A 1,153,433-nucleotide genomic window follows, 5' to 3' on the forward strand; every position below is an offset into this window, starting at 1 on the left:
ATCTAAGCGAAGGCCATTCGAAAATCCGGTATGGGGGAGCAGTTGATCAGGAAACAATGGGGTTTCTTCATAGCAGATCTCATTAGGCTGATTAAATAGTTGGGAAAGCGAAGCGTGAAAAATGAAACATGACTGTTGTGGCGGCTTGGGAGCACTGAGCTTTTCAGCCACGGATGTTGCCCTAACAGCAATTTCTCACATTCAGTAGTGGCATTCTCGTTAGTCCTCCGGGATTTGAACCCCATGTGCACTCGTGGGTTAGTTAGGCTTTGCGAACTGGGCAACCGAATGTGGCAACAGGGCTGGAGAAGGCGCTGTCGCTGTTGTTTTTCCAAAGAGTTGCAGGTGGTGTGAACACAACCTCGTTTCATCTCATTTCTCCCTTTGCCATTGCTAGTCAATGAAGTTAACATGGGGAGCTTGGCTTTTAACATTGTACAGTGGTACCTCGGGTTGCATACGCTTCAGGTTACAGACTCCGCTAACCCAGAAATATTACCTCAGGTTAAGAACTTTGCTTCAGGATGAGAACAGAAATTGTGCTCCGGCGGCGTGGCAGCAGCAGGAGGCCCCATTAGCTAAAGTGGTGCTTCAGGTTAAGAACAGTTTCAGGTTAAGTACAGACCTCCGGAACGAATTAAGTACTTAACCTGAGGTACCACTGTACAGTGGTACCTCGGGTTACATACGCTTCAGGTTACATGCGCTTCAGGTTACAGACTGCTAACCCAACAATATTACCTCAGGTTAAGAACTTTGCTTCAGGTTGAGAACAGAAATTGTGTGGCGGTGGCGGAGCGGCAGCAGGAGGCCCCATTAGCTTCAGGTTAAGAACAGTTTCAGGTTAAGAACAGACCTCCAGAAGGAATTAAGTTCTTAACCCGAGGTACCACTGTATATTTATTTATGAATTATGCTGTAATTCTGCCTGTGGTTTACAGCACGTTATATTACCTGAGGGTCACACCCACAGCATTCATTTAAAGCTCATTTAATACACGTTCAAAGCACATGGCTCCCCACTGCCAGAAGTTTGGAAACCATAGTTTGCTCACTCACTGAGCCGCAACTCCCAGCACCCTTAACAAACTACAGTTCCCAGGCTTCTCTGGAGGAAGCCATAGACTTCAAATGTGTGCTAAACGTGCTTTGAATGTGTGGTGTTTATGCGGCCTGGGTCAAAGAGCTCATTCGTAAAGCTCACCATTGCTCTCTATTCTGAAAACCATCTAAAACAATCAAAATCATTTTGAGAGCATTTAAGACTGCTTTAAAATGTTTAAAAAGTTTGTTTCCCCCTTTCCTGCTGACTTTGTATCATGCCAAGACGACCTTCTCTCAAAGTGCATCTGGAGTGCTCTGACTCCATTTTTTAAAAATAGAAATGGCTCGTCCTAGTGGGGTTTTGTTAAAAATAACAATTGTCTCCGTTAATTTGCATTGTTTTGGTGTCCTTAGGAAGCTACCCCATTAGTTGAGATATCTTAATAAACAAATAATAATAGGATGAAATAGTGGGAACTGCAACAAAAAGGTGCTGCACGTCTTGTTTTAGTCATTCAGACATTCCTTCTTGAGGACACTCCATTCTTCCACTCTCTCCCTTGATTTTGTCCCCCAATGGTCCAACTGCATTCTGCGGCCATTGAGCATGCTCAGTTATCACTAAGTCATTTTTATTGACTCCCCTTCACCTTTTCATTCACTAATTTTTTGGGGGGGGGGGCATACTTCTGCAAACCTTGCGGCTCCCCCAAGCCTGCTGATATATCCCTGCTATTCATTTTTATTTATTTAACGATATTTACAGTGGTACCTCGGGTTAAGTACTTAATTCATTCCGGAGGTCTGTTCTTAACCTGAAACTATTCTTAACCTGAAGCAACCAGTTTAGCTAATGGGGCCTCCTGCTGCTGCCGGAGTATGATTTCTGTTTTCATCCTGAAGCAAAGTTCTTAATGTGAGGTATTATTTCTGGGTCAGCGGAGTCTGTAACCTGAAGCGTATGTAACCTGAGGTACCACTGTATATACAGTGGTGCCTCGCAAGACGAAAAGAATCCGTTCCGCGATTCTCTTCGTCTAGCGGTTTTTTCGTCTTGTGAAGCAACCCTATTAGCGGCTTAGCGGATTAGCGCTATTAGCGATTTAGCGGCTTAGCGGCTATTAAAGGCTTAGTGGCTAAAAGGCTATTAGCGGCTTAGCAGCTTAGAAAAGGGGGGGGGGAGCAAAAAAAAATCGCAAGACTCGCAAGACGAAAACGTCTTGCGAAGCAAGCCCATAGGGAAAATCGTCTTGCAAAACAAATCCAGGCAGTGTGAAGCAGATTGCCAAGAGCCTGATCCTGCCCAAAGCTTGACTCCTGCATCAGAAAATACCTTCATGAGCAACAGCACCCGTAACCTGATCATCAGAGAAAGAGGGAAGGATACGACAAGCGTGACACAACATGAAGCATAAATCTGAACACAGCTCACCAGGCACACATGATGGCACACCAGGAGGGTCTCAAAAACCCTTCTGGGTTTGGGGTGCCAACTTTGGTCAACTTTGGGGCACTGTGATATATTTGGCAGGCCACAAAACATGGCAGGCAGGCGATGTTTGCCGTGGCGTGTCGCAAAATTGTTCAGGTCAGCTAGGACCAGCGCCACAGTTACCTGGCGCTCTTGACAAGTCCTGTGTGGAAAATGTCACATTTCAAAATACGCTCAAAAGGGCTTTATTCTGTTGCTCGAAGGACTTCCTCAGCTGCAAATGTTGCTTTGTCTTGTCAAAGAAGCGCACGAGTTTGACGTGGGCCCCCCCATCCCAAAATTGGGCACGTGCCAGTCGGAAGTGTGTATCCCATGGTGCTTTGCAGCAGAAGGTCCCTCACAGCCAGCAGCGTCTCTTGTGAAAGAGAAGCGGGAAACAATGCACAGAGGAGAGGTGAATGGTGTTCTGTGAGTTTGTCCCCCTGCCCCCGCTGAGAACCAGAAACTCCTTCTGGCGTGGGCTGATGTCACAATACTCGTATACAAGCACAGAAGGGAGGCAGAAGGCAGCTGTGGGGAGAAGCGGAAGGAAAGCGGGAGAGAAAGATGGTGACTTTCCTGCTTTGGAAATCATTTTCTTTTTTCCAGAAGGAAGTGTGTGATGTGTAGAAAAGGGGGGGGGGAGGGAAATGTGCAACCAGGAGAATGCAATCTTTTTGGAAGCACAGCTGTTCATGGAGGCGCAGGTTAATTCTGTTTCCAGGGCAGCTGTCTACCAGCTCCATCTAGTACGCCGGCTGAGACCCAACCTGCCTGCGCACTGTCATGCCAGAGTGGTATATGCCCTGGTTATCTCCCGCTTGGATTACTGCAATGCACTCCAATCCAGAACACGGCAGCTAGGCTGGTGACTGGGAGTGGCTGCCAGGACCATATAACTAACACTGGTCCCAAATTTGGCTCCCAGTACGTTTCCAAGCACAATTCAAAGTGTTGGTGCTAACCTTTAAAACCTCAGCCCAATATACCTGAAGGAGCATCTCCACCCTCATAATTCAATCCGGACACTGAGGTCCAGCTCCGAGAGCCTTCTGATGGTTCCCTCACTGTGAGAAGTGAGGTTACAGGGGACCAGGCAGAGGGCCTTTTTGGTGGTGGCGCCCACCCTGTGGAACACCCTCCCTTCAGATGTCAACTATATGACTTTTGGAAGACATCTGATGGTAGCCCTTTACAGTGGTACCTCGGGTTAAGAACTTAATTCGTTCTGGAGGTCCGTTCTTAACCTGAAACTGTTCTTAACCTGAGGTTCCACTTTAGCTAATGGGGCTTCCCGCCGCCACCATGCTGGCACCACGCGATTTCTGTTCTCATCCTGAAGCAAAGTTCTTAACCCGAGGTAATATTTCTGGGTTAGCGGACTCTGTAACCTGAAGCGCCTGTAACCAGAGGTACCACTGTACAGGGAAGTTTTTAAATGTTTGAGGTTTCACTGTGTTTTTCTATTTTGCTGGATGTCACCCAGAAAGGCAGGGGCAACCCAGTTAGATGGATGGCATATAAATAATAAAGCCATTATTAGTTGTTGTTGTTATTATTATTATTATTAATGGACTTCAGCACTGCATGGTCTCAGCAAAACAGAAGGTGATGCAAGAGGAGGCAGCCATGCAGGTTCCTTTTCCTCTGGACAGGAGATCACCTGCTTGGCCGCCATCTTCTCAGATGCTGCAGAAGTCAGCCAGAGAGTGCTTTTAGAAAAAGACACATGAAAACAAAGCAAGACATCCAAAAGATACAAATAATTTGATTTTTTTAATTATCCATTTAACAAATGCTTTTCTAGCTTTTTTCTGCACAAATCCACTAATACGCAGCTCTAAGCTGAGTGTGTGTGGCACATTTTGGGCTCTTGCAGATAAAAACATGTTGCAAAACTTGCCAAACGCCCCCCCCCTCCCCATTAATAGATGCCTAAACTTGTGGCCCCTGTAAGCTTGGGGGCCTGACCCAAATGACCCTCCTGGATCAGCCCCACTGATTGGTCCCACCCGGACATATGCTTCGCAGATTTGAAAGGTGTTCTATCAAAGTTACGGTGATGTTGAGAATCCTTCACGATTTGCAATTAGCTTTCAGGCATGGGCCACCTCCCTGGTTTCATGCATGTAAAAATTTGTTTTCTATCAATAATTTAATAAATTCTTTTGCTTTACAACGATACATTCAAGTGACATTTTTTCTTTTCTTTTGGTCCCCCTCCCCCTTTTTTGGCGGAAACAAGAGTCACAAGACATTTCAGGATCAGTATACTTTAATATGGTATCAGTGTCAAAATACATTTCCTTATCAAGTTAAAAGTTCCCATACAGTTACAAGATTATAAATAAGAAATTCAACAATAGAGAGAGCATGAAATAATTACGACAATAGTTACGGTTAATATTTTAAGCACAGATTTTCTTTTACCCCCTTCCCCTCCCTCCCTCCCTCCCCACCCGCACAGTGTGTTTTTAGTAAATGGTTAGGGTACAACATCTTAATGCGGAAACTACAGAGATTAAAAATATAATAGCAATATTTAAGCGTGATTAACCCTTCAAGCACACGAATCATTACCACTTTAAAGAACTGCTTTGCTGCAGCCACAGGCTTCAGACCACTTACTCCAGAACTGCTACTGAATGTGAATGGGATTACTTTAAAGCAAACTGCTCAAGGTTGGTAGCTTGGTGGTGACGCTCTTAATTTATGCTTCTTCCTAGGGCTTAGCTACCGTTTTTCTCCCCCTTATGACAGTTCAGGCCACCATCCAGCCAGTTAAATACAGCAAAGAGCCAATTCACACATCTCCCAGAAGCAAACTCCGATTTGCTACTGACTGTATTACACTCAACCGGAAGATGCAGCCAATGAGTGCGATTTGATGATATATGTGTCAGCTATATTCACAGGTGCTTAATACTGGCTGAATCATGTCCTTTTGAAAACCAAAACCAAAAACCTAAAGTCCTTTAAATACCGTGGGCCGTACTATTTTGCTTTAAAAAATGCACTTCAGATAGAAAACTGCTCCCGAGCTTTGTGCAACGTAGCACAGGTGGAATATTAAGTCGGCACAAGGCCTGGCTGATTCATCCAAGGTCCACCGCTAAATTGCATGTAAGTAGGGCTTTTTGGCAAGGCTTTCCCTCTGTATCAGTGGGATTTCTCTCACTGATGCCACTCTCCCAGGTGGCAGTGGGACAGAGGACAGGGGAAGAATGCAAGGAGAGTTTCATAGGAGGAGCTTTTCCACCAGATCCCCTTTTTTTTGAGGGAGGGGGGTTGTAGCCACTGAAGACTACAAAAGCTCCAAGGGCACTAACCACGATCATTCCCTGAAAGCTGTTGTGTAACCCAGCAGAGAGGATCAGGCCAGAAGGGAATCCCAAATGCAATCTTTAAAGAAGTTTGGATTTTCCTTTCCCCCTCCATCATGTAAGTGAAAGCGAGGAATATATATATGTAGGTTTTGCAGGATGGATCCCTGAGCAGTCCAGATTCCTGAGCACATTTGCTCACAAATCTTTCCCTAAATAATGGCTTTCACAGCTACTTTCCCTTGGAGCAGGCATCCCCAACCTTCAGCCCTCCAGATGTTTTGGACTAAAATGCCCATCATCCCTGACCACCGATCCTGCTAGGGATGATGGGAGTTGTAGGCCAAAACATCTGGAGGGCCGCAGGTTGGGGATGCCTGCCTTGGAGGATCCTCAACAAATCAGGCACAATTCATTTAAGAGTCAAGCACTTTCCCCTCCATTTATTTTCAACAAGAAAGGTTAACACCCTCTCAGTGAAATCACTTTGAAGGTGAAGTGCTTCATTTTGACTGGATCGTGAACATTACATTAAAACTGGGCTTTCAGTGGGGTACGGCATCTCCAAAGGAGCGAGCTAAAATTATTGGGCTTGGATGGACAAAGCCAGTGCCAAAACTTTATAACTCCTTATGGGTTCTGTGCACCTCCACGGACCTCCATGTCCACTTCAGTGCTATGGAGATATCCCCAGGGGATGTGTGTTCAGACCTTCCCTCTTCAGCAAAAATAATGGGGAAAGGCTCCATATATGCATTGCACAACATATGGCACTCCGACACAGCTCTGTAGAAGTCAAGGTTTGCAATCCAGAGCCGGAGCTGTTATAACAGCAATAACATTGCTGTTATGGTTGCAATGGACTAAGACTCTGAAGAGCGCCTTTAATGATTGAGGCCGTGTATTCGCCATACATTTAAAGCTAATGGCTTTCGCCAAAGATTCACATGAACTGTGGTTTAAGAGTTCTGGGAATGGTAGCTTTGTGAGGGGTAAATGGTGGTTCCCGGAATTCTTTGGGGGGGATCCATGTGCTTTAAATGTACAGTGGGGCACACAGCCGAACACATGTGCTTATGAAGCCCACCTTAAGAATATTAGTTGTGCTCAAGTCCTGTGGAAATTAATGGCACTTGTGGGATGGTTTAGATGCATTTTGAGTCCTATTGATTTCAGCGGGCCTTAGTTATAAGTAACTTTCTCTGAACTGGAATTATGTTCAGGAGGAGGCATACATGGTTCTTGTTTGTAAGGGAATCCACAGGCTCTTCTAAATCTATGCTGATTTGCCCCAGGTACATTTATCTGGGTAAATAAAGCATAACGCCTAATATCACCATTATTTTCTGTCGCCCTGAATTTGCCCCTTAGCCCTTCCAACCTGGCCTTTCTCACTGAAGCTCAAAGGCTTTAATAAATATTTTTAAAATCTGCACCCCACAATTCCTTGAGCTTCTGTTATTGCTGGATTGAATATATGAAGTGTGCCTGTTTGCCCAGCAAAGGCAACGGGTCTTGCAGAGACTCCTTCCATTTTAAATAAATTCCTGAGCACCAACATTGGTTTGTTTTTGTTTAATAGCATTTCTGAAAAGTTCAGATTGCCGTTTCGATGGCCTACAGAAAAATCATTTGCACTTGAAAGGCTATCAACAATTAAAAAGTAAACTAAAAAGACAACAAACACCTTCCCACTCAGCCACTCCAGAGCCTAAAAACATTGATTTCCCCCAGTGTAACAAGTAGGCAAGCAAATATATATTTAGTTTACCTTTTTCAGCAAAAATTCAGTAGTGCATAGAAAGAATGTGGCTAACTAGCTGGAGGTGGCGTGGATGAATGCCAACCCCCAACTTAGCTGGGAATTAGCAGTTTTAGTAACAGCCTTTGGGCAAATCCTGCAACATCAGCAACAGCGTAAGAAAACTCTACCAAATCTAAGTAAAACGGTTCCCAAGAAGAAAAGTCATGGCTCTGCATCAATGTCTAAACAGGTATAACAAAGTACCAATATATGATAAACATTTAACCCAGTGAAAAAGGATCAGTCAGTTACACTTTGTGTAAAAAATATATATATGGAGAATTAATACACACAAGATGGGTTGAATTCCTTCCCCGCCCCACGTATTTCAAATTGTGCAGCGGCACCCTCTCTGCCTTCTCTCAGTTGTCCCCAACTGCCACCCGCTCCTAAATTCCTCACTTTGCCAGGCTGGTTCCTGAGGAGGGAGACACTGACCTAAAGGCGAAGGCAGTTGGCTGTCTTGGGATTCTTTCGCAGCACCGTGCTCTGAATCTAAGACAGCAGCCACGCCACCCCGCTTGTTTAATTAAGGAAACGTTGAGTTTATCCTGGGAATGGGGTAAGGTCTGGTAGGAAAGGCACCTCGATGTTGCTAAAAACAAAACAAAACCCATTGGCAGTTATTTGCCTGATAGCTTTGGCTCTTCCATATGCAAAAAAAGAAAAAAGAAAAAAAAACCACCAATCCTCAAATCCAAGGTCAATGCAAGACAGGCGGCTACATTGCATGATCTGAGAGATGCACACTAAGATCACTTTGCAATGCCACAGAAGGGCGCTCAGCCACAAGGCTCAGATTTCCCTCTTGTTTCATTATCCAGTCTACTACTTGGATTAGCCCTGCCTTGGATTAGCCCTGTATGGCTAGGTTAGTCCCGCCTCGGACAAAAACACAGCCCCAAGTTTTAGATATGTGACCTAAACTTAAGGGGAAAGGCTGTAATTTGCAACTTGGCAAGGACCAACCAACACGAAAGCTGCCGTTGGGTGTGTTAGAATTATGGACGTTTCATCGCTAGCTTTTTTTTTAATTGTTAAAAGGCCATAATCTGTGATTATTGTTTTTCCCCCCATGTTAGAAAATGCAGAGGAAAAACTAGGGGTAGGGCAACAAGTGCATTTCATCAGATTTGTTTATTTCACTTATCTTTGGCAATAAAATAAAATAAACCTTTGCAATAAACGGAGCCAAAGTATTACATAGAGGCGCGAGCGAACACACCGCAGCTTCTTTTTCTTTTATTAGCATGAATAATGAGGAAGTTTCAGAACACATAAATTACACAGCGGTGGGGAATCATATAATATAAATTTTCTAAGGAACGTCTTATCGAAATAGAAAGGGATTGGAAATACAGTAGATGCAAATAAGGAAAGTGAGTAACTTCACAGAAAGGCCACTATTTGGTGACGTGGACAAGTTCAATAGTTAAGTAAAATCTTGTAAAAGTGTAATCAGTATTAGAAATTGTCTACTTGCAAAAATAGATTTAAAAACTGCAGCTGGTTTGTTTTTGTGGTTTTTTTGGACGGTATGGGCCAGGGAATGCTGCAAGGCTGCTTCAGGTCGCCTGGTCGAGAGCTCGGAGCAAATCGCTGCCTTGCAGGAGCGTCGAACTCCCGAGAACTGGGACGTTAACCTCACAGTCATATCGGGTCAGTTCCGGCAACAAATAGGGTTCCAAGGATGAGCCGAGCAGGCGACTTGTCACTCCTGAAACGAGAAGATTTAGATGTTGAGCGGCCTTCTTTTATTTATTTTGGTTCAGGCTTACAATTTCTGCCTGGTACAAGAAGAAAACACCATACATCCCCTTTGAGCCCTAAATGGCCTCGGCCCAGTATACCTGAAGGAGCGTCTCCACCTCCATTGTTCTGCCTGGACACTGAGGTCCAGCACTGAGGGCCTTCTGGTGGTTCCCTGGCTTAGTCATGCTGGCCACATGACCCGGAAGCTGTACGCCAGCTCCCTCGGCCAATAAAGCAGATGAGCGTCGCAACCCCAGAGTCGGCCACGACTGGACCTAACGGCCAGGGGTCCCTTTACCTTTACCCTTTATTGGGGGGCGGGCCAGGGTCTGACCAAGATCAGGGCCAGGCAAGTGGCATGAACCAAGTCTTAGGTGAGCTCCTGCCTGCAACCACCGGCCTCTTCCCCACCCACTCCCTGCCGCCCATTGGAAAACAGTCCCTCCAAGTTCGTGTTATGGTTTGCGACAGAACTCACCTGACATCCTATGACCTTGTGGCACACTGAAGTCCTGATAAGGGGGGCAGTAAAAGTGTGGGGAGAAGGCAGCTTTGGGGATGTTGGCAGAGTTTCTCAAAGAGGCCGGCGGATGCCGTGGCTGCAGTTGCTGCTGCCCCATATTCATAGGGGTTTGGCCTGGCCCTCTTTGCGGGTTGCAAAGGAACTCATCTGCAAATCAAAAGCAAAAAACGGGGCTTCAAAAAGGGTGTCCGCTTTTAGAAACACAATTCCGGAAACAAGATTTCCCCCCACGTTTGTCCAGGAGTCAAGAGAGCAGGCTGACACTGGCATGTGCATCTGCCTGCTTAGACTGTTTCGATATTGTGGAATATTGCACGTCAATATTAGTGTTGTGATTGTTGTAATCCAAACGGTACCTTAGGGCGTGTAATGAATTGTAAGAATAATGACGATGATTTATTTGTTAAAATGTTCTTACAGTGCTATTCCATAGAAGATTTCAGAGTGGCTTACAAAAAATACATACAACCATACAGTGAAAACATATAAAATAAGTAAAAAACAAAACAAAAACCCCACACATCAATTAACCATTGTGGACAGACGTGTTCTTAAAGCCTTTCCTCCTCCCAGGAGGGGAGGGCTTGTGAGCGGGAGAGCTTCAACTCCAGGGCTGGCGCCACGCCCCTCCCCGGTTGGGCACCCAATAGGGAAGCTCGGCGGGGGCGTGGCTTGCTGCTCAAACGCAGCCGCGCCAGCCATTCCCACCATTGCACACACATTTTCTTCGAGTCAGTGAAAACATATAAAATAAGTAAAAAACAAAACAAAAACCCCATACATCAATTAACCATTGTGGACAGACGTGTTCTTAACTGCCTGCATAAAGGTAAAGGGACCCCTGACCATTAGGTCCAGTCGTGGCCGACTCTGGGGTTGCGGCGCTCATCTTGCTTTATTGGCCAAGGGAGCCTGCATACAACTTCCAGGTCATGTGGCCAGCATGACTAAGCCGCTTCTGGCGAACCAGAGCAGCGCACTGAAACACCATTTACCTTCCCGCTGGAGCGGTACCTATTTATCTACTTGCACTTTGACGTGCTTTCGAACTGCTAGGTTGGCAGGAGCAGGGACCGACCAATGGGAGCTCACCCCGTGGCGGGGATTCAAACCGCCGACCTTCTGATCAGCAAGTCCTAGGCTCTGTGGTTTAATCCACAGCGCCACCCACATCCCCAGCTGCCTGCATAGCCTGGCGGAATATAAGAGTTTTCAGCAGCCATTTTCAAGTTAAAACAAAAGGCACCTGCTAACTCTAGTTCAGTACTGTTGACCCAGGGTTTCTGGCGGAGGGGGCGGCATTCTCAGCTCTACCTGGATATACTGGGAGGTGGAGCCCAGGACCTCCTGCATTCAAAGCAGGTGCTCTGAAGCTGGGCTGCAGCCCTTTCCCAAAGAACTGCTGTATAATCTCAGGAAGTTGTATCTATGGATGTATGATGGTGGCTCACATTCACTCATGCAAGGTGCCACTGGAGGCTGCAAGTCATGCTGTCCTTGTGAGCTCCCCAGAGATCTGGCTCAGTGTGGATATAAATCAATGACTTAAAAAAAATTTTTTTTTTTTAAAAAGATCAGATTTTTAAAATTTAAATTGGATTTTATTTAAATTGGATTTTTTGGGGGGGAATATTTCTAAAGATAAGTAAAGGTAAAGGTACCCCTGCCCGTACGGGCCAGTTGTGTCCGACTCTAGGGTTGTGCGCTCATCTCACTTAAAAGGCCGGGAGCCAGTACCAGCGCAGCACACGGAAACGCCGTTTACCTTCCTGCTATAAAGCGGTACCTATTTATCTACTTGCACTTAAGAGTGCTTTCGAACTGCTAGGTGGGCAGGCGCTGGGACCGAAAGATGGGAGCTCACCCCGCCGCGGGGATTCGAACCGCCGACCATATGATCGGCAAGTCCTAGGCACTGAGGTTTTACCCACAGCGCCACCCGCGTTCCTTTCTAAAGATAGTTTTCTATTTAAGTTACATTATAGTCCAAAGGTTATTCATCAGGAAATAAGGATTTGTTTTAAGTTTTTCATGTGTCTAAGATTTTTTTTTAAAAAAACCCCGTTTAACCACATCAGTTAACAAACATTAGTACATATGCTATAATGCTACTGTTTTAGTTGAACAGATTGTTTAAATTGTTATTAAGGAAATGATTATTTTCCTCCTTCCAATAAAGTACAGCAGAAAAGTTGTTCAAATATAAACAGTTAACTTATTAAACCTCACAATTATTTCATAATTATCTCTCTATGTATTTCTAATAGTAAAACCAAATCAGTAATTTTTGATATAACTGTAAAAACTACTCTGAAAATTTATTATTCCAAAAATGAAACCTTCCTCTGGTTGTAAATATTAGGTTTACACCAGCAAGAATGAGTCTTTCTGTAAAAAAGTGATTTAAATCAAGTCTTACTGACTAGTGATTTAAATCAGGTCTTACTGACCAGCGATTTAAATCAATTTGATTTAAATCAAATCCACGCTGGTCTGTCCACCCTGGGAAAACAGAACGCTGGCAAAGATGGACCATTTGCCCATCTGGTCCCACAATACTCTTCTTAAGGAGATTGAAGTTAGTGCAGAAAAACAGACAGTGAGCATAAGATGTGGCAAAAATGAAATGTAAAGGCAGGGACTTCATCTGCAGGGCAAGTTTTGTGTTCTGTCACCAGCTGCCCAACAGTGGCATAGTGGACCCCATGTGACTCCATTTGGTTATACTGAATTACCTTTCATTTCTTTAAAAAAAGGGTCTTACCATTAAGGACACTTGTGCTGAGTGACTTCTTCTCTGTAAGTAATGCACAATTTTCACCTCTGAGGATTTTCATCCTTTTCCACATTAAGTGTGTTGGGTTAATGCCAGATGTTTCTCCTTGTATCTATAGATGGGGGGAGGGGAAAGAGAAGGTATAAGCCTGACAAGAAAAGAATATTGTTTAAAAAAACAAACTCATTTTTGTTTTGAGGCCATAGAAGGGAACTTAGGAAATTGTCTTACTCCAAGTTGTTAGCATGCTGCCAGTGTTTTATATCACTGTTGGGGAGCTATTTTTGTTGTTGTTGATTTTTCCCAGTATGTTGTGTGGAATACTAATGTGTTATATGAAACACACACATACACACAAATGTAAGTCGCTTGGAGACCCTTTGGGTGACAAGCAACTAGCTCACACTGATTAAGTATCTCCAGGGAGCAATCCGGATTCTTGGAAATGTTGGGGACTGAACCCAGGACCTTCCACATGCTAAGCAAATGCTCTTCCACTGAGCTATGGCCCTTTCTCAAAAAAGGCAGTCTTTGCAAAGGACAGATTACCCCACTCAGGTGTTGAAAGGCTTGCTCTTCATAGTCCAGCTGCCTCTTCAGCTTCAAACTGTTGGCAAGAGCAATCCGCGCAGGGTTTATATCCATGCCCCGCTGCCCAAGGCACTCCAGCGACCTATCGAGACAAAGCCATGGTTGCATTTGAAAAACAAAACACTGGAGAAGCATCTTTCCTCAAGCCAAGCTTCAAACCAGAACAGTGAGACTTGCTGACCTGCAGAGGCCTCTTGTTCCTAACTTAGGTTGCTGTTGGATTCCTGGGAAAAGACTTGGGATGTCCTCCTTGAGCAAGGATGTGGATGGTGGTTCTCCAGCTGCTGGTGGACTGCCAACATCACTGGCCACTCTCCCTGCTGACTCTGGAGCCACCCAACAACCTCTGGAGGACCACAAATGCCTGTCCCTGGGAGACAACTCAGTGACTGTAGAGAACAGCTGTAGCATACACAACCGACGAGTCCAATACCAACCCGCATAGTTTATTCAAGCTGCAGTATTCTTTCTGCTTCAATAGCAACCTGCACTCCCCATCAGGAAGAATGCTTTAGGCATGAATGAAGGATGCGGATTGACCGTGGAGACTTATTTAATCGTTTTTGTGTATCACAGCTGTTTTCCGCAGACAGTATCTGTTGCCAAAGCACTGCTTGCCCTTTGTGCTGTGGTAGACAATTCACAATGCCTTGCTGGTAGCAAAGGCACGAGGTCAACAGAAGCAGTCTGTTTTTCCTTACGGCCTGTCACGTCAGGCTAAGGTGGCATGTGGCAGTGTGAGAATGGCATCATCCCACACCACTATGACAACATTTGGAAGGCTGGAATGTCGTAGATGAGGTCAATGGGCTGGTTATGGTTTGAAGAGACAAGGCCGCTTTGCTGAAGCTAAACACGTCCAGCCCAGTCAGCGATTGGATGAGAGGCCACCTGGGAACCATGTAAACTTCCCCCACCTCGAGTTTATTTATTTATGCCATTTATATATCACCTTTATCTTGCTCTCAAGGTGGTGTACACGGTCCTCCTCCTCCCTATTTCATCTTCACAACAACCCTGAGAGGTAGGCTAGGCTAAGAGATGGTGACTGGCCCAAGGTCACCCAGTGAGCTTCATGGCTGAGCAGGGATTCAAACCCTGCTCTCCCAGGGCCTAGTCCGACACGCTAACCATTGCACCACACTGGCTCTTCCACGATAGAAAGCTGGGAAGCAAATGTAATGAATCCGGAGTGTGGAGCCCTCCAATAGGATCATTTCCCTCCCTTCCTAGATGAACAGCTACTGGGCGGAATGGCTTTACGTAACTGGTCCCACCCACGTGATTCTGTCCTATCAAATGTTGCTGCAGCTGTACTGGATTACGTCAGCAGCTAAACTGCTGCAATTAACATGTGAAAGATCCCTAGCTGGCTGAAATCTTCTTTTTTTTAAGTGGCCAATGCAAGTGTGTACTTGCACACAGACCCTTAGGCCAAGGCGGGACCTGCGGCCCTGCAGACCTGTGAGGGGACTAAAACTCCCATTAACCACTGGCTATGCTGCCATGGCTATGCTGCCACTGGCTATGGACGCGGGTGGCGCTATGGGTTAAACCACAGAACCTAGGACTTGCCAATCAGAAGGTCGGAGGTTCAAATCCCTGCGACGGGGTGAGCTCCCATTGCTCGGTCCCTGCTCCTGCCAACCTAGCAGTTCGAAAGCACGTCAAAGTGCAAGTAGATAAATAGGTACTGCTCCGGCGGGAAGGTAAACAGCGTTTCCGTGCGCTGCTCTGGTTCGCCAGAAGCGGCTTAGTCATGCTGGCCACATGACCCAGCCAGTAAAGCGAGATGAGCGCCGTAAACCCAGAGTCGGCCACGACTGGACCTAATGGTCAGGGGTCCCTTTACCTTTTTTATGCTGCCTAAGGCTGATGGGAGCTGCAATCCTGCAGCATTTGGGGAACCACCAGTTCCCCACCCATCTTAGCCCATGCCTAAGGTTTATTATTATTATTATTATTTTTATTTATTTAAATCAGCCATACTATAATCACATGGTTTTTAAATTATGAGAACCTCTCCAAGAAGACATGCTGACCTCTTCCCGACCCTTTGAAAAGCAGATCTGCTGGCAACATTTTGTTTCTTTTTTTCTTCTTCCTGGGACAATTAACTTCCCCTTAAGGTCTCTACTTAAAAGTATATTGCTATCGGTGTTCCTCCTTTTCGTTTCCACCACTTGGCGTCTGGGCCAAAAACGGAAAGCCTAGTCACTGTTTCACCTTATTCTGAACGTGCTCGTCTATTAAAAGTCATTAACGATTTAAGGCTCTGTTTAGGGAAACCCATTAGGGACACACTTTCAAAAGTTCCAAGTCCAAATGGAACCAAGCGAAGGTTGGTCAGGGCTTTCAGAAATGGCTGGACAGATGTCCTAGTGGCTTGTTTTTGGCTACTGGCTGGTAGGGGGAGGTTTCCCAAGGCTGTTCCACCCCCCTCCAAGTTTTAAGGTTTTGATATACCGTATTTTTCGCTCTATAGGACATACTTTTTCCCCTCTAAAAATTAAGGGGAAATGTGTGTGCATCCCATGGAGCGAATGCAGGCTCCTTGGCTTCAGCGATAGCAATGCAAAGCCTCCGAAGCACAGAGGGAGCGCTCCCTCCGTGCTCTGGAGGCTTCGTGTTGCTTTCACTGAAGCCTGGAGAGCGAGAGGGGTCAGTGCACACCAACCCCTTTCACTCTCCAGGCTTCAGGTTTCTTTTGCTGAAGCTGGGAGAGCAAGACTCTCCTGCTTTCAGCAGAGAGGGAGAGCTGCGCAGCGCCCCTTCAGCGAAGCGGGAGGAGAAATAGAAGGGGCTCCGTTTCTCCTGCCGCTTTGCTGAAGGGGCGCTGAGCAGAGAGGGGGAGATTTTTTTTCTTGTTCTCCCTCTCTAAAACCAGGTGCGTCTATGGTCGGGTGCGTCCTATAGAGCAAAAATACGGTAATTCACACACTCCCGTGGGATTTTCTACGGGGAGCTGGTTTCTGGCAACAAAGGGCCCAGTTCTCCACCTTCTCAACATAATGAATGAATGAGCTCAAACCAGCTACCTAAATCCACACACTCTTTCCTCCGAGTTACCTTTTCTTATATAAGTTCATATCAGGCAGGTGCAGCGGTGGCCCCGATGGAGAGCTAGCTATGGATCCCGAACACTTATTGACCGCCGCTCTCTGTTTCGTAGGGGCGTATTGTAAGGGTGGGTCAGGGGGCCACTGTGTGTTGGGTCTCCCACCCATTGAAGACAGAGGAGTGCTGGCTTGGGCATAGTAGGGCAGCAAAGAGGATGGCTGGCTTCCGCCGTTCAAGAAGGGTGGTGGTGGCAGAGTCCCCTGGCCCGTGTTGACGTTTTTGTTAGACATCGGCTGGCAGTATTTCTCCGGGAAGAACTGGTCTTGCGAGGGAGGAACAAGGGGCTGGAAGAGGTTGCTCATGTTGCTTAAGCTCTGCTGAGTGAGCTGGGCGCTTTCCGAGAGGGGTCGCTCCTCTTGACAGATCGGGCTGAGTTGGAAATCTTCTCCGTCCATCGGAATGTAAGGAGCCAAAGTTTCAAGGTCCAGTTCGTTGAAATCAGTCTGCACAGAGAGAAGGGACCAGGGAAGACACCGTGATTGCAACAATACGAAAGAAAAATTATCCTGGAAGAAACGTTTCTCCTCCTCATTCCTAGAACAATCTTTAACACTGTTGTGCTGCCTTCCTCTATGTGGGGCTACCTTTGAAGGTGACCCGGAAACCACAACTAATCCAGAATGCGGCAGCTAGACTGGTGACTGGGAGCGGCCGCCAAGACCATATAACACCGGTCCTACACTGGCTCCCAATACGTTTCCGAGCACAATTCAAAGTGTTGGCGCTGACCTTTAAAGCCCTAAATGGCCTCGGTCCAGTATACCTAAAGGAGTGTCTCCACCTCCATTGTTCAGCCCGGACACTGAGGTCCAGCGGCGAGGGCCTTCTGGTGGTTCCCTCGCTGCGAGAAGCCAAGTTACGGGGAACCAGGCAGAGGGCCTTCTCGGTAGTGGCACCCGCCCTGTGGAAGGCCCTCCCACCAGATGTCAAAGAGAAAAATAACTACCAAACTTTTAGAAGACATCTAAAGGCAGCCCTGTTTAGGGAAGCTTTTAATGTTTAATAGGTTATTGTATTTTAGTGTTTTGTTGGAAGCCGCCCAGAGTGGCTGGGGAAACACAGCCAGATGGGCGGGGTATAAATAATAAATTGTTATTATTATTATTATTATTCCTCAACTTGACGCTTTCCAGATGTTGGCTGAATCCAACTCCCATCAGCCTCAGCCAGCATGGTCAGGCATGCTGGGAGTTGTAGTCCAAAACATCAGGAAGGAACCAGGCTGGAGAAGGCTACTCCCGCTGATGAGCAAGAAAGTAAGAAGCTGCCAGAGTCAGACCATTGGTTTTCTAGCTCAGTAATGTCTACAAACTGATAGGAAGCAGTTGTCCAGGATTTCAGGCAGGAGTCTCATCTAGTCCTGCCTGGAGATGGTGGGGATTGAGGCTGCTCTGCTTCTGAGCTACAGTCTTTCCTCAAATGCAGGCATACGCAAACTCAGGCCCTCCAGATGTTTGGGACTACAACTCCCATCATCCCTGACCACTGGTCCTTTTAGCTAGGGATGATGGGAATTGTAGTCCCAAACATCTGGAGGGCCGGAGTTTGCCTATGCCTGCCCAAATGTGATGTAACAAAAAATAAAAAGATAGCCTTAATTAAGGATTCTGAGCTTTCCCCCCCTGTTCAAAATGGTGCTGGTTTCCTTCACATCTTGCTTTCTCTATCAATACACAGCCCCTGCACTCTGTTCTCTTGCAGTGCTGGTGGCCCAAAGGAGTAAGCATTAGCTGCCAAAGAGATGTGTGCGCTACACACTGATGATGATGCTATATTTTCCTGCTGGCTTCTCTTACCTGTGAGTTGCACTGATTCTTGGCATCCGTGTCCAAGGCAAAAAGTTTCTCAATCATCTCGATCTTCAGGTCTTCGTCTAAGGAAGTGTAATAGTCTCCGGGGCTGCTTGGCTGCAGAGTAAGAAAGGCAGAGCAGACTATCAGAGGTCTGCAAATAACCACTTGCCTCATCATAAGAATTTCATCCAGGGAAGCTTTACCAAAAGCAAATCTTTGATTTCTCGTTGGCCACAAACGACTGCCATGTAGGCAGGTGGGGAAGTAGATATTTTTTACAAGGCCTGCTTGTCAAAAAAGCAGCACCTGCCTGCTTGCACTAGGGGTGCATGGGTTCCCCTATATTCATTTGGAAAGGGATTGGGGGATTTCAGTGTGTGAAATATGGGCAAAGCCCTCGCGCATACACATACAAAGCCCTTTGATCCAAGGCACCTGAAAGGAGTTTGAAGCTGTGTGCACCTCTCTCCCCTTCTGGACCTTCTCCTTGGTGGTACTCAGTGCACAGCATCACTTTCCTGATGGAGATGTTAAGAACCTACGAAGAGTCCAATGGCCTGTCTAGTCCAGCCTCCTGTTCTCAGTGGCCAACCAGATGCCCATGGGAAGCCCACGAGCAAGACCTGAGCATAAGAGCCCTCTCCACCAATGCAATGGCCACCAACCTCGATGGCTTTCAAAGTGAATTGGGGAAATATATGAAGGAGGAGGAGATCATTGACTACTAGCCAGGACGGTTATGCTCTGTCTCCATGGTTAAGAGGCAGTATATTTCTGAATACCAGTTGCTGGAAGCCACAGGAGGGGAGAGTGCTCTCGCACTCGGATCTGTGATGGCCTGGGACTCGGGCTCGGACTCGGAACCAGAATAGTCTCAGTCCGCACCGGATCCTTTGCCTCAGGTGGCATCAGAACCAAGTCTAGGGCCTGATTCTGAAGAGCCCCAGTCTGCACAGGTTCCCCTGCAACAAGCACCAGCTGAGCCGAGTCAGGCGCCTGAGCCTGCCCTGGCTCCAGATGCGGGGATGACCTCATTGCCTTCAGCTGGGCCATCACTTACAGATGCTCCACTACCAGTTGGGTCAGGAGAGGCTGAGGCGGCCTCTGGGTCTAGTAACCCACCGACGTCTCCCGAGCTGCAGAGACTGAGGTCTGAGAGAAGGAGAGACCTGAGTACTCGCAGGAGGAGTACTCGCCTTCGGGCGAGACAGGGAGGTGAGTACTGGGGGATCAGGACCGGCTGTTACCCCGACAAAGATAAAAGGCTGTCGGATCCCGCCCCAGGTTGTGGGAGCAACATTGCTGTTTGCCAGAACCTGCCTGAGATCCTGTGCCTGATCTTGCCTGTTTTTCTGCCTTGTGTCCTGCCTTGGCCCTGCCGGATTGACTCCTTGTGGAATCCTTGGATTCGGGACCGGACCTGGACCGTGTTACTTGGGTTACCCGCGGGCCCAGCACAGGATCATGCTTTTGGGTTTGCCATTGTGAAACAGGATGCTGGACCGGTCGGATCCTGCCAAGTAAATCTCTACTGTCATCATCATTTGCTGTTGGTTTTGGCTACAGGAGAATAATGCAGCTACTCTTCTGGAAATAATCTCCCCTTTTTTAAAAACAAGGAAACAACAAAACTGGTATTGTAGCCGCTGTTGGTGTTCATGAAAGAACCACACATGCCCCTGAGGCACAACATGGCCGCAGCCCTGCGCGTGAAAACAACAAGGTCATCGCTCAGTGCAAAGGGCTTCCTTACAGTGGAACAGCTGCTGTTGCTGCTGGCGCTGGGAGTGCTGCTGCCAGGTGCAACCTGGGGCAGTGTAAAGGACGGCACACTCAGCTTCTCGGCCTGTGGAGCTGGAGCCTTCGCTTCCGGAGGCCACTGCTTGTTTGGGGTCATCACAGCTTTGTTGTAGGAAGAGATTTCCTCAAACTTTTGCGTCCCTGAAATTTAAAGATACGCAAGGTCAACTCATCTGCGCAGCCTACAGTCCCCAAGACATCGTTTTAGGGGAAAGAACAAGCTGCACGAGCCTGAAATCATCCGACGTGATGGTCCTCCTCACATCACAAAGGACAGTACAGCTAAGTCTTGGTTTAGTATAAATAGGTGTTAAGCCTGATCCGATCGTCATTAGTGTTTTTCTGAGGTCAACGCTATGCAAACAAAGGACTTTCTCATACTGGTGTCTATAATTCTTCATTGATGGTGGCTGCTCACATTACTCCCCTCCCCATACCCGCTGATGTGGGTTATTTCCTATATCTGATCTTCACACAGTGTTTTATCTAAATCAGGGACATCCAACTCCCAATACACTGCAATCTACTCCCAGTATAAAAAAACTGACAGTGATCTACCCATTGTTGTTGGATAGACCAAAGAGCTTTTTTGGGAAGCTAAAATTGTTGAGCTTTTATTTAGGAAGGCAAAGTTTTGTGTGTGTGTGGTTGTTGTATTTTTTGGAGGGGGAGAAAATCACTGAGGGGCTAGAGATCGACCAGGATCTACCAGGAACACCCTGCGATCTACCGGTAGGTCACGATCTACCTGTTGGACATGCCTGATCTAAATGAATTACACACATCATTGGTTTGTGAATTTCAGCTCTTCGGAAATTCAAAGGGTCTGTTTGCTGCAGAGGTGATTCTTTGTGCATGGCAGAAAAGGAAGTGGGTGCTTAATTTGAAAGATCACATGTAGTTAACTAGGGACACCTGTGCCCACACAATAGTATATTCATGCAGTCATATCCACAAATGACTTTGGCTCATAACATAGCCTCCAATCTGGAGTCTGCTTGGTTGTTTGTAGGTTTGCCTTTGAAGAAACCGAATGGCAAAGATGCCAAGGCCAGATTCCTCATGGTTTGATTTTAATTTATTTTCATTAACTCCGGTTAGAACAAACCACAGTTCCTCACGCTCGTTTGCAACATGGAACTGCAGTTTGATAGAAAATGAAAACACAAAGTCCAAGGCTCCCAACAGCTTGTTTGTTGGATTCCAACAACATTTGCAGGGTACCAAGTTGGGGAATGCTAATATTGACCACAATCTAAATCCATTTTCTTAGGCTACAAAACTACAGCCAAGTGTGCTTCCTTGTATTAGTTAAATAAGTACCATATAGAGCTGACCTGAGCATCTAAAATATTTGCTTACTGTAACGATTTATGAGAGATGTATCAATCTACCAATAACCTACTGGTTAATTATTGTGCAAAACAGAAGAAAAGGTGGTTTACCTCCCCAGAACATTACTAACCAAAGTCAAGAGAAATAATAGCATCGCCAGGTGTTGGAGCCAGCTGTGCAAGTTCTTCAGGTTCTTCTTTCAGCTTGGTGAACAAGAAACCACTCTTTTCTGCCACGGGGACTCCGTTATCAAACATAGGATTCATTGCCATCATGTGCGGCTTAAAGAGCGATTCTGTCTGATCCATGGAGAACACGATATCATTGTTCTCTATTTCACTAACAAGAACAAAATCAGGTGGTTTAGAATAGTTTGTACTCCGATGAAGAATGTCCACAAGCAAAGAGTTCACTTAATTAAAGCGAAAATTCAATTTTACCAAGCAGGCACCTGGATTTAGATGCTTAACCTCTGACAACACACTTTGTTCTGACTGCCACGTAGTTGGCTGTGTGCCTACCTATCGGTGGAAATGGACAGTTTTAGGGGCGAAAGGAACAACCAGATTCCCACAGGGATGATACCAACAGGACCATCATGCACATTGTGAGTTGAGAGGGGCCTCCTTTTTCTTGGGCAAGCAAAGTTGGGTCTGAGGTCAGGAACTAGCAGCTGAACATCCTGTGTGAGGTCTGACCTATGTTAAACAGCTCAGGACTGCAATACCTCAAGGACCGCCTCTCTCCTTATGAACCAACCTGGACCCTGCTATCTTCTTCTGAGAACCTTCTTCGTGTGCCTCCTCCATGGGAGGTCGGGAGGGTGGCAACACAAGACAGGGCTTTATCTGCAGTGGGTCCCTATTTGTAGAATGCTCTCCCTAGGAAGGCCTGCCACCTTCATTATACACCTTTAGGCGCCAGGCAAAAGCATTCCTCTTCAATCAGCCCTTTGGTTGATTAATCGTCTATGGCCTTTTAAATGTGTTTGTGGGAGGCAGGGGGTTATTGGTTTGTTTTTCTTCCTATTTTCACTTTGCGTTTTGGGTTTTTGATATTGTAATTTTATGTTGTGAACTGCCCTGAGATCTACAAATAAAGGGTGGTATACAAATAAAATAATAATAATAATAATAATCATCTTAGAACGGGGACGCGGATGGTGCTGTGGGTTAAACCACTGAGCCTAGGGCTTGCCGATCAGAAGGTCGGCGGTTCGAATCCCCATGACAGGGTGAGCTCCCGTTGCTCGGTCCCTGCTCCTGCCAACCTAGCAGTTTGAAAGCACGTCAAAGTGCAAGTAGATAAATAGGTACCGCTCCAGCGGGAAGGTAAACGGCGTTGCCGTGCGCTGCTCTGGTTCGCCAGTAGCAGTTTAGTCATGCTGGCCACATGACACAGAAGCTGTACGCCAGCTCCCTTGGCCAGTAAAGCGAGATGAGTGCCGCAACCCCAGAGTTGGTCATGACTGGACCTAATGGTCAGGGGTCCCTTTACCTTTACTAATCTTAGAACAAGGATGGGGAACTTCCAGGTGTTGCTGGATGCCAACTCCCATGGTAAAAAGGTCAAGGACCCTTGGACAGTTAAGTCCAGTCAAAAGCGACTATGGGGTTGCGGCGCTCATCTCGCTTTCAGGCCGAGGGAGCTGGCATTTGTCCACAGACAGCTTTCCAGATCATGTTGCACTTCTGGTGCAACGGGACACCGTGACAGAAACCAGAGCACACGGAAATGCGGTTTACCTTTCCACAGCAGCAGGACCTATCCATCTACCTACACTGGCATGCTTTCGAACTGCTAGGTTGGCAGGAGCTGGGACAAAGCAACGGGAGCTCACCCCATTGCAGGGATTTGAACCGCTGGTCTTGGGCAAACCCAAGAGGCTCAGTGGTTTAGAAAACAGCGCCACCCACATCCCTAATAATAATAATATTCTTAGAACAAGGATGGGGACCTTCCAGGTGTTGCTGGATCCCAACTCCCATGAGCCCCAGCTAGACCAAGAGCTGGGGACGAGGGGAGTTGTAACCAGCACATCTGGAGGGCCTGTGGTTCCTCAGCCCTGTTTTAGGATTCCGGCGGACTTACCTGAGAACATAGTTGACACAGATGATGCACTGAGGTTGCAGGTTGCGTGTATTGTAGATGACTGTTCCTTGGGTCTCTAGCCACACGTACCCACCATGCTTGGCAAGCATGCGGTACTGCCCAGTGACCACTTGACCTTTTGCACACACTTTGGGGGGGGGGAGAGAAGGGAGGAAACAAATAGGAGTGACCAAGTCAAAATATTGCCAGGTGCAGCATGCATTAACATGACTTTATAAATAGCCCCTTTCACAGGAAAAAAACAAACAAACTCCCAGCCCTCTCACTTAGAACTACAAAAATACATGCTCCAATAGGTCTTAGAGAGTATCTCGTGTTTTGCTTTTGCTGCAACAGCCCAAGATAGGTGTCCCAATACCATTTCATACACTTTTTCAAATCTAAGTAGGGCTTTCTGCATCCTGTGATTTTGTGAGCGTGCCACAAAAATACACCCAGGAATATTGTGTGCAGGTGTGGGATTCCTGATAACCTGTGATTTCTTTGGGTGTTTTTTTGTTTTGTTTTTAAATTAAAAGCAAGTTTTTCGCCCATATGGCTGACAAGCGCTACTTAGAACATGCCTGCTGAACCAGTGAGGGGTTGATTCTCAGAATGAGGATGGTGTTTCTGTGGCCTATAGCTCTTACTGTCAGAAAGTTTCTCCTGATGTTTTAAGTCAGAATCTCTTTTCTTGTAACTTGGAAGTCGTGAACTCTTTCCGGGGGAAAATCCACACTCCTTGCTCCATCCACTTTGGCCTCTGGTTCTGGCCCCAGTCAGCATGTGACCCTTTCCCAGAACAGAATATGGCCCCTGGATTGAAAATGGATTCCCACCCCCGGTTTAGACCGTAGGAGCTGCTAACTTTGGCTGCTCCTATTCCCCTTTCCTGTGTGGCTGCTCACACCAATGCTTTCAAAGTGCTGCGAAGCCACTGGAGGTGACGTCCAAGACGCACGCTTTGCTTGCCTTAACTGCTGCATTAAGGATATTCAAAGGGGACAACGCACAGCCAGAACGTCTGGAGGGCTGGTGGGGGTTAGGAAAAAAGACACCATCTCCACCCACCCACCACGGGCTGCCATCTGCCACTGCAACTGATTTATATCATTCTAATTGCCTTAACTATACATTGCTTTAATTGCTGTTCGCTGTAAACCGCCTTGGGAGCTGTTAGGGTTGAAAAAGCCGGGTCTGTGGGAAAAAAAGCCCTTGATGCTTTGTAGGAAGATTAAATGTCTGTGCTATCTAAATTGCAATGACTCCCTCCCAGCTCCCAGTGTCTCTACGAAGCATCATTTGGGCTGCAAAGGGGTTGTTTGACTTGAAACACCCAGCCCCAGCTTGTATTTAGACTGCCTTGTAAAGCAGGGTTGCCGTATTTCAAAAAGTGAAAATGCGGACACAGTTTTTGAGCTATTTTTTTAGGAGACTCGCCAAAAGAAATCAACATTTCCAACATGGATTGCCACACCCCCAGATTTTCTTGCACATTTTAACCAATTTTCGGAAATTCCACCCAAGCGCTGTTTCCGACGGGCGAATGCCGGATATGTCTGGGAAATTTCGGACGTACGGCAGCCCTATTGTAAGAATCTTGAACATGGAATCTTGGGCTTCTGGTACCATCGTAGGAAATGGTAGGTTAGGATTCTGGTAGAGGGCTACTCCACATCAGAGCAAAATGTGGCCTGTCTCCCCATTAACACAGAGACATCCACATGACATTCTCACCATCCCAGTGTTCTCCAGACCTTCTCCCCTTCAAATGCTGGGTTTTTTGATCCTCCGAATGTGCAAAACAGAAAGCATTTTTAAAACCCTGCATTTAAAGGGGGGAAAGCTCCACATTTTTCTCCGGTGTGGACAAGCCCTGGGAGAGAGTGACAGAACCAAATGGGCTGCTTATGACGCAGAAACAACCATTTTTGGTATACAGTATGAGTCATCTAGAAAGTGCTTCTATGATGCATTTTACTTCACCTCCCTCTTCCTTGTCAGAAAAGGTTTTGGATTAAAAATCACCCTGCCCTTAATTTACTTTAGAATACTACCTTTTGATTACCAGATTACTTGTGTGGCATGCGTGTGTGAGGAATATCAAAAGGTTTTGTCTGAAGATTGTTTTAGAAAATTATGTTCTGCAGTGTCTGCGAAACATTATTATATACGGGCCTCCTAATAATCAACTTGCAACGAAGAGTCCTAATGAGAGTTGCCTGTTACATTATCAAAAAAGCTTTCATCATTAAAAAATAAAAATAAAATCACATTATGTTCTGTTACAACAAAGAGTAGTTTGTGCTCTTCATTTAACGTCACACTGTGTGTGTGTGTGTGTGTGTGTGTGTTTCCAGCAGCTATTTGAATCAGCTGTATTATTCTTAGACTTATCAGTCGCTTGTTACCTAAAAGATCTCTAAGCAACTAATAATAATAATAATAATAATAATAATAATAATAATAATATATTTATACCCCACCCATCTAGCTGGGTTTCCCCAGCCACTCTGGGCGGCTTCCAGCAAAAGATTAAAAAAATCAAATACTAAAAGCTTCTCTAAACAGGGCTGCCTTCAGATGTCTTCTAAAAGTCAGATAGTTGTTTATTTCTTTGACATCTGGTGGGAGGGCGTTCCACAGGGCGGGTGCTACTACCGAGAAGGCCCTCTGCCTGTACTTACATTTGTACTGTGGTATACATTATACCACGGGGGTGGGGGGAGAACATTTTCATATAGGATGTTAACGTTTTCATGCAACATACACACCCAGTAACAACCCTAGGAAGCTTTCACAAAACTGTAGATTTAGAAGGAACGCCCAAGCCCTCCCGCCGGCTCATCTATTCCAACCCCCCACAATGCAGGAATCTCAGCGAAAGCATCCATGACAAATGGCCACCCAACCTCTGCTTAAAAACTCCAAGCCAGGAGAGCCCACAGCCTCCCGAGGGAGACCGTTCCACTGTCAAATGGCTCTTACTGTCAAAAAGTTCTTCCTGATGTTTAGTCAGAAGCTCCTTTCTTGTAACTTGAAGCCATTGGTTTGAGTTCTACCCTCCAGAGCAGGAGAAAACAAGCTTGCTCCATCTTCCATGTGGCAGCCCTTGAGATATTTGAAGATGGCTATCGTATCTCCTCTCAATCTCCTCTTTTCCAGGCTAAACACACCCAACTCCCTCAACTGTTCCTCAAAAGGCTTGGTTTCCAGACCCTTGATATCTTTGGTCACCTTCCTCTGCACACCTTTCAGCTTGTCCATATCCTTCTTAAATTGTGGTGCCCAGAACTGGACACAGTTGTGATCTCACCAAGGCAGAATGTTGTTGTTTAGTCGTTTAGTCATGTCCGACTCTTTGTGAGCCCATGGACCAGAGCACGCCAGACACTCCTGTCTTCCACTGCCTCCTGCAGTTTGGTCAACTCATGCTGGAAGCTTCAAGAACACTGTCCAACCATCTCGTCCTCTGTCATCCCCTTCTCCTTGTGCCCTCCATCTTTCCCAACATCAGGGTCTTTTCCAGGGAGTCTTCTCTTCTCATGAGGTGGCCAAAGTATTGGAGCCTCAGCTTCAGGATCTGTCCTTCCAGTGAGAACTCAGGGCTGATTTCCTTCAGAATGGAGAGGTTTGATCTTCTTGCAGTCCATGGGACTCTCCAGAGTCTCCTCCAACACCATAATTCAAAAGCATCCATTCTTCGGCGATCAGCCTTCTTTATGGTCCAGCTCTCACTTCCATACATCACTACTGGGAAAACACACTACTGGGTCACACGCTAGTAGGGGCCCATTGCCAATCCCTGGAGCGTCTTGCCCCAACTCTTCCTCCTTGCCTCTTCACCTGTCCTCTCTGGCCAAGAAAGCTGAGTAGCAAGGAAAAGGAACAGAGACTTCCACATGCCTGAAAGTAAGTCCCCACATTTAATTATTATTTGGAGGCTTTATTTGTCAATGGATTCCCTTCCTTTCCCCTTCACTTATAGAAAAAGCAATCTTTTATTGTTGCAGGACCTGAACTTTGGAACTCCCTGCTTATTGACATCAGGCACGCAACTTCACTGTGTCCTTTTCAGTGCCTGTTTAAAGCAGTTTTGTTTAGGCAAGTCCATCCAGGCTTTTTAGCTACTGTTGATCTCCACCATGCTTTGAATATTTTAAAGTTTTTAAATGCTTTATTTAAATTGCTTCAATGTTATTATTATTTTTAGGAACAAAGCAGCATATATGTTTTGTTAAATGCACAAAATAAATAAAAGATACTGCTATTTTGAACAGTTTAAAGACCACAAAGAAGTTTTTGGTTAAACAGTTTCCTAAAGAATTTCAACTGCCTCTCCATTGAGATGAATGGCAAGATTCAGTGGGAACAGGAACAGATCCAAATCATTCTAAAATATTAATGATGGAATATAATTAATCTCTTGCTATAGTTCTACAGCGCATCGTCAAGGCACATTATGCAATAAGACAAAGACTTTGTTTCCTTTCCCTCTCTCTCTCTTCCCTGCTCCATAGGTTGCAGGGAGTGAGCTATGCCAAATCTGCCAAATTAAACCCTATTATCGCCTCTGATAACTACCAATTAAGTCTCTTGGAGTGTATAGAATTTTTTTATATTTGAAGCCAAGAATGCAAACAATGCTGTAGCTTATTTCAGAACAATGCCATTACCCAATCGCAAGACAATAATACAGAACTGCAAACTTGAAGCAAGCTCTAACTTGGCAGAGGGTTGTGTAGTTTATGGGCAATGTAGATATTTTCATTAATTTGTACACTCCCCCGCCCCTCATCCCTGTGAACAATCATTTTATTATTTCCCCATTGATGGAGAAATATAGTCTTTCTATGGGATATAGCAATAATAATATGAACGGCTTGCATTTTAGGATTGAATTTCCATTGTTTTTAGCGTTTCTATGCTGGTTACCAGCTTGTCCCTGGACATACAAGGTTGGCCTCAAACAAATCTCTCTCTCTCTCTCTGCATTGATTTCCCACCTGTAAAGTAGTTCAAGAGCAACTTTGTAAGGTTGGTGGAGAGAAAACAATTTTTAAAAGTACTACATAGAAAAGGTTCAAAGGTTGCAGACCTTCAGACGTTTACCTGGGACTGAATCCCATTGAACTTGGCGAATTGTACATAATGGCAAACATGTGCTACATAAACAACTCAACAATAGAAAAAAAGATCTGCTTGTACAAGGATGTGCCCTTGTACAAATAACTCCACTTCCCTCCATATGGTATCAAGGTGATATATACATGTGTGTGCATGCATGCTTCTGTCCCTCTTGCTGCTAGCTCCTATAGCAGCCTGGAGAACATACTCTGGAGAAGCCCACAAGGACTGGGCAAGGGAAATAGTCTTCTATTCCAATTGTCCCCTCCCAACAATTAGCATTTAGTGGCCTTTGTAGATTCCATATAGCCATAATGGTTAATAGCAACTGATGGACCTTTCATTCTTGAACTTGTCTAATCCCTCTTCAAATCCATCTAAACTACTTTGGATTATTTTATTGGATGCATAGTTTTGCACGAGGCAAGAGACCTTCCCTATTGTCCTTCCCCCGTCCCCATGACAACTATTTCCAGACTTCTGTACCTGCCACCCACAAACCTCAGTCTCTACCCTCTTCCCTCTTCCCCACTCCTTGCAAACATAGCCAAATTATTAGAAAAACCTGGACCCTAATAGCAAAATTGCAAAGGAAAAGAAAAGAGCAAGGCACATTTGGAAAACAACCTATTCATTTATTCTGGATCATAATTAGCAGTAGCTCAAAGAATTTACATGCCCTTTGAAGGCGAAAAAGTTTATTCAGAATTCGCTTATAGAAATGGCTCCTTCCTTGGAGTTGTGCTGTCTTAGCTAGATGGCACTGCTTTACCGTAATGAGGAACATGAGTGGACATTCCTTTAAATCCATTGCCCTTTGGAGTAGGAACTGTATATTGTGTTTACAGGGTGAGAAGCTTCCATTCATATGCGAGAGCACATTCAAGCCTCTTCGCCATCAGAAGATGATCCCACAGCAGTTACCAGGACCATGTGTGATAGGAACAGCGGCCAGCTCAAAAACTGCATGTCAGATTTCCCAGAAAGGAAGTTCTAGATTGAAGAGATTTATGCATGTTCCTGGGAATACTGGTAGGCAATGCCCACAAGAAATGTTCCCCAGGCTTTTCACAGGAACAATGTGCCACTCCTGAGACTTAAAGGAAAGCAACCTTGCAAACATGGGGTCTTCTCCTTTGCTCATATAAAAACAAAAGGACCAGGCTATTAGGGAAATGAAAACTTGGGAAACTTGGGAAGCAGAACTGGAGAAGATATCCTATTGTTTGAGGCTAAAGTACAAAACTCTTAAGGTGAGAGGTGTTGGACATTACTTGCACGAAGGAAAATCTGCAACAGAAATACAATCTATGGTAATTCTCAAAGAACTGCAGGCTAAGGCTCACAAATAGTTAGGCTATCTCTGCACTCCTTCCCCCAATGCTGTACAAGTTTTGATAAAGAGAATTCATGTTCCAGGAATACCCAGAATAGTCTGGCCTTCTTCATGTGAACACTTCGAGAGTTACACATTTCGTTTCTTGCTGGAGATGAGTGAAAAGACCTGACTTAGAATTCCTTTTCCAAGAGATGCCAGGTAGCCAACATACTAGATCTTTTGTAGAAAACAGCTAAATCCTGACTATTCTCTGCTAAGCTTACCAAACCCGGCTTGTTCTTTAGCGTTAAGTTGTTACAGAAGAAAATGACTGCATGGAATCAGAACATGGGCTCCCTGGCATGAGGCCATTCTGCAGGGTGACAATACATAGCTACAAAGCGATTACATCTATTTTTAGGCATTGTGCAGCATGTAACAGTGGCAAACAATAGAAAAGGAACTAAGGGGCAAACAGGAGTGAAAATAGACCGGCGCTTGCTGTAAAATTCTCTCCTACAACTTTGTCTCAGTTTGTGAGATTTGTAAGTGAATGTGTGCGTACACTCAATTTACTTGTTACTCTGAATATAGAAGTGTAACGGCAGGAAGGCAATAAGAGGATCTAGCTGATTTGGTGTGTTACACCAAGTATTCTAATGTGGCCGCATGAAATGTTGGCAATCCTGACTGAGAACTGGGGCTGCCAGTGCTTTATGGGGCCTCATGAAAATCCCTGAGTCCGCCCAAATAGCCATCCCTTGCAGGGGTCTCCATCACTTTCCTCCACACCTGTCAATAAAAGGTGGATTCAAGATCTGACAGGCTGTCTGCCACTCGCAGCTGAACTCATAGGAGCACAGGAAGCTGCCTTGTACTGAGCCCATGAGTTCATTTAATTCAGTATTGTCTACACTGAGTGGCTGCTGCTCTCCTGGCTTCAGGAAAGAGCTTCTGCTGGTGGGACACCAGGGACCAAACTCATATCCTTTTGCATCAAAACATATACTATGTCACTGAGCTACAGCCCTTTTCTAGTTCTTCACCTGCCTTCCTGACCCTTTCTTGCTTCTTTGGCTGGGAAGGAGCTCCAAATTCTAAAGGAACCCCAGGAAGGGAAAATACCTTTCAGCTGCTACTTGTAGCATTTATTATTGATTGCACCTCATTCTTTCTCTAAAGAGCTTAGGGTAGCACACACAAGGTATGTCCTGACCCAGCAAAACTGAGTTCCCAAAGTATGAAGGAAACAAACAACAAAAAAACCTTTGTGGATGATCAACTGCAGCATACTTTTGTGTGTGAACCACGACCTACTTCCTCAGATCCTCGGTTATCGGATGAGTGTGTGCATGTGAGAATACCTATACAGTGGTACCTCTGGTTGCGGACGGGATCTGTTCTGGAGCCCTGTTTGCAACATGAGCAGAATGCAACCCGCGTCTGCGCGTTGTGATTTGCTGCTTCTGCGCATGCGCGTGATGTAATTTTGAGCATCTGCGCATGCACGAGCGGCGAAACCTGGAAGTAACCCTTTCCGGTACTTCCGGGTCGCCAGGGACGCAACCTGAAAATATTTAACCCGAAGCGTCTTTAACCCAAGGTATGACGGTATGACCAAATGAATTAACATATCCTTAGTAATAAAACTGCCGTTCAAGTGTAGCATCTTGCCCTGTGGATTGGCTCCCCACACAAATTTCTCCCAGTGCAACAACATGCTGCCACCAACTAAGGAATCTTTTGCAATGGTGCAGAGACTGTCAGTTTGCATTTCTTGGTGCAGAAAGTATTGATCTGATGTGTAGAGATCTTTCCTATTCTAATTAATCCAAGCGGGTTCTGGAAGCTTGTCTGTGTGAAAGAAACAAGCAGAAGGTTCATGGTGTTTGGGTTATTACTTCAGAGAAACTGAGTACAGCTGGTTCTGTTATCTTTTTCTGTCAAGGTCTTGCTGACTATAATAGTAAGGCCAGAAGCACCTGGGTTTCACTCTCTGTCTCTCTTTCCGTCCGGTGTAGTGTTCTGTATCCTAACACCTTAGTGTTAAGGTTTTAGTCTTATTATAAGTTATTGCAAGTTTAAGTTAAGTCTGCTGCAACTGGATTTCTTATGGGCAGTGCCAATCCTGAATGTATTGGATTTGTGACTGTTATGCTCATTTGCCTTCAGTAGCAGTAAAGCTCTGCTTTACGAAATATAATTGCCTCTGGTCTTTTTTTTGGGGGGGGGGGATTCTGCAACGTTTTTAAGTTTTTACTCTGCTAACTATATGTTGGAATCTGCTCTGCATCAATATGAGTAGAGTTCATGACACAGACTAGGGTGACCATGTGTCCTACTTAACAGAGGACAATCCTCTGTTTGAAGGGCTGTCTGGTTTAAAGGTAAAGAACTGTAAGGAGGGAGAGTTGTGGAGGGAAAATGGTGGCTTGATATTTTCCATCAATTTAGCAGCAACTTCGACAGCAGACTCAGCAGGCCCACAGATCACCTCATCATCTCACTCTTCTCCACTATGGCGAGATGCACCGTACTTCCATTTAAATGACGATTTAAAATTATTTCCAATTCTGCATCTACACATATAAATTTAGCATATGCAGACTTTATGCAAACCACGGTCCTCTTTTGCATTCTTTTTCGTTGTTGCATAAGCGCCCATCCTTGAGGAGAGAAGCCCTGGGACTGTGGCTAAGTCTCTGCCCCTTAACCATGATCTGCAGCCCAGGTTTGTCCTATGTTTACAGATCATGCTTAAGGGGAAGAGATTTGAACGATGATCCCAGCTTTGAACAACATGCTGAGCCAAACCTTTGGCACACTGTGCTAAAAGGACCAGGGAGGAGCAGAACTTCTGCAAACTCCTCTCTGGGAGTGAGCATGTTTGCACGGTCCCAATAAGCCATGGCTGGATTTATCACGAGGTGCTTACCAGGCCGGTATTTGCATGAAAGTGAGCTGAAGTGGCTCATGAGCCTTAGCACCAATTATTTGTGTTGCCCACTGAATAAATAAATATACAAATCATGCTCCTGCCAAATAAATGCAACCTCACAGCTTTGCAATGTGCTAAATAACACACATTCCTAAGAGAAAATGCAGGTTTAGAATGAGACTCACAGTTCTGATGACTTTTGGTCATATTCTCAGAGTCCAGTGCATGGTAGAATTCATAGGCAGACCGGCCCAGAAGCTCCTCAGGATGGTATCCAACTAATTCAGTGATCCTTCATGAAACAAACAAACAAACAAACAAACAAACAATGTTCATTAGATATTTGGTTTCGAACATTTTTCATTTAGTAGCATGCCTTCCCAAATTAAAGAAAATCTGAGCCTTTTTTATTGGTATTGCCCTGAAGAAGTGTACTTCAGCTTCACTGGGGCAAATAAACCTTCTTTCACGCACCTTTGTGATTTCATCTTTCTCTCCCTTTTACGCCCTGATTTAGCATAGGATAGCTTCTTACATTCCTACTGAGTGGTGCATTTGGCTGCGACAAGATAGCTCTAAAAGTAGTCGTTTTGGCAATTGCTGCTCTAAAACATAACATTAAGAACATATCAGAGCAGCATCCTCTGCTGTAGAGTTTTCTCTCACTGCATCAGAGGCAAATCCACAAGTGTGGAAATATCTAGTTGGGATTTCTACCTGGGCTGAGCATCTTTTTAAATACCAGCTCCACACATCCCCTCCACTTTCTGTTTTGCTGGATTTGCAGGTGCTTCTACATTTGTCTAAGCATATTTGTCCAAGGTTTTAATGTAACTACCTCTACTAGAGTACACAGTTTCAGTTAAGTCCCCGTTAACTATTGCACTAAAATAAACAAACATGCATACTGATTGCCAGATGACTGCAGCATCAAGTGCTGACCTGTGTGTGTGTGAATGGGCCATCACCATACACCACAAGACGTAACTTTTATGCCTTCCCCATAGATCCAGATATCAGGTTTTGAATAATACAAACACATGCAGGCATAAAATGGCCAAAATTCTACTACACGCTTTGTATAAGATAGATGCTTCTCAGTAGAGTTTAATAATCATTTGTCAATATTTACAGGCTGAGCTTAGCAGCAGGAACACAAAATGCCCGAAGCGCCGGAGCAGTGCCACACAATGACGACAACAGTGTGTAGCTTTGTATTTGATCAGCAAATGATATTTCCAATTCCAAGCAGCTCTTTGCTAGCAAATCAGGCCTTAAGATCCAGAGTGAAGGAGAGGCTGGTCTCCGGTCACAGGTGAGGAATCAGGAATCCTTGTTTAGAGAGCTAACCTGCTGAGGTTAGCCCTGGTACCATTTGACACCTGCATCATTCTAAACCATGGTTAGATTTAACCAGAGTTTGCAAACTTTGGCAAGCCTGCTATGCTGGCATTTTGTGCAAACATAATGAAACAGCAGAATGAGCTTGAAAAAGATAAGGAAGAGAGGAATTTGCAAACAAGGGTGGAAGGAACACATAGTTCACAGAACGGTTGTCACTTTTTAACCATGGTAAAGGCACCAGGAAATGTTGTGTCTCTACTGTGCTATCTGCAACCCATGATTCTGATTTCTGTTGATAGAGCAGATTGGAATGGAACGGAGAGGGACCCAATTAACTTTTGACTCTTGCTCCTCTTTGGACTTCCATCGTTTCTTTAGTTTTGACTCTCTAAATTGGAATTTATAGTTAGGGGTTAGCTCATTGCTTTTGGTATTTCCGTTACTAAAGCGGATATTAAACAAACAAATGCTAGGCAATACGTTAAATGATGGCTTTCCCCCAGCTGCTGTACTTATGCAATAATGTTTCGTAGCATAAATTCGGCAAATATTTTCACACAGTGACTCCATTCCTTGCGTCACCAATGTACAAACAAGTACCAGGTTACAAATAAATGCCACTGTGAGGATTTGGCTTCGAAAACTTCAGTTGTGTACAGAGGTAATTAGAGAAAAGACCCTATTGTAGCATGTATACTGTATCAGAATGATTGATGTACATTACTATTAAAATTCAAAAAAAAAAAACCCTTTTGCTCCTCCTCCACTTTTCAGGATGTCCTTGCTATATTTTGTACAGTTTTTGTTGTTGTTTCAATTTCACATTTTGTATAGTTTTGATCCTATCTAAGTCAAGAGTCCGTACCCTAGCTATCTGTAGAACGAAACTGGAGGACGTATTTAAGAACAACGGCAGAATGAAAAGGCTACACCATGCCCCCACCTTTTGAACTACTTTGCTCCCAGTTGACGTTAACCTTACAAAGCCAGGAAATACAACCTCAGAACAAGCACACAGCCTCGTCTGCCTGCAAGCACGTAATTGCCATTATCACTAATGATGGTAACACTGTATTCTCACAAGGATCCTGACTTCTGCGAAGGCTCTTCTACCCCACACACAATTTACGCAGGGTGTTGTTGTTTTTTTAAAGGACACGGAGCACGCTGGAACTTGCGTCAGCAAAAAGAAAAAGAAATCAGGCTCCCATCTGTCAGAAGAGCCCCCAAATGCGTTGTAATGCATTACATTATCTGAGAGCACATCTCGGGGGTTAACATCTGTGATGATGGAAGACCGAAACAGAACACAGATCTCCTTCCCCAGCTTAAACTAGGAGGGCAGCACCATAGCTCAATGGTGGAGAATAAGCTTTGCATGTAGAAGTTCCCAGGTCCAATCCTTGGTCTCTCCATGCAAGGCTGAGAGAGTCTCCTGTTTGAAACCGCAGAGTGTGTGTAAGCCAACATTCCCAAGCCAGGTGTTCTCAAAATATTTAGGACCTCGACTCCCATCATCCCTGACCCTTGGCCATGTTGGCTGGGGCTGATGGGAGCTGGAGTCCAGAACTTCTGGAGGGTACCAGGTTCAGGAAAGGTGGTGTAGGCAGCATTGAGCTAGATGGATCTAGCTCAGCATAAGCCTGTTGAGTGGGAGACAGGAGGAAGTTCCAAACCCTGTCTTCATTAACTGCTCTTGTCCCACAATCTCGGGGAGGGATATTACCTCTGGTGGGGGACCCGTTGTGTTCCTTCTGGGCCTCACTCAGCTCTCACCTGTGGCTCCTAGAAACTGTCAGCATGCGACAGTGGCCACACTCCGGGGAACAGCCTCAACTGGCTGGCTAAACCAGGGGAAGGTGACTGATGGGTCCTGAGAAACTTCCCTCATCCGAAGCAACGGGAGAAAACCCCCACATTGGCAGGAACGAAAAGATTTTATTCTATTTATTTAAACGATTTAATTAAGCATCTTATAGGTGCAGACTTTTTCTTTGGATAAATACAATGGTATTTGGAATGAGTTTACACATAATATATTTGGTTACACATAATATATCTGGACAATTATATCGGAATTAGGATAATAACAAAATACTGTACATTAATGAATGGTGATGTAACAGTATTTTCTTTTTCTTTTTCCATTCTCACTTTCTTTACCCCCCCTCACTCTATCTTTTTATAAATGAAATTCTCTTAATAAAACAATAAATTAATTCTATAACACTTAGCTACAATCGTCTCTAAGTAAAAAGTGGCTAGAGCTATAAAATCAGTCTGCATCAGGGGTGTACTTATCGGTAAACCCATTCTAGAATGAGTAGAATAGTAGTTGCTGATGATGTACTAACCAAGCAGTAGGTGGCTAGGATAACTGCATCCTAAATACTAGAATAACTGCACCGATTTTGAGCAGGAAAGTGTCAAGACGGAATGCTGAACTTCCTTCATTTTTCTCTGCAACTTAAATACAACATTAAGCACTTACTACTGACTGCCCCTGCCATGCCAAACCAGTGTGTTTTTAATTCATTACTTTTCTTTCAATCTGTGCTTTACTTCCTCAGTGCAACATCAACCTCGAAAAGTTCACACCCCAGAATTACCTCTTGCGGTACATGTGTCCTGCGAAAATGTCATGTTCAGGTGGATCAGATGTAATCTTGGATTACAAAGTCTCATGCATTAGGGAAAGAGGTGTTCTGTTGCCTTTTCACTGAGGCCTACTAAGAGGTAGGCACGCAGCCTTGCAAACAGCTATTTAGATGCTAAATGTCAAGGGAACAGTGTTTATTCTCTTAAAACAGCAGGTAATGAGGAAAGCAGGGAAATTCTAAACCTGACCTATACGAGATTGAAATATTATCCAGGGATTAAGGTTTTTAAAACAGCTACTTTTGAAAACTGGATAAACCATCCATATGCCAATAAGCTTTTAGCAGAACTGCCTTAATAACACACATGACCCTGCCAATTTTTGTAAAGCGAAATATGCATTTGGTTCTTTTCCCTCCACTCCCGAAACCTGTATTCATGAAATGAGTTTTTTATTTTTGGCTTTCTGAGCTGCCGGCAACAGTCTGCAGAAGGCGCCTCATGGGTAGCTATCCTGCTTGCTTCCAAACCTGTAGTACGTTCAGAATCAGGGTTTTTCAAAAAAACAACAGCAACCTTAATGCACGCAGACTGCCGGCATGGAAATTGCATTAGCCAATTGCAGGTGGCACCAAGCACCAGATGCGATGCTAAATGGCCAGCCAGTATCATGTCACTCCCTTTGCCCAAGTCCCTTTCAAGTGGCACACGTGTCAGGCATAGATAAGACCAGAAATTATGTATTGAGGTCCATATGTTCTTAGCATTGCAGCAAGTTAGACAGTTTGTCCAGAAGTCTCTCTGTTTATATTTGGTTTTTCAATGGAACTATACATTGCAGTAAACACGGGACTGCCATCAAAAATGGCAGCTCGTCATCAGGTTTACCCCCTCTTTCCGTATACCTTTAAAATGCACATGTGTGCAGGCATCACCTAACTCTGCTAACTGTATCCTAAATATGGGCTGCCTAGTCTAGGAACAAGCAAGTCTGTCAAATCTGGAGAGCAGCATTGCAAAATTTGAAGATGTGTGAATTTCAAAGGATGACTATACTTCGGTTTGTGTATTGTTCCGGAAAGTGAGCATTAAGTAGGTTCTCCTTTAAATGTGGACAGAATCAAATTTACTTATTTGTTTTATGTTTTTCATAAAATTTATACCACCGCTTGGTTGTAAAGAAAACCTCAAAGTGTTTTATGGAAGGATAAAACAAGAAAAATCAAAGAAAAATTCACAACCCTGCTTTAAGACATGCAAAAGTTAAGATGCAAAAGTAGATTAAAATTACCTCTAAGCGCCTGGGTAGGCTTATTTCCTCAAGAATGTTTTTAGCAGGTGTCAAAAAGAATGCAGTGATGACACCTTCTCGGTTTCAATCAGCTGGGAGTTCCAAAGTGCAGACGCTGCCACACTAAGTGATCAGATTTTTACAATTGCAGAATGGGTATTATGTGGCACCTGTAGCTGTGCCAATTCCACTGATCCAAACGGTCAAGTGGGCACAAGTGGGAATTTTTCTGCCGCCCCAATGTAGTCTAATAGCCCACCTCTTGCAGAAGTTGAAAGATTTGGTGGAGCAGAGGATGGGGAAGATTTATCACTGCAACTGAGGATAGTGGATGCCACACTTTACGCAATACAGTCGTACCTTGAATGCCTTGCGAGTCGAACGTTTTGGCTCCCGAACACTGCAAACCGGTGTTCAGGTTTGTGAACATTCTTTGGAACCCGAATGTCCAAAGCTGCTTCCGATTGGCCGCAGGAGCTTCCTGCAGCCAACTGGAAGCTGTGCCTTGGTTTCTGAACATTTTGGAAGTTGAACAGCCTTCCGGAACAGATTCCATTCGACTTCCGAGGTTCCACTGTACTGGGCTATATGGCTTAGCTAAGGATAAAGCCACTGATATGTCCCTATGAAAGAAACCTTCTCCACAACCAAAACACTGGTTTAAAGCTCTCTCACACACAATACCTGACATATTCAGTTCCAGGGCCTGCATAAGACATTTTGTCGCATGAGGCCAAAGCCAGTTCTCCAACCTTCCCCATACCACATAAAGAAACAAATTGGACCTACAGTTCAAGCAGACAGCATCTTCTGCTGCATCTGATGTAGGGATGTCTGAAAATTTCAGTGGAAATGGAAAAGGAAGTGGAAATGGCTGCACTTTGTGTGTTCACCTGTGGAATGGAATTACCAGAAATTAGCAGCTGCTGGAAACCACAGGGAGGAAGAGCGCTCTTGTCCTCAGGTCCCACTTCTGGGTTTCCCACAGGTATCCAGTTGGCCACTGTGAGAACAGGATATTGGACTAGATGGGCCTGATCCACCAGGGGGTCTTTTTATGTTCTTATGGAAATCGATCATGCGAATATGATTGGTATTTGTTCACATCGCTGTTGTGTTTTTTAAAAAAGTTCACAAGTGATGTGCAATTAATGACCTTTTTTACATTGTTCTGCATAGATAGTTGTGTAAGATATGTGCAAGTTCAGCTTGCATTCAGCAGCAGACAGCGAGATGAATAATGTAGTATTTGGTGGAAACCGAACTGCAGTGGAAGGGAAACGGTGCTGATTGTGACAAACGCAGGCCAGAATGGAAATCACTGCTTTCTTACATCCCTGAGGACAGCAGGCTAGTTTATGGCATGCAGGTCAGGCCCCCAAGGCACACACACAATTCTCCCAACATCTTGCTGATGCCCCATACCATCTGTTGCTGGAGATGACTTCCTCACTCTCCTTAATGGTACCCATGTCCTGTTAACTTATAAAAAAGTAACAGAACTGAACCCACACGTAAGATTATTTCCCTCTCACAAACACACAGGAACATGAACTTAGTTCTGAAGATGGCCCCAGTTCAAACAAATAGTGGAATCAAACAGTTTTTTTACAAATAGTGGAATGAAATAACCAGTTGTTGTTTTTAATGTGGTTTTAGCCACCGTTCCTGCAGGAACTTGTTGCATTTTTCTAACAACGTCTATATTTCAAAAAGGCGCGTAGCTGCTAATTAGAGAGAGAAAGTCGTGTTAGATGTGTTAGGCAACCTGCTATCCTTCAAGCAATGGACTAATATGTAGGTAAGCAATAAACAAGCATAACATGGCCTGCAAGCTGAAATCTGATATAGTTTTCCCTTGGGAAAGCTTTCCCCCTTGAATGACTCCAACTCATGGGTGAGTTGCCACATGGTCAGGGGAGCATCACAGCAGCTAATCTGTTGCATGCTGCCTATTCAGTATATACCAGTGGTCGAGAACCTAATTAAGTCTGCCAGGGCCACCCATTTAGTTTGCAAGGCCATGTGGGCCAAGTCATGCCCTCCTGCCCTGTGTCTGATGCCATATATACAAAGCCCTCTGCACAGCGCTTTGCAAGCCCCTGCAATCGGTTGATCACCAGGGATGCGGGTGGCACTGTGGGTTAAACCACAGAGCCTAGGGCTTGCCGATAAGAAGGTCGTGGTTTGAATCCTCGCAACGGGGTGAGCTCCCATTGCTCGGTCCCTGCTCCTGCCAACCTAGCAGTTCAAAAGCACGTCAAAGTGCAAGTAGATAAATAGGTACCACTCTGGCGGGAAGGTAAATGGCGTTTCTGTGCGCTGCTCTGGTTCGCCAGAAGCAGCTTAGTCATGATGGCCACAGGACCCGGAAGCTGTACGCCGGCTCCCTCGGCCAATAAAGCGAGATGAGCACCACAACCCCAGAGTCGGTCATGACTGGACCTAATGGTCAGGGGTCCCTTTACTTTACGCACATGCTTTGCAAGCTCAGACTGCTCGCTGTCTGTCTGGCAGTGTATACTAATAGCAAGCTCATTCTCAGAATGCAAATCCGCATCTGGGCAAAACATGGGCAGCACCCATGCAGAAGAGGGAACCCTCCACAGCTTGTGGGAACCCCACGGTTTGCAGAAGTACAAGAAATCAGGGGTCTTAAAAGTTGTCAGCAGGAGCACCTGCTGGGGAAGGACCATAGCTCAGTGCTTTGTATGCAGAAGGTCCCAGGTTAAATCTTTGGCATCTCTAGGTATGGCTGGAAAAGTCTGAAGCCCTAGAGGGATGGAGCCGGTCAGTATGACAAATGCTGTGCTTAGAGGGACAAACGGTCTGATTCTGATTCCTATGACGATCTGCCTTAGTTTGGCTCTCACTAAACCAAAATCAGAAAAACAACATTGTGGACCTGGTCTAGTATTTGCTTTTAAAGTTGGATTCAACATTAACTTCAGTTTAAATGCTTGACGAAAGAGACTTACTAACTGTTGCATTCCAAATGCTTCCAGTAGTTCTCACTTCCATGGTGAGAAATGTCTGGGTTTTTGCCAACAGAACCAGGAAGTGTGTGTTTTGAGTATCACTCTTTGCCTTTTTGGGGCGAAATCCCCTTAAAAAAAGCCCAACAACTTCTTGAAATACGGCAACCCTACATCGCAGGTTAAGGGGAAGGATTATTTCTGCTTTGAGGAGGAAGTGCTGGTCAGCTGCAGAGTTCATTAATCTAGAAGGATTTATTAATTGTATTTGCAGCAGACGCAGTTTTAGTGCTGTGTTTGAAAATGGGGCATCCTAGCTTATGGGAAAGCAAGTGGAAAAACCTGAGCGTTGCACAATGACAACGAAAGCCTATTTCCCAGCACTGCCTGACAAACCACGAGGCTTTGGGGACAAATATCCATTGCTGACGTTGTTTAATAAAGGGACTTTGAGGATTTTGCCTCACTCCCTGTTCTTCGTCACCTCTTCCTGATCTGGGAGTGCCTGCCAGGGCATTTCCGCAGGAGGAAAACACTTATCTGGCTGGCCCATATCCTTTCCCCTCTTGGTGCCCATTCAGATTGGGCGGGCTGCTCTTTTCACCTCTTGCTGCCAGGCTGCAACCCTAAGCAAGCTTACCAGAACTGCCCTGCTGGATTTAGGGAGTTCTGCTTCAGTTTAGGATGAAGGCTTGTTTGCCCCCTCACATTTCCTCCAAAGAGCCTGCGGCAGTGCAAGCAGGGACCTCCCATTTTATCCTCGACGGCCTCGGCCCAGTATACCTGAAGGAGCATCTCCACCCCCATCGTTCTACCTGGACACTGAGGTCCAGCGCCGAGGGCCTTCTGGTAGTTCCCTCACTGTGAGAAGCCAAGTTACAGGTCACCAGGCAGAGGGCCTTCTCGGTAGTGGCACCCGCCCTGTGGAACATCTTCCCACTAGATGTCAAAGAGAACAACAACTACCAGACTTTTAGAAGACATCTGAAGGCAGCCCTGTTTAGGGAAGCTTTTAATGTTTGATGTATAACTGTATTTTAATATTCTGTTGGAAGCTGCCCAGAGTGGCTGGGGAAACCCAGCCAGATGGGTGGGGTATAAATAAATAATTATTATTATTATTATTATTATTATTATTATTATTATTATTATTTCCTCATCAACCACCCTCCCTGTCAGTGGCTGGAAAAGGTTCAGAAAAAGGGGGACCCCCAAAACAATCAAGTGTATGGAGCAACTCCCCTGAGGAGGAAAGGCTGCAACGTTTGGGACTTTGGGGTTTAGAGGAAAGGCAAGTCAGAGATGCCATGACAGATGTTCATAAAATTAGTAGAACGATGAAACTTGTTCCCACAGGAGGCACTGATGTCCCCCAACTTGGATGGTTTTAAAAGGAGATTAGACAGATCCCATGGACAAGAGAGCTATTGCTGGCTACTAGCCCAAATGGCTATGCTCTGCTTCCACAATCAGAGGCAGAAAAGCTTCTGAATACCAGCTGCTGGAAGCCACAGGAAGGGAGTGGGCTCCTGTGTTCGAATCCTGCCATTGGTTTCCCATAGGCATCTGGGTGGCCACTGTGGGAACAGGATGCTGGAGGAGATGGGTCCCTGGCCCAATGCAGTAGCCTCTTCTTAACATAGAATTGTATAATTCAAGAAGACCACAAAGGCCACCTAGCCCCCTGCAATGCAGGAATCTTTTGCATAACATGGGGCCCGAAACCCACAAGCCTGTGATGAACTCTCACACTCTACCGACTGAGCTTCTTATGCTAACTAAGGTTGAGATATACCCAAAGGACCGCCTCTTTCCCTATGAACCTACCCGGACCCTGAGATCATCTTCTGAGGCCCTTCTTTGTGTGTCTTCTCCTTGAGAGGTTTGGAGGGCGGCACCATGAGAACAGGTCTTCTCTGCAGTGGCTCCTCATCTGCAGGGAGGTTCGTCAGGCCTTTGGTTGATCTGATTTATATCCTATGCCCTTTTAAAATGTGTTTTTTTGGGGGGGGCTATTGGGTTGTTTTTGTTTTTATTAGGTATTTTGTGGTTTTATATCTTGATTTTATTCTTTGAACCGCCCTGAGATCTCCAGGTATAGGGCGGTATATAAATTCTAATAATCATAATCATACTCATAATAATACACTCATACCTCAGGTTAAATATGCTTCAGGTTGAGCGTTTTCAGGTTACACTCCGCAGCGACCCGGAAGTAATGGAATGTGTTAATTCTGGGTTTACCGCTTGCGCATGCGCAGACGCTCAAAATGATGTCACGCGCATGCGCAGAAGCGGTGAATCGCAACGCGCAGATGTGCGTTCTACTCAGGATGTGAACGGGGCTCTGGAACGGATCCTGTTCGCATCCAGAGGTACCACTGTAGAGAGATGACGATGTCCAACACCATCCAGGCTACATTCAGACAACCCTTACCTGATAATTTTCCAGATTAATTTAGAATCAGTGCCATTCTGTGACATGCTCATAAGATTAGGACTGCAGCTTCCTTTTACCATATTGTAAGCATCCTCAGGGCCAGCCAGGGCATTTTGCTGCTTGGCTGAGACAAAGCAGTGAATGACTCACCCCACAGACCCCTCTCACTCAAAAGTACACAGCACACAAAGCTAGTTGATTTATTTTGGGACTTGGGGCAGAAAGTCCCACAGGAGTCTGTTTCCCTCTGAGGCAGTAAAAAGACAATATGAAATTAAATAACTCTTTGCTGCCCTTTCATGATGTCCCAGATTCACTGCCTGAACTGGTCACTTCATTCTGTCTAACGGTAGGACAGGCCATGGCCATTCTATTTCTATGAAAAACACTGTGTGTGTGTGTGTGTGTGTGTGTGTGTGTGTGTGTGTGTGTTGTGCAGACTTGCATTGCTTTATTCCCACATCCAACACAGATTCAGGGCATATTTTTTAAGCAGCGGGATATTTACTATGCCAAATCCTAAAGCATATTCTGATCCCCATCACAAGTCGCCTTTGTTTGCCATAAGAGCATTAGTTTAAATCTTCCTTACAACCACTCAACTTTCTTTTTTCCTCTCATGGTGGGTTCAGGGCAGTGCTGAATGTTGCCCTCTTTATTTCCAGGCCTTATGAAATATTCTCACGGAAGCTGAACTCCTGCAAATGTTTAACTCAGACAGCACATGAACAGTCCCATTGTCTTTCCTAGGTTGATCTCAAAAAGAATGCTCAAGGGCCCATGTTGGATTTTTAGGCCCTGTGTTAAATTATATAAATAAATCCCATGATGCAATAGGAAAGCCTGACCTGGCATTGCTGGGAGTACTGGAATGGCAAGAGAAACAAAAGGATTGCAAGGAAAGGATTAGCGCCAAGACGGATGCTTTAGATCAGGCCTGCTGCAACTTGTGAGCAGGGCTTGCTGAATTTTACGCAGTAGCCTACAAAAGCTTTCGACATGTTGAATTGGTTAGTCTTTCAGATGCCACAAGAGACTTCCTTTTGTTTAAAAAAGACTAGAAGTCATTGCCAAGGCAAGTTACAAAATACATGAATTGGCCAGATGCATTTGACTTGGGTATCTCACAACTTGCACAGTCTTGCCTTTGCCAATCGGATTCCTTCCACATATTTTGGACCACAATTCCCATCAGCCGCAGGCAGCGCAACCATGTTGGGAGTAGGTAATAAGTCTGTGCTGGCTGTGGGTGATGGGAGTTGTAGTCCTAAACGTCTGGAGGGTGCTCAGTTGGCAACAGCGGTTTATTCTCACGGAAACATTGCATAAAACACAGGCTGGACAGAGGAATCGCCTCTACCTTTTAGACTTTTTACCATATCAACTGGTTCAGGTGTATGATCAGGATTCCTAGTTGAGCAGAAGTTGCCCACTTCAGATCTTTCTGCTCAATGCAGGAAGGTCAGGGCAAAGCTTGTAGGATGGGGATATTGGGGCAAAGTGTACCCCCTGTGCCCCCTACCCACATGCCCAAATGGGGCTAATGTGATATTGTTATACAGGGCAGGCACAAACTCTCCAAAACTCTCCAAAAGGGAAGAACAGTGTTGTGCTAAAGCACACCAAGACCAGACAAAAATACTTTGAATTCCCAGCAGCCAGCTTAAAATGTTTAGCAGCTATATCTATACAGAAGTGAGGATATGTTTAACTTCTTTTGCATCGGCCTCCTTTTTTTTTTTACTTGCCATGGGTTTTTCTAGTCCTGGTGGTACTGTTCTCCCTATCGAGCCACACGTCTCCTTTGGGGTTTGCCTAAGACAGTAACTGCGTTTTGCTCTGGTGTCTAAGAATATTCTTTAAAGAAGGGTGCCTGTGGTGATCACACAGGGTCCCCGGACATTTGACGGTCTATTGATCCCTGTGCCACCACTGTGATTGCTTTCTTTGTTGCCACCAACCCGTTTCTCTTGGGCACCCACGGAGTCCAGACAGTTGTTAACATTAACAAATAACCAAGTTTATTTTTATAAGCATGAACAAGTTTATGGTTTCAGTTAATTTTTCTTGTCAGTTTCTTAATCTTAGTTTCTTTACTGCCCTATACATTCCTAACAACTTCAAACTGATTATCCCAACTATCTATCTGACTCCACCTAACAGTTCCTCACACTCTCTCTCAACACAACTTGACCAACCCACAGACCTATCCTCCCTCTTCCTTCTCCAACTTCCAACTCTCACTCTAACTACTCCCCTTGGGTTCCCTCTGGCCAGTCACTTCACACTTATTTAACCCTTTCCTTATGAGCCACCTAGGAGGCAAACGCCACAGTGCCTCTCAATTTATCACGCTGGAGAGGCATTATAAGCAAACGGCTGGTCTTTTTACCTGTCATCACAGTAGGTGAATTTCATGTCCATGCTGTGACGGCTCAAGAACGTCTTGCTGTCCAGGGGGATGTCAGTATTGGAAGGGTGTTGAATGGGTTCGCACATTAATATCAGGCAAGACAAGAGAGGCTCTTTGTAGCCACAGAGAGCATGAGGAGGGCATGTATTGTAGACCTTCAGTTGTCCAGTGCAGTGCAAAACCTGAAACATAAGGAAACTATTTGTACTAATACAAGGGTTTTGGTTTTTTTAAAAAAACAAAGCAACTTGAGTAGATTAAATCTTTCAAAAGACATACGTTAAAAAAAAAGTACCTTCCATGTGGCCGATTTTAGATTCACAGTTCTGCCTCTGTTGGTAACAGTGCATTTCATTCTCATGAAGAAGTCCCGCTCCATGGTCACCTCTTTATTCTTTTTCCCAAAGCCTGGACCTGAGAAAAATGTGGACAAGATTCTTTTTTAAGGCTTGTTTTGCAGTTTCCGTTGCATGCTCTAGTAACCAGCCAGCAAAGTTATTTCAGAAGGACCAGAGTAGGAACATTCCCCAAACCGCTATGATCAACTAGCTACACACTTTGAGGATAAAGTTAATCGATTTTGGGGTGACCTTGGCAGTTCCAGATGAAGTCCCTAATGCCAAATCACTGGTGTGGTGTGAGATCAGTTTCAGCTTATGCAGTCAGCTGATGTGAACAAGGTGCTGGCAGCTCTATGTCCAACCACATGCCCTCTGACTCTCTTGGCTTAGTCAATCTAGCAGAGGGGGTTGACTGGTTGGGTACAGAGCATGGTTAATGCTTCACTGCATGGGAGGCTGGTTCCTGGTGCCTTGAAAGAGACAGTGGTGCTGTCACTCCTAAAGAAACAGTCCCTTGGACTGGAATAACTACCAACCAGTCAAGAATATCTCCCCTTGGGGGAAGGTGATGGGAGACAGCTGCAAGCAATCTTTGATGACTATGATTTAGATCTGTTCCAATCTGGGTTCAGGCTAAGTTGCCCTTGGTTGCTTTGATGGATGACTTTGACCAGGGCATGAGGAGTGTGACCTTGCTTATTGATCTCTTTGCAGCTTTTGTTACCGTTGACCATGGTACTCAGCCCCGTGGAATGAAAATTGGGAGCACTGTGTAGGTTCTGGTCATATCTACAAGACCAAGTCCAGAGAGTAGCCTGCCTAAAATATTTACATTTAGGCAAGCATATCCAAACACATGTGGGACGCAGGTGGCGCTGTGGTCTAAACCATTGAGCCTCGGACTTGCCAATAAGGAGGTTGGTGGTTCGAATCCCCATGATGGGGTGAGCTCCCGTTGCTCGGTCTCAGCTCCTGCCAACCTAGTAGTTTGAAAGCACCCCAAAAAGTGCAAGTAGATAAATAGGTACCGCTCCGGTGGGAAGGTAAACGGAGTTTCCGTGCACTGCTCTGGTTTCGGTGTTCCGTTGCGCCAGAAGCGGCTTAATCATGGTGGCCACATGACCCGGAAAAAACTGTCTGCAGAGCAGACAAATGCTGGCTCCCTCAGCCTGTAAAGCGAGATGAGCGCCGCAACCCCAGAGTCATTTGCAACTGGACTTAACTTCTCAGGGGTCCTTTACCTTTTTATCCAAACATAGATGTTGGCATCTTTTATTCCTTCTTACTGTTACCTTTAAATGTTTTTAATTCCCTTTAACTGTTTTCTTTGCCAATTTTAACAATCCTTGCAAACAACTTACAGGTATATAAATTTTGCTAAATAAATATGCTAATCCCTGTGTAAAAACTGCCCCTCTTTGTTCTGGGCATGTTGACCATCCAGTCTGGTGAAGCCATGTTCATCAGCACCACTCACTTAATCTGAGAACAGTTTGGGTGGGTTCAGAGAACAATGCGATTCCCATGAGGATTGCAGTTTATCACATGATAAGATGCTCATTTCATCACATGATGCAGTGAGGGGGAAGAAAGCTCAGAAGCGCAAGAGAGATAAACACTTTGTCCACAGGTTAGCAGATTATTTGATCCACCCTGTTATCTGTTGTTTCGATTACTCTACAAAGTTTCTGTGCAGCTGATTGAGAAACCAGCTGATTATCATCTCCCTAGAACAGTTCTCTGCTTGGCATTGCTGCAGTGAAGGTTAACTGGTGACATTCTAAAGCAGCGATGGGAAAATATATGGACTCCTATCTACCCCAGCCAACATGGCAAATAGTCATGGATTATCAGAACTGCAGCCAAGCAGTAGATGGAGTGCCACAAACTTCCCATCCCTGTTTTAAGGCAGCCTTTAGCACCTCTGGCCATGCTGGCTGGGGCGGAGGTGTTGTCCAAAACATCTGCAGGGCAGTAGGTGGGGGAAAGCTGTTCAAAGCAATTATTGCTCCATGTACTGTATCCTAAAACACTTCAGCCATTGCTTAGGCCTCAGGATGCATCTTGGGTGAGATCTGGAACAGACGGTAGATTCAAATTCTCCAACCGTCAGCTCTGCTCACTGCAGGCAGAAGCCAACACCTTAATAAGATAATTCCTTCGTTTTCCAAATTCAGAATCCCCAAGGCCCTATAAAGCAGATCCTCTTGGAAGAGTGAAATGTGTTTCCTGGCACAGCAGCTACCATCTCCTTGTGCTAGGGGGAATTAGGGAGTGACCATAGGAACTCAAATCCCCCTCCTAGTTTCTCCTAGAGATAATGCCCTAGTGCCACATAACAGTTGGCATTAGCTTACACTTTCTAAAAAGAAAATACTTCCCTGGTTGCAATAAATTCCCCAGGAGAAGCAGCCAGTGCATTTGGTCTCGAGTCTGGAGGTTCAGACAGGCGAAGTGCTTGGGGAGACACACAAATCTTTCTATTATTCATTAATACTTTTAGTTAATTGCCTTAAAGGCCTCAAAACTTCTCAAGACGACTTATAGCAGAAGGGAGATGAATTGCTCATATTAAAAATGACTTTAAAAACATAAATGAAACACTAAAAATTATAGATTAGAATTATAGATTAGAAAAATTATATACCTCCCAAAATCAAGCCCCCCCCCCTCTCCAACAACATTAAAATGATCACTGCAATCAGCTGGCTGAAATATCACAAAACAGCAAAAAAGAAAATTAACAATAAAATGCCCAGGAGAAGAGGCGTCCTTGCCTGGCACCAAAATATATTATTAAAGACAAGTCTTCTTGGGGAGACTGCTCCATAAATGATGCACAAAGCACACTGCAATACTGTTGTTGCATTATTATTATTATTTTTAAAAAAACATTATTTACCATTTTTCAAACTCAGGTTTTCTCGAATTTCCTCATGATCACATGGGTGAGTGAAGTCAAAAATGCTGTGTCCGGTCAGCTCCACCTGTTTGACCATCAAGACAAACAGATTAAATAATGGGATTGCGAAAATGAATTTATGCTGGGAACGTATTTTGGATCCCCTTGTTCCCAAAATGCACCACAGGACAAGAAACTTTGAGAAGTGTTTTAGAGAGATGTTTTAGATAGCACCTGACTATTCATTGAAAATTAACACTCTAGCCGTTTTTGTACATGTATTATGTATTAAGTATTTATATTTCCTTCCCACTTTATGGCCTGATGGTAGTGACAACAATAATCTTTTATCATTTTTTAGCGATATTTATTTAAAGCACCTGCAAGTCACATTATTATTATTATTATTGTTGTTATTATTATTATTATTATTATTATTATTATTATTATTATTATTCAAGGATAACAAAAGGTTATACATATTTGTTATACTTTTTTGCTAAGCTTCTTAAGGTTCCGACGACTTCCCACCAACTCCTTATGTCTTTATATGCTCTTTTACTTAGTGCACTATTTGTCTCAGATTTTGTTGTTAATTATCAGAAATATTGTACTTATACAAAACCAATATATCATAGAAGTTAATCGAAGGCTGCCACAGACATCATGCTATTACAACAGTCTTTAAGGTACTTTTTATATATACCCCATTTCTTAATAAACGTTTGGTCTGTATGGTCTCTCATTTCCCCCCGTTAATTTAGCCAGCTCTGCATATTCCATTAATTTATGTTGCCATTCCATCTTTGATGATATTTTCCCACCCTTCCAGTTCGAAGCTATTAAGATTCTCACAGCCACTGTGGCATAGAAGAATATTTCCCTTGCTTTCTTGGGTATTAAAAGCAACCATGGAGCTGCAACCTGCTGAGCAAGCAAATAGGCCTATCTGCATATTCCATGTTTCACTTGTGCACATTTAAATCTCCTCTTGGGTCCCTCTGACCTTAAGCCTGGCCTCTTCAGGACTAAAAAACCTTTGCAGCCACACTAATCCCAGAATAGCAAAGGCACCATCATTCTCTTCCTTAGAGTACTTGCAGGAAGCTTTTGCTAAGCCACATTTAACAAACTAGCTCTACGAAGTAGAGGAAGAAGCAAAGTTTAATAATAATAATAATAATAATAATAATAATAATAATAATAATAATAATAAATTTTTCTATCCCGCCCTCCCCAACCAAAGCTGGGCTCAGGGCGGCTAACAACAATAAAACAGTACAACAGTACAACACAACACTCTAAAATCATTCTTTATAAAATTAATTCAAATTAAACCACTGGCAACCATTGGGCCAGAGCTCCGCGAAGATTGCGGAAGGAGGGAGTCAGGCTGTGCCCTGGCCAAAGGCCTGGTGGAACAACTCTGTCTTGCAGGCCCTGCGGAACGATGTCAAGTCCCGCAGTATGGTGGTTTATACCATAAACCACCCTGTGATCCTCGGCTGAAGGGCAATATACAAGCTTAATAAATAAGCATCACAGTATCATCCAACCTGCTACGTGAGATGCGTAGAAAACAGCTCACCTGTGTCAAGCCCATATACTTGCTGATGTTCTCCGACAAAAAGATCATGTCTCCATCCTGTGTGATGACAGTGATAAATCCCTCCAAAGCTTTCAGGTACAAGTTGTCCATCTGCTGGTCAGGCTCTATTTTACTCTCATTGTCACCACAGACTGCACAAAGGAGTGGGGAGCGGAGGGGGAGGACCAAAATGAAGAGACAAAAAAATAAAAATAAATCAGAAATGATGCTTAGCAGTATGCTAGCAAATCCCAACCAAAATCCCTATCTGATATAAAGTTCATGGCTTTGCTTTTACTGGATATTTATGCAGTTCAACAGCAATAGAAAAAGGTACATTAATTATAATATTGTAGCAGTTCAAGCAACAAAGCTACAATCTTGCACACATTGATTTGACATTGGGAACCCATAAAGTAGCCTTATATTGAGTCCGACTGTTGGCCCATGTAGTGCTGCATAGTCTACAAACTGGCTGAGAAAAATTTTACAGAATTGTAGCGTTGGAAGGGACCCTGAGGGTCATCTATCCCAACCCCCTGCAATGCAGGGATCTCAGCTAAAGCATCCATGACAGATGGCCATCCAACCTCTGCTTAAAAACCTCCAAGCCAGGAGAGTCCATAACCGCCCGAGGGAGACCGTTCCACTGTCAAACAACTCTGACTGTCAAAAAGTTCTTCCTGATATTTAGTCAGAAACTCCTTTCTTGTAACTTGAAAGCACTGGTTTGAGTCCTGCCCTCCAGAGCAGGAGAAAACAAGCCTGCTCCATCTTCCATGTGACACAGCCCTTCAGATATTTGAAGATGGCTATCATATCTCCTCTCAGTCTTCTCTTTTCCAGGCTAAACATGCCCAGCTTCTTCAACCGTTCCTCATAAGGCTTGGCTTCCAGACCCTTGATCACCCTAGTTGCCTTCCTCTGCACACATTCCATCTTGTCAATATCCTTCTTAAATTGTGGTGCCCAGATCTGGATGTAGTACTCCAGGTGTGGTCTGACCAAGGCAGAATAGAGTGGTGCTATTACTTCCCTTGACCTAGACGCTATACTTCTGTTGATGCAGCCTAGAATAGCGTTCGCTCTTTTTTTTGCTACTGCATCACACTTTGGACTCATGTTAAGTTTGTGTTCCACTAAGACCTCTACAGTGGTACCTCAGTTTAAGAACAGTCCTGTTTACGAATGATTTGGTTTACAAACTCCGCAAAACCGGAAGAAGTGTTCCGGTTTGCGAACTTTACCACGGTCTACAAATGGAAACCGAATGGTGGAAGGGCATTGGCGGCGGGAGGCCTCATTAGGGAAAGTGCGCCTCGGTTTAAGAACGGATTTGGTTTAAGAATGGACTTCAGGAACGGATTAAGTACATAAACTGAGGTACCACTGTAGATCATTTTCACATGTACTACTAGGAAGCCAGGTGTTTCCCCATCTTATATTTGTGCATCCTGCCTAAGTGCAGAACCTTACAATTGTCCCTATGGAAATTTATTAGTTTGGGCCCAGTTCTCCAATCTGTTAAGGTCATAATGAATTCCGATTCTGTCTTCAGCGGCATTAGCTTCCCTTCCCAGTTTGGTGTCATCCGCAAATTTCAGGAGGGCTTTCAGAGGAAAGTCTTTACCAGTCCTTCCTAGATATCCCAGGAACTGAACATGGGACCCTTTGCCACTTACCTGCTATAGCCCTTACTCACTGAACTCACTTGGGACCTACTTCCCATAAACAAACAGAAAAAATGCTGGAGTTATAGAAATTTGCCATCGCCCCAATCTTACTAGGAAATGCATGTGTAACCAGGCATATTTACACATGCATCCTTAGCTGAATAAGGAACTCCATGCAGATGCAGTCACTGCTTGATTTAACTACTGGAGCTGCACATGCTTCGTTAGGAAATCAGCAATTAGCATTAATAGGGGAGGAAGAAAGGGGTGCGATTTCATTTCCCCTACAACAAAACCCTCCCGAAAAGCTATCTGACCAGAGTTGGACATGAGCAGTCATTCCGCCTGCTTCTATACAATAACATAAAAATAAAGAAATAAGATGCTTATGAGAGGCTCACAAGTAGGTCATGAGTGCAATTGTACTCTCCTGCCTGAGATGGAGGATGAGGCTTTAAGTGATGACTAGTCAAGTTCTGTCTTGGATGCAGTAATGCTTCTGGGTATCAGCTGCCAGAAACCGCAGGAGGGAAGAGGGTTGCTGCACTCAGGTTCTGCTGGCAAGCTTCTCATGGACATCTGCTTGGCTACTATGAGAGCAGGCTACTGGTGTAGATGGGCCGCTGGCCTGATCTTCTCATGTTCTTGTGTGATCCCAAGCAAATGGTATACAGAGGCTGGTACTGTCTCTGATACTGAAGGCGTCGTGACGATAAGCAACTGGTAGCCTTATTGTGCATGAATTTGCCTAACCCTCTTTTAAAGCCATCCAGGTTGGCAACCAAAGCCGACTGAACAGGTAGGCTGATCACTTGCTCACAGTCTTTTCCACTATGGCGAAATGGACCCTTTCTGAATTTCCGTATACAGTGGTACCTCTGGATGCGAACGGGATACGTTCCGGAGCCCCGTTCACATCCAGAAGCGAATGCAGCCCGCGTCTGTGCATGAGGTGAAACCTGGAAGTAATGTGCTCTGTTACTTCCGGGTCGCCGCAGCGCACAACCTGAAAATACTTATCCCGAAGCTACTTCAACCCAAGGTATGACTGTAAATTAAAATATGCACATTTCATGCAAGACGGTGTCCTCGGCTGTCCTCTTTTTTTGGTGTTGAGTTTCTGCTTTGGGGACGAGCATGTTAAGTAGCTAGCTTTCTTTATTGCAACAGGCAGTTCCACAGTTCAACTATCAAGAACCTCCAATTTGATGATTTCTACCAAGTGGCTCCAAGCCACTGAGATAGATTGGTTTTTGCTTTCCAATGATAATTTCAGTCTTGCAACAACAACAACGATTTTGTTTTGCAGTTGTTGTTGTTTTTTTTAATTTATTCATTGAAATGCTGGGTCCTACCTACTATTAAATGCCAATCAGTCTCCTGACTCTTAACACTCAATGAGAATTATTCGCCATGGATAGGAAGAGATTCCTTGCAGTAGGTAATGTTGGAACGAATTGAGGTTGTGATTTAGAGAGCCACATGATTATTTAGCAAGCACCCAGCAGGTCTTTCGATTTGTGTTTCGGGAGCAGCCGCCTTTGTGTGCAATGCAGCCATCTGATTTTGAAGTGGGGTGGGGAGACAAAAAGGTTATGTTGGGTGTGTCCAGGACTTTGAAGAACCAAAAGTACCTCTCTCTGGATTGTGGTCAATCTGTCTATGCCTAGCAGCCTTTTCTGATGCAACCAAAGCGCTGAAAAAGTAATTGGATTGTCAGCATACTCTGGGGGCTGGTAAAGGCAGAACAGTGTCCGCCAACCTGGTGCCTTCCATGAAGGCAGAGGCTCATGGGAGCTGTGGTCCAAAACATCTGGAGGATACTCAGTTGGCGCAGGCGGATGTAAAATATAAGAACAGCTCTTCCCATTGATAGTGCAACATAATCACTCTCACAATATGTTCTACAGAGGCAGTATGCCTCTCTGAATACCATTTGGTGGGAATCACAAATGGAGGAAAGTGTTCTTAGTGTTGGCCATTGTGAGAACAGATTGCTAGATCACATGGATATTTCAACCTCCTCTAGTTGGGCCTGTTTTGTTTTCCTAACTAGCAAACTATATTTTGTAGTTAACTGGGGCTCTGAACCAGAATTTCAATATGTGGCTGGCAGTCCTGGTTTGTACAGAAGGTACAAACCAAGGTTTGTTGGAATGATATGTAACAGTAAACTGTGTTTTGCAACTATCATCACTCGGTGGTGGGGATTGGGGAGTTCCTTTCAGTTTTAATGACAAATTTGCATTTAAAAAAAACCTCCCAAATTTGTACTTCTTGCAACAACACACAAATACTGCTATCTTTTTGGAATTCACACATCTCCGAATTTTGAAATGCAGTTCTCAAACCAAAGGATATGTGAACAAACATGCATATATTAGTGGAAAGTCTACATAGAACCGTTTGTATTGCTGAAAATAATGTACAAAAATGCATTATGTTCTGGGAAATGGTTTGCCAAAATGTGTATATTAAGGAAAATAGCATGTTGCATATAAAAATGTCTATATTCTGAAAAATACACACCAAATACTGACAAATGTTCATGGGGACTTTTTAAAATAATTGCAAACTATTGGAGAAATGAACTGAAAAAGAAGAAACTTACAAAAGCCACATTTTCCAGATTCAGCCATTACTACCTGGTCGTATAAACAGTAGCAGAAAAGGAGTTTACACTGGTGCATGGGCCAAAACTGATGACTGCTATAGAGTAAGTATCTGCTGCTAAAGTCAATAGGAAAGATACCAATACATGTATTGCTCTGCTACTTTTAAGGCAGTCAGTGTTTAGCCAAAACAAACTCTTTACAGAGCAAAGGTCACATAACACAGCAAGTTGCATGATAAGTATGACCTTTCCACTACTCTAGGTCCCAACCCTGTTTAGACTTGTAGTCTAAAAGCAACGCTGGTCAAATGCAAGAAGTCTTACCAAGTCCTTTTGTTCTGTTTACTTTTGCATATAGATTTGCTCAGAAAAGCTCTTCAGCCAGGGACTCAAGTCAAGATTGCTGGGGTGATGGGCCTCAGTTGCATCAGACATGTGCTGAAGCAACTGCCCTGTACCATGGCTTGGTACTGCTCCTAAACACTGCTAGCTGAATAATAATAATAATAATAATAATAATAATAATATGGATGTTGGTGATCTGACACTAAGTAGAGCTCATTGCAGTAGTCCAAGCGGGAGATAACTAGAGCATGCACCACTCTGGCGAGACAGTCCGCAGGCAGATAGGGTCTCAGCCTGCGTACCAGATGGCGCTAGTAAACAGCTGCCCTGGACACAGAATTGACCTGCACCTCCATGGACAGCTGTGAGTCCAAAATGACTCCCAGGCTGTGCACCTGCTCCTTCAGGGGCACAGTTACCCCATTCAGGAGCAGGGAGTCCTCCACACCAGCTCGCCCCCTGTCACCCAAGAACAGTACTTCTGTCTTGTCAGGTTTCAACCTCAATCCGTTAGCCGCCATCCATCCTCCAACCGCCTCCAGACATTCACACAGGACCTTCACTGCCCTCACTGGTTCCGATTTAAGAGAGAGGTAGAGCTGGGTATCATCCGTTTTACTGTATAATGGAGTGTTGGCCTGGAACCTTTGTGGAAAGACTATAGCTTTGTGATGGAGCATGCAGAAGGTCCCATGTTTGATCCCCAACATGTCCAGGTAGGACTAAGAAAGGCTGCTCTCTGAAACCCTAAAAAGCTGCTTGATCTCTGTCATTGTGGACCAGGGTGGAGAGACTGTGGCCCTCCAGATATTGTTGGACTGGTACTCCCATCAGTCCCAGACAGCATGGTCAATAGTTTAGGGTGATGGAAGTCCAGCAACATCTGGAAGGCCACAAGATCCTTACCCATGGTGCTCCTAAAACTGAGCTACATAGATAGACGAATGGTGTCAGACAGGTGTCAGACATGCACACCTGGGTGTGGTGTCCTTGGATAACTTAATGCTAGCTTTCCATACTTCTGAGCATATAGTCCTTGCGTCACTGAATGGAAAAAGCGAATGAACAACTTCAATTATGAAAATGCCTCGTTTGTCCTTTTGCTCTCTCAAACAGCGTATATGTGAAAATTTGCTACAAAATGTAATTAGCAAATTATCTGGGCACAGTGCAAGTCAATCATAATTGCTTTAAGAGGCTGACTGTAGCAAAGCTGGATGGGTGGTTGAGCTGTTTCATTTTCTGCTGGGGTTTACTAAAGTTCATTACAATGGCTCCAACAGCCACTCTGAAATTCACTATGTGCTGCTTGACACTCTCAAAGAACTTTACTAGGTTAAGTGAGACTGGGCCTGCTCTTGCAGAAGCTATGCTGGTTCTGCTTCAGCGAGGCTTGTTCTTCTACATGCTTGGCTATGTTATCTTTAACAATGCTTTCCATCAGTTTTCCAGAGACAGCTAACTAGTCTGCCATTTCCAGCATCCATCCCTGGATCCCTTTTTCAAAATGGATGTTACATTGGCCATTCCACAGTCTTCAGTAGCTGGAAATCACGGGAGGGGAGAGCACTCTTGTTCTTCGCTTGAGGGTTTCCCTTAGGCATCTGAAAGGCCACTGCAAGAACAGGATGCTGGATTAGATGGGTCCTTGGCCTGATCCAGCAGGCTATTCTTATGTTCACCCACCGCTTCCAGTTTATGGGGCTGAACCACCGTGAAATCTGCTTTGTCTCCTCAATTCCAACAGCAATAAGCCAAAGGCTTTAATTTGATCGAAGCTTTTCTCTCAGAGAAAATTTAAGCAACCTTGTGTACTCTTGTCTGCCTTAAAGGGCTATAGTTGGTTTTTTTCTGTTTTATATATAATCATTTATTTATATAATCATTATAATTATTTGTTAGTTAACTTGGACTTTGGGAAGGAGGCGTGAGGCTCTGGCAGGCTCCTAGAGCCCTCCCACCTCCTTTCCAAGCTGGGAAAGTGCTAGCTAGGCTTTGGGAAGGATACGGGAGCTCTCTAGGACCATGTCAGAGCCCTTACAACCCTTCCCCTAGTGCCTTGCTTAGGGAAGGCAGTGTGAGGGCTGGGTGTCAAATGTTGTAGAGGGCTGCCAAACAATGCCTGGAGGGCTGCATGCAGCCCACAGGCTGCGTGTCGGACCATCCTGTTCTAGACTTTACCTCGAACCTTGGTTTAGTTGCCTTCTAAATCTATAGTTTTGCTAACAGAAAACAATTAAGAGGAAGGGCCATAGCTGACTGCATTACAGGGGGCTGGACCAGATGACACTTGGGTTCCTTGCAACTCTACAATTCTATGATTCTATGACTGGTGGAGCACGTGGAGGTCCCAAGTGCAATCTCCAACATCGCCAGGTAAGGCTGGGAGAAATTCTTGCTTGAAACCCTGGAGAGATGCTGACAGTCAGCACCAACAATACTAAGCCAGGTGGGCCTTTGACTGGGCTCAGTATAGCAGCTTCCGATGTCTTGTACCTTATCAGTTATGTAGAGTAAGTGAAAAGTGCAAAAAAATAAAAATAACCCCAAACACGAATCAATGCCCGATTTGACATTGTCCCTTTACAGCAAATGCCTAGCATAATTTTCAAAGAAAATATGCCTTTTGTGCTAAAAATATCTTTTGTAAACAAGCTTTGATTGATTCTGTCAGGATGTGCATAGCTCCAGAGGGCCAGAACACATTTCCGCAGATGCTTGCTCACTTCCTTCCATCCAGCTTCTTGGAATGTAGCGGAGAGCTAAAAAAACCAGGCTCTCTTTTTGCAAGAATGAACGGCTCAGGTATGATCCAGACCCAAAACTCCGCAATCCAATGTGCAGAAGCACCAACATGCTTTTGTATATATGTCATTTTGTTCAAAAAGTGAGACTTAAGAAATATAAAGATTCCTGCTTACATAGCAGCAGGACTTACAACTGGTATTTATTATAATAATAGAATCATAGAATCATAGAGTTGGAAGAGACCACAAGGGCCATCGAGTCCAACCCCCTGCCAAGCAGAAAACACCATCACAGCACTCCTGACATATGGTTGTCAAGCCTCTGCTTAAAGACCTCCAAAGAAGGAGACTCCACCACACTCCTTGGCAGCAAATTCCACTGTCGAACAGCTCTTACTGTCAGGAAGTTCTTCCTAATGTTTAGGTGGAATCTTCTTTCTTGTAGTTTGGATCCATTGCTCCGTGTCCGCTTCTCTGGAGCAGCAGAAAACAACCTTTCTCCCTCCTCTATGTGACATCCTTTTATATATTTGAACATGGCTATCATATCACCCCTTAACCTCCTCTTCTCCAGGCTAAACATGCCCAGCTCCCTTAGCCGTTCCTCATAAGGCATCGTTTCCAGGCCTTTGACCATTTTGGTTGCCCTCCTCTGGACACGTTCCAGTTTGTCAGTGTCCTTCTTGAACTGTGGTGCCCAGAACTGGACACAGTACTCCAGGTGAGGTCTGACCAGAGCAGAATACAGTGGCACTATTACTTCCCTTGATCTAGATGCTATACTCCTATTGATGCAGCCCAGAATTGCATTGGCTTTTTTAGCTGCCGCGTCACACTGTTGGCTCATGTCAAGTTTGTGGTCAACCAAGACTCCTAGATCCTTTTCACATGTACTGCTCTCAAGCCAGGTGTCACCCATCTTGTATTTGTGCCTCTCATTTTTTTTGCCCAAGTGCAATACTTTACATTTCTCCCTGTTAAAATTCATCTTGTTTGTTTTTGCCCAGTTCTCTAATCTGTCAAGGTCGTTTTGAAGTGTGATCCTGTCCTCTGGGGTGTTAGCCGCCCCTCCCAGTTTGGTGTCATCTGCAACTTTGATCAGGATGCCCTTGAGTCCATCATCCAAGTCGTTGATAAAGATGTTGAATAAGACCGGGCCCAAGACAGAACCCTGTGGCACCCCACTAGTCACTCTTCTCCAGGATGAAGAGGAACCATTGATGAGCACCCTTTGGGTTCGGTCAGTCAGCCAGTTACAACTCCACTGAGTTTTATAGGCTCACAAAAACGTCGATAATATACGATTGTCTTTGCGCTACAACAGCCCTGGATAATTCCAGATTCCATTGCTCATGCCCCAAAGTAAATGGATTGTAGATTTCATCTTAACCACTGACAGTAGTAGTATAAATGCAATTGAAGCGGGGATGACTAACCAGATGATACTGGGCTGCAACTTTCATCATTGCTCCCTATTGACCATGTTGACTTGGGACTCTGACAACATCTGAAGGGCCACAGAACAGCCACACCTGAATTAAAGCAACAATCCTTGACATGTTTACCTGCAATAAATCCCAATGAGCAGGGAGACTTATTTCCACACACATAGTAAGTCACTGCACACTGACTTAACACCACTTGTTTTGACCACACTGAAGTTCTCAATTGCATAAGGACCTGAGAAGCTGCCTCAGTCCATCAAGCTCAGGAATGTCTTCTCTGATTGGCAGGAGATTTCCAGGGTTTCAGGCAGTTGTATTTCCCAGTCCGACCTGGAGGCACCAAGGACTGAGCCCGGATACTCTGCCACTGAGCTACGGTCCACCCCCAAATTGCAAGTGCAACAGAGTTTGGTCCAAGTTTTGATCAAAACTGGTAAATGTACTATAGCTAATCTGATTACCAACTCTCCCATGGGGCAGGGGTAACACATGAGGGGGCAGGACACCTAATCACTCCTCTCATTTATATTTTGATTGATGTATTGATGTGTATCTTCATTCTGTATGTTTACTAGAAATTAAGTCCTCCTGCATTTGCAAGATTGCTTCCAGGTGTATGTGCATAAGCTTGCTGTCTTAGAATGCATGCCAGTCCCCCCCCCCCAAACAGAACATTCACTGAGCCAAAAACAGCCAATAAAGTCCAAGAAGGCAACAAGTGTTATGCCTTGGGCTATCCTTGAAATATTCAGGTTGATCCTTATATCAGGCACAATCTTGTAGAGTGCATATTATAAATTACAAACAGGTCCGTTTTGCCAAAAAATCCCACCCCACCCCCAATGCTTATGATCTTTCTTAAACCACACAGAAAAACTGTTTTTCACACACATCTCCCTTGTTCCTTACCCGCTTTCTGGCTCGGGTAATAAGGATATTTTCTCGAAACAAGCTCAGGCCATCTCCCTGACTGCCTTCCCTTTTCTGAAAGAGCTTCCTGTCTGTTTCCTAGTTCTTTCCCATTACTTTTACTGTCTGTAGCCACAGAAATAACCCACCAGTTTCCTCCACCTGCTCAAGAAAATATGAAAGAAAAGAAGTAGGTGGGGGGAGGAGGGGGAAAGAGACTAAACGAGACTAAAAAAAGAATGGTCTACTAAGAATGGTCTCCAGGAAAAACTGTCTCAACATAGCCTTTGTTTGTCTAGTCCAAGCTGAAAAGGCTGGCATCCCGTGGGCCTTGCTCTATACTTTCTAAAGTTAACTGCCTGACTCAGACTAAACATTGGCCATGTTCACACGTAACAGTAACCCACAGTCACAGGTTATCCCGAAACCATGGTTTGCTGCTGGGTAGCTGATCCTGACTTGCCAAGCGAGTAACAAACCACAATACCTGGTTGAGACGCAATGTGAAGCCGAGGTTGTCAGAGGAGAAGCAAAATAGGAGCATCTGGGGAGCCTGCACCAACACACTGCCCTTTCACCTTGAACCCCGAAAAGCCAAGAAGTGTTGCTTAGCATTAGTTGTGGGCTGCCTCTCTGGTTCCCCTTACAAACCACAGTTTCCAATCAGGAGTGAGCCTTGGGGAACATATCGTTCCTCTCTGGTGAAGATTTTGCTCCTCTTGCCTTTATTAAGAACATAAGAGGATCCTCCTGGATCTTCTGTTGTCCAACCTCTCTGTCTGGCCTTCAGACAGAACTCTTTCCAGGCCACAAAGGTAAAAAGGTAACATTCACATTTGTTGCTCGGCATGTGTGGTTGCCACATCTGGAGGGCAAACCATTCTCCATTCTCACCAAACCTAAGAAGAGACAGGATGGCTCACTCATGCTTCCTTTCACCCTGCCAGTTCAGAACATCAAATGTCACTCTGACTTCAACATGTGCTGGATGTTTTATTCTATCAGTCAACTGCTAGGCTGTCATCATTCCTCATACCTATGCCAGAAGAGGCTAGCCTTTAGGCCCCAGATGTTGTTGGACTGCAACTCCCATCATTCCTAACCACTGGCCTTGGTGGCTGGAGCTGATGGGCGCTGGAGTTCAACAGCATCTATTTTTCTTCAAGTGGTTTACAAAGGGCAAGCTAAAATATTCACTAAAAGCATCGGTGAAAGCAAACATTGAAAACAAGTTACATAAAAATAATAAAATAAAACCAGTAATTTTAAAACAATTTTACTTACTAAAATCACATGTTACAATCACAGTCTAATGTTGCATACCCGGGTAGGTTTGCCGAAATGAGTAAGTTTTTAGCAGGTGCCGAAACCAATACAGGAAAAATGCCTTCTTAATATTAGAATCATCGATTTGGAAGGGACCACAAGGGTCATCTAGTCCAAGCAATGCAGGAATCTTTTGCCCAACATGGGGTTTGAACCCATGGCACTAAGATTTAGAGTCTCGTGCTCTACCAACTGAGCTATCTGTTAAGATGGGCAGGGAGTTCCAAATTTGGGTGTTGCCACACTATGGGATCGAATGCTTGCAATCTAGAGGGGCCCCGGCCTACGCCTTCATTCACATGGCAGGAAGAAATTTTGAACCATTCCCCAGAACTGCACAACAACACAATGGGTAAATTTCTCTGTGTTGAATTTCTGTTGATTTCTGAGCGTCATTCTACCATTCAAGGTGATTCAAAAAACAGAAAGACTCCCCCCCCCCAAGTACACCATGAAGAAAATAGGAACAATATTCTACAGCTATTGTTCCCGTTAGCTTCCTGAAATACTAATCTCAGCCGAGCCGGCAGACTACCAGGCCTAATGCTTCCTTCCCAGCATTCTTGCACAGAGCTGCCTACTGTGAAAAATCAAAAGGAAACATGTTACTAACTAAAGAAGGAACCAGAATAAAAGAACGCTTGGTATGTTGCACTCTTTTGAACTCCAAGGCATGGGACCAGCATTTCCTATTATGAAATGATTAAAAAAAGAACAGTTTCAGACCTTCAGGTGGCTTCAGTGGAATACACATAGGACACAAAACTCATTCTAAAAGTAGCACAGGTTCATTCTAAATACAGTGGTACCTCGGGTTAAGTACTTAATTCGTTCTGGAGGTCCGTTCTTAACCTGAAACTGTTCTTAACTTGAAGCACCACTTTAGCTAATGGGGCCTCCCGCTGCTGCCGCACCGCCGGAGCATGATTTATGTTCTCATCCTGAAGCAAAGTTCTTAACCTAAAGCACTATTTCTGGGTTAGCGGAGTCTGTAACCTGAAGCGTATGTAACCTTAAGTGTATGTAACCTGAGGTAACACTGTATTCATTTTCCCTCTTCTCTTCAGCAAGCTGAAATACAGCTGAATAAATTATTGTGGGGGCTCAAATAAGCCCCACCCCACATAATCAATCACATGATGCAGTGCACACACACCATTTGAATGGGAATGCCCATCAACTTGGTGGGGGCCCAGCCCCCTCAAATATTTTATTGTGGGGGCCAAAGCCCCCACAGCCCCCAGGAGTTGGTTCCTATGATGGGTGGGGCTTCAGAAGACTCAGCTACCAACTTTTCTCAAATGAAGACGTGATGTGACATAACTAGTTTTGAAAATGTTTGAGCTGAATTGATAAATGAACTTCTCGTATACCAAATTTGCCAAGGGTTGCTTTTTGTTGGTAAAATAATATAACCCGGGGCCCCCCAGCAAATATGTGTGTAAATCTGGCATGATCGTACTTCTAAGAGTCCAAATGTTTGCTTCGAAAAACAAAACAAAACTATAAACTTGGAAGTCTTTGTCTGTTTGTTTTAAATAAAAAATGTTAACTTAAATCAGCAAGGTGGGTGTAGGAAGTAATGAGACTAAACAGGAAGGGGAGAGCTTGAAACAAGATAAAGCTGGACATAACATTTTGACTATTTGTATATTTGCTGCTTTGGAAGGGTGGGATACTTCTTAGGCTGATGAGGAGGGATGATCAAACCTGTCAATTTCAGTTTCTCCCCTATTTTTCATTTTTCCACTCTTAACGTCACTTCTCCACATCAGTTTGCAATTTTTTAAAAAAATCCTCATGAAAACTGAGCAGCAAATTTCTCCTGATATTCACACAGGTGCGTGCAATCTTGTCTAATGTACAATTTTTTACGATTTTTGTGCTGTTATTATTATTTCTTAAATTTCCATACCACCCTTTATCTGAGGATCACAAGACACTTTGCAATATAAAAACACAAAATTCCATAACAAACAAAAAAACAATACCCCACGAGCACAGTTTAAAAGCAAAGCAAATTTTCCCCAATATAATGCCTTTTTGTATGGGGTTTTCACTAACATGCAATTTCATGTACACCTTACCATAGTTATATGCATTTTTGCACACATTACATGGCTAGAGAACTGCACTGCAACATTCAGAGAAATGTGAATCGGCTGTGTTTCAATTTTTATAGTGTTTCAGAAAGTATGAACTAGGGAGGCTTACTTTTAAATGAGAACTCTGTTGAGAATTCCTACCCATCTCTGTTGGTCAGATATCATTTGGAAGATTTTATCTGGACTGCTTAGGTCAGTGTTTCTCAAACCTTTTGAACTCAAGAGCTATGGAGACATCTCCTATCTTTGTAAAATGCGATGCTCAAGATAATGCCAGGCGCTTTGACCTCCCATTGGTTCTGTTGCAACCCTCCCACAATGTGCTCTACATCAGTAGCTTGGGTGACAAATTCTCATAAGTAGGACCTGCAAAAAATGTTGCAGTGTGGCATATCTAGGATTCCAGCCAGCCAGGACTTTTTCTAAAATACTGCATTTCTCACACACAAAGAGAGAGGGGGGGGGAGGAGGAGCAGGGAGAAAGGTTTTTGCAGTATGTACTGACAGGGACACGGGTGGTGTTGTGGGTTAAACCACAGAGCCTAGGACTTGCCAATCAGAAGGTCAGCTGTTCGAATCCCCGTGACGGGGTGAGCTCCCGTTGCTCGGTCCCTGCTCCTGCCAACTTAGCAGTTCGAAAGCACGTCAAAGTGCAAGTAGATAAATAGGTACCGCTCTGGTGGGAAAGTAAACAGCGTTTCCGTGCGCTGCTCTGGTTCGCCAGAAGCGGCTTAGTCATGCTGGCCGCATGACCCGGAAGCTGTACGCCGGCTCCCTCGGCCAATAAAGCAAGATGAGCGCCGCAAACCCAGAGTCAGCCACGACTGGACCTAATGGTCAGGGGTCCCTTTAGCTTTACTGATCTGAGAATGCATTTGTGATTAATATATAGGCCTATAGACATAAAGGCCAATGCACAATGCTGCGTCCTGATCTACACATCTGTTACCCATACATGTGGTTTTGAGGAATAAGGATCACATTTTGGCACACCATGGCCATAGGAACCTATTCAAAACATGACATCCAACTTTTGGATGTCAGGTTTGCTAGGAGAGAATGCTAGGGTGTTAGGAAAAGGTTGCTGCACTGCTGATTCCCCACGTCCCATAGATAGGGAATTAAATAGGGGGCTTGAGTCAAAAACGGATAAACACGCATCACACTTGATTGTACACCACATAAACCAATAGATATACAGTGGTGCCTCGCAAGACGGAATTAATTTGTTCTGCGAGTCTTTTCGTCTTGCAAATTTTTCGTCTTGCGAAGCACGGTTTCGGAAAAGTTTTGGAAAAGCTTCAAAAATCACCAAAGTCTTCAAAAACCTCAAAAAAGGCTACCACACCGCGTGCTATGAGTTGCTCCTCGAAGTCAAGTCGCAACTGTATTAACGGTTTTAAGAAAAAGGAAACAAACTTGCAAGACGTTTTCGTCTTGCGAAGCAAGCCCATAGGGAAAATCGTCTTGCGAAGAAGCTCAAAAAACAAAAAACCCTTTTGTCTCGTGAGTTTTTCGTCTTGCGAGGCATTCGTCTTGCGAGGTACCACTGTAGTAATGTTTTTCTGCATCTCTGGGTTTTGTTCTGTTCTGTTCTCTGGGGGCCTCGAACTTTTAACAAGACTTGCAACTACAGCTCAAGAAAACAAATAAGAACGAAGGAACCAGTAAGCAACAGGCAAATACTGGCTTTGAGAGAAATGCACATTACAGAAGTGAGTGGAATCCAGTTAGCATCCTTGGTCTCACACAGCAGGAGCATCTACTATCACAGCTCCCTGGGCACCCCCAAAATCTGTTCCGGAGGGTTGGGGGAAGTGAGTTGCAGGAAGGAAGGGGAACTGGCAAAAATTGCTTCCCTCCCCATTCTGCTGGCAGAAGCCTCTGCTGGATCCAAAGGTCTTCCATCAGCATGGGAGGTGTCATTGGACGAAACCTTTAAAGCAGGAGGGGGAAGTCCAAAAGGTTGTGCACACCTGCCTTAAGAAGTAAAGCAGCTACAGCCCTGGGATAATACCGTATTTTTCGCTCTATAACACGCACCCGACCATAACACGCACGTAGTTTTTAGAGGAGGAAAATCCGTAGGCATGCCACCCGTAGGCATTTCCTCCATAACACGCACAGACATTTCCCTTTACTTTCTAGGAGGAAAAAGGTGAGTGTTATGGTGCAAAAAATACGGTAATCTCCACTGACTTAATGCACAATGCACAGTCACCGCCAGGGAAGCTTTCCTGAATCTCTGAATGTTCTTACTGATAGAATTACGAATTACAGACTGGAGCTATCCAACTAGCTATGTAACTTTGGGAGGGGAAATCAACAGGCAGACCCAACTTAGCAAAGGACGAACTTTGAAAGAGGATGCACACTCCAGAACCGGAAATAATGGTTTGTTATTGTTTTAATCCAAACTGTCTTAATTTCCTCCCTGCTCGATGCATTAAGCCACTTAGCGTAAGGGGTGACGCAATCCTCCGATTCGAAATAACATCTGCCTACGATCCTATTTTTAACTAAATGAAAGAGGAATTAATTCCAAAGATTGGAGGCTAACCTTTTTTTATTTTTTAAAAAACCTAATTCACATCACTCATTATTTCTGGAAATATTGGGGGGGGGGGCGGTAAACGGAACATTCAGAAGTATACCATGCTTGACATGGGACTGGCAATCTGGTAGTCATAGATTTTTAACCCAGCCGGTGTTGAATGATGCAATGAATATGTATTTTCCCCTCTGGCAGCTGTCTATAGTGTTGGTGGCTCCTGCCATGCAGAGTCGGAAGGGAACACAAGGGTCAGCAAGACCAAATCCCTGCGACGCAGAAATTTTCTGCCCAAGATGGTGTTTGAACCCATAATCCCGAGATTAATCATCTCACCAAAGCCTTACTTTAGAGGTGACAGTCCCGATTTCTATGCTGGATGTGGACTGCCAGGTGGCCATGAGGGCAGAAGAACCTGCCTAATCAATCTAGGTAGTCCATCTAGCTACAGTGACCAGCAGCCACTCTCCAGACAGGATGTTCCCCCAGTCCTACCAGGAGACACAATAACTAGAACCTGGGATCTTCTGCATACAGAACATGTGTTGTGCCAATAGACTATGGATCCTTACCCAGGATCCACTGCATGGTGCATGACAAGTGGCTCTGTTGACAGCATGTTACTTGGCCACAGAAACACCATCATGGAAACCTCTAATTAAACACTCTGAATAATGAGGTTCACATGCATAAGCAAACAAACACTCTCTCTGACCAAGTTCCATTTTGCATGGCTCCCCTGTGCTGAGCAACGTGGGTGGTTTTCCGCCTGATGCATTAAAGCAGCCAGACTAGATTTTATTGGGCAGGGAATCTAGGCCATATCACAAACCTACTCTCTGTTGCAAGCAGAGAGGTGGACCATTCAGTCTGTTTCCGGTCTGTGCATATTCATAAATCTGTTCCCTCTTGTTTCCGCATTAATCTGTGCAGGATTTTTTTTTTAAAGAAACATTTAAAAAACATTTAAATATGTATTTTTATTTCAAAATATGCAGAAGGTTCAATACCCAGCATCTCGAGGGAGAACTGGGAGAGAATTCTGCCTGAAACTCTGGAGAGCTGCTGCCAGGCTAGTGCAGAAAATACTGAGCTCAATGGACCAATGGTTTGATTCTGCATATGGCAGCGCCCAGTGCTTAAATGCACATTTCTAAACTTATTATTATTATATCTCAGAATACACATTTAATGTTAAATTTCAAAATGCACATTTCAAAATGCACCTCAATACAAGTTTTGGACCAGGAAATTGCATTGCAAAATTTGGAGGAGTTAGAAATCAGAAAGTTGACTATGTTTCAATCTGCATACTAGCATTCTCTTTTGCTGGGCAGGCTTCTGCTGGTATAGAAGTATGCAAGCTTTTGAATTATACAAGGGCTCTTTGGCAGAATGGAAATATAAGATCATTTTCAGCTGTACAGATGGCAAAGATAACAAGACATGAAACACTTCTGGCACTTCAAGGAGATGGCCGACCAATCTCCAAAGGTGTTTTTCCCGTCTTCAAACAAACAGAGACTTGCACACACAGCAGAGGGTTGCAGACTACGGAAATGACCAGCAATGAGCTATAGATACTTAGAGAGACAGAATGGCCTTTATATGCTATCCTGTTTAAGCGAAGACCTTCTAAAGGCAGTTATGCAACTGTCTTTTCCACACAAGATTGAGATATGCTTGTCCCAGCATGGAAATCTTTTGTGATTTACCATCTCTGGCATTTTAATTAGATTAAAAATTCCTCAAGCTTGAAAATCTTTTAATTGGTTTTAATTAACATTGGTCTGGGTTTATTTTTAGGTGTATGCCTTGCCTTTGTGAAGCAATGCTGATTTTGTGCATGTGCGTGTGTCTTATTTGTCTTTTATTTGTTACTTGGGCAATGCATTCATTTTATGTATGTAATACCAATATAGACCTTTCCTTCCTCCACAGCCAACTTGGCAGGAGCGGGGAACAAATTGGGTATAAATTTAAACAAATTCCTAAGCTTGGAATTGCCATCTTTAAAAACAAAACACAAACAAAACAGCAACCACCACCAAAAAGTAGTTGCAGGTGGATAAAATGTGTGACGGAATGGATCCTTCCACCCAATGTTTTCCTTCTGAAAAATCTCCCAAAGTAATTTGCCCTTGAACAGGGCCAGCCCAAGACATTCTGCTGCTTGACCGCTACACCACTGAACAATACTGAAAGGTCCTGGGAACTGGGGCTCATGCTCCCCAAATGGGAAGTTTGATGGACCTGAGACAAGGCGCTGGGTTGCCAGTTGTCACTGGACAACACACCACATGTTAAGTTGTGGGTGAACATATCAGACGACATAGCGATTCTTCAAACAGCTCTTGTTTATTCACAGGCCAGAACTGAACTGAAGGGTTCAGTCAGCCTGCTTATATAGAGCTCCAGTACAAAGTAACTGTAACAATTTTCTAAAACTATCCAATCACTGAACGTCACTTTCAATCCATTATTTGCATAACTATCTACAGTATCCCCCTGCTGGCCCTGCAGGGTGAGAACTTCAGTACATAACACCACCATTCATAGACATCTCTGCTTTTACAAAGCTTACCTGAAGACAATAGTTTGTGTGTCCGCAAGAAACTGATTGCGAGGCGCATTATCGATGCTTTGTCCAGGTGTGAGCTGATGTTGTGAGGCAAAGGGAGTTCATGGGCCAGCTCATAGAAGACCTCTGTCTCCTTGCTCCTCCTGCACCTTGCAGCATCCCTTGACTTCTCCTTCCTCCTTTCAGAACTGCTCCTGTGATGACAAAGAAAAAACAAAAGGAGAAAGAGAAAATAATTGTACCGACTGTAAAAGCTATTGAGAAGTAATAATTTACACTCCGGCAGTACAAATACAAGGGCCTTCTGGAATGGGGACAATGTTCTCAATCTTACTAAGTTCACAGTGGTTTGTTCTAAATTAGCTGTTGTATTTGCCTTATCCCTCATAATCTCACATCCTCTGGGCAATGCACCATTATTCAGTTCAAAACCATTTAATCTTAAGAAAATCAATCAACCGTGGTAATTAAAACCCACAAAAGGAAGAAAACTGGACAAAGAACATATTGCCAGTCACAACTAATCCCACCAAGTGCTAAAACGATATTGCATCACATAAAAGCAGACAAATGACATCAGTATTGATGTTCATTAAAAAGGTGAGCTCTGAGTTGACAAAAGTGGTGGGAGACTAAATGATTGCTGTTTTCTAATGGCACCATGATCTGAATTAAATACAGTGGTACCTCGGGTTACGAACTTAATTCATTCCGGAGGTCCGTTCTTAACCTGAAACCGTTCTTAACCTGAGACGCATTTTCACTAATAGGGCCTCCCGCCACCGCAGCATAGCTGCGCGATTTCCGTTCTCATCCTGGGGCAAAGTTCACAACCCGAGGTACTACTTCCGGGTTAGCGGAGTTTGTAACCCAAAGCGTTTGTAACCCGAGGTACCACTGTACAAGGAATGGGACCAACAACAAAATGTGTCCTCGCCTCCAAGCAGGTCGTATCCTTGCCTGCTTACCAGTCAGCCATACCCTCCTCCAGTGTATTGTAAGCTGTACGGAGTTCAGGCAGGGAATTCTGCTCCCCACTCAAGCCCAGTTGTCCAGTTTTACTTTCTTTTCAGCATCCTATGGCTTCTGAACAAGCTCAATCAACTCTGTTGTTGTTTTTCTCCCCCTGCCCTTTTATTTATATAGATAGCATTTCTACAAACATGGGGTTTCCCCCAAGCATGCCAATATCTCATTTCTCAATGGCCCCATCTGGGCTTCATTCACGTTGCTGCTCACCACCTGTGCCCACTATTTAAGGGAGTGGTGCTTAATTCGTAATTTCAGCCTGTGGTATCCTTAGGTCATGCCTCTGTTTTCCTGTTAAGAAACAAGGAGCGGCAATCACTTTATACAGCCCAGGCCCAGCAGCACAGGTGTGCTGACCTGAGGGCACAACAATGAAGGAGGCAAACTATTCTGTTTTAGGCTGCAATCCTGTGCATGCTTACTTGGGATCAGGTCCCAGAGAATTCAGTGAAACACATCTTTTTTGGTACTGGCTCCCAGTTCATCCCTGAGCATTCAACTCAGGTTGTTGGTGCTTCCCTATAAAGCCCTATACAACTTTGCAGAGCCGACCCAAGAAACTTTAATACCTGAGGCAAGGACAAGATATACACAGAGAGAGAGAGAATGTATGGAAGCCAACTGGACTTGTAGCTGAATTTTACTACAACACTGGGTTATAATGATGGATCATCATCCTCTACCACACCTGAGGGCAGCAGACTAACTCAGAAAGTTGAGGGCACCAACCCCTCACTGCTGCTGCCCACCCTCAAGCATCTACAGGCGAACTAATATCAGTGTACTGGAAGAAGCAAAGATCACCAGTATTGAAGTAATGATTCTTCAACATCAACTTCGCTGGACTGGTCATGTTGTGCAGATGTTTGATGATCGTCTTCCAAAGCAACTACTCTATTCCGAACTTAAAAATGGAAAGCATAATGCTGGTGGTCAACAAAAGAGGTTTAAAGACTGTCTCAAGGCAAATATTTAAAAATTTAGTATAAACACTAACAACTGGGAAACACTGGCCTGCGAGCACTCCAGTTGGAGAACAGCCTTTACCAAAGGTATCATGGGCTTTGAAGACACTCGAACTCAGGACGCAAGGGAGAAACGTGCTAAGAGGAAGGCACGCTTGGCAAATCCACACCGTGATCAACTCCCAATGTCCCCACTGTGGAAGGACGTGTGGATCCAGAATTGGCCTCCACAGTCACTTACGGACTCATTGTTAAAATCGTGTTTATGGAAGACAATCTTACTGGGCTACGAGTGATCCCCAAAGAAGAAGCATTTGCCAGATGAGCTGACTGCCCCACTCTGCCTAATGCTAGGGCCAGCACTGATGGCAGTCATTTTTCTCTCCCGTCTTTCTCCCAAGTTGGGGTTAAAGGCAGCTCGTATTCAAGAAATGGAAAACTATATTTAACTGAAGACTTTGATTGCTTCCCTTGGAAAAGGAGGAAGAGCAAAGGTTGGTTCTTGCTGACATATGATTGCCCAAAATCTCCCATTAGTTTCTAGAGTCCTGTTGGTTTTTGATACAGGAACACTTGGGTTCCCCCCACCCCACCCCATGACGCTGGGGAAAATATTCCTATGCAGATGCAAGCAGTCCACATCCCATTGTATCTGTGCTGAACAGTATTTTTTTTTAATCCAAAACATTTTGCAAGATTTGTTCTTTTTCAAAGGTAAATAAGCAGGAGACATCCAAGCCCAACTTAGTCTCTACCTGAGCCTTTGGGAATACCGCAGGTTAAAGAGATAAATTTTCTGCAGAACCAACCAGCCAACTGAATCGCAAAAGCTTCATCATAAAGAAATACACTCGTGGCGTATAATCACATGCAAGGCCCCTCCCAAACTAATTTCTCCAACAAAGGTACTTGTTCGGCAACCTCAGCAATGCCTTAAATAGCCTTAGATGCTTAAGATTACAGACACAATAGCCCCACTAAGTAGCGTTTAGAAGGTTCCTCACCCCACCCCAACTTCTACAGCAAAAGGGGACACTTCTATGATACTGATTGCTGGTCGCCCACTATTATTATCTGCTATTTTGAATTAAAATGCTCCAGGGAAGGAATACAAGAGAGAAGTGTGTGTTGCTGGATGATGGAAAATAAGCTATTACTTGATTGAGGCACATGAGGAGCCAGTATGGAGAGCCATCAGGAAAAGCTCATCAAGATCCTTTACACTGACCCAGACTATTGACCCACTGCCTGGAGGTGTATCTTCAGGGTTCCCAACATAGTTTTCTCCCAGCCCCACCTGCAGATACTGAGGGTACTGCTCTCCCACTAAGCTACAAGCCTTCCCCCCACCACAAGGGCTATATTTCAGCGCTTTGGCACTTGCCACAGTGCCCCGTTGCACCAGAAGCAGTTTAGTCATGCTGGCCACATGATCTGGGAAAGCTGTCTGCAGACAAACGGCGGCTCCCTCGGCCTGAAAGCGGAGACGAGCGTCGCACCCCATAATCGAATTTGCTTGGACTTAACTATCCAAGGGTCCTGTACCTTTACCTTTATATCAGCTGCAATCAAATTCTCTGCAAAAACCAGCTGCTTCTCTCCCCACTTTTAAAATCCACAAAGCTGTCAATCAGGGTGGTGGTCTTTAGCTACTTACATGGCTAGATTAATCAAGGAAAAGCATTATGACTAAAAATGGTGCCTCTTATTTACCAGGCAACACATTTACTGCCAACCCCCCCCCCCCCATAAATTATACTGTATAAAATACAATGTAAGCGGCTGCCACAATCTCAGAAGAGGCATTTTCCCTTCTCTCACACAGCTGAAAGAGTGCTTTTTCTGAAACTGGTATGTCTTGCAGTGCATGTGCGCACCTCATCTCTAAACAAAGAAAGCATGCTTTCTTCCCCATTTTATTTCGTTTTATTCATATACAGATTTTAATTAAAGTCTAGATTGTCTGTGAAAGGTTTTGAATCTCAAAGTTTCTGGGCTCTTTTGCTTCTCTGTCCATCACATTTCCATATCCAGGAGCTCACGGTGCCCGGCATGGGTTTTACCGCCCCCCCCCCATTTGATTTTTGCAACAACCCTGCCATTTTGGTTATGCCAGGAGATTTGGGGCCGGTTCACATGGCAGTTTCTTGTGCACTTGGTGCAGGTTCTTTGCAGTGCCCACACAATATCGCGTTTGTCAAAATGTCGTCCTCCATCCCCTCTCCCCTTAAATCCAGAATTATCATTTGTTTGGGCGGTTTTTGCTGATTGGATTTGGTAATGGTAAATCTGGATCAAATTTAGCTGAGGGTAACCACAGTCATGTGGACACTACCAAAACATGCGTGCACTGAGCAGCACTGAGTCCAAAATAAGAGAAACTCTACTTGCCTTGTGAGCTTCACTGCTGAATAGGGGGGAGTGCGTTTCAGTTTGATTTGCCCTAAGTATTTTTCATGAACTATGCCACACTGGCACGTGCAAACATCATTTCTTATCTTGAATTTATGTCCTGCCTTTCCATGAGAACACACCCAAGAGTTATAGCCAAGGGTCGGCAAAATTTTTTAGATGCAAGCCGGTCCACTGTCCCTCAGACCTTGTGGTGGGCCGAAGAAGTGGCACTGGGGGGGGGGGGCTGGAAGAAGAGGTGAGGGGGGCAAGTAGTCCTCCTCCCCACGCCCCAGCCCCAGCCCCAGCTACTGCGCTTACCTTCCCTGGGGCTCCTGCCACCACCACAACTACCGCTGCTGCTTTTCGTGGATAAGCAAAGCGAGCTTGTCCACTCCGCTCTCTGGCCCACAGGAGCACCAAGATGGCGGCAGCTGAGGGAAGATGAGCAGCACAAAAGGGCTGGCTCTGGAGAGGGGCTGCTTAAAATGGTGCTCAGCCAGCTCTGCTGATCCCCATTCCTCCTCTAGGCAGGGCAGGGAAAAGCCAGGAGGAGGGAGGGAGGAGGCGCCGCCACGGTGCGTGAGAGGGAGGGGGGATGGAATGGCGCATGGGGGGAAATAGCGCAGGCTGAACGAACAGAATCCCCACGCCAATCCATGGAAGTCCCCAGGCCAGATCCTGAAGGCATTTGGGCCTGACCCAGCCCACGGGCCTCAGTTTGCCGACCCCTGGTTTTATCTCTGCCTTAAGGCTGGCCCTACCATTAGGCAGAATGAGGTAGCCACCTCACATAACTGATCGGCAGCCGAGGACCTCAATGCACACTGCCCAGGTTGCGCCCTGGGGAGGTCACTTTGGTGCTACTAATGCAACAGTTTGGCTTCACCCCCACAAGCGCACTCCATTGTCTCAAGACAGACGGATGCCAGCAGCAACAATGATAAAATGTCACGAAATTGTTTGTCATTTAATTTATGATCATTGCATTCTTACTGTCAGATGACAGGGGATGAGATCCGTTTGTGAGGTGCTTTTTTCCTGCCTTGTAGTACAAAGCTTAACAGCCAAATACAGGGTTAACTCTGGTTTTGGTTGTCAGGTGCCAAAATAACTTTCCTGGCTTTGAGCACTGCTATGAACCTAGACTTGAGGCAGACAGTACACTTGCTGCTCTGATCAGTCAGGGGAAATGCCTTGGGCTGTGTCCTGTTAGCTCTTGAGGAACCAACCAGCTCAGCTCTTAGAGAAACCTCATTGAAAGGAGAGTGTCCTGTCATACCACTGTTGTGCTGTGTGTGTGTGTGTGCAGTCATTAGTTCCCGCATCTCAAAGGTTAGGGACCCATGAGTAATTAAGCTGTCAGAAATAAATGCTGCTGTCAAAAGGCTTGCTATCACAGCTTCAAATGCCAACTTGCAGAACAAGAACAGTACTTTTAAATGTTACCAGGAGATGAAAGAACATATACCCAACTTTCTGGACAGGACGCATGGAAACTTCAAACTGCTGACCAAACTGACCGGATAACTTTAGGGTATTTAAAAGGGGCAATTAAATAATGATTCTATGTTCCTTCTCCTTGCTGAGCATGATGCAATGTTTACTACCGCTTTACATAAATGGCGTGCCCACAGCATCAAAAACAACCTTCATATAACACAGAATCCAAAGAGCTCCAAAAGTAATCCACTCATTGGCTGCATCCAGAGTTACGTCTTTTTAGCAGTAGAAACCACACCACTGACTTCCATGGATAATGTCTGGAGTGAGCTAACTGCATAGCCCTGCACCTTTGTTGTTGTTTAGTCGTTTAGTCGTGTCTGACTCTTCTTGACCCCATGGACCAGAGCACGCCAGGCACTCCTGTCTTCCACTGCCTCCCGCAGTTTGGTCAGACTCATGCTGGTAGCTTCGAGAACACTGTCCAACCATCTCGTCCTCTGTCGTCCCCTTCTCCTTGAGCCCTCAATCTCTCCCAACATCAGGGTCTTTTCCAGGGAGTCTTCTCTTCTCATGAGGTGGCCAAAGTACTGGAGTCTCAGCTTCAGGATCTGTCCTTCCAGTGAGCACTCAGGGCCAATTTCCTTAAAAATGGATAGGTTTGATCTTCTTGCAGTCCATGGGACTCTCCAGAGTCTCCTCCAGCACCATAATTCAAAAGCATCAATTCTTCGGCGATCTGCCTTCTTTATGGTCCAGCTCTCACTTCCATACATCACTACTGGGAACCGCTCAATGGTCAATCCAGTGGTGGAGCTTCATGTTCCAGCACCGGGATGGGGTGGGGGGTGGAGAGCACGCGGGGCGGGGCTGGCGCTTGTCCTGGGGGCATGGCGTACCGCCTGCAGGGGCTTGGCGCCCAGCGCGTGTGGGGATACAGCCGCGATGCCACCCCACCAGGATCGCACTGCCGGGGGCAGTGCACTCCCCCCACACTCCTCTTCCCCCACCAGTGGGTCAATCCAGTCTTTAAAAGAAGACCAGCAGGGCTGGCCCTACCATTAGGCACAGAGGGAGGTAGCAGCCTCAGGTGGCAAATACTGGAGACAACGGTGGCAGCCCTACAGCTGTACTTCCTAAGCAAACACACCCATACCCCTCCACCACGATACACAGCATGTCCTGCTCCCTAACCTAGTCCATTGCTTCAGGTGCAGCCGAGGATGCTATTTTATCACCAGTGCTGTTAAGTAAGATTCAGCCCAGCTGGCTTCTTTGCATGGAATGGGAAGAGGATGCCATCTTGCCCTTCATTTCAGATAGCAACATCTCCCGGGCATGTGCTGAAGGCCAAACCATACCAAAGGCATTGAAGGTACAGCTCCTGAGATCCCCAGTTTTATGCTTTGGTCCACTTTGTAAATGACTTTTCTATCTTAGAGGACTGTCCGGTAGCAGACAGCATAGTGGTGCTGCACTGTTCACCTGACCTCCCGCTGACTGTGTCACTGTAGCACACAGAGGGGGAAACTTTTGTGTGCACCTTTTAAATGTACTATGTGAGACCTTTAGAGGCGAGACAGTTGGATTCTTCATATGCTGGACAACTGGGTTCTTCCCCCAGGGACGCCATCGACATTTTTCAAACAAAACGATTGATGCAGTTCAACCATTTTATTCCAGTAGCCACTTTTAAGGCTGGTTTGCAATGCCTAAACAGTTTCGCTACAAGTTGTTGTCGGAAGCATGAATCTGCTCAACCACATTGAAAGCGTGCTTGCCAAAACTCACTCTCAGCTTTTTGTATTATTGCTTTATTTCACACTATTTGCATATATGATATCTCTAATAAAATGCGGGCCAAGATCACACTAGAGTGATGATAATAATACCCAACGCTGGAGCCCCAATTATTTGTTTTGTGTTTGGTGAGTCTCGAGATCCTAATCTCAGAGACAGAGAGAGGAGTCTTTCCTTGTGGCAATCAGTCATTTATTCTCGACAGCTTATCTGCAGGTTTGCAAAAGCATCATCCGCCAGAAGCTAAAGAAGCACTGCTGAGATCTGCCAGCAGATAAGTCAACTATTTACATAATCTTTTTTTAAAAAGTGCATACCAAAAGCTGAGCTTTATCTCTTTGGCAAAGGGTAAAGTAATGGTGGTCAAAGTGCAGGGCAAGGATGTTCTGAGCTGCAAAGTTTTAACGTGCAGCTCTCAGCCACTATTAGGGGGCAAGGCATTTTACAGCCTTTGTACGCTTACTCAAAAGCAGAAGTGGGTCACCGGGTGGGACAGAGCCACTCTGCTGGCTTCCCCAAGATGGGCTGCTCCCACTTAACAGGTGGAAAAGGGGCATGACAGCAGGGAGGCTGGTATGCTGCAAATGCAGAAGAAGCAGATTGGCATTGCCTCCAAGATCAAAAGCACCATGCCTCTGAGAGCACTTAATGCAAAACAGCAGGAGAGGGCTATGACCTGGCTTGCATGTTTTCCACAGGCATCTGGTTGGCCACTGTGGGAGCAGGGTGGGCCTTGGATCAGGGCCAGCAGGGGCCTTCTTGTTATGTTCATTTGACACAAGCAACACCTTCCGTTTCAAAAACCCTCCCCAAGGTGTGTTGATCAATATCATACAAAAGCGACATTGAGAAGATAGACATTCCATCCAGCACAAGGAACAAGTACAAGTGTCACCCTGGGCTCCTTGGGGAGGATATATTATTATTATTATCATAGTTGTCAACTTTCAGATTTGAAAATAAGGGATCAGCAGCCTCACCTGTCCCGGGGACAGTCTACGGGATACCTAACAATCCGGGATAGCAGTGGGAAACGGCGCTGGAATAAGGGAATTTCCCACCAAAAAAAGGGAAGGTTGACAGCTATGCTGATGATTACAGTGGTGCCCCGCAAGACGAATGCCTCGCAAGATGAAAAACTCGCTAGACGAAAGGGTTTTCCGTTTTTTGAGTCGTTCCGCAAGATGAATTTCCCTATGGGCTTGCTTCACAAGACGAAACATCTTGCGAGTTCTTGCGAGTTTGTTTCCTCTTTCTTAAAGCCGCTAAGCCGCTAATAGCCACTAAGCCGCTAATAGCCGCTAAGCCGCTAATAGCCGTGCTTCGCAAGACGAAAAAACCGCAAGACGAAGAGACTCGCGGAACGGATTAATTTCGTCTTGCGAGGCACCACTGTATTATTATTATTAGGAATAATTGCAACTACTACTACTACTTTCTGCAGTAGCAGCAATCATGAGCACCAACCACACCTTGCTCACATACCAAAAAAAGCATCCAATGAACCGAAACCGGTTCAGATTCAACCCTAGGAAAACCACGACAACATCACTGCCTATGGCAGTGGCAGATTTCAGCCAGCCCCTTCAGCTCTGCAATGGAACATTTGCTGTTCCTGCTTTATGCTTGGAAATGATGGATTGCTCTTGTTACTGGGCAAACTACCCTGGAGCAACGGCCTTTGGCTCTTTGGGTCTACCAAGGAATGCCTTCAATCCAGCGGAAACCATTCCCAAGCAGAGCCTTAGCTACGGCGGGGTGTGTGGTGGGAGTGGGACTAGCCAGGTTTTTTGCCCCAGGTGAAGCCTCTAGAGGGGTGTCCCTGAGGCTCCCAACCTGCATGTGTGTGTACACAAATGCACGTGAGTGGGAACCAAACTGGGTTTTTGACCCAGGTGAAATGAAGCCTAGTTTTGCCCCTGTCTCAAGTATTGGGAATTTATGTCTTGAGTACATGACTTGATCTTTTAAAAAGGGCAATACGAAAAGGCAACTATACCCTTCACAAAAACACAAGCATTGCCTGAAGCTATGGAAAATATCATAAACCAAGCGATGATTAATAGGTCTCATATTTTGGATCAAGTCGTACTACGCACGTGGCTAATATTGATCTCAGCTGATTAATGATTGGGAAATTTATTTGTCTTAGTCCAAAACAGGAAGTGGTTAAGCAATTTAATGCCCCTTTAACTGATGGCGATGCATTTATTTTCAAACGTTTAAAGTGCTATATTTCAATTGCAGTTTGTTTCTAGCCATTAGAGAATGTTACACCCTGTTTTACTTTTTTTATGCATTCTGGAGAGTACTCTGCACATGAAAAAGCAAAGGAGATGGATTTTTCTGTTTATTTTGAAAATACAGTGACACACACACACACACAAAATGGACATTCTGAATGAATATGTTTGCTTTACTGCAGAGTGAATGGAAAGTAGAGCATTTGTTTGGAACAACTTTCCCCCTGTTAACCCAGTTTTTCCTTCTTCGGGGGATGCCTGAGGAACCACGAGGCCCATGCAAAAGTGTATTGCAGCCCACCAAACCTGTTCCCATTCATGCAGAGCCAGTTTGACTTCCCATTGCAAATCCCATGCAAATCTCAAAACAAAATTCACAAGGGGACACAGCAACTCACATAGCAGAAAGAGCTTTCTATAAGCAGGGATGTATGAAGAATGCCAGGACACGACCACACTTGGAAAACAGTGCACAATTCTGGCTGAAGCATCACAGAAAGGATATCATATTACTGGGAAAGAGGCAGGAAAGGGCAACCAAAATGACTAAGTAGCTGAAGCAGTTCCCCCATGAGAAAATGTTACAACATTTGGGAATTCTAAGATTAGAACAGTGTTTCCCAAACTTGGGTCTCCAGCTGTTTTTGAACTACAATTCCCATCATCCCTGACCACTGGCCCTAGGGATGATGGGAGTTGTAGTCCAGAAACAGTTGGAGACCCAAGTTTGAGAAACACTGGATTAGAGGGGAAAGGGGGAGATGTGATAGACTAGGGGTCAGCAAACTTTTTCAGCAGGGGGCCGGTCCACTGTCCCTCAGACCTTGTGGGGGCCCGGACTATATTTTTTCGGGGGGGGGGGATAATGAATGAATTCCTATGCCCCACAAATAACCCAGAGATGCATATTAAATAAAAGGACACATTCTACTCATGTAAAAACACGCTGATTCCAAGACAGTCCATGGGCCGCATTTAGAAGGCGACTGGGCCAGATCCGGCCCCCGAGCCTTAGTTTGCCTACCCATGTGATAGACTTTCATAAAATGGACTGAGGAAAATCTTTCTCCCTTTCTCATTATGCTAGAAGCTGGAGTCATCCAAAGAAGTTGAATGGTGGGAGATTTAGGACAGAGAAAAGAAAGTACTTCTTCCAATGCATAGTAAAAACTGTAGAGTTTTCCATCACAAGATGTAGTGATGGCCACCCACCTGGATGGCTTTAAAAGGGGATTAGACAAATTCATTGAGGATAAGGCTATCAATGGCTACTAAGCATGATGGATCTAGGATCAGGGGCTCAACTGGTGGTTATACCGCTGGTGGACTTCCCATAGGTATCTGATTAGCCACTGCGCGAAACTGAGTAAATATTTTTATTATTATTATATTCTTAAGCATATCCTCCAAGTGATAGCTCAGTTGGTTAGAGCATGGTGCTCATAATGCCAGGGTTGCAGATTCGATCCCCATATGGGACAGCTGCATATTCCTGCAAGGAAATAAGCAGCTATCCTATTTTTAAAAGACATCTGAAGGCAGCCCTGTTTAGGGAAGTTTTTAATATTTAATGCTGTATTGTTTTTAACATTCGATTGGGAGCCGCCCAGAGTGGCTGGGGAAACTCAGCCAGTTGGGCAGGGTATAAAAAAATTATTATTATTAGTAGTAGTAGTATTAGTATTACAGTATTATTATTATTATTATTATTGTTATTGTTATTGTTATTGCAGGGGTTTGGGCTGGAGGGTCCCTTCCAAGATTACAATTCTATGCTTCTGAATGGCTGTCAGAATATCAGATGGGTTTTTCTGTGCATCTAAAAACCTCCTGGGATGCAGGTGGCGCTGTGGGTAAAAGCCTCAGCGCCTAGGGCTTGCCGATCGAAAGGTCGGTGGTTCGAATCCCCGCGGCGGGGTGCACTCCTGTTGTTCGGTCCCAGTGCCTGCCAACCTAGCAGTTCGAAAGCACCCCTGGGTGCAAGTAGATAAATAGGGACCGCTTACCAGCGGGAAGGTAAACGGCGTTCCGTGTGCGGCTCTGGCTTGCCAGATGCAGCTTGTCACGCTGGCCACGTGACCCGGAAGTGTCTCCGGACAGCGCTGGGCCCTGGCCTCTTGAGTGAGATGGGCGCACAACCCTAGAGTCTGTCAAGACTGGCCCGTACGGGCAGGGGTACCTTTAAAAACCTCCTAGCTGATATACATACCTGATCCATAACCCAGCAGCAGAACACTTGCTTTGCATCCTGTCTGCTCCAATTAAAAAGCATCGGGTAGCAGACAATGGGATAGCTCTCTTGTCTAAGACCAGGCAGAGAAGGGCAAACAACCTGACCTGGTGCAAAACAGGTGTGTAGGCACATCTGTGGCCATCCTTTTAGCTGTGCGAGGAAGCACGTGCTGATGTTGTTTATGAGATATTGACTCTGGTTCATAATTAGATTCCATCCCTCCATGCATCCACATAATATACGTTTGCAATAGTCACCCAGTTCCATGAAGCACCATCCCTACACTAACTATTCCCTCGTTGATGTTTCAATCATGAAACAGAAGACTTAACATAGATGCTATCAGAGGAGTCTCCTCCCCAGTGATCTGATTTGAACGCCATCTACTGGCACTTGCCCAACAGCAGAACTTGTGTTCTGAGTAGGTGCCCAGTTTTGTCTGGAGGCTGCCATGCACTGGGGAAAAGACAGGGCAATTTATCTCTCACTGCTTATTTACTGAATTTAAGTTACTTTATTCATATGTTCCGTAAAATACCTGCCCAAAGACAATCTATATTGAAGGGCTTCTGTATTAAAGGAAATTTGTCCCATATTCCAAACAGTTGACTTCACAAGAAAACAAGAAAAGTAACCAGCTGTTAAGCACAAGGTAGCCTCAAGACTCTAGAAACTCAAAACTCTGCAAAGTGTGCTGTGTCCATGCATGCAGCTGAACAGTTCTCAACAGGCTAAGCAGAAAAGTTACACTTTTTATACCAGCTTAATTGTTTGTGTTTTGAGATAATGCGTGAATCATGGTACAGAAAACAGTAGGTTAAATACAAAGTTTATAACTTAACAAATAGAAACATAGCCTCTAAGAAGGCTTTTCTCATGGAACTGATAACCCTAGAAAGGGACTTTTCTGCAGTGGCTCCCCGTTTATGGGATTGCTCTCCACTAGGAGGCTCGCCTGGCGCTTTCATTATACAGTGGACGCTCAGGTTGCGAATGTGATCCATGCGGGATGCACGTTCGCAACCCGCAGCGGTGCATCTGCGCATGCCCAGGTTGTGATTTGGCGCTTCTGCGCATGCGTGACTGCTGAAACCCGGAAGTAACCCGTTCCGGTACTTCCGGGTTTCGGCGGTCCGCAACCCGAAAAAACACAACCTGAAGCGTCTGTAACTGTACATGACTGTACATCTTTAGGCACCAGGCGAAAATGTTTCTCTAGAGCCAGTGGCTCATTAACATTCTATGGCCTTTAAAATGTCTTTGTGGGGGAGTGTTATTAGTTTGTTTTTGTTTCGTTATGTATTTTGTGTTATCCTTTCGTATTTTTATGTTGTGAACTGCCCTGTGATCTTTGGATGAGAGGCAGTACTGTATTCAAATGTAATTAATAATAGGAACAGGAATAGCTTGATATTTGAATGTGGAACCTTCCCCCTGACTCCCAACCCAATTTCATCCTGTGTCGCATGCCATTTTAGTACTAGGCTATTCTTCCTGCTTTAAAGAATCAATTAAGATTTTCTTCTCAGTTTATTAGTATCCATCCCACCCCTACATACAGGACTTGGAATATTCTCCCATCTGTAGTTAGACACACACACATGCTTGTCTTTACTTGCATTTTCCTAGTATTTAAATATTATAACCCCCCCCCGCCCCCTTCCAGTCTGTATTCTGGTTGTACCTGCAAAAACCTCTGTGCATGTCTTTATAGTCTCAGCTGGGGCCTGAAACCGTTATTCTCGTGTAAGAGGGCAAGTTTAAATTTGTCCTTTAATAATCAGCTTACAAATAACTTCTGCCTGTTTATTATTAGAAGCTAGAGTACAGTTGCTACGGTATGTTGACAACTGGATATCTGTCACCCTCTTCTGAGGTTGTTTTGACAGGCACTTTTTATCTCTAGGAAGACATTTGGGTTTCTTAAAATTAAAAAAAAGAGAAAGCAACACATATCAGCGCTCTGCTTTTATGTTTGTTGGAAACAGAAAAAAGGTGGGGTGGAAACCACAGACACACATACACACAAATGGGCAGAAGAAGAAGAAATAAATAAGAGACTGTGAACTTCTGTTATTACTGAATTTCTGACTAGTTGGAGTGTGAGGGAGGTTTAATACAGTGACAATGTTCACATCTTACTGCAAACCAGTCTTCGGCAAGTTCAGAATTTTAGTTGAAAACACAGCTAAAACCCATAAACCAATTAAAAACAAACATCCATAAAAACCATCACTATTTAAAAAAAACAAAGACCATGACATCGACCATGTTTTTTTGGTATTGCTTGTGGTCCTCACACTTAGGGAGCCCCTAACATGCCAAATTGTTTGGGAAGAGAAGGGCCGCTTTTGCCGCTCCTGCAACATTGGTTATTTGTTTTATTTCGATGTCCTTACGTGCCACTTTTCTATATATATTACATACAAAGCTACTAACAGCTTGGTTGAAAGGGCACCAATGAAACATAAGCAATCAAAAATGCCTCAATTAAGATACTGCACACGTAATACTAATCTGTATCATAAAATCAATGAAACAGCCCAGCAACCATAAACAAATCAAAAGCCGCGTTGATGCAAACAAGTCTTAAGTGCTAAGTGCAAGGAGAGAAGGAGTTTAATCCCCGGGACCGCCAGATAGAATCAGGGTAGGTCCAGGACATTTTGCTACCTGAAGCACAGGAAGGTGCCTGCCCACCCCACCCCACCCCTCAAATTCTGCATACAAAAGCTGACTGGACTTGATATCCTCAGTGCACTTGAGGTCACCAGACTAGCTTAGGGAATGCAAAGCAGGCCACATGCCACTCGCAAGCTCTGCCCTCTTGCCAACACATCTCCACCGCTGCCTGATCCCCCAGGCATCTGAAGTAGCCACCTCACTTGGCCGGCGCTACGTGGGGCAAGGAAAGGCTTCTGAAGATACATGGTCAATATATTGCATGGGCGATACCGAGCTGGACAGATAGGCTTATGGTTTGACTGCACATGGCAGATTTCTATGTTCCTGGATGATCTTCTCGGGGAATGTTGCTGAATAATTTGGATGCCACCATAGAAAAGCGGTGCCTACTTTATCTCTGACACAGAGGGCGGGCCTCTGAACCCAAACTTAAGGTCCAGGCAAGAAGGAGCCTGCGCTTTATTTATTTTATCCATAGGAGTGGGAGGAAGCAGCCAGGTTCATGCAGGGACGCTGCTGGGAGAGGTGCCAAGCATTCCTTGCAGATAGCATCCACTGGATTCCTCTGCAGCAATATTGCTTGTGCAATACCCTAATATCCTAAGTGATATACCTCTAAGTGCACCATGGAGTAATGCATGGGATGGGGGGGGCAGTAGCTGGGAAAGCAGTGCGAGGCAGCTATTCTCCAACTTCTTCCTCAGCTGACCACAACAAAATGCAACATTAACTGGCCTTGACATTTGGGGCCTGGCATTTGCAGGAGTGGAGCTGCCAGGCTAAGCAAGCTCAAAACAACCCCTGGGAGGACAAATGGGATTTTCATAGTTCACACACATACAGCTGCTATTAAATAGAGGCCCCCCCCCTTTTAATGCCCCCCCATTTTAATAAAGGAGTTAAGTTCTTTTTTTTTTAACTATGTTTTCCTATGTTTTTATATATGCTGTAATTCAGGCACAGGCAAACTTGGCCCTCCAGATGTTTTGGGACTACAACTCCCACCATCCCTGACCACTGGTCCTGTTAGCTAGCGATGATGGGAGCTGTAGTCCCAAAACATCTGGAGGGCCGAGTTTGCCTATGCCTGCTGTAAGAGCAGCTGGGGAAACCCAGCCAGATGAGTGGGTATAAATAATAAAATTACTATTACAGTCATACCTCGGGTTACAGACACTTCAGGTTGTGTTTTTTCGGGTTATGGACCCTCCAAAACCTGGAAGTACCGGAACAGGTATCTGGAAGTTCCGGGTTTCGGCAGTCGCGCATGCACAGAAGTGCTAAATTCGCAACCCAAGCGTCCACTGTACCATTATAACAGATGAGTATTATTGACAAAACTGGAGCAGGGTGGGAGGGGGCAGAAAACCCAACAGAGTAAGGTGACACCCACAACATATATTTAATGCACATGGTTCCCCCCCCCCAAAGCATCCTGAGAACCACAGTCTTCCCCCTCACAGAGCTATAATTCCCAGCATGCTTGATAAACTAAAACTCCCAGGATTCTTTGGGGGAAGTCACATACAGTGGTACCTCTGGTTATGTACTTAATTCGTTCTAGAGGTCCGTTCTTAACCTGAAACTGTTCTTAACCTGAAGCACCACTTTAGCTAATGGGGTCTCCCACTGCCACCACGCCACCACCGCACGATTTCTGTTCTCATCCTGAAGCAAAGTTCTTAACCCGAGGTACTATTTCTGGGTTAGTGGAGTCTGTAACCTGAAGCGTATGTAACCTGAAGCGTATGTAACCCGAGGTACCACTGTACTTTAAATGTGTGCTAAATGTGCTTTAAATATACAGTGTGGATGTGACCTAAATTCTTTATGAAGTAAAACATCCCCCCCCCCACACTGTCACAACAGAAAAACAAAACAAGCAAACCTGCTCTCTGCATGCCCCAAGTTGGACTTTATGATGCTTTAATTACGACTTCGTCATTTCAGACGCGCAGCACCGACAATGCACAATCTCGGTGGAAAATATATGATAACAAAAGGCTAAGAATAGACTAGAAACACAGGAAGTTTGCTCTGGGATTTTAAAACAAACACAAGGCAACGTTTTATGGTACCAAACTCATACTGGAAAAAATGGCTTTGAATTAGTGGGGGAAAGGTTACCCCAAGAGAGAGGGCAAGGGGAAGAAGAGTGAGCTACGAGCACTCAGAGAAGATTATCCGTTTCAACTGCTAAATGGCAACCTCTGTTGTGTATTTATACTACTCATAGTCTGCAAATCACTTTTAATTGGAGATAATTTGTCTTTTTATTTCATTATCGAGCACAGCAGACAAAAGGGACAACAAATTCACTTTACAGCTGCTCCAGCACTTGCTGTCCATTAACACGGACAAATGAAGCCCAATTAAAGCTTTCAAGTCACATTTTCAGAATATATTGTTCCAAATGTTCTCTGCTTGAACGACACATGGTCACACAACTGGATGCATGCAGGTTTCAGGAAATCTGTGTATTTTAAATAACACTGTATAGACTGCGTGCGTGCATGAACACATGTGTGTTCATCCAACAGCACAGTCCATTTATGTGATGGGGCTGTTCAAAAGCTTGTTTTCTAAAATAATCACACCTCTTTCGGAAAAACAGTGACTCCTCTGGGACGCAGATACCCTGGCCCCCACTCCCCATACCTCGCTAAACTTCTAGGTTTGACTACTGAAATATGTTGCAGCTGGGGATGCCCTTGGAGACTAGTTTGGAAACTGCAGCTAGTCCAAAACATTGTGACTAGGCTACATAATGGGAACTGGGGCTCATGCCCAAACCCTGATTCAGGCATTCAGTGGTTCACGGAATCAAGGAGAGTTTGGGTCATGCTCACAGATTCTTGTCTTGCCTGTGACATTTCCGTCACCTGACCCCACAGTTTTCCTTGTTTTGGAGGGGGAAGGAAGGAGAAGCTTGGACCTCATTCTACCTGCACAATCAGGGTTCTAAATCACACAGGGAGCCTGCTTTCGACCTTCCCAATCTATGTGTGCAAGGCTGCCAGAAGCCGACTGAACTGGGAAGTACTGGGAAGTACTGGCAACTGAGAGCAACAAGCAAGTTATGGGGATGCAGGGTGTTAAGTTGTGGGTGAACATATCAGATGACACAGCGATTCTTCAAACAGCTCTTGTTTATTCACAGACCCAGAACAGAACTGAACTGAAGGGTTCAGCCAGCCTGCTTATATAGAGCTCCACTACAACGCAACAGTAACAACTTTCTGTAACTATCCAATCACTGAACGTCACTTTCAATTCCTTATTTGCATGTGTGGACCTGAGTGAAAACTATCTACAGTATCCCCCTGCTGGCCCAGGGTGAGAACTTCAGTACATAACACAGGGGATGTGCCAGACAAAGTTTTGGGCAACATAAGCAACTGGGGAAATTACTGTCCCTGCTGTCCCCTCCTGCCTTTGCCGCCCGAGGCAGTCACCCTGAACTTTATAAAAGTTGACTGTATTATTTTCAGGTCACGACTCTACACGGCCTTGCAGTCTTTTATGCAACACAGCTAACCGACTCTCTTGGAAATGCTCACTTGGAACGAATGTTATTCCTCAATGCAAGAAAAACCTTTTATGGCTTCTGGTAGGAAAATGGAATCTAATTTATCACAGTCATGCAGATACAAATTAAAAGCTATTCGGTGGAACTAATACACTTCCACTCATTTTTCTCTCTGTGTGTGTACACTTCGCAAGTCAAGTTGTATTTTAGATGAGTAATTAAAAACACACCCCTTGAAGCAGAAGCCCAGGAAAAAATATTGCATCTTTAATTAATGGCTGAAAGGAATTTAATTCTGGGAATAGCACTACACTGCAGCTGGGCTCAAGTGGATTGCCTTCCTCAGCTAGAGGAAGTACAGGATATTGGCAATTTTTTAGAAACCATGGGCTTTCCTCTGTATGCATTTGTGTACTGCATACACAAAGTTATTCCAGTGAAAAGATTGTTATTATAATGCATAGTAAAGCTACAAATGACAAGATAACAGAACCAACATACAAGAAAAAAACATTAGCAAATATTGCCAGTCTTTCAGCAGAATTTAAATAATGCAGCAGCTTCATGAGTCTTCTTCAGGAAACTATTCTAAAATTTGGGTGGGTGCCATCACCAAAAGGACCCTGTTCCAGCGCATTTCCTGGGACTGAAGCATTGAAAAGGAACATTCCATACTTTTTGTGTGTTGCATGTCTAGCACGTATGTTTTAAAATCAAAATTCTGTGATATTTGGATAGAACTTGGTGTTACAAAGCAAAGTTATCCTCAGAGCACTCACTGAAGTCAATGGATATTTAAGATTATCCAACTATGAAAGTTAGTCTTGTCCATTAATTTCAATGGGTCTACTCCCAAGTATTTACTCAAGGTAGACTAACTGAAATTAATGGACAAGAATAGCTTTCTTAGTTGGATAACCAATGTTCTGAATTTCCTCTTTGAAGCTGTCCTTGTTAACCATACACACTGAAAGCAGTTCATTATCTGGCATGCACTGCTGCAGAGATATATAATTTCAACTCTACTCTAAAATGGTCCTGTTTATTAGAAGTCCATGAATAAATATTTCAACCTGGCACCTGAAGCATTACTCCTAACTGTTGTTCCTTTAAAAAATAATCAAAATTAAAAAATCACAATTCAGCCAAAATAAAACAAAACTAAGTCCCACTGATCTCATGGAAATCAATAGGGCTGCAAAGTGTTTAGGCACTTGAAAAGAGACTTGGCAGACCGCTAGATTGTTTTTTTTGCCTGGTGTAGCAACTGTATTGCAGTGTGTTAGATACTGCATGATTTCCCACTGTCTTTCTATTGCTTCTTTTATTTCTTATATTGTATCTTACAGTATTACAATTTGAGCACCATGGAATCCTATAGAATTCAAATTGTAAGCGTTCTTCACACACACACACACACACACACACACACACACCACAAGCCACCTGAATAAAGTTCATGGATCATTATTGTCCTAAAAGATTACCATTTTTTTAAAAAGTTTTTGTGACAACTCTCCTTAAAGAGAAACAGACCTGTTCTTTAAATAATATTATCTTAAGCTTTTGCACCAAACTAAAATGGTTTAATTTTAAATCCTCTTCTGCAAAATTCATTACAAGGCCTACTTACACTCAATTTTTGAAGCAGGGATGAGACTATCAATGGATACTAGTTATGATGGCGATACACTATTTCTAGAATTAGAGACAGCATACCAGCAGGAGCAACAGCAGGAGGAGGCTACTGCCTTATGTCCTCTCCTTGTGGGCTTCTTATAGGCAAGTGGTCAACCGCCATGAGAAACGGGTTAATTATGATCCATCAAGCCACTTCCTATGCTCTTAGTGATAAAAAGAAAACCAGGACTGCATCTGCATAGAGGGATTCTTCCATCGCATCCAGATCCCCTCCAGCAGGGGTGCCAGATTGCTCAGTAAGTCTGGATCCAACCCTGCTATCTTTCAGATTAAAAAACCCGAGCCTAAACAAAAAGGAAAGGAAATATTTTAGCCAGCCTTGCAGCAGTAGTGTCTAAATCGGTCTTCTAAGAGAGCTCTCTCCCCTTCCTGCCCATTTTGTTATCCATCAAGGAGTTCAAATGTCAAAGCTTTCCCAAAGACTCATGATGCACATGTTGTCCATTTAGAGCTCCCAGAGTTTAGCTGCATAGAACAGAATGAACCTTCTTCCAATCTGGCAGAGCCCATGGGAGTTGTCTAAGATCTCAACCTCAGAGGGGATAGAAAAGCAGGGTAGGATAACCTCAGAAGAAGCATATGAACACTAGCATGTTTACATGAGCTTCCACGGTCACAAAAGAGAGATATTTCCACCAGATCCAGTTGGACACAATCAGGGCTGGCCCAAGCCATTTTGGCAACAGGCGCGGACCAAAATATGGCATCCCTCCCGGCCAGGGAAGATGGGGTAAGCGAAGATCTACATCAGTAACAAGGGTGGAAGGAGACCACCAGCACTTCCTGCTCAACATAAGTCAAGTGCCCATATACAGCCCAGTTTGTATGGCACCACATATTTTTTCATTTATACCCCTCCCTTCTCCAGTCCTGCTTCAACATGCGGCAGACACAGCAATGATTTAAAAAAAAACACTAAAAAAAAAACTAACCTAAAACAGTTTAAAAACAGATCTCAAGGTTGCCATGAACAGTGCCTTTCAGACACCAAATGCCTGAGTAAACAAGAGAGTGGTGTTTTTTTCACCACCAACAAGGCCTCATCTTCCTATCATAGGGTCCAAGATGCCCAATACTAGTTGATTTTGAACTTCCACAGAAACACAAGAAAGGCCGTCTAATGTGGTACTGCTGTGTCATCATAATCCAGCTTCCTGAAGGACCCTGAGTGAGAAGCAGGGAAGGTAAGAACTCCCAGGGTGAGAGAGACTGGGAGAAGAAAGCAAAGCTCCGGGGTGAGAGAGCCGGCGAGGTCCACCACTTTCTGCAGGTTAAAACCTACCTTTAAGAGAGGACTCTGTCTTCTTTTGGATTTGATATCCCGCTTTATCACTCCCCTTCAGGAGTCTCAAAGCGGCTAACATTCTCCTTTCCCTTCCTCCCCCACAACAAACACTCTGTGAGGTGAGTGAGGCTGAGAGACTTCAGAGAAGTGTGACTAGCCCAAGGTCACCCAGCAGCTGCATGTGGAGGAGCAGGGAAGCGAAGCCAGTTCACCAGATTACGAGTCCACCGCTCTTAACAACTACACCACAACGGCTCTCTTTTCTCTTTCTTTCTCTGTTTTTGTTTAGATTAGTTTCTTTTATCTTGTTGTATTACAAAAAAAACTTCAATAAAATCTTACGGAGTGGGAAATAATTCAGCTTCCTGAGAAACTCAAATTTTAGTTTTAAAATGCAAGTCCTTCTCCCATGAGATAGCGACACCCAGCCATTCCCTCCCTTCCTTTATGCCAAAAAGAAACACAGGGTGCCTCTAGACTGCCACTGTTTTGTGGGAGGGATTCAGACACATACTGGATGTTTTGCTTTGTGCAATTAAAGTAGATTTAAGCACCCTGCCTGCCTCGTGCAACAAATCCACTTACGAAAAGCCACAGTCCCTTTTCAGTTAGGAAAGTGACAGGGAAAGGAATTGAAAGGTGTGGGGTGAACAAACGATTAATGGAAAGATGTACCACAAGCAAATCAGGATGAATCCTCATTGTCCTGTAACTATGCCGTAAACAAATCAGAGCTTTTCTATAACTATGTAAGTAGCAAGTCCCAGTGATCTCAGTGGAACTATCTTTTGTGTAAAGATACATTACTACCAAGCTAGTGTGCAGGATTGCTTGCCAATCAGCATAATCCAGTCAAATTTAAGCTCACAAACTCTACTGGTCTCAATAGGAGAAAGAGGTAAACACACATCTCTTTCCAGACAGGAATTCCAGACAGATCCCTAATCCTGCTCTCCGGATTGCTCCGTTTAATCACTCTTACACTTGATGCTGGCTGAGTAGTGGTGGAAGAATTAATTAAGCCGAGTTTGCTTAGCATTTTGTAGATCGAGAACAAGATCAATTAGTGCTATATTGTTAAGTATGAAAAGCATTACCTGCCCAGTTTTCCAGTTTGTCAAGGTGTGATTTGCCATTGGCAATACTTAAATCACGCCAAAAGGGCCAAAGAATGTACGGCGTTTAGACACGGGAGGAAGCAACAGTGTTGGCCTCAGTTTCTTGAGGGGGGTGGGAATGGAGCTCAGCCTTATAAATGCTTTTGAAGAGCAGTTCTGTTGGAATGCATCAGCAAGTGCAATTTTTTTGAGAAAGTGATTACTGCTTTGCTCAACTTCAGACAGGGGCCCATTTTCATAACACTAAGCCAAATTACGGCTTAGCAGGGACAAGCAACTGTGCCAGGTACCCAGAGCAAAAATTGTGGCCGCTTCACTCCTCCCCTACTCCTGCAGTGCTACCTGGTTATAAACCATGCTTTCACTTAATGTTGTGTGTAAACCCAAGCTTATGGTTTGCCTCAGTCCTAACAAACATGAGCTGGTTGTTTTGAGAACTATAACTCTAAGAACTTCCTTTTTCTCTCCATCTTTCTGCCTTGAGTGTCATGACTTTTAGGTTGCAAGACTGAGGGGTGGGACTCTGATTCTACTGATCTGTGTAAGCTGCTCTAAGAGTCTTTTCAGCTAAAGAGAAGGGTAAAAATGCTTTGAATAAATATTCCAGGCTTTACCAGTTCTGTGCCATCAACACAGCCGATAGGAATACAGTCCTCTGTCTAATGAAGATGGTAAAATACATAAACTGCCGTTTAAGTCCTGAAGCCCTCTGGGAAGCATGTTGAGAGAGCATTTTAATCCACTCTTCAGTCAAAAAGACTCCCAGACTGCCTTACATACAATCAATTACAACAAGGCTGTCCCTGTTTATGAGCATACAGTCTAAAAATACAGGGCACACCAAAAAAAGGGCTGAGAAGAGAGGAGGATGAGGAGACTAAACACAAGCACCAATTCTTAAATTTAAATAGTAATTTCTTAAAAAGGTCAGGCGGTTGTCTCTATGTATGTCCCTAGCTCCTCCCTCCTCAAATATGTTATATATATCACTCATTTAGCCACACACCAACTAATACACTCCTGCTTGGCTCAGAAAAATCTAAAACAAGCCGGCTGCAATTTACGCCTTGCAGCTGTGGATCTCAAAAGTACCCAGGACGACAAGAGATCTTCAGGTTGGTACACTTGCAACAGGCCTGTTACTCTCCCTAACTTGAGTCTCCAGCTATTTTGGGACTACATCTCCCATCATCCATGACCACTGGTCCTACAAGCAAGGGATGATGGGAGTTGGTAATCCCAACGACAGCTGGAGACCCAAGTTTGGGAAACTCTACTCTAGAACATGTGTCTCTGTCTCTCCGCTGGAAGATACTTCTGTTAAGATTTGTAAGGAACACAAAATGGAGTGGCAAGCAATAAAATGTGTTGAGGAAGGGGGATTACTGGGTTGTTTTTGTTTCTGTTTTTATTGTGTACTTTCTGGGTTTTTTTATTGTGATTTTGTGTTGTGAACTGCCCTGAGATCTACGGGCATGGGGTGGTATACAAATTTAAAAATAAATAAATAGCCACGTGGCTAAACGAAAAAACCTAAAAGATGGCAGCTTCGTAGGATGTTGGGCACAGAGCAGGCTTCAGCAGGAAATGAAACTGGCCGTGACTGGGCTTGGGCAGGAAGAGGCCTTCTGCATTTGGTCTGTAGGACAAAGGGCACATGAAAGCGGCTTGCCCTTTCACACTTGTAAGGATGCTAAGAAGAGGCCTGCTAGGTCAAGACCAAGGGCCTACCTAGTCCAGACACACCCCTTTCTCACAGTGGCCAACCAGATGCCAGCAGGAAGCTCACAAGCCGGGCCTGAACTCTCCCCAGAAATTTTTATATGGAGGCATACGACTCAGCACTCCTGATAGTGCTGCATGATTGATTGATTGATTGATTGATTGACTGGAGGGGAGGGCACTCTTGTGCCCGGGTCCTGCTTGACAGCTTCCCTGCATTTTGGTGTATTGCCAAAATAAACTTGAAATGAGCCTTTAAGCATGGCATCCTTGAGACATGCCGGAAACATCTGCTTGGCAATGAGAATTCTCCCCAGCCACAGGTGTCTTTATCAGGGGAGAGATGTGCTGGAGGGTGAGGCACTCAGTGTTGGTCAGTGTGGCTGCCAGAATGTGTGAAAGCCTGCCACTCTGGCCAGATGGCTGAAGGGAGCAGAGATCTGTACAGTGGTATCTCGGGTTACAGACGCTTCAGGTTATAGACGCTTCAGGTTACAGACTCCGCTAACCCAGAAATAGTACCTCGGGTTAAGAACTTTGCTTCAGGATGAGAACAGAAATCGCGCGGTGGCAGCGGGAGGCCCCATTAGCTAAAGTGGTACCTCAGGTTAAGAACAGTTTCAGGTTAAGAACGGCCTCTGGAACAAATTAAGTTCTTAACCCGAGGTACCACTGTAATTTGACGGCAGAGCACAATTATTTTTCCTTCTCGGAAAGAGAGCTCAAGCTTTCTTTACTCTTTGAGCTGATTAGTATATTGTGCGATAAAACCCTACACTCTCTTGCAAGAAGCTCCCAAAAAAACTTTGGCGGAAACAAAAAAAAAGGGGCAACGCCATTTCACACATTCAAAAAGAACCAGTGGCCTTGTTTCTCTGTTGCTTCTATAAATGTGGGGTCTTTAGACTCTCTCTTTGCTGAAATGTTTTGCAACAACCAGTAATGTTGTTTGGTGTTGACTCAAAAAAACAGGCACCTCTCTGTATTGCAATATAACCTTCTCTCCGTTTTGCCAACCTCACTGCCCTTCGAGGAAGATTAGAACAGGAATGTCCCAACTGACTATTGCACAGCTGAGGTAGTCAAAAGTCACACTCCTCTGAAAGTCCTTAATTCCCATTTAAGTCATTTTAATGAGTAATTCTTTGCATAGCAGTTACAGCATCTCAGAGGATTTAGAGCCTCTTGTCACATTCATTTGTAAGGCCTTGTGGAGTAGGCTGCTATTATAAGGCAAGATTTCGACAGGAATTGGAGTTCCGACTTTAATCCTAAGGGTTTGGTTCCTCTGAAATACCTCCAATCTCTCCTCTATGCTTCCCGCCCCCCTTTTCAGGGCTGTTCCAGATGTTAATTTCCCCCCAACTCTGGTGACGAAACGCAGAGTAGTTGCTGCAGCACAGATCATATTGTCACGACAATCTGATACAAAGATGGGGAGAATGCTATGACCCTGGTCACAGAGGCTTCCAGGCTTCCCCAAACTTCCAAGTTCATTCATTTATAAGCTGAGTGAGTTTATAAAGTCGTCATCAACACCAACCCATCAGCAACGCATGAAGGGGCGAATCTGTATGTTCTGTATCACAGGGGGAACCTAGGGGTGTGGAGGCTCTCAAAGCCTACGTAAGTGGACAGAGGAGTATATGCAGTGCTTTTTTTCTGGGGGTGCGCAGGGGTACGCATACCCCTAAACATTCTGTGAATCTTTGTACTTTGTCCATTTACTGTATTTATTTTTCCCAATTTGAACCATAAAATGGTGGCTTTCTTGAGTCAAAATGAGAGTACCCCTAAACATTTATTTATTTTTTTAGAAAAAAAACACTGGGTATATGTGTCACTAATGTGACACACTATGTAATGGTAAATCACATGAGCAGTACACCCCAAAAGAGCTCAGGTGATAGATTTGCCTATACCTTTCTCTCCTGCTTGCAAATCTGACTCTGTTGTGTCCAGAGTCCCTCAAAGCTGTGTCTGAGGACCAAAGGAGCTGAGAGTTAATTTTGCAAATGCCGTTAATCATGCACATTTTTTCCAACGCAAATAACAACCAAGTTGGTGCCGCTGCTGAAAAGTCACCTGGAATAAGGTTTAAAGCACAGGACGAAGCATGCAGGGTGGTACGTTTTTGGCTTATGATGATTACGACACACGCTATCCTCAGTAAGCTGTTGGGCAACAAGAACCGAACCAGCATGGTCATCACTGCTGCGCATGACAGACAACTCTCCCACAACCAAGTGCCGTTATCAGCCTGGGATGTGCATGTCACAGGCTCAGACAGGACATTCAGTTTCTTAGCCATCGTGCACAGTGATGGCGAAAGTGTGTCTTATGTACATTAACCTGAACTGGACAAGTAGCCTTGGTACCTGCAGTAGTGGAGAATGGGATGTCCCGATTTCAGAAGTCAGGTCTCAAGTCAGACCTGACCCCTTTTTGTATATAGAACAGGGGTCAGCAAACTTTTTCAGCAAGGGGGCGGTCCACTGTCCCTCAGACCTTGTTGGGGGCCGAACTATTTTTGGGGAGGGAGGGAATGAACGATTCCTATGCCACACAAATAATCCAGAGATGCATTTTAAATAAAAGCACACATTCTACTCATGTAAAAACACGCTGATTCCGGGACCATCTACAAGCCGGATTTAGAAGGTGATTGGGCCGGATCTGGCCCCTGGGCCTTAGTTTGCCTACCCATGATATAGAATATCAGCCCTTAATTCAATCTGTTTGATTCATATGCATGCTTCCGTTTTAAAGATCATATTTAAAAGAAGGGCAAACTTCAGCTTGAAAAGAAAATTAATCCCAGTCCTCAATGAAATAAAAAAAGGAAGCCCCCGGATGTTAAGTAGTGCTATTCATGCACTGGATCAAACAAACAGAAAAGACTCTTGTGGCACCACACATCTTACATTTAGAGCACACCCCGGGCTTCTCCTGGAAAAAGCCTGGGAACTGTAGTTTTGGGAACTGTAGCTCTGTGAGGGGTAAACTGCAATTCCCAGGAATCTGTGGGGGAAGTAATGAGCTTTAAATGTATGGTGTGTAAGCAGCCATACCAATTTATTCTGGCATTATCTTTCATGGATTACAGTCCACTTCGTCAGATGTACACCAAAGCTTGGGATCAAGGTGAATGCGTGTTTTCTGTGCAGCGTTAAATTAGCTTTATGGATGAATAGCAAGGCATCACCTGCTAACCTTTATTCTGCTTCCTTTCTGTGTACTTTGACCTTTCAATGCCTTTTTCTGCATACCAGGCTTGATTAGGTCACCCTATACGAAAGTAAGCAAACACAAATCTCAGCCCTACGCCAGTACAGTTATATCTCCATCCATCCAGTCCCTTCCAACTTTACAATTCTGTGATCCTCATTTCCTATCCTGAGATTATGATGCTTTTAGGTGGCATCTCTTATCTTTGTAATCCTTCCTGTATGAGAGAGATGGAATCAAAGTTGTGGTAAGCAAATGTTTTGCTGCAATTGGGGGCCGGGGGAGAACGATTATGCTTACTTGTAGGAAAGAGTGTGTTTTCCTTTGAAACAATGACATAAAGATGAAGCATCTCAATCAAATAAGGTTTCAGAGCCTCAGTTAATCACTGGCCTGAGTGCTGTTTCTGATTCAATAATAGGTGATTCCTGATGCCTCTGCTGCAAACATTGCTACAGCCCACGGGCTCTGCTCCAGAAGTTCTGTTAATGGAGAAATATGAGGGCTCCCTTGGACAAAAAACAAGGACACCAGCCAGGAATACCAGAGCAAAACAGCAGCCAGTAGGCTTCGTCTTTATTGAAGACTGTCACGACAGGACTCCCACCTGCCACCAGGTGAAACAAAATGGAGGCCCAGAACAAAAGAAGGCCCCAACTTTTATTAGTTACTAATCCCCCAAGCTACACACCTAGAACTACATCACAACTACATCATGATTACATCATTGACACATCACAAAAAGGAGGGGTTGAGGGAGGAGTTGTGGAGGTAACCTGAGTATCTTGTCACCTGACTGGTTCCTCCTTTCCCCCCTCCCCATGAGTACTTTCCAGAGGACAAAGGGGAGCTGGCAGTTTCCTGTCCCCAGAGGGAAGAGCTGATCATTGTCCTTTGTTCCAGTCCGTGTTGAATCCACTCCCATATGCAAGTCCTTTGTGACCTTGATGGTCTTCTGTCTAGGACCATCAGGGTTGGCATAGCAACTGGGCAGGGCTCCTGTGTATGTGCTGGTATGCTCAAGGGATTATGGCTGGCCTGTATCAAACCTTCCCCATTTTGTAGTGCTTCCTTCATGGAGTAAAATAAAAGTGGAACGGTGCAGATCCGATGTATGGTTGATTTTCTATGAATTTATAACAGAAGCGTAGCGTATGTCATGTGTGAGTATGTGGAGTTTGTACAAACTGAATGATTTGGGGTGGGAAGTTTCCTGCAACAGTTCCACTTCAACAGCTGGGTAGGGTTGATTTGATTTCCTCACTTTGTTCCCAATATAGATCTCCACTCCCCACACTTGTTCCCGATCTCCATTTCCCCCTTCTTCCCTGGAAGGGAGGCACCATTTGGGGTTCACCTATGGTGCCCAAATGTCTGGCCCTGACCTCTGAAGCACATTTAGAATCACAGAATAGAATCATAGAGTTGGAAGAGACCACAAGGGCCATCGAGTCCAACCCCCTGCCAAGCAGGAAACACCATCAGAGCACTCCTGACATATGGTTGTCAAGCCTCTGCTTAAAGACCTCCAAAGAAGGAGACTCCACCACACTCCTTGGCAGCAAATTCCACTGTCGAACAGCTCTTACTGTCAGGAAGTTCTTCCTAATGTTTAGGTGGAATCTTCTTTCTTGTAGTTTGGATCCATTGCTCCGTGTCCGCTTCTCTGGAGCAGCAGAAAACAACCTTTCTCCCTCCTCTATATGACATCCTTTTATATATTTGAACATGGCTATCATATCACCCCTTAACCTCCTCCTCTCCAGGCTAAACATGCCCAGCTCCCTTAGCCGTTCCTCATAAGGCATCGTTTCCAGACCTTTGACCATTTTGGTTGCCCTCCTCTGGACACGTTCCAGTTTGTCAGTGTCCTTCTTGAACTGTGGTGCCCAGAACTGGACACAGTACTCCAGGTGAGGTCTGACCAGAGCAGAATACAGTGGCACTATTACTTCCCTTGATCTAGATGCTATACTCCTATTGATGCAGCCCAGAATTGCATTGGCTTTTTTAGCTGCCACATCACACTGTTGGCTCATGTCAAGTTTGTGGTCAACCAAGACTCCTAGATCCTTTTCACGTGTACTGCTCTCAAGCCAGGTGTCACCCATCTTGTATTTGTGCCTCTCATTTTTGCATCAATGCTGTTTCACACTCTCCAGTGCTCAAGACTCCCTACAGATCATGGGCCTAAACCTTAATGAATCCAGGCTTAAAATTTAGTGCATGGGCTGGACAGGGAACCTGCTAGGATTTTCACACACTTTGCCTTTGAAGATGAAACAAGAACTTCAGCAGTGAGCACAGAAGCCAACTCCTAGGGGTCTTCAGCCTCCTCAATAAAATATTTGAGGGGGCTGAGCCTCCCCCAAGTTGATGGGCATTGCCATTCAAACAGTGTGCATGCATTGCGTCATATGATCGAATATGTGGGGCAGGGCTTATCTGGCACACACACCCAATTTTATTCAAGTTGGCACCCCTGGCAGGGAGAGGATACCAGCATACAGAGCAGAAAGCTTCCAGCATTCAGCCATCGACTCTCTTTTATCTCTGAGCACAGGCACCTTTAGAGATAGACTTATCTGCCCCAAACGTGCTTCTGGCAGGCAGAAGTATCTCTGCACCACAAGAACAGCTAAGTGACATAAACAAGGAGCTCCCACCGAGATGTTGCTCCAGCGCTTCTTTCTCTGCTGAGATCAGATGGCTTCGCTAGCTGGAACAGTGCAGCACTGCAGTTACATAAGTCAGGAGAAGGGTGTTTCCCCATGTTGGAAAGCAGATTACTTTGTGTGGCCACGTGCTAATCTAAATACAGATCACATGTGAGTCAGAAACAAAACGAAACAAAACCCAAACACTCACAAACCCTGTGTAGGATTGCAAGCCTGAATAGTCTATCCAAGCTTAAAAAACATATTTGTACAGAAAGGGGGGGAGAAGAAGAGGTCTATACATATCTATATATCTATGTATACGTACAGTGGTACCTCGGGTTAAGAACTTAATTCGTTCTGGAGGTCCATTCTTAACCTGAAACTGTTCTTAACCTGAAGCACCACTTTAGCTAATGGGGCCTCCTGCTGCCGCCGCCGTACCGGAACATGATTTCTGTTCTGATCCTGAGGTAAAGTTCTTAACCCGAGGTACTATTTCTGGGTTAGCGGAGTCTGCAACCTGAAACGTATGTAACTTGAGGTACCACTGTATCTATGTATGTTTGGATGCAAATCTAGAATTTATTAATATCATTTATTCATTTACACTCCACCCTTTTCCCTGAAGGGACTCAATACAGCATGCACAAGAGAGAACCGCTAAAAACAGGGGGGAAATCATTAAAAAAATCATTAAATATTGTTATAAGTAAAACTATGCACATATATAAAATCTACTAAAACCAATCAAATAATTACAATACAAACAATGTGGCACCACCAGCCCTTTGATTAAAACCAATCAGTTCTCAAAAGCCTGTTGGAACAACTAAATCTTCACCTGCCAGACAAGAAGGGAGCTAGTTTAACTTTTCTACGGAGGGAGTTCCAAAGTCTGGGAACAGCCATTGGGAAGGCCTTCTCCCACACACATCCCCACCAAGTGTCCCTATGTGAGCCCCTAAAGATCTCACAACGCAGGCAGGTATCTATGAAGGGGTACAGTCTTTTATAATAATTTATTATAATGATTATAATCATTAAAATAGGAACACAGTGCATTGCACCACAATGAGGAAAACTGTGACCTGCTTAATCTGCTGTCCCGGTGCCAGCAGTTGATGGGCAACTTCAAGGCCTCTTTTCTCCTTCTTATGCTCTGGTACCTTTAAAGCAGACTTGGATTGGGAAGCCCTTTGAACAAAGCAAGGGCAGAGAACATGCAGACCTCTGGGTGTAACTTGCATCATCCCCAGCCAACAACATATGGACGGCCACAGGCTTTCCATCGCTGTCTCCTGAAAGTAGGCCACACGGCCACCCTATATCTTCTCTAGGAATCCTTCCTAAACCTGGCACTGGATGACCCACCATAACCAAACATCAACACACAAGCAAATATTCTCCAGTATAAAGGTAAAGGTAAGGGGACCCCTGACCATTAAGTCCATCTCGCTTTATTGGCTGAGGGAGCCGGCATACAGCTTCCGGATCATGTGGCCAGCATGACTAAGCTGCTTCTGGTGAACCACAGCAGCGCTTGGAAACGCTGTTTACCTTCCCACCGGAGCGGTACCTATTTATCTACTTGCACTTTGACATACTTTTGAACTGCTAGGTTGGCAGGAGCAGGGACCGAGCAACGGGAGCTCACCCCGTCGCGGGGATTCGAACCGCCGACCTTCTGATTGGCAAGTCCTAGGCTCTGTGGTTTAACCCACAGCGCCACCCACGTCCCTGAGTATGAACATACTGTTGCACAATATGCCAATCTCAGAGCGGTGCAAGAGTCTAAGGGTTCCATCCAGGGCTCGGGTTTCCTTTTGGAATGAGGCACAGCAAATATATGGTTTATTCACACACATATACAACCTGAAACTATGATGGAGGGGTTCACAGCATTAACACCCCCGAGAGGGCTTTACTTCCCCCCCAGCTGCAGCCTTGGGTCAAACGTCGCTCTCTCTGGGTTCCCAGTTTGCTGCTCTCAAACTCTCTGCTCTCAACTCTGCCTTAGTCCTTCTAACTAACCAAGAGTTGGGGAATGGGCCCCACCCCTTTGCTGTCTTGCACAGATCCACTTCCTTTGTTCCTCATAATGGCTGCAGCCAATCAGAAGCCGCAGAAGCTGCGCCGGACATCCAGCTTCCAAAAATTGTTTGAAAACCGGAACACTCACTTCCAGGTTTCGATCATTTGGGAGCCGATTTGCTGAGGAGCCAAGGCGTTCAGCTTCCAAGGTACAACTGTACAGTATTTGTTTAGAGAACTTATGAGCCACTCTTCAGCATAGGTTCCCAGTTTAAAACAAACAATCAAACAACAGCAATACACTCCATTATATGTTTTGGGAAAGTGCTTGCTCATGCTGTATTTGCACACCTCTTAAGATATTGTCACCAAATTTTGCGTGATTGTTCCTGAGATCAATCTGGTCTAAACCACAAAGCCTAAGGCTTGCCAATCAGAAGGTTGGCGGTTCGAATCCCCGCAACAGGGTGAGCTCCCGTTGCTCTGTCCCTGCTCCTGCCAACCTAGCAGTTCGAAAGCACGTCAAAGTGCAAGTAGATAAATAGGTCCTGCTCCAGCGGGAAGGTAAACGGCGTTTGTGTGTGCTGCTCTGGTTTCACCACATGTCATGCTGGCCACATGACCCAGAAAAACTGTCCGCGGACAAACGCCAGCTCCTCATCCTATACAGTAAGATGAGCGCCGCAACCCCAGAGTCGTCCGCGATTGGACCTAACGGTCAGGGGTATCTTTACCTTTACCTAAGATATTGTCACCAAATTTTGAGTGATTGTTCCTGAGATCAAGGAGGAGGTTTCCGTCTATGTTTGGATATAACAGGCTGCCACTTCAGGAGCTGACCTTCACAACAGAGCCTCTAGTTCCTACCTATCCAGCTTAGGTGCCCAAAGCCAATTGTTTACATTTGAGTAGTGCTATATTAGGTGCTCTGTAGATTCCATAACCCTCCAAGCCCTTATTTGCACCACAGCCTCTTCATCCATGGGACGCAGGTGGCGTGTGGGTAAAAGCCTCAGCGCCTAGGGCTTGCCGATCAAAAGGTCGGCGGTTCGAATCCCTGCGGCGGGGTGCGCACCCGTCGTTCGGTCCCAGCGCCTGCCAACCTAGCAGTTCGAAAGCACCCCCGGGTGCAAGTAGATAAATAGGGACCGCTTACTAGCGGGAAGGTAAACGGCGTTTCCGTGTGTGGCTCTGGCTCGCCAGAGCAGCGATGTCACGCTGGCCACGTGACCCGGAAGTGTCTCCGGACAGCGCTGGCCCCCGGCCTCTTGAGTGAGATGGGCACACAACCCCAGAGTCTGGCAAGACTGGCCCATACGGGCAGGGGTACCTTTACCTTTTACTCTTCATCCATAGTTCTTCCAAGCTGGCTCTTTCTCAGGTTGGGAACCAGGAACTTTGTGATTTAATGAGCCTAAGAGGTGTGTTTGTGTGGGGAAGAGAGAAAATAATGCTTCATTGGTATTTTTTAAAACATACAGGCCATCTTTTTATTCGACGGTGGCATCAAAGCAGGTTTACAGAAACCATAAAAACCAAGCCACCATCATTAAATCAATAGAGACACAGCAAAAACAAAACTTAATTCCGTGCATATTTACTTGGCAACAAACCACACTCAACTTGCTTACTTTTGAGGAAGCAGGCAGATGATGCTATAAATCTAAGTTACCCTTTAAATATAAGAATAACTAAATCAATCCTGATTTCAGTTAACTCGAAATATAAATCAAAAATAAATCTAATGAATAAAACAAAAGTCAGAAGATTCAAGACAGATAAAAGAAAGTACCTCTTTGCGAAGCACTTAGTTAAACTATGGCATTTGTTCCCACAGGAGGTAGTGATTGTCACTAACTTGGATGGCTTTAAGAGGATTAGACAAATTCACAATGGGGAGTGCTATCAATCGCTATAAACCATGATGGCTATGCTCCTCCTCACATCTGGAGGCAGCCAGTGTTAGAAATTCAGATATATACAAGTTAGGCACCAAATGGCTCCTTAAATCAGGGTTACAGTTGCCAAATTGGACTGCCTAGTTGATATTTGGGGACCAGGCAGCTCAAAAGTCGTCTTTTTCAATATGACTTTTTGGTTCCTAAACTTTTTGGTTTATCTGATTGCACAGATAAAATATAATGGATAGAATTCTACAGGATGTGTTGCTAGTGTTTGAAAACAATCAAGATCCAGTGATGCCCAGGCATGCACCTCCAGATGGGGGAGACCTCAGGTGACATCCTGGCACCTGGGCATCTTCACTTGGTTGCAAGTGGCCGATACCCAGGGGCAAAGTGCGCCTGGTGAATTTCGAACGCTGAAGGCAACAATACTTCTGAAGACCAGTTGCTGGAAACCACAGGAGAGAAGAGTGCTCTTGTGTCCGACTCCCGATTGCAGGCTTCCCACAGGCCACTGGTTGACCACTGTGAGAACAGGATGCTGGGCTAATGGACCATTGGCTTGATTCAGCAGGCTCTTCTTATACTCTTATGGTGGAATCCTTCACTTGGGAGAGAATGACAGGCTAGTCTGTTTTGCTGCTTGTCTAAAAGCACTGTTGGATTTCTACACGTGAGAACAAAATACAGTGGTACCTCAGTTGTCGAACGTAATCCGTTCCAGAAAACCGTTCGACTTCCAAAACGTTTGACAACCGAGGCGCAATGGGCGGTCAGCAAATTCAATTGAGAAAACTGAGAAACGCACCTTGGAAGCCATTCGACTTCTGAGGCGCGTTCGAAAACAGAAGCATTCACTTCAGAAGGTCTTCGGTGTTCCAAAACCGAAACATTTGGCTTCCGAGATGCTCGAAAACTTGAGGTACCACTGTATTTGCTTAGCTATGTATATATGTATGTGCCAAGGACATAACTACAGCAAAACAGAATTAAAGCCATCTAAGTCTTGTCTAAAGGTAAAGGGACCCCTGACCATTAGGTCCAGATTTGGCTGGCTCTGGGGTTGCGGTGCTCATCTCGCTTTATTGGCCGAGGGAGCTGGCGTACAGCTTCCGGGTCATGTAGCCAGCATGACTAAGCCGCTTCTGGCAAACCAGAGCAGCACACGGAAACGGCGTTTACCTTCCCGCCAGAGCAGTACCTATTTATCTACTTGCACTTTGACGTGCTTTCGAACTGCTAGGTTGGCAGGAGCAGGGACTGAGCAACGGGTGCTCACCCCATCGCGGGGATTCGAACTGCCGACCTTCTGATTGGCAAGTCCTAGGCTCTGTGGTTTAACCCACACTGCCACCCGCATCCCAAATCTTGTCTACCAAATACCTTTTTCTGGTTGATTCAGCCTGGTTGCTTCAACTTTGCCTTGGGCTTCAATGCACACTTCTACGGCCCAAAGCACATCCTACACATTTCCCAACTACTGACTCAGAGCTTCAAACTGCAACCATCAGCACGAGCCATGCCACTGGCAAGCAGTCTCCCCAGGTGACCCTCAGGTAAGCACCTCAGGTAAGGACACGCGCTTGTGCCAAAGTTTGCAACACTACCACGCCTCTGAAATGTATGACGTTGGAGAGCGGAGCAGCTGGACCTAACGCACACAGCTATAACCAGCAGCGAGGAAACATTATGCAAGACCACAGGAAGTCAGAGGAGACAGTATTCTGCGCAGGCCTGGCAAGCAGCCTGTGTGAACTCCAGCTAACAAGCAGACCTCGGTTGCTGGCGCCAAACCAACCAGAAAACATTCCTGGTGCTACACATGTTTTTGCCAGTGGGCTGTACTCCAGAACGTTGCGTACCTGACGGAAATCAGATTAAACTCAGGTCTCCCTCCCTCTCTTTGCCAACAGCTCTCTCTTTTTTTTGCGTGGGTGGGTGGGAGGGACAGGAGAGAGGGTGGGTGCTCATTCAGTATTTGTTAGAAATGACAACAACAACCGCTCCAGCAACTGCTTTGCTAATTGTTTCTTCTCCAGCCCTCAGCTATCATAAGTGCCAGAGCAAAAACTTTATTTCTTTCTTTGCAGTGAATTCCCACTTTCCCTGTGACTTTGCCTTCCGCTGTCCCAAAACTTCACCCAAAGTGAACCCAGCTAGTGTATTAGCTTCCTTGACACCACCTTGCAAAAATAACACCATCTGGGACGGTGTTGAAGACATGTCCCCTTGCGCAAATACATAATCTTTCAGAGGTTTACCGGTCAGCAACAAGCTTTTCTGGGATGACCGCATCCAGAAGGGAGGAAGAGGGAAGGCGGTATCCCACTTCCCAAGTTGGAACACTTCCGCACCCCATTTTCAAGGAGACAGTATAATCACACCACTTCTTTTTATTCTTTCAGGTCAGCGGTTTGGAGACCAGAGATATTGCTCCTGGACCAGACTTGGCTCTGTTGATCCACACAGGATATTAGTAATGGCAGTGGTTGTAACCTTATTAGTCACGTGTTACCTAAATGGTCTCCAAGCAACTTCCATTTAAAAACATACACCTAAATACATTCTACCAGGGGTCCCCAAACATTTTCCAAAGAGGGCCAGATTTGATGAAGTGAACACGTGTGAGGGCCGACCAAAGTTTTTTAGGATTGAAGTTGTTGAGCTCCCCCCCCCCCCAATTTTACCCCAATGCTTTACCCCAATTTTACCCCAATGAGCTTTTTAAAAGGATTTTACCCCAGGACATATACTGCCACAGGGGCCGGATTAAATCGAAACGGTCCCCGAAACGGACTTTGGACATGCCAGCATTATATCATGGCATAGGGTGGGGAGGGGAATAGTGAATGATAGATTTTGATTTATTTAAAAAAGTCCCATTTCCAAATACCTCAAAATATTTACAGGTGACTGACTAGATAGGCCTTGGTCTTACACAGAAGGGATTTTCTTATGTTCTTAATTCCATTTAAGTAGGGTTATTGTTGGTGGGTGGGTGGGTGTGCAAGATACTATTTAGAAGTTTTGGTAAGAAGAAAAAGCCTCTGTTCGGCCCAGAAGCTTTGCCTCTGGGTCCATATAAAATGGGTAGGACTGCCGTTTTGCACACCAGAAAGGAAGTTTTTATTGAAATCAGTGCAGCCTACTTCTATGTAAATCTAACCAGCAGTTGGATTTGGGCTGCAAGTCTCAGACCAAATCTCTCCCAGGAGTACGCCCACTGGCATTCAGCATGATATATTTCTGAGTAGAGGTTGGTAGGATTGTACGATTAATTAGCCACATGCTCACAAAAATGATGCAATTTGTTTCAACAGGGCTTCATCCAGGGCTATTTTTCTAGAAAAAGAAGTGCTGGAGCTCACCATGAACGCCTCCCTTGTTTTCTTATAATGGCAATGGCGCCCATCTGAGAGGTGCCAGAACTGAGTTTTGGCTTTAAAAAAAGCCCTGGTTTCATCAGAGCTAACTTTAACTGTGTCAGAATACAGTGGTACCTCTAGTTGCGGACTTAATCCGTTTCGGGATGCCGTCTGCACCCCGAAAATTCCTCAACTAGAGCGCCTCTTTGGCGCATGTCTTGATTGAGTGCTTCTACACGTGCACAAAGTGCTCAGATCGCTTCTGCGCATGCGGCAAATCCAGAAGTAAACACTTCCAGGTTTGCCGCATTCGTAAGCTGAAAGTCCGTAACAAGAGCAGAACGCAACACGAGGTATGACTGTACTTTTAAAAAAAGAACAACAGAGACTTCGGGCTAGAGCTGAGACACAAGAAAGAGAGCGGTTTCCTCTGAGGCAAGCATGGGACTTCTAGTGCCAACATTTTAACTCTGCATGTGTGGATATAGCATGGTCAGTCTGCCTTGAGGTTCTTGCAAGCGGTAGTTAGATTTTGTTGGCTGTTATAAATCTCCCTCTTCTCCCACTTAATATGAACTGCTGCTTAATACGCATACAGTGTTGGTGTTAACTGTAGTGACATTATTAATTGGTCTACTTTATGCTTTTTGTGTTTTATGCTTATTTAAACTTTTGATGTGCTTTAAAATTAAATGTTAAGGGATAGTTCAACAATGCTATACAGTATTGCAATACATTGTCGTTGCTATGCTTTATGGCTCTTTTTTATCATTAACATGTGTTGTTACATTACTTTATTTTCTGAGAGCCACTCTGAGAACAATGTATTTATGGAAAATGTGGTGACGGCGATTATAACTGGGCAATCAGTTCATAGCTGAACTGAGAATTAAACTTGCTTCTCTCCAGTGACCATGCTGACTCCCATTTCTTAAGGAAGAGACAATTACTGGTGTGGTGTTTAGAATTATAATCTTCCACACACAGTGCACTTCCAATTACTTTTTTTTTAAATCCAGTATGTGTAACTGATGGAATGGAAGACGAGGTTGTTCATAGCATGCTGTTGTCATAGTAGTACTGGACTCACCAAATCTGCATTGAGCAGATTTAAAATACTAACTAATGTTGGGCCATGGAAGCATATTCTGACATGCTACTTTCTCCATGGAGTGCATGTGTACAACCATTTTTTGGGGGGAGGGGAAATTAAGCTAACAATGTAGACCCAAAGAAAAGCAAAGGTGCAACAGATATGACTCCTGTTAATGCTGATCTAATCAGCACTGCAGTCAACGTATCAAGAAAACCTCAAACATCTCCAAATTCAAAATGCCGTATCCAAAAACTCTGTTGCCATAATTTTACTCTGAAACATCCCATTACCAGTAATTTCCTTGTTATTGACAACTTGGCAAAAGATGCTGTAGGAAACCATCTTAGAATGACCAGTAGCATTATAAATCAGTTACTGACAGTAAATTGGTATTTCCATCAATAAAAGGTTATTATCACAAGCAACATGGAGGGTCACTTGAAAGGCTGGTATATAGTAGAGAGTTTTTTTGTTATTAGAACAAGATGTTTCAGTTCCTCTTAAAATATATTTTATGGCATGGTAATAAAAAGGGAGGTGTGTGTTATTAGACAAGAAGTATTATTATTATTCCAGAATTTTCTATTCTATTCTATTTGAATTAAGTTCAGAAGTCAATGACCTGCTTTGAGGCATATGAACACATAATGTTTAAAGTCTAAAGGCACATGAGGTGTCAACCTTCCTGAACTTTTGGGTTTGGTCAGTGCTGAGGTCAGAAACATTATGAAAAACCCATATACCCATGGAAATCAATTGGGATATATAACTCTTCACTACCACCCTAAATTATACTGCTGAATTAAGCATAGTTTGGGATAACCAGAAATTTATTTTTGTGTGATCGCCACTCAGTTCTGCTACACAAAACAAATTCCTGGGCTCAGAATCCTTTAAATCTAAGTTTATGCCTTCTGTACGAGCATCCAGCTGATGAATCTTAGAATTCTAGTAAAGAAAACTAAGATGGCTCTCTCAAGCCTAATGTTTATCTGTTTCTCCAATATAGAGCTAGGGTAGTTCAGAAAGGCTGGGGGGGGGGGTACGTCCATTGTCTGTGCCCAACTGCCTGAACATGTGTACATATGCTCATGCACAGACCTAGGTTTTAAAGAAGACTTTTCAAACGCCATGTAGATCTTCTCACTTTTCATTATGCTTCCCAGTGGCATGCAACATGGACTTGGGTTATCAACAAGGAACTTACAGCGTGGAATTCCATACATGGTATCCGATGAGCAGCAATTGTGTTTGCAAAAAATTCTAGTAAAGGCCCTGCCTTGCAAACAGAAGGCAGGTTTCAAATTCCTACTCAACCGAGAAGTTCACTGAGCAACTTTTGGCCAGTAGCTCACTCTTTCTCTCTTCCCCCTCTAACTTACCTCACAAGATTGCTTTAAGTATAAAAGTGGGGAGAGAAGCCATTCTAACTGCTCTGAGCAACTTGGCAAAAAAATATATTTTAAAATGCAGCAATTGATTTAAAATAAACAAACAAAACTCAAGATGAATATGAACGGGGCAGGGTGCTGCAAGCGTAAAATTATAGCCTGCCTCCTAGGTGTTACTTAAAAAAAATAAAAGTATCTTCATGAAATCCTTGTATAAATGTTAGGATTGATCTAAGCTGAAGCAAAGAAGAACAAAGACATTCCAGCAAGATGGCCCATCCTCCCACCCAAAAATCCCAGTAATTTGCATCAACATAACGAACTTTGAAGAATACAGGGTAATACTGTATTGGCTCGAATATAAGCCGCACTCCCCACCCCCCATATTCCGTCCATGCAGAATACAATTGTGGCTTATATTCGTGGCCTTACGCAGCGTGACGCCTGCCCACCGCTCCTGAGCCTCCCCCAAGCTGGCAGGGGAAGGGAGGGAGGCCGCCGGCAAAGTGGGGTGGCTTCCCCCCTGCCCCGAGAGCAGGGCAAACACGTGCAGGCCGCCCGCTGCTCCCAATAAGGTGTGGCTTATTTGCGGTGCGGCTTATATTCAGGCCAATACGGTACTTAAGGTATGCCTAAAAATCTGTTTGGTTATAATCACGACATCAGCTGTAAAATATCTATTGGGGAAAGTTTTCATGACTTTCCCACTATTTGTCTCTCTGTCATTGCCCTCCCTCCACCCAAATCTCTGGTTAAGTGAAAGTCAATCCAAGATGGAACCGCACATGTTAGAAGAGTCTTATGGTTCCATTTAAAGCCAGATAATCAACTCATATTTATGTAATCCAGTTTTGATAAGTCTTCAGTAGGTGTGTCAATCCACTCAGCAACCAATGCAACTATGTCATAGCACTATGTAGGATTCCTCCCACGGATTTCTGCCTGACTTGCATACATTTCAATAGTAAAATTTGATTTTTTTAAAAATCACTAAGCATTTATTTTTCTTTGCAGAATAGCTCTCCAGATATTGTTGGACCCCAGATCTCATAAACCCCATCCAGCATAGCCAATGGTCAGGGATGATGGGTGCTGTAATCCAAAAACATCTGGGAGGGTCACGGGTTCCCCATCCTTTATACAGATGGATAGGACACAAATATATTTCAGTGCACATGAGCAACGGGTGTTCTTTCTCTTTGGACCGGTTGCTTGGGAAAAATAATTGGATCAGTGCTTGTTTTGGAAACAATGCCATTCCACTCCCCAATAAAAGGGCTGTTGAAACTCTCCTTAGTGCACAAGTGCCAAGATCCATTCAGAATGTCAATGTGATTAAATCAGCAAGAGTTGCCACTCACAGAAGCAACTTCTGCTGTTAAGTACAACTCTTATCAACTGAATCAAGATATCGTTTTACCTACATTGTCGCCGCATTTGGCAGATCCAGCACGACAACAAGAAACTATGTCCATTATCTACCACAACTATATATCTGTCAACCGCAAGATGCATTAATTGCACATTAATCCCTCGAAGTTTACCTAGCCAATTGTTTCCAATGGTATTCAATCTCTATATAGATGCTATAGCATAAAGGTCACATTCAGATCTGACGTAAAACCCATTGAAAATTGCATGCCACTCAGTAGGTGCAGCTTACCTATGGAGACACAATGGGGTGGGGTGGCGGGAAAAATTAACACAGAGGATTGCCAGATAATGTACGCCTCACACTTTTACCACACCTTCCCACTAATTATAAGCCATTGCTATTACTAATAATTGGTAGTAATCGGCCCAAAACGGGGATTTGGGTTATATAACTTTATCCAGGACAAGAGAAGTCTATCCAAAGAAGGCCGTCAAATCTAAACCAAGGCAAAGTTGTAGGACTGGAAACTAAAACCCAAGACAGTGGTACCTCGGGTTAAGTACTTAATTCGTTCCGGAAGTCCGTTCTTAACCTGAAACTCTTCTTAACCTGAAGCACCACTTTAGCTAATAGGGCTTCCTGCTGCTGCCACGCCGCCGGAGCACGATTTCTGTTCTCATCCTGAAGCAAAGTTCTTAACCTGAAGCAATATTTCTGGGTTAGCGGAGTCTGTAACCTGAAGCGTATGTAACCTGAAGCGCATGTGACCCGAGGTACCACAGTACAGTTTTCATTTCTCCTTCATTAAAGAAGATGGAGGCTTTCAATAAAGATTCATCCATTTTAGAGGGACTATTTTATACCAGAGATGAAGCGATGGGTTTGCTATTACCTCACAGAATGGCCTGTTTGGTTTGTTGGGGGCCTGTAAACCACAGCTTCCCAGTATTGGTGTCATGGGAAACAAGTATTTAAGAAACCCAGATTACCTTCACCAAAACGATGTGTGTGAGGGAAAGAGAGACAGAGAAGGGTGAGGAAGGAGCATGTGGGGGCACGGGGCTCATTTTCAGCCTAAAACTGGTTTAAAAAATGGAAAGCCTGAACCAGGCAATGTACCACCGAGGTTTTACAAGCACAAGGAATGAGAGGGTGAAGAGTCACTTGACGAGTCAAAGCTTTTCTTGATCTCCCAGAGAAAATGGCTGGCGCAGAGTCATCTCTCACAAAAGTGACAACCAGAGCATTCACTGAAGGAGGATGTAGCCATGTGGGCTGAACACTACTCTTCTGTTACGTGAAGGCATTACTGTCAACAAATAAATAAATTTACACACACACATAGGAACAGCTTCGTCAGCACAGCAGGATTTTGTGCTGCCATTTTGGTTATTTAGAGAAGGCTCTGAGAAGGGTCTCTTTGTGGTTAGCAACTGCATGGGAAATGAAAGTTTACAACACACCAGTATTAAATTTCCACCAAGTCTTCTGCTTATTTCTCTCCCCCCCCCCCCTTCAGGTTTGTACATGCCCACATAAAGAGGAAAGCTGCTGTTGTGCTTATATCTAGCACACTTAATGCTTCCCATTATGCAACAGCTCAGGGCAACACTGAGGCACAATAGAAAGGATTATTTGAATTCAAACATCACTGTTTATTAGTGACAGCAAAAGCACTCTTGCAAACACTTTAGATAGCTAATAATAACAAATGAAGATAAAAGCTCCTGTAGCATAACAATTAAAATGCTGAAATATGAACTGGAACCTATTAATACTGCCAAACCAAGAAAGCCCATCCTAACATTCTTTCTTTCTTTCTTTCTTTCTTTCTTTCTTTCTTTCTTTTACTAATTAAAACACACAAACTTGCATAAAGTATTTAGCGCTACATTTGTAAGCAGCCACTTGCTTACTCACCCATGGTAAGTAAGAGTCACTTCCAATTTGCAAGGTAAGGCATGTTTTTTTGTCACTAAATGCAGAGTTAGTTGGCTCACTTGTTTGTTAGTTTCTTTGAGGTATTTCCCTGGTCACCTTTTGCATACAAACACGTGAAGGGGCGTTACAGTAAAATAATTAATAAATTAAATGTGATAGGCGTGTAGCAAAGCTTATTTTGGAAAATGGTTGTCCAGACAATATACTTTTTATTAGAATCAATGAACCTATGGATTCCCGCCGGAGCGGTACCTATTTATCTACTTGCCAGAGTGGTACCTATTTATCTACTTGCACTTTGACGTGCTTTCGAACGGCTAGGTGGGCAGGAGCAGGGACCGAGCAACGGGAGCTCACCCCATCACGGGGATTCAAATTGCCGACCTTCTGATCGGCAAGTCCTAGGCTCTGTGGTTTAACCCACAGCGCCACCCGCGTCCCGTCTAACAAGGTATGTATAGACATGCAAATTGGTTCTGTTCTTTTCATATATTGAATGCTTTTGTTTTGGGTCAGAAACTGGATCAGAGCCTGCATTTCCCACTCTGCATTTTCTCCAAGGCAGCGCTGCTTCCATTCCGCTGTTTACGTTCTACGTCTTGCCGCCCACTGCTGGGCAAAATCACTTGATTTACAGGATTGTGTCAATCCGGTTGCTTTTACATTATTCCGCACCATTCATTTTAACGCTAAGGAAACACAAAGCAAATTGGAGGCGGAAGCGGTGGGAGAAACCTCATCTATCGCATATCATTTGTGGACCATGGATCCCAAACACATTCACAGGGTGGTTTCCATTCCAGGCAAACGATGAATAAGTGAACAATTGCAATTTCCACTGGGATTGTGCAGCTTCCAATATCTTCACCTCGGAGCATACATACCCTCCAACAGTCCTCGGATGAAAACGAGGCTGGGGCAGGGATGCCGACGCCACAGCTGAACGCAGCAAGTCAGAACCAAGTGATCGTAATGGCCGCTCTTGAGTGCCCATGACCCCTCAGTGCCCCTCGCGACTGGCTCTGCCCCCCTTCATTTCCCTACCCACCACTTTATTTATGAGAGACTGAGGAGCGAGGAAATGGTGACAAACCTCCTAACAGGCATTCAAGTGACGCAGATCTTGTTTTCATAAAAACAGGAAGTGGCGCCATATTGCGTGGGGGGGGGGGGAGGAAGGCATAGATCTAAGAAATGTTGTAGAGGGACGCACGGATCTGAACTTCCAGTAACACTTTGTAACACTGTACTGAAGAGAAAACATCCTTGGGAATTCAGGACTCGGCATGAAAAAGTGAGAAGCCATGATGGCTTAAGGGCTTTCCTGGCATTTTGTAGGCTGTTGGAGGGTATGAGAATATAGGGTGTGCCTTGTTAGATGAAACCTGTAATGGAATTAACCATATATTCTATCCCATGCTTTCATTTTCCCATTTCCCTTTTTGTGCTTTAGGCTCTAAACACTTGAGTAGGGACCAGTCATGTGTTCTTTGTAAAGCACCATGTACCTTGATAATGGGACGCAGGTGGCGCTGTGGGTTAAACCACAGAGCCTAGGACTTGCCGATCAGAAGGTCAGCGGTTCGAATCCCCGCGATGGGGTGAGCTCCCGTTGGTTGGTCCCTGCTCCTGCCAACCTAGCAGTTCGAAAGCACGTCAAAGTGCAAGTAGATAAATAGGTACCGCTCCGGCGGGAAGGTAAACGGCGTTTCCATGCGCTGCTCTGGTTCATCAGAAGCGGCTTAGTCATGCTGGCCACATGACCCGGAAGCTGTACGCCGGCTCCCTCGGCCAATAAAGCGAGATGAGCACCGCAACCCCAGAGTCGGCCACGACTGGACCTAATGGTCAGGGGTCCCTTTACCTTTACCTTACCTTGATAATGCTATTATATATATATATATATATATATATATATATATATATATATATATATTTGCTTTCGTAGATTTTCACGGGTACAGGAATGCAGGTTTTGGTGTCCTCGGGTGTCTTCCCGTGTAAAAGTTGGGGTGTCTAGGCGACGTTTCGACGAGGTCTCACTCGTCATCTTCAGGCTGGTGCTTTCGGCTTCTTGTTACTGGAACAGAGCAGGATCTCAGTGTTTGAGTTCCTATAAATACTGTTGAGGAGGTGTGGCCTCTAATGTTCTTGGGCAGAGAGGAAGTTCCCAGGCTAGTGTGCCTTTTCTTCTTTTGTTTCTTAATTACTTGAGGGATATCTTGAGTGATTTCTTGAGTTGTATCCTGAGTACCACTTAGGTGGGTCATTAGGTGTGGATTAGTTGCTAAAGCCTTTGTGTCTTGACCTCTTGAACTTTGTGAAGAGTTTTTCTGGGAAGATGGTTGTACTGCATTTTGTTGTGCTCTGGCTTGGCTTCGTGTATAGGGGCGAGCTGTGGTTTTGTGGTCTGTGCCAGCCAGATCTGTGTAGGGATTGCAGGGGGGTGCAGCATCCGGAGGTGCCACCATGGTTTGGCTACTGGATGGTATCTGTAATTCATCTGTGGAGAGGGTCTGGGTTTGGGTCTGGTGTGGTTGATTGGTGATGGCGTTCTGTGTGCCTCTGGCTCTGGTGTCAGTTTTTGTGGGGAGGGCTAATTTCCAGATGTCTGGCAAGCGGGATGTGTCGTCACGCTTGTTCATGTTGTGAGGGTGTTTCTCTATCTCGATGGCTTCCATGATTATTCTCTTGTGGTGATGTTCCATGTTAAAGAGCAATTTGGAATCTGCAAAATTAATTTCGTGTCCTGTTTCTTTCATGTGTTGGAAAAGAGAGGAAGTTTTTTCTTCTTTTTTGACGGCATTCTTGTGTTCTGCGATACGTGCATTTATTCGTCTGTTAGTTTGTCCAATGTACGTGGCTGGGCAGACTTTGCAGGGTATTTCATAGACCCCTTGGTTTTCCAACTGGATTTTATCCTTGGGGTTTCTGAGGATATTGGCTATTTTTTGGTTGGTGCAAAAGGCTGTTTTGATATTGTGTTTATGGAGGATTTTGCTAATTTTATCTGTAGTGCCCTTGATATAAGGAAGGAGGGCCATGCCATTGTTTTCTTCTGTGTCTTGGTTTTTGGGGGGTGTTTCTTTTTGGATTAGCTTCGTAACCCTGTTTTGCTGGTATCCATTGGCAATTAACACATTTGAGAGATTCTGTAACTCAGTTGTCAAGTGGTTTTTGTCAGCCAGGCGTTTGGTTCTGGAGATGAGAGTCTTGGCTACGGAGTTTATTTGTGCAGGGTGGTGGTGTGATTGTGCATGTAAGTAGCGGTTGGTGTGTGTTTTTTTCCGGTAGATAGTGTGTCCTAGGGAGCCATCAGGTTTTTTGTAGATTAGGACGTCCCCACAAAAACTGACACCAGAGCCAGAGGCACACAGAACGCCATCACCAATCAACCACACCAGACCCAAACCCAGACCCTCTCCACAGATGAATTACAGATACCATCCAGTAGCCAAACCATGGTGGCACCTCCGGATGCTGCACCCCCCTGCAATCCCTACACAGATCTGGCTGGCACAGACCACAAAACCACAGCTCGCCCCTATACACGAAGCCAAGCCAGAGCACAACAAAATGCAGTACAACCATCTTCCCAGAAAAACTCTTCACAAAGTTCAAGAGGTCAAGACACAAAGGCTTTAGCAACTAATCCACACCTAATGACCCACCTAAGTGGTACTCAGGATACAACTCAAGAAATCACTCAAGATATCCCTCAAGTAATTAAGAAACAAAAGAAGAAAAGGCACACTAGCCTGGGAACTTCCTCTCTGCCCAAGAACATTAGAGGCCACACCTCCTCAACAGTATTTATAGGAACTCAAACACTGAGATCCTGCTCTGTTCCAGTAACAAGAAGCCGAAAGCACCAGCCTGAAGATGACGAGTGAGACCTCGTCGAAACGTCGCCTAGACACCCCAACTTTTACACGGGAAGACACCCGAGGACACCAAAACCTGCATATATATATATATATATATATTTGCTTTCGTAGATTTTCACGGGTACAGGAATGCAGGTTTTGGTGTCCTCGGGTGTCTTCCCGTGTAAAAGTTGGGGTGTCTAGGCGACGTTTCGACGAGGTCTCACTCGTCATCTTCAGGCTGGTGCTTTCGGCTTCTTGTTACTGGAACAGAGCAGGATCTCAGTGTTTGAGTTCCTATAAATACTGTTGAGGAGGTGTGGTGTATAGCCTCCAATGTTCTGGGCAGAGAGGAAGTTCCCAGGCTAGTGTGCCTTTTCTTCTTTTGTTCCTTAATTACTTGAGGGATATCTTGAGTGATTTCTTGAGTGATATCCTGAGTACCACTTAGGTGGGTCATTAGGTGTGGATTAGTTGCTAAAGCCTTTGTGTCTTGACCTCTTGAACTTTGTGAAGAGTTTTTCTGGGAAGATGGCTGTACTGCACAAATATATATATTTGTGGGTGGGTGGGTGGGTGTGTAATATAATGGAAAAAGAGACATTGCACCATCTTTTGTAATTCATGAAAATCTTTAATAAAATTTATTTTTTTAAAAAAACAAACCAAATCTAATCCACCGCCATTTTGTTTCCACCAGCAGCCAGATATTTATTTTTCAAAAAACTACATCCCCTGCAATAAACAAAATTAATAGGTAGCATAGTTCCCATAAGCATATACTTGTTCATGCAACCAGCTTTGTCCATAAGTATTTAAAACATATTGGCCCATGGGACGGGACGACAATGACTGACAAGCAAATTTCCTGCACATGCCTGTGTCACCAGGTGGCTGGCATGGCTCAGAAAACCAACTGAACTGAAGAGAGAGGGACTATATGCGCACAAGTTGAGTGAGCAAGCCATTTAACCACAATGCTGAATGAAGGCGTGTACTTACCTGGTACTTTCACGCTCCCAGCCTCCGGCATACTGTGATCTATATTAAGCACTGTGTTTCAAAACAGTGGAGGAGGTTGGACTAGAAAATATTACAGGTCTTCCTAGTCTCCCAAGCTTACAAGTGCATTTAGAAGACAGTAAAACCTTAATTGCAGCGGTAGGAGATCATATAAGGTATGGGCAGTGGAAGGCACCCAAGTGTGTTCAAATGGCTTGCATTAAAATACCGTGAACACCAGTGTTGTTAATTAATTGTTCTTCCAGCCCAACCTTCAGCAAATGGTCCCAGGGGAGTTACAAAAGGACCACAATTAAAGATCTTAAAATCACCTGGGAAGTTTACCTAAAAATGTCAGTAAGAACCTCAGGATACATTCGGAACACACACTGATTAATGTGACAAACTTTGATCTAGAATCCCCCAAAAAAGAAAAGTTTCAGGAAGAATGAAAAGGGTTATGCCTAAAAGCATAACAAAATAAGTGCCAGTACAGATGTAAGAACACAACAATTTCCATTCCCACCAGTATTGGTCTCAATCAGTACTTTTCTGTTGTGCTTTGGTTTCTGCCAAATACTATGTGATTTGACTTACTATCTGCTATTCAACATAAGTTACGTAAGTATTTGTGTACTATGTTCGTTTCGGTGTAAAGGAAATGTAAAAACAATGCTACAAAGTCATTTATTATGAATTGTTTGCTGTTTTTAAACAACAACTACATGAATGAATACCGATTGTATTATCTTGGCTGATTACCATTTCTGACCGCAGATGAACATGCAAACTTGAAACAACTTCCATTTCCTTTTCTGTTTTCTCCAGAATTCTCTGACATCCCAAAGTGCCAGGCAGGCAACTCTGGAGGAAAAGCTCCACAAACTACGGCCAAAACCATTATCTCCCTGACCATAACCTGCCTCACCTCCAGTGGCAGAGGCACCTAAAGAGATTCAGCAGAGGACCTTAGCATCTGGGCAGACAGATATGGAGATGTTTGTTCTGTTAGGTGCCTGGACCCCAAGCTGTTTAGGGTCTTAAAGATCAGCGTGTGGGAACTGGGCTTGGAATTGAACTGGTGGCTACACAAGTTCTCGTAATACTTAAAGGCAACCAGTGCAGCATACAACCCAAAGTAAGGTTACCAGACGTCACTGTTTCCTGGGGACAGTCCCCAGATTTATAAATCAGTCCCCATACAAAATCCATTGAAGTTGAAAAGTGTCCCCGGATTCATTGAAAAAAATCTGGTAACCTTAACCCAAAGCACAACAACGAACAACCTTACACAATTTGAAAATCTATCAATTAAAAATGCATGTGCTAAAACAACCTGAAATCACAATATAATTGCATCAGAAAATTGTACTCTAAAAGTTTTCTTTTTTAAAAAAAAAAAAAAAAAGCCCCACTGGAAAAATGAGTCCATAATTGAAGATGAAAGACTTTCCAATACCGTCTCCTAAAAATTAGCAAATTAGCATAGTTTCAGTATTGCTTCACATAGATAATATGTTGATGTGTTTTCATTTTATACGGATCTCCCATGAGTAAGCAATATCCAAAGCATGGACCAACCTACCATCTGGCAGGGCCAGCCCTATCATTAGGCAGAGTGAAGCAACCACCTCAGGTGACAGATTTTTTTTTTGGGGGGGGTAGGGAAGCAGCCCTCCTGGCCATTTCCTGTGAGCCTCTTAGTTATTTCCCTCTGTTGGAGATCAGAGTTGCATATGCCACACAGACTGCACCCCCTAAACCACAGGGACTCCTCAGTTCCACTAAGGTGCAATGGAGGATGCTACCCATTGCCAGAGTTGAAGGAAGGCTCAGTGGCCAGTCCATTCGGCTCCCGCACATAGAACTGTGGCAGCACCATTTTGTGCTTTGCCCCAGGCATCAAAATGGCTTGGGCCTGCCACGTGCATTTTGAGAAGTAGGCATAAAGATATTATGCTCTCCTTGCAGACTCATAATACAGTGGTACCTCGGGTTACAGACGCTTCAGGTTACAGACTCCGCTAACCCAGAAATAGTACCTCAGGTTAAGAACTTTGCTTCAGGATGAGAACAGAAATCGTGTGGTGGTGGCGCAGCAGCAGCAGCAGCAGGAGGCCCCATTAGCTAAAATGGTGCTTCAGGTTAAGAACAGTTTGAGGTTAAGAACGGACCTCCAGAATGAATTAAGTTCTTAACCCGAGGTACCACTGTACCTGGGCACTATGGGATCGTTGGACTTTGAATTTTTCAACCATGCTTTTAATTAATGTATGTTAAATGTGTTGGTGGGACGCGGGTGGCGCTGTGGGTAAAAGTCTCAGCACCTAGGGCTTGCTGATCGAAAGGTCGGCGGTTCGAATCCCCGCGGCGAGGTGTGCTCCCACTGCTCGGTCCCAGTGCCTGCCAACCTAGCAGTTCGAAAGCACCCCCAGGTGCAAGTAGATAAATAGGGACCGCTTACCAGCGGGAAGGTAAACGGCGTTTCCGTGTGCTGCGCTGGCTCACCAGATGCAGCTTTGTCACGCTGGCCACGTGACCCGGACGTGTCTCCGGACAGTGCTGGCCCCCGGCCTCTTGAGTGAGATGGGCGCACAACCCCAGAGTCTGTCAAGACTGGCCCGTACGGGCAGGGGTACCTTTACCTTTACCTTAAATGTGCTGGTAGACGTTTATATAACCAAGCTGAGTTTTGTAATATTCCATACTGACAATGATAAATCAGATTACATAGATAGATATAATGCATCATACACTGTTTATGGCATCAATTGACATATTTGTTATGCTCTCTTTAGTGTTTTTTTATCCCCTCCCTGCCCTGCCTTTTTGCTGCTGTTTGTCTACTGTTACGGTCACTATGTCCACCAACTGTATTTTAGCATCTTCCATGCCACCAAAGTGAGAGAGAAAATTATAATGCTGTGCAAATCAAAGCTTATTAATAACTAGCTGCGACATGTTAAATAGAGAGTACTTTATTCGTATTTTCCAAAGTTAAAGAAAGCTATATTTTGAGTTTGTATTGAGGGCTTTGCATCTTTTTAAGCCAACATATACAAAACAAAATAGTATTTTCAGTGCACCTCCAGGATCTTAAAAATACTGTGAAAAAGAATGGGATTGATAGCATCAAGGTTGTTGTTTTTTTTTTTTTTGTTTTTTTACATGGAGGGTAATCTAATTGCGAATACACATGGTTAGGAGATTTGTTGATAATGTTATCTGGAGGTAGGATAGTTCAAGGATCAGCCTGTGATTTTCCATACAAAACAAGAGTGAAAATAAGCAGCATGTTATTTAAAATTAAAAGCCCAGTGAACATGTGCCACTTACTGCGACCATTATGTACGTCTAACCTAATCAGCAACACAATCAAATTCAAGCCATCTTGCTTAACTGTGACAAAATTGCATTTACAGAAACTACTTCAGAACCTCTTAAAAATATGACCTTCAGACTTCCTTTTATCTCAGGCAACAAATGTTTGTCGAGACGCCAAGTGCACAAATTGTACATTCTAGAACACTTAAAAATGAAGTACTATTGGGTCCTTCTATGTGACAATCCTCATGTTCATTCGACTGGATGGCCTTTTGCTTTCGCAAAAACTGAACTGGCTGACTTGGAGCTTGCGTGTAGGCAAAGACCTTGTGCTCTTAATGAGAACAGGTGTAACCCTGGGCTGGATTAATCACAACGTTAGGTAAGCTCCTCCACAGCAACGTTTCCGTTCCAAACTGGGGCTCTGGCTGCAGCACAAACTAGCGAGACTTTCCCAAGAGGTGTCCATACTTATCTTTACATGGGTCGCTTTTGAAATACCCTGAAGCTCAGAAGACTACAGCTTCTCTCACCTCTCCAGAGGACCAGTGGGACAGTTCCCAACACCATGCATCTCCACCCGCTCTTCTTATAAACCTCAGCTGGAACCATTCCAGATTCTGTTATACTAGAATTACTAGAAAACTGTGAGGTCACAGCCACACCATACATTTAGAGCACTCTTATACCATGTGGGTGGCGCTGTGGGTTAAACCACAGAGCCTAGGACTTGCCGATCAGAAGGTCAGCAGTTCGAATCCCCGCGACGGGGTGAGCTCCCGTTGCTCGGTCCCTGCTCCTGCCAACCTAGCAGTCTGAAAGTACATCAGAGTGCAAGTAGATAAATAGGTACCACTCCGGCGGGAAGGTAAACGGCGTTTCCGTGCGTTGCTCTGGTTCGCCAGAAGCGGCTTAGTCATCCTAGCCACATGACCCAGAAGCTGTACGGCGGCTCCCTCAGCCAATAAAGCGAGATGAGTGCCGCAACCCCAGAGTCGTTCACGACTGGGCCTAACGGTCAGGGGTACCTTTACCTTTATACCACTTTAATGTTCAAAGAACCTGAAGAACTGTAGCTTGGTAAGAGCGATGACCTCACAGCGTCACAGACCTACAGTTCCCAACACCCTACCAAGCTACAGTTCCCAGGATTCTCCATGGGTGCGTAAGAGTACTTTAAATTTTTGGTGTGGAGGATGTGACCCAAGTTACAAGCTAACCGTTAAACACCTCTCAACGATTGCCAACCCCCAGAGGAGGGGTGCCAATCCTCCTGCCCCTTCTCCTTACCTGTCGCTGCACTTCCCAAACTCCCCTGGGCTCGATTCCAGGAACCTGTTCTGCTCCCTGTAACATGCAAGGAGAAGCCCATTTAGTCCTGCCCTGTGTATCCCCTCCCCAATATCTCATGTTGCTTAAGCACTCTTTCTATAAAGCACCAACGCCTTTACCAAAGGTGTCATGGGCTTTGAAGACACTCGAACTCAGGACGAAAGGGAGAAACGAGCTAAGAGGAAGGCACGTTTGGCAAACGCTCACCATGATCAACTCCCACCCGGAAACCTCTTTCCCCACTGTGGAAGGACGTGTGGATCCAGAATTGTCCTCCACAGTCACTTACGGACTCACTGTTAAAACTGTGTTTATGGAAGACAATCTTACTCAGCTACGAGTGATCGTCAAAGAAGAAGGAGGTAACGTACCAGTCTTTAAAGGCAGGGTGCATATCCTCCAACATTTCTCTGATGAAAATAGGGATGTCCCATTCCATAATGGTAATTTTACTATTTATAGCCCACACATCTTACTGGGTTGCCCCAGCCACTTTGGACAGCTTCCAACATATATAAAAACATAATGAAAAATTAAACATTAAAAAAAAAAATTAGGATTGCCTTCAGACGGCTCGGGTAACTCCATACCCTCCAACATTTCTCTGATGAAAATAGGGTCATCCTAAGGAAAAGTGGGACGTTCCGGGATCAAATCAGAAACCAGGATGACTTCTCTAAATAAAATAATAATAATAATAATAATAATAATAATAATAATAATAATAATAATAATTTATTATTTATACCCCGCCCATCTGGCTGGGCTTCCTCAGCCACTCTGGGCGGCTTACAAAAAAATATTAAAATACCGTAATACATCAAACATTAAAAGCTTCCCTAAACAGGACTGCCTTCAGATGTCTTCTAAATGTCAGGTAGGTGTTTTTCTCTTTGACATCTGGTGGGAAGGCGTTCCACAGGGAGGGCGCCACTACCGAGAAGGCCCTCTGCCTGGTTCCCTGTAACTTGGCTTCTCGCAGTGAGGGAACCGCCAGAAGGCCCTCGGTGCTGGACCTCAGTATCGAGGCAGAACAATGGAGGTAGAGACACTCCTTCAAATAAATCAGGGACATCCCTGGAAAATAGGGACACTTGGAGGGTGTGAGGGTGACGGCTGTGGGGAAGAAAGTGCCATCGCCCTGCACTGGTTTCATCCTGGCAATAAGTCTGTACATTTTAAGCAATGGCTTCTTCCAATCTACTACCAAGCACAAGCCATGCCCAGTTATGAAATCCGTCTCACCATATTGCCATGTTGCAGGACGTGGGTGGAACTTGGCAGAGGAAGTGGGTGGGATTAATATGGACACCGGGGGGGGGGTGGAAATAAAGTAACACCCAGCTCCGTCAAAGTTACCAATTATACCCAACAAGTTTCTGGAGCAGACTTGGTGGAACGCTTTGTCACAAGAGACTAGGGCCTTGTGGGACTTGACATCTTTTCACAGGGCCTGCAAGACAGAGCTATTCTGCCTGGCCTTTTGTTTGGACTCAGTCTGACCCTTATGTTTTCCCTCACCTTACGGTTTTGATCTATGGGCTACTTTTAAAATGAGGCTGCATTTTAAATTGCATTTTAACCTGTATATTAAATTGGATCCCGTCCCCCCATTATGTTTTTACTGTAATTTTACTGTTGTTAGCCGCCCTGAGCCCAGCTCTTGCCACGGAGGGCGGGGTATAAATAAAATTATTATTATTATTATTATTATTATTATTATTATTATGCCATGCTTCTTTTTCCTGCTCACAGGCAGTAGTAACAATAGATCATTTGCTCATGTGGGCTAGGTACAAGCAGCAGTAACAAAGAGATGTTCTGCTTACAAGTGACTACTTGCAAGAGATGCTTTGCAGATAATAAGCCACCAGTGAACTCAGATCATGCACCCTGTTTGTGTCTGTGATGCAAGCAGCACATTTAAAGCACGTTGCTTTGAAACCTGCAAACCGGGTGCCAGGAACTGTAGCTCTGTGAGGGGTAACCTACAGTTCCCAGAGTTCTTTGGGGGAAAGCTGTAACTGTTAAAGAGGTATAAATGTGGGGAGGAAGTATTTATTTTAATCAATGGTTTGCTCCAGCAGCTACAGTTAACATGAAAATTGAATGCAGGGATGTGGGATCTGTGCCCGTCCCCACATGCTGCTAAGCTACACCTCCCACCACTGGTTCTGCTGGCTGTGGGGGATGAAGGTTGGAATCCAACAACATCCAGAGGACCAGAGATTTCCCTCCCCAGTTTACTTGCTAGGAAGGAATTTCTAAGCGACTTTTACTAGTTGCGTCGACAGGCGCAAGAGCATGCCTGCTCTAGAATACCTTAAGCTACACCCACATGATTCATTTGTCAGCTCGGTTACTCAATTTTGGGACGAAAAGATAACCTCCTGGAATCCAAGCTTCCCACTGAAACTGCCACATTCTGGATTAGCTGTAGTTTCCAAGTCACCATCAAAGGTAGCCCCACGTAGAGCGCATTACCGTCGTCCATGCAAGATAGCCTCTACAGCCACATCCCCAGGTAGAAGCCACAGCTGTGTTGATCCATTATTGTACTGGCTGATCTCCTACTTACTGAGCCAGGTTCAAGGTATTGGTATTCATTTCCAAAGCCCTGGAGAATTTGGGTCCAGGGTTACCTTAGGGAACCCCAAACCTTCATATCCCAGTTCCGTCACGGATATCATCTGCTGGGATGTCATTGGTTGCCCCCTGCGTTGAAAGTCTCACGATAACAGCAAGAAATAGAGTTTTAGTGGTATCACTCCACCTTCTGTTTTGACTTTCAAATGCTGGTTGAAAACCTTCCTATGCCATCAGGCTTATGCCAGCAATTAAGAACACATCTTTCCATAATAGTTAGTTAGTTGATGGGCACTGAATTTAAATTTGCATGTGGTTTTATTACATATACAATGGTACCTCGGGTTAAGAACTTAATTTGTTCTGGAGGTCTGTTCTTAACCTGAAGCACCACTTTAGCTGATGGGGCCTCCCGCTGCCGATTTCTGTTCTCATCCTGAAGCAAAGTTCTTAACCCGAGACACTATTTCTGGGTTAGCAGAGTCTGTAACCTGAAGCATCTGTAACCTGAAGTGTCTGTAACTTGAGGTACCACTGTAGATATTATTGTAAACCTCTGTGATGGTTTTTTTTTTTAAGATTTAGAGGAACATAAATGTGTGTGTGTGTGTGTGTGTGTGTGTGTGTACACATACACACACAAGCACACACAACAAAAAGCGGCAGTTTCCAACCTAATACTCAATTATTAGGGTCAATATTACATACGCTTCAGGTTACAGACGCTTCAGGTTACAGACTCTGCTAACCCAGAAATAGTGCTTCAGGTTAAGAACTTTGCTTCAGGATAAGAACAGAAATTGTGCTCCTGCGGTGTGGCGGTGGCAGGAGGCCCCATTAGCTAAAGTGGTGCTTCAAGTTAAGAACAGTTTCAGGTTAAGAACGGACCTCTGTAACAAATTAAGTACTTAACCCAAGGTACCACTGTAGTCAGTGCAAATAAAAATGCAGATATTTAGATTTGGACGCCTATGGCGTGTATGCTGCAGTCTTTAATTGTTCTTATTTTTTTTCCCTGGATGTTTTTTCAATAATGAAACACAGAACAAAATGAACAGCAGAAGCCTGGTCCATCAATACGATTTGTCCACATAAAATAAAAGCATCACGGCCAGTCAGCACAATGCAAAATATCAAATGGTGAAATCAAATATCAAATGGGCCGTGGTTTTGATAGCATTTCCTTGCTCTTAAGGCATGAAAAGCTCCTCCCATTTTGAATGGCAGTCACGGGATGCTACTGTCTGGTATAAAAACAATACTGTTTGCTTTAGAGGCACAGTTATAGCAGGAAACACACTTAAAACAGAACCATGCTTAAACAGAAGCATATCATATAAGCTGTCTCTCTCTCTCTCTCTCTCTCTCCAGCACCTATCAGGTGGGCGCCATTGCCATTATAAGAGAACAAGGGAAGAGTTCATTGTGAGTTCCGGCACCTCTGTTACTAGAAAAATAGCAGGGGGTTTTTTTGTGTGTGTGTGTTTTGCTGAAACTGCAGATACCAAATACACCTGTACAAAACTATACTTAGATTTGTAAATACGAATTTAGTTACCCATGTGTGGCAAGTTTTACAAGGAGGCAAGAAATATATAAAGGCAAATTCAAAAAAAGATATAAAGCCATGCATGCAAACAAACACAGGTGGTGGTTTTGTTTAGTTTATAATTGGAAGAGGCTATTTCTACTTCCAGGTTATTGATGTGGCAAAAGTGCCTGACATTCTACATGCACAGGAAGGAAGTGGGAAAAAGTGGATTAGTGCTCCTTTTCGTATTTATTGGCTAGGCTGCTTGGCCTGTTTTTTTTTTGTTTTAAACTGAATAACTGTATTTCTGTTCAGATTAAATATTTTTCTCTCACTATGAACTGAAAAAAGCACCCCCAAACTTTCTAACTCAACTGAACTTTTACAGAGGCCAATCAAAACTAGGGTGTGCAGAATCAGTCATGTCCTCCAAATAAAATAAAATAAAAACCTGACAAATCCCACATTTTTGTGATCACAAGAAGAGTCCAAGAGCAGAGCGCCTTTCCCAAAGATCCCAAAAATTCAATAAAAGCAAACATTGTTACCATCGGCCTTTACAACGGAACACAATCGCCAATGTTTGTTGTGTCAAGTGAGGAAACACAAGAGGAGGATAAAGGCTACTTTCATGCCATCCTAATTTCTGCAAACTTAAAACAAACTAATCTCAGTGCTTTAAACCAATTTTATTGTATGCTTTTCAGGGCCCTGCCCTGCCAGGCCAAGTGGGAAAAACCCTGAAAGGCAGAGAGAGCAGGTCATCCAGGACTCAGAGCCAAGATGGTCTCTTTGGCCTGTATCTTCCTGCTGAAATTTGATAACTTTTCATACCACCAATGACCCAGAGGTGGGTGGGTGGGTGGGTTTAGTCCCACTTCTGTTGCATCATGTTCTTCTTGTTGTTTTATACACTGCTTTTGAGCCAAAATGACTTCTAAGTGGTTTACAACTATAAAATCAACATCTTATTAAAATACACAATAACAAGACCTTTGGAGCACTGAAACATCCATAATTAAAATATACCATTAAACAGTTACAATGGTACCTTGGGTTAAGAACTTAATTCGTTCTGGAGGTCCGTTCTTAACCTGAAACTGTTCTTAACCTGAGGTACCACTTTAGTTAATGGGGCCTCTGGCTGCCGCTGTACCACCACTGTGCAATTTCTGTTCTCATCCTGAAGCAAAGTTATTAACCCGAGGTACTATTTCTGGGTTAGCGGAGTCTGTAACCTGAAGCGTCTGTAACCTGAAGTGTCTGTAACCCAAGGTACCACTGTAATTAAAAAGCGTAACCATCAAAACAGTTTTTTAAAAAAACAGTTAAAACAACAAAATCAGAAGTTCAGTGTGCTTTCCCAAGAAGGTGTGTCTTCAGGAGCTGGCAGAATGCCGATACTGATGGGGGCATCTCATATTTCAGAAGGCTATAGCACGGAAGTGGCCTTCTACACAGCAGTAATGCAAAAACATTAGGGCAGCATTGCAGAACACCTAATAAAGTGTAACAATTTGTGGGCGGTACAGTACAGTATAAATCCTCTAGTAATGCACTATTATTGTTTCATTGCTAATATTGCTGACTTCACGGCAGCACCAGTCTCATTCTGCCTGGAATTAGCATCTGAGCAGGCCCACAATGGGACTTCTTTGGGCTAAGACTAACGCTAGCAATGTTATATTTGGGCCGAGTGAAAACATGGAGATCCTACAGCAGAGAGCAATCAACACCCTTATGAACTTTCTCTATCAATAAATATCCTCTGCCCTCAGCTGAACAGCTTCCAGACCCTTAGTTTAATTATTTGTTCAGCTTATATAGTGCTCTTTATACAGAAATCCCAGACTGGTTAACATAAAAAAAAACCCCATAAATCTGTTCAACAGGTACATTTAAAATTCTAGAGCAGCCTTTACCAACCTAGTGCCCTGCAAATGCTTTGGAATACATCTCCCATCAGGACCATTGGAGATGTAGTCCAGCTCTAACTCTAACATCAAGGGGGCACCAGGCTAGAGAAGATTGCTATACAGGATATCCAGTATATAGAAGGAAAACTCTACAACACAATCTAATTCAGCAGTAACAGCTTTGTAGCTGTGTAATTTTTATATTGATTAGCCACTCAACCATAAAGATTATCTGCATTTTTATTTGTACTTTTTAAATAGCATTTTATGTGGTTTTTTTATTATAAACAGCCCTGACAGTTTATGACATGGTGCTATAGTAATACCTGTATTATAGATAAACATAAGTAATCCCTGAGGCCTTGTGATGTTCACTAGGGCTGATTGTAGTTTGGAGTCTGACAACATCTGGTTATCCACCCCTGTGTTTAAAGCAGGGTTGGCGTATGTCCTGAATCTCCCTGACATAGCCAGCAATTGACCGTCAGAAATAGTGTCCGGGCAGAAATTGCTGAAACGTCCGGGAAAATCCGGACGTATGGCAATACATGTCAGCAGCGTCTTTTTTGTCAACTCCTCTTAAAAATAGCTTTTAAAAATACCACAACTTTTCTGTTGTGTTTTCACTTTTGGAAATATGGCAACCCTAGTTAAAAGCATGTAACTCAATGTGTATACATTCTGCCCCTTGCCTCCTTCTTCCTTCCCCTCCCCTTGTTGTTGTCTGCTCCTTTGCCCAAATCTGGATGGGAAGCTCCTAAGGGCATGGATAAGTTTGTGCCACAGAAATCACCCTCATCGCAAGAACATAAATGGAGCCCTGCTGGATGGTTCGTGTTGTCCAGGATCCTTTGATCTCCCCTCCTGTGATTTACAACAACTGGTGTTTTTGAAGGCATGCTTTTTCCAACAGTGGAAGCAGAACAGAGCCGTTTCGGCTAGTAGCCACTGAACAGCCTTATCCTCCGTGAATTAGTCTAATCCTCTTTTAAAATCATCCAAGTTTGTGGCCATGGTTGCCAATACCTCTTGCAGGAGCAGAATCCACAGTTTTAACCAGTGTGTGTGTGTGTGTGTGTGTGTGTGTGTGTGTGTTGAGCAGGAAATGGGGGGACTGAGTTCCCTTACCATCTAAAAATTAAATTATTATTATCATCAGCATCATTATTTTGGCCTGCAGGGGCTGGAACGGATATACACCCAATGCCTGAGCCAAAAATCCACCTATATCTATACTGTAATCAATAAAGATGTGGCCATTTCTAATCCAGATCGTTGTCTGCTTGAGTTTATTAATCAAAACTTACATTTAGCCACTGTCCGGGGTTGGGTGGGTGGCACTGCAACTGGGCCTGCAGCAAACTAAGTTTGTGATGAGTTCCCCCACTTTCTTGTTCACAAAAAAGCCCTGGTTTTAACTATGTAGGGAGCCAACGTGGTGTAGTGGTTAAGAGCGGTAGACTCGTAATCTGGTGAACCAGGTTCGTGTCTCCGCTCCTCCACATGCAGCTGCTGGGTGACCTTGGACCAGTCACACTTCTCTGAAGTCTCTCAGCCCCACTCACCTCACAGAGTGTTTGTTGTGGGGGAGGAAGGGAAAGGAGAATGTTAGCCGCTTTGAGACTCCTTCGGGTAGTGATAAAGCGGGATATCAAATCCAAACTCTTCTTCTTCTTCTGTGTACTGCATGAATACTTTCTTTTGTCTGCCCTGAATCTTCCAACAATCAGCTTTTCTGGGTGTCCATGATTTCTAGTGTTATGAGAGAGGAAGAAAAGCTTTTCTCTCATCACTTACTCCATGCCAGGCATAATTTTTTAAAACTTCTATCACGTCGCATTTTACACATCTTCTCTCTGAACTAAAAAGCCCCAAGAGCTGCAACTTTTCTCCATAGGGGAGTCGCTTCAGCACTGCCACACCTCTCCCAAGTACACGCAATACTATTTTCTGTAACAGTTTATGGCATATACAGTGCTTTTTTTCCTAAAAAAATATATTTAGGGGTACTCTCATTTTCCTACTCATTGAAATGCTGCCCCTCAATGAGGCCAAACTTAGGTTCACAAAATGTGTAGGGGTATGCGTACCCCTGCGTACACCCCCCAAAAAAGCACTGTGCATATATATCAATAAATTCAAAATAAATACAGCTGAAGCTGCAATCTTATGCATATGTACTTAGCAGCAAGTCCCACTGAACTCAGCTTGGGCTTCTGCTCAGAGATGCACAGGATTTCAGTGCAAAGTTTAGGATCGCCAAAAGAAGCAGATGACATTGCTGTGACAGCAGAATCTGACTCACTGCTGCAGAACCTTATATTCCATTTAACTAACACAAACACACATTCCCGACAGCTTGTTTTCCAAATGAACGTTTTCATGGCGTACAGAAAAGAGTGCTGTTTACATTCTTTGGGGAAGAAAAGGCAAAAACACTCCAGCCAAAATCTGCAGCGCTACGTGTTATAAATTAAATGTTTGCTCCGAGTAGACAAAACCAGAAGAGCTACTTGGCCTTGCAAACTCCGCCAGCAACAGAAACGACAAAACGGTTAATTGCTTCTGGAGCGCACGAGAACTCTAACTGAGCGAAAAACCAGGACCTTTCGAGAATTTGAGCTAAAAATGATCTCGGAACACTGTGCCTCAAAAGAAAACAGGAAGTCTGTCCCAACAAGATCTGGACATCTGGACATATTAGTCTGGGACATTGCAACCGGCAACACCGAGAATTGTACGCATGGTGCTGTGGAACTCCTTCCCAAGGGAAATCTAGCAGAGCCACCCTTCTCCCTTGCGTTCAGGAAACTTGTGAGGCATTTATTTCTTTATTTATTCAGACGTTCGGCTGATGGTTTTACAAAGGTTGGGGTTTTTTTGGTTGGTTGGTTTTTTGTTTGTTCTCCCGTGTTTAATAACTACCTGCAGCACATTCTAATGTTGCTCTGAATATTGCAATTCATGTAACCTTGTAGTTGTGAACTACTACGGGTTCCCTTGGGAGAGGAAGGGTGGCTTATAAATCTGGAACAAAAAAAATAATGTTTGCGCTCAGTGGGATTCCCAGTTTGCTGTATCAGCAGCACAGATGAAGGTGAGAAGGATGAGATTACTGGTGAGCAGAATTTTAAACATCCACTCCCGGCACTGCCGTCCCCCTCGCTCCCTGTACCTCCACTGCTCCCATGACACAACTGAGCACCAGCAAAGAGGGCGAGCACGGTTTGTGTATGGAGGTTTGTGTTTTGTATGTAGTTCAGGGATGTGTGGTGTGTGTAACCACGTATACGAAGTGGCAAAGTGGTGTGTGTCGCCATCTTGGTCATTCCCGCATTTGAGTTGGCCACATCCACCTTTGGCATGAGGCCCTCAAAGGGTTGGCTGTTAGTGAATGTGGCCTTTGATGGGGGGGGGGGGAGTCCCATACCCAATATAAAGGATTGCAGACACAGGCTATGTGCACGCTACACATGCAAAACACATTTAGAGCACATTGTTTTCCGCCAAAGAATTGTGGGAACTGTAGTTTACTCCCTCAGAGAGAGATAATTCCCAGCACCCTTAAACTACAGTTCCCAAAATACTTTGTGGGGAAAGTATTGCATTTAAAAGGTGCTTTAAATATATTATGACACAGTCATCGTGTTATGCAGTCTTAAGTTTTCATTTGCCTTTCAGTACAGTACTAGACTGCCTACATAGTAGAATACTTTATTATACAACACAAAAGCAAAGAACAGGCTTTCTAGCTTCCAAATAAGCCCCAGAACAGATACAGCAGCCCCACACCGCCTGCAAAGACATCTACTAACTTCTTCTGCTATTGCACAAGTTTGTCTTTCACTTTTCGGAATTTTGATCTGGCAGCCTAAAGCTACAGAGTGTGCCTTTCCTTCTGTGTTTATTATGACATCCTAAAATTCTAAAAGAAGAAGAACTTTGCTAGCCTGATACAGGAGTCCTATAGACCCCAGTTAAGTCATAGTTTAAAAGAACAGGATATGACACACTCAAATTTAATGCAAGCATATTAAATTGTTCTAAGAACAGTTGTTCATATTCCAGCTACAACTATTGGAGTGGGTGTGTTATCCAGAGTCTGGAGTGATCCCTGTTTTTGAGTCATATTCCACAGATTATTTCCCCACACAGAGCTGTAGCTAGGTGATCTTACACCCCTGGCAGAACTGTCCAGATTGCGCCCCCTAGCCACGGACAAATTAGCTCTTCTTTATGCCTCTCCTCCAACGCCGCCCCCTTCCACCCATTCAATTCACCCTCTATTTTAAACCATTTCTTACAAGGCAATTATCAATATTTATATGTATGGACATATTATTTGCAGATTTTGCACACCCCTCCATTGCCTGCGCCCCTGGCAGGGGCCCACCGCGCCACCCCCTAGCTACAGCCCTGTCCCCACAAACATTATTCATACACCTTTTCTTCAATAACCACTGCAAAAATCCTTCTGGGAATATTATTTATTCCTTTTCTTGCTCTTTTTGAAGAGAAAGTACTGGTTAACACACCCTTGCCTTAACTATATCAGCTTAGCTGTTAGGTTGTTAAATGAGAGCTTTTCACCATGCTGGTCATCAGTGATTCGTTTTTCCTCCCTGGCACACTTTTAATGAATGCAGAAAACAAATGTAATACGCACGCACACCACAAGAGCGGACAGCTGAACGCCGTGGACATTCAAGAACTTTAGTGTTCACGAAATGTGAGTTGGCACAGATCAGGGGAGAAAAGTTTTACATGCACCCAAAGGCAACAGGGGTTAAATATTCAATAAATAGGAAATATTCCAAAGGAGAACCGAAAGGAATATGACCTTTACATTAGGTATCCTTGCTCATTTGAAGCTATCTTCTCTGCCCTTCCAAAACAACAGATAGAGCTACACCAACAATGCCAAGATCTTATACATATACCTTATACAGGCCAAAAGGGGATTGATTGCAGGTTTGCTCTGGGAATCTTTGCACATACCTATATTTCCTTCACACACACACACACACACACACACACCCTCCATGAAAAGCTACCAAGTTTCTAAAAGGTGCCAATGGGCACACAAGGAAATGCAAAGCTTTAGTGTTTACCCAGAGCTCCACACAAACTGTGGCCCCTTCTCTCCCATGCACACATTTCTTGACTATAATAAAAGAGAATGGAATGACGACTGTTCAGTTATAATCATCGAATTGTAGACTTAGAAGGAACCACAAGGATCAAGCCCCTGCACTGCAGGAATCTTTTGCCCAATGTGGGTCTCGAACTCACAACCTTGAGATTAAGAGTCTCATGCTCTACCGACTGTGCTGGTTCCAAGTCACTATGCATCTCATATGGCAAATTGGAAGTTTCTACCAACAGAAGTCCGCCCAATTAAAAAAAAAGATACAAACTTAACCCTCTTTGAAGGTCTTAGATAACAGACCATACAAGAGAAGCACACATAAGATGTGATGTTCTAAGTTGCAAATATGGAAACATATATTTTTTAAGACAACAAACTACCCGTGCTCCAAGTTTAATCCTTTCAGCAAAACCTGGACATGATCCACCCAGTGTTAAACACTTTTAAATCCAGTTGAAGTCAGTGAAACATACTAAGTTTGAGTTGATTTTTGCTGTACCCCAAATTTATATTTTCAGGGATTGGAACCAGGGGGTAACCTAAACACATAATGTAGCACTTCATGTGCATAGATAACTTCCCCGATAAAACCATCAGGCTTCAAAGTGCTTTGCACCCTGGAATGCCTAATAATTAAAATGAAGACACATTATATCAAACTAAGATTACTTAGGAGTAAGATCCACTAAATTCAATGTGCACCAAGGCTGGATGTCGCATGGCACCTTAACACACCGCACCTTTGTAGCCTATGTTGAATAAAATAATATACTGAACATTCCCTGGTTGAAACCTCTGGTGTAACAGACATTAAGAGACTAAACCGGGAAGTTGGAAGCCTCCAGTTCAAATCTGCCTCTGCCATGAATACACTAGGTGACTTTGCATTCTCAGCCATGGGCGTAGCGAAGGGGGGACAGGGAACTGCCCCTTGAATCATTAATTATTATTTTTTTTAAAAAAAGCTAACAGAGGTTTTGCTCCCCTCCCAACAAAAATCCTGACTTTGTTCTATGTTTTCAACTGAAATATGTGTCTAACAACAGGTGTATTGTAAGGATCACTGAGGATGTATGAGAAACATTTTGCACAATCAGAAAAATGTGGTACCAATCTGAAGTATTAAAATTGCCAATTCCTGAAGCGTTGAAAGGTGAAGGGGGAGGAAACGACCCCTTTCAACTTCGCCTCCGATGGTGGCTAAAAATGTCTTGAAAGGGAAACCACATAGAGAATGCGGCTGAAGCGTGGGCAGGAAGACAGGGTCGTCCAGCAGAAAAAGGGAGAAGCACCTTCGTCGACACAGGCTGGCTGCGTTCAAGAGGATGAACTAAAAAAATTCCGCCTTTGCACAATCGGCAAAGCTAGTAATTGGGGAAGATGGCGTAAAAGCAGCCGCGGAGCTGATCTGATGAGGCATGGACGAAGCAGGGGGACGGGAGGGGCAGAGGTGGCGGTTGTGCAATCCGCATTCACCCTTTAACCTCCTGGGAAGCTGCCGGACCTTCCCAGCACCAGCCTCCAAAAGGGGATCCACTCGACTTAAACTGCCTTGCGTCTCTGGGCGGCTGCCTTCAGCCTATCCCAGACGCTGGGTCTTCAAAACTTCGGGGAGGGGAGAGAGAGAGTTGCTCTCCACCAAACCGATCGCCCCCTGAAATTTCCTTTCGCCACTGACGACGAACGCTCAGTTCACTCCGGTGTCACTCCACACATGATCTCCAGCTTTTGGAGAGACGGTGCTGGAAAGCCAGCGCTCTGCAAACTGGTGCAGTTCAAAAGTTTACGTGAACGCAATCTCTCTCTCCCCTCCCCGCCCCACATAAAAACCAAACAAAAAACAACACTTCTTTGAATCCTACTCGGCTATTGACGAAATGCAAGCGAAGCTGCCAGCGAGCTGGAATACGCGCAAAGGCGCGCGTGGTGGCGATCCGTAGTGGCACCAGGGAAGGACTTGGGGGCGCAGAAGCCCAGGGGGTCCTAGTCCACAGGAGGGGCAGGACGCAGCCCCAAACTCAACAGGGAAGCCAACGCGGTGCCCCCGACCCAGATTTTGTGGACTCCCAACTCCCTTCAGCACCGCCCCCCCCCCACAGTCAGCATGGCCAAGAGTTAATGTCCAAAACATCTGGAGGGCGCCACGTTGGCTACCCTTGGTGAAGTAATGCTGATGACCCCCTAAAGAGGGCTAACCCGCGTAAGACCATGAAGCCCACGGGCTAAAATTACCTAACTGTACTCCTGCAGTTTTCTGACGGCGCATCTCTCCCTAGCCTACCTTGGCAGAAAATCAGCTGTGCATTTATTATTTTCTGGGAAAGGAGTCGGGGGTGTGAAGTGTTGCATCTGGAGTGGCGGCTCCTTAGTGCAAGCTGTCCTTATTCCTGCCTCTAGAAAAATAAATATGCCACGGGACGAAGAATGGGAGTCACTCCGTTTACTTTTTAGAGGATTCGACTCGTTTCTTTTCTCGCGAAATAGCTCCCAGACGCGCGACAAGAGTGGACACCGACAAAGAACATGCTAAAGTCCCATTTTTGTCATTATGCAGACAGATGTACCCCAGGTTACATTTTAACTGGCTGTCTAAAGGGCATGGGGATAAGGGGGAGCGATCGTCAGATGCTCCCTTCTCTGTTCCGGAGGTTCTAGAGTTACAGTAGTTCAACAGGTAAAGAGCGGAGAAGGATGCCAAAGCCGTTGGATTTTAGTAGCGTGAGAAGAGATCGTTTTCGGACCTCTCTGTTTAAGGTTGATAATCGCTTTCCGCCTCCTAAGCGTAGTTCTGTCTCCAAAAGACACTGGCACACACAGACACGCACACTTCACAAGGTGCAGATCTGCGACTGTTCTTTAGCTTTGGCGAACAGCTTTCTTGGGTAAGTTTGGGAGCATCCTATAAGCGCGTCAATTCCAAGGAAGAAGAGGAGAGAAGGAGGGGGGAAGCTAGCCAAAGAGCTGGAAGTTGAACCTTCAAAAGTACACAGATCTGGGAACAACAAAACCGTCACAGATCCCGGAGCAAAGCCAAGAAGAAGTAACATTATTTCTTTCGCGCCGCAATTCCAGTGAATAGCTTCAGTCATTCCCAAGGCATCGGGACGGGATCCTGCCAAAATTCAGCGCGTCCATGTCCCGCGGATTTCAAGGGCAGAGTTAAGAAGCAGGGACGAAAAGCGCCCTTTGAAATCGACGGAAACCTAACCAAACCTGGTTTAAAATATATTATTACAGTATGAGTACTGTATTACAATTCAGCCTAAGCAAAGCTCTCGGAGGTCCCGTAGATTTCAGGGCAGACAAACACGTGTTTAATGAACTCATGAGAAACATGTTTTTTTAAAAAAACAAAAACCAAAGGAACGTAAAACTGCTTAGCTTTGTCTGGATTGTACCCAACATTAAAAAAATTAGACAAAAGTGTACAAACGTCAACAAGCGAATCGTACAAGTGTGTGTGTGTATCATAGGAGCCAGCTCCTAGGGGGCGAGGTCCCTTCGACCCTCCAATAAAATATTTGAGGCGGCCGCCCCCCAAAAAACTGATAGGCATTTCTATTCAAATGGTGTGCATACACCGCGTCAAGTGATCGATTATGCAGGGCGGGGCTTGCCCAATATTTTATTCAAGTTGGCACCCCTGTTGTGTATTTACACAACACACACACTATATATATACTATATATATATATACAATACACACACACACAGCTGTTTTGTTTTTGTTTTGTTTTGTGTGTGTGTGTAGAGCAGTGCCAACTTGAATAAAATATTGGGGGTCCCAGGTAAGCCCCACCCCGCATAATCGCTTAGAAGTCGCAACACCCACCCACTATTTAAATGGCAATGCCCATCAACGTGGGAGCCCACCCTGCAACCCCAAAAATAAATTCACGGGGCCACCCTTCGTGAGCTATATGCCCATTATATCAAGATCAACGCTGAGGCCTTCCCGTCCAACAAGCAGAACGACGATGATGATACAATATTGACAAGTTGTTGCTGTTGTTGTTATGACCTGATACGGCGGGAGAGACCTCAGCCGGAGAAGGGCCACTTTGGAGCTGAGAGAAGAAAAGGAATTTTTCGTAAAAAGGGAAACCCCCACCCCCGATCGGCGCCGGATCGGGGGGGTGGGGGCGCCCTGCTGCTCAGGTGCGCCCTGGGCGCTTTTCCTCTTACCTCTTCTTCTCCTTCTCCGCTGTCATCGTGGAAGCGGCGCCTCCGCTGTTCTGCGCGGCGTCTGGATAGACGGGCTCCCTCGTGGGCGCGCCCGACCCAGGCAGGCAGGCAGGGGGCCTGGCTTGGGTGGGTGGGCAGGTCCCCGGAGGCCTTTGGAGAGGTGCAAGGGGCGTGCTGGGCTGCGCCCTTGGGCTCCCTCTTTCGGCCGCGCAGGTTCCCTGGTGGTGGCGGCGGCGAAAGGCTGGGCGCGCGCTCCTCGTAGCGAGCGGGTCCGGTGGCGGCGGCGGCGCTGCTTTCGAGGCTGCGATCCCGGGGCCGAGCCGCCCCTGAGCTGACCATACAGTCTCAGGACACTGCCGAGGATTGTACAGTCCGCTCAGGGGAGAGACGAGGCGGGGCGGGCGCTGTGCTCCCCTTCTCTGCCGGGGGAATCGATGTGAAGAGGCAGCTGCGCGCGCGGGGCTCCCTTTAAGACGCGCAACCTTGGCCGGCGCTCCGAGAGGGGCAGGCGCGAGGCGCTCCTCCGCCAGCCGACGGCTCCCGGCTCCAGCTGGAGCGGCCGACGGTGCGCCGGCCAATGGGCGGGCGAGGCGCACGCCGAGGGGCCCGCCTCCTCCTCCCCCGCCTCCCTCCCCGCCCGTCGAGCAAGTTTCTCCCAAGGAGGGCGGCCGGGCGAGCCGGAGGGGCGCGCGGTCACTCAGAGAGAGCCAGAAAGGGGCATCGCCACAGGCGGCCTCCCGGGCACCCGAGGGCGAGGCGAGGCCCCGGGACCTGTTTGCCCAGGGAGCTGAGAGGGTTCGGTGACGCACGGGGAGGAGGAGGAGGAGGACAGGCGAGGAGGCAGGACACGGAACAGCTCCCCGGAGCCGTCAGGAAGCTGCCAGGGCGAGTCTCGCGCGCCAGGGCCGGTTTCAGGCCCTTGCCATTAACTCCCAAGGGCAGGGGTGCCGACTAGAATAAAATATCGAGGGCGGGGAAGGGAGCAGGCATGCCCCGCCCCGCATCGCCGATCACATGACATGGCACGCGCCCACAAAATTTGGGAATTATTCTCAACTTTGGCGACGGGGGGGGGGAGCCCCCTGAAATACAGTGGTACCTCGGGTTACATACGCTTCATGTTACAGACTCCGCAATCAAGAAATAGTACCTCAGGTTAAGAACTTTGCTTCAGGATGAGAACAGAAATCGCACGGCGGCAGCGGGAGGCCCCATTAGCTAAAGTGGTGCTTCAAGTTAAGAACAGTTTCAGGTTAAGAACGGACCTCCAGAACGAATTAAGTACTTAACCCGAGGTACCACTGTATTTCTGGGTTAGCAGAGTCTGTAACCTGAAGCGTACATAACCTGAAGTGTACCACTGTATTTGATGGAGCAAGCTCGACCCCTAGGAGTTGGCTTCTATGCCTAGGGGGCCAAGGTCCCTTCAGACCCCTCTGAAATATTTGAGGGGGCCAGCACTCACCCCAATTAATGGGCATTGCCATTCAAATTGAATGGGTATTGACATTCAAATGATGTGCGTGCACCACATCATGTGATCACTTATAAAGGGTGAGGCTTACCTGGTCTTCCCCAGCCCCCCAATATTTTATTCAAGTTGGCACCCCTGACCTTTTTTATTGTTTAATAATTTGTTTTATTTATTACTTGCCCTTCACCCCAAGGTCCCAGGCTGGATGTCAGTGAGTGGGAACCAGTGTGGTGTAGTGGCTAAGAGCGGTGGACTCGTAATCTGGGGAACCGGGTTCGCCTCTCCGCTCCTCCACATGCAGCTGCTGGGTGAACTTGGGCCAGTCACACTTCTCTGAAGTCTCTCAGCCCCACTCACCTCACAGAGTGTTTGTTGTGGGGGAGGAAGGGAAAGGAGATTGTTAGCCGCTTTGAGACTCCTTCGGGTAGTGATAAAGCATGATATCAAATCCAAACTCTCCTTCTTCTGCTTGTGCTGGGAATTACAAGTGCGACCATGCTGAGGTCCTGCTCACAGGCTTCCCATGGACAGCAGGTTGACTACTGGCAGAACAGGATGCTGGGCTAGATGGGTTATTGGCCTGGTGCAGCAAGGATCTTAATGAACAAGAGCCCAGCAGACCCAAACCTATTGAGAGTGGGAGAAGCCTCCTCTGTTGGAGGGATGGCTGCCCAACCTCAGTGGTGGCTGGTCAAGAGACAGTGGCTATAGGCCCCCTTGAGGCCCTGGAGCATCAACAGCTGTTTGGTGGTACCAATTTTGAACACACCCTGTGAATAGTGGTTCTCCATTCAGAGCCAGTGCCATTGTGGATTGACCCTAGACTAGGACAGTGGTTCTCAAAGGGTGTGGCATGCCACACTGGCCTTGCAGAAAAGGGTGGCAAGAAGATTCAAAGACAATATTATATTTTGGGAATGACTCATGTTCTTCTGTAGGTGCATTGTTTTATACTTTCTAGATGTCCCGTGATCATATTATAAAGTAGTTGTGTTGAGTGTTATAAATCAAGCACAGCTAGGAGTTGTTGTTTTTTCATCTATTGGTGTTTCTTGCCAATTAAAATGTTGGTGTGGCTCCAGCAAATTTATATCCTGCCCTTCAAACGGAGCCCAGGGCAGCAAACAATAAGTAAGTATAAAACAATCCCAGCACAGATGCAGGCCAGGAAATATATCGGCTGAAAAGGTTTGTTGAAAGAGGAAGGGCACCGAAAAGACAACGGGGGTGAAATTCCAAGGGGCAGGTGCCGCAACACTAAAGGCCCAATTCCTACATTGTACAGACTGGACCTCCTGATAAGAGGTTATCTGCTCTGGAAAACCAGAGCCTGGGAGGTCTCCACAATGTAGTGCAGCCACAGAGAAGGCCCTCGTACACTTTAATTGTGTGTGTGTTGTTTTCTATAAAGTGCCATGAGACTATGATTGAAGGGTGGTATAAGATAAATAAAGTTAGTATTTTCCTCCATTGGCTGTGCTTTTAAGTCGTCGCTAGGTGCCTCACAGGCTTTCAGATGCATGCTTTAATAAGCAGATAACATTCCACCTCCGGCACAAAACTCACCGGGTGACCTTGGTCCAGTCACTTTTTCTGGAACGAACCTACCTCGCAATCTTTAGTATTTATTTACTTAAATCCTTCCTACTCCACTCTGCAGCCAAAAAGGTTCCCCGCTTACTGATCAGTTTAAATCAACAACAACAAGGCTTGCAGTCCTCTAAGGGATGGGGAAGGAAAGCAAACTCAGGGACTGCTTCTTAAAGTTACAGAGTGATCTTGAAGATAAAAGGAGGTGGCCTTGCATGCTGCCCTGAGCTCCTTGAAGAAGGGCAGGGTAACATACTGGTAATGCCTGCCCTGCAAATGCCAGGCTGGAGTTGAGAGCCAGCCTGCGCATCGTGCAATGTGCAGCGACAGAACTCTGAAGGGTGCCTCTCCGAGCAACGCTGTGGACTGTGAAAAAAGCTTGCTGCATGCAGCAAACTGGCAGGCCATGCATGCGCATGCATGGAAACAATGCACAATGTACAAAAATAGCCGAGAGTCCCTAATGAATGGCATCCTGACTGATTGACCAGCCAAATAATTTTGGTTGGGCGGCCTTTGTGCAAATAGCGTTCAGTATTCCATGAAGCCAGGGAAGCTGTGTCGATGGCCATTTGCACTTTGTTTCCTTGTGCTGTCATTGCCAAGAGCAGGAGTGAGGACTGCTTGGCCCTTTGCCCTGCAGCAATCGAGGGTGTGGACAAACCTGGCAACATAACACAGCTCCTCCTCCTGGTCACCTGCTGGAACAGCAGACATTTAGCAGGGACATGAAACAGCTGGCAGGGCTAAAGGTCACTGCCTACTCTCCATGATTCCATCATAGTTGCTGCAGGGAGGAGCATTGGAAGCACTGAGTCAGACCACTGCTCCATCCAGCTCAGTAATGCCTACACAGATTGGCAGAAGCTCCCCAGGATTAAAGCCTGGGGTCTCTTCCAGCCCTACCGAGATATGCCTGGGATTGAACCTGCAACCTTCTGCATGCATTGCAGCTCTAACACTGAGCTGTGCCTCCAAAATCTATAATATTACATAATAATACTTAAGCTGTGAACCGCCTTGGGATCTTCGGATGAAGGGGGGTAGTCATTGGCTGTAATAGGGCTGCTATTCATTTATTGGTTGCATCTGTTGAAGTGCATTATAGCCAATGAAAGATTATGGCGTAATAATTATGTTAGGTTGCAATCCTACTAATCCTACCTCCCCAGGGGGAAGCCCCATTGAATAAAGCTGGACTTCTGAGTAGGCATGGTTAGGATCGCGCTGCAAATTAGTCCGTGCCTCCGCTGGTTCTGCTGTCACAAACCAACATGGCTCCATCTCCGGCAGTAGTTAGTTAATAACCAGTAGTACTTGTAGTAGTAAATGTGTAGTAAATAATTTACTAGTAGGAGTAGCAAATGAAAGTGGAAAATATCAGTAAGCAGGCTTTGCGATATCCCGAGGGGAACTAGTTTTCCATCTCCCCCTTGCTTATGACTCTCCGCCGTCCTTCCCAGTCTTATTTATTACTTTATTACTTATTCTTCAGTTATCTCCCTTAACCCCAGCTTCACATCTCTTCCAGCTCCCCATACTACCATCTTATTGTCCCATTGCTAGGAAAAGAAAGAGTCTCAGGCATCTTGAAAAGGTACCTGTTCCTTGCTCTTTCACTAAAAGTCAAATACGACAGAGACTGCTGTCTGATATACACATACCTGGGAGCATCTGTCAATAGAACTGCACACTTAAGTCTCTATTTTGAATGCCTGGAAAGGCAATTGCACCTGTGCAAAACATTGAGTGGTGCCTGTTGATTTTTTTGATCAATTCTATCCTACACCCTTCCACCATCATTCTTCCACTATGTGTGTGTGTGTTTTATAAATTTTAAAATTTATCTTAGTAGTAGAGCTTCCTAACCTAAATACGCCACCCAGGGCAGCTTACAGTGTATTAAAAAGATGCAAAAATCTTAGGAGCTCCCCCTTTCATCAGACTACAGTGCAGCATAGGAGAGCCTTCAGTAATAAAGGACCATGATTTATGAATGTGGGTGAGGCGGGTGTGGGAAAGAAGGGGAACATCTCTCCCCCCCCCCCCGACCAGTCTGGAAAGAATGGCTCCCTATTCACTGGCCTTTACCAGCATGACAGTTTCCTGAGCGGTGGAATTTGCTAACCACCCATGATTTTGCTAATCAAGGTGTGTCTCCTCCTTCATTCCCCCCCCCCCTTCCCATTATTGTTCTCCATCTTGGGATTTCCACATTTTTAGTTGAAATTTCAGTGCCTTTGGCAAGGCATTGCTCTTCAAGTAGCTGAAGGCTACAGCAGGCACCTGCTAGTCCTGTTTGGTTGGAAAGAAATGAGTGTTAAAGCACCAGCTTGCAGCTTGCTGCTCTATCTCCAACACATAGCTCTGTTATTTGTGTGTCTAAGTGCTTCCCCTTTCCTCCCCCTGTTGAGCGCCTGATGTCTGTGTCCATTTATTGACATGCAAAACTTCACACAAACACACACAAACACTCCCTGCCGTACCAAGTGCCATCTTACTTCTGGTTAGGGTGCCAAAGATCTCTGGGTTTCTCTGTCGTAGCTGTAGGAGGTTTCAGGAGGACCATGCATAATGCACCCCTTTTGCAAAGCATGTTCCACCCACAGAATAAAAATGGTTCCTAAAATACATAGGGCCCATTTGGCAGCGATTTAAGACAGGGCCTTTTTGGTGGTAGTGCCCCGATTATGGAATTCCTTTCCTGTAAAGTTCTTATTGCCTCCTCCATTGACATTATTCCACAAACAGACATTTGTGCTTATCTGGGCCTTTGAGGAAAGGTTATTAGCACTGGCGACCTGTTGTTTATTAATTTATTTGTTTGTTTTTGACAAAGTCTATATTCTGCTTCACTGTAAATAAAACCTCTAAGCATCTTACAAAACAACAACATAAAAGACATGTTGGCATTGTCAATTAATATAAAAGTTTGTAAAACAAGTTTTTAAAAACTGAAACATGAATAAGCTCATAAGTTAGAGAACTCCAATGAAAACAGAAATGGGAGCAGAAATTGGTTATGATCACTTACTTGTTCCCTGAACAGAATGAAAATAAATCCAGCCAATAATATCCGTAGCTGCTGTTTTCAGTCCACAAACGATACACAATTGTCGCCATTGTGTTTCTTTTGCATTGAAACGAACAGGGTGGAATAATGTAATGGTAACGCAATGGACATCAGCTTCATAATTATGTAAGTGATAAAAATAAAAGTTTCATTGATTTGCCGGTGCAGCGAAAATCTGGACTCTCCCTGTTAAATAGAGACAGTCGGAGCAGACGTTTACCGGTTGTATACTCTGTTTTTCTGTCCGTAGAGAGTCAAACATGCCTGCAAGGCAACAATCTAATTGCATAGTAATAGAATCTAAACAAAGGTAATCTGCAAATATTAACCAGGCTCTGTGTGTGTTAGGGCCTCCAAATTTAGCCAGCAGATGATAGAAGAACATGGCAAGATCAAAGAACCAGGTCACTCATTCCCTAGATTAACTGAACTTTAGGTTCTTCACTGATCTGGGCTTTTCTATATCTGATTCCAGGATAAACACTTGACTTTGCAAATCAGGCAAGTAAAAGATTTCAGACAGGCGAAATGAAAGACTCACAGTTAAAATCCAGACAAGCCAGGCCTAGCTGCCTATATGCTGAGCCTGAGAGGTCTTTCTCTGCATTTGAGGGCTTTCATGCCTCTTCCTTTCCAAACTTTAGATAGCAAGATCATCTGTACTCTGTCAAATGCAATAGCGCTGCAGCGAATTGATTTCAGACTCTGGACAATGGTTTTGGAAGAAGGGTCCCTCTTTCAAATACACGGCATCAAAAGGGATTGGATTACATGACCCCTCAGGGTCCCTTCAAACTCTGCAATTCTAGGATTCTATTCTTAGGTAAAGGTAAAGGGACCCCTGACCATTAGGTCCAGTCGTGATCAACTCTGGGGTTGCGGCGCTCATCTTGCTTTACTGGCTGAGGGAGCCGGCGTACAGCTTCCGGGTGATGTGGCCAGCATGACTAAGCCGCTTCTGGCGAACCACAGCAGCACACAGAAACGCCGTTTACCTTCCCGCCAGAGCAGTACCTATTTATCTACTTGCACTTTGTGCTTTCAAACTGCTAGGTTGGCAGGAGCAGGGACCGAGCAACAGGAGCTCACCCCGTCACAGGGATTCGAACTGCTGACCTTCTGATCGGCAAGTCCTAGGCTCTGTGGCTTAACCCACAGCGCCATTTCCCCTCAAAATGTGCACCAGCCCCGCCATGTTTGGCTCATTCCCCTGAATGTGCCTCTGGACTTTTGCCCCAAAGTCCTGGCCTGGTACCATGACCCCCCCCCCCCCAAGTTAGAGTCAAAAATCCATCTGGTATCAGCACATAAGTATGGCAGATATTGACCCAGAAAACTCCTAGATTTCTAGCCTATTCATGTAAGCTGCAGGAGCATCCCTTGAACAGGACAGGAGGGCCAAGTTTTGCCTCTGGAACATGTTTCAGCTGGTCTGGTCTGGCCTTGGAGAGTGCAAGATTTGCAGGTGGTGAGTAAACAGATAAGATGACAAAGGAAATGAAAGAGACAAGGCGTTAGGCATCACATGAGAGTGTCTCATTCCTGTGGCTTATAAAGTGTTGGGAGTCTAACTTGACAAAGGCTAGGTTTATTAAATTTGTACCTTGCTTCCCATGGGAAAAAGCCCCTTGTTGTTGTTGGCATCTCGATAGATAATGGAGCGCACCTCCAGGGGTGAAGCCAAGCTGCTGTGTGAGCAGCAACAAAGTGACCTCTCCAGGGCACAAGCCTGGGCAGTGTGTATGGAGGTCCTGGGCTGCCCAGACAACAAGTCATCCCCCCAAATCTCTGCCTTGCTGAAAGGAGAGCAATACGTTCGGCACCAGCTTGGCTGCAGGAGTTGCTGGAAGAGGCGTACAAGGCATCACCCAACTGCCTTAGGAACTCCACTCCAGATTTTAGGGTTTACTCCTTAGGCTTTTCTTCTCCTGAAGATGTCCCACAAGGCAGCGGAGGTTTAGGATCAGAGTTGTCCTTCTCCTGGATGGGCTACCTTCCCAGGTTGTTATGTGGCAAGGCTACCTTTGGAAGGTACACAGGTATACCATTCTTACACTTTACGGTGCTGAAATGTATTTTCAAAGGGCCTCAAGTCTACGAATCAAATGCTGTGTCTCTCTATGACCTGTTGCTGTGCTTGCACAAAACAGAAATATATTTTGCAACAGGTAAGCCCCATCTTTCCCTCTCTTCCCTCTACACCACGTACAGAAAACGTCTTATTGACCATTGGACTCACTATTGGTCTTGTCTGCTCAATCTGCCAGAGCCTGTCTTCGCATGCAGAGGAAGTCCCTAACTCACCGAGGGTTTGACACCCATTGGCTACTCTCACCTGGTTTAGCCAGGCAATTGAAGCCATTCCCAAGGTGTGGCCACTGTCACAAGGAGCCACAGATGTGTGTTGACCGAGAGCCCCTGCACGATACCACCAGGGGAAAACAATACAACAATAAAATCATATTAGTATTATTAAAAACAAATGTAACGTTACTACAGTTACATACGCTTCAGATTACATACGCTTCAGGTTACAGACTCCGCTAACCCAGAAATAGTACCTCGGGTTAAGAACTTTGCTTCAGGATGAGAACAGAAGCCACGTGGCAGCAGCGGGAGGCCCCATTAGCTAAAGTGGTGCTTCAGGTTAAGAACAGTTTCTGGTTAGGAACGGACCTCCGGAATGAATTAAGTACGTAACCAGAGGTACCACTGTATAACATATTGCTAGTGCTGCCGAAATACCTGGCGGGGCAGAACAAAAACGTCTTTGCCTGGCAGCAAAAATGATGACAAGGTTGGACCTCCTTGGGGAGAGCATCCCATAAATGGGGGGCTGATGCAGAAAAGACCCTGCTCTTTCATTGCAGCCCTCCAGACTTTTCTCAGGCATGGCAGACAGAAAAGGGCCTCAGATGATGATCTCAGGATCTGGGCAGGTTCATTTGCAGAAAGGTGGTTTTTTTAGGTACAGGGGTTCAAAGCACCATAAGGCTTTCAAGGGCAAAATAATGGTGGTTGGTGGTTTTATTCTGTGGAGGGAAAGCAATGAGCTGGCAGTGCTTCCTAGTGCTTCCAGACTGAGTCCTCCTACCTCAGATTGGCACCATGTCTCACAGCACAGCCAGCTCACCACTTTCCATTTCCAGTTAGGACTTTGGAGCAGAAGTCCGGGGCTCAACTCGGCAGAATGAGCAAGGCAGCCCCTAAACGCAGCTGGGCTGGCTTGCTGCAATCTGAAGTAAGTGAAGTAACACACATTGTAGGTGCCCCTTCAGGCTGTTAAGTCCAGGGTCTAAGGTTGCCTCACTGTACGACTCCTGAGGCCCACAGAGACCTGTGTTCACACAGCGCCTGAGGCAACTCGTTCCTTTCTAAGCCAGCAGAAGCTCAGGGTGGTTTTTCTTCTTTCTTAAAAAAATCAGATTTAGCAAACAGGTTTTTGTTTGTTTGTTTTGCTCTAGTATAGCAGGAATGTAGGAACAGTTGTAAAAAACAATAATGACATAGCAAAGTCAAGGAAGCAGAGAAACATTAACTGTGTGCTTCACAACAGAGGTAATACACATGGCCCTCTAAACTCAGGGTCTAAAAATACTTCGCTGTGTCACTGCACTCTGGTGCAGGGTTGGGAAACCCTTTTTCATCCTGAGGGCCGCATTACTTCTTGAGCAACCACCCAAGGGCCACAGTAGTGGGCGGGGCCTAGAGTCAAAGTGGGTGGGGCAATGGATGCAAATGTTAACTTTGTGTAGTAGGCTAGCTTTTGCAACCCGTTCTATTCTCCATACTCACAAGCCAGAAATGCTTGAGCAGAGCCACACCAGACATTTGAAGCACACCCAAATGCGTAGTCAAAGCCCATGGCTTCCCCCAAAGAACCCTGGGAACTGGTGCTTGCCTCTCTGTTAAGAGGAAATGACAGCTCCCATGATTCTTTGGGGAAAGTCACGTGCTTTCAATGGGCATCAGTTGTGTTTTCCATGTCTGCCGTGGACCTGCCCCTCTACCAGAGTTCATGCACACAGTCCAGCCAGGCAAAAGCGCCTGGAGGGTGAAGCAATGCAAGTGAGGAGTGTGGCTTGGGGAGAGGTCCAAAGGCCAGGCAGAAAGACCTGGCATTTGCCCCCCAGCTCTGAACGTCACCACTCTTCCTCTAGTGTATAGCCCCTGTCAGTCTTTGGGGGATCGGATCCCTCTCCCGGTGGCAGTAAATAAGCAGATCAAACAAAAGGAGTGTTGTTGCCAGATAAGTTTTTTAATAATCACAGCAAGAGACAAAGGAATGCACATCTCTCTTTTAAAAATGGCGTTGCTCCCAGTAAAGGTTTACCCCCTCTGTCCCCATTAATTTACATCACTCCTACGTCGGGTAATCTGAGCTTGTTACTGTCTTAGACAAAAGGGGTGTGTGTCAGAAGTGCTGTCCAAGGACACTGAATCTGCCAGCTGCCTCTCTTTTGACATTTCATCTTCTAGCTGTTCCTCACCCAGTATTTCCCAGCTTTTCCTCTCTGGACCAAGCCCTTCTGCAAACCACTGTTGTAAATCAATACTGTCGTCCTGCCCTAGGAAAGGTTCAGAAAGGGGGGGGGGGCTTCCACCATTCCTCCTCAGTCCAGTCCCTGAATTTCCCGGACATAGCCAGAATACGGCAGTCAGAAATCGCTAAAATATCTGGGCAAATCAGGTCATATGGCAGAAGTCTTTTTATTTTATTTTCCCCCAGTTTAATCCCCTTTGTGTCCACTCAGACCTACATCTGCAGGACGTTCTTTTATCAAACTGACCCCCAAAAGTAACAGCAAATTACTCTCTCCCCAGCAGCAAATATAGCTGTACCCCGTTGTTACATGAGGAGCAACAATAAATTGTCACACGCTGTAGCAAGCACTAAAATAGTGGCAGTCGATGGCAACTGGGAAGAGACCCATGTTGAAACAATGCAAATATTACTAAAATGTGGTCTGTTCTCTCTCCTTGACAACAGTGTGCGAGAAAACATGTTGTGTTCTGGGCTGCAATTCCTAACCTGTTTTTACTGGAGTAGGCAGGCTTGAATTTAGCCCTATTTGTTGACTGCTATCTGAAAAAGTACGAGCGCCCAAGATTCTTGTGGCTAGTTACAAAAGGAGGGATATCTGAGCGCAAAGGGAAGTACAGTGGTACCTCGGTTAAGTACTTAATTTGTTCCGGAGGTCTGTTCTTAACCTGAAACTGTTCTTAACCTGAAGCACCACTTTACCTAATGGGGCCTCCTGCTGCTGTCGCGCCTCTTTACCTAATGGGGCCTCCTGCTCTGCTGTCGAGCACAATTTCTGTTCTCATCCTGAAGCAAAGTTCTTAACCTGAAGCACTATTTCTGGGTTAGCGGAGTCTGTAACCTGAAGCGTATGTAACCTGAGGTGCCACTGTATATATGAGAATATCCTTGCTCATGGCGACATAGCAAATTGACTTGTGGCGAGTTTGACTGATTTGCCCATCTTACTCAGAATTGTCTGTACCAGTAGTTCTCAAACTTTTTCCTCTGGGCCACACTTTCAGAAGCAAAATTTGCTTGTGCCACACCAGATTTTTTTATGATAAGAAATAGGTTGGAAAACAAAAAGAAGTAACTCCTAGCAGTGCGTGATTTATAACATACAACACAACTGCTTTACAATATGATCCTGGAACATACAGAAAGTATAAAACGGCTACATAAGAACATGAATTATTCCCAAAATATAATTCTAAACGAGCCTCTGACATATGTACTCAATGTATACATATGTATACAAACTCAGTGAGAAGTGTGAGTTTGCTTTTGCCGAGTAATCTAATTTACATTGGGCTCTCATCTTGCCAAAACAAAGAAGCCTTTCTCTTTTCTGATCTTTCCTCTTTGTCAGAGTTGAAAGTCCCTGTTCACAACAATATGTCACGGAGAACTGTAGAATAGCCAATGGTCTTGAACAGAAGCATGGATATTGTTTCTGGTTGTATATCCAATTTTTAAAAAATATGTTGATACTATACTATATTATACAATACTACAGTGGTACCTCAAGTTAAGTACTTAATTCGTTCTGGAGGTCCGTACTTAACCTGAAACTGTTCTTAACCTGAAGCACCACTTTAGCTAATGGGGCCTCCTGCTGCCGCTGCGCCGCCACTGCGCAATTTCTGTTCTCATCCTGAAGCAAAGTTCTTAAACCCGAGGTACGATTTCTGGGTTAGTGGAGTCTGTAACCTGAAGCGTATGTAACCTGAAGCATATGTAATCCGAAGTACCACTGTACAATGAAATGTTTAAATGTTTCTTTGATTGTCCATGAGTCTTCCTGCTACACCTGCAGTCCTCTCCTGCCACACCAGGGGAAAACCACTGATCTGGACTGGCTGACAGGTGGCTCTCCAGGTTTCCAGGCAGGAGGCATTTCTAGCCCCACCTGCAGATTCCAGGGATTGAACCTGGGACCTTCTGCAGGCAGGGCAGGTGTTCTGTCGCTGAGCAGCAGCCCAAGACCTATTGAAGTATCCTGAGAAACAAGTTATTGAAAACCCCACCATTCCTCCTCTGCACGGTCCCTGACAAAAACGTGCGCCTCTTTTACACACTTGGCCTTTATGTGGCCTTAACTGCATACTCTTGAACGGGGCAGGGGGGATGCCTGCAAAAAAATTGCCAGTGTGCAGGGGGCTTGATCCAGGTGGGGATATGAAAGGATGGATTTTAACCCTTGAAACAAACCAGACCTCTTTCATGCAATGCAAACGAAAGGTGTTGCGGATGTGTGTGGCCACATTGATCAGGACCACATCGAGGGGCAAAGGGTTAAAAGCCCCCTTACCTGCCACACTAGGGCCCGGCTGGTGAACCTGTGCTGACTTCATGTGTGCCTGTGTGTGAACTGCTGCTCTTAAAGGCAAACCTGTGCAGCTGAAATCAGGAAATCAGAAGGAAAAGAAAATGAAAGGCAGGCCACAGAAAGGATGGGGTATGAAATGCACCTCCTTCTTGCACAACTATCAGTAGCAGATTACACAGCGGCCATACACTCTGCATCAGCATGCACCTTAAAAAAAAGCAACAACCCAGACCACTCATTCGGATTATTGTTTTTAAAAACAGCCAGAGATCTGCAAATAAAAAAAGTTTTCTGGTTTCACGCATTGCAATCTTTTACACATCTACTCAGAAGCAGAGGATTGCAGCCTCTCTTCACAGCCCCTGAGAGCTTTGTTTTTCAAAGTTTCCCCGCACACCCTTGAGGATGCAATCTCGGGTTCTTACATAATCACAGGACTCAAGAAGTTCTGACAAGAAATATCGGAGACCGTGTGACTTATGACCTTGTGGCTGCAGATGACAAGATGAAGAATAATGTGATTTTTATGTTTCTTGGTCTGAGTTTTGCAGAAGTAGTTTGGATGTGCGTGTCATTAAAACAAATGTATATATATGGAGGCAACTGACAAAAAAATTTGCTGCCGTGTCATTTTTACAGCTGCTTTTTTATATAGAGGGTTGACTGGTGAAATCTACTGTAGTTACACTGAACCGAGTTATCAGAATAGTAGTAGTAGTAGTAGTAGTAGTAGTAGTAGTAGTAGTACTCCAATCTGACAGGGTTGCCCCAGCCACTCTGGGCGGCTTCCAACATACGGTATATAAAAACATTTTAAAAATACACATTAAAAGGTTTCCCTATAGGGGCTGCCTTCAGATGTCTTCTAAAGGCTATATAGTTGCTCATCTCCTTGACATCTGATGGGAGGGCGTTCCGCAGGGCAGGTGCCACTACCAAGAAGGCCCTCTGCTTGGTTCCCTGTAGCTTCACTTGCAGTGAGGGAACCATTAGAATTGCTCTCAGTTAATTATCTATTTCTAGAGCACTATATAGAGCATTATATCTATTCATATAACACTATCATATGGCAATGTACAGCAAGAGGAAGGTCTCTGCCCAAAGGAACAATGCACAACCTACATATTGACCCTTCCAAAAACTTTTTTCAGCCAGTTCAGCTTTCCCTTACCCACCTTCCAAAACAAAATAAAAAATGAAATAAAATGTTTCATGTACTAAATGTTTCTTTGTCCCTTAAAGTGCTTCCTAAACACTGACAACTAGGTATAGCACATTATTCTCACCTTGGGGAAACAATTTAGCTCAGTGGCAGAGTTCCACAAAAGTGTCAGGGTTCAGCCCCCAGCCTCTCCAGGTATGGCCAGGAATGATCCTGGTCTGAACTCCTGACGAGCTGCTGCCTGCCAATCACTGTAGACAATGCTGCGCCAGATGAGTCAATGTCCTGACTCAGAATAAGTCATCTTCTGGTATTTCAGGTTCATTCCAAAGCCTTGGAGCAATTGCCAAAAAAAAAGGCCCATCCTAATCTCTCTCGATAAAAGGACTTTGACAGGGTTGGCCCAAGTCATTTTGCACCTCCAAGTCAAGGTGGGTCACACCCAAGACCAGTCAAGTTATGTTGGCATTTGAGCCAGAAAGAGCTATAAACGCTGCCCCAGGGGTGGACTTTAGTAATATGGTGCCCTGAACGAGGACAAGTTTTGGCACCACTCCATTGTTGTTGTTGTTGTTTAGTCGTTTAGTCGTGTCTGACTCTTCGTGACCCCATGGACCAGAGCACACCAGGCACTTCTGTCTTCCACTGCCTCCCGCAGTTTGGTCAGACTCGTGCTGGTAGCTTTGAGAACACTATCCAACCATCTCGTCCTCTGTCGTCCCCTTCTCCTTGTGCCCTCCATCTTTCCCAGCATCAGGATCTTTTCCATGGAGTCTTCTCTTCTCATGACGTGGCCAAAGTATTGGAGCCTCAGCTTCAGGATCTGTCCTTCCAGTGATCACTCAGGGCTGATTTCCTTCAGAATGAATAGGTTTGATCTTCTTGCAGTCCATGGGACGCTCAAGAGTCTCCTCCAGCACCATAATTCAAAAACCACTCCATTATTTCCACGATAATTATTTTTGGTACATTTGCTTTTCTTTGGATCTTCTCAGTAGGTACCCTTATAAACATAGGGATATATATAGAGAGAGAGATGATAGCTGATATAGATAAATAGATAGATAGATAGATGATAGATGATAGATAGATAGATAGATAGATAGATAGATAGATGATAGACAGACAGACAGATAGATGATAGATAGATAGATAGATAGATGATAGATAGATAGATAGATAGATAGATAGATAGATAGATAGATAGATGATAGATAGATAGATAGATAGATAGATGATAGATGATAGATAGATAGATGATAGATAGATAGATGATAGATGATAGATGATAGATAGATAGATAGATAGATAGACAGACAGATAGATGATAGATGATAGATAGATAGATAGATGATGATAGATAGATAGATAGATAGATAGATAGATAGATAGATAGATAGATAGATGATAGATGATAGATAGATAGATGATAGATAGATAGATGATAGATAGATAGATAGATAGATAGATAGATAGATAGATAGATAGATGATAGATAGATAGATAGATAGATAGATGATAGATAGATGGGATAGCTCAGTCAGTAGAGCAGCAGACCCTTCATTTCAGAGTTATGGGTTCAAAGCCCACATTGGGGGAAAAGATTCCTGCATTGCAGGGGTTTGGACTAGAATCTTGTGCTCTACCAACTGAGCTAAGTTATCATCTAGTTTGGTCTTTCCAGTGCTGGAGAACGATTCTCTGAGCAACTGTGAATACGTACAGAGTTTATGCCCCATAATTTGTCAAAGAGGGTTCTCAGAACAACTTCTAACAATCAGTTCCAAAGATGGTCCCTGCCTTCAGGCTCGCTGTCTAAAAAGGGTGCTTGAGAAACACACAGGCGCAGCCATACACAGAAGCCTTGTTCCACCTTAAAGGATAAGATGTCACAGACTAGAACCCGCTTTCTCAGATGCATCTGACAAAGTGGGCTTGCGTTCACAATAGCTTAAATCTGCCCATCCTTTAAGGTGCCACCAAACTCTCGCCTTTGCTGTAGCAGGTTAAAAGCAGCCCTGTGTTTGAGGACTACATTTTCAGAAGGTAACAAAGAATATAGGCTAGGTTTGGAATAGAGGCAAAAAAATCTTTACAGCTACTGGAGGCTAAGCCACAAGCTGCCTTATAGCTGGTTTGCACCAAACTGAAACTGGAAGCAAGTAATCAAAGTCCAAAGGTGAAGATGAACTCCAGCTTCCAAGTAGCAAATCGTTTCAGGAATGCTTTTGTAGAAGGAACACAGGAAACTGCCTTGCACCAGTTTGGGCTGTTTGTCCCTCTAACCTAGTATTGTCTGCTCTCCACTAGACATGTTTATGTCCTTCTTGGGAGAAGCTTGCATGGTCTCAAGGCCAAACTAGGCATAAGCATGGGAGTGCAAAGGTTTGGTTTTGTCTTGTTTGCTTGGTTTAAAAAGCAGGAAGGGGGAGGGGTGCCTTTGTGTTGGCAATGTTCACTTCTTCCTAGGGGTGAGAAAATAAGTCCATTTTGCTTTCTCTCATTTTTCCAAATCTTAAGATCGGTTTTCCACATTTGCACATCAGTTTGTGATTCTTTTAGAAAAGGCCTCCTGAAACTGAATCAGAATTTTAATATGCACATTTTTGCACATCCATTTCCCCTAGCTCCTGTATGTTATTTTCACTGATACAGTCGTACTTTGGTTTTCAAACAGTAATTTAGTTCTCGAATGTTTTGGCTCCTGAACGACACAAACCTGGAAGTGAGTGTTCTGATTTGTGAACTATTTTTGGAAGACAAATATCGGACCAGGCTTCTGATTGGCTGCCAGACCTTCCTGCAACCAATCAGAAGTCGCGATTTGGTTTTGGAAGTCGAACGGACTACATTTTGAGGCAGACTTTGCTCTAAACTTCCCCATAATATACACATATTGTACACAGTGGCAAAGCTGCATGCTACCGGGGGGCGGAGAGCAGGCGGGGGCGTGATGCGCATCCTGGGGGCATGATACGCCACCCGCGAGGGTGTGGCTCATCGTGCACAGGGGTGTAGCGTATGTCTGGGGCGGGGGGCGCCACAATGGCACCCTACCGGAATAGTGAAGACTGGGGCAGTCCGCTGCCTCTGCACTTCTGTTCCTCCGCCAGTGATTGTACACATTTTTAAAGAAATTGGTGAACAGCATCACAAAATTCAGAAAAGTATGAGTCTCAAAGGATGGCTGAATTTTGTCTTGCGTGTTGTTTCAGGGTACGAGAACAGGGAAGTTTGTATTAAAAACCAGCCCAAATTTCTCTCCCATCTCTAGCTGCGGGTCTTACTTGATACCTCTAATCCTTATTTAACAGTCTACTTTCAGCAAGCAATGGTTTGCACATGACAAGCCACAAGAACGCTGGTGCATAAGCAGAGCCCTGCCAATGGTTCATCTAGTCCAGCATTCTGTTCTCACAGTGGGCAACCAGATGTCATCAGGAAGCTCACAAGCCAGACCTGAGTGCATCAGCAAATCTCCCTCCTGGCGCTCAGATTATGGAGAAACTGGCCATGGTGGGCAGGTATCCCTGCAAATCCCTTTCTTTTTGCTGTGCGCCAGGGCTCCTTTAGTGGCCTTCATGGAAAACGCTGACGGAGTGCCGCAAAATCGCTGAGAGATACAGAACGATCCACTTAGGTTACCAAACCAAGGGGAAAAGGTGTTAAGAAACTGGCAAGGGTGAGAGTTTATCATCTGGACACCAATAAAAAGCTTTCAGGAGGTGTCCTATCAGCAAGTGATATCAGCAAACAATTACAGAGGGTAAACATTTCCATGAGCAGGCAGTGACTGTCCTCTGTTCTGATGTAAGGCTTGTTTTCTCTCGTCAAGTCTGGTTTTATAGGTTTGTATAAGAATGCAGAATGCAACAGAACCCAGTTAACAAGGCCTCTGGATGTTGGGACGCAGATTGTAGGTATCCGTGATGGTGAGGTTGTGGCTACTTTTAAAAATGTTTTGTTTTCCAATATTTGCTGTTTTTAGTTCTGTCACCTCTCAAATGAGTGATATTGCCATTAAGGAAAGGTAAAGGGACCCCTTGAGAAGAGAAGACTCCCTGGAAAAGACCCTGATGTTGGGAAAGATGGAGGGCACAAGGAGAAGGGGACGGCAGAGGATGAGATGGATGGATAGTGTTCTCGAAGCTACAAACATGAGCCTGACCAAACTGCGGGAGGCGGTGGAAGACAGGAGTGCCTGGCGTGCTCTGGTCCATGGGGTCACGAAGAGTCGGACACGACTAAACGACTAAACAACAACAACAAAGGGACCCCTGACCATTAGGTCTAGTTTTGGCCGACTCTGGGATTGCGGCGCTCATCTCGCTTTTTTGGCTGAGGGTCATGTGGCCAGCTTCCGGTCATGTGGCCAGCATGACTAAGCCGCTTCTGGCGAACCAGAGCAGTGCACGGAAAGGCCGTTTACCTTCCCGCTGGAGCGGTACCTATTTATTTACTTGCACTTTGTGCTTTCAAACTGCTAGGTTGGCAGGAGCAGGGACCGAGCAACAGGAGCTCACCCCGTCGCGGGGATTCGAACCGCCGACCTTCTGATCGGCAAGTCCTAAGCTCTGTGGTTTAACCCACAGTGCCACCTGCGTCCCTTGATATTGCCATTAGAAGAGATTTAAATGTGAACTGAATCCTCCACCATCGCTACATTGCAACAGAGGAACCCGAGTTCAACTACTAAGAGAAAAGGAGAGAGGAAAAACTTGCCCTGTCTCCAGTCTAATATTATCTACTCAGGCAGTGCTATTTTCTAGTTCTGATAATTGGACTGAATCTGCATCCTTCTACATGCAACTGAGATTCTCAGGGATTCTTCAGGATGATTCCCTGCCCTCGCCCCCAGCTCTGCTTCCCAGAGATACCAGAGACTGAACCGGGGATATTATACTAGTAAGACATAGGCTCTCTGATTGAGATACAGCTGTTGTTAGAGTTGCTGCATTCATGGCACTGGGGTTTGCCTAATGCCCCAGCGACTTGGCATCCCCACTATTTATATGGTGACAAGAATCCAGGTCTCCCTTCTCTAGATGTTATTTGGTTTGTGCTTGGCAAAAACAACAGCAACTATATCTGCAGCGTTCAAAGCTCTTCTACACATCAGACAGCCTAGACATTGCTTTGTTTAATTGCCCTCATTCCCATCCTTTGCAGGTCCAAAGTCTAGACCACCTACGTCACAGCTGGCAGATAGAGCCTCTGAATGTACTAACTGGCATAAAAGGATTAGGAAAAAGATACCGAAAGTTAATGCATCTCTATCTTCAGGTATCTTCTTCCGAGGGGCAATCAAAAGCCATTGAGCAAAGACCAATGTGCTGGTGCAATATATAAGCTCATTGCACTTAATGGGGGACTGAGGCAAGCCCCAGTGAAGTTATGTACTGTATGCTGCCTTATATATGAGATTAACCCTACAAAGGGGTACCAGAAGTAAACTCGAGTGGACTGGTGTAGATGATTGATGGGTGCAGATCACGAACAGGGCTTGCACCCAGCACCCTCAGGGTCTCAAGGTCACAGCAGCACCCTCTGGTGTTGACACCTACACATTGAGTAGGGCTGCCCATTCATCCCAGTTCCTTGTTCCCTTGCACTTAGCTGCCCACCAAGTTATGCTTCCCCATGTCCCAAAGCAACTCTACATCAGGGCATTGTGGGGGATTTTAAATGGCGGGTGGCTCACAGCTGCCAGTCTCACATCATTGCACTGCTGCCACTGTCGGAGGAAGCGCCCCATAGGGGTGTTGATGCTGGGGGGGGGGGGCATCAGTCACCACTGTTCCAGAACATGGAGCTGTTCTCAATCACAAAAGGGTGACATCATCACCATTTGGCAGGAACTGGAGTCTCTGGTGTCATCCAGACAACCTGCTTTTATTCAGCATTCATCCTGATTTGCTTGCAAAAAGCTTATGCAGTGGTTAGACTTTACTGAGCATTCATTCGATAGCAGCAGCAGCAGCAGCAGCAGCAGCAGCAGCAACAACAACAATTTATTATTTATACCCCACCCATCTGGCTGGGTTTCCCCAGCCACTCTGGGCGGCTTTCAACCAAATATTAAAAAACAACACAGCGTCAAACATTAAAAACTTCCCTAAACAGGGCTGCCTTCAGTTGTCTTTTAAAAGTAAAATAGTTGCTTTTTGCCTTGACATCTGCTGGGAGGGCGTTCCACAGTGCGGGTGCCACTACCAAGAAGACCCTCTGCCTGGTTCCCTGTAACCTCACTTCTCGCAGCAAGGGAACCACCAGAAGGCCTTCGGTGCTGGACCTCACTGTCCGGGCTGGACGATGGGGGTGGAGACGTTCCTTCAGGTATACTGGACCGAGGCTGTTTAGGGCTTTAAAGGTCAGCACCAACACTTTGAATTGTGCTCGGAAAGATCTTTCAGGACTGGTGTTATGTGGTCTCGGCAGCCACTCTCAGTCACCAGACTAGCTGCCGCATTCTGGATTAGTTGTAGTTTCCAAGTCACCTTCAAAGGTAGCCCCCCATAGAGCGCATAGCAGTAGTCCAAGCAGGAGATAACTGGAGCAAGCACCACTCTGGCGAGACAGTCTGCGGACAGGTAGCCCTCCCTGGCACTAAAGGTTAAATAACTGGCACCCCAAAATTGTTGCCTGAGGTGGCTGCTTCATTCTGCCTAATGATAGCACTGGGTCTGGTGCTGCTACCCGGTGAGCCCACCGGGGGCCCCATTGACATAGGAGGGGGCCACCAGCACTCAGCCTGGCCCTGGCCCTAAGGCCTGGTCAACACATGCAGCAACATGTTAGAGCGGACTGTACCACCACAGACTGCAAGTAGGGGGGTGCCACTTTTGAATGCTCCCATCCCTGCTGCATAAACACCCTCTTCAAGTGAAAAACAAACTAAAACCCTAGCATATCAGCATATAAACCTGTTCCGTACCTTAATTCATATGCAGGGAGATCCCACTCCCCCACAATAAGGAAGCATTCAAAGTGTGATTTCCCCACCTGAAATTAGAACCTACTGCCTCGGGTTTCAGGATCGCCTCCTTCCACGGCATGTCCGTAGACATAAATACATGCAGTGGTACCTCGGGTTACATATGCTTCAGGTTACAGATGCTTCAGGTTACAGACTCCACTAACCCAGAAATAGTACCTTGGGTTAAGAACTTTGCTTCAGGATGAGAACAGAAATCGGTGCAGCAGCAGTGGGAGGCCCCATTAGCTAAAGTGGTGCTTCAGGTTAAGAACAGTTTCAGGTTAAGTACAGACCTCCAGAACGAATTAAGTACGTAACCCGAGGTACCACTGTAATCTGGAGGTACACTGTGAGAGCCAGTGCTCCGTTCTCCCCAGCGCTTGACACATTCTTGGCACGGAATGAACATTAAACGCAGATCCTAGTAAAGTTAAAGCTTTTATTGGATGAACTTCTGCCGGTGACATGCTCGTGTTCCTCAAGATGGAACAATAAAAGGCCTCGTTTTCGCAAGGCGTAATCTATTCCCCTGCCTGCACATGGGGGGAGGGGGCGGCCAAGGGGTGGAGGTGTTCAACCTGCAAACAGATTTCCCCTTTCCCTTGCCAGCATTGCAGCTCATGACGAGCCAGAGAAATGCTGTGCATGAAAGCCAGGAAAGAGGTGGGACACTGAAAGCTTAGAGGTAAGGCGCAGGACCTCCATTTTAAGGCATAAAAAAGCAGGTAAAGGACCCCTGGACGGTTAAGTCCAGTCAAAGGTGACTATGGGGTTGTGGCGCTCATCTCGCTTTCAGGCCGAGGGAGCTGGTGTTTATCCACAAACAGCTTTCTGGGTCATGTGGCCAGCAGGACTAAACCGCTTCTGGCGCAACGGGACACCATGACAGAAGCCAGAGCGCACGGAAACACTGTTTACCTTCCTGCCGCAGCGGTACCTATTTATCTACTTGCGCTGGTGTGCTTTTGAACTGCTAGGTTGGCAGGAGCTGGGACAGAGCAACGGAAGCTCACCCCGTCACGGGAATTCAAACCGCCGACCTTCTGATCGGCATACCCAAGAGGTTCATGGTTTAGACCACAGCACCATCTGCATCCTTTAAGGCATACTGTGCCTCTGGGTACCAGTTGCTGGGAATCCCTAGTTGGGAGAGGGCTGTTAGCACTCAGGTCCTGTTTGCTGATGTCCCAGAGGCATCTGGTTGACTTCTGTGCAAAAAGGATGCTGGACTAGGTGGGCCTTGAGTCCGATGCAACAGTGCTTTTCTTAGGTTCTTAGGACAAGGCAACATACTGTTGCACAACAGCCCAGTCTCAGAGCTGTGCGAGATGCTGGAGCTTTCAGCCACTTACACAGGGTTCGTGTTTCCTTTTGGAATAAGCCACAGTGGAGGCTACGGTGTCTTTATGATATATGGTTTATTTACACACATATACAACCCAAGCCTATGATGGAGGGGTTCACAGCATTAGCACCCAAAAGGCGCCTGTTCCTCCATAGCCACAGCCTTGGTTTCAAACAGAAATCAAACATCGCTCTGACTCTCTCTCTCCTACTTCTCGCTTGCAACTCATGACATAGCAACGAAACAGCCTGGCTCAATTTTATGCATTATATCTTGCACTGTCCGTTATATAATGATGCAAGAAAAAGATTTTGGTACCTATAATGACAGGGTCCCCTGGCCAGAACCCCCTTGATATGATGTTATATCTCCTTGCAGACACAGATAAGTATGTGACCTGGCGGGTAGCACTTTTTGCAACTGCTGCTAGGAAAATTAGAGCAAATTATATAGCCAAGGTAGCCATTAACTGTAAAGGAGATGAATTTATTTGATCCTATCTATCTATCTACCTCAGGCTATGCTCTATCTTTGTCACCAGACTCTGAGTATAAATTGCACACTGTATTAATTGATATTGTTTTTAACATTAGTGACCATGTGATGATTTTAGCTTATGAATTTTATTGTTTAATGTTTTTATTTGTACATTGGGGTACTTTTATAGCTTTGTTTAGAGTACATAATGTTTAATAATATAAATGTTTTAAGTCTTTTTTCTTACCAATTCAGTATATTTTCTTTTAATTGTCAAATAATTCTGTGTACATTGCGGCAGAAGGGACGCGGGTGGTGCTGTGGGTTAAAGCCTCAGCGCCTAGGACTTGCCGATCGAAAGGTCGGCGGTTCGAATCCCCGTGGCGGGGTGCGCTCCCGTTGCTCGGTCCCAGCGCCTGCCAACCTAGCAGTTCGAAAGCACCCCCGGGTGCAAGTAGATAAATAGGGACCGCTTACCAGCGGGAAGGTAAACGGTGTTCCGTGTGCTGCACTGGCTCGCCAGATGCAGCTTGTCACGCTGGCCACGTGACCCGGAAGTGTCTGCGGACAGCGCTGGCCCCCGGCCTCTTGAATGAGATGGGCGCACAACCCTAGAGTCTGTCAAGACTGGCCCGTACGGGCAGGGGTACCTTTACCTTTACTTACATTGCGGTAGCCTTTGGCTATGTGCAATAAAACTGACTGAGACTGAGGCCTGGCTCAATTTCCATGCAGAGTTTTCATTCCGACGTCTTGATTTCATCCGCACCAGCTTTGTTGATGTTGACAGATCCACCTTTTCCTATACTGTAGCGGCCTTCTTTGCAAGTTGTTTGGTGTCCAACTTTGCAGAGGCCTGGGACGATGTTGCTGCCTTTGCCTCAGGCTCAGTGGAACAGTTAAGGCTGGGAGGAGAGGGGGGCAGAGGAACCTGCTGAGCCTGCCTAGCTTGCCAAAGTTGTTGTGGGCCGTGCAGGCCTAACCACTTGAGAACTATTTGAAAAATGTAACTGGAGGCTCCCCTTGGGTTCCCGGAGCCTCCTTGCCTACAGAAATATCTGCTCTCTTTTTCTTCCTCCCTTCTCGTTCCCAATTCCCTTATTCTTGACAAACGTGGCCTAGATTATGCCTACCACCAAATGAAGTGGCAGTGCTGATTTCAGCTTTTCAGACGGCAGGTTTTCAATTCCTTGCTCGTATAAAAATCTCCCTGCAAGTATGCGTGACATCACAGACTGTCAACCAATCAGAATGATGCCCGGGCTTCTATTCCAAAGTCCCACAACTATTCCACACACGCCCTATCCTGGAAAAGGAGAGGATACATTTGGGTTTGATGCTTCAAGGGCACTCCCGAAGGAGTTCCCCTGCTTTTAAAAATGTTACGTCTCTCTTTGGTGTTGGGTGACCTTAAGTCAGTGGTTCTCAAAGGGTGTGGCGCACCACTCTGGTGTGGCAGGAAAGGAGGATAGCTGAGGCTCCAATACTTTGGCCACCTCATGAGAAGAGAAGACTCCCTGGAAAAGACCCTGATGTTGGGAAAGATGGAGGGCACAAGGAGAAGGGGACGACAGAGGAAGAGATGGTTGGACAGTGTTCTCGAAGCTACCAGCATGAGTTTGACCAAACTGCGGGAGGCAGTGGAAGGCAGGAGTGCCTGGCGTGCTCTGATCCATGGGGTCACAAAGAGTCGGACACGACTAAACGACTAAACAACAACAATATATGGAGAGAGAGAGAGAGAGAGAGAGAGAGAGACCAAAAACTGTATCCATAAGGGCACAGAGAGACAAGGGCACCAGAGGTATAAATGACTATCAGACTGTGAAAAGCTGGTATCACCAAATCAATTTCATCAATTCTGTTGAATTAAATAATTTCAACTGAATTTTGAATAAAGCTGCATTTCCTTGTAACTTTTTTGAATTTTGCTGTGTTGTTGTATTCCTTGGTGGGTCATGCAGAGTGCTGTTCTGAATAACGCTTTTTATAAGGGGAGGGGGCACTGGGGATGTTCATGGACCCAAAGGGGCCAAAAAAGTTTCAGAATCAGTGTTGTAATGTGACAGATAAATAGATCTCTTCGTCGCCTTTTAACGCAACCATTATCCTTACTTCAAAATTTGGCACTAGCCTGGGCACACACACACACACACAACTGCCTATGCACTCATACAATATTACTTTCTAGATTAAGAAATAACTTGTTCATCTTTCGAAACAACAACCCCACTTTATATTTTCTGATATTTTGCAACTTTAGCTTACTAGCTTCACGCCATGTCAAGCCATAATGTCGCTCTCTGTTGATGCAGGAAGGATCACAGCAGGTTTTGGCAAAGCTGGAACTGAGGACATCCCTTTCACCCATAACTTTGAAAGAATACCGAATTACGCTTAGCATGAAAGGAGCTCTATAAAATGAAAACATATCATTATCGTTATGTCATTACTATCATTATGGAGACTATCAAATGCACTTTGGGGAATATAATTAGCGTGGTATGTTATGGAGGACTGCCGCCAGCAATGACTTTGCTGCAGTTACGCTAGCGCTTCAGATATAAACCTCTCTTTCAAGAGCTAATATTACTCAGTAAGCAAAGTTATTAGCTTGGGGCGGGGAGGAAACGGGTGGAAAGATTCTCAGCATCATTAACACGGCCTGAGAGCGGGGTGGTGGGGATGGTGCAGAGTCCCCCTGACAAATTACTTGGCTCAGCACCCCAAGCTTCAGGGCTGAATGAAGCATTCTGGGGAAAATGCAGAGCTGGAAACCCACTGCTTCTCATTTGAAAAGGCTGTGGAGGGGAAGGGGAATAAATTCACAGAGCTTGTATTGGTGCATTTAGGCATAAATGGGCTTAACTATCTCGGAATAGATTATACCCTGAAAGAGAAGCAAATTATGCCAGCCCTGAAGCTGGGTTAGTCCCCCCCCCCTTTTTTCTTAGAACTAAGTAGACGGATATTTTCAAAATATAAAAAAGGTTTAAATAAAAGATTAAAAGCTACCACTGTTGCACCTTCTGCTCCTGCCAGTTCAAGCCCAACTGGGCTTAGGAAATGGCATTTCCTCTGTCACAAACAACCCCACCCAGCACCTAACCATGGGATTTCTCTATTATTATTATTATTATTATTATTATTATTATTATTATTATTACTACTACTACTACTACTACTACTACTACTACTATTTGCATATCACCCTTTGACAGATCTCAGGGTGTTTTGCAACATAAAACTGCAATATAGAAAACAGAAAATACATAATAAAAATAAGATCAAAAACTAACCAATAATCCCCCCTCCCTCAACCCATTTAAAAGGGCATCAGATGCCAATCAACCACAGCACAAAAAGCATCGCACACTGATGTTGCTGCTGCTGCTGCTGCTGCTGTTACCACTGATTTATCAATCACCTTCTAATCACCTTCTGATTTATCAATCACCATTCTCTTAATGTGATTATACATATGATAATTGAAAACAGTTAAAAACACAAATACAACCAAGGTGTTGAAATAGGGTTGCCCTATTTCAAGAAGTGAGCTTTTTTTGGCCATGGTTGTTGTTGGTTTTTTACCTATTTTTAAAGAAAAATTGCCAAAAACCAACATTTCTAATATGCCATATGCCGGGATTTCCCCAGACGTTTTCCCAACTTTTTGAAAATTCCGCCCTGACGCCATTTTCAACGGACGGATCCCATCTATGTCCAGGAAATTCCGGGCGTACGGCAGCCCTGGCAAAACTAAAACTCTTGCAAGTGGTCATTCATGGTAATGACTCATTTATCTCGCTGGGAGAGCCTGTTAGGGCTATGAGTTTTGTTGTTGTTAAGATTATACACACAGTTGCTGACACAGACATCACCTTAGAAGGATTCCTTTCTGAGAGAGAAGGCTTCTTTTAAGGTAGTGATTTCTACCACTAGTACAGTACTTGTAAGCATTACATTATAAATATTACCATGTCATAGAATCATAGAATCATAGAGTTGGAATAGACCACAAGGGCCATCGAGTCCAACCCCCTGCCAAGCAGGAAACACCATCAGAGCACTCCTGACATATGGTTGCCAAGCCTCTGCTTAAAGACCTCCAAAGAAGGAGACTCCACCACACTCCTTGGCAGCAAATTCCACTGTCGAACAGCTCTTACTGTCAGGAAGTTCTTCCTAATGTTTAGGTGGAATCTTCTTTCTTGTAGTTTGGATCCATTGCTCCGTGTCCGCTTCTCTGGAGCAGCAGAAAACAACCTTTCTCCCTCCGCTATGTGACATCCTTTTATATATTTGAACATGGCTATCATATCACCCCTTAACCTCCTCTTCTCCAGGCTAAACATGCCCAGCTCCCTTAGCCGTTCCTCATAAGGCATCGTTTCCAGGCCTTTGACCATTTTGGTTGCCCTCCTCTGGACACGTTCCAGTTTGTCAGTGTCCTTCTTGAACTGTGGTGCCCAGAACTGGACACAGTACTCCAGGTGAGGTCTGACCAGAGCAGAATACAGTGGCACTATTACTTCCCTTGATCTAGATGCTATACTCCTATTGATGAGGCCCAGAATTGCATTGGCTTTTTTAGCTGCCGCGTCACACTGTCTCGCCCCCTCCCTTGAGAAGAAGCAACGACAACCCTGCTGCCCAATTAAATGTGCTGCCTTTATATTTATATATTTACCAAAATGATTTTTTCATCACCTGACCTTGGCAGTTGGGTCAAAGTTGTTCACATCACAATAATATCCAGCAAAATCCAATAAGGATTGGTAAAGTAACATCGCAGGAGCTAAGCCGCTACTAATGGTCAGGGGTTGTCTAATTTCAGTCAATTAACAGTTTCTGAATTGATTAAACTAGTCGTAAGGATTCCATTATCTTCAGCATTTTGCCCTTTACTTGGTGATGTAGTGGATTAATAATTTCAGGTAGAGCTGACGCCTGTGGAATGAAGGCCCATCTCTCTGGCAAATTAACATTTCGTGCAACGCTTTGAAGCTGCGAAGGGCTATATTTGTGTTATATATAGAAACGATGCCAATTACGAACATGAAAAGAAGACTCAAAACCGTAGGAAGTAGAAGCCAAACTTTCTTCTCCTTGTTTGATGTGTTACCAAAAGAACCCTCAAGGTTGTACCAGCAAGAAGGCACTAACCCCCCCCCCCCCATTTTATTAGCATGTAGCCTGAAGACACAGATAGGTGGAGTCAGAGAATAGTGAAATCAGCATATATCACTGAGGGAAAGTCATGGCTTTTCATCTCTGTACCATCCTGCCCAACAGATATTCATGCATCCAGTAACTGAGAGTCGACTAGATTGGTAAAGAAAAAGCGATTTATATGCGTTGCGTATGCAATATAACATTGTGCCACCAGATGGTGCTGTGGAGCCCCATTTTTCTCTACCCGTTTTCCTTGTTCAACTTTACAATGCGTTTAACTGAAATGATTCTTTGATATGTCTAGATCCAGCCTAGGCATCGCTGAGAGCCTCCTTAGGAAACCAGAAGCTTTGTAGCTTGCAGGTGCTCCTGCATCTGTTTCCAGAGGAAACTAGTGCCATGCACCTAGTACTGCCAGCAAAAAATTGTTTGGCGGATGGACAGACGACAGAACAGGCATCAACAGTGGGCCCTGCCAAGGTCACAACCCAAGAACACCAAGTGTTGGCCCTGGCCCTTCTCCCCCTTCCTCCTAGGCACACCTGCATGTTGTGCAGAATAGAAGGAGTGAGTGGGATCTGCAACAAAATGTCGCAGTGCACCCTCCTCTTTAGAGTAGCAGCCAGCCATGCCCTCCCCCAAGGTATTCCATTTCATTGTCCCAATGACCCCACCCAGTTCTGTGATTTCCTTTTGCGTGTTCAGACACAGAAACCTCCCCCCTAAATAAATTCACACTAGGCTCAAATTTTGGTTTTGGTTTTTGGCAGAATTTAGGCCACAACTTTATTGATTACAGAAAGTGACTCATTGCATAGGCTCTGGTTCGACTAGCTCCCTGCCATGCAGGTAGCGCTAACCCAGGGTTCCAGCATAGGTCAGCCAAGGGTGAACACTTGGATAAGCAGAAAGCTGGGAACAGGCTATCTCCGCCACCCAAATGTCCCCCTGGACTCAGGCATGGGCATAACCCCCTCTGAGGGGTTGACCAAACCATTGAATCCCTGGATTCCTTTAACGAAATACCCTTCACATAGGGATGGCGAGAGCGTTCTCCCATCCCTATCACCTGAACCAGAGCCTATCTGCAACCTTACAAGTTGTGACGATTTGCTACATGGCAGGCGAAACCCAAATGGCAACAGCCAATCAGCCAAGTGGGGGAAATTCCTGCCTTGCCCCTGTCCCAACGACAGACGACACACGATGGCATAGCAAGGTCAAGCGCAACAAGCCCTAAAAGTAGGGAGAGGTGGGCGGGTGTTCCAAATGCACACACCAAAAGAGGAAGCTCTGGGTCACGTGCATGGGCATAAATAGGTCCCTCGAACCGTTTGAACTGCGTCCCATTGGCCAGATTGCACCCAGCAATGAGGGACCTCCCAATCGGGTGTTGTGGCTGACCAATCGTACCCACCCACAACACAGGGTGTTGGTTTCCAGGTCTCACTGCAATACACACCCTCTTTAAGGGAGGACCCGATTTCCAGCTGACACTCAGCGTTCCATGGCTACTGAGCATGCTCGGTCATCGTTAGAACGTTGGTTGTCCAATTGGGTGCTTGTACTTCTTTACTCCATGGTGTTTCCTCGACCTCGAGCATGCTGCTAACTCCCTTTGGTTTCCCAGTGGCCTTTGCTTCATCTCCATTCCTGTTGGTGTCAAGTCGCCATCTGTGCTTGCTATTAAGAGATGTGCTGTGGATACTTCCCATATCGCCAGCCAACCACCCTCCATGTGCATTGTCAGTGACTTGAGATCTAGATCCTCATTAGAGCTCCCTGCAATGGTGCTTAACTTCTCCCATTGAGCACCCAGGGTAGTGTGTGTTGCTCTGAACCCGTAAATGACAGGAGAGTTCCTTATTTGTGAGTTCATTATTTGGGCACAGAATGGAGCTTCTTCTTCTTTATGCGATCACTCGTAGCCGAGTAAGATTGCCTTTCATAAACACGGTTTTAACAATGAGTCCATAAGTGGCTGTGGAGGCCAATTCTTGATCCACACGTCCTTCCGCAGTGGGGACATTGGTTTCCAGGCAGGAGTTGATCACGGTGTAAATTTGCCAAGTGTGCCTTCCTCCTAGCATGTTTCTCCCTTGTGTCTTGAGTTCAAATTGCATTAGTAGGGATACACTTCAGGGCGTGTGTCAGTGGTAGCTGTGTCTATGATGGTCCAGCACCAGAGGAGGGAAAAAACTTAAACACGTAGCAGAGTTTCCAAAATATAGACCAGAGGCAACTGTACGTCATCCAGCAGAGCTTTCCTTTCTACTGAAGGCAAATGAGCATAAATGCTCACAAATGCAATACATTCAGGATTGGCACAGTCCATAAAAAAAATCCAGTTGCAGCACTTACAATAAAACTTACAAAACTTATAATAAGACTAAAGCATACAGAACCACAAAACACTAGAACAAAGAAAGTTAGTGAGTGAGACCCAGGCTCCTCCTGGGCTTATCATTATAGTCAGTATGACCTTGACAAAAAGAACAACAAAACCAGTTTAAAACAGCTGTACTCAGCTTCCCAGAGAAATAACCCAAACATCAAAAACCTTCTTCCTGTTTCTCTCACGTAGAAATAAACCTTCTTCCACACAGAGAAGTTTCTTGAACCTTCTTGTATTAATCAGAATAGTAAAGATCTCTACCCATCAGATCAATACTTTCTCTACTAAGAAATGCAAACTGACCGTCTTAATGTGATGGAATTTGCCTGATATAAATGAGAGGCATGGCAGCTCCTGCTCTCCAGGTCTTCATAGGATCATAGAGTTGGAATGGACCACGAGGGTTATCTAGTCCAACCCCTGGCAAGACAGGAATATTTTTGCCCAACGCGGGAGTCAAACCCACGACCCCGAGATTAAAAGTTTTGTGCTCTACTGGCTGAGCTATCCCAGATGGCTCGTTACCTACCAGTGAAGAATATAGGATTACCCAAACGCTATCAATTCATTAATCTAAGGAGCCTCATTTTGCGGAGACTGCAGAAGACGTCAGCCTGTTGCGTAAGCTGTCTGCTGGTAGCTGTCAAAGAGTTGAGCCAGCTGAGAGAGGGAGTAAGAGATAGAGAGATTTGCAGCGCTGATTTGGAGTGCAAAACGTTGCCCCATTACCTGCAACGTACAGAAATTCCTATGGACCTATCGCCCCACCCTGAGCCTGCTTGTTTGGAAAAAAATCTGAGAAATTACGCTGGATCTGCCCTTGAGGCGACAGGTGAGGAGTTCCAAAAGCTGTCCGATGGTGAAAGATGGGCATAATTATAATGATTACTTTAATACATGCTGTACTTAACAGTGTCAGCATGAGCAGAGAAGGCAGGCTGATTTGTAGATAAATGGACAAGGGAGGTCTGGGAGATCACAAGATAGACATGCCTGTGGACCAGCGCTGGAACTTCCCAAGATGAGGCTCAGCGCTAACAACGTTTGCTATTCATATGTGTTGCAAATGGGGGAAATCCCAGAAAAGTAACTGTGATCACCTGTGATAATTTAACGCACAAATAACAGGGCTGTGGGTTCAAGTCCCACATGGGGAGATAGAATCTTGCATTGCTGGGGTTGGATTACGTGACCCACATGGTCCCTTCCAAGTCTATAATTTTGGGATCAGTTGCAAGTGCTCACATGAAACTTCCTTCAATGAAACGTTTTTCTTTCTTATTTCATTGCCTGCAAATGTGACTGCCCTCCTCCATACACACACTGCATCAATGTTGAGGCTGATTTGGGGTTGCGTATCTATCTTCTTCTTCTTCTTTGGCAATCACTTGTAGCTGAGTAAGATTGTCTTCCATAAACACGGTTTTAACAATGAGTCCGTCAGTGACTGTGGAGGCCAATTCTGGATCCACACGTCCTTCCACAGTGGGGACATTGGTTTCTGGGCAGGAGTTGATCATGGTGTGGATTTGCAGAGTGTGCCTTCCTCTTAGCACGTTTCTCCCTTGCGTCCTGAGTTCGAGTGTCTTCAAAGCCTATGACTCCTTTGGTAAAGGCTGTTCTCCAACTGGAGCGCTCGCAGGCCAGTGTTTCCCAGTTTTCGTTGTTTATACTACATTTTTTAAGATTTGCCTTGAGACAGTCTTTAGACCTCTTTTGTTGACCACCAACATTACGCTTTCCATTTTTAAGTTGGAATAGAGTAGTTGCAGGTTGGATGATACTGTGATGCTTATTTATTAAGCTTGTATATTGCCCTTCAGCCGAGGATCACAGGGTGGTTTATGGTATAAACCACCATACTGCGGGACTTGACATCCTTCCGCAGGGCCTGCAAGACAGAGCTGTTCCACCAGGCCTTTGGCCAGGGCACAGCCTGACTCCCTCCTTCGGCAATCTTCGCGGAGCTCTGGCCCAGTGGTTGCCAGTGGTTTAATTTGAATTAATTTTATAAAGAATGATTTTAGAGTGTTGTGTTGTGTTGTACTGTTGTACTGTTTTATTGTTGTTAGCCGCCCTGAGCCCAGCTTCGGCTGGGGAGGGTGGGATATAAATAAAATTTATTATTATTATTATTATTATTATTATTTGGAAGACAATAATCAGGCATCCGCACAACATGACCAGTCCAATGAAGTTGATGTTGGAGAATCCTTGCTTTGATACTGGTCATCTTTGCTTCTTCCATATATATATATATATGCATATCTATATTTCTATATCTTCTGCCCTTAAAAGGGTTCAGGTTTGTAATGCAGATGTAAGACCTGCACTGGACAGAAGGTTCATTAGCATTACAAATGCCCCTTTTCTTAAAGCCCTCCGATATTTAGGATGCTCAGATGTTGACAAGAACAGCTGAGAGACATCCAAAGGCAGTTTAGAAACCTCATGTACGGAAAATGCTTTAAGTTGCCAGTCCAGATCTACACACACATAACTGCATGCAAGCATCCACTCTGCCTCAGTGTTACTGGAGCAAACCTAAGCTCCTAACAACATTGATGTTATGACTGTGAGGAGAGAAAGAGACACCAGAACAGCTGTAGATATTTCTGCATGACATTTTAATATCTGATACAGGTTGAACACTTCTTAATAGTGCAACAGAAATACAAATTAATATGAGGGAGGGGACAAATCTTAAAGAGAAAAATGAAATGCAGAATTCAACTCACTCCATAAAAAATTCTCTGGGGCCAAATGTGAAAAATGATAAAAAGGCAGGACAGTCGAGCAAATCTGGAAGTGTATGATATGGTACTGTGAGAAGCCAAGTTACAGGGAAGCAGGCAGAGGGCCTTCTCGGTAGTGGCACCCGCCCTGTGGAACACACTCCCACCAGATGTCAAAGAGAAGACCAACTACCAGACTTTTAGAAGACATCTGAAGGCAGCCCTGTTTAGGGAAGCTTTTAATGTTTAATAGACTATTGTATTTTAATATTCTGTTGGAAGCCACCCAGAGTGGCTGAGTAAACCCAGCCAGATGGGTGGGGTATAAATAATAAATTATTATTATTATTATTATTATTATTATTATTATTATTATACTGTATATGCATTGCATTTCATAGGAACACAGTCAGGAATGTGAAAGGCATCTTTACAAGCAATAGAGGTTGCATTTCGATGTCATGACAAACCATGGTTTATGGTGCACCAGAAAAGTGGCTTGCACTCTTCTCAGGAGGAACTCAGAAGTTTTCCCTTCTGTTTTGGACTAGCCAGAGCTTGCTATATTGCCTGAACCTGACAAATCTTAACGGCGATTTGTCTGAAACAAGCCACCTTCAAATCATGGGCTAGGAAACTTCAGACTGACCACATTTTAGGTTTGGGCTATAATGCTAAATGGTGGCAGGGGTGAAGGAAGGGGGGTGCGGAGTGTGTGGTCCACCCCGGATGTCATCCCTGACGGGGTGACAAAATGGCACACCGCGGGGGCGGCACTTACTGTGGGGCCTGGCCTGGGAGTGACGCGGTGGCTCAGCGCCTTGCGCTGCCCAAAACGGCAGTGTGGGGCTTGCGCCAGCAGGCGGACTCTGTGGGTGCCTCGCCGTGCTGCCCCCCTGGGCGGCTTGCCACAGCGCACCTGTGCACGGATCCCTGCCCTGCCCCCGTGGACGACTCACCTTGCCCCCGCTGCTCCAGGGGCCAGAGCAGCTAGCCATGCCCCTGAACAGTGGTAAGTCAAAATTAGAAGGGGCAACTTCTGGTCCCCTCCTGCGGCTGCACAGGAGGAACATGGTGGAGGGGGAGGGAGCCTGCAAGTCTTGTGGAGGGTAGTTAGGCTTGTACGCATCACCATAAACCATCGTTTATTGCATGCCAAAGAGAAACCACAGGGCCGCAACCTCATTTTTTAAAGCTGCGATTCCTTGGCAAGTTGCCTCTGTTGAGTCAGTCTGTTTAGTCATAGTTCCCCATATTTATTCAATCTACTGCTGTTTAGAGGGTTGCTGTAATAATTTCCAGTGACATGATTTGCTGCTCTATATATTATAATTACTCAGGGAGGTTTTCCATCCAGAGTTACTGAGTTCACAACGATGGGGTAGCGTGGCTTTAGTGTTTCACAGCGATCTGGTATGGGGGAAATTCCTGGCCATTATCAGCAACCATTTCCCAGAACGTTTAAGTATGTGTATACCCATTTTCCCGCCAGGGGCCGAATAGTTCTGATAATCCAGTAGTGCTGCTAGAATCGAAGTAGTCAGGTTTCAGCCTAACCTACTTCACAGGGTTGTTGTGGGGATTAAATGAGATGGGGGGGGCATGTGGGAGACCTTGAGCTTCTTGGAGAAAAAGGGGGGATATAAATACAATAAATAACATAATTTTGTCCTTTATCCTGTATCTGGCCTCCTTATTTACTTCTTATAAACTGTTTCCTTTATGAATAATTATTAAGATTTTTCTAATTATAACTTAAATATCCACAAAGTCTCCTGCAGACATTAATCGATAAAGGAAGTCTTTTATTTGGTTGTTTGTATTGTTGTATCTTATGCTCACTGTATGTTATGTTCACGTTAATGAGGGTGGATTTGTGTATTGGGGGGGATGGGGGTTTATGTTATGCTGTAAATAAAATTCCAAAAAAATTAAATTTAATAACATAATTTTGTTTTAATTTCTTTTTTATTATTTTTGTGTGATACAAAACAAACAAATAAACAAGGAAAAGTACATATAGCATCTCCACTTTCAGTTCATGGAGTCTTTTTCACAGTTCGTTTACATTCAGTGTGAGACACTATTGACCTAGACAAAAGAGAGTTGGGGCATGAAGCTCTTTTCATTCTATCACATAGTATTTGTGCTGGGGTCTCGTGTCAGCACCTCGTGGGCACGTCCTTTATTTATATAGTTATTTGTTTTTATTGGTGTTGTGGGAGATTGGACGGTCTAGGGTTTGGTTGGTTTCAGTATGGTTTTTTTGTCTGTATGCATGAGGGCTGGGAGGGGCGGTTGTTGTGTCAGGTTAGCCATTTTGATTCACATGCTGTTTGGGGGGTGGGAATAGGTCAATGTCCTGTTGTGCTGTGTACGTGATAAGCCTCTACCAAAGGTGTCATGGACTTTGAAGAAGCACAAACTCAGGACGAAAGGGAGAAATGTGCTAAGAGGAAGGCATGTTTGGCAAACCCTCACTGTGATTAACTCCTGCCCAGAAACCTATGTCCCCACTGTGGAAGGATGTCCAGATCCAAAATTGGCCTCCACAGTCACTTACAGACTCAAGACCATATTCATGGAAGACCATATTCATGGAAGACAATCTTACTCGACTATGAGTGATCACCAAAGAAGAAGAAGAATAAGACGACGATGACTTTGGGGTGAAGGCATCCTCCTTTGCTTGTCCCCATGCTAGTTTGTTGGTTAATTTTTCTAGTCGCGCAGTTTCTCACACACATTGATACCAGTGGTCTATGCTCACTCCTGATAGGTCCTTCCAGTGTCTAGTTACGATATGTCTAGATGCTGAGAGCAAGTGACTTATGAGTTTCTTGTCATGTGCATGTCCTGTAAGATGTTTTAGAGGACAAAACACCTGCTTTGTGGCAGAGTGTTGAAGGACATTGCCGTGTGGAGCAGCTAGCGAGGTCATTTACACATCCCCCCCACCAAGTGGAAATATTTGTACGTGCTAATGGAAGCTGTATGTGGTGATTTATGGGTCCAGCTGCACGTTTAGCACATCTCACCATCATGTGGAAGACTGGGTGACCAGTGTTCCCGCTCATTCCACTCTCCAGGCACTGTTGGCAGTTGATGGGCAACTTCAAGGTCTCTCCTGTTCTCCCTTAGGGTCTGTTATCTTTAGACTGGACTTGGACCAGATAGCCCTTCAAGCAGAGGACTCCTTCAAATAGAGAGCTATGGTCTGCCAGCACTTCAGATACCAGCTGTCATCTGTAAAGCTGGACACAAAGAAGAAGAAGAAGAAGAGGAGGAGTAGGAGGAGTTTGCATTTGATATCCCGCTTTATCACTACCATAAGGAGTCTCAAACCGGCTAATAATCTCTTTTTCCTTCCTCCCCCACAACAAACACTCTGTGAGGTGAGTGGGGCTAAGAGACTTCAGAAAAGTGTGACTAGCCCAAAGTCACCCAGCAGCTGCATGTGGAGGAACGGAGACTTGAACCCGGTTCGCCAGATTATGAAACTACCACTCTTAACCACTACACCACCACTGGCTCTCATTGTCACTCTAGGGCATGTATCCGTGGTGGGCTTGCTAGGGTGAGGGTGCCCCAGCAGTTGCCTGAGGGTGCTTGATGCCAGGCCCGATAACCTGTGATCTCCTGCAACAGAAAGTTGCCTGGAATGAGGAACAGTTGCAGATCTGGGGGCTTTCAGGCAGCAACACAGGACCAGGGAGGTTCTAGTTTTTGATTTTCTGGAAAAGTTTCTCAGTCAGACTTGTCAGGGATAGATTTCCACCCTCATTACAGTGTCCAAAAGACCCCTTTTCTCAATGTGCCCCCGAAAGACCCCTTTTAACATTTTCACCTCAGTTGTCTTCCTCTTCAAACCACTGCAAACTATGAGCCGAGCCATTTCTTACAGTGAAGAGGGGAACCTCAACATGACAACGGGGAACAAATAGGACCTAGCAGCAAAGAAAGTCTCTTTGTCCAGGTTCATTATCTGCTAAGAAATAAAGGTAATCTTCCCATCAAAGAATGTTAATCTTTTTAAACGTTAACATTTCCACCACCGCCCCTTAGTCCAAATATGTCTTCTCTCTCTGTTTTAAGAGTTCAGAGATAACCGGCCCGTCTTAGAATCTGTCTTTCTTCTTGAACAAATGGCAGATTGTCTCAGGAATGGAAGGAGAGAAGACGCAGGCGTTTTCCTCTTCTGGAGACGCAGCCAGTTATTGATCTCGATCTGCCAGCCAATCTGGCTTTCCAGCCCAGTCAGGCAGCCTCAGAGACGCCTTCTCCTCAAAGCATTCCATCCTGCATTCCTTGCGGAGCGAGGAGACTCTCTCCAAGGTTCAAAAGCCTTGAGGGGAATGGAAGGCAGCAGGCTGTGCTGGGTGCTTGGCTGTCTTCTAACCACCATTTTATTGCCCTCCCCTCTCAGAAACTGGAAGGGATGTGAGGCAGTGGCTCCCTTCGGTTTCAGATATGGTTCTCTGCCAGGCATACCTGGAGCTGCTGAGGTCCGAACCTGAGAACTTCTGCAGGCAAGGCAGGTGCTCCACCAATGATCTACAGCCCTTCCTCAATTCATTCATTCCAAAAGTGGGTGCTAAGGGTGGGCTGCAACTGCAATGAGACATTAGGAAATGGTTGCAAATTACTGCATTGGTGCAAACGATATTATTATTATTATTATTATTATTATTATTATTATTATTATTATTATTATTTTATTTATTGAATTTATATACCGCCCTATACCCGGGGGTCTCAGGGTGGTTCACAGAATAAAATCAAGATATAAAACCACAAAATACATAATAAAAATAAAAAAACAACAACCCAATAGCCCCTAGCCACAAAAAACACCACACTTTAAAAGGGCATAGGATGTAAATCAGATCAACCAAATAATAATAATAATAATAATAATAATAATAATAATAATAATAAATTTTATTTATATCCCGCCCTCCCCAGCCGAACCCGGGCTCAGGGCGGCTAACAACAATAAAATAGTGCAACATTCTAAAAACATTTCATTATAAAAATTAATTAAAATCAAATTGATGGCAACCATTAAGCTAAAGTTCTGTGAAGATTGCCAAAAGAGGGAGTCAGGCTGCGCCCGGAACAAAGGCCTGGTGGAACAGCTCTGTATTGCAGGCCCTGCGGAAAGATGTCAAGTCCCGCAGGGCCCTAGTATCTTGTGACAGAGCATTCCACCAGATTGGAGCTGCAGCCGAAAAAGCCCTGGCTCTAGTTGAGGCCAGAACGTTTTTGCCTGGCACCTAAAGGTGTCTAATGAAGGCGCCAGGCGAACTTCCCTGGGGAAAACATTCCACAGACGGGGAGCCACTGCAGAGAAGGCCCTGTTCTCACGTTGACACCATCCAGAACTCTTGAGGAGGAGGCACACGAAGGAGGGCCTCAGAAGATGATCTTAGGGTCTGGGTAGGTTCATATGGAAAGAGGCGGTCCTTGAGGTATTGTGGTCCTGAGCCGTTTAAGGCTTTATAGGTCAAAACCAGCACTTTGAATTGGGCCCAGAAACTAATTAGTAGCCAGTGCAGTAGGGAAGATTGGTCTTGCAAGTCCCATCAGCGGAAGCCCTGGGCAAAGACTTCTGCTAATGCAATGGTTCTTTCCTCCTCTACTACCCCTGTGCGCCCCACAAATGCATACCATCCAACATTTCTCCAATGAAAATAGGAATATCCTATTCCATCAACATCATCATCATCATCATACCCCACCCATCTGACTGGGTTCCCGCAGCCATTCTGGGCAGCTTCCAATATACAGTGGTACCTCAGTTTACGAACTTAATCCGTTCCGGAAGTCCGTTCTTAAACCAAAACCATTCTTAAACCGAGGTGCGCTTTCCCTAATGAGGTCTCCTGCCACTGGTGCCCTTCCACCGTTCGGATTCTGTTCTTAGACCGAGGTAACGTTCTCAAACTGGGACACTATTTCCAGTTTTGTGGAGTTTGTAAACCGAATCGTTCTTATACCGGACTGTTCTTAAACCGAGGTACCACTGTATATAAAATCATAATAAAACATTGAACATTAAAAAAAAAACTTCCCTATACAGGACTGCCTTCAGATGTCTTCTAAAGGTTGGGTAGTTACTTGTCTCCTTGGCTCAGGGGTTGCATAACTCCATACACTCCAACATTTCTACAATGAAAATAGAGACGTCCTAAGGAAAAGCGGGACATTCAGCCTACAATTCCCATGATCCCTAGCTAGCAGGATCAGTGGTCAGGGATGATGGGAATTGTAGTCTCAAAACATCTGGAGGGCCGAGTTTGAGGAAGCCTGTTCTAATAAATTCTTGGAGGTTGCAGCTTTGCAGGTGTGTGCTGGGAAAATAGAAAGGGAACAATGGCGGCAGGAGAAGTCAGCGGAACTGATATATATTATCGCTATCAGCCTCATACCTGGGCCTTGCTGGGGAATTCAAAGAAACCAAAACAAAAATTGCGCAGTTTTGAAATTAGTGGTTGAGATCAGCGCAGCTTTGGAAGGTCCGGCCTGCCATTTTTATTCAAAATTGTCTGATTGTTTCCAAACAAAGAAGAAAACCTGCTCCTGGATCTCAGGAGCGATACTGTAAAAAATTGGCTAACATATCTTAAGAGGTTTCCAAATGCGTGCCTGCTGGCTTGCAGGCTCTTTACAGCTTTCGGAGCACGCGCTGGAAACGGAAACCCCGGCTCTCTGAGACCTTCTCATTAGCTATCGTCGATGTCTGGGTCTGCAGTCATGTTTGGAAGAGCCCTCCTTTCATTTCAGGATGCCAATATATTCAGCATCCAGGGAAGAGGACTGATCAACAGTCACGACAGCTATGGGCAAAGTCCCAAGTATTTGATGTCGGGGCCTCTTTCTTCCTTTCCCCCTTTTTTCCTGCTTGGAAAGATCCCCTTTGAAACAATTTCAAAGATTCAGTTGGTGTTTCGTCACTGGGCATCTGTGACAGAACATGACGGGCTGAATCAGTAGCTTCTTTCACTAACTGCAGGCCCCTCTGTAGCGGCGGCACAAAAGTCGATGGATTCCTATATTGTGCTTGGAAGCTGGCTTTCAAAGCCAACGGAGGGAGCCAAAGCGACAGCTTCGTCCACCCCTATTAGCATCCCAATCAAGGCTCCCTTTTTAATCTCCAAAGTGGTACTTTCCGAGGGTACATACTCTGAAATGAGGCTCTGTATTAACTTGCTAGGTCACATGGCTTGGGGAATCTGCTTCCCTTAATTCCAACACTCCTTTGCGGGGAGGCCGAACTGTTTCTGTGTGCCGAAAATGCTTTGCGAAATTAATCATGAATGACTTTGCTGTCCCAAGAGACCCGTGTATTCATCTTCTCTTTCTCCCCCCACTTGAGGCACTCAGTGGCTGGGATTTACACACAGGTCACGATAACTCAGGATATTGTATCTGCGCTCCTCAAATTGGGACGGTTGGCGGGTGGGCTGACTGGAGTCACAAACCCTTTTGAATCTTGTAGCGGAAGTTCACGGTTTCATCCGGATCTGCCATGAGAGATGGCAAGGTTATTTTCGTCATCTCTCTTTGAATGAAACGTCAAGACGAGGGCTGGACTTCTCTCTAGGCAACGCTGCTCCTCGTGCAGCTGAGAGGGACTCTCTCTTTACTGCACAGAGCAGGCTGGGAAAAGGAAAGAGGCTTGAGCACGCTGTGTCAAACCAACAGCCCATTTAGTCATAGTAGAGCTGGATGGGACCCCAAGGGTCATCTATCTCAACCCCCTGCAATGCAGGAATCTCAGCTAATGCATCCATGGCAGACGGCCATCCAACCCCCGCTTAAAAACCTCCAATGATGGAGAGTCCACAACTCCCGAGGGAGACTGTTCCACTGTCAAACAGCTCTTACCGTCAGAAAGTTATTCCTGATGTTTCGTTGGAATCTCCTTTCTTGTAACTTGAAGCCTTTGGTCTGGGTCCTACCCTCTAGAGCAGGAGAAAACAAGCTTGCTCCATCTTCCATGTGACAGCCCTCAAGATATTTGAAGATGGCTATCATATCTCCTCACAGTCTCCTCTTTTGCAGGCTAAACATACCCACAGTGTGACACACTTAAAGTATGATATCCTTCACTGGTCAGCCAGAGACCTCTGTGAGGTGATTTTGCCAGCTGGACAGGAAAACAAACCAAATCTCCAATACAGTGGCACCTCGGGTTACAGATGCTTCAGGTTACAGACTCCACTAACCCAGAAATAGTACCTCGGGTTAAGAACTTTGCTTCAGGATGAGAACAGAAATCGTGCTCCGGTGGCGTGGCGTGGCGTGGCGTCAGCAGGAGGCCCCATTAGCTAAAGTGGTACCTCAGGTTAAGAACAGTTTCAGGTTAAGAATGGACCTCCAGAACGAATTAAGTTCTTAACCCGAGGAACCACTGTACTTCAAGGACTGCCTCTCTCCATATGAAGCGACCTGAGGCCCTTCTTCATGTGCCTCCTCCACGAGAGGTCTAGAGGGCGGTAACACGAGAAGGGGCCTTTTCTGTGATGGATCCCTGTTTGTGGACTGCTCTCCCCATAGGGAGGCTCACCAGGCACCTTCATTATATATCTATTTTTGTGTTTTTATATTGTAAATCACGCTGTGATCCTCAAATGAAGGGTGACATAGACAAATAATAATAATAATAATAAATACTGTTGCAAATGATTAAGTGGGGCCTATGTGACAGGTGGGGACGCGGGTGGCGCTGTGGGTTAAACCACAGAGCCTAGGACTTTCTGATCAGAAGGTCGGTGGTTTGAATCCCTGCGACGGGGTGAGCTCCAGTTGCTCGGTCCCTGCTCCTGCCAACCTAGCAGTTCGAAAGTACGTCAAAGTGCAAGTAGATAAATAGGAACCACTCTGGCAGGAAGGTAAACGCGTTTCCGTGCGCTGCTCTGGTTCACCAGAAGCGGCTTAGTCATGCTGGCCACATGACCCGGAAGCTGTACGCCGGCTCCCACGGCCAATAAAACGAGATGAGCACCGCAACCCCAGAGTCATTCGTGACTGGACCTAATGTGACAGGTGTGCATGCTAAATACACAATGCCTTACAAATAAAATAGGGTAACTGCTTGATGTAAAAGTTTAATAGATGTAAGGCTGGGTTGCCTTGGGAAAGATAAAGCGACTAACAAATTTAACAGCAGCAGCAGCAGCAGCAAGTCCATAAGATGGGCTAGTTGCGTACTCATCTCAGATCTAATGCCTCCAGCAACCACCAGATCACAAGCCTGAGGATTTTTGTCAAGACAGAGATTGCTGTTTTGGAAATGATGGGCAATTTTGTGGCTGCCTGAACTCATTCACGATGGCCAAAAATTAAGTATTGGGAAATCAGCGATTGCAGAGCACAATGCGTCTCTTGAAAGAGCTGTCATTTTGATGGCCTCAGCTAGATGAAACCCTGCAGGCGCTTTCTGTTAATAAGTAGTTCCTGGGGCTGCAATAGATCATCTCTTACCATCAGTTATGTGGGGTTGGCTAAGAGGATCTAATGCCCATTTGTGTTCCACTACAGCACCACAGCTCCCGCCCCCCTGATGAAGTGCATGACTCACTGCTATCACAATAAATATGGGGTTACAGAGTGGCCTCTCTCGCATGCTGTGGCTGGCAAGTGAGTAATGCTGGGGAAATCCCTTCCAAAGTAAGTTCCAGGCATGGAGCTTTGCCTCCTTCATCCAAATGCCAGATTTGAGCAGAACTGAAATTTCCCAAAGGGCGTTTCCTGAGGAAAATTCTGCCCCCTGCCCCAGCATATAAGAAGGCCACTTCAAAGAATTCTCTCCAGATGTTCTCCATCATTTTTTGTTGGGGTGGGGTGCCATTCCCTTTCCCACCTACAATGCCCTGGAACAAAGTTAGGCCGCATCCGTACCATCAATTTAAAACCCAATGATACCACTTTAAACAGTCATGGCGACCCTGCAAAGCATCCTGGGAACTGTCATTTGCTGAGGGTACTGAGAGATGTTTGTAGGCCCCTATTACCCTCACCAGAGTTCCATGGGAAGAGGGTTTGATCGTTAAACCACTCTGGGATAAAAATGGTATAAGAATGCTTTAAATGTATACAGAGGCGTAGGAAGGGCGGGCAGGGGGCGGGTCGCCCCAGGTGCCATCATAGAGGTGGGTGACAAATTATCAAGGAACAATTACTGCCCTACTAGGGCAGTTCATAAAAAAAACTATTTATTTTTTTAAAATGCCTGCTCCAAAGGTCTTATCTTACTACACTAGGGATTATATAGCTATATATGAAATTTCATGCATATCAGTCAATATCTTGACCCTCCTCCATGAAAATAGCTGTTTACTTGGCCGTTTTCCTATGTAGATTTAAGTATCTGTCCACAGTCGCCTACTTGTTACCAGAGGCCCAGAATCCACATTCCTTTGTAAGAAAATATGAAATAACGTAAAACCATTTTTGCAGGGGAGGGGGGAATCATTGGGGGGGTGACAAGAAATTTTCCGCACCGGGTACTACCTGACCTTCCTAGGCCTCTGAATGTATAACGTAGATGGGGACTTGGTCCCAGCACTTTGTGGAGGATGCAAAATGGTTGGCTGAGCTGTGCCAACATAGTTGCTGCAATGGCATCCAACCCCTCTCACCCCCGCAAAAAAAAAAAAAAAAAAAAAAAAAAGGAGAAAAGGAAGAAGCTCTGCTGCTGATATTGCTAAAAACTTTCTTCTCCACCTGGAGAGATTTGATGAAATGGTCCCCTGCTGCCCCAAATTGACCTGCCCAATAACAGCATGCAGAATTTTGAGAGACTATTTGTCCACAAAGCTCTGGGTCCAGCCTAATGTGGATTGCTTCAGAGCTTGTTCCATCAGGGCCAGGCCTGTCCTTAGGCAGGGTGAGAGAGTACAATATCGCCTGAATATTGGTGTTGGGAAGGCAAGGAAGAGGTCAGTTGTATCTTTCTGAAGGACATGAGTGCATTGTTTTTGGATCAGATCAAGGCTTGTACAGTGCTCAGTGCTGATGAGACCCACACCCCTTAATTTGCCCAGAAGCGCCAGTGCATATAAATTAGCAAATGCAATCCCCATGACCCCCACATTTGTGCCATGGGCTTGTGCCCCAAGTCCTTTAAGTACCTAGCAATGCCTCTGATCAGGGAGAAGTTTTCTGCCTTGGCACATTCAAGCATGTAAACTAAGATGTCTCAAGGTGATTGATATTGACCCGTGGGGTTGATGGGATTCTGCAGGGCATGAATAAAGAGCTGGGCCAGGGTTGGACAAAAAACGAAGATTAATAACATTCGGGGAAATCTGACGTAAACCATGTCTATCACGCACCAGTTTGAAATGGTAATATCTGGGACAAGCGTTACCACTTAATTTAGAACATTAAGCCACTATTGCTGCCACCTGCTTGCTTGCCAGAACGACCCAATGAGCAGTGGCAGCTCCTCCTTGCCCCCCTCACTGTTGTTTGCTTGCTCATCCCCTCTGGACCAGAGTGAGAACAAGCTGTTTGCAATCCATGGCGAAAGTCAAGAGGGTTCTCACCTGTGGTTCCGCTGCTAAAGGACTGGGCCAAGTCATGCTGACCCTTGATGCTAATCTTGCTGAAAAATATGGCCAGGTTGCTCACCAGAACAAGACAGTTTGAGCATATTAACACCAAGCCTGACCCAACTGCACGGGCTGCCAATTAGTTTCTGGGTCCAATTCAAAGAGCTGGTGCTGACCGAGAAAGCCTTATATGGCTCAGGATTGCAATACCTTAGGACTGCCCCTTTCCATACAAACCAACCCAGACCTTATGCTTGTCTTCTAAGATCCATCTCTGTGTCCTCTCTCCCCAAGAGGCTCAGAGGGTGACAAGACAAGGACGGGCCTTTTCTGTGGTGGCTCCCTGACTATAGAATGCTCTCCCCAGAGAGGTTTCCTTGGTATCATCATTAGGCACCAGTGAAAAACATCCATTTTTACCCAGGCCTTTGGCCACCGCTGCCGCCGTGCCGCCAGAGCACGATTTCTGTTCTCATCCTGAAGCAAAGTTCTTAACCTGAGGTACTATTTCTGGGTTAGCAGAGTCTGTAACCTGAAGCATATGTAACCTGAGGTACCACTGTATTATTGTTGTACACCACCCTTGGATTTTATTTTATAAAGGGAGGTATATAAGCTGAATAAATAAAAATAATAAATAATGATCATGCCCATGGATGGTGTGGGATGTAGCCATATGGAATTTTCTGTCTTTAAAAGAGGGGTTGGGGGAGAGTTTGTGACGTTTGAGATGTTGCCGGACTCCCAATTCCTGTCATCCCTGGCCATGCCACCTGGGACGGATAGGAGTCCAGGAACATCTCAAGGATCGCAGTTTCTCCAGCCTGCCTTTGAAAGATCTCATCATAGCAGCGTGTTTCCTCAGATTCTGAAGAGGCAATGGCCAGGGGAATTTGTGGTGCGAGAACGTCACACTCCAAGGTCTCTCATTCTTCCACTTCCAGCTTCTAGTTGCTTAAGGAAGAACTTTTATGGCTGGGCTTAATTTTTGCCTTGAAATTGTATGGTTCCAAGGAGAATGCCTGGAATCTCTTGTTTACAGGCAAGGAGCAGAAGGTCAGGGTATTATTCACTGGATGAATAATACTATTGCTGCTCTCTGTATGCTCCAGAATTATCACTTACCCAGCTGTTAATCCTCTCTGCTTCCAAAATCAGTTTCTCGTTTGTGTGCGCAGAGTAAACATTAGCTAGCTTACAGCTTTTAGCATTAAGTAAATTACCCCCCCCCATGGATGCTGTAATTTCGCATAAAGACAACCCCCCCCCCCCATGAATCCTATTTCAAATGATAAGATGCTTTTGGCCTTAAAACTCAGCACTTAAGAATCTAATTGCTGCAATGTCTTCCAGGTCACTTCCTTCAACTGGTGGGTTGGAAACTCACTGGTGGTTCACAGCCTGAGCCAAGGTCGCTTGCCACAATCGCACCACTATCAAATATATGATAAAAGATTAAAAAATGGGTCACCGAAAGCATGTTTGGGTTAAAAGGTGCATCCTGGGTCTGGAAAGTTTGAGACTTCTTTTCTAGGCAAATGGAGCTAGTTTGGACAACACCCCTTTTCAGGGTATGCAGAATTTAGATTGATTTACTCCTTTGAACACCAACCAGAAATGCACAAAAATATGTAAGGATTTCAGTGGCTGCTGGGACTATGTGCTTTGGGGTCCATTTTAACAGATTCAGGTGAGCTCTGTGCATTTCAAAAACGGCGTATTATGAAATTCAAAAACATGCAGATCTAACCCATGACTCTCTTTCCAGTTAGGTAAAGGTAAAGGTACCCCTGCCCGTACGGGCCTGTCTTGACAGACCCTAGGGTTGTGCGCCCATCTCACTTAAGAGGCCGAGGGCCAGCGCTGTCCGCAGACACTTCCGGGTCACGTGGCCAGCGTGACAAAGCTGCATCTGGCGAGCCAGCGCAGCACACGGAAACGCCGTTTACCTTCCCGCCAGTAAGCGGTCCCTATTTATCTACTTGCACCCAGGGGTGCTTTCGAACTGCTAGGTTGGCAGGCGCTGGGACTGAGCAACGGGAGCGCACCCCGCCGCGGGGATTCGAACCGCCGACCTTTCGATCGGCAAGCCCTAGGCGCTGAGGCTTTTACCCACAGCGCCACCCGCGTCCCTCTCTTTCCAGTTATGCTGCTTTAAATATGCATTTTATTTTTGACTTCCTTTAGAAATGGTTTCTTTTGAAATATATTAGGGCTGCCATACGTCCAGAATTTCCCAGACACAGCTGGGATTTGTCCACTGAAAATGGCATCTGGGTAGAATTTTCAAAAAGTGGCAAAATGTCCAGGCAGCCCATATTGGAAATGTTGATCTGTTGGCGATTTCCCCCCAAAATAGGTAAAAACTTTGGCGTGTTTTTTGAGATTTTGCCAAAAGCAGCTCAACCATTTTTGTGTCTGGATTTTCACTTTTTGAAATATGGCACCCTAAACACACACACACTTTAAATGTGCATTCTGTGCTTGAAATCTTGAAAATAATACTTTAGTTGCTTTTTAAATAATTTTTTATTTTTTTATTTATTTTTTAATTAATTATGTTGCTCAGAATGTATACTTTATACTTTACTTTCTTCTCTAATGTTTTATTCTGGAGTGTTTTTACTATGAACCACTTGTGAGATTTTTCTCCCCCTCCTTAAAAATATAAAGCAGTATAGTTCAGGCAACTCCTACAGCCAAGTTTGTGCCAAACGTATTGCTCTGCTCTCCTTTGGACCACATCAGCGAGGCCAAGAGAGGGGAATCTTGTCGTCTGGGCAGCCCAGGACCTTCAGACACACTGCCCAGGCTTGCAGCCAAGGAAAGTCACTTTGGTACTGCTAACACAGTGGTTGGACTTCACCCCTGGAGGTGTACTCCATTGTCTCTCAAGACAGACGGATGCCAACAAAATATAAATGAGTAATAATAATAATTGATAATAATGCTGACATGTAATGTATATACTATCCTCTGTCTCTATAATAACCTCTTCGTTCATTTGAAAAGAGTTGTGAGAGATGCGAAATAAGATTTTAACATCCTTGATTTATTAGGTTCCGAAACAATACACATTCACATCCTTTAGAATACAGTACATTTGGCACAGCAACAATGACTACAATGAAATAACCCTAACGAATGGCAAGAGATTCAAATTACAACCGTAAGAAAAAAATTCTGTACAAAGAAAGCCTCACAATAAAAAAATACCTCCCTGCTCCTCTAAAACGGAATACATTTCATATCCCCCCCCCCCGAACTATTCTGCACATAATTTCAAAAGAAGTCTTTGTTTTTCCGTTTTTAATTTTTAAAAAAAGCCTTTTTGGAGAGATAGCATTATTTTAACAATATGGAATTCCCTCCCGCCCACATGCACGCTAAACGGTGTCTCTAAAAATAGAGATAGAGAAAAATATCCTGATTTATTTATTTATTTTCAAATTTTTGCTTGCCTTGGCATTTTGCACACCTTTGAACAAAAAAAAGAGGGATGGTGGAAAAGAAGCTTGACAGAAGAGGAAGAAATGTAACAGTGTGTTCATTTTAAATAAGTTCAAAGTCAACAGACAAAAACCCGCTAGTGTAAACCAAACTACTTGAATTGAATTCCTGCGTTGCGGGGGGTTGGACTAGATGACCGTTGGGGTCCCTTCCAACTCTACAATTCTATGTATTCACTTGAAACTGACTTGAAGGCAGCATTCCCTGCACACAGCCAGGTTGCTTAAACCCCACAAGCCTTCAATGCAGCTGTAGCCTTTGCAAAACTACCTGGCGGCTTAAGAGGCTGATGCACCCGCCATCAGAAGGGGCATCGAGGCAGCCCAACCTGGTTCAAGTGAGTATTGCCACGCAGATGGGGGCCTGCATCATTCCAAACGCATTGGCAAACACTCACTGAATGAAGGGCATTTAATACCTGCACGGACCTCTCTCGCTGGAACGAGGCAGGCAGAGGACTCCCAAGACTGTAGCTGCGGTTTCTGCCTGTGTGAAGCTATTTGTTTTTCCGTTCAGCATCCTGAAGAAAAAGGAATGCAGGTGTTGGGACTTCCTCCCACCCGCTTCAAAAAGGACGAATGACGGTTTGTGATTTTTCACACCAGGAGCAAGGGCACCGCACACTCCACAATTTTGCTTTGCGCAATGCCTCCCTTTAAAAAGGCTTTGCTAATCCCGTTTTGCGTAAAGGCCTCTCGTTCCATACAAACAGAACAGTGCGCTGTACGATAGTTTCCTCATTCTAGCCAGTCTTATGGGCAGCCCCTGGAGGCCACTTGCCTACCTCCAAAAGCCTCTGTTTGGTTTGCCTAAGGAAAAGACCACTTTTGCATTGTCAAGTTCACGCTTCAGATAGCCAAAGCTTCGCATGTGGCAGAAATACACAGGGCAGAAATATCACCACGCAGAAAATGAACGGGCAGTTCTACATGATCCCCACCCCGCCCCAAATGAACATAAAATTAATGAGATGATGTGACCTTTGTGATGTCTCTGTGCTTCCACTCCGTGAGCTGGAGGGGTGGGGGTCCTTTTATTCCTGCCCCCTCCCCGTCCTGCTCCAGCCCTTAAGTTTTTAGTGAAGATAAATTAAATTATTCTAAAAGCTTTGTTCCATTACTACACCGGTAAGCTAGACAACACATGACCACGTAACTTGATATAGCATATTTAATATTTTGAAATCATCAATATTTATATGTGTGTGTGTATATATAGATATATACACACACACATAACATATATATAAAACACTACACCTGAGTTTAAATACGAAAACAAACAAAAAAGAAAAACCACAATGGAACGGAATATAGTAATTGCTATGAACAGCCAGACGCAAAACCGACGCTAATCTATCCTGCCTGTTTGAGAAGATCCCCGGGACCAACTTTCTCAGGCTATGTGTGCAGCGGGGGGAATCCTTTGTGTGGCTCCAGCCCATGATGCACCAGGGATGCCTGCCACTGCAGGCCATGTGGCAGGAGCCCATGTCGAGACTCCTCTTCAGGCCCCTGGCCCAAACTTGGGGCGTGTGTGCTGCTTTCACTGGCTCTCCGGTGGGCCCCCTCCTCCGTCGATGGACTTACTTGGTGGTGGCAGGCAACAGTGCTCTGAGCAGGGGGCTGAATGTGGCCACCATTTTCATTTCCCACAATGCCTTGGAGCGAAGCTCCATTATCAGGCTTATTGTGGGAAGTGAATGTGGCAGCCAGACCAGCTGTCCAGCACAGCTCAAGGCACTGAGCCATACTTTTTTTTATAAAAAAAGGAAAATAATAATGTAGGGGCCACTGCAGGTGTCAGCAGCGGGCCCTGTCGGTTGCACAAATATGACTGGTGCGAACATTACCGCTTTCCACAGGCGTGGGGTTCTTCTCAGGTGGTCCAGAGCTCCTCGTGTTATTTGAGCAGGAGAGGGAAGGAGTCTCCAAGCTCCACGCCACAGAGACAGCACGAGAAAGCGGCCTGCGGCTAGCCTGTGCTTCTGTCAGTCATGGCCCTTCCCTTCCTCCCCACCCCCCAGCCCAATCTCTATCATTCCATATAGAGTTTAACTATACAGGAGATTTAGTACAGCTTAATATAGGTATACATCTTTCTTTCTTTTAATAATAATAGAAAACAAACAAATAAAGTGGGGAAAAATCATCTCGGACAGTAACTTGAACCAATACACATACAGAGTATTGCACATGGACATATTCATAATTATTCTTTCATAGGCTAACTTTGTTTTTTTGTGGTTTTTTTTAATAATATGCCTGAACATGCAGCAGTTGATACCTCTATATTCATTGAATTCCACAGGCCTTGCAGTAAACACCTATATACAAAATCCTCGTCTGTACAAAAGGCAAGAGAGAGAGAGAGAGAGAGAGAGAGAGAGAAGGAGAAACGATAAAGGAAAAAAGCTTCTTTGAGTGCCACTTTGCCAGTCACAAGTATATATAAATTCTGCAATTGGAAAATCCAAGTGCAACAAGTAAAATGGATTCCCTTAACTGCTCACTCAGCGTGTGTGTATATACATAATATATATATAGTATACACACCACTCAACGATACACGTACACACACGCACACGCACAACACAGGGTACTCCCAGAAATATAAGTACATAACACTGTCAGCAAATCTACAGGCGGTAACTTCACATTTGTTAATGTACTGTCCACATGAGTTACCTTATTTATTTTTTCAATGACTACACAAGAAAATCCATTTACAACTCTTAGCAATGTCAGTTTTTGAATCTTGATCTTCAGTCTCTTGATACACATTTCACATAATGAATGGCTTTGCCTGGCTTTGTATTCTTCCTGTATAGCACAGTTTTATACCAGATTATTTTCTTCTTCTTCTAAATATCAAAAACACACACAAAAGAACAGTAGTACTATTGGTCATGACCCAGCTGGACCCATAGTACAGTAGTACAGTATCATGTTATCCTTAATCCTTCCTCCTTCCTGTTTCTGCCCAGCCCTGAGCCAGGACCAGAAGCCCCACAATGCCTTGGGGCCAAACAAAATGCGCTGTCAAATGTGTCTTTGCATGCAGCACACCTTCTTATTTTTAAATGCAACCAGTCAATAATTACTGAGATCACAGAAGGGGCTTAAGCCTTTCTCTCCTTGCTGGAGTCCTGATGAAAACAGCTCCTCTGAAGCTGCTGTTTGCACTGGGAGGAAATGCAGCTGCTGGGTGCATTTATTTTTCGAGTGCGTACGAAATGCAAAGACTTTTAGCTAGTTTGACCCTCAGCCACTACCTGCTATGTATGTATCGGCGATGCTAGCTCAAAGCAGCCCTCTCTTTCCCAGTGCATTTGCACAGACAGCTCTAGCAATCTCTGCACACGGCCCTGAGAAGGACAAGGGCTTCTGCATCGACACACGGGCTTGTGGTGGGCTTTTCCTGGCTCAAGGCCAGCAGAGAAGGGACGGAGAGGGAAAAGGCTATGCACAAAGAACCATGCCCATTTTTCTCCTTTGTAAAAGCCTGCAAAAGTAACACACTGCTGTTAAAAGTAAAAGCAGAGTAGGACATCACCCAGATTCAATACAATGATTCCTTTAAAAAGCATCTTTCTTAAAAATCCCCTTCACACCTGTCATTGCATCAATGACATGAATGATTCAGGTACCAGTTTCTAAAATAGTTTCCCTACGGAAGTATTACTATGTACACATCGGAGAAGCTGTAAGATTTGCAGAAAACCTACACTGCTTTATTAAAGCAGTTACAGGTTGTTGTTTTTTTGAGAATTTGCCCAATCTTTAGCCCTTTAACATCTGTCTATAAAGCATCTAAGTCTTGTCTGTTTTGATTTTATGATTTAATAAAACATTTGTTTATTTGTTGTTTTTTAAAAAAACATTGTTTCGTATCTTGGGGTGGGGGGCAATTTTCCTGATATAATCTTTAAGACTTTCCATGGCAGCTTTACCTGACTATTTTTATCAGTCCTTCAGTCTGGCAGGCTTTTTTTCACACAGCAACTAGCTTTGCAGAGAAGTGTGTCTTTGGGTATATTTATTTCAAGATCCATGGTAAAATATCTGTGCCCCATTCACTTATGGCTTTGCGGTAAGGTTTGGGAAGCAGCTCAAGGGTACAACCAGCAGAGAGAAGGAGGTAAAGGGAGATGTCGCCCCTGCAAAACCCTGCATTACGAGGGCTAAAAATGTTGCCAGGGACAGATTTCTGGAAGCACCTAGTAGGGAGCCAAATATTTACTTCCAAGCCTGCTTTTTTCATGCAATCGTGTGCATGCTTAATTGGAGATAAACCCCACTGCCGTGCAACAGGGTTTACTCCTAGGCTGAGCACACACAGGCGTTCTGCCTTAGAAGAATCTTAGTACATCTGTGGGAATTATGTAGCAACCATCCCTTCTGCACTGATGGCCTGTTCTCAAAGAGCAGGGAAACCTCTGTCCAGGCTTCTTTGCACTGAGCTCAAGCTGGTAGTACTGTGGGCTGTAGATGCCCTTAGCATGCAATGGCCTGGTTCTATCGAACTGGGAAGCCCAACGCAGCAGAACTTTGAAGAGGAAGAATGTGCATTGCCTTCTGCTTAGAAAGCAACATCTAAGCCTAAGAAGCAGAGGGCGTCCCACCTACCTGTCTTCTTAACACACAAGCAGCCCGAAAGGTGGTACTTGTCTGCCAGCCCCTTCCTCCTTAGTCTCAGTGTTACCTTTGTAGAACTTGGCGGGGGGGGGGGGGGCAAAAGGTTGCCTCTGCCCATCACTTGCTGCTGTCTTCTCTTTCCTGACTTCCGCCTAACAGCCATGGTTGAGCCTAAGAGGATCAAAGCTTGGAGGTGAACTCTAGTGCCATGGGCCCCTCGCCCACAGCCAGTTCAGAACTGCAGCGTCCTGGAGGTCTCTTTCCATTAAAAAGAAACGGAAGGGCATTTCTGCGGAAGGCGAATGGCTGATCCTAAAGCTGTCTGTCCGTATTTGAGGAATCGGCTTCCAACAGCTATGCTGTGCTGCCGCAGCAAATGCAATGGACCGATTCACATTCGATTCAGGAAAGTCAACGCAAGGTGACTTTATCCCCACCTATTGGTTTGGGTTGGATAGCTCAGCCGGGACACCATGAGACTCTTAATCTCAGGGTCGCGGGTTCAAGCCCCACCTTGGGCAAAAGATTGCAGGGGGTTGACCTAGGTAGTCCTCATGGCCCTTGCCACAGGGGCAAGAAAGCAAATCTAAGTGTTTGTTTAGTACACTTGAGAGGTGCGTGTGCGATGGGACGGTCATTTACCATGTCTTGGAAAACTGCTAGCAGGGGTGGAGAACCTCGTGCCTAGAAGTCAAACACAGCCATCAAAGCTGCTCTATTTGGCTCTCAGAAATCTCCTCAGGTCAGGGGGAAGGGGAACCATTCTAGTGACTTTTTAAAAAATCTCCAAAATGGCAGAATGAATTAGTTCTGCCAGGATAGCTCAGTCGGTAGAGCACAAGACTCTCACGGGTGTGAGCCCCACGTTGGGTGATAGATTCCTGCACTGCAGGGGGTTGGACTAGATGACCCTCACGTTCCCCCTCCAACTCTAAAATTCCATGATTTTACGAAGGTGCTAGATGAGGATGGGGAGGACAAGTTGCAGCCTTCTGGAGAACACAGAAAAGATCCCAAATTGAGCGGGTTGGGGGAGCAGCAGCAGCAGCAAGAAACAACAGCAATGTGTTACCTTCACGAACTTCTGGCACAAAATATTTTGCGTTCCTTTGTGAGATGGAAATCATGAGTGCCTCCAGCTCAAGGACAAAAGGAAAATAACAATAAATAGATAGACATAGTAGAAAGTAAGGGTTATGGGCTCAAGGTCAGAGAAGTAGCTCTTGACTGGGTAGCGGAAAACCACCTCTTGCAGTGTCAGTGAACTGGTGGCCCCAAACGGCGCGCTGGGGACTTCTTATGGCAGCAGCTCTTCCCCAAAATATGAGAAGCCTTTAAATTCTTCTTGGTTGATCTGCTTTATAATTGTCTCGTCCACTGCTGTTAATACTGGGTCTTCTCGTGTAAAGTCTTGATCAAAGTTATTTACATCCCTTTTGGTTTTCTGAGGAAGAAAAGCAAAAAAATAATAAAAAAGGGGAGAGGAGATAAAGATGAGGAGTTCTTTCGTACTTAAAAACCCCAAACACAGAAAACCCAGTTTTTTGAGGGGAAGTGGGGTGAGGAAGGAAGCGGGGGTGAGGATGTTTTCGCTTGTTTGGCTTCTGAGGTAAGCCAACAGGTCCCTGAAATTATGTGCATATATAAAACCACCAGGAGATAATGAGGATGACCAGACGAGATCACAGAAGCGAAGGATGGGTTTGGAGTAGGCCGGCTGGCCTCTTACAGGGGAATATCGAGAGCGATGACAACAGCAGATAGCTACAATTACGATATTATGCAGCAGTGGTCGCCGCTGTATATTTAGGCGGGCAGCTATGTTGTGATAAGTAAAGCATGAATTCAAACGTATCTTGCCTGCAAATGGCGTCACGGGATGAGACCACAAATTGGGCATGAACAAGGAGGCAGGAGGAGCGGGACCCCAGAGCCTCCTTCTGAAGCCGAATGTTGGAAAACTCAGGACAGACAAACAGAAGGAAGGACTTCTTCACCCAGCTAAACCATGGAAGTTTCTAGCACACGACGTGAAGGGTGGGGGCACCAACTTGGGGGGCTTGAAAAGGGGATTAGGCAGCTTCGCTGAGGATAAAGCTAACGATGGCTTCTGCTCATGTGCTGGACCCAGACGCTGAACTTAGTGAAGAATGCTGCCGCACGATTGCTGACGGGAGAGAGAGTCTGCGCTGGTTGCCTGCTTGTGTTATTGTTAGTATACAAAGCCCTTAACAGCTTGGGACCTTGTTTACCTGTGAGAGCGCCTTGCCCCATAGAGCCCCACTTGACTGCTTCCATCTATGGAACTGGCAGGGTCTTAGGTGCTGCATAACAGTCCACATTTGTAAGAAACTGATCTTTTAGCGTGGCAGCTACCACACTTAGGACCCATCAGCTTATTGAAACCAAGCAGGTGCCTTCACTATCCATACACGTAGAAGCCGTCTTGTGTTTTAATCTGGCTTTAATTTATTGTTGATTTTAATTATTTGTTAATCATTTTAAATACCAGTTTTTAACTGCTTTTTTTTTAAAAAAAAGATAGTTTGTTTTATTCTTTTTGAAAAACACTTATGAGGTTTTATTGTGAGTACGTAAAACACTTACGGGGTTCCCTCACTGCGAGAAGCGAAGTTACATGGAACCAGGCAGAGGGCCTTCTCGGCAGTGGTGCCCTCCCTGTGGAACGCTCTCCAGTCGGATGTCAAGGAGACACAACTTTTAGAGGACATCTGAAGGCAGCCCTGCATTGGGAAGTTTTTTAATGTCTGACATTTTATTATGTTTTTATATGTGTCGGAAGCCGCCCAGAGTGGCTGGGGCAACCCGGTAAGATGTGTGGGGTATAAATAATGCTGCGAAATAGATAAATAACTCCCCAGTATTAGAGGGGACAGGACTCTTGAAGACTGGTGAATGAGGACCACAAGCTGGAGAGGGGCTACTGACTTCATGCCCTGCTTTTAGGGGATTCCCACAGGTATCATGTCTGCCACTGCAAAAAGAGGATGCTGGACCAGGCAGGCCTCTGGTCTGACCCAGCAGGGTTCTGGTTATGTTTTTGGAGTGTGGCTCCTATTCTCTACAATGAGGGCGACATTCTGACAAGCTGAATCTCACGAAACTGCCCTGAGACCTTTTGATGAAGGGTGGTGTATAAATCTAATGAATAAAAGTAAATAAATAAAACGCTTGGCCTTCAAATGTCACCAGGGTGCTCCTGGGCAGTGGCTTCACCCAACAATCACTGCACTTCTGCAAATGGCTGGCTTGATGACTTCCACTGTTGCCTCTGATACTGGTTGCTGCTAGACCTAACACTTCCGTCACACCAGCCATGGAGACGGGAGCCAGGAGGATGTTGCTTCAAAACCATACAACAGGTCAGCCATCTGTGAAATGCTTCCTGGCAAAGCCTTCCTTTGGAAGCACCTTAAGCTAAAGGGTTTTCCAAGTACAAAGCAGGAGAGACACAAGCTCCTGACAAGACTCCCCACACCTCGCTTGTCTGTCTTGACTTGGTAAGAATACACAATGGCTACACACACCATCCCATCAGAAAGCAAATTCTCTGTTACATTGCCATTGCTTGCAACGGAGCCCCATGGCCTCTTTGCCCACTGGGAGCAATTTAAAATGGAAAGGAATGGGAGGGAAGGGAGCACTGAGCACTTTTCGTACCAGTCTTACCCACCCTACCCATCTCTCCTTCCTAGTTTTACCCCTGCCAATGCTCTGGATGTGCATTTGCTGACCAAGTTTCCTGATTTGCAAGGATCCTTTTTCTAGGTATCTTAAAAAAAAACTTGTTGTGAACCTACGCACCCCCTAAACAACCCCCCCACATATTCGGCCCCCAAAATAGAAATTGCCTTGTTTTGTTCTTAGTTGTGTTTGGGGATACACATATTTTCATGTCTTACTTAGACAAGCAATGGGAGTATTTTGCAAGCTTGCAGGAGTTTGATAACACAAGCATGGCATGACAAGAGCTTGTGACAATAGGTGTAAATATTGCTGCTTTTGCATCCTTCTAACATCAGTGGCATCCAGTGGTTACTGGGAGTGAAATAGGGGGTGTAATCCAATTAAAAGACTCAGGAAAAGGAATGGGGAAGGTGTGGCCCTATAGATGTTGCTGGACTACAACTTCCAACATTCCTGGTGCTGGCTGATGGGAGTTACAGTCCCACATTATTTAAAGGACACAGGCTCCCAATTCTTGCAGGATGAAGAAGAAAATTGCAGTTCTAGGGCTGGAATGAATTTGTGTACAATGAACTTCCAAGTGGATTCCTCCAGCTGAAATTTCTTTGCAGTTTTTGGGACCAGATGTGAGAGTTTGTCTCTGCGTGAAACTTAGAAGTTCAAAGGGAAGGTGTGTGAATCACTCAAGTCATCTCCGGTGCATGCTCAGGGTTATGTAAAAACTGGGCTGCCAACTTTTAAACTAGCCTCCTGCTCTTATACCTTTTCACAGCACCTTGTTCAGCTGCCATAAAGAGGGGGCAATGCTTCTCTCCTTGCTGCGAAAAGCTACTGCTGTTGCTTCTTGCAGATCAAGCTACTGTTCATGGCACAGGAGCAGACCAGGATTGACTCTGGTCAATTCAATGCTAGCACCAAGTCAGAATGTCCTCAGCTATGGAGCACAGATTCATTAGCTAACTGTTACCTGCTACTGCTGCAGCACCTGTTAGAAGAGAAAAGAGGACTCCGCTGCCTCTTAGTGGCTGAAAAGAAACTGTAATGCGTGGGAAGAGTTTGAAGAATGCTCTTACAGCAGAAGGAATTCAGTTTGCTTCCACTCCAGCCACATCATTTGTGCACTCCTTTATTGGGGAGAACCCAGATGAAGTCGCTCTACTTTTCTCTGCTGTTCCGCAGTCTTTCTAAAGACCGGCTTGGTGGCCATTTCCACCCACTCCTCAATTGCTGAATGCAACTGCAGCATCAACCTCTTCGGTGTGGTCTAAACAAGACCTGCAGCAACTCCTGGCTGGAGCAGCCCTGCCTCTCAAGAGAACTTGCCCTGCATTTTCCTGGATGTTTCTCTTTCCCAGCCAAACCGCTAATTGTCCTATTACTTTTCAAAAGGCTTGCTTTTGTGTGTTTGACTTTGTTTGTTTGTTTGCTAAACTACAAGTGCACCAAGAAAATAAAAATAATAACTCCATAGTCACATCTCTGCTTTTAGCAATGCAGGCCTACCTGAAGCACCAGGAAGAGGCACAGCTATGACCCGCCCCCTTCCTTTCAATCTTTATTCCTCTTTGGTTGCTTTATATCAGGGCTGCGGAGCCGAACTTCCAGGGACCAAAGGTGGCCCTCCAAGCCTCTCTACCTGGCCCTATGGACTCTCATCAGGCCACACCCTCTCTCCCCAAGCCACACTCCTCACCGGCCCTGGTTTGTACCCTCCTTGCATGATTTTGCCTGGCTGGAATGTGTCCTTGAACCCTGACAATGCCTTTTGCTTGCCTGCATAGAGGGTAGAAGGGGGATTGCGAGTGTGGGTAGAAACCAGCCTACTGTGAAATTTACATTAATTGCTCCACCCACTTTTGTCTCTGGCCCCACCCACCACTAGCTTGTGGTCTCTGGAAGCTTGTCCTGGAAGGATGTGGTCCTCAGGATGAAAAGGGTCCCCCACCCTCGTTTTATATTCATCCTCCTTTGCAAACACCTCTCCCGCAAAGCCGTCCCCACCATCTCTCCGCAGTTCCCAGCAACTGCCTTTCTGCACCATCTGGCCAAGTCTGGGTTGCTTTTGGACCCTGCCTACGTAGAAGCCACCATGAGAATACCAGCAATGTTGAGACCTTTCCCTCCCTCCTCCCCACCTAGGATCAGACCTCAATACTTACTTTTTACTTTAATTGAGAAGAGCAGGTGGGTGGGTGGGAAAGCCAGAGGCAAGAGGCAAAGGAGAAAATCGAAAGGCATGGCATGAAGGTAGAGGTCAGAGATAAAATGATAGAGTGAAGGTGGAAGTCAGGATGAGAGAGGAGGAGGTTGAGAGGCAGCAAGAATGACAAAGTGATGTGGGGAACAGGATGGAGTGGGAAAGAGTTTTACTTAGGAAGAAGAAGAAGAGGAGGAGGAGGAGGAAGAAGAGGAGTTTGAATTTGATATCCCGCTTTATCACTACCCTAAGGAGTCTCAAAGTAGCTAACAATCTCCTTTTCCCTTCCTCTCCCACAACAAACACTCTGTGAGGAGAGTGATGCTGAGAGACTTCAGAGAAGTGTGACTAGCCCAAGGTCACCCAGCAGCTGCATGTGGAGGAGCGGGGAATCAAACCCGATTCACCAGATTACGAGTCCACTGCTCTTAACCACTACACCACACTGGCTCTCTTTTCTTAGGAAGTTCCTGGTTGAATTAAAGTAATTGTGTCTGATGAGCTTGAATTATTTTTAGCAAGAGCAAAAAAAAAAAAAAAAAGGGGGGGGGGAGGGAGAATACTATTGAAAGATGCTGGGATGAAAAGCCACATGGGGAAGGCAATGTAGAGTGAGGAACTGGCAGGTGGAGAAAAGGTTAAGCACTGGTGCTCCTCTCACTCTGTGCTCCAAGTAGCTTTTCTGAAGAAAACAAGGGGGTAGATATGGGCAAATCTGTCAGTTTCTCATTGCCCCAATCTTAAGTTCAGCTGCCCATATTTCCACATCCATTTGCTTTAAAATAAAATTTTAAAATAGCATGGTAAAAATTCATCTGCATCCCTTCTAATTCTAGCAAGCCATTTTGCTTAATGTAATGTGCTGGGCGTGTCATCTGCACTCATATAGATGCGCATTTGCAGGCACACCTTCCTCTCCCATATGCATTTCTGCACCCTTTTTTTTTTTAGTTGGACAACAACATCACAAAGTCTGGCTCATTTCTGGAAGAGTTAACGAGTTAGGCCTGCATTAAAATGCAATGCAAACTCGATTTCCCCTCCACCCCAGTATCAGGAGGATACAGATACATGAGTTTGCACCTGACAAACAGCAGATTAGTCATGATGGCTTGCCTGCCATGTTCACAAGCTCAAATTCTAGCCATTTATTTATTACATTTAAGCCCCACATTTCTTCAGATGGGCACCATCCTTCCCTCCACCTCAGGAAGCAAAACAATTTGGGCTGGCTCTGCAGCAAAAATTAAACTTGGGGGTGTGAACAAAAATTAATTTTTCAAAGAACCAAATGCACAATTTAGGGCCAAAATATCTGTGAATGCATTTACTTCCTCTGTTTTGGGCCTTAGCGATTGCCTTCCTAAATGCAGAACTGAGAATACTGGACCGCCCTTCCTTATCCTTCTCATGAAAGCGATCTGTTTTGAAGCCCTTTGTTGGGGCCCTTCTGCTGAGCACAGCAAACAGGTCCAGCGGCATTTCTACTCCTTCTTAGCATTACTGTCTTATGATTCCAGTCTTATAGGTGGTGCCTAGTTCATGGACAAGGGTGTATTTTTAAAGGCACGGCACCCCATGGCGAACATTTTTCTCAGAGACAGTACGATGGCAAGCTGCAGAAGATGCAAAGCACACTGGATGCTGAATGCCACAAATAACATGGGCATGGTGTGGTCTTGTTTTAGAACTTCATTTATTATTATACATTGTCTGCCACCAAAATTTCCAGTGCTGCTCTCCTGCAGCAAAAACAGCAGCAGCGGACATTCTGAAATGGCACTTCAGAAGAGAGGCTCCAGTAGGAAACAGCTGAGCAAGAAATTCAACTGTATCACTTGTGGCCTGGATCAAGATATCGTGTATTTATCCCACTTCATGTGCTAATCAGCTTCCCAATGCCAGGAGGTTTTGTTATCATCAACACTGCTCTGTTAGGAACATAGGAAAGTCCAGGGTTTCAAATGGGTTGGTTAACTGTCACAGAAACAAATATTCATGTTTGGGTTTTATTTTCCCTCTGACCTCACTCTGCACAATTCCCACTCCACTGTCTGGGTAACAGTTCATGTGTCTGATGAAGTGGGCTTCATCAGTTTGCAACATCATACATTTGCTGGGATTGTAGCTTGCTAAGTGAGAATCGAAGTAGACCTACTGAAACCAGCCCACTGATTTTTAAGGAGTCATGCAGAGGACTGACTGCACAATAAAGTTACGGAGTAAGGGGGGGGGGATGTTGCAAACTTGGTCAACAGATTTCTTTGGCCATAACAATGGTAGGATAGGAGTGGTGGCACTTGGCAGAAATCCCAGTTAAGGGAACATCCTCCTTCTTTAAAAAGGGCAGAGAGAAGCAACACACAGGGTGCTACAATTAAAACTAAATAAACACATCACTGTGCTTTGGAAATGAACATAAACAGCAATAAATATCCACCTGTGGGGTTGGATGGCAGGAGGGTCCCCCCCTAAAATCTCACAAAGGATTAAAAAAAAGTAATTGGCCATGACCCAAAATCCATATAATATAGGAACTCCTTAGTCTTGTAATATGAACATATGGACTGTCCTCTAGACCTTCTCCATCAATAAAAGAAATGCTCCCTACGCATGCATGTACTGCCTGCTGAGCATTAAACCTCTTCACAAAAGAGAATGGAGAAGTCCAACTGTGACTGGAGCTCCGTGTAAAATCGGAAGCCTTCTTCCCCTGTGTTTGCAGGTTTCTGACAACCTGCTCCTATTGCTCGGGATGCACACACTGGTGGGTTGCTTGGCCCCCAAATGATTCATTGTCCTTGAATACTGAAATCCCTTTAGGATGGTGTGGGTGTGGGTGGGTGGGTGTTCAATCAGGTCTTGACCCCCTACCATTCTGTTTGCCCCACCCCCACCCGTTCCTCTGTGCTCTTGCTTCCGTCTGCTCTCGAGCCAAACCCTCCTGGCTGCCACCAACGTAGAGAAGCACGTTGACAGCAGCTGGAGCAAAAGAGGCCCACCTGGCTTTCCCTTCTCTCCACTGTTTAGATGCTAGCAAACATAAGCCATAGGCAAGTTCTATCATCCCTTTCCAATACACTGATCAGGACTGTGAGAAGGGACTTGGAGGTGTCAAGAGTCCTTAAGGGTGCGAAGGGAGGCAGGGGAGTGTTTTCCAATGGGACGTGGGCCAAACTCCACTGCCCAAAGTTGATTTGAGCAGAATACATTCCATGCAGAAGCATGCACTACAGCCCCTTGGCGTCCCCCTCTGTTAAACGCCACTTGCCATGCACCGGGATGACTGAATGGAAATATATTATGAGACTGGAGAGGGACACCTCGCGTTTGCATGTATTAGGCCTGGAAACGAACCTACCTGGGCATTTTCCCCACACTGCAGGCCTTACCTTAAAGAGGGACATTCACACTGAAGCAAACTTGAAAAGAGAGAACATTCACACAAAAATAAATTTACTCGGCCAGTAATCTCTGGTGTTCCCATTACTATTACTGTGCAGGATACTGCATTTTAAACAGGGACTTATTTATTTGCCAAACTGCAAAGTCATAATCCTGTACCTAGGACAGGTTCAGTAAGAAAGTGCGTGTGCAACATTATGACTTTTTTAAAGCAGCGGAATAGGAAAAAGCCCTAGATAAAAATGCACAAATATTTGGGTTCCGTAGTGACACGTTTTGTTTTGTTGCCTTTTTAAAGAAAGCAAAAGAAAGCAAACACCAACCATGGGAAATTTCCATGGACTGTATCCAAATAAGCTACGCTCAGAGTAAAACTCATTGGAATTAATAGAGCTAGGTGAGTCATGTCCATAGTTTTCAGTGGGTCTACTCTGAGCAGGGCTAGGATTGGATGCAAACCCACAGGTTTATTTATGTTTGAAAGGTTGCCTTCAGAAAGAAAGTCCCTCTTTAAGGATTCCTGCCACATTTCTTTGCAACCCGCTCTCTGCTGCAACATTTATTATTATAACAAACTGCCGATTTCTCTGCAGCAATCCACTGACCCATATTTATTATTATTGAATTTATGCAAGTGGGGCTGGCAACAAAATGCTGCAGTGTGGAGATACTTCTGCTTAGGGTTCCAGCCACTCCATTCCATTCCGCTTCCTTCTGGGTTTTCTGGCTCCTCCCTGTCAATAGTCAGTCAGCATTCCATGGCCACTGAGCATGCTCAGTTCCTCACTGGCCTGTTTTGGGCTCATCTTCTTAAGACCTTTTTTCGTACTTCTGCAAAACCTGGGATTCTCCCAAGCCTGCTGATACCTTCTGCGGGTAGGTGCTGCTGTTTTGGTTACATAAGCAACGGCGCTCATGGCCTGAACACCAGAAATTATGCCGCCTCATCTACCAAATGAACTTGTACATTTGATATATTTTTTCATCTGCCAACAGAGGAACTGCTCACTCCAGTGCAGACTATTGGAAATCATTACATTTCACCCAGATTTCACGTATTTGTATACATGCAGAAAAGGACCTGGATAGGTTTCCAAGGCACCAGTAAAGATCTTGTGGAAAAATTAGTGACTTTTCCCTTACTATAGAAGAAACCTTTTTGTACATTGGCTTCTGGCCCTCTGCAGGAATGCAGACTGTCTATTTGGGGGGGGGGGTTTGGGGTATGTTTTCCTAGTGATGGGGTTATTCAAATGGAAACTTTTGCTGCAGCACTATATTGAAAAATCTAACAAATTGCTGGCATCCTTAAGACAAGACTTAACAAAGAGCAAGAAAGCTACAAGGATGGATTTGAAGGAAATATAGCAACTTAGAAGAGGCAGGACTATGACAGCTGTTATTTCATCCAGGCAAAGAGAGAAGAAGAAAAAGCAATTTCAGCATTGGAAAGGGGCAGTCTGAAAAGTAGAAGGTTAGCAACCCACCTCGAAATGCCAATCACCTCTTTTAATAATATGCTAACAGGTCCAATTGGCTGAGATCAAAATGCAGCCCATTGCCCACATCTGCCAGCATACCTTTTAAAAAGGAACGTCGTGGTTTTACTGCCTCCCTCGGACTGTATAGATAGGGGTGGGTGGGTTGTCAAGTACTTAAGAGGTATCAGTTCGCAGTTGGTGGGGATTCATCCCATGGTAGCTTAAATTTTTATTTTATTTTAACAGAAAGATTATTGCTCCAAATCCAGAAAAAAGTTAGCTGTGCTTAAGCCCCTTTGAAATCAGAAGGGCAGATTAGTTGTTACTAATTTATATGTGCCCAATTAATTTCAGTGGGAGGTTAATATAACGACTAACTTTCTTTTGGATTTGAGCCACTGTCTGCTGAGATGTACACACATACACACACACACACACACACACACACACACACACACTCCCATGCCGTATTTACTCGAATGTACTCAAACGCAATGCACTTCTTTTTTGGCCAAATTACATTGCAAAAATTAGAGTGCACATGAGATTTGATTGCAAGCTTGAAAAGCACCACAGGCATAGCAAATACTTTTTTGGTTTCAAGGGTTTTGAAAATTGAGGCACACATTAGATTCAATGGTGCATTAGATTTGCATAAATACACTATAGCGTTGCGCCTTACCATGTACAGTATGTGGCTTCAGAAACTGAGCTCCACTACATACATCTCTGTGTTGGATCTCCCTGTCTCAATGTTTAGTCCCTAAATGTGAGGAATGATTGAGGGCGCCAATGATCCTGTATACATTGCAGGTAAATGTGTCGGTAAAAACGTCTGAATTGAGATGGACCTCAGTTAGCCAAACAGGAAGACAAGACAAGACAATAAGGAGGCATCTTCACATCAATAGGCCTGACTGGGCCATGTGGTACAGATGTTCATACTCTTTGTGCTACTTGGCACATCACCACACCCGGCTCCTGCATACAGCAGCTTGGGAGCTATAACAGGGAGCTGAACAGTACACAATCCCTTTGAAGCCTTTTAGGTTAGGTTTACTTGCTGTTCCAAGCAAGTAGTCAACACGCCACCTTTGTTTGTTCCTCTCTCACCTGAGGAAGGGGCAAGGTCTGTGGGCCAGAAGGGGGGGTACCCAAAGAGCCACTCCCACTCTATGTTGAGTGTCAAAGAATCATAAAGAAATGATATCGGGTCCCATGGTATTTACTAACAGAATGAACCAACCCTTCCTTCCTTCTTTCTTTCTTTCTTTCTTTCTTTCTTTCTTTCTTTCTTTCTTTCTTTCTTTGTACAAATATTTTTATTAAATATTTCTTATTGTACAAAAACACTTGTGTTGTCTCTTTTTTCAAGTTGTGTTTCCTAGAATTCAGTTTCATTTGTTGTGAGACATTAGTGTTACATACAATGTTAGGTGAGGAAGAAAAGAGGGGGAGAGAGATTTGTTGTGTTTCCTTGATGGTGAGAGAGGTTGGTGGTGGCCTAGGTTGTGGTTGGTTGTCTTTGGGTGGCTGTAGTGAGATTTGTTTTTGTATGTGAGCGGTGTGTGTGTATTTCTGAATCAGGCTAGCCAGAATGATTTGTATACTTTTGGCAGATTCTTGTCGTTGTCCTGTTGGGCTGTGTATGTGATAAAGGGGAGCCATACTGGGGTGAAGGCATCTTCTTCTATTTGTCCCCATGTCAGTTTCAGTTTATTGGTTAGTTTTTCTAATAAGACTGTTTACCATACTATTTGGTACCATTGGTCCATGTTTACTCCTGACAGATTTCTCCAGTGTCTGGCTATGATGTTTCTGGCTGCTAAGAGTAGGTGGGTTATGAGCTCTTTATGATGGGAGTGGGAATTATTATCTTGGAAGATGTTTAGTAGGGCCAGTTCTGGGGTGACGTCTAATACTTGCTTAGTTATTTTGCATATTTCTTGTATGATTGCTGTCCAGAAGAGTTGGGTTTTGGTACATTCCCACCACATGTGGAGGTATGTTGAACCAACCCATGTTAAGCACTCCTATGTCTACTTGACCTCAATGGAAAGTTGGAACAATGGGAATCATACAACACTGATTCTGAGCAAGTAGCACTGGCTGCCATTATGTTACTGGGCCCAATTCAAGATGCTAACATATAAACCCTAAATGACTTGATGGAGCACCTGGTACTTGCGCAATTCTTCTTGCCTGCATAGTGTCCAGTGTGTTAGCCTTACTGAAAGTGAAGGATGAAGAAATGAAACCTGCTCACGCAGCATAGGATTACACTGCTGCTCCACGGATTAGCTTTAAGGACTCTTTCTCTCTCTTTTTACACAGAATGGTCCCCTAGAACTGATCTTAATCCCATCCCTGTAGAATACAATGTCACTCTCATGAACGGCTCCCAAGTCTGCAAATCATGCACAGCTGTCTTGTCTGAATAAGTAACGGCAGGGAATGGCTTTCAATGGGACTCAGAAACTGGCCAGAGGCCAGCTGACAACATACCTTTTCACACATGGAAAAGCCTTGTTAACTCTTTAAATATGATATCCAAAGCAGTGTTTGCACTGTAGGGAGACTGAAATGGAGAAGACCAAGAGCCAGAAAGACAGAGAGCAAGAGAGCTCATAGACTGCAAGGACCCCAGCGGGTGTACAATGTATTCCATGTTCCCCATGGGGTTCATTTCAGTGGAGACCAGGTCAACCAATGTCAGAGCTGGAAAAGATGCCTCCTTGCAATGTAGCCCTTTGCTTTCTTCTATAGGACTGAATAACAGCTTCTTCTTTTTTAACATATTATGGAATTATTATTAAGTAATTGGGAACAAGTCCCACCCTCCTTTGGCAAGCGTTCTCCTAGTTCCCAATTAATTTGCCCCTTCCAAGTTGCCTTGCCAATTGCAGCTCATTTAGGAATGAATGGAAGCCACTGAGAACTAGGTCTGCGCCTAATTAAATTCTAACCTGATTTTTGGTCACCCTAGATCAGGGTTTCCTAAACTTGGGGCTCCAGATGTTTTTGGACTACAACTCCCATCATCCCTAGCTAGCAGGGCCAGTGATGATGGGAACTGTAGTCCAAAAACAGCTGGAGACCCAAGTTTGGGAAACCTTGCCCTAGAACAACATTTTGCTACTGATAGCTTTGGCACTTATTATTTCTGATTCCTCCTTCCTGCCAGCCACTCCTGGTCAGAGGTGAACTGTAGCCACTCCTGCCTCTGGTCACTGCCTACAGGTCAGCTTTGATAATGGCCTATGTGCTTTGGGGTCATGGGCTAGCCCAGGCATCCCCAACCTTTGGCCCTCCAGATGCTTTGGCCTACAACTCCCATAATCCCTAGCTAACAGGACCAGTGGTCAGGAATGATGGGAATTGTAGTCCAAAACATATGGAGGGCCAAAGGTTGGGGATGCCTGTGCTAGCCTCACTCCCTCCCCAGCCATTTTGTCATTTTTCTTTGGTGTCAAAATATTCCACCCTGGACAAGAGCCCTTACTTGTAGGCTATCTCATGGAATTGCTCAGTGGAAGATTCAGTGAGATGCATAAATGACCTGGGCCTACATTTAGAATGCATACCCAGTGGAGACAGGGAACTGTCTGAAGTTATGTTCTCCAGCAGAGGAAGCCACTCCTGTGTGCATTCCAGTTCAGCAGCTCACTGGAAGAGATGCATGGCACATCCAAGTTTGTGCAGCCCTTTTCTCCTCCCCTGGCAGGGCTGGAGTCAGTGCTATGACTTAAGTATTGTTATTAATAATAATGAGGAATTGTGCAAGAGGGAAAATAAAAGAATGCATGGATAGTAGCCAGGGAATGACGTGCCTCATCTGACGCTTGCATAGGAAAAAATAGGGAACAATTGCAGGGAAATGAAAGTGAGTTCACTTGGAGCGCTGAGTTTAGCTCCTGCTCCCCCTTGAAAGTTTTTCATGAAGTTGGGGGGGGGGGAAGTGTGCGTGAGAAAAGAACAGAATGAGCAGAGGTGCTCACAGTTAAATGGCATCAGTATTCAGTACTTGAACAAATAAAATAAAATGGTTCAGAATTCAAACTGGGTTTAAAAAAATAAAAGGAAAGAACTGAGTATAATTCTGGGGGGTGGGGGGGCTTCACAGGTGCATATATCTTAGCCTGTTTTGTATCTTACGTACTGATTTTGTATAATGATTTTACTATATACTACTTAGATGCATCAGCTTCAAGCAATAAATAAAGTAGCAGGTAAATAAATAAATGATATGCATTGCTCTAGTCTCTCATCACTCAACACTACATGATTCTCATCTGAAGGCAAGAACGCTTTCCATTGTGTGAGAGCTGAAACTGGGCGATATGCAAAAAAGATGAATCTGGGTGACTTGCTCAACATTTGATGATCAGCTCCCTATTTGGAAGATTTTTTTTTAAAAGGCAATATTGGACATACACTCAGTTGTCAAGGTATTTAAAAGATCATATATTAATGCTATCCGCATAGCAACAGAATGGGTGGCAGGCTTTACTGCATTATAGAGTCTACCATGGCCTCCAGAGGAAGATAGCTCAAGCACCAGGTGGCAAAAATTAATCCTCCGAGGTTCTGTTTTCAAGGCATTAGAAGCTAGCTCACTAGTTGACTCTGTTTGAGCCACTCCATCATATATCCGAAAAATTGCAATGCAGTGTGGGAAGCCTGAAGTTTTCCAAGGCTTGTTTTTGAAAAAGGAACATGGTGCAGAAACATTCCCCTGTGGAATACTGGGACACAGAGTCAAAACACGAGACTCAACACAGGCAGAACCATCAAGGATTAAACTTCCAGGCAGTGCATACATTTTCAGCGTCCAAATAGTAAAAAAAGGGGGAAAAAGATATATATATATTTTCCCCAGGGAGGAAAGAAATAACAATAATTTCCCTATTCTGTTTTGTTTAGAGATATGTTTGCTTTAAAGCATTCTTAAATATTCTTGCAGTGGAAATCTCATACATATGCCTACTCAAATGGATGATCATGACGAAGTCTTCTTAGGCTTCTTTTACATTCATCTTTATTTATATATACTTGTTCAGATTAATGCTCAGTCAGTACACAGCGACCTTTGCTGTGCCTTCAGTGATGATATTATAAGCGGCAGTGGGCTACGATGGCTGATGACTTCAGAACCAAGAACAATGATTTTAGATTGTTAGGCTATCAAGTGAGGCAAGTTATAATCCAGGTGACTTAATCTGTGGACTCACTTTAGAAGAGTTTGGAAGAAGAGTTTGGATTTGATATCCTGCTTTATCACTACCCTAAGGAGTCTCAAAGCGGCTAACAATCTCCTTTCCCTTCCTCCCCCACAACAAACACTCTGTGAGGTGAGTTACAGATGGGTAGCCGTGTTGGTCTGCCATAGTCAAAACAAAAAAAAATCCTTCCAGTAGCACCTTAAAGACCAACTAAGTTAGTTCTTGGTATGAGCTTTCGTGTGCATGCACACTTCTTCAGATGAGTGTATCTGAAGAAGTGTGCATGCACACGAAAGCTCATACCAAGAACTAACTTAGTTGGTCTTTAAGGTGCTACTGGAAGGATTTTTTTTTTGTTTTGTCTGTGAGGTGAGTGAGGCTGAGAGACTTCAGAGAAGTGTGACTAGCCCAAGGTCACCCAGCAGCTGCACGTGGAGGATCAGGGAATCGAACCCGGTTCACCAGATTATGAGTCCACTGCTCTTAAGCACTACACCACACTGGCTTTAAAATAATTGATTCCATTAGCTCTTGTGTTTGTAAGGAATACATAATGACCATTTTCACATTCAGCATACAATAAGCAAACCTGAGACTTACCTTGGAAGAAACCAACCACCTTAAAATAGTTGCTACCTGGGCTTTCAACTCTACTGCAGCATTACAGTGCAATTCTATACATTTCTACTCCGAAGTATGGCCCACTGAGTTTAATGGGACCTACTTCCAGGTAAATCTGTATAGGATTAGAGTCTTACTATTATAAAGGACACCAATAAACTTTGATATATTTTCAACCAAGGTCTCTTGCACAGAGTCAAAGCACTACTTACAATCCGAGGCTTGAAGGGCGGCTTGATTTTCCTTTGCTCTAGAAGAACCCAGTCAATCTCCTTAAAGAAAGGGTGTTGCTTAATCGCATCTTCACCGTTCTGAGATGCCACACAGCCAAGTCGCTTATTTGGGTTTTTTGTCATGAACTAGAGGAAAAACAAAAGGTACCAAACATTTGTTGCATAGTGGGAAGTTGAACCAATGAAGCAACAAGGAGCAACAAGTTCTTGGATAACTCAGTTGGCTAGAGAAGGGGTTGGCAAGGCTTACCAGCTATGGGCCGGATCACTCCCATGGAGATCGTCCGTGGGCTGGACTGGCACAGTGCGACTCCAGAAATCACGTCTGTCCATGTCCGTGGCACCGGAAATCGCTTCTGTGCATGCCCAGATGCTGAAAATCGCACTTGCGCAGAAGTGATTTCTGGTATCTGTGCATGTGCAGACACGATTTCTAGCACAGGTTGGCGAGTCCCTGCACCATGCTGCGCCAGTTTAGCGCAGCGCACGGGGGACTCGCCAAGCAGGTGGCTCAGTTCGGGGGTGGCTCAGGGGCCGGTAAAACGGTCTTTGTAGGTTAAATCTGGCCCATGGGCCGCACGTTGCCAACCCCTGGGCAAGAGTGTGGTGCTGGTTGCAGGTTTGATCCCTGTAAGGGACAGCTGCATATTCCTGAATTGCAGGGGATTGGACTAGATGATCCTGAGGGTCCCTTCCAATGCTATGATTCTTTCTTTCTGAGTCAACAGGTCAAGAAAGCAGAGAAGGCCCACAAAAATATTCAGTCTAAGCTGCTCTTTCTGCTGCCCCAATCAGCAACCACTGCATCCTTTTACTCCCTGTTGGGTACCAACGAAGGGTAGGCTAGCAGGAGACGTCTTTCAAATAAGTCTTCATCATACATAATTAGACCACTGAAGACACTACCTGGCAATGGACCAAAGCCAATCCCAGCTATCAGATGAGTGTACCTGTTTCCAAGCACCCATTTGTTGCATGCACATGTTGAATTTTAAGGTCTGAAAGTTTAATGCCTGAAGCTGTGAAAAGAAAGATGCATGGCTGAGAGTAAGCTACTTTGTTGTAGCACTGAAAATAAGCCACCTCCCCCTTCTGTCTGGTAAAAGCTTCTGTGTAACTTGCTGTGGCATGGTGCTTTGCATGTAGAAGGTCCCAGGTTTAATACCCCGAAATTCATCCCTCTGGCTAAGGAGCTGAGCTCTCCAGGCAAACTGTAAGGTCCTCATTTTAGGAACATAGGAAACAACTTTTTACCAAATCAGGTCACTGGCTCATCTAACTCAGGGCAAGACTTTTCATCATCATCATCATCATCAACAACAACAACAACAGATACATAAATAAGCTAGGTAAAGGTAAAGGGACCCCTGACCATTAGGTCCAGTCGTGACCGACTCTGGGGTTGCGGCACTTTTCTCGCTTTATTGGCTGAGGGTGCTGGCGTAAAGCTTCCGGGTCATGCGGCCTGCATGACTAAGCTGCTTCTGATGAACCAGAGCAGCGCACGGAAACACCGTTTACCTTCCTGCTGGAGTGGTACCTATTTATCTACTTGCACTTTGATGTGCTTTTGAACTGCTAGCTTGGCAGGAGCAGGGACCGAGCAACGGGAGCTCACCCCGACACGGGGATTCGAACCACCAACCTTCTGATTGACAAGTCCTAGGCTCTGTGGTTTAACCCACAGTGCCACCCGCGTCCCTTCCATAAATAAGCTAGTCCCTGTCTATTCTGATTGGCAGCAGCTTTCTAAGGTCTCAGGTGAATATACTGATCCCAGGTCTACTGCATGGGATCCTTTATCCCAGGCATGGGGAATCTGGACTCTACAGATGTTGTTAAGACTACAAATCCCATCATTCCCAGTCATTGGCCATGCTGGCTGGGACTGAGGGGAGCTGGAGCCAAACACCCATCTCCAAAGTCAGAGGTTCCCCACTCCTGTTCAACCAGAGATGCTGGGGTTTGAGCCTGGGATATTCTGCATGCAACAGATATAAAGCTATGGCTTCACCTTCCTCATATTATTCTCATTTTGAAGGGAAGCAAGCCTAAGCCTTATGAAAAACAAAAACAAAAAAGGGTTTGAATTCCCAGAAGTCACAAGATATTTAAACATTTTTAAAAATAACTTTAGGGCTGTGTGTACTGTCAAGAAGCCTCTGCTGCAAAATGGGATCTCTGCCAACAAGGATTTTAGTTTGGGCTTGGAGAAATTAAATTCCAGGTTCTCATAGTTTTTGATTTCAAAGCATCTGGGGTTGCTGAGATTATAAAACGTTTCTGGAAAACAGAAACAAACTGCATAGAAAATCAGCTGAATAGAAAGCAAGGTCCATTCTGCAAAAGCTGCTAAAAGAAATGCTTTTCAACGACTTAATAAGACTCTGATTTACAGGGCCTGACGAACAAAACGCATGTCTAACAGTACAATGCGAGGAAACAAAGCGTTCCAAAGCTAATCCCTTGCTAATTTTCGGCAGTCAAGTACATAGACGCCCCTTCATTTCCTCTGTTCTTCCTGCTCCTCTGTTAACTGCATGCCGTTAAAGTACAAGGCGAAGAACACAAGTTTCAAACACAAAGCTAAGCCTAAAACTTCTTTTTTTCCTTGGGGTGTGGGGTGGGGAGAGCCAGAATCCTTCATATGTGTTGTGCAAGATGCAACTCTTTTGGTTCTGGGTTTCACTTAGCACATCCTGTTAGTGGAAGCCCTGTGCAAGGACTTCCACTTGTGCAAAAGGACTTTCTCTCGTTTCCTCCCACGACTACAGCGCCCCCTGAAATCGGTTCAGTGGGTGGGGAGAAGGGGAGGCGCTGCTCCATCTGACAAGCAAAAATGCTTGCGCAGAGAGAATGTTAGTAATAGCGCAACAGTGAATGCCACCCATAGGATCGGGTTTTTCCAGACCCCCATGAAATCAGTGGGAGTTAGGGATACTTCAAATGGTACAGCCCCCTACTGAGGTCATCCAAGGTTCCTCAAGGGGCGGGCAACATTCTATGCAACAAGCAGAATGTTTGCCAATAGTTTGCCATGCTCCAATTGCGTGGGAAGTTTTTATGCCAGTGATTGGATGGGCGGAAGTCTCTTTGGTGGGCTCCACGTGGGGAGCTGAAACTTCTCTTTGAAGCAGTGACGCTTCATTTTGGGTCAAAATTTGTCTGCATTTCTTGTCACAACTTTTTTTTTTTAAAGAAAATGGTTAGCATCTTTGTGGCCTAAGGTGTGGCATGCAAGACATGGACAGCAGCAGGCTGTTAGCATTCCAGGCCCAGATGCCCAAGTACTTGGAGCAGAGGTGTTGAGAAACAGGGAAGACAGTAGGGTAGAAGAGCAGTCGAACAGCTGAGACAGAAGCACAGGACTGGGGTGCTTGGGGTATGTTCCTTCCTAGAACCCAGTGTGTGCTGGCAGTATTCACTTTCCAGCTTAAAATGCCTGCACTTCTCTGATGAGAAGCCACAGTAGGGATTTGGTGCCTGATCTGCAGGGCTCCTTGTAGGAACCTGTTGGTACTCAACACTAAGAATGAATGATAGACCTGGATAAGCTGTTTGGTGGAAAAACAGTAGTTTAGCTATCTTTAATTGTATCGGGAAGCTCTCAATGTCTAGTGCATCTTGTCAACCCAGTCAGATAGGTGGGGTACAACACATTATTATTATTATTATTATTATTATTATTATTATTATTATTATTTTGGTTTGTTGCTTCTGGTTTAACTTTGAGCTTTTATCTTGAAGTTTTATCTTGTGACCCACCCTGAGATCTTTTGATGAAGGGTGGTATATAAATATATAATAATAATAATAATAATAATAATAATAATAATAATAATAATAATTATCTTGAAATTAAATGAATTTTGCAGAGAGGATACACAATCCTATGCAGGCTTTCTTGGGAGTTAGGTCCCACTGAAACCAACAGGACTTATTTCTAAGTCAATGTGGCTAGGATCCATAGTCCGTTCCAGTGTTTTGGATCAGGGCCCAAAGCAAACCTGCAGGCTGAGTTTCTTGAATTACATAACCCTTCCCCTACCGTAGCAAGACATGTGCAGTTGGCAATGTCAGCCTGATAAGGCCATTTAGTCTGCTTGTGTTTTCCTTTTCCCTGAAACATGATTCTCAAGTGCACATTGATGCAGCATACAGCCACAAAGAACACAAACATTTTGTCCCTTTCCCACAAGAAACGTAATTCATTCCAGACCCCCTTATACGGATAGTAGCACTCTGAACTGCAGTTGAACTCCCAGTGGTGGCTGCTCTTAAACTGCTGTAGTGAAAAGGGAAGGGGAGTCAAATTTAATAAGGAAGAGCAGGGGGGAGAGGGGGGGAGAGAGAAAGGGACAGTCTCTTACAGCTTTCAAAATGCTAACAGCTTCTTTGCTAAGCCACACTGGATATAGCACATCATCATGCAAGATGGATTCAAAGAGGTCGTCTTCATTGTCAGCTTCGAAGGGGGGTTGGCCAGCCATCATTTCGTACATGAGGACACCCAGCGCCCACCAATCGACCGAGGGACCGTATTCCAATTCCTGAAGAATCTGTTATGGAAATCGGGAAAGAAAGAAATGCGTTGAGAGCCTGAGAGAAGCACGCTGCCCCTTAGAACAACTGTGAAGTCCAAGGCCCATTGAGAACACGACATATATGATCTTTTCAACGAAAGCAATACTCTATTTGTGCACATGTATAACAAGGTGGAGCCTTGCGCTTGAACACTAGCAGATAAAGGGAGCTTCATCAGTGGCATCACACAGTATTTCAAAGGCGTGGGACCCAGCCTCATGACAACATTTGCATAATATTGGCACATGCTAATTAATATGTATATATGCCTCTGCCCATACGAAGATGGTGAGTGACTGGGGCTCACCAACAATTGTGCGCTGCTTACAGGGCGGCTGGGTGCGCTGCAAAGTTAAAAACAAACACTTTTTTAAGTTCCCAAAAATGGAGAGAAATGGATGCTCTCCTAGCGAGGCTTGCCTTGCACCAACTTTTATCTATTTTTAGGCACCAGGCAAAGCCTTTCCTTTTTCACCCAGGGTTTTAGCCCTTAATTTGAAGGGTTTCAAGAACTTGTGGCCTCTTTTAGTGGGGCACAATCTATAATAAGAACAATGTAGGGTAATTGGGGCCTGGCACAAATGGCCTGGGGTTTAGGCCCCCTGGGTCAGCCTCCAAAAATGCCCTTGAGATTCCACCTTCCCCACTTTGCAGAGTGTGGACATGCTTATCTCATTTTCCACATTTCCCACCCATCCCAAAGTAGCAGGGTGAAGTTATATTCCATGGCACTTGATAAGGAAAAGAGTTAAACGATGGAATTACAGTTTACAAGCATTCTGTTCCTAGTATAACAGAAAATTCAATTTGTTTCTTTTCCCTTTATTTTCTAAATAAAAAAGAGCATATATTACGTTCTTTGAAATGGTTTATCCACGTGGCGCAACTGACCAGTTATTTACACGTGCTCATTCTCTGGCTCATGTGTGCCAATGACGGCACAGAGATATTCCTGCGTCAGCTAGAAGAAAACATGTACCTGGGATTGCAGCAGTGCCCACAATCCCAGTTGCTCTGACAACGTGCCACAGAAATCATTGGAAGGGCTGCAATCCCATCATGGCTGATGGCAAGGGTGACCCCAGGTTTCTGTGAGACTGTTTTCCCAGCCACCAACATGCAGAAACCCCAAAATGGTTGCATGGAGGGGACTGGGCAAACTGATCCTTTGTGCTCAAGCCAGCATTATGGAAGACACTTCCCCATAGTTTTAGGCATGAACTGCGATACCTCTGGAGCTATGTAGTCTGGCGTTCCACAAAAGGTAGTAGTCGTTACTCCATTCAAGATCCCTTCCTTACACATCCCAAAGTCAGCCAATTTGCAGTGACCTTCTGCATCCAGAAGAATATTGTCCAGTTTCAGGTCCCTTGAATAATAAAGAAACAGGAGGGTCATTCTCTCATGAAATTCTACTCAATGTTGATCCAGAGCAGAACTCCTACGTATAGTTAGCAGAGTAAAAACTTGAACATGTTGCAGGATTCCCAAAAATAGACCAGAGGCAATTATATTTCATCCAGCAGAGCTTTACTGCTACTGAAGGCAAATGAGAATAATGGTCACAAATCCAAAACATTCAGGATTGGCACTGTCCAAAAGAAATCCAGTTGCAGCAGACTTAACTTAAACTTACAATAACTCATAATAAGTCTAAACCTTAACACTAAGCATACTATGTACAGAACACCATACCAGAAGGGAAAGCGATAGAAAGAGAAAGTGAAACCAAGGCTCCTTCTGGCCTTACTATTATAGTCAGCATGATCTTGACAGAAGAGATAACAGAACCAGTTTAAGCCAGCTGTACTCAGCTTCTCTGAAGGAATAACCCAAACATCATGAACCTTCTGCTTGTTTCTTGCACACAGAGAAGCTTCCAGAACCCCCTTGGATTAATTAGAATAGGAAAGATCTCTACACATCAGATCAATACTAAGAAATGCAAACTGACATATTCCACCTTCGCAGAAGTCAAGTTTCTTTCATTGTTTAGAAAACTCAGGATAGTTTATTCTCATTTAGATCATGAGTGGGGAATCACCTTCAGCAGCTCATGGGTCACTTCTGGGCAAACTCCCAGAGGCCACACGCTGGCACCACGCTAAACGGAGCCCAATTCTCAAGTGAGCAGCGCGATCAGGGTAAATTGGGACTCTGCTTATGGCAATGTCCTTGCAAAAATACCCTAAAGGATCCTTATCACCGCTGGAAAAACCCTACCCCGTCCCGCGATCCCATGCTAATTTGAGTGAAAAGGGAAAAAATCTGTTAACACCTTACAGGATTAGACATTAATGAGGTATGGGGTTAGGAACAGAGCTTCTTGGAACCTGCTCACAAGAACAGCCAACTTTCTCACTAATTGACTCTCTTAGTTAACAACTGCTGGGCTCAGGAACACATCCATCTTCCCTTTTACTGGTTTCACTTTACGAATGACAATCTGCTTTTAAATCAGACCTTTCTCAAAGATATAATGCTGGATAATTTAGAGGACAACTATCCATTAAATCTCTCTTTCTTTTTTTGTGGTCTTAGCTTGGAGACCAAAAGAGGGGTCAGCCCAAAACTAGGGAAGGCGAATTCTATTCACAGTGTATTAACCCATGGAAACAAACAGCTTGACCAGGAAAACCCCTGGCTTGTGAGAATGAAACAGTGATGTATTAGGCTGTATTTCTTCAAAAACCAGTTTGCTGGTATCTCACATCTGGAGGATTCAGTCAATTTAAACTACTGAGTGCTGGACATTTTCTTTTTGGGGTGGGTTGGGGCAGGGAAAGAACAGAAGGCCTCAAATACCTATCACCACATCAAGAATGTGCAAGCAGGGCTGAGGAGAGGCCTATACAGTAACCTTGATATTGGTTGGCAGTAAGAAACCGTTTCTGGCAGGAAACAGTTCTGCCAAGTGTAAGCGAGCCAAAAATATGGGTAGATTGATGCCCTCTCTCACATGCACACTTTCTCTCACACAGAAACAGGCATTCACACACATTGATACTGGCTTGGTTTGGACAACCTTTCCTGGCCTCCTAAATTGTGGCTTATGGAACTGGGCATGGGCTTCAGGATAGGGATGGAAGGCTTTGCCAATTTTAGATCTCCCAGTTTCTCTTCTTTACAATCATAAATTCGGTCCTCCATATTTTTGTGGCAATTTAAAAAATGCATCAGCCATATAGTGTGAATTTCTTCTAATAAACACATTTTTATATGCAGTTTTGACTAATGTGCATATTTTTGCAACCAATTTCCCCCGTTGTAATGCATTTCCCCCCGTCTTTTCAACAATACATTCAATTATTCAATTATATTGTTTCATATGCCCAGCTTCCTCTAATATTGCACAGATTTCTTTATATGAAGCTGCAATAGGCATGCATCTACAATTTTTGGGAACGTATTATTTTATTTTTAAGATTTGTGCCTGAACTCTCCAAGTTTTCAGAGTGGCTTACAAAAAAAATGTTTTAAAAAAACAAAACCCAAATCATACAAATTATATGAATCCAAATTTTCTACCAAATGCATGGAATTCTGTCATGTGGGATGATTTCTTGGTGCATTTCTAATCAAATTGCATTTCTAGATTTCAAGTTAGCCTGCTTTGTACCAAATTCTTCCTTTGGTAGCCCTTCTGTCCCAGCAAGCCTGCTGAGTTTAAATCCGTTTAAGATTCCTTTCTCCAAGCTTTGCCCTTAAAAGAAAAAATGCGACTTGTCCTTTTTTACTAACCAGAAAAATATTATGACGGTAAGCTGTTATGCAATTTTTATAAAACAGATAAAATAAACACTTTAGAATAGAGGCAGTGAGGTGTAAATTAAAGCTTTTTACTATGCATGGTCTTAATCCTTCCATGCAAAACCGCTAGCAAGCTTTACCTGGAAAAAAAGCCGCATGTTGAAAGATGCTGAAAGGATGGTATGACACTCTTACATTTTAGTCAGGTGAAGAATGATGGTTGAATGCTTGAAAAACAAGGTCATCGTGTCCTCAGAGGCCAAATATTGTTGTTGAGTTTTGCATTTGTATCAATTGACGAGGTGAATTTGACTTATCAAACAGCACATTGCTTATTTTGCTCAGGTGCTTTCAAGTTCAGGTATGGATAAAATGTCAGGTTAGCGTGTCTTGCAAATGAATTGAAGACTAATGAAACTGGTTTTCAGGAGCAAGATTATCTAGGGAGACTGGAGTATCCAGTTCCTTTGCCCACGTTTGCCTCTCCCCCACTCACACTGGAAAAAGAAAAAGTATTGAAATAATCCCCCATATTATTCAATTACTCTAAAAAACACACAAGATATAACATAGTCACTAATTTTAAGAACAGATGGCACTGTACATGTGTGAAACATTGGTGTTCTTATTTAATAAAGAGGATCTACACTGGCTCCCAAGCATAAGTCCAAGTGTTGGCGCTGACCTTTAAAGCCCTAAATGGCCTCAGTCCTGTATATGTGGAAGGAGCATCTTCACCCCCATCATTCAGCCTGGACACTGAGGTCCAGCTCCAAGGGTCTTCTAGCAGTTCCCTCACTGCGAGAAGTGAAGTTACAGGGAACCAGGCAGAGGGCCTTCTCAGTATTCGTGCCCACCCTCCCATCAGATGACAAACTGATAAACAACCATATGACTTTTAGAAGACACCTGAAGCTTTTAATGCTTGATGTTTTATGATGTTTTAATATTTTGTTGGCAGCTGCCCAGAGTGGGTGGGGCAACTCGGGTGGCAAACAAACAACCAACAACAACAACAACAACAATAAACAGAGGAGGGGTGCCAAAATGAAACCCATCTGAATCTAGGAATTATTTATTAATCATTTAGGAAGTTAGGCCCTACATCGCAACTGCATTGGTGCAGATTCAAGAGAATTAATGCTGTGTGATGCAACTTGAGGGGGTTTCACTGAAGCTGGCCACAAGCTCAATTTAGACACACGGCACCAACTGAAAAGTTACTGTGCTACTGAAAAACTTTCATGAGCAGATTGGTTGCTCTTCCCAGTATTTTCAAACCATGTCAGGGCACTCAGATGGACCCTTCTCAGCTCAAAGTGTTGATGCTAGGTGGATCTACCCAACCCACATTTTTCCAGATTTGATTTTACCATGAGAATCTGCTTTTCTTAAGTCCAGTTTAGCATTTGTAAGCAATGGGACTTCCAAGGAACTTTTTAGAAAAACATTTGTGGTTAGGTAATTGTGATGAGATAATCGGGACTGCTTTTTTTCTCTGAAACGCAGAAATGATCCAGGATTTTGGCAAGGTGACCCAAATTTCAGAACCGATAGAAATAAAACAAGAAGATTGCTCATCATTGGTCATCTTGCCAGACCTGAAGAGGACTTCATGAGCAGCATATATCTAAAACATCACACAAATATTATAACCTATTGCATACACATTGCTCATGTTATTTAAGAAATATCAAATGGAATTCTACCTAGGGGTAACTTAAGGGTGGGTTGATAGGAATTAACCAATGCCACCTTCTCAAACAACTCTTCCATGAAATACTGGACCCACTACAAAAGTGTGGCTTACAGCCCACCATAAGGGTCACATGGTAGAAGGTATCAGAAGTTGTTGAGAAGCCCATCAGAACTGATAGGGTTACACTCCCCCTGTGTCTAGTTCCTGCTTCAGATTATATATCGAGGTCCCCAAGAGAGCAAAATCTCTGTGTGACAGCGCCAGCCAGCAAACCAATCCTTTCCCCCATGTTTGAAAATTCCAAGCACACAAGGTTAAGGTGGGTCAAGTTCCACAAATTAAAAATTCCCAGCGTTTGGTAGGTATCTGTTGGTATTCTGTGAATATCCCAGAGGAAGACAGGATTAACTTCTCTTTTTTTAAGGATAGATTTCTCAGCTGTGTTCTCAAGGGTGTACTTGAAGGGGAGAAGTAAGTAGCTTTCAGCTGTACAACATCCCTCCATCCTCAACAAGTTTCCATTGCAGAAGGATAGACTTTAGGAGGACTCTGTAATGGGAAGTCTTTCCACGGGCAAATTAATACAGATTTTACAGTACTGTTATATAACAACGGGCGTTTGTATTATTTATGGAATTTATGTTTGTTTGAAATGATGTATCAAGTATGTTTCCCTAATTAGCTTTCTTTCTTATCATTTAAAGCAGCTATGGAGGTCTCTGGCTTTTACTGGGTGCTGGGAGACAAGGTTTGCAGAACCCTCACCATTCTCCCAATCTAAATGCCCCTTACAAGTTGCATTTTGGGGAAATGCACATAGCTGTAGTTTTTCTTCCTGTGCAACTAAAAGCAGCAGTATGAGTGGAGGGAAGGACACTGACTAGAAAAAAATATCATGGATGGAAAGCATTAAAGACCCTTCCACTACTGCTGCTTCTCTGATCAAAATTGGGGCCTTCAGCCACTAGTTTAACACTCTCCTCACAACCGGGAAGATCTGGAGATCTTCGCAGAGAATAGAGGGACAAAAGCATTTTACATCCTCGTTGAAACAAAATCACCATCCCAATGCTTGTAGACTTCAAACGTGGTAAGAGAAATGTTTAGCAATGGCTCAAAAACAGCTACTGATGCCCACCAATTGTAGTCTAGAAACAGAGTAGAGGACAACATCACATGGAAACAAATGTTCTGAAAGAAGTCTCTCTTCTTGCAGCCAGTCCCACCTATGGTCTTCCTTAGTGACTAGTTAACTAGGAGGTTACTTTGAAGGTAGGTGCCAGGAGCCCAATACTACTACTGCTGCTGCTGCTGCTGCTACTACTACTACTACTTATTACCTACCTGGGAGCCCAATACTACTACTACTTATTACCTACCCTCCAGCCTAAGTTCCAATGGTGGATGGCAACAATTTAAAAGCCAACATTAAAAACCATTTTAAAACTTGCAATTAAAAAATGGTGGTGGTGGGGTTATTGTTTTTGGTTTGTACTCTGTATTTTTTTACTGTACTTATATGCTATGAACTACCTTAGATTTTCAGATGAAGGGCAGTATACAAATGATGGTGATGATATATGCAATCACAAAATATAGGATGGGTTCTGAAAATATAGAGCTCAGGAGTCAAAGGCCATTGCTCTCTCCATACTCCATTTTTGTTCTGGAATGGCAACTCAGGCCAAATGGTACCTCTCAGGAGGTTAGATTTGAGAGTGTCAATTGATGACTTCTGAATGGTAAGATCAAGACTTTTCTGAAGATCTTGATGTTGTTCTTATCGGCACAGATTTTTAAATAATTCCTGTTTTGCACTTTGATCTTGACAGTGAGCGGTTTTTTTATTTTAAAAAAACTAGTTCTGCTACAAATGCTAGCAGTTCTTGCACATTATACTGGTATATATACGTTCCTTGATCTTGTATATGCTTATATATTTTTAATGGTTCCACTAAAAATATGAAGAATTCTCATATATGAGATGCATTATTATGCATATAATATTGCATTCATATATACTCCAGGATTCCTAAAACAAGCAGCACTTAAACAGATGTGTAAAGTAATACATTAAACTGCATAAAAATAATACTAACACTTACAAAATGCAGAAACAGAGTACCACATTGGGCTTGGTTCTTTAACATGCATAATACATATGGTTTTTGCACATTTTATTTGCACATTTTTTTGTAAGTCAGGCCTTAGAAACATGCACCTAATAATGTGCAAGTGCTCAATTCAAGAGGCAAAGCTCAGCTGGGTTGGAACTGCCAAATTCTGTCTAGAAATCAGTTCAAAACTGAAATCGCCTTCATTCCTAGCTCCCAAGCTGCCAAGGAGAGTTCAGAAGTCCATAGCCAATTGTTTAGATTCTGTTTAGAATACTCCTCAGTTATGTATTTACCTGATACCAAAGGCCTTGAAAGGGCAATTTTATGGTCTATTGACTAAACAGCAGCTAATGAAAATTATACAGTTTAACGGATGAATAATGGCTTTTAAAACAATTCCAAACACATGCTGAACCAGGGGTTTAGGCAGCAGAAGACTACTTCACACTAAAATGACTGTTTCAGTATGTAGTTACCTAAAGCAATCTGCTATAATGGCCTCTTAATCCTCATTATACTCAGATCTCTACCATGATCTTTCATTCACACAACACCATGTCCCGCAACTGAGCCTTAATCAAGATGGATCTTGCTCGAATGTAAGGAAGGGCTGGGGAACTCTAAGCAGCTGTAATGTGGAGCCAAGAAGTCTGCAAGTGGACATTTCAATTTGCTTGCTTGGTGGAATGGGCAGGATCTGTGGCTTCGTGAGGAACTTGGGATTGAGGCTGAGTACACATTGGGATTGAAGAATCTTCCGTTTTCGTTCTCACAGGTACTCATTTTTCCAATCTTAATTTCAGCAAACTATTTTCCCCAATACAAAGCATATTTGTATGTTATTTTCACTAATATAATAACACCTTCCCCTAACACAGGCATAGGCAAACTCAGCCCTCCAGATGTTTTGGGACTACAACTCCCACCATCCTAGCTAACAGGACCAGTGGTCAGGGATGATGGGAGTTGTAGTCCCAAAATATCTGGAGGGCTGAGTTTGCCTATGCCTGCCCTAATATATGTATTTTTTAAAGAGGGACACTTTGTCAACAGCTGAGAAATTAGCTACTTTTGTCTCCCGCTCTCCTTAAACATTTCTAACCCCGCTGGTCAGTAGTCAAACTCATACCTAAGAACTTATTTCTGTGTTTCCTTATTTCCTCTTCCCTCCCAATCTTCTCTCCTTTTGTGCTGTGTCTTTTAGATGGCAAGCCTCAGGGCAGGCTCTGCCCCTTGTTTGCACAGATCTGCAAACTACTCTGGGAGCTTCTCCTTTTTTTTTTTGGCTCAAGAGCAGGATATAATTTCCGTAACTCTATATGTTTCAACCCAGCAAGATAGTACAAGCTTGTGTGGTCCCCCCCCCCACCTTGCCCTTTTTAGTAAAGTAGAACTAAAGAATCTAAAATAATGGACAATTTAAACAGAAGATAAATGCTGTTTCCATACTTCCTCTCTGCGGCTTTAGTTTGCTGTTGTTATCTGACAGAAAGCCTTGGTCCCCTTCCTACAAACTCTGCAGGAAAACGGCTGCCCCCTCAGGAATGTAAACTTGGCATGCTTTTCGGCTGGTTTCTGACTGTCTCTCTCTTTCTCATGATAACAAAAGGCCTACCCTACTATCCCACTGCTAAGGTCAAGGCTCTGTTTACGTTGTATAGGTGACCATTCCTGATTAAAAATGCTTCACGTTCTTCCAGTGAAATTATTTTCACCTTTCCAATAAGCCTTTAGCTCAGTAGGAGCTAGGTTCTGTGAGCTGGGAAAACTCTAGTTCAAATGCCATCTAGGCTAGTTCAGATGTAGTGCCCAAACCATGGTTTAGTCAACATGTCTGAATTCCCCATCCTTTATGTTTTCAGCGTTGATCGTGGTTACAGTGCAGGGGTGGGGAGCCTTTTATCATGATCTGCCTCACAGGCCAAATTTCACAGACGGGGGTGCGGTTTCCACCCACCTGTCAATCGCCAGACATCACAAATGATGCCAAATGATTTGGTGCTCTGGAGTTCGTTGGAGCAGGGCTTCCACTGTGGCTGCCCTCTTCTGTGGAACAGCGTTCCTGTCAAAATACGACAGGTGCCCATTATCTGTATTTTCCAGAAAACAATTGAAGACACTTTTGTTCCAACATGCATTTTCCAGCTGAAAGAAAAGGTATTTGCCTTAAAGATGTTGCTTTTTAAAACTATATTTAGTAATTTCTTCTGTTCAGTTTTAAAAGCCATTTTAGTTGTTTTGTGATATGTATGCAAATCTTCAGTTGTAGAAGCTGTACATCTAAACAGTACAGTGGTACCTCAGGTTAAGTACTTAATTCGTTCCGGAGGTCCGTTCTTAACCTGAAACTGTACTTAACCTGAGGTACCACTTTAGCTAATGGGGCCTCCTGCTGGCGCTGCGCCGCCGGAGCACGATTTCTGTTCTCATCCTGAAGCAAAGTTCTTAACCTGAAGCACTATTTCTGGGTTAGCAGAGTCTGTAACCTGAAGCGTATGTAACCTGAAGCGTATGTAACCTGAGGTACCACTGTATCAGTATCTGAATGATTTTTTAAAAGAGGGGATATTGCCTAGCGCTCCTTCTAATGTTGGAATAGGTTTTGCAGGAGACGCATATGTAAAAGGAGATTCCTAAATGATGAAGCAAATGATGATTAGTGTTAGCACTGGTGCAAGTGTAATGCTGCACGGCGATTAACGTTGGAAAGGAATTTGCAACGAGAGGAGGAGGAGGAGGAGGGAGAGAATAGAGCGTGAGAGCCTGCAAGGCACTCCCAATTTTTCTAACGTGGTTTAGAAACTGGGAAATGTTCTGCCTGCCTTAGACCTCGATCATGCTATGCCAGATACCAATATAGAGCCTTCAGCTCATGCCTTCTGCAGCCGGGCAGAGACTTAGGGAGCTAACAAAAAAACAAAAGGAGAGCTCCACAGGCAGCGCGAGAAAGCAATGGGTGGTACACTGCGACAGGATGGGCTTTGATATAACAATGTATCTTTTTATGAAAATATTTATGTGAACTGAGAATGTGACTTTTGTTTTCATCGTGGGGATCAGATAAGGCCACTCTCGCATTTGATTTTGTGTTTTAACTAAGAAGAATGCAAGACCTGAGACGGTGCCAGCCAAAAGGTGACATGAACTCAGGGGTGGAGCCCTTTTGTCAAGGCCACAAATGAACCGACCCTTTGAACTGTGGGTAAAATGAGGATAAAACTGGACACCCAAGGTCAACAGCACCACAGTCGCACAGAAAAGACCGGTGTGGCTTGTGGCTAGGGATGGGCAGATCTGTCAGTTCCTTCGTTACTTCATCTTATGTCCAGTTCTTCACATTTGGATACGCACGAAAATTCGCCAGCATTTTAGTGTGAATTTCTTGTATACATTTGTATGCATTTCCCCTTAATATATATGCAATTCCCTCTGCAGGAATGCATTTCTGTATGCAATTTTCACAAATGCATGCATTTTCATGGAAACTTTCCTCCAGCATATGCATTACTTAGCTGGAGAACACCATTATTATTATTATTATTATTATTATTATTATTATTATTATTTGGCCAGGAGGAGGCTGGAATCCTAAATGGAGGACCGATTTGGGATAGGGATGTGTGCTTAACCCCTTATTTTCCTGATCAAAATTCCCCCTCCCCAACAGCTTTTCTCCATTCAGGAGAAAAGCTATAGGGACTCTAATAGGTGCTTTTCATTAGAAAAGAGTAAGCTGATGGAATGTTACAGATGACTGCAAGGAGCATGTCATTTGGGTTTCAAAACCCTCTCTCTTAGCCATGTGCAGATTATTGCGTGCTTATGAACATGCACCCCGCACTACTGTTTCTGCTTCATGCATTCCGGCACTCGCCACTCTGCTTCACGGGTGTATCTGCAGCAAACCCCTTTGCTATGTAAAGTGTGAACAGTGCTTTGTGGACTGAACCCTTCGAGTACTTCATGGAAGAAACATGAACCTGCGGCCAACTTCCCTCACTGCAGCCCATTCCATATACGCGTGCCAAGATTTATCTGAAGTTGTTAAAAGCTGCCAATTTTTGTATGTTGCTTTTCTTTTTTTTAAGGGAAAAGAAGGAGAGGAAGGGTGAAACGACAAGATAAAGTCCTTAATAAACACAGAGATAGTAGGTAAAACTTTCTCAAGTGGCTCCCTGTTTCTAATAATAAATATTTATCCCCGGAAAGCATTCTTTGTGGCATAGCGAAAGATTAGCAACTCGGGCTTTGCTATTGTTCGGGTGGTGATCCGAGGCGGTAAGATGTGAAATTCAAGTTGCTTGCAAAAAGAGGTGCTTCCCGTTAGCGGCCGAGCCCTCGCCCTCCTAGTGAAGAGGAAAGGGCATCATGTACAAAGCCTCGCAAAAACGATTATCCCCATATCTGTCAGGCTGGAGACAACTAGGACAAACAAACTCAGGAAGTGGCAGGGAGTTCAGAAACGAGAGGAAATCCATGGCAGAAGGGGGGAAACTGAAGAGATTGCGCTGATCCGAGAACCAAAGTCAACTCTGAGCCACAGCGTGCCAAGCTTTTAGAAGAAGCACTGCTTGTCTTATAATACAAAACTGGCACCCACAGCTGGCGATGGCTGCAGGGACGATTCAGATGTTAACATTCGGAATGATAAACAGCCTCCCCTCCCCCGCCCCCTGCATCCCTCCCCCCCCAAAAGAGAAAGAAAAAAAGTTCTGTGTAAGCAAGCAGAAACAAAACAGCCAATCCGGTTGCTAAGAGACATTGGCCCTCAGCCAAAATCAAACCAAGAGCCTTAAGAATTCTTTATTCCAGACCCGCAAAGAAAGTACCTGTAGATGACGCCATGTTGGTGGAGAAACATGAGTGCCGATGTGACTTCTGCTGCATAGAAGCGGGAGCGGGGCTCGTCAAATTTGCGCGAGCGCTGGATCTGAAACATTAGGTCTCCTCCATTGACATATTCCATGACGAAAAAGAGGCGGTCCTGAAATTCACGAAAATAGTGCTATTTAGCCGATTGCTTCCAGCCGCACAAAGACGCAGCTGTACGTACGTGGCACATTAGGAAATTAGGATCTGCATCCAGAAACGAAAGAAAGGAAAACCTGCACGTTTTAAGCAAGTTGAATGTATGGGTTTAGTTAACGAGTAACAGCAAATCACAGGACCCAAAAAAGTACTTGGAAAAACGATGGGCATTACTTTAGAATTGCTGCATTTATTGTTCATTTTTGAAAGATCCAATTTACCAGCTGTGCAATTTACCAAGAACTTTTGCTGAAGCCTCCCGTAATCACGTGGTGTTTCCTTCCACCACGAAAAGTAATTCATGTGAAGACGGTTGCCATGAGCCATAGGGGAGTGTTCACAAGCCAAAACAAGCAGATTCCCCACCCTCCCACAATGGTGGAATGGGTCAGGGTTTCACACCCATAAAACCCAAGAACAGATAGAAAAGCCACTTTAAATTCTCATTTACGGAGAGCCTTTTAAGCAGACACAGCAAGGTTCTGTGGGATGGAGGGAGGAGTCTGGAACCAGGGAGTCTGAAAGTCAAAGGCAGGTTCTTTCCTCTCTGCACCACTATGGCAGCCCTCCAGAAGAGGCACACGCTAGTCTGTGCTGCTCTCAGGCACCACCAGAGGGGTGGTACTGCATATTATAAATAAGCAATAATCAGGTGACAAAAGGGGCAAACCAATAGGATTCCAACTGGTCCTTTAAAGCCTCAGACATTTGCCTGGTTCCTTACTCAACCATGAAGCTCATTGGGTGACCTTGGACATGAAAAAGCACTGACCAAAGAATATACTCATTTTAAAAACAACTCTGTTTTCTATGCATTTGGAGTCTAAGAAGGGAACTCTTAGACTCAGGGGTCAGCGAACTTTTTCAGCAAGGGGCCGGTCCACCGTCCCTCAGACCTTGTGGGGGGCCAGACTATATTTTGAAAAAATATATGAACGAATTCCTATGCCCCACAAATAGCCCAGAGATGCATTTTAAATAAAAGCACACATTCTACTCATGTAAAAACACCAGGCAGGCCCCACAAATAGCCCAGAGGTGCATTTTAAATAAAAGGACACATTCTACTCATGTAAAAACACGCTGATTCCTGGACTGTCAGTGGGCTGGATTTAGAAGACGATTGGGCTGGATCTGGGCCCCAGGCCTTCGTTTGCCTACCCATGTCTCAGAGGTAGTTGTGGAAGAACCCTTAAAGTCCAAGGATTAAAAGCACGAATGATCGCTAGTTGCAGGGCTGAAGTCCAGGGGTGCAGACCAGAGCCCTGAGCATGCAGGGGCTTCCCACCCTCACTCAGGGGAGGAGGGAATTGCTCTGTGCATTCATGGGCATTTTCCTTGGACTACAGAATTAGAGCCACAAGGTTATGGCCTAAGAGTGCTCAGCGGAAGTAAACAGGACTTCCCTTGTGGGCGGGAGAGTTCCGGACAGCGAGCACATCAGAGCCCCCCACCGCCACCAACTGGATCAGGGCCAGTGTCAAGATATCTGGGAAGAATGGTGAGGAGGAGGTTGGGATGAATATAGCCATCCAGTAGATAAGTGGAGCCTAAGTCATGGAAGCATATAGGCCAGGGGTCAGCAAACTTTTTCAGCAGGGTCCACTGTCCCTCAGACCTTGTGAGGGGCCGGATTATATTTTGGAAACAAATTTAAAAATGAACAAATTCCTATGCCCCACAAATAACCCAGAGAAGCGTTTTAAATAAAAGCACACATTCTTCTCATGTAAAAACACCAGGCAGGCCCCACAAATCACCCAGAGATGCATTTTAAACAAAAGGACACATTCTACTCATGTAAAAACACGCTGATTCCCAGACTGTCCGTGGGCCAGATTTAGAAGGCGATTGAGCCGGCCCTGGCCCCTGGGCCTTAGTTTGCCTACCCATGCTATAGGCCATGGTTGATAATGAGACAATTTTATAATGGACTAGCAAGGCCTACTGCCAGAGATTTGGATAACTATTTAAAACCAGCATGGGAAAAAAAAAAATCAGGCTTTCTGGGCAGCAGACACACTTTTCCTCTTCTGCCTATTTTCTACACATTTGCTCTTGCCTCTGTACCTCTCAGCATCCCAACCTTCGTCTTCCCCTTGCGTCCATGAGTTGGCTGTCTTCTTACACCTATGGCTGCTCTTTTCCTAGTCCTCTTAACTCCCATCAGTAGGATATCAGCAGCCCAGCCAAAGGCAGCCCTAGAATCTACACCTCTTTGATGTCAGGGCAGTTCAGCCAATCACTATCACTACAGACCACGCCTGTAGCACTTGTGATCCAGCAAGCTGAATGCAACTCCTCAGAGGCTCAATATTAACCCTCCAGCTACTACTGTCTGCCTGGCACTGCCGAAAAACTCAGGATGGTTGTGCCTCTGGGCCAGAAAACAAGGCTGAGAGGCTCAGAGTAAAGGCCTGATTTGGCTTGGTAGCAACAACAACAGACAAGTTTTCCAGGCCATTTCCAGCCCCCACTTTTTTGTCTCCTTGACTTTAAAATAGCCGGTTGTAATGTGACAGTAAAAAAAACACAACCAAAAACAGAAGGAAAACAGTTTTAAATAAAATTAATTACTTATCAGGGTGCATTGGCTTTGCAGAGAACATTTTCTTGTTCTCATTTCAGACTTGCCAAAAGGGGGATTAATCTGCAATTATTTTGTTTGTGAACTTTCCTCTTATTGTGGGTTATGCAATTCAGGAGTTCCCAGGGCTGCTTTACGGTACGGTGTTAAAAAATGACCACAATTTTGAACTTAAATGATACTTGGACGTATGTTATGGGGAGGTCTTCATCAATACAGTACACAAATGAAATATGTCACATCATTTTCCACCAAAAAAAGTACATTTATATTTTTTTCAGGCATTTATAAAATATTTTGAGTGCTGGTGCAATTTTTCCTGAAATCCTCATCCTCTTATCGAGCTCTGTGTAAAATTTCAAAGAGATCTGATCATTGGTTATGGAGAAAAAGAATAAAATGTACATGTGCCGAGGGTCTCAAGACGGACAGGCGACGCAGATTTCATGAAATTTTGAAGTACTATAAAATTAAAACCGTTTGAGATAGAGGGGAAAAAGAGGTAACGGGCCTCCCCTTGGAAACAAAGCCTTTCTCTCTCTCTCTCTCTCTCTCTATATATATATATAAAATATCCCTCAACAGTTCTTAAAATCATAACATTTCAGAGTTGGAAGGGACCATAAGGGTCATCTAGTCCAACAGCCCTGAAATGCAGGAACCTTTTACCCAGCTTGGGGCTCAAACCCATGACCCTGAGATTAAGAGTCTCCTGCTATCCTCTGAATGAGCTATTGCAGATGGGGAGTTAAAAGGTCTCTATCAGGCTCTATGGGGAAGCTCCTTTGTGGATGCACTGCCCTTTCTTGAAAGCCTCAGTGGTTGCGGCCTCCTTATAGATCTGCTAGGGATTGAGGAGAAATTTACTCAGTCTGCGTCTTAAAGTGAAGTGGCCGAATTCTCTAGTCTTGCAATGATACATGGATTAGAATGAAGCTGTCAATTGAATTACACACTTCTCTGAATTCACCAGACAGTTTCATCTGGGAGTGTGGGAGTGTGTGTGTGTGTGTGTGTGTGTGTGTGTGTGTGTGTGTGTGTGGAGTACACAAAATGCACATTTTATGGGAAGTTATGTTAAAAATCCATATTAAGGAAAATGTATTAAAAGCATACAATGCACTGAAAACTGTACAGTGGTACCTCTGGTACAGATGCTTCAGGTTACAGACACCTCAGGTTACAGACTCCACTAACCCATAAATAGTACCTCGGGTTAAAAACTTTGCTTCAGGATGAGAACAGAAATGGTGCGGCGGCAGCGGGAGGCCCCATTAGCTAAAGTGGTGCTTCAGGTTAAGAACAGTTTCAGGTTAAGAACGGACCTCCAAAACAAATTAAGTTCTTAACCTGAGGTACCACTGTACTTTAAGGGGAGAATGCATACAAAATGCATACTTTAGGGGAAAGTGCGTGTCATTTAAAAGTGATTCCCTCCTTATTTATTTCTTTAACCCACAAGAAATGGGATTGCAAAACTGACAAGGAATGGAAATGGGCTGATTGCCCTTAGCATGACCACCTCCTCACCCATGAGAAAAGCGTGGAGCACATTATCATTGCTTCCAGGACTCCCTAAATGTAAACCACCAAGAATGGAGATGGGCACTCCTAAGGAGAATTTATGAGTGATGACCAACCGCTTCCTGCAAGGAGGAATAAATATCCGTGCCAGTTGGTTTTGCTTTCCCCCAAGACTGTCCACTAACCCTTCTCTGTTTACACACGCAGAGATACCATCAACAGGGGAATGAAACTTCACATAAGTACCAGACAAAAAGGTAATGTCTTTCATGCATTGTTTTCAGCCTGAGAAACGTTCACTGTCCGTCTGCATAAAGAATATCCTTCCCTTCCCACCTCCCCCTGAATTCTAACAGAACCTAAGCTGCCCTTCCTTTTGTTTATTTGTTTTTCCACTTTTTAATTTAATAACGCTGTATTAGATTACGGTTGTGACGAAAAGCACACTTAGTGGCGAGGAAGAGGGCATGTGCAGGGATAGCTAGAAACCCAAGCGAGACTCTCAAGTACGTTTCTGAGAGCTGGGCGGCCTGTCAGCCATGTGAAGACAGCTTGATTAGCTGAAACACCACGGAGCAGGAATCAATCACGCAATGTGTTTCCCACTTTCAAATCTGAGACGTGTGTCCGTGCTGTGCGTCAGGCAAGCAACATTGTCACCGCCGGTCCCCGACGCGAAGAACTACCCTGGCCCACAGTTCAAAACCCCCGAACCAGGAAAGGCATCATACACACACCCCTCCATAACTAGAATTCACAAGCAGATAAGACTTATCAGCATTCCCCAAGTGGCATTTTTCCCTTGTTTAATGTTTCTCATATAAATGGGTGTGATGAAATCTTTCCCGATGCCAACAAGTCCTTAAAACTTGAGTTCACTGTGTCAATAGATCTCCAACCCTCCTCCCTCCTGGAAACCATTCCGGTAAGTTGCGGTATTTCTTCAAAGGCTAAAACATAGCACAATTGTTTAGGAAAATAGAAGCATTTCTGAACTCTGGAGAATGAAAGACCCGGGCTGAATATCCTGCCCCACTTTTGTAGGACCGTTCATCCCTTGAGAAAAAGGGGGGATCATCAGCATTTAAAGTTGTGGCGGTTGGATATTTCTCTTTCAATTTCTTTTTAAAGCCTTTCTTCAAAGTGGGACTTAACTTCAAGTGGGATGGATCTCTGGAGAGTGTACTCTTAAGAACTTCAGAGAGCATAGCCTTATCTTTAAAGGTGTGGTGGTTGAGGGTTTTCTTTACTTTCTTTTCTTACAGAAAAAATTGCACTGCAACTTGTGCAGCACCTTGGCTGCTGTTAGTTGCTGGTGGCATTCCTGCGAGAGAATGCCCCTATGGGACTGATCCTACGTCACGATGCAGAGCATTTCAAAGGGGCGTTCACAGGGACTAAAGATAACTGTCATGGTTCTCCCTCTCTTTTTATCCTTGCAACAAGCCTAGGACCCTCATACCTACGGGACCACCTCTTCCGGTATGCCCCATGGAGGATCTTAAGGTCCATAAATAGCAACACCCTACAGGTCCCAGGCCCTAAGGAAGTCAGATTAGCCTCAACCAGAGCCAGGGCCTTTTCAACACTGGCTCCGGCCTGGTGGAATGCTCTGTCTCATGAGACCAGGGCCCTGCAGGATCTGATTTCTTTCCGCAGCGCCTGTAAGACACAGTTGGTCCGCCTGGCCTTTGGCTTGGAATCAACTTGATCCCCTCCCCCTCTTTCCTTTTTCCTTCTGTGATGGAACTCCTACTTGGGGACTTCCCTGCCTTTTTTCTGGCCCACGTAGGACCAGCCTGGATAGTTGGCCTTGGTGAAGATTTGATGTTTTCATCCCCAAAAAAGGTTTTGATTTGAGTTTCTACTGAAAAGAGACTGCATTTTAATGTACTTTAATCTTGTTTTTAAGTTGTATTTTAATCAATTGTTTTTATACCTGCTGTTAGCCGCCCTGAGCCCGGTCTTGGCTGGGGAGGGTGGGGTATAAATAATAATTATTATTATTGTGAAGAAGAAATTTTGGCTCTGCATGTGCAGCTGGCCCAAGGTCACCCAGTGAGTTTCACATCTGAGCGGGGATACAAAGCAGCGTCTTCCCAGCTATAGTCCAACCCTAACATAGGAACATAGGAAGGGACCTTATGATGTGTCAGACCATTGGTCCACCTCTGCATTGCCTACCCTGGCTGGCAGCAGCTCTCCAGGAATTCAGGTAGGGAGTCTCTCCCAACCCTAACCAAAGTTTCCAGGGATTGAACCTGTGACTTTCTGCTTGCAAGGCAGACAATCTACCACTGAGCTATGGCCCTTGGGTTCTAACCACTACACCAGGGATAGGCAACATGGCAGCCTCCAGGTGTTACTGGACTACAGCTCCGAACCAGCATGGCCAATGTTCAGGGAAAAGGAGTACTGTAGTCTAGCAACATCACATTGGCAACCCCTGCCTCTCACCGTGCTGGCAATACTTTGCATCTACCTACCAGGCAAGCCATCAAACAATCAATGCAGTCGGTCACCAGGAAAGTAAGTGTGGCCAAGCAGTCAAGGGCACCCCAGCCTGTACCTTAGAAACAAATTGCTCAGGCAGCAGAGCCAAGCCTTGGTCAGAAGTGGGCAGGACCCTATTGGCTCCTCCGCACACCTGACCCCTGCTGAGCTGTAACTGCAATTCCACCATCTGGCCATGTGTAGCGGTGGCGCTGAAGCACAACGATCCAGCTGTTTCTTCCTTTGGCAAGCAATCACAGGGGATAAGGCACCCAGCTCAGATGGCGAAAGTCCCCGTTGGAAAAGTTGGTGTCAGGCTCGACTAATATGCTTCTACGTTACAACCTTTCCAAAACACGGAATTTTGCTAAATGAATGCCACCGTCAAAAGGGAGATTTACTATAGCCAAACAAATACATTGTGCCCTTGGCACGTCTTGCAAGAAGCAATTTGATTCAAGATTATGGGGTTGGGGGCGGTATGAAATTCTTTCCCAGCCGGCATAAAAAACCTGTGATTACTTAACTCTATTTAAACAGGATGCTCAAGGAGTTTGTTTAAAATTACTGAAAACTGCAGCGACTATCCCACCCATTAGGGCTTGAATAAACACTTCCTGCTTCTGATTGAAATTGCACAGACACACTAGACTTAGTACACAATATTAAATGCAAACTAGAGAAAGAGCTGAACAACAACAACACTAATGTTCCAGACTGCTTCATCTCCATCTTGGGAGAAGGCCATCAATGAAGACTACGCGGAGATGCACAAATGGCAAAAAATAATAAATAAATAAAATTAAATTGGTATTCAGGTTTACATACACAGACATTCCATTGAAGTGATATACAACGCTTACTGTATTTCCGTAAGCTATGCTCTGAAAATAACGTAATCACTCAAAATTCACATTTTGCCACTATTATCCCCACATGGTAGATGAGGGTAGGCAGAACTGAATGCAAGTTAAGTTGTGTTGACAAGAAGCTGCCCAGAATGGCTGGGGAACCCTGTCAGATGGGTAGGGTATAAATATTACTGTTGTTGTTGTTGTTGTGCTTTTCTAAGGATTCAGCTACATGTGACCAGTTTTAAGGGATGTTGCTTAAAGCTCTGAACCCTTTATTCCAGCTGTACTTTCCCACATGGGTAGAAGAGGAGGAGAACAGAATGCTCTAGCCTGGCTGTATTGAGATCTTATTTAAAGCTGGGAATTACTTCTGGTCATGGAGACCCACCGAGAGAGAGAGAGAGAGAAATGGATAAAAAAAACAACTGAGGGAAACATCTAGATGGAAGAGGATCCAACACACCACTAGCCCAAAGACACACACTCAACACCCCTTAGAGGTAATCAGTAGTAGATTGGATTCTGCATATAGATCTGTCGCAGTGCTGGAGTGAAGGAAAAAGGGTGGGAAAAGGGTTAAGTACACTTCCTACTTCTCTACTACAACTCTCCCTCCCCAGTGCTGCTTTTCTCGAGTGACAGGCTTAGGCTAGGGCTTGTGGCTTCTCTTACACACGTGTAGTTCTAGGCCCTGTGAACAAAACTGCCAGTGTGCAGATACTTGCTAGCAAAAGCAGGAAATGAACCCCCTCTCCTGAGCACGTGAAGTGTTTCAGCGAAGTTCCCATGTACTTATACGAAAAGGTCAGCCAGTGACAACAGTAGGCTCCAGCTTCACAACGCAGCAGGAGACTTCTAAAAGCCCTGTGATCATCTTGAATGGAAAATGTACAAAAAAATACTGTTGGGTCGCAAACTCTGCCCCGGGTCTAAGAAAGAGCTTATTTGCACAATTACTTTGGACGCAGTGTTCCGAATAGCATGAAATCCGTTCAATTTCCATAAAGCCAGATTTCTTTGTGACTGGTCAGATAAATCCCGCTGGGATGGAAAGTTAGCAGGAAAGAAATGGTTGGAATGTACTAAGGCGGAAATCTCATGCAAGTCGCCCTACTCGTGAGTAATAAGCAAGGCAGCGGTGGGCAACCTGCAGCCTTTGGTTTAAATTTCATAGAAGATAAAGGGGGGGCATAGAGAGATAAAAGTGGGCATCCACTGACTTTCGGCTTTGGACCCGCCCACTTTGGTTTAGGCTCCACCCACCATGGATTCTGGCTTCTCCTACCACCAGTATGTAGCCCTTACAGATTACCCCAAGGGAATGCAGCCCTTTTCTAACAGTTACTAATGCCATGAAGCTTATTCAGGAAAAATTACTATTGTATAATAGATTTAAGTATCCTTATACCTCTGCCCAGATCTCGAAAAATCATTGCTTTTATTTAATTATTTTATTTATGCTATTTCATCTATTTCATTTCTCTCTCTTTTAAAAAGTTTAGCACAACCATTATGCACTCTTATTAGTCTTGGTGGTTCAGTAGTTTTTGCTGGCTTTATTATTAATTGAATTTTTATACCGTCCTTCATCCAAAGATCACAGGGCGGCTTGAAATACAAAAGCACAAAAATACATACCTAAATAACAAACAATAAAGGATCTAGAAGCTGGAGGCAGGGACCGTCCACTCAGTTAGGATGCTTCCAACACCTTCAGATATTTCAGCTCTGCAGTGGAATTCTTCCCATTTAGTCCAACTTTATAATGTAGATGTTCTAGTTACAGGTAGGTAGCCATGTCGGTAGCCATGTCGTAGTCAAAACAAAATAAAAAAATTCCTTCCAGTAGCATGCACACGAAAGCTCATACCAATAATAAACTTAGTTGGTCTCTAAGGTGCTACTGGAAGGAATTTTTTTATAATGTATATGTTGTTTAATTATCTTAATTTTACAAAAACCAGCCAGCCAGCCAACCAATTTTTTAAATGTTGTACTTCCTGCTATTATCTGCTTTGGGAATGGAAAGAAGTGAACGTGGGATATAGATTCCAACCAATGTTCCACGTGTCGTACCCACAATGCATTGTGTGCTTCCGTGCCACACAACAAGAATCTTAACAGAAAATAGTGGGATGGGGAAATGAGCACTTACAACATGGGTATATACAGTTAGTTGGACTTCCAAGAAAATATTGCAGCATGGACAGCTCCTGTTCAGGGTTTCAGCCAGTAAGCCAACCATGCCCTTTTGCAGTGCAGTGAGCATGCCAAGCCCTAATTGGGCTGTTTGGTTCTCTCTCCCCCCCAAACTTTTGTACTTGGGTTTCCCCAAGTCTGCTGATACATCCTTTCCTGTACACAGACGGGGAATACATTCACTATTAGCAGATAGAATTCCTACATATTTAGGGAAGGGAACTTGACAAACAGATACCATTTTTGGTGGCACATCTCCATGTTTCTGATGATGTGTGTTTCTTTGGACAGAGGCCAAGGGCTTTAAAATTAGCTTAAACTCAGCCCTCGCTTTACACACCAGTTTTTGAGGTTTTGTAAAGCTTAACTCTTGGGTTTGTCGTGGCACGGAAAAACGACCGTGGAAGAGCTGCCATCCTGTTAGGAATCCTCATAAAAAAGAAAGATGTTTCTGAAAGGAATCTGCAGAATGTATTTTTCTCCCTTTTTAAGATAAACTGAGAAAGGAATGTGTACACTTATGGATATTGTTAAGAAGCTACTTAACACAGGTTGCGAAAGTGACATAAACGATGCCGTTTTCCCAAATCAGGCGATGATCTGGCCCCCCTAACCCAGATTCTTGCCAAACTACACATGCATGAGGCAGGTGGGAAACAAACCAAGCTTTGGAGAAAAAGCTGTGCCTTATTTGCTCATCTGTGAAGTAGCTTGTGGTTTTTTGAACAAACCATGATTAAAACGAACCGTGGCTCTGTATTATGTGCAATTGTAGCAAACTTAGATGCAGTTGAAAGAGAAGCTGAACTTTCCTCTAGCAACTACATGAAGCTCTCTGGGAAGCCTGGCATTAGAACAATCTTCTCCTGGCAGAAAAGAAGCCCATTACATTCATTTCATGCAGCCTATAATAATTCTAAGTGCTGATTAGGATCAAGTAACTTTAAAAACCATTATGATTCAGTTCCCTAAGTAATTGGGCTGAGAGGGCCCTTCAAGATGGACTTAATAAAGCAAGATTTACACTCTGAATAACTTCACAATACTCAGACTCATTCTCCCAGCCGGAAGTCTCGTACAGGCTCAATGGAATTCATATTTTATGTCATGGGAGCCTTTGGTGACCCCCTCCCCCAATCGCCTTCTGCTCATAGGAAAAAAATAAACTAGAAATCAATTCACACAACCTCAAATGCCTCTTAGACAACAGGTTCCGTTTGCTTGTCAGGTGGGCTTGTTAAGGGCCGAGCCAAAGAAAACATGTCTCTATGTCTGTGCCGAGCAAGAATAAAACAATAAAAAATTATTTCAGCTGCTACAGCTCAGGAAGTAAAACAAAAACACTACATGGAAGCAAAAAGGCGGGGAAAATCCTGGCTTTCAGACTCCTTGTTCTCTTTTGAACCTTATTGTCCAGCTCTTAAAATAGGCACCAGGCTGAATTGAAGTTATGTCAATTCTTTAAAAACAAACAAACCCCAAGCCAGACCTGGTTCGGTTTTTCATCTAAATCCAACCTGCAGTTCACCGAGCCAGACACAGCCATGCCACAAATTGTACCTACCAAGAAACAGCTACGGTCAGCTTTATATATAAAGCAAGTGGGATCTGCAGTGTATGTTCAGTGCCTAGTAGGAGTGCTCCCATGCAACAGCAATGGGGAACCTCATGCTTGGGAGCCAAGTGCAGCATTCCAAGTCTCTCTGTCCAGACCTCAGGGCTCTTCCCCAGTCCACACCCCTGGCCCTGCAAGATGGAACTATCACTGGCCCTGCTCCACGCCACCCTTTCTGCACGACAGTACTCTTGAACTGTGATGATGTCTCTTGTTTCGAATTATGGTGCTGGAGGAGACTCTTGAGAGTCCCATGGACTGCAAGAAGATCAAACCGATCCATTCACACATATGGGAGAAAACAAATTGTTGAAACTTGGGACATTGGCAATGCTGGTGCCAAAGCCCTTTGTGTGGTGTGTGGGGGTGGGGTGTGTGTGTGGATTCAGGGCGCATTTGCAAATCCCACCCTACCATCAGTTGTAATGGCGCACCTTCTCTGCTTATTAAATTTTCTTGTAGCAAACAAGAAAATATAATGTTATGAACTTTTTCTCTTCTGAGGAAATTTGGAAGTTAAACATTATGGAATGTAGGTTGGCTTGACTGAATTAATACTTACCACCCCCGACCCCCTGAGAAAGAAATTTGTTCCTTCCAAACATTTCATCCACACAGGGAAACCAGCAGGGCTTATGCCAATTTATAGAAGTATTATTATTATTATTATTATTATTATTATTATTATTATTATTAAGGACGACGTCTCTTCTCTAAGGAAGCTGGCCATTTTTAGTCTCTGCTGTGCTACGGTGGTGTTACCTTTGAGTCACAACACTGCAGAATCTGTGTGCATTTTTTTTTCTTGTTGGTTTAAGGAGATTAATCTAGCGTACAAAATCACAGTGTGTTACAACAAAGCTTTAGGCATGTTGAGAACTTGTTAAACTGTAACTCTAGAAAAGATGCCAAATCCATGTCTGAGAAAGGCAGGGTTCAGTTCAGCTGGAGCTGTTCCTGTTTATGCCACTGCTAGCTGGCGAGCTTGCAACAGATCCAAACACTGCATAAACCCACAAACCAACAGAGGCTTCGCCATGTTTTTAATTATTAGCCCACAGCTCTGTTTTTTGTTTCATTCTTCCGTCAAATTTCTCCATAATTCCACACTGAAACACCATGCAGAAGTGAGGGCAGAAATGAACAAGCCATGCAGAATTGATAATATAAACTAGCTTTCCCCAATCTGGTGGGAATTGTAATCCAAAATTCCAGGGAAGGCTAATGGAGACCATTGTGCGCGGGCGGACAAGCTGGAACCCAGAGACCATTTCTGGCCTCGTGTTCAAATGCCAAGAACACACAAGTAATGCTACCCGAGACCGCAGAGGGAGGTGTGCAGAGAAGTCTAAGGAGGAGAGATGGTGATGATCACTAGCTTTAACCTCTTCTAAACATACAATGAGTTGGTAGAGTAGGTGCACCACTTCAGACAGGAATCGAACTTTCCCTGAAATGTTAATTCAGCCTTACAAAGAAGCTCTCAGAAAGTACAGCGGACCCTCGGGTTGCAAACGTGATCCGTGCGGGATGCACGTTCACAACCTGCAGCGTTCGCAACCCGCGTCTGCGCGGGTTGTGATTTGGCGCTTCTGCGCATGCGCAACTGCCGAAACCCGGACGTAACCTGTTCCGGTACTTCCAGGTTTCAGCAGTCCGCAACCCGAAAAAACACAACCTGAAGCAACTGTAACCTGGGGTATGACTATAGCAAACTGAAACATTAGCTTTTCGCTTTGAACCAGCAGGGATCTTCTCATGGGTCTTTAAGTGTGGCAGGAGACCTTGAGATGCAAGTAATTCTGGTTTGCTCAGTGAGACCTACTTTCTTTCTCGCAAACAAAGGGATTGGACAGTGGAGAGACTATGGCTGCATTCAGAGAGCACCTTATTCTGTTTTCCTGACGTTTCCTTACCTAGTAATTTCAGTGTCTTATAGAGTCATAACTCGGGTTAAATGTGCTTCAGGTTGAGCGTTGTCAGGTTATGCTCCGTGGCGACCCAGAAATAACGGAGCGTGTTACTTCCGGGTTTCGCTGTTCGCGCATGTGCTCAAAATGACGTCACGCGCATGCGGGGAAGCAGCGAATCACGAGCCGCGCATGCGCAGGTGTGGGTTGCGTTCCCTTCAGGATGTGAATGGGGCTCCGGAACGGATCCCATTCGCATCCAGAGGTACCACTGTATAATCTTTCACACAATGCAAAAGCCATTTCTGGAAATCTAGTGGAAGCTTAGTGCTCATTTTCATGTTAGCTGGTTCCAGAAAAAATCCAATTGCAACCCCCTTGACTCAGAAAGTTTAGTGTCGTAATTTCACATGGCGAAATTTGCTGTTGGATCCCAACATACAGTTCCTTCACAACATTTAAAATTTAGTGGGACATGACAGCATATTGATATTTTAAAAGTTCTGTATCGCAACAAGTACCACAGTGACAGGAAACATTGGAAATCGGGACAGGAACGCTAGCACTATAATCAGTAAAATCAGTAATCAGTATAATCAGTAAAACTAATGGTGCATAGTTAAAGCCATGGTTTTCCCAGTAGTGATGTATGGAAGTGAGAGCTGGACCATAAAGAAGGCTGATCGCCGAAGAATTGATGCTTTTGAATTATGGTGCTGGAGGAGACTCTTGAGAGTCCCATGGACTGCAAGAAGATCAAACGCATCCATTCTTAAGGAAATCAGCCCTGAGTGCTCACTGGAAGGACAGATCGTGAAGCTGAGGCTCCAGTACTTTGGCCACCTCATGAGAAGAGAAGACTCCCTGGAGAAGACACTGATGCTGGGAAAGATGGAGGGCACAGGGAGAAGGGGGCGACAGAGGACGAGATGGTTGGATAGTGTTTTCGAGGTTACCAGCATGAGTTTGACCAAACTGCAGGAGGTAGTGGAGGACAGGGGTGCCTGGCGTGCTCTGGTCCATGGGGTCACGAAGAGTCGGACACGACTAAACAACTACAATGGCGCAAAATTGCACGTCTGAATGTAGCCAACGACAGCTTCACAGAACTAACTCACAGGACTAGTGTGAAGATGACACTTAACTTGCAAGAGAAACAATTAATAATCCTAACTGTTTCTCTGCGGAAAAGGGGAATTAAAAGCAACAGTCACTTAGGTTTCATCGTTGTCTGCCCCTCTATACAAAAATAAAGGTGGCCTTTAAAAAATATCAATTATTTTGGCACAGACCTGAATGTGCAGCCTTAAAAGCATTGCTTGGAATACCTAGGGACATATTACAAAGGCGGCGCCAGTGTAGGAAGGCACAGTTAACCTTGACAAGAAGGAAAAGGGGTATTTCAACAATAAGCATTTTCCTTTTTATTAGCATCTGGCTTCTTGAACTTCACTTAAGCAGAGGAAGTGTTATACAGCTGGGCTACTGCTGTTACAAAGAGTGGTCTCCCCCCCCCTTCTCTTTTTAATAATGTTAGCATAAAGGATGGCGGTAGGAAGATGTACAACACTCCCACAAACATTTCTTTTGTAAGCCTGCATTCTTCACTTATCTTAAGGGCTGCGGCTGCTGGGTCTTTCTCTCTCCTAAACTGAAAGTCTAGCAGCAAACAGCAAAAAAGAAAGAAAGAGAGGACATACAAAGCAAAGAGAACTTTTGCTCCCTCTCTGATAATACTGCAACTTGAGACCACCAATGAGGCCAAGATTTGGGGGAGTGAAAAGAAAGTGCTCCTTCACATAGCACATAGTAAATGTGCGGAATTAGTACTCCACCGTACAAATGGCCGCCAGCTTACATGGCTTTAAAAGAGGACTCAACAAATGTATGGGAGATTTGGCTATCAACAGTTAATAGCCACCATGTTTATGTTCCACTTCCATTGTTGGAAGCATTGAGCCTCTGAATAGCAGTTGCTGGAGGGAGTGATGTTGCCTTCAGGTTCTCCTTGCAGTTTTCCCAGAATCATCTGGTTGGCCACTGTGATGACAAGATATTGGATTAGAGAGGCTTTCGGCCTGATCTAGCAGGGTTCATGGGACGCAGGTGGCGCTGTGGGTTAAACCACAGAGCCTAGGGCTTGCCAATCAGAAGCTCGGTGGTTCGAATCCCCGCGACGGGGTGACCTCCTGTTGCTCAGTCCCTGCTCCTGCCAACCTAGCAGTTCGAAAGCACGTCAAAGTGCAAGTAGATAAATAGGTACGGCTCCGGTGGGAAGATAAACGGCGTTTCCGTACACTGCTCTGGTTCGCCAGAAGCGGCTCAGTCATGCTAGCCACATGATCCAAAAGCTGTACGCCGGCTCCCTCAGCCAATAAAGCGAGATGAGCACCGCAACCCCAGAGTCGGCCATGACTGGACCTAATGGTCAGGGGTCCCTTTACCTTTACCATAGCAGGGTTCATATTATGTTCTTATGAAGTTTACCAATCTCAGAAGCTATTGGAAGAGGCTCAGGTTGACTCGGGCAACCCAGTCAGATGGGTGGGGTACAAACAACAAACAAACAAACAAACAAACAAACAAACAAACAAACAAACAAACAGGCCTTACTCAGGGCTGGTGCTCTCAAAGGCCAATGAGGCAGCTGTTTAGGGTGCAGACCTCAGAGGGGTGCATTTCTGACCTTTGAGGGGCACAGTTTTATACAGATTAGTTTTGTGGTAGCTCATAAATTTTTCATAATATTTCACTTTTATTTTATATTGCAAAGGATTTTGTCATTTTTTAAATGTATGTATGAAATAGACCATAGAGTTGATTGGAGGAGTGTGTGTGTGTCATTAATTGGAGAACTGTGTCATAGAAGGGGGGAAATCTAGAATACACTCTATCAATCACACCTCACTACAGTAATATCTCTCTTTGTGTAGATCTGTGTCTATGCGTGTGTATGGAATACATGATGGTGAGGAAGAGTTATTTTCCTGTCTGGGCGTTCACCCATATAATAGCATTTTAGTCTCTAAATCTAAAAGTCTGCAGGAATAAATTAATGCAACTGCTGACTAATGCCATTAGAATATTTTAACCATGCAATTTCACCTTGCCTGGGTGGAGAGATGTTAAACAAAGTTTGGGTGTGCTATTCTGATTTTCAAGCAAGTTCTAGGCCAATTCTTTAAATCAAAGGTGTAAAGGGATTAAGCTTGCAAGCCTACACACAACCTGTTAAAAAAATCATTATGCTCTTTAACCTGCCTATATCATTCTTGTCTGTGATCCAGAAACTTCAAAAAGGCAAGCAAGAAGTCAGAATGCCTCAATCAGCAAAAAGCCATTGTGGCTGTAAGGCTTGTTCATGCAACATAAACTGTACTTCAAGGAAGCTCAGTTTGGGAAAGGGAGCTAATGTAACAGTTGAAGAAGAAGAAGAAAAGTTTGGATTTGATATCCCGCCTTTCACTCCCTTTAAGGAGTCTCAAAGCGGCTAACATTCTCCTTTCCCTTCCTCCCCCACAACAAACACTCTGTGAGGTGAGTGGGGCTGAGAGACTTCAAAGAAGTGCAACTGGCCCAAGGTCACCCAGCAGCTGCATGTGGAGGAGCGGAGACACGAACCCGGTTCACCAGATTACGAGACTACTGCTCTTAACCACTACACCACACTGGCTCTCAGCTTGGCAAACAGCTCCTACAACATACATAGGTTAATAATAATAATAATAATAATAATAATAATAATAATAATAATAATTTATTATTTGTACCCTGCCCATCTGGCTGGGTTTTCCCAGCCACTCTGGGCGGTGCCCAATCAAATATTAAAAACACAATACAGCATTAAACATTAAAAACTTCCCTAAACAGTGGTGCCTTCAGATGTCTTTTAAAAGTAGGATAGTTGCTTATTTCCTTGACATCTGGTGGGAGGGCGTTCTACAGGGTGGGTGCCACTACCAAAAAGGCCCTTTGCCTGGTTTCCTGTAACCTCACTTCTTGCAGGGAGGGAACCGCCAGAAGGCCCTTGGAGCTGGACCTCAGTGTCTGGACTGGACGATGGGGGTGGAGATGCTCTTTCAGGTATACAGGACCAAGGGTGCTTAGGGCTTTAAAGGTCAGCACGAACACTTTGAATTGTGCTCGGAAATGTACTGGGAGCCAATGAAGGTCTCTCAGGACCAGTGTTATATGGTCCCAGCGGCCACTCCCAGTCACCAGTCTAGCTCCTTAGATGTATGTTTGAATACATAGATTTTGGTGACAGGGCGGGCTGTGATTTACAAATTATGAACTCATTTTCTAAACCATCCTGCTTTGATGGAAAATCTGTTTCACGTGTTCCCACTCTTCTATTTCCATAAGTCTAGAAAGCCCAGCTCTCCATTCATATCAAGGAGGACTCTTAAGCTGTTAGCAAGTGTTTTGCACAGACGCCTACGACTGAGTACACTGATTGTTCTCCATCACTAGAGATGGAGAAGAAATTCAATTTTGTTTGCATTTAAAGATGAACCTACCTAATTTTCTGAAACAATGTGTTGACGCAGCCATCCTGTGAAATTCAAACTTTTCCAAATTTTGCAATATAATTCTCCAGCCAAGTAATGGATACAAAAATGCATGTGATAGAATAAGGTATGCCTTAAAATGTGTATATTCATGAAAATATCATCTTCATCATTAATACACAAATATTATACACATGTATATTATTATACAAATATGGACTATGTTGGGGAACACTGCGTGTAAATTTAAGGCTTGCTGAGGCTCACTCCCATCGCACTAAATAGTGGTTTAGAATGATAAAAGGTCTACTGAGTCAATTGCATTACACTGCTGCAAGGACTAAAGACTCTCACACTGTTTGTGGGTTTCACTTTCCCGGCTTTCCATTGGTTGTGTATTGACACTGCCCTCTTTCTGATGATGATCAATGTTTCATTGCCTTTTCTACAAGCAAGACAATGCAAGCACCTCGAAAAAAGAATTGTAATTTTATATTGTGAACCATCCCGAGATCTGCAGATGGCAGTATATGAATATAATAATAATAATAATAATAATAATAATAATAATAATGAAACTGCGTTACTTTGAATTAAATTATTCAGTTTTATTCAATGATATGATTCCTGAAAGGAGGAATGCAGTAGACTTACTTAAAAAAAAAATTGCATCATGATAGTCAGATTCTCAACACAGGAAATGCAGCTCTAGGAGAAGAATTCAGGGACAACCATACTGAACTAACATAAGTAAGAATCTAGTGCATGTTAATTACTGGAAATCAGCAACCTCCGTTGACATCAGCGTAAGGAAATGAACTCTGAATTCGTAGAAAATGTAGCACAAACACAAAAGAGAAAGTACAACTTGTAAATAGAACATGCTATCTATGGGTTTTTCAGGGGGTAAAAGACAGGTTTGGCTGAATATTTGAATATTTATTTTGAATGATTGCCCACCAACTCTTAGCTAGGCTACCTGCTGACGAGGGTGTGTTGGTGGCTATGTAACTGCATTGATGTCCTTCGTTCAAAAGTGCAGAGACCTGAACTGCAAAGAGTTGCTGAAAGCTTCAAGGTTCAAACTGTTCAGAAAAACAGAACTTCCATGTGGTGAGGGGGGATTTTTTTCTGGGTTAGCGGAGTCTGTAACGTGAAGCGTCTGTAACCTGAGGTACCACTGTACTATTACGACCAGGGCATTGCACTTTGAAGTGCTCTGAGGACACACAAACATTACTGGAGTGATCTGAGAAGAAGTTATGATGACATAGCTCCCATAACTGGTTCTGTGAAAAGGTCCTGAGTTTCAACCCATGATGTACATTATTTAGAAGGGAAAAAGTTCCCCCTCTAATTGTAGCACTACACAATCTGCAGCAGACTCAACTGCTATGGACACATTGAAGATATCTAAAGTGTAAGCAACACACCTGCATCTCCAAACACCTGTCTAGGAATCCTGATTAATTCAGGGTTGCACAATGAATAGGAACATCGGAAGCTAACTTATATCACAGATATGGGAAATGTATAGCTCCTCAGTTGTTACTGAACTGCAACTCCCATCATCCCTGGCCATTACTATGCTTGCTAGGGCTGATGGGAGTTGTAGTTCAGCAACATCTGGAGGGCCAAATGTTCCCTGAAACTTCTATATTAGCCCAGACTACTTGGCCATCTTACCTGGTATTTTCTCCTTTGACAGGTAACAGATCTACAGTCTTTTTAACTGGAGGTGTCGGAAATTGAAATTGGGACCTTTGGCGCCCAAAATGTGCACTCTACCACTGAACTATGCCCCTGCCCAAAATTAATGAAGTTACTTTGTACCAAGTCAGACCACAAGATCTATCTAATACAATAATGTCTGCCTTGATTGCCAACGTAACGCCAGGGTTTCATGCAGGGGTCTTCCCTTCCCTTACTTCCCTTTTCAGCATTAATCATGGTTAGTATAATGTTTGCATCGAGGTTGCATTAACCATAGTTAAGAGTCTCAAATTAGATTTCAAAACCAGGGCTGGAAGCTGGTTACCAAAAGTTAAATATAACCCTTGCTAAAGCATGGCTAAACTTCATTGAGTTTTTTTCAATAATTTAATTTCCTGCTCCAAGGGGCCAATTGATTTTTAGGGAGAGAAGAAGCAAGCTGTTTGCATATCTGTTGGCAGAGATGCGGGAGGAGAATGAAGGAATCAATGTGGTGCTTCCAATCTGCTAAGCATCAACAGACTGCAGAACAATGAGTGAAAAGCTGTGAAATCCTATATAACAAAATGATAGCCATGCCTATGCCATTCAAATCTTACATGTTTGCTGCAGGAACACACCACACTGTCCTGACGTGATAATGAGGAGGTCTTCTATGTCTACCAGATCAACATTTCATGCACCTAAGATTGAATTTGGCCCTCAGATGTCTAGAACAGAAAGGTCCTGTACTCTGATGTCCTATTTTTCAGAGAAATGAGGTCATTTTAGGTCTGAATGTTCTCAGAGTGTATTTTTTTTTAACCAAATCCAGTTCTTAAATTAGATTTTTCAAACTGAAATCCTCTTTCTCCTTGTTTGATATTTCCCATGTGCCTGGACTGGACTGCAATATGTTTTTCCTGCAATGTGAATTCAGACCATGGTATGTTCCAACAAGTTTAGAAGGAGTTATATAACTCTCCTCTGTCTTCTAGGAGATTTAAAATTAGAATTAAAATATGATGGCAGAGGTCCTAGAACAGATTGAGGCTGACCTCTTGTGATGAAAAAAACACAAGGTCTTGAAAAGTATATGTCCTGAGTTAGGGTTTGGGGTGCTGCTGGTTCGTCTTTTAAGTACACACTGTTAATTGAGTTTATGCCAATTTCACTGCCTTATCTTTACCCAAAGAATCCAAGTTAACTGCTTTGGTTTGCTGTGGAGATTTCTTTTCAGTTAGAGATCTCTGCCCAACTTTCACAAAGTACCTGAGGGCAAGAGAAAAGCTGTTTAATGAGTTTAATCCTTTAGTGTTTGTAAACCTCATGATAAATAGAAGCTAAATTTTTAGTGCAGTTCTAAACTTGTTGAAAACTAAAGTTTACCCAGAGTAATGCACACACCTATGCTCTATTAATTTCAGTGAGTCTACTCTTTGAGTACCCATAAGGAGGGTACAGGTTCTCTGCTCCTGTTCTGGAGGTTCCTCCTAGTAAGCACTCTTTAGTCTTTTGAATTTCAAAATTATACTTTTGAAAGAACAATAATTTTTGGAAATGACTATAGTTTCTTCACTTGAAGGTAGTGAATGTCTGAACCAGGCCAGAAAGAGAGGGGAAGTCCTGAAGAAGATGTCTTTAGAACTATAGGCAGCCATGCTCTGGATATGATGTAAAAGCAAAAAGAATCATGCTTGCTATATGCGGGCGGAGACAAAGGAAAACGTCTTCTCTCAAGACCAAATGGAAATGTCTCTTTTGCGTGTCAAGATCCCCAGGAGCTTCCCAATAATAAAGACACAATTGACACGGAATTTAGTTTTAGGTTATTGGCATAATTTTGGCCACAACTTCATTGACTACAGATAGTGAATGGTTTGTTTAGGCATTGGTTCCCGACTAGCTGCACCTCACCTCAGCAGGACAGCACTGACGACTAGGCCCCACCATATTGTCAGTACAGGTAAACACTGTGGGGGAGCACTGGTACGGTCACGTGACTCAAGCTCACCCCAAAATGCTCCTAGGGACTCTTGCGTGGCCCTACCCCGCAAAAGGGGTTGACAAAAGCACAGCGAGTCCCTGGATTCCTTTAACGGAATACCTGTTGCGCATTGGAGGCACCAGGTTTTCTGACCTCCCCTCCAGACCACCTTGAACCAATGCCTAACCACCAAACCTTACAAAGTTGTGACGATTTGCTATGCAGCAGACGAAACCCAAGTGACACCAGCCGATCAGCCAAATGGGAAAATTCCTACCGGGCCCCTGCCCCAACAGCAGACGACCCACGACGGCATAGCAAGGTCATAGCTAGACCCTAAATATAGGGAGGGTGGGTGGGTGATCCAGTGCACAAAGTGAAAAAAGGAAGCTCTATGCAAGGTGCAGCTATATAGATAAAGGTCCCTCAGTTAATACACAAAAAATCCCACTGGCCAGATCTGCCCAGCAACCTGACCACTGATCAGGTTGTTGTGGCTATGCAATCGCTCCCACCCACAAAACAATGAGGTCAGTCCTGATAATCTCACCGCAACACATGTCCTCTGTGAGGAAGACCTGATGAAACAGCCATTCAGAACTCATTCTCATAAGGTTTTACTTCTAGCATTTAGAAGCCAGAGTAATTTTGGATTGGTTGGGAAGGGGTGACCAGGAATGGGTGGGGAGTTGGGAGAGCCAGTGTGGTGTAGTGGTTAAGAGTGGTAGTCTCGTAATCTGGGGAACCGGGTTCGCGTCTCCGCTCCTCCACATGCAGCTGCTGGGTGACCTTGGGCTAGTCACACTTATTTGAAGTCTCTCAGCCCCACTCACCTCACAGAGTGTTTGTTGTGGGGGAGGAAGGGAAAAGGAGATTGTTAGCCGCTTTGAGACTCCTTAAAGGGAGTGAAAGGCGGGATATCAAATCCAAACTCTTCTTCTTCTTCTTCGTCTTTTAACATTTTATTTGTGCCACACAGTCTCAACGGAAACGCTCCTACTTCCCAAAGCTGGCTGCTCTTGTTGGTAGGGAAGCAGTCACTGAAAACCATTGACGTGTGCAATTTTCTTCATGATTCGTGCAGGAGATCAAGGCTTCAGGATTCCCCTCACTATAGCCAAGATTCTAACTGAAGCAGACTCCTCATATGGAGGTGTTCTAAGAATGTACTTCACTATGTGCATACAGCCTATTGGCGCACGGCCTAAATGCACAATTGCAGTAAAGATGGCGGCTGAAATTGTAAGGCCTGGTGGCCTTCCTCACATGAGTGTTTGTGAACTCTCAAGGAGTGTAGGTAGCAAGTTCTAATTTGTTGCTGAAGAGTGCCCATTAAGAACAGAATAACAATAATAGATTTTCCTATGAACATGGAATCTTCTCCCTTCCTTTCCCTGCACTAGTACTGGGAATATACAAATATACAGCAGTGGCTGAGGCCTTAATATGGTTGCAGCATTTTCTCATTCTTGTTTCACAGCAACCCTTTCAATACACAGAGGTAGCAGAAGGTTGTATCACTCTATCTAAGTAGCTCGTCCACTTCTCCTCCCAAAAACAGAGTGCTACGGCTGCAATCCTTAAGTCAGCAACAAAACAGATTTATATTAAACAGAGCTGTCTATAAAGACGCGGCCTGTCCATGCTCAGATAGTTTATGGTGCAACTGGAGCAAAAACTGACAAAAGGAAGAGACCCAAGAAAGGGGTGCTTTAGAGCACACGGAGAATTGTGCGGGAGGAGAGGGTCAACCAGAAAGGAAACCAAAGATAAGCGCAATATATATTTGACATGAAATAGGCCTCTGTGTATTTTCTGAGGAATCGTTATATCTGAGAGGAGCCGTGACTGCTTTGCCTATATAAACAAAAGTTCCGCAGAGCAGCTAACCAGTTCATAAATTAGCCGTTGCAGCTACACACAAGACATGCCTAGATCAGTCTATCTGCTCTCACACATGGAGATCTTAAAGCAGGTGGTGTTAAAACTCTGCTGAGAATACTGGTTGGGATTCCCTATATCCCAAGAGCCTGGAACATTCGCTATAAACCCTTAAAGCTCTGTGGCAGAAGCAAGGAGGGAAGATGGAAAAGATAATCCACAAGCTTCATGTCTGCTCAGAATTTACCACAGCTATCAGCTACCTCCAAGATTAAGAGGCAGTGTGTCTCTGAAAAGCAATTCTCAGGGCCGTTGCACATCTCCCACTTATGTGAGCATCTCATATGGTCTGATCCACAGTGCTCTTCCTATTATGAGTGCCACACCCCATAGTCGCCTTTGACTGGATTTAACCGTCCAGGGGTCCTTTACCTTTTACCTTTACCACCCATCCCCTTGAACCCCAAAATAATGGTATTTCTATATGGTATTCTGGCTCTATATGCAGTTTCGTTTTCAGTACAGCTCTTGGGGCAAGGTATTTTATGCTTTAATCCTCACACCCCACTTCTGTTTCCCTGAAGTCTTGCCCTTGTGCACTGGGCTTGCTCCCTGCCTGACAATCTTGTGCTTAGTGAAAAGGTCTGAAGTACTATATTTAACTGAAAGTCCCCTTCAAACGTTTGTGCTTAATACATGAAAGCGGAAGGGGTGTGTGCCTCTGGCACACAGCTAATGGCCCGAACTTTTAGCAAAGGGGGTATCTTGGTTACTTGTAAGTAAATGAGTGGGGAACCGACAGAAAAGGTGTTGTTGTTTTGGACAAAAAAGAAGAAAGGGGGGAAAAAATACTAACTCTTCCACTGTATGGAGATAAGATCTAGGGAAAACTTTTTGTTTTGTTCTTTCTAGTGCTTTAGATTTCTTTATTCAAATATAACAGAGAAGTTTCCCCATCCTTTCTACTAAGACACAGTGTTCTCTCTTCTGCCTGGGAAACAGTTTGACTTTTTAACGCCACTTGCCTTTCGTGTTACTTTAAATAACAAAAACAGAACCGGCAAATCCTTGCGTATCCCTCGACTCCTCCAAGCAGATGCTTCCATACTTGCCCCCAAGAATGTAAACAAGCTGAGAAGCGCAGCAAGGCTAATGGATAAAACATGGGCTTTCTTTGGGCCAGACCAGCAACAGCTCCAATTTGCTATTGTGCTTGTAGGCGGGGGCCCAGTTAACTAGGCACATCTGCAAATCCAGTGTGCGCTGCTCCATTATGGCACAAGGGGGGACTGCCCCACCAACCTCAGCCTGCCCTCAGCCAGTCTCCCACCTCCCTATATATCTACTTGCAACTGGTCCAGAGGGTGGTACCGGCTTCACTCCTTCTCGACCTCAGTGTTGCCTTTGAGGAACTCAGCAAAGAGAAGAAAGGGCACACAAATTGAATGCATTGGATCTGCCTGAATTCAGTCCTGGTTCTGCCTAATACTGGCTCTGGCTTCCCACAATGTTTGCGCTCCCAGCCTTCCATTCTACCAATGGGCACCAGCCACCACTGTGTAATGCGCATCAATGACCCATGTATACAGCTTCTACTGGTGTGATGTCCATAGAGCACCCAGATATGCACACCGCCTGGTCTGCCCTCTTCCCCCTAAGCTAGCCTGCTGCCCTCAGGAGTGATGGCCAGGCTCCACTGACGAAACCACCACCAATGTGGCAAATTTCTACACATAAGTATGCTTTACTAAGAACTGGGTGACTAAAGCTCCCGACCAACCAAACTAGCACTCAAAAACTCATTCTAGTGTGATTGTGAACATGTGGCCATGCACACACACACCCTCGTTTTTTGTTGTGCTGTTAATCCCAAGCAGTCTTTTGTGTGTGAACTGTAAAATTGTATTGGTTTGACTGTGCTCTAGTGGCTGATCTGAAATCTTAACCATAAAGATTGATTGCTTTGAACACCTATATCTTAAAAGAGTGCTGCGTACCTCAAAAGCTCATACACAGTCTTGTGGCTCGGGTGGTAGAGCGTGAGACTCTTAATCTCAGGGTGATGGGTTTGAGACCCACGTTGGGCAAAAGAATCATGCATTTTGGGGGGCTGGACTAGATGACCCTTGCGGTCCTTTCCAACTTTACTATTCTATGATTCTGTACCTGTTCTAATATAAGTTATTGCTTTATTTTGGAAGGGATGAGGTATCTGACAGCTCTGCAAAAACAAACAAAAACAGCTCGTACTCAATATAATTGATCATGCCAGTAAGTTAACTGTGATGTGTCATGTGTGTATGAACTCAACAATGCTTAGTTTGTTCAATTCTAGTCTGTTAATGTAGTTAATAATGTTTTGTAGATTTTTTTAGATGTTTTGGTAATAAGTGTTTTATAGAATGTGGTTGTTTCACTGGTGATTTGTTAATTATTCTATATGATTTATGTTGTATCTGTGATGTGCTATTAAGTTATTGATATTTATCGTTTGTGAGCTGCTTTGTGATTCATGTGAGTGAAAAGCAGCACAGAAATATAATAATATGGTTTCTTCTGTCCCTTAAGAAGACACTATAGGTGCATTAGGTATGTGTCCCTGTGCAATAAATGGTCTTGCCAGATTGTGCACTGAGAGTTTCGCTGTAAGGATTATCACTGCAAATAAGACAGGCTGGCAAAAGAAAGGGGAATGCACTTGGATTTGAGGTTTCTTGCAAGCCTTTTTTGAAAAAACTGTATTATCATTGTAAATAGAGTTACAAGGGCAACGGAAAACAATACGCAGATATAGTGTTACTCACATGGTTGAGTTCCCCCATTAGCCTTGGGGATATATGGATTACACCACTGTGTTTTTTTTCTATATTTAACAATACGTTAACCTAAACAATAAGGATGGCAATTAATCTCCTTGGGCACATCACCAGAAACAATTCTTTTTCTGCTTTTCCCACAGATGGATCATTTCAGTTTGGGCGTTTTTGCAGAAATTGAGTGGTTTTGCTTTAATGAAATCTTCCCAAGTTCAGATCCTTAAGTAAAGCTCAAGGCCAAAGCTAGTTTAGAAATCTCATACAAACATCACTTGCCCATTCCTCCAGCCCTGTTCTGAGTAACTTATGAAACACATCCCAACCTCACAACATGTAGGAATGAAAAATTTAGCTGTAAATACCAATGAATACACTAAGTATTTAGCTGTAATACCAATGAATAAATCTCTGTCCCTTGCAAAGTGCAGGAGTGGGAATTGACACTCATGGTAAAACAAAACAAAACAAAACACTCCAGGGCAGACACAGGCTGATTGCAAAGACAAATGGGGTCGTTTCACCTGAGTCCCAAAGCTGTAAGTGTAAATGTAATGTTAGACGGCGCGACGAGACAGCGTTAATCAAATTGCCAAGACTGCCATCTCTACACCCAGATCTGCTTTGCCAACACCAACACTTGCTGCTTCTGGCACTTGGAAAAGGTGCCATGATGGTACCTTTAGTAGTTAAGATACCTTTAGTAGTTAAGAGCAGAAGCTAAGATCTGCAAGTGGCCCTGGTTCAAATCTGATGCGGGTTCCATATGTGCCTGATGGCCTACCACAAGGCTGGGATTCACAAATGGGTAAAGGTAAAGGTAAAGGTACCCCTGACCGTTAGGTCGAGTCGCGGACAACTCTGGGTTCGCGCGCTCATCTTGCTCTATAGGCCAAGGGAGCCAGTGTTTGTCCGCAGACATGTGGCCAGCAAGACTAAGCCGCTTCTGGCAAACCAGAGCAGTGCACAGAAACGCCATTTACCTTCCCACTGGAGCGGTACCTATTTATCTACTTGCACTTTGATGGGTTTTCGAACTGCTAGGTGGGCAGGAGCTGGGACCAATCATCGGGAGCTCACCCCGTCATGGGGATTCGAACTGCTGACCTTCTGATCGGCAAGCCCTAGCCTCTGTAGTTTAGACCACAGCGCCACCAGCGTCACAAATGGATACATGTGTGGAAAAGTAAACTGTGGTTTTTTAAAAAACACATCCAGTGCAGCAGTGAATGGAGGGAAGGCCTTTTTGGTTGTGACCTCCTGCCCATGGAATGCTCTCCTCTGATTGACTTATCTGGCACTCTCTTTTCAGCACCACACAAATATACTGTTTATTATTCTCTCAGGCTTTTAGATCATAAGAAAACCTCTTAAGCCAGGGCTGGTCAGAAGGTAGACCGGCATTGACAGGGAGACCTTTGGGTGATTTGTAGTACATAAGCAAAGATTCCTCACCCCCAGCTGTTCAACAGTAGCAACAACAACTCCTGTTCCTCCTCTAAATTACATCACTGAAATGAAGGAAGTTTGGCATAAATAGGAGCAGATTTACATGGGGAAGGGCTGCGAGCTCAGCTCAGTTCTGGTTCTCAAAACACCCCCCCTCCCCCGTTCAGCAGTGCTCAGAGGCACCATGGACGGTATACAACTAAGCAGTTACGCTAACTCAAGAAGTTTTAACTTCCACATCCTCTCCTCTCCCCTCATGTGCCCCATAAATTTACTCCAGAAGGTTGGGGGACAGACTTAGGGATTTCACAGAGGGGCACACAGGGAAAGGAAAGCATGGAGCAGCTAAAACTCCTTGCACTAGCAGAACATGTGAAGAGGACTTAGGGGTCTTAGACCACAAGCTTTAAATAAGTCCACAGTGCGATGCAGCAGCAAAAAAAGAGGCTCATGCTCTTCTAGGCTGCATCAACAGACACTCCCTTTGTGCACAGAACAAGGGAAGTCATAGTACCACTCTCTTATGCCTTGGTCAAACTACACCTGGAATGATGTGTCAAGTTCTGGGTGCTGCAATTTAAGGATATTGACAAGCTGGAACATGCACAGAGCCACCAAGATGTTCACCAAGCCTTATGAGGAGCAGTTGAGGGAGTTGGTTGTGTTTAGCCTGGATAAGAGGAGATTGAGAGGAGATGAGATAGCCATCTTCAAGTATCTAAAGGGCTGTCACATGGAGGATGCAGCAAGCTTGCTTTCTCCTGCTCCGGGGGTTAAGACTCAAACCAGTGGCTTCAAGTTATAAGAAAGGAGATTCCGACTAAACGTGAGGAAGAACATTCTAATGGTAAAATCTGTTTGAGAGTGGAATGGACTCCCTCAGAAGGTGGTGGACTCTCCTTCCTTGGAGGTTTTTAAAGCAGAGAATAGAGAGCCGTCTGACATAGATGCTTTAGTTGAGATTCCTGCCCTGCATCTCTTCCAATGCTACAATACTATGGAAATTGCCCCATGTTGTTTCATTTTAAATGCATGTCTTTTGCAATTGGTGGATCTCAGGTTTCAATTAAAATACAAAATTGATCCTGCAAACCTGAAGTCTCCAGGTCCACTCCTGTGTTACAACAAACATACATATCCAGTTTTCTCCCTGTTTCACGATGCCTATATTCTACCTGAAGGATTCATGTCCTCCTTCCCATCAGCGGCTGGTTGGCCACTGTGGGAAACAGGATGCTGACCTTTGGTCCAGCAATGCAGTGCTCTTAGGAACATAGCAAGTGCAGTAAACTGAATCAACCCATTCATCCATCTAGCTCAGTAATGTCTACACTGACATTCCCAGTCCTACCTGGAGATGCCAGAGATTGAACCTGGGACCTTCTCCATGGAAAGCAGATGCTCTGCCATTGAGCTACAGCCCTTCCTACATACCAGACTGTAGCTCTAGATGAACCTCTAGGTCATAGTGTGATGTGATGGCCAGGCCTAAAGGGCAAAGACCCTACCTTGTTCCATGTGCCCAAAAGGGAGCCCTCATAGCTGTGCTTATACTAAGCGATGCAAAGTGTAAGAAAGCCATATATTGCAGGCTGAAGCAGCATCTCTCTCTTATTGCTTAGGTCTAGTTTATTTGCGTTAGTAGGTCTCCAGTTCAATGGATAATTATATATATATTTATTTTTGGTGAAACATTCCCGTCTGGTCAGCTGGAGACATTGACAATTCTCCACAAAAAAACTTAGCCCCCGTTCTGTAAAGTCTCCACCTTAGGAGCTGAAGCCTAGAGAATGGCACTGGTAGAAAAGAAGAGCAGGAATCATATCCTTAATCCTACACTATAATCACAAAGAAAGGGTTTTGTTCAGGACTTAGCCTAAATGGTGATCAAATGACCGGTCTGGTGAAATCTGTGCAATTTGCAATGGATTGCATCGTCAAGGGGTTACCTTTCATAGATTGTTTTCAAACAAGGAAGGTTGGCAATAGAACAAAGTTACTACTTAGCAGTGGTGGTGGAAGTAAAAGTTCAATGTCCCAAACTATTTCAGTGGAAACTTTGGGTCTGAACCGATTGTATGAAGAAGCTGGATTGGGGGGGGGGGTGTCTTGTTTTTGTTTGTTACTATGGTAGGTATCTTTGTGTTTTTATACTGTAAACCAACCTGTGATGAAGGGTGGAATAGAAAGTTGACAAACAAATGACCAAACCAAACCAATGGTAAGTGGTTTGGATCACAGAAATAGGGAGATAACTTAACAATTCTTTGCATATTATTATTATTATTATTATTATTATTATTATTATTATTATTATTATTATTATCTATTGCAAGGGGTGCTGAAGAAAGGTAGGGAGAAGAGACATTCAACTCTGACACTCCCAGTCTCAGGAGTATCAATCACCTGTATAATTCCTTAATTTATAATGGATAACATATCCTCACACCAGGATTCACTCAGAGTCAAACACATTATAACAGCAAGTTAGATGTGGTAAAGGTAAATGTAAAGGTAAAGGGGACCCCTGACCGTTAGGTCCAGTCGTGGCCGACTCTGGGGTTGCGGTGCTCATCTCGCTTTATTGGCCGAGGGAGCCAGCATACAGCTTCCGGGTCATGTGGCCAGCATGACGAAGCTGCTTCTGGCAAACCAGAGCAGCGCACGGAAATGCCGTTTACCTTCCCGGCGGAGCGGTACCTATTTATCTACTTGCACTTTGACGTGCTTTCAAACTGCTAGGCTGGCAGTGTTGGTTTCTGCTTTCCTTCACTGTGCAGCGAAAGGGCTTGTCACGAGACAGGTGTTTACATTCCACAGTCTGTACTGTTGGAGTTTCTCACGGGAAAGGGAGGCTGGATGTGACGTACACTGGTTTCCTGTTTTTCACTGTGTGATTCTCTCCAAGCTGCCGAGGAGAGAGGATGCAGCATTCTCTGCTTTTGCAGAGGCAAGATGTCTTTCTGTAATATATCTGCTTTGAACTGTAAATAAAGCAATACTGAGTATGTAGTACATACTCCTCATCCTTCCGCTGGGCACGGAACTCTGCTTTACACCAACACGTGGTTATGGGCCCAGAAGTCGAATCGGAGTGCCGGCAAAGGATCGGAATGCAGAGGGACAGATCGGATCGGAATCTGCTCTGCGCGTAAACATGATTAATGAGGTATGTGCTACTGCTCCGGGCAGCCTGCCAGCTTCTAGTTAATGGCTTTATGGCTGGACTTTGAACTTTTAAAGCCGTTTTGCCGGGAATAGGCAAAAGGCTCCCAGGCACAAGTTACTATGCTGGGGAAATCGAAAGTAACTTTTAAGAGCGCTTTTGGAATGAAGCAGCTGCAGCAGTGACGCAGCAAGATTTAAAGCAGCATATATAACGCTGAAGGCTAATGCCAGAGTCATGATGGCCCTTCAGGATGCTTGTAGGATTCCTAAGCTCAACAAGAAAAATTATGTGGACTGGGTTTTGTATGCAGAGGCAATTCTGCGGAAAGAGGGTTTGTTTGAGGTGATTACAGAAACCCCCCCAGCTCCAGTTACAGATGCATGGAAAGCTAAGGATTCCAAAGCACGGGGAACACTTACATTGATAGTATCCCCAGAAGAGCTCTGTCTATTGCGTGATAAGACCTCAGCCAGAGAGATTTGGGAATCTTTGAGAGAGGCTCACTTAAGGACAGAAGCTGGATCTACTATGTTTTACTTTAACAAGCTGCATAATATGGCTCTTGCTGAAGGTGGAGATGTGCGTTTACATCTGATGGAGATGCAAAATCTGAGACATGAGCTGCAACAGAGAGGACTCAACTTTCCAGAGGCTGTGTATTCTTTCATGATACTACAATCTTTGGGTTCAGGTTGGGAGTCTGTTGCAACCCAGATTGCTGTGCAGCCAACAGCTCAGCTGACAGTGGACTTTGTTACTGCCGTGATTCAGAATGAAGCAGATCGCCGGGGTGCTAGCTGCATGGGCAAGGGGGAGTCTTCACAGACGTCATCCCATAGTGCAGTGGAACCACCAGATGGCGCCAAAGCTTTGAAGGCAGTGAAATGCTACTCATGTGGACGTCTAGGCCATATGAAGAGGGAATGCAGATATCCCAAGGCCAAGACAGAGCAGCGCAGCGAAAGCTTATCGCGCGGAAAAGGCCGAGGCAAAGGCAAAGGTCCGGTGTCTAGGACAACGCAGCACAAGGCTATGGTTTCACGCTTCACTCCAAAGGTTGCAGAGGTCCAGAAGACGTCTAGATCTTTCTTTGTTGTTGATTCGGCGGCGACCCACCACATGTGCAACGATAAGAGACTGTTTGTGTCTTTTACACCGCAGGAAGGTGCGATTCACCAGGCGGATGACCACACTATTCCCAGTAAAGGCTACGGAACTGTTGTTCTTCACAGTTTGGACTTATCGATACAGAATGTCCTTTACGTGCCAGATTCCAAACATAATCTTCTCAGCGTTGGACAGCTAATTGAGCGGAACATTGACGTGTCCTTTAAGAACAAGAAGTGCATCATCACAAAGAAAAATGACTATGAATTGCATGCTGAATATGTTGATCGTTTGTTTGTTTTGTATTATGATGATGTTGTGCAGGATGACACTTGTTGCATTGCAGGTTCTAACAAAAGTTTGCATGCAGAATGTATTCATGATTTTCATCGAAAATTTGGTCATTTGCATTTTGAGGCAGTATCTAAAATGCCTGCCTTGGTTGAAGGTATGACTATTAAACCCTGCAAGTACCACATGAAGTGCAAAGCATGTGCAGCAAACAAGGTGAAAATGGCTGCGAAAGGTAAGGTGTCTAGTAGGCAAGCTACGGAACCATACCAGGTTGTTCATGCTGATTTGGTTGGACCACTATCGCCCTCTTTGGGTAGAAATAGGTACTTCATGGTTCTCATTGATGCATTTTCTAGATATATTTTTGTGTACAATCTCAAGCAGAAATCAGAGGCTTTTCCTAGGTTCAAGGAATTCTGTGCTTGGTTAGAAAATGTGCATGGTAAGAAGATAAAGACTCTTTTCAGTGATCGCGGGGGAGAATTCACTTCTCAGCAGTTTGAAGCTTTTCTGACTGAGAAAGGAATTCAACACGATTTGTCTAGTCCTCGCTCGCCATGGCAGAATGGACTTGCGGAACGGGCAAATCAAACATTGCTTCAAGGGTTAAAAACCTTGCTGCATGATGCCAATCTTCCAGAGAGTTATTGGGCCGAATCTCTCTCGTGTTTTGTTTACAGTTACAATCGCAGGTTATCTTCAGCGATTGGTTGTACCCCCTATGAGAAGATGTTTGGCAAGAAGCCTTACATCAAACACATGAAAATATTTGGTTCTGACATGTGGGTTCATTCACCACAAAACTCCAAGTTAGACAAGCGTGGATTGCATGGTATCTTTCTAGGTTATCAGAAAGGGTCTTACAGAATAATGATGACTGACTCTAAGACAATTAAGCTCACGAAAAGTGTTGAGTACAATGCAAAGTGGGGGGAGAATGTGGGAATTTTCCAATGTTATCCTGATGATGGTGATGAGACTGAGGATAGTCAAAAGCAACCACAACAACCCACACCCACTGATGAAGGTTCTGAGTCTGAGTCTGAAACTGAATCAGGTGATTCAGAGGATTTCAAGAGTGCGAAAGCCTCTATGCGACCCTCTGAAAGCTCTGATCAAGAATTAGAGGAACCATTGTTCACAATAGGACGCTTTTCTCCTAAGAAGGAAGAGGAGAGTGTTGAAGACTTAAGGCTAATTCGCAGGTCACAGAGAGCCACAAAAGGCAAACCTCCAAAGAGATTTGCTGATGAGTTTGCTACGATAGCAGTGACAGCTGTTAAAAGCTCCAAGAAGGTATTTGAACCTTCAAGTTTCCAAGAAATCCAGGGTTTGGATTCAAAGGAAGCTGAGCCATGGTTAAATGCCATGAAGGCTGAGCTTGATTCCTTGGAAAGGAACAAAACATGGGAACTAGTTCCAGTAGTTCCAGGAATGAAACTGCTTGGAAGCAAATGGGTCTTCAAAGCGAAGACAGATCAAAATGGCAAGATAGTCAGACACAAAGCCAGATTGGTAGCCAGAGGTTTTGCACAGGTACCAGGTGAAGACTATCACGAGACCTACTCACCCACAGTGAGGTATGAAAGCATTAGGCTTATGCTCAAGCTAGCTGCAGAGGAAAATCTACACATTAGTCACCATGATATTAATACAGCTTTTCTGTACGGATCTCTGGATGAATCACTTTATATGCTTCCACCTGATGGCGTACAGGTAAAACAGGGATTTGTTTGTGCTCTGAAGAAATCCCTTTATGGTCTCAAACAAAGTGCACGGTGTTGGCACACAAAACTCACTGAAGTATTGTTTTCTCTAGGTTTTCAGCAAGGGAAAGCTGATCCATGTGTATTTGTCAAAGAGGAGGGGCAAAAGAAACTGTACTGTTTGTTTTATGTTGATGATTTATTATTCTTTTGGAAAGATGTCGCAATGTACAATAACGCCCTAGCTCAACTGAAAGAGCACTTTGACATGAAAGATCTTGGTGAGGTAAACAACTACCTATCTCTGGAAATAGAGAGAGATCAAGATGGTAACATTCTAGTACACCAGTCACGGAAAATTGCTGATGTGTTAAGCAAACTAAACCTGATGGATGCTAACCCTGTAGACACACCGATGACAACAGGTTTTCAGGTAGATGACACTGAAGAAGCATTTTCTGACACTACACTGTACAGAAGTGTGCTAGGCAAGCTAAACTTCATTGCCAGATGTTCAAGACCAGACATTGCTGTTAGCTGTGATTTGCTAAGCAGACAAGTCAACAATCCTAGTGTCAAGGATTGGAAAGCTCTGAAACGCATAGCGCGGTATTTGAAAGGCACTATGCATTACAGACTGAGATTTAACAATCAGAAGTCTGGTGGTCTTGAGATATTTGCAGATGCAAGTTTTGGAAGTGACATTACAGACAGGAAAAGTACGTCTGGAGTTTGCTACATGTACAATCAAGGTCTGTTTGATTGGTCATGCAGGAAGCAAACAACAGTTAGCTTAAGTACTTGTGAAGCTGAACTGAATGCACTGTCTTATTCACTTAAGGATTGTGAATGGTTGATACAATTGTGCAAAGATATGAAAATTCCTGTCAAATGTCCAATCCAGGTTTACCAGGACAACAAAGCATGTTTGGCTTTGCTGAAGTCTGAAGGTTGTAAGCAAAGCACGAAGCACTTGCAATTAAAGTTGCAGCATGCTAGGGAATGTATTCAGAAGGGACTCGTAACGGTGTCCTATATGCCAGGTAATGAAATTCCTGCTGATGTATTGTCCAAGATTGTATCAAGGGATCAACACTGTACCTATGTGCAGAAGTTGGGTTTGTACTGATATTGTACGAACACGCTGCCCAGTGATGTTCACAGAAAGGGGGAGGATGTTGGTTTCTGCTTTCCTTCACTGTGCAGCGAAAGGGCTTGTCACGAGACAGGTGTTTACATTCCACAGTCTGTACTGTTGGAGTTTCTCACGGGAAAGGGAGGCTGGATGTGACGTACACTGGTTTCCTGTTTTTCACTGTGTGATTCTCTCCAAGCTGCCGAGGAGAGAGGATGCAGCATTCTCTGCTTTTGCAGAGGCAAGATGTCTTTCTGTAATATATCTGCTTTGAACTGTAAATAAAGCAATACTGAGTATGTAGTACATACTCCTCATCCTTCCGCTGGGCACGGAACTCTGCTTTACACCAACAGGCAGGAGCAGGGACTGAGCAACGGGAGCTCACCCCGTTGTGGGGATTCGAACTGCCAATCTTCTGATCGGCAAGTCCTAGGCTCTGTGGTTTAAGCCACAGCACCACCCGCATCCCTATGTTAGATGTGGTATGTGCAATCAAATCTGTTTTCTTTAAAAACAACAACACGGTTATCATCCCCTTCACTCATTCAATGATTGATCTGATGAGCAGGGTGGAATTATTTTGCATTCTAGTTAGGAGGCTAGGCTCCACCCACTCCAGCACTGTGCCTACATTAAACCGGTTTTGTTTTTACTTCTGCTGCTGCCGAGAGTAAGGGGAGGGATAAAAATTACTTGGGGAGTCAGGCCAGACCTCCCAAATCAGCGACCATTTAGAGCAGCCCCACTTGGACATAGGACTTACTTTTATGTATTGCATCAACATCAGTCTAGCTTCAAAAGTACCAACAGAGAATGAGCTCAGATTGCTCATTGACATCTTGAGCTCTCCACCACTCTGCCTTAATGATCAGATGCCTATGATGGCTGTGTATTTTCCGGGGAGAGTATATCCAGTTAACACTGCTGAGGGGCTGCTGAGAACAATGGAGCTTCAGTGAGCTAACAGGGCTTTAATAATTTCCCAAGGACAGCTCGGAATGACAGTGCAGCATATCAGCAAGTTTCCCTCTCACTCTCTCAAAATCAGGTCAGCAATCTGGACACAACGGGGGCTTCTGTCTGCAGGACAATAGGAACGTTCAACATTTACTCAACTTTGCCATACTGCTTAGGAAAGTTCCCAAACTCCTGAGCTACCACAACTTCATCTGCAGGGCTGTTCTGTTTGCTTCTGAAATGCACAAACTCATAAAAGTTCACAGTGTGGTGGTCCAATGTCTTTCTTCCTTTAATTATTACAGGCAGGCAGGCAGGCTTTTTTTATTTTTTAGAAAGCCAATTCATCGAGCTCCCAGCCATGACACCCATACTTCCAGAAATTAGGCCAACACAGACAGCAAAAAGAAGCCCATGAACCCTAACCCAAACCTGTTTTGACAAGCTACCTAAAAATATACAGGGAGGCAGCCTGTTCCACATCCAGGGCCGGCGCAGCCATGAGGCAAGGTGAGATTACAGCCTCAAGTGGCAGGATCCACAGCGGCGGAAGATTACTTACTACAATGCGCTCTACGTGGGGCTACCTTTGAAGGTGACTCAGAAACTGCAATTAATCTAGAATGCGGCAGCTAGACTGGTGACTGGGAGTGGCTGCCGGGACCATATAACACCAGTCCTGAAAGATCTTCACTGGCTCCCAGTACATTTCCGAGCACAATTCAAAGTGTTGGTGCTGACCTTTAAAGCCCTAAATGGCCTCAGTCCTGTATACCTGAAGGAGCGTCTCCACCCCCATCATCCAGCCCGGACACTGAGGTCCAGCGCCGAGGGCCTTCTGGTGGTTCCCTTGCTGCGAGAAGTGAGGTTACAGGGAACCAGGCAGAGGGCCTTCTCGGTAGTGGCGCCTGCCCTGCAGAACGCCCTCCCAGCAGATGTCAAGGCAATAAACAACTATTTTACTTTTTAAAGACAACTGAAGGTGGCCCTGTTTAGGGAAGTTTTTAATGTCTGACACTGTATTGTTTTTAATATTCGGTTGGAAGCTGCCCAGAGTGGCTGGGGAAACCCAGCCAGATGGGCGGGGTATAAGTAATAAATTATTATTATATTCTTATTATTCCACCTCACAGAAATGCATTGCTGCTGCCATGGTGGCAGTGATGTGCTCCCTGGAGGCTGAATTTGCTACCTGCTTGGCAGGCTCCACTCCCCCCCCCCCCGCATGCCACCTCTAGAGTGGCCTTATGGTGAACAAGAGGTGCTGCTGCTTTCCTCCTCCCACCACCACACACCCAGGGAGGAAATAGTAGGGGCTGCCCTCTTAGATCTCCTGGGCTCTGCACTTGCCTTAACAAAGAGAAAAGTGCGACAGAGGAGAATATTTCTATAGCAATCTGAAATCTGAAATTTAGTACACATCAAAGCGCCCCTGATCACTAGAAAAATTTGAACGGGAGGATTACAGTGGTACCTCGGGTTAAGTACTTAATTCGTTCTGGAGGTCCATTCTTAACCTGAAACTGTTCTTAACCTGAAGCACCACTTTACCTAATGGGGCCTCCTGCTGCTGTCGCGCCTCCGGAGCACGATTTCTGTTCTCATCCTGAAGCAAAGTTCTTAACCTGAAGCACTATTTCTGGGTTAGCGGAGTCTGTAACCTGAAGCATAGGTAACCTGAAGCGTATGTAACCCGAGGTACCACTGTATTATTTTTTACACGTAAGTCAAAACTCAGAACACAATGTTTATCTCCAGCACACAACAAGCAAAACCAAACACAAGACATACTGTTGTGCTCTTGAATTTCCTCTGTGAATTAGCCTTGGGTGAATTTCCAGTAGCAACAAGAAATGCTAGTTGAAATTACTAGTTTTATAAGGATTATAGTGGCACCAGCATGTCATGCATTGTATGCACTGAGTGAAAGATGCACGGCTCCTCATTGCCATGCATCATCCAGTATTTTATCATATTTTGTAAATTAGGAAAAGTTTGGTGGGTATATTTAAATCAAAGTGTATTTGCGGGTCTAATTAGATATCTCACGAAAAAACCACACCAAAAAACGCTTTCATACCAACATCTGGCAATCACAAATGGCCTCCACTGGGGTGCAGAATATGAAATATGACCCTCGCAAACTTCTAACGTGACACGCAGCAGTAATATTGGACAATGTAAATGCACCTTAAGTAGATTACACTCATCCAGCAGAATCTGCACAACAGGTTTAGCTGCTTAGCAACCCATACAGAAGACGATCAGCTAAAATGAATTACAAACCATTGATTAGGCCCAGACAAATATAAGACTGACCAGCCACAGTCAGGTTAATTGGCACTCTAAATCACAAATGACACGTTTTGCCCCTCAAGCCACTATTATGAGAGAAATTTAGACTGCTGTCCCCAAATCAGTTACTGGAAAGTTGCCAGGGCATATTTTGTCAATGGGATCTGCAAATTACAACTCCAGAGACATTTCTTCTTCTTCTTTTGCTCAATAAAAGCAAGGGAAAATAAATAACTCTTTTATCGCGATTGTGGAAGAGACTGATACACATATTTGTCTTTCTTTTTTTTATATAGAAAAAAAGAGCTTGCCAAGTTTGTAGTATGAAATGGTACCTACATGGTGTGGCCATACTAGGGCATCAGCACACAGGCCAGATGATGGGGCCCCCAGCATCCTGGCTTAGTCCACAAGCACTGGATCTGCCTTAGGCGCCCAGCAAGTCAGCAGGGAGCTATAAGTTGCCGTTTAACATTTCCCAGAATGCCTCAGAGCATCCAATATTGCATCGTTCTAGGGATGGACGGCGCTGTGGGTTAAACCACAGAGGCTAGGACTTGCCGATCAGAAGGTTGGTGGTTTGAATCCCCATGACAAGGTGAGCTCCCATCGCTCGGTCCCTGCTCCTGCCCACCTAGCAATTCGAAAGGACGTCAAAGTGCAAATAGATGAATAGGTACCGCTCTGGCAGGAAGGTAAACGGCGTTTCCGTGCGCTGCTCTGGTTTGCCAGAAGCGGCTTAGTCATGCCGGCCACATGATCCGGAAGCTGTACGCCGGCTCCCTCGGCCAATAAAGCGAGATGAGCGCCGCAACCCCAGAGTCGGTCACGACTGGACCTAAAGTAAAGGGGTCCCTTTACTTTTTTAGGGATGGACAACCCATGGGCCTCCAGACATTGTTGGACTCCAGCTTCCTTAAGTCCCCAGAGTGCATGGCCAATGGTCAGGGATGCTGCTTCCTACCTGACAGACAATAAGATTTTAGGACTGCTGAAAGTGACTCAAGGGAGGTCAACACACACTTGTTCCTCTAGTCCCACTGTTGCCTCTATTCAAACAGGTTCAGCTGGTTTTCAGGAAAGCGCCTATAATGGATAGCAATTTTTTCTTCATATGAGCTTTAAACAAAAAGTGCGTATCTCTCCCTGGAAGCACGATGGCAAGGAGATGAGCACAAAATGTGCATCCTTAGACTCGTAGAAATGTAGAGCTGGAAGGTACCTTGAGGATTATCCAAGCCCCTGCAATGTAGGAAGACGCAGCTACCCCACATGGGGATCGAACCTGCAACCTTGGTGTTATCAGCACCACGCTCTAACCAACGAAGCTACTCAGCAATTATTTCATTGGCTGTCCAAGCCAAAGTATCTCAAAGTGAGTCTCAAGTCCCAATCTGCAGAAAGAGGGCTAATACTGCACAATAATGCCTGCAGTAAAGATGTCTGAGAGTATGCACGTAAAGTCCTATAAACCCCGATAAAGCTCTATAAAAATATGAAGTTATGGTTGTTAATTCTACGTGGGGGATCTCACCATTGCGAGGACAGATGAAACAAAGCCGTGGATTAAGTGAAGGTTTAAATGCTCTGATTAGGGTACCCCTTCACCCTCACAGCTTAGAAATGCAACTTCACTAAACTTAACCAAGCACTGGGTTATTTGCATGCTTCTGTGACATTCTTTTGCCTGCAATCCAGAAGGCGGATTTCATACCAGAAATCCTAAATGGGAAGCCTACATTGGAAAAGAAAGAAAAAGAATTGCATTGGCTGGTTTTCAATGCTAACAGGACGCAGAAAGAACTCATTTTACAGGAGCTGATTTGGTGAAGGTATCAAGGTTATCGATGGCATGTTTTCCATCTCAAGGAATATTTCCTGCAGCTGGCAGCATGAGAGCTGATGTTGGTAGTTACAAGAAACTTCTCTTTCTTAAGTCTGCAACTGTGACATTGACTTTAACTGTTGAATTTGGTTTTACTTGTTTTACAAGTGTTCTGGTTTTCTCCTGTTTGTTTTTTTTAAAGATGGTGCATGATGTTATTGTAACCTGCCCTGGTGTAGTGGTTAAGAGCAGTGGACTCGTAATCTGGTGAACCGGGTTCGCTTCCCCGCTCCTCCACATGCAGCTGCTGGGTGACCTTGGGCTAGTCACACTTCTCTGAAGTCTCTCAGCCTCATTCACCTCACAGAGTGTTTGTTGTGGGGGAGGAAGGGAAAGGAGATTATTAGCCGCTTTGAGACTCCTTAAGGGGAATGAAAGGCGGGATATCCAAACACTTCTGCCCTGGGACCTTGTAGTGAAGGGTGTGGGGTGAGAAATCTTGTAAACAAGCTAAGAGCTGCTATAACTTATGTCAAGGCATACATAATACATGCAAATATGCACTTTGCCACTGAGAGACATCTAATCTGTATTGGTATTGGAATTGGAATTGTTATCACATGTGAAATTGTTTTAGGTTATTTTTACATATGGAGTTCTTTTTTCATTGTTGATGCTTTTACTGTGAAATTGCTTTGAGGTATTTTATGGGAAGAGACTCATAAATGGGTTCAAATAAATAAGCAAATGTGTGCTATGTAAAAGCAGCAAGATCTGCCTGTGTTTGTCTTTTTGAATAGTTTAAAAGAGAATTCAAAATCGATTACAATGCAGCTCCTACTGCATGTATGAAGTTATGTAACCACCTCATTTCCTTTAGAGAGACAGAACCAAAGTAATTGGGGGGGGGGGTTTGGGGGGGAGTTGGTTTTCCCCTTTCTTTCTGTATCTTCAGTGCCACCTTCTGGCACTTTAAAGGCAACACAGGACATATATTTTAAAAGTCCTTTTAAAAAACCAACGCTGCTCATTACAATGGAGGTTGCACAAGAGAATTGGTTGGTGGACTTTAAAATCGTTGACTTTAAAAAAAAATCATCTATTTGGCAAAGCAGCATTATAGTTTTTTGTTTTGGTTTTTAAAGCATGCTCAGCATACTGTAAAATAAAGGAAACAAATCCCATTTAAATGTTCACATACAGAAAAGAGAGTGCCGCATTCTACAAAAGACAACATCTTGGCACCAATGACCAGAATGTTTGGAAGGAAGGAATCAGTTCATCCACTGAATTCAAGCTATAAGAAAGGAGATTCCAACTAAAAATACAGATGAATTTTCTGGTGGTAAGAGCTGTTCGACAGTGGAACGGATTCCATCAGAAAGTGGCGGACTCTCCTTCTTTAGAGGTTGGATGGCCATCTATCATGGATGCTTCAGTTGAGATCCCTGCCTTGCAGAGGGTTGCACAAGATGGGCCTCGGGGTCCATTTCAACTCTACAATTCTGTGATGCTACAATTTTCTAACCCCCTGTACTTCCACATTTGCTCATTCATAAATCTGTTCTATCCCATTTGCACATCAATCTGTGATTTTCTTAACCTAAGTCTGCACAAGTATTCACAATGAAAAATGCTATGAAGATACAGTGGTACCTCGGGTTAAGAACTTAATTCGTTCTGGAGGTCCGTTCTTAACCTGAAACTGTTCTTAACCTGAGGTACCACTTTAGCTAATGGGGCCTCCTGTTGCTGCTGCACAATTTCTGTTCTCATCCTGAAGCAAAGTTCTTAACCTGAGGTACTATTTCTGGGTTAGCGGAGTCTGTAACCTGAAGCACAGTGGTGCCACGCAAGACGAAATTAATCCGTTCCGCGAGTCTCTTCGTCTTGCGTTTTTTTCGTCTTGCGAAGCACGGCTATTAGCGGCTTAGCGGCTATTAACGGCTTAGCAGCTTTAAGAAAAAGGAAACAAACTCGCAAGACATTTCGTCTTGCGAAGCAAGCCCATAGGGAAATTCGTCTTGCGGAACGACTCAAAAAACGGAAAACCCTTTCGTCTAGCGAGTTTTTCGTCTTGCGAGGCATTCGTCTTGCGGGGCACCACTGCATTTGTAACACGAGGTACCACTGTACTTCTGTAAAATGTATTTTGCCTCAAAACACAGATTATCCAATCCCCCAAGCATCCTACTGTAAGGTATTTCAAGAGAATATGCATTCCACCAAGACCGCATTCTCAAATAATTAGCCTCCCCTTCAAAGGTCTATCTCCAAAGGTAGCTAGGTTACAATTTCCTTCATCCCTGACCATTGGCCATGCTTACTGGGGCTGGTGGGAGTTGGAGTCAAGCAAAGCATCTGCAAGATTTCACATCACTGCTTTAAGTGAAGGAAATACCCAACTGTCCCTTGCAAAATTTTAAACGTTGAATTTCTCTTCCCAACCCCAGCAAAATAATAATAATAATAAAAAAATCATCATAATCCAATAAAACGTAGTCATGACTAAGTCACCATTAAATCACTGGGGCTTCAAGCAAGTCACAATTACTGTATTTTTCCGTGTATAAGACTATATTTTTTCCTAAATATACATGGATAGCGCATAGTGCATTTTCTTAATTTTGAGTCCCAAAAAATAGGGTGTGGGTGTGTGTGTCATACACGGAAAAATACAGTAAATCTTATTTTGTTGTCCTTAATTGGATTTAGCAAAAGATATCTGGCTTGCCCCCAACATTTTAAATCTTCCTTCCTGTCATTTAAATGTAATATTATTTAAATATTTGAGAGCACACAGCTCTAGAGAAGGAAGGATCTGGATATTTCCACTCCACGTCACTTTCAAACGTTATTAGCCATAATTCCATCCTATGTTTCACATCCCTCTCATATGCCATATTAGAGTACATATTTAAATCTGTTCGATTCTCTCAGAAATGTATATTTAAACATGTATTTTGATATATTTAAACTGCCAAGAAATGCACTGCAACCTGAGAAATCCAATGGATAGCTGTTCCAAAGCGGCCATTACTCTGATTGGCGTAGATCAGGTCATTTTGCAGAGAAATCCACAGAGATCAAATTCCTCACGCATCCCTATAAAAGCGCTTCTTAATCATCTTTCATCTGACATAAACAGGATCCAGTTGCTTCTATTTGTTTTCATATGCTGTTCGGTTTAAACTATTTTTTTCTCTCCCCTGAACAAAGCATCCCATTTTAAATGTATTGCCCTGTGAGCTGCAAACATACTATTCCAGGGGTCAGCAAACGTTTTCAGCAGGGGGCCGGTCCACTGTCCCTCAGACCTTGTGGGGGGCCGGACTATATTTTTGGGGGGGGAAATGAATGAATTCCTATGCCCTACAAATAACCCAGAGATGCATTTTAAATAAAAGCACACATTCTGCTCATGTAAAAACTCACTGATTCCTGGTCCATCCGCAGGCTGGATTGAGAAGGGCCTTAGTTTGCCTACCCATGTACTATTCTTTCTTTTATCTAACTGTTCACAGAATCACTTTGCTAGGTACAAATTCATTCTGTTGAAGCCAAGAAGGGGTTCTGGCTTACAGTGCTATGTATTTCAGCTGCACTTTTCATGTACTGACACACAGGCCAGATTCTGCAAAGATTTGGTTCCTCAAGTCTGGTGATAGATTTATAGAACCTACCTTGGTCTGGAAGCAGCAGTAGAGCTGTGTTAAGTAAGGATGCTTCCGTGCTAACGCCAGAATCCGCTTTTCTGTCATTGTACAGTCAACGTCATCATCTTGTAGGATGACATCTTTCTTTAAGACTTTCACGGCGTATACTTCATCTTTGCCTTTTAGCTCGGCTAGCATGACCTGCAACAAAGAGGCAACTGCACTTTTACACACGGCAAAGAGCAAGTAGTTCACATACTAAAGTAGCTAAAAAGAGAAATTAAATGGAAGTTTTGCACTAGTGGAAGCCAGCACAACAATTCCCGTTAGCGCAATGGGAATCCCCACTCCCCACAAATCGGCTCTAGAGAGTTGGGGGAACTCCCAGAATATCGTGTGAGGAAAAGAGATGAGCAATCATTCCATTTGGCAAGGAAAGATGCTTCCGCTGACAAAATGATCTCTTTAGTGCCCACTAAATAAAACTCACTGAATGGAGAGGCACACACAGCAGACAATCCTGAAGCAAAATGCCTTTTCCCACAGTATCTGAAAGACCACTTCCTTCCCTACAGACCTTCTCAAACATTAAGCTCAGCAGAGGGAACCATTCTGGTAGTTTCACCACCCTCAGAAGTTCAGGGGGTGGCAACCCAGGAGAAGGCAATCTCTGCGGCTGCTGCTAAGTTTTGGAATTTCCTCCCCACAGAGGTGCGTTTGGCTTCTTCACTGTTCAGCTTTCGAAGAATGCTGAAGATACCCTTCTTTACCCCTGAAATGCGTCTGTTCAGGGTCCACCCTATTCCTGTGGCTGCAATTTGTCTTAACTGCTTTTAATCCTGAATTGTAGATGGTTGTCACCCACCCTGGGACCTGCTGGAGTAGAATAAGGCAGGGAATAAGATAAAAATGTCAAGGGGGCAAGTGGAGAACTCCAGTATTCCTAGTTTTTAGATTTTCCTATAAAAGGATTTTTCCTCTCTTTCGTGGTCAGAAATTGTAAGGTGTGTGTGTGTGTGTGTGTGTGTGTGTGTGTGTGTGTGTGACCCAGAGCCTCCAAAAAGCCAGTCTCCAGCACCACAAGAACTATGGTTCCTCAGGAGGCTAGGCAGACTAGGCCTCATGGAGAAGAGATACACACTAGGCCACAGTTCCAGCCTGAAATACTACCCAGGCCTCTCTATCTGGCCCTCAGGAAACTCCCCAGGCAACAGCCTTCTCCTCAAGCCATACCTCTCACTATCCCAGCTTTGAACCATCCTAGAGTTGTTTTTGCCTGGTTGGAATGCAGTCATTTAATTTCATCCTGATTCTAATTTTCAAGCTGTATTTTAATCAATTGTTTGATTGTGTTTTAATGTATTTGACATTTGATGTTAGCTGCCCTGAGCCCGGTCTTGGCCAGGGAGGGCAGGGTATAAATAAATAAAAATTTACTTACTTACTTACTTACTTACTTACTTACTTACTTACTTACTTACTTATTTAAGCAATGAGCCTTGCTTTCATGAACTGATGATAGCGAGGGATGTGTGTAGAAACAAAGCTAAAATCCACCTTTGCTTGCCTTGCCCAAATTAGCTTTGAGTCCTGCCCACCACTGGCGTGTAGGATATGGTGGCTTGCTAAAAGAGAATGCAGCCTTTGGGCTTGAAAAGGTTCCCCAAGCCTGATCTACATGTTTGCAGCAAGAATCAGCAATGCAAAACGTGGATCTGTTTTTTCAGGCATAAATGAAATCCAGATTCTCAATGCACTTGTTTCTTGTAGTTTTTGCCCCAGTGAATTTTTTTTAGTGTGCCTCGCTCGGGCTTTAGAATTGCACGCATCCTGGCTCTGTTGTCACTTCGAATTTCAGACTGTTTCCACCTAGCGCTGCTGAGCAAGGGGCCGCATCTAGAGCCGAATGGGATTTGATGCTGTCACTTTAAAGTCACCTCTGCAACTCCTCCTTAAGGCGGAACAGCAGGAGTCCGAGCAAACACAGCCTAACATTTACATGCCTTGTTGAGTCTGCATGGCTGGCAAGTTGAAAAAGCAAATTATCTGACTTGCAAAATCAGGGCATGCAGAGCAGGAATCACCTTCAGGGAGAATAAATGTCAGCCTCCCTATGGAGTGCTTTTTCAGTCAAGTGCCTCAACAGAAGACACCAACTGCAGCTTAGCATTTCAATTGGCAGCCACACTTTCAACTTAACAAACAATTCAGCACTGACTTTTTTTTTCATAAAAAAACTAGCCAACTTAAAAAGGAGATACTTGTTCAGCATCACAGAGAAAATACATCGCTGGCAATAATTTCTATGCCATTTTTCAGGGCATGGGTGGTACCAGTTCTTTTCTAAATTATTCCAAGAACCACCAATGGAAGTAAAGCAGCCCAAGAAACTATCACATGTGCAGCGGAACCCAGCTAAGCAGAGATTTAAACCTTGGCCTTCTGCATCTAAATCCCCTGTGTTATCTACTGATGTTCTTGGACTACAACTCCCACAATCACTGGCCATTAGCCATGCTGACCAAGATTGATAGGCATGGTAGCTGAAGAATATCCGGATAGCTACCTCTGGACTACACAGCTGTTCCCCCGCATTGTTCTGATATACTTGAGAATCCACAGCATCAAGCAGCTCAGAATTAGCAGCCTGAGACGTGGCTTGACAGGACTGCTGGTGCAATCAAGTTATGCATGGACCAAAAAGGTAAAGTGGTACCTCTGGTTATGAACTTAATTCGTTCCGGAGGTCTCTTCTTAACCTGAAAGCGTTCTTAGCCTGAAGTACCACTTTAGCTAATCGGGCCTCCTGCTGCCACAGCACGATTTCTGTTCTCATCCTGGGGCAAAGTTCTTAACCCGAGGTACTACTTCTGGGTTAGCGGAGTTCGTAACCCAAAGTGTTTATAACCCGAGGTGTTTGTAACCTGAGGTACCACTGTACTGTGCAAGAGATTCTGTGCCAGGTAACTGAGGTAGCGAGAGACAGTGAGCTGTAGTGGCCAGAGTTTAGGGAAGTTGTTAATGTTTGATGGTTTATTGTGCTTTTAATTCTGTTGGGAGCCGCCCAGAGTGGCTGGGGAAACCCAGCCAGATGGGCGGGGTACCAATAATAAATTATTTATTTATATATCTATATAATAATTATTATTATACTAAGAATTCAGATCCCTTACACAGCCATAATCTGGGTGATCTGGGAATTTACGGGTGATCCAGACTGGCCCTTTTTCAAATCAGGCCATGAAACAGGTTTACCCATAAACCTCCAAGCCCCAATGCATGATTGAATTGATGCATGGCTTTTAAATTAGCTGAAGCCCTACTGGCATAGATTTGGTAATCCCTATGACCACCGGAGGAGGGTGTGCATGAATGCAAACACAGATATGCCACAAGCTTCAACCATGCCTCAGCCTTGTTTCTTCCTACCAGTACTGCATGTTGTTGTATTTAATGTGCACAGTGGAAACAAGCAGCAATCAAGGACTGCTCACCTTCCCAAAGCTGCCTTTCCCTAACACTTTAATGAAGTTAAACTCTTCGAGGCCCATGCGCTTCGTCTGTGTTTTGACCTCTCCGTTTTCGCCGTTCTCCCCAGGAGTGTTAAGCTGGCCGTCAGTCGAGGTCGCTGCTCCTCCCCTGTGCTCTTCTCCTCGGTTGTCAAATGACAATGCTTTCCTAATGTTATTTTCAAGCTCTTTGATTTCTGTGAAAGTTTAAAATGACAGCAGTGGACAGATATTTTAATACACACGCACATGGATATGGGAGAGCTAAGCTTCAGCAATACCAAGATCCTGGTTGCATCAGGATGACGCATGCATTAAAAAAATTACACTGCCCTATACCAGTAGATCTCAGGGCAGTACACAGCATAAAACCACAATATATATAAAAAAGAAAATACATATGAATTATATAAAAAATATTTAAAAATTGTCCATTAGCACCTTAGAGACCAACTAATTTTGTTCTGGGTATAAGCTTTCGTGTGTATCTGAAGTGTGCATGCACACGAAAGCTTATACCCAGAACAAACTTAGTTGGTCTCTAAGGCACTACTGGACAGTTTTTAAACTTTTTATTTATTTATTTCATCTGCGTCAGACCAACATGGCTACTTACCTGAATCTAGAAAATACATAATAAAAACAAAACGACAACAACCCAATAATCTCCCCTTCCACACTCATTTTAAAAGGGCATCAGATGTCAATATTATTATGTATGTATGTATACATACATACATGTGTGTGTGTGTGTGGATAGATAGATAAACAAGCAAACAGATAGGAACACAGGAAGATGCTCTACATTAAAAAGACCATTGGTCCATCTAAGTAAGTATTTACACTACCAGTGGTGGCTCTGTAGGATTTCAGACAGCCCTATGCAGGGATTCCAGGGACTGAACCTGGGACCTTCTGCATGCAGATAAAATGCTCTACCACTAAACTGCAGCCCCTCCCAGATAGACAGAAAGATTGTACTTTGCATATGGAAAGCTCCAGGATCCATCCTCAACATCTCCAGTTAATGTTCCACTGCTGGGAAAGGCCCCAGAGACATTGGAAAGCTGCTGCAAGTCACAGGAACAGCCAATATGGTGTCTTCTACAGGTGTCTTTTTTTGTACTACAACTCCCATCATCTCTGCCCAGTGACTATGCTGGCTGAGGCTGATGGGAGTTGGAGTCCACCAACATCTGGAGGGCACCATTTTTGCTACCTCTGCAGAAGACAGTGTCTCACTAGATGGTCCCCAAAAAGCCTTCAGCAGCTTCTTCTGAATCTTCAAAGCTAGTATGTCCTTCTGTTCTACTGAGCAGGAAAGACAGTGCAAGGTACATGGCAATCCCATTTGAGTGACATGGCCATGTTATGACACCAGTTCTTTCATAATCTATTCTTCCTTAAATCTGAGATGTTGGGGCCACATTGTTTACAAGGCTGCAGCTCAGCGAGACCTCCAAAATAATTTAAAATATTCATAAAAAGCCAATGCAATTCTGGGTTGCATCAATAGGAGTATAGCATCTAGATCAAGGGAAGTGATAGTGCCACTGTATTCTGCTCTGGTCAGACCTCACCTGGAGTACTGTGTCCAGTTCTGGGCACCACAGTTCAAGAAGGACACTGACAAACTGGAACGTGTCCAGAGGTGGGCAACCAAAATGGTCAAAGGCCTGGAAACGATGCCTTATGAGGAACGGCTAAGGGAGCTGGGCATGTTTAGCCTGGAGAAGAGGAGGTTAAGGGGTGATATGATAGCCATGTTCAAATATATAAAAGGATGTCATATAGAGGAGGGAGAAAGGTTGTTTTTTGCTGCTCCAGAGAAGCGGACACGGAGCAATGGATCCAAACTACAAGAAAGAAGATTCCACCTAAACCTTAGGAAGAACTTCCTGACAGTAAGAGCTGTTCGACAGTGGAATTTGCTGCCAAGGAGTGTGGTGGAGTCTCCTTCTTTGGAGGTCTTTAAGCAGAGGCTTGACAACCATATGTCAGGAGTGCTCTGATGGTGTTTCCTGCTTGGCAGGGGGTTGGACTTGATGGCCCTTGTGGTCTATTCCAACTCTATGATTCTATGATTCTATAAATATAAAATAAAAGGGGGCAAACCTTGATCACATGGAGAAGTCGGTGCCGACTTTGATCTGTCATCGTCTCCTGGTGAGGATCCAGGAACCGGTGGTTGAGATTCTGCACCTGGGACAAGCTAAGAATAGACAGAGAAATGAGATGCTTAACCATCACAAGGTGTTCTTCTGACATGACATTTATGAGACGCAGCTCCAAATAGCAAAGCTTCTGCACACAAAGAGGAAGGCGACTGAAAATCCTCCTTGAATTGCCATCTGCTTTACAGATTGACAAGCACAGCAGCTCATTTTTAAAAGAGAGAAAAAAGCTTGCATTTATTGCGTTGAAATCTTAACTTGTTTGAAGAAGTTCACGGTAAATGCTGCTAGGCTTACCAGATACACAGAAAGACCACACATAGAAACTCTTTCAAAACAACAACCCATAACTTCTGAAACAAGGTACAGTATTCTTGACACAAGTTCTACAGTGTCATGTCAGAATGAAAGGCCATAATTCACTGAGCACCATTCCAACACCAGTTTAATTAAATCTGCACAGGAGCTGTGCAAACGAAGAGATTTAGTGGATTTCAGCCACATTTTGCTCGCCAAAAGATGCAAGATGCTTGACTTGCCAAATGCAGTTTTTCTAAATTCTCCATGATTTATGTCAGGAGAATGATCTCGAAGAGGGATGGGGAACCTATGACCCTTCACATGTTGTTGCACTCCACTGCTGTAAGTCCCAGCCAACGGTCAAGAATTATGGAAGTTGTAGTTCAAAATCACCTGGAGGACCAGAGGTTCCCCATTTCTGGCCTGATGGCATGTGACGCTGTGGATCCTAAGAATGTCTTGTCACACAAGTTGCCTAGACAGAAGATCACCTGGAAACTATATATGTAAGTCTCTTCAGACGAATATAAGTGCAATAAGCTGATAGAATGAGGCAAAGCAGCTGATTACGGACATGAGATTTATGCTCATGCCACCACCACACATTTAAAACACCTCCCAAGACCACACCACACCTTTAAAGCATAGCCATACCACTTTAATAGTAATGGCTTCCCCCAAAGAATCCTGGGAACTGTGACTTGTTAATGGTGGTGTGAACTATAGCTCTGTGTGGGGTCTCCTAATAACTCTCAGCGTTCTTAAGCAAATACAATTCCCAGGATTCTTTGGGGGGGGCAGAATTGTTAAAAGTGGTATAAGAGTGCTTTAAACGTATTCGGTAGAGGTGACTGATGTAGATGTCAAGAGCACATAGAACCATCATCTTCCTATATGCAAGTATATAATAATTAATAATTAATAATAATAATAATAATAATAATAATAATAATAATAATAATAATAATAATAATAATAAATTGCTATATTGCCCTTCATTCGAGGATCACAGTTTACAATATAAAAACACAAAAATACATAACATAATAACCACTTCTTTTATTCTAGAAAGAAAGATGCCAGTACTCACCATGAAGTTGTTATAGTAAGTGCTACACTTTTAACCAGTGCTTTTCTTCTAGAAAAACACGGTGTCAGTACTGCATACCCTTGAGTGCCCCCAGAAAAAAGCACAAAAACAAACAATACACTCCTACACACAATTTAAAAGGCCACCGATTAGCCAAAGGTCTGGGAGAAGAGGAACTTTTTGCCTGGTGCCTAAAAGTGTGTAACAAATGCACCAGGCAGGCCTCCCTGGGGAGAGCATTCCACAAACAGGGAGCCACCACAGAAAAGGGCTGTTCGCATGTTGTCACCCTCTGGACCTCCCATGGAGGAGGCACTCGAAGAAAGAAATGCCTCAAGTGATGATTGCAGGGTCTGGGTCAGTTCATATGGGGAAGTCTATGTGCTATGTACCTGGCAGGATGGCACAACACACCCTATGAGGTATCCAACTAGCTTTTACATTGCTATTAATCACAATGACTAACTTAGGTTTCTTAATGTCACTGGGTCTATTAAGTAGGTGACTTAGGTGACTACAACCCCCTAGAACAGCATCTTTCCTTGCCAGGGACAAGACCGGGACGCAGCAATCCCTGCTGGGAAATGGGCACCGTGCATATCCCTTCTAAATGGAGGGCTCTCCAAGGACTACTGTGGGCAGTGAAGAAGAAGAAGAAGAAGAAGAAGAAGAGGAGGAGGAGGAGGAGGAGGAGGAGGAGAAGGAGGTTTGGATTTGATATCCCGCTCTATCACTACCCGAAGGAGTCTCAAAGCGGCTAACATTCTCCTTTCCCTTCCTCCCTCACAACAAACACTCTGCGAGGTGAGTGGGGCTGAGAGACTTCTAAGAAGTGTGACTAGCCCAAGGTCACCCAGCAGCTGCATGTGGAGGAGGGGGGAAGCGAACCCGATTCACCAGATTACGAGTCCACTGCTCTTAACCACTACACCACACTGGCTCTCTAGTTAACCACACTGGTTAATGGATTGCAGGAGATAAAGACAGGAATCCTGTCCATATATACTTGGGAGGACTCTGTGGAGCTTCCTTCTGAACAGACATATTCAGGAGTGCACTGATGTTATGTGCGACTCTTGGCATAAAGAGGTCCAAGGGATGGTTTGCGGTTTATTTATTTTTTTACCCAACACAGAAGGGATCAGCTTCTGTGAAGTGGCTTTGCAGAGCATCTGCTGAATTCAATTCTCTTTTGGGAGAATGTTATTTCAGTGCGTTTCCATTTGTCATCACTGTAATATCACGGGGGGTAGAGAGGAACATCTGGCAAGACAATGATCTCACGCCAGTTTTTCAACCAGATAAGAATATTTATGTTCACATGTGTTCTCACAAGGGGACTTCAAAGTAGTAGCTTTGATGTGTACATGGCTTTCTGACAAGAACGATTCCTTCTGACAATTGAAAAATAATAAAGCCTTTTTTGACTTCATCACTACTGAGGTCAAAGCAGTCTAAGTTCTTCCAGGGCTTCTTCCAGCTCACTCGGTTTGTGTACTCCAAAGAGCACAAGTTTAGCAGTGATGATGCCATTATTTTGTCCAACTGCTTTTGATTTTCTCCATATGGGAACCTAGGAAGTTGCCTTATACTAAGCTAAACCATTGGCCCATCTAGGTCAATGCTGTCTATACCAGTGTGGTGTAGTGGTTAAGAGTGGTAGACTCGTAATCTGGTGAACCGGGTTCGCTTCCCCGCTCCTCCACATGCAGCTGCTGGGTGACCTTGGGCTAGTCACACGTCTTTGAAGTCTCTCAGCCTCACTTACCTCACAGAGTGTTTGTTGTGGGGGAGGAAGGGAAAGGAGAATGTTAGCCGCTTTGAGACTCCTTAGGGTAGTGATAAAGCGGGATATCAAATCCAAACTACTACTACAACTACAACTACTACTACTACTATTCTTCTTCTTCTTCTTCTTCTTCTTCTTCTTCTTCTTCTTCTTCTTCTTCTTCTTCTTCTTCTTCTTCTTCTTCTTCCAACTGCCAACAGCCTTCTGTGATATCAGGCAGGGTTCTCATCCAGCCCTACCTGTGTTGAACTGAACTTGAGAACTTCTGTATGCAGAGCTTTGGAATACGTTGTCAGCAATATACTGATGACACACAACTCTACTTCTCCTCTACATCTGCAGGTGCAGCAGTGGATGTGCTGGACCGTTGTCTTGCCTCAGTAAGGGACTGGATGAGAGCCAACAAACTGAAGCTCAATCCAGATAAGGCTGAGGCACTGTTAGTGGGTTGTTTCCTAGAGTGGATGAGTGGGGGTTTGCCCTCTCTTGATAGGGTAATACTCCCTCTGAGGAATGGGTACACAGCTTGGGGGTACTTCTGTTAGAATTCCTGCTCCATGGTTGCAGTCATGGGATTGTTGTCTTCTGGATCCACTGCTGTTGCTTGAGGCTCAGGTGGTCTTAGTGGAGCCTTCCATCAGCTTGGCCTGGTGGCTGCGCACCTATCTGGACCAGGGCTTCTGTTGTCTATGCTCTGGTAACCTCTAGGTTAGATTACTGCAATGTGCTGTGCATGGGGCTGCCTCTGAAGACGATTCGGAAACTTCAGCCGGTGCAGAATTTGGTGGCCCAGTTGCTCACTAGGGCAAGACGGTTTGAGCATATAACACTGACCCTGACCTGACTGCACTGCCTGCCAGGTAGTTTCCAGGCCCATTTAAATGTGCTGGTTTGGACACAGAAAGGCTTAAATGGCTCAGGAGCGCAATATATTTTAAGGACCGGCTCTCCCCATGTAAATCGACCAAGACCCAGTAATCAGAATCTCATAAAATCCCTTTGCCAACTCAAGTGTAAGCTAAATGCAAAAAAAAAAAAACCTCATTAACATTTTTACTCCCCTTGATCATTTTTATATGCAATTACTTTTCTCATTAATTGACAGAGGATGGTTACAAAAAATGCAGAAGAAAATGTTCTGCACAGCACTAGTCATGAGTTCATATGCAAGAATGATTACCTTCTTCCTCCTTTGTCCGCTATTAGTGATCTTATCCGGAGTGACACCCAGGTCAGCAAGTACTTTAGCTATGCCCCTCGCATCCACTCCGCAGTTGGGGGCCACATTTGTTTCACAGCGTCTATGTACATTCATCTTGCAAACTGCAATTTAAAACAGGTGAGGAAAGGAAGAGAAAACCCAAGTTGGATTAGATCATTTTTTGATACGTCAACATCAACATCTGTCTTTACCATGTGGAAATCAGGGCGCTGAACTGCAGCAACCTTCCTTGAAACGAGAAAATTATTTCAATGGGGAAAATGCTGAGCTGGATCCATGACTGATCGTTTCATATCCTGGGACACGAGAATTGCCTTCTGAAGATTAGGCCAAGGTTTATCTAGGCCAGCAGCATGTTCCCAACAGCAGCCAGCTAGCAATGCCTCTGGGAGCTCGCTCACTCCGGTCTCTCCTTCAAACCTGACAGAAAAGATGTGATTAATGGGCTGTGAAGGGACAGGCAGCCATCTTGTCTGTGAATGATGAAGCAGCACAGAATGAAGTGAAACATCCTTATGCTGTCTAGGAGGCAAGAGACAGTGGTGCACAACCCAAATCACTCTTGAGGGCCACTTTTTCATTTTTATTAACCCTAAAAAGCCACCTCACTATATCAAAGCACATTCTTTCCCTCAAAGAAATATGAGCACTGTACTTTGTAAAAGGCTGCTGGGAATGGTAACTCTGAGAGGGGTAAATTGCAGCGCCCAGAGGGAGAATAGGTGTTTTGTTGCCATTATATTTTCAGAAGATCCTGATAACCCACTTTGCTTCGAAGTGCCTCACAGTTCACTCTCCCGTGTCCCCGTGAAACAACACAGGCCGCTCTGAAATCTTGGCCAACCTATCCCTCCCTTTCCAGCTCTACTCCATTACGCCTTCTCTCCATCTCTCACATTTCTCAACCCAGCCCTTTCATAAATCACTTATAACTCAGCTTGCTACTGAAAAGCCCTTTGGGGGAGGGGGTTGCAATGAGCAACGACAGAGGAGGATCCAATCAGCCGTCAGGCCTTTCATTGTACAGACCCAAGCTAAGGCCATTAATCATAAACGAATATACATGTTCCCCCTGCCAAACACATCATTGATTTCTGGCTGCAAATGTATCAAAGGAAGCAGCAAATAACTGGGCAGCTTAACACTGAGACTCCTCATTTGTTGACAGACTGCTGGAGCCTTATACCTTATATGCGAGTGCCCTCTTGTGGAGGGAAAAAAAGCTCAAGAAAGTGTACAAAAATGTAAGCATAACTCAATGCTGCACAATTTTAGAGATACAAATCCAAACACCGCCCCCACCCGCTACCCCAGAACAATAATTCACTGCACTTCCATAGGGATTTGAACCTGGGTCCTTTGTTTGTTGCTCAAGGGTCTAGTCGCTTCATCACACTGAAGCCATTTAATGATCATTCTAACAGAGGGATGAAGGATCTGCGACCCTCCAAACATTGTTGGGCTACAACTCCCATAATCCCTTGTCATGAGCTATACTAGCAAGGGCTGATAGGAGTTGGGAGCCCAACAACACGAGACATGGTAGCCTCAGTCCAGTATACCTGAAGGAGCGTCTCCACCCCCATCATTCTGCCCGGACACTGAGTCCAGTGCCAAGGACCTTCTGGCGGTTCCCTCACTGAGAGAAGCCAAGTTACAGGGAACCAGGCAGAGGGCCACCCGCCCTGTGGAACGCCCTCCCACCAGATGTCAAAGAGAAAAACAACTACCAGACTTTTAGAAGACATCTGAAGGCAGCCCTGTTTAGGGAAGCTTTTAATGTTTAATAGGTTATTGAATTTTAATATTCCGTTGGAAGCCGCCCAGAGTAGCTGGAGAAACCCAGCCAAATGGTTGGAGTATAAATAATAAATTATTATTATTATTATTATTATTATTAGTTCATTTCTCCTATCGTGCTCCAGAGGATAGGATTCGAACTGATGATCCAAGTTACAGGTGAGGAGATGTTTTGACTAAACATCAGGAAGAACCTTCCGAAGGTAAGAGGTGTTCGACAGTGGAACAGTCTCCCTCAGAAGGACTCCCCTTCATTGCAGGTTATTAAGCAGAGGTTGGATCTGTCATGGATACTTTAGTTGAGATTCCTGAATTGCAGGGGGTTGGACTAGATGACCCATGGGGTCCCTTTCCAACGCCGCTGTTCTATGATTCTATTAATTTATTGGGGCAAGGGGCACAGGCTCCCCATCCCTGTCCTTCCATTCCCACTGCTACTGGAATGAGAATGAAATCACTGAAGGAAACTTTCCTAACAGTCCGAAGTCCATATGAGAGCTATAGGTTTACTAGGCCAACCAAAACTTCATAAAATGGTGTGCAAATGTTTGAGTTCTCCAGACTAGGTGTTACAACAAAACTTAAGGGGGATGGGGGGGGGATAAAAAGGCTGCTGGTGTTCATCAAGCTGTACATGGATGCATCTAGTAAGTTTTGAAGATGGGGGTGTGGGAAATGAACTTTCAGGTGCTTGCAGTTTTTATGTTGTACCCCAAACTCCTGAGAAGAAGAAACAGGTAACAGCTGAACCTCCGTCTCCACAAATCCCACAACCAGAGGCTACTCACTCCTGATAAGAGGCAGGTGGGAGACGATCCACCATAAAATTTATGATGAAGTGTTCTGGGGAACTTGAAAGCTTGCAAAAAAATTGATGATTATTTTTGTTGGCCTAACAAATTCCTAATATGGGCACTTATTTATTTTTTTCTTACAGGACAACCTTTTCAAAAAGTTGACATTCCTATCTATCTCCCACCACTGCTGTGATTTTTTTAAATAAAGCTGTTGTGTTTCAGAAACATTGCCTTAGTCGGATGCTCCTTGAATACCTTATGTTGCAAGATCAAACCAAAAACAAGGGAAAGCAATGCGCCTCTGGTTTCAGAAACAGACCCTAAAAACAGCAGCCATAGATACTTCAGAGCTTACTTTGAATTCTGTGACCACCCGCAGTAGGACAACCCTGCATGTTCCCAAAACATCATAAATTAAAAGGTTAAAAAAAGGGTCCAAGTAATCCAATTAAGTGAACATAAGGAGACAGGGAGGCATCTCTACAAATCTGCCAAGAATTGAATAAGCCAACAGGGTTGGCAGCAGCTGTTGCCAACCAACTCCATTTATCCTGTTCTCTCTTTCTGAATTATTCTGGGTTGTTTTTGTTCTGCTTGCTGCAGGCATGCAAGTGTGCATATTTTAAAAAACGGGGGGCTTTAACTCAGATGCAGACATGTTTTGATTTCCTCCACTTAAGGTTGCTATTGCAGATAAATTGCTCCCGGTGCGAAAATGAGATGGCAAAAAATGAGAAGCTAACCACTCAAGGACTAAATGTGTGAGTTCGTATGGGAAAAAATCCAGGGTTCTGGCTACCCCACTCTCTATGAAATGTAATTGGGGAATCCAGGAATTTCTATGGTAAGGTAGTGCATTTGAAAGCAATTTATTATTTGTACAAATCTTTATGCACCTAATACTAAAAGAATACCAATGGCGTGTTCATTAAGGAGCATACGTAAAGCAATTAGGATAGGTTATTGTGTTGTTCGATGAGCATTTTGGGAAAAGTTTTAACTTTCCTTGGTTTCTATTTATTTTATCTGTTCCTATTTTATCCTGTTAAAGTCGCTTTGAGATTTTTTTTAATGCGTGTGTATAAAGTGACAAACAGACATAAATAATGATACTATACAAGAAAATGCAAAATTCATGAAATACAGGCATCCAAATAAATTTCCACAACAAGTAATAAAACAGATGTTTTGCATAATAAGCAAAACAGACTTCGTTTTATTATTTGCTTTATTATTAAGCACAAGCGCGAAGGAGGAAGCACAACCTACCTTTGCATTGTAAACCTTGTCTCAGAAGACCCCAGAGCAACGAACCACAGTGGTCACAGAAGGTGGGCACTTTGTAATTGTGAATGCTGAACTTGTGAGGCATGTTGACACTGAAGCGCTGGGAGCCCACCTGGCAGAAAATCACAAGAACACACAAAAACCACCACTCTGGTAAGTCTCGTCTTTTCCAGTGAAGGCCTTGCAAAGTACTTCTACATTTTCCATATGTAACTCAATTCCCCAAGTGCTAATCCCTGCATAGGCAAAATGGTGGACTTCTGTGGGTCAGTGGGTCTAGCTGTTAGCCAGAAAGTTGGTGATTTGAGCCCACCCAAGGACAGCTGTGGGCAGGATTCCTGCATTGGACTAGATAACCCTTGTTTTCAACTCTTCAATTCTTTGACTCTGTGAATCAAGGATACTGTGATGGGAATAAGCTGTACCTTTTACGGAAGGGTTAACTGCGCAGTGATAGAGAGTACACTCTGCATGCGGAAAATCCCAGGCTATTGAGTATCTTTGGTCCCCAGTGAAGAGCATCAGGCAGCAGACAAGGGGAAAGAGCTCTGCCTGAACTTCAGGAGAGCTGCTGCTGGTCAGAGCAGACAGTATTGGGCTAGGTGGAACGGCAGTCTGAGACTGTATTAGGCAACTTCTTATGCATGTTGCAGGGGAATATCAGCAGTACAGAGTGGTTCGGGTCAGCTTGCCAATTTTACTGAGGACCCTCTGGTCATCTTTCAAGGAACATCGGGATCCTACCAAAGGCCGTTTGCAAATCAGCATCAACATTGTCCCTAAATGATTCACTTGTGGTACATAAATAATCTTCTGGTTGTTTTTCCACTTGCAGATGGAGATACATGGCATATTCCCACCCACTTCTTATCGCTGGCTTCTACCCAGAAGTTCTTTAAAACAATAAGAGCACCAATTCAGAAATGCTTTAAAGCTTCCTGTAGTCTGGAGCCAGAGAATGTAAATCTACACAGGAACTTCCATATCCCCGCTGGCATAGAAGGATGGCACAAGTTGGTAGATTAACATCTGGCACAAGAGGTCATGGCTTTTCAAAGCACAAACACTGGCTTGTAAGCTCCGGGGGGGGGGGGGGGGGTAGAAGATGGTAGTGCAATGGCTCTCTAAAATAAAACTGAGATATGGGGTGGGGCATCCCACAGAACAGACTGCAGCAGCACTCTACTTTTTGCAAGAGGGCGAGAGAGAAAAAGATTCTGCACACTGTCAGCTCTACCCTGAGTCTAGATTCACCCTGCCAATTCAAAATTGGAAATGCAAACTGCTTCGGTTGAGAAGCTGTGCACAGGAACCTTGTAGAACCACCGACGGCAGAGGACAAAGACACATCACCAACGCTGAAATGGGATTCAGCTGCCAGTCTGGTTGGCTTCTGTATGTGGAGTGGTAATGGGGCAGCCATCTTGTCTTTTGCCTCAGGCGGCAGAATTTCTTGAGCAGGCTCTGAAGACAGGGCCACCGCTTTGGGTGACCAGCATCCAGTTCCATTCTCAGAATTCAGAGTTGACCCTCTTTTAAAAACAAACAGTGACAATAGTTCCCAGGGAAATTGTGCACAACGGTTCTCAGTCATGCAAAAAAGTAAATGGTGAACTAAAGAGAGACTAGAAGGCTGCAGTCGGGATCCATCTCCTTCCCCCTCTCTTTTAACAAACAGGGGAGGTGACAGTGACTTGGCCTGACTTTATATATATGATAAAAAATTCCACAAAACAGCACAACTCCCTTTTATCTAGAGCATTTGTTCTATAAATATTTACCTCATCGTGGGCTTCCTGCTTCTTCAACCCAGCGCATTTCGTTATTATAAGCTCATGGCATCGCTTATGGACTACGCAAGTGCAAACTGTAAGCAAGAGAAACTGTATCAAGTTTGAGTTTTCACAAAGGCAGTTTTATTATTTTGTCCAGAAGGGGTTAGGTAACTGAAAATGAAAAAGGAAAAGGGAAATTCTGGAGAAAAAGGAAAAGGGAAATTCTGGAGGGTTGCTTCTCATTCCTACCCACCAGTCCCAGAGGATCTGAAAAACCTAAGCAATATACTTCTTAACTGAAGAGGGTGGTCTAGGGTTATGATTGCTGAGCTGAATTGGGACAGGGTTGGGGGAACAAGTTGTCTTGTTCGCATCTAGTGTAACTTCCCCTCCTTCTCCTCCCCACTTCTGCTCCTGAAATCTCTTCCGGGTTTCCCCCTACCAACTCTTTGGAGAAGACTGGGGACACTGGGGGGGGGAGATTTGCTGGGGGATGAAAGGGACGACAACTTCTGCTGTGCAAACAGAGGTCCTTGCCCAAACGGGACAACTCTGCTGAATGCAACCCATTGCATGCTGTTCCAATGCTGCTATCAAGAGAATCATGGGGCCCTCGTGGCACACAAAAGAGATCCTGCGAATTCAACAACACAAAGCGCTCGTTTTTGATCTTGAAGGCGCTAAGCAGCTTGGGGCCTGCACTCATGTCAACTTCCCCACACTACATCCCCAGCGCTGTGCTCCTGTGCCTGCCACTGATGTCCATTAAACTGATGGCTATGAGAGGGAGGGCCTTTTCAGTAGTGGCCCCACACTTGTGAAACTCTTTTCTCATTGAGGTTTGTATAGCCCAATGCCTATTCACCTATAAGCAAGCATTAAGGACCAATTTCTTTTAAATTCAGCTAGGTAGCTGTGTTGGTCTATAAATAAATAATAATAATAATAATAATAAATTGTCCAGTAGCACCTTAGAGACCATCTAAGTTTGTTCTGGGTATAAGCTTTCATGTGCATGCACACTAGAGTATCTGAAGAAGTGTGCATGCACATGAAAGCTTATACCCAGAACAAACTTAGTTGGTCTCTAAGGTGCTACTGGACAATTTTTCAATTTCTTTTAAGTTGCTTTTGCATAATCAGGGGCTCTTTATTCGTTTAAATGATATAACTCTGAGCTGAATGTTACTTGTTTGTTTGTTTGTTTGGCTGATTGATTGATCCTGCTGTCTTTTATATTACTGATCATTGATCTTGTTCCAAGAACCAATGAATGGCAAAGATGCTAGCTCCTTATAACTTACACCACAGATCTTATATTTGTATGTCAAATTTTCCTTACCTTGACATTGGTACCCTTGCTTTCCTATTACTCCCCTGGTGATGAAAAACAAACACACAGAGCATGGATTAGGAATCGGGAATGGACATATATTTTCACATCGCAACATTGACATCATCAAGAGAGAGAGACACAGCCAGTGACCAGGGATGAATGTACTGGCTGCAACCCAACTTATTTAAGGAGATTCTTCTCTTGGCTCTACAGATGGAATTCTTCCCTTTGTTTCCCCCTCCATCATTTTTGGAAATGTCACCAAGCATATACTTTGCCAAAAATCCCATGCCAAAAATGAAAATAGATAGTTCTTAAGGCTCCTTAGGAACCAATTCCTCCGCAACCCTGACACTCTCTCTTTCTTTCTCTCTCTCTTACATGAAAGAAAGTATTGTGTGTTATCTGCACAGCCACACATGCTCCAAAGCCCTGAAAGGTCTTGCAGATCTGGTGCCTCTGAGTCCTTAATTCAGGCTAATCTTGGGCCTTCCAGATGTTGCTGGACTCCAGCTCCCATCAGCCCTAGCTGGCATGGACAACTGTCGGGGATTATATAGGAGCTGTAATACAGCAACATCTGTGGACCACAGGTTAGCCAGCCCTGCTGAAATGGTTGAAACTGAGAAGAAGAAAGCTTGAAAGGCTTCTTCCTCTATTTTAGTCCTGCAAAGATCAGAGACACTGTGGCTGTGGAGCTTTTCCCTGCCATAAGAGACATTATTGATAGATGTAGGGCCAGCTGAACATTACCTTCTGCAGTTTTAGTGTTACAGATCTGAAAAAAGACCCCTCTATCTGCCATGTATGCAAACACACACACATTAGTATGATTCAGACAACCAGCCTTCTCATCGCTATCTGGGGCTGGGTAAAATTCAGTGCACTTGACCAATCCCTCGTCTGAACGAGTCAACAACTTAAAAATCTTACAGCCCATTCCTACGCATGCCTACTCGGAGTAATCAATAGGGATTACTCCAAAGAAGGTGTGCAGAAAGAATGCAAAGAGTTTGGTTCTATATTATCAAATAGCTGCAGCAACCACAACAATAGTTACCTTCTTTTCGACAAAATGAATGGATTTACAGTAATTGAAGCAACCCACATGCTATCATGCAACACAACAAGCTAGCCCAAAGGTGGAGAACGGGATCTGGTGGGTGGGCTGGATCCTTACCTCCCGCCACCTGCACCCATAGGCCATTTTGAGTGGTAACTGGGGTCGATTACCTGTCAATTACCTGGCATAGCACTGATGCCAATTGCCCCAAAGTTATTTTTTGCTTTACCAAAAACTATTGAATGCAAAGGAAGATTTGTGTTCATAGCAAGCCCTGCTTGAGGGCTTGATGTCAGTGCCAACCCTACCAGCGCTTCCTGTTGGCACCGATGGGTGCTTAACGCAAGCCTGCTTTAGCAGGGATCAGTTGCAATATGGAGTTCCCCAAACTGGGAACCTTGTAGCACAGCCAATCCTAGCATGAAAGCCTGTAACAAGCATGTAACCTTGGCACTTTCAGCAAGCAGGTACACAGGTGGCACTGTGGTGTAAACCACTGAGCCTCTTAAGCTTGCTGATTGTAAGGTCGGTAGTTTGGATCCCCGTGACAGGGTGAGCTCCCATTGCTCTGTCCCAGCTCCTGCCAACCTAGCAGTTCGAAAGCACACCAGTGCAAGTAGATAAATAGGTACCATTGCGGTGGGAAGGAAAACAGCGTTTCCGTGTGCTCTGGCTTCCATCACGGTGTCCCGCTCCTCCAGTAGCGGTTTAGTCAGGCTGGCCACATGACCTGGAAAGCGGTCTGTGGACAAACGCCGGCTCCCTTGGCCCGTAAGTGGAAATGAGCGCTCCACCCCATAGTCAAATTTGACTGGACTTAACCGTCCGGGTGTCCTTTACCTTTCAGAAAGCTCCACTTGGGACAGCTGATCAAGTGACTGGCTTGATGAGGGCCAACCAGAAGTGCATTTTTAAGCTTCTAATCATTTCTGTGTGCCTGCAGCTCTGCCTGTACCACACCTGATACCACATATGAAACCAGGTGTAGGGCAGCGGGGTCTGGTTGGGGGTGAAAATCCTTGTAGGCCAAACAGGGACCCATTCTGGGCCTAATTCGGTCTTCCCCTGAGCTAGCCGATGCCCAGCAATGACACCTCACAAAATACTTACCATATAAAGTCTCGGCAGTGTGAACAATATGTTGGTTGTCTAAGGTAGGTGGCCATAAACTTGTGCCCGTTAACCTGGTGGACCCTGCGTCGCACTGCCCCCTGGCGCTTCCGGGGCCGCATCCGCTCTCTAAACACTCGTTCCTCATTGTCTTTGGGTGCTAGAGAGAACAAAAGAGAGAGGAAGAAAAAGTATGAGAGGAAATAACATCTCAGATATGAAAGCTGGTGAGAGAATTAAGAGAATGCAGTTTGATTTCCACATTGCACCGTGGCTGCAAACCACCACAATTATTTTTATTTCCCTCTGGAGTCTTTTTTTTTTTTTAATTAAACTTAAAAATCTTTACATGTATATTTCAGATTCCAAATTTGTTACACATTTCTCTTTAAACTTTGACATCCTGCATTTCCCTCCATGCTGTTCTTAATCCCATCCCCTTTTAAATACTGCATTCTAATAAACAATTCACCTAAGACGTTTTCTTCTATTTCATATATTATCAATCTTCTACCGCTGCTCAGATTTCAAATCCTGCTCACAATTTCATCCAATTATTTCCCACCCCCCAGATATTCCAAAAAAGGGCATGTATACGCTGTCATGTTGGTGTATTTCTTTTCTTTTTTCCTGTTAGTTTCACCAGCTCCACTTTAAAATCCATTCTTCTTTCGTTGGGTGTTTTCTTTCCAGTTCTGTGTCAAACCACCCCAAAGTTTTGCCTGGTTCATCATACTTGCCTGGCGTTATTTATTTTATTTAATAAATTTCTACACCGCTTTTCATACAAGGATCACGGGGCGGTTTACAATATATGAGGCGAGAACTGTCCCACCTCCCCAAAGTTTATCTCTGGCCCAAGCCACGGATGCTTCTGGAATGCCTTGGTTATCTAGTTATAGCAAGTGGCAAGATCACAGCCACTGGTGGGGGCGGGTGCCTCTGGTGCGCCACCCCCTCCACAGACACTGTTGCGTGTTGAGGTCCCCAAGCCACCCCCCTAAATAAATCACAATTCACTCAGAATTTTTGTTTAAGGTTTTTGGCATAATTTTGGCCACAACTTTATTAAAATACATAATGTGAGTGGTTGCTTAGGCATTGGTTACGACTATCTGTCCCCACCCCGGGACAGAACTGACTTCCGGATTCCAGCGAAAGCCAGTAAGGGAAAACAATATTGGGGAGAGAATGGGGCTGGGCACCATACCGTCACCCCTCCCCGCATGCTCCCAGGGGGTTGCATGGCCCTAGCCCCTTGCCAGGGATACGGACAAATGTATGGCAAACCCCTGGATTCCTTTAATGGAATTCCCTTGCAGCAGCAGCACTGGAGGGGCAGGCACAGCCAACCCTTACCCCACCACCAACCAAATTTTAACCAATGCCTTAGCGGAACCTTACAAGTTGTGGCAATTTGCTACGCAGTAGGCAAAAACCAAATGGCACCAGCCAATCTGACAAATGGACAAAATTCCTACCAGGCCCCTGCTCTAAAAGCAGACGACCCTATGACAGGCATAGCAATGTCAAACAGCCCTAAATTAGGGAGGGTGGGCGAAGCAAGAGGCCAAAAAAGCTGTGTGCCAAGAATATATAACCTTTGGGCCAATCCTCTAAATGGTAACATCAAAGTCTCCCCAACAACCCAACTTGGCCCAATCACAGTCATGGCCATCCAAATGGTTCCACCCATTAACCTAGAGGGGGTGTCTTGTTAGACCCCACCGCAACACGTGCTCTCCATGAAGGAGAACATGCTTTGCTAAGCCAGAAGGGGACAAAGGTGGCTTCTTGCCCTAGTAGATCAAGCCTAGATTCCAGCTCTCTGCCCCACTGTTCACTTCCAGCAGCCCACAGAAATTGGCAGCAAGCAACTAAATCTTATTACACCTCCTTTCTTAATGAAACTGCAGGGTTTTTCTAATGCAAATTGAAGCAGTTTGGAGTGTCAGCACACTGTCTGCATCAGATACAAATTGATTCTCAAGGCGAGGAAACGAGCGGTTCCATCGGCGTATTTAATTTCAATTGCCAAACACTCAGCATATTTTCTCAAGGAGCAAGCGGGATGATATATACAAGGGCCAGCGATGATCCCATTTGTTTTCTTTCTTTCCGCACTGTTTCTCCTTCTGCCGTTTTCCCCGAAAACTGGGATGCTGTGGTCTCTTCCTTGTTCTTTAGCTATTGTGCTAGACCAAACGCTGCAGGGGGACCGCAACAGGCAGAGAGATCACACACACAACTTTTGGCTTCCAGCTGCGACGCCGCCATCAAAGGGAAGCCACGCAGTCCGTGTGCTGAGGCTTCCAGCTGTGTTACATTGCACTGAGTGAGACACACTCAGTGTCCACCCACATCCTTTTTTGCTTGGGGGGGTGGGGGGGTGGGGAGAAAGGATATGAACCAACCACTATCAATATCAGGGAGACATCCAAGGGGACAAGACCAGAGGGTTTGTATCCTGATACACTCACTGGGTTGTGAAGCAACATCTGATAACGGTGACACGGACCTTAATGAATTCAACTTGCTGGGGCACTAACAGAGATTTATTGTTATTTTTATTTTTATTATTATACCATATGCTCCTGATATCTGATTTAGAAATCAGCAAAATAAATAAATAAGCAAACTCTGATTCAATTGCCTGGAAACTCAATAAGGCTGCTCTCTTTGGCCTACAAGTGCACTGCTGTGGGGTCTAAAAAGATCTTATTTTCTGCAGCTGCGTAGCATCAAGGGCTTATGGAGAAATACAAGGAGGACTTTAAGTTACCTAGCCATTGTATTTTTTTTTAAAAAATCAAATGTGTAGTTTAGCGTTTAAGTAATGTTATTAATATTCATAATACTAATAGCCTCAACACTTATTCTATTATTATTATTATTATTATTATTATTATTATTATTATTATAATACCACACTTTCCTTTATAAATTCAAAGGGCTTGCAAAATTACTAGAACATGTGAAAAACAATAAATATAGCAATAAAGAGAATTTCATTTGGCGGCTCCTTAAGACTAATTATGAATAAGCTTTTGATTACAAAGCTTTCACAAGGAAACAACCAACCACTTCAGAAATTTCGTTGTATATATTAACTTATATACAACCCACTATGTATAAAATAATGAAAATAATTAAGTATCATATAATAAGAGCAGGCTAAGGGAAGTTAAAAAAGCAGGGAGATGAGGATGATTACAATTCATGAACATGGCACGTTACAGCCTAGAGGCCCCCAAAGCAGAAAGCTTGAATTCTTGATGGCTTGAATTCTGCAGTTCTCTAAAGACAATGCCCCAAATTTCCATCCCAGACAGACATACCAGAAATTCACCACGACCAATGTTACTGAAAGCTCCTGAGAGGTCCAACAGGACCAGGGATAGATACTCCCTGGCGAAGGTCACCTACCAAGGTGATCAAATAATTCAAATAATTCTCCACTTAAAACCAAGGCTGGAATCCAGATTGGACAGAGTCCAACCGCTAACGTCTTCTCCCATATTTCATCCTCAATATCCTGTACATGCCTAATCCTGCAAAGGGCCAAGTCCATTTCTGTAAGCCTGCTCACATATCCCAAGCATGCTGATCCTAGCCCAGCCCAGCAGGATCCTTGCCCAGAATTGTTCCAGGCATGTCTCATTGATACCAACACACACAAAAAACATGATTCTGACTCATCCAACATTTGTTTCCATTACAGAGAAAATTACGGGCAATTGCTTTATACCAGACATTTGGCAGAACCCTTTCCTGCAAACATAATCCCTAAGGGATGGTTCACATAGTTAGCTTCTCCTACACATGAGTTGTCGGGGTCTTGCTCACTTATGCCCATGCTCACTATTGTGCGAGGGAAGTGTTACGGGAGCATTTCTTTAAATGTGTGTATTCTGCAACATGTCATTGGTTTAATAACAGCGCATCATTGGCGGATTTACACTGGGCTATCCACACATCATTTTGCTTTATTCGTTGTTCTACGACGCTTCCCCAATGTTACCGCCTTATTGCTGTCTGCAGGGACACTCTTGGACTGTAGCATAATGGGGGGAAACTACACAAGACTCTTTCTTTTAAAAGTATAAAAACAAGAGATAAGATTTACTTGGTGTGCTTGCTCTTGTCGGATTGAATGCACAAGACAGGCAGGTAATACTTACATTACTGAAACATATTTACATGAATTTGTATGAGAGACTGACTAATATTTACAGACCGGCTCTGAGGCCAGCAGCAGCATAACGCAGCGCACTTGCTGCTCGAACAGTTAAAACGCATGCAACAGCTGATAACTGGACCAAATGAAAACAAAAACTGTCTCAGGCGTATAACATCACAGCACTAACCCTTTGCGTAGTATTTTGGATGCCCCCCATTCCCACAGGGAGGTGGGGGTTGTAGTAATCTTTGTTCTTGCTTTTTTATTATGTATTTTGTGGTTTTCTAAAAATCTCGCATTCTTATGTTGTGAGATCCATGAATGAAGGTCATTATGCAAAATAAATAAATAAATAAATAAATAAATAAATAAATGATAGATGGATGGTAGATAGATAGATAGATGGATGGATGGATAGATATAGATGATGATGATGATGAGAGAGAGAGAGAGAGAGAGAGAGAGAGAGAGAGATAATAGCTAGATGATAGGTGGTAGGTAGGTAGGTAGGTAGATGATAGAAAAATCTCAGCCCACTTTGAATGTATTTTGTGGTTTTCTAAAAATCTTCCATTCTTATGTTGTGAACTGCTCTGAGATCTATGGATGAAGGTCAGTATGCAAAACAAACAAACAAACGATAGATAGATATAGATAGATGATAGATAGATAGATAGATAGATGATAGATAGATAGATGATAGATAGATAGATAGATGATAGATAGATAGATAGATAGATTGATAGATTGATAGATATAGATAGATAGATGATAGATAGATGATAGATAGATAGATGATAGATAGATAGATAGATAGATATAGATGATAGATAGATAGATTGATAGATTGATAGATATAGATAGATAGATGATAGATAGATGATAGATAGATAGATGATAGATAGATAGATAGATAGATAGAGATAGATAGATGATAGATAGATAGATAGATGATTGATAGATAGATAGATAGATAGATAGATGACAGATAGATAGATGATAGATAGATAGATAGATAGATAGATAGATAGCTGGATAGATAGCTGGATAGATAGCTGGTAGATGGTAGATAGATGATGATAGATGATAGATAGATGATAGATAGATATAGATAGATAAGATAGATAGATAGATAGATAGATAGATAGATAGATAGATAGATGATAGATAGATAGATGATAGATAGATAGATAGATAGATAGATAGGTGATAGATAGATAGATAGATAGATAGATGATAGATAGATAGATAGATAGATAGATATAGATGATAGATAGATAGATTGATAGATTGATAGATATAGATAGATAGATGATAGATAGATGATAGATAGATAGATGATAGATAGATAGATAGATAGATAGATAGATAGATAGAGATAGATAGATGATAGATAGATAGATAGATGATTGATAGATAGATAGATAGATAGATAGATAGATGACAGATAGATAGATGATAGATAGATAGATAGATAGATAGATAGCTGGATAGATAGCTGGATTGATAGCTGGTAGATGGTAGATAGATGATGATAGATGATAGATAGATGATAGATAGATATAGATAGATAAGATAGATAGATAGATAGATAGATGATAGATAGATAGATGATAGATAGATAGATAGATAGATAGATAGGTGATAGATAGATAGATAGATAGATAGATGATAGATAGATAAATAAATAAAGAGAGAGAGAGAGAGAGAGAGAGAGAGAGAGAGAGAGATGACAGAAAAACTACAGCCCACTCTGAAGTGCTAACTCAGTGCTAGAGCACACGAGGACTCCAAGTTCAGTTTCCAGCAACCCCTTGTTGGAAAATTAATCCCACCTTTTCCTGTTTGGAGCTCCAGGTGGAACACATGGTTCTCCCCATTTTGTCCTCACAACAACACTGTGAGGTAGGTTAGGCTGACAGACAGTGACTGGTCCAAGGTCAGTCCGTGTGGCTGAGCAAAAGGACTGGTCTCCCCGGTCTGAGTCCAACAGCCTAAGCATTGTGCCACACAAGCTCTTCTCCCAACGCCTGGGACCCCGGAGGGTTGCAGCTGGTCTTGGACAATATTGAGATAGATGAATGAGTGGCAGCTTCAAAATGTTCGCATAGAGATAAATTATGATCTCCTCCAACTGCGTTCCCAGGGTTTTTAAAAGTCAGCCTTGGAAATAACGTGCGGTATCATTTTTATATTAAATAACCTCAGAAATGCACATTCATATATATATATATATTTTCTCCCAACTTCAGCTTCCTGGAACTCTAAAATAGTCCCTTTTAGCACAGCAAAATCAATCAAGTAATGAGAAATCATTACTTAACTTAATTTATTGTGCATGCCCAATGGAATTTAGGAAGAAATTTAGTGAGAAGGTTTGATCCAGCAGAGAAGTGCCAAAATGGATTAGCTGAAATCTAGATTAACTAGCTAAGCACAAATGAGGGGATTTAGAAGTTTAGCCAGCTAATTATCAGTTGCCAAAGCATGGGGGGGGGGGAGAGAGAGCTTTGCTTGGAGACCGCAGATTAAATGTGTTGAATGTCCCCCCCCCCCAAAAAAAATATATATTCATGCGTGCATGTTAAGCCGACGCTAGATATCTCAGGTAGTAAGAGAGGCTTTGACTGGTACATGTAAGTTTGCAAGACAAAAAGCAACCAGCAACCTTGGTCACATTTACCCTAATTACGGCCTTTCCAGTGTAAAAAACATGAGTTTTCACCTTTCTGGCTTAATTTTAATAGAGAAGTTTATAAAGGATGGGGTCCATGAAAATGCCATACAAGCAACTTTCTAGGGAACTACAACTCATTTCCACAGAGCCTAGGACTTGCCGATCAGAAGGTGGGCGGTTCAAATCCCCGCAACGAGGTGAGCTTCCGTTGCTCGGTCCCTGCTCCTGCCAACCTAGCAGTTCGAAAGCACGTCAAAGTGCAAGTAGATAAAGAGGCACCGCTCCGGCGGGAAGGTAAACAGCGTTTCTGTGGGCTGCTCCGCTTCGCCAGAAGCGGCTTAGTCATGCTGGCCACATGACCCGGAAGCTGTACGCCGGCTCCCTCGGCCAATAAAGCGAGATGAGCGCCCCAACCCCAGAGTCAGCCACAACTGGACCTAATGGTCAGGGGTCCCTTTACCTTTACCTTTTAATTGTTCAAAGACTGAGAGAAATGAAAATATATCTCACGTATGTAGGGAATTCATGTACATTCTACATTTACACATAAGGAATGGTCCTGGCAAATCAAGCACTTTGAAGTTCCATTTGTACCAAAGGGCAGGGTGGATTTGATTTAAATCATGATTTAAATCACTAGTCAGTAAGACTTGATTTAAATCATTTTTTTACAGAAAGTCTCATTCCTGCTGGAATAATCTCAATATTTACTACCAGATGTAGTTTCATTTTTGGAGTAATAAATTTTCAGAGTAGTTTTTACAGTTATATCAAAAATTACTGATTTGGTTATACTATTAGAAATACAAAGACAGGTAATTATGAAATTACTGTTTATATTTGGACAACTTTTCTGCTGTACTTTATTGGAAGGAGAAAAATGATCATTTCCTTAATAACAATTTAAATAATTTATTTAACTAAAACAATAACATTATAGCATATTTATTCATGTTTGTTAACTGATGTGGTTAAACGATTTTTTAAAAAAAATCTTACACTGAGTTTTAGCACACATGAAAAACTTAAATCCTTAAATCCTTTGGACTACAATGTAACTTAAATAGAAAACTATATTTAGAAAGACTTTTGCTACAAAAGCATTTTATTTTAAAAATCTGATTTAAATTTTTTAAAAATCTGCTTTTTTTAAAAAAAAATCATTGATTTTTATCCACCTTGTGAAAGGGAGAGGTTTGATCAAGTGGTCAAAATCTCTCCCATTCAAAGGAATGGGAGTTGCAGGTGCCAGGTTTGGGTTGGATTGCACCCTAAGTGTAAAGCTACCAACACAAAAGTAATGGATGCTCGACAACCTGTGTTTCGGCCCGTGCTCATTGTGAGTATGCTAAGAGGATCTAAGCCATTCTGTGTGGAAAAAATGTGCAACCATCCAAAAAGGGACACGGGATTTGGTGTCTTTGATCATTAGACTCTTCCCAGTATCCTATAAAAGATGGAACAATATTCCAGAACATCTACAAAATCCTACTGTCAGACTGTAGGTAGGAGATGTGGAGAATGAACTGAGACAGGGATAACCAGCATCTCTGAAGAAGAGATGAGAAAGTGGATTGTGTGTTGAAAGTAAAATGAGCTTTACCAGAAAGCAGGCTGGCCAACGGGATTATTAAATAGGTACTAATATTTAAATGCTACAGTTGGAGAATATGAAATAGCTCTAACATGGTAAAAGTCCGTTAATGTTTCCCCCAAAAAAGTTCAGATCAGGCAGTTTTTCACACTTTTTTTTTTAAAGTGTTGCTAAAAATGTGTTCCTAACTCTACTTATGCAAACGAATGAGCCCCATGGGCACACACACAAAAATTACGATTATTTATAGCGAACCATTCATACTGGAATCAAATCGTACAATTGTTACTTCAGGCCCACATAAGTGATTCATCTCCCTCCAGGTCAGCCATCAAAATTATTCTTGCACACCACTGGGGGTCACTCTAGCCTGGCAATTAAAACAGTATCAAATGTTTTTCTTTTTAATTATGAAGGTAAGGAGACCTTAAAAGCCAATTTCAGCATTCACCGAGGGTTGACTTTTGCACAAAGTATGTGAAAGCTCTGCGGAGGAATCAATCAAAGGTACGTGGGAGAAAAGTTACTTTGAACCTTTCTTCAAGTAATAATATACTTTTCAAGAGCAGCATTTGTTTATTTACTGGATTTGTACGGCTGCTCATCAATGTATGTTCTCTAGGTGGCTCACAGAATAAAGAATAAGAAAAAATAATTCAATGCTTAAAATGCACAAAAAAACCCAACAGCATTAAAAGTTCCTTTCTGGTAGAGGAAAAATAAAATATATATTGTACTGGTTTGTGCATCCATGGCTATTGCTAGAATATTTTTTAAAGAACTGTATGTGTGTATGTATATTTTTGAATATATAAACACCTTTCCACAAAGAAGCTAATATTATATTTCAACATTTTGTTACGACAGATAGATTGTCACTGACTTCTGGCAAGTTGCCATCATTAGAAAGCTGAGGTGCAATAGAAAGTGATGGTGGCTGTGCTCAGAGACAGGGATGTTTTCAAATGCCAGTTTCTGGAAACCACAGGAAGGGTTCTTGTGACGGTTTCTCACAGGCATCTTTTTGGCCCCCGTGAAAACTGGATGCTGGAACTACATAGATGGACCATTGGCCTGATCCAACAGACTTCTCTCATGTCACCTTTTTATGAAAGTTTTACTAACAGAAACAACTAGGTCCCATGGAAAGCAAAGGAATGAGATGAATTGCTAGCCCCTCTTCTCTGGTACTGCACCAGAAGTTTGACCTAAATATGCAGACCTCAACCATCACCGGATCTCAGAATACTGTGTTATTTACATATAAAAGGCGGCCTGATTCAGATGCAATGACAAAAGCCCAAGAGCTGCACACCTTCCTCTTCCTCTATCCTTCGCGCACAAAACTTCTGACTGTGGTTTGCATCAAGCCATAGGTTCCTGTTTTGTCCAAATACTGGAAACTGCTTTGTGCACACAATTAACAGTTATCAAACTAGGATCAAAATGCGGTTTGATAAGCAATTATGATTTGTACATCCACAATTTCCATATTCATCTTCAGGTTTTTTATAGGTTTTTTTTTGGGGGGGTTGGAATTATGAAGAAGCTCAAGCAGTGGACTTGAGCAAGAACACAGAAGGTACATATTTCCATCCATGAAATGCTGGAGGGGATACAACCACATTGCGCCATTGGAGTGCACATTAATGGCACAGCATTGTTGCAACGCATCCATGGCATCAGCAGTGAACCACAATATTTTGGCAGGGCCCGCTGGTGATGCCTGCCATGAGCCCCTCCAAAGAGGGGTCCCAAATGGGGAGCTGGTAGCCTCTGTTTAAATTTCCCACAACGCCCTGGTGCAACACTACATGGAGGACATTGTGGGAAACCCCACATTTTGCAGTAGGGGCTGCCAAGCATTGACACTCATTGTGTGACTTGGGCCTGAGTTCATTACCCTTTAATTCACTGAGTTCCTCCATTGGTTTCTAAAACACCGGTATGGCACACCCTATCAAACAAGGAACTTTTCTTCTTTACGTTTTCTATCCTGTGCTAGATCAGGCAGCAAGACCATCATTTTCACTCAGAAGTAGCAGGCATTTAAAAAACCTGCACCCCTGCTTCCCAACTTATAATAATGTGGGCTTTTCAATAGATAAGATTGCAATATATGAAAAGTTCAGCGGAAAACAATTAGAGCTAGCGACTAGTCAGAACAATAGAACAAAAACAATTCACTGGCACCCCATAGACCAGAGATGGGTAACCTGTGGTTCTCCAGATGTAACTGGACAACAATTTTGACAGTCCCTGACTACTGACCATACTGGCTGAGGCTGATGGGAGCTGGAAACCTACACTATATGGATTCCCCATCCCCGCCACTGGCCAAGCAACCACTTTATGCTGTGCAGGTGCATTTGAACTGAAAAGGTCTTAGTTAGTCCCTGGGAAAGCATCATCAAGGAAGTCTGACATGTCTCCTTAGACATAGAATTACACAGCCATGTTCTGCTCCTTGCAGTAAATACGTGAGAAGTCAGAAGAATTCTTAACAACCCTTCTTTGATCCAGCAGTCTTTTCCTGTTTGTTCAGGTGCTACCTAGCTGATAAAAGGTGATAAGCATAATGGGATTTAATCCTTTCTGGATTCCCTGGAGAGTCTTGAATTAGGGTGTATTATTTAGTATCCCTTCAATTTGTTCTTTAAAAAGTTAGTAACAACAACAACAACAACAACAAACTTTGCACAGAGCCTGCAAACTATAAAGGACTGTGTCTGGTTGGCCGGAGCAGAAATACACCTAAGAAATTAAACCAATTAGAGAAATTTGTGGGGTGGTCAACCACTTCTGTCCTGTCCCTGAGGGGCCTACTTGTTGAGCCTGGTCTCCTCCATATCTTTGTTGGACTACAACTTGCACCTGCCCCAGCCAGCATGGCCAATGGTCAGTGCTGGCTGGGGCTGATGGAAGTTGTAGTCCAACAACACCTGAAGGGTACAGCCAGGTTGTGAAAGGCTGCTTTGCTTTTTGTGCCTGTTAAAAGTATAATTGGCCTGTGTGTCCTTTCTCTCAATCTTGATTCCAGCTGGGAATCATCATCAGCATCTACCTGATGCTGCTGATAAGGACTTAAGCTCACACAGTTGTCAATAAGTTGTTTTCTCCCCCCCCCCCCCTTTCTTTTCTTACTGTGTGTTTAACTCTATACTTCACTTTCCACAACTCCCACCTGAAACCTTGATAAAGAGTTATTTCTCCCAGGATCAATTTTGTCCTTTTATGGTTTGTCAAACATTGATTTCTGCCTTTGTTTTGCTCCTTGCCTTGGTTTCGAAAGCACTGCAGCTGTCACCAAAATAGACATGGCTGTTTTTGCCATACAGGAACAGCATCATCCGCAGATCACATTGCAACCAGATATATACCAGTGGGGAAATGAGGTCCACTCTGCAGTGTGCAGGTCTGGATCCATATCTCAGGGGGCTCCGAGGGCTGGAGTCAGACACAGGTCGGCACAAAAGATGCAGAGTTCCGTCGTCAGTGAAGTTAACCATTTATTCAAGGAAACGGCATACAACTCAGCAACACTTCCCAGCAGGTCTTGCCCCTATGGAGCAATTGCCAGGACTGAAGGTCCCTGCCTTCAACCCTTTCTAGGTGTGCTGGTCCCGGGGGGAAGGTTACGGTTAACGTAGTCAAAGTTCAGTCCTGAGTCACTAGCCTGGTAATAGTCCACAAGGTGCGAGGCGAGGTCCGAAACAGGGAGCCGGGCGGGGAACAGGAACGCTGGAAGGTCAAGAAGCAGGAAGCCGGGCGGGGAACAGGAACACTGGAGGAACAGGACTGGATGCTGGCCGAAACAGCTCTTCAATAACGACGTTGCTCCCGCAACCTGGGACCGGGCTGACTGGCCTTTATCTTCTCTAAGGCCAGGGGCGGTCCCGGCCCCCAGAAGCCCCGCCTCTCCTGGCCTTAAGGCGAGCACTCCTCCTGGGAGAAACCAGTTCCCTTCGCCTCTCTGCCCTAAGCCTCTGCAGTTCAGGAGAGGCCGAAGGGTTACTGGGTCCTGGGGGAAGCTCACCTGTAGACACTGAGTCCTCAAGCACCTCTGGGGCCAGAATGGATTCACCTGGTGCCTGCTCCTGAGGATCTGGCACAGGTGCAGGCTCCTCAGAATCTAGGCCTTGCCCCAGTTCAGCCGGCCCTGGAGGCGGGGACTCCTGTGCCAGCTGGGATTCCTCCGGTTCGCTCTCAGAATCGGAATCCCAGGCCATCACACTAGGGCTCTCCTGTCCTGGATGTTTCCTGAGCAGTCTCAACCTGCATCTGCCCACCTTTGGCCTCTGCCCTGCCCTCCTCCTTATCCAGCACATTCTTGGAGACCAGCAGGGAGGGGAGCTTGTTGTAGCAGGAGAGGGAGACTCCCTGGATTCTTCAACAGTCTCTCAGTCCCCCTCCTCTGCTTCAGCCTTGGAGTCTGAACTGCTCCCTGTCACAGATTCCTCCTGCTCACTAAACCCTGTTGCCCCTTCAGCATCGAGTCCTTCCTCCCAATCCTCTCCCTCTGACCTCTCCTTGTTGTCCCACCACCAATCCCCCGGCTCTGATCCATCCTCCCCTGGGGTTTCCCTTGGGGGTTCCCCAGCTGGTGCCTCCCACCACTCTTCTTTGTCTTGCCAGTCCCTAGCATCTGAGCAGGCTGTCCTTTGGTACCCCTGACGCAGATCAGACGGCCCTAGCACTAGCCACTCATAGAGCCCTGTGGCAGTGGCATTGCTGTAGCCACCAACCTCCTCCTCCTGTCGGCTTACCTGTGGCAGCAGTGCTTTAATGGACTGGGAAGCCACATGGCTGCTTGGCTCATTGCAGCACAGCCGGATGTGTGAAGGCGTAGGAGCACAGCCAGCCTCCATCTTGGGCTTGTTTGAATCCCTGGCCCTGGGGAGGGAGCCACTGGATACGCCAGTCACTGGGTACGCCAGATCATAAGGGGGAGGCTGGCATTTGGAGCAGCTGCTGGTCAGAGGAGGCAAGGAATAAGTCCCAGTGGGGCCTGTCAGGTTATGAGGCTACCAACAAATGCCCCAGTATGCCAAGTGCCTGGCAATACAGTACAAATATCACTTCCTTGTTAAGTGCGCTGCCAAAATGAAGCAGATTCAAGTCCCAATGATTGCAATGAGTTCTATAGCTCTGGATCTTAACTGCATAATGCCTGCTATCTGTGACAACCATCAAGACAAGGGGGAAGGTGTTCTAGAGTGGAGAATCCAACCATGCAGCTTGCTTCTGCAGCTACTATGAGCTGGCAAACAGAAGGCAGACGTAAGTCACACCCTCCAACATTTCTCCGATGAAAATAAAAGGTAAAGGTAAAGGTACCCCTGCCCGTACGGGCCAGTCTTGACAGACTCTAGGGTTGTGCGCCCATCTCACTCTAGAGGCCGGGGGCCAGCGCTGTCCGGAGACACTTCCGGGTCACGTGGCCAGCGTGACATCGCTGCTCTGGCGAGCCAGAGCCGCACACGGAAACGCCGTTTACCTTCCCGCTAGTAAGCGGTCCCTATTTATCTACTTGCACCCGGGGGTGCTTTCGAACTGCCAGGTTGGCAGGCGCTGGGACCGAACAACGGGAGCGCACCCCGCCACGGGGATTCGAACCGCCGACCTTTCGATCAGCAAGCCCTAGGCGCTGAGGCTTTTACCCACAGCGCCACCCGCGTCCCATCGATGAAAATAGAGACGTCCTATTCATTTCTTATTATTTATACCCCCCCATATGACTGGGCTGCCCCAGCCACTCTGGGAGGCTTCCAGCATACATAAAGGCATAATAAAACATTAAACATTTAAAAATCCTTCCCTATACAGGGCTATACAACAGTGTAACAATCAGACCCTGCTCACAGGGAACTCTGGGGTTTGTAGTTCTGCAAGGGGAACAGCAAGGGGAACAGCTACTTTCAGCACCCTTAACAAATGACAGTACGTTTTCGAGCACAATTCAAAGTGTTGGTGCTGACCTTTGAAGGCTTAAACGGCCTGGGCCCAGTATACCTAAAGGAGCATCTCCACCCCCATTGCTCAACCCAGATGCTGAGGTCCTCCTCCGAGGGTCTTCTGGCAGTTCCCTCACTGCAAAAAGCGATGTTACATGGAACCAGACAGAGGGCCTTCTCGGTAGTGGCACCCTCCCTGTGGAACACCCTCCCTACACAACTTTTAGAAGACATCTGAAGGCAGCCCTGTATTGGAAAGTTTTTAATGCTTGATGTTTTGCTGTAAGCCACCCAGAATGGCTGGGGAAACCCAAGCAGATGGGCAGGGTATAAATAAAATTATTATTATTATTGCTCACAAAATTATTTGGGGGAAGCCATGACTATTTAAAGTGCAATCATAGTGCTTTAAATGCATGGTGTGGATGTGGCCTAATTCAACTATTGCTTGGCACATGAGTTTTTTCCTTCTTTTGCATGGCATCTGGTCACTCTTAGTACCATTCAGAACACTGGGAAGGCAGCAACTGGATCAGGCAGACCATAGTAATCCCCATCAACTGCAAAAACCTCTCCTTTCTTTCCAGTTTACAGCCCTTCAGTTCAGGACATTGCTACAAGTCGCCGCAGCCAAAGCATCCTCCATTAACTAAGACTCACTCCAGCATTTCAGCTGTTTAATGCAGAGGAATTTAAATGTACATGATGGTCAGTGTCAGAGGTGAACTCTGACTGTGAAGATAAACTTAATTTATTTTTAAGCAGAGCAAAAGGAATCAAGTATCAAAGGCTCAGGCTCAGCGCCACGTCGAAATCAATGAAGCTTTAAAAGCTCAGCCAAGCTCTTTGAGAAGACTAAACCACCAGCCCCAGCGGTTGAAGCCGCGCTATAGCGGAATTAAACAGGCTTTGGAGAATGTGAGTAAAAAAAACTTCTGATCTCGTGGGCACTAAATGTTTAGTAATACAACGACAGAAGCTTAGCTGCTGCTGTTGTTGAACATGTGTTATGCTCCCTACAGTGCTCAGTCCTGCTCAGCTCTATAAGGAGTCGGCAGCTGGCAGACCCTGGGCCAAATCTGCCTCCCACAAGCAGGTGCCATCTGGTATCCATCTGGCTGCCACCTCAAAGGCACAGGGGAAATGTAGGAATGGCAGCTGTGGGAAAGGGAATTGTTGACCATAGAATCTTAAAGAGTTGGAAGGGACCAAAAGTGTCATCTACAGCGGTACCTCGGGTTACATACGCTTCAGGTTACATACGCTTCAGGTTACACACTCCGCTAACCCAGAAATAGTGCTTCAGGTTAAGAACTTTGCTTCAGGATAAGAACAGAAATCGGGCTCCGGCGGCGCAACAGCAGCGGGAGGCCCCATTAGCTAAAGTGGTGCTTCAGGTTAAGAACAGTTTCAGGTTAAGTACGGACCTCCGGAACGAATTAAGTACTTAACCTGAGGTACCACTGTACTCCAACCCCCTGCAATGCAGGGCTGTCAGTTAAAGCATCCCTGACAATGGCCATCCAGCCTCTACTTAAAAACCTCCAGGTAAGGAGAGGCCACCACTTCCCGAGGGAGTCTGTTCCACTGTCTTAACAGCTTTTATTGTCAGAAAGTTCTTCCTGATGTTTAGTCGGAATCTCCTTTCTTGCAACTTGTAGCCATTGGCTCGAGTCCTACCCTCCAGAGCAGGAGAAAACAAGCTTGCTCCGTCTTCTAATAATAATTAAAGCTGTCCCTTATGCCGCATTTTAGACTTCACATACATTATCTCTTTATTTACTGGATAGCCTGAGAACATAAAAAAAGAGCTGTGCTGGATCAGACCAGAATGACTTCTAGAAATATGTCTGTTTATTTGTTTTGAATCCGTTTATGACTCACTTGCAGTAAAATATCCCAAAGCGGTTTCACAGTGAAACATCAACAATAAGAAAAATTATAAACCATTCCGTTTTGTTTTTTAATTTTTAAAAAGCACAATTCTATATATAAAAACAATAGCAATTTTAAATGAGGTATAAATACAGACTGGGAAATATCTCCTTAGCAACTTTTATTTTATCAGGAGACATTTGGATAGCTCAGCCTCGAGGGGAGAAATACACAAACTCACGGCAACCATTCCTCTTTTCTTTTCTTTTGCAGGAGGGAGATGAGAAGCAGGAGGCGGCAGAACCCAGTCTTTAAGTCCTGGGTGTTGCCTAGCAGACTGTGTAAAGTCTAGTTGTTTAAGGGAGTTCCCCAGGGGGATGCTGGACTGCATTGCATTAAACATCCCGCTCTGGAATTATGTAAGAACCTTCCAGTGCCAAAAGTTTACATAGTTGATAAGCAGCACTTGGGGACCTGAGATGTGGAATTCGATGTGGTGGGTGTATGTCTTTTTAAAAAGTAAGCTGAAACAATTCTACTTAAAGAACAGTACTGAAGGAGCTTGGCGAGGGAGGGAAAACTTTGCAAACTGAATGCATACTTTCCATTTGAATCTCTATATATCATATTTTCATGTTATGCAACCCCCAGGTTGTGTGTGTAGAGGGTTATTGGTTTTGTTTGCTACTGTGTTATGTATTTTTGTGTGTTTTTATACAGTGCAAACCTCCCTATTATCCTCAAATAAGAGCAGTATAGAAATTTAATTAATAAAAATAATTCTAGATTCAGGTAGGTAGCCTTGTTGGTCTGACGCAGCCGAAACACAGTGGTACCTCGGATTAAGAACTTAATTTGTTCTGAAGGTCCATTCTTAACCTGAAACTGTTCTTAACCTGAGGTACCACTTTAGCTAATGGAGCCTCCCGCTGCCGCCGCCGCGCAATTTCTGTTCTCATCCTGAAGCAAAGTTCTTAACCCGAGGTACTATTTCTGGGTTAAAGGAGTCTGTAAGCTGAAACGTCTATAACCTGAAGTGTCTGTAACCTGAGGTACCACTGTATATATAAAAATAAAAAAATTGTCCAGTAGCACCTTAGAGACCAACAACGTTTGTTCTGGGTATAAGCTTTCGTGTGCATGCACACTTTTTCAGATACACTGAAACAGAAGTCACCAGACCCTTATACAGTGGTACCTCAGGTTAAGAACTTGATTCGTTCTGGAGGTCTGCTCTTAACATGAAACTGTTCTTAACCTGAAGCACCACTTTAGCTAATGGGGCCTCCCGCTGCCGCCGCGCTGCCAGAGCACGATTTCTGTTCTCATCCTGAAGCAAAGTTCTTAACCTGAGGTACTATTTCTGGGTTAGCAGAGTCTGTAACCTGAAGCGAATGTAACCTGAAGCGTATGTAACCCGAGGTACCACTGTATATAGTGGGAGGGTGGGGTTTCTCTCAGGAGGGTAGTAGGAGATGGATGATTGACTCAATGGGTATGGTAAATCTGGTGACTTTTGTTTCAGTGTATCTGAAGAAGTGTGCATGCATCTAAGGTCTAAGGTGCTACTGGACAATTTTTTTAAAAAAAAATTATAATAAAAATAATACTATTTTTAAAGGCATGAAATGGCAAACCACCTTACCACTGATTTCTGCCAATCATATATGCATAAAAGTTGGTGTTTTTTGCTAACGCCACCACGGCTGTGAGGAGATAGTGCCCTTTATGGAACAAGGGAAAGAAAGGGACATTGAAGTGTGGCAGCCACGGCCCTGTGGAACTCCTTGCCAATAGAAGTCCAGCAGGAATCATCCCTGTTTTCTTTTTAGACATCTTTCAAGAACTGCACTGTTCATTTGGAATGTGTATTTGTTCCATAGATCTCAGGGTGGGTTTTGTTGTTGCTGTTGTTTTACCAACCAGCCCTCAATGATGTTTTCTCGTTGATGTCATTGTAGTATTTAAGTTTTTATGTTGTACATCGCCATGCTGTTGTTTTAAATGTAAGCCCGATTTAGAAGTAATTAAATAATAAGTAAAGAAACTGTTGCTCCCTGCTGAGGAAGGCATTCTGTCAAAGAGTAACTGAAGCTTGTGGCGTGTTCAACCAAATTGTTTCCTACAACTGCTTTTGGGTTTCTGAGGGAAATTATATGCCAAAGTCTCAGAAGTTGCTAAAAGCTCAATTCTAACCCTGTCAGGAGTAAGCCCTACTCAATTCAAATTTCTCCCCCCACTTCACTCCCCACGCATGTTGCATATCAGTTCCTGCCAACAGGGTCCAGCAGAAGTCATATAGGCCACTTACTGCCCTGCAGGAAGGGAAATGAAGAGGGAAATTTGGTATAATTTGTCCTATGTCTACCTGCCTCCCTCGCCCTGCCAACGTGACTGCGTGGGGGTCTTGGTAGACCACAAGCTTAACATGAGTCCACCGTGTGATGCCTCAGCAAAAAAACCTAATGCTATTCCTGGCTGCATCAACAGACGTATAGTGTCCAGATGAAGCAAAGTCATAGTACCATTCTATTCTGCCTTCCTCAGACCACACCTGTAATACTGTGCCCAATTCTGGGCACCCTAATTTAAGAAGGATGTTGACAAGCTGGAATGTGCGCAGAGGAGGGCAACCAGGATGATCAAGTGTCTGGAAACCAAGCCTTACGAGGAATGGTTGAGGGAACTGGGTTTGTTTAGCCTGTAAAAGAGGAGACTGAGAGGAGATACGACAGCCATCTGCTGCCATTTTCAAATGAAAAACGACAAGACACTCACTATTACGAAACTCATGTTACTTCTACATTTTGTACAATCACTTTCAGCTATGCTTCCCATGTAGCACAACGACTTAATGCTGGGAAGAACTGGAAAAGCTAAAACTATGGGTAAGAAACATTTCTTCATGGGGAGGAACTGCATTGTTGGAACTGGCCAAAGATGACAACCATAAACTCACACACACCCTTAGGCAATTCTTGCGCACCTAAATAGCATAGCCCTCCATCCTCAATCAGGACTGGATTGTGGGTACCCGAGTAGAGCAATTCCAAGTTGGAATCTACTGCTGGGGATGAAAAGTCAGCCACTGGTTCCTAACCACGCTCCAAAGCAGTGATGACCAAACTTGGCCCTCCAGCTGTTTTGGGACTACAATTCCCATCATCCCTGACCACTGGTCCTGTTAGCTAAGGATGATGGGAGTTGTGCTCCCAAAACAGCTGGAGGGCCAAGTTTGGCCATCACTGCTCTAAAGGAAGCCAATGCAAATATTTAAGCAGGCAGACTAGGAAACTCACAGATCATTGCGATAAAATAGGAATCTTACTGTCACCGCTTTCTGTGGTCTCCTTTCTTGTGCATAAAGTGTTTTTGCTGCAGCTGATGCATATTCAGTTAGTTCTTTAGGCTCCTGTCCCACTGAAACTTCAACTCAATAAAAAGAAAAGCAAATATAACTGGACCTCCTATCCAAGAGCAGAAGCTATTCTATTTTTAATCTTTCATGAGTAAAATGACTAAACAACCATAACCGGTGCTGCCTAAGCATCCATCACAAATACCTAGTTACAGATGGGGTGCCTACTCCCATCCCATAATGTTGGTAATTCCACCACACACAGAGATGTGGAAACTTGCAATGATCCATAAACCTCAGGGTGGGAAGAAAGTAGTGTTATAGCCCACCTTGAACCACCAAGAGAGGATGGCATAAGATTCTAAAAGGCAAGAGCAAAGGTCATCTTTCACAGGAAATCAGCAAAAAGAGACCTTAGTGAAAGGCGTGCCATATAAAATCTTCCTGGGTAGAAAAAAAAAGTGTATAAACTTTCCATGAACTGCAAACATGTGCTATTCACCAACATGTGGTTCCTGCAAAATTCCAGCCCTATAGACAAAAATGGATATACATACATTCTCTCTTTCTCTTCATGGGATCATCTTTTTTCAAAAAGCTTGAACCACATGAGAGGGAAAAAGGCCAAACATTATTCCTCGGCTCTAACCAGTAGTTTGAAGAGATGACAGAGCTTATATTAAATATCAGCTTCTGGAGGCAGAAGAATGTTATGCGGTTGACTTTAAGACCATGACAGTACTGTAGGTTTATAATGGGACCACAATTCTGATGTTTTACACAGCCACTGAAACACCAAAGAAACCCCATAATTGACAAACCATTGCAAAAAAATAAATAAATCCTCTGCTCTTACGATACCTTTATAAAACAAGAAAAACCAAACAGTTCAGCTCATGTCCTGTTTCCAAGTTTCCCTATTTTCCAGGGACAGTCCCAGATTTACAGAAGTCGTCCCGGTTTCTGATTTGATCCCGGAATGTCCCGCTTCTCCTTAGGATGCTGCAACTTTCGTCGGAGAAATGTTGGAGGGTATGGAACAGGGTGTACCTATTTCCATTGGAGGAACGTTGGGGGGGTATGTCCATCAGCTAAGCTTATATAACTTTATTGTTGAACCTTCCAGTGTTGAACTGTGGAATTCACGCCCACTGACGCCAACCACTTTGGATGGTTTTAAAACTTCACGGAGAAGTCTATCAACGGCTGCTAGTGACAAGGGCTGTGTTCAACCTCTACTGTGAGAGGAAGTATGCCTCTGAACACCAGTTTTACTTGGTATTCCCACATGCATCTGCTTGGCCACTCTGAGCAAAGGATGATGGCCTAGATGGGCCTTTGGCCCGATCAAGCAGGGCTTCCTTATGTTCTTAACCTGGACAACAAAGTCACCACCACCACCACCACCACTAACAACAACAATTTATTATTTATACCCTTCCCAGCCACTCTGGGCGGCCTCCAACAGAACACTAAAATACAATAACCTATTGAACATTAAAAGCTTCCCTAAACAGGGCTGCCTTCAGATGTCTTCTAAAAGTCTGGTAGTTGTTCTTCTCTTTGACATCTGCTGGGAGTGCATTCCACAGGGCAGGTGCCACTACCGAGAAGGCCCTCTGCCTGGTTCCCTGTAACTTGGCTTCTCGCAGTGGGGGAACCGCCAGAAGGCCCTCGGAGCTGGACCTCAGTCTCCGGGCAGAACAATGGGGGTGGAGACGCTCCTTCAGGTATACTGGGCCGAGGTCGTTTAGACTTTGAACTGTGCTCGGAAACGTGCTGGGAGCCAGTGTAGGTCTTTCAAGACCGGTACTATATGGTCTCGGCAGCCGCTCCCAGTCACCAGTCTAGCTGCTGCATTCTGGATTAGTTGTAGTTTCCAGGTCACCTTCAAAGGTAGCCCCACATAGAGCACATTGCAGTAGTCCAAGGGAGAGATAGCTAGAGCATGCACCACTCTGGCGAGACTGTCTGCGGGCAGGTAGGGTCTCAGCCTGCATACCAAACGGAGCTGATAAACAAGGGCCGGCCCTACCATAAAACAGAGTGAGGCAGCCACTTCAGGTGGCAGATGCTGGGGAAAGGGGACACACCAGCACCCCAACACCCCTATGGACCCATAAGCTAGCCTGCCTTGCATTCTGTAAGCTAGACACCACAGTCACATTGTCAATCTTGAAGGAAGGTTCTACCGCAAGTCCACTCGGATGCTGTGTGTGGAATGGAAGGCAGCCATCTTGCCCTTTCCCTCAGTCAGCAAAAGGCCTTGGGGCTGCCCTGTCATCAAAATCAGATAGTTTTTGTTAAAAAATAATGTGACCAGGTGGGACCAAGATGCCGAGTCAGGAATGGTCAAATGTTGGCCTACTTTAATCTGTCGGTGGCACTTGCACTCAAGTCTTTATTAATATTTTAAAGTACTTTTAACATTTCATGTGGTTTTTCTTGCTGCTGCTGTGTTTTTGGAAACAACTCTGGTTCTGGGTATTTAATCATTTTTGCCGCTCCGACACATTTGGATCTCACTGTCACGTCCAAGATTACACCAGGGGGTTGTGTAACGTCTTGGAGAGGGTGGAGTGGAGTGGAGTTATGGACCCAGTATAATATATTTATGGGGAGGGTTGTTAGCGTATCTCAATCACCAGGGGTTCTAGACTGAGGGAAGTATGGCACTGAGGGATTGTCAGGCCAGGAGAAGAGAAGACTGCAGGCTCTTCTGGAAGATTCCTCAGTTATCAAAACCAGGGTTGGGGTGGGCATTTCATTTAAACTAGTTCTCCCATCTAGCGGTGCTATTAATGAACACAATAAAGAACTATTATCCACCATTTAAACTTGGATAAATAGGGTTGACCATTCCCTCTGATTGCAACTAGACATGTCAGTTGCGAAGGAGCTCCTCAACTGATCCTGGCATTTTCCTTAAGCTAGTAAGATATTTGTCTGCAGCATTTATTATACTTTCTTTTATTTGATGTCTGAATTGCCAAGGCACCACAAAGCACGCTAGGAGTCCCTGCTTCAACTTGTGCAGCTGCAGGGAGATGCTGCGTTGCCTCTCACAGGGACCAAATCCCTCTGAGGTGCCCATTTCACCTCAGAAGTTAGGATTCTTCCGGAATCCAGTGCACACCCTTATGTATTACACCTACTTTGCAAGATCTGAACTGGCCACCTGTATGGTACCAAGCTCAAATTAAGATGCTCGTGTGGACTATTTATGAAGCCCTGAATAGTATATGAAGAAATTAATGATAATAAAAATATTTAAAAGGGGGACTAAATGGCTCAGGCTGTTAGAGCATATTTCCCTATATTAGCGGACCTGGGCCCTGAGATCTATGAGGCAGCCCTCTGTTTGTCCTGCTAGGACCGATGGCTTGCTGTGGGATGCTATGGGGTAGTAGGGCCTTCTCTGCAGTGGCACCCTGACTGTCAAATTCTTTCCATCTTCAAGTCAAGATAGTCTACTTTATTAGGCTTTTGACATCAAGTCAAAATGTATCTGTTTGCCCAGACACTGGGTGGACTTGTTTAGACTGTCCAAGTCCTAGGAGCAGAGTTTTATTTTTTCTGGGGGTACTCAAGTGTATGCAGTACTGGCACCTCTTTTTTCCCTAGAAGAAAAGCACTGCCCAGGAGTAGATTGTGCCTGCAGTCTATTCTGTATTCTTGCCTTTCACATGAAGGGCGGTTTGGAAGTTCAGTCAAATGAATGAATAGTAGAGTAACTCTGGGCCGTACGAGGTCACTAGGTGCAACCATTACTTTGTTTTCCCACAATGCCCCAGAGCGATGCTACACTGGGAACATTGAGGGGAAAGTGCTGTGCCAAAAAACAAGATTAGGGCTGGGCGGTATCTGGTTTTCAACATCATGCTATATCACCAGCTAAACATCGTGATATACCGATATATCACAATGTCTGAAATAAGGATGGAACTCTGTTGTCAGGCTTCAGGGAATCGGCTCCCCCCCACCCCCCGTGGCAGTAGATAAGCAAAACCAAGGAAAATGAGTCTTCTTACCAGTTAGAAACTTTAATAATCACAGCGAGAGCGCAAAGAACATATCTCCTAGAAATGGCGGCGCTCCTACTTAAGGATCATCCCCCCCCGTCCCTATTAATCTACTTCACTCCTATGTTTTGTAATCTGAGCTTGGAGCCTCTGTGTTTTCTGTTCTAACACTTTCTGAGCCCTTCGGGACATTGGGGAGGGGGTGGTGGATACTATCCAGAGACTGTGGATCTGTTAACTCTCTCTTGTCCAGTGTTTCTTCTGCTAGCTGTTCCCCATCCAGTATTTCCCAGCTTCTGCCTTCTAAACTGTGCCCCTCTGCAAACCACTGTTCCAAATCTGTACTGTCCTCCTGCTTCTGGGAAGATTCAGGATCAGGAGGAGGGGAAGGGGGCGGCTCCCACCATTCTTCCTCAGTGTAGCCCTCCTCAGCACAGTTCCTGACATATGTAGAGGCAAAAAGTAGGGCTGGTTTTCAACATTGTGATTTATCACCCGCTAAACATCGCAATACAGTGGTACCTCGGCTTAAGAACTTAATTCGTTCTGGAGGTCCGTTCTTAACCTGAAACTGTTCTTAACCTGAAGCACCACTTTAGCTAATGGGGCCTCCCGCTGCTGCCGCGCGATTTCTGTTCTCATCCTGAAGCAAAGTTCTTAACCCGAGGTATTATTTCTGGGTTAGCGGAGTCTGTAAGATGAAATGTATGTAACCTGAAGCGTATGTAACCCGAGGTACCACTGTATACAGATGGATCATAATGTCTGAAATAAGGATAGATCTATGTAGAGGCACTGGCTGGCTTCACCGTTTTTTCCACATTGTGGTTTGTTTGTTTTTTGGTGTGTGGTTTTTTTGCAAATCTCTCTCTCACACACACCCACCCACCCACACACACACACACCATGATTGCAATATATTGCCAGTTCAAAAATTATGAAAACAGTATCAGGATATGGATTTAAAACTGGTTTTGAAAGATAGCATTAAGGGTCCTAGCTCAGGGGTAGAGCATCTGCTTTGTAAGCAGAAGGTCACAGGTTCAATCCCTGATACCTCCGATTAGGGCTGGGGGAAACCCCTGCCCGAAACTCAGAAGATCCACGGCCAGTGAGCGAGTTAGATGGACCGATGGTCTGTCTCGGTATAAGACAGCTTCCTATGTTCCTGGCAACAGTGTGCCCTGCCAAGGCCCTGGAGGAAGGATGCCACATGCTGAGGCTGGCCTTGCCACCAGGGAACAAAAGGCAGAATGTAAATATTGTAATAAGCAAGACAATAACATTAATAAACGCCCTGAAACACAAAGAGCTGGCTGCGCCAGCTGAAAAGTGGCATTTTCGAGTGGTGAGCTAGGATGACATACAGCACACTCTTATTCAAAGCTTTCGTACATTCATTAGCACGCACAGATGAAAGATAAACGAAAGGCAGCCTGTTGATTATATTTTATTTGCAGCAAGCAACTTGCGGAGCGTATACAAAGCCATAATGGAATAGATCAAAATAAAATTCGAGCTTGCCATAGGGAACGTGTTTGCGAACGTCCCATATTTAAATTAATATTGTAAGAGGGAACAAAGAAAGAGGTCTCAATCTAAACACCATAAAGTAATACAGCCGCTAAATGTGCTGCTAAGCAACAGAGGTCCAGGCAGGATTAGTTAGCATCAGTTCTGCTATTAGAAAGCTATTTCCGTTGGAAACCAAGAGGAAAGAAAGCAATCACCATTTCTTATCCTTCGTGCCGCTCAGACAAAAGAAATCAAACTGAACTGTCAAACATGTCCAGCTCAGGCAAAGAGGCTGCCTGAAACCCTTAAATGGCTTCATAAAGCAAAATAAAGAGAAAGGAAATGACAGGGTCATGGTGCTCTAGATACTATTGCTATACAATAATATCTGGATTAGTCACTGTCACCGGATTAGTCACATTATTATTAATTATTAATTATTATTATTATTATTAAGTGTGATATTTTATTTCAGGCTGAAATACAGCAGTTGCCTTCTTGGACCATGTCATGGAAGCAACCATAGAGGAATGGTGGCCCCAATCTAGACAGAGCCACATGCAACAGAAGGTAGCCCAAGATGGCATTTGACGGACACATTTTCCTATCTGAATTGCAATGCAACTGGAAACTCATCTTGATTTTGTAGTGTGATACCGGTCGCCTTGTACCTGAATGAACAGAGCAATGCAAATATGTGTTGGGAGGACGATGCTCATTCCCCATCTAGCACGGGGTTCATGATCAAGAAAGGGAATCGGTGCAGAGAAAGCCTGCTTGATTGAAACGAGGAAATACCAGCCTGCAGATTGCAATTCAGATTTGCCACCAGAAGCCGTTTTTTAGACACAATATAAACATAATAAAGACTGGAAGACTCAGCTAGAGACCTGAGAACGATGGCTGTTTAGCACCGGAACTTTTTCTCCCTACAAACTATCCAAAATCCATGTTAATTCATCCGTGTCAATTGATTCTGCCAATAGGCCTTGGAGAACCTCCACATGCTGATATAAAGCATCAAATTCATGTTTTCTTTCTCAAACGTGCACAGCCTATAAGATATGCACCTGTCACATGCATTTTTACATACTGCACTCGTAAAACACTTCAGGTGTGCCTCTAAAAAAAAAAAAAAAAGGAGGGTATGTTAATGGGAAAAGCAGTCCTTGAGTGGGAACGTGCAAAACAATGTAATTATCCCAACCTAATGTCACCCTGCTCCCTGTTCTTTCTTTTCATGCTATGGGTTCTTTCCCCGCTTCCAGGGTCGCCATCATTATGTTCAAATGCAAAGGTTCTGCCACCACCGACTCCCCGTGTCAGCTATATGATTTTCCACTTAACGTTTTCCCCAGTGTTTTCATTAAAGCACAATTAGTGCGGCTCTTTCTGCTTAACACCAACAGCAGCACCTTTCCATTTATATAACCCCTTATCATAGGAGAGCATCTTAGCAATTGCGCCAGCATCACAGCTAACGTCAGCACCATTCTCAGAATAGCATTTATTAGCTAAATGAATGCTGGGGAGCCAGCAATTGGAATACACATTGCTGTGTTTATGTAATCCATACTAACAGAGTGGCTATTGTTTCTACGGGTGTCGTGTGAGGAAGCAGGGATGCTCCAGATTAGGCTGAATATTTGCTTTTCGTAGAATCACGGGGCTGGAAAACACACCGACCAGTCTAACCATGAACTGAATCACAGAATTGTAGAGTTGGAAGGGAGCCTGAGGATCATCTAGTCCAACCCTTTGCAATGCAGCAATCTCAACTGAAGCATTTGTGGCAGGTGGCCACCCAACCTCTGCTTAAAAACCCCCAAGGAAGGAGAGCCCACCATCTCTCGAGGGAGACTGTTCCACTGAAGGAGAAGGGTATCCTTGCAGCAATGCCCTCACATCAACAAGCACAGGAGAGACCACACGGGAGCGCAAGCAGAGCTCAGCAACAACATAGGTGCATAGAAACCCAGGACACTGAGACAGGTCATTGGTCCATCTAGCTCAGTATTGTCTGCACTAACTGGAAGCAGCTCTCCAGAGTATAAAGCAGGGGATAATAATAATAATAATAATAATAATAATAATAATAATAATAATAATTTTATTTATACCCTGCCCTTCCCGGTTCTGAAACCGGGCTCAGGGCGGCTAACAACAAATTTAAAACACTTAATTGTAATACAACATAGAAGCAGCATGAAATACAGTATAAAAACATGAATAACAATAAAATTGAAAGTTCAAAAATCAATTTGGGGAAAATCCATCCAATAAGCATTAGATAGTCACCAGGGCTAGCTGGCTGAATTGGTCCTTCTTGGACCAGCGAGGAGGCCAGGGGGGTCTCAGAGCAGGTAAAGGTAAAGGTAAAGGTACCCCTGCCCTTACGGGCCAGTCTTGACAGACTCTAGGGTTGTGCGCCCATCTCACTCAAGAGGCCGGGGGCCAGCGCTGTCCGCAGACACTTCCGGGTCACATGGCCAGCGTGACATCGCTGCTCTGGCGAGCCAGAGCCGCACACGGAAACGCCGTTTACCTTCCCGCTGGTAAGCGGTCCCTATTTATCTACTTGCACCCGGGAGTGCTTTCGAACTGCTAGGTTGGCAGGCGCTGGGACCGAACAATGGGAGCGCACCCCGCTGCGGGGATTTGAACCGCCGACCTTTCGATCGGCAAGCCCTAGGCGCTGAGGCTTTTACCCACAGCGCCACCCGCATCCCTCTCAGAGCAGGTAATCTTCATAAAAGGGGAGGGGGAGGGAAGAGAAGGGAAATAAAAGATCAGGCTGAATTCAAATTAAAGGCCAGGCAGAATAGCTCTGTCTTACAGGCCCGACGGAAGGAGGTTAAATCCTGAAGGGCCCTAGTCTCCTGGGACAGAGCATTCCACCAGGTCGGAGCCAACACTGAAAAGGCCCTGGACCTGGTGGAGGATAGTCTGACTTCCTTAGGGCCTGGGACCTCTAAACTATGGTTATTCATGGACCTTAAGGTCCTCTGCGGGGCATACCAGCAGAATGCCCAGCTCTACCTGGGACCTTCTCCACGCAAAGCAGATGTTCTACCACTGAGTTATGGCCTTTGCCACAGCAACAGAAGCGAATGATCCAAGGTACAACAGGTCCACAGCCAGTTTAAGCTAAACTTCAGTCCAGATCTGGAAAGTGTGCTCGTCAGGTCAGGGTCCCCTATATCAATGCCTGCAGCTGACCAGGAGAAGGCAGAAGAAGACCCGATTCCTGAGATTCTCAGCAGGCCTGGGTAATCCAGAGGCCTCATACAGCCCGCAACGTGCAGGGGCTGATGTTACATTTCAGTGCGGACTTCTGCACTTGAAATGCATATCTATTACTGCATCATTCTATTGTCTGACGTGGCCAAGCATATGCCACAAGCGCAATAGCCCTCTCTTGCTATGGTGCCCCGTCAACTTGTATTCTGCACGTTGCCTCTGATACTGGTGGTAGTACACAGGTGTCAAGGCTAGTGCCTTGATCCTCCATAAATTTGGAGGGTCGCCTTTTAAAGCCATCCAAGTTGGTGCCTGCCCTACATCTCATGGAATGAATTCCTTCGGCTACCTGTGTAAGAAACTGCTTCCTTTCATTTGCCTTAATTGTAACCATTTGGCTTCATTGGAGGACTCAAAGCTCTAGTGTTATGAGAGAAGATAGACAGGGATTATGGGCGTTGTAATCCATTTTCTGAAGGGCACTACGTTGACTATAGAAGTATGAGATGCTTGCCCAACCCCTTTTTGATTAAGTAGGCTTTCTCTGGTTTGCCATTTCTGGATCATTTTTCCTGACGCTCACATTATTTATTTATTTATTTATTTATTTATTTATTTATTTATTTATTTATTTATTATACCCCACCCATCTGGTTGGGTTTCCCCAGCCACTCTGGGCGGCTTCCAACAGAATATTAAAATACAATAGTCTATTAAACATTAAAAGCTTCCCTAAACAGGGCTGCCTTCAGATGTCTTCTAAAAGTCTGGTACAGTGGTACCTCTGGTCACGTACTTAATTCGTTCCAGAGGCCGTTCTTAACCTGAAACTGTTCTAAACCTGAAGCACCACTTTAACTGATGGGGCCTCCTGCTGCTGCCACATGATTTCTGTTCTCATCCTGAAGCAAAGTTCTTAACCCGAGGCACTATTTCTGGGTTAGCGGAGTCTGTAACCTGAAGTGTATGTAACCTGAGGTACCACTGTAGTTGTTTTTCTCTATGACATCTGGTGGGAGGGCGTTCCACAGGGCGGGTGCCACTACCAAGAAGGCCCTCTGCCTCCTGGGGTTCTGCTTGCTGACCCTGATTGCTCCTTGGTCTGGACACCTGGCACCTGGTTTGCTCCAAATTGCTGCCCGCGAGCTAGTCCTGACACTTTTACCCGCTTCAGATTCGTGCCAGCCAGTCTTGCACGGGAAAAGGATTGCTTCTTTTCCATTGACACCTTGAAATATAAAACAGCTGAGCTGTTGAGAGCATGCAGGTTCACCTGAAGCACAACTTGTTCCCATCTCAATGCTGATGGATAATCCACATGCATAATCCCATACCCACCAACTTCAAGATAAACTTGCTTAACCACGAGGGAGACTGTTGACTCTTGTATTTATTCAGCAAATTGTAAAATCAAATTTTATATATGAATATTACAAACCTCCCGAGTCAGAATGTGAGCAAACCAAAACAGCTTGTGCTGATTTCCAAACATAATTCTGAGTTTTATTGGTCGAAGGATAATCCTATTTCCTAAGAATGCTCAATGGAAAGTTTTATGCAGTGGTGAATGTCTCGTTGACCTAGACATGAACATTTAGAACATCAACAACAGCAACTTTTAAAAAGTCATAGCGCTTCCCAGAGTGAGCAATCTGTGACTTGCTACTGCCTCTTTCCAGCATCTGATTTTTTATAAATTGCCCATTTTAATGTGGTATATGACACATTATCCTTCCAGCTAATGTTCTGCTGAGAAAGATGATGCAATGTGCAGACTATTATACTGCCAACCCCAGTACACAAAATCCTCTTCATTGGAAGAAACTGACAACCCTGAGGTTGGCAGAAATCCCTGCTCTGGACCATCTTGGGAAGCAGATGCTGGGTGAACCTCTTCTGCAGAGATTAAAATAGATGGACAGCTCTTATGGCGAATGCTTTCTCCACCACTCATTTCTAGTAATGTCTCCCAGCTGACATCTTCAAATATCAATGTCTTTCGCCCAAAAAATTCATTCCTCTAATGGTATCTTCCGCCATACTTGTCTCAGAAGTAATCATGGGTACACCAGTGATGTACCAGTATACTAGAGTCCACTGCTAAAATCCAGGGCACTATACATTTAACCTGGGACGCAGGTGGCGCTGTGGGTTAAACCACAGAGCCTAGGACTTGCCGATCAGAAGGTCGGCGGTTCCAATCCCCACGATGGAGTGAGCTCCCGTTCCTCAGTCCCTGCTCCTGCCAACCTAGCAGTTCGAAAGCACATTAAGTGCAAGTAGATAAATAGGTACCACTCCAGCGGGAAAGTAACGGCGTTTCCGTGCGCTGCTCTGGTTCCCCAGAAGCGGCTTAGTCATGCTGGCCACATGACCCGGAAGCTGTACGCTGGCTCCCTCGGCCAATAAAACAAGATGAGCGTCACAACCCCAGAGTCGGTCACGACTAGACCTAATGGTCAGGGGTCACTTTACCTTTATACCTTTAACCAGAAATGCATCATCTCCCATGTGGTGGAGCCAAGATTGAATTCTTCCCTCTGGCACTCCTGTCTTCCACTGCCGCCCACAGTTTGGTCAAACTCATGCTGGTAGCTTCGAGAACACTGTCCAACCATCTCGTCCTCTGTCGTCCCCTTCTCCTTGTGCCCTCCATCTTTCCCAACATCAGGGTCTTCTCCAGGGAGTCTTCTCTTCTCATGAGGTGGCCAAAGTATTGGAGTCTCAGCTTCAGGATCTGTTCTTCCAGTGAGCACTCAGGGCTGATTTCCTTAACAATGGAGAGGTTTGATCTTCTTGCAGTCCATGGGACTCTCAAGAGTCTCCTCAAGCACCATAATTCAAAAGCATCAATTCTTTGGCGATCAGCCTTCTTTATGGTCCAGCTCTCACTTCCATACATCACTACTGGGAAAACCATAGCTTTAACTATACGGACCTTTGTTCGCAAGGTGATGTCTCTGCTTTTTAAGATGCTGTCTAGGTTTGTCATTGCTTTTCTCCCAAGAAGCAGGCGTCATTTAATTTCGTGGCTGCTGTCACCATCTGCAGTGATCATGGAGCCCAAGAAAGTAAAATCTCTCACTGCCTCCATTTCTTCCCCTTCTATTTGCCAGGAGGTGATGGGACCAGTGGCCATGATCTTCGTTTTTTTGATGTTGAGATGCTAGTCGGTCCTAAATTAAGATTGGGCTACTTGATTGCTGCAGACAAACGCCGGCTCCCTCGGCCTATAGAGCAAGATGAGCGCACAACCCCAGAGTCGTCTGTGACTGGACCTAACTGCCAGGAGTACCTTTACCTTTTACCTTTTACTTGATTGCTGGCCTTCACCAGGCATCCATCTCCACTGTCCAGGGTCCTGATGCCTGCTGTGTCATTTCAGATTCCCAAGGTGACCATTGTATTCCTCCCTGCGGTGTAACCTCTATTCAACCTTAAGCCCTCCCTCTGCAAGAGCTCCTTGCAGCCCTGTGCCTATCTGAGTATCCATCACAGGCCCTGGTCTTGAACAGGAGAGCCCTGGCTAAACAATAGCAAAGGCTTGCCACTATTCTGCACCACTCATGCCTAGAGGGTAATCAAAATATGTCTATAAAAGCGTCATTTCTTAGCCTCCAGATGGAAGGTGGGTGGAGGGACGGAAGAGTCCACAATCATTACTGTTAGCTTGGCTTGATTCCCGTTCACATTTCAGGAGCCCTGTCTTTACGGGGTGACCAAAACTGGTATATTGCTTTAGAATCCACTTTCTTTGTTCTTAACTCAAGTTCGCTGTCATCATTCACAATACCAGTAAAAAAAAAAAAAATTATCCTCCATTATTCTGTCCAGTTGCCAGCCTGAAATTTAACTGTCACTTTGTTGTGTGTCAGTTATGTGTACCAATATGATCTGTTGTGATGAATTCAATTGATTCAACTGTATACCTACTTTGGGGACAACCTGTATTAAATAGGGAGGTTTACTGAATCTGCCACTGCCAGATTCTGATGTTCTGCATTATGGAATATGCTGAACAGATTACGGTAGAACCCATAAGACTTCTAGGAATATGGGTTGCATTCAAAGTTAGCACAATGTGAACAGGAGTTTGGTGGGGTTGCTGGTAATGTGTATCAGGTGAAGATATTCCTACCTCATCTCTGGTAAGGATGGGGAGGGAGGTAGTGGCAGAAGAGGGAGCAGACTGAGAGGAGGAGGTGTCAGAAACCAAAGAGGCAACAGGATTTAGTGAGCAAGAAAAGGCTGGGGCAGAGAGCAGTCCAGACTGAGAGGCAGAAGCAGAGTGGGGTCAAGAGGCAGAGGGGAGGCAGGCTGATGAAGCAGCCAGGGAAACTCCCTCTCCTGCTGTGACCTGCTCTCTTCCCTGCTGGTCTCCCAGGACATGCAGAGGAATGAAGAGGCTAGAGCAACGAGAGACAAGAGGAAGGAGCCTTACACTGCCGTCAGGATGCTGTCAGGAAAGTATAAAGACAAGGAAAAGTTTCTTACAGTCCTTTTTTTATTTCAAACTTTACAGAGAGAGCCTACAGAACCCAGCCTCTTGGATAATGGTGTTGTCCCAAGTGAATCTCCACACACACCCACACCCACACCCACACACTGTCTCTCCCACTTCCTCATTCATCATCATCACCTCCTCTATGAGTGCGGCTACATGCCCTCTGCCTTCAAGCTCTTTGTTCTCCTACTTTCAATGCTCGCCAGGTTCTGGGAGATGGTGGGTCTGGATTGCTTTCTAGTGACAATGTGTCAGCCAGCTGATGCTCCGACTCTGCCTGCTCCACCTCTCCCATTATTTCCCAACTTCCCCCCTCATCTCCCTCTGAGCTGTGTCCTTCCACAAACCCCTCTTATACGGTCTTCCTCTTCCACCTGCCTGGAAGGGTCAGGATGGGGAGGCGGTCTCCACCATTACTTCTCCTCTGCCCAACCCCTGACATCTGCTGGGGAAGGACCCAGGGGAAGAGGCTTAGAGAGCTGTGGGAATACCTTCAGTCCCTGCAACTGCCTCCTTGGGGCAGGACCTACTGTGAACAGTTGCTGTGATCACTAGGCCTGCGCCGTTTTGGTTCCTCTGAATAAGGAGTTAGCTTCACTGGCACTGGGTGCTTTACTGCTGACCTGACTCTGGCTCCTGACATGCATACAGCAAGGTGCAAATGTGACTGGGAGAAACATAGCCTATGTCTTTGTATAGAAAGCCAGTGTGGTATATCGGTTAGAGTGCTGGTCTAGGACCTGGGAGACCAGGGTTAAAATACCTACTCCACCACAAAGCTCACTGGGTGACTGTTGTTGTGAGGATAATATGGATCGGGGGAGAACCCTGTTAAAAGTGGGGTATGCATGTGACAACAAATGAGACAAACAAAATAATATGAAGTACTTGGGGAAGCTCATTTTCCGAAACAACATTGCACTGCTTTTTCCAGCTCAGCTCAGGTGGGAAATACTGAGCTCCCAGTTGGATGCCATAGGCGGAAGGTGGATTCCAAGCTGTGAAGGCCTCTTGTAGAAGTCTCCCTTTATACAATTTATGCACTTATGGTTTGGGACTCTTCCACCACATACACGCGCATCGAAATTATGTATGATATTCAAGATTACTGTTTAGAGGGGAAGCCCTTCACAGCACCACTCACTTCATTGTCACTTCATGAGAGCCGAACAAAAGCAGCCAATTTCGTCGGAACCATTAATAGAAAATGCTGCTTTTGCCATTTCCACCAAGAACATTACCAGCGTGTGATATTCCCACCTCCATGCATTTGAGCTCTTAATAGGGTTTCCATAGTAACAGCAGCTGGATGAGAAATCAATTCTCAAAGCAATTCTCAAAAACAAGGGGAAAGTTGATCTTGTGGTGGCTGCAAAGGCAGAAGAAGCGAAATCTATGAAGCAGAAGGGGGAGCAACCAGGCGGCCTAGGAGCAAGCTCTCCTGGACATAAACAGCTCTGCTCCAAGTACAATTGGTTGTGACTAAAACTCCTGCCCACCAAGCAGTTTGAAAGCATGTCAAAGTGCAAGTAGATAAATAGGTACCGCTCCAGTGGGAAGGTAAACGGCGTTTCCGTGGGCTGCTCTGGTTCGCCAGAAGCAGCTTAGTTATGCTGGCCACATGACCCGGAAGCTGTACGCCGGCTCCCTCGGCAAGTAAAGCGAGATAAGCAATGCAACCCCAGAGTTGTCCGCGCCTGGACTTAACGGCCAGGGGTCTCTTTACCTTAAAGCTACTGCAATGCTAAACTCAAGGGGACTTACTTCTGAGTCAATGTGCTTAGAATGGCGCTGCAGTATCTCTCTCAAGTCCACATATTCCTTTATATGGAGGCAGGGTTTGAAATTAGCCATGTGCTAGGCGCGTTTTGCGAAAGGCAACCAGCCTTTTGCGAGGAAGTGGAGATGTCTGGTCGCCTCTTTTGGTGCTGCCCCGCCCCACGAATCAGCTGATTTGTGCAGCAGCACAGCAGCAAAAGACGGGTGTGTCTTTTGGTGCCCCGCTGCCCATCTGTTTTATAATTTGGTAAAAATATATAAATGTGCCTAGACATATTGTTGTGGCACAATTGTAACCTTGATTTAAGGTCATCTGGCTCCTAGATTTTATATCTTAGTTTCTAACACTGTATGGAGGACATGTCAAAATGCAGCTCAGAGCATCACCTAGATGGCAGAGGAGCAGCATGATGCTTAAAGCATTTAGAAATCAACCTTCTCTACCAACCGGCACAGCAGAAGGCCAGGTGAGATGGACCACACTCTTCTTGCATCCAAGATATCATGGGCTTCCTATTTGAAGATTTCACAGCATTTTCATTGCATGCAGTAAGGACTCGTGGGAAGGGCTGGAGCTCAGTGATAGAGTATCTGCTCAGCATACAGAACATCACAGGGTCAATCCCCAGAATTTCCAGGGGAAAAGCTAGATAGAGCAATGGTCTGATTCAGTATAGGGGAGTTTTTTGTGTTCCTCTGTTGATGCGCTCTAGAGAAAACCCCTGACTTGATTAGTACTACTACAAGTAAGGTGTTAAGGAGAGACAGGCCAGCCACTCATGGCTCATCTTGGATTAGATTGGATATAAGTGGATATATAGTCAAAATGGTTTTCTAAGAATCAGATTTCCAGTTAAAATCTCCTTTGTTGGTCCTCTGATATAGACCGAGTCTGACAAGGAGGTGGATACGGTGATGATATTAATACCAGGGACTCTTAAAAAAAAAAAAAAAGGAAAAAAGCTCGCCAGACAGCAATCTGCAAAAGCAGAGATGGCTGAAAAACAGCTTTTGCAGATGGAAACTCAATCCCCTGGGAAGCAGTGGATCTATGAACACATCATTAATTTATTGCTGTAATTCAAATACAAGTCGCCAATTCTTTGCTCTCCATTAGAAAGAGCAAGCTTCCATCTTTCTCATTTTCACACAGTAGTGAAAATGTATTAATGTCATATATTCTTTCCATCTGCAATTTCTTTCTCTTCTAAAGATTGGTGGCTGCTGTGAATGATGCCCCCCTCTTGGCTCCTGTGCTGGGAGATGCAAGGTCTGTACACTCCAGATAAACCTCTCATGCAGGATTTTTTCCCCAGTTGGAACTCAGGACTAAGAGAACAAGGGAGGAGTTCATGGTGAGTTCCGGCACCTCTTTTTCTAGCACTGCTCTCATGTATGAGAAAGAGGCAGAATGTGCTGCTGCAGCTCCTGTTATGGGTATTCATACCGGGCCCTGCCACCAAAGACGAACAAGAAAAATGTAACTATTGGGCCTTGGATTCTTTTGTACAGTGTGGTCGTGATACAGACTTGGAAGATGTACACAAACACCAAGGGAGTCTTGTCATCTATAGCAGGAAATCAAAGACTACATGACAGAGCAAGAGGCACAAAATGGAGGGTGCTTCCCCCTCCCAAAAAACGGCCTCTTCTTGCATGTCCTGTTCACACATTCAGCTCTGCTGAAAGCGAGCAATAGGAGCAGTAAAGGTAAAGGGACCCCTGACCATTAGGTCCAGTCGTGGCTGACTCTGGGGCTGTGGCGCTCATCTCGCTTTATTGGCCGAGGGAGCCGGCGTACAGCTTCCGGGTCATGTGGCCAGCATGACTAAGCTGCTTCTGGCGAACCAGAGCAGTGCACGGAAACGCCGTTTACCTTCCCGCCGGAGCGGTACCTATTAATCTACTTGCACTTTTTGATGTGCTTTCGAACTGCTAGGTTGGCAGGAGCAGGGACTGAGCAACGGGAGCTCACCCCGTCGCGGGGATTCGAACCGCCGACCTTCTGATTGGCAAGTCCTAGGCTCTGTGGTTTAACCCACAGCGCCACCCGCGTCCCAATAGGAGCAGTACAAGCCCCTTATTTCCAGCAAGCAATCCCATTTAAGAGCAAGTGTGGGGCAGTGGTTAGAGTGCTGGACCAGGGAGAACCAAGCTTCTAATCCCCAGTCAGGCAAGAAGTTTGCCAGGTGACCTTGGGCCAGTTGCTGTCTTTCAGCCAACCTACCTCACAGGGTTGTGGTGAGGATAGAATGTGGAGGGGAAGAACCATGTATGTTCCCTTAGAATCATAGAACTGTAGAGTCGGAAGGGACCATGAGGGTTTTCTAGTCCACCCCCTGCAAGTCCACCAGCTAGACTGGTGACTGGGGGAGGCTGCCGAGACCACATAACACTGGTCTTGAAAGATCTACATTGCCTCCCAGTACGTTTCAGAGAAGAATTCAAAGTGTTGGTGTTGACCTTCAAAGCCCTAAATGGCCTCAGCCCAGTATACCTGAAGGAGCATCTCCACCACCATCGTTCTGCCCGGATGCTGAGGTCCAGCGCTGAGGGCCTTCTGGTGAGTTCATTGCGAGAAGCAAAGCTACAGGGAACCAGGCAGAGCACTTAGAAAAGGATGCTGTGGTTACAAAGACCCAGCATAGGTTTCTCCAAAAAAAAAAAAAAAAACCAAGTCATGTCAGACCAGTCTGTTTGACAGTGGAATGAATTTACTCGGAACATGATGGACTCTTCTTCACTGGAAGTTTTTAAGCAGAGGTTGGGTGGTCATCTGTCATGGGTGCTTTGCTTGAGATACCTGCATTGCAGGAGGTTGGACTAGATGATCCTCAAGGTCCTTTCCAATTCTATCATTCTGTGGTCCTTTGGCTAACTAGCCCCAAACCATTATGACCTTAAAGGTTAACACCAGCATTCTGAACTGTGCTTGGAAACGTACCTGTAACTGACACAGCTGGTGCAAAATTGGTAAAATGTATTCCAACCGTCTAGCCCCCAATTAACATTTGAGCAGCTGCCTTTTCTACCACTTGACATTTTCAATCATTTTCCAAGGCCACTTCAATATATATATATATAGGGACGTGGGTGGCGCTGTGGGTAAAACCTCAGTGCCTAGGACTTGCCGATCGTATGGTCGGCGGTTCGAATCCCTGCGGCGGGGTGAGCTCCCGTCTCTCGGTCCCAGCTCCTGCCCACCTAGCAGTTCGAAAGCACCCGTAAGTGCAAGCAGATAAATAGGTACCGCTTTATAGCGGGAAGGTAAACGGCATTTCCGTGCGCTGCGCTGGTGCTGGCTCGCCAGAGCAGCTTTGTCACGCTGGCCACATGACCCGGAAGTGTCTCCGGACAGCGCTGGCTCCCGGCCTCTTAAGCGAGATGAGCACGCAACCCCAGAGTAGGTCACGACTGGCCCGTACGGGCAGGGGTACCATACACACACACACACACACACAATCAAGCAGTGTATATACATTTTACGAAATAAAAAAACAATTCCGAAATAAAGGCCGTGCAACACAGAATGCACTGCAGTGATCAAGTTTGGATGCAACTAGCTGCATGGGTTACTGTAGTTAGGCCTGACCTTTAACTATAATTTTTCATTATTTGTTTAATGGATTTCCAGCTCATTTCTTAGAGGGGCCACCCTCCCGTTTTCAGATCCTTCCACAATCAAAACCTTACTTTGGCTTGCTTTGCCCTCTTCCTCTTACCAAATGTTTTGTGTGGGCTGGTCTTTCAAAAGAAGGGTCAGATTCATGCAGATGGTTCAATTTATTGGCAGGTACAGTATCACAATGGGATGCACTCGGCTCTTTGTAATATTGACTGTGCCATTTCTATAGCAACTGTTGGGTTCGTCACAAACCCCTTGCTGTGAGTTTTCTGGCATTTACTGCTTTTTTAAAAAGCAATTGACAGCAACCTAACTTAATGAAACCGTGGTATGATTAAAGCCATCATCAACCTTCCAGCCAGCTCATCACCACCCAGACAAATCTGAAGCTCTGAAAAAAACTGCTCTGTTATCCTGCATTTCCAGTATATTTATATCTCAGTAGTCCGCCGTTAAATTTAGTTCAAGTTGGGGCACTGACAGGCTGAGACGCTCACAAAGGCTAGACCAAGCTATTTTTGTCATATGCGACTGGCAAAGTAGCCAGATTTTTCAGGCAGCATTGCATCTCAGCATCTAAGACACACATGCCCTATGCCCTTGTCCATACATAATACACACACGCTGCACTCTTCACAAGTAAATTTGGTTTAGCTTATACTCCCTCTCCACATCTGCAACACCCTTACATGCTAAGAGAAAGATCTGCAACCCCGAACAAAAATAAGTCATCTGGATCAGCAGCATATTGTAGATATTATACCCTAATCTCCACTTAATGCTGTAAGATGCAGCCAGGGATTCTATTCCACTGAAGGGTTCTGTGGGTTTGCATTTAGAGTGGTACCTTGGTTCTCAAACTTAATCCTTTCCGGAAGTCCGTCCCAAAACCAAAGCATTCCAAAACCAAGGTATACTTTCCCATAGAAAGTAATGCAAAATGGATTAATCCGTTCCAAACTTTTACAAACAACCCCTAAAAAAGCAATCTAAACAAGACCATTGACCCATAAAATGAAAGCAATAAACAATGTACTGCAGTCACACAATCAATCAATCAATCAATCAATCAGTAGCTGAACTGGGTTCTACACAGTCACAAAAACCAAACAAAAAAGAGCCGCAAAAACAAAATTGCAAAATAAATCGAAAAACAGACAGAGCTCAGCGTAACGCTCAAAACGGAAGCATAACACTCAAAATGGAGCACGTCGGGCTTGTTTGAGTACCAAGGCATTTGAGAACCAAGGTACCACTGTACAAGAACTAAGAACCATTAAAGAATTGGCGTGGTTTCTTCCCTTGTGGTGACATTTCCCTATAAAAAGCTATTGTTGCATACATACCCAGGCAATGTACACAGCAAGATAAAATAATGGAAACGACAAGAATGATCACTTATCACTTTTGCTCCATGTGTATGGGATGCTGTTTTTGGCACATTCCTCATAAAAAGACATACCAACGTTGCTCTCAGGAGTTCAAGGCCACTCTGCTCCCTGGTGTGCTACTTCTCTACTTGCAGGGAGCTTTCTAAGGAAGCACTCAAAATTACTATGATCCCTAGCGGCTGATGAAGTGGTTGGCTGTTCTACCACTTCATCAGCCCCATTCCCAAGTTTGGGGCAGGTCCTCAGGTAAGATGTCCTCAGCAGGCCACTTCCTAGTCTCCCTAACCCCCTCCACTCATTCCTTCCATCTCTGTCTCTGGGCCTGATCTAGGGTGAACAAACAAGTGAGTGAGCAGGCAGCAGCTGTTCCTTCTCCTTGCTAATGCCACTCATTTGGGGTCTCTCTTTCTCTCCCTAGGGGTGAACAGGAGAGCAGAAATGTCAAGATAATCAGCGGCAGGAGAGCCAGAGGGCGGTGTGTCCGTTGCCGAGGCATTAGCACTGGCAGGCAAGGTCAGCTCCCAGTTTCCTTTTTATCATTTGTATTGATTTTATTATTACGTTGGTATACAGTGACAAAATGAATACTGAACAAAAAAAAGGAAAACAAGGCCAAGAGAGATGGTGAAAGGAAGAGGGGATAGAGCTGATCGGAATAACACAGTTACAGAGGTTGAATGCCACCCGCGCTCTCTGCTGGGCCCAGGGGGTTTCCAGTCACTCACGCAGGGTCTGCCCTCCTTTGGACATGGCGGAGACTGCCGTAGCTTTAAGAGATTTGGTTTATTCACCTATTTACACCTTCAGTCTGCATGGGAGGGAGTCCAGATCTTATAGCATGGTCCTTTCAATGGTGACCAAGGCATCTCTCCCACCCAGCCTGCAGCCAGCCTGCCCAAGATGGATGCCAGCCCTTCTTCTCCCCTCCTTCACCCCAGAATGCCCTGCTAAAAGCCCTCTTTTCCTGTCACCTCTCACCCAGTTACCCTGGCAACCTTCCAAACCCCCCAGTCTCTGTTCACACCACAGGGCAAGGGGCGGACGGGGGGGGGGGGAGTTCTCTTGCATTGCCAGTGGCTCTCCATAGCCCTGTATTGTTTCTTAATGGCCCTAGCTTGGCCAGGTCGTTTTGCATAGGTTAGCTCAGGAATTCCTCTGCAGCTTTTATTTCTCCCTTCACATTCCTAATAATAATAATAATAATAATAATAATAATAATAATAATAATAATAATAATTTATTATTTATACCCCGCCCATCTGGCCGAGTTTCCCCAGCCACTCTGGGCGGCTTCCAATCAAGTGTTAAAAACAATACAGCATTAAATATTAAAAACTTCCCTAAACAGGGCTGCCTCCAGATGTCTTTTAAAGAGAAGATAGCTGCTTATTTCCTTCACATCTGATGGGAGGGCATTCCACAGGGTGAGCGCCACTACTGAGAAGGCCCTCTGCCTGGTTCCCTGTAACCTCACTTCTCGCAATGAGGGAACCGCTAGAAGGCCCTCAGCACTGGATCTCAGTGTCCGGGCTGAACAATGGGGGTGGAGACGCTCCTTCAGGTATACAGGACTGAGGCCATTGAACCAAAATCCTACCATTTATGACTTTCTATGGTTTAGGGCAGTGTTTCCCAACCTTTTTTGGGCAAAGGCACACTTGTTTCATGAAAAAAATATCGAGGCACACCACCATTACAGCCCCGTGACGTCAGCGCGCAGCGTCACGCCGGGAGGGACGCACGAAAGTGTAATAGGAACAAATAAAGAGCCTATGATTTATTGGGGGGAAAGAATACGGGCATTCATTCCGGAGCTCTCTGCTGATCTCATCAAGCAGCTACACCTTGCCCTCAGGCTGCTGGCACTGAGGTCAGGACACGGCCTGCGCTGGGGCTCCCAACAGTGTGTAACAGCCAATGCCACCCCAAAACAGCCAATGCTATTTTATTTCATTTATATCAGGGGTAGGCAACCTAAGGCCCGTGGGCCGGATGCAGCCCAATTGTCTTCTAAATCTGGCCCGTGGATGGTCCAGGAATCAGTGTGTTTTTATTTATAATGCATTTCTGGGTTATTTGCGGGTCATAGGAATTTGTTCAAACCCCCCCCCCCCAAAAAAAAAAAAATATATTCTGGCACACATCTTCTGAGGGATGGTGGCCAGGCCCATGGCTGAAAAAGGTTGATGACCCCCAATTTAAATCCTACCTTTACCCCAAGGAGCTAAATGAGACATGCATAGCTTTCACCCTCAACCCACTTCTAAAAACCCTGTGATGTAGGTTAGATGCCAAGCTCAAGGTCACTCAGAGAGCTGCCTGGCTGAGTAGGGATTTGAACCGTGGTCTCCTCAGCCCAAATCTCCACCCCACACTGGCTCTTTGCCCAGACCAACAGTATTGCCGGCTGGGGCTTCCTGGCAGAGGCCAAGGCCTCATTCAGCAGAATGGTCAGAAGGACACTCCACATCCGGTGGCATTTTTAAGTGTGTGTATTTATATGTATATGTATATGCACACACACACACACACCATCTCAAGAGCAGCCTCGCCCCAATTAAGTCTCTGCAGCCCAAAAGCTTAAGGCACCAAGTTCATAAAAGCTCTATTTTTATTTTTAAAGGTAGTTAGAAGGTACAGCGCCCACGTAGCAGCCCCCGTGTGGAGAGCCGGGTCCAGGCTGGCAAAATAAAGCCACAGCGGAAGCCGCGGCAGTGGAGCGCTGCCATCCTGGGCGGAGGGGTGGGGGCTCCCGGACGTCGGTGCGGGCGGCCGCCGTGTGCGACGGAACCTGGCTCGGGCTGAGGGTCGGTTGGGGAACGAGGCTCCTGGCGCGGGAGATTCTCCTCCCCCCCCCCCCCGCATACTCACCGTGAGGCAACGCCTCCCCGCACTCGAATTGGACCTGGAAGCGGAGCGGGTGGCCGAAGGGGCTCGGGTTCTCCAGCAACGAAACTCCCAGGACAGACACCCGCGCCATGACAGATCTCTTCTTTCCCCCCCGCCCGCCTTGCCTGCTTCCTTCTCCCTCTCAAGCCCAAACGCCGAAAGCCCACTCCCCGCGCGCCGCCGGCTTAACGACGGAACGGCGGAGCCACCAATCCCTGCGCGGCGATCGGAGACGCCGCAGCCAACCCCCGAGCTTCGCGCCTCGGCTCCCCCGCCTACTCCTCGCGCGCGGCCACGCCCACCGCTCCCTCCGCCAATCCGCCTTCCCGACTCTGTCCCTGGCGGGAGCTAAATCTAAACAATAAGCTTCCCCCGCCCCAGCCCCACGCCTGGCGGTGGGGGAATAATTTTCCCCCCTTTATTCCCCCCCGCCAATTTTTCCCGCGGCACACCAGGCAAGGTCTCACGGCACACTAGTGTGCCGCGGAACACCGGTTGGGAAACACTGGTTTAGGGGAGGGAGTCGCCCTCCCCCCCCAAATCTATAAGAATACATTTTGATAGAAAACAGAATTAAATTAACTGACATACAGAGCCGTATTGCCCCCAATAGCGGAGGTAGAATAAAGCCATCGTGGGTAGTAGCCATTGAGAGCCTTATTCCTTTAATAAAACAGAATTCTATATAATTTCAAATGGCTCCAGCCTTGCTGGTGGGAGCGTGACACTGCAGACCTCAGACCTGATTCCCCCACCTCCTTCTGTTGCATTTGAGGAGGGACCCAAGGCAGTGGTGGAGCACCTGCTCTGTGTCTCATCTCCCATCCCTGGAACCTCCAGGTAGGTCTGGAAATGATCAGGAATAATAATGATACCTTTATTGTCATTGTACAACCTGTGTACAATGAAATTAAACAAGCCTCCTCCCCAACACTCAATCTCTTATCAAACAACACACCACCTCGCAAGTCAATTTCGCTATGTTGTTTTTCGTTCAACAACCTAACAGCCAACGGATAGAAGCTATTTTTTAGCCTGTTGGTACAGCTGATTATAGTTCTATATCTCCTACCGGAGGGTAGAAGATTAAAGAGGTGATGGCCGGGGTGTGAGTCATCCCTGATAATTTTTCTCGCTCTCCTAAGGCAACAATCCCTTGTGATGTCATCTAGCGGGCTCAAGGTACAGTCCATGATATCATGCGCTGTATTCACCACCCTCTGTAGAGACTTTCTGTCTGTGACTGTAAAGCCAGCGTACCACACTGTGATACAATATGAAAGGACAGTTTCTATTGTGGACCGGTAAAAGGAGCAGTTGTTGTTTAATATTATTCTTTCGCAAGACCCTGAGGAAATGGAGTCTCTTGGGCCTCTCTGACCACCTGAGTTATGTTGATTTTCCAAGTGAGGTCCTCACTAAGGTAAACTCCCAGGAATTTAAAGGAGGAGACTCTCTCCACACAGCCCCCCAGATATACAATGGGGCAGGTTCCCCTCTCTTCCTCCATGTCCAACACCATCTCCTTTGTCTTACTAATATTTAGGTGCAAGTTATTCTCTAAGCACCATGTCAATACCTTTTGAACCTCCCCCCGTACGCTGTTTCATCTTCGCCTGCAATTAGGCCCATTATGGCAGTATCATCTGCAAACTTAATAATTGCTGTGGATGGATCAGATGATATGCAGTCATATGTGTACAATGAGTACAGGTAGGGACTTAGCACACATCCCTGTGGGGTGCCAGTGCTAAGCTTCAGGGAGGTAGATGTAACAGTCCCAATCCTCAGTTTGTGTCCGAGCCCTCAAAAAGTCTTTAATCCAGTCACAGATGGTAGAAGAAAGGTCCAGATCCGTCAGCTTTTTAATAAGAATATCCAGGAGGATGATATTAAAAGCTGAGCTATAATTAATATTCTGACATAATTCCCCGGTCTCTCCAAATGACTCGCTACAAGGTGAAAGGTTGTAGTTATGGCATCATCTGTTGACCTGTTTCTCCTATAGGCAAACCGATGTTTATCAAAGTCCGGTGGGAAGCATGACCTAAGATGTTGAAGGACCAATCTCTCAAAGCATTTCATCACTACAGATGTTAATGCAAAAGGTCTGTAGTCATTTAGGCAGTTACCGGTAGTTGCTGTTTTCTTGGGGACTGGGGCAAATGGTAGCTGCTTTCAAGCATGATGGAACACAAGCCGTTTGCAGAGAAATGTTAAAAATCCTTGTCAGAACCCCTGCTAGTTGATCGGCACAGTTTTTTACCACTATCCCCAGCACCCCATCTGGACCAGCTGTTTTACTGGGATTCACCGCCCTCAATGCAGCTTCCACTTGATGGTCACATAGAATGAATGGCTGAGAGTTTATAGGCTGGCAGGCAGGAGCTACTATACCTGATATATTCAGCTCCTCTGCCAACGAGTCATCAGCCTTAATCGTGTTCCTCATATTGCCCTTATAGTTGGTTAGGTGCTGCAGTCCCTGCCACACTTGTTTCGTGCTGTTGTCGGCTAAGCAGTTCTCCGCTTTAAGCTTGTATTGTTGTTTCGCCGCCTGAATGCCTTTCCTGAGCTTTGTTCTTGCCCCTTTGTATATATCTATGTTCCCTGCCTTAAAGGCAGAGTCGCGGGCTTTCAAGAGTGACCTTACTTCAGCAGTCATCCAGGGTTTACACTTCCCATAAACTCTAATGCACCTCTCCGTTGTTACGTTGTTGGTGCACACTCTGATATAAGAAAGAAGCCTGAAAACACATGAGGTGCTTTCGTGCAACACTCTGGAGCATCCCTGTTGCTTCCTCTTGAATCTCAAATTCACGGAGGGGGCTAAAGATCCCTGCTTTCGTGAGTCAAGTAATCCAAGCATTATTCTGCCATTACTACTACTACTACTACTTATTAAAGGTAAAGGTAAAGGTACCCCTGCCCGTACGGGCTAGTCGTGTCCGACTCTAGGGTTGTGCGCCCATCTCACTTAAGAGGCCGGGGGCCAGCGCTGTCCGGAGACACTTCCGGGTCACGTGGCCAGCGTGACATCGCTGTTCTGGCGAGCCAGAGCAGCACACGGAAACGCCGTTTACCTTCCCGCTAGTAAGCGGTCCCTATTTATCTACTTGCACCCGGGGGTGCTTTCGAACTGCTAGGTTGGCAGGCGCTGGGACCAAACAACGGGAGCGCACCCCGCTGCGGGGATTCGAACCGCCGACCTTTCGATCGGCAAGCCCTAGGCGCTGAGGCTTTAACCCACAGCGCCACCCGGGTCCCATACTACTACTTATTATTTATTATTTATTATTATTTATTATTTATTATTTATTATTATTATTTATGTTTTATCATGTTTTTAATATTCTGTTGGGAGCCACCCAGAGTGGCTGGGGAGGCCCAGCCAGATGGGTGGGGTATAAGTAATAAATAATAAGTAGTAGTGGGGTATAAGTAATAAAAACTACTACTTATTATTTATTACTTATACCCCACTACTACTTATTATTTATTACTTATACCCCACCCATCTGGCTGGGCCTCCCCAGCCACTCTGGGTGGCTCCCAACAGAATATTAAAAACATGATAAAACATCAAACATTAAAAACTTCCCTAAACAGGGCTGCCTTCAGATGTTTCCTAAAAGTTAGGTAGTTATTTATTTCCTTGACATCTAAAGGGAGGGCATTCCACAGGGCGGGCGCCACTACCAAGAAGGCCCTCTGCCTGGTTCCCTGCAACCTCACTTCTCACAGTGAGGGAACAGCCAGAAGGCCCTCGGCACTGGACCTCGGTGTCTGGGATGAACGATGGGAGTGGAAACGCTCCTTTAGGTATACTGGGCCGAGGCTGTTTAGGGCTTTAAAGGTCAGCACCAACACTTTGAATTGTGCTCAGAAATATACTGGGAGCCAATGTAGGTATTTCAAGACCAGTGTTATGTGGTCTTGGCAGCCTCTCCCAGTCACCAGTCTAGCTGCTGAATTCTGGATTAGTTGTGGTTTCCAGATCACCTTCAAAGCTAGCCCCTCAAAAAAGAAAGTGGAATGTTGTGGTGTCAAAGACTGTTAGAGACACACAGAGCCAGGCATCTTCAGAAGAAATTGTGGAAGAGAGAGAACTTTCTTCATCTCCATCTCTCTCACCGGCCCAGGAGAAATGCAACAAAACCATGATGCAGATTGCATAAGTTCCCTCCCACTCTTTCTTAGCCTTGAATGAAAATTTTCCTTCCCCAAGCTAACCATGGTGTAATATTATAGCTGCTCTAATGTTGATCATAGCCATGGTTAGCTTCACTGGTGGATGAGAACTAGGGTAATAACTTGGCCAGAGGTGATAACTCCACATGAACGATGGCTGCAGTGAATGGCATAAGGTGTTGTTGTTTTTAATGGGGATTGGTAGATTCCTAGATTAAATTTGTGTTTAGCATCATAAGTGTTAGGCTGTCGGCAATGTGTTGTGGGAGCATTAACGTATTGGCAGGAAAAAAGGTTTTTAGACTAGATGGCCCTTTTTCTCTTCCAGAAAGCCCCTATTTTGTGAATGTTTTAGTTTGATTAGATAGATAATTAGATGGAGAGATATATTCCTTTCATGGCATAATGGATTCCTTCCATTACATAATTTGATGGATAGAAGGCAGATTTCCTTCTATTGCACATTTCTGTTAAGGAAGGGGAGGCGAGACCAAAAATTCATTTGGGAATGAACAGGCCTCTAAATGTATAAATCAAATGGTTATTGAGTCCTGATAGTCAGTTATTACTGAAAATGGGTGTGGTGTTTGGATGCGGGGAACAAATGTGGATAGAACAAATGTGAACCCTTTTCTTTGTGCATTATATCCAGCTTCTTGAAAGCTAATGGATGCTATAATCCAGCATGATAATGGACCTTTTAAAACTGTAATGGAACTGTTGAAAGAATCACATCAAAGTATCACCAGGGCAAGGATGAATGGGTTTATAAAGGAATTTCAAGTCATTCTACGCTCATATGAAAAGTGGTTTCTGGAACAGGAAAGAAAATGGAAAAGACTCTTATAATCCCATTTCTCAGAGGGTAGGATTCACAGAGCAAATATAACCCCTGTCTTTTATGCATCTTATTTTACATTTTATTTCAAGTTTCAAAAGACAGCAAGTGACACATTCGTTGCATCAAGTCCAGGTAAGAAAAATAGAAAACTATTTTAAAAACATAGTGAATAAACAGATTAGATTGGTTGAAGAGAGTGCTTTATTTTGTCGGCAGTCAATAAATGATTTCTGACTTAAAGCTTCGCCTGACTTCTTTTTTAAAATCTGACTTAAACAGTTGGCTTTTGTCATCATGCCATATTCATTCAGACTGCCATTTAGATGTGAAAAAATAATTTCTCTCTGATGCTTTGCAATACACACATATATTTTAGCAAAGGTCATCAAGAACGGCAAAGGGTTCAAATTTAAATTCATCTGGATAATCATTCTGATTGTGTCTCTTCTTTCCCCCAGAACCGCTTAGCATACTTACAGCATCTTGGAAAAACTACTACCCTCCTTTTTCTTACCAAGCCAGTAAGGATCAGTCACTTAATGGAAAGTTAGTCATAATTTTGGCATTGAGGCGCTGGCACTTTTCTATAAACAGCAGAGAAATCTGGTCGAGGGCCTAAAATTATTTATAAGCAAATTATATTTAGATGAGTATTTTGGTCTTTGGAAAACAGATATTACCATCATGAAGGTTTTTGGTTTTTTTAAATGGCATCTTGCAACATGTACTTTTAATAGCCATTTCTTATGAATATGTGTATTATAGGCTAATAAACATAGATTACATGCTGCAGGCATAGATACTTTATTTTTTGTTCATCAGCTTTAAACTTTGAAAGGCTTGACTTTACCAATTGGATCCCTCTGCCCATAAATGAGACCTGTGCACTTAAGAGAGAGATGCCCAAAGTTACAGGCGTGAATGCAAAGCTTGCAAGGAGTATGAAGTCTGCAAAAGAACCCAAAAAGCACTGCCAATTTGGAAGCACAAAAAGGATTCCATCCTTTAAGGGTAGAGGGCAGAGCATCCTTTTTTCTTTTTGCATATTTCTTATGAGGTTTTGTGAAGCTTCATTGTTTTGCATTGTTGTACACCACTTTGAAACATTGTCAAAGAGCGAGTGCAGTAAATCACACCGTTCAAAGTTGGAGTTAACTCTATTAGCAAAAGCACAATCTTCACTTGGCTGTTTATCAGGCAGGGGCTCTGACTTGAATAAAATATGGGGGACGGGTAAGCCCCACCCTGCTTAATCGATCACATGACATGGTGCGCGCACACCATATGAATGGCAATGCCCACCAACTTTTCAAATATTTTATTGGGAGGACCGAAGTCCCCTTGGCCCCAGGAGTTGGCTCCTATGGTGTCAGGCCTAATGACGACAGCAGCCCACCCTTGGTAAGTCTTACCCCATGCATCAGTCGCCGAGACTGAATGTCTCTGCCTCTCCACAAACATCTAATTCCCCTCCTCTCTAAAACTTTTCCCAAGCAATCAGAGACTCTGCCTACATGAAGCAAACCTCTCCCCCATCCTTTTCATGCATCTACTAGTTTTGGGAGATAAGTGGAGAAGGGAGCTTGTTATAGCTTCTTCAGCAGCCAGACCTATCTCTGCTTCTTGGCTTCTTGCCCCATCAGCTTCTGCCTCTGATTCTGGACTTCTCTCTGCCACCGACTCTCCCAGCTCACAAAGCCCTGTAACCTCTTCAGCTTCCGACACCTCCTCCTCCCAGCCTTCTCACTCTGACCAATCACTGTCGTCCCACCACCACTCCCTGAGCTCTGACCCTTCTCCTCTTGGTGGTACCCCAGCTGGCTCCTCCCACCATTCATCTGTGTGCAACCAGTCCATGACATCCATTTTGTAAAAAGCAGGATAAAGGTAAAGGTAAAGGGACCCCTGACCATTAGGTCCAGTCGCGGATGACTCTGGGGTTGCAGCGCTCATCTTGCTTTATTGGCCAAGGGAGCCGGCGTACAGCTTCCGGGTCATGTGGCCAGCATGACTAAGCCGCTTCTGGCGAACCAGAGCAGCGCACGGAAACGCCGTTTGCCTTCCCGCCGGAGTGGTACCTATTTATCTACTTGCACTTTGATGTGCTTTCGAACTGCTGGGTTGGCAGGAGCAGGGACCAAGCAACGGAAGCTCACCCCGTCGTGGGGATTTGAACTGCTGACCTTCTGATCGGCAAGCCCTAGGCTCTGTGGTTTAGACTATAAGGGCAGAATGATTGATAAAATGGCACATTCCTGGAACCTAAAAGTGCCAGTATTTCCTGCTGCTCTAGTTTGGCACTCTAGCTGTGGAGTCAGATGCCGCACAGTATTTATTACGGCAGCTGCCTCAGTGTATTTAATACCAGTCAAGCCCTTGGTATGTGCAGCGATTTCTGCAAATGGTTCTACTGTGCTTACGGATGTGTCTCACCACATCTCCTGATACTTTAATTTGATTACAGAAGCCATCAGCAGCCATCCTGACTGTATCAAAATGAATCCCAATTCCCCAACGACCCTCTAAGCGCCATCAGCTCGTCAATATATATAAAGAGTCTGAAGCCCTGTATTGATTGCTGCTGCCTCTAATGGACTCATTACACCAGAGTTCATTGCAACCTCTGCGTTTCTACACAAAAGGTTTGCCCAGACCAACATGCAAATGCAACAGTTTTAAAGTCTGTGGCAAGGAACGGGGGGCGGGGGGGGGGAGTTTCCTTATACAGTCATACCTTGGAAGTCGAACAGGATCCGTTCCGGAAGTCTGTTTGACTTCCAAAACGTTCGGAAACCAAAGCACGGCTTCTGATTGGCTGCGGGAAGCTCCGGCAGCCAATCAGAAGCCCAGTCGGACGTTCGGCTTCCAAAAATAGTTCGCAAACCGGAACAGTCATTTCCGGGTTTGCGGCATTCGGGAGCCAAAACGTTTGAGAACTAAGCTGTTTGAGAACCAAGGTATGGCGGTACCAAGTTAGAAAGTATCTCCACCTGGTCGTGTGTCACTTACTTTGACTTACTCTCCAGTGACTTGGGGCAAGAGGCTTTTCCATGGTCCCTATGCTGACGCGGGTGGCGCTTTGGGTAAAAGCCTCAGCGCCTAGGGCTTGCCGATCGAAAGGTCGCGGTTCGAATCCCCGCGGCAGGGTGCGCTCTCCCGTTGTTCGGTCCCAGCGCCTGCCAACCTAGCAGTTCGAAAGCACTCCTGGGTGCAAGTAGATAAATAGGGACCGCTTACTAGCGGGAAGGTAAACGGCGTTTCCGTGTGCGGCTCTGGCTCGCCAGAGCAGCGATGTCACACTGGCCACGTGACCCGGAAGTGTCTCCAGACAGCGCTGGCCCCCGGCCTCTTGAGTGAGATGGGCGCACAACCCTAGAGTCTGTCAAGACTGGCCCGTACGAACTTCCGGTCGGTGCCAGCGCTTAATGGCGGTCCTACCTCCGAGCTCCGGAGAAGGACTGCTCCGCAAGTTCGGGTCTTACCCGCTACGGCGAGTGGGGGACCCCTAAAATCTCAGGCGCGGAAGCCTGAGAGCAAGGAGACTCGGTGGGCACCTTTGCGCCCCCCGGTACTGTGAAAGAGCCTTTTTAAAGGCTCCGGAGCGGCATCGGGAGTGAGCGCGGTGCTGAGAGTCGCTACCCAGCCTGCGGAGTGAAGCCGCGTCGCCATTAGCGGAGAGCGCCGATTCCTTCCTGAAAAGAAAATCTGGACTGGATTCCCGTGAGTAAGAAGGGAAAAAAAATCAGGAACCTTTAAAAATAGAAAATTTGGCTGAAAACGGGAGGGCAAAAAATAAGGAAGTCTGCCCCCCCCGGACTGCAGGAATTTAAAGCAACGAAAGACCTCGCTGCAGTTATTAGAAACTTAGTTGCGAACTGTCAAACCTGAGCTGTCAAAAGTATCTCTCCCCTCCAGATTGGCAGGAGAAGGGGGAAAAAAGACAGTCTTGTGAAGATACTTTTAATTTAAAGGGAAACAAAGTTTTTCACTGCTCTGATCCCCGGGACGACCTGCCAGGACTTAACACCGGGAAAACTGTTCTTTAAAATAACTTTGAAGTGGATATAGACTATACCTTAAATGGTGAAAAATTTTTAAGACATTTAAGATTTGAATGGGACTTTGTTACTGACATTGGACTAACCAAATTTAAATTGGAGAAAAAGTTTTACAACTTTAATGGCGGACTTGAGATTTTCTACATCCGGCTTTCTGTCTCTTTGTTGTTTCTAACTTGGAAACTTTTAACTGCTCCCTCTTGAGGGCTAAGAGGGAAAAATTGCAAAGTAACTGACTAATAGTGGGATTTTCCATTGCAAGTTTTTCCTGTGAGAACGGCCTTGGGATATGAGTGGCACGGCAGAGGAGATAAGAACCAGATCTAAAGCTAAACTAACACAAAAGAAAAGAGGTTCAATCTCTGGCAACACAGTGCCTGCACCGGACAGTGTGACAGCAGCATCAATGGAATCTATGACACAGGCACTGCTTAAAATAAATCAATCCCTTGAGGCCTTAACAAAGCAATCTACAGAAAATTCAAAGAAATTGACAGAACTTACAACAAGATTGGATCTGAATACCACATCAGTGGCAACAAATACAGAATCTATAAATAGACTGATTCAGGAATCTTCAGAAACAAGGAAAATTGCAGAGAGTGCAAAATCTGTTGCAGGTGAGACACAGGAAAGACTTGTGCCGATTGAGAAAAAGGTGAATGAGCATGAAGCGGCCCTCTCCTTACTGGAATTACAACGGAAAGAACGAAATCTGAAATTTAGACAGGTTCCAGAGAAAGAAGAGGACAATCTGGCGGAATTTCTCACAGAGGCAATTCTGGAAAATTGGCAAGGAGATCTGGAGGAAGATGAAGTGGGGATAACAACTGCTTTCAGACTTGGTAGAAAGCAAAGCAAGAAGTCAAGGGATTGTCTGATTACCTTTAGAACCAAAGAGGAAAGAGACAAGATACTGAACCTTCACTATCAAAAAGCTTTGGTGATTGGAAACATTCAAGTCCAAATCTTTAAGGACATCCCTAAATACATCTTGGAAGTGAGGACTTTTTATAGAGACCTTGCCAATTTGCTGAGGAAGAATTTCATACCCTTCAGGTGGGAATTCCCACAGGGGTTGTCCTTTAACTACAAAGGGAAGAAAGTAAGAATAAGAACAGTACAGGAGAAAGAGTACTTTTTGGAGAGAAACCTAGAGGACCTACAGAAAGGTACGGTGGACCCGGCAAGAGAAGGACAAGGATTAACATCAGAAGGAGGAGGGCTAACGGACATTGCAAATCTATCATTTGGACTACCACAACCGCCAACTGAAGAGGAAGAAAAACTTGGAGCAGTCGGAGGATCAAACATCTAACAAACAAAATGTCTCTGCAACTTCTAAGTTGGAATTGCAACGGTTTGAACCATCCCAGAAAAAAACGACAGGTTTTCCACATTTTGAAAAGGGAACAACTGGATCTGATATGTCTACAGGAAACTCATATAACTAGAGCACATAGGAAATTGTTGGTGAACAAAAGATTGGGACAAGAATTTATATCTTCCGATAAAGTAAAAAAGAGAGGAGTAGTGATTTATGCAAAGGAAAAATTGGACCCAAAATTAAAATTTAAGGATGAAGAAGGAAGATACCTGGTAATTGAAGTACAGATCCAGGGGGAAAAATATTTGATAATTGGAGTATATGCACCAAATGATGGGAAGGCAGAATTTTTCAAGAAGTTGCATGAGACCTTACTAGATTATCTCGACTGCAAAATAATAATGATGGGGGACATGAATGGAGTGGTTTCTACAAATATGGACAAGGCACAAAGACAGACAATATCTAAAGAAGGAAGATTACCAAAGACTTTCTTCGAGATGACGGAAAATATGGACTTGATTGACATCTGGAGAACAAAGAATCCTCTCGAGAGAGAGGGAACTTTTTTCTCGGAATCTAAAATGACATGGACGAGAATCGACCAAATCTGGGTATCTAGTGTGATGGCTACAAAGATTAAAAAAGTAGAAATCTGCCCAAAAACCTGCTCCGACCATAATGCCGTAAAGATGGAAATGAAAATGACAACAACTGGATCCTTTAGATGGAGAATGAATGACTCCCTATTTAGAGAGGAACAATTCTGTATAAAGGCCCTAAAGACATTGAAAGATTACTTCGAGATAAATTTGAGAACAAATGTGGAAAAAAGAACAATTTGGGACGCGAGTAAAGCCGTGATGAGAGGCTTCCTGATACAACAGAATTCAATCAAGAGGAAAAAGCAAAATGAAAGGAAAGAAAGAATTTTAGAAAAAATGAAGGAAGGAGAAAAGAAACTGAGGTCAAAACCAAAGTCTCAAGAAATTTTGAGAGAGATAAAATATTATCAGACGCAATATATGGAACTGACAAATCAAGAGATAGAATGGAAAATTAAACAAATGAGACAAAGGACTTTTGAGTCTGCAGACAAGTGTGGGAAGCTCCTTGCATGGCAATTGAAAAAGAGGCAAAAATTGAATACAGTTACTTGTTTGGAGATAGAGGGAAAGAATGTTCATAAGCCAAATGAGATAAGTAACTGTTTTCAAAGTTTTTTTAGGAAATTATACACACAAGGGCCAGTAAACGAACAAGAAATAGAAGAATTTCTTAAAAATTATGGACTACCGAAAATTCCAGAACAGGGCAAGTTGATTTTGAATGAGAAAATAACAGAACAGGAAATAGAGGAGGCCATTCAAAAGGCACAACTGGGAAAGTCTCCAGGACCAGATGGACTGACGGCTAGATATTATAAAGCTTTGAGAGAAGGTTTAGTGCAACCACTGAAAGAAGTTTGCAATGAAATATTGGAGGGGAAAAAGGCACCTGAAACGTGGAAAGAGGCCTTTATCTCACTTATACCAAAGACCGAGACTGAAAAGAACCAGGTTAAGAACTACCGCCCGATATCATTATTAAATGTGGATTACAAAATTTTTGCAGACATTTTAGCAAAAAGACTGAAGAAAGTATTGACAGGTGAGATTCATAAGGATCAATCTGGCTTTCTCCCGGGAAGACACATGTCTGACAATGTGAGGAACATAATAGACATTGTGGAACTGTTGGAAATGAACATTAACAGAAAAGCGGTTTTGATTTTTGTGGACGCGGAGAAAGCCTTTGACAATATTTGTTGGAGTTTTATGAAAAAGAATCTCCAAGGGATGGGGGTAGGCCAAGGTTTTGAAAATGGTATAGGTGCAATTTATTCTGAGCAGAAGGCAAAGCTAATTGTGAATAATGTGGTAACGGAAGAGATAGCTATAGAGAAAGGAACACGACAGGGATGCCCTATTTCCCCCCTACTTTTTATACTGGTTCTGGAGGTTTTGTTAAATATGATTAGAAAGGACCAGTTGGTTAAAGGAATTCAGGTCGGAGTGAGAGAGTATAAATTAAGGGCATTTGCAGATGACCTAGTTTTGACTTTGCAACAGCCAAGCACTAGCACAAAAAGAGTTTTAGAACTGATCGAGATATTTGGTCAAGTTGCAGGATTTAAGTTGAACAAACAAAAAACTAAAGTCTTGGAAAAAAACCTAACAAATGAAGAAAAAGAGACATTCCAGAATGAAACAGGTTTGGAGATAGCAAAAAAAGTGAAGTACCTGGGGGTGAATTTGACATCGAAAAATGTGAATCTTTTTAAAGACAATTATGATAAATGTTGGACAGAAGTTAAGAAAGATTTAGACATATGGTCAAGGCTGAAACTTTCCTTGTTAGGCAGAATTGCTGTTATCAAAATGAATGTATTGCCTAGAATGTTATTTCTGTTTCAGACATTACAAATAATAGACAAGATGGACTGTTTCAAGAGGTGGCAGAAAGACATATCGAAATTTGTTTGGCAGGGCAAAAAGCCAAGAATAAAATTTAAGACATTAACAGATGCGAAAGATAGAGGGGGTTTTGCCCTGCCGGACTTAAGACTTTACTATGAATCAGCAGCGTTTTGCTGGTTGAAAGATTGGCTGCTCCTCGAGAATACAGACATTTTGGATCTTGAAGGATTTGACAACAGATTTGGTTGGCATGCATATATATGGTATGACAAGGTAAAATTGCATAAAGGTTTTAAGAACCATATGGTGAGGAAAGCTCTGTATAATGTTTGGATTAAGTATAAAGACCTGTTTGAAAGTAGAACCCCCAGGTGGTTGTCACCAATGGAAGCAAAAGAGGTGAAAAAATTGAATATGGGTTCTAATTGGCCTAAATATTGTGAAATTATAGAACAAGATGGTGAAAATGTAAAATTGCAGAGTTTTGAGAAACTGAAGTTTAAGGTGAGAGATTGGTTACATTATCGACAGATAAATGAAGTATTCAAACAGGACAGAAAGAAAGGCTTCCAAGTGGAGAAGTCAAAATTAGAAACAGAACTGTTAGAACCCAATACTAAAAATTTGTCAAGAATGTACAACTTGCTGTTGAAATGGAATACTCAAGATGAAATGGTGAAATCTAATATGATTAAATGGGCACAGGATATTGGGCATGACATTGAACTTGCTGACTGGGAGCAGTTATGGACCACTGGTGTTAAATTTACGGCATGTAATGCCTTAAAAGAAAACATTATGAAAATGATCTACAGGTGGTACATGACTCCTGCTAAGTTAGCAAAGATCTATCATTTGCCCAACAACAAGTGTTGGAAGTGTAGTGAAACGGAGGGAACCTTCTATCACCTTTGGTGGACCTGCCCGAAGATTAAGGCTTTCTGGGAAATGATCTATAATGAAATAAAAAAAGTTCTGAAGAGAACGTTTGTTAAAAAACCAGAGGCCTTTCTCTTGGGTATGGTGGGCCAAATGGTGCCAAAGAAGGATAGGACATTTTTTATGTATGCCACTACAGCAGCAAGAATTCTTCTAGCAAAGTATTGGAAGACGCAAGATTTACCCACGTTGGAAGAATGGCAGACGAAGGTGATCGACTATATGGGACTGGCAGAGATGACTGGCAGAATTCGAGACCGGGGGAAAGAGGCGGTGGATGAAGATTGGAACAAATTTAAAGTTTATCTTAAAAACTGTTGTAATTTGGAAAATTAGGGGCTCAGAGTTATAAGAGATAAAGAACTACAGTTGTATTAATAACTAACTGAAGTTAAATACATGAAATATATTTAAGTTATGTTCAGAGGGTTGCTGAAAAATCTTGAAACAAGAATGCAGAAAAGGGGTGGTATGGGGAAGTCGTGTTTTTGTTTGTTTATGTTTATGTTTTTGTTTTGTTTCTTCTTTATTCATGGAAAACTAATAAAAATTTATTATAAAAAATAATAATAATAAAAAAAAAGACTGGCCCGTACGGGCAGGGGTACCTTTACCTTTATGCTGATTATTTTTAACTGCATATGCCAAGATTCGAACCTGGGATCATCGGCATGCAAGGCCAATGGGCAGCCTGACCACCAAGCTACCTGGTGCAAACAGGGAGCCAGTGTAGTGTAGTGGTTAAGAGTGGTGGACTCGTACTCTGGTGAACCAGGTTCGATTCCCCGCTCCTCCACATGCAGCTGCTGGGTGACCTTGGGCTAGTCACACTTCTCTGAAGTCTCTCAGCCCCACTCACCTCACAGAGTGTTTGTTGTGGGGGAGGAAGGGAAAGGAGAATGTGAGCCGCTTTGAGACTCCTTTGGGTAGTGATAAAGCAGGATATCAAATCCAAACTCCTCCTCCTCCTCCTCCATGTGGGAAGTCTGCTTGGGGCTCCCAGCTTAGTAAGCCATGCACTGAAGAGATGGAAGATTTTAAAGATTTGTATAGAAAAAAACCTGATTGTAATTACAGTGGTGCCCCGCAAGACGAATGCCTCGCAAGACGAAAATCTCGCTAGACGAAAGGGTTTTCCGTTTTTTGAGTCGTTCCGCAAGACGAATTTCCCTATGGGCTTGCTTCGCAAGATGAAACGTCTTGCGAGTTCTTGCGAGTTTGTTTCCTTTTTCTTAAAGCCGCTAAGCCGCTAATAGCCGTGCTTCGCAAGACGAAAAAACCGCAAGACGAAGAGACTCGCGGAATGGATTAATTTCGTCTTGCAAGGCACTACTGTACTACATTTTTAAAAAGTAGTAATGAAGGATTCAGCCCTTTTATCCTCAAAACAGCCTTGTGAGGTAGCCAAGATTATGCCTAACCCAGGGTCATACAGTGAGTTTTGTGAGTGGGATGAGATTTGGACTTGGGTCTCCCTGGACTAAGTCTAGCCAAGCCATACTTGTAGTCACATGCAACAAGCAGCTAAGCATCAGAAACTGGAAGCAAAGAAGTATGGGGGGGGGTTTACCACCTACCCCCACATATATATTAAATGTTCTGTTTTACTATTTAGAATATTCATTTAAACAACCTTAAAATCTCAATGTCTTCCCTTCTTCTCTTTCCATGGTTCATTTTGCATAGCATAAATCCCTGTATATTTTGTATAAACTAAACCATTCAGTATTCCATTATTACCTCAATCAAAACTTATTTACACTGTTGAATTTACCTCAATGCTGCCAACCTTTTCAAGTGTACACAATCCCCCCCATATATTCAATAAACTTTTTCCAATCTTCTTTAAACGCATGTTCCTCTTGTTCTTCTTCTTATTCTTTAAGTTAAGATACGCAAGCTCCCATTCTTCCTTGGTTAGGACCTCACTCATTTTCTATTTTGGGGCTAACAAAACACGGGCCGCCGTAGTGGCATACATAAATAACCTTTTTTTGTGCATGCCCTCCTAACCAGTTACTCATTTAACTTGGAGAAAAAAAGTTCGGAGATTGCCATTTATTGGTTTGTTATTGTTCTTAATTTTATTATGTATTTTGTTGTATTTATATTGTAATTTTATGTTGTGGACCGCCCTGAGATCTACAGATGAACGGGAATATACTAATAACAACAGCAATAATGTTTTATTTGAAGCATTGCACCCTGTTTCCAGGGTGGCTTAGGAAGATCAGCAATAAGAAATTTAAAGCACCAGCACCCCATAGCGTGCCCTGACCCTCTCCCCCTCTCCTCAGCGTGCCCTTTGAGCAAACTCATTGCTCAGCACAGCGCCAGGATCAGCACAAAGCTTTGGTTGTTACCAAGAGGCAGGTGAAGGAGTTAATATTAACTCATCCCTACTAATGTCCATCATTGCAAAGCAGCCTCGCTGCCTTAACCCGCCGTGAGAGCAGTCAACCGGGTTCACCATGGCTATGCTGTTATTTTGCACTCAACACAGCCAGCACTTAACCCAAAGTGTGGTTTTTGTTATGTAATGTCTTTAAATGTCACAGTGCTGGAGCAGACATAAAAATATACGTATACTCCCTTTGTTACAGAAATGTGATGAAACACAACACAAAGCTGGGTGGGGTGGGGTGGGGAGAATGTATGCCACATTCACTGCTTCCACCACCACCTAAGAAATGCTCCTTTTAAAAAAGGAAACAACTTTTTTTAAAAAAAACCACGATGGAGAAAAAAATCATTATTTATTTAAGGTCCCAGAGTGGATGCATTAGTAGTCAAAAGTCACTTCCTCATAACTGTAAGTTGTTTTAAGCTGTCTTTAACATTGTGTTTTAATATTGTAACTCATCCTGGGACCTTGGGGTGAAGGGCAGGCAATAAATTATTATTATTATTATTATTATTATTATTATTATTATTATTATTATTAAACCCAACTCACAGCATGATGAACAACCAACCAAGCATTTTCAAAGTATTAGGTAAAAACTGTGCCTAAGCATGCCTTCGGAATATATGCTGAGCTGGAGCCAGACAGACATCTAAAAAGCACAAAGTTCCAATGTACGGAGGCCACCGCAAAAAAGACCTTGCGTTCTATGGCCACCCTGTGGAGCTTTACAAGGCATAATAGCCCTAAAGAGGCAGGTGCGAGTGGCAACACAAGCTAAACCTTGACAAGCATGGCACTCTAATCCTCTTGGAGGAGGTTGGCCAAATTAAGAGCAGACCCACACCGCACATTTAAAGCCTGTTTTCACACACTAGCAACACATCCTGTAGAATTCTGTGGTATTTTATCTGCAAAATCGGAACAAATTTCAGGAAGCAAAAAGTTGTATTGAAGAATACAACTTTCGAGCCGCCTGGCCCCTAAATGGCAACTAGGCATTCTGTTTTGGTGGCTTTAACCCTGGTTTAAGGGGCCAACATTTGGTGCCCAGCTTATACATCAGAGTTTCTAATACTGCACAGAGCTCCCCCCCCCCCCCCGGTATAGGATCTTGGGAACTGTAGCTTCCAACTCGCAGAGCTGCTATTGACATACTACAGCTCCCAGGATTCTCCGGGTTTTAAATGTATGGTGTGGATTCGCCCCAAATGGTCTTTCGTCCTCTTCCTACAGTTTTGTAACTAAAGGATGCCATAGAGCAGTGTTTGCTCCCATTTGGTCCTATGATCTGGCATGAAAACACGTAAAAGCAAAAGAAGAAGAAGTACAAATCTCATATTGTAAAATGAATGAGGAAAGCATGGCTGGACACATGCGCTCAAAATAACACCGTTCAGCTCACTAAACAGATACTTTTCTCAGCATGCAGCGCATCAACTGCATGGAACGGTCGAGCTTAGAGTGTTTTGTGACCTGCATGAAACCATGTTTTGATTCTCTGAATGCATTTGCCAATAATAATGATAATAAACGCCCCAAATCCATTTGCAGGAGGAGAGAGAGAGAGAGAGAGAGAGAGAGAGAGAGAGAGAGAGAGAGAAATGCAAAAACTGTTGGAAATTGCTGTCCCAAGAACTGTGAAATACACCTCCTTCTGAACGTGACACTGAAATGGCCCCTACACAGATTGGCTTCAAAAAAAAAACAACACTTGGGGAAGCTGCTAAAAATGCAGCTGTGAAAACCTGTGAAAAAAGCACACACACCAAACACCACACAGGGTCCTCTAAAATGACACCAAGCCTCCTAGCTAAGTGCCAGGTGCTGTGAGCAAAATCCTTCAGAACTAGAAAAGGGAATGTTTTGGTGCTCCAGGAAGAGTGGGCTCACTGGCACAGAAGCCCGGCAAAAATATTTCTTTCCAAATTGGGCACACAATAAAACAGGGCAGGAAAACCAAAATCTGCCCCGCCGCACCCACCAGCCACTTTTGTAAACAAGCCAACTGCATAAACTATAGCTTGAAATTGACTTGTTCCAAACACACAGCAGTTAAGATCAGCCACAGTTTGTCAGGTTTGGAGACACGACAAGCCACTGTTGACTCTCCCAAAATCTTCCTCACAACTGAGCCACAGGAAGAGGGGGAAGGTGGCGAGGACCTGAGCCTTGGGGAGTGGTCACTGTGACATCCAAACACAGTACGATAAAGAAAACTGAGGGGTTTGGGAAAGGGGTATACAGACGACATTCAGCTTACGCAGGGGTTACGTTCCAGGGATAGAGCATAAAGCCAAAACCGCGTAGAGTCAGAACTCATTCGGTTCAACGGAGGGTGGGATTGCCAAAGTCTTTTTTCCCCAGACAACCACCCTCTTTCTGTCCCCTTCTTAATTTTTAAATTTTTTTTTTGCCGAGTGTGTAAAGCTGAATGTGTGCCAGTTAAATGTGTGTAAGTTGCAAGTTACTTGTATTATTATTAAAGTGGTACCTCGGGTTACAGACGCTTCAGGTTACAGACGCTTCAGGTTACAGACTCTGCTAAGCCAGAAATAGTACCTTGGGTTAAGACCTTTGCTTCAGGATGAGAACAGAAATCATGCTCTGGCGGTGCGGCAGCAGCAGGAGGCCCCATTAGCTAAAGTGGTCTTCAGGTTAAGAACAGTTTCAGGTTAAGAATGGACCTCTGGAACGAATTAAGTACTTAACCTGAGGTACCACTGTATTATTATTATTATTTCTATCCCGCCATTTTTCCTGGCTGGGACTCAGTTCAGTTTATAGGATGTAAAACAGACAGACCCAGAAAACTGTAATGACACACGTTCAAGGAGAAATCAGCTGCAATTTGCAAAATATCTTTAAAAGGAGATGGGTTTCTGAGCAAATGTGAAAGGGGGGGGGGCAGGAATCCAAAGGCATTTAGTGCTTAATTCTGAAAATCCCACCCACTAGATCCACAGGATCAAGTGTTAAATTTCCTTTGGCCCTCCCCTTGCCACCAAGCCCTTGATATTTATGCTGGCAGTGTTAACAAAGCTGTTTGGGGCTTTGCGGTGAATCCTTTGGAATCTGAATGGCTCCCATCAGCAGGTTGTGCAGTGGCTATCCAAAGTATTCTGAGTCCTCACCAGCGTGGTTACAAAGAGAGACTTTGGATGCAGAGTTCTTTTCGTGTTTTGCTAAGAAGAAGAAGAAGAAGAAGAAGACTGGCCAAGTGAGTTTGCTTCTCTGCTGTCAACTAAAACTAAAGAAATACCCTGAACTCAAAGGACTTTATAATTTGGAGAGCAGGCTGTGCTAATCTATGATGGAATCCATGCATTGCAAACTGTGCTGACATCACGGCAGAACTCAAATACCAGAGCCAGCTTTCCATGCCCGAGGCTAACGCTCAACTGCCTATCACCCAGTCTGTTAGTCGCTGCCATAACAGCAATATAGGATGAAAATTCAGACTCTCCATTACACCGTAAGCGTGGGTATCAACTGCTGCAGCGACAAAGGTCTGGAAAATTACTTGGAGCAATTTTATGCTCCCCACACACCCCTTCCTGGTTTTAGGGTTGTTTTTCAAATGATGCAAACCCATTAAGACAGTTAATCAATTACATCTCAAAATACAGCCTCTGTACGGTTAATGAGTAATTTGGGGAACAGACAGGGTAAATGGCTATGCGTTGTCAGAACTCTTCCCCCCCCCCTTTTTTTTTTTTGCCTGTGCAAAATGTCTGCAGAACATCAGATTTAAAGCCTGATTGTGGCTCAGCAAAACGTAGCAAGAATAAACAGTATTATTTAGCCTGTAGTGAGAACACTTGAGAGTGTCCAAAGCGTTTTCACATGTGGTGTCTCTGTAATCCTTACACCAGCTCTCAAAAGAATGTCAGAATTATAATCCGCACATTTCGGATGGGCCTGGTTCAGTAGGTTCTGGTGATGTCCTGCTTTCCAGGACTCAATCTGTGGCCCAGAGAGACCACTGGTGGCTCTGGTGTTGTGGTTAAGAGCAGTGGACTCGTAATCTGGTGAACCGGGTTCGCTTCCCTGCTCCTCCACATGCAGCTGCTGGGTGACCTTGGGCTAGTCACACTTCTCTGAAGTCTCTCAGCCCCACTCACCTCACAGAGTGTTTGTTGTGGGGGAGGAAGGGAAAGGAGATTGTTAGCCGGTTTAAGACTCCTTCGGGTAGTGATAAAGCGGGATATCAAATCCAAACTCCTCCTCCTCTTCTTCTTCTTCTTCTTCTTCTTCTTCTTCTTCTTCTTCTTCTTCTTCTTCTGTTCTATCCCCCTGCTCCAAAATTCCTGAGTACTTAATGGCTTCGACTTGATGGTTCGCTGTTATTTATTTATTTTAAGTCCTCATCAGCATTTTAGTGCAAATTTATCCATGTATGCATGCAATTTTGCCTAATATACACATTTCTGCAACATCCCCTTATATATTTTGTATTTTTGTAAACATTACTCAGCTAGAGAACTGCACTGCAAAATACGGAGGAGTGTGGATTTCAAAGGGTGGCTGTGTTCTTGTGGGTTTTCCTTTAAACGTACGCTGAATTGGATTCTTCCACCCCATCCCTAGCAACAAGCCGTATTACACTGATCCACTTTCCCTATATTCTATCTTGCCTTGTAAGTTTTTATAAATGTAAATCAGGATTTCTCACAAGGCAAGTTGGTGCGATAATAGATGGGAAGGTGAGCTGGCCTGGCAGTTCTCCAAACGCATTCAGGGGTAAAATTACTTAGCAGCAGTACTTGAGTTCCGATGTGACCTTCTGTTTGTCTGACAGGATATCGCACCTATAAAAACAGCCCACCTCTTTATCGCAGTTACAGAACACTTCTGTCTGGGGAGGTTTTTGAGTTGTTGGAAGGCGACTGTGATGAAAAACAGGGAGAGAAGGGAGTGGATTCAGAATCTCTAGCCCTAATTCTAAAACATGTCTTTAAAAAAATAAAAATAAAAAGGAGGCTTTGGGATGCAAGGAAATTTTGCTTTGCATTTTTTCCCCTACAGCATTTTTAATAGGCACTAGGTTTTGCAGTGCTCGAGCAAATAATCCTTGTTATCCATGTATTTAATGAGTTTGCCTTAAACTGTTGAAATACTGACTTTCTGCCTGCTAAAAGACTTCCAACATGGCTGATACAATAGCAGAAAGTTATTAGCATGTAATAAAAAGGTCAGGAGTGCTTTTTCACTGATTTGTCTGGTATGTGAACCATGGCCATATTGGGATCACTTGGCCGCTGAAGTCCATGCATTGCTAACCTTGAGACTGAATTGCTGCCATGTTTTCTATGTGGGGCTACTCTTGACCCTGGCCTGGAAACTCTGGTTAGTGCAGAATACAGCTGGTAGTTTACCGATGGGCAAGATAGTCAACCTTTTTATACCTACCACCCACTAATGCATCTTTCTTGATGGTAAAATTTCCTTACCGCCCACCAGTTCTCAATGGAAGGGGGAGTCGGCTTGTGCTGTAGAACCCCCTACCGCACACCTAGAATCCTGAGACGCCCACAGGTTGACAACCCCTGGGCAAGATGATGCAGTGGCTATCTATCTGTTATCAGGCCAGGGTCAAGGGTCAACAGGGTCAACAAAAGGAAAGATTCATGGGACTGAAAAAGCCAAGGCTCCATTCTGTGCCTGCCAAGGCATCCTAGAGAGGAGAGGAAGAAAGAGAGGCAATGGGCCCCTGTGATTCTGAAGGCTGGGGCCATCAACAGGCAAGAGTGGGAATGGATGAGCCTATCAAGGATGCTGATGACAAGACAGGCTCTGAAGCAGAGCAGCAGGCTATCATCCTTATTCAAGGGTCAATGGGAAAGGTGACCCTCAGCTCCTGCATGCTGTTATCTAGCAGGCAAATAAATTCTTTGCTCCCATTCTTCCGGGCTGCAAAGTGGGAATTAATTGTTTTTCTTACTGCATACACATTCAAAGAAATAAAATTTGCAGAAAAAGAAATTTCCCCATATACAGCAGATGTTTAGGAAAAGGTTCTCCGGTGCAAAGGGAGAGTGCCTTGTGTATAAAGAGGTTCTCGTAGTGGCATGGCATGGGTAGGGCCACAGGGGAGTGCAAAAGTTCAAAAGGGGGGGAAGGAAGTAGTATTTAATAATATTTATTAAATAGTGGAGGTGAGAGCTGGACCATAAAGAAGGCTGATCGCCGAAGAATTGATGCTTTTGAATTATGGTGCTGGAGGAGACTCTTGAGACTCCCATGGACTGCAAGAAGATCAAACCTATCCATTCTGAAGGAAATCAGCCCTGAGTGCTCACTGGAAGAACAGATCCTGAAGCTGAGGCTCCAATACTTTGGCCACCTCATGAGAAGAGAAGACTCCCTGGAAAAGACCCTGATGTTGGGAAAGATGGAGGGCACAAGGAGAAGTGGACAACAGAGGATGAGATGGTTGGATAGTGTTCTCGAAGCTACCAGCATGAGTTTGACCCAACTGCGGGAGGCAGTGGAAGAAAGAAGTGCCTGGCGTGCTCTGCTCCATGGGGTCACAAAGAGTCGGACACGACTAAACGACTAAACAACAACAACAACATTAAATAGTGTGCCCTCCCCCAACACAGAAAATCTCCCAATGTTCCCATAGGTGGAGTGAGGAGCAGATTTTGGCAATTGCAAAGGGCACCTTCTGCACAAAAGATACCCACTCCCAACCAATCCCCTGTTCCAGTCTCTGCCATGCTCGACGTTCACATGGCATTGCTGCTGCCACTTGAGTAGGTCGCCAATTATCAGTAGGCAGTGCCAAGGATACTTGCCTTGTCTCGGGCACTGCGAACCCATGCTACGCCACTGATGAGAGTTTTTTTGTGGAGTGGGGTGGTCATTCAGGGAGGGCCCAGTGGATACAGATTCCGGCATGCTGCTCTTAAAATTAAGGCCTTTGCACACACCTGTGACATATCAACATCCCCTTCCAAAGAAAGAATTGTTGCTGCTTCTAAAATTCCTTCAGTATCCACACTTTCCAGAGGAGTAACCAGGTCTGCTGTTTATCCTGTAATAGACTAAGGCCTATAGGACGTAAAAGAAATACAGCAAGGGTTTACAATTTTTTACTAGTCAAAATTGCAGTTGCTGGCTCACAGCCCCACTTATCCATCTTCATCGGGGCAAGCCCCATCTGCCTTTCCTAAAGAGAAGCCTATTGGAGAGGAGAGCATGCTGGGCTGAGCACCCTGAGAACTTTCTGCCAATGGTACTCAAGAATTGCGCTTCCCAAAGGGTGGGTGGATGGGGAGAATGGCCAGTGAGGTGTCTTCTAAAACTCACTCATGGTACTTGCTCTGGAGCAGAAAAGTTCTTCAATGTTAGCCTTAGCCGAACAATGCACAGGCATCATCCCCAACTGTGGAGGTGGGAATCTCTATATCCTTCTGGGAGGAAATCTGTCCATCTCTGTAGCTTCAAAGCTAGGAGAGGCTGGTCAGTTGTCATGCTTGCTAGACGGCAATGCCAATTATTGAAGCCTGATTTGCACATGTTTATCATGGCATAAGCTTTCCTGAGTCACAGATCCCACTTTATCAGAAGAGCTGCATTGCCACTGGATCTATCACCCCTGGGCCTGACAGGCAGCCCTCAAAAAGAAGAGATTTTCCACCACTGGGGATCTCAAAGTAGCCAGGCTGGGAAAGATCCCTGCAGTCCAACTGAGAGCCAGACCAGACCAGACTGGGTTAGATGGATTAATGTTCCAGCTTAGCATAAAAGCGAGTTTCAGTCAAGCTCATTTTAGTTTACCAAGTGGACTCATTATATGATTTGTCTCAATGATTCAAAATAAATCATACTTGCTTGGCATTGCAATCAATATGTTTCCATCTATAAAACAGGAAACAGAAGCCCACAAGCCATCCATCCGACGGATTCCTGCTGCAACTAGACCTTGGCCATTAAAAGGTAACGGTAAGAAATTGGAGCAGCCAAGGTCTTGCTCTTGTTGCAATTATTCTTGAGCTCTGCCATTGTCTCCCATAGCAAAGGGAATTGGGGACGGATAAGAAAATGGAAACCACCTGTGTTTTATTGCAATATTGCATGGGTATATTGCCCTGAACCTTATTTTTCTTCGTTAAGCTGGAGGCCTGCAAGTAATCACAGCGCACTAATTCATTCCAGATTTTGCAAACAAAGGCTGCTCTCTGCCACAGCTGAATGGAAAATAATAAGGAAGGCGGCCAAAAGCCTTTTAAAGGCTTACCTGTGCTAAGTGTTAGAGTTATCTGTCGTTACGGGTTAAAATGTTTTAATTGTTATTGGAATCTAATAAAATGGTCCAAAACCCACAATGCAACGCTAGGGCTAGGGGGAAATCCATCACATGAGCAAAAGAAGCTACATTTCTGAGACAATTCCACCACAAGAAATATATTTATTGCGTTTATTTATTACATTTGTAGCCCACCTTTTCCTACAAGCAGCTCAAGGCAATATAGGTGGCTCTCCCCTTGCCCATCTCCATTTTATCACCACTGCAACCATGAGAGGTAGGCTAGGCGGAGAGGTAATGACTGGCTCAAGGTCTTCCAGTGAGATTGCAGCTGAGTTGGGCATCTGAGCCCTGAATTCACTTGTCCTAGTCCAAAATTCTAACCACAACACCACAAAGTTATATTATTATTGATCCTGAGCCATGCCAGAAATTGATCTGCCAAAAAAATAGGAAGTTTACACACACTTACTAGACCACAGCAAAGCTTATTTCTGAAGAAATATGTATCAGATGATGCTGCAATTTTTAAAAGCATCATCATAACAGCAAGCCTACACGGACACAAAATTTTGTTACCTATACAGGTTTTTAAAGATCTACAAAAAAAAAATTGTCACTGTTTTAATTATGATGGCTTTACACGTATTTGTTTTATGGGCTTTTGGCTGCTTTTAGATTTTTTATTTTTGTTTTTCAAATTTATACATTTCGTTAGTTTTACGATCAATTTAACGTTTCCAAATTATGACTTCCTTCCCCCTCTTTCTGTGGTTCCTTAAATTAATTTTTTAGTGTCTTCTGCATATCCAAGTTCATTTAACTTGCTCATTTATTTATCTACTGTAAATATATACTCTTATAAAACTGCAGGTTATTACATTAATCCTGCTAATGTTTTTATCTGTTTACAAATTATCTGTAAATATTCAATAAACCATTTCCATTCTTTTATAAAACGTTTGTTACCTTGATTTCTTATTCTTCCGGTAAGTTTCGTCATTTCTGCATATTCCATAAGCTTTTGTATCCATTCTTCTTTTTCTGGGACTTCTGCTTCTTTCCACTTTGGGGCAAGTAACATTCTTGCTTTTAGATTTTTTTAAACTGTTTATATATGTGCGCAATTGTTTTTAATTAGTTACATTTAGTTAATTTAGTTAATTACACCTTTCTTATTTTACTGCTGTTTTATTTGTTTTATAATTGTATATCATATTGCTTCACCCTGCCCTGGGACCTTACGGTGAGCAAGAAACTGAATAAGATAAACAATAAGCTGAGTTTTTTAAAAAACTGCTTTTTATGGAAAATGTCCATAGCATCTGCAGGTAGGGCTGGGAGAGACCCCGCCTGAAGCCCAGGAGAGCCACTGCCAGTCAGAGTAGACAATATTGATCTAGATCAGCCTTTCTCAACCTGTAGGTCCCCAGATGTTGTTGAACTACAATTCCCATCACCCCTAGCGAGCAAGGCCAGAGCTCAGGGATGATGGGAGTTGTAGTCCAACAACATCTGGGGACCCATAGGTTGAGAACCACTGAGCTAGATGGACCAATGGTCTGACTCTGGCATAGGCAAACTCGGCCCTCCAGATGTTTTGGGACTACAACTCCCATCATCCCTGACCACTGGTCCTGTTAGCTAGGGATGGTGGGAGTTGTAGTCCCAAAACATCTGGAGGGCCAAGTCTGCCTATGCTTGGTCTGACTCACTGCGTAGTATACTGATGGGCAACTTGGCCTAATTCCTCCCCCCGCCCTCAATAACTAGAATCAGAGAATCGTAGGTGGCCTCAAGCATCATCTAGCATAATCCCCTGTAATGCAACTTGTATGTGCAACTTGTCCTGCTCACTGCAAAACTAATTTCGGTTGGGTTTTGAGCGTTCCAGTCAAATACTTGAAAAACCTTCAATCAGCTCTCCTACTTAAGATGGGAATCCTCCACCATTGAAGAGCAGGTATTTTTTTATTTTGATGAGATGGCAGTTTGGACAGCCCAATAGTAGCCCAATTTTTAGAGTTTCACAATGTGGACAACTCGATTAAATAACCAAAATATTTTTTTATTTTAAGGAATTGAATCAAGTCCAGCTCAAAATGGGCACAGCAGAAAAAGAGACATTCTTCATCAGAGCACAAAAGAGCTCTCTCTCACTGTCTGTCTGTCTGTCTGTCTGTCTGTCTGTCTCTCTCTCTCTCTCTCTCTCTCTCTCTCTCTCTCTCTGTGTGTGTGTGTGTGTGTGTGTGAATTATTCACTTGCCTCTAAAGGACTCTGGCCCTGACTCAGAAAGAAGCAGCTTCTTTGAGTTGGGGGGAGTTTGCTTTTGAAGCCTACCCCTTTAAAAAGAAAGCCATCACCACATCCTTACTAAAACCAATGCATTCTGCCGCTAGGGGATGCTGCGATTTTTGCAGCAGCTGCTATTTCCAAAATCCCCCTTCCAACACTGCATCCAGGGCATTTGGCAGGAAGGAAAATATAGGTAGGAGAAGGGCTGTCCATCTGTGACAGAAGCAAACCCTCCATGCAAAAAGCACAACAACATTTATTTTTTTAAAAAAGGGACAAGGAAGTCAATGCTGCTGCAACTGCTAAAATAATCCCTTCCCAACTGCCCAGAAACCATTTAATGGGAGCTAGCTTCACACTCCCTTTGCAACTGGAGAAATAGCACTGCAAATTTCAATTTACAAAACAGGCTTGAAAGCACTGAAAAGTTACGACAGAAGAGAAATGCATGCATCTGTTTCTCTCCCATCGCTACTCTGTATTGTGCTTTCAAGCTCACTTATTTTAACAGTAGAGCTGATAAGCGCTTGCTTAAATCTCTCCCATCAGAAAATGAGCAGACTTTTAAAAATGCTTAACTTGCGACTGGCTGATCCCCTTGTCAAATCCGCTTGTTTATGAAAATGAGTTTTAAATAAAATGAGTTTTGTTTCCTTTGTTTGCAAGAAGCAGTACCCAGCTAAAGATACAGATGAGGCCAAGGTCCAGGCTGTTTCTTTGCAGGGAAAACCACCAATACTTTATTCAGGGCCCACCTGGCCAGAGAACACAGCCCTGCCACCATCCTCTGGCTGAAAGAAAAAGTTCCCAGCAATACCTCTGCCTCCCCGAGTCTTGTAGAAATCAGAGGTTACAAAACCAGGGCCCTTCAACTAGCCTGCTAGCACTTCCAGGGAGGTGACCCACACCTGGGTCAACCTACACAAAGATTCAATTGGCTCTAGCTCCCTGCAGAGACAACTCCTCTTAGCAGGACCTCTCTGAGCTGTCCAAGGTGCTGAATGCTCCCTGCTTGACCTGCACTCTGCCTGCTTCCCCCTGGGAGCCTCAAGCACCAATAGGGCAGTAAGTCCACAACTGGTTTTTGAAATATTTGCCTTGTGGGCACTCATTTCTTCCATAGCACCTAACATTCATACCAATTCACACTCCCCTGCCACTCAGAAACTTTAGTAAGTGGACTTAAAGAACAAACAACTTATAAATGAAGATGATCGAATCCTTCGATATGGAAGAATTAATGGATGTTTGGATCTGACAGGAAACGAAAGAGATGGTATGGATTAGGTGAAAATATACCGTAATCTAAGGCCAGACCTTCCAGGCTGCAACTCAGATAAGCAGAAAACAAGGCCAGAGGGAGATTTTTTTATTTTTCTGTGGAGAGCTGGTATAAACAGGATTAGATGGTCTACTTGGGAACAACCAATCAATCCACAATAATAAAGGGTTGTCAGGTCAACCATGATAAAATGAAAGCAGTTGGGAAAGAACAACCTGTGTCTGTATAAAATACACACAAACCCATAAAGAACTTCCGGAACACACACTTACAAATGTGATACTGAACAATTGATGACAGTGAACTGTGTCCTCATTTGGCTGTCTTGGTCCTACTTGGTCCCCATTTGGCTTCTAATAGTACCATTCTTTTATGCCTTTGGTCAGACCCCACCTGGAGTACTGTGTCAAGTTCTGGGCACCACAATTTAGGAACAATATTGACAAGCTGGAAAATGTGAAGGCGAGGGCGACCAAGATGATCAAGAGCTTGTTTTCTCCTGCTCTGGAGGGTAGGACTCGAACCGATGGCTTCAACTTACAAGAAAGGTGATTCTGTCTAAACATCAGGAAGAACTTTCTGACAGCAAGAGCTGTTCAACAGCGGACAGACTCCCATGAGAGGTGGTGGACTCTCCTTCCTTGGAGATTTTTAAGCAGAGGCTGGATGGCCATCTGTCTTGTATGATCTCATTAAGATTATTGCATTGCTGTCCCTTTGACTAGATGACCCTCAGGGTCCCTTCCAACCCTACAATTCTAATGCTGAAATAAGCTTTTCTGGAATGCACCGTAACTACATGATAGAAAGTGCATGTGTTGAAATGCTCTTCCATGTAATGAAATCTATCTCTAGCTATAGAAAAGCAAGCATATCAGGGAGAAGGCTAGTCACCGTGGCACTTTCCAAATGTTGTTAGACTACAGCTCTCATCAGCCCCAACCACCACGATCAATTTTCAGGGATGATGGGAGTTGTAGTCCATAGGACTTGGAGGGCACCAAGAGACTGGCTTGTTGCACTGTGTGCTGGCTAGGCAGGCAAATCTGCAATAGATATTTGCATCTTAGATCCAAATTTTGAAATCTGGATATTCTACTCTGCTACATTTTCAGACTCAAAGAATCCTAGCACTGAGCTCAGATGGGGAAATCTGATTAATTTTCTGTGGGTCATGAGTGGAAATGGCAATGGCTACTGGAGAGGGGCCAGAGAAATAGCCTGATGAGAATACAGACAGATGGAGCCATTCATACAACTATACCTCCAGGCTGCCTAAGTCAAAGGCAGCTGGCCAGTTTATAACAGTATTCAGATCACGGAAAGTCTCATTTGGTGCCAGCAAAATTATTGTGGAGCCTACCAAGAAGGTTACAGTCACTGAACAAAATGCACATTAAAATTTATACACACACACACACACTGACAACTGCATAAAGATATTGTGTTATGAGGGACCATTTCTCATATCAGGGAGGAAAGAAGGTCCCAAATGCAACCCCTGGAAACTGGAAAGAAGAAGAAAAGGGGGAGAGATCAGGTAGCAGGTGGTGAGAAAGAGCTGCATTTGGAGAGTCAGTGCCAGTCAGAATAGACCATACTGGGCTAAATGAACACAGAGTCTGGCATGGCTTAAGGCAGCCTCCTTGTTTCTATTCCAGAAAAGAACAGGAAGAGTGTAATGTGCAAGCTGTATCCATATTATGCTTTGGTTACATTACATTTCTCATGGGGATAGGTGGGTGCACATGATCACAAAAGCTGGACCCACTACACAACCACACTTGGGGGCTATTTCTAGGATTGCCCACGTTTGTACCAGCCTAGTGCAAATTATCATTTTGTTCTGATCGCACAAACGTGTGGGTAACATCACTCTTAACACTACAGGACCCCCCCTTCCATTGTCTTGATGAGAAATTTTATACCACAAGTTGGCTTCTCCCACAGTCTCCCAGAACCAGAAGAGGTATGAAGAGGGAAGAGGAAAGACAAGTGTGCCGGTGGATTCTCAGATTGCTTGGGAAGGGCCCAGGAGAAGGGGAGGCTTAGGCAGCTGGGGAGAGGCCCCACAACTGCCTCATAGGGGCAAGATCTGCTGGGAAGTGTTGCTGTGCTCGGTAGTCCTGGCACTACTGAGCAGCCTCATTTCTTCCAACAAAGGGTTACCATATTTACTCGAATGTAATGCGCACCTTTTCTGGCCAAATCACGACGTGAAAATCAGGGTGTGCATTAGATACGATGGCGCATTAGATTAGAGTAAATACAGTAACGTCACTTGGAAACCAAAAGATTTCAATGTGCTGCTCCTGGTGACACATACGTATCCCACCTACATGCATGAGCTGTGATATTTTGCTGAAGCTTAATCTTCCCACTCCTGTGCCGAAATCCAAACCTGTATTTTCAGTTAAGTGCAGGCAACCAGACAAACATAATTAATCACCTTGCCTTGATGCAAAAACGACTTCGTGGATCCAGGAGACATGGCAAAAGGAAATATGGAGGAAGATGCAATTGTGAATCATTCTCTAGCCTTTCGACCAGAGGACAGGATCACACTTCAAAACGACCTTGACAGATTAGAGAACTGGGCCAAAACAAACAAGATGAACTTTAACAGGGAGAAATGTAAAGTATTGCACTTGGTCAAAAAAAATGAGAGGCACAAATACAAGATGGGTGACACCTGGCTTGAGAGCAGTACATGTGAAAAGGATCTAGGAGTCTTGGTTGACCACAAACTTGACATGAGCCAACAGTGTGACGCGGCAGCTAAAAAAGCCAATGCAATTCTGGGCTGCATCAATAGGAGTATAGCATCTAGATCAAGGGAAGTAATAGTGCCACTGTATTCTGCTCTGGTCAGACCTCACCTGGAGTACTGTGTCCAGTTCTGGGCACCACAGTTCAAGAAGGACACTGACAAACTGGAACGTGTCCAGAGGAGGGCAACCAAAATGGTCAAAGGCCTGGAAACGATGCCTTATGAGGAACGGCTAAGGGAGCTGGGCATGTTTAGCCTGGAGAAGAGGAGGTTAAGGGGTGATATGATAGCCATGCTCAAATATATAAAAGGATGTCATATAGAGGAGGGAGAAAGGTTGTTTTCTGCTGCTCCAGAGAAGCGGACACGGAGCAATGGATCCAAACTACAAGAAAGAAGATTCCACCTAAACATTAGGAAGAACTTCCTGACAGTAAGAGCTGTTCGACAGTGGAATTTGCTGCCAAGGAGTGTGGTGGAGTCTCCTTCTTTGGAGGTCTTTAAGCAGAGGCTTGACAACCATATGTCAGGAGTGCTCTCATGGTGTTTCCTGCTTTGCATGGGGTTGGACTCGATGGCCCTTGTGGTCTATTCCAACTGTATGATTCTAAGATTCTACGACCAAACATGGAAGAACATTATGGTGCCTCCCCCCCCCCCCCAAACAAAAGGAATGAGTCACCTGCTGGTGTAAAGTTTGCATCAAGTGCACTTTTCCAGGGAAACAGACAAACAGGTTGTGGCTGCAAAAGCTACTTATGAATTATTAGAGAGTGTTGCCATACACAGCATGAACTTGCAGTCAGAGGCAAACTCCTTCCTAAAGGAGGTGTAGAGGAGGTAAGAACTTTGAGAAAAGCCACTTTTTATTGGGTTGTCTAAACAAGGATAATAGGAATAATCAACAATACAGATAAATAGACCCAAGTCTTCTCACATTATTTGCATATCACAAAAAAATAGCATAATAAGTTTGCAGTGCTATCTACAGCATACGGTTTATTATTAGAGGTCAATGTATAAGTTCTTGGTTTGTGAACTGGTTTAAACAAATACAGAAACAGAGGGGAAGCAGGATAGAACAGAGTTAACAGATAACATTCAACAGTGCACAGCTAAACGCCTAATCAGGAGCCCTTGTGCTTAGATTAAGTATGAGTAATAGTTTTTCCCCCTCTTATGTTACCAATGAAACAATATAAGGTGTTCATATATTGATGAATGTGGGAGGTGGGGTTCAAAGCGAAGATAATAATTTACGTTTAAATTTACGTTTATATCAACCAGATTGAGCCAAATGCTGATGGGGGGATTGCTCATTTTCTGGAATACTGGCATATGCTATGAAATTAAACCACAGTCATCTTTCTTGATCTGCCCATGTGTCAACTGCAGTTTATTTGTTAATCTCTCAAGGAGGGCTGTTTCCCAAGCCGTTTTGAACCAATTGCCCATCTTTCTGCCAGAAATGTCTTCCCAGTGTCTGGTTATGTTGCGTCTCACCTCTTGTCTTAATTATTTATTATGTAAATCCAGATTGTTGTCTTGGGAATGTATTTAATAAAGATAATTCTGGTTTGATTTCCAGTTGTTGTTATTTTATTAATTTATTGCAACATCAAATCCCAGAAAGGCTGGATTTTTGTACAGTCCTGTCAGGAGCTGGTTAGACACTCATCAGGGCTGGATGCTGATGAGAAAAACAAGCTTGCGCCATCTTCCATGTGACATTAGCCTTGCTAAGCAATATCAGAGAGCATCTTCAGTCCAGATGCATGTCGTTATATGGAGTTGCCTTATTTTATTTTCCTATATATTAATTAAATTTATATCCCACCCTAGATCCCAACCCACCACTACCAAGGAGCGAAAGGTGGCAAACAACAACTGAGGAACCACTAGAAAACATAATTAAAACAATTCAAATACGAATGCAGACTGGGAAAGATCTCAGGATCGCCTCTCCTGGTATGTCCCACAGAGGACCTTACAGTCTTCAAACAAAAACATCTTGGAGGTCCCGGGCCACAGAGAGGTTAGGCTGGCCTCAACCAGAGCCAGGGCTTTTTCAGCTGTGGCTCCGATCTGGTGGAAAGCTCTGACACAAGAGACTAGGGCCCTGCAGGACTTGACATCTTTCCGCAGGGCCTGAAAGACAGAGCTGTTCCACCAGGCCTTTGGCCAAGGCACAGCCTGACCCCCTCCTTTGGTCATTCTTCACAGAACTCTAGCCCAATGGTTGCCATCAATTTGATTTGAACTGATTTTATAATAATAATAATAATAATAATAATAATAATAATAATAATAATAATAATAATTTATTATTTATACCCCACCCATCTGGCTGGGCCTCCCCAGCCACTCTGGGCGGCTTCCATAATGAATTGATTTTAGAATGCTGTATTATTTTACTGTTGTTAGCCGCCCTGAGCCCGGCTTCAGCTGGGAAGGGCGGGATATAAATTATTATTATTATCATTATTATTATTATTATTATTATTATTATTATTATTAAACAGCTTGCTTTAAGAGGAAGGCTTTAAGTAGGTGCCTGCCTTGTATCCAAGGGGAGGGAATTCCAAAGGACTCAGAGTAGACCTGTTGCAAATAATAGACAAACTTATGACCTTTAATTTCAACGTGTCTACTCCAATTTAGTTATAACCATTAATTTCAACGCGTCTACTGCAAGGAGGACCAAGCAGAGTATGTTTCATACACAAAGGGCACTGCTCTGAGAGCAGAAAGGGGGGGGGGAGCGAGCCTGTGGATGCTCTTTTCTAGAAATAATGCTTACCAAAGAGAAAAAGGCTGCTTACTATGGAAAAATCAATGTGGTCTTGGGCAGCCGCCAACGTCCAAAGGAGCCAAAAGAAGAAGGAATGCCGTGCTGCTGAAAGACTATCGTCTTCCATCAAAGAGAGGAGAAAAGAGAAATGCTTTCTCGTCCAAACTGCTGACTCAGTGATAACCAGAGTCGAAGATTATGAGGCAGGCTGCTCTGGGCCCAGCCAATGTCAGCAGGGCGCGCATACAGACACGGAGGAAAAAACAGCTTCCACGAGGAGACGGGTGAGATGAAATAGGAGCAGGAGGCTAACACCAGGGCTCAGAGGCAGCAAAAGGAGGGACAGCCTTGCCAAAAGAGATAATGGAACCCTTGGAATGGTTTCCTATACTCCTGTTTTCTCCTTCCTGCTTTCTTGATAGATTTGCCGCTTCAGCATGCCAAGGTAGTAAACAGCGAGGACATCTATGCATCAGCTAGCTACCTTTGGAACTGCTTTAGTTTTCGCCATTTGCCATCTTGACCAATGAAGGAAGCACCCAGAGATGTCAGGAGAGGGCTTTATAAGGTATTCCAAAGGCAAGTGCACACTATTAATCATCCATATAGTAGCTGCATACAAAATACCTCTCTCTCTCTCTTTTAAAAAACCCCTCCACTTCACAACCAGGCTCTGTCATTATTCTTTTTCGCCTTTTTTACAGATTGGAAGCAGATGTCGACGGGGGCTTTTTTCCTAAGGCCACACAGATAATTGCTAGCTAAACAAACCTCGGAATCCAGGTTTACCAGCTCAGCTCAGCTTCCCACTCAAGGACTAGGAGTGTTACTAGATCTAATAAGCCCTGCTCTGTTTTGTTTTCAAATTCTTGTAATTAATAAATGAATACTGCCTGACCGGCTCTACCGTTAGGCAGGGTGAGACAGCCGCCGCAGATGGCAGGTGCTGAGAGACAAGGAGAGGGCGTAGCTGTTTAGGACACACCATGCTGCCTTGCATCCACAAAGTTAGCTGCTTTGTGTTCGACACACCACTTTGTGCTCAAAATGATAAAAAGCGGTATATAGAAGCTTCTAGTAAAAGAATTCAGTCTTTCACCTCAACACACATCATTGCGTATTGGCATTTAATAACAGAATATAAAATGCACCAAGCAGGACAAAAGTTGTGGGGGGGGGGGGGGGAACGAGGAGAAACTAGAAATCTTTTTGCTGCCCACATGCAGAAGAATATGGATATTGTCGTTTGTTAAATTTTTAGGCCACCCTACATTTCAAATGGATGCCAAGGTAGCATATACAAAACAAATTCAATACCTTGCTATGCAAATACAGTTATCACAATACATAAAGCGCAACAGGCTGAATAATAGTAACTGTAAACCGTGAAGGTGTTTTTGTACAGGTACTGTAACGAACTGGGTTTACAGGTAAGACCTCTCCCTTACAGCAGGTGCTTCTAATCTCAGCTCGTTACATACAGTGAAGATACCAGGTAGCCTGACATCTGGCTGGTTGATAGGGGATCAAATACTCATTTCACTCATTATAATGCACATCAATCTCTGACTTTTGTCTTCTGGGTTTCTGGGGGTTTTTCCTGTTGTTAATCTGTCTCTCACAGCTACAATAAACCATTACAATCATGGACTGGTCATTTCTTCGTCAGAAGGTAAACGGGCAAATTTAGTAGGGGATCAAATACTTTCCCCCCTCACTGTATACGGTACATAGCCTATGAAAATACATTTCTTCTTTTCTTATCTTTTCTTATTGTTTCTTCTTGTGAGTCCTTAGGCTTTCTTTTTCTAGCATATACAGCAACCAATGAAATATCACACATGTATTTAAATACGCAGTCACGACATATTTAACAAATATGCAGTCACGACAAACTGGAAGGATATCCACACGCCCCTGCTGTTGCAAATACCTAACCTCCGCACAAATTAAGTTCTTTCCAATTGCAACAGAAAGAAAACCACGGCTTGTTTATCCTCGATGTGTCACAGACCTACGTGTTCACATATTGTGGAATACGCTGTCTCCTTGGGAGCATCAGTGGCCCCAACCTTAATGCGTTTTAGCCATATGGCAAAGGTCCACTTGTTTTCCAGAGACTCTGAGTGACACTCTGATTTATTTTATGCCTGGATGTCCCTTTAATTAATGAATTAATGAATTAATTAATGCCCCACCATTCTGCCAGTGCAGGAGCCAAAAGGGCTCAGGGCATCCAGTAAAACAGGTATAACTAAAACACATGCATTACATATAAATGTTTTTTTAAAAAAACAAGTTAAGAAAGTAACCCTATTGAAAACAGCACTGGCAACACGTAAAACCACTGAAAAGCACAACAAGGAGGACAAAATACAACACACACCCACAGAAGACCCTGCCACGTGAGCCAGCTGGTGGCCTGCTGGAACGACAAAGTCTTTGCTTGCTGGCAAAAGGAAATCTGCTTTGCTTCATCTGTCAGTAGATCAAGATGAAGCAGGTGGAAACAGGTGGAGGCAGAGGCACACCAACCGTCACCAACAAAAATTCGGGTTCATCAGAAGATTCAGCACAATAAAACCATTCCACACATAATGTGCATTGGAATCAGAGTATTTGAATTACCTTCAGGAAAGTAAAGACTCACAGATACTGGGCATGCACGCAAGCTGCAAAGTGTAGCTGAGTCATGCCAACCATGCGGGCACAGAAAGTATAAATTAACTTGTAATCAATTGGTTTGGATTAATGACAAAAATCCTAAACTTCACCATCTCAAAGCCAGAACTCATAATACATTTGAGAATTACACACCTTCTAATAGCAACCTTAGATTTTGAATTTCCACAGCATCACCACTTAAAAGAGCATGTGGTTGTCGCAAATATTTGTTTGACACAGGTACGCATCACAGGGAGCCCCTGGTTTTCTCAAGCTCCCTGTGGCACATATACCTAGAGACTTATCTTTGGAGGAAGGAGTCCTGAATCATGTGTCCAATAATGTACTATAAATCTGCTATGAATGGCAGAATATGATAAAACCCAACAGTCTTACCTTCACCTGATGAGCCTGAAAGATCTATGATGACATACACTCTTCCTTCTGGTTCCAAATCAATCTGCAGTTGGAAAAAGCAAATATTTATTATTAGAATTCCACTGTGTTCTTTTCCTTGGGTGTGTTTGTTTGTTTGTTTATTACTAAACGTCATCTTGCAAATCCTTGTACCGCATACTCAATGGAAGCCAGTGATTTTAAGGACTTGAAAAAGTCCATCAGATTCTGATGTGCCATCTCAATCCAGCCTCAGATCTAAGTAGGAAGGGTCCTCATAAACATTTGTTTACACTGCTGGATTTCAACCTCACAGGGTCCCCTTTCTTAATTACCTGAAGACAAGTAAGGGCAACACTTTATCTGATTCTTGAATCCACAACTCTGCATATTCCAAATGTTTGGGATAGGTAAACACATGTGGGGGGGGAATATAAATTATCAAGTGAACAATATCTTCAAACAGCCTTCCCCGATCTCATACTTTCCAGATGATTTGGACTCCAACTCCCATAATCTCCAGCCAACATAGCCAATGATCAAGGATGCTGGAAGTTGTTGTCTAAAACATCTGGAGGGCACTAAGCGGGGGAAGACTGTAGTAAAGCAATTAAAATGTAACAGATGTTTACAGCCTTCAGAGCATCGTCTGCTTCAACACTGGCTCCCAAAAGAATTTATGAAAACTGTCGAGAGTGTCTTCATGTGTTGGAAACAGCAAGATGTGGATGTACAAGCAATTCATGCATCTACTGTCAAGGTTTTGGGATAATATGCATAATGAACAATGCTCTTCCTGCATTTGAAACATCTGCAGCTTTTCACTCAGGAGGCAAGCAACTTTCCCCTCAGAAGTGTGATCCCAGCAGTAACAACAGCAGCTAGGATTCTTTATTGCTCAGAAGCGGAAGAAGTTCCCACCAAAGAAGAATGGATGAGCAAGATAATGGACTGTGCAGAACTGGCAAAATTAAGAGCAAAATTGAGAGAATCTAAAGATGAGTGTTTTATGGAAGAATGGATGCCTTTTCCGGACCACTTAAAGAAATATTATATAATATGATGAACTCACAAGCAGGATTTGAGCTATGAGCAACAGAAGTAATTACAGTAGTACCTTGGTTCTCAAACACCTTGCTACTCAAACAACTTGGAACCCAAACACTGCAAACCTGGAAGTAAGTGTTCTGGTTTGCGAACTGTTTTCGGAAGCCAAATGTGCTCCAATTTGAGTGTAACGCTGATGATCTGAGTGCCACACTTCCGTTTTGAGTGTTACGCTGACAATTTGAGTGTTACACTAAGGTCTGTCTGTTTTTGCTATTTATTTTGCGTTTCTGTTTTTGCGGCTCTTTTTTGTGTGTGACTGCGGAACCCAGTTCAGCTACTGATTGACTGATTGTGTGACTGCAGTACACTGTTTATTGCTTTCATTTTATGGATCAATGATGTCGTTAGATAGTAAAATTCATGTTAAATTGCTGTTTTAGGGGTTGTTTTTGAAAGTCTGGAATGGATTCATCAATTTTGCATTACTTTCTACGGGAAAGCGTGCCTTGGTTTTGGAACGCTTTGGTTTTGGAATGGACTTCCGGAATGGATTAAATTTGAGAACCAAGGTACCATTGTAGATTTAACAAACAGAAGACAGCGTGCAGCAGAAGGGGGAAAACAACAACTCCATGGAAAAAGGGGTTGGAAGTCAACAAAATAAGGGGGGATTAAATGTGTACTGGATTGTGCATGTTAAAATTGTTGCAGCTTATTAAGAATATCATTGGGGGGAAAGAAGTGTGATCTCAGGAGAGTGAAAGGCAGGATCGTCTTTCTGCCTCTCCTTGCCCTGTGTGAAGATGAGAGGTGCTCAGGCTACAGAGTCTCCGGACGTTCCACAAGGTGCAGCAGCCAAGAACAGGCCGTCTCCTGAGTGTCCTTGTCCGCCTCGAGTTGGCACAAAGGCGGCAATTACCAAATGCTATTCTCGATTGACCTTCGAAATTGCGAGGGAACATGGGGGAGGAGCTGATCTCTTGCACATGCGGCGACTATATTTCAGGATGTTAACACAATACATATTTAGTACAATGCATATTTGGCACCAATGCACAGTGCCTGCGGTGCAGAGCCAAGGTCTGAAAAGAACTTTTTGGTTCCTGTAATTGCTGTCTTTTATAGCAGGGCAGTCCCAGGCTTGTGTGAGTGACTTTGGTTTTTTGTCTGTCTGTTTGTTTGTTTGGAACTAGAAACCAAAGTTCCACCCACTGGAACCAGGTGCAAAATAGGGGGACAAAACCTATTGCTTACTGCAGGGTTATGGAAGCCCTTGGACCTCCCTATGTTGCTGGACTCCAACTCCCATCAGCCCCTGCATGGCCAAATGGCTCGCAATGAAAGCAGATGTAGTTCAGCAAAATCTGGAAGGACACTGTTTCCTTCATCCCTGACCTATTGCATTCCATGAGGCACCTACTCCCGAGTTACAACAAATAATGCGTATTTATAATTGCTGATATTAAACAACTGTGCAACCACACTGGCACCTTTCATCATCATCATCATCATCATCATTATCTATTACTTATACCCCATCCATCTAGCTTACCCTAAGGAGTCTCAAAGAGGCTAACAATCTCCTTTTCCCTTCCACACTCTGTGAGGTGAGTGGGGCTGAAAGACTTCAGAGAAGTGTGACTAGCCCAAGGTCACCCAGCAGCTGCATGTGGAGGAGTGGGGAATCGAACCCGATTCACCAGATTACGAGTCCACCGCTCTTAACCACTACACCACACTGGCTCTTGAGAGCCATCTCCTCCATCAATCTGTCTAATCCTCTTTTTCTACGATCCTGCACATGTTCAGTTGGAAGCAAGCCCCACTGACCTTCATAGGGCTTACTCTGAAGTAATATAGGCAGCATTGCAGCCAGCACCAAAGAAAGCACACTGACCTTGCAGATGCTAAACCGCGTTGACTGCGACCAATGCTAAGTCTTAACTCTGCAAACTGTGTCCACGGCAGGACAGAGAGACGGGAACGCAGCATTCAAACCACGTCCCTCTAAATCCTCGCGGGATCTGCTACAAGGAAAAGAGAATACAGAACCGCACTAAAATGCTTAAATAAGCATTGCGTTCATCCACAATCATAATGACTACTGTGCGCCAATAATTAAAGGAAGTGAAAACTCTCTCTCACTCACTCACTCACACACACACACACACACACACACAAACAAACAAACACAGTTGAGCATCAATGCCCCGCAAACTGCACTTTGGTCATTAGTTCTGACAAGTGGCGTTTACTTTTTAATTATTTACGATAACGTTTCGGTAATGCGAGAACTCTGCGGATCCTGCCAGGATTACATCATTGCTGGGAAGAGGAAGAAGAACTGCCCTTTTAGGGAATGTGCCAGAGTATTAATGCTATATTAACATCTTGGTAGATGTTCCTATTTATTTATTCCCCCCTTTTAAGAGTGGCCGGAGTGGCTTTCGATCAAAGCGGCTTACATCTGGACCTCGCCATCTCAGAAAGTGGAAAATGCAGATAATTATCGGATTGTGTTTCATAAAGAAAGTGTGTGGTGGTGGGAGTAGGGGTGAGTAGGGAGAGAGAGATAATGCTAAGGACTGGAGGGAATTTTCTGCCCAGGCACGACACGCATTGTCTAATGTGGTGCTATGTCTATGCTGAATTTTAACCTGCAAACAAAGCTGACTTGATCCATCTATATGAAAACACACGAAATTAAAACCTCCCAGATTATCTCCCTAACTACAAAGAGGGGCCAGAATGCACAGGGTGTGAGCGGCGAGACAATTAAAAACGATCTGTGCATATGAGCAGGAAAGAGTTGCAAACTTTTTTAAAAATAGGAAATGGTGACAGTTGTACTGGTGAGGATTCCCACCCCCGATGAAATTCAGCAAAATATCAGCATTTCCTGTGGGATCAAGACAGGCACTGATAATGTCAAAATGCTCTCTCCCTCCTTTGTAAACGTTTTAAGTGCAGTCTATTAGAAGATCAGAAGAGCAGCATGCGAGGTAGATGTTTTGAAGTTAAGAGATGATGGCTGCCTTTGAACCATGTCAGTAATATTCTGCAGATGGCCCCCTAAAATAAAAGGAATCCATATTCCTCGTTGTCCCAGCTTATACCATTCGCACACCACGTTCACTTTCAATCCTTTCTGTGATTTCAAATCCCTTAGATAGCGCCAACCTAACCTTTACATTGCAGGAACGTTAAATATAAAGTTGGGGCAGAACCACATCATAAATGCAAAGTCAGAGGCGGAGCTAGCTGCTCCAGCACCCGGAGTGGGGCACATGCTGTGCACCCGGGGACAGGGCTAGCATGTGGGGGTGGTGAGGTCACCCCTTCCCCAGGGATGACACCTGGGCAAGCCGTAGCTACTACACACCCCTTCCTCCGCCAGTGTGTAAAGCACATTCAATATACAGTGGTACCTCGGGTTACATACACTTCAGGTTACATACGCTTCAGGTTACAGACTCCGCTAACCCAGAAATAGTACCTCGGGTTAAGAACTTTGCTTCAGGATGAGAACAGAAATCGCGTGGTAGTGGCACAGCGGCAGCAGGAGGCCCCATTAGCTAAAGTGGTGCTTCAGGTTAAGAGCAGTTTCAGGTTAAGAACAGACCTCCAGAACGAATTAAGTTCTTAACCCGAGGTACCACTGTACTGCAATTTCCAGTACCCTTAAGAGGATTCTTTGAGTGAAGTCACATGCTTTAAACGTGTGTCAGGTGTGGATCTTTGGGGAAGTTTTCAGTGTTTGACGTTGTACTGTGTTTTTGCTAACTTCGTTAGATTTACCATCTTCTTCTTCATCATCATTATTATCATCATCATCTCCATTGGGAGGCAGGGGTGAACCCACTGCTCCACCACATCTCAAAACTCACCCTCAGCTGCTTTTTACACACACACCCCATGTATTAGATTGGTATTTACCTCACAGACACAGCCCTAGCCAGATGAGCTTGGAGCTTTTGATCACATTTTGCTCAAAATGAAGGGGGGATGGGAACCCAGCTGCACCCAATATTTTTAAATTTGCATACAACTTCTGGTCTGGATTGTTTTATACCTGTAAAATGCACCCTTTTAAGGGGAAAGATATGAGGTTAAAACCAAGGTGTTTAAAAGCAAACGGGACATAAATATTCTTTCAGAAGCTACCACAGAGAATTCTGACAGAGCCGTTCAAGAGACATTGAAGTTTTGAAATCGGGGACATAAAATTTTCATATTATGCTTTGTCAGAGGCAGGAGGACAAGACTAATTGTCACATTGATGCGAGGGTTTCCGTTCTGTCACGACACAACGTGGTGACATTTTGATACGGCTTGCCGAAATGTAATCCTCTTCGTTCCCCTGCAGCTATGCAGCATCTCACCCGTTGCCAAAACACTCAGCTAACATTTGTCACCTCCAAAGTGTTTGCATGAGTAATACACAAGGCCCTAATTCAAAAAGGAAGCTGAAAACTTAGGAAGCACCAAAGGCAATTGACCTGTAAAATTTGCCCTCCCGCCCACATCAAGGCATCTCCACATGACTCTGACATCTTGCTTCGTTTGCTTTGCAGAGCAGATATCAAACGCCCAATGGCCAGAATGCTCATTTGTACGACAAATGCCTTCTCATGATTTTATTAATAACGCAGACAGCAAACAAAATGGCAAGAGGCTTTAAAAATAAATTAAAAAAAGCTTTACTGAAACCACATGGAATCCCCATGGTCTTTTTCTTTTATGAAATCCAATCACTGGAAAATAGGAACCTGCCTTGCCCTGGGTGAAATAATTGGTCCATCTAGCTCAACACTACCTGGGACACGGGTGGCCCTGTGGGTTAAACCACTGAGTCTAGGGCTTGCTGATCAGAAGGTCGGCGGTTCGAATCCCCGCAATGGGGTGAGCTCCTGTTGCTCGGTCCCTGCTCCTGCCAACCTAGCAGTTCGAAAGCATGTCAAAGTGCAAGTAGATAAATAGGTACCGCTCTGGGGAAAAGGTAAACGGCATTTCCGTGCGCTGCTCTGGTTCTCCAGAAGCGGCTTAGTCATGCTGACTACATGACTCGGAAGCTGTATGCCAGCTCCCTCGGCCAATAAAGCGAGATGAGCGCCGCAACCCCAGAGTCAGCCACGACTGGACCTAATGGTCAGGGGTCACTTTACCTTTACCTTTAGCTCAATACTGTCTACACTGACTGGCAGCGGATTTCCAGGGTTTCAAGCAGGAGTCTCTCCCAGCCCTACCTGGAGATGCTGGGGATTGAACCTGCAACCTTCTTGCAAGGCTATCCATGGCTACTAGCCATTGTGGCTCCGCTGTGTCGCCACAGTTGGAGGCAGCAATGCTGGAAACCACAGGAGAGGATGGCTCTTGTGCTTGAGTCCTACTTGTGGGGCTTCCCACTGGCAACTATGAGAACAGGATGCTGGACTAGATGGGCCAACAGCTGGATTCAGCGGGCTGTCCTTATGTTGCTGTTGTTGTTTTAATCTAGCCAGTGGAAAACAACTTGCAGACAGAATAATCACAACATTCTGAAATCAATTGATTTGTGAAAGCCTGCAACGTTAAAAGCCAATGTTCCCAAATTATGGGCCATGTGAATTCAGGACACCATTAATACGGCAAAATGACCAGCGAACAGCTATTGGAAATCATTTGCAAAGCAACAGACAGAGAATAACCTTATTTATCCGCATAACGTCCATGGGAAGACAGAGGATGCCCAGCCAAAAACTTTGGGGGGAGGGATGTACAGGAATTATTTTTTTGCTCAGGTTATATAATACAAACTCAGTGTGAAATAACTGGATATGGAATTTTTCGGTAAGTTTAGATCTAACTGTGTCCTCTGGTGATGCAATTCCTCTTTTTGGCCAAGTCAGATGTGGTCAATCTATGCCACATTGATCGTGGTGGTGCCCACTTGGTACCTGTAAAGCACTGTTACACCGTTTTAACAGCCCTGGCTCCCCACACATATAATCCTAGGAACTGGAGTTTGTTAAGGCTGCTGTTTGTTAAGTGTACTGGAAGAAGCAAAGATCACGAGCGTCAAAGCAACGATTCTTCAACATCAACTTCGTTGGGCTGGTCATGTTGTGCGGATGCCTGAATGATCGTCTTCCAAAGCAACTACTCCATTCCGAACTTAAAAATGGTAAGCTTAATGCTGGTGGTCAACAAAAGAGGTTTAAAGATTCTCTCAAGGCAAATCTTTAAAAAAATGTAGTATAAACACCGACAACTGGGAAACACTGGCCTGCGAGTGCTCCAGTTGGATAACAGCTTTTAACAAAGGTGTCGTGGGCTTTGAAGACACTTGAACTCAGGACGAAAGGGAGAAACAAGCTAAGAACTAAGAGCTCAGCAAACCCTCACCGTGATCAACTCCCGCCCAGAAACCAATGTCCCCACTGTGGAGGGACGTGTGGATCCAGAATTGGCCTCCACAGTCACTTATGGACTCACTGTTAAGACTGTGCTTATGGAAGATAATCTTACTCGGCTACGAGTGATCGCCGAAGAAGAAAGTAGAAGGCTGCTGGGAACTATAGCTCTGTGAGGCGTCTCCTAACAACTCACAGCACCCTACAGTTCCCAGGATTATTTGGGGGGGGGGGGGAGCCATGACTGTGGAAGTGGTATATGAGTACAGATGTGATGTACAGCAGAATCCCTTAGCCATACAGAAGGAACTCAGGCTGTGACTCTTCCCTCATCTGTGCACCATCCTCCTTAAAAGAGTGGTACAATGACAAAATGGGAAGGAGACACAGTTTTGAGCTGCTCCAATGAGATTTCGGCTCCAACTTCAATGCTGTGGTATCATAAGGAGTCACTGCAGCAGCTCCAACACCATGGCATCGACAGCAGAAAGCAGAGCCAGTGTGGTATAGTGGTTAAGAGCGGTAGTCTCGTAATCTGGTGAACCGGGTTTGAGTCTCCGCTCCTCCACATGCAGCTGCTGGGTGACCTTGGGCCAGTCACACTTCTTTGAAGTCTCTCAGCCCCACTCACCTCACAGAGTGTTTGTTGTGGGGGAGGAAGGGAAAGGAGAATGTTAGCCGCTTTGAGACTCCTGAAGGGGAGTGAAAGGCGGGATATCAAACCCAAACTCTTCTTCTTCTTCCTAGTCAGAGGCTTCATAACACTGAAGTTACATCAGGCTCAAGGAAAAATGAGCCACAGAAAAAGAAACCCACATTGGATGTCAGAAGGCTTGGCGATATGAGCTCCAGCATCTCTATAAGTTCACATAACAAAACCTCTGTCCACAACTGACATTCACTGGCACACCTCTTGGCAGTTTCAGCAGAGAGACAGCAAGTTCGCTGGACATGGAAACAATTACTCAGAGGAGGCTGAACTACTTTTAACCCCAAACGCATGGATCATTTCCCCTGGCCAGAGGAAACTGGAGCACTCTGGGAGAAAACGCCAGGATGGTGGCCTCGATCCATATTGAATCTATGAATAAGTTTCGGGTAATATTTTAATTTCCAAGGCTTTTGTTAAGGGCCTTCTCAACAGAAATGCAGCATGTGAATCAACTTTGATTTGATCCCTCTCTTTTTCACATGTTATGTTTCCATTATTTTGAATCGAGGTATTGTGCCTGCTTGCTTGCAAACATTGTCTGCTTTAGCCCTCTTTCACGATGAAAAAACTTGACATTACATTTCTGCTCTCCTCCCACCCTAACAATAAAGGTAAAGGTAAAGGTACCCCTGCCCGTATGGGCCAGTCTTGCCAGACTCTAGGGTTGTGCGCCCATCTCACTCAAGAGGCCGGGGGCCAGCGCTGTCCGAAGACACTTCCGGGTCACGTGGCCAGCATGACAAGCTGCATCTGGCGAGCCAGCGCAGCACACGGAACGCCGTTTACCTTCCCGCTGGTAAGCGGTCCCTATTTATCTACTTACACCCGGGAGTGCTTTCGAACTGCTAGGTTGGCAGGCGCTGGGACCGAGCAACAGGAGCGCACCCCGCCACGGGGATTCAAACCGCTGACCTTTCGATCGGCAAGCCCTAGGCGCTGAGGTTTTACCCACAGCGCCACCCGCGTCCCCTCACCCTAACAATAGGGCCCTGCAAAAGTTATTTCTTTATTTAGAGCATTCGTACCCGGCTGTTCAGGCAAAACGGCTCCTAGAGTGTTTTACATCCAATCAATTAAAACAAGGCATTCCCTGCACATTGGCTTAAAACCTAAAAACAAACAACCATGATGTGCAAAGGAAAAAAGGGGCAGTGGGGAGACCAAACTCATGTCTTCCTTTTGAAGAATCCTGGTGACTATACATACAGTCTTTTGGGGAGATGAATTGAGAGCATTAAATGAGTTTAGGCCTGTAGAGCAGAGAGATCCTATGTGATAACAGGCTGGTTTAATCAGGAAAGAGCTCCTCTCCTCTCCTCTCCTCTCCTCTCATACACAGTTTCTTTTTTGTTTCTGCATGATAGCAAAACCCATAGTTTGTTGCAATGTCCGAAACTGGCAGACTACAGTACGCAGGCTCAGACCCTACCTGTCCGCGGACTGTCTTGCCAGAGTGGTGCATGCTCTGGTTATCTCCCGCTTGGACTACTGCAATGCGCTCTACGCGGAACTACCTTTGAAGGTGACCCGGAAACTGCAACTAATCCAGAATGCGGCAGCTAGACTGGTGACTGGGAGTGGCCGCCGGGACCACATAACACCGGTCCTGGGAGATCTGCATTGGCTCCCAGTACGTTTCCAAGCACAATTCAAAGTGTTGGTGCTGACCTTTAAAGCCCTAAACGGCCTTGGTCCTGTATACCTGAAGGAGCGTCTCCACCCCCATCGTTCAACCCGAACGCTAAGATCCAGCGCCGAGGGCCTTCTGGCGGTTCCCCCATTGCGAGAAGTGAGGTTACAGGGAACCAGACAGAGGGCCTTCTCGGTAGTGGCGCCGACCCTGTGGAATGCCCTCCCTTCAGATGTGAAGGAAATAAGGAGCTGTCTTATCTTTAAAAGACATCTGAAGGCAGCCCTGTTTAGGGAAGTTTTTAATATTTAATGCTGTATTGTTTTTAACATTTGATTGGGAGCCGCCCAGAGTGGCTGGGGAAACTCAGCCAGATGGGCGGGGTATAAATAAAAAATTATTGTTATATTATTATTATTATTATTATTATTATTATTATTATTATTATTGAGCCTGCTTTCCAAACCAGAACTGGAAATCCATGATGGCTTTGGATTATGCCTACCCACAACTTACATGTATCCGCTGCCCGTCCCCCTTACCCGCCCCCACCATGGAGCAAATAGCAATGGGTAAAGGATTCAGATCAGGATTAACAGTACTGGGGCTTTAACCTTGCTTCCTGCAGTGCCCCACTGCCCTGATGGAACCCACTACCACCGCCAGTGGGAGATGCAGGTCTCCTAAGCATCACATCTAGTTTGAACCAGAGTAGTTTCCGCAAGCTTGATTATCATTAAGAACATGTTCATCAGGAACAGAGGCATGCAAGAACTTCTCTGCCAACTCTGCGGCTCACAAAATCCACAGCTCAGCCTTCCAACCTTTCCCCCTTGCCTTTGTCAACATGCAAGGAGGCTCCTAATCTGCTTCTTATCTGGTACTTGAGAGCCAGCCAAGGAAGGAAAGTAGACTGTGGTCAATCTTCTGTACGAATACAATCATTTGGAAGTTCCTTCATAATGCACTCCCTTCCATTTCCATCCATTAATATAACGAGAAATGATGGAATGTGCAGAAAGAGATTGTGTATTATTGATATTCATAAACAGAGCCAACTTGCCTTCAGGATTTAACTGCTCTGTTGGGTTAACACCAACTCTCAGAAAAAAGGAAAGAAACATCAGCTGGGATGGCAGAGTTGGAGGTCAAACCATTTCCTGCATTTGAACTGCAGAAAGAAAGAACGAAAAAGAAAGCCAAAGCGATTCAAGGAGGTCATTCTCCATAGTCTCCAAAAGTTGCTTTAAAATGCATACCTAGTCGTGTGCAACTGCAGCTACATGGATGCAAGCAGTATTCCATGTGCAGTTACGGGTATCTTTGGCATCAGGGTAAAGGAAAAACACTGGGAAGGCAGTGTGGTGCAATGGTTAGAGAGTCAGCCTAGGGCCTGGGAGACCAGAGGTCAAGTCTCCACTCAGTCAGGAAGCTCATTAACTTTGGGACAGTCAACTGTTGTAACCCACTTCACAGGATTGTTATGGGATTAAACAAAGAAGGGAAGAAGCTCTTTGGGGGGGGGGGGGGAAAGGTGTAGTATAAATACAATGAAAATAATAAATAATACTAATTTCGCTTAAATAAGAAGTGGCTAAAATACAGAATCAAACCCAGTTTAAATACAAGGAGGGGTGCAGACGCTTCAAAAAGGTAGTGTATACAGAATTTCTCTTTATGTTTATGGAAGCGGAAGCAAGATATTTACTCCTCACCATCTCTCCCACTCTCTAGGCCCTTTGATATACAACGGGGGTTAAAGAGAAATGCAGGCTTTTAAGTGCACTCAAAGCAGGCTTTTAAGTCCGCTCTAAAATAAATATTAATAATATTAAAATAAATACGGAGATGACACACAAAGCAGTGACAGAACGCAGCTTTGCAGGGAGTGTTTAAACAATGTGCCCTCCCTTTCAAATACTTCTTTGGGCTCTTGCCGTCCCCCCCCCCCTCAAGTATTTAACAATCGATTTGCATGCTTATGAAATAAACAGTAACTTTCGGTCAGTGCAAATATCAACACTCGGAGAATGAAAAGCAAACCGTAAAGCTAGCTTTGTTCCTGGGATTTCCCTTCTTCTCCCCAGCACAGAGTGGTTGATTCTGGTTCCTGGTAAGGCAGAATCACAGAATTGTGGAGCTGGAAGGAAACTCCAAAGGTCATCTAGTCCAGCCCGCTGCAATGCATGAATCACAGCTAAAGAATCCCAGACAGATGGCTAATGGCTAGCCAACCTCTGCTTAAAAATGTCCCACCTTAAAGGTGCTGGAGCAGATGTTGCTGTCTGCAGTATCTGGAGAAATTAGTTGTTTTTTTTTAAAGATATTTATTAAAGTTTCAAAATGTTACAAAAATAAGAAAAAAAGAAAAAAAAGAAGAAAAAAGAAAATACAAAGTACAGAAAAATAAAAACAGTTAAAAACAAATCAATCTTTCCATATCTTGTCTTTCGTTTGCTTGTTTCCCTGACCTCCTCACACCTCCCTTTTTTGTATTCCAGTTCAAATAGTTAATTCAGCAAATCCTTTCCCTCTTTGTTTTTATCTTAATCCTTTACCTTAATATATTATAACTTTAGATTATCGCCTGTTAACAATCCCTTTTTACATATTCCTTTATAACATTGCTACTAAAAACCACTTAACTTCATTCCGACGTCATTCTAACATTCATTAATTTTGCAGTATTTCTGTAAATAGTCTTTAAATTTAGTATCTGGAGAAATTAGTGGGTTTTTAAAAAAGAAGCACAGCAACCCTGCAATATCGCCAGAGTGGCGCATGCTCTGGTTATCTCCCTCTTGGACTACTGCAATGCGCTCTATGTGGGGCTACCTTTGAAGGTGACTTGGAAACTCCAACTAATTCTGAATGCGGCAGCCAGACTGCCTAACTGTTGCTACTAGATGCAGTCAACGAGCAAGAAATGGCGGCTACTCCTCCCACCACTGGGGAGCTGATATTTGCATGCACATCCCATCTGGGCCAGAGGAAGAGGCAGGTGAAGAAGCAGGTAGCAGTGCTAAAGAGGAAGAGCAGGTCCAGGGGTCTCTCATCACTGGATTCACTGCTGGGATGTGGGTCTTCAGCAGCTGCCCTAATTTGCCACGCGTTGGCATCCAACCTGCTCCAGCCATTTAGGGCTGGCTCTGCAACACACCAATCGCGCAACGCCGTGCATATTTCTTTGGAACGAAGCCCCGCTGTGTTCACTCAGGCTTACTATAAGGCAATTGCGCGGCTCAAAACAGGTTTGCGAACAGGTTCTCCTCTTGTTCAGTAAGAGCCATTGCCAAGAAACCAGACGCGGAAGGTTTTAGAAAACAAGTTATTATTCTCTTTTAAGGCTTCAAGATGCCATCAAGATGCCATCGGATGCAAGCAGATTAGGAATTTTGGAGGGTTCGTCTGCCAGACTGCAGGAAAAGCAGAACACCCAGGGAGGCTGTGGAGTTCAGTTGTTCAGACATTTGCTGCTGGGGAAATGGAAATATCAGTCAAATGCTTCCAAACTCCTGCAGCACAAATGTCTGGACACATGAGGGTCCCTCCCTGATTAAAATGACTGTTTCTAAAAGTGAGTAGATTGTTCCCGCCTGAAATAAATGTACTTTTGTTCCTGGAGTACACACACCCAAACACCACCGAAGAATAGTACAGAGAGTGACTTGATAAATGCTTGGAGATGTGACTGAGGATCACTTCATTGTTTGCTTTATTTATACAGCTTTCCTCTCCCTCTGAAGATGGTGTGCCTCTGTTTACTTTAGAAGATTAGAAAGGGATTAATGAAGCCAATTCTCTTAACAAAATGGCCATCTCCGCTGAAGGCTGCAAATTACTTATGATTCATGCTGGCTTCCTCTCCACTTCCTTGTCCACAACGAAACCAAGGCAATCCCAATTTCAGGCACAAAAAGAGACCCGTCCTTACCTGTATTTAAGGACAGGGCGGAAAAAGACTCTGCCCTGGCAGACACCACATAACCCCATGTAAACAAAACAACTGGTTGGGGAAATAGAGTGAAGGCCAGGCCGTATCACAGGAAACAGGTCAACAGCAGGCCAACGATCTCTATTGAAAAAATGAGCTTGAGAGGGATGCAATACAGAACAGTCTCTGGCTAAGAACCTATTTTATTTTAATTGTACATCTTCTGCCCCAGCTGCAACAAAACATATCTCTCCCACATCGGTGTCTACAGCCTCAGCAGGCACTGCAACCTTCCAACAGCTAATAATAATAATAATAATAATAATAATAATAATAATAATAATAATAATAATTTATTATTTAAACCCCGCCCATCTGGCTGGGTTTTCCCAGCCACTCTGGGTGGCTTCCAACAGAATATTAAAATACAATAGTCTCTTAAACATTAAAAGCTTCTCTAAACAGGGCTGCCTTCAGCTGTCTTCTAAAAGTCTAGTAGTTGTTTTTCTCTTTGACATCTGGTGGGAGGGCGTTCCACAGGGCGGGTGCCACTACCGAGAAGGCCCTCTGCCTGGTTCCCTGTAACTTGGCTTCTCGCAGCGAGGGAACCTGGGGGAAGCCTGCTTGTTCCCTCATGCCCACCCCCGGGGAGCCCGCCCCTCCATGCCAGCATGCCATTGGGCGATTCAGCAGAGCAGGAATACAAGCCAGGAGTGTGAGCTGAAGCTCACACTCTGGATGGGATCAGCTCCCCACAACCAGCCCTGCATCATCATTGGGGGGGGGGGAGGCTCTGGCCGTCCCACAAAGCCACCGCACCCCTGAAAGGGGGTAAGCGGACTTGGACAAAAAAACTCTCCACTCCTCCAGCTTACAGATGTACAGTGGTACCTCGGGTTACAGACGCTTCAGGTTACAGACGCTTCAGGTTACAGACGCTTCAGGTTACAGACTCCACTAACCCAGAAACAGTACCTCAGGTTAAGAACTTTGCTTCAGGATGAGAACAGAAATCGTGTGGTGGCAGCGGGAGTCCTCATTAGCTAAACTGGTACCTCAGGTTAAGAACAGTTTCAGGTTAAGAATGGACCTACGGAACGAATTAAGTTCTTCACCCGAGGTACCACTGTACTCAGAATTCTTATTGCCTCCAACCATGGAAGCAGAACGTAGCCATCACAGACCCTCCAAGTGTCCCTGTTTCCCAGGGACAGTCCCTGATTTACAGAAGCCGTCCCAGTTTCTGATTTGATCATGGAATGTCCCGCTTTTCCTTAGGACGTCCCTATTTTCATTGGAGAAACGTTTGAGGGTACGGAAACAAGATTTCAAACAATGTTCTCAGGACTGAATATCAAAAACAAGAGATTTAAAACAACAGAGAGAGAAAGAGAAGAGAGGGAGAGATGGTGTTATCCAGATGGGCTTGTGTTTAACTGAGCTCAAGTGAAAGGCTTTTAAAACCAAGGACTATGAAGGTTTAAAAACAGGGGCAATGTAATTAGTTTAATCCACAGAATTAGAGGCTGAGAGGCCATCTGTCATGTATGAGCTACTTGAGATTCTTGCTTTGGGGGCGGGGTTAGACTAGATGACCCCCAAGTTCCCTTCTAACTGCGGTTCTATGAGCATGGTAGTAAAAGCAGAAAGTAAAAATTCTGTGAAATTTAAAGAGGGGGACTTCTACCAGGAGATGCAGAGAAAGTCTGCTGCAATTCTAGACATCTTCCAGCAATGGATGGAGGAGGAGGGACCCATGACACTTTTTATTATCATTTTGTCCAGCTCTAAGACAATTTCCTCTCAACTAATGCAACCCCAGAAACTGCTTTCAAACACCAATTCTCTTGCAGCTATCAATCCTCCTTACGAAAAAGGATCTTCTAGTTTCCACTAACACCTTCCCCAGACATAATTAATCCCCGTGCTACAGGGATATATATACATTTCCATGTGGCTGTGTGTGGCCTCGTTCACCCCAATAATAGACGAGGTAGTAAACCTGTCCGTGGGCTCTGTCCCATCAGACTGTGGGCAATGAACTATTTCATTGCTCCTCTGTACAAAAGAAAATTAACACACACTCCTGCATACATAAAACCCAGCTGTCAGAGGAGGCTGTTATAGGCCTTAAAAGGGAAGCCTTAAAAGAGGACTGGGGCAAATTCATGGAGGAGAACCCTGACAGTGGCTACTTGTCATGATGGCTGTGCTCTGCCTACACAGTTGGAGACACCAGTGCTTCTGAATGCCAGATGCTGGAAACCACAGGAGAGGAGATAATAATAATAATATTGATAATTATAATTATTATTATTATTTATACCCCACCCATCTGGCTGGGTTTCCTCAGCCACTCTGGGGTGCTCCCAACAGAAGATTAAAAACACTGCCTTCAGATGTCTTCTAATTGCCAAATAGTTGTTTATCTTTTTGACATCTGATGGGGGGGGGGAGGCATTCCACAGGGAGGGCGCCACTACCGAGAAGGCCCTCTGCCTGGTTCCCTGTAACCTCACTTCTCTCAGTGAGGGATCCACCAGAAGGCCCTCGGTGCTGGACCTCGGTGTCCGGGCAGAACAATGGGGGTGGAGTCACTCCTTCAGGTATACAGGGCCGAAGCCGTTTAGGGCTTTTAAGGTCAGCACCAACACTTTGAATTGTTCTCTGAAACATACTGGGAGCCAACATAGGTCTTTCAGGACCGGTGTTATGTGGTCTCGGTGGTCACTCCCAGTCACCAGTCTAGCTGTCGCATTCTGGAGAGGGCTCTTGAGGATCTGGGTGGCCGCTGTGGGAACAGGATGCTAGACTAGATTGGCCTGATCCAGCAGGCTCTTCTTATCTTCTTATATCTTTCCCAGACAGTCCAATGCACAGGATTCCTAAGAACAGATCGGCTAAAATAATTACAGTAGCCTCCACAAACATCAGCAGTCACCTTGCAGTTTCCCCGGCATCCATGTCTGCTTGATTAACACACAGTCCTTCATTAATGTTCTTCCCAGCATGACTTTCACATTCCCCCCCCTTTTTGCTAGGGCATTCATTCCCTAATAAAGTACCCTTGGCAGATTGTTAGGTGAGACTCCAAAATGTACTTAATTACAGCTGCTCTGTGAAGCGTTGCACTTTCGATGGGCTTCTAAAGGCTGATTATAAAAAGGAGAGGCAGCGGAGGAGGACAGAGTCTTTTAGAAAACCAGGAGAAAACAAGAGCCCATTAACTGGATGAACTGCAGGACTCTCGGCCCCTCAGCTCTCCAGCTTTCAGCTGCTTTTGAAGAAAATATCACTACCCACAACGATGCATTTGTTTCCCGCATCTCATGCCTGGGTTTGCAGCCAGGTTAAAATGTATCTAGGAAAGGAGGGCCACACGTATACAGTGGTACCTCGGGTTACAGACGCTTCAGGTTACAGACTCTGTTAACTCAGAAATAGTACCTCGGGTTAAGAACTTTGCTTCAGGATGAGAACAGAAATTGCGCGGCAGCGGCGCAGCGGTAGCAGGAGGCCCCATTAGCTAAAGTAGTACCTCAGGTTAAGAACAGTTTCAGGTTAAGAACGGACCTCCAGAACGAATTAAGTTCTTAACCCGAGGTACCACTGTATTTATACCCACAGCCAAGGTGGATAATCAATGATTTTTTTTAATCGGTTTGGGGTTTTTTATTTAAATCAGATTTTTTTTATTTAAATCAATTTTTTTGTTAATTTAAATCAGATTTTTAAAATAAAATGCTTTTGGAGGAAAAATCTTTCTAAAGATAGTTTTCTATTTAAGCTACATCATAGTCCAAAGGCTATTCATCAGGAAAGAAGGATTTGTTTTCAGTTTTTCATGTGTGCTAAAACTCAGTCTAAGGTGTTTTTTAAAAAAAATGTTTAACCACATCAGTTAACAAACATGGATACATATTATATAATGCTATTGTTTTAGTTAAATAAATTGTTTAAATTGTTATTAAGGAAATTATTATTTTTCCTCCTTCCAGTAAAGTACAACAGAAAAGTTGTCCAAATATAAACAGTTAACTTATTAAATCTCACAATAATTTCGTAATTATCTGTCTATGTATTTCTAATAGTATAACCAAATTGCTTTCACTCTCTCAGCCTAGCCTACCTCACAGGGTTCTTGTGGGGATAAAAATGGGGAGGAAGAGAACCTCGAGCTTCTTGGGAGAAAGGCGGGATATAAATGTAATAATAAATACTAATACATTACTTTGCAGATTTTTCTTTTAAAGGCATTAACCAAGAGAGCTGGGGAAGATGTGTAAAGGAAGCCCTTGTTCCCCAAGAGTGAGTTAGAAGGGTGTTAAGCAACCATTTTCTTCATACCACCAAGTGTCACAAAGGGCACTTCCAGACAGTCTCTATTTTCGGGCGGAATTCAATATTGTACCAGCAAATTCAGGCGGTGTAATTAAAGCTGATACGAAGCTCTTACCTAACAAACCAGCTCTTCCCCCACGGATCAGATCGTTTCTGCAGAAAGTAAGGTAAACACACTAGGAGAAGATTGTCAGTGGTTTTGCCACCATTTAAGTTTTGATTATTCGAAACAGCGGCTTTCTGGTGCGCTTTCTGGTGCGCTGCAAAGATCAACATGATTCAGACTTGCACATGACCTTACTTACTGTCAGAGCAACCGCCCCCTGCTTGAAAAAAAAGTTCGCAGGGGAACCTTATAGATTTCCATGATGCCTCCTGTATAACTCTTGAGTGTGAGTTTTGGACCAGTTCCATTTATGATTCAGGATGCTCCTTGTGGCCATCTTCAATACACATCATTCTAAGCTTTTCCCCCAGGAGCTTATAGAGTTTCCCTTTCAGTCTTGGCTCCAACTGCGCCCACAGCTTCTCTCTGAATGTGTTCAACTCACTGACAACGTTCTCTCCCCCCAATTCCATCCTCTCTTAGTTATGAAAGGATTCTCCACTCCAGGTCCCGCCCTCCCCAAGAGCCTCTCTAAAACATACAAATTTTATTCTTCCCCAAATGCGAAACCTAAGAAGCCATTAGTAGATGTTTAGAGGCCCGCTGACATTATTCGTTATCCTAGGATAACAATCCCTGAACTCATTTCAACCTCTCTCTCTTTTTATTTAATATATTCGAAGGGGAGGGGGTCAATCAAAGGTTGAAGAAGAAGAAATAAACTTTGGAACAACCAGCCTCTTTTTGCCTCACCTCTAAGGCTGGATTCTTCTTTTTCTTCTTCTTTTTTACACATTGAGTGGAATCGTCACATGATCAGGGTTCTAAGGAGAAGATTCTGCACTGCAGTGGTTATAATTGCGAAGGCAACAGCAAGAGGAGCAGTGGCAGCTGGGTGTCTGTTTGCATGGAGAGTGCTGAACGTACAGCCTCACATCGCTTTCATCAAACTTAACTTCTCCACAATGAATACCATGTGAACGCCTGTGGAACGCCCTCCTACCAGATGTCAAAGAGAACAACAACTACCAGACTTTTAGAAGACATCTGAAGGCAGCCCTGTTTAGGGAAGCTTTTAATGTCTGATGTATTATAGTATTTTAATATTTTTTGGAAGCTGCCCAGAGTGGCTGGGGAAGCCCAGCCAGATGGGCGGGGTATAAATAAATAATAATAATAATAATAATAATAATTAGAGCCTAAGAGACCTGATCTTGCTGGGAATAGCTTTGGCTTTGCTTTCTGGAGTCAGGTCCAACCTGTGCAACATTAGCGACCGACTGATTTTTGGAGGGTGAAACCTTAAGAACATCAGAGGAACATGGTTGGATCAGGTCAAAGGCCCGTCTAGTCCAACATTCAAGAAGAACAAGAAGAAGCAGCAGTAGTAGTTGAAGAAGATGAAGAAGAAGGAGAAGAAAAAGTTGAAGAAGATGAAGAAGGAGAAGAAGAAAGAGAAGGAGGAGGAGGAGAAGAGGAAGAAGTATTCATGATTGACAAGAAAAGGAAGGCCTTTCAGATCTGGCAAAGAGACAGAAACTGTGCTGCTAAGAAAAAAACCCTATGTCAACGCTAAGGCTGAGGTTCAAGGAAGAACCAGAGAACTAAAAAACACTGGGTGGATAAAAAAAGCTCAAGAGATCCAGCACTTAGCCAACACTCATGATGCACAGTGCTTCTTTAAAGCCACAAAGACCATCTATGGGCCAATAAATCATGGTGTGTATCCCCTACGCTCAGCAAACGGTACCACACTTCTAAAAAGATAAAGAAGCTATTGCACTGCGCTGGAAAGAACATTACCAATGTCTCCTACACCTGCAGGTCTCAGGGCGGTTACAACACAAAATCACAATATAAGAAAACAAAATACACAATAAAACAAAAATAACAAAAATAACCCAATAGCCCTTCCCCAACACATTTTAAAACAGCATTGGATGGCCGTGACTATATGTAAAAAGAAAAAGAAAAAGAAAAAAGAATGAGTTAATTACAGCAATGGCAGGGAGACTAGCAAAGTGGAAAGTTATATAGACTGTTCCTTCAAGTTCCATCTTGCTACCTCCTTCTGCGCTGTGGGAGCAAGACAGGAAGAGGAGAGTCACACTCCTCCCACCCAGAGAAAAATGTTAAATCTTACAGTAGCTAATTGGGAGATGTTTAAGTGCAATTACATCTTAACTCTGTTTCACAAAATATAAATTAAATGGGGAAATATATGCAGATAGATTCATTGTGAATGCTTGAGTGAACACTTTGCTCAGAACCTTTTTCTGACATGCCCTACGTTTTATGTATATAAATGTGGGTTATTAATGTTGCCAAAAAAAATTAAACGGACATCACACATTTGGGACATGTGTACAGTTCTGATGACCTCCTTTTCTAACACGTCGTGAGATGGAAAAGTTTATTCCCAAGGGTCTGGGCCATGGTCCGGATGTAACTGAGGGCAAAGGCTTTCACCTGCACCATCTGCTTTATTTGGGATAAAACGCACAGACCCAGCAGGTGCATCTGAGAAAGGGCAAAACTTGACCTTCATCCCAGGCACTGGTACCTTCAGCATCTGGACCACAAAGCAACAGTGTCCTCAAGTTGCCCTTTTTGTCATATGAATAATCCAATGGGATAAACCAGGAGAAACAGATTGCTGCATTTAGAGACAAAGACTCCCCGCCATGGGTGCTCCAACTGGAATTCCACAAGAAGGTGCAAAGTGGAGCGGGGTCCAGTTTCCCACATGCATCACCCATCTAAATGATGCACATTTCCCAATGATACACCAAAAGTGGTGCATAAATCCTAAGTTATTGTTAATTATCATTCTACATAGAAACACACCAGCCTTGTCATTAACGTGATGTAACACAACCCAAATAGGCAGATCCCAGAGATGAAACTGTTTCTTCTCTGCCTCCTTACAGTGGTACCTTGGGTTACAGATGCTTCAGGTTACAGACGCTTCAGGTTACAGACTCTGCTAACCCAGAAATAGTACCTTGGGTTGAGAACTTTACCTCAGGATGAGAACAGAAATCGTGCGGCAGCAGTGGGAGGCCCCATTAGCTAAAGTGGTACCTCAGGTTAGGAACAGTTTCAGGTTAAGAACGGACCTCCAGAACGAATTAAGTTCTTAACACTGTATTTTCATTTTGGACGAATACAGTCGAAGAGTCAAATGTTCATCCATTCCTACTCAACCCACAGGGCAGAAGTATGCCTATGGAAGATGTTCTCTCCTTCTCCAGGAGTTCACCTTACTCCCATGCTTGAAAGCACTATATAAATGTTAAGCACTGCTATTATTATGGGGTGGTTGTTGCTGTTTGCATTGACTTGAACAGAATAAGAAGAGCTGGCTCATTCATTCATTCATCTTGTTCACATCTGTTCCCCTCACTCTCTGACAATGGTTTATTTTTGCACCGCTGCTGTTATGTTACAAAGAGTTTTTGTGTCAGCGTGTATATTGTGAGGAAGAAGCAGGTTCCTAATAAACAACTCTATCCAAGTGGCGGCAAAGCGACAACAGTAGAAGCATTGATCACCATGGAAAGATCCCACAACCATATGCATGCCTACTCAAAAATAACTCCCACTACATTCAATGTGACTTATCCTTTAAAGCATTTAAAGGATTGCAGTCTCAACTGTGTTCCTTTGATCTTGTCATTTGACTACCATGATGCCTTTCTTACCAGGGGTAATTGGAAGACTGGTACCGCAATTATAAACCCAGCTTCGTAAAAAGAAAAGGGGGAAAAGAAAATTAATACCCAAATAGTAGCACCTGGGATCACAGAACGTTTCCTGCAAGTTGGTATGTTTATTTGGTCTTCCAAAAGAAGTCTTTAGTGCAACATGGCTCACAGACAGTATTTCCATTGGCTTCATGTTCAAATCAGCAAAAAACAAAGACACCATCACAAAACAGGGGGAAACCTTTAAGAAACTAAGATTCAAATTATATATAGCTTTCCTAAAGTTGGAAGACTGCTTTTCCCAGTGCATTTCTGAGCTCAATTCAAAGTGATGATGCTGACCTTGAAAGCCCCGGCCCAGTATAGCCAAAGCTAAATGGCCCCGGCCCAGTATAGCCAAAGGAGCCTCCATCATTCAGCCCGGATGCTGAGGTCCTCCTCTGAGGGTCTTCTGCTGGTTCCCTCACTGCACAAAGTGAAGTTACAGGGAACCAGGCAGAGGGCCTTCTCGGTAGTGGTGCCTGCCCTGTGGAATGCCCTCCCTTCAGATTTCAAGGAAATAAACAACTATCTGACTTTTAGAAAAGATCTAAAGGCAGTCCTGTTTAGGGAAGTTTTTAATGTTTGATCTTTTATCGTGTTTTTACTATTCTGCTGGGAGGTGCCCAGAGTGGCTGGGGAAACCCAGCCAGATGGGCAGGCTCTAAATAATAAATATTATTATTATCATTATTATTAATAATAATATTATTTCCTCAAAGCAGACATATTCAGCTACCTTCTGATATTTCAGCCAGTCTCCAAATTTCCACTAGCAAGGGGCAGCATGGACATGTCACAGTAAACCATGGTGATGGCTTACCATGAACATGCAGATGCCTCCTGCTTTGATGCTCTCCTAGCAAGAACAACAAACCACGGTCCCTCGCTTAGCATCAATCCGGAGATCATGGCTTGTTTTTCTCTGCACAAATGAGCAACGTGAAGCCCATGTTTGGCTTACCAGTCATGGTTGGTTTGAAGGAAACAAACCATAATTCCAAGTTCAAATGTAATAGGAATATAGCAAGCAGCCTTGTTCATGAGTCGGACCCCTGCATTGTCTACATCAGGTGTGTGCTACTGAGCTAGAACTCCCATCATCCTCGGCCACTGGCCGTGCTTTCTGGGGCTGATGGGAGTTGTAGTACAGCAATACCTGCTGGGCCAAAGGTTCCCCACACCTGGTCTACATTGACTGGCTTTCCAGGGTTTCAGACAGTATCTTCTCTCTTCTAGCCCTACCTAGAGATGGAACCAGCCTTCTGCATGCAAAGCAGATGCTATATCACTGAGCTATGGGTCTTTTCCCAGGGGCTTGTGGTTTGTTGTTCCCCCTCCCTCTGGGGCACGAGGAAAAAAGCAAAGCAGGAGGCTTCCCCACATTCAGGGTAAACTGCTAATTATGGGCTTTCCTGTGACATGTGAACTGGTCCATTGTTGCAATGAAGGAACAAGAGAATCACACAATTGCCTTTGCGCTTTCTTGCTGCAGTTCGTAAATTCCAGATTAGAAAGAACACGGCAAATTAAACCATACGATCCAAATCACCAAGCAAATCCAAATGTGGGCGGAAGTGGAGACGATGATCTACACACACACACACAACAATTTTCTCCTTTGAACAGTTTCACCAGATATGCAAAAGGTCAGCTTTGGTTCATACTGATTTTCAATTTCCACTTCTATAAATCTTGCTCAGAAAAGATAAGGTATCTGATACCGTATCTGGAAGGGAATTTTTATAAAATATTCAAATATAGGGATAAAATCTCTCTCTCTTTCTCTCTCTCTTTCTCTCTGACACACACACACACACACACAGTATTTTCAAATGCACTAATTTCCTGGAACAACCAACAGTATTAAAACTACTTTTCAAGCAGGAACAAGTGTACACAGCCTAATCATTAAATTGCCAGTGTAGAGGAACAATTGTAGCTCAGTTAAACTCTAAACAATTGGAGACTGAACTGTTTTATTCTGAAAGAGGTGATCTTATCCCAGTGTCTTTTTCACACATACACACACACACACAAATTGGGGTAAACATTTTACTAAATATATTAGATTGAAAACACAATTATTCTATGAAGAATTGCTGTGCCAAATATAGAGGCTTAATTAAACAATTCAAGTGGGAAACAAGAGGGTGATTCATCCTGTTTTAAGTGGAAATCTCTACATAGTGGTAATCTATTGAGCGGCTGTTCCTTGCTCCATCCTGAAAAAGCAGTGTGTGTGTGTGTGTGTGTGTGTGTGTGTGTGTGTGTGTGTCGTTCTACCTCTTACACTGAACTGTTCCCACTCATACCATTATGTTGTTATCTTCTTTAAACGCAAGAATGTACTGCACATTCACCCACTCATTATTAGAGCAGGAGGAAAATCACCTTTCTATTCTGCATTTTCTCCCCTGCTCCATCCGGAACTGAGTTCAAATGGTAGATTTCATTCCCCCCACCCAGTTTTGCTTTCTTTCCATTTTTTACTTCAACATTCTTCCTCCTCCTCAGCTCTCGATGCACGCCGGAAAACCCCCAACTCATTTTCTTCATTGCATTTCTGTATATCACCTTTCCTCAAAGGAGCTCAAGGTGGCCTACAAAATTCTCCCCGTTCCTGTTCTATCACCACAACGACCCTGTGAGTTAAGGGTAGGTACGTTGGGAGTGAGTTGTTGGCCCAAGGTCACCCAGTGAGCTTCAAGACTGAGTGGGGGATTTGAACCTGAGTCTCCTAAGAGACAGTCCGACACTCTAACCACCAGACCACATTGGCTCTCTGCGTTCATAGGAACAAAGGAAGGTACCTAACGCCAAGTCAGACTATACTAAACTCTGTATTTTCTACACCATTTGTGTAGATCAGGGTTTCCCAAACTTGAGTCTCCAGCTGTTTTTGGACTACAACACCCAACATCCCTAGCTAGCAGGACCAATGGTCAGGGATGATGGGAACTGTAGTTCCAAAACAGCTGGAGATCCAAGTTTGGGAAACCCCGGCGCAGCCCTCCAGATGTTACTGAACCCTGGCCCTTGGCTATACCAGATGGGGCTTCTGGGAGCTGCAGCTGTACAACATCTGGAGAGCTAAATGTTTCCCACCCTGAGGAAAAGAGCAAGGGAGAAAAGGGTTAAATTCCCCTTTATGCCTGCTGTAATCCAACTCACACAAACACAATTTGATGCTTCACCTTTTTATTATTATTCCACCTTAGATGCAAAGATGTCTGTACTTTTGGTGCTCAGTCAAATGCAAAACCGAAGCATTTATAACTGGCATCTTTTTATTTCTGGTACGGCTTCTCAGCCTTTACAAGCTGCCCCCAAGGGAAAAATTCAAGAAACTCTTAATCTCAGGGTCGTGGGTTTGAGTCCCACACTGGGCAAAAGATTCTCGCATTGCAGGGGGTTGGACTAGATGACCCTCGTAGTCCCTTCCAACTCTACAATTCTATGATCCTAGGCACCGAGATGGAAAAGGTACCAAGCACTAGTCAAAAGAACAGGAGAGCGGGGTGGGCATTAACTTCCATCACGTAAATAATTCGCCAGGAGAAACATTCTCATAGAGGGCAGAGGAGCAACAGCCAAAACAAAACAAAAAGGTGGCAACCCTACAGTTAACTGCCATATCTATTTCCAGCATAGGAGTTCTTTTGTTTACGGGGAAAGGCTCCCTCCCTTCAGCAGCAGTAGGAGGAATTCAACAGGTAAAGCTCTCCCCAGCATGGACATGAAGGGGAGAACGTCACCTGTTGAATTTCTGCTCATTAAGGTAAAGGTAAAGGGACCCCTGACCATTAGGTTCAGTCGTGACCGACTCTGGGGTTGTGCGCTCATCTCGCTTTATTGGCCGAGGGAGCCAGCGTACAGCTTCCAGGTCATGTGGCCAGCATGACTAAGCTGCTTCTGGCGAACCACAGCAGCACACGGAAATGCCGTTTACCTTCCCGCCGGAGCGGTACCTATTTATCTACTTGCACTTTCACGTGCTTTCGAACTGCTAGGTTGGCAGGAGCAGGGACCGAGCAACGGGAGCTCACCCCGTCATGGGGATTCGAACCGCTGACCTTCTGATCAGCAAGTCCTAGGCTCTGTGGTTCAACCCACAGCACCACCCGCATCTGCTCATCAACCCAGCTGTTAAAAAACAAAGAAGCAGTAACAGAAAAATGTTGGCATCCCCTCAGATGCACAGGCGTTTGGTCATTCCTGTGCAGGGAGATTAGGAATGCATCCTCCTTAAGAGTCAGGCCACTGGTCCATTGAGTTCAGTCTTCTCTACACTGACTGGCAACGGCTCTCCATGGTTTCAGGTAGAGAAATCTCTCCCAGCCCTAGCTGGAGGTGCTGAGTCCTAAACCTGGGACTTTCTACATGCAAGACAGATATCCTACCACTCAGCTACGGCCCCTGAACCTTTTATGCACATGCTAGAGAGAGCACTCCAGCAGATGTTGCTTGCATGACAAGGTGAGAAAGCCAGTACTCTTCTTCACAACTACAGCAGCTGCAGGATCGTTGTCCTTGTTTGCCCTCTGGCAGCGATGACATCACAGCTTTGGAGCTCTTTTTCCACAGTCTGCGCTAGATGCAGAGCAAGGGTGCTGCAATTGCTAGGTGCGCCCAAGACAGCCATGTTTTTATTGGCCCTGTTCCCATGCCTTTAACAGCACCCTGATGCACCCGCGCGTGAAGTTTTTCTTGGCTTGGAGATCTGCAGCGATGGGTTGGGAGCTCGCATATTAATCGCATGTGTGCCTCGGGTTGCTGATTCTAAAAGGGCAGGAGTTGTCGGAGAATTCTGCAGTAGGGAAGGGAAACAACCTTCTTCTTCTTTGACGATCACTAGTAGCCGAGTAAGATAGTCTTCCATAACAATGAGTCCGTAAGTGACTGTGGAGGCCAATTCTGGATCCACACGTCCTTCCGCAGTGGGGACATTGGTTTCTGGGTGGGAGTTGATCATGGTGAGGGTTTGCCAAGCGTGCCTTCCTCTTAGCACGTTTCTCCCTTGCGTCCTGTGTTCGAGTGTCTTCAAAGCCCATGACACCTTTGGTAAAGGCTGTTCTCCAACTGGAGCGCTCGCAGGCCAGTGTTTTCCACTTGTCAGTGTTTATACTACAAGGGTCTGGAAACAAGGCCTTATGAGGAAAGGTTGAAGGAGCTGGGTATGTTTAGCCTGGAAAAGAGGAGACTGAGAAGATATGATAGCCACTTTCAAATATCTCAAGGGCTGTCACATGGAAGAGAAGGGAAAGCTTGCTTTCTTCTGCTCCGGAGGTTAGGCCAATGGCTTCAACTCACAAGAAAGGAGATTCCAACTAAACGTTCGGAAAACTTCCTGACAGTAAGAGCTGCTTGTGACAGTGGAACAGACTTCCTCAGGAGCTAGTGGACGCCCCTTCCTTGGAGGTTTTTAAGAAGAGGTTGGATAGTCATTTGTCAGGGATGCATTAGCTGAGATTCCTGCCTTGGGGTCTCTTCCCACTCTATAATGCTATGATTCCAAAATGTCACAGGTTTTCAGCAGGAAGTTATGGGACAGGCGCCTTTTGAAAAATAAAGAGGTGTGACCACCCCAAACTTTTTGCAATATTGAAAGTGGGGTTGCATATGAGTGCACCGATAGAATCACAGACACAAATCACCATGAATTAGTGTCAGGGAGGGTGTTTGGAGGGGGGACGACACGTCAGTCAGAATTTTTCATTAGTGCCAGGCAGTCTATTTCAGTAGATCATGCAAAGTTGTCTAATCTTAGGGGAAATAATAATAGGGAATCTAGCCCAGAGCATACAAAAAGCTGGCTCTTGAAACCATTATGCCAAAAGAGAGAACATCTTTAGGCCTTCAGCTCCCACAACATATTGTATAGCTCGGCTCCATCCTAACAATAATTCCTCTAATTCCCAGAATCCACAAATCTGCACCATAAGCCCTTCCTTTTCTCTCTTGCTATTACTACATGGCAAGCTTCATGCAGGCCAAGTAATATTAGATCCAAGTTAAGTATATTTTTGCTCACTGTTTATCTGTCCTCTTGCTGACTTGCCCAAGGCGCCCCTTGGGGAATGACTGGGAGCTTCGTAATGCATCTGCAGTCCTTGTCAGACTCTGTTCTGGGGAAACGAGGATCACGCTGCAGGCCAGGCAAGTGCGTGTCAAGGAATCTGAGTAAACAGTCCCAGAGAGTGCCTCTTCCAGGTCAGAAGAATTTGGGATAGTTTATACAGCCCAATCAATCAAATGGTACTTTTCTTTTACCTCAGAGCGCACGACTTCAGGCTGCAGGTAAAAGAGGTTGTGTATTTTAACCCTGCATCACAAACGAACTCCCTGTGCATGGCATGGGGTGGGGGGAAATAGCACGACAAAAAAATGAGGATATGGGCTCTGTTTACAGTTCAACGTTATATTATGGGAAATGAAGTGAGAACAAGTTTTCTGCAACCTATGCCTGTGGCCAGTCCGAGGCTATTTTACTTAACTCCTTGTATATGAGGGTCAGACAAGCTCCTCACTTAAAACGCAAGCCAAACTAGCTGGAATATGAGTAACTTCCAAATAATTAGTCCCAGCATCTCCAGGTATGGTTGGGAGAGACACCTGTCTGAATTCCTGAGTGCCATTACTAGTTGTTGTATACCAGTGTTTCACAAACTTGGGTCTCCAGCTGTTTTTGGACTACAACTCCCATCATCCCTAGCTAGCTAGACCAGCGGTCAAGGGTGAAGGGAATTGTAGTCCAAAAGCAGCTGGAGACTCAAGTTTGGGAAGGCCCGGTATAGACATTGCTGAGCTAGGTGGAGCAACGGTCCAGCTCAAAATACAGTGGTACCTCAGGTTAAATACTTAATTTGTTCCGGAGGTCCGTACTTAACCTGAAACTGTTCTTAACCTGAAGCACCACTTTAGCTAATGGGGCCTCCTGCTGCTGCCGCGCTGCTGCCACACAATTTCTGTTCTCATCCTGAAGCAAAGTATTTAACCCGAGGTAATATTTCTGGGTTAGCGGGGTCTGTAACCTGAAGCGTATGTAACCTGAAGCGTATGTAACCTGAGGTACCACTGTAAGGCAATTTCCCACATTCCAATGTGCCTGTGTCCTAAGACTTTATCACATTAGTTGATAAACGCTTTCCAGATGTAGAAAATAGTACCTAAAATTGGTTTGGATAATAGAGAGTAATGAATTCAGAGCCTTGAATTTACAGAGTCACAGGTGAGTTGGCTGAATCACACCCTGCTTCAGTTCAGCTTCAGTTGAACAGACTCCAGGGGTTTTTATCTTCCCATGGACACAAGGACTTCTGCTTGTGTAATGAACTTCCTTCCTTCCTCCACCTCTCCTTGTGTGCTGCTGAAATCTCCTCTGGAGGGTTGGGGAGAACCCCCAGAAAAAGATTTGGGGGCAAATGGGAGAGAGGAGACGGAGGGTATAGCTCAATTCGTAGTGCATAAATTTTGTTGTGCCTACAGAAGTTCTCGTACAAATGAGAAGACTTCGCTGGATAACACCCCACAAGAACTTGGGTCCCACCACTCTCGCACAGACAGCCATCCAGCTGCAAATTAGTGATGAAGCTGCAAATAACCCTTGGATATGATGCTATACCATATCCATATTACCAAATTAATGTATTTGCTAATGACTTGGTCCTTAACAGCTGCAGTTTCCTAGTGTTTTGAAGCGTTATGTATTGAGTTGAATAGGATCCAAATTGCAGCAGTCGGATTGGTCCTAGAAAAATAGGATGCAGAATGCAGCAGTATGATTGGTCCGCAGGAGCCACCCAATCCAACTCCAGGTGGAAGTGAATCCGCAATCTGATTGGCCTACAGGAGAATCCCGGAATTAGCCAATCACGTGAGGCCCATTGTGTAAATAATGTATATAAAGCAGACATTTCGAGGGAACTTCCATTCCTCACTACTATGAGCTGAATAAAGAGCATGAAATCCACACTCGACTCTATTTCAGTGGACAAACATGCAAAACACCCTTAGCACGTGTTTTTGGCTAATTGAATGGATTTTCCTTCTTATGACGGGACTGCACACAAAAGTGGATTTTTACACTGTAAGCGGAAGCCTGGTTCATTGATTCATACCTAAGCAGGTTAAAAGGGGGATTTTGCTAAGTTATAGCTATATTGCAGTTAAGATGGCGAGGAGGAGATCAATTTCCTCTGAGCTGCTTTTCCTCCAAGCTGAAGGGCGAAGAAAGAATTTGTAACCATTATGAGCCTGGGATGCTTATCCACAAAGAGCTATTATCGGTAGAACACAAGGTTTTCACCAGATAACTCCTGTTCAGTTTCCTCGCTCTCCAGGACGATGTGTACTGCAGCATGCCCATACTCTGACATTATTATGCAGCACATTTTCTTGCCAAGCCAGTAACATGCAGCATGACAACATCAGGACAGAAGGAACTCAACGCAGTCCTGACATTTTTCAGTAGCAGCTCTGTTTACCATCACATGCTGCCTTATGATTCCTGGACATTTACTTCGGATGAAGACAGGTCTAACACCATGAGAGCAGTGAAGCAAGTTTGGACATTCTCTCTGCATTTTAATTCACAGGTGTCTCTCCTCCTCCAGAAAACCAGTTATGAACCAATTGTGGACAGCCTTGGCTGGCCTCTTTATTCCCAGAGCAGATTTGCGCAAGGGGTCCAGACTCAATGACATGACTTTTGGTTCATGCAGGGATATATCGTGAAGATCAAACATGTCCATGTTCAACTCTGAGCCAGAAGTTGACACTATGGCTTCGTTTAGTCTTGGCCGTTTGGTATAACCATTGCGAAAATGGCATTTATTGTCTTGTGTCTTAATGCTACACCCGATTTAATCTGTTTTAACATCCTAAACACCAGAAAGAAAGCAGAAAGAAACAATCTCTGTACAGAAACCTCAAGGCCACCAGATTTACAACAAACCGATGTTTGAGGGTTAAGCCATGGGGCTACTGCTTAGAAATTCACAAACAGATTTGACAAGATCTGTCCAGAAGACTGGAATGCGGGCGGCGCTGTGGGTTAAACCACAGAGCCTAGGACTTGCCGATCAGAAGGTTGACGGTTCGAATCCCCATGACGGGGTAAGCTCCCGTTGCTCAGTCCCTGCTCCTGCTAACCTAACAGTTCGAAAGCACGCCAGTGCAAGTAGATAAATAGGTACCACTCCGGCAGGAAGGAAAACGGTGTTTCTGTGCGCTGCTCTGGTTTGCCAGAAGCAGCTTAGTCATGCTGGCCACATGACCCGGAAGCTGTACGCCGGCTCCCTCAGCCAATAAAGCGAGATGAGCACCGCAACCCCAGAGTCGGCCACGACTGGACCTAATGGTCAGGGGTCCCTTTACCTTTACCTTATCCAGAAGACTGAGAGCAGCTCAGTTGCTGCCAACAATAATCTCACATGAGGTGAGCACCATGCAAAGGATGGGTTTGAACCTATATACATCAGGCCTGTACAATATGTCTTCCAGCCTATCAGTCACAAAATGTCATACGACCAGGAATCTCTGAACTTCCTGGTTTTGCTGTAGGCTCAGGGCTGCAAAAATCAACAGGCTGTCAGCCACAAGGCAGGCCACTATAAATGGTTGTGGTAGATCACTCATTGTACAAGCCTCATCTACATCCAAGGACTCTGTGGATCAAATCTTACAGAACACAACTAATTAATTAAAGTGGAGTCAAAGGATATATTCCAGTGGGCAAGTTAAACTGAGACATGCTCTATGAAGCTGAAAACAAGCATCAGACTCACATTCTCTCTTTTTTCATTGCACATCAAATACAGCACTTCAATCCCAGCCTTTTAGTCATATTATTGCTGCTAATGTTTAGATTACTGTTGCTTTTATACTTGTTAAGTCGCTTTGTGCATCTCCTTTGTAGACAGTGAGAGCAGATGCTATAGCTATACCTATGAATAGCTCCCCAAAATTAATCCTAGTTAGTAAATTAGTATTCAAACCACAGGTCCCCATTTTGGATACAACCCTTCACACACCGTGTAAAATAGTCAAAACAAAAAAAATTCCTTCCAGTAGCACCTTAAAGACCAACTAAGTTAGTTCTTGGTATGAGCTTTCGTACCAAGAATTAACTTAGTTGGTCTTTAAGGTGCTACTGGAAGGATTTTTTTTTGTTTTGACTATGGCAGACCAACACGGCTACCTATCTGTACGTGTAAAATAGGTTATCTTCATGCAACAATAAAATTTAAGGTGCCAGAGAATTCTCTTCCCTTTTTCTTACTCCTGCCCTTCTCTTGTTTTGATCTCCCCTTTGTACACTCACTCAGAAGTGTAGGAACTGCACACACACCCCATCATTAATTCCCATGCCACTGGAAAGTGTGTGTGAATACTTCAGCTACATTGGGGCCCAGCAATCACATGGGTCTTTCTCATCTGATCAGCACACCACCAGGAAACAAAAGACAACCATGTGCTTAGCCCTTCTCTGCTCAGTGGATGTAATTTTAAATGCAAAAGTTAGCTTTACAGCTTTGCATGGAAAACAACAGAATCACAAAAAGAAGGCTTGTGGAAAGGAATTCTGTTCTCTGTGTAAGAAACTCCTAAGTATGAAGCGCTTTCTAGTTTGGATTCCAAGCACACACTCCACACACCCCAGCATAAGAGAATGTACCACAAGCTTTGCTTGGCTTTATCAGAAACTCCATCAGCCAATACGAGAAACCTGGACTGAGCCTTCCAAGAGCTTACAGGAAGTCGCAAGGAAGTGCTAAACAGGGTGTGGTGTCCATCAGCAATTCCCATAATATGAAATGCTCTTGCATTAACAGATCATGTTCTGTTGCATTCATGCAAATCCCCACAAAATTCTGACATAGGCTTGAAGAGATCTAAAAAACACACACACCTGTATAGCAAAACGTATTTTAAAAACCAAAATCATTGGGTCTTCGCATGGAATATTACAGAAGAATGAACTGCTATAGCTGAACCCAGCAAGAGTGAATCTCTCGATACAAAAGGCATCCTGATACCCAGCTTCCTTCCATTGTATTTCAGGGAAATAAAATGTCTATACTGAGCAGCCATTTGGCAACATAGGATATTTTAAACAATTACTCTGAGCTTTGAAAAGTTATGCTGCCCTACCGTTAGGCATGGAAAAATAAATGATTTACACATGTACAAAGGCAAATGGAAATGGTGGTGAGGAAGAGCCTTAAAAAGAGAATCCTCTGATGGAATCAGAATCAGTATGGGGTTCCCCCCCCCCATGCAGTTTTAGATGTGAAACTCTCCAGATGGCACACTTATTTCCACGTGAAAGAGAAATGCAAGAGAACAAACAATACTATTATCATTTTATAACTTGAAAATGTTATGCTCTCATCTTCCTCAAAGTCTCTGCTTCTGAAAACTATACTCTGCAATCTGTGCTCATGCGAACAATTATCGTGCCGGTGGAAACAAATATGCTATTCCCATGGTTTCAGATTAGCGAGAAACAAGATGGGCCAGGCTTTATGGCACATATACAATCTGGCAGCAAGACCCTAATCAGCTGGTTTTCAACGTAAAGCCCTTAAATGATGGAGAACTTGTGGCCCTTAAGATGTTGGTGGGAGTTGCCCAGTGCTTTTTTCTTTAAAAAAAAGTTTAGGGGTACTCTAAGAAAACGGGGGACTCAAGAAAAGGGGGACTCAAGAAAAACCATCATTTTATAGTTCAAATCGGGGGAAATAAATACAGTAAATGGACAAACGTACAAAGGTTCACAAAATGTTTAGGGGTATGCGAATCCCTGTGTACCCCCAGAAAAAATGGCCAGGGACCAAGGAATGGGTTCTCCAGCTGTCCCTTAATGGCTTGGGACCAATGTCTCCACACTTGCATGCCTGTACATTAAGATCTGCACCAGAAGCCTTCCTTTAAGTTCAACCACCATCTGGGATATGGCCGGCAGCAGCAGAGGTAAAGGTTTCCTCCATGGCAGTGGTTGTAGACAGCTCTCATAACCACATAAGAACATAAGAAGACCCTGCTGGACCAGGACAATGACCTACCAGACAATGACCTACCAGTGGCCAACCAGATGCCTATGGGAAACCCACAAGCGGGATTTGAGCACAAGAGCACTCTCTCCTCCTGTGGCTTCTAGCATCTGGTACTGTTTTCAGAAGTTTTGCTGCCTCCAACATTGGCAGCAGAGCATAGCCTTCGATGGCCCTCTCCTCCTTGAATCTGTCCAATCCTCTTTTGAAACCACCTAGCTTGGTGGCTATCTCACTGCCTCCTGTGGGAACGAGTTCCACTCCCTAGAGCGGACTGCCAAGCACCTACTTGGAAGCTCTGGCAGTCCCCGGTGAAGACATTTCTCTCTCGCTCTCAGACCTTTTGATTCAATTTTACCTGATTATTTTAGTTCAGTTTGATCATGGCTCGGTCACGGCTCGGACGAAAGCCCCCAGGTGAGGGAGACAGGAATTTGGATTGGGACATTCTTAATCAGAGAAAAGCCATTGTTAACCTTTGTTAAAGATTGGAAATCTCTCACGGACTTTTTGTGTGAAAAACGACATCCAGATTTGAGGGCTGAAGATAATGTTTGTTTCTAGAAAGTGGCTTTGTTATAGTGGATTGGACCAAGTGAATATTGTTTTTATATAGCGGACAGATGAAGAATCGGAAGTTCTTTACTTTCTAAATCTTACTTTTCTATCGTTCTCTTTTAACCTCTATTGTATTCTTTTTTTATTTCTTTCGTTTTCCTTCCCTATTTCTAAATCTTACTATTCTTCTCTTTTAACCTCTATTCTCTTTTATTGATTTCTTTCATTTTCCTTCCCTATTTCTCCCCCTTTTCTCTTTTTTATTGTATCTATAAACCTTAATACTTTTTTTAAAGAAACTTGGATGAGGAGCAGAGGAGCGGAGGTGCTCACTATTCGATGATATGATGGGGTTCCATGTTGAATTCCACACATTACTGGGAACCACATACTATGCAGCAACTTTCCCAGCACCATTCTTAAGAGATCTTTAAAAAATAAAATTAAAACCCTAAAGCAGCTGCTGAGTGCAGAGGCTCACCTTTCTGTAACATTTAAAAGGGGGTGAGCTGAAAGAAAAGCCACCTTCCCAGCTTGGTCCAATGAAGAAGTGGGGTGCAGCTGTGAACAGCCCCAGTTTTCATTCTGCTCCAACCAATTTTGTTTGGGCGGGGGGTGTAGACAGGGTAGCGTTTTCAATAGGCTCTGTATTCATCTGAACGTGTTTTGAAATTTTGTAAGGCACCGTGAACGTGCTATTGAAAGGCAGGGCATAAACCTTTATAATAGGTCAAAATAAATACAATGAAAAACATCCTATGCGCACTTCAGTGAGAAGTCTCGTTGAAATCAGTGGAACTTCATAAATATATGTCGTTGCACCTTGCTTTTCAGCCAACACCGGTTCCCAGAGCAACTTTCAATTAAAATCCACACAAAGGCGCCATATATAGTGACGGATAATTTCGGTATATGTTGCGGGGGAGAGCAGCCTCTTCTTGCCTCTGGTAATTGGTGATGCAAGTCCAGGATCCCCTCGCAGAGTTTGGCAGAAGGAACAGTAGGTGGATTTATCAAGTGACTAATGGTGAAGTCGACAACCCACAGCAACAGCTCATCCATTGATTTGCAGAATTTTCTGGTTGCTTCGAAGCCACCGTGCAAAGAACAGTGAATCCGTTACATAAAAAAAGGGGGGGAGGGGAATACTCTGCAACTTCATGACATAGTTTGCCTTTTCCTTTAAGCGGTTTGCTCTTCCAACTGGTACAGATTGTGGACAATGGCCACTTCTTCACATCGCAATAAACCATGGTTTATCGTGGCATGCACTTCTCCCAGTGAGGGAACCGCCAGAAGGCCTTAGGCGCTGTACCTCAGTGTCCGGGCAGAACAATGGGGGTGGATGCCTGATTATCGTCTTCCAAACCAACTACTCTATTCCGGACTTAAGAATGGAAAGTGGCGTGCTGTTAGTCAACAAAAGAGGTTTAAAGGCTCTCTCAAGGCAAATCTCAAAAAATGTAGTATAGACACCGACAATTGGGAAACTTTGGCCTACGAGTACTCCAATTGGAGCACAGCCTTTACCAAAGGTGTCATGGGGTTTGAAGATGCTCAAACTCTGGATGAAAGGGAGAAGCGTGCTAAGAGGAAGGCACGTTTGGCAAACCCTCACCATGATCAGCTCCTGTCTGGAAACCTATGTCCCCACTGAGGAATCAGAATTGGCCTCCACAGTCACTTACGGACTCACTGTTAAGACCGTGTTCATAGAAGACAATCTTACTCGGCTACAAGTGTAGAAGAAGACTCCCAAGTCACATTCAGGTTTATTGTTCAAGCCAGTGGCTGAGCCCACACACAAATGCACGCCAATTCACAAGAGAAAACATCAATTCAAGCGAAAGCAAATCTGATTACCATGGCAACATTAACCACCTTAAACCAGGGAATGTCTTAAAATGCGGGGGGTGGAATTGAACTAAAAAGCACCAGTATGGTGACGGTGAGCTTGCCAGAGACAGCTTGTTGTGTCGCGTATTCCACGCGGCGTTTTCAGCGAAGCACTAAGAGTTCCAGGTTTTTCAGTGCAGTCCTTTTAATGTGAGCTATATACAGGCATTTACAAAAGAAACAGTCCATACAGAGTACTTACAAACGAATACTCTCCACCACAGCACCACCACACTACAGCACAACCACCACACCCACTGTTAAACAGGCTTTCCTTTTAAAACAGGTGATAGCCAATCACACTAATCACACTCCTGCTGAGTCACTCTGACCCAGCAGAGTATTGCATCATCCTGTTGAAGCCTGCAGACTTATCCAGTATCCTGCAAATCCCAACACTCCTCCTTAAGTCAAAGGCTTGAGACCTAATAATTCTCTTAAGTCTCGAAATTTAGGAGCATCCAAACATTTTGTATACAAATCTGCCACATTACATTTTGTGTTACAGTGCTGTACCTTTAACACATTTCTTTCCAAAGCATTTTTCACATTTCCGTATCTTATAGCAATATGTTTACTCTTGCTTTTAAAGTTCTGTTGGTTGGCAAGCTGTTGTGCAGCCATGTTGTCACTTAGCACAGTGATTGGCATTTCAGAAGGTATTCCAAGCTCTTTTGTTAGGCAAGCAAACCATTCTATTTGTGATACACATTCACTTATGGCTGAGTACTCTGCTTCACAAGTACTTGTGGCAACAAATGTTTGTTTCTGGGATTTCCACTGAACCAGGGCATTTCCAATATATATGGCATAGCCAGTGGTAGACTTTCCATTTTCTCTGTCCCCCCAGCTGGCATCAGCGTATGCATATACTTGCTGATCATATCCTGTATCCAGCACCAGTTTGTAATCTTTTGTGCCTTTCAGATACCTTAGGATTCTTTTAAGTGCTACCCAATCTCTCTGAGCCGGGTCTGCACTTCTTTGGCTTAACATGTGCACTGCCAATGTTATGTCGGGTCTTGTCCAACAACTTAAATATAACAGAGAACCCAACAGAGAATGAAACGCTGTTGCATTCTCACATTTTTGCCCTTCTGGTTCATTTTTGTACTGGGTAGTTATGGGAGTGTCAACCTCATTTGCCCTCTCCATTCCATATGTCTTTAGTAACTTTTCGATTTTTTCCTTCTGACTCAGAGAGTAGACGCCCTCTGCATTTCTCTGAACCTCTACTCCTAAGTAATTTTGAATCTCTCCCAAATACTTCAGTTTGTATTTGTTACCTAGGCTGTTTATAAACCAAGACACTTGCTTTTGTGCAGTTGTTATTAGACAGATATCATCAACATACAAAAGTAAATAACAAACACTTCCTTGCACCATTGCTGAATATAAACAGGAATCAGCCAGGCTTTGTTTGAATCCCATCTTTTTCAAAGTTGTGTCTATGCATCCATGCCATAGACGTGCACTTTGGTGTAAACCATATAGTGCCCTTTGCAGTTTTAACACCATGCTGTCTTTTTCCAGCTCATAACCTGGTATTTGCTGTAAATACACCTCGGCGTCAATAGGAGCATTTAAATATGCTGAGGCAACATCAAAATGATTAACTTTTAGCCCTCTCAGACTTGCCATTGCTAAAACTGATTTTACTGTTTCAGCCTTTGCTGTTGGGGCAAACACTTCATCATAATGTATCATTTTCCTTTGTGTAAAGCCCCTTGCAACCAACCTGGCTTTCCTCTGACAACTACCATCAGCCAGTTTTTTCACTTTAAAAGCCCACTTACAACTTATGGGCTTTTTACCTTCAGGCAATTCTGTAGGTACAAAGACATTGTTGTTTAGCAGAGAGTTATACTCTGCCTGCATTGCCTTTAACCACGCCTCTTTCTCTAGAGTAGGTAACTCTTGCACTTCTTCAAAGTTTTCTGGCTCAGTTACACAAACCTGGTTTATGGTGGCTGGGAACCCATAACGGTCTGGAGGTTGACCTTTATTACTTCTTGCAGACCTCCTTGGTTCATTAATCTCACCCCCTGGGCTACCTTCAGGACTACTTTTGGGGTGGATTGACTCTGGAGATCTACCTCCTCCTGTCCCTGTTGCACTTTCTTCTCTCCCCTGCTTTATGCTAGCAGCTGGAGAAAAATGCTCAGCCTTTACCTCCTCCCTTTCAGTTTCTCTGGGAGAGGTGCCAATTCTCAGCTTTGTTTCAACTGCCTTATCAGGTATGCTCGGCAGTAAAACTTTTTCTGGCAGCAGGTTTGCATGTATCTTGGGCCAATTTCTTTGCTCATTAAAGCTGGCTGATCGACTATAACTCAAAAGATTTTTATCATCTTCAAACCTGTAGGCTTTCGTACCACTTTCATACCCAAGAAACAGCAACTGCTGTGCCCTTTTCCCACCTTTTCTTCGGTTCTTTACAGGTATGTCAACCCATGCCTTTGTCCCAAAGATTCTCAAATGTTGCAAACTGGGACTTTTGTTATAGAGAATTTTATAGGGTATGTCATCTAGTACCCTTGACCACAAGCGATTCCCAATATAGTTCACAGTCTTAATACTTTCAGCCCAGTACTTAATTGGAAGATTTGCATCTGCTAACAATGCTTTCATTTGTGTCTGCAAGACACCTCCCCTACGCTCTGCTACTCCGTTCTCCTGAGGCGTCGCCACATTGGTAAGCCTATGTTTAATCCCTTGGGAACGCAACCAGTTTCTTAGGGAGCTTGCCATAAACTCTCCTCCCCTGTCTGTCTGAATAGAGCACACCTTTTCGCCAAGTTGCCTTTCTACCCTTCTTACCCAGAACTTCAAAGTTTGGGCAACGTCAGACTTTTGCTTTAATGGATAGACCCAGCCAAATCTAGAATAGTCATCCACTAGGATCAAACAGTACTTGTTATGGGAGACACTTGGTGGAAAAGGACCAGTTACATCAGCATGAATCAACTCCAGTGGTTTTTTGGTTTCTCTCTGGCTTGCTCTTGCTACTGGGCAAGCCCTGCTTTTAACCTCCTTGCAGATATTACAGTCTAAGTAATTATCACAACTTTTAATGTTTTTCATCCCCCCACACAACTCCAATGTTTTGTTTAGCACCTTATAGCTTGCATGAGCCAGACGCCTGTGCAGGAGATGAATACACATATCATGGGTTGGGACATTTTGCACATTCGCAACCTTAGACTCACACTGCAGTACATACATATTAGTCCTAAGGTTAGCATTTGCCAACACTGCCCCATTTTGCTTTATCTGGCACTGATCTCCCACAAAGTTTACTTCAAAGCCTGCTTTTGCCAAGTCAGGAATGCTCAGGAGATTGTTTTGCAAACTAGGCACACACAACACATTCCTGAATGTGTGTCCCAGCTGTGGGAACACAACCTCCCCTTCACAAACCACATTAGCTTTCTGGCCCGTAGCAAGACTTACATGTTTTTTGTTTGAAGCCCTAGCACCAGTTAGCAGTCCTTTTCTTTTACAAAAGGTTTGAGAAGCTCCACTGTCCAGAACCCACAGCTCTTCATTTTCTTGACCATCTGCAGACACCCAAGCAGTAGACTCCCTCTGCTGCCTCTTGTGCTTCTGCTGTTTTTGTTGTTTTCTTGGGCAGTCCCGCAGCAGATGTCCACTGGACTTGCAGCAAAAACACCTTTTTACTTTGTTGACCACCGGCTGGTCCGCAGCAGCTCCTCCTGGCTGTTTCTCCGGCTCCCGACACCTCTGCTCCTCCCGGCTGTTGTTCCCTCTGGGATGGTCCAACAGCTGGGCTGAGGTCATCTTTCGCTCTGCACGCCTGTCCTCCTCTGCATACAACCGTCCGGTAACGTAATCCAGAGTCAGCTTATCAGTCTCTACCGACTCGAGGGAGTTGACCAGCATATCATAGCTGTCATCAAGGGAACTCAGGACTATAAAGACTTTGTCCTCTTCCCCCACAGGCCTCCCTCTTAAGGCTAGCTCCTGGAAACAGCCTGTTAGGAATTTTAGGTGGTTTACCAGGGAGTCCCCCGGTTCCTTCCGACACCGGTACAGTCTCCTGGTCAGTGTTATCAGTGAGCCAGCTGTCTCTCGCACATGGACAGCCTTGAGCGCATTCCACGCCTCACTTGCCGTCACCTTATCAGCTACGTAGACTAGCTGGCTGTCGTCCACTCCAAGGATGATCGTAGCCAAAGCTTTCTCATCCTTTTCAAGCTGGGCCTCTGCTAGTGCCAGCTCTTCATCGTCGTCCTCCCACTCCTCCTCCTCCTCAGGGGGCTGCGGTGGATCTTCCACCACCTTCCACAGGCCCTCACGCTTGAGGAAGTGTTGCATGCGGACTGACCAGGTGCTGTAGTTCGTGGCCGTCAGCTTCTCCAGCAACACGCCAGTTCTGGACTGCTCCATCCCTGCAGCTCACCTCCAGCACCCACGGCTAGATAACTGCCACCTGTACTCTTGCACAGCGGAAGCGTGCTGGGCCCATAACCCTGTCGCGTATTCCACGCGGCGTTTTCAGCGAAGCACTAAGAGTTCCAGGTTTTTCAGTGCAGTCCTTTTAATGTGAGCTATATACAGGCATTTACAAAAGAAACAGTCCATACAGAGTACTTACAAACGAATACTCTCCACCACAGCACCACCACACTACAGCACAACCACCACACCCACTGTTAAACAGGCTTTCCTTTTAAAACAGGTGATAGCCAATCACACTAATCACACTCCTGCTGAGTCACTCTGACCCAGCAGAGTATTGCATCATCCTGTTGAAGCCTGCAGACTTATCCAGTATCCTGCAAATCCCAACATGTTGATCCCTGTTGAAAGCGGGTTATTGGATTAGATATGGGATTAGATTTCAGTCTGAGGACCACATTCCCTTGGACAATCTTCTGTAGGGGCACAGCTTAAGAAAGCTGGAGGGCCTAGCCAAGTGGACATGTCATCTGCCATGCTGGCATCCAGAAATCTCCACGTGGTCACAACTGGACTCACACCGGTAGCAAAACATGCCTGGCGCCTGGGGAATTTCTAACACTGACTTTGCCCCTTTGCGCCGGCAATGCTCAAAAGGCCTTGCTAATGCTCTCCATCCCCTCAACAACTTCTGTGTGCTGCTTTCTGCAGACCCAGCTGCCATTCAAAGCACAGAGGCGGAACATTTGATTGAAAGCCCGGCGATTTGCTGTTCTGAGCCACCTTTTCAAAGAAGCAGCATGTTCTGTGTTAGCTAAAACTCTCGTTTCTTTATGTATGGAACTTCCCATTACATTGAAACACGCTGAGCCCGTTCCACTGCATGAATAGCAACTCTCTCCAATGGCACCTGCTTTGAGTTCTTTGCTTTATCCCCCTAGACGGAAACCGTACAGAGAGGCACGCAGTTTTGGAACTCATCCCTAGACAACCGTTATTTGTGATGCTCCCAGCCCTCCCCCCAAGTCCTCTGGCGATAACTTAAGGAGAGGAACAATGGGGATCGGCCTTTTTTCTTTGTGTCAGGGTTGGGAGACGCTCAGAAAATACAAAAGATGCTCTGGAAGTATTGGGCGGGCAGCCAGCCATTATTTGTCGTTGGCTGCAAAGAGGTTTTGGTGGGACCAGGCTCCTTGCCTTCTCCAGCGCTTCTTACACCGATACAACTTGCAATTGTGAGCAAACACACACACACCTCCTTCACTGGATTAGGGTCACTGTAGCCCACTGTCAGGGAACTGCCATCGGAAGGACAGGAGGTGGAAGGGCTCCCTGAGGTTGAGACAGACTTAGCAGCTGAAGAGGGAACCAGCAGGGGGAGAGGAGGGGCTCCAGGGGAAAGTGAGTCGGAGGGATGGCTCAGAGACACTTCCAGCGAAAACAGTGGGGAGGTTTCAAAACCTCCTATAGGGACACCCACTCCTCGCCGGAAACTGTCACGCCGAGAGTCTAGAAGACGTGTTTCCGTTAAGGAGCTTTTATGCTGGAAGAGATTCCGTAAGAGACCACTTTCGGATTCTGCTAGCGACTGACGGAGCCATGCTGGAGGGGCTCCGCCGTAGGCAGAGGTTTGAGGACTTGACCAAACTCTGAGGGACTTGCATTTTACGCACAAGCAGCTCATCATCCCATTACACCCACAACCAAAATAATCAACCCCAGTGTAGCTGCAGGAATTCTTCCTGCCTACACGATTTAATTCCAAACCATATGCTACACCCTGAATAGCAGAACCGCTCCTCTAGACATCGACAAGCTTCTTCCGTGGAGACATTATAGCTTTTGAAAAGATTACTGTCTGCCTGTCGCAATAACGAGAAACTGAATGCCAACAGATTCAGCTAAACTAGTGTGCAATGTTGGCTTTGCAAAAACTTGCGTAAATAAGCACATAAAAGTATGTGAGATGTCAGCTTGGAGAACTAACAATGCAACTGGCAGCATTGCTTAAAACATATGTGGACTGGGAGAGGTTATTGGGTATATTTGCACGGAAAGAGAGAGCATTCTCCCCTCCACACATATGAGGCATCATATCAACCCTTGGCCTTGATCTTGAGATACCTTATCACATACATTTAATTATGAGATTAAGACTTCACATCCACAACTCACTTAGACTAGGGCAATTCCTTTGACCTTAATAGATTACTTAATAGAATAAAGGGACAGGGGATTGTAGGCTAAGTCATAGCTTGTTAGAGTACATGGCACAACTGCAAGGGATTTCTTTTCTGAACAGGAAGATCCTGTTCTCCGTAATGCAGTCTAGATCAACAACAGTGGCACTATCATTATAGGAACGGCATGGAGTAACCTGCATACAAACACACACATACACAGACAGAAAAACCTATGTTCCCACTGTGGAAGGACGTGTGGATCCAGAATGGGCCTCCACAGTCACTTACGGACACGCTGTTAAGACCACATTCATGGAAGACAATCTTACTCGGCTACGAGTATTCGCCAAAGAAGAAAACTGGGGTTGCACCAGTCCATTGAGTAACCTGATTACTCCATACTAAGAGCCAGTGGGATGCAGTGGTTACAGAGTCAGACTAGGACCTGGGAGACCAGGGTTCATATCTCCATTCAGCCATGAAGTTCACAAGACGAACTTGGGCCGGTCAATGCCTCTCAGCCTAACCTCCCCAACAGGGTTGCTGTAGGAATTAGCGGTCGCATTTTGAACCAACCTGAAATTCCCTGGTAGCCTTCAAAGGCAGCCCCATGTGTAACGCATTGAAGTAGTCTATCCTGGATGTCACTGGGGCATCAATAGCAGCTATCAGGCTATCTCTGCCGAGGAGGCATTGCCACCTAAGCTGGTGAAAGGCACTTCATGCCACCAATGCCAACGGAGACACAAAATTAAGGGCTGAACCTAACAACAAACCTGGTTCTTAGCGGAAAGCCCAATCCCATACAAATCATTGCAAGTATGTGTGGGCCTCCTTGTTTTCTGCACTATTTCTTTTGCTATTGGTGGGTTGGTGGCAGGGCTCCAGTACCATGGCGCAACAACAGGGCACACTAAGATCCCGGGTTCTATCTCTGACATTGCCAGTGTTTCTGTTTAACAACAACAACAGTTTATCAACAACAGCAACAATGTATTTATACCCTGCCCATCTGGCTGGGTTTCCCCAGCCACTCTGGGCGGCTCCTAACAGAATATTAAAAACATGGTAAAACATCAAACATTAAAAACTTCCCTAAACAGGGCTGCCTTCAAATGTCTTCTAAAAGTCAGATAGTTGTTTATTTCCTTGACATCTGATAGGAGGGCATTCCACAGGGTGGGCACCACAACCAAGAAGGCCCTCTGCCTGGTTCCCTGCAACCGCCAGAAGGCTCTCGGAGCTGGACTTTGTGTTAAGGCTGAACAATGGGTGGAGACGCTCCTTCAGGTATATAGTGGTACCTCGGGTTACATACGCTTCAGGTTACAGACTCCACTAACCCAGAAATAGTACCTTGGGTTAAGAACTTTGCTGCAGGATGAGAACAGAAATCGTGCTCCGGCGGTGCGGCGGCAGCAGGAGGCCCCATTAGCTAAAGTGGTGCTTCAGGTTAAGAAGAGTTTCAGGTTAAGAACAGACCTCCGGAACGAATTAAGTACTTAACCCGAGGTCCCACTGTATTGTATAAAGCAGGGGTCAGCAACCTAAGGCCCCTGGGCCAGAAGCGGCCCGCGGAGGTTGTTTGACCAGCCCACAAGTCGCCCCCGAACCAAGCCACCCGCTCACACGCTGCACTAAACCGGCACAGTGTGGTGCAGGGACTTGCTTTCGCAGCGCAGAAAATCGCATATGTGCAGACGCTGAAAATCATAGGCGGGCGCGCTCATGCGCACGATCCAACCCATTGAGGGATCTCTGCAGAACCGATCTGGCCCAGGCAAGATAAACCATGCTGCCCCCTGGTATGAAGGATCAGTTAGCGCATGATTGGGGGAAGAAATCTCAGAAGCTGCTGTGGGTGAAGCATGAAAATATTGGGCTAGATAGACAAACTGATCTGGTACAAGGCAGATTCCTCTGCATCTGTTGACAATCCCCCAAAGGGAAGAGGAGATGAAGCTCAGCCATTTTTTAATTAACACACAGGAGAACACGAGAATCTTTGGTTATTTCAGTTTCCGTATAAAAGTTGCCTGTATTTCGTTTTTTGTTTCTACCCGCCTCCCTTTTCCGCCTCCCTGCGCTGTGACGTCATGCTAGATTCTCTCCGTGAATTCTCAGATTGGCTCCCCTGATTTAATTCTGCCTATTCCTCGAACCTCTTGCCGTTCCATATGGACGCAACATAATTGTCTTGGAACATGCCTTCTCATTATCTAGTTTGCTTGAACAGTGTGGGCCGAATCCCCTGTGTGGGAGTCAGGAACGAAGAGAATAATCTGTCTCTTGCCTCGTTCAAGGAGGAGGAGACGGGGGGAGAAAGGAAGAGATCTGGTGCGAGGAGTGAGAAAGGGCTGAAATTATGATCCTGGACATTCTCAACGGATACCATATGGGCACCATGGCTATAAATGCCTCCTATACGCAGCATCAAAAGGAGCGAGAATAAAGGAGACAAGCAATCAAGCAGCAAAAAAATGCCCAGGGCCTCCAGATCTGTGTGCTGAAATGAAGAAAGAGGCAGGAACAGCAAGCAGGGAGAGAAGGGGGCTGGAGGGCAGGAGAATTTGGGAACCCAACCGGGGCATGTCAAATTTGCAGCGTTTACACAGAATCGTTTTATACTTTTTTTGAAAAAAAATAAAATTCTGCCGAAGGTCAAAGGAAGAAAAAGCAATCGTCTGGCTGCCAAGAGGCATCTGTAAAGGGGCTATGGCTGGAATGCGAGCGAGTGATGAAGCACCCGGTGGGGTGAGGGAGGAATGAAATGTTTGAAATATTTCCATCCTGTCCTCCTTTCGGGAATCAGGGCGGTTTCCAACACATATGAGCAATAGCCGTGAAAGCGGCAATAAACATGGTTATAAAAATGCACGCGAACCGAGCTGTAACAATATGCCTTCGAGAAATAGAACAAGCCAAGTTAAAAAGCCCAGACCTGTGGTATTCTAAAAGCCTGAATGAACAAGGATGTTTTGCACATGTTTAAATGTCCATAGTTTGTTTATTTTTATTTTAATAATTTAAACCCCCCGCCCCTCACCTTGTTTTATGGTTTGCAACTGAAAACAGCAAAGCAGAATAAAAACAATGCAACAACAAAACAAAACGGAGAGTAATATTCAATGGAGTCATATTCAAAGTGGAATAGTTGCTTTCAGTGGGTCTACTCTGAGTATGGTTTAGTTGGATATCCCACCTAATGTGAAAACCACACACAATACCAGCAGCCATAAAACAGTGTACTTTCTAACGAACTCATATACTCTTAAGTAGACCCACTGAAATCAATGGGCTTGGTTTCAAGTCATGCCTGTTGATTTCACTGGCTCTACTCTGAGTATTGGATACAAGCCAGAGTGCCTTCCTCGGGACAAAAACAGGGGGGGGGGAGACAAGAATAATTACCGTATTTTTCGTTCCATAAGATGCACTTTTCCCCTCCTAAAAAGTAAGGGGAAATGTGTGTGCTTCTTATGGAGCGAATGCAGGCGGGAGGCAGGCAGGCAGGGAAAGCCCCCAAGCTCCATGTGGATCGTGAAAGGGAGTGCTGAGCTAAGCCTAGGATGCATACAGGCTCTGCTCAGCGCTCCCTTTAAAAAATTTTTTTTTTCTTGCATTCCCCCTCTAAAAACTAGGTGTGTCTTATGGTCAGGTACGTCTTATGGAGCGAAAAATACGGTACTTTAGCTAGCAGTATTAGATAATCACACCCCAGAAACAGCATCAAACTAGCTAAGGGTCGTGTTCCAGGTTTTATTCAAGATCAACCCGTTGAAATTAATGAATGTGGCTAAGTTACAGCCATTGATTTCAATGCGTAGAAACGTTAGTTGAATCAAACATTGTTTTGAAAGGGAAAAGTTTTGTACTTGCACCTGAAAGCGGGTGGTGGTGGTGGTGGTGGAACTTTCCACATGCGCATCTCCTGAATTCTCTGCACTTGATGAATGTGTATTTTATGAATAGTTGAACAGATGAACTCTAGCAGTTGAAATGCACTGCAGCCATCTGCCATGGATTCTTTAAGTGTCATTCCTGCATTGGGCTAGATGACCCTTAGGGTCCCTTCTGACTCTACAATTCTAGAGTTTCATCTGTGGTCTTCTAACCTGCAATTCACATAGGCAGCCATCACTGGGTGTCGATGAACAGGACACCCCTTGGGAGGCTGCAAATGAAGTTGCGAGCGAGTGCATGAGTCATAAGTGGTCACCACAGATGGGCTACCATGGATATATAAAGTCACAGGCAAAATTCTGCACCACTTCAGACTCAGTGCATGTCAGTTGCCTTGCAGAAAAAGCCTCCTTTCATTTCCCCGAGCTGGGGTCAAACGGGGAGAAAAATCAATTTATTGAAAAGACCCTACTGCAAAAGCTCAGCTCCCATCTGGTACACTTAAACTAGTTCTGTGCTTCAGCCAACCTCTGCCTTGCCCTCTGTGGAGAATTAAATGATTCCCACATCATTTATAAAATCCTTTTAAAAAAGAGAGGCGGGTGGGGATGGGGAGAATGAGATTTGATTTCATATAAGCCCAACAGCTGTTCAGCTCTGCGTAGGTTTGGCTACAAGTAGGAGGAGCCTGCAAGGCTTAACCTTGTGGAAGGAAAGCCAGACACTTTGGGTAACAGGTAGGAAAAAGCTGGACGAAGAAGGGGAAAATGAGACATGGCGGCATACAAGAAGTATATCCCAATTTCTTTATGCGTATTATTGAAACACCCAAATCTTGCAAGAATTTTTAATCAGGATGGGCAATGTCATAATGGTTTAGCCATAAATAAAACCAAGGGGAATGAAAGGAAACATATATCAATAGTAATACAATGAAATCACGTTCTTAAATAAATGCTGTCACTGAAAATAGAGGCATCTTGGAATAATCTGCGAAGACTCTGGGAGTGGAGGGTGGGGGTGGGAATTGGACTGATAAAACGGCATAGGGGGGAAGACTTCCTCAAACACCATGGTCCTGACTTGAATTAGGGGTTGGAGTACATTTCTCTTCATATTTACTCAGAAGCCAGTACCATTGTATTAACTGGGGCTTACTTCACAGTAAGAATTCATGGAGTCACCTTAAATAAAGGTGTGGGGCACACACCGCTTTTTAATTATGAGAAGGCTTTCCACTCTTCAAAGCTGAAGCACCTTATTTAGCCATTACAAAGTGTGACCTGCAACAAAACATTGCAGTGGAGGGTGTTCCTGTCTAGGGTCCTAACCAGCCAGCCAGCCAAACCCTATTCCATTACCCAGACAGCCAGCCATACCCTTTTCCATTCCCATCCCACAGAAGCTCAATGTTCTATAACCGCTGAGCATGTAAAGTTACCATTGCACACTTTTGAGGTGCACTGTGTGGTTTTGCGGATTCTACCCTTTTTTGCACTTCTGCAAACCTTTGGGTTTACCTATGCCTGCTGCTGCTCTGTCTTGTCTACAGATGATGTCGTTTTGGACCGGCCCTTGGATAATTAGTTCACTATAGAGAGCATCTTAAAAAGCAGAGACATCACCTTGCCAACAAAGGCCCGTATAGTTAAACCTATGGTTTTCCCAGTACAGTGGTACCTCGGGTTACATATGCTTCAGGTTACAGACTCCACCAACCCAGAAATAGTACCTCGGGTTAAGAACTTTGCTTCAGGATGAGAACAGAAATTGTGCTCCAGTGGTGCAGCGGCAGCAGGAGGCCACTTTAACTAAAGTGGTGCTTCAGGTTAAGAACAGTTTCAGGTTAAGAACGGACCTCCGGAATGAATTAAGTACTTAACCCGAGGTACCACTGTAGTGACGTATGAAAGTGAGAGCTGGACCATAAAGAAGGGTGATCGCCAAAGAATTGATGCTTTTGAATTCTGGTGCTGGAGGAGACTCTGGAGAGTCCCATGGACTGCAAGAAGATCAAACCTATCCATTCTTAGGGAAATCAGCCCTGAGTGTTCACTGGAAGGACAGATCCTGAAGCTGAGGCTCCAATACTTTGGCCACCTCATGAGAAGAGAAGACTCCCTGGAAAAGACCCTGATGTTGGGAAAGATGGAGGGCACAAGGAGAAGGGGACGACAGAGGACGAGATGGTTGGACAGTGTTCTCGAAGCTACCAGCATGAGTCTGACCAAACTGCGGGAGGCAGTGGAAGACAGGAGTGCCTGGTGTGCTCTGGTCCATGGGGTCACGAAGAGTCGGACACGACTAAACGACTAAACAACAATTAACATATGGGAGTAATCATTCCAATCATCCTCCAGCAAGCACAGCAAAAGGCACATATCCCCCATCCTGGTCCCTAACAACAACCCTGCAAGGTTTGCATGGCTGACAGTGTGACTGGCCCAAGACCCTCCAGTCAGCTCCATTGCCTTGTGGGGTTTTTTGGGACGTCTGTCTCTCCTCCAACACTATAGCTACCAAAAGAGGACAAGCTGCTGTTTCAATGGGAAACAGCTTTTTTCTCAGCAGCAAGCTATTAACCCCTCTGCCTTTCACGACACAGGAATGGCCTGCCGCTATGATTAATCCCAACTGGTGGGGTGGGGGGTGGGGCGAAGGAACCCTCTCCCATTTGCCTCGAATGGCCGTAAGTGCAAAGACAACAAACTCAGGGAGTGGGGAGGAGAGAAAATTCGCAGGCGTATGTCAGGGCAATTAGCATCGCTCACTAGACACTCATGTTTATGCTACAGCCTCTAATTAGTCTCTGTTATCAATCCACTGAAACCACTCAAAGCCACTGGGGAATGGCAGCACACAGATGAGGCCGGGAGATGTTGCAGAAGTGCCACAAATCAGAGCAGACAGGACAACGGACTCACGAGATGAGCCCAGGCAAGGCATCCTCCCCTGTTCATAAGACCATTGGGCCAACCAATGGCCTGACTCAAGATGAGGGAACATCCTATGTTCCTATCCAAGACAGGAGTTGGGACAAGGAAGTGCCCTAACTTCAAAGACAAGTAGCTTTGGCTAATTAGAGATCAGCTCTTAGAGATCAGCTGACTGTTCACCCAGACTGGTGTTGCAGCCAAGATGGTGCCCTTGAGCCCACCAGCTTTGCAGAGGGAACAGAGGGAAGGGGTAAGATAGTAATTTTCTTCTTTGGCGATCACTTGTAGCAGAGTAAAATTGTCTTCCATGAACTTCTGACTGTGAGAAGCCCAGGTTTGGGAATTCTAGCACCCTACATTGGGATGGAGACACGGGTGGCGCTGTGGGTTAAACCACAGAGCCTAGGGCTTGCCAATCAGAAGGTCACGGTTCGAATCCCCGGACAGGGTGAGCTCCCATTGCTCAGTCCCTGCTCCTGCCAACCTAGCAGTTCGAAAGCACATCAAAAGTGCAAGTAGATAAATAGGTACCGCTCCGGCAGGAAGGTAAACAGCGTTTCCGTGTGCTGTACTGGTTCGCCAGAAGCGGCTTAGTCATGCTGCCCACATGACCCAGAAGCTGTAGGCTGGCTCCCTTGGCCAATAAAGTGAGATGAGCGCCGCAACCCCAGAGTTGGTCATGACTGGACCTAATGGTCAGGGGTCCCTTTACCTTTACATTGGGATGAGCTAACCTTTGATCCCTGACAACTGCCCAGGCTGACTGAGGTTGATGGGAGTTATAGTTCAGCAACATTTGGCGAGCTGCAGGTTAGCCACTTCTCCAGGAGCATAGCAGGTCCAGGAAGGAACTCTGCCTAAGACAGCAGAGAAATGGGTTCTCAGACTAGCTTGCTAACAGAGCCGAATTAAGAGAGCTAGGATTAATCATTACACGGGAGTTCATGGTGCCGCCTCAAACAAAACTCTTCATTACAGCACCACTAAAGATTCAGAGACCTTGTGATTAACAAATTTTGCACTGAAATGACTGTTAATAGACTCACCAAGTTAGAAGCTAGTTGGGGAACGTAAGGTGTAGCTGCCCAAACCACGCATTAAAGCCCGAAGTTCTGGCACTGTAACTGTCCTTTTTGAAGAAACTGAAGAGGGAGCATGAAAATAGCACGGAAATAGCTAAACCACTAGTGGGGAGCCTCTGTTTTGGGATTAGGCATGCTTGGGATCCCTGATTTCCACAAGCCCCATCCACACACGCCCCTCTCCTAATGTCAAAAAAGTTCCTTTGCAACATGGTTTGAGTTTCAGTTGTGCTGCAAAGGGGAAATGGGTCAGCTGACAACATGGTGATGTCAGGTGATGGGCAGCCCTCCAAGACTCTGGCTACAACTCTGAGGTTCACTGGAAAAACAAACAAACATATACATAAACGCAGATATATTTTTCCCATAGGCGGGAAGGAGGAAAAAGATACGCCAGGGCCAAATGTCCATTCCCACTAGATGGCAGTATTGTTTTCTACACAGGCTCAACACCCCTCCCCTCCCCAAATCAAAAGCAGCAAACCAATAAATCAGTAAATCAAAGGGAATAGGAAATTGGTCTTTACCATTTTTTGAAGGTGAAAAAACATGTAGCCTATCTGAAGGAGGGAGGACAACAAGAACCTCTCATCAGCTGTTAGTCCTTGCAATACCAAAAGCTTGAGCATAATTAGATGAAAATTATGCAAATTGGAGAGTGTTAAACAGGACTGTGCTACAGACTAGCAGGCTGGGAACTGGGAGCAACTCCACTCCCCTCTTCCCAGCCCTCCAGATTTTGGGGACTACAATGTTCATCATTCCAATTGTGCTGCCTGAGACTGATGGGAGTTGTAGTCCAAAATGTCTGGATGGGCACCAAGCTTGTGGTGGCTGCACTATACAGTGGTACCTCGGGTTAAGTACTTAATTCGTTCCAGAGGTCAGTTCTTAACCTGAAACTGTTCTTAACCTGAAGCACCACTTTAGCTAATGGGGCCTCCTGCTGCCGCCACGCCGCCGGAGCATGATTTCTGTTCTCAACCTGCAGCAAAGTTCTTAACCCAAGGTACTATTTCTGGGTTAGCGGAGTCTGTAACCTGAAGCGTATGTAACCTGAGGTACCACTGTAGTATTACTAGGTGGCCATTGAGGTGTTTTGTATAACAGACACTGGTATTCCTGTATAACCAGCAGGTTAGATTCTAGAAAGAGTTACCCTGAAATTACTCATCAGCATCTCACTGTGATTTGAAGTTGTATCTTGCAGGAGGATAAGTAAAGATGGTTTGGGGTTTAGAACGGGTAATTTTAGGAAACTGTCTGTATGTCTGTCTCTCTGTCTATCTGTCTGTCTGTCATCATCATCATCATCTATCTATTGCACCTCTAGGTTTTAATGCTCATATCTGTAGGCTTTTGCATATTCCTATTCTTAAAAGGTAAAGGTAAATGGACCCCTGACCATTAGGTCCAGTCGTGGCCGACTCTGGGGTTGCGGTGCTCATCTTGCTTTATTGGCCGAGGGAGCCGGTGTACAGCTTCCAGGTCACGTAGTCAGCATGACTAAGCCGCTTCTGGCGAACCGGAGCAGCGCACGGAAACGCCGTTTACCTTCCCGCCAGAGCGGTACCTATTTATCTACTTGCACTTTGACGTGCTTTCGAACTGCTAGGTTGGCAGGAGATTCCTATTCTTACTACTTAGCTAAATTCTTTGTTCATGTATTCAAGACATTTTTACCCCATCTTTCAACTGCAATATAAAATCTAAGGGGGCTTACATGATCATAATAAGCAACTGAATTAATATGGTAATATAAGCAACACCATCACAGTCGTTCGGGGAGGTTAGACCAGGCCCACTGGATTGCCTCTCACTGAGCCCTCTTCTTCCGACCATAAAGGCAGAGCATAGTTAGCATGGCTTGTAGTCATTCATAGCCCTGCCCTCAAATTTGCCCAACCCTCTTCTAAGGCCACCCAAGTTGGTGGCTGTCAATGTTTCCTGTGGGAGTGAGTTCCAGAGCCTGCCTACGCGCTGAGTGGGAAAAGTCCTTTCTTTCGTATGTCCTGAACCTTCCAACATTCAACTTCATTGGATATCCATGATGTGTGTTTCAGCCTGGATGGAATAAATATTTCGACCATGATCCTGCCTCTTGCTTGGCTGGTTGATGGATACAGAGATTTGTGAGTGTGTGTCCCTCTGCCTTTTTCATTGCTGTTTACTGTTTACCCACCAACCACTAGCATGTAGCTCCCTTGAAGTTTCACAGAATCATAGAATTGTGGAAGGGACACCAAGGATCGTCTAGTCCATGGGTAGGCAAACTAAGGCCTGGGGGCCGGATCCGGCCCAATCGCCTTCTAAATCCGCCCCACGGATGGTCCGGGAATCAGCGTATTTTTACATGAGTATAATGTGTCCTTTAATTTGAAATAAATCTCTGGGTTATTTGTGGGGCCTACCTGGTATTTTCACATGAGTAGAATGTGTCCTTTTATTTAAAATGCATCTCTGGGTTATTTATGGGGCATAGGAATTCTTTCATTATTCTTTTCAAATTATAGTCCGGCCCCCCACAAGGTCTGAGGGACGGTGGACTGGCTCCCTGCTGAAAAAGTTTGCTGACCCCTGGGTCACTCTAGTCCAATCCCCTGCAATGCAGGAATCTCATCTAAAGCATCCATGACAGACGGCCACCCAACCTCTGCTTGGAAACCTCCAAGGACGAACAGTCCACCACCTTCTAAGGAAGACCATTCCATTGTCGATCAGTCAGAAAGTTCTTCCTGATGCTTAGTCAGAATTCCCATTCTTTTAATTTGAATCCCTTGGTTTGGGGCCTACCCTCCAGAGCAGGAGAGAACAAGCTTGCTCCATCTTCCATGTGAAAGCCGTTTAGATATTTCAAAATGGCCATCATATCAGGCTAAACATACAGTGGTACCTCAGGTTAAGTACTTAATTCGTTCCGGAGGTCAGTTCTTAACCTGAAACTGTTCTTAACCTGAAGCACCACTTTAGCTAATGGGGCCTCCTGCTGCTGCCGTGCCACCAGAGCACGATTTCTGTTCTCATCCTGAAGCAAAGTTCTTAAGCCGAGGTACTATTTCTGGGTTAGCGGAGTCTGTGACCTGAAACATATGTAACTTGAAGTGTATGTAACCCGAGGTACCACTGTACTCAACCATCTAAACTGCATTTTTACACAACAGAAAGAAATCAATATTTATACAAAGAAGGTGGAGGTTGTGGACCTCGGACTGAAAAAACGGTTTCCTACCCCTGTTTTAAGCTTCCAAGAAATAAACCCCTCTAACTTCTCTTCTGATGCTAGAATGCAGCTTGCCAAATGGAAAAATGAGGGAATTTAAAACATATGTAACACTCCCCCCCCCCCACAACTTTAGGAAAAATTGATCTAATACCCATTGCTACATTCACTGAAACATAGGTCGTTTCTCACACCTAAAAAGGTATTGAGCTCTTAAAAACAGATAGACATAATCACACTCATTTTCTCCCCTTCATATGAAGATAAGAGCCTGTAAGCTGATGAAAAACAAACATCATTGCAATCTGAATGGAAAGACAAACATAACTGCAGCTATAGATCCCACCGTTATCACCTGTGGCAATAAATTCATATTCTAAACTTGTATTTACTTTTAGCCTGTTTTATAAACTGCTGACACACGATTAAAGCCACATGGGGAACGTGTATTTTACAACAAGCAAAATCCAATTCTGTTCAGACATCGCACCAAACCACTGCTAGAGATTCTAAATGTAGAGGCAAACTATGGCTCAGAGTCTCTTGTCCTCATTCATTTTCCATCAGCAGCTAATTTATATCAGCCTTTCCCAACCTGGTGGCTTCCAGCGTGGCCTAATGGTCAGGAGTGATGGGAGTTGTAGTCCAAAATATCAGGAGGGCACCAGGTTGGGGAAGACTGATTCATATGTTACGGGGTCCTCTGGCGGCAGAGCCAGTCAATTCAAACATCACACCCAAACACACCAGAAACCATGGCTTCCAATCCCCACTTTAAACCATGGTTTCCGAAACCATGGTTCAATGTGGAACTGGAACCCATGGTGTATGAAATGACAGACAGTGGTTTGCCATCTAATTAGACTTGGTGGTATTCAAACACTGAGCCTCTTGGGCTTGCTGATCAGAAGGTCTGCGGTTCGAATCCCCGCGATGGGGTGAGCTCCCGTTGCTCAGTCCCTGCTCCAGCCAACCTAGCGGTTTGAAAGCACGTCAAAGTGCAAGTAGATAAATAGGTACCGCTCTAGTAGGAAGGTAAACGGCGTTTCCCTGCGCTGCTCTGATTCGCCAGAAGCGGCTTTGTCATGCTGGCCACATGACCCGGAAGCTATACGCCGGCTCCCTCGGCCAATAAAGCGAGATGAGCGCCGCAACCCCAGAGTCGGCCACGACTGGACCTAATGGTCAGGGGTCCCTTTACCTTTACCTAGTTCTATTAGTACAAGGACTTTTGCTGTGCAACAGGACTTCTCCCTCTCCTTCCAAGCTCCCTATGTTTCCATGCAGACCCTTTAGTTTCACCGACCATACAATAAACTTCCATGGCTGTAACTTCCACAAAGCTCTAAAAATGGAGAAATAACACTTGATGGCTTCTACCTAAACAAACTGAACTGGCCCTATAATGTTTCGCTGTTGACTAAACATGTGACATAGGAACATACTGAGTCAGGCCACCATATTGCTTGGTACTGTCTACAATTACTGGAAGAAGCTCTTGGAGGCTTCAGGGAGTTGTTCCCAGCCCTTACCTGGAGATGCTGAGGGCTGACCCTCAGCAGACGCTCGGCCCATCCCCAAGTTAAAGCTTTAAAAACTGCCTTTCAAGCTACACTGCCACTTGCCTTGTGCGAAACAGCTGCCACCCATCAGCTACCTGACTTTCTCAGCCCCCAAATCCAATATTCTTCAATAGAGGCTAGTTTGCTCAACAAATACTTGGATGGATTGTCCGCCAGCAGCATCCCGCAAAGGTGAGCATGCACATTTGGGCAGCTGGTGCGAGTCAGCACATGGTGAGGTGCCACAAAACTCTGGATCTCAACAGCTTCAAACTCAGCTCCCTCCATTTAAGGACATCTGCATGAGGTAGTAAAAAAAAAGGAGCAAACAATGGCCATATTTTTATGCGATCAAGTCACCATTATCTCTCTGTGTGTGGCCTCATTCTTGGGCCTACTATGATGTGTTAGCATTTCTGAGGTGAAAAAGTCAACCACAAGACGGGTGACTCTCAAGAGAGGAAACTTTCTGGTCTGGCCAACGTATGAGCCAAGCCATGGATGAGAAGAATCTCCACGTGTTGACCAAGACACAATTATTTACACTCCCTCAGGATGAAAAAAGGAACTTCCCTCAACAAAACCATGGTAAATAATGGCAAAAGCTTCTATAAGCCAAACCTATACAGTATTAGAAACTGAGATATGAAAACTAGGAGCTAAATGGCACCTTAAACCTAGGTTATGGGCTCAACATGGAATGTCTAGGCACGCTTTTTTATAACAAGAATACAAAGCTGAAAATGAATGAACTGCAGCTAAAATTCATTTTTCACATGGTCTAGTCCTTCCCCTGCCCACCCCCCTAATATTCTTAAGAGGGTCTCTTCTCCAGTCTTCAGAAAGTAGCTGGAAGCAGGAAGGCAGAAAAAGGTTCTTCTTTCCTGAAATCTTAGGTGCAGCACTGCGCCCAGAGCTCAGAAACTGCTCGCACTAACGAAATTCCGTGTCCCAAAATGCCCCTAGAACAATGGGAGTTCTGAACACTGAACCTATACTACCAGTTTCTGTGAAATCCCTATTATAAAATCCCTACTAGTTAAGACAAATACAAGGTGCAGGTGGAGAATATATCCTTTCTCCACAGATAGCTTAGCTCTGCTGCCATGGAAATCCTGGCAGTTGTCTTTGCTCATCCCTCGCAAAACACTTAACCACTTCAACAGGATGTCAGAGGGTCACTTTTGGATAAAGTCACGGTTGATTATAATTGTCTCCTCTTGGTTGCATTTATTCCAATGACATTTAAAAACCCTGTTCTTGTTTTAAAGCGTTGGCCAATTGCGCCAAACAGGAGTCCTCCAAACAGAAAGCTGGCAGGAAAGACCTCGCTGAAACAAGCCACAATCCTTCCACTACAACATGTGAAGATTTAAGCTTCCAGCCCGCTAATCAGCTCTACAGTGGTACCTCGGGTTACATATGCTTCAGGTTACATACGCTTCATTTTACAGACTCCGCTAACCCAGAAATAGTGCTTCAGGTTAAGAACTTTGCTTCAGGATGAGAATAGAAATCGTGCTCCGGCGGCACAGCGGCAGTGGGAGGCCCCATTAGCTAAAGTGGTACCTCAGGTTAAGAACAGTTTCAGGTTAAGTACAGACCTCCGGAACGAATTAAGTACTTAACCCGAGGTACCACTGTACTCATTTTGCATATATTCCACCTTTCCTCTAAGGAGCAACAGCCCTGTGAGGTAAGCTGGCCTGAGAGGGAGTGACTGGCCCAGCGCATTTCAGGGCTGACTGGGGATTCAGGACTTGTCTTCCAAGTCCTAGTACAACACTCTAACCACAAGGCTACCCTTCCAAGGGCCAATTTGAATGCTGGCCAACTCTACCACTGTGCTGAAATCTGTCCTCCCATATTTTCCAAGGTTTCAGTCCCCTGAAAAATATTTGGGTCCTTAGCTTACCTTTTCATTGTGAGGTGACCGAGGGTGACGTGTGTAGTTTTATTTTCACTAAACATTCTTCCGTCCCTCTGCAGCCCCGCTGGCTGCCCATGCTTCCTAATCTGAAAAAGTCTCATGGGAGGAGCCACCTCATGGTGTCTTCTTTGAACTGCAGGCACCCAAGAAGGCTGCAGAGTGCAGGGCATGGGTGAAATGATGTGCTGAATGAATGAAAGGACACTCAAGGAAATCCTTCAGCCACCTCAAAGGTAAGGAAAAACCCTGAACCCAACCCATGAAAATTTCGCTTAAGTTTCCTCTCCCCTTTGACCCTTTTCAAACGCAATTTCTGTTCTCATTAAATACTGGGAAACTGAAAAGAAAAGGGGGAGAACCATGGGAGAAACCTTCAGCACAGTGCTGTAGCCAGTTTCAGGCTGACCTGTGATAAGCAATGACTCTTCTTTACATTTACTGCACTGTCCCAAGGAATTTTAGGAGCTTCACAAATAAAAGGTGGAGAATGTGACGATGATGAAAACGGTGGCATGGTAAATCAGACACGGGAATTGTGTTATTCAGAGATGTTCAAGCACAGCTCTGCAGACAAGGGTGTTTCCCATTTGGTGACCTAGTCAGAGATGAACTGGCAAAGACAAGAAAAATATGTCGGGATTGATTTTAACTATATCTGTGGAAAGCCATATTTTCTGTTTTAGTTGGCCAAGCCAACCTCAGATGCTATTGTAAATCAGATGAGGAGGGGGAGCTTTGGCCTTCCAGATGCTGCTGAACTACATCTCCCATCATTCCTAGCAAGCACAGTCCAAGACCAAGGATGGTGGGAGTTGTAGTTCAGCCACACCCGGGGTGTCACCCCACAGCCCTGTTGCCAAGAGAAAGAATAGATCCATTCAAGCTTAATGAGTTTGAATAAACTGAATTTATGCTCAATATTTGCATAAATATGGCGCCATTGGGTGTGCCTTTTTAGCCCGTTGAGATTGCTCTCGTGCTTTTAGATTACTGGTTATGTTTAGAGGTGTATTGTGATGCCTCAGTTAGTGTTTTTTGGCACTTCTTTGTTTGCATTCTACAATTCTCTTAAGGTGCTTTTATTTGGTCATCACTCAGATAATACTGCTATAGATCAACTCCTAAATATAACAAATTCATTTCGTGAATACAAACAAAGAATAATGGCATACATCAAAATCAAATTTATCATTCCAAAATCTAATGAAGGATGACCGTTTCCTAAACAATTCGTTTTCATACATTTGATTTCCACAGGTCCAGCCATAATATGTAACTTCATGCAATACAGCTTTTACCCCAGATCCTATAAAACCGATCTGAAAGAGACTTAGATATTTTCTTTTTTCAGTACATGGCTATTGGCATTTTAGATGCTGTAACCTCCTGGACTCAGGTTGGTCACAGTAGAAAGGGAGAAGTCGCATGTATTTTGAAACGAGACAAGACAATTTGTAACTGCGTCAATGACTGTATATGTGTTCTTGTATTTTTGCAGAATATTGTTTGTTTAAAAAAACAACGCACACATGGCTTAGAAATAAACGGGCGCTTTAAGCAAGAGCCATCAATGCACGCATAGCTTAGAATCATAGAATCATAGAGTTGGAATAGACCACAAGGGCCATCGAGTCCAACCCCCTGCCAAGCAGGAAACACCATCAGAGCACTCCTGACATATGGCTGTCAAGCCTCTGTTTAAAGACCTCCAAAGAAGGAGACTCCACCACACTCCTTGGCAGCAAATTCCACTGTCGAACAGCTCTTACTGTCAGGAAGTTCTTCCTAATGTTTAGGTGGAATCTTCTTTCTTGTAGTTTGGATCCATTGCTCCGTGTCCACTTCTCTGGGGCAGCAGAAAACAACCTTTCTCCCTCCTCTATATGACATCCTTTTATATATTTGAACATGGCTATCATATCACCCCTTAACCTCCTCTTCTCCAGGCTAAACATGCCCAGCTCCCTTAGCCGTTCCTCATAAGGCATCGTTTCCAGGCCTTTGACCATTTTGGTTGCCCTCCTCTGGACACGCTCCAGTTTGTCAGTGTCCCTCTTGAACTGTGGTGCCCAGAACTGGGCACAGTACTCCAGGTGATGTCTGACCAGAGCAGAATACAGTGGCACTATTACTTCCCTTGATCTAGATGCTATACTCCTATTGATGCAGCCCAGAATTGCATTGGCTTTTTTAGCTGCCACGTCACACTGTTGGCTCATGTCAAGTTTGTGGTCAACCAAGACTCCTAGATCCTTTTCACATGTACTGCTCTCAAGCCAGGTGTCCCCCATCTTGTATTTGTGCCTCTCATTTTTTTTGCCCAAGTGCAACACTTTACATTTCTCCCTGTTAAAGTTCATCTTGTTTGTTTTGGCCCAGTTCTCTAATCTGTCCAGGTCCTTTTGAAGTGTGATCCTGTCCTCTGGGGTGTTAGCCACACACACACACACACCAGTTTGGTGTCATCTGCAAATTTGATCAGGATGCCCTTGAGTCCATCATCCAAGTCGTTGATAATTGATTGATTGGATCGAAACTGCCACATCCCATGTATAAATCTGTTTAAAATGAATTCCTCCTCCAATCCTAGTAAGGAACCGAGTTAGTTTGGCCCTTGCCAAGCCCCTACAACGTGTCTGGGAGAGGATTAAATTCTGCACAGCAGATTAAAAACAAACCAGGACCACTCTCTGCTTTGCTCTTTCCTCTACATTTCTGAGTTCTCTGTTTTCCCCCCACCTCCTTGACTTTTCCTCCTTATTGCAGTGAAAGGTGGCATCTTGCCCAGCTTCTGCCCACATCAGAAGAGACTGAGAAAACCTGGCACATTCTGCTAACTCAGAGCAGCCAATATAACATGGCATATGCAAAGCCTTACAAGGAAATCTCGCTCCTCTATACTGGCGGTGGGATTCTCTGCGTCCTCAGATCCAGCCCACTCTTTCTTCCATTTTTCCACACACACAAAACACCCCACAGTGCACCTAACCTTTCACATCTGCTTCCTATTACCTAAAATCTTAAATTCTTCTTAAACTTGATTCTCCCCCCCCCCCCCTAAAAAATATGCATTTGAATTTATTGTCCCAAATGGCATGACCTATGAGATTCAGCAGATTTTTCTACTGGTGTAAAACCTCCCACACTGCATAAAATCTCAAGGTTTTGCGATAGTGCCTTCCATTGTATGCTTTTAAGGTTCAGTGTTGCTCGCAAGCCAAGCTTGGAGACCCAGACTCTAGTCATTCTTGGCTTTCAAAAAGCATCTGCAAGCCAATTTTAGTACCACGTTAATATTTTTTCACCGTTAACTTTGATTTGGAAAGCTTCCCACCTGTCATCATTAATTACAAGTCCAATTATTCACATTTCAGAATACAGCGCCCTAAAGTTCTCAAAACTGGCTCCATGTCAGAATCCATAGGTAGAGGGATACAGAGATCCCTCACCGGAGGGCAAAATTCAACATTTCCCTTTCAGCAATTTAACTGTGCATTCCATTGATCTGGTGACTGTTATCACTCTAATCCTCAGGGAGGGTTTCCATGGACCCCATTGCACCACACGGCTGATCAGCAGAAGGCACTTCAGATCTCCAAACAAGAGTCGGCCAGCAAACTAATTTGCATATAGTTCCTCTTGAGGGAAGGGGTCAATAGCATTAAACATTTGAGCTGAGTGACAGATGAAGAAAGAGAAGCAGGGGCCTGGCAATCCTCCAAATGGATAAACACTGAACTACACTTCCCTGGCTTTTTTCTGGCCCATGTAGGACCAGTCTGGATAGTTAGCCTCGGTGAAGACTTGATGTTTTTATCCCCCAAAATGTTTTTGATTTGAGTTTCCACTGAAATGAGGCTGTTTTTATGTTGTATTTTAATCTTGGTTTTTTAAGTTGTATTTCAATCAATTGTTTTTATATTTGGTGTTAGCCGCCCTGAGCCCAGTCTTATATTATTATTATTATTATTATTATTATTATTATTATTATTATTATTATTATTACTACTACTACTACTACTACTACTACTACTACATACTCTCACACACCCTCCACTCATGTGTTCCCTTTATGGTTTATGCAAACCACAGTTTACTGCACCACGAGAAGTGGAAACCAAAGGAGAAAGAATTACGGTTTGGAGAGGAAAAAAACAGGGTTTGTTGAAACCATGGTTTGCCCAGTTGTGGCTTCTTAAATCAGGAACTGACCTCATTAGATCTCACAAGGGAAGTAGGGAGCATATAAGCCTGACACCTTATTGATTTCAAGCCATGTGGTACAAATCAAGTGGAATTAGGTTCTCCGTTGGAGCTCAATAAGCAATATATTCCACAATACACTGGACATGCTTGGGGGGAAATGACTTGCCCGAGAGATATTAGCTACAGGATCAATAGTGAGTTGATTTTGATGCCTCTTGGCTACCACACAATGGCCACAAACAGGGGTGCTAACTTGAATAAAATATTGGGGGGGGGGGTGTCCAGGTGGCCCTTGGTACTGGACCTCAGTGCCCGAACTGTACAATGGGGGTGGAGACACTCCTTCGGGTATACAAGGCTGAGACTGTTTAGGTCTTTAAAGTTTGACACCAATACTTTGAATTGTGCTTGAAAACGAACACCGCCCACAGTGACTTCCTGCTGGGGCTGTTATATGACTGATGGCAATCCTCCTGGCCTTCAAGGCCTCTGCTGCCTTCCCACAGTCTGAGCAACTGAGCTTTTTTTTAGTTATGCTCCCTGCCCCCCAAATAATGGAATGCTCTCCCCAGTGAGGCCCATCTGGTGCTAACCTTCCTCTAAGACCAGGTATCTGACAGGTCCAGTTGTGGATGTTCTGCTCTCCTGGGTGTTTGTTTGTTAACTGGTCGTTGCGCCACTTACGATATTGACATTTTTGTGGTGTGGTTTCAGAAGTGTACTGCCAAATTGTTGCTGTTTGCTATTTTCGTTTTCACTCTCGGGTTATTTCATACTGCTTGCTTATTTGTATCGTAAGTGGTCTTGAGAATGTTTTTAGTAGAAGCTGTCTAACAAATCAAATTAATAGTAACCGCAACAACAACACATCACAGAGAAGGCCACTATGCCTGCTCTCCTCTCTTGTGTCCCCAGACTAGCATCCTTCAGCATTTTATCCTAGATAATCCAGACTGCAAGATTTCAGCTTTCAGCATCCAGCTTTTCTGCTATTTGGGTTCTTCTTGCTGTCAAGGGAGAACCTGACAGCAAGACTGCAGCCTTCCTTCCTTCCTTTCTTTCTTTCTTTCTTTCTTTCTTTCTTTCTTTCTTTCTTTCAATTGTCATCCATGAACATGGTCTTAACGGTGTGTCCGTAGGTGACTGTGGAGGCCAATTCTGGATCCACACATCCTTCCACAGTGGGGACATAGGTTTCCGGGCAGGAGTTGATCACGGTGAAGGTTTGCCAAACGAGTCAGGTTGGTTCTTCTGTTCATCGGTGGTTGAAAAACTGAATTTGAGATGCATGAATGTTCATTGAGATCTCTCCCATTATGCATCTGTAGTGTAATTTACTCCTTCATGGATCACTGCCTTGTCGTGGCGAAGGGGCTTGAATAACTCAGAGAAGCTATGAGCTATGCCGTGCAGGGCTACCCAAGATGGACAGGTCATAGTGGAGAGTTTTGACCAAAGATGATCCACCTGGAGTAGGAACCAGCAAGCCACTCCAGTATCCCTGCCAAGAAAACTCCATGGACAAAGAAGGGGAAAACAGAGGACGAGATGGTTGGACAGTGTTCTCGAAGCTACAAACATGAGTTTGACCAAGCTGCGGGAGGCAGTGGAAGACAGGAGTGCCTGGCGTGCTCTGGACCATGGGGTCACGAAGAGTCGGACACGACTAAACAACTAAACAACAACAACAGTGTAATTTAAGATGTAGTGTTTTTAAGAAGTATTGTTATTTGGTTTATCACTTGCTATTTGCTGCCCCTCACTGGAAGGACAGATCGTGAAGCTGAGGCTCCAGTACTTTGGCCACCTCATGAGAAGAGAAGACTCCCTGGAGAAGACACTGATGCTGGGAAAGATGGAGGCCACAAGGAGAAGGGGGAGACAGAGGACGAGATGGCTGGATAGTGTTTTCGAGGTTACCAGCATGAGTTTGACCAAACTGCGGGAGGTAGTGGAGGACAGAGGTGCCTGGCGTGCTCTGGTCTGTGGGGTCACGAAGAGTCGGACACGACTAAACGACTAAACAACAACAACAAATTTGCTGTCCCGGGCTTCTTTTGGAGGAAGCTGCAGGGCATAAATTTAAGAAAATGAATAAATTAAATAATTAATAAATAAATAAATACATGCAATGGCCTGCTTTGAGAAAAGCCCAATGGCTTGTTTTTCCGCAGGTTCAAAGCCCCTTCCATTGTGGTTCACAATGAAGCCATTGTCTTATGACAACATGATTTTCTTGTGGCTATTCCTTCTCCTGTCGCGTGTGCATGTGGATATTTTTCTGTCATTGTGGCGACTGCGCAGAGCATAACTGTGCGGAGCAGGAATTCAATGAACAGATCAGGCCCAAGAAACAATAGGATGCAGATGGCTCCTTCTCTTCATCCTGCCAGGATGCTGTGAGCAGAAAGTCAGCTTCATGGGACCAATTAGCTTCCAAAAATCCAAACTGACAGTAGCACCGCCCAGCTACATTATATGCATCCAAGTTACCTTTACATTTTTAATAATTGAGCTCAACACATAAGCACTGGGTAGCTTGTTTGGACTAACTATGTGGATGTCTCGTCACCAACCCATCTTATTTACTCAAATGATAAATCAACGAAACGTCTCGTGTAGCTTTGGAAAATTTCTCTGTTAAAACCTTAAAGAGACACAGATGAAACCTCTGGTTTTTTTCTGAGTATGGTGCATGCTTTTGCAATGTCACAGTGCATTTGTGCTAGATTCCTATCACCATCCTGATCTGTCCAACACAAGGGCTGGTATTTCAGATTTTCACCCATTAACTATTACCTGAAATTCACCATGCAAATCAGATTATTTTTCCCATGCCAGAGAAGAAATTGTCAGCAACAACGTGGAAAAAACTGCCTAGCCTGCAGGTTTGTGCTGCCACACTTAAATAATATCTAATCATTCATATAGCTCTATACTGCCCTTCACCAAAATGGTCACAGGCTACTTTACATCAGAACAAGGCAATAAAAATATTTTAAAACACTTTAAAAAATCATCACGAATACATAAATGACATAATTAGCTGCATCAAACCTTGGTTCTCCAACGTAATCCGTTCCGGAAGTCCATTTGACTTCCGAAACGTTCAAAAACCAAGGCGCGGCTTCCGATTGCTGCAGGCTCCCCGGCAACAATAGCCAACAGCCACATTGGACATTTGGCTTCCAAAAAAGCTCTAAAACTGGAACACTTTGAAATCTACTCGGAGTCGAGAGTGGATTTCATGCTCTTTATTCAGCTCATAGTGGTGAGGAGGAATGGAAGTTCCCCCAGAATGTCACGTGATTGGCTAATTCCAGGATTCACCTGTAGGCCAATCGGGTTGAGGATTCACTTCCACCTGGAGCTGGATTGGGTGGCTCCTGTGGACCAATCCGACTGCTGCATTCTGAATCCTATTGTTCTAGGACCAATCAGACTACTGCATTCTGAATCCTATTGTTCTAAGACCAATCAGACTGCTGCCTTTTGGATCCTATTCAACTCAGTACATAACTTACTTTCGGGTTTTCAGTGTTCAGAAACTGAAATGTTTGAGTACAAAGGCGTTCGAGAACCAAGGTTCCACTGTATCAGAATAAGGTGGTAGAATTCTGGACTGTACCATCTTAAATGCTCCCTGATTGGTGGGGGGGGGGGGCAGAATGCACATAAACTATCAGATAAGAAGACTATAACTGAACTTTTCTCCCAGACATGATAGCTAGCATAGCGCATGCAGGGAGGATTTTTTTTTAAAAAATGTGATGGCGCATTGCAAAATCTGGTGGTCACCCATCCGCAATCCAAAATCAGGGTTCCTGGGTCTAAGCATGAGTAAGGCACTCCCCTTCAGACCAACACTGGCCATGTATTGACCAAGGAGTATGCCTGGTGCTCACAGAATCAAGTGGGACGGGACATCCCTAAATACATCTTGGAAGTGAGGACCTTTTATAGAGATCTTGCCAATTTGCTGAGGAAGAACTTCATACCTTTCAGGTGGGAATTCCCACAGGGGTTGTCCTTTAACTACAAAGGGAAGAAAGTAAGAATAAGAACAGTACAGGAGAAAGAGCACTTTTTGGAGAGAAACCTAGAGGACCTACAGAAAGGTACGGTGGATCCGGCAAGAGAAGGGCAAGGATTAACACCAGAAGGAGGAGGGCTAACAGACATTGCAAATCTATCATTTGGACTACCACAACTGCCAACTGAAGAGGAAGAAAAACTTGGAGCAGTCGGAGGATCAAACATCTAACAAACAAAATGTCTCTGCAACTTCTAAGCTGGAATTGCAACGGTCTGAACCATCCCAGAAAAAAACGACAGGTTTTCCACATTTTGAAAAGGGAACAACTGGATCTGATATGTCTACAGGAAACTCACATAACTAGAGCACACAGGAAATTGTTGGTGAACAAAAGATTGGGACAAGAATTTATATCTTCCGATAAAGTAAAAAAGAGAGGAGTAGTGATTTATGCAAAGGAAAAATTGGACCCAAAGTTAAAATTTAAGGATGAAGAAGGAAGATACCTGGCAATTGAAGTACAGATCCAGGGGGAAAAATATTTGATAATTGGAGTATATGCACCAAATGATGGGAAGGCAGAATTTTTTAAGAAGTTGCATGAGACCTTACTAGATTATCTCGACTGCAAAATAATAATGATGGGGGACATGAATGGAGTGGTTTCTACAAACATGGACAAGGCACAAAGACAGACAATATCTAAAGAAGGAAGATTACCAAAGACTTTCTTCGAGATGACGGAAAATATGGACTTGATTGATATTTGGAGAACAAAGAATCCTCTCGAGAGAGAGGGAACTTTTTTCTCGGAATCTAAAATGACATGGACGAGAATCGACCAAATCTGGGTATCTAGTGTGATGGCTACAAAGATTAAAAAAGTAGAAATCTGCCCAAAAACCTGCTCCGACCATAATGCCGTAAAGATGGAAATGAAAATGACAACAACTGGATCCTTTAGATGGAGAATGAATGACTCCCTATTTAGAGATGAACAATTCTGTATAAAGGCCCTAAAGACATTGAAAGATTACTTCGAGATAAATTTGAGAACAGATGTGGAAAAAAGAACAATTTGGGACGCAAGTAAAGCCGTGATGAGAGGCTTCCTGATACAACAGAATTCAATCAAGAGGAAAAAGCAAAATGAAAGGAAAGAAAGAATTTTAGAAAAAATGAAGGAAGGAGAAAAGAAACTGAGGTCAAATCCAAAGTCTCAAGAAATTTTGAGAGAAATAAAATATTATCAGACGCAATATATGGAACTGACAAATCAAGAGATAGAATGGAAAATTAAACAAATGAGACAAAGGACTTTTGAGTCTGCAGATAAGTGTGGGAAGCTCCTTGCATGGCAATTGAAAAAGAGACAAAAATTGAACACAGTTACTTGTTTGGAGATAGAGGGAAAGAATGTTCATAAGCCAAATGAGATAAGTAACTGTTTCCAAAGTTTTTTCAGGAAATTATACACACAAGGGCCAGTAAATGAACAAGAAATAGAAGAATTTCTTAAAAATTATGGACTACCGAAAATTCCAGAACAGGGCAAGTTGATTTTGAATGAGAAAATAACAGAACAGGAAATAGAGGAGGCCATACAAAAGGCACAACAGGGAAAGTCTCCAGGACCAGACGGACTGACGGCTACATATTATAAAGCTTTGAGAGAAGGTCTAGTGCAACCACTAAAAGAAGTTTGCAATGAAATATTGGAGGGGAAAAAGGCACCTGAAACGTGGAAAGAGGCTTTTATCTCACTTATACCAAAGACCGAGACTGAAAAGAACCAGGTTAAGAACTACCGCCCGATATCATTATTAAATGTGGATTACAAAATTTTTGCAGACATTTTAGCAAAAAGACTGAAGAAAGTATTGACAGGTGAGATTCATAAGGATCAATCTGGCTTTCTCCCGGGTAGACACATGTCTGACAATGTGAGGAACATAATAGACATTGTGGAACTGTTGGAAATGAACATTAACAGAAAAGCGGTTTTGATTTTTGTGGACGCGGAGAAAGCCTTTGACAATATTTGTTGGAGTTTTATGAAAAAGAATCTCCAAGGGATGGGGGTAGGCCAAGGTTTTGAAAATGGTATAGGTGCAATTTATTCTGAGCAGAAGGCAAAGCTAATTGTGAACAATGTGGTAACGGAAGAGATAGCCATAGAGAAAGGAACACGACAGGGATGTCCTATTTCCCCCCTACTTTTTATACTAGTTCTGGAGGTTTTGTTAAATATGATTAGAAAGGACCAGTTGGTTAAAGGAATTCAGGTCGGAGTGAAAGAGTATAAATTAAGGGCATTTGCAGATGACCTAGTTTTGACTTTGCAACAGCCAATCACTAGTACAAAAAGAGTTTTAGAACTGATCGAGATATTTGGTCAAGTTGCAGGATTTAAGCTGAACAAACAAAAAACTAAAGTATTGGAAAAAAACCTAACAAATGAAGAAAAAGAGACATTCCAGAATGAAACAGGTTTGGAGATAGCAAAAAAAGTGAAGTACCTGGGGGTGAATTTGACATCGAAAAATGTGAATCTTTTTAAAGACAATTATGATAAATGTTGGACAGAAGTTAAGAAAGATTTAGACATATGGTCAAGGCTGAAACTTTCCTTGTTAGGCAGAATTGCTGTTATCAAAATGAATGTATTGCCTAGAATGTTATTTCTGTTTCAGACATTACAAATAATAGACAAGATGGACTGTTTCAAGAGGTGGCAGAAAGACATATCGAAATTTGTTTGGCAGGGCAAAAAGCCAAGAATAAAATTTAAGACATTAACAGATGCGAAAGATAGAGGGGGTTTTGCCCTGCCGGACTTAAGACTCTACTATGAATCAGCAGCGTTTTGCTGGTTGAAAGATTGGCTGCTCCTCGAGAATACAGACATTTTGGACCTTGAAGGATTTGACAACAGATTTGGTTGGCATGCATATATATGGTATGACAAGGTAAAATTGCATAAAGGTTTTAAGAACCATATGGTGAGGAAAGCTCTGTATAATGTTTGGATTAAGTATAAAGACCTGTTTGAAAGTAAAACCCCCAGGTGGTTGTCACCAATGGAAGCAAAAGAGGTGAAAAAATTGAATATGGGTTCTAATTGGCCTAAATATTGTGAAATTATAGAACAAGATGGTGAAAATGTAAAATTGCAGAGTTTTGAGAAACTGAAATTTAAGGTGAGAGATTGGTTACATTATCGACAGATAAATGAAGTATTTAAACAGGACAGAAAGAAAGGCTTCCAGGTGGAGAAGTCAAAATTAGAAACAGAACTGTTAGAACCCAATACTAAAAATTTGTCAAGAATGTACAACTTGCTGTTGAAATGGAATACTCAAGATGAAATGGTGAAATCTAATATGATTAAATGGGCACAGGACATTGGGCATGACATTGAATTTGCAGACTGGGAGCAGTTATGGACCACTGGTGTTAAATTTACGGCATGCAATGCCTTAAAAGAAAACATTATGAAAATGATCTACAGGTGGTACATGACTCCTGCTAAGTTAGCAAAGATCTATCATTTGCCCAATAACAAGTGTTGGAAGTGCAGTGAAACGGAGGGAACCTTCTATCACCTTTGGTGGACCTGCCCGAAGATTAAGGCTTTCTGGGAAATGATCTATAATGAAATAAAAAAAGTTCTGAAGAGAACGTTTGTCAAAAAACCAGAGGCCTTTCTCTTGGGTATGGTGGGCCAAATGGTGCCAAAGAAGGATAGGACTTTTTTTATGTACGCCACCACAGCAGCAAGAATTCTTTTAGCAAAGTATTGGAAGACGCAAGATTTACCCACGTTGGAAGAATGGCAGACGAAGGTGATCGACTATATGGGACTGGCAGAGATGACTGGCAGAATTCGAGACCGGGGGAAAGAGGCGGTGGATGAAGATTGGAACAAATTTAAAGTTTATCTTAAAAACTGTTGTAATTTGGAAAATTAGGGGCTCAGAGTTATAAGAGATAAAGAACTACAGTTGTATTAATAACTAACTGAAGTTAAATACATGAAATATATTTAAGTTATGATCAGAGGGTTGCTGAAAAATCTTGAAACAAGAATGCAGAAAAGGGGTGGTATGGGGAAGTCATGTTTTTGTTTGTTTATGTCTATGTTTTTGTTTTGTTTATTCTTTATTTATGGAAAACTAATAAAAATTTATTATAAAAAAAAACAGAATCAAGTGGGACGGGTCTGTACCAATAGCCTCTCACATTCTGTTTGCTTGAACACTGTTTCCAGTCTCGAATCAATCACTGGAAGTGGTAATATTTGGTCCATGGCCCCCTGGCTAAATAAGAACCATTATAGCACTCAAGAATTTGAAGCAGCGATTTCTGCAAACACCCTGCAGCGATCTTTCATTTTCCCTTGCTTTAGGGAAGACCCAATGGATCCAACTGGACACCCTGCTTAAGTTCTTTGAAGAGCTTCCCCTCAAGACGAAGGCGGGCTGTTGACCAGACTCTATTTTCAAGATTTATTCCTGGAAATTAAATATTTATTACAGATGAAATATAAATTATTCCTTTTAACAACCTTTCCCCGAGGTACGGCATGCCCACAGCCTGGTATCTGATTGGTCAATGACCTTGAGAAGCTGTGCGGTTCCCAACGAAAGAACAGTGGCAAGAAAAATTGATGAGTTACGCAGAGCTGGCTAAATTGACATACAAATTGCGGGACAAGGACAACTGTGGCTTCAAGGAAGAATGGGAGCTTTGTATACAAATTATCTAAAAAGACAACAAAATGAATTGGACTCCTTGGCAGGTTTTGAATAAACATACACAAATTTATTGGTTGGTAACGTGGTAGATAGAGAATGTAAGGATATGTATAATTTCATAACATGCAGAGAATAATATGTGCTGAGAAATCAGGGAGAGGAGCTGAGGGAAGTCTCTGAGGGAGGAGGGTTCGAAGGGGGGATGGGAAAAGGGGGAAGAATAATGAATATGATATGTTTTGATAATTTATGTTGAAATTGTTAATAAAAACATTTAAAAAAGAGAGAGAGAGAAGCTGTGCGGCAAACTCCTACATTGATTTCATTCTGTAAACATTGCTGGTAAAAATTCAACAGTGGGGCAGGGATTCACTGCTTTGGAAAGAGCACTTATCGCAGCTATTCCATCTGAGGAGGCAGTGCTCATCATACAAGGGTTACCAAAAGACGCACGAAGATAAAACACTGGCCCATAGTTTCCTCCGACCAACAGTGGCTTCAGCATCTATGTCCCCATAGTCTTTGAGGGAGATGCCCATTAGCTCAGCAGTAGTGAATCTGCTTTGCATGCAGAATGTCACAGGTACAATCTCAGGCATCTCCATGGAAGGGCAGTGAGTTTCGCCTGTCTGAAACCCCAGAGAGCTACTCCCAGTCAGGGGACTGGGATGGGCAAATGGTCTAATTCAGTGTAAGGTTGAGAGGGAAAGAGTCTTGGCTAAAGCAAGAGTGTCTTGTGGCATCTTAAGCACTAACACTTTTATTGTGGCATAAGTAATAATGGACCACAATTCAATTCAGCATGATCCTCAGTTGTCAAGGTAACAGTTGGCAAGTACACCCGCACACACATGGGTATACAGATCAAAATGTATATTGTGGAGGCAAATGCCCATGAAACACAAGCGGGGCAGTCAGTGGCAACTTTAAATGTGGGCAACATACAGTCAACATTCTCAACAAGTGGCTAAGCATGTGATTTGTGTACCAAAGGTAGCTCGAATCCCCACGACAGGGTGGGATTGCTCGGTCCCTGCTCCTGCCAACCTAGCAGTTTGAAAGTACGAAGTGTAAGTAGATAAATAGGTACCGCTCCGGCGGGAAGGTAAACAGCATTTCCGTGCACTGCTCTGGTTCGCCAGAAGCGGCTTAGTCATGCTGGCCACATGACCCGGAAGCTGTATGCCGGCTCCCTCGGCCAGTAAAGTGAGATGAGAGCCGCAACCCCAGAGTCATCCGTGGGGTCCCTTTACCTTTACAAAAGACAATCTTTCTAGCTTTGCTGGGTTATGCAGGAGAAGTAACTGGAAGTGGGGAGGCAGAAAAAGTTCCTCCTTTCCTTCCACTCTGAGGGTTGATCTGAAATCTTAGGCGCAGCACTGCGCCCAGAGCTCAGAAACAGCTCGCACTAGTGAAATTCCCTGTCGCAAAATGCGACTAGAACAATGGGAGTTTTGAACACTGATTCATAGAGACGACATCTCAGTGATCACCACTATGCAGGGAGAGAGTGGTAGAGGGTTGGTCACGTTTGAAGGGGAAATGCTGGACCAGATGAGCCCTTGGCATGATCCAGCATAATTAATACATATGTTGTTGATCACTAGGAACAGCTTGCTCAATTTGCATTCATCGTTTGGGAACCTGACATTTTGCAGAGCACGCAGGCAGTGGCGAGGAGCGGTTTGGTGGCGGAAAGAGAGCTATGGGCAACTTAAGGTTGGGGGGGTGTTTGTTTGTGTGTGTGTAGGATGTGTGACTGGGTAGTAGATATTCAACATGGGTTTAAGTTATGCTCCTGGTACCATTCTTTGTAAAACTGAATGATTAAGGACAGGAACAATGTGCCTCAAGTACTGGCAAGTGAGGGAAGAGATTTATATGACCAAGCTGATAAGAACTGGATATTCAATATAACACTAAGCTGATAGTTCCAACAGCATGAGGGTTTATCCTTCTGCGATGGAACAAGCTCCCCCTCTCCTCGCCCCATTTGCTTCCTTTATCTGTTCTGGGGCACACCCCAACCTTCCAGAGCAGATCTGGGAATAGCCACTGCTCTGGAATCTTTTGATGAATAGTGGTTACATAATAAAACATAACCAGGACGCAGGTGGGTAAAAGCCTCAGCGCCTAGGGCTTGCCAATCGAAAGGTCGCGGTTCGAATCCCCGTGGCGGGGTGCGCTCCCGTCGCTCGGTCCCAGCGCCTGCCAACCTAGCAGTTCGAAAGCACCCCCGGGTGCAAGTAGATAAATAGGGACCGCTTACTGGCGGGAAGGTAAACGGCGTTTCCGTGTGCTGCGCTGGCTCGCCAGATGCAGCTTTGTCACGCTGGCCACGTGACCCGGAAGGGTCTCCGGACAGCGCTGGCCCTCGGCCTCTTGAGTGAGATGGGCGCACAACCCTAGAGTCTGTCAAGACTGGCCCGTACGGGCAGGGGTACCTTTACCTTTACTAATAAAACATAGGGAAAAGAGTGAAGCATGACCTGAGTGAATAGTGCATCTTGGGGGGAAAGAAGCTGGTTTAGGGCTCTGCCACACCTACATTTGCTCCGCATTTCTAGGTATAGGTCCACACTTTCTTGGTCCAGGTCCGTATCCGAGTGTCTCCCCCCATTTCTTTTCCCCTGCTCTTTACTGCTGAATCGGAACAAATGGCAATCCACAGAAAACCTGGATTGCCGTATGCTCCAATACAGCAGTAAAGATTGGGTTTTCCCGGGGAAAGTGGTAGGGCCGAGAGAGGACGGGGGGGAAAGGTATGTGTGGACAAGCCCTTAATCTACCCATAGTGCTTCAATTCAATAAATCATTGGTCCTTCCCCTTCAGCCAGCCAACATCTGGCCCATCAGATGTTGCTAGACTCCAGCTCCCATCATCCCAGCCCACAGGCCATGCAGGCTGGGGTGACAGGAGCTGCAGTTCTGCAACATCCGCAGGGTTGTAGGTTCCTCATCCCTGCAGCTAGCGATGCACGGCGTGGCAGGCATAATCTTAGAATTATTTTATTGCATTGCATTGCAGTCATTACAGAGCCATACGCTTGGACTCCTGACCTGCTTTAACTGCTGCGTTGTTTCAACACGATTGATTTATTGTGTCTTTTTTTTAAAAAAAGAATGGGTGCTTACATTTTTAATAGTTTGGTGCTGTTTTATTGTGTGTTTTAGTTGCAGATGTTTGCATTTCATGTTTGTGCAACTACTTTTTATACTTTGTAAACCACGTGGATGCTTATTTTGGCATTACGTGGCATATAAATAAATGCATTAGTAATAAATAAATAAATAAGGACGAAGGGATTTGGAAGAGGGCCTCTGCAGAAGATCTTAAGGCATTCTATTTGCCAGCAGCTTGAATAGCCAAGCAGTGACACATTCGCCAGCTTCAGCTGGTCTGACACCAGTACTGTACCCATCTGTATTGACATTTATAAGCCAGCCTAACAGGATGAACTAATCAAGAGCTGTATGCATGGGATACATATTTGCCTCATTTTGTCAAGAGGTTTGGTCTTTCCCCTACAAGCAGAGGCATTTTAGGACTGACAAAGCCCCTGGGTTTGTTCGGGAAACCCTGTTTAAAATATCCGAGCAGTTTCAAATGAGGACTGACCTGCATCTGCCTCCGCTTAACTCAGAAGCAATAAACACTGAGTACGTGGTTGCTCCTCTGTCAAAGCACAAACACAGGGCAACCACCACCAGCCCCAGAAGATGCTCCATCCAAGCATCTGAAGCACAAACATTACATCTGAATGGTCCCCACTGCCTCACCTCCAGATTGTAAATAATAACTATGTGCCTGGCCTCTGCACATAGACTTGCTCCAGAAGACCAGTTTAATAAACTGGGGAAATGACTAAAGGGGTTATGTGTGTGCACAGGCGAGCTACGGCTGTGAACATATTTGCAAGGCTGTGCCCATCCCACAGTGACACACATTCCCCAGCTCCCACAACAGCCTGGAGAAACGTAATCACATGGCTAGCATGTGTGATACCTGTCTGTTATCACCTGAGGTGGGGCATTAGCGGGGCATTGCTCCAAGGGCAAAATGTGTTACTGGCTACAGAAATTACTATCCAAGAAGTTTGGAATTCTTTTCTGCCCGCCCCCACCCCAAAAAAGTAAGGTTCTAGTCCTTAAGACTGTGATAAAAGAATTGAAAGTATGTGCGTGTCTGATGAAATCTGACAAGCTAAGAGAAAGGGCTGAGAAAGATCCTCTGTGGTCAGAAAGTGAGGCTTTCATGTCATCATGAGCAGAAATGTGTTGTTGTTGTTTAGTCGTTTAGTCATGTTCGACTCTTCGTGACCCCATGGACCAGAGCATGCCAGACACTCCTGTCTTCCACTGCCTCCCGCAGTTTGGTCAAACTCATGCTGGTAGCTTCGAGAACACTGTCCAACCATCTCGTCCTCTGTCGTCCCCTTCTCCTTGTGCCCTCCATCTTTCCCAACATCAGGGTCTTTTCCAGGGAGTCTTCTCTTCTCATGAGGTGGCCAAAGTATTGGAGCCTCAGCTTCAGGATCTGTCCTTCCAGTGATCACACAGGGCTGATTTCCTTCAGAATGGATAGGTTTGAGCAGAAATGTAGAGATTAACAAATTCAGCTCATCATGCTTTTCCTCATTAAATCTTTGGCAGAACTCCTTAATCCTCGCTCCCTACTGAAACTAAGTGCACATGACTCCCAAACTGGTCTTCTTTTCTTTCCCTATTTAGCCTCATTTCCATCTTCTTTCCACCTACTGTCTTTCGCTGAGCAGGACTCCTGAGCAGATTCTGTTTCTTCTTTGATTACACTTATTCGGTGTGGTTTATTGCTGGCTTGCTCCTGACACTACTGTGGCTCGAAAAACCAAACAGCTTGGATGAGGAGCCACCAGACCCAGGAAACCCAGCACAGAACAGGGGCAGCATTTCATCATGTTGCTTTGGCCAGGCTTTATCATGCTCTCTGGTCCAGGTTCAGCAACTACAGAAGACCCACTCCAGACCTATCTGATTATCTAGGATGGATCTGGGTACCATTCAGCGTTGGCAGGGTGGTATTTGAAGAGATGTTCAGCAGGTGGGACAACTCTTACCTCTTGCATTTGCTTTCTCGCCAGCAAGGAGGCGGGTTGGGGGTTTCTTCTGCATCATGATCTATTTGCATCCAATACCACGCTCTAAATGCTAACTAGCAGGCCTCATTGCCTCACACAATAGTGCCATATGGAGCTAACATCTGATACTGCTTGAGTATGACTCCTTCCCCGTCAAAAACACGTCAAGCAGCACTGTACATTACACTGTGGCATTTAAATAGTAATAATTTGGATGTGAAGGCTAAATTAGAAAAATGTGCTGCACGTTAGAAGCATGAATTCCTCTAGAGGGGATGGAAAAAATAACAATTAGTCACTGTCTTTCAGCAGCAGCAGAAGCCAAGGTACGCAAGTGAGATCCTCTGTGATCCGTTTTAAAAATCCACTCTTATTTTTACCCAGGGAAGAGCAGTTAAGTTCCACCATAGAACAGTAACAAGGATGCCTAAACTCATTTATTTCAAGAGGCTTAACTACATCCAACTCCATGTTGGACTTTAGGCCAATATTCACCTATCAGTTCAGCTTAGCTCCATTTATACTAAAATGTAAGTTGCCTGTACATGTGGCACAGGCCTGGTGCAACTCTTAGGCTCAAGTAGTGGCCTGGGACTGTCAGCTCAATCAAGGTACCGCTCAGCTCCAAACTATCAGCGAAAAGGAGCCACCATCTTAAATCCCTCAGGATGCAATGTCAGGTTGGTGTTACGTCAACTGCTGCATTGTGAGGGCCTGAGGTGGCAAGTCATTGGCAAGGCCACAAACAGTATGGAGCCGAGAGTTGGGCTTCCATGCTGCCAAGACCAGGAATGTTTCTTGGGCATGGGCAACTGCAGCGGCAGGCAATCAGTATGCAGCTTGGGTTGTATTCGTGAACCAACTGGAACAGCATTATTGGGAGCGAAGGGGAGGCAACTTTTGCTTGTCTACCCCAGGCTGCATGTCTTCACAGGACCCAGAAGTGATACTTCAATGGGATGGTGTGTATTAATTTTCTGTACCTATTTCTGCATGCAAATTGAACACAAAGAAACGCGGGGGGAAATGTCCCGTTATGGCAAGGCTATACTGCGTCAGGTTATGCCATCTTTGCTGGAATGCTCAGCAAGCCATGTCAGCAGATGTCTTCACACAGGGGCCTTGGTACTACTGACTCTCGACCTATGTCATAATTAGCCCCACAGGATTGTTGTGGGGCTAAAAACCAAGTGCAAAATGCCCTGAAGCAGTGTTCGAAACTCCCGTTGTTCTAGGCGCATTTTGCGACAAGGAATTTCATTAGCGCAAGCAGTTGCTGAGCTCTAAGATTTCAGATTAAAACTGCAGAGTGGAAGGAAAGGAGACCCTTTTTTCTGTTTCCCCACTTCCAACTACTCTCTGAAGACTGGAGAAGAGACCCTCTTAATAATATTAGGGGGGTGGGCAGGGGAAGGACTAGACCATGTGAAAAATGAACATAATATTTTAGCTACATTTCATTCATTTTCAGCTTTGTATTCTTGTTGTTAAAAAAGCTCACCTAAGACATTCCATTGTTGCGCCCATAACGTAGGTTTAAGGTGGCATTTAGCTCCTAGCTTTCATATCTCAGTTCCTAAGAAGTGCTTGGGTAGGATGCAAAAATGAACGAGGGAGAAATGAGCATACGAAAGTGCCTGAGTCAGCTCCTCTGTTCCTCTGGCTCAGTTCTGTCTCTTCTAACTGGCAATTGCTCTCCAAGGTCTCGCTCCCTTGCAGAGGTCTTTCCCCATCGTGCAACCCGATATCCTTTTAAGTGGCGATGCCTAAGATTGAACCTTCTGCGTGCAAAGCTTGTATGTAACCACAGAGCTATGGCCCCTCCTGGAATAAATGTGACAGCAAACAAACACTTCAGCCAAAGCGGTATGCAAATGAAAGGAGACGTTTTCATAGGTTTCAATGGACCGGGATCAGCAACTCATTTCAGGCATGCTGAGTTCAGCGGGATAGCAAAACTGTCAACAACAGCAGCTCCAAATCCCTGAATAATCTTTGAAACATAGGGAGCTACCTTTTAGTGAGTCCTTCTAGCGCAGCATTGCCTATACTGGCTGGCAACAGCTCTCTGGGATTGAACCTGGGACCTCCTGCATTCAAAGCAGACGCTCCACCCAGAACCACAGGGGGGATTGGAAGGGATCATGGGGGGTCATCTAGTCCAACCCCCTGAAACGCAGAAGGTATCTTCCTGAGCTACCTTCCCCAAGGTACTCTTGCTTTACACATGGGTTTCAGTGGCTGGGAACACTGACACCACGAAACGTCTTACTGCAGAGCTTTCCAAACTTTTCAAGTTGGTGACACACTTTTTGGACATGCACCATTTCGTGACACAGTAATTCAGTTTTACTGGCAAACCAAAGCCACAAACTAACCCCTTTCCAGCCCCGGGAGGAGCACGTTCGCGCAACACACCTACACACTGCAGCTTGGACACACTAACGTGTTGCAACACACGGTTTGGAAAGCTCTGTCCTATTGGATCGCGAACATTTCATCACAACTAAGGCCCAAGAAACACAGGAAGCTGTCACAGATCAGACTATTTGACCGCCTGGCCCAGCAGCGGTTTGCCAACAAGGCAAACCCCATGGGTTCACGTAAAAGGGATGTAGGTTTCTTTCTTTACAATGAGGAAAGAACGCACAAACCCAGGGAGTAAACCCTGCGCTCTCCCACCTCACTTTGCTGCGTCCCACCCAGGGAGTAAACCCTGCGCTCTCCCACCTCACTTTGCTGCGTCCCACCTGCTTTAAGCAATTTTTTCTCAGTCCAGCTCTGTTACTGCGAGTGAACGAGGCAGAGAAAAAATTGCTTAACGTCACAGAAGGCAGTGAGGTAAGATGGAAGGAAGACCGGAGCAGTGCTGGCTGGTAGGGCCAGTTTGGTGCCCCGCTGGGGAAACAAAGCACTTTGCTACTCCACTGCCTCACCAAACCACTGTCCCAGTATGTGGTGGCAGAAAAGACTCGCGAATAAAACAAACTTAGGCCGCATCCATGCAATACGTTTAAAGCAGTATTATACTGCCTTAACCGTCATGGCTTCCCCCCCAAAGTATCCTGGGAACTGTACTTTGTTAAGGGTGCTATGTGGTGTTAGGAGTCCCCTCCCCCCCCTCACAGAGCTACAATTCCCAGTGTGATATAAAAATTAGTCCCTTTGGGAACTCTGGGAACTGTAGGTCCGTAAGGGGAATGTGGGTTAGCACCCTTAGCGAGCTACAGTTCCCAGAATTCTTTGCAGGGAGCCATAGCTATTGAAGTGTTGTGATAGTCCTTTAAATGGACTGTGTGCCTCAGTAAGCCGTTCACATCTTGTTTGACACAGACTTTAAAAAAAAGGGGGTGGGTGGGTTGCAGAGTGTCTAACAATAACGTACACGATGTAACGTAAGCGTAGATAACAGCACAAAGAAGAAATTACTCGGAAAGTCACTCTGTTTTATGATCTTGCTTCAGCTGAGGTTTCCCTCAAACAGACGCGCAGGCACAAAAAAGAAAGAAGGGAAAAAAAGAGGCTGCCAAGTTCTTTGAATGCTTTTAATGAAATCCAGAGAAACGGCGCTCTCGCTGCTCACACACACGCACACATGCAAAATCGACAAAAGGCAGGTCTTGCCGTGTCACAGTTCTGTCAGACCAAAGCAGAAATTCTCCTCAGCTGCTAACCAGAAAAGAGCGGTCAGGGTTACTAGGTCCCCTGTCAGCTCCAATTTAGCTACCCGGAGACAGCACTGGAGACTTCAAATTCCTCACATTTGTACCTAAATGCAAGGGATTAACCTAGAGATGCCTAGTGACCGATATGGCAAAATGAATAAATGCGCTGAAACACCCAGCTTCGGTCTGATAATAAACTTGTCTCTGACTTCCACTGCTGCAACCATTTGCATTTTATTTTATTTTATTTTATTATTTCATTTTATTATTTTATTTTATTTTATTGAAACCTGTTCTTTTATTTTTCCCAGAGTCTGCACTCCAGAAAAAGACAGCATGGTGTTGTGGCGAGAGCATCAAACTAGGACCCCCAGGAGACCAAATCCCCACTTGACTATGTTGCTGTCACCTTGGGCCAGTTTCTCAGCCTAACCAACTCTGCAGGGCTGTTGTGAGGATAAAATGAGGAAAGGAGGACCATGTATAACCACCCTGAGCTCCTTGGAGGAGAGATGGGATATAAATGTAATGATTAACCAATGAATGATATAAAGTTCCACAGTGGAGGGACCTTTGATCCAGTGAATTCAAGACCAACTTCATCCTATCATTGCTCCACTAGTACAGCCCAGTTCAGGGCCTAATTTCCCCTATTTTTCCAACAGGAACTTGCCAGATGTAGATTTATGCCCACAGAGTTGTTCACGGGCACAGGGTAGGCTTCTACATGGTGGGCATTGCCTCTTTTCCATCAGAGAAACACCTATGGCCAATCCTGAAGCCCTTCTGTCAGTGGTTTGGGGAGGGGGGGTGTATTTTGCTTGTATGTTGCCGCCAAAACAAGAACGAGTCTTGTTTGCACCTTTAAAGACTTGTATGTTTAGTATGGCATCATCATCATCATCATCAATTATTATTTATACCCCGCCCATCCCACAGCTTCCAGAAAAATATTAAAATACAGTGCTACCTCTGGTTGCAGATGGGATCTATTCGGAGGTCCGGCTGGATCCCGAGGTTTTCGCAACCGGAGAGACCGCTTCTGTGCACACATGCGCGGCAAAAAACCTGGAAATATACTTCCAAGTTTGCCGCTGTATCCCGAAGTTTACGTAACCGGAGGGATATGTAAGCGGAGGTACGACTGTACAATAATTCATCAAATTTTAAAAGCTTCCCTAAACAGGGGAAGTGTCCGTGGTCTAGAGTCTGCCACTCTACAAACCAGGAAACTGTGGTTTAATCCCTGCTTACAGGATACCAAACCAGGAACTGATCCATGACTGCAATGTCTGAAGCAGACCAACACAATGACGCAATACAGGATGCTTAACCACAAAGCATTTACCCATACCAAACCTGTATTTCATGTTGATTTGACAGCAAAGATGCGCCATGCGCATTATGAGAGCTTCTGTTATTTCATCGGGAAATCCACGTTTGCATTTTGGATGTCCTGTTCTGTTCTTGCTTCCAAATTGTGTGCTTGGGAAAAAAGGGATTCTTCTGAAAATCTCAGGGGCTGAATTTTAATATAATCTCCAATGCTTTCTTTGATTCATAAATTGATGTGCGTTCATAAATATACAGTGTGGTATCATGGCTAATCATTGATGTCAAGTAATAGAGTAGCGCTCGGCTGTCATTTCTCATTTTAGGTTACACCCGTCATTTTGGTATCTGGGAGCTTGCTGTTAAAGTTAATAGGAGAAAAATGTTTCCAGCATCTAAGCCACCCTGACCTCTATCTTTTCCTATGAGCTGGAGAGATAAATGACGCTCAGCTGAGATAAAAACAAACCTGGCCATGAAAGCATATCTCATCAACTCTTCAAGCATTTACATTAAGGATTGTATCCATCTAAGCCATCATTAAGAGCAGCCCCACTGAAATGAATGGGATTAAGTTAGCCATGTCCATCACCTCTGACTTTGTTGGATACAATGTGGCCCTCCAATTGTCTCCAGCTGGCCCTCAGGATTCTCCTCTGTCACACCCCTCATTTCACCCCCCACTTGAGGGCTTCTGCCAGGCCTGGAACGTGTCCTCAAACTCTGATAATGCCTCTTGCAAGCCTGGATGGAAGGAAGAGAGGGGTATGCGAATGTACTTAGCAACTGGCCTATTGTACAAAAGTAAGGGGATGTGGGTGGCGCTGTGCTCTAAACCACTGAGCCTCTTGGGCTTGCCGTTCAGAAGGTCGGTGGTTCGAATCTCCATGAGGGGCGAGCTCCTGTTGCTCTTTCCCAGCTCCTGCCAACCTAGCAGTTCGAAAGCATGCCAGTGCAAGTAGATAAATAGGTACCGCTGCGACAGGAAGGTAAACAGCGTTTCTGTGAGCTCTGGTTTCCATCACGGTGTCCTGTTGTGCCAGAAGCGGTTTAGTCCTGCTGGCCACATGACCCGGAAAGCTGCCTGTGGACAAATGCCGGCTCCCTAGGCCTGAAAGCGAGATGAGCACCACAACCACATAGTCGCTGTTGCCTCTGGACTTAACCGTCCAGGGGTCCTTTACCTTTTTCTCTTTTTTTTACCTTTACAAAAGTAAAACTTCATTACTCTGGCCACTTTTGGCTCGGGCATGTGTCCTTCAGCAGGTTGACCCAGAGTGAATTTGGCCCTTGGGCTGAAAAGGGATCACTAGACATATATTGTATTATGGTATATTGTATTATGGCTTTATGAGAACTGCTCTGATAGTTCATCACTGAAGTGAAAAGTAGATTCCCTCCCCCTAATAAACAATAACAATTAGTGGTGACACTGAACAGTTGCAGTGTCCAGATTAGGAATTCCTTCCTCCTAGAGCAGGCATGGCCAAATTTGGCCCTCCAACTGTTTTTGGGACTACAATTCCCATCATCCCTGACCACTGGTCCTGTTAGCTAGGGATGATGGGAGTTGTAGTCCCAAAACAACTGGAGGGCCAAGTTTGGCCATCACTGCCCTAGAGGTCTGTATGGCTTTCACACTACAGGGGTGTCTCGGCAGCCTGTGAAGCAGGGTGAGAGGATGTCTGGCCCTCCACATGTTGCAAAACTACAACTCCCAGCAAATATGGTCAATGGCAAAGGATGATGGGAGTTGTAGTTAGCAATATTCAAGTGTGCTTTGTTTGGTTTTGGTTATTAGTTTGTGAATGTTGTTAATATTGTTCTGCTGATGAGTGCTATAAAGCTTTGGGAATGGTAAAATACAACTTTTCTTATGGTTGTGCTGTTTAGCCTATTCTTGAGATGTTTTGTTAACAGTGTTTTGTAGAAGGTGATCGCTTTACTGATGATCTGTAATTGCTTTACTGGTGATTTGTTAATGATTCTATATGATTTAGGTTGTAATTGTCATGTTCAAATTCCAGAATGTTCCAGTTTGTTATTGTCATTTATTTTTTGTAAGCCACTTCGTGACTTGTGGGAGTGAAAAGCAGCATAGAAATAGAATAAATGAAGCGAATAAAATATTTGGAGAACCACAGGTTCTGCTATGAACTAGTTTTATTCCAACAAGCTTTCAATCTGGTGGGGGTTTTTTGCTCTGAGAGAAAAGACCCACATTCTGGGCATGCTTTGACACTTCTTTAACTCCCCTCACCTCGCCAGACTTTTGTATTGGGGGTTTTTGTGACAAAAGTAGCTAGCTACCAGTGCATGGGGTTTACATAGCTATAAACCAAATGGGAAAACATTAAAATTGGTGCCAGACCATGAGCGCAGTCTTACTGTGCCATTATAAAAGTCCACCACAATTTTCTAAATAAGTGAGATGATAAAAAGCCAGTTGCCGCTGACGTTCCTCTAATAAACAGCTGAGGAGTAAAACCATCATCCTTGGAGGCAAAGACCTAACACACAGGTGAGCCCAAACTGCGCGGACTCACCCCTGTCTATTTTTGTAACGTGCCGTTTATGTGTTATATATTCCTGTACTGGTCCGAAGGGCAGATCTAGGTATGAAAGGATACCCTCAGCAAAATGTTATCTGGTTGGGTTCACATCTCACTGTGGCCACCTTCACCCCCTGGTCTTTCCAAGAGCAGTGGTGACGCTGCTGAAATCTGAAGCAGGCACCTGCAAACCACCCTCCAAGGCCCCACAGAAGAGACACTACAGCAGGGCTTGTGGGGCTGTCAAAATGGCAGCTTCCTACCTGATGGCTGCTGCCATTTGGTGAATTTGAGCCAAGGACTGGGAGAGGACCCAGCTCAAGCCGCAGTGTCCCTCTGGGCTGCTGGGCCCTCAGTCCTTGCCCAACCAGGCTGGGTCCTGCCACCAGCCTTGACCAATCCTAACTCTGTGAGTTCATACAACCCATGGCCAGCATGCAACACCCCATAGGAATGCACAGGACCTCTGGTGAGCTCATGGCCAAGGGTGAGATCCAATGGGCATCCACTTGTGCAACAGAGCTTCTCCCCCATGTATGCCTGACCCCAAAGCTGCTCCAATTGCAACCTGTGCAATCCAGCTTTTTCTGAGCTATCCTATGTATCCACTCCTTTCAGTTCATACCAACAACGACTTCAGCCAGGTCTGAAGTCTTCCAGCAGTGCCATCGCTAACTCCTGCCCCCCACCCACCCCGGCCCATCAATAGTTGCATGTGCTGGCCTGGTGATTTAAAAAAACGCATCTCTTTGGGATAAAACAAATGTTACACCAACTGTGCAATTGCATTTAATGTGTCTGGTTTTCCTTTTAGAAACAACAGCAGGGAGGGAGTAGGCCTAGCCCTTTCTTCTGTGCCATAAACCCGACAAAACCTGCCTCTGAATTTGCCCAAAGAGGAAACAATAGGCCCAACTGCAGCTTTCTTCCCATGGCGCATGACAGCTCCAGAGGGCATTTCAGATGGCAACATGTTATCAGGGGTGGGAGGAAGGGCACACATCCTCCCCACATTGCTTGTGCCATGTTAAATGCCAGCCCAGGATAATGCCAGCCCAGGCAATTAAAAGCTGCGATAGTGCGCCACTGGTGTGCACACAAACCAAATCCCATGAATTTCAGCTGGCATTCCATGCTCGGAACTGTGCGCCACCCACTTTGGTTGTTTCTTGAATCCTGGTTTGCGGAGCTCCGCTTATGCAACATTGGCAGCAGCCCCTTTCTAATGTTCAAAATGTTAATCCCACTCAGAGATGGATTAGCAATAACACATCTCTTTTTTACCTTAGCGGTGGGAGCTCAAGGATCAGGACATTTTGAAAATGCTTTCACTTGGGAATTGTGCCCAGCACATCCATAGCTGATGCTTACACAAATGCCCATCTGTTCATGGCTGGGTGCCGAGCCCACCCACAGATAAGAGGGAATAGCTACACACACACACACACACACACACACACACACACACAACACACACACGAAAGACAGAGAGGGGAGATCTGGCTGGATTTGGACTGCAATTGTGCTTAATATTGACAGCTCTTTGGCATGGCAGATGCCCAAGTATCTGGACACAGAAGTGATGCTACCATGAAGAGATCACACAAACTCGCTCACACAAATTCTGCAAACATTTATCCTTGGGGTGCAAAGGGATGTGGGAAGTTTACATTTCTCAGAAGTTCAGGCTAAAAATTGATACCAGCCCCTTTGTTAGCATTACTGGGGATCTGGGATGGGTCGAATGAAGGTGGTTTGGAGAAAAGATTTATTCTATGTGTATTGCTAGCTGCCAGGATGGCTATTGTAAGAACATGGAAATATATAGAGGGATTAAATATGGATTTAAATTGTAGTCATATCTGGTCGATGGCTATCACTGAAAAATTAACTCAAGGACTGAGGTAAATTAGAGGACAAAAATAAATAAATGCTGAAAATAATGTGTCACAAAGAAGTATTTTATATAGAAATGATTATAACAAACGTTCAAATGCCTCCTGAAAAATGGGCTACTATTTGGAATTCTTAGTAACTTTTCAGCTCCACGAGAGACTATCTTAAGACTTTGAAGGCAACACTGTGATACCTATATACATATATTATATTCTATTGTTTAGACTTCTTTTTTTAGATTGTATGTCCCTTTGGGGTGCATTTTTTACATTTTAACTGTGCTACATCATCATCATCATTATTAAACAACCATATTTTGAATAGTGGCTTTATTAAATGTTCAATGAATGCTGGTAGTAATACGTAAAGAGACAGATTTTGGGCTATCCTGGTATTTACTTTTTGAAATATGGCAACCCTAATTTAACTGAGTATTACATTAAGACAGGTGGCATTCTGAAGCAATGGGTTAACAGCAACAGAATGCAGATTGATTATTTAACGGTTTGGAGCAATGGCAGAACACAGAAGAAATCAAATATAGAAATATTCAACTCTGTGCTACTTCCAAGACCCAATACCTTTCGTTTCTTTTTGAAGTTCAACAGGAAATACAGGAAACTACCAAAAACCCCATCAATTCATATTGTCAGATGGGCCCAGCAGAACCATCTGTGTGATCATCCTGTTAGATCATTAAGATAAAACGGCATTTTCCCCATGACATTACAAAAATAAAATAAAAACCAAGCTTGATGTCGTCTTTTGACTTTCAGTGCAATTCTGTATCTAAGAATTGGGAGAAATCCAATTCAGTGTGCATTTAATGGTGAATCTATCTCACTGCCACTTTCTGAAACAACACACAAAGAGAACACAACTATCTCTTGAAATCTGCGCTTCTCCAAATTTTGCAGTAATTTGTCCAGCCAAGCAATTCCAAATTATCTGTACAAAGATGCATAATAAAGAATGCCTTAAAATGAACGTATGAGTGAAAACAACGTGCAAAACGTAATGTGTTTTGCACGTTGTTTTCACTCATACGTTCATTTTATTATGCATATCATCTTTATTATGCATCAGAGGAAATTGTTTTTTGCAAAAATAAGCGTATTAGGCAAAATACAAAAAAATGTGTAGATGTGGAGAACTTTGCACTAAAATGATGATCAATTTTCATGTGGACCTTTTAAAATCAATCAATCAATCAATCAATCATTCAATCAGAGTGGTGTAGGAACAGGGTGACTCAAAAACTGAAATTTTAAAAAATGGCCGTCCCTACAACAGACAAGTTCCTACACTGTTTGTTTTGCACAGTATAAAACTGCACTGCCAGGCACAGTGTAAGCCTTGGAGGACTGGGTCCACACCCTATTAGAGTCACAGAGTCATTGGGGACTCACTCAGACGAACGAGCACTTCAACTCGGTATTCCTGTATTCTCAGTGGCACTGCCGGTTAATGCAGCCTTGATGCAAACCTCCAAGCCAATAAAAGACTTAATGAATCACATTCATCCAGAATGAACTTTGCAAGGTTAGGACAATAACGCAGCCCAACAGAAGATGTAACTCCAGCACCGCTGAAGAGCAGCGGCATTATCGTTTGCTGCAGAGAGCCCCTTCCATATATTAGTATGCAACAGTTCAATCTTGACATTTATTTATGGTGCAATGTTCTCCTGAAGGCGAGCACCCTGCCCAGTGTAGTGGGAGCAAGTACAAAGAAATAATTTAAGGTTTGGCCAGATGCCATAAAAGGGGATATTATTTATCACACATTATAGGCATTGCTTGTATCATGTAATGAAGTCCTACTTAAAAGATAAAACACTCCAGCATTCACATTGGGTGTCCCAGAGTTGCATTCGTCTTCCTCCTCTTACTTACGATTGCTAGATTAGATTGGGGTAAGCAAAATATTACCATAGAGTGGTTTCCCCTTATTACAGCTGCCATGTAAGAAGGGTGGGGTGTTTTGGGTGGTGGGTTTTTATAATGTGGGTCTCCATGCATCTGTTGAATGTGGTACCTCGGGTTAAGAACTTAATTCGTTCTGGAGGTCTGTTCTTAACCTGAAGCTGTTCTTAACCAGAAGCACCACTTTAGCTAAGGGGGCCTCCTGCTGCCGCCACCTCGCCACTGGAGCACGATTTCTGTTCTCATCCTGAAGCAAAGTTCTTAACCTGAAGCACTATTTCTGGGTTAGCAGAGTCTGTAACCTGAAGTGTATGTAACCTGAAGTGTATGTAACCCAAGGTACTACTGTATTTTACAAATATTGCCAGCCACTTTGAGGACTCTAGTGGAAAAGCAGTACAGTGGTACCTCGGGTTATATAAATCTACCGAATGAATAAATAGTGAAGGCTTTCCCCCATTGTCCAGGATTAAAATATTTGTGTTTTTGATAAAAATAAATTAACATTATTTAATGGTACAAGAAACATAAAGAACTTTGATACTTGAGGTAATGAATTCTGGAGATGTGGAACTTGTTAGGGGTATGTTTGTACTCTGCTGTTGGAAGGCATGCTCTAAAATAGCTTTTGGAAAGGGATTTTAAAAATATATGCTAGATATAAAGCTGTGCCTGTAGCCAGAAGGCATATTGGCATCTTATTAATTAGAAAGAATCAAAAAGGAAACTGTGTTCCATTTACTGGCAGTGAGAAAACGGCTAATAGCCAAAAACTGGAAACAGATGATCCTTCTGTAAATCTGATATGTTGTGATTTGAGACAATGCTAACATAATGAAATTATCCTTCATTATCATATGCAGAAGGTTCAATTAACAATTTATATGACGGAAATTATTGGAATATGGGCTTACTCTTCCTATTGTGTTACATAATGGCTGTGTTTAGACGTAACAACAGACCATAGTTTAATCGTAATGGGAACAAGCGGAAGTGAGCTTCAGGTCTACACCTTTTGCTTTTCTTTTTCATTAACCACAGTTTAACATGACATCCAAATCTACATATAAACTACACTCAACCACGGTTTCTTGAAACATATTCACCCAGTTCCACTGTGCAAAACTCTGTCGCTACCACCATCCATTTCTATGCACAGTCTTCTGCTGAACTTGGCTATGTATAAATACCCCCAGGTCACCTTCCAGCTCTTGCTCAGGCAAGCGGTTAATGGCAGGCTCGTAGCTTTCCATCTCCATTTCTCTGATCTCTCCCATTCTGTTCTTTTGCCACCTGTTGCCTGCTGTGTCCTGGCTGCTCTCTGCCCTCCAGCACTCCAGAATTTCAACTTACCCAGAAGGAAGCATACTTGGGTTTCCATTGTTATTTATTAAAAGTCTATCCCACCCCTTCTCCCAAAGGAGCCCAGAGCAGAAAACTAGCAAACTAGCAGAACGAATTAGCCAAACAATACCATAAAATTAAATGAAAACATATTTAAATCATTGACCTTGCTAAGCTAGGCATCGCCCCTCTCTCCAGTAAAGTATGTCATGGATGCGGGTGGTGCTGTGGGTTAAACCACAGAGCCTAGGACTTGTTGATCAGAAGGTCGGTGGTTTGAACCCCCATGACGGGGTGAGCTCCTGTTGCTCGGTCCCTGCTCCTGCCAACCTAGCAGTTCGAAAGCACGTCAAAGTGCAAGTAGATAAATAGGTACCGCTCTGGCAGGAAGGTAAACAGCGTTTCCGTGCGCTGCTCTGGTTCACCAGAAGCGGCATAGTCAAGATGGCCACATGACCCGGAAGCTGTACGCCGGCTCCCTTGGCCAATAAAGCGAGATGAGCGCCGCAACCCCAGAGTTGGTCACGACTGGACCTAATGGTCAGGGGTCCCTTTACCTTTAAAGTACCGTATGTCATTGTGGCATGGCTTGAATTGTGCCACTAAACCAGCCTCCCGCAATCTCGGGTGCCCAAATATTGTTGGACTACAACTCCCATCGTTCTTGACTACTGGCCACGCTAGATGGGGCTGCGGGGGAGCAGGAGTCCAACAACATCTGGAGACACAAAGGTGGGGGCAGGATGCAAGAAACCATTGCTGCATGGAAGGAGTCAATGCAAAGATAGATACTGCTGTGCTCCCTCCACGGGAGGGAGAAGTAGAAAATAAACAAGCCCTGAGCAGAAAGCCGAAGATGAAAGGAAAGGAAGGCGTGTAACAGCGAGATGGTGGTGTTGGAGGGCAGAGAGAGGGAGAGAAATACACAGCATGGAGTTAGTTGAAAGATACATCTCACTGCACACGCGGAGAGAAAGCATTCCCTTGTTGGCAACATCAATTGGCAAGCTTATGGCCAAATTACTCCAACTAATACTGGCAATAATTTTTACCCACTAACTTGTCCCCTGGTATGTATTTCTGAAACCACAGCATAAGAACAGTTTTAGCTTTGGCTAAAAATTTGCTCAGGCTGCCTCGGCTGTTGTCAGGCCATCTACTGCTTAGCAAGAGAGAGTTTGCAATCCAGAGGTTTTATACTTTATAAAGAAAAAAAAAGCAAAGGAACAAAAAAGAGAGGCACTCGTTACCCTACCTGTAAAGGTAAATGTAAAGGGACCCCTGACCATGAGGTCCAGTCGTGGCCGACTCTGGGGTTGCGGCGCTCATCTCACTTTATTGGCCAAGGGAGCCGGCATACAGCTTCCAGGTCATGTGGCCAGCATGACTAAGCTGCTTCTGGTGAACCAGAGCAGCGCACGGAAACGCCGTTCACCTTCCCGCCGGAGCGGTACCTATTTATCTACTTGCACTTTGACGCGCTTTCGAACTGCTAGGTTGGCAGGAGCAGGGACCGAGCAACGGGAGCTCACCCCGTCGCGGGGATTCAAACTGCCAACCTTCTGATCGGCAAGTCCTAGGCTCTGTGGTTTAAACCACAGCACCACCCGCATCCCTACTCTACCTGTAGGGATCGGCAAATAGCTCCATTTTGGTTTCTCTTTTTTTCCAATCGTAAATTCAGTTCTCCACTTTCCACACCAGTTTGTGATTTTTCAAATTAAAAAGAAGTCACAAAAACCCAACAAGTGAGCCTATTTTAGGAATAGGTTAATTTGACCATTGCAGTTTCTCTCAATTTCTGGTTTTCCCAACCTTAAATTCAGTTCAGCCCATTTGAGCATCAGGTTCTTTGTTTTAAATCTGCATGAGAATGTGTACCGATTTTCATGCATTTTTGCAAGTGCCTAACAGAATGGATTTTTGGACATTATTTTCACTATTGTATGCACTTTTATGTGCACTTCCCCCTAATATATACAAGAGAGAGAGAAGAAGAAGACGATCCCTGCTGAATCACCTCCAATGACCCATGTAGCCCATCCGTCTATTCTCACAGTAGCCAGCAAGGTGCCTGTATCCAGCTACATATTAGTCAGAGAACAGTAGTTCCCCATTCCACAGGGTTATTTGTGAAGGAAAGTTTAGCACGCTTTGCCATGCAAAAGCTACTGATAAGGTCACAACTTCTGCATGCAGAGACTTCTCCACATGCGTGCTGAAAAGAAATATGCAGCTACTAAATAGTTAAAGTTAATCCCTGAAAACCGAAAAACATCTGGAGAGCGTTACAACGTGTGGGTTTTAGAAAGAGAAAGAGTTGGCATACAAAGAGTGGAAGCCTCTGTGCCAAGCTCTCCCAGTCTGTACTGCAGGAGTTTACAATGGAAAAAGTGACTGGGTCATCAACAGCAGGGCTGGCATGGTGCAGCCCCAATGGCCGAATTGCAACTGCTGCTTGCTTAAATCGACAACTGCAAGTAGTATTGGCCAAACAACTTCCAAGGCTAATCCCGAATGACCAGAAGCATTCTGCCTCCCCAACACTTTCCTCAGCTTATTGGGAACGATGGTGGCAAAGTTCAGGTTTATCTGGCTCGGAACAGCTTGTGATCCTTGGCTGCGTTGGGAATTAAGTGCCATTTCCTTGGAAAAATCCTCTGGCTCACATTTCTGCACCTCAATTCTTGGATGCTTCCATGGGAAAGGTAGTTTTCCCAGGCTACCCAAGTCATTAGCATGGCCCAATACGTCTTCTGCCTCGAACACTGCTGTGCAAACAAGGAGCCATAGGGGAAAAAACTTCCAGGGTTGTGAAGGCCATGCTAGTAACTCAGGTGCAGAAACAGCTTGCCAGGTGGGGTTCGCTTCCCAGTAGGTGAGTCATTGTTGCTTATCAAGAGCAGGGTAGGCGAGGAGATTGGCATGGTAGAAATGCGCTGGCAGCAACGCTGTGCCAACTTCCCGGCTGCTTCAGCCCTCTCCCTCTCTGCAAGTAACAGCGACTTACCTGACCAGAACCTAGTGTAGCAAGCTCTGCTCTACCTGGCAAGCCATTTCCGCACAGGTGTCCCACCCACCGAAATTACAGCCCCTGCCCGTTGTAGCGCCGAAGGCAACAGAAAGAAACGTCCTGCAGAGAGACCCCAATTTTTCCTGGCCATGCTTTTGCTAGTTAAGTGGGAAGAGGGTAGGAGAGCAAGCTTTGGGAAGTGGGGGCAGATGGACATGTTTGGGCCCCGCTGCCATCCCAATGTTGTCATCAGGGACATGACAGAAAGCAATTCTTTTGAAACGGGGGTCGGAAAGACCCCAAACTCCGTTATTCAGACAAATAAATGCCTCCTTTGTCCAATGGTAGGGCCGGCTCCAATATACTGCTATCAGCCAGGCCTCCTCAAGCACGTTGCAGGGATTTTTGCTTAGTTATAAGGAGGAGCTACAATGGCTCGGAGTTGAACGCAGCGTGAGTCACAGTGACATAATTATGTTTCCACGTCCTGGTGAAGAGTTGTTGTTTTATTTCACTTGCTGGACTCTCTCGTAGAGGGAGGAAGAAGAAAAAAGTTGCACGGTCGCTGAGCCAAGAAGGAAACTGAAACTGAATTCTTCTGATAATTCTTGTGTTACTACAAGTCAACATTACGCTTGCAGTGGGGGGGGGGGGGAGAGAGGGAGAAAACCACTGGAAGAAGGTTACTGTAATGCAAGCCTTTGCTCCGAGTGAACCTCAAGGCAGCAATATCTTATGATTCACAGCTGTTTAATCAATGAGCAGATTAGAAACAAGGGCAGTCTCTCTCCTGAAAGTAGAATTGTCCCCTTAATCACAATGAACGAAGAAAGGAAAGGCATATCTGAAGGTTATGCCGTAGACTACGAGGTGAGAAGCATAAAGTGACAGGAATGAATGATCCACGGGTGCGGAGACCACTTAATCCAGTCTTAAATGGATAGGGCGAATCAATGGGCAATTGGTATCTTGTCACATACAGTGGTTCAGTGGTAGATTTTGAAGGGCAGGAGCTCAGGATGCAGGAGTCCAAAAATGAAGTCATCTGTATTTGATCCATATATATTTGACAGTGACAAACAAAGCAGAGGTTAATTTTTTTATTATAGCAAAACATTTTGGCTTCTGCCTTCCTCAAACTACATAGTACAGAAGTCTGGGGAAAGGGCCATTTCAATGGTCGCCCCCTGCCTGCCCTCTCTCCACTTGCCTCTGCATCGTATTATTTTAGAAAATGGGTTAAGATGCATCTTTTTCGGTAGGCTTTTGGAAAGAAGCAAGGTGAAGAACTGTCCATTGATCTCCTGCAACTGCATTCATAATGGAAGTGGAAAATAATTTAATGCCTCCTTTTTTATTATGTCTTAAGAGTTATGAGTTATGGAATTGTTGCTCCTTATATTTGACCTGTATTTTATTGCATTGTTTTTATATTTGTATTGATGTGAACACAATGGTGCATCTGTAACACCGAAATCTGATCCCTTCATCTGCCCTGGATGCAATAAAACATGTTTCTCCCATATTAGTCTCTACAGCCATAGCAGATGCTGTAACTGTGCAAAGGCCTACAATTATGTAGATATGTGTTCTTGCTGCTGCTGCTGCTGCTGCTGCTGCTGCTGCTAAAAGTCATCTGTCTCTTGCTCCTGAATATATTTTTTCTCCTTAATAATTCTAGCATGACAGTCCTTTTTCTTCTTCTTCTTTGCTTTCATACCTAGCTGCAAGTGGAAAGTTAACCATTGCCAGTATCCCTGACATGGTATTAGCTTCCAAACTAAGAGTTTGGTTTGAGACAAGCACAGTGTTCCAAAACACATAACACGGATTTTCTGTCTCAGACATCTAGTTTCCACATCATTAGCCTTAAAACTAAAAACAATTAAGTGTGACTATGGACAGATCCTGAAGCTGAGTCTCCAATACTTTGGCCACATCATGAGAAGAGAAGACTCCCTGGAAAAGATCCTGATGCTGGGAAAGATGGAGGGCACAAGGAGAAGGGGACGACAGAGGACGAGATGGTTGCACAGTGTTCTCGAAGCTACCAGCATGAGTTTGACCAAACTGCAGGAGGCAGTGGAAGACAGGAGTGCCTGGCGTGCTCTGGTTCATGGGGTCACGAAGAGTCGGACACGACTAAACGACTAAACAACAACAACAACAACACAATCTGTGTCTACACACATGTATGCGTGCATGTTAGAGGGGCGGTCCTGATAGGATGCAGCTGATCATCAAAATCACATATTTATTACAGCGACTAACAAAACAGGGATTAATCTTTTATAGCAAATTGTTATAAAAGAAGACTGAAGCTGGAACATTTGGCTATAAGAAGTTAATCTATCTCCATATTTATATATAGTTGTACTCAACTGTGGCTTTGAGCTACTGCTAAGGCTTTCTACTCACACAAGGCAGGACCATCCAATTTCCTCCCTACCCCATCCTTTCTGAAAAGCTGCTTCTGTGGATTGGAGGACCTTGCTGAATAGCAAAGGGAGAGAAGCAAAAACCGATACCCAGAGAAGCACTTCTCATTGACACACAGCTACCACAGGGAAACCTAGAGTGTAAAAGATTTTCTATATACTATGCTTTTGAGAGGTACACCTAAGACGTCTTCAAAGCTGGGATGGAGAGCCTTGTGGGCCCTCCAGATGTTGTTGGACCCCAACTCCCATTCAGCATGGCTAATGGTTTGGGATGATGGGAGTTGCGGTCCGAGCACATCCCAAGGTTTCCACATCCCTGCTGTAGGTATTTAGAGCCATAGGTCCATTGTACAACCACACAGTGGTGGACCAAAAACAGCTTAGGCACAACCTTAACCACTCTCACAGAAGAGGCAACAGCTGCATGCAGTGAAATATTAAAAGGCATCTAAACGGGACATCGCTTACCAAGCACGTTGCCATGGGCTCCAAGGGAAGCATAACCATGTTGCTTTGCTGACAAATCTCAACCTTGGCATTTATTCCAATTTTACAGGACGCTGTGCCCTGGGGCCAAGATTTCAATTATAAGTAATCATAACACAATTATTAAGAGAACAAGATTAGCCACCTGCACAAGATTCTTGCTGAGCCCGGCAACTGATACTGCTGCTCCTATCTTTTTGAGAAGGGCACATCAGCACTTTGGAGATCTTTGCAGTTTAATTATCCTTCTTAACAGTGATTTGTGAATCACAGGCCACACACAAGGTAAGAAGACTTCCCATTGAAGCAAAGGCCTTTTTGCTTTCAGCTATTCTCCATCCACAGATCTGGAGGTGAAATAAATTAAAAACATGCATCGCATCCCACTGGCAAGGTCTGAGCAGCAGTACAAGATTCCTGCTCCAGGCTCTGAACTCCTCTTAGCAGCTGGAGATATACTGCAACATTTTGTTGCAAATCCCACTGGTTATATATTCAAATAATCATCAGTCACGTTACATTCAGGATGACCATCTTGTCTTTAACTGCACATTGCAATCCTGCAGGCAAGGACTGTTTTATTTTTTAAAAAAATTGTGCAGCACATAGTGATTTTGAATGTAATATTAGTGGTGTTGCTAAAAGTAATTTTACTATCAGAAATGAACAGCCATGTAGTTTCTGAGCTTACTGTCAAGTCAACCAGCATTCAGAAATACCATTTTCTTCCATTAAACCAGACTTTCCCAAACTTGGGTCTCCAGATGTTTTTGGACCACAGTTCCCATCATCCCAAACCCCTAATATCCCATCCATTTAACTGTGTTGCCCCAGCCACTCTGGGAGGCTTCCAACATATATAAAAACATAATAAAACATTAAACTTTTTTTAAAAAAACTTCCCGATGCGGGGCTGCCTTCAGATGTCTTCTAAAGGTTGTATAGTTAATTATCTTCTTGGCCCAGAGGTCAAATAACTCCATAACCTCTGAAGAAAATGGGACGTCGTATTCCATACCCTCCAACACTTCTCAGATGAAAATAGGGATGTTCTAAGTGGGACATTCCGGGATCAACTCAGAAACCAGGACAGCTTCTCTAAATCTGGGGCTGTCCCTGGAAAATAGGAACATTTGGAGTGTCTGTTATTGCCCTCATGTCTCACCACCCATAGGCCTCTGCTTGACAACTGTGGGATACAGAATGCCAGATAGCCCACAGCAGGGCTCTTGTTATCTTGTTATCGGGGCGAGGTCCAAAGCAGGAAGCCGAGTGGGGACAGGAACACTGGAGGGTCAGGTCTGGGTCCGGACAGGAGCAGGTACTCAACGACGACGTTGCTCCCGCAACCTGGGGCCGGGCTGACTGGCCTTTATCTTCTCTGAGGCCAGGGCGGTCCCGGCCCCCAGGAGACCCGCCTCTCCTGGCCTTAAGGCGAGCACTCCTCCTGGGAGAAACCAGTTCCCTTCGCCTCTCTGCTCTGAGCCTCTGCAGTTCAGGAGAGGCTGAAGGGTTACTGGGCCCAGGGGGAGGCTCACCTGCAGGCACTGAGTCCTCAACTACCTCTGGGGCCAGAATGGATTCACCTGGTGCCTGCTCCTGAGGATCCGGCACAGGTGCAGGCGCCTCAGAATCAAGGCCCTGCCCCAGTTCAGCCGGCCCTGGAGGCGGGGACTCCTGTGCAGGCTGGGATTCCTCCAGTTCATCCTCTGAATTGGATTCCCAGGCCATCACACTCAGTGGTTTAGACCACAGACCTATAAAGGATGATGGGTAAAAGGGGGGGTTGATAGTGGCTGTTGCACCAACAGTAGTTTTTCCAGGCTCTGAACTTAGAGCTACCCAATAAATAAGGCTACAAAAGTAGTATAGCATTATCAACCCCAAATTGCAGACGGGGAGCAGTGGCTAGTCTCGGTCCAAAAATTGAGTTCACTGATGAGGCGAGATTTGAACTATAGCTCACAGGAAGGGAGCAGTGCTATTTTTCTAGAAAAAGAGGTGCCGGAACTCACCATGAACACCTCCCTCGTTCTCTCAGAATGGCAATGGTGCTCACCTGAGTGAGAGGTGCTAGAATTGAGTTCAGGTGAGTTCTGGCTGGGGGTGGAGCCCTGAAAGAGACCATAGCCCATTCCCAAGATATGGTGCCAATTTTATTCCTCTGCACACTTATGGCAAGAGACAAAGAGGAAAGAAGCTCAGATCACCAGGAATGGGTCTCTGAACACTGGCACTGCTTTCAGTGTTTCAGTGTAGCCCTGTATTTACATGTAGTTATTTCCTTGCTTCATCTAATGCAGGGAACACTCAGGCTCTGTTCAGAAAAAACTAGAGCAGAACATCAAACGCCTTGGTACTCAAACAACTTGGAACCCAAACACTGCAAACCTGGAAGTAAGTGTTCCGGTTTGCGAACTTTTTTCGGAAGCCGAACATGCTCCGTTTTGAGTGCCACACTTCCATTTTGAGTGTTACGCTGAGGTCTGTCTGTTTTGCTATTTATTTTGCGTTTGTATTTTTGTGGCTCTTTTTTTGTCTGTGTGACTATGTGGAACCCAGTTCAGCTACAGGTTGATTGATTATGTGACTGCAGTACATTCCTTATTGCTTTCATTTTATGGATCAATGGTCTCGTTAGATAGCAAAATTCATGTTAAATTGCTGTTTTAGGGGTTGTTTTTAAAAGTCTGGAACGGATTAATCCATTTTGCATTACTTTCTATGGGAAAGCGTGCCTTGGTTTTGGAACGCTTTTGTTTTGGAACAGACTTCTGAAACTGACTGGCCAGTGTAAGAGCAAGATGCTGAACCAGCTAAGCCATTGGCCTGATTCAGCAGGCTCTTCTTATGTTCTTAAGAGGAGTTTCAGTCAAAGATTCTTAAGAACTGACTCTTGTGTGTTTCCATTCAATTCAATGGAATTTGGTTTCCAAGTATTGGTGGTTAGGATCGATTTCACGAGACATTTTGCGGCTCTGCGTCCATTGTCTCCCGTTTAAAGCATTCTGCACATGAGGGGATACAATTTCAAAGAAACTGATATTCAACTAGTTAGCAGGGGGAGAGGCATTTTCAAATTCCTATCTGCATCAGCAGCCCCATCCATCATGATCAATGGAGCACTGCTAGACAGAGGCATATCAGCCTCCAACTTAGCGTGTGACAGCTTAAAATCTCTGTTGCTAGGTAGCAATTTTTAAATGTTTTCATAAATTGCCATGATACCATTTTAAATCTTATCTAGATTCAATGATCAGATTAAAGAACCAAAATATTCCAAAGTGCTCAATCTTCCTAAATATTACACATATTTTAAAATTACCTACGTTCAGTGTTTTACCTCTCACGTTGCTACAAGGAAGATCTGGGGACATTCCTTTTGCTGCACACCTCTGTCATCGCAGGACTGGAGAGCTGAGCATCCTACACAAGTCTTATTATACTGTCTATTTTATTTAGAGCTCTGATTGCTTGTTAGATTTAAGGAAATCCTTGAACAAGCTCATCGGATGTTTAACTTCTCTAAATAGTAGAAATCTGACAGGGCTTTTGGGGGGAAAGAAATGCAATAAAAACAAGGTTGGGAAAATGCTGATCTAATGCTTTAAATTTTGGGTTTTAGCTGTATTTATGCTGGTCTGCGGCTGTAGTAAATCTTTGACTGAAACTTATTTAGATTCCCAGCTTATTTAGATTCCTTAATAAATATGAAGGATAATATAATACCTCTAACTTAAATAAAAATGAATGTTTAAGAAATGTAAATTCCTTATTTTTGTCCCTTATGGCACCAAATAATGAGGATGGTATTAGACAGGGTAACTTGCTCAAAAAATTTAATAAAAATCTGCCAGACTCTGTGGAATTTTACGTAATAAATAATGTGTTTCAGACTATAAAATGCAAAGGGGACGGCAGATTTATGTGCTACTTTTCAAGGGCTAAAGTGGAAAGCATTATGTTTTGCTGTTCTAAATATGGTAAAAACTTGTCACCTCATAATTCCAGCTTGAGGGGAAAAATGAATGGTAAGTACTTAGATTAAGTCTCATATTCCACCTCCCAACATTACAAGTGTGTGTGTGTGTGTGTGTGTGTGTGTTAAGGAGGGTGGGGAAATCCAGTAAGAGCTTAATGTCATCATTCAGAGAGCATCAGCATCCCATACGAGCCATATCATTGCTCCAACAACGGCAGCAATTAAGCGAGAATGTTTGGTCAGATCCCCACATCCTCTGTCGCACCGGATATACAGACACAAGAGAAGAAAAAACTTACCAACTCAAAAGCTTTTAGAACAGAACTAAAAGGAAAAGCTCCAGGAACCGCAGGGCACTCAGGTGCCAAACTGGGTGATGCTGGCACACCTCAGCTCCATAGGTCAAGTGGTGGCCTATGACATAAGGAAAGGCCTGCTGCAGTAGACCAAAGTCCCATCTAGTCTGGGATCCTGTCCCCACAGTAGCCAACTAGAGAAAGCCTGCAAGTAGTATAGCCACTACTGTGGCCTGTGTTTCGTTAGCCCAAAAATGGAAAACGAGTGAGGTCTCAACTAAAGAAAAATGGCCACTTAAAACTGATAGGTTGCGGATCAAACTTATAGAATAAGAGAACAAGAAGAACATGTATTTAAAGAAGATTGCAAAATGTTTATTGAATATATGGGGAGGAATTGTGTACACTTGAAAACGCTGGCAGCATTAAGGTAAATTCAACAGTGTAAATAAGTTTTGATGGATGGAATACTGGAATACTGAATGGTTTAGTTTATGCTATTTATGCTATGCAAAATGAACCATGGAAAGAGAAGGAGGGAAGTCATCAATATTTTAAGGTTGTTTAAATGAATATTCTAAATTGTAAAACAGAAAATTTAATAAAACGAGAGAGAGAGAGAGAGAGAGAGAGAGAGAGAGAGAGAGAGAGAAGCCTGCAAGAAGGTGGTGCTTCCTCCTGGCAACTGGCAGATTTTATTTATTTGTTTTAAAATATTTATAACTGATACCAGGGCAGGGTCCAATACACACAACGCGAAGCAAACCGTACAATATAAGGGCAACACAATGAAAAACCCCATGTAAGAATAAATGCGGGCAATTAAACACAGAACAGCAGCAGAAAAGTAAGGTAAATAAGACGGCCCTAAAAAAAATGTCTGGACAAAAATGACCTGTTGCCAGTATAATAACAACGTTGATGCCTTCACACTGATAAGAGAGGGCATTCCACAGGCTAGGGTGTTATTGGATGTGGGGGCATTGTAATGGGCCCTAGATCTCCTGCCTCTTCCCCATTTTTTGTAAACCTGTATTTTATTTTTGTGAAGCACTGTCTACAGGACTGCTGTCTGGGCTGAAAAGGAACAGTGTTGGCGAGACCTCAGTGGCCGCCATTTGCACTATACATGTAAAGCAGTATCATACCATTTTAAGAAGCCATGGCTTCCCCCAAATAATCCAGGGAGCTGTAGTTTGTTTAGGGTGCTGAGAGTTATTAGGAGACCCCCTATTCCCCCCACAGAGCTACACTCTGACCACTCTGAAAATTATAGCTCTGTGGAGGGAATAGGAGTCTCCTAGCAACACTTTGCACCCTTAGGAAAGAACTGTTTCAGGATTATTTGGGGGAAGCCATAATTGTTTAAAATGGCATGTCGATGATTTAAATGTGCAGTGCAGATGAAGCCTGAATTTGCTCAGAGATACCTACATTTTTGCATCTCTACACATGGAAATGGACAAATTAAAATCCTATATAATTTTGTGCTACAGAGTCTGTGCCTTGAGTTCTTTTCAGCACCTAGCAACACCTCTGAGTGCTATGACTAAGGAGAACTCTCTGTTCAGGTTGCACAAGTAAAGTGGATTTGGTGATTTTACACGCCCACCCCACACAAAAATAAAATAAAATCATACTGTTTTGTGATTTGGGGAGTGGCACCAAAAACGCACTGGAATACCGTCACAGCAACTGCTCGACACAACACTGTGTAACCTCCCCACAAGCAAATCAGAACGAACACGCATCTAACCTCTCTGCAGACTCGGCGCAACCAAACTGGGGCAGGTTTACCTGGAAGCCACCCAAATCTGCTCCACCTTCTGTGGGGCAGCGCTTCAGATCTTCAAAGACTGCCTAGGCCCTTTTCCACCCGGGGAATGTGGAGGTGGGAAAATGGGAGGGTTGGCTAGGAAAGGAGCAGCTGGCTTACATTTGCATTTTATTTTAAGCTTGTGTCTGGTAAAAGCGCTTTGGGCTTGAAGTAGGCTGCAGATGTGTCCCACTTCTTTATGTTGGGGACCCAAACAAGCCAGCGCCTTTTCCCTCCCTCCTGTTCAAGCAGCATAAAGTGATGATGAACATGGCTGTGCAGTTTTGCAGAGAGACCAAGGTCCCAATAATTCACCTGCCCTTTGATTTCATGTTTGGCAGTGCGACTGAACACACACAAGAGCAACGTTACTCTGGAACTGAACTGCGGTTACCAAATTTGGGTAAACGATAGGAGTTGGGAAAGGATGGCAGAAAACCTGTCACACTTCCTGCATCCTCCTCCTCCTCCTCCTCTGGGCTCTCTCCCCACCCAGCAGAGGACCAGCAGCTCCTGTTAAACAAGGAAAAATGTCTACTTGACCTCTCTGGGATTCCTGCCAACGAAGACTTGTCATGCTACAGAATTGGCTACGGAGCCTGTCCCTTAGGAAATCACCGAGGGGAAAAGGAGGAGTGGTTATATTCCAAAATATGCTCATTACAAATTACAAATAAGCACATCAGGAAATAGCATACATGTGTGGTTTCTTTAATAGCAGGCTGCTGGCGAGGAGAGGAGGGGGGAAAGAAATCAGAACTCTGGAGAGCCTTTGGATGCTTGTAGGCTTCGAGAGCAGACTATTTAGGACAGGGAATATGGCCCTCCAGATCTCTTTCTCTCTCTGGCCCTTGGAACGTTCCACGGGCCATATCCTTTCACCTCAGGCCACATTCTTCCCCAGTCTGACATGTGGCCCCTGGAAGGTTGCCAAGAAGGGAATAAATAAATAAAATTATCCAGCCCCCTACTTACCCAGCTAAGTAGGTTATGCCTGATGGTCAAACTGCACATGACGATGTCTGATCAGGGAATTATTTGTTGGGTAAGAGACACCTAGCAATGCTCCCAGCAATATAATTTACATATTTTATTGCATTTTCTGTGGCCACAAATGCACATGGAACAACAGCACAAAACCCTCTGCTGAACATTTCCATTTTGAGGATGTCATACTTGCTTACTTGTCTTGTCTCACGTTTACCAGAAACTGAAAGGATGTCTAAAGGTCAAGTAGGGAGAAGATGCTGCTGTGGACCTTCCTGCCTCACTTTTTGGCTAGCAAAGATCAAAGGCTAAACTATTTCCTGTGTTTGTTTTCTGCCTTTTTCTGAACATCCGAGCGGACCCTCACAGGTCTGCTGTGAGTGCTGTGGGCATTGAGATGTTTCTTAGAACATTAAATGGCCAGACTAGCTAAAAGTCATCCATTTATCTGTCTTCATTGTACCGTTTCCAGCAAATACTGAACATCTACCTCTTACCTGGCCTTTGACACCTGAGATGCATAATTCAAGACAGACCCTATTTGTTGCGATGGCATTTTTTGTAATTGTAAGTTTTGAAAAATTGTTTTTAATATTGTGCTTTAAATTGCTGTGACTCTCCCTGGGATCTCTGGCTGAAGGACAGGTAATAATTTAAAATCATAATCATCACCACCTCCATGATCACCTTGTATGTCAATAATGGTTAGACTCCAGCCTTGTCTTTGCGGGGAACTGATAATGGATCTCTTGATCCACTAGCTGCAATGAAGAGTTTGAACAGTGGCTGAGTGAGACAGACACGGAATTAAAGAAAGGTTTGAAGCACATGCTCAGCCTTGTCATGAGCTCTCAGCCTTTTCATGCACAAACCCATGACCATGCCCCACAGATACCATACTTATGCTTCTATCCACATTTTGCAAAGGAAACATTATTCTATCTTAATACGTTATGTAAATTAACCATGTTTACATATAATTAGTTATGCCTCTTTTGCATATAATAAATTGCAACAGTGCAGAGCCCCAACATCCAAGATCTTGGCTAATGGAACTACCACATGGCTTCTGAAAATTCAAATTCAACATGCTTATCTCTGGCTCTATGAGGGCTGCTAACTCAGCGGTGTAGCTAGTTGCTTGGGCATCTGGGGCGGGCAGCATGGAGCTTGCATGCAGTCCACCCACTGGGTCCCTCTCAGCTGCAGTCCGCCGGCCGGGTCCCCCTTCTGGGCAGCGTGGAGGCTGTAGGCACCCAAGGAAAGATGAGTGAGTGGCTCAGGCACACTGTAAGTGCCACCCCTGCAGTGTGGCAACCAATGCCCCATGCCCCCCTAGCTATGCCTCTGTGCTGACTTCTTCATTTTAAAAAATGATAGCTGTTCCTTCTCCCCACCGATGTTCAATGCTACCACCCAAACCAAATTTTGTGTGTGTGTGACGCAACAGCCGATTATGTCACACACAAAGCACTACATCAAAGAAAGTAACACCCACACACCATCTCCCTGAGGCCCATCCTACATCAACAGCAACCATAGGGGGTTCCCTTACTCATTGTCACAGCTGACTTCATTCACAGCGTCCTGGGAAATTATGAGCTCATTCGTTTACAAATTCCAGCAAGTCACTGTCCCAGTACAAACAGACAGCCACACCAACTTTGGACCACCTATCTATAAAAAAATTCAACATGCAGGATATGAGTTAATACTTCATTATCTGAACAGCGAAGGAAAGAGCGGGTATATCCCCTCCCAACAAAATTTGACATGTGAGAGAGCCTTACTCACACTTAATAAGCATTTTCTAAAAGTAAAATATGTGATTTATTTCTAATGTCCAGTGTACTTTAATAATAATAATAATAATAATAATAATAATTTATTTATTTATACCCGGCCCATCTGGCTGAGTTTCCCCAGCCACTCTGGGCGGCTCCCAATCGAGTGTTAAAAACAATACAGCATTAAACTTTATGTCATGCTGCCAATAAACTCAGATTGTTGCTTTAGGATGGCATATCTAAGCTGCAATTCTATTCGCACTTACCTGATTCAGAGTATCTCTGAGTAAGCAAGGCCAGCCCAAGATGTTGTGGCACCTGAGGCAAACCACAAAATGGTGACCTGCCCCCCTGTCCACCAGGGAAGAAGGGGTCTAGGAGAAGAGGGAGGTGTTTGAGTAAATAAGGAGATATGCAGCCAGAGGCTTCCTTGTTGGGGAGCAGAAAAGCTCCTTCACTCAGTAGAGAATGAAAAGGCTGAGGTGAGGATATTTATAGCAAGAGTAATAAAAAGAAATTGTTATTTAGGGGAACTGAATTTAATTCTAAATTATATTCTGGAAACGTGAGAGATTTCAAGGGGTCAAAAAAAAATAAATGGATGTACCATGCCATATTAGAAGCAAAAAAAACCTTGTTTTGATGAATTGGAAGAGCTGCAAAAAGATTCCATTGAGTTCATGGATTGATAATACAGACAGATTAGCTACATACAAACGAACTGCATGTCTACGCAAAATAAGAATGGATAAATACGAAGAAATCTGGAACGAATATTTAAGCGATAAGGCGGATAGTGGTGGGAAGTAGGGAGAGGAGAGAGAGGTGGGAAAATATTGTTAAAAAGGTGTAGTCGTAGGTATATTAGTGTATTCAAATCTGAATTGTCAAATTGTGTTATTATTGCTATTATGGTTTTTGTTGTATGTGTCTTTTGCGGTTGATGTTTGTATTGAAAAAATAATTAAACTTTTTTATAAAAAAAAGAGAATGAAGAGGGTCATGCTAGGGTGGGGTAAGGAGAAGTCTTGAAAGCAGTTGCAAGCAGTTCCATAGGCTGCCTGCTGGACTACAGAAGAGCAACCAGTCGTGCAGCTCCGCCATCAAATGGAGCACCGTTACTAGGGAGTCTGCACCAAAAAAAGCCATATACTGTACAGAATGAATGTGTCTGAAGTCTCTATGACAGTTCAGGGGATGACTCAATTTCCCCCCCAGATTTGACAGCAGGACATAATCCCAGAAGAATAAAACCGAAAGAAAAGCAACATTCCCATTTGCTGGAGTCTAGGCTCTTTCAGCGCTCCTGAATACGATGTGCAGATGGAGTGAATTTCATGCAAAATTATCTGCAGCAGCTGTGCAGTAAAGTTTTCACATGGCTTCTTAGGGGTTAAAAAATATCCACCTCCACCACCCAACCCCCCCCCCCACACCATTACATAATATATCCTGACTGAAAATTCCATTAGGCAAACCTGCATTTTGTACAGCTGCAAAAGGATGCATTGTCATGATGAAGTTCATTCTAAGGAGCAAAGGAATTCCTGTTCAGTTAACGTCATGCGTCAGAAATACCGTTTTTCTTTGCCATCAGGCTTTTGAAGGACAACACCTCACTTCCTGCCTTGATTCACATACGGTTCTTATTCCAAAAGAAATACTTGAGGATTTTAGTCAAAACAAAAAAAATTCCTTCCAGTAGCACCTTAAAGACCAACTAAGTTAGTTCTTGGTATGAGCTTTCGTGTGCATGCACACTTCTTCAGATACGAATTCTTCAGGGATCTGAAGAAGTGTGCATGCACACGAAAGCTCATACCAAGAACTAACTTAGTTGGTCTTTAAGGTGCTACTGGAAGGAATTTTTTTTGTTTTGACTATGGCAGACCAACACGGCTACCTATCTGTAACTTGAGGATTTTAGGTATACTTTTGCATCGCGACACATCAACTTCTAAGATTATGCCAGGGTTCCATCCGTTTATCACCACTTTATATGCGCTACTAAAGGCTCTGATTTTGGAAAAACTCAGCAGCATTCTTATTTTGTTGCTGAAGACAATGGGAAGTTGTTCCTGATATAATTATTATCACACCTGAAGGGGTATAAATATAAAAGCCGTTTTTGGCAGGGTAGGGGTGTTCTCAAGACTTTTATGCACTTGGGTACAAAAGAGAGGAATTGTTTTTAAGAGGTATGCAGGTTAAGTGCCCTGAAGGAGAGAAAAAGAAAAGAAAAAATAATATCTGTCTAGAAGAATTGGGGGGGTGCATCTTTTTAGGACTGTGTGTGACAAATTGCCCTTTCAATTTCTGCATATTGAAAATCATTTGCCTGCCAGGCTGCTCCAATTTTTACCAAAAAAAAATCTATATGAGATCTTTTTCCCCACTCCAAAGTGTTTTATAAATAATAAATATTGCTATTACACTACACCACAAACGTTCATCAGTTTCATGTCAATGTGTCATGTTCTCCCTTCTCTCTATTAGACATTGTCAGAACTCCACTCTGAAGACTACATTTCCCAGGTTTCCCTGAGGAGAGGAAATGACTATTTAACCCATTTAAACCTGCAACACTGATGTAAACTTCTCCTGTGCAGGAGTGTTAATAGTCAGACGTCAGTGACTATGAACATCAACTGCTTTGAATGACAGCTTGCGAGTCATTCTAACCACATTTACGAAGATCAATATTTTTATCCACTGTGAATAACTTCTGTCCTTTTCGATATGGAAAAACCTTTGCAAAAACAAGATAGAATATGATAAGAAAGAACAATTTAAAGTACAATCTATACTAAAAGTGACCTCTACGGGGAAAACTGAGGTGCGTGCAAACTGGTGATTACAGTTTGGCACCAAGCTTTACTTGACAATCTAAGTGTGAGCGCTCAGCCCTTCCTGAAGGTACCCAGCACATCACAGGATCAAAACCCTCTTTCCCAAAACCGCAAGCTGCATTGTACTTTGTTTACTGCTCGCTTATCCTGAACTCCAGGGCTTTCTGACATGCAGATCGTTTTGGAAACAGCTTCTCTCATCTTCTTTGATGGCTTCAAAAGGCCGGAAAGAATCTCTCCCCTTTTGGACAGCCAACCAGCCAAACCCAAGAAAACTGCCGTTTAGCTGCGTGATAATTAGAGCCCATTTATAACTCAGCTGACCTTCCTTGGCCTTAAAATAACTTGCCGTGTCCTTGCTAAAGGAGTACAGGCGCATCTGATCTACCAAGTTCAATCGGTTTTTTTTACATAGAATGAAATTTTCAAGAGCACCTTAAGTGGTTGGTGGAAGTCACCAAATGCAATAGTCACAGGATAAAAAGCTCTGCAGAGGTCAAGGTGAAGTCAGTGGAACCTAATATTCCCATAAACCTGCCATCCTTTAGGCAACCTACTTCTGCAAAGTTAACCAATTAGGGGTAGAAATTTGGTTCCGTTTGCACTTGAAAGCAAAGCTACCTAATCTATACTTCCACAAACAGTACGTGAACTGATTTGGTAAAGTTTGGAAAATCAATGAAAATGGTTTGGCAAAAAACAAACAAACCTACCCCAATTTAGGACATACGTTTCAAAACATGTAGGGACGCGGGTGGCGCTGTGGGTTAAACCACAGAGCCTAGGGCTTGCCGATCAGAAGGTCGGCGGTTCGAATCCCTGCGACGGGGTGAGCTCCCGTTGCTCGGTCCCTGCTCCTGCCAACCTAGCAGTTCGAAAGCACATCAAGTGCAAGTAGATAAATAGGTACCACTCCGGCGGGAAGGTAAACGGCGTTTCCGTGTGCTGCTGTAATTCGCCAGAAGCGGCTTAGTCATGCTGGCCACATAACCCAGAAGCTGTACGCCTGCTCCCTCAGCCAATAAAGTGAGATGAGCGCCACAACCCCAGAGTCAGCCACGACTGGACCTAATGGTCAGGGGTCCCTTTACCTTTACCTTTCAAAACATGTAGTTATCGAAACATGCATTCTACGGGTTTAATGAGCATGCAGATTTCCCATGGGCATCTGGCTGGCCACTGTGAAAACAGGATGCTGGATTAGATGGGGCCCTTGGCCTGATCCAGCAAGTTTCTTATTACATGAGGCTCTTGTTCGAGACAGACATCTCCGCCTAAACCTGTGGGTCTGAAACTCTGTTCCTGGGACTGCAGTAGCCACTTGGAAACATATCAGGAGATTCTCACCAAGATCGGCAACGACAGACAAGTGTCGCTGGTGGCTAGCTTCTCCATCACAACCAGACATCCCCTGTAATATGCAGCTGTAGGGGAGTGTCGGTGCAGTCATGCTAAATAATATTCCTTCCAGATTTGCAATCAGCTCCAGCAATATCGGCCTTCAAAGACACCACCTCGCAGACTCACTTGTTCCGCTTGGCTTTGCATTTCAGATAACTTTAAGGCCTTTCACAATAATCGTTTCAATCTCCTGGTTACTTTACGCTGGGCTGTGTAATGCTTTAATCGGCGGTTATTGCCGCTGCTTTGTGTGGTGTGTGTGTGTGTGTGTGTGTGTGCGCATGCGTGTGAAAATAAATAACTAAAATGAAAATATGTCCAAGACTGAATCTACTGAGCTCTTTGGTCCTTCCCCACGTACAACTGCGAACCGCAATGTGTGGTCTTAAAAATGCAGCGCTGTACAGAGATACCTCAGGTTACAGATGCTTCAGGTTACAGACTCTGCTAACCCAGAAATTGTACCTCAGGTTAAGAACTTTGCTTCAGGATGAGAACAGAAATTGTGCGGTGGCAGCGTGGCAGCAGCAGGAGGCCCCATTAGCTAAAGTGGTACCTCAGGTTAAGAATAGTTTCAGGTTAAGAATGGACCTCCAGAACGAATTAAGTTCTTAACCCAAGGTACCACTGTATTAAAAAGCGCAGGACACCAAGTCCATTAATAAATTCCAGTGGAAAAAAAGAAGCAGGAGTTATCACCATGCGCAGGTGTTAATTAGGAGCATGTTTCTCTCCCGCAGCTGAGCACCTGTTACCAAACATTTACAACTCATGCTGCACTCAGCTGGCGCAGTGTCAGTCAAGCAAAGCCCTGGTGCTTTTATCGTTGTGCAACCTCAGGCTAAACTAGACCTGTAGAATCAGGATTAACGCAACCGCTCATCTTTCAAAGATGAGGCCGACTTGCAATCCTCCTGTTTACAAGGCCCTTCACTGCAATGCCTGGTTCTGGAGGGCCCTTGGGCGAGGAGCACCCATCTTGCGGCCACCACCCCTACGCCTGCCTCTCCTTCTGTGCATCTCCTGCAGGAGGTTGCTGCTCCTTCCAGCGCTCGCTCGCAGAAGCTGCTCCAAGATGCAAAATGAAATTCCAAGGGTGTTTTTTTTAGTTTTTGCTCCTACGTCCCGCTTTTGTGAGCAATCACAGAAGAAATTCACCAGCGGATTTTTGGAGAGCACCCAAACACTGTAGATTTCTGGCAAGCCTTGAAAATTATTACAGGAAGATCCACCTCATGGCGAGCTTTTCCCAGGTACCCCTAGCTGACCACTGCTGGGAGGCAGAATGAGTTGCCAGATGGGCCCTCGATAGGATCCATCAAGGCAGTTCCTCTGTTCTTATTGTCAGCCTTTACTAACAAGCAAACAAACAATTCAGTCTACATTATACTGGTAACGAATCCCAGAGACCAAGAAAACGTGCAGACTTTTAGTCTCTAAAGAGCCGGAATAAGATTCCAATAGCAGCAATCTCACTCCCAATTAGGTAGTTCCAATCTTGTTGAAGTCAAGAGGGTTCAATTGTTTCATTTTCTTGCTATTCTTGTTCTAACACACTGTCAACAGACAAAAGCAGGGACAGTGCTGGATTTCAGAACTGAGGGAGAGAAGTAAGTGCCTGGAAACAAATTACCCATGTTTGCAAAAAAACAAAAAAAAAAGCCTGAACCAATTACAAAAAGAGCCCAAGAAATCTCTGAAGTCTGACTCGACTCATGATTAGTTCTGCTCCGCACCAACCTTCCCTGCAACAGAGTCTCCCACCTCCCCTCTTTCCCAAATACCTCAGCAGGGGAATGGGGGGGGGGGGAACCAGAGGCAAGGAAAGATCAGGGCAAAGATGTTCCCGGATTTAAGTTCGCGCTATAGACTCAGCTACGTTAGTAAAGAAAAAGCGTTTTAAATGTGTTATAACACTTGACACCAGATGGCGCTGTAGAGTCCCGTCTTTCATCCACATGATTTCCCACTATGAGGTTTACGAGTTTTCCTGAAATGCTTTTTTGATGTGTCTAGATCCAGCCTGTGTCTCGGGAAATACAGTGGATAGCTTTCAAACAGGCTAAGAAGCTTTTCATCACTGGTTGGTACACAGAATCATAGTCCCACCATCTGAGCTCTCACCAGAAGTTACAGGTCAACCTCACCTGGAAAGAATTAGACCCACAATTAAATTCTGCGATGGAGCCATTCTAATTCTGCAACAGAAGAAGAAAACCCTGGATCTACCTTAGTCAACATCCTTCGGAGACCCAAGAATATCTACCATTTGGAGGCTATGATTTCTCAAGAAAGGAGCTGTTAAGGGACAAACTCTGATTGTGTTTATACTCGTTGTAAATACGAACGAACAGTACTGGTTTCTTAAGAGAAGGTTCATGTAAACGTTCCGGCGGCCAGCTACTCTTGTTTATTGTGAGAAGCTGTAAATTGAAAATGTGTAAATGGAATTTCCCCGTGAGCAACAATGGAGTCAACCGCAATCTAGATATAAACACACCAGGCTTGCCAACAAGTCTGCATAAGTTACTAGTCCATAAGAATGTTTAATTAATTCATATATTAGTCATTTGTGGCACATCGACAGCTTAAGAGGGAAAACAGGTTCCAAAAAGCTTCACAGCCAATTTGCCCAGAGAAAGTTCTTACACGCAAGGCAAGGAGGCAATTCACAAGCCTCAAAAGGCTGTCCAGCTGAGGATCTAACTAACACAACGCAATGGCTTTTTCTGAAGAATTATTGCAGGCCCCTGGCTTGAATCCAACTGAGGATGTTTCACTGCATTGCATCAAACGCCTATCTAGATGGACCAATGCTCTGACTCAATATAAGATTCAGTCCGGACATAGGAAAAGCTTTCTTTATTTCCCTAATTTGTCAAATTTGTATACTGCCCTTCATCTAAGGATCACCCACACACCAAAGTTTAAAAGGCTATTATCAGTGTACTGGAAGAAGCAAAGACCACCAGTGTCGAAGCAAGGATTCTTCAACATCCACTTTGTTGGACTGGTCATGTTGTGCAAATGCCTGAATGATCGTCTTCCAAAGCAACTACCAGTACTCTATTCCGAACTTAAAAATGGAAAGTGTGATGTTGGTGGTCAACAAAAGAGGTTTAAAGACTGTCTGAAGGCAAATCTTAAAAAAATGTAGTATAAACACTGACAACTGGGAAACACTGGCCTGCGAGCGCTCCAGTTGGAGAACAGCCTTTACCAAAGGTGTCATGGGCTTTGAAGACACTCAAACTCAGGACGCAGGGGAGAAACGTACTAAGAGGAATACACGCTTGGCAAATCCAAACCATGATCAACTCCCGCCCGGAAGCCAATTTCCCCACTGTGGAAGGACGTGTGGGTCTAGAATTGGCCTCCACAGTCACTTACGGACTCATTGTTAAAACTGTGTTTATGGAAAATAATCTTACTCGGCTATGAGTGATCGCCAAAGAAGAAGAAGAGAAATACCAGGGAGGCATTCAACAAAGGATACAGTGAAAAACTCCCTCAGAACAACACAGCCAATCAGGGACTGTGCTATTGGGAAAGACCTGGGCAGTTACTGCCAGTCCAAGTAGCAGACCATACTGGCATAGATGGGCAAGCAGTTTGAATTGATATAAGGTGTTTTCCATTGTTCCACTGTAAGCCTCCCAGGTCTAGTCTTTTTTTCTTCTCCAAATCTCATAGACTTAAGGATAATAATATTCCACTTCTTGTGAGCACTGAACTAAGTCACAGGTGGGATCCCTGTAGCCCTGTAGATATTGCAGGACTTCCAACTACCCCAAAAACAGAAATTGGGGAGTGAGAAATTAAGAGATGAATGTTTAGCAACCACAAAAGCCAAGAAAACAATAAACATGTTGGGAAACTGAATGTATATTTTTTTTAAAGTCTTCTCAAATACTGTACAGGGAAATATACCAGAGTAACCACATTTTAAAAAAATAAACCAACAGTTTAATGTATAAACAATAGGCAAGAAAAACCCTTATATGTGGCAAAAACCAGTGTATAACAAATATGTTTTTACGACATGTTGGTTGTCTTCAGTAGTATCACAGTCAAACACAAGCTCTCACATGTACATATGAACGAAGTAAACCAACTCTCTTAGCCCAATGTGCCAAATAACATAACAACGTAACAGTGGTGTTTAAAGCAGCTGCCACACTCATATTAAGGGCAAGCTAGGCCGACACAGAGAATCTTTACATAATCCCAGATCTAAATTACTCTGGGACATCCCTGGAACCTCAAAGGCAAACAAAGACTGGCAGTCATTTCCCATCGGCCTCATCCGGCACACTCAATGATCCAGAGGGCCACAGGTTCTTCACCCATCCATAATGGGCCATCACTTCTATTAAGAAAATAGGCTAATTTCCCAGTTATTCCTAATGAAAGAAAGAGACAAAATAAACTAGCAAGTGACAGGTTTTTTAAAACTATCATTTTAGTTCAGTTTAGTTTAGTTTTCGCTTTTGATTTGCCTGACTGTATTACATTTACGTTATCGTACGCCACTCTGGAATTCTTCATGACGAAGGGTGGCTTAGACATTTAAGAGAAATACATTAAATAGATAAGGGTTTAGGCTCTGCAGTTCAGTAAACAGAGAACTGAGCAAAAAAGTGGCTGTAAACGCAGTTAGAGAACTAGGTTGCTCTTTAAAAACTTATCCCTGTGTTCTTCTATCAAACGAGGGGTAATGGTGAAGTGGCTTCTCTCAAAGGCCCCTTGTCCCCAACTCACTGCATTCCCCACATTGCTTCGTCTGTGGGGAAGTGATCACTATGGTCTGTAACAAACTCTAGGTCCATGCAGGGAGACTGTGAGACCCAGCAGTAAGGACGGTGTCAGTCCCGATATCCCTGGATGCCAGCTGACCCTGATCCTGCCCTCCACCCACCAGGTAGTGCAGTGTTCGAAATTAGCCAGGCACATTTTGCACCTGATTATTGACCACTTGCAACCCGAGGCCCAGGATGGGGCCTGACGTCTCCACCATCCAGACTTGCATGCTTGGGGATCCTTGGATCTTGACTGTTTTCACATGCTAGCAACACATCCTCTAGAATTCTATCTGTTATATTTTATCTGCACAACAAGAAAGAATTTCAGGAACAAAATTCACTGCAGGAGCAGTGAACAACGTTACAGTTCATTGTTTAATAATAATAATAATAATAATAATAATAATAATAATAATAATAATAATAATAATTTATTTATATCCCCGCCCTCCCCAGCCAAAGCCGGGCTCAGAGCGGCTAACAACAGTAAAATGATACAACATTCTAAAATCATTCCATTATAAAATCAGTTCAAATCAAATTAATGGCAACCATTGAGGAGATTTCACCCCTCCCATATCCAAGAATCTGCTGATGTGCTCTGCTGATTCTCCAGAGAGGAGGGGCAGTTTCTGCTCTCTACTTATTCCACTCCAGCCACACATCAAAGTGTGAGAGACAGAGACTGAGTGTTAGAGAGAGATTGTGTGTATAGATAAGGTTGCTGCTAAGAGCAGCTGCAGACACTCAGTGCAGTTCAGCATTTTTCGTTTAGACTCCATTTAGCTCTGTATATAATTTGTATGATAGTTGTAGATAGAATAAAAGTAGTTATTCTACAGAGCTGCTCTCTGAGTCGTTTATGCTCTGCTATACGACGACTGTCTTCTTGTGGAAGTGAATCCAGAGCTCACAACTCTAAGCTGTGAGTCCACAGCACTTTGACCTGTTCCTGTGCAGAAGGCGGTCTCTGGAAGTGCTACCCAGATCGCCTAGCCCAGTTATGAGTCCAGTTGGTGGCACTGGCTCAAGGGCGATGCTGACAACCATTGTGCTAGAGGATTGCCAGAAGGGGGTCTGGTGGAACAGCTCTGTCTTGCAGGCCCTGCGGGACTTAACATCTTTCCTAGTCTCTTGTGACAGAGCATTCCACCAGATTGGAGCCACAGCCGAAAAAGCCCTGGCACTGGTTGAGGCCAGCCTAACCTCCCTGTGGCCCGTGACCTCCAAGATGTTTTTGTTTGAAGACCGTAAGGTCCTCCGTGGGACATACCAGAAGAGGCAATCCCATAGGTACGAGGGTCCTAGGCCGTATAGGGCTTTAAAGGTTAAAACCAAAAGGTTAAAAGACTCCACTGGGAGCCAGTGCAGCTGGTATAGCACTGGATGAATGTGATCTTACAGCGAGGACCCCGTAGCTTGTCTTCACTCACCCCACCCCAGCCCACTCCATGCTCACAGCTGTGAAGAATATTCCTACATTATGAATGGTTCATGTCACCATTAAGAAAAAGAGGGAGGGAGGGAGGGCCCAATATACACATGGACCGTCCTTGGTTAAGGTGACTTTTCTTTTTTAAGTTCTCAAAGTTCTTAACCTAGCTCAAGGTTGTCATTGGAACTAGGTAGATGTGTAACTGAGAATCGATCACAGTCAGTCCATCATTTGAAAAATACAGTGGTACTTTGGTTCTCAAACTTAATCCGTTCTGGAAGTCCATTCCAAAACCAAAGTGTTCCAAAACCAAGGCGTGCTTTCCCATAGAAAGTAATGCAAAATGGATTAATCCGTTCCAGACTCTTAAAAGCAACCCCTAAAACACCAGTTTAATATGAATTTTACCATCTAACGATACCATTGATCCATAAAATGAAAGCAATAAGGAATGTACTGCAGTCACACAATCAAACCATCAGTAGCTGAACTGGGTTCCACACAAAAACAAAAGAGCCACAAAAACGCAAAATAAATAGCAAAAACAGACAGATCTCAGCGTAACACTCAAAACGGAAGTGTGGCACTCAAATCAAAATGGAGCAAGTTCGACTTCCGAAAAAAGTTCGCAAACTGGAACACTTACTTCCGGGTTTGCAGTGTTTGGGTTCCAAGTTGTTTGAGTACCAAGGTGTTTGAGAACCAAGGTAAAGACTTTAGAGCCGTCTTGGCCAAAAATGGCAACTAAGCTTTGGTGACTGTAACCTTGGCTGAAGGAGCCATTTGGCGCCTAGCTTATCCATCTGAGTTTCTAACACTGGAGCTAGTTAGGGGTCACCTGCCACTTTAATACAGTGGTACCTTGGGTTACATATTCTTCAGGTTACATACGCTTCAGGTTACAGACTCCGCTAACCCAGAAATAGTGCTTCAGGTTAAGAACTTTGCTTCAGGATGAGAACAGAAATTGTGCTCCAGCGGCGCAGCAGCAGGAGGAGGCCCCATTAGCTAAAGTGGTGCTTCAGGTTAAGAACGGTTTCAGGTTAAGTACAGACCTCCGGAACAAATTAAGTTCTTAACCTGAGGTACCACTGTAATGCATAGCATTAGTCCAGAGCACTGTGGGAAATGTAAATGTAGGAAGGCTCAAATATTTGGACCAGAAATAACTTGAGCAAATCACTGTCTCTCAGCCTAAACTCTCTTGTAGGAATAAAATTGACAATCTCCATCTACACAGCCCTAAACCTCTTGTGGGAATGGCAGGATCTAACGGTGGTGAATAAGTTAAAATTTCTGTAAGTAAGGATTCCACATCTCTATTTTACCCAGTGCTACTTTATATTCACAGTAACTACGGCTGTTACTCACAACTTCAACCTTTCTCTTCACTTCCTACACCACCCATATTTTTGCTTTATGCTCGCATTTACACTGTAATTATTTTTATACTTTATTGTAACCCACCAAGGAAATAGGATCAAAGGGCAATATATTTTTTAAAAATCTTTTGAATGTATGAATAAAGTCAGAAAAAAATTCTGTTTCTGAAACAACATTAGTCACTTCAGAACATACCTCTACATGCATAAGCGCTGTGCTAATCCTGAAAATAACCTGATCTTGTTGCTACTATGGAGTTTGGGGCAATATAAGATAGACCTCTCTCAGGTTCCGTTCTCAATCCTCCTCTTTCAATGGATGGCAAACACACAAAAGGAAATCACTTCAGGGATTTCCCTTAATCCAAGACAACTGGCAGTGTCAATGTCTCAAGGCACATATATTGATCACCTCTCTGAACCTTGGTTATTATTTCTGTAGAATGGGGCAAAATATAACTTTAGCTAACTTTAGCTTATCTGCACAACAGGCACCTCATGACATCTCTGAGCTCATCTCTGATCGCTCCACCTCTTTTGGTACCACTGACTGATCTGATCTGATGTCACAATGGTCCTCACCAAAATAGATGCTGGAGCCCATAACTGAGGGACAGCTGTGGCGTAAGAGGGCAACCCTGCTCCATGGTTGTGGCTGGAGGCCTTGCAACCATAGAGAGTTGACTGTTTAGTGCAGGGATGGCGAATCTGTGGTCCTTGAGATGCTATGGACTCCAACTCCCATCAGCCCCAGCCAGCAGTGACTACATAACCACTGCTCCATAGCAATTGTTGTTTTACTCTTCCATCCACCATATAGATGGGTTTATGAAGTATTTCTGCATCCTTCTGCTGTGCTGAAGAAGAATTCCACGAAATAGTGGGTATATCCAGAATCACTGTTCACAACGTCTGTTTGCAAACTACTTCGGCAGCGTTGGACGCCATAAACAAAGCTTTACAGCATGTTTTCACCAGATAAGAATCTGATACATTGCTTCTTTCAGAGACTTGCATAGTCTTCAAAGACTTTCAGAGACTTATAGGACTTATGTTTATTTGTTTTCAAGAGAATCCATTAAGAGTGCATATTGTGTGACTTTCAGAGATTCGTAAGTTTTCTGTTTATGTGATTTCATATATTTCATATTATATAGAGTGTATATTGATATCGTATCATTGTATTTGGTCATCGTGTTGCCTTGGATATTACTGACTATTGTTTGCAACACAGGGGCTAAACTGTTTGGTTACCAGTGGTCAGGCATGACTGGAGTTGTAGTCCAGAAACATCTGGAACGCCACAGGTTCCTTGTCTCTCCTTTGGATTTAGAATTCCAAAATCTACAGACAATGCTGAGCTAAATTAAATATTGTTGGGTTGCATTAGCACTGCAGGCAGTTTGAGTGGCACTTAAGAGGCACAGCCTTGTCGGGCAGTTCTTCTGCCTTTTACCACAAAGAAGCAAGCAAGAGCAGCGCCTTTTAAGATAGCATAGGCAAAGCAATGTTTCTAAGAAGCACATCGCTAGTAGCAGACCGTGAGCGGATGATCTGTATCTAGACAACCAGCAATTATTTTAAAACAGCGCTTTCTTTATTTTGGTGTGTTTGTTGTCTTGATTACTTCACGCTTGCGTGGTTTATGTGTGTCCACTGCCAAAGCTTATGTACACTGCTGAGTAATTGAAAAAGGAGGACACAGAAACCCAGGCATCCCATCATCCCTGGTAACACAAATATTGGGCCATGTGATTGGCACCTGGGCCTCTCAAGAGGACAGAAAGTCTCTCACGCGTGTTGCTGGGTCTATTCACCTCCCCCTCTTACCTGCTACTCTTGTGATTTGCCTCCCCATTCATTGTGGGTTTCCGTTCTTATTCTTCATCCTTTCAACCCTCTTTTCCCCTTTTCTCATAATTTTCTCAGTATCAGTCCCGGGGTTGGCAACCTGCAGCCCATGGGCCACAAGCAGCCCACAGGAGTCATTTAAATGACCCATGAGCCGCCCCCGAACTGAGCCACCCGCTCAGCGAGTCTCGGTGCGCTGCGCTAAACTGGTGCAGCGCAGAGTGGGGACTCACTTCCATGGTGCCGGAAATCGCATCTGCAGAGATGCAGACGCCGGAAATTGTGTCTGTACAGACACGATCAGGCCCACGGAGCGATCTCTGCGGGAGTAAACTGACGCAGGCGAGGTAAATCTTGCTGACCCGTCTCATGGTCCCTGTTGTTCCCCTATGCCCTTTCTCACCCCCACCTTCTTTTTCTCTCCTCACTTCCCCGCTAGGGCTGGGCGATACCTAGTTTTCAACATCACGATATGCCGATACAGTGGTGCATCGGGTTAAGAACTTAATTCGTTCTGGAGGTCCATTCTTAACCTGAAACTGTTCTTAACCTGAAGCACCACTTTAGCTAATGGGGCCTCCTGCTGCCGCCGGAGCACAATTTCTGTTCTCATCCTGAAGCAAAGTTCTTAACCCGAGGTACTATGTCTGGGTTAGCGGAGTCTGTAACCTGAAGTGTCCGTAACCTGAAGCGTCTGCAACCCGAGGTACCACTGTATATCACAATGTCTGAAATAAGGGTAGAGCTATGTAGAGGCACTGGCTAGCTTCACAATTTTTCCTGCGTCATGGTTGTTGCCGGTGCCTGCTCTTGTGATTCGCTGCCCCCCTGCCTGAGGCTGGGCAGAGCTGAACTGTCAAAGTTAACAGAGTTAACAACGGTTACAGGAATTGAGAGAAGCGTTGGCTGGCTTCGCGGTTTTTCCCACCAGTGTGGTGTAGTGGTGAAGAACCGGGCTCGCGTCTCCGCTCCTCCACATGCAGCTGCTGGGCGACCTTGGGCTAGTCCCACTTATTTGAAGTCTCTCAGCCCCACTCACCTCACAGAGTGTTTGTTGTGGGGAAGGAAGGGAAAAGGAGAATGTTAGCCGCTTCGGGTATCACTACTCCTTCGGGTAGTGATAAAGCGGGATATCAAATCCAAACTCTTCTCCTTATTGTGATTTTTGCATAGCACACGCACGCACACACACACTTTATGATTCGCGATATATTTCCAGGTCGGAAATTATTAAACCGACACCACGATATGGACTTCAAACTGGTTTTGGATGATATATCAATATAGCTATCGCCCCGCCTTACTTACTGCTTCCACAAAATACTTTTCTTTCCCTTCATAGCCTTCTCAGGGAAGTGGGACATCATTCAAGTCATAGTTGCGCAGGACCAAGCTCCGGAACGTCTTCCAATATCAGCACTCAAGCTGAGAGCATGTAAATCCGTAAGGAGCGGCAGCAGCCGTGAATGCAGTTCACCACTAGTTAAGACATTACATGGTAGAAGTCAATAACTGGGGAAAGGGACTGTTTTAAAGTCTGTGAGTTTCTGCAGCTTTCTGCCCCAGTTGGATACACCAGCACTGATATCTGGCCTGGGCTGGCAAGCCGCCATTTTAAATTTCTCACAGTGTCTCCAACATTGTAGTGCTGTCTGAGGCATTGTGGGAAATCAAAATGGCCACCTGCTGCACCTGCATCACGCAAGCCCATGGCCAGGGGCCCACCAGATACAGGAGAACAACTTGCCATATGGCCCCTCAGACTTTGAGGGCCCAAGTTCTAGACTGGCTTGAACCCTCTCAATTAAGCATTGCCTAGAAAGTTAAGGATGGGGAGTAAATAAATCCAAATCACCAGAGAGAACAGATTCTGTTCTTTCACTAGTACATTTGGGACTCCATGCCCACTTCTAAAAAAAAAAAACTGCCTGGTTTTTAAATGCTGCAAAAACATTTGCACCCCAGGGGAAGGCAATATTTTGCATCAGAGGCTTTTGGCAGGTTAGGAGAGGGTGTGATTACACGTCTGTCTTGGTTAGAGGCGAGCTAATTCTACCGTAGCAGATGGAGGAAGTTATCACACTCATATGCAACCCACCTCAAATGCCTGCTAAGCAAAAATAAATCTATTGATCCACAGCAAAGATATTTTCGAGGAGATGCTGTACACAACAACAGGGATTGTCAGAAAAGGGAAAAAAACACATTGCAAGTTTGGGATGGTAACTTGAAGGCACGCTCCCTGCATTTCAGAAACAGATTGAGATGGGGAGAATAAGCACATGGGGCTGCAGAAAAGGCAATCGACAGAGCAGAGCAGGTCATGGGCAGAAATACTCTAAACACCCGTCAACCACGCGGCCATAAAACTCGCCTGACCAGTTCCAATTGGGCAACGCCAGGGAGAATTTATTCCCTATAAGCATTGCTGCAGCTTATTAAGTAGAGAGACACGGCTGTCAAGGAGGAAGTTGCAGGAACACTGGGCTGGTCCAATCTGTTTTGAGCCAGACAAATTAATTGGAACGACTTTCAAACAGTTTTGTGGCTGTAATTCTGCAAACAGTAGTCTATTCATGTCATCTGTACAATGTGTTAAGTGGGTTTCTACATAAACAAGATTCCAGTGGCTATTGCTCAGGCCTGCCCCCTTCATTGCCTACTTGATGACAGGCCTGAGCTAAATCAACCCGGACAGTACCTACAATGCACATAAAACAGATCCAGAACTCACCCCAAACCAGGCCCCTTTTTATAGAAGGGCCCCCTTAGCCCTAGGCAGCCCAGAGAGCAGAACCTCCATCTTTCAGAAAGCATCACTGAGAGGCAAAAAGGCAACTAAGAAAGCTATCTCTGTTAATTTATTAACGAATAACAACAACAACAACTATTATTATTATTATCATCATCATCATCATCATCATCATCATCATCATTATTATTATCATTATTATTTGCCCTAAGGTCCTGGAACAGTTACAACAATTAAAACACCATGTGAAAAACAGTTTAAAACAACTTACAATTAACTGAAATAAAACAGGTCCAAAAAACATCTCTCTCAAGTGTCAAAAGCCAGGGCAACGACTAAAGAAATGCAACAATGGATCATGTACAAAAGCCAGTGGTGTACAGTGCAAATTCCAGCACTAGCTGGTGGTGCAGTAGGGTGGAGACAGCCTCCTGCCACCGGCATCGCTGCAACCTGCCAAGGTGAGCCACCAGGAGTGGTGGCTTGGCCCCGGTGGCGCATACATGCAGCCTTGACCTTGCTGCTGCCTTCTCCACTCGATCCTTATCCATCCATGAAAGCTGCAGCGGTGCTGATGTCCGGAGACTGGCTTCAAGGCTCTGCCCCAACCCGCTGCTGAATGCCATGAAGGACAACAGATACTGCCAACATTCCTTTTGGGCAGTTGCAGGGACATCAAGATGAAAACTCACCCAGTGATTTTGTTCTTATTCCCCTAGTTTTCCCCCAGGCCTGAGAGGGCATGGCCTTGACTGACTCCAGCTACAAAAGCTGAGGCTGTTGAACAAACTACTGGGCTGGGGTTTTGTTGTTATGGGGGGGACGGGTTCTTGCAGTTGGTTTTCTGTATCTTTAATTTAGATTCTGTTGTGATTTGTGTGGAAAGTGTTTGGTTTGTTTTTGTATTTTTTTAACGTTTAATTTATTGTTTATGACTACTTTTCTTCTGTTGTACTTAGGTATTTTTTTTCCATGTTGTAAGCCACCTTGAGCATCTTTCTGAAATGTATGTATAAAAAAGCATACAAAGTTATCCAAATACATTGATAATCCAAACACATACAATATATAAAAGACTAGATAGCCACCACTGAATAAAGCAGGCAACTTTAGCTTTGGCTTTAAAGATCTTGGCTAACTACCCCTAAAGTTTCGGGAGTATCATCCCTCAACAAATATTGGATTACAGACTCTTCATAAATCGATATTTTAAGCTGTAAGGGAGTCACTAGGAGGTCTCTGTGATTGGAGTCGAGAAGAGGGCAATCCAAAATTATGTGATGTATTGTATCTGGTCTTTTCTTTTTTATATATACAGTACTAATTTTTATTCATTTTTCTGTTTTACAATTTCCCAGCGCTGGGCTGAGATGAATGCTGAGAGGAACGCCGGGGGAATCAGTGTTTTAGTGATAAGGTGAGAAGGAAAACAATGTATGTATAAGGTATTTCTTATTTGTTTGTTTGTTTGTTTGTTTGTTTGTTTGTTTGAAATGAAAACAAGGCTGGAATACATCAAAACACTACATCCCAGAAGCAATGTAACGTTAAACTGCCTTCCCCTCCCATGCATCAATTCTGAATATTTTTAAGAGGCATATTAGGCATGTTGCAAAAACAAAACAAAAACAAAAATCTGGTCCACTTTAAAGAAAAAAGACACTGCAAATGTCAAGAGATGCTCTGTTCAAGGTACTGGAATATTTTAGTGCAAAATTTGATAACCCTGCTGCCAAGAGAAAGGCCAACCATCTCTGCTGTGGAAAAAAAAATCTGATATTGCAGTGGGTTGAAGTGAGTCAGAAGCAATGTAAAACCATGGTTTGGCATTCTGTGGATGGATATTGCTGGACCCCCAGCTAGAAACTTGGTTTCAAGTCTACAAGCAAACCATGGTTTACTGGCTCAGGGAGGAAATGGCAAACTGTGCCTTTCCTGACTCCAGGAAGAAGAAGAGTTTGGATTTGATGTCCTGCTTTATCACTACCCGAAGGAGTCTCAAAGTGGCTAACAATCTCCTTTTCCCTTCCTCCCCCACAATAAACACTCTGTGAGGTGAGTGAGCCTGAGAGACTTCAGAGAATGCATAAACCATGGCAAGTCAGTACATGAAACCATGATTCAAAGAGGGTCTGGAAACCATGGTTAAGCAACCCTATCTTCTCTACACATTTGTTAGGCACACATTATATTTCTGCATTCCACAGATTTCAAGTCTTCAGCTTTACTTCCTAATATTCAACCCAGCTTCCCAGAGATTGTAGCACTTGCCAAATGATCTTCTCACACTTCAAATCTTGCTTAGAAGAAGAAGAAAGCTGGTCTCCGATCCAAACTTTGGATTAAGCAGTAAGGATTTTGAAAGATTTGTGACAAGCTACTCAGACTTAAATTAGAAAAAGGGGGGACTCACTTGGCTAGAGTACATGTCCTTTCTAAAGAGACTGTAACTGCCAGAATATTTTAAAACATGTCAGTTTTGATGCCCACAAATTCATTTAAATAAGGCTTGAGTCTTGACAAACTAACAGTATGGTTTCTTCATCCTGTATGAGTGTTTTATTATCAGAGACTGGATAGCAATAAGACCCTTCACGTTTATGTGTTTTAATGCTGTATTTTTAAAAAATAAAAAATAAAATGAGATGTTTTCCTGGACAGGCCTGAGAATTCAGGTGGAAAATGGCATTTGGGCAGATTCTCTGCAAATCAGAAAAATGTCCAGGAAAACCTGGACGTATGGCAAGGGGGTATAAAATATTTTAAAAGTCATTTTAAATAGTTCAGCAACATTTGTCCAGATTTTCACTTTTGAGAATATGGCAACCCTACTTCAAGCAAAAAGGAAACAAAATGATGAATGTAAAGCTATAAGACAATCAAGAGAATAAAACTGATTATGCAATGCTTTTAAGAAACGAAAGCTATAAATCCAAATGGTTTCATATACGAAATTGTTTTATATACGCTCTTACTGTTTAATCGCTTCAATATGTTTCCCGAGAAGTGAATCATGAACGGAACGAGACAAACAAATCATATCAAATGTGTTCAAATACGTTATTTTCTAAATGGTTGGAAATGTGTACGTAGAAGTTTTATTTCCCCTACGCGCACCCCCAAATTGGCAAAAGTACCAGTCACCAGGCGCTGTAGAAGTGGTCTGTTCTCTATCCAACCTCAAGGAACTGCTATATTTTCTGCAGTGTACCCTAAAAGTAGTGCCTGCTTTCTGCTGGTAAACAACAGGCACCCCCCAAATGTAGCTCTGCTGACCACAGGTCCTCTCTTCTTTAAATCAGCCCTTTTGCACGTTTGAAAACGGCTATCACACTTCCCCCATAATCTTCTTTTCTCTAAGCTAAAGATGCCCTGGTCTTCCCAGCCTTTTCCCACATGGCCTAGATTCCAAAGCCCTTATTATCTTCAGCGCTGTTCTGCAAACCCAGCTCCCTTCTCAGTTTCTTGGAGCACGACGTGAAAAACTACCGTAGCTACTGATCTCACATGCAACTGCCATCATTTCCCAGGGAACATTCTCTATTTTCTGGACCCTGCGCTTGGTGAATCAAGGCTCCCCATTTTGTTTTCCGTGTGTGTGTGTGTGTGTGTGTGTGTGTGTGTGTGTTGTGTGTGCTAGACCTGTCACTGATCAGGGTTCAGTTCTCTCTGCAGGGAAAGCCTGCAGGACTTAAATTTAGGATGGCCGCTTACATATCACTAAGGAAACAGGAAATTCATCAAAGAAATCACCTTGAGTCAAAGGACGCAACTTTGCATCAGCTAATTTATACACATAGGTGCAATTTAATATATAATTACTATAATTAATTCAAAAATATTATCATCAAGGCAAAATACCTGGGCAAAGGTTTGCTTAAATAATTTCTAAACCGCTTTGTACAATGACCTCTCTATAAAGCTTACAGGCATATAACAATCACACAAAGCGCATTTGCGTGTGTCATTTTCACCAATGTATTTGTGTTTATGCACGCTTTCCCCCAATATATGCACTTTCAACAATGTCTGGTTATCAAACTGCATAACAAAATTTGGATAATGGTGAAGTTCGAAGGACAGCTGTGTTTCGGTTCACCTACTGATTAAGAAAGTGCTTCAAATTGAATTATTTTCCTTATCCTTATCCTAACCTGATTAGGTGAGAGCTCCCTTGACTCACTCTGGCTGCCAGCCCTTGGTACCTATGTGGGTAGGTCTCAGCCTCCTAAATTGCATTTTGACTACAGTAAACTGCCCAGTGTGATCTTTGGATGAAGGGTGGTCTATACATTTAATAAATAATAATAATAATATAATAATACTATAGTGGAAAAGCAAAGTCTTCCATATGCATAGCCCTGGACATTTTATGGATGCTGCACTGATAAAACTCAACGCATAAGAAAGAAGAACAGTATCGTTAGAAGGGAAAGGACGTCTGCTCCACGAGTCTGCTATGAACACAGCATGTTGAAGCATAAGAAGAGGTCAACGTGCGGCTGACCTGCACTAAAATGATTATGATTTAATTCCGTGTCCTCTGGTTACAGCAGAACTCCTGGCTCTGTCAGCTGCAGTGAGTTATCACAGCAGGCAAGGGGAGGCCAAGCAAAAAGCTGAGAAGCAGGGGCAGTCACTGAGGCAACCTTTACAATTAAATCAGCACACAGAGAGCAGCAGTTTGTTGGCTACAGCATGATCCTTGCAAGGGCTACTGCCAGAGTCCCCAAATGAATGTGTGTGCATCTCGTTTATCTGTTCTTTTCCTTCCTTCTATCCATACCAGCCTCTGCTGGAGGAACATCCTTCCTCAGCGAAGAGTTTCGTTTTGAGTAAAGAAGCTCGCTGGTGCAAAATGCAGCACTTTAAATGTGGAATTGGAAAGAAAGCGTTGCAGCGTGGGATATTCCGGCTCACCCCGCTAGCCTGCCATGGCTTCTATGATTCTGTGGTACTTCATTCTATTCCCCCTCCCCAGCAGTAAGACACTCAGCACGTTCAGTCATCTTCAGAGCATTTGGGGGAACCCCCTCCCGATGTTTTTTTCCAACTTCCACAAACCTAGGGATTTCCCCAAGCATACCGATGCTGCCTGGTTGTTTCTCTGCAGCCCCATTTTGGCCACAAAGCCATTATAACTCATTGCTTAAGTTAATTGCTATTATATTTTACTAGTCTTGTGATTAGTCTCCCCCAGTGTGATGGGGCCAGGTGGTCCAAGCTGTACTCAAACTCAAAGGGTTGGAGCTTTATGAAACCCACAAGTCCCTCCCCCCAAAAAAAACTGACTCCCTCAATTTAATTTGTTCATTTATATCTTGCTGGCATCCGTCTGTCTCGGGAGACAATGGAGGAGTGAGCCGTTGGGGTTAAAGCTAAAATGTTGGAAGGTTGCAGTGCTTGCTGTGGCAACAGAGACCAAAGCAGGGGAGACATGTTTTGTTGCAGTTAGGGCAGATGAAGGTGTTCAATTGTGCTGCTACAAATGCACATTGGCTTTCTTCTTTCTTCACGGAAGTCATTCCTCCTCTGGTCACTGCTCTGGATAAACAACCTTACCGCCTGTCTCCAGGCACTGCGGTCACCTGCAAGGGGTTCCCATGACTGTCTCGCCAGAGTGGTGCATGCTCTGGTTAGCTCCCGCTTGGACTACTGCAATGCGCTCTACGTGGGGCTACCTTTGAAGGTGACTCGGAAACTACAACTAATCCAGAATGCGACAGTTAGACTGGTGACTGGGAGTGGCTTCCGAGACCACATAATACCGGTTCTGAAAGGCCTACATTGGTTCCCAGTATGTTTCTGAGCACAATTAAAAGTGTTGGTGCTGACCTTTAAAACGGCCTCAGCCCAGTATACCTGAAGGAGCATCTACACCCCCATCATTCTGCCTGGACACTGAGGTCCAGGGCCGAGGGCCTTCTGGTGGTTCCCTCACTGCGAGAAGCCAAGTTACAGGAAACCAGGCAGAGGGCCTTCTCGGTAGTGGCGCCCGCCCTGTGGAATGCCCTTCCATCAGATGTCAAAGAGATAAACAACTACCTTACAGTTAGAAGACATCTGAAGGCAGCCCTGTTTAGGGAAGCTTTTAATATCTGAAGGACTATTGTATTTTAATATTTTGTTGGAAGCCACCCAGAGTGGCTGGGGAAACCCAGCCAGATGGGCCGGGTATAAATAAATTATTATTATTATTATTATTATTATTATTATTATTATTATTATTAGTCACATTTGCAGAGTTGGTCTGCCAACAAGCCTGATGCCCATTGTATCTAGTAAAAATTGCAAAACAATTCCCTTTCTGCAGTTGATTCCAAGACCCACCCAGCCCTGATTTCTTAATGGGGTACACTATGCATGTGATAACTCCTTGGGTTTCCATCTTGTGGATGTCTCTTTAACAACAGTTTTAATTGGGTGATCTAAGGGTTCAGCTCCATGCCTCCGAAGGCTTCACCTGCTGTTTATGCCAATTAATCCTCTCTTAAAGGGACAGAAAACAGTCCAGAACTTTTAAGCTTTCTGGCCAGTTGGCAACCCTTGGTTACCAGAAAACTTTTTCAAGGTCTGAAAGCAGACCTTGGAATGCTGTTGTCTGATCCTTACCAGGCTTACTCAAAAGCAAGCCCTATTTATTTTACTTGTAAAACTAACATCCTGGCCACATGGGGCAACAGGCACATCACGCCAAAGATTAACAAAAACAAATGTCTTTTTTTAAAAAAAAACAACACCAGAAAGATATTTCTCATGCACAAGATTTACTCCTTAAAAGTTCGGCCATTACCCACATTGCCCCACCCCAAATAAACTCCAAAACACAATAAAGAAGTCCTTTGCTAGCTTCCTAAAGCTTAAAAAACAACTCAAAACTGGCAAAGCTCTCTAGGGCGAGAATGCCACGGCAAGAGCGAAATCCATTCTTAAACCCTGCAGAGGGTGGAGAAAGATACTTTGGGGGGCAGTTTAGAGGCGGGGGGACACCAGATGGAAGAAGGTTTAAGTGCTCCTTATACTGCTTTCAGTGCTGCCTTCCTAAGAATAAAACTGGCATATTTGCTTTAACTTGTGTTGTGAATTTCATGGGGTGTGAATAGGAACCTTAAGGGCATCCATGTGTTTTGGGACTGGGCAATGGTCAGGCATGATAGGAGTTGTAGTCCAACATGATGTAGGCATGATGGGAGTTGTAGTCCAACAACACATGGAGGGCACCAGGCTTCCCACCATTATAAAAAGCATGGCTCTCGGTCCTATTTATTTATTTACTACATAAATAAGGGTAGAGATGGACTACAAGTTTCATTGTTGACCATGCTGGCTGTGGTGGTCAAACTCCACTGGCATCTAGATGGCCACAGATTTATATAAAACCACCCAATAACGTTGTTCTGTCTCTAGCTTGAGAGCACAATACTAATACTAATACTACTACTAATTTTATTTATTTATACCCCACCCATCTGGATTGTTTGCCCCAGCCACATAAAATGACAAAATGAAATTGAACACACAATATCATTAAATTTGCAGCCCATTTTAGCTTGCGTGCTTTCACTCACGATCCCATTTTGTTTCCACATAACTCCCTGATTTTTATTTTAAAATCTTCTAAAGCCACATTTCAAAGGCATATTTTGATATAGTTAATATTGCCAAGAACTGTGTTGCAATGCTCCAAGAAGGGGGAAAAGAAAAAAAAAAGCCAGGAGATGGGGAGGTATGGGTCAGGTCACTTAGCATACCAGGATTAACAGAGTTCAGATTCCTGGTTCTGACTGAAATCCTGACAGAATGGAGGAGCATCAAACCACTTCGACCTGGGGAAAGCACAGCTTGCCTCAGTCTGTTCTTGTTTCAATCAAGATGGCTACCCTGGCGCAGAACGAGAGAAAGTGCACAGCCGTTGATAACCTAGGGTTGCCATATTTCAAAAAGTGAAAATCCGAACACAAAATTTGAGGGGTTTTTTGGCAAAGTTGTTGAGCTATTTTTAAGGAAACGCACCAAAATCTACATTCCCGACATAAGCTGCCATACATCCGGACATTTCAGCCTGGATAACCACAACCTGCTTCCCCAAAGGTTCTTCCTTCACATCCTCCGCAACAACCTGCGTCTTTTCGAATGTGCTAATACGGAAAGGGAAGCAAGACGCAGCAACTTAAAGGAAAGTTCTTAGGGAGGAACAGAGTCCTGTTTGGACCAGGGTTGGGGAGCGTCCTCAGTTGGGGAAAGACAAGAGCTGCAATATCCCGCTTCAGATACAACAGCGAATCAAGGAGACCCCTGTCGCCTCCGCACTGAGGTAAAGTGCCAACAGACATCTCCACTGCAGTGAAATGCGATTAAGCAATACTCTCATTTAAAAAGGTAAAGGGACCCCTGACCATCAGGTCCAGTCATGACCGACTCTGGGGTTGCGGCGCTCATCTCGCTTTATTGGCCAAGGGAGCCGGCGTACAGCTTCCGGGTCATGTGGCCAGCATGACTAAGCCGCTTCTGGCGAACCAGAGCAGCGCACGGAAACGCCGTTTACCTTCCCGCCGAAGTGGTACCTATTTATCTACTTGCACTTTGAGGTGCTTTCAAACTGCTAGGTTGGCAGGAGCAGGGACTGAGCAACGGGAGCTCACCCCGTTGCAGGGATTCGAACCGCCGACCTTCTGATCGGCAAGTCCTAGGCTCTGTGGTTTAACCCACAGCGCCACCCGTGTCCCTTATACTCTCATTTATCACGAAACAAACCAGGCAGTGGAAAACAGGACAGTTTGAAAGGAGAGCATCTCGCTGACATGTCTTTGGAGCTGGCAAGACTGTGGCGTGGAAGAAATTGCACGTGTGTGCAATCACATGACAGTCAAACAAATCCTTGCTAACCTCCCCACCGCCACCCCCCAATCATACACACAAACCAAAAAGAAAATAAAGATTCTGAGTTTGGAAGGCCCCTTGTTTAGACAGAGGTTCTTAAATTCAGGCCAGCATATAAAGCTTAAGTGCAGCTTTATTGCATTCTTTCACAGAAACCCGAGGAATGTGCAACTAAAACCTGCGATATCTCACTTTAATTCAAGCAATGTGATCATTTGCAACGGAGGAGCTTCCTTCTCCTCCCCTATAAGGAGGACCACAGTGCAGCCATTTTTTGGTGACTGCTTCGGAACAAGCTGCGGCAGGGCTGAGGTGGGCACTTGACAAGGCCTGTGCCACCGACTGGCGGGAGGGTGGCATACATCGCCAACCCCCGGAGCATTCCCCCACCCTGCTGTTAAAGTACAGTCATACCTCGGGTTACAAACGCTTCAGGTTGCATTTCTTCGGGTTGCGGACTGCTGAAATCCAGAAGTACCAGAACGGGTTACTTCTGGGTTTCGGTGGTCGCGCATGCCCAGAAGCGCCAAATCGCATCCCGCACGGATCACGTTCGCAACCCGAGCATCCACTGTAGTCAGATGGAAGAAAGCAAAAGGGACAGCTGTGGGTGAACCCCCCCCCCCTTTTCCACACAACCTGAGGTGCAGGTGGCCTCGGTGGCTAGGTGTAACTACAGCGTAGTGGTTAGCATGCTAGGACTAGGACCTGGGGATCAAGGGTTCAAATCCCCACTCGGCCATGAAGGTCCCTGGGTGACCTTGGGCCACTCACTTTCTCTCTCTCAGCCAAACCTGCCTCACAGAGTTGTTGGGGAGGATAAAAATGGGAAAGAGACGAACTACGCCTGCCACCTTGAGCCCTTTGGAGGAAAGGTGAGGTACAATTGCAATAAATAAACAAATGCAATAAATAAATAAAGCAAGCAAGCCAAAGGAGGTGGCGACTCCTCTGTCAGTCACTCGTTGAGCTTCCTAGCCGAGTGGGGATTTAAACCCTGATCTTCCAGGTCCTAGTCTGACACACTAACTTGGCCCTCAATGGCTGTGGTGAGGAACCTGGCCTGCCCTGTAGAAAACCCTCACTTTTCTGTACCCCCTGTTCAGGAGGAAAGACCCCACAAACTCCAACGCAAGGGCCAAATAATTTAGGTAATGAAGCAATCTGGATAATGTATGTTCAGATGATGATGATGATAATGTAGATTGTGGGAGGCGTTAATGCTCAAAAGAACTCAGAGATGTTATTGCAGTGATCCTTCACAACCGTTGTGTTTAAGCTGATAAAGGCCTCTCTTTCCAATTGTCAGGATCAAGGCCTCTCTTTCCCATTGTGCCTCGTTTGCGTAGCCAATGGGACACCATTCACACACTAAAGGTAAAGGCTGAGCTACCAAAAATTTGGAAGGTAGAAACCTGAAGAATCAATTAGAGGGGGAGACAGTAGACAAGAATGAAAGAAGAAGGAGGAGGAGAAATGGAATCTTCTCACTGAATTCATGAAGTATGCTATAAATGTGCATGAATGTAACAGTTTTTCTATGTGGTAAAATATTAATATATATACACACATAAATGTATAATGTAAGTATTTATAATGTGTGTATGTATTAATATTTTACCACATAGAGAAACTGTCATATTCATCAACATTTATGTTATATTTATTCTTTAGTAAGAAGATTCCATTTATCTTTATTTTTTCCCGCTCTTGTCTACCACCTCTCCCTATGTAATGTGTTCATCAATGTGAGGTGTTGTTTTTAAAGATTCAATAAACTATATTAAAAAACCAGGAAAAATAGCAATAGCACAAAAAAGAGAGGTATGTCCTTGGGGGGGGGGGGGGAATCCCAAGCTTTGCTGAAGTACAAAAAAAGGAACAAACTCAAGGCAGGGGAGGGAAAACAACCCAATTTGGACTGTTTGGTAGCCATCTATCTGCCTAATACCAGGCAAGGATATTTCCTCAGCTAGAACAGAACTGTCTAATCTGAGTGACAGCAGCTCTCCAGGGTCCTGGAGGAGAGGGCTTTCCCATCACCTCCTGCCTGACCCTTTTCCATGGAGACCCCAGGGCTTCTTCTGTAGGCCCTTCTGCATGCATGGCATGTGTTCTCTTCCACGAAACTACAGTTTGGTCAATGCACTGCAATGGAAAGCATAATGCTGATGGTCAACAAAAGAGGTTTAAAGACTCTCTCAAGACAAATCTTTAAAAATGTAGTATAAACACTAAGAATTGGGAAACACTTGCCTGTGAGCGCTCCAATTGGAGAACAGCCTTTACCAAGGGTTTCATGGGCTTTGAAGACACTCGAACTCAGGACGCAAGGGAGAAATGTGCTAAGAGGAAGGCACGCTTGGCAAATCCACACCATGATCAACTCCCACCCGGAAACCAATGTCCCCACTGTGGAAGGACGTGTGGATCCAGAACTGGCCTCCACAGTCACTTATGGACTCATTGTTAAAACCGTATTTACACAAGACAATCTTAATCGGCTATGAGTGATCGCCAAAGAGAGAAGAGAAAGAGATTGGGAAAAGCCTGATGAGGTTACCCAGGGTCTCTTCCGACACTACAATTCTATACTTCTATGACTCTATGATCTCAACCTAATGGCTTGACTGTATTCAGCCCTGCACTTACTTTCCTCGATGTGACGATGGAGGACTAAGATGCCTCGTGATTCATGCGGTAGCACAGCCGCACAAGATGTGTGTCTTTCGCTCCACACGAATCAGCTCGCTCGATGGAGATGTCCGTCGCAAACCTGGCACCCAGAAATCTCCACGTTGTCGCAACTGGACCCTCGCCGGTAGCTAAATGTGCCTTGCGCCCGGGAAATTTCGAACGCTGGAATTGGCCCATGGTGACTTAGGTGTGAAGGAAACAAACTTCTATGCATGCTCAGATGCGATTATAAATTCTATATATTACTATATATTATTCTATATATAAAGGTATTATTATATTTTTACTTTACGTACTCCAAGCTTAACATTTCGCTTTCAAAGCATGTTCCGGGGGTGAATTTTTGGCTTAAATAAACTCCTGTGTTGAATTTAACCCACTGCTCTGACCTGGGAGTTTCTGAGCCTGCAGTTTTGGTGAAGTGAAGCAGGCATAAACCTGATCAAACCCTTGATTGGGAGGCTGGCAGGAACCTCTTGTAAGAGCAGGACAGAACTATCTGCATTTTTAAAAAAGCTTCGGGTCCTGTTTTCAAAAGGCACAATTAACAATTAATCCTATGCATACTTTCGGGGGGGGGATATATCCTCACAACAGTGTTATGGTTATTATTCCTTGAGGCAGAAAGACAGCATTTTTTAAAAACAACAACACCATAATAATATTCCCATTTTACAGATGTGGAACAACGTAAAGAGGAAAATCAGTGGGGCTTAAGGTCATAAGACAAACCCTGATAGATCAGATCAAGGCCTTTCTAGGCTAGCATCCTGTTTCCTACAATGGCCAACTGGATGCCTATGGGAAGCCAACTGTTCTTGCCTAATGTTGCTCCCCCAGAAATTGCTCTTCAGCGCCTCTGATTCTGAAGGTAGTCCACAATGGTGAGTAGCCTTTCACAGCCTTATTAAAAGCACACATGATTGCAGCCAGGTAACTTAGAGACATATGAACCTAGAGTCCTCATTTCCAGGCCTGGTATGTTCTCCTCCCTATTACACAAACTCACTTCAAAGCAAAATTATCAGAGCATCAGTTGTACACTCCCAGATAAGTCTACACCCAGCCTCCTAATTGTGACAAAACAGGCTGCATGTTAGCTTTGAGCCTGATGTGCTAAGGTCAGAAGCTTGGATTTATTATTTATGTAGACCCATCAATTCAACAAGGTGCTTTGTAGGGTGCTGTGTGTGTGTGTGTGTATATATATATATATATATATATATATATATATATATATATATAAAATCCACCTTTAGGAGCTTACAATCTAAAGTTTATCAAATAAGGGAGAATACAACAAAAAGGGGAAGAGCCTGTAACAACATACGAATATTATAAATAGAGGACTGGGACATTGAACTAAAAGGATGAATTTGAATTTGAGGAGGATTATAACAGAGCTGGGAGGTAACAGCGGAAAGATGCTCTGGCAGAGAATTCTAAGCATAAAAGTTGACAAGTGCCAATCAAAGCCCTTCCTTCTAAGCACACATTTGTCACTGTCATGCCATAGCACTTCATCCAAGCTATTAGCAATGCCATTCATTTTTCTTCACTATGGCTGCAATGCTTGATCTTCTCAGAGAACGCTCTTAAGAAGTCAGTGGTATTTGAGATGCATGTGCACTGGGTTACAGCCTTTTGGGCTGTATCCAACATTTGCCCTATTCAAAGTAAGCCCGTTGGAATTAATGGACGTGACAAATGTAGGTCCATGGATTTCAGTGGATCTACTCTGAGTAAAACTTGGCTGCCTATATAGCCCTGCAGTTGGTTTTTGCAATGTTTGCCAGCCAGTTGTTAGAACTTGCAGCCTGCAAGCATCAAGGAATCTTTGCCCTATTCTAGGCATGAGCTTATGGTCTGAAGCTCAACATCAAAAAAACAAAGATCATGGCCACTGGGCCCATCACCTCCTGGCAAATAGAAGGGGAAGAAATGGAGGCAGTGAGAGATTTTACTTTCTTGGGCTCCATGATCACTGCAGATGGTGACAGCAGTCACGAAATTAAAAGACGCCTGCTCCTTGGGAGAAAGGCGATGGCAAACCTAGACAGCATCTTAAAAAGCAGAGACATCACCTTGCCAACAAAGGTCCGTATAGTTAAAGTCATGGTTTTCCCAGAAGTGATGTATGGAAGTGAGAGCTGGACCATAAAGAAGGCTGATCGCCAAAGAATTGATGCTTTTGAATTCTGGTGCTTGAGGAGACTCTGGAGAGTCCCATGGACTGCAAGAAGATCAAACCTCTCCATTCTGAAGGAAATCAGCCCTGAGTGCTCACTGGAAGGACAGATCCTGAAGCTGAGGCTCCAATACTTTGGCCACCTCATGAGAAGAGAAGACTCCCTAGAAAAGACCCTGATGTTGGGAAAGATTGAGGGCACAGGGAGAAGGGGACGACAGAGGACGAGATGGTTGGACAGTGTTCTCGAAGCTACCAGCATGAGTCTGACCAAACTGCGGGAGGCAGTGGAAGACAGGAGTGCCTGGCGTGCTCTGGTCCATGGGGTCACAAAGAGTCGGACACGACTAAACGACCAAACAACAACAACAGGCATGAGCTTTTCCATTCTGTAGTTCATGATGTTCCCTGAGCATCAAACCTTTAAAAGCCAGTGTTCAACACTCTAGAAAAATCATACCAGTCTCAAAACCTGTTGCCAAAGATGCACCATTGCCACAAATAGCTATATTTCTAACTGCTGCTTTCAAAAATGGCCATTGCTGTAAGTATGCAGTCCCCCCCCTCGCTCACCACACTGAAGCATTCCTTGACCTCATCCCACCATTAAACCATTTGATACATGGCAGCAATTGTATAAAATAAGGTCTCCCATTGGCCATCTCCTGAGATTCAGATGTAGCCCATGTAAGTCAATAAAGGATTGGATTGTTTGGAGAATTGCCGAATATTCCACAATCTAAATGGAAAACCGCTTTGTGCATGCATGCCATGTTAGCACAACAGTTGCTATCGTGATTCTTTAGCACTCTACTTGTGTATCGCTGCTCTGTAACCATGGAATCAGTCTACATCACAGTCATAACAGAGAGAGAGAGAGAAAATATCTAGCATCTTCCTGCAGAAGAACAAAACACTCCAATCTCTTAAAACCCATCCATCTTCAATGGGTGGGACATGACCCGCCTTCAAGTCATTCATTGGCACTGCTGCCTCCCTCTTAGTAATATTTGTGTTGACTTAGAAGAAAGTAAGAGAGGAGACATAAATGTACGATAAAAACAAATTAACATTGGGGTCAAGCCTTGCAGGTTGGGATGAGAGGGATCCGGAGCCTCAAAAATTGACAGTTTCAATCTCAAATAGCATGTTGAAATATGTGTAATGAACTACAACAACCAACGCAAGGGAAATGACCAACTCCAAAAGGGTTGTGTCTCCCCATCGAAAACAATAGAGCGCTCTTTTTTAATGCACAGAATTGGCTCCGGTGCCACCTCTGCATATGGATTCCCGAACTATTGTTCTAGAATTCTGGAACACTCCTTTGTGCCGACATTCCCAGATAAAGAATGACATTTGCTCGCAACCGCACCACTGATAATTATCTTTAAGTTTTTACTGAGGAATGTAATCAAGCTGTTAATATGCTGATAGGACGTGTTATCAGCGCGCTTGGATTTTGGCAACTCTTAACCTAATAAGAAAATGTAGCTCTGGGAGCAGTGCACCAGAGCATTATGCTAGATGCTAACAGAAAAGCAGCTGTAAGACATCAGAGATTTAACATGTCAGATCTCAATGTTCCCTTAATACAGGGGTGGTGGGTGAACCTGCGGCCCACCAGATGTTCCCAATCCACCAGCCCCAGCCAACATGACTAATGGTCATGTTGGGTTGATGAGAGCTGTAGTCCAACCCCATCTGGAGGGTCACACGTTTGCCATTCTTGCTCTAATACCTGCCGTTGGGGACCAGAAAAAGACAGTGTTTGCCCAAATTGTGAGTAGGAACATGAAGAGTTTGACCACTGCTCCATTAAGCTAAGTATTTTCCATGTAGTCCAACCACCTGCAACGCAGGAATATCTTGCCCAGTGTGGGGCTTGAACCCACGACCTTGAGACTAAGAGTCTCACGCTCTACTGGCTAAGCTGAGTCCTACCTGGACGTCTTTCCCTAAAAATAGCATTGCAAAGAAAAACAAAATGAAACACTAACAATAAAGTAGGGGCAAAACAGAATGCAATTAAAGGAAACTGGGAGATCGAATACATACTTAAAATTGTTATTTGGAACAAGGCTGCCCTCACTGTCAGAGACAGTATGCAGGGAATTACAAGTGAGAAAAGTGCTTTTGGGGGCTCCCCATCAGCTTCTGGCTGGCCACTATGAGAGCAAAATGTTGGACTAAGTGGGCCTTTGGTCTGATCCAGAAAGGCTTTCCTCAAGTTCCGAATCATTCTTTTGCTCGTAATAATTTTATAAAAGCAAATGCAAGGAATCCAAGTACAGTGGTACCTTGGGTTACATACGCTTCAGGTTACGGACACTTCAGGTTACAGACTCCGCTAACCCAGAAATATTACCTCGGCTTAAGAACTTTGCTTCAGGATGAGAACAGAAATCGTGCTCCGGTGGCAGGAGGCCCCATTAGCTAAAGTGGTGCTTCAGGTTAAGAACAGTTTCAGGTTAAGTATGCACCTCCGGAATGAATTTAGTACTTAACCCGAGGTACCACTGTACATGTTACATGAATGTTCAATTAACGTATGTATAACCTTTATGCGTGCATAAGCCGATTTAGACCACCTCAGACTATTTATGTCAGGCATCCCCAAACTCGGCCCTCCAGATGTTTTGGGACTACAACTCCCATCATCCCTAGCTAACAGGACCAGTGGTCAGGGATAATGGGAATTGTAGTCCCAAAACAGCTGGAGGGCCAAGTTTGGGGATGCCTGATTTATGTGGATTTTAATTTGAACTGTATTGCTATTTAAATGCATGTTACTAGGGGCCGGTTTATGCCTTACGGAGATGAGGGATGTGCTTGTCCACTTTGCAGCCTGGGATGAAAACTGCAGTGTTTGAGAGAAGGAGGGAGGTACATGTGTGTGTGTGAGAGAGAGAGAAACAGGGGAGGCATAGGGGCCGTGGTCCATCAGGGTAAATGGAGCACTGCCCCCCCACACCAGTGTGCCCTCAGTTAGCCCCCACCTGTCAGCCTCCTTACTGAGGACCAATCAGGGAGTGGCTCTGCCTGTCACTGCCTCTGGCTCCACCTCTTGCTGCCTTCACTCCTACCAGTTCCAGTGAGAACCAGCCACCAATGTATTTCTGGGGCAGGCAGCGGGCAGGTGTATTTAATGTTAAAAGGCATGTGATAATCACCCGATAAGATCATGTGACATGGAGAGCACTAATGGACCATTAGAGATATGGAATCAGTGAGACAGAACAGGTCAACTCGAGGCACAGAGGTGTTTTATTTTGTCTTGTTAATTGGTGGTATATAAATTTAATAAATGAGGATGATGTAACACTGGGGTAGGCAACTCAGCACCGTCCAGACTACAACTCCCATCATCCCTGACTTTTGGTCATGGTGACTGAGACTGATGGGAGATGTAGTCCAACAGCCGCTGCCTAGAAACCGCTTTCCCACCCCTGTTTAAAACAACAAGCTGGTTATTGATGCAGCAAATGGGATTCACTGATCAATCTTCATGCAACTACTAGTATTTAATAAAATAAAATAAAATATTTCCACTCCTGTTGATTTTACGGCATCTTATCTGACACTGAACCCACTGATGACAAAGGTTTATTTTTATTTATTTTTAATCATGAATTCAGGAAGCCACTTTCAGGAAGAAGAAAAATAATAAAAACTCATTTCAATAATACATCTGTTTCTTTTTCAAGACAGCCCTAAGGATCCCAGCAGGTGACGTTATTTAAAATTGTGCGCTTCCCTTTCCCCAGCGCCCCCATTTAAGAAACAATGGTGATTTACGTCAATGTAACGATTCCTCCTTTTAAATTACCAATACAATTCTATATTGCTTTCTGCTTCTTTATACCCATGCCAATGGATATTTGCTTAAGGCCACTTCACGTATTACATTTCAAAGTGTACGCTTAAAAAGAAATGTTTCACAGTACTCTTAGAAATGCCAGCATAACGGACACACAAGGCAGTGTACGTGGAGTATCAACACAGTCTTCAATCCAGGAACACACCATGCAAGATGTGCCTTCGGATCATGGCTTTGGGACATCTGAATACCAAGATGGGGCACCTTTGGCTCCCAGATGTTGACAGGCTGCAGCTCCCTCCAGCCCCAGTCAACATCTGGAGCTGTAGTCCAACAACATCTATAGGGGAACAAGTTCCCCACATTCCTGTTAATGGGACCCTGTTTGTTCCAAAAGCAAAACTCCCTATTTTCTCCAGCATTACTTTTCCTAGAGCTTCCAAAACTAATGCCCTTTTTAGCTAGAACAGTAACTACATCGCAAATTGGAACGCAATCTTGGGGCTGCAGCACGACATCTTACCAAAAACAATAGCAACCCAGTATCCACACCTGAATGCTGACAGCATATGGCTTCATTAGTCAATTTCTAAATGCTTCCTGTGACATGACGATGCCAACGCAGATATACCTGCACCAGTCAATTTGTTCCCGCTGATTTATTCCTTTTATACCATATCAGAAAAGACAGCGCAAATATTTCTTAAGTCTGATGTATCATCACCAAACAATGATGTTCCAAATTCATGACTCTTTACTGTTTGAGGAGGTGAGCAGCTCGGCACAGTGTGGCTCTGCTGGGAATTTGCTTCTTCCAGAGGCTTTTTTCTTTTATTTGCAAGGGAAAGATTATAAACACCCTGGCTCCTATCGACCTGCGCAAAAAGGGAGGTGAATTCAGCATCCTTGCAAACCTAGAGCAGTCCTCCTTGTGTTGCGATCAGAACCTCCCAGCTTCAAACCCCCCGATATATCCAGTTTAAAAAAATGGTTCTCAGAAAACATAACTAAGAAAAGCCTCCGGCTGAAAACTTGCAAAAGCTGCTGTCAGTCAAAGTACACAGCACTGCAGTGAGTGGTATCCTGCAAGAGAGAAGTCGGTGGATGTGGTCGAAAACACACTCGCAGTGTTTCCAGGTATCTGCTTACAGGACAGAACATATGTGCTCAGACCACGTCCACCACAGAATGCCTGTCTGCCTTCACCAGCTTTCTATGTTCATTGCCAATTCTGCTCAAGATCGCAGAGACAGGATCAACAACACCTTCTTGGGTTGAGTTCCTGCACATTGCAAGACCCAAAGTCTTTTCACCTGCATCTGAAAAGCTAATGCGGCCCAGCAAGATAGCAGATCTCAGGCAAGCAAGCTTAGTCAATCCCTGCCAAGACATGTGGAAAGTCAGTCTTTCTTGGTCTCCCCATCTGTAAAATGGGAATAGCAATCACACAAGATTATTCTGAACCTAAAGGCTGCAAGCTACTTTGTTTGTGTGATGTGCCATGTAAATAATCATAACAACAAGGGCTTTTCTAAAAGGCTGCCAAAATATGTCTACAGGCCCAGATAATATTGCAGGTTATAATATTGCAAGTTTAACATTACTTCCAGTTTCTTAAGCCTAAAATACTCCCATCTTCACCAACCAAAACTGTAACCTTCATATCGTATCCTTTGGAGTAAACCCAGGGAATTGCCGGAAATAATTCCAAGAGAAAGGATTGGGATCCAAGCTTCCATATACCATTATTCAGTTCATGTTCCACAGTACTAATTTCTGGGGTTTAGATTCTGATCATACATTTTTTCCTACTTGAACAGATAACTAGTTTAAATAGTGCGCAGAGGAATGTAACATGTGAAATTGAAACAAGGATGCACCCCAGATCTTGTCTACTTCCTAGCCAATTCATAAAGCAGGCTGGAGTATCTCAAATGTATATTTATAATACCATAATGTCAGTGCAGGGAAACGTTCGTCATGGTTATGCACTTCATACCCTCAGTTAAATCATGGCAAGATGCCTCAAAATCAAACAAGAATCTTAGTCCATATTGATAAGCCAACTCCCCCCCCCCCACACACACACACACTACATACAACTGACAACAATTGCTCGGGTGTTTATATGGCCAAGTAACACAGCTGTTCTCTGAAAGTCCAATTACATTCCACTTTCACAGTCCTGCCCTGTAAGCCTTTCCCCATCAACCCTACAGAGGTGCGCATTTTAAGGCCTACTAAAACGTTACTTCATCCCCAGGAGTCTGGGGTGAAGCTATTACATCCACAGACCCCACACTTGCGGGCCAGGAGATTTCATGGTCAAATATACACTGGGTTCCCCAGTTCATTCATTTATTACTCACGAGCTCGAAACCCATTCTCAGTATCACCCCAAGCAGAATCCAGTGGGGCCAGGCAACACCTGAGCCAATTTGACACCACCTCTGCCAGATGCATCTCCCACACTCAATTGAGACTGCTTTATTATCAACATTATTTTTAAAGCTAGCTTTCATGCTGCCTGGGTTCTGGATGGTCTCAGGCTCTAGACAACTGTTTTCCACCACCTCTTAACCCTCTTAAGATTGTGACATGCAAGTTATGCCCTTTTCGTGAGGGGAAGACAAGGAATCGTTAAGCATCAGGATGCTTTTAAAAAGTGCATACGGACAACTTTGTCGATCGTGCAGGCCGTAGAAAGCAGCAGAGAGCCAGGAAGTCTCAGAGTCTGGGTACCATATCTAAGAATCTGATGCTGTTCTTTCATTGATACATGACCGGCCTGTTTGGGATTTTGTGTGGTGCATGCATGCGAGGGAAGACATGAAAAAAGTAGCTCATCATTTGTTTTTGCCATCAAGGAGCCAGGCAATTACAGCAAAAGATTGGGGAGATTCAAGAGCTGGACAAGTGTAGCATTATTATAACCCAAAGGCATCATGAGCCCAATTCTCCTGAGGCTGCAGAGGTGGCAAGACATGTTTTCTTAAGCACAGGAAATGAGAAGAAAATATACAGTATAGGGTTAGCCTTATTGAGTATGGAAGGCAATGGCGCTACCTGGGGACGCTCGTGTCTCCCAGGATGAGCAACATGTGAAAACAAAACTAATGGGATTCAGACCATATCGTGGTGGGTTTTCTTTTGAGGAGAAATCATGCCTTCATTCTCACAAAGCAGGCAAGACAGCCTCAACATCTACGTGAACAGCTTAGCCACCTGCCTCAGCATCAGCAAAGCCCTCCATCCAAGGGCCATGTCATGCCTTCCAAGACATCTGTCAAACAAGGGGGGGGGGAGGGTTTCCATCCAGCTCGAAGCCCAACCTGCCACAGACACCTGCACAGCCTGGAACCTCTCAGTGCCGCGGACGTGTGTGTATGTACGACGCGAACACTCACCCAGTCCTCAAAGTGGCGGCTCCCGTTCTGCAGCAAGTCCTCAAACTGGATGGTGCAGTTGGCCACGAAATCGTCGTACCCAATGGGGGCATCGTGGAAAACGGCCATCTCGATCTTCCGGCCGTTGCAAACATCCGTGACAAACTCATCGTTCCAGGCAGGGCTGTTGGTCTTCTGCTTGGTCGAGGTCTGGCCGATCCGGGAGTCGTCCACATTGAGGGCAATGTAAGGGTCCAGCAGGAAGGTCTGTGGTTTGGGACCCACCGCATGCCGCAGGGACCAAGCTGTGGGCTTGAGATTCACCGCTTCGCAGATTTTTATTTTCAGCATGCCATTGAAAACCACCATGGTTAGATGGCTTCACTAGTTGTTGTTGTTTTTAATTTTCCCTGGGATTAAAGCACACACTCTGAAGTGCGGAGGGATCCGAGGAGATTTCTCCAATAAATAAGAAGGCAGGTTGGAGTGGAAGGAGGTGCAGGCTTCAGAACAGCAGGGCGGCGGGAAAGGGGGGGGGCTCTCTCCTTTTGTTGCTTTTTTCTGCTACCTGTGATTATTTAGCCCTTCCTCTCGCGACGCCCGGGGAATACACACACGCCTGCATGCAGACATGCATCGAGGTCTCGTCCTTTCTCTGCCTGTGTGTGTTTCCTAACGGAAAAACAAGGAAGGGACGGGAGGGGAGGGGAGGGGGGGAGACGTCCCTGCTTGCAGGAATCCAAAATGCAATCGGAGCAAAATCAGAGGAGCCTCTGGATAGAGAGAAACAGACTTTCTTTTCCCCCCTCCTCCTCCGCACCCCCCCCTTTTTTTAGATCATAATCCTGGATCAGTCTTCTGCACACAAACACACACACACAGAAAAACAATCCGAAGCTCTTGCACACGCTAGTGCTGTCTTGTCTGTGTGCGGCGGAGGCGGCGGCGGCAGCGGCAGCCCAGGAGGAGGGAGGAAGAAGGGGGAGTTTGAAAAATAATAACAAAACCCACCCAGAAGCAGCAAAGCGAGCGAGCCGCCCTGGCTGCTCCGCCGCCTCCCCGGCTGGGAGACGAAGCAGCAGAGAAATCACACAGTCCAGCCCAGCCAGGGAACCTTACATCCGCCTCGGCTGCAGGAGGCTCCTCGCCGCCTTCTCCTCCTCCGCCTCCTCCTCTTCCAAGGCCAAGGATCCAGTGGATCGAATCCAAGGCATGGGGAGAAGCGGCTCCGGATCGGACTGCTCAGCGCGGGAGTTCAACTTACGGAGCTTATTTTTTAAAAAAAATATAATAATAGATCTAGAACAAAAATAATAATATATTTCGCCAAACGACCCAAACCAGCACGGCGATGGGTTGCTCTCTCTGTCTCCGGCTCGCTCCCTTGGCACTCGCTCTCCCCGCGCTCGCTCTCTCCGGGCGCTCGCTGTTTTTGCGCCGCTCGCCCGCCTGGTGTGTCTGGCGCTGGGCTGGAGGAGCCCTACCCCACCTCTCGCTCTCTCTCTCGCTCGCTCTCTGGGTCTGTCTCCCTAATGCAGGAAATGCGCAAAAGACGTCAGTGTGTGTGCCTGCGAGCGAGGCAGCGCGAGTGCGCGAAGAGAAAGTTTTTGCCTGTTGGGGGAGCACTTTGAGCGATCGCCGGCGAGCAACAGCTCCGAGCGGGGAAGGCAAAGGAGAGCAGCCGCCGCCGCAGCTGCTTCTCCTCCCGGGGTCGTGACTTTCAGCCGATCCCCGGGCGCAAAGGGGCTCCGTGCGCCCCGCTTTACGCGCGCCTCGCCGCTGCGTCTCCAAGTGCCGCTTCTTTTCAAACCGGGCCGCTTTCGCCTTGCCTCTTGCTCGCTTGTTTTTCCTTTAAAGACCTTTCTCTCTCTCTCTGGTTCGCCTACCTTATCACCGGCCTGGGAGCCTAAGGGGGCTCCCTATCGGGACACTCCTCTTGGAAAAGGCAATCAAAGGCGATAAAAGAGTAGCCACGACAATGATGACTCCGTTCAAATCGCAAGCAGGGCAAAGGGAACCGTCGACGCCCAGCCCCTCAAATCCCGCTCAAGGCGAAGGCTGCCAGACTTCTTGTCAAGCACATAGCGCGTCAAAGTCAAGGAACAGGCCTCTTCGCGTCTGAATTTGGCACACAAATGGGCCAGAGAGATGTTCTCACAGGCCATAGTTAAAAGACTATGGGACTCGCTGCCACAAGAGGCGACGGTGGCCATCAGCTTAGATGGCTTTAAAAAACGGATAGATGAATTCATGGAGGAGGGCTGCTAGCGCTGATGGCTATCCTCTATCGCCGCTGGAATAAAAGGAGGTTGGAGGGTCACCTGTCATGGATGAGATTCTTACATTGCAGGGGGTTGGACTAGATGTCCCTTGGGGGTCCCTTTCCAGCTGGGCAATTCTATGATAACAGTGGATGGGAATCACAGGTGGACAGAGCCGTGTTGCACTTGCGTGCTTCCCACAGACATGGGGTTGGCCGTTGTGAGAACAGGGTGCTGACCTTGTCAGGATTTCGGTCTGATGGAGCAGCCACCTCTTATGTCCTTCTGCATAATCCATATGAAGGCCAACAAAAAATTGCATGAATCATCCTAGAATTAGAAAGGACTCTGAGGGTCATCTAGTTTAACCCCCTGCAAGGCAGGAATCTCAGCTAAATCATCCGTGACAGATGGCCATCCAACCTCTGCTTAAAAACCTCCAAGGAAGGCGAGTCTATCTAACTCCCCCCCCACCCCGTTAAAATAAATAAATCAATCAAACTATAAAAATCAGCAACACAAGCAAGGAGTGGTGCATTGTAAAAACTTATCTGTGCCCAGGACTGATTACATCATGCTAATGTGGCCTAGGAAGGCTTTTGCTCTGCAGCAAAAGAATGGCTACCTGATCCTTGGGGGGTTGGGTTTTTTAAAAAAATGATGCTGATGTTTTCAGCAATAAAACATGATTTTATTATGCTTACGAGCCAATTTGTGGCCTAAAAGCAGCATAGCAATATAGATACACATAAATAAATTTTTAAAAGCTAGGAAATCTACGAGCGATTACCAGCCTGGCAAGGTTTTAATTCTGTGAGAAGGAACAGGATTGTATGAGTAGGAATGACCGTAGCTCACCTTCGAAATGGCCCTGCTGACTGTGGCCCCCATGGGGAGTGTACAGAATTCAGCCTCACACGGACATCTCTGCACAGAACTAGGCCTCATGCACAAACATCCTGGCCCAAAATTTTGCTTTAATACTGATGGCCCTATGAAGTACCAGGACTAACAGACATATATATCTCTGTCAGGGCTGGATTAAGAGCTTTAGGGGCCCTAAGCCCTGAAAACATTACAGTGCCCCCGCCATATGTAATTCGAAATTGAAACAGCACTAAACCATAACAAAAAAGTTTATTTTTCAAAATGGCACAAAGCTTACAAGGATGCTGAGATGCAGATGCATTTGAGTTGCCAGCTTTGTTCTGGCAAAATGTGGGGCGGGGCGGTTGGGAGGCAAATTTTATGGTGCTGAAGCCTAACAGGATGGCCCCTCTTTAATTCCCCCCCTCAAACACACACACATGAATTTTTAAATCTGTCTCTACTTGGCTATCCAGAGCTTAAATACCTGACCTTTCACACACCCTTTCAAACACATCCATTTGGAGAGGATCCCTAACTTGGCACACACAGAGAGAAGACCTGAAATCCAGGACAAAAACTATCAATACAGGAATTAGCCTTTTACATTGAAATACGGGACGATCCTGTATTATACAGGACAGGTGGCAACCCTAAATGTATGTAACGTGCAACACATGGCAGGATCTGATGACCTCACATTGTTTCGATTTATGTTACAGTAGTAGGATGCTCCCTGTTTTAGGTGGGGATACTTAAATTTTAGGAAAGGTGCAGAGAATTGTGTAGAGAAAGATGCAGGAGACAGGAAAGGAATGGCGAAGAACTGAAGAGAAGGGTGGAAAAGGAGCAGGGGAGACAGAAACAGAAATGACTCTGAAGAATTTAGCTACAGAAGTCTTGGCTTATATTGGAGCAAGAGGATGTTTTGTGCACTAATTTTAATTACTGTGTTAGGTGTTATTCTTGTTCCTGTTTAGTATTAAGCTGTTCAATGTGTCTGTATTGTTTTATAAACACTTGCATGGATTTTTAAAAAAATGATAGATATTATTATTATTTCTAATATGCTTTTTTAACCATTGTACTTAATTGTTCGCTTGAGATGTGAGTCACTCGGGGCACAATGTTGTGGGAAAGTGGCATTCAAGTAAACAGACATTGGTGATGATGATGAGTAATAAAAAATAACAGGGAAAATAAGAGAAGAGTGTGGAGTGGAGCAAAGTTCTGACTTTCCCCCCATGATAATATATATATATATATATATATATTATTTAAGAAATGTCTCAATTTTTGGGTGCCCCTTGCTTTGCTGGGGCCCTATGCTTGGTCTGCCTAGTGGGTAATTCTGCACAGGTCCCTGTACAGAATTCAGGTTAGAGTGTGGTGCTGATAACACCAAGGTTGCAGGTTCAATCTCCATATGGGACAGGTGCGAAGTCCTCAAGGTCCTTTGTAACTCCACAATTCTACAATCTATGATCCATGCACAGAGCTGTCGAACAAAGAAATCCAGGCCTTCTTTGCAGAGATTTTAGCCTTGCTTGCTTCCAGAGATTTGCATACACAAACACACAGTCAGTGGTTCTACAATAATATTGTCACCGGTGGCTTGTGTGTGCATGTTTGCTTTTGGAAGGGGATGGTTTGACGATGCAAACAGTATCTGCACACAAGCAACACCTGGCTATGAGCCAAACAGCAACACTTCTGAGCTGCTCTCCCCTCCAGAGACTCTCACATGAGGCCTGTTATAAATGTGAGCAAGTTTTAAGCTGCCCTGTTTTTCCCAACTGGATTTTAACCCAAGGTACTAGCTGCCATCATATTCTGCCGCGTATTTATTTATATCCAGATACATAGAGATAACTGGTTAGCAAAACACACTGTTATGGAGGCTGCGCACCCAACCACCCTTTAAAAACAACAACAACATAGGTTTTAAAGCTTCTTCAGGAATATTACATCCAAGGAGTGTAATGCCAAGCAGAATGGCCAGATTTTTGGAATCGTCTAAGCCAAAAGTAGTACATCCAAAGGAAGAAATTGACTATTTATTAAATTTGTATAGAAAATCCATATATTAGGGGAAAGTATGCATAAATATGATCATGGTATTAGAAGCAATCATATTAATAATAATATTAGGAGGAATCACTTGCAAACAATGTGTACTTTAGTTTAAAATCCAACAAGGAAGGAATACAGAGAATCTGATCAAACACAACTCTGTATATAATAAACATATAATGTACACTGAATATCCTAATGCAATTAGTATTGTGACTCAAAATAACACCAACAGGAACTTTTATATATATATATATATAGACAGTGGTACCTCGCAAGACGAATGCCTCGCAAGACAAAAAACTCGCAAGACGAAAGGGTTTTTGGTTTTTTGAGTTGCTTCGCAAGACGATTTTCCCTATGGGCTTGCTTCGCAAGACGGAAAGGTCTTGCAAGTTTGTTTCCTTTTTCTTAACACCGTTAATACAGTTGCGACTTGACTTTGAGGAGCAACTCATAGCACGTGGTGTGGTAGCCTTTTTTGAGGTTTTTGAAGACTTTGGTGATTTTTGAAGCTTTTCCAAAACTTTTCCGAAACCGTGCTTCGCAAGACGAAAAAACTCGCGAAACGAATTAATTTCGTCTTGCGAGGCACCACTGTATAGTGTCTTGCAAATTGCTATTCAGTATAACTGAGATTGAGAGCTCAATAGTTCAACTGCTTCGTTTAAAAGGCATAGGAAAACATGTTTATTGGGAGAAAATGCTGGCGAATTTTCATGAATTACCAACAAAAACTGAACAAGGATTTTTTAAAAACACACACATTGCAAATTGCTGCAGAATGTGGAGAACTGAATTTAAGATGGGAACATGAGAAACAGAGAATAAAAACCCACCCTTAGTCTTCGGAATGCCAAGGTCTGCAAAAGTGCACAAAGTTTTTAATGGGAAAATAATCTGAAGAGGAACTGCAAATCCAGGCCAATGAAGACTCAGAGGCCCAGACATGTTGCTTGCTTCCTGAGGCTGGGGGTAAGAAAAAACAGGGAGGATTGGAAAAGGGAATGGGTGAACTCCTGAACAAAGGGCAACTCCACATTACCACATATTGCTGTGGGTCCCACCTGCTGCTTATGAATGAATAGCCCTTGCGCTGTTTATGTGGATAAAGAACAAGATTACACGCAGCAGCCACCGGTGCCAAGAGATGACATTAGCACACCAGTAGATGCAAAAGCCTGGTGTGAATATTACGCTTGCTTAGGATTTTCCGTCCAGCTGTTTGGCTATTCCCTCGCCTCTTTTCATTTATCTTAAAATCAGGATCCCACTGGAATCTTCTTCGCACTGTCCAAACTGTGAGAAATGGTTGACAAATGTAAGTTTGGAAGAAGGCAGAGCTGGATTCCTCCTGGCTCCCAATAATTGCTTTGATGAGCTGTGGTTGGCTTCACTTAACCCCTGCCTTCACCACCACGGACAGTGAGGTAATGTCTTGAGATTTCAGCATGTGCTCCATTTGGCCTGGATCATCTGCACAGGCTTGACTTCCTACACCATCAGAAGGTGCAGAACTTTGCCTTCCATAGAAATAACATCCTTGCTCCGCTCAGCATTCCCGTCAAGGGTCTGGGAAGTCAAGGGAATGCCAAAGGGAAACGGCCTTCCCAGCTGGATCCAAGGGGAAGATGGGACAATGTAGATCAACACTACAACAGAACAGGGTGGAAGTTGCATAATTATTCTGCCAATGAGTTCCTTTGTCCTCCTGAGGACCATATTTGACCAGGGATGATGAGATGCAACCAATTCTGTTAACTTGCAGCATTATAATTAATGTTTATTTATTCAATTTATATACTCCCTGTATCCAAAGAACTCAGGGCGATTTACAACATTAAGAACAGAATTTATGCAGCACAATACACAGCATAATAATATAGTAATCATGACAACATGCTCAGTGGTCACAAAATGTTTGGTTGAGGGGGTGGTCAAATAGGAAAAAACCAGGGAGGTAAAATGGAATGGAATATCCTGAAACACCGTACAGTTGGTTGGTGGGTTGGAACACTGAGCAGTTGCATTCAACCACCTGTTTTAATTTATTTAATTGATTTAAAAGCTCATATGATTAATTGATTTGGATTAGTTGTCAGCAGTTGGGAGAGCTTTATGTCACCAATGGCAACGGAGTCATTCTCCGTTGTTTGCTCATGCAATGGCAAATCGGCGCTTCTGATTATCACCCGTTGTATATTGTTGATAACCTTACAAATGCAGAGCACGCATGGATGAGACTGTAATAATTCACTTTGCAGGCCAGACTCCACATCTGTCTAGTTCAGTGCTGTACTCCAAGAGCAGCCAGCCAGATGCCTTTTAACGTACTGTAATGGAGATCGCCTTCCTCTGTGTTACACCCCCGGCATCTGATCAAATGGAGTCTTTGCCTTTGGAAGACCCATTTCAGCTGGCATTGGCTAATAGCTGCTGAGATCATGGGCGGATGTGAGACTAAAATGTTGCTCCAAGCTCTTTTAGCACATGCAGCTATTTTCGCACGGTGTTATCTACTTTGACGGGCAGTGATTCTAGGGTCTCTAGCTGTTTTCTAGCTCCTTTCTAACTAGAGATACTGAGAGTTTAACCTGGGAGATTCTACACCAGGCGTAACTTTTGCTGAACTACAGTGGTCAAGGATAATAACCACCGAGTCTTCTGGGCTTGCCGATCAGAAGGTTGGCGGTTTGAATCCCTGCGATGGAGTGAGCTCCCGTTGCTTTGCCCCAGCTCCCGCCAACCTAGCAGTTCGAAAGCACACCAGTGCAAGTAGATAAATAGGTACCCCTGCGACAGGAAGGTAAACGGAGTTTCCGTGCGCTCTGGTTTCTGTCACAGTGTCCCATTGCGCCAGAAGCAGTGTAGTCCTGCTGGCTACGTGACCCGGAAAGCTGTCTGTGGACAAACGCTGGCTCCCTCGGCTTGAAAGCAAGATGAGCGCTGCACCCCATAGTTGCCTTTGACTGGACTTAACCGTCCAGGGGTCCTTTACCTTTTTACCTTTATTCTTGTCAGCATCCGAGATGGGGTGCTCACTTTTGCAAGTGACCCCGGTAGAATGTTCATGACCGCAAAGATAAGAGGTAGAAGTTTGCTCACTTGTTGTTGCCACCCAGTGGCTCATAACACATGGCTAGTGGAGTTCTACTTGGGGAGTCACAAATTAGGCAGGCCTGATGTGCATACCCATTCAATAGCACCAATAAAAATCAGCAGGGAGCGGGGAGTTAGGCTGCTGCAGATTTTAGATAATCCCTATCCCTATGCAAAGGGACGCGGGTGGCGCTGTGGGTTAAACCACAGAGCCTAGGACTTGCCGATCAGAAGGTCGGCGGTTTGAATCCCCGCAACAGGGTGAGCTCCCGTTGCTCAGTCCCAGCTCCTGCCAACCTAGCAGTTCGAAAGCACGTCATAGTGCAAGTAGATAAATAGGTACCGCTCTGGCGGAAAGGTAAACGGTGTTTCTGTGCGCTGCTCTGGTTTGCCAGAAGCGGCTTAGTCATGCTGGCCGCATGACCTGGAAGCTGTACCTTGGCCAATAAAGCGAGATGAGCGCCTCAACCCTAGAGTCGGTCACAACTGGACCTAATGGTCAGGGGTCCCTTTTACCCTTTATCCCTATGCAGATATGAAATAGGCAAAGCTTTTGGGGGAAGGGAGTAGAGACAAAGACATGGGAAAAGCTTTATGTGGTTAAGTTTTGCCTGCCAGCCAGTTCTTAATTCTTGCATGGATTCCTGCATTGCAGGGGTTTGGGGAGCCCCTTTCAACTCTATGATTCTCTGATTCTAATAGCACTGGATCAAGACTATTAGAACTTTGCTGTCCAGTCCTGGGGCTGCGGCTCACTGCTTGGCCTACAGAAGCTTCCACATCCAGTCTCTGGTTAAAAGCACCCCAAGGAACAGGGCCGGGAAAATCTCTCTGTAGGAAACCCTAAAGAACTGCTGTCATTCAAGGCAGACAGACAATTTGGGGCCAGACGAGGAGCTGCCTCAGTGTGAGATGGCCTCACATGTTCATTTACTACTGGGTTTGGGGGTGGGGAGGCAGGAAAGACCCCAAATCACCTCTAACAATGTGTGTGTGTGTGTGTGTGTGTGTGTGTGTGTGTGTGTGTGTTTCTTGCCTTAACGCAGGGATTTGAAAATGTTATTTCATAGGTGCCGAAATCCCAATGGAGCAGGAAAGGCTATTTATGTATGCGACCGCAGCTGCTCGGATGTTAATGGCCCAGAGGTGAAAAGAAGACAAAATCCCGAACAGAGAAGAATGGCAGATTAATTTGATGGATTATGCCGAAACGGCAAAAATGACCAGAAGAATCAGAAATCAGGAAGACCAACATTTTAATAAGGAATGGGGGAAATTTATAATTTATATTGAAAACCATTGTAAACAGCTAAAATCATTAGTAGGATTGGAATGACACTGGTAGTTTAATGTTGAATTTTGGATATAATGGAGATGTAAAAGATTTGGATTATTATTAAAGGTGCAGGAGGAAATGGTGAACAAAAGGATTCACATAGCGGAGGAGGGACGTTCAGGAGATACTTTGGAATCCTGTTTTTATGTTGGCTGTTGATAATTGACTGTAAAACTTTAAACTGAAAAACTAAATAAATTTGAATAAAATAAAATGTTGTTTCAACCTGTGCCTCTCGGGAAGCTGTTGGACTCCAACTTCCATGAGCCCCAGCCAGCACTGGGATGATTAAGGATTTTCCAGGATATTTTTGCAATTTCCGCCCGTACTCTGCTTCTGACTGCAGTATTCCAGCTATGTTCAGGAAATTATGGACGTATGGCAACCCTAGAGTTGGAGTTGGAGTCCAACAACATATGAAGGTCCACAGGCTCTTCATCTACTGTTTAATACAGTTTCCCAAAATTGGGTCTGTAGCTGTTGTTAGACTACAAATCCTATCATCCTTATCTAGCTGTCCGGGATGATGGGAACCGTAGTCCAAAAACAGCTGGAGACCCAAGTTTGGAAAATCCCCAGTTAAACCATCACAAATAAAATTTGCAATAATGGGAAGTTATTGCTTCATTTTGTTTTGTGGACTGCTTGTAGACCTGTTGTTTAGTCGTTTAGTCGTGTCCGACTCTTCGTGACCCCATGGACCAGAGCACGCCAGGCACTCCTGTCTTCCACTGCCTCCCGCAGTTTGGTCAAATTCATGCTGGTAGCTTCGAGAACACTGTCCAACCATCTCGTCCTCTGTCGTCCCCTTCTCCTTGTGCCCTCAGTCTTTCCCAACATCAGGGTCTTTTCCAGGGAGTCTTCTCTTCTCATGAGATGGCCAAAGTACTGGAGCCTCAGTTTCAGGATCTGTCCTTCCAGTGAGCACTCAGGGCTGATTTCCTTAAGAATGGATAGGTTTGATCTTCTTGCAGTCCATGGGACTCTCCAGAGTCTCCTCCAGCACCATAATTCAAAAGCATCAATTCTTCAGTGATCAGCCTTCTTTATGGTCCAGCTCTCACTTCCATACATCACTACTGGGAAAACCATAGCTTTAACTATGCGGACCTTTGTTGGCAAGGTGATGTCTCTGCTATTTAAGATGCTGTCTAGATTTGTCATTGCTTTTCTCCCAAGAAGCAGGCGTCTTTTAATTTCGTGACTGCTGTCACCATCTGCAGTGATCATGGAGCCCAAGAAAGTAAAATCTCTCACTGCCTCCACTGCTTGTAGACCTAGGGATTGGCTTTTCACGGGCTGCTGCTTTTCACTCTTCTTTGCCTGTGAAACAGCAAAGAGAAATGAGAGAGGCTTGACAGCTGCAGGCTGTGTGTTACCTTGAGCCAGCCCCTGACCTTTGCATGGCCTGCGCATTCTAAGTGGGCTGTGCGGAGAAACAGCACTATCTGGTGGAAGGAGCATGCAAAACTCCCAGCAAGGATTGAATGTACAAGAAGCACTCTCATTTATCACGATTGCCATCACTGTTGCAGGGGAAGGCGCCCCCGTTCCTGCACAACGCCCCCCACCCGCAGGGTTGTCCATAATGGGGCTGAAGAAGGGATGCCACAGAATGTTTTCAAACACCCAAATTGTGGTTGCGGCGAAAGGTTTGGCCACAAAATACTGGTAAAACAGTGCAGCTGTTATGAAAAGAAAGACAATTGAATTGTGAATAAACGTATGGGTGAAGGTGGTTTCATATGCTGATTGGATACAGCTGGGCAAATTTCTGAATGCAGATCTCCAGTTACCTAGTTGATGATGATGATATTATTATTATTATTATTATTATTATTATTATTATTATTATTATTAGAATATTACTTCCAGATCAATAATTCTGTTTCAAAGCTATCTGAAAAGGCTTGGCTTTACTCTACATCGGGGTCAGCAAACTTTTTCAGCAGGGGCCGGTCCACTGTCCCTCATACCTTGTGGGGGGCCAGACTATATTTTGTAAAAAAAATGTATGAACGAATTCCTATGCCCCACAAATAACCCAGAGATGCATATTAAATAAAAGGACACATTCCACTCATGTAAAAACACCAGCCAGGCCCCAGAAATAGCCCAAAGATGCATTTTATATAAAAACACACATTCTACTCATGTAAAAACACACTGATCCCCGGACCATCCGCAAGCTGGATTTAGAAGGCGATTGGGCCGGATCCGGCCCCTGGGGCTTAGTTTGCCTACCCATGGGTTAGAGTGTAGGACTAGGACCTGGGAGATCAGGGTTCAAATCCCCACTCAGTTGTGAAGCTCACTGGGTGACCTTGGGCCAGTTGCAGCCTCTTAAACTACCTCACAGGGTCATTGTAGTGATTAGCAGTGTGTGTGTGTGTGTGTGTGTGTGTGTGTGTGTGTGTGTGTGTGATCCATGTACTCCTTTTAGAAGAAGGTAGGATATAAATGCAATAAATTATCTCTTCTGCTTACCTGTTTAAGAAAGCTGGAGGGGCCAGCAGGATCCAGAATCAATCTAGATTGAAAGCAGCATGCTGAAGAAAAAGATGAACAATTCTGGGTCGAGGAAAACGACATTTTTGAGATGCAGACAGGTCAGCGTGTAGGCAGTCTGAATGTTAGGCTGCATTGAATGGCCTAGGAGCAAGTTCAGTAAAAAGAAAAGGTCGCAGCCCAATGGACAATTCATTTTCCAGCAGCAAAATCCATGCCAGTGAAAGCAGTTATAGGAAGAAGGAGGGAAAAATCACCTTCTCTGTGCCAGGAGGTGAGAGAATACCAACGACGGCAAAATCCCAATTAAGTGCAGCTCCTACTCTGCCCATGCTTGCTGATTGAATTTCATGCCTTAATGATGTGAAAATCTTCATAAATATATTTAACCAGAGCTTCCTAAGTGTAATTGACTGACATCCAAACAACTAAATAGCTGAAGTCTCCCACCTGGAAAACAAAATCCAAACGCATTTAGGAGAGTGATTGGCTCACAACTCATGATGGAACATTACATTCTTTCTTAAAGAGGAAATATGGGCTCTAAATTAGTACTAATTGAAAGCATGCATTTATATAAATCAGTTACAGTGTTGTCAGTTCCGAGATGGCGCAAGGTTTCCAATTCTCCATGCCGAAAGCACCCGATTAGATTAACAGCTGTGTGAAGTAGGTAGAAATAAGCGTTGCGATGGCTTCTACAATCCTAAATCCCACATGATAACTCGGTGAAATATGGCAGCTTTCACAGCTGTTGGCAAATGTGACCATTTCCCCAACGTATCAAAAGACTGTGCCTGTCAGCAATTAAAAAGGGAAATGTTTACCCTTTCAAAATAGTGCAGTGTAAGGAACAGCTTTACAGGTTCACAGAATTCTAGAATTGGAAGGGACACCATGGGTCATCTAGTCCAACCCTCCTTCAATGCAGGACTATCAACTAAATCATATATGGTAGAATAGAAGCATAGGATTTGGGGATTCCTGAATTGAATTTTATTACTACGGTCACAGACCAGTTCCGGCTCACTTACAGTATCAAGAAAATAATAAAATACAACAGGAATACATTGAATTGCTGGCCACATGACCCGGAAGCTGTACGCGGCTCCCTCAGCCAATAAAGCGAGATGAGCGCCGCAACCCCAGAGTCGGCCACGACTGGACCTAATGGTCAAGGGTCCCCTTTACCTTTACAGAAAGACTGAATGACATGAGAGTTCAAATGTCTTGTTATGGATGTGGAACTGGAACACAATGGTCTGGTGTTGCAGTTAAAAAGAAGTGGGGAGGAGGAGTTAGGTACCCTCTTGTAACAAACCACTTGCGCACACACACACACAACCTCCTTGCAACAGAAAATACCTGCGGGGGCCTATGGTTTGTCAAGACGTCTATTTTGTGCAAAGTCCTTGAGAGCATCTTTTAGAGGAGAAAGGGAACAGGCCTAAAAATGCACCAAGATATAAATAATTAAGCGACCCATTCCGGCTCAAAATCAATTACGTTCATCGCCCTGAAGCTGCCAAGATGCACTGTTTCTTGATGCCTCTATGGGAAAGGTGGTTTATTTTCAAAACTTGCTTTAGGGTTTCTCATTACTGTTACCCGTTTTCCATCACAGTAGTGCTGGGAAACCCAAATCATTAGAACCAGTGTCACTGCCATCCTTGTAGCATCTGAAGGTACCCGTCCTGCACTCCATGTCACTCTATTTTTTTTTAATAAGATATTTATTAAGGTTTTTTAAAGATTTATATAAAATAGAAAAAAACAGAAAAAAAACAGAAAAAACAAAAATACATACATACAAAATACATACTACAACAAATATAATTTCAATCCCTTATATTCATAAAATCTTTTTTCCCGACCTCCTCATACCTCCCCTTTCTGTATTCCAATCTCTAATTAATTCAAATCAGCAAATCCCTCCCCTAATTTCTATTTAATTTTTGACCTTTCTTTTCTTATTTACCTAATCATTACAGCTGAAAACCACTTAATTTCTAAATCAACATCGTTCTAACATTCCATAATTTTACAATATTTCTTAAGATAGTCCTTAAATTTCTTCCAATCTTCTTCCGCCGTCTCTTTTCCCTGGTCTCGGATTCTGCCGGTCATTTCTGCCAGTCCCATATAGTCTATAACCTTCATCTGCCATTCTTCCACGGTGGGTAGATCTTCTCCCATGTCACTCTGTTTAACCCACCCTGCCAGCAATCGGTGGAGGCAACAAATCGGCATGAATTATTTTGTCTGGTCGTACAGCAAGGCTCAGATGCTTCACAAGCTAACACAGGAGCAGGAAAATGTGGGACATTTTTGTGTTAGAATTCCTGCTCCGTGGTTGCAGTCATGGGATTGTTGTGTATCACATGATGGTGTCTGTTTTGACTCCACAGAGTGGGAAGTGACGGAGACAGGATGTTTGTGTTACCGTGTTCCGTGAAGTGGGACTATTGTCCTTTGTTCTTTCTCTCTTTGCTGTCTGATGCTAGAGAGAGAGGGAGCCATGTTGCAGTGCTCCATGTGTGTTTATATGTACAGTGGTACATATAAGAACTTAATTCGTTCTGGAGGTCCATTCTTAACCTGAAACTGTTCTTAACCTGAGGTACCACTTTAGCTAATGGGGCCTCCCGCTGCTGCCGCGCCACCGCCATGCAATTTCTGTTCTCATCCTGAAGCAAAGTTCTTAACCCGAGGTACTATTTCTGGGTTAGCGGAGTCTGTAACCTGAAGCGTCTGTAACCTGAAGTGTCTGTAACCCGAGGTACCACTGTAAATAAAGTAGATTAGCCAAAATGCTGAGTTGCTGAGGTCTGTTACGCAAGCTGCAAAGACTCTGTGGATCCCTGAGTCTGTTGGCGTCTGTTGGTGTCAGTCGCTGTGATGTTTGGGCTGAAGAAAGCTTTTGAAGCTCCTGAATGACAGACTAGGAGGGAGGGAACATGGCAGTCGGGCATGTGTCTCTGCCAGGGTCCTACTCGAGAGTAGGACGAGCTCCTGGAACTTTAAAGTCCCAGGCATGGCACCCCACCCTCCCCGTCTGGATTTGGGCCTGAAGGACAAGGAAAAGTGGGTGCGTGGAGGGCAAATTGTAAGCAAGACCAATTTGTGTCAGTGCACAACATAATTGTTCATCAAGGGACACGACATAAGCCTTAGTTCCCAGTGTTTTGGCTTAGTGGAGCTTGAGTCTTACGCCCGATCTAAAACTGGCGGTGGTGTGTGGGGGGGGTGGTGGTCCACCCCAGGTGTCATCACTGAGGGGGGTGACAAAGTAGCAAAAGAAATTGATTTTGATGTGATGTGATTTCAAAATTTGCAGAGAACAAAGTTAGGAAAAAAGGTTTTACGTGCTTATGCTCAGAATGTTAAGTAAATAAACCAGAAAGTAACACTTGCAACTGTATCTTATTTCCCCTTCTTTTAATAATTTCAATGGAGGGACAGTCACCAGAAATTTTCTGCACTGGGTACCACCTGACCTTGCTATGCCACTGAAAACCAGACTATGTTTTTCGTCATTATTACTGAAACTTCTCTTCAGCGTGATGTTGAACGGACCCTCTCATTCATGCAAGTACTGTTGTTGTCGTCGTCGTCGTAGTTCTCATTGTACAATCAGTTACGCTGCTTCTGCACGATTTCAAACTATGCAAAGCGATGAATGAAGTTTGCTTTTGCTTCGTCGGAAGACACGGAGTCCTGCTGCAAAGCACCGTAGGAAGCAGGTGACGCATACAGCTATTTTTGTGGCGCACCAAATCCTTTCATCACAAATATTGCGCGCACACACACACAAATTAACGAGGGCAAAATATTTACATTTATAGCCTGGGATATTTATAGTCACACAACCTCTGCGCATACAAAGGAAGATGGTGGGTGTATCCCATATCCCTTCCCCTCCTGATTACAAAGGTTGTTTCAGGACAAATGTTCTGTTATGGTTGCCAGCTTACCTGACCAAAGAGATCTGACCCTTTAATAGGAACAGCCAGCCACACATGCCGGAGTTAACTAGGGTAGTTTTTTCACAGCGTAATAATTATCCTGCAGAACACCTGCTGTTCAGGGCACAGGAGCAGGGATATGTGTGGTTTTTTTTAAGTTGGCAATCCTCTGGCCTATAACCTACACATGACACAATCAGTGTGTGAGGGAGGGAATGTGTGTGAATGAGAGACCCAGCTGTTCTTGTACAATATTTTTTCATCTTAAGTATTAAGTCCAGGGACAGGTTGATATCGTTGCTGAGACAGGGCAGTGCAACAGGAAAACCCTGGCTCAAATCCTTTGTAGACCTAGAGTCAAGCCACTATACCTCAGCTTTAAGTCTCATCCGCACAGTACATTTAAGATTGCATCATCCCACTTTAAACAGTCATGGCTTCCTCTAAAGACTCCCAGGAAGTGTACTTTGCCAAGGGTTAGGAGTTCCCTGGGAAGAGGGATTGATTATTAAACCAAGCTGGGAATTCTCACTCTGAGGTGGAAGAGCTGTCTCCTAACAACTCTCAGCACTCTTAACAAACTATAGTTCCCAGGATTCACTGGATGAAGCCATGACTATAATGTGGGATGACACCGCTTTAAATATATAATGCAGATGTGAGGTCTTTAGTTTATTCTTCAGCCAGCAAGACTTGGGTAACAATACTGGCCTACCCAGCATGGCTGTTGTGAGGAAGACTGAAATAGAAATACAGTGGCACCTTGGGTTAAGTACTTAATTCGTTCCGGAGGTCCGTTCTTAACCTGAAACTGTTCTTAACCTGAAGCACCACTTTAGCTAATGGGGCCTCCTGCTGCCGCCACGCCACCAGAGCACAATTTCTGTTCTCATCCTGAAGCAAAGTTCTTAACCTGACGCACTATTTCTGGGTTAGTGGAGTCTGTAACCTGAAGCATATGTAACCTGAGGTACCACTGTATAGGAAACATCTCGAACCCTCTAAAGCGGGCATGGCCAAACTCGGCCCTCCAACTGTTTTGGGACTACAACTCCCATCATCCCTAGCTAATGGGACCAGTGGTCAGGGATGATGGGAACTGTAGTCCCAAAACAGCTGGAGGGCCAAGTTTGGCCATGCCTGCTCTAAAGTCAGTTGTCTTCAAGCTGAGGAGCCTTTAGCTCCCACAGGCAGTTGGGGACCCACTTCTTAATTGCTTTAAAAAAACACACCACGTATTTGGACAGTGGTTGTTCTGCTGTAGTGACCCACCTTGGGTGAAGCTGTGAGCCAGGAATGAGGAGACTGTGGGCCCCCTCAGATGGTGTTGGACTCCAACTCCTATCAGCCCCAGGCAGAGTAATTTCATGGTCAGGGATGATGGAATTTGAAGTTGAGTGACATCTGGAGGGCCACAGACTCCCCCTCCCTGCAGAAGCATCTCCTGACCCACCAGCTGTGGACCAACACTCTGAAGCGCTATATACATGCTAAGTATGAGCCATATTTAGACATTTCTCTCCCAGCAATTGTAATTTGTGGGAGATACTTGGCGGGTATGCAGAAAGCTCGCCTTCCCTGATCAGACCCCCCCCCCTTAATCTGTGGGAGGGAGGTAGATGCCACCATGAAACCTTCCCCTCACCCCACTGTGAGTTCTGCACACTCTTGGTATTAATTATTCAAGTAGCAGCAATAATGATGAATAATCACGCACACAGCCCTGTGGGTTTTAAAACACGTTGGGCTGCCAAGTGGGAAATAAATGCTTGACAGCACACAGCAGCACCTAGTGGCCAAAAGGTAGAAAACCGCAGAAACGTTATATTCTTTATGACCTTGGCTTTGCAAAAAACCAACCAACAAAAAAACAATTAAAATTACAAAATAAACCAGTAAAAGAACACCTAAAGTGAGTGATTTATTGGGGGACAATTGGGCTGCAATCCTATATCCACTTTCCATAGAGTAGGTCCCATTGAACAAAACGGGATGAAGATATGCACAGGATTTCACTGTTAAGGGGGGGAAAGCGTTAAGTCCATGCCCAGCTCTTCCTGTAACTGTTCAAGACATGGGGACGGGGAAGAGGGGAGCTCAATCCACAGTTAAACTGTGGAATTTGATACAAGGTATCAGCAGCTTGGAGGTTTTAAAAGATTATATATACAAGTTAATGGAGGATAGTTACTAGTCATGACGACCATGCCTCCAAATACTGCCTCCCTCGGTTTCGCCCACGTTCTGCTGCCACACCAGTATGACATGCCACACCCTTTGAGAACTACTATCCTAAGTGTTCTATTCTAGACAGCATCTTAAAAAGCAGACATCACCTTGCTGACAAAGGTCCGTATAATTAAAGCTATGGTTTTCCCAGTAGTGATGTATGGAAGTGAGAGCTGGACCATAAACAAGGCTGATCGCTGAAGAATGGATGCTTTTGAATTATGGTGCTGGAGGAGACTCTGGAGAGTCCCATGGACTGCAAGAAGATCAAACCTATCCATTCTGAAGGAAATCAGCCCTGAGTGCTCACTGGAAGGACAGATCCTGAAGCTGAGGCTCCAATACTTTGGCCACTTCATGAGAAGAGAAGACTCCCTGGAAAAGACCCTGATGTTGGGAAAGATGTTGGGAGGGCACAAGAAGAAGGGGACGACAGAGGACGAGATGGTTGGATAGTGTTCTTGAAGCTACCAGCATGAGTTTGACCAAACTGTGGGAGGCAGTGGAAGACAGAAGTGCCTGGTGTGCTCTGGTCCATGGGGTCACGAAGAGTCGGACACGACTAAACAACATTCTAAGTGTGATGTTCTCCCTGCTAAACCTATTTCCCAGGACAAGCATCTTCTGGCCCCCCCCAAATGTCCTTGGACCACAACTCCCATCATTTCTTGACCACCAGCCATGCCGAACGAAGGTGAGGGGACTTGCAGTCCAGCTACATAGCTGTCAACGCTTCTCCTTTTTTACGGGAAATTCCCTTATTCCGAATAGGATTCCTCGCAAGAAAAGGGAAAAGTTGACAGCTATGGTCCAGCAACACCTAGCGGAGTCCCACCTTCCCCACCCAAGCGAGAAACTCCCATTGAGCACAGCGAGCCAAAACGCGCGTAATTACGCACGGGATTGCGCCGTGAGCAAGACCTCATCCTTAGATCGCTATGGATCCTCAGGTCACCATAGGCACCCGCATGGGCTTCTCTCGTGGCAAGGGGCGAGCTGGGGAACAAGAAGATCCCCCTTTCCGACTCCCTCCCTCCCCCGCCCTTGGCTCCCGAAGTAATCCGGAGCGCGCTCAGCTCCCTTTCCTGATTGGAGCCGGGGCTGTTCCGGGGCCTGGTCGCGCCGCGCAGCAATCACTTCCTGCTCCTCCCCTTCGCCGCTTGCCTTGCCGGGTCTTGGAGAGCCTGGGTTTCCCCCGCAGGCTCCGGTGGCGCTGCGCGCCGCTTTCAAACGCCGAGCCTGCAGCCGCGATTGGAGGGGCGCAAGGAGAAGGCGTCGCCTTCAACGACAAAACACCCGGCTCTTGGCGCCGCCGGGAAACACCCGCTACGGGAAGGTGAGTGTGGAGAGGAGATGAACGAGGAGCGTGTAGAGGGAGGGATGCGGGGAACTCGGGAGCTTCCGGGGCGACAGCGGGGAGCTGCGTTCAGACGTGTGGGGTTCTCCCGAGTGCCCGGTGGGTTCTGGAATAAAAACGGGGCGAGGGGAAGAAGGCAGGCCGCCAAGCAACGCCAGGGCTGTCGGATCGCTGCAAGTTTGTGATGATACAAGGGCAAGTGACAACCGGAGTCGCCTTCCTACAAAAACAAACAAACAAAAAAACCCATATCAGTTTACCATAAAAGGCTTGATCACATTTGTTTTCAAATGCCATATGCCGTGGAGGCAAACTTTAATTTATTTCTGTGCAGCAGGCTTTGCCAAGCTGATTCCCCTCCCTGTGCTTTGGACTACAACTCCCATCTGCCACTGCCAGCGTAGTTGTGGTCCAAAGCACGTGGAAGGTGCCAGGCTGGCGAAGAATGCTGTTCATTCATAATATGAGTGCCCATGTGCATATGTGGCATGCTCTTGTGTAACCACAGCCGGTCCTCAGTGGGCTCATTGAGACTCAGCAGGAAATGCACTTTTTGCTGGTCCTGACCTTTGCTTGTCCTGACCTTTCTCAGATCAGCCTTATTACTTCCCAGGATTCCCCCCCCCCCTTTTTGGTGGCCTAACATGAAGTAGGTGTGTAATCTGCAGCATACTATGCTATCCTGTCCACCCAGCAGTTCGAAAGCACGTCAGAGTGCAAGTAGGTAAATAGGTACCGCTCCAGCAGGAGGCGTTTCCATGCTCTGCACTAGTTCGCCAGAAGCGGCTTAGTCATGCTGGCCACATAACCCGGAAAAAAATTGTCTGCGGACAAACGCCATCTCCCTCGGCCAGTAAAGCAAGATGAGCACACAACCCCAGAGTCGTCCGCAACTGCACCTAATGGTCAGGGGTACCCTTACCTTTATGCTACTCCCCCAGGCCTGGTGTCTGTTCTCCTCCATTGTTCCCCCCCCCTCAAAAATCTGCCCATTCCTCCTTATGGACATGCACAGTGTCCTGGCACTCCCGTTTTTTAAAAGAAGGGAAGCGCTGCACCCAATCATCTGCCTGCCTTTGTTTTACTTGGTAAAAAAAAGTAATAGAGAGGATTTTTAGGTAGAAAGGAAGAGGAAGGTGATTCTTAATCACGTCTGCTTTCTTTTGTTCTGTTTTCTCTTACAGCTGCTTGTAGCTTGTTTGCACAACCTTAATTTATGTTTATAAAAATATTTTTATGCTGCCATCAAAGTAGTTCACAATAGAAGTAGATAAAACTGTACAGTAAAAACCATATAAAAAGTCAGGCATCAATTAACTGTTGTGGATGGATGTATTCTTAATTGCCTGCATAGGCCCCTGGCGGAGTAGAAACGTTTTCAGCAGGCACCTGTTGAATCTATTGTCTTCTTCTTCTTCTTTGGTGATCACTCGTAGCCGAGTAAGATTGTCTTCCATAAACACGGTTTTAAAAGTGAGTCTGTTAGTGACTGTGGAGGCCAATTCTGGATCCACACGTCCTTCCACAGTGGGGGTATTGGTTTCCAGGCAGGAGTTAATCACCGTGTGGATTTGCCAAGCGTGCCTTCCTTCTTCTTAGCACGGTTCTCCCTTGCGTCCTGAGTTCGAGTGTCTTCAAAGCCCATGACACCTTTGGTAAAGGCTGTTCTCCAATTAGAGTACTCACAGGAAAGTGTTTCCCAATTGTTAGTGTCTATACTACTTTTTTAAAATATATATTTGCCTTAAGCCAGTCTTTAAACCAACTTTTGTTGACCACCAGCATTACGCTTTCCATTTTTAAGTTCGAATCTATTGACCGGGGTGATGACACTCAAGGCTTGGTTTCTGGTTGACAAATGAGCCACACCAACTTGAGGAACGACCAGTGATGCCCCTACAGAGGATCTCAGTCACTGAGCTGAGATACAGGGGTTCAGACAATCCCCAACATACCCTGGACCTAAGCTGTTCAGGGCTTTGTAAATCAGTACAAAGAAGATTGCTGTTAGCATGCTGGATATTTGCTTCTTTATGCAAACAGCGAGGCTAAAATGGTCAACTGCTTCCTGCCTGTTAGGGACCCAAGTAAACTACAGAGAGATGACCATATGATGAAGCTCTGTTCAAATCCAGAACTAGCCCACCTGGGTTGTTTCAACACTGTGCTGTGACAGTTTGGTATAACTCAGTGAAAAGTGGCCAAGAAATGGCTATGGCTTCAGAACAATGTGGGATATGAAGCCATGGGTTAAATTTGGTGTCCTAGCCTACTTGTTCTGACCCTGTTAGCCATAGTTTCTTGGTTTACATGAAACTGGAAACTATGGTTAGTGGAAGAGTTCCTGGTTGGTTTGTTGGCTCAGCCCAAGAGAGATTTTTTAAAGGGGGCTGTTGATCCAGCTAAATATCTGTTGTATAATTTGACTTCTTAAGGTGAGATAAGATTTTCCTAAAAATGCTTAAGTAAACGGCTAAGTGTGGTTTATCCCCATAAGGAGAAAGTGGGCTCCTAAGGAAAGGATGAGAGAAGGATCACAGGATACTATGGCCTGATCTGGAATACTGAATCACACATTATTGTTATTATTTATATCCTGCTATTCTGCTGTCAGTATCCAGAGTCACAGTTAAGCAGTTGAAAGCGTTATATTTGCACCAACTGATTGAAGTGGGAAACAGTGTTTTGATCTTGGATATTTCACCTTTCAGATGTCGGCTCTGCCTAGAAGAGCTAGAACAGCACCAAAACCAGGGGTTCCAGAAGATGAGCTGCCTTCTTTCCTTAAATCGTGAGTTGAAATTTGTGTGTAGTACTTTTAAAATCCAAATTACCCATAATTGGAGCAAGTTGCATCAGTCTAACTGTAGTATGGTTTGAAAAGGTATACATACGGATACGGATATAACACATTGGAATAAATTGAAACTGTCCATTATGGCTGCATCTAAAATGATGATTGTACCTTGTACTTTTTTTGTTTCAGATGCTAGCAGTTTGGATACCAATAGCTCATCTGAACAAATGGCAGAATTTTTAAAAATAAGTTCATCGTATTTTTCGCTCTATAAGATGCACCTAGTTTTAGAGGAGGAGAACAAGAAAAAAAAAATTCTCTGCCTCTCTGTACAGTGTCCCTTCAGTGAAGTGGCAGGAGAAATGGAGCCCCTTCCATTTCTCCTCCTGCTTCGCTGAAGGGGCACTGCGCAGCGCCTCTCCAGCGAAGCAAAGCCAGGAGAGCAAGAGGGATCAGTGCGCACCGACTCCTCTCGCTCTCCTGGCTTCAGGGATAGCCGCCCAAAGCCTCCGGAGCGCAGCGGGAGCGCTCCCGCTGTGCTCCGGAGGCTTTGCATTGCTTTCGCTGAAGCCATGGAGCCTGCATTCGCTCCATAAGACGCACACACACTTCCCCTTACTTTTTAGGAGGGGAAAAGTGTGTCCTATAGAGCGAAAAATATGGTATATCTCGGTTTGGATAACAATAGCTCATGAACAAATGACAAATTTTAAAAATAAGTTTAAATTTCAATTGGACTGACCATGTATTAAAAAAAACTTTATTACACCTCCACCCATTGGTTGGCGGTTGGGGCATTCTGAATTTAAGTAGTTACCTCAGTTTTCGAATGTAATCCGTGCTGGAAGACCGTTTCAGTTCTGAAACATTCGAAAATCGAAAACTCAACAGTCGACAGCTAGGCCTCAGGATCTTGCACACAGCAGAAGCCATGTGGCATATTCGATTTCTGAGGTGTGTTCGAAAACCGAAGCATTTACTTCTGGGTTTACGGCGTTCGTAAACTGAAATGTTCATCGACAGAAACGTTTGAAAACCCAAGGTACCACTGTATTATGAAGCAAGTCAACTTAGCCACATTGATGTGATCCGCTAAAAGAACCTAGTGGTCAGCACTGGAGGATATAGTAACTGATGGTGTTCCTAAAGTGGTATTAGTGGGCCTACTGCACAGTAAATATTTCCTGTCAGGCCTGGTCCTCATGCAGCTGTTAGTGTTCCAGGTGTCCAACACAGTAAACTAGGGTTAATGCTTGCTCTGGGATTTGGGCTCACCTAGTGGCAGCAGGTGCTTTCTTGGGCTCCATGATCACTGCAGATGGTGACAGCAGCCACAAAATTAAAAGACGCCTCCTTCTTGGGAGAAGGGCAATGACAGGTCTAGACAGCATCTTGAGAAGTAGAGACGTCACCTTGCCAACAAAGGTCCGTATAGTTAAAGCCATGGTTTTCCCAGTAGTGATGTATGGAAGTGAGAGCTGGACCATAAAGAAGGCTGATCGCCGAAGAATTGATGCTTTTGAATTATGGTGCTGGAGAAGACTCTTGAGAGTCCCATGGACTGCAAGAAGATCAAATGCATCCATTCTGAAGGAAATCAGCCCTGAGTGCTCACTGGAAGGACAGATCGTGAAGTTGAGGCTCCAGTACTTTGGCCACCTCATGAGAAGAGAAGACTCCCTGGAGAAGACACTGATGCTGGGAAAGATGGAGGGCACAAGGAGAAGGGGGCGACAGAGGATGAGACGGTTGGATAGTGTTTTCGAGGTTACCAGCATGAGTCTGACCAAACTGCGGGAGGCGGTGGAAGACAGGAGTGCCTGGCATGCTCTGGTCCATGGGGTCACGAAGAGTCGGACACGACTAAACGACTAAACAACAACAACAAAGTGGCAGCAGTGGGGCAGCTGTGTGCTAACTGCCAATTTAAATTTCCCATATGATGATGATGATTTGTTATTTATTAAATTTGTCACCCGTTGATCTCACAACATAAAGTTACAATATAAAAAAACACAAGATACATAATAAAAATAGCAACAACAGCAAACCAATAATCCCCCTTTCCCACAACATATTTAAAAGGGCATCGGATGCCAGTCAGCCCAAGGCCTGGTCGAAGAGGGACGTTTTTGCCTGGCGCCTAAAGGTGTATAATGAAGGCGCCAGGTGAGCCTCCCTGGGCAAGAGCATTCTGCAAACTACGAGCCGACTTGGCATTCGGCAACAGCACCCCCAGACCCAAGGGTTGGCTGATAGGACAACTGCAATTCCCCAGGTAGGAGAAGGGGCTGGCACAGGCCACAGTCACCAGCTGCCTGTGCCGTGTGCCCCTTACCCGGCCTGCCCCACCTTCCACACCATACCTCCCCCCCCCACCCTGAACCACTGCGATTCCCTCCCCACTCTCTCTGCTCCCCCTCTTCCCAGGCACATCCCGCAAAGAACCCCGGATTTAAACACATACAAGTTAAAAACAGTTAAAAACATTTTAAATATTGAGGTCATGATGACAAAACCAAAAGCGGCATGCCCCAAACCAGAGGTCTATTCAGCCACCACAGCTTTCACATTGCAGTCAGCCAGGCTGGGTGGAAGAGGTCGGCTTGCCAGGCAGTGTGCAGTTCCCACAAGATTCGCATCCCATAATGACATGGAGTGACACTGTGTCAGGGCATTCTTGATTGAAGTAGTGAGCCGCTTATAACCACTGATAACTTAGGGTTAGTGTTTTTTGCTGTAGGCCACACCTATAATGATGCCAAGTGTGTTCGTGTGGTGTCGGGGGCCTCCCCCTGCCCTAGTGGACCACAATATATGGTGGGTGAGCAAGTGTTTGGCTTGGTTGCTCACACTTTGTATAGGTCTCCTCTTTTGGCAAAGTCACTATAATAATATATATTAATAATAATTTATTATTTATACCCTGCCCATCTGGCTGGGCTTCCCCAGCCACTCTGGACAGCTTCCGACAAAATATTAAAATACAGTAATGCATCAAACATTAAAAGCTTCCCTAAACAGGGCTGCCTTCAGATGTTTTCTAAAAGTCTGGTGGTAGTTGTTCTTTTTGACATCTGGTGGGAGGGTGTTCCACAGGGCGGGTGCCACTACCGAGAAGGCCCTCTGCCTGGTTCCCTGTAACTTGGCTTCTTGCAGTGAGAGTAACGCAGATGGAATCCAAAGAGAAAAGTCTTGATAACAGTTTGCTGAGGAAACGGAACAAAAGCTGTGTACATTTCGAAGGAAATGTAACAGAAAGGTTTCTTTCTTTCTTAGGTCACGCCTTGAACATAGAGAGATGTACAACCAAGCATAAAATTTTCCTCAGAATCACACACCAATCAGAGCACCTCAGCAAAGCCCATGCCACTGTTCCACACCTCTGCCTGTTTCCCTGGCAGCTAGCTGAATTTAACACAAAGATAGAACTACAATTTCAAGATCCTGAGTTACTCATGATGGGCACCCCGCTTCTCAGAAAGAGGCGGTAGCAATTTGTTCTTTTTACCTCCATCCTTGCCCTCCATTGTGCTTCTGAGATCTCTTGCATGCCCCCTGGCCGCAAATACAAAGATTTGTTTTTTCCTCCCCCTTTCTTTAACACAACAGAATCGCATATAGCTTCTCTAAAGTCAGTTCCTTCTTTATTTAGATCTTCAGAATCGGAAGAGGAAACGCACGAAGAGGAATGGGAGCCCAAAAAGAAAGTCGCAAGGAAGGCCAGTGCGCCCAAAACAAAAGTGCCGAGAGCGAAAAAACCCACTGTAGCTGCGCAGAAGAAACCAGCTGTGCCTAGGAAAAGGACCAAGAAGGTGGCAGTAAAAGAGGAATTGGTAAGTCGTTTTTGGTAAGCAGTTTACTTTTCAAAGCATTGGAAAGAGTGGATAACAATTGTCATAAATGTAAAGACCCCTGGATGGTTAAGTCGAGTCAAAGGCTACTATGGGGTTCTCATCTCGCTTTAGGCCAAAGGAGTCGGTGTTTGTCCACAGACAGCTTTTTCGTTATGTGGCCAGCATGACTAAACCACTTCTGACGCACAGAGGACCATGACGAGTGACAGAGCACACGGAAACGCCATTTACCTTCCCTCCACAGCGGTACCTATTTATCTGCTTGCACTGGTATGCTTTCGAACTGCTTAGGTTGGCAGAAACTGGGACAGAGCAACAGGAGCTCATCCCGTCACGCAGATTCAGATCACTGACCTTCTGATTGGGAAGCGCAAGAGGCTCAGTAGTTTAGACCGCAGCGCCACCCGTGTCCTTGTAAAAATAAATTTCTGTGGGAGCAGGGGGTCTTCACTTGGAGATCCCCATACCCACAGTCTAAAGTTGTGCAGACCCTTTGCTGTGTGCATGCAGAACTTCATGCAAGCAGAATCTGACCTTTCATTTTGTTCTGGGCATCAGATGAATTGATGTCTCACGGACAGCACAATCCATGACTTATGGAAGAGAATGGGAAAGTCTCTGAACACATGAATCTTCAGGCCAATAGCCCGTCTGGTCGATTATCCTGCTCCAAGAGCCTGTGAGAAACTTTCAAGCAGGCCCTGAGCACAAGAGCTTCTTTAATTAATTAATTTTATAATGAATGATTTTAGAATGTTGTTTATGCTGTACTTTTGTACTTTTGTACTGTTTTATTGTTGTTAGCCACCCTGAGCCCGGCTTCGGCTGGGGAGGGTGGGATATAAATAAAATTTATTATTATTATTATTATTATTATTATTATTATTATTATTATTATTATTATTATTATTTCCTGTTGCTTCCAGCAGAGTTGAGCCATTGCAGTTAGTAGCTATCAATAGCTCTATTCTCCATGAATTTGTCCAGTCTTCTTTTAAAGCCACCCAAGTCGGTGTCCATCGTTTTGGAATTATTAATTTTGTGCCTCCAGATCAGACATGCTCAACTTGTTGACCGCGATTGACAGATGGATTGCTGTGGTGCTCCAGGTCGATCGTGGGATTAAATAAAGTGGGCAATGAATGTTCGTGCGTTCTGGTGCTAGGTTCCATTGCCACTGTTGCCGCTGGAAAAGCTTCTATTCCCTGCGGTGGCGGCAGAGTGGGGAAAGGAGGGAGGGTGGCGGAGTGTTGTGCAAGCGTTTCTTTGCACTCCCCCCCCCCCGAAAGCTCAATAACTGGGCAAAGCTCCCCCAAACAAGTTCTTGCCAATGACAATGGGTAGATTTTTTAAATACTGGGAGTAGATCGCAGTCTCTTGGGAGTTGGATGTGCGTGCTCTAGATGAACAAAACTGAGTCTGGTATTGAAATAATTCTGCCTAAAAATATGGTTCAAAGCTTTACCTCGCAAAACTTAAACTCAAACAACTTAATAACAAAGTTACATTCACTTAGTGAGCACAATTCAAAGTGTTGGTGCTGACCTTTAAAGCCCTAAACGGCCTCGGTCCTGTATACCTGAAGGAGCGTCTCCACCCCCATCATCCAGCCCGGACACTGAGGTCCAGCGCCGAGGGCCTTCTGGCGGTTCCCTCACTGCAAGAAGTGAGGTTACAGGGAACCAGGCAGAGGGCCTTCTCGGTAGTGGCACCCATCCATCAGATGTCAAAGAGATAAACAACTACCTGACATTTAGAAGACATCTGAAGGCAGTCCTGTTCAGGGAAGTTTTTAATGTGTGACATTTTAATGTATTTTTAATCTTCGTTGGAGGCCGCCCAGAGTGGCTGGGGAAACCCAGCCAGTTGGGTGGGGTACAAATAATAAATTATTATTATTATTAGTGATGCATTTTTGTTCTGAGGTTATGCTTATGGAATGGCCAGAACCCTACAGTTGTACATCCAAAGTGGCTTCCAGCATATCCGTTTATGACTCTTGGAGCGAGGCTGAAACTGGTGCCATCATGTGACGAGGCCGTGCAACATCCATGCGTTTAATCTCTCTTATTTTCATCAACGTGCATTCTAAACGTGTTTTTGGTGGCTTGGGCAGGACACATCGGTGCCTATTGCTGCTCCTGGAGGGAACGAAGGTACGTTTCACCTGCTGCAGCCTAAGGAAGAGGAAGATGTCAAGCCAAAATCCGCACCCCAAATGCTCCCCGTGAAAGGGCGCCCGGCCCACAGCCTGGAGAACGCCGAAGGACCCTCCACAAGTGCCGCCGCAACGAAACGAAAAGTGAAGTCGGAAGAGTCTGAAGAAGATTTTACATTCGACGAGCCTCCTTTAAAAAAATCAAAATCAGCCACATGTCCTCAGGGAAAGCCTGTGAAATGTGCGGCGAGTGCCAAATTGGACGAAGACCATAAAATGAACTGGGACATTGTGCAGGTATGAGATCTTTTCCCTTTCATAACAAAGCTCACATAAACCTGTTGCAGCATAAAGAAAGCCTGTGGTCTGGACCGAGGCATGAATTTGGTTTCTGTTGTATATAATAGCAGTGCTGGATGTATTCCAGGAAGCAAATTAGCCTTTATTTATTTTTATAAAATAAATTGCATACTTTCCCCTGTTCTAATGAGAACCTACCCTGAGCGAAAGCAATGGCGCAGGAAGGTTACAATTAGTGTTGGGTTTCATGAGGGAATATCAAAAAGAGGTCATTCAGATATTTGTGAACAGAATGGCGGGGGAGGGGGGAATAGGAGGTTTCTGTGTTTCAAACTATTGAACTTGGCTTTACAAACTCCACAGGTAGGGAGATACTGAAAAATTAAAAAAGAACGGTGTATCTTGTTCGCCTTCATTCTGGTTTACAGGTTTTAAAGCTTATTCATAAAAGAAGTACAACAGTTTTATAGGCAGTTAATTCCCATTCCCAATATTTTATATTGGGAATGGATGTAACTCAGTGATAGAGCACCTTCTTTGCATGCAGAAGATCCCAGATTGAATCCCTGGCATCTCCAGGTACGGCTCAGGATTGCCCCCTGCCTGAAACTTTGGAGAGATGCTGCCATTCAGTGTAGACACATCTGGGGTGAATTGACCCAATGAGCTGACTCTATATAAGGCAGTTGTTTCCTATGTCCCCATTTCTTTTTAAGCATTAGCTGCTCTGAGGTAATTTTTGAGGTATTTAATTTTAAAACAACAAGAAATCAACATGGCTTCAATAATAATAACAAACAAACAAATATTAATTTATTTATACCCTGTCCATCTGGCTCCCAGCAGAATACAGTGGTACCTCAGGTTAAGTACTTAATTTGTTCCGGAGGTCTGTTCTTAACCTGAAACTGTTCTTAACCTGAAGCACCACTTTATCTAATGGGGCCCCCTGCTGCTGCCACGCCGCTGAAGCACGATTTCTGTTCTCATCCTGAAACAAAGTTCTTAACCTGAAGCACTATTTCTGGGTTACCTGAAGCGTCTGTAACCTGAAGAGTACGTAACCTGAGGTACCACTGTATGATAAAGACATCAAACATTAAGAACTTCCCTAAACAGGACTGCCTTCAGATGTCTTCTGAAAGTCAGATAGTTTTTTATTTCCTTGACATCTGATGGGTGGGTGTGGCAGGAGGTGGCAAGAGGTATGCTTGCCAGAGGCCAGATCTGACAGCCCTCCCCGCTGCCTGGAGCCTGCTGCCACGAGGACATTGCCGTACCTTGCCTCCTGGGTGAGCTGGCCTTGGCTGCTGGAGATTGAGATTTTTTGGGGTGGGTGGGTTGCCAGGCTTATTCTTCACTGCCAGGAGAAAAGAGAAGGAGCTCTTTTGCTTCTGTTGCCTCACCCCAGCCTGTCCTCTCCCACACAGTACAGTGGTACTTCAAGTAACAAACGCATCAGGTTACAAATGCTTCAGGTTGCAAACTCTGCTAACCGGGAAGACTTACCTCGAGCTGAGAACTTTGCCCCAGGATGAGAACAGAAATCGTGTGCCGGGGGCGTAGCGGCAGCAAGAGGCCCCATTAGCGAAAGCACGCCTCTAGTTAAGAACAGTTTCAAGTTAAGAACAGACCTCTGGAACAAATTAAGTTCATAACTACAGGTACCACTGTACTGGGCTGCACAAGCTTATACAGTCATACTTTGATTCTCAGATTTAATCCATTCTGGGAGTCCGTTTGACTCTGGAAACAGTTCAAAAACCAAGGCGCGGCTTCCAATGGGCTGCAGGAGCTTCCTGCAGCCAGTCAGAAGCCACGTCAGACATTCGGCTTCCAAAAAATGTTTGCAAACCGGAATACTCACTTCTGGGTTTACAACGTTCGGGAGTTGATTTGTTCAACAACTAAGGTGCTTGACTACCAAGGTACCACACTACAACAACAACCCTCTTTTGTGAGAATGCCAATTGACGACCCCAAGGTGGTTGTCACCTATGGAAGCTAAGGCTTTGAAAAAACCCAATATGGAGGCCAAGTGGCCAAAATATTGGGAGATACTGGAACAAAACGGAGACACACTGAGATTGCAGAGTTTTGAGAAATTAAAAGATAAAGTGCGAGATTGGTTACATTATTATCAAATCAGAGAGGTTTTTAATATGGACAAAAAATTAGGCTTCCAGGTGGAAAAATCGAAATTAGAAACAGAATTGTTAGAACCTAAAACTAAGGTACTTTCAAGAATGTACAACTTGCTGTTAAAATGTTCACTCAGGATGAAACGGTCAAATCAGCTATGATTAAGTGGGCGCAAGACATTGGTCATAATATTATGTTTGCTGACTGTGAACGGTTGTGGACCACCGGTGTGAAATTTACGGCATGTAATGCCTTAAAAGAAAATATTATGAAAATGATATATATAGGTGGTACATGACCCCAGTCAAGCTTGCAAAAGTATATCATTTGCCTGACAATAAATGTTGGAAATGTAAGGAAGCTGAGGGAACATTCTTTCACCTTTGGTGGACGTGCCCAAAGGTCAAGGCTTTCTGGGAAATGATCTATAATGAACTGAAAAAGGTATTCAAATATACCTTCCCTAAGAAACCAGAGGCCTTCCTCTTGGGCATTGTCGGCCAAATGGTGTCAATTAAGGACAGAACGTTTTTTATGTATGCAACAACAGCAGCAAGAATTCTCATCGCAAAACACTGGAAGACACAAGATCTGCCCACTCTGGAAGAATGGCAGATGCAAGTGATAGACTACATGGAATTGGCAGAAATGACTGGCAGAATCCGAGACCTGGGAGAAGAGCTAGTGGAAGAGGACTGGAAGAAATTTAAAAAATACAGTGGTGCCTCGCAAGACGAAATTAATTCGTTCCGCAAGTCTCTTCGTCTTGCGAGTTTTTCGTCTTGTGATGCACGGTTTCCCATAGGAATGCATTGAAAATCAATTAATGCGTTCCTAGGGAAACCGCCTTCAGACCAGGTCCGGGGACAGTCTGTCCCCCGACCTCTTCTGAAGGCTGGGGGGGAGGGACAAGGGCTTTTCTTCCCACCCCCAGCATTTTAAAAAACCCCAGGACAGCGGAGGACTTCTCCGCTGTCCGGGGCAATCTTAAAATGCTGGCGGGCGGCATTTTAAAATCGCCCGGGACAGCGGAGGACTTCAGTGCGTTTCTCCGCTGTCCCGGATGGCTTTTGAAGGCAGTCAGGGGGGAGCAAGGACTTTCGCCCCCCGCCCGCCTTCAGAAGAGGTCCTTGACCTCTTCTGAAGGCGGGCGGGGGCGAAAGCCTTTGCTCCCCCCTGCCTGCCTTCCCGGGAGAGCGGAGAAAGGCAGCGCGTTTCTCCGCTGTCCTGGACGGCTTTTGAAGGCAGACTTTTGAAAGCCGTCCGGGACAGCGGAGAAACGCAGCGCGCCATTCCCGTTGTCCCCCGACTTGGCTAGAAGGCTGGCGGGGGGGAGGAGCCTGCACCTCCCCGTCGCCAGCCCCGCAAACTCGGGGGACAACGGGAGAGGCGCAGCGCGCCCTTCCCGCTGTCCCCCGACTTGGCTGGAAGGCTGGCGGGGGGGAGAAGCCTGCTCCTCCCCGTCGCCAGCCCCGCAAACTTGGGGGACAGCGGGAGAGGCGCAGCGCGCCCTTCCCGCTGCCCCCCGACTTGGCTGGAAGGCTGGCGGGGGGAGAAGCCTGCTCCTCCCCGTCGCCAGCCCTGCAAACTCGGGGGACAGCGGGAGAGGCGCAGCGCGCCCTTCCCGCTGCCCCCCGACTTGGCTGGAAGGCTGGCGGGGGGAGAAGCCTGCTCCTCCCCGTCGCCAGCCCCGCAAACTCGGGGGACAGCGGGAGAGGCGCAGCGCGCCCTTCCCGCTGCCCCCCCGACTTGGCTGGAAGGCTGGCGGGGGGAGAAGCCTGCTCCTCCCCGTCGCCAGCCCCGCAAACTCGGGGGACAGCGGGAGAGGCGCAGCGCGCCCTTCCCGCTGCCCCCCGACTTGGCTGGAAGGCTGGCGGGGGGAGAAGCCTGCTCCTCCCCGTCGCCAGCCCCGCAAACTCGGGGGACAGCGGGAGAGGCGCAGCGCGCCATCCCGCTGTCTCCCGACATGGTTTGGAGGCTGGCGGAGGGCTTCCTCCTCCCCCAGCCCCGCAAGCTCCCAGAGCCATGCCAAAGCTGCGCGCAGGCATGGCTCTGGGTCCCGTTCTGGGGGAGGGGTCCCGTTCTGGGGGAGCTCGGGCTTCCCCCGCCCCAGCCCCACGCCTGGCGGTGGGGGAATAAATCCCCCCCCCCTTTATTTCCCTCCGCCCCCCCCCCCAGGCTTCGGAGGAGGTCCGAGGACAGAGGGGAAGACGCGCTGCGCTTCTCCGCTGTCCCGGAGATTTCCCTATGGGCTGTCGTCTTGCGAAGCAAGCCCATAGGGAAATTCGTTTTGCGAAGCGCCTCCAAAACGGAAAACCCTTTCGTCTAGCGGGTTTTCCGTCTTGCGAGGCGTTCGTCTTGCGGGGCACCACTGTACTTGCAAAAACATTGTAAAATGATTGAATGTTAAAATGATGCAGCATATAAAGATAATATGGCATTAGTGACAAAGCTGAAAGGAATATGCAAAAAATACTCTATAAGAAATAAGGGTGAAAAGGTTAGAATAACATTATGTCAGATTTAAATAAAATGATATCAAGGGAAAAATGGGTAACATAATAGTTGAAATGCATAACATACAATAAGATTTGAAAGAGGGTAAGATATTGCTGAATATGATTGTGTAAAAGGGAACACAGAAAAGGGAGATGTGAGGAAGTCAGGAAAGAGGGTTATGAAGGTAATAAGTAAGAAACAGGATCTCTATGTTTTCTTTATTTTTCTTTTGTCTTTGTATGTCTTTTTTTCTGTATTTGTTATAATTGTGAAGTTTGTTTAATTGTTCAAAATTTCAATAAATATCTTTAAAAATAATGATAATAATAAAGAGAATGCCAATTGACTTGCTGGGCTTCTTATTTACTGTTTCAGGTCTTGTCGCAAAGGACTGGCGTTGAAGAATGGGTGTGTGCGAACATAATCCGCCTCTTCAACGACGACAATACTATTCCTTTCATTGCCCGGTATCGAAAAGAGCTTATAAACAACATGGAGGCCGATGCGTTGCGTGAAGTGCAGCAGACGCTGGAAGAACTACAGTATGCTGTGGGGTGGAGGGTGGTGGCAATGGAAAGGGACAGAGGACACATAAAAAGTCAATAATAATAATAATAAGTTTTAAATTACGGCATTCCCTTCACTTGCAGGTCCCAGGGCAGGGCAGGTTGCAACCATTTAAAATTAAAAACAGTCAAAGCAGATTGTAATCATAGGAATCGGGTAGGCCTTGGTCACCAAAAGCTGTATAGTGAAGGTACCAAACACACTTTTGTGGGGCAGGAATTCCACAACTTATGGTCTACCATAGAGAATATCCTCTCTTGCCCCCAACCACAAGTGGTGGAACTACTGAGAGTGCCCCTTCTGCTGAGAGGGTCTGTAGAGAAGGACATGGCCTTTCAGATATTTTGAGCCTAAGATGTTTAGAGTATTTAAATTCTTATAACAGTAATAATAATTTATTATTTATACCCAGCCCATCTGGCTGGGTTTCCCCAGCCACTCTGGGCGGGTCCCAAAAGAATATTAAAATCATGATAAAAAATCAAACATTGAAAACTTCCCTAAACAGGGCTGCCTTCATATGTCTTCTAAAAGACAGATAGTTGTTTATTTCCTTGACTTCTGATGGGAGGGCGTTCCACAGGGCGGGCGTCACTGCCGAGAAGGCCCTCTGCCTGGTTCCCTGTAACCTCACTTCTCGCAGTGAGGGAACCGCCAGAAGGCCCTCAGCGCTGGACCTCAGCTGAGCAATGGGGGTGGAGACGCTCATTCAAGTATACTGGGCTGAGGCCATTTATGGCTTTAAAGGTCAGCACCAGCACTTTGAATTGTGCTCAGAAACATACTGGGAACCAGTGTTAGATCTTTCAGGACCAATGTTATATGGTCTCAGCAGCCATTCCTAGTCACCAGTCTAGCTGCCACATTCTGGATTAATCATCATCATGAATTTGTAAAAAATGAAAAAACCTTGTCCAAGTTTTCTAGGCGACACAAATGGATGTCTAAGAAACATTACTAAGGGAATTGGTTTCTAGTAAAGGAGGTGCCTCCCCTAAAACTAGAACTTGTTTTCAGGTGAGCAGAAGCTACATAGGAGGCTGTCAGCCATCTAGTTCAGTCTTGTCTACACTGACTGACAGAGGTTCTCCAGGGTTTTAGGAAGGAGCTTCTCCTAACCTTTCCTGGAGATGCTGAAGACCTAACCTGAGACCTTCTGCATGCAAACCAGTTCCTCTACTACTTCGCTGGGGCCCTTTCCCAATGCTCTAACAGTGGTTCTCAACCTGTGGATCCCCAGATGTTGTTGGACTACAACTTCCATCATCCCTCAGCTCTGGCCTTGGTAGCTAGGGGTGATGGAAGTTGTAGTCCAACAACATTTGGGGACCCACAGGTTGAGAAAGGCTGCCTAGAAGGATGTTCTGGTACATTGCCTTCCTACAGGCCTTTAGGTTGGGAGAGATATAATATAGGAAATGCATTAATCTCTAAGGAGCTGGCTTGCCCACTGCCAGTTTGTCCAGGGTGGATTGCAGAACCTGTCTGAGATGCCACAGTCCACTCCAAAGTTTTGGTGGAGCTGAATGAATTAGCTCCAGTTCGAGACCGTTTAATGGACACATTGCCTTGGCTTGGGAAGTTGCCCTTTCTGTCGATGAAGTGGGACACTATGTAAATGTACTCTACGTCCCTTGCAGTCGCAGAGTCCATGCAGATTTCTTTCTTCACACTGGGAGATGCCTGCAGAATTAGGAGTGGTGTGTCTACATGTGCATTAATTGGTATGACATTCACCTCCTTTGCTTTTTAATCTTAGGACTGTCGCGAAAAAAGTTCATGCTTCGATCCAGAAACTTAAGAAAGAAGGAAAACTATCGGAAAGCCTTTTGACTGCTTTATTAAACTGCAGAACCTTGGAGGAGTTGGACCACGTGGTTAGTATCTTCTTTTTAAAATGTAAATCCAGTAGATTCTTTTAAAGCAGTGCTTTATCCAACATCCATGCCCCTATCCACAAATGTTTTGTCTTCTGAGAACCTCTTCCTCATTGCAGAGGATTATGGGGGTGAATACTAGGATGCATTCTCAATTAGGAACATAGGAAGAATGCCTTATGCCAAGTCAAACCATCTGGCTCAACATTGTCTAGAAGAATGTTTTTATAAGGCTTAGAGTGTACTTTTTCATATAATTGTTATGCAAAGCATTCTGTGTACCTCTTGCGATTTTTGCTATGAACGCTCCTTGTAAAGTGCAAAAAGATAATGAGAATTAGTGGCAGAAAAAAATCAAAGTAAATATTTATTTAAAGCATTTATGAATTGATACTTAAAAATATTGGTTTTCGAATGTAATCTGTTCCGGAAATCCATTCAACTTCCGAAACATTCAAAAACCAGGGATCAAAGTGCTGTTGGCAAAGGGAATGGAGAAAACTGAGAAACGCGCCTCAGAAACTGTTCAACTTCTGAGGTGCGTTCGAAAACAGAAGCATTCACTTCCGGGTTTTCAGTGTTTGGCTTCTGAAACATTCAGCAGCCGAGACATTTGAAAACCGAGGTTTCATTGTATAACATATATAAAGGTAAAGGGACCCCTGACCATTAGGTCCAGTCGTGATCGACTCTCATCTCGCTTTATTGGCCGAGGGAGCCAGCATACAGCTTCCAGGTCATGTGGCCAGCATGACTAAGCCGCTTCTGGCAAACCAGAGCAGCACATGGAAACGCCGTTTATCTTCCCGCCAGAGAGGTACCTATTTATCTACTTGCACTGTGACGTGCTTTTGAACTGCTAGGTTGGGAGGAGCAGGAACCGAGCAACAGGAGCTCACCCCGTTGGGTGAGCTCACCATGGGGATTCGAACCGGAAGTCCTAGGCTCTGTGGTTTAACCCACAGTGCCACCCGCATCCCATATTTATATATAACTATCTATATATTATATATAACTATAACTGAAACAAAAATGCAGCATAAACCTGCAGTAAACAAATAAAACAGGAATTCAGGGGATTTAGTTGTATAAAACAAGGTCCTGTCTTATGGGTCAAGGTAGGGAAATCCTGGGCAACAATATGAGTCTTTACAAGGTGTCTGAAGTAACTGATGGTTGCTGCTTCACAAATTTTTATTGTGGTTTTTATATTGTCATATGCCGTGAACCGTCCTGAAATCAATGGATGAAAGGTGGTATACCAATTTTAATAATTAATAATAATAATAATATGGTGGAGGGAAGGGCATTCAGATTGCAGGGCCAATGGCAGAAAATGCCTGTTTTCTTGTCACTGCCCTTTTTAATATTTTCTTTAACAAAATTTATATACAATTTGATTGTAAAAGTTACAGATAGGTAGCCGTGTTGGTCTGCCATAGTCAAAACAAAAAAAATTCCTTCCAGTAGCACCTTAAAGACCAACTAAGTTAGTTCTTGGTATGAGCTTTCGTGTGCATGCACACTGAAGAAGTATCTGTATCTGAAGAAGTGTGCATGCACACGAAAGCTCATACCAAGAACTAACTTAGTTGGTCTTTAAGGTGCTACTGGAAGGAATTTTTTTTGTTTTGATTGTTAAAAAAATACTTTCTAGGTGGTTTACAAAAACGTAAAATAAAATACTAAAATCGTTCATTTAAAACAGGTATTAAAATCTCCAAAAGATTATTAAGATTAACACTAGCTTAGAAAACACATAACACATAGAAATACACATAACCTATATGTGTGTCTGGGTAGGCTTGCCTAAACAAAAATGTTTTAACCAGGTGCCGAAACGAGAAGAGTAAAGATGTCAATAGGCAGGGCGTTCCAGAGTGCAGATGCTACCATGGAAAAATATGTATTACTTACAAATACAGAACAAATGTTATGTGACTCCTATAATAGTGCTAGTTCCACAGACTGAAGGGGCAGACTGGGTATATGTGGGGTCAGGCGATCACATGAACAAGCTGTTCCCAAGCTGTTAAGATGCTAACATCTTGAACATGGCCCCGTAGCAAATGTGCAACCAGTGCTGATCCCTGTGCAGAGACTGACAGGGTCTCACACCTGTCAGCAACTATGCTGCAGCATTCTGAATTTAACTACAGCTTCCAGATTGAGGGCAAGGGAAGCACTACATAGAGCGCAATGCAGTAATCCAACCTTGAAGTTACCAGCGCTCTGTGATATTCTGTAGAGTGTGGAGCCACATGCATTTTACATCCAGCCTCTGTTCTCTATCCTAGTATGCGCCGTATAAAACGGGAAGCAAAGGAACAAAAGCACAAAGAGCCAGGCAACTGGGATTAGACCATGCTGCAAATTTGCTCATTGAGAACCCAAGAGAACTCAACCTACACTCTTATGTCAAGTCCAGTGTCGAAGGTAAGGGCGTCCTTTACTGAAGCAGAGAGTGTTGTGCAGTGGCTAGAGTGTCAGACTAGGACCTAGGAGACAAGGGTTTGATTCCTCACTTGGCTGTGAAGCTTACTGGGTGACCATGGGCCAGCCACCATCTCTCAGCCTAACCTGCCTCACAGGGTTGTTGCGAGGATAAAATGGGGAGTAAGAGAACCATGTACATCACCATGATCTGCTTGGAGGAAAAGGCGGTATATAGATCTATATTTAAAAAATACATCTGCCTTGAGAGGCAATGGAGTTCACCTCTAAGGGTGAAATCAAACTGCTGAATAATCTCAATATCTCAATATTTGTAGATATTTGTAGAATAAATTTAGAAGAAATTCTTCCAATTTTTCTTCTTATTTTCTCTTTATTTTTTCTTCTTCTTTTCTCTTTTGTTCCTTTTTTCATATATATGTGCTTATTTGAAATATATATGTATGCATGTATTTGCAATATTTTGCTTATATTTTGTAACAATTATGTTAAATAAACCAAAAATTAAAAAATCAAACTGCTGAAGAATCACAGCGCCTGCTGTGGCTGCAGAGACCGTTAACTTGCAACTGCTGCCTCCTGCATTGTTTTTGTTGCGTTAGCAAAAACAGGACTGGGCTGCCCAGGCGACAAGATCCTTACTGACATGGTCCAAAGGAAAGCAGAGTAATACATTTGGCACCAGCTTGGCTGCAGGAGTTGCCGGAAGGAGGCATACAAGACACCATCCAACCATCTTAGGGACCCCACTGTGGATTTGTGTAGGGTTTCCTCCTTTTCTTCTCCTGAAGATGTCCCACTAGGCAGTGGGTATAACTGCAATAATAATACAGTGGTACCCCGCAAGACGAACGCCTCGCAAGACGGAAAACCCGCTAGACGAAAGGGTTTTCCGTTTTGGAGGCGCTTCGCAAAACGAATTTCCCTATGGGCTTGCTTCGCAAGACGAAAGCCCATAGGGAAATCTCCGGGGACCTCTTTTAAATGCTAGCGGTGGGGAGCAAAGCCTTTCCCCCCCCTCCGGCCTTCAGAAGAGGTCCAGGAAGGCTGGCGGGGGCCGAAAGGCTTTGCTCCCCACCGCCAGCATTTTAAAAGCAGTCCGGGATAGCAGGGAAGCGCTTCCCGCTATCCCGGATGGCTTTTGAAGGCAGTAGAGGTCCGCGAAGCCTGGGCGCGCTGATCTCAGCGCGTGCAGGCTTCGGCATGCCGGCAACTCTCCGCAAGCAGCGGCAGCGCTGCCGCTGCTTGCGGAGAGGTCCGCGAAGCCTTGGCCGGACAGCTTTTGAAGGCAGGCGGGGGGGGGGAGCAAAGACTTTCGCCCCCGCCAGCCTTCAGAAGAGGTCCTGGACCTCTTCTGAAGGAGGGCGGGGGGCAAATGTCTTTGTCCCCCCTGCCTGCCTTCCCGGGAGAGCGGAGAAACGCAGCGCGTTTCTCCGCTCTCCCGGGAGGGCTTTTAAAGGCAGGCAGGGGGGACAAAGACTTTCGCCCCCCGCCAGCCTTCAGAAGAGGTCCAGGACCTCTTCTGAAGGCTGGCGGGGGGCAAAAGTCTTTGTCCCCCCTGCCTGCCTTCCCAGGGGCTTTTAAATCACCCCGGACAGTGGAGAAGTCCTCCGCTGTCCCGGGGCGATTTTAAAATGCCGCCCGCCAGCATTTTAAGATCGCCCCGGACAGCGGAGAAGCCCTCCGCTGTCCCGGGGTTTTTTAAAATGCTGGGGGTGGGAAGAAAAGCCCTTGTCCCCCCCCCCAGCCTTCAGAAGAGGTCGGGGGACAGACTGTCCCCGGACCTGGTCTGAATTCGGTTTCCCTAGGAACGCATTGATTGATTTTCAATGCATTCCTATGGGAAACCGTGCATCGCAAGACGAAAAACTCGCAAGAAGAAAAAACTTGCGGAACGAATTAATTTCGTCTTGCGAGGCACCACTGTACAGTAAGAATAAATAAAACACCAGTCAACCATCTATTGTATTCTCACAGACCTGCTAAAACAGAACATACAAAGAATAAGGCCCCTATTAATTTCAGAGGCAGATATAAAGAAATGAATGGGAAGTATTGCAGTATTGGATGGGAATAATATTCTGCTTTTGAAGAGGAGAAAATTGCTATTGAAATGTGGGGTTTTTTTTAAAGTCTCCTGTTAAATCACAAATTCTGTATATTTTATTATTGATTGAATGTATCTGTCTTTCAAAGTGACTTGCAAAGATTTAAAATGCAGATACGCCATAAAATAAACACCCACCCATACCAGTAAAAACTCACATAATATGAAGACTTTTCATCCAATCACAATACAAGAAGGAAGAAAATATCCTTTCTTACCCTTCTAAAAAATTAATACCAAGACATGCTGAAAATCACATCAATTTTAAAACCGAAAGCTTGCAACTATATCTAGCAATGTGGCTCCTAGTGTAATTATAGATAAATCTGTAGGGGGCAATATTAGACAGTAAAACGGGCTGGTTTTTATATTATTCTTATAGAGAAGCTAGTAAATACTTTTTTCTAGTTCATCTGTGGAGAAGTTTTTCTTCTTGGTTTTTTTTTTAAAAAAAAGATTAATTGAGCATTTTTTAAAGCACAGGTTCTAAATTTGAATCTGTTAGACAGTGTCCAGCAAAGTAAGGCTTCTCAAATTATCCCTACTCAGGACTGATAGTTAAATATAGCTCCTAAATGTTGGAGCACATCCACAGTGTTGTGGACGTTATCAGGGCATAAAACATAGGAACGAAATGAATAACACAAGGCTCAAATATATTTTCTTCCAGGTCTTTCCACGGTTGAGGAAGTAAAATCTGGAGTGCAGCACATCTTGGCTGACATGATCGCTAAAGATAAAGAGACGCTGGATTTCATCAGAGATTTGTAAGTGCCGTTGTTACAGGCAGTTTGCTTTTATCATAAGCCACTTAAATTCTTATTTTGCAGCTTTTATGCATTCATTTCTGACTGTCTTCATAGGCACAGTGGAAGGGGTTCGTCAGGTATGGATTCAGGTGGAAAACAACACTCCTTAGGTACATAGGAAGCTGTCTTGTAGACCATCTGGCAGCAGTTCTTCAGGGTTTCAGACAGGGGCTTCTCCCAGCCCTACCTGGAGAAGCCAGAGCTTGAAGCTCTGCAAAGAAAGCAGGTGCTCTACTCCACAGCTAAGGCCCTTCCTGTTTGGCCACATTAAAGCCCTTTAAAGCCCTTCACGGCCTAGGACCTTCGTATCTATGGAACCACCTCTCCTGGTATGCCCCGTGGAGGACCTTAAGGTCCAAAAATAGTAACAGCTTAGAGGTCCTGGGCCCTAAGGAAACCAGAGCCAGGACCTTCTCAACACTGGCTCTGGCCTGGTGGAACACTCTGCCTCATGAGACCAGGGCCCTGCAGGATCTGATTTCTTTCCGCAGGGCCTGTAAGACAGAGTTGTACCGCCTGGCCTTTGGCTTGGAATCAACTTGATCCCCTCCCCCTCTTTCCTTTTTCCTTTCTCCTTCTGTGATGGAACTCCTATCTGGGGACTTACCTGGCTTTTTTCTGGCCTACGTAGGACCAGTCTGGATAGTTGGCCTTGGTGAAGACTTGACGTTCTCATCCCCAAAAAAGTTTTTGATTTGAGTTCCTACTGAAATGAGGCTGCATTTTAATGTTTTAATGTTGTATTTTAATCTTGTTTTTAAGTTGTGTTTCAATCAATTGTTTTTATACCTGGTGTCAGCCGCCCTGAGACTGGTCTTGGCTGGGGAGGGCGGGGTATAAATAAAATTTATTATTATTATTATTATTATTATTATTATTATTATTATTATTATGCCAGCATACCACCTGCAGACAGTTGTGTAGCAGCACTGAGTGAGCTCCCAAGTCCTGTCCTTTACAAGGAGGGTGGCAGTGGAGTGTGGTTCAGGGCAGGCAAAAGGGAGGCCCCCGTGGACCTCTGATGTGATCCAGCTGGTTTTCATCTTCTGCATAAACCAGGGATTTCATGTGCAGAGCTATCCAGGCATTTGTGTGCTTAGAAGAATATAGGGAAGCCCAGCACCAGTGCTCCAGATTTGCATGTTGCATGAAGCGAATGCTACTCCATATGAATCAGACCTTGGTCATCCATTGGGGGGGGGGGGCGAAACCCCTGGAACTGGAATCCATTGTGGCCCAACAGTGAACAGGAAGGATCAAAGCAGAATCCTGAATCAGGGCATGGATGCTGGGGTTGCTTGCAGCCAAAGTAGCAGGTTCCATCTTTCGCCGCTTGGCATATGAGCCCTGCTGGATGAGGCCAAAGGCCCATCTAGTGCAACATCCTGTTCTTTTGGAAGACCCAAGCCCAAGAGCCTCTGTCATTTTCTGCTCGGTCTTGCTTTGCTATTGGGATACTTCCTTAATTCTGAAAATCGTTTGTTTAGTTAAAACGTAGTATGATAATAACGGGCAAGTCACTATCAGTCCTTGTAATGACATTAGCATGACTTCTATTTGAATTCTGTTCAATTTTTTTTTTTAAATATAGATGCCAAAGAAAGTACATTTGTATTCAGTCATCCTTGGCAAAAGTGACCTCGAAAAAGGCCAATGAAAAAGATGTCAACAAGTTTCACCTGTACCAGAATTTTTCTTGCAATATAAAGAATATTCAGCACCACCAGGTAGGTACTTAATGATCGCCCCTCCGCTGCATAGAATATTATTTATCTGCTAAACAAATTTGTAGACCATTTAGCAGCAGAAAACCTTGAAAGCAGTGCAACGAAGGGGGTGCACTCTCTTGGGAAGAAGAGGTTTGGACTTTGGGGGTGCTCCACATGACTGGAAGCTCAGATAGCCTTAGTGCCTTTTATCAGCTTTGGTACGCTAACTATGGCTGTTCTTGGACAGGGATAATCTGGCTATGGTGATCCATGCAGAGGTAAACTCAAAGCTTGGTTTTTTGCAGGTGATCTGTGTGGTGGCTGTCTTTGTGCCTGACACAGAGGCTCCATCTGGTGCAAAGCACCGTGGCTAGACTGTTGATGGGGGCAGATGGTTGCCAGCACATAACTCCAGTGACAGAAGCTACTGGACTGGGTTCAAGGTTCATTTATTAATTTACGAGGCCCTGTAAACTTGGGCCCAGGATACCTCAGGGGGGCAGCCTTACCTCCTTGATCCCTGTCCAATCACAGAGGTCTTTGGGGGAGCTATTCTTGGTGATCCCCTATTGGCCTGTACACACGATTCCTATCTACAAGGAGCCATGCATTCAAAATGGTGGGCCCAATTTCGTGAAACTCCCCTCCAGTTGAGGGCAGACAGCTCCCCTCTCCCCACCGTTGAACTTCCAGTTCTTACTGAGGGCTTAAAAAAAAATAAATCTGAAGGCTACACTACAACTGTGATTAAGTAGCATGCAAATTGTTGAAACAAACGAACAAGGGAAGAAGAAGAGTTTGGATTTGATATCCCACTTTATCACTACCCGAAGGAGTCTCAAAGCGGCTAACATTCTCCTTTGCCTTCCTCCCCAACAACAAACACTCTGTGAGGTGAGTGGGGCTGAGAGACTTCAGAGAAGTGTGACTAGCCCAAGGTCACCCAGCAGCTGCATGTGGAGGAGTGGGGAATCAAACCTGGTTCACCAGATTACGAGTCCACTGCTCTTAACCACAACACCACACTGGCTCCCAGTGTGAGAGGAAGATTTTGAAGTTCTTCTGCACACAGGCCTTAAAATGTCAAATTCGCTCCTGCAAGTGACGGTCACCATCTTGGATGATTTTAGTGAATCGTAGAATTGTTGGAAGGGAGCCTGATGGGCCAATCTAATCTAACCTCTATAATGCAGGAATCTTGTGCGCTACGTGGGGCTCGAATCCATGTCCCTGATTAAGAGTCTCATGCTTCCCCAACTGAGCTATCTCCGCTGCCTTAGCCTCTGTGAATGTGTCTCTCAGTGGCTATGTGTTCGCACTTTTGCTGTTGGAAACCGTATGTTTCTGAATACCGGCTGCTGCGAATCACAAGCAAGGAGAGACATTGTTGAACTCTGGTCCCACTGACATTGACTGGCTACCATGAGATCAGGGTATCGGACTACACTGGCATTTGGTCTGATCCTTGCAAGCCTCTTTTTGTGCCTCCCCCCTCCTTCCCACCTGCACTTTGCTGCCCTTGAACAGATGGTGGAGGGCAGCTGGACCGAGTCAAGGTCATTACGGATTAGCCCAATGGAAAGATTTGCAGCAGACCTTTTAGTACGAACAAACTGTTTCTCCAGAGATACAAGGGAACATGCCTTGTTATTCCGGGACAGTGGCTGAGGAAGAATGAAGCATTTAATCATTTCCTCCTGGGACCGGCAGGAGTTTGGAAGGCTTACTTTGCTCTCCGTCGCTTTGACCCCCAACCCCCCCTTCCTCCGAGTTGTGCCCTCAGCCCCAGTTCGTTCAGTCTTTGCTCCACCATCTTCTAAATCTAACCTCAGACGTCTTGTCTGATGTCATGTCTCCTGTGTCAGCCACTGCGGCACTGCTGAATGGCTTGGAGAACATCCCTGTGATTGACGAGTGCTCTGAGCCACGCAGCGTTAAACCTGTCAGCTGAAATTGGTCCCTAGTGGCGAGAAAAGGTTAAATAATTGTAGTTAAAGGTGACCTGAAAGAAGGGAAGGTTTTTAAAAGGTTTTTAAAATACGTGTATATATATATGTGTGTGCCAAATGTTCCCAATGTAAAAGTAAAAAAAAGAGAAAGAACATCAGCATTTTAGGATTTATTTTTTTAAGTGTTGTTCGTTATTGTTTTGCAGAAATTCCAAATTAGTCCTACTGATTTTCAAAGCCTACATTGCGACTACACCAGCACAGGGTCCCAATGCTTAGCTAATATTTCCCGGTCTCATAGGCAAGGTTAACAGAGCACTCCCATAGGCAACTAATGGGGTTCTTGAGTCCCAGCAGGGCTCACCATTGCTAATTGGGCATAGCCCATTTCCCACAGTGCCCTGAGGTAGTGTGGCTTTGGGGCAAGGTGGGAAATTAAAATGGCAGCTGCCTGCTGCCAGTTAGAGAGGTTCCACTACAGGGTAAGTGACAGTCCACTGGAGCCTGGAACCAGCTTGGTTTAACTGGTTTTTAATTTATTTCATTTATTAAATTTACCAGTTGATTTTTCACCAAGGTGTAACTCAAAGCAACTTGCAATATATAAACAAAACAAATCGAGTTTCTTCTTCCTCTTTTCCCCCACATGAGCTCCTGCCTTCCTTTGGCCGTGTTAACCGCAGTGCAGCGTCACCTCTGCACCAAAGTTAATGTTCACCAGGGTTAGCCTTGAACCAGGGTTTTGGAAACAAGCTTCAAATCCTTGCTTTGGACTCTGGTTTGAAGCTCATCACATTAGCGTAAAGAATAGGCGCACCATGGTTAATGCTGAAAAGGAAAGAGTGGGAAAATTTGCACAGGAGACAGAAAGAGGTTGTGAATGAGCCAGTGGGTTTCTCCCAACCTTTTTAAGCACAGGTAGGAGACTGGGAAACGTTATATCTGCAGTGGTTCAGAGGAAGTGGTGTGTGGATTCCATGCTGTGCTTTTATTCGCCCTTCAGTTAGCTAAGAAATGAAAAAGCCATTTGAGGATTTTGTTGCTAACCTTGAGTTTCACCTTCCTCCTGAATTCTCCTGAGTCTTTTCAAATGGATTTCCTGTGCTGCATGCTTATTTGAACAAGGGCTGTGATTCGAAACTAGCCTGTACATGAAAAAGCAAGGACTACTGGCCGGCAGCCAGACATTTGCTGGTTCCTTCCAATCAATATGTGAACTCCAGCTCTCCTCTCTCCTGCAGCTCCCGGTTGTTTGCTTCACTTTGCCCATATCTTCTCTGTTATTCATCCCCTTCCAAGCTCCTCTTGCCTTGTGTTTTCTTGGTGTGCTCCCTCTCAGTGTTATCCAGTTGTTGCTAATGATGACTTTTATCCTACTTTTCCACGTATGTACGGCCACTCACAGTATAAAATTTAAACAAATTCTTGTAGCGATCATACGTAGAATTGTAGAGTTTGAAGGTGTTTTGCCAATCAACACTGCAGGTTCCTTAAAGGGTCCTTGGTAGTCAGTAGATGAGGGAAAATATATTTTATATAAAATATATAAAGGTGTAAGACTTTTTGGAGGCACCATTGATGGAATCTTTTGAGAAGTTGGAGATGGCGTTTGTAAGTGGTCCATGTTTCGCAAGCATACAGTAAGGTTGGTAGTGCAATAGCTTGGTAAACAAGCATTTTGGTTTCCCAGCGAATGTCCCATTGCCTTAGGCCTCAGTGAAAAGGGGTTGGTTTACCCACATAGAAAGCTTTACTTGATCAGGCCAATAACCCCAAAGGAACAATTCCTCCACCAGACCTTGACCCACATACACCAGATCTAGCCTTAGGAAACCGCACCATTTGGTCCATCATTCTCTCCCTGCTTGACCACGTTGCTTTGCACCATTCGTACCTGCCTCAACCAGGCTGGGCTGGATGTCTCCACAGTCACTACCTGTGTCGATTAGGGCTCCTAATCTGGGCAGTCAGGCCCCAGCTGGGCCACTCCCAAGGGCAGGAGTGCTCCTGCGAGGACTCACAGGAAGGGTTGCCTGCACATAGCCAAATCTGCAGCACCTCGGTTTTTCTTGCCCGTTTTCCACTACAGAAGGGACCCAACTCTGCAATGCAGGAATCACAGCTTAAAAAACCCCTGAAAGATGGGCCACCCAATCTAGTATTGGAGGTCGTTTGCCTTTGAAAACCAGTTGCTTGGAGTCACAGGTGGGGAGAATGTTGCTGTGCTCAAGTCCTGCTTCCCATAAACATCCACTTCCCATAAGCAGGCTTTCCATAAGCATCCACTTGACCACTGTGAGAACAGGATAGTAAACTCGATGGGCCATTGGCCTGATCAAGTAGAGATTTCTATATGGGTAAACCAACCCCTTTTCACTGAGGCCTAAGGCAATGGGTCATTCGCAGGGAAACCAAAATGCTTGTGTACCAAGCTATTGTACTACCAACCTAACTGTATGCATGCGAAACATGGACCACTTATAAATGCCATCTCCAACTTCTCGAAAGATTCCATCAATAGTGCCTCCGAAAAATCTTACACATCACTTGGGAAGACAGGCGAACTAATATCAGTGTACTGGAAGAAGCAAAGATCACCAGTGTTGAAGCAATGATTCTTCAACATCAGCTTCGTTGGGCTGGTAATGTTGTGCGAATGCCTGATGATCGCCTTCCAAAGCAACTACTCTATTCCCAACTTAAAAATGGAAAGTGTAATGCTTGTGGTCAACAAAAGAGGTTTAAATACTGTCTCAAGGCAAATCTAAAAAAAAAAAGTAGTGTAAACACTGACAACTGGGAAATGCTGGCCTGCGAGCTCTCCAGTTGGAAAACAGCCTTTACCAAAGGTGTCATGGGCTTTGAAGACACTCAAACTCAGGATGCAAGAGAGAAATGTGCTAGGAGGAAGGCACGCTTGGCAAATCCACACCGTGATCAACTCCCGCCCGGGAACCAATGTCCCCACTGTGGAAGGACGTGTGGATCAAGAATTGGCCTCCACAGTCACTTACGGACTCATTGCTAAAACCGTGTTTATGGAAGACAATCTTACTTGACTATGAGTGATCACCAAAGAAGAAACCAACCCCTTTTCACTGAGGCCTAAGGCAATGTTGAAAGCTCAGATATGTGCCAAGTGGCACCTAGTTAAAATCAGTTAAAATCGCCACAGTGGAATGTCTGTTCGCCAGGGTGTTGGACTGGGGGTCCCATACAATGCTATGGTTTGACGATTCTATGATCTCAACATTACTTGACTGTAGCTTCCTCTTCACAACAATTCAGTTGTCCCAGTACGGAAGGAGGAGAAACACACCCAGTTGAGATGGAAATGACATTATCTATGGACTAAGGCAGAGGTGTTTAAGCTGTGGTTGCCAACCTGGCTCCCAGAAATCTCCACATAGTCACAATTGGATCTACACCAGTAGAAAACGCACCTGGCGCCTGGCTAATTTCTAACACTGGCCTAAGGGGATGGCAACTTGCTTACTTTTCTACAGATACTTAGTTTCCAAGCTAAATTTGGCTTATCGGGGTTGGCTATTAATGAGAAGATGCTCTTCTTCAAGCCATTGTTTGTCAAGCTAGTTTGTTTGGAGGGGCTTGGAAATAGGGCACTTGGTCGGGAAAAACCCCTGTGAGTCAGGAGCAATGATATCTGTATCTGACGAAGTTGTTTGCCGAAAAGCATAATTTTGATTTCACTCCAGATAGCTGTTTTAGCTTTCACACAGACACACACACACACTCTTGCCAGTGTGGAATAACCATGAAAGTGTTTTGTTTTCGTTCGGGAAACGTGTGCCCTCCTAATTCCTGCGTGAGAGCATTTGCTTTGGCAGTCAAGGTACCTGATGCTATAACATTTCACATGTAATTTTTATTATTTGCTGTGTTGTTCAATGATATGTCAGGCCTGGTATGTCAACATGCACAGGGAAAGCTGAGGAATATAAATTGGTGCGATGCCCCCAGGTCATTTTTAGACCATTGTGTTTAACATATGTGACATGTCTGAGTTAGCTAGTGATTGAATTAAAGTTCGTGATTGACACAGCAAGCTTGCTTGTGACAGGGCTGAGGGCCCATAGCATACATCAACATGCACGGCAACACAGGAATGTCAACTTTTAACAGCTTTTTAATGGTTTCTCTGCACGTCTAATGTATCGGAAATGTATGGTTTTCTTAACTTTCGGGAGCATGTGGATTTCTGCGTACATAGCAATCATTGTTTTCCCCCTCTTTGCTGACAGTTAAAATGAATACTTATCATCTCATGGAAATGTTATTATTCCATAAGAACATAAGAAGAGCCTTTCTGGATCAGGCTATTAGCCTATCTAGTCCAGGCATCCTGTTCTTGCAGTCAAACAGGCATTATTATGCTGACTTAGGCCTTCCTACTGGGTCTGCTGTTGCCTTTGCTTTGGAGGCTCAAGGGATGAAGTGGGAGAATCCAGGATCAAGGCAGAGCTTGGGTTGTGGTCAGAGAGATGGGTGGTAGTTATCAAGTGAGACATCCATGAGATGGGTCCCTCGGTTGGGATCATTTCTGGTTCCTTTGACCCTTTAGGTTGTACTCAGATGATCTTTGGGTTTCCAAACCATTTTGTCTGGGTCAAGTGGGATTGTGACAACAGTTTGGTTAAATCTCCGCACAGCCTTGAAGCACACAATCTCTCTCTGTCCCTGTATAAACAGGGCAGGGGAGAATTTTTGTTACTCTGAGAGCAGCTCACACTGAAAGGTGGGGAAGTACTTAAATACATGAAAAGTACTTAAATACATTTTAGCAATCATCCAGATGTCATGCAACCCAGTCGCTTAGTTGAGTTTATGTGACTTGGAGCATGCTATGAAGCTTATGTACTCTGAATACACTTTTTAATTTAGCCTAGGGGTGGGGAACCTCTGTCCCACAGGCCTAGTAAATGCCCATCTGCTATCGAGCCACATTCAAGATCCCTGTATTCATTTACATAGCCCTGAACGACTTAGCTCCAGGGTACCTTAGGGATTCCCTGAACTCTTCTATCCCTTCTCAGCCATTGAGGTCAAGTGCAGGAGTGTCATTGCTTGTCCCTTGAGTCAGAGAGGCCCTTCTGACACCAATATGAAGCAGGGTCTTTAACATCATTGGCCCAGTCCTGGCAGTAAGGATTCAACAGGTGGCTTCAGTTTCAACCTTCAGATGCCTATTGAAAACTTCTCTATGCAGGCAATTAAGATAACATCTTTCCATAATAGTTAGTAGATGGTTTCTGATTTTAAACCCATATGTGTTTTTATTCTGTAGATATAGATGTAGGTATAATTGTAGACCACTTCAATGTTTTTCTATGATTTAGTGGTATATAAATATTTTCCTAAGTAAAATAAATAAAAATGAGGTCTGTTGGGTCTCCCCTTTTGGCTAAGCTGTGCACACCTGCCCCTACATCTGACGTGCAAAGTAAGATTGCAGAGTTAGCTGATTGATCTGTATGAAAACAAACCAGTACTCAAGCCTGTGTGTACCCTGTGGTTCAAAAACAAAATTAAAATTCTACACCTAGGTAATCCAAGTCTTGGTCTAGCAAAAATGGGATTCTACATCCTGTATACATTATGCATAATAATATACATTATTTCTCTTGATTTGCATACTTAGTTTTGCATAACTCTGCTTTTGCTAAATTAGGGGAGGGGCAAAACTGAGGACCCCCCTCCCCCACACACAACCCACTGAAAACATAGTTCATTCATCTCTAGGTTTTGGTTCTATGGAAGCCATTTTGGCACATTGAGCAACTAACAATAATACAGCTGTAATAGCACTTCCACATGTGAACATACGAAGCTGCCTTATAAGCAGTCAAACTATGGGTCCCCCTGCAGTCAGCACAGTCACTAGATCAATAGATTCACTGTGTTTTTGAAGGTGTTCCCTGCCTGTTATGTGTGTTCTCTATTTCTATTTGCCGTTTAGATTCTAGCCATTAACCGAGGGGAGAATCTCAAAGTCCTGACAGTGAAGGTCAACATTCCTGACGGCGTGAAGTTTGAATTCTGTAGGTGGTGTGTAAATGCAAGGTCTGTATGAGGGCATACCAATGCTTTGTTCGCTTTTCTGATCCCTTAAGCTGGGAGTGAGTATTCAATGTGGTTCTCTCCAGATGTTGGAGTCTCTCCCATTAGACTCAGCCAACATGGCCAGTGATCAGGGTTGACAGGAGTTGTATGCAACCCAGCAATACCTTGAGGGTGTAGCATTGACTATTGCTGCTTTAGATCTAGTAAAGGTAAAGGTAAATGGACCCCTGATCATTAGGTCCAGTCGTGACCGACTCTGGGGTTTAACCCACAGCACCACCTGTGTCCCAACCCCCTACTATATGTTGGCTATAGAAGCTGTGATATATTGCTAGTAGCAATGTTCTTAGTTTTCAGCAACAAAATTATAATAATACATATTGCTCCCTCACTTGCCACATGAAAGTATTTGGGCACAGAACAATTTATTAAACTGTACATGTACATATGGGCTCTCCTGAAGGAGACGGGGATGTTAACTCTTGCACTCCCAGATTCCTTCTCCAAGATCTTGCAACCAGCATCCTTTTAGTTCAGCCACAAGAGAAGGGATTCATACAGTATGTAGCTAGTTTAAGATGCTGCTGTGTTGTGATTCTCTTCTGGGTTACTGTATTGTGCCAAATTTCAAAAATCCACCCAGACAGAAATTTTAATCCTGAACAAAGGTCGTGTCTGGGGAAAAGAGGACATGTGGCAACCAGACCTGGAAAAGAGGATGTATCCTAGAAAAAGAGGACACATGGCAACCCTGCGATGGGAATGTGCCCTACAAAGTAAACTGGAACAGTAATTGCTGGCTTGGCCAGCAAATAGAGCACTGGGCATGGGGATGGGGGAAACCTGGATCAGATCCAAGATAATATCATCTGCATAATGCAATAATATTTTGCACGGAGAAGGTTGAGGCTGAAGCTGGTAGAACTCTTAAGGCCCCCTTGTGGCTAGATGAGACTTGATCTAGTGACTCTATGGATCACAGTTTTCATCCATTGACCTTTGGCTATAACAGCAATAGTTGCCTGGATTTGCTTGGGGTTGTTGTTGTTTTGTATGCTTGCTGGGTTAGCAGCTGTTGTTGACTGTTTTTATTTGAACTCTTATGTGCTGGGGAAACGTAATGTAGTAGAAGATCTAAGGTTTCTCCGGGAAAACCCAAAGCAGCAGTCAGTCAAAGTTCTATCTGGGAAATCCAAAGCAACAGAAGATCTTAAACAGATGTACATGAAATGAATTGATGCATGCATGCCCGTAGTAGCCAGTTTTCCATTTATCTCTTTGGTAGTCTTGGCAGTTAGCTCATAAAATACATGTTGGGTAACCAATAGGTGCTGGCTGTGACCGTGAAGATTTGACCATGCTTCTAAATTGTGACAAGTGCCCCATATTCTCTTGTGCTACTTCTGGACTTGGCCAGGCTGTTTCAAGCTGTTACACTTGAGTTAATTTCCTACAAATTTGGTAGATAGTAGGAACCCATAGTAGTAGGATGGTAGGAACTTTGTCATCTGTTAGGCTTCTGACAGATTTTGTTAACCACCTTGTATGTATGCATATTCTTAGAAGAAGTTAGTCTGCAGGTTTCAAGGACTTCCAAGTCCCATAAAGAGGGTATTTGTAATGGACTTTGTAAACCCTGTGCTAAAACTCCATTCTGCTGAAGCTATAGTATGGCTTTCGGCAGGTTACACTTGCAACATGTTACCAAATAATCTTAGTTTTAAACATTTTGCTGCACAGATGGAGACCAAAGGCCTATGCGCAGCCTGAATTAATGGAGCTTCTACGTTATTCAACAGAAGACTCCTACAAGCGCCTTATTTATCCGCTTCTCTGCAGAGAATTCAGGTAAAGCAACACCCTTATGCATTGTAAACTGCCTTGTGTACCGTGATGTAGGAATATCAAATAAAAAGTATTTGCTTAAAATTTAGAAGCAGCACTTTCATAAAAAATACAGCAAGGCAATGCTCACTGGGGCTGGGTGATATAGCGATATACAGTGGTACCGCTGTTCAAGAACAGTCCGGTTTAAGAACAATTTTTGATTTATAAATTCCGCAAAACTGGAAATAGTGTCTTGGTTTGAGAACTTTACCTCGGTCTAAGAATGGAAGCTGATTGGTGGAAGGGCACTGGCAGTGAGGGGCCTCATTAGGGAAAGCATGCCTCGGTTTAAGAATGGACTTCCGGAATGCATTAAGTTCGTAAACCGAGGTACCACTGTATAGTCCAAAACCGGTTTGAAGTCCATATTATGATATTTTTATTTCATAATTTTTTAAAGATAAAGGTAAAGGTACCCCTGACTATTAGGTCCAGTCGCAGACGACTCTGGGGTTGCACGCTCATCTCGCTCTATAGGCCAAGGGAGCCGGCGTTTGTCCGCAGACAGCTTCCAGGTCATGTGGCCAGCATGGCTAAGCCGCTTCTGGTGAACCAGAGCAGAGCACGGAAACGCCGTTTACCTTCCCGCCGGAGCGGTATCTATTTATCTACTTGCACTTGACGTGCTTTCAAACTGCTAGGTGGTCAGGAGCTGGGACTGAACAACGGGAGCTCACCCCGTCACGGGGTTTCGAACTGCCGACCTTCTGATCGCAAGCCCTAGGCTCTGTGGTTTAGACCACAGCGCCACCCGCATCCCTCATAATTTTTTACCTGGGAATATATCGTGCATCATGATGTGTGTGTGTGTTTGTGCGCACACATGTGCGATGCAGAAATCATGATTGCAGGAAAATCTGTGAATCCAGCCAGTGCCTCCGCATAGTTCCGTCCTTATTTCAGACATTGTGAAATTTTGTATCTTGCGTGAAGGAGTTTGCTTGATGCCTTGGTCCTCACTCAGAAGTAAGCCCCACTGCGATCAATATTGATTGATTGATTGATTGATTGATTTCTATACTGTCCTTCATCCAAGGATCACAGGGTGGTTTACGATATATAAATACATACCATAGTGACAAAAAAGCCCCCCCCCCAAAAAAAATTAAAATTAATAGGTCATTGCGGTTCTGAGGCATTGCGGTTCTGAGCTGTTTAAGGCTTTGTAGGTAAAACCTCATTGGCAGCCAGTGCAGTTGGGCCAGGGTTGGCAACATATGCTCAAACTGTCTTGTCCCTGTGAGCAACCTGGCTTCTGAATTGCACCATCTGAAGTTTCCAAACCGACTTCAGAGGCAGCCCCACGTATAGCACTTTGCAGTAATCTAGCAATAAGCTGTACTTCCAAGTAGACCTGTGTAGGATCGGTCTAATTGATGAGTTTTTAACACATGCTCTTTTAGTAGCGACGGTTTCCTGATTTGTTCTTTAGATCACAAGAATATGCAAAAAAAAAAATTGGCAAGTTGAAAGACACATTTCCCCTGGCAGCTAGTATAGTGGGAAATAACTTAATGATAAAAAAATGCATTGTAAATGGGGGGAAAATTTGACAGTTTGTGTGTGCAAACGGCAATTTCCTTAACATTTTTAATGACAGCACCATATTGTGAGCCCCCCATATTGAGTAATACATCAGATGGTTATAATGGTCTTGCTGCAAACTGCTATGCTGCTAAAATTGTTTTATTGTATCCATTTCACAATCACTGTTTCGGTAATGTGCTACATCATGTCGCTCTAATCCCATTTCTCATACTTCTCTGGAGGGATTCGTGGAGGCTAATTGCTCTAGCTATAAGTATCTTTTTAGCTGTCATTTCCCCCCCTTCCTAAATTAACGACCTCATAGTCATAATATTGGGCTCAACTCTGCCACGGTTGCTGTACTGACTAGACTGTGAAGCAATCTGTTTCACCAATGACAATATAATGGCTTTTGTAACCAGCTGAAGTGGCGTTTTGGCGCTGCAGAAATGAAATGGGAATTAAAAGCTTTTTAGGCTTTTTTAAAAAAATGTAGAGTTCTTGTTTATTTGAAATATTACCATTCAGGATCTCCATCCCAGCCACATCCTCTCTAAAAACAACACCTTCTACGTTCTCAACAGTAGCCCTGTTAGTTAGCACTCAACATCTACGACGAATAGTTCAACCGCACGGATATCCAGTGCCTTTGTCCAGCTAGCGCAGGAGACTTCCAGTTGCACAATGAAACGTTCCCCTTCTCTTCTTTCCCCTACAGTCCTCCACGTGCCATCAAGTTGGCTCCAGAGGACCTCCCAGAGGGGCATGTGGGGAGAGGAGAGGAAGGAATAAGTTGTAGAAGCAAAACACTGTTTAGGAGCCGGGAGAAATCTATTACAGGCAATGACCAATTTACCGTATTTTTTGCTCTATAAGACGCACTTTTCCCCCTCCAAAAATTAAGGGGAAATGTGTGTGCGTCCTATGAAGTGAATGCAGGCTCCTTGGCTTCAGTGATAGCAACGCGAAGCCTCCGAAGCGCAGAGGGAGCGCTATCAGGGATAGCCACCTGAAGCCTTCGGAGCGCAGCGCGAGTTCCCGTTGCGCTCCGGAGGCTTCGGGTTCCTTTTGCTGAAGCCGGGAGAGCAAGACTCTTCTGGCTTCAGCAGAGAGGGAGAGCTGCGCAGCGCCCCTTCAGCCAAGCGGGAGGAAAAATGGAAGGGGCTCCGTTTCTCCTGTCGCTTTGCTGAAGGGGCGCTAAGCAGAGAGGGGGAGAATTTTTTCCCCTTGTTCTCCCCCTCTAAAACAAGGTGCATCCTATGGTCGGGTGCGTCCTATAGAGCGAAAAATACGGTACATGCGCCTGGTTGATGCACATGTGCATTCACGCATCACAGCTGCCTGGAAGTGGCTGGAAAAGGGGATGGAAAGGACTTATGCGCTGTCCGCGGACATGCACAATGACCTGGAATGCAACCTCCACATAAATGGGGAGTTGCCTGTGCTGATTCCTTTCTGGATAATAAAGTACTTATGCGATGCCCTCCATATATTGCTGGACTCCAACTCCCTTCACCTCGACCCATTGGACAAGCTGCCTGGGGAGCTGGAGTCAAACAACATCTGGAGGGCACTACGTTGGCTACGGCTGATGGCCTGCGACAAGTCACAAAGGCCAGACAAAAACGGCTTCATTTGGCCCCTGGGCCAGAGGCTCCTCACCTCTGCCATAGATGCAAGTAAGGGAGGAGGCAAAAGTTTCTTTTGAAGCAAGAGCAGAGTTTCCTTGAGAATGTAATTCACTCAGGCAATGAAAAAACTGATTCACAGTCCACAGTAAGTGTATTGTCAAATTTTAAGTGCCTGAACAGTTTCTCCTATGCATTCTTTTTAAACTAACTTTATTTTAAAAAAATTAAAAAAATTACAAGCATGAATTGTTGTCTTTCAGAAAAAATGCATGTTCTGCATTTGTATGCAGTCATCCATGCTGCATCAAAACAGACTTGGGGGCGGGGAGTGTTTGCTCCTTAAAAAGTAAGAGTAGGAGAGACGGAAAAGTCATGGAAAAGAAGAGTTTGGATTTGATATCCTGCTTACCGATATGTCACTACCCGAAGGAGTCTCAAAGCGGCTAACATTCTCCTTTCCCTTCCTCCCCCACAACAAATACTCGGTGAGGTGAGTGAGGCTGAGAGACTTCAAAGAAGTGTGACTAACCCATGGTCACCCAACAGCTGCATGTGGAGGAGCGGAGACGCGAACCCGGTTCACCAGATTACAAGTCTACCGCTCTTAACCACTACATCACACTGGCTCTCAACGGAAAAGGGCAATGGAGTGTTGGTGTGAGGAAGCCAATATGCAATTTTGCCTACCTGTGATGGAATAACTCTGTTTTTTTGCTACACTCCTTTCTTAGATCTAAATTGACTTCAGACGCAGAGAAGGAATCTGTAATGATGTTCGGAAGGAACCTCCGCCAGTTGCTTCTCATGAGCCCTGTAAGAGGACGGACCTTGATGGGAGTTGATCCTGGCTACAAACATGGTTGCAAACTGGCCATCATTTCACCAACCAGTAAGTGTGGTGCTCCAGCTGTGAGAAGCACTAGTTGTGTTATCAGGACATGTGTAGCTAACGTTATGCTCTGCAGATGGTGTCGGACTATAGCTCCCATCTTCTGTGACCATTAGCTATGCTTGCTGGGGGGGGGGTCATAGGAGTCTTGCAACATCTGAAAGGCATTACGTGGCTACCCTATACTAAGCTAATGCTTTAGGCTGTGCAGCAGAAGAGGGAAACCCCAGGCAAATGGTGGGTGGGAGGGGAAGCAAAGGTGTAGAAGAATTACCGTATTTTTCGCTCCATAAGACGCACCTAGTTTTTAGAGGGGGAATGCAAGAAAAAAAAAAATCTTTGTAAGCAAGCCGGGTTCATAAACTAAGCCTCAATCCTGGCTTGTTTCAACAAACCATAGTTTAAAGCAGAAATAGCAGGTGATGTTGGAGTCCAGCTTACATCATCCCCACCCACATTTGTTAACACTCAGAGGGTACCATGGTATCTATCCATGGTTAACCAGTGTCCCCTCATTTTGCACACAGTGAGAAACTCTGGCTTGTTTAAAACAAGAAGCAAAAGCTCCTGTTTGCAGCTGCAGCACAGCAAGAGAGAGGAGGGGCGCATGCATGAGCCTGAAGCTTGCTGAAATTTCTTCCAGTACCACCAAACCATGGTTTACTGTTGCATATGAAACGGACCACCAAGTTTATTCTTCCTAACTAGATGGCTTTTCATTTCTTGTCACCTTAGGCCAAATACTCCATACTGATGTTGTCTATTTACACTCTGGTAAAGGATTCCGTGAAGCTGAGAAGATACGGACACTTCTGCTGGATTACAAGTATGTTAAACAAACCTTCACTCTTTTGTTCTGCCCGTGTATTAGAGCTGAACCGAAATGGAAGGGGTGCCTTTTTGCAATCCTGTTTGGTGGCCCTAGAAATCTGCCTCCCCTGCTTTTTGGCAGCCTTTTTCAACCAATATCAGGGTGCTGGGAAGAGGGAGAGGAGCACATGTCTGTTGCTGAGACAACAGGGCCAACATTCCCTGTCTTGCTGAGCTGTGTTGGGCGGCAATGATGTTACCAATGCAATGTAGCAAGAAAGGAGCCATGTTTGCTCAATCATTTCCTGGCTTCATAAACTGAGATATAAATGAACCTTCCTTGCTCCCTTCTCTGGATACTTGAATGCATTATGAAATTACCTTCCTTTAACCATAGGTTCCCACTTCATCTTGAACCAGCTTCAAACTGTGGTTTAAGGTCTGGCTTGTTCCATTGTTTCCCTGTTTGAATGAAATGGGAAACCATGGTTAGTGGGATACTTCCATATTGCATTCAGGTATGCTGTGAAGCTGAGATACCTCAACTGGACCAGGGAGCATCATTCCTCTTTCTTCATTAATGGATGTGTGCAGTACTTCCATCTCCGTTCACAGTAAAGGAGTTTTCAGAGTTCTCTCTTTGTTCAGGAATGTATGGGAGATGCATTATGCATTAATTCATTTCGGGTTAACAGGGCTGCCCTTCCCCTTATCAATTTTAATCGTGCAACATTGTCTTGTGAGAAGATACTCTTCACATTCTCAGCCCATGAAATAATTATGGTAGCCTGTGTTATTACAGTTTCCCATTGCATTTTCTGATCCAATCAAGTGATAAAAATAGATATACATGAATGGAATCAGGATAAAGAGTTGAAGGAGAAGCTTACGATTACCTGCACAATTTTTCATTCAAAAATACTTTTATTTTATTTCATTTGTAAAAATTGGGGTTAGTTTTCCCAGACAGTTTGCTTAAGGGTGGTACTGTATATGAGCTTATAAACAAATAAATAAATAAATAAATAAATAAATACAGTGGTACCTCGGGTTACATACGCATCAGGTTTTGCTTCAGGATGAGAACAGAAATCGTTCTCCGGCGGCGTGGCGGTAGCAGGAGGCCCCATTAGCTAAAGTGCTTCAGGTTAAGAACAGTTTCAGGTTAAGTATGGACCTCCGGAACGAATTAAGTACTTAACCCGAGGTACCCGGTCTTATTCAACATCTTTATCAACAACTTGGATGATGGATTCAAGGGCATCCTGATCAAATTTGCAGATGACACCAAACTGGGAGGGGTGCCTAACACCCCAGAGGACAGGATCACACTTCAAAATGACCTTGACAGATTAGAGAACTGGGCCAAAACACACAAGATGAACTTTAACAGGGAGAAATGTAAAGTATTGCACTTGGGCAAAAAAAATGAGAGGCACAAATACAAGATGGGGGACACCTGGCTTGAGAGCAGTACATGTGAAAAGGATCTAGGAGTCTTGGTTGACCACAAACTTGACATGAGCCAACAGTGTGACGCGGCAGCTAAAAAAGCCAATGCAATTCTGGGCTGCATCAATAGGAGTATAGCATCTAGATCAAGGGAAGTAATAGTGCCACTGTATTCTGCTCTGGTCAGACCTCACCTGGAGTACTGTGTCCAGTTCTGGGCACCACAGTTCAAGAAGGACACTGACAAACTGGAACGTGTCCAGAGGAGGGCAACCAAAATGGTCAAAGGCCTGGAAACGATGCCTTATGAGGAACGGCTAAGGGAGCTGGGCATGTTTAGCCTGGAGAAGAGGAGGTTAAGGGGTGATATGATAGCCATGTTCAAATATATAAAAGGATGTCATATAGAGGAGGGAGAAAGGTTGTTTTCTGCTACTCCAGAGAAGCGGACACGGAGCAATGGATCCAAACTACAAGAAAGAAGATTCCACCTAAACATTAGGAAGAACTTCCTGACAGTAAGAGCTGTTTGACAGTGGAATTTGCTGCCAAGGAGTGTGGTGGAGTCTCCTTCTTTGGAGGTCTTTAAGCAGAGGCTTGACAACCATATGTCAGGAGTGCTCTGATGGTGTTTCCTGCTTGGCAGGGGGTTGGACTCGATGGCCCTTGTGCTCTATTCCAGTGTTTCCCAACCTTTTTTGGGCAAAGGCACACTTCTTTCATGAAAAAAATCTCGAGGCACACCACCATTAGAAAATGTTAAAAAATTTAACTCTGTGCCTATATTGACTATATAAAAAGTACAGTGGTGCCTCGCAAGACGAAATTAATTCATTCCACAAGTCTCTTCGTCTTGCGAGTTTTTCGTCTTGCGATGCACGGTTTCCCATAGGAATGCATTGAAAATCAATTAATGCGTTCCTAGGGAAACCGCCTTCAGACCAGGTCCGGGGACAGTCTGTCCCCCGACCTCTTCTGAAGGCTGGGGGGGGGGGGGGACAAGGGCTTTTCTTCCCACTTCCAGCCTTCAGAAGGCTGTTCTGAAGGCTGGCGGTGGGAAGAAAAGCCCTTCTTCCCACCTCCCGCCCCGCAAGCTCCGGGGACAGGAGGGCTTTGCTGCCGACCGCCAGCATTTTAAAAGCCCCTGCTGTCCCGGGGCGATTTTAAAATGCTGGCGGGCGGGAGCGAAGTCTCCGCTGCCCCGAGGAGATTTTAAAATGCTGGGGGTCGGCAGCGAACGCTTCGCTCCCGCCCGCCAGCATTTTAAGATCGCCCGGGGCAGCGGAGAAGTCTCCGCTGTCCCGGGAAGGCAGGCGGGGGGAGCAAAGACTTTTGCCCCCGCCTGCCTTCAGAAGAGGTCCAGGACCTCGTTCCGATGCCCGGCGGCGGGGTGCGAGGTTCCCGCCCCACCGCCCGGCATCGGGGCATCGTTCCGATGCCCGGCGGCGGGGGGAGAGGTTCCCGCCCCACCGCCCGGCATCGGGGCATCGTTCCGATGCCCGGCGGCGGGGTGCTAGGTTCCTGCCCCACCGCCTCGCTTCGGAGCAGCGCTCCGAAGCGGGGCGGCTGGGGCAGGTGTTCCCGCCCCCCCGCCCCGCTTCGGAGCAGCGTTCCAAAGCGGGGCGGCTGGGGCAGGTGTTCCCGCCCCCCGCCCCGCTTCGGAGCAGCGTTCTGAAGCGGGGCGGCTGGGGCAGGTGTTCCCGCCCCCCCCGCCCCGCTTCGGAGCAGCGTTCTGAAGCGGGGCGGCTGGGGCAGGTGTTCCCGCCCCCCGCCCCGCTTCGGAGCACCGGGAGAAGCGATCTCCCCGCAGCCCCTTGCTTCAAAAGAGGTCCGGGGGCAGCGGGGAAGAAGCGCTGCGCTTCCTGCTGCCCCCGGACCTCTTTTGAAGCAAGGGGCTGCGGGGAGATCGCTTCTCCCCGCAAAGCCTTGCTTCAAAAGAGGTCCGGGGGCAGCGCGAAGCGCTTCCCGCTGTCCCCGGACCTCTTTTGAAGCAAGGGGCGGTGGGGAGAAGCGATCTCGGGCGCCGCGGCGCGCAGGCGCACTGCTCGCTCCTCTTTCCGCGCAGGCGCCTTCTCTCGCTCTTTCGCCTCCTTTTCTTTCTCTCTCGATGGTCCGCCTACAAAGGAGCGAGGGAGGCGCCCGCCATGTTTGGATTTGCATCCAGCAGGAGATGCCGCCGCCGCCCCGCCTCTCCCGCCTCCCTCCCACGGCACACCAGGCAAGGTCTCACGGCACACCAGTGTGCCGCGGAACACCGGTTGGGAAACACTGCTCTATTCCAACTCTATGATTCTATGATTCTACCACTGTACCAAGTCTTTGCATCTCCACTATCTGAAACAATGTACTATGTTAGGTGGCCTTTTCATGTTAACTCAGGTAAGTTGACCTTCTTTTTCCCATTCCATATTGTTGAGCCAGGTGCATCTCCTTCTCTCTGATCTGTTGGTGGAGGAAGCAAAAGCGCCCCCTACTGGGACAGATGGTGCCATGACGACTTCATACTTTCTCAACCTTAATATTCTCTTTTTCCCTCCCTCTGAAAGCTGCGGCACCGTTGTGATTGGCAATGGAACGGCTTGTAGGGAAACAGAAGCTTACTTTGCTGACTTGATTACGAAGAAATACTTCGCGCCTTTGGATGTCACTTACTGGTAAGAAAATATATGAAGCGTGGTCTTTGCTTTTGTAGAAATGTAGCTTCTATAAGAATTTTTTTAATATTTTTTTTTTGAGATGGCTATTTCCCCATGTATCTCCTTTTGCTCGGTCCAGCTGTTTTCATGTAGAGAGCCAGTGTGGTGTAGTGGTTAAGAGCGGTAGACTCCTAATCTGGGGAACCGGGTTCGCGTCTCCGCTCCTCCACATGCAGCTGCTGGGTGACCTTGGGCCAGTCACACTTCTTTGTGGTCTCTCAGCCCCACTCACCTCACAGAGTGTTTGTTGTGGGGGAGGAAGGGAAAGGAGAATGTTAGCCGCTTTGAGACTCCTTAAAGGGAGTGAAAGGCGGGATATCAAATCCAAACTCTTCTCTTCTTCTTCTTCTTCTTCATGCAAAACCTCAAAACAAACAAAGAGACATTGAACATGATCATCATCATTATTAGTCTCCAGAGGGCCTGTAGAAACAAACTAAAGGAAACAGTTCATTGATGGTCCCAATAATTATGGTCATGGTACAGCGCAGGAACAGGGAACACTTTTCAGCTGGGTGAGGCCAAGGGGCAAAATTGATTGGAGCAATGAATGCAAATGTTAACCATTGTAACATAGGCAAATTTCTACAACACTCACCAATTTTAATTTGGGGGGGTGGAGTATTCCCAACTAGCAAAGGTTTGGGAATGCATATGCAGACCTGATTGTCTTCATAAAGGTAAGGTAAAGGACCCCTGGACGGTTAATTTCAGTCCAAGGTGACTATGGGGTTGCAGCTCTCATCTCACTTTCAGGCCGAGGGAGCCGGTGTTTGTCCACAGACAGCTTTCCGGGTCATGTGGCCAGCATGACTATACTGCTTCTGGTGCAACGGGACACGGTGACAGAAACCAGAGTGCATGGAAATGCCTTTTACCTTCCCACCACAGCAGTACCTATTTATCTACTTGCACTGGCGTGCTTTCGAACTGCTAGGTTGGCAGGAACTGGGACAGAGCAACGGGAGCTCACCCTCTAGCGTTGATTCGCACCTCCGACCTTCTGATTGGCAAGCCCAAGAAGCTCAGTGGTTTAGACCACAGCGCCACCCATGTCCCATAGTTCCTGACTGGACTGGGCAATGCATTGCAAATTACAATTTTCCAGGTGACATGCTTTTGTCGTCACCCACCTGTCTTGGGAGACAATGGAGGAGCGCATCTTTGGGGTTGAAGTGAAACTGTTGGGAGATTGTAGCGCCTGCTGTGGCTGTAGAGACCTATATTGGAGAGACATGATTTGTTGCAGCTGGGGCAGAGGAAGGCGTGCCACTGCAGATGCACCACAGCCTATCTTAATAATAGAAAGCGAAGTGCTTCAGGCTGAAATCTTCTGTGTTTTCATTTAGATAAATCCCACTGAGGTCAATTGCCCAACAGTGAAATCCTAACCATGTCCTTTAAGTGCTATTGAACCCAACTGGGCGTAAAGGTAAAGGGACCCCTGGCCATTAGGTCCAGTTGTGGCCGACTCTGGGGTTGTGGCACTCATCTCGCTTTACTGGCCGAGGGAGCCGGTGTACAGCTTCCGGGTCATGTGGCCAGCATGACTAAGCCACTTCTGGCGAACCAGAGCAGTGCACGGAAACGCAGTTTACATTCCCGCCGGAGTGGTACCTATTTATCTACTTGAACTTTGACGTGCTTTCGAACTGCTAGGTTGGCAGGCGCTGGGACCGAGCAGCGGGAGCGCACCCCGCCGTGGGGATTCGAACCGCCGACCTTTCGATCGGCAAGTCCTAGGCGCTGAGGCTTTAACCCACAGCGCCACCCACGTCCCTGCAACTGGGCTTACACCTGGGTAAATGGAATTAAGATTGAAACCGTCTCTTGAATGGAATTAGATCATTGGAAGCTGCCTTATTGTCAGTCCATCTAGCTCAGTATGTCTGCAATGACTGGCAGGGGCTCTCCAAATTTTCAGGCAAGGAACATTCCTAGTTCTACCTGTAGATACCAAGGATTGAAGCTGGGGCCTTCTGCAGCTGCCCTGCCACTGAGCCATGACCCTTCCCTAATTCTAGCTTATCTCCCTGAAATATGTGGGATGACTCTGAAAACGTTTATGTTGAAATGGAATGGATTTTGATGGACCAAGTCTGCAATCCTCTGCACATTGTCCCATGAAGCTCAGTGGACTTTCTTCTGCATTGATATACATAGGATTGTGTCCTTAGTGCCTCTTTAACCACCCTTGACCGCTGGCTGATGAAAACAGCGTTACCAAGTAAAGAATATGTACAGATTTTCTGTATTTGTCTCTTGTCTTCCCTGAAATTTGCCTGTATTATTAGTTTTTGAGCCATGTGCTTATTCATTCACTTTGGGCAAGCACTTCTCCCTGTTCCAGCTTTCGAGAAATTGGTAGTACTGTATTTGCAGCCACCGGTCATCTGGGAGCATTTAACTATGCCGAAAGAGATTAAGCAAAATCCACTGAGCGTCTAATTTCCAGTGCATTCTACTCCATTGCTTAAGCGACTTAAATATCAGTATTAAACGCTTTGGTCTTTCCTAATGGAATCACTTCCTAGCTTTGAAGTGGGCCCCTGACTGGCGAAAGTTTTAGTTTACGGTTCTCGTTCTTTTGTATTTTATATGTGTCTGTGCAAACCTTTACGTGCCCCTTTCGACTTTAATGTGTGTTACATTTCCAAATATCTGCATTAGTCTCTCCGGACTTTGCCACTTTCAAGTCCCCTTGCCCTCCTCTGTTTCTAATGTTTCACCCAGCCTAATTACATTTACTTTTCTGCTTCACAGCACTCTCAGTTTGAAGGGTGATTTAACGTTTGGGGTTTGCATTATGATAATTATATTTCAAGACCATGGTTGGGGGGGATTAAGATGTATTTGCTCCGGTTGCAGATAAAAAGGGTTCAGATCCACTTGTAAAACTTGATTGGTTAACAGCCCATCGTTTTTATTATTATATTTGCTGCTCATTTAGCATTAATTCTCAATTCATCAGGGTACCCAGGGTGCTGTAACTCTAGAGGTGACCTTGGGACTTGATTTACCTCCGCTCGGTTTTCTTTGTTAATGTGCCATGAAAGAAGTACATGAAAGATAGCCAACTTCAAAGCACCTTTTAAAGGAAAATGGCTGATACAAATCCCCTGGCTTTTAATAATGCCTGTCAAATGTTTCAGCTGTCTTGCGTCCTTTTACAAGCTTTTGCTTGCTGCAGTAAATCAGTTTGTTTCAGGTTGGGATGGGGGCCGTTAGAGAACAACAGGATTATTTTGTTTTGTTCTGCTTTTTGTTCACTTTTGCAATTATTACAATCACTTACTAACAGCACAATCCTGATGCATGCCTACTCGGAAGTAAATCCCAATGAATTCAGTGGGACTTACTCCCAAGTAAGTGGCACATTAACAAGTAAGTGTTTGGGATTGCAGCTTAATTTTTTTCTTAGTTGCCTTCCTCTAGAAAAGTTGACTTTCAAAAATTCCGGGTAAACAAGAACTTTCTTGATTCTTGTTAATAATAATAATAATAATAATAATAATAATAATAATAATATTCTTAAAACTAGTAAAATGATAAAATTTGTTATGAATAACACAGCATTTAAATAGATAATCTCATCAGCCAGTAGTTGGGAGTTCTTAGAAGATTTTTTTTTTTAAAGAAACTTGTAAAAACTTAAAGTCCATCTTGAGAAAGATGAAAATTTCTTACAATAAAAATTAAAACAGCAAAACCTCAAGTCCTAGGTCATGGTTGGAAGATGAGTGATGTAGCAAGGTTGAAGCAACACAGGTACAGGTCTTTGTCCGTTCATGCAGGGGAGATCACTTGGGATTTACTATATGTGCCATTTTGAGTTCTATTTTGGAAAAAAGGTGGGATAATAATGAAATGAGTGCAAGAAAAAGAAGAAGTAGTAGGTTTTCACCAGGCAGGGATGAGAAGATCAATTCCCCAGCAGGCATCTTCAACTAGATCTAGTGGGTTTATTGGTTGTTTATTTATTATTAAAAATATACACCACAAAGTGCAGTTTACATAAAACAATAAAAATACGGCGATAACATTCGCTAATGTCCCCCCCCCCCAACAAGATAAAACAAAGCTATATATTGCAGATGAAACTTCACAGTGTACAAAACACTGTTAAAATGCAGGGCCCAGGAAAGCTTAAGAAAGCATATATACATTTGAAAGAGGTGGTCAGAAGTACCGTATTTTTTGCTCTATAAGACTCACTTTTTCCCTCCTAAAAAGTTAGGGGAAATGTGTGTGCGTCTTATGGAGCGAATGCAGGCTGTGCAGCTATCCCAGAAGCCAGAATAGCAAGAGGGATTGCTGCTTTCACTACGCAGTGATCCCTCTTGCTGTTCTGGCTTCTGAGATTCAGAATATTTTTTTTCTTGTTTTCCTCCTCCAAAAACTAGGTGCGTCTTGTGGTCTGGTGCGTCTTATAGAGCGAAAAATACGGTAATTCCTGCCTCTGCCTCTTGATTTACTCAAGGGAGTGCATTCAGAAGGCTGGGTGTTGTCACCGAGATGGCCCCCTCCCACCTTGTCATCAAGTGACAATCTGCTGATAGTGGAATAACCATCAGGATTTCTCCGAAAGATCGTACAGACTGGCTTGACCTATTCCGGGGGAGGGGTGGAGAGTTGTCCGAATTCCAACAGCTGAACCTTGGCTTGGTAGCTAATAGGCTGCTAGTGCAGATATTTCAGCACCGATGTCATATACATAAAGCAGTGTTTCACCATGTAGAGGAGAGGGTAATTATAATTACGTGGGCATATTTGACTCTGACTTCAAGCTTGGTTTTGGTACTGCGACAGCCCTGGTTGATGATGGAGTAGAGCCCTGCTGGTCCCCCTCTCAGCTGATTTTGATACTATTGACCTACCTTGGTATTCTCACTGGTCTGGGAGCTGGAGGTTGTGGTGGTTCCACTCCTACTTTCAGGGCAGTTTCCAAAGTGGTTCTGCTTTGCCCCTGTGGTGATGTAGGATCTCACAGGCTTCCGTCCTCCATGGTATTTCATATCTCTTATGAGGCTGGTGGGAGCAGTCATCAGGGGATTTGGAGCACAGCATCATCAAATGCAAATGAAGGTCAGTAATATTTTTTTATAATAGTGGAACCAAGTGAGGCTGAGCAGGTGCTGGACAGATGCCTGGAGGCAAGAATGGACTTGATGAGAGCCAGTAAGCTGAAATGGAGTCCCAACAAAGCAAAAGCACTTCTGACGGGTAGTTGTTGTGCCTGGGAGTTGGGGGCGGGGTATGGCCTGTTCTAGATTGAGTTCCCACAGGAGACAATGATGGCCACCAACCTAAAAAGGGACCCCTGACCATTAGGTCCAGTTGTGGCCGACTCTGGGGTTGCGGCGCTCATCTCGCTTTACTGGCCAAAGAAGCCGGCATACAGCTTCCGGGTCATGTGGCCAGCATGACTAAGCCACTTCTGTCGAATCAGAGCAGCGCACGGAAACGCTGTTTACTTTCCCGCCGGAGCGGTACCTGTTTATCTACTTGCACTTTGACATGCTTTCGAACTGCTAGGTTGGCAGGAGCAGGGACCGAGCAACGGGAGCTCACCCCGTCATGGGGATTCAAACCGCCAACCTTCTGATCGGCAAGTCCTAGGCTCTATGGTTTAACCCACAGTGCCACCTGCGTCCCTCTCGGCCACCAGCCTAGATGGCTTCAAAAGAGGATTAGACCTATTTGTGGAGGAGAGGGCTAGCAATGCTTCTGTATGCCAGTTGGTGGAAACCACAGGAGGGAAGGGTGCTGTTCTACTTGAGTCCTCCTTGCTGGTTTCTCACAGGCATCTGGTTGGCCACTGTGAGAACAGAATGCTGAACTAGATGGGCCATTGGCCTGATTCATTAGGGTGTTCTTGCACATTTACTTACCCCCTTCCAGCTCTTAATGTTCATGAATGACTTGAGACTCCTCTGCCTTGCATAACAAGCCTTTATATTAGATATTCTTAATGCAAATCCAGCATGTCAACTTTTGTAATCTAGGAGGCAAATCCTTACCTAGTCCTCATGGACCTTCTGACAAATTGCCGAGATCAGTTACAGTCCTACATACTGGCCTGCATTAAAAATGTGCTCTTACGGGTTTTGACATTTTAAAGGTTTGGAAATGAGATACTCCCAAATATTATTTACAGTCAGCGGAAAAAGGAAGTCCTGGAACCTACTAAACATTTTGTCAGGCAGGATTTTCAAACTGCTTCAATAAATGGAAGTGTGTGATATCACCTTCGTAACAGCCTCCCCCTGCCTTTACTTTTTCTAGTAATATATTATTACTTGAGGCCTTTAATTCAGAATGGGAAACAAAATGGATGGTTACCTATCTACCTATCATTGAACTGAGTCTCTCCACTATGAAACTTATATGTTTTGAATCTCAGGAACTCTTGTGGGATCTCAGGAGCCAAGCCAGTTTGAATAACTGATTCGAAATAGCTCTCCCCCCCCCCCCCATGTCGGTGTCTGTTCTTATTTCATTGTTTCTGAAATTATTCCTGCAGTTGACATGCAGTGCCCCCCCCAAACACAACCTTTTCCCTCTCTAGCCCAATTGAATTGTCTCATTTAATTAAATGCAATTAATTATTCGGCAAACAAATTAGTCAGCCTGCAAATCGGAAGCTATTTAGTACTTTTGGTTGGAATGTGCTAGAATTAGCATTTGATAAAATGTTGTTTGACATTTGAACCTGTTAAGAAGCGTTTTGGAGAAATGGTTTAGACGTGTGCCTTCGCTGGAACGCTCTTGCCTCACTGCTGTGTGGAAGAACTTTGGAAAGGAAATTTTGGGGAGACCAATGGTACAGTTCCCTTGATGAGTCTACTCTGTATAATTTCACCCTTGCAGTGCCAGGGCTGAAACATTAATAGCAGTAGTAATAATAACAACAATAACAGTAACAACAACAACTTTCTATACCACCCTTCATCCGAAGATCACAGGGCGGTTTACAATGTAAAACATATCTTGCTACGCTGCCCTCTTCAGTCAGCAGTGGCAAGTTCAATCAATTTTGGTGTTTCATTATTTCAAACAATTGTTTGTAGATTGGGTAGGGCTGGGCAATATATCGTCCAAAACTGGTTTGAAGTCCATATCGTGATACTGGTTTCATAATTTTTGACCTGGCAATATATCACGTATTATGATGTATGTATGTGTGTGTGTGTGTGTATGCGCTATGCAAAAATCACAACATGGGGGGAAACCGCAAAGCCAGCCAATGTTTCTCTTGATTCCTGCAACCCTGCTATAAGTGGGTAGGGAAGGGAAATTGTAGTAGTGAGATGAATTGGAGTGACTGGGAATGCATGAAGGGATCAAGAACATAGAGCAAGCTGTCTTGGCAGGCTTAAATACTGGTAGGTCACTCCCCTCACCTTGGGGGGAAGGGTTACCAAACTCTTTGTTCTCTCACTTCTGCCATGTGAAATCTACCACTAAGGAGGTCCAAATTGGATGTTCCAAGCTTAGACTATATGGCTTAATAATTTAGAAACCCTTACCATTTTGGAACCCAAGTTATACCGCCTGTCTTTTCTTGCTGCTGTATGAAAAAACCACATGAATCTGACCTTTGAAGAGTTTGTAAGTACAGTGGTACCTCTGGTTTTGAACGCTTCAGGTTACGGACTCCACTAACCCGGAGGTAGCTGCTCCTGGTTGCGAACTTTGCCCCAGGAAATTGCATGCTGGAGGCCCCATTAGTGAAAACGCGCCTCAGGTTAAGAACGGTTTCAGCTTAAGAATGGACCTCCGGAACGAATTAAGTTCATAAGCAGAGGTACCACTGTAAAGCATTTTTAACTTATCAGCAGTATGCTTTCTTTCTATGTTAAGGGAAGAGGGGAAATTTGGAAGCAACTCAAAAGGGGGTATTTTAAAGGTCTAATACTCTACCCTGCTGAGCAAAAACCGTAACCCTTCCACTTTATCTAGGTGGCTTAGGGTGTGCATCTCTTCGGCCTACGACTCCCTGAACCTGCCGCGTCCTGGAAATTTGATTTCCCATTCTACCAGGGCAGCAGCAAACTGCTGCATTCTGCACTAACTCCACCCTAGCCGACACTTGTAGGGCAGCCACATTGGGCATCTCCCAGCACGTTTACAAGGCATTACAAGATGGACATTTATGCCTCTGCTGAAGCCGCCTATGTCTGCAGAGTCCTACAACAGCCGTCAGTGGACTCAAGGCTGCCATTTAAAAATTTCCTACAGTGCTGCTACAGTGATGACAGGACGGGCACTCCAGGGCATTGTGGGAAAATTTTAATGATGTGCAGCCCATGACTGGCACCAGCAATGGTGTTGACTAGGGTGCTTAAGCTCTCTTTGTTGCCTGAGGATACTATGTGCTTCCACTGGCCTTTATTTAGATATTTTCTTCCCATGCTATATCCCTTACCTAATTCACTTCCAATGTTGCTATTCCCCACATAGATTTAATAGCAGATGGGGGGGGGGGCGGATTTAGATTGGGGAAGTGGCATAGGGTACCATCTTGAAAGCAGCTGTGTGTGACTGCTGGTTGGTAAAATGAAAATCCACAGAGATCCTAATTGTGGATTTCCTGTGCCCTGATCTGGCCGAGTATAGCGTTCATCTCTTCCCAGGAGATTTCTGCCTAGGTCCCGTGTTTGTCATTTCCTAAGCTGCGTTAAACCAATGTCTGAAGATCTACAGTGATTAGATGTACGATGTCACTGGAACACCCTGGGCTGATTTAACACTGCTTTAATGGGAAGTAAGTGTGATCTCCGAAAGCAGGGTTGTATCTCTGCTCTTCTGTCTTGGAGGGAGTGGAGCAGTGGTGATGATCAGACGTCCCAATATTTGGAGCTGGTTTGGATTCAGATCAGCATCTGTGATGACAGATGCTGAGCAGATGTGTTCGATAACTGGCACAAACGATCTTTAGGACTCTTGACGATGAGAGCAGTGAAGAGAAGACACAAAAAGAGGCCTGAAGGAAGACGGCTGCATGATTTCAGAGTGTTTCACGGTATCCGTTCATGTTGCTATGTGGCTATCAGTATAATTTTTCCTGACTATAGGTCTTTAGGGCTGATGAGAAACACTTCAGGAATTGTTTTTTAAAATGCATTTTTATATATAATATTTTGCTGGATGGCTTGGCTCTCTTGTGTTCCTTCCGCTCTGAATGGTAGTCTTGCATATCTCCTCTCTCTCTTTATCTTTAGGCTCACAATGATATATTCCAGCAGAACATGCAGTTTCATTTTTGAGTCTGCTTTTCTTTTTGTTGTTCTGCTGGACGTTAAATGTATTGACTGGATCTGCCCAGTCCCATTACTACCTCCCAGCAAACAGCAATATTCTTTATGACAGACGGGGCAGGATTTTTAAAAACCATGCAGTCTGTTATTGGCATACAAATACCGTAAGCGATAGAAGCTCTGTTGGATCATTCTGTTGGCATTTGATAAGCAAAGACAAATAAGGGATGCAAAATCAGATTTGTTTATATTTCTTCATTAAAAAACTTTATAGCCTGCTCTCCGCCCCGACACACACATAGAGTTGCCCAAAGTGGCGTCTAATGAAAAGAAACAAAAGCAGGTATAATCTAACAATTAAAGAACAAATTAGCAAAACTAGACATTAAAACAGGAGCTGAAACACAAAGGAGTAGCACTAATTGTTGATGCATTAAACAGCCACAGAATCAAAAGCTTGTTTAAAAAGGAAAGTTTACAGAGTGTTAGCACAGAAAAAGTCCTCTCACCTGTTGCTTGTAATCCAACAACAAAGCTCGGCTTCAAATTGTAGGTTTCTGCCCAAAACAAGCTGTAGTTAAGCTGTTGAGCAGAGTTTGCATGTAAGGCAAAGCCATGGTTTAATCAACCATGGGTTAGTGTTATGTGCAAACCAGGCCAATATATGTAAATTTTTGTCAAAGTGGAAGTAGTTGTCAAAGAAGTTGATCCATGAATTTGATGGTGTAAATTCCAACCGAACTTGTACCCTTCTCTGGCTTATATGGAATAACATACAAGAATAAGAAAGTTAATGAAATAAAGCCATGTATTCTGCCATATTTTCAATCCCTCGCCTTCTACTCCTGGCCAAGAGCTTTGTTTCACACACCCTGAGCCTTCTGATCATATTTACTTGGAATTTATTTCTATCCATTTAAATGGTGACTTAATTTCCAAGTGAATATGCATACGATTACAGCCCAAGTCTCTCAGAGTATCAACTTTCTCTCTGAGTATCCGGACATCTTGAAGTCGTTATTCTTTTAATTAAAATAAAATGATAGAAGCATTTAATGAAAAGCAAAGCAACCTTATTTTACCATCACAATGAATCTCAAATTATGTGTCAGGCATCCTTGAAGAACAAGGAAGCCAAATTGGATCCCTGCTCTGATTTTTAAACATTGTTAGGGTTTGTATGGGACCAGTGGTCTACTTTAGCCATGTCTGAGGGTTTGCATGCGCCCTCTGCGACTTTTTATTTTAAATCTTATTTTCTTTGGACAGATGGCCTCCATGTCTTACCACACACAGTTTTTAAATCTCCCCAGAGCTTCAAAAGTGCTTTGGTTTGCCATACCCGTTGGCAGCATTGGGCCCTGCTGTTTGATTTACAAACCGGTTGGAAGCTCCACCGAGCAAGTAGAACCAGTTGTGCAGGACTTTGGTTGTGCGACACACTTTCTTGAATGGGAGCAATGTTATACCCATGACATCTTTCCCAAATCTGTACCCATGAGTATTAAAGAAAACTTGATAGCAGCTTCAGGTTCACTTCTTCTACCTTGGGACCATATATGAAGGATTATTTGACTGTTTTCCTGCATAGGCCATTCCAAACATTACATGGCAAGCTAACTTGTCAAAGTTAGCTTCCCCATATGTGCATTAATTAATTTACTTAAAAGGCTTCTGTGCTGCTTTTCAGAACAATGGCCTCACAAAGTGCTTTGCAGTCAAATGCGTCAATAACAAATCCCTTTCCAACATTTTATCAGGCAGCTGTTGCCAATCTAGACTCTTTAATGAGTGTAGAAAGATGCATGGGTTTTGCAACACATACTTGGTTCATTCTTACGTCACCACACTTAATTGAACACCTTAAAAGCAGAATATCTGAACAGGCTCTACACATGCAGAATCTCTGTGAGAATGCCCTATTGTTATAGACTAGTTTGTCATTTATTTCCATTTGTGCATATCAGCTTCCTTGAAGTTTGTCTAGGGCAAAGATGTCTAAATTGTGTCCCTCAATATGTTGCTGAACTACAACTCCGATTAGCCCAGCTCGGATGGCCAGTCACCAGGAATGGTGAACATTGTGGTTCAGAAACGGCAGGAGCCCGTGTGTTATCCACCCCTGATTTATAGAAATAGATGAGCTGACAAAGCGTGGTTTGGTGTGATGTTTGGCCATTCTTACCTCTAGTGGCTGCTTTCTTGTGCCATGGAGATGGGAGTGACCTTGGGGAGCTGAGTGCTGACAGGACAGAAAACAAAAAAACAGGCAAGCATCTCTACACCACGGCTTGCCTGTCATACTCTAGTTGTGATTTGGCTTTTAAACTATGGTTAGCACAAACTATGGGTTGGGATGATGTTTAGTAGAGCCTGGAAGCATAAATGAATTTTCTTTAGCTGGATGATTCATTTGGAAGTGGACTATGGAAGTTCATGTTTATGGTGCTATTTTCAGTAAGGAAAGGGGAGCTTTGTGTCACAATAGCTTTATGACTTAAGACAGAAACTCTATTCTCATGCTGTCAATAGAAAACAATGGGGGACAAATGCAGGTAACTGTCACCTTTTTAATCACAAGACCTGCCATTTCAGGGCTTCACTTTCTGCCACTGACTTGGGATGTGTATTTCTGCTGGGGGATGAATCGCCAGCACCAGCTTTCTTCTGATAACAGCATCTGGCACTAGATTGATTTAACAGACTCTGAGGTTTGCTCTTTTCAGATATGCATTCTTACGGCAGCTACTGTGTAGTTCTGACATGACCACACGCTGCTGTTGTTTTTTCTGCCTCCTAGCACCACGTGTGAAGCTAAAGCTCTTTGACACCTGCCATTTGGACCCTTTTCTTACGGAAAAATGTCATCGTTTTCCGACAAGATGAAGACAGATATCTGATCGTTCTTCTCTTTGCAGAGATGTGCTGAGGGCATGGTTCATAGATGAATGGATAAAGGATTCCAGTGTCACAATTGCACAGTTTGCTACGTTTGGTTTAGTAAGCCAGAGGAAGATGTAGCGCTTTGTATTGGAAGATCCTCTTCCAAATGAAACATAGGAGAGGTTTCATTTTATTAGGCTAAAGTCGTCCTGTTCCACTGATTTTTCTGGGAACCAATTCATCATGAGCATAAAAGTGTGTGCCCTTAGAAGAAGCCAGGACTGGGGGAAGATGTTTTCATAATAATTGCAAAATAGTCAGAATTATGACATGGGGATGTATCCAATGAAGATACCTGGTTTGCACAAGGACTTCAGTTTGCACCATGGAATTTTCCTTCCATCACCTCCACTTCCTGAAAATCTGTTTATAGGTGTGTGTGTTCAGGGAACCCCCAGGACAGAGTGGGGGAGGGGAAGCGAAAGCCCTTGTGTGAACAGGACAACTTGATTGGATGCAACCCCATGTATCCAAATTGTCCCCTACAATTCCCATTGTGTGTTGGGGAAGTTGCCGCAGATCCTTCACCCCCCTCCAGTCAATTATCTTCTGAAGTGCTCCATCCGAAGTCTCTGCGTGAGCACCACACACAGCAGGCATAGAAGACTGCTTGGCAGTTGTCACAGAGTTGCTTTTGTCATATGAAGCAACAGAGATAAATACAGAACCTTAAAAACGATTGCCATTCTTGTTTTAGGGAGCAATTCCAAGCACAGGAAGCTGGTGTATAGTACGCTGACTTAAGTTAAGGTGGCATAAAGCACACCATATCCAGGGTCAGCCAGGGCAGATTGGAGAGGTGAGGCAAGACATGCCTGCAGTGATAGACAACTCCAGAGTCTCTCTCCTGCAATAATCCCCAACACCGCTTTGTTGCTTTGGGAAGAAACAAGTCCAGCCCCTTTAAAAGGTAAAGGGACCCCTGATCGTTAGGTCCAGTTGCGGACGACTCTCGGGTTGCGATGCTCATCTCGCTTTATTGGCCGAGGGAGCTGGTGTACAGCTTCCGGGTCATGTGGCCCTCATGACTAAGCCACTTCTGACAAACCAGAGCAGCGCACGGAAATGCCGTTTACCTTCCCGCCAGCGTGATACCTATTTATCTACTTGCACTTTGACATGCTTTCGAACTGCTAGGTTGGCAGGAGCAGGGACTGAACAATGGGAGCTCACCTTGTCGCGGGGATTCGAACCGCCGACCTTCTGATTGGCAAGCCCTAGGCTCTGTGGTTTATCCCACAGTGCCACCCGCGTCCCCGCAAACGGGCAGACGCTATGAGCTCCTTGAGACCCCAGTGCCAAGCAAAGTGAGTAAGGGGTGTCTAGGAACGTGGCTCCCCTCTGTCGGGCAGCAGGCCACAGCGGATTCTCTGTAGTGACTTGGACACCTCTCTCACAGTACATCTGGCCGGGGAACAAGGACGTGGGCCTTGTGGGAGGATGAGTTCTGTGGGGATGGCAGCTGCCTGTCTTATCTGTGCAGGCACATCTTCCTAGAGCCATGCCTAGACTGGGAGCTGTTCATTGCCACGGTGCTGGGGCTGACAGTGAGAGCAGGGTGGCTGTGGTGGAGAATGAGGTGGTGTTGGGGCTTTTCCTCCCCACCCCTTGGATAGAGCTTGTTTTCTGTCTCCTGGCTGCTTCTGTTGCTGACTGTCCAGAGTGCAGCTGGCAGTGCTGCTGCTATATTCCTTTTTTCCCCTCTTCACTTTAATACATCACAAAAAAGAGAAATAAGAAAATAAACAAATATCCATCACCGCTTGACAACTAAAAACAACAACAACAAAAAAGAAACAATACATTGAATAGTGTTCATGATACTTTGACATAAAAATGGTCTTTTTTTTCTGTAGACCTGACTTCCGGTCTACTTCTTACTTCTATTTCTCATCAATTGTTCACTGCCATATCATAACATATTTTGGTTTTAATATTATTTGTTTTATCAGGTTTCCCCTCAAACTTGAAACTCCTACTGAAGTTATTCAAATCCTGCTACAGAGTTTAAACTGTCATTACTGTTCTTCAAATAAATTTTAAAGACTTCCCATTTTAAAATAAGCACTTCCTTTGATTTATTTTTTATTCTTTCTGATAGATAGTCTAATTCAGCATATTCAAGCATTTTTTTGAGTCCACTCTAATCTAGAAGTGACTTTATCACTTTTCCAGTTTGTCGCAATGAGGACTCTTGCTGCAACTGTGGCGTATAGAAAAATTTCCTTTGCCTTTTTGGGGATATCTGGGTCTGTGATTCCCCAGTAAGTAGGCTTCTGGTTTTTTGTTGAAAGATAATTTAAACATTTTTTCCCAGTTCAGAATGAGCTGCTGCTCTATTCCTGTTGGGGAGAAAAGCTTGGGTGTCGCCATAGAGGCCTCATCCCCCCCCCCCCCCCAATTTCTGGGGTGCAGTCTCTGCTTAGCAAGTGCTCAGCCTGACCGCTGTGTGTGGAATGTGTTCCCTGACTGCAAAATGCCTTTCACCTTAAGGCCCCAGTAGAACTACTCTAGATTAATCACATCCTCATGTACCGTAGCTTGATTGTGCCTTCTGTCTGAGTACTTGGAACTTCACATCTTCTTCCTCCTTGAAACAGTTTCTTTCCTGTGACATGTTGTTGTTTTTTAAAATAGCAAGGCTTACATACCACTTAATCAAATAATTTTCAGTAAAACAGCTCAGTTGGTTAGAGTGTGGTGCTGACAACACCAAGGTTGCAGGTTTGATCCTGCATATTTCTGCATTGCAGGAGGTTGGACTAGATTGGGGGTAGGCAACCTAAGGCCTGTGGGCTGGATCCGGCCCAATCGCCTTCTCAGTCCGGCCCATGGATGGTCCGGGAATCAGCGTGTTTTTACATGAGTAGAATGTGTCCTTTTATTTAAAACGCATCCCTGGGTTATCTGTGGGGCCTGCCTAGTGTTTTTACATGAGTAGAATGTGTGCTTTTATTTAAAATGCATCCCTGGGTTACCTGCCTGGTGTTTTTGCATGAGTAGAATGTGTGGTTTTATTTAAAGTGCATCTCTGGGTTATTTGTGGGGCATAGGAATTCGTTCATTATTATTTTTTTCCAAAATATAGTCCGGCCCACCACATGGTCTGAGGGACGGTGGACCGGCCCACGGCTGAAAAAGGTTGCTGACCCCTGGACTAGCTATTCCTCAGGGTTCCTTCCAACTCTATGATTCTGTGGGAAATAGTGATGAAACAGACATTAAAAATAGTAGGCAAAACAAAGTTTGAAAACATAGATGAAATAATAATAATAGTAATTATTTATTAAACTACTAATCTCTTATCGCCCAAAGGGTCTCCAAGTGACATACATGGAAAATGAATCAATTATACCGTAGAAGAAAATGGGGCATTATATAGCACATTAATATTGCTTTGGGGAAGAAAACACACACATTACGTAGCTGGGTGGGCTTGTCAAAAACAATGCCTAATATTGAAAAAACAGGGTGTTTCAGTGAATAGGTGTTGCCGCATTAAAATATAATTCCTTGCAAGTGTGGCATGAGCATTATGTGGCATTTTTAAAAGTGCCAGTTTCACAGATCAGGTGGTCCTTAAAGTCCCAAGCCGTTAAGGAGTTTATGTACTAATAGAAACACATTGAATTTGACCATGTGAAATTTGGCAGCCAGTTGAAGATCACTGAGCAAAGGTGTAACATGCCAGCAGAGTCTCTTGTCTTATCAGGAGTAATTCTGTACTAACTTCAGTTTCTGGACCATGCATGGAGGCAGGGCAGGATGAATGAATAGCTTATTTGAAGCCCTTAAATATGACTCAGAAATCTGTGCCTCTAATTCCATCTGCGGATATTGATGCTGCCAAGGCACTGTTGTACATTCTCAAGTTTGCATCACTTTTTGTAGTCGGCACTCAAAGGGAACCTGCCAACGCTTTTCAGCTGATGGCCTATCCCTGCATTGTGAGCCAAACATGCTGAACAGAGTGTTTCAAAGGAACCCCCCCCCCCCCCATTTTTGGTCAAGTTTACAGGCTAGTCATTGCTTAGAGCTTTATTAAACAACATGCGTAGTGGTCCACAGTAGATGAATCTGATGGAGTGGGCTGTTGAATGTGGATTTCCATTGTCATGGCTCAGTTCATGTGCCCGGGACATAAAGGCCTAAATCCATCGCACAATTAAGCTTGCTTAAGCCCATTGAAATAAATGGTCTCAAGCACGCCTAATTCTGTGTTGGATTTAGGTCAAATAAATATTATTGTAAGTGGTGAAAGACATATTATTGCAGGAATAATACTGTAGAAGACTGCATGCCATCAAGGGGAAGTGGCGCCACAGTACTTGAAAACTCCACTGGGATGTAGTAGGAGCTTTAGCATAATAGTATTGGTATTTTATTCTACCTATATGCTAGTTTTCACCTTTCTAACTATTGTTTGTGCCCTTTCTTTTTAGCGCTGTTTTGCTGGACCATGTCTAAGCATAGATGAATAACCGATATGATTTTCACCAAATAAAGTTGTAGCTTAGAGAATATCAAAAGTGTATGTCTGATGGGGGAAGGGGAAATACTGTATTATGTTGATGTATTCTCAATTTCTCATGTTTCAGGGTACTGTGATTTCCCTCTCTCTCTCTCTCCCCACCCCCCACTTATAAACATTGTTTTTCATGAACTTTCCCTGACTCCTTTAAATTTATTGAGAAGAGGGGTTTCAATAAGCTCTGTAGAATGTGAGAGAATGATTAAATATGTCAGTATTTGATACATGAGTTATTCCAAAAGATCCTAAGGTTAACAAAATAATAAAATTGGACATAAATCCAACCTTCCTTGAATCGGCTGTCAAATCACGACGCTTTTCTCCCACACAAGTGAAAATACGTGTATTTTTCCATGGCAGGGATTTACCAAGGATGATGGCACATGGCAAGGCTGACAATCCCTGTCTGAGATGCATGATTTTTGAGACATATGCCACCTCTCTTGACCCGTAGCTGGCCTCCAAATGCATTCTCAGGTTTAGCTGCCAAATGGGGACCTGGTGTAAGTGAATGCTGCCCCATTGCCTCTAGGGTCCTTTCTCGCTAGGGCTGGGTTTGGCTCTGGCACTGCGAACTGTCAATCCAACATTCCGCTAACTTAATTGGAGTTGAATTTATTTATTTATCTGAGCGCACATGTGGGCGCGTACAAAAAAAACCCCACGTTTGACTTTGTCAGGAAGAAATTGGCAAGAAATTGCCTTTGAGAAGCATTCGTGGTTTAGAATTATGCACAATTCAGCTGTTGCCATGGGCTGCTGAAAATAGTTCAACTTACTCAGTTCTTAAGTCTATGATGATTAGGTGCCGGCTGTGTTCTTATTGTGTTTTCTTTCTACCCAACTTGTTGGCCTAGCATTGATGCTTTGCTTGGCATGTTTTGAATCCTGATTGTACCTGGTGCATTTTATTGTAAGCACACTGTGTTGCTTCAGTTTATAGTGAAAGGGTTTCTTTATCTTGAATTTTTGGGGAATTCTTCACATTGACAGGCCACAATGTTTGAAATAAGCGCTCGTGTTCTTTCTACTTCCAGTTGACATTTTTTTGAGAACAGGGCTAAAAACCAGGCCTCCTCTTGTATGCGTGCAGAAATACGGTTGCAAATTCATCTCTACTTTTCACTCATCAAACATTATAAGAGCTTCCTTTGACATAACCTTGAAAGTATCTGTTTACAAAATGTTTGTACTGCATTTATGGGGAGAATAATGAACAGTGTTGAACGAGCTAAAGTAGAGATTTAAATCCAGTAGAGGATAGATGGGAGATGACCAGGGCGGAGTTACATTCCATCTGTATTGGCAAACACATGGAATATGCTTCTAGAATTGTGCCACGGCCTACAAGAGCACAAGCGCCACTTAGGAATAAATTAGGAAGGGTTAGTCTTCTCAAGAGCAGAATTAAGCTCCTGACCTCTTGATTGTTGGAGCTTGAGTCTGTTTGATGAAGGTCATGTTGGCTGCATTCTCTAGAGACAGAAGGGCAGACTTGATAAGCACATTGTACTTGATCTGGTGATTTGGCAGTGGGGTGGCGGCAGTGTGTTGAAAAAGTGAAGTGCTGCTTTGTTGAACGGTAACAGAGGAAGGTGGGGTGGTACCATGGACGTATCAGAATTTGTGTATCTGCATGTGGTTTTGCTCTGTCCACCTAATCATGGTAATGTTTTGTTTGTGCTGGGGCGAGGGGAGTAAAGTGAGGAACATGGTAAAATTATGAATGTTGTATGGCCTGAGTAGCTAACCCATAGCCCTCCAGATGTTTCAAAAAGCTTTTTGATAAAGTCCCTCACTAAAGACTCCTAAATAAGCTTAGCAGCTATAGGATAATGGAGAGGCCCTCTTGTGGATCAGGAACTGGTTACACAATAGGAAGCCAAGAGTAGGAAGAAGTGGGAAGTTCTCACAAAGGAGGCATATAATACATGGGTTCCTTCAAGGATCTGTATTGAGTCTGGTCCTTTTTCACTTGTTCATAAATGATCCGCAATTAGCGGTGAGCAGTGGAATGGGCTGGCTGAGTTTGTTTTGGCGAAACCAAATTGTCCAGGGTGATGAAAACAACAAAAAACAGAATTGCGAGGAGCTCCAGAAAGATCTCTGAGATCTCCAAAAGCTGCAGCGCTTCTACATACATACATAGTTTTATAACTTTCCACAGTTCAAACCGTGCTCAAGGCGACTCACAGCGTGAACAAAATGCATAGCTGCGGCATAATTTTAAGTAGTCATAAACAATAAATAAAACATTAAAAATACAAAACCAAACTGAATAATTTCCACATAAATAACAAAGTCTTTAAACAGATACAAAAGCCCAAGAGCAACAGCAGCCACGCTCAACAAGAGTCAGCCACCCTCAACACCCCAGCCCAAGAGTCTTCAGCAGCCTCAGCTTTTGTAGCTGAAATCAGGACCCCCGCCTCTCAGGCCAGGTGGAAAAGACCTTATAAGAAGTAGTGAGGATGGAACCAGGTACCTTCTGCATGTGAAGCAGAAGCAGTTTTGTTGTTGTTTAGTTGTTTAGTCGTGTCCGACTCTTCGTGACCCCATGGACCAGAGCACGCCAGGCACTCCTGTCTTCCACCGCCTCCTGCAGTTTGGTCAAACTCATGCTGGTAGCTTTGAGAACACTGTCCAACCATCTCGTCCTCCGTCGTCCCCTTCTCCTTGTGCCCTCCATCTTTCCCAGCATCAGGGTCTTTTCCAGGGAGTCTTCTCTTCTCATGAGGTGGCCAAAGTATTGGAGCCTCAGCTTCATGATCTGTCCTTCCAGTGAGCACTCAGGGCTGATTTCCTTAAGAATGGATGCGTTTGATCTTCTTGCAGTCCATGGGACTCTCCAGAGTCTCCTCCAGCACCATAATTCAGAAGCATCAATTCTTCGGCGATCAGCCTTCTTTATGGTCCAGCTCTCACTTCCGTACATCACTACTGGAGAAGCGGTTTACCACTGTGCTATGCCCTGCTCCAAAGCTTGCTGTGGTTAAAAAGAAAGATGTAATTAATTACCTTCTCTAACTTTTCATGGTAAACTCAGATGAAACTGCCTAGAGGCTTGGAACTGTGCCACAGGGAGGTAGCTGCTACCCAAGCAGGTCTACTTGAAAGGGCCAGTGTAATAATGTCCTGTAATTCAGAGGACTATGAAGGTGGGGATGTCACCAGTTGTTGGGGCACTCCCAGTTTCAGGTAGGGCATCCACCAGAGCCAGACTAAGACATTTTGGTGCCTGAGGTGAACCACAAAACAACACACACCCCACTGTCAGGTAAGAAGTGGGGAGTGAAGATCTATATTGGGGACAAGGAGGAGGGGATAAACTTCGACATTGGGATCTGCCACCCCTTTTGGATCCTGCCACCTGAGGCTGTCGCCTCACCTTGCTGTATGTGTGGGCTGGCCCTGGCATCCACACCTTAGCATGGATTTTTTAAAAATCCTAATTAGTAAAAATGAGATTCATGCAAAGTACTGGAAAATGTGATCTCTTTCTATAAAGTGTGGATATGTTAATGCCTGTCTTGAGTGCTAATAAAATAGAAAGCTGGTTTGAGTATTGTATGTTGCAGAGCTCCCTGGGCTGGATCCAGAGTTCTCTTCTGCAAATGAAAAGGCCTTGAATGCTTGTAGAAGGGACTGGAATCCAGTAGAGATTCTTGCTGGGGGAAGGGGAGGTGCCGTTTTTCAATGAGGGTCCCTCAGCCCTCCAGAACAGTTCCATGTGATAATCATCCCGGGGGTGGTGGTTTCAGCTTAATAAATCTAACCCTTCCAAAAATAATAATAATTCCAAATGTTCTTGACATGTAATAAAGAGAAAACATGATTAGCTTAATTTTGCATGTATGTGTGTCTGCAGTGTAGTAAAAGAAGTATAATTTATCATTAAGATTTCCCCCGCAGAATTTCCAGCAGTAAGCACAGGCAGTCACCAGATGGTGCTAAAGCAACACATTTAGAGAACTGGCGATGAACATAATGCTATTTGCTACTGTCTGATAAGTTCTGATGATATTTATACCGTTCACGAGGGTTTCCTTGATTTGACTTGCAAAGCAAACAAGTTGCTGAGAATAACCGAGAAAGGAATAATAGTTGGTTGGTGTTCAAGTGAGTTTTATCTGACCACTTTCTGAGTTCCATTTTAGGGGGGGGGGGCGTGCAGGGGAGGAAAGAGAGAAATAGCCTCCTTCCTTCCCTTTTGCTTTCATTATACTTCTCAACAGCATCTATAGCTTTGGCCAACATGTCTGTCGGCCAATGTGCACACCAATTAGCACAGATTTATTTACAGTGGTACCTCGGGTTACAGATGCTTCAGGTTACAGACTCCGCTAATGCAGAAATATTACCTCGGGTTAAGAACTTTGCTTCAGGATGAGAACAGAAATCATGTGGCAGCGGCAGGAGGCCCCATTAGCTAAAGTGGTACCTCAGGTTAAGAACAGTTTCAGGTTAAGAACAGACCTCCAGAATGAATTAAGTTCCTAACCCGAGATACCACTGTATTTGTTTCGTTCCATTTATCAGCTGCTTCCTGCGAAGCGTCTCCAAGTGGATTTAATGATTAATAATAAATGGTTGTACATTTTCCACGTTGGATGGCAGGACTCTGTGCTGTATCCCAAACCGTGGATCTCCCTCCCTACAAGTATGCTTCTGGTAACTTCACTCTGCCGCTTTGGGCAAACACCCCAAAGACACCCCTTTACTCTGATCTTTGACGTCTGAGTTGTATATTTTGTAATTGAACGTTGATTTAAAGCAGGCTTCCTCAACCTCGGCCCTCTAGGTGTTTTGAGACTACAATTCCCATCATCCCTGACCACTGGTCCTGCTAGCTAGGGATCATGGGAGTCTGGAGGGTTGAGGTTGAGGAAGCCTGATTTAAAGCATTTTAATCAGGCTCCCTCAAACTCGGCCATCCTCAACCTGTGGGTCCCCAGATGTTGTTGGACTACAACTCCCATCATCCCTGAGCTCTGGCCTTGCAAGCTAGGGGTGATGGGAGTTGTAGTCCAGCAACATCTGGGGACCCACAGGTTGAGAATGCTGCTCCAGATGTTTTGAGACTACAATTCCCATCATCCCTGACCACTGGTCCTGCTAGCTAGGGATCATGGGAGTTGTAGGCCAAAACCACCTGGAGGGCCGAGGTTGAGGAAGCCTGGTATTTATGTTGTAAGCTAGCCTGGGGCCTTAGGGTGGAGGGTGGGTAATTAAGATCATCACCATCATTTGGTGGTAGCAAACTCCCTACTACTGTATGAAGAAGTTCTTCCACAGCTCCAACCTTGAGGCTCTCCTACTCCACCACAACCACAGTCCAGTTCTGGTAAACGGCCATGACTAGTGTTGGGAGGGTGACTCTCTAACACACCACCTGGTGCCATTTTTTACTGGATAAAATTATTACTGTTTATTTCAATTTACACCCCTCTTCCTTTGGAAGGAGCCCAGGATAATGCAGTTAGGATCTTCAATCACCTATAATTAAACCTTACGTTTTACATATTTATTGCACAAAGCACTTTGCAATCCTCATTGCTTTCATTCTTCTGGGAAAAGTCTCTTCAGCCCCCCCCCCCAATGATTTTCATTGTATGTAACGGCACCTGAGATTAAAAACAGCATGTCCAAGAGAGAATGGTGGACATCTTAGGATCTTTGTATTAGACTATAGGCCATTGCTGTGCAAGAATATGTAAGCTTTTTTGCATACCTAATTGTTCATCAATTAGGACAAATTAATCACTTTGGAGTGAATTCTGTGTGCCGCAGAATATTTTGCATTCTTCACAAATAGGAGTAAAAGGATTTCTCCTTCGCCTGTTTTATATATTTTAATTTTGAGAGGGCAACCAGCTATGAGTAAGATGTACAGAGAGTCCCAAATTCGTGCTCTGTTCCCTCCCCCCCAGTCTTTAAGTAAAGGGGGGAATGAAATAGATTAAAAATCCACATGAGACACGCTGTTTCCCCTATTCTCTTCTTAAATTTATTTAATATCACTGTCTTCCATATATTGAACTTCAAAGAAGAAAATGTATGGACCAAATTAATCCTAGAAACCTGATGACTTTAACTCTGCTCACGCTATCCCCTGAATTTGTTTCTAACAGCGCTCTTAAAATTTCGAGCCATTTGGTACTGCTTATTTATCATTTGTACAGATCTGTTAAAAGTGTGAAGGGCTTTACCTTTATCTCATTCCAGTCATCTGCTGGAACTGTTTACATTTGTACCGATTGAGCCAGGATGATGCACATTGCAGTGAGAGGGCTCTGAGCTTGGAACTTGACGCCAGGAACAGACTATTTTGAGGCCAGGGACAGCCATTATGAGGTTGACTTTTGTTCATATTTATCCTGTGGTTCCCTTCCAAGGAGCTCTGGTCTAGGATCACCCATGAGTTTAACGGCTGTGGAACTAGTCCAACATTCTGTGCAGTCCAGCTCACCAATTATAACCTTATTATTCAGGGATGGCGGGGAATATGTGACTTCAGCCTTCCATGACACTTGATGTGTGGTGCGGACGTTTGTTTTATTATCGTTTAAAGAAGCCGGTTAAATATTGTTTACGCTTAATTAAAAGACAAATGTTTAAAAAGACATTTCTTGTGTGATCGTCACCAAGAATCAAACCTCAAAATCTCCATGCTCTTTGTGGCATTTAATATTCCTCTTCCTTTTGCTTCTGTTCTTTTTCTTCATCCTTCGTGTGGCTCAGAGCCAGTACCTGAAGTGGGAGGAAAAAAAGGAAAGGGACTTCTATTTATTTTTATCCTCCCTTCACCACAAGGTCCCAGGGCGAGTCACAACAGAGTATAATGAAGCATTATGAACAGTTTGAAACAAATTAAAATTATAACTAGAGGTGGGTCCTAAATATTTCTTAAGTGGCAAAGAAGTGTGTCTTCAGTATATTACAAAAGCTGTATAATGAAGGTGCCTGATGCGTCTCTGTGGGGAGTGAATTCCACAATTTTGGGGCTGCCACAGATAAGGCTCTGTTGCAAATTAGACCAGACTCTGTTGCATCCGTTGAAAAGAAGTGGGATACTTTTAGGTTGTCCTTTTGAGCAGACATAGACAGGGTGATGTCTTGCCTTATCCCACCTCATGTCAGACACCGCCCAGAACAACGAGTTCCCCATCTGTGGCTCCTTGTACAGCATACGGTGCATGAAGCATAGCAAAACTGACCAAGAATAAAATATACAAGATTCACCTAATCTGCACAGGCAATCATGCATATGCAGTTCAGAAACAGATAAGATTTTGTAGACTTACTTATTATTTAACAGTGGGTGAAACGTTCGCTATAAACGTGCCCTTCTGTTCATGCTGCCTCCTGTTTCATGAGGGAGTTTTCCAATTTGAGCTGCAATAAGTGTAATTACATCTGGGCTTGTGGGGGGGGGGGTTGATTCTCAAAAAGAATTATAACAGTAGATTTTTCCTTTGGAAAATACCTCCTCAGTAATGCCTTTAATTTTCCTGACAGTTGCATGCAATATTTTGTCCCCACAAAAAGAAGAAAGCACAAACTTTTAAGATAGTATTTTGTGTCTCATATATATTTATGTGCCGTTTCTACTCGTTGTAAGAGATCTTGACATACAGGCAGGGAAATCACTTTACTGTATCTGTAAATTTTTAAATACATTGTACGCTTTGCTTGAGAGCATACTCCATTTGTATCTGATATCATTTAAGTGTTTTTTGCATATGTAAAAAAGGCATGCAAATCTTGCAAATGCGTTTTTCCACAGAAGTGCTTCTCCCCTTTTCTGACTCTGTTATTTTCTTTACTTTTAAGCAATTTATTTCTCCAATATCCTTTATTTAGAAGAGGGTAGCTTTCCTTGTGCTGTTCAGCAAGGTTAGCTCCAGGAGCAAAATAATCAGTGTTCACTGATCTAATAAATTATTTAAAATATTCATGGTTGAAAATCAATAAGATACCGGTTATCTTTGGAGACCTGTTAAGTTGCTTTTTATGTCATTAATGAATAAATAAAAATTACTTCCAGACGACGGTCTTGAGAAAATCCAGGCATCGTGTCATTGTGTAGATTTCCGATCCTATTCTTATGCTACTGTGAAGTAAAATGTGTTTAACTTGGACGGTATTTTAACGTGGTTTATTTAAGAGACAAAATACACATTTGAAAATGTTTGCAGTCGTGTCCAAGTATAATTGACAAGAGTCTTGAGATAAATTACTAGGGAGGCAATTCCTCTTGTGCGTCCTAAGGAATATGATTGAAAACTTTTCTCTGCAAAACTTTTGGCATTATTGCCTGACCTCAGTCAAGTCTATATATACACACTGAATTTCAGCTAGAATAAGTAACCAGCAGTTTTAGCAATCTGGAGCATTTTCAAATGAGACTCCAAAAACTCATTTTTGTCTGGGAAAGTGTTGCTTGTAAATGCCATTAATGATGAATGGAATGCTGAAAAACGACTTTTTGAAACAGAATAAATATGTTTCAATTTGGGCTTTTCTTTTGTATTGGAGTCTTGAAAATGTTAGAGAAGTGATTTAAAAGCAAATTCGCTTCTAAGAAAACTAACCATCCACCTACTACTAAAGTTAATTCTCCCCTTCCCTCCCTCTCCATTTTTCAAACCTGTGAATCAGAGGAGGAGACTTGCATTCTCAAGTTGCGTTGTTAGCGATCTGTGTTATAATTCAGAGCATTTCGAAGGTGTGTTAATTGGCCTGGTTCCTGCCTGCCTGCCTGCCTTTCCGGCCAGGTACACCCATGTAATACGTCCATCCTAAAGCTAGTAGAGTTACCCACACATTTGATGTTGGGGTGGGGCTCTTGATCATTATTTACTTACTTCTCAAAGCTTCCTTCTCCACAAGTGATTTCTTGGCAACTTCCGCAGCTGTATGGAACTCGGACTTTGAATATATGAATAAAATTGAGCCCAATTGCCTCTGACCTGTAGATCTTTAAAGGGACTGGTTCTCTGCTACGAACAGAAATCTCATTGTCTCTCTCAATGTATTCAGTTGGAGGTTTTCGGTAGTAGGTGGGAACGAGTTCGTTTTCTGCCAGCCGGTCCTCCCCTCAAGATTTCTCCGTTGGCCTGGTTCAAATACGATACAGCCTTGATCGCTATTTCAGTTCACCTTCATATCTCATTCTGATTCAGACTTTGGGGACATTTGAAGTGTGCCTAAGCAAAGGAAAGGTGATACTTCTGCCTTTGGGGGACTGGCAACTTCAGGTTTTAAAGCTGGCCTTGTATGTGATGTTGTGATGCTGGTACTTTTTAGAGAAGACAGCTGTGGGTGCGGATGCGGGAGAACCCTGGTGCTCTCTGTTAAGTCAGGATAGGAACAAAAATGATAGGTTTTATTCCAATGTTGCAAGCTGGTTTTGTGCTTTAGGAATGCAGAAAAATGCATGTATAGGAGTGTGTGAGAGAGGGAGGGGTAAGTAGCCCCACACTGAACTGGTGTGTGTGTTATTTTTGCATTTGAATGACAACTGACTCAAAGAAGAAAATTTCCAGGGCCACTTTTCATAATACACAGAACCATGTACAAATATTAATTAAGTGCAAAATAAAAAGGAGATAATTATGTGTCTGCTGTTTCACAGAAATGTGTAATAAATCAGTGTGCCCATCAAATGCACCTGGACTCTGAAGAGAAGTAGCTGACATTATATATTTTGCTTTATTTAGTAAAGCTGCTTTCGAGATTCGGGGGCGGGGGGGGGAGAAAAAAAGACTGTTGACAACACTCCAGTCAGCTGTAATTTCCGATTTATAATTTTAGAAAAAATATGTTACAATTAGGAACAGAGTGGTTCTAGTTCTGGTGGGCGGGCCGTGTTATGTCTCGTTACTTGTGTTATCTTAGCTTTTTATAAAATGTGCGCTAAATAAAGTTTATAGTGGAAAGAAAGAAAAATAGTTTTAGCAATTAGTGATTTCCAGTTTTGCAAAGTTCTTTACAACTCTATATCTCATTCAGTTGCATATGCAGATGCTTTTATGAGAGATACACACATTTTTATATGTGTTCAGAATGCTTTTTGTGAAATAATAATTGGTGTGAGGAGTACAAAGCCCAGTGTAAAAGATAGGATGCAGTCTTTCACAAGCTCTGTTGAAAACAGTGGAGCGTGTTCGTATGTAAACAGCCTAAGATGGAGAAGGGAGATACAATTTTCAGATGGGAGGGGGAACAAAAATAAGAATCCAACAGCACTTTTTCATTTACCTGTGACATATTGAAATCTAAGGAAAAGATGGCATGGGTGAAAGGTGATGTGGAATATTACAGCTCCTAAATTTTTGAAATAAATCTCTTATATTTCAGTTCAAGAACGTATGTTTAGGATCACAGCCCAAGATCACACAAAACTGTACTTTCATATAATGCATGATGCAGATTTTACAAGCGTTGAGCCTGTATCATTATATTTTGTGTACCCATTATTAAGATTTTTTTAAAATGTATTTTGTGTTGCAAGGTTTTAATGATTTGCTTTCTGTTCTGCAGCATTACCAACGAAGCGGGAGCCTCAATATACAGTGTTAGTCCAGAAGCTACCAAGGAGATGCCTGATTTAGATCCTAACCTACGAAGTGCAGGTAATTATTGGCTACTTCAGTATTTTCATGACACTCATAATGTATATCTATGTACAACCACTTAAATAAGAGAAGATAATATTACTGTTGCCACCCTTAACTCTTTATGAATTTCCTTTCTTATTTCTTTTCATCATCCTTGAAACAAATTATAAATTGAGAACTCTACTTGCTGCAAATATGTAAATACTGTGATGACCTACTTGTTGCCTAGGATTGAGCCATATAATTGGGATTCATGTCTCCCTCATATTTACATGATAGGAAACCAGCAGATTTTTTTGTTTATTTAATGCCATATGTAGTATACTTACTGCCACGGGCATGTGACATATCGACTAATATATCTAATATGCTTGAAAAGGCTGTATCTTGATAATTTGGTATCTGCTTCTTAGGCAGAAATAGTTCCAATAGGGAAATTAAACGAGGAATAACTGAATGTGATAGCTTTTACATAAGTTATCTCTCTCTGGTTGTATTCGGGCATAAGATTAAACCTTGGTTTAACACTACAGAAATGTACTCATCTTCCTCATGCTCACTTATTCACCCTGCGTGTCTATCTTCTTGTCTTACGTGGCCAAGAGGAAGAATTTAGAAACTTCAAATAACCACAATATCTTGTTTCATCTGAACTGGAGATTGTGGTTAAATGCTAACTATGGTTAATTTCAAAAGAAGCCAACTTCAAACCATGGGTTATGAAGCCAGCTTGTTGAAATTAACTATAGTTAGTGTTTAACCACAAGCCCAGTTAGGACTAAATGACAAACAGAGTTCATTAAAAGCAAAATATTCCAAATGCTTCCTCTTGTCTCTTGTGAATAGGTGGGAGGAGCTCACTCACGTAGTGCTAAACCGTGGTTTAGTGTTACGTCCAAACACATTCTCCCTGGATAAAGAAACCTGTTTCTCATTGCAGGGGGTATAAAAATTGCAAAGGTACTTCCAGAAGTTATAGGATATTGGTAAACACATTTTTTTTTCTAAAAAGGGGACATTTTACCCTTCCATCATAACAGTGGCCAGCATAAAACAAGCCCAGACACAGATGGACTGTGGGAGTTGCAAGCCATCTCAGCTAGGCATACTGAGTGCTTTATACTGGCTGTATGTGGGAATGTCTCATTAACAATAATTTAACAGTCTTTGTAAAGGGAAAGTGGTGGTTTCCAGTGGTGACCTGAAACATATCTGTACTTGCATAACACAAACTATGTTTACTGCTAGTGATGTTTGAAGAACTTAATTTCTATGAATATTGATGCAAATTGACCAAATCTGCACTTCCCAGATTAGTGTGCAGAACAGGATAATGCTATCCTTTGAATTTTTCATTTCCCCAAATTTTTTTGATACACTTTTGGGCTAAAAAAGTAAAGTACCAAAATGCATTGAAATGCATATTTTAGAATAAAATACATCCAGAAGTGTGAGCATTGAGCTACAATATGTTCTTTAACGTGAATTTGTGATAAATGCATATTATTATTATTGATTATTCGATTTACATACCACCCTTCATCAAAAGATCTCAGATTTAAATATGAGATTTAAATATGAACTTTCCTTTTTGTGTGGTTTTCTTAAAATAATAATAATTAAAAAAACAGGTTAATGCAGAAGCTGGACTTTGCAGACTTAGGTAAGAACACTTAGAAAATTGATTCAGACTAGAAATTAACTGATCTGTCCATTCTTGAGTACTAGAGCTGAAAAATGTAATAATAATTTTGGGAACTTTTGGCTTTTCACAGGTTTAATTTTGTGTCCTTTATAATACCTTTAGATTGTTTCTAAACCAAACAAATACTTAGAACACAAAAAGTTAATCTATATATTTTTAACGTTAATACCGTCAAATAGGTTCATCTGTAGTTCCTGCTTATCTTTTATTTCTGATTTCTCTCCTCATCAGACTTCGTGCTTCTCATTCATCGCTTGCCAGAATCTATCATGTTTCTTCCTCTGTCTCACATCTCTGTGCTTTTTCCTTTAATTTCTCCTTATCTATAGAAACATTTACCAGCCAATATTTATTCAATAAATTCTTCTCTTTTTTTAGAAACCCTAACTCTTAACTTTCCTTTAATTGAACTGCAATGTCCACTCTATTTTATTGAAAGATTTTGCTTCCATCTCCTCCAGTTGTGAGTTTCAATTCCATGTTATTTTGACTATCTTGCTCTTTTCTGAAGTAGGCAGGACCTTTGCTGTTTGTTTAGCACCCAGAATCTTCAAAAATCAATACTGTATTTCCTCAAAAATTGAAATGTGCAGAGTGTTTTGTCAAGCGGGTGGGGGGCAAAATATGAATAAATAGCAACTGCACATGTGCAAAGCTTGGCAGGTTGCAATTCAAGGATGAGTTCACATGACCAGCTACGGTCTGGTTTGGAGAGCCACGTAGAATGTAGTCCTGCAACCATATCGATAGAAGGAATGACTGTCGCTCTTGCTGTGATAGTTCCTGAGGTGATGGTTGAGAACCTCCAGCTCTGTTCATCCATCCCCTCCCTTAGTAGTAGTAGTAGTAGTAGTAGTAATAATAATAATAATAATAATAATAATAATAATAAATAGTAAGGTAAAAGTAAAGGGACCCCTGACCATTAGGTCCAGTCGTGGATGACTCTGGCGTTGCGGCGCTCATCTCACTTTACTGGCCGAGGGAGCCGGCGTACAGCTTCCGGGTCATGTGGTCAGCATGACTAAGCCACTTCTGGCGAACCAGAGCAGCACACGGAAACACTGTTTACCTTCCCGCTGGAGTGGTACCTATTTATCTACCTGCACTTCATGCTTTCAAACTGCTAGGTTGGCAGGAGCAGGGACCGAGCAACGGGTGCTCACCCAGTCGCGGGGATTCAAACCGCCGACCTTCTGATCGGCAAACCCTAGGCTCAGTAGTTTAGACCACAGCGCCATCCACATCCCTATAATAATAATATTAATATGTAATTAATTAATTAATTAATTAAGTAAGTAAGTAAGTAATAATAAGTTATTATTTATGTCCCGCCCATGTGGCTGGGTTTTCCCAGCCACTCTGGGCGGCTCCCACCAGAACATTAAAAACACAATAAAAGATCAAACATTAAAAACTTCCCTTAACAGGACTGCCTTCAGATTTCTCCTAAAAGTCAGATAGTTGTTTATTTCCTTAACATCTGATGGAAGGGAGTTCCACAGGGAGGGCATCACTACTGAGAAGGCCGTCTTGCTTCTACTGCCTACTGCTACCGTCAGCTCTCCTGACCTGTGGGCACAGGGCACTCTTCAGAAAGACCATTCTCTATGCTTCCTTCTCCAGTTTTCGGGGAGGAAGGACAAACTTATTCCTTACCTCCTTCACTTTGCTAGGACCCATGAGTTGCAACCAGCTAAGCCCAGGATGGGGGAGCCTTCAGCTTGTTAACCTAATCACCGTGTTTTTCGCTCTATAGGACGCACCCGACCATAAGACGCACCTAGTTTTAGAGGGGGAGAACAAGAAAAAAAAAATCTCTTCCTCTCTGAGTAGCGCTGTTTCAGCAAAGCGGCAGGAGAAACGGAGCCCCTTCCATTTCTCCTCCCGCTTCGCTATAGGGGCGCTGCGCAGAGAGGGAAAGCTGCACAGCGCCTCTCCAGTGAAGCTCACGCTGCGCTCCGGAGGCTTTGCGTTGCTTTCGCTGAAGCCATGGAGCCTGCATTCGCCCCATAAGACGCGCACACATCTCCCCTTAATTTTTGGAGGGGGAAAAGTGCGTCTTATAGAGCAAAAAATACAGTAGACCTTGTACAGGTCCTGCTTTGGCCTGTGAGGCCATTTCCCCAAAGCATACCTACTTGGTGCTATATGTGCCTAATTATAGTGCACGGTCAGGAGCCTCATTTGTTCACTGAAAAAGGAGACTTGCTCTCACCTCTGGTCAGCTGTCTGTCTGTGAGAGCAAGCCTTACAGAGTTTCTACAGGGAACCCCATAGGGCAACTGACGCCTTCAGAAAGTGGAGCTTGGACTCGGCACCTATCCAATGATAGGTGGTCAATTCAAGTCCTCTGGGATTGGCTTTGCTACTTCATTCCCCAGTCCAAAGCCTACACAATCAGACTCAAAGCAGACTCTCTGAAATTGATGGGCCTACGTTATACCCATTGGTCTACTCTGAGCAGGACTTCGTTGGATTCAGCCTCGTGACTCCAGGTTGAAGCAGCATGCTCTCACCATGTCAGACATTACACTTTGCTCTCTCTCCCAGCGGCTGCAAATATTCAAGGCAAAAGGTAGATGGACAGAGTTGAACAAGCATCTCAAAAATGGCACCAGCCAATCCGGCCCCTTGTAGCCTCAGGTGGCAGAAGTAGAACTGGTGGCAGCACTTGGGGGGCTCCATAAGGGCTGAACACACACACACACACACACACACACACACACACACACACACACGAGGCCTGTAATTTCTTGCTCTCTGCAAGAATGCAATTTCTAGTTACAAATTTCATCATTACATTTGCAGACAAATGTTGATTTGAAAAAGCCCTGAACCTAATACTATATGCAAGTAATAATAGAATCTGTTCAAGTTGCTTGGAAGCCTATAATGAATAAAATGTTCATACATAATTAGGGGGGCCTTAAATGCCTGCCTCTCAGGAGAAGTGACAGCACTTGGCTGGTCATCATGTAGGTTTAGCGAGATGTCTAGTCTGGTGAGATTAGTTTCTGTGGTGATTTTGTTTCCCCCCCCTTGTTTACTGGATCTCCATTTTGGTTTGGTAGGCCACGAGGTCACACTTAAATCAAGGAAATCTGACTTTTTCTCTTTTCGTTTTAATTGTGTTAATCGACGTCAAGTTCTGTGCCGGCGTGATTTAGTTCAGTACATTGAAACAACGACAGCAGCTGACAGCTGCATGATGAAGTGTGACATTTGGAATTAAAATAAAAGGTTTTGCAGGCGTTGCACAAGATAGCTGTGATCCTAACCCGGTTTGCCACTTTAGCATTTCACTCAGTACAAAATAAGATAGTGAGGAACAAGGGAGAATTAATCTGACAAAATAAAGTGAAGAGACCTGTATCTGCTAATAAAGAGTAGTTATATAAACTGTTTGGTAGCCTTTTTAGATCTATCTGTTTCTGATTCTGACAATCTATAATTCTGATTCCGATGATCTGTAATCTCTATTAAAAGCCGCCTCTGCTTTTGTTCAGCATATCATATTTTTTTTTTAATGAAACCCACCAAAATCCAATTGTCTCAGCAAAAGGGCAAAGGGTTCTTTGTTGATTGGTTCATTGGCTGCTGTATATTTCAGCCAAATAATATTGCTCTTATTGCTATTTTGAATGTAAGGAGCTGATGCAGAGAGATAGTGCATCGCCCCAGGTCAATTCAGATAGCGGGTGATGGCCTACATTGGTCCACGTAGCCTAGTAATGGTCTGGAGCAATTGGCAACATTTATTCAGATGGGTGGATTCCTTCCGCCTCCGGGGGGGAGGCACCCTGCCTCAAATATTTTTTATTGGGGGGGGGGTGGCAAGGGGCCTCCGCCCCTAGGAGTTGGCTCCTATGGGTTGAGCATTGTATGACTCCTCTTCAACATGTTGCAATAGCTTCACTGTTCAGCATAGTCTTCTGGGTTATGCAAATCAATTCCATTCAAATATATATTTCTGCTTCTAGCATAGGCACAAGAACCCTTGACCCTCAGCACAACTGATGCTAAGGCTGCAGTCCTGGCGACCATTGAGTAGGGAGTAGGTCCCATCAATTTTAGAGATATGTTTTTGTGTAAACATACTTAGTCCTGCATGAGAAAGTGTTAAATATATTTATCTATCTGCAAGACCAGATTAGATCATGGGCTGAGTGGATTGCAACCCAGGGCCCGCTGTCTCAAGAGGCCACTAGTGTTCTAGGCCACCTTCAAAATATGATGTGTGTATAATTCTTACAGCGCAGGTGTGTTTGCCTGTTTCTGCTGTGCCTTACCTATATAGTAAAGGTAAAGGGACCCTGACCATTAGGTCCAGTCATGGCCGACTCTGGGGTTGTGGCGCTCATCTCGCTTTATTGGCCAAGGGAGCCAGCATACAGCTTCCGGGTCATGTGGCTAGCATGACTAAGCCACTTCTGGCAAACCAGAGCAGCGCACGGAAACGCCGTTTACCTTCCCGCCGGAGTGGTACCTATTTATCTACTTGCACTTTGACGTGCTTTTGAACTGCTAGGTTGGCAGAAGCTGGGACCCAGCAATGGGAGCTCACCCCATCACGGGGATTCGAACCACCGACCTTCTGATCAGCAAGTCCTAAGCTCTGTAGTTTAACCCACAGTGCCACCCGTGTCCTACCTATATAGAAACCTATATTATAAAACACTTGAGCAACGTATTCTCCAAATGGGTGCACAGATAAAATTATAGATAAAATGCAGCTAAAATACAGAATCAGAAGAAAAACAGATATTCATAAAGTTGCCTGCATTAAAGCGAAGATTAAAAAAAACCACCTTAAATTTTGTGTCTGCGTAGGATTGCCAAAACTAAAAAAAGTTTTCAGTACTGCGTGTACCTGCCTAGTGCCAAGAGGCAGGTAGTTACAAAACATGGGTGCTGCTTCACTAAAGGAATGAGTCCTTGCAAATGCAGAATGGCAGGTGACACTCATCAAAAACATTGAGTAGTCAAATTATGAGCTATTAAGCAATATGTATGCAGGCAGGTGTGAAGCAGGCTCCTTAGAGTTGAATCACTAAGATTTTCTGTCCAGCGCTTTTGCTTGAGACTGAGCATACATAAAATTCCTTAGAGATGTTCATTATTTAGCACAAATTCTATTCATTTGGCATTTTGTAGAGCACTGGAAGCAAAGAGGACAAGTCCTCTGCCCCGAGGAGCTTGCAGTCTACATTTTGATAGATGAAGAGCTGGGAAAGGGAAGGGAGGAAAGGGGGAGCCAAGGACTTCAGTGAGCGATGGTAGGCAACTGCGGCTTGATGGATGACTATTTCAGTACAGTGTGTATCCCAAATGTTTTTGTTCACAGATTTGTAGACTTCTGAAAAAGAATGAAATCTCCCACTAATATGAAATCGCACAGATGAGTGTGTCATAATCCAGAGCAGCTGTTTGAGAGAAGGAGGGAAAGGAATTCCCTCCCCTCTATTGCTTCTGTGTTGCCTTACAAAAAACCTTGACCAGCACATTTCTTCCAGATGCTGGAGAAAAACTGGTGATTCTTAATGGCTACTACTTAGAAGCAAAATCAGTTGATTCCTACGTGGAAGCAGTTTTACCCACCCTTAAGAATAGAAATGAGACAAGACAGACTTGATTGACTGTTTTTCAGGTAACTGGATTTTAGCTCAGAATTAAAGTCATAGTATTCGGAGAGGAGGTGAAAGCTATGCTTCTGCAATTCATACACCAAGGAAACATTGCAGAAAAGTGCTTACTGAGCAAATAGCTTCAGAGTAAATCAGCCAGACTGCATATTGCAAGAAAGTCCAGGGTATTATTCCTTGGTTCATTGGGTGTTGTTGTTGTCCATTTTGGTCCCTTTAAGGGTCCCTTGGTGGAAATGAGAGCAAAAATCATTGGCTAAGAAATCCTCTGGGAATTTTTACTGACCACATTGCAACCCAACACAGCACACTCTATACTTATATCTTCCTCGGACAATCCTTTTTGTTTCCTCAGACAAGCCTTTGGCAAGGCAGAAGTAACCAGTCTTTCTGGACCAGTGGGCACATTTTGAATTTTGAGAGGGATGGAGGTACCAGTTGCAAAATAGCTGTTATGGGGGAGGGCATGGCACAACACAAAATCAGAGAAATTTGCTTACCATAGGAAGTCAGCAATGCCTTGCTGGTCCAGATTGTGGAGATCACACCACACTAACTCTCCTTTCACAGAAATTGCTTAGAAGATACCTGCACATTTTGCCCCATAACTTCCTTTCTAGGAGGGCTAGAGACTTAAATTTCCGAAACATGAAAGCAGAGAGTCTGGGGCAGATGACGAGGTGCACCAGCAAAAGCTGGAAAGAAGGCTTGCTTGTTGAGTCACTCTTTAAGTTGTAGCCCTGTGAGGGGAATAGGGGTCTTCTAACAGCTCTCAGCACCCTTAACAAATGGCATTTCCCAGGATTCTCTGGGGGAAGCCACGACTGTTTAAAAATGGTATGATACTGCTTTAAATGCATAGTACAGATGGTGCCTAAGGCAACTGCAGGAGTCCGTGTGAAACAAGGGAAGCCAACACAGGCCCCTTCAGATGTTGTCAGACAACAGCTCCCATATTTGCCATGCTGTCTGGGGCTGATGAGAGCTGGGGTCCACAGCATCTGATGGGCACCATGTTGGCTGCCCCTGGTCTAGAGATACTTTCTGTGCAGCATTGTTCGGTGTTATATGTGTTTTGGTTCCCTATGACAGGTCAAGTTGCCAAGTTCCTCAGAAATCCCTTGGCGCTATCAAGTTTTGTAAGGGAGCTTCTTGTCTTTACCTCTCCCCTATTTGTGATTTGCCACTGTGTTTCTCTGGACAGCAGCCATTGGGTGCAATCCAGAGAAAGTTAGCAGGCTCAAGTCCCATTGAAATTGATAGGGCTCAAGTGCTTAATAGTGCAATTTCATCTCGCTGATTTCAATGTAATTTAAGCACGCTTGACTTTCCCTGGATTGTCTCCATTGTGCATTGGTGGTACTTTGAAGCATCGCACCAGTTCCATTTCTTAATACGAAAAATAAAAAAAATCTATTTTTTAGAAATAGCAAATGCAATATATCATCTGGGTTGCCACTGTTAACAGAGAGCGTGCTGACTGAGACAGACCCGATCCTGCACAGGCAGTTCTTAGGGTTCTTTAAAAACTGTATTACACTGTTCAAATTCCTTTCACAACAAGGGGCAGTGCTGATTTGTATGATAGGCGTGGGAGAAAACATGTTGTCAGAGACAAACAAAAAGCATTCTGAACTAACTTGGCTGTTGGTGTTATACAGACAACCATTGATCAAGTGGTGCATTTGCAGGAGATAAATCCTTTTTGAAATTAATGGGTCTCTTTCTCTCTCTAACCCGAAGCAACTGTGGAAGTGCCAAATCTTGAAAGAATAAGCCTCCTTAAAACTGAGCTTGGCGATACCTCTTACAGTGAAATACAGTTATTGGGAAGATTGGCTCCGTGCAATTTGCTTGGCACCGGCTACGTTGATTTAGTTCTGTTTTGGGATACTCAGCGTAGTTTCAAAATGTCGCCTTTCCCCCTGACTTTTCTTTTTATGCTTCTTTTACCAAGCCTAGCCACTCGGTGTGCTTCATTGCATCAACTCACAGAAAGAAATATAGACAGGCCGCAGTACAAAGATTCCTTCTGACATGGAATAAGATAGGAAAGGGCATTTCCTCTTAACCGACAAGCGCATTTATACTAGCCTATGTCAAAAGAGATCTCCTTAGTATAGCTTGTCTGTATTACTTTTGTAAGTTAGTGCAATGAAGCACAGAGGGACACTTTCATTTTAATTTCCGTTTCACCTATTAAAGCAGAGACTGCACACTTTTTTCTGGTTTTGTTCCTACACTGCGATGCCTTCAAGATGAACTCGCTTTGCTCAAAAGCTAGTCAGAGCAGCCTGGGAGCCTGTGTCCAGCTGCAGAACTGTCTCTTGTCTTGCCATGTGGCAGAAGTTAGTTGTTAGAATGTACATGGCATAATGTCTCTTCAAGCCAATTTCCCTTGGACTGATTTATAGTGAAATTGAGGGATGGAGTGTAGTTCAGTGTTAGATTATCGGCTTTGCATGCAGAACGTCCCGGGTTCAATGCAAAATGTCGCCTGAAAAGACTTCTGCCGTAAACCATGGACAGCTACTGCCAGTCAGTGTAGATGATGGACCAATGGCCTGACACAGTAAAAATCTCTCCCATATCCCATGCCCTGATCTCGTGAATTATCCAGTTCCAATTATCTGGGAAGCAAGTCTTCTATTCCTTCCTGAAAGAAAGGCATTTCCATAAGCAAAACATGTATCTACTGCTATTTTCTTTGCTTGCTATGCATCTGGACACTTCTTCATCTATAAGGTAAAGGTAAAGGTACCCCTGCCCGTACGGACCAGTCTTGACAGACTCTGGGGTTGTGCGCCCATCTCACTTAAGAGGCCAGGGGCCAGCTCTGTCCGGAGACACTTCCGGGTCACGTGGCCAGCGTGACAAAGGTGCATCTGGCGAGCCAGCGCAGCACACGGAAATGCCGTTTACCTTCCCGCCAGTAAGCGGTCCCTATTTATCTACTTGCACTCAGAGGTGCTTTCGAACTGCTAGGTTGGCAGGCGCTGGGACCGAGCAACAGGAGCGCACCCCGCCGCGGGGATTCGAACCGCCGACCTTTCGATCGGCAAGCCCTAGGCGCTGAGGCTTTTACCCACAGCGTCACCCGCGTCCCTTTCTTCATCTATAGTAACCAATTTTTTAATGGTGCCTGAGATGCAGGAGCAGGTATTCCTCTATGTGTGGATACAATTGAATGAACTGGACCATTTCAAACGACACTGATTTCAAAACTGCAGTGATTTCTTTTTTGGTTTCTTAGAATTCCCGATAAATGCTGAGTAGGAGGCTCCTGGTTTTAATTTATTTAAAAGAGCTGTACGTAGATGGTGCTTGTTAATGTACGCTGCATTTCCTTCAGGGAGTGCCAGGCAGCACATATAGTTCTCCTTGCCCTTACTTCATCCTCACAACAACCTTATGCAGTGGATTATACTGAGAGATGTTGATGGCCCCAGGCCACCCAGTGGGCTTCATTGCTAAGTAAAGATATGATCCTGGGTCTCCCTGATCCTAGTCCGGCACTCTAACCACTACCCTGTAGATAATCATGCATAATAGATTTTCACTGCTAGTGCATGCACTGGAAAGCACCTTGCCAAGGGAAAAAATGAAAGCCTTCAAGAGGCAAACTCTGCAATAATTCCTGCATGGAAGTACCTTTCTGTGCAGAATTTGGGCATCTTGTTTGGATGCTGCTGCATCAAGCTGCAACAGTGTGTTTACTGCCCTGCCTCTTATTAGAGTTTGGATGATAATAATAATAATAATAATAATAATAATAATAATAATAATAATAATAATAATTTATTATTTATACCCCGCCCATCTGGCTGGGTTTCCCCAGCCACTCTGGGTGGCTTCCAACACAATATTAAAATACAGTAATGCATCAAACATTAAGAGCTTCCCTAAACAGGGCTGCCTTCAGATGTCATCTAAAAGTCTGGTAGTTGTTGTTCTCTTTGACATCTGGTGGGAGGGCGTTCCACAGGGCGGGTGCCACTACCGAGAAGGCCCTCAGCCTGGTTCCCTGTAACTTGACTTCTCGCAGTGAGGGAACCGCCAGAAGGCCCTCGGAGCTGGACCTCAGTGTCCAGGTAGAACAAAAAATGCCTCTTATCATTCTTAGTCACAGATGCATCTGTCTTTGTGTGTCTCTAGCAATTCTTACCAGCAAACAGGAGCGCAGGAATCTACTGGTTACCCAAGTCAGACCAGTTGGTCCATCTAGCTCAGTACAGTCTGCATTGACAGAGCCAGCAGCCTTTCCATGGTAGGTAACAGAGGACATTACACGTCCTACCTGGAAATGCAAGGGATTGAACTACTTGCAGGAGAGGTAGATGCTCTACCACTGAACTACAGCCCTTCCCCTTGTTTCTTTGCTCCTCTCTTTTTGGTGACTCTTTTGGAGACCAGCCCTCCATCTCCAGCAAATTGTTTTGTGTGTTCCCCTGCAAAATGATTAACTTTCACCACTGCAGTAGGGGGCAGCGCTGGTGTAGACTTACCCTGAATGTGTCTTGGGTTAGAGGTTGGGAAGGTATTCTGCAGGGTGCATCAGAGGTGAGCCTACGTCCCTGTGTTTGAATGGAGGTACTAACTGTGGGTAAAAGGAGCTGCCTGGATAAGTAAAAGGATGGCTCCTGAGTGAAGGGAAAGAAAAAGAGAGCAAAAGGTCACGCAGCGCAGCTTGGCTTAGCATTGTCAAGTCCCATCTGCTTGTATTCTCTCCACAGGGCAGAATACATTGGATTATTGTACATTCAAAGTTCAGCAAACCACTTGCACTTCCCATTGCAAGAGAATGCCTTTTAGGCATTTGGGGCTTGTTAAGACTTTTAAGACTGTCATGCTACAGGGGCTTATACCCTTGGGTGCTTTTACAGATAGAGATGTACCGTTCAGAGCTGTCACAGTGCCCAGCAAATGGAAGGTAAAGATCGGAGACAATATAATTTCTTTTGACTTTATCTCAGGGAAAGTAAAACCATTTGATGATTAGATGTGTGGGACATAGTGCCTTTATGTCTACTTGAGCTAATTTCTTCGGCTTCTTTAAAAGAGCACTGTTCCCCTTTGGCTGCTTTGGAAGAGAAGGTCACTTTTAGAAAACTTTGCCAGAGAAAAGTCGTACACTTAACGGCGCACTGGAGAGAGGTGGTTTTAAGTGGAAAATACTTGCAGCTAACCACAGAGAGCCAACGTGAATTAACTCGGGATTAGAAACATATTTTAAAAAGGCTACATTATTATTAGTCAGTGTAATGTGCTGTCAAGCCTTTTCAGCTCAAGTGTGAAACTAGCTGTTTCTTGGAGAGGATAAGAGGAGATACAGGCCTAATTCGCGTCTTACAATAAACCGTAATGGCTTCTAGCGAACCTGCCAATTTCGCTCATTTGGCTCTAATGCAGGAGAAGCAAACCATAAGGCTTAGCCTTACGTCTGAACTGGGGTTTGTGGCATATTTCACCCAAATAAACCATCATAGGCAAAGCAGAAAATCTTAGTTGGAGATCTTAGTTTGTTTGGAGTGAAATGGGCCATAACCCCCAGGTTAGACAGAATGCAGTGACAGGGATAAAAGTTTGTTCCACGCTAGCAAGGAGGAGCAAAACATACATGATTGGCTTGTCCACAGTAAACTGTTAAATATCGGTTTACTGGGAAGTGCAGACTGGGCCATAGACTGCAAAATGGAGCCATTTTTATTTATTTTGCTAAATAGATAAAGCCTACTGTGGGATGGGCAAGGTTTACTCTGAAGAAGGCAAGATTTATTCTGAGATCCGACTACCTCCTTGACTAAGAGTCACCAAAAGAGTCACCAAAAAGAGTCACCAAAAGAGTCACCAAAAAGAGAGGAGCAAAGAAACAAGGGGAAGGGCTGTAGTTCAGTGGTAGAGCATCTACCTCTCCTGCAAGTAGTTCAATCCCTTGCATTTCCAGGTAGGACGTGTAATGTCCTCTGTTACCTACCATGGAAAGGCTGCTGGCTCTGTCAATGCAGACTGTACTGAGCTAGATGGACCAACTGGTCTGACTTGGGTAACCAGTAGATTCCTGCGCTCCTGTTTGCTGGTAAGAATTGCTAGAGACACACAATGACAGATGCATCTGTGGCTAAGAATGATAAGAGGCATTTTTTGTTCTACCTGGACACTGAGGTCCAGCTCCGAGGGCCTTCTGGTGGTTCCCTCACTGCGAGAAGCCAAGTTACAGGGAACCAGGCTGAGGGCCTTCTCGGTAGTGGCACCTGCCCTGTGGAACACCCTCCCACCAGATGTCAAAGAGAACAACAACTACCAGACTTTTAGATGACATCTGACCAAACCAATCCTAGAGATCATTAGAGGAGAACCATGAGAACCATGGCTAGCAGATCGCCACCTAGGAATCTCACAGAGATGAGCCTTTTGGGTTTCAGGATATACCTTTGGGAATATGCTCCCAAAATAATAATAATAATAATAATAATAATAATAATAATAATAATAATATATTATTTATACCCCGCCCTCCCCAGCCAAGGCCAGGCTCAGAGCGGCTTACAAGCAATAATAAAAACAAGTTGAATGATTACAACTTAAAAACAAAATTAAAATACAACATTAAAATATTGAAACATTAAAATATTAAAATGTAGCCTCATCGCAGGAGGAGAAGGAAAGGAAAAAAGAAAGAGAGGGGGAAAAAGAGATTTGGGAAGCATTATTTGTTGAACGTTTTAAACATCTCTTAAAAACCCATTTGATTACTCATATCCCGCACAGGTGGTGTTTATATATATATAAACTTTCATTATATTTGTAATATTTTGTGATCTGTGTAAGCTGCTTGGAGATTTTGCTAAAAATGCTGTGTGGTATATAAATTATCTAAATAAATAATGCTAGTTTGGACTCAAAGCACTGTGAACAGAATTTTGTTTGCCCAAAATAGCCTTTCACCTTGCTCTTTCAACCCTTTGCACCCTCCAAAACATGTCTCTGAGATTGGAAAGGGCTTCAGGCGTGCTTGTGAAGTGGTGAAAGCAGCTGAAGTTGTGGGTGGGGAGATTCGTAGGGAATCTGTGAACCCTCTCCTTGCATAAGCAGAAATGTTTTCAAGGAGCTCTCTGGATCCAGGCCACTATATTTATTATATAAGCTGCAATGTATTTGAGTGAGTTTTGCATCATCAAAACGAAGTGTCCGGTTTCTGCCATACTAGAAATACACCAGAGGATATAAAGACTCCATGGAATATTGCAACATATTCAAGTTACAGTGGTGCCCCGCAAGACGAATGCCTCGCAAGACGAAAAACTCGCTAGACGAAAGGGTTTTCCGTTTTTTGAGTCGTTCCGCAAGACGAATTTCCCTATGGGCTTGCTTCACAAGACGAAACGTCTTGCGAGTTCTTGCGAGTTTGTTTCCTTTTTCTTAAAGCCGCTAAGCTGCTAAGCCGTTAATAGCTGCTAAGCCGCTAAGCCGTTAATAGCTGCTAAGCCGCTAATAGCCGCTAAGCCGCTAATAGCCGTGCTTCGCAAGACGAAAAAACCGCAAGACGAAGAGACTTGCGGAATGGATTAATTTCGTCTTGCGAGGCACCACTGTAGTTGTGATACATTTGTATGTAACAGGGGTGGCTAACCTGTGGACTTCTAGAAAGTGCCAGACTACAACTCCCATCAGCCTGGCCAACATGGCCAGAGCACAGGCCTGATGGGAGCTGTAGTCCAACTACATCTGGAGGACCCCAGGTTACAAAGCTAAGTGAGTGAGGCAAATTTGATAGGGAAGGCTCCCCTCAGACAAATTTAATGGGGAAATAAATGTGAGTCCTGAAGCAAAAACCTGATCCAAGTCTCCCGTTGCGAGAGTAGAAAACAAGACTTTTGAACCAAAATATATTGTGACTAAAACTGCATTGCTTTGGAATTTCTGCATTGTTCTAATGATTCTGTTTGTTTGGCAAGGTCTGGTTGGGAAACCACTGAGGTATCCAAGATGCTGGGAAGAATGAAGGCAGGGTGGGGAAAGGAAAGGAGAAAAGTCTGTGTCAGCGTAAAGTTCAGTGGTTTGTCAAAGCTAACTGGTGCCACAAATCCTAGCATTGCACTCAGCCACAAACTGTAGGAACTTGGACAGAATACAGGGAGCATAAGGAAGCTGCCTTATACCAAATTAGACCATTGGTCCATTTATCTCAGTATTGCCTACACTGACAGGCAGAGAACTCTCCATACTTATTGGAGATGCCAAGAATTGACCCTGCAACCTTCTGCATGCACAGCAAATGCCCCTCCACTGAGTTTACATCCCCTTCCTGTCTCGAGTGGGTAAATGCTGGATGTATAATAACATTTCCAGGTGAATTTTGCTGTTGATTTTTGCCTTGGAGCCGTATTGTCTTATTGTTTTTATATGCCTGTGTTATGAGTTTCTCACCTTGGGTTTTTTTGCATGTCGGCATGTGGTTACCAATAGTTATCAATATTATTAATAGAACACCATAGTTAAGGAGTGAGGACATTGGATGGCATGATCTAAATCAATAAAATAAAAGCACCGGAGGTAGTCCGTTGTCCATTGGGATTGACTGGGCAGAAAGCAGAGAGACCAACAGTAGGTGAAGCCAGAACCAATGGCAGGGAGAGCCAACCAATTCTAGTTTTCTTCTCATCCTCCTCGCTGCTGAGTTCTACAAGGGTGACCCTGAAATTAAGGAAGAGGAGACTGAGAGGCAGTGCTGCAGCCTGGGCAGGCAGGTGGGGGCTGGCTAAAGGCAGGGTGACACAGGTGGGGCAGTGCCCCATTTGCCCTCATGGACCACCCTCCAATGGTAGGAGCGGCAAGTGAAACAGTACCATCTGTAAAAGGAAAGTAACTAAGCCTCCTTAAGAGATACTAAAGCATGTATAGAAGTAATTTTAAAAGGTTGAACTTGACCCCTAAAATAAATAGCGAGCAGCGCAAATTATTATTATTATTATGTTTTACAAATAATTTTCACATGCTTCACATTTAATGGTGTGTGGCACAATATCCTTTGTTTAAAATGTCCTGAAGTGCTTTTATTACTTTTACAAGCCTCTTCGTGTCTAATATCTCATAAAAAAACCTCGAACAACTGATCTAAATGTATATTCCATTGCAATTTACATTTTTATTCCACAAGGAGAGAATACTACAGAACTAGACTTCCACGACCATTGGAATACTTCACATTGTAGCAACTACCTTAGTCTGCAACGTGATTTCATTGAGGCCATGATATCAGTCTATAGAGCAGAATTCTAGCACCCATTTTTTCCTGTGTTCTTTTATCTAGATAACAATCAGTAATCTGACTCAAATCAGTACTAAAATCAACAATTAGTTGCAAGGCAATCATGGAAAATATTGTGGTTAATATTGTTAAATGTTAACGATGGCAAAAATCATTGGGTGGGGAAACACTAAATTCAGATTAGTGCAGTACTATCTGTGGAAGGATCTCCTGGATATTTTGGGGGTGGTGGTGGTGATGGTTTGGATTCCTTTTGTTCTCTGTCTAGCTAGAGTACTGTGTCCAGTCCTGAGCATCACAATTTAAGAAGGATGTTGACAAGCTGGAGGGACGCGGGTGGCACTGTGGGTAAAAGCCTCAGCGCCTAGGGCTTGCCGATTGAAAGGTCGCCGGTTCGAACCCCTGCGGCGGGGTGCACTCCCGTTGCTCGGTCCCAGCACCTGCCAACCTAGCAGTTCGAAAGCACCCCCGGGTGCAAGTAGATAAATAGGGACCGCTTACTAGCTGGAAGGTAAACGGCGTTTCTGTGTGCGGCTCTGGCTCGCCAGAGCAGCGATGTCACGCTGGCCACGTGACCCGGAAGTGTCTGCGGACAGTGCTGGCCCCCGGCCTCTTGAGTGAGATGGGCGCACAACCCTAGAGTATGTCAAGACTGGCCCGTACGGGCAGGGGTACCTTTACCCTTTACCTGACAAGCTGGAAGGTGTGCAGAGAAGGATGGCCAAGATGATTAGTTGTCTGGAAACCAAGCCTTATGAGGAACAGTTGAGGGAGCTGGGTATGTTTAGCCTGCAAAAGAGGAGACTGAGAGGAGATAATGATAGCCATCTTCAAATATCTCAAGGGCTGTCACATGGTAGATGGAGCAAGCTTGTTTTCTTCTCCTCTGGGGGGTAGGACTCGAGCCAATGGCTTCAAGTTACAAGGAGATTCCGACTAAACATCAGGAAGAACTTTCTGACAGTAAGAGCTGTACAGCAGTGGAACAGACTCCCATGAGAGGTGATGGACTCTCCTTCCTTGGAGGTTTTTAAACAGAGGTTGGGTGGCCATCTGTCGTGGATGCTTTAGCTGAAATTCCTGCATTGCAGGGGGTTGGACTAGATTACTCTTAGGGTCCCTTCCAACTCTACAATTCCATGATTCTATAAGTGTGTTTAGGATTACAGCTGTACAGAAAAATGAGATGATATTTTAATTGACACAGGTAATGCAGGCTTTACTAAAGGAGAGGCTTCTGTATTACAGTTTAGCTTTTAGAAATCGAGTCGCTTATTGCCCTGCTTATAATTTGTACATTTCCTTTCAGAATTGCTTCATTACCAAGCCGAGGTAATTAAAAATGCTAGTTTTAGTTTTAGCTTTTAAGTAGGTTGTACACATTTGGAGAGTCATGTTTCTTTTCCCCACCCCCCCACCCCGCTAGCTTACACAATATATTTGCTTATTGTGCTTTTTAAAAGTATTTCCACATTTTATTCATTTTATTAATTCATTCAATTAGTTATTCTAAATCTCCCTTTTTGTTAACAGAAGACTGTCATTTTGTTTTTATAAATCATAGCCATGTTGCAGGTTATCAGTTTTATAGTGTCAGAAGTAATCCACACTCTAATCTTTTCAAAACAAAAACCTGACAACTTTTGCAGAATTGAGTTTTGGATGAGGTACAGCTGTTGAGCAGCTGCTTAAAATAAGTCTCATTTTAACCCCGCCAAGAAGATGTATGAGGAATCAAATTTGTGCCACAAATCCTGCCCTACTGAGAGCAAATTCTCAACACAAAGACTACTGTATATTTTACTGTATCCTTTACTTAGAAGGTGAAATTCAGGTCAACAGGATAGAAATCTCCTGCGGCACAAGAAACCTGAACAATCGATCACTGAGTAAATATTATCGTGGGCAAGCAAAAGCCCCTGAAATCTTACAGATAGGAGGAGAGGGCAGGCTCCATCCCCGGCCTTCGTCCTCTTCCCACTTCATCCCTCCTCCACCCATCCTTGGAAATAAGACCACAAAGATTACCAGACTGCAGTTTTTGTATTTATTTTTTCTAAAGGAGAAGAAATATTTGCTAGCCTGCTAATAAGCTAGTAGTCTGCATTTCCATGCTGGCCATAGAGCAGGGGTAGGCAAACGAAGGCCCAGGGGCTGGATCTGGCCCAATCACCTTCTAAATCTGGCCCATGGACGGTCTGGGAATCAGTGTGTTTTCACATGAGTTGAATGTGTCCTTTTATTTAAAATGCATCTCTGGGTTATTTGTGGTGCATAGGAATTCGGGCCCCCCCCCCCCAAATATAGTCCGGCTCCCCCACAAGGTCTGAGGGACAGTGGACCAGCCCCCTGCTGAAAAGGTTTGCTGACCCCTGCCATAGAGCATGAGAACTTGGGATAGCATCAGTTATCGGGAGTAGGAGATTGGGATGCCTCCCCAAAAAACAGACTGGTGGAGGGAGGGTTGGGCTTCCCGTTGACCGAGGCTACCATGGAAATCAAGTGGTCTGGTGGAGAAGGGACAGAGAGTTCTTTTCCTTTTCTGCTAGTCTACTCACTCGCCTAGGTGGAAGTCGTTGTCTGCTGTTGTTGTTGTTGTTTAGTTGTTTAGTCGTGTCCGACTCTTTGTGACCCCATGGACCAGAGCACTCCAGGCACTCCTGTCTTCCACTGCCTCCCGCAGTTTGGTCAAACTCATGCTGGTAACTTCCAGAACACTGTCCAACCATCTCGTCCTCTGTCGTCCCCTTCTTCTTGTGCCTTCCATCTTTCCCTCTCAAGTTTAATATGAGGCTGCCTCTATTCCACCACTTTATACAACAGTTCCCCCCCCTACCCACACCTGGAGCCATTCTCCTTGCTCTTCCTCCTCTCCCCTCATGGACAACAGTACTCATGCTTACAGTACAGCCGTACCTTGGAAGTCAAACGGAATCTGTTCCGCAAGTCTGTTTGGCTTACAAAACGTTCGGAAACCAAAGCGTGGCTTCTGATTGGCTGCAGGAAGGTCCTGCAGCCAATCAGAAGCCGCGGAAGACCCGTCGGACGTTCGGCTTCCAAAAATAGTTCGCAAACCAGAACTGTCACTTCTGGGTTTGCGGTGTTTGGGAGCCAGAAGATTCGAGAACTAAGCTGTTCAAACATTACATTTCCCCATAGGAATGAATGGCAGACATTTGATTGTGTTGCAGAAAGTAAAGAGATTTGATTTAATATTTGTATTTCACTTTTCCAACAACAATGTTGCACCCAAAGTGGTTCAAAATAGTGTAAAAATGAACGAGCATTACAATTACCATAGGGATATCAGGACAGAGTAGCATATAAATGAGGCGAAAAGCAAACAAATTCATCACACAAGTAATACAACTCAATGTAAACTTATAGTGGCTCAAAATGAGAATGCATTCAAACTGACTGTATGACTGCTGTCTTTTGACTGCACTCAATTTTGCACTTACGAATGTAATTTTATTGTTGATTTTATGCTCTTCACTGCCTTGGTATTTCTTCCCTCCATTTTGGTGGTATTGAAATAAATAAATGACACCAGGTGTTTCCAGGTGTTACTACATACTTAAGTTTTAATTAGAGTCAACCACGTTTACATCATTCTTGTTTCTCATGATTTTATGCATTTTGTTAATTTGCTTCCCAAATTCAGTGCATTCATTTTTGGTTGTTTCTTATGTATTTGTAGTTCTGGTCTCTCTCTCTCTCTCTCTCTCTCTCTCTCTCTCTCTTGGAGGGGGGGCATTGTTAAGTTTGTTATTGTGTTACATATTTTCATGTTTTTATAGTATAAATTGCCTTGTGATCCTCCAATGAAAGGCGGCATATAAATTTAATTAATAATAATAGTGATAATTGATACACATAATAGTTCTTTCATATTATCAGGCAGAAATCAGCTTCTTTCAGAAAATAACCTTTCGATTCAGCAATACAAAAACACAGAAAGTTTGGAAGGAGCCATAGACGAATTTGTACTTTGTTCATTCCAGGAAACAGCACCAAGACTGAACCAAAATGATTTTATTTTATTTTTAAAGTAGAAAATAACAGAGCTTCATCTGGCAAGTTGATCTTGGGTTGGGGGTGGGGGAAGTTCAGCAACCTTTTGCTAGAGATATCAGACCCTTTTCCCAGAAATCAGAGGAGCCCGGGGAATTCTCTGGACCTTAGCCATTGAGATCCATTACACTACTTCCTACACAGTCTGTTCCTGAGTTCTGTTCCTTGGTCACTGTGATGAGTGGCAGAATGTCGAAGGAGTAGGGTGGTTTGTTGATAACTTTATATAGGTTCTTATGACATAGAATTAATCTCAAACCCAAGAAGTAAGCTGAAAAATTCCCATTGCTGTATTAGATAATGTGCTGAAATCCTTTACCTGAAAGAATGGCAGCTGCACACTTTCCCCCTATTCTCAGAATACCTTAATGGGTGTGTATATATATATATAGCTTTAATTAAGAATTATTTTAATGACACCATTTTAAAACGTTGAGTTGGGTTTTTAAAGCAAAGGAAATATAATCTGCAGGCGTGCAACATATGTTTTGTACTTGCACATTTCGACACGGAGAAACGACCAAGGCTCAAACAAAAAAAAGCAGAATGTTCTTATTTATGGGAAGATTGAGGTTGAGCTAATCCTCATCTAATAGCTTGTGGTTGTCATATGTTTGTTTATATGGTCATTTTGTAAAATGGTGCCCATTCCACTAGCATCTGGAAGGCTCATAATATTTCAATACACAACCGTTCTTGTTGGCTTAGAACGGTGAAGCCATTTCAGTTGATGTTGCCTGGCAAGTGGTTTAAGTTTATAGGGTAACTATGTTCAAAGTGTTTGTTTAAGAGAACGGAATCCAGCAAAGAGCTTGCATATCTGATTGCAAACATTTGATCTGTGTTCCGCGACTGTGAGAAGGAGAAGAGGGAGAAACTGATTCTCCTCCTCCTCTTCTTACTATTTTCCTCAGGCATTTCCCCACTATTATCTTGGCCTTAAATACCACAAGAAGGAGGGGAAACCTGTGAAGAAAAGGTTGGAACTGCAGCAAAAAAGGGAGGGGGGAGTCTGCTATTATGATATACAAAGCTGGTGTAGGGCAGGGCATAACTTGTGACCTATTAAGTTGAATGCAGCTCATCAGTTCTGTATTGTAATTCACCAGATGCTTGACAATCATCCCTCCCAATTTTTGAAGCAGCAAAAATTGAAGGTTTATAGAGCTTCTGGTGAGTAACCACACATGGCTAGTAGGTTGCATTTGGCTTTGCAGGTCACAGATTGTGCAGACCAGTTGTAGGGGGCTTCCAGGGTCCCTAGGCTAAACTGTAGTAGCTTGGATGTGAATTTGTACATATGTAGCCTGTCCTGTATGTAGACAGCATCTTAAAAAGCAGAGACATCACCTTGCCAACAAAGGTCCGTATAGTTAAAGCTATGGTTTTCCCAGTAGTGATGTATGGAAGTGAGAGCTGAACCATAAAGAAGGCTGATCGCCGAAGAATTGATGCTTTTGAATTATGGTGCTGGAGGAGACTCTTGAGAGTCCCATGGACTGCAAGAAGACCAAACCTATCCATTCTGAAGGAAATCAGCCCTGAGTGCTCACTGGAAGGACAGATCCTGAAGCTGAGGCTCCAGTACTTTGGCCACCTCATGAGAAGAGAAGACTCCCTGGAAAAGACCCTGATGTTGGGAAAGATTGAGGGCACAAGGAGAAGGGGACGACAGAGGACGAGATGGTTGGACAGTGTTCTCGAAGCTACTAGCATGAGTTTGACCAAACTGCGGGAGGCAGTGGAAGACAGGAGTGCCTGGCATGCTCTGGTCCATGGGGTCACAAAGAGTCGGATACGACTAAACGACTAAACAACAAAAGCCAGTCCTGTAGTGTGTGGCTCATAGGATACGGTGGGTGATTGCTACTGGCCATCATTTGGCAACTGGGTTCACCTCCAAGGCCCCCATGCCTACCCTAAGGCACTCTACTTGGTGTCTGCTAGTCTACCTAATGTCACGGGCATGTTTGTTTCCTGAGGCACAGCACTTTTAATTTTTGGCATAGAAGTGTCTGGCAGCTCTTCACCGATAGGTGTTAAGGTGTATTGTCACTGTTGGACTGGAGGTCAGCCTTTGGTGGCCCTGTTTCTTGGCGAGAAAGACTTTTGCCACCCCTCCACCAAGCCTGCTTATTGCCAGTCTTATACATTGCCCCACAAAACGTAATAGGATTAACCTACCAAGAAATTATAGATTTTTTTCTGTGCTGGTGGCATTTCCCCCTTGGAAAAATCCAAACTGTACATTCTCAGTGTGTTTTGAATTCAGATGATGAGAGAGGGAGAGAACTGTGGATTCTAAGGGGACACCTTCTGAGACCTAGGAAGAGTCCTGCTAGATGAAACCAACGTCCTGTCTAGTCCAGCATCCTGTTTTGCACAGTGACCAACCATATGCCTATGGGAAGCCCTCAGTAAGGACATACAGACAGCGTCCCTCTCCCATTGTTGTTCCCCAAAGGCAGATATTCAGAGGTATATTGCCTCTGAACCTGGAGGTTGTCTATAGTCATCATAACTAGTAACCATCAACAGACCTGTCCTCCTTTAATAGGTGGCTTAAAGTCATCTAAGCTAGTGGGCATCACTACCTTATGGCAGCGTATTCCTCAAAGATTTTACACAGAATTGTATGGAGTGCTTTCACTTTGTCTCCTGCCAATCAAATTCACTGGGTGACTCCCAGCTTCCAACATTTTAACACTGGGGTTATGTGTCTCCCTGTTCCCTTTTCACAACTCTGTGCCTAATTTTAACACTCCCTGGATTGCGGCCTCTGTTAATATGATGAAACAGTGCTTTCCATGCCACTACAAATATCTCCCCATATGAGGAAAGGGACGTAAGTGAGCCAAATCAAGTAATATTTTATTACTTTTTCAATATAAATTGAAAAAAGCATGTTTAATGTTTATTATGCATATTATTATTTAAAAGTACAAGCCAAGAGGACTCGTTGCTGCTATAGTAACAATTTTCTTCATTGTTCCTTTTCCAGATGTATTTTTTCCCCCCGAGTCCCAAAAAGTGTAAGCAAATTTTAGACCCCTTTCTAAATTATTCCTGTATTCCAAGCAAGATTTTCCTAGGTGTGATCTATCTTCTGATGAATCTTTTAAAATTTGTCATGGTTTTCTTTTTGCCGGCATTCTGAAAATATGGGCAAACCATTTCAAGCCTGTTTTAGATATTGCCATCTTTATGCTGAAATGTTTTCCCCACCCACAATGGCAGTGCTCAGCGTGAAGTGGCAATGTTTACATTTTTATTATTATTCGGCACATCTTCCTATGGAGCCTGAATCTGGCAGCTACATAACTGGATGCCATACATAGTGAGGAGGATTTAAACACTATTATTTATTACCATTTTTTATTTACGGATGCATTTTCAGGCTGCTTTTTGTGTAACCCACACAAGAGAACTTACTTCCAGTCTTTTGGACTTCAGCTCCCCTTGGCTCCTGCCAGCTCAGGTCAGGGGTTATGGGAGCTGTAGTTGACTTGATCGATGTCTGTGTGCTTCGGACAGCGATTGATGTCCAAGAGTGTTCAAAGAATCTGTGTGAGCACCCAATACCCCCTGCATTACTAGTATAGCGTTGCAGTGTGTTTTCACGCCCTCTTGGTTGTGTCTGCTCAACTTATAGAATGATTCCTCATCCTCAACAGAATAGCTTAAACTCCTAAAAATGATATGCTGTAGTATTATTGCCTCTAATTTGACCTAGGTTCCCCATCTCCAGGAAGAGAAGACTCCCTGGAGAAGACACTGATGCTGGGAAAGATGGAGGGCACAAGGAGAAGGGGGCAACAGAGGACGAGATGGTTGGATAGTGTTTTCGAGGTTACCAGCATGAGTTTGACCAAACTGCGGGAGGTAGTGGAGGACAGAGGTGCCTGGCGTGCTCTGGTCCATGGGGTCACGAAGAGTCGGACACGACTAAACGACTAAACAACAACAACCCCATCTGTGGGTCTAGTGTTCTATTTCCTGGTCAAGGAAGCAGTCAGTTTTCCAGTTTACTTTACAGGGCACATTTTCATTAGGCCTAAAGAAGGGGTAGTCAACATGGTACTCAGAGTTGTAGTCTAGCAACATTGGGAGCACATCACTTTGTCTGCTCCTCTTGTACAGTATATAGCAAAATAACAGTGACCAAACCTGCCTGCCTGCAGGTCCTTCCCCGAAAAACAGACTTCCTTTTCTAGGAAATAGATGAGATACATGAAGAAAAGTGGGAGGGATAAGGAAAGATAATAGAGAAAATTGTTGTCGTTGTTAATTTGTACACCGCCCTATACCTGTAGATCTCACAAGATAAAATCACAACACAAAATTATTCCCTCCTTTTCGCCTTAGAAACCATCCCTCCAGTTGTATTTGCATTAGGGTATGTGGACATCTTTTGCTTGCGTATCCTTTGGTTGTGAGCTGAGGCGTTTGTAGCACCACTGTTTCAGGTACTGTAAAAAATTGGGTATAAAATGCCACTCCTGAGAGGGAATGAATTAACAGTGCTTTGAGGAAGAAGAATGTAACTCAGTTTGTTAGCTAGGCAAGGAGTCAACATTGTTCGTTTGTGGTTTTCGTTTTGTTCTGGTTTTTGCTTAAGACGAGCTCCTCAAAGCCCCTGCTCTCTCTCTCCCCAACAGCACTGTCAAGACACTTCACTGCTCATGGGCAAAAATGTTAAAACTGTGCGGTGGCTTTGTCATGTCAAATATGTAGCATGGAGGTGGACTGAGACCACCAAACTGTTATTAAATCACTTCTTTTGCAAGGCGCCCCAAGCTATCTGGATGATAAGATGGTATCCGTACTGAAACATCTGCATTGTATGCCAGAGATGCCGAGGTGAAAAGTGTGTGTATGAGATTCGCTTTGCCACCTGGCTCCTCCCCTCCCCTCCAGCCATGAAATTTTACATGGCTTTCCTGCATGACAGCACAATATGCTGTTGTCATGCCAGATGTTGCAATCGTGTTTTATTCCTAATTGATGACCTAAAAGGTTTTGCCTCAGCTTCGCAGGAGGAATCTTCAGGTTATGTTTCCTCAATAAACTGAAGCAGCCTCGTGTTGAAGTCAAAACACTGTATCACTCTTATTTCTTTTTAATTTTAAAAGAAGCATGGTCTGACTTCACAAGATTCACTTCACACCTCCAGCCTTCAGATGTCTTGTTTTGACAACACTATTTTAAAGATTATGAATGTGCTTTGATGTTTGTCCCGGCTGACCTTTAAAAGAAACTTTTTAAACAGAATCTCTAGCCTCATCATCATCATACTTATTTTTAACTCCTTATATTTTTCTGTTGGAAAAATAATAATCCAATATCTGTGAATGAAAACACTATTCAAGATTAGTATGAGCATTTAAAAAGAAATGTGTCTCTTACTTTGCTCCCAAAAATTGATATAGAAGTCAGTTAATTTTAATGTGTTGTAAAATAATTCTACTCGACACTTTAATATTTTGTTAGAATATTTCAAAATGTCTATAGTAACTATTAATGTTATTCTTTCCCAGGGAAAGAATCCCTGTGGTATAAGTCCTGTTAGTTTGTGGCAAGAAACAACAACATAGAAACTTGTTGTGTCATGAAGACGAACAAATATATCATCAGCTTTTGTGGAACAGAAACCATGTTCCTCTGGGGATGTTCAGAAGCAGTGTGGTGCAGTGGTTAGCGTGTCAAAATAGTACTAGGCGTACCCAGTTTCGAATCCCTACTCTGCTATGAAGCTCTCTGGTTCATCTTGCGCCAGTCAGGATACTCTTCTTCTCTGTGTGTTCGACTTGTGTGTGGCCAAGTGGGGTGAGAAGGTGGGCCACTGACCCCAATCTTTGTGGTAGACCCCCAAAGGTCTGAAAAGGGGTCATCTATGTGTATATTGGGACACGGGTGGTGCTGTGGTCTAAACCACAGAGCCTAGGGCTTGCCGATCAGAAGGTCAGCGGTTTGAATCCCTGCGACAGGGTGAACTCCCGTTGCTCGGTCCCTGCTCCTGCCAACCTAGCAGTTCGAAAGCACATCAAAGTGCAAGTAGATAAATAGGTACCACTCTGGTGGGAAGGTAAACGGCGTTTCCGTCGCTTCTCTGGTTCTCCAGAAGCGGCTTAGTCATGCTGGCCACATGACCCGGAAGCTGTATGCCGGCTCCCTCGGCCAGTAAAGCGAGATGAGCGCCGCAACCCCAGAGTCGTCCGCGACTGGACCTAACGGTCAGGGGTCCCTTTACCTTTATGTGTGTATAACTCTGTGCATGTAGGTCAGGGTCAAGGCTATCTTGGCCCATGATGTTGTGAAGAGAGGTACTCTCTTGACCTAATCTGACTCATGGAATTGTTGTGAGGGATTTGTCAAAGAGGATTAGTTCTGTTCATGGTGGGTAAGACTGTCGGTGGCTAGGAGCCATGCCTGTTATGTTCTCTCTCTACTGCCAGAGGCAATATTCCTCTGAACACTTATTGCTGGAAATCATGAGGGAAGAGTGGACAATTGCGCTCATGCCTAGCTTGCAGGCTTCCCATAGGCATGTGGTTGGCCATTGTGAGAAGGGGATACTGGGCTACATGGGGCAATGGCGTCATTCAGCAGGGCTGTTCTAATGTTCCTATTCTCCATTGCTGGCTTTCGATGATGTCAGTGGTTGGCAGCAGAAGCTGAGAACATCTGTGCTTTGCTTTGTACCAGCTTGTAACTGAAATAATTCTGCATGGTTATATTTGCTGTTCATAATGTTTAATGAAAAGAATAAAAATCCTTTTTTTAAAAGAAAAGAAAGACAATAAATGGAAAATATTAATTGTTGGCAGCAGAAGGTGGTGCCAAGGAAAACACCCCTCTATTTGCTATTTTTAAATTCAGAGAAAAATAAAGTGTTGGCTGCCGAAGGAGGACTCTAACTTTGCTGTTAATTTTTACTTCAGAGTATTATGGCACTTTACATTACTTGATGTTAGGCATATATTGTGTCCGTTAGAATCAGTCTTGTATTTTATTTGCGCAGTTTTATTTTAATTTGTGTTGGCTGCTCCGATCATGCCTAATGTAGAGGTGGGTCTCTGAACATACACAGATAAATTGGTTCTGTGCTGTGTTTTCAACTGGGCTTCCCTTCACAACTTTCTTCCTGTCTTCCTCTTCCTTTAAAAAACGAAAACAAAGCAAAACCGTCTACTCCAACCCTTTGTTACCTCTTCCCCCATTCTTCTTTGGTAAAATAACACCGCCTTTTAAAGACTGTTCTTGATCTCTTACCACTGGAGCTCCAATTGGTAATTATATGTGTGATTATTATAGGAGAGCATTTCTCTCCTAAGCTGTACTGCTTGCACCGATTAACCTTTTGTGTTTTTGACAAGAAAGGCATATGTGAAAGCCTTTGAATTCACAAGTTCTCTGTTATAGAAGCTGGCGGATCAGATGTCACCAGTGTGGTTCTTTCTAAGCCAAGCCTGCGAGCTGCCATTGTCGGTGTATGTTAAAACTTGTAATAAAGGATGTGAAAACTTGTGCGTGACCGAGCAGTGAACTTAACCTTAACTATGCATCTTTATCGGAAGGTGGGGATGTAGACCTGTGAATGCAGCTCTCCGCGATGTGCGTAGGTGCGTGCCTTTGTGTTGTGGTACTGGAGAGATCTCACGTAAACAATTACGTATCGGGTTTGTTCTCTTGTCTTGAAGCATCAGTTTCTATCAAAATGCCTGTGACTCTTTCAGAGCAGTGTGTTTGTAATTATGTGTTAAGGTAAACATCATCGTTTTCTGAAACTGTTGTAGCTAATGGTCAAGAGATCCCTTGGAAGGATAGGTGCCTTGTATAGTCATTCTGCATTTGTCAATCTTCTAGTGGCTACCGTTTAGAGCATGGGTAGGCAGACTAAGGCCTGGGGGCCGGATCCGGCCCAATCGCCTTCTAAATCCGGCCCATGGACGGTCCGGGAATCAGCGTGTTTTTACATGAGTAGAATGTGTGCTTTTATTTAAAATGCATCTCTGGGTTAATTGTGGGGCATAGGAATTCGTTCATTTTTTTTCTTTTTCAAAATATAGTCGCCGTCGTCCCCCCCCCCCCGCACAAGGTCTGAGGGACGGTGGACCGGCCCCCTGCTGAAAATTTTGCTGACCCCTGATTTAGAGCTTCTTGCCTGTTAACTTCTAGCAAGCTACCTTCACTGTACTCTTTTCAGCGCCTGCTAAAAACACTTTTGTTTAGACAAGCCTGCCCAGATACATATAATGTTTTCATCTGTTTTTAGCTTATTGTTATTTTGGTTTTTATTTGATTTTTAAAAAATAGTTGCTTTTAATAGTTGGGTTTTTTTTTTACTGATTTTATTGCTTTATTCTTTTTGTAAAACCACTTTGAGGGGGTTTTGCAAACAAACGGTATATGAATTGCATGAAATACTTACATGCATGCATGGATGCAATTTCTAGGGACGGTTGTTTCCATAAAACTCAGCTACTTTTTTCCCTGGCCACATTTCTATACCAATTGACAGGAGTTTCAGGGTCTTGAACTGAGAACCTTTGGTTCTGTGCGCAGCTACCTCATGCGGTGAGCTGTCAGCAGGGATGAGCAAATATTCCAATTTCAGTTTCTCATTTTCCCAGAGTTATGTCCATTCCTCCACATTTCCACATCATTGTGCAACATCATCTTATTTTTTAAAGTCTTTGTGAAAATTCACCAGCATTTTGGTGCAAATGTATCCTAATACACACAGTTTGTTTGTAGTTTTCACTAATGTAGGCAGACTTTTAACCTAGTATTTTTGTACACATTGCTTGGCTGGAGAACTGGATTGCAAAATTCAGTGAAGTGTGAACTTCAAAGAACGGCTGTGTTTTGGTTTGCATACCTCTTTCGGAATCTGTGCATTAGGTAAGCTCGCCTTTGAGTACAAACCGAATCAAATTTCTCCCCCCTCCCCAGCTATCAGAAATGAATTTTGGAACATTCCAGAATATTGAAAAGTATCACGAACGAAACCCACTCAGCAGATACATAAACAAGAACTTGAAAAGCTTGGAAAGGAAAATGCATGCAGCAGACTGTTACTTGCAATACAGAATCGAAATTGAGACCGCAGGGCCCTAAAGCTGACATGGACACTTCCTGGTATATCATGTCAGGCGTAGCAACACACTGCAAACACCTTCTTGGAGTGTCATAGTCTCAGGCTTCAGAATAGCACTACCCACCTGAGTTGGCTGTTTGACCTTGCTGAACAGGAAGGACTACACATGTCTTCCTGTTTGGGGTGTGACTTAGCTGAAGCAGTGAAGTCTTTCTGCCTCTTGTGTGTTCCTATGCAGTCCTCAACCCTGACTGTGATGGGCAGGGCCGGATTTAGGTTTGATGAGGCCCTCAGCTACTGAAGTTAATGGGGCCCTTTATATGTCCAGCTGTCCTTTGTCAACAACACATTGTCGCTGTTTTTTGTGTTGAATATATGCTATATGGTAATTTATGGACCTAATAGGTATTTAAAGCCATTTGCACATAACAAAATACATATTTTATCAAAGTAATTGTTGAACTGAATTACAATTAAGAATAAGTATATTATTTGTGGGGCCCTAAGCTATAGCTTGTTTAGTTTATACATAATCCGGCACTGGTGACGGGCAGCTATGACAGGGAGAATCTTTTGCTGATGGGTAATTATGCTTTGGGAGTGATTGAATGGTCCCGTTGCGCCAAAAAAGAATTACCCACAATGACTGATTGGAAAGATGCAAGGCTAGAACAAGGAATTGTCCAGAGATTCAGCTGCCTGTTCCCTCTGTGTGTGGATGCTTTGGACAAAATTGAGCCTTTCATTACTCATAGTACACAGTTTGAGAATTACAGAATGAGCAGTGCAGCTCATTCAGCGTTCTTTGAAGGGGCTGTAGCACTGTGGTAGAGCACATGCTTTTCACAGGTTCAAGTCCCAGTTATCTCCAGGTAGGGCTGGAATAAGACCTCTGTCTGAAACTATGGAGAGTTCTACAGTCAGTGTAGAGAATATTGGGCTATACGCACCAGGGATCTCTGTATGAGGCAGCTTCCTATCTATTAACACAAATTATCGAAACAAAGGCCTGCAACTCCCTGGCTTTGGGATAAATAAAAAGTTTAAAAGTTAAGCTTTTAAAACCCTCCATTGATATTATTAGTGTGGGCTTTTAAAAAGCCAAAGGGCTATGTGTGATCCGGGTGCAGAGCCAATGGAAAAATTCATTCTGTCCCCAGAAGACCACTGATCTAGCAGAGCAATCCAGCTGGCAGAGGTGGAGGGAGGCCAATTTATGGAGTAACAGTTTTAATCTGTTGGTGACTCTTCAGAGCAGTGGTACACTGAGGGCTGCAAGGGAAGGGGTAGAATCTGAAATCTCCATTGTCAGCAGTGAAATCTTGATCCAGCTCAAAATATGCTTCCACTTAATTGGACAACTCTGTATGAGTGTGCATCTATCTATCTATCTATCTATCTATCTATCTATCTATCTACCTCAATCTATGTTGAGATTCCAGCATTACATGGGGGATGGACTGGATAATCCTTGGAGGCCCTTCCAATTCCATGATTCTGTGATCTATGTTAGTCAACTAAAAGTGTTTAATTGGCTTGGCCATCTGTTGGCTATTGCAGCTCTAATAATAAAATAAATAATGTTTGTTCTCTGCAGAATAGCAACATACCGTATTTTTCGCCCCATAGGATGCACCGCCCTATAGGACGCACCTAGTTTTTTTTTGGGGGGGGGAATAAAGGGAAAAAAATTATTTCCCCCCCAGGCACGGGGCTGGCGCGGGGGAAGCCCGAGCTTCCCTCGACCCCCGCCCCCAGAACAACCTGCTATCCGCAAGCCTAGGGAGCCGCGCCGGTCTCCCCAGGCTTGCGGAGAGCTGTGCGAAGCCTGGGAGCGCAGGCAGTTCTGCGCAACCCTCCCGAGCCCGGCGCGGCTTGTGCAAAGCTGCGCGGAGCCCGAGAGCACAGGTAGCTCTGCGCAACCCTCCCGAGCCGGGTGCGGGTTGCGCAGAGCTGCGCGGAGCCCGGGAGGACAGGCAGCTCTGCGCAACCCTTCCGAGCCCGGCGCGGCTTGGCGCTGGGCTCCCGAGGGTTGCGGAGAGCTGCTGGAAGCCTGTATTTGTCCCATAAGACGCACACACATTTCCCCTTCATTTTTGGAGGGGAAAAAGTGCGTCCTATAGGGCGAAAAATACGGTATATAGATAGAGATATATAGACCGTTTTGAGAAAACATTGTTCTCGGGTTACTATTTGATGAGAAATTAGTTGAGATGTTGGTTACAGTGATATCACGGTATTGTCATTTGAGGACATGCCAAGGAGTGTGTGCATACTTTTGTGTGCTTGAACAAACGCTATGCAAATACAGTGGTACCTCGGGTTACAGACGCTTCAGGTTATAGACTCCGCTAACGCAGAAATAGTACCTTGGGGTAAGAACTTTGCTTCAGGATGAGAACAGAAATCGCGCGGCAGCAGTGGGAGGCCCCATTAGCTAAAGTGGTACCTCAGGTTAAGAACAGTTTCAGGTTAAGAACGGACCTCCGGAATGAATTAAGTTCTTAACCAGAGGTACCACTGAATATCAATATAAACTATCCAGGACTAGCAACAACAATGCAATAGGAAGATTGGACCATGTACACAGTGTCAGATATCTGGTTGCAGTTGATGCACAAACTTAGTGAATATTAGTGCAATGTATGTGACGCGGGTGGCGCTGTGGTCTAAACCACAGAGCCTAGGGCTTGCTGATCAGAAGGTCAGCAGTTTGAATCCCTGTGACAGGGTGAGCTCCCGTTGCTTGGTCCCTGCTCCTGCCAACCTAGCAGTTTGAAAGCACATCAAAGTGCAAGTAGATAAATAGGTACCGCGCCGGCGGGAATGTAAACGGCGTTTCTGTGCGCTGCTTTGGTTTGCCAGAAGCGGCTTAGTCATGCTGGCCACATGACCTGGAAGCTGTCGGCAGACAAATGCTGGCTCCTCGGCCTATAGAGTGAGATGAGAGCCGCAACCGCAGAGTCGTCCGTGACGACCTAACGGTCAGGGATACCTTTACCTTTATCTTTATGTGATCGAGGTAACTGATGACTACAGTATAAGAGAGCATATATGATGCATGATAACATTTATGTTTTGAAACTGTGTACTGAAAACAACCGTTTCAACTCAGCTGTATAAATTTTGCACATGTAGCTAGAATATGTAGCTAGAATATTTGTAAAGCTATGTGGCTAGAATATTTGTAAAGTTATAACTTTGGATATTTTCACAGAACAGGGCAGCTACAAGTAAAATTCATATTTCTTAAAATGTTCACTTAACAAAATCTATCCACAGCATCCATTAATTGATTAATTCTACTGAATGAAAAATAGACTTTTGTTTATTTCTTTATTTAAAGATTTATAAACGGTTTCCTGGGAAATATTTCCAAAGTAGTGTACAGCAGACTGAAAAAATATTAACAGTGTTCTTTTTAAAAAGAGACGGAGAAAAGTGAGCAACTGATTAAGAGGGCCACACATCACAGTAATCTGATATTTTATGTTCTGATTGTTTAAATTACTAAATTACCCAGATTTCCAGCTCAAAATGTGGTGTAAAATAAATTTTGTTAACTATGTAATTTGCCTAAGCTAATTTTATGTTTGCTTCAAAAGTTGGTTAATGGTGTGTTTGTGTTGATATCTGATTACGGAGGCATGTAGGATCCTCTTACTTAATCTCTTACTTGCATTTTTAAAAAGTAGACCCCAAAAAAGTTTACATGGTGGGATTAGTTTCTAGAGGTGCTTTGATGAAAATGTGCTACATATTTTTACAATAAAATGGCATTTTCTCATGTGAAACTCTCCCCCATACCCCATGCCCACCCCTGGTATCCTGTAACTTTATTTTTCTTGCTCCACAGATTGAAAGTTACCAACACTGGACAGATGCAACAAAATGTACTTACTTAGTCCTACATTTCACAGGACACCATTCTTATTTTTTAATTTTTTTTTTGCTCTTTTCTCCCCCCCAGTTTCCATTGCGAGACGAGTACAGGACCCATTAGCTGAGCTAGTGAAAATTGAGCCCAAACACATTGGAGTTGGAATGTACCAGGTAAGGCAGTGCAGATCATTTTAATCTAAGTATAATCCAACCTGATATGAAGGAACACTGAAACAGTGCTTGGTAATTAAGTGTCAACTAGTTATATGTCTGCTTTAAAAGATTTGTGGAATGGTAATAAATATTTATAAGTCCTGGTGCAGGTTTTTTCTTTAAAAATTCCCTGGCTTTAACGATTGCGACCGAGACTTAGCGATGGCTGCAGCCAGATTTATTGTCTATTAAAAACATCAGATCAGGCTGGTAACCTGATCCGCAAAGCCTTCTCTCTTTCACATTGCTACAACAATGGGTTGGGTTTTTTTTAAGCCCTCTTGGGAAAACACTATAAGATATTGATTCTCCACTCAGAGGCTATTGGCCTATATCCTCGTCTATGACATTTCTTCAGCTATTTGATCCAGGAGCCTTTATTCCCCATACCTTTAAAATTAATTAAATATGAAGTGGAAACATTTTAATGATTAAAAAATACATTTGAGCAAATAGGTATGTTAGCATATGGTGGAAATTTCCAGTGTTTTTGAAATTGGCAGTGGTGTAAATAGTATGTGGCCATGAACATGTAATCCGTTGCAATGAAAACCATTTTCAAAACTGTAAAGCTGATGGTTTTTTCCCTTCATTGGGGGCGGGGAATGTGGAAAGTGGCATGGGGGTTGCAGGAAGAAACACTGGAAATAGTATTTCCTTCTTTTATAGTAGCGTTAGTGGTCACCTTCGGTGGTTCAAAGCAGAAGAGCAGCTGTGGTTTTTAGCCACAATACTAAACAACAAAAATTTTATCAACTTGTTTGTGGGTGCTAGGTTATACTAGGCCTTCAAAAATGTCCAGACTTCAGGAACTGAATCTCATATTTGCTAGATCCTTCTCACCATGTTGACACTGTTAGGGAGGCAGTTCGTCAAACTTAGAGTTCTCCTAAATATTCGAGAGTCAGGTGCACTGATTGTTCGTTGCATAAAATCTATACACTACTTGATTGTAAAAGCAGAAAAACAAAACTCTCAAAGCAGTTTACAAAAAGATAAAACAATAATATCAGGGCAGGACCGCAACCATACAAAAGTTAAAATACTAAAAAAAAATACTATTAATTACCAGATGCTGAGAACCCACATGGCTTCTATTGATGCATGTTCTGATCACTGATGTTTCTCCACAGAGCTAGAAAAAAGCGAACGTCTCATGCTTATTGTATCAGAGAACACAAATTAAAACATTTCGAAAAGGAATTGGGTCCAAGCACATTTTTATAAGTGAGTTTAGTAACCAAACATTGGAGGGGAGCCTTGGTTGTTGTTTTTTTTAAATCTTGGTCTCATTTCATGATCAAAATAATTTGGCAGCATTCCTAGTGAGAGCATATAAATCAAAGGAGTGGAGGGCCTCACATATGTGATCTGTTGTTGCTGCCACTAGATCAAACATTGGCATGAGCCCCCTTGAGAGCACTGCCTGGTGTTTTAAAGGCTATACAGGCCTGCTGAGGAGACCAGGTACCGAAATTAATACTCTGGCGTGGGCGAGATGACAAGTGTGTCTTGCCGGTTCCTCCCTGCTCCTCCAGTGACAGCAGAGAGTAGACAATACCTTTAGGTAGACAAAACCTCTTGTCAGAAGTTTTTAAGTGAAAATATCACCCCAGAAGGTATATAAGATGCATGCTCAGTGATGTAAAGGAATTCTGAATCACCAGAGCATTCAGTGCCACTTAGGGAGACAAATTGTTCAACTTGTGTGTCAAAAGTGTTATTATCCTTCGGCAACAGAACAAGTCTAAGGGGAGCGGATTAAATTTTTGTGACTTTTCTTCCTTTAAGCGTACATAGTTGTTTGTTTTCAGCTGAACAGCTGAAGGAAGAAGAGGAAGAGGAAGAGGAAGACCTTTGGGATTAAGTCCACCTAGGGGTAAAAGTAAATACACTCGGCTAATAGTTGTTCTGTGGTAACAAAGTGCCAGCATCACCTCAGATGAGTGGAGGGTTGAGACTTCTGTAAGATGGAGTCACAGCGCAGTCTTCTCCTACGTAGCCCAGGATTTCTTATGTTACAGAGGCCCTTAAGTTTCTTTAGAGCAGAAAAGATTAGCCCTGTACTGGATCCTTTGCCACAAATTTAACAGTAAAAAAAATCTGCACCATTTTGACGTTGCAGATTTTATTGACCAGCCATATTTGCGAACGCAGCTTAAAAAAAAAAATCATTTCAGTAATAAATTCCTCCTTGTTCTACACTCTGAAATCTTCTCTCCTTAACACATTTGGGAAATTAACATCCTTTAAGCATATGAGAGATAATGTGTATAGTTTTTCAAGCCCCCAGAAGGGAAGCATACTTGGTTCCAGATGTAACTGCAGCATTTTGTGTCAAATAAAATCTGCGAATAATGCTTTTATATGTAGACTCCTTAAGGGAAAACAGTTGAACTAATTTCTCCCCCTAGTTTCCATGTATTGCTCCAGGGTCCTGATCAAAGAAGGATTTTATAAAGTATAATTGGAATACCTAATGTGAAGTTTAAATACAATGCGGCTAACGCCATGCCTTCTCCTCTTGCCCTCGTTCTGGCCTTCTCCTCTTCCCTTGGTGGTTTAATGTGTAGCGGGTTTCTCCCCCCACTCCCTTTCCTCTTCCCAAACATTTTGTTCTGGGGCCTTTTCCATTCCAAAATGAAACTGGATATTTTACAGTCAAGCTTTTTGGTAACTTAAAAAAAAAATAAAAATCAAGATTGACAGAAAGGGGCTTGAGACCATTTTCTTAAAATAACCTATTGGAAGTTGAGGGAATGCTGTTTCACGAAGGGTCGCTTCCCCTTTAATTGACAGTGGGAGATTTCCTTTAATGATCTCAAGTGTCCTGTCGGTATTGCTGTCATATGAATCTAGGCTGGGTTTTAAAGTTTTTGCACCTAATTCTTTCGACATTTAGTGCCATGAATAGGCCCATTAAATTGTAGCAGGGTCTTCTCAGTTGGATCCCATGGGGAAGCCAACAGTTCTTCGCTGCTGGCAAGGAGAGTGGATGTTTTTCTATCTGCTCTCGGTATGCAGTTTTTATGCTTGGGCCAAGCCCAACGATCAGTGTGTATGCAGCTAGGCTTTGTTGAAAGGGAATATCGGGATCCCTCTCGTGATACGTTCTGGGACTGACTGCATAACATCACTCCTGGTTAAGTGAATTGCACTTTAGCAGCTGTTCAAAAAGGTTCTATCACGCAAGTTGTGACCCTCTTAAGAATGCACTACAGGATGAGAAGCCTATCTCAGAAGACACTTCTATATTTTTTACTTATGTGGGCTTTGGGTTCTCCTGCCTTTGGAATGAGACAGGTGGTTTCTGAAGAGAGGGCCTTTTCTGTGTTGGCAACCTGGCTTTGAAACTCCTTGCCTAGGAGAGTTTCCACTGATAGAAAATGGAAACTTCTGAACACCCATAATTTTTAATTATGGAGCGGACATATGTTTATTACATGATATCAGTTTCAGTGGGTTTCCACTGAACTTCACTTCAAATGTTTTCCACTTCGATAAGTACAAATCTGAGATAAGATGTGGAGCTTTCAAAAACTAAAAGTACATCTTTCCACGTCTGAGGAAGTTTTAACAAACACACTTTTCACACAAAATAATCACATTGTCGAAATTTTAGTATCAGTGAATAGGAATCTGTTAGGAGGTTATGAATTTTCCAACCTTTAGAGATTTCCACACAATATGGCAGCTTTTCAAGGTTAGATGCTTCACTCTAAAAGAACCATATACATTGTGCTTTAAGGATCGAGGGGAGATGTGTATGTTTACTCCACATACACAAACCCATAGATATAATAGATACTCAGTGTCTTTCATCTTTACAACTTACTGCTGTTTTACACTTGAAGGCAAAGATGTACATAGATTCCCTGTGTTTACTTCAGTAGTCCTGGATTGTGTGTGTGTAACTGATAGAAACTATGTGTATAGATGTGTTTTTCCACTTAGTGCTTAGAAATGTATATATGAATAGGACTGCAGGGTATTTCAGGTACAATAGAAGGCTGGTGTCTTGAGACAGTTGCTTGCAAAAAGTGATTTTGAGGGATGATGTGCCGCTGAGTGATTTTTAAACCTCTGAGGTGTGATTATGTCATAACAACTATAACTTCTGGACTTGCTTTATTACTTTTATTAAAACAAATATGTATGAAGGGACTTTGTATTCTTTTCGTGTGTGTGATGAGGGAAATGAGGTGGTTAATTTATGAGGTGAACAGAACTTCCAGAGAGCAGAGTGCCATTTGCTTAGATGTGCTTAAACCACACATTTTGCAGGGAAACAATTGTTCAGTGGTCTGATTTGTGGGGTTTTGCTGTCAACGTTAAACTGTGCAGTCCCCCCTTTCCAAACGGCTATTTTACATTTTTGCCCCTTTGTCCCAAAGTAATTGGTTTTCTGTCTTTTAACGAAGTGGCATTACAGTGGTGCCCCGCAAGACGAACGCCTCGCAAGACGGAAAACCCGCTAGACGAAAGGGTTTTCCGTCGCGGAGGCACTTCGCAAAACGAATTTCCCTATGGGCTTCCTTCGCAAGACGAAAGCCCATAGGGAAATCTCCGGGACAGCGGGGAAGCGCAGCGCCTCTTCCCCACTGTCCTCGGACCTCCTCCCGCCGCCAGGCTTCGGAAGGCTGCTCCGAAGCCTGGCGGGGGGGCGGAGAGGTTTTTTAAAAACCCCGGGACAGCGGGGGACTTCTCCGCTGTCCGGGGCGATTTTAAAAGGCTGCCGGGCGGCAGCGCTGACGCCTGGCAGCATTTAAAAAAACCCGGGACAGCGGGTTTAAAATCGCCCCGGGCGGCGCGTTTCTCCGCTGTCCCGGAGGGCTTTTGAAGGCAGGCGGGGGGAGCAAAGACTTTCGCCCCCCGCCCGCCTTCAGAAGAGGTCCAGGCTTTGCTCCCCCCGCCTGCCTTCAAAAGCCGTCGGGGACAGCGGAGAAACGCGCTGCGTTTCTCCGCTCTCCCGGGAAGGCAGGCAGGGGAGAGCAAAGCCTTTTGCCCCCCGCCCGCCTTCAGAAGAGGTCCAGGCTTTGCTCCCCCCGCCTGCCTTCAAAAGCCGTCGGGGACAGCGGAGAAACACGCTGCGTTTCTCCGCTCTCCCGGGAAGGCAGGCAGGGGAGAGCAAAGCCTTTTGCCCCCCGCCCGCCTTCAGAAGAGGTCCAGGACCTCTTCTGAAGGCGGGCGGGGGGCGAAAGTCTTTGCTCCCCCCCGCCTGCCTTCAAAAGCCGTCGGGGACAGCGGAGAAACGCGCTGCGTTTCTCTGCTCTCCCAGGAAGGCAGGCAGGGGAGAGCAAAGCCTTTTGCCCCCCGCCCGCCTTCAGAAGAGGTCCTGGACCTCTTCTGAAGGCGGGCAGGGGGCAAAAGTCTTTGCTCCCCCCCGCCTGCCTTCCCGGGACAGCGGAGAAACGCGCTGCCTTTCTCTGCTCTCCTGGGAAGGCAGGCAGGGGGGAGCAAAGACTTTTGCCCCCCCCGCCGGCCTTCAGAAGAGGTCCAGGACCTCTTCTGAAGGCTGGCGGGGGGCAAAAGTCTTTGTGCCCCCTGCCTGCCTTCCCGGGGGCTTTTAAATCGCCCCGGGACAGCGGAGAAGTCCTCCGCTGTCCCGGGGTTTTTAAAAATGCTGGGGGTGGGAAGAAAAGCCCTTTGTCCCCCCCCCAGCCTTCAGAAGAGGTCGGGGGACAGACTGTCCCCGGACCTGGTCTGAAGTCGGTTTCCCTAGGAACGCATTAATTGATTTTCAATGCATTCCTATGGGAAACCGTGCTTCGCAAGACGAAAAACTCGCAAGAAGAAAAAACTTGCGGAACGAATTAATTTCGTCTTGCGAGGCACCACTGTATATCAAATCATAATATTAGTGGTGGTCACCCACTCTTAACACCTTTCTGAGTGCAGAATGCAACTCCAGCTTCCATGAAATGACCATCAAGCTACTGCTTAACTCAGGCTTCCTCAACCTTGGCCCTCCAGATGTTTTGAGACTACAATTCCCATCATCCCTGACTACTGGTCCTGCTAGCTAGGAATCATGGGAGTGATATGCCACAAACATCTGGAGGGCCAAGGCCAAGGAAGCCTGGCTTAACTACTTCAGTGAATATATGATAAAGGTTATATATGAGGTTTGTGTATTTTGGTCATTTCTTAATCAGTTTACTTCTCCTTGCATTGAATACAATATCTGTGCATACATGAACATTTTGAGAACATTTAAGATCGTAACTGGAATCACTAGTGAATACTAAAAAAATATGTAGGGCTCAACTAAAACAATGGGCAAATTGGTCTATGTCACTTTTGATTGCATTTACCTATAACTCTATTCTGTTTCCACATTAATCCACAGGTGGTTGTGGTTGTTTTTAAGTTTGCTTAGAATACAGATTTAGGGTGCAATGGTATGGTCTTTGGCTTCACCTGTGGATTAATGTGGAAACAGAATAGAGTTATAGGTGGTTTACCCTGCTGCAACAGGACTTATCCCCTTCCTCCCCTCATATGTCTCCTAAATCTTTTATTAGGGTTTCCCCAACCACCCAGAGCACTTTTGGGGGGGGGGGTATTCGCAGGGGGAGGATGGGGGGAGAATTCCATTGTGCAAGCTCAAATCCTTGCGATAATGGAATTAGGGCATCGGGTACCGCCCTTGAGAGCCATTGGTGGTGTAGTGGTTAAGAGCAGTAGACTCGTAATCTGGTGAACCGAGTTCGCGTCCCTGCTCCTCCACATGCAGCTGCTGGGTGACCTTGGGCTAGTCACACTTCTCTGAAGTCTCTCAGCCCCACTCACCTCACAGAGTGTTTGTTGTGGGGGAGGAAGGGAAAGGAGATTGTTAGCCGCTTTGAGACTCCTTGGGGTAAATATAAAGTGGGATATCAAATCCAAACTCCTCCTCCTCCTCTTCTTCTTCTTCTTTTTCTTCTTCTTCTTCTTTTTCTTCTTCTTCTTCTTCTTCTTCTTCTTCTTCTTCTTCTTCTTCTTCTTCTTCTTCTTCTTTGTGATGGCAACAGTTCCTTTGACAACCTGGCCCAGCGAATGTTGGCATTCTGATGTTGGTAGGGCGAAAAAGGGGACATCCCAGATGGCAGGTTGGATCCAAAGCTGTCCCTGACATTCCTCTAAATGAGGGGGGGGGGGGAATAGGCACACTTTTGAGCATGTCTGTAAGTCTTTACACCCCAATTGTTTCTAGTGAGACAGAAAATAAAACATAAGGTTGTTGTTTTTCCAAAAAAAGGTTTCTTAAGGACAGAAGCTGAGAGAAGAACACAGAGCAAGGCATTGGATTTCACCTTAATATTTCTTATCCATGTTAGGATTGTAATGCTACAAGGCTTCCCATAAGCATTAGGCTGGTCACTGTGAAAACAGGATGCTTAACTAGAGCAGGGATCAGCAACCTTTTTCAGCCGTGGACTGGTCCACCGTCCCTCAGACCATGTGGTGGGCCGGACTATATTTTTTTTGGGGGGGGGGAATGAATGAATTCCTACGCCCCACAAATAACCCAGAGATGCATTTTAAATAAAAAGACACATTCCACTCATGTAAAAACACGCTGATTCCTGGAGTGTCCATGGGCCGGATTAAGAAGGCGATTGGGCCGCATCCGGCCCCCGGGCCTTAGGTTGCCTACCCCTGAAGTAGAGGGATAGCAGGGCTCTTCGCACATTCTTAAGATAGAATTTGCTACTTGAGCTGCGAGCATCTCTTGCATCCATGCACCAAATTCCCTGCTCCAGTAATCTGCTTCATCCCTTCTTATACACTGCTGGGCTATACAAACTACCGTATTTTTCGCTCTATAACACGCACCTGACCATAACATGCACATCGTTTTTAGAGGAGGAAAACAAGGAAAAAAATTCTGAATGAAACAGTGGATGTATCATTTTTGTGCTTCATGCTGTGGCCACAGACATGTGATCTGATGGTGAATTTGGGGTAGCTCAATGCAAAGATCCTGAGGATCCATGTGGATCCATGCTTTTTAACCACATTTTTGCACCATTGCAGCCCCAGGCAACAGTGGGTGTGTGATTTTTGGGGGGCAGGCTGCTATGTGATCTGATGGTGAATTTGGGGTGGCCCAATGCAAAGATCCTGAGGATCCATGTGGATCCATGCTTTTTAACCACGTTTTTGCACCATTGCAGCCCCAGGCAACAGTGGGTGTGTGATTTTTGGGGGGCAGGCTGCTATGTGATCTGATGGTGAATTTGGGGTGGCCCAATGCAAAGATCCTGAGGATCCATGTGGATCCATGCTTTGTAACTACATTTTAAGTGGGGAGTGAAGGAAAAACACAGAAGGGACAAGAGAGCGGTGTGCAGAGAAGCAGCTGGCTAAGAAAGCAGGAGAGGGATTTTACGGGAGGGAAGAAAGAAAGGCAAAAGTTTCCACAAACCGAAGCCAGCTTTCTCTCTCCTCCTGCATGTTTTCTGGCTGCCTGCGAGGAGCACGGAGAGGAATTAGAAGGAAAGACCTCTGCTTTCCCCTCTGCTTGCCTGGAGGGGAGGGGATTTGCCTGCTCTTTGTTCCGTTTGAGCAAACACAGCAACGAAACAGAGGGGGGTGGGCAGTAAGACCCTGAGGCAGAATGCAGGAAAGCAACCACTTCCTCTTTTCAGGTTTCCCTCTCCGACACAACGCACGATTGATTTTTGCTGATTTTTGTTCCTGCGCTCCCCTAATCGGCTCCAGGGACCCCCCCCCCCACATTCGCTCCATAACACGCACAGACATTTCCCCTTCCTTTTTAGGAGAAAAAATCTGCGTGTAATAGAGAGAAAAATACGGTAGATGGTCCTTTGGCCTGGTCCAGCAGGACTCTCTTATGTTGCTGTGCATTCAAATAGCCGAGAATCTGGTTTCAGCCTTCAAATAAGTGTGAAATCTAGTAGACTGTTAAGTTCTGATACATGCATCAGAACTTAACAGTTCTGATACATGCATCAGAACTTACATGCATACATATAATTCCTATATGTCCAACATTACGTATAGGAATTATATTATACGTAGGAATTTTGAAAGTTAGAATTTGTCAAGCATCCCTCCCTACTCATATAAAAGGGCTTGTCTTGTGCTTGGCTTGGTACAATTTTTTTTTACTGTATTTTTTTTTCCAACAGCTGATCCCCAAGTCATATCAAAATCTGTTTCTTTCCTTTCATTCAACAGTGTAACACTGTTGCTTTTCTCTCTCCTTATAACTGGTTGTAAACAATTTTGTTGTAGTGTCTATTTTTCTACAATTGTACAATTCTTTTTAAAAAAATGTTCCAGAAGCAGAAAATAAACTCTGAGGCCCATTGGGCTCCTAGAAATAGCTGAACAATTATTTTGATGCTGGCTGAGGTTCTAAAAATCTTTGAAACCTTTGCGAAGCTGTATAATTTAGCATGAAAAAGTTACCAAGATTATTTTAAAAACTTCTTTAATCTTTTTGTTTCTCTACTGTTCCCAATTTTAGTCAATATTCTACTTCATCCTGTGACTTTAGCAACATAGTGTCACACAGTCAATATTTTTAAAAGGGCTTGTGTTCTTCTCTTTTCTGTTTTCTATAACAGATATGTACATAAAGCATGCATTTTGGGTTGTGTTTTACAATTTCATACTTTCTAGATTTTATCCGTCTAACAACTTTTTTGCAACGACTCTCCCCCTCAAAACAACACTCTTGTTATAGAAACTAATATCTTGTTTTATTATACAGTGATTATTATCTTTGACCTTTATTTTTGGATCACCAACAAAAATATACACTTTTTTCTATGTCAGTCATTGTCTAAAATTTCATCTTTGTTCTGCTTTCCATTACATGCCATGAATTATATGAAATTAAATTAATCGCTACTCTAAACAAAAATTAAATGTGCCGTAATCCAGAGTTACGTTGTTTGCTTTTACAACTGTAAGTCATAAGTAATTAATTTTCCTTGGAAAATTAATTCACTTACCATTCCCAGTAGCATCATATGTTGACACAGGATTATAGATAGTTTAATGTTTTTCTTCAGCAAGTTGGCCTCAACTTTGGAAGACCTTAAATCAAAACAAATTCAAATTTACTCAACTGCATACATTCAGGGTTATTTAAGATGAATGTTGTCTTTATTGCTGTCATCCAGATGATGATTCTAAAACTGCATTCAAACTTTTGCAAAAATCATATGCCTGCGGACAGTTTGCCAATTTCGTCTTTTTGTTTTGTTTCACATTTCCTCCAATGTTAAGTTCAACCAAGGTTGACCACTACAAGACTAAACAAGGAAACTCACCAAAACTTCAGCCTCAGGATTTTTGAGAAGTGTGATAAAAACTTAAATGTTTGGCTTGTTTTGGAAGGGATTTGTGTTAAGCTGGCAGAGGTATGTCCATTTTATGTTACACGTTGGACCCAAAGGTTTCCTTCCTTTCATAGAAAGATCGTCCTGTGTTGAAAGAAGATGCCTTCTGTTGGAAGAAGGTAACCCCTGAATATAACACATTGCCTTGTGTTTTTCGTTGGGGTTTTTTCTCCACCTGCTGCCATTCTAATACTGTGGGTTATAAAAGTAAATTGAGCAAGTAATTCTGGAAAAGAACCTTTTAAATGAATAAATAAATAAATTCAAATAAATGAATGATTTAAATCAGGCATAGGCAAACTCAGCCCTCCAGGGGTTTTGGGACTACAACTCCCATCATCCCTATCTAACAGGACCAATGGTCAGGGGGTAATGGGAGTTGTAGTCCCAAAACATCTGGAGGGCTGAGTTTGCCTATGCCTGATTTAAATCATTCCAACAATGAATGTCAGTGACTCCAATAAGAACTATTTCAGAACACAAGGGGAACAACTTGCATATACTTACCTTACAGAATTAACATGATCTCTATACAAATGTACATGGTGGACCTTAGGCCTTCTTCTAACTAGCAGTTTTTTCCTTTGGTATCACATTCATTTGACAATGAGATTCCAAAACTGCATGCAACAAAGTAGTTTTGTTAGCACAGTAATTGCTGTTTGTGCAGTGGAAGTTCACACGTCTTCCCCTGTGACCCTGAAGCCTCCTTAAATCTGCTCTGGAGGGTGGGGGGGGGAAACCTCAGAATTAAGATTTGGAGGACTCGGGAAGAAGTTATGGATATGCACAGTCCTTGGGCTAACAAAACAATGTTGTTACGATACTGTGTTTTAGAGATCTGTGCATGCACGCACACCCAAAATCATGTGATCATCATGTGATCATCTTTAGCTGTCCCTTGGGATCCCTTCCAACTCAACAATTCCAAGATCCTATGTTGTGAATCGCATGAGCAAAAGTTCCCCATCCCATGGCTTAACAGAAAAGCCAGAAAGAGAGATTGATGTGCATTATAATGAGTGAAATAAGTATTTGATCCCCTATCAACCAGCCAGATGTCAGGCTACCTGGTATCTTCACTGTATGTAACGAGCTGAGATTAGAACCAATAATCTGATTAGGAGGTAATGGCAAACTGTGATGATAGCAAAGCCTGGAAGGGAGTGGGAGGTCTCTGTCTCTGTAAAATAACTTAAGTGACTTGTAAACAAATTGAAAACCAACAAATAAAAGGAAACATTTTTCCTAAAGGTACCCTGAGTTAATTATTCCAGGTGATCAGAAGAAGTTACTTACAAGCCTGGTTAATATAAAAGGCTCCTATAATGGGGTTAGATATCACGATACACATTTAAAGTGTGGTAGGCTTTTTGACCTTTAGTGTCCATTAAAATATATCTTTTAGGAGGGTGTATATTAAGACCTACATTAAATATACACCCTGAGGCCATAATACTTTTTTAAAAAAGAAAAAGCCAAGCTTTATGATGCTACTGTTTTGTTAAAGTTCTCCTCCCAGTTTATTGAATCTTGATTGCCAGTGTGAGGATTTTGTGCCTTAACAGTAAAATTTTATACTGGAATGAAATTGGATTTTTATTTTTATTTTGCCTCCGCCCCTCTCCGCCCCAAATGAATAAATAGCAAGACCTTGATTAGTAACCCCCTGCATTCATGCAAAACGCAACCACCAATTCACAAAGGCACATTTATAACTTAAGCCTTGGCTTGTTTGAACTGTAACACTGCCGCCACTGGAGTTTCACCTCGGAGACTTAAATAAATATAAATAAACTAAAGTAATAAACACTATATGTTTTATGGAGCTGTGTGAACCTGAAAAAGATTTCTCCAGGCTAACAACCTCTTGGCAAACTCAAAGAAAAAGAAAGAAAGAAAAATCATTTGATTCACTTGCATCTTGAGGTCCCGGGCAACCAGCTAGCATGAATGGTGAAAATAAAGGCCTTGCACTACTTTTTATAATGTTCTGAGCATATAGAAATACTCCATGAATAATCCTTTTGAGAGTAATGCTTAATACATTGATAATATGGAAGTCTAAAAGCACTGCAGAAAGAACAGATGCTGATACAGCGTATACATTACAGCAAATATATATAGGCTAGGCTGGTTAGTGTTTGAAGTTTGGAGAACAGAATCGGCCCTATCAGTAGGCAGAGTGTGGTGGCAGTAGATGTTGGGAAGCAAGGGAAAAGAGTGAAATTTTGGAGGACAAAACTGCCTGTGCACCAGTGACTGCTCTGTGGCCCGTCATTGAGTCTGCGCCCTCAACTGCACTGTCTTGTCCTAGGGTTGAATTAAGATTTTTTGGGGAGGGAGATGACATCTACAGGCAGAAACATGTCTTGAGGTGGCTCTGCAGAATAAAAATTATTTCAGACAACTCAAAGAAGGCTTGAAACATGATTTCACCTATTGGTTCAGGAAGTGTGAATTTGCTGGATGTGCAGTAAAAAGCGAACTGAAACAAATTTCTCTCCAGTCACGGCTGGCCAAAATACTGTCTGCTGGATTGGGGGGGGGGGAGGGTTGGTCCTTGAGCAGGTTAAGGAAGGCCTCTGGAAACCAAATTATGATCTTCATATTCGCTCCTGTGAGTAACGCCTCTGTATCTGTAGAAAACTTGTGTGAATCTGGTGTGTGTATAAATTCTTCCCTCTGAATCACTGAGTTGCAATAGACATCTGATTTAAAGCCTCAAACCTTGTTATTTTTGACAATCCAATGTGATATACAAGATTGCAGCCATGTTTTCTTTTTAGCTAAAGTGTTTCTCAGGCACTGAAGAAACCTGAATATAAAGATTCTATGGCTGGCTTGGAGAAACAGATTCTGTTGCACTTGGGACTTTGTAAACCCCCAAAAGAGAAGGAAATAGTGTTTTTTAAAAATCTCCCTGTTTTAAAGATGGTAGCGGCTACTTGATTCTTGGTGTTTCCCTGGCAGCACTGTTACAGTATAATTCTTTTCGATTTAATAAACGTGACTTGCACCTTAAGATTATATCCCTGTTCCTCTTCTAATTTTTTTCATAAACGTCTTAATAATTTTCATAACAATACTTTTTAATAATAATAATAATAGTTAATAATAATAATAATAATAATAATAATAATAATAATAATAATAATAGATTATAATAATAATGCCTGGCATTTATTTAGCACTTCCAAGTGTTCAAAGTACTTAACGCTCACAGAAATCCTTGGAGTCACAAGATGGCTAACCGTTGGCCCTCCAGATGTTGCTGGACTACAATTCCCAACATCCCTAACCATTGGCCAGACTTACTGAGGCTGGTTGGAGTCCAACAATCTCCATTTTGCAGGTCATGGAGGGACTGTCAAGTCTGAGAGAGAGACTAGACTTGGCCCTCCAGCTGTTTTGGGATTACAGTTCCCATCATCCCTGACCACTGGTCCTGTTAGCTAGGAATGATGGGAGTTGTAGTCCCAAAACAGCTGGAGGGCCAAGTTTGGCCATCACTGACCTATGGGCACTTAAGCTGCAGTTCTATACATCGAATCATAGAATTGTAGCGTTGGAAGGGACCCTAGGATCATCTAGTCCAACCCCCTTCAGTGCAGGAATAATCAGCTCTCCCATACAGGGACTGAACTTGCAAACTTGGCATTATCAGCACCATGCTCAACCAGCTGAGCTATCAGGACTGATATGTCTACTCAGAAGTGACTGTATTGATGGGGCTTACCCCCAGGTTAAGTTAAATGGGGCTTACACCCGGGTAAGTATGTTCATGGCAGAGGCAAGATTTGAACCAGGAAAGTTCTGAGTCACAGCTTCATACGTTAGCTGCTAATTTACATCATCTCTCTGTGTGCTTGAAACTCCCATTGTTCTAGGCGCATTTTACGATGGGGAATTTCATTAGCGCGAGAGGTTTCTGAGCTCTGGGTGCAGTCCTGTGCCTAAGATTCCAGAGTAAAACTGCAGAGTGGAAGAAAAGGAGGATCTTTTTCTGCTTCTCCACTTCCAGCTACTCTCTGAAGACTGGAGAAGAGACCTTCTTAAGAATATTAGGGGGGTGAAGGACTAGACTGTGTGAAAAATAAACATAATATTTTAGCTGCAGTGTGTTCATTTTTAGCTTTGTATTCTTGTTATAAAAATGCATGCCTGGACATTCCGTTGTTGCGCCCATAACCTGGGGTTAAGGTGTCATTTAGCTCCTAGCCTTCATATCACAGTTTCTAACACTGCTCTGTGTCTCTCTCTTTGTGAACAGGGTTTCTTTTTTCTTTTCAACTATTACCTTCAACAGTAAACTCAAACTCACAGGTCTTCCACAGATTTTTAAATAGGATTTTAGGATTTTATTTATTTATTTATTTATTTATTTATTTATTTATTTGGTTATTCCAAACAAGTAGAAAAGAGAGAGTGAAGCATAACAATAGATAAAAATCTGGGTTTTTATGGAACGACACAGATTTGCAAACCAAAATGCATTTTGGACTGCAAGGCAGTGATTTGGCAATCACTTCTGAAATAAACAATGGGGCTGTAAACTCCCGATAGAAGGAAAACTCAGAAGAAAAATGAACAAATAGCGTACAGTGTCCATTAATGTAAACGTTTGCCTCTGCATGGGCCACCAAGAAGTCTGCGGTGATTGACAGCCATCCTGGTTGGGTATTCCCCCCCCCCCCCCGCCCTTTTCTGCGGCAGCACTGAAGTCAGTCAAAGTATATAGACAAAGCTAAGTGAATACCAGTTTCCCCAGTACAGGGGCTATTTTTTTAGGAAGTCTAACTGAAACCAGATGTTTAGCCTAGACTTAGAGTTCCTTGCTGCCAAGCATCTCATCAGAGGTCAGAGTTCTGGGCTCAGGGCTCTGCTAGAATTCTTTCACAAATTGCTATTCGGTGAGGTTTTAATCCTAATGGAAAGAATAATGTGCTTGTAAAATCTGCAGTTATTACAAACACAGTATACATATTGTGGACTTCAAATGACTACATATTTCATTCCCATAAACAGGGAATGCAGATGAATGCCGTGTGTAATAGCTTTAGACATCCAAACTTAAACCGAATAGAGAGTTTATACTACTGTTAACCATTTGCATTCTTAACACCCCTGTAAATGGAATAGTAATCTTGGCTTATGGTTGCTAACTCCCAACATTTTAAGAAAGGGAAGGGGGGGAGGAGTAAGAGTGCCTTTCAATGTTATTTCTTGTGAGAAGTATATAGAATAAAATATTTGTTTACAAAAAAGAATGCATTTATAATAATCAGATAGGCTGCTTTCCATAGAGAAAGTGCTTGCCAGTCTGCAGTTTTTTATTATGTCATGTTTGCACAGTTACGTTGAACTCTAATTTTACCAATACAGACAAGTGCTTGGTTTCCATCATATGCAAATTAGTAGCCTTTAAAAGAAAAACAAAACAAAACAACACAACACAACAGATGATAGTTACAAAAGGAACTGCAGAAAATTTTGTGTGTAAGCCAGTAGTTGTGTACATATTATTATCGGTACCGTTTATATCGGGGGTAGGAAAACTTTGGATTCCACATGTTGTTAGACTGCAACTCCCATGAGTGTTGGCTTAGGCATGGGAAATCCAGTACAAATTGCAAAACAAGTTAGCAAAATAAGTAACATAATTTGACAGAATGCCAATCATCAACATTTACAAATTTGAAGGTATACTTCAGTGCAAAATATTGCAGGGTTGTTTTTTTTTATACAATGTACCCAAAGCCTTGGATGTTTGAACTTCTATGCAGGGATGCCATCATGCTTGAATGGGTTGTGGCATAGTGCTGCTACCAGGCCCCTGGCACCTGCTGCCACTTGGGTGACACTGTAGCTTCCCATCACTCATCTGCTGCCCCTGGATGCGGTAGTGCCAGTACTTTAGATGGCATCTGGATGTCTCTTCTGTCATCTTTCTTGCTGTTCCGTCAGCCATGTTCTGTCTTGCTTGTCTAGCCTAGGATATAGCCAATCCAAGGCCCCAAACCATAATGTTGTGTGCATTTGGGGTCAGCTAGTGATGTATAGAAGGGGATGTGGATGGCGCTGTGGGTAAAACCTCAGCGCCTAGGACTTGCCGATCGCATGGTCGGCGGTTCGAATCCCCGTGGCGGGGTGAGCTCCCGTCATTCGGTCCCAGCTCCTGCCCACCTAGCAGTTCGAAAGCACTCTTAAGTGCAAGTAGATAAATAGGTACTGCTTTATAGCGGGAAGGTAAACGGTGTTTTCGTGTGCTGCGCTGGTGCAGGCTCACCAGAGCAGCTTCATCACGCTGGCCACGTGACCCGGACGTTTCTCTGAACAGCGCTGGCCCTCGGCCTCTTAAGCGAGATGGACGCACAACCCTAGAGTCGGACACGACTGGCCCGTAACAGGCAGGGGTACCCTTACCTTTACCTTTAGTGATGTATAGAAGTGAGAGCTGAACCATAAAGAAGGCTGATCGCCGATGAATGAATGCTTTTGAATTATGGTGCTGGAGGAGACTCTTGAGAGCCCCATGGACTGCAAGAAGACCTATCCATTTTTAAGGAAATCGGCCCTGAGTGCTCACTGGAAGGACAGATCCTGAAGCTTAGGCTCCAATACTTTGGGCACCTCATGAGAAGAGAAGACTCCCTGGAAAAGACCCTGATTCTTGGAAAGATTTGAGGGCCCAAGGAGAAGGGGACGACAGAGGACAAGATGGTTGGACAGTGTTCTCAAAGCTACCAACATGAGTTTGACCAAACTGTGGGAGGCAGTGGAAGACAGGAGTGCCTGGTGTGCTCTGGTCCAGGGGGTCACGAAGAGTCGGACACGACTAAACGACCAAACAACAACAACAACAATCTTGAACCCTGTGCCCTGAGGAAGCCTCCTCCAACCTGGTGCCTTCCATGTTGGCTTGAGGGTGGTGAGAATTGTCACCCAAAACATCTGGATGGCTCCATGTCAGCAAAGACTGGTTTGAGGAAAATAAGTTAGTAGCTTTATCCCTTTGGTACCATGACTGCTCTTTAGAGGGGAGAGCTCTGGGCACCTGAATTCAGCTATAAGCTGCTTTTGGATACAGAAAGCATCCACCCCACCCCATTTCAGCAACAGGGATTCTCCCAATCTGTCTCTGCTTGAAGGCCTTCCCTTTTAGGGTTGGCTTTGTAGGGGAATCAGTTGTGAACGGAAAAACATGAAATTCATATTACATGACCAGGGCTCTGCTTGCTGTTCTTAGAATCTATCCCAATGAGCTGATATTTATAAATTCTGGCTTTATAATACAGTTAGCTCGCAGCTTGCACACAGCTTTATGCTCATGGCAAACAAAAACAAAAGGGGCATGGCAGAAAAGGGACAGTGTTATGAGGAATCACATTGGCAATCCTATCCACCATTGAACCCAATGGGTTTTGACTATATGTGAGTTTGGTTTGAGGTGCAATCTCTGGAACAAAACCTCCACATAAGTTGAAGGCTTACTGTATAATAATCTACAAGGAATGCCATGCTGCTGTTTTTGTAATTGAGCATGTTTACTGTTGCTTGGCATCAAACATACCAGAAGTGTATGATTTATGTGCCATGTAAGGTAATCATAGTATGAACTACATTGCATTTACAGAAAGGAGAAAAGATGTAAGGCCAGTTCAGAACCCACGCAATACATCATCGTAATTCAGGTGTAATAAAAAATTGCTGCCTCCAATGACCATCTCATAAAAGAGAAACCTTTCTCATATTAATGAGTTTCCATTTGCTAATAATTCTTTCATTTGTAACTGGAATCATTCACCACCCCACAAAAGGTCCTTTTTCAAGACATCGTTTGCAACATCACCCTGTGTTTTTGTCCTTGATGTTGTGAAAATGGCCATCTACAGTTACATGACTGAAAAGAGATCCCATTCACATATCTTTTGTGTTTCCACTTTCTGAAAAAAGGAAAAAGAAAAAGAAAGGGGAAAGAACAAAAAATGTTTTTCAAACCTGCAGCTGGTTATTTCTGCAGGAGTTCCCACTTATATTCCATCTTGATTGACATTCTGAAATGGCAGCTTTTCATGAAAAGCTGTTAACTTGTAGAATTTGGTTATGGTACTAAGACAGACTGACTTTGTTCTACTGTTGGGGCCTGTCCAACCTAAACAGAACCTTGCATCTGAATTTAATAGTGCTGCTGAGCCCAGAATGACTGCAGTTCCAACAGTGGTGCTTCTGATGTGTTTTCGAACATGACTCGATGAATATTCTTCCTGAAAACTTTTTGTGGCATAATTATTTTAATGGGGTTTTCTTGTTTCTTTGTCTTTTGCTTAGCAGGTAGTTCTTCCATGCTTTTCCTGAGCAATGGAATATATGGATTGGCAATATATAAACCACTTTTCAACTTTTACAATGTGCTACATCACCAAAACTCTTAAAATCTAAAATAAAAAAGCCTATTGCTGTCGTATGTTTCTTCAGTCCACTATTTTTGAGGTGCTAACCAAAAAGGGGGGGGGGGGAATCATCTTAGCCAGTCATCATAGCAGTGATTAGGTTTTAATTTCCAGTTGAAAACTGAGAGCCTAGTGAGTAATATATCATAATTTTCTCCTAATCTTTGCCAATCACTCCTTTAATGACCTGCCAGCTATTTGAAAGTCAAGCGTATAAAGAAGGGACTCCATCCAAACGCTCAGTTTCCTTTTCTGCATCTATTACCATACTCCAAAATAAAGTATTCATGGAAGTATATTTTTAACATCTCAGATTCATGACCTTATTTGCTCAAAAGAAGTAAGAGAAAGTAAACAAAACAGAAATTTAAGCACCCCGAGCCCCTTTACTTGACGTATAGCAGTGCCCTGCGTGCGTGTTTAAAAGGTAGAATTCTACAAATATTATCTTTACTGTACTGATATACAATATGCACTTTTCTTTCCTAGAGAGTTTAACATTACACCGTCTTAAGCGTTAATGCAATACGGTGGCTGAGCTTATGAATTCCAAATTAATAGGATTGTATGGCATATTGTTTGAGGTCATAATTATACCGTGGTTTTGGGTGGCTGCGTTTCACTTTGCTTTTCATAACTGCCGGCAAGTCAAGCTTGTGCTTCTGTGTGTGTATTTTCTAATTGACAGTCGGTCAGTTTATGGTGGGTGGAAATTGGGCATGTTTGCGTTTATTTTCTGAATGTGAGTGATGAGTTTGCTTCATGCAATCTGCACGTATTTCAGCCTGCAGCTGTGGGCATTAATGGTTTTTAGCTCATGCTTTCTTTAGCAGTGGAGACTGGTGCCCATTTAGACTCCCAGGGCAGAACAAAAGTAGGTAAAACCGGAGCCAATGCTATCTTCTTCCCTGCTGATTTCTGCAGAAGCAGCACTGAGACTAAAGAGGAGGACTCCTCACCTGTTAAATCTCAACACACACACACACACACACACACACACACACACACCTGCCTGCCTGCTCCTTCTCTGTTTCACACACAAATTCAGCTGTTGCTGAGCCTCCTTTGCCTCAAACTCTGTATCCATATCCGTGGATCCCTGGGTCTGGCGCTGTTTTCTTCTTCCTGTACATTATCTTCTTTAAGACCCTCCTCAAGATCAATTTCTTCAGCAAAGTGTTCCTTGAACCAAGCTTCCCAAAGCTCGCTGGCATCTGTTTTCTTGTAGCATGTTGCCACTTCCCTTTCTACTCAAACAGACCTTGGCCTTAGTTCCAAAATGGGTCTGAGGCAATAGACGGGGCCAGAGGCTCTCTGGAGTCAAATAGATGAGGATCAGAAGAGCCAGAGGGTCAAAAAATATGTCAGAAGTAAACCAGAGTCAGGTACCAGTTTTAAGTAGGTGATGCAACAGAAGACATGGGGACAAGGTGCACACAACTGAAGAGCTGGGTTGGCTTACAGAGACTCCATAGGGTTTTCAGTCTGAAATTTCAGCCTAAAGTCCCCTTTCTCCTAAACCTTGGCCTGTCTGACCTTCTGAGTAATGAAACTGTTGTGGCACTGGAGGCTGGCTGGTGGAGAACCTGCTTCAAGGGAGACACACACCCTCAACACTTTTCAACCACTAAACCCTGACCTCTCATCTTCCTTTGTCTTGCTTGTTTGTAGTAGAAGCTGTAATCCATATATTCAGTGACCACTGATGTTTTTGGACTCTTAGTTCCCATCATCCCTGGCTAGCTGAGGCTGATGAGAGCGGGTGTCTAAAATCTCTGGAGGGCACCACATTGGCTAAAGGTAAAGGGGCCCCTGACCATTAGGTCCAGTCGTGACCGACTCTGAGGTTACGCACTCATCTTGCTCTATAGGCCGAGGGAGCTGGCGTTTGTCCACAGACAGCTTCCGAGTCATATGGCCAGCATGACTAAGCCGCTTCTGGCGAACCAGAGCAGCACACGGAAACGCCGTTTACCTTCCCGCCGGAATGGTACCTATTTATCTACTTGCACATGACATGCTTTCGGACTGCTAGGTTGGCAGGAGCAGGGACTGAGCAACGGGATCTCACCCCTTCACGGGGATTCGAACCGCCGACCTTATGATCGGCAAGTCCTAGGCTCTGTGGTTTAACCCACAGCGCCACCCACGTCCCTACCACATTGGCTACTCCTGGACAATTGTTTTCTATAAAGCACATTGCACTCCTTTCCGTACAATATGTTTTCTGCATCCATATCCATGATACCAGCTCCTGCGTGACTTCTTTCTGTTTATCCATCACAGGGATGGCATTTTGCTTTCCTAGGCCCTACTGAGAGCTCATCTTTGGGCAGTTATGTTGCACAACTCCTAGAGTCTTGTGCTTGTCAAGCCCTCACCAGGATGCAGCACCCCCTCTTTCAAGTGTGACCTACATTCTTTGATGTGTGACCTTGCATTTGGCGGTATTAAAACACATGTTGATCAAATGAAACTGGCAAGTACACATTCCAGATCTGAATGCTACCACTTTGACACTGATGATGGAGAAGATAACATGTCAGTGTAATAATTTTCATGTTAAGAGGTATTTGCTCTCGGGATGAATAAATATAGTCAGTATGCCTTAAGAGTTGCAAAGGCTTGCAGCCTGTTAGAATCCTACTAAGGACTGTGTGTGTGTGTGTGTGTGTGTGTGTGTGTGTGTATTAGTTTCTTTAAAATCCATTGACCACAGCTCTATTGTTTCATCCCAGTTCCACCCTCTTCTACAAGCACCTAGCTACTTGGGTGTAAAAAATGCTTCCATTTCAAATCCTGAATTGTAGAAGTGTGCATTTATTGTGTTCAGTATTTGTTTACTTCTGGAAATAGCACAGGTACCCATGCCCTAAGAAATGATGAAAATGTTTCCATGTACTGTTTAAGAAGGGCAAACATTTTGGCACATAACAGCAACAACAGCAACACTACCACCACATTTTGATAAGTGCTTTCAAGTGCTTGGAATATATAATTTACAATACTCCTAATAAGAAAAGCTGTATTGTTGTCCCCATATTCCATGGGTGTGTGTTTGTGTTGAGGCTAAGAGAGAGGGCTGCCAAAGGTCACTGACTGATTTTATGGCCAAGGTGAGATTTGAACCAGGGACTTCCAGACACTGCTGCGTTCACAACTCTCACAACTTTGCTTTGATTCTTGAAGTTTAAATTAAGAGGCTGGTGTACAACTTGGTAGAAAGCTGTAAACGCATCTCAACTGTCACCTGTCAAAGCATTGAAAAAGTGACTTGATGTTTGCTTTTAAAGTGAAGATATCTGTTATGTACCACTGTTTTCTTTCGTTTTGCTTGCTTATGTTGAAAGTTAGCTCAAGCAAATAAAAATAATCTATGCCTTTTGATTTATTTACTTTAAAGCACTGTACTTTATATGACTGACACATAATTAGTATCTGTGTAGCTGTATTTGTGGTGCCAAAGGCAGTCATTTTAATTGTTCCTTTAGCGTTGTGTGTGTGCCTGCGTGTATGTAAGTACATGCTGAATCAGTGTTAGAAACTGAGATATGAAAGTTAAGAGCTAAATGGCACCTTAAACCTAGGTTATGGGTGCAACAACAGAGTGTTTAGGCGCACTTTTTAATAACAAGAATAGAAAGCTGAAAATGAATGAACTGCAGCTAAAATATTATGTTCAGTTTTCACATGGTCTAGTCCTTCCCCTCCCCACCCCCCTAATATTCTTAAGAGGGTCTCTTCTCCAGTCTTCAGAGAGTAGCTGGAAGTGGGGAAGCAAAAAAAAGGTCCTCCTTTCCTTCCACTCTGCAGTTTTAATCTGAAATCTTAGGCACAGTACTACTCACGCTAATGAAATCCTGTCGCCAAATGCGCCGCAGGGAGTTAGTTTCGAGCACTGTGCTCGATGCTGCAAGGCATGCCACCAGGAAGCACAAGTGACACTTCTTTCAGTGCGCTCTCTTCAGTTTTCAATAATGTACTAGTTTATTGCAATGGCAGTGCTCCTGTTTAGTGTGCCAGCCAGTGTCCCAATTTTCCATTCCTCCCCCGCCAAACAGTTAGCATGCTCTAGTCTCTTGAGCATGCTCAGTCCTCACTTGGCAGTTTGTGGGGTCCCGTCCCTCTTAGGTCTCTTATCCTTTTGTATGCGGGTGCTGCTGCTTTGGCTACGTAATTGTTAGTATTCACTCTTGAACATCAGAAATAGAGGGAATGATACTAACTCATGTCAACACGCATGGCCCTATTAAGAGCCAATGTCCTGTTTCCAACAGTAGCCTGGGAAGCCCAGAAGCAGGGCATGAAAAGCAAGAGCCTTTTGACAGTAAGAGCTGTTCGACAGTGGAATTTGCTGCCAAGGAGTGTGGTGGAGTCTCCGTCTTTGGAGGTCTTTAAGCAGAGACTTGACAACCATATGTCAGGAGTGCTCTGATGGTGTTTCCTGCTTGGCAGGGGGTTGGACTCGATGGCCCTTGTGGTCTCTTCCAACTCTATGATTCTATGATTCTATGATTCTATGACTTGTGGGCTGCCCTACATGTTACCTTGAGGCTGGAGGCTGGGCCAGAAAAACAGTTTGTTGTAGATCATGCCCAGATTCCCAGATGTTGCAGCAGTAGTGCTGCAGGTCAATTTCTGTCTAAATTCAGTTCAGAGGTCCTATTCAGGACCTTTGAACTCCGTTTACTACAAGTTTGCACTCATAGAACTGGAAACTACAGTCACATGGTGAATTTAGGAAGAGATGTGAAATCAGGTCTCTGAAATGCCAGTCCAATCCAAACCAATCAGTTTATTACCAGTCAAATTTGTTTTGCCAGTAAATCTCAGTGACTAATGCCTGTTTCCAGGAGCTTTTGCCCACCCTTGTTCTAGGTCAGCCTTTCTCAACCTGTGGGTCCCCAGATGTTGTTAAACTACAACTCCCATCACCCCTAGCTGGCAAGACCAGAGCTCAGGGATGATGGGAGTTGTAGTCCAACAACATCTGGGGACCCACAGGTTGAGAACCGCTGTTCTAGGCTGTGTTGATGCAATGGACAGCCATCCACATCATGGTTCAGGTGTCTATGTTGTGGGTATTTCTTTGGCACCATGTTGCATACAGACAACTGTGCAAAATATTTCAACCTGTTCCAGACGAGAGCCAGTGTGGTGTAGTGGTTAAGAGCGGTAGTCTCCTAATCTGGGGAACCGGGTTCGTGTCTCCGCTCCTCCACTTGCAGCTGCTGGGTGACCTTGGGCCAGTCACACTTCTCTGAAGTCTCTCAGCCCCACTCACCTCACAGAGTGTTTGTTGTGGGGAGGAAGGGAAAGGAGAATGTTAGCCGCTTTGAGACTCCTTAAAGGGAGTGAAAGGCGGGATATCAAATCCAAACTCTTCTTCTTCTTCTTCTTCAGACTGAGCTCTTCCCTAGAGGTACTACTGGTAATTTGCAAAAGGAATCTGCTTCACCACAGTTCATGCCATGCACACACACACATTCAGGTCAGAATGAGGGACAGTGCACTAGGGCTTGAAAATTAGAGAAATGCTGAATGGTTTCCAGGCAGCCAAAGGAATGGTACTGTATCCTCTCACCAGCTGGGAAAACAAAATATACAAGCTCCCCTGCCAACAAAAGCGGCTGTTATTGTCTTAACAGTGCATTCCTTCAGTGCAGCAATTGGTTTTCTAATTTGGACTCAGTTTTGATGGATCTCAGAGAAGCGTGTGTTCCTTCACCATATTTCCCCTTCATGTTAAAATGGCAACTTTTACCTGCTGCACAGTTACTTCAGCAATTTTTTAATGTTTATTTTTTAAGAATCAGATTATATATAGGCCTGAAAACATAACTCTGAAGAGGGGTTTTCAGGATCGCAGCCTCAATATGCATTGCACTTGTTGAAAACGTAAGAAACTTTGGGCGAGATGCTGTCAGTGTAATGCTGGCTTAAATGATTTGCGTTAGCTCATTAGTCACGGTGGGTCTTGTAAAATGAGAGAGCTAAACTAACTAGGCTTGGGGAAACTGAAAAGGGGGCTCAATATTTATGCCTCTCTTTTCAGACTTTGGCTGTTCAGAGCAAATATTAATTGTTCAGAGCAAATATTAAAAGAAACACTGGGTTGAAATTGGGTGCTTGTTAGAACAGGAGGCAGGCAATAGGAACTTTTGTTCGTTTGGCTAAGAATTCCAGAAGGATAGCTTGTGTCAGTCAGTTGCAGCAAACCAAAAAGGTACTGGAGGTTACCAGGTTGAGAAACAAACTTGTGTGGACTAGGGTGAGCTGCGATCATTGAAAGCATGTGTTGCACTATAAATATCAGTCTTGAAAGTGCCACAGAACTTTGGGGAGCTTACAAGTTATGCACATGTTATATTGTGAATTCAACAATAATAAAAAAACCAAGGCATCGCTTCTGTGCGGACCTTGCCCATAAAACTGACACATTGAGCTACAGTTGGGATCATTCATCCTGGACCACCTCACTATTATTACTTGCCAGTGGGAGCCAAACTTAGGAGACCCATCTTTGCCAATTCAGGACTTGCCAATTCTGCTGTTCCCTCTCAAGAGGATGGCTATTTTCAAAACTTTAATCTGTGAGCGTTCCCTTACCAAGCTATCGTTTGGTAGTTTCAACGACGCTGTGAACATGATCATATGAATGGGCCCTTTGTAGCCAATGGAAAAGGTACAACACCACCCCATGCACTTCTTTTTCATTCATAATATTAAGTCCACATGCTCTGGAAAGTAAACGATTGTGCTTTGGTTGTGCTACTGAAACAGCCATTTCTCCAGTAACTGCAGCCAAGTCTTGGAACCCAAGTCGCTGAAAAGGAACAAGACACCCAAGATTCATTCTGCCTGCCCATTCCCCCCATTAAACGAACCATGGCAGCTCCCACTATTTTGCTAAGCCCCCGTAATTAATGATAGGAGGGCTTTCTTGGCTTGTGCTGAACACCTCAAGTTTTGCTTGAGGTATTCTTCCAGTTCCTTTCGCAGCGGATGGGTCGTGTGAGCCGTCCTGCCTGCCACTGCTGCGATCAGCATTTCTGAAACTACTTTTCCGGAGAGGAAAGTTTTGACTTCCAAGATAGCCAGTCCTCAGAAGAGGAAGAAAGGGAGGAAAGGTACAGTCTCTTTACTGCTTGTTTCCATGGAACAGTGGAGCAAGTGGGAGCTTCAAGCCAATTCAGCTTTCCTGGCGGAAAGTTGGAGAAAGAGAAGCTGCCTACAGGTAGACAGAATTTCAGGAATACAAGAATAAACGACTTTGGATGCTGGCCTGAAGAGTAATGCAGAAATTCCATGATAAAACGTTCCCCCTTTTAAAAAAGAAAAAGAAGTGTGTGTTGGTGGGGTGGTGGGGTGGAACTGGCTGCAGAATTAAAGTCCTGGATAGTTGTTGAAATGGCCAAAACTATTAGCAAGTCTCTTGATGCTTGCTTGTTCCAGATCATTTGCAAATTTAAACAGACATTACTGTATTAGATTTCCCCCTGTATTTGTGTAATGCTGAAGGAAATGCCAGGGTTCCTTAACACTTATTATTAAATATGTGTACCATTCATATCGCAGTGTGCTCAATACATACTTTCCTTAACAGACTACATGAATGAAGATGCTTATGTAAAGAAAAAACTGTATTGATGCAGGTGGCGCTGTGGGTTAAACCACAGAGCCTAGGACTTGCCGATCTGAAGGTCGGCGGTTCAAATCCCCGTGACGGGGTGAGCTCCCGTTGCTCGGTCCCTGCTCCTGCCAACCTAGAAGTTCGAAAGCATGTCAAATTGCAAGTAGATAAATAGGTACCACTCCGGCGGGAAGGTAAACGGCGTTTCTGTGCACTGCTCTGGTTCACCAGAAGCGGCTTAGTCATGCTGGCCACATGATCCAGAAGCTGTACGCCGACTCCCTTGGCCAATTAAGCAAGATGAGCGCCGCAACCCCAGAGTCGGCCACGACTGGACCTAATGGTCAGGGGTCCCTTTACTTTTATGTTGAAAATACTCAAGTCAACCCATGAGTTTCCTGAATTAGTGAGCATGTGTTATTAGCAGTCTTCATGCTACTTGTGACGTAGAGATAGCTGGTTGTTTTTTTCACTAGGATTTACATGCAATCATACACATGCTTACCTGGGACTAAATCCCACTGAATACAAGGGTATTTTCTTCTGACTGGCCATGCATAGGACTGAACTGTTACTTTGATTTTCTAGTTCATTGAGTTCCAAGGTCTGAATATGACAATCTGTAATCATTATAGGTACTGCGTTAGGAAAACCCTTGAACAAAGCTTCAGAAAAGCTTCATCTTATGTTTTCTATAAGGGTGGGCTAATTTCACTGCTGTTACTGGAGTTTAGCAGATTTGAGTTTGGAAGCAGATGTAGAAGATATTTATATCCTATAGCTGCCAGGTCTTTAAACTTCTGCAATACTATTTTAATAGTTCTCCCTCTCCAGAACATTAAACCTGCAAGCCTAAAGGGGATGGCGCAGTTATAACTTAATTGAAGGCATCGTCTGAAAGAAAGAAAATAAATCATTAAAGTAGAAAATGCAACATAAATTTTATCACTGAGAGGATTGGAAGAGGATGAGAGGGTTTCTGGCTAACCTGTTTTTATCAGATGCTTGTGGGGTAAGCTAATTGTTTATGAGAAAGCTGAATAATATAAGTCTAGCCTAGCTGCTCTTATGACTTTCAAGGCAAATTGGTAGTCATTTTTTAACATAAACCCGTGAATCTAAATCAATAAAATCTATAATCAATGTCATCATCTTACTTTTGAGCTTCCTATACATGGAAGACTACTAATCAGATAATGGACCCAATATCTCCTGGTTTGGGTTTTTTTTTTGTTTTTTAATGTAATATAGTTACTCCACTTTAATCTAAAATATGAAATTGTATCAGTTTGGCTTGGATCCAACAATCCGTGAACAGACCTTTGCTCACAAAACAGGTATTACAAATTGGACCTTCAGCCTCTTGTGCTACCTGCAGAGCTGATGGTAGAGGTTGGTGGACTGTCTGAATTCCGAAACATTGTTGGATATGGTAACAGGGTCCCTTTGGATTCAACCTATTGTTTACAACAGGGATTTGGCCATTTATATGTGTGTATCTGAAGTGGATGTGGCTGCTTCTCATGCCATGTTCTTAATGTTCGAAAAGGAATCATCATATCGACAGCCTGGGTGATTTGGTTACATCCCAGCGCAGTGTTGCTACCTGGGTCTCTAGATGAGGGTATTAAAAGAAATTTAAATCCATAAGTAAAAAAGTGTGGGCTTAACAAAAAGTAGAATGATAGAACCACAAAGCTGTTCCTATGTCCACTGATAATTAGGAATGCTGCTGCCTATTTATTTCATAATATCATTTTCGGATTGTTTTGCTTCTTCAGTTTACTTTTTGAAATGGATAATAAAATGTAAAATAAATCAGAAAGGGAAAAGGGGGGCTTCTGTTGAATCGATAATTTCTTTTAGAGTGCGTCATATTTTTTTTGGCTGTGTTTTTAAACAATTCCCTTATTATTTGCCTGACCATCCATCTAGCCATTGGGGAAGGGACATAGCTTGCATGCAAAACCTCATGGGTTCAATCTCTGGCTTAACCTCCAGGTTGGGCTGAGAAGACTCCTGCCTGAATGGAGCCCTGAGCAGCTTTTCATTACCAACAGTACTAAGCTAGGTAGACAAAGGGTCTGGTTTGCTATAAAGCAGCCAAGTCTGTGTTCTTGGCCAAGTCTGACTATTCAGGCTTGCCGTAGCTCTCCAAAGAGCCTACTCAGCATCTCCTAGTTCATATCCTTTTCACTGGGCATGCAGCTGGAATGAACTCTGAATGCGCTCTACAAGTGACCTGCAAGCTTTCTCTAAATATGCAAAACCATGCACCTTGCATGTGCCTATGGTAAATGCTTTATGCAGAATCCACAGCCACTGGTGGGTTCCTCCCCCTCCCCCGTCCCAGAGTTAAATCTGTTTTTAAGCAGGGGTTGGATCACCATCTGTCAGGGATTCTTCAGTAGTGATTCCTGCATTGCACAGGGTTGAACTAGATGATCCTTGGGTCCCTTCCAACCCTACAATTCTATGATTTTAAGGTGCGTCTGTGGGGCCCATATACAGTGGTACCTCCGGTTACAGGCACTTCAGTTTACAGACTCCGCTAACCCAGAAATAGTACCTCTGGTTAAGAGCTTTGCTGTAGGATGAGAACAGAAATCACACAGTGGTAGCGGGAAGCCCCATTAGCTAAAGTGGTGCTTCAGGTTAAGAACAGTTTCAGGTTAAGAACGGACCTCCAGAACGAATTAAGTTCTTAACCCGAGGTACCACTGTATACTGCCACTGCTACGTCCCCTCTGGTTGCTGTTTAGGACTCTTGTGCAAAATCCTTTAAGCTATTTGAAGAGCTGTTTTGGCGATTTTGCAAGAATACCTTTTGAAAATCTGAATTCTGAAGATAAAGTGTGTGTGTGTGTGTGTGTGTGTGTGTGTACACACACACACACTCTGCTGGATCCTGGCCATGGTAATTTTAAAAAAATTAGTGAAAGATGTATTTGAACTTTATATTCCTTTTATGTGGAAAACCTCAAGAACTGCAGGCAGCTTCATCTATTGCGGGAGCGGTTTGAGGTTCTTGAGGAGATTGCACTTGAAAGTAAGCAAGCTGGAACTTGAGCACAAACTTCAGATGTATTATTTGAACTCGGGTCTTTTTTCAGAACAGTTGTTATGACATGACACTGGAACGTGCTGCAGAAAAATGAGGAAGGGTTAGATTCCACCCGAAAACCGGGAAGGTGTGTGTGTGTGTGTGTCTGTTTACCCTGATCTGCTGAGAGTCATTTAAAACTAAAAAACTAAAAAACTGGATAGTCAAGTTAATAAGCATCTTACCTTACCCAGAAGCCTGCAAAAAGGAAAGACGGGGACTGCATTCCAGCTGCAGTTCTGAACATACTGTTGTTAATTAAATGTTGTGACTTGAGTACTTTTGATCAAAACTGTACTCTCCTCCGAGAACTTTTCAGTTGCTTTCTCTTATTTGCCCTTTGGCCTCTGTTCTGCTTGTGGCATATTGTAATTCAAGCCAGAGTTTCCCCAGAGTTGCGCGATGGTATTCCAAAGAGAATCTTAGACCCTGGAGGTAATCTAGGGCAACTCCTTGCGCAATGCTAGACTGTTGATGGGGACAGGCTATATCACAAGCTCATAACTCCAGTGCTCAATAGCTCGAAGTGGCTGCCCTTATGTTACTGGGCCAGATTCAAGGCTGCTGGATTAATCTAAAAGGCTCTCAACGAACTTGGGGCCAGGATACCTCAGGGACTGCCTCATAATATTCCTGCCCAATCAATGAGGTGGTTTTTTTGGGGGGGAGTCACTGTTAGTGGTTCCCCATAGCTCAGGTGCATGGCTTGCATCCATCAGGAGCCCTGCATCCAGTACTGTTTTATGGAACTCACTTCCTGTTGAAATCAAAAGGGCTTTCTCCCTGTTGAACTTCCAGTGCTTACCAAAGACTTTTTAATTTTCTTTTTTAAAAAAAATAATAATTTTTATTTGATTTTCCAAAATATAAACATACAACAAAGACAATTCCCATAGCAGCGGGGGACTCAGTTTCCAAATGGAACACACTCAACAGGAAGCGGAACATGTTCTTATTCCAAGGCAAAGTTCACAAACCAAAACACCTACTTCCGGGTTTGCAGTGTTCTTAATCCAAGTTGTTCATGAACTTAGCTGTTCTTAAACCAAGGTACCACAACAACAACAACAACAACAACAACAACAACAACAACAACAACATTAATAATAATAATGTTGATGTTATTATTTATACTCCTTCCACCTGACTGGGTTGCCCCAGCCACTCTGGGCAGCTTCCAATATATACATAAAAAATGTAATAAAACATGAAACATTAAAAAACTTGCCTTCAGATGTCTTCTAAAGGCTCTATTGTTACTTTTCTCTTTGGCTCAGAAGTCGCCTAATTCCATACCCTTCAACATTTCTCCAATTAAAATAGAGACGTCCTAAAGAAAAACAGGGTGTTCCAGGATCAAATCAGAAACCAGGGTGGCTTCTGTAAATCTGGGACTGTCCCTGGAAAACAGGGACTCTTGGAGGCTCTGCATTTTAACTGGATTCTGATTGTATAGTTTTAACTGGTTTTTATTTTCATAGCACTGTGTTTCTTGTGCACCGTTTAGAGATGACTTTAATTAAGGGGTGCGTAAGCTATCTAAGGGGGACGTGGGTGGTGCTGTGGGTTAAATCACAGAGCCTAGGACTTACCAATCAGAAGGCCGGCGGTTCGAATCCCCACCATAGGGTGAGCTCCCGTTGCTCAGTCCCTGCTCCTGCCAACCTAGCAGTTCGAAAGCATGCAGTGCAAGTAGATAAATAGGTACCGCTCCGGCGGGAAGGTAAACGGCGTTTCCGTGCGCTGCTCTCGTTCGCCAGAAGCGGCTTAGTCATGTTGGCCACATGACCCGGAAGCTGTATGCCGGCTCCCTCAGCCAATAAAGCAAGATGAGCGCGCAACCCCAGAGTCGGCCATGACTGGACCTAATCGTCAGGGGTCCCTTTACCTTTACCTTTAAGCTGTCTAAATAAAATTATTTTGAAAAGCAGGATGCAACTGCGGCATTCCTGACAGTCGGGTACCTATCCTGGCTTGGCTTTAAAATCCCCAGTACAGGAGAGTCCAGTACTTCCCAGAGCAGTCTGTTTAGCTGTCCCAACAATTCTTAACCATTAGGGAGGTGATGGATTAAGCTTCAGCTCCCTTTAAACCCTGCGCAGTTTTCACATGCATCTCCAGGTGAGATACAAGTGCTTGGAGGGGGTATGTTGCCCACCCTGCTTCCACTAAGGCCTATGGGCCACCAGCAAAAGAAAATATGTTATTATACCATAAAACAGAAAATAAGCCATTAGAAAACAATTACATTACTTAATGACTGCTGCAATTAAAATGTTACTAGAACGCACAAGCTAGGCTCATGAAACAAATTGCCTAATTAGATCACTGACTCTTCAGCATCCTGAAGTCACTGTGGGTTATTAGCTGGGTACGATGATCTAATTCTCTCCTTCTGTATACCTTGTTTAGTCATTCACACCTATGTACATGGCAATGGGGGAAAGTGCATGTAAAAGCAGCTCAATCAGAATTTCCTGCTCCGTTTTTGCATCGGAATGAATAAGCCACAGATGGGAACGCCGGGGTGGAGAAATTGGGACTGTGTCCTCTTACGCAGATGTTTCAATAAATTGCAGAAGCTTGAGAAGTAAGATTATTATGGGCTGTATGGATTGCTTTCAGAATTAAGGCATAAAAACAGCTACTTTACAGATCGCTCTTCTGGAATATTGTGAATATCTTTTGTGAATTTATAACTCACACTTTCCAAGCCGTGTTTTCTCTTGAAAATTTTAGAAAAGGAGATGACAGAGACAGCTGTTTAGATGGACTTTTAACTTAACCACCAGAACTTTGTCCCAACATGTTTTTGTATTTGTAGCCTTCTGAGGATTGTAGTTGATTACTTGCTGGTTTTAAAATCATCACTATATATATATATATATATTTTGGGTTTTTCCCAATTAAATTTCAGAAAATAATTTACATACATAAGCAAAGAGAAAAATGCTATTTCTGTATCTGTACATCATATTACAGCGTTTATCGTTCTCATCATAATCCTTTGCACCCTTATACTCTATATCATAGAGTATAAGATTGCATAAATATAATTTTAATACAATATTCACAGTATGTTCAATCCTTTAAATATACTTAATGAGTTAGTAATGTCCCTTGATTTCAGTGGGTCTGCTTTGAGTATGACTTAGATACAACACGCAGTTTTATTAGCTGTATTGTAAGCTGTATTAACGGCCTTTTCTTTTGGTAGGGGGAAAAAGCAACTTACTACATTTTAAATATAAACCAATAAGCAATGAACAGACATAAATGGAACAGTGTTAACTTTTAATTCTCCTTAAATTTACTCTCCTTAAGTCCCAGCTCTCTGATTCTGTGATTCTAAGTTTACAGTGAAATCATGGCAGCATGGCTGGAGTAGGGGAGGAGCCAAGCAGCTGCAATTTTTTTGCCCTAACATTCACTTTTTAACTATAGTTAAGCTTAATTGTGTTTTAAAGTGATGTGTAACTGAGCCTTAAGTGTAATCTGGTGGTCCAGGCAGTGTGGGTTTGGATAACCTGTTTCACTCTTTATGTGCATTAATAATTTTATTCTTCTATAAACACTGCATTTGACTGCTAAACCATTTTACTCACAAACCGCCACCTTGTTGCTGTATATAAATAAACATTTATTTTATTTGAGCCCAAAGTGGGTCTTGCTAGTTTCCCCAAGTAATTAAAGTGATTAGAGGTACCGTGCAATCTCTCCTGCGGTGTGCAATGAACTCCGGATCAAAGATCCCTGACATATTCCACTTATAGATGTGTTAGTCACTGTAACGTTAGTCTGAATGAGGATATGTGCAAACTTGGTGACTCTCTTAATTCCAAACCCAGTAGTGTTCTGGAAGTGCTTTTCCTTGGTGTTAATTATGCATATAGGTGGCCTGCTCATAAAGATATGCCTCATTAAAAATAGTTTTCAGTCATAAAACTAGTGACTCTTGTTTTCCTTTTTGCTTATATATAAGCAATTTGAGGGCAAAAGGAGCAACGTTGAAATTGGTACCAGTTGTGAGCAACACAATGGGTGTTTATCTACACTGTTTGGAGAATCACAGGGAAACTGGTGCTGAACTCACACCTCCTCTGTTATGTCAAATGTTTTCTGATCTTCTTTGAGCCTTCAGTCTTTCACGGGTCATTCAACATAACACATGCATCCCTGGATGGCTTCTTTTAAGCTGTTGTGCCAATCAAATGGAAGTGGGGTGCTTTCCTGCAAGCAGAGAAAATGAGCATTCATCCTTTCAGTTTTTAACTTTCCTGTGTTTTTCCTTGGAAGACTTTTCTCCATTGTCTTTGAGTCTATACCCTGAGTTGTATCTAAAGAGTGTAGACCCATTACACAGAGTAGACCAGGGGTCGGCAAAGTTTTTGTGGCTTGGGCCAGTTCACTGTCCTGCAGACGCTGCAGTGGGCCGGAGTGTGTGTGTGTGCGAAAACGCTATTTCCAGTGTGGAGGAAGAAGAAGAAGAGTTTGGATTTGATATCCCACTTTATCACTACCCTAAGGAGTCTCAGAGCGGCTAGCATTCTCCTTTCCCTTTCTCCCCCACAACAAACACTCTGTGAGGAGACTGAGGCTACGCAGACAGAAAAGAAATACATCCTTTCTCTGTGAGAGACAGAGAGCAACTGAAAAACAAAGGAACAGGAAACCAGTAAACATCACATCCGTCTCCTGTCTTCCGTGAGACTTCCAACAGTCTGGAATGTCTCTGGAATGTAAACAGAGTCCTGTGACACCAAAATCACTGCACAGTGGCAAACAGAAACTAACACACACTGTGTGCAACTTCCCATTTGCTGAAGCCAGCCAGTGTCGTAGAAGGTGGTCCCTGCTCTGCTCCGCGCCTGTTTAGCGTGGCGCACGGGAGCCAACCGAGTGGGCAGGGGGGTCCATGGGCCAGTTAAATGACCTCCCATGGGCCGCTTGTGGCCCATGGGCCTTAGGTTGCCTACCCCTGCTTTAGATATTTGAAGATGGCTATCATATCTTGATAGGCCTATGTAACATGGGGAACAGTGGATAATGTTCCTCTTGACGATCTCAGTGATCAAAATGGGATACAAGGGCTCAGGTGGTCCTTAAGGTATCCTGACTGAAGTGGTTCTGGGCTTTGTATAGCAACACAAAATCCTTAAACCTAGCCAGGTAGGAAATGAGAAGCCTGTGCAAATACCTTACACTGCCAAAAGATTTACAATAAGTAAAAATGTGGTACCGAGGGTGCAAGTATTTGAATAACACCCCATCACTACCAATTGTTGTATGTTGGTTTCTCTTCCTTTTAGCTTCTAGAGACAAGTCCTAAACTGGCTGAATCAGCATTATCAATACATGAATTAAATTAAATTCCTTTGCTAATTTTGCAACATCATTGCATTTGTAACAGTCATAACAGTGGCTGGTATTGTTGTTGTTTTTAAAAAACGACTAAGTAAATTCAACACAGATGGATAATCCAAAATGCACTTTTAAATGTAATGGTATTTTCAGTTTTTTCAAATGTTTTGATTGCTTGGGGATGATATATATATTTGGCCTCTGGGGATATTTCGAGGTAACATATTGCTATTAAAAACAAACAGCATTTCACTTTGAAACGACAAGAAATGAATCCAAATAAAAGTACAAACTAGAACAAAAAATATCCAGAATTGTGTCCAGCGTGGGGAGGAGAGGGAGAAACCACATGCAAAAAAATCTTCAAAAGAGAGTCTTGAAGTAAGGCTCTTTTATCAAACATCAGAGGACTAAGCTTCTGTTCTTAGAATCTAATTGAAAGGGGTTTTCCAAAGGAGACGCTAAAGATTAAAACCTCTGGTCTGAACTTTCAGAGGCTTCTACATGAGATGTAAGGTGTTTTTCTCATGTTGATTGTCTTTTAATTCTCCACATGAAAGGATGTTACGCATTGTGTCTCACGTGGGCCTTTCCGTATGTTTTGATTATAACCTTCGTCTTTTTGCAGAGAGAGGCAGTATCATGTATTGTACCTGTGAAATAACAGTCAGGTACATTCAGGGTGTCCTGAGAATGTCAGGAACCTGAGAACATAAGTCTGAGGAGAAGCCCAAAGACCAGATAGAGAGGACTGCAACTCCCACACCAGGGCCTGAGGTTCCCTATCCCCTATCCTAGATGGTCACCATTTTGAGTCCCTCACAGAGTGTGAAGTATCCCTCATCCCCTGCTGTTAGGCTTTCTCCAAGACTCCTAATCATGGGTAGGCAAACTAAGGCCTGGAGGCCGGATCCGCCCCATTCTCCGTCTAAATCCGGCCTGCGAACGGTCCGGGAATCAGCATGTTTTTACATGAGTAGAATGTGTGCTTTTATTTAAAATGCATCTCTGGGTTATTTGTGGGGTATAGGAATTCGTTCATTCCCCCCCCCAAAAAAAAATAGTCCGGCCCCCCCAGAAGGTCTGAGGGACAGTGGACCGGCCACCTGCTGAAAAAGTTTGCTGACCCCTGCTCCTAATCAATGAAGTTAAGAAAAAAAATGTCCCAGTGTAAACTTTGGTTAATAGAAACAAATCAGTTCTAAAATATGAGGCTTTCCTTTGCTCCCCGAAACAGAAATTTTTTGCAGGTTCCCCCTTTTGCCTTTCCTACCTGAAAAAGAATCAAAATTACCTAATTACATCTTAGTACTTTATCTGGGACGTGGGTGGTGCTGTGGGTTTAACCACAGAGCCTAGGACTTGTAGATCAGAAGGTTGGCGGTTCGAATCCCCGCGGCGGGGTGAGCTCCCGTTGCTTGGTCCCTGCTCCTACCAACCTAGCAGTTTGAAAGCACGTCAAAGTGCAAGTAGATAAATAGGTACCGCTCTGGCGGGAAGGTAAACGGCATTTCAGTGCGCTGCTCTGGTTCACCAGAAGCGGCTTAGTCATGCTGGCCACATGTCCCGGAAGCTGTACATCGGCTCCCAATAAAACGAGATGAGCGCCGCAACCCCAGAGTCGGCCACGACTGGACCTAATGGACAGGGGTCCCTTTACCTTTACTTTATCTGAAGATGCTTAGTTAGAACATCTTTCAGTGGCTGCTACTGCCATATGACCGCTTGCTTTGTGGTATGCATGCATGCCTCCATAATCTCCCTTTTACTTGTAAAGTTGACAAATTTGTCATGGAAATAATCAAAGGAAAATATCCATGGAAACCAAAAATCCTTACAGGCCCTTTTCTGAATAGTGAATAACTTCAAAGGGAGAAATGAGTATAAACCAGGTTTACAAGCTGCTGGTTATAAAGCTTAAGGGTTAAAGTGTAATTTTAATATCAGAAGTTCCTTTGATGGTTAATTACAGTGTGTAACACTTTTATTTTTTATTGCTGCAGTCGTAACCAGACATTTGAATGATCTAATTTTATCCTGTGGCACTTCCTGTTTCGCTGGCGATAACCTCAAAATGTGAGAGCCAAAAGTCTCACTTGGAACCCATGTGAAAAACTTGATTTCCACAGAAATGATTTATTCTGAATACCCACTTCTTTAAATGAAGTTGTCTTTTTTAAAAAACCGGCTGCACTATAAGAAGGATCATGTGAAATATTTCCAATGCATCATTCGTCAACAGAGATGGGAAAGGATGTTTAGTTGGAATTATTTCTTAGAAGAGGGTTCTACAGTGGTACCTCTGGTTGCGAACGGGATCTGTTCCGGAGGCCCATTCACAACATGAAAAGAATGCAACCCACAGCGGCGCATCTGCGTATGCAAGGGTTGAGATTCGCCGCTTCTGCGCATGCTCGTGATGTCATTTTGCGCTTCTGCTCATGCGCGACCGGCGAAACCTGGAAGTAACCCTTTTCGGTACTTCTCGGTCGCCGCGGGACGTAACCTGAAAGAACGTAACATGAAGCAAATGTAACATGAGAAATGACTGTATCTGTAAAAACTTGTATAAGAACATAAGCAGAAGCTGCTGGATCACACCAATGGCCCATCTAGTCTAGCATCCTTGGCCCCACAGTGGCCAAACAAATGCTTGGCGGAAATCTGCAAGCAGGACCTGAATACAAGAGCACTCATCCCTCCTGTGGTTTCCAGCAGCTGTTATCCCAGGGGTCAGCAAACCTTTTCAGCAGGGGGCCGGTCCACTGTTCCTCAGACCTTGTGGGGGACCGGACTATATTTTGAAGAAAAAAAATGAATTAATTCCTATGCCCCACAAATAACTCAGAGATGCATTTTAAATAAAAGAACACATTCTACTCATGTAAAAACACACTGATTCCTGGACCGCCCGCGGGCCAGATTTAGAAGGTGATTGGGCCAGATCGGGCCCCCAAACCTTAGTTTGCCTACTCATGTGTTATTCAGAAGCTTGCCTCCTATCATCCCTCACCATGTTGGCTGGGGCTATTGGGAGTTGTAGTCTAAAACATCTGGAATTGGGGAATTGTTGCGATTGTCTGCCTGTGACATGACGTCACTTCAAAATGGAATAGTTAGCATAGCCCCCTTTCCTTTCTGTTTCATTGGAACAGAAGGGTGCTAAGTTTTGGTTGTTCATTGCCTTGGGGAGATGGAGGAGCCGCAGAAGTTTGCTAAAGGAACAACCTTTTTAAAAACAACAACAGGCAAATAATATCTAACCAGGTGGACAGAAATGATGCCATTCCTGTGCTTTTAACTGAAGTTGATTTGGTGTCAACGTAGCTTGAGACTCACATTAGTGTCCCTATTTTGAGTCATTCACAAACTTGATCCCCAATGATCTTACGTTGAAATCGAAAGATACAGTCATACCTCGGGTTAAATATGCTTCGTGTTGAGCATTTTCGGGTCGTTCTCTGCGGCGACCCGGAAGTAACGGAACATGTTATTTTGGGGTTTCGTCGCTCGCGCATGCGCAGATGCTCAAAATGCGCGGAAGTGGCGAATCGCGACCCGCACACACGCAGACGCGGGTTGCGTTCGCTTCAGGGTGCGAACAGGGCTCCGGAATAGATCCCATTCGCATCCAGAGGTACCACTATAATAGGGATGACCAAAAATACTGCTTCGGTGATCAGAGTTTAGACATATACTCTATGACAAGGGAGAGGAGGGGGGGTTCTTTATTTTCCCTATAAATATGTCAAGTTTTGTATCTTCCCTTAGCATGCATAGATTCACAGCAGATGTCCGCTCCATCTGGTACAGCTGTTATCTTTTGAATATTAGAATCTTGCGGGTGCCTCTTCCTTAATGGGTGCTTTGGAGCGCTGCTCTTGCAGGTGTTAAGCTGCATGTGTTTGTTGGGCAAAGCTGCAGCACGTTGACAAGGAGAATTAATAAGCCTTTTTTTGCAAGACAGAAATATACACATAGCTACTCCTTTCAAAGGATTCCTTGTTCCTTCTCTCTCATGCTTTGCTCACCAGACTGTTTGTACAGACAGTCAAGTCACTCCTCGGAATTACATGACAAATAAACAGTGGGGGGAGCAAGCAGTGCGAAGGAATTGAGATTGGATCCACAGTCGAAGGGTACAAGGAGCCCTCACATCGAGACGACAGGCCCCACTTCTGAAGGAGAGGTGCCACTGGGACAAGAGTTATAAGGAGGAAGGGAATAATAAATAATGAAAATAGATTATGTGTATGAGAGTGTATGATGGATAGATCAATAGGTAGACAAATGGACCATGAGATCTAGGTATTTGCATTTGTGATTGTATAATTTTAAAACTGATTATACAGTTTTAAATTAAATAAATTAAAATTAATTAAATTAATTAAAATGAATTAAAATTATATTAAAACTGATTATACAGTTTTCATTTCCATTTTAATTGTCTCAGACCATAGGTGCTTTTTGAATTAAACTAGAATAAAGGAGTGTATATAGCAGATGGACATTGTGACAAGTGGCAAAACTCCAGTTTTACAATGAATATCAGTGTTTTGCAGTTTATATTAACGTTTTTGGTCGGATAATGTGTTAAAATGTGTCCCTTAAAGGATCACCTCTCTTAATCCTAAGGAGAATCTAATAGCCAATGTCTTAACATGCATACAGTCGTACCTTGGTTTTTGAACAGCTTAGTTTAATTTTAACCAATGTATATTTACTGTAGATGTTCTCTACTGCTGTGTATGTCCGTATTTCTGGTCTGTGACCATAATAAATCAATTCATTCATTCAACTGCTAGCACATTTGCAAAGCTAAGCAGGGCTGCAGTTCTGTGCCCACCCCCACCCCCAAGAAAAGAAGGGACCTGGACCCCTAGGAGTTGACACCTATATCTAGAAGGCACAGAATTGTACAAGGCTTGGTTCAGCAGTTTATCACACTAGGCTTCCCTCTCTAGTAGCTGTCACAACTGCATTTAGCGACATACACAGCCATGGACTCACCTGTGGAAAAACATGACTGGTGAATCATGAGTCGGCAAATGTGTCCTCTTTTTTGCTCTTCAAGATACTGCAACCCTAAACCCAGCATCTAAAGTTACCTAACTTTATTTGTTTAACAAAAGTTATATACCACTCGATTGCAGTAAAACCTCAAAGTGGTCTAAAATCAATGATAAAATTATCATTTAAAAAAAACAACAGTTAAAGGCAATTACAGTGGTACCTTGGTTTAAGAACAGCTTAGTTTATGAACAACTTGGATTAAGAACGCTAAAAACCCGGAAGTAGGTGTTTTGCTTTGTGAACTTTGCCTTGGAAGCAGAACATGTTGAGTGTGTTCCATTTGTAAATTGAGTCCCCCGCTGCTGTGGGAAAGCATGCCTTGCTTTAAGAGCGCTTTGGTTTAAGAACGGACTTCCGGAACGGATTAAGTTCGTAAACCAAGGTACCACTGTAAAAACATTTTAAAACAATTAAAGCAAACAGTAATAGAGATTAGAAGAAGAAGAAGAGTTTGGATTTGATAATCATTACCCGTAGGAGTCTCAAAGCGGCTAACATTCTCCTTTCCCATCCACCCCCACAACAAACACTCTGTGACGTGAGTGGGGCTGAGAGACTTCAGAGAAGTGTGACTGGCCCAAGGTCACCCAGCAGCTGCATGTAGAGGAGCAGGGACGCGAACCCGGTTCACCAGATTACGAGTCTACTGCTCTTAACCACTACACTACACTGGCTCTCATTACCTAGTTACTACCTAGCACATTTCATAACTTGAAAGAATAACAGTAGTTTTCAGCACTATAGTGCATAGCCAGAGGTGCCAGAAAGGTGGGGTTGATGTTGCCAGCATGTTTGCAGACATCTTAGTAGCACAGAATTAGACTGCCAACAAAGAGTGCTGCATGCTGGAAGAATGAGGTGATGATGACAACCACAATGAAGATTTAAAATTAATTAATTAGTAGTCCTTTTTTTTAAAAAAAGATATTTTTTATTGAATGATTTTATGTTACAAAAAACATTACAACCATACTACCACTAAATATAATCGAGAAATAAAAATTACATACATCAATATTTAGTTTATTTGTTATTTACCGTCTTATTTCCTCCCAAACATTCCATACAAAAACACACATATGTACAGACACACACACACACACACACACACACACACACACACACAAATTAATTAGTAGTCCTAATTGGATTTCTTACCTGCCCTTCACCACGAGTTCCCAAGGCAGGTTACAGCAATTTTAAAGATACAATATTAAAAACAGTTTAAAACAAATAAACGGGAAGAAGAATAGGATTGTTTCTGAACGTACATATGTCAGAGGGCTGTGCAAGTTCAGCATGTAATGTAAACTATACAGGGAATGTGCTAGACTCACCTCTGTGGGGAGAATTCCACAACTTAAGCAGACTGTTCCACAACAAGCACTGGAAATTGTATAGCTGATCTCAAAAATGAGAATTGTTTAGGTGAGGAGTCTTCGTGATTTTTCCAGTTTGCGCTGCTTTCTGCCAGGCTTTCATGTATCTGCTTCACAAGCCCTGTTGAAGAAAACTGGCTAGAGGGATGGGCATCGCACCATAGATCCCTCCAAAGATTGATTGGCTCTAGCTCTGGGCATTTGACCTTCTGCTTCCAGGGAACTGAATGTTCTGCAAGATCATTGACAGCTTTGTCTATATATACAGTATATATAATATTAATAATTTTTTATTCATTTTCAATTACAATCCAATAGTAGCCTCATTATAACAATACCAATTTATAATAGAATTATTGATACCAATCATTCAAATACCGAATTATATAATTTAGTTATATAATTAATTAATTACTAATTGGATTTCTTACCTGCCCTTCACCACGAGTTCCCAAGGCAGGTTGCAGCAATTTAAAAATACTAGATTTGTGTGTGTGTGCTAGATTTGATTATTTTCTTTATTTCTTGTGTTCTAAAATCTAAAATTTTATTAGTTTCAATCACATTCCGGTCATAATAATAATCCCTTATACAACAACTGCAATATTAATAACTTCTATTCGCGTTGACACATTAAATGATTTATAAAACTGCAAGTGAGGAACTCAAACTATATCCTTGTTTTTCCTGTGTGTGGCAATTTTTCTGTCCATGGTGTTTCTTCCTGTCCTTGTAAGATGCCATGTCTTTTTTTTCCCCAATTGTTGCTGTTATGCGTCATGCAATGGGCGGAGCTGGTATGCCATTGTTGTTCCAGAAATTTCTCCATCGCTTTGTCCCATGTTAATCATTGACAGCTTTGAATCCTGTGCTTTAAGTCTCTTTACTTTGGAGACATTGGTGTAGCATTTGACAACTGCATCTGGGGAGGGGGACTGAGAATCATTTCTAAACAGATTTAGGTCAAGTCATCATTTAAGGGTGTGTGTAAAAAGACTCAAAATAGTTTACATTTTTATTCCATTTTTTTTTAATGAAAGCCTTAAGTGAATGTCGATATTTTAAACCCATGGCATCAAAAGCAAATATTGCTTGATACATGTTTCTGAATGATAGGGCCCAAATCTCAGCTGTGTTTTTTAGACATCTCCAAATTTGGCTGTGCTTGGTAGCTAATAGTTCTTTTTGGTCAACGCTTTCCTGTCCTCTCATTTGACTTCACAAACCACACGTATATGCTTTGGTTCTCCATGGCTACATTGACCACCTACAGCCGCTTTACTTCAGCCCTTAAAAATGCATGGTAGGCAAACATCTATACAGTGGTACCTCGGTTTATGAACTTAATCCGTTCCGGAAGTCCGTTCTTAAGCCAAAGCCGTTCTTAAACCGAGGCGCGCTTTCCCTAATGAGGCCTCCCGCCACCGGTGCCCTTCCACCATATGACTTCCATTCTTAGACCGGGACATTACTTCCGGTTTTGCGGAGTTTGTAAACCAAATAGTTCGTAAACAGGGCTGTTCTTAAACCGAGGTACCACTGGTATCTATATCGTGCGATTTCAGAGGAAAGCCTTGCTCTTGCCCTCTTCTGTACATTGTAAAGGCCTTTGGCTATGCACAAGAAATTGATTGATTGATTGATTGATTGATGATGATGATATCAATATTTTGGAAAATATTTGTCTATCCATTCGATATCCATTAGGACATTTCTTAAGATAACATCACAAAATTTGGCATGATGGTTCCTGAGATTGCGGAACAAGTGTAGGTCTATGTTTGGCTATGATTGGGTACCACTTTGAATCAATATAGTGGACTGAACCTTCTGAAACTGCACTCTTAACGTAACGTTTCCCTGATGGGAGAATCCTCTTCAGAGGAGGATCTGGCACGCCCCAAAGTAGATGTCACAGTGAAGCAGGCTATGTCAGTGGGCAGTGGACAACAGAGAAGGATGATCTGGAGCCTTCAGGGGTCAGGGAAGCTCAACCTCATCCGCAAGATCTAAAGGGCCCTTTCACACAATCAGAAGCTGAACTGCCACCAAGTCGGGGGAAGCGCTGGTGCTTGAAGGTGCAGGCCCAGTCAGCTGCCAGATGCTGGAATCCTCAGGAGTAAGGGGTTACCTGTGAGGAAGCTACTACTCCTGAGTAGACGAAACTCATCAGGCAGTCCAGATGGCTTGCAGCTGTTCTCTGGGTGGCACATGGTTCCAATTCCTGGCAGAGACTGCTGGTATAACATCGTTGCATCAGCTCTAGCCAGCATGACCAAATGGTCAGGGATGATGGGTAGCCCACCAACATTTGGAAGATATCACATTGTCTATCCCTGTACATTTAAGCAATATATACCACTTCATAAAATACAGATACTTGATGTCCGGAGGTTTTTTAAACAGGTTCTTGGTGTCTGTGCTTCAGCATCTATTGCATGCAATCAGATTATCTAGCTGAATACACAGAAGAGGATTATGGTGCCTGCATGACATCATCTTCATTTGAAACATCAATGGTGTTGGGTATTATTTTGAGCTTAGGAAGCTTTCCTATCTTATGCATCTCATGTTGCTGTTCATCATGGTCATTGCATGCTTAAGTTTGATAAACTGCGATAAAGGAATGAGGGCTCGCTAGAGCGCAGCTTAGGGAACCAATCTGATATTAACCACAATTTAATGAATTACAAATACGAGTCAATGGAGGCTGATGCTGGTAGCATGTCATATTTGGTTAAAATAACTTTGGAAGCGCTCAGTGGCTTACAAGATAAAACAAACTATTGGGTGAAATAATCTGGGATCTTGGCTCAAAGCCAGCATGATGTCCCGAACAGATGCATCACAAAACCACTGCAGATCAACCCAGATTTATATGAGTGACTTATAGGAGCCCCTGAGCTAAGCCAACATGGTGATTGAATTAGCTCCTGCATTTACAAAGCATTCAGGCTTCTTGGCTCTGGTGGGCCCGAGCAGTAAAGTTGACATTATTGTTGCTTCAAGTGCATGTACTGTGTATAGATAAATTTAAAACGCTTCAACTTTTGCAAAGTATGGTGAACTTTTAAAAGCAGGAATAAGTACTCAAACCCTGAAAAAGGAAGCAATGGGTGCCGAAACAGTAGCAAAAGGCCTAGTTGATCTTCCCAGTGCTGCTCATTAAGAAGATTTTGGTTGCTGCAGGACTGAAATGTATCTTGCATATATTTATCCCTAAGTGCAGTTTACGAGGGACGCGGGTGGCGCTGTGGTCTAAACCACTGAGCCTAGGGCTTGCCGATCAGGAGGTCGGCGGTTTGAATCCCTGTGACGGGGTGAGCACCCATTGTTCGGTCCCAGCTCCTGCCCACCTAGCAGTTCGAAAGCACGTCAAAGTGCAAGTAGATTAATAGGTACCGTTCCAGCGGGAAGGTAAACGGCATTTCCGTGCGCTGCTCTGGTTCACCAGAAGCGGCTTAGTCATGCTAGCCACATGACCCGGAAGCTGTCTGCGGACAAACGTTGACTCCCTCGGCCAAGAGTCGTCCGCAATTGGATCTGATGGCCGGGGTACCTTTACCTTTACAGTTTACAAACGTACTAACTTTTGCATTTGGCCCTATTCTGAAATCTTGGCATAGTTAATTTCATTTGGAAGACAAAAATGTAGCATACAAAAGCAAACCCCAGCTAATTGAACTCTCAAATACTATCTGGAAGAAAAAGTCCTACAGACTGCTTCAGAGCTCCCTCATGTGGGACAGCAAGCAAGCAAGAACCCAGGTCATCCAGTGAAGATGGATTCAGGACAAACAAGAGGAGGTAGTTCTCCTTGCAGCACATAATTCAACAGTGGGATTCGCTACCAGAGAATGAAGTGATTTCTGCTAACTCAGACATTTTTTTAAAAAGTGGGGGATAGGCAGATTTATGGAAGGTAAGGCTATTAGTGGCTGCTAGTCATGACAGCTATATATTCCCTCCAATATCAGAAGCAGGGGAACAGCAGCAGCAGAGGACTCTTGCCTTCACGTTCAGCATGTAGACCAGAGCTTTCCAAACTGTGCGTCACAACAACAACAACAATTTATTATTTGTAACCCGCCCATCTGGCTGGGTTTCCCCAGCCACTCTGGGCGGCTTCCAACAAAGATTAAAAATACATTAAAATGTCATACATTAAAAACTTCCCTGAACAGAGCTTGCCTTCAGATGTCTTCTAAATGTCAGGTAGTTGTTTATCTCTTTGACATCTGATGGGAGGGCATTCCACAGGGCAGGTGCCACTACCGAGAAGGCCCTCTGCCTGGTTCCCTGTAGCTTTGCTTCTTGCAGTGAGGGAATCACCAGAAGACCCTCGGCACTGGACCTCAGTGTCCAGGCAGAACAATGGGGGTGGAGATGCTCCTTCAGGTATACTGGGCCAATATGTTAGTGCATTGCCCAAATGCTCCCAGTGCTCCTCCCGGGGCTGGAAAAGGGTTAGTTTAACCTCCAGTAAAACTGAATTACTCTGTCATGAAATGATATATGGCTAAGATTTACATGGGAAATCTAAAAAAGATGCAGTATAAACATCAGAAATTGGAAAACACTTGCCTGCGAGCACTCCAATTGGAGGATAGCCTCTACCAAAGGCATCATGGACTTCAAAGAAGCACGAACTGAGGATGAAAGGGAGAAACGAGCTAAGAGGAAGGCACATTTGGCAAATCCACACTGTGATCAACTCCCGCCCGGAAACCTATGTCCCCACTGTGGAAGGATGTGTGGATCCAGAATTGGCCTCCATAGTCACTTATGGACACACAGTTAAGACCATATTCCTGGAAGACCATCTTACATGGCTACAAGTGATCACCAAAGAAGAAGATGACATGTCTAAAAAGTGTCACCAGCATGGCAAGTTTGGAAAGATCTGATGTAGATTTTGTGTCTGGTCCATGGGTTCTGGTTAGGCCTTTGGTCTGGTCCAGCAGGGCTCTTCTCGTGTACCTGTGCAGATTTTATTGTGTTTTTAGAAAGTGGTCATTATGCAATTTCAGTGAAAAACTTCTTGAACCATTTGGTCTCATACTGAGCATTAATACAGAACAAAATCATACGTGCTAAAAGCTAGTTGTGGAGAGAGAGGAAAAAGGAATGAGCTTAATGAGGAACATCAGTTTGTGGAGGAAATCAGAAAAGCCCTTGTGTACCCGTGAAATGTGTTTGGGAGTGCAAATAGGGCTTTTGGATCTTGTCCACTGTGTGTTTTAACATGTCCTTCTCACAGTGATACACAGAATGGGGCCCTCACTGCCTCCTCCACCTTTTATGTCATGTAACATTCTATGCCACACTTCAGCAAAGAACTCTCAGAGTGGCTCACATATTAAAGCAATAAAATAGCATATATTTAATTGGTAACAGTGTTAGAAAAATGGCACAAAGGCTGGGATCCAAAGAGGCCTGTTTGCATGGAAGGGGCGCTCATAGCATCTCACATCACAGAGCATGTCCCTGCTTCAAGAGTAGCTTTTAGGGGGGGAACAATTAGCTGCCAGGGGTGGGACGGGACTAAATCTGTGGTTTGTGTGTGATATTAATATATTCTTCTGTTTTATGTCTGTCTTGCTAATTAATGCTGCACCACTCCTACTGAAACCTGGTTTTGTCCAGCTTAATCACTAAGGGACCCCTGACCATTAGGTCCAGTCGTGGCCGACTCTGGGGTTGCGGTGCTCATCTCGCTTTATTGGCCGAGGGAGCCGGCATACAGCTTCGGGTCATGTGGCCAGCATGACTAAGCCACTTCTGGCAAACCAGAGCAGCGCACGGAAATGCCGTTTACCTTCCCGCCAGAGTGGTACCTATTTATCTACTAGCACTTTGATGTGCTTTTGAACTGCTAGGTTGGCAGGAGCTGGGACCGAGCAACGGGAGCTGGAGCAACAAGTTGCTCCAGCTGCTTGATCTAGCTGGGAATAATTTGTGTATCACATGCAATTCCCTTTGTAGTGACCCAAGCACATGTACAGCCATTCGCTGGATCAGGATGCAGATTATTATTTATTGGCATGTTTTGCAATGAATAATCTACTAAGTATTTTGCTACCCCAGTATGTAGCAAATTTGGAAGCATAAGTAAGACCAGTGCATTGCAGTAATTCCTTCTTGCAATGATTCCTTCTTTCTTCATTTCCATTATATCATTTTTAGAGGAAAAACACGCAAGTGCTTGCCCAGTAATGGGTCTTTGTTTTGAGAAGAAATAGGATAGGCTGTCTGTCATGTGCATAGCTCCTATCTGGAGTTCTCGCAAATTGTTTTTAAAAGGAAAGGACAGCTTGAAAATAAATTCAAGGGAATAACGCTAGCTCTGCAGTACGAGCAGTGGCAGTACATCAGATGTGCATCTCCTGGGCTCTTTCACGTGTTGATATTATACCAGAAAATGTTTTATTAAAATTGCCATTCTCTGGAATTCTCATTTCTCTGTGGTTTCCGTATTTCAGTAATCCGATATTGCTCAGTTATTGTTGGAATATTTTTTTTTTTTGTCTCTCCCCTCTCCCTTGCACCCCCAAATCTTGCAGCATGACGTATCTCAGACCCTGCTCAAAGCAACCCTAGACAGTGTGGTGGAGGAATGTGTCAGCTTTGTCGGAGTTGATATTAACATCTGCTCAGAAATATTATTAAGGTGAGCTTGGAAGACTTATGTGTTTCAGTAACCACATGGAGTTGGATCAAATGGGTTCAGAGGTTCAAATCTGCCATGGCTCCCAAATGAGACCAGTGGCTTGAATCCTCACGTTTAACTCTTAAGAGAGAAAGGGTCTGTTGTCCACAGAATGTTTGTTGTTCTCTTCTTCTGTGAGTGCAACTCTCCTTTCATTAACAGTTTCCCCTTGCGTTCTGAGAGGCCTTAAGCCTGTAAGATATATTGAGAGAGTAGAACTGAAACGGATGTGCTTATTTTGTTTCATTGGGTCTACGCTGATACCTTAGTTTAATATCAACCCTGTGTCTAGCTAAAGGGTCACTGTTTTAACAATACACAGAGGAAAATAAAGTTCTGAGCCTTTTCCCAAGCCCACTGACCACGCTCATTACCACATCCCTTATTCTGCATACTACAATAGGGTTGGGTTTATATCCACTGCCTTGCGGGACATCTTCAGGAGTAGAAAAGGCTAAGGAGTGAACACTACACAAATCCAGAGTGGAGTCCCTAAGTCAGTTGGATGGCTCCTAGTATGGCCTCCTTCCAACAATTGCTGCAGCCAAGCTGGTGCCAAACGTATTGCTCTGCTTTCCTTTGGACCACATTAGTGAGGCCGAGAGGAGGGTCTTGCCATCTGGGCAATCCAGGACCCCCATGCTCACTGTCCAGGCTTGCGCCCTGGAGAGGTCGCTTTGGTGATGCTAATGCAGCTGTTTGATTTCATCCCTGGAGGTGCACTCCATCGTCTCTTGAGACACATGGATGCCAACAGCAACAGGGTGGTGGGTTTGCTCATTTCCCATGTTGATTCCTGCATTTGGAGGGAGAATCTGTTTTCGCTTCACATATTGTCCCTGGGGAAGGTGGGATATAAATAAAATTTTATTATTTATTATTATTATTGTGGCTCATTTATTTTCTCACATAGAGCCAAACTTCCCACTATGGTAAACATGAATTTTACACACACACACACACACACACACACACACACACACACACTCTTTAACTGGCCATTTTTATTTTGAACAAAGGCAGGTCTCTGTTCTGCCCTCATTATCCTGTGCATTCTTGGAAACCAGAGGGGATTTTGTCACATCCAGAAAGGGAGATTCCCAGGATTTTTCAGCAGTCTCTTCCTCCCCTCCACCCCCGCTTCAGCCCTGGAATCTGAACTGCTCCCTGCCATTGGTTCCTCCTGCTCACTAAGCCCTGTTGGACCTTCAGTATCCAGCGCCTCCTCCCAATCTCCCCACCACCTCCGACCTCTCTTCAGTGTCCCACCACCAGCCCCCAGGCTCCAAGCCTTACTTCTCTGGGATTTCCCCGGCTGCTGCCTCCCACCACTCCTTGTCGTCCAGCCAGTCCCTGACATCTGTACAACAAACAGAATTCACATTGTGCCTTTGCATTAGTCATTGCTTAATACTTACACAGGTGATTCAATGCTTACATTGATGTGTGGGTACCTTCTTCCCTTGTGCTTCTTAGACATATTGCAGGACTGAATGCCAACAGGGCTAAAAATATAGTTGAATGGCGAGAGAAGAATGGAGTGTTCATTAATCGGGAGCAGCTCAAGGATGTTAAAGGACTGGGTCCAAAATCCTTTCAGCAATGTGCTGGATTTATCAGGATTAACCAGGAGCACATCAGAACTCACTGCAGGTAATGTATTAAGGTGTGATGTGGACAACAGGTTACAGTTATTTATTTGCCACCTACTTGTTTAAGTAACATTTACCGTATTTTTTGCTCTATAAGATACGCTTTTTCCCTCCTAAAAAGTAAGGGGAAATGTGTGTGCGTCTTATGGAGCGAATGCAGGCTGCGCAGCTATCCCAGAAGCCAGAACACCAAGAGGGATTGCTGCACAGCGATCCCTCTTGCTGTTCTGGCTTCTGGGATTCAGAATATTTTGTTTGTTTGTTTTCTTCCTCCAAAAACTAGGTGCGTCTTATGGAGCGAAAAATATGGTGAATGAATGTAGAGAATCACTCATCTTCCAATGGGAGGCAGAAGCTTAGTAAAAATAAAATTAAAAGGAAGACAGTAAGTTGGAAGTCTTCTTTTCCCATGGCCCTGAGAGAGGGTAACCTGGTTTCTTTTGAAACTGCCATGTTACTAGTATGCCAGTGTTTTATAGAATGCCAATATGGCATAGGGGCTGGAGAAAGTATGGGGAACATGTGGCCCTCCAAATATTGCTGGATTACAACTCCCATAATCTCTGGCTGTTGGCCCTGCCGCCTGGGTCTTTCTCTGTCCTTCTAGCGCTATTTTGATCTTGGCAGCTGCAGACATTCTCTGGCAAATTGGAACTGTGTGTCATAATAAAACTTCCCCATCCCTTCCAATGGAAGAAACCCCAAACGAAAGTTCAATTAAATTTTAAGTAGTGCTGTAATGCAATAGCAACTTGGCTGAACCCAGTCTGGAGCTGAGCATTGGGGCTCACTCCAAAGGCTGACCCCACCCTCAGACATGAAGATACTTTGAAGGCCAACCTCAAAGTGCACAGATTAGATGTTAAAACCTTTGAGCTTGTTGCACCAACCCGCTATAGATGGAACGGTCTGTGTTATGAGCCCATATCTATGTTAGAGGAGCAACTTGAGTAGTCTCTGCAGGAGAATGGACTGCCAGGCCAGCGCTATAAACTTTGGCCCACAAACTGATACACATGTGTTTAATATACGCAGTCATGTCTGCCAACCTCAGACTGGACTTGTATCTCGTGTGAGAAGCCATAAAAATTAAGTAAGGATGCAAGTTGGAAATAGCTGCACACCCATTCGTTGTAGCAAAGTAATAGTAAGGAAATAAAATCAAGTGCTGTGATAGGAAAACTGTGTTTGTCTTTCATCATGAAGAAATATCTGTTTGGCTGGACATTACCTTAATTAACAGTTCGTTAATTTTTTTAATTACAAAATATCATGAGGTTTAATAGGTCACAACCTGCTTCTTCAGACACAAATTGCAGCTTAGCATCTGAAGTAGTAGATAACCACCTAAAAAAGCTCATGCCATTTTATAATTTTTTTAAAAAGATGATTAATAGTCAATCTCAAGGTGCCATCAAACACATTTCTCTTCAAGTAAGCCAAGCTTTTCTGTGCCATTGTTTTGGGCAAAAAGCTCCCAGAACACCCTAAAACAACTGTTCAAACCAACAAGTCAAAAAGTCAACAATTTGACTCAAAAAGAAATGTGTGGAAAGGAAAGGTTTTGACCAACCAAAAGAGCTGCAATAGTGCTTTGCATGCAGAAGGTCCCAGGTTCAGTCCCCAACATCTCTAGGTAGGGCTGAGATAGCCCTGGCTTGAAACCCTGAAGAGGCTCTGCCAATCAGTGTAGACGATTCTGCACCAGACAGGCAAAAGCTCTTAACTTGGCATGAGGCAGTTTCCAATGTTCCCTAAGTATCAAGGAATGGTACAAAACCCAGAGCCATTTGGGCTAAGGACCTCCTGGGAAAGGACTGCCTGAGGAAGTTCAAGAAAACATATTATTACGAATTTCATGTATGAATCACTTCCATGAGTCACCCCAAAGTGATTTACAATGTAATAAAGTATATATATTTGTAAAAAAATATATGACACAATGATATATACAAACACACACAGTTTAAATCAACAACAGCACATATATAAAATCCATTGATGTCTAATACAGACGCCAACTGGGATAAAGTTCTCCACCTTAAGGACCATCTGATTCCTTATGCTCCAACTCGATCACTGAGATCCTCTGATAGGGGATTTCTGGTGGTTCTCTACACCCCTGAGGTTTGGTTGGCATTGACTAGGAACTCCTTACCAATAGAGGCTCAGCAGGAACCACTCCTCCCATCTTTAAGGTGTCTTTTGCAAACTGTTTGTTTAGACAGGCCTCTGCTGGGTAGATTTTCTCTTTTTCACCAATCAGTATTTACTTGTGTTTTTATGAATGCTTTCTGCTGATTTTATTCTTATATGTTGTATACCACTTTGATATATTTAAATGAAAATGCATATTAGAAATGGGTGAATAAATAAGTAAATCTAGAAGACTTGCTAAAAATATATGAAGCTGACTTGTCCTCTTAGAGGTCCTTTGCCCACCAGCCCAATAATGACTACTCCGGCTAGATGGGGTGAGCTCCCATTGCTCTGTCCCAGCTCCTGCCAACCTAGCAGTTCAAAGCACACCAGTGCGAGTAGAGAAGTAGGTACCGCTGCAGTGGAAAGGTAAATGGCATTTCTGTGCGCTCTGGTTTCCATCACGGTGTTCTGTTGTGCCAGAAATGGTTTAGTCCTGCTGGTCACATGACTGTCTGTGGACAAACGCCGGCTCCCTCGGCCTGAAAACAAGATGAGCGCCACAACCCCATCATTGTCTTTGACTGGACTTAACCGTCCAGGGGTCCTTTGCTTTCACCTTTACTCCGGCTAGAAGTGGTTCTTCAGGACTTAGGTGGAGGGCTTCCCAGTCCTTAAAACTTGTTTAACGAATGTAGGACTAAGACCACTGGTCTGTGCAACTCATTAGTGTCTACAAAACTGATGGCAGCTCTCCAGGGTTTCAGAGAGAGGTCTTCCTTAGTCCTACCTGGAAGTGCTTAGGGTTGAACAAAGCCGTGTTTCCCCCACCTAGGTACAGTCCTTTAGCTGTAGATTGAACCTCAGACATTCTGTACCTTCAAAGCATGCTCTCACCCAATGGGACTTCCCCTAAAATGATGTTTCTGCCCAGGTTTGCACCAGACATCTTTCAAGTGAGGCTAACATAATAGCCGCCATGCGATTAGGACATTTGTGGGTTTGCTTTGGCCAGGATTTCCAAAGGTTTGTTAATTATGAAATTCGCTTTCACTCATAAGATCACATTTCCTTGGCCCCTTGTAGTGCTAGCACAGGGGGAGGTAAACACGCTTTTCAGGGACGCTCTTTGTTAACGGCAACTCCACATTTCTCTTCCATGATTTTGGACATCAGTGAGCAGGGTGAGCTTTCAGCTGAGGGTCATAAAGCAGCTGCAAACGAGAAGCAGGGTAAGAAGAAAACCAAAGCGGCAATAAACATCATTCGACGGCCAAATCCTTTGGATCAAACTTGCATCCATCCAGAATCATATAACATTGCAATGAGGTAAGCAATAATACAATGGCTCTACAGTTAGCACATTAACTTTTCATTTAGGAAATGGTCATTTTTCTCGGATAACGGAAAAATCAGGGGAGCAATACATTGACTTTAATAAGTCTTGTACTATAATGACGGCAAAGTTAAAAGTCTTCAGTTCTCTTTGGCACACACAAGGCATTCCTTCACCCATGTGAAAGAAACTGTTGCTGCTTATATGAATCCCCCTGTGTATGTTGGAACTGTCACATTGACTGGGGCTAATGGACCAGGCTCCTAAATGTTAAGTTGTTTTGCGCAGTGATAACTTGCTAACCTTTCTGGACGGTGACACACGTGTGCTCCTTGTGTTGTTTCCATGTCAAGCATAGATTGTAATATCTGTGCAGAAATGGCACCCTGCCATAGCATGTTATTGCTGTATCAGGTGTTATTATCCCAGGGATAAAGCGGAAAAGAAAGGAAGAAAAATAAATTTGAACCCAGTTTTGCAACATCATGAAGAGACTTGGACTGAAATTAGCTGTCACCGAGGAAGGACTCAGTTCAAAACACTGAGCTCAAAACGAAAGCAACAGAAATATTTCCTACACCCAGAAGTCTCTCTCCTTCCTTCCTTCCTTCCTTCCCCTGCAATTGGTGCCTTGCTGGTTTCCCTTTCTTACTCAGTGGTGTTTTGTCTTACAAGTGGGTAAACTTTTGTGGCCTGAGGACCACAGTCTCTTATGGGCAACCTTCTGGGGCCCATACGTCAAGTGTGGAAGGGGCCAAAAGCAAAAGTGGGTGGAGCCAGGCAAAACAGCTAGACTTCCCATGTGATCTCGGGCCAGTCACCAGCTCTCAGCACAAGCTACCTTGCCTGGTTGTTGGGAAGATATAAGAGGGCAGCGAGGGACTGTGCAAGCCACCCAGATCTCCTTCTAAGGAAGAACAGGATAAAAGCAGAATAAATAATGTACAAGGATTTGCAAATGAAATGTCTGCCTAGTGGCAGTTCTCTATTACTTCCCTTTTCTTTCCAGTCATATGTTTACATTTCCTTTGCAAATTATGCTTTTATGATGCTAGCAGTATGTACAGAACTCTTTATAAGCAATTATGAGGAAATAAAGTGGAGTGTTAATGCCGCTGGATATTGCCACGTTCATTTGTGCTGAACCATTTGTGCTGGGTGTAAGAAGGCCGCCCTGATATTCTGTTGCCTGCAGCAGCTCTTTGCTCTTAAGCTGGAAATGAAAGAGTTAGGAGAGGTATTTTAAGGCAGTATGCTGGTATGTCATTCACTGAAGATCACATAGCCCAGCATACTGAATCTATAACATCATGAGGCTTAAAAAGCTCCTTTTTTATTTTTAATCTGGCAAAGCACTCATTAGTTTGACAAGCAATATTTTGGGCTTTGTGGCTTATTCCCTGTAACAGCGAACTCTTATTGCTGAGTGCCTATCCATTTCGAAGAGAATCTGGGCCACCTGTTTCCACATATGTGAAGTACTTCTTTGGTACATAGAATCATAGAATTGTAGTGCTGGAAGGGACCACAAGAGTCATCTAGTCCAACACAATTCAATGAAGGCATCTTTTGCCCAACATGGAATTCAAACCCATGACCCTGAGATAAAGAGTCCCATGCAAAACTGAAGTGAATTTTTTTTAAAAAAACAACACACATTTTAATGAGAAGCCCAAAATTGCCTGATAAGAACCTATGCTAGTGGTAGCTGAGGCTATAGAGAGAGGCAAAATAAAAGGGGTCTAAAGAAACCAGAAGTCAGGCAAGTCTATAAGGTAAGTTTATGGTTGAGAACAATGGAGTGAACACACAGAATGTTAGAATGTCAGTTGGAGGCAAAAGAAAAGGAAATAATCAATACTCATGTTTTTGTGTTGATATGGACCCCTACCTAGTCAAATAGGTGGGGATAGTGTTGCTGTTGTTGTTTTGATTTCCAGTTCTTTTCCACTTTATTTGTACAACTTTTTATTATAAATCCTCATTTAGGGTGGAAGGCTGTTCCCCTTCTTCCACCCAAAAATCAGCTCAACAACTTTGCACCCCCCCAAAAAAATGGGGCTTTCCTTCTCCCCCCAAAACGAGGATATCCTCCCTTCTGAAAAAAGCTCAACAATTTTGACATGAACCCCCCAAAAGGTGGTAGATCACTGGCAGTTTTTAATTCTGTGCGTAGATCGCAGTCTCTTGGGAGTTGGCCACCCCTGAACTAGTAGTTGCATTGGGAGAAAATATTTTCTGAAGCTACTATTTGCATTGGGATCCCTCCTTAGCGCCTATGGGGAGTTTCCCCCTTAAGCAAATGTGTTTACTTCTGAGTAAATATACTCACGATTGTGCTGCATGTTTCCTTAAGAAACCATTTGTTCCCCTTATTTCCTGACACATCATTATGGGCATGGCATTTTAACTATATCAGAAAGGGTGGGTAAAAGCCTTTCCACTAACGTATCCACCATAATCCTAAGAGTATCTCATTGCCAACACCCGCTGGGTTTCTGATGTGCCCTGGGTCAGTAGGAGCCTGGGAAACAGCCAACTAGGAATTTTCTGACGTCTGGCAAGCGGCCTATGCCTGGTTAATAGATTACGCCCCCTCCCCCCCCCCAAAAAAAAACCCCTTTCCCATACTTTCCGGTTTACAAGGATTCAGAGTAGTGTAAATGGCGAATGCACTAAGATTAAGCAAAGAGAGCAAAATCCACTTCTAACTAGAAACCAACTCCACTTCTGTGTAGCTCAGTAGACATATGGTATTAACGCTAGCAGAGCTACCGTTTCAACATTCTAGTTACGCATTTCCAAACTCCCTAGTTAGTCCATATTCAACTGAAAACCTGCCTTGAGGAAAGAGGCTTTCAGAAGCTCAATAAAAGGCACCCGCTTTCTCGCAGACACACACAACCGCATATCGAGGGCTATTCCAGGCTGTTGCTATTTCGGGTTGGGATTCAGTTACACACCAGCAAATTTGAGCAGCACAATTCAAGTTGATTTGGTGCTCTTGCGCAACTTTCCCCAAAGTGTCTTGTCTTTTTGCAGTAAGGAAAGGGACAGGGATATGCACCAGAATGTGAGGGGAAACTCTTGCGTTGACGCATTGGGATGCATTCAAATTAAATAGCCAATATCTGGGCAAACAAATTAGGTTGAACGCTGAATAAACAGAGAATCCCTATTCTGTGAAAGTGCTAATTAAAAGGTACTTGGAAGTGGTCTTGAATACCTCTTTCTGTTTTTAAAAAAACTGTTTGATAGCCTGAAAATGCAGATGCTGTAACCTTATTGATTTCTAGCCAATGTCATTCTTAAATGTGAAAAGGATCTGGGCGTCTTAGTGAACCACAAGCTTAACATGAGTCAACAGTGTGATGCAGCAGTAAAAAAAGCCAATGCTGTTCTAGGCCATGGAGGAAAGGGTAACAATTCTCCCCCCATGCCCACTCTGATCCCTTTTTCTTTTCAGGGGCTCCTCCCATCTGATGCTATTCACGCTACACACACAGCAAAGATGTATTGAACATCAGGCATAGTTTCGCCCTAAGGCTTGTTGTTTTCCATATATTCTGCTCATGAATAATTGTGGTTGGGATTGCAACCTAACCAGTCCTCAGCCCCTATTTAAGCCCAGACAACAGAGATGAACAACTTCTATGCCTTCATTGTCACTTACAACTATCAAGTCTTTGTAACTTTCACTATACAGTGGTGCCCCACAAGACGAACGCCTCGCAAACCCTTTCGTCTAGCGGGTTTTCCGTTTTGGAGGCGCTTCGCAAAACGAATTTCCCTATGGGCTTGCTTCGCAAGACGAAAAAGTCTTGCGAGTTCCTTCGGGTTTTCCCCCCTTTCCTCCCCCTTTTCCTAAGCCGCTAAGCCGCTTATCAGCTGATCCACTGATAAGCCGCTTAACAACTGATTGCTAAAAGCCGCTAAACCGCTAATAGCGCTAGTCCGCTAAGCTGTCAATGGGCTTGCTTCGCAAGACGAAAAAACCACTACACAAAGAGCCTCGTGGAACGAATTAATTTCGTCTTGCGAGGCACCACTGTATGCAACCAATGTTAAAGTGTAAATTGCATTTGTATCGGCAACTGTAGTGTGTTTCTTCCCCTTAATGTTGGAATCGTTTAATGTGGTCTCATTTAATCAGATGCAAACAAGTAGCCTCGTTTGCGAATGAACCAGCTTGCTCTTCTCATACACTCATGCTAGGTTCTCAAAAAGTGTTACTTGCCATCTTAAACATCAATATCTGGTTTGCAGCAGTTCATTAAGATGCCTGCAGATGCATAGACGACCTCACTTTTAGTATGTGACCTTTAGTATGTGACCTTCAAAACGTTTTTCAGAGTTCATGTGTCTGTCACTTGTTAGAGGCCAGTGCAGCTGACTAGCTCCAGTTTAAAATGGGATCTACACTGTCATCTTCTTGGGGCTAACACTAGAATTAGTCCTCTTGAAGGAGGGAGGGAGATAAATACATTTTCTCCTGTGTAATATCCATTATTTTCAGTGGGATTGGCACAAGAAACATTTGGCGGTGTATTGTGTTCATTCATATCAGCAGACATGAAGTAGGCAGTTCCCCCTTCTATTTTTCTAACAATTTCTCCCCACACACCTTTTGTTTATTTGTATCTAAACTGTAATTCCAGCAGGAGTTCAATATGCAGAATTTTCATGTGAGATCACTGCAGCAGACATCTCGGAGGAAAACGTTATATCCATTTAATAATTGCCAAATACTTAAAATACTTTAAAAATAGGATCTGACTCAACTATATTTGTATGTAACGTGCATTAACTCAAGTCTGGGCAATTCTTATTGTCTGGCATGACCATGTTTCTCGACTTCATTAATATGCATCGTGTGAGTTGACACAATCAGTGAGATCTGGCTTCATGCCAGTGAGGGCAATTGAGACTAACAGCAAGTGAGGTCAATTTAAATAAACATTCACACACACTAAAATGGAGGACATATATTTGATTTAATGTCCTCTGTGCGTGCAATCCAATTCTGTAGATTGTAGTTATTGTGTGACATTACAGCCATACCTCGGGTTACAGACGCTTCAGGCTGCGTTTTTTTGGGTTGTGGACCGCCGACACCTGGAAGTACCAGAACGGGTTACTTCTGGGTTTCGGCGGTCACACATGCGCAAAAGCGCCAAATCGCAACCTGCACATGCGCAGACTCGCCGCTGCGGGTTGCGAACGCTGTGGGTTGCGAATGTGCATTCCTCACGGATCACGTTCGCAACCTGAGCGTCCACTGTATATCATTGGTGTCCAAATTTCACTGATGTTCATTAGCCAACAATGGTTCGCGTGGAATATTTGTGCGTAGGTCACGAGGCTATTGTTTGATGTTAAGAAAAGAATACAGAAAGCTGCCTTATACCAAGACACACCACTGAGCCATCGAGTTCAGATTTCTCTACTTTAACTAACATCGGCTCTCCAGGGTGACAAAGAGACAATTCCTAGCGCTTTCTGGATATGAAACCTGGCACCCTTTTACATGGGGAGGATCCACTCCAGCGCAGAGCGACAGGCCTTTCCTTTAAACGTGCGGCACAAAGCAGTACGAGGAAGGGGGTGCAAAAACTTTGACTCTTAACAAGTACAAAATGCGATTCAGCCTTCTCCATGATAAATCTTTGGGAGCTATAAATCCACTATAAAAATACGCATGTAATACATGTGCTGCATAACAAAAAATACCAGTTTTAAAGACTGAGAACTGTTGGAAGTATCAAAGGCCCACCAAATACTCGAAACTGCTGTGTCCCCGCCTTGAATCAGATTTTACTGCTTTAAAGCTCAAGCATCTTTATATTAAAATTTAGGTTTTAAACAAAATTGCTCCCAAGTGGTGACTTGTTCTACCCACCTTTGATCTGCAGGCACTTTCTGTCTTGAAAAGAGGGTCGAAAAGCTTGCAGTGGAATCTAAAATAGTAGTTATATTTTCAACAGGCAGAATATAATCCTTTTACCTTAAATGTATTGAAAAATATGCAGCAAACGTATTGTGGTCAATTTGACTGTGTTTAGATGATCAAAATGTATTAATACTTTCCCACTGTGGAAACTTAATATAGTTCTGAATTCTAATAAAGCATATTAATGTTTTTTAAGTGTCTGTAATACAAATCTTTCTGGAACTTAAAAACCTTTTTTTTTTTTAAGCAAATATTTCTGCATAAGCACTTTCAAGGCAGTATATTTTCCTGGAATCTTAGGATTCTATATTAAAATTGTGAAGGAAGTCTGTATGTAAAAAGCAGGCTGCAATGGCAGATCTTCCTATGACAATTAATACAGCATGGGCAAACTATCCAGTTTCAGAGTGTGTGTATTGCAAAAGAATTGCACTGGAAAAACCAGGGGAACGTTTAGAAATTACAGTGAGGTAATGGACCCAAGCTCCCTGTTTGGGGATCTTGGTAGAGTAATATAATTTTCTTCTTCGCTGCATTGCATTAGTCTACTGGGTAAGGTGGTTTTCATTAATTAGATGTAAATGTTTGCCAAAAGAAAATCCCAGAGAAAATGCTCATTAAGACAGGATGTTAAGCAGATTATGTATATTATGTGGCAAAATTGCAACATCTGGTTTATGGATTATATTTCATGCAGATTGATATTTTAGGGGTCTTGTGCCATAGCTTATTTTTTTTTATTAAAAAAATACGTAGTATTTAGTACTGCACATATTGGAATCTCCTTTTGTAACTTGCACAGCTCCAAGTGCCATTAATACCAGTTAATCTGGTTGGCGTATTTCCTTCTCTTCCCATGCCACTATTCTCCACTATATCCTAAGGAATATTCTTCTTCTTTGGTGATCACTCGTAGCCGAGTAAGATTGTCTTCCATAAACATGGTTTTAAAAGTGAGTCTGTAAGTGACTGTGGAGGCCAATTCTGGATCTGGACATCCTTTCACAGTAGGGACATAGGGTTCCGGGCAGGAGTTGATCATGGTGAGGGTTTGCCAAGTGTGCCTTCCTCTTAGCATGTTTTTCCCTTTCATCCTGAGTTTGAAGTATGGCCACAGCCATACTTCACCCGTTTTATCCCTCCCTCCCTTCCTTTCCTTCCATTTCCTTTGTATTTTCCTCTATTATGGGCTCCTTGGGGCAGCGCCATACCTACGTATGGTTCAATATAAATACTGGTTGTATCCAGTCGTTCTGCTTGTACTCACAGACCATTCTTTGATCCAGCAGAACAGGGAGGGAGGCTGCTTTCACTGATTCGCCCTTGCAGCCCCTAGCATGCTGTTCCAAATTATCTCCCAACCCTCTCTTGAGCAGATTTGGGGGGCTAGAGGAGAGATGGGGGCTGCATGGGGGAAGGATGTGCATGCAAAAATAACTTTCTTCCCCCTTTCTGCTGGATCAAAGAGCCTTCTGCCACCAGAGGAGCACCATTGGGTACAACTCAATAATAAGCAAAGCGTGCTTGTTGATTGAAAGCTTCATATTTTCATCTATCTATTTATGATAGATGGTATTTAACACCTGAAAGAATAGCAAAAGTGAATAAGAAATGTAGCGATGTCTGCTGGCGATGCAACACTGGAAAAGGTACTATGATCCATATATGGTGGAATTGTTTAAACATCAAACAATTTTGGGAAACAATATATAATGAAATGAAAAAAAATGTTCAGATATTCATTTAGGAAAACACCAGAAGGTTTTTTTATTGGGAATAGTACCAGGAAGCCTAAAGGAAGAAGATAAGACCTTATATTTATATGCAACAATATTCGCAAGGCTACTGATTGCAAAAAATTGGAAAAGTAATATTGTACCGACAAAAATAGAGTGGCTTGCCAAATTATTGGAGTACTACAATATATCCAAAACAATGGGAGAAATTGGAAGGATCTCAAAAGAGAATATAGATAGGGACTGGAAGGTGTTTGAAAGATACTTGCAAAATCATATCGAAATATCAAAACTCCTATTAGACTAAACAAGTTCCATTTCAAATACCAAAATACTAAATAAGATGGATAACAATGTGTAATAGAAAAAGAAGTATGAAATTAGGTTAAAGGTGTGTGAAAGAAAGTAGTGGAAGTGGAAAGAAATTGTAATTGAGTAGATTGGAAGTCTAACACAAGGGTGGGGTGAGGGGTGGTGGATGGTGATGGGAAAAGGAATTATTTGTGGGATTGAGTGTAGGTATGTTTGAACACTTTTAAGGATTGTATGAAATGTATGTTTGTATGCTTGTATATTTGTAACATATGTGTATTAATTCTGAATTATTTTAACAATAAAAATTAAAAAAAAAATTTTTTTTAAAAAGAAAGCTTCATATTGTCAAAGCCTTTCGGCATACAGTGGTACCTTGGTTCTCAAACTTAATCTGTTCCGGGAGTCCGTTCAACTCCCAAAACCATTTTAAAACCAAGGCGCAGCTTCCGATTGGCTACAGGAGCTTCCTGCACTCAAGCGGAAGCCGCATTGGACATTCGGCTTCCGAAAAACGTTCGCAAACTGGAACACTCACTTCCAGGTTTGCAGCGTTCGGGAGCCAATTTGTTCGGGAGCCAAGCTGTTCGGGAACCAAGGTACCACTGGATATCACTCAATGTTGCAATCATTAGCTCATGAGTTTACAAGTTTACATTTGTTATTCTTTTTAACTGGGTGAGGGAGAAAGTACATGTTCAGTTTATTAATTCTGTGTTGTTTTGGTTGTCAGGCTAATTGGTAACTGCAAAATTTCTAATTCGTAGATGCACTGAGATGATATGCCATCTGTCTCCTTAACTTCTTGTGCAAACATAATTATGACTCATGGAAACCCTCTCCTGGGGACTGAGAGACCCTCTTGAAAAGCATGGGGTACTTCGTGCTAGGGCACTGCATTTGGAGGGAAGAACAACCAAAACTTGTGTGGTGGCAGCTGGCAAGAGTTTTGCTTGTTCAAGCTACATCTGCCATATTTGAGGTAATCCTCCATTCCACTCCAGCTCCTTGTGCCATGCCCTAGACCTTCTGTGAGGGTCTCCTCGCCCCCAAAGAAGGCTTTTCTTGTTCATAGGGACCGCAGCAGGGAAGAAGAGGTGGGAAAGCCCCCATACTCAGACTTACCTGGTGGAACAAGAGTCCACTTGGACAGCTTTGAATGCAGCTAAAGGAATTTGCATCTTCCCTGTTACTGGGTGGTCAATTCACTGCAGTAGAACAATGTTGTGCTTTGCATAGCTCTTCGAAAACAAGGTTTTAGAAATGGTGTATTGAACTAACATTTTAGATTGTGCTTAGTCGTGTGCATTTATTAACATTTCAGCTGCTTGTGTGGTAGTAATTGCATTCAGATGTGTTGCCTATTTTCTGCATCAAACATGGTCATTGCTGGCAGATCTCTAAACTTCAGAAACCTCTCTGGAAATGATCATTTCCATCCATTCCAGTGGATATTCCATTTCTGAAAAACCCGCCATTAAAAATATTGTAACCTGAATTGGCCTTTCATTTTAAGATCTAAACTCAAACTAATTCACTAAGAACGTGGGGCAGCTCAATGAAGTATGAAAACCAATCTCAATATATATGTTACAGTGAGTGTCCAAAATATGATGAATTTTGACTTGTGAACATTGATAGGTCCAGTTAAACCTTGGAAGGCTGCAGTCCTATACCCACTTACCTGGAGTAAGCCAGTGTTTTGTAGTACAGTGTTGGACAGCAACCCTGCAGCCCAGGGTTCAAATTCCCACATAGCCATGAAGTAAATTGGGAGGCCTCAGACCAGTCACTATCTCTCAAGCATAGCCTACCTCATAGGGTTCTTGTGAGGAGAAAATGAGGAGAACTATTTTTCCTACCTTGAGCTCCTTGGAGGATAGGTTTGACATAAATGAAATAAGCCCCATTTAGATGATGGGCCTTACGTCTAAATAGACATCCATAGGCTTGTCCTAGAAGTGTCTAAAACAGGGGTGGCTAACCTGTGGCCCTCCAGATGTGGTGGGACTCCAGCTGCTATTAGTCCAAGCCAGCATGACCAATGGTTAAGGAAGCTGGGATCTGTAACCCAGCAACACCTTTAGGACTGCAGCTTAGCCACCCCTGGTGTAAAGTTCATTACACCCCTGATGTAAAACATCATTGTTGGATGTTAAAGTAACCTGAATGTGAATATAGCATCCATTGGCATAGGCTAAGAAGTGGAATACGAATGTTCCTTATATATTTCAGACGTTCTCTCCGTTAATTTGCATTTACATATTGAACGTTGGTCGTAATTTCAATTGGCATTTTCTTAAAGAGGGGAAGAGAAAGAGGGTTTGCTGCATTTATCTCCATCTACTGAAATGTGTATATGTTTATTTTTCCTTTGTTAACTTTTGTGTATATGTTTACTTTTTTGTTCAAAGCTTAGTGCATGTTTATTTACAGCTAGCTTTAAATACTAATCAATGTAGGGTGTTTTTTAAAAAAAAATAAATACTCCTAAAATATGTGCATGTGGTATTGATACAAGTGGTCAATAAACAGTTAATTGCAATTTGTCGTTAGCAAGCACCTCCTCAGTTATTGCAGACACAAATAAAAGGCAATACTTGGAGAAGGGTTGGTTATTTATCGTAGGCCCTATAGCATGCTTTCCAAATATAGCCAACTGGAAGTTGTTGTTCATGGTGGTGGCGTTTCAATATGTGTGTTAAACATAAAAATAAATCAATCAATATTCAAAACCAACAAAGCAGCATTAGATAAACATACAAACTATCACAGGCATCCTAACATTGTCAAGTTCCAGTATACCCATCCCTCCTGCTTCCCATATATCAGAATAAATATCCAGTATTTCGACAGTTGTCCATTAACAATCTAGTGTTGAATATAGTGTGCCAGTGTGTTTTGTTCAGTCCAACACAAGCCAAATGGAGTTAGGGAGAAGAGGAAGTTGCTTGTGACAAAGTCTGTTTTTCTTCCTTTCTTTTAACATGTAATTCCCATTTATTCCGGCTCCATTTTCCGTGACCTTGCAGTAAATTTGAGGACGTTTTTCTACACGCAAAAGCATTTCACTTTGTTCTTAGCAATGACATTTAAAAATAGAGATGGTCAATATGCATTACGGCTGAGATGGAGCTGTCTGTTTAATATTGATTTCTGTTCCAAGTGCCCTCCAAGCACGTTTATTTGGGTGAAAATGATCTATGAAATATGTAACCAGATTAAACAGCCTCTCTTTTAAGAGGGTGGGGGGAATACATCTGCAATCACTAAGGACACTGTTGACATGGAAATGACTGCTTTCCCTTGACTGAACAAGGCTCTATGAGGGAGCAAGAAAATAGCATTGTTTCTTTGAAGATAGCTTTTCATTTATAATTCTGGGGTGAACATGAAGTTGTTAAGATATTGCTAGAATTCTTATAGTCTTGCAAGCTGTTAATGTTGAAAATGTATGCATAGATATATAGGATTGTATCCAGTGCTGCACTTCTGTTCAAGCAAGAGACTTTCCCATCCTCTTCTGCTGTGGGATACACCCTCAAAATCTGGGATTCTTATAGTCTTGCAAAGTGCTAATGAAGAAAATAAGATAAGATGTATAGGGTTTGCTCCAGAGGCACCAGGTTTGGAGAAGTCTGGTACACTGAAATTTCCTGCGTCATTCTGAACCAATCAATTCTCTCCTCCCCACCTAAGCAAAAACTGGTTGGGGTTTTTAAATTAAATTCCCTCCACTTTTCCAGTTTACAGCACAGCAGAGTGGAGTTTTGTCATGGCAAAGCATGATAAATCCATGCTTCCCCTCCCCTCAGCGTATGTAGGAATAGACATTCCAGGTCCTGTAAAAAGCAGGCTTGGAGTCACCACCTGTCAGCTGATAGGATGTTACTTCATGTCTGCCAATCAGCACAGGGCCGGCCCACCCATGAGGCGCAAGGTGAGGTGACTGCCTCAGGTGGTAAGATCCACAGGGGCAGCAGATCTGGCTTCTAAGGAATGTATCACCCAATGATGATGATTATGATGATGATACCTTAGTGGTAGCAACAGCAACAGCACGCTCCTTGGAGGTGGGATCTGTCGTCTCCTCAGCAGCAGCCCCCTCCCCATGCCGCATCTACAGCAGCCTCTTGGCGAATAGGAGGCACTGCTGGTCTCCTCGCACCCTTGTTCCCAGTGAAGTTCTTCATTTCCCCCTTTTTCCTGATGTAGATCTTCGCTCACCCCTTCTTTCCTGGCGGCCATTTTGTGGTTCATGTCAGGTGCATCTTGGGCCGGCCTTGGATCAGTAGCACTTCAAAACACTGGGCAGGGCTCTGTGCAAGGCCTATGTGGTACTTTGAAGTCCCAGTGATCATCACCTGACAAAGCGATGTTGGGTGATAGGCAGTTGGCCAGCTTGTCCACCCAGAGGTGGATCTAGGGGAGTATGACCAATGTGGTCGCATTGGGTGTGGAGTTTTTGGGGCACCACAACTATGACATCCAAATTGAGAGGGGTGGTGGTGAATATATTTCTATGTACCCCAGGCTTGAAACATTATGAACTTCAAAAAAATTCTAATCTATAGAATTTTTGCTTTGCTTTCTGTTATTTTTAATGTTTATGTATAAGGTTTTTAACGCTCATTGGAGGAAGCCTCAGCGACATTGGAAAGTCAGCCATGCAGCAAAATGTGGATGTGATAATTAAAAAGGAAGGGCTGGAAGGAATTGCAAAAAAATTGAATACAACGGGGCAAACACTGCAAATAATAATCGATGGGCTAACTCAACCTGAAGGCTTTGACATCCGACAAGGTAAGAGATTTGAAGGCATCTGCAGTTTCCTGTTTTGTCTGCTTGTGTTCTTATTTATTAAGCCAATGTCGTGTTTAGATGGGTGGATGGAGCGGACAACTCCCCTTAAGTTGTCCGGGGCAAGAAAGCATTGTGTTACTCTGTGGGTTGGGTAGCATGTGTTAGTTTTGTAATTAAGAAATTTGAATCCTGCCTCTAAATCATGGTCCTTGAAAGCCCTAGGAGGACAGACCTCACAAATCACAGTGCTTTGGTTTGCTTCCACACAGGATGTGTTTATCGATCCCTAACCTGCTTGGGCCAGCTCTAGTGGTCCAACCTTCTTTGAAGATGGATTGTAAATCTTCTCCCTTTTCCCTGCTTGAATAATGCAGAAAATGTGAGACTGAGAAGCAAATGATTTGTGCTGTGCACAAATGTAACATTCTGTTTTGAGGGGCAGGCTGGGCTGCATGTTTCCTGAAGGTTAGGGGCTTAGATCTTTCCTACAATGGAAAGCTATCTGTTTAGGAAATAAAGAGTGAAGCATGGACTCTGAAGAACAGGGAAACAGTGGGTTGGATCCATGAAAAGACCACTGTCCCCGTCCCCCCCCCCCCAGAATGCTCTGGGGACTTTCTGGTGCAGCCTGGGAGGTAGCGTTGAGAGCTGAGGGGGAAAGGAGGAATCAGTGAAAATTGTCTTCCTCCTGCCTCTGGTAGGGTGTCCCATGAGTTAAACTCTGCTCACGGGAAGTCTGGATCCAACCCAATGAAACCGGTAAAACTTTTTTTAATAAAAAAAACCCCACGTACCCAATTTCTGTCTGTCATTCCCCCCCGCCGTGCACCTCAGAAAAATAGCAAGCCCACCAAACTCCCTTATAATGGGACTCCTGTTGCCACGGTATATATTTAGGCACCAATAACACAGTTCAGAAGCAATTGTGCATAATTATGTAAAAGCCATATATTTTTAAAACACTCAATTATCTGCTTAGCCGAACATAAGAAAGTAAAAACGTTTTGGGTTGCCAGCATCAGTGAAGAGAACTAATAAAACTAATGGGGAATAAAGCATATGGTCTTGCAGCCTATGTTTTAATTAGGCAATGGACTGAGGAAAACTACAACCTTTTTCATGTGCAAATGTTTAACAGCTGATCATATATTTGGAGCAAATCAGGGGTAGGGGATGCAGTGGCTCTCGGACGTGCCAGGAATAGCTTTTTGTTGTTTTTTAAGAGCAGTTTGTAAAATATATATAAGTGGCTCTTGAGTTGCTGCCTAAGCCCATCTCCGCTACAACCATTAAACACTATTTACTTAGGGTTTAGGGGTTTTGTTATTTTTATTTTGGGGGGAGAAAAACACTGGAAAGTGCCTGCACTGCATAGTGTAATATTGCAAGAAGCTTAACTGTTTGGGAGTTGAGTAATTAAGTTCATTCCTTCGCTGGAAACTTTAATGTCATGCAGTCTACGGCTACCCTTGACTATATAGGGTCTCCTTCCCCGCCTTTCTTCCACAAAGCTTTCCAAAAATATTAGAAACATTCCCACTGATTTCAGGTGACGCCACCACCTTGTATTTAAAAATAAATACATGTTTTGAGCATCACTTTTGATTCCAAGACTTAGGATTTGAGTTGGGGTTTTTTTCTGCTGGGAAATTTGAACATGTCCCTGCTAAACCCACTGTGACAGTGTGTTGGGAGATGCGTAAAATTGTGGTCTAAAAATAACAAGGACTTGGTGAAATTGAACAAAGGGAGTCTCAAGCAAAGTTCTGCATTTCCTCAAAGTAGCATACAGTTGGAGCCATGAAATCGCACAATGTACAATTCTTGGGATTGTACTGTTTTGGAAAAGAAAGAGAAATACCCTTCTTGCAGAAGGGAAAGGGCTTGGTTGGAATCCCATCGTAGATGAGTTAGGCCCCCATGTCAAGGGAGGTTTTGAAATATGACACCCTAATCCTGCAGTCTGAAATTGTACCCTTGTACAATGTGACTTGGAACGCGGGTGGCGCTGTGGGTTAAACCACAGAGCCTAGGGCTTGCTGATCCGAAGGTCGGCGGTTCGAATCCCTGCGACAGGGTGAGCTCCCGTTGCTCGGTCCCTTCTCATGCCAACCTAGCAGTTCGAAAGCATATCAAAAGTGCAAGTAGATAAATAGGTACCGCTCCAGCGGGAAGGTAAACGGCGTTTCCGTGTGCTGCTCTGGTTCCCCAGAAGCGGCTTAGTCATGCTGGCCACATGACCCGGAAGCTGTACGCTGGCTCCCTCGGCCAATAAAGCGAGATGAGCGCCGCAACCCCAGAGTTGGCCACGACTGGACCTAATGGCCAGGGGTCCCTTTACCTTTACCATGTGACTTATCTGAATGTGCAGATTAATGTGTGCCTAAGTCTCCAAATATGATTCTGAAATACCATTTGCACTGAAGAGCAACACCTTAAAAACGTAGTGTTATTGTGCTGTACAGGTGGGACCTGCAACAGAATGTCGCACGGTTTAGAATCCCACTCACCTGTGCCCAGGTCCAGAATACTCCGATCCATCCATTTCCCTCCCCAACTTTCAAGATTTACTCCAACAGTGAGTCAGCAGTCCAAGCCCTCTGAGCATTCTCTGCCCTCATTTCGGGGGGAGGGCGTTTTAGGGGGAGTTATAGTCCAACACTGAGAGGACCCTAGGTTGGGAAAAGGCAACCTTACTACTTTAGAACTAGGGAGACCTTATTCTGGATTCTGCCGTGCTTATTTATGATCTCCAGCAGTGAATTATTCTGGGAAGCTCTGTTTGCTGCCCCCTCTGTTAAGTTGCAACATATAACACAGTTGTAGCTTTTAATTAGTTATATGTTAACTACCACAATAGTCTTTTGGCTTGGCAATCGAGTAAAGTTTTTTCTAATGAGGCTGGATAGCGTCTTGAGAACCAAGAAAGTCTGGGTTATATTTTACATGGCTGACTTTAAAATGTCTGGGCTTCAAAAAAAACACACCCATCATCATCATTCTTTTTTTACACAATACATAAAACAGTAATATTCATTAGGTATTCATTCATTATACAGAAATCACTCTTGTGTCAGAGGGTAATATTCTGTTTCTTTTGGAATCACATGGAGCTGTTTCATCTCTGATTGTGTCACCTCTAGCACTGCTTTCCCAGTATTTTTACATTGGGTGTTGCCATCCTTTTTTTTTTTTTTAAATAAATTTTTATTAGTTTTTCACACGTAAAAAAGAAACAAAGTAAAAACATAAACAAACACAAAATCGACTTCCCCGTACCACCCCTTTTCTGCATTCTTGTTTCAAGATTTTTCAGCAACCCTTTCATAATAAACTTGTTTATATTTCATAGATTTAACTTCCATAAGTTATTAATACAACTGTAGTTCTTTATCTCTTATTGCCCTGAGCCCCTCCATCCTAGCACATTCTAAACCTATGCCAACACTTGAATGAGCCCTTTTGGATATCTGTTGTGCATTCCCATTGTCCTTTATAATAATGTTTCCTAAACCGAAGGACTTGATGCTATAAAGCAACAGGATTTGCTGTTTTGTCCAGGGCTTTAATATGTGTACTGCGGCTAATAAAATCCCCATGTATATATACCAAAAAGTTAATAGGTGTTGAATGAAGCTTACTCCCTAGGAGGTTTGTTGAGGACTGCAACCCTAAGAAACCTTCTGTTTCGGAGATGTACAGACTGTGCAGCCATGGCGGCAGCCAACCAGCTCTGAATTTTGGGGGGTATGAATAGGTGTGTGTTCCATTGGTTTATAATGTCACCAGAGTGCTTTAGGTGAACTGCCTGTTTATGTAGACCACAAGCACTGAAATATAATAAAAATTATAATTATGATTATACAGCTGTATTATGAGCCATCTATAAGCAGGAGTGTGTGTGTACACGCACACATGCTTGAACAAACAAGAGTTGTATGCCTGGGCGACCAAACTGCACCCCTGTTTTTTCCAAGTTACAGATAGTTTTTTGATGCTAGGTTTAACATATAACGTGAACCACTTTGAGCAGCAAATGCAGATTTTAGCAAAACAATAATCTACTGTAGTTTTGCCTCAAACCACACTGCTCACACTGCCCTAAACTCACCCCTGAAACCACCCCAGGGTGCCTAGTATTCACAATGGAAGGAAATCTTCTTTTGGTATGGTGGCTTGCCTCCCATTGCAAGTAACAGACATGAGTGGTGGTGACTCCAGTCTGGAGCATGGTGGGGCAGAAGGTTACAAAAAGAATTAATTCCATTTCATGGTACCGGTCAGCTCACCCTGTCCTGCTGACTATTAACTTAAAAACAAAACAAAACACCCCACCAAGTTCATGTACAAATTGCCTAAGAAACATTGCCCTTAACAGAGATGCTGAGTCTGTCGGAAGCTGCTCAGAGTGGCTGGGGCAACCTAGTCAGGTGGGTGGCATATGAATAATAAAATTATTGTGATTATCATCATCATCATCATCAAGCACATGGCCATCTGCAGATTGCCCATCATGTACCTTACCTGAATAACTTTTTAAAAAATGTTTCCTCTTTACGTCACAGATTTTGATAAACCTGATTTCAAGAGGAGCATCGTTTGTCTTGAGGACTTAAAAGTTGGAACTGTCCTGACAGGAAGAGTTGTGAACGCTACTCTCTTTGGAGTCTTTGTTGACATCGGCGTTGGCAGAGCAGGATTGATTCCCATTCGGAACATAACCGAAGACAAGCTTTCCAAAGAAAAGAAAAGGAGGAGTCTTGGCCTGGGCCCGGGAGAAAAAGTTGAAGTCAGAGTACGTGAAATTGACATTCCACGATCCAGAATAACACTGGACCTTATACGTGTCTTGTGAGCAGTTTGTTGGCACTTTTCAAGGGCTACCATCTTATCACGATGAGCAGAGCGCAGCTGAAAAACGAGGACCAATTCAGGCTGTCAGCAGCCTAGACTGCGGTGGGGAGTCTAGAAGCTCAGAATCTGGCCAGAAATTTGCACAGAGACTCCTGACTGTATGAAACAATGCTGTGATTTGTGGCAGGGTTGAGCAACCTGTGGCCCTCCAAATGTGGTTAGACTCCATCTCAGCTGGCACGGACAGTGGACAGAGATGATGGGAATTGTAGTTTGACATCTGCAGGGCCATCCCTGATTCATTATGTGGGAGGATATATGTGGCTACTGCAGTTTGTACGAGCCTGTAAAAAATTGTGAAAAATCCAAATGGGTGGGGGGAGAACCTCCCATGGGGGGCAGTGGTTCCTCGCAGCCCTGGCCAAGATGCAAACTCACTGGGGGCCTTTGAATTCCAAGACGTGATTCTGTGGGGGCCCACTAAGTGTCTCCAGCAGAGGAAAAACCACTAAATCTAGCAATTTAAAACTGCCAGTTCAGGTTTAGATGCAGAAATTCTTGATTTCTAATGGTTTCATCTACCTTTCCTGTACTTGCATGTCTTTCCTTGCGGAGATGGACAGAAATACAGTGCTGGAACAATTGAACAGGCCTTAGATCAGGCTTCCTCAGACTCGGCCCTCCAGATGTTTTTGGCCTACAACTCCCATGATCCTTAGCTAGCAGGACCAGTGGTCAGGGATGATGGAAATTATAGTCTCAAAACATCTGGAGGGCTGAGTTTGAGGAAGCCTGCCTTAGATGTGTGGAATGTATTGAGCTCCAGAAACTGGTCGGCAGGTTCCACTTTTCCACTTGGCAATTCTATTAGGAAGGCTTATTAAGTCTCCCTCCCCATCGCCCACACTTTCCTACTCATAAACAAAAGGTGTGTCGGAAGCCATCCTAGCTCTCACCCACGGTATCATGTGACCCTACAATGACATCATGTGATTGGCAGGGGGTTATCCTGCCCACCTGTCAAATTTGGTCCATACGGCTGATCCTGATAAAAGATTAGTTCCATGGAGCCAAAAAGGTTCCACACCCTGATATAAACACATAAAGTAGTACAACTCTGGCAGAGGTTTATTCCTGGGTAGGTTGCATTGGTGGCTTCAGAGTAAGCACTTGTTCTAGACTTGAACCAAAACCTATTAAACTTGGGATTCCTCTTGGAAGTAAGGTGAATCCTAAAATAAATGTGCACTCCAAGCAACTGCTTGCTTGGTTGGTTGCGGATTAAATTGTTATCTTCTGTTCAGCTTCAAAAAAGAATATTTCCTGGATCTGTTTCTAAGATGTTTCTTTAAAAGTCAAGGGGTGGGTGGTTGCTAGTTTAAAATTTAAAAAAAGAAGTTATGCGAAAGGAAGGTTGTCTAAATCCGGGATAATTGTAGGAACTGCAGTGCCATCCTATTGAAATGGGATTTGTAATCAACAAATGCAGATTTTTTTTGTATATATTTTTAGCTGCAGGATATAATAATATTTTTCTATTTACTTTGTTGATAAACAACATGGAAATGTTTTCATCAAGACGAGAAACTTTCTCCAATGATGTCTTTTCAAAATCTTTTTATTAAAAAAATAAATCAATTTTATTCTTTGCTTGAGTGTTTCCCTCCATCTGTTTCAGCAATTTGTTTGTTTCATTTACATAGCACATTTTTCTTCCGAGGAGCTCAACCTGGCGTGTAGCTGGTTCTCCTCCTCCCCATTTCATCCTCACAAGAGCCCTGTGAAGTAGGTTAGGCTGAGACATGGCGACTGACCAAGTCACCAGTGAGCATCATAGCCAAATTTGAAACCTGGTCTCGCCAGATGGCTACGTTGAGAAGGCTGCCTCTTAGAGAAAGTGAGGGCAGGCCTGCAGGTGCTTTCACAAGGCACAGCCTACTTATCAGACGAGACAGCCAAATAATCAATAAGCCTTTCATTCATGCAAGTTCATCAAAAGGCAGTGCTTAACTCCTCCTTTACGTAGTACATGCACACACCTCTGTGGCTTTAGCAAGGTGCAATAAATTGGGTTCTAAGTAGTAGGGAGACTTGTTTTAAGCACTTTGTCTCGTGGAAATAAATTTCTAAATGAACTGGGATGGCTGCCAAAATCTGTGCCGCAGGAAAAGCAGTATAAATTATGTCTCGCTCTCCACCCTACATATATTTTTGGGATACGCTATTTAGATTAGGGTTGCAGTCATGATTAGCAGGATAGTGTGAAAAACATACTGCCAGTGCTGAAGATTAATAAAAGAACTGGTTCTGCTAGTCCTTCGCCCTTTCACAGCTAATGGAAAACTGCACCTGAGAACACATGATTTGCTTCATAAGAAGACAGGTGAGTTCTGTGTAATTTATACCAGGCAATAAAACGTTTATATAAACACAACAAAGAAATGTGTGTTTGGAGCATTACCCAGATGATTAACTTCTCATCTCAGAATCCTTAATTTGATATGTTTATTCCATAATGGATGCAAAATTAACAACTGTTTCCGTCAGAGCTAGACTATGTCTTCAGTCTGTAGACTTAACCCTTCCTCTTCCCTCCACCATAGAAGATTAGTAAAAAGAAGTTCAGGAAGAACTTATGATAAGTTTTTGGATTTTGATTGGTGAGGCCATCTGAATGGGTGATAAATTTGGAAGAAATAGTTGCCCTTTGATCTGCCAGTGGTATTTTAGTATTTAGGCATCGGTTTATTGGAGCTATAAGGGACATGGGTGGCGCTGTGGGTTAAGACACAGAGCCTAGGACTTGCCGATCAGAAGGTCGGCGATTTGAATCCCCACAACGGGGTGAGCTCCCGTTGCTTGGTCCCTGCTCCTGCCAACCTAACAGTTCGAAAGCACGTCAAAGTGCAAGTAGATAAATAGGTACCGCTCCGGCGGGAAGGTAAACGGCGTTTCCGTGTGCTGCTCTGGTTCACCAGAAGCGGCTTAGTCATGCTGGCCACATGACCCGGAAGCTGTACGCCGGCTCCCTCAGCCAATAAAGCGAGATGAGTGCTGCAACCCCAGAGTCGGCCACGACTGGACCTAATGGTCAGGGGTCCCTTTACCTTTACCTTATTGGAGCTATTGGAAGAAAGGTGTTTGAAACAGCATTTAGCTTAATAAATCCGTCTTCTTGGGCTTTGCAGGAAACAAAATTGGCTTCTGCCATAAAATATTGGCTTTGTCTTTAACACTTCAATCCTGTGCAAGTTGACTCTGAAGCACGTTTGGGGCTTACTCCCAGGCAAGTGTGCAGAAGGTTGCAGCTCTTCAGCAGAAGAGCTCGTCCTTTCCATGCAAAAAAAGTTTCCAGGTCGAGCTGGAAACATCTCCTATCTGATATCCTGGAAAATTGCTGTCACTCTGTGTAGAGCAAGGTTTCCCAAACTTGGGCCTCCAGCTGCTTTTGAACTACAATTCCCATCATCCCTGACTACTGGTCCTGCTAGCTAGGGATGATGGGAATTGTAGTCCAACAACAGCTGGAGACCCAAGTTTGGAAACCCTGGTATAGAGGGACTATTGGAGCCAGATGGTCAGCTTCCTCTATTGCCAGCATACTGTGCTGTTGTTTCCTGGACACAGTGGAGGAAAACTAAAGTAAGATGCTGTGTTACACTGAGCCAGACAGGCTCAGTATTGTCTACACTGTGATTGGCAGCAACTCTCCAGGGTTTCAGACAAGAGGCACTCCCAGCCCTACCTGTGGATGCTGAAGATTGAACCTGGATCCTTCTGAATGCAAAGCTGATGCTCTACCAAATTGTGTTGAGCTTTCCCTACAACCAAGAGGCATATAAACCTTGTGAAATAAAAATAAACAAATACCACCATGGCCCTTCCAGCCAGCTGCAGGGTGCTAATAATTCCTTCTCAATCTCCATACAATCTGATCAATTAGAATCCTGAACACGAAGCACAAATTGTGAAAATACTAGCCCTTCATCTCTTCTTTCTCACCTTGCAGTGCCTAGTGTCACTAGACATATCCCATGATGTCATTTCCTCACGCCTGTTTCATCACCTACTTCTTGCAGTGGTGGAAAAACTTGGTGCACCGTGACATTGTGCGACACATAGCGAAACACCACTGGGGAGAGGACGTGAGGTTGTGGGGCTGCCATTAGTGGTGGTTGGAGCTTCATCCAGCTTCTGGGCGACAGCTAATTTTATCGGGGCAAACTCGCTCACTCCTTCCATCTGGGACAGATATTGTGACCGTAAGGGACAGCACATTTAACCCTCCTTGACATCACCTGCTGTTATCGTTGCTGAGCCTCTTTCCTTCCTCGAATGAGATCATCGGTTGGCTGAAGACAAGCTGGCTGGAGCTAAATTCAGACAACAAAGAACCCCGGGGAGGGGAGAGGGATAATGTGCATTTGTGATGACCTCGGCAATACAATATCATTTTCACTAGACAGCCTATATCCACAACGCCACCTCGGTTGACTGTGCACAGTCTCTTGGACTTGCCTTTGATTCTGCTGCCTAATTAGCTACAGCTGCTAAAAGCACTTTCTGACTTCACGTGGCCAAATTGCAGCCCGTCCTGGAAAGATGCGAAAAGTAGCCACGGTGAAGTCAGTGTTTATAACTTCCAGCCTTTGCTTTATTTGAAAATGTGCTGTGCATGGGAAGGAAACCGTTGGAAATTAAGGGACTCCACCTTGGCAGCTGCTGGCCCCCGTACTTTGCAATCTTTAATCCGGACTGGGCGTATGGGACTTCTCCATGGGACTACAGTGGGAGGGGTGGAGAACGTGGAACTTTAAGCTTTCTGAAAAACCAAGAATGTAGCCATTCTCTGTTCATCTTATCAACACCATCCAGATTTTTATACATGTCCATTATGTTCCCCCTTATTTTTCCGAACTGAAAAGACCCAAATGCTTCCTCACAGGGACTTGTTCCAGTACCTTGGGCAAAGACGTCATTTGAATTTACTGTTGTCAAATTAGAAAGAGAGTCTCACTGGCTGTGTGCACCAGTATAAGAGGGACGCAGGTGGCACTGTGGTCTAAACCACTGAGCCTCTTGGGCTTGCTGATCAGAAGGTCAGCTGTTTGAATCCCTGCAAAGAAGTGAGCTCCCGTTGCTCTGTCCCAGCTCCTGCCAACCTAGCAGTCCAAAAGCACACCAGTGCAAGTAGATAAATAGATGGAAAAGCGATGAAATACCAACAAAAGAACAATGGCAAGAAAAGTTAATGGAATACGCGGAAATGGCGAAGCTAACCGAGAGACTTAAACATAAAGACAATAATGACTTCAAAAAGGATTGGGAAGTCGTGGTATATTGAGTATGTAAAATGTAATTTGAGTTTCTTGAGTATGTTAAAATTTGTTTTAAAACCTAATTATTTTTTTACCATTGTGGTGGGAAGGTAAAAGGCGTTTCCATGCGCTCTGTTTTCCGTCATGATGTCCCGTTGCACCAGAAGTGGTTTAGTCATTCTGGCCACATGACCCAGAAAGCTGTCTGTGGACAAATGCCGGCTCCCTCAGCCTGAAAGCAAGATGAGCGCTGCAACCCTATAGTCGCCTTGGACTGGACTTCAGGGGTCCTTTACCTTTTACCTTACCAGTATAAGAACATGCAACTTGTTTTTCTCCCTGACCTCCTACCTAATTAATTCATCCTAAGCACATCCTGGGGACGCGGGTGGCGCTGTGGGTAAAAGCCTCAGCACCTAGGGCTTGCCGATCGAAAGGTCAGCGGTTCGAATCCCCGCTGCTCGGTCCCAGCGCCTGCCAACCTAGCAGTTCGAAAGCACCCCCGGGTGCAAGTAGATAAATAGGGACCGCTTACTAGCGGGAAGGTAAACGGCGTTTCCGTGTGCGGCTCTGGCTCGCCAGAGCAGCAATGTCACGCTGGCCACGTGACCCAGAAGTGTCTCCGGACAGCGCTGGCCCCCGGCCTCTTGAGTGAGATGGGCGCACAACCCTAGAGTCTGTCAAGACTGGCCCGTACAGGCAGGGGTACCTTTACCTTTACCTTTAAGCACATCCTGATTTTACTTATTTAGAAATCTGATGGTGAAACCTCCATGCAGCAAAGTAGTTACATTAGCACACATTAGCACATTAGAACCAGTGCTGTTTTTCTAGAAAAAGAGGTGCCGGAACTCACCATGAACTCACCCTTGTTCTCTTATAATGGCAATGGCACCCATCTGAGAGGTGCCAGAACTGAGTTTTGGTAAGTTCTGCCTGAAGAAAAGCCCTGGCTAGAACCCAGTCATTAGTTTCACACCATGTAATTTTGCTCTCAAAATCTTGTAATTTTGTCAACCTGGGAAGGTAGTCCGTGTAGGAGAGGAAAACTCTGATCCGAAACTTCTGCTGCCTTGCGGAAGAACAAAAGGCTAAGGGATAACCTTATCCAGAGTGCAGTCGCTAAAAGGGTTGGATGGCGCCTTGTACATCTCCTTCCAGCAACCCCTGCAGCCAAGCTGGTGCCAAATATATCGCCTGGGCCACATGAAAATGTATTTCCTTTGGACCACATCAGTGAGAAGGGGGTCTTGTCGTCTGAGCAGCCAGAACTCCTATACGCACTTGTCAGGGGTTCAGGGAGAGAGGCACAGATGAGGGAGGAGACTGAGAGCGAGGGGGAAGAATCCCGGAACGAGGAGGAGGAGGATGACAATGACTTGAGGGTTTCCATGAGTCTTTCAAGTGAATCGGAGGATTCCCAAAAGGGGGCGCCCCTGGTCAGGCCAAGGGGAGCCACAGGGGGGACTCGTCAGGAGCAGGGGAGCAGCAGGGGAATCCCGAGTGAAGAGGGTGGAGGGTGGAGTTCCCAGTGTGAGAGACGAAGCAGAGCAGGAAGCAGAGAGGGGAAGGAGATCGGGGCAAAAAGTCCTGCCGGAAGGGGTGGAGAGTAGTACAGAGAGTAGTGTAGCTGTCAAGAGGAAGGTCAGAGGTAGCGAACGCGCGCCAAGTTCAAATGTGGAGGCGCGCGAAAATGCGGAGAGCCCGGAGGAGGAGCCTGGTCCCAAAGCACGGAGGAGGGGGGAGCAGGCGTCTGGGGACTCAGCGTCAGGGGAAAGCAGGAGGGAAGGAACCCAGGGGGGCAGAAAGACCCTGCGGAAAAGGAAGGACAGGAAGAGGTGGACCAGCAGAAGCCTCTTAAACTGGTGTGGAGGCGGGACTGATTCAGAGGGGACTTCAGCGGTCTAAGCGTAACAGACGTGGGGCTGCGCGCCTCGGCTGTGGAACAAACAATGTACTTCAATAAAGACTTTTGTAAATAAAGTGGACTTGGCGTTGGTCTCTTGTGAGCTGGGACCTGAGGCGGCCCTGACAGCACTGTTCAGGTTTGCGGCCCAGAGAGGTCATTTCGGTGCAAAGTAGATGTTTTCTCCAAGAAGGCCTTGCCTCCAAATGCTGCTACCATGTAAGTCTTTAAGGAGAACGGTGTTTGGAGAACTGGTGGGAAGGAGCATGGATGATCGAAGTAGGCTGTTGGGAACACCAGGAGGGCGTGACAATCTTTGCTGACATCCCTCACCTGAGAACTTCCTGCATTTCCTCTCCTAGCAAACATTCAGTTAGTCATAAAAATAGACCTCAGAGCTTCAGAAAATGATTTATGTCGCCCATCCCCTGGCAATGCCCCCCTTCTCTCTGCACCAAACCCTCCAAAGCAGACACCTTGTTTTTCCATGCTGGCTTAAGGTTTGGAAATGGGAAAATTCTATTCTCTTCACAATCAATTTCCTCTTTAGACATTGTGGTTTTGGGTTCCTGACATCATAGTTTGACTATTACAGTCGCTCGTGCGCCTGTGCTTTCCCCTCTTGCTCTAAGACTTCAGGAGCAATTGCACCAGATGCTTTTCCAATAAGCGCTTCCATTGTGTGGTCCCTTGTGGTGTGGATTTGGAAAAAACCAACCATGCTTTTTCCTTGTTGGAAGGAATCTCTTAAATATCCCTGCTTTAATGATAGAAAATTCGGCTCCCTGTGACAAAATAAATGTGTGCTTTAAGAGCATTGGCTGTTTCATACTTAATAAATGCTTACCTTCTGAACATATGAACATTTGAAGAGCCTCTCAGCTTAGACCAAAAGCTTTTCTAGTTCTGTAGCCTGTCATTCCCACCCCCACCCCCCCTCCATCAATGGCCAACTAGATGTCTCTGAGAAGCCCAGAAGCAGAACATGTGGACAAGAACCATCTCTCAGTGCTGTTCCTCAGCACCAGGTACCCAGGGGGATGCAAACTGCTTCTGATGCTGGAGAGAATATAAAGCCATCATTACTGGTAGCCATTGTTACCCTATTGATATCCTCTAGATGGGGTTGCCCTTTCTTGGAATGGTTCATAGCTTGGGATACCCTGGGATCCAGCATCATCACTTGAGACCCACCTGGGAATGCCTATTTGCAGCTATGGCTCATTCACCAGCTATGCCCCTGTTGGACAGAGATGGCTACTGTACTCCATGCTTTTAGCATCCAGACTGGATTACTGCAATGCATTTTACATGGGGCTGCCCTTAGAGACGACTTGGAAACTTCAACTTGTACAAAAGGCAGCGGCCACGTTACCGGACGCAGTTGCCTTTAGAACTTACATGAACCATGTTCTAAAACAGCTGCATTGACTGCCAGTTCATTTCACGGCACAATTTAAAGTGCTCATGTTAGCCTTCAAAGCCCTAAACGGCATAGGTCCAAATAGCTGAAAGACCGACTCCTCCCTACAGACCCCCTCATTGATAAGATCAGCAGAGGGGGCGCTCTTGGTGGCTCCACCACCTTCAGAAGCTCAGGGGTGGTGGTGTTGGCCCAGGAGAGGGGATTCTCCATGCCCGCCTCTATGCTGTGGAACTGTCTCCCAAGAGAGGTACACCTGTCAACCTCATCACACAGCATTCAGAGAATATGGAAGATGCACCTGTTTACTCTAGACTTTGACACCTGAGATGTGTGTGACTGTCTGTTTATTAGATGTAAAAAAATTATTGATTTTTTACATCTATAATGAATAAAACATACAAAACAAAACACACACTACAATACTACAAAAAAATAAAAAATAAAAATAAAAACACATATTCTTTCTAAATTCCATTATTACGTGACTTCCTCAAATCCCCTCTAACTGAATTTCATTATGTTCCCTTGTAACAGTTCTCCCAAACATTCTTTCTATTACAATCAGTTCCTTCCATTTACTATCTTCATCTCTTTTCTCATTGTCTTAAATCCATCTTACTAAACAACATTCATATTATAATCCTAGGCCTGTTTAATTCTTTCAAGTATCTTCTTAATTATCTTATATTACAATATTGGGCTAAATATTCTTTAAATTTCATCCACTCTGTGACAGTCTGTTTATTAACTGTACAGGCAACTCCCCATTTATGCTTGGGTTACATTCCAAGGTACCACGCGCTTAAGTAAAGTCGCATATATTGGGAGCACCATGGAAAAAGCCTGACAACATCACCATCGCTTCCTCCAAACCTCCTTGCTCAAACTCTGACTCTCCACAGGCCTCAAAGGGTTCCTGGGATTGCACTTGCAAAGGATTGTGGGATTGCAAGATGCCATTTTTGCACTCTTTTAGGGCAGCTTTTGCCCCTTTTTGTGCCACTTCCAGGTTTGCGGCGCTGTGGCGCTGTGGGTTAAACCACAGAGCCTAGGACTTGCTGATCAGAAGGTCAGCGGTTCGAATCCCCGTGACGGGGTGAGCTCTCGTTGTTTGGTCCCTGCTCCTGCCAACCTAGCAGTTCGAAAGCACGTCAAAGTGCAAGTAGATAAATAGGTACCGCTCCGGTGGGAAGGTAGACGGCGTTTCCGTGCGCTGCTCTGGTTTGCCAGAAGCGGCTTAGTCATACTGGCCACATGACCCAGAAGCTGTATGCCGGCTCCCTTGGCCAATAAAGCGAGATCAGCGCCACAACCCCAGAGTTGGCCACGACTGGACCTAATGGTCAGGGGTCCCTTTACCTTTACCTTACATGTGTTTGGCCATGCATGCCTTGAATGTGCATAAATGGGGAAGTGCCTTTATTAAATTCTGAATTTTAAATCGTTGTAACCCACCTGGGGACCTGCTGATGAAGGGCGGGTAATAAATTTAACAGCATCCACCTTAATTCAATGCTTCCCCAACACAGAGCCAGTGCCTTCGAAGCAAAAGGATGCTCTTGAGGAATGAGCACATGTGGTCTAAGACCCAGGAAGGTGCCCCCGAAATGGTACCTCCCTTATATTCATCCCCCTTCCAGTGAAAAATCAGAAGGCAGAGCTCCCAGCTATCTCTCGCTGTCCCAGTGGACAAGTTTGGCAGAGGGGAGAAGAACACCTTTCAAAGATTTATTTTCCTTTTGAAGTTGGGCACATGGGGGAGGAGGAACCCAACCCCCACAATGCCTTTGACCAAACAGGATGGCACCTGCATTCCTGACTCCGTCTGATGTAAGCCATGAGTTGAAAGTAGCCATTTGGTTTGGTTTTATTCCTGTCTTCGGGCAATTTCAGACAGCTTCTATCAATTTGCCTGGTGCTCGCCATCCCCGGCAATGATTTAGTATGCCGTTAAGAGGATAAAACCACCCGTTGAAGAACAAATAGGATCTGAATGAGAGACAGAGCAGCCCATCCATGAAGCATGTGGAGGCACTGAAATTGGGGGATGGAGGGGGAAGCGGGACACACCCAGCTCAGTATTGTCTGCGGTGACTGACAGCAGCTCTCTAGCACTGCAAGGAGGGGTCTCTTCCCTGCCTGGAGATGCTGAGGGTCAAACCTGGGACCTTCTGCACCCAGAGCAGATGCTCCACCACTCCCCTGCAAGCAGTTCCATGTACCAATCTGGAAATCGCAGCAATATAAATATACCAATGCATACAGGGCTATCAGGTGGTGCTGTGGTCTAAACCACTGAGCCTTTTGGGCTTGCCAATTGGAAGGTCGGTGGTTCAGATCCACGCAGCAGGGTGACTCCCATTGCTCTGTCCCAGCTCGTGCCAACCTAGCAGTTTGAAAGCATACCAGCGCAAATAAAAAGGTATCGCTGTAGCGGGAAGGTAAACTGTGTTTCCGTACACTCTGGCACTCATCATGGTGTCCCATCGTGCCAGAAGCAGTTTAGTCATGCTGGCCACATGTGTCACGGTCCGGTCTATGGGCGATCAAAGTTCTGGCTGAGGATTTTTTTTATTTTTTAAAATGATATTTATTAACGTTTCAAAAAAGGTTACAAAAATAGGAAAAAGAAAAAAGAAAAGAAAAGAGAAAATACAAAATACAGAAAAAATAAAAACAATTAAAAACAAATCAATCTTTTCATGTCTTGTCTTTCATTTGCTTGTTTCCCTGACCTCCTCACACCTCCCTTTTTTGTATTCCGATTCAGTTAGTTATTTCAGCAAATCCTTACCCTCTTTGTTTTTATCTTAAGCCAATATCTTAATATATTATAACTTTAGATTCTCACCTGTTAACAATCCATTTTTACATACTCCTTTATAACATTGCTGCTAAAACCACTTAACTTCATTCCAACATCATTCTAACATTCATTAATTTTACAATATTTCTGTAGATAGTCTTTAAATTTCTTCCAATCTTCTTCCACCGACTCTTCTCCCTGGTCTCGGATTCTGCCAGTCATTTCCGCCAGTTCCATATAGTCCATCACCTTCATCTGCCATTCTTCCAGGGTGGGTAAATCTTGTGTCTTAAAATTCTGACTGAGGATGTTGGGACCGGAGGCAAGATGGTGGGGTGGGAGCAGGAACGAGAGTCCAGAAGCCAGGGGTCCGAGGGTCAGGAAGCAGGGAGTCATGAAGTCAAGGGTCTGAGGGTCGAGAAGCAAGGAGTCAAGAAGCCGAGGTCCAAGGATCAGGAAGCAAGAAGCCAGACACAGCAAGGCAGGCAACGTGTTGCTGTGGCAAAGAGCCAAAGGGAAATGCTGACCTTATCTCCCTTCCCGGCTCTTGCCACCAAGTGCAGTGAGTTACCAAGCTGCCTCAGGTTCAATCCCCAGCTAGAACTGGGAACAATCCCTGTCTGAAACCCTGTAGAACCCCCACCGGTCAGGGTAGACCGATAGAACCAGGCAGAGGGCCTTCTTGGTAGTGGCGCCCGCCCCGTGGAAGGCCCTCAAATCAGATGTTAAGGAAATAAACAACTATCTGACTTTTAGAAGACATCTGAAGGCAGCCCTGTTTAAGGAAGCTTTTATATTTGATGAATCATTGTATTTTAATATTCTGCTGGAAGCCGCCCAGAGTGGCTGGGGAAACCCAGCCAGGTGGGCGAGGCATACATAAATTATTATTATTATTATTATTATTATTATTATTAACAACAACAACAACAACAACAACAACAACAACAACAACAACATGGCACCCATGAGTGTGGGATGTAATCCATTGGTACAGTCAAATGCAACATTCCTTATTTCCCTAGAGTGGGCACAAGCAGGGAGGCATCCAGTCAGTGGAACTTCCTGTTCCACTGGTCTGGAGCATCCTCCCCCTGCATGTGATCTGGGAGATGCAGCCATTTTGTTATCTTAATGCAATTTTGCTGTCTGCTGGATCTCAGCCAGCAGCACATGAGTTCAGTCTCCATATGAGATAAACTCACAGTTTATTGTGTAACTACTAAGAAAAGCCTGCCTTTCAGGGATCAAATCGTGAACTGAAATGTGAGTAAACTTTTTGTTATTTTACTCAGAAAAACTTTCGTGTCTTTATTCTTTTAGGAGGGATTAAAGGGAACGCCAGGAAATAATCTTAACTAAGAGATTCAAACGAATCTGCAAACTAGCTTCCAGCTATATTGAGGGGACTCTGCTCTGCTGGATCACTTACAAACGTAAGCGAAGGAAGGAAGGATAATACTTATTCAATATATCCTTTCCTATTATCCTTAACATTCCTACAATGGGCACACGTGTGCCCACAGAGGCCTCTCCCCCAACTGAAATGAGACTTGAAAGAACCATTCTGCTATAGGCAATATAGAATAGCTTGTGAGGAGGTGTTTGTGGTATCCACATCAGCTTCTCCAGTTTGCAAAGGTGTACGCTGGCTCAAATAAAGCCGACATCACCTGGTGTTTTCAGGCAATACTGAGTTAGGTGGACCAATGGGCTGATCATTGCAATTCCACTCTTAGAAGCACATTTGAAGTGTGTCCGGCAAATACAGTCTTCAAATCAAATACAGTCATACCTCATGTTATGTCCGCTTCATGTTACGTTCTTTCAGGATACGTCCCACGGTGACCTGGAAGTACCGGAAAGGGTTTGCCGCTTGCGCATGCGCAGACATGCAAAACGACGTCATGTGCATGCGCAGAAGTGGCGAATTGCAACCTGCGCATGCACAGACGCGCCGCTGCTGGTTGTGTTCTTTTCATGTTGCGAACGGGCCTCCGGAACGGATCCCATTCGCAACCAGAGGTACCACTGTAATATGGATGTTTCCGTTGATCTTAACGTGATAGCAAATCAGTAGCCAGGATATGTTGCAGCTTAACATTTTGCAAGCTTTCTCAGGGCCGAATGTTGGCGTTTCCCCCTCCCCTGGGAGAGATGGTGCGAAGCAAGTAATGATATCATTTATTTTATGGCATTTAACATAAGCGAAAAACATATGCCTGTGGCTCTTTTTTAAAACAAATAAATGGAATGCATGTGGCTCATCTCTGTGTGTCTCTGCTCCTTCTGTCTCTTTACTTGATACACATTGCATCCATTGTAAGTCATTTATAAGGAGGAGCAGGAATGTTTGTTCCGTAATTATTTACTGTCTTTAAAGTATAATTATCCTGTAGTAGCAGTGGCTGGAAAACATCATTCAACAAGGGCAATTCAGGGAAAGAACATGAAGTGGAGACAATGGACCATCTTTTTTCTATTACAAGCCCAGCCTGGGCATTGGTACTCAGCACAATGGGGGAAACACTAGGCCTAATCAGCCCAAGAGGGCCTTCCACAGCTGACTCTGGTGTCCTTTGTTTTATTCTATTTCAGTTGAGCTTCCTTTTTCTTTTTTACAACCCAGAACTCTGAAGAGAAGCATCAAGTGAGCACCATCTTTATTTGCGTGTTCAGACCCAGAAACCTCTCCCCTAAATAAATTCACACTTGGCTCAAAGTTTGGTTTGGGTTTTTGGCAGAATTTAGGCCACAACTTTATTGATTACAGAAAGTGACTGGTTGCATAGGCTCTGGTTCGACTAGCTCCCTGCCATGCAGGTAGCGCTGACCCAGGGTTCCAGCATAGGTCAGCCAAGGGTGAACACCTGGATAGGCGGAAAGCCAGGAATGGGCTATCTCCGCCATCCAAATATCCCCCTGAACTCAGACACGGGCACAACCCCCTCTCAGGGGTTGACCGAATCATCGAGTCCCTGGAATCCTTTAACAGAATACCCTTCACATAGGGATGGCGAGAGCGTTCTCCCATCCCTATCACCTGAACCAGAGCCTATGTGCAACCTTACAAGTTGTGACAATTTGCTACGCAGCAGGCAAAACCCAAATTTCAACAACCAATCAGCCAAGTGGGGAAATTCCTGCCTTGCCCCTGTCCCAATGACAGACGACACACAACGGCATAGCAAGGTCAAGTGCAAAGCCCTAAAAGTAGGGAGAGGTGGGCGGGTGTTCCGAATGCACGGGTCGAAAGAGGAAGCTCTGGGTCACGTGCATGGACATAAATAATAATAATAATAATAATAATAATAATAATAATAATAATAATAATAAATTTTATTTATATCCCGCCCTCCCCAGCCGAAGCCGGGCTCAGGGCGGCTAACAACAATAAAACAGTACAAAAGTACAGCATAAACAACATTCTAAAATCATTCATTATAAAATTAATTAATTCAAGCCACTGGCAGCCATTGGGCCAGAGCTCCGCGAAGATTGCCGAGGGAGGGAGTCAGGCTGTGCCCTGGCCAAAGGCCTGGTGGAACAGCTTTGTCTTGCGGGCCCTGCGGAAAGATGTCAAGTCCCGCAGGGCCCTGGTCTCTTGTGACAGAGTGTTCCACCAGATCGGAGCCACAGCCGAAAAAGTCCTGGCTCTAGTTGAGGCCAGCCTAACTTCTCTGTGGCCTGATACCTTCAAGATGTTTTTATTTGAAGACCGTTTCTCTGTGGGGTCCCTCAAACTGTTTGGACTGCGTCCCATTGGCCAGATTGCACCCAGCTTCGAGGGACCTACCAATCGGTGTTGTGGCTGACCAATCGTACCCACCCACAACACAGGTCTCACTGCAATACGTGCCCACTTTAAGGGAGGACCCAGTTTCCCTAGTTTGCTTCTGGGCGTATCTGTTTGGGGATGATGGGCGTTGGATTCCAACAGGATCTGGAGGGCCACAAAGAAGCCTGACATATGGCCCAGAGGCATTCTGGGGGAAATAAAATGGTGGCTTTGCTCACGTTTCACCTGACGGTTTTCTTTTAAAATGTCTGGCAGCATGCTACTGACTGTCCCCACTGTGACTGCTGCTGTGCCCCCCCCCCCCACCTTGGTGAGCTCAGTTTTGGGGACCGGTTTTGAGCACCAGGAGATTACTGAAAGAGGTAATTGAGGACACAGAGCACAGGACCCCTTCAGACTTATTCCCGATTCCCCTTTTGTGTATCAGCAATTAAAAAATGCATCTTCGTCGTATATTTTGTTGTGGTAAAACGCCTTGTGTACAGTAATATAGAAAGGCAATATGCAAATTAAAAGTGAAATGAAATGAGATGGTTGGACCCAGATTTAAATGTGATCTCCTTTGTGAACTCCAGTTCTGAACATTTATTTATTTTTAAGCACCATATGAATGAATGAATGTTGTCATAGAAGGGTGAGGGGAGATAGTGATTTTGAGAGGGTGGCAGGTGGGGAAGGCAATTGTCGGATGATCATTTGCTGTTTTAAAAATTAATAGTGAAAATGGTAACTGTGCACTACATTGCGGGACTGTACAGCCTAGTGTGTGTGTGTGTGTGTGTGTGTGTGTGTGTGTGTGTGTGTGTGTGTCTTCCTACTCTTGTGTTTTGTTCCCATTCTTTTAAATGGGGCCTGGGTGGAAAAGTAACCCAATCGACCAGGAGCTGAATAAATACACACTGCACACAACCAAAGCTTCTAAAAAAAAAAGAGGGCCATTCCTCTAAGTCACCCAGGGCATGGCTTAGCCCTTAAACCAGGCTGTTCTGTAACGTCATGGATTCTTGGCTCGCTGGTTGCTTTTTGTTTTATGCTCCTATTGGCCTCAGCGCAGCTTGTAAAATCCTAGCTGTTGCTTGCTGCTGATAACAACGCCCCAAGGGGATCAGTCTGACCGCGGGAGAAGCGAACCTGCCATAACTCACGGTGACGTCTAAGTTCAGGCTGGGATGTGACCGGATACCCCGGGATCACAACTTTGGGTGTTAATTTATTGCAAAAGTGATAGCGGCCCTCCGTTTAGAGAGGGCGAAAACCTCCCTGGCTGCTGTCGTCTCCGGGAAGAAAGAGTTTAGCGACAACAGCATGGCGTGCAGCGCCTTCCGATTCGCAGGCCTGGTCTATATTGCTTTGTGTAACTGCTTGCCCCTGTGGGCCTGGCAATTGCGGCTTCTCCAAAGAGCCTCCCAGCTGCAAGAACTGATTGAGTGAGTCCGTAGGCAGATGCTGTTGCCAGATTCCAATAAAGCCGGGGCCTTGGGAAAATGTAAGGCAATTATTGATGGGCAGCAACTCACTAATCAGACAATTTCAAAATTAATCCCATATTCCCTCATTGTATTAGCTTGCCTTCGTGTTTCGTGTTTATGGAGGAAATTCACAGTTTGAGGGAGGGGAACTCTCCCCTCAGGCCCAATTATGTCTTTCCGAGGGTATTAAATTAAGAAAAGGAGACATATTGAAAGTGGCTTACAGTTAGCTTCTTCAAAGGATAGGACAGCTACTTGGAGCTCCTGCCTCTGTATCGGATGCAGGCTCATAAACAGACATTTTTCTTCATCTTAGCTAAATAAGCATCAACGACCCATATAAAGATGTCTGTGCAGAAAGTGAGAGGGAGTATAAATTTGATTCGGGGATTGTAATGGTGTTCTGCTGAATATGCCTTCTTTATTTGACCTTTTAGTTTGTTTTCTGCAAGATCATAGAATCATAACATTGTAGAGTTGGAAGGGACCCTGAGGATCATCTAGTCCAACCCTCTGCAATGCAGGGATATGCAGTTGTCCCATACGGGGATCGAACCTGCAGCCTTGGAATTATCAGCACCACCAGGTTTACAGGAGCTCTGGGAATAATGAGAATCAAAATTCAACACAAAAAACAGCAACAATTTGTTGCTGGACATATAAAGGGCCCTATTACCTTCAGTAGCTTAGGGCCTCATCAAACCTAAATCTGGCCCTGGACACACACACAGACACAGACAGAGAGAAAGAGAGAGACCAGAATTCCGTGTTTTTGGAAGCTCACTTGTGCAAAGTGGGAACACCAAGAAATTTGCATGGGAGAATGGAGGAGGCAGAGGAGTGCTCGACCCTTCCCTATTCTGATGCTTTTCACCATTGCTTCCTTCCTCCAGCCTGGCTCCAAGTGTGAGGTTTCATATTCAAGAACAGTGGTACCTCGAGTTAAGTACTTAATTCGTTCCGGAGGTCTGTACTTAACTTGAAACTGTTCTTAACCTGAAGCACCACTTTAGCTAATGGGGCCTCCTGCTGCCGCCATGCCGCCGGAGCCCGATTTCTGTTCTTATCCTGAAGCAAAGTTCTTAACCTGAAGCACTATTTCTAGGTTAGCGGAGTGTGTAACCTGAAGCGTATGTAACCTGAAGCGTATGTAACCCGAGGTACCACTGTAGAGGAAAATGGCTAGAGGTGAAGGTAGCCCTGTTTAGGGAAGCTTTTAATGTTTAATAGACTATTGTATTTTAATATTTTTTTGGAATCTGCTCAGAGTGGCTGGGGAAACCCAGCCAGATGGGCGGGTTATAAATAATAAATTGTTGTTGCTGTTGTTATAAATGAAAAGTGATGGGGGGAGAGCAGAACCCCTTCCCTCCCGCTGCAGTGTCTCTTCTGCAATGCACACTGGAAGCAAACCTGGTACTGGGAATCTTGTGCTGACTGCCAAATATCTCTCATCCCTCCCTTAGCTTGACAAGATGAGCGTGAAGCAACACGGCAGAGCAAAACTTTGGGTTCAAGACACCCAGGGAACTGCTTCTCAGGCAGTAAGGAGTCAGCCAGAGATGAAGTCTGATAGGGCTGCCCCCAGTCCTGCCTATGAAACCCTCCAGCATCTGGCTGTGAGGTTTTGTGTGTGCCTTTCCTCCCTGAGCAGTGGGAGAGTATCTGCTTTGCGTGCAGATACTGGTATTGCCAGGTTGGGCTGGGAGAGACCCTTGTCCGAAACTCTGGAGAGTCTCTGCCAGTACAGTGGTACCTCGGGTTAAGTACTTAATTCGTTCCGGAGGTCTGTACCTAACCTGAAACTATTCTTAACCTGAAGCACCACTTTAGCTAATGGGGCCTCCTGCTGCTGCCATGCCGCCGGAGCATGATTTCTGTTCTCATCCTGAAGCAAAGTTCTTAACCTGAAGCACTTTTTCTGGGTTAGCGGAGTCTGTAACCTGAAGCGTATGTAACCCGAGGTACCACTGTACAGTGCAGACAGTACTACACTTCTCCACCTGCAGGGTTTCATAAGCATATTTGTGATGGGAGTTCAGCCCTGACACCGAACAGATTGATAGACTCGCATACCCGCCATCCTCCTCCTGCCGATTCCCTATTTATTTGATGCCTTTAATTTGCTCTTGCTGAGTTCATTTCATCCTTAAGATAGATTCATTAGGAGGCTGCAAAGAACGCCCACGGACAGTGTCAACTTCTGAGGTCACTCTCTGCGCTCCAATCTGTACAAAGCACAGCGCTCCTTTTTTAAATATGTTCTTAAGCAGGAAACCTGAGCAACAGAGCTCTCTGGTTGACAGGAGGCAGGCTAGCCAGAGTGCCATCTGGATTGTTGCATTCAGTTTAGGCCACATGAACGGTCTCTGCTGGAGGTGCATTCTGAGAAAATGGAGGGGAATTGAGCATGACGTGAATAAACCAGCAAATTACACGACTTCCCCCTGGAAGCACCTGCTTTTTGTTAAAGGCCGGGTTGCTTTGCGAACCAACATATGGAGCCCCCTCCTCTCCTTCGTCCGACTGACCATTAAAAAGTTTGATACAGTAGTACTTTATTACCGACATGTGGTTCAGTCCCTTTGCTTAAATGCGCAGTGGATTTTTAAAAAATATCTATTTTAATCAAACCACAGTGCCTTGAGCCACGGGAGCACAGAAAATGATTGAAAACATTAGAAGATCTCACCTCTGGATGGTCATTTTTCAAAACAGGATGCTGCCCCAGATGAATCTGATCAAGGAGCTCGTCTGATGTTCTCATGTATCTCTGAGGTTACTGTCTGTCTTGTTCAATAACTTGATTTGGGGCTGTTGTTCAAGGTTCTCCTGTTAATTCACAAAGACCTAACCAACCTGGGCCCAAGGGGGAAGTGCAGCAGCAGTGAATGTTCAGATATCATCTCAGTAATGCTTGCAACGGCTCTATAAAGTAGGACAGTATTATTCTCAAGTTGGAACTGCAGGGACAGGTGAGTGAAGCTGGGAGTATGGGTGTTTGCCTCCTAAGGTCACCTAAGGAGTTAGCGGCAGAAATATTCTGGAGAGGGGTTGCTTACTGGTTCTTACTGGGAAGTGCGACTTCTCACCAGCTGCACTTCCTGGGATGCCATATGAACAATGTCCAAAGCAGCTCAGCACAAAGATAGAAGCAGCAGAAAATGATAAAATAAAATTCCATTTTGAAACAAGAACCACCCTTTTAAAATACTTTATTTTTAATATATGCAGTTCAATTTAAGAGGTAATTATAAATAGCCTGCTGTTGCAAAGAGACTCCCCTACCATATAGTCTTTGCTAATTAGAACAATGCAAATCCATAATTCATCATTGGCAATATCCCGCTTCTGCTGTAGTCAATAAAGTTTTGCCAGATTGTCAAAATTCTGTTTGACTCTTAAGGAAGTATCTCAGTTTGGCCATAGCTGCCAAACTCACCTGTCAATCCACTAATACTGTGTCATTCATGTCTTTGCAAACAGTATTCTAGTAGCAGCTAGAAAATAAGAAACAAATTCTTTATGTTCAGAGCTAACTAATCCATTCGCATAACTTAATAAGAAGACTGCATGGTGTAATGGAATATCATAACCCAGTATAACTTTTTCATTTGATTCCTTCTTTCCTTTCAGTATTTTTCTGACACCTCATAGTTTCACCCTCTATGAAAGATATCCCCTCTTTCTTTCTGGCAATTGAAACAAGAATTGGAAATAGCAGGAAAACACCAACAGCAAACAGCCAAGAAGAAAGTGCCACACCACACTAGAAAAAGGATCGAAACAAAATAAAATTTAAAATTTTTTAAAAATCCTTCCAGTAGCACCTCAAAGACCAACTAAGTTAGTTATTGGTATGAGCTTTCGTGTGCATGCACACTTCTTCAGATACATAAGCAGCAGGAAAACCTAATGACTGCTTTTTAAAAAAGAACACCCATCAGCGATCAAACACCAACAGAAAAAGAGACAAGGAAAACTTACCTGGGAGGGACCACTACAGAGAAGGTCCTTCCTGACATCCCCACTGTAATGGAAATTGGGGTTGCTCGTGCGTAAGTTGCTGCCACTCTTGGCAAGGTTGCCTGGTTAAACCTTTCCCTGGCTGGACAGCCCTGACTCCGCGGCTGTCTCAGTCACTGGCAGAATCCGTCAGTGGGCGTTTCCTGAACTTCTTCCAGCATAAAAGTTCTTTGACGCCAAGTCTCCGCCTAGCCTCCCTGCACGGAAGTCTTCTGCGCAGGGTGGGTGTGGGCAGCGGAGGACCCGTGCTCTCCCCGCTGGTCTCTGGTGAAGAGTCCTGGAGCCATCTCTCCGAAGCCCTCCTCTGCTCCCCTTTCTCCCTGGTGTCACGCTGATTTCCTTCCCCGGCCGATGAGTCTCCTCTCTCCCTGCTGGGCCCTACTCCGGCATCGTTTGGGAGCCTTGCCTCCACTCCTGGCTCCGATGGCAGTTCCCTGACACCCACCAATCACACTTTGGATCCAAACATACCTGGTACCTGGCTGCTAGTGGATCTCAGTAACTGCCAGTGGGGCATTTGCTGTTACCTGGCTTTCTGCCTCCAATGTCGCTATGGCTTACTGGGAGACAGATGGGCAAAGTGGTAGGGAGGTCAGCGCAGTGCAGACAAATTGGCAGAGCTAATCCGGTGCCCTACCAGTGGGACTGCACCATGCTGACCTTGCTGCCACCCCCTCCTCTCTACAGCAACACCAGAGATGGGTGCCCCACTGAGAGGTGCATCTCATGCCTTACCTTGTTTTTCAGAATAAATGCTGCAGAGTAGAGTTTGGTACGGGCTTCAGGTACCGTATTTTTCTGTGTATAAGACAATGCTTTTTACTAAAAAAAATTGGGTGTCGTCTTATACACGGATAGTGAATGCAGAGGGGGGGGACGTGTGATTAATGGCAGCAGCAAGCAGGAGATTGGCAGCGGCGATTGGGTGTGTGATTGGTGGCTGCTGCAAGGCCTGTTGGCAATTGGCTGTGGCTGCGGCAAGTAGGTGGAGGTGAGCGGGCAGACAATTGGTGGCTGCAGCAAGGTGTGTGATCGGCAGTGGCTGTGGCAAGCGATTGGCAGTGGTGGGCAGGCGGGTGAGCGATTGGCAGAAGTGACCTCCCTCACTCCCCCCCAAACAAAGCTAAACAATTTAATTTCTTAATTTTGGGTTTAAAAAAATAGGGGTTGTCTTATACATGGGGGCTTCTTATACACGGAAAAATACAGTAGTTTTACCACTGTTTTCAGCACTTGGATTTAGTAAGCAGTACACTCACAGCTTTCTGAAAGTAGACAGCCGCCGCAAGAACATCTCAAGGACATGCTGGACCTGGCAAAAAAAACACACACCCCAAAAAACCAAATGGAGATATTGGTTCACTTTGTTTGTATCCCACTGACTTAATTCCCACCCGCCTTTTCCAGGAGCAAATAAATGTTGTGTTGTACTGTACTGTTGTACTGTTGTACTGTTGTACTGTTTTATTTATCCCCTGAGCCCGGCTTCGGCTGGATATAAATAAAATTTATTATTATTATTATTATTATTATTATTATTATTATTATTTATTAAATTTGTCCTAGCTAAGCTTTGCAGTAGGGATGGAGCAGGAAGTGGGATCAGTTCACATTCAGTCCTTTTTTTTCTGGGGGCACACATACCCCTAAACATTTTGTGAATCTAAGTTTGGCCTCATTGAGGGGCCATATTTCAATATGAGTAGGGAAATGAGAGTACAGTGGTACCTTGGGTTACATACGCTTCAGGTTATAGACTCCGCTAACCCAGAAATAGTACCTTGCGTTAAGAACTTTGCTTCAGGATGAGAACAGAAATCGTGCAGCAGCAGCGCGGTGGCAGCAGCGGGAGGCCCCATTAGCTAAAGTGGTGCTTCAGGTTAAGAACAGTTTCAGGTTAAGGACGGACCTCCGGAACGAATTAAGTACTTAACCTGAGGTACCACTGTACCCCTAAACTTCTTTTTCCATAGAAAAAAAGCACTGGCTCACATTTAAAAGCAAACTTACCTAATTCCTACTTTCAGAAACAATACCCAAACCATTACCCAGCCCTCCATCAAAATGTGCATTCTTCTGAATTTTGCAATGCAATTATTCATGGAACTTTGAAGTGTCAGGCATAGCCCTATTGGCTTTAGCCCAAACGTAGCAGAGTTTTCCTGCACAGCGAAGAAGCTAGTTGTGGCAGTAATGACAAGTCAGCTAGACTCAGAATAACTATTTACAGGATTTATTAAAAGGAGAAAATAAAACCAGCAGAGTTTCTGCATACAAAACAAAGCAAAATAAACCCTCTCTTTCTCTCTCTCTCTCAAAACCATACACAGCACTTCTACTCCTAACAACACCTCACATCAAACTGAGCTAGCAATCCCTTGATAACAGAGCAGAGTGCTGGTCATTAACCAATCAGAGTGAGAAGTTTCTAGGTCAAGCAGACCTGGGCTTTCTGCCAAGAGTAAATTGACACCAGCCGGAGTTAATTGTGCGAAGCTAGAATCTGCAAGTTTCCCACGAGAACCAATTAACAGAAACTGAACACCCCCTCACAGATTCTGCTGAACAATTAACATCAAATACACCTATGTAGGAGATCATTTTTCCAGCAAACCTAAACCCTTGCACATTCGCTTGTTCTTTATCTTTGCCAATGGTTTAGTTAACACATCTGCTACATTTTCTTCACTTGATACATAAGTACAGGTGATTACATTGTCTTGTACACAGCAACGTACATTTTGGTATTTTACAGAGATATGTTTGGAACGCGATTTGAAACCCTCTGTTTTACTTAAGGTTATACAAGCTTGATTATCAATGTAAACTTGTACTGGTTCTCCACAATTTACATTTAAATCTGTTAACAAATGCTTGAAATAAATCACCTCGTTGCACAATTCACTCAATGCGGCATACTCTGATTCCGTTGATGACACACTTACAACGTCTTGCTTGCGTGACCGCCAGCTGATTAAAGCTCCACCGACCATTATGACCAGTCCTGTGACAGATTTTCTATCCGGCAAATTTCCCCAGTCACTATCACAGAAGCAACTCAACATTTCATCCTCTGAAGAATTTAATTGTAACATATAGCCAATTGTCTGTTTGAGATACCTCAGAACTTGTTTTACCCCTTTCCAGGCATTTAGTGTGGGTTTTGAGACCAATCTACTTAATATGCCTACTGCATAGCTAATATCAGGTCTGGACCACTGTGCTAGATACAATAAACTTCCAATTACAGAGTGATATACATCAGGATGTTCAAATTCAGGACTCTCATCTATATGAAGTGTTTTTATGAAACCTGGATCCATAGGCACCACTGCCCCTTTGCAATCCTGCATCCTGTATGTAGTCAGTAGTTGTTTAACTTTGTTCTGCTGACTAATTAGGCAGCTGCCATCTTGGGCCCAGCACACTTCCAACCCTAGATATGTCCTAACCGGGCCTAAGTCTTTCACTTTGAACTTACTGGACAATTGCTTGGCAAACCTTTTAGTTTGTTTATCTGTTTTGCAAGCATACAAAACATCATCTACATAAATCAGACAAAACTCTTGATCACTGCCTGTACCACGTACATAAACACAATTGTCAGCTGTACTCTGCTTGAAACCAAATGACACTAAAGCCTCATGGAAACATTTGTTCCAAGATCTTGCAGCCTGTTTGAGACCATATAGAGCTTTGTTTAATTTTAACACTCTATTGGAACCTGTCTCATAACCAGGCGGTTCGGCTAGATACAGATCTTCTGATATTGATGCATGTAAATATGCAGTCTGGATATCAAAATGGTTTAACAGGAGTTTTCTCTTTGCTCCAAGCGTTAAAATCAGCCTTACACTGTCCCCCTTAGCAGTAGGGGAAAAAGTCTCGTCATAATCTTTTCCAGGCCTCTGAGAATATCCTTGAGCCACTAAACGAGCTTTGTATTTGTACTCTCCTGTCACCAGATGTTTAAGTTTGTACACCCACCTGCAGCCTACAATCTTTGCCCCCTCAGGCGCTGCTATTGGTGTAAAAACCTTGTGCTCATTCAGAGAGGACATCTCTTCCTCCATTGCCTGTTTCCAGCGCTCTGCCTCCTCTTTTGGTAACTTTAACACCTCCTGAAAACTCTTGGGTTCTGCAATCACACTAAACACATTTGCAGTATCTGGGGGAAAACGCACCGGAGGCACTCCTTTGTTTTGTCTTTTAGATCTTCTGGGAGAAAATTTTTCTTCTGACCCACTTTCCTCCTCAGAACTACGACCTCTCTTTTGTTGCTTAGCAACTGGTCTTTGGCTAACACCACTTTCTTGAGAGCTCTTATCTGAAGTTTCCTCCCCCTCAGACTCTGATTCTCTGTGTCTATCTTCAGAGTCATGAAGCTCCTGGGAAGGTTCAAACCAAACCTCAGTATTGGCATGTAGTCTCTCCCAGCCACTATGTTCACAAAAACTGGCATTCCTGGAGATCACAATGCCATTTGTCCCTTCAGCAAAACGGAAACCTTTTCCCAGCTCCTGGTAACCCACAAACACTAACTGTTTGGTCTTAGGATCTCCCTTCTTCCTCATTTGTTTCGGAATTAATACCCAGGCTTTTGATCCAAACACATGCAAATGGTCAATTTTGGGTTTTTTCTGAAACAATTTAAAGTACGGAGTTGTACCTATTGTTTGATGAAAGAGCCTATTTTGGAGATAACACGCGGTGAGCATGCTCTCCCCCCAATAAGACATGGGCAAATCAGCATCATCAAGCATGGCAAACATCATATCTTGTAAAGATCTGTTTTTTCGCTCTGCAACGCCATTCTCCTCTGGGGAAAAAACGTTCGTTTTTCTATGCCCAATGCCACGCTTTTGTAACCAATCTTTAAAGGCATTTGACATAAATTCGCCACCTCTGTCCGTCTGAATCCTTTTGAGTTTAATGGACAGAAATCTTTCCACAGATGCCACCCAGCCTTTAAACTTATTGAACACGTCACCCTTATTCTTCATGGGAAAAACCCAAGAATAACGTGTGGCGTCATCCACAATTGTTAATGAAAAGCGCGATCCACCCCTGCTTACAGCAAATGGACCAATTACGTCCATGTGAACCAGCTGTAGCGGTGACTCACTAACTCTGTCACTTCTGGGGTAAGAGACTCTGTGGGTTTTGACCTTTTTACAAACATTACAATCAAGGTACTTGTTACAACTCTTTAAATTACCCCCATCAGCCAATTCAGACATTTTTAGTACACTTTTCCAGCAAGCATGCCCCATTTTCCTATGCAATAAGTGCACACAGTTGTCATGTATAGCTTTGTTATTCACTGCAGGCTGAGATTTACTGACTACTGCTGCAACTTGAGATCCTGCTTTAAGCCAAAACAAACCTCCCTCTGACTTAGCAGTGCCTAAAATCTCACCAGCCTTCTTAATCATGCAACTGTCTCCTTCAAAATGCACTTTAAACCCAGCTTTTAGCAAACAATCTACAGACATCAGATTGCTCCTTAATGACGGCACACAAAGTACATTTTGCAGGCATTCACGAAGACAAGGAACAAAAACTGCACCCCCCGAAATCACTTCGGAAGTACTTCCGTCTGCTAGAGCCACCTGGCTGCGCTGTGCTGAGTTCTTGGAAACAAACAATTCATCTGTATTTACGATGTGGCGAGATGCTCCTGAATCGACCACCCAGACCGCTTGTTTCTCATCAGCAATCTTGACCTCGCCGGTCACCAGCTGAGCCGACTGTTTTTGTTTGAAGAATTTCTTTTTACGCTGCTGCTGCTGCTGATCTCGTCTCTGCTCCTGCACCGGCAACTGAGACTTGACCAACTCCGGACATTGTCGTTTTAGATGCGCTGAAGACCCACATCGGAAACAACGCCTAACAGCAAACGCTGACTCCTCACCGGTACGCTGCTTTTGCTTCACCTCTGGCACGGCATGAGAACTCCTTCCAAACCGCCCGCCTGTAGAAGCCTCTGCAGCCAACGACCTTTCTTGCCTCTTCTGCCATTCTTCAATCAAACGCCCAGTAACGTAACTGACTGATAAATCATGCTCCTGCATGCCTTCTAGAGACAAAACTAAATTATCCCAGCTTTCCGGGAGAGAACTCAAAATAATAGCCACCTTCTCCTGCTGGTCTAATGCACAGTCTCTTTCCTGTAGCGCAGTAAACTTTAACTGTAAACTGTGCAGGTGTTCCTGCATTGTAACCCCAGGCTGTAACATTGCCTTGTACAATGCCTTGCGAATGAACAGCTTGGAAACCGCTGTCTCACGCACATGGAGTTCTTTAAGTGCTTGCCACACACCTCTAGCTGTCTTGATTCCCCTCACATACGGCAACTGGGAATCTTCCAGCCCCAAGACAATTGTGGCCCTTGCTCTTTGGTCTTTATCGAGGTCTTCATCATCAGGCTTCGCAGGAAACTTACTCACCACTTGCCAGAGACGATCCCTCTGCAGCACTGCCTGCATGCGTTCCGACCACAGCAAGTAATTGGAGTCATTCAGATGCTCAAAAGCCATCTGAACTGGTTGTGAGGCCATCTTGAGAGCGATGTCCCTGGAACCCGGAACCAGCTACTCACGACCACCGAGAGAGAAAACAGGAACCACAGCACCCAGCACTCACACGCTGCAGCTGTTGTCCTTGTGTCCGCTGCGTCACCAGCTCACCACGGTCAGGAACCAGCCAGAGTCCATCTGCTGCACCAGCAGGAACAACAACTTCTGGAACTACTGGAACCAACGCCGTTGATGCTGACACCACCGCAACTCAGGCTGGCAGCACAATGCCCATAACCTCATGGAACTTTGAAGTGTCAGGCATAGCCATATTGGCTTTAGCCCAAACGTAGCAGAGTTTTCCTGCACAGCGAAGAAGCTAGTTGTGGCAGTAATGACAAGTCAGCTAGACTCAGAATAACTATTTACAGGATTTATTAAAAGGAGAAAATAAAACCAGCAGAGTTTCTGCATACAAAACAAAGCAAAATAAACCCTCTCTTTCTCTCTCTCTCTCAAAACCATACACAGCACTTCTACTCCTAACAGCACCTCACATCAAACTGAGCTAGCAATCCCTTGATAACAGAGCAGAGTGCTGGTCATTAACCAATCAGAGTGAGAAGTTTCTAGGTCAAGCAGACCTGGGCTTTCTGCCAAGAGTAAATTGACACCAGCCGGAGTTAATTGTGCGAAGCTAGAATCTGCAAGTTTCCCACGAGAACCAATTAACAGAAACTGAACAATTATCCAGTCAAGTAACATGTACTAAGATGCACACAGGTGGCACTGGGGTCTAAACCAGTGGCATGCGGTCAGTGGAGGAGGTAAGGGAGACTAGGCTCGTTCCCTAAATGTTCCCCTGGTGCCTCCTTCCCAAAGCCCAGGAAGCTTCTGCCCAGTATAGGGAGGGAAGAACAATGCTCCGATGGGTACAATAGCTCTTCTGCCATCTTACCAAAGCCCACCTAGCTTTGGGAAGGAGGCAGCAAGGCTCCAGCATCCTGTCAGAGCCCTGGCGCCTCCTTCCCAAAGCCTGGGAAGCTTCCGCCTGGCTTAGGGAGGGAGGTGTGATGCCATCGTCCCCCCAACCCCCAGTTGCCCTCACAAGCTGGTGCCTCTGGTCTAAACCACCGAGCCTCTTGGGCTTGCTGATGGTAAGGTTGGCCGTTCGAATCTGTGTGACAGGGTGAGCTCCTGTTGCTCTGACTCAGCTCCTGCCAACCTAGCACTTTGAAAGCCTACCAGTGCAAGTAGATAAGTAGGTACCGCTGCGGTGGGAAGGTAAACAATGTTTTCGTGCGCTCTGGCACTCATCAATGTGTCCCATCACGCCAGACGCAGTTTAGTCATGCTGATCACATGGCCAGGAAAGCTGTCTGTGGACAAACGCTGGCTCCCTCAGCCTGAAGCAAGATGAGCGCAGCACCCCATAGTCAAATTCAACTGGATTTAACCACCCAGGGGTCCTTTACCTTTGCCTTTTACTATGGTGAAGCGTGCAAACTAAATGTATATATAAATGAGAATAAAATACAAAACTGCATTCTCTTAAGCAAACATTGCTTGCAAAAAGGCGTATTAGGCAAAACTACTCTATTTAGTGCACACCCGTTTGGGCAAAATTATGTTGCGAAAATTAGGGTGTGCATTAAATATGATGGCACACTAGACTTGTGTAAATACGGTACTTAGAAAAATGAATTTAAGGATGAATGTGCAGTGAAATGCTGATAATTTTAAAATGAGGACTTGAAAACAAAAACAAAAAAATTGCAAACTGTTGAGTAAATGTGGAGAACTGAACAAGATAGCAAATATGAAAAAATGGGGAGCAACTGGAATGGACAGATAGGCCTCTCCTGACTTCGGGGTATCTCTGGTGATTTTTGCTATTTGTACACTGCAGTACTGAGGAATGCAGTGTTTAGATCAAGACAGAAATGGAAAGGTAGATCCTATATCTTCCAGTGGTGCTCGGCTCGTGACATAACAATACAGTCTTGATTAATCTTTGCAGAAATAATTCAGTTTGTACTTGTGTTTTGCCATTGTCATCTTAAACCACAACACTAATTTACTCTCTGGTAAATCCTGTCCTACACAGATTGCTTAAGAAAAACACTCACGTTAACAGACAAACGTTAATAAATTCCCCGAGCAGTCGACAAAGTTAGCCCGGATGTGATTGAAATGCAGAGCCCAGCCTTGTTATTTTTATGAAACTGTGAATAATATAAGTATCCAATTGATAAAATGTTATTAAAGCTGACAGCCCTTAAGTGATCTAAGTGGTAAATATTGAAATTAAGTTTCTGTAGTGCGGCGGTAGGCAAAGGAGCCCTAAGGCTGTAATAAGGATTAAACAATGATTTAATGTTGTTCTGTGGGGGGTAGGGATTGTGATAGCAATAGCTCGGCTCCCTTTAAATAATTAAACCGTGATTTAAGAAATTGATCTAAGGTAGTTGTAGTGGTTTGTTAGAAGTCCGAACGAGCTAAATGAAGGAAACCTATCCCGGGGCAGCTGGGAGTCAGGTGAAGAGATACTTAGACAGGGGAGTCTCCTGATATATCTCCCACCGGGCTAGGCCGGCTGACAACGAGCATATTTTATCATCTCTTTTGTAATGTAAACAGACTTCTGTCGCTGGAGGGTGGATAATAGCTAATGAGCAGAGGGGGTTCCACAGGCTGCGGATTTTATTAGCAGAGTTTATAAGAAACGGAGAGAAATTAAAAACGAGGCATCTTTGAGATAATCTGATAATCAGGGTCTCTGTGGGGAACGTATTTACCTATGCACAGCGGGTGTAGTGGGGGAGGAAGCCCGATACACATGTGAACGCCGAGATGTGCAAATTATTTCCTTGGGTACATTTCACAATTGTGCAGCTGAGGCAGGGAGGGAGAGGGAATTTTGCAAGCCAAGTAAGGGGAAATGTTTTCTTAGGGTGGTCAGGAAGACGTTTTGGGTTTTCAAGCTAGTAACTAACTCTGTTAGGACTTCTTCACAAATTATGTTTTCTATGTGATAATGATGATGACTGGTGCTATTTTTCTAGGAAAAAAAGAGGTGCCGAAACTCACTATGAACATGTCCCATATTCTCTTAGAATGGCAATGGTGCCCACCTGAGAGGTGGCGGAACTGAGAGGTTCCAGAAAGTTCCGACTGAAAAAAAAAGCCACAATGATGATGAATCCAGTTGTTGCCTTCTGTTCACGGACACTAGCTAGTGAAAGACGAGGGTTGCGGGTTTTGCTGATTCAACCATCCTTTTGCTGTCTTCAACACTGTTCTGGAGCAGGCTTTCTCAAACTCAGCCCTCCGGATGTTTTGAGACTACAATTCCCATTATGTCTGACCACTGGTCCTGCTAGCTAGGGATCATGGGAGTTGTAGGCCAAAAACATCTGGAGGGCTGAGTTTGAGGAAGCCTGTTTTGGAGGGTCTCCAAACCCTCTGGAGCAATTTTTTTCCTGGGAGGATATGATGGGCTGCAGGAAGAAAGGGGAACCAGTGGACATTGTCCTCTACTCCTCTGTCAATGGAAGTTTCCCATAAACCAAAGACTCTTCCATTAATGGAAGGAATATTGAATTGCACTCATTCTCTTTTATTTGTTTGAAATCATTTTTAAGAAACTTTTCGTTAGAAAACATTAAAACAGTTCACAGCAGTAGGATAACACAGTCGTGTTGTTTGTTGTTGTGCTTATATATTCTAGAAAATGTAATGTGTGAAGGGGCCCTCAATGAATATCATTATGATGGTGATGATGATGATGGTTGAGGCATGAAAGATCTATAACTGTTTGGGGGTTTGTTTGGTGTTTTTTTTTTTTTTTTTGCTTTTCATGGTACAGTGGTACCTTGGGTTAAGAACTTAATTCGTTCCAGAGGTCCGTTCTTAACCTGAAACTGTTCTTAACCTGAGGTAACACTTTAGCTAATGGGGGCCTCCTGCTGTCGCTGCGCGATTTCTGTTTTCATCCTGAGGTAAAGTTCTTAACCCGAGGTACTATTTCTGGGTTAAAGGAGTCTGTAACCTGAAGCGTCTGTAACCCGAGGTACCACTGTATTGCAATTTGCAAAATTAAATTTTAAAAAATCATGGTGACACCATGTTTGACAGGACTGATAGGTGTATCAAGAGGCAAAGTTAACAAATACATGGGAAAAAAAACCAGTGTCAGGGAATGAATGCTTCTAAAAGGGACCTTCCCTTGTTAGCTCACAGGGCTCTTCTAGCCAAGAGCCATCATTGGTGCAAACTGCTGTTACATTATAATTTTAAATATTACCTAGAAAGAAAGAAAAACAGGTCCCAAATGTCACAGTTCATCAAGCTGCGGTGAATATCTATTTACACAAACCATTGTCAAGCAGGTGAGGAGAAAGCCCCCAACATTAGAGAAAAATAAAACTTCAAAAAGGTTTTATATAGTTCACTTTTATGTTTTAATAGCTCTTTAGGAGCCTGTAAATAAAGAGGCAATTGGTTTTCAGATTGTTTCCATAGTTGTGTTACGCACCCAGGGAGAATTCCATAAAACCAATCTTTTATTTAGTCCCTGACAGGTAATTAAAATGCGCCCCTCCAGTTCTGTGTGTCTTCTGCAGGGCAGGAAGGACCTGCTATTTGGATTTCTGAAAGCTACAGTTAGTCGCTAAGGCAGCAGTTTCTCCTTCTGGGCTGTGCCATTGCAAATGGAGATCTTCACTCAATGGGGAAAGTGCATCGTGTTCAGCATTTAAGGCCTTAGATTTCATTCTTCTGTCATTCAGCTCCAACAATATTCCAAGACCGGAGACAGACTGTGGGGCTGTGGGGTTTTTTTTAGAAAGAAAGTTGAAGGTAGTTTGAACAAGATATGACTGCTGGTGTTTTGCACATTCCACCCCACATCTGCCAAACCTATTTGACCAATGGTAGTGGGTGCAGGGAGCAAGAAAATATTTTTGTATACAGCAGGGCAGAGGAACCCCCAATCCTCAATATTTGGCCCTTGGGGCCACCACAAAGCTATCTCCTCAAATGTGCTTGCCTCTGGCTGGACCCAGTTCCTTACCTCTGGTCTACTGTGACTCGCAAGAGCTCTCATTCCCAAGTGCTACTTGTAATGGCAGAGGTTGTTCCTAGGGCCTTTCTTTGGCTGCGTTCAAATGGCAAATTATTCCATTTCCTCAATGTTTCTCCAACTGTTATTTTCTGCATTATATCTGAGCTTTCGCATGATGTAAGCCACTTCTGGAACTATTTCAGAATATAGGTACGTGGAACAAAGTTCTGCCAGAATGCAGCCTGAGTGAGTTTTTATACTCTCGTCAATGTTCATTTTACATTTGTCTGCTAACTTTCATTAGATATATCCCACAATATCACAAATGAAAAATAGGAAACGAGAGCAATTTCAAGTCATACTATCAGTGGAGCTAGTTCAGGGTCCTCTATGCCCAGTCTTTGTTGGACTACAAATCCCATCAGCCCTCTCCATTGGTCATGAAGCCTTGGGGCTGATGGGAGATGGTGCTCACATCAGGAAAGCCTGGCTCCTAATTCCTGCTCCACACTGCCTGGGAGTAGTTTGAGGGTTTTAGTCACAAGTCTTTCCCAGTCCTACCCATAGCTGTCAAGTGTCCCTTATTTGAAGGGACAGTCCCTTATTCCAGCGCCATGTCCCACTGCTGTCCCTTATTGATGGATGTCCCTTAAATGATGTCCCTTAAATTTCAAAGGAAGCAGCTCCTCTCCCTCCCTCCCTGCTGGCCAGGGAGGAGGGAGGCTCCAACTGTGTTGCTTGGCTGTGTTGCTCACCCAATAAGAAGTCTAAGAACGACTGGGGGGGTGGAGCTTGCATGCCTTTTGTGTGGCTAGTTAATGCAAGCTGAAAGGGTTTTTGAATGCTGGATGCCATTTTGTTGCACGTGCTGCTGCAAACTTTGCAGTGCAAAGCCAGGCCGGGGAGCCATCTTAAGTTGAGGCTGCATAGGCCTTGTGGTGCATGTGATTCAGATTCTATTCAGTTGAACCTCTGGTTACAAAGTTGATTGGACAGTGTTCTTGAAGCTACCAGTCTGCAGGAGGACAGGAAGACTGGAGTGCCTGGAACAGGTGAGGCTGCAGGTCCCTTATTTTGGCTGCTGGTCCCTTATTTTCAAGGCTGCTGGTCCCTTATTTTCAAATCTGTAAGTTGACAGCTATGGTCCTACCTGAAGATGTCAATAATTGAACTTTGGAATTGAACCTTGGCAAACATTGGCTCACTGAGGTTGGGAAGTGTGAAGAGGTGATTCCAATGTTGCTTCTCTGTCCCTTGGCCATCCTGAGGATTTTGGAACATTCTGGAAGTCCAGTGTGACCCAAAGGCTGAAATCCTACATTGTCTCTTATGCAGGAGCTGATTAAAACTATTGGGTGATGGCCAATGTTGGTCAACCCATTGAAATCTAAGGGTCTACACTGATACTGACTTAGTTGGATATCCTCCTTTTAAGTCTGTGCAACAAGAAACAATTTCCTATTTATTTTCCTTTTCGGGGGAAGGAGGAGGAGAAGGAAAAAGAAGACATCTGAAATTATTACATTAGCGGGTGTAATCTCAACAGAATGATAAGATTTGCAGTGTAGTTTGATGGGATGAGATAGGCCAATAAAACACTAGAAACAGCCTAAGCTGGAGGAATTTGCAGGGCAATTTATGAGAACTTGGCACGCTCAGAAACAACTGTTTCCATGAATGGCTGTTTTATCAGGAAGAGAAATTACATAGTCATGTAGCACAAGATGTTTGTAATGGAGGAGAAAAGCCTTCGTTTCTGGTTCTCTCTTGGCACTGCCTATCCCATAACATTTTTTTAAAAAAGAAAAAAATACAGAAATCCTAATCACAGCGAGCTGTTCATCTGTTTATTATTGTAATGCAGAATTTCAGGTGTGTATAAATACAGCGTATTTCAAATGAACTCTGATAGCAGCTTTCAGAGTTGTCTTTTATCTCTTGCTGCAGCAGTTTGAGCCCACTTATTGCATTTGCAGAATTTATGTGTTTTATAAAGCGAACAGAAAGCCTCATGTAGTGATTGATGGAAAATCAGTTATTCAGTTGCCAGAAAATGATTGATTTTCCAACACAGCTGCTCCAGCTGTGCTACAGATGCTGTTTTCTGCAAATATCACAGAGCCGGTGGGGAGAGCGTTTTGAGTCAGGCCCTTAATTCTCATGGACTGCAGGGCCGGACATTTCAACAAACAATCTGCGTAAAAGGGATTCACACTACTAAGTAGACTAGTTCATTATTTCAAATAGGTATGCCACCATCTTTTGTAATTAAGCTATTTTTGGCAATGCCATAATTAAGTTATTTCTCTGTCCTGAGCTGATTCTTGATTCCTCTGCTCCCTGGAAGGAATTACTCTGTGGAGAGTACCCAAAGTATTCTGTGGCTGAATGTGCTCCGCTGTGTTAGGCTGCAGGCAGTGGGCTAGTGAAAAGTTCCCTGGTCTTATTGTTGTTGTTTGGTCCTGTCCGACTCTTCGTGACCCCCTGGACCAGAGCACGCCAGGCACTCCTGTCTTCCACTGCCTCCCGCAGTTTGGTCAAACTCATGCTGGTAGCTTCGAGAACACTGTCCAACCATCTTGTCCTCTGTCGTCCCCTTCTCCTTGTGCCCTCCATCTTTCCCAACATCAGGGCCTTTTCCAGGGAGTCTTCTCTTCTCATGAGGTGGCCAAAGTATTCGAGCCTCAGCTTCAGGATCTGTCCTTCCAGTGAGCACTCAGGGCTGATTTCTTTAAGAATGGATAGGTTTGATCTTCTTGCAGTCCATGGGGCTCTCAAGAGTCTCCTCCAGCACCATAATTCAAAAGCATCAATTCTTTGGCGATCAGCCTTCTTTATGGTCCAGCTCTTACTTCCGTACAGCCCTGGTCTTATTATTCTGTACTAAAAACATGACTTAACTTATTATGTTATATAACATGATTATTGCTGCTTCTTTTGCAAGCTTGATCTTTCCAGCCACGTACCCCATCAGTCCTCATTAGTTTCGCTTCTAAACATCTGCAGGTAAAGGAGCATGCAAGTATTCATGGTACACAGATGCTTTTACTGGGCTGGGATAGCTCAGTCAGTAGAGCATGAGACTCTTAATATCAGGGTCAAGGGTTCGAGCCCAAGGTGCCAACTTGAAGAAAATATTGGGGGAGAGGCAGGTAAGTCCACCCACATAATTGATCGCAAAGGCAATGCCCATCAACTTTGGAGGGGAGACCCAGCCCCCTCAAATATTTTAGGGGGGGAAAGGGATTTTGACCCCAGGAGCTGGCTCCTATGTTCAAGCCCCATGTTGGACAAAATATCCCTGCATTGCAGAGGGTTGGACTAGATTGGTCCCTTCCAATTCTACTAATTCTACGATTTTTTTTATTTGAAGGGCCCAATTTACGGTGCTAAAAGCACTAAATGAATTGAGAGTTTAGTGCTTAACAGAATGCCTCCTCCTGTATATATTTTTACCATGTGCCTGCCCTCTATCTGAAGCTTGGAGGGTGGCCATGGGGGGGGGGGGCTTTGGGTGGTGACCCCTTGGCTATGAAATGTTCCCCTAGGGAAGTTTGCTTGTCACCCGCAGGGATTTTTTTTTCTTTTCAACACAAGCATCACGAATGTTTGTTCTCTTGTTTTAAGAGCTTGTTTCTTGATTGGCTTTCTTTCTCTATTTTTGGCAGTACAGTGGTACCTCTGGTTACGTACTTAATTTGTTCCGGAGGTCCGTTCTTAACCTGAAACTGTTCTTAACCTGAAGCACCACTTTAGCTAATGGGGCCTCCTGCTGCTGCTGCCACGCGATTTCTTTTCTCATCCTGAAGCAAACTTCTTAACCTGAAGCACTATTTCTGGGTTAGCGGAGTCTGTAACCTGAAGCATATGTAACCTGAAGCATATGTAACCCGAGGTACCACTGTACACAGATAAGAGATTTGCATTCTGAAGCTGCAGCTGAATAAATTTCCGTAAGAGCAAATTTGGTGTGTGTGTGTGTGTGGGGGGGGACACAATCTTGTGTTCTGGTAATGAAGGGTCCATGCCGTTTATGAGAAATAGAACCCCATCTGTCCCAAAGAAACCACTGCGATCCATCACGTTAAATCGAGAAACCATTTGACACATTTATTTCTTCAGCAGGAAGTGTTCTGTCAGATCTGTAGGGAACACTGAAATTTTGTACATATGAAGATGAAAGTAGAAAGAGCAGGCGTCGCTACTTTCCCTGGGCCTGGGTCCATTAACATGGGACATGCCTCTTTGCCAGTTGGTTACAGAAAAATATGCTGTATTTGCCTATTGGCTCCAATGATGTTGCATCATTAAGGACTATATGAGATGAGTCTGATGTGCTGAATTTGCTCCTAGCATTAAAGCAGACACTGTCTGTAAATGCATTCTATATGCTATGTCATATGACAGTTTCGTAATGAAACAATTACCAGGAACAGGAAGGAAGCTATTTATGATATACTTCTTCTTTTTTTAAAAGAAAGTTAACACAAAGCATAAGTAAAGCATAAATAGGCATACTCCGGACATAAAAGAAAATTACACTTCTATTCAAAAAGGTCCATTGACGTACAGTGGTACCTCAGGTAACATATGCTTCAGGTTACATACACTTCAGGTTACAGACTTCGCTAACCCAGAAATAGTGCTTCAGGTTAAGAACTTTGCTTCAGGTTGAGAACAGAAATCGTGGTCTGGCGGCGCGGCGGCAGCAGGAGGCCCCATTAGCTAAAGTGGTGCTTCAGGTTAAGAACAGTTTCAGGTTAAGTACGGACCTCCAGAACGAATTAAGTACTTAACCCGAGGTACCACTGTACAAGGAAAAGTGCTACACTCTTAGTAAACATTAGACCTAGTCTTCACTCATATAAAGGGATTCCTCCTATGTCGTTAATAGCAAGGGCAAAACACAACACCAGGGTTGGAGCTTGGTTATGGCTACACACACACACACACACACACACACACACACACACACACACGTACACACAGATACACGGCACTGGAGATGTTAAAGCTTTGAGTGCCTGCTGCATTTTTATTGGCCGTCTGCAACTTCAAAGCTTTTCCTCTTCAGAAGCTTGGCCAGGTACCACTGGCTGCCCCCAATCTGCTTTTGCTGACTTATTGTTTCTCAATGTGTTTTTCTTTTCTCCCAAGCTGTGGTGTTCAGTTTGAAATTAGGTAGCTTTCTCTCCCCCCCCCCCCTGCCAATGCTTGCAACCATGTTTGTTTCCTTTGCTCCAACTGTGAGTAAATATGACTGTGTGATCTTACCCACTCATTTGTCTACATGTTTCAATTGCAAATCCATTAAGTGGCTTTTAAAAAGAAAGAAAAGAGAACATAAGAAGAGTCTTGCCGGATCAGCGTAAAAAAAACACGGATGTTGTTGGACTCCAACTCCCATCAGCCTCAGCCAGGGCAGCCAAGGATTGGGGTTGATGGGAGCTGGGAGCCCAGCTTTAAAACACTATTCAGAGTAGATTTGTTCATCTAGCATGTTTCATCACATGGAATGCAGAACCCTCTTATCATCGCAACCCCCACCAAGCTGTGAAACCATAGCTGTCAACGTTTCCCTTTTTTAAAGGGAAATTCCCTTCTTCCGAATAGGATTCCTCGCAAGAAAAGGGAAAAGTTGACAGCTATGCTTGAAACTAATACAGTGGTACCTCGTTTTACGAACATCTCAGAAGTCGAATGTTTCGGCTTTCGAATGCCGAAAACCCAGAAGTAAGTGCTTCAGTTTCCAAACACTTTTCGGAAGTCGAACGTGCCATGCGGCTTCCATATTGAGTTTTCCGTAAGTCAATGCTTCCAGAAGTAAATGCTTCAGTTTTGGAAGTAGAACAGTCTTACGGAATGGATTACATTCGAAACCCAAGGTACCACTGTAACTTACTTTGTGGGGGAATTATGCAAGGTGACCCATTAAAAGAAATGACTGCAGGGTGACTTTCTTTGTACACCACCCCCTCAAACTAAATGTTGTTACCATTGATTTCAAGGGAATGTACATCTAGATTAGGGGCGGGGAACTGGTGGCCCCCCGAAGATGTTGTTACCCATCACCAATGACTATTCATCATGCTAGCTGAGGCTGATGGGCCAGACTATTGCCTTCTCCAATATAAACTTATCCATGCATTAAGACAGGAATGGAGAACCCATGGTCCTTCCAGGCATTGCTGGACTACAACACCCATCAACCCTGACCATTGTCCACACTGCTTGTGGATGATGGGAGCTGGAGTCCAGCAACATTTGGAGGCTTCCCGACTCTAGTGTAAAGTTTTTTCTTATACTCTGCAAAGTACCATGCACATTGATGGTGCTGTATTATTTATCACCATAATCAGAATTTTGCCAGGAAAAGAGAAGTATGGAAACAGATGAACCACATGCAATTCATACAGATTCGCTGGCAGCATTGGGTAGGTTGCCTATGGGCCCTGGTTTACACAGCCTCCAATGTTAATGCCCAGACACACTTACTAGAGTGTAAGTTCCTTTAAACTTAGCTGTTGAGGTAGCATGGCCATTGACCTATGCGTAAAGTGCACTGGAGCCAATGATGTGTGGAGCTTGAAACACTGCATGGCTTAGTCACTCTCTTTAGATGGATTTATTTCTGCTTAAATACTGCGTAGGCTTGTGGTAGGGATGCGGGTGGGGCTGTGGGTTAAACCACAGAGCCTAGGACTTGCCGATTGGAAGGTCGGCGGTTCGAATCCCCGCAACGGGGTGAGCTCCCGTTGCTCGGTCCCAGCTCCTGCCAACCTAGCAGTTCGAAAGCACGTCAAAGTGCAAGTAGATAAAAAGGTACCACTCCGGCGGGAAGGTAAACGGCGTTTCCGTGCACTGCTCTGGTTCACCAGAAGTGGCTTAGTAATGCTGGCCACATGACCCGGAAGCTGTACGCCGGCTCCCTCGCCCAATAAAATGAGATGAGCGCCGCAACCCTGGTCACGACTGGACCTAATGGTCAGGGGTCCCTTCACCTTTACCCTTTACTAGGCTTGTGGTACATAGGTGTGAGCTGACAAAACCCCCACCTGAGGCTGGGTGTAGCCTCCCCTGAGAAAACTCTCTTACATTCACACCAAATGCACCTTGGATACTGGTGGGATGAGGAGGAGAGCCTCTCTTGATGCAGGGATGGGGAAGCCATGGCCCTCTGGAGCTTGCTGGACTCCAACCCCCATCAGCTGCAGGCCATGTGGCCAATGGCCAGGGATGATGGGAGTTGTAGTCAAGCAACACCAGGAGGACCTTGCGCTCCCCACACCTGTCTTAATAGATGTGAAAATTCATATTGGAGAAGACAGTCCTTCAGGTAGCCTGGTCCTAAGCCACTGCGGACCTTAAAGTTCCTAAAGAAGTTTGGACGGGTGTTGGAAATGAAACAGTGAGCCAATGTAACTGCATACTTTCAATGGAAGAGCACGTGTTCATCCTTCATCCTGAAATGAATGGGGTCACATACCAACATGCCACCATCTCATTTTCAGCTATTTATTTATTTACTGCATTTATATATCACCTTTTTATTCAAGGAGCTGAAGGTGGTATATACATGGTTGGCCAAGTCTATGGTACGTTAACCACTGTTGACTCCATAGACAGCTATATGTTTCAGTTAATTAAGCAAACATTGGCATGGCATTGGATCACCATATATTTTTATGTTCAGATATTTAAAATTGGGCAAAAACCTTGCGGTCAGCTCAGTAAAGTCCAGTGAATGTTTTCGCTCTGTATATTTTTAGGTGCACATTTAAAAAAAGAAAGACAATAGCTTGCAACACGACAGCTGGCGAAATGGGGAATTATTCCTTTTAATTCCCTGCTTCCTTAAAGAAAAACATTTGGGGCTTTAAGCTGCGTAGGAAACTGGCAAACCTGCCAATAAGATCAGTCTTAAAAAAATAAAAGATTGCAAGCCAGTATAGTAGAGGCATTTCAGAGCAACTTGCTTGTTTAGGCATTAAGGCAAAAGACTTTGAAGTCACATAGTGCCAATAAAATTGCAGCTGGCATTCAGAAATTTAACAACTCCAGCATTTAGCTTTTACATGTCTGTTCCTAAATCCGAAGCTGGCAAATCTTAGAATGCCCCCCCTCCCCGCCCCGCATTCCTGCAGCAGGAGGCCTGTGTACTTATATGGTGGAAGGCCTCTGCTGGCACATTTTCTTCTGGAATCTTAGGATGGATACCAGAGTCCTTTTAACCTGATGACTATAGGAAACTGCCTTATGCCAAGACTTGGTGTATCCAAGGTTGTCCCATGACATTTGCGTGAAAAGCAAGGACTCCCCCGCCCCACCCTTCCATCTACAGAAGTTGACCAGATGGGCTGTTGAATCTTAAGAACATAAGAAGATCCTGCTGGATCAAGTCAATGGCCTATCTAGTCTAGCATCCTGTTGTCACAGTGGCCAACCAGATACAGTGGTACCTCGGGTTAAGAACTTAATTCGTTCCGGAGGTCTGTTCTTAACCTGAAACTGTTCTTGACCTGAGGTACCACTTTAGCTAATAGGGCCTCCCGCTGCTGCTGCGCGATTTCTGTTCTCATCCTGAAGCAAAGTTCTTAACCCGAGGTACTATTTCTAGGTTAGCAGAGTCTGTAACCTGAAGCGTCTGTAACCCAAGGTACCACTGTACCTGTGGAAAACCCAAAAGCAGGACTTAAGAAAGGGTTGCCATATTTCAAAAAGTAAAAATCAGGACACCCCAAAAGTTATTGAGCTTCTTTTTAGGAAGACCCCCCAAAAACACCCCCCCAAAAAACCCCTTGATTTTTCAATTGACTTGGCTAAGATCAAGAACAAAACTCCACCTTTCGGCAATTCCCCCCTTTGAAATCCTGGTAATGTATGGGGAAATTCAGGTGTATGGCAGCCCTATATAAGAGAGAACTCTCCCGCAACTGGCATTCAGAAACATTGCTGTCTCTGATTTCCCTCCTTTCTGCTTTGTTTGCGGCTTTCAAACATTCCTTAAGGGCAGCCTAACAAAAGTGAGATAGTGGTAGCCAAGGCATAAGTAAGAGTGGATTTGGTTTGGATTGCTGCCTAAGGCAGAGAATAAGAATAATAAATTATACTGATATACTGAATTTCTTCCACCTTGGAACTTAAAACCACATACATGATATTTTCAGGAGGTTACATATCTGATCACGGACCAGACCCAGGCCTATATGCCCACTCATAAATCCATTCCATCCCAATTCTGTATCAATCTGCATGTTGTTGTTGTTTTAAATCTGCACGACACTTCATATATATACATATATGATTGCATATGCATTTTCTCTAGACATTTTATGCCTCCCCCCATATTTATTTCTCTCTCCTCACCTCCAGCTGCTGCAATGTTCCAGTTTCTGTGGCTTGTTTTATACTTTTTTATATTTTTCTGTAAGGTTGGACAAGCAGCTGTGTATTTATCCTGTATTGTATAATATACCAGTAGATGGGGCTCTTCTATCTGGGAAGGTAGCCCATCTAGGAGAAGGAAAACTCTGCTCCTAAACCTCCACTGGACCATAAGGAAGGCTGATCGCCGAAGAATTGATGCTTTTGAATTATGGTGCTGGAGGAGACTCTTGAGAGTCCCATGGACTGCAAGAAGATCAAACCTCTCCATTCATAAGGAAATCAGCCCTGAGTGCTCGCTGGAAGGACAGGTCCTGAAGCTGAGGCTCCAATACTTTGGCCACCTCATGAGAAGAGAAGACTCCCTGGAAAAGACCCTGATGTTGGGAAAGATGGAGGGCACAGGGAGAAGGGGACGGCAGAGGACGAGATGGTTGGACAGTGTTCTCGAAGCTACAAACATGAGTCTGACCAAACTGCGGGAGGCAGTGGAAGAAAGGAGTGCCTGGCGTGCTCTGGTCCATGGGGTCACGAAGAGTCAGACATGACTAAATGACTAAACAACAACAACAACAAACCTCCACTGTATTGTGGAATATCTTTGGGGGCGGGGGAGGAGAAAAAGTCAAAGAGTAAACCCTACACAAATCCAGAGTGGAGTCCCTAAGATGGTTGGATGGTTCCTTGTACGCAATTCCTTCAAGCAATTCCTGCAGTCAAGCTTGTGCCAAATGCATTGCTCTACTTTCCTTTGGATCACATCAGAAAGCTTGAGAAGGTTCTTGCCATCTTGGCAACCCAGGACCTCCAAACACACTGCCCAGGTCTTGTCACTTCAAGAAGAGTTTGGATTTGATATCCCGCCTTTCACTCCCCTTCAGGAGCCTCAAAGCGGCTAACATTCTCCTTTCCCTTCCTCCCCCACAACAAACACTCTGTGAGGTGAGTGGGGCTGAGAGACTTCAAAGAAGTGTGACTGGCCCAAGGTCACCCAGCAGCTGCATGTGTAGGAGCGGAGACGCAAACCCGGTTCCCCAGATTACGTGACTACCGCTCTTAACCACTACACCACACTGGCTCTCTCAGTTTGACTTCTCCCCTGGAAGCACACTACATTGTCTCTTGAGACAGACAGATGCCGCCACCACCAGTAGTGAAAACTAGTTTTGAAATGAAAGCATGGCTATTGGCCAGATGCATCAAAGGACCGTCTATTCCCGCGTGAGCCTGCCTGGCCCTAAGATCATAATCTGAGGCCACCTACGACGAAGATCTGGAGAGCAGCAGCAAGATAACAGGGCCTTTTCTGTAGCAGTTCCCTATGCACTCCCCAGGGTGGTCCAGCTGGCAGCAACTTTGTCATCATTTTGGTGCTATGCAAAGATGTCCGCTTCCCTCCCTGGAGGGACACCACCAAATATTTGTAGCTTTTAAGAGATGTATTTTTATTGCTATATTTTATTCTTTTTGTAAGGCATTTTGGGATTTTTTGGGAGGGAGGTGGGGATTCCTAAATTCAGAAAAACTGACCTAACTAACTAAACCTGTCAGGCACTGGCCGCACAGTGCTGGTCAGAATAAATGCATCAACCATTCATTGGATTTAGAGTGTAGAAAAGTCAATGTGTTCAAATCTTAAGCACGTCATAATTTTAAGCATCCCAAAGTGTTTAAAAAGTGTTACTAGGAATGAGCACATACATCCATTTGCTAGTTAAACAACATAACCTGTTTCATTTTTAAGCGCACAGGCCGGGGACCAGAGCACATTAAAAATGTTAAACACACTGACATGTTTACAACGTGTTGCAAGAAAGTGTTTAACTTCTTGTGCTCCAAAGCTAAACACTTTCGAATTAGAGGGTTTGCTACCTCTCTATTTATTCAGCGCAGCTATCACTTACTCATGCTTATTGGTTTAAGTTTAAATTGATTTGGAGCAGGCAGTAAGTCATACAAACAAGGAGATAATTTTGATTTCAGAACCATATGGGCAAAATTGTGTTCGCGGCTTCCAGTGAAATACGTCTCGCCGCGCGTATTTAATAAAGAGAATGGCCCAAAATTTATGAACTGCGCTGATCCTAATTCATGTTACGTATTAACAAAGGTTATTGTATCAAATTAGAGTTCAGGTTCATATTCATTTCGAGGAGAGATTAAAAGCACATAAAACCAATTCTCCGTGTATTTGCAAACCATTTATAAGCAACGCAGCCCAATCCTGCAGGCCGGTTTAAGAAGTAGGAGTCGAAGCAAGAAACTGGATCGAGAATGTGGGAAGGGTTGTGCTGGATTAGACCAAGGTTTTCTCTTGGAGAAAAGTGTAGCAAGCGTTTCTCGTCACACTAAAAGCTTGTGGACACCCAGTGAGGCTGAATGTTGGAAAATTTGGGACCAGGGTGGATGCCCATCTCTCATGGATGCTTTAGTCAAGTTTCCTGCATTGCAAGTGGTTGGACTAGATGACCCTACAATAATAATAATAATAATAATAATAATAATAATAATAATAATAATAATAATTTTTATTTATACCCCTCCCTCCCCAGCCAAGACTGGGCTCAGGGCGGCTAACAACCAATAATAAAAACAAGTTGATACAACTTAAAAAACAAGATTAAAATACAACATTAAAACATTAAAATGCAGCCTCTTCACAGAAGGAGAAAGGAAAAACAAAAGCGGGGGGGGGGGGGGATCAAATTGGCTCCAAGCCAAAGGCCAGGCGGAACAACTCTGTCTTACAAGCGCTGTGGAAAGAAATCAGATCCTACAGGGCCCTGGTCTCATGAGACAGAGCGTTCCACCAGGCCGGAGCCAGAGTTGAAAAGGCCCTGGCTCTGGTTGAGGCTAATCTAACTTCCTTAGGGCCTGGGACCTCCAGGGTGTTGCTATTTATGGACCTTAAGGTCCTCCGTGGGGCATACCGGGAGAGGCGGTCCCGTAGGTACGAGGGTCCTAGGCCGTGAAGGGCTTTAAAGGTAAAAACCAGCCCCTTAAATCTGACCCTGTACTCCATATGATTCTATGAGATCATGGAAAGTACTTCTTCATGCAGCACATAGTGGAACTTGCTCCCACAAGAAGCAGTGGTGGCCACCAACTCTGATAGCTTTAAAAGAGTATTATAGACAAATTCATGGTGCATAAGGCTATCAAAGACCACAAGCCATGATGGATCTGTTCTGCCTCAGTACAAATGCCAGTTGCTAGAAATTACCAGTGTGCGATGCATTGTTGCCCTCAAGATTCTCATAGGCATCTGGTTGGCCAAACAGGATGCTGAAATAGATGGGCATTTGGCCTGATCCAGTAAGGCGTCCCTTAGGTTATCAAGTTCTTATTTTTGCTTTCTGCTGCCTAGCCTTTTTTATTTTTTAAAAAACAGGCAGACGTTTTACTTGTCAGGTTGACATTTTTAGTGGCTGCTGAACCCCCTGAAAGGTAAAGGGACCCCTGACCATTAGGTCCAGTCGTGACCGACTCTGGGGTTGCGGTGCTCATCTCGCTTTACTGGCCGAGGGAGCCGGCGTACAGCTTCCGGGTCATGTGGCCAGCATGACTGAGCCGCTTCTGGCGAACCAGAGCAGCGCATGGAAACGCCATTTACCTTCCCACCGGAGTGGTACCTATTTATCTACTTGCACTTTGACGAGCTCACCCCGTCGCAGGGATTCAAACCTCCTACCTTCTGATCGGCAAATCCTAGGCTCTGTGGTTTAACCCACAGTGCCACCCGCATCCTTTAACCCCCTTAAGGTTATTTTATTTGTTGCATCTGTGTCTCTGTCTCTTGTTATTCATGCATACATTCACCTCTTCCACCGTTGTAAACCATCCTGATGACTGTGTTTTCGGTGTAAATCCAGGTTATACATTTTTCGAAATAAAAATAAAATAAACGCTGCACGTCTGATCTTCTCCAAACCATGTGCTAAATGGTTTTCCAACCAGGCATTCTGCTTCCAAGGAGCCTCAAGTGAATTTGCCTCCTTAATGACCATTTTTACAGTTGCAATATGATACACGACTGATTGTGCATTCATTTTTCTAATGAATACAAATGTATATCTAATGGATTTCCCTGGGGGGGTTGCATAAGGGAGGTATGCTGGATAAGAATTCATCACCTTTGATTATCCTATTACACTTCTTCTAAGTCTTTGATTTCAGCCCCTCATTTTTTTTAAAAAACCCCAGAATGTTAACAATCTACTTGGTCTTAAATACGTACCAAGCCCCCTGCAAAACATTGCATGTTATGTGTGTATTTAAAACAGTTCTAGACAGCATTGTTCCCCTGACTGATGAGAGAATGCGTTGTTTTTGTTATTATTATCTACTGTTTAATTGCCAGTGTGACTTCTAAGCAGTTTGCTTGTATGAGGAGCCACCTGCACTATATATTTAAAGCAGTATCATATCACTTTAAACTGTCTTGGCTTCCCTCAAAGAATTCTGGGAACTGTCATTCAAAACACCTCCTGGTGGTATAATAATAATAATAATAATAATAATAATAATAATAATAATAATAATAAACCAGAACTACATAGTCAAGTATGAAAGTGCGTACATTAGCGATAACAACACTTAAATAATGTATCATATGAAGGGACCCCGTTTTGCAAATGTTTGTAGATGAGGCAAAATTGCACATCAGGAGAAATTTCCACTAAAACGCTGAGGAGTTTTCATGAGGAATTTTAGAAGAAGATGGAGAAGAAGACTCTGCCTGGGTGGTGCATGCTCTAGTTATCTCCCGCTTGGACTACTGCAATGCGCTCTGCGTGTGGCTACCTTTGAAGGTGAAACGGAAACTGCAGTTAATCCAGAATGCGGCAGCTAGACTGGTGACTGGGAGCGGCCGCGGTGACCACATAATACCAGTCTTGAAAGACCTACGCTAGCTCCCAGTACGTTTCCAAGCACAATTCAAAGTGTTGGTGCTGACCTTTAAAGCCCTAAACGGCCTCAGTCCAGTATACCTGAAGGAGCGTCTCCACCTCCATCGTTCTACCCGGACACTGAGGTCCAGCGCTGAGGGCCTTCTGGTGGTTCCCTCGCTGCAAGAAGCCAAGTTACAGGGAACCAGGCAGAGGGCCTTCTCGGTAGTGGCGCCTTCTCTGTGGAACGCCCTCCCACCAGATGTCAAAGAGAAAAACAAGTACCAAACTTTTAGAAGACATCTGAAGGCAGCCCTGTTTAGGGAAGCTTTTAATGTTTAATAGGTTATTATATTTTAGTGTTCTGTTGGAAGCCGCCCAGAGTGGCTGGGGAAACCCAGCTAGATGGGCGGGGTATAAATAATAAATTATTATTATTATTATTATTATTATTATTATTATTATTATTATTATCTGCTGCGGAAATGTGGAGAACTGAACTTAAGGCTGGGGGGGGGGGAGGAGAATGTGAGAGGAAATGAAATGGACCGACTTGCCCATCACAGTACAGAGGACTCTCTCTGTGGGTGCAACAGGGGTTCACATCCCTGTGTAGGTGCCCCCTACACACATCAGTTGTGTGTGGAGGGGGAGGCAGGGTTGGCACACATGGGGGCATCTCAGGGCAGAGCTAGCTGGGCACATTGCACAGAGCCCCTTCCCACATTTGATACCCATGGATACAGGTTTCCCATGGCTGTGTGTGTTTGTGTGTGTGTTTTCTTTTTCTGTTGCTTCTCCCCGATTCAAAGCCATCATCTCCTAAAGGGAAAGAAATGAATTTGCTGATAAGCGGGAGCATAAGAAGCCTGGGAAGGGGGAAATGAGCGGGCACTTTTCCCTGCTTGTTTTCCAAACCTGGATATTTCCAAAACAGTTGTTGGCCGGTTGCCTATTCTAAGGGAAGAATGTGGGCCAGTGTTCATGCTTCGGGTCAGATTGAAAAGATATCGTATGTAAAGGAGGAAGCATGCCTGCAATTGAAGGATTTTCCATAGCTGAGTCAGGCATGCAGAGCAAAGCTATTCCCCCTACAGCGCTACAAATTCAGCTGTTGGAAACAACTTGAAACCAAGGGCTCTGGTCATGCAAATTGGCTAAATTTATTGTTTTTGTTTTTCAACAATGTAGAGTATGTGGCCACATAGGAAAGATTGTCAGATTTGTGTAATGTAAATTCATTATATTAGCAGCTTTTCTTTTCTCCCACACCCTCAGGCTGGTGAATGGGTCTTTTTCAAGATGGCAGTGTACAAATCACCCCCTCCTAGGTATTGCTCTCTGGAACTCCCTGCTTATTGATTCTAGCTGGTTGCTTTTGTTTTAGTGATTGTTACAGTAATTTCTTTGGCTGCTACATACATTTCTTTGTTCAGGCAAGCCTGCACATTTTTTTGTATATATGTGTTTTATTATGTCTACTAGTTTTTTATGTTTGATTTTATTGGTATTTTCTTATCAACGTGTTATATTCATAATACAAAAAAGATTTTTTTAAAAAAATTAGTGCTATATAAACCTTGTTAATAAAAATAAATACTAAATAATATTTAGCACCAAGTAATAGCACCACTCCATTCTGCCTTGGTCAGATCACATCTGGAATACTGGGTGCCACAATTTAAGAATGATATTGACAAGCTGGAACATGTGCAGAGGAGGGCAACCAAGATGTTCAAGGGTCTGGAAACCAAGCTGCATGGGGAATGGCAGAAGGAGCTGGGTAGGTTTAGCAAGGAAAAGAGGAGACTGAGAGGAGATTTGTTGTTGTTTAGTCGTTTAGTCGTGTCCGACTCTTCGTGACCCCATGGACCAGAGCACGCCAGGCACTCCTGTCTTCCACTGCCTCCCACAGTTTGGTCAAACTCATGCTGGTAGCTTCGAGAACAATGTCCAACCATCTCTGTCGCCCCCTTCTCCTTGTGCTCTCCATCTTTCCCAACATCAGGGTCTTTTCCAGGGTGCCTTCTCTTCTCATGAGGTGGCCAAAGTATTGGCGCCTCAGCTTCAGGATCTGTCCTTCCAGTGAGCACTCAGGGCTGATTTCCTTAAGAATGGATAGGTTTGATCTTCTTGCAGTCCATGGGACTCTCAAGAGTCTCCTCCAACACCATAATTCAAAAGCATCAATTCTTTGGCGATCAGCCTTCTTTATGGTCCAGCTCTCACTTCCATACATCACTACTGGGAAAACCATAGCTTTAACTATATGGGCCTTTGTTGGCAAGGTGATGTCTCTGCTTTTTAAGATGCTGTCTAGGTTTGTCATTGATACAGTAGCCATTTTCAAATACCTGAAGGGCTGTCACATGGAAGGTGGAGCAAGCTTGTTTTCTGCTCAAGAGACTAGGACATGAACCAATGGCTTCAGGTTACAAGAAAGGAGATTCCAACTAAACATCAGGAAGATCTTTCTGACAGTAAGAGCTGTTTGGCAGTGGAACAGTCTCCCTCAGGAGGTTGTGGACTCTCCTTCCTTGCAAGTTTTTAAGCAGTGGTTGGATAGCCATCTGTCATGGATGCTTTAGTTGGGATTCCTGCCTTGCAGAGTACTGGACCAATGACCTTTTGGGTCCCTTCCAGCTCTACAATTCTATGATTTTATGCAAATATAGGTCCTCTGTTAGTGATGCTGGTGAAGGATGTGGCCTAGGGGAATTTTTAAGAGGTGGACAGATAGGCCTGGAGGGCCATATTAATCTCCCAGATCTGAGGCTTCCCCCTCCTGATACTGATAAAACAGAGGGCTGTCATGCCGATAGGCCAGCGTGCTGTAGTGGTTAAGAGTGGTGGACTTATAATCTGGTGAACCGGGTTCGATTCCCCGCTCCTCTACATGCAGCTGCTGGGTGACCTTGGGCTAGTCACACTTCTCTGAAGTCTCTCAGTCCCACTCACCTCACAGAGTGTTTGTTGTGGGGGAGGAAGGGAAAGGAGATTGCTAGCCGCTTTGAGACTCCTTTGGGTAGTGATAAAGTGGGATATCAAATCCAAACTCCTCCTCCTCCTCCTCTCTTCTTTTTCTCCTTCTTCTTCTTCTTCTTCTTCTTCTTCTTCTTCTTCTTCTTCTTCTTCTTCTTCTGGTCTTTTCAGAAATTTCGATAAGCAGCTAAAATGTCTGGGAAACCCGGGTGTATCAGCTCAACTTTTGTGTCCGGATTTTCACTTTTTGAAATATGGCAACCCTATTCTAACCACACTGCTACCATTCCCAGGGCGAAGAAAGGAAAGGAAAATCGACTCTTATTTGGGGTGTTTCCAGGGCAAGTCAGGAGATGAGAACCAGCCCATAGTCAGGACCAAAGAGCTAGTGAGGACTCAATGACAAGCCAACAGATGAAGCTGTGGAGCAAGCCAGAAGCTGGAACCAAAAATAGAGTCAAGACCAAGGGGTAAACCAGGACGAAGGGTTGGAGAAAGCTGGGAATGAAGAATAACCAAAGGTGCGGCAAACATGTTGCTCAAGGTGGAATACGAAGCTCTTCAAGTTCCAGGAGCATTCAGTAGCCAAGCTACCTGTGTGGACAGAGTCAGTCCTTGGCTGAAGACACTGAGAAGTTGCAGTTCAGTGGGTCACCACAGAGAGCAGTTCATTGGCAGCTGGGCCATTGTCCTGCAACACCACAGCCTGTGCCACGGACGAGCCTCTTCTCTGTGGCAGATGAGACTTTGCGGCTCAACATCGCACCAGATCCATCATTTCCAGCTTTGCTTAGAACTTGTGCACGGGTATGCAGAAAGGAGATCCTGTGCAATTTACTAGGAATCTGGACCCCAAAACACAAATGTTTGGAATGTATTCCAGCAATAAAATTAGTAGCGTTCTTAGCTCCTCAGCAACCAGGGAGCACATAAATCAATAGCTCAGCTCATTTTGTTCAAAGCCGCTCAGAGATTTAAGAGAAGCTATGTTGCATATCAGCACAGTTGGCTGCAGATCCAGTTTTCCCCCCTACCCATTTTATACCTGCGGGTCTTTCTTTGCTTTAGTCTTCTGTTGTTTCATATGTTTCTGGTCTACAGACAACCTTTCATAGGTTCGTTAAGTGTAGCATGCCATTTAATAGGAAGCCATGGGAAACACCTGCCTTCTTAGTGTTGCCAGATTTTTAATGTACTCTTCATTGCTTTGTGCTTATCTCATTTGTAATTATATAAAAAAAGATTTTTTTGGCAGCTGTCATCAAATAATAACAGAGCCACAGCTAATACCTTTTAAGTCTACATTCTCGGTGTCTTGGTAATTTCATACTGTGCTTTTATATACATGCGATGCTTTTGATTACTTTCCCCCCCTCCCCCCAAAAACTTTGATTTTAAAAAGAAGAGAAAAAGAATTTTAACTGGATGATGAACACAATCTACAACTCCAATGAACCAGAGCCCTTGGATATAAGCTCATCTACGTCTCAGCACAAACCATGTGAGCTTAATAATAAATTATATAGAAATAATTTGGGATGCTTTGGGATTTTCACATTATGGACTTTGTTCAGTTTCTGTTAAATGCTGCAGTCCTATACCTGGTAAAAACATACATGCATTAAGTCTCTGCTGCCGCCAATGGAACTTAAGTGCATACAAGTGGCCTCAAAGTCACAGTAACATTTGCACTGATTTGAGTAGAATGGTCCTATCAAAAGGTTGTATTCAAAGTAGCACTCTGTGTACATTCCATCAGTGCAAGGATTTCTGCTTGCACAGCAGAATGCTCTCTCACTCTCCTCCCCCAAACATGTCCTAAATCTATTCTAGGGGTTCTCCAAACCTCTGGAGTAGATTTGATGAGGGTGCTTGGGTGCATGCAGGAAGACAAGAGCAGGGAAGTGGTTTGACTTCCAAAGTGGTTTAATGATCAATTCTGCTTCTCAGGGAATTCTGGGAATCTTAGCAGAAATAGAGGTCTCCTAAGACCACTCACTCCTTCATGGATCACTGCCTTGTTGTGGCAAAGGGGCTTGAAGAACTCCAAGAGGCTATGAACTATGCCATGCAGGGCCACTCAAGACATACAGGTCATAGCCAAGAGTTTAGACTAAATGTGATCCACCTGGAGAAGGAACTGGCAACCCACTCCAGTATTTTGCCATGAAAACTCCATGGACATCAAGAAGGAGAAGCTTTGAGAAGAAAGTGAGAGTTTTCAAGGCATGCTCTGGTTCATGGGGTCACGGAGAGTCGAACACGACTAAGATGACTAAATTACAAGACCACTCAACACCCTGAACAAACTACAGCTCCCATAATTATTTAGGGGGACTCTTGACATACCCTCCAACATTTCCCTGATAAAAATAGGGACGTCCTATTCAATAACAATAACAATAACAATAAAAATAACAATAATTGTATTATTTATACCCCGCCCATCTGACTGGGTTGCCCCAGCCACTCTGGATGACTTCCAACACATATAAAAACTTTATACAGGGCTGCCTTCAGACGTCTTCTAAAGGTTGTACAATTACTTATCTCCTTGGTTTGGGAGTTGCGTTACTCCATAGCCTCCAACATTTCTTCAGTGAAATTAGGGACTTCCTAAGGAAAATCAGAACATTCTGGGATCAAATCAGAAACCGGGACGGCTTGTGTAAATCTGGGACTGTCCTTAGAAAATAGGGACACTTGGACGGTCTGCCATGACTGTTTAAAGTGCCACCATAAATTGCTTTAAATGTATCATGTGACTATGGCCCTAATCTAGTATAAAGCCAGCTGAACAAGCTTCAGATATGGGTATCTTGCCTCGTTACAGAGGAGGAGAGTAGTTAGGCCTTTCTGTTCAAGAAGCATTTTCTCCTCCAAAGTTTATTCCGAAGGACTAAATATGTCACACACAGATATGGTGTTACTGAGATAAAGACGAGTGAGACTGTGAAAATGTAGGTGTCAACGGCTGATGGAAAATAAAACACCAAGTTGTCAACCCTGGTGCTGTAATTTGCGAGGAAGCTGATGTTTAATAGTGAAGCGTGAAAAGAATGTTACACCACCCTTAAGGCTAAAGACTAGGAGGTAGGCTTGGAAGCTAGGAACTGTCAACAGCAACAGTTAATGTTAAAAAAAAAAGTCTACCCAAATGTGTGGTTTTTCCATAGCAGGTTGAGGGGCTGCATTTTAGAGGAGCTGTAATCTCGACACTTTTACTAAAATATTTGCAGTTGTTAGCATTCCCCAAAGGGGAAAACAAGACAGATATCAGATCAGTTACATTGCTGAACATCACTTTCCTTCATGTAAAACACAGGAGTGATTGCAACAAGCCTGAAGCCTATTGGTGTCCGACAAAATTATTGTGTTAAAGAGGGTTGTGGGTGCAAAAAGGATCTTGAGTGAGGCCTTCAAAAGGGTTGCAGCCCACCTCGGTCAGCAACTTGGACAAACTTTGCAAGAGTTCTCCTATTTGGGGACTTCCCTGGCTTTTTTCTGGCCCACGTAGGACCAGTCTGGATAGTTGGCCTTGGTGAAGATTTGACATTTTCATCCCCAAAAAGTTTTTGACTTGAGTTTCTACTGAAATGAGGCTGCATTTTAATGTTGTATTTTAATCTTGTTTTTAAGTTCTATTTCAATCAATTGTTTTTAATACCTGGTGTTAGCCGCCCTGAGCCCAGTCTTGGCTGGGGAGGGCGGGGTATAAATAAAAATTATTATTATTATTATTATTATTATTATTATTAGGGTTAGGCAGATGAATGAAGGACTGGGCTTATCTGTGGCTATTAGTCATCATCATCATCAATTAAATTTGTATACCACCCTTCATCTGTATATCTCAGGGCGGTTTACGACATAAAAATGTAAGATAAAAACACAAAAAACATAATAAAAACAAGAACACCCCCCCCCCCCCAAATCCCCTTCCTACTCCTAGCCCCTCCACCAACAAATTGATCCAAATTGATTATTTGTTTTAAATGCTTAAAAATTTTTTTTGGTAAATATTTAAACAATCCCAAAGTTTGAGAGTTTACAGCATGGGTGTTGTAAAGGTTGTTGCAAACAGCCCAATTGCAGAAGGGAACAGTGCTTGCCCAGACCTCATTGCTGGCTGTGAAGGGGCCTCCATGATAGTTCAAGCTTCAGGTCCCCCAAAATGTAGGTCCACCACTGCTACTGAAAATTGTAACCTGGCTTAGTAACGCCACGCTTTAGCACCACTGCTGCCACATAGAATTTGAGGGCAAGATGAATATTATGGTGATGTTTACAACTCAAAATATGAGTTCTCTGCAATTGTTGTCACTTTCCTCTACCTGAAGTCTTCTGCTCTGGGGCAGTTGTCCTATTTGTAAAATGGAAGAACCAGTCCTGCTGTCCTTAATATGCACCCTTTCCCTTTAACAGCTGACATTTGATTTTAATGAGCAATAAATGTGATTAGTTGGTGGATAGACTGCCAAATTTGGGCTGAGGGCAGGTTCAGATCTGTAGCAAGTCCCAAACGTAAGTGGCCTTGGGCCAGTCACCATCTCACATGTTTGTTGAAAGGATAAAACAAGGTGAAGGAAACCACATATGCCAGAAGAATGGGGTGGGGGTGGGGAGAGAGAGATAAGCAATGAATTAAAAAGATTTCCTTTCGTAAAACAATTTCAACATTGTAAAGAGATTAAAATGTCCATTGATTGAAATCGAATTAGGATTAATTAAATAATTTGTTCTGGCTGCGGAGGCATTTTTCTGTTCCTGTCCAAGAGCTGGTTATTTACAGAAGTAATAAAGCCATTAACTAATTCCAGCGACAAGAATAGAAGTAGCAGCAGACCCTCCAAGTGTCCCTGTTTTCCAGGGACAGTCTCAGATTTACAGAAATCTGACCCTGCTTTTCCTCAGGACGTCCCCAATTTCATCAGAGAAATGTTGGAGGGTATGGAGTTATGCGACCTCCGAGCCAAGGAGATACAACCTTTAGAAGACATCTCAAGGCAGCCTTGTATCAGGAAGTTTTTTTTAAAAAATGTTTAATGTTTTATTATGTTTTTATATATGTTGGAAGCCTTCCATAGTGGCTGGTGCAACCCAGTCAGATGGGTGGGGTATAAATAAAATTTTCACTATTATCATTATTACAAGGTGTGACCGGAAAGTTTGGTGAATGGTCACAGAAATTGGACAGCGAGAAATAAACAATCGGCATCGGAAACCCACAAAATGCTCGTATTTGTGTAATGAGATGAAACTGTAACTCGAAAGACAGTGTATGAGTCGTTTAAGAGTTTTCATGAAGGGCAGCAAATGTCTACAGAGTTCATGAGTTATTGATGCGGGATCGGTGTTTGTCCGAATGATGGTGGAAGAATTGCATATTCCGTGGGAAATCGTTACTGAGGTTACTGAGTTGTCCCATCCTCCACATTCATCTGGTCTTGCCCCACCAAATTTATTTCTTTTTCCAAAACTAAAATCTGAACTGAAAGGGCACAGATTTTCCAACATTTCACATGTCCAAGCTGCTGTGACGAAGGAACTGAAAGCAGTATGAAAAGAGGACTTCTCCAGAAGTTTCCAACAGTTCTGTGAATGTTGCCAACAGTGCATTGTATCAGAGGGAGCCTACTTTGAAGGCCTGCAAGGTATGTATGTTCAAATATTTCTCGCTGTCCGGTTTCTGTGACCATTCACCAAGCTTTCTGGTCACACCTTGTATTATTATGGAATAAGGCACCCCTATTTTCATAGTGGGACGCGGGTGGCACTGTGGGTTAAACCACAGAGCCTAGGACTCGCCGATCAGAAGGTCGGCGGTTCGAATCCCCGTGACGGGGTGAGTTCCCGTTGCTTGGTCCCTGCTCCTGCCAACCTAGCAGTTCGAAAGCACGTCAAAGTGCAAGTAGATAAATAGGTACCGCTCTGGCAGGAAGGTAAACGGCGTTTCCGTGCACTGCTCTGGTTCGCCAGAAGTGGCTTAGTCATGCTGGCCACATGACCCAGAAGCTGTACGTCGGCTCCCTCGGCCAATAAAGCGAGATGAGCGCTGCAACCCCAGAGTCGGTCATGACTGGACCTAATGGTCAGGGGTCCCTTTACCTTTACCTTTATTTTCATTGTAGAAGTGTTAGAGGGTATGTAGCAATAGCATCTTCTTCAGAGAAGGAAAATTGTTGGTGGTATGGATATTGTTACCCTCCAGGCTTAAAAACACCATTACTGCCCTGTTCCCTCGGGAAGGACAGTAGCTCAGGAGCAGATCACAAGCTTGACATTGCAAAAAGTTCCAGGTTTAATCCCTGGCATCTGCAGGTTGCACTGGGAAAGAGTCTTGCCTATGACCCTGGAGAGCTACTTCCAGTCAGTGTAGACAACACTGAACTAGATGGACCAGTGGCCTGACTTGCTCTAAAGCAGCTTGCCGCCCTCCTCTTAATATACAAAGAAAACAATTCTTTGCAAATGTTATATAACCAGCAAGGGGCAACATCCCCAGCTGAAGAGGCCTGACTCTTTTAGCAAAAGCATTTCTTTGAAGAGATGTTTTATGTGGAGATTGATGAGGTCAGAGGAGCTTGAGCAGGGAGAGATTTGGAGCAATAAAACAGGGAGAGATCTCAAACAGAAAAACCAACTCTTTCTCCAGTTAAGAGTTCCACCCCCCCCCAACCCCTATTCTGATTAATTGCTTGGCACCAGAAGTCGGACATTAATGGGGCAAAGTCCGTTGCGGAAATGAACTCACTGGGAATCATTGAGGCAAAGCAAAAAGATTTAAGGTGTGAGCCAGAGGAGGCAGCCTTGCTTTAGTGCTTGTGAGGCGGGGGAAGGAAGGGTGAATTAACCATAATGAGAGCCATGGAACTGACACCTTACCGGGATGGAACATTAGACTCCAAGCACAATGCACGGAGTAATAAGGAAAGGGTTAAGTACTGTGCAAATTTTTCCCCCTTAATGAAAAAATATGAGATCTGAATTCTAGTCATTGGGAGAATCTGGGGGATGGGGGTGGTGCACAACAAACTTTTTGGCAACACGACATCACAGAAGGGGGCCCAGAGGAGCAGCCAACTTTAATATTATTTTTAAAGCCTTGTTCAAAAAAAGTAAATGGGGGAAAATATTGGGGGCACAAAAATTCTCGCAGCCTGTGGATTCGCCACCTCTGGTCTTTTCTGAAGGCTGTTAGGTGTGAACGAGGGCAGGCTTTGGTATTTCAGTTTTCAGAGGTGCCCTGTGTGAGGTCAAAATTTGGTGCCCCTTCCTCTGGCTTCCCATTCTGTGTGTGCACTACTACATCACAGATGCGACACCCTGCAATGCTCCCCTTGGCTCAGCACACAGTGCCCTAAATCCACCTCTGGTATGAACCCTGTAAGAATGTGGATCTACCCTTGATCTGCACAAGGGGTGGGTGAACATGTCAACGCCAGTTTCTCCTCTTTCTTATTTTCCCAATGTTTACTCCTCTAGATTCCCATGCATTTTAAAAGTCCTCGTAAGAATTCACCAGCATTTTAGTGCAATTTCCCCCTAATATACACATTTCTGTATATGCAATTTTTCCTCTTAGACATATTTGGGATGTTGTTGTTTTTTTGCAAAACCCCTCATGCATTATTTTCAGTAATATGTGCATTTCTGCACAATCTGCCACAAGGGATACGGTTTTGTACATATTATTAGGGTGTGTTACATGCTGACAGTGGTGGGGACCAAAAGTGGGAAAAGTGGGAAAACTACCCCATCAGAGGTCCGACCCATCCCCTACCATTCCAGGCATCCACATGCTGGGAATGACTTCAACTTGCCAACTAAACCAGGTGAGGTTAGCTGATGGGTCTGAAAGCCTTGGTGAGTTAGTGACTTCCCTTGCATGTGAAGACAGGCTCCAGCACACTGAGAGGGTGAGACCAATCATGGGTCCATTGATCAAGATGGAGGTTTCTGCACATGCTGTAGAGGGAAATGAGAGGCAGATGGGGTTCATCAACCTGGGAAAGCAGCACATCTTGGGAGAAGGAAAACTCTTATCCTAACTTCCACTGCCTTGTGGAATATCTCCAGGAGAGAGAAAACGGCTAAGGAGTAAACCCTACACAAATCCAAACCTAAAGCGGTTGTACGGCACCTTGTACACCTCTTTCTGGCCACTCCTGCAGCCAAGCTGGTGCCAAACATATTGCTGTGCTTTCCTTTGGATCACATCAGTGAGGCTGAGATAGGGGTCTTGTCAACTGGGCAGCCCAGGACTTCCATATACAGTGCCCAGGCTTGTACCCCAGGGAGATCCCTTTGGTGTTGTTTACACACTATAAATAAGTCAGATTGTTTTAACAAAGGAAAAAATCTGTATGGAAAACCGGGTTTTAAAATTTCCTGCTCTATGGCACCATCTGGTGTTGCATGTTTATAGCACATTCAAATCACTGTTTCTTTACTAATGTAGTTGAGTTCTGTTTCAGTTTCTATGTTCTTTTGGAAAGGGTGGATCTAGTAAATTCACACACCCCATCATCCCTAATCTATATAAATCAAATTGGAGGTGATTTGCATTTTTGTAGGTATCAAAATTTGGTAGGATGGGTAGGGTATAAATTAAATAAATAATAAATATTGTAGATCCATTTTTTAAAAGCACCTAATTAATACTTAGAGGCTACACCTCATCATTAAAACCTATAAGCAACATGGTCTTGAAAGAGCCACTCTACACACGTTCTGTGAAAAGCAGAAATGCTACCAAACTTGTTAACTTTCCCACAATAAAGCTGGTTCAAGCCCTACTAATCTTAGTGAAACCATTTCCTAGTTCCATAGTTAGGATTGCAGCCAAAGAAAGATGCAATCTTCTTATTTAATGCATATTTTTAGGAGTGTGTATGTATGTGCATAAATATATTAAAAACCACTTCAACAATTAATCTCCTGTGAGACAACTGACAGCCACATATTGATAAAAAATGAGCAAGTTCCAGTTGAATTAACCTGCCATATATTTCATCCCAACCTTGTTAAGTGCTTAATTCTAAGCTTAGGAAAGGCAATTTAAAATGTTTGTAAAGTCAACGGCAGTTAAGATCCTTCATGCCAAAATGCCTCCACTAATTAGGTTGATAACTGTGGACTGCGGTCTTGGAAAAACGTGAAGACTTGGAGCCTTAGAGCTTACTCATGTGATAACCATTTTCCAATCTGAAGATTACTTTTGTGTAGTCGTCTGGTTGTAGTGATCCATTTGAAATATCCATGCAAGGTAGAATTCGTAAGCAAAACTAGATTAATATACAAAGTGGGAAGTGAGCGGGAAGCGAACAATAAAATACCACCCACTAAAATAGGGGGATCTTTTATACACAGCTGGATAGGGTGATATATCCCCACCTCTGTGGGGCCAGCCATAATTTGTTTTAAACAGTTTTTAATGTTGGATTCCAAATTATTGTGATCTGCTCTGAGACCTTCTGGTGAAGGGTAGATGACAACAACAATAACAACAACAACAACAGCTATTCTAAGTCTCTGAGTAGGCTTTAATGATACTGGCAGACAGAGCGGCAAGCTGTAACAATTCCTTCTTTCTGCCTTCAAGCCTGTTGCATCAGAAGCAAGGCATCTAGGCAAAGAATTCTCTTGAAAAGGGTCCCCTATGACAGAGGTTCCCATTCCCCCCCCCCCCACACACTTGGAAATTGCTGAGGGTGTTTTATTTTTATTGCTTCTTTTATTCCTTATATTGTATTTTATTGCATTACAATGTGAACTTCCCAGTATACAAAATAAAATACAATAATAACAGACCCATCAACTGCCCTGGGGGTGGGGTGGGGAAGGGACATCCTGTTTTTTCTCAGAAGAGGACAGCAGCCAAAATGGCAGCCACAATCCCACACAATTTTGGGCTGCATTTTATTTGGGCATGGAGCCCAAATAAATGCATGTTTGGGGCCACACAAGCAAGCTTCCCCCTCCAAAAGTGTTAAATTGTGGGTGAACATATCAGACGACACAGCGATTCTTCAAACAGCTTTTGTTTATTCACAGGCCAGAACAGAACTGAACTGAAGGGTTCAGCCAACCTGCTTATATAGAGCTCACCTACAAAGCAACAGTAACAACTTTCTGTAACTATCCAATCACTGAACATCACTTTCAATTCCTTATTTGCATATGTGGACCTGAGTGAAAACTATCTACAGTATCCCCCTGCTGGCTTTTTGGGGGCAGCAATCTTGTGTGGTGCCCCAGAATGCATGCTTTGGGGCGCTATGCTTGGGGAAAGTGCTTTTGGGAGGGGGGCACAATCTCACACAAATCACATGACTCACATGGGAGTGCAGATCCAGGACGTGGCATCCCAGATTTGTGCCACACCGTGCTGCAAGGTGTGTAATAAATAAACATATAAGCAATAACAGAAGCAAGATATTTGCAACTTAAATCGACATGAATATTTAAGAGTGGCCTTCCACAGCCATTCTTCACAGAGACACCATGGACCACCTTGAGTGAAGCTTGTGGACCCCAGCTTGGAAGCCCCTTCCCCACGATATTCTGTTTGGGCAACAGGGCATATGGAAGATGAAAGGGTACCAAGTCTTTCATCAAATAGGAGGCAGTAGGTAAGGGAGAGGAAGAGGGTGGGGAAGAGAGAGGTTAGAATATGCCCTTTGGCTGCTCTTTACTGTGTGGTGAAATTTCACAATATCTCACCTCATATACTATATGGGCCCTGAAAGCAGCTGGAAAGATTTAGAGGCGAATGCCTCTTTTGGTATGAGATTGCCTCTCTGCATGTTGCGAGGGCTGAGAAATTGGCTCAAATGAAAAGCCCAGAATAAGGAAAGGAGCTTGAGGCGATACGGCAGCCTAATCGGTGCCCTCTGTTAAAAGAATCAGCCACTTGACTGCTCATTAAGTAACAGCGAAACGCAGGCCGGAGCCCAGGAGTGCAGATGTCTCCAAGTGATTACTTTGTGCTTTAATGAGATCATCGGCAGTGTCATGAGGTAAAATACACTCCAGCCCTCTTCTCCGGGAAGTATCAAAGCTCACAGGCTTTTAAGGAATGTCATACGTTTGAGTCATCTTTTCCGAGAGGATAAAAAAGGTGCAGTTGTATGAGGAACATGACAGTGGCTGCGCATGTATTCCATTTACTCACATTTGGCGCTCCTGAGATTTTTATTTATTCGTTCAAATGCTTATGTCCTCGCCCTTCGGGGGTGGGGTGGGGGAAGCTCTACCCAGCAACATTTACAATTACAATTTCATGAAAAGCAACAATATGAAAGAATGCAACCAAAGAACAGCAATTAAAGCATGGGTAGGCAAACTAAGGCCCGGGGGCCGGATCCGGCCCAATCGCCTTCTAAATCCGGCCCACAGACGGTCTGGGAATCAGCGTGTTTTTACATGAGTAGAATGTGTCCTTTTATTTAAAATGCATCTCTGGGTTATTTGTGGGGCATAGGAATTCATTCATATATTTTTTTCCAAAATATAGTCCGGCCCCCCACAAGGTCTGAGGGACAGTGGACCGGCCCCCTGCTGAAAAAGTTTGCTGACCCCTGAATTAAAGCATCAAAACATCATTTGCCATAGGCAACAAAAGCCTGCTGGAATAAAACAATAGCTAATAATTGAAGAAAAATTGTGAGGTTAGGGGCAAGGTGTTCCACAACTTAAGTTGAGGTAGGGAACATTTTTACCTGGAGGGCCCTGGTTCCTGGGCCTGGGGTTCGCTGCTCCTGATCTAGGTGCAACTACTGAGGAGATCTGCCCTCTTTTATCCCACTCAAATGTTTTTCCACCCTAGGTACAGCAAAGGAAAGGGCTTCTCCTAATTTTGCAGAGCAAGCAGGGTGATATTAGGTCACTGGTTAGTAATTGCTTTGATTGTCCTAATCATCTTAGTATTTATTTATTTTCTAAATGTTTGGTGCAGGTAACAGAATAACGTGGCTCTCCTCGTTTGATTGGCATGTGGGGAACACAAACCACTACTGTAAGAACAGCTGATAAACCTGCAAGCAATTTTTGATGGATTAAAATCTCTGTCATGGAACTAACGTCCCCTATTTGACTCCAAATTGCTCCAGACCTATCCCATCTGATCATTTCCATTCCTCACTTTAGCATAGTCTCCAATTATTGTTCAGAGCTTTCCCTCCAGAGCAACCTTTTCCATAGCATTCAACCCATGATCTACCAGATCCAGGTTTAATTCACTAACAGAATTTCCAGCAAAGCCAGGTTTACATTTGCTTACTAATAAGCATAATATTCTTTAGCACACTCATTTATGTGCATGATTTAAGAGTTGCATTTCTGCACACATTATTTAGCCGAGGAACTGCATCTCAAAATCTGGAGAAGTGTGAATTTTGAAGGATGTCATCTCACTGGCCGTGGTGCCCTTCCAAGTGATGTTCAGGACCCCTATTATTCCTAGGCAGGCATCAGAAACAGGAAACATGTTGAGCATCTGAAAGGCTAGTGGCTGTATACAAGACTGCAATAAATTTGGTAGGGCCAGCTCTAGAGATAAAGATCCTGATTCCAGAATTAGATACAAATTCAGCTCTACATTTTGGAGTTGCCCCATAGGTGGGTCGTAAAAGTACAGTGGTACCTCGGGTTAAGTACTTAATTTGTTCTGGAAGTCCATTCTTAACCTGAAACTCTTCTTAACCTGAAGCACCACTTTAGCTAATGGGGCCTCCCGCTGCTGCCGCGCCACCGGAGCACGATTTCTGTTCTCATCCTGAAGCAAAGTTCTTAACCCGAGGTACTATTTCTGGGTTAGCGGAGTCTGTAACCTGAAGCGTCTGTAACCTGAAGCTTATGTAACCCGAGGTACCACTGGATCACATTTTTCATGGTGTAAAAATGAGCCCATCTTTGATGAAAGTGTTGACTTGTGTTTTCCTTATGGAAATTGCCAGGGAGTTATACTGGGGGGGGGGGGGAGTTAATGTTGAACCCATATAATTCAAATAAAGGTGGCCGTAAAGCCCGACTATGCTTGCCAGGTGTCAGGATCTGATCCTTTTTGTTTAAGCTCATACCATTTTTCTCAATATGAAAACAATCAATGAGAAACTGTTGGCAGAGTTTAGCTTTAATGACATCTGGAAAAAACTTGTGCCACAATAAATATGTTAGTCTTTAAGGTGCCAGGAGAGCTTGTTTTTTCAGCCACTAATGTTAATCCCATGAATGCAGTAACAGCAACAACGAAAAGTTTGTAGAGTTTTCAGGTAATCTTTTTAGGAATCATCAAAGAGCAAAACAAATTATGAATTAGAAGGAAATTATATGGCAGATGATTCACACAGACAATTTCAGCCAAGCAAAGCACAAGTCTACATGCAGGAACAAAAGCAAAAGGCATCTCTCTGGAGCAGAAAAGATGCTTATTGTGGAAAGGCTTTAGAAGAGGCAAAAGAGGAAAGCCCAAAGGCAGTGATTACAGTCATGAATGGCTTTGAACAAAATAAATAAAATGACCGTGGTATGAGAGACCAGCTATTATACCCCTCCTTTTCCGAGGAGACACCTGTATATGTGCTTTTGTTGAGGGATGTCTGGTATGAGACTAAGCCATTGACATCAAAGTAACCTAAACAGTATAATAAGTGATGTAAAGTGATGAGCAAAGATGACATAAATCATCTGATATCCAGGGGAGAGAATGGAAACATACCTCCATAATAGGTCGTTGGCTGGGCCGTTGGCTTACAGCACTGGTAAAGTTCAAGGTGAAAGCGACAATGTAATGCCCCTTTAGGGGTTTGTGTCAAATGAAACAGGGACATTTTACTTTTCCTGCAAGAAACTAATTGAGCGTTCAAACGGGGAACATTTAAAGACGCATTTTGTAATAAGCTGCTTTAAACATCACAAAGAAGGGGAAGTGTGGGGAACTTGTGCATCTGCTCCACATGCTTCCGGGTTTTTCTTCTTGCTATCAGAACCACAGATCTTTAGAGTGGGAAGAAATTTCATAGGGCGCCTACCCTGAAATTTGCTCAACGCAGGATCTATGGGGCAGGATGCAAGTACAGTGGTACCTCGGGTTACAGACGCTTCAGATTACAGACACTTCAGGTTACAGACTCCGCTAACCCAGAAATAGTACCTCGGGTTAAGAACTTTGATTCAGGATGAGAACAGAAATCGCGCGGTGGCGGCGTGGCAGCAGCGGGAGGCCCCATTAGCTAAAGTGGTACCTCAGGTTAAGAACAGTTTCAGGTTAAGAACAGACCTGCAGAACAAATTAAGTTCTTAACCCGAGGTACCACTGTACAACATCCCCAACATATAGCTATTCAACCCTTGGCTTAAATACCCCCAGCAGGGGAGAGAACCCCACATCCTAGAGATTTGTTGATTGCATCTTGCTGTTAGGAAGATTCTCCTAACGTCTAGGTACAAAGTGCTGCCTTGACATTTTCTCCTGATTGGTTCTAGTGCTGCCCCTTGGAGCAAAATGCCCTATCTTCTGCGACTGGTGTGGAAAACCTTTGGCTCTCCAGATGTAGCTGAACTACAACTCACATCAGCCCTAGCAAGCATGACAATGGCTAGGGGTTATGGGAACTGTAGTTCAGCAGCATCTGGAGGGCCATAGGATCCCCACACTTACGTCTATGTAACAGCCCTGTTTGAAGATGGATGTCCTGTCTCCTTTATTCCAGGGGTGGCTCCATGTTTTGGGTGTCCCTTGGTAAGCCCTCAATTGAGCCCTCTCTGAGTGGCTCCACTTCCTCATTGCTACGGTGTGCATGGGGCAGCACCACCCATATAAGTGAATAGTGTACTTGAGAGAGTGAAAAGTGAACAGCTTTTCTGTTGCTGCTGGTGTCTGTCACAGTACAGGGAAGAAGACCATTCTCCCTTGTCTGGGGGGAATGCACAATCTTGGGAATATTCAGGGTGACAGGAGAAGATATATTGTTTATTAATATCCTTCCTAACTTGTGCCAGCAGTTCATTTACTTAGCTGAGTTACATTCCCCTTTTTACATGCACAGCAGATAGCTGGCGGCAGGCTTGTGTGAGCCTCTCCCTATTATACAATTCAGTCTGTCTCAGATTGAATTGTACGTTCCTGGTAGGTTCCCTTGAATCTCTTAAAAGAATAAAGACACCACAATCTTCTTCAAAGTCAGTAAAAGAAGTTTACTCACATCAGTTCACAGTTGGATTCCTGAAGGCTGACTTAGTTACAAATATGTACATGTGGATCTACCCCACATGGGGGAATAATCCCAGTGCTTCTGCTAGCTGAGAGCTAGCAGAGGAGTCCTAGCTAAAAGCTGGTCAAACGAAGAAGGAAGTCAAAAAGAGGAAGGGTGCTGTGTGACTCATCCTTTTATTACCTGGACAGGTTAGATCACGCCCACCTTCTATCACATGCAAAAGGAAGGATGCTCCAGCCAGGAGGAATAGGAAGTTTCGACTGACTGGACCAAACATTCCCTCGCATGTCTTCTCTGACATTACAATGAATGTAATGTACTTGACTGCCTCTCATGGATCACATCCCACACAATCCCCATACAAGGGCTGCATATATAGAGGGAGGAGTAGTGCATATATGCAGCCCACAATAGACCATGTAATGCAAATATTGCAAAATGAGCTGACGTTCACAGATGTTCTTCCTTAAGGGAAAGGGAGCCTTCCAATGCAACGGGAGCTTCATAGCTGCCAAAGGGTGCAAGTATAGAGCTCTCTCTCCACTGCAGCCATCGGAAAAGCACACTTGGCGTAGGATGTCCTGGCCCACATTGGAGCCCCTTCTCTGGGTCTCTGACTATGCGGGTAATTGTGCGATTGAAATCAATATGGGGAGAAATAAATATACACAGAGGATAATAAAAAACCTCTCTCTGTGGGCTTTCGGCTGAGTGCCTCGGATCATCAGCATCTCCTGCATGGCATGGAAATGGTTTGTCATCAGGAGTTCAGTGTGCGGCATGTGCCGGAGAGATAAGATCTCTATTTCGCCCCCTTACCTCCCAAATTAACATGCTAATACATTGTCCCCAAAGAAACGAGGAACATAATCAAGCCCTAAGTACATAATTATTCCTATTTCCAATTTAACATTATCTAGCTGGGGTGGCTTGAACTTGGGCGGGAAGCCAGTTTCGTCTTCCTTTTATACGTTCTCCGTGCCAGTTGCCTCGGGTGCCTTCCCATCTGCATTATATGAGCATTAATTTAGGCACATGGTCTCCACCGGTATCATATATTTGGAATTTATTTTCTCAGATGCTGTGCGACCGAATATAATCCTTTGGCAGGGAAGTTGGTGGGCAGGGGCAGTGGGTGGAGGGAGAGCAGGCGCTTGTTGATGGCATGAAGTCTCCTGTTTGGAGCCATTTACTTTAACACAAAGCACACATGATGCCGCAGCTGAGAGCTGCACTCCTGAGCTGTCATCTCTAAATTGTGGAGGTCACCGCAGGGATTGCCGGCATGTTAATTATGTCAAACAAAGGAGACAGTGACTGATTTCATATTGTCAAAGGAGATAAAGTTGTATGCTCGTGAGGCTGTGACAAATATGAAGGGTAACTCTGCAGAAAATGCCTTTGACCGATTCCCAATAAATGCCCGGAATTGTGTAAAAATAGGACCACACGAAACAAGTTGGTGTTTGTGTGTGTGTGTCATGCTCTGTAGCAATCTTTTTATCTTCATATTTAGTTTATATGCAATAGTTGTTAAAAACGAGGGGTTTGTACGTGCCTCAAGATTTTCCTTTCATCTGTATCTGTGCTTAGGAAAACCACACTGATTTGCTTCTGAGTCACTCCATCCACTTTGATTTGCAATTTGGCTTCTAAGATGCGGTTTAGAAAATGAAGTTCTGTGATCCTCAATCTCTCTTACGGGGAATCTAAATACAGCTATGATCTTCCTGCCACTTTTAGCCAAAGCAAGTTAAATTTGTAGGTACAGGGAGGCCCTCCAGAGTGGATTAAGCTGGCCACACTGTAGATAAGCAAGTCTATAGGCTCTTATTTGTTGTTGTTTAGCCGTTTAGTCGTGTCCGACTCTTCGTGACCCCATGGACCAGAGCACGCCAGGCACCTCTGTCCTCCGGCTCTTATTTATTTCATGCCTATTGCCTATTAGGATCAAGCAGGAACCTTCACTTTACCCTTTTCAGTGCCTGCTAAAAACATTCCTGTTTAGGCAAACCTACCCAGATGTTTAGAAAGTTGAGGTAATTTTAATCTGTTTTAGTATTTTAACTGTTGTATTTTTCAAAGTAGAGTTGTAATGTTTCTTGATTTTACTGTTTTATCTTTTTGCAAACCGCTTTGAGGTGTTTTTTAAAAAAAAACAATCAAGCAGTGTATAACTTTTATGAAATAAAGTAAGTAAATATAACAAGTTCTTGAATTGTTTCCCGTGAAGCATCTCAAAACAACATCACAACACAATGGAAATCCATATAAAACAATTGCATATATAAAATACCCCCAAAATATATTTTTAAAAGTGTTAAAATAATTATGTACAAAAAACAATGTAAAATCCAATAGACTTACAAACTGGGATAAAAAAATGTCCACTTAGAAGACTAGTTGGAAGAGGAAGGTCTTTGGTAGACACCAACAAGACAACAGTTAGCTGACACCCTAGTGATATCAAGCATTACTCGATTCTTTGTTGGTTGCACCCATCAGTTCCTCACAGGTACATTCAGCCAAAGCAGAAGGATTTAACCTCTCACTCATCAGCCAGTGAGTGATGGTTAAATCCTGCTAAAAACACTGCAGGAGTGAACTCACCATTCATCTGCTGAAGAACAGAGAGTCCAGTCCTTCTTGGTGTTGCTGTGCCAATGAGTTCTTTGCAGACAGTAGGACAGGACTCTCCCTCACCCCACTGGTCAACTCTGAGGGATAGGCAGGCCTGCCCACCTATCAGCGCTTGATGTTATTATGTCAGATGATTGACATGTAGGTGTCTCCGTCCGGCTGTCAAAGTTTGTCCACAGGGTGGAGGTGTCGGGAGAAAAAAATACACTTGGAAAGAAGGCACAGAGGAGTGTAACTGTGGGCAGAAATCTCCTACTTTAGCAGAACTGGAATATCTTCTCTGTACTAAAATTAAGAGCGCTATCATTTTCTCTGCTTATTTCTGCCCATGGTTTCTCTCTGGCCACACCCACTTTTCACCTCTGACCACTGGGATACAGCCAGTGTTGCCTATTATGGGATGGAACCCTCAGGCTGAAAATGATGTCTCACCCCGATACAGAATATAGAGTATACTGAGAACCCATTGCTAGCGTTAAATGCAGTAACTTACAAATCTCAGACAGATTTCAATCACCTGGAAGCCTGAAGCAGACCATGTTGTCTTATGTCAATAACATTTTGCACAAGCCCCTCAGGTGAAGATAGACTGGAGGGGTGTCCTGTAGCTGCCTGAAACCCAATACTTCCTTCCTTGCAGGATTAGAGTCATATTGTCAATATCATGTCAATGTGAAATGGAAACAGCAGTGTTTACAAAATTAACAAATGGACTTCAAGTTAAACACTGGGCAATTTGTGAGACAGCCTTGACCAGTCTCAAGGGATTGCTTGCAGGTGAACGTTCTGTTTTTCTTTCTGGATTGACTTACATTAACATCATGTCATTTTAAATTGCTTTTCTTGGGAAAATAGGCTGGCGGCATCATTTTAATACCCTGAGTGCTCTTTCTGTTAACTTTCCTTTCTACTTTGCTTTAACTATGAAAAATCTAGGGACTGGGAGAAATTTGATGTTTGTTTGCAATTTAATGAGCAACTACGTAAGCTGCACTTCTTGAACTGACACACGAATCGAAGCACAGCTATCTTTTGAAATTTGCAGTTCTCTGAATTTTGTGATGCAGTTCGCCAGCATAACACTGTGTAGAAAAATGCATGTATTAGGCGAAAGTGTGCATACATTAATGAAAACAGCATACAAAAATGCATCACAATAGTGACCGTTGTTTGCAAAAAAATATGTCTGGAGTCAAAACGGCTTGCAAATATGTGCATATTGGGAGAAATTCATTCTAAAATGCTGGTGAATTTTCATGATGATTTAGAGAGAAAACTGGAAAGGTGGAGAACTGAATTTAAGACAGGGAAAATGAGAAACTGAGGAAAAATCAAATTGACAGATCCATGCATCCCTGGGGGGGGGGGGAGCTACACACAACACACTGTGTGTATTTTGACACACACCTAGTTATGCAGAAGGAGAAGAAAACTATCATGTTGCAGGCAGTATATACCACATTGCATAGTTTCAGCTCTTTGGGGCAAGTACAAGTTCTGAATTGCAATGTGGGAAGGAATCTGTATACTGGTCAGTAGCCAGTTTTGTTGTGTGGGGCTGCTTTGAGAAAGGGGGAATGCAGCAGCAGGTCAGACAGATGGGAGTGGACTGCCTACTTGGCTTCCCAACATCACTGCTGGCTTCTGAGAGGGAGAGGGGAAGGGGTGAGGAACCAGGCAGCTGAGTGCGGTGTGGGCACAGTAACTGGTAGTGACATGTGGCACTGGCAAGCCGGTAAGCAATGCAGCAAGCTCTGTCCACACGGCCTAGCCATCTTCTGCTGCCTAACTGCTTTCTCAAAACAGCCCACACAACAAAACTAGGACGGCTTGCCCATCAAATTGTTCAATAAGTAGGTACAGTGGTACCTCGGGTTAAGAACTTAATTCATTCTGGAGGTCTGTTCTTAACCTGAAACTGTTCTTAACCTGAGGTACCACTTTAGCTAATGGGGCTGCCTCCTGCTGCCGCCGCACGATTTCTGTTCTCATCCTGAAGCAAAGTTCTTAACCTGAGGTACTATTTCTGGGTTAGTGGAGTCTGTAACCTGAAGCGTCTGTAACCTGAAGCATCTGTAACCCAAGGTACCACTGTAATGGAAAACAACTTATATATAAATAGTAGCCTGCCGCTGTATCTGGTGAACAAACACTCATTTAATGCTGTAATCTGTCCTGGGGCCTTAGAGTGGGTAGCAAATCAATCAATAATAGATTTGCCAACTTTTTTGAAGCCCCTGCGCATGTCCATTTAATAGCAACTTGATATCCAGATAAATGTAAAGGTAAAGGGACCCCTGACCATTAGGTCCAGTCGTGGCCGACTCTGGGGTTGCGGCGCTCATCTCGCTTTATTGGCCAAGGGAGCCGGCGTACAGCTTCCGGGTCATGTGGCCAGCATGACTAAGCCACTTTTGGCGAACCAGAGCAGTGCACGGAAACGCCATTTACCTTCCCGCCGGAGCGGTACCTATTTATCTACTTGCACTTTGACATGCTTTTGAACTGCCAGGTTGGCAGGAGCAGGGACCAAGCAACGGGAGCTCACCCCATCGCGGGGATTCGAACCGCCGACCTTCTGATCGGCAAGTCCTAGGCTCTGTGGTTTAACCCACAGCACCACCATATTTGATGGTGGCTGTGCTTTTCTCAAAGCTATGTTTGCTGACTTCTGCATATCACGCCATTGTCAAAGGCAGAGGAACATCCCGCACTATTTTTTTCTGGCCAGTTGGCAACCCTACATTGTGCTGGTTTAAACATGCTACTAAAACGAGGTGCAGCTAATGACCAGACCTGTGCAAACTATCCCTTCCCTGCTCCCCAGATTTCACCCAAATTGTGCTGGAGGGATTAAAGTGACATCCTGAAACCATATTAAAATGTACATGTCTTGTTTGTTTACTTTTGAGGTCTCCCTATGATCATAGCTTGCTTGGATCTAATCATGCGATTTGCTAGCTCTTGTCACTTGCCTCCCACCCTTTTATGTATATTCCGCAAGTTTTCAAAAGCCCATCTATCAGCATCTTGAGAGTTTCTTCAAAAGATCATGTAGTGTCTAGAAAACAGATCTGCCAGACAGGCTTGTCGTATACACACATATTTTGTTATTAAATGTGTTCAGGCATGAATTTTGGCAGGGTTTCTTCACAGCTCTCTTGAACTTTACTTGACACCTTTTGTGGCACGTAATATATCTGCGAAGCAATACTAAGGAAGGGGGTTTAACTCTTTTCATTATGAGCCCACAGTTCCCTTCTGTAAATATTGTCTGGAGGACATCACTGACTAATCATTATACCAAATGGAGAGATCTGGGCTGCAGGAGTTCTGGACCAAATTGACTGCTTCTGCGGTTTTATTTAACTGCATGGTGTCGGGAGAAAGTTAGGAATGTGGGGCTCTGTCACCGCAACACTGTGACAAGAGAGAGAGAGAGAGAGAGAGAGAGAGAGAGAGAGAGAGGCGATGTTTCTGAAACAGGAAATACCTTGAGGTCCAGAATTGTTGGTAGGCTTGGCCAACAAGCCAGAAAAACAGTGGGGAAGCCAGTCATCCAAAACGACAAAGAGTGATATACTATTTTTCTCACAGCCATATGTAAAATAGACATAGATAAAGATACGGATTTATATCACTAGTGGGCACTTCCTCCAAAAGGTAGACAGCTGAATTTTGTGGTCTGGACATACTCCGAGACATTGTGATCGCTATACATGTGTGAACACGAGACATATAAGAGTAAACATCACAGCACAAAGGGCAGCCTGCACTCCAATGCTCAGCGAGCCAAGCCACATTCAAAAATTTGGGCTGGGTAAATTTGGGTTTGGCCTGAAATTAAGGGGCGGGGGAGGGATTTTTGCAGTGAGAGCCAGGAACATTATGCTCAGTTCAGACAATCTTCTCAATGGAATTGTTTAGCCCATGGTTTAGAGACTCGTCCTCTTTCCTCTCCTTTCACACAGGCCTTTCCATCCCATGTTCCTACTTAGTGCCCCTTTGTTGTTGTTTAGTCGTTTAGTCGTGTCCGACTCTTAGTGACCCCATGAAGCAGAGCACACCAGGCACTCCTGTCTTCCACTGCCTCCCGCAGTTTGGTCAAACTCATGTTTGTAGCTTTGAGAACACTGTCCAACCATCTTGTCCTCTGTCGTCCCCTTCTCCTTGTGCCCTCCATCTTTCCCAACATCAGGGTCTTTTCCAGGGAGTCTTCTCTTCTCATGAGGTGGCCAAAGTATTGGAGCCTCAGCTTCACGATCTGTCCTTCCAGTGAGCACTCAGGGCTGATTTAGTGCCCCTATCTATAGCTAATTTGGCAAGCTATGTTTAGTGCAAGATCCCAGCAAACCATGATCAGAAAATGTGTGCGTTGCAAAACCGGGGAATCAGTATACCGAGAGACTTGGGTTTTCTAGCACCTTAGACAGCAAATCAACCCCCTTTGCACCCTGCCCTGCCAGCCTCTGGCCCCAATGGGAAGCCATGAAACAGGAAGTCCAAGGGTAGGGAGGGTCTGGGATCCTGAGTAGACCTGCTGCCATCACATGACAGCATCAAGCCCAATCACTGTGCCATCTCCAAACTGGCACAACAATCCACCAATCCCTACTTTCCACCTCAGCCAAGCAGGAAAGGAAGTTAGCACTGCAGCCTTTCTATTCTAAAGAAGATCTCATTTAATTCTGTGTAGGTCTGATCCTGTAAAAATAAAAATTGCCTTCTTGAGCATAAGTGAAAAAATGCCAGGCGCACCTAGCATTTCTGAGTCATCTACTGTATGTAATATATAAAAAAGTGTTCAGGCAACTTGTAATTTAAAACAAATACGCAACTCGATGTAACAAATCAAAACTATGCAAACTTCACGATGACTCATCAAATTCAACAACTAGCAGAATCCCCCCAGTGGGTAAAAGAAAGCTTTTACACAGAAGGAAAGCCTTCACCTAATTAATTTTGATGTACAAATGTGAGAGGGTTTCAGTGAGTTCCAGTGACTCCACTAGATCTTACATGAGAGTTCACCCTAAATGGTCTTGCCCCAAATCAGCACTGTGATTGGCCACCACTGGCGGAATTGGGGGGACAGGGAGGAACGCCTGGGGGTCTTCTGCAACCTGAGGCAGCTGTGACAGCTCCGAGTCCAGAGTATATGTTTGGTATTAACTATGGTTCTTATTTTCAGCCTGCAAATGATATGTACCATATTGGCCCGAATATAAGCTGCCCTTTTTTTCCAAATTCTGACCGTGAAATGTTAAAGCACGGCTTAAATTCGCGAACTTACAAAAATTGGCTTTTACGATATCACTGCTGAAACAGACATATGGTAAAACGGAACAAAAAAATGTTTTATTGCCAATTTGCAAGCTTGAGTGCTGTGGAATTGTAGAAACTGAATAGTGATTTGTGATTCTAGCAATCGTACAGTACCTTTTGCGGGCTTGCAAGATCAAAGGCTTAAGTTGGCTTGGAGTTACAGTTCTACCAACCGCAGTGATTTTCAGCCTATAACCCAATTTTAAGGGAGCGGCTTATATTCGGGTACTGTATTCCCCCCCTCCCGAATTTTAAAGGTGTGGCTTATTTGTGGGTGCAGCTTATATTCGGACCAATACGGTAATTGTGTTGCACTGCATTTTCTTTGCATCAAAATGAGTGAGGTGAAAGAACACAATGAGAACGTAATGTTGCATAAGTTATGTAAATTATGTAATGACAGCCTAATTTGGGTAATTTATGTGATTTACGTAAGTTGCACAATTTTATAAAGTGACATAATCAGGTGTATTACATATGTTCGCTATGGTGGACAGTGAATAACACACTTTGGGGTGGAAGTGGAACTGCAGTGGAATGGAGACAGGGCTTCATGCAAAGAATCCATTGCAGAACACAAAATGATTCCATCCTTGGTCTGATCCAATAGGGCTCTTCTTTTTTCTTCTTCTTCTTTTATATTTGACTGAACCTCTCTCTCTTTTTTTCCATGGTAAATCTTTATTGGTTTAAAATACAGACGTAAATGATCATTGACAACGAAGGTAAGTATAGAAAAATTCAATACAGAAGAAAAAACATCACAACGTAAGAATAAGAAAAAAGTGAAAAAGACGAAAAAGAAAAGAAAGAAAAGACGAAGGAAAAAGGAAAAAGAAAAAAAAAATCAAAAATTTATACAAAATTATGTCCAAGCAGAACTTGAATGATACTTGTGAACAACAATGAATGAAACGAATAGTGGAATATATGAAAAAGGATATAACGCAAAGCTGTGCGACAAAACCATGATAATAGAAATAGTATAATGAGAAGGATTGGAAGTTTTAAGCAGAAATTTTTATCCAATAGGCCTCCTCTTACGTTGGGAAAGAGAATAAGTGACTGTCGGAGGGTGGGTGGGTGTTTCGGGCTTTTTCAGCAGCAAGTCAGCTTTTTTTTTTTCCTTTATTAAAAAAAGTTTATTTCTGCCTTCAGCCTGTCCTAGCAAACTTATCAGGGAGAAAAGCTGGAGGGCTGGCAGCTAACTACCCAAATACGGAGGTGGGTTGGATGTTTATATTCTGGGCTTTCTTGTTATTTGGACATGCATTGATGTTATGGTCACTGGCTGAAGCAGAAAAACGCTGCCTTACCTTTACCTATATATATATAGCATTTTTGTTAGGGACTGTAGGACAAGACCTGCCAAGGAAAATAAAGAATTTATTTATGTATGCTACAACAGCAGCAAGAGTCTTGTTAGCACAAGGATGGAAGAATGAGGAAATCCCAACGAAAGAACAGTGGGAAGAAAAAATGATGAGCTATGTGGAATTGGCCAAATTGACATACAAACTGCGTGATGAGGACAATTGTGACTTCAAGGAAGGATGGGAACTTTTTTACAAATTACCTAAAAAGACAACAAAATGATCTGGACTCCTTGGCACGTTTTGAATAAACATCCACAAATTTATTAGTTGAATACATGATAGATAAGGCAAGGATATGTACAATTTTATATCATGCAGAGAACAATATGTGCAAAGAAACCAGAGAGGGGAGCTGAGGGAAGTCCTGGGTGGAGGGGAGAGGGGGGGAGGGGGAGGGGGGAAATGTAATTGATTATTTGGACTGATAATTTGTTATGCTGAAATTGTTTAATAATTTTTTTTAAGGCAACCCTGTCCAACCACGAACAGCTTGAAGGTATGTTGCCATCTTAGACACAGATTCAGTACGTGCAGCACGGAAAGTACACTTTATAGGAAGATTGGCACAAAGGTCTGTCAAAATGGATATAGTAGGAAGGTAGGCAAGTCTTTGGCCAAGGCACAGCCTGACCCCCTCATTTGGTAATTCTTCACAGAACTCTAGGCCAATGGTGGCCATCAATTTGATTTGAACTGATTTTAGAATGAACTGATTTTAGAATGCTGTATTATTTTACTGTTGTTAGCCACTCTGAGCCTGGCTTCGGCTGGGGAGGGTGGGATATAAATAAAATATTATTATTATTATTATTATTATTATTATTATTATTATTATTATATTTGTTTCCTTAACCGGGAGATGTGCGATTGCCCTCAGTGATGCAGTTACAATGACCGTGTACATTCCTGTTAGTCTTTTGCCAAGCTGGACAAAGTTCACGCAAATGTTGTTTATAGAGCTAAAGCCATTTCTTCAAGAAAAGGAAAGTTCCCTCCCTCCCGTTCTTCCTTTCCTTTCCTTGTTTGCCCAGGCGTATGAGCCTCCACACCCCTGCTCTGTCTGTCCGTCCCACCCCCCACCCCCCGAGTGTGGACAAATGGCAAGAGGTGATAAGAGACATGGTTCCCCTTCAGGCTGTGAAGCTGAGAAGCTTATTGATAGATTTATTATGCAGGACTTGGTGCACTCTTGGAAACTATATTTAAACTAAACTTCATCTTTCTTTGTGAAACTGAAACGGAGAGGTCAGGGATTAATGATGGGACCTCCTCTCTCTGCAAGGCTAGTGCAAACTGACGGCTGGGTGCATGTCTTCTACAAAACAAGGGAAAGAAAGAAAAAGAGGAGGATACAGTCGGATGTTCATTCGTGATTGGTTTGGCTTTGGAGCGGAAACAAAATTGCTTGTGGTTTATATAGATGGCACCATCCATGTGCATGGCACTTTGTAGCAACTTTTGCCAGCTGTGGACCAAAACATCTGCTTATAGAGTACCAGCAGAAAGTACCCAGTGCTGCTCAAGAATTCTAAGAAATCCAAAGAAATACTGTACTGAGATTTATAAACAGATAATGTAATTTGTTATTTTCTAGGATAAAGAGATGGGGAAGGAGACTCTGAGTCTTCGTCTGCTGAAGCACCCCGCAACCAAACTGCAGAGAACAGGAGGGTTCAGTCCTGCTGTGTGCTGCTTCACCAATGCATTCCCCATGGGGAATATAGGATTGCACCCTCTCACTCCATGACCTCAGGCATCCACTAGTTCGTGGATATGCAAGCGAGGTCTTTAGATGCAGAGCTGAAGCCACTTCACTGTAGTGGATTCAAGTTTTCTTTATGTCTTCCTTTTGTAGCTTGCTATGTTTATTTCTTGGCTGCCTTGTATGCATAAAAATGGTTTTGTTGCTGTTGTTTTAAGCTGCGTCAGTTTTAAGCTGCCATGGAAAGGTGGCTATAAATATTTCAAATAGATAATAATGCACGGTTAATAATAGATAATTAATATCCCCCAGATTGGTGAATATTAATTAAATATTTGCTATTCAGCATTTTAAACATCCAAACATCTCACAGCCACAGCAGGGCTAGACAGAAGCACATCTCTGACATTGTTGGACAAAGGACATGTAATACCAACCAGTACAATATCTGAAAGATGATGACCTGCAATTATAATTTAGTCTGTTTTTAAAATGCAAGCACCATTCATTCATCTGATCAAAGCGGGTAAACTCTGAGGTCAACACTTAGAGGGTGGGTGGTCAAATTGCCAGGTCCTGAATCTGAATTAATGCACTTGAACCTTTTTTTTTAATAAAAAAAACAGTTTTCAACTGCCTGTTGTAGGTGCATTCACTGTGCAATAGTAGATAGAGGAAATGGTGTGTGGGTAAACATTTTCCCACAAACACCAGCACAAAGGGATTATGCAGGGGGAAAGAGGCCGACATGAGGAAACCTGATCCTGTTGCAAATCTTTCTCCCCACCCCCAAATGTCTCGTGCTGCTGTTTGGTGGTGGTGGAAGAAGAGCAATAAGAGATGTCCAGGCTGTACCTCACCTGACTACCTCCTACAGCTGTTTGCAATAGTAAATGCATAATTATAATTATAAAGGAACCCTTCAGTTGCAGGGGTGTCAAGCAACATCTGCACAGAGCCAAGAGTTTCTCTGCAGAGAAGGGCGAAGGCAAGACGCACACCCCTCACAGCTGCCAGCCCTCCCCCTTTGCAAAGGAGGCAGAGCTGGCCCTACACAGCCCCGAGTGAAACACACACTCCCTCGCAAACTGAAACAAATGGGTGAAATGACTAGAAACACTCTCAGCCCAACTAACCTTGCAGGGTTGTCGTAAAGAGAAAATATATATGGCAATCTCATGTATGACCTCTTGGGCTCATTGGAAAAAGGGATAAAGGTAAAGGTAAAGGGACCCTTGACCATTAGGTCCAGTCGTGACCGACTCTGGGGTTGTGGCGCTCATCTCGCTTTATTGGCTGAGGGAGCCAGCGTATAGCTTCCAGGTCATGTGGCCAGCATGACTAAGCCGCTTCTGGTGAACCAGAGTAGCACACGGAAACTCCACTTACCTTCCCGCCAGAGTGGTACCTATTTATCTACTTGCACTTTGACGTGCTTTTGAACTGCTAGGTTGGCAGGAGCAGGGACCGAGCAATGGGAGCTCACCCTGTTGCGGGGATTCGAACCACCAACCTTCTGATCGGCAAGTCCTAGGCTCTGTGGTTTATTGATAAGTCACTCTTTCCCTGCCTCAGCACTTTCCCAGTCTGGAATACAGGGACAAAATAGGGAAGGGTCATAGTTCAGTGGGTAGGGCGTCTGCTTTGCATGCATAAAGTTCCAAATTCAACCCCAGGAATCTTTGGGTAGGGCTGAAACCCTGCAGAGGTGCTGGCAGTCAGTGTGGACAATATTGAGTTGGCTGGACCAATGATCTGACTTGATATAAGTATGCTCCCTATGCAATATCAAGGTTGGATTAAGGGCATCTGGTATGCTCTGACAATTCCAAAAGTGCTGTTCCAATGTCACTGCTTGTTCATCTTCTACATTCTGTAGAGGATATAAATGATGCTAGCAAACAGAGTACATATTGAAAAGCACAGCTGGCTGTTGTCCTAGGCACTCCATTGCTAAAACATGGCGATGCAACAAAAACACTCCTGGTGTTTTTCTTTTATCCAGATGTTTTGTAGGCTACATGGGGCCTGCAACTGATTTGGAAGTGCTTCAGATGTGGAGAGATGCACAGGAGCAGTGAAGGTAGGAGACATACCAGGCAAAGGCTGTCTACTAGATAGGTAAAGGTAAAGGGACTCCTGACCATTAGGTCCAGTCGTGGCTGACTCTGGGGTTGTGGTGCTCATCTCGCTTTATTGGCCGAGGGAGCCGGTGTACAGCTTCCGGGTCATGTGGCCAGCATGACTAAGCCACTTCTGACGAACCAGAGCAGCGCATGGAAACGCTGTTTACCTTCCCACCGGAGTGCTACCTATTTATCTACTTGCACTTTGAGGTGCTTTTGAACGGCTAGGTTGGCAGGAGCAGGGACCAAGCAACGGGAGCTCACCCCGTCGTGCGGATTCGAACCGCCAACCTTCCAATCGGCAAGTCCTAGGCTCTCTGTTAGCTTCAGTCAATTTCTAAACATATCAGCCTAGCAGACAACCCACCGTGAACAGGGAAACAAACAAACAAACAAACAAACAAACAAACAAACAAACAAACAAACAAACAAGGGATTTAGTGCATTGAGTAAGGAATGCTCAAATTCATGGCTCATATTCTGTCTGTTCATAAACCATCACTGAGCTATTACATACCCAACTTTTAATCATACTGGGTGGCTTTATCTGTGTGTGTCAAAGTAATTCAGCAGCTGATCGTAGAAAAGGCACTGTGGAAGGTTGTGGCTCAAAATCCTTTTGGAAATAAAGAGAACAAAGGGAGCCAGCCAGAGCACTGCCCAGTCCTGATTTGTCGGTTGATGAGGCCTGATGACAAAGGCAAGCTGCTTGCAGCCAAGTATCTGACCACCTGTTTGCTTGACCCTTGACTCTCCTGGCTCAAAACAGTTGACTGAGCGGTAGACTGGCTGGGACGAGGATGTGATAAATGCCTCTTGAAAGAAGAGGTTGTGAGAAAGCTCTACCTGAAGAAAGCTTCTCTGGATCCTGAAAATTAATCCAATTATTGGCCAGCAGCAATAATTGGGCAGGATGCACAACCCAGTACATTTTTGGATGGCATCAATTTCCTGAATCCATTTCAGTTCCATTTCCATCGTGGTCTGGATACAGAAATAGCTTTTATTCTACCAGTGGAAGACATATGCAGGAAGACATATAGGAGGAATGTTGATTCACTTTGACTGCCTTGCAATTTTTGATACATTCAGCTTTTTGATAGACATTCTGGACTGGCTATCTGAGATGGGGATTGGGGACACAATGCCTTAGTGGTTCTGTACCTGCCAGGACACCAAGAGGCTTTCCTCTGCTCTTATCCTGATGCTAAAAGAAAACACAAAAATTTAAGATACACATGGGCTGACAAGCTACGGTACCTGTCAAACATTAAGTCTTAGATATTGGCTGAGCTGCTGTTAATGGTCAGAGTTTCTGTGGAGAGCTCAGAGCTTTGATTTCAGTTTATTGAAATAAGGGCACCCAGTCGTACACTAAGCTGCCCTGATATCATGGAAGGTTCACAAACATTCCAACTTCTCATGGGGAAACTCAGCAGAAAAGAGATTACAGAAACAAGGAGCCATGATAAAAAGAAAAAATGTGAGAAGTGCAGAGGTTTGAATTCAGATCAGTGGCGTAGCGTGGGTTGTCAGCACCCGGGGCAAGGCAAGTAATTTGCGCCCCCTAACCCGTGGATTTGCGCCCCCTAACCCGTGGATTTGCGCCCCCTAACCTGTGGATTTGCCCTAACCCCAGATGTTGCGCCCGGTGCGGCTGGCCCCCCCTGCACCCCCCACGCTACGCCACTGATTCAGATTAAACCAACTGGAATGAATCCACTTTTCCTCCCTGGGCTTCCTCTTTTTTCTTAAGGATAAGTCATGCACCTAAAATCTATTTAAGCTTACCTAAAAATTACTTTGTATCTGATTCAGAGCCCAAAATTTTGTAACCAGATTTGCACTTAGTTAATGCTGAAGATTTGACAAGTGGGGCTTTTTTTGAATACTTCTTTCAAAAGCTTTGAAGATCTGGTTTCTGTTTACAGTGTGTACCCTTAAATATAATTTTTATTCCTAAATTGTGCTTGTATCTCTGCGATTACCATTCCATTTTTGGTAAAGTTCTGCTCCGATGCAAGGGACCCTTTTCTATTTGTGTAAGCACAAATACAGCAATAAATTACCTTTTGCCATTATTTAAAATGACAAATGATCTGTTAGCCTTTTAGGATGTAATTTAAAAATCATTTGTCTTTGCGTGAATAACTAAGAGTCTACTTCCTCTTTAAAGCAAAGAAAGCCACTAACTGTAGATGTCTTATAGTATTTCACTGAGCCTGAGACGGGTGTAATCTAACCCCCACGTATTTGGGAAATTCACAGTTGAGGCTAAATGGCTGTTGGAGTTTTACAAATGATCAGGTCACTTAAATGGCGTAACTGTGTAGGTTACAGTGGCTGAGGATCTGGTCTGCAAGGTTTCTGAGGCCTGGAAATGGGAGAATGGGGGCAGAACAGGGCGAGGGGTGGGCTTATGCATGCTCCACCAAGTGGAACCTCTGTGCAAAATGGTGGCCACCTGTACTCTGCTTCAGTCACAAAGCACTCACCGGGAAACCTCAACTCCACTGCTGTTATGTGGACAAAGAGCTCTACACAGGTAAGCCCTCATTAGAGAAGGGGACCTCATGACTCATACTGTGGCTCTTGACTATCCTCCGTTCAAGATGGCTGAAATGAAGGGTTCCCATGAGGCAAGACACAGTGATAACAAACAGCAAGAACCTTTATTGAACTAACAGAACTGGACAACAGGGGCAAAGCAGCTGCTTATATACATTTCTGGGCCACTCCCACTCCCAACATGATTGGCTGTCTAAACTTCCAAGCTGCAAATCATGACTCAGAGTTTAAGGGCCAATGGCAGAGGCCCCAGTCCTGAAATGTTCTGTGATTGGATATCATGTATCGAATCAGAACACAGGGGCTCAGAATCCTTAGTCCAGACCAGGCTCCCTCAACCTCGGCCCTCCAGATGTTTTTGAGACTACAAATTCCATCATCCCTGACCAGTGGTCCTGCTAGCTAGGGATCATGGGAGTTGTAGGCCAAAAACAGGTTGAGGAAGCTTGGTCCAGACTCAAGTTCAGGCAAACACAGACCACTGAATACATAACAATGGCTATGCCATTTAAAGTGATGGCCAAGTTCTCCCTCAGCTGTCCAAGGCAGCACGCCTCTGAATACCAGTTGCAGGGAGTCACGAGTGGGGGAAATGATGTTGCACCTGGCTCCTGCTTGTGGTATTTGTTTGGCCACTGTGAGAACAGGATGGGCCTTTGGCCTGATCTACATGGGCTCTCTTTTTGTTATTAGGTTCGTTCCTGTGCCTTACGCAACCCAAGATGTACAGGCACTGAAGCATCCATGACCATACTGCAGTCTTCTTCACAAAAGCTGAATGTCGAGCCAAGTGGTAGGAGGAGGAGCAGGATGGCAGCTGCTTACCTGTCAGGGGCTGGATGGAGGAGGAATGGTGGGGACTGCCGCCCCTTCTCCTGAACCTTCCTGAAAACAGGAGGACAGTATAGATTTAGAACGGTGGTTTGCAGAAGGACATAGTTCAGCCGCTGCAGAGAAGCTGGGAAATATTGGAAGAAGAACAGCAGGAAGAAGCACCAGAGGAGAGACAGCTGACAGACTCAGTCTCTTTGGAAAGCATTCCTAACCCCCCTCCCAGGACCAGGCGTGCATTGAGAGTAGTGGAACAGAAGGCTCAGAGGCAGAAAGCTCAGATTAGCTGACGCAGGGGTGACGTAGAATAGGAGAGACGGAGTGGGTGGGACTTTACTCGGAGCAACGCCATTATATAGGGAAGACTGCATTCCTTTGTCTCTCTCTGTGAATTTTGAATAAATTACTCGGTAAGAAATTCTTCTTGTTTATCTGCTTCTTGGCTGCCACCATTGGAGGGAGCAGGTTCCCTGAAGCCTGACATTATCCCAACCTCGATGTCCATGCATTGAGTAGAACATGGGCCGTGCAGGGTATGCAATGTCCAGCTCAATGCATGGACCTCAGGCAGGGGAAGAAAGTTAGCAGAAATGGAAGGGTGGAGCCAGAAGGTGCAGTCCCCCTGCACATGTTTCCTATATGCACAGAGCATTGTGCATGGGACAAGACGTGGACTGGATTCCATCACATGATCGTAATGTGCTCGCTGCACATTGATTAGTGTTTTCATTACATGGGTATTCCAGGGGCATCCCTGGGGGAGCCAGAGCAACATTGTGATCTGTGGGCGGTGGCAGAATTACCAAGGACACCTTGTGGGCGTGGCTTTCAGTGTTGGTTTGTCACCTCTTATTATTGCTTTGTTATTTTGCTGCATGGATCGTACAGCATTGTGAGGCCTCATAACTCAGGCATAGCAGCAACCGTTGGACCCACCTGTGGTGGATCTCCCATCTTTCAGGGGGGGTATTTTTTGAATTAGAACCGAATTCATTTCAAATGAGGAAACTGTGAATAAATGCATGGCCTTTTTATTTATGCCAGAAAAACAGTCCGTCTGCCAGACGTGGCTGTACAGTGGAGATTTGACTGTGATAAGCAATGGGTTGGGATTTAGAGCAGTGTGTCGCTGCCAAAACCAAGATGTCATCCATTTGAGAGACAGATAATGTCAGCCTGAGGCCCGGGACTTTTTGGAAGCTGTGGCTCTGCAGATTGTTTCTTCAAGAATGCTTGTGTTTAGCTTTGCGATTTGCAAACTAAAAACCGTGGAGAAAGACATGCACGTACATACAGAGAGAGACTGAAAAGGAGAGAGGACATTTTTGCCTGAGATGGCTCCTTCCGGAATCCTCGTAAGGCTGGTTCCGTGACAATATAATTAAGGAATAAGACATGACAGCCATTCATTTCTGGGTTATTACCGCATGCCTAAGGTGGCATTATAGGCACAAGACTGAGGGGAGAGTGGCTTTAATCACCCAGTAAGTGGAATAATAATCCCTTTGAAATGTGCTGTCTGGAGTGCCTTGTTGAGATGGAATTTAGAAGCAATATTAAGGGAAACAGACAGACTGGTAAATTTAGTGCGCATTAAATACTGACAAGGCTGGGCATCCCTGACAGACATTGAGAGTGGCCCATTTGGGTCAAGTTTCCATAATTAAAAATGCCCCCCAAGGTTGATTTAAAGAAAATGAAGCAAAATCCCATTCCCACTTTTTTTTTTTTAGCCTTTAATTGAATTCCTTTGAATGCTATTACTTACTGCTTAGAGATCTTATCTACTGCTGACATTTAAAAGGGTTAATATCAACCAGTATTACACTATACTGCTGGATGCAGGAATGCTTCTGAATACTCAGGTCTTGCTTGTGGGCTTCCCATAAACATCTGGTTGGCCCCTCTGGGAACAGGATACTGGGCTGGCCCATCCACCAGGCTCTCCTTATATTTTTAAGAATGAAACTTACAGTCAGGGGTCGAAGCTCCTGCAGCCAATCAGAAGCTGCTGAAGACCCGTCGGACATTCGGCTTCCAAACATAGTTTGCAAACTGGAACAGTCACTTCTGGGTTTGCAGTGTTCAGGAGCCAAAATGTTCGAGAACGAAGCTGTTCAAAAACCAAGGCGCAACTAAAATCCTTTGCTTATTGGGGCTATCCCACATTTTCTTCAAAAAATTGCTTTGTACAGGTAACTACCACAGAGTTATCAAAATTTCAAAAGCAGGGGGTCCGTGGCTTGGCTTTTGAAAAATAGAGGGTCCTCAGTAGTTAGCTAATTGGGAGCCACTGCTCTAGACTATTCATGTCAGCCTCCATCAGTGCCTCTTAAAATAAAGCAGTGTGCAGGCGGATGCTGCTGTGGTCTTCATCCCTCTCTCTTAACCGCCAGAATTGGGAATTCAAAAAAACAATCTTTAGGACCAAGAGGACTTAGATACTGCCAGAACGCCGAATCGCTTCAGTAAAATATTCGGTAACTGCTAGTAAAATATTTTTGTTGGTATTCTAAGGAGGGCATAAAATTAAATTGTTTTTCTTATGAAATGGTTTATGAGGAGGAATAACTCCAAACACAATGATTCTCTGGATTTTCTTTTACTGCTTCATATAGTTTTGTGCTGTAGGCTGCATCCGGAATCAGATTTTTGGCATGGTTTTGCCTATGTGCTAGAAACAGTCCTTTGTGTGGTTCTTTTCTCTTGTTTTATCCCATTTAATAACCACTGTGGCCCACATCTCCATGCCTTTTTGAACCTCATGCTTTCCTGGTTTTGGTGCCAACTTGAGGGTCGCTGCTTTGCACCAAAACCTCCCCCCTCCCCTTTCAAATGGAATATTTTCTGTTTGGGGTTTCAGTCTTGCTCACTCTTTAAGAAGCACCCCAATAATAAGTCTGCATTTGTAAGTGAGCAGGCCTACTGTACGTAAATGGCTCCACACAGATTAGTGCGCAGATTGGAATGCAATTATCTTTCAGATTTCTCACTTCTCTGAATTTTGCTATTGCACACATGACGTCTTGCTTGTGGACTTCCAATAGGCACCTGGGTGGCGACTGTGAGAATGGGATTCAGAACTAGATTAGCCTTTGGCCTGATCCTGCATGGCTTTTCTTATAGGCTTCTGTTAACAAGGTCATGTTCTCTGGTCTCTGTCTTTGGCCTCCACCCACACCTCTGGTCAGAAGTCATAATAAAGAACAACAATAATAAAAGACACCGGATTTTAGCAAGACTATGGGACATGCACCAGTTGGAAAAAGGTGGACAGTGGTACCTCAGGTTAAGAACTTAATTCGTTCTGGAGGTCCGTTCTTAACCTGCAACTGTTCTTAACCTGAGGTACCACTTTAGCTAATGGGGCCTCCTGCAGCTGCCGCCGCGCAATTTCTGTTCTCATCCTGAAGCAAAGTTCTTAACCTGAGGTACTATTTCTGCATTAGCGGAGTCTGTAACCTGAAGCGTCTGAGGTACCACTGTATGTCCACTTTGAAATTTTTGCAGGCATGAACAGCACTGAAACTAGGATCACACATAACTTCCCAGATAACATAACAAGTACAAATCATGATTTATGTTAAATAAAAAGAGTGTCTGAATGGACCTTCACACTGTGTTTGTTGCACACAGAAGACCAATGCAAGGTCGTATGAGGAAATTTTTGTTGAGTCACCCCTTTCTTCACTGTTGTCTCCCCCTCCCAAAAAGCAACAACAGAGGAGATACATGTTGCAATAGTCTGAAACCTACACAAATAAAATAAAAACTTTACCTCTACTCCGTGACAGAAGAGTTTAAGAAACAAAATCTCACTAGAATTCCCCAAAGGAGAAGATAGTTCATTTTTAGGGGGGAAGTCATTGTTGTGGTAGTAAGAGGATCTGTCTTATACTACCACAACAATACCTTTCACTCCTTAAATGGAACGAATCTGTTGTTGTCTCCTAGTATTATTTGTCCTCATACTGGAGGCTGGAGAAGGGGGTTTCCTTCTTTTCTCTTTTCTCTGTAAAGTTGTTGGGACTGCTATACTCCAAAACTCAAATGGATATCCCTGTACAGGTGACATTTGCCGAAGCAAATAGACTCTGCAGCAAATATATGGCACAGGAGAATTCTGTGTGAATATTAGGCAAGTTGCAGATTATATATTTTTATTAGGAATGGGCAAATCTGTCGCCCGTGTTATTTTTATGTATTTTTATCCATAATTCTGTTCTGCTTTGTTATTAATCCGCAAATTAAAAAGCAAACAACTTCCTCTCTACAAACATATTTAAATGCATATTTTCTCTCAAAATATTATTCAAATGCCTGTTTTGTGATGTTTAAATCTTCAAAGAGCCACGCTCACACATTTGGAGGAGTGTGAAATAAGAGTGGCTAGCTAATTTCCAATCTGCACGCTAGGCTGAGAGTTGCAGATTATATCGGGTTTTGCAAAAACTGAATTCCTCAAGCGCTCTTGGTTCTTATAGGAGTCCGTTTAACTGTAGGTGTTGCAGACAGCCTGTAAGTCACCTACAAAATACTTATTGTGTGTGAGAGAGAAAGAGAGGGAGGGAGGGAGAAATTAGCATGTCACCGTGGCAAGAGTTCCATTTATTAATGAAGATAAAGTTCCTGAGAGAAAAGCAAAGTGAGTTGTGCTGGGTCTGCGCTTATGAAAATTCTGCAGCCTGGAGATTAAAAGGTTTTAGGAGGAAATAATACTTTTCTTGTCACTGGTCTTCAGTGGCAGAATGAGCGCAACAGCTGGAAGGCATATGCACAGTGTTTACTAGAGCGATTCTTACACTTTCAGACAGAAGGAAATCCTGTGCGGGATTCGAAAGTGCAGAGAGCTGTCACCAGGGAATAGGCTGTCTGTGTGTCTCTATGAAATGAAAGCTGTGCGGACCACAGACTCTGCAGTGGGCACTTCCTGCCCCACTTTCTGTAGCAGATCAAGATTCCTTTCTCTCTCCCTCTCTGCTCCCCCCCCCCCAGCCTTTTGGGAAGGGAGGGGTTTGAATTTCAAATCTAGTGATAATATCTGCAAAGATGCTGAGGAGGTTCAGGATTTACTTTGTATCAGACTTCAAAAAAAGAAGAAGAAGAAGCCAACAACCCATATTAATCTTGCGTTTTTTGGCAGAGGGCAATTCTGGAACGTTTGCCATCTCTTGGGTCACATAGATTGATCTTTACAGGCTAATAAGACATTTGATATCGCTTGGGGCTGGGGGGCTGGGGAGACAGTGTCGATGTCTAACTACCACATACTTTGATCAAGGAGAAGCCCAGCATAGAAAACGGCAAATTGCGGCAATGTCATGGATTGACCTCTTTACGGGAATGTTTGCCATTCATATCTGATCGTTAATAAAGAACACGCTCGTTATCCAAACCTGTGTTAAATACACAAACCAGTCAAGATTTTGTTGTTGTTGTTGTTGCTTTAGAAAGATACACACGAGAGATTTCAAATTTAATCACTGTCAGTCTGGTTGTAGCCAAAATAGATTCCATGGGAAGCAAAAGTGTGGGCTTCAGGGGGGCTCCTGAAAATATCTCTGCTTTCTGATTTTTTTTGGTCTATTACATTTCTGATCTTTTCTAGAATGGAGAGCAGATCTTCATATTTACAATGCGGCTCTTGAAATGGGGATGTGATGGATTGTTACCACTGTCAGGAAAAAGGGAGTGGGGAGAAGGAGAGCTTATTTGAATAACTTAAAATTCAAACAAATAAATTGTGTCCCTGATTGCATTGGTGAATATAGTGCAGCTATTAAGTTTTATATTGGTTTCATATTTCCTAATGGCAAAATCACGTCTTTTTCAAAGGCAGAAGGTGAAACAATTTAGCTACCTGTTAACTAGAAATAGGCGAGTTCCCTTTTGCTCCCCTTGGAATTGGATTGGTACTATTTGAGAGTTGTCTTGCTGAGCATTTTGAGGGAAAGTGCACAATTTCTTTCTTGGCTTGCAATGTTGATGCATGCGCACCGAGGTTTCGTCTTGCAGCGAATGCAGGTCCTGGCCTTTAGTGACTGACTGCTGGCAACGGCCTAGGATGAGTCACAGGGACCTCTTGATAGCAGCCAGTTTTTCTTTAGTATGAGACTAGGCCTGGAGGAGCAGAGCAGAATGCAGGGGGAGAGGGGAGGTGGAGTGAATTATGGAGTCTGTTCCTTTTGGATTGGCTGCCTGGTGTGTTTGTGTGTGTGAATCGGCTGACCTCTGATTGCACAGAATTCCATTCAACATTCTGAGCCGGAGAAGAATTTCCAGGGGAAATGGTGCACCCAATATACCCATGCACTATGAGCTGGACAGATCTGTGCGCCAAAGGAGCACAGCACAGAATTTGGAACCATTGCTATGTGTACGAATAAGGCAACTTTAGTGGTTAGAATGTTATCCTTCTCTAATTCACTGCAATGTTGTGAGGATGAAATGGGGAGGAGGAGAACCATGAACATCACTTTGAGCTCCTTGCAAGATAACAGTGGTATATACAGGTAATAAAAAATAAATGGAACTTTGCATTCATGGTAAACACATTTGGCCAAGAGCAGAGATTGCGAACCTGTGAGTCTCACGACGTTGTTAGACTACAACAACCATCAGCACCAGCCAGCGTGTCCGATGGTTGGGGAAGCTACAATTCCCAGAGTGGCTTAGCAATCGATCCCTCTTCCCAGGGAACTCTGGGAACTGTAACTCTGGGAGGAGAACTGGGGTTTCCTAACTACTCTCAGTGCTCTTAACAAACTACAGCTCCCAGAATCTTTTGGAGCAAGCAATGGCAGTTTAAAATGGTATTGCGGTGCTTTAAATGCATGCTGTAAATGTTGCCAAACTTAGCAGCAAGTTCAGACTTAGCTCTACTTCCTGGCCTAGCCTGGCCCAGGAGGGCAACATTTTTTTAAAAAATCCAGTATTGGTAGTAACCCTACCCACCCATTTCTTGGAACAAAACCTCCAATGGCTTCCATGGGCAAAACAGGGAAATGTTTCAGGCGAATGTCCTCTGTTACCAAATGTTCAGTTCTTCCAGGGCTGCCCTTCTGTTCAGTTGTTTTTGTTTGTGTACCAGGCCTGTCATTCAGAGGGGAACATTTTCCATTGAAAATATATTCTGGGCTGTCTGTGTTTGTCCTCCCCCCCAAAACCCCCCCCCCTTCTCTAAAGAGACATGCCTGTTCTTACTATTTCATGGTTTCATAATCAGATAAGGCCCGTTTTGTGTTAGGCTTTAAGTTAAATATGCTAGACTCCAGCCCAACAAAAACATAATCCAACCTGTGGGTTGCCAAGTATCCTAGGCTTTTAAAATATATTCAGGCGGCATGATGATATTAATAGGGAAGTAAGTATCTCGTTTCAGGCTACAAAGCAAATCATGAAGCGGAAGAGGAGAAGTGCCAACCTCTGAATAAATGTAAGACAAGCGGCATTTGTATATACAAGAAAGATAAATATTACCTGGATTAGTGCGACGTGCCTTGGGCAAAGTATGATGGTCTGTATCTGGGACTATTAAACAATGCTCCTGTACTTGCCCTGTTGAGAGCTGGAGAGAAACCTTGCTGTCTATCTACCTACAGCCATTTGTGGACCAGGATAGCTTGGCCACTGTTGTCCATGCTCAGGACCACAATACTTCAAGGACCACCTCTCCCCGTATAAACAGCCCCCGACTCTGCATTCATCATCTGAGGCCCTCCTTTGTGTGCCTCCTCCATGAGAGGTCCGGGGGGTGGCAACACGAGAGTTGTCCTTTTCTGTAGTGGCTCCCCATTTGTGGAATGCTCTCCCCAGGGAGGTTGGCTTGGTGCCTTCAATATATATATTTTAGGTGCCAGTCAAAAATGCTTCTCTTCTACCAGAGCTTGGGCTGATTAATATTCTACAGCTTTTTAAATGCCTCTGTGGGAAGGGCGTATTGTTTAGTTGTTCTGGTTTAAGTATTTACTGTGTTTTATCTTGTATTTTATTCTGTGAACCACCCTGAGGTCTTTAGATGAAGGGTGATACATAAATTTAATCAATCAATCATCATCATCATCATCCCTGGCACCTCCAGGCAGGGCTTCTTGAAACCCTGGAAAGCTGTTAGATGGACCATAGGTCTGACTCATAGGTAGCTTCCATAACAGAAACAAATAAATAAGCAAACCCTACTGCCAGGTTAGTTTGGGGTTTGTTTGTTTTTAATGACCTAACTGATTGTATTATGAAACCAACCTTGTATTACCCAACCTTGTCACCTCCAGATGCTGTTGGACTCAGCTCCCATCAGCAACAGCTGACACAGCCAGTGGTTGGGAATGATGGGGAGCTGTCATCTAACAACATCTGGAGGGTGGCAGGTTGGGGGTGGCTGTATTCAATGTTAAACTCTCCACAGACCCATGCGTGCATGCACACACATTCTGCCTTGGTCAGGCCACAACTGGAATATTGTGTCCAGTTCTAGGAACTACAATTTAAGAAGGATATTGACAAGCTGGAAAGTGTGCAGAGGAGGGCAACCAAGATGATCGAGGGTCTGGAAACCAGGACTTATGAGGAACGGTTGAAAAAGTTGGGTGTGTTTAGCCTGCAAAAGAGGAGACTGAGAGGCGATATGGTAGCCATCTTCAAATATCTCAAGGGCTCTCACATGGAAGATGGAGCAAGCTTGTTTTCTCCTGCTCTGGAGTGTAGGACTCGAATCAATGGCTTCAAGTTTCAAGAAAGGAGATTCCGACTAAACACCGGGAAGAACTTTCTGACACTAAGAGCTGTTTGACAGTGGAACGGTCTCCCTCTGGAGGTTGTGGACTCTCCTTCCTTGGAGGTTTTTAAGCAGAGGCTGGATTACTATCTGTCATGGATGCTTTAACTGAGACCCTGCATTGCAGTGGGGTTGGATTAGAGGATCCTCAAGCCTCTTCCAACTCTACAATTCTATATACTGACTGCCATAATGATGAGTATTAACTGCTGAGTGGTACTGATGACTCTGTGACTTATAAGGTGGCTCTTTAAGCCCTGGCAGCTAGGAAGATTAGGAAGAAAGAACTGGATGTTTTAGTGGTCAATTGCAAAGGGGACTCTGAGATCTAATTTGCACATTTTATTTGAGAATTACTTTTTTATTCTGTGCAATAAGAAATTTTGGTGGATTTGAATATGGTTTTGCTGCATATGTAGCGACTGCTGTTTCTTCTTCTTCTTCTTCTTCTTCTTCTTCTTCTTCTTCTTCTTCTTCTTCTTCTTCTTCTTCTCCTCCTCTTCCTCCTCCTCCTCCTCCTCCTCCTCCTCCTCCTTCTTTTTCTGTCCTTTGGCTAGAGCAATAAAATTATTATTATTTTTATTAAAAAAATACTGCCATAATGACGGGTATTAACTGTAGGAAAGCCTGTCCACTGACTCACAAATATGGGCATCATTATCCTAACTTTAGACCAAGGAGGGAGGCTCATTTTACCTGGGCTGTGCTGTCTGTGGTGCCTTTTCCATTGATCTGTTGGGCCCGGTGCCTGGGAAAAGAGTGAGCTTTTGCCAGCCAATTCATCTTCCTTCGGTCTTAGCTGTCTTTGGACAGCTTCCAGCTATTTATTTCTTGACTTTGGGAGAGGGTTGCCGCTGCAAGCCTTGAGAAACTCTTGCTCGAAATGAAATCACATCCCTATCATCCCTGCCGTGTGTCCCCGTGTGACGGCGATGGCCGTAGCAAACAGCCAGCGAAGGGACTTGGTACTTTAATGCACTCCACTTCTGGAGGTTTGTGCAAACATTGCTTTCAACGTCCTGCCATCCATGTAATAGTTTCTTTGCATCAGCAAATGCTACAAATCCCAGTGCTCTTTCTGTGGCATCGCTATTCATGAGTGAAGGAAATTCACATACCTTGGCAGTTTTAATAATATCATAGTACATTGTGAATCAAACAGTTTTTGATTTAATGTGTAATTGTGCTAAGGACAGAACAGCCCTGGGGGAAGCAGGCAGATTGGGAAGTTTCCACTGAACAGAATTCAGCACTGCCCTAGTACTTTTTAATGTAATGTATATAATAATAATAATAATACAACTAAAAGTAAATTTTAAGAAAACAATAATAATGGTATACAAATAGCATAAAGGGGAACCCAAAAGCTGGTGAGGGTGATGATGGGAGAGAAAAATAAACATTGATTACGATTTAATAGTGTGTCAACATTACTTTCAGGCAACAAGCATGTCTGTGGCACTGAAACGGCCATTGTCTTCCTGACTGACATTTGTCGGGTGAGAGAGATGGAGAAGAGCCTTGCTCATTCTCCTTGATCTCTCAGTGGCTTTCTATAGCTTTGACCACAGTATTCTTCTGGAAATGTTCTGGGAAGTGGGAGTTGCGGGGGAGTGTTACTTCAGTAGTTCCACCTCCAGAGCCATTTCTAGAAAACACCGTATTTACTTGAATGTAATGCACACCTTTTTTGGCCAAATTACCTCACGAAAATTAGGGTGCACATTAGATTTGATGGCCCGTTTACATTCACCAGCAAACCCTTTTTTGGTTTCAAGGTTTTGAAAAATTAAGATTCACAAATCACGCATCAGATTTGCGTAAATACGGTAGTTATGGGATGCCACTATTTGGAACAGCTCCCAAGTCAGATTTGCTTTCATACTCTGATTAATAAATCAGAATGATTTAATTCAAATGAAATAGCAAGCCTTAGATATTTATAGTGTAATCCTTAGAGCATGTGCTTAGGACTGCAACCTTAACAATACAATCCTATGCATGTCTACTCAGAAGTAAGTCCCATTGATTTCAATGAAACTTACTCCCATGTAAGTGAGAATAGGACTGAAGCCTAATGGAATTTCCACAAGGTTATGTAGCAACGATTAAGTGGTTTAAAGAAGGCTTCCTTCAAATTCCCACATACAGTGGGAATCTAGATATACGTATATTAAGACAAGCGATTCTCCACATTCATTTTGAGATGGCATAACCCCTTCTGTTAGAAACAGAATATTCTGATCAGCTCTTTCATTTTCTCTTTCTTTCTTTTGTAACAAATTGACACAGTATTTCATATATATATTTCACATTGAAGTAATCAAAAGCATAGAGCCTCACATAGTTTCTTATTAAACTATGTCTAGTAAAAACAAATACATTTTGAGATAAGGCTCTTACTCAGTTTCATAGTCGTTTATGCTGACTTTCTGCAAGTAGCAAGAAAATAAAGCCTCAAGTCAAAACAAAAATTCACCACCCTGTTAATAAAATAAAGAGAGATTTAAACATCCTGGGAAAACAGTTCCCCATCCGTATCTGGTGAGGATGCAAAAGTCTCGCAATGCAGAAAAGAAATGATTCTATAAACGTAGTAAGTTTAATAAATGGCATTGTGTTCAACCTGTAATTGTCATTATAATTTATAGTTGTTGCTGTTCACTTCAAAAGTCTGTCTTCTGGCATGAAAAGCAGAGAATTTTATTAAAAAGCAAGTCACACAGATACAAAACTGAAGAGGAAATATTTTATAACACTTGCCATTCCAACCATGTTTTAACGATAGAAGCAGGAAGGTAGCTTCTATTTGGAGCTGGCTCTCTGAAGCTCTGTTTTTTGTCTTAAACACTAAAGAATTAAAATTATCAGGTCACTTAAACTATTCTAGATACTTTAGTCATGAGAATAAATCTAGTTTTATTTTATTTTTTGTCCACTCTCTCAGTTTTCCAGGGACCTACTAACACTCTTTCCATTAATGCGTGGTTTTTTAAAAATGCAGTTCATTTGTACTTGGGCATAATTTGTGATCTATAGCACCAGATGTGAGTTTTAAAAAAACAAAAACACCAAAAAAGCTATTTCATATGTTCTGAGGTTTTCCTGTAGAGAATTTCTTAAACCTCAGATATGGAACATCAAATCAGACTAAAAGGCCCAGTATCGGGTGTATGAGAGATGTTTTTGACACAATAGGGTCAGAAAAGTTAAAGACACATTGTTTGATAGCAATTTTGGCAGAAATGCTGAAACGCAAGGTGGGGACTTCAAATCTTATGACATTCAAGGGAAACTGGAAGACGTTGCCTTTGTGAAATATGACTTGATGTCAGGTATATGAGTTAATAGCTTTTACATGACTGATAATGAATCTCAGCATTTAACTGAAAATTGGAGAGAGTTCCCCAGTCCAAATAGAAGCTATATTTTGAACCGTAGCATGTTATATATGTACGTATCCCTTGAGTGGGCTATTTATTTATTTATTTTAAAAAGTTTTCCATTTCCCAATAGGTCATATTACCTCTCTGTAATTTTAGTGATTCTTTATAGTATGTTCTACCAATATGTCATGGAATAAAGGTAAAGGTACCCCTGACCGTTGGGACGCGGGTGGCGCTGTGGTCTAAGCCACAGAGCCTAGGACTTGCTGATCAGAAGGTCAGTGGTTTGAATCCCTGTGACGGGGTGAGCTCCCATTGTTCAGTCTCAGCTCCTGCCCACCTAACAGTTCGAAAGCACGTCAAAGTGCAAGTAGATAAATAGATACCGCTCCAGCGGGAAGGTAAACGGCATTTCCGTATGCTGCTTTGGTTTTGCCAGAAGCAGCTTAGTCATGCTGGCCACATGACCCAGAAGCTGTCTGTGGACAAACGCTGGCTCCCTCGGCCAGTAAAGCGAGATGAGCGCCGCAACCCCAGAGTCGTCCGCAACTGGACCTAACGGTCAGGGGTACCTTTACCTTTTACCCCTGACCGTTAGGTCCAGTCGTGGACGACTCCGGGGTTGTGGTGCTCATCTTGCTCTATAGACCGAGGGAGCCGGTGTTTGTCCACAGACAGTTTTTCTGGGTCATGTGGCCAGCATGACTAAGCCACTTCTGGCAAAACCAGAGCAGAGCAGTACCTATTTATCTACTTGCACTTTGACATGCTTTCGAACTGCTAGGTGTGTTGGGATACTGCCAGGGAGACAAAGTCCATCATGTCCCCACGTCGCCTCCGGACGTCCATCGATCTCCCGTAGACACGCAGTATCAGCAATTAGCGACACGAGCTCCAGAAATAGCTTGCCACATTCCAGAGCTGATGCACGCTCTTATCAGCAGATAATGCACAGCGAAAGATGCACGCAGGAGAGCATTATTTAAGTTTATTCAGCGTTGGTCAGAACAAAGAAAAAACATGACCGACTGCTTCAGTGTTCAGGCACCGAGAGAGACAACAGCTCTATCAAAAACAGAAAACATCCTGTGAACAGGAAATACTTTGTGACTCTGTGACTCACAAAGCCTGCTCCCTTTTAAGGTGGAACGGAAGTATCCTAACAAGGTGGGCAGGAGCTGGGACCAAATAATGGGAACTCACCCTGTCGTGGGGATTCGAACCGCCAACCTTCGGATCGGCAAGCCCTAGGCTCTGTGGTTTAGACCACAACGCCACCCACGTCCCTATGCCAAGATAAAATGAGAGAGAGAGTGCAGAGATGTTAGGATCAAAAGTTAGAACTGAGCTAGATGATGCATGGGATTGTGGAGGACAACCTTCACCACAGAAGCCAACTCCTAGGCGCCAAGGTCATTTTGCCCCACCAATAAAATATTTGAGGGAGCCTGTTCCCAAGTTGATGGGCATTGCCATTCAAATGGAGTGTGCGCGCTGCATCTTGTGATCGATTATGCGGGACAGGGCTTACCTGCTCCCTTCTGCCAATATTTTATTTGAGTTGGCACTTCTGACCCCCATAATAGTACTTCGGTTTGGTATTGATCAAACTGAGTTATAGACAAAGATGGTCAGTCTTGACTTAGCACCACTCCAGTGGCCTAGACCAAAATGATTTGAAGCAACAGCCATGCTCAAGCTAACTAGGTCTTTTTCTGCACGTGCCTGAAAACCAGGGCTCCCCCCCCCTCCATCCGGAACTCAGTTCTGGCACCTCTCAGGTGGGCAGCATTGCCATTATAAGAGAACAAGGGAGGCATTCATGGTGAATTCCAGCACCTCTTTTTCTAGAAAAAATAGCACTGGTGAACCCTATGTACAAAATACAGGGGTGGCTAACCTGTGTCCTGCCAGATGTTGCTGAACTGCAACGCCCTGTCATATTATTACTGGTGCTAGCTGGGACTGATAGGAATTATAGGCACAACAGCATCTAGAGGGCCACATGCTAGCTACCCTTGCCACAGAAGAATGGCAGTGTAATAATAATAATATAAAAAAAGGTTGGGTGTCTGCAGAGAGAAGAGACATTGCTGGGATGCTATTGGTGCAGACCTCCAGAAGCTCAAGATGTCACACAGTGATGAGGATCCAGAATAAGTTCTTCACTGATTTCTTCATTACTGATTTAGTTCACAATCTGAAATAGTAGCACTCTCTCATGGTGGTTCTTCTAGGAGCTAACACAGGCTTCCTCAAACTCAGCCCTCCAGATCTTTTTGAGACTACAATTCCCATCATCCCTGACCACTGGTCCTGCTAGCTAGGGATCATGGGAATTGTAGGCCAAAAACATCTGGAGGGCCGAGTTTGAGGAAGCCTGAGCTAACAGGATGAGCTCTTGGCCTGGCCTTCTTCTCTTCTGGTGTTCCTTCAAGAGTTACACCTTACTAAGTAGCCCCCGAGAAGGTAGAGATTAGGCTGGACTCTCTCAGGCCATTGGTGGTCTCTTACGGGACACATGTTGAACTCATTCAGGGATGCAAGTAGGGATGTAGATAAATGGGAGGTACATTCCAGTATATAGCATGACCTTTTTTAAAAAATAATATTTATTACTTTTCCAACCATTTACACACTACAAAAAAAAGAACAATACAATACAAAAACACCACAGAACACTAACACATCAAACTAATAAAACAGAACAAAAACAAACAAAAACAATTTAAAACACCTCAAACATTTTCAATATCTTATATTTCATTCACTTGTTTCATCGACCTCCTCACACCTCCCTTTTTGTATTCCACTTCTGTTAATTGTTTCAGCAATTCCTTTCCATCTTCCTCTGTTTTCTATCCTATAATTATTTTAACACATTCTAGCCTTATTTTTTCCTTTAATATTCTATTAATCTATTTATACTTAATTCCTTATAACATTTCTACTAAAGCCATATAACTTCCTTCCAACATTCTTCTAACATTCATTAATTTTACAATATTTCTGTAAATAGTCTTTAAACCTTTTCCAGTCTTCTTCCACCGACTCTTCTCCCTGGTCTCGGATTTTGCCAGTCATTTCCGCCAATTCCATATAGTCCATCAACTTCATCTGCCATTATCCAACACTTCAGTGTTTTCAAGAAGCAGCCATTCTCTCAGCCAGCAAAAAGCAGCTGGTTCACAATAAAGTTTAAGGTCTGGCAGGGCAAATCCACCTCCTTCTATAGCACGACCTTTTTAGGGATCGTCACCTGAGCTTCTGTAGGGAGAAGAAGGGCCGTGCATGCCAGCCCTGGCACCAGTGTCCCCATGCACACTGCCTCCACCGCAACCTTCCTACGTTGACTTCTAAATGCATGTGGACAAACATGCTTAGAATTTGCAGCATGATTGTAAATCCTGAAAGTCCAGGGTTCCTAAGAAGTGCATTCACCCAAACAAGTATCTAACAAAAGCTGTGTGAACCTCATTCAACTGGGAGATAGGGATTTGTCTAATGCAGCCTTTCTCAAATTTGGGTCCCCAGATGTTCTTGAACTACAACACCCATAATCCCTGACTACTGGCCATGCTGGCTAGGAATGATGGAAGTTGTAGTCCAACAAAATCCAGGAGCTCAAGCTTGAGAAAGGCTGGTCCAGTGAATAAGAGCATAAGAAGAGCTAGATCAGCAGTCCAGCATCCTGTTCTCACAGTGGCCACCCAAATGTTTGTGGGAAACCCACAAGTAGGACCTGGGCACAAGAGCACTCTCTCCTTCTGTGGTTTCCAGCAACTATTCAGAAGCATTACTGCATCTGTCTGTGGAATTAGAGCACACCCATCATGGCCACCAACTCTTGGTAGACCTCTCCTCCATGAATTTGTATAATCCTCTTTTAAAGCCATCTAAGTTGGTGGCCATCACTGTCTGCTGTGGAAGCAAGACTTGTAGTTTAACTAGGTACCATGTGAAGAAGTATTTATATTTTTATCTGTCCTGAATCTTCCAATGTTCAGCTTCATTGAATGTCCACTATTACAAGTGAGGGAGGAAAACTTTCCTCTATCCACTTTCTCTATGCCATGCATAATTTTATATGCTTCTGTCATGTTGCCTCTTCCTCATCTTTTCTCTAAACTAAAAACCTTCACGGGGGACATGCAGCAAACTTTCCAACCGAGTGACTTGAAGCTGGATTTCAGTATCCCACCCAGGCTGACAACCCACCTTCAGCTTTCAGCATTGGAATTCTTGCTGGACCAAGTTTCCAAGAACTCTAGAAAGTCCTCAGCAGGGGGAGAAAGAGACTTAGTTCTTGGCACCAGGCTCAGAAAAAGCACTCTGAGACAGAACGGAGAAGTTATCTGGAGCAGAGTTAGCAGTTACCAGCCCTCCAGTTAGCTGAGAGTGAAGCGAATGTGAACTGCAGGACAATTTAAGCGAAAGGAATTAGTGTCATTTCTTCCCATGTGGAATAATTGCTTATGTAATACTTCCTTCCTGGGGGGGTGTCACCCACTCGTCCCTAAGCAAGGGTGCCATCTTCTGAGTAGCAGTTTTCATAACAGAAGGAGTCGTGGGTTTGTCAGCGTTCTGAGGGGACCCTCAAAAAGGATAAAGCTGTTTCTGAGGTGGGAAAAGGTGGGGGGAAATCCCCACCTAGTCAAGTCAGGGCCTTACAGACCTTTGCATATAAAGCTGGATTTAGCTACTCTGGGAAAGCCACATGGCATCTTCTCTCAGGTGTTTTCAAAGTCCGTGTCAAAAGGAAATGACTCGTCCCAGTATCAGGGAGCAACGTCAGCAAGAAGCAGGGCCCACACAACTTGTTATCCAGACAAGTTGAATACAGCTTGCCAGTCGAATGCTAGGGCCTGTTTTTCTTTATTATGTTGTTGTTGTTTAGTCATTTAGTCATGTCCGACTCTTTGTGGCCCCATGGACCAGAGAACACCAGGCACTTCTGTCTTCCACTGCCTCCCGCAGTTTAGTCAAACTCATGCTGGTAGCTTCGAGAACACTGTCCAACCATCTCATCCTCTGTCGTCCCCTTCTCCTTGTGCCCTCCATCTTTCCCAACATCAGGGTCTTTTCCAGGGAGGCTTCTCTTCTCATGAGGTGGCCAAAATATTGGAGTCTCAGCTTCAGGATCTGTCCTTCCAGTGAGCACTCAGGGCTGATTTCCTTAAGAATTGAGAGGTTTGATCTTCTTGCAGTCCATGGGACTCTCAAGAGTCTCCTCCAGCACCATAATTCAAAAGCATCAATTCTTCGGCGATCAGCCTTCTTTATGGTCCAGCTCTCACTTCCATACATCACTACTGGGAAAACCATAGCTTTAACTATATGGACCTTTGTCGGCAAGGTGAGGTCTGTGCTTTTTAAGATGCTGTCTAGGTTTGTCATTGCTTTTCTCCCAAGAAGCAGGCATCTTTTAATTTTGTGGCTGCTGTCACCATCTGCAGTGATCATGGAGCCCAAGAAAGTAAAATCTCTTACTGCCTCCATTTCTTCCCTTTCTATTTGCCAGGAGGTGATGGGACCAGTTTCTTATTATAGGCAAGTGTAAACAAATGAGAGGTTTATCAAGTTGCCAGTGGGCCATCCATCAATCACTGGTGAACCCTCAATGTGGTGATCCACAAGTTGTGCTGGTTTACTGTGGCCAAACCAAGACATTTTGCTGCCTGGGGTGGAGCAGCAGAGCCTGGTCCATTAGGGCAAATGGAGCACTGCAGCGCCAACCTCAGCCAACCGTCAGCCAGCCCCCACCTTCTTACTTAACAACCAGTCCAGGAAGTGTAGCTCTGTGAGGGGAACAAAGGTCTCCTTACAAATCTCAACACCCTTAACAAACCTCATTTCCCAGGATGCTTTGAGGGACATCATGGCTCTTCAAAATGGCATCATAGTGCTGTGATTGTATACAAGTTTTGTTGGAGAGAAATGTTTGGAAGAGAGATTCCTGCTCTCCAGTAGCAGAGTTAATGTTTATTGGATGGATTTCCCCCCTAAATTGATTTTTAATTCTGAATTTATTGTTATTCACACTTTATATTGTATTTTATGCTGTTTTTTGTTGCATCAATTAAGTGTTTAAAATTTGTTGTTAGCTGCCCTGAGCCCGGTTTTCTTGAACCGGCAAGGGCGGGGTATAAATAAAAAAATATTATTTATTATTAAACACAATGGCAATTGCTCCAAGCATATTAAAACTTGGTTAGATTTGCATCTGCCCTCATTGAACTTTAAACAAATGTTGTCCCCCAAAATACTTAGGCTAGAATAAATCACAAGCACTTAGCTTTTCAAATAAGTGATTGCTTTCTCACAGCATTTCCAGAACTTACAACAAACAAGTATCCATCCACTGGCAGTAAACCAAAGATGAAAAAAGGTTCCAAACAACTTTAAAAGAAAAGTACTTGGTCTCCTTACAAAAAGGATCTTGCAATCTTTGGGTTAGCAAAGATGCAGGCTATAAATCTCCATCTTGGAGAGATTCGGTTAACTTGCAGCAATTGCTGATTTATGAGCCAGTGTGTTTCCTTCTTCCAGGAAGCACAAAGAGAGAGAGAGAGATAAAAGAGAAAGAATGGGAGAGAGGAAACAAAAGGCTGCAGGGAGCCTGCTAAGCTCCGCCCCCACTGGCAACCTGAGCTCAGCTTAACCCTTTCATGCTCATCAGTGTGACTCAATAACAGTCACAACAAGTTTGTTGCTTATTCTGTGTGACTGCAAACTGACGTCGGAAACTGATGGAGAACTAAATTGAAGACTGGAGAAATGAAAAACTAGGAGAGACTGAAATGGACTGATTGGCCTGTCCCCACCCAGAGGACTTGATTTCTGGACCCCTCACCATCCTCCTCTGGGCATAGGGTTTCCAGGTCAGGAGCACCCCAGATCCTGAGATGTCAAAGCCCACTCCTGAGATCTAGGAGTGTCCCCTGGTAATGTCACAGGAGCAGACCCTGGAGATGGAGGTTAATTGGGAGAGGGGAGCAGAGGAGGGCAGATCTCCCCGAGGGTTTACACTATAATATGCAACCAGCTGCTACAAGTCTGAAGCTTGCAAGCTGCATGTACAGTCTTCTTAATATTATTATTTTTTAATTAAAGGCACCTGGAGAAACTACAGCCCCCAGAATTCTTGTGTGGGGGGGGGAAGCCATGACTATTTAAAGTGGTATCAGAGTGCTTAAAATATATAGTGTGAATCTGACCTAGCACAGAATAGAGTGAAAGTATGACTTTTCAGGTGTTGTGGTTGGCCATAAATAGACACAGAAAGTGACATTACTGTGGGGTGGAAATGGTCATGTAATCCACTGTGAAGACTCGGTCTAAGTGCCTTTAGCACTCTTAGGGGCTACCATATAGGCATGTAGAGTTTATTTTTCTTTGTTTTAATTTGTTTAAAGTCTTCTCTGCTCCGCTGGTTCTTTCTGCCCTTCAGCAACTTTGCATTCTTACCCAACTCTTTCCTTTCCTTTCCTTTTAGACACTTTATATTGTCTGTCCTAATCTAGATCATTTTGTGCCTGGTTTTATGCCTTCTTAATCCCTGTTAGCACAAATTCTGCCTTTCCCCTTCAACGTTTAACTTGTGCATGGATGTAAATTGGCCTTGGAAAAAAGGGAGGGGAATCCAAACCCTTTTAAATATAATTGTAAACGTGCTCCAGGACCTGAAAGCGGATTACAGTGTCAGACCCTGATGCCTGGAATCCCTGTACATGTGCAGGATCTTGCAAAGTTGTTCCAGGAAGTGGATGTTTCATTGGGGTTGGGGCCACAGCCCAATCAGCACGCAGTTGCCCTATGTGTGAGGAACTCATGAACAAAGCTATAGGTATACTATTGCTGCCCAGGAGGACTGCCTGCTGAGGGCCTGAAAGACCCTGCCATTGCCTCTTTCCACCTGGCTTGGGGTGGGGCTTCACAAGGACTACAGCTGTTTTTAAATGGTTTTAATTTTTATCTGTGTTGTTTTAAATGAGACCACAGAGCCTAGGACTTGCCGATCAGAAGGTCAGCGGTTCAAATCCCAGCGACGGGGTGAGCTCCCATTGCTCGGTCCCTGCTCCTGCCAACCTAGCAGTTCAAAAGCACATCAAGTGCAAGGAGATAAATAGGTACTGCTCCGGCAGGAAGGTAAACGGTGTTTCCGTGCGCTGCTCTGGTTCGCCAGAAGCGGCTTAGTCATGCTGGCCACATGACCTGGAAGCTGTACGCCGGCTCCCTCAGCCAATAAAGCGAGATGAGCACCACAACTCCAGAGTCAGCCACGACTGGACCTCATGGTCAGGGGTCCCTCTACCTTTACCTTTACCCTACCCTGGAAGACCTGCACCCTGCCGTGCCGGCCCTTTCCCATCTGGCCTGGGAGAGTGGAGTGCTGACTGACTCCAGCTACAAAAGCTGAAGCTGTTGAGCAGATTCTTGGGCTGGAGTATTGTTGAGAGAGCTGTTGCTGTTATTGATATTATTGTTGTATCTTTAGTTTTAGATCTTATGATTTACGTGGAAATTGTTTCCATTGGTTGTATATTTTTTGATGTGTTATATTTATTGTTTTTTGACTTCTGTTATGTTTGTAATTATGTAAATCTTGTCATGTTGTAAGCTGCCTTGAGTGTCACTTCAACGATGGGAAGGCGGCATACAAATAAAATGATGATGATGATGATAGCTATTAGCAGATGGCCGACGTGCATTTTTGATCAATGATTGTGATAGTTCTTAGGAATCTGGTGGTAGTACTTAATGCAAATCAACTAAGGTGAAGCACAGTGTACACCAGAGGTTCCCAAACTTATTTGGCCTACCCCCCCCCCTTTTCAAGGAAAAAAAACACCACTCAGTGCCCCCCTCAAATCTACCTTCTTTAAGTGAACAAATAGAAATATGTTGTTGTAAATAAGACACCTTGAAGCTTGAAATTATAAAATTATTTATTAAAATCAACCATAGCAACATTTAACTCTATGTTACATCGGTAAGCTGTTTTCTTCTTTCTTTATGCTTCCACTGCCCCATTATTATTATTATTATTATTATTATTGTTGTTGTTGTTGTTGTTGTTATTGTTATTGTTATTATTTTATTTACTTTAAATTTTATTTATGCTTTTCATGTTTATACATTTCACTAATTTTACAATCATTTTAACACTTCAAAACTTGACAACCTTCCCCCTCTTTCTGCAGTTCCTTAATTTTATTTTTACTATCTTCTGCATATCCAGATTAACTTAATTTGCTCATTTATTCATCTACTTTAAATACATACTCTTATAAAACTGCAGGTTATTACAATAATCCTGCCAATCTTCTTATCTGTTTACAATTTAACTGTAAATATTCAATAAACCATTTCCATTCCTTTATAAAAAGTTTTTTATCTTGATTTTTTATTCTTCTGGTAAGTTTTGCCACTTCTGCATATTCCATAAGTTCTTATATCCATTCTTCCTTTGCTGGGACTTCTGCTTTTTTCCATTTTGGGGCGAGTAACATTCTTGCCGCTGTAGCAGCATACATGAATAAGTTTCCATACAGTTTAGGTAGTTCTGTCCGTATAATTCCCAAAAGAAAAGCTTCCTTTTTGTGTTTTTGTTTTTACAAACATTATTTTAAACATCCTTTTCAATTCATTATATATTATTTCCCTGTAAGCTTTAACCTTACTACAAAACCACCACATACAATAAAAAGAACCTTCTTTCTCTTTACATTTCTAACACTTATTTGATTTAGATTTATACATTTTTGCCAATTTACTCGGTTGCCAATTTACATCAATATATCTTTTTCATATAATTTTCTCTTAGACCATAACATGCTCTAAATTTTCTATCCATATTCCACAATTGTCCCCATGCTTCCATGTCTATACTACGATCAATATCTATTGCCCAATGTATCATTGAGGATTTTACTTGTAAAATCCACTGCCCCCTTTTTTTATTCAACACCCCCCATTTGCACCTGAGGCTTCCATTTGCCCCCCCCCCCGGATAGTTCCAGCACCCCATAAGGGGCAGTATTGCCCACTTTGGGAAACACTGGTATACAGCGTACATTGAAATATATGGCTTTCCTCAAAGAATCCTGGGAAATGTAGTTTACCCCTACAGCGCTACAATTCCCATCACCCTTAACAGCCCCCGGGATTCTTTGGAGAGAAGCAATTTGGAGTGTGGATTTGACCGATACCTGCACTGCTTTTGTGTTGCGTCCCCAGCCTCAACAACAGCTGCTCATGAGGAGGTGTGACAACCCTGATTCCTAAAAAAATCCTAGCCATGATGCAAGCTACCTTTCAGCCAAGCCTACCTCAAACAGTTGCTGTAAACATCCATGAGGAAATCAGAGAAACTGCCACATTCTGCACCCAATGAAATGATTTGTGTACATATCCCATGAGAGATGAGGCAAACTCTGCAAGATTTAAGGAGGACACATTTTTTAAAAAGAATAAACATGCATGGGACAAGTTTGTTTGTGCCCCTTGCTGTCTATGTGCTAGACTTAAGCCTACACGAATCACTGTAATAAGTAGTGACGTGCCACACTTCTTATTTTCAATGGTACTTTAAATGTTTCCGGAGCTGTTTCTATATAAGAAAAGCATAGTCAGAATTTTTGCTTGAGTTCTTATAATTTACTAGGGTAAACAATCGAGCTCAAGCCACAAAAAGCCTGCCCTGTCAGAAGGAGCAATTTTGGAACATATAAGTACCAAAGCATTTCTCTTAGCTGTGCTGCTAGTGGGTGACTCAGTGCATGAAGTTGGACTGCTATATTAAAATCACTGTCGTGGACGTGGTTTGCTTCTGAGTGCATTGTCACAGATGGGTCCTATTGATGCTGCAAAGCCTAAAAACCTGGGGAAGAGTGTGTTCTTTGACGCTCCATTTCTGATTTCCTTACTGATTGGAAACCAAAAGCAAGTTTTTTTGCTTTTGTTTGTTTGTTTGTTTCAAATATTTTTCCTCCTGCTTTTCCAGCCCAATGAAGCATGAAAACATGAAGGAGTAAACACATTTTAGAGCAGGGGTGGGAAAACCCTCTGACTATTGTTGGACTCCAACTCCCATCAGCCCCAGCCAGCATGGCCAATGGTGAGGGATGATGGGAGTTGGAGTCTAGCAACATCTAACAGGCCAAAAGTTCCTCATCCCTTTGTTGAGCCTCTGTCAGAGACCAGGCTGAGGGGTACTGCTCTGATGAGGAATGGTGGGAGCCTCCCCACCCCCCTGCTCCTTATTAGGATTCTTTGCCTGTGTTTGCAGTCATGAGATTGTTGATTATCACATGATGGTGTATGTTTTCATTCCACGGTGTGGGAAGTGACGGAGACAGGATGTTTTGATGTTATTGTGTTCCGTGATGTGGGACTATTGTCCTTTGTTCTTTTTTTTCTTTGCTGTCTGATGAGAAAGAGGAAGGAGCTAAGTCAGAATGCTCCGAGTGTATTATATGTAAATAAAGTAGATTAGCCAAAATGCTGTGCTGCTGAGTTCTGTTGTGCAAACTGCAAACTGCAAATACTCTGCAGGATCCTAAGTGTGCTGATGCTTCTTGATATCAGTCACTGTGATGTTCAGACTGAAGAAAGCTGTTGAAGCTCCCGAACGACAGACCAGGAGGGAGAGAACTTGCCAGTTGGCAACTTGCCATGTGTCTCTACCAAGGTCCTACACAAGAGTAGGATGATCCTAACACTCCTGACCCTAACACTCTTGAAGCTGCCCAGGAGCAGTGGAGCAGTATAGATTTGGAACAGTGGTTTGCCGAGGGGCATAGTTCTGAAGACAAAAGTTGGGAAGAACTGGGGGGTGAACAGTAAAGGGAAGAAGAACTGGAAGAGAGAGAGCTAGCAGACTCTCTCTCGCTGGAAAGTGTCCAGCCTATCAGTCCAAGGTCACGTAGAGCAGATAAAGTGGCGGCGCATAAAGCAAAGTGGTTGCGAGATCAGGTTGCAAGACGAGGAAGTGACAAGGGTAACTCGGGGAGAAGTGGGTGTAGACATTAATTGGGAGCACCATTACTCCAAGAATGGACTCTGTGTTCTTTCGCTGTGATCATTAAAATCTCTTTAAATGGTAAGGGACTATTTTCTTTGTTCTTCTTATCCATGGGCAAAGGGAGGGAGGAAGCTGCATTCCCAAAGCCTGACAGTCTCACGTATTGCTCTCACTTGTCAACTAGTCTCTCCATAAACCCACAAATTCCCTCTGTCCTAATCTTCTTCCACTGCAGATTGGGAGGATACAGAAGCTCAAGACCCTATTGAGGGCAGTGCTCAGCTATCTGCATGACAACCCTCTGTTTTATCTATATCAGGTGTGGGGAGTCTCAGATCTGAGGGATTAATATAGCCCTCCAAGGCCAGCTCTTAAAACTCTCCCTAGGCCACATCCCTCACCAGCATCACTAAACAGCGTACCTAGATTTGCATAAAATCATGCCCTTCATAGAACCATAGAATAGTATCATAGAATCATAGAGTTGGAATAGACCACAAGGGCCATCGAGTCCAACCCCCTGCCAAGCAGGAAACACAATCAGAGCACTCCTGACATATGGTTGTCAAGCCTCTGCTTAAAGACCTCCAAAGAAGGAGACTCCACCACACTCCTTGGCAGCAAATTCCACTGTCGAACAGCTCTTACTGTCAGGAAGTTCTTCCTAATGTTTAGGTGGAATCTTCTTTCTTGTAGTTTGGATCCATTGCTCCGTGTCCGCTTTTCTGGAGCAGCAGAAAACAACCTTTCTCCCTCCTCTATATGACATCCTTTTATATATTTGAACATGGCTGTCATATCACCCCTTAACCTCCTCTTCTCCAGGCTAAACATGCCCAGCTCCCTTAGCCGTTCCTCATAAGGCATCGTTTCCAGGCCTTTGATCATTTTGGTTGCCCTCCTCTGGACACGTTCCAGTTTGTCAGTGTCCTTCTTGAACTGTGGTGCCCAGAACTGGACACAGTACTCCAGGTGAGGTCTGACCAGAGCAGAATACAGTGGCACTATTACTTCCCTTGATCTAGATGCTATACTCCTATTGATGCAGCCCAGAATTGCATTGGCTTTTTTAGCTGCCGCGTCACACTGTTGGCTCATGTCAAGTTTGTAGTAGAGTTGGAAGGGACCCTAAGGGTCATTAGCCCAACCCTCTGCAATGCAGGAATCTCCACTAAAGCATCCATGACAGATGGCCAGCCAACCTCTACTTAAAAACCTTCAAGAAAGGAGAGTTCACCATCTCTCATGGGAGACTACTCCACTGTTGAACAGCTCTTACTGTCAGAAAGTTCTTCCTGATGTTTAGTTAGTATCTCCATTCTTGTAACTTGAAGCCATTGGTTCAAGCCCTACCCTCCAGAGCAGGAGAAAACAAACTTGTTCCATCTTCCATGTGACAGCCCCTGAGATATTTGAAGATGGCTACCATATCTCCCCTCAGGCTCCTCTTTTTCCTTCAAGGGTCCCAATCTTCCTGGGACATCCCCAGAATTACAGAAGCCATCTCAGCTTCTGATTTGATCCCAGAATGTCCTGGTTTTCCTCTCCAGTGCCACCACCGAGCTCGGGGAAGAGGAGGAGGTGGAGGAGCCGGTGCTTGCTTTTGGCACTCGCACATGCAGAGGTGCTGTGCCCTCGTGTGAGTTAGCTGGTTCATGTGAGAGTGCGGCACGGAAAGACGTATGTCCTGATTTTCATCGGAGGAATGTCGGAGGGTATATAAAAAAATGTTGATTTATAGGGACAGAATGCATTTCAACAAAGATTAAACAAAAGCACCGAAAGTTTTAAAAGCCTGGGAGGATTTATTTATTTATTGATTGATTTACGTACGTCTCTTTCTAGCATCAAAAATACAAATTAGATGCTAGACAAGCCTCGGGACAGGGGTGCTGTTCTACAGCTTAGGTGCAATCATAGAGAAGGCCCACTCATAGCTATCCACTGGATCCCACTTGGAAAAAGAACTCCAATGATAGCCGCCATGTCCAGGTAGGAATATCTGGAAGGAGAACAATGTTCCATGTAATTTGCTTCAAGTTACCTGTATTTAGGATTTCATAGGTTATGGTTACCAGATTTTTTTCAATGAATCTGGGGACTTTTTTTTTTTTTTTGAAGCTGAGTAGCAACAGGGAGTCAGTAATGGGGATGGTGAGGCAAAAGACCCTGGGCAAAAGACCCTATTGTATGCATGTATTGTATACATGCATACAATATGCATGTATTGTATACATGCATATTGTGTAAAGCCCTTCTTTTGCACCCTGTGAAACATAAATGCGCAGAGTTTTTAAAAAACTGGGCAACAGCACGCTGCCTGCCCGAGTCTCCCCCGATCTCCTGCCCCCTTCCTCCTTTGTTTTGACTAATCAGGGGAGGCTCTGGAGTCACGGGCAGGCGACTGTTGCCCGGTTGTTGTTGTTTTTGAAAAACACTGAGTATTTATGTTTCACAGGGTGCAAAAGAAGGGCTTTGCACCTTGTCTGGCAGAGAAACCACGTGCCTTGTGTCCCTCCTGGGCAATGCCCACCCGCCCATGACTCCCGAGCCTCCCCCGATCTGTCAAAACAAAGGGGGAAGGGGACAGGAGATCTGTATCGCTGGACGTCCCTGGTTCCTCTTCGGCAGTGGCATCGGCAGCGAGCAGCAAGCAGCTCCTGAAGCTAGCCAGAGCCAACTGTGCTACCAGGCTGGCTCTGGGCTGCTGACGTTTCCCAGGGACAGATTTGCAAATCTGGGGACATTCCGGGGATGTAATTTGTCTGGGGACAGATTTGCAAATCCGGGGACTGGTAACCCTATAATAGGTTAAAATAGGCTCCAGAAATTAACTGGGAAGCCTGGACACAGGTTGCTAAATGGGTGGGTCTCATATGGCAGGGATTTCCTTATGCTCTTCTTGTGAAAGAGGAGAGTGACCTCAGATTCCCTGCCTGTAGTCATATATTGGCTCATTGGGTAGTTGTTTTTCCCCTCTTGTTTTTGTTGACTCAATAAAGAGCAGAAATTATGCGGTGAATATATACATTTGCTCATATGCACATTCTGATTTGAATCTTGTTGGCGTACGAAGAACCCAGAGCTTGTAATAGTGGGTGATATTTCGATAGCAATCTCTTGCAGGTGAACATTGTTAACCCCTCACCAACTGATAAGAAAAAATGTTAAGCTGAAAAACAGAGGTTATGTTTTCCTTCATCTGTTCCCCTTTGGCGTCTACCAATTTGATCACAAATGTACATTGGACTGACGTGAGAGGGGGAGGAGAGTTGGACGTACTTTCTCACTTCATCAAATATTTCTGAACTGATATCCCTGGCAATGGTGAACGTTAATAGCTTCCAGATAGTCAGTAGTTGCTTTCTCTCTTATTCATTGGTGGGGTGGGGGGGGGAACACTCTAAAAAGATGTTCTGAAATGTACAAAAAAGAATAAAATCTTCATTCATTGCCCCAGACATCAGATAAGTACTGTATGTTGCAAATAATGATAAAATGAAGACGGGACAAATTCAAAAAGCAGATGGTGGTAGGATTTTTGGGGGGCAGGATTTTGTTGCTTCAAGATGAAAAGAAACATTTTTGACAACTGAGGGGCCCTAGTCTCTTGTGGGATCCGTTACTCTGTCAATGGGTGCTGGTAGGCAGTGGCGTAGTGTGGGGGGTGCAGGGGGGGCCGGCCACACCGGGCGCAACATCTGGGGTTAGGGCAAATCCACGGGTTAGGGGGCGCAAATCCACAGGTTAGGGGGCGCAAATCCACGGGTTAGGGGGCGCAAATTACTTGCCTTGCCCCGGGTGCTGACAACCCACGCTACGCCGCTGCTGGTAGGTTAATATGGGTGTGGTGGAATCCTGGGAACTATAGTTTACTGCTCAAAGAACTGCAATTCCCAACACCCTTAACAAGCTACAGTTCTTGGGATTCTTTAGGGGGTGTTCTAAATGTGCTTTACGTGTATTTATATATTTCATAAGATGTATATACTGCTTGATTCCAGAAAAACCTCAAAGGGGTTGTATGGAGGATGTGACTCAAATTGTGCTTGGTGGTTGTGTCTACCCATCTAGCTCAATATTGTCTGCTTGAAAAGAGGATTGGAAGAACACATGGAGGATAAGAGTATACCCTCCAACATTTTCCCGATGAAAATAGGGAAATTATTACCCCTCCCATCTGACTGGGTTGTTGCCCCAGCCACTCTGGGTGGCTTCCAACATATATAAAAATATAATAAAGCATTATATATATTTTTTAAAAAACTTCCCTATACAGGGCCGCCTTCACATATCTTCTAAAGGTTGTATAGTTACTTATCTCCTTGGCTCAGAGGCTGCATAATGCCATACCCTCCACCATTTCTCCGATGAAGAGCTGGACCATAAAGAAGGCTGATCGCTGAAGAATTAATGCTTTTGAATTATGGTGTTGGAGGAGACTCTTGAGAGTCCCATGGACTGCAGGAAGAGCAAACCTATCCATTCTTAGGGAAATCAGCCCTGAGTGTTCACTGGAAGGACAGATCCTGAAGCTGAGGCTCCAATACTTTGGGCACCTCATGAGAAGAGAAGACTCCCTGGAAAAGACCCTGATGTTGGGAAAGATGGAGGGCACAAGGAGAAGGGGACGACAGAGGACGAGATGGTTGGACAGTGTTCACGAAGCTATGAACATGAGTTTGACCAAACTGCGGGAGGCAGTGGAAGACAGGAGTGCCTGGTGTGCTCTGGTCCATGGGGTCACGAAGAGTCGGACACGACTAAACGACTAAACAACAACAACAAGGAAAAGCAATACATTCCGGGGTCGAATCAGAAACCGGGACGGCTTCTGTAAATCCGGGACTGTCCCTGGAAAATGGGAGCATTTGGAGGGCCTGTAAGAGTATCACTGACTACTTGCCATGATGGCTAGTTCCTCCCTTCAGTGCTGGAGGCACTATGTCTCTGAATGCCAGTCACTGGGAATCAGAAGTGGGAAGAATGCTGCTTCACTCATGTCCTTCTTGCAGACTTCCCATAGGCACCTGGTTGACCCTTTGAGAACAGGATGCTGGACTAGATGGGCCATTGACTTGATCCATCAGACTATTCTTCTGTTCTCAGGTCCTTGCAGGTGGATTGGACTATGTATTGTACTGGAGCCACGTTCACCCCATCTAATCCTAAAACTGAGGTCAGCAATTTTATTTTGCTTGTCTACACATAAGTCTGAAAGGAAATGGTGGTCCCCGAAGTAAAGACCACCACTTTCTTTAGTAAGCCTTGTAATCCTCTAGTGTAACATGAGTAATAATATCATGTTACATACACTATAACCAGCAAATTACCAAGACTGATCGCGGAAGTCCTTGGAGAGAATAACAATTTACTACCCGGTTGAGAACATTTGTCTAATCCAAGATGCAGATCCTAGCGAAGAAGTAGAGAAAGGCATCATTAGCTAATTATATTGTGAATACATCTATTCATTACGGCAAAGAGTTGTTCTTTATCAACATAGTTATTTGATATTATAGTAATTTAACAAGGAGAACTAATGAATATAGACAGCCACTCAGAATAGCTAAAATAAAAATGAAAGTGTCAACTTGCCAGGCAGCTGTTCAGGAGAAATAAACTGTTATTTCCAATGCACATATTAATCACTTCTCATTTTAACTTCAGCATATTTTATAACTTGACAACAATGCCTCCCAGACCAAAAATGAAAACTCTCAAACAAAGCTCACTTTATTCTGGCTTCTATTTTTAAAGGCAGGATTTATTTCTGACTCATGTGGTGGGAAGATGATTTAGGTTTTATATGTTTCCTTTTTCCAGGGGTAGAAACCAATATTAGCTCAGCCATGATTTTGAATATATGGCCTTTTAACACGTTGCATTTCTAAGCTGATCCCACAAATGAAAGAAAATCAAAATATTCTGAACTTGGATATATTTTACCCCTTAGTTACTGCACTGAGAGGATAACCTCTAAGTGGTTCAGAGCAAAGGCAGATGTAATGTTTGTAATATAATGGGGCTGGTTGGGAAATGCCTTTACTGTGTTCACTGCCAATCCTAAATAGCAGGGGCAGCCAATCTTGTACCATCCATATGTTGTTGAACTACAGCCCTCATAAATCCCTGCTGGCAATATAGGGATTAGACGTCATAGACCAACAACATTGGGAGGGCACTGCATTAGCTGTCCCTACTAATTGTCAATCATTCCTTATATTGATGGTGAATTATCCCAGGGTAGATCTTTATTTAGCCAAAATGGCACCCTTCATTTACAGGAGACATGTATCATTGGGAATCCAAAGGTTCACAGTAAAACAACAGCATATTTAGAATAAAACCTTGAGGCTGGATTCAAGCTAAAAGCAAAATCCTAATGTATGTTGATGATTGATGATGATGATGAAGAGGAGGAAGAAGAAGAGTTGGATTTGATATCCCGCTTTATCACTACCCGAAGGAGTTTCAAAGCGGCTAACATTCTCCTTTCCCTTCCTCCCTCACAACAAACACTCTGTGAGGTGAGTGAGGCTGAGATACTTCAGAGAAGTGTGACTAGCCCAAGGTCACCCAGCAGCTGCATGTGGAGGAGCGGGGAATCGAACCCAGTTCACCAGATTACGAGTCCACCACTCTTAACCACTACACCACACTGGTTCTTGGTGTGTAGGTTGCTCTCTGTTGGCCTCTGCTGGTGGAGAGATGGCTGTTCCATGATGGATGTCCTAAATGTCACCCAGGCAGGTGGTCAGCGTCCACCGACAGTTATCTCACCAGCGGTAGAGCACAGCCTCAAAACAAGGTATTCCAGAGGAGACCCCAGCAGCTTTTGAAACACTGGATCCTAAGCCCCATGGATTCCCCACACAACACCCCCCCACACACAACACCCCAACTTTGGTCCTGACCCACTAACAGACTTCAGATGCAATGGTGGTTCCACTGCTCCATTCTGCCCTGCCCTGCCCTGCCCTGCCCTGCTGATCTCTGTCCCAGTTTGGATTGTTGTGTTAGTTGTGTACTCCTATACCTGTACATGCCCGCTCTGACGTAAGGGCCATTAAGCTATAAGAACCAGGTGAGCAGGTATGGGATTACGGGCCTTAGTCTCCCTGAAGCCAATTGAAGATCTATTTTCATTCACTCTTGTGGTTTTAGAGATAAATAGATAAACATAGATTAGGCAGAAGTAAGTCCTATTGAGTTCAGTGGGCTTTACTCCAAGGTAAGGATTAGACCTGATGGTGTTGTCACTTTTCAATGTATCAAGTCCCAAACTTTCTCTGCAACTTAGGTCTGCTTGATAGTCAATGGCTTTGCGATCTTCTTAAGCCCTTCAAAAGTATCTGGCAGTAAATTTTGCAACAACAACAACCTTTTGGGATGACAAACAGCTGAGCTTTAAAGCTCTTGTCAGTAAGGATTTTCTCCACTTGGCCCTAGCTCATGTGTTATGGGAATGTGTTTGCACTTAATACTGTATATGTGTGTGTGTGTCTGTGTGTATACTGTCTGAAGTGTTTTCCAGATGCAGCTAAGCTCATATTGCAAAATGTTTCTTGAGGTTTTATGTTAAACTCTGGTGCCACGGTGGCCAAGAGGGTGTGAATTTGTCAGAACTTGCAGAGTCCAGCCAAAGGTTTCAAACTCAAAGTGCCTTGCAAGCTGTGGGGTTGGGATGCATGATCTACTAGGTCTTTAATAGAGCTGTGTACAAATAGTCTCACAAAATTCTTCACCATGTCTAATGATCATGGATGGTGGGAGTCCAGCAACGTCTGAAGAGCATCCATGCTGTTAAGGAAAGTGATCAATAGAGCCCAATTTAGATGGCCTTTTTTGCTTTATCTGAGCACCCCCCAGGTTTTCAGTTTGGCCTGGCACCAATATTACAATGTGGTTCGTACCCGGCAAAACACACTTTTATTTATCTAGGCATTTTATTCTGTGCAGATCTTGGTCTGCTGTTTAGGTTTTTGTCTAGTTGGCATTCATCTGTCTCAGGAGACAATGGAGGAGTGAGCCATTGGGGGTGAAGTCAAACTGTCGTAGAGTTAGAGCGCCTGCTGTGGCTGTTGAGACCGATATGGGAGAGACATGTTTGTTGCAGCTGGGGCCCATGAAGGCTTCTGGTTGTGCTGACGCAGGTGTTCCATGGCATTTATTCTTTCTGTGCTCCTTCCACTGGTCACTGTTGTGGATGCGCCACCTGACTGGCTGTCTTTTGGCACTGTGGTCGTCTGCAAGGGATTCCCACACAGCGGGGTTGATGTTGCCAGTCTTCATGTCACGTTTGCAGACATCTTTGTAACCCAGAGTTGGCCTGCCAGTGGGCCTAGTGCCTGAAACCAGCTTCTCATAGAGCATGTCCCTGGGGATCTTGCCATCTTCCATTCCATTCATGACCAAGTCAGTGTAGACATTGCTGACACAGAAGTGTGAACATGCTGGGAATGTAGGCTTGGGAGAGCACATCTTTGATTCTGTCCTGCCATGTGATGTTCAAAATCTTCTTGATGCAATGCTTGTGGAAGGCGTTGAGACATTGCTCCTAGCAAGTGTAAGTTGCCCACATCTCATGACCATAAAGCAGCTTGCTCTGTTGTTTCATTACTACAGCAGACCTTCCTGTGTTAATAACTTTCACTCACCATGAAAACTGCCTTGTACCTCTGGCCTGAAGTCCCAAATGCAGTATTTTGGGTTTGTCATTCAGTTCTCATGTGGTGGAACAAACCTGGCTATTACCTACATGTGGCATTAGCTGCAGGCGTGCCCTGAAGAATTTGCAGTCTGTCCAGCTTTCTCAACGGACAGCCATGACACTTCAGAGGGTTACGCTGCCTTGCCAAAGTCAGCTGAAGACCTGGAACAGGCTGGGGAACTGACATCTTCCACAAGTGACAGCTGCCAGGCTGCCATGTTCTAATATGCAGGCACTTGCTTGGTTGTGCTACAGAGCCTGTAAGAGAATTCATGGGACTGACAGCTGCCAGGTTGCTATGCTGTGATAGTGCTCTGCTCAAAGCTAAGTCTTCAAAAGTAGATAACGATGGATAGCTGTTGTACCACAAGCACTTTGAATGTGTAGGTTAGAGGTAGAACATCTGCTTTGCATGCAGAAAGTCCTTGGCCTAATCCTGAGCATCTCCAGAAAGGATTAGGAGAATCCCCTGTCTCAAATCCTGAATAGCTGTTGCCAGTCAGTGTTGGCAATGTTGTTGTAGATGGGCCTGTGATCTGACTAGCTCAGTATGAGGTCACTTCCAGGGCTTTTTTCAGCCAGAGCTCACTGGAACCCAGTTCCAGCACCTCTCAAGTGGGCGCCATTGCCATTACAAGAGAACAAGGGAGGCGTTCATGGTGAGTTCCGGCACCTCTTTTTCTGGAAAAATAGCACTGGTCGCTTCCTATGTTATTGTGCTCAAAGGTATTTGGCTTTTTGGTGAAGAAATGTGGAGAGAACATAAACATCTGCCCCCAGGAGTGGCAGCAGGCAGTGGCGTAGCGTGGGGGGTGCAGGGGGGCCCGGCCGCACCGGGCGCAACATCTGCGGGGGGGGAGGGGCGCTCGCCGCCTCCGGAGTCGCCGAAGAGCCTCGGGCGCAGGCTGTAGCAGAGCCCCATGTCTCGCAGAACCAACGAGCTGGCAGCGGCTCTCAGCGCTCGCCGCGGTCCCCGTGCTTCAGGGCCGCGGAGGGCGCGCCAGGCAGTCCCTCCTCACAGCCCCGCCGCTGCTGCTGCTGCTGCAGCTGCTGGGCCATGTTGCATTTTCCTCGCCTCTCTGCCTTCCTCCTCCGGGCAAGCGGCGTCGTTTGGGCGGCAGCGCCAGCGGCAACTCGCCTCAGATCACCTGACACGGACCCGCCACCGCGGCTACCTTACCGTAAATACCCCAGCCCAGGCAGCAGCGAGAAGAAGCTGGCAGCGACGGCAGGTTAGGGGTTAGGGGGCGCAAATTACTTGCCTTGCCCCGGGTTAGGGGGCGCAAATTACTTGCCTTGCCCCAGGTGCTGACAACCCACGCTACGCCGCTGGCAGCAGGAATACCTACTGCATCGGGAAGAACACTCAAACATCTGGTACTTTCCTCTGCTGCCACCACCTTTAAGGAGGGCAGAAGAAGGAGACATTTAATTTCTAGGGTTGGGGAAGAAAATTGATTTGGTTCACATTTAAAGGCAACCCTGGCTAATCCTAACCTTCTGAAACAATATGCAAACTGAAACACAGCCCTCTTTTGAAATTTGCTTTTTTCCAATTTTTTCAGCGCAGTTCTCCAGCCAGTTAATGTGTACAAAAATACATATACAATAGTGAAGTGTGTATTTAAATGCATATATTAGTGAATACAATGATGTGCATTGTATTAGTGGAAGTTGCTTCCTCACCCATCGATAGGCCCCTATGTACAAGAAGCTTCCACAGAGGGGGTGTGCCTGACAACATCCATAGCCCTAACTTAAACAAAACATTTATTGCATTATTTTAAACATTTATTAAACCCACTATTACACATTGTTCAGAGAGTTGCTTTGCATTGTTTGTAACGCTCTCAGTTTAGTTTCCGGCAGATACCCCATTTTATTTTGTCAATGAACACTTTACATGACTTACAACCCAATAATTACCGTACGTAACAATATTACGTAAAGCCAATACCCACATACAACCATGTTTCATATGTAGCATACATCTGGAGCATACATGCATGAACCATGTGTAGCAAGGTTACATCAAAACACATATATCTTATAAACATGCATGATATGATATAGGCAAATTTTATGAATCTTGAAATCCAGGAGTTTGGTGGAGAGCAAAACAGTATGACTCCCAGCTGAGCATCCACTTACCTCTTCCACCGAAGCCAAGAGGACTTAAAAGTGCTTATCGTTGGTTGGATGGAGCTCTGTCCTTGTAATTGGCAAATGCCTGCAAAACCCTTAAAAGGAGACAGTCAATTCTGCCGGTGTAGAGGCTGGGATAAGAGGGGAGCACACGATGCTGGCATGCCATTTTATTAAGTGAGACGTGATCTTCTAGAGTGTCTCCAACAAGCAGTATATTGCCCAAGCTTTCATGAAAATCCCTCCTGGCTCACAGTGCATTAGTTCTCCTTGGGGCTCGTCCTACTTGCATTTTTACAAGCTTTCCCCTCTTTCTCCGTTGGATCTCAATCTCACCTCGGTGACCCAATTCAAGAATGTTTGTACTTTATTTTACTGTTTTTTGGGTCTTGTCTCCACCATGTGTGCTTGGATTATCGGCACAAATGGCCAGCTCTAAAAACTTTCCAACAGTTTAACGGCAACTCTCGGTTTGTTCCTCTTCTAGTAGCATAAAAAGCAGCAACAGACACTTACAAATATGACCGTGCTTTAAAGGTATGGTGCAGATGTGGCCACATTCTACTGCCGGTCTAGCCAGCCTCCGTACATGGAATGGAGGTGGGCGCCATCTTGTCATTTGCCTCAGGCAGCATAATGGCTTGGGCCAGCCCCGCCTCCAAGAGGCAGGTGGGTGAGGTCTCAATTCTATGATTCTAAGGTGGGATGAGTGTTGAATAGCATAATTTTGTGCTTGTGCATGAAGGATTTAAGACCAAAATGAGACATCAGACAACTGTGTGGCAGTTGCTCAGTCATGGCTTCTTCCCCTATCATTCTAATGACAATCGGATGGCAAGAGTCATAAGCAGTGGAGGTTGGGCTATTAGGACAAATGGGACATTCTGCTCTGAGCCAACCACCACTTCTCTGCCTCCTTAAAGGTAAAGGGACCCCTGACCATTAGGTCCAGTCATGGCCGACTCTGGGGTTGCAGCACTTATCTCGCTTTATTGGCCGAGGGAGCCGGCGTACAGCTTCCGGGTCATGTGGCCAGCATGACTAAGCCGCTTCTGGCGAACCAGAGCAGTGCATGGAAATGCTGTTTACCTTCCCGCCAGAATGATACCTATTTATCTACTTGCACTTTGTGCTTTCGAACTGCTAGGTTGGCAGGAGCAGGGACCGAGCAACAGGAGCTCACCCCATCGCAGGGATTCGAACCGCCGACCTTCTGATTGGCAAGTCCTAGGCTCTGTGGTTTAACCCACAGCGACACCCATGTCTCTTTCTCTGCCTCCTTACTTACAACCAATCAGGTGGTGGCTCTGCATGTCATTGGCCTGGCTTTGCCTACAGTTTGTCTTCGGCCCTACCAGCCCAAATCGGCCATTATGCTTGAGCCAATTGCATGGTTCCTCCCCAGCCAACTGGGGAAGTGGCTCCCTTGCTGCTGTGGTCATTCTCCTGCATGCACTTTAATAAACTGTTTCCTCTTGAAGATGGAACTTTCGTCATAAAAGAGTAAACTTAATTGCGCTATTCCTTCTTTTGTGGCTTTCTGTGGCCAGACAAAAGAGAACAAATCATTCTTTCCATTCAGACGGTGATGCAGGATTATTATAGGCGGAAGTCTTCTGGTGCAAGAAAGGGTGCCATTTTTGTTGTTGCATCAGGAACCTGTGGACTTAAGGCTTTACTTCTGAAAACATATAATGGAAAGCCTTCCAATCTAATTCCTTCCATGTGTTGTTGGACTACAACTCCCATCAGTCCCAGACACAGATGGAGGAGGTCTTCCTCCAGGGCAAGTTAGCAAGATTAAGTGAATGGTGATATCCTCTCAGAGAGGCCCAAGCCACTTCCAGGTTTTGAGGCCCTGTGATGGTCACCAGATACTGGAAATCCAGCCACTCTTTTCACATACAGTAATACCTCCGCGAACATCCGCCACGTCTAGCGTCCGTTCCGGCGAACGTCTGCGGCAAACCCGGAAGTACAGGAACGGGTTACTTCCGGGTTTGCTGCTTGCACATGTGCAGAAGCACTAAATTGCGCTTTGCGCATGCGCAGAAGCACAAACAGCTCAGCACATGTGCACAGACACAGTGCTTTGCCCTGCGTCCTTTTCGGCTAGCGGCCGGGGCTCTGGAACGGATCCCGGTTGCAAAACAAGGTACGACTGTATTATCTTGTTTGCCTCTTAACTACTATGTTACACCAACTTGTGGGAAGATCAGCAGAGTGTAGAAGAGCTTTAAAAAAAATAAAATCCACAAAGATGCTGCCAACTCCAAAACTTACACACCATCATGATTCTTTTCAGTTGTACAAGAGAGATAGCTTTAGAATTTGCTCAACTGATCCAACTCAGTATTGTCTACGCTGACTGCAGCAGTTCTTCAGGGTTTCAGGAAGGGAATCTTTTCCACCCCTACCCAGAGATGCCAAGAATTGAGCCTGGGACATTCTGGATGCAAGGCAGATGATGTACCCCTGAGCTACACCCCTTCCTCCCAAGCAGAGAGCTCAGACCATGGCGGTGGGGGTTGTATTTTAAATTGACAAATCAGTCCAAACCTCTATGTCACCTTCTTCAAGGGGAACAGTCAAACAAACATGTTATTGGCAGCTCATTAATAGCAAGACAAGGCAGTTTGTACCGTGACAACAGTGTTGCTTGATCCAAATCTATCATATAGTCAGAGATCTTTCAGCGTTACCAATCGCCTATAATGCATGGAAGTTTAGTAGAGACAGAAATAAGAGTCAGCTTTCTTCTCCTTCTCCTTCTTCTTCTTCTCCTTCTTCTTCTTCTTCTTCTTCTTCCTCCTCCTCCTCCTCCTTTTTGATATGTTTAGCAAATTATTATTACTTTCTTCCTTACCAGAGATTTTATATTCTTCAAGTATCAAAGGAATGGAGGTAAAGAATGGACTTTAAATGGTTGGGATGCTTAGAGGTACAGATGGCTGATTCTGTCCATTTTGGCTTCTAATTTTTTCAGTCTTAAGTTTAGGTCTCTGCATTTCTGCATCAGTTTCTGTTTTTTATTTTTTTAAGCCCTCCTGAAAATGCATCAGCATTTTAGTGCCAATTTCTCCAAACCCACATTCCTGCAGGCATTATATGCAATATTATTTTTTACAAATTAACTAACTGGAGCACCACACTGCAAAATTCGGACAAGTGCAAAGTTTGAAGGACAGCTGCACTCTGGTTTGCGTATTGTTTCGGAAACACGAATTAGGTAGGGTTGCCTTTAAATGTAATCTGAACTGAATTTCTCCCCCATTGCGAGTCGGAGGCTATCCCCAAGCAGAAAAGTATTCTGTTTGCTTACTTGGCATTTAAAATCCGAATCTCCTTTTTTATCCCCAAAGAAACACACACACACGGAATGAATATCGCAGCTGAGTAACTTCAGCTATAGAAAGTTCCTTCATTAACTCAGTTGTTCTTTAATTCATAATAGAACTTAAATAAAGAGTGACTTATAGACAGCTGTTTCTAATATCGAGTCCCTACCCTACATGAAAGGCGCATTATTTCTGCTGCAGCCTCTCTACCCTTGGGTGTTATCAGCCGAACAAGTTTTGAACCCACCTAATGCATTTTGAGGTAGCTGAGGTTTATTTTTCTTTCAATAAAATAAATGGTTTTGTAATTAAATTTCTGCACTGACTGAGCTTAATGGCCACATTGACAAGTGCTAATGTATGGGAGCGGAATGAGTTTGAAATGAAACATGCTGTTTTCCAATCTGCAAGCAATTTTGCACCAAGGCAATCAAATATATATATATATATATATATATATATATATATATATATATATATATAAAACCTTGTGCCAGTGAAACATTTTCATTAATCTGTGAGCTTAATGCACACTGCCCACTCAGCAAAGCAAGGACACTTTAAAAAGAGAGAGAGAGAACGAAAGCAAAAAAAAAAAAACTAAAAAAAAATCATGAAGTGAGCCGTTGTTTGAAACCATTTTGTGGTCTCTGGCAGCAAGGACTGTGGAAATTTGCTGACTTTACACCCTGAAAAGTTGCAGCTGTCTCTATGGAAGCTGCCTGTTCTGGTCCTGGCAATAATTCAGCTTTCAGAAATCTGTCGCTCTCTCTTCTTCCCTCCCCCCACCCTCCCCTCCTTAGCCAAATTTATTTTTGAATAAATCTTCTTGTCGAAAACCGAGAGGAGCTATTACATATTTGGACTTCATTTACGAAACCACTTCAAGTCATCAAGAGGCACATTGCCCCGCCTGTTCTGTTTATGTTACTTTCATGATTGGGAAGCTCGACAGGACGGCATTCTGCCGTCGCCACCCTGAGTGTGCACTCACGCTCACACACACAATTCTATAGGTAGCACTACATTTCGACACAAGCGCTTTTTTATTGCTAGACAGATAAGAACTTGCCGAAATACATTGGCTTTCATCGGGCTCTGTAAACTTTATTTAATCTTCTGGCCACTAGAGGGTTGACTTACAAACAGCTGCATCGTACAGGGTTCTTCAGCGGCGTTCTTTCCAAAAGCCATAAAAAAGGGGGAAGGAAACACATCCACACAGCTTACCAAAATCAAGACATTTCATCGAAAAATGGTCAAGTAGTACTCTTTGTCCAAAAGAGCAACCATTGCTTCTGCCACCACCTGTGTCAAGTGACAAACTTGAAAATGTAATAACCGACTGCTGAGACTTCAACACAATTTATTTGTCCAGCAGTGGTGCATTAAATAGGATATTGTAGTTTTTGTTGCCTGACAGTGTTTTCGCACCAAGGGTACGACTAGATGCAACATGGGTGGTGATGGTGGGGCAATCTGATAGGGTCCACAGTATTGGGGAAGGAGAGAAATTAGCTCAGTTTGTATTTTCATATGATAAATTTGCACTTTCCCAAACCAAAATTCATTTTATCTTCAAAATTTGCACTTCTCTGAATTTTGCAACCCACTTCTCTAAAAGGAATGTGTGGAAAAACATGTATCTTCTAGTGAGAAAGGCACAGGGAAAATTACATGTCTCAGGGAAAATAAAGGAGAAAATAAAATTAATTTAGTTAGGAGGAAATTGCATTTACTAGGGGAAAATGTGCATGTTAAGAGAAATGTGTGCGAAAATGCATACAACTTTTCATGTAGACTTTTAAAAAAAAGAATTGTAAATGTATCTTCATATATATTCATATATTGCGGTGAACCTCATCTAAGGCTGAAAAAAAGGAGAAGCAGAAAACCTACAAATGACAAATTCACCTATTACTAAGAAGAGGGCCTTCACCCTGCCCTCTTATGCCATTTCTCCCTTGACTTCCCTGAATTCCCTATTTGTCCTGGAGGGGGAAACTTAAATATACTATTGTCATTGAATTCTACAGTACAACCTCGACTTACCACCGCCCCTACTCGCAAACAATCCGACTCGCGACCGTGGCAAACCTGGAAGTAAATACCGGGTTTGCCGTGATTCACGCACGCACAGAAGCGGCTTCTGCCGACTGCACATGCGCAGCAGCAGCTGCCGCCATCTGCACATGTGATGAATGGTGCTGTCGCCGAATGCGCACTTCTCCCAGCGACCCGGATTGACTCACGAACGGACCTCCGAAACGGATTCTGTACGTGAGTAGAGGTTCCACTGTCCTCAGAATTGATCCACAGCAGATTCCAATGTAAAGTTAGCAGAGTAAAAACTTAAACACGTTGCACGATTCACACAAAAAAGACCAGAGGCAATTAATATTTCACCCAGCAGAGCTTTACTGCTACTGAAGGCAAATGAGCATAATGGTCACAAATCCAATAAATTCAGGATTGGCACTGTCCATAAGAAGTCCAGTTGCGGCAGACTTAACTTAAACTTACAATAACTTATAATAAGTCTAAACCTTAACACTAAGCATACTATGTACAGAACACCACACCAGGAGGAAGAGAGATAGAAAGAGAAAGTGAAACCCAGGCTCCTTCTGGCCTTATTTTTATGGTCAGCATGACCTTGAAGAAGAGATAGCAGAACCGGTTTAAGCCAGCTGTACTCAGCTTCTCTGAAGGAATAACCCAAGCATCATGAACCTTCTGCTTGTTTCTTTCACACAGAGAAGCTTCCAGAACCCTCTTGGATTAATTAGAATAGGAAAGATCTCTACACATCAGATCAATACTTTCTGCACCAAGAAATGCAAATGGACAACTATACAGGTATCTCTATGTTCCCCCTCATTCCTACTTCACAGGTAGGCTTAGGTGAGGATGAACAACAGCAAATGTGAGGGCCACTGTGAGAAGAGGATGCTTGACAATGTAAGCCATTCGCCTGATCCAGCTGGCTCTTATGATGTTCTTACCTCTACTGGAAAATTCCTGTGCTTATAGAAGCTGGTTTAAAAAAACTTTGGGCACATGCAGCAATGCGCAGCCATAAGCAGCATGTGCATAAAGTCAGGCAGAAGCTGGGTCTGAATGCACCTGTTAATCTGGGATAATGGCTCAGGCAGTTTGACAGCAGCAGGAACTGCAAATTGAGGGTTGGGCCGCAACCACCTATGGGATTTCAGTTGCATGCTTGAGTCACTAACCCACACATGCATGGCTTAGTTGCTCTGCAAGTTTCTGGTCACCGTGCATCTCTAATAAAAGGATTCTGTTTGCAATCTTCAGCTGCAGAAAGCAGCACAGCAGAGGTAAAAGTATGGCTGATTATAATTATGCAAACATTCCTGCAGCCCATGGCAATTGATGGGGTTAATGAAGCCTCTGAAGAAAAGTTCAGTCCAGTATCCTGTTTATGAATTGGGTTGATCCCAAGTGGATTTCTGTTTGTTGTAGGTCACTGGTTTTTTATTTTAAAAAAATGCTGCGAGATTGTATTATATTACGTATCAGGTATCATCGTTTGTATTGTGGTTTAAAGTTTGTTTTACTTGTGTGTTTGTATTGTTAGCCGCCCTGGGCTCTCGTGAGAGAAAGGGTGGGATATAAGAAATAAAAATAAATGGACAAACGATAAATAATAAATAAGGAAATGGCAGCTCAGTGGAAAAGAAAACTGCCAAATGTTGGCTTCTTTTAAAAGTGTGGTGCTACGCTGGGAACTGCTACTCTTAGGCCAGATCCACACCAGACATTTAAAGCATATGCAGTGCAAATTTAAATCACATCACTTCCTCCAAAGAATGCTGGGAACTGTAGTTTAGCCCTCGCCAGCAGCCTCAACAAACTACAGTTCCCGGGTTTCTTGGGGGGATGTTGTGTGCTTTAAACGTCTGGTGTGGCTTTTGATTAAAATACAGTGGTACCTTGGGTTACATACGCTTCAGGTTACATACGCTTCAGGTTACACACTCCACTAAGCCAGAAATAGTGCTTCAGGTTAAGAACTTTGCTTCAGGATAAGAACAGAAATCGGGCTGTGGCGGCGCGGCGGCAGCAGGAGGCCATATTAGCTAAAGTGGTGCTTCAGGTTAAGAACAGTTTCAGGTTAAGAATGGACCTCCGGAACGAATGAAGTACTTAACCCGAGGTACCACTGTAATAATAATAATGATGATGATGATGATGTATGGGGACAAATTCCACCCCTCTATTCAACTAAGACATGCTTCAGAATATACCCACTGAAATAACTGAACTTGAGTTAGCCATGTCATGCTCAGAGTAGACCAGCTGAGGAGCTGGTTGCTAGCATAAATGGTCTCCATGTGAAGTGTCACTATACTGTGCAGAGGTGGAGCAGCATGGCAGTGAGGTTGGGGTGGTGTCAAACAGGCTGCTCCTCAAGAAGCCCACCCTACCTTGCCCCTGCACTGTCCTGGTTTCAGCAATAACAGTGCTGGGAGATCTCATCTATGGCCCTGCCTGTCCCTCCCACAGAGACAGAGGAGGAGGAGGAGGAGGAGAAGACGAAGAAGAAGAAGAAGAAGAAGAAGAAGAAGAAGAAGAAGAAGAAGAAGAAGAAGAAGATGATTGTACCCCAACCGTCTGACTAGGTTCCCCCAGCAACTCTGAGTGGCTTCCAGCAGATATAAGAACACAATAAAAACATCAAACATTAAAAACTTCCCTATACAGGGCTGCCTTCAAATGTCTTCTAAAAGTTTATAGTTACTTATCTCCTTAACTTGTAATGGGAGGGCATTCCAAAGGAAGGGTGCCACTACCGAGAAGACCTGGTTCCCTGTAACTTCACTTCTTGCAGTGAGGGAAATGCCAGAAGGCCCTGGGAGCTGGACCACAGTGTCCGGGCTGGACAATGTGGATGGAGATGCTCCTTCAGGTATACAGGGCTGAGTGAACTTAAGGTTGTCATGTCCATTGATTTCAGTTGGTCTGCTGTGAGTACATAACCCATTTGCAGAGCACAATGTGTGCCTTCCCATATAACCAACTAGGAGACACATTAAATAAGCAGTGGAAGTGGTTAGGTGGGGCATTTAGAGTCCAGTTTACATTCTACCAACATCAAGGGACGCGGGTGGTGCTGTGGGTTAAACCACAGAGCCTAGGACTTGCCAATCAGAAGGTTGGCGGTTCAAATTCCCACGACGGGGTGAGCTCCCATTGCTCGGTCCCTGCTCCTGCCAACCTAGCAGTTCGAAAGTACGTCAAAGTGCAAGTAGATAAATAGGAACCACTCTGGCAGGAAGGTAAACGCGTTTCCGTGCGCTGCTCTGGTTTGCCAGAAGCGGCTTAGTCATGCTGGCCACATGACCCGGAAGCTGTATGCCGGCTCCCTCGGCCAATAAAGCGAGATGAACATCGCAACCCCAGAGTCAGTCACGACTGGACCTAATGGTCAGGGGTCCCTTTACCTTTACTTTGCCAACATCAAGGGATGAAAAATACACTCCAGGAATATCACTGATAGGTCATCCAAAGTGTTTTGGACTACCAGTGGGAGTTTTCCACTGGAACAACAACACCAACACCCAGAAAATTCAGAATCCAGGGTTATTTTATATTGGCATAGCTCAGTTGGTACAGCATGAGACTCTTAATCTCAAGGTTGTGGGTTCAAGCCCCACATTGGGCGAAAGATTCCTGCATCGCAGGGCAAGGAATAGATGACCCTCACAGTTCCTTCCAACTCTGTGATTCTGTGATATTCAGGGGCGTAGGAAAGGGGGGGCAGTCCTCCCCAGGTGCCATCATGGAGGGAGGTGACAAATTATCAAGGAACAATTACTGCCCTACTAGGGTGGTTCATAAAAAACTTTTTTTTTAAAATGCCTGCTCCAAAGGATTTCTCTTACTACACTAGGGATTATATAGCTATATATGAAATTTCATGCATATCAGTTAATATCTTGACCGTCCTCCACAAAAAAAGCTGTTTACTTGGCCGTTTTGCTATATCGTGAAGGCTGAAATTTCAATTCAGTGGAGCAGGGTCAAGATATTAACTGATGTGCACGAATTTTCAGATATAGCTATATAAGCTCTAGTTTAGTAAGAAAAGACCTTTGGAGCAGGCGTTTTTTAAAAAAAGTTTTTTATGAACCACCCTACTGCCCTACCCTCCGCTGGGCTTCCTGGGTCCTGGAAAGTTGGCTTATGTGAAGAAAATGAGACTAGGCCGAGTAGATTAGGCCTTGCCTTGCCTTCGCCCCGCCCCCTGCAAGCAGCCGATTTTTCTTGATTTTATTGCTGTGTTGTTGTTGTTTTTTGGTTTTTTTCCCTGGTAAACCACATTGCAGGTTTTTAAAAATAAATTTTATTAAATAAATAAACAATAAATATAAATATAATAACACAATCCAAAACACAATCCATCCTGTAGATTTAAGTATCTGTCCATAGTCGCCTACTTGTTATCAGAGGCCCAGAATCCACATTCCTTTGGAAGAAAATATGAAATAACGTAAAACCATTTTTGCAGGCAAAATAAAAATAAAAAATTAAGGGGGGGGTGACAAGAAATTTTTTCGGACCAGGTACCACCTGACCTTCCTACGCCTCTGATGACATTATGGACTGAAAATAAAGTGTGTCTGAAGTTCTAATCAGCTTTGAACAAATGTGTTGAAAAAGAGCAATACAAAGCAATACAAAGCAGGAGAGCTTCAAACAGATGAATTTTCTTTCCTGGGATCTAAATTAAAGGTAAAGGTAAAGGTACCCCTGCCTGTACGGGCCAGTCTTGACAGACTCTAGGGTTGTGCGCCCATCTCACTTAAGAGGCCGGGGGCCAGCGCTGTCCGGAGACACTGCCGGGTCACGTGGCCAGCGTGACAAGCTGCATCTGGCGAGCCAGAGCCACACACAGAAACGCCGTTTACCTTCCCGCTAGTAAGCGTTCCCTATTTATCTACTTGCACCCGAAGGTGCTTTCGAACTGCTAGGTTGGCAGGCACTGGGACCGAATGATGGGAGCGCACCCCGCCGCGGGGATTCGAACCGCCGACCTTTCGATCGGCAAGTCCTAGGCGCTGAGGCTTTAACCCACAGTGCCACCCACGTCCCCGGGATCTAAATTACTGCCTTGCACTTCATAGTTTGGAGCACTTTTGAGCCAGTCCTCAGGATGATGGCAGAAGGAACAGCATGAGGCATTTAAAACCAAATTTAACATCCTGAAGTCAAAAGGATATGATTGTGTGTATCTAAGTCTCCCTCAGAGTAGACCCACTGAAATAAAAGAACCTAAATTATTTGTGTACACTAACTTCAGTGCTTCTGCTCATTGTCATAGCATTAGATATGGCTTGTATTTGTGCAATGACATTTGTCCTGTAAGACAGGACACAAATATTTTAATAAACAAACCAACAAAAATATAGATAAAGTGTATATCTGAAATTATTATAAAAATAGCAAACAGGCATACACCTGATTGAAAAACCACTCCAACTGGATTTACACTGACAGCAACCCACATTTTTAAAATCTTTGGGAAGCCACAAACAATGTAGTCTTTGTGTTCATCATGGGTAGCCTGTTGGATTATTTAATTACAAACAGCCATATACTCCAAAGACTGCCTTTTAATCTCAGGAAATTAGAAGGGACATGAAAAAAAGGAAAGGAAAGAAAAGAGATTTGTAAGCAAAACGTAAAATTTTGACTAATCATAAATAATAACACATATGGCCAGTTTCAAATGACGTGCTTAATCTTTTCATTCATATTGGGACACTTTTTTGTAACTTTAGAAGCTTGTTGGGTTTGTTTAGAGTAAAAAAAGGGGAGGGGAAGCAACCTGAGATTTTGGATTTCTTATGTTGCTGTCCTTTTTCCTCCCAAGGTATATTTAATTTATTCCATGTGGATTTCTGTGTGTTGGGCTGTTGTTGTTTTTAAATGTAGGCTGATGAGAAAACTGCTTCGTTGATTAATTATCTGCTTTTAACTGAGCCATCAGAAAATTAACTTTAAATATATTTGTATAATACCCAAACTTCCATTTAGATCCTTATTTGGAGTATGAAAGGATGCATAACTATTAATTACCATTTAATGAACTAAATCTATTGCACACAGTGTTAGAAAGGCCATCTTAAATGCTTTATTTTACAGTAATGAACCAGAATCAAAGCAGCCTTGTCAGGGGGAGGTGGACAACTGTGTCCTCTACCACACTAATTAGGCATCTGAAATTTAAATTGACAAGTTTACTGGGGGAGAACCAGGCCCATTGTTTTGTGTCAAAATGTCCGCATCGGTGCTATATTCCCTGCATTTTCTCCACATTTATATTGAGTGAGTATCCTGTCTGTCACGCACATGCGTCAATACATCTATCACACATATCTCATTCATTGTCTGCAGATTTCACACATGCTTAAATATGGTTTTCTGCAGTGCTTATATATATATGCGCTGCTACTCACCATGACGTTGTTACAGTGAGTTGTTGTTGTCGTTTAGTCGTGTCCGACTCTTCGTGACCTCATGGACCAGAGCACGCCAGGCACTCCTGTCTTCCACTGCCTCCCACAGTTTGGTCAAACTCATGCTGGTAGCTTCGAGAACACTGTCCAACCATCTCGTCCTCTGTCATCCACTTCCCCTTGTGCCCTCAATCTTTCCCAACATCAGGGTCTTCTCCAGGGAGTCTTCTCTTTTCATGAGGTGGCCAAAGTACTGGAGCCTCAGCTTCAGGATCTGTCCTTCCAGTGAGCACTCAGGGCTGATTTCCTTCAGAATGGATAGGTTTGATCTTCTTGCAGTCCATGGGGCTCTCAAGAGTCTCCTCCAACACCAGAATTCAAAAGCATCCATTCTTCAGCAACCAGCCTTCTTTATGGTCCAGCTCTCACTTCCATACATCACTAATGGGAAAACCAAAGCTTTAACTATACGGACCTTTGTTGGCAAGGTGATGTCTCTGCTTTTTAGGATGCTGTCCAGGTTTGTCATCACTTTTCTCCCAAGAAGCAGGCATCTTTTAATTTCGTGACTGCTGTCACCATCTGCAGTGATCATGGAGCCCAAGAAAGTAAAATCTCTCACTGTCTCCATTCCTTCCCCTTTTATCTGCCAGAAGGTGAGGGGCCCAGTGGCCATGATCTTTGTTTTTTTGATGTTGAGCTTCAGACCATATTTTGCGCTCTCCTCTTTCACCCTCGTTAAAAGGTTCTTTAATTCCTCCTCACTTTCTGCCATCAAGGTTGTGTCATCTGCATATCTGAGGTTGTTGATATTTCTTCCGGCAATCTTAATTCCGGCTTGGGATTCATCCAGCCCAGCCTTTCGCTGGATGGGTTACAGTGAGTGCCACACTTTAAACATTGGTGGTGGGTGTGGGTGTGCCAGCACTACGTACTGTATATTTGTATATTGTGGTGTGTTTTTTTTAAATGACAGGTGTAACCAATTAAGTATCATTGTGTCCCTGTCCTCCCTGCTGAGTTCTACAGGGGAAACACTGAAACAAAGGTGGAGGAAGATGGCAGCTGAAGCCACACACTGGACTGGCTGTAAGGAGGCAGGCAGGTGGGTCCCGGCTGAGGAGAAACTGAGGTTGGTGTGGCAGTGCCCCATTCATCCTAATGGACCAGCCTCTGCTGCTTCTCCTCCCACTGTTATGTGTGGAACATGAAAAGGCTGAAAGCTCCCCTCAGCTTGGTAACCATATAACTGGACTATTAGCTAAAGTCAGCATTAGTCAACGGTTTTGAAGATGAAAACCCCCTCCTGAGTGTGAAGCAGTAACTTATTACTGTTTTATTTTATTAATGTCTTTTGGCTTTGGGTGTTTTATCACAAGCTCCATAACCTTTCGGTCCCTCAGGCAGTATTTCACCATTGCTGCTTTCAAAACGAGTCACTATTTATAATATACATACAGTATATTACAATCATTAATTTTTTTCAACGTTTTATGAGGTGTGCTTATTACATGAAATGGTGTGTCTGGCACTGGCAAATCTCTCGTGCATTCTCCCCCACCCCCACCCCATGTTTCCTTTCTCTTGGCAGGTCCGGCCAGAAGGAATAATTTTCTGTGGGCCACGCATGCTTTTCCATACCTTTTTTTTCCCCCTTCAGGGGAGGGGCGGGATTTGTCACTTCTTCGGGAAGGCCTTATAATTCACAGAAACACAGATTTATGCCTCGGCCTTTCTTTTTCTTTTCTTTTTGCCAAGGCTTGTCAAACCCGAACATTTTTGTTGGCAACCTTTTGTGCCTTGCCCAGCTGAAAAGGGAGGCTCATCTTAGTCACAGAGCTTTCCCTTCGCCTTCTTTTCTCTTTTCCGGAGTGTCTGTTCTGGCGCATGCTGCTTCGTCTTCGTTATCAGGACTCCCTGCCACATTTCACGTCTTCCATCACCGAAACATTTTATTAAAAATATGAATTCATCCCCATCAGCTAATGTTCTGTATTTTGAAGGTTTCAGGGGCCCTCTCCAGCCTGAGATGGATGGCAAGCAGAGAGAAGGATCATGGTCATAGCTGTCAAGGTTTTCCTTTTTTTAAAGGGAAATTCCCTTATTCCGAATAGGATTCCTCGCGAGAAAAGGGAAGAGTTGACAGCTATGATCATGGTGTGAGGGAGTAAATGGTTACTTCAGTCTCAAAGCTTCTCTCCCCCCCCCCATTTTTATTATTATTTGGTTTTACATTTTCGAATTTACAATCATACCACAACATATCAAAAAGTACAAAATTCTCGCGAATCTTTGGATTTCCCCCTCCCCCTCTGTGGGTCCCATTGTTGAACCTTATCTACTGCATCTTTTATAATAATCCAATATTTTACATCTCCATTACCTCCATAGTTCTCATTGCATTACAAGTGTTATTGCAATCCCGCTAACGACTTTAACTGTTTACATTGGTCTCCAAGGTAAACCATAAATTTTCCCCATTCCTTATTAAAGTTTTGGTCTTCCTGGTTTCTGATCCTTTCGGTCATCTTTGCCGTTTCGGCATAGTCCCTCAACTTAATCTGCCATTCTTCTCTGGTAGGGACTTTGTTGTCTTCCCAACTCTGGGCTAACAACATCCGCACGGCTGTCGTCACATACATGAACAGTCTTTTCTGCTCCCTTGGGATTTCAGTACCAGAGCTTCTGGTCTCATCCCTGAAGGCCTTCACTGAGGTTTTCCCCAGCCCTTATATGTAAAGCAAGAGCCCTGCCCCTAGCTTAAAATCAAGCTCCTTTGAGTCCTAGTTTCCTCCACTCCCAGCAATCTCTTGCAGAGTGGACACAGGCTCCAGGCCTGTGAGCTAGTTCTTTACTGTCCTATGCACAGGTTTGACATCAGAGTCAGCATTGTCAGGTACCTCCTGTGGCCTGCACACCAAAACATCTCATTATCAGCCCCTGGAGTGTTGTAGCACCTCTTGACGAAGACCAACATCCCGGAGTCAGGATGTCACCAGCACTCCATGCATCAGCATTGGTGACCACACTCTTGAGGTGGTAGATGATTTTGTGTACCTAGGTTCCACCGTAACAAGCAACCTCTCCATCAATGCTGAGCTGGACAAGTGTATTGGCAAAGCAGCTGTGGTAATGGCTTGCCTCTCCAAAAAGGTATGGGAGAATATTATACTAATGTCCAATACCAAGATGAAGGTCTACCAGTTGAGCATGCTACTTTATGGAAGTGAGTTGTGGGCAGGAGGGATGCCTCGATGCCTTCTACATTCTTTGTGTCAGGAGGATTTTGGGCATCATATGATGGGACAGAGTCGCAAACAAAGGTTTGCTCTCACAAGCCCACATTCCCAGTATGTTCGCAGTCCTATGTTCCAGTATTGTGATTTACCGGTACATTTTTTCTTTATTATCAGTACACTATTTCCTCTCTTAATTACATCTATGTGAAATCATCATCCGTTGAACAGTTATTTCAAGGAATTAAATGCTATTTAGTGCAGAGAGACTTGTGAGAGGCTGAGCAGATGAGAGCGAGAGAAATCAGCCAGTAACCTGTTTGACCCTTTGTTCAGTGCCAGCCCAGAAGGGCATGGTATTTTTAGAGGACCATGTGGCTCCAGTTGTTTTCTGCATTCTCAAGATTCTGACATTCTTTGTCATGAAGAACGAAAGTCTTGTGTGACTAGAGAGGAAGTGGGAAGTGATTCACTTTAAAGGATTTCATGGTTTGCTCCAGGAGAATGGCCAAGATACTGACCTGCTTTGGAAAGCAAACCCCAAGGCGAGAGGTAGTGATATTTTAATAGTTTTAACTGTCCTTCTCTCAGCTCTCGGGCTCCAGTGGAAATTGGCAGTGTCAAATATTTCGCTGTGGGAAATAAATGTCATCACTGTTCCTTTTTCCACGCCAGATCTGGCATGCGCAAGAGGGGCCTTATGTCACGTGGTGCATGAGAACCCTCATTTTGCAAATGCCTCCATGGTTTCAGTTGTCTCTACACAAATGCACAGAGTATGGGAAACAAACAAGATGAACTTTTAATACAGGGTTGCAAATATGACCTGGTAGGCTTTACTGAAACCTGGTGGGATGAAACTCATGACTGTAATGTAGGAATTGAGGGGTATAACCTGTTCAAAAGGAATATACCAAACAAGAAGGGAGGAGGAGTAGCATTGTATATGAATGATATGTACACTTGTGAAGAAATCCACGACTTGGAGCATGAAAAGCAGATTGAGAGTACAGTGGTGCCCCGCAAGAGGAATGCCTCGCAAGACGGAAAACCCGCTAGACGAAAGGGTTTTCCGTTTTGGAGGTGCTTCGCAAAACGAATTTCCTATGGGCTTGCTTCACAAGACGAAAATGTCTTGCGAGTTCCTGCAGGGTTCCCCCCCTTTTTCCCAAGCCGCTAAGCCGCTTATCAGCTGATCCGCTAAGCCGCTTAAGAGCTGATCCGCTAAGCCGCTAAGCCGCTTAACAGCTGATCGCTAAGCCGCTTATCAGCCGATCCGCTAAGCCGCTTAACAGCTGATCCGCTAAGCCGCTAAGCCGCTTATCAACTGATCCGCTAAGCCACTAAGCCGCTTATCAGCTGATCCACTAAGCCCGCTAAGCCGCTAATAGCGCTAATCCACTAAGCTGCTAATGGGCTTGCTTCGCAAGACGAAAAAACCACAAGACGAAGAGACTCGCGGAACGGATTCTTTTCGTCTTGCGAGGCACCACTCTATATGGGTAAAAATTGCAGAAGAGAGAAACAACAGTGACCTTACTGTGGGTGTCTGCTATAGACTGCCAAGCCAGACTGAAGACTTTGATGATGCCTTACTAGAGCAGATTACTAAACAATCAAAATGGAGAGAAATAGTAATCATGGGGGACTTCCACTTCCCCGATATCTGTTGGGACTTAAACTCTGCCAAGAGTGTAAGGTCTGACAAACTCCTCCATCGTCTCTCTGACAATTTCATTTCCCAGAAGGTGGAAGAACCAACAAGGAGATCACCTGTCCTTACCAATAGGGAGGAACTGACTGGTAAGGTGAAAGTGCTTGGAAACTTGGGAGGAAGTGATCATGTTCTCCTGGGATTCAGCATACAGGAAAGGAACAGCTGAGGGTAGTTGGGCATGAGGTAACTGTTAGGTGGATTTGTAGCTGGTTGACTGACCAAACCCAAAGAGCATTCATTAATGGTTCCTCGTCATCCTGGAAAAAAGTGACAAGTGGGGTGCCACAGGGTTCTGTCCTGGACCTGTTGTTGCTCAACGTCTTTATAAATTACTTTGATTAAGGAATTAAATTTGCAAATGGCACCAAACTCTCTCTCTCTCTGTGTGTAGCTAATGCTGCAGAAGACAGGATCAGAATTCATAATGACCTTAACAGATTGTAGAACTGGGCACAAGCTAACAAAATGAATTTCAATAGGGACAAATGTAAGGTTCTGCACTTAGGCAGGAAGAAGCAGATGCACAAAAATAGGATGGGGGACACCTGGCTTACTAACAGTACATGTGAAAAAGGTCTAGGGGTCCTGGTGGACCCTGAACATGAGTGGAGTTCAAAACATGACAAGTATCTTGTCTGCTTATTGTACTTTTTAATTATGCCTATCCAATATTGAGGTGCTTTCCCCATGGTGCACTTACTTGACTACGTGCTGACAAGTATTTGGATTCTGAGTCATACGATCAGAAGAAGAGTCCTGTTGGTTCATGCCAACAGTTCATATAATCACTTTCCAACAATGACCAGTTAGATGTCTCCAGGACATTCATGAGCAGGCTATTGGTGCTAAGTCATCTAGGGCTTAGGCTTTCTACTCTGACCGGCAGTAGCCCTCCAGGACATCAGGCAGAGGACCTGGTCTTCCTTATCCTACCTACTACCAAGGCAAGCTGTTTTAACAGTTGTTTTCACTCTTCCTGCCAAGGCAAAGATTGTCTCTATACTTTAGTCCAACACAAGCAACAAGTGGAGATGGATAGACAGTTTTAGTGGTGTTGTAAATTTGCTATCAGAGCTCATTTTATTGTTTCCAATGGTGGAAGCCAAAGTGCTGAGGCTGACCATGTTTTATTACCTCTCCTCCCACCCCTGCTATCCCACCTTATTCTTGGTATGGAATAAATGTATCTATAATCTCTAAATACTGTTGAGTGGTTTCTTTCCATTTCTGTTGAGAGTGCTCCAAGCCATTCTATATCAAGCCTGTGGCCATCATCCAAAGCTTCATGGGGATCCAGAATGTGCACAGAACTCAATATATATGGAGAGAAAACTCAATATATTATTGTATTATGTTTCTATTATTATTTAGTTTTAATAATAATAATACCTTCTCGGTAGTGGTGCCCACCCTGTGGAATGCCCTCCCATCAGATGTTAAGGAGATGAGTAATTATATAACATTTAAGAAACATCTGAAGGCAGCCCTGTATTGGGAAGTTTTTAAATGTTTAATGTTTTACTATGTTTTTATATATGCTGGAAGCCGCCTAGAGTGAAACCCAGTTAGATGGGCGGGGTACAAATAATAATAATAATAATAATAATAATAATAATAATAATAATAATAAGTTTTATTAAATAAAACAAATAATAATAGTAATTTTATAATTTATAAATTTGTAATTTATTATTACAAATATTGTTTATTTATTTCATTTTTATTGTGTGTTGTTGTTGTTGTTGTTGTTGTTGTTGTTAAATGCTGGGATCTTTTGATAAAAGGTAAAGCAAGCAAGCAAGCAAGCAAGGAAGGAAGGAAGCACCTGGCCTTTTCTCTTCATTACATGCATTTACAGGATTTGACAGATTCATGAATGAGAGACGTCTCATTGGCTCTATGGAGGATCAGTGTCCATAGGAAGCTGCCTAATATCAGTCAGCCCATCTGTCTACCTATCCCGGAATTGTCTAACTGGGAGTTAGACAATTGTCTCACTCTCCTGCATCTCAGACAGAAGTGTTTCCCATCACCTGTGGAGGTGCCAAGGATTGAAACTGGGATGATTTGTCTGCAACACGTCTGCTCTGAACTCAGCTATGAATCCCTCCCCATGCTTGGAGACAGAATGGATTCAAACATATCTAAAATCAGACTTAAAGAATCAATTCCAGTACAGACCGGGAAAGATCTTTACTGAAAAGGCTTGTTGGAAGAGAAAGTTTTTCAATAGGTGCTGGGAAGGCAGCAGAGACAGCGCCTGTCAAATATTTAGAAGAAAAAGAAGAAGAGTTTGGATTTGATATCCCACCTTTCACTCCCCTTCAGGTGTCTCAAAGCAGCTAACATTCTCCTTTCCCTTCCTCCCCCACAACAAACACTCTGTGAGGTGAGTGAGGCTGAGAGACTTCAGAGAAGTGTGACTAGCCAAGGTCACCCAGCAGCTGCATGTGGAGGAGCGGAGACACGAACCCGGTTCACCAGATTACGAGTCCACCACTCTTAACCACTACACCACACTGGCTCTTTAATGAGAGAGAATTGCAAAGGGTAGGTGCCATGACAGAAGCCTGGTTCCTGTTTTGTGTGGAATGGACCTCCGAATAAGATGGCATCTAGTAAGATATATCCACTTGGGAGAAAGCCATTTAACTCAGTGAGATTTAAACATGCATTTAAACAAGCAAGATTTTGATTTCACTTCTATTTCAGCAATCAGATTGATTTGACTTGGCCCACTTTCAGGAATACTCACTTCACTTTGGATTAAAATCAGAAAACAGCTTCTAAAACTCCAGTGATTTATGTCTCCCCCATTGATTGTAATGGAAAAATCAGCCAAGAGCTATAGTTGTTTTCTGTTCTTTGGCATGACTGGATGAAATTTGCAGGCATAGTTGCCCCTTCTGAGTAGATGAATTCTGGAAAATTACAGCAGCTTGCCTCTGTTTTGTTATTTATTTGATGCACACCTAATGCTGCGTTATTTATGAATCATTTCCCATGAGGCATCCCAAAGAGATTTACAAAATAATAATATATATAAAACTGTTACAAATAAAAAAATATAAACAGTTAAAACAACTGCATATATAAAAACAATAATGACTATGAAAACAGCTCAAAACAACAACGCATATATAAATTCAATTAATTTTTTTACAATAAATTTTATGAAATTATACATCTCAAAATAAACATTTTACATACTGTTACATATCCAGCGACTTCCCTCCTTCTCCTTCCATGGTTCATTCTGTTTATCTTTCATTCCTGCATATTTGACTATAACCATATAAATTCAATTCAAATCCAAGACAGATACTGACTGGGAAAATATTTATTTGTTGAAAGAGGAATGTATCTGTGCCACTGAATAACAGTTGCTGTGGAACAACAGTGGGGGGGGGGAGTTTATGATTTATTTGTGAGTTTCCTGAAGGCATCTGACCAAAGATGCTGGGCTGGACGGATCTTTCGTCTGGTCCAGCAAAACCACTGAGCCTCTTGGGCTTGCCAATCGGAAGGTCGGTGGTTTGAATCCCTGCGACCGGGTGAGCTCCCATTGCTCAGTCCCAGCTCCTGCCAACCTAGCAGTTTGAAAGCACACCAGTGCAAGTAGATAAATAGGTACCACTGCGACGGGAAGGTAAATGGCGTTTCCGTGTGCTGCTCTGGTTTCTGTCACGGTGTTCCGTTGTGCCAGAAGCGGTTAAGTCATGCTGGCCACATGACCTGGAAAGCTGTCTGTGGACAAATGCCAGCTCCCTAGGCCTGAAAGCGAGATGAGTGCTGCAACCCCATAGTCGCCTTTGACTGGATTTAACTGTCCAGGGGTCCTTTTATCTCCACAGTATACACAGAAGTTTGCCTGACAGTGCAAAGAACAGAACACCCCCTGTCAAGCCAAGCTCCCTGTTTACACCTGAACTAGCAACTGCACACAGACCCCACTGAATCATGGTGGAATCTACAAGCAAGTTTGTGATGGCTAATCTTTCCCTGCCCAGAGAATTGCCATCATCGCAATACAATTATGGCAAGCAGGGGGTGAAAAAGCAAGAAATGGACTACATTTCTGTGTGTGCCTTAAAAAGAAAAAGGGGAAAAAGTAAGGTGTGAGAAGAGAAAATTTCTGGGACATTGATTTTCAAGTTCGTATTTGAGCCAGAAACATGAAGTGCTAACATAACCCATATGTCACAAAATAAGATCCTCCAAAAAGACTAGACATTTTGAAGAGAGTTCATTTCCCCTGCTCTGTTGTATTACTTGAAATATTTCATTGCTAACTCCAATCCATAGTCCTTCATGCCTGAGCACACACATTGGCTGTGATTAAGGTGAAACTTAAGTCAATTAGTGGAATGATTTCTTCCACAGAAAAGCTGAGTTTTAGATGCTTTTTGCCAATTTTTCTACTCGGTAACATTTGTCACTTTTTTCTTCCTTTCGTTTGAAAGTATACAATAGTTTCCTTCTCTTTCCATTTCTTTTTTACACGCTTCTCTTCCTCTTTTTCGGTTAAAATACCGTACACTCTGTAATTCAAGTCTTCTGCTTCCTTTATTAGGAAAACAGTAATACCCAAATGCTGGTGGAAAGAAAGAAAGAAAAAATATGAGAGATCCAACAGGAAACAAAAACCACAAGCAGAAAGGGGTTAGTACAGGTTACTGAAATAGCTGAGTCCTCTCTTGGGCTCCACAGAAAGTAACAGAACTTTACAATATCTTGAAAATCTGTTTCACAACCATTCTTATTTTTCACTAGATATTCATATCATAGCAAAGGGGTGGCAGGGGGGAACTTGGTTATAGTTTTCTGGTGTTGTTTTTTCTGCACTTAGTATTTGTTATTTTTTAAAAACTGTACGTGCTGCTAACAAGTCTTCTAAGAATATCAAACTCCAGGTGTTTATTTTGGGCATTCCAAAGCTTAACAAGAACTGCATTTGAATGCTAGGCTCCCCCCTGTGTTACAATCCTCTCGGTGACTTAAAACACATTTTCGTCACATGATGACTTGGCTTAGAATAAGCATCAATCTAAACATGACTGACGAATGACTTGGTGATTTAATTGAAAGATTACGCCCCCCCCCCCAAAAAAATTGCTGCTTTAAAGTTATCTGAAACCATGCATCAGGTCCTTTGCAGATTCCAGAAATTTGAAATGAAAGCAGGACCGGCAACAAGATACTGTAATGCGGAGTGTTTCTGGTTAGGATTCCATCCACTCCATTTTATTCCCTGTCTACACTTTTCAGTATCTCTCCGAAATAATCAGTCACCATGGGCACTGAGCGTGCTCAAAACTCACTCACGTTTTTTGCTTTTCTCTATTTTTTGTGCTTCTGCAAACTTCAAGCAGCCCTCAGGAGTGATGCCTCAATGCCTCTGGCAAGTATACCTGAAGGAGTGTCTCCACCTCCATCGTTCTGCCCGGACGCTGAGGTCCAGCGCCGAGGGCCTTCTGGTGGTTCCCTCACTGCAAGAATGAGGTTGCAAGGAACCAGGCAGAGGGCCTTCTTGGTAGTGGTGCCCTCCCACCAGATGTCACAGAGATAAACAACTACCTGACATTTAGAAGACATCTGAAGGGAAGTTTTTAATGACTGATGTTTTAATGTATTTTTAATCCCTGTTGGAAGCTGCCCAGAGTGGCTGGGGAAACCCAGCCAGATGGGCGGGGTACAAATAATATATTATTATTATTATTATTATTATTATTATTATTATTATTATTATCATTATCATCATCATCATTGTCATCATCATCAATAGAAAAGCTATTTATGCTGCCTGAATAGAAGGAGAGAGCCTGTGAAGCAAATGCTTGAAACAGAACCACATAAGGAATATTGTCCTTCTGTTTCTGATGTTCAGGCTGTGAGTGGCAATGCATTTATAGTCAAAATGGCAGGACCCAAGCATAAGTTGGTTGATTGGTTGGGATCCATCTGTCTTGGGAGACAGTGGAGGAATGTGCCTTTGAGGATGGAGTCAAATTGATGGAAGGTTACAGTGCCTGCTGTGGCTGTAGAAACCAATACAGGAGAGATATGTTTTGTTACAGCTGGGGCAGATGTGGGTGTCTGGCTGTGCTGCTGCAGATGCACCATGGCGTTTCTTCTCTCTGCTCTCCTCCCAGCAGTCATTCTTCCTCTGGTCACTGCTGTGGATACACGACTTGACCGCCTGTCTCTAGGCACTGCAGTCGTTTGCAAGGGATTCCCGCATGGTGGGGTTGATGGTGCAGGCCTGTTTATAATGCAGAGTTGATCTGTCAATTGGCCTAGTGCCTGAAGCTAGCTCACAGCAGAGCAGGTCCTGCCATCTTCCATTCTGTGGACATAACCAAGCCAGTGTAGACATCGCCGAGAAAGGATAGCAAACATGCTGGGAATGTGGTCTTGGGAGAGCACATCTTTGTTTGAGATGCTGTCCTGTGAGGTGGTGCTCAAAATCTTCCTAACACAGCGCATGTGGAATACTACTACTACTACTACTACTACTACTACTACTACTAATATAATTTATTTATACGCTCCTTCAGGTATACTGGGCCAAGGCCATTTAGGACTTTAAAGGTCAACACCAACACTTTGAATTGTGCTCGGAAACGTACTGAGAGCCAATGTAGGTCTTTCAGGACTGGTGTTATGTGGTCTCGGCAGCCACTCCCAGTCACCAGTCTGGCTGCCGCATTCTGGATTGGTTGTAGTTTCCGGGTCACATTCAAAGGTAGCCCCACGTAGAGTGTGTTGCAGTAGTCCATGCTAGTAACTAGAGCATGCACCATGATCAAGCAAATGAGCTGTATTATTGGCTTCTTGTTCTTGTTTTTATCATGTATTTTGTCCTTTTTATCTTGGATTTTTATATTGTGAGCCACCCTGAGATCTACAATTGAAGGGTGGTATACATGTTTAATTAATTAATTAATTATAGCAATAATAAATTATCTAAACAATGAAAGGAACAATTACTCCTTAGCTCAGTTAGCAGAGCAAGTGTTTTGCATCTCTAGCTAAAGTATCGTACGACTGGCCAGGATCTTGAATAGCCCCTGGCAGTAAAATTACACAATGTTGGAAGCAGAATTTGACCTCCCATCACCAGCACCTCTGTGGCTTACCAGGAGGGAGGCGTACATTCACAACAACTCTGTGAGGAAGGCAAACATTTTACACACGTCAAATTGATGCCCAAATCAACACATGTTCATGGCTGAGCGATGATTTCAAACCAGTTCACCCTCAGAACACGGAAAACAAACGCCACTGATTCTTGCTGTATGCTAGTTTAGTACTCAACTTATTCAATCATCTCTTGAAAACTCTGGAAACTCAGGTATATGAGCAAAACTCCCTACCTGTGTAGGCTTCCTCATTCACGTCAATCGAAGGAGATGCTCCATGCATTCAAACAATTTGTTCCTGGGGCTGCTCTATGGTTGCCAATTTCAGAACTATCCCCTTCAGGTGTGCGTCCAGAGAATGGTCCACATTATCTGGACTGCATCGATGGGGTTCACAGCACACCTGCCCAAAACAGATTCCTTGGGTGGGGTGATGGTCTAGTTCAGGCATCTTCAACCTTTTCAGACCCTGGGCTCACTTTTCACCCAAATATGCACAATATGCACCTGGAGATCCATTTATTAATATTTTGCCACATATTTGCATGATGGCAGTTGAAATATACTCAGAGTCGCAAAGTGATTTCATGCTCTTTATTCAGCTCATAGTGGTGAGGAGGAATGAATGAATGTCCCCTCAAAGTATCTGCTTTATATACATTATTTACACAATGGGCTGCACATGATTGGCTAATTCCGGAATTCTACTGTAAGCCAATCAGGTTGTGGATTCACTTCTATCTGGAGCATGATTGGGTAGTTCCTGCCAACCAATCATACTGCTGCATTGTTCTAGGACCAATCAGACTGCTGCATTCTGAATCCTATTGTTCTAGGACCAATCAGACTGCTGCCTTTTGGATCCTATTGTTCTAGGACCAATCCGACTGCTGCAGTTTGGATCCTATTCAACTCAGTACATAACAGCAGCGCTCCTGTTGTGACCCACATTCAACCAGGCTAGGGAGCCTTGACCCTAGGGAGTCTAGCAGGGCTACAAACAGAACTTGGGAACATTTTAAATTGTTTCTCATTTTTGTGGTTCTTCTGTATTACATACATCAGGTTGATCCATTCTGGTAAAAAGAGGATGTGTTTCTCATGTTAAGTTATGTGAGACTTGTTAAACGAATTACTCAATTTTTGGCTAAGTGAAGTGGGTGAAGAAGCCACAAACGAACCCTTGATTCTGGGTCCCACCCCACCCCCGCCTCCTCTTCATTATTATTTCTAGCATGTTTTCCAGTATTAAACTTGTCGTTTTCAGTCTTCGTGCTGATTCAGCACCAGCTCCTGTTCCTGAATTACTAAAACAACTTTCCTCTCCAACTAACAGGGGACCCATGATTCACTAGGTAAAGAAAATGGAGAAACAGAAAGGGACTTTTTTTCCATCTCCTAATATTAAAAAATAAACTGGTAAGAGTTCATAAAACACTCCTGTTAAATGTCTGGGATATTGGGGGGGGGTGTCTGTGTGAGGGAGAAGCTGCAGTAAAATCTCACGTTTCACAGATGGATTACTCAGGACGATGCTAATTCGGCTTGTGCCTTGAATATGCATCTTTGCCTTGGCCCAGAAAGGGCGATTTCTATGGGAAAAGAGAGTTCTCTGTGAGAAAGACCCTTCTCAGTGTTGTCTTTCGTGCACACAGTATGCTGTACATCTTCAAAGTGTGCCATCCCCTGTCTGGTCTCTGTTCCCCTGCTGCCACTCACCCCTATTACTACTCAGGGCTCTTTTTCTAGAAAAAGAGGTGCCACAACTCACCTTAAACCTTGTTCTCTTATAATGGCAATGGTGCCCACCTGAGAGGTGCCGCAACTGAGTTGCAACTGTAAAAAAAGGCCCAGAATACATTAACCATATTTTTCCGTGTATAACATGCCCCCATGTATTTTGGGGACCCCAAATTAAGAAAATGGGGGGATTGTCCAGAGTTGCTGAGCTTTTTGGGGTGGGGTGGCCCAGACTTGTTGAGGGGGGGATTGGCGAAAATTGCATGCATCGCAAAAGTTGCCAATCGCCCACCCAATTTCCTCAATGGCAGCCAATCAACACCAGCCCTTGCCACAGCCACCAATAACACACACAATAAAGGTAAAGGGACCCCTGACCATTAGGTCCATTTATGGCCGACTCTGGGTTTGCGGCGCTCATCTCACTTTACTGGCCGGGTCATGTGGCCAGCATGACTAAGCCGCTTCTGGCGAACCAAAGCAGTGCACGGAAACGCCGTTTACCTTCCCACCAGAGCGGTAACTTGCACTTTGATGTGCTTTCGAACTGCTAGGTTGGCAGGAGCAGGGACCGAGTAACGGGAGTTCACCCCGTTGCAGGGATTCAAACCGCCGACCTTCTGATTGGAAAGTCCTAGGCTCTGTGGTTTAACCCACAGCACCACCCGTGTCCCTTAAGGTGCACAACAGCTGCTGACAATCTCCAACTTGCAGCAACAACCAATCCCACATCCCACAAATGTACTCTCCATGTATAAGACGGTCCAAATTTTAAACATAATTTTTTTAATTAAAAAAAAACCTAAGTTAGGCTAAGAGGCGGTGATTGAGTCAATGTCACCACAGTGAGCTTCATGTCCAAGGAGTGGGGATTTGAACCCTGGTTTCCCAGGTCCTGGTCTGGCAGTCTAACCATTACACTACACAACACGACACAGAATCAGCCATCCAAGAGCAGGATCTTTGAAGTAGAGGAAAATGATCTCCAACTGCCTGATGGGGGTGCTTTATGACCATCCCCAAAAGCAATGATAACCCTAGGTGATACAATCCATTTTGGCTTTTGGGGTACCACTTAAAAATACTCCCTAGCTTTGCTAAAGTTATGACTGAAGGCTGAATCTCGCTAAGTAACTTCATGAACATGAGAACTTCCATCCACACAACAGACATTGTTCCCCTCCCTTTCCTCCCCCTCATGCCCTCAGCCATGAAATATGCTCAGAAAGGGGGGGGGGGTCACCCAGTCCTCTGGAACAGATTTTGCCAACAAAGGTCCATATAGTTAAAGCTATGGTTTTCCCAGTAGTGATGTATGGAAGTGAGAGCTGGACCATAAAGAAGGCTGATCGCCGAAGAATTGATGCTTTTGAATTATGGTGCTGGAGGAGACTCTTGAGAGTCCCATGGACTGCAAGAAGATCAAAGCTATCCATTCTGAAGGAAATCAGCCCTGAGTGCTCACTGGAAGGACGGATCCTGAAGCTGAGGCTCCAATACTTTGGCCACCTCATGAGAAGAGAACTCCCTGGAAAAGACCCTGATGTTGGGAAAGATGGAGGGCACAAGGAGAAGGGGACGACAGAGGATGAGATGGTTGGATAGTGTTCTCGAAGCTACAAACATGAGCCTAACCAAACTGCGGGAGGCGGTGGAAGACAGGAGTGCCTGGTGTGCTCTGGTCCATGAGGTCACGAAGAGTCAGACACGACTAAATGACTAAAGAAGAAGAAGAAGAAGAAGAAGAAGAAGAAGAAGAAGAAGAAGTTTTCCCATCACAGGGCTGGAATAGTACAAACTATGGTCCCCAGGAAATCCTATGGGGGAAGTCATGTTTTTTTAATGTGCATTTTAAAAAGTGGGATATATATTTTTTTAAGCCACCAATTTAAATAAATAATTCCACAGCTCTCTTGATGCAACATTAGGCATTGAACTAAATATATGTGTGTTGTAGTTTGTTATTGTCGTCATGCTTTACGATCCATTCCCCCCCCCCCCCGAATCATCACTACTGGGGAGCCTTTGTTTCCAAATACAAATGCTTTCTTGCGAATTTGGATTTGGTTTATAGTCAAATCAAGCTCTCGTGTTCGTTTCTAAAGAGCTTCTTGCACTTTGGTGTCCCCAATCAGTGTAAATATTGTTTAAGATGAACATAGCGGTTGGCATACCATTGAACGGAGACCACCAGCAGAGCATTAAACAAGTACAGATGTGGGTGCCCGGCTGAAAATGAAGACATTCCTAGAGCCTAAGCATGCTATTCCAAAGGTATCTGAGGCTAGGAAGTTGTCATGGGGGTGGGGGGAGATCCTCTGACAAATGGCCACGCTAAATAAATAAGTTACATTGAGAAAATGCAGATGCTAAGTTAGCTGGGATTTTGCTCGGTGTTGTGAAAAATCGCATTGTTCTTGTTTAATTCGAAATTGAAATTGAAATGTATTTATGGCCTGGTTTTGGCAAGGGCTTTCCAAGCAATGGTACTATATAATATGTGTAAGGCAAAGCAAGTTTTAGAAAAAGTTGATGAATAGTTTGATCTGGGATATTTTTTTTTAAAGGCATTTTGCCAAAAACAACGAGAAAGAAAACCACTCAGATGCAAGAGTGTGCAATGCGATAGAAAGTTCTTTCTGTGGTTTTTGATCTGCGATGGTGCATTTGCAGCTGACGCTACAGACATCAAGTAATAAATGCAAGTGTGACTTCAGCCTTCAGTTCTGAAACACACTAAAACTCTGTCGTGTTTACTCTCTTTTTTCCTGTGCCCATGCAATTGCACATTTTGACGACTGCCAAAGAACAATCCACGTACTTTGACATTGCTTTTGGATTTGCAGTATTTCAAAATCATCGACAAAAGAAAACTAAGGTTTCAACAATTTCTTCCTGGTGCTGGAATTCAAAGATCTCTGGCACTGGTTAATTCTTGATCTAAGAAATGTGTTTAGATTCAGGTAGGTAGCCGTGTTGGCCTGACGCAGTTGAAATATATAAAAAAATAAAAAATTGTCCAGTAGCACCTTAGAGACCAACTACGTTTGTTCTTGGTATAAGCTTTCGTGTGCTTGAAGAAGTGCATGAAGGTATCTGAAGTGTGGATGCACACTTGGAACACTTCTTAGTGGAGAGGGGGTGTTTTTTTTGTCCTGTTTGTTATTTTTAACAATTGTTTTGTTGTTCTGAAAACTTCAGGCTTTCCGTGAGTATACCCGTAACTCCCTGTGCCTTCTTTTTGGCTCCAGTCCTGTTGTCACTCACCACCAAAGTTCACTGTTAAAGAGAATGAGATAGGGAATGAGATTTATTTATTTTTTAAATGCCTATAAAAGCAAAACAGATCAAACAATCTAAAAACAGGAAAGCAGAAGGAAAACGGAGAGCAGCTAAAACCACATTAATTGGCTTTGGAAATGTTGGGCTAATAAAACAGACATAGCCTGACATCTAAAATATAAAGATGATTGTAAACAAATCACTTGCCAACCAAGTGAACACGCCTGAAGGGAGAGAGCAGAACTGGGATGCAGTGACACGAAAGGTGACTTATTTAACATTTTAAGAAGGGAATGTCTAAAGGGAAACTTCAATTGGTGACCTCATCTGACAGACAGGTTCATATTTTTGCAGATGAAAGTTAAACAATGTTCAGATAAATACTCCGAGACCACATAACACTGGTCTTGAAAGATCTTCATTGGCTCCCAGTATGTTTCCGGGCACAATTCAAAGTGTTGGTGCTGACCTTTAAAGCCCTAAATGTTCTTGGCCCAGTATACCTGAAGGAGCATCTCCACCTCCATCGCTCAGCCCGGACACAGAGGTCCAGCACCGAGGGCCTTCTGGCGGTTCCGTCGCTGCGAGAAGTAAGGTTACAGGGAACCAGACAGAGGGCCTTCTTGGTAGTGGCACCCGCTCTGTGGAACACCCTCCCATCAGATGTCAAAGAAATAAACAACTACCTGACTTTTAGAAGACATCTGAAGGCAGCCCTGTTTAGGGAAGTTTTTAATATTTGATGAATTATTGTATTTTTATATTTTGCTGGAAGCCGCCCAGAGTGGCTGGGGAAACCCAGCCAGATGGGCGGGGTATAAATAAATAAATAATAATAATAATAATAATAATAATAATAATAATAATAATTCCACAGAATAGAACAAAAAACAAAGAAATCCCACAAACGAAACTGAGTGGGAAAGATTTCATGCAGAATTGTAGATCTGGAAGGGACCACGAGGGTCATCTATTCCAACTCCCTGCAATACAGGCTCAAACTCACAATTATTATATTATCATACATGCGGATGGAGGGTCCTTAGAATCATAGATCAGTGGTGTTAACATATGGTGTTTAGTCAATTTATAAATCCCAAATGATTGATGGGTTCACATTTGTTGTGCCACATGTACAGAGTCTCTCTTGGTGAGGTGACTTTTAACTTTAACTTGTGACGCGGCAGCTAAAAAAGCCAATGCAATTCTGGGCTGCATCAATAGGAGTATAGCATCTAGATCAAGGGAAGTAATAGTGCCACTGTATTCTGCTCTGGTCAGACCTCACCTGGAGTACTGTGTCCAGTTCTGGGCACCACAGTTCAAGAAGGACACTGACAAACTGGAACGTGTCCAGAGGAGGGCAACCAAAATGATCAAAGGCCTGGAAACGATGCCTTATGAGGAACGGCTAAGGGAGCTGGGCATGTTTAGCCTGGAGAAGAGGAGGTTAAGGGGTGATATGATAGCCATGTTCAAATATATAAAAGGATGTCACATAGAGGAGGGAGAAAGGTTGTTTTCTGCTGCTCCAGAGAAGCGGACACGGAGCAATGGATCCAAACTACAAGAAAGAAGATTCCACCTAAACATTAGGAAGAACTTCCTGACAGTAAGAGCTGTTCGACAGTGGAATTTGCTGCCAAGGAGTGTGGTGGAGTCTCCTTCTTTGGAGGTCTTTAAGCAGAGGCTTGACAACCATATGTCAGGAGTGCTCTGATGGTGTTTCCTGCTTGGCAGGGGGTTGGACTCGATGGCCCTTGTGGTCTCTTCCAACTCTATGATTCTATGATTCTATGATTCTATGATTCTCCTTATGGTCATGAGATGAGTTTTTATTGCTGTATCTTTCAGCCTGCAAGACTCAGGTGTTAAATTGTGTTTGTTTTTTGCTGTTGTGGAGCATTTATGCCATTATTTTTAAATTATTCGGTGCACTGCCTTGAACATTGGGAAAGGCGGGTTAGAAATATTTTAAACGGGATCATTAAAGGCATTCATTTTTCAAGAGCCTTAAGGGAGAGTGGGGATCATATTCAGTCAAATTACCTGAAGAAGAAGAAGAAGAAGAAGAAGAAGAAGAAGAAGAAGAAGAAGGAGAAGGAGAAGGAGAAGAAGAGGAGGAGTTTGGATTTGATATCCCGCTTTATCAGTACCCGAAGCAGTCTCAAAGCGGCCAACAGTCTCCTTTCCCTTCCTCCCTCACAACAAACACTCTGTGAGGTGAGTGGGGCTCAGAGACTTCAAATAAGTGTGACTAGCCCAAGGTCACCCAGCAGCTGCATGTGGGGGAGCGGAGACGCGAACCCGGTTCCCCAGATTACAACTACTTAGATCACGGTGTTTTTAATATTATCTGGCCAAGGGAACAAGGCTGTCTCAGGTGTTTCCTGTGCATTTGACAAATGCAGGTTGGATAATCTATTAGGTAAATAAACTTCAATTTTTAAACAGGTATTTTATTACTCCTACAGTATGCAAACACACTGCACGTTTATTTGGGAGTAAGCCCTACTGAACTCATTGGAACTTACTTCTGGGTAGACTAGGATTGCCATACATCCGGAATTTCCTGGACATAGCCGGTATTCAGCCCTCATAAACAGTGTCTGGGCAGAAAGCATAGATTTCATGAAGAAGAGTTGGACAACTGCTGGAGATGTGAAAGTAAAAATGCAAACTTAGTACATATGATGATTAACTGCCCGATGATAAGATAATTTTGGTGTGAGGTAAGGATATACAGTGGCGTAGCGTGGGGGGTGCAGGGGGGGCCGGCCGCACCGGGCGCAACATCTGGGGTTAGGGCAAATCCACGGGTTAGGGGGCGCAAATTACTTGCCTTGCCCCGGGTGCTGACAACCCACGCTACGCCACTGAGGATATATATAGCAAGAGTAATAAAAAGAAGCTGTTATTTAGGGAATTTGAATCTAATTCTAAATTATATACCGGAAACATGGGAGATTACAAGGGGTCAAAAAAAATGGATGTACCGTGCCATATTAGAAACAAAAAAATTGGTGAATTGGAAGAGCTGCAAAAAGATCCCACTGAGCACATGGATTGACAATATGGACAGACTAGTTACATACGAACGAATTGCATATCGACGCAAATTAAGAATGGATAAATATGAAGAAATCTGGAAGGTATACTTAAGCGATAAGGCGGGAAGTGGTGGGAAGTAGGGGGAGGAGAGGTGGGGAAGTATTGTTAAAAGGGTGTAGTTATAGGTATATCAGTACTCAAATCTGAATTGTTAAATTGTATTATTAGTGTTATTGTGGTTTTTGTTGTATGTGTTTTTTGTGGTTGATGTCTGTATTGAAAAATGATTAAATAAATAAATAAATAAATGAAGAGTTGGAAGCGTAGATTTCATATGAAGAAATTTTTAAAAAGAATGGGAAATGTTTATTATGTATTTGCAAAAATACTGTAAACAGATAAATACATTGGCAGGATTTTAAGAACACTTGTAATTTTAGAAATAGTATAGGAAATCTGAGGTTAGAAAAAAAATCGGAGTAGAAATGATCTGCAGTTGAAAAGAATTTTAGGGAACCAAAAATGGGGGAGGGGGGAGAGTCATGGGATTCGAAGAATCCCATTTTATGGGTTTGATATCGTTTTTATGTATAATTTTCTTTGTTTGTGGTTGTTATTGCATTTGTTATTGTTGTTTTTTGTTATTATTTTTGTTACTTTTGTTGAAAACTTAATAAAAATATTATTAAAAAAAGGAAGTGTGGATTTCATGAAGAAGAGTTCAAAAACATTTTTGTCCAGATTCTCACTTTTTGAAATATGGCTACCCTAGGGTAGACAGGAGTAGAATTGCACTGTTGAATTAGGCCAACAGCCCATTTAATCCAACATCCTTTTTTCATAGTGGCCAACCAAATACCTGTGGGAAATCCACAAGCAGTGCCTGGGCACAAGAGCAAATCACACTGAACAGACGGGGGCTTGTTTCCAAGTAAACCCTACCTGAGATAGATAACATTCCAGCAGCTGGACCAACTGCAGCTTAAAGATGAAGAACCATAAGGAGGAACAGGGGCCTTGAAGTGGCTCATCAACAGAAAACATCTGGACAGCAGAGTGAACAACCACAGTCTTCCTCACTATGGTGAGATATACTGCATTTCTACTTAAATTATGGTAACTGGTACATATAAATTTGGTACATTTAAATTTCCTCTTTCCCCCTCTTTTTTTGGGTGATGCATTTCATCATGTTTAGTGATCTGTAAGTGGCCGCCATGGGACGTGGGTGGCGCTGTGGATTAAACCACAGAGCCTAGGACTTGCCGATCAGAAGGTCGGCGGTTCGAGTCCCCGCGACGGGGTGAGTTCCCATTGCTCAGTCCCTGCTCCTGCCAACCTAGCAGTTCGAAAGCACGTCAAAGTGCAAGTGGATAAATAGGTACCACTCCTGCAGGAAGGTAAACGGCGTTTCCATGCGCTGCTCTGGCTCACCAGAAGTGGCTTAGTCATGCTGGCCACATGACCCGGAAGCTGTACGCCGGCTCCATCAGCCAGTAAAGCGAGATGAGCGCCGCAACCCCAGAGTCGGCCATGACTGGACCTAATGGTCAGGGGTCCCTTTACCTTTACTAAGTGGCGGCAATACTAGGAAGGAAGCATATGTATGTATGGGACAATCACTAAAAAAGCGCCATCTGTAGTGCCCATCAACCTAATACTTCAGATAGTGGGCTTGTGAGTGGGGTCTTGGGGGCTGATTTTAAGGTAGGAGAAGATTGCTGCAGATTCAGGCAAGCATCCAGATGATCTCTCTCAGTAGTTTCATGTAGGAACAGGAGACAAGATAGCACTGAGGAACCCCAAAAGTAAATGGCTGTGGAGCATACTACTTTGTGGGACTTTTCCTCCAGGAAGACCACTGTGACCTTTTACACCATGCCCTTCAGTCCTAAACCAGATAGTCCAGAAGGAAACCATGGGTGATGGTATCAAAAGCTGCTGAGAAGTCCCACCGAACCAATAGGGTTGTACTTCTTTTTTCCATTCCCTGGTATAAGTCATCCATCAGAGCAACCAAAGCTGTTTCAATCCCATAAACAGGCTGAAAATTAGTTTCTCCAGTTTGCAGATTCCACCCACCATCCACTCACAGTTCTTTTGTGCACATGAAGTGTTTATTGTTCTGCCAACTGAGCTAGATGTCTGCTGGTACTGGAAGAACAACAAAGCCTGTGCAATGCATATAGGTTTTACAAGAGCCTCTGGATCGTGGCTGTTGTGTGGAAGCACAGAGAACCAGGCTCCCGTAAATACTTCGCAAGCTTTTGAATAAAGTTTTCTTGCTTCAGTTAAAGGGGGGGAAATCCACTTCAAGCACATGGAAGGGAGGATGAAAAATTAAACTAGAACACATTGGATGGCACAGGCCTATTAATTGGAGAATTGAAGCTATCCCGCCTCTCTGTTCATCTGAAATTAATAAAACATGTACAATTACAAGATGGTACCGCTCAGACGGCAGCCCAGGGCTCAAGTTAATCAAAAGAGCACATGTTGAATGCACACAAGTTAGTTAGGGTTAATCCACTGAAGATGATCCTTCCCTGGTTCTAATTAATGTAGGTGATAGATTGCAGAATGAGAAAATAGGAAGGAAGGATAATGCCGTCCTGATGGCCTGATGAAGATTCATATGTTTAATTGAATTTAGGAGGCTATTCTTGGGGGCAAACCGGTTCTATTTAAAGTTAAGGCTGCACTCTTAGGGTGTTTCTCCCAGGTGGGCATAAGAAACTTGAAACCAAAAATGTTTTAGACAGGATGCGAGTAAAATGAACCAATATATTCTTCCTTCTCAGAGAGAAAGATTTTGAAATAAGGACATTGTGTCAATCTTCTTGAGGGCTCTTGGCCGTTTCATAAATTAGGATTTGAAATATGATGTGTCTCCATGGTGTGGACCCCCCACATCCTTAAATTTTAATGCAAATATGTTCAGAAACACCCATTTTTCATTGTTTATGGATCTCTTCTTTTTGTTTTAGAAATTCCAAAATCTCCACTCAGATTTTTGTTCTCAAATCCAGAATGTATCTTTAAAAATAAATAAAACTGGAGGTTTGGAGCTTCCTGTTACCAGTTACAAACAAACTCTTTGGGTTCCAGGTTTCATGTTCCTGAATTGGTTTGGATTGCAGACATATCATAATGTCTATATGTGTATATTACAGTGGAGAAAAGAAGAGTGTGGTCCTGATCCTACCATTACAGAGCATAGGAGCCAACTCCTAGGGGCTGAGGTCCTTTCTCACACCCCAATAAAATATTTGAGGGGACCACCCCCCAAAAAAAGTTGATGGGCATTACATTCAAATGGTGTGCTTGCGCTGCATATTGTGATGCAAGGCAAGGCTTACCTGCCTCCCCCCATATTTCATTCAAGTTGGCACCCCTGATGCAAAGCCCCTTTCAAAAAGCACCAACCACTCTGAATAGCTGTTCAGCCCCTCCAGTGTAGCTGGAACTCACCACGAACACCTCCCTCGTTCTCTTAGAATGGCAATGGAGCCCATCTAAGATGTGCCGGAACTGAGTTCGGTTAAGTTCCAGCTGGGGGGGGGGGAGTCCTGGCTGAGGGGCAGCGATTGGCCCATGGTCAACCAATGACCTTCACTGTCAAGTTCAGACTTAAACCCTGGTTTCCCAGATCCTTGCCCTACAGCCTAACCCCTATAACACACTGGATCTCCCTGAAAAGTTAGTGGGGGTCATTACAGTGGTACTTCAGGTTAAGAACTTAATTCGTTCTGGAGGTCCGTTCTTAACCTGAAACTGTTCTTAACCTGAGGTACCACTTTAGCTAATGGGCGCTCCCGCTGCCGCCGTGCCGCCGGGGCACGATTTCTGTTCTCATCCTGAAGCAAAGTTCTTAACCTGAGTTACTATTTCTGGGTTAGCGTCTGTAACCCAAGGTACCACTGTATTCAGGGAGAGCTCTAATCGTGGCCCAGTCCTGGCAGCAGCACCCAGTGCTGCCCCCCATGACATTTTACTGCCTGAAGTGGAACCCAAATGGCAACCTCTCTGCTAGAGCCAATACTTTAAAAGGCCGGGCTGCACCTTCTGACACCAGTTCCTGCCTTCGCACACATCCCAGTTGGTGCTGCCTGAAGCAGGTGGCTTCCCTCTGCTGCATAACAGGGCCAGCCTTGACAGCACCCATTTGCATGGCTGATTTATGGCTACACACAGAAGCTATCCTTATATGCGCACGCACACATACACACAGCCCGTACTATGCTTGGGGTGCATGAATTTCCAAGATGGGTGTGTTGTTTTGTGCTAAACTATAATATTGGTGGGATCAGGGGACCCCAGGCATGTCACCCCATCAGATCCACATCAGCTGGAAGTCCCATCAGCAGTTGTGTAAGTCCAATACAACCCAAGCAATGGTGGATTTGCTTCATTGTTGAAAGCTTTTCTGTTTCTTTTCTGTTTGTCAATTTCAATGGGTTCTTTTGTTGCTGAATTCAATCATATCTCTCTCTCCCTCTCTCTCCCTCTCTCTCTGATGGTTCCCCTCCCCTTTTTCCTTTTCTTCAGGTCCTTTGTTCCAACTTTCTGAGTGTCTTGTGAAAAGCTTTCAGTTCCCTCATGCACGTATGTTAGAGAGAGAGGAGCTGTCAAATAATTTGCCCTGTTTTTCAGGTTAGTGATATATCCTTGCTCAAGTGGAGATATCTGTTTCTGATTTATTAACATTTGATCCTCTGGTTTCCTGCCATTGATCAAGCCAAATACTCAGCTCAACTGATGAGTTTTATATGAAACTGGATATTCCAGGAAGAGAGAAGAGTGAGTCCCATTTTTTAATATTTTCCGATATCCCAACCCATGGCACACACAAAAAAAGCACTGAATAATTTCAAGCACCATCTATTTTTATTGCCTCTCCCTGGTTTGAAAATGGATGGGTGGGTGGGAAGAGAAGTGTATTTATCAATAGAGCAGATGTGCGCTTGAGTCATACACATCCTGTAAATTGTATATACATTTACACCCCGGCACCAAAACATGGTTTCACCCTACTACTGAGTGCCTGTTTGCCATTCAATCTTGAGTTAAGTCACGGTCAAGAAGGTCAGCTCTACTGGCAACATCTGCATTTGATCAGTTCGCACAAAATGGGGGGGGGGGGACCTTCCTTAAGCCTCCCTACCCTGAAGTACTTTAAGAGGCCAGGCATTACAATACTCAATTCACCGCAACTGCAGGCTCTCTGCTTTCAGAAACATTCTCCCCCCCCCCACCCCACTTTTTCCAGGAAAGGCTGGGATGGAAACCCACTCAGGAAAAAAAGCAAAAAAACAACTTGTGTGTATGCGTGCCTTGCTTTATTTTATTTGTTTATTTCTATCATCAAGCACCGAGACTGGTGTACATAGTTAAAACATAATACATTACTTTCACATATATATATTTTATAGATGATTATTAAGGCTAATCAAAGATTATGCAGGCTCAAAGACCTGTCAGCAGTTGCAAGGCACCTCCCTCCCTCAAAAGCTGAAAAACCCATCAATAGCTTCTCTCCTTTCATCTGTGCTCCATAAATGGGTCTCATAAAGGCTTCCATTTCTGACTCCCTAGAATTATGATTAGGGCTGCTCACATTAATATTCCACTCTTTTTCCAAAGTGCTTTAGCGTGCAGCAGTAGTGGAAAGGAGACTCCCCATTTTGTCCATTCTGTGAGGAAGGTTAGACTGACAGGGTGTCCCAAACTCACCCACTGGGCTTTGTGGATCGGAAGAGACTTGAACACAGGACTTCCTAGTTTAATGTCAAATCATTCCTTCAATTTCCGAAGTTCAGAGAAGAGTGTTGGTCCTCCTGCAGCCAAAATGGTACCACCCACCCACAAGAGGGCAGTATCAGCATGCTTGCATTAACTCAAAGTTTGAAGAAGTACAAAGGGGGGAGGGTACAAAAAGGAAGCCCAGTGTGGACTACCTGTGGTCACAAAATGTTGACATTGTTGGGGGAAGAGATAGAAAATCAGGTGGGGGGGGGGATGTAATGGAATGCAGTGAAAAGGGGTGTGGCTGGCTCACTGTAATGGAGTGCAATGGAAGAGGGCATGGCTGGCTCACTGGAATGTTGAATGAGATAAGTACACACTGTAATATTTTGCTGCATCCATACTTATTGTAATCTATAGCACTTCTTTGCATTCATTCTTTATGGATGAGACAATCTCCTTTCTTCTCTGTATGCATCGTTCCTTCTATTTGCCCTGGCCTGCATTCCAGCCCTGCTGAATTGGGAGTTCTGCACCCAAATAATCTCATAAGACAGGTAGCATCATGAAGCTAGTTGGATGGTTTGCTGGCAGCCATGATGTCCCTACCTGGCATGTTGGCTACTCTGTTCCTTGGGAAGCCCTAGGGAGATAGGCTGTGATTCAGCCAGATGCCCAAGCTGCTGGTGTGAAGTCCTCCAATCCTACCATCCATCACTATCCATCACTTTGGGGCAGGGTAAATTGCTAAAATGAAATTAATGGATTGCTCTTTTAGTGATTGTCATTTATTTTTGTTCCTGTCCTCCATTTTGTAATTATAGCATTGATAAAGGTTTTCATTTATTTTTATTATCACTTTTTTGTACGTTACATTGGGCAGATTAATTTTTTTAAAAAACAAAAAACAAAGAAGTGGCTTAAAAATGCTTAAAATTAATAAACACTGTAATAAATGAGGCTGCCCTGGGTGGCAGGCTTGAAGCTACCATTAAAGGTAAAGGGGCCCCTGACCGTTAAGTCCAGTCACAGACGACTCTGGGGTTGTGGCGCTCATCTCGCTTTATTGGCCGAGGGAGCTGGTGTTTGTCCGCAGACAGCTTCCGGGTCATGTGGCCAGCATGACTAAGCTGCTTCTGGTGAACCAGAGCAGCGCATGGAAACGCCGTTTACCTTCCCGCCAGAGTGGTACCTATTTATCTACTTGCACTTTGACGTGCTTTCGAACTGCTAGGTTGGGAGGAGCAGGGACCGAGCAACAGAAGCTCACCCTGTCACGGGGATTCGAACCACCGACCTTCTGATCAGGAAGCCCTAGGCTCTGTGGTTTAGACCACAGTGCCACCTGCGTCGGAGCTACCATTAGAGGGCAGCAAACTGACAGAAATTTATTTATTTAAATTCGTAAACCGCCTATATTGTAAAAAAAAAAAAAAAAACCCACTACACCTCAAAGCAGTTTACAAAAAGATAAAACAAGAAAACCAAGAAAAAATTACAACAATGCTTTAAAACATACAAAAACTTAAAATGCTAAAACAGATTAAAGCTAAGATTTAACTTTTAAAACTGTATTTTTACTGCCTTAGGGTACCATCTGGATGCTCTGTCTTGTGTCAGGATGGGCAAATCTATCAATTTTGGTTTCTCTCATTTTTCTAATCTTAAATTCACCTCACCCCATTTCTGCATCAGTTTTTAAAACTGATTTTTTTAAAAAAGAATGAAAATTATTGTGCATATTTATGCACATTTTGCCCAATATATGCAGTTTTGTATGCTATTTACTCTAATATACAATTTTACAAGCACATTCTTGTATGTTATTTTCACCGATACATGCAGTTTGCCCGAATATATGCCATTTTAAATGTTTCTTTTGGGTTGGAGAACTGTATTGCAAGATTCATAAAAGTGTGAAATGCAGCTATCTGCATTTCATTTGGGGGGCTGTGAATCAGGTAGGTTTATGTCTTCCCCATCTTTCTCCTCTCAGATATCAAACAGTCCTGCGCCATCTGAAATTTAGTTATGAAGAATTTAATTGCCTATAGAATATGCTGAGAATTCATTCTAAATTGATGGAAGACAGAATATGGTGAACAAGCAGTAGACTCAAAACTCTTCTACATTTTTCAGCTGTTCCTGGTCACTGCCATCTTCAAAAACCTAAGATCTTACTCTACAGAAAGCCAGAAGAAAGGGGTGGTCTTTGCACAACTGCAGAGGGGATGCCAATGTTCCTGCAACAGAGTTTGCTGGAACCCAGCTAATTAAGAGCACACAAAAAAAGCAGCAGCCTGGGGCCCTTAATCTCTTCCACAAGAGATCACATTTCAGGCTGTGAAGCTGTTGCATGTAATACAGTGAAACGAAACCCCGTTCCATCACTGCCACGCTTGGAGAAACCTTAGCCCTGTTCACTTGGCACTTGTGCAAATGGAGCGTCCAAATGCTGCCAGGTGTTGGCTATTCTAGAGAACAGCTGAAGAGAAGCAAGAGATTCAAAGGATGATCTGCAATGCTGGAGAAGGGGAACTAAAGTACAAGCAGACTGGAGAAAATAGTAAGATCCATACAAGGTTTCCCAAACTTGGATCTTCAGCTGTTTCGGGACCTCAATTCTCATCATTCCTGACCACTAGTCCTGCTAGCTAGGGATGATGAGAGTTGTGTGGGATGTGATACATAAGTAGCAGTCAAGTACAACATTCCTTGTTTTCCTAGAGTGGACATGCGGGGGAATGTTTGGTCCAGCCAGTTGAAAACTTCCTGTTTCCTCCTAGCTGGGAAATACTTCCTCTGCGTGTGACTAGAGGTGGGTGTGACCTTACCTCTCCAGGTAACAAAAAGGACAAGGCACACAGCACTCTCTCTCCTCTTTTTGACTTCCTCCATCGTTGGAGCAGCTTTTAGGTAGAGATGCTCTGTTGGCTTCCAGCCAACAGAGGACCCTGGGATTATCCCATATGGGATAGCTCCACATGTATATACTTTGTAACTAAGTCTGCCTTCAGGAATCCAACTGTGAACAGAATGTGAGTAAACTACTTTTATATACTTTACACAAGATTGTGGCGTGTTTATTCTTTTAAGAGGGATGTAAGGGAACTTAAAAGGTAAAGGTACCCCGACCATTAGGTCCAGTTGTGGCCGACTCTGGGGTTGTGGCGCTCATCTTGCTTTATTGGCCGAAGGAGCTGGTGTACAGCTTCTAGGTCATGTGACCAGCATGGCTAAGCCGCTTCTGGCGAACCAGAGCAGCGCATGGAAACGCTGCTTACTTTCCTGCAGGAGCGGTACCTATTTATCTACTTGCACTTTGACGTGTTTTCAAACTGCTAGGTTGGCAGGAGCAGGGACGAGCAATGGGAGCTCACCCCGTCGCGGGGATTCGAACCACCGACCTTCTGATCGGCAAGTCCTAGGCTCTGTGGTTTAACCCACAGCACCACCCGCATCCCATATTGGAGGTTAGCAACGTTCAAATACCTCCCGTGAGATATGCTCCTAGTTTGAATTAGTAACTTTTCAGCTTTAAGTGATGAAATTCAAACCTTTGTCTATCATTCCCTGTATTTCTGATGCCCAGCATTGTCTAATCTGACTGGCAGCGATGCTCCAAGGTGTCAGGCAGAGAATGTATTTCTCATCTGTTTGTTACCTGCTAATTTTTAAGCGGAGCCACCAAGGATCAAGCATGGGATCTCCTGGCTCTACAAAGTGTTAGCTCTGCCACTGAACTATGGTCCTTCCATCAGGAATCCAACATGCAGGGGGTTAAAGAACAGAAGAAATTATACTTAACATGATTTATGCCCCACTTCATAAAAAGTTTTTTTGGGAATGGGGGGTAACTTACAAATATATTTAAAAGCCAAAACCGCATGAACCACTGTTGCCAAGTCCTTGTTTATTTAGAAATGATTCTTATCAGTTGCTTGGAGAGTCTGAGATTGTGGCTTTCCTCTGCCTGCCACTTTATTCTGGTTCCTGTGTAATTCTGAGCACCTTATACTATAATCCTTTGTACCCTTACCCTGGGAGGAAGCCCCATTGGACATAGTGTGACCTACTTCCAAGTAAACCTACACAGAGTTGTGCAGTTAGTTAAGAAGCTATTTTCAGACCAAGACATGGAAGTTCTAGGGGTTGGTCATGTATTTCATGGGACACAGGTCGAAGCTGTCTGTATACATATACAAGTGTTTGTGCAAAATAATGTACAATGGTTCATTTGTGAAACTTAGCTGTTGTGTACACAGGCTATAAACTCATTGAACTTACATGTGCCTTACAGTATGAGTGTACAAGTCAACTGTGTGCATACTCAGGTACAGTGGTACCTCTGGTTACGTACTTAATTCGTTCCGGAGGTCTGTTCTTAACCTGAAGCACCACTTTAGCTAATGGGGACTCCCGCTGCTGCCGCGCTGCTGGAGCACAATTTCTGTTCTCATCCTGAAGCAAAGTTCTTAATCCGAGGTACTATTTCTGGGTTAGTGGGGTCTGTAACCTGAAGCGTCTGTAACCTGAAGCGTATGTAACCCGAGGTACCTCTGTACACAGATTGCACGCTTGTTGAATGGAGTGTCCAGCTGTCCAAAACCCCTTTCTACAGCAGCTCACTGTTAAACACACACACATGAACACACACACAAAGCTCAATACATACATTAATGGTGTGTGTGTGTGTGTTCTATATTTTTCTGGAAAAAAAGTACTTCTGGACAGTCCTAAAGGCATTAAGAGGGAGACATCAAAGAGCGCATTACATATGCTTGGTAGATTAATGTCTGCTTTATCTTATTAACCAATTAATCCATTCTATAATTTAGCATGCTATTAGTATGCTTTCAATGAGTGCACTATTTGCAGATAAAACAAAGGTTCTAATGCATCCGGAAGTTTCCTCTTCTGATCTTATTAATAAAAAACATGCTTGCATGTCGTTTCTGTAAAGTGAGCTATTGCAATGGCTCAGCTCAGAGGCTGGAAGATTTTATGTTCCTAAACTTTAAGAGGACATTGCAAGAGTCACACTGACCACGCTAATGGCTCCAAAGTGAAGGCATGGGGGGGGGGGGAACATGGAGACACTCACCACAGGACAGGACCCTTGTGAGGTCCCGCACAGCAGATCTTGCAAGGGGACAGACGGCTGAGGGCTTAAAAGCCTCAGAAACACAGAAATTGGGGCCAAGATTCTTCGACGGAGGCCCTGTTATATATTACTGCTTTCAATGTATAGTGCAAATGATGCCCTTGAAGCATTCTTTTAAAAATGTGCCTTGCGATGTTTCTGGAAATGTAGAGGGGTGCATTTCAATTTTCTGGGTCTTTCCCGTCTCCTGCCCCTTCTCCATGTTGTTGTTGCTTTGCGGAATTTCAAAATATTAACAAATACATCAAGGAAAAAGCAACTTTCTCAAGCATACAAAAACGAAAGTAAATAAAAAGTCATTAGAACCTAAGAGCTCATCCCCAAACAGATCTCTTTTCACTATTAAGAATGAACGGTGTACTTGTGCCAGAAAAGGTATAATACACTTTACCATTAATATTGCAGCGTTTTGCTTGTTACATTGATTCGTTTGCTTTCCACGCTAAAGGATACAGATGGCAGAAAATATACAACAAAATCTCTCCAGTCTATACATGCCAAACTTTGCTATAACTGGGGGTATTTCCCTGCTATGTGCTTCATTATTTGTATATACAATGAAGTTGCACCAGATTTGAGCCTACTACTACTACTACTACTACTACTACTACTACTAATAATAATAATAGTATTATATCCCGCCCATCTGGCTGGGTTTCCCCAGCCACTCTGGGCAGCTCCCAACAGAATTAATGATGGTGATAATAATTAATGGGGGGGGGGCATGATAAAACATCAGACATTAAAAACAGGGCTGCCTTCAGATGTCTGCTAAAAGTCAGATAGTTGTTTATTTCCTTGACATCTGATGGGAGGGTATTCCATAGAGCGGGTGCCACTACTGAGAAGGCCCTCTGCCTGGTTCTCTGTAACCTCACTTCTCACAGCGAGGGAACTGCCAGGAGGCCCTCAGAGCTGGACCTTAGTGTCTGGGCTGAATGATGGGGGTGGAGACGCTCCTTCAGGTGTACTGGGCTATATACTTCAGGTATATTGTGTAATGTGAGTTGAGGAGAGATCATAGATCAGTGATAGAGAGCATTCTTTACATGCAGAAGGTCCCAGTTTCAGCCACTGACAGCGCAAAGTTAAAAGGCTGAACCAAGTAGCAGCTGATAGGGAAGGAGCGCTCTCTCTCTCTCTCTCTCTCTCTCTCTCTCTCTCTCTCTCTCTCTCTCTCTCTATCATGGAGACCATGGAGACCCACTGCCAATCAAATTAGACAACACTTGCCTAGATAGGCTAATAGCCTTACCCAATATTAGCCAGCTTCTCACACCTTTTTTGGCTATTGTAGGGCTGTATCTTAAGCTGCAGAACTGCAGGAAAAGTGGAGAATTCAGATTACTGAGAATTTTGGTTTTCCTTATAAAATTCTACACTGGCAACCTACCGAAATTCAACTATCAGCCCTTTTGTACATGATGTGACTCCAGCACTCAAAAACAGAGTTTGGATAGGTTTCCATGGTTAGCTAGAATAGCTACAGCGCAGATGAATATCTTGCCTAGAGTCATCTTCTTACTCCAAACAATTCTGCTTCCTCTGCCTTCTGGCCAAATGGAACAAGTTATTGTCAGATTTTTATCTGGCCAGGACAGAAGCAGAGGTCAAAGGGAGAGACTCATAGCAGACCCCGCTCATAAGGAGGTCTTGCCATGCCAAATCTGGAATCACATCATGCTAATGCTTGATACAGATTTCTTCTGGGACGGATACCTCCCTTCTCAGAATCTCAATGGACAAACAAAAGCCAGTGGGTGATTTCCCTTAGATTAACAAAGGAGCATGAGCCTGCTGAATCAGGCCAATGGCCTGTCTCGTCCAGTATCCTGATCTCACAATGGGCAACCACGTGCCTGTGACAAACCCCCGAGCCAAATTTGTCCCCCTGTGGTTTCCAGCAACAGGTTTTCAGAACGTTCTGCCTGGACACTGAGGTCCAGCGCCGAGGGTCTTCTGGCGGTTCCCTCTCTGCGAGAAGCCAAATTACAGGGAACCAGGCAGAGGGCCTTCTTGGTAGTGGCACCTGCCCTGTGGAACGCCCTCCCGCCAGATGTCCAAGAGAAAAATAACTACCAAACTTTTAGAAGACATCTGAAGGCAGCCCTCTTTAGGGAAGCTTTTAATGTTTAATAGGTTATTGTATTGTAGTGTTTTGTTGGAAGCCGCCCAGGGTGGCTGGGGAAATGCAGCCAGATGGGTGGGGTATAAATAATAAATAAATATTATTATTATTATAACACTGGTTTCATGCCAACTGTGGAGGCAGAGCAGAGCCATCGTGTCTCCTCGCCATCTGCCATGAATTTGCCTAATCCTCTTTTAAAGCCATCTAAGTTGGTGGCCATGACTGTCTCCTGTGTGTGTGAGTTCCCTAATTTATCAGTGCAATGCTTGAAGAAGCGCGTTCTTTTACCTGTCCTGAATCTTCCAACATTCAGCTCCATTGGATAGCCATGAGTTCTAGCATAATGAGAAAGGAAGAAAAGCTTGTCTATAGTCATGCATAATCTTATAATTGAGTTGAATTTTATTATTACGGTCACAGACCAATTCCGGCTCACTTACAATATCAGAAAAATCATAAAACACAACAGGAATACATTGGCTTGCAATTGGGTATAACAGAGACAATTCAGATATAGCAGCAGTTAAAAATATATATTAAATATTGATCACTAAAATATAACCTAAAATTGTCAAGTTATCCAAAGTTATGGTGTTCTCTAAAAAAAAGAATGAGACATAAATGGAGAATTGACAATCGACCTATTGAACAGGTATCATCTTTTAAATACCTGGGTATAACCTTCCAGGAAAAGGGCTCGTGGTATTATCAGGTTAAAAATACTATTGCAATTGCCCAAAGATCTACCAAAGCTGGTTTTTCTATGGAAAAGGGGGCCAATATATTCCGGCAGCCTCCCAGGTCTTTGCTGCAAAAATATTAACACAACTGACATGATCTCATAAACTTTTGTCGTGTTGCGACTTACTTGCCCTTTCATCCTTTGTCTCTTGTGCAGCCTGAATATAGAAAGCCTGTTCTTTCAAGGTGTGGGTAGTGAAGTCCCAGTATCAGTGCTGGAAAACAAATACTGGCCAATGCACCTGGAGGGTTTTGCCTACTGTTTCCGAGGAGATGTTGATCTAGGGATCCTCCACGCTTCTGCTGGCCCTGCTGCTTTCTCCTGGGAAAACCCACTGTTTACTGCTGAATCTGAGCAAACATCCATCAGGTCTGATGTTTGCTCTGATTTAGCGCTGGAGATTGGGTTTTCCAGGGGAAAGTGGCCGGCAAAGGCAAAACCGCTCAGACAGAATGCTTTCTGCTGGGGATGCTAGACAGTGAAATCTCTCCCCCCTCCAAAAAAACCCCTCAACAGTATTTATGTATATGACAACAGCAGCATATATAATGGAGGGAGGGGAGAACACCCTCAAAGGAAGAAGCGTTGATGAAAACCTTGGAATACGCAGAGATGGCAAAACTGATGGCACTGATAAGAGACACAATTTTAGAATCCTTTAAAGAAGACTGGGAACTCTTTCTAGTCTGTTAAAAAAGTTATTTCCCATATTCAAAGACCACAGCAGGGTTTAAGTGTAAGAAATAGGAGCTTAGACTTGGGCTGCAGGTTATGGGTGCCCAGCACACATGACGTGACGTCATGACATCACGTAGCAATGTGATGTCATGATGTCACACACCCTGCGGCCTCAGAACCTGACTTCCGGTGCCACCAGAAGTCAGGTTCCAAGACCTCACAAGGCCTCAGACAGCATCTCCAAGGTCTTGCGAGGCCTTGGATGTGACTTCCAGTGCTTCACAAGGCACTGAAAGTTGCATCGGGGGCCCTGCTGAGCACCCACAACAATTTTTTTGTGGTTGTCGGGCCCCCAGGGCCCCTGTGGTTGGCTCCCCTGGTAAGAAAACAGCAGAACACATTAAGAAACATGTTAAAGAGGATGAAATTAGATAAGATGGAACCTTAAAACACAATTGTATGTAATTTGGGTTATAGACACCAATGTTGGGTGAGCGAGAGAAGTCACTAGTGTTGTTGAACTGGAATATAACTGTTGAGTAACATATGTAACTTTCAATATGGAAAAGAAGAAAGTATTATTTTTTAAAATAGAACAAGTGGAAAACTGCTTGGACCTGTGATTTCTAGGCAAAGAAAATGCAGAAGTGTGGATGACTCCACATCCTACAAGCCACATACGTTTTTATGGAGATACAACGGTTAAAGACTGATTCCTCTCAATGCAGTTTTCAGCTAAATGCGCATCATCCTATTTCCTTCTGCAATCTATCAGAGGCATCTTTGTTCAACTCCCAACAAGAGCAAAAGACTAGATGGATATTGGCCTCAACCCAAACAGTGGTTGATTAATCACAACCTCTTGACCCAGTGACTAATAGCTATGTTAAAAAATGTTCCCGTTATCTAAATGGAGGACTGTGATGCCCAGCCGCAGCTCAGCCAATCAGCCACCTCCTGTTTATAAACAGCGCAAGAAGACGAACTCCACGGTTTATACTGAAAAGGGTCATCATTCATTTTTATCCATCATACCTGCTTTTAGCGATGATACCCACACAAGCAGGCTTTAGGGAGGCTTAACCATTCAAGTGCTTTATATGCTTTTAAGACTTATTCTAAGGTATACATCACAACCGGTGTGGCGATGCACAATACCTGCCTAAAATGCGAGTGTCTACTCAACCCCTAGTTTATCATTGCAAGCTATAGCAGCAATTCTTCTGTTCATCTCTGTTGTTATCATTGTTGACAAAAGAAACATGCATCCTGCCATTACACCGCAATAGCCCTCAAGGCGGCTCACCTGTCAATAAAAACAATCAATAATATCACAGCCAATGATGAAGAACAAACGAAATCAGCACCACCACCAAACAACAGTAAAAAAAGAGGAACAAATTATATTAGGAGAAACCGATAGGAGCTAATAAAAAATAGTTGTTACGAAGAACATGGATTGGCAGGAAAGACTTTAGGAGGCAATTTCGACTGGGTGATGGATGGGCAGAGTGGCAAATTTCCGACTGCATCTGCAACTTGGCATTTCCTGCCAGCTAGGGCAGAAAGTGTGGAAGCTGTTCATCTTTCTTCTTTTGCTGTGCCTGCTCTCTTACGAAACTTTGCTTCAGGATGAAGAACTTTGCTTCAGGATGAGAACAGAAATCGTGCTCCAGCGGCGCAGCAGCAGCAGGAGGCCCCATTAGCTAAAGTAGTGCTTCAGGTTAAGTACAGTTTCAGGTTAAGTACGGACCTCCGGAACAAATTAAGTACTTAACCCGAGGTACCACTGTATTCAGACCAGGTCTCCCCATGGTTTAAGTTTCGTAATAAGTTGCAATTCAGCAACTTCTCTTTCCAGTCTATTTCTGAAATTCTTTTGTAATAAGAAAGCTACTTTGAGATCTTGTATAGAATGTCCTGGGAGACTGAAGTGTTCTCCTACAGGTTTCTCTGTCTTGTGATTCCTGATATCAGATGTATGCATCTCTTATCTTACTGCTATGAGTTCTTTGCATGTGCCTAAAAAAACAATCAGCAATTCATACATGTGCAGCCTTTGTGATGGTCACACTATCCATAAACGTATGAGGCTAACCTCCCCCAGAACTCCAATCTTGATGGCTGGGAGTGGTTAGGATAGTGTGCTGTCTTCTCTCTACTCACCTTCAGGTGGCACAATGGGTCAGTGCATCTGGCTGATAACCAGAAGGTTGGTGGTTCAAGCCCACCTGGGGACAGCTGTGGGCAGGATTCCTGCACTGCAGGGGGTTGGACTAAATGACTCTCTGGGTCCCATCCAACTTACAATTCTGTGATTCTGTAACCTCCATCTGCCAGAGGTCCCAGCTTTGCCCAGGAGAAGAGAAAGAAAGCTACGCCAGTGGTTCTCCTGCTGGGGGTAGAAAGAAGAGTTTGGATTTGATATCCCGCTTTATCACTACCCTAAGGAGTCTCAAAGCGGCTAACAATCTCCTTTCCCTTCCTCCCCAACAACAAACACTCTGTGAGGTGAGTGAGGCTGAGAGACCTCAGAGAGAAGTGTGACTAGCCCAAGGTCACCTAGCAGCTGCATGTGGAGGAGCAGGGAAGCGAACCCGGTTCACCAGATTACAAGTCTACTGCTCTTAACCACTGCACCACACTGGGAACCAGCAATTTTGAATGTGCTGGAGCTCAGGTGCCACTGAAGGCTTAGAGGACACAGCAGCAGGACAATAATTGTATTGTTTGTCTCTAATAAGAACAGAACAGCCACAGAAAACTACTGACCCCCACCCCCAACACACAATTAAGTCCAGTTCTACCCACTGATACTGGCATTTATTTATTTCACAACATTTATATACTGCTTGATTGTAAGGAAATCTCAAAGTGGTTTACAAAAAGAACAAAACAACAAGGTTATCAATAAAAAACAGTTAAAAGCAAGTATTTTAAACATTCAAAAAATATTTAGAATCAACAATAAGCTATGGCCAGATTAAAGCACAGGGCATCTTCCACATGTCTGGATAGAACAAAATGTTCTTAGCAGGTGCCAGAAAGAGTACAGTGAAGGTGTCAATAGGCAAGGAGTTCCAAAGTTCCTGCACTAAAAGACTGATTCCTTAACAAGTCCAGAACAAGCATTATGTGGCCAGTAGGGAGTCTTAACAATAGGTGGAGCCTGAGCCAAAGACAGACAGAGCCAGCTAATTCTAATCTTATCCCCATCCTTCTCACTGCTGAGTTTTACAAGGGCAACATTGAGAGGAAGAAGGGAAAAGCTATCTATCAGGAAGTGCCACGCTCTGAAGATGGTTACGAAGGCAGGCAGGTAGGGGAGGCTGGAGGAAGGCCAGGGTTGGTGGGATAGTACCCATTCCCTTGATGATAAAGCCTCTCCTCCTTACAGAGGGGCGGAGTTGTGAGCAGGAGCCGTTTCCTGTGTTGGCAGGGGGCGTTCCAGTCCCTGCCCAGCTGGCCTGGCTGCTGCGCCACGCCCCCAGGTAGCCAACCAACCAGATGGAGGCTTGGGGGCGGGGTTTTGCCATTTTGCAGCACTTCCCTTTCATTCCGCTGCTGGTTTTCGCCGGATCACCCACCTACCCTCCCTTTAGTTCATTGCTTCGTTCTTGACATTGCTATGTACCTGTGGTTGGTCGCCTTGGTTGTCCAAGGGGGCTGGTAGGAATTTTTATCCAACTGGCAAATTGGCACCGGCCACTTGGTTTTTCGCCTACCTCGTAGCAAATTGTCACAACTTTTAGGTATTGGTGGTTAAGCACTGGAATATGTTTGTGTATTGGAGGGCAGGGTGTGGCCATCTTTATGGGTATTCCGGTAAAGGAATCCGGCGGTTGTGGATCCTGTCCGACGCCCTTGCTGGTGGCTAGGGCCATGACATGACCCCCGGTGACATCAGGGGGAGCTTTCAGTTGTATTTGCATCAACAGGCTCCTCCCACTGGTGGTCAACCCTTCTTAGACTCACCCCTCCCTGAGGGGGGTGGAGTCACGCTCTGTTGTTTTATCCAATGCCTAAGCCAATACCTTTCACATGCTGTAATCAATAAAGTTGTGGCCTTTGTTATCCCATTAACCTAATATACTGTGTCTATGTGTCTTTCTTATCCCCAAGCGGGTGGTGGGTCCTTGAATCACAAATACATATTCTCCCCCAAACTGTTCCCCCCCTTCTTAGGAGGTTCAACTCAGAGTTTGAGAGCCACTCCTTCAAATAAATTTCCTAAGACTGGTATTTGTGTAAGGGTACATCATCTGCAGTTGCTCAGACTTCACTGATTTGAAGTTCTCCGTGTTTGGGAGTAAAATAATGTTGGCCCCACACACTGTATCAGTTTCTGGAACTTATTATCTGCTTTGTTAGGCTCAGATGGCTTTCAGATAAGAATAATTCAATTAGACATCTTGGTAATTATGAGTGGGTACTTATGCACGCCACAGTAGGGGGTCGGGTCTACAAGCTAAAATCCTACGCATTTGTTTAAGGCAATGGCAACGCTATCTCAAAAGATTCTATGCTCGGTGTATCCGCTGGTTTTCTTTTCAGGATTTCACATGCCACATTTTCATGTTAGCTAGATACAGCTGATCTCTGATAAACCACTGGTACTTATGAAGCGTCTGGATGTGTGGGTTTTGGTTTTTTTCTTCTTCCCCGCAAGCCATTTGTATAACTTAGGATGCTCTGTTTTCCAAACAGTTTCTGTTATTGGTGACAGAAAGCAAAACCCTCTGAAATCTACAGCTGAGCAAAACCATTGTTAGGCGTCCCAGGGGTCAGCAAACTTTTTCAGCAGGGGGCCAGTCCACTGTCCCTCAGACCATGTGGGGGGCCGGACTAGATTTTTTTTTGGGGGGGGGGAGAATGAACTAATTCCTATGCCCCACAAATAACCCAGAGATGCATTTTAAATAAATGGACACATTCTACTCATTTAAAAACACCCGGATTCCCAGACCGTCTGCGAGCCGGATTTAGAAGTTGATTGGGCCGGATCCGGCCCCCGGGCCTTAGTTTGCCAACCCATGGTTAGGACCAACCAAAATGTCCCAAAATACGGAGCAAGATTTTGAGTTTTGCAAAACTCTTCATCAGATTAGGGATCTCTCCAGAGAGCCTTTTAATTGCACACCCATGTTGATTTGATGTTATTATGATGCTGTCAGGGCAGTTGTACACTATCTCACTTTCAATACTTTCCCCCCTCAATGATATTTTATTAAGTTTCAACATATTAGCATATACAATCGATGCACAATTACATCTTTTCTCTTATTTTTGTAGACTCCCCACCCCATTTTCCATGGAGTTCTCGCTCCTCCACTTCTGCTGCACCCTTTCTTATCTCACTTCCAATACTATTTGAGCCTGCTAAAGTTGGAATGGTCTTACAGCTTCATAGCCAATCGCTGCATATCCTGTAACTTCCTGCTGAAGTAGTGTAACTTTTCGTACCACATATCTTTTGCTCCGGACAGCAATGCTGTGATAGCATTGAGGAAGCATCTCAGAACAACTAATAAAGCAAAATTAATCCTCCACCACTGCACTGTTATTCTGTCAAGAACACATTGCAGAACACACCCAAAATAAATAAATAAATTAAAAAATAAATAACAGTCATTTTTAAATGTGTTATTAACATGCAACACCAGATGGCACTGTAGAGCAGAAAACTTTTCTATGTGATTTTACATAGAGGATTTGGGGGGGGGGTTGTTAAAATGATTTAATTTATGAGTTATTTGCCCCCCATTGTGTAGATCCACCCTGGGGGAGCCCAAAATGTTACACAAAGCAGAGGATGGGGAGGGGAACCCACACGTACAAGGCCTCAGGGCTTCAACATCCAGCCTGTCATTTTCTTCCTTCCACACCAGCACAGCACCAGTTTCAGTGAAGAACTTTGGGCTCTCAAATTTCAGTGCCGCCCTGTGCAATACTAAACTCCGGCGCCTCCCGCCTCTCACTCCATTTGAAAGCATTATTTTGGCGCCCCCTGCAGCATGGCACCCAGTGCGACCACACGGATCACACCACCCTGGAACCGCCTGTGCTTGTTTATGACCTTTCTAGCTTATTTGGAGGCGGGGCTCTACAGGGTCATGTGTTTTACTTCCCTAACTTCAGCATGTGGTGAGCCAGCCATTCTGCACTTGGGGGCCAGCCTGCTCATTCTGCTGAATGAGCCCCCAAACGTCTGCTCGGAAGTCCTGCCCCAATGGCACTTCAGTAGAGAGCTCACAAGAAGCCTCTTAGCAAATGTTACTTCAGCACTGTGGGAGGAAGCTCCATACATAGTTTAGCTATGTGCTCCACAAAGAAGTATTATTTTTTTACCTGCCTGTTTCCTTTGTCTGTCCTGAATCTTCCAACGTTCAGCTTTATTGAAAACCCACATATTCTAGTGTTATGTGGGAAGGAGAAAAACTTTTCTCTATTATTATCAGGGCCGTCTTACCCATAGGCGCTGGGGTGCAGGACACCTGGGTGCCGGGCTCTCAAGGGTGCCAGGCTGAGAGACCAGGGCCTAAGAATTGAGTTGGGCCCCCCGCTAGGGGCGCATTGGAAGATGGCCGACAATAACATCTCTCCGGCTCACACGAGATAATTAAGAGGCTGATATGGGAGTATGCAGCCTCCCTTGTTCCTCAAGGATATGGGGAACACTGCCTTGCCTGCTGTGGCCATAAATCACCCCCGGATTCGAAAGAGGCACTAGGTACAAAACCCCTGTGTGGGTCCTGGCTCTTCCGGACGCTGTCTCTGATCGCGTGCTAGTTGCAGCAACTCAAAATAAATAATTAGAGAGAGAAGCAAATGCACATATTTCAAGTGAGGAACGGGAGTGAAGACTGCTAATTGAAGTGACCTCTGTGAAAGTAGAGCGACGGGTTGGATTTAACAGGAATATATCTGAAGAAGATACATCAAAGATACATCAAAGGTTCGGTATGTCGGAGCAGGACTGGATGGGGGAGAAACTTTTTTCTTTTCTTCTATGTGATTAACCAATAACCCCTCCCCAAGAAAGAACCGTCGCATAACTGACCTAAGCAGGATGATTAAAAACTGTGTGGAAATGAATTACTAACCAAAAGTTTGGTTTATGGAGATCGAGAAAAGAACAAGGGCTCTTGGAATGACGCAGTAATAAAAAGGGAGTCGCCATCTTGGCAGGTTCTGTCGGAAGATTTATGATGATGATCGGGAGGAAGAAGCTATGGACTGGCAGAACCTCAAAGGACTGAGAAAGGGAGTGACAGATCTGTGAAGATTAACGAGCAAAAACCCACACAGGATTACAATTTGTTTTAACCCGCTTGTGGAGACTATCAGAGGTCACAAAGAGAAAGGAAAAATATATGAAAATAACAAGAAGAGATGTGGAAAATAACAAGAAAGGATTGGATAGAAGGGTAAACACTATTTGGACAGATTTGTGGACATTAAAGCAGCAGCAGCAACAAGAGGATGGGATCCCTTTCGGAACTTGAAATATGGGTACCCCCAACAAAAAATTTAAAATTCGGCTTTGTAATTTGGAATTTATGTGATTTGATTTGATTTGATTGGTCTGTTAATAAAAATTATTTTGAAAAAAAAAAAAAATTGAGTTAGGGGGAAGAGCCTGCCCGTCGGTCAGAGCACCGCGGCAGGTTCTGCTGCGGGCGGCTCTGCGCCACAAGTTTAGGGGCGACCAAGCCTGCGAGACGCTGAGGCGGCCAGCCGGCTCTGCCCTCCTGCGCGCCTGGGACTGGGCAACCTGGGGGGGGCACTGGGAGGATCTTTGCACCCTGGCGCCGCATATGCTTAGGACAGGCCTTCTTCTTCTTCTTCTTCTTCTTCTTCTTCTTCTTCTTCTTCTTCTTCTTCTTATTATTATTATTATTATTAGAATTTATATACTGCCCTATACCCGGGGGTCTCAGGGCAGTTCACAGAATAAAATCAAGATATAAAACCATACCTCATAAAAATAAAAACAACCCAATAGCCCCCCGCCACAAACAACCCATTTTATTTTTATTTTTTATTTTTTTTAATATCTTTTTATTAAATTCTTCACTGCACAGAAAAAGACATAAAACATTAGAAATAGGACAAACAACACAGAGACAAAAAAAAAAAGAAAACCCAAAAAGAAAACACCAAAAACTAACACACATTACAATTAACAGACGAATCTACTTTAAAACAATAATTGACTTCCCTCCATCTCAGATTGGGCTGTTCATACCCCATATCTCTCTGCAGTTTATTTCACTAAATCTGTACGTCGCAGGTTTTATATTTCACCTACTGTGATTTTAATATTTCCTAAATTTGCTTCTATATATGTTGTAAATTTGTTCCAATCATTAATAATTTTTTTATTTTTCTGATGTCTAATTTTCTGTGTCAACTTGGCTAGTTCTATGTACTCAAACAATTTGGTTTGCCATTCTCTAACAGTTGGGATGTTGGGGTTTTTCCAATTTTGCGCTAACAATATCCTAGCGGCTACCGTTGCATACTGGAATAATGTTTGATCTTCTTTTCTGATTTCATCTCCTATCATACCCAGAAGAAAAGCCTCAGGTTTTTTAGGAAAGGTATATCTCAGTATTTTTTTAATTCATCATAAATAGAACCCCAAAACCTTTTCACTTCTTCACAAGTCCACCACATGTGGTGGAAACTCCCTTCTTTAGTTTTGCATTTCCAGCATGTTTTGTCCCCCGTCTTGTACATTTTATCCAGTTTCACTGGAGTGATGTACCAACGGTACATCATTTTTTCCATATTTTCACGGAGACCAATACATGCTGTGAATTTCATACCCTTGCACCAGAGTTTCACCCAATTATCGTACTCTAGATTGTATCCGAGATCTATGGCCCATTTAATCATGACCTCCTTTACTTCCTCATCTTTTGTCTCCCAATCTAACAACTGCTTATACATTTTGGATAGGAGTTTGACATTACTTTCTAAGATTTCCACCTGATATTTGGACTTTTTTTCATTCATCCCCATTTTTTTATGTTCGTTCCATAAGGCATTTATTTGGTGGAACTGTAACCATCCTGTTAATTTATCCTTTAAATCTTCATATGGTTTTAATTTCCATCCTTTTTCTGACCTTATCAGGAGGTCTTTGTATGTCCATCTTTCTCCTTCCATGTTTAATTTTTTAATGGTGAGGATGTCAATTGGTGATAGCCACCAGGGAGTATCCTTTTCAATAAGTCTTTTGTTCCTGTTCCAAACTTCCAGTAGCGAGCCTCTAATGATGTGGTTAGAGAAGCCCCTATGTACTCTCTCTTTATCATGCCATAGGTAGGCATGCCAGCCATATCTGATATTAAATCCCTCTAAATCCAACAAGTCTATATTTTTCAAGGTAATCCATTCTTTGATCCAGCATAAGCACGCTGCTTCGTAATATAATTTCAAATCCGGGACTGCAACCCCCCCTCTCTCTTATCTGTAAGTAACTTAAATTTAATTCTTGCTCTTTTCCCTTGCCAGATAAATCTGGAAAGGGTTTTCTGCCAATCCTTAAAGTTTGCCGTTCCTCTAATCACCGGGATATTCTGAAATAGAAACAACAAACAACCCATTTTAAAAGGGCATAGGATGTAAATCGGATCAACCAAAGGCCTGGTTTAAAAGAAACGTTTTTGCCTGGTGCCTAAAGGTGTATCATGAAGGCTCCAAGCGACCTTCCCTGGGGAGTGCATTCTACAGACAGGGAGCCACTGCAGAGAAGGCCTATTCTCGTGTTGCCACCCACCGGACTTCTTGAGGAGGAGGCACACGAAGGAGGGCCTCAGAAGATGATTTCAGGGTCTGTGTAGGTTCATATGGAAAGAGGCGGTCCTTGAGGTATTGTGGTCCTGAGCCATTTAAGGCTTTATAGATCAAAACCAGCACTTTGAATTGGACCCGGAAACTAATTGGTAGCCAGTGCAGTCGGACCAGAAGTGGTGTAGTATGTATGCTCAAACCGCCTTGCTGCGGTGAGCAACCTGGCCGCAGAATTCTGACCAGCTGAAGTTTCGGAACCGTCTTCAGAGGCAGCCTTATGTCTATAGTGGTACCTCGGGTTAAGAACTTAATTCATTCTGAAGGTCCATTCTTAACCTGAAACTATTCTTAACCTGAGGTACGACTTTAGCTAATGGGGTCTCCCGCTGCTGCCACATGATTTCTGTTCTCATCCTGAAGCAAAGTTCTTAACCTGAGGTACTATTTCTGGGTTAGCGGCGTCTGTAACCTGAAGCGTCTGTAACCCAAGGTACCACTGTATCTACTTTCTTATAATCTTATAAACTTCCATCATGTCACCTCTTGCTTGCCTTTTCTCTAAAACATAAAGTCCCAACTTTTCCTCATAGGGGGGTTTCTCTGGTTTGCAAATGTGTCCAAAAACGTTGGCAACCCTTGCTTTAACTCAACTAAAAATATTCTCTTTGCTTTCACATTTGGTGCGGTAAAACAGACACACAACTTCAAGTAACTTAATACACATCTGAGTCTTCAGCAGTCTGTAATAATGCAGAGATGGGGCAGCTCAGGCCGAGGCCCTCATTATGAAAATAAGGCGTGATACAAAGTGTCCCCCTATTTTCATCTACGAAAAGTTGGATGAAGTCTAAGTGTGAGTAACAGATTCAGGGCAAGCATTTGCTCCCACGTTTCATTTCCATTCATTCTGCATTACAGTGGTCACAAAGTGGTCTCCATAAAGCCCATGCTGGCCTCAGACATACCCACAAAATATTTTCTTATACAGTGTAGAAACAATACTCGTGCCTGCAGCCATGGGAACTGAATCCAAATATTTTCATTCGGCATGTTTAGGTAAGGTTTCCTTTTTCTTCCCCTAAGTAATTTTTTTTGTTAACAGCATTTTCAAAATCTTCATGACTAAAGCTAACTCGCTTGGTCTACATGGGATGAAAACCGACACCCAGATAAGTCCATTAAAGTACATTATGCACCTTGAGTTTTGTTCTGTTGCCCCCTTAAAATGGCAGTTGGCAGCTGATAAACCTGGATTCAGACCACAAGCTAAAGGTTCGAAACAATTGCAATTGTTTTCTAGTAACGGTCGGTGATTCTATATACTTTGCTATACAGAAACATAGAAAGCAAAAACATAAAGGAAGGTAGCATTACAATATGGCTTAGAATCATAGAATTTAAAAGAGAGAGAGAGAGAGAGAGATTACACATACTTTTGTAAACCAAGAAAATCTTTAATAAAAATACATTTAAAAAAGATTCATAGAATATTAGAGTTGGAAAGGACTCCAAGTGTCATCTAGTCCAACCACCTGCAATGCAGGAATCTCAGCTAAAGCATCCATGACAGATGGCCATCCAACCTCTGCTTAAAAACCTCCAAGGAAGGAGAGTCCATCACCTCTCATGGGAGTCCGTTCCACTGCCGAACAGCTCTTCCTGTCAGAAGGTTTTTCCGAATGTTTAATCGGAATCACCTTTCTTGCAACGTGAAGCTATTGGTTCGAGTCCTACCCTCCAGAGCAGGAGAAAACAAGCATGCTCTCTTTTCCATGTGACAGCCCTTAAGATATTTGAAGATGGCTATCATATCTCCTTTCAGTCTCCTCTTTTCCAGGCTAAACATAACCAACTCCTTCAAGCGCTCCTCATAAGGCTTAGTTTCCAGACCCTTGATCATCTTGGTTGCCCTCCTCTGCACACGTTCCAGCTTGTCAACATCCTTCTCAAATTGTGGTGCCCAGAATTGGACACAGTATTCCAAGTGTGGTCTGACTAAGGCAGAATAGAGTCGTACTATTACTTCCCTTGATTTCGACACTATACTTCTGTTGATGCAGCCTAGAAGAGCATTAGCTTTTTTTTGCTGCTGTATCACACTGTTGACTCATGTTAAGCTTGTGGTCCACCAAGACCCCTAGACCCTTTTCACATATACTGCTAGTAAGCCAGGTGTCCCCCATCCTATATTTGTGCATCTGGTTCTTCCTGCATAAGTGCAGAAGCTTACATTTGTCCCTATTGAAATTCATTTTGTTAGCTTGTGCCCAGTTCTCCAATCTGTTAAGGTCCAATTCTATCTTCTGCAGCATTAGCTACCCTTCTGTGCTGGTCCCGGGGGAAAGGTTACTGGTATCGTAGTCAAAGTTCAGTCCTAAGTCACTAGCCTGGTAATAGTCCACAAGGTGCGAGGCGAGATCCGAAACAGGGAGCCGAGCGGGGAACAGGAACGCTGGAAGGTCAGAAGCAGGAAGCTGGGCGGGGAACAGGAACACTGGAGGAACAGGACTGGATGCTGGCCGAAACAGCTCTTCAATAACGACGTTGCTCCCGCAACCTGGGACCGGGCTGACTGGCCTTTATCTTCTCTAAGGCCAGGGGCGGTCCCGGCCCCCAGGAGCCCCGCCTCTCCTGGCCTTAAGGCGAGCACTCCTCCTGGGAGAAACCAGTTCCCTTCGCCTCTCTGCCCTAAGCCTCTGCAGTTCAGGAGAGGCCGAAGGGTTACTGGGTCCCGGGGGAAGCTCACCTGTAGACACTGAGTCCTCAAGCACCTCTGGGGCCAGAATGGATTCACCTGGTGCCTGCTCCTGAGGATCTGGCACAGGTGCAGGCTCCTCAGAATCTAGGCCTTGCCCCAGTTCAGCCGGCCCTGGAGGCGGGGACTCCTGTGCCGGCTGGGATTCCTCCGGTTCGCTCTCAGAATCGGAATCCCAGGCCATCACACCTTCCCAGTTTGATGTCATCTGTCAATTTGATGAGCATCCCCTCACTGACGAGATCCCTGGAGTTCATTTACATGACATGAGCTTCCCATGGCCCATCACAAGGATGGGGAATGTATGACCCTCCAGATGCTACTGGACTACAATTCCCATCATCCTTGGCCATTGGCCTGGAAGGCTGAGAAACAACATCTGGAAGGCCACAGGTTCCCCATCCCTGGCCATTGAATCATAGAATTGTGGAGTTGGAAGGCACCCTGGGAGTCATCGAGTCCCACCTCTCAACTCCTTCATCCAAGTCATTTATAAAGACATTGAACAACAACAGTGTCAGGACAGGACCCTGTGGCACCTCACTTGTCAATTTTTCCAGGATGATGAGGAACCATTCATGAGTACTCTTTGGGTTTGGTCAGTCAAGCAGCTACAAATCCACCTAACAGCTACCTCTTTCAACCCACTTCTTATCAGCTTCCTTGCAAGAAATATCATGGGGTACTTTGTCAAAAGTCCTACTGAAATCAAGATACACTATGTCCACAGCATTTCCCCGATCCACCAAGCTTGTAGCTCTATTAAAAAAAGAAATGAGATTTACCTGGCAGAACTTAGGGTAAGGCTTTATCATCGACAGCTCAAGCCACCATAGATTACATGCAACTGAAAGCCCCATGCCTATAAACTTGTGGGTTTATTTATATAGCACGTTTCAGAGGGACCCGTCACATATCAGATTCTCCTCTTTGTCTTCACCACCGCTATCATCAAAGGAATTTAAACAAATTCTAAAGACTGCAGAAAAGAGAAGCTGGCGAGGGGGGGGGGGATGAAAACATATTCATAGAGACTATTTTGCAATAATTGCCACTTCTGCTTCCAGCACTGAACAGTGGTTTACTCTGATAGCATAGAGAGAAACAAGAGCTGAGTCCTGTGGATTCCCTGCACCCCAGCCTGCGGTTCCTGTATTTGTAATTTCACACATAGGGAAGAAAAATGGTGTGAAGCGTTGGAACTGACATTGCCGGTCAGCAGGAAACCTGAAAAAGAGATATCAAGATTAGGCTGTGAGTAGCAACAATAGCAGAACGGTGCTTTTTTTTAATGTGATACATGGAGCTGTAAGGAGCAGGTCACTCTAGCTTTCAGGGGGCAATCTTTGTGTTACTGATATCCCCACGGCTACGAATCCTAAACACCAAAGCTTTGAAAACTGACAGGCAATTTGCTAAGACTTTCTTACACCAGGAAGGGAAAATCTGAAGGCTATGATTTAATATCCAGCGATCTTCCTAAAATTGTAATTCATTGTTTAGCTTTTCAAAGACTGAATTTAAACGGATGCTCATATTATCAAAAACCTCAATAAACATGTCCCTTTCTCAAATATTGGAGGAAGTATAAGTTCACTTAGGATGTAATAAACAAAATCCATTACCCGTCGTAAAGGAGCAAAAGCCAGCTTCAACACGAATAACAGATCCGGGTGCTGAATTATGGCAGTGGTGAAGCCAAAATGGGGCTTCTACGAAACAAAAAGAAGGGATCTGCGTGCTCAGAGGAATGTCAAGGTATGCAGAGGTTTTTGCATATATAGGAAAAACCACCAAGGGGGTAACATCCCTCTCCCTTCAAAGAAACAGCCCAGTGATGGCTGAGCATGCTCAGTAACCATAGAATGTTGAGGGTCTATTACGGGGGGGGGGGGGAGAGATAAAAAGGCTGGCACCCCAAAGAGGAGCACTCCCCGCTGCAACATTTTGTTACAGACCCCACCTATCTTTAATATTTTATTTTGTATTCCCTGCTATAGTAATGCAATAAAATGAGTCCCCCCCCCCCAAAAAAAATGACAAGGGTACCACCTTCAAATATCTTAAGAGCTGTCACATGGGAAGAGGGAGCAATCTTGTTTTCTCTGGAGGGCAGGACTCAAGGCAATGGCTTCAAGTTGCAAGAAAGGAGATTCCGACTAAACGTTCGGAAAACCTTCTGACAGTAAGAGCTGTTCGGCAGTGGAATGGTCTCCCATGAGAGGTGGTGGACTCTCCTTCCTTGGAGGCTTTTAAGCAGAGGTTGGACGGCCATCTGTCATGGATGCTTTAGCTGAGATTCTTGCATTGCAGGGGGTTGGACTAGATGACCCCTGGATCTCTTCCAACTCTATAATTCTACCTGGAATGTGAAGTGCTACTGATTAACATTTGTCATTACAGGCAACCAACAACTTACAAGGGGGGCTACGATCTGGGGATAGGAGCGTAAAACCAAAATCACAAACAGTCAAAACACATTGGGTTCTATGGCAGATGGCCTTGCCAAAAAGACCTTTTCCCCAGACACCCGCCCACCCACTTCCTGCCCCCTTTTGAATATTTTTCCCCAAAATGTGTAAAGCTTTATGTGTGCAAGCTAAACTTGCATAAGTTGTGAGTTACCTGTACTGATTAAAATAAGAACCCCACTGTTAATGTAGTGACGCGGCAGCCAAAAAAGCCAATGCAATTCTGGGCTGCATCAATAGGAGTATAGCATCTAGATCAAGAGAAGTAATAGTGCCACTGTATTCTGCTCTGGTCAGACCTCACCTGGAGTACTGTGTCCAGTTCTGGGCACCACAGTTCAAGAAGGACACTGGCAAACTGGAACGTGTCCAGAGGAGGGCAACCAAAATGATCAAAGGCCTGGAAACGATGCCTTATGAGGAACGGCTAAGGGAGCTGGGCATGTTTAGCCTGGAGAAGAGGAGGTTAAGGGGTGATATGATAGCCATGTTCAAATATATAAAAGGATGTCACATAGAGGAGGGAGAAAGGTTGTTTTCTGCTGCTCCAGAGAAGCGGACACGGAGCAATGGATCCAAACTACAAGAAAGAAGATTCCACCTAAACATTAGGAAGAACTTCCTGACAGTAAGAGCTGTTTGACAGTGGAATTTGCTGCCAAGGAGTATGGTGGAGTCTCCTTCTTTGGAGGTCTTTAAGCAGAGGCTTGACAACCATATGTCAGGAGTGCTCTGATGGTGTTTCCTGCTTGGCAGGGGGTTGGACTCGATGGCCCTTGTGGTCTGTTCCAACTCTATGATTCTATGATACTATGACCATTTCATTGATTAAACTACCTGTGAAATGAATTGCAATGCACATCTCTGACAGAGCTTGATGTAATGTCATGGTGAAGGATGAGCACTGAACTGGGAAGCCCTCATGCTTCCTCTTTCTATCTGACCTGTGTCCCTTTCCCTATTTCCCCTCAGCCTTCTCTATCCTAAAGGTAAAGGTAAAGAGACCCCTGACCATTAGGTCCAGTTGTGGCCGACTCTGGGGTTGCGGCGCTCATCTCGCTTTATTGGCTGAGGGAGCCGGCGTACAGCTTCCGGATCATGTGGCCAGCATGACTAAGCCGCTTCTGGCGAACCAGAGCAACACCGTTTACCTTCCCACCGGAGTGGTACCTATTTATCTACTTGCTCTTTGACGTGCTTTCGAACTGCTAGGCTGGGAACGAGCAATGGGAGCTCACCCCGTCGCGGGGATTCGAACCGCCGACCTTCTGATCGGCAAGCCCTAGGCTCTGTGGTTTAACCCACAGCACCACCCGCGTCCCTGAAACCAAACCAGCACCCACCAGATGGTTTGGCCTACCACTCCCTTCAGCCTCGGCAGGCAAGGCCATGCTGGCTTGGGCTGATGGGAGTTGTTGCGGAAAGGCTATTTCATTCTTTGAGAACCCTACCAAACATACATTTTATTCCCATGTGTCTCTCATGTTGATGCATTATATTTTCATGTATCTCTCCTTTTGATTGGCCTTGCTGCCTTCAGGCCGCAAATTTGTTTCTTTTTTTAAAAAAAAAACCTGTATTCATAACCACCTGCTGTGTTTTAAATGAGGCTTTTCTAGTGAAGTAGAGCAGAATAATCACTTCATTTGCATTATATGTGACATTCCTATTAATAAAACTGACTCCAGAGCACTTTCCTAACTTTGCCACAGTGCTGCATTGTTGATCCATGTTCAAACGGTTCACACTTATAAACCATGTGTCCGTCTTTTGGCTTTCATGCTATTTTTTGCCTATTTGTGATAAGTAATATTGTGGTGCAGGGCAAGTCCATCTGAGAGACACATTGCCTGCCTGTGCCTTGCCAAACATGTGCAATTCTGTCCTGGTGTATTTTCTTATTATTTTATCACAATTTATATATAAACATTGGTAATCCCATGGCCTGCTAAAATAATTTTCATTTACTTCATTTATTTATATGCCACCTTTCCTCCCAAAATGATCCCAGGAGGTCCAGACCAGGCCCAGGTCTGCTTAGCTTCAGCAGTGTGGTGGCCTCATGTGTCTTCAGACCATAAAGGTAAAGGCAAAGGTACCCCTGCCCGTACGGGCCAGTCGTGTCCGACTCTGGGGTTGTGCGCCCATCTCACTTAAGAGGCCGGGGGCAAGCGCTGTCCGGAGACACTTCCGGGTCACGTGGCCAGCGTGACGAAGCTGCTCTGGCGAGCCGGCACCAGCGCAGCACACGGAAACGCAGTTTACCTTCCCTCTAGAAAGCGGTACCTATTTATCTACTTGCACTTTAGGGGTGCTTTCGAACTGCTAGGTGGGCAGGAGCTGGGACCGAAAGACGGGAGCTCACCCCGCCACGGGGATTCGAACCGCCGACCATGCGATCGGCAAGCCCTAGGCGCTGAGGATTTACCCACAGTGTCACCCGCGTCCCTGTCTTCAGACCATACTCTGGGACAAATTGATTGGCTACACCTTCAAAACAAATTGAGTTAAAATCCACCCCATCCCATGCGGAGTGGATGGCAATGAATAAACCAAAAAATGAACATGCCCCAGAATAAAAGCCAGTCATTTTAAAACACGTTGAAACCGAAAACAAAAAAACCTGGAGTCCTCCCTTAACCCTGACCTCACAAGCGGAGTCAGTCCAAACAAAAAAGGTCTTAATGGCTTTCCAAAAGATGCTGTGATGATATCAGTATAATGGGAACTGCCTTTGTGCAGGGACAAATAAAAGGCTGTTTACTACTCTAATATAATATGGAAAAGATAAAGTTGTGGCTGGAGATGAGAGGAGTTTAATTCTACCGCCATCATCACTTCAGAATAACTAGTCATGTGCCAATTTGAGTGCTGAGTAGAACAGTTAATTTTATTGATTTTTTAAAATAAATGTAAGAAATCCAGGACTTAGATGAAGCCTAGGCAATGTCTGCCTGCACTCAGGAGCAGAAAATGCTTTGTTTATCCAAGGGATACAGCTATTGCGTTGTATCTTGTGGTTGGCTAGGGTGAAGCGGATGAGCTTCTATTCCTTTTGGGAACTTCCATATGCACAAACCCATCTGTTTCAGCAGTCTAACCCACCCACCCTGTATGTGATAAGCATCGTATGATGGAGATGAGTGCCCTAACTCCACCATCACCCTCTTGACCCTCCATAAATTGGAATCAGAAGGGGATAGACTTGCCTTCCTTTGAGGTTCTTAAACAGGGGGGTTGATCTAGATGACCCTCCGGGTCCATTCCAACTGTGCAATTATATGTTTCTATGAAATATATGCAGTGGGAATTCTGCTGAGAGCCAGTGTGGTGTAGTGGTTAAGAGCGGTAGCCTCATAATCTGGTGAACTGGGTTCGCTTCTCCGCTCCTCCACATGCAGCTGCTGGGTGACCTTGGGCTAGTCACACTTCTTTGAAGTCTCTCAGCCCCACTCACCCCACAGAGTGTTTGTTGTGGGGGAGGAAGGCAAAGGAGAATGTTAGCCGCTTTGAGACTCCTTAGGGTAGTGATAAAGTGGGATATCAAATCCAAACTCTTCTTCTACCCTAATTGCATAGGCCTCCTGCATGATTTAGAACCCCAGAAGTTGAGCGGATAGGCCCTGTCTCTTGAGCTGTTGGTTTGGCTGAAGGAGAGGGACCATAGCTGTCAACATTTCCCTTTTTTAAAGGGAAATTCCCTTACAGTGGTACCTCGGGTTAAGTACTTAATTCGTTCCGGAGGTCCGTACTTAACCTGAAGCTGTTCTTAACCTGAAGCACCACTCTAGCTAATGGGGCCTCCTGCTGCCACCGCGCCGCCGAAGCATGATTTCTGTTCTCATCCTGAAGCAAAGTTCTTAACCTGAAGCACTATTTCTGGGTTAGCGGAGACTGTAACCTGAAGCATATGTAACCTGAAGCGCATGTAACCCGAGGTACCACTGTATTCCAAATAGGATTCCTCACAAGAAAAGGGGAAAGTTGACAGCTATGGGAGGGACCAAAGAGCTGTGGTGGCTAACAAAGGATGGAGTTCAACCCAATATGTGGTATCAAACAAGCCCACTGTAGCCCAGTGTCACACAAACTCATCCAGTCCTGGAGCCAGACGCAAAGGCAGAAATTGGTACCTGAATGGTGCAGCTTTCATATTCACTCATTCCTTGGTGGTCTTCATTCTGCAATGAATGAAAACTGATGTGGATGGGACCTATTCAGTGCCATTCTTTATCGTTACGAAACAAAACGAACATCCACCTTCTGCAATTATCATCTGTGCCACAACTATACTTACAATGTTTCTGTAACCCCTGTACTCTGATTAGCTCTATACTGAGCCTAGTAAACATTGCATTGTGCAATAATTTCCACCCCACTTGGACCTAACCCACTCATATCAGGGTTAACGATCAAAAAAATAAAGCGAGCAATCTGAAATGTTCTGAACCAGGGCTTTCTTTCTTTTTTGGTGTGTTTTCCCCCCTCTGTCCCTAGCTACCTCTTTCTCAATTCATTTGGTGTGAATGGCAGATTCCTGCATCGTGTCGAGTTTCAGATCACCATAGAAACAAACGAGGAGGCAGTTTCATTAATCATTTAGAGCACAAGAAGTCTAGGTCAGTCTGATTGAGGCATATAGAGTATCATCCTAGCGCCACATGGGACTCAGTTGATTTGAATTAAAAAAGATTAAGCTGCCCCTACGACGCCCAGCACCATCAGTTTAAGTTCTCATGTAACAGTGGTCTCTGGAGCCACATGGATTAGAAGACTGGAGTTATGCACTTATTTTCCAGGACTCAGTGAAACGTTAGAAGGGTGCAGGTGTCTGGTGGGGGGGGCGGGAGAAGGACAAAGATCACATATAGTTTTTTAGAACTTGTTGCTTGTTCTTTTGAAACTGGAAACAATCACTCAGTTTTATTTCACCATTGACAGTTACCACTCTTTCTGGTCATGAAATGGAACATTGGTGAGCCAGTGTTTACAACTCAGTATGAAACATTTTTTATGAATCTACCAAAAAAAGAAAGAACTCAACAGCAAGTAGCGCGTAATACAGTTTTACACGGATGCTGACATTTTATTATTTTTTGTTTTTTCATCTTTTTTTGTTTCTCGAGGGTGTAAAAAACGCATCACATAAATATTGATGGCATCTGAGTTTTACTTGAATGAAGATTTATAGCCCCCAGGAAACTGGCTTGCAGGCAGCAACAAATCAACGTGACTATGAACTTGTTGTATATGTATACCACAAAAAGAGGACCCCCACCCCGAAGTACTCACCTTATTTATTGGTCTCTCCAGGACTTCAAAGAACTTCAGTAACTTTGTCCAGACTGTTTTATTGCCTCATGGAACTAAGACATTTCAAGGGAGAAAGCTGCAGGCTACAGTATATTGTGTATGAGGAACTCATTCTCCTGGAGGGGTTATCAATCCCTTGATACTATATGAACTACTGATCTAAAGCTTATTATAGCCTGATTTCCGACACCATTAATTCTTAAATCTTTTAAAGTTAGACAATATTGTTTTCAGCTCCAAGTGCTAATCCTACATAGAAGACTCCCCACACCCCCTCCAAATGTCTAGAAAGAGGACACAATCCATCCAGAATGAAACACTGTGTTAAGTGTGTGCTTAATCCTGCCACTGATACCACTGAAAGTTGAAAGTGCTTCAGCTGGGCTGGATCATGCCCAGCACTTGGTAAGATCCTGGTGGCTATTGTTCCATGCAGCAAATAGCACAACGATAGACCAAACAAATGCTAAAGAGGAGTATCAGCAGCAGCAATTATTCTGAGTAGTGGGGTAGGAGAGCTGAAAATAATGCCAATGTATTTCTCATCTGGCAACCAAAATGCCCCTTTGGTTTCAGATAGTACATGGATAGACAAGTCTAAAAAGCCTGGAACACAAATATTCGCGGCTATGGTGGCTCATTTACCAGAAGTAATGTATTTAGCATTAACTCTGAAAGTGTGTACAGTCATACCTTGGGTTACAGACACTTCAGGTTGTGTTTTTTCAGGTTACGGACCTGCCGAAACCCAGATGTACCGGAATGGGTTACTTCCGGGTTTTGGGGGTCGTGTATCCGCAGAAGTGCTAAATCGTGCTTTCCACATGCGCAGAAGCGCCAAATCACAACCTGCGCTTGCGCAGACGCATCGCTGCAGGTTGTGAACGCTGCGGGTTGCGAACATGCATCCCGCATGGATCATGTTCGCAACCCGAGCGTCCACTGTACTTGATTCTAACCAAAGTAAGTCTTCTATGTATATTTTGCTCTGGGAAGCTTAGTTTGGTCAGAATCAAGTATACACTTTGAATTGATGCTAAATACATTACTTCTGGTAAATGAGCTATCATAGCTGCTAGAGGGCCATGAAAATTTGCACCCTGGGCTTTTAGACTCGTCTACTCATGTACTATCTGAAACCAAAGGGGTGCATTGGTTGCCAGAGGTGATTTTTTTTCCCAAGCTCTCCTAGCCCACTAGTCACTCAAGTGTCTTACGGTAGTTTTTTCTCAGTAGTGCTTTCTGCAATACAATGTTTATAAGCAATTGTGCATGTGGGTAACCATAACAGGCAAGTCTGGGGGAGAAATATTCCTGCTAGAGCACTTACTGAGCTGAAGGATATCAACTGTATTCAGAGCCAGGTCTAGACATTTGCTGCCTGAGGAAGAAAAGATGGCGCCTTCTCCCTGTTCCACATACAAAAGCCAACAGGACTGTCAGTTTAAGCTGACTTCTATACGGGTGATGAGACAGCATAATCTACTTCACCTGAGGTAGCAGCTCTATTTATGGTACCCAGTGTGACATACACAGCTTTGTCCTCCAGCAGAGATGGTCATCCCACACGGCCTAATGGTAGGGCCGGCCCTAATTATATCATTACATAGATACTATTAGTGCATTGCTAAGAGAAAGCAGCAATATGCCTTTGTGGATACACATATCATTGTGCACTTCTGATAAAATAATCAGTTTCTAAGGGTGTTGTTTTCACTTATAAGATGTGCTACTTAAGAAAGAGATACAAATATCACAATATATGATCTTTGTCACAGCCAACCATGAATAAGACATGACATTATATATTTCATTTCCTACCTTTCTTCCGTGAAATTCAAGGGAGTGTATATAGGATTACCAAGTTGGTCTACTATGCAGATGCAGACCAGATGTAGACCTGCTTAACATCAGCATGGTGGCTGCATCATGTTCCTTTAGACCATGGGTAGGCAAACTAAGGCCCGGGGGCCGGATCCAGCCCAATCACCTTCTAAATCCGGCCAGCGGATGGTCCGGGATTCAATGTGTTTTTACATAAGTAGAATGTGTGCTTTTATTTAAAATGCATCTCTGGGTGATTTGTGGGGCATAGGAATTCGTTCAATTCCCCTCCCCAAAAAAATCTAGTCCGGCCCCCCATAAGGTCTGAGGGACAGTGGACCAGCCCCCTGCTGAAAACGTTTGCTGCCCCCTGCTTCAGACCATGTTCTGGGACTCAAAGGCAGGGGTTTGTCAGTGAAAGTGCAACATAGGAATCTTCCTTATACCAAGTCAGTCCACTGGTCTATCTATCTCAGTATTGGCAGTGGCCCTCCGGGGTTTCAGAGGGTTTCTGACTGGGGTGCGTCCCCACCTCCAGAGATTGAACTCAAGGCCTTGTGCATGGAAAGCAGTTATTTTACCACTGAGTTGTGTTACATTGACTTCTGAGGCAGATAAGCGTACATGCACCTTTCTCCCCTCCTTGGCAGTAAAGCAACAGCATAAGTTAAGTAGCTAATAATTTGCTGCCCTTTCATGACAAATGAATTCCGCTGCCTGCGGCACCCACCTCATTCTGCCTAATAGTAGGGTCAGCTTGGGTGAATAGGCCAGGCTGAATTTGCATTGTTTCAGAAATATGCTGAGGCATTTCTTGGCTTTGGAGAATGCCTCTGCTTTTTCCTGAAGCAGACCAATGTGAGTAAGCGTCAGGGCACTTCCCATTACTATTTTAAAAAAAATTTGCTAACCAGGGGACGTTAACTGAATCCAAGTCTTATAATACTCTTTTGAAATCCTATTCTGATTGGATGGATCAAGGATCATCCTAAGTGCTGTTCTGCAAGAGCATATCTTGATCTCTCGTAGTATTAAAAGGACAACTAGACTCACTTTTTGGGAAATCTCTGTATTTTGGACATGTAATAGTCTGCACTTCAGTTTTCATAGACATCCATTAGTCTTGATAACTCTTGATTATGAAATGAAGTGTGGTAGCTAATGCCCTGGTAGACTGAGATCAAATTGAGATCAAATCCCAGCTTTTTGGCTCAGCCCTCCAGTAAGTTCTTGCTAATGAGTACTTGGAAGTTTTGATTTCGTCAGTGGAAGTGCTTTAGGGTATCTGTCAGAAAATATCTTGAATGTGATAAAAATGAGAGGTCCTAGCTGCATTCTTATTGCTAATAAAATCCCAAGATACTTTCCCCTAGAATGGGAGTGGGGACTTAACCCTGTTATTCTAATTATGCCCCTCTTAAAACCGGAAATTCTCTATGGCCTTACTTTTCTGCTATTATCATGCAGACACAATCTGAAACTAAATACACCCCCCCCCCCGAAGGTTATTTCTGAAAGCCCATCATAAATGTGTTAATAACTGTGCCTCTGCAGTGGCTTGCCGTTATTTGGAAATGACAGTAATGACCAGGTTAACAACATCCATCTCGCTCAGTAACCCGTTTGCTTTGATTGAAAGATGTAAAAGGTTGGATAAACTCAAGAGGGCTGCAGTTTGTTAAAATCACTTGTGATAATAAATTAATTCAAGATGTTAAAGATGTTCTTTCATACACCATACACATGTATCCTCTGGAGTACGGCGGGCTGGTTTCCCTCCCTGTGTTTTCTGCCTAGGCGATCTTGGAAGCTGTATTTCAGCGTGATAAAGGGCTGAGCATTGGAGCACAGTTGCTCTGGGATGCCCATTATCCTTACCACCCTGTTGGATGTTATGTATGTGCCATGAAAGTTCAGTTGAGCAGTTAGGCTCACTACAGGAAACAAATGTGTAGCAGAGATAGCTTTGATCTGGCAAACACAAACACACATTAAAAAATTAAAAAAATTATCCAGTAGCACCTTAGAGACCAACTAAGTTTGTTCTGGGTATGTTATATGCATACACTATATATAGTTGCTACAAGAAGTCTTCACTCTCTGAACCCAGAGAGGGTTCCAGCTTACTTTGTCCTTGCTGAGACAAAGTCCACAAGGCAAAGTCCAGTTGCTAACAAAGTCCTGCAAGTGCTATAGCTCTCTGAGTCCAGAAGTCCTGCTAGTTGTCTAAGTTCCCTCAGATGAGCTTCCCATAAAGTCTTCCAAGTTATTACCTGATGGCATTTAATGGATGACATGCAATGGCAGGCAACTTGTGGGATTTCCTATTTGATGGTTGCCAAAACAATCAAGAAATGCCAAGAAGTGCAAAGCACCAGAATTCTGGAAGATCTTGTTGCTCATATAAGGGTTGATTCACACAAGAAGTCCTTATAGTACTGCCTGCCTAGAAGAGTACAATGGCCAGAGAGTAGGAGAAGGGCTGAAGCTCAGGTGGACAGCATCTGCTTTCCATGCAGAAGGTCTCTGTTTCAATCCCTAGGACCTCCAGCTAGGACTGGGAATGTCCCCAGTCTGAAACCCCAGAGAGCCACTGCCAGTCAAGTGTGGAAAATACTGAGCTAGGTAGACCAATGGTCTGAGCTTCCTATGTAGGCAGTGCCAGTTCAAGACAATAGAGGACAATTAAGACCTCTCCTCTTGGCAAGGCAATTGATCTGGCCTGCAGGCTCATCATATGAGGTGCTGTAGGTCCTCAATTTGAGCACAGGCAACTCCTGACGATGACCATAGTGAATATTTTTCTCACTGACCATCCAAAGCACAATTTCACCTACCGGTTTGTTTTATTTGTGTCTCCTCTATATCAGGGGTGGGGAACCTTAAGTCTGTTGTGTGGCCCTCTGGGCCTCTTTACCTGGCCCTCAGAACTCTCCCTGGGACATTTTGATGCCTGAAGCAAGCTACAAAATGGTGCCTCACCTCCATGCCAGGGAAGAAGGAATGAGTGAATATCTACATCAGGAATAAGGGGGAAATAAAGATCTGCATCAGGAGCTGCTGCCTCTGTGGATCCTGCCGCCTAAAGCAGTCACCTCACCTTGCCTCATGGGTGGGCTGGCCCTGACCCTAGGCCATGTCCACTCTTCCCAAGCCACACTCCTTACTGGTCCTTCTTTACACCATTCTTGGGTGATTTTGTCTGGCTGGAATGCATCCTTGAACTCTGATAATATCTTAAGGGCTTTTCTTCTGCCCTGGATGGTAGGACACAAACCAATGGTTTCAAGTCTCAAGGAAAGAGATTCCGACTAATCTCCATGTGGCCCTTGGAAGGTTGCAGAGAAGGAACGGCGATCCTCCAACGGTAAAAAGTCTTCCCTATGCCTGATCCATAAAATAAACTCCCTCCCCACTGCAAGAGCACTTTGTTTGAAGGGTCTCCGCTAACCTTCAGCAGGAAAAGGGCACAGAGGTTTTTAGCTTGTCACCCCTCAGAGTGTCTTCTCAGGGCAAATCTGTGGCACGCTAATGAATCAGCGTGCTGCTGATGTTTCTTAAGATGTACTGTCCTTTCCCCTTGACAAATAAAGACTGCAGGCTTCAGAAGTGTCAGTGTTTAATGCACACTCAGCTACCTTAAAATAGAGTTGCTAAAAAGGAAATATAATGGCACAGAAGATAATGAACTCCCCTATGAGGAAAGATTTCGACGCTTGAGGTTTTTTAGTTTATGGGAAAGGTGAGTAAGAGGAGACAGAGTAGAGGGGTATAAATTTATGCATAGTGTAGAGAAAACAGATAGAGAAAGTGTTTTCTCCCTGTCTCATAACGCTAGAACTCGTGGCCATCCAATGAAACCGAGTGTTGGAAGATTCAGGAGAGAGAAAAGAAAGTAATTCTTCACACACCACGCAGTTAAACTATGGAATTTGCTCCCGCAACCAGTAGTGATGGTCACTAACTTGGATGGATTTAAAAGATAATTACTGTACAGGAATTCAGGGAGATTCAGGCTATTGTGTTGGCTATGTTCTGCCTCCACTGTTGGAGGGAGTAAGCCTCTGAATGCCAATCGCTGGGAATCACAATTGGAGAGAGCGCTGTTGCACATTTTGTTCTAGAGCATTTTTATGGTTTTATGGGCCACCAGGTTCTCTGTCCCAACTGTTCATCTAACCCAAGGAAGGAAAAGGCATTCTGAATCTGTACGTTCCTCAAGCGAGCTTCTTTCATATCACTTTAGGAGCAGCATAAGGAAGTGACAAACATGGGCCTCTGAAAGATTCTCCACAACAGTTATAATCTTCATTGGAGTAGTCAATTTGGTGCTCTTCAGAAGTTGTGGACTACAAACTCCCATCTTCCATGATCATTGGCCAAGATAGCTGGGGCTGATGAAGCCTACAACATCAGGAGAGCACCACATTGACTACTACGACCTTGATTCTTGACTTCAGGAGTATCTCCATGATAAAGTTGGAGGACCCTAAGAAAAAGATGCAGCAAACTCCTACATGGGAATCTAGTTTAAATGCTTAACCGCTTTCATTTATTAACTCGTCACATCATGTGGGCTAAGAGCAAATCGCAGCACTTGAAGCCACGATGGAAGAAAACAAAACAAAAAAGGTAGAGAAGCCAAAAGGCAAAATATTTCCAGAAAAGAAAAGAAAAAGCATTTCTTGAAGAGAGCTGGATAGAAGACTTACTACATCCCTCTTCATATAGTTTCAAGAACCATGAGAAAGACCTTCTTCCCAGGAAGCTGATGAGACACAATGAACATCCTGTTCAAGAACAGAAGATAAATTCTAGCAGAAACTTTTAGAGTAAATTATGTTTTGGTTGTGATAAATTGTTGCCCAAGTTTAATGTACAAACACCTTTGAGAACTTTTTGTTCAAAAGTGGCATATAGGTATTCTAAACAAAGAAATAAAGATTGAAACTGGGTATGCCAAACAATTTGGTTGTGGGTTTTGAAACAGGGGGTGTTTTTAAAGGGCTGTGAAGTATTGCATGCAGCCAAGTTTGTGCACCACCCATATAATTCATTTGCCCTTTAATTGTTTAGTACTTAGTTACTGGGCCTTAATACAGTTGGTTTTGACCAAACTGCGGGAGGTAGTGGAGGACAGAGGTGCCTGGCGTGGTCTGGTCCATGGGGTCACGAAGAGTCGGACATGACTAAACGACTAAACAACAACAACAATACAGTTGGTCACATTCCTTGCTTCCACACACTATCTGCTATCATGAGTCACACTGTTGTCTTTGAGTACCATTTGCAGTGCAGCCTTCTACATGTCTACTCAGATGTAAGCCCTACTGAGTAGAAATGGAAGGACCTGCCAATTTTGGTTCTTTCTGTTTCTCATTTTTCTAATCTTAAATTCAGTTCTCCATATCTCTGATATTTGAAAATTCATCAGTGTTTTAGAGTGAATTTATCCTAATAAACACACTTTTGTATGCAGCTTTGATTAATCTACACATTTCTTTCAAGCAATTGCGATAATATAATGCATTTCTGTATCTTCTTTTCACTAATATACTCATTTTTAGGCACACTTCTCTAATATATACAATTTTGTAAATATTGTTGCATCGGAGAGCTGTATCACAAAATTCAGATATGTGCAAATTTCAAAGGATAGCAGTGTCTCAGTTCTCATATTGTTCCATAAAATGCAAATTTGATATAGTCACCTTTAAATGCAAATTGAATCAAATTTCTCCCTCTTCCCTATTCCCATGAAAATGTTTTAGGATTGCAATTTTTCATCATAATTTGTGATTTATTTTCCCCACTGCCATTTCCACATCAAAATGTGAGGTACAACATGCCTGAAACAAGTTAACAACCGTGGAAAGAAACCTCCAGAAATTAAGCCTTACGGGTGCTATCATCCACTATTCTTAGCCTCGGACACATGGCATATCACCTCAGTTCCTATCTAAGATCAAGAATACCATTTGGGAACGTACACTTGTGGCAATTATCACTTTCATGCCATTTACTTTCTACAGCAATATGCAGAGTCATCAGCCTGACTGTAGCCTGCTGAAATATTATGCAGAGTAAGCAGTGCCCTGGCTGAGGACAAATGCAAACTGTTATTTATGTCAGCAGCCCTTTTTCCTATATACGCCAGGACACTATTTAGAACAAGCATATAAGCCTGCTTCATATGGAAGCGGGTGGCGCTGTGGTCTAAACCACTGAGCCTCTTGGGCTTGCTGGTCAGAAGGTCAGCGGTTCGAATCCATGCAATGGGGTGAGCTCCTGTTGCTCTGTCCCAGCTCCTGCCAACCTAGCAGTTCAAAAGCATGCCAGTGTGAGTAAATAAATAGGTACTGCCGTGGCAGGAAGGTAAACTGGGTTTCTGTGCACTCTGGTTTCTGTCACGGTGTCCCAGAAGCAGTTTAGTCATGCTGACCACATGACCTGGAAAGCTGTCTGTTGACAAACGCCGGCTCCCTCAGCCTGAAAACGAAATGAGCGCTCATAGTAGCCTTTGACTGAACTTAACTGTCCAGGGGTCCTTTACTTTTACTTTTAACATATGGTAAGAGGTAAAGGTAAAGAGACCCCTGACCAGTCGCAGCCTACTCTGGGGTTGTGGCGCTCATCTTGCTCTACTGGCCCGAGGGAGCTGAAGTACAGCTTCCGGGTCATATGGCCAGCATGACTAAGCCACTTCTGGCGAACCACAGCAGCGCACGGAAACGCCGTTTACCTTCCCGCCGGTGCGGTACCTATTTATCTACTTGCACTTTGACATGCTTTCGTACTGCTAGGTTGCCAGGAGCAGGGACCGAGCAACGGGAGCTCACGCCGTCACGGGGATTCGAACCGCCGACCTTCTGATTGGCAAGTCCTAGGCTCTATGGTTTAACCCACAGCGCCACCCGCGTCTCACTAACATGTGGTAGGGTTGTCATATTTCAAGAGGCAAAAATCTGGACACAAAAAGTTGTTGACACACCAGAGTCAGAGCCAGAGCCTGAAACAGAGTCGCCCGTGCACTTTTTTAAAAAAAAACCCAAAATCCAGGACATTTGCTTTAGAAGGTAAACTTCCGCCCAGATGGGCATGTAGGACTCCCAAAAGAGGATATGTCCAGGAATCCCTGGACGTATGGCAACCCTATCATACAGAGTCTGGCCACTTGTCCATTCACATACTCAATCGGAAGCAAACCAACAAATAAGAAGAGTTTGGATTTGATATCCCACTTTATCACTACCCGAGGGAGTCTCAAAGCGGCTAACATTCTCCTTTCCCTTCCTCGCCAACAACAAACACTCTGTGAGGTAAGTGGGGCTGAGAGACTTCAGAGAAGTGTGACTAGCCCAAGGTCACCCAGCAGCTGCATGTGGAGGAGCGGGGAAGCAAACCCGGTTCACCAGATTACGAGTCCACCACTCTTAACCACTACACCACACTGGCTGAATAAAGGTGGATAAAGTACCTACTCACATGACATGACACAACCCCCCCCCCCCCGCATAAACACTACGCAACAGAATTAAAGATCATTATCCCCACCCTACCCCCGCTTCTTTGTTTGCCCTCTGTTTCCCCACCTGTCTTTTCCCCCAACCCAAGAATGCCGACGGCACCAGAGTCTAACACTGAATGTAACTGAACTGTGAAAAGGACTCTATGGATCGAAAACAGAGGTGATAGATGTACTTTGGTTATACAAGAAAATCTTTTAATAAAAAGTATTTTTTTAAAAAAAACAACAGAGCAAATGGTAATCCACGGAAAATTCGAATTCCCATTGGCCCCAACTGAGCACTAAAGAGCATGTTTTTGCAGGGCAGAAAAATAATATTGCTCAGACACAGAGCTTTTAAGCGCAGGCCTGTGCCTGAATAGAGCCAGGCAAAAGGTAATTGTGGATAAGCCCTGGACAGGCCTTTGGTCTGGTCTAGCAAGGCTTATGTTCCTAAGACTATGAAAAATACTATTCAGCTATGGGAAAGGTGATTAGCTTTGCTTCCCCTAATGTAAAGCTCTCATTCAATAAGATAGTTCACCTCCTTTGGTCGAAAGAAACTCATGCTTATTGAGGGGGCCTTAGAAAGATGAAGCTTCAATTTGGTGGCTATACCAGCAAATTTAAATGAGGAAGAAGGTTCCTTGCAGTAGATACTTCATTATCTCCCACAGGATCAAGCACCATCTGGATTTTTCTATTTACAGTTATTTTTGCATTACTACTGGCTGGATTTGAAGGAATAATTTGTAATGGTTTTGTTTTATCTATGGTGCTTTGATCTCCCAAAACAAGAGTAGTTTTAAACAGAGCCAGATCCTTTGAGGAAAAAAGATGAACTAGCATGTGTTTTTAATAGCGTGTTCTATTTGGTGTCATAACTTAAATCAACAAGATGTGAACAGCAATTCTGTTATCACATTTCACTGTGTTATCACATTTGTTAATTTTTTCTAATGAAATATTGGCAATTATTACACAGCATCTCCCGTTAGAGCTCTGCTCTAGCCGGCAGAAAGATTCATTGGTGTCAGACGTAAAATGACAGTGATTTATATTTGCATTTTTGAAAAGTTTCCTAAAATGTGTAAGTTTATCATTATAATTTTTGGGGGAGGGGGGGAGTTTAAGCAGATTGTTTTAATCAATGCACATCTTTACTTTGTTCACACATTTCATTTCCCCCCCTTTCCATGATGTCATAATGTTGTGAGTTGGAAGAGGCCAAGACATCTTGCAGTTGTCCAGGCCAAACATAGCCTGCCAGTCATGCTTTGTGGTCTGCCAAGTGTTTGGCAAACCCCCTTGATTTTGCAGTCCAGGTCAGACAACAAAATCAAATACAGGTGATTAAGGCAAGATTCTTTTGGGCCACCGTACATATCTAGTGGGCTGTGTTTGGCTTGCAGGATCACAGGATGTGCAGCCCTTTCGGCATATGTGTGTTTCCATTTTGTAATACAGTGGTACCTTGGTTCTCAAACTTAATCTGTTCTGGAAATCCGTTCCAAAACCAAAGCGTTCCAAAACCAAGGCATGCTTTCCCATAGAAAGTAATGCAAAACAGATTTATCTGTGCCAGACTTTTAAAAACAACCCCTAAAACAGCAATTTAACATGAATTTTACTACCTAACGAGACCATTGATCCATAATATGAAAGCAATAAACAATGTACTGTAGTCACACAATCAATCAATCAATCAATCAATCAATCAATCAGTAGCTGAACTGGGTTCCACACAATCACCAAAAAAAAGAGCCACAAAAATGCAAAATAAATAGCAAAAAAGGACAGCGTAACACTCAAAACGGAAGTGTAGCACTCAAATTGGAAGCGTAACACTGAAAACGGAGCATGTTCAGCTTCCAAAAAAAGTTCACAAACCAGAACACTTACTTCCAGGTTTGCAGTGTTTGGGTTCCAAGTTGTTTGAGTACCAAGGTATTTGAGAACCAAGGTACCACTATAAATGAATAAAAAAGCAGAACACAATATGACGATACAATACAGAACAGCCCTATAAGTTCATGTGAAGAGCAATACACATTTCATCAGTTCAATTGTGTAAGCACCAAGCTTAAGATACCTAATTTAAAGGAGAGTTGCAACAAATATAAGAATAAATAAAATACAGTTTACCTCAGGAGATCTTTCCACAATGTTCCCGTATATTGTTGGAAGATTACAGTCATATTCTCTATCTTTATATATATATATATATATGAAATAAAACTCTACCACGGCTCATATAATGTATTTCTGGCATTTCTGTTTCCTTTTTTTCTAACCTGTTTTGTTAATTTTTCCATGAGTTGTGCAGTCCTGGGTTACAAAAATGATACATATCTACGGATATCCCATTACCTTGCTACACTCCCAGAGGTGCGTTCCCACAGGACTAGCATATTTATTTCAGCTGAGAGACTCTTCAGCAGTCGACTGGCAATTGGCCTCAGAGCTGCTGCCTCTCTTGAGTTTGTTTCAGAACCACTGGTTCTCTATACACAGATTCGCACAGTCTGCTTCTTCAGGTTTCCCAGTGAAATCTAAGATACCCTTATACTAAGGAGAAGGGACCTCAAGCCTCAGAGCCATATTGTACCTCAAGCCACATATGCAAAATATTTATGCAGGAAGCAGAATTTTATTGGCGCAGAATTTGAATGACCCCAGTGCAGAAATATTGTTTTTATTTTCATTTTTAGTTCACAATATACAGTGATTGGCTACAGAGGAATCAACAGTCAGTCAGGTGGGAAATAATTTATATTAATTATTTCTTTGGATCATCTTGCCCTTGGATATTTGGTTTTCTGGAATTATACACACACAAGCACACACACATGAAATCTTGTCTCTTTCACAAGATCATTCCTGCCCACAAGTCCTTTGGCGCATGCCATGCCCCCTAAACAAGACATGTTCTTTTGTTCGGTTCAGCAGCCTATTCAGGAGACCTTCGCCAGCATGAGAACTTGGGGAAAGCAAGGTAGACTTAAAAGCTCTGTGGACTGTTTGGACTGCTAATCTGTTCCAAAGGCGAGACGCACTCATCAAAAAAACGTGTTGAAAGAAGACTATATTTCAATAGGGCTTATTCTTCTGCAGACTGTAAAACAGAAGGCTTCAATCAGCTAAGCTCCTTTTCCAGAAAAGCATAAGTCAAAGCCATGAACACACTTAAATGATTCTTTCCCCCGAAATGCCTATCAAAGTACTTGCTTTGTTTGATTAGGGTTAACTATTGAGAGCTAACATGGTGTAGTGAGCAGCAAGCAAGGTATGGATGAGGAAGTTGCTGGGTCAAATCTCTGCCATGAACTCATGAGATTGCCTTAAGCAAGCCACAACTTCAGCCTCCCATCTACAATATGTGGATAATAATAATAATAATAATAATAATTACCGAGTTGGTTGAAAGGCTTTCAACAAGGCTTTATGGGATGTAACCAATGCTAGTCTTATTCAGAGCAAACCCACTGAAATAAATAGCCATGGCTAACTTTGGCCCATCAGTTTTGAACCTAGTTGGCTACATCCCCTATGTGTGAAATACCAGATAAAGGTAAAGGGACCCCTGACCATTAGGTCCAGTCGTGGCCGACTCTGGGGTTGCGACGCTCATCTCGCTTTATTGGCCGAGGGAGCTGGTGTACAGCTTCTGGGTCATGTGGCCAGCATGACTAAGCCACTTCTGGCGAACCAGAGCAGCGCACGGAAGCACCGTTTACCTTCCCGCCAGAGCAGTACCTATTTATCTACTTGCACTTTGATGTGCTTTCGAACTGCAGGTTGGCAGGAGCAGGGACCGAGCAACGGGAGATCACCCCGTCGCGGGGATTCGAACCGCCGACCTTCTGATCGGCAAGTCCTAGGCTCTGTGTTTTAACCCACAGTGCCACCCGCGTCCCTTGTGAAATATCAGGAGCACTCAGCAAATAATACCACTGCTTCCATTTCCAACTTGCAGAGTATGAGTGCCATTGCTTACAAAGCCAGGCTAGCACCACCTATGCACAAGACAGAGATATGAAGAAATGAGAGAGCCAGTGTGTTTATTATATCATGTATAAAGCAATGTACGTTTTGTTTCAGGAGAGGCAAAGCTAAGTACAAAAAGTCAAAGGGAAATCAGCTCTTTGAATAGCAGATTGTTTTTGCACTTCCGCATGATATATCATAATGATCGCTAATATCACCGTCTATTTACACATCTGTTCAACATTTTCCTACAATTACTTTGGTTTGTGTTATTTGTTATTACAGTGCTTGTCATCGTATTAATGGAGCTGTACGTTTAAGGTGATTGTAATTGCCAAATTTCCTCAAAAAGCTCAGTTTTGTGCAAGTATTTAATTAAACCATTGCCCTGAATTAAAAATAATTATGTAACTATACTCCAGTATAACACACACTTTCCCCCTTCTCACTCGTGCCACCGTCCTCTCTAGAAAATAGGTGTTTTACTTAATTTGTACAATATGTAGATTAATTAAAGGTCAACCACCAGCAGAAAAGGTAGGTAATTAACTGGAGCTGAAACTCCTGATGTGTTTGAATTAATATGTGTTTGAAACAGCCTCTCCTTCTTTCTCTACGTCCCCTGCCTCTTTTAAGTCCCTTCTCAAAACTCCTTTGTCTTTATATATATATATAGTACAGTACAGTGGTACCTTAGTTCTCAAACACCTTGGTTCTCAAACGTCGCCCGGAAGTAAGTGTTCTGGTTTTCAAACGTTTTTCGGAAGCTGGACATCCAATGTGGCTGTTGGCTATTGTTTCCGAAGTCAAATGGATTTTCGGAATGGATTAAGTTTGGCGCTTTTGTTTTTGCTATTTATTTTGTATTTTTGTTTTTGAGGCTTTTTCAGTTACGGTAATTTGTTTTCGTGACTGTGTGGAACCCAGTTCAGCTACTGATTGATTGATTGATTGATTGTGTGACTGCGGAAATGGATAAAAAACCCCATCCAAACAATGGCTATCATCAGTGCAGGTAAGGGGGGAAAAGTAATTTTAATTTTTATCATCTACAATGCTGTCTTATTTATTTTATAGTACAGTACATTGATTATTGCTTTCATTTTATGGATCAATGGTCTCATAAGATAGTAAAATGCATGTTAAATTGCTGTTTTAGGGGTTGTTTTTAAAAGTCTGGAATGGATTAATTCATTTTGCATTAAAATGGTACCTCTGGTTCTGAAACTTAATCCGTTCCGGAGGCCCGTTCTTAACCTGAAACTGTTCTTAACCTGAAGCACCACTTTAGCTAATGGGGCCTCCTGCCGCTGCTGCACCGCTGCTGCACGATTTCTGTTCTCATCCTGAAGCAAAGTTCTTAACCAGAGGTACTATTTCTGGGTTAGCGGAGTCTGTAACCTGAAGCGACCGTAATCTGAAGCGTCTGTAACCCGAGGTACCACTGAACTTTCTATGGGAAAGTGCGACTTGGTTTTGGAATGGTTTGGTTTTGGAACGGACTTCCAGAACGGATTAAGTTTGAGAACCAAGGTACCACTGTAAATCAGTAGAACACACTCATCTAGTCATCTAGTCCAACCCTCTGCAATGCAGGAATCTCAATTAAAGCATCCATGACAGATAACCATCCAGCCTCATCTCCCCCTCCTCCCTTCTTATCCTCACAACAACCCTGTGAGGTAGGTTAGGGTGAGAGGTGGTTGTGAAAGTAAAAGGAAGGGACCATAAGTTGTCCCGAGTCCCTTGAAGGAAGGGTAGGGTAAATATGTAATAATTTAAAAGTATTACCAGAGAGGACAGCCCTAACAACCAGCCTGGAGTGGTGGTTCAAGTGTTGGACTGCAACCTGGGAGACCAGAGTTCAAGTCTGCAGCCAGCCATGAAGCTTGAACGGTGACCTTCAGCCCGTCACTTCCTCCCAGCACTACTGCTACCACTATTTCCATACCACTTTATATTTTTAAGGGTTGCTGTGAGGCTATAGATGGGGAAGATGTATGCCACTTTGAACTTCTTGAGGAAAAGATGGGGTATTAATCTAATAGTAAATAACAATGCCCACAGCCATTTCTAGTGACTTTGAAAAACATACATATCCTAGTTTTCTATGCAAGAACATTTAGTTAATTCTGCAGTGAAAAATCTCCAAAAAGTTTGCTGGCACTTTAAGAAATAATTTTAACAGAAGAGATGCCAGGGAGGGGGGGGGGGGGGGGAGAGAGAGAGAGAGAGAGAGAGAGAGAGAGAGAGAGAGAGAGAGAGAGAGAGATGTCGTGATATAATATGCTAATAAAGCTGAAATTTCTAAAAAGTTCCACCGTAAACTTTTTTTCTCATGTTTAAGAACAGCTTTTGTTTAATGTATTCTTTTTAAGAAGCAAAAACGTCATCCTGCCCATCATAAATAATTCTTGACATTCATTAATGATTCTGTTTCCCATTTCCACCATCTGCATTTTTAAATGATGGAAACAAGCTTAGTAAAAGAGAAAGAGGAACACTCAGACATCCAGCCCATATGTCCAGAACAATTCTTAACACTTCTTGCAATGTGTGCAAGAGCTAAATAGTACATTTTTCCTATTAGAAAAAAACGAGAGAAGCCGGATTTTAATATTAAAATTACTAAAGGAACACATTCTGCCTGGTTTTGTTGTGTGTGTGCCTGTGTGAAAACTAAGCACAAATTCTGTAGCACTCGCTGCTTGCTGATGGAGACATGTCTGCCAAATGAACAGTTTACATTGGAATCCCTTGTTATTTATATAAGTATGCTACGATATGAGACATTTCATCTTGCCCTCATTCCAAGGCCATGACAAGCCATTTTGACACCTTTCAGAAATGTTTCACATATGGCAAGTTGCAGCAACTCAAGCTATAAAAGGCAAGAAATATAGATGAGCTAAATTAAAGGAGAGGGTTTTTTTTTAAAAAAAAATAAAAATAAAAAAACCAAGCAAAGGAAACTCTTGGAAACTCAGTTTGGGGATAGTAAGTCTTGCCTACTTAAGAATAAGTTCAAACTAGTTCCCTGTCAAGTTTCATTTTGGTCTTGTTAATTTTTGTTCCATGGGCTAGCTCTAGACATTTAACGGAGGTTGTGCGGCTGTCGCCGATAATAACAGCTCTGCAACTTATCCTTCATCTCACCTTAGCAATGTCTAGAAATGCAAAACTCGTCACGCTGCACAGTTTCCTGCAGCTGCCAATTGCAGCCAATGGAACGGCATAGAAGCTCCAAGCACAACAACTTCACATTGTGGGTCGCTAGATGTTGTGGAAAAGAGGGGGAAAGGAGAAGCCCCAGAGCTGCCGTTTTTGGCAGCAGTTACGCACTTTTCACAATGTCCAGTTCTGGCCTCGCTGCCTCGAAACAGATCTTCAAGTGCTTTTCCTTTCTTTCCCCTTAATCAGATCTGACACTGTATAGATTCATCTCTGAACATTTGATCCAATTTTCGCAGGAAGGACAGAAAGAGAAAAGGGAAGGGAGAACTCGAGATAGAATCGTGAAATCGTCAGGTCCAATTTGCTAAATTTGCTAGCCGTTGACATTAACAATGGACAATCTTTGACCCTCCAGATGTTCTTGGACTCCAGCTTCCATCAGCCTCATGGTCAGGGTTGAGAGGAGTAGTTGTCCAATTTTATCTGGATCTCCAGATTCCCCAGCCCTGCTCTGTGGTCCCAAGGCAAGTATCCATGATTGTACGCTGCAAGATCCCTACATTCAACAGGGAGCTGAAACAGATGACTTCCAAGATTCCTCTCAACTCAGGGGTAGGGGTGGGATTTATTAGATATAGTAGGCAAGACAAATGATAGGATGGGGACAAAGCAAGACTTTGATCCAGACCATAGGAGCCAAATCCTAGGGGCTGGTGTCCCTTTGCACCCCCCCCCCCAATAAAATGTTTGAGGTGGCTGAGGGCACCCACAGTTGATGATGCTTGCCATTCAAATGGTGCGCATGCACCGCATCTTGTGATGGATTATGCTGTGCAGGGCTTACTCCCCTCCCCCCCAACAATATTTTATTCAAGTTGGCACCCCTGATCCAGACCAACCATAAGGCTTATATTTCTCTAATGAAGTGCACAATTTTGCATGAGGAAACAAAAAGCACCAGGAAGTGGAACACAAGCATGCAGGTCATGGGATAAAGGGCAGATTGCACATGAAGATATGTTCACATGTGTTAAGATTCTGTGGGGTCTTTTTGTATCATTTATTCTTACTGATCATCTAGCCCTGAGGGCAGATAAAGCATTTCTGTTTCTTTTTCAACCTCATAATAACTTCATTATGCACTTTGCTAAAATCTCCATTTTTCAAATAAGGATAGGAGGCTGACAACTTCAGTTTCAGCTAATGATTGCTGTCACGGGCAATATTTTGACACAGCGCCATGGTCTCTTATCTGCCATGGCCCTCCTCTGAACTGAGCTTGCAGACAGAAACATTGCACCGGTCAGACAGAAGTGGCATGAAACAGACATCTCTAAAACCACATCCATCAATTTCCGCCCCCTCACACACATAGAAACCAGGGTGGTGCTTGAACACATGCCACACAAATGAAAATATTGAGGATCCGTTCTGGGTCTTTCACAAATGTTGGATTTTTTTGTGGTAGAAAAAAAAAGCTCTTTTTCAAATACAGTGGTACCTCAGGTTACATACACTTCAGGTTGCATATGCTTCAGGTTACAGACTCTGCTAACCCAGAAATAGTACCTCGGGTTAAGAACTTTGCTTCAGGATGAGAACAGAAATCGTGCTCCGGCAACACGGTAGCAACAGGAGGCCCCATTAGCTAAAGTGGTGCTTCAGGGTAAGAACAGTTTCAAGTTAAGAACAGATCTCAGGAACCAATTAAGTACTTAACCCGAGGTACCACTGTACATTATTCCAGAATGCTAGCTAAATAATGATGACATTGAGCAGCGGCATGCAAAAAATGAATGAATTTGGAACCCCCCTCCTCCATCTAGCAACTATACCACTATAAATGGTAAGAGCAAAAAGGGCCCAAGTTTATGCACATCACACTAATTTTGAACTCCATTCTGCCTATTTACTTATAGGCCCAATTCAAGGTGTTGCAACTGGCCTTTAAAGTCCTAAATTGCTTGGGACTGAAATACCTGAAGGTCCCAAAAATCCAGGAATGATAGCACTATAAATGGGAAATGCTGTAAGGCCCTTAGAGGAGCAGGTTAGCGAAGGGGGTATACAGCAGGCCACACGCCCCATGCAGATCTTTGCTCTAACTTCTTGCCACTGCTCTCCCATCCCATTGCAAGTCTGCCACCTGAGGCAACCACTTCACTCTGCCTAATGGTAGCTCCAGCCCGGTTTGTTTTACAGAGCTCTGCATGCAATCCAGAATCAGATAAATCATTGGAAATGTTTCCCGCTCACTTCCACAGAGTTGCAACCTGATATTCTGCATCCTACAATGCAATTCCAACAATGTCGTCTTCCAGGCCTCGGTGATACAGTTACCATATTCAAAAAACAATCAATTCACCAACCAGCTTTATAATGCAGCTGTTGCTAGGCCCAATTAATGTGCAGCCAAACTAGAAAATGAAATGAAGCTGCCTAATGTTTAATGAAACAAAAGAGAAGTGATTATTCTTTTAGCGTATCATTTGTCTCTCATAATGGGCTCTTCTGTGTCTGCTAATTTGACATCATTATTTTTCAAAAGCAGCTCTCCTCCAATCAGCATGCCCGTATTAGTCTGTCTAAGTGATGAATCAAAACATCCATATCTAACAGTGACATCTGGCGCAGGTACAAATGAAATCAGTGAGGCTCATTCATCTGGCAGCTGCTTGCCAAGCACTCTAAAATGAAAACATACTAAATCTCCTTTATATTTTTGATGGTGAAAGATTAAGAGAGTATAATCCACTTGGCGTTTAATATTTCACGCTCCAGTTCTAAACAATAAGTTTGTGTTTAGAGACGAATCTGCTCATGTATTTGTTTTTTTTTAAAAAAAAGAGATTCTTGGTCTAGTGGTGGGATAGAAGGAAGCGAAAACTCAAATTTATTCCTGGATTTCCCCTGTAGAGTGTGTGTGTGTGTGTGTGTGTGTGTCTGTCTGTCTGTCTGTCTGTGTGTGTGTGTCTGTCTTTCTGTGTGTGTGTGTGTGTGTGTGTGTGTGTCTGTGTCTGTGTCTGTCTGTCTGTGTCTGTCTGTCTGTCTGTCTGTCTCTCTCTCTCTCTCTGTGTGTGTGTGTGTGTGTGTGTGTGTGTAGGGAGAGAAATATCTTGCATGTACAATTGATCCTAGCCTTGTAGCTCCACCCCTTATTTTAACCACACCCAATTAGAACACTTTCCACTTTTGTCCATGCCCTTTCTTTAGAGAACCACATTCGAAGCAATGAAACATCCCATAACATGTAGAGGCTGCCTTCTCCTTATTGAGAAGAAACTTGCCCCATCTGAAATAACAGGGCTTTATTCCAGAGCAGGTCCTATGGTCTCATGCAAGCCTCAGCCCTGAAACCTTTCCTTCCTGAAGCTATCTTTGACAGCATTCTAAGAAGAGAGTTCAGACTCAGCTATACAGCTATACAGCTGCAAATATAACGCTTTAAGTGTGTTTTAAGTGCATTATACAAGTGTGACACTAGATGGTGACGGGGAGCTTATGGCAAATTCAATATATTTTTCAAAACACTTTTTAAGAAAAGCATTTTCACAGTGTTTTTTATATGTGTCTAGAGTCCAGCTTCCATATCTACCATTTTAAGCTTGTGGTGGTACTTTTTGCGCTAGTACTAAACGTTGAGCCAGTACTCTGTACCAGTAGCAGACAGTATGCTGGGGGCAGAGGCACTCACTTCACAGCAGGTGAATTGCTGCTGATTATCAGGAATCAGAAGGGTGAGGCAGTGGCAAGGTTGGTGTAGTGCAAATGCATTGGTAGAATGCTAGATCGACTTGGCCCCTGCGTTTGCACTGCACTGACCTTGCTGCCACCTCACCCCTTCCACTCTGCATCCTGGTAAGCACTAGTGGCTCACGTGCTAAGTAGGTCAGGATGCTGGGTTGGATGGGCCATTGGCCTGATCCAGCAGGTTCTTATTATGTTCCACTCTTCTTATGTCCACCCAGACACATCACCTGCTACTGCTCTGTACCTGCCCATACATTGAACAAATGACTTTATCCAATCTTTGCAGAGTTCCAAACAGACCAGGAATTGGTTCTTGGGCATATAGGGCACCCTGAGCCCTCAAGGGATGTAGCAGGTGACTAGGTGCCTCTTGTACAATTATTTTGGATTTCCATGGGACATGATTCACTGTTAAAAACGCAAGAAGAGCCCTGGCACATGAGCTTGCGAGCTGATCTGTTCCAGCATTCTCTTCTAGCAGTGGCCAACCAGATGCTCAGGAAAAGCTCACAGGGAGGATCTGTGCGCAACAATGCTTTTTCCTCACTTGTGGTTCCAAGCAAGTGGTATTCAGAGGCATAATGTGGCTAATAGTCATTGTCATGAATTTGTCTAATCTAAGCTGAGGACGTGGGTGGCGCTGTGAGTTAAACCACAGAGCCCAGGGCTTCCCTATCAGAAGGTCAGTGGTTTGAATCCCCACGAGGGGGTGAGCTCCCATTGCTCAGTCCCTGCTCCTGCCAACCTAGCAGTTCGAAAGCACATCAAAGTGCAAGTAGATAAATAGGTACCGCTCTGGTGGGAAGGTAAACGGCGTTTCCGTGCGCTGCTCTGGTTCGCCAGAAGCGGCTTAGTCATGCTGGCCACATGACCCGGAAGCTGTAAGTCGGCTCCCTCAGCTAATAAAGGGAGATGAGCGCTGCAACCCCAGAGTCGTCCACGACTGGACCTAATGGTCAGGGGTCCCTTTACCTTTAAGCTAGTGACCAATTCCATAGAGAAATCCTTCCTTTTGTATGTCCAGAATCACTCAACATTCAGCTTCATTAAATGACCCCTGGTTCTTTTCTCATGAAAGGGGATAAAAATCTTATTTCACTTTTGATTGCCCTTTTTGTATCCCTTTTCCATTTCTCCTATACCTTTTGGGAGTGTTGCATCCAGAACCTTACAATACTTCCAAGTGTGGTTCTGTGTAGATTTGGATAAAGGCATTTGCTTTATTTTTCAGCATGTTTCCAAATTATCCCTAACTTTGCATCCACCTTTTTCACAGTTGCCATACCTGTTCATGAAACTATCCACTAGAAGCATGGGTCAGGGTGCAAGCCAGGAAGCAAGACCAAAAAGCCACAAAAGCTGTGGGAATGCACCAGACCTCAAGAAAACTTGGTTGCTTGCAGAAGACCAACTGGAACAGAAAGTCACCTTGCCCAGGGCAGGTCCAGTGACCAGCCTGGAATGACAGAATCCATCTATGACTGGTACTTCAGTACTGTATTAAGCTGCCATCTGGCCATGGAGAAGTTCACCACATGAGGGAGGTACACACAGCTATAGCAGCTACTGAGAACATTTCAGCAAGGATACACATTTAGATGTGGATGTCAATGTGTATCTCATTGAAATGAATATAGTACAAATTAATGGGAACCCTATCTTTATTGCAGCAGATCTAGTGGGAGGAAGTGTTCAGAAGGCTTCCTCCCATTTGGGTCTTTCACTCTTTCCGTGGCTGCATTATATAGATAATGATCATCATAATACTCAAAGGAGGACTACATATGACTGATCCTCACATGTCGTTTGACCTTGAGTATTTCAAACAGTGCTTTATTAGCAAGTCTAATTGCACAATGATTTCAAAAGTGCTCGCTACTCAGCACCACTTCTCTGAGCGCTTAATCACTCTTTTCAGGAATTCCTTTAGAGAAATGATATGGCACTTGAGAAAAGTAGCAGAGGGGCCTGTTGCTGGGACTCATCAAGAGCAGGTTGCATAATCTGCTACATCGTGTGTGTGCCTTCAATGTAGCCTTTGAACGCACTACGTAGAACCGAGACCGGCACACATGTGAAGCACATGACTCTTATATTCTTTTTGTTTTGTCTCTGAAGTTATCCGCATGAATAGGGAACCTGCGCAACGCCATCGCAACTGGTGGGGGTGGTAGGAAATGAGACGGATTGCTCCCCACAGGCAGGGAGATACCGCCAGTCGGAATGAGAGTGAGCCAGTGTGGTGTAGTGGTTAAGAGCGGTAGTCTCATAATCTGGGGAACCGGGTTCGTGTCTCCGCTCCTCCACATGCAGCTGCTGGGTGACCTTGGGCCAGTCACACTTATTTGAAGTCTCTCAGCCCCACTCACCTCACAGAGTGTTTGTTGTGGGGGAGGAAGGGAAAGGAGAATGTTAGCCGCTTTGAGACTCCTTAAAGGGAGTGAAAGGCGGGATATCAAATCCAAACTCTTCTTCTTCTCTTTTGCCAACCACATTTGAATCCTGCCTTTCTGCCAAAAAGGAAGGATAAGACTATCAGCGACTACTAGACATGATGGTTGTCTGCTACCACCAGCACTGAAGGTTATAAGAGCTCAAGGGATTGTGCTGCCTGAGGTGCACTGAGGTGTCTTCTTCTTGTCACCACCCCACCCTCCTCTTCACAGCAGTGGCAGTGGCCCTCCACTTTCCCCTGCCATTCCTCCCCCTCCCTGCTTATTTTGGACACGGGTGGTGCTGTGGTCTAAACCACTGAGCCTCTTGGGCTTGCTGATCAATAGGTTGGTGGTTTGAATCCCTGTGATGGGATGAGCTCCCATTGCTCCTGCCAACCTAGCAGTTCGAAGCACACCAGCGCGAGTAGATAAATAGGTACCGCTGTGGCGGGAAGGTAAATGGCATTTCCGTGTGCTCTGGTTTCCGTCACGGTGTTCTGTTGTGCCAGAAACGGTTTAGTCCTGCTGGTCACATGACTGTCTGTGCACAAACGCCGGCTCCCTCAACCTGAAAGCGAGATGAGCGCTGCAACCCCATAGTCGCCTTCGACTAGACTTAACCATCCAGGGGTCCTTTACCTTTTTTACCTTTATTTTGGCTCTGTTTAGCGTAGGTAATGTCTTGATAATATAAATGTTTTAAGTTTTTTGTATTAATCCAGTATATTTTCTTTTAATTGTTGAATGATTCTGTGTACATTGCGGCAGCCTTTGGCTATGTGCAATAAAACTGACTGACTGACATTCTGAGGAAGGGCCATGGGGGGCACTACTACACCATACCCACTGCCTCAGGCAATGGCCTCATGCTGTTGGCCCTGGCAGTATGCTTCTGAGTACCAAGTACTGAGAAACAGCAGCGGAAGAAAGCTGTTGCCCTCATGCTCTGCTTGTTGCCTTCCCATGAGCCATTTGGTTGGCCAATGTGAAAGACAGGGTGCTTGATTAGATGTGTCCTTTGTCTGATCCAGCAGAGCTCTCTGTTCTTAAGACCTCCAGGAAACGTACACGAGGGATTGCCCCCTTTGAGTCTCATAGGTTGTTCAATGAGCTCCAGGGATGGGTGGGGATTTGAACCATCTCTCTGGTTACATTGCAGTTGATGGTGGGGAGCATCAACTGCTTCTAATGGTGCCATGCGGTTGTTGTTTTTTTGTTTCAGCTGCCAAAAATGTCTAAGTACCAGCATGGCTTGGGCCAAAGAATGTGCTCTCTTTGCCTGATTAGTTGATTGGTTGCTTGGGCTTGAGGTGGTAACTGTAACACTTTGAGACGGCATCGTTTCAAATTTTGTAAACCACATTGAAAGTGGATGAACCTAGCAAGCAGTATATAAATGCTTCTTTTAAACAAACAAACAAACAAACAAACAAACAAACACCCTAGATAATATGTTAAATCATGGGTGGGGAATTGTGCCTCTCAAGATTTTGTTGAGCTCCAGTTCCCATCAGCCTCATCCAGCGTGACCACTGGTCCAGGATGAAAGAAGTTGTAATCCAACAACATCTGGAGGGCCCCATCCCTGTGTTAAATGCATGTTTGCAATTTTTTTTTCCTTTATTTATGAGGGGGTGGATAGCACCCGCAAGGTGCTACTGTGGACACAAATAACATACACAGTAAGAACTTAGGAGACTGCTCTGTGTATTGGTACTTAGGGTATGTATTCTGACTATGTGGCATGAGCAGCAATGAAACTTGTTTCAACTCCAGATGGGTAGTCTGTGGATTGTTCCCTTACAGTAGAGTCCAGATGCAACATATTCCTCTCAGCACTCAAATCCCTTTAATACTTTTCTGAAGAGCTTAAGTGGGACTCAAGTGGAACATAAGCCTGATGCTGGCACTCTGCACATGGTGAATTCCACCCCGAATGCCTTCTTCTTCTTTGGTGATCACTCGTAGCCTAATAAGATTGTCTTCCATGAACATATAGCTTTGTGATATAGCCAAGAAAGCTATATCCAAGAAAGTGGGTGAGTGGGTGGGTGGGTGGGTGTGTAGCTTGATGTGGAGTCATTATCTGCTCAGTGATGGTCAGGGAATGGCAAATATACTTTACATAAGTGCAGGCCATCGGGGGGGAAATACGCCTCCTCCAAACTCACAACAGTTGGCTTGCAAAGTTCAATAAATTCCCAGTAAGGGAAATTCATTTATTTTCTTTTTTTATATGTTGCATCATTATCTAATAATTTTATTAAACTTGTATTAGTTTTGGAGTGCATTAATGAGATGAGATACTTGCAAAATATAGACCAAAAATGCAGCCTCTTACAGTTCAATCTTACATATGTCTACTCAGACATCAGACCTGTTGGATTAAAAGGAACTTGCTCCTAGGCAGGCATATGTACAGGATTGCAGATAGGAGTGAGCTCCATGACTGTGCTGTTAAGAGTGATGGAGGAGAAATTTGGTTCAGTTGCTCATTTAAGACAAACTTACTTAATTTGCACTTCCTGAAGCAATATGCAAAGTGAAATGCAGCTATGCTTTGAAATTTGCACTTCTCTGAATTTTGCAATGCAGTTCTCCAGCCAAGTGATGTGTAAAAAAAACACATTTCCTGGGGTAAAGTGTGCATAAAAATGCACATTAGTGCAAATAATATGCAAAAAATGCATTATTTTAGGGAATACTGCTTACAAAAATGTATTTTTTTGGTAAACTAAAATGCTGGTGAATTTTCATGAGGATAGATGGATAGATAGATAGATAGATAGATAGATAGATGATAGATAAATAGATAGATGATAGATAGATAGATAGATAGATAGATAGATAGATAGATGATAGATAGATGATAGATAGATAGATAGATAGATAGATAGATAGATAGATAGATAGATAGATGATAGATAGATAGATAGATAGATAGATAGATAGATAGATAGATATAGATGATAGATAGATAGATAGATAGATAGATAGATAGATGATAGATAGATATAGATAGATAGATATAGATAGATAGATGATAGATGATAGATAGATAGATAGATAGATAGATAGATAGATAGATAGATGATAGAGATAGATAGATAGATAGATAGATAGATAGATAGATAGATAGATAGATGATAGATAGATAGATAGATAGATAGATAGATAGATAGATATAGATAGATGATAGATAGATAGATAGATAGATAGATAGATAGATAGATAGATATAGATAGATATAGATAGATAGATGATAGAGATAGAAGATAGATAGATAGATAGATAGATAGATAGATAGATAGATAGATAGATGATAGATAGATAGATAGATACACATATATAGATATATTTGATGTGGAAATGTGAAGAATTGAAGTGAAGTTTGGGGGGAAACGAGAAACCAAATTCAACTATTGCTAGTTGTTAGTTGGTAAACCCAAAAGCATTCTTTTTCATTGAGTGTAACATCTGGCTGCTTTGTTACCTAGTGTGGTAATAATTGCTGATCCTTTCTTATTGAATAGCACTAGCCATAATAATGTACAAGCTTGCTTGCTTGGCTCCCTCTACTTGCTTACACAATTCAACAATACCCACCCCCATCACTTCTATACCATTCACAGGAACTAGCTATTTATACAGCCTATGACATGGAAATGCCGAGCTCAGCACACTTGACCCAATATGATCACCCTGTTATTGAAACTTCCCTGGCACTCTGGAAGATGCTTCCTGTATGCCTGAGCAAAGGAGAGATTCTTAATCTCCATATGTCAAAATAAGGAAACCACACAGAAGAATGGCCTGGCTGTGTGGACAATTTTCCTTTCTCACTTTTTCCCTTGCTTCTCCGCTCATAGCTTTCCTATTCTAGCTGCCTGGAGGTTCAGAAAACAGCTAGTTACACTACAGATCTGCTCAAAAGAAGTCCCACTTAGTTCAATGGGATTGACTCATAGCTGTCAACTTTTCCCTTTTTTTAAGGGAAATTCCCTTATTCCGAATAGGATTCCTCGCAAGAAAAGGGAAAAGTTGACAGCTATGGATCATTAACTCCCATGTCAATGTTCATACTTAATTAGCCAGGTCCATTGGGTAGTATTCTTTAACATTATCAGAAGTTTTTTTGGAGGGAAGCTGCTTGATTATAGATAGACCTGACTAGCTTTTATCTCTAGAATTTTTCTCTGCAACAAGTGGAAGTGTTGCCTTTGAGACTATCTCTGAGCATGTGCAGATAATTTCTTATTTTGGAGGCCTAGCATACATAGTATGCATCAACATTCTCATATGATTAAACTCAGGTAAGGTAAGAAAAATAAATAAAAAGGAAACCATGGATCTAAGAAAGAAGCCCAAGATTGCCATTCAATAATGTTGCTACATATAATTTATGATTGGAACTATGGATGGCAACAGATGAAATATGTGAGGGCCATGTTTATGACTCTGTCTGCCAATCAAAGCTGTGTCTGCAAGTCAAGCTAAGAGCCAGCTCCTATCCTCGCTTCAAAGAAGAAGTCCAAAAATTCCTGTATTTGAATAAACTCTAATAATAATAATAATAATAATAATAATAATAATAATAATAATAATAATAAATTTTTATTTATATCCTGCCCTCTCCAGCCGAAGCCAGGCTCAGATTGGCTAACAACAGTAAAAATAACACAATTTACATAAAATCAAAATCAATTAATTGAAATAAATTCTAAAATCAATTCAGAGTCAAATTAATGGCAACTATTGGGCTAGAGTTCTATGAGGGTTACAGAAGGAGGGGGTCAGACTGTGCCTTGGTTAAAGGCCTGGTGGAACAGCTCTGTCTTGCAGGCCCTAATCTCTTGTGACAGAGTGTTCCACTAGATCAGGGCCACAGCCGAAAAAGCCCTGGGCTCTGGTTGAGGCCAGCCTAACCTCCCTGTGGCCCGGGACCTCCAAGATGTTTTTGTTTAAAGACTGTAAGGTCCTCTGTGAGACATACCAGGAGAGGCGGTCCCGTAGGTACAAGGGTCCTAGGCCATATAGGGCTTTAAAGGTTATGCTTAATGTCTTTTGGATGATATTTATGATTTTAGACTCTTCATTTCCTAGTTATTTCCCCAACTGCAAAAAGTCTGCTTTTTTTTTAAAGATGCATTTGTTGAGCTAGGGCAACAAAGATGTCCATCTAGATGTCAGCAGTGGTGGAGCAAGCCAATCGTGCCCCTTCCTCCACCCCTGGATGTCAGAGAGGGAAAAGCAGCTCTGCCTGCTCTCTGTTCCACCTGTCCAAAAGAGCGCAGAGTCTCATGGAAAGGGGAGGACTTCATCCAGCCAGAGATACAGGCTGAGCAGGATGAGGTAGTGCAGAGCTGGAAACAGAGGGGCAGGATACGTCATCTAGAACCAAGTGACACCTCTGTAGGTGGAATCAGACACACCCATCCAGATGGAGGACTCATGTGCTTGCACAACAGACTTTTAGGGTGAAGGATGAGCTCCCCGTACCTCATATTTAAGAGCTTGGGCAGAAGAGGTGTGTCAACTGATGGGCATCTTCATAGCTTCTGCTTGGTTATGACTTCTGGACCTTGTTCTTGCTGCTGAGCCTGGGATGCTCTTAGCCTGAATAAAGGGCTCTTTAGCAGTGACTACATTATTACATGAGCACTGTTCCACAGCATTTGATATTTTCATTTACATACATTCATTCGAAATAAGATGGGTTTATGAAGCAATTCTATATCCTCCCACCACGCTGTCGAAGAATTCTACGAAACAGTCAATATCCGGAATCACTGTTCAATGTTGGACATCATATTTGCTGAATACACAAAGCTTCACAGCTTGTCTTTCATCATACAAAGCCTGTTACCTCGCTTCATTTAAAGATTTTCAGAGACTTTGAGACTAAAGATTTCATTTTGTACTTGTTATGGTTTGAAGGAATTCTATAAAGATTGTCTATTGCGTATGTATATGGCCATCGTGTTGCCTAGACATTGCTGACGTTCTCTTTGAAACACAGGGGTTTGTGGTGTTTTGGGGGACAGGAGCCTGACACAAGCCTATTTTCCCTGGCAAGTTCTTGAATTCCTCCCCCCAAATACTGACAGTCTGGAGGCTCCCCAAGTCTAAAAAAAAAAAACCCCTTCATCTTAAATATAACCTACCCCTCCCAAAGGCCTGCTAGCATTTCTTATTCACCTTTTCAATCCACTTGCAGCAGCAACGTGCGCTGCCTTGAGGAAGCTTGATTTATGCACAGCCCCTTCTTAGAAATGTACAGAGCGTTGCAAGAGAGAGAGAGAAACATGGACAAAGATTGCTGCGTCTTTCTTCTCTGTATGGCAGAACACGGCATTTCGAGAGATGGTTATTAGATGCGAAGTGAGATTTATGGTTTTGCTGCATCCCGGAGGATGACGGTCTCTGCAGTTAGAAACAATAACCACAATTAGAATGTAAACTTGCCCGCTAAGAGCGCCTGGGCTGGGGCTGGAGCTGTGGGCGAGACTGTTTGTGCAACTGGTCAAGAACAATTCGCCCTTGTGAAAATATTAGCCCTGTACTTCTGCCAAGATGGGTGTCTGTGCGTGGATTATATATGCCATGAAATGTACCAACTGCTGAGTTTAAAGATGCCTTGAGGGAAGTTTTGACTCGAGCGCTATCAAAAGGATTTTGAATTTTTGCATGTAGACATTTCCCCCCTCCTTCTGAAACATACACAGGCTCACCCTCGTATGGTTTCGTGCCAAACCTTTCATGGATGATCTCTTCCCCGTCATCCCCCGCACCGTATCTGCTATCTCAGAACTTGGCATCTGTAGCCAGTTGCGGCTTCCCAGCCAGGGGGACCCCCTCCCAGTTCAAACCCACCGGAGCCATTGGTATTCATATTGACTTCTTTGGCAACACTATGCATCAGGGTCTAGCTACATTCTTTGGTAGTAATAATAATGTGTTGGCCATAGCTCCACCACCAGTTCAATAGCCATTCCTCCCTCCCTCCCTCTGCAAGGGGGAACCACAGCTGCCACAGTTACACATGTGCCATCGTTGCATCCAGTTTAGGCTGCTATAATGTGCTCTACTTGGGCTGAAAGACCCCCCCAAAAAGTTTGCTTACCTAAGATCCAGGACAAACAACTGCCTTCCAGAAATATATTTGTGTGCCGAGACCCCGAAGCCCCCCCCCCTCGTTGAGAAATAACACACACAAGGACACGAGTATTGTTAATGTTATTGGGCAAAATTTGGCCACAACTTTATTGATTACAGAATGTGAGCGGTATTGGCCTAGGCATTGAATGGACCCAACTATATCTGACTCCTGCCCGCTGTGCAGGGAGTCTGGTAAGGGTAAACCACCAGAAGGGGGAGCCCCGTTGATGCATACCAACTCAAGCTCCCCCAGGTGTTCCCGTCGGGGTTGTGTCATGGTCCTAGCCCCGCCCTGGGCTTCGGACAAGATCCACACCCCTGGATTCCTTTAACGGAATACCCTTAAGTTTGGAGGGGCAGGTGATGGCCACACCTCCCCTCCCTCATCATAAGGTCAAACAATGCCTAACCACAACCCTAACAAAGTTGTGACGATTGCTACGAGGTAAGCATAAACCAAATGGCCTGTGCCAATTTGCCAAGTGGAAAAATTCCTACCAGGCCCCTCAATGGCGACCAACCAAGGTCCATAGCAAGGCCAATGACTAAAACCTGCAAAATAGGGAGGGAGGGCATGCGATGGAGGAAGCGAGCCAAAGAGGAAGCCCTCCGGCTCGTGCCTCTGTTTAAATGGTCCCTGCCACGCCCCCCTGGCCAGCGGATTGGCTGGCCGGTTGCTGACACGGCTGGGATCCCCCAGGCAACATGTGACTATGTCCCCCGCCCCCGGAGGAGAGTGGGTGGCCACGCGGTCCACCACAACCCCTCCCCATGCGGAAGTGGAGTGGACATATATATATCTTCCCCAGCATATAGCAGCACTAGACTTGGAGCATTTTAGGCAAAAAGCATTCAGGTGGTTTATTATCACCCATCCTTGCCTGCATTGTCACTCACTTAGTACAGTGGTGCCTCGCAAGACGAAATTAATCCGTTCCGCGAGTCTCTTCGTCTTGCGGTTTTTTCGTCTTGCGAAGCACGGCTATTAGCGGCTTAGCGGGTATTAACGGCTTAGCGGCTTAGCGGCTTTAAGAAAAAGGAAACAAACTCGCAAGAACTCGCAAGACGTTTTGTCTAGCGAAGCAAGCCCATAGGGAAATTCGTCTTGCGGAACGACTCAAAAAACGGAAAACCCTTTCGTCTAGCGAGTTTTTCGTCTTGCGAGGCATTCGTCTTGCGGGGCACCACTGTATAGAAATTCGTTTTGACCTGCAGTTTTAATACACAGGCCATGCCACTGCGATACCCAGTGACTTACGGGCAAGGGTTCTCTTCTCATTTTCCTATCGTAAGTTCAGTTCTTGACATTTCTGCAGCAGTTTGGCAGGAAATCAAATACTCACAAAGGTTTGTCAATGTTTCAGCATGAATTTCTCCCACTAAACACATCTTTGTACACGGTTTCGACAAATATACATACATTTGCAAGCAATTTCCTCCAGTGTTGTGCGTTTTAGCATGTTATGTTCACTGGTATATGAATTTGTGCACATGCTTCTCCCTAATCTATGCATTTTGGGTATACAGTGGTACTTTGAGTTACATATGCTTCAGGTGACATACACTTCAGGTTACAGACTCCGCTAACCCAGAAATATTACCTCGGGTGAAGAACTTTGCATCAGGATGAGAACAGAAATCGCACGGCGGCGGTGCAGCAGCAGCAGGAGGCCCCATTAGCTAAAGTGATGCTTCAGGTTAAGAACAGTTTCAGCTTAAGAACGGACCTCCAGAACAAATTAAGTACGTAACCAGAGGTACCACTGTATTGTACATCACTCGGCTGCAGAACTGCACTACAGACTTTGGAAAATTTTGAATTTCAAAGGATGTCAGAGTTTCGGTTTGTGCAATGTTTTGGAAAGTATGAATTTGGTGAATTCGACTTTAAATGCAAACTGAATTGAATTTATCTCCCAGTCCTACCTACAGGAGCCTCATATGACCCAGTGAGCAGATCTACAGTCATATCATATGGATGGGCTCTTGGTGTGGATAGGATGTGTATGGGATAGAGCTAGCAAAGGGATAAAAAGAGGAAAGGAATATTGTGAAGACTGGGACCAGAAGGAGTTCAAACCCTGGCTGCTTGGTTTAAACCAGGGATGAGGAAGTTTTGGCCTTCCCATCAGACTACAACTCCCATCATCCTAGACCATGAGGCTTATGGGAGATGGAGTCCAACAACTGAAGAGCCACAGCTTCCCCATCTCTTATTTAAGCCTTAACTCATGTTAGGAGGAAGGTGCCAGTTTCTTAACTGAGTTGCTGAGTTTCTTTGCTGGATAGCTAACAATCCCAGGAAAGGAGATATGGGTTTTAGGCAAGGAAATCCCCTGGAGAAGCATCATTAATCTAACAACCTCTCTCAGATGCTGTTTACTGGCTGCAGAAGGGTAACCAAATGAATCAGGAATCTACAAATTAAGCTAAGAGGGAGTGGAGAACGGATTTTAACATGAAGGAGACAGTTGTGATTGTTTTTGTTGATGCTAATTCACCAAAGAGCTGGATTTAAATTAAGGAATAGCCTATGGCAGAGAATAACTCGCAAGGCACTGCATCCAGAAGAGAGGAACATGCTAAATGATACCAGTCGCAGTTAGGGAATGGGAAGATATTCGGTTCAGTTTCCATGTAAAGCCAAATTTGTCAAATTCACTCTTTCTGAAACAATATGAGAACCGAAACATAGCCATCCTTTGGAACGTTCACTTATCCAAATTCTGAAATTCAGTTCTCCAACCAGAGTGCTCAAAAAAATGCATATATTAGGGAAAGTGTGCATAAAGATGAATATATTTGTGAAATAATATAGTTGCATGCTTGTAAAAAAAATCTACACATTAGGCAAAACTGTATATAATAATGTGTTTATTGGGAGAAATTTGTACTAAAATGCTGATGAATTTTCATGAGGATAAAAAAAGAATTGCAATTTGCTGCAGAAATCTGGAGAGCTGGATTTAAGATTAGAAAAATGAGAAACTGAGAGAACTGAAATTGAAATATTCTTCTACTCCTAGTTACTCTCTTATGGAATGAGATCCCTGGGCCAAAATAATCAGCCCCATTGCTGCTACTGCTTCCCATATTCCAACGTAAGGATGTGCAAACAATTCAAGAAGTAACTCCTGCACCTAGAAATATCTTGTCGAAATCTCATGCTATGCAATAGGCTAAAAATGGACTGTTGCCTAGATACTACCTATCTCCTGTTACTCAGTAAAGGGAAGTCTTCTTTCTGCACATAACTGTTAGTCTCTTTCTGCACAAAACTGCCCCATTTTGGGGAAGCCTTGCTCCTCTTTTCTCTTGCTTTCTGAGAAGTCTTGCTCGTAGGTTTTTCCCTGCTTTTGCACACACTGTACGAACCTGCTCTTCACGCCTAGCTGACCACATCCACAGAACTTGATTGTTACATTGTCTTATGCTATGATCAATCATTAGTAACAGACATCCCAAGCTCATGGAAAACAAACTGTACCTGCTCTCCATGCCTAGCTGACCGCATCTATAGAACTTGATTGTTATATTGTTTGTGCCAATTAATCCCTAGTTACAATTCAATTAGGAGGCTTCATGCCTGTCTAGTTCTACCTTCGATTCCCAGCCGATTCCCAGCCTTTAATCCACCGATAATAAATGATCATACGTAACCCCCATTTCTCACATGTAATTCCCGCCTTATGCTTATGTTAACCAATCAGCAACAAGTTTCTTTGTGTATGTATGTATCAACCAATCAGCGACAAGCACACCTGTGGCAATGCTTGCAATATTCAATAAAACAGGCTCCCAGGGTCCGCCCTGGCCAGACGCCTCATGTTGCACCCGCCTCTCTCGTCTCCTGTGATCTTTCACTTCTACATCTGGTGACCCACGACGTGCCAGATCCCTTGCGCAGCCGAGCAGTCAGCCAGCCTCATACTTCACTCGACTGGAGAAGTCTTAGCCGGCTACACCGTGAGTATGGGGGGGGAGCTTACAAAGTCCCAGAAAGTGCATGCTACTGAACTGCTTCATTTAGTCAGACAGAGAGGAGCAGGTGCTCATGTTTCTTTAAAGGAAATTGAACGTTTGTTATGTGAAATTGCATTTCAATGTCCCTGGTACCCTGAGGCGGGATCCTTGGGGGTAGAGGCTTGGCAAAAGATTGGAAAAACTTTTTTTGCAGAACCCAGGGCTCCTATTCATTGTCTGCTTACTTGGCAGATCTGTGCTGATGCCGTGGCAAACTTAGGGCTCCTGCCCTCTCAGGCGTCTCCCACGGCTCCTGCACTTCTAACTATTACTGACAATCCCCCTCCTCCTTATCCCAAACTGCTGCCTTCAAAACCTGTGCTTCAGCCTGCTTCCAACACCCCCCATTCCCTCCCTTCTGTGTCTCCTTTGCCTGCTTCTCCAGAAGCTATGTCTCAGCCCACATCCACTTCCCCCCCTCTTTCTTCCCCCCCACTTTCTTCCCTCCCTCCTTCCACCCCTCCCTTGCCTGCCTCAGCTCCTGCCTGTTTCACAGGAGCTGTTCGTGTTGCACTTTCTCAAGCCAGGCAAAAAGGTCTCCTTTCCTTAGAGGAAGAATCTGAGTGGGCTGGTGAAATGCCATCAGCTTTCCCTGTCTCCAGCTCAACCCCATCAGCTTTCCCTGTCTCCAGCTCAACCCCATCTGCTTTCCCCATTTCTTATGTAAACCCAGGCACAGCGCAACAACAGGTGCTGTATGAAACCCTTCCTTACTCTGTAATGCGAGAATTGAGAAGGGCCATTGTTGATTCTGGTCTCAAATCTTTTTATGTGACAGGAATGCTGGATGGAATAGCAACTGCTTCAACTGCAATCGCCCAGGTCATTTTGCAAAAGAATGCAGAGCACCTGGCGGTGGGGCGCACAGGAATGGTGATGCCAATAAGGCTAAACCTTCCAAGAAATGCCCAAAGTGCGGTAAAGGCTATCATTGGGCAAATCAGTGCAGGAGTTCGGGAAACTCCTTAGGGGCCCCACTCCCGGGCCAGGACAAATAGGGAGCCCCCCCCCCCCGCCGTTAGTCTCCACTATTAAAACCATCTCAAAGGATACACGCTCTGATTTTACCATCGATTTAATTAATCAAAAAACCAAAGACACTGTTTTACCTGATGAAATTGTGCTTATGACCACCCAATTACCTCCTAAAGTCGCAGGCTTAATCTTACCCAAATTTTCTGCGGCAAAAGAAGGAATCCAGGTTATTCCTGGCGTTCTGGATCCTGACTATGTAGGCACAATAATGGTTCAGTTTTGGAGCCATATGCCCATGCAATTAAAAAAGGGTGAGTCTTGGGCGCATTTGGTGGTGCTCCCTTCTCATCCTACTGCTTCCATTATGGATATTAATTTGCACGAGCTTTCTTTTATCCCTCCACAGCTTTTAACTGTAGTCCAGAGGATTGGTGAGAAGAAACTTCTTTGTAAGTATAAAATCAATGGAAAGGTTCTGGAAGGCTTGATCGACACAGGCGCAGACATTTCTGTAATTTCCAGTGATTGCTGGGAACCCACGTGGCCCCTTGAGTCTGCTTCTGCAGTCTGGGGCGTGGGTGGCCCACAAAATTCTTCTAAAAGCGTACAGTGGCTGCCTGTTTCTCTGCCTGATAGTTCTGAAACCATTGCATACATCCAGCCCTGTGTGCTGAAAATCCACCTCAATCTGTGGGGAAGAGACTTACTGCAACAATTACAAGCTACCATTCAATTTAATGAGTAAGCTTGCACTTCCCCTCAACTGGAAACCTTCTGGTCGTGTCCTGGCTATACATTTAATTACATTCCAGCATACATCAGCCATGGCACACCTTGCTGTTTAAGCCATTTGTCCATCATTTTACCCAAGAAGCATCATTTATCCCGCTCTCGAAATCACCGCTCTGAAAAATTGACTAACAATTGTGATGCTTTTGTTTCTCTTCTCAGTAGGTCTGAATATATCTCTTCAGCTGTTTTTTCTCCTAGAAGTCCCTGGATTGGCTGTACGCAACAGTAGAAACATTAATTCTTCAGCTTGTTCTGCAGCAAAAGCCCTGAATTTTACTTCTCAAGTTCTTCATCTTCTGAATAAAGAACAGAGTGGACTATATAATGGACTTTTACAAAAATCGTGCTATCAATTATTTGTTCATGTTTCATCATTATGGCTGTGAACAAGTGGCCGACGTGTTGTTTTAACATCACAGATAATTCTAAAGCCATTCAAAGCCAGATTTATCATTTACAAAATCTTACACACCACATTAAACAAGACGTTCGGATTTTCTGGCCTCTGGGGTTCCTTCACCCAGTGGCTTACTGCTTGGCTACCTAATCTTACTTGGCTTCGTAATCTCTTTCAATATGCCCTTGTCATTATATGCATCTTAATTTTGTTATGTTGCTTCCTTCAATGCGTTCCTGGCCTCATAAGCCTTTTCTCTCGGCTTCTCTCTCCCCCTCAACCACCTAATAAACTTCTCGCCGCCTACTTTGCGAAATGGCAACACCAACAGTAAACCTAAGGTGAGATGTGGATGGGCTTATTGTGGGCATGCGCTGGCAAACCACGTATCCTGAAATATTTCTGTCCCATCGACCCTGGCGAATTTATTTTGGGCATTTGTTGGCACACCACTAATCCTGAAATATTTTTGCCTTATTTACCCAGAATGCCTCGCAAACAAGAAAAGAAAGGGGGAGATAAAGGGAAGTCTTCTTTCTGCACATAACTGTTAGTCTCTTTCTGCACAAAACTGCCCCATTTTGGGGAAGCCTTGCTCCTCTTTTCTCTTGCTTTCTGAGAAGTCTTGCTCGTAGGTTTTTCCCTGCTTTTGCACACACTGTACGAACCTGCTCTTCACGCCTAGCTGACCACATCCACAGAACTTGATTGTTACATTGTCTTATGCTATGATCAATCATTAGTAACAGACATCCCAAGCTCATGGAAAACAAACTGTACCTGCTCTCCATGCCTAGCTGACCGCATCTATAGAACTTGATTGTTATATTGTTTGTGCCAATTAATCCCTAGTTACAATTCAATTAGGAGGCTTCATGCCTGTCTAGTTCTACCTTCGATTCCCAGCCGATTCCCAGCCTTTAATCCACCGATAATAAATGATCATACGTAACCCCCATTTCTCACATGTAATTCCCGCCTTATGCTTATGTTAACCAATCAGCAACAAGTTTCTTTGTGTATGTATGTATCAACCAATCAGCGACAAGCACACCTGTGGCAATGCTTGCAATATTCAATAAAACAGGCTCCCAGGGTCCGCCCTGGCCAGACGCCTCATGTTGCACCCGCCTCTCTCGTCTCCTGTGATCTTTCATTCCTACAACTCAGGAGCAATCACTTCCTCTCCAGCCATTGGCTGAGCTGCTGCCAGCATGGAATGTTGACAAATAATTGAAGTGTCCAGGGAGAAACTTGCTAGCAATGGAATACTGACAAACCATTCAAGTTCTGTGAGGGAGGTGAAAGGTCCATCTGCCTTGGAAAATCATCACACATGATCTGGATCCAAAAGGGGCTGGGGTCTCTCTCTCTCTCTCTCTCTCTCTCTGTGTGTGTGTGTGTGTGTGTTTGCCAGAGTGTTGAGTGACAGGCTGAATTCTGGGAAAGCTGAATAGGAAGACAGTCCAGAGGGAAAGTGGCTGAAGGAATAGGGACACCGTATGCTAAGCAGGGCTGGTCCCACCATTGTGGGTGGTAATGAATCCCATGCAGTGGGTGGTGGTGTCGGATTTTTCACCGAGTTTCCAAGATTAGCAAAGGACCCACTTGCCTGAACAGCTATGCCATTTTTATTTTGCAAGTAGCAAGCTCAGCGGCGGTATGAGAAAACTCTCCATTTCCACATCCTGTCCTTTCCCAGACTAAGAATGCCTGCCTTGCTGGTTTCCACAATCCTAGAGCCAACATTAGCAAGGTGGCTTGCCTATGGCAGCAGGTCTGAGGACACTATTAAGAAGCAACCAATTGGAAATCATTTCATTTGTATATGCCATTGTTGTGCATTTTAATTCTCTACCTCGGTGCCAAAATACCCTGGGCTGTCTCTGGTACTAAGAAGAAAGGAGCCAACAGTGGAAGAAAGAGAAGACTAGCAATAGGTCTCCAGAGTTTCAGGCAGGGGACATTCCCAGTCTTCCTGGGAGATGCTGAAGACTGAACCTGGAACCTTCTGCAAGCAAAGCAGATGCTCTATTACTGAGCCCTTCCCCTGTATGGAACTAAGGGGGAAATGCTGAAAAACAAAATGCAGAGAGAATCAAAATCTGTTTTTTTTTAATATAAATTTTTATTAGTTTTCCAAACACAAAAAATAAGAACAGACAATACACAATACACAGACATACAAACATATAAACATATATAACTTCATAGTCTTATTTTCATACACCTTACTTCCCGGACTTCCCCATACCTCCCCTTTTCTGCATCCTTGTTTTACATTTCTTCAGCAACTCCTCCAATTAACTAATTATTCAATTCAATTTCTTTTAAATTCTTCCTTAACTTATTGATTACAGCTGCAATTCTCTATTTCCCAATTCCTTGACATCTTAACACTCCTCAATTTTACAATAATTTTTAAGATATATTTTAAATTTCTTCCAGTCTTCTTCCACTGTCTCTTTCCCCTGGTCACGGATTCTGCCAGTCATCTCCGCCAGTCCCATGTAGTCAATCACCTTCGTCTGCCATTCTTCCAGCGTGGGTAGTTCTTGTGTCTTCCAATACTTTGCTAAAAGAATCCTTGCTGCTGTAGTAGCATACATAAAAAACGTCCTATCCTTCTTTAACACCAATTGGCCTACCATGCCCAAGAGAAAAGCCTCAGGTTTCTTAGGAAAGGTCCTTTTAAGGACTTTCTTAATTTCATTATAGATCATTTCCCAAAAGGCTTTAATCTTCTTTAAAATCTGTTTGAAGAAACTGATCTGTGGAAAACGCAACTTGAAAAAAGAGACAACGCACATATTTTTGTAAACTAAAAAAATATTTAATAAAAATGTTTTTTTTATTTAAAAAAGCTGATCTTTTTTGAAATTCTGAGAGATTTTTGTTTTAATTTTAATGCATGCATTAACTGGAGTTGTCTATACTTGAAGGGCAGTTTGATGCAATTAAAGCTGCTTTAAAGTTTTAATTTTAAAAAATCTGTTTGAAGGGGGGGAAAGTTAGCTGGCCAAGGAGCTTTGGATGTCAGCGGATATAAAGTCAGGGATCAAAAGGAAGAGCAGGAAGAAAGAGGGGGTGTTGGAGGGGTTGAGCCATGTCACATTGGGTTTGACCTAGACTAGTGTTTCCCAAATTTGGGTCACCAGCTGGTTTTGGACTACAACTCCCATCATCCCTGACCATTGGTCCTGCTAGCTAGGGATGATGGAAGTTGTCGTCCAAAAACAGCTGGAGACTCAAGTCTGGGAAACCCTGCCCTAGGCACTGGTCTTCAACTGGTGTGGGGCCTCCCTGTTAGTGGATCACGACCTGATCCAAGATGGGTCACAACAGGAGCAGAAGAAGAAGAAGAGTTTGGATTTGATATCCCGCTTTATCACTACCCTCGGGAGTCTCAAAGTGGCTAACATTCTCCTTTCCCTTCCTCCCCCACAACAAACACTCTGTGAGGTGAGTGGGGCTGAGAGACTTCAAAGAAGTGTGACTGGCCCAAGGTCACCCAGCAGCTGCATGTGGAGGAGCGGAGACGCGAACCTGGTTCCCCAGATTACGAGTCTATCGCTCTTATCCACTACACCACACTGGCTCTCTATCACCATGCAATATCACCATGTGCCACCTACTGTTGAATTCCCTGGCTTCCACCCTACCAGTCCCAATGGGCAGCAGCCACTACAGCAACTGCCCTACTGTGTAGCTTTCTTACCATTACAATGCATATTCTTGGCAGGATTTGTCTATTTGGCATTTAACCTCCCTTCCTTAAGACTTTGTTGTTGTTGTTTAGTCGTTTAGTCGTGTCCGACTCTTCGTGACCCCATGGACCAGAGCACGCCAGGCACCTCTGTCCTCCACTACCTCCCGCAGTTTGGTCAAACTCATGCTGGTAACCTCGAAAACACTATCCAACCATCTCATCCTCTGTCACCCCCTTCTCCTTGTGCCCTCCATCTTTCCCAGCATCAGTGTCTTCTCCACGGAGTCTTCTCTTCTCATGAGGTGGCCAAAGTACTGGAGCCTCAGCTTCACGATCTGTCCTTCCAGTGAGCACCTTAAGACTACTCTGAAGACTACTCTGAAGTAAATGGAACAAGCGTGGGATAAACAGTCTATTTATAAGGAGATTACCAAGTATGACCTCCTTTCCTCTCGTCCCACCTCAAACACCTCCACCGTTACACAGAATGAGTGCAGTACTATTTATCTGCAGCTTGCTTGCAAATTCCACATTTTTCCAAAGGCAGCTCATTGCAACTCAGGAATATCAGTTACATGGAGAAAGTGTGGAGATTTAACAGGGAGCAGGGAGGAGTGAAGCAAGGGTCAACCTTTTTAAAAGCCCCATTGAAGAAATAAATGTTGTCTATTCACAAGGAAAAAATATATCACCTGGCAGTTCACAAATCATGACAATCACATTTGTGAGGGGGAAATGCCCACTGTTTATTTTTGGTCATCAATGGGCACCATCTAGACAAAGTTATGAAATATTAAAGTCCCACTGAGTTGAATGGGACAGTTAAGCCCATGTCGATAATCTCCCACTGCAGTCAATGGGCCTCAGAAGTATGTCATTTTTTGCAGGATTGTGCCCAACTTTTCTATACTGTGTACATCCTAAAAGGCTGGCAAGAGAATGGCAACATAAAACAAAACTGAGTGCATTAAACAGATTTGTGTACAAAAGTTCCTGGCACTGTTTGGACTTTCAGTTATCTTTGACTAGAAAGTTGGTGTCAGTACTTTAAGAAAAATAAAATGAATCCAATGAATCCAGGATATATTTTGATTCATCATTATAAGGTGATTAGCACTTGTTATTAGAAATCATTACAATTCTACAGGACTATAACAAATAACCTTTGAATATGAATGATGGCTTTGGTTTCAGACACCACACCTTTGATTTATCCCTGTCCTCAGGGTTTTCTGTCATCTGAACATTCCTTTTGTATGAACATGATGTCTCTATTTGGTGCAGTCCTGTCAAATTGCAATTGTGAGCTTCTGAGTTGAAGCAAGCACAAACCATCAGCCTCCAAACAATGAAAGGAAACTTTCTTCCTTCTAACATAATGTGGGATGTATTATTACTAGAGCAGTCAAGTACAGCATTTTCCTGTTGCCTAGAATGGACATACAGGGGAATGTGGCTCCAGACAGGGAGGACTTCCTGTCATACCTTCTCTGGAGCTTCCTCCCACTGTGTGTGACCAGGTAGATGGGCGTGACCCTAGCTGTCCAGATAAAAGGGCTTGCCACACAACCATCTCTCTCTTGGACTCTTCCTGTTCCTCCTGGACTCTTCCTCTCCTAGCCAGCGCATTACTCAACCTTCACATAGGATCAACCCCACAAGCAGAAAGTCTGAGATGTAGCTCAAACTTCTTTTCACTATAACCACAAGATGAAGCCTGCCTTCAGATTACTGCTGTGAACTGAATGTGAGAAAAACTTTATTCTTACTCTTAAAATAATAATAACACAACACAGTCTTCTTTAAGAGGGAAATAAAGGGGAAACTTACCAGGAACAACCCAGACTGGACAAGCCAAACTTCCGGTAAGTTGCAAAGGGAATGTGCTCTTCTGTTTACTCACTAGCGTGAGTGAGGAGGGATAATATCAAAACAATGTATCCTCTTCATCCATATAATAATCTTCATATGGATCACTTAATGCTTCTTCTAGGACTGTGGGATAGACCTACACCATGGGGGCCTGCCATCTATCTTGATCTTGGAGGCTTCTAAGCACCTGAAATTTTAGCTGAGACTGTTTTCATGCAAGTGGCAAAAAGAAAAGAAAAGTGTGCCTTGAACATTTCTCATGCCATTTGTGCTGTGATGCCATCTTGCTAATGTGGGATTAATGGCAAAAGAACAGCTGTAGTGGCTGAGAGTACGAACCATGAGCTACAAGATCTGCAATTCAAATGTCACCTACTGTTCACTTAGGTGGCCTTATACTAGTCTTGCTCTTTGAGCCTCAGTTGCCCGGCCCATAGTTTGAGGATAATAATACTGTCCTATGTTACATACAATCCTGTGAGGATTGTTAAGATAATGCTGCCCTGGACTCCTTTGGGAGGATGGGCAGGGTAAAAATGTGTATGTGTGTTGAATACTATAAATACTAAGCGTTGTTAATGGCAGTGACAATGACCTTGAATAGAATTGCCCTCTGAAAGAGCAGGTCCAAAGTCCTTAAAGAGGAACTCACAACCCAGCAAGGGAACATCCACTGAAACATAGTTACTACTGCAGTTAGCTGCTGTCTCTCTGCCCTTGGGGCAATGAAAATACCTACAGTTCTGGAGGAAAGAGAGTAAGGACCACTGAACTCCATAAGAGACCACCTATCTGCCAGGAGTGAGGAGAACAAGAAAAGATGTCAAGTGATGGACACAGTCCTGATGGCCTCATGGGAACTAGGTTTTGGGAATACAAATCTGCTTCCCCTGAGGAGGAGGTAAAAGCATTCCTAATGCTATACTTTATGCAAGCTGCCTCTGGAATCTCAATAGACAGACAGAGGCGTTGTTGTTTTCCAGGATGGCTCCTGAAGAATGCCATTCCTGATCAAGAACACTCCAGTTACACCCCTTTAATTGTATTTACTTGTATTTATATTCTGCTTCTCTCTCTCTCCCTCTCTCTCTCTCTCTCTCTCTCTCTCTCTCTCTCTGTGTGTGTGTGTGTGTGTGTGTGTGTGTGTGTAACTTGTTATGGGAGCCTGCAGTGATGAGCTGGTAAGAAATAATAAAAATTAATAACCAGGCAGAGGGTCTCCTCGGTGCCCACCCTGTGGAATGCCCTCCCATCAGATGTTAAGGAGAGGAGTAATTATATAACATTCAGGAAACATCTGAAGGCAGCCTTGTTAAGGGAAGCTTTTTAAAGTTTAATGCTTTACTGTGTTTTCATGAAAACATAGTATATATGTTTTCATATAAGGACGTGGTGGCGCTGTGGGTTAAACCACAGAGCCTAGGGCTTGCCGATCAGGTGGTCAGGGGTTCGAATCCCCGCGACGGGGTGAGCTCCCATTGCTCGGTCTCTGCTCCTTCCAACCTAGCAGTTCAAAAGCACCTCAAAGTGCAAGTAGATCAATAGGTACCACTCCGGTGGGAAGGTAAACGGCGTTTCCGTGCGCTGCTCTGGTTCGCCAGAAGCGGCTTTGTCATGCTGGCCACATGACCCAGAAGCTGTACGCCGGCTCCCTCAGCCAGTAGAGCGAGATGAGTGCCGCAACCCCAGAGTCAGCCGCGACTGGACCTAATGGTCAGGGGTCCCTTTACCTTTATGTTTTCATATATGCTGTGAACAGCCCAGAGTGGCTGGGGCAACCCAGTCAGATGGGCGGGGTACAAAACAACCACAACAACCACAATAGGGTTGCTTACTGTTACTACTCATTAAACCCAAGATTATCAATCGCCACGGAGCACATGCGCCTGTTTCCCATTGCAATCCAGAGATTTATGCACATCTCCTCTGAACCCGTTTGACATGAGCCTTACTCCCAAGTAAGCGTGGCTCGCAGTCCCTCAAGCCTTCGATCTGGGTTGGGGAGCTCCCGGCAAGACGGCCTTTTCCCAGCTGTCACTCAAGCTGCCCCTTCTCCGGGTCGTGCTGCTGTAAGATTATCCTCTTCCTCCCCCCGCGCGCCCGCCCGGGTTCGCCTGCCTGAGCCGGGGAGGATGTCGCTGGTAATAAGGCAACTGCTCTGAATCAGCGGGCCCAGCCAGCGCGCCTCCTGCCTCCCTCGCCATCTTGGAATAATCAGTGGCATTAACTGAGGTCGGGGGAACAGGCTCTCGGGTTAGTGGTGGTGGGAGGCTGTGAAAATAGCGGGCAGCCATTCGGGGAAACCTGATCGCTATTCATCAAGACGAGGAGGAAGAAGATGAGGACGAGGAGGATGGAATGGGACTCTGCGCTCTGCGCTCTGGCTGCCACCGGCTTGGCCTGCATCTCTGATCCAGGAAAAAGGCGACGGTCACAACAAGTATTTTCAAATTGATCGCGGCGGCGGAGATCAAGCCTGTAGGGGGAAACTTAGCCCAGTCCGTCCCCCCACAAAAAAGCCCACCCCATCTCTCTCTCTTCCCCCACCCGCCCAATTTTGGATTTCGTGCCCTGCCTGAGCTCGGCTGGTTACTGCCAATCCCCCAAGGCAAACGGCTCTCGCTCCTTATTCCAACCATCTGTTTCTCTTTACTCCCTTGTTGTTGTTTGTACTTGTTGTCTTGTCTAGGGTTTTGAGAATGCAGAGAACCGGAGTGTGGGGTGGACACAGAGAGAAACTTTCTGGAAGGGGGAAATGTTCAAGCTCCGAACTTGCAAACTGTTTCTTAAGAGTTTAAGCAAAGTAATTTGTGGGTATGTCTGGAGGCGCGCGGGTGTGAGGGCTGCTTTTGCTGTGGTTGATCGAGATCAGTAATCAGAGCAGTACCGTGGCTGCTTGGGATCCTATCCACGTTTGCTAGTTTCAATGGGATCCTTTACTCCCGTATATAAGTGTATATAGAATTGCAGGCTTAGTGTTTCAGGTAGGGATGTGTGTGAGAGTGAGAGTGAGTGAGAGCGAGCTGGTTAAAAGATAGTACTGTAGCTTAGATTTTAGGATACTTTCACAGGCTAGATCCCTAAGCACCCTTACAGCGCTTCCCTGCTTGCTGAGAAGTAAATAGCATTCAAATCAAGGAGAGTAAATGAATAGAGGGTTGCGCTTTAAACTACAAATGTTTCCCAACCAAAATGCCCCTTTCAGAGTAAACTTGTTTCTTTCAGTTTATAATGGACCAGAGCCTCTATCCTTAAACAAACAAAAAGCTTTTATTGCATATACCATGGGTGTCAGTGGACCGACTTCCTTCCAAATATAGATGCAATCCTGCTCCAAGATTAACTCCCATTTATTTTAATTCAACCGGATTGCAACCCTAATCTGAACTCCTTATGTCACTGATTTGGGAGTAAAGTGTTGTAAGTGTTGGGATGAAACTCAGCTTGCATTAGAGGGAGATGAGCCTTCATGGGAAGAGTGGATAGAGAGAGGAACCTCCAAGTTTCCTAGACTGTCCTTTTTTTAACCTAACCTGTATTGGCCTTCCCTCAGGTGCTAGAATGATACTCTTAGGGTCGCTGACCTCATTTCCTGCTTCTTTTTTCTTCTTCGTCCTTAACTCGGGAGAGGATGCATGCTGAGATGCAGAAGCAAGCAAGTCTCAGTTCTATTTAACTAAGGTGGAGATGCGCTAAGATCTTCCCCATCAAGTTGTATTTCCTCTAATAAACGTAGCTTTCTTACTTGCCTAAATCCAGAGTCTCTGCGTCATTATATCCAGGGTAAAGTACGCTGCTCCAACAGGCATTCAGCATTACTGTAAATTCAACTTCTACTGATGTGCTTTAACTCCAAACGCCAACATAAGGATCATCAGCTTCGGATATGCATAGGATCGGATTCCGAACACTTTTCTGCCGGCGATGATTCACCACTTTCCAAATGCGGTATGGCAGGGGAGGGGAGGGGGAGGAGAAAACCGGTTTAAAACGTTTACATCGCTGGGTAGTGAATCAGTCTGAGAGGGGCAGAATTTTATCAAGCTCCTCTTTTGGCTATGAGTCCCCTCCTGCTTGCTCTGAAGTAGCCCTAGTGGTGGGGGGAAAGGGATTCTTCTGCCGAGACCACCTCACGTCAAGGCCCGCATTCATTTATTCCGAATGTATTCTTTAATTCTGCCGAGGCGCCAGTTTAATTAGGTATTTAAAACCGAAGATACCCAGCTTTAGAGACCTGCAGTCCCACGGCTCTCTCTTCCTCCCTCTTCAGTCTCTTTCAGTTCAAATGGTTCGTGCTACCTGGTCGATTCTGAATCAGGTAGGCAAAGGTGAAGATGCCTCGCATCCTGTTGCACGCGCGACCTCATCCTGCCCCCTTTACTCAAATTCATTCATAGTGCCCAAGCAAAGGGTGTATAGAACTGTAGCGCTAATTACATCGAAATGATCTGGATTCCAATACACACACCCCAAAGCAGGAATGTCAGCGACTATTTAATACAAAGCCCAACATTTCTCTACGAAATGGGAAGAATCGCTTGATACAATTAATTCGATTTAACTGGACTAGGTGATCCCACCCCTAGGGGGTCCTTTTCAGCCCTACAATTCTGTGACTGTTTTCCTGACTTTAAAAAAGAACTATCACCTTAATGAAGACAAGAATATTAAGAGGATCTCCCCACCCCACTTTATTCAAGCTAAAAATATATATGCACATACTAATACACACGGATAGGACACGATCCAGCCAAAGTTAAGCACACTTTAAAACTCAGAGTATTTCAGTGAGATTTACAGCTGGCTGAGAAACCTCCACGTACACTCGGGAGCAAACCCCATGGAGTACCATGGGACTAGGCTTACTCCCAAGTAAGTAGCGAAAAGCATGCTAATTTGAAATGAATAGGACAAATTGTGGTTAATTTAAGATAGGAGCGGATTATTAAATTGCAATCCAATGCCCAGTATGACAAGTAAACCATTATTTTGTGTGTGTGTGTGTGTGTGTGTGTGTGTGTACACTACTGACGCTTACTGGGAAGGGGCAGCGTTAAAATTATATATTAGAAAGCTATTGACTAAAATAGGGTATAACGCCCCCCCCAAAAAACCCTATTCTGCTGCCCACATCAGAGACAAATTATTTTGTCTGCTTTTGGGTTACATAACTTGTCAAGTGACTCGTCTCATGGAAACGTTATTTCTCCAATCACAAATAAGGCAGGATTTGTTTAATCAATGAAACCAGACGGATATTGCTGCTCATCCCCCCCCCGCGCCGCCGCCCCCCCCCCGTTTCTTTCCCAATTAACTCGCTGCGCTGCACCTCTCCTGCAAGAGAACTCCTCTAATATAACCAGGACCCCCCTGGCGTTCCCATGTTTCCATCTAGGTTTTCAAGGGGACACTACAAAGGCAATCAAGGGTGGCCCCATTAACCTGGAGGCTATCGGGTTGCTGGCGGAGAAAGGGAGGGAGAGCGGGAGGCAGGGGAGGTTGACTCTGCCTCGGCAAATAATAGAGAACCCACAGCGCCCGACGCACGGGAGTCTCGTTTCAGGAGAGGGAGCCGCGCTTTCTCCTCGCGCAGTCCCTTCCCTGGAGCTCCCCCCGCCAGCCGCCTGTCTCCCGCTGAAGGACCCTCTGCTGGAGATCCCGATCCCCTCACCCACTTCATCCTAAAAACTATAGCCCTATCGCCAATCCATTTCAGACGGGAACGCTTGGAGACCAAACTACGCGCGAATCCTAAACAGTCGGGATCCCACGGTTCCACTGAGTGCTTAAGAACCTCCGCCCCGATTTAATTTACCGCCAAGTAGATGTACTTGCACGTATCCCGGGTGGGTGGCTACAGTTCCAAGCGCTCTTACCTGTAAGTGAACACGGTGGGGCTGACTTCTGAGTAAAGAAGCTATTGATCCTAATGAACTCAAATTAGGGTTAACGTCTGTACACCATCAACTCTGGTGGGGACAGACGTCTTTGCCCCCACTGATTATTTTTTTATTTAAAGATCTTCCTCCCCCAAGCATGTTTACTCGGAAGTTAGCCCCACTGTGAACCTCCCTGAGATTTGCGGGTATAGGGCGGTATACAATTTTAATAAATAATAACATGGGCGTAGCCAGGATTTTTGCTGGGGGGACAAACCTTTTGTTAGGGGGGCAGAACCTCAGTTATGTATTTTATTGATCTTTATTGATTGGGGAGCAGCTGCCCCTCCCTGCCCCCCTTAGCTACGCCCATGAATAATAATAAAATAATAATTAGAGCTCGCTCTCAGATGAATTGTGCCTAGAGCTGCCGCCTTGAAGCATCAAATCAGATAAGACTTAGGATTGTCTTGGATTTGACCAAAGTTCTTGACCGAACGGTATAGCACCACCAATCAAATGACGGATAGCCTTATAAAATTAATAAATATACAGTCGTAAAACACAAACAGAAAGGTTCTAACAGCGCAAGCCTAGCCATGTCTACTCAGAAGTAAGTCCTAAGTGGGGTTAAGATTGCACCTCTAACGATCACTCGTGGTTGTACCTACTACATAAGGGTTTCTACTGTTACTGAAGGGGTTCCAGCACCTCTGCAAAGAAAGTCACTTTTAAGCGCCTGCTCGGTTTTCCCACTAAAACCCACGGAGGTGAAATGTGCCCGAATTTATCCGGCATTTATCCTCTGTTCTGTAGGGCGTTTCTCGGATTTCGTTGCAAAGTGATCGCCAAGTCAAACACCATAACCCCACGAATGTTTACTCGGACGTAAGCTCCCATTGCGCTCAGCGAGGCTCGTTCCCAGGAATGCTTGTATAGGATTGCACCCAAAGGCGATTCGTGTAGGATCGCAGCCCTAAATCTGATGGTCTGTGCTGGTGGTTCTCTAGAAACTAACGGACAGACTACTTCTCATGCCCCTTCGGGAGTGACTTCGCTATTGGATTCCGCCCCTAAAATCGTGTGGCGAGCAGAGAAAAACTATTTAGGCTTGAGATACATAAATGAAAGGAGTCGAAGCGCTTCGGTTTAACTGGATCGTGTGGATCAGGCCGTTCGAAATCTCGCACGTGGATACTCGTTTTCGGAAGGAGACAACGAAACCGTACAAGTGGAGGACCTGATTCTAGCCATTAAGAAAAAACTCGGAAGGAAGTTCTATTGCGTTGCTTAGCGCTTGCTGGAAAGGAACAGGATCTTAGCCTTTCTTTCAACTTAAATGCACTCCTATCATACCATATAGTCACCGTCCCTCGGGCTGCAACCCCAAAAAGCCCACCTGAGACTCCATGGGTTGAGGAGCCAGACAACACTGACACCCTTGACATCTCTGGGATTTTCTGCAGCAAAAGCGCACGCAGGTTTACTCGGAAGTAAACCCTCCTGAGCCCAGCGAGGCTTTATTCCCGCGTTAGGGCGCTTGGGGAGCAGCTCAAGCATGCGTAAGAGCACAATCCCACTCCATATGCCTAGCTGGATGTAGAAGTTGCAATGGCGACCTACAACTCCCAGAATCGAGATCGGGTCCCTAAACACGTCGGTGACACGCCAAAGGGATCCAAGGAGGACGGGAAAGGTAGAAGGAGAAAGGAAGCGTTTTTAAAAAAACAAAAGCAAAAAACACAACATCTGAATAAATGCACTCCGAAGGCTGGAGGGACTCGTCTCATCGTGCCACAGATTGCAGCCCTCCTTGCCTGAAGAATCTGATTACATTTGCAGCCCCCCCCCACCTCCATAGCATCCCTGCCTAGCACAGTATTTGCTTTCAAGCCAAGTTTGTTAGCATAATCGAGTTAGCCGCTACATTATCTGAAATCTCCCCCCACCTCAGCTCCAGCCCCGCCCTCCCAGCATCCCTCCCTGGAGAAACAGGGCCCACCGCGAGGCAAAGGAGGCTTTGAAAGTCTCCTAAATTAAAATACAAAGGCGCACAGAATGAGGCACTAAGTCGCTGGTCCTCAACCACACACACACACACACACACACACACACACACACACACACACAGAGCGTCTGACTCCTCACTTGAACTCAGGACCCAAACACTGATCCAAGGCTTTGCGTTTGAGGGAGGGGCAGATCCGGCAGGGGGGTGGGGGTGGGGAAAATCACACTGGCAAGACTTGCCCACCCAAGTGCTGGAGATACATGGGGAGATGGTCAACCACATTCCCCAGCTGGCCGCCTTCTCGGGAACAATCCCATTGGCTTTCAAAGAGACTGGCGCTGGTGCAAGCGGCTTGGTCGCCCCGCATCAGGGCGATCCATCGCTGGAGTGGCACGACAAGAATGGGGCGGGAGGTTAAAGGATGGCTCTGGGATCAGCCCCCAGAGGCTGTCCTCTTCCTGTGGGGAGGTGAGGGTGAGCTACAGCCTATTCTTTATCACCTGGAGCATCCATTTCCAGCGCTCCTCCTACACAATACCTTCCCAGAGAAACAGCTTTTGAAAAATGGGGTCGTACTTTTTCTATTTTAAAATGCCATGGAAGTGGGGGGGGGGGTCTGTCTGCGTGCATGATGACCTTTAGGGGGAATCTTTTTAAAACTTCCCCGCCCTTAATTTGTTTAATAGGTGCGGGGAGTCGACAAACTCGCCTTGGTTATTGTCCCTCTCCGATCCCCCAAACTGCATTCTTTTCGCTTGAGGATAAATCCCTATTCATTGTCAAGCGCGCCTAGGATCCCAGCATTAGCCTAGTGTAGACTCGCTTGAAAGCCCCACTGCAACTCAACGGAGCCTCTTTCCAAGGGAACAGCTAAGTTAGGGTCGAGCAATGCTGATCACAGGTGCCGGTTGCACTACGGACAGTAATCTGCACCCGTGATATTAGTTCAACAACAGTGCTTGTTGACTGACTGACTGTAATTAAAAATCGTGCAACTACGGTGAGTGGCAATGACACTGTTTGTGGTGCTTGCAGTCTCACCATTAGCAACAAGCAGCATTACTCTTGACTAAGTAATATTGTGTCTGGGCTGTTACTAAAATTATAGTTGCACCTCCCCCCCCCCCCGTTGGTATTTAGTAGAATCGCTCCTTTTTTGTACCTCTTGAGAGCTACAAGGACTCTGCATTCTAATGAATTATATAGGTTTTCGTACAGCCTCTACATCCTTGCCTCTCGTATTCCTGTCCCGTCTTTCCACCGAGGACCAGGATCAATATTTGCATACTTGTCCTCCCTTTGGGTTATCCTCACAACAACCCCGTGAGGCAGGCTAGGCTCACAGATCATAATCGTTCCAAGGACCTCCGTAATTGAGCAAGGATTAGAATCCAGGTTCCGGCCTGACTCCCGGACCGGCTCTTGAGCAATCAGCACAAAAGGTAGGAGATAAGAGAATGTAATTGTATATCCATCTCCAAGCAGGTAGCGGATGCACAGAACTTCAAAGCGCGTTTCAGAGATGTGAATAATATATTTTGTTAAAGAGGAAAGCAGATCGATGCAACGACTCAAAGAACTTGATGGTTCTGGCTTCTGCGATACATGATTTCCCCCTCTTTTTTTGGCGGCGACCGGGGGTGGAGGGGCGTGCAAAAATCTTAATTTTCCTTTTCTAAAACAACCGCATAAAGTTTGCAAGGGATGTTTAAATGCAACCTAGAATCCCAACCAGGAAGGATCGTAGGTCACTGGCAGAGCGTCTGCTCTGCATACGGAAGGGCTCCCTGGCGTCTCTAGGTAGGGCTGAGAGAGACCCTGTCTGAACCCCTGGGCAGCCTCTGCCAGTCCGTGAAGACAACACTGAGCTAGATGGACCAACAGCCTGACTCTGTATAAGGCAGTTCCTTATGCTCCCATTGTTCATAACCTCAGTTCTGCCAAGAAATACACAGACGTATTCAGGCATGATCCTATGCCTTTTTCTTTGGAGGTAACGGTGATTGATGTCAATAGGGTTTGTCTCCAGTTAAGGCTGCAGGCCATCTGTCATGGATGCTTTAGTTGAGATCTCTGAATTGCAGGGGGTTGGACTAGATGACTCTTGGGGTCCCTTCCCAACTCTTCGCTTCTATGATGTCGGAGGAAGGGCTGCTGGGCGTGGTCGGAAGGTACGTGATGGAAGCCGAGCAGCCGGCCTAAGTTCTGTATATGGAACACAGCTTGGATACTTCATGTAGGCCGCCTGGGCGGCAGAAAGGCGGATACCATCATACCTTAAAGTAGACGTAGGGGAAAGCTGCGTGCCACTTATATCCAACTGGATTCAAAGGGTCTCTAGCGCGTTTCAAATCCCCTTGGTTTCAATTGGGCTTTTAAGGCGTGCCAAACTTTTCCTGTATTTCCTGCACTGAAAGTCTTTCACCGGAGCAGTTCTGGGACCAACTTCTGTTCCACACGAGACCATACTTTTCTTATCGAGACTACTTAATAAGGGGAAAGCTGCCCTCCACTGGCTCCCCGTTCACACCTGGTCTAGTGTAAGCAATGCAGCGCTGAATCTGCCCCAGGACACGCACGGTAAGAGTGATAGCTGGAAATCGAAGCCCTGCTTCCAAAGCGAAACCCAGACTGACAGAGGATGGCGAGTGTACCAATGGAAGTCAAGTGAACTCTAGTAAATATAGCTGTGCTGCATTCGGGGTGCTGGGAAGTGTCCCTGCCGACCCTCAAAAACACACCACTGGAGACCTACTGTTAGCTGCAATTGGAGGGAAGTGAGGCCTTTTCACTTCTCGCTCCAACTTAATGGATCTTTGGTTGCAGCTTAACAGAATGGTCCTAAGGGTGTTTACTCAAAAGTAACATGAGGCCCAATGAGTTCAATGCACTCCCTCCCTAGTTTACAACTTGGAGCCTAAGTCATCTAGAATCTTGCTCCGGGATCTAGCTCCCTGTCAACAACTTCAGTTGCAACAGAAATATGAGGATTTTAGACTTGCTTCTGTTGAAAGCCCAGAACCAGAAGAAAGCCCCTAAGGAACGATCTTTCCATCATCTATCCATGCAGATTTCCTCCCTTATGGACATTTTCTGCAGGCCCCTCCAAAACCAGCGGCGTGCATCTCAGTCACCAATTCGTTTCTGCTCCCAGCCAGTCTATGCTAAGATGACTTTATTGACTCTTAGGCTTACACCAAAGTTCTGAACTTCACCAAAGGGGCGGGGGGGGGGGAGAGCTCTGTCAAGCTTAAGTGTAAAGCTATGTCCAAAACTTTTCTTCCCCTGGCCTCGTTTTGCGGACTCAGATTTTTCCCAAGGTGCTGGAGGAGAGAGATCCTTAGAGCAGTCCTCAGAACAGGTCCTGGCGTCTCCTTCCGGCAGAGGCCAGCAGCTGCTGTTTTCAACCCAACCCCCAACCCGATCTACTCGGGTTCCCGTTTTCCAGCTGCTGAGATTTTCAGATTCGAACAAGGTTCGGCTCGATCCAAGTAATCTACAAGGGGTGTGTGTGTGTGTGAGAGAGAGAGAGAGAGAGAGAGAGAGAGAGAGAGAGAGAGAGAGAGAGAGAGAGAGATTCCTTCCTGGACCATTAACTACAGTTTTAACAACAGTTCCTAAAAGACATGTCCTTTCGCTCAGAGGGCATCCTGCTTCAACTAGGAGCTCTGCTATTTAAAAAATAACAAATGAATAAATAAAAGCAACAATAATAACAAAAACAGCATTTCTATCATGGATTCAACTGCTCAAAGCAATTCGCTCACATTCCCATTTTCCAAATCCTTACAAACAACCCTGCAAGGTGGGTGTTATTATCCCCAGACGGCAGATAGACTGCTGGGGCTAAAGCAGAGTTGCTTGGCAGGCCTAGCTAAGGCCACCTCGTAGCAAACTCATCGCAGAGGCCAGATTGCAAGCGGGGACTTCCTGATTCCTAGCTTAGGCTGAAGTCCTGTATATTAACACATGCCCCATTCAACTCATTAATGTAATGTAATATAGGGCCCACCCTTCATTTTTGGCTTAGCAGCCCGATTTACTCAAAATCAAAGTGCACTCGGAGGAACACGAAGGCTCTTTGTTCCTTCTTCTTGAATTTATTGATTGTATTTAAACTCATTTTTAGTGGCCGGCTGTTGTTTTCGGTAAGCCGTCTCCAGTTTGGGAAAGGCAAGACAGAAATGTTTCACAAATAATAATAATAAAAATAGTCCCCTGGATTTTCATGAGACGTGCCTCATGACCTATTTAAACATCTTTATTCAAAAGTGCCCATGGAAACGTGCCTTGGTCACATCTTTCCATTAATGCTGTGTCAGGGAACATCTGTCATAATATATGGTGGAAGCGGGTACTGAGCTTGCAGAATAGGAACCAGCCAGTTGTTATAACGTCGCATATAGAAACGCATTTGGGATAAATGTCCAATCTTTTCCTCTCTTCCTCTCTCTCTCTCTCTCTCTCTCTCCCTTTTTAAATCCCTTTTCTTTTTTTTGACTTGGTCTACATTCAAATTCCAGCCCAGTTTACGCATGTTTATTTGGCTGCTAAGTCCTCTCAGGACAACGTGAAAGCCTTCGACTGCAGTCCTATACCTACTTACTCGAGGGCAAGCCCAGAGGAATTTCAGAGGCCTGACACCTGAGTAACACTGTATAGTTCTGGACTGTTAGGCTGCCGTCCTATGCACACTTACTTGGAAGTAAAGCTCACCGAATCCCGTGTTTGCGCTGCAGTGAGGATTGCAATCTAGATTTATTAGAGACACAGCGAGATGTTTTTGTTTTGGAAATTCCCCCACCCGCTCCACGGATCAACGGGAAGCGGATTGCGTACTTCAGCTTCGTCTGCGCGCACTTCCTGCACCCAGATCTGAAATCCATTATTTAGATAAGGTATATCGCTCTGAAATCGACATGACCTTTGGAGGGAATTTGCGTTCAGGGTCAAGGTACTGACCGCACACCGTTGGAGGCGCAGGCAGCAGTCATGCCGGAAGAAATCCCGTTAAGTCAGCGAGATAATTACCAGCCTGAAGTTGGTCTGGCTCTATGGAGTGCAGAGAACAACAAACAGTAGGTTTTAAACCGAGCGAGCCACCGATTTAGTCCTCTGTTTCGGCTGCAGTCAGGGGAAAAAACCCTCCCCTGTTTTTGTTTTTATTGTAGCCTTCCGGTGTTACTGAGCTCTTCAAAAAGAAGTCGAGTTTTCCCAACAAGATCTAAAACTCTTTCACAGGTCTAGCGGAGTTTATGCCCTGAGAAAGAAGATGAGAAGAACCGCGAGAAAGAAAATCTCAAGCTGTTGGTGAAATCAGTCAATGAATGAATGAACGAACGTTCCACTTCTTTTCCTCTTCTGAGCAACGTTCCATCCACGCCCCATTCAAGCTCCTCCGCGCGAAGCCCGGGCTTCCCAGCCGCGGATCCTGATGATTCCTTTCAGTTCCACTTCCAGCAGAACTCCGGAGTTCCCAAGTGGCCACTTTCCCGCGAGGCACCAGCTCCGAGCTGATCTCTCCTCCTCCCAACTTGACCCAGAGTTCTGGAGGCGTGTGCGCGCCGGAGGCCTCACGCTGTTGTCTCGCTGAGAAAGCGCTTCGGAGAGACCCGCAGGGTGGAACTTGCTGTGTTGCCGCTCCTGCTGTGTAGGGTCACGGCACAGGGGATGCCCCGGCGCTTCTGAGAGGGGTCGTTGGGTTTCCACGGTCCGGGCTGGAAAAAGAAAGGGGTAATAGCTCAATGGCTTCAGAAGTGGTGGTCCTGTGAATGTACGAGAGCTCCTCGCCGGTCTTCACCTGCTTTCGATCCTACAGTTATTTGACAAGAGTTCCATGGAGCATACGCAGAATACTTTTCCTTCCACCGGCAATTGCGACCAACTGTGCGCGCGGCTAAGGCCTTGGCAATCCAGAGAATGCGGCTTCGAGGCAGGCTCTTACGGTTTTGAAGACTGAGCACTATGGATCTGCCTCCGTCTGCACTAGTCAGGATGAGGGAAAGTTGACCCTCCTTGTAGGAGACCGAGGAAATTGGGACTAGCGAGATAATTTGCGGAGCGTTTGCGGGGCTGAGGGCTGGCCTGGCTGAGATGGGACGAACTAATGCGAGCTGCAGATCTCGGGCAAAATGCGACCCCAAAAGGCACCCAGAACTTTGAGCCTCAGGCACCTCTTGTTCATTGAAACTGCCTCTGACGCACGCGTGAAGCCGAACACGGCTGCCGATCTCCTTTCCTCTCTCTATCGCCTTCACTACATTTTCTATTTGGAGCGAAGAGGTGAAATTAACAGACGCCGAAGAATAAAACGAGGGAGAGGAAATACATGCTCATATCTCTCCATCTTAATAAACGGCCCGCCGATTATAAGCAAAGTGTGCCTGGATAGAACCCCTATTCTGAAGACTATGTGTTTTGACTTCGGTGGGATTCTTCTATCTACGATGGGGTAGATAGACAGGGAGGTAGAGGGGTGGGGAGGCAAATCTGCAATATTAAGATATAACCAAAAGATACTTTTTCTAACTATAACAGGCATCCCGGTCCTAAACACAGAAGGTTATTTCCCAATAAAGTGTGTTTCCTGTTTAAACTTATTCACCAAGTCACTCCCTCTAAGCTCCCCCTCCACCGCCCCCGGCAGAGAGCTGTACTAAATACTTGCCAAGTTAAGTGGACACAGGACTCGAGCGTAAATCGGTTTTAGAGTTTCCGTGTTAGGCTGCATACCTCCCTTCCTAAGAAGAAAATTACACTGAAATTAAATCTGCTTGTCATCGGGTCAATCTGCTTCATTCAATAAAAGAAATGTGCGTCATTAAGAATGGATGCGCCCCGCTACAGATGCATCAACATTCCAGTTAAGCTGCAGTTGGGGTGATAGCGAATTAATTTTTCCTTAAAACCCGAGCATTAAGTCTTTTACACTGAATTTGAAAAAAGAGTAAGGCAGGACAGTCAATGACTGGTAAAAGCGAACGGGTTATAAGCCTGGGCGTTTGATTTTTTTAAAAAATGCAGTTCAATTACTCCCAATGAATGTTCTAGGATCAAGGAAGAGGCAGTGTAAACGCTTTGAATACTGTTGATACTTTCGTTTTCATAACTTACTACAGGGTGGAGGGACCGTAGGAAAGATGACCGCTGCAAAAGTTTGGAACACTTCATCCGCACGGAAGCTTCCAGTAAGATTTTCCAAAATTTTAAGAGGCTATGCACACACACACACCCCTTTCCTCCAAATCTGAGATTGTTTCGAAGTGAAAAGCATCAAACTAGAAGTCGAAACGGTAGGATTGGGAGACCTGTCGGTGTTGCAGCGCCCCCGCTGTCAGTCAGCGGTCAGGCCTGGGTGGGACTCCCCCCTCTTTCCGTGTTTTGCAACGTCAATCACAGCAGACATTTATTTCTCTCCCCACCCGCTCTGCTTTCTCTCTCCCCCCCACCCCCAACCAGGCATCTTCCACTTCTTAGTAATATCCCAACTCTAAAAAAGCCCTCCTCCGAGTGGCTCAAAGCAATCTGTCAACCGAGCCGGGGAGCCACCTCAAAACAGATCGGGTTACTTTTGATTGACAGCGTCACCATGGCAAATAATTTGATTAAAACAATTGTCTTCTCCTTGGCAGTCCCCGGGTCAAATAACTGGACCAATCACAGCGCGGCTAATCACTTTTTCATGCCAGTTTAGAATAATATTATTTGGAGGGGGGGAGGAAAGAGAGAGGGAGGGGAAGAAGAGGGGGAGGGGAAGGAGGAAGAAAAGAAAAAAAGAGAGAGGGAGAGAGAAGACCCGGCAAGAAGAGAAGAGGAGGAGAGCGAGGAGACGAAGAAGAGGAGGAAGGAGGAAGAGGGGAGCAGGACTTTTTAAAGTACTGGATTACATGTAAGAGATCCTATCGCTGAAAGCGGGGAGGGGGGAGGGAGGAAGAGAGAGAGAAGAGGAGAGAGGAGAGTGAGTGGAACTCGCAAGCCCGGCCAGGGGGTGGGGAGAGCGAAAGTTCCACTGTTGCGAGCGCCGCAGCCTCTCACACAATAGAGCCGCAAAGTTTGCTGATCGGAACTCCGGGACTTACAAACCAAGCGGGCGGTCAAAAGCCGAAGAGGCAGGAGGAGAGCAAGCGAGAAGAGGTGAAAGTGAGCGCTCGCCTCGCTCTGCCTTTGATCCTCCCCCGCGCGCGAAGATTCTCTAAGCTCCAGGGGCGCCGGCGCAGCGGCCCGGCCAGCGCTGACCTAAGCCCGAGGGCTCCATTTGTAAGTAAGTTAGCCCCGGCGCTCTGTGGTTGGCTGGCCCCTTGCGAAGCCCTCTCTCCATTGGTGCCGGCTGTCGCGCGCGCGCGTCCCGGACACCCCCCTCCCCCGCACGACCCGCCGCCGCCGCCAGTTCTGCCCCCCAGGCGGTGCCTGCGGGGCGCTCGGCCGCGTCGCCCCCCAACCACCCACCCACCCTACCCCACCCCGAGTGGCTGCCCCCTTTCGGCCAGGGCAGATGCGCTAAGAGGCGGCGGTGGCAGGAGGAGCAGGGCCTCTCCCGGGCGCCCGCCACCATGTCCATGCTGCCCACGTTTGGCTTCACCCAGGAGCAAGTGGCGTGCGTCTGCGAGGTTCTCCAGCAAGGTGGCAACATCGAGAGGCTGGGGCGCTTCCTGTGGTCGCTGCCGGCTTGCGAGCACCTGCACAAGAACGAGAGCGTGCTGAAGGCCAAGGCCGTGGTGGCTTTCCACCGGGGCAACTTCCGCGAGCTCTACAAGATCCTGGAGAGCCACCAGTTCTCGGCGCACAACCACCCCAAGCTGCAGCAACTGTGGCTCAAGGCGCACTACATCGAGGCCGAGAAGCTGCGGGGGCGACCCCTAGGGGCGGTCGGCAAGTACCGGGTCCGCCGCAAGTTCCCCCTGCCCCGCTCCATCTGGGACGGCGAGGAGACCAGCTACTGCTTCAAGGAGAAGAGCCGCAGCGTGCTGCGGGAATGGTACGCGCACAACCCTTACCCGTCCCCTCGGGAGAAGAGGGAGCTGGCCGAAGCCACCGGGCTGACCACCACCCAAGTCAGCAACTGGTTCAAGAACCGGAGGCAGAGGGACCGGGCGGCCGAGGCCAAAGAAAGGTACGAGTAAGTACTTCCTCCTGGCTCCCTCTTTCGACCCCCATCCCCTGTTGAAAAAGATTTCTGATTTGGGGACCAGGGGAGGGGCGGTGGGGTGCCGGACTCTTCCTAGGTTTGCTTAACCATTCCAGGCCAAACTGCGCGGCGCTGAGACGCGCAAAAAAGGCGCTTTTGTCGCGTAAGCAGCCTTGAACTTAGCGAGCACTTGCTCCCGAGTAAACGCGCAGAGGATCAGGCCGCGGGGGAAAGCGCCACCGGCCTTGAGGTTCACCTAAGGCGAAGGGAGATGGCAATGAAACTAAAACGTGGCGCTTTATTCTCTTTGTAAAACAGCAATCTTAACTTTTCGCCGTTTCTTTCATATAATGCGATCGGAATAGCAGGAACACACAGGTCCCAACCAGTTGACTCCCCGCGCCCGCCCCCCAGGAACTAGTTTTACTCGAGAGCAGCACTGGGTTGCCCCGCCAAAGCTAAATCGCTTTGCTTCGGCTTCTCTCCCAGGCCACTTCCTCTGAAATCTTGATTTGGAAGAACTGGAACAGAGTTTTAAAGTAAATGGAACAGGAGAAAGCTGGATCTTCCTTCGTTCCTTTTCACAATCAGGCCAACTTCCTATTCTGACTAACTCTTTTCCGCTTCCCGGGAAAATATATGTAGTTTTCTCAACTTTCATTTACTTCGCGGCCCCATCCTTATCTACTTGGAAGTAAATGCCATTGAATTCAATAGGGAATACTTTAATGAATCAGTGTTGGACTTCAATCTTGGCTACATATTTATGTAACAGAAACGTGTTGAGTGAGCCGTTTCTCCACAAAGGAAGAAAGCACTCAAAACAATACTAAAAGGAGGGAGGTATTAATTCTGCTAGTTAATATCTCTGATGCATATTAAACAAATACACCTTAAGACTTTAGAAGACCATCGGGTCCTTCCTCGCCAGCAAAATTAACCACGTTTAATACCCCATCCCGAACACACGAACTCCTGGTGGGAATCAAAATTAAAAGCTGCAATCCTAAATTCACTTACCTGGGTGCAAGTCGCATTCGAATCGGTGCTCCTCAACTTCCAGCGCCTGGGATTGAGCTGCATGAGTTAAATTCTTCCTACCCAGCCCGAGTTTCCGCGCTGTTGCCGGCAATTCTACTCTTTACAATGGGACTCCACACCAGTGTAGTAGTTTAAAGTGGAGGAAAGGTAGTAAGTAACTTCGCGCAGCACTGTTGGAAAAAGCTGCTTGCTTGTAGAATGGTCCCAGTAGGCCCCCAACTCTATAAAAGCGAACTTCTTTGCCCCTGGGTGAGTGTGTGGCTAAAGCCACAATCATCAGTGATTTTAACCCTTGGTGATGATCACAATTAACACGTTTCCTGCGGCCAGCTGTAAATCTCTTTCTCACTTTGACAAGCCCTTGAATTCACTTAGGATACCAGCTGAAGAGAAAGCCAGGGTTTTCAAAATGCGTTGGGCCAGGAGCACACAGACATACCCCACATTGTTCAGAAACGGCACATTTTCAAGGGAAATAAATCTCAGGAGTTTCCGTTCACGTTAAAGTGGCTGCTTATCTATCCGGATACAAGTTCCCTTTCATTCCATTGCTTCAGTAAGAGGGATGGGACAGATTCCAGATAGTAGATGGAAGGATAATAATGAACTGTGGGACAGAAATATGCTATAATAATTTCATATTAATCAATGCAAACGCGTCCCATCAATTACTAATAAACTGTGAACACAAGAGCGTTCGTATAAGTCAGAACACTATGATCTAGAAGAAAAATCGTCGGATGTTGGATTATGTTTTAATTCCTCTTATGAAACTATCTTCTGAGATGGAAATAGTTGTTCAGTAGCTGACTCTTAAGGAGCAACGAATTGGCGTTAAGAGAGGGCTATCCTAGAATAAATGGGCAGCTTTTCGATCGTAGCACAGTTCCGAAACTGCGGCCCTATGTCGGATCAGTCCGACCTGGGGGCCTTAACTCTGAGTAAATAAATACACACGCAGTTGGGCCGCTCCTAACAGCATGGATTCTCTCCCTGAGTAAATCAGCCTCGTATACAAACCCGTAAAGGTTTACCCATCCTGTTTCGAGGGGATGTGAAATTAGTGGTGGAAAACGAACCGAACTGGCTCCAAAGGGATTCTGAAGGCTGCAGGCATTGAACCACAGTGAGACAGAATCGAATAGAATCTCGACGCCAGAGAGAAGAGCCGAAAAGCTGGGCACTGCTAGCTTAGGCCTTAAACGCTTTATAGGAAGCCTGTTTAACGTGGACTTGCCAGCAGCACACGAGCCGCCACGGTATTGTTAGCTCTGTCGGTGGATTAAGGAAGCCCACGTTGTTGTGATAGCCTAGCAACTCAGATAGTACTACTCTGGAGTAAGTGGGTGGTTGTTTGGAGTTTCGGGAAGCCACCCACCGCTACTAGCGTCTTCTCATCCCTCCCTTGTAGTTCGTACCGGGACATGGGTCCCATCGAACAGGATGGGTTTCTCAGTAAATTCTCTGTGTGAAGCCGTGGGGCTGTCAGTGCTCCCGAGCGGACGCTTGTACGTTGCAGCCGCGCACCGCCACCCTAAACTCTTTGGCCGAGCGGTCATCCCCTCTGATTTCATGGGAGTCTTTTGTTTTGCTGAGGGGCACTTTCCCTAATCTCCCAGTGTGTAACTAACTAGCTTGAGAGGGTTCCTCCCCCCCAAAAAAACATATTTAGAAACTGGGTTAGGGGAGCCGACGGAAAATAACTTCAGAACCTTGTTAAACCGGCCTGAAATGGAGAATATAATATGGCTTTAAAAACAAATACGGAGGCCAGTTAACGGGTCTAGAAGGACGGGTGAGCCGAAAAAGCCCAATCTAATTCCTCGCAACAGAAAGCTCGCAGCAATTTCGAAACCCACTCACACAGCCAGAGAGGGCAAGTGTCAGCCCTTGTACACTTAACACGTGTGAAAGAGCCAAGCAGCCGAATACCGGGAGGACCCGGACGCGCACCTTTGATGTGCAAGTCTTCCGCGGGCCGGCTGAATTCACTTTTGGCACCCTCCTGCGCCATAAGTGAGTTCAAAGGTATTTTCTGGTGAGCTAGCGTTGGTAGAAAATCCAAAACATAGTCGCGGCTCCCTCTGCTTCCACCCACATGTGGGCCTAATAAAGCAGATATCATCTGGTTGGACCGGCGCTCTCTCTCCCTTCTACTGTACTCTGAGGCGGCCATCCAGAAACCACTCTCTTGGAAAACTCGCCGGAGAATCTGGGTTCCACTTTAGAGGTGGCCGGCTGGATTTTGCATGCAAAAGTAAACTTCGTCTGGAGGTCCAATAAGGGCCACCCAAAGGCAGCCGGAGCCCATGCGTGCCTTCACCGGGAGGCACCCCACCACAGGGCTTACTCCCCAATAAGGGCGTGCATTGATGGGATCGCAGCTTTTATTCGAAATTAGCACCACGATCCCGAACATTTGGGAAGCGGGGGTGGCGTAAGGTTTAAATCCAAATTCCTGGATACTTGAAACCCAAGCGCCAAGGTGATTTCAATCCCCGCTGTCTTTAACAGGGCTGAAAATTGCTTTGAATCCAAGTCGTCTGTTTTTATCATTTATGCGCCGACCTGTTGCAAAAAAAAAAAAAAGGCGCTAGTTTCTCTTGAGCACATTCTGCCTGGGTTGCAGGCGGGGCTCCGAGCTGCGGGACAATCCTTTCCGCCCCGCGGAGTTGAAAGGAGCTTCCTGCAGCGCGCGTTTGTCACTGCGTGGGTCCAAATTCTGAGAATATCTACCTTTGCTGGTCTTGACTGGGAAGAGGATCGCCATTTTGCGCGGGTATCTAGGGACAGGGGCCTCTGCCCTTTCTAATGAATAAGCGGCCTTTGCGGCGTTGGGCACTTGTCTGAGAGACAGGTTGCAAAACTGACAGCTGTTAGTAAACCTCTGTGAATTAAAATGCAGTTTATTTTCACCCCAAACCATCACCGCTGCGCAACTCCGTCTCCCAAAGCGTGTAAGTAGCTTGCTTTTACTAGAACCTGCTAAAGGTGACATCTCTTTCCCATGACAAAATTCAGGGTCGCCTTCTCCAGAAAATGCGCTTCTGGTGGCTGCATCGCGTGCACGCCAGTGTCCTTGAAGGCAGTTTTCCCAAGTCCCAAAATATTATGTTTAATCTGTTCAATCTAGAGGTCCGGGAGGAATTTACGTCCGGGACAAGACTAGTACTTGTGCGCTTATTTTCGATGGGGGTCAATAGGTCTAGGATCGGGCTAGACGTTCTGCGCAGAACGTTTAACCCGATCCTAGATCCGTTGCCCCCTGTCGAAAATAAGTCCCTCTGAGTTCTAAGTCCTTGCGACTTAACTGTCATAACGCTGCTGCCTCAGTGGAAAACACACACATTTTGAAACTGTTAATGGCTCAGGTAAAGTAGCCGAGCAGAGTTCAAGGCAGGCGGTTTGACTCGACTCGGTTCGCGGCCTCCATCCATTTCGCTTAGTTGACATAAGCTTATTTTCTCCCGCGGGTGGAAAGCGGAGAGAATCGCCTGGCCAGTCTAGGGTTGGTGAGATGAAAGATGCCCATTTACTGCTAATCGGAGGAACACATCATAGGCGCTCTCTCTCGCTGAGGTGGAAGAGAATTAGCATCCTGAACAGGATACTGAATCCTCCTTAACAGACGGCAGCGTCCCGCAAGCAGGGTGGTCCCCCTTACCGAACGATCTCCGTTTTTCCAGATGAAAAAGGGACAAATGTCCCCTTTCCCCAATATCACCCTACCGTGCCCATAGCTTTAGCTTCGCCTGGACGTCTGCAGTTTGATTCCCAGCTGAGTAACGCTGCGCGCTTATAGGTGTGATCACAGGGCATTAAGCCCTCCGCCACTGGTTTATCGATGGAGACTGCTAACAACCTTCCTCAACCTGGTGCCCACCAGATGCAATGCTTGCGCAGTCCTGGCTGAGAGTTATAATCCAACAACATCTGGAAGGCACCGGACTGGCGAAGGTTGATGTCAGGCATTAACGTATTTCCCTTTACCTGGAAGAGTACGTTCCCATCATTACAAGTGACGCTTAGGGTAACAGTCCTAGAGTTAATTCCGCTGCAGCCAGTGGGGATAATATGATTTTACAGCCCAATTTTAAACCAGTCTTTAAGAAGACTCAGCCCCACTGGGTTCAGTGTGAGATTAACTCTCTATGGAAGGTGTTTAAGAGTGAAGGCTTACTTGGGAGTAAAGTAAGGCAGCCTTCTTTGGGGCACTTACCCCGGGAGTTAGCTATCCTGACCTGGACGGGACTTACCTCCGAGTACACATTTTATTTATTAGCTAGTTGTACTTTTCTTCCGAACCATCTGTGTTCACAGCATGTAACCAGAAAACATCACACCTGGGTAGCTCAGTTGGTTAGAGCATGGTGCTCACCATGCAAAGGTTGCTGGTTCGATCCTGGTACGGGACATCTGCCTATTCCTGCATAGCGGGGGGTTGGACTTGATGATCTTCGGGGTCCCTTCTATGATTTTATGAAATCAAAGTAAGCATTAAAATACCAAAACCATGCCATGAGATCAGAGTTCGTCTTTTAAAAAAATTACATATGGCATGAAGAAAGCGGATAAACCAATCATCATCATCATCATCATCATCATCATCATCATCATCATCTCTCATAATACTGGAACTGGTTGACATCCAATGAAGCTGAATTTTGTGAGATTTGGGACAGATCAAGGAAAGCACATCTTCACGCAGCGCACAGACAATCCTATGGGATTCACTTCCCCAGGGAGCAGAGATGAACCACCAACTTGGATGGCTTTAAAAGGAGATTTGGTGGAGAGGGCTACCAGCCACAATGGTTATGCTCTACCTCCGCAGTTCTTGGCAGCAGTGCTTGCAAATACCCGTTGCTGGAAAGGAGGAGGTTACTCTTGTGCTCATGTTCTGCTCCCTGGTTTCCCATAGGCATCTGGTTGGCCACTGTGAGAACCCGATACTGGATTACATGGGCCTTTGGCCTGATTCTGCAGGCTCGTCTTGTGTTCTTATGTGGTGAACAGTAGGTCTTGCTTGCAAATAAAGGTAGTTAAGGTTGGCAGCAATTATTGTCAATTAGCAATTACTGCTGATTGTTGCGAAACTTTGCTTAGGAGTGGTGTGCCGCTTTCTTAAATAATTAGGCTGCGCATCCAAACTGAATCACCCGCATGTGCTTTATGAACAGCGCCGTCCTGTTTGTGTCTGCTCAGTGGTAAGAGCTATTGAATTCAGTGGGAATTATCCCCCACGCGAGTGTGAACAGGATTGCAGCCCGAACGCGCTTGGATTTGAGTCGACGTCTCCTCATTGACTGGAAACAAGTCTGCTTAAACGCTTGGATGTATCTTGAGTTTTAAATCGAGCTTTTAAAGGGTTACATTTATATAAACGCGTAGCTTTATTAAATAATGTTTCAAGAGGCGTGTCCTATGTATTCTGAAATATCCAGGTACAATACAAAATGCGTCGAGGTGCATTGTTTAATCCTTTATCTGCATTTAAGTGAAGAAAGGCCGGCGCATCATAGTGCTTAACAGCAGGTTTCTGCTCATGTCTACTCCGAAGTAAACGCCATCGGGTGCAGTGTGGCTTGCTCCAAGGTAAATAGGCATAGATCGTAGCCTAACAGCGGTGGGTTTGAGCCTAGTCCTGGGAGTTCCCCGGTAGGATTTGGCTGGTCTTAGGCAAACCAATATATCTCAGTCCTCACCCATCCATACCCACCAAATCTGTAAAATGGAAATGATAATGTAGTGACCTGTCTGACAGGATTAGCGATCTAATGCATGTGAAAAGATCTGAATCGCGACGGGAAAACCCAATTTAAAGATAATATGTTGCCAAGGAGGAGGACAGCATGCTACATATTTACACACAGCCCACAACCTATCCACATAACCCAGCAGCCCCGTTGACTTCAGTGGGGTGGGTGCTTGCAGGGCTCGGTCGTTTTCCAAATCGAGGGGCAGCAATACTGAAGAAAGGGGTTAAAATGCATTTGTTGCAAAGGAAGCCGTGCGGGGGTGGGAGAGACCCAAGAACCCTCTGAACTGCATCGCTTCGTGAAAATGGGATGGTTTCCGCAAAATGGCTCGCGGCAGAAATAGGAGGAAAAAGTATATTCTCCAGGCCTTGGATGCATTCAGGGTGGTTAGAGTTGGACTAACAGCCTAACGAGCTAGTGATACCGCTGAATTGTTAGGGCTAAGAATCTACCAGATAAAACTACAGCACAGTGCAGGATTTCAGATAAAGTATTAGCGGAGCCTCGATGGGGCGCTTTTCTGCCCTAATAAGGAAGCCGCTTTTGGTTCTCAATTCTAGAAGACGACCCTCCTCCGCTTCTTTCCGAGACTTGTGGCACTTGGGAGCCTAACCATTTTATGGTGGCTTAATTTTCGGCCGCGGAGAAGCTGCTACTTAGATGGTGTGGAGTGTCCAGCGTAAAGACGATTCGTCCGCTTCCCGCATCCAAGGAAACAGGCTCTCTCCTATCCACGCTGCAGAAAAAGCGAACTGCGAGTCTTCCAGTTGCCACAAGACTCTTCGGCGGCAGTCTTGCGCACGCTTAGTCTCAGTGAATTCCGCAGGAGCGTCTTCTGAGCAAACGCGCATGCCGATCATCGGGGCTGGTTGTTGATTTATTTCAAATAAACTCCCTTACAGCGATCTCCTTCTGTTAAAAAAACTTTATCGGAACTCGGTGGCTTTCGCACTTAATCCAGCCTCTCAGAAACTGCGGCTGCTACCCTAAACTCCCTTACTAAAAAAAGTTCTCTTGAAATGCGGTGGGGTGTACTTCTGAGTCAACGGATTTAGGATCGCGCAATTTAGCATCGAAGTGTTAGGTTGCAAACCTAAACGTGTTTACCTGGCAGTCGGATTCCATCGAAATGACGCCAGCATACTTATTTAGAGGTAGATATTTTCTCCTCGCTTCCTTCCCGCTTCCGATGGAGCTCAAATAAGCGGGTTTAGGATCGCGGTCTTATTTGTTGGGAAGCCAGGGCAACTGAAGCCAATTCCGCTCCCCTCCTCCGGCCCCAGTAGTGTGTGTAGCCACCGAGGTGTTGCCGGATGAAGGAAATATTTGCGTGCCACGAGCCACGGAGGGCATTTCCGCTCCTGGTTCAAGAAAAGAAAATGCCTCTGCTTTGCTACTGTAGGTTGGAATATATTTCAGTATATACAGTAGACACACACATTCGAGCTTCAGAATGGACGGGGAGGAAAAGGGTTTAGCCCCAGCCGAGATCTGAGGAAGGGACCCCAACGCAGATATATTTTTTCCATTCCCGTATTTGCGATGTTAGATTTAGCCGGAGCAAACGGCGGCCAGAATGCGTTGCTTTTCCTTTCTGGGCCGAGGACTGAAGTGCTAACGCGTCCGCTTCTCCCACCCTCCAAAGGCTCCCTAATCTCTGCAGGAGAGAGAGGGAGGAGAGGAACGTTTTTATCAGACCACACTTTTTTACTGAGCCGGCCGCAAACTGTTTACAAGACCCGAGATCGACTCAACGAGGCCCTGGGGGGTTGCAGGGCAGGCAGAGGCTGTGGAAGCCCGAATTTTATTTTCCTCCTCCCCATCCACAGCTGGTTAAAGCAGAAGTCAGATAATTGGCATCTCGGTTCTAAATCAGCGGGACATTATTTCCAAACGTGTCATCCGCCAAACTCTCTCTTTTCGCGCCTTTAAGCGACTGCTTCAGGATGTGACACCTTGGATGGGAAGTTAGTATGCGCAAAGCATTGCGCGCAATGAGCGGTCTTGTGAAGATGGCTGCACCCAAGATTTCCTGCCTAGGGAACAGGGCGCAGGCCGAGATCCTAGAGGCTCCAGTGAGTTGAGAAAAGAAATGTTTGTGTTGCAGTTCCGGGAAGGTTAGACTACAATTCCCTTCATCCTTGTCCAGGTGCCCTGCTGGCTGATGGGAGTTGGGGGTCAGCAGCACCTAGAGGACCAAAGCTCTGACTATTGAGGGTGGGGCTCTCTTTATATGATAATTACCTAGACTTTGGCCCCCACAGTTCTGCTCTGAGGGCACCACAGTGGGGATGGAAAGAACCTGAGTGTTTCTAGCAGGAGGTAGCTGGAATAGGAGTGGTGGTCTTGGAGTCATACAAATTGCTCACTACCAATCGAGACCCCTTTATGTTTATAGATATATATATAATGTTTTAAATAAAAAAGCAAAAACAAATTGGGATCCAATGATAAAAAAACCACAAAACAGAAAAGTATGAATTAGTTATATGAAAAAACTTTATAACAAGCAAATGAAAAAATCTGGTGACATAGTCACTATAGTTTACTATTCTTTAATCAAATCAACCTTAACGTAACTAAACAATTCTGCGTTCTTCAGGGGTCTGTTTTAGAAACACACATAGAATATGTAACATACACAAAGAATGTAGCGATTTAAAATACCCTATAGAACTAGAGAAAAAGAGAAAAAAGCAAATCAGAGTAATCATGCCTGCAAATATAAAAATGTTGTTGTTGATGATAATTAAATTTCTATACCTCTCAAGGATTACATGGCAGTTTACAATATAAATACACAAAAATGTATATCATAGTAACATGCAAAATCAATACCCCCCCACAAACAGGCCATCACTTGTTTAATTAGCCAAAGGCCTCGGATTAGAGGGATGTTTTTGCCTGGTGCCTAAAGATATGTAACCAGGATGCTAGGAGAGCATTCCACCATAGAAATGCTCGTGTGGCCACCCTACAGATCTCTTGTGGGGGAGGCACACAAGGGAGGGCCTCGGATGATATCACAGGGTCCAGATCGGTTCACATGGGGGAGAGCCAGCCCTTGAGGTATTACTGTCAGGGGTGAATATACTATGCTATGAAACTAATAAAGCTTCAAGGCACCTAATTCAGGAGGGTTCCCCAGAAGTGACTTTTGTCCATATTGCTTAAAAAATTTGGGCCTAGTAGATCCAATTTGAGTTGCATGACTCAAACTGATTAATTTTGTTGTTGTATGTTTTTCAACAAAAGTACGAGAGTCAGCAGCACAGATGTTGTGAAGGTGGAACAGCCCCATCAGAGAAGAAAACAGTTGTTACCTAGACCTTGTTGTTGGTTGCAAAGTGGACCTGAGCTGTCACCTTTGCCAGGGTGAGGTGTGGGTCCCTGTGGAAGCCGATGCCTACATGGGGTGCCTGGTTGTGCCCCCTCAGAATTTTGTGCCTGTGACCATGCCCCCCACAACACCACTGGCTGGGGAAGGGGCTTCCTGGAACCCCTACTTTGGGGGGTTTGTTTCTCACCAGAATGCCCTTAAAATTGCTGCAACCCCATCTTCTCCTCTTAACTGGAGATGTGAATCACACCTTTTCATACTCTCAAAGGAGATCAGAGTGATGATTTCACACCCACATCTCAAGCGTGGTTGCTCTGAATTGACTGTGCACTTCAAGGCATAACTGCCCTTAGGACAGCAGTTGTGCAGCTCAGCTCCACGAAACATATTTTCCAGTAAGCGTTCAGCTAGCAGGAAGTCAGTCGGCTGAAATAAGGACAATACCCTGAGAGCTGACTTTTGAGTAAAGATTAAAATGCATTGGATCCGTTTGTTATCCTCACAACAATCCTGGTAGGTAGGTGGGGTCTGAGAGACAGTGGCTAACTGAAGGCTGCCCAGGAGAGATTAAGATTTCCGCAGGGATGCCCAAACGTTTTTCAAAGAGGGCCAGATTTGATGAAGTGAACATTTGTGAGGGCCGACCAAAGTTGTTGAGCTTTCTTAGGATTGAAGTTAAAGGTAAAGGTAAAGGGACCCCTGACCATTAGGTCCAGTCACGGACGACTCTGGGGTTGCGACGCTCATCTCACTTTATTGGCCGAGTGAGCTGGTGTACAGCTTCCGGGTCATGTGGCCAGCATGACTAAGCCACTTCTGGCAAACCAGAGCAGCGCACGGAAACACCGTTTACCTTCCCACTGGAGCAGTACCTATTTATCTACTTGTACTTTGACATGCTTTTGAACTGCTAGGTTGGCAGGAGCAGGGACCGAGCAACGGGAGCTCACCCCGTCACGGGGATTTGAACCGCCGACCTTCTGATCGGCAAGTCCTAGGCTCTGTGGTTTAACCCACAGCGCCACCGAGCTTTTGGGGGGGGGTGCCCCAGGACATATACTGCTACAGGTTAAATCAACTGGCAGGCCGGATTAGGCCCCTGAAATGGACTTTGGACATGCCTGCAGGGTCTCATACCTTGGTTCCTGGTATAGTACTATAATTATATGAGGTGCCTTTTCTGAAGACCTAGGTCAATGGGGATTTAAACCTGGGTTCCAAAGACTGTGTATCCAATGAGCATTCAATGGGATGAAACACACTTAAATATGTCTCTGTGGGTTGCAGATTGTGGGAAATTGTACCATGTGATTCTAAAGTTTAAAAAGGGGGAAGAAATAAGCTAATATCCAAATTTTGAATAGTAGGAAGAACACAAACTTAACTTTTGAGTCATTTTTTTTTGGGGGGGAGAAACTGTAATATAGCACAGAAACATAGGAAGCTCTAGATCAGTATTGTCAAACTGACTAGCAGCAACTATCTAGAGTTTTCAGGCAGAAGACTTTGCAAAACCGATCTGGATATGTCTGAGGATGAACCTGGGACTGGGTGGCACTGTGGTCTAAACAACTGAGCCTCCTGGGCTTGCTGATCAGAAGGTTGGTGGTTCAAATCTGTGTGATGGGGTGAGCTCCTGTTGCTCTGTCCCAGTTCCTGCCAACCTAGCAGTTCAAAAGCACACCAGTGCAAGCAGATAAATAGGTACCACTACGGCAGGAAGGTAAACAGCATTTCCGTTTCTGTCATGGTGTTCCGTTGCACCAGAATTGGTTTAGTCATGCTGGCCACATGACTCGGAAAGCTGTCTGTGCACAAATGCAAGACGAAAGTGAGATGAGCACCACAGGTCCATAGTCACCTTTGTCTGGACTTAACCATCCGGGCTCTTTTACTTTTTTTTTACCTACCTGTATGCTCTACTACTCAGCCCTTCAGTAGGTCATAATGAACAACAACAACAACAACAACAACAACAACAACAACAACAACAACAACAATTTTATTATTTATACCCTGCCTATCGGGCTGGGTTGCATGGAGTTGTATAGATTATGATTCTTCCCCTTTCCCATGTTATTCTCACAATAACCCTAGGTGTGTGGTTGAGTCCAGGTAAGTGCATTTATGCTCTGCCACAGAGGCTTGGCCCTTTCTCTCAATGATGTCAGGTTTCAGGATCCAAAGGGAGAAATGGAATCAGCGTCTTCGTCAGTGACAGACGTGCAACCCAACTCTATCCACGTTCATTCACTCTCCAGTGATTTCAAGGGGACTTCCTTCCCCAGAAGCTTATCTAGAATGGTTGAAGTCTGAAATGCATTAGAGCTCTCTAACCTTTCCTAGGGAGTAGCGCTGCAATTCTAACCCCTTACCTTGGAGTAAGACCCATTGAATTTAATAGGACTTCCAGCTGTGTACACACCACACATTTAAATCACCCACCCAAAGAATCCTGGGAACTGTAGTTTCTTAAGGGCTCTAACAACTGTAGGGACGTGGGTGGTGCTGTGGTCTAAACCAGTGTTTCCCAACCTTGGGCCTCCAGCTGTTTTTGAACTACAATTCCCATCGTCCCTGACCACTGGTCTTGCTAGCTAGGGATGATGGGAGTTGTAGTCCAAAAACAGCTGGAGGCCCAAGGTTGGGAAACACTGGTCTAAACCACTGAGCCACTTGGGCTTGCTGATCAGAAGCTCAGCAGTTCGAATCTGCGCCATAGGGATGAGCTCCTGTTGCTCTGTCCCAGCTTCTGCCAACCTAGCAGTTCGAAAGCACGCCAGTGCAAGTAGATAAATAGGTACTGCTGTGGCGGGAACATAAAAGGCATTTCCGTGCACTCTGGCTTCCGTCACGGTGTCTCGTTGCACCAGAAGCGGTTTAGTCATGCTGGCCACATGACCCGGAAAGCTGTTTGGGGACAAACAACGACTCCCTTAGCCTGAAAGCAAAATTAGCACTGCACCCCATAGTCGCCTTTGACTGGACTTAATCGTCCAGGAGTTCTTTACCTTTTACCTTACTAACAACCATAACTCTGTGAAGGGTAAGCTACAGTTCTTTGGAGGGCATGTGCTTTATATCATCATCATCATCTATTATTTATACCCAGCCCATCTGGCTGGGTTTTCCCAGCCACTCTGGGTGGCTTCCAACTGAATATTAAAAACAATATATGGGCCATGGATTAGTGCTGGCCCAGGACATTTTGGCACCTGAGGTGAACCACAAAATAGTGCCCCCTCGTCTTGCCAGGGACGAAAGGATGAGTGACTATATCAGGAGCAAGGAGGGAATAAAGATCTACATTGGGATCTACTGCCCCTGTGGATCTTGCTACCCGAGGCGATTGCCTCACCATGGATGGAAGGGTCCTGCCGTGGACTGCGCTGCAAGTCCCCTTGATTGCAACAGAACTTACTTCTGAGAAAATATATGCCTGTGGTTGGACTCTGTGCTTGGGTCACTTACTCAAGCGGGACTTGCTTCAGGGAACCATGCATTCAATCCGGTCGATACCATCTGCATGAAGGGGGGGCGGGAAGGGAAGGGAAGAGACTGGTCCCCTTTTACAGCCTAATTTTCTCTCTTTTTTCCTTTTCTCCCTTCTAGGGAAAACAACGAGAATTCCAGTTCCAACGGCCACAACCCGCTTTCCTCCTCCCTGAACGGCAACAAGGCGGTTTTGGGCAGCTCCGAAGACGAGAAAACGCCCTCGGGGACGCCGGATCACTCTTCGTCCAGCCCGGCTTTACTGCTTAATTCGAACCCAGGATTGCAGCCGCTCCACAGCTTGGGCCACCCCCAGGGTCCTAGTGCCATTCCTGTACCCAGCGCGGACCCTCTGCACCACCACAGTTTGCAAGACTCCATCCTCAACTCCATGTCCTCCAACCTGGTCGACCTGGGCTCTTAAGACGTTCGTGGCACCCATGATGTCCCTTGAATCCATGCTTCCCACTCGGCTTTTTATTATTATTTCTTTTTTTAAAGAAACAAAACACTCATACCTATTACCTGAAACATTGAAAGGGATAGCAAGCTCCTTCACACGGATCCGTTGTCTGGCTTTGGATCAATGCTTGGTCGGCTAGCTAATGACTTTTGGGGAAGGTACTTGTAACCTCAAGACCCTGGCAAGTCTTAAGAGGGTTTGGCGAAGCTGGTGGACTCTTCCTTAGGAGTTGATGTTGTGTGTGTGGTTTTGCAGGGGTGGGGATGGTGGAAGGGGAGCAAAGGAGGTCAGGGCAGCCCCTCACTTGGGAGAGGAAGGGACGTGGCTGGCAGCTTCAGCCTCCACACTCTCTATGGGAGTTTATCAGGTCCAGTTTGGGGGTTGCCAACTTCTCAGCCGGCCTCTGGAGCTGCGCTTGAACCCTGATCAGCAACAAGTGAAGCTTTGTAGGCCTTGAAGAAACCATAAGGTCCACCAGGCACCAGCAGCACCGTCTTCTCCTCCATGGCCAACCAGAGGCCTCTGGGAAGCAGAGAGTTGCCCCACTCCCCAGCTCTTAACCCCATTCTGAATGCCAATTGCTCTCCGGCAACATGGTCTTCAGGGAGGCGTCTGCTGCCTCTGATCGGAAGCTTCCATTGCCATCACGGCTGGCGACCTCTAGCTTGGTACATCTATTGTCCATCCAGTTAGTTCTAATCCCCTTTCAAAACCATCTCTAAAGCCATTGGCCCTCCTCGTTTCCGCATCTGAAGCCGCAGAGGGTGGAGGGAAGGCCTATTAATCGAGCGCAGATGCTGCTTGCGAAGTTGGCAACTCCATCCCATCCGGTTTGTCCTGCTTCTGAATCTTGGGAAACAACGTGGTCGGGAATAATGTCTGGCTGAAACCAGGGGGGCTTCTTTCCAAACGGGAGGCTTCTCCCCTCAACCCCCACCCCCACCCCGCCCCAGATTTTTGGATCGGACTCCAGCCTAGCAACTCTGTTGACTGTAAAGGGGCTACCATAGCTTGAGAATGGCAGAATGCACGTTGCATTGTGGGGCTGGATCAGAAGTCTGGTGAGGAGAGTAGCAGCTGAAATTCCAGCGCTGTAGTAGCTGCCAGATGCCGTATAGGCAACCACAGCATAGCTGTCGACTTTTCCCGTTTTTTAAGGGAAATTCCCTTATTCCGAATAGGATTCCTCGCAAGAAAAGGGGGAAATTGACAACTATGAATCCCAGCCCTTATTCTTCTCCTTTGTAGCTGATGCTAGGCAAAGAAAGTGGGGAAGGGGAGGGACTTATTTCGTCTTCTTCGTGTGGTCCCCCCCTCCCTTAAGCCATTCTTTAGGTGTGAAGGACAAGCAAGGTGCGATCCACAAATCGCTTAAGCCACAGAACTTGCCTTCAAGTCGATCCAGTGGCTCCAGAGTTGGACTTGGAAGCCGGGAGATCTGGGTTGAGCTCCTCGACTCAGTGGGCGCTCTTCAGCTTCAGTTCCCTCATCTGTAAAATGGGAACAAAGGCGAACTACCTCGCAGGGCTGTTTGTGAGGATAAAGACTGTACAGCGTTTTGCACATTTAACATTGAGATAGCCTATATCACCCTTATTATTAATAATATTTTTATTCATAATAATAATATTCCCCTCTATTCCATCCCCTTCGGAGTCTGCGGGGCCACCCAGGATAATGTGCGGAATTGTCCGGGCTTGTGCGCCAGGCCCGGACTCTGACCCGCTTGGAGCCCACGGCACCCATTCAAATCATAACAGGGCCAAGAGCAGGCGTTATATCTCTATCTCTACCTATCTATATGTGTATATTATAATAAGCCATTGCTGCTCATCGAAACCCAAGGAAAGTTATCACGCGCCAGCGAGGCCCCCTCAACTTCTCTGTATTGTTTATATTATGTGAATACGGTATTTGGAAAAAAAATAATATTTCTGCTTCTATTTTATAATAAAATCGAGAAATCCAGCCTACTGTGCAAAGGGATCCTGGGTTTCTTTTTAACCGGCGCGTTTCCCCCTTTTGGTTATAATTGCATACGTGTCTGCACTATGAACCGGAACCGGTTTAACCGTCACGGATTCACACACAGAGAGACACACACACACACACACACACACAGAGAGAGAGAGAGAGAGAGAGAGAGAGAGAGAGAGAGAGAGAGAGAGAGAGAGACTTTTCTCAAGGAGCTTCTGCTGGGAATGAGAATTCCAAAAGGCGCGAAGGTATCCAAGCTGACAATTGTGCCACAGTCGAAAAATACATTTTCCTAAATCTTCAGGGAAGTCTTGACAGTTTAGGCAGTGTAAGTGGACGCTTGTGGTTTAGTACAAGTAAGAAACTGAAGCTTTCCTGGAGAGCTCTCCTCTCTGACCCCGTGTTCAGGAATAATAATTAGGCGGGACCTGCCCGTTTCCTTCATTTATTGCCTAACCAATCCTTGAACTAAACTCGTAAAACAAACAAAAAGAAAAAACCAATCACCTGAACTAGCCTTAAAAACTGAATGTTGGAGTATTAAGTTGACAGCTATCATTTCCCTCTCCCATCTATTTACCAGCGCGTTTTCCCATATCCCACTTCCACTCCTCAAGTTCCTAGTCCTCCTTGAGAAGAGAGAGAGAGGGTGGAGGAGGCGAAAGTCCCCCCCACACACACACTTTGAAAAGAAGAGACTTATTGTGGCGTAGTGTGAAGCTCCCGAAGAACTCAGAAACTGTTGCGGTGTGGGGTTCGATAAAACGAAGAAAGTACCGGTTGTGTTAGGGACATGATTGAGTTGATTTAGAAAGATGCAGTTGGATACAGGCAGCAGCCGCAGTGGTTGGAGAGAAGGGCCCTTGTTCAGTGGTAGAGCATATGTCATGCATGCAGAAGGACCCAAGTTCAATATCTGCATCTCCGGGTAGAACAAGGAAAGTCTCCGTCGGAAACCCTGGAGAGCTGCTGGCAGTCAGTGTAGACAATAGTGGGCTAGATGGACCAGGTGTTCAACTCGGTATAGGGTAGCTTCCTATGTTGGGCCCGGAGATTTGGGGAAATAGGGGTGGACTGGAGCGGGAGAGGGGAAGAGAAATGTACCTGTTTAGCAAAGAAGAAGAAATGTGTGAGAGATGCAGAGAAGATACAGATGGAACCCAGGAAAGGTGGCGTCCCGCAGAGTCTTTCAGAGGATCCAAAAGTTTAGAAGAGAAGAGTTTGGGGAAGAAGGGGTTTGAGGGATCTGATAGGCGGGCTGTAGACCACAGAAGTGTGTGCCACGTTAAATCCATTTTGTTGCGTCTACTGTTGTAAACATACGATTTTACAACATTACCCCCAACCTACCCAACCACCTCTTGCAATAAACGTTTTGCTGGATTTCACTCTTGATAATCTGTTTAGCTGCATCTCTGCGGTTGCGGTGTTTTGAGGGCCGTTGTTTTTTTGGGGGGGGTTCTTCCAACCTGTACACTTTGCACAATCAGCAGTGATGGGGAGCGGGGAAGGACACGCAGGAAGATGGTTGGACAGGAGGAAATTGAGCTGCAGGGAAGCGATGGCAGTGCAGTAGAAAATGAAGAGCGGCTGAGGGAAGAAAAACGGTGTGTGTGTTTGTGTGTTTTCAAAGGGATCTCTCCTAGCGCAGGATTGAGAGGAAGCTGGGGGGGGGGTATATTGTTTGGTACACATCCACCCAAAGGTTAAAGACCATCACATCGGTTGATCACACTGCGCCTGATTTTCATTTGCAAAGGGTGGGGAGAGGCAGAGGATTGGATTCTCCCCCCTCCGCCAAGTAATGTCCCTGAGAGAATGAGTTCTTTGTACGTTTCACTGCTTCTGCCTGTTGCTAGTCAATTCTAGCTCTGTTATTTCCTGTTTCTGGCCCTAACAGACTTGCTCTGCCCCCGCAAGGAATCCTGGGAGATGCAGTCTGGTGGGAGCAGGGAATCCTCTCTTAGATCTAGGGCTAAATTCTGAAGTAGGGGAGTGCTTTGTGACAGCTCCTTTAGCCACGCCCCTTCTGAGACGATGCAGCAACATCGTTTTTTAAAGTTGTTGTTGTTGTTCTTTTAGTAATACAGAATTATGGTTTCAACACCGGCTTTTGGGGATAGTTACTTCTCGCTCTCACCTTCCTTAACATCCAGCCTAAGGAAGATCTCTGGTGGTCTCTGAAGCTTGCGCACTACCTGTTGAACATTAGCTTGGTCGTAGTCTAGGGAGCCTGGAATTTGTCAAAGTAAGAGAGACAGTTTTAAGACTTAACCTCTCTGCTAATAATGCAGCCTCTCTGCTTAGCTTATTTGCCTAGCTTGTTTGGCATGCAAAGGATTGGCAAATCGCACCCCAAGAAATAATAATAATTTATTATTTATACCCCGCCCATCTGGCTGGGTTCCCCCCCTGCTGTGAAAGGAGCGGTGGTGGTTGTCCCTGCTCCACTACAACATCATCATCATCATCATCATATTTATATCCCGCCCATCTGGCTGGGTTTCTTCTGCCACTCTGGGTGGCTTACAGCATATATATATATGTAAAACAATCAAACACCCAGCATTAAAAGCTTCCCAATACAAGCTGCCTTCAGATGTCTTCTAAAAGTTGTGTAGTTCTTTATCTCCGTAACTTCTGAAGGGAGGGGATATCATCTCATGAACTTTGTTTCTTGTTCTCCAACTCTTGAAACACAATAATTCACATCAGGTTCCAACACCTCAAGCGCAAAGATGCGAGAAGGGAACAGGTGAGCTGAAGTGTAAGTACATCTCCTTCCACCACCGTCACCTTGGTAGATGGTGATGCAGAAATACTACATCTATGATCCCAACACCCTTCATCCCATGAGTAGAAGTGATGGCTATGTTGTGACATTGTATCAGGTTTCTTCAGTGCCTGCTGAAATTCACGGTGCATTCATGTCGGTAGGTGGACAGGATTTTGAGAGGAAAGGAGCACGAGGAAGCCTTGCAGTGGGATTTCTCTACATGCGTGGGGAGAGGGGCAAGGGGAGACATTTGTGGCCTCCAGAAGTTGTTGGACTTCAGTTCCCATCATCCCTCGCCAGTATGACTAATGGTCAGGCACTATGGCAGCTGTAGTTCAACGCCATCTGGGAGGGCACAGGTGTCCCCCTCCTCACCCAGGACGCCCTGAGAAGACTGTCCAACTGTTTCAAGCTTGTAACTAGACGTGCCCTTTAAGCGCCTACAGCGTCACATCAGTTTAGGGTCCGTTAGGTACTGTCAGAAACGCAAAAAGTCTAAGAATTATGCGGGGGCAACTGACAATGTATATGGGCTTCTTGTCAACTTTTACACACGCGCATGTGATTAACCATTAGATGATCCACAGCTGAACGTCCTGTTGGGACCTTATACCGGGCAACGTGGGAACTCGGTTCTGTGGATCTCAGTCTCTGCTCACAAGCAGGGATGCGTTTTTGCACGTTGCTTGCTGATAAAAGATGCACGCGTGAACGAGAACCCTTCTTTCTGCTTATTTCATTATGGAGGCGTGCTAATCATACTGGGATTATCTTTCCGCTCATAATCAAGCTTGATTTTTTTTTAAAAAGAAAAGTTAGAATCTCTTTTGGAATATCTGTTTATTGGCCACTGTAAATTCTGTTATTGCTTGAGAGTAGCTGGACTTGTCACCAAACTTTATATTGCGGAGTGATCCTTGCTCAGGTTTCGAGCCAGCTGACTCCACTGCCGCTCCCCCCTCCCGTTTTCTGCGGCCCCTGAACATGCTGGGCCCTCGTCCAAGTGTTTTCGAGCGGACACCCTCTGTTTCCCCTCCATAATACTCATTCTTCTTGCCCTTCTGCAAACCTGTGTATCCCCCCACACGCTCAAGCCAGACGTGGGGTCCCACCTGCGCGTGGATAATGCATTTATTTATTTTTACTACATAATGAACGGCACTCACAGCCTGAACAACAGGAGCAGAGGGAATAATGAAGGAAGTGTCTGCTTTTCAACCTAACAAGTACAAGGTAAGGAGAGGACAGGGAAAGAAGCGAAGGTCAGCTGGGGGCCAATGCAGTGACGGGAACTGAGGTTGCCTGTCAGAGAGGGAGGTCATTTCAGTAGGGGAAAGTGGTTTAGATTCCCCGTTAAAGTAGATGAGACCTCATATGTACAATACATTTAAAGCAGTGTCATGTGACTTTAAACAGCCATGACATCCCTCAAAGAATGCTGGGAGTTGTAGTTTGTTAAGGAAGCTGAGAGTTCTTAGGAGAACCCCCTACTCCCACCCCACAGCTAGTTTTCAGAGTGCCCTGGGATGAGGAATTGACTGTTAAACCAGTCTGAGAATTGAAGACGAGGGGCTGTCCTAAGAACTCTCGGTAGTGAACAAAGATAAAGTAAACGGCTTGTAAGTAGACCATTCTTGTACCCGATCCGCGCGTACAACCAGCAGTACCGGTGGTTTTGAGAGAGGAGCACGTAATAATGCACATGCTGTAATCAGATAATAATCACAAGCTCCGCATCCGAGCTCACCAAAGCGGCGCAGTCGTCACCTAGGAGACCTGGCTAAAGATGTGAAGCGGCAATGTTTGGAGGCAATCGCCCCTCCTTCAACAGGGACTCTGCTCCGTTTCCTTTCCTTTCATGGGTGTCGGGAGCAGAATCGTTTTATATACGGGACAGGGAAGGGCATTCCGGCTTTGAAGAGGAGCTCCGTGTTCCTTTGGGTGGATTGCAGAAGAAATCAATGCCGGTGTCGTGCTCGGTGCCTTTGAGGACAAGGTGGAATTCGGACGCATTTGGCGGTGGAGAGATCACGCAGGGCCAAAACGCGACAAAACACGAGCATCTCGCTTGCAGGTCAGAGTATCCAGAGGTCATCCTGTCTAGCTCATGCTACCCAACAGGTTAAAATGTTAGGTTTACTTCTCCTCGGGATTCATTAAATCGGGATAGTGACTGCTACTGCCACTCCATTTCTATATTTCCAAACCCTAGTGCGAATTAGGAGCATAGCTGGCAACTTTTCCCTTTTCTTGCAAGGAATCCTATTCGGAATAAGGGAATTTCCCTTTAAAAAAGGGAAACGTTAACAGCTGTGATTAGGAGTCCTCCATCCAGTGTTTCTCAAACTTGGGTCTCCAGTTGGACTACAACTCCCATCATCCCTTGCTAGCAGGACCAGTGGTCAAGGATGATGGGAGTTGTAGTTCAACTACAGCTGGCGTAGGAGCCCACTCCTAGGGGCTGAGGTCCCTTTGGCCCCCACCCAGTAAAATATGTGAGGGACCCGGGACCCCCGAAGTTGATGGGCATTGCCATTGAAATAGTGTACGTGCGCCACGCCTTGTGATCGATCATGCACGACAGGGCTTACATGCACCCCCCCCCCATTTTATTCAAGTTGGCACCCCTGTCAGCTGGCACGAATGAAAAGGGTATCTTCGGTTTGGCACCCAAATGAGGACACTTTGACGGTGGTTGTTGTTTAGTCGTTTAGTCGTCTCAGACTCTTCGTGACCCCATGGACCAGAGCTTGCCAGGCACTCCTGTCTTCCACTGCCTCCCGCAGTTTGGTCAAACTCATGCTGGTAGCTTTGAGAACACTGTCCAACCATCTCGTCCTCTGTCGTCCGCTTCTCCTTGTGCCCTCCATCTTTCCCAACATCAGGGTCTTTTCCAGGGAGTCTTCTCTTCTCATGAGGTGGCCAAAGTATTGGAGCCTCAGCTTCACGATCTGTCCTTCCAGTGAGCACTCAGGGCTGATTTCCTTAAGAATGGATGCGTTTGATCTTCTTGCAGTCCATAGGACTTTCAAGAGTCTCCTCCAGCACCATAATTCAAAAGCATCAATTCTTCGGCGATCAGCCTTCTTTATGGTCCAGCTCTCACTTCCATACATCACTACTGGGAAAACCATAGCTTTAACTATACGGACCTTTGTTGGCAAGGTGATGTCTCTGCTTTTTAAGATGCTGTCTAGCTTTGTCATTGCTTTTCTCCCAAGAAGCAGGCGTCTTTTAATTTCGTGACTGCTGTCACCATCTGCAGTGATCATGGAGCCCAAGAAAGTAAAATCTTTCACTGCCGGTTAGAGGATAATATTACAAGGATGAGGAGTCCGTAGCTTTGCAAAAGTGGTTGGCCTCCCGTTCCTGTCAGTCCCTGTCAGCAAGGCCAGTGGCCACGGATGATGGGTGTTGGAGTCTTAACAGCTGGTGAGCCACAGGTTCCCGATCCCTATCAATTGTCCTGCGGAGATCTTGAGACGACAGTGCCTCCTTCCTGCAACCCTGTGCTCATTTACCTGAGGGTAAGGATGCACTCCTACACATACCTACTCAGAAGTAACCCCCCACTGAATTCAATTGGACTTGTTCCCGGGTGTGTGCATAGGTTTGTGTGCTAAGCCTCAATGATCGGATTTACTTCCGAGTAAACATGCATAAGATTAGCTTATTAGCTTCTCGCGGTGCTTAATGGAGATCTTTTACGCACCCTCACCCCCAGGAATTTGCCATTCAAAACGCTTCGGCATTTCAAAACAATATTTGGTGGCGTGTCAGCTCCGAAGATCGCGGCCCCACGATTCCAGAGGGCGGTTTAATTTAATATGTGTATTTCACAGCTGCTACTGTGCCAAATGGTCTATCCGCAAGGGAGCTAAAGCGAGTTTAAAATTCAGATTCGGGACTCTCTAATCAGCGTGCCCTGGCCGAAATGCCTCGTTTGGGCGCTTGATGGTCGGTTTGGCTGGCTGGCTGCTCGTGTCCGACGTGAAGTTGAACACTTTTATAATTAAAGAGAGAGACAGAACCGTTTCGGCGAAAGCGATCTGTGCTAGAAGCGGCTCTCGCTGCCTCTTGCAATTACCCCATCTAAAGGTTCACAGAAATATGTCAGATTGGATCCTGAAGAATAACTTCGCAGTGTTCTTCAGTGGATTCTTGGTGGTTGCTTTTTTTAAAAATAATAATAATAAACAAATCAGTTCATGAACTAAACCATTGGGTAGGATATTTTAAAATTATTATTATTAATTTATATACAAAAAGAAAGCTCAGGCAAGTTATTTGTCTGGACGTGCTATCTTTCCAGCAGATTCTCCCTCCAGGAAAAGTGCTACTTAAAAGCATTGGAAAAAAAATGTTTTTAAAGGTTTGTTTTTTTTAAGGTTCCAGACGCTGGCCTGTATGTTGTAGAAAGTAGAGTGAACGGAGGCAATAATTCACAATAAAAGGGAATGCAGTTATAACGAGGCTACCTGCGATGAAGCGTTGACTCGAATGAATTAAACCAGGCATAATGCAAACTCGGCCCTCCAGATGTTTTGAGACTACAATTCCCATCATCCCTGACCACCGGTCCTGTTAGCTAGGGATGATGGGAGTTGTAGTCCCAAAACATCTGGAGGGCCAAGTTTGGGGATGTCTGAATTAAACAGCTGAAACCCGAAACAGCAATGACCTCAACAGCAGGATCCTATAGTTCAATGGGGCTTCCTTGCAGGTAACTAGAACTGCAGTGATATTTCCAGGCGTTCCCAAATAGATTTTTCCTCTATACCGTGAAAAGCCACTCGGGCCCCGCCACTGATATCAATATAATTTGTTGCTAACTTGCTCCTTCATTTCCACCGAACATTCGACGCTGAAAATCTAGATTGCTTCATGGAATTTCCCCTCAATACCTTTCCGGAAAAGTTCCCTTGATTATATAATGGTCCTTTACTTTCAAGGGATTGAATGTGAGCATCGCGCTGTGGGCGGATACAGAATCTCAAGGCGCAATCGCCTTTGCAACAAATGCGGTGGAGGAGTGGAAGAAGGGAGAAAATGTCGCCCGTTCATTTCGGTGGGGGTTGAGAAGAGGGCTGGCTTTCATAAATGTCCTAGGTAGATGGGCTGATTTAATAGGATCGCGAGATTTATTTATTTAAATATTTCGTCCACTTCTTTGAGCCCCCATCGAACATCGTCCGCAGTTTTCCCCTTGATTTTTGGATGCGCGCTTTCCCCATTTTATTTGATATTACCTTTATATCCCGCTTGGGCCGCCTTCCCTCTCAAAGGAGCCCAGGGCGGCAAACAACAATAGGTGCAGGCGTTGCGAGGGAGTCCAAGGAAGAACTGGACCCCAGAGGGATACAGGCTTAAGATGCCATGAAGATGAAAGGGACCACACACGCGCTCAGAGCAAGACAGAGATCTGTCAACAGCTATTAGCCACAGCCATTCATTCGTGGAAGGGATTCGTGAATGGAGCCTCCCTATCGATAGGCAGTACACCTGTAAATAGGACGGGCTGGAGGCAAACGCCAAGCGACATAGGAGCCAACTCCTAGGGGCCGACGAGTCTTCGGCCCCCTCAATAAAATATTTGAAGGGGGCGGACCCCCCCCAATTAGGATGGTGCTGAAGGACCGTGAGGGGGTGGTTCGTGTTTCTTCTCCTATGTTAAGGGTAGCTTCTACTGGAACGTGGTCTGTGATTTTAATGTTACTGTATTGATTCAGCCAAGAGGATCAGGGCTTGTGTGAGTAGAATGCTATCTAGTCTGGACCCTGCGCCGTGGTGCCCGGACTGGAATGTGTGGCTGGTATCTCCCTGGTTTTCTTCGCCCCATATGTCATAGAGACCTCTGTTTTTTAGCATTTTTGGCAGTTTTACAAAGAGTCCCTACTCCCCACCCCCCAGCTGATGGGCATTGCCATTCAAATAGTGTGGTGAGCGTGCACGTGTCATGTGATTGATTATGAGGGGCGGGCAGCCCCCCCTATTTTATTCAAGTTGACACCCCTGGCAAGCGAGGCTTTCCTGAAGGTACCATCTCCTGAAAACTGGAGGTTGGAGGAGATGTAGACCTTCAATCAGATCTAGCAAGACATTTTTCAACTTTCTCCTCAATAATATGGAGGCTGCTTGAATAGTCGGGTGAACAGCAGAAGATGCGATTTGGTCTGGCACAGAAGGCTACGTCGCTCAATAATCATAATAATGACAACTTATATTGGATTTAATATTTGTATCCCGCTTTTCCAGCAACAAATGTTGAGCTCAAAGTGGCTCACAATAGCACTAAAAAAACCCCAAGAAAACCTGCAAGCAAGCATTTTATAGCTTTATTTGAATGTCTAGGGGCGATGTCCAGATTAGAAAGGCTCATCTGACAATGGACTCGATCCAGGAAGAGTTGTTGCTGCGACCCAGAGAGCGAGGTAGGCAGGTTTCGCAATGTAAGAAGGCAAACGTGAGGGTGGATAGCAGAATTTGTTATGCAAAATTTTCGCGTAATTCTCTCCACCCCCTCCCGCTTCTCCTTCACCTTTGTGTTGCAAAAGCCGAAAATCCCTACATGTTTCGACTGACTTTGGACAACCTCGCGCTTGTCTTGGCAATTATGTTTTTGAAACAAGCAGTTTAGCCGCACCCGCAACCCCGCACACAAACAAGCGTTTGATCGGCTGCAAACGCCGCTGCCTTTCGTAAGAGAAAATTTGGATGCGGAAAGTGACGTCCTTAATCTTGGATTTCCAAAGGATTAAGATCTGATTCATCAGCAGTGAATTCTGTGGCGGGGGAGGGGCGTAAAATCCGATCTTGGGAATGTTTGCCCGTAGTAGTATTGGCGTTAATAATTAAATCCTTAAAGTTCCAACTTAAGAAATCATTCCTCGCAAGAGACAAACTAGTCAAGAAGATGTCTGAAAGAAAAGGCATTTTGGTCTCCCACAAATTCTTCCCTGCGGCAGCGGAAAATAGAATCTGCATCAGGTACGCACGTTTCTGATCTCTGTCAATTAACGTGAAATAGTCCTCTAGGGCAGGTATTTGCATGGTGGTATTGCTCCTATTGTGACCCTTCTTGAATCAGGTCGTGACCCACAGGGGCCCCATACTTGACCAGTACTCTAGGGCAGGGTTTCCCAATCTTGGGTCGCCATTTATTTTTGAACAGCTCCCATCATCCCTCGCTAGCAAGACCAGCGGTGAGGGATGATGGGAATTGTAGTCCAAAAACAGACGGAGCGCTAAGTTTGGACAACACTGCTCTAGGGGATGAGTCACAATTTCAACTCAAGCAAGACTAGGGAAACCGTGGCCCTGCCTCCAGATACTGCTAGACTACAGTTCCCATCATCCCTGACCATTGGCCATGCTAGCTGGGGCTAGTGGGAACTGGAGTCCCACAACCTCAAGAGTTCTCCTTCCCTGGCTTGCAGATTCCCCATTCATGATGTAACCCATCTGAGTCTATACTTCTTGACTGGTAACTAGCAGTGCAATCCTACAGAGGTAAGACCCACTGAGTTTTATGGGGTTGACTCTTGAGAAAGTATGCTAAGAAGTGCAGCCAAACCTTCAGAAGATAAGGCCAATGAAATTTTGTAGACAAAGGCGGAGCTCCTGGGTGGACAAACAGGAGGTAAATATTTACCACACAGCACATATTTAAACTATGGAACTTGCTCCCACTGGAGGCAGTGAGGACCATTAACTTGGATGGATTACAATAATTAATGGAAGATAAGGCTATAAAAGACTGCTAGCCAAAGTGGCTTTGCTCTGTCTCAACTGTCAGAGGCAGTAATGCTTCTGAATACCAGCTGCTGGGAGGGAGGGGAGATTGCTTCTGGGCCTCTGGTTGGCCACTGTGAGCATAAGATTAGATGGAGCATAAGATTAGATGGACCACTGGCTGGATCTAGCAGGTTCTTCTTATGGTCTTATGGGAGCATATTCACCCAGTGCTTTACCAGTTGCACTGGCTCCCAGTGGAGTATAGGGTCAGGTTCAAGGTGCTGGTCTTGACCTTTAAAGCCCTTTGTGGCTTAGGGCCCTCGTATCTATGGGACCGCCTCTCCTGGTATGCCCCGCAGAGGACCTTAAGGTCCATGAACAACCATAGTTTTGAGGTCCCAGGCCCTAAGGAAGTCAGACTATCCTCCATCACGGCCAGGGCCTTTTCAGTGATGGCTCCAACCCGGTGGAATGCTGTGTCCCATGAGACTAGGGCTCTTCAGGATTTAACCTTCTTCCGTCGGGCCTGTAAGACAGAGCTATTCCGCCTGGCCTTTAATTTGAATTCAGCCTGATCTTTTATTTCCCTTCCCTTCCCTCCCCCTCCCCTTTTATGAAGATCACCCGCTCTGAGACCCCACATCTAATTCTCCCCTGGCCTCCTCGCTGACCCAAGAAGGACCAAATTCAGCCAGCTAGCCCTGGGGATTATCTAATTGATTTTTGATTTTTGAATTTTATTGTTATTCATGTTTTTATACTGTATTTTATGCTGTTTTATAATTAAGTGTTTTAAATTTGTTGTTAGCCACCCTGAGTCCAGTTTTTGAACCGGGAAGGGCAGGGTATAAATAAATTTTATTTTTATTATTATTATTATTATTATGGTCAAGCCATCACACCTCTCCACTTTGTCACAGGATTGCTGGGGGAATAAGATGGGAAGAAATTAAAATAACAATTCAGAGCAGAGCTCCATGCAAGATAATAATAATAATAATTTATTATTTATACCCCGCCCATCTGGCTGAGTTTCCCCAGCCACTCTGGGCGGCTCCCAATCAGTGTTAAAAACAGTACAGCGTTACATATTAAAAACTTCCCTGAACAGGGCTGCCTTAAGATGTCTTCTGAATATCAGGTAATTATTTATCTCTTTGATATCTGATGGGAGGGCGTTCCACAGGGCGGGCGCCACTACCGAGAAGGCCCTCTGTCTGGTTCCCTGTAGCCTCACTTCTCGCAATGAGGGAACCGCCAGAAGGCCCTCGGCGCTGGATCTCAGTGTCCGGGCTGAACGATGGGGGTGGAGACGCTCCTTCAGGTATACAGGACCGAGGCCGTTTAGGGCTTTAAAGGTCAGCACCAACACTTTGAATTGTGCTCGGAAACGTACTGGGAGCCAATGCAGGTCTCTCAGAACCGGTGTTATATGGTCCCGGCGGCCACTCCCTGGAAGCACTCACTGGTAGAGTATATGCTTTACATGAAAAAGGTCACAGGTTCAATCCTACAACCAAAGGTCACAGGTTCAACCCTACAACAAATCATCTGGCACCCTTCTTTATGGGTAACCTCTACAGGAGGTCTGGAGGGTGGCAACACAAGAACAGGCCTTCTCAGTGGTGGCCCCGCACTTCTGGAATGCTCTCCCCGAGGAGGCTCACCTGGTGTCACCATTACAAGAGTTTAGGCACCAGGCAAAAACATTTCTTGAGCTAGATATTGAGCTAGATGGACCAGTGGTCTTGCTCAGTATAAAGTAACTTCCAATGCTTCTATGGATCAAAAATGTATTAAAATGGAATTTTTATATATATATATATATATATATATATATATATATATATATATATATATGTATGAAAGAGTACGTACCTCTGATTCACATGTGGATGAACACAGCTTGATTGCACTTCGAAAGCATACCAGTTCAAGTAGATAAATAGGTACCACTGTGGCGGGAAGGTAAACATCATTTTCATGCGCTCTGGCACTCATCACGGTGTCCCATTGCACCAAAAGCAGTTTAGTCATGCTGGCCACATGACCCAGAAAAGCTGTCTGCAGACAAATGCCGGCTCCCTCAGCCTGATAGCGGAGACGAGTGCCTCACTCCACAGTTGAATTTGACTGGAGTTAACCATCCAGGGGTCCTTTACCTTTACCTTACCTGATTGATTGTTAACTTGACACTTGATGTCTGTCAAATGAATCTGAAAATTGTCTTTACTGAGTTGGCATCGGTGATATGAAAACCACACCTGCAAGTACAAAGTGGGATGATCCCAGTCTCACAAGAAAATAATCCTTTGGAAAAACTCTCAGCTGCCCTGGTGAACTGGCTATGGCTTCTGTGTCATGTAAGTGGTTTAAAACTAAGCTCTAGGCTGTTCAGTAGCATTAGAGCAAATGGCTCAGTCGGTAGAGCATGAGACCCCAAATCCCAGGGTTGTGGGTCTGAAAGATTCCTGTTGCAGAGGGTTGGACTAGATGACCCTTGTGGTCCCTTCCAACTCTACAATTCTATGGTTACTCAGGAATATGTTGCCTTATTAGGAGTTCCAGAGACATGCATTCTCAAAAGAACACTGTGTGTGATTACTCTCTGTTTCAAAACTGAAAACGTTTGTTTGAACCTTAACAAAAATTATAATTCACTAAATTAAAAACAAACAAACAAAAGGCACTGAACAGAACAATTTGTCTCTCTTCCTTTTAGTGTGAAGCAGTCCATGTCCTGGAATAACATTATTTTTTTTGGAAGTACACCACTATCCATATATTGAGGGCTCCAGTTGAAAAGTAGTAAATAAAATTAAAACCTGCCACAGTGCTGCCAGTCAGTGTAGACAATACTAACCTAGATGGACCAAGGGACTAACTCAGTATAAGACAGCTTCCTATGTACCTCTGCAATCTAATGGAAGAGCAGATATAAGGATATAACAAATATAATTGTTATTACAGCTCTATGCACTTTGCTTTGCTCTACTTTGGGCTATGGAACAATCAAACTTAAACTCAATTAAGGAAATCATGGATAAAACAAAGCAACACAATTACAAATTAACAAAAATAGAGATAGCAGCAAGAATTTAGGTAGGCAAGGCATTATTTAAACCCATAAGCATGGGTTTAAATAATGCCTTGCCTACCTAAATTAGGTTGCTGAAGAGTGGCAAGGATTTCCAAAGTCTGGGTGCTGCAGATGAGCAGGACATGTCCTGCATACCCACTCAGTCTGACCCTTATGCTTCCCTCCCCTTATGGTTTTGATCTACGGGCTACGATTAAAATGAGGCTGCATTTTAAATTGTATTTTAACCCGTATTTTAAATTGGTCCCATCCCCCCTATTTTTTCCTATTATGTCTTTATTGTAATTTTACTGGTGTTAGCCGCCCTGAGCCCGGCTCTGGCCAGGGTGGGTGGGTTATAAATAAAAAAATATTTAAAAATTATTATTATTTTGTTGTTGTTTAGTCGTTTAGTCGTGTCCGACTCTTCGTGACCCCATGGACCAGAGCACGCCAGACACTCCTGTCTTCCACTGCCTCCTGCAGTTTGGTCAAACTTATGCTGGTAGCTTCGCGAACATTGTCCAACCATCTCGTCCTCTGTCGTCCCCTTCTCCTTGTGCCCTCCATCTTTCCCAACATCAGGGTCTTTTCCAGGGAGTCTTCTCCTCTCATGAGGTGGCCAAAGTATTGGAGCCTCAGCTTCACGATCTGTCCTTCCAGTGAGCACTCAGGGCTGATTGCCTTCAGAACAGATAGGTTTGATCTTCTTGCAGTCCATGGGACTCTCAAGAGTCTCCTCCAGCACCATAATTTAAAAGCATCAATTCTTCGGCAATTATTATTATTATTAAGTGCATATCCAGTAGTGGTGTCAGGTAGCCGAGAACCCATGGCATGTTGCCAGGAATGGACAAGACCAGGGAAAGTTCTTACCAGCAGCATTTTATTCGATATTCCCAGAGAGAGGCTTAGAAATGCATCATCTCGGATTAATGGCATTGCTCCAAGTAAATCTCCCCTCCCCCTATCTCCCACTTTCTCATTCGTCATCCCTTCTATGGGTGGCACTGAGGGCCCTTTGCTTCTGAGCTCTTTGCTCTCCTACTTTTAAGGCTTGCCAGGTTCTGGGAGATGGAGGGTCTGGAATGCTCTCTAGTGATAAAGTGTCAGCCAACTATTCCAGCTCTGCCCTCTCTCCCATTATTTCCCAACTTCTCCCCTCATCTTCCTCTGAGCTGTGATCTCCCTCAAACCCCTGTTGTAAATCTGAACTGTCTCCTTCTTCTCTGGAGGGGTCGGGCTGGGGAGGCGGTCTCCACCATTCCTCCTCTGCCCAGTCCCTGACATCTGGTCAGAAAGGAAATGGAGCCTCTGAAGATTATCTAAATGTATGGGCAGGAGGATCATGTAGGAGAAAGTGGGTTTTTCTTTTTTAATCAGGAGGCTTCTTCAAGGCATCAGATGGGTTGCCTTGCTCCAAAGCTCTGCCTGGAGCCCCTATATGCACAGCCTGCTTCCATTCACTTCAACAATAAACTGCTTTGTGTTTTTATATGTGTTGGAAGTCACTCAGAGTGGTTGGGGCAATCCAGCCAGATGGGCAGTGTGTGTGTGTGTGTGTGTGTGTGTGTGTGTGTGTGTGTGTAAAGGTAAAGGGACCCCTGACCATTAGGTCCAGTCGCGGATGACTCTGGGGTTGCGGTGCTCATCTCGCTTTATAGGCCGAGGCAGCCGGCGTACAGCTTCCGGGCGAACCAGAGCAGCGCACGGAAACGCCGTTTACCTTCCCGCCGGAGCGGTTTCTATTTATCTACTTGCACTTTGACATGCTTTCGAACTGCTAGGTTAGCAGGAATAAGTGTACATACATACATACATAAATGTTGCTATTGCTATTATTACTACTACTACTATTATTAATAAAGAGAAGTACAAAGAACACTCATGTTCTGTGTGAACATCATGCATATGTCCCTGTATTGCATCCACAATGAAGTCTTTGGCCTGAGACCCTGAGACTGCTGCTGGCTTGGATGAGCAAGTGGCCTGAATACATCCCTTGTTTCTATTTTATACCACATTTCTCCAAAGAAGCTCAAGGCAGCATACACAATTTCCCCACCACTTTGATCCTCACAACAATCCTGTTAAAGTTGATCAGGCAGAGAGGGTTTTGAAAATAATAATAATAATAATAATAATAATAATAATAATAATAATAATAATAATAATAATTTATTATTAATACCCTGCCCATCTGGCTGAGTTTCCCCAGCCACTCTGGGCGGCTCCCAATCAGTATTAAAAACAGTACAGCGTTACATATTAAAAACTTCCCTGAACAGGGCTGCCTTAAGATGTCTTCTGAATGTCAGGTAATTATTTATCTCTTTGACATCTGAAGGGAGGGCGTTCCACAGGGCGGGCGCCACTACCGAGAAGGCCCTCTTTCTGGTTCCCTGTAGCTTTGCTTCTCGCAATGAGGGAACCCCCAGAAGGCCCTCGGCGCTGGATCTCAGTGTCCGGGCTGAACGATGGGGGTGGAGACGCTCCTTCAGGTATACAGGACCGAGGCCGTTTAGGGCTTTAAAGGTCAGCACCAACACTTTGAATCGTGCTCGGAAACGTACTGGGAGCCAATGCAGATCTCTCAGAACCAGTGTTATGTGGTCCCGGCGGCCACTCCCAGTCACCAGTCTAGCTGCCACATTCTGGATTAATTGCAGTTTCCGGGTCACCTTCAAAGGTAGCCCCACGTACAGCGCGTTGCAGTAGTCCAAGCGTGAGATAACTAGAGCATGCACCACTCTGGTGAGACAGTTCGCGGGCAGGTAGGGTCTCAGCCTGCGTACCAGGTGGAGCTGGTAGACAGCTGCCCTGGACACAGAGTTAACCTGCGCCTCCATGGGCAGCTGTGAGTCCAAAATGACTCCCAGGCTGTGCACCTGGTCCTTCAGGGGCACAGTTACCCCATTCAAGACCAGGGAATCCCCCACACCAACCCGCTGCCTGTCACCCAAAAACAGTACTTCTGTCTTGTCAGGATTCAACCTCAATCTGTTAGCCACCATCCATCCTCCAACCGCCTCCAGGCACTCACACAGGACCTTCACCGCCTTCACTGGTTCTGCTTTAAACAAGAGGTAGAACTGGGTGTCATCTGCATACACCTTACATCGCTGCTCCAGATATGACATCCTAGCCACTGCAGGACAATAGCCTGCCCTAGGACATAGACCTACACCAGAACTTTGCAACTTACAAGAAGAGGACCAGAGTTGCGTCAACCAGGACCCACCCAGCCCCCAATGCGACCCATGGATCAGGCTGATTCCCCCTGTGCCACTCTGACTTACTCTTTGATTGCATGGGAGTTTAAGCCCCCGTGTCAACATCGGCTCTTGCTGCTGTTTGCCACAGACCCGTGCTTGATTGGACCTGGCTGGGCTGGGCTGGGCTGGTGAGGCTGGGGCCGTTCTTTCCCAGAAAGATCAGGTCACCTTTGAGTCACGCTTGGGCGAAACAGCCAACCTTCTCCTGTAACCGGGACTTAAGGGAGAACAAAGGGGCTCCGTTCTGCACTTAACGAAAACAGGAGAAGGAAAAGGAAAGCAAAGCACAACTTTCATTGGTTTCTATTCAGAAGAAAACAGGTATGACCGGGTATGGTGGGAGAGCTTTCACGGCTGCAAGGAGCTTGTGGCCGATATCTGTTACACACACAGCCTTGTGTAACTCAATCCCAGAGCACAGAAGGGGCTGTCAGAAATGAGACATGGTGTGCGGGGACGGGGGGGGGGGGGGAGAGATGACATGCTAAAACCAATTCGCATCGATATACAAGTCCTTAACATTCACATTATTATTATTTACATTTACTTCCGGGTTTCAGCAGAACCGCTAAATCGTGCTTTGTGCATGCACAGAAGTGCCGAGTCGCAACCTGCGCCTGCGCAGACACTCAGACGTGGGTTGCGAACGCTGCAGGTTGAGAATGCACATCCCACATGGATCATTGCAGGGTCTGGGTAGGTTCATATACAGAGAGGAGGTCCTTCCTTGAAGTATTGGGGTTCTGAGCCATTCAAGGCTTTAGAGATCAAAATCAGGACTTTGAATTGGGCCCAGAAACTAATTGGCAGCCAGTGCAGTTGGGCCAGGATCATCTTTATATGCTCAAACCATCTCAGCTCAGTGAGCGACCTGGCCACCAAATTCCGCACCAGCTGAAGTTTCCAAACCATCTTCAGAGGCAGCCCTACACATAACTTGTTGCAGTTATATCTAACTGCACACGCCTGAAAACCTAATATCAGTGTGTGATTCTAAAATACAGGGTTCCTTGAGAGTGAAGGAACTCAGATGTCCTAGCTCAGGGGTCAGCAAACTTTTTCAGCAGGGGGCCGGTCCACTGTCCCTCAGACCTTGTGGGGGGCCGGACTATATTTTTTTTTTGGGGGGGGGGGATGAACTAATTCCTAGGCTCCACAAATAACCCAGAGATGCATTTTTTAAAATAAAAGCACACATTCTACTCATGTAGAATTCCCAGACTGTCCATGGGCTGGATTTAGAAGGCGATTGGCCTGGATCTGGCCCCCAGGCCTTAGTTTGCCTACCCATGTCCTAGCTTCTGCCCCAAACACACAGACAGATACTCTTACATGTAAGTAAGATGGAGTTCTTTATGTAGACAAGTAATGGTGTAGACTGAGCAGCAGACAGAGCGCTCAGGAATCATGTTTCAGGAGTTCAGGAGCAGAGCAAAAAGGGAGAATGTGGACTCTCTTTTATTGGAGGTTTTGAAGCAGAGCTTGGATGGCCATCTGTCATGGATGCTTTAGCTAAGATTCCTGCATTGTAGGGGGTTGGACTAGGTGACCCTTGGAGTCCCTTCTAACTCCATGATTCTATGGTGAAACTTTGGAGACTCACAAAAATATTTTGAAATGACAGCATGACAATGAGAAGGGGCGGGCTATGGGAGAAGCCATTTAATAAATAGAATGGGGAAAAATTGGGAGGTCATAAATAATTTTTGGCATCATGGCATCACAGGTTTCCTGTGGGGGCTGTCAATTTTATATATTTAAATAATGACAATAAGAATAAGAATAGTTTATTATTTATACCCTGCCCATCTTGTTGGGTTTCCCCAGCTACTCCGGGTGGCTCCCAACAGAATATTAAACAGAATAAAACATCAAACATTAAAAACTTCCTAAACAGGGCTGCCTTCAGATGTCTTCTAAAAGTCAGATAGTTCTTTATTTCCTTGACATCTGATGGGAGGGCATTCCACAGGGCAGGCGCCACTACCGAGAAGGCCCTCTGCCCGGTTCCCTGTAACCTCACTTCTCACAGTGAGGGAACCGCCAGAAGGCCATCGGCGCTGGACCTCAGTGTCTGGGCTGGGTGATGGGGGTGGAGATGTTCCTTCAGGTATCCTGGGCTGAGGCCGTTTAGGGCTTTAAAGGTCAGCACCCACACTTTGAATTGTGCTTGGAAACGTACTGGGAGCCAATGTAGGTCTTTCAAGACCGGTGTTATGTTGTCTCGGCGTCCGCTCCCAGTCACCAGTCTAGCTGCCGCATTCTGGATTAATTGCAGGTTCTGGGTCACCTTCAAAAGTAGCCCCATGTAGAGCGCGTTGCAGTAGTCCAAGCGGGAGATAACTAGAGCATCAGCACTCTGGCAAGACAGACAAATTTGGGAAGATAGGTTTGGGGGTGACAAAACATTTTTTGGCGGGGTAGATACAGCTCATGGGTTAGCAATTCCTGCTTTAAATAAAAACAAAATGACCAATGTATAATAAGCCTGATTATTTTGGGTTAAACGTGATGCACCTGATGAACTGGGCTATTGTACCTGAAGGCTTATGCTTTAATATATTTGCAGCCTTTAAGGGGCTACGAGATTCTTTGTTGTTCTTCCTTCGAATGTCTGTACAGTGGTACCTCGGGTTACATACGCTTCAGGTTACAGACGCCTCAGGTTACAGACTCCGCTCACCCAGAAATAGTACCTTGGGTTAAGAACTTTGCTTCAGGATGAGAACAGAAATCATGCGGTGGCGGTGCGGTGGCATCAGGAGGCCCCATTAGCTAAAGTGGTGCTTCAGGTTAAGAACTGTTTCAGGTTAAGAACGGACCTCCGGAACGAATTAAGTACTTAACCCGAGGTACCACTGTACTGGTCAGACATGAGGTCTCTAAGATGAGTTTTTAAAGATTCCCCTTTTAATAATATTTACAGGGTCCGTCAAATCCCTGGTGTCACTCTAGTTATTTTAGCTGCGCGGATTTGCTTGATTTCCCCCTGCTTACGTTCCTCCGCCTCCTGCACTCATTTAGCATTTGATTAAAGAAAGTGCACGGCTAAGATCTAGCAATTCATTAATTAATTTTGCCTCCATCTGCTGGAAGGTCACAAGCATAGCCTTTAAATCCAGTGTTTATAAGCACCTCTCCTATTACAGGACATTACATGGCACCATTTCTGTTACCCGATACAGCTAATGCACGGCATGGCAAACAGTGCCAGGTTTGGCTCATTGAGAAATACCAGGCACACACTGAAGAAGCTGGTGGCCTAACTAAGGCTTGCATGGGAGGATTATATCAGTAAATATATTAGCTTAGAGATGCACCAGCAGATTAAAAAACAACAACACCAAACACATACACTCAAGACTACGCAGAAAACACTGCTCTTTTCTTCTGCACGTATTGACACAGAGATCCATTTTCATGTAAACTTATTTAAAGGTATGGTTGCTGCGGTGATCCCAGAACATACCATTTAACAGGCTAAAAATCTTCCTGTTTATCACTTTCAGCCTGGATGCTCCTCTTTGCTTCAAGCCATTGACTGAACTGCCAACATACCACGGAATATTCACAAACATTCTTGCTGCAAAAAAAAGGAAAGGAAACTCTTGTTACTTTTCAACCAAAGATGTGGATTTTAAACAACTCACATGAGTGGCTTAGGCTGCAGTTCTAGACTCACTTACCTGGGAGTAAGCCCCACTGAATCCAACAGGACATACTTCTGAGTAGACACAGATTAGGATTGTTCTATGAAAGTGAGAGCTGGACCATAAAGAAGGCTGATCGCCAAAGAATGGATGCTTTTGAAGTATGGTGCTGGAGGAGACTCTGGAGAGGCCCACGGACTGCAAGAAGATCAAACCTATTCATTCTGAAGGAAATCAGCCCTGAGTGCTCACTGGAAGGACAGATCCTGAAGCTGAGGCTCCAATACTTTGACCACCTCATGAGAAGAGAAGACTCCCTGGAAAAGACCATGATGTTGGGAAAGATTGAGGGCACAAGGAGAAGGGGACGACAGAGGACGAGATGGTTGGACAGTGTTCTCGAAGCTACCAGCACGAGTTTGACCAAACTGCAGGAGGCAGTGGAAGACAGGAGTGTCTGGCATGCTCTGGTCCATGGGGTCACGAAGAGTCGGACACGATTAAACGCCAAAAAAACCACAACAACAACATGACTATATACATCATAATGCACAAAGAAGGAACACAATCATTATCATAGATCTACTTTTTGAGCTCCAAAAGCACAAATCCTGGCTTACAGGATTCTGGGCATCATGTGACTTCCGTCCTCCTGAGTGCATGCGCCGAGACCTTTGTCACAAACTGTTAAGGGCACATAGTGGCAGCTAAAGAAAATAAATCCTCAGCCCTAATATTGAACTGGTATAATGAAAGCAAAAATTTGATTGTACTAGGGAAGAAACTGTGCACAGGGTCTAGTGACAGGAAACTCTATTTGCTCCAGCAGGAAGGGGATGGGCAAAGAAGCCATGTGAATGGCAACCAAGGAGTCAAGTGAGTCATGGGATAAGGATTTGAACAGACTGGCCAAACTCTTGACTATGGGCAGTGCTATTTTTCTAGAAAAAGAGGTTCCAGAAGTCACCATGAACACCTCGCTTGTTCTCTTATATTGTCAATGGTGCCCACCTGAGAGGTGCCAGAACTGAGTTCTGGCTGAAAAAAAATCCTGGTTATGGGTCTGTATTGTTATCAGTGCAATTGGTTTTTATACTTGTAAACCGCTTAAAAGCCTATTTTGACACTAAGCAGTATATGAAGCAAAAAAAAGTTATTATATTATAATAATTATAATATAATATAATATAATATAATATAATATAATATAATATAATATAATATAATATAATATAATATAATATAATAAATTTATTTATTATGTACTTTATCATAATTCTTGTTGTCTGCTTGTTGTGGGATTTGAAGAAAAAATGTTGCGCTGGTCATTTCCCCAAATCTGTGGCTCCCGGTAAACCGTGACATGCAATGCATTCTCAATGTTGTTAGTGAGATCCTGCCCTGTATTTTTAGACCACAAAAAAAGCAGAGCGGGCAGATCCCTATCCTGAGGACTCACCATCTATATGAGATGAAAGGCACTGGGAGCAATGCAATGCTTTTAACCCCTTGGCCTTGGTTCAGGGATAGGGAGAAGTGATGGGGCAGGCGCCTTGCGAAATCACTGGCACCTCCAGTTAATGACTCAGGAAGCAGGTTGCTAGACAAGACCTCTGCACAAGATCCAGGAGAGCAACTGCCAGCCAGAGCTCACAACACTGGCCTCCTCAGTGGCTGCTCCCAGACTGGAACTCCTATAGGGAAGCTAGACTGGCTCCCTCCTTGCTGTCGTTTAAGAGACAGCCTTCTTGTTCCAACAGGCCTCTGGGAACTGACTAGCTTTTAATGAAAGGGCTGTTTTTATTGTAATTATTGATATGTTTTAAACAGATTTTATATATGTATATAGTTTTAATTCTATCAAAGTTTAGTTGTATTTATTTAGTTGTATTTACTTCTTGATTTTTATGTTTTTAGGGTTTTTAACATTTCTTGTTTTTATCTGTAAGCCTCCTTGAGTCCCATTAATAATACAATACAATACAATACAATACAATACAATACAATACAATACAATACAATACAATACAATACAATACAATACAATACTGGACTCAATATATAATATAATACTAAATAATAATAATAATAATAATAATAATAATAATAATAATAATAATAATAATTACTATTATCAGTGCTTTTTTCTGGGAGGATGCAGGGATATGCATACCCCTAAACATTGTGTGAATCTTTGTACTTTTGTCCATTTACTGTATTTATTTTCCCCGATTTGAACTATAAAATGGTGGTTTTTTTCTTGAGTCAAAATTAGAGTACCCCCTAAACATTTTTAAAGAAAAAAAGCACTGATTATTGTTATTACATGTGTGGTCCAGTTGAAAGCATGGATGGGGAGCCTCAGGCCTGGGGGCAATTGTGGCCCCCCGTGCCTCTCTATCTGGCCCTTGGGATTTCCCCCAGCCCCTCCTCACTCCCCAGCCACACCCATGACTGACCCTGCTTTGCACTCCTACCCCTTCAGTCTTCTTCCCTGGTGGGAATGTGTCCTTTGACCTCTGATCGTGACTCTTGCTTGCTGGGATAGAGGATGGAGAGGAGTCTGTGAGCAGGGCCCCTTGCAGAGCCAGGCAGAGGCCCAGGCCAGGTAGATAATGTGCCCCCCCTTTTTTTACCCTGGGGATAACTGAAATCTTTGTCAGTGTTTGTAAAAAAAAAAAAAAAAAAAAAAAGGTTCTGACCTCCCTTTCTCGCCTCAGCCTGGTCCTCAGACCCTTGTCGGCATAAAAGAGTCCACGAGAAGAGTATCCTTGCAGAGTAAAGGTAAAGGGAACCCTGACCATCAGGTCCAGTCGTGACCGACTCTGGGGTTGCGGTGCTCATCTTGCTTTACTGGCCGAGGGAGCCGGCGTACAGCTTCCAGGTCATGTGGCCAGAATGACAAAGCCGCTTCTGGCGAACCAGAGCAGCGCACGGAAACGCCGTTTATCTTCCCGCCGGAGCGGTACCTATTGATCTACTTGCACTTTGATGTGCTTTCGAACTGCTAGGTTGGCAGGAGCAGGGACCGAGCAACGGGAGCTCACCCCGTCGAGGGGATTCGAACCGCTGACCTTCTGATCGGCAAGCTCTAGGCTCTGTGGTTTAGACCACAATGCCACCCGCGTTCCTTTCCTTGCAGAGTACTTTCTGCTTTTATTCTTAAAAGTCTTTCTGCAAACGCGACTGACCAACTGTACACACATCAACACTACCAGCTTTCACTAACCAACCACCCAACCCAAAACAAAGCTAAACTAACATTTCTCACTCTATATATACAAGTAAAACCCAATGAAAGGCTGCATGAGTCACTGCAGGCCGCTGACCCATGCTGACCCAGCTTTTTAAGCATTAAAGAAACAGCAGACAGTCTTATAAATAAGTATATAAATAATTTTCAAAAATTTATCCTGACAAATTATTTTATCTCAAGGCTTGAACCGTATCTGCATATAGAGACAAAGTGGAAAATATAGATAAATATACTGATCGAGGCCCCCTTTGGAATCGGAGGCCCAGGCCAAGTGGCCCATATGCCCCCCCCCCCAATCTGGGCCTGTTTGTGAGAACACACATATACTACCCTGCAGCGCAAAGGTAAAATTCGCATTCATTGCTCTGCCTACTTGAGCCTCTGCACCCCACCCACCCACCCACCATGAGCATGTGGCGCTCAGGAGGGAAGGGAAATGCCAGCACAATGGGTGCACTTTTTCACAGAATCATAAAATCTCAGAATTGTGGAGCTCGAAGGTACCCCAGGGGTCATCTAGCCCAACCCCTTGCAATGAAGGAATCTCACTATCTCAGCTAAAGCCTCAATAACAGAAGGTCTGGGGGAACTATTAGCTCTTCCTGCCCTGGAGATGACATTGGCAGGGATTGAACCCTTTCACCCCTTTTCTTCAGAAGTTTTCATTCTTTTTTATTAATTTTCAAAAAAAAAAAAAAAAATTAAAACACAAACACACAAACAAACACACAAACATACATCCTATTTAAATCTTGGTAACATTATTTAGTGACTTCCTCAAATCCCCTTAGTTGAATTTCATTATACAGTGGTACCTCGGGTTAAGTACTTAATTCGTTCCGGAGGTTCGTACTTAACCTGAAACTGTTCTTAACCTGAAGCACCACTTTAGCTAATGGGGCCTCCCGCTGCTCCCGCTCTGCCGGAGCACAATTTCTGTTCTCATCCTGAAGCAAAGTTCTTAACCTGAAGCAATATTTCTGGGTTAACCGAGTCTGTAACCTGAAGCGTATGTAACCTGAAGCGTATGTAACCCGAGGTACCACTGTATATCATTTTTACAGTTTTCCAAACTCAATTTTATCAGAAAGTTAACTTAGTCACTTAACATCTTTCATTCTTTCAAATTTGTCTTTAAACATCTTAAATTCTATCCTTACATACTTAAATCCTAAGCCTATCTAGTATTTGAAAGCTTTTCTAATTAAATTATTTTGACATATTTAGCTAAATAGTCTTTAAATTTCTTCCATTCTTCCTGGTACTCCTCCTCCTTCTGGTCGTGGACTCTTCCAGTCAGGTCGGCCAGCTCCAAAAAGTCCATCATCTTCATCTGCCAATCTTCCACTGTTGGTACTTCTTGTGTTTTCCAGTTCTTCGCTAACAAAATTCTAGCTGCGGTCATGGCATACAAAAATAATTTAAAAACTTTCTTGGGCAAATCCAAACCTGTCGAAGTTTTCATTCTTTCCCAGAAGGATGGCTTTCATTTTCTTCTGTGGTAAGGTAAAGGTAAAGGAACCCCTGACCATTAGGTCCAGTCGTGACCGACTCTGGGGTTGTGGCGCTCATCTCGCTTTATTGGCCGAGGGAGCCGGCGTACAGCTTCTGGGTCATGTGGCCGGCATGACTAAGCCGCTTCTGACGAACCAGAGCAGCGCACGGAAACGCCGTTTACCTTCCCTCCGGAGTGGTACCTATTTATCTACTTGCACTTTGACTTGCTTTTGAACTGCTAGGTTGGCAGGAGCTGGGACCAAGCGATGGGAGCTCACCCCTTCGTGGGGATTCGAACCGCTGACCTTCTGATCGGCAAGTCCTAGGCTCTGTGGTTTAACCCACAGCGCCACCCACGTCCCACTTCTTCTGTGGGGAAAGCTGCAAATGGCCAGAAAACTGATTCTGTGCGTTGGTTTTTAAAACACCATCTTCTCCTATGCAGTTTTATTTCCAAACCTTATTTTATTTTTATTTATTTGTTAAGTTTTCAGCTAATCCTTTCATAGTATTAAGGTGGCCTTGCTTGGGGCAACATTTGTTTCGGTTTTGTCAAGGTGAGCGATTCTAGCGCGATATTACGTTTCCAGAAAGGCTTGCAGAAGATAAAGTCTTAGCGCCATCTGCTGGTAAAACGGAGAATACGCGTTCAGGACTTAGCAAGCCATCAGTAGCTGACCGCAGTAGAAAGAGAAACGACCCATTCCTCAGTGGGTGCTCCTGTCTATATAGATGCTGCATTTAAAAAGGGACACAAGGAAGCATTGCTTATCTGGCACTCTGCATAATAACATGTGTGCCTGCATTGTGATGGATGGTTACCTGTTAGGCTGCTTTCCCCCTGACCTAAATGCCTATTTATTAGGTTTGTGCCCTGCGGAGACTGGTTATTATATAACATAGCTGTGATAAATAACCCAGCAGTGGCACTTGCAATGCTTGCTATTTCATGCAAATGATTCTCCCCTCAAAAGCAACCTGTTGCTCCTGACTCTCTCTTCAGAATTGTATGCAGCCACTTAACAAGGTAATGTAATGAAATAAATAAAAATAATAGTTTTTATTTGCACCCTGCCCATCTGACTGGGTTACCACTCTGTGCAACAAAATATAAAATCACAGTAAAACATTAAGCCTTAAAATTCCTCCCTATACAGGGCTGCCTTCAGATGTCTTCTGAAAGTTATATATTTACTTATATCCTCGACATCTGATGGGAGGGCGTTCCATAGGCTCCCAACAGAATATTAAAAACATGCTTTAGTGCGTCTCCATGTTTTTATTATTGCTGTTAAGGTAAAGGTAAAGGACCCCTGGATGGTTAAATCCAGTCAAAGGTGACTACAGTGGTACCTCGCAAGATGAATGCCTCGCAAGACAAAAAACTCGCTAGACGAAAGGATTTTTTGTTTTTTTGAGCTGCTTCGCAAGACGATTTTCCCTATGGGCTTGCTTCGCAAGACGGAAACGTCTTGCAAGTTTGTTTCCTTTTTCTTAACACCGTTAATACAGTTGCGACTTGACTTCAAGGAGCAACTCATAGAACGCGGTGTGGTAGCCTTTTTTGAGGTTTTTAAAGACTTTGGTGATTTTTGAAGCTTTTCCAAAACTTTCCCGACACCGTGCTTCACAAGACGAAAAAAATCGCAAGACGACAAAACTCGCGGAACAAATTAATTTCGTCTTGCGAGGCACCACTGTATTGGGTTGCGGCACTCATCTTGCTTTTAGGCTGAAGGAGCTGGCATTTGTCCACAGACAGCTTTCCGGGTCATGTGGCCAGCATGACTAAACTGCTTCTGGCACAACGGGACACCATGACGGAAATCAGAGCACACAGAAATGCCGTTTACCTTCCCACTGCAGCGGTTTATCTACTTGAACTGGTGTGCTTTCGATTGCTGATATAGCACAGTTGAGAGACTCTTCCAGGAGCCCTGGGTTTGATTCTCACCTCTTCCATGAACTTACATGATAGATTCAGAGAAGTCACTTCCTTTTCCTGACCTGGAAATATAGGAACAATAATACTACCTTACAGCATCAACAGGGATCTTCCGACGCAGAAGTCTAATTAACCCCAGCAGGAGTTCCAGTTTGGCTCACAAGCCACACCCACCTGATGAGATATGTGAGATATGGGCTTCTGGTTGGCCACTGTGAGAACATGATGCTGAGCTAGGGGCAGTGGCGTAGCGTGGGTTGTCAGCACCCGGGGCAAGGCAAGTAATTTGCGTCCCCTAACCCGTGGATTTGCGCCCCCTAACCCGTGGATTTGCGCCCCCTAACCTGTGGATTTGCCCTAACCCCAGATGTTGCGCCCGGTGCGGCCGGCCCCCCCTGCACCCCCCACGCTACGCCACTGGCTAGGGGGTCCCTTCTGTTCATTCTGCTGAGTGGGGACTTTGACATCTGCCACCCAAGTCCTACCCTGATTTCACCACTGCTAAGAAGTTCACGGTGACGCAGGTGGCGCTGTGGGTTAAACCACAGAGCCTAGGACTTGCCAATCAGAAGGTCGGCGGTTCAAATCCCCGCGACGGGGTGAGCTCCCGTTGCTCGGTCCCTGCTCCTGCCAACCTAGCAGTTAGAAAGCACGTCAAAGTGCAAGTAGATAAATAGGTACCGCTCCAGCGGGAAGGTAAACGGCGTTTCTGTGCATTGCTCTGGTTCGCCAGAAGCGGCTTAGTCATTCTGGCCACATGACCCGGAAGCTGTACGCCGGCTCCCTCGGCCAATAAAGTGAGATGAGCGCCACAACCCCAGAGTCGGCCATGACTGGACCTAATGGTCATGGGTTCCTTTACCTTTACCTTTAAGAAGCTCACAGTAGTATACCTTCCCCCACTTTTATCGTCATTATATAACCACTTGAGGTAGATTAGTCTGAAATATTGTAACTGGCCCAAGGTCACTCAATGAGCTTTGTAGCTGAGTAGCTGTCTGAATCCAGTTCTCTCCAACACGTTTGACTGTCATATCACACTGACTCGTCCTTTTGTGAAACTCCCATCTATTTTTTCTGTTGCACCCGCATCCCAAGAGCAGAGTGACTTTTCAAAACAAAAGATTGCCTAACGTCTCTCACTTTTACTGCCTGCCAGGAGCGCAAATGAGCTGGTGAAGCAGCGAAGGAGTCTCAGTTTTAAAGCTATTTACTCAAAAGTTACCCAGGATGGAAATTAAGAAGCTGAAGATAGTCAATGAATACAGGTCCACAGGAAACGGTCTCCTCATATTAGGTCCCATTCACGTGCACAAACTCTGGGAGATTTGCAAACAAACTATTAAAATATTTTATCATAATACCACGAAAGAATCTCCTATAGCAGATTGTGGGGAGAGGCAGAATGCTTACTTGGCCCCCCAGCAACAGGGTCGCTGCTACTTACCAAGTGGGACAGTGTGAGGGCCTAAGTGGCAGAGAGGCTGGTGTTGTGCGAATGCAGTAGCAGAGTCAATACAGAGTTCTTGACAGTGTGTTTGCACTGGGCCATCATCTCCACTCCCTTAGCCCTCTCACTCTTCCTCCTGGTAAGCAGCAGAGATTCTGCTGTTGGGAGGTCAGGTAAGCACCTTGCCCCATCCTGCCATCCACTACTGCTCTGCTTAGAACAAGAGAGAAGGGGGTTAGAACACACAAGGGGGCTTTTTCTGTGGTGGCACCCTAGAAGTGGAACTCCTTACCACTTGAGCTTAGTCAGACAATCTTCCTCTTTCTTTATGTTGCACTAGAAATAGAAACCATCCCTTTTGAAGCAAGCGTAATATTCTGTTACTGCTTAATATATTGATTGCCATTTGTTTTTCATTGGTTTATAACTTATGTTTTAACCATTGGATCATTTAGGTTTGCTTTCATATTTATAAGCTGATTTAAACAGCTTCTTCTATTCTGCCTTGGTCAGACCATACCTGGAATACCGTGTCCAGTTCTGGGCACCACAGTATACCGTAAGAAGGATGTTGACAAGCTGGAATGAGTGCAGAGGAGGGCAACCAAGATTATCAAGGGTCTGGAAACCAAGCCTTTTGAGGAACGCTTGAAGGAGCTGGGTATGTTTAGCCTGGAGAAGAGTAGAAGAAGAAGAAGAAGAAGAGTTTGGATTTGCTATCCCGCTTTATCACTACCCGAAGGAGTCTCAAAGCGGCCAACAATCTCCTTTTCCTTCCTTCCCCACAACAAACACTCTGTGAGGTGAGTGGGGCTGAGAGACTTCAAAGAAGTGTGACTAGCCCAAGGTCACCCAGCAGCTGCAGGTGGAGGAGCGGAGACGCGAACCCGGTTCCCCAGATTACGAGTCTACCACTCTTAACCACTACACCACATTGCGGGAAGGTCTGATAGCCACCTTCAAATATCTCAAGGACTGTCACAAGCTTGTTTTCTCCTGCTCTGGAGAGTAGGACTCGAACCAATGGCTTCAAGTTACAAGAAAGCAGATTCCAACTAAACCAATGGAAGAGCTTTCTGACAGTAAGAGCTGTTTGACAGTGGAACAGTCTCCCTTGGAAGACTGTGGACTCTCCTTCCTTGGAGGTTTTTAATCAGAGGTTGGATGGCCATTTGTCAGGGATGGCTGAGATTCCTGCATTGCAGGGAGTTAGACTAGATGACCCTTGGGGTCCCCTCCATCTCTACAATTCTATGGTTCTTTGATTGATGGGGGTACAAAACCTAGGTATAAATCTTCAGAATAAATGAACACGGGCCACCAAAAACTGGCCCAAATCAAAGCGTCTCAGATCCAGCAGGCTCTTACTATGTTCTGAACAGTATTAAAACTAGACCCACAATGGCACCCATAATTCATGGGGGGTGAAATTAGGGAAGCCATTTCTTTGCAATGCTTGCCAGCAGAGAGCACTTTTCGGAATCCATGTCTCCTAGGCAGTGTCAAGCATTGCCGCCATTTTACTCACTGGGCTTTTCAATGCTTTCAGCATGAAATATACAGCAAACCAGTTGTTCACTAGGCAATTCTTTTCCTGGCATGGAAATTCAGTGACGGAGAGCTTTACCTGTTGAATTTCTGCTTTCTGTGCCGCTGCTGTGGGGGGCATTCATTCTCTGTCAATTAAAACAACAACAGTGAGGTAACAATCTGAGCTTTTTTTCCTTTTTCCTGCTCAGCCCTGAAGCATGCTGGGATGGCTGTGGCCCAGAGCGGGGGCTCTCAAAGTGCTTAACGCATTTACACTGTGTTTTACACTGCATTAGGTTAATGCTCTTTATTCCAGACCACCTTGGGAGATGACCCAGGGTAAAATACTTTAAATGGCACTGAAGCATTTTCAAAAACAGTAAGTGGTGTGGACACTTACTGGTGTTACAATGTTATAAGCCACTTAAAGTGCCAATGTGTGAATGCAACCTAGCAGTCTCTCTCTCTCTCTCTCTCTCTCTCTCTCTCTCTCTCTCTCTCTCTCTCTCTCCATCCTAAAATGGCCTATGAACATCAGATTCCAAACATTCAGCTGCTGCACTCTTGCAGGCAGCTAGAGATGTGCTAAGTAGCAATAGCTGGCGGACGAGCTCCTGGCCAGTTCAGCAGACAATACTCATATTTTTCAGATTGTTAAGATTACTAGATTTAATGAGAGAAAAGGCTTATGTCTCTGTCCTCCTAAGATTCTCACCTTCCTCACATTGAAGAGCGGGAACTGCCTGAGCCACCCCCTAACTTACTCTTCTCAAACTAATAGGTGGTCAGTGATCAAATTACGGGAAGATAACGAAGCCCTCAATGAAATCCACAAGCCCTACTGCTGAACTTCTCTAATATTATTATTACGTTGTTGTTGTTGTTGTTGTTGTTGTTGTTGTTGCTGCTGCTGCTGCTGCTGTTGCTGTTGCTGTTGCATTTAAATCCCATCTTTTTCAACAAGAAGCTCAAGGTGATGTACATGGTTCTTTCTGGGGCTTTTCTTCAGCCAGAACTCGCCAGAATCAGTTACGGCACCACTCAGGTGGGCGCCATTGCCATAATAAGAGAGGCCTTCATGGTGAGTTCCCGCACCTCTTTTAAAAAAATAGAAAAATAGCACTGGTTCTTTCCCTCCTCATATAATCTCCACAATATCTGTCAGGTAGAGAGCTGGACCATAAAGAAGGCTAATCGCCGAAGAGTTTATGCTTTTGAATTATGGTGCTGGAGGAGACTCTGGAGAGTCCGATGGACTGCAAGAAGATCAAACCAATCCATTCTTCAGGAAATCAGCCCTGAGTGGTCACTGGAAGGACAGATCCTGAAGCTGAGGCGCCAATACTTTGGCCACCTCATGAGAAGAGAAGACTCCCTGGAAATGACCCTGATGTTGGGAAAGATGGAGGGCACAAGGAGAAGGGGACGACAGAGGACAAGATGGTTGGATAGTGTTCTTGAAGCTACCAGCATGAGTTTGACCAAACTGTGGGAGGCAGTGGAAGACAGGAGTGCCTGGTGTGCTCTGGTCCATGGGGTCATGAAAAGTCAGACACGACTAAACGACTAAACAACAACAAGAGTTAGGCTGAGAGGCAGTGACTAGCCCAAGGTCACCCAGTGAGCTTCATGACTGAGTGGGGATACAAACCCTTGTCTCCACGGTCCTAGCTGACACTCTAACCACTACACCACACTGGCTCTCAAATTGTGAAATAGCCAAATCATGTCCCCTTCCGCCTTCCAAAGCAATAGCTTAAGGGAGCCGCCATATTAGAGCGGGGCTGAACCCCACTGTTCCTTATAATTCAAGAACAGTAAATCCATTTGGTTTCAGGGCTCATTAGAATGGGGTTCCCCTGAATCTCCCCCATTTATTCCATTGCAGCCTAGACCAGAGGTAGGGGACCTCTCTCTTACCCGAGGGCCACTTTCTCTCAGTGGTTGGGGGCTTCTCGGGGCTTCTGGCCCCTCAGTGTCACTTGTCTACTCTCACACGCACATCCCTGTGTTCAGAACTGGGCCAAGACTTCTTGCTGCCTGAGGCAAAGGACAAGGTGGTGCCCTTCTTACATGTTCACAAGGTGACTGGACTGAGAGCGGACTCAAACTTCAACGCCAGCAGCAGGATAGCAGCATCCCCTGGCCCACCTGTGGGCTGCTGGCTAGTTTAGGGTATTCAAGGCAGACCACCCAGCACAGCCACTTCTGCACAGAGAGGATGATGCCAAGGAGGAAGTGTTGCTGCTGCTGCCCCTCAGTTACTGCCACCTGAAGCGGTTGCCACCCTCTGTCCAATGGTCCTGCCAGCCCTGCCTGTGTCTGTGTTCCTTTCATTTCTTCACTGCCACCGGGTCCTTCAGAATGCTTCAAAGCCTCTAGTAACATGTTTGTTAGGCTTGGACACAAGGTGTACCAGAGTACACAAAAGGGAGAATGGATACACATGTTGGGAACTCAAAACTGCCTGTTGGCTGTTGCTGTAGACTTGAGAGCCGCTGCTCCTGGTACAAGCTTCTCAGTGGTTTTTCCCTTGAACCCGTTTCTCCTAATCCTTCACCCAACTCAGTTACCTCCACACCTCTCTCCAACCAACTCCTCAACTGTTCCTCAGCTGACAGTGATTCTCTGGGGTTTCAAAGCTCTTTCGCAGTCCAACCTGAAGATGCCAGGCATTGAACCTGGAACCTTCTGCATGCAAAGCAGATGTCCTTCCACTAAACCATGGCCTTTCCCCTAAACACCTCGCATTCCGGCCCAGTTCCATGGGCCAGGTTTCTCCCGAACGAATCTCCCATTATTCCCAATATATAACCACCTTCTATCACCATAGCTATCACATTGTTGTCATTCATTCCAATGCAGGATTCTGCATCCCTATCTCTTCCATTTCTTTATAACCCATTTCCAGCTCCTGTTGTAATAACGTATCTGGCTCACACAAAGGCTGCATTCACATGGTGGTTTCTTCTGTTTCCCTGATGTTTCCCTCACTGTTATATTTCCGCATTATATTTGAGCCTTCACCCAATGTAAAAGCCACTATAGAGCATTTTTAGCACTCATTTCTGCGTTACCTGATTCCAGAAAATATTGGTTTGCAGACCCCTTAACCTACAAGATTGCAGGAGTAAAGTGCTAACATTTGGGGCAGCATAACGGCATACAGCTCTATCCTGTTATTTTCTGGGGGGGGGGCATCATGGGGTGGGGAACAGAAACACACATGTGCAGAAAGGGTTGGGGGATCAGCGGCATTATCCAATGATGTTTGCCGTTGTGTCACACCACGCCCACCGGAGTGAACGGAATTTAGCTTGGCGTGCCAGTATATCAGTCAAAAAGCCACAGTTCAGCAACCCAACAGGTTCTGCACTGTGAAAGGAACATTAAAAAAAATAATGGGACCAGCATTATGGTCAGGAAAACTAAGGCATGTTCCCCATGTCTGAATGCACCCAAACACATGAAATGACTCTTCTGACCATTTGGACACAACTATCTCCATCTCATTCCAATCCAGGAACGTCTTCCTTCCACTTTGCGGCTCATTAAAGGGCCCGGTCTCCGCATCCTGTCACCCAGTTTCCATCCAGTGGCTAATGGTTTGCCATGCATGTGGTGCTCTTAAAAGCTTAAGCAGATGTCGCTCATTTATTTTTCATGCTGAGACCATATTATGAGCCCAGGCAAGGCCTGACACAGCTTCCGAATGCCTTTGTCCGCAGATTCTTGGCATGTCCTACATTCTGCCGGCGGCTTCTCTGCATTCTCCGGCACAATGATCTCAATTGTTCGGGACAAAACAGCTGCTCCCCCAACAAGATGCAGCCAATGTGACAACTGCGGAGACCTTGCAAACTATCTGCTAAAAGTCCGCCGTGGTGCCCTCTCTGGCTCTGAATGAGTTGACGCATTAGCCGTGGCTCCAGTTATCAACATTATCCATTACCCGCTTCAGCCAAGGAGGAGGAGGAGGAGGAGGAGAAGGAGGAGGAGGTTGATAGACACAGACCCGGCCGCCCTTGCTGCAATTGTCTCCCATGCAAGGAATCGTTTCAGACTCAGGTGAAACCAGAAGGAATTCCTCTCTCTCTCCCTAACAGCCTCCATAAATGGTTCTGAGGTTCAATTGCAGGGATTGTGTTATTATCTGTCCCTTTTCCCAATAAGACAGATCAGAGATTCTCAAGCGAGAGGGGGAAAGAGAGACAACAATCTCCCCCATCTCTAATGAGGGTATTGCAGTGCTGGTCTCCCTTCTGCTATCGTCTCGAAATCTGTTCCACAGCGCTTGGCAGAAGCCGCGGCTAAACTTCTGGCTTTCCTCTTTATTGATAAGTAGGTCAGTGAGATAATGCTGAATGTTGCACAGGCAGCAAGAGGCTTATTACAACATGGTTTTGCCAGGGTGTTCTCTGGAAAAAACCAAGCAGCTGCGTGTCACATGCTGCCCAGGCCTCCAGCACTATCAAGCTCTTCAGCAAACGATACATTTCAATCTTAACACAATGCACTCTTCTCGGGGTGCCTATATTGGTTATTCCACTTTCAAGAACCATGGAGCCTCAAACACTGGAATCTCTCTTTCCCTCTGTGTTTTAAAGTAGACTTCTTATAGTTTTTATTTTATTTTATTTAGAGCTATATGGTTGCTTGACCAGGATTTCCTTCTCTTTGCCCCACAGTGAGTATTGCCAGTTCCAAGTTACACACAACTGACATAGTTCATTAAAAATAAAAAACGAGGCATTTCTGGCCCATCATGTGCACATTGATACATGTACAACAACAGTGTGTGCCCAATCCTTAAAAATATCATATCCAGGCAGGCTGAATTCTGCGACCTCTGCGATTTATGTAAACTGAGTCACATAGTTTATTATGGCTCTGCTAATCATGGGAAGGGGCAATGAGCTATGCAGGACAATGAAGCCCTTTCCCAGCTCGCTGGAAACCTTATTCCCCCTTGACCCCTTCAGAGGGCACTGTTCATTCATTTCCAAGAATGGCCGAAGCCTTGAGGTGTTGGCTTCTTTCCTTTTTGCAAGTTTCTTATGCCATAAGGACTAGTAACTTGCAAGGAAGAAGCAAACTTGACATCCCAGGAGTGCCTCTCTCCCATAGACATTGTACAAAAACAAATACAGTGGTACCTCGGGTTACAGATGCTTCAGGTTACAGATGCTTCAGGTTACAGATGCTTCAGGTTACAGACTCTGCTAACCCAGAATTAGTACCTCAGGTTAAGAACAGACCTTCAGAACGAATTAAGTTCTTAACTCGAGGTACCACTGTATTGATGGCCCTCTAGTGGCTATGGTGGCTCATTTACCAGACGAAATGTATTTAGCGTTAACTCTGGAAGTGTATACACGATTCAGACCAAACTAAGCCTCCTAGGCCGTGAAAATTTGTGACCCAGGCTTTTTAGACCTGTCTTCCCATTGGTTGCCAGAAGTGAAATACATTGGCATTATTTTCAGCTCTCCTACCCCACTGGTAAGCAAATCTTCCCTTTCAGCAGGAAGCTACTGCATACCCCTATCCAGGGATTTTGAGGGAGTTCTGAAGACTTGGAATCCCATAGTAGTAGGAATAAGAATAAGAATGATTTATTATTTATACCCCGCCCATCTGGCTGGGTTTCCCTAGCCACTCTGGGCAGCTTCCAACAAAAGATTAAAAATATATTAAAACCTCAGTCATTAAAAACTTCCCTAAACAGGGCTGCCTTCGGATGCCTTCTAGAGTCAGATAGTTGTTTATTTCTTTGACATCTGATGGGAGGGCGTTCCACAGGGCGAGTGCCACCACCAAGAAGGCCCTCTGCCTGGTTCCCTGCAACCTCACTTCTCACAGGATGGAACCATCAGAAGGCCATCAGCGCTGGACCCCAGTGTCTGGGCTGAGCAGTAGGGGTGGAGACACTCCTTCAGGTATCCTGGGCCAAGGCCATTTAGGGCTTTAAAGGTCAGCCCCAACACTTTGAATTGTGCTCGGAAACATACTGGGAGTCAATATAGGTCTTTCAAGACTGGTGTTATGTGGTCTCGGCGGCCGCTCCCAGTCAGCAGTCGAGCTGCCGCATTCTGTATTAGTTGTAGTTTCCAGGTCACCTTCAAAGGTAGCCCCACGTAGACTGCAACACCTTTGTTCAAGCAAAGCCTCTGAAGTGCCAACAAGCAAACATTTGCAACAACACAAAGCATAGCATAGGATGCAGAATGGAATGCAAGGTATTCTAATGGCATGGCAGGAGATGCAATGTGCTCTCTTTAGAGACCTTCTAAGCACCACTCCACGTTATGGACACGGGTGGCGCTGTGGGTTAAACCACAGAGCCTAGGACTTGCCGATCAGAAGGTCAGCGGTTCGAATCCCCGCGAAGGGGTGAGCTCCCGTTGCTCGGTCCCAGCTCCTGCCAACCTAGCACATCAAAGTACAAGTAGATAAATAGGTACAACTCCGGTGGGAAGGTAAACGGTATTTCCGTGTGCTGCTCTGGTTTGCCAGAAGCGGCTTAGTCATGCTGGCCACATGACCCGGAAGCTGTAGGCCAGCTCCCTTGGCCAATAAAGCGAGATGAGCGCCCCAACCCCAGAGTCGGCCACAACTGGACCTAACGGTCAGGGGTCCCTTTACCTTTACCTAAGCACCACTCTGAGGCTGAGCAACTACCCCCACCCAGGATCTGCCCGACCAAGTAAGTCCACGGCTCCCTCTCATTTTCCATCCCACACCACCATCATTTGGCTTCTCAGCACTGTGTTGCACTTGAGCTATTCCTTGAGCATGCCGTACCAACCCTTTCACCTCTCTTGACAGGTAACATAATCTCTTGCCCACACCTTGATGTAAAACTCGTAAAGGATTCCAGGCAGATTTTTAGGTAGCTCAACAGGGAGCTGCTTGGAAGAGACATGAACTTGGGCAAACAAGGCCCTTGAGGCTGACTTGGAAAGATTTTGCAGGCTGGCTGCCATTTGCCCGATAGGCTTGGAATGAAAGGCAGCTCTGAAGAGAGGCAGCATGCATGCATTTTCATTTCAGTAAGTGAATGCTCTGTGTGCATGTGCGTGCATGTGTTTGGTATGAGGAGAAATTCAAATTTGTTTGCATTCTAATAGCAAACTACCTAATTCACACTTCTTGAACCAAAACATGATTATCATTCGAAATTTGCAATACTGAATTTTGCAACAAAGTTCTCCTACCAGACAAGGTGTGCAAAATGAATACATGTGGGAAAGGTGTGCACAAAGATGGGTGAAAATAACATGAAAAATGCATGATATTAGGGGAGATTGCTTGCAAAAATGTGTATATAGGGAAAACTGCATGCAAAAGTAAGTGTGTGTCTGTGTCTGTGTGTGTGTGTGTGTGTGTGTGTGTGTGTATTTAAGTGCAAATTTCTCTCTCTCTCTCTCTCTCTCTCTCTCTCTCTCTCTCTGTCCCCCTCTGGAGAAATTTGCACTTAAATGCTGATTAATTATCATGTAGATTTTTAAAAAAGAAATAGAAATTGATGTGAAAATGTGAATGGAATTTAAGAAAGCGAGAGAAATAAAAACTGACAGATTTGACTATCCCTAGTTTATGTGAATGTAAACACATGCATATCCCAGACCTTTGCTGCCGAATTTCATGTTGTATAAAAGGGCTTTATGTTGAATCTTAGTCAGGGTTCATCTGGGGTCAGCATGCATTAATGATCATGGCTCCAAAAACTGTTCCTTTTGATTGGAAAGAATGCTAACGGGTATGCTGAATATCATATTTTATCAGCAGTATCTCTTTGGATGTAGGCTGCAAACCTGCATTGAGCAAAATGGCTTAAATCTTCCTGCTGTCAGTAGGAGTTGAGCAGCCTAACTGCATATAGGATTGCAGCCACAGTACATGTCGCTTTTTGGTTTACATGTTCTTTTTTTAAAAAAAAATACTTTTCATTGAGGTATTTGTAACAAATAAATATTCTTGCTGTAATACAACAACAAAGGAAAAATATCTTCGGTCTGCATGTTCTGAGAGCTCAGCTGATTTGTATTTTGACATTATTAACCATTTTAATAAATGTTAGTTGTTGTTGTTTTAAAACAAAAACACTTTCACTCTATGAAAGTGAAGGTGGAAGAAATATTGTTTTTGATTTGCACTGACACAGAGATTTGTGTGTGAGAGGCAGGGAGTGTGGAGAACCCATGCCATGGTGTGCTCTTTGCAAAAAGATTTGATTCAATATATTTGTGCAAATGTCCATGGTATTCCCACCCCAGACGAATATGTGCAATGGTACAAGGTAGTGTCGGGATCCCATCCTACTCTCAAATAGGACCCTGGCAGAGGCACATGCCTGACTGGCATGTTCTCTCCTTCCTGGTTGATTGTTTGGGAGCTTCAAAAGCTTTCTTCTGCCCAAACATCACAGCGATCGATGCCAACAGACATCGGCGCACTCAGGGATCCGCAGAGTTTGCGCATCATGCATAACAGACCTCAGCAACTCAGCATTTTGGCTAATCTACTTTATTTACATATAAACACACGTGGAGCACTGCAACATGGCTCCCTCTCTCTCTAGCATCAGACAGCAAAGAGAAAGAACAAAGGACAATAGTCCCACTTCATGGAACACAGGAACACAAACATCCTGTCTCCATCACTTCTCACTCTGTGGAATCAAAACATACACCGTCATATGATAGACAACAATCCCATGACTGCAATCACGGAGCAGGAATCTTAACAGGTAGCACCTGTTTAGCATCCTAGAATCATCAAGTTGGAGGCGTTGGGTCATTTAATTTAAACCCTCCCACCTGCACAGTGTTCTCAACACAGAACCATCCAGCCTTTGCTTTGAGACCTCCAGGGAGGAAGGGTCCACCACTCCTCTAAGGAATGGAGGTGATTCATCATTGTGCTCTTCTGATTTTTCTGTCATGGCAAACATTTTGGATTTCTAGTCAGAACGATCCCTTACTCCTCGCCCCCCTGGCCACTGTTCTGGTGGTTCTCCCACCCACCCCAAGCTATTTCAAGGGCATGGGGGGGGGGGGAGAGGGGGAAGCTATTTCTGCAAGTGGAAGTCCTTGAACAGGGCTCCCACTGATGGGACTCATTAGTTGAAACCAGTGCTATTTTTCTAGAAAAAAGAGGTGCCAGAACTCACCATGAACACCTCCCTCGTTCTCTTACAATGGCAATGGTGCCCACTTGAGAGGTGACAGAACCAAGTTCTGCAGAGTTCTGGCTGGAAAAAAAAGCCCTGGTTGAGATCCATCTAATAATGCCATTAATCTTTAACCAAAAGCTACCTTCCCTATTACAAGGGATGGCTGAATCTGTCAGTTGGTGTTTCTTGTTTTTCCAATCTTTCTCACATTTTCACATCAGTTTTCAAATCAGTTTTTCAAATCCTTGTCACATTTTCACATCAGTTTTCAAACTGATATTTTTAAAGTCCTCATGAGAATGCAACAATATTTTAACGCACATTTCTCCTTATAGTTTTGTCTGCCATTTTACTTGGACATAGCCATTTTTGCAAGCAGCTTCCTCTAATATCATGCATGCATGATATTTTCACCAATATATGCATTTTAAAGAACACCTTCTCCTATGATACAGATTTCTGCATGTATTCTGTGGTTCAAGAAGTGCATCATAAAATCCAGAGAGGCGCGCATTTCTAAAGACAGATGTGCTTCGGTTATCCAAGTGCAAATTAGAGACGTTTGCTTTGAAGTTAAGCCAAACTAAATTTATCCCCATACCTAGCTGCAACCTTTAGTTCGTCAGATTCAATCCTGGCCTTTTAAGCAGCAGCTTTTGCTCTCTTCTATCTGAGCTATTACTAAGCATCATGCAAGGCTATTAAAACTGAGACATATTCTTCCCTCCGGCATTGCCACTGCTTTGAGAAAGGAAAGGAACTCAAGCCTCAAGACCAGCTGAACCACTGCTGCAGAAATGCGTGTCGGCCTTTTACTGGCATTTGACTGGCGTGTCTCCTTGGAGGGCAAACTCACTTCTGATTCTTGATGGGCAACTTTGGAAGGTGACATTATTATTACCTGCGTGGCTCCTTCAAAGCGGTAGGTTGACCTGAGCAGCACATGTTGCTGGGGGGGAAAGCAAGCCTGCAAGATTATGCCACATCCTGCTCCTTCCCTCCTTTCCACTCAGAGATTAATTGTCACCACTCACTGTATTTTGCCTGCCAGTTTTGATCAAGCGCATCTAGAGAGGGATGCATAGCTCAACTACCGCAGCATGAGTAATTTGAATCAAATACAGGTTTGGGTTAAAGCTTTACTGTATTATTTGTTGCTGAACTTATTCTAAATCCTCAGGGCTTGTCATTAGGTAGTGGGATGCCATATCCCGGCCAGAATGATGATTGAATCTGAAAGCAATTCATCTTTTATATAATAATACTTTCCTCTCCTGTGGGTTGGGTGGTGTGTTGTTTTTTTCTTCCCCTAACCAAAAAAAGAGAAAAATCTCACCAGGCATTCAGGGCTTAGAGAAAATTTGGCATACCAGTCACATAAAAATTAGAGGACACCTGCGATTCCCTTTTTTTCTCATTATCGTGCTGGTGCAATAATTACTTCTGGTAAGACATAGTGTTATTTCCTTGCTTTGCACCATTTGCACCAGTATACCTGAAGGAGCGTCTCCACCCCCATCGTTTAGCCCGGACACTGAGGTCCACCTCTGAAGGCCTTCTGGTGGATCCGTCACTGAGAGAAGTGAGGTTGCAGGGAACCAGGCAGAGGGCCTTCTCGGTAGTGGTGCCTGCCCTGTGGAACGCCCTCCCATCAGATGTCAAAGAAATAAATAACTATCTGACTTTTAGAAGACATCTGAAGGCAGCCCTGTTTAGGGAAGTTTTAATGTTTGATGTTTTAAATATTCTGTTGGGAGCCTCCCAGAGTGAATGGGGAAACCCAGCCAGATGGGCGGGGTATAAATAATGTATTATTACAGTGGACGCTCCGGTTGCGAACGTGATCTGTGTGGGATGCACGTTCGCAACCCGCAGCAGCGCATCTGCACACGAGCAGGTTGCAATTCGGCGCATGTGTGACCACCAAAACCCGGAAGAAGAAGAAGAGTTTGGATTTGATATCCCACTTTATCACTACCCCAGGGAGTGTCAAAGTGGCTAACAGTCTCCTTTCCCTTCCTCCCCCACAACAAACACTCTGTGAGGTGAGTGGGGCTGAGAGACTTCAGAGAAGTGTGACTAGCTCAAGGTCACCCAGCAGCTGCATGTGGAGGAGTAGAGGTGAACCCGGTTCACCAGATTACGAGTCTACCACTCTTAACCACTACACCACACTGGCTCTCGTTCCAGTACTTCCAGGTTTTGGTGGGTGCATAACCCAAAAAAACACAACCTGAAGCAGCTGTAACCTGAGGTATGACTGTATTTTTATTATTATTATTATTATTATTATTATTATTATTATTATTATTATTACCTGGTTCAAGAGATCAGAGATAGGGAACATGTGGCTCTCCAGATGTTGTGGGACTCCATTCCCAGCTAGCACAGCTAATGGTCAGGGATGATGGGAGATGGCGCTCAAAAATATCTGGAAGGCCACAGGTTTTCCAGCCCTAATATAAGCCTAGTACATGTCTTCCAATATTCCTCAGATGAAAATAGGGACATTCTATTCTACAACAGTATCACTGCCTGTTAATATTTTTCTTAAAGTTTTTCATGATACAGACAACCTCCACAAAGCCCAGCTAGCTCCTGTGCCCACCCCCAATGCCATCAGCAATCAGCTTCTTTAGTGCACACGCAACTCAATGGAAGATGGGACTGCAAACATTTGCTCTAAAAGATATCTGACTTAGTTGGGGGTTTTTTAAAAAAATGGCTGGGATTTTTACACAATATATTGGCAAGCGGTCAGCAACCTGGTCAGATCATGCTCACCCCACCCCTCTGGTCTGTTAGCAATGCTAACAAGAAAAGCAATAAGGGAATGACTTGACTCTGCCTTCTTTCCTATGAAAAGTCCCTTGAGAATGCCACATGCAAAGAGAAAGAACACAGGACATTGATTAAAAATCATTTCTTTTCCTTTTAGCGACAATTGCAATAAAAAGAGGCCAGGAATTAAATGAAGTGACCTTTTCCGTGGCGCCTACAGCTATAGGATCTGATCCAATTCCATAGGAAGTCGATGGAAGGCCTCTCATTGATTTCAACGGGGCTTAGAACAGGGTCTACAAATGGAGTGCCATCCGTGATCAATTAATAACCCTCCAAAAACAAGTACATCGTTTTGTTTTTCAGCCCCTGCTATACTATACTATGAATCAAAATGTGTTCAGCAGATGCGCTGCAGAAAACCTGCATGTTAGGGATATGCTTGGAGGGGCTTACTTCTGAATAGACATGCAATAGGTTAGCTCATGGGGTCACGAAGAGTCGGACATGACTAAACGACTAAACAACAACAACAAGTTACAGATAGGTAGCCGTTGGTATCTGAAGAAGTGTGCATGCAGATAGGTTGGTATCTGAAGAAGTGTGCATGCACACGAAAGCTCATACCAAGAACTAACTTAGCTGGTCTTTAAGGTGCTACTGGAAGGAACAACAACAAGGTTAGCTCTTGTCCTGTGCATGCTTATCTGACAGCAAGTCGGCTGATTTAACTGTCCGAACTGTATCAGCCACAGACACAAGTTGGGGTTCACATGAATGAATGGTTTGCCCTGCAGCAGAAGTGGCTGGCTAGGTGGCGGCTGCACTGCTACACTAGCCTCTTGGCAGGCGGGCGCTGTTGCTCATGGGGGTAGTGGTGGTAGGGAGGTTGGTGCAGTGCAAATGCACCAGCAGAGTCAATGTAGCCCTCCTGCTGGCGTGTTTGCACTGTGCAGACATCTCCTTTGCTTTTCCTCTCCCTCCTAGTAAGCAACAGCAGCCCACCTGTCAGGAAGCTTGCGTAGCAACTCCAGCAGGGCTGGATTATCCAAGAGGCACATTTAGCATGTGTTATAGGGCACCAGCAAAGCAGGGACACACAAAAAATGATTTTTAAAAAAGATTATTGATATAGATATATATAGATATAGATACAGATATTTAATTGATGCTTTTGAATTATGGTGCTGGAGGAGACTCTTGAGAGCCCCATGGACTGCAAGAAGATCAAACCGATCCATTCTGAAGGAAATCAGCCCTGAGTGTTCACTGGAAGGAAAGATCCTGAAGCTGAGGCTCCAATACTTTGGCTACCTCATGAGAAGAGAAGACTCCCTGGAAAAGACCCTGATGTTGGGAAAGATTGAGGGCACAAGGAGAAGGGGACAACAGAGGACGAGATGGTTGGAGAGCGTTCTCGAAGCTACCAGCATGAGTTTGACCAAACTGCAGGAGGCAGTGGAAGACAGGAGTGCCTGGCGTGCTCTGGTCCATGGGGTCACGAAGAGTCGGACATGACTAAATGACTAAACAACAACAACATTAATATTTAGTAATATAGATATTTAATAATATAGATATTCAATAATGCACCAAAATAGTTTTCAAGGGAAATATCAAAATTTTGTTAGACTTCCTTACATGCCAGCATGCACCCATTTTTCCATTCCTTCCCCCATTATTCCTCCCCACCTAAAGCAGGAGACATCCTACCAATGTAAGATTTCAAAATATTGATTTCAAAATCAACAATTGTGGGGGTTTCTTAAACAACTTTCGGGGTATCCTGGTTTTTACTTTTTTGAAATATGGTGACCCTATCTCATACCCATCAGTGCTTGGGGGAGTTATAAGAAACCAAAAAATAATACTTACCGTATTGAAAGCAGTGGTTAAAATCAAGACAGTTTTTGACTATCTTGATTCAAAATGATGTCTAGTTGTATCCAGGCATAGATGAAAACCTGCGCTCCGATCTCAGGAGCCATCATACAAAATTGGGTTACAGTATTTCAAGAGGACTCCAAAAGCATAACAAAATAGACAACTTTCCAAAGCCAGGGCTAGGTTCTATTGAACTCAATAGGAATAGCTCCTGAGTAAATATGCAAAGGACTGCACTGCACAACTGCAATCCTATGGACACTTGCTCAGTATTAAGCCCAGTGAGCTCCGAGTAAACACAAGTAGAACCAGAAGCCAAGCATTCATGGTTTCCACCTCGCTTGTCTTATACATTGTTAGGACAGTGGTTTGTTCAAAGGTAATTGGAGGGAGCTGCTTTTGAATACATTGTAAAGTGTAGTTTGGAATCAGTTTGCTTCCTCCTCTCCACTGTCAGTCACCTGTAAGGCAGAGAGATTTTAAATAAAGGACGGGGTGGACGGGCTGTGTATTTTTGTGTATGTTTGCCAGACTTCTAATGAGCTGGCAGTTATTAGGGGTGGGGGTGAAGCAGGCTACATAAGGAGGGATTGCTTAACTCTAAGCTGTGAAAAGCTTTGTCTGTTGATTCCTGCATTCCTGGCCACTTACACATAGACAGAAAGAGGGACTGTATCAACAAAACACGGGAGCAGTGAGGAGTGTACAGCGAACCTGCCCTCGCAGCAGCAGCAGCACCACAATCTTGTGTGGTGCAGGGTGCCTGTGTGTGCCAAAGCTGTGGCAATGTTAGGGTGGTGCAGGTGCACCAGCAGAACCAATCCAGGTGTACCAGGTGCACCAGCAGAACTAATTGCACCCCTCACAGTACAATAGTGATGCTGCTGCCAGGAGCGTGGCACTGACCCCCCCCCCACTGGCTACTCCTGCCAAAACAGGACAAGAGAAGATGCATACTCGCAAACAATTTGCATATGTTAATTTAGACACATTTGTGCAAATTTAGGGTTGCATCGGGACACGGGTGGCGCTGTGGGTAAAAGCCTCAGCGCCTAGGGCTTGCCGATCGAAAGGTCGGTGGTTCGAATCCCCGCGGCGGGGTGCGCTCCCGTTGCTCGGTCCCAGCGCCTGCCAACCTAGCAGTTCGAAAGCACTCCCGGGTGCAAGTAGATAAATAGGGACCGCTTACTAGCGGGAAGGTAAATGGCGTTTCCGTGTGCGGCTCTGGCCCGCCAGATGCAGCTTGTCACGCTGGCCACGTGACCCGGAAGTGTCTCCGGACAGCGCTGGCCCCCGGCCTCTTGAGTGAGATGGGCGCACAACCCCAGAGTCTGTCAAGACTGGCCCATACGGGCGGGGGTACCTTTACCTTTACCTTTAGGGTTGCATCCCACTAAGTTATAATCAGAGCAGACCCACTGAAATTAATAGGCCTCAGTTGGCCATGTCCATTATTTCCAATGGGCTTCCTTTGAATAGGACTAATACTGGATGCAACCCTTAAAGTGCAATCCAACATTGCGCTAAGAGAGTATGCACTAGGGCAGGGGTGTCCAATTTCCAAGAGACTGCCATCTACTCCCACTGTAATAAATACTGGCAGTGATCTACCCATTGGATTGACCAGAGTTGTTGAGCTTTATCTGGAGAAGCTTCATTAAAGTTGTTGAGCTTTTGGGGGGGAAAGTGAGGCCAAAGTTTTTGAGCTTTTTTGGGGGGGGCGATCAGGGCCCTGCACTCGACCAGGATCGACCAGGACACCCTGTGATCGGCCACTAGATCGCAATCGACCTGTTGGACATCCCTGCAATAGGGGAACAATGTCTGCTTGTGCAATGGGACTTTCATCCCCTTCATGCCCCCTGCACAAGGGCAGATCTACTAGGAAACTAATGAAGCTTAAAATTTCTTAACATTTTGGGGTCTAGTAGACCCAATTTAAGTGGCCCAACTCAAATTGATTCGTTTTTTGTTGTATGTAGTCAAGTCAAGTCAAGTAACTTTTATTAGCATCACATAGGAACATTCAGAATACATTCAGAATAAATAGGCCAGTGTGATCTCGTCGACACTTCAACAGCACAGTCATTTGCCAAAGGGAAGAAGAGGCGAGCAATCCATTTCATCTCTGTGGGTCTCCAGCAAGGGCAGGACCCTGCAGCGCACTTCTGCAACAAAAAATCAAATAGAGGAACTTAGCTACTGTCTTGGTGAGCTCCTGGTCTCTCCCCTGTAATAAGAAGCGTATAACCTCTGTCTCTGCTTTCCATGTTGGAATACGTAGATGGTCTAGAAATTGTTGGTGGAGATCATCATACATTTTACATTTAAGGGCCATGTGAGCTAGAGTTTCCACCAGGTGGGCATCGCATCCTATCTCCTTCTGCAATACCCGCAAACCTACCCTAAAGGAGGTTAGAAGGATTAGAATTGAACCTAGCCAGCGAAAAAGCCATTCTTCCGTGCGGGTTAAACCAAAATTGTAAATAATTAAGGTTAAATTCCTGCAGCCAAGAGAGTCGAAAATATGTATTTCAACAATCGCAAAGCTTGACAGTCAGTAGCACAGATGTTGTAAAGATGGAGCAACCTGTCGTGGACAACCCCACTGAAGAAGATACCAGTGGGTTACCCAGACCTCATTTCTGGTTGCGAAGGGGCCCCCATGACAGTTCAAGCTTCAGGGCCCCCAGAATGTAGGTCCGCCCCTGGCCCTGCACCCCCTAACCCTGTGCTGGGAGTGCCTCCAACTCTCTGGAGCAGATTTAGGGGATGCAGAGGGAGAGGAGGATTGTGGCAGGATTGGACCTCGTTCCGTGCATGCAGCCACTTAGTTGAATCTTGCTATGGTTTAAATATAAATATAATACGTAGGTCCACATGAAAATGCCAACTGATTTCCTTTCCCCCATCCCTAGAAGGCCACGCTAAGGTGGCCCAGTGGCTCTGAATCCCAGTTCTCTAGAAAGCCCTTGCATGTCTACTCTAACCCTGGCGACTAAGATATTCAAAGTCCTTTGTATTATATCTCCTTACTAATCCCCTGAGTTATCAAGCTCCTACGGTGTGTGCTATTGTGCAGCCACAGAGTTGTCTAAGAACTTGAGCTGCATGAATTCCATGACAGATCAATAACTGTGGGGCTCTTTGGGGTGGGTGGGGGGCGGCGGCGGCTTATCAAGCCACCGACTGATTGTTTGTTTACTTCATTGATCTGCCCATCTCCTTCTTGCTCGGGCTATGCAGGGAAAAGGTCAATGGCTCTTTCCCTAATACAGGCCTTTTTTCAAACATTCGTTTCCAAGCAGGATTAAATATGTAGCACTTTCTATCTTTGCTACTTGCCTCTGATCAGATCAGACTATATTTAGCAAAGCAGAGGCCATGGCACCCTGTCAATAGGCATTTGATCTAATCCCTTTCCTAAATGCACTGGTGGCCTTCAGCCGCTCCAGTGATGTGGCCAAGACCCTGAGAGGTGCTGACTCAGACCTCATGTCAGGGATGCATTTCAATGGGTGATGACCCAAATGGCTTCCCATCTGGACTAGATGACACTTGGGGTCCATTCGAACCCTACAATTCTATGATTAGTTAAACTGGCACTCTGAAAACCCACCATAGATAATTGTGGCAAGGATGAATAAGATCGTGACTGCAAGGCGCTTTGTGAATCAAAATTCTATGCAAAAATCTCTTCATAGTTAGAGCACACCATTTTAATGGCCAGATATTGATTGATTGATTGATTGATTGATTGACTGATTAATTGATTGGCTGCATTTCTTACTTGCCCTTCACCATAAAATCCTGGAGCGGTGTTTGTTTGTTTTTACAAACAATACTATAATGCAGTTTTAAATTAGTTAAGACAACATAGGCCAGATAGATAGATAGATAGTTTATTATGGCCATAGGCCCATATTCAATACATCATACAGCAAAACAGGTATAACAAGATAAAATAAATTAAATTACGTTTAAATCAAGTACATCTCAAACCGTAAGTTTCTAAATTCCATTAAAATAAGAACAATATAGCGCTTAAAATATCAAATTATCAGTATAAATCAATATTATTTAGGCAAAATCAATAATCATAGAGTAATCCATTTTTCCTTTTATAGGCTAATACTGTTATCAGAAATCTGGCAACAGAAAGGGACCTACTCGGATCAGAATCTTGCAATAAATGTATTAGCTGTGTTTCCAAGGAGTCACCTGAACTGGCCTCAACATAGGCCATAATATTAAAAACAATTGAAACAGGTATGGTTGGCCCTGTTTTATGACAGGCAGAAATCACGCTTAGCATTACTGTGGTCCAATTCAAATATTCAAAGTATACTGCAGAAACAATGGAGAGTATTGTAGAACTTTAAAGACAAACAGATTTATTGTAGCATAAGCAGTCATGGACTAGAGACCATTTCATGAGAAGTGTAGTTTTATCAGTTGTCAGATAGACACACAAGAATGTGGAGGAAAGCATTGTAAACAGTAGAGCCAAATGGTCATTAAATAAAAGAGAGACTGTCTGTGACAAGACAAGCGCAATGACCGCTCATAACAGCGCAAAGAATCTTCCTAGCTTTGCTTTACTAATTTAGCATCTATAGCAGAAGAGGAAACCCTAGTCTTGACTGAGGCCTCAGCAAACAGAATCGAATTTACTGATCAGTTCCTGTTCAACGATTATCACAACAACACACCCATTTATCTACCTTGAAATCTATATTTGCAGTATAAAGGGTAAAAAACCTTCTTTCTTTCTTCTAAATGAAAGTTCAGATTTCCAGGCTGCAGCATTTTGCAGTGAATACTTTTGTCTTGTTTTTCAGCATTTCTGTACTTACGAATAATCCCACAATGCATACAGCCCCAATTGGCCTCTTACATAGGTGTTTGCAGAATCACTCCCCAGCTTCTTACCTTCCTTCTTCTTGTAAAGCAATTACTGTTTATATTTTAGATCAACAATGTGTGTTCCCAATTCAATTAACATCATCACCATTTTCTCCTGACAATTTCGCCGCAAGTCTATGGGGACCCCATTAAAATGTCATTATACGACTGCTGTGTTGTGAGACTTCCACAGGAAAACAATTTCAGGGCAAATCTACAGAGAGCTTGTTATAAATCTGTTAGAATGTGAAATGTAAATAGCATCAATTATTTCTGTGCAAACCTTGGGAGTCCCGTTCCTGATATTATCATGATATGAAATTAAACTGGGAATTTATATCTCTCCAAGCCTGCAGAAATATCAAGGAAAATGGAAGATTAAAGTAAAATAAACAGCTTGGATGGTGTGGGAATGCTACAAAACAAAATGATCTGCATTGTTATAGCCATGGGCATAGCGGGGGGGCGGGGGCGGCAGGGGGGCAGCTGCCCCCCCAATCAATAAAATTCAATAAAACACATAACAAACTGAAGTTCTCACCCCAAACAAAAGGCCTGCCCCCCCCCCACTAAAATCCTGGCTATGCCCATGGCATAGCCATATAGCTTTGGGAGCTTTAGTCTTACTTATTATTTTTATTTATTTGTTACATTTATATTCCACCTTCCCATTGCATTTTCTCCCTACAACAACCCTGTGAGGTGGATTGTTGTTGTTGTTTAGTCGTTTTTAGTCGTGCCCGACTCTTCGTGACCCCATGGACCACAGTACGCCAGGCACTCCTGTCTTCCACTGCCTCCCGCAGTTTGGTCAAACTCATGCCGGTAGCTTCGAGAACACTGTCCAACCATCTCGTCCTCTGTCGTCCCCTTCTCCTTGTGCCCTCAATCTTTCCCAACATCTGGGTCTTTTCCAGGGAGTCTTCTCTTCTCATGAGGTGGCCAAAGTACTGGAGCCTCAGCTTCAGGATCAGTCCTTCCAGTGAGCACTCAGGGCTGATTTCTTTAAGAATGGATAGGTTTGATCTTCTTGCAGTCCATGGGGCTCTCAAGAGTCTCCTCCAGCACCATACTTCAAAAGCATCAATTCTTCGGCGATCAGCCTTCTTTATGGTCCAGCTCTCACTTCCCTACATCACTACTGGGAAAACCATAGCTTTTACTATACGGACCTTTGTTGGCAAGGTGATGTCTCTACTTTTTAAGATGCTGTCTAAGTTTGTGAGGTGGATTAGGCTGAAATTATAGTGACTGGCCCAAAGTCACCAAGTGATCTTCATGGCTGAGTGGGGATTTGAACCCTGGCCTCTCAGATTCTAGATGGGCACCCGAACCACTGCATCATACAATCTTTCCCCAAGTTTACTTTATTCAATATTTCCACACTTACTTGGCATCATAAATATGATGCAGACAATGCAGCAAGGGCTTGTCTGTGCATTATGGCTGCCTCGCAGGGTCACCTTAAAATCTGATATCTATTTTTCCAGACTGAGGGCCGTATTCTGACCTGGGTAACCTTCCAGGGGCCACATGCTAGTGGCAGGCAAGGCCAGAGGCAAAAGTGGGCAGAGCAGTGAATATAAATGTTATCTTTTGTATGGTAGGTAGTTCCTGCACACACTCAGGGGCCCAAACTAACAAAATGAATTTCAATAGGGACAAATGTAAGGTTCTGCACTTAGGAAGGAAGAACCAGATGCACAAATATAGGATGGGGGACACTTGGCTTGCCAGTAGTACATGTGAAAAGGATCTTGGGGTCAATGTGATGAAGCAGCAAAAAGAAAAAAGCTAATGCTAATCTAGGCAGCATCAACAGAAGCATAGTGTTCAGGTAAAGGAAAGTAATAATACTGCTTTATTCTACCTTGGTCAGACCACACCTGGAATACTGTGTCCATTTCTGGGTGCCACAATTTAAGATGGCTGTTGACTAGCTGGAACATGTGCAGAGAAGCACAACCAAAATGATCAAAGCTCTGGAAACCAAGCCTTATGAGGAACAGTTGAAGGAGCTGGGTATATTTAGCCTGGAAAAGAGGAAACTGAGAAGAGATATGATTGCCATCTTCAAATATCTCAAGGGCTGTCATGTGGAAGATGGAGCAAGTTTGTTTTCTCCAGTTCTGGAGGGTAGGACTTGAACCAATGGCTTCAAACTACAAGAAAGGGGATTCTGTCTAAAGATCAGAAAAGCTTTCTGACTGTGGGTTGTTCGACAGGGGAGTGGAGATTGTGGACTCTCCTTCACTGGATGATTTTAAGCTGAGGTTGGAGGGCCACCTGTCATGGATGCTTTAGCTGAGATTCCTGCGTTGCTAGGGGTTGGACTGGACCACCCTCAGGGTCCCTTGAAATATACTCGGAGTCGAGAGTGGATTTCATGCTCTTTATTCAGCACATAGTGGTGAGGAGGAATGGAGGTTCCCCCAGAATGTCTGCTTTATATACATTATTTACCCCCACGTGATTGGCTAATTCCCGGATTCACCTGTAAGCCAATCAGGTTGCAGATTCACTTCCACCTGGAGCTGGATTGGGTGGCTCCTGTGGACCAATCAGACTGCTGCATTCTGAATCCTATTGTTCTAGGACCAATCAGACTGCTGCCTTTTGAATCCTATTCAACTCAGTACATAACATCCCTTCAGTTCTATAATTCTGTGATTCTATGACTTCTCTATCTTCCATGAAGACAAGCAAGAGGCATGGCCAGAGTTCAAGCACACATTCCGGTGCGAGACTGGTTACATTACTTTCAAATAAGAGAGGTTTACAACTTAGATTAAAAAAATGGTTTCCAGGTGGAAAAATCAAAATTAGAAACAGAATTGTTAGAACCCAATGCTAAGATATTATCAAGAATGTACAATTTGCTGTTGAAATGGAGCACTGAGGAAGAAACGGTAAAATCTGCTATGATTAAATGGGCACAAGATATAGGACACAATATTATGTTTGCTGATTGGGAGCAGTTGTGAACCACTGGGATTAAATTCACGGCATGTAATGCCCTAAGAGAGAATATTATGAAAATGATGTACAGGTGGTACATGACCCCAGTCAAGCTTGCAAAAATCTACCATTTGCCCGATAATAAATGTTGGAAATGTAAAGAAACTGTATTCTTTCACCTTTGGTGGACGTGCCCAAGGATTAAGGCTTTCTGGGAGACGATTTATAATGAAATGAAAAAGGTATTTAAATACACTTTCCTGAGGAAACCAGAGGCCTTTCTCCTGGGCATAGTTGGCCAATTGGTGCCAAAGAAGGATAGAACTTTCTTTATGTATGCTACAGCAGCAGCAAGAATACTCATCACAAACCATTGGAAGACACAAGATTTACCCACTCTGGAAGAATGGCAGATGCAAGTAATGGACTACATGGAAATGGCAGAAATGACTGGCAGAATCCGAGACCAGGGAGAAGAGTTGGTGGAAGAAGATTGGAGGAAATTTAAAATCTATCTACAGAAACATTGTAAAATTTATGAATGTTGATGACATTGAAATGAAATGAAGGGGTTCTAGCAACAAGATAATATGTAAGATTGGATCGACAATAGACAAAAATTTGAAATTATAATTTGTGAGGAAAAATAATTAAGGATAAATTAAATAGGATATGAATTTGCTGAACCAATTTTCTAATAAGAAGAAGAAGAAGAAGAAGAAGAAGAAGAAGAAGAAGAAGAAGAAGAAGAAGAAGAAGAAGAGTTTGGATTTGATATCCCGCCTTTCACTCCCTTTTAAGGAGTCTCAAAGCGGCTAACATTCTCCTTTCCCTTCCTCCCCCACAACAAACACTCTGTGAGGTGAGTGGGGCTGAGAGACTAAGGGATACAAAAAAGGGAGGCGTGAGGAAGTCAGGAAAATAAGTTAATCAAGTTAATCAAAGATTAAATTAAAAAAGAGGGATTTGTGTTTTTCTCTTTTGTGTACTTTTTTTTCTTGTTAGGATAAATGTTTGTATTTTTGTATTTTGTAACTTTGTATTTTTGTGTTTTTATATTTTTCTTGTGTTTTTATTGTTCTCTGTTTGTTGTTCTGGAATTTTTTATTGTTAAAACTTAATAAAATATTATTATAAAAAAAAAAACAAGCACACATTCCATGTAGACAATGTCTTGAGCTGGCCTTGTGAAAGACAGTCATCATGGCATCTCCAGAAGCTTAGCGTTTAGCAGCTTTCATGAACTCCACCACATACCCATGCCATATTACTTCAGCCACCAGATTTCCATCCACTTGCTAGCTGCGAACCACATCAAGCATCTCAGAAAAATGCCTGGATTCAGGCACCCTCAGTCAAATGCCTTCACTGCTTGGTTCACTGCTCTTCCCACAACCCATCCCAGTCTTAGCCAAAGGATTTCAGATAAGATCAGATCTTCCTTACGTCAGTTACTTTGCAAACACACATTCGGAGACAGTCTCTGCTTATGATATGAATAAGACCTTGCCGTGACAGACAGAGGCGCCCACTATCCAAATAAACAAGACAGAAGAAGAAACAAAGGCGAAGTGAGAAAGCCAGGATTACAGAGCAAATCAAACTGAAAGGATTAGGAGACAGTCCCAGTTGTGTGCCTCCATTTGCTACATTGAGTAGCGAAGAGCAATCGACAAATTTACACTGCAGACACATATGACAAAGTCACTCTTCATGGCAAAGCACACACTGGGGGGGACTGGTTTGCATCAGTGGGGATTGGAGGGTGAGGAGCACTTAACCCTACCCCTTCCGGTTTTGTTTTTTCCATGAAACTCCCCATGACCACACCATCTGCCTTTTGCCATACTTTACCAATAAAGGATAAATCCTGTTGGCATTCAAAGCAGCTTTTATTAAAGCCATTCTGGACTCATGCATGCACACCCACCCATTAAGAGCATGAGAAGAGCCCGCTGGATCAGGGCAGTGGCCTGTCTAACCCAGCATTCATGGAGCCAGATCTAATAGCAGCCCACAAGCAGGATATATGATCCTTTAGAGAAGTCTTCCTCAACCTGCTGCCCTTCAGATGCTTTGGATGACATTCCCATCAGGCAATCTGTGCTGGTTGGGGCTAATGGGAGTTGCATTCCAAAACATCGAGATGGCACCAGGTTGGGGGAGATTGCTTTAGAGCAGGGGCCAACAAACTTTTTCAGCAGGGGGCCAGTCCACTGTCCCTCAGACCTTGTGGGGGGCCGGACTATATTTTTTTTTGGGGGGGGGGGGGTTGAACGAATTCCTATGCCCCACAAATAACCCAGAGATGCATTTTAAATAAAAGGACACATTGTACTCATGTAAGAACATGCTGATTCCTGGACCGTCTGCAGGCTGGATTTAGAAGGCGATTGGGCCGGATCCGGCCCCCAGGCTTTAGTTTGCCTACCCATGCTTTAAAGAAATCACACTGCAACCCACACTGGGGCTTTGCTACCATCTTGACCCAAGCATGGGGCCTCAGTTTTCCCCCTCCTGGTAATGGAGATAACCTAGGCCAGCCCCCTCTGAATCTTCAGACCCCAGTAAAATGTAACACACACACACACACACACACACACACACACACACACACTGCTTGGGTCCTGGATGGAGTCTGTATCCTATTGTCTCCAAAGACCGTAAGAATTCATTGGGAGAGCACATGATGGTTAAACCAATTTAGAAGGTTGTCACGTAGATGTGCCATACCAGATACAGAAAAAATATTGAGGAAAATACATTTTATTCAACCGCCTTCAATTATTTGCACTTCTGTGTTACACAAAACACTTCCACTTCTGGATATGCAAGCACTGGGGATATGCATAACATTTCATGACCCTCAAGAATCTGCACCCTCCTATACCAGCAGATACCGACCGGACAAAAGGTGTCTTCTAGTCTGTATCTCTTATCATTTGACAACAAAAGGGCCAACATCCCACATATGCATTGTGAGCCTTCTCTATTAAAACACAGATGTGTCAAGATAAGCCTGCCAGAAACATTTGGGCTTTTGTCTTGGCTGCTCACTCCTGCTGTTTGCTCTCCTGACAAACAAAAGTCATCCTCAAACTATGCAGCTTTTGTAATTATTATCTTTAATAAATGTTTTGAAAACCAGAGAGGGGTTGCTTTTCACTCCAGAGTCAGCGAGAAGCACTTGCCAGTAGTTCAATTTAGCTGTCAACACCTCGGCTGAAGAACTTAAATAGATCGGAGTCAGGCTGGATTGTCACACACACATTTGCATGCTCTTGATTTCTGCAGGACAGGCAACAGAATCCTCACAAACATCTCGAGTCTTGTTTCGTCATGTTCCCTCAGCTAAATCCCGAGGTTGAGCTAGCTTCCATCCCATAGTAATATTATTCTTGTCAGAAAGGGCTAGTTTGCGGGTGGGCACAACTCCTACATGCCTCGGCATCTCCCTCTCTCTCTCTCTCTCTCTCTCTCTCTCTCTTTCTCTCTCTCTCTCACTGATTGCTACCACCTTTTGAAATCTAGATTTGGGAAGGACTGAAAGCAGTTCCCTAAGGCAGGGCTGGAGAGCCTGCAGCTTGACTTCACATAAGGCAGTTTCCTAACATGAAATGTGCTGCCAGAAGATACAATGATGGTGTTAGCTTAGTTGGTTTTAAAGGTGGTCAGACAAATGCATGCAATTTATGTCTATCCATGGCTATTAGGCATGATGACCATATAGGCAGTACTGAACTCCCAGCAGGTGGTTACCAGGAGGGGATGAGGTGGTGGTAAGGACAGCACAGTGCAAACACACCAGCAGAGTGCAGGCCTGCTGGTGGGTTTGTACCATGCCACCCTCCCTGCTGCCTCATCACTCACTAGACAGAAGAAACTCACCTGCTGGGAGATCATGGAAGCACCTCTGCCCCCTCACAGCACCATCTGCTAGATTGAATCCTACTTCGTGATCCTGTTACCTACTAGGAACAGGGCTGTGCAGCCAATGTAGTACTAAACCCTATTCTCCTGCCCATCAGCTGAGGAGCAAGTGAGCATGGTTTGGGGGAAATGGCTTGGTTGGCAAAACTGAACACACACACCCAATGGGCCAAGACTGGCCCATGGCCCTGAGGTTCCCAACCACTGTGCTAGTGTATATGGGACCTGCTGGTTCAGAGACAATATGCCAGAGGTGGGGGACCTGTCACCTTCCAGATTCCAGTGGACAAAAACTCCCATCATTCCTGGCCATTGGCCATGCTGGCTGGGGCTGATAGGAGTTGGAATCCTCCTCGTACCTACGGGACCGCCTCTCCCGGTATTCCCCACGGAGGACCTTAAGGTCCATAAATAGCAACACCCTAGAGGTCCCAGGCCCTAAGGAAGTTAGATTAGCCTCAACCAGAGCCAGGGCTTTTTCAACACTGGCTCTGGCCTGGTGGAACGCTCTGTCTCATGAGACCAGGGCCCTGCAGGATCTGATTTCTTTCCGCAGGGCCTGTAAGACAGAGTTGTTCCACCTGACCTTTGGCTTGGAGTCAATTTGATTCCCTCCCCCTCTTTCTTCTTTCCTTTCTCCTCCTGTGATGAGGCTGCATTTTAATGCTTCAATGCTTTAATGTTGTATTTTAATCTTGTTTTTAAGTTGTATTCATTCAACTTATTTTTATTATTGCTTGTTAGCCGCCCTGAGCCCGGCCTTGGCTGGGGAGGGCGGGGTATAAATAAAATTTATTATTATTATTATTAACATCCAAGAAGCTACAAAATTCACCATGCCTGCACCAAGGACAGTGCCCCAAGACAGGTATCATTGCAAAGTTTGAGAAATACTGAACTGCATGACCCTTCAGTCTCAAAATTGCAATCCTTCTCCCTGTGTGCATGCTGATTCATGCAAAACCTTTTGGTACGGTTATTACCCGAGCATGTGAGTTCAGGTCCCGCTAATGCGTGGTATGTTGCGCCACCCAATAATCCAAATCGCAAGAGTTGCAAAGCAAAGCATCTAACGTGAGAACCCAGTCCACGCCCTTGCAAAGATGAATTACTGGGCACAGCGTTACGGCTGTGTACCACTGTCACCCATTGTTTGCTTAAATGCAGAAACGAACTAGGTGAACCTACTCATGTGTACTGACTCCCCTCTACTGCCAAGGTTTCAGGACTCAGTATTTTGGATGGCGCCCTGTGGCATTTCTCAACCCTCTGATGACTGTCGAATGAGATCATATTGATGAGTCTTCTTACGACGTGCAGCAAACCACTTAGTCATGCCCGTTAAGCCTGCTCTGTGGAGCCTTGCAAGCTACAAGTTGTTAGGAGTCATGCTAGAGCCACCGCAATGCCCTGCAGATGTTATTGGACCTCAGCTCCCTTCGACCCCAGCCAGCATGGCCATCAGTCAAAGATGGGTCACACATAAATACTGCTGAAGCACATAGTAGGGCAACGTTTGCCTTTGTTTCTGACAAAATATCTCCTCTCTAGGAGACACGTTTGGGGGCAATATGTAAGTGGCAAATACACACACTAGTTCCAGTTGGACGTTTGTAACATCATAATCCTCTTTCATTCAAGGTTGCCTGCTAATGGAGATACCTTGCTGTGCTTTGCAAAACTTTGTCCGGTAATGTAGCAAGGATACTTCAGCTGGTATTGTTAACTTTCCGCAGCCTACACAATGATACAAGTGGCACTGAGTAAATTTCAAGGCAACCAATCTGGCCATTCATTTACAGCCCAAGTCCCTCTGCACCCACCATCCCCCATCAAAACATTATCAATGCCAATATCTGGAAGGTTGTTTTGACTCTTGCTTCATTGTTGTGAAGAGAGTGGGAAGTGGGGGGAAGGACAATGTATTTATGAGAGCTCTCATTACAGTATGGTGTATGAGCACAAATGCTGTTGGCATGGATGGAAAATAATCTCTGATGCACGATGCAGCACAATGAAGCATAAATGGAGCAGATTGCATGATACGGACGATAAGCAGCTGGTCAAAGCAGTAAGAGCAGATTCACTAACAGAGCGTGACTGTATGGGGCTAATAGAGCAATGACAGTTGCAGGAACTAAACACGCTCCCCCCCCCCCCCAAAAAAGGAATAAGATGCCAAAGTAACCTAAATGATAAATATTCCCAGTTCAGCATGGATGAAATCAATCCCATTGATAGATGCCACACATGGTCCAACACATCTCTTCAAGTCATATATATCTAGGTATGTTGAATCAAAAAAACCACTCCCAGTGGAAGTGTGGCAGGAGTGGGGTACATTCCAAATGGAAATAGGGGGGTGGCAGACAGTAGCTGGGTAGTAAAGCTTACTGCACCCTAGGAAATGGAAGAATGCTGAACAGCATCTAAGCAAGAGAAATATGTAGTGACTCAGGTTGCAAACCTATAACAGTTTGCATGGAAGGAAGCCCCACTGAACTCAAGAGGGCTGGCTTCTAAGGGAACATCTGTAGGATTGCCCTGCAAATGCATGTGCTTAGATACTGTTCATCATCCTTTACACACACACACACACACACACACACACACACACACACACACACCACCAGGCTACTGCTGCTTCTTGGAGCACTTTTAGTCATTTGCCTTCACGGCCCTTGGCCTCAGTTGTCCACACTGTTCAATTAATCGGCTGTGACAACCCACATGAAATTATTTACAGTGGTGCCTCGCAAGATGAAATTAATTCATTCCGCGAGTTTTGTCATCTTGTGATTTTTTTCGTCTTGCGAAGCACGGTGTCGGGAAAGTTTTGGAAAAGCTTCAAAAATCACCAAAGTCTTTAAAAACTTCAAAAAAGGCTACCACACCGCGTTCTATGACTTGCTCCTCGAAGTCAAGTCGCAACTGTATTAACAGTGTTAAGAAAAAGGAAACAAACTTGCAAGACGTTTCCGTCTTCCGAAGCAAGCCCATAGGGAAAATCGTCTTGCGAAGCAGCTCAAAAAACAAAAAACCCTTTCGTCTTGCGAGTTTTCCGTCTTGCGAGGCATTCGTCTTGCGAGGTACCACTGTACAGGAATCCATGACATCACCACATCAGATGGAGTGTTGTGACATCATTGGCACAGGGGTCATCACAACTCACAACTAATTGCATGAAATGGCAGTGTGGGAAATGAGGGCAGGGACAGTGAGGGCGAGGAAGAAATGAAATGAATGCTGAGAAGAGTAGCATTAAAACAATGTGGTGATATTTGCAACAACTGTAAAAGATCACCAAACACAGGACATACTTTTTGAAACTAACAAAAAACCATATGATTAATAATAACATGAAACTAAGCACTTAGGTTTGGTTTAGCCCTGGTAATACCCAAAAATTCTTGCAGCACATTAATAACTCACATCATTACTTGGAATTCAAGTTGTCTAAGAGAGGCCTTGCTGATGGAAATGTGTTCAGAGGAGGGTGACTAAGATGTTAAAGGATCTGGAAACGAAGCCTGATGATGAACAGTTAAGGGAGTTGGGCATGTTTAGTCTGGAGCAGAGAAGACAGAGAGGTGATATGATAGCTGTCTTCAAAGATCTGAAGAGCTGTCACATGGAAGATGGAGCAAGCTTGTTTTCTGTTGCTCCAGATGGTGGGACCCAAAACAATGGATTCAAATTGCAAGTAAGGAGAGTCTCACTAAACCTTAGGAAGAACTTTCTGATGGCAAGAGCTGTTTAGCAGTGGACCGGACCACCACAGAAGGTCATGGACTTTCCTTCATTGTTTTTAAACAGAGTGTGGATCTGTCAGGGATTCTTGGGCTACGGTTCCTACATTGAAGGGAACTGGACTAGGTGACCCTTGGGATCCTTTCCAACTCTACAGTTCAGTGATTCTGTGATTCTAGGACCCCGGAAGGCTTTGTTCGCAGGTTTCAGGTGACTCTTTTACCAGCTGATCTGTGGGCCTGGGCCACACATCATGAAAATGGATGTCCTTTTTATAGAAGTGCCTCGCTCAGTGAGAAAGAGCAGTTATGCTTGCTTCTCAGTATGGAAACTCTGAGGGTGTATATGGTTTTGCAGAGATTCGATAGGACCATTGTACCTGTGGTAGGGCTGGAGGTGAAATTCTTTTTTAACACAAACCTAGCTAGTTTCCACTTCCCAAAACAATATGGACATCAGAATGCAGCTATCCTTTGAAATGCACACTTCTCTGAATTGTGCGATGTAGGTCTCCAGTCAAGTAATACGTACAAAAATGGAAATGTTAGGGACAAGTGTGAGTAAAATGCTTATAGTGGTTAAAATATAATACAAAAACACACCATATGATAAATAAATGAAGCATACAAAATGAGTACATTCAGAGAAATGTGCATGGAAATGCTGATTATTTGGGGGGGGGGGGTTAAAAAAAATCACAAACTGATGCACACAAACTGAACATACATTTTGAAAGGGTGAGGCTAATAAAGAAAACCAAATTGGCAGATTTCATTCAACCCCAGCCTGTGACACATTCTGTCCTGGGTGGGTCTCTGATCAAACATAGGAGGGAAATGGATATGTATACTGCTGAGAATAATTGTCCTATCCAAGGACAGCCACCTGAGGCAAAACATGAAGGTGCCACTTCCCCAAAGCTTCCTGCCCTGAAAATTTCCCTCCCCTGGGTCACATGGTGGTTCCCACAAAGCGGAAGTGCCATGTTCCAGCAAGTTCTCACTGAAATCTCATGGAGTGCATGAGATCTCGTGAGCTTTTGGCAGGATCTCATGGAGCACATGCAGTTTTATGAGCTTTTGGTGAAAACTGATGAGAACTCACCCGAAGCCACCACTTCTTCACCAGTGGCAGAAGCAGTGGGCACCTGTAGTGGTACGGCCTCTTGGGTTTCCATCAACCAAAGTGTCTGCCTTAGTCCACCTCATGTATAACCCAGCCCTGGTTCTATCTTCTGGCCTTCCTGTCTCTGAAAAGCTGTAGATCTTGGAGTTTTTGTGAAGTACCAGGCTTCAACAAATCACCTGAGCTGATTGTGACCCTCGGGCTAATCCCATGTGGCCTGGCTAATTTTTTTCCAGATGGAAAGTAAGTGGGGAGACAAGGAAATGGGATAGGTACTCAAAAGAAAGAGACATGTGTCCACACCCCCAAGATTCCTGTTTACCCCTTGCTGAACTGCAATTCCCAGTACCCTTTATAGTCCCCAGGATTCCTTGGGGAAAACCATGTGCTGTAAATGTGTGGCGCGGATGTGCCGAGATGGATCTTGCCCAGTCTGACCTAAAACAATGAATCTTGTTCTGAAACGTTTTGTGTTTTCCTTCCCGGCTTTTGAGTTTGCCAGTGGCTTTCCAAGTAACTGAGAAAGGATGCAGTGATTTGTTGTTGCATAAACTTTCCATTTTCACCTTCAAACAATGAAAGGCAGAAAAAATAAGAATAAATGAGTCTGAGGTTGGCAAACCACTCGACTAAAGAAAACAGAGGCTATGTTCTCAGGTTTTTGCATCTGAGTAATACCTGCAACATTTCAGCACGCTCACGGGTTGATTTGTTTGAAATCATATACATCTGGCTGGTGGTTTCTCTATTCAAACTGTGCAGGGAAGTCAAGTAGTATTCCATGCAGCTAATCTAGAGAAAATATAATAAAACACAGTAATGAGCTGGCCTGCTATGGTAAAAGTGTGGGGGGCGGGTCTGGGAAATATCAAGGTTCCCGTGATCAGAATAGCAGGAGATTTGAAGTGCTTGGGAAGGAATGTACTGATGGAACTGGCCAAAATGCTTTTGACATTAAAGAAAGCAACCCATCATTTTTATTAGACATGACACTGTATGTTGATGGGAATTCAATAATGGCCATGAAATGCATACAAATCAAAAGTGCTTAAGAAATAGCTGAGGAGAGAGCAGATGGCAATCATTGGGTCACCGTAGATTCTGGTTGCATGTGGGATATATAAAAAAAGCAACCCCTTAGCCCCTAACTTTTAAATAAAGAGCTTTTCATTGCTGGAGCAAAGCAACAGCCAATAGTAATATTAAGATTCTTGAGGATATGACCTGTGGGTGGTATCCAGCTAAGTCATTCCGTCAGGACAAGGATTCCTGCTTGTGCAATGGAACATTCCCTCACTGGAGTGGAAAATGCAGGAGAAAAACCAAGGAGGTGTAGGTTTGGCCTCCCAACCCTTCCTGTGAATTCTCACAGGAGCACTCCTGCCCTTGAGGGTGGCCCAGCTGGGGCTTGACTGCCCAGATTAGGAGCCATGATCAGCACAGGTGGCGACTGTGGAGACATCCAGCCCCACGTGGTTGATGCAGGAACAAATGGTCCAAGGCAACGCGGTCAAGTAGACAGGATGATGGACCAAACACTGCTGAGGCTGCCCATGGTTGGATCTGGTGTTGTATGTTGGTGAAGGTCTGGGGCGGGACTTGTTTCTTTGGAATTGTTTCTTTCGTGTTATTTCTCCTTGTAAGAAGGTTTACTGTTTGAGGGTTTTTGTTGTTGCTGCTGGAGGAGGTTTTCCTATTCTGTTCAAATAAAAATATATTTTCCCTCATATATTAACTACCAAAGATCCTTTAAAGAACCTGCAGAGTTAATTGGCAAAACACTCACTTTCCCCACACTGCATTCCCCTAAATCTATTCTGTGTTCCTCCCCACAACCCTTACTATATCTACTGTTAAGTTGTGGGTGAACATATCAGACGACACAGCGATTCTTTAAACAGCTCTTGTTTATTCACAGGCCAGAACAGAACTAAACTGAAGGGTTCAGCCAGCCTGCTTATATAGAGCTCCACTCCAATGCAACAGTAACCACTTTCTGTAACTATCCAGTCACTGAACGTCACTTTCAATCCCTTATTTGCATATGCAGACCTGAGTGAAAACTATCTACAGTATCCCCCTGCTGGCCCAGGGTGAGAACTTCAGTATATAACATATACCCCACACATCTTACTGCAGGGGTCCCCAAACTAAGGCCCGTGGGCTGGATAAGGCCCGAGGGACTCATTTATCCGGCCAGCAGCGACCCGTGCTGCCTGCTGCCACCACCCACTTTTACCGGCGCTGCGCGGTTGCCCACTTCCGGGTTGGACAAACACTGGAAATAACGTGTGCATATGCGCAAACGTTATTTGCGCATGCACAAGCGTTATTTTCAGTGCACATCCAGGTCAGAGGAGGCCCGTGCACATGTGCACAAGCTATTTCCGGTGCTCCTCCGACCCGGAAGTGTGCTGGAAATAGCGTGTGCGCACACATATGGGCACACGCTCCTCCGCCCTCCGGCCTGCCGCGTGATCCATGGTGGAGACACTGGCCCGAGGCGCGCTAAGTTTGCTGACCCCTGTCTTAGTGGGTTGCCCCAGCCACTCTGGGCAGCTTCCAACATATATAAAAACAAAATAAAACATTAAACTTTAAAAAAACCCCAAAAACTTCCGTAACAGGATTGCCTACAGACTGCTTGGGGGTCGAATAACTCCATACCCTCCAACATTTCTCCAATGAAAATAGGGACATCCTAAGGAAAAGAGGGACATTCCAGGGTCAAATCAGAAACCAGGACGTCTTCTTTAAATCAGGGATGTCCCTGGAAAATAGGGACGTTTGGAGGGTCTGATCTCTGCATGCAGACTTGTCCAGCTCTGGTACGGAGCTCCACAGCTGAAAAGCCAGGTTGCAGGATGGCTCTTGTCTCGTGTTACTAAAAGGCATGTCGCCTGGCACCCAGGCCTCAGAGACCCTTACTGCATAACAAGGTTGTGCATATTGGCACAGATGCTTTTGCTAGGAGAAGTGTGTGGCATGCGCTTCCAGCAGACACGCATAGGCTCAGAGAAACTGGGGCAAAGCTTTTACGGAAATGCTTTAGTGATAGTGAGCCAGTGCCTGGCTGCAGAAAGGCTTTTAGTAATACTGTTGCATGCCCCCCCCCCCATATTTTATCAAACAGAATAAATTTGCAGGGTTTTCTTTTTCTTTTCTTTTTCTTTAAAAAAAGGTTACTTCCTTGTGAATTGAAAACTCTAGAACAGTTCGTTTAAAATAAAGCCCTTCTTTCCTATATAGCTGTTGTTTACCTTTTATTTCTGTCTGGCATAAGGGTCTATAAAATTACCACTTCAGGCCCCAGATGAGAAAATCCCACACATGGGTAATGTAATATTGCACATCATCGACCCCATTAATACAATCTTAGGCCGTGTACACATCTTTCATTTAAAGCATATTACTCCCCGCCCCCAAGAATCCTGGGAACTGCAGTTTAACCCTCACAGAGCTACAGTTCCCAGCACCCTTCAAAACTACAACTCCCAGGATTCTTTCAGGAATCCTGCTGGATAAGTCTTCTAGAATTCTTTCTTACTGCACAGGTGTAGCAAACCCTATTGGTAGCCTATTCAAACTGCCTGCCCCTCCGAAAAAGGGGTATCCTGTTAAAGAGATCCAAGGGAGATGCTCAAAATTAGGGATCCAAGTGAGATACCCCAAATTTGGTCCTTCCGGCAGATGAACCAGAAGTGGTTGGTCTTTCCCAGAGGTTGGCAACCTAAGGCCCATGGGCCACAAACTGCCCACGGGGGTCATTTAACCGGCCCACAAGCCGCCCCTGGACCGAGCCATCCGCTTGGTGAGTCCCTGCGCGCTGCGCTAAACTGTCACAGCGCAGCACGGGAGCTCGCTTCCGCAGCACCGGAAATCGCCTCTGCACATGCGATAACACTGGAAATCACATATGTGCAGATGCCGGAAATCATGTCTGCGTAGACGCAGACACCAGAAGTCGCAGTGGTGCACACTCACGTGCACCTGCAATCCACCTCAAGGAGGGATCTCCGCTGGAGTGAACCGGCCCAGGTGAGGTAAACCTTGCTGACCCCTAGTCTTTCCCAATGCCTATGCCAGACCTCTTACATCTGTTGTCAAGTTGTGGCCTGATTTGACTCAAATACTAATTGTCATGTCATCAACACCTCTCTTACCTGAGTTGTATGGTGGTGGTGGCTTCCAGAGAGGTCTTGTGAGATCTTCTTGCCAAAATCTCACGAGATCTCATGTGCTCTGTGAGATCTGGTGAAATCTCACCAGAAACCAGTGCAGCTGCTGCTCTTCTCCTCTGTCGGTGGAGGAGGCAGGGCAGGCAGCAAATCTGTGGCTGAAGTAAGACTGGTTTGAGCCCTTTTAAATTTTAATTATTTTGCATTTGTACATTTTGTAAATTAAAATGCTTCTGTCATTTTCCTTGCCCTCTTTGTTCCTCCCTCACCCTTTACTTCACTTTATTTTAAATCTCAGTAAAGACCTTGTGACATGTCTTCTACAATGATTGCTTTTTCCCTGAAGAAATGTTCGCCGTATGGAAATAAGAGGGAGCTGGCCAGCTCGTGGTAACAAAAATCACCGTGCCAATATCACTTTGTCTGATGCAATGTAAAGCAATGCTTCTGGTCATGTGACCCCAAATGGCTTAGTTTAACCATCTTTGCAAAAGTGGCACATTGCTGATTCAATGCTGACGCTGCTAAGAAACTTGAAATGTGTTCTATAAATAGCTCCACAAGAAGGGGAATTTCTGATTGCAGAGTTCTCTTCAGTCCCTTGGGCAATAAAACAGTGTTGAGGGAACATGGGGGCCTATCTAATACTGGGCCCAGAGGGTCTCTCTCAAACTTACCATAAGGTGGTGGCCCTCACTGTTCCTGGACAGGGCCGTCTTACCCATAGGCACTAGGGGTGTGGGGCACCGGGCTCTCAGGGGCGCCAGACCTAGAGTCCAGGGCCTGAGAGTTGAGTCCGGGGAAGAGCCCATCCGTCGGTCGGAGTGCCGTGACGGGCTCTTCTGCTGCGGGTGGTTCTGCACTGCGAGTTCGGGGGCGACCGAGCCAGCGAGACATTGAGGCGGCTGGCTGGCTCCACCCTCCTGCTCACCTGGGACTGGGCAACCAGGGGGGCACCAGGCAGATCTTTGCACCCCGGCGCTGCTTATGCTTAAGAGAGCCCTGTCCCTGGGCAAAGTGTTGTTGTATACCTTGCAAGTTTCCCACTGGAATCTGGTTGACCACTATGAGAGCAGGATTAGATGGGCCATCAGTCTTGTGTAAAAGAAGCTGGAGAAACTCAGCAAGACCTCTGACATGATTTTTTTGCAAAACGAATAATAAAATATCTGAGCTATTCAACCACAGATTCGTTGGATGTCTTCTTATCAATTTGCATTTATCTAGAAATGAGCAAGAGGAGGTCCTGGTGTTCAATGAGTTTTGGTTTTTAAGAAGCCATTATGTCAACTGTGTCCTTCTGGTTCCAGCAGACTACATTTTTCAAATGAATGTATCTGACATGGATCCTTCAGGTGAGATCAGATTCATAAGCAAGGGTCTGAGGGAGATCTTGAACCAGAGCTTCCATCACCCAAGGTCTATTAGATCCTGTGCCAACATCTAATACTCCTCTCCCATCTCTCACCTAAGAGGGGGTCAGTTTTATACCAGAGCAGGCTCGTACTCATATAAAGCTACCTCCAACCACTCACTTCCAACCAAATAATTGTAACAAGCATGGTACTACACAACCTCAACTCTTGATAACCAGTCAGCATTGGTAGCACACACAGACATCAACCTCACTCTCAAGGTGGCCCTGAAAACCACCATACCTTGTTTTAAAAGGTCTATAAAATATCCAGTAGCATCTTAGAGAGCAACTACAGTAAGTTTGTTCTGGGTATAAGCTTTCATGTGTGTGCGCACTTCTTCAGATACACTGAAACAGAAGTCACCAGACCCTTATATATAGTGGGAGGGTTGGGTGGGGTTTCTCTCAGGAGGGTAGTAGGATATGGGTGATGGACTCAATGGGTATGATAAACCTGTAGACGACTGTTAACAATTGAAATTTGTTCTACAAGAAAAAGCATGGGATAGTATGTAGATGACCAAAATTTATTTTTTTAATTTTTTAAATTTATTTTGACCATCATCAGACCAACACGGCTACCTACCTGAATATGAAATATCCAGATTTGTATTCAAAAAGCTTTGTATAATCCTTTGTCCTTGTCAGCCATTAGCTGTTTTTAACTTCCAAAGCTAGTCTGCAACTTTTTCACTTGTAAAGTTTTTCGTGCAGTTTAAATACCCAGAGATGGGAGTGGACTTCCTCCTTTTTAGCCTCCCGCTTTCGCCGAATGAACAATTAATTTCCTTCTCACCTTTCAAAACAACTTGAAGTTGGTTGGAAAGGTAGACACTGCTGGCTGTTTCACAAGCTTCGCTCTACAGAGCTGCGCTGGTGCCTAGATCACCGGCTTTTCTCTCGGCTCCCCCCCCCCCCACCTTTCGGTGCAGAGGCAGAGGCTGGATGCCATTCACAATCCGCAGGACCTCTCGACACCTCAAACTTCCTTTTGAGGCTTTTTGGGGGTGGGCCTCGCCTTGGCACTCACCCCCCCCCCCCAGTCTTCGGTAGAGCTGAGTTTGAGGGAGCTGTCAAACCCACGGTCTGTCGACCATTCACACCGACCCAAAAGTCTTGGGTGGTCATCCACCATGGATGCTTTAGCTGAGATTTCTGCATTGCAGGGGGCTGGACTAGATGACCCTTGGGGTCCCTTCCAACTCCACGATTCTGTGATAAGATGACAACAGGATCATGAACTTCAATTGTTCTGAATACTTGAAATCCCAACATAAATGATGGTGATCTCACTACCTGACCATTTGGTGGTTAACTGCATAACTGCATGGTCATTTCTCCCTGAAATGCTCAGTTGCCCAGCAGCCTATGCCGGATTTATGTATGAGCTAAACAAGCTATAGCTTAGGGCCCCACTCTCTTGCCCCCCCCCCATACTTCTTCTTAATTTTATTTCAGTATTAATATACTTCTTCTTGTATTTCAGTTCAATTACTTTGATAAAATACATATTTTGCTATGTGCAAATAACAACAACAATTTATTATTTATACCCCACCCATCTGGCTGGGTTTCCCCAGCCACTCTGGGTGGCTTCCAACAAAATATTAAAATGCAATAATGCACCATACATTAAAAGCTTCCCTAAACAGGGCTGCCTTCAGACATCTTCTACAAGTCTGGTAGTTGTTGGTAGTTAGGTCCATAAATTACCATATAGCATATATTCAACAACAAAAAACCAGCGGCAATTTGTTGTTGACAAAGGGCAGCTGGACATTAAAGGGGCCCATTACCTTCAGTAGCTGAGGGCCTCATCAAACCCGGCCCTGCCAGCAGCTGTCAACTGGTATACATGTAAATGCCCACACCTGAAGTATGATTTGTCAGGGCCGGGGAGGGGGAATATTCTGGGGTCCAAACCTGGGTTGTGGGCCACCGATTGGCCTTTTTCCAAAAGCCTTAAGATCTAGTCATGTGGGTCTTCAAGGCATTAGACATCCAGGCCAATCTACTGTCACGATACATTTATACACTGCCCCCTACTGGATGCAGTTTCCTAGTAAAAATGGAAACACATGCTTGGCTCTATAGATGCATTTGTTGTTGTTTAGTCGTGTCCGACTCTTCATGACCCCATGGACCAAAGCATACCAGGCACTCCTGTCTTCCACTGACTCTCACAGTTTGGTCAAACTCATGCTGGTAGCTTCAAGAACACTGTCCAACCATCTCGTCCTCTCTCGTCCCCTTCTCCTTGTGCCCTCCATCTTTCCCAACATCAGGGTCTTTTCCAGGGAGTCTTCTCTTCTCATGAGGTGGCCAAAGTATTGGAGCCTCAGCTTCAGGATCTGTCCTTCCAGTGAGCACTCAGGGCTGATTTCCTTCAGAATGGATACGTTTGATCTTCTTGCAGTCCATGGGACTCTCAAGAGTCTCCTCCAGCACCATAATTCAAAAGCATCAATTCTTCGGCGATCAGTCTTCTTTATGGTCCAGCATCCCCATCTGTAAAGTGCATTCTTATCTAGGGCCTGGTTCGAGCCATTTTGACAACAAAAAAATTAACAAGTTGCCAAGTTCCTATAATGATACTTCTCTCCCCTCACCCTTTGTTCATTCATATTAAAGCTTTTTAAATATTTTAGACCTTAATTTTTTATTTTTTTTTAAAGGTGAAGTTAAAATCAAATCTTCCCCAGCTCCCTCTTGGAGTCAATGAAGGCAGCTGCATAAAATACCAAGGAATCGGGTATCACTTGTGAGGAAGCAGCTAGGGATGTGAGATTCCATTACACGAGATGCATTTGTACCATTTTAGCTTGCACAGATGGAAATATAGTTCAATGTTTCAACATCATTTGACTTTCACATGTTAAAATATTGATAAGTGCTGCACAGGATAATGCCCCTATGGTTTGAAGTAGTAACTGGAGCATGATGTTTATTGAAGTGAGATACAGCAAAAGCCTTTAACGAGCATTTAAAAACACTGGGAATAATTCTCGCCTTGGTTCCCCCCCCCCCCCCTTTTCCTGGCTATCCTTAGCTAAGCTTTATTTTAGAATTTGGGGGAGGAAAGCATGAAAATGGAAATTGGATGAATGATTAACTCAGGGACCTGAGAGGGTGATTGTGGGGGAGAGTTTGCATTTAAAAAAAATGGAAAATGCTGCAGGGGGGAAAAAAGTTGAATATCCAAGCTCAATAGAGAGGAAGCAGTGAGATAAGCCTGAATAGGCCACATAAAAACCTCCATGCTAAATATTTATGGGGTTCTTATTCTGAAAAAGGAGCGTCTGGAAACTTAAACAACAACAAAAAGACCCTGCGTCGTCCAGATTGTTCAAAGCAATCTGTTTTTTGCCTGGCACCCATGTGCCATTTCTGTGATAAATGATGTCTTACATGTTATTTTGATTCAGTAGGAATACATTATCTCCAATGAGGAAGCCAGAAAAGGCGGTATAATGTCTGGTTTACATATTTCAAAGGGGAAGAAAGGCTTGAAACACTCCCCGCAAATGTATATGCAGATGCAAAGACTGGCAGCCATTCAGAATCTGTCTCCCTAGTTGGAATCACCCGCTTTAAACCAGAGGCAATTTGATCCCAAGTAAAATTGCTTCTTCCTTATATCATTTCCTTGATGCATTCCTTCCTCAAGCGGCTGAGAGTCTGAAATACCAAGAGTGGGGGCAAAGTTATGCAGGTGAGTGCTTTGGAAACACTGGGGAGCTTCTAAAAACAGAGAGAAAATGTCACAAAATCGGGGGGGGCAGGGGGGGCTGTCCGACGGGCTTCCAGGTGGGGCTGTCCGACGGGCTTTAGCTGAGATTCTTGCATTGAAGGGGGTTCGACTAGATATCTCTTGGGGTCCCTTCCAACTGTAAGATTCTATGATTTTATGCCGATTCAGAAACATGTTTGCTTAATCTCCACAGTCCTTCCTCTGTTCTAGTGGGCGTGGGCACAATAGGAGTCAAATATACCGTACATGTGTACACACCCGTGTGGCATGCTGGAGTGCACATGGTTATCAGCCAACAGGTCCATCGCCTTCTTCCTGTGTGATGGGATTTTTGGCCAATCATAAGGAGCACATGAGACAATAGGTCAGCCTCCCACATCCTGGTACTTTGGGCTGCAAATCCTAACAGCCCCAGCCAGCATGGCAGTGCTAGCTAGCAGACACGGATGGAAGTCTATTGATTTGTTACATTCCTATCCTACATTTCCTCCAAGCATCTTATGATGGCGTTCATGATTCTTCTTCCTCCCTTCATAACAACCCTATGAGATAGGTTAGGCTGAGAGTGAGTGATGACCCAGTGAGCTTCATGGCTGAGTGGGGATTCAAACCCTGGTTTCCCAGGTCAACATTCAAACCATTATGCAACACTAGCTACATCTGAAATGTTCATTGGAGAATTCTACTGCAATTTACATAGTGGTCTATGCTTGTAATTCCTCAAGGACCTTGGCTTGCATCTTGTGTATAACTTTATACCTATGTCATTTTAATTGGGTTCCTGTGGCTTGGCCCTTACATACTGAGTCAGATCATTGGTCCATTGAACCCAGTGTGGTCTACACTGGCTGGCAGCAGCTATTCGGGGTTTCAGACAGGGTTCTCTCCCAGCCCTACCTGGTGGTGCCAGGGGTGAACCTGGGATGTTCTACATGCAAAGCAGAAGCTTTGCCACTGAGCTACAGCCGCTCCCAGTGGGAGGGAGCTGGGCAATGGGAGTTAGAGTCCATCAACAATGCTCGGAAATTATAGGAGTTGTACCAGCAACATCTGGAGGGAACCAGGTTGGTTTCAAAGTGTAACCTGGTTCATGTTAGTCAAAGGGGCAGAAAGGCAGCTTTAAGAATGGACATTTCCCTTCTGAGCCTTTGTAAGTGTCACAGTTCAACCATGCCTGTCAACATCTTTACATTTGATTCATAAATACTAACGGAGAGGTGACTCCGAACTCCCTTGACTACAGTGTCCTTCTGCCTCGGCCAGATGTTAAATTGTTAAGAAAGGCGCATAATCGTCTCACCTGGCTCCTGCTGGAGCTGTCATACTATCTCCAGCTACAACCTCAAGAAGACACTTCTGGTGCAGAGACTGTGTCGGCAGCTCCACTCTGGGATGAAGTGTCCTCTTAGAGACTGTGGCCTTCAGGAATCCTGCGTGCTTTCTAGAAGATTGGCATCCAAGCTGGCTTTTCTATGGACTCATGTCCACCAAAAACATTTGTAAGAAAGGGTAGAAGAAGAAGAAGAGTTTGGATTTGATATCCCGCTTTATCACTACCCGAAGGAGTCTCAAAACGGCTAACATTCTCCTTTCCCTTCCTCCCCCCCAACAAACACTCTGTGAGGTGAGTAGGGCTGAGAGACTTCAGAGAAGTGTGACTAGCCCAAGGTCACCCAGCAGCTGCATGTGGAGGAGCAGAGACGCGAACCCGGTTCACTAGATTACAAGTCTACCGCTCTTAACCACTACACCACACTGGAAGGGCATTTACCCACCGATATTATAGATCAGCTGGCTATCTGTTTATCCTGAGAGGGATGGGAAATCGTAAGTTAAAAGCACATTGGGGGGGGGGGTGGAAATCCCCTGTAGCACATATCCGTAGTGGCTCATAATGGATTAGTGCATTTGGCAAGTGCAAGCAGAAATGGCAATCAGGATGCACTCAGAATGGTCATGTGTCCCAGCAGACTCCCACATATCATGTTCCTAAAGTAGCATGTCTAAAGCACCAAATAAATTCCATTGATTTGCCAGCGAGAGAAGTTCATTTCCCTTCGATCCCCCGCCTTTTGTTTTTGCAGTTGGGCTTGGCTAGAGCCAAAAGATGCCTGATGCCAGGATCCAAACAATGAAAGTCAGTGAGTCCGGTGGTCTGTAATAACTAAGATGTGCTACACTTACATGGTTAATTCTGCAAAGCTTTATATGCAAGACCTACAGCCTGATCAGGCTGCCTTGTTTCACTGAGGTCCAGCCACACTCTGGCGCTGCAGCCACATCTTAGGATCTTTGTTGATCTTGTACAAATACCAACAAGGAACCTTGGAGGATTCATCTGCACCATCTGAGTTTCTCGCATCAGCACCAGTCCAAGAGCTGGTCCACACAGGCAGGCCCATCAGCTGATGACTCTAACACAGCCTTTCTCAACCTGTGGGTCCCCAGATGTTGTTGAGCTACAACTCCCATCATCCCTAGCTAGCAAGGCCAGAGCTCAGGGATGATGGGAGTTGTAGTCCAACAACATCTCACAGGTTGAGAACTGCTGCTCTAACACAAAAGGAAGATTTACATGTATGAATGAACCATTATAGATTGAACACCAGAAACTGAATTTCTCTATCTCATCATCAGTGTTGGAGGCCCTGCTCTTGGACCTGTTAGTAAGAGATATTTGGTTAGTGGGCACTTGGGACAGAGCCTTTTTAGTGGTGGTGCTACATCTTTGGAGGTTATGCAGGGAGTTGTAGCCCAATAATATCTGGAGGGCCACAAGTTCTTTCACCCTGATCTATATAGCACTTCATATAGGGCTTCATGTACACGATTCTGTGCAACAATCACATGTAGCGTATCGCTACCCTGCGATACTTTCCCCAATAATCAGTCCCCACATTCCACCACCAGCTAATCATATTATAATCATAGCTGTTAACTTTTCCCTTTTCTTGTGACTCTTCCAAAACCTTATTCACATTGGAGAGGTAGGAGCACGAAAAAAGCTCTGGGTTGTGTCTCTAGGAGGGAGGCTGAAATCAGTGCTGGATTTACGTCTAAGCTAAACTAGCTAAAGCTTAGGGCCCCACTCTCTTGGAGGCCCCCAAAAAAATTAGAGAAAAAAACTGGATTACTTTGATAAAATACATATTTTGTTATGTGCAAATGGCTTTAGATACCTATTAGGTCCATAAGTTACCATGTAGCATATATTCAACACAAAAAACAGTGACAATTTGTCAACAACAACAATAACAACAACTGTTGTCAACAACAACAACAACTGACAAAGGACAGCTGGACATATAAAGGGACCCATTACCTTCAGTAGCTTAGGGCCTCATCAAACCTAAATCCAGCCCTGGCTGAAATGTACCTCTTTCCCTTTCAACAGCAAGGAAATGGACAGGAAGACCATGGGAGGGGGAGGGGGAGAGAACTAATATCCAGAGACTGTCAGTTCCCTTTCCCCATCCTGTAGATATGCAACCCATTTTGTTCTGTTGGTCCAACTTTGCTACACAGCCATCACCCAACATTCCTCCTCAACAACCCAACCTAGAGTATGGTGTCCAGTTCTGGGCACTGCACTTAAAGAAGGTTTGGCAAAATGGAATGTGTTCAAGTGAGGCAGTAAAGATGCTGTGGGACCTGAAGACCAAGTGCTTACAGGAATGGTCTTCGAGTATGTTTACCCTAAAGAAGGCAGTGAGGGATTTTACTTTCTTGGGCTCCATGATCACTGCAGATGGTGACAGCAGTCACGAAATTAAAAGACGCCTGCTTCTTGGGAGAAAAGCTATGACAAACCAAGACAGCATCTTAAAAAGCAGAGACATCACCCTGCCAACAAAGGCCCGTATAGTTAAAGCTATGGTTTTCCCAGTAGTGATGTATGGAAGTGAGAGCTGGACCATAAAGAAGGCTGATCTCAGAAGAATCGATGCTTTTGAATTATGGTGCTGGAGGAGACTCTTGAGGGTCCCATGGACTGCAAGAAGATCAAACCTATCCATTCTTAAGGAAATGAGCCCTGAGTGCTCACTGGAAGGACAGATCCTGAAGCTGAGGCTCCAATACTTTGGCCACCTCATGAGAAGAGAGGACTCCCTGGAAAAGACCCTGATGTTGGGAAAGATGGAGGGCACAAGGGGACGACAGAGGACGAGATGGTTGGACAGTGTTCTCAAAGCTACCAGCATGAGTTTGACCAAACTGCAGGAGGCAGTGGAAGACAGGAGTGCCTGGCATGCTCTGGTCCAGGGGGTCATGAAGAGTCGGACACGACTAAATAACTAAACAACAACAACAACCCTAAAGAAGAGATGATAAAGATAAGGATGTGATCTTCAAATATTTGAAGGGCCGTCTCATGGATGATAGAGATTTTTTTGTTTTCTATTGTTTGAGGGGATTGGACCTCATACAATTAGAAGAAATTTCAAGAGAAGGGATCAAGGCTGAATGTTAGGAACAGTGTCCTATCAATAAGAGCTGTTTGGCAATGGAACAGGTGGACTCAGAATATACTGCTGTCTTATTCATCTCTTTTAATGACATTACAAAGCTCAGTGATGGTGGGTATCCATTGAACTGGTAAGGCACAAGGCAGTAGACCAATAGTAGACGGGAACAGAGCAAACAAAGTCTAGTTTTTGCCCCATCTTCCTCCCTGCTGAGTCCCACAAGGAGACTAAGGAAGAAGAAACTGACAGCCAGTATAACTCCCTGGATTTGTAAGTAAGAAGGCAGGCAGGTGGGAGCTGGCTGACAGCAGATAGAGACAGGTGGAGTCCCCATACACCCATATGAATCAGCATCCACTGACACAGCCATGTGGTGGACCCTCCTTCATTAGAGGTTTTGAAGAATAAGGCTATCAATGGCTACTGGACATGTTGGCTAAGTTCTGCCTCTACCGCCAGAGGCAATATGCCTCTGACTGCCAGGTGCTGGGGAATGCTATTGCCCTTAGGTTCTGCTTTTGGGCTTCCCATGGGCTTCTAGTTAGCCATAGCAAGAAAAGGGTCTAGATAACTCATTCTCCTGAACCAGAAGGTTCTTCCTATGTTCTTACTGATAACATATTGAGGTGATAGGCATCAATGGAAGCTTGAACTTCTGCACCGAGTTAGCCTTGATGAAGACTTGATGTTTTCACCCCCAAAAAAGCTTTTGAGTTTCTGCTGAAATGAGGCTGCATTTTAATGTTGTATTTTAATCTTGTTTTTAAGTTGTATTTCAATCAACTTGTTTTATATTTGGTGTTAGCCGCCCTGAGCCCTGTCTTGACTGGGAAGGGCAGGGTATAAATAAAAATTATTATTATTATTATTATTATTATTATTATTGGAGGAACATGACTTCATTTGCAAGCAACCACACTGAGACTTAACTGGAAAATAAGGAAACTTACTTTTATTATTGGAAATGCATAATACTTGGGTAGAAAAGAGTTCCTGGCCTAGCTAATAAGCTGGCGGTCCAAGGGGCCATGCTTACTTCTTTATCTCAGCAGAGATAGAGCCCAAAAGAATGACCTCTCACCCTGAGGGTCCAAAGGAGAAAGAGAGAGAGAGAATCACAACCTGAGCAACTGAAATTCTAAGGAAGGCCAGCACAGAAATCAAAGGACAGAGAGACAGTTTGTGAATATTGGAGGGTCCCTACTCTATCTGCTTTAACCCCACACCAACCCCTCAGAATAATACAAACTGAGTTGTATCTCAACACATACAGCACTTACGAAGCAAAGGCTGAATGGCCACTTACCAAGCCTGGTGTATTAGTAGATTTCTTGCATCAACCAGGGCAGGCATAGGCAAACTCCAGCCCTCCAGGTATTTGGGACTACAATTCCCATCATCCCTGACCACTGGTCCTGTTAGCTAGGGATGATGGGAATTGTAGTCCCAAACATCTGGAGGGCCAGAGTTTGCCTCCGCCTGAACCAGGGGATTGAACTAGATCCCTTTCAGCTCTGTGGTTCTATTCAAAAGAGAATCATAGAAGTTTATTAATATTAGGCAGGCACCCTCAGTGTACTGTTCTCGATGCCTGCTTTAAAAAAAACTTTTATTTTTATTATTTCAACGATCCTACCAAGACAATTTAGTTATGCAAATAAAATATAGCTGAAAACCTAAAATCGTGGTTCTTTATACAGCATGATAGGGCCATCTCTAATTAGTTAACTCATTTACATTTATTGAAAGTAGAATTCTAATTAATGATTTTGACATTTTTTCAGGGTTTGAACAAAGATTATGGGGTATGTTGGTTCCCCTGTTGTTTTGTGCTCTGTCAATCAGGGCATCAGAATTCATTTTCTTTGTTTATGCTTGCAATTGTTAAAAGTGCTGGGAACTGTAGTTCTGGGTGGGGAAGAAAGACTAGTGTTCCAAAGAATCTTTGGGGAAGTTGTGTTCTGTAAACCTGTGTTGAAGGTGCTTTAAATATCTGGTGTGGACCTTCTCATTTCGTCTCTTCACCCATTCCTTAGGTTAATCGCTCCCAAATTTTATGCAACGGTGGGACCCACATTAAGGGAAAGTTTCAGGAACGTCGAACTCTCCTTGGTTTTTTGACCAGTAGATGGCAGCAAAAACACGTGGAATAGGTTTTCATGGACCACCGTGGATAAACCGAGAAGTGATACAACTTTGACCAGATCCAATATTTGCCTTTCCCTGTTTGGAGAGGGAAAGGTGCAGATGCCAATTAGAGAGTAATACAATATCCTAATATAAACAAAAGGATGAAATGACTATGTAACCGCTGAAGGGCTTTAATAGATCTGTAATGTCTCAACTTCTGGGTAAATGCAAACTGACTTCCTGGGGACTCCCGAGATTGGCTTTTTTTAAATTCGGCCAGATTCATTTCCTGGAGTGTGGCTTTGGCACAATAGTCCAACCCCAAAACGCTCAGCTGATCCGCTATCTATCCAAGTTAAAGGGGGTGTAAACTGAGCCACTCTTGCTTTGGCCAGTTGCATTCCACATCGGATTGAATTTGAATCTGGATTCATAGAGGAGAGACGCTTCGTTTCATTGAGACTTCAGGAGAACTGCCCGCCGTAAATTGTATCCATAAAGGACTAGGTTATGATCTATCGTCATCATTCCTATCAAAGAAGACTGGAAGCAATCGTCTATATTAAGACCTGGAGTAACAATAAGCAATGAGTTTTGGGTGTAGAAAGGAACATTTAGACGGCGTACACCCCCATGCATACTTCTAGGAAGCAAATGGCCCTGAAATCTGTAGTACTTCTTTCCCAGCGACCTTGCAACAGAACCGGGCTGCAATTATGAGGAAGGAACATTAAAGGATTACGTGCCAAGGTAGAATCTCACTCCCCTGAAAGCGCCTCGGTTACAAGAGACGAGGGTTCAGGACGAGGGTTGACAAAATGCTCGGTTAAGTGGTTTCACACGTGCACGTCCATCACCGGGTTTCTGATCACTTCAGGTTGCTCAGCACTGGGTGACGCAAGACTGCGTGTATGGAATGCATCCTTTCTCTGCGTCATCTTCTCTGCGAGACGATGTGAAAGCTCGCAGGTGTTAGATCCGCGTTGGCGCATTTCCACGTGCAAATAAGTCACTTGGCGCTGTAGTCATACTCTTACACACCCCCCCTCCTCGTACTCGACTGCTCTCTTTTCGGGTCATGATGACTGGTCTCGCTCATTCTGGGATCCCAAAGCTACCTCCCGAAAAGGCGAACCGCGCGCGAGAGAGAAAGAGGCGCACGCCAGAGAAAGGTTGGAAAACTGAAATATGCTCAGGTGGGAGAAGTAAGTTGCTGATAAATGGCAGGGACCCTGCCTGAACAAGAGCCCTGAAGGGCTGCTCGCCCCTCCGCTAGGAAAGCAGCTGCGACGCTTCTTTTTACTGGAACACCTATTTACATATAAATATTTTCCCCAGCCTGATTTGGTTGAAGAGTTCCTGTGAAATGACCTTTGCTTAATTCCTTCGTTTCGTTTCTCTGCACAGGACGACGTGCGAGGCAGGGAGGGAGGAAGGAGACGGGAAAAAGAGGGGCAGGAGCCGCGAGAGCCAGGTTCTGCCATGATGAACGGATAGAGGGGTTAAAGAGAGAGATTAATAAACGCGCCAACGCATAGTTGGATACTCGACATCTCCCTAATCGGTTAGGAAAGGATAAACAGACATTCTTCATATTCTGTATCTGCAGTATAGAATTGTATAAAATAGATCCGATGATGGGGTGATGGCTCAGACAGACAGACATCGCTTAGGAGCAGCTCAGAGCATGATTTGAGCATCAGATCTGCGTCCCAGGGGGCATAAGATAGTGTCTCGAGGGGGCCACTCGCGTCGCGTGCCTCCCCCACAGCCATGGGCAGACCTCGCGGATCTAGAATTAGGGGCAAGGACTTCCGGGTCAAAGGTTGCGACTGCCAGGCAGGGGTTAAAGAGCCCCAGCAGCTTCCGCTTGGGGACTTCAGTGCGCGCTTGGGTAGGTCAAGTGGGTTCCACCCTCGCGCGCCCTGGGCGCACGGCCCGGTTCAAGGGGACGGCGCTGCGGCGCGCTCTGAGCGGCTGCTGAGCGGATCCGATCCAGCTTCCCTGCTTCTCTCTAGGAAGCTTGCCAAGAGCGGGCGGGTCTTGGCTCTGAGCCTGCAAATCTCCCCCTTCCCCGCTCCGGGGTGGCACGGGAGCCACCCGGGATGACTTGCAAGAGCGCATGTCTCCTTACATGCACAGAAAGGAAGACACAGAGAAAGTCCTGTTCGTGCTTACTCGGAAGTAAGCCCTTTTGGGATAGTTCAGTCGGTGGTGCATCTCCGGGTCATAGGTTCGAGCCTTGGGCGTAGCCAGGATTGATGTTAGGGCGGCGGGCTTTATGTTGGGGGTGAGGGCAGAACCTCAGTTCGTTAAGTATTTTTCATTATTTACTTGATTGGCTACGCCCATGGTTCGAGCCCCACATTGGGCGAAAGATTCCTGCATTGCTGGGGGTTGGACTAGACGACCCTTCCAACTCAGTTCTATTATTCTAAGGACTTCGGCCAGGTTTACTTCTAAATAAGTGCGCTGAGGATTTGGGAATTTATTTATTTCCATGCAATTTTTTGTTTGTTTGTTTCAAGCATTTCTGTGCCGCGTCACCTCGTCGTTTCTAGGCGGTGTTGTTTGTTTGTTTGTTTGTTTGTTTGTTTAATTTCTTTACCTCTCCATTGTCCTCTCCATTTCATCCTCACGACCACCCTGTGAGGTAGATCAGGCTAAGAGATGGTGACTGGTGCAAGGTCACCCAGTGAGCCTTATGGCTGAGTGGGGATTCGAACCCTGCTCCCCAAGGTCGTAGTCCAACAACGCTAACCATTATGCCACGCTGGCTCAGGGTGCAATGAAGGTGCAAAAGGATGGCAACTGTGCATTTGAGGGGAGGCGTAGCTCTTAGTAGCAGAGCGCAAGCTTTGCGTGATGAGACCCTGAAGAGCAGCCTTCGCCAACTTGGTGCCCTCCAGCTCTTTTGGACTACAGTGTCCAGTTAGGCTGTATGGACTATTGCTTACAAAGCAGCAGCTTCTCTTCCTAGCCGGATCCCAGGCACGTTTACTCGGAAGCAAGGATTGCTGGTTTCAGTGGGACTTCCTGCCAAAGAAGTTCTGAATGCATCGCACACGTGCTTTGTTACTCTTGAGACAAACTTCCCTGCGTGTTTACACAGAAGGATGTCTTCCCCTCCACACGCACACTTTGCTCAATAGGGCTTACTCTCAGGTAAGTGGGCATAGGGGTGCAATTTCTCTGATGAACCCCAGAGCCTGGAGATATAGGGGGTCAGCGCGATCCTCAAAAGCGCTGAAGTGGGTTTATCCTGCGGCGTTTGCTTTGCAGAGGGATCAGGACCCACCTAGTGCTAAATTAAATATCCAAGCCTTCTTAGCTCAGAAATCTTAAGTGCCTCGTCTGTCCCTCCCTCAGCTTCAAGGGTTCAATCCTCCAGCCGACTGCTCCCGCATCTGCCCGTGATAGCTGCATAATTTCTGCATTTCGGGCACACTCGCCACCGTAGCTCCTGCTGTGGCGTTTGGGGACACCGTGAATTCTTCGGGAGTGCGGAAAATGGAACGGAAACTGATGCGTATCAAACCAGGCCCCACGGTCGCCCTCTCTCGACAGGCGCCTGCCTGGAGCCTGCATTGGGTTGGGCAATCCGGACTCGTCAAGCTCGTACCAGTCGCTTTGCAAAGAGGGAGAAGGTTTTGCTATGAAAACTGTACGAGGGCGGAGTGGGCAAAGCGTAAGAAGAGAGAGCAGGAGAGAGGGAAAAGGAGAAGGAATCTCCATTGCTTAGAAACCCACACCACTCCGACAGCTGAATATGAAAATGTTTGAAATAAAAGCACCAAGCGTTTGGAAGGAAAGACTGGTTCCAGAAACGGAAGTGACAGCACTAGTTACAATGAGAGCGAATTTAATTTAATTTATTTATTTCCATTGCTGGCCCACGGAGTTCAGAAAGACTTATGAATTAAGCTAACTAGTATTGTAACAAAAGAGGTGTCTTGGGTGCGTGTTGGGGGGGGGGGTGCTGTACGGTGAGGGTGGCGATAATTAGTAGGGAATGTCACCCAACTCAGAATCGACCCGAACAACATCACTACAAAGCAAGGGGAGGGAGGAAGGAAGGAACCTCTCAGCAAAACTCCGAGTGTGTCCATTTGTTAGTTAAAGCCTTTCCCCCACCCTAATTAACACCATACATAATAGGCTTAGGAAAGGGCGTGGGGACCATGGCTAATACCTTAAAAACAACAACACCCCCCCCCCAGTCGATGTTATTATTTATAAGCGAATTGTGTGTGTTTTTTGTGGTGGTGTTTATTTTATTTATCAGATTTCTCTGATGTTATTTATCATTCGTCGTTATTTTATCAGCAGGCACAATAGCCACGATCCTCAAGCCACTTTGCCCCGTAAGCAAATGGTGCTGCTCCTGCGGTTCATCATTATCTTTGCAGTTCTTATTAGTAACGAAACGGCAGCAGCGACGGCGTTGTTATCGGACTCATTATTATGCACACACAGGAGAAGCTCCTTCCACCAGCCGTCATTCATCGCTCCCAACGCAAATCTGCCGGGGGAGTAAGGAGACTGGTCTGGCGGAGAATCCGAAGTGGTGAAGTCAGCCCAGCGGGTACCCGCACTTTCTGGAGAAGCGGGGCTCCCCTGCCTGCCCCGGCGAGAGGTTTTGGAAAAGGCTCGGCGATTTCGAGACACTCTGAAGGGTAGGGAATATCAGACGAGCAGGAGAGGAGGGACCAGCGAGCGCCCGTGGCAACAGCCAAGGGAAGTTAACCAAGGAGATAATCCACCTCTTCACCCTTCCTCCAAGTTGTAAATTGTTTTAACTGATTTTGAGTTTGCGTTTTCAGATTGTTGTAAGCCGCCCTGGGACGAAAGGCGGCAAAGGAATAATAATAATAATAATAATAATAATAATAATAATAATAATATAGCCAAACAAATAAGTGAGCTGCGCTTCCACTTCCAGAGCGGAAAGTCATTTCCATTCTAATCAATGCAAGTCGCTCTTAAATAAATAACCCTATGTGGCCCCGGGTCAGTGGGATGGGAGAAATTCGCCTCCATCCCTGTCTTACTGTGTGGCCTTGGGCAATGACTTTGTCTTGACTTCAGTCCCCGCTATCTGTAAAACGGGAACCACATTAACTCAGCTCAGGGGAGAGAGCCAGTCCGTCAGAAGGGGGTGTACACCAAACTGGGCACCGTGTGGAAAACGCGTTAGGATATGGACAACCCAAATCTCGACGCGCTTCGGTGAGAGCCTTGCAGTGTGAGGAGATATAAGAAGCCCGCCCCCTCTCCAAACGCGACAATAGGTTTAAGGTGACAGTAATTGTGTGGAATGGGCGTAGCCAGGATTTATTTTGGGGGGCCGGCTTTATGTTAGGGGGCAGAACCGACTTATCTGCCACGCAACTGGTCAGTTAGTTAAGCATTTTTATTTATTTGCTTGATTTAGGGGGGCAGCTGCACCCCGCAGGCTATGCCTGTGGACTGTGCGGGCATCCCTCGAGGGCGCGCGAAAGTTAGGCTGAGAACATGAATCTAGAGGCGTTGTGCATTATTCTAGCTCCTCGGAAAAGGATGGTCGTCCGCCAATTTCCAGTAAATGCTGTGGAAAGCCTGTTGAAAGCAAGTTCCACCGCAATCCACGGGGGCGACATTGCTAAGAACCTGTTCAAGCGAGCATTCGCATCCCTCGCTGCACGTGAGAACCGACTCCCACCTGAAAGTCAGGCGCTCGGAAGCCAGGTGCAAGGAGATAGAAACGCTCGCGTCAGCTTTCGCGCTGTGATAGCTCGTTCACACAGTCAAATCTTATATTGACGTTGCCCTAATCGAGTGATCAATGAAGGATCCTCCTCTTAGAACTGGGATTCACTTTAGACCCAAGTCTCTTGATTACAAAGGGACCAACTTACAACCAAAACCTGATCTTAGAAACCCCTGTGCTCGAGGTTTGATTTAATTTTTTCCTTCTTTCGACGACACTTTTAAGTAAATGTACTTCGGAACCGCACAGACAGCTTAAGCATCTCTGTTAATTTCCCCAACAATATGGATCCGTTTTAGCCGCCATAGAACAATAAAATCAAATAACTACCGGTGGAACCCCTGCCTTGTCAGATTCAGACGTTCTTTGCCTTCTGACTTTTTCTGAGCCTTGGGGAAAAAATCCTTGGGGAAAAGGAAGGCTATCAAACATCGCATCTTTGTGACAGAAATGCCTTTCTGTGTCTTTCCCTGTGGTCTGGATCCTGCATCCATTGCGTGGAAGTAAATGCCATTGAGCTCAACGAGACACCGTCAAGATAAATTGCTTTGGACCTCGGGTGCCGTTTAGACAAACAGTTACATAAATACAGATTTGCGTTTCAGCTGTCTGCATAAGCACGGATATGACTGCGCGGATAGGCGTGTTGGCTGCTGTCTTGAGACAGCGTATACTCTCGGTGTCCCGGCCTCCTCCGGTAGAACAGTTTACCTGTGCTATGAAGGGTTTTCATTCGGATTCTTGGGTTTTGGTATGTGTTTTTAAGCATTAAAATACGGGAGCAATTTTCAGATAATGAATCTGAGAGTCAGGAATAGAATAGAATAGAATAGAATAGAATAGAATAGAATAGAATAGAATAGAATAGAATAGAATAGAATAGAATAGAATAGAATCTATGTGCTTTCTTTGATGTTTAATGAGAATACAGCTTAGTTTTCTCCGCCTGGCCTAATTTCGAAGACGGTCCACTTATTTCCCCTCTAGAATCCGTTTCCTCGGAAGTCAATTCCGCGGACTCGCTGTCCCTTCCGACGTTCTTCCCAAGCAAGCGCGCTCCGGATCAGTCCGCGCGCGGTGTGAAACCAGGGCGAGTCTCCGACGCTTCTCCTCGCCCGTCGACTCCCCGGAGCCTTGGCTGCTCTTTCCTCGCTCCGGGGTGGGGGCGGGCGGGCGGGCGGGAGCCGAGGCTGCCTGTGCGCGTTGCTCAACCTCCGCTCTCCTCCGCCTCCTCCCCGGTCGCCTCCCGGCAGGCAAGCAGCTGCCGCCTCTGCGCCCGCGACTTCGACTGGCGAAGTGGCAGCTCTGGGCTGCGCCTTTTGTTCCAAACCCCGAGGCTCCTTTCCGGGGGAGCTGTGCGGGAAGAGAGTAAAATCAAGGGGTCGCGTTCACCCCGGGGCAGGTACTTTTCGGGGTACTTTTGTCAGAGGATGGGAAGGGGAGGCAGGGCGGAGGGTTGACTCAGGAACCAGGAGTGCGAACTTGAATAAAATATTTGGGGGCCCAGGTTAGCCCCGCCCCGCATAATCGATCACACGACGAGGTGCACGCGCACCATTTGAATGACAATACCCATAAACTTTTGAGGAGCCTAGTCCCCGCAAATATTTTATTGATGGAGCGAAGACCCCACGGACTCTAGGAGTTGGTTCCTATGTCAAGAACCTTCGGGGTTTAAGTCTAAAGAACATGCCAAGATCCCGCTGGAGCCGACCAACCATGCTTCTAATCCTCATTAGTGGCCGACTAAATGCCTCTGGGTAACCCACAAGCAGGAAGCGCCAAGGCAATCGAGCTCCTTCGCGCTGGTTCTCTGTTGGTCTGTAGAAGTTGTTGGACTCCCAACTCCGATCAGCCCTAGCTAGTATGGCCAATGGTCAGGGATGATGAGAGTCGCAGTCCCGCACAATCCGGAGAGCCACGAGTTTCGCACCCCAGCTACTGGGGAATAAAACCTGCCCTAAACCGCTGAGACCCCTTACTTGGACTTTGGGGTCCAAGATCTCTCCTGGAGCCATTACTGTGGGGTGGTGGCTAGAGTACTGGACCTTGAGAACACCACGCCTTGGGATCCAATTATCAGTCACGATGCAGGCTGGGTGAGCTGGAGCCAAATGCCCACCTCGCAGAGCTGTCCTTTAATCTTGCCCACCTCTCAAGGTTGGTGTGAAGATCAATGTTTGGTAAGGAGGATCATGTGTGCCACCTTGAGCTCCTTGTAGGAAGCAGAGGCGCTCACTTGAATAAAATATGGGGGGCAGCCCTGCCCCACATAATCGATCACATGATGTGGCACACTCACAACATTTGAATGGCAATGCCCATCAACTCGGGGGCGGGGCTGGACCCCTCAAATATTTTATTGGGGGTGGCAAGGGGACCTCGGAGCCTAGGAGTTGGTTCCTATGGTAGGAAGGGTGCGATAAGCATTTTAAAGGAATATATAATAACAATAATAAATGGTAATCCTGGAGGGCGTGCGGTGTGTCTCCGCGCGCAGAGCCCCAGGCGTTCCTTCCACACACCGGGCAAAATCAATCCTTCGCCTTTACACAAAGTCTCAAGCGCTTCGCACGTGCAGGGTTTCCACCAACTTGCTGGGATGCGTGGCGAGAGTTGAGCCGGGGACATCCTTGTTCACAGCTACTGTATTACAACAAGAGTTCTCTCTTGAGCTCCTTGGGCTCCATCGCGAAACTGCTGGGATATAATAATACTGTACCATCAAGAAGTTCAACTCTGTTCGTTGGGGTCTGAGGTGAGACGCTTTCCCGTTGCCAAATGTACCCATCAACGCTGTTTTAAAGTATCACTGTGCCTGGTTTGCATAGGTGCTGGTTGTTGGAAGTGCGCGCAGCTCAGTTTGCTGAGAGAAGAGTTTGCGTGGCGTTAGAGGAGACCGAGTTTGTTCCTTGAGTCTTGCGCTGACCTTTGATGAAAAATGGAGATCACAGGTTTCATCTTCTCTCACTTCCACTTTCCCTCCTCGCTTCTCTTTTTAGACCTCCAGCCTGTGGTCATCTTGGATCTCTCTTCTGAGAACAAAGGAGCAAGCATGGCTGCCTTTGTTTCTCCAACCGAGTCAGCTAGACTAGTAGTAGGCTTTCCTACCCAGTTATATACTTCTTATTCTGAACAGAAGCTCTCTCACTTCATACTACTCATAATGGTTTGTTTGTTTCTCAGTTGAATGTGCGCTCCAAACAAGGATTTGTACACTATGGTTAACTTCCGCTGTTGCATATGAACTCCATAAGCTAACACTAATGAATCTCTGTACTCCTTGAATTTCATTTCCCTCTGACTCCAGTGCTTACAATCTCCATCTTTTTCACCTGCAACTGAGGGATACACTTCATGTATCTACTGAAGTGGGTTTTAGTACCCGCAGTTTTATGACATCATACCAGTTGTTAGTCTCCAAGCTTCATGAGCCATAGTTCTGGCGAAAGTCTCCGGGGAGAAGAAACTAGTTTCTCCTGATCAGCCACCTACAGAGGCAGGAAAGAAGACGCGGAATGGGGCGGGCTGTGAGTACAGTACTGGGAGCTCTGCACAGGCTCAGAAGCCCTGCCGTTCTTCCTTGTTTCTCTACTCTGGGACTCAGAACACTCAGACCTGATGAAGAAAAACCTTGGCTCCAAGGAAGCCTCGCTGCCGGCCCCTCCCTCTCCTGCCCTCCAAAGCCCCCTCCCCCCAATGATCCTGGCAGACACCCTCTTGAGCGAAAACAATAGAAGATTAGGAGGGGGGAGTTTCTTTCCTGCGCGCCCAGAAGGCAATTAGCAATTCATGGAGAGAGGAGGTGTCGCCCAAGTGTGGCTGAGAAGAAGATAACCTGACTTCTGCTTCGATGGCTTCTGGCTGATCTGAACTCCGATGGAAGGTGGCTTGGGGGCGGGGCGGGGGTTCCATGACTCTCTCTGCAAAAAGAGGCCAACTCTCGACGCTTCTCTGAACGCTGGAGGTAGTCGCAGATCCGTTGACAGCAAGGACCCAGTGGGATAAATAGTAATCATAAATAATTCCTATGCAGAGACGAATATGAATATGAGATGTGGAGGGAGAGGTGTGCCAGACTCACACCGGAATGGTGTGGTGCAGTCTTCCCCAACCTTGTGCCCTTTAGATCCTGCCGGAGCTGATGGGAGCTGTACTCCAAAACAGCTGAAGGGCACCAGCTTGGGGAAGGCTGATGTAGTGGTTCAGGGGTGCCAACTTGAATAAAACATTTGGGGGAGGCAGGTATGCCCCGCCCTGCATAATAGATCACATCCCCCATTTGAATGACAATGAGCATCAAATTTGGGGGGGTAGCACCCTCAAATATTTTATGTGTGTGTGTGAGAAGGGACCTCACACCTAGCAGTTGGTTCCTATGTAGTAGTTAGATTGTTGGGGACTTTGAGCTCATCCCTCTCTACTCAGAGGAAAGTCCCATTGAGTTTAGAGGGGTGGATATAGGATTGCAGTGTTTGACCCATGTTCAGTCTCTCTATTCATCCACAAACCTTCCTGGGTTACTTTGGGCCAGTCACTTATCTCTCAACCTAACCTACCTCACAGGAGGAGGAATTATGTGTGACAGATTCTTGGAGGAAAAGCCAGGTTATTAGTCCCTTGGAGTAATAAATAAATCAGGTGCAGGGATCCTCCAGGTGTTGCTTTTAGAAAAGAAGATGAAATACTGTAAATATTTCTCACAAGGAAGAACACCTTAGAGTTAGGCTTCATCAGAAAATGTAGGGCTAGCTGGGGATATATATGACCCAATGGTGTCTGCCCCAATGGTAAAGGTTCTTCCTCATTCCTGCTGTCTGAGATCTTGATGTCAATACTAGGACAGCCTGCTAGCTATGGAAGTCAGATTCCAACAACATGGGTGGTGGAGGCCTCCCATCCTTGTAAGTGCCAATAGGAGGGACTGAACCTGAGATCCTCTATCTACATCAAAGGTAAGGACTTTTTGTCAAGAGCTGTATGCCCTAGCAGTGATTCTCAACCTGTGGGTCCCCAGATGTTGTTGGACTACAACTCCCACCATCCCTGAGCTCTGGCCTTTCTAGCTAGGGGTGATGGGAGTTGTAGTTCAACAACATCTGGGGACCCACAGGTTGAGAAAGGCTGCCGGGCCTAGAGGGTGATACTCTGTTGGGTCAACCAGAGCTGGCAGTGGGTAGAGCTGAGGGCAGTGGTGGGTGAAAGCAAGGCCAGACGTGTGGGGGGCTGAAGCTTCCTTCTCCCCCCTCTCCCCTACTTGCTTTCGCCCTGTTCCTCCGACCGACTGCCGACTTATCACCCACAACAAGTAGACCCACATGGTCTCATGAAATTAAGCTGAGGGAGTTGGGCACAGATTGCCCCTTCTTGTTCTATATGCAAAGTAAGTATTGTGCCTCTGAGCTACAGCTCTTCCCATGATACCTCAGTGCTGCCCCCGCCTTCCCAGCTTCCATCTCTCCATTCCTAGAGCTGGAGACTGAGGAGCAATGCTGGACCATGTTTACCGTTCCTCTTCTATTGTTCTGTATCCTGCCTGGATCTCATTGGCTTCTGAGAGCAAATTTTGGGAAGCTTCCGATCCAATTTATGCTCAGATATTTTCTCTAAATATGGCTGCTCTTGGACACTCATCCTCTCTGCAAGATGGTTTATGTCTTACTGAGTGATATATTCCTTCAACAGGTAATTGAGGGCCAGGAGTTCCCAAACAAAGTCATCCCAATGTTTATTTTCAGGTATTTGCTTTGGTATTATTGTAATGTCATTGTGCTAAATATATACAGTATATATGCTGTACACAACAAAGCAGATCTACCTGATTCTGCAGATTTAAAAGGACCAGCTGATTTGCCGAAGCTTGAATGTAGATTAAAATCTAAGGCTACAATTCTATACATACCTGGGAGTAAGATCCATTTAATTCAATGGAGTTGCCCAATAGACATGTACAAGATTGCCCTATAATTCTCTATCTGTTCCTTTGTCTAAGTTCTTGTGGCTCTTTGACTTCTACCAGCATATAATTTAAGAAAAAGGTTAATTACTCACATCAGTTTCCCCCCAAAGCTTTTTCCAGGAGAGATGTGCTATATAGAGTTCCCTGTCTTTATTAAATCCAGTCACCTCTGTGAATCGAAAGCAATACTTTTATTAGTGCCAACTAAAAAGTTAATCAGAGAATCAAAGAATTGGAAGGGACCCCAATAAACCAGTACAGGTTTGTTGATCATAATACAAGTGTTCCTTTCCTCCATCCCTGAATGGACTGCCATGGCTACCTGAAATTGCTGTTTACCTGTGAGTTTCTGGGGGGGGGGTGCCTTATTTTTATCCTGGGAAACCAAAGATGGTCTGAGCATAATTTACAATGCTGCACCTGTTTATATACATACATATTTTAACGTAAAATAAATGTAATGCACAATTTGTTTCCAATGTGATATGCTTTATTTAAAGTGAAATTTTTGTGACCAGGAATCTTGGCCTCCAAGGGCCTTTGGAAGTGTATCCAGTAAATTAATTAAAGTCCTCTTGGTGTTTTGCCTGGAGGTTCCAAATATTGGTCATGTCTCTTACATACCACTAGTCTGACACTCCTTGCTGGTTCTGCAGAATTTTAAAGACTGGTATGAAGAGTTCGGGACGCGGGTGGTGCTGTGTGTTAAACCACAGAGCCTAGGACTTACCGATCAGAAGGTCGGCGATTCGAATCCCCATGACGGGGTGAGCTCCCATTGCTCGGTCCCTGCTCCTGCCAACCTAGCAGTTCACAAGCACGTCAAAGTGCAAGTAGATATATAGGTACCGCTCCGGCAGGAAGGTAAACGGCGTTTCCGTGCACTGCTCTGGTTCACCAGAAGCGGCTTAGTCATGCTGGCCACATGACCCGGAAGCTGAACGCCGGCTCCCTCGGCCAATAAAGCAAGTTGAGCACCACAACCCCAGAGTCAGTCACGACTGGACCTAATGGTCAGGGGTCCCTTTACCTTTACCTTATGAAGAGTTCACTCGTGTTACAAAACAAGAGGCTAGCACTTCCAAGCAATTTTCTCTCTGTGTTTTGACAGTTCTCACAGCTTAAAAAAGGGGTTGCTGTGGGTGGGTTGTTTTTTTTTACTGGTATTGAAATATCCCACTGGTATGGATAGATATACTTAGATGTCCTTGCCTCTTCAATTAAATCCATGACTCTTAAGTCTGAGAGAAGAATTGCCTTGATCCTATCACACTTGCAAATCATGTCCAGTGTCATGAGCACTCCCAGAAAAGATCATCAGAAGCAAGAAAAACCAACCCTTCCTTAGAAGTGGAGTGGCTGTGGGCTGGGAATCTCTGGTTCCAATCTCAGATTCCTCATGAAGAGAAAGGCCAGGTGGCCTTTGCCAGTTTACACTTGGCCAACTTCAGTTTCCCATCTGCAGTCTCTGAGGATAATAACGTACTGCTGTTTTGAGGATTTGCTGAGATGCACAAAGTCATTTATACGTTTAAGGTAAAGGGACCCCTGACCATTAGGTCCAGCTGTGGCCAACTCTGGGGTTGTGGCGCTCATCTCGCTTTATTGGCCGAGGGAGCCGGCGTACAGCTTCCGGGTCATGTGGCCAGCATGAATAAGCCGCTTCTGGCAGACCAGAGCAGCGCACGGAAACGCTGTTTACCTTCCCGCTGGAATGGTACCTATTTATCTACTTGCACTTAGATGTGCTTTCGAACTGCTAGGTTGGCAGGAGCAGGGACCGAGCAACGGGAGCTCACCCCATCGTGGGGATTCAAACCGCCAACCTTCTGATCAGCAAGTCCTAGGCTCTGTGGTTTAACCCACAGCGTCACCCACGTCCCTTTTATATGTTTAGGGAATTGAATAATAGATGCTAGGAGTACTTTGGTTATTATTAACTGTAGCCAATGTGTTGGAAAGAAGAACCAATTCATTGAGACTCCATTCCTTTTTAAATTATCATCACTGTCTAGTACCCCACACTTCTCTGATGCCTTTCTGTGCAGTGTGTGAACCCTCTTGTGCTGAATGAAATCAGGATCAAGTGGCGAGTTGTTCAGTTACTTCCAAAAAGTGCAACCCTATGTTTATTCAAGAGCAAGTCCCTTTGAATTCAGCTAGGCTTACTCTCATCTAACTGGGATTCGAACTGCAACCTTGGTTAGTTTGTGCCCTTTGCAGGCTCACACATTAGAGTCCTCTGCAGACCTTTGCTGTTGTGACCTTGTGACCCTGTTTTCAGGGGTTAGGCTAGATTGCCTCTGGGAAGCCTTTTACATCCTTTGTGTGCCTCAGATTCATTGAGGTCTCTGAGAGCTAAGCACCCCTCTACTAGACCATTTTGGATGCTACAGCATTTGCCAACCCGATGCCCTCCATGTGTTTTGTGGGATTTGTAGCCCAACAGATCTGGAGGAAACAGAGTTGGAGCAGCCTATGCTACTACAACAACTGAGGCCAAAACTAAGACATGGGGAAACCAAGCGATAGAATGTAAACTTCAAAAGAGGGTGTTGAGGATGATCAGAACTTGATGATATTGTTCCCTCCCAGATATTGATTCCAGCCCTATTGAATCACATAGCTCTGAAGAGCAACGGGGGCGGTCTGTTTTGTGCTGGTATCAGCCACGGAATGCATTTCCGGTTCCAACGCTGCGTCTTGAAAGGCCGCGACTCAACCCAGGAGCCACGGCAGCTGGCGAAGGAATAAAGAAAATCTTCCAGAGCGCCTCTGAGCGTGTGCAGAGAGCCCCTCTCTTAATCACCGACTTGCCGCAGCCAAGGGAAATTGAAGGGCAAACTTGGATGTGATAACCAGAACTTTCCCTTTTTTAAAGTGCGCGGAGCTCCAATAGTTCCCCAGCGGAAGGTTTGGCTGGAAGAGCTGGTTCGCTTCTGACTTGTTTGCGTCCCAGGTTATGCAGGCGGGGCGGGGCAGAAGCCCGGCGCCTCTTCTGGGAAGCTCTGTGGACCCAAAGACGCCCTTTGTTTGGATAGAGAGGAGGGAGATATGTGTGCGCTTCTGTTCCCTTCTGACACTTGGAGATGAAGGAGGGGATCGAGGGAGAGTCTCCAAGGCTCAGATTAAAAAAAAAAAAAGTGAGAGAAGAAAAACAAGGCTTTGCCCTAACGCCCAAGTGCACACGCTACGCTAACAAGGAGTGAACTCTCTCCCTCTGTTCACACCGCAAACAGGTTGAGAGCAACACAGGACGGCGGAGAGGAAGTTGCATGACACTTAAAAGGGGGGTTGGTGGAGGGAAAGGCCCCAGAGAACACAGGCCAGATTTCTTCCCAGTGGCATTCCGTGTTATTTAACAAAACACACACACAGCCCGCACTGCAACACAGAAAGAGACAAAAGCGAGAGGCTCCGGAATTCAACTGAGCACGTGCGCATGTTATTGTTGGACTGGGAGGAGCAGGCCATCCCAGGGGGGCTTCCTTAGAGAACCCAAGTCTCTGGAGCAACGTCACGTGTCATATTTTAGTTTTATATGGTGTTTTTTTAAAAAAAGAAACATACTCCAATTAACTCAGGGTGGCATATTTCATTTCCCCGCTGTTTTATCTTCACAACAACCCTGTGAGATAGACCAATCTGGTAGAAGGTGACCCAATAAGCTTCAGGACTGATGTGAAGCTGGATCCCTGATCCTCTCTGTCCGTTATGGTCAGCGGTGGGCAGAAGAGAGAGTAGGATCTACTGACAGATCTCTGGGTGATTTGCAATGGTTTCTGACTTGACAAGGGCAACAGGTACAAAGTGTTTCCCCTCCGAAATAGGGTTGTTGAAAAAGAGCTATTGGGAGTAGATTTATATGTGAAGGGACTTGTTGATCATAATTTCCTGAGCCGAGCATGTTCCTTAATTCTTAGTGAACGTCTGCCCAGTTGAGTCACTACGTATTTTGCACCTGACCTCAGGGTTCTGGTAGAAAAAATAAAAAATAAAGCAAATCCCACAAGTCTGAAGTCTGTCTAGTGTCTGCCATGCTCGTTCTTGCAGTGCTCAGGCACACATCTAAGATAGTTTAAGTTTACGTCTCAGCGTGTAACATGTATTTGCATCAGTAAGCCAGAACCGGCTGCAGCAACTCCCTTATGGATGGATGGATAGTTGATAGATACTGTGGGAATCCAGGGTTGCCTCTTCACCCATATTGGGTGGTGCCCATTGGGAGTTGAGAGGACAGAAGGCAGGGAGCCCAGCGAGCCAACTAATTATAGTTTTGTCCCCATCCTTTTCCTTGCTGAGTTCAACAAGGGCAACACTGAGACTATGGAGGAGGAAGGCAGCCAAATAGGACTAGTTGTAAGAAGGAAAGCGGGGAAGTGGGAGCTGGCTGAGGGCAGACCGAGGCTTGTGGGGCAGTGCCAACTCTGCTGTTCACTAGGGGTGACGATCTTGGAATCCTACATACACAACGGGCTGTCTCTCTGCTTTGGAGGGGTGTTGGAAGGAAACTCTTAGGTATGTGTGCTTAAGCCTTCTCTTTCATTTTTTTTTAAAAGATGAATGAATGGATGCATGAATGAGTGAGCAGATTAGAGCTGAGTCTATAACCCTTACAAGTAAAATGTCTTACCATTATCATCTACCACAGCCAGGAGCCGCCACTGCAGACCTAGGAGGAGTGGCAGGGTTCTTTAGGCCAAAGATGGCACAGCTGGCAGGCCAACGTGGCCCTGAAACCCCATTAGAACAGGAAATAGAGAACATCTTTGGGTAGTTTGCTTCCTGCTCCTTTGTTCCAGAGGACTTGGCCACCATGGGTTGCAGAGATTTTACCACTGATACAGGTTTCTTTTTTAACCGAGAAGAAAAGACAAATTCGGGAAGATAATGGACATGACAGAGCTTTATTAAATTTATGCATGAGCGGGAGAAATAATTTGCCACGCCCTTCTCGCATCAGCAGAACTCCAGACCATCCAATGGAACTGATCGGCAGGTGGTTCAGAACAGGCATTCTGCACACGCTGCGGGATAAATTTGTGGAATTTGTTCTCATAAGATATGGTTAAGGCCACATGGTTTAGCCTATAAAGGAGGGTGACACGGAGGGCAGATCTTTCAGCAGCTATTGGCCAGGTCAGCTAAATGGAACCTCCAGCAGGAGAGGCAGTATACCTCTGAATGCCAGGTGCTGTGAATCAACAATAGAGGAGAGCAATACATGCCCTTCTTAGGGACATCCTGTTTGGCCACCATGGGAAGGTTGGAGTAGATTGACCTTTGCTCTGATCCAACAGGGCTCCTCTTCCGTTCCAACATCATAGATTCATGGCTGGCTGTATGCCCCAGCTTTTCACAGTTGTAACCATTAGGTATAAATAAGCCACTGGCTTTCATAACCTGTGATACTAGGGGTAATGTACAACATGCCACAGGGACGTGGGTGGCGCTGTGGGTTAAACCACAGAGCCTAGGACTTGCCGATCAGAAGGTTGGCGGTTCAAATCCCCACAATGGGGTGAGCTCCCGTTGCTCGGTCCCTGCTCCTGCCAACCTAGCAGTTCGAAAGCACGTCAAAGTGCAAGTAGATAAATAGGTACCGCTCCAGTGGGAAGGTAAACAGCGTTTCCATGCACTCCTCTGGTTCGCCAGAAGCGGCTTAGTCATGCTGGCCACATGACCCGAAAGCTGTACACTGGCTCCCTCGGCCAATAAAGCGAGATGAGCGCCGCAACCTCAGAGTCAGTCACGACTGGACCTAATGGTCAGGGGTCCCTTTACCTTTACAACCTGGCACATTACCAAGTGTTACCTGTTATACCAGGGGTCAGCAAACTTTTTCAGCAGAGGGGCAGTCCACTGTCCCTCAGACCTTGTGGGGGGCTGGACTATATTTTTTTGGGGGGGAAATGAACAAATTCCTATGCCCCACAAATAACACAGAGATGCATTTTAAATAAAAGGACACATTCTATTCATGTTAAAAACACGCTGATTCCTAGACTGTCCGCGGGCCAGATTTAGAAGGTGATTGAGCCGGATCAGGCCCCTGGGTCTTAGTTGGCTTACCCATGTGTTATACCCTGAAACAGTATGAAAATGGTTGCAGTGGTTACCATCACTCAGAAAGGTCAAACACCTGCCAGGTAACCTTTTTGTTACCTTTGTATTCCTCTTCCTTAGTGATGGGAGACAGACGCTCAGCAAGTCTATGCTATCTTGGATGCAGTTCAGACTGACACAAGCAGCGTGTTTTGAGAGTGTTCGTTGCAGTTTCATTTGTAGACCGCATAATAGCAGTGTTAGCAACACAGATCAAAATGTCACCCTATTCAATAGGTTTTTTTTCTTATAATTGTTTCACACAAAGGAATTCGTGCACTTGGCAAATCCATCTTCCACATAGAGAAATACTACATTGGCCAGAAAAGTGCATTGGTATTTGTTTGTTTTTAAATTGCTATGTATATACCATCTTTCTGTGAAAGAATTCAAGGTGGTTCACAGATGGGAAGATTAAGGTAGGGCCCTCCAGATTATGTTGGATTATAACCTCTATCAACCCCAGCCAGTGTGGTGGCCAATGGTTAAGGATGATGGGAGTTGGTTTTCACCAACTTCTAGAAGACCATGGGTTACCCTGTCCCTGATCTAAAGGCATCATTTCCCACAACAATCATTCTGCCTGAGCTGGCCATTGTCTAACTTTACTACGCACCAGTACAAAATAATTCATATATCTACAAAAGAAAGTATCCTCCAGACCAGTAAAAATGGCACCTGCCCACCCTATCCTCACCCTTAGTGCTCAGAGCAGGTTTGGCTTCTCACATAAAACACTGTGAGGTGCATTATGCTGAACAAGGCCACCCAGAGATGTTCACATCTAGAGGGCAGTTTGAGCTTTCCCTTCCAATGCTCAATGTCACCACTGAAGCAACTGCACTAGGCATGATGCTACACAGAGACAGCTGTTCATGTGGCACCAAACCCAGAGGTGGACATAAAATGGGATCTCCTGGTAGACCTCAGAGTGATTTGCAGCAGATCAGCATAGATTCTGAAGTTGTGTACACACTATACCAGGATTTCCCAAACTTGGGTCTCCAGCTGTTTTGGGACTACAACTCCCATCATCCCTAGCTAGCAGGACCAGTGGTCCGGGATGATGGGAAATGTAGTCCGAAAACAGCTCGAGGTCAAACCGGGCACTTTAAAGCACATTCAAATTGTGTTCTTTCCCTCAAAGAATTCTGGGCAGCCACTGGAGCCAATTCCTAGGGCCTGAGGGCCCTTTGCCCCCCCATAATTTATTGAACCCCCCCAAGTTAATGGCCATTGCCATTCTAATGGTGTGTGTGTGCCACATCTTGTGATTGATTATGCAGGGCAGGGCTTTACCCCCCCCCCAAAAAAAAAATTATTTTGTTCAGGTTAGCACCCCTTCTGGGCATGGTAGTTTGCCTCTCACAGAATTACAATTCTCAGCAACCCTTAACGAACTACAGTGCCTGTAATTCTATGAGGGGAGGGGGGAAATGTGCTTCAAATGTCTTTGAATGTATACACAGCCTGATTCCCATTTATTTAACATGAGCAACAAAAACCCCACTCCCTGTTAGGCTGTTGCATAGAAGAAAGTTGGGGTTGGGAAATCAAGAGTAGGTATGTGTGCGTGTATGTGCGTGCGTGTGTGTGCGTGTGTGTGCGTGTGTGTGTGTGTGTGTGTGTGTGCTTTAGGACCGTGAGCTCAGTTTTAGAACTGAAAATAAATTCCTGGGCTGCACACTGTTCTCTTTATGTCCCACACCCCACGACACATAAATCCATTTAGTGGGCTGCAGGGTTCTAGCAAACAAACAAGACATATCCCACAAGCCTGAAGTCTGACCTGCCCCATGCAGTGCCCCATTCAAACAATTTGTGCATTATTAGTAATAGATATTGTGGGGCTATAGTCAACCACTTATCTACACTAGTGCTTGCTTTATTTATTTATTTATTTATTTATTTATTCATTCATTCAAGAAAATCTCCTTGAATCGAAAGGGACCCTGAGGGTCATCTAGTCCAACCCCCTGCAATGCAGGAATATGCAGCTGTCCAATATGGGGGTCAAACCTGGAATCTTGCTGTTATCACCACCATGCTCTAACCAACTGAACATGGTGTTATTATTAGGTGAGGATATTAATAGACAGGGTGTTAAATTGTTCTTATATGCAACAACAGCGGCAAGAGTATTGTTGGCTCAGAAATGGAAGCAAGAAGAAATACTGACGAAAGAAGAATGGCGGACAAAATTAACGGACTACACAGAACTGGATAAAATGACAGGAAGGATTCGAAACCTGCGGGACCAGAGATTTACAGAAGATTGGAAGAAATATACGAACTATTTGAAGAGCATTTGTAATCAACAAATTACGCTAGTAGGACTACACTAAGAAGTTTTGTAAGGAGAAATATATGAAATATTGCATAGAAGAGAGAGAAGAGAGACATTAGTTATGACATTTAAATGTAATAGTGAAAGTAAGAAATGTATATTAAGTGAAAAGATTGGAAAATTTTCAGATGTGATTGATGGAAGTCAAAAAAATTGTATAAGATATCAAAGTATGTTTAATAATTGTTGAAAATGATATATTAAAAAACTATTAAAAAAAAGAACATGGTGTTATTATTATTATTATTACATTTACACCCCTCCTTTCCTCCAAGGAGTTCAACGTGGCGATTATCTCCCCACCTCCATTCTACCCCAAGGACAATCTTGTGAGGCAGGTGAGGCTTGAGAAAGAGTGACTTGTGGGCCCAGGTCACCCAGCTGGCTTGACGGCTGAGTGGCGACTTGACAGCTGGTCTCCCAGGTCCTGGTCCGACACTCTAAAACCATTCCACTGGGCAATCAAGTTACCTTGGGCTTAAGTTGATGATCTGAAAGGGCTCTTTCTAAGCAGAAAAAGACTTGACTTTTGCAACCTGTGGGACACCATGGATAGCTTATGATTACAAACAGTAGTTGCGGTAGAGAGGGATATCTTATTATTGTAAGGTATGATTACAATGTAAGGTATTATTGTAAGGTAAAGGGACCCCTGACCATTAGGTCCAGTCGTGGCCGACTCTGGGGTTGCGGCACTCATCTCAATTTATTGGCCGAGGGAGCCGGCGTACAGCTTCCAGGTCATGTGGGCAGCATGACTAAGCCGCTTCTGATGAACCAGAGCAGTGCACGGAAATGCCGTTTACCTTCCCACTGGAGCAGTACCTATTTATCTACTTGCACTTTGACGTGTTTATGCAGGGACCGAGCAACGGGAACTCACCCCGTTGCGGGGATTCAAACTGCCGACCTTCCGAATCAGCAAGTCCTAGGCTCTGTGGTTTAACCCACAGCACCACCCACATCCCTTGTAAGGTATGATAGCTGTTGATAAATGCCTAAGTTAGTATCCGAACTCCTCCTGCTTTTAGGTGTTCAGCAGAAAGCACCGTCCTGGAATCTCTTGATGAAGGGTGTAATATTAACTTAATCAAACAGTTTTGAAACCTAAGTTAAAGTTAGTAGGGTCCAAGGCAGGTTCACCTGGGCCTCAACATCATTTGCTTTCTCATCAACATTTTATAATCCCCAGCTAAACGTGTGGGCTGGGTCTTCACATGCAACAGAAGGGAAGGTGGGTTTATAGGGGTAGCAGTATTCTGAGGAAGACAGACTGCACCACTTCAGGTGTAGGGGGGTAGGGTTCTTCTATTTTCAATACCCGCACATAGAACTCTCTGCAAACAGAAATTGGGGAAGGGTGTTGGGGACTGTGACACATGCACACAGGTACGTTGTTCCACTCCCACTTCCATTAGTACCAGCCATCATTGCTAATGGTCAGAGATTATGGGAGTTGTAGTACATGACCACCACCTCTCTCACCCAACACCGGGTTGGAGAAGGCTTTGCTAACCCAACTCCGTGCTGGCTATCTATCTGCAAGCCTTTTTCCGCATAAGGAAGCATTCCAGACTGGCATTCCCCACTTCCGTCTCAAGTAGTGCAGTCCATTCTATGACCTCATTCTGCTGTAGACCGGAACTGGGATGGCTTATTCCTGCCAACAAGACCCCGGTGTCCTTTCGCTGATAACCTCACTGCAGACGGAAACGTATTAAACTACCAAGGTTTCGTCATTTCGGTCCCTCCATGCTGCGCTAGCTTTCTGCGTACACAGAGACTTGGTTTGGGTTGTTGTTCTGCTCTTAACTAGGATGACATGATTGCTGAGAGCGTGGTGCTGATGACACTAATAAAATAATAATAATAATAATAATAATAATAATAATAATAATAATAATAATAATAATAATAATTTATTTATACCCTGCCCATCTGGTTGAGCTTCCCCAGCCACTCTGGGCGGCTTCCAAAAAACATTAAATTACAGTAATGCATCAAACATTAAAAGCTTCCCTAAACAGGGCTGCCTTTAGATGTCTTCTGAAAGTCTGGTAGTTGTTGTTCTCTTTGACATCTGGTGGGAGGGCGTTCCACAGAGAAGGCGCCACTACCAAGAAGGCCCTCTGCCTGGTTCCCTGTAACTTGCCTTCTCGCAGTGAGGGAACCGCCTGAAGGCCCTCGGTGCTGGACCTCAACCTACAAGGTTGTAGGTTCTCTCCCCACATGGGGCAGCTGCATTTTAATTCCTGTATTGGAGGGGGTTGGACTAGATGATCCTCAGGGTCCCTTCCAGCTCCTATGATTCTATTTCATTTTTAAAAAACGTGATGCCCCACCTGCACACATTCTCAAGTCAAAGAGCGAGTCATCTAACCACGCATTGGAGTTTAACATGAGATCACACAGGCAGTACCAAGGCGCTCTGGCTGAAGGTTGTGGTTTTTGTAACAAATCTGGCCCTAAAAAGACCGGGCAAGATAGCAGATAGGCGTTTCCCGTCCCTCTGCAGTCCCGGTGATGCGTGCTCGTGTGAATGTAACACGAAGCCGACGGTGCTTCGTGTTACCTCGCGCTGCTGCGGAGATAAGGCGAGCCTCGCCTGTCTCTCTAATCATACGATTGCAATGTTCAGGCTTGGTGGGTTTGCTCATTCCAGCCTCGCCCCCCGCCCCATCTCGCTCGCTCCCTCCCTCCCTCCCTGCTTGGTAATCCAGCCTTTGCATGCCGAGCACACCCCCATCACTCTAGACCGCCTCGCCAAAACAGAGCGTAAACTCTCTAATTAGCAACGTGTTCCATCATTAAGGAGCCCTGCTGAGAATTTCTATTTAATAATGGTCTTAAATTAGTTATGATGGTAAATACTCATCGGAAAATTCAACATCTAAAACCATCTACGATCTGGAAAGGCTCCAGCCCGTAATCTCCTGGAACTCACAAACGACCCCAAAGCGGAGCATTTTTTTAAAAAAAGAAGAAAAACCCGACACTCCCCCCCCCCCGCCTCGCCCCCGCTCTTTTTGCGCCAGGGATTGCGCAGACGATTCGCGCTGGATGAGCTGGGGGAAGGGGGGGTGTTAATTAGGTTAGCCTCTAAACTGACTGCTTTGGCAAATATTTAGAAATAAACAAGAGCAGGGGGCAGAGTTGTCGAAGGGAGATGTTAAATGCGCGGAACAAAGGGCGGAGAGTGAAGGTACAGGGGTGATACCCCAAATCTTGCCACTGTTTGTGGTGGGAGGAATATTTCTCCCCCTCCCGCCAAAAAAGAAACACACCAGGACGCAATTCGTTGATCCTGGCCTTAGTCTCAGAAGCAGATCTGGGCGCGAAATTCTATCAGCCATCTGAGCATGTGCAGAGTTTATTTTTCTCTTCCCACCCCCACCCCCGCCGTTGAAAAATATCACAGCCAGCCCATCCAATAGCACTGGGGGGCGGGAGGTAGAGGGATCCAGATGAACAAAGGAACACAGGAAAGCTGCCTCTCAGACAGAGTCAGAACATTGACCCATCTAGCTCAATATGCTTTACACGGACTGGCAGCAGCTCTCCAGGGTTCTCTCTCTGTCCCAGCCGAAATCACCGCGGATTGAACGTGGAGCGGGTGCTCTAAAGATGGTTGTGACCGCAGGCATCTCTCTCCTTACATTCATTAAGAACTTGATTGGTCGTGGGTGTTGTGGATAAAGGGTTGCGCTTCCATAGGGAGAGACTCTGCCTTATACATTCCCTTAGCTATGAAGTCTCCGGGGCCTACTTTGTCACTGAAGTGTGTGGCCAGCCTGCCCGGGCAAAACTTTTATAACTGAACCTCCACGCAAAAATAACGCCGTTTGCACAGAAAGCGAAGGGCTTAAGCCCTACTTAGAGTAGACCCATTGAAATGAATGAACCCAATTTGGTCGTGTCTGAAATCTTCAGTGGGTCTACTCTGAGTAGGACTAGAGCTGAATAACAGAATAAGAGCGCAAATATACACGTGTCTACTCAGAAGTAATCTCCACCGAGTTCAATAAGACTTATTCCCCAGGAAAGTGCTCTAGGGGTTGCAGATTCTGTCTTCAGAGATTTATGATCATTACCATTTGGCTGCATTTAGGCTGCGATCCTATCCACATCTCCCTGGGCGCGAACTCGATGGGTCTTACTTTTTGAGTAGAGACACACGTGAAGAAGCGCAACCGCTAAGGAAAATCGTGGTGCAAATGCTATAAAGATAAACAAAACCTTTGCCAGGCTTAGGCGTCATCAGCGTTGAAACAATACAGAGCGCACCCAAACCCTCTGTGCGCTTCTGCCCTGAAAAATGTCGACTGTGAAAATGATCGCTTTTCTTTCGGGAGATTAGGATTTCTCGTCTTTGACTTTTGAAGGCGGGCACCTTAGGGATAGCACTCTCTTTTTCACGCAGGAAATTCTGCTAGGCGTGTCGTCCCACTGCAATGAACGCATCGCCTGCCTCCGCCGCGCAAGGAAGACGCCGAGTTTCTTCTGGTTCATCTCCCAAGCCGTTTCAGAAAGGGAGGCCGTTGTGCAAGAACAGTGCCCGGTGGATCGGGCGAATTACTTGAAAGCGAACACTGGAGAAGAGCCTTACTGGAGGCAACGCATCATTACCAGCACAGAGGTGAGGTGGAAGCTTTGTTTACTAAAGACAAGTAAAATAAATGCGCTAAATTAGATCACTTCCCGTCCCCCGGGCAAAATTTCCACTCTAGACCAGCGATTATAACCTGCGGACTTCCAGATGTTGGTCCACAGCTCTCATCCTTCCATTGACTATGCTGGCTGGAGCTGATGAGAGGTGGAGCCCATCAACATCTGCAGGGCCACAGGTTCACCATCCTTGGCTTCCATTCAGCCTGCTCTTGTTTATTTCATCTCCTTCCCTTCCTCCCAGGAACACCAAGCGGATCTCACAGTTCTGCCTCGCTCAATTTCTTCTCCAGAAGAACCCCGTGAGGTGGGTTAGGCTAGGGAAGCTGGCGCAAGCAAGGCCACCCAGTGAAGTTCATCATAGGGGGTTTGAACCCCTGTCTCCTCCAGCCCTAGTCTGTCCTACTATTCCACACTAGTTCTACACAAGCTTACGTCCAGGGCTGTTGATTGTCTTCAAAACATCAGAGTGCTGAGTAGACACCATACAGTTAAAACCTATAGCTTTCCCCAAAGGATCCAGAGCTGTAGTTCCCAGCACCCTGAGCAAACGACAGCCCCCAGGTCAGATTCTTTAGGGAAAGTCAGGTATCCCGAGCCTGCTTTTAAATTTATGGTGTGTCTAACCATCGCCTCTGAAGATGGAACTTCAACCAGCCCTGTCTAGGCCTGTCCTCCAGGAGTTTGCTTCCTCTAAGTTCTTCCTGACCTTTCCAACTAGTGACCACAGACAACCATCATGACCATAGTAGCCAACACCCAATAAAATATTTGAGGGGGCCGGGACACCCCCCCCCCAAGTTGATGGGCATTGCCATTCAAATTGTGTCATGTGATCGATTATGCACCGCTGGGCTTACCTGCCCCCACCCCACCCCAATATTTCATTCAAGTTGGCACCCCTGATTCTGACTACATCAGAACCCGCGAGACTTTCCTCTGAGTAGACACATCTGAGAGAGGATTGCACAACTGGGAGTTGCGGACCAGGTTGTTCCAGGACCAGCGAGTCATCACGTTGCTTTGATGCGACAGGGGCATGGAAGAAGCGACACTCGCGTGAAAGATGCAGAGATAAAACACGGAGCCAAACAAAAACCAGGGTATAAGTCATCTCCGTGGAGGTCCCAGCCGGAGTTATTTATAATAGCAGCTGAAAAGCAGTAAGCGAGACAGTTGGAAGGGAGGTGTGCGATGGAAGGGGGGGAGAGAGAGAGAATATTCCGGCTTCCACCTAAACGTCTAAACGTTTCTCCTCTCTTGCACTAACCTTTCATGTTTAATGAATGAATCTGCATTGCAGTCTCTCTCTCTCTCTCCTTCCCCCCTCCCTTTCCCGGGCCGGCTAGTTTTAAATCTGCAAGCATCATATAAAGAGGCCGTGATCCCATCTGCCTATGATTCCAAATTAAAGTTCAAACGGCCGGCTTACACGCTGCTGATCCTGTATCATAGCCTCTCGCGACCCTTCAATTACTATTTAATAGAATTACAGTTTTAAATCCCAATAGTCTTAAAGAATGGTTGTTTTTTTTATCACACAGACTGAAGAGAGAGAGAGAGAATATATACAGGCACCTTCAATGTTATTGAACTATTGCAGTTGACCCAGTTTAGACTTTCAAAAGAATGTTGGGTGTTCAAACAAGATATTACAAGAGGTACTTGTAATCTTCACGTAGTGGTGTGTGTGTGGGGTGTCTGTCTATATGCGCAACAAGCCTGTTAGGCACTAGTCCGCAATTCATATATAGCGGAGAAATCATAGAGACTTTAATAAGAACGGTGCGGAGTAAATAGGTCACACACACAGAGACCCCGTAGATGACAGCAAATCCTACGAAGCAAACCAAGCATAGTCCATTTGAACCGACTGACTAAAGAGCCGATCTAGTCCCACGGATCTGAATCAGCTGAAATGCATGTCCGGCTCTTTGCCCGGATGTCGGCTTGATCTGAGAGGCCTTATTACACTGTGGGTAAGATTTGCTAGGAGAGGACCCGTCTTATTTTCCTTCGCCGGAGGGGTGGGAAGAAAAATATAATGCCCGCTATTTAAATCTGATGCATCTTCCCTCAAGAAGTTGGAAGGAGAAGCCAAGTCCCCATTTCTGTTCATTTGGAAGCAAGTTCTGCGGGTTCAATGGGGCTTCCTTCCCAGGGCTGCAACCTAACATCTCCATCGTGCGTCCGCCTACTCAGAAGCAAGTCCCATTCCTCCTCGCTCCCAGGGAAATGGGCGCAGGATTGGAACCCCGATTGCCTTTCTGACCTGCCTTTCAAGGGCCTGTTTCCTGAAGGAAAAGTTGCCTTCCAAGCTGTTCTTTGTCCTGGGCTTCAAGACTGAGACAAAGGTGCCAAGGCTGGTGTGACCACTTCACCGCCATTCTTAAAATCCCATTCCTCATCCCCCCCACCCCCACCCTGTTTGGAATACAGCCCTTCAGGGCCTCTTCCTCAAAGGAAGCTCATAAGAGCCTGCTGGATGAGGCCAATGGTCCATATAGTCCAGCATCCTGTTCCCACAGTGGCCAACTAGATGCCCGTGAGAAACCGACAAGCACGATCCGAGCACAAAAGCCCTCCAGCCCTCCTATGGTCTCCAGTAACTGGTATTCCGAAGCCTTGCTCCCTCCTGATGCTTAAAGCAGCTTTCCGCACAAAGTCCAGCTCCCACTTCCTTCCAGGAGCGTTTGGATCTATGTCTGCTGGTGTTTGACTGCTTCTTTCTGGAGTTGCGCTCCCCGAGGTAACATTTCTCCTGGAATATGATTCCTCAGCAACTCCTCTCCCTCTCTCCTCCCCTGTTAATCTGTGGGTGCTGCTGGGTTATACCACCGCCGCAGCTGGCCCCGCTCCCCCTTTCTACATTTGCTAACTTCTTTCTAATTGGACTTGTGTGGGTGGGTGGACATCGCGGGTGGAGAGGAGGTGCGGAAGGCCGAGGCTTCCACCGGGCGCGTGAAGTGGGCCTCTGAGTTTGCGTTGGGCGCACGAAGTCGAGAGGGCTAAGAGAGCGCCATACATTTAAAGCACATTCTCACGCCCACCCCCAGCATGAGGCGTAAACTGTAGTTCCCAGAATTATTGGGAGGCTGGTTTAAGAGTGTGTGAGAGTGAGTGAGAGAGATATGGGTGGATGATATTTGGGAGGGGCAGGGCTGTGTGAGTTTGGGTCTACTTGCATGGTATAAGCCTTTGTGTTTGGGGTAGTCGGCTGGGGGGTGGGTGGAATACAGTGGTACCTCGGGTTAAGTACTTAATTCGCTCCGGAGGTCCGTACTTAACCTGAAACTGTTCTTAACCTGAAGCACCACTTTAGCTAATGGAGCCTCCTGCTGCTGCCGCGCCACCGGAGCACAATTTCTGTTCTCATCCTGAAGCAAAGTTCTTAACCTGAAGCAATATTTCTGTGTTAGCGGAGTCTGTAACCTGAAGCGTATGTAACCTGAAGCGTATGTAACCTGAGGTACCACTGTACTGTACTGATATAATGGGACAGGCGTGGAGGAGAAGGAAAATGGAGTTCTCCTTGCTATAACGAGGGGTGTGTGTAGGAGAGAGGGGATCTATGCGTGGTGGGGCCTCTCTCTCTCTCTCTCTCTCTCTCTCTCTCTCTCTCTCTCTCTCTCTGTGTGTGTGTGTGTGTGTGTGTGTGTGTGTGTGTGTTCCCCAGCGTTTGCTGCGGCTGCGCTTCCCATCTCCTTCCCCACACGCTGAATCCAGGGCAGCGCAGCGCAGTGTGGAGCTCAATGAGGGCCTGCATGAATAAACACGAATAGAAAAGTTGTGCTCAGCTAACCGAGGAAATCAGAGCCATGCCAGGGCACCAACGTCCCCGTTTCTTTTCACTGCAGCAGGCCGAGGCTCTAACCTTCCTCGGCGAGGCTGGAGACGGAGGGAGCCAAAACGGGCAAGGCGAGGCCAGCTCCGTCGCAACAGCCAGCTGTAATTGATCAGGCCGAGAGAGGGAGAGGATCGAAAACCGATCCTGAGCCGGAAGCGCGGCCGCCCCCCCCCCCACGTCAATAGGGAGTGGATGGGGGTTGGGGTGTGTGCGCGGAGGCCGGATAGAGGCACACAAAGAGAGCTCCCAACGCGGCTGGGGGAAATTCAAGGGGGAGGGGGGGCTTTCCAGGTGACACCCACGCTCGCCAAACAAAGGGCTTTACATATCTACTTGGATAGGTGTGCATACACAAAGCACCGCTAGCACCTACCCGGACACCTGCATTAATCTGCCTGTATAAATAAAGACCTTTATAAGAACAACAACAACAAAAAAAAACAAAAAAAAAGGCATCGCCCATTGAAGTGCGAAGAAAAGCTCCCATTGAGCTTGAACGATGGAGAATTTACTGTAACACTAACAAACACACAGACGAATGGAGCAGACTCGGGGCCAGGCAGAAGAACTGGCCCTGAAGCGGATTATCTCCCTCAACCTGTAGGGAAAAGCCGAAGATGGGGGAAATGATGATGATGATGATGATGATGATGATGATGATGATGATATTTTCCCTGGGCACCAGCCCGCTGTGATCCTGTCTTCTCTGCCATTAGGTCGGACCTAATCTCGGGTTTGGGTTTCTTCATATTGACGTTATTGCTCCCCCCCCCCCACACTTCTTCAACCGCCACTCCGAATTCAGTATTAAATTGTGAAAGAAAAAAATCCCGATCCAAACGACAAGATGGCGAAACAGTGGTTGAAGCAGGTAGTTGTTCCTGAAGTTCGCCTGAGAATATTTTTGTGTATTCTAAAAATTTAAACCACCAACTCTTTCTGAAGCCTTGGCGGAAAGGCGGTATGCAAGAGAAGTAAGTTGCCAATAAATTTTCGACCAAGCCCCGTCGAAAATTTCTCATACATTCGCCTTAGGTAGACTATGCCGCCTTAAACCCCCCACCCCATAGGAAGCAGCAAGATTTTGGGTCGGTGGGGCAACATCGACTTAAATCCACATACTCAGGCTTAACTTTCTTGGGCGTAGGAGGACCTTGAGCCATCTGAGAGACCAAGCGGGGAGATCGGATAGACCTGACAACCGAATCTAGCCGAAGTCTGGACTTAAAAAAAATAAATTAAAATCCTATCCTATTCATTTTCAATTCCACAAGTCATCTCCAAGTAAGTGCATATAGAAATCTATAGCCATAAACCGGTTTAATCGACTAGTTTGGTGGAGACATTTGGTGTCAGTCCAGACATGGGAACGTGCCTTCGCGAGCAGAGCGGGGGTTTTTTTCCGACGCAGCAACAGAAATCACACTCCGCACTGACACACGCACGAACCCAGACCCAAATTCCTAAGCCCGGAAACCTAGACTTCCGTCTAAGTCGTCCCCACCCCTCTCTGCAGCGCCCCCTAGTGCTTTTCTGCCGCTCTGCCCCGTCGGGGCTTTCTGGCGCTGCGCGCCTTGTCTGCCATCTGGCGCGCTAGGTCTTGTGGCTTCTCTCTTGCCTATTGATCAAACGCACTTCAGCTTCCGAGTAATTTCATCTTAATCAACAGTCCAGCTTGTCCCGGATAATAAACTAATATAGGAGAAGGGGTTTGTCGATAACGATCGGCCAAATCAAGGAGATGCGGGGAGGGGGGGAAGAGGTAAGCCCCCCAGTTTGGAGTTTTTCGATAGGCCCTATCTTCCCAGGGCAGATGGCTTTAGTTGGGGGTGGGGAGAGCAAAGCGGGGGCCGGAGAGAGAAGGCTTTAATGCAGATTTTCATAGATTTACACCTCAATCAACCATTTAGGTTTCGAATGCAAATCCTAAAGCAACTTCGTTTATCAGCTTGGTGGGGGGAAACTAACGTTTGCAGGAGGGGGGAAATGTTCATTAACTTGAGCGATGTCTGGGATCGGGGGCTAAAAAGCACCCAAATCCTCCAGGCCGCACTTGGTGGTGCTACTTCGGAGTAAGGCGCTTGTGTCTTGCAAGAAGCAGAGAAGGAAGAAAAAAGCGGGCGAGCGGAGAAAGAAGAAGACGCAGCCTAGCAACCCAATCCTAAGTGCATTTACCTGGAAGTAAGTTACATCGATTTCAAGAGCATTTGCTTCCTTCCAGCCATCCATCCACCCCCGAGCAAGGTTTGGAGTCCAAGGCGGCCTTGCTTTGGACTAAGCCACGGTGAACACAGTGGGGCTTACTTCCGAGTAAACACGCAAAGGCTTGGGGCTCGGTAGGAAACCTTTGCGCGGCCTCTGCATCCAACGGCACAAAGCAACAAAGAAAAGAGACAGAAATTCGTTTCTGAAAGGCAACTCAAAACAACAATTCCGTCGCTTCTGATAAAGGAGCCGGCGGCTGTAATACAGTACTTGCAAGAGGACTCCAGATGGTTGTTCTGTCTGCGGAGGGGCTCTGCTTTTAGGGCACAGAGTCTCCGCCTGAACTATTATTCTTAAATAATAATTTATATCCCGCCTTATGGTGAAAACAAAATAGGCGACTCACAATAAAAAGGGGAGGGAAACATTTCGCACCGTCTTGCCTGGTCCTAAGACTGTTCCAGAGATGGAAATGGTCTCCGAGCGCCGAAATAAAAAGGTTGGGGGGACGGGACGGGGACGGCGTTAGTCTAGAAACGTAAACTCTGTTTAATAAAATTACCTCCAAACGCACCAGGGAAAATAATTCCTGGCAACAGGAGGAGTAGGTCCTAATTAAGACCCATTACGTGAACATGCTTTGATTCGCATTAACTTTCTTTGGATTCCAAATGTGCTTCGGATCAAGCACCCGGTTGGCTAAAAGGCGCCTAAACATTCATACCTGGAAGGAAGCCAGAGACTGACTTCAAGACAAACGTGGTTAGTCTCAGGCCGCAGACCCCAAACATCCGAAATAGAACGTGAGAACAGGATCTCTGCGATCCGAGGAGGCCCCCTTTCACATCTTGTGATAATTTCAAGCTACTTCTCACGCAAAAAACCACGAGGCTTCCAGTAATGAAAGCAAAATCTCAGGACGTCCCCACAAAGAAGTTTGGGTCAAGACACTAGTCTTGCGGGTTTGACTCCCGCGAATGCCCAAATTTGTTAAAACGTTGTGGGACCCAGAAAACCGCCATCCCTTGCGACTTTTGTTCCTTTGATGAGACTGCAGGGGTCGGGGCCCTTCGCCTCGCCCTCCGATTTCTCCTGGTCTTCGGGGCTACTTGAGGGACAAAGCGGCGTGCCCCCAACTTACTTCAGTGGGTTCACTCTTGGAAAGGGGCGAAATAAAATCCTGTGCATGAAATGTAGCGGCCTTGACTGGTTCGGCCAACACATTTAACACAGACCTTGCCCTTGGCTTGCGAGCTGGTATGATCTCAGCCTCCGCTTTTCCTACAATGAAAATAAGAGGCGGCGAGGAGAGGAGGGTGCGGTAAGTGATCCTGACCTGACGTTAGCTCAAGTTTACCGTCCCAATTCAGAACCCAGCTAAGGGCCAGCAGCAAATCCATTTCGGCTGATTTAGTCCCCTGGAAGTGAATGCGACCCAAGGCTACACTTCCGCGCGCGCTTACAAGGGCTCAAGCCCCATTGAAGTCAATGGGACGAACTTCCCAGGCATAATTTCGGGCTGTTGTTCTACTTGTACTTACCTGGGAGTAAGTCCCATGGAACACAGAGAGATTTAAGCATGCGTGGATCGGGAGCCCTCCTAGCTTACGCCAATGTCTGAGGGCAGGGGGAAGTATCGTTATATCCGAGAGCTTGGATTTGAGCAGATCCTGAGCACGCGGACAGAATCGCTTTCCAAGGAGAAGCATTTAGGATCAAGGGGTTACTCGTCCCTGCTGCTGGTTCTAACCTGCCTGAACTGCAGGTAATTCGATTTAACCGGGAAAATGGGTGTCTGTTGTGGTTTTACCAAAACAAAACAAAACAAAAAAAATCCAACACTAAACCAGTTTGGTAGTGGAACAGGACTTTGGATGAACCACTGCAAGGTGGCGATAGGCTGAAATATACCTTCATAAGCATCATGCACTTGGCAGATAGGTTCCTGTTTAAACATTTTTAAAGATCCAGGGTCCAAATCTTTCAAGAACCAGAGTTATTCCGCCTCTCGCCTGATTCCTCCCCCTCTCTCAATATTCCAATAAGTTTCGTGAATTGCTTTACTATTTCTGCAACATACCAACTTTTCTGTCTTTTAGAAACCTTTCCTACCTCGGTTAAGCTCGAAATCATGGTATTCCTAACAAACGGATAAGTCAATCAAAGTAAGTAGATTTCTCTCTCCCCTTTCTCTCTGTCTTTGATAGTCCTGTTTAAAAAACACGTTTACATAAGGCCCACATAAAACAGGGTCACGATCCAGACCAAGTCCCGTCAAAGAAAGAAGGAAGCACGTGCCTCGACCTCTTCTGCTGGAAATTAGTGGGGCTTCGCCGCCTTTCACGTCGGGTGGATCAAGTGCCAAGCCTGATCCCACGACCCCTTTCTTAAAAGTAAGTCCATCGGGGCTTACTCCCAAGCAAGCGGGCATAGGCTTGCAAGCCTTAATTTCGCGTGCGAGGTGGCGAGGGTCGGGGTTTCACTGGGAATGCGGATTACACCCCACCGTCAAACGCGCGCAAACGCTCCGCATTCTGCTTAGCAAGAAAAAAATAATACCCTAAATAAAAAAGTCCCATTTACACACACACACGCTCGCTTCCCCACCTCCTACGTCCGTTCACAACAAGCCACGGGAGCAATGTAATTCGGAAATCCCAAACGAGTTTGGAAATGGTCAAGAAAAATTCCAGGCACGTTGCTCCTTAATCCCAATCAAAGTTTCAAAATTGTATTTTCAAGTAAAAACAAGTTTAGAATTCACCTCTTCTTAATTCACGCCTGACTAACCTGCCCCGGGGCCAAGCGAAAACTTTTGAATGCGCCAAAGGTGACGCGGGACCCCTGTGCGCGAGGGCAGAGAAAGGCTCTTTTCAACACATTAACCATCTACTTAGGACTCGAGGGGAGGAGCCGACAACTGATTAGGGAAGAAGGGGTTTGTGAGGTGGCTTCGGACGGCTGCTTGGTTGTCACGTTTGCATTTAAAGCTATAGACACCCCTCATCCCCCCCAAACCCCCACCATCACCCCACACCCCAAAATACCCAAACACCCTAAAGTGTCCTAAACTGCACTCTGGAGTTTACTTAAGCAAAACAAATTAAAAAGTCGTCAAACTGATTTGGGAGGCGGGGAGGGAGAAGGAAATAAACACGATGGAGAAACCGTGTTGGAAAAGCCATTTCCTAATGGTGCAGAATTCAAGAGAGAAGTTCTGCCGATGATTCGAGGTCAATGCCCACTTTCCAGCCCAAGCGCCTAAGCAGAACCTCTCGACCCGTGCTTCTTCCGAAGTAAGGACCGCCAGTTAGGTCGATGCCACTTACTTGCAGGAAAATTGATTTGGTGTCACACAGTGAGGAAGAGTATCCGAGCAGCCTAGAGTTAGAAGGGAGCGCGGGCTAGGAATTATACGCACGCACATATGCCTACGTTTACGCACGCACTTCAGACCCTGCAAATCTCAGGTTATATTTTTGTCCGGAACGTGGGGCGTCCCAACGTTTTCTCACAGGTCCTTCATCAGTGAGCAACATGCCACACAGGAGAGAAAACACTAAGTAACCCCTCGCTTCAACTCACCCATCTACAGTGGTGCAGGCACCCGATTGTCTGGGTACAAACGTACATGCCCACTCTGCGCAATTTCGCACCCAGCACCTCAAGAATATTGACTAAGAAGAAAGCCTCACGGATTGCGATGGGGTTCTAGCGGGCTGCAAGCCTAACACCACTGACCAGCTAGTAAGCCCCATTGAATGCCATAGGACTTACTTCTAAGTAGACATGATTAGGGTTGCACTGTATAACAAGTAGCCTTGCATGCTTGCATCCCGATCCTTAAACATACACTCCTTTGGAAGAAATTACCATGGAAGTCAATGGAATTTATTTCCAAGTAAATTTGCATGAGGTTACAGGTTCGGGCAGCTTTCTTAGCCCTGTGCAAACCACAGGCACACTATATGGTCGACCAAGCTAGGCTCAGGGGCTTAACCTTTGCAGCTCAGAGAAGTCCTACCGGACTTAACGGGACTTACTTCAGAGAAAGCTCTTTTTTTCTTTTTCTTTTTTGAGAAGTTAAGGGAGCAAAAATTGGCTTAACTCCGAGTGCTTCGGCTTAACGGGCTTGCTAGCTTGCATAAAGGGGTGGAATCACTGAATCAACACGAGAAGAGATTTTTAAAAAACGAAACAGCTTTTCTTTGCGGCTGTTTCTACGTGCAGCAGAGGAAAAACACCAACGTCACTGAATAGATAAGAAAAATGGAATACTGTATTTGATTTTTTTTTAAGAAAGTTTGTACATATAGATAAACACGCAGTAAGGGAAACAGTGGTATAAGTGTCCTACGTGGAGTTTTAGAAGAGACCCCCAAAGCTGCTATTTAAATACTCAAAAATGCTTTTGCATAAGAGGAGGACAGTGGCGCTCTAAGCCTCGTTTCGTCTACCGTTGAGGTCCCTTTTGAAAACCTAGTCCATCACCTCTTGACAACTAAGTTTGTGCAAGGAACTCAAGTCAGGGAAAATGTTTTTCTTTAAAAAAAAAAAAGAGGAGGAGGAGGAAGAAGAAGAAGACGGAGGAGGGGGAGAAGAAAGAAAAGAAGAAAGGGAAAGAAAGAAAGAAAGAAAGAAAGAAAGAAAGAAAGAAAGAAAGAAAGAGGCAAGGGAGAAGAAGGCAAAGGGACAGAGAGAAGAAAAGTCAAAGAGAAGAGCAAATATAATATACAAGCAATTTTCTACACATATATTACAAACTGGGGGAAATGACCGCATCATTAAGATATACATAATTCATATAAAATTTTGAAATAAAAATAAAAATCTGTTACAGTCATAACTATTCTTTTTCCACATTTATAACCAGTACCCACACAGGCAGTGACAGACGTGTAGAAAAAAAGGTGCTTACGAAGAAAATGATTGTCTGTTGAACAAAAGAATAAAAATTCTTAAAAAATAAAAATAAAATAAAAACAACGACGGAGGGGGGGAAAAGGAGGAGGCGGAGCAGGAGAGGGGGGGATGCATTTAGATTAGACCATCGCTTGGACTTTGAGGGGGGGGTGGGATTACAGATCCAGAGAGACAAAGATTGATAAAAACCCAGCAAAAAAGGCGATAAACATTTGTTATTTCCCTCTTCAAAGAGTTCCTTTAAACGTTTTCCTTTTTAAAAAGCATCTCTCTCTCTCTCTCTTTGTACAAATTTGATCGGAGTTTTCCTCCCGTCCCACACCCCAGTCTTTTTTTTCTTTTTTGTTCATTTATTATAGAGAATAGCATATCCCCCCCCCCTTTCCCCAGATACAAATTGAATCATCGTCATGCAAAATGGGTGAGATGCTATCCATGGGAAAGCGCGAACAATAAAATCAAAACGAGGAAAAGAAAAGTAGAGCTGGAACGTGCTTTCGTCCTACAAAGAATACAAATGTCACCTTTCTTTCTTCCTTTCGCCATAATAATATTTATAATAGCAAAGTATGAGCATTAGCATTATTTTTCTCCCCCCCCCCTCCAGAATCAGCAACTGTCCAACTTGTGGTTTGCTCCTTTATGTTTTTATTTTTTTGCCTAAGTGGATGGTTTGTTTCTTATTTCAATCATTTGCTTGGTAAAGGTTTGGGTTTTTAATTCCTTTTTTTTAAAACAACAACAACAACAACTCTTTTAAAGGTCTTTTTGTAATTTTCTCTCTCGTTGTTTCGCTGCTCTGCCTACGAGTGTTCTGAAAGCGGCTCGTTGTTGCTTTCTTTCCTCGGAGGCCGGGGCAGTTCGGAGAGGGGGGCGGCTGCTCTCGCTCGCTCGGGGTAGGTAGGTGGGTGGGTGGAGAAAGGGGGGGCTTATTTTTGCCTTTTTTTCCTGATTGGTTTATTATTATTATTATTATTTATTTATTTCCTCCTTTAAGGGTTTGTTTGTTTTCCTCCTTTTTTATTTGTTATTTTTTTTTGTAGTATTCTGTTTTGTTTTTTGTTCCGTTATCATACATCACATTCTGAGTCGCTGGAGGTTACCGAGAGGATGGACGTGCCCGTCTCGGCTCGTTCCGTCAGGCTGGAGACGCTTGTGGTGGGGCTGGCCGCCGTGGACGGAGACTCCGCCGAGCTGTGGGTAGGGCAGCCCGGTTCTGACAAGGACCGCATGCCGCTCTGTCCGATCGCCTGGTGCTGGAGCCTGCAGGACGCGGGGTTGGGGGTTGGTGGGGAGACAAAGGAAGAGCACACAGATCCTTGCTCAGAAAGGAAAGCCACACAGAAAGGGAAAGAAGCGAGACTCCCCGAAAACGCGGCCCTCGAACGCAGCAATCCAGGCGCGTAAAAGCGCATGGCTAGGGAGGGGACCCGGATCCCAAAGGCGCTTGCCAAGAGGGCGCAACAATCCCGATCTAGCCGGAGACACCTTCCCTTTTTCTCCAGCAAACCCTTCGCTCAAACAACCGCTTAGCCTGGTTTATCGAGAATCTTTCCTTCCTCCCCTCTCTCTTTGCTTTCGGCCTGATCTCAAGCCAGCCACGGGGCCCGCTGCCGCCTTCTCTTTGCTGCCCAGCGCGGCGCTGCAAGCCAGCTTCCTGCCTGCAATGGCCCTCTCTCCCTCCGCAAAAAGTGTTTCAAATCAAAGGAGAGGGGGTGGGGGGTTGTTGTTGGGGGGGGGGGAGAGTTAAAAGCAAGCAAAGGGACTTCGGAGAGATAAGGTCGCTTGGAAAGCACAGAGTAAAAGAAACGCTGTAATTATATTTTTAAAAAGAGCGGGGTGGAGAAGACAGAGGGTTTGCGTAGGAAAGCAATTGGCACGTTCAGAAATGCACACACAGAGAGAGACGCCAAGGCAGGCACATAAACGCACAAACGGGCCGCTATCGTGTTGGTTTGCAAAATATTAGTCCGTTTCAAGCTAACGCTCCCCTTACTCACACTATCTCTATCCCTGTGGCCGGTTTCACTTGCGAGGAGCGGCCATCTGTGGGCCTCGATCTAACCTCTAGCGCATTTGCCGCCGCCGCCGCCGCCCCCATTGAGTGACAGTCCAGCCCTAACAACAAACGTGGACAGTCACAAACGGTGGTCTGTAGAAGCAAAGGGTGGCGCCTTCTCAGATAGCCCCCGTGAATCACTTAAATAAATGCGTACCTATATACGGACATACATACACACTTGCAACACTTTCAAAAAACCCCATAAATAAACAAGCACCCAAACCAAGTGAGGACACTGTTTTGTGGGGAGAGGGTGTCCGGAGAGCAGCATTTCCCAAGTCATCTGCATGCTCAATTTTCTCTCTCTTACACACACACACACACACACACACACACACGTGTATTTTCCAGCAATGCATTTATAGTTTTATTTATTTATTGCTTTTGTTGGGGCCGGCGGCCGAATTCTCAGACTGCCTTTGGAAACATACAGACCGCCAAGAGACAAAGGAATCTCGGCCGCTGCTCTTTATAACAGTCAACAACTAAGTGGATTTCTATAGGGTGGGTGGCTGGGGAAACCAAGCCCAGCGAAAAAACAATCTGCAACCGCAGCAGAATATTCTGAATACTAACACACAAGGCGCTGGACGGTTATGAACTCTTGAGCCGTTCAGATCAAGAGAGCTGGGGGTGGGGGGCGCTGAGTACACTGAGAAGTTGATTGCACACCCCCAAAGGCCAGTGCATTTTTTTAAAAAATGTGTAGGATCAGAGGCAAAAGAAAATAGCCAACAAATAAACAAAACAAACCTTGTGCCGAGCCCTGAAATCCTTTGTAAAATGTTTTGAAAGACAGCCTTCGGGCAACTGGGTCCTGTAAGATTTTAACCCCCCTCTTCACCTCCGCAGTGAAGTGATTTTAAATATATTACATATTTAAATTGCGTTTCTGCACTTTTTATTTCCATACTATTTACTTATTCCCCCCCCCCGTCCCTCCACCGCTGCCTTACAGTTCCTAGTCACCTACTGACAACTCGGTGAGTCAACCCAAACCTTTAGCAACTTTCCGGCTTCTCTGTTATGAGTCGATCTATTCTCCCTCCATTGATGAAGCTGAAAGGTGGTTTTTTATTTTATTTTTATGCTTTCTTGCTTCCCCCTCAACCCCCTGCTCTACGTTTCAGATTAAACTTTACCAAAATATACATTGCTATATAAACTGGGAAAGTCCAATTGGAGGAGGTAAAGTGCCACCCTTTGTTTATATTTTCTGCATTGTTTCATGGGACCCTTAAAATTCTTTGTGATCTTATTTATTTTCAAAGCTATTATTTAAACCCCAACATTCTTAAAGCCACGTTGAGCAATAAGGAATGGCAAGAAGATTCTGCGTGGCACACCGACACAATAAAATCACGCCTGCTCACACAAACCCCTGCATATTTATTTACATACTCATAAACATGCATAACTCAAACTAATGACATCCGGAAACAGAGATAGGAGAGGGCGGATAGCTTAAAAAAATGCTTTCCCTTCATTTTATTTTTATTTCCGCACCCCCGCCCTCTCGCCTGTCTTTCTTTCGGCAAATGAATTTGTTTTGTTTTTTTATATAATTAATAAGAACAATAGAGGAACAGCTGCCTTCTTTTCGCTCTGTGGAAGAACGCTTCGCATTATGATGTTTGTTTAAACTGTTTATAGCTTGGGCGGAGGGGAGAAAAGTTAAGTTGCCAAATACAGCTTTCACGGCACAAATAAAAAAAAATTACATCTAATCCGCACCCCTTCTGCATTTCTCTGCGAGGAGTTGTCCCTGTTGTTATTGTTGATGTAGCAATAACAATCATGGCGGTAAAAATAATAGGCAATCTATGAACAAAAAGAAAGAGGACGTGCGAAAAGGAGAATGAAATTTTTAATTAAATTAAGAGCTCCATCCAGAGCTAAGAGGGTTTACACCCATTCTTCTCAGTTGGTTCCACTGGGTGTGGGGACTCGGCTGCAGATAAAGTCCCTTTATTTTGTGGTTTTTGGATCCCTAGTTAGAGTAGGCACACACGCGCACGCATACACACAGAGAGACATACATTCTGCGTTCAGAAGACTGCAAAGCATTTTACTGAGAGACGGGCTGTCCTATTTAGAACTGTGAAGGAGAGTTTGGAAAGAATGTGAAACTTTGAACGGGTGGCGGAATCGAGTTGCTTCTGTTGAGCAGCCCATTCGGGAAGGGGAAGCGAGCCCTGTCTTTGGCTGTGCTCCCAGGTGGGGAGGGAACCCTCTAAGGGCCTCGTTTTGCTTTTTAACAGAGCCCGCTGACTTCCTTATCCCTGCTGTTGAAGCCAGCCAGCCGTCTAGGACAAGATTTAAGGTCCCCCATATCACACGCACACACACGCAGAACTGAACCCAAAGGCGGTTTTTCAAAGGGTGAAGGGTAGCCGCCCTTGCAAGGCGTTCTCACTCTTGGGAGACTTGCAGGAGGCGAGGCGTCCGATCTAGGCAAGGCAGGCCCCGCGTGGGATGGACGTGGGTTTGTGTCCTGGTTGTGTGAGCCCCGCACTCCCGCTGCCTACCCCCACCTTCAAGCCTCACCCCCTCACACACACACGCCCAGCTTCAGCCGGCTGGCACTGACCTGTTCTTGGCGGCGGCCGCCCGGTCTCTCTGCCTGCGGTTCTTGAACCAGTTGCCCACTTGCGTGGGGGTGAGGCCGGTGGCCTGCGCCAGTTCCCTTTTCTTGCTGGGGTTGGGATAGGGGTCCTGGAGGTACCACTCCCTCAGGAGGCTGCGAGTCCTCTCTTTGAAGCAGTGCGTCTTCTGCTCGCCGTCCCAGATGGTCCTGGGCAAGGGGAACTTCTTGCGCACGCGGTACTTGTCGACGGGGCCCAAAGGTCTCCCGCGGAGCTTCTCGGCTTCCTGGTAGTGCGCTTCCAGCCACATAGCCTGCAGCTTGCCGTGCGACTCCTTGGTGAACTTGTGGTTCTCCAGGATGTGGTAAAGGTCTCGAAAGTTGCCCGTGTGGAAGGCCACCACCGCCCGGGCGCGCAGGATGGATTCGTGCTTGTTGATCGCCTCGCATGCCCCCGGCGCTACCGGCAGCGACCACAAGAAGCGGCCCAGCCTCTCGATGTCGCCCGTCTCCTCCAGCGTCTCGCAGACGCTGGCCACTTGCTCCGGGGAGAAGTTGAGTGTGGGCAGCTGGAACATGGACAGTTCTTCCGGGGCTCCTCGAGAGGCGCCTCCTCCGCCGCCGCCGCCACCGGCGGATCCTCCGCTACAACCGGTGGCGGCACTGCCGCTGCCGCCGCTGCCACCGCCGCTGCCTCCTCCTCCTCCTCCAGGTCCGGAGCTGCTGCCACCGCTGGCCAGAAGGAGCGAGCGGTGGTGGTGGTGCGGGTCGCTGGGGAAGTTTGGCAGGAAGAAGTGGGTGGGATAGAGCTCTAGAGGGGACCTGAACACCATGGGACCCAGCCTGGCGGACGGGGAAGGGGGGTCGGAAAACGAGAGAGAGAAAGAGAAAGAGAAAGAGAGAGAAAGGAAGAGAGAGAGAAAGAGAGAGAGAGGAGCTGGATCAAAGCGAAAAGAAAGGAAGACAGGAAGACGGAGAAGGCGCAGAGAAAGAAGAAGAGGAAGAGGGGAGGGACAGGGGGATCACGCACCCCACGCGCATCCACACCCGCACCCGCACGCGCAGCCACATAGAGACCCTCATCCAAACGCACACACGCACTCAGCCGCGCGCGCGCACTCCCCTCTCTCTCTCATACACGCACACAAACACCCTCACTCACTCCCACCACCTTTCACACACACTCGCACACGGGCAGGCAGGCACCGGCTCGCTCGCTCACTCACACGCACACGCGTGCCCAGGCGGGCGGGCAGGCAGGCATCCGCGCGCTGCTGCGGGCTCTCTCCACACACACACACCTCCCGACCCGGGCGCCGCTGCCGCCGCCGCCGCCGCCGCCGAGGCGCAAAGCGATTCAGTGATTCGGCCGCGATCGCCCTAATGACAACAGACTCATAATATCTCTCCTAAATCCACCGTGAGTGCAGCGCCGAAGCATTTTGTTTCGCTTTTCTATTGGCCCGCCGGGTGTCGTTGTGGCGTCGCCATGGCAGCGCCCTGCCAATCACTGTCAGGCCTGCCAATCATGGGGGACTACGTAAGAAAAAGGGCTCTTACCACGGCGCCCAAAGGCGAAGGGGAGGGGAGTTGGGAAGGAAGAAGCCAGCCAGCCAGCCAGCCGGGAGGAGGGGCGGGGGGGGGAGGGCATCGGAGGAAAGCTTGTGTATGTGTGTTAATCTTTGCAACTCCTAATCTTAGCACTTCCACTTCTCTCGCTGCGTCTCTCGTCCCCCCCCCCCCTCCAACACTCCCCACCATTCCATTCCCTAAATAAAAATGGTTTTTAAATAAATTCTTTGGTGGGAGGCGGATGCGCAAGGCAGTGCGCAGCGCCTCGTTTGAATGGGATCAGCAATTACACGCGGAATATGACCGCCGCCTTTCAGAAGAACCCCCCCTTTGAGCTAAAGGAAGCGAGAGGAAAGCGGGGAGAAAGTAGAGAAAACCAAGAGACCTGGGCCAACCAGCCCGCCCTGAGCTGGGTCTTCGAGAGAAAGGGCTCCGAACGGAGACCATTTACACATGATTTGCACGTAGTTGCGCTTCATTCTGCCTATCTGAGCACTAATAGCGCCGGGGAAGAAAAGCTAGATGAGATCATTAGGCCCATCCTCAGGCCGCTGACCCTGCCAGGAGCAGCATCTAAATGCAGGGGAGGCGCGGGGAGGGTGGGGTGGAGTGGAGGGAGAAGGAGGAGAGGGTGAGCTTGCTATGTACCGTATTTCCTCTCTCCTTCTCCCTCTCTCCCCCCTGCCCTCCACCCCACCCCGCTCTGAGTTTCTGAGAGGCTGGCCTCACAAGACAAAACTTTGCCAAACTCGTTTTTTTCCCCTTGGATCGCCGGGATCTGGTGCTGGGAGAGTCCCAAGAAGGAACCGCGGGAAACTGAGGCCGACGGGACTGAGTTCCAAATCGGGCTGCGAACTCCCACGCGCCTTTCACCCGGGAGAAAACGCCCCACGCAGCCAGTGGAGCTCTGGCTTCCGAATGTGGCCACCACAGGCCACCCTCCGCAGTCTTGACGCGCGGGGCCACAGGAGACTCCAATCCAGCCTTCTTTCTTTGTTTATTTGTTTGTTTGTTTGAGGATTGTGGCAGACATAATTACGCTCTGGTGAATTCTTTTTCAGGGGCCGGGTGGGTGGGCTCGGATTGCAGCCCAGAACTTCCCCCAAACTGGTCCTCATTCCCTCCCCCGCGCGCCCCTGGACGCTGCTCACGGATTTTCTTCCCGCAGACCTTTCGCCCTACCCAAGCGAGTTTCGTAAACCCACCGGAGATATTGCCCTGATATAATATCCTCAGGATTGGTTGCATCTCTTCGTAGGTTTCTCACCCGTCTCAATTCTTTCTTTCTTTTTTAAAGGTCGAAGAGTAATCAAAATATTCGGGGAGGGCGGAGTCTGGTGGAAACCCCATATTTACACCTATATCTATAGGTGAAAACAAATCGCTGCATGCTTATCTCTGGCCCTAAAGCTAAGCCGGCCTTTTCCGTCCAGCCGCCTGCCTCCATTTATCCTTTAGGTGCGTTCCTTTTAAGGCGATTTTAATCGGCATCTTGAGCTGGTAACTCCTTTTGTTTGGTAGCTGCGGCTATGGAAGTGTGATTTACAGAGATTTGTACGGGTCATGGATGTCTTTCCAGCCTTACTGTGTATATTTAGACAGGACTTTGGTTGGTGTTAAAAAGTGTATATTTTGAATGGGTTCACACACAGTAGCAAAACAATGCGGACATTGTCAAGGCATGTAGAACGCGTATTGAAACGCAGCATCCAGACTTTTCCTAATCTGCCCTCAATAAAGCTGAAATAATTATCCTAAGCCGTCTTTCTAGAAGAAGGGGGGGGGGAATCATTGAGGAATTCAAAACTTTTTTTAAAAAAAAACCTTGGGGGGGGGGGAGAAACTTTGCTCTGCATTCCGATGCAGATCTAGTAGTACGAGGGGAGGGCTAGGGGGGGTGAGACATGGAGCCCAAACTCCTTGCAGACATCAATGGGAGCGGAGAGGGAAGAGGTGGGGGCAGATGTACAATTAAAATGGGGAAACATCGCGTGACTTGGCTTATTCGGGGGGGATAATCATCATCATAATTCGCAATGCTGCAATGAGAGAGTGAGAGAGAGAGAGTCTTTAACCGGACTCCCAAACTGGTCGGGATCTTTTCACTGCGCAGCCCCCATGAAATAAATGCCAAGTGGCAGATGAATAGGTCCAGTTGGAATAGCTATTGGACTGGAAGATCCTGGCTGGATTATGTATTCATCACTTCTCTAGCAAACTGTCAACGGGGGTGTGCTACGTTGGTTCATATTCCTAATGAAAACAACTCACCCTCTTAATTTTTAGTGATGTACTTAAACACTTCTGTTAACATATTTGCCGGGAGGGGTGGGCTGGGGTGGGAGCCGAGGAATCCTTCCCTCGCCATCCTCAGTCCCTTGACCCAGCTCAAATTTCAGCCCTACGCGGTGCTGATGCGCGGTCGGTTTTATGAAAGCCAGGAATTGCCCACCGTCGTGTTCAGCAAAAAAAGAGGGAGGGAGTAGGGTTATACAGAGCACCTCATCATTACAAGCATTCTCTTATAGGTAAAGGATTATAGACAAGGGGGAGAAATGAGGTTAATGATTCGGGAAATGGGAAAGCGGGGCAAGAGTTCTTTCTTCGCTCTGTTCGTCTTACACGATTAGGAAGAAAGCAATTGGGGAGAAAAACTACCACTAGTCTCCAAACTGTTCCTTCTTCCAACCCAGACGTTGCCTGCTCCCAAGAACCTTTCGTGCCCGTCCGTGTCTTTCAGCGGGACAGCTTCGTAACAGCTGGATCCTACACGTGTCTGCTCCGGAGTTAAGGCCTGTTGAGATCCACGGGCCTTCCTTCGGAGTAAACGGGCCTGGGCCGCAGCCACCCTTCGAATCCTGCCTCTCTTGAGCAAAAGGTTTCCATACACTTTAAACGTGGGGTTCACGGATGGGTTTGACTTCGACGTAAGGCGTTTGGGGTTGCGGGGATAGAGATAGGGGACCCACACAGAAGTTGTATTTCTCTCTCCCGCTAACTTTCACCCAGCCCCTTCAGGCGCTTAATCGACAAACTATGGGGAAAAGACGGGGTTTATTACACTTCTCAGCTGAGCTCCGATTCTCTCCTAGCGCAGAAACATCCTGAAAAGAATAAATGCCCATATCTTTCTCTTGAGTCTTCACGAATCGGATGGAACAAGCTTTTGCCCTCCCTAGCTGATGCGTCCCACAAGCAGTGGGGGCTTCCTTTTCCCATACTAGACACTAAGATGGATAAGGGGCAAAATATGAAAGGACATCTCAGCAGGTGGAAACAAGCCCGGGTCTTCTTCTGACTAAGACGTGTTGATTCTTAGCTCGGCCGTCCCCAAGGCGACTTTCTGCAGACAACCCCGGACTTCTGTTTCTAACGCAGCGTCAGCCATCTCCCCAATGCCGACCCCAACCTCGTTTCTGGATACCGGTGCCTTTGTGGCCCCTGCCGCGGTTATCCTCCCCAAACACCCGAGCGCGCACACAAGCGCACGGACAAACTTTGGGCATTGTTACCGGGTATCGGGTGGGAGAGGGGGGGGGGCGGACAGCGAGGATAGGCTTTGCCCTAAGCAGGGCGATTGGAGCTCTCCATCTCCCCTCGCCTAAGCCTGTTAGGGACACATTCTCCTGTCCTTAAACGTACAAGCAGATAATTGTTGGCGCGCTATCTTTGTACGGATGAGGCCAGGGTGTAAATGCCTTTTAATGACTGCAGCTGCTGGCTGAAAACTGTCAATGGAATTGGCGAACACAGAGCCCCCGGAAAAGAAAAAGAGAGAGAGAGAGAGAGGAGAGGCGCTTTTTTCCTTTTTCCTTTTTTTTTTTTTTTTTTTTTTGCAAGCAAACTGCTGAGCCTGAGAGCCGCTGGAGCCGGAGAGCGAGCGAGCGAGCGAGAGAAAGAGACAGACAGAAAGGAAGGAGGAGGAGGAGGAGGAGGTGAAAAGAGAAAGAGTGATCGGAGGAAAGATCCCAGCAGCCGAGCCGTCCGCTCTTCCGCCTCTTCACCCGGGCCAAAGACATCAAGCCATGCTGACCTTGAAAATCCTTTCCGGATCCTGTAAGTGGCGGTTTGTTTGGGGGGGTGATTTTTTTTTTAAAAAAATATTCATACGCTCAGGTCCCACTGGAAAAGCTCCTGCTCTTTTTTGTTTGTTTGTTAGGGGTTATGTTTTCTTTCTTTTTAAGGATCCATTCCCACCCCCACCCCGCATCTCACTTCCGTGACCCGATGGCTTAAGAACTCGGGGATAGAGTTCGATCCCCATCTTTGCTAAGGAGCCCGGGAGGGGAGGAGAAGGGAGGGAGGGAGGGAGAGAGAGAGAGAGAGAGAGGAGAAGAGAGAGGTCGTAGCGGGTACAACGCCTCTGCTCGCAGCCTGCTTGTCTTTTCTTCGACATGCTTGCTCCTTCCTTGGGGCTCTGCATTTCTTTACCCGCCCCCCAATCCCTTTCACCAAAGGGCATTTTGCACCCTGATTTTGAACAGGCTAAGAGGAACAGAAGTCAATTCCCCGGGAGAGATCAGTGGGGCTTGCTTCCCAAATAATGTGCTTTGGACAGGATGGCGGGGCGCGCTGAGTGGGGGGAGCCGGAGACGATTTCACCAGTGCTGGAACTACCTGGAACACCTAATTTGAGGGAAGCGGGTTCCCAAGTAATTGTCTTCCTCGGAAGTCAGTCCCTTTGAATTCAATGGGGCTTCCTTCCAGGTCCTTCAGGGTCCGGGGAGGAGGCGGCGCTCCTCTTGCGCGTGTTTGCTTTAAAATCCAGTCTCTCTTTGGGCAACTCGGTGGATGCCATCGCGCGCCACCGAGAAGCAAATCCCATTTGTGTGAATGGAGCTTGATACCATAAGTGCGGATCCTGAAAGCGTCATCTTAACACTTAGCATCTCCACCGCGCCTTGTCTTGGGACTCCAAGCGCCTTTGGTTCAAATGTAATAACTGAGGGATGGGGGGGGGTTGTCTCTCCTTGTCTGCGGGATTGCTTTCTTTTGTGCTTCCCAGTTTATCCCTCTTTCCTGCAGCCCCCACCTTCCTTTAATCCTGATTCTGTCCGGAACGACCTACCAGGCGGGTCAGATTCTCTCCCCTGCTTTTATGTATGTGCTCAGATTGTGTGCTCAGTACAATTCTGGGCTTCCTCTGGAAATTAAAAAAATGTTGGGAAGAACAGGGAAGAATTAAGAAAGGGAAACCGGAATAAAAGGAAAAGGAAAGGAGAACTCAGATCAGTCACAATTACACACACCCCCCTAGACACAACCACCACCACCAACAACAACAGGGTTTTCATTGAATTACTTAATAGCAAGCAGTGATTATGCCCTGCTACAATTATATCCTTTTAAAAAAAAAGAAGGCTCCCTTCCCCATTTCAGAATAAATAAGAAACGAATACATATGTTAGACGTCCTCTTAAGTTTGACCCACTCGGCAGCTGTAATTCAATCCTGTTGATGTGAAGGGTGTGTTGTGCACGCGGGTGTAAAAACCGAAGGCAAAGGACTCTGGCGGGGCGGGGGGGGGCTAGTGGGGATAAGTTTGTATTAACTGGCTCAAAGCCACTTCCAAAGGTTCAAGGTGAAACTTTATATATATATTTCACTATTTCTTTTCTGCTGGTAACATCGACGTTAAGGCTGTAGCCTTAAACTCCTTTATCTAGTGGTTGAATCCAGCGAGGTTTTCTTCTAAGCAGACAAACGTGTAGGACTGTGCTGTTCAGAGTGACAAAGAAACCGAATTGGTTTCGGTTAGGAAGAGTGCAGAACGTGTGTGTATGCCTAGTTTTGAAGCCAATAAATTCTGTGTGGAAGAAAAAGTTGTTCTTCTGTTAAAAGGAATAGTTGAGTTTCTAAAGTAGCCCTCTCCAATCCCCTTGCAACGAGTTTGTTGCAGGGATTCAGAGCTCTCCTTTTCAAAAAGGTCTCTCTGGTTGCAAATCCTGTTTCTCTGACTCGAAAACGAACCCTCTCTCCTATAGTTTGTCCTGGTAGTTCCTTTTTCCAGTTCCTGACAAGGGCACTCTAATTCCAAGTGGAATGTCTTTTGCTTCGAGTCTACCGATTTCTGCACTATTTTCAACCAGCCACCCAACTTTTCCCACGGGGTCCTTGGGTTTGCTTGTCTGAAGGTTTGCACTTTCCCCCGGTTGCTCGGGATCCCAAACCATTTATGCTCCGCAATAATTCCCTCACATTTCAGAGGACTGTATCTCAAGTAACAATACCCCCTGATTAAATGCAGGTACTTAGAAATTCAGTCCCAAGTGACTAACAGTCAGGCGCTCAGACTGATCTTATGCAAACGAGGCTACTCCAAAGTAAGTGTTGATCCTTATTTACTTGTAATTACGCCCAGGTAAGTGTATATAAAATTGTAGACTTATCCGCACCCTACGGCTTCAATTTAGAGTTAGGAGCGGCCCAATTATTTCAGTGGAACTTAAACTGGCTTCAGGCTACAGTCCCATTATACGTGGGAGGGGGGGGAGCAGCATTGGTCTCAGTGGCACTTACTCCCGAGTAAACAATCCTGGGATCGAGCTTCACCTGCCCACTGGGTTATGGCCCCATGTGCCCAGTCCTGCGGGCAAAATCCTGATTGTGTAAATCCCACTGAGTCCGGTGGAACTGATCTCCTAAGTCACTGTGTTTCAAACTGCAGCCATAACCTGGAAATCGTTTCCTTGCACGGTCTTGAATACCGTTAAATTTTGTTATTGAACATACACACATGCGTGCATGCATATATCAGTGCAGGCGTAAACTTTAAAGAATAGTTACAGTTACTGGAAGACAGTACCTATTGCTTACTCCAAAGAAAACGTGCTTTAAGGATGCTATTGTTATACGCATCCTCGGTAGTAAATATCGCCAGGTACAGCGGGGCTTTACTTCTGAGTGGCTCCGGATCAGGCCGCACCAATCGGTGCAAGGGAGATCCTTAATCTAATTTAGAAGCTGTAATTTAGCTATGTTAAGTAGAAGACACCCTCGGGCTTCTTGGCAAGGGCTGACAAGGGCCAGCCAGGCCGTTGGGACTGATAGCCGCCTCATGACTTAGCCATCAGGGAGGAGGAGAAATGTTAACGTTCCCATGCAAAAACGCAGGGGACAGTGTTAGCCGGATCCTACGCTGGGCTTTAAACAGAAACAAGCCCTTCCGCGCTCAGCAAGCCCAAGGAAAGACGCACAACGTATGGCAGCCCAGCGAAGTTTCTTCCGTCCACAGGCCTGAAAAGGAGGACGCCGAGAGAGCGCAGGCAAAGCACAGGCATGGCTGAAGTCCGATTCTCCACTTTTCAAAACAAGAACTAAACAAGAAAAACCAGAGTACTACGATTTCCATTCCAAATTGTTCTCTCTCTTTTAATTCCCAAATTCCTGGCGCGAGGAGGAGAAGGGAGGAGTGGGGGGGGGGGGAAACCCTGAATATCTTATCAATCTCTGGCAGTGACCCTCATTAGGGGGGCATCCTGCTCGAGGCCCCGCCGTTGGAAGAAGGCTGCCCAATCAGAGCGATTGCACGCCTTGTTAGTGATGGCTGTAATGAAGCTTCGCCATACACTCGAAGAAAAGCTCCCTCAATGCCGATTTACCTAATGTCAACTCGTTACTTCTAATGAATCGCATCAAAACCCGGCCCTGAATGGGAAGCGGGGAGCAGGCGCTGAACCTGCAGCCCCTCCGCCCTCTGCTACAACCACCCTGGGCTGCCTGCTCCCACCTCATCCAACCATCGCCACCTCCTTCCCTTCTGCGCCTTTGAAGAGGAACGTTTACGCAGCTCTGGGGTCTCGGGGAGGGGGGTGGGAGACGACGCTCGGTGGGTCCGATCCACCTAAAGCAATCCGTGACTGGCAGTGCAATTTGGCCCTCACAACGACCCTGTGAGGTAGGCTCAAACACAGAGGGTGCCTGTCCCGAAGCGCGTCATTGCTGGGCAGAGATTTGAACCCACCATCTCCGTAGGCAGCGCTTGTCTCTAGCCCCGACGCCACCCCTGATTTTTCTTTTCAGTGGGAATTCCGGCCCAGGCTTATCCACATTAAACCAGAAGTGCGTTTGTTAAGTACCTACATTGGAGTTTAAGGCAGGGCGGCCGCCAGGCCATATTGCGTCACGGGTGAGACAAGGCAGAAATACTCCCCTACATTTCGAAGGGACTGATCTCCCCAACTCCCGCCAAAAAGGATTGAAACCACCTTCCCTGGATTGGGACCAGCGCCCTTAGGGGGACGGGGCCGTCGCGTGGTGCCTGCTGCGTCGGCCAAAAAAAGGGACGTGGCCCCTTTAAATCCGGGGCTCCAACATTCCGTAAGGGAACTTTGCAGCAGTTAAGAGTCTTTGCGCTGCGTTTTCGCTTTTCTCCGAAGGGGCGGGCGCGCCGCCCTTTAAAATCAATTAGTATTTTTCTATTCTGGAGGTAAATTATTCAAACAAATGTTTGGAAAGACCCCGAGGGGGGAATTTGGCCATGACAAAAGGTTTGATTAGCCTGATTTCCTCCTCCCCCTCGGCTCCCCCCTTCCTCCAATACACACACCTCCCCAAAAGTAACAAAGCACAGAGGAGCTCCAAGCCACTAGAAGAGGGCAGCGCCAATTAAACGCCCGCCATTCTCTTCCTCGCCCGAAAGTACCCCCAAACTGGGGGTGGGAGCTCGCGGGTCTGGGTGTATGTTTGTTTGGGGGGGGGGATTTATGGCCTTGGATTTGCCAAAGTACAACAAGCAAAGAAAGCAACTACTGTACCACAAATATCAGAAAAGCAGCAAAGTGCTAATGGTGTGTGTGTGTGTGTGTGTGTGTGTGTGTGTGTGTGTGTGTCGGAGAGCGGGGAGAGCTCGATCCAAACAATAGCAAGCCCTAAATGCAGATTATTACATCCACCGATCCTCGTCCATTATCTGCCCTCCGTACTGTCTATATATTGATTTCCATATCCGCGTTTCATGTCTGTGAAGAGAAAGGGCGAACCAACAGAGTCCAGGGGCTGAACTGCAGTTCCCCTTTGGTCCTTGCAAGCATGGCGAGTGTGATTTTTTTGTTTGGGGGGGGGGGTTGTTCCTTAACTTGTCCACCTGGCTCGCCTTTCCCATTTCACCTAGGCACAACCAGCCTCTGCAAACAAACCCAAGAGTGCTTTGGCAGGCAGGCTGTCCGTGTTCTATATAAGCGCAGCTTGGCCTCTCAACCCTCTCCCCAAACCTTTCCAACGCAAGGAAAAGTACAATCCTGAAAGACTGGTAGATTGGCAAAAAGGTAACATAAACATTTTCCGGGGGTGGGGTGGGGGTGGGGTACCGCCAGCGGATCAATCAAGGCCCAGAACGAGAGTGCAGCGCGTAAACCTCCACACACCCCTCCTGACACCCCGCTTAAAATCAGCTGGGTTTTTTTTTGTTTCCTCCACCAGAAAGCTTTACGAAAAGAGAACAGTACCCAACAAGAGAGAAGAGGGAAAGTGCGGATTTGAGAAGCTTTTGCAAATACCGGTTGCCCCGATGCCAAAAATCCTTACTCCGAAGTAAGTCATGTTGATTTCACTAGGAGGGGCACCCTTATTAAACGCGCACAGAATGGCGCTGTTATGTCGGAGCACCGGGGAGTCGCCGTACAGTATAAATGCTACTCAATCTGCTTCGGAGTAAGGAGTTTCTGGATCGTGGCAAGTCCCGTAACTGCAAGATATTTCAAAGGAAGGTTACAAAGTGTGGCTGGAGTAAGTGTGAAATTATTCAAGATAGGTCTACACAAGCCAATATAACCGCTCTAGAGTGGGGTGGATTCTGATTTCCTCTCTGGCACCAGCCTGTCTTGGTGCCGCACTGAACTCCACGCAGACACCACGCGTGAATGTGTGAATTTCTTGGAGGGCGCCGGAATAACGCGATGAGCACGCAGGTGTGTCGCCTCTCTCCGCACCATCCCTGTATTTATTTTAATCAGCAGTGCTGTGGAAGGTCAAAACTAAATGAAAATATCTTCCAATTTGCAAGTAACCCTGCCAGCCAAGATAATGCCTCCGTTGCTTTCCATACACCTCTCTCCTGCTACAGCACATTTAAGCTGAGACGGTCACTGTGTTACAGAATCAATTGACATCGGCTCAAGTGAGTTGTGGATGTCACTGCGATCTTTCACAAGCACTGGAGCTTCCAGCTCAGCGGGTGAAAGCATGGCTTTCCTACCCCCATATATAAACTAGTGTTCCCACGAAACTTGAAAATAAACATTTTATTATTATGTTTGATTAACAACCACCGCCGCTACCCCAGGGCAGGACTCAGCCAAAGGAAAGCACTTTTCAGTCCCATTGATTTCAAAGGAAAAGGCATGAATAGTATTGGCTAAGTTCTTCCATTGAGGTAAATGGGGATGACTCGTGATTCACTTTGGCTCACTGTCAAGGAGCGTCCAAGGTTCTTCAAAATCTTAACACTCCTAACACATGCAAGGATTTGGGGGAGAAGGAAACTGGGTGACGCATGATCAATTGATGATGATGATTTCTTCCTACAAGTGTTCAAATTCTCGCTGACGACGGCCCAAGTGTAACAGTTCCACCCAGAACAAAATGGGCTGCCCTCTTTATCATGTAAATTGCCATTCACTTGACACCGCACACCCGTTTAGCGGATCAAGCTCGGTCCTGGATTACTGGGAAACTTTTGTAAGGCTCTTACTCAGGACTAAACAAATATTTGACAAAACTCCCCAAAGAGAACGCTGATCATCTTCGGCTGTGTCAGAGAAATGACCATTCATGAAACGTAGGGGAAATTTCAGGCATAAAGATACTGCCATAGGCAGTCTTGCTGGTCAGTAAGTCAGTTCCGTATTTATAATCAGGAGTCCCTTATGCTTCAAAGTCAATGTGTTGAGGATGTGGTATTAATATATATGCATTTTAAATTCAGGATCCATATGCCCACACATATTAGTTCAGTCAGGCTAGATTAATGAGAATATTATGTTAAAATAAAATAGGGAAAAAACAAGAAAAGGCGTGTTTGTGTGCCTGATTTATATCTGTACGATAGAGATAATTGATACATGTGCATGTCTACACACTCCAAACTCCAAAAAAACTGTTCCACAAAAAATATATATATAAAAAAATAGCAGGCTCTAAACCGATCTGAGATGCCATAGCTTTTAGTGGTATAATTTTCTCCCGGGAAATCTGTTGAGAGCAAGGGAAGTCACGAGTCTGCATGTGGATCCGGTGATAATCATAACAATAAGACACGGATCGCACCCTGCATGTAGCAAAAGCATTGCTCTCGCTGTGCACACTGCGTGCGTCTTTACCAAAGGTCCTAAATAATCACATACACACGCATTCCCAGTTAAAGGTGCATTTCTGTGAAATTTCATTTCTGTCTTCTGAAACCGCTAATTGCTCTGTACTCTACTTGCTTTTTAAAAAAGATGTGTACACATCATCAGCAAGGGAGTGAGAGAAAGAGCGCAGGGAAATTGGATTTTTTTTTCCTTAAGGAAAGAGAACGGTGGGGAGGGGAATTTCATATATGAAGAGGAAATATCTCCAGGAATTTCTCTCTCCCTCTTACGCGTTCTAAAGCAGTCAAAGGAAAGAAAGGTCTTTAAAAAGTTGTGAACCGCTGAAAGGTGCTTCAGAACGTTGCGTCAAGAGGCGCAGCCCACAATTCCTGTTTGGATTCAACAAATAGGGTTGGGCCGGGAAGTCAGGTGCAATTTTCTTTGAGTTTTCAAATGAAAAAAAGCGCTCCCGAGACACTGATCTAGATAAACAGAGGAGGCGGCTTCGATTTCATTACAAATTAGTCGCTATGAATTCAGGGGGGGCGCGGGGGGGGAAGCAACCCTGATAATTCCTATCTGAGAAGAATACACGGGTTGACTGCAAAAGAGGTCACGCTCGGAGAAGGACCCATCGAAAGCAATGGACTTAAGAGAGGTTGGTTTGGCGGGACGTTGGTTTCAGAGGGTCTTCTTCTCTGAGCGTGACTGAATCGGCTACAGCATGTAAATAGGGAGACAAATAGACAATCCGAATGCAGTTAGGCAGCCATAAAATACAGCAATTCGAATCTAGGGAGATGGATTTAATTTATTTATTGGGTAACCCCCTCCAACTTCCTTCCTTCCTTCCTTCCTTCCTTCCTTCCTTCCTTCCTTCCTTCCTTCCTTCCTTCCTTCCTGAAGAACCACAAAGTACCATGCACGGACCCCTGGGAAGACTGAGTGTCTTTCGTGACGCTCCAGCTTCTCTGCTATAAACTTTTTAAGGCGGGCCTCAGCGGGCTAACAAACAGGCTGGGTGCATGAAAGGCCAGGGGTTGCGAGAATCGCTCTTGACTTCTTAGCAGTCGCCGAGAAAGGAGCCGGAGCGGCTTAATATGAGGGGCTCAGTCAGCAGAGAAGAAGACAAAGTTTGGGCCTGCGGGAGGAAGAGCCAAACAAAACGCAGAATCGAGGGGTGGCGGGGAGCGGGGTGCAGGGGAGAGAGGAGGAGGAGGAGAGGACGAAAGTTGCGTTTCACACGTGCACGTTTGCTTGGCCCTTTTGACTGAGCCCTGGTGGGAGAAACACAATAACAACTCCACTGCCTTCCATAGGAACCTCCCTCTCCCCCCCCCCCCACATTTTCCCCTCCAGGGTATCCGGAAATCCATAGGAGCTTTCACCTCCATCTCCATCGATCCACCTTCTTCCACACCCCAGATCCAAGCCAGGGAAGGGGCAGGTTGAATCTTTCCGAAGCGATCTGGCTGTTTCCTTTATTTGCAAAAGGCCATTATCCCCCAGGGCGCACCAATAGTTCTTTCCGTGTGCCTTTGCCTTGCGCACATCGATGGTGGCAGGCAGCTTTTGAGGCAGACAAGAGGCACGGACCCGCGCGCGACAGAGAGATCGTACAGCAGGGGCGTGCGGGTCCATTCAGAAGTTAACAGGGCCTAGAGGCCACCATGGCTGTGCTTCTGAGTAACAGGTGCTGCTTGCAGATTTCCCAGAGCAGGGGTACCAACTTGAATAAAATATTGGGGGGAGCCAGATAAGCCCCGCCCCACATAATCAATCATATGACGTGATGCACGCATACCATTTGAATGGCAATACCCATCAACCTTTTTTGGGGGGGTGGCCCCCTCGGAGTTGGCTCCTATATCCCAGAGGCACCCAGCTGGCTACTGTAGGAACAGGATGCTGAGCCTAATGTAACAGGCTCCTCTTATGTTCTTAACCTCCAGGGACTTTTAATTTCCAGGGAAGGATGCTCAAGGCTGGAGGGTGAAGCTGGGAACCAGGGGAGATTCAGTCTCATCCAACTCACTCAGAGGACTTGTCTCCTTCTTGTCTAAGTAGGTGTATGTGGGAGACTATAGACAAACTGACAAGAGCAAACAGCATTTTTTGACCACTTTCACATGTGGTCTCTTCTCCTGTCTTGGCGTTCACTGTTCGCAAAACATACAGGGATCCTTTAAGCGATTTCCCACACACTTCTAGATGTTTTAGTCCCAATGGATCTGACTGGAGTTACTCTCATGTAAAAGTGCAACCCTATGAGGCTGCTACCCTGAGAAGAAGTTCCGTTGAAGTCAGCACAGCTTACTTCTGAGTTGACATGCATGTTAAGTATCCTTAGACTCACACCCATGTAGTCTGATATATATACTGCATGTGTATCAGTTTCCATAAACCGGCCGTGCTTATGCCCAAATTTTAATTTTACAGGTATTTGCACAGGTGTATGATTTAACATGTCCCTACATGCACACAGAATTCTTTCACATATCTATAGATTGCCTGCATGTAATACCCTTACACGTAGCTATTTAAGTAAATGTAAAATTGGATTTTTGAAGTACAGCTGTGTAGATTTTGTATACAGAGGAACCCATATTGTGTTTAGTATCACACAAGACTGGATATCAGAAATCGATATCCAGAGAAGACAGCTTGAAATAAGGTAGCTTTGCTAGACTAGTTTTAGCCTTTTAGTTTAAGTAATCCGGGATGCTCTAACACATAGTAGATTCTCCTGGTATTTCCCCCTTTAAAGCAATAACCACACAAAGTCTTGTAAAAGCTAAAAACAACATTTACTCACTCAGAATACTCGTTGAAGAGCAACAGATACAGCAGCTGGGACTTCAAGAAAAGAAATAAGATGTTCCAGGTCTGAAGGCATTGTGTCTTGGAACCTTTCAGATTAGAGTTAGGTTCCTGCGACTCTATACACCCTTACTTGGGGGAAAACCCTGTTAAGGACTTGTTAATAACTTCCTTACTTCTGAGTACTTCTGAGTACCTAGGATTGGCTGTTGAGCACTATTCAAGCAGGCCTATGGTGAATGACATTTAGTTCTAAGTAGCATTGGATGCCCTTACACAGAAAATAGTCCCATTCAGAACCTGAACCAAGTCTGATTACCGTATTTCACCCATATGGTCCCGCACATGTACTTGGAGGCCAGCTCCCAACAGCCCCAGCCATTACTGCAGATGGTTATGGACGATGGGAGTTGTAGTGCAACAACAATACCTAGAGATTAACAGGTTAGCCATCCCTGGCCTAGCCCCTTATATTTGGCTTATCTTAAGCTAGAGAGCCAGGGTGTAAGCTGTGCTAAAAAATGACAGGTGCTGGGGCTGGTTGGTAGTAACACCACAAATGGTGTTACTGGTAAGGTTGGCCAGGGAAGTGTCTTAAGGCACAAAATGGTAAGAGAGAACAACAACAACAACAACAACAACAACAACAAAATCAGCAGTCCTTGCTCCCACATATTCAGCAGGACTTGCTCCCAGCTTTTCATCCGTTAATTTTCCAACGTAATTTACTTCTGCTTACTGCATTTAGGTTCAAGAAGCACACCCATACCACATTTTTTACTGTAACCAGCAGCACTAACTTCATAACGATCAGCATCTTTTTGTCCAACAGCTGAAATCCATGCAGACCTCTTCTTAATCTATCTCCCCTTAATGGGAAAGCCCTATTCAGGTAGGGTTGAGCTGCTTGCACAAGGAGAATCAAGGAGGGACTATCAGGGATTTTAATGAAACAGCTGGATCCAGTATCCAGTTAAATCCTACAATGGGGTTCAACGGAGCTTACTCCCAGAAAAATTTGAATAGGTCTTAATCTGTAAAGTGCCCCAGAGCAAGGTGTTTTTGTTGGGAAGGGTCTTTGGCCCTCATGGAATACACAGTAGAAGTCAGTTAAATACTTCTGCCAGTAGATTAATGAGATACAAGCTACAAGAATAAGAAATGACAACATTCTCACGAACGCAATGCCTTTATTCAGTAGTGGTTGGTGCCCACTGAGAATGCAGTGGGGCCAAATGCAGGGAGCCCAAATAGTAGGCAGAGCCAAGCCAACTAATTCTAGTTCACACCCCTTCCTCCTCCCTGTTGAAGTCTACAAGGGCAACTGAGCCTAAGGAAGAGGAACCTGACAGGTAGCGCCACCACCCTCTGGACTGCTTATTAAGAAGGTAGATAGGTGGGAGATAGATGAGGAAGGCAGAGGTTGTTGGGACAGCGCCTCACATGCCCTAATAGACAACTCCATTGCCTCTCTTAGATCAGCCAAAATATCACAAAACATTAGTCATGTTTTTGAGTTCTCCAGACCTCTTCATCAGACTGGATGATGAGTAAAGCAGTGGGACAGGATGCACAATCTGCATCTGGTAAGGCTGGCCAGGGAAGTGTCTTAAGGCACAAAATGGTGAGAGATAACAACAACAACAATTCCCTGCCTTTTTCACTTATGGATTTCAGCTGTCTTTTAGGTATTATGCAGGTATCAGGCCTCATCAATGATGGAGATTGATTGAAGATTAAATTGGTAAATTTAAATTTAAATTTCCTGTCCCTGTGTGTGTGAGAAATTTGAGAATAAACAGACTGTGAACTGCTTTATAGCAGAATAAAAATACTTCTGCGCTTTGGCAACTTACTGAAAGATAGGAATTAGGCTATTATTTGTGGTCAGCTGATCTTTCACTTCTCTGTCCCCTTTACTAAGAATGAACCACTTTTTAGTAAAAACAAAAAGGTTTACTTACATTTCAATGTAGGCAGCAAATATGCAGGTAAAAATACTGATTAGTTACAAAGTACAAAATTAGTTTCCAAAATAGAATCTGAGCTCTAAGCAGAGCCCGGGCATGTATGTCTGCTCACATCACTGGCTTGAAAGGAAGAGAGAGACTGAGGCAAGGAGGAAGGAGAAAAGATTAAGATCCCTTGTCCTATTTCCCACCACAGGAAGTAGGGGATATGACATCACACAGACCTATCTTCTCTAGGAATACAGGAGCTCTGTGAGTCATAACCTTTGCACTTATCCAGCCGGGCTCTTCTTACAGGTGGCACTTCACTCTACTGCTCTCCAAATCCCAATCCAAGAGGGTCAACTTTCAGATACCAAGTATTTGGAATGTTTCACGACTTCCATTTAGCTGGTTTGTTGGGATCAGATCATAAACGTGAAACACAGGAAGGCAAATTGTATGGCATATGAACATAATATTGAGCAGAACTTCTGTCCAAAACTGGCAGTGATTTTGACTGCAGATACCTGGGATTGAATCTGGGAGATTTTGCTCTCAGAGCACACGCTCTGCTACTGAGCTAAGGACCCCACACACTTCTGTTGGGTAGACCGTATTTCTCCCCCTACCACCTTTATTCACATAGAGAGGCCCAAGTAACTTCCCCCTCTTGTTCAGCTTTTATTCTGCAAGTATCCTCCCCATCTGTAAAGGGAGAGCTGAAGAGATCAATGCCTACTAGCCAAGCTGACAATGTTCTACCTTCGCTGTTGGAGAAAGGACACTTCTGCAAGCCAATTACTGGGAGTCAAAAGTGAGGAGAGCACTGTTGCAATTAGGTCTTCCTGAAGGCATCTGGTTGGCTACTGTACTAGATGAGCCTTTGGTTTGACCCAGCAGGGCTCTTCTTATTTATTCTATTTAATTTATTTTTTGCACTTAGATCCCAACTTTCCTGCCAGGAAATCAAGGTGGCATACATAGCTCTCCTCCTGCCCATTTTTTTCATCACAAAAACCCTTTTTGGTAGGTTAGGCTGAGAAATAGTGACTGGCCCACGTTCACACAGTGAGCTTCATGGCTGCGTGGAGACCCTAGAACCCTGATCACTTAGGTTCTTGTCTGTCACTTTAATCACTAAAGTTAAAAGGGTATAAGACCCCTGGACAGTTAAGTCCAGTCAAAGGCGACTATGGGCTTGTGGCGCTCATCTCGCTTTCAGGCTGAGGGAGCCGGCGTTTGTCCACAGACAGCTTTCCGGGTCATGTGGCCAGCAGGACTAAACCACTTCTGGCGCAATGGAACTCCATGACGGAAACCAGACCGCACAGAAATGCCGTTTACCTTCCTGCCGCAGTGGTACCTATTTATCTACTTGCACTGGCGTGCTTTCAAACTGCTAGGTTGGCAGCAGCTGGGACAGAGCAATGGGAGCTCACCTCGTTGTGAGGATTCGAACCACCGACCTTGCGATCGGCAAGCCCAAGAGGCTCAGTGGACTTTAACCATTACACTATACTGACTCTCAGTCATTTAGGTGCAGAACATTCAGTTTTCATAACACTTATTGAACTAGGACACTTAATAAGCACAAACAGAGTGCTAAATGTTGTGCAGGGCAGCAGCAATAATACATCATCTGTCCAGGCTTACCAATTGCAAGAGAAGAGGATTAAAGGGAAGAATCCTGGTCAGGAAGAAACAGATACAGAGAGAAATATATTCGACTGACTCAGCACCTAGAAAAACCGATCACTCCTTGCCTGCCAGTGAAGACAGAGCAATAATCTGGAGTAAGCTATGCCCTGGAAATGCTGGCCTAATTGCACCATTGAAGGGGTTCTACTCCAACATAATGGTTAGGTCAGAAAGTCTTGGTGTTGTTGTTTTTTAATTTGGATAGTGGCAGAGTTAGGACATTCCCTTTCAGAGTGAGGCACGCCCTCCCCTGGCCTGTGAGCAGGTTCACCCCTCCTCTCCCCAGCTGGTTCCCAAGCCCTGTTGAGATGCTATAGTCTGAGGAGAGGCAGGAAATCTCTGCATTGCCTTACATGCCTTTGAGGTGGTGGGTCCATTTCTTGGCAGCTTCCAGGAAAGTGGGGAGAATAATTTTCAGGATGAAGGGTAGGCGGTAGAGAACAGTTGTGGGGAAGACACTACTACTGTGATTTGATAGCTGAATGGACTTTACCCGATCTTTTCAGACTAACGACACAATCCCTTACTGGGAAAAGGAGCAGTTTTTTTCTTACAACACCTGCCTAATCAGAAGGAAGCCCCATGGAGTTCAGTGATGCTCGCTCCCAGCTAAGAGAGTATAGGATTGTTGCTGCAATTCACTTATCTAGGAGCCAGCTTCATTGAACTCAGTGGGACTTCCTTCTGAGTAGGCACATAAAGGATTGCATTGTACTTCCACTGTCTCCATGAAACCTGACTTTCAGCACCATATTATTCATGCTTGCTTAGAACAAAGTCTCTTTACATGTCCAATGGGGGCTTAGTCCCTAGCCAATATGCTTGGGGCAGAAGCCCTACCCTCACAATTTCTCTCCCTTTCCCCACCATTCAGTAACGCTTTCGCCTTCAAACTGTCATCTTTACCACACTGATCACTTTTCTTATGTAGTTTGGGGAACCTGTGGCTCAGTTGCTGAGAACATGGAGCTGATGATGTCAAAGTTTCAGGCTTGATCCCCATCAGGGAAAGCTACATATTCCTGCATTACAGGGGGCTGGACTAGATGATCCTCAAGGTCCCTTCCAACTCTGTGATTCTATGCTTCTATGTTAAAGGTAAAGGGACCCCTGACCATTAGGTCCAGTCCTGGCCGACTCTGGGGTTGTGGGGCTCATCTCGCTTTATTGGCCGAGGGAGCCGGCGTACAGCTTCCAGGTCACATGGCCAGCATGACTAAGCCGCTTCTGGTGAACCAGAGCAGCGCACGGAAACGCCGTTTACCTTCCCGCCGGAGCGGTACCTATTTATCTACTTGCACTTTGACATGATTTCGAACTGCTAGGTGGGCAGGAGCTGGGACAGAGCAACGGGATCTCACCCCGTCACGGGGATTCGAACCGCCGACCTTCTGATCGGCAAGCCCTAGGCTCTGTGGTTTAACCCACAGCTTCACCCGCATCCCTATGCTTCTATGTTACTGGACTCCAATTCCCAGCAGCTCCATACAGCAATGTCAATATCCAAGGATAGTGGGTGTCCTCATCCATCAAAATGATGGATGATAGTATCCAAATATAGACCAAAACTTCCCTTTAACTCTCAAGATTGGTAAGAGCTATTTGACATTGGCGGACTCTCTTTCATTGGAGGTTTTAAAGCAGAGGTTGGATGCTCATCTGCCATGGATGCTTTAGTTGAGATACCTGCATTTCAGGGGGGTGGATTAGATGATCCTTGGGGTCCCTTCTAACTCTACCATTCTAGGACTCTATAAGGTCACCCAATGAGCTTCATGACAAAGTTGGGCTTTGATCCCTGGCTCTCAAGATGCCCAGATCAGTTCTGTTTCAGCTGGGGATGAGGAAAAGGAAGCTGAGACAAAGACTTTGATGGAAAGGGTGGGTTTTCTGGTGGGGTATAAAGGAAGAGAGACCATCAAAGCAGCCAAATAGATAACAGCATAGGACATCGTTTTCTACCTGTCTAGACAGTCAAGAGATGTCATAGTTAGTAAATAGACACTGTATAACCTAGTGATTGTCTTTAGAGATCACACCACTTGGAAGCTTAACTGAGCACTGAATCATTGTTGGAGGAGCACCCTTTACCCTGGATATAATCACACTGAGACTCTGAGTTTAGGAATAATAAGAAATCTAAGTTCATTAAAGGAAATGCATACTTGATAAGGAAGTTACTGAGGTGGAGATACAAAGATCCATGCTTGCTCTTCTTTCTCAGCAGGAGACACACACAAAGATGTCTCCTCTTCCAAGGTGAAGGTGGAGAAGGAGGAAATGAAGTCAACAACCCTAAGGGTATCTGTCTAACACCTGAGAGAAGGTGTTAAACTGGACAGTGTAGGAAACTTGGAGCTTCCTCTATTTATTCTTTCCCATGCAGACTCCAATGCAAGTTGAGTTGCATCCCAACACTTTGAGCATAAAGGGTTTAACTCATTGTGAATACGCTGCCATGGATTTTCATAACAAAATACATCTCAGCTATGATGAGGTCTGTGAGCAGGAGCAGAGTACCTACTGATCCATTTGCCTATACTATTTAGTCTACAGATATCAACCACAATGTCTCAGTTGATGTTACTTTGAACAAGCCTTCCATCCTAACACCCACTGAACCCTTTTAGACTTCCTTCCAAAGAGATGCTCTCAGAATTTTGATGCCAAGCTGCACAAGATCCACAGTAAGCTCATTGAACTCACATGTGAGTCAAAAGTGCTGGGAAATGCAGCTAATGGAATAAAAGAGTGTAGAGCTGGTTTGTAATCCACTCGTTAACCCCTACCCAAAAGCTCACCAACAGTACAATCCTACACAAGTCAGCTCAGAAGGAAGTTTCATGGAGGAATGCAGCCTAGTGCTCATTCCCTCCTAAACACGTTGTTTCTTGGAACTTTGAAAGTATATCATCTGGAAATCACATTAACTTTCCAGTGAATGTTCAGAAATAGGGTTGACCAGATAGATCTTTCTTCAATGAAGAAAAATGATCATTTTAGACAAGCAGCCTGCTCCCACCAGTATATTTCTTGTGTACAATTTAAGGGTTATTAAAATATTGACCAACTCCTTCCCTTACCCACCCACCCCGCCACTTCAAAGCAAGTAGCAATATTAAGCCCTGTAAATCTCCATAGCCCTGCCTTTTGCAACATAGTTGGAAGTAAAAAACCCATTCATTTGAATGAACCTTGCTCTCACCAAGACACACTTAGAATGGAAGACTTTAAAGACCCTGATCCATGCACCCTCGACTTTAGCCGACACATTTGCATTTCCAACTACAAAGTCTAAAGGGGATAATCTTTTAACCATACAATTAGGCTACTTGAAAGGTGGAAGGAAGAGTGCTAATGCTATACAATATATATAATCATTTAACAAAGTGATCCCATAAACCTCAACCATAAAAGAGAGCAAATATGTTCTAGAACTGAAACATACACACCTTCACGTCCTTCTGGACTTCCTTTGGTTGTGGGAAGCAGTAAATAAACTCAATAAAGTAAATTAAAACTCAGATCAACTTAAATCTGTGTAGCCCAGTAGCTGAAAGGGGTTGTGTATAGGAAATCCAATTTGTGCCCACTGACTCGCAACCCAGTTAAGCTGTGGCAGTCCTTCGGTACTCACTCATGGGATCATTGCCTTGTATAGTGAGTGGGCTTGCACGTTCCTATGATCCTTGTGAGCGAAGCCGTCAAGGGTCTCATACTCCCAGTAGGGTCACCCAAGGCGGTATGGTCAAAGGGGAGGATCTAGACAAAGAATGATCCAAGAAGTCCTCAGCGGCAGAACAGGTGGAAGATAAGAAGTGGCGTGTTACAATGGCTGTGAAGGTGGATGAAGCCTGCAGCAGATAAGAAACTATCAATCGTAGAGATACTCATGCCATCGGAATAGAACCTTATTGCGAAGACTGTGTGTTGATCAGCATGCACTGATCTCCACACATAAAACAAATTCACACACAGGTGTCTTCCAAAAAGAAAAGTCCTTCGGTCACACAAACAGTCTTTTAAAATGTAAAAAATAACATTTACTCACTCAGAATACTTGTTGAAGAGTAACAGATACAGCAGCTTTGTCCAGGCAGGCTTAAAATGGTAATCCAGTTACAAAGACATACTTTAGTCTAGTTTAAAATGGAGTCTGAGCAATGGAGCTCAGCCATGCAGATGTTCTACATTGCTGAGATGAAGTTCAGAAAGCAGAGGGCAAAGGGCAAAGAGGAAGTGCCTAGCCAGGTGAGATTTTATGTATGTATAGTCCCTCCCCCTAACAGGGCATAGTGGGTGTGTCGCTCAGAGCCCTCTCTAGGAAACTTGCAGGAAAACTCTGTGAGCTTCAGCTCCTATCATGTGCCTATCTAGCAAGCATGCATTGTTGGTTTGACTGCACTGTAAATAACCCACAGTAAGCCCCATTGAATTCAATATGCCTTACTTCTGAGTAGACATGGTTAGGGTTGCAGCAGGTCAGTTTGAACCAAAGGAGATTTAAACAACAACAACATGCTTAGGACCGCATCATTGCAAGTGGAAATTGACTTTCAAGGAAGGAAGGGAGACATAGGCCCCCTCCCACAGCCTCCAATACATCCCTGTCATTGCTGCCCTTGTATCCAGAGTGCAGTTGCTGAAGGTCAACTAGAAAGGGTCATAGCTGTGCTTTCCCCTCTCGAAAGATTTTGCTATTTAGACAGCTACTGCTACTCAATACTAACTTACAGGATAATGGCGAGAGCCAGCGCAAGCACTGAACCTGTTATTCACGAGTGAGCAGCGTCTGTCCAATACAATTCTCATCTCTTCTCCCTGTTTGGATAGAGCGCAATCAATAGGGAGAAGGAAGGATGGATGACTCAGCTCAGAGAGAGGGTGTGTGTGTGTGTGTGTGTGTGAGAGAGAGAGAGAGAGAGAGAGAGAGAGAGAGAGAGAGAGAGAGAGAGAGAGAGATGTGCATTTAACACTCTGGAGTTAATGTGCTTGTGCTCCGCTCCCCTTTTTAGATACTAATGTATATTACTGCTGAGTTGGGTCCTGGACTTCTGTCCGAAACATAGCTGTCAACGTTTCACCTTTTTAAAGGGAAATTCCCTTATTCCGAATAGGATTCCTCGCAAGAAAAGGGAAAAGTTGACAGCTATGGTCCGAAAGTCCTGCTCTGATGCCACCATCGGAGGTGGAGCGGGACCTCAATTACTCTGCCGCAGAACAACAGATCCAGGAATGTGCGTAGCCAAGATTTGGGGGGGGGGGTGAACCTCAGTTAGCAAAGTATTTTTATTGATTTGCTTGATTGGGTGGGGGCAGCTGCGCCCCCCCCCCCTGGCTATGCCCATGGATCCAAAGCTGCAGCTATAACGAACTTTAATTCATGCCGGGAACGGAAGACATCCCCATAGCACAAAGGGTTAAACGGGACAAGGCCCGTAGTATAGCAGGTCCCACCACCTAAGGAACATCGGGAGTTGCTTTACACCGGTTGTCTATCGAGGCCAATATCGTCTACTCTGACTGGCAGCAACCCTGTGGTGGTCTCAGGCACAGGTCCTGCCCATCTCTTGACTCTGTTTAATTGGAGATGCTGAGAACTGGACCTGGGACGACCTTCAGCATGCAAGTTCTGCGCTCTAGCAATGAACCATCATCTCTTCCCAAGGCTTCAAAGATCCCGCCTATTCGTCGTCTTCAACCGAGTCAAACCAGCCCAGAACTGTCTGTCCATCAACATTTCACCTTTTCTAACTGGAGACGTGCCAAAGGTGGAACCTGGGACCATGCAAAGCACCACCGAGCTAGGACCCTACTGTAAGAAAATCGGCATATATACGTGTACGTGTTTATTCATACGATCAAACAGCCCAAGTTCGGCGGTGGTCACTTGTGGAGAAAGCGACCCAAATCCAGTTCACCGTCCAACGTCTTAGCCACGTGGGAAGAATCTTGTGTCTTCTTAAAGACCTACAGCAGCGCGATCCTAAGCCGGGAGGAGATGTATACTAACTTGAGTTCGTTGGAGGAAAGGTGGGATATAAATAATAATAGGCGGGATATAAATAATAATAAGCAATAGACAAACCACCCAGATAAGTGGGGGTTTGCTTTTATTTTGGACACGAGTTCCATCGAGCTCAATGGTCCTTTCTTCCGAGCGGATAGGTGTAGAATTGCCCTTCAAGTTCCATAGGAATGAATTATATTCACTTCCGGGTATGCAAGGATAGCACCTTCGGCGGATTTATACGGGATAAGCGCTCTGGACTCTTTGCACCAGATAAAGGGCGCTCTAGCTCTAGCCTACACACCCCAATCAAGACACGCGCCCTAAACACACGCGCGCTTACAAGGGAGTAAGCCCATTAAACACAACCAGACATACTTCCAAGGAAACATGCTTAGGATGGCAGAGCAAATCCACCCCTCTGTTGAAGTCGCCGCAAGACTTTTAAATGGAGAGGGAGGGACCATCCGTTCTCAAGGGACTTCGGATTCTGCAACCTTTCCTCGGCCGCTGCGCTCTCCGCTCTGAAATCGAGGATACACTTCTTTTTCGCAAGCAGGCAGGGGAGGCGAGAACAACCGGACCTTTTAAGGGTTGCGAGTCTTCTAAAAGCCCCAGCGGGAGTTCTGCCGAAATCCAAGGAGATTTAAGGCTGCAATCCTACACCCAATTACATGGGAACTTGAGTAGGATTGCAGAGTGTAGGATTACAGTGCAATCCTATACACATCTGGGCAGGAGGGTGGGGGCAGGAAACTGACTCCTGGGTGAGTAAATTAAGTGAATAAAAAGTTTGCAGCCTTACTTTGGAGTAAATGCACTTTTGAAGCTGCAATCCTAACCTCACGGAATTGGAAGTAAGAGTCACTGAATTCAATAGGACTTACTTCTGAGTAGGCACTGCGGACCCAGGGGCACAGGGATCGCCCTGCAAACGTGGGTAGCCCGTAGCTGACTATCAAAGGCGTTCATTGCAAAAAACCATTTCAAGAACGTCAGAATTCGCTATGTTCAGGGTGTTGCGACGTCGAGCTCAAAACCCACCCTCTACACTTACACCTAAAATCAACTTTTTCGACGACAGGCACAAACGGATAGCTGAATTTGGTTATTCTTTAACGTGTCCCCAAATCCTGTTTTTGCTGCAACAAGCTAATGTATGGTGGCCACACCTCCCGGATTCTTGTGAGTATGGCTTTCCTCGCCATCTGACTGTCCCTGTCCCTACGCGAGTGATTCAGTTTATACGCCGCCTTTCTGCATGTTGGGCGCAAGGCGGCCAACAACAGTTGGAATAACCGGAACGTATATGGGGTGCTGACTTACGCCAAGTCAGGCCAGTCTTGTCTAGACTAGCAGAGGCTCCCCAGGGTTTCAGACGTACGTCTAGCCCAAAGTGCCAGATATATAACTAATAAATTCATACGCAGCCAATCCTACGCGTCTCTTCTGGAAAGGAAATTCGGCCGAGCTCACTAGAGCTTATTCCCAAGTTATTACACGGAAGATTGTGGTTTAATTTGAGAGTAAACTCCATTCACTAACCATAGAGGGATTAACGTCGAAGTATGTTCTTAGACGGAGTGGGGGCTGTATTTTGGGGGGGGGGGGGAGGGGGTCGTTTTCCTCTCCTATTTTAGAACGCAAAAGGACTTGAACAAAGAACGCTTATTTTCTAAGTTTGAGTCTAACAGAGGAGTGCGGTGCAGTGGTTAGAGGGTCGGGCATCGGTCTGAAGGGGCGCAGGTCCGAATCACCCAGAGATCTTGGGCCACTCACCTGTCTCTCAGCCTAACCTGTCTCCCAGGTTTGTTGTGAGGATAATGAGGGTTAGGATGGAGAACTAAGAATGCCACCCTGCGCTCCTTTGAGGAGAGGTGATATATAAGTGCGATCAATCAACAGAGTGGCCATGATCCACTTCAACTTCCAGGAAGAGGATACCCTATGCAGCCTTATGCCTGATTAGGCTTGAGGTCCCAGACAGGCTTCAGGGATGCCCGATTTACCAGACGGGAAGCTACGGACCATAGCAGACAATTGAGTCCGTTTGGGAGGAAATTGGAAGGGGCGGGTTACTGGTTTCAGTCAAAGTGCTTGGCCTTAGCTGGGTTAGGGTCTGGCTGCTAGCTGACTCCCAAATCCTCCAGTTTAACGTATGCGGATGGAGATGTTCACCATATCTATGCCTCCTATACAAGCTGTCACTTAATCCGCTTTAAAACAATTGAGAGCCAATCCTCCTACTTAAATGGCTTGTGGATAGGGCTGCTCCCCTTGTTAATTGTCTCCTGTCTTTATAGGGTGATTATTTTGACCACCCTGTGACCAAACCTGTTTAGAGAAAACGCGTGGTTTCTTGGCAATATATAACTCTGCCTGTTCACCTTTCACATCCGTTTAACCAATGCGTTGCGGTAGGACCAGGGCAACCCGGACACCAATCCCACTTGGCCACGAATGAAGCTCACTGGGTGATATTGGTCAGTGCCTCTCAGCCCTACCTCACAGAGTGGTTGTGGGGATTAGATGAGGAAGGGGAAGCAATGTGCACCATCTTGAGCCCCTTGGAGAAAAAAAGTTGGAAATATACGCATTTTGAAAATCCCTCCTGATCTTAAATGCGTAATTCCGAAGCGCTTCAAAGAAAGATTAGAAGGTGTGAGAATGTGATGACATCAAAAAGCCACCTGGGTTGGACCGAGGGTCCACCTGGAAGAGGGTTAGCCAACGGGGCGCCCTCCAGAGATCAGACAGATTCCAACCAGTCTAGCCAATGGTCTCCGACGTTGGGAGTTGTCGTCCAGCAAAATCTGGAGGGCACCAGGTTGGCTACTCTGGATCTAGATTCTAGTCCATTTCCAGCAGCAGCCAGCCAGGGGCCCCTGGGAAGGCAACAAGCAGGCCATGGATAATACTTTTTAAAACTCACGCTTTTCCTTGCTCCCCGCAGGCGATTAGTATTCAAAGATAGACAGGCTTTGGACTTGGGTGGAGTCCGCTAGCAGCCGCGAGAGATCTGTATTGCATACCCGTTAAAGGCTACCGGTGCCAAAAGCTGTTACCGCCTCTTGTGGCAGGGAGTTCCGTAGGATAATTATGAGTCAGGCTAAGGAGTACATAACTTTGGTTTCGCTTAAATCTAACTGACCGTCCATTTCATAAATCCCCCCCCAGTTCTAGTATTATGTTATATTATTATATTCTCTCTATCTGCTTTCTCCACACTCTGCTTAATTTTAATAAACTTCCACAGAGATGTCCCTTCTTCCTAAAGCAAGAAGGAAAAGAACTTTCTCGTTTATCTATTTGGGTTGACTCGCTGAAAGCTAAAGACAAACGTTTGTACAGGAGGAGGGGAAGCCTTTTTCCCCATTCAGGATTTACATTTTCCAAATGAATAGAACCGTGAAACGGATCTTCCCCACTCGCATGAAAAAACACAATACCACACACACCATGCATTTAAATCCGCGCAAGCGCAATACATAGGGCACGTGAGAACGTTAGTGGGAGGCTTCGAGTGATTGACAGACAACCGGGGGTCAAGATTCAAGATGCTTTTTGCAGTTTAGGGTAATCGGGTATAGAGCTGGGCTGAAATGAATGATTGAAAGTAGGAGCAGACAAAGGAGAGGCCCGTTTACAACAGGGAGATTCTGTTTTGCAAATTCCCGTTAGCGAATATTAACGTGGTCACAGAGATTCGCGTCAATTTACAGATCAATTCTGTCTGCTCGCAAATAAACCCCATTGAACTCAATAGGGTTTACTCTCAGATTAACGTGCACATAGAAAGACTGTTGCCGGGAATCATTATTGACAAGTTCTTTCACAGCAACTTTCTGTGTCCTCTTGAAGAAAAATGTATATTTACGCACTTTAAGTAAACCCATCTCTGCGTGGGCTTATTTTCAATATGGATCCGACAAGGAACATAATTTCAAAGCAGGCCAAACCGCACTCGGGACCTGGAGTTGTGGAGAAAAGTCTGCTACCGTCTGCGTATTATTTATGTAGAAATACCAAGGGGCAGAATCTAGTTCAAATCAGTCCCCTTTCCAGGCTGCAACCCTAGACACACTTATTAGGGAATAAACCCTGTGAAAATCAGTGGGTAAATTGGTTTCGAACGAAGCTCTGAACCTCCGGCCGACTTTGAACGGGAAGATTTAATGCTTAACTTTCGCATTGAAATCCGTGGGATATTGAATTATTATTATTATTATTATTATTATTATTATTATTATTATTATTATTATTATTTTGGCAAGGCCGGGCCGAGTCTTGACTGAAACTAGGAGGTCTTGCTTCCAACCAGATGTGCATGGAACTAAGGGGTTTCCTTCCCAGATGTGCAAACAGGGATTCTAGAAGTGTAAAAAAACCCCACCTCTGGATATAAACATGAGGGTTTAGCAAGGAAATACCCCCCTAATGTGTCGATTTTGCCGTCTTTTTTTAATTATTAAAAAATGTTTTCTAAAGCTTTTCTTTAAAAACAAACAAACGCAAATCCCCATTTTACAGGCAAGGTATTTCCTCTCCATCTAACTGTAATTAAATTCTTTTGAGGACGCCGGGAAAAAAGAAAAGAAAAAGGAATCAAGAGTAAAGTATTTCTAAGAACGAGAACAAAATGAGCTAGTAAACCTGAGCTGGGCAGGTTGGACTGAAAGACGTACTTTTCCAGCAAGTTTCTCCCGCCCTAGATAAAAATGTAAGGGACGGGTTTAGGGTGCAGGCGCTGAAAGGTTGATTTAAGAAGCAGGAAAGCTCAGGGAGATCTTGAAAGTTATTCCCCATCCCCCCCTCTCTACCTTCATCCTGCATTTGACTTGCTCGCTTTATGGAGAATAGGCAACAGCTGTTACTTTAGGAAAAGTTTTCTTTAAAAAAAAAATAAGAAAAGGGATTAAGGACAGGAAATAGACACAAAAGAGTTTCGATTTAGCGGCGAAAGACACGGCGCCCCTTTCCTGAATGAAGGTATCGAAATACATTGGGAAGGACCCCGGACAAAACTACCCCGGGGTAGGCCTTAAGCTTAATCTTCAAGGAGCTTTTATTCGGCACAACAGGCTTGCGGATCGCTGCCCAAATGCCTCTCATTCCATTCTGCATTTGTATTCATGGCCTAAGAAAACAATGCTTTAACAACAACAACAACAACAAATAATAATAATAATAATAATAATAATAATAATAATAATAATAATAATAAATTTTGCTCTTTTTGGCAAGAGGTTTTGAATGGGTTGTTTTGGGAGGGCGAGGGCACCTTAGTTTCACACTGCGAAAGTTCGCCTGTGGAAGCGAAGTTGCTCTTGCCTCTCGCGTTCAGGCGCCGCATTATTTATCTTCCTCATTTCAGAGTTCAAGTGGGCGCATCCCGCTGCAAAAGGCTTCATTTTTCAAGCTCGGAACTGGCAGCCTCTTTTGGCAGCGAGCCGCCCGCAAGTCCAACCCGATATTACGATGATGCGATGATGCTCGCTCACTCGGGAGTAAGCCCCACTGAATAAAGAGGAAAACGTGTCCAGGATCTGTTTTCTAGGCCTCACTCAGTCCTATGGCGCACCTTTCCTTAAGTGTGCATAGAACTGAGGCCTAGCGGTCCATTCCAGCTGAGCTGGTGGGTAGAACCGGGCTGCCTGTAGGAGGAAACTAAACTGGAATAAAAAAAATCAGTGGGGATTTTATTTCGAAGTAAGCTTGGAAAGGGGGTGGTACACGCGGCTTTTCTTTGGAAGGCATATCCCTGTGGCTCAGAGTAGTCCATCCCGTGTGTTGTATTAATTCCTTTTAAAAACCTCACTGGCGTTCATTTGGTAGAAAAGGCAGGGTTTTTACTATTATTATTTTAAGCCCAAAATCTTTAAGTTCCATAAACGCCATTCTGTAAAGGAGAGGAAAAGGGGGGACCCGAATGTTCCCCAGACGTAAGCGGCCTTTTGGGTGGACCCCTCCGGCACCCCTGCGCACGCCGATCGGGAATCTGCTCCCGAGTAAACGTAGCTGGGATTCGGATTGACTGAAACCGCGAGAGCCGACATGCCGGGTAGATGGTGAAACTGGTTTTAAGTTCTAGTCCCCGAAGCGTTGACTTGGCTCTAAGCTCCATTGACTCCCAGCGAAACGGGCTTCCCGAGTGTTACGAGGCGCAGCGGGTCACCCGGATCCGAAACATATCCATTGAAATGGATGAATGGGGTATCCTCCGACGTAATGTGTTTTGGATGAGGTGTTAGTCCTGCAGAGGTCAGCTTGGGGGAGGGAAGAGGTCTCTAGGTCTCCCTCTTTGTGGTTTTCCTCTTTCTTCAGCTTTCTCGGAAGCGCCGGGCTGCGTCCAGCTGCCCTTTAGAAAAAGTGGAGAGAGCGGTGCAGTTAGAGGATTTCAGACTCCGGACTTAATGGGCCTCCTTTTATTTTTTAAAATTATTTCAGCATTTCTACGCCACCCGATCCGCTGGGTCTCCTGGTCGCTTGGCAATTTAAAATCAATAAAATAAAAATACAATCATCGGTGCTATAAAACAACCAGCCTATAAACAGAAAAGGCACTCTTTGCGTTAAAAAAAGAAAAGCCCTCTCTTTTGATGAGAGCATAGCTGTCAACGTTTCTCTTTTTTAAAGGGAAATTCTCTTATTCCGAATAGGATTCCTCGCAAGAAAAGGGAAAAGTTGACAGCTATGGATGAGAGCTCACGCTTTTTAGGTGGCAATGTGCGTATTTCGCGTACTTCGAAATGCGATTTTATGTTTTCTGTGTCTTCGCTGTCACGCTGAAGAACGCGTTTTGCTTTATTTATTATAGCTATTAATTACTGATTACATTTAGAGGTCTCCTCTCCGCCGAGGACCAAATGTCGGAGTGCATGGTTCTCTCCCCCCCCCCCCAATTGCATCTTCACAACAACCCTGGGGTGTTGTTAACGCAGAGAAATAGACCGGTGGGGATTTGAACCCAAATCCTAGCCCAGCTCTCTGACCACTGCACCACAAACGGTCTCCGTTTTGGTCAGAAATGAATTTAACCTGATTGTACGCCCCGCTGAATTCAAGAGGCTTTTGCTTCTGTGCGGACATGGTTTAGGATCGCGCTGCGTTACTCCCACGGCGCGCTTAGCCCCACGCAAACTGGGCGTGGACGTGCAGGCTTCCTCCCGGATCCATTCCCTGTTTATTCGGGGTTCAACTTCTACAGTTTAAGACCCCCGAGTCCATCTGCGTTAAACGGAGTGAACCATCCGAGAAGGGCGCATAGGATTGCAGACCAACGTGTGGTTGAAGTCTCTCCTCTCTCTCTCTCTCTCTCTCTCTCTCTCTCTCTCTCTCTCACACACACACACACACACACACACACACACAGGCGCGCGCGCACACACACATACACGTTTTCCATTTATTTTCCCAACTCCCGTGATTACTAAATTAATAGCAGGCACTAAGACAGATGTCAAAACGTCTCGAAAATGTTTATCTGGGAATAATTGAGAAGGTGGTGGGACGCATTATCTGATGGTGTAATGGAATATGTATGAGGAACAGCTGTTTGAAAGAGGCACCTCCCGTGGCTGCATTAAGTTTGGAGCCTCCCTCGCTTAAACAGGCCTTCCTGGAGGAAAGGCAAGCCAGGCGCTCTCTCACCACTTTGGGGACCTCGCCGTCGGACTGGAGACAGACACCGCTTGCCTCCAGCAGGGCTAGCCGAGCAGAAGCGATTCCCTCCTTGCCAACTGGGGGTCAGCGGGTTAAGGCACGGCTTCCCACGTGCACGTCTGGAGCAAAGAACCCGGGAAGACAAGGAGGGCGTAGACCCTCCAGGGAAAACCAGCGGGGCCCCCGTCGTCGCGCTAGCGACCTCAGGTGGGGATGCGCGCTGGGCAAGACTTGGGCAGCTAGGTTCCCGTCCACTGACCCTGGCGCGATTCCTTCCACTCGGTCTGCAGCCGGATCCTATCCACAGTCATTTCGGAATTAAGCCCAACTTCGTTGAAGGGGACTTAACGTCCAAGTGTTTCTCCAGCTTGGGTCCCCAGATGTTGGACTACAACTCCCATCAGCCTGACCACTGGTCCTGCTCGCTAGGGATGATGGGAGTTGTAGTCCAACAACAGCTGGGGACCCAAGTTTGAGGTGTTGTGAGACTGCAGCTCCCATGATCGCTGACCAATTGACCATCCTTGCTGAGGCTGATGGGAACCAGAACCCAACAACATCCATGGCATATAGGATGGAATCAGAGGGCCTGATTGCTAGGTCAACGTCTGTTAGAAAGGGTTGGGAAGAACTGCGGCCGACCTTCGGTGCGACTGCAACAGAAACCTCGCCCTGCCTGGCTGAACCCTGATGATGCTGGAGTATTGTTATTATTATTTATTAAATTTATATACCACCCTATATATACCCAGCGGTTCACAAGATAAAATTAAAATATAAAAACACAAAACGCATAATCAAAATATAAACAGAAACAGCTGAATAATCCCCCCAATGCATAAAAACAATTTTAAAAATTAAAAAACACAATTAAAAAGCAGTTACTTTATGAATTATTGTGATTATAAAATCTGAAAATATTTTTTTAAAAAAACAAATAAAAGAACGCTACAGCAATCCTTTTGTAGTCTATCAAGCCCTGCCCTAGGCCTGGTGGAGAGAGGCAGGAGCAGGACCCTCAAACTCTCAGCAGGAGCAGACGACAAGTGTCTACACATGACGCCTTTAAAGCACAGTGGAGTCTTAGTTTTTCCCTCAGAGAATCCTGGGTATTGTAGTTTGCTAAGGGCTGCTGGGAATTACAACTCTGTAAGGAGTAAACTACAGCGCCCAGAATTCTTTGAGGGGAAGAATGTGCTTCAAACAGGCCTGCAAAAACATTGTGTGTTTGTAACATTTTAATTGGCTGCTTTGGTTTTTCCCTATTTGGTTTATCTATAAATTCTTTTTCTTTTTTAAACAGAGTTTCCAGAATCTCTCTTTTTTCCTCCTCCCTCATTTTTTTTTTAATATGCATTTTGTTATATAAAAAAGCCCCTCGTCACCGCCTTACTGGCGTCCCATACTGTCTGGAGCTCTGTTCCTTGATTTACATTTAATTCAAAATAATCTTTCAATATTTTCTCTACTTTTTGTAATATGTTTTGATCTAATAGATCTTCATTTAACCTCCATCTGAAACTGGAGTTTTTTTTTCTTTTTGCATTTCTAAAGTTAATGAATTATGATCAGATAATGTTCTTGGAAAAATCAGTGATTTTTAAAATTCTTATTTCTAATTCTTTAGAGACCCATATCGCATTTATTCTTGCAGTACTTTGCAACTCTGTAAGGAGTAAACCGCAGTGCCCAGAATTCTTTGAGATGAACAATGCATTTCCGCTGGTGTAGGTTAAAGCCCATTCAAAGCACATTCTCCATCGCCCCCAAAAAAGAATTCTGGGCACTCCAAGCCTCATTTAAAGCACATGCATTTCCCCCAAAGAATCCTTGGAGCCGTGGTTTGTTAAGGATGCTGGGAATTGTAGCTCTGTAATGGGGGAAACTGCAGTTCCCAGGATTTAAATGTGGGCTTTAAATGCACATTGGATGTTGTTTAAAGATGTGGTGTGGATCTGCCCTAAGTTGTTTGTTTGTTTGTTTGTTTGTTGTTGTTTAGTTGTGTCCGACTCTTCGTGACCCCATGGACCAGAGCACGCCAGGCACTCCTGTCTTCCACTGCCTCCCGCAGTTTGGTCAGACTCGTGCTGGTAGCTTCGAGAACACTGTCCAACCATCTCGTCCTCTGTCGTCCCCTTCTCCTTGTGCCCTCAATCTCTCCCAACATCATGGTCTTTTCCAGGGAGTCTTCTCTTCTCATGAGGTGGCCAAAGTATTGGAGCCTCAGCTTCACGATCTGTACTTCCAGTGAGCACTCAAGGCTGATTTCCTTAAGAAGGGATAGGTTTGATCTTCTTGCAGTCCATGGGACTCTCAGGATGTTCGTTCTGGCATCAATGGGCATCAACACCCATTCCACTTGCTTCAAAATGTGACAAGCCATCCCTGCGGGGGGCGGGGAGTGGGGGCTCTGGACTTCTCCCCCAATGACCTTCCTCCATAACACCTTTGTTCAGAAGCTGGAATTAGGAGACATGGAGCCTCTGGGTTAGGCAGTTGTTCTTCCATGGGAGCGGATATTCTCCGCTCCCACCCATTGAGAAAGGCAGATCGCATCGCTTCCTAGTGGTGAGAGTATTGCAGGGGGTTGGTCTAGATGACCCTTGGGGTCCCCTTTCAACTCTATGGTTCTATGGATAACCCCTTACTAGGCGAATGACCTGTCAGAGGGCTGACAGGATACTTCATAGGTGAAGGTTACAGAGGTAGATCACAATCACAACCACCTTGCAGTGTACTAGCCCTCCTTTCCCATAGGGATCTGGAGAGGGTCCAAGACGCAAATTACACCAGATTCACTGAAAAGGTGACCTGGGACTGAGATGAGAATGGCTACTCTTGTTTCTGTGAACAGTTCTATGGTAAGCAGAAATCCCACAGACGATTGCGTTTCTGCACATCTGAGCTGGGAAAGGCTTTGTTTGTTGAACATCTGCCTGTTGTCAGCTTTCGAAAGCATAGGAGATAAGGGAGACTGTAGGCCATCTATACGTGTAAAGGTAAAGGGACCCCTGACCATTAGGTCCAGTAGTGGCCGACTCTGGGGTTGCGGTGCTCATCTCGCTTTATTGGCCGAGGGAGCCGGCGAACCAGAGCAGTGCACAGAAACGCTGTTTACTTTCCCACTGGAATGGTACCTATTTATCTACTTGAACTTTGACGTGCTTTCGAACTGCTAGGTTGGCAGGAGCAGGGACCGAGCAACGGGAGCTCACCCCCTCAAGGGGATTCGAACTGCCGACCTTCTGATCGGCAAGTCCTAGGCTCTGTGGTTTAACCCACAGCGCCACCCGCGTCCATATCTATAATTGTACGGAACGCAAAATAAAACGATAGCTGGATAGGTTGAACAGTTGAATATATATAACACCTGCTTTTAAAATTTTGCTGGGCAATCAACCCAAGTTGCAAAGGGTTTCACTAAACGGTTTTTTGTGATAATCCTGGCTTTAAAACGCATTCAGCGTGCATCCCTGCTCCCCAAAGAATCCTGGGAACTGTAGTTCGCGCTGGGAATCTTAGCTTGTGAGGAGTGAACTACAGGATGAGTGTGTGCTTTAAAGGTACGGTCTATACAGCGCATCTAAGACCTCAAACGGCTTCCACCTGCTCCTTCCCTGCAGCTCAGCAGAAGATGGAGGAATGAAAAAGATGGACCTCTGGGTCAAAAGGGGCCGATGGCATGAATCCCGAGCCCCCAGCTTTAGAAATTAACCCTTCCCCCTCCCCCATCGCCCGCCCAATTGCGCTTTTCAGTCCAGATGATCGGGGAGTGGCGAGGACGTGCGTAACCCCATCGGGGCATCTAAGAACAGGATCTAAGAACAGGAGGAGCCCAGTCTTGGCTGGCGTCCAAGCAGAGAGCCCTACGCCCGACGGAGGCAGTGGGAAGCCCTCCCAGGTCCACGGGGAGGCCGTCGGTTCACCAGGGGGTTAGGCGCCTCCTCCTTCCTCCTCGACCTCCTTTGTGTGCTCCCTTTGGGGACCCTGCTTCCTTCCTCCCGGAGGACGTGCCCGGCTCTCTTCCCCTCCCTTGCGCTCCCCGCCCTTCTCACGCCAGCGCGGCCTTGTTTGTTTTTCCAGTTTCCCCCCCGACGGCCCAAAAGGAGAAAACAAGCGCGGTGGTGGCGTCACCGGCCGGCCACCTCCTCCTGCTGCCCTCGGCCCGCTCTGCAAGGGCAGCGAGAGAGAGAGAGCGCCGTCCAGGGATTGTTTGGGGAGGATGGAGGCCACGCTGCCCGCCCAAGTTCATCTAAAAGTAGACGGGCTCGACCTTTGAAGAGGGGGCAAAATAACAAGCAGAGTTCATGACCAAGCCAGGCGGTCATCTCTCACGTCTCCTCCCGGGTCTTGGGTCCTTCTCTGGCTTTCTTTAGATCGGCGGCGCTAAGATGAATTGTTTGGCTCAACCTCCAACTCACCCCCCTCCTGTTCTTAGATGCCCCCACCACCACCATCCCCGACGGAAAGGGACGCCGGCAGCGGGAAAGGACAGCTCAAGAGTTCAGTACGTCAATCTTCAGGAGATCAAACGCCAGAGGCAAGACTCGCTAGCAAATCTCCCTCCCTCCCCCTTTCCCTTTCCCTCTCCCTCACCCACCCACACCAGCAGGGGTGCCAACTTGAATAAAATAGTGGGGTGGGGGGTGGGCTGGTAAGCCCTGCCCTGCACAATTGATCACATGATGCAGTGCACACACACCATTTGAATGGCAATGCCCATCAACTTTTTTTTGGGGGGTGGCCCCTTCAAATATTTTATTTGGGGGAAATCTAAGCCCCCTAGGAGTTGGCTCCTAGGGCTGCCAACCAGGGTGACTGTTCTCTACCTCTGCTGTCCATGGCATCATTTACTCATTCATTCATTCATTCATTATTTCATTTCATTTCATTTCATTTCATTTCTATCCCCACTCTCCTTTGTTTTTAAGCAGAGGTCGAATGGCTATCTGTCATATATGATCTCTAGCTGAGATGCCTGCATTGCAGAGTCATTTAGTCCAGCTCTTAAGTTTCTAGAATTCCGTCAGGAGCTCAAGGTGCTTATCTGACTCTCCCCACTTTATGCTATCAACAACCCTGTGAAGTAGGTTAGGCTGATAGACTGTGATTGGCTCAAAGTCACCCAGTAGATTCATGGCTGAGTGGGGGACTAGAAACTGCCCCCCCTCCAGCCCACCTCCCACATCTTGGGCCAACACTCTAACCATCACAAGACACTGGCTTTCAGTGGGTCCCTGAATCACAAGTGGGGACAGCACTGTTGTGCTCAGGTCCTGCTTTGGGGCATCTGGTCTGGTTGGCCAATGTAAGGACAGGATTCTGGACAAGAGGTGCCATTGGACTGATCCAGCAGGACCATTTCGTTCCTTTGTTCTTCCTTCCTTCTTTCCTGACACAAGAAAAATAATAATTATCTCCACCCCATTCAGACACAGTCCTACCATCATCTAGGAGGCAGTCCAGGCCTGAAATAGATTTGCCAGTTACAAAAATATGAACAGTTTTTATTTCGTTTCTTCTTTTTTTGAAAGGGGGGGGGGGATATATTCCCAGAAACAACAAACAGATAGTCCTGCCAGTTCCAGGGCTGCTACCATGTTCATCTTCTCTCTTTATAGCAGCTCCTCTCCACACCCAAAGGATGTTTACCCAGGAATAAATCCCACTGAGTTCAAGGGGACTCCCTTGTAAATGTGGAAGCCTATACAAACTCCCGCAGAAGCAAAGCCTTGTTGAAGACAATGTGACTTCTGAATAAAGGTGTTTAAGATTGTCGTGCACAAGGCTATATTATATTATTTTATTTCTTCATCTTTCAGGAAGGTGGAACTGGAGTTGTCGTTTTAACATTGTAGCATGGCGAACACTTTTCGTCAACAACCTTGAAGTATCTTTTTGATGTATTTTGAATTTTGCATTGTAAGCTGATTGGAGGCATTTTATGCCATAAGTGAGAGACGCGGGTGGCGCTGTGGGTTAAACCATAGAGCAGTGTTTCCCAACCTTTTTTGGGCAAAGGCACACTTGTTTCATGAAAAAAATCTTGAGGCACACCACCATTACAGCCCCGTGACATCAGCACGCAGCGTCACACCGGGAGGGACGCACGAAAGTGTAAGTTTCAATTTTTCCCCCTCCCCCTTGCCTTCCTTCTGTGCCAACCGCCAAAAAGCCAAGAAAAAAGCCAAGACTTTAGGGCAGCAGGTCGACACGGAAGAAGCTCCTACCTAAGGACAGGTGCGATGGCCGTGTCCTCTTCTGCCACACTTGGCAGCCCTGCCTCACGGTCGTGACTCCCACCCTGATTTCTCCCCGCAGGTTGAGCGGCACAGGCAGCCCAATGTGTCCAGCCCAGACACAAGCCCCGCTTCCCCACTCTAGATCCTGAATGCGACCAAGTGCTCTGGACTCCCGAGCAGGGTGGGAAAGAGGACTCGCATCTGGTAGCCTCCGGGCTCCTCGCCTGCTCGAGGGATGGCATTGCAGGCAAGCTGCCGGCCGTCGCCATCGCCGCCCCCTCATGCGAGTGGACCTGCCCGGAGTGGTGGGCCGGGGGAGGCTCGCTCTCTGTGGGGATGTGGCCCGCACGCGCGGCCCCGCTTCCTCCTGCCCAGGGCTGAGCTCCTTACCCGCAATCTCGGTCTCGCACACGCGGATCCCACTTATTCCGAAGCTCGCGCCACTAGCCGGGGCTCTCACACCGTGCCAGGGCGAGGCGGCGCGGCCCACTGAGGTCATCGCGGCTCGCCGCCGCCATCGACTTCCCTGTTCCCTCCCCTCCCTCGGGTCGCCGTGGTTACCGAGGACTGCAAGCTGCTCGGGCGAGCGTGGGGCATTAAGTGGGAGAAGGAAAATTAAAATTAAAACTCGCCTGAAGGCCGCCTCTCCGGATATCTTTCGAATTTTTAAATTTTTCCCGCGGCACACCAGGCAACGTCTCGCGGCACACTAGTGTGCTGCGGAACACCGGTTGGGAAACACTGCCATAGAGCCTAGGACTTGCTGATCAGAAGGTCAGCGGTTCGAATCCCCATGACGGGGTGAGCTCCCATTGCTCGGTCCCTGCTCCTGCCAACCTAGCAGTTCGAAAGCACGTCAAAGTGCAAGTAGATAAATAGGTAGCGCTCCGGCGGGAAGGTAAACAGTGTTTCCGTGCACTGCTCTGTTTCGCCAGAAGCGGCTTAGTCATGCTGGCCACATGACCCGGAAGCTGTACGCCGGCTCCCTCGGCCAATAAAGTGAGATGAGCACCACAACCCCAGAGTCGGCCACAACTGAACCTAATGGTCAGGGGTCCCTTTACCTTTACCTTTATGTCATAAGTGCGAAATAATAAATATTATTTAGGCTTTCTTTAAATAAGCAGCATATTAATAGGATGCCTCTTTGGGGGCAGGGAAAGATAATGCTATTTCATTTTCTCCATTCAAAATCCCTTCCTCTTTATTGACTGTAGGAACTGAGATCTGTCTCCCCAGCCTTTAGCCCCACTTTACTTATACCTCTTTGGGGTTTGGTGATGGTCAAGCTTCATTCCATGTGCTTCTGGTATGTCCCTGCCCTTAATCCATGGAGATAATCATTTCTAAATGATTCAAGTTTCATCAAGTTTGAGGGCTGGGAAGCAACTGAACCTCTCCTGTCTGCACGTTTAGAGGCAGATAGGACCACTTGCCTTTCCTCCATGGAAGCTTCAGATTGCCACTGCTGGTGTTGTTGCTCTCAGGTCGTCCTTGCAAGCTTCCCCAAAATGTCTGATTTACTATGTTGAGAACAGGAAGCTGAACTAGATGGGCCTTTGGCCTGATCCAGCTTGCAGGGTAACATCTTTATTCATTTTTAGGTACTAGGCAAAAACTCACCTCCCTCAGGCTTTTGGCCCTTAATCTGAAGAGTTTCAAGTCCTTGTGGCCTTTTTCAGTAGATCAGGTTCTGTAGAAACTGCTTTTTATATGTATAGATGTGATTTTAAAGGGGTTTGTCTGTTTGTTTTAATTGGTTTTGTGTTTATACTGTGTTGTAAGTGATTTGGGGTCACTTTTGTGAGTCATGCAAAATGCTGCTGCTGATAGCAATAAGAATAACAAAAATATCTTACTCTGTACACTTGTAATGATGTACTTTTTATCTTTCAATAATGATAACAACAACAACAACAACAACAACAACAACAACAACAACAACAACAACAACAACAACGGCATAGAGTAGTTTCCAGGAGTTCAGATTCCTCCCCCAAATCTAATTACTGCCAGCAGAGAAGTGTCCATATTTGGACATGGAAAAACACACACAACCTAAAGAAATGAACCAGCCTCAAAGGTAACCTAATCCAATCTCTTGTTGACGCAGAATATCTAGTGCTATGGTATCTGGATAGGTCTGTTCCACCATTGAACAGCTCACAATGTCAGGAATTTCTCCCTATTGCTTAGGCTAAAACCCTTTTCCTTGTCATTTGAACCCATTGGTTTGGTGTCCTAACCTCGAGAGCAACAGAGAACAAATATGCACTATCATCTATGAGGCAGCATTTCAAACATTTGAAGATGACGGTCATGTCACCTCTGAGTTGTCTCTTCCCCAGGTTAAGCATTTCCAGCTGATTCAACCTTTATTCAGAGGACTCGGTTTTCAGGCACTTCACCATCTTTTGCTCTCTGCATAGCCAGGCTGGGTCAGGTAAAGTTATCTAATCAGCTTCATAATTGGTGGGCCCTTGAAGCCCAGATTTCCAGTCCAGATCCAACACTAGTCATTATACCACACAGGGCATGTCCTTAGTATCAGACGCTGCTGTAACAAGTGGATGGAGATGTCCCTGTAGGCCACGCTGGATCTGCAAGCACTGATATATTCTGTTGTATCCTACTAAGTCTTGGGAGTCAACTCAGCTTACACTACAAATGGGAAGGGTATCTAGACCTTCAACCTTCCTAGACTGTCATTTTTGTGCTGATGTGTTAGAATGATACTCTAAGGTTGCTGACCTCATTTCCTACTTCCTGCTTCTTCATCCTCATCTTGGAAGAGGAGACATCTTTTTGGGTTATCTCGTGCTTCTGACAAAGTGCAAGTATGGCTCTTTGTATCTCCACCTCAGGAACTTTCCTATCAAGTATGTATTTCCTTTAATAAACTTAGCTCTCTTATTTTTACTACACTCCGAGTCTCAGTGTGATTATCTGAAGGATAAAGTGTGCTCCTCCAGCACAGATTCTCTGTTCCATTAAGCTTCCAAGTTAACTCCAAACACCACCACCAAGTCCTGCACAGAGTAGACCCATTGGAATTAATGGGCCTAAGTTCATCGTGTCCACTGATTCCAATGGGTCCATTATGAGCAACACTAACATTGGATACAACCCAGTGTGAGCTGCGAATCAGAAAACTTGGGTTTGAAACCCTTTGTGCATTTATCTGGGGGTAAGCCCCATTAAACAGGGACGCGGGTGGCACTGTGGGTTAAACCACAGAGCCTAGGATTGCTGATCAGATGGTCGGTGGTTCGAATCCCCGCGACGGAGTGAGCTGCTGTTGCTCTGTCCCAGCTCCTGCCAACCTAGCAGTTCGAAAGCACGTCAAAAGTACAAGTAGATAAATAGGTACCACTCTGGTGGGAAGGTAAACGGCGTTTCCCCGTGCTGCTCTGGTTCGCCAGAAGCGGCTTAGTCATGCTGGCCACATGACCTGGAAGCTGTACGCCGGCTCCTTGGCCAATAAAGTGAGATGAGCGCCGCAACCCCAGAGTCGGTCACGACTGGACCTAATGTTCAGGGGTCCCTTTACCTTTACCTTTAAGCCCCATTGAACACAGTGGAACTTCATCATCATCCTACCCAACCAACTGCAATAAGGGAATGAGGATTTTGCCCTCTAATTACAAGGAGGATTCTAACGTCTGAGATACATGCAATACCTCGAATACCTTGATGTGCCAGATAAACAGCAAGTGCAATAGTTTTCAGAGGAGGTAGTGCTGCTGATATCCCACATTGCCTTTTTGGAGAGGTACAAATACATGCATTATCCACAGCCCAATTAAGCAAAAGTACTTGGATTAAAGAAGATTAGTATACCCTGATCCCAGGCAGCTTGTTAACTTAGTTTATCCCTTAGGGTTTTCCCAACTTACCTTACGCAATTTTATACAGGTTTTCGGCTGGGAAAAACTCCTGCCACAGCAAAACAGGAGTCTATATGGCACTTTCCCCTCCTTCTTGCTCCAGATGTCATGTGGCTCCACACACTGCAGGAAGCGGAGCGGTACAAAGGAACGACTTGATGGCCCTACTATTTGACAGAGTAAGACAACTGCCTATGTACCCGCTAAACTTGTCTGCTGGCCTCAGGTAGGGGGGAAGACATGGCCAGGCATGGTCTCCCTGCTTTCCACCCCACCAGTCCCAACAGGCCCCAGCCACCACCAACGCTACCTCATTACCAACTGCCAAGTCAGCCACCTTCTGTGCATGGAATTTGGAGAGGAGGAGCCATCTTGTCCTTTGCCTCAGGTGGCAAAATGCCTTGGCCACCCGCCACAAACCTCCCTTATCATTGCACATTATCTGATTGCAGCCGCATCTTAATTTCTATTTTCTTCCCACATTGTTGGAACATATTTTCCTGTCAGCCAGATAACTCCCAAATAGCACACATCACCTGAGGAAAACACGTTAACAACCTCCATTAAGGCCAGCCTTGCTTTAGATCTTGAAGTTTTCAACAGTTTTACATGTTACAAGACAGTCCTTTGGAAATGCCCAAGCTACACACACACACACACACACACACACACACACACACACACACCATGAGCCCTAGAAATGTGCCTTTAGCCAATGCCTGCACAATATGTACTGGTTGTATCTGAGTTATTATTAACATTTCCCTCCCTTTGCACCTAATCCCTTATGCCTTTTATTATAATCCCACACATTACAGTTAATCTGTAATGATACTGCTTCAGAGGGACCTGTTGCTCACAGTGATGGTAATTTGTAACCTTGGTAACAATTTAAATAATGAATCTAACAATGATGTCTACCGTATTTCTACAGTAGGAGGAGCCTAAGAATTATTGCTTCTGTGAGAGAATGAATTTAAAGAAAACATCAAAGGCGGATTCGACATTCTGAGTAGCTAGAATTTCATCATTTTTATTGGTTTTTCCCCCAGGATTGACATTGGATTAATGTGTGTTTAGGTGATTGGCTGGCTTCCTTTGAGTAGATTAATATATCCAAGAATATATATATATAACCAACTATATATATACACATATATCTATAAATTAAAAATTTAATATGTTACAAAAGTATTACTGTATATCTATAAAAGTTAGTGAACTACTATCTTTCTACTATCTTTCTCTCTATAAGTGTGTGTTATCTATCTATCCAAACATTTACTATTTATCTATTTCATAAAATCTATATACCACTTGATTGCAGAAAAAACTTTGAAGCAGTTTTGAAAAAACGATAAAACAATAAATTCACGGCTAAAAAATTACAGCTATAATTTGAAACATACAGGAAGAGAAAACCACAATAGACTAAAACAAGTTAAAACCAGTATACCTGAAGGAGCGTCTCCACCCCCATCATTCTACCCGGACACTGAGGTCCAGTGCCGAAGGCCTTCTGGTGGTTCCCTCACTGCGAGAAGCCAAGTTACAGGGAACCAGGCAGAGGGCCTTCTCGGTAGTGGCACCCTGTGGAACGCCCTCCCACCAGATGTCAAAGAGAACAATAACTACCAGACTTTTAGAAAAATATCTGAAGGCAGCCCTGTTTAGGGAAGCTTTTAATGTTTAATAGACTACTTTATTTTAATATTCTGTTGGAAGCCCAGCCAGATGGGCGGGGTATAAATAATAATAATAATAATAATAATAATAATAATAATAATAATAATAATTGTTATTATTATTATTATTATTCTGAACATCTGGGTAGGCTGGGTAGGTATGCAAGTGGCTGATGCCCCTGCTGACTTCACTCAATAACCCCTCTACCCCCACCTCTCAATCCAACTCCTTCCCAAAGCCTCCTCCCTTTACTTTGAGCTGAAGGCCCTTCCCTTTACTCCTTGCCCAAGCCCTCCTCCGCTTCCTCCTCACCACAGTTCTGCAGCTTGCCCATACCGCTGTGTCGCCCTCTCGCTCAACCTGCCCTGTCGCCACAAGCCTAGTTCGCTTACCTTCCCTGCCTGTGCCAGCCCCCCTCTCGTTCAAGTCAACTGTTGCCACAAGACCAGCTTCACCCCACTTTTGAAGCCTGGCTCACCATGGAAGGCCACAAGCTAATAGGAAGTCAGTCAGGACAGTCACCACTGAACCCCATGAGATGTCCATCCATGTGTCCTTTTCCAGTTCTACCGCATTTCAGTGTGTCTTGTTCAGGATGACTTCCCAGTGGGTGGGACCCAGAGCTTGAAGCCTTATTTACCTAGGGATCCATCAGCCTCGCCATCCCCGGACCTTGGAGGGAACAAAAGTACCAGGAAAGCAAAATCTTCTTTGGAGAAAAAGAGTTTATTGAAATCTGTGCACAGAGATAATCTGTACACAGAGACAACCAGCAGGATAGCTCCTGAAAACTGGCTGTAAATACATGGCATTTGGCAGGCATTCTTATACTGTAGGTACACATTTCTCCACCAATCACCAATTGCCAACCTATAGGTACACCTTCCTTCCACCAATCACCAATTGCCAACCTATAGGTACACCTTCCTTCCACCAATCACCAATTGCCAACCTATAGGTACACCTTCCTTCCACCAATCACCAATTGCCAACCTATAGGTACACCTTAGGAGGATAATCACGTTAAGCACGTTCCTCACCCATTTCCCTGTCTTTTGGGCCTACGTGGCTTCTCTTATTCTTTACTTGACCAGTGTCACAAGCCAAACCTGCTCAAGCAATCTTTATTGGAATCTAAAGCCAAAGCTGCTCAGGTAATCTATATTGCAATCTATATTGCGACAGAGCTAAACCGTCCCTTCCTTCATTCCCTCCTCTTCTTTTGGACAGCCTTCTGGCTCGTCCAAGGCAATAGGCTGGTATTCACGCCTCAAAGCTATCACTCGGGGACCCATCATGCGCGACATTGTTTTGTGCACCATATTTTGCAAGCATTGCACCAAGCAGGGAATACAGAAGCAGAAAAGCAAAAGGATTATAAGTGTACTGTCAATACCATAATATGCCTGATTCAACCACCATCGGGGAGCCAATAATATAACCAATTCCATGGATCATGGATCACCTTCTGTAATTTTTAGCGGGTTTTCAGCTATCATTGTTTCCATGTGGTCAATTGTGGCCGAAATGCTGATATTTTACTCAATAACCTAGTCTCCATCTGACCATGTTCACCAGGTGCAGCACCTTCCTTGTCTCCTGCAACTAGGAGAACGAGGAACACTAGGAGGATCATCAAGGGGATAGAAGGATCAGGCCGTCGTCTCCCGCAGAGCCTATGACGCTCATGCCAGCAGAAAAAGAGACACATCCATGTGGCAAGGGCAGTTGAAATAACTCCCATCCACCAACCCCAATCACTCCATGGTTCCTCCCAGCAATATTCAGGGGGTGTGCTCATTGTTGAAGAGCCCACTGATATTTGTGCCCGATTACCTGTTGAGCCTCAAGGATGAGAGCCCACCGGTGAGCTGATGCTCCCACTATGTGGGTCAACTTTTCTACTAACCCTGTTGGGTGGATTGAACTCTCGTGCTGCCTCCCTACTGACCAGGGCATATGGAGGCTGAAATCCTGGGGTGGCAATTCTTATTTTGGGAGGCTCGAGCCACCACGATTGTCAGAGGTGGTGCTGCAGATTTTACTGGCATTTGTTCAGCAATTTCAATGCACACCTGGTTAAGGCTCCCACTCCTGTAATACTTGCATTAAGATAGGTTCTGTCCCATCTATTGCCTGGATTAAGAGTAGGACCTGGTCTATCAAATGAGGTTGGTACAGTGCTCTACCCCCCGAATGACAGTTGGTTACTTCCCCCCAACAGCAAGAGCAGTCCAGAACTTGATAGAATTCGACCGTCTCTGCAACTTCCCGTAGGAGCACTAGCCACGCGTGCTGGATAGTGGTGTGGAAGAGGAGCCACAACGGGGAAGCGGGATGTTTCAATATGGTAACCTCATCAAACCCCTGTTTCCAATAGCCAATGAGCACGCCATCTCTTACCACCGGCAAGACGAACCAGTCATAGCAGAGGTCAGCAGGCCAGTAAGGGCGGTATGGCTCGGTGGGGTCAGGGCTGTGGGACATAGAGCAAATCAATACAGAATATAACAGAAAAAAAAAGAAAAGAGAAAGTCCTTATGAAAGTAGAACCTGGTGGACTTCCTGGATTAGTCCCGGCACGGGTTTTCACGTAGGGGACGCTGCCCGCGGGCGCCCCTCACATCCAATTCTTCAGCTGTGCGTTGAGATATCAGCTTCCGGTGTGATATCAGCAGAGCGGTCGTCTGCCAGGCATCTGGAGATAGTCAGCCGAAGGGAGTTCTCTGGATCTGGTGTAACTGTCCAGTCTGAAATGGCTTTCTTCACTGAGTATGGTGGACCCAAGGGGTAATGCCGGCAACTTTCACGGCCGTGGGTGTGGAGAGCAGGACGGTATAAGGTCCCTTCCAGCACGGTTGTAGCGGCGTCCGTGCCCAATCTTTTACCCACACTTCATCACCTGGCTCGAACTGATGCAGCCAACACACAGGGGTTGCGAGCCTGGGTCCACCTGTTGAGACAGAAAACTCGGAAGAATATCTGGACTTAATTATTCAATTGCATATCTTGGCTAGCATATGGAGTTAACATTCTAACATATGGGACTGGTCTCCCAAACACCTTAATGGGAGACTATGGACCCTGAGTAATGCCAGGGGTAACATTGTCACCCAATTAGACCCAGTTTCCTGTGTCAGCTTGGATGGCTGATTCTAGGGTCTGTATGCTGTATGCAACTTTCAGTTATAGTGCCTTAGCCAACTCCTGCAACACTGAGTGAACAAAGGCTGGTCCATTGTCAGCTTCTGCCCCTTTGCCAGGTTTAGGGCTCTGGTGAGCGCTGTTATTTCTGCCAATTGTGCTGATGTTCCAGGTGGGAGTGGCTTTGCCTCGATCACCTGGTCTTCCAGGGCTACCACTGCGTAACCTGCCTTCCGGTGTCCAGCCTCAACAAAGCTGCTTCCATCCACAAACCGTGACGGCCACTGGGGGTCTGCTTCATCTTTAAGGTCAGGTCTGCTAGAGTACACCTCATCCATTACTTCAATGCAGTCATGCGTGGGCTCCTCACCTTCTCCTACCGGTAATAGGGCAGCTGGGTTGAGGGCTGTGGTGACTTGGAATTTCTAACGCGGATGTAGTAGTAGCATCTGACATTTCCTCATTTTAGCCTAGGAGAGGAAATACGTGCCGTTCGGCAGATGGCACGCTGACTCTTTCCTAAGCGGCCTCGCCCTCCTCCCCGGGCGGTTTCTCCCAACGGTGGACCTCCCGTCTTCAGGGCCATCAACTTCTCTGCCTGGTACTTCTCCTTTTTTTTTTTTCTCTGGGCCTCTTCCTCCCTCTGATTATAAGTGGTCTGGGCTAGTTCCAGCATCCATTCAAGGGTGTGGCCCATAAAAACCTTCAATTTTTTTTTTAAATTTTATCGGGCGCTGCCTGGGCTACAAAGGCCACTTTGAGAATTGGGGCGTTGGCAGCCTCATCTGGGTCCACAGGGGTATACTGGCGGTAGGCTTCCTTCAGCCTCTTTAAGTAGGCTCCAGGGGCCTCCTCTGTCCCTTGCACTCTCATGTGTGCTCGGGCTTCAGCATGAATTCGCCTATCCTCCTCTGTAGCTAGCAGGGCATCCATCAAATATTGCACATCATAAAAAGTGGGGTTGTATGTTTAAAAAATTCCCTCAAACAGCTTAATGATTTTGGCAGGGTTTTCTTCAAATGAAGGGTTTTGGTTCTTCCAATTACAAACATCTGCACTAGAGAAGGGGACATGTTGAACTGTATAAGTTCTATTGGGCACCACCCCATCAGGTCCCGCGGGGGCCGGAGGGTCATATACTCTATGGAGAGGCATCACTTTGGCCGCGCCCTTTTCTTGTGCTTCATGTGCCCTATGGAGGGTCACTCTTTTCGCTGCTCTCCCCACTCTTTCTGCCACATTCTTCTCTGTTCCCCTATGCATCCTGCTGCTTTTAACAAATGGGGACTGACATCCACTTCTTCTGCATAAGGTTCCACATACTTTCTCAAACGTTCTGCCTGTTCCTCTGCTCATATCTTTCCATCACTTGTCAACTTAATCAATCTTCCTACAAATGCCTCATCCTCATCATCCTCTTCTCTTTCCTCCCTTTCTCCATCTTCGCCCAGGTTTAACAATGCATTGTCCACAGGATTGGGGCTGGGCCATCTGCTCCCTGTGGCGGGGGTGGTGCCAGGGCTGTTGCCGGGGCATAAGGCAGTGGGGGCATTAAAACTTTATCTTCTTCCCTCTCTAAATCCTGGAGGACTGGGGGGTTGTCCTCCTGTCTTCCTGACTGAGCAGATACGGCTGCCTGAGACTTTTTGGCAGCATGACTTCAGCCAGGGGGGGGGGGGTTCTGTTCCACATTGGTCTTCCATGTGGAAATGTAGGGGATTTGATCAGAATGGACATTCAAAATGTTCTGATCTAATAGATTAATGAGTTGCAAATCAAGGGTCCTGGTGGACGGCCAATTTATTCTTTTGGGTGGGCCAATCTAATTCACACAATGTCCTCATCCTCCCCTCATCAGCTTGAATCCCCAAAAGCCTTCCAAAGGGGTGCTTTTACTTTGGCCAGAACCCATTTCTTCCAGATACCCCGCTCCTATTCACAGTAAAAATTCTCTCACACTTCACACACAACAGACCTGCCAGAAAATGCACAACCCTGCAATCGCCCAAGGGGAACACTAAGCCCCGACCTTCACACATCAAGACAAACACTGGAGTATCCGGTACACACACCACACAGAATACACCAAAAATCACAATACATATATATCCCTCCCTCTTCTGTTCCAAACTTTTGCTGGTGGCACTCTAATGCACAACCCTGCAATCGCCCAGCCAAGGGGCACTAATACCCCGGCCCACACTTGACAATTCAATCACCGGAGTATCTGACATGCAACATACAAATCATAGCAATATAATTTCTCCTCTGTTTCCCTTTTATTTAACCTTACTGGCACACTTCTACCACGGCCAGTTCCCTTTTCCTGGCGGCACCTTTATTGCCACGGCCAGGTGAGGCTGATCAGGCCTCGCCCTTTCCCTTGGGCTTACCTTGCTTCCGCTGCGGACCTGTCCCCTCGGCGCCATCCTCTTGTTCTCCCTCAACTAGATGTCTCCACTCCAGAACAGTGTGGCTGGCTCCCCCCCACGAAACAGGTGGGGTGCGCACGGGAGCCTGCAAAACGCTGCTGAGCTGTTCACCTTGGTTGAGCCTGGCCCTCCGGTCCGTATTGGGGGGGGGAGGCTTATCCCGGACGAGCCCCCAAAGAAATGAAGCCTTATTTACCTAGGGATCCATCAGCCTCGCCATCCCCGGACCTTGGAGGGAACAAAAGTACCAGGAAAGCAAAATCTTCTTTGGAGAAAAAGAGTTTATTGAAATCTGTGCACAGAGATAATCTGTACACAGAGACAACCAGCAGGATAGCTCCTGAAAACTGGCTGTAAATACATGGCATTTGGCAGGCATTCTTATACTGTAGGTACACATTTCTCCACCAATCACCAATTGCCAACCTATAGGTACACCTTCCTTCCACCAATCACCAATTGCCAACCTATAGGTACACCTTCCTTCCACCAATCACCAATTGCCAACCTATAGGTACACCTTCCTTCCACCAATCACCAATTGCCAACCTATAGGTACACCTTAGGAGGATAATCACGTTAAGCACGTTCCTCACCCATTTCCCTGTCTTTTGGGCCTACGTGGCTTCTCTTATTCTTTACTTGACCAGTGTCACAAGCCAAACCTGCTCAAGCAATCTTTATTGGAATCTAAAGCCAAAGCTGCTCAGGTAATCTATATTGCAATCTATATTGCGACAGAGCTAAACCGTCCCTTCCTTCAAGCTGATAGCACTGATAATTTTTACCAGGAAATATCCCATGGGAAAACCTGTCCCAGACTAGTCTTTAAGGTGCTTGTTTTGACCTTTAAAGCCCCAGGACCCACGTACCTACGGGACCACCTCTCCTGGTATGCCCCACAGAGGACCTTAAGGACCACAAATGATAACACTTAGGAGGTCCCAAGTCGCAAGGTGGTTAGATTGGTCTCAACTAGGGCCAGGGCCTTTTCAGTACTCGCCCCGACTTGGTGGAACGCTCTGTCACAAGAGACTAGGGCCCTGCAAGACAGTGCTGTTCCGCATGGCCTTTGGTTTGGACTCAGTCTGACCCTATGTTTTCCCTCCCCTTACGGTTTTGATCCATGGGCTACTTTTAAAATGAGACTGCATTTTAAATTGCATTTTAACCTGTATTATAAATTGTTTTCCCCGCATTATTATTTTTTTGTAATTTTACTGGTGTTAGCCGCCCTGAGCCTGGCCAGGGAGGGCGGAGTATAAATAAAATTTATTATTATTATATTTTGCTAGGAAATTACTACTTCTGGGATTACATACAGGGGCAGCCCATCTCATTCCGTCACCTGAGGCAAACCAGGGTGTTGCTGTCCCCATTGCTCCTTGCTCCCTCAAAGCCTTGTTCATGTGTAGGGCCATAGCAAACCCCCCCAAAGCCCTTTCTTAGAGAGGAGAGATCCTCAGGAGAACAAGGCTGGCATTGATGGAACAGGCTCAAATGTTTATTATTCAAGGTTGTAAAGAGATAAGCAGACTCAGGAATGCACATTGCCGAGGTGTGGTGAGGCCATTGCAGGAAGGAAGGTGGGGCAAGCCCATGTAAGGGCATAGGAAGTTGCTATAACTTTCGATTTCCCAGAAATCAGGTGGTTTTACAAGAAATCAGGTGGTATTGTATTCTGGAAATGTATAAAAGGGGGGCACACTCTGACTGGGTGTGCAGATTGCAAACTCATTGCTCTGTACCTTTGTTTTATATATATATATGATATTTATTAAAGATTTTAAGCACATTGCTCTGTACCTTTGTTTTGCATATGCATTTCAAATAAATCCTGTTAAATCCTGCAAGGTTGGTTGCCACTTCGTGTGAATCTGTGCTCCAAAGACCCAATAGCAGATATGGAAATTGTACAACACACGGGGTTGGCATGGCTATCTCATGCGATTTCATGAGAGTTCAGCGAGATATTGCTGGAAGCTACACCCCCCCCTACCCCGGTTGTGTGGGTGGGGCACCTGTGGGGACTTTGCCCCGCAGTATTCTGCCGCCTGAGGCAGGCTGCTTTACTCCACCTCATACATGGACCAGCCCTGGAGAGAGAGATATGTAATACCTCCACACGGCTTCAATGAAAATATGTCTCTGCTTGTGGAGATAACTTTGGGAATCTACACCTGAGCATAAAAGGCACAGGAACAGTACAAAAACAGGCACATACTCCCGAACAACTCCCACAGAAGTACCTAATGCTGCTTACTCTTGTTCCTGTGAATGGAGTCTTTGTTTATCTTTACAAAGCCTGTGCATTATTTTAATCAACGGTAATATTTGCAAACTCCCGAGAAGAATGCCATCAAGTTGCATGTTAGGGGAAATACTGGTAAATGCATTATTGTCCCAGGTTCCCTCCCAGAGAATATTTTACCTTTACTTGGGAAATATCCCAGGCTAAGTACTACTTAGGAACCCTGATGAATGGTGCTAACACCAAATCTACCATTAGCCCTTCTGCATGAGCTTTCTCCATTATTAAAGCTAACAAAAAATTGCTCACAAGCTGAAAGCCAAATTAAATGTAATTGCTTTTATTTATCTATTGCTTTTATATCATTAAAATATTTTTAGTTACATTTTATAAAATAGCATCCACTCTGATTATTACCTGCCATATCTGTTGAGCCACTTCCTGTGTATTCAGAACCACAACATTAGCGATTATGTGGGCTGTTAGAGGGGGAGAGGTGTATTTTCTATATTGTATCTGTCAAGATATGTTACATTCCCCATTAACAAAAACATTATTCCTGTTGAAGCAGCTATGAAGCGTATCTTTCATGAGCACTTTATTAATAATCAATAGTTGTCAAAAAATTAGATATACACAGATTTAAGATGCAAAGGAGTATGAGGGGAAAAAATCCCAAGGAAACAGAACAGTTGAATTGAGGCAGAACTCTTGTCTTCCCTTCTTTTTTAAAAAATAAAACAAATTTATGGAATGAAAAACTGAGCTATTAAGTGTCTTTAAAGATGGCTTTGTTGATTTAATTATACCGTAGTTATTTTATAAATATGTTTCAAAGGAAGTGTGCCATACTGAATGCCAATGAGGCCTAAAAAATGAAAACACAAAAAGGCAATGCATACAAAATCTTAGTCATTAGTATTCCCGTTTTTATTATTATTATTATTATTACAAACCAATGGATGCTATTAACAGACAAGAATGGCTGGTTAGCTAGCATTACAGTGTTTGGCCATTTAAATTAAAAATACACAGTATGGTTTTTGTTCTGCACCCTGTTCATAGGACACTTTATTCCTCTATTTGGAAAGTGAAACATACACAATCACCATCCAACAAAGAGCACAGCTACCACTAAGCCAAGGATCTGGGCACAATCTGCATACAGAGAGTTCTGATGTACAGGAGGAGGTGCCTCGCTAATGTCAGTGAAGGGAGAGCCATTCATGCAAAGGCTGTATGGACCCTGCCATTGAAACAAATGACTTTACATTGGTACCTCTGGTTGCAAATGGGATCCATTTTGGAGGCACGTTCGCAACATGAAAAGAGCGCAACCTGCAGCGGCATGTCTGCGCACACACAGGTTGTGGTCCACCACTTCTGCGCATGGACATGATGTCATTTTGCGCCACTGCGCATGCGCGAGCATCGAAACCCGGAAGTAACCCTTTCCGGTACTTCCGGGTCGCCGCGGGACATAACCTGAAAGAACGTAACATGAAGCGGACGTAACATGAGGTATGACTGTATAGCTAGGGAAACATGTTCTGCGCATGGCAGATCCCATACAGGTGGCAAATTGATGCTCCCCTTGCTAGACAATATAACAAAAAGCAAATGTTTTATTTATATAATTTGTATATCTTTGGTATGTATACTCATACCTTCGGCTGAGTCATGCATATTAAAAAAACAGCAACCCAGCAAGCATAAAAATAAATGTTAACAAAGTACTTGGAAAGCTCAGTTGGTTAGAGCATGAGTGCTGATAATACCAAGGTTGCAGGTTCGATCCCTATATGGGGCAGCTGCATATTCCTGTATTGCAGGGGGTTGGACTAGATGATCCTCAGGGTCCCTTCCGACTCTACAGTTCTATGATTATAACTCTTGGCCAAATGGCATGCTGGCACTTTGCCTGCTCCTCTCCCGGTGTCTACTTAGCCTCACGGCAAACTGAAGGCCGCAATTTGCTGCCTTAGAAGAATTAAATCCCACTCAGGTTTTGCAACATCGAATGACTGAGACCTGATTAGGATACTTTTTTCTTTAGTTTTGTGGAATCTTGTGCTCCACACTAGTTGATCTGGACTAAATACAACCCCCCAGATCCCCAGGTCCTATGCTAGAAAAGAGGAAATTGCTGACTTTTTTTAAAAAAAGTTGTCCCTAAGGTCAGCCATATCTGAGGAATGGGAAGTGGCCAATGCAAACCACTTTTTAAAAGAGAATCCAGAGCGGATTTTGAAAATTGCAAGGGTGGTTAGCCTAATGTCTGTTCCAGAAAAATTGATGGAAGGAAATATTAAACATAAAGTAAGGAAGCATATGGAACCAAAGGTCTTGCTGAAGCATAGCCAGATGACCACCACTGAACTCATCGGCCAATAGCCATGCAGACAAAGATTTGTTCTTACAGAAGAGATGAAAGTGTGGAGGGTGTGGTCAGATAAAAATAAAAGCATAAGTATGTTGCACCTCCAACCAGTAGATGGTGCTATACTATTTCCTTCCTGCTCATTTTTTCTGTACGCTGTCGACTTGTTCTGTTCCGAGATAATGTGTGTGCTGCTAGGGTGGCTTAACACAGTGATTTAATAAAGCTATTTCTTTGAGCAAGTATGAATGAAATATAATGTTTTAACCCCACAATGCATTGCAAAGAGGTCTCCTATATTCTCTGATGCCTCTTAAGGCTATGGGGCAGGAGAGAGGTTCGAATGAAAAGCTTCATCTATCAAGTTTAACAACTTCTCTGGTGTAACTTCTGAGCACGCTCATTGCTTATTCATGTAGAAACGCGTCCGCCCAGCTCGCTCTCCTTGGTTTCCCTACTCCTCTTTGTTGGTTCATGAGGCTCTTATGGTAGCAGCAAATGGCTTCTCAAGTGACATTTGCTGACATTCAGGGGAGTGTATTTATCAGCTTTCTTCAGCTCACCTCTATACATGCAATCCATTTTATTTGTGTTCTTCATAGCAACCTCCTTTTTTCTATCCATGCCCTGAAAATGATAAATGGCGAGATGGCAAATTTCCCTAGCTACACTAAAATGTCACTGTGAAGGGGGGAAGGAAGACGGGGGGAAAAAAACCCTTTAATGGACTAAGTGTAGCATTTCAGGTTGTAACTTGTCAAGACGCTGAGAAATTCTAGAGTTTCTCCTTAATCCACAGTTCTTTGGAACCACACTAGTGTAGGCAGAGAAGCTAATTACAAGTTACACCAGTCAGAGCTGGACAAGCAATAAACCAAGTGGAAAACATTTCACGGCAGCTAATTTTATATCTCAATCTCTGCATTCTCAACACTCTGCTACTCCATTCCCCAACAGAGCAAATGCCCAGTGTGTTTACCTGTGTTCTAATTATATGTGTGCATATAATTTATTGGATTCTTAATTACTTTGTTTCTAATTATCACCAAACCTTTCCTTTCTTGCTTTCTTTAATTACTGTTATTCTTTCGTCTCACTGTTGCGCCTAGAGGCCTCTGCGCAAAATTGGGCCCTTTCGTGAAATGCGTCGAAAAGGCACAGTTGCCCTCAACAATGATCCTGTATTATGAATGGATTAAACGAGGAAAGAAGACTATTATCTCTATCATACAAATCCTTCAAGCACTTTGTTTGCTGAAGAACAGTTCATTTCACTGCTGGGATGAACATTTTGAAAGTTATTGCTATTGATAATTCTGCATGCAGATCCACAGCTGGGTCAACCCAAATGTCACAAAAGTGTGTGCAAGCTTTCACATTCTCCAGAACTCTTTATCTAACTGTGTGCCAAGTTGTTTGCAGCCTGTAACTCTCTTACCTCACAGCATGCCTGCAAAAAAAGTGATCAACGCTCCCCATTTTACAGTTGGAGAAAGAGAGTGTGAGATTTATTCAATGCCACCCAGTGATTCTTGAGTTGGGACGTGACCTTTTGTCTTCTACATGCAAGTTAAACATGTCAGCTATCAATCTACACTTTTAAGCTATTACAGTGGTACCTCAGGTTACATACGCTTCAGGGTACATACTTTGCTAACCCAGAAATAGTGCTTCAGGTTAAGAATTTTCCTTCAGGATGAGAACGGAAATCGGGCTCCGGCATCACGGCAGCAGCGGGAGGCCTCATTAGCTAAAGTGGTGCTTCAGGTTAAGAACAGTTTCAGGTTAAGTACGGACCTCTAGAACGGATTAAGTACTTAACCTGAGGTACCACTGTATTCTTCTTCTTCTTCTTCTTCTTCTTCTTCTTCTTCTTCTTCTTCTTCTTCTTCTTCTTCTTCTTCTTATAATTTATATACCGCCCTACACCTGGAGGTCTCAGGGTGGTTCACAGAATAAAATCCATTAGCTTTTCTCGATGTAAACATTGCATTTTCACCCACCTCGTACAACTGAAATCAAAGGGAGAGTCACAAAGGCATAAAAAAGATAAAGGTATCCCTGACAGTTAAGTCCAGTCGTGATCGACTTTAGCCAAATTGTTCTCTTCCTACAATTGCAATCACAGATTAAAAATTATAACTTCATCATCGAGAGAATGATCATTATTCCTATAGTAAGTGTTGATTAACACCAAGCATGCTTAAACATGATTCCTAATTCCGATAAATTGTGCTGACTTTTCTGAACCGCTTCTGTTGCTTTTTGATATGGCATAGTTAAAGTTACTTATAAAGACCTTTGTTTATTTTAAATTTGTTCACTGTTGCTGGATCCATTTTATGAGGGAAAGGCATGATATGAAGACTCTAATAAATAAACTTTCTCCAATCTCAGCAGTAGAAATCATTCTTTCAGTCCTAGAACAGCATACAACATCTCAGATTTACATTTTTTTAAAAACCAGCCTTGGGAACAAGTCCACAAAAACTGCTAGCTCCCAGTTCTTTTGACCAGCCTGTCGTTCTCCCAAACACCTCTGGAACCAATTTGTGACATGTCAAGAAACTGGAAGGCGGGGGGCGGGGCGGGGCAGAGAGAGACAACCAACTCTGCTCCAGGGTACATTTTGTCTGACTAATTGACTGGAGACAATTCTTACCTGCCACGGGTGAATATGCAAGTGGCTAGTTACAAACCTGCTTTAACCCAAAAGGATTAACAGGAGAGTTAGCTGCCTCATTCTTGATTAGTTGTAGTTTCCGGGTCACCTTCAAAGGTAGCCCCACATAGAGCGCATTGCAGTAGTCCAAGTGGGAGATAACTAGAGCATGCACCACTCTGGCGAGACAGTGCACGGGCAGGTAGGGTCTAAGCCTGTGTACCAGATGGAGCTGATAAACAGCTGCCCTGGACACAGAATTGACCTGTACCTCCATGGACAGCTGTGAGTCCAGAATGACTCCCAGGCTGCGCAATAAGAGGAAGCTGATTTGGTCCAACTTGATGATATCAAAGGTTTCCAGGAATGTTTGTCTTAAGGCATTTACCAAAAAAGTAGCCTCACTAAAGCAGGGATGGGGAACTTAATGTGTCTCCAGGTATTGCTGCTGGACTACATATTCCTTGAAATCTTCACTATGTTTGGGTGACTTGAGGGCGATGGGAGCTGCAGCCCAGCAAAAGCTGGAGGGCCAAAAGATCCCCACTTTGGTCAAAGAGGCAAGAGACAAGAGCAGAATAACTGGTTTGAGGATTGCGGCTCCTAGTCTTGCCTGGGGATGTATAAAACTCATAGAATAAATTGCATAGTAAAAGAAAATTGTTTAAAGCAATGGATTTCAGATAGTTTCATTTTCATTCAGAGGCTACTAAGTCATTGGAGGCTACAGTGTCAAGATATTTATTCACGTTTCTTTCACTGACAGACACACTGCATCATGGGTCAAATATCTACTTGTTCTCACAATATGTGTTTTACTGATTGGTTGCCCTGCAACATAGTTTTCATAAAATTCCAAAGAGGGTGCTTTTGTGTGTGTGTGTGTGTGTGTGTGTGTGTGTGTGTGTGTGTGTGTGTGTAAGTTCATACGACTGGATCTGACCTTTCTTGAGAAAGCTGGAGAGTCTGGAAGAAAGGCATGTGGTATGAAAAATACTGCAGTATGTGGCAGATTTGGTGAGGAAGGCTAAATAGCATAAGAATGAACTTGTCACAAAATGAAGTAATGCTCAATTATGCAACCATTACATCTCTCCTCCCCCCCTTTTTAAAAATGCAATTTTTCAAATTCACTGCAATAATTTCCATAGGGATTTCTATAGGGATTTCAATACTACTGGATCCCTCCTCAAAATGCTCTGAAATCTGAGTTTTTCAAATTTTAGTAGCAACTCTAGGCCTGCTTAAGGGCAAAATAAAACATAACACTTTACTGTAAGATTGTGCAGAATATTAGCCCATTTTAATTTTCAGTTCACAAGTAGTAAATTCAGGGGGCGGACAGAAATATTTTCCAAAAAATTATCTGTGAGTATATACATGTTGTGGCCCCTTTTTTTTCACCATCATCAGCATTCTGAAAGACTGGTGATCACAAACTATTGGGATTATATACTGAACAGGAAGACATTGGAACTTTGTGTAAGATATGGCTACATGGTGACATCACTAAGGGGAACTGAAGGCAGTTGAGAGCAAGGGCAATCATTCCTGGGCCGGACAATAAGTGATCATATTGTGAATGGGGTGACATTCAGCACAATGCCAGGTAGCTAATCAAATTGGCTTACATGGCAGCATCATGTATAGCGAATGAACTGAGTTATGAGCAAGAAAGGGGAATTTTAATGAACGGAATATTTCAATATTTGAATAAGAAGTGCCATAGCACTGTTGAAGAAAGGAGGCCTGTTCTGACAATGTGAAAAACTTATCAGTGGTGGGAAACCTCAGCCTCACAGGTTGAACGTGGCCCTCCAGGCCTCTCTATCTGGCCTCCAGAACTCCCCTCAAGCAACACCACTTTACCCACCCTAATCCATCTGCTCCTTGAATGTTTTTGCCTGGCTGCAATGTGTCTTTGAAGCCTGGTAATGCTGCTTGGTTGCCTAAATGGAGATTTGAGTGGCTGAGTGTATGTCGAAGACAGCCTGCTGTAAAGATAAAATTCACATTTGTTGCTTTGTCCACAGTGACCTCCAGTGCTTCTGACATCTGGCATGTGGATCCTGGAAGGTTGACCAGAGGGAGTCTGAACTAGAAAAGGTTCCACAGCATGGTTTCAGTTCAGTTCTAATTTACACCTGCAATCAGCTCTACCCAGTGCTTTTTTTCTGGGGGGTGCGCATACCCCTAAACATTTTGTGAATCTAAGTTTGGCCTCATTGAGGGGTAATATCTCAATATGGGTAGCAAAATGAGAGTAGCCCTAAACATTTTTAAAGAAAAAAGCACTGGCTCTACCACATCTTCAAGTTCATCCTCCCCCCCACCCCCCTTTTGCTATTTCACCTCAGAGAACTATTCCATACATTGCCAACGACATAGAAGAAAACAGATTTTGAAACATGTATGTTCGTCTGAAGAAAAAGAGAGAGAGAAGACACTAGGTACCATTTTGTACACAGACCACAATAAACACCCTAGAGACATACATAGTTCAAGGCATGGTTTTAAAGAGGCAGTTCTGCCTTTTCCTAATGCGTCTCCCCCCCCCCCTTTTACAAAAGCAAATCCTGGAGACGTCTATCTCACTCCTCTCACATGCTAAAATGTGCAAAAAGACTCCAGCTCTGAAGACAAGAAAAACAACTGTTTGGGATAAGATGATGGGTCTGTTCCCCCCCTGAGCCACTGCTTTTGCTGATGCTCTTGGAATGTGGAAATGAAAAGCATGTAACATATGTACTGTTTTCCCTGCGGACTTTTAAAAAGCCGCTAGAGTCACTTTATTTGATTTCCCCATTAAGTGTCTGCCTATCGGATGCTTTGGCTGACTGGAAAGGTCAAAGAACCTCCATCCATCTTGGGTTGTCCCCTTTCTTCCTAGTACAGGGCTATTTACCAAAGCTTGTTCATAACTGAAATAGGATTAAAAACTCAAGGTTAAAAATTCATCAAGCTGGAAAGGAGCTTGGAGAAAATCTTAGAGCTGGAAACTCAAGCCGTGTGCAGAACTTTCAACCTTTGAACCCTCTCCTTTCAGAAGCTGGTGTTAGCCTAGCTACAGGGGGCATTATCTGGGCACTTTTCATAACTTCAGGCATGATCAGCCAGAATGAAGAACTGATTTTCCACAGCTGTCCTCTGTTGGTTTCCCTCTTAAATAGAAGGCAGAGAGGAGGAGCAATTTCAGGGTACCTCCACACTGCATGTATCTATGTATTTATTTACTTACTTATTTATTTTTTAAAAATCATTTATATACAGCAGTATCATTAAAATATATCACAGTGGTTCACAACAATATAAAAACATAAAGTCAGAAAATAAAATAAAATCAAGTTTAAAACAAGTTAAGAGCAAACAAGAAATGGGAAACAAACATCAACATACCATTGTGGGGTGTGTGCTATTAATTGACTGCTTGGGCCTGGCAGAATAGAAAAGTTTTCAGCAGGCATTTAAAAGTTGGCACAGAAGGTGTTGTCTGAATGATGCTCTGCAGGACTGGGCCAATGACACTATAGGGTCAGTTTCTGCCCACCGTAATTCTGTGAGCAGGATTCAAGCACTTATCCAGGGCTGGATTTAGGTTTGATGAGGCCCTAGGCTACTGAAGGTAATGGGGCCCTTTATATGTCCAGCTGTCTTTTTGTCAACAACTAACTGTTGCTGTTTTTTGTGTGGAATATATGGTAATTTATGGACCTAATAGGTATCTAAAGCCATTTGCACATGTTGCCATGCAACTAGTCCATGCAGAATGTAGGCACTCTCTATATAAAGGCAAAGGGACCCCTGACCATTAAGTCCAGTCATGGCCGACTCTGGGGTTGCGGCGCTCATCTCACTTTATTGGCCGAGGGAGCCAGCGTACAGCTTCCAGGTCATGTGGCCAGCATGACTAAGCAGCTTCTGACAAACCAGAGTAGTAGACGGAAACACCGTTTACCTTCCCACTCGAGTGGTACCTATTTATCTACTTGCACTTTGACGTTCTTTCGAACTGCTAGGTTAGCAGGAGCAGGGAACGAGCAATGGGAGCTCACCCCGTTATGGGGATTCGAACCGCCGACCTTCTGATCGGCAAGCCCTAGGGTCCGTGGTTTAACCCACAGCGCCACCTGCGTCCCATACCCTCTATATAGAAAGGAGCAAACTAGTGATATTTTAGGGAGCAGGCTAGCAGGTGGGACCCATTACTTACATCATAGGAGCCTACACAACACAAAACACTGTTACTGTTTGTAGGTTTTATTTTATTTGTTTTTTTATCTTATATTTTGGAACCGTACATCCAGTTTTTTTCCTTTAAATTTTTGGGGGGCCCCCAAGAGAGTGGGGCCCTAAGCTATAGCTTGTTTAACTTATACATAAATTTGGCACGGCACTTACCAGAAATTTAGGAGCACTTCAAGACTGGTAGGGTTTTTGTTTTTGTTTTTGTTTTTTTGCAAGTGGCTTCTGCAAAATGTCATTGAAACAATAATAGTCCACTACTGGGCCATCCACCTATTGTGTTATGCTGACCCAGGTCCATCACTGATAGAGGGCTGCTCATACATAAATAAATAATGCAGGCTGGGTGATGTTACTGTTGCGTGGATGCACAGCTGATAGAACAACCATACCCATTAATGGCTCTGTGTCAACCTTGGATGGTTGGAGGTCTCAACTGGAGTTCCAACGGGCTTCGTCATGAGCCCCTGACTGCTGAACTCCTTTATCCATGAGTGGGGTAGAGAAATAGAGGGGATGTCGCAAAGTATTGGAAGACAGAAGAACTACCCACCGTGGAAGAATGGCAGATGAAAGTTATAGACTATATGGGGCTGGCAGAAATGACCGGCAGAATCCGAGACCAAGGGAAAGAGAGGGCGGAAGAAGACTGGAAGAAATTTAAAGACTATCTTAAGAAATATTGTAAAATTGCTGAATGTTAAGACGATGTTGATTCTGAAATTAAGTGGTTGTTAGCTGTAACCATTATGTAAAGATGAAAAGAAAGCTCAAAAAGTTAATAGAAATTAAGGGAAGGATTTGTTGAAGAGAATTAATTAGAGATTGGAATGCAGTAAGGAGAGGTACGAGGAGGTCGGGAAAGTAAGTTTCATGAACATAAGGGAATGAAGTTATACATGTGGTTTTTTTGCTTTTTTGTATGTATTTTTGTCTTTTTTCTGTGTGTTTTTTTTGTGATTTTTATGTCTTACAAATTTGTGAAAATGCTAATAAATATCTTTTTTTTTTTTTTAAAAAAAAGAGAAATAGAGGGGATGCTTGTCAAATCTACAGATGACACAAAACTGGGAGGGGTAGCGAACACCGTAAAAGACAGAATAAATATTAAAAATGAACCCGACCGGCCAGAAAGCTCAGCCAAAGCCAACAGGAAGAAATCCAACAGAGACAAAAGCAAAGACCTGTATTTTGGCACCAGGAATGAGAAGCGCAAATTAGGGTCAGGGGAGATCTGGCTTGGCTGCCAACCTTGCAGAAGCTAAGCAGGTCTGGGTCTGGTCAGTGCCTGGATGGGAGACCTCTTGGGAACCACACGTGCCACCATCTTGGATTCCATGATGTAAGAAATAATAAATAAGAACAAAATAGTAACAGCAAACTATTAGGCTGCATTAACTGGAAGATGGTGTCCGGATCAAAATAAATTAACAGTTCCACTCTATTCTGCACTGGTCAGACTGTTTCTGGAAAACTGCGTCCATGTACTTCGTATATGGCACTCTAGCAAGGTAAATATCAGTCTAGTAATGCAACACTAATTGATTTATTTTCCCCAGGCCTTTAAAAAAAGAAAAAAGGTATGGTTTTTACAAACTTGCTCGCAGCACTTTAAACAGTAGTTGGTCCAAATAAAAGTATCATCATATTTCCTCTTTGTTTCAGGGGGAGCGATCTCTCGCCGATTTCATTTCTGCCTCTCTCCATGTTTTGGGCAGGGAAAAGTGAACCTGCAGCTTTTAAAGCACATTCCTGGGTTGCCTACAAAAATAAGAAAAGTGTTAACTGATGCATGTTGCAAACATTTCCCTTTCCCTACATGCTCCAGTCCCTTTGAAGTCAATATGAAACCTCCATTCATAAAAGGCCTTTAGGCAAAATACTACTTTTCAATCAATGCCACAGATCTCACTAGCCACTTGCATTAAGCACAGTATATACATTTGCTCTTTTCCCCCGTGAAAGCTTATGTGTACACCTAATTCAGACTGAGTGTTTGAGGCGCTGGATAACCACAGGGACCCATCGTGCCTCCAGGCCATACTGCAGTTTCTCATTACAAATAACATAGGGAGAAGTCTGTGTATGTCTCCCTGAGTTTGGGTTTTGATGCTCTGGAATTTCTCGCAAACCAGATATTTGTTATGATTTATCTCACGTTTATTGTGGCAGATCCCTAATAGAAAAGGATGGTGGTAAGGTAAACTTTTTTTGGCTAAGTGTTTTCAGGACAGTAGCTGGTATTAGAATGGGATTAAAAGAGCTATTTAACAAATAACCAACTGCAAAAGTGCCCAGAGAAATCAATCCACATTTCAGTTGCAGTGTGCAGTTTTGGAAAGTCCATTTTGTAAAAGTCATAATTTCAGGGGTGTAAATACTCTGCATTAGTCTTATTATAACTAAACTTACCGTAATTTACTTGCCAATATATTATTATTATTTATTTCACTTGTTTCAAGACAAACCAGATTTTGCCCCTAGAAACTGTGCCATCTGAAGAGATTGTGTATGCTTAGCAAATCTGCATATATGTTCATATTCTGTACTGGGTAAAGACAGGGGTGCAGGGTTTTGAAATGTTGTTGTCCCCGTTCTTCTTTAGCTCCTAGTCAGAGCCAACAAGAGATCGGAAGACAATATTCTTTCCACTCTGTCAAGGATCCAGAGATCACGCTAAGGGTGGCCAAATTCTGTGTGACTGCCAGAAAACTTAGGGAACAAGCCATGCTACCATAATGACTAATGCCTTAAATGACAAGTTTAGGTTATATTTTAGTGATTAAGATTATAGAACTTATATATATTTTAAGTGCTGCTGTATTGCCCCTGTTATACCCAATTGCAAATTCAAATGTATCCGTATCATGTTTTATGACTTCCCTGATATTGTATGTCAGCTAGAACTGGTCTGTGACTGAAATTAATAAATTCTATTCTATTCTCTACTCTGCTTAGGTTTCCTTGTGAAACGAAACCCATGAAATGGTGAATCTCTTCTCCTTACCCCTGTGACAAATACAAAATGGTGGCTGCCTTCTACTGACCTCCTGAGTGAAGTTGGCAATTGGGAATGGGCAGAAGAAAAAGCATAGGGACAGCTCCTAGTCAAGGAAGTAGCGTAGTACTGATGTGAGTGGGTCTGGCTCTAGGGGTTGGAAAGTCTTGCGTTTTGTAGGAAGGCACCTGCTTGTCTGCAATGTTGCTGAGCCAAAGACAAGGCAGGCTGAGACTGGCTAACTATAAAGGATATGGGTAAGGTTTTGTACAGGGACGCGGGTGGTGCTGTGGGTTAAACTACAGAGCCTAGGACTTGCTGATTAGAAGGTTGGCGGTTCGAATCCCCGTGACGGGGTGAGCTCCTGCCAACCTAGCAGTTCGAAAGCACGTCAAAAGTGCAAGTAGATAAACAGGTACCGCTCAAGCGGGAAAGTAAACGGTGTTTCCGTGCGCTGCTCTGGTTTGCCAGAAGCGGCTTAGTCATGCTGGTCGCATGACCTGGAAGCTGTACGCCGGCTCCCTCGGACAATAAAGCGAGATGAGCGCTGCAACCCCAGAGTTGGTCACGACTGGACCTAATGGTCAGGGGTCCCTTTACCTTTACCTAAGGTTTTGTACAAGGTTTTGGGGGGCCCTGAAGTGTGGGGGCCCCAGCCAGTTACCCAATTTGTCCCCCACAAAGTCATCACTGCGTTCATCCAGGCTGGGGACCATAAGCAAGGTTTCAGCGAGGAGACTGAGCGCTTGCTAACCATACTAGATCTGAACGACTCTTTGTCCAACTGAAGGAGATTGTAATGCTTCAGCTGAATCCTGGATAGTTCGTCCCCTTAAATCACGCCCTTAAAAGTCATCTGTAGGTCATGTGGAACACAGTATCACTTTTGAAACAGGAATGTAACTTCTAAAAATTACACATTAGGAAGGTATACAGGTTACTGGTGCCTCAGGACATTCTAAGTCACACGTCAACAAGTTATAAAGTTATCTTTGGATAGCCATCAGACCAAGATGTCTTATACAACTGAGTGAGTTTTCTGCCCTTCCAAATGCGTCAGTTATCTCCCAACAGCAATGAAGTGGCAAATCAAAATTGAACAAAAAAACCCCCACCAGTTGTGGCTATTTCTATTCACAGAAATTTCACCTGTAAATTCTTCTGTGAGATCCAAGGGATATTTTGACAGAACATTGCTCAATCTTTGAAGTAAGTTTATCTCTTTCTTCAAGGATCAGTGGCAATTGTTTCCCAGGCGTCAGATTTGATGCTTTCTAATATTTTCTTTTCTTTTCTTTTTTAAAAGTACAAGATATAACTGGAAAATCAACTCCACATAACTATTAATTTGAGGATGGCCACAAGGCTTTAAAAATGAAGTTTTATAGCAAGGCTACGGAACAGTTGCAATCTGCCATACGATTTCAATTTATCTGTAGTCAATATTCTGTCCTTAAAAGGAGGACCAAATAGACAGATCCACATATTAAATACATAAGAAGAGCTCTGCTGGATGATGCCAAAGGTCTATCTATTTCTGCATCTTCATTCCCCCTGTGGCCAACCTATAGGAAGTTCACATGAAGGAAATGGCCATCTCTGACTTCTGTTCCTCAGTGACTGGTATATAGAAGTATGCTGTCTCTGATGCTGGAGGTAATATCCAGCCACCATGACTAGTTACTGCTGGCCTTGTCCTCCTTAAATTTGCAAAGGGTTGCATAATCCACTTTCAAAGTTGTCTAAGGCTATGTACACACAGTGGTACCTCGGGTTACAGACGCTTCAGGTTACAGACACTTCAGGTTACAGACTCCGCTAACCCAGAAATAGTACCTCAGGTTAAGAACTTTGCTTCAGGATGAGAACAGAAACCGTGCGGCGGCAGCGGGAGGCCCCATTAGCTAAAGTGGTACCTCAGGTTAAGAACAGTTTCAAGTTAAGAATGGACTTCCAGAATGAATTAAGTTCTTAACCCGAGGTACCATTGTACCTTTAAAGCTCCTTCAAACCACATTTTCCCCTCAAAGAATTCCAGAAGCTGTAGTTCTGTACCTTTGGAACTCACACTCCAGGACGATGTGGCTGGCCATATTACTCCTGCACTTACTTTTTTTTAATTAAAAAACCCCTTTAAAGACATTTTTTTTTCTAAGTCTGCATTTGTGTACAGGTGTGGTAGGGATGTGATATCATACAAGGGTTTGGGGGAGAAATATATTTTTGAAATTTAGTAAAATCGTTAGCCACCATGTAGATCTGTCCTGAACACTGGCATTGTTCACTATATTTGATGACCAGAATTCAGCTGCACCATATGAAGAGATGTTCACAATGGACAGGTAATAGCAAGAAACTGGAAAACTGAAGACAGAGGAAAATTTCAGGAATGGAAAATGGGAATATAGCCAATACATTTTAATTGAAAGAGTGAGACAGCTAGTAGAAACAATGAGATGAACAAGTATGGGATATGATTTCTTAGGATAGTGGTACGAGGGTCATTCTGTGGTCAAAACTAATGAACACCAACTTTGCAAGAACTTTCCTGGGGAGACTTGATAGGTTGAGATGAAACAATGCCTTGCTCTTCACGTTCTTATGTATTATGAAAATAAAAATAGTAACAAAACAGGTTGTATTGTATACCAAACAAACCAAACCAAATATGACTTTTGTGTATTGTAAATTTTTTGCATATTATTGTTCTACGTGGAAAATAAAAAGCTTTTTATAGAAAATCTGCATTTGGTTGAATTTTATTTTACTGCACTTGAAATTGTGCTGGGTATGTGTATGCATATGGAGCTCAGACTAAGCAGATGTTCCCACATTGCTGGCAGAGCAGAAAGAGGAAGAGAAAGAGGAGAAGTAATAGGGTGTAAGAGAAGAATACATAGCTATGCCCCCCACCCCCGTCAGGGCACAGCGGAAGTGTCTCTCACAGAGTTCTCTCTAGCAAACTTACAGGAAACTCTTTGACAGAGGTCAGCAACCTTTTTCAGCCGTGGGCCGGTCCACTGTCCCTCAGACCATGTGGTGGGCCGGACTATATTTTGTGGGGGGAAACGAACGAATTCCTATGCCCCACAAATAGCCCAGAGATACATTTTAAATAAAAGGACACATTCTACTCATGTAAAAACACACTGATTTCCAGACTGTCCATGGGGCGGATTGAGAAGGCGACTGGGCTGCATCCGGCCCACGGGCCTTAGGTTGCCTACCCCTTCTCTTTGAGCTTCAGCTCTTATCATGCACATAGCTGTCAACTTTCCCCCCTTTTTAAAAAGGAAATTCCCTTATTCAAAATAGGATTCCTCGCAAGAAAAGGGAAAAGTTGATAGCTATGATCATGCACCTATCTACCAAAACATGAATTGTTGGTTTGACTGCACTTTAAATACCTCAGTGATTTGTTCTGTGCTGTGTATCACAACACCTGAATTCCAGCTGAACGTTAAGAGTATCCCTAAACTCAAGCATGCCCAGTTTCCTGCAGATTTTTGTTTCTTTATTTGATTTGCACCTCTTCTTTGTACTCTGCATGGCCACTATGCACATATGCATTGGGAGAAATACTGTGAAAGAGCAATCTAGAGGTGACCTTATGCATGAGCACCTGAATCACAGTCCTTTTTTTTTTTTTTTTTTTTTTTTTGGCCATACTTTAAAGTTGCACATCCACTCCTGCATGCTGGCAAAACAGCACACCAAAATAATATTGAGAAAACTAGATTGTCAGACTTGCCTCAGTTATTTTAGAGGTGAGAGCTCCAGGGCTGGCTTATAATAACAATAAACACATTAAAAGACAATATAAAGCATGTAATTTAGCAATTATAAACAGGATTTTCTCAGTCTGACTCAAGTCTAACTCCCCAAAAATATAGGCTTCGTATGCACCCCCTCCCCTGGTTAGGCTGAAGACAAAAGCATGAGCCATCTTTCTGCCTTTCTTGGCCATTCACAAAGGTAGCAGTGAGTTGATAGATCTTGCGAAACCAGTTTCCATGCTGTTGCTAATCCTGGATCTTTTATGCAGTCAGAGGCTCTGGGTTAGAAGAGATCCTGTAAGGGCATTCAGACCCACCTCAAACTCTTTGACAGTATGCACACTCCCCTCAAATTTTGACTTTGCACAGGCACACTGTCAATCATATGATACATGACAATACATAGGTGCCAACTCCCCAGGGCCCGGGGTGCCTGAGCACCTACAAAATTCACCATGAAAGGGCTGGGCACCCACAAATATCAGTGCCAGGGCCATGCACGCTGCATGGCACCCACGGCCCTGGGCACCCACGGTTGCGAGGCCAAGCTGGCACTCCTGTGACAATATCATGTGATGACTTGCAATGCCAGTGAGTGTTGTGGAATAGGGTCAGAGAAACTTTAAGGACTACCAGACTGTCACTGTTTTCAGGTGGGACTCAGTCACATACCAGCTAATTCAGGTTGTGTAATTACAGTTGATTGGGAAGTCTTGCCTAACCAACCCCACTTCACCAAAAGATCAGACTTTTTGCAAGGAAGAAAGTGATGGGAAAATGCATTGGAAATGGTTGGATAACAACAACAACAACAACAACAACAACAACAACAACAACAACAACAACAACAAATACATACACACACACACCCCACCCATCTGGCTGGGTTGCTGAAATATACTCGGAGTCCTGTAGTGATTTCATGCTCTTTAATGCAGCTTGTAAAACAGTGAATGAATTGCCCCCCAAACCTCAGGCTTTTATATACATTATTTACACAATGAGTCCTGTCTGATTGGCTGATTCTGCTTCCCTCCTGGAGCCTGATTGGTCTTTTCCTGCAGGCCAATCAGTTGTTGCATTCTAGGATCCTACTTGCCTGTTGTTCTAGGAGCCAAGCTTAGTACATAACAGTTGCATTGACACAACATCTAGCCTCCCTGCAAACATATCAGCACAAATGCTTATTAAATAGCCAACATCATCTAATCTCCCTGTAAAAATCATATTGAATGCTCGATAAACAGGAAAGCACACAGTGTGTAAACTTTTTTTAAAAAAGAATGCAATTCCATGACAAAAAAGAAGAGTTTATTATACAAACAAATAAATTTTGGAGGTAGTTAGACTCATCCTGCTGCCATGCAAAGCCCATCATTGGGCTCCAAATTGCTCCTTCCTCTTGTGCACCTCTTGACCATATAGTTCTCACCTTGGCCTCCATTCTCTAATGTAGTTCCCAGACAGGATGTTGTTTCCTTTCACCTTATCCTCTTCTCCATGACACAACTAGTAACAGAAGCCCTTTTCATGTGTTAGCTCTTGGGTGTTCCTCAACACAAGAACAGGGATGTGCAGAGTAGCCTGGGTCCCTGGGCCTTTGCTTGAATAGCATGACCACCTGTCATGACGGCGGGTGGTGGAGGAGATGGAGGGAGTCAACTCAGTCTGCAATTAGAAGGTAAGGTAAAGGTAAAGTGACCCCTGACCATTAGGTCCAGTCGTGGCCGACTCTGGGGTTGCGGCACTCATCTCACTTTATTGGCTGAGGGAGCCGGCGTACAGCTTCCGGGTCATGTGGCCAGCATGACTAAGCCACTTCTGGCGAACCAGAGGAGTGCACGGAAGCGCGGTTAACCTTCCCACCGGAGTGGTACCCATTTATCTACTTGCACTTTGACGTGCTTTCAAACTGCTAGGTTGGCAGGAGCAGGGACCGAGCAATGGGAGCTCACCCCATCGTGGGGATTCGAACTGCCGACCTTCTGATCGGCAAGTCCTAGGCTCTGTGGTTTAACACACAGCGCCACCTACCTAATTTGCCCTTTCTGAAACAATATGCAGACCGAAACCCGGCTATCCTTCAAAAATTCACACTTCTATGAATTTTGCGGTGTAGTTCTCTAGTCAAGTAAAGTAATGGGTACAAGAAGGTAAATGCTAGGGTAAAGTGTGTGCAAAAATGCACGAGTGAAAATGACATTAAAAAGGCATCGTGTTAGGGGAAATTGCTTTACGAAACTGTGTGCATTAATCAAAACCACATACAAACATAGGCATGTCGAGAGCAATCCACACTAAAATGCTGGTGAATTTTCATGAGGGCTTTAACAAATACATATCATGAACTGATGCGGAAATGTGGAAGACGCATCTTAAGGGGAAAATGAAAAATTGAAATCGACAGATGCAATCATCGCTAGTTGTGATGGAATCTTTGTGTGGAACCTACAGAAGTTCCAAGTCATACAGAAGCCGTTGCATGTCTAAGGTAAAGGTAAAGGTACCCCTGCCCGTATGGGCCAGTCTTGGCAGACTCTAGGGTTGTGCGCTCATCTCACTCTAGAGGCCGGGAGCCAGCGCTGTCTGCAGACACTTCCAGGTCACGTGGCCAGCGTGACATCGCTGCTTTGGCGAGCCAGAGCCGCACACGGAAACGCCGTTTACCTTCCCGCTAGTAAGCGGTCCCTATTTATCTACTTGCACCCGGGGGTGCTTTCGAACTGCTAGGTTGGCAGGCGCTGGGACCGAACGACGGGAGCGCACCCCGCCGCGGGGATTTGAACCGCCGACCTTTCGATCGGCAAGCCCTAGGCGCTGAGGCTTTTACCCACAGCGCCACCCGCGTCCCTTATTTTGCATGTCTAGTTTTAAGTTAATCTTGTTGTTTCTGGTTCCTTAGACTCAGGTGCCGTAGAGGGTGGTGTCCCATCCTTGGTGCCAAGAGCAAGATCTAACTGCCAGTTCAGTCAGCTTCTATATTGTGTGGCTGCGCCATTTTGTTTTTTGTACCTCAAGCACCAAAATGCCTAGCCCCAGCCCTGTCCAATTGCTGCATTTTAAATAGTTGTATTTATTTTACCTCAACTCTATTATTGCTTTGTATATTTATGTATTATAAATCTCCTTGGGAAGGTATCTACCCTGAAAGGTAGTCCAAAATACTTCAGTTGACACAAACAAACAAACAAACAACCCCACCCGTGCTTAAGGGACCACTTCGCTTAGCCCACTGTACGTGCAGGAGGCAAAAGAAAAATGTGCTAGATGCGCTGGATTGGAGAGTAGCTAATAACAAGGAGAAATGCAAACTCGAACAATACAAAATCAATGTGCGGTTAGAGCTTCGGGAAAGCGTAATTTTGAGGAGTTTGCTTGAGATTGACCTGAGGGGTAAACGAAATCAAAATCTGGAAAGGGGGTGGGGAAATGATAAAGACAGTACTTTCTACAAATTGTTTGCCTCGGGTTAATGACATTACTGGCACTGTCTATTTTCCTTTATTTAAAAATACCTCCACAGACAAGCTTACATCAGACAGAATCAAAGTATGCATTGAACATGTCACATGTGTAATCCAATCTCTGTCTGTGGTGAGGTAACCACCTGCTCTGAACATGACCTGTCTGCCATCGGAGCTCAAGGAAAGGATGGGTGGATTAAAGCTGCAATTAATAAGGACAAGGGAACTTGGGTGCGACTCAGAGGTGGAGGTGGAGAGCTGTCGACCATTTCCAATGAATCATCACAGTCTAACGTTGCTTGCTCCCCGCCCCCCCCCACCGCTGCTCCACTGCCTGCCTCTCCCTCCTTATTTTGTGGATGCTGCATATTGATTCTATAATGGAAATCTTCTTCTTTTACTATTTCTAGAGAGATTTCAATTTTTCCAGCTTCTCTGAAAATAAAACAGACATTTCCCATCTTCTAAAGCAGGGGTGTCAAACTCAAATTCATCGGGGGCCGCATCAGCAGTTTGGTCACCCTCAAAGGGCCGGTTGTATCTATAGGACTCAATATGCGCTCAATATAAAAACAAGTGGAGGTTTCCTGAATGCATGTAAAGTGGAGGTTTCCTGTGTAGAACGGCCGGCGCCGCTAGAGGGCAGACGTTCTCTGGCTTGTAGGCTGCCGCGCATGCGCTGAAGTGGCGGCTTTCTTGTGTCAAAAAAAGAAGAAGCGAGAATAAAAGGTGAAGGCTGGCGGCCGGCGGCGGCTACATGGGCCACATGACGAGGTCTGGCGGGCCGGATTTGGCCCGCGGGCCTTGTGTTTGACACCCATGTTCTAAAGCAATCGTCCTCCGGCATATGTTCTCTGTATGTGCCTCCTGTGTGGCTTGGGAGCTGCTGGGATTTGTAGTCGAAAACATCTGCAACAGGTGGGGAAGCCTGCTCTACAGGACTGTCTTTGAGCACATCCTTTCCTTTTGCTTTATTTACGGTATTTACTTCATTAAAAATTATATAAAGCTTATATAAAACCACCACCTCAAAGTGGTTTACAAAAAGAATAAAACAAGGGCGTTATGAGTAAGAAGCAACTGTTTAAGACATAAATTTTTTAAAAAACCAACAGTAAGCTAGAAATCATATTAAAACACATGTCAACATTCTAAATATGTGGAAAGGTTTGGCTAAACAGAAATGTTTTCAGCAGGTACCAAAAATAATACAGCAAAGGCACCCGCCTGATTCCAACAGGCAGGGAGTTCCAACGTTCTGCCACACTAATAGATTAATTTCTTACACATGTAGGGTGAGTTATTATGTAGTACTTGTGGCAATGACAATTTTATCCATATCATTCTCATCTTCTTCCTCACCTTTATTGGGGCCAATGATGAGCAAGTGTCTGTGTTTACTCTGAAATGTTTAGAGTACCTCACTAAACCATTACCACGTGATTTCCCCATGCCTCTTTCTTTGCTCATCATCGTTGTCATTTACTACTTAGACCACACCCATCACTATATTTGGCACCGTACAACGATGACATGAGACTTGGCTTTGCCCATCGGCTTATAGTGTAATAAAGCACGACACATGAGGGAGAGGGAATTAGGAGTGAAGAGGGATAAATGTCAAATGTCAATCAAGCAAAGACAAAGGAGATCCTGAATGAAAAGCAAAACTAAAAAGGCGAGTTTTCAGTAACTTCTTAAAACGGGGGTGGATCACTTCAGGCGAGAAGACCAAATGTGGCCCTCTAAGTCTCCGGACTCTCCTTACCCCACACCCCTCCCCAGACGCACCCCCTCTCCCTAGGTCACAACCCTCATTAGTCCTTCATGTCCACTCCTTGGGTGTTTTTGCTGGGTTAAATGTAAATCAGGTATATTAAAAGGAGGATTCTCTGGATAACAAGATCCAGGTTTGGGGCAAGTACTTTTTGGTGAGAGAATCCCAGGAGAGATTTAAAATCACAAAACATGCAGCAAAGTAAAGCATGGGAACATAGGCTGTTAGACTTTTAAAATACCTCCTTCTAAGTTGCTTCCAAAGTTCCCCTTTCCCCTTAGCATAGAAAGAGACCCCAAGTTAAAAACGGTTTACTTACAAACTTTTCAAAGGTCAGATTCATGTGCTTTTCCATACAGTGTTCAGAAAACACGGACAACAAAACTTGGTTTTGTTGCAGTGGTGAAAGTTCCTGAAATGATGGTACAGGAAGTAAGAATGGCTTAAAACATCATGGAGGTAAGGGTGGGAAGTCAATACATTAAGGGAAATATGTGTTGCAGTTGAAGTTAATTTGCTAACATTTCTGAAATTTTATTAAAGTTAATGCGTGCACACACAAACAAGAATAGTTTGTGGAAAAGCCATGCAGTCAGAGCTTGGAGCAACTAGCTCAGACCTCTTTCTATGTGAGAGTTCACAATAGGCTTGATTTCCCAAGGTGAGGGGGAGTAACCTAGCTAAGCCTGGCAGGACAGCTTACTCTATGACATTAACCCCTCCATGCATTAATCGGATGTAAGCGTTTTGGTTACATGAGGCTGGTGATCCTACAGTTTTTGCTTGGCTAGAATATGTCCTGGGACTCTGATCATACTGGTTGGTTTCGTGAATTGTTAATAAATGTATGTGGGTGGGTGTAGAAAGCAGCCTTTTGTACAAAAGCTGAAATTTGTTCTAATTCGTTACTCTGCCCTCTTTTGCCTCTAGCCCCACCCACTACTGGAATGTGGCCCTTAGAAATTTGCTCTGACGGGAATGTGGCTCTTGGGGTGAAAAAATAGTTCCCTATCCCTGTCTTAGACAAAGGAAGAATAAAGGCCAGAGGGACCAATGGGAGAATATGTTTCTGGGACTACAGGTAAAAAGAAGCTGGAAACTAGTTCATGAGAGAAGAGAGTTTAAAAAAATAGATTAGTATCTGAAGAGTGAAGAGACTAAGGAGGAGGATGAAGAGAAAGCAGAGATGAGAGATGGCAAGGACTAAGACCATGAAGACACTTAACAATGAATACCAGGAGCTTACAACTAATCCAGTAAGGAAGAGGGAGGCAATGCTAGTAAGTTTATAAAGGAGAAGAGCAATCAGAATGAGAGGAAACAAAAATTAACTTAAGTGAGCAGAAGAATTCAAAACAGACATTAACGCCTAAAGAGAAGACATAAGGAAACCAAGCAAAAGGATACATTACTGCAATAATCCACCCTAGAAATAAAAACAAACTGAAGAAGCATTTCAGCCAGACAGATGATTAAAAATTGTTGGATCTTTGAAATACTGTGAAGGGAAATCTCATGCACATTAGGCAACCAGTAGGTATCTGTATTGAATTTGAAATTGTTTTAATTGTTTTTATAGATGAAATTGTTTTGTAATAAGTTTTATTGTGGATGTTTTTACTGTCACCATCCTTTATTGTGAAATTGCTTTGAGATGCTCCATAGGAAGCAATTAATCAATGACATGAAATTAACTGTCAAATGTAACTCCGAGACTTCAGGCCTGCTGCGCTGAATGAATTCCATAATTATTGTGAGCTGGTGGAGCCTGGTGACGAAGAAGCTGAGCCATGAATCTGAAAGACTCAAATCTCGGCTCTGGCATGAACTCACTTAGGTGGCCTTAAGGTGGTGGACTTTCTTCCCCACCCCCTGCAATGCAAGAATCTCCACTAAAGCATCCATGACAGATGGCCATCCAACCTCTGCTTAAAAACCTCCAAGGAAGGAGAGTCCACCATCTCCCGAGGGAGACCGTTCCACTGTCTTAACAGCTTTTATTGTCAGAAAGTTCTTCCTGATGTTTATTCAAAATCTCCTTTCTTGTAACTTGAAGCCATTGGTTCGAGTCCTACCCTCCAGAGCAGGAGAAAACAAGTTTGCTCCATCATCCATGTGGCAGCCCTTTAGATATTTGAAGATGACTATCATAGCTCGACAAACCTAGACAGCATCTTAAAAAGCAGAGACATCACCTTGCCAAGGTCCATATAGTTAAAGCCATGGTTTTCCCAGTAGTGATGTAGGGAAGTGAGAGCTGGACCATAAAGAAGGCTGATCACCAAAGAATTGATGCTTTTGAATTATGGTGCTGGAGGAGACTCTTGAGAGCCCCATGGACTGCAAGAAGATCAAACCTATCCATTCTTAAGGAAATCAGCCCTGAGTGTTCATTGGAAGGACAGATCGTGAAGCTGAGGCTCCAATACTTTGGCCAACTCATGAGAAGAGAAGACTCCCTGGAAAAGACCCTGATGTTGGGAAAGATGGAGGGCACAAGGAGAAGAAGACGACAGAGGACGAGATGGTTGGATAGTGTTCTCAAAGCTACCAGCATGAGTTTGACTAAACTGAGGGAGGCAGTGAAAGACAGAAGTGCCTGACGTCCTCTGGTCCATGGGGTCATGAAGAGTTGGACACGACTAAACGACTAAACAACAACAACATAGCTCCTCTCTGTCTCCTCTTTTCCAGGCTATACTCACCCCAATTTTGATTCTTCTTCAAAGCTTGCTGCCCTGCTTCTTCACAGGCAAAACCTTCTCTGATATTAAGAGTCACTCTGTTTAGAGGTGTCAAGAGCTGCCATACTCTGGAGGTCGGCTCCTGCACCCGTCATGAAGAGTCAAGTGCCAGAGGCCAAAGCCTACAAACCCAACCATTTGTAACGTTGTCCTTATAAGCAAGCGAAAGGAGAGGGTTGTATCTGCAAGGAGTACAAACACATCATGTTCCATTAGTTGTGGGAGTGATGGAGGCAATTGTGGTTGGTGGTAGGCATGGTTAGCGGCTGAACTCCACCTCCCTGACAACATGCACTGCTGCTGACATAGACCACTGTTGTCACTTCACAGTGATTACGGGAAAGCATCCTATTAGCTAATAATTGCATATGAGTTAATGATATCTGAAGTCTTATCCCATCAGAGGAGGAAATTAATCCTGGCATGTCAGACACTAAAGTGAAGAGGTGTTGATGATCTATGGAAGTTCAGCGCGGCGTTTCACTGTTGATACTTTATAATTTCAGCCTCGTCGGACAAATCTGTAATGAAGCTAAAAACGGGGATTGATGTCTTGCTTCAGAAGAGAACTTTTGAAAGAGATAGGAAGGGAAAACGGGGTATTTAAAAACCAAGGATACATATAAGTCTGCATACACACAGAGACATTTCCCCCTGCTGTGTGCGGACCCATGCACAATTGCTTGAAAGGTTAAAAGATCTATGCACAATTGCTTGGGAGTCCAGCATTGGGGCTTTGTTGTTGTTGTTGTTTAGTCATTTAGTCGTGTCCGACTCTTCGTGACCCCATGGACTCTGTCAGGGCACTTCTGT

General features: G+C 44.6%; 5 protein-coding genes and 4 long non-coding RNA genes across 12 annotated transcripts; 4 read left to right on the forward strand and 5 right to left on the reverse strand.

Annotated features, from left to right (window-relative positions):
• Window positions 1-9,005: 9,005 nt before the first annotated feature.
• EPAS1 (endothelial PAS domain protein 1) lies at window positions 9,006-137,535 on the reverse strand. Its single transcript, XM_028724834.2, is given in 18 exon segments — window positions 9,006-9,359; window positions 9,873-10,064; window positions 12,682-12,805; window positions 13,243-13,366; window positions 16,354-16,847; window positions 18,201-18,311; window positions 19,951-20,138; window positions 21,463-21,671; window positions 23,424-23,571; window positions 32,992-33,098; window positions 45,847-46,049; window positions 46,163-46,281; window positions 49,111-49,195; window positions 50,699-50,850; window positions 68,998-69,188; window positions 121,612-121,668; window positions 137,021-137,130; window positions 137,132-137,535. Coding segments are annotated over 18 exon segments (2,994 nt in total). The 5' UTR covers window positions 137,360-137,535; the 3' UTR covers window positions 9,006-9,207.
• Window positions 137,536-184,868: 47,333 nt separating this feature from the next.
• On the reverse strand, window positions 184,869-508,608 carry PRKCE (protein kinase C epsilon). The gene is made up of 15 exons (XM_028724832.2): window positions 506,977-508,608; window positions 366,219-366,282; window positions 286,944-287,103; window positions 284,777-284,811; window positions 283,441-283,526; window positions 281,642-281,771; window positions 277,734-277,876; window positions 273,316-273,412; window positions 271,186-271,397; window positions 267,719-267,892; window positions 223,831-223,985; window positions 212,666-212,804; window positions 211,222-211,410; window positions 206,831-206,977; window positions 184,869-191,428 (listed from the first exon to the last, which is right to left on the reverse strand). The coding sequence occupies exons 1-15, from the start codon at window positions 507,322-507,324 to the stop codon at window positions 191,282-191,284; spliced, it is 2,226 nt and encodes a 741-aa protein (XP_028580665.1). The 5' UTR covers window positions 507,325-508,608; the 3' UTR covers window positions 184,869-191,281.
• Window positions 508,609-516,494: 7,886 nt separating this feature from the next.
• LOC114594747 (uncharacterized) lies at window positions 516,495-519,266 on the reverse strand. Its single transcript, XR_003706075.2, has 2 exons — window positions 519,079-519,266; window positions 516,495-517,914 (listed from the first exon to the last, which is right to left on the reverse strand). It is a non-coding gene; the product is annotated as an uncharacterized LOC114594747 (long non-coding RNA).
• Window positions 519,267-526,441: 7,175 nt separating this feature from the next.
• Window positions 526,442-702,592, forward strand: SRBD1 (S1 RNA binding domain 1). 2 transcript variants are annotated; one of them, XM_028724830.2, is made up of 21 exons: window positions 526,442-526,629; window positions 529,362-529,441; window positions 533,103-533,283; window positions 535,421-535,759; window positions 540,779-540,945; window positions 542,730-542,847; window positions 545,145-545,283; window positions 548,079-548,175; window positions 549,809-549,944; window positions 557,853-557,956; window positions 559,697-559,804; window positions 563,733-563,890; window positions 564,626-564,716; window positions 568,699-568,806; window positions 596,128-596,219; window positions 629,967-630,049; window positions 678,015-678,121; window positions 679,637-679,813; window positions 683,128-683,280; window positions 695,904-696,088; window positions 700,654-702,592. In XM_028724830.2, exons 2-21 carry the CDS (start codon window positions 529,362-529,364, stop codon window positions 700,941-700,943), a joined length of 2,913 nt encoding a protein of 970 aa, XP_028580663.2. In that variant the 5' UTR covers window positions 526,442-526,629; the 3' UTR covers window positions 700,944-702,592. The 2 variants fall into 2 exon arrangements, with proteins under 2 accessions (XP_028580663.2, XP_028580664.2); XM_028724831.2 differs by lacking the exon at window positions 559,697-559,804.
• Window positions 702,593-927,701: 225,109 nt separating this feature from the next.
• On the forward strand, window positions 927,702-929,507 carry LOC114593368 (uncharacterized). The gene is made up of 2 exons (XR_003705659.2): window positions 927,702-928,567; window positions 929,307-929,507. It is a non-coding gene; the product is annotated as an uncharacterized LOC114593368 (long non-coding RNA).
• A 12,586-nt stretch (window positions 929,508-942,093) lies between these two features.
• Window positions 942,094-958,830, forward strand: SIX2 (SIX homeobox 2). Of its 2 annotated transcripts, none has more exons than XM_028724828.2 (2): window positions 942,094-942,758; window positions 956,520-958,830. In XM_028724828.2, exons 1-2 carry the CDS (start codon window positions 942,193-942,195, stop codon window positions 956,821-956,823), a joined length of 870 nt encoding a protein of 289 aa, XP_028580661.1. In that variant the 5' UTR covers window positions 942,094-942,192; the 3' UTR covers window positions 956,824-958,830. The 2 variants fall into 2 exon arrangements, with proteins under 2 accessions (XP_028580661.1, XP_028580660.1); XM_028724827.2 differs by having other exon boundaries at window positions 942,094-942,752.
• A 111,788-nt stretch (window positions 958,831-1,070,618) lies between these two features.
• SIX3 (SIX homeobox 3) lies at window positions 1,070,619-1,077,365 on the reverse strand. The gene is made up of 2 exons (XM_028724826.2): window positions 1,075,937-1,077,365; window positions 1,070,619-1,072,547 (listed from the first exon to the last, which is right to left on the reverse strand). Exons 1-2 carry the CDS (start codon window positions 1,076,761-1,076,763, stop codon window positions 1,072,355-1,072,357), a joined length of 1,020 nt encoding a protein of 339 aa, XP_028580659.1. The 5' UTR covers window positions 1,076,764-1,077,365; the 3' UTR covers window positions 1,070,619-1,072,354.
• Window positions 1,077,366-1,079,903: 2,538 nt separating this feature from the next.
• On the forward strand, window positions 1,079,904-1,120,802 carry LOC114594741 (uncharacterized). The gene is made up of 3 exons (XR_013392130.1): window positions 1,079,904-1,081,558; window positions 1,114,758-1,119,243; window positions 1,119,999-1,120,802. It is a non-coding gene; the product is annotated as an uncharacterized LOC114594741 (long non-coding RNA).
• Window positions 1,120,803-1,121,457: 655 nt separating this feature from the next.
• Window positions 1,121,458-1,127,031, reverse strand: LOC144327214 (uncharacterized). Of its 2 annotated transcripts, none has more exons than XR_013392132.1 (2): window positions 1,126,288-1,127,031; window positions 1,121,458-1,123,703 (listed from the first exon to the last, which is right to left on the reverse strand). It is a non-coding gene; the product is annotated as an uncharacterized LOC144327214 (long non-coding RNA). The 2 variants fall into 2 exon arrangements; XR_013392131.1 differs by having other exon boundaries at window positions 1,121,458-1,124,270.
• Between the last annotated feature and the right edge of the window lie 26,402 nt (window positions 1,127,032-1,153,433).

The sequence above is a fragment of the Podarcis muralis genome, chromosome 3 (genome assembly GCF_964188315.1).
Source record: "Podarcis muralis chromosome 3, rPodMur119.hap1.1, whole genome shotgun sequence".
Lineage (NCBI taxonomy): Eukaryota > Metazoa > Chordata > Lepidosauria > Squamata > Lacertidae > Podarcis > Podarcis muralis.

What these genes read in the sequence shown, in the direction of transcription:
- PRKCE (XM_028724832.2), bottom strand. Translation starts at nt 507,324, where the DNA reads ATGGTGGTTTTCAATGGCATGCTGAAAATAAAAATCTGCGAAGCGGTG. An exon ending in GCCGCCACTTTGAGGACTGG is followed by an intron (nt 366,283 to 506,976) that starts GTGAGTGTTCGC and finishes TTCCAACTGCAG; the next exon opens with ATTGATTTGGAACCAGAAGG. An exon ending in CACTGCCGAGACTTTATATG is followed by an intron (nt 284,812 to 286,943) that starts GTAAGTATTTTG and finishes TTTCATCACCAG; the next exon opens with GGGAGTAATAGGAAAGCAAG.
- SRBD1 (XM_028724830.2), top strand. Translation starts at nt 529,362, where the DNA reads ATGTCGGCTCTGCCTAGAAGAGCTAGAACAGCACCAAAACCAGGGGTT. An exon ending in TGAACTGGGACATTGTGCAG is followed by an intron (nt 535,760 to 540,778) that starts GTATGAGATCTT and finishes TTACTGTTTCAG; the next exon opens with GTCTTGTCGCAAAGGACTGG. An exon ending in AGAATATTCAGCACCACCAG is followed by an intron (nt 549,945 to 557,852) that starts GTAGGTACTTAA and finishes TTTGCCGTTTAG; the next exon opens with ATTCTAGCCATTAACCGAGG.
- SIX2 (XM_028724828.2), top strand. Translation starts at nt 942,193, where the DNA reads ATGTCCATGCTGCCCACGTTTGGCTTCACCCAGGAGCAAGTGGCGTGC. An exon ending in GAGGCCAAAGAAAGGTACGA is followed by an intron (nt 942,759 to 956,519) that starts GTAAGTACTTCC and finishes TCTCCCTTCTAG; the next exon opens with GGAAAACAACGAGAATTCCA.
- SIX3 (XM_028724826.2), bottom strand. Translation starts at nt 1,076,763, where the DNA reads ATGGTGTTCAGGTCCCCTCTAGAGCTCTATCCCACCCACTTCTTCCTG. An exon ending in GCGGCCGCCGCCAAGAACAG is followed by an intron (nt 1,072,548 to 1,075,936) that starts GTCAGTGCCAGC and finishes CGCGTCCTGCAG; the next exon opens with GCTCCAGCACCAGGCGATCG.